General features: G+C 42.3%; 4 protein-coding genes, 2 non-coding genes and 1 pseudogene across 6 annotated transcripts; 1 reads left to right on the top strand and 6 right to left on the bottom strand.

Annotated features, from left to right (window-relative positions):
• Positions 1–168,393: 168,393 nt before the first annotated feature.
• LOC124621820 (tryptophan 2,3-dioxygenase) lies at positions 168,394–590,055 on the top strand. The gene is made up of 9 exons (XM_047147258.1): positions 168,394–168,526; positions 346,706–346,878; positions 358,505–358,572; positions 432,392–432,463; positions 509,319–509,456; positions 524,525–524,746; positions 533,025–533,274; positions 574,765–574,858; positions 588,084–590,055. Exons 1-9 carry the CDS (start codon positions 168,498–168,500, stop codon positions 588,280–588,282), a joined length of 1,245 nt encoding a protein of 414 aa, XP_047003214.1. The 5' UTR covers positions 168,394–168,497; the 3' UTR covers positions 588,283–590,055.
• On the bottom strand, positions 391,842–391,959 carry LOC124623249 (annotated as a pseudogene).
• Trnas-uga lies at positions 419,250–419,324 on the bottom strand. Its single transcript has one exon. It is a non-coding gene; the product is annotated as a tRNA-Ser (tRNA).
• Positions 590,056–592,735: 2,680 nt separating the features above from the next.
• LOC124622045 (cathepsin O-like) lies at positions 592,736–695,639 on the bottom strand. Its single transcript, XM_047147604.1, has 7 exons — positions 695,390–695,639; positions 660,115–660,350; positions 641,704–641,839; positions 623,923–624,071; positions 608,608–608,652; positions 598,310–598,578; positions 592,736–598,135 (listed from the first exon to the last, which is right to left on the bottom strand). The coding sequence occupies exons 1-7, from the start codon at positions 695,579–695,581 to the stop codon at positions 598,098–598,100; spliced, it is 1,065 nt and encodes a 354-aa protein (XP_047003560.1). The 5' UTR covers positions 695,582–695,639; the 3' UTR covers positions 592,736–598,097.
• Positions 695,640–749,694: 54,055 nt separating this feature from the next.
• On the bottom strand, positions 749,695–797,691 carry LOC124622550 (peroxisomal membrane protein PEX16). Its single transcript, XM_047148286.1, has 6 exons — positions 797,469–797,691; positions 797,150–797,390; positions 771,433–771,617; positions 751,825–751,943; positions 750,835–750,938; positions 749,695–750,318 (listed from the first exon to the last, which is right to left on the bottom strand). The coding sequence occupies exons 1-6, from the start codon at positions 797,590–797,592 to the stop codon at positions 750,069–750,071; spliced, it is 1,023 nt and encodes a 340-aa protein (XP_047004242.1). The 5' UTR covers positions 797,593–797,691; the 3' UTR covers positions 749,695–750,068.
• A 107,964-nt stretch (positions 797,692–905,655) lies between these two features.
• Positions 905,656–937,623, bottom strand: LOC124622110 (patatin-like phospholipase domain-containing protein 2). The gene is made up of 12 exons (XM_047147718.1): positions 937,289–937,623; positions 918,367–918,479; positions 917,717–917,836; positions 916,588–916,776; positions 916,387–916,470; positions 916,076–916,252; positions 915,812–915,987; positions 913,258–913,412; positions 913,094–913,175; positions 909,777–909,933; positions 909,508–909,664; positions 905,656–906,604 (listed from the first exon to the last, which is right to left on the bottom strand). The coding sequence occupies exons 1-12, from the start codon at positions 937,464–937,466 to the stop codon at positions 906,351–906,353; spliced, it is 1,842 nt and encodes a 613-aa protein (XP_047003674.1). The 5' UTR covers positions 937,467–937,623; the 3' UTR covers positions 905,656–906,350.
• Positions 937,624–997,292: 59,669 nt separating this feature from the next.
• Positions 997,293–997,367, bottom strand: Trnas-cga. The gene has a single exon. It is a non-coding gene; the product is annotated as a tRNA-Ser (tRNA).
• Between the last annotated feature and the right edge of the window lie 156,066 nt (positions 997,368–1,153,433).

Consider the following 1,153,433-nt stretch of genomic DNA (forward strand, 5'->3'; position numbering starts at 1 on the left):
AGGATCAGTATTGGCCCCCCTACTTTTCAATTTATATGTCGCTGACTTGCCAGAAACGAAAGCAAGAACATTTATCTATGCTGATGACATAGCCTTGGTGACGCAGGCTAACGATTTTACAACTTCAGAAATGACTCTCACTCAGGATCTGCGAATTCTAGATGAATTTTTTAATGGATGGCGACTAAAAAGTAAACAGAAATAAAACTGAATCCTCCACCTTCCATCTGAGTAATAGGCATGCTCGCTATCAACCGCAAACTTCCTTTAGAAATCAGTTGCTGTTATATAACCCATTCCCAAAATATCTCGGCGTGACCTTGGATCGTTCGCTAACATATAGAAAAAACCTAACTGAAACAGCTTTAAAAAGGAGAACCAGAAACAATATATTACACAAACTCTCCGGAACAAGCTGGGGAGCTAAGGCATCAGTACTCAAAGCAACTGCCCTCTCACTTGTATACTCTGTTGGGGAATACTGCAGCCCAGTATGGCTGAACAGCGCTCATACAGCCATGGTAGACACGCAGCTGAATTTAGCCATGAGAAGCGTATCCGGGACAATAAAATCCACACCCACAGAATGGCTACCTGTTCTGTCTAATATTGTACCACCGAAGTTACGACGTCAAGCAGCGTTGAAAAGGGAATGGGAGAAATGCTCCAAGAATCCCGAGTTACCGGTACACCAGGGCTGTGATGCCACTCAAAGGCAACGTCTTAAGTCCAGGAAACCCTCCTGGAGACTTGGAAAAAGGCTTACTTCTGAAGGATTCCAAACAGAAACAGCACGGCGGGAAGAATGGTTCGCAGCCAATCCCGATTCTGCAGGTCTCATTGCCGATCCTACACGAGTCCCTCCTGGATTCCACCTACCTAGGAAGTTGTGGACCACCCTAAATCGCATAGGCACGACGTACGGAAGATGCCAGGACTTGAAGCATAAGTGGGGAATCGCTGAAAGTGCCAAGTGTGACTGCGGACACCAATGACAAACAATACGCCACATAGTCACGGAGTGTCCCCTACGGAAATATGCTGGAACTCTGACCAGCATACATGAGGTCTCTGAGGAAGCAATTTCCTGGCTGGATACTTTAGATATTAACCTATATTTTTATTACAACTTGAAGCTCTGTTTGTCAGTATTACTGTTTATGAAAACCACATTTTCTCTTTTACATGTAACTCATCCCAGTGTTTTTATCCATATGTATATTATTGATTTATCGATCTAATCTAAGACTTTTATTACCATAAATGTATGTAATCTATTTCATTTGTAATATATGCATATTGTGTTACCAGTAACATCATTGCTGTTCAATTCAAGTAATGTATCCTTGATGCCAAACGAAATAAAAAAAAGCGGTGAATCACAATCTGCTATATAAAATTTGCTTCTTACAGTGAAGAAAGAAATCATGGGCTAGCGGTATGCACATATACAGATGGCGGTAGTATCGCGTACACAAGGTATAAAAAAAAATGTGATTTGGTGGAACCGTCATTTGCACTCAGGTAATTCACGTGAAAAGCTTTCCGACGTGATTATGGCCGCACGACGGGAATTAACAGACTTTGAATGCGGAATGGAAGCTGGAGCTACACGCATGGGACATTCCATTTCGGAAATCCTTAAGGAATTCAATATTCCGAAATTCACAGTGTCAAGAGCGTGTCGAGAATAACGAATTTCAGTTATCTCGCACAACAGACAACGCATTGGCCGACGGCCTTCGCCGAGAGTTTGCCAAGAGTTGTCAATGCTAACAGACAAGCAACACTGTGTGAAATAATCGTAGAAATAAATGTTGGACGTACGACGAACGTAGCCATCAGGGGTGGGGTTAATGGGCTATGACAGCGGACGACCGACGCGAGTGGCTTTGCCAACAGCACGAAATCGTCTGCAGCGCCTCTCCTGAACTCGTGACCATATTGGTTGGACCCTAGACTATTGGAAAACCGTGGCCTGGTCAGGTGAGTCCCGATATTAGTTGGTAAGAACTGATGGTAGGGTTAGAGTGTGGTTCTGACTACATGGACCCAAGTTGTCAACAAGGTACTGTGCAAACTGGATGTAGCTTCATAATGGTTTGGGTTCTGTTTACACGGAGTGGACTGGGTCCTCTGGTCATATCGAACCGATTATTGACTGGGAAAATGGTTATTTTTGGCCACGTGGAGACCATCTGCAGTCACTGATGGACTTCGTGTTGCCAGACAATGTTGAAATTTTTATGGACGACAATGCGCCATGTCAGCAGGCCACAATTGTTATTGATTTGAAGAGCGTTTTGGAGAGTTCGAGTTAATGATTTGGCTACTCAGATCACCCAACACGAATCCCATGGAAAGTTTATGGGACATGATCGAGAGGTAAGTTTGTGCATAAAATTATACGGCAACACTTTCGCAGTTATGGTCAGCTATACGAGTTGCCGCACTTCCGGGCAAAAGGATTCTGTCACCTTCGTGTAAGTTTTTAATTAGAAGTAGAGATGTGTATGTAATGAGAATGGGACGGGAAGAAGCCGTTGTATGTAGTAGAATGGGAAGCACCCTCTGCCACGCAATTAAAAATTGATTCGCAATCTATGGATGTTGATGTAGATATGTACGTGTTCCTAAGCCAAACACCAAATAATTTTTGCTATACCACACAAGTACTGATGTCATTTACGATAATTTTATCACTCTGAATTTACAGAATGCTAATGTTCTCTCATATGTCTAAAGAGTAGAGTAAAGCTGCCAATGCTACAAAAGAAGGCGCATCAACCGTTATCATTCCTGACAATGGAGGGATTGTGAGTGTTTTCTCCAATCTTTTTAATAGAATAAATGAAACACGTGGGTTGGCCGCCTAGTTGCTCGATGCTACGCAGAATTACCGGTGCTATTAGCGCCAAATTCCAGCGTGTGAAAGTGCAGGTGCAGACAGGGTATAGTTTTGGAAACGGTGAAAAGCACACCACTATTGACATTCCATGTTGTAAGTGGAACGAGGCGTGCTGAAAGTAATGCCTCAGAAAAAGTTTTTTCTGTTCTCATTATCGGGTGAGATATAGCGTGTCGTGCATATTACTCGGTTGAATTTCCCGCTTTTTAGGCGTTTTTTGCAACCGTTTGCCGCTAGACTGCTCCAAATTGTTGCATGTAGCGATGTAGCGTGGTGAGTAACACAACGCTGTCGGCGCGCGAGAACTAGCTTGCTGCTGCGCCCCAAAAAAGTGCAGTGTGCAGATTACAAACTTTTGAAAGTGTCTTCTACCCGTGGCTAGGCAATAGAGGCCAGTTCATCTGATGTGCTAATCAAGTAAGCCGCTGAGCAGTCGGGGCTTGTGATACCGATCATGCCTGAGCTGCATAGAACTGCCAATTTTGCAGCAAAGTGTCACCAGGACTGAATTAATAGAGTGTAACTTGCGTGCTTCCGAGAAAGTCACACATTGCTAATTTCACTGGGATTTTACCGAGCCTAGCAACCCGTACTCGGGGTATTGCGAGCTAGGGAAAGCTGACAGGATAAGCACATGCATCCCTACTGGTTCTTCCCCCCTCCATCCCACCTGTAGAACTACGTCAGAAGCGTAGCTATAAGGGAACGTATTATCGAATTTAGGGGCTCAAATCATCTAGTCGTACCACTGACCTGCGTGATTCTTCAACTGGAGAGACTGACGGGCATTTAAAGAGCTTTTAGATGGCTTCTAGATTTCAGAGAAACCACGGGTACACTGGGTGGTGAAGATAGGGTAGCTACCTGTCCCCTGATTAACTCACAGCATGGCAATAGGCTGCTGGACTTGGGGAAACTTTTCACCCATGCGAGGATCTGGTGTCCAGCGAGCTACTGCCATCTGAGGAACTTCGGCCGACAGACTGCAAGCTGTCTACGATTCAGCTGGGGGACGCACGTACTCGCTGCCTCGTAGGCACCTAGACGTCATCAGCCACCATCCTGATCTACTCCTGGGGGATGACCAGTGCGCTGCTGCTTGTCATCAGGCCATCAAGTGTGGGCTATCGCGCCAAAACACACGAAACGGGGGCAGCGAGTGTATGCGGGAGTGCGTAGCTGGTGAAACTCCAGTGGGTCTGGGCGGGCCACGCTTGTTCTTCACCTGCTGGCGACACACATAGCGCTGAGGGTTCAGTCGTCCAAGACCCCATGACATAGGCATATCCCGCATTCGGCTGCATGTATTGAGAACACATAGAATGAAGGATATTTTATTGCATGATTATACGATAGCGGAACAAACATAGCGGAACAAACACTGGTAGCAGTTACTTATGTAAAATATCTGGGAGTATGTGTACGGAACGATTTAAAGTGAAATGATCATATAAAATTAATTGTTGGTAAGGCGGGTGCCAGGTTGAGATTCATTGGGAGAGTCCTTAGAAAATGTAGTCCATCAACAAAGGAGGTGGCTTACAAAACACTCGTTCGACCTATACTTGAGTATTGCTCATCAGTGTGGGATCCGTACCAGGTCGGGTTGACGGAGGAGATAGAGAAGATCCATAGAAGAGCTGCGCGTTTCGTCACAGGGTTATTTGGTAAGCGTGATAGCGTTACGGAGATGTTTTAGCAAACTCAAGTGGCAGACTCTACAAGAAAGGCGCTCTGCATCGCGGTGTAGCTTGCTGTCCAGGTTTCGAGAGGGTGTGTTTCTGGATGAGGTATCGAATATATTGCTCCCCCCTACTTAAACCTCCCGAGGATATCACGAATGTGAAATTAGAGAGATTCGAGCGCGCACGGAGGCTTTCCCGGGAACCATACGCGACTGGAACAGGAAAGGGAGGCAACGACAGTGGCACATAAAGTGCCCTCCGCCACACCCCGCTGGGTGGCTTGCGGTGTATAAATGTAGATGTAGATGTAGATGTAGAAGCATATATTCGCGATGCTCTAAATAAAACTTGACTTTCTCGATGCAGATAGATTAGCGAGGGCCTCAAGTTCTTACTTTGAATATTTACTTGCAGTGAGCGTCAAAGAATGGGATGCGTAGTTTCCTTGCATACAGTGAGGCCCTGAGACCGGCCGGAGTGTAGTATAAGGCTGCTTGAATAAACGTCAGTACTATCACTGTTCAAATACACATCCCTGCTTGAATCTGCACTCTCCCTCTCAATTTCTCTCGCCCATCCTGACGCGTAGCTGCCCAGAATAGACCGAGTTTCACGAGTTCGAAGAGTTCGTCTATAAGTGGAGCACCCTTTCCTTCACCAGGACAATGCTAGATCACGCTCGAGCACTACATCTGCAACAGTTCGACACCTTGGGTTCACTGTTATCAATCGTCCTTCATACAGTCCCGCCTTGGCTCCATCGGATTTTCAACTGACCTTAAATGTTGCCGGCCGCTGTGGACGAGCGGTTCTAGGCGCTTCAGTCCGGAACCGCGCTGCTGCTACGGTCGCAGGTTCGAATCCTGCCTCGGGCATGGATGTGTGTCCTTAGGTTAGTTAGGTTTAAGTAGGTCTAAGTTCTAGGGGACTGATGACCTCAGATGTTAAGTCCCATAGTGCTCAGAGAATTTGAACCATTTTTTTTCTTTCGTCAACCAACTAACGTCAAGTATGTAGTTAAATTGTTTCTCTGCGTAGGTGTTCGTTGCCATAGAATATCAGGCTGCATACAGACAGACGGTAGACGCATATACTTACAGGTCACTGATTGCGGATCATCGATATCTCAAACGCTGCAAATGGACGGGTTCTGCTTTACTGGAGCAATGATGTAGTGCGGTCTGTAAATGCTGGTCTGTTATTTGAACTGGATAACTAATGCAATATGATGTTCTGCTGCCTGCCACCTTTCCTTCTCAGACAGGAAGTTATGCTCACCTGCTGATCTGCGGCCCATGGACTGCAAAACTGTCGAACTACTTCTCTCGGCAGATGATTCTTAGCCTAACTGATAGCTTCATATAATGACAAAGGGACAGTGGGAAAGTTACAGACTATGACAGTAAGTGTGGTAACAATTGGCAGGCCGGCCGCGGTGGTCTAGCGGTTCTAGGCGCTCAGTCCGGAGCCGCGCGACTCCTACGGTCGCAGGTTCGAATCCTGCCTCGGGCATCGATGTGTGTGATGTCATTAGGTTAGTTAGGTTTAAATAGTTCTAAGTCTAGGGGACTGATGACTTCAGATATTAAGTCCCATACTGCTCAGAGCCATTTGAACCATTTGAAACTTAAATGTTTTCCTAGCAATTGAATGCATTTGTGTCCCTACGCCATGGTCACCGGCGAAGTGAAATTTCTGTATTCTTAAACAGTACTTAAATGTAACACTTTTCCACTGTCAAGAAAAGCTATGGCATAGTAACGGATGATTCCAATTATTTCAACTTTGGATTATAGCAGTTACTGTATTATTTTAAATTTGGAAACGACTACAATATCATCACAACTCCAGCCTTAGACCAGCTTCATTCCTGGCAGTGACTTTTCTGACCCCACGGAAACGGCAACACACTAAGTTTATTCCTTCCCATGTCCTCATTACTCACAGCCACAGTGCGTCATGTGATATCACTGAACAAGCGATACATTGCTAGCACTTGCCACACGCTGCTGTAAGTTTGTGATATTCGCAGGAGTGAAATGTCGTATCAAAGGGAGAAATCTTGACAAAGGGACAAACTAAAACACTTAACAATGATAAATTATTTATGATATTCGAGACTGGAGCTGCAGTGCGTTTCTTGAATGATTGTGAAAAAGCATTAAACTCAGTAGCTACGACTAATGTATGCGGTGTCTGTTAGAAAAATACAGCATACAGGGAAAATAAACAACTTGCTAGGAAGTGTAATTATCGCAGATCACTCATCCAGGACAATTCTATCCACTTACGACTGCAAATATAAAAAAAAAATCTAATAAGCGCAGAGTCGGTTGAGGGCGCCACTTATATTTCACAATTACTTCACGAGACCTGTTACACCGTACTCTAAAGCACCGAGAAAAAAATGGACTTGTTCAAGTCTGTAATCACGTAATTTCCCTTACAACTAATTACAGTAGATACCTAATATCAGTTCTGAGTTCTGCTACATAAATTATGGTTCAAATGGCTCTGAGCACTATGCGACTTAACTTCTGAGGTCATCAGTCGCCTAGAACTTAGAACTAATTAAACCTAACTAACCTAAGGACATCACACACATCCATGCCCGAGGCAAGATTCGAACCTGCGACCGGAGCGGTCGCTCGGCTCCAGACTGTAGCGCCTAGAACCGCACGGCCACTCCGACCGGCCATAAATTATGGATCGTGCAATTTACTTGTAGATGTCTAGAGAGAAGTAACTGCTGAACGACACTAATGGGCAAGGTCTCTATCGCCTTATTGATCTCGAATTAGAATAATACTTTTTTAAAGGCAGTCTGCCTTTTCTTTGTCTACTATTTATAAAACAAGAAATGGAGTAACCAGTTTACTGCGATATTTTTCTGCGTCCTTCGAAATGATTCTTCCATTGGCAGAAATCTATTATGTAAGATCAGTAAAACAAAAAAGGTCATTCTGTTGTCTGTGCAAGAAGTCTCTACTTCTGTCCTTCTCTAGGTAATTCCAAGTATGTTACGGTTCTCGAGAGCATCGATAAAAGTTTTCTGTGAAAGCAAAAATTTAAATATCGAATGGTATTTTATCTCGGAGGTCACCTAGGGATTCAACAGGCTAATTTGGGAAGTTTTCTTTATTTTGCTCGTTGGGAATCTCTCTTTTACAATAAGTACTGTATCTTAACTGTAGCTGTCTAGCGTAGGTGGTCGACGAGTGGGTGGGAAGTTGTTCATGAGAATTAAAACGAAACAGCAGGGTGTGACATCTGGTGTCAACTCAGATTACACTTCTCGATTATCAGAAAGAGGATGTAATGTTACTCGTAGTTGTACACAATTAGATGAGAAGTGACTGTTTTATGAAGAAAGTGCAGCAGAAAAAGACAATTTGCTTCCTAAGTTATTAATATTGGTACTTCAGATTTGAATATAATGCGAACGGAACAGGAAGACAATGTTACAGGTAGTACAATCGGAAGTACCTTCTGCCATACAGTTAAGAACGTGGTTTGCAAATTATGGATGTGGATGTAGAATTTTGTGTATTCCTAAGCCGACCACAAAAGGACAGTTATTAAACCACACAAATGCCGACATAATTTACGATACTTTTATCACTCTGTATTTACAGAATACTAATGTTCTCCGGTATAATGCATTACCGCTAAAACTATGCCTTTGAAAGAAGGAGATCTTCCTTGTACACAGGGATACTTAAGTGGGGAGGCTTTCAGAGGTTTAGCTAAGAAAGTATTGGCAACCTGAGATTCTACACCCGCTGCTTCTGGAATGTTTCACGACACCCTTTATTATTTTAGTAATATATTTTTTGGCTGGCCACAGATTATGGAGTCAGTTTGCACCATATTTTGTTTTAGTGGCGGATCCCAGACTTTAGGGTACCCAAATTGAGCACTCACTCTCTATGTGTATCAGAAGATAGGAGTCGTTCTTGTTGGTCTAGTATGAGATCAGGCACAATGGGTCTCCATTTAGGCACAAAGTTAGTTGGAGTTAAATTGTGGGGGTTTACCAGTGAGCTCAAATTGTGACTGGAGAAATTATTCACGTTGTTGCCAAGAAAAGTGTGAAGGTTCCCAACCCGTTTGAACGGAATTGGAGGAAGCACAAAACTTTAAAACGCGTGTGGCTAGAGGAGTATCAGGGACTTTCATTTAAAACGGATCATTCAGTGGCGGAATCATCACTAGTACTGCCACCCCCTCACTACAAGACGTACTGTGTCACATTTTAATATTTAGTCGAGTATTTGGTGGCAAAGCTAGGTCATCAAGAACTTTCTGCCGCCACTTTTACCTTTCCGCCCCAATACAACGATGAACACGTCTAATAGCTGTTTTCGATCCAGCTATCGCTAGGTCGAAGGATGCCACCCCTCCCCTCCCTCTCCCGGATGCCATATTCCTTGACTTCCGGAAAGCGTTTGCCTCGGTGCCCCACTGCAGACTCCTAACTAAGGTACGAGCATGTGGGATTGGTTCCCAAGTATGTGAGTGGCTCGAAGACTTCTTAAGTAATAGAACCCAGTACGTTGTCCTCGATAGTGAGCGTTCATCGGAGGTGGGGGTATCATCTGGAGTGCCCCAGGGAAGTGTGGTAGGTCCGCTGTTGTTTTCTGTCTACATAAATGATCTTATGGATAGGGTGGATAGCAATGTCCGGCTGTTTGCTGATGATGCTGTGGTGTACGGGAAGGTGTCGTCGTTGAGTGACTGTAGGAGGATACAAGATGACTTGGACAGGATTTGTGATTGGTGTAAAGAGTGGCACCTAACTCTAAATATAGATAAATGTAAATTAATGCAGATGAATAGGAAAAAGAATCCTGTAATGTTTGAATACTCCATTAGTGGTGTAGCGCTTGACATAGTCACGTCGATTAAATATTTGGGCGTAACATTGCAGAGCGATATGAGGTGGGACAAGCATGTAATGGCAGTTGTGGGGAAGGCGGATAGTCGTCTTCGGTTCATTGGTAGAATTTTGGGAAGATGTGGTTCATCTGTAAAGGAGACCGCTTATAAAACACTAATACGACCTATTCTTGATTACTGCTCTAGCGTTTGGAATCCCTATCAGGTCGGATTGAGGTAGGACATAGAGGTAATTCAGAGGCGGGTTGCTAGATTTGTTACTGGTAGGTTTGATCATTACGCGAGTGTTACGAAATGCTTCAGGAACTCGGGTGGGAGTCTCTAGAGGAAAGGAGGCGTTCTTTTCGTGAATCGCTATTGAGGATATTTAGTGAACCAGCATTTGAGGCTGACTGCAGTACAGTTTTACTGCCGCCAACTTACATTTCGCGTAAAGACCACAAAGATAAGATAAGAGAGATTAGGGCTCGAACAGAGGCACATAGGCAGTCATTTTTCCCTCGTTCTCGTTTGGGAGTGGAACAGGGAGAGAAGATGCTAGTTGTGGGACGAGGTACCCTCCGCCATGCACCGTATGGTGGATTGCGCAGTATGTATGTAGATGCAGATGCAGATTTCATCACCTGCTTGTCGCCTCCGTCTCTGCCCTCATTCAACGATGTATCAACCTACAAATACGACGTCTGCAAACATCTACTCGCAACTGTACTCCACTCCCCCCCACCACTACTCCTTTACCCCCAACTTACTGTCCCCTCCTACTCGACCCTCCTCTCCCTCCTTCCCCACTACTCGAATGACTCCATTCGCCTTTGCATTCCCAGACTTAATTTATCCTCATCTGCAGATGTCAACACTCCAGTGTGCACTGATACTCCACTACCAACGCAGCTGCCATGACACCAACACCCCCACTGCCATTGTCAGAACTGCACCAGTCAGCAGCGACATCAATCCCTGCTGCTGCCCCATTGCATAAACTTTTCTTTACAGTAAAAAACACAGGGATTACTGTTAAGATTTGGTACTTATGATTTAAGACAAAATTGGTCAGATACATCACATAAAAATTGGTGATCCTAAAATCCATAAAATAAGAGACTAGACACATTGCAAGTGGTATCGGATATGAAACTTCACAGTTACTAATATAATTTTGAAGTATTCACGTAAATTCTTTTTATAAAACCTCGTTTACACGCTTGTCTATACAAAATGTCAGGGTGACAAACTCCCATCAGGGGTCAAAGGTATTGCGTCCGTAAGCCATTTTACAATCTGTCGTTTGTACATAAAATGGACTGGAAATTATCTAAAAATCTTTTATTTTTTAAATCGGTTTGATCATTAAGTAGGTCACTAGTACGATGTTTAATACAGTTGTAAATCTCTATGTTTATGTCGATGATATACTAATCACTAACGGATTGCGGAAGTAGCACAATGTGCTGCTGGGGGACGTACTGAGCGGGCTAAGGGAATATGGGGTGACTGACAACACTACAAAATCCTACTTCAGAAGCTGCTGAGTAAATTTCTTAGGGCACCTCATATCTGCAGAATGCATCAGTCCCTAACTTGAAACGATGGACGCAGTTGCGAAATATGCGATACCAACCAACAGGAAGCTGTTGACAGGATTTCTTGGAGTAGTGAATGTCTACAAAAAAATTCACATACATAACTACCTTACATCTCTGTGAACTAATGGGAAAAAAAGCATCACGGGTGCGGGACGGTTGTGTAGATCGCGAGTTCAACACTCCAAAGTCAGCACTTGTAATGTCATCCATTCTGTCGCACGCTGAATTATCCCAAGACTTTTATAAGGCCCCAGACTGTGCAAAATCTGTTTTGGGAGTTATGAGTTTCCAATAATATGAGCAGAATGGATAAAAGATACATAAAACGATCGCATATTGGTGCTGAGTGTCATCCAAAGCCGAAAAGAAATACTCCATACCGAGTTGGAAGCACTGGCAGTTGTATGATGCTTCAGGAAATTAAGATATTTCTCGTTTGGTTGGAAGACGAGGGTCTACATGGACCACAAAGCCTTGGGGTACCTACTAAATGTGACACTGACACAGCAATGAATGTCACAGTGGGTCACTTCCCTTCAGGAGCACGATTTTGCAACTGATTCCACGACCAGTCCAATCAACGTCATGGCAGATGTCCTATCTCGTTCACCGATCATTATAACAGAAAACGCAGTAAATTAATTAGAGGGAGATAATTTTTCATTGTTTTATCTGCAAAAAGTTTCATTCGAGAACTTTATAACTTTGACCATGCAGAACATTTGGAGTGAGCAGGATAAACATACCAATTCACTCAAATTGAAAGGGAAATGGAAGGACCATACGGAAATTAATGAGCAATACCTACTGAGAAAAGGAATTCTTTTCCGCAGAACGGAATTGTACGGTTCATTGTGGATTTTGTGTGTACCAAAAGAAGTTGTGATCAAATTAATATGGTATATGCACCTGAGCTATGCTCACTTTGGGACTCGAAAACATGGTAAGATGGGTCTGGAGGGTGCTGACCATTTACAAAATGTTCCAGAAGGATAAGACTACAACTTTGGCAACGCAAGCTCTTGCTTTATCCTGTTATCCCATAAAAATTGTGACAAACAGCAACCACTGATTTAATGGGTTCATTACCGACCACACAGCGAGGTTCGACTACATAATGGTTGTAGTTGAACTCACATCGAAGGTGGTCACTCTGATGCCGCTTCGAAGAGCTACCGGTTTGACCATTAGCAGATTTCTCTGGAGAGACTTCCTAGCTGAGGTAGGACTGGTGGACGGTATGGACTGTATGGACCAAAGCACAGATCTGAGATCTGGAAAAAGACTTGAACCCTTTCTAAGTTTGTGGTCGATATTTTAACCACACCACGTAAGGTTAAAAATATCTGTAATATGATGCCCCTAAATAACCCTACCGCATTCATATACAGCATGGCAAGCCTGTGGCCAACGAATCAACTACAATGAACTTATATCGTTTTGTCAACAAATGGTAGCACTCATTCTGCTTTATGGTTGATAAAGTAACCATAAAGAAGTCTCCGCTTTCAATGCAAGCAATGCGTAGTAATTTTGCTGGTTAATCTTTACATTTGGAAAAATTTTGACAATTTATTATGATTTTACGGTGTGATGTAGATATATTGACAATAATCTTCCTCAAGTTTCACTTAATCTAGTGGAAATAGCTGTGAAATGAACTTTTTTGCCTCATGTGTGCAGGAAGACCTACATAATCTCAATTTTCCTTGAGTTTACGTAATATTTCAGTTGTAAACAAATATTCCAGCACACATTATATTGGGCTACTATCGCATGTCAGTATGTGTTTAATACTTTCATCAAACAGCTTCTAAAATGTAGCATTGTGCTCAGATGTTATAGGAAGTTTTACAGAAGCTGACTCCTACGTTAGTACAAGAAGGTCGACTTTTTGTGAGGGGTGAGCTGGATAGAGCACGGGAAACCGAAGGAGAAGTTTCCAGTGGACGGACTGCGTCGAAGTTTGCTGGTAAGTCTTTACATTTACAAAATGAAATCGATTTATTAGGATACTGTAGTGTAATATACATACGCTAGTCACAATCTGCCTCCAGTTTCACTGCACCTAGTGCAAATCACTGTGAAACGTGACCTTTTTCTCGTATCGGCAGATACATCAACATAACGTTAATTTCCCACGAATTTAAGATAACATTTCAGTTACAAACAAATACATCTGCACAAGTTATTTTGCGTTATTATGCTATCTCACTACCGACTTGACATTTTAGCAAATAGTTTCAAAATTATAGTATTGCTGTTAGTAAATAGTTCGAATCTGCATTTTGGCTTCTATATCGTATTTACACATACTTGTACGAAAATTACAGCGTCTTAACATAAACAATAGTTTTTACAATTTAGGTCACAAAACCTCGGGGAAAACCAGGCTTGAGCACTTCTGAGAAAGAACAGCTTCACTTGGGAGATGTGTTTGACAACATTGGCTCCAGTTCTGAGCATGAAGGAGACACAAATGAAGAGAATGTTCTAGGAGGAACTTAAAGAAGATGAAGTTCACTCAAACAGTGATGAAGTATTAAAATATATTTCTAATTCAGAATTGGATTCTAAAATTTCTAATATGTCCGTCCATATCAGCTAAGGTTTTCTGAACAGAGAATGAACCAATATTTCTGTGAGTTTGCATTCCCTTCTAGGTGAGGAAGGACGAAAATGCACCAAAAGTAAGTGTAAATGTACTTTATAAAGAGATTAGCTTTGTTAGGAGAAGAGAAACTTCTTAGTCAAGGACTCAATAAAACACTGTATTGTGGATGAACATCATCAGATCTCCGTGCAGGCTGTTATAAACATATTGTGCCAGATGCACACAAAATGTGTTTATAATAACCTGTACAAAGATGTGTTTATGGTAACATAGTTTTATCGAAACCGGTCATCCACAATATAATGTTTTATTGCGATCTTGGCTAAGAAGTTTTTCTTATGCTAAGAAAGCAAATACAAAACGCCCCTTCGTACTCAGTGTGAGTAAACTAAAAGATATTAGCTTTCTGGTTGGGAATGATAAACCTCTGTCACATCTAAAATTTATAAATTTCTGACAATGAACGAACTCGGAATTTCTGTTCAAAACCGAAAATTGGATCAATACACAGCCCAAAAATAGTAATTAGTTAGTCAAAATTTCAGAAAATGGATGCAGTTCAGGAATTCGACTGTACATATGTTTACAGCAGGTACATCAGGAATTTATGCAATTTTTAACGCACAAAGCAAATCTAAACGTAGTAAGTTGTCATGCACTACTTGTAATGTAGCTTTGAGCAAACAACGCTTTGTACCCTTACACCTCCAGAACAAATCTCCTTTATGCTTTATGATTTTCTGTGTTACATTCTGTATTTATTTTTATGCATGTATATAAAATAACAAAAGATAACAACAAATAAATCTTTGGTTCCTTCTGTTAACTGCTATTTTAACAAGAGACCCCATATTCACAATCAGGTTAAATTACCAACCAAATACATAGTACTTCCAGAGAATGGATTGTTGTCGATATTTTGCCAAGTATAAGAATTTATAGCAAGTTTTTTAAAAAGCTTAAATATTTTTCGAATCTTGGAATGATAAGTACAGTATTAAATTACATTTCGAAGCTCTCTTTTAAAAAGGAAGTTTTGCCCTATAAAAGGTTAAAAAGGCACAATGTAAGGCCAGTCTTTATCTCATTTTATCATCCCAGTTCGATTTCCTCACCAAGGATGATGCTTTGTTGCCACCTATGACTCATCTAAAAAACAAAAATCCACCTGTCTTAGTGGATATGCTTCCAAGCATGTGTGAACAGCATAGAGCCACTGTGAGAGAGGTAATACAGAACATTCGGCTCACGGATAAAAGGTTAAAAAGGGACAATGTAAAGACAGTCTTTATCTCATATTATCATCCAAGTTCGATTTCCTCAGCAAGGAAGATGCTTTGTTGCCACCTATAACTGATCTAAAAACAAATATCCACCTGTCTTAGTGGACTTGCTTCCAAGGATGTGCGAACAGCGTAGAGCCACTGTGAGAGAGGTAATACAGAACATTCGGCTCACGGATAAAAGGTTAAAAAGGGACAATGTAAAGCCAGTCTTTACCTCATATTATCATCCCAGTTCGATTTCCTCATCAAGGATGATGCTTTGTTGTCACCTATAACTGATCTAAAAAATAAATTCCACCTGTCTTAGTGGACATGCTTCCAAGCATGTGTGATCAGCATAGTGGCACTGTGAGAGAGGTAATACAGAACATTCGGCTCACGGATAAAAGGTTAAAAAGGGACAATGTAAAGACAGTCTTTATCTCATATTATCATCCAAGTTCGATTTCCTCAGCAAGGAAGATGCTTTGTTGTCACCTATAACTGATCTAAAAAATAAATTCCACCTGTCTTAGTGGACATGCTTCCAACCATGTGTGATCAGCATAGTGGCACTGTGAGAGAGGTAATATACACCATTCGGCTCACGGATAAAAGGTTAAAAAGGGACAATGTAAAGCCAGTCTTTATCTCATATTATCATCCCAGTTCGATTCCCTCAGCAAGGATGATGCTTTGTTGTCACCTATAACTGATCCAAAAACAAAAATCCACCTGTCTTAGTGGACATGCTTCGAATAATGTGTGAACTGCGTAGAGCCACTGTGAGAGAGGTAATACAGAACATTCGGCTCACGGATATAAGGTTCAAAAGGCACAATGTAAAGCCAGTCTTTATCTCATATTATCATCCCCGTTCGATTTCCTCAGCCAGGATGACGCTTTGTTGTCACCTATAACTAATCTAAAACAAAAATCCACCTGTCTTAGTGGACATGCTTCCAAGGATGTGTGAACAGCGTAGTGCCACTGTGACACAGGTAATACAGAACATTCGGCTCACGGATAAAACGTTAAAAATTCACAATGTTAACCCAGTATTTATCTCATATTATCATCCCAGTTCGATTTCCACAGCAAGGATGATGCTTTGTTGTCACCTATAACTGATCCAGAATCAAAAATCCACCTGTCTTAGTGGATATGCTCCCAAGCATGTGTGAACAGAGTATAGCCACTAAGAGAGTGGTAATACTGAACATTCGGCTCACGGATAAAAGGTTAAAAATGCACAATGTAAAGCCAGTCTTCATCTCATATTATCATACCAGTTCGATTTCCTCAGCATGGATGATGCTTTTCTGCCACCTATACTTGATCTAAAAACAAAAAACCATCTGTCTTAGTGGACCTGCTCCAAGGATGTGTGAACAGCGTTGAGCCACTGTGAGAGAGGTAATACAGAACATTCTGCTCACGCATAAAAGGTTAAAAAGGCACAATGTAAAGCCAGTCTTTATCTCATTTTATTATCCCTGTTCGATTTCCTCAGCAAGAACGATGATTTGTTGTCACCTATAACTGTTCTAAAAACAAAAATCCACCTGTCTTAGTGGACATGCTTCCAAGGATGTGTGAACAGCGTAGAGCCACTCTGAGAGAGGTAATTCAGAAAATTCGGCTCATGGATAAAAGGTTAAAAAGGCACAATGTAAAGCCAGTCTTTATCTCATATTATCATCCCAGTTCGATTTCCTCAGCAAGGATGATGCTTTGTTGTCACCTATAACTGATCTAAAGACAAAAATACACCACTCTTAGAGGATATGCTTCCAAGAATGTGTGAACAGCGTAGAGCCACTAAAAAAGCGGTAATACTGAACATTCGGCTCACGGATAAAAGGTTAAAAATGCTCAATGTTAACCCAGTATTTATCTCATATTATCATCCCAGTTCGATTTCCTCAGCAAGGATGATGCTTTGTTGCCACCTATAACTGATCTAAAAACAAAAATCCACCTGTCTTAGTGAACATGCTTCCAAGGTATGTGAACAGCGTAGAGCCACTGTGAGAGAGGTAATACAGAACATTCGGCTCACGGATAAAAGGTAAAAAATGGACAATGTGAAGCCAGTCTTTATCTCATATTATCATCCCAGTTCGATTTCCTCAGCAAGGATGATGCTTTGTTGTCACCTATAACTGATCCAGAATCAAAAATCCACCTGTCTTAGTGGATATGCTCCCAAGCATGTGTGAACAGAGTATAGCCACTAAGGGAGTGGTAATACTGAACATTCGGCTCACGGATAAAAGGTTAAAAATGCACAATGTAAAGCCAGTCTTCATCTCATATTATCATACCAGTTCGATTTCCTCAGCATGGATGATGCTTTTCTGCCACCTATACTTGATCTAAAAACAAAAAACCATCTGTCTTAGTGGACCTGCTCCAAGGATGTGTGAACAGCGTTGAGCCACTGTGAGAGAGGTAATACAGAACAATCGGCTCATGGATAAAAGGTTAAAAAGGCACAATGTAAAGCCAGTCTTTATCTCATATTATTATCCCAGTTCGATTTCCTCAGCAAGAACGATGATTTGTTGTCACCTATAACTGATCTAAAAACAAAAATCCACCTGTCTTAGTGGACATGCTTCCAAGGATGTGTGAACAGCGTAGAGCCACTGTGAGCGAGGTAATTCAGAAAATTCGGCTCATGGATAAAAGGTTAAAAAGGCACAATGTAAAGCCAGTCTTTATCTCATATTATCATCCCAGTTCGTTTTTCCTCAGCAAGGATGATGCTTTGTTGACACCTATAACTGAATTAAAAACAAAATACCACCTATCTCAGAGGTCGTGCTTCCAAGGATGTGTGAACAGAGTAGAGCCACTGTGAGAGTGGTAATACAGAACAATCGAGTCACGGATAAAAGGATAAGAAGGGCCAATGTAAAGCCAGTCTTTATCTCATATTGTCATCCCAGTTTGATTTCCTCAGCAAGGATGATGCTTTGTTGTCACCTATAACTGATATAAAAAACAAAATTCCACCTGTCTTAGTGGACATGCTTCCAAGCATGTGTGAACAACGTAGAGCCACTGTGAGAGAGCTAATACAGAACATTCAATTCACGGATAAAAGGTTAAAAAGGCACAATAAAAGCCAGTCTTTATCTCATATTATCATCCCAGCTCGATTTCCTCAGAGAGGATGATGCTTTGTTGTCACCTATAACTGATCTGAAAACAAAAGTGCGCCTGTCTTAGTGGACATGCTTCCAAGGTTGTGTGAACGTCGTAGAGCCGCTGTGAGAGAGATAATACAGAGCATTCAGCTCACGGATGAGAGGTTAAAAAAGGACAATGTAAAGCCAGTCTTTATCTCACATTATCATCCCAGTTCGATTTCCTGAGCAAGAATGAAGCTTTGTTGTCACCTATAACTGATCTAAAGACAAAAATCTACCACTCTTAGTGGATATGCTTCCAAGAATGTGTGAACAGCGTAGAGCCACGAAAAAAGCGGTAATACTGAACATTCGGCTCACGGATAAAAGGTTAAAAAGGCTCAATGATAACCCAGTATTTATCTCCTATTATCATCCCAGTTCGATTTCCTCAGCAAAGATGATCCTTTGTTGCCACCTATAACTGATCTAAAAACAAAAATCCACCTGGCTTAGTGGACATGCTTCCAAGGTGTGTGAACAGCGTAGAGCCACTGTGAGAGAGGTAACACAGAACATTCGGCTCACGGATAAAAGGTTATTAATGGACGATGTAAAGCCAGTCTTTATCTCATATTATCATCCCAGTTCAATTTCCTCAGCAAGGATGATGCTTTGTTGTCACCTATAACTGATCTAGAAACAAAAATCCACCTGTCTTAGTGGATATGCTTCCAAGACTGTGTGAACAGCGTAGAGCTACTGTGAGAGAGGTAATACTGAACATTCGGTTCATGGATAAAAGGTTAAATAGGCACAATGTAAAGCCAGTCTTTATCTCATATTACCATCCCAGTTCGATATCCTCAGCAAGGATGATGCTTTGTTGCCACCTATAACTGATCTAAAAACAAATGTCCAGCTGTCTCAATGGACTTAATTCCAAGGATGTGTGAACAGCGTAGAGCCACTGTGAGAGCGGTAATACAGAACAATTGGCTCTCGGATAAAAGGTTAAAAAGGGACAATGTAAAGCCAGTCTTTATCTCATATTATCATCCCAGTTCTTTTTCCTCAGCAAGGATGATGCTTTGTTGCCAAATATAACTGACCTAAAAACAAAAATCCATCTGTCTTAGTGGACATGCTTCAAAGCATGTGTGAACAGCGTAGAGCCACTGTGGGAGAGTTAATACAGAAAATTTGGCTCACGGATAAAAGGTTATAAAGGCACAATCTAAAGCCAGTCTTTATCTCATATTATCATCCCAGTTCGATTTCCTCAGCAAGGATGATGCTTTGTTGCCACCTATAACTGATCTAAAAACAAAAATCCACCTGTCTTAGTGGACATGCTTCCAAGCATGTCTGAACAGCGTAGAGCCACTGTGTGAGAGGTAATACAGAACACTTGGCTCACGGATAAAAGGTTAAAAAGGCACAATGTAAACCCAGTCTTTATCTCATGTTATCATCCCAGTTCGATTTCCTCAGCAACGATGGTGCTTTGTGGTCACCTATAACTGATCTAAAATCAAAAATCCACCTATCTCAGTGGATGTGCTTCCTAGCATGTATGAACAGCGCATAGCCACTAAGAGAGTGGTAATACAGAACATTCGGCTCACGGATAAAAGGTTAAAAAGGCACAGTGTAAAGCCAGTCTTTATCTCATATTATCATTCCAGTTCGATTTCCTCATCAAGGATGATGCTTTGTTATCACCTATAACTGATCTAATAACAAAAATCCACCTGTCTTAGTGCACATCCTTCCAAGGATGTGTGAACTGCGTAGAGCCACTGTGAGAGAGGTAATACACAACATTCGGCTCTAGGATGAAAGGTTAAACAGGCACAATGTAAAGCCCGACTTCATCTCATATTATCATCCCAGTTCACTTTCCTCAGCAAGGATGATGCTTTGTTGCCACCTATACCTGATGTAAAAACAAAAATCCACCTGTTTTAGTGGACCTGCTTCCAAGGAGGTGTGAACAGCGTAGAGCCACTGTGAGAGAGGTAATACAGAACATTCGGCTCACGGATAAAAGGTTAAAAAGGCACAATGTAAAGCCAGTCTTTATCTCATACTATCATCCCAGTTCGATTTCCTCAGCAAGGGCGATGATTTGTTGTCACCTGTAACTGATCGAAAAAAAAAAATCCACCTGTCTTAGTGGACATGCTTCCAAGGATGTGTGAACAGCGTAGGGCCACTGTGTGAGAGGTAATACAGAACATGCGGCTCACGGATAAAAGGTTAAAAAGGCACAATGTAAAGCCAATCTTTATCTCATATTATCAGCCCAGTTCGATTTCCTCATCAAGGATGATGCTTTGTTGTCACCTGTAACTGATCTCAAAACAAAAATCCACCTACCTTAGTGGACATGCTTTCAACCACGTGTGAAAAGCGTAGAGCCACTGTGAGAGAGGTAATACAGAACATTCAGCTCACGGATAAAAGGTTAAAAAGGCACAATGTATAGCCAGTCTTTATCTCATATTATCATCCCAGTTCCATTTCATCAGCAAGGATGATGCTTTGTTGACAGCTATAACTGATCTAAAATTAGAAATCCACTTGTCTTAGTGGTCATGCTTTCAAGGATATGTGAACAGCATAGAGCAACTGTGTGAGAGGTAATACAGAACATTCGGCTCATGGATAAAAGGTTAAAATGGCACAATGTAAAGCCAGTCTTTGTCTCAAATTATCATCCCAGTTCGATTTCCTCAGAAAGGATGATGCTTTGTTGCCACCTATAACTGATCTAGAAACAAAAATCCACCTGTCTCAGTGGATGTGCTTCCAAGGATGTGGAAAAGCGTAGAGCCTCTGTGAGAGAGGTAGTACAGAACATTCGAGTCACGGATAAAAGGTTAAGAAGGTACAATGTAAAGCCAGTCTTTATCCCATATTATCATCCCAGTTCGATTTCCTCAGCAAGGCTGATCCTTTGTTGCCACCTATAACTGATCTAAAAACAAAAATCCACCTGTCTTAGTGAACATGCTTCCAAGGTATGTGAACAGCGTAGAGCCACTGTGAGAGAGGTAATACAGAACATTCGGCTCACGGATAAAAGGTAAAAAATGGACAATGTGAAGCCAGTCTTTTTCTCATATTATCATCCCAGTTCGATTTCCTCAGCAAGGATGATGCTTTGTTGTCACCTATAACTGATCCAGAATCAAAAATCCACCTGTCTTAGTGGATATGCTCCCAAGCATGTGTGAACAGAGTATAGCCACTAAGGGAGTGGTAATACTGAACATTCGGCTCACGGATAAAAGGTTAAAAATGCACAATGTAAAGCCAGTCTTCATCTCATATTATCATACCAGTTCGATTTCCTCAGCATGGATGATGCTTTTCTGCCACCTATACTTGATCTAAAAACAAAAAACCATCTGTCTTAGTGGACCTGCTCCAAGGATGTGTGAACAGCGTTGAGCCACTGTGAGAGAGGTAATACAGAACAATCGGCTCATGGATAAAAGGTTAAAAAGGCACAATGTAAAGCCAGTCTTTATCTCATATTATTATCCCAGTTCGATTTCCTCAGCAAGAACGATGATTTGTTGTCACCTATAACTGATCTAAAAACAAAAATCCACCTGTCTTAGTGGACATGCTTCCAAGGATGTGTGAACAGCGTAGAGCCACTGTGAGCGAGGTAATTCAGAAAATTCGGCTCATGGATAAAAGGTTAAAAAGGCACAATGTAAAGCCAGTCTTTATCTCATATTATCATCCCAGTTCGTTTTTCCTCAGCAAGGATGATGCTTTGTTGACACCTATAACTGAATTAAAAACAAAATACCACCTATCTCAGAGGTCGTGCTTCCAAGGATGTGTGAACAGAGTAGAGCCACTGTGAGAGTGGTAATACAGAACAATCGAGTCACGGATAAAAGGATAAGAAGGGCCAATGTAAAGCCAGCCTTTATCTCATATTATCATCCCAGTTCGATTTCCTCATCAAGGATGATGCTTTGTTATCACCTATAACTGATCTAAAAACAAAAATCCACCTGTCTTAATGCCCATCCTTCCAAGGATGTGCGAACTGCGTGGAGCTACTGTGAGAGAGGTAATACACAACATTCGGCTCACGGATAATACGTTAAAAAGGCACAATGTAAAGCCAGTCTTTATCTCATATTGTCATCCCAGTTTGATTTCCTCAGCAAGGATGATGCTTTGTTGTCACCTATAACTGATATAAAAAACAAAATTCCACCTGTCTTAGTGGACATGCTTCCAAGCATGTGTGAACAACGTAGAGCCACTGTGAGAGAGCTAATACAGAACATTCAATTCACGGATAAAAGGTTAAAAAGGCACAATAAAAGCCAGTCTTTATCTCATATTATCATCCCAGCTCGATTTCCTCAGAGAGGATGATGCTTTGTTGTCACCTATAACTGATCTGAAAACAAAAGTGCGCCTGTCTTAGTGGACATGCTTCCAAGGTTGTGTGAACGTCGTAGAGCCGCTGTGAGAGAGATAATACAGAGCATTCAGCTCACGGATAAGAGGTTAAAAAGGGACAATGTAAAGCCAGTCTTTATCTCACATTATCATCCCAGTTCGATTTCCTGAGCAAGAATGAAGCTTTGTTGTCACCTATAACTGATCTAAAGACAAAAATCTACCACTCTTAGTGGATATGCTTCCAAGAATGTGTGAACAGCGTAGAGCCACGAAAAAAGCGGTAATACTGAACATTCGGCTCACGGATAAAAGGTTAAAAAGGCTCAATGATAACCCAGTATTTATCTCCTATTATCATCCCAGTTCGATTTCCTCAGCAAAGATGATCCTTTGTTGCCACCTATAACTGATCTAAAAACAAAAATCCACCTGGCTTAGTGGACATGCTTCCAAGGTGTGTGAACAGCGTAGAGCCACTGTGAGAGAGGTAATACAGAACATTCGGCTCACGGATAAAAGGTTATTAATGGACGATGTAAAGCCAGTCTTTATCTCATATTATCATCCCAGTTCAATTTCCTCAGCAAGGATGATGCTTTGTTGTCACCTATAACTGATCTAGAAACAAAAATCCACCTGTCTTAGTGGATATGCTTCCAAGACTGTGTGAACAGCGTAGAGCCACTGTGAGAGAGGTAATACTGAACATTCGGTTCATGGATAAAAGGTTAAATAGGCACAATGTAAAGCCAGTCTTTATCTCATATTACCATCCCAGTTCGATATCCTCAGCAAGGATGATGCTTTGTTGCCACCTATAACTGATCTAAAAACAAATGTCCAGCTGTCTCAATGGACTTAATTCCAAGGATGTGTGAACAGCGTAGAGCCACTGTGAGAGCGGTAATACAGAACAATTGGCTCTCGGATAAAAGGTTAAAAAGGGACAATGTAAAGCCAGTCTTTATCTCATATTATCATCCCAGTTCTTTTTCCTCAGCAAGGATGATGCTTTGTTGCCAAATATAACTGACCTAAAAACAAAAATCCATCTGTCTTAGTGGACATGCTTCAAAGCATGTGTGAACAGCGTAGAGCCACTGTGGGAGAGTTAATACAGAAAATTTGGCTCACGGATAAAAGGTTATAAAGGCACAATCTAAAGCCAGTCTTTATCTCATATTATCATCCCAGTTCGATTTCCTCAGCAAGGATGATGCTTTGTTGCCACCTATAACTGATCTAAAAACAAAAATCCACCTGTCTTAGTGGACATGCTTCCAAGCATGTCTGAACAGCGTAGAGCCACTGTGTGAGAGGTAATACAGAACACTTGGCTCACGGATAAAAGGTTAAAAAGGCACAATGTAAACCCAGTCTTTATCTCATGTTATCATCCCAGTTCGATTTCCTCAGCAACGATGGTGCTTTGTGGTCACCTATAACTGATCTAAAATCAAAAATCCACCTATCTTAGTGGATGTGCTTCCTAGCATGTATGAACAGCGCATAGCCACTAAGAGAGTGGTAATACAGAACATTCGGCTCACGGATAAAAGGTTAAAAAGGCACAGTGTAAAGCCAGTCTTTATCTCATATTATCATTCCAGTTCGATTTCCTCATCAAGGATGATGCTTTGTTATCACCTATAACTGATCTAATAACAAAAATCCACCTGTCTTAGTGCACATCCTTCCAAGGATGTGTGAACTGCGTAGAGCCACTGTGAGAGAGATAATACACAACATTCGGCTCTAGGATGAAAGGTTAAACAGGCACAATGTAAAGCCCGACTTCATCTCATATTATCATCCCAGTTCACTTTCCTCAGCAAGGATGATGCTTTGTTGCCACCTATACCTGATGTAAAAACAAAAATCCACCTGTTTTAGTGGACCTGCTTCCAAGGAGGTGTGAACAGCGTAGAGCCACTGTGAGAGAGGTAATACAGAACATTCGGCTCACGGATAAAAGGTTAAAAAGGCACAATGTAAAGCCAGTCTTTATCTCATACTATCATCCCAGTTCGATTTCCTCAGCAAGGGCGATGATTTGTTGTCACCTGTAACTGATCGAAAAAAAAAAATCCACCTGTCTTAGTGGACATGCTTCCAAGGATGTGTGAACAGCGTAGGGCCACTGTGTGAGAGGTAATACAGAACATGCGGCTCACGGATAAAAGGTTAAAAAGGCACAATGTAAAGCCAATCTTTATCTCATATTATCAGCCCAGTTCGATTTCCTCATCAAGGATGATGCTTTGTTGTCACCTGTAACTGATCTCAAAACAAAAATCCACCTACCTTAGTGGACATGCTTTCAACCACGTGTGAAAAGCGTAGAGCCACTGTGAGAGAGGTAATACAGAACATTCAGCTCACGGATAAAAGGTTAAAAAGGCACAATGTATAGCCAGTCTTTATCTCATATTATCATCCCAGTTCCATTTCATCAGCAAGGATGATGCTTTGTTGACAGCTATAACTGATCTAAAATTAGAAATCCACTTGTCTTAGTGGTCATGCTTTCAAGGATATGTGAACAGCATAGAGCAACTGTGTGAGAGGTAATACAGAACATTCGGCTCATGGATAAAAGGTTAAAATGGCACAATGTAAAGCCAGTCTTTGTCTCAAATTATCATCCCAGTTCGATTTCCTCAGAAAGGATGATGCTTTGTTGCCACCTATAACTGATCTAGAAACAAAAATCCACCTGTCTCAGTGGATGTGCTTCCAAGGATGTGTGAAAAGCGTAGAGCCTCTGTGAGAGAGGTAGTACAGAACATTCGAGTCACGGATAAAAGGTTAAGAAGGTACAATGTAAAGCCAGTCTTTATCCCATATTATCATCCCAGTTCGATTTCCTCAGCAAGGCTGATCCTTTGTTGCCACCTATAACTGATCTAAAAACAAAAATCGACCTGTCTTAGTGGACAAGCTTCCAAGGATGTGTGAACAGCGTAGAGCCATTGTGAGAGAGGTAATACAGAACATTCAGCTCACGGATAAAAGGTTAAAAAGGCACAATGTAATGCCAGACTTTATCTCATATTATCATCCCAGTTCGGTTTCCTCGGCAAGGATGCTGCTTTGTTGCCACCTATAACTGATCTAAAAACAAAAATCACCTGTCTTAGTGGACATGCTTCAAACAATGTGTGATCAGCGTAGAGCCACTGTGAGAGATGTAATACAGAGCATTCGGCTCACGGATAAACGGTAAAAAAGGCACATTTTAAAGCCAGTATTTATCTCATATAATCATCCCAGTTCGATTTCCTCAGCAAGGATGATGCTTTGTTGTCACCTATAACTGATCTAAACACAAAAATCGACCTGCCTTAGTGAACATGCTTCCAAGGATGTGTGAACAGCATAGAGCCCCTGTGAGAGAGGTAATACTGAACATTCGGCTCACCGATAAAGGGTTAAAACGGCACAATGTAAAGCCAGTCTTTATCTCATATTTTCATCCCAGTTCGATTTCCTCAGCAAGGATGATGCTTTGTTGTCACCTATAACTGATCTAAAAACAAAAATCCACCTGTCTTTGTGGACGTACTTCAAGGATGTGTGAACAGCGTAGAGCGACGGTGAGACAGGTAATACAGAACTTTCGGCTCATGGATAAAAGGTTAAAAAGGCACAATGTAAAGCCAGTCTTTATCTCATATTATCATCCCTGTTCGAGTTCCTCAGCAAGGATGATGCTTTGTTGTCACCTACAACCGAGCGAGGTGGCGCAGTGGTTAGACACTGGACTCGCATTCGGAAGGACGACGGTTCAATCCCGCGTCCGGCCATCCTGATTTAGGTTTTCCGTGATGTCCCTAAATCACTCCAGGCAAATGCCAGGATGGTTCCTCTGAAAGGGCACGGCCGACTTCCTTCCCATCCTTCCCTATTCCGATGAGACCGATGACTACGCTGTTTGGTCTCCTTCCCCAAACCAACAATTGTCACCCACAACTGATCTAAAAACAAAAATCCACCTGTATTAGTGGACATGCTTCCAAGGATGTGTGTACAGCGTAGAGCGACTGTGAGACAGGTAATACAGTACATTCGGCTCATGGATAACAGGTTAAAAATGCACAATGCAAAGCCAGACATTATCTCATATTATCACCTCAGTTCGATTTCCTCAGCAAGGATGGTGCTTTGTTGCCACCTATAACTGATCTATACACAAAAATCGACCTGCCTTAGTGAACATGCTTCCAAGGATGTGTGAACAGCATAGAGCCCCTGTGAGAGAGGTAACACAGAACATTCGTCTCATGGATAAAAGGTGAAAAAGGCACGATGTAAAACCAGTCTTTATCTCATTTTATTATCCCAGTTCGATTTCCTCAGCAAGTATGATGCTTTGTTGCCACCTATAACTGATGTAAAAACAAAAATCCACCTGTTTTAGTGGACACATTTCCAAGGATGTGTGAACAGCGCAGACCCACTGTGAGAGAGGTAATACAGAACATTCGGCTCACGGATAAAAGTTTAAAAAGGCACAATGAAAAGCCAGTCTTTATCTCATATTATCATCCCAGTTCGATTTCCTCAGCAAGTATGATGCTTTGTTGTCACCTATAACTGATCTAAAAACAAAAAATCCACCTGTCTTAGTGGACATGCTTCCAATAAAGTATGAACTGCGTGGAACCACTGTGAGAGAGGTACTACAGAACATTCGGCTCACGAATAAAGGGTTAAAACGGCACAATGTAAAGCCTGTCTTTTTCTCATATTTTCATCCCAGTTCGATTTCCTCAGCAAGTATGATGCTTTGTTGTCACCTATAACTGATCTAAAAACAAAAATCCACCTGTCTTAGTGGACATGCTTCCTAGGATGTGTGAACAGCGTAGAGCCACTGTGAGAGAGGTAATACAGAACATTCGGCTCACAGTTAAAAGGTTAAAAAGGCAAAACGTAAAGCCAGTCTTTATCTCATATTATCATCCCATTTCTATTACCTCAGCATGGATGATGCTTGGTTGTCACCTATAACTGATCTAGAAACAAAAGTCCGGCTGTCTTAGAGGATATGCTTCCAAGGATGTGTGAACAGTGTAGAGCCACTGTGAGAGAGGTAATGCAGAACATTCGGCTCACGGAAAGAGGTTAAAAAGGTATAATGTTATGCCAGTCTTTATCTCATATTGTCATCCCAGTTCGATTTTCTCAGCAAGGATGACGCTTTGTTGTCACCTATAACTGATCTAAAAGCAAAAATCCACTTGTCATAGTGGACATGCTTCCAAGGATGTGTGAACTGCGTAGAGCCACTGTGAGGGAGGTAATACAGAACATTCGGCTCACGGATAAAAGGTTACAAAGGGACAATGTAAAGCCAGTCTTTATCTCATTATATCATCCCAGTTCGATTTCCTCAGCAAGGATGATGCTTTGTTGCCACCTATAACTGATCTAAAAACGAAAATCCACCTGTCTTAGTGGACATGCTTCCAAGGATGTGTGAACAGCGTAGAGCCACTGTGAGACAGGTAGTACAGAACATTCGGCTCATGGATAAAAGGTTAAAAAGGCACAATGTAAAGCCAGTCTTTATCTCATATTAACATCCAAGTTAGATTTCCTCAGCAAGGATGGTGCTTTGTTGTCACCTATAACTGATCTAAACACAAAAATCCATCTGTCTTAGTGTTCATGCTTCCAAGGATGTGTGAACAGCATAGAGCCACTGTGACAGAGTTAATACAGAACATTCTGCTCACGGATATAAGGTTAAAAAGGCACAATGTAAAGCCAGTCTTTATCTCATATTATCATCCCAGTTCGATTTCCTCAGCGAGGATGATGCTTTGTTGCCACCTATAACTGATCTAAAAACATAAATCCACCTGTCTTAGTAAACATGCTTCCAAGGATGTGTGAACCGCGTAGAGCCACTGCAAGAGAGTATGATGTATCATGCAGCGTAACTAGCTGTGACAGTGCGACAGAGAGACAAAGATGTCGTTTATTACTCTGTGGCGGTCAGCGCTCACATAATTATTCTTAGGATATAGTTTTTGTTTGTTCTTGTTAAGAGTAATTTTTGGGAGGGGAGCCATTCTTGTGATGTAAAAAATCGACGCCATTGCGAGTTTTTGATTCACGTTGTAAAATATAAGTGCATATGGAAGTAAATCAGTTAATAGAATAAAAATATTGTTCATTTCAGGAAGGTACGTCTTATTATACACTCAGCGATATACTGCTATTGTGATTTACTAGTAAACACCAGTTGAGAACAGTTCCGACAGGAGCGTTCAGTTCTAGTGAAATAGTTCGATGTTTTCTTCGGAAAAGAAGTCACTTCATGGATCATTCAAATCCACAATAGTAACTGGACATTTCTCAGAACTGAAATCAGTCTGATTGCTATGCAACAGAGCCCCGAAGAATATTTCTCCGTACTTTGGTTACCACTTTCAGCTCAACACGGTATCTGCAGAATCTGGAGCAGATTTCTACAACAGCGGAGGAGTGTAATCGCTATCAGTTTCACACACCGCCCTGTGTACGCTGTATGTATTTACCCACAACAGTGAACATACAGTTACTCACACACATAGAAAGACAATACCAGGTGGTGTGGGGAACCATTTCAGTATAAAGGCCCTGTAGATCTAAACTGTAATTAGCCTAGTAATAAAAAGGGAGATTTTATAGATGTCTACCGTTAGACAGGACACGATCCTGATACAACACTCATAGTGAACATGAAATATAACCATGTTAGTAATTTAATAATTGATGTTTCATTGTGTGTATATATGTCTAGTTTTATAGAGTAACTGCATTATGGTCCTTTGTAAGTTTCATGCTAACTGAACGTGCGGGAGTATCATGTGAAGAGTACGAGTGCGCCGTCCCAGCAGCCGAGCAGAAACTTCAAAAAGGCCAGAACATTTGAATTACTAGCTTTCTTGAGCATTTATGCATTGTAGTGACCCCTCATGTAGAAATTTTCTAAGTATAAACAGAGTTGCTATATTACTTTTACTAGAATTCCAGTATTTCAGTAGATATAGTAAGACAACATTTTATGTGTTATCTATGCACTGTTTTTTGTGTCACATTGTAAAGTGTACATTAACAGCATTAGGACATTAACGTTTTTGCGTGTGTAAAAGTTTAATAGTCACTTTTGTAGGGCTTACTTAGAGGAGAAACTGTCAATTGCTCATTTACATGGTGATAACTAGACCTATGTTCAAAGCCAATAAGCAAGCACGCATCACAATGCCACCAAATGAATTAAATAGTGTGAATGCATCGTCAACTAGTGCCACAGAATTTAATACCGCCGTAGTTAGCGATATGTCGATTACGGCTGAGCAACCAGCAATAATTAATGCGCTCATGTCGTCGACACAAACGGTTGCTAGTTCCGACATTCATATGTCGAAAGAAGTCCAGAGAAATATGCAGCAACCAACAAACAACATGAATTTCATCTCTGACACAGACGCGTGCGGAAACGAAATGACTGTACCGAAAATTGTGTCGGTACAATCCTCATTAAGCCCAGTGCAATCGCCAATTGCTGAGAATACCGATTTGTTATCCCAGCTGATGTCAAGTTTGACTGTCATAACACAAGGGATTAAGGCATTGGAAACATCGCAATCTAATCTTGCAACGGCACAATCCACGTTTGCAAACGACATGAATCGTAGATTCCAGGCATTGGAAACTACGCAATCCACTTTTGCAAATGACATGAATCGTAGATTCCAAGTATTGGAGAGTGCGCGATTTAATTTGGCTCAGGAGCAATCTAATAAACTAAAAGAAATAAATGATAAGATTACTGAAAAATTCCAGAGTTTGGAAACAAAGCAGAGTCACTTGATTGCCAGTCAGGCACAACTCATAGTTACACAAGAACAACAGTATCAGGAATAAACAAACAAATACAAAGACATCTTATGTCGTCAAGATACACTAAATCATCAAGTGCAAGAAGTTATTCATGTACAGAACAATATTGCGCAAGACGTGAATACAATTAAGCACGACAACGAGCAAGCTGTCATTGAGCTTACTCGGAGGATAGACACTCTCAGTCTGGAAGGCGCGAAACACATAGAGAAACTTTTCAATGAACATAAGATCGCATTCTCTAAGGACATTGAAGATGGGGCGAAAGAGCAAACCGAGACAGTGCGAAATTATGTTGACAAAACCTTGAAAGAAACGGTTTCTAACGTGCAAGTTAACAACGAAGCTGCACAAGAACAACTTAAAGCAGAAGTTAAAGAGATTAAGGAGAATATAGGAGATGAATTTCCTGCTTGGAAAGCAAAGATAGAAAATACATTAAAAGCATGCCAGCAGGGTCTAGTTAATACTAGAGGGGCACATACTACTTGCAGTTTATCAAAAGCAGACATTATTCCTGATGAAACCAGTGAAACCGAATCCATGCAACAATATCCATGTATTGGTGCATATTTACGTAATCAACCAGAAACAAATTATCGAGATTGTCATTCGCCGCGAAGTAGCCACCAGAATACACCTGTGACTATGAATGAAGAAAAAATGCTTAAATATCGTCATTCCAGATATTTATTCCCGAAAGGAAGTCGATCAATCCCGTGGTATTTATCAAGCAATTTAAAGGGATATTGCCGCGAATGTGGACTGAGCAACAAAAAATTATGTACGTTGCAGGATTCATACATGGAGATGGATCGATGTGGGCGTCAGAAGCATCCGATTGGTGTCAAGATTATGACCAATTTGAACGCGCTTTCTTGCACAAATACTGGAATAAGGGAGTACAAGAAAGACTACGTAAGGAAGTTTTTGGCCCACAACCTTTTTCTTTCAAAAATGGATCTTTAAGAAAGTATTTCGAGAAGTATATAAATAAAAGCAAATACTGGAATGAACTAATCCCGACGCAGGATATCATTCGAATATTAAAGGGCAAACTTCCACTTGAAGTTAAGGAAAAACTTCTACATGTGCCTGAACAACATGTGGAAGGTTTTCTAGCCACATTGGATTCAATAGACATTCTGTTCGAAGAATCACGTGTGCGCTATAAACAACCAAGTTACCAACCTAACAAATACAATAGTAACAACAAACAGTAGGGAAACAAACCTTTTGCACACAATTCACCAAACCCACAGGTGAATTATTTCCAGAAAAACGTGAAATTTGGTAACGAAAATCCCGACCAGTGTAATCATGACCAACAATGTGAACAAACATATAAACGGAAATGGAGGAAGAGTAATAAGGAGAGGAAAGGATACTATCAAGAAGAGAATTATCAGCAAAAACGCCGATATCAGCAACCAACCCAAGAATATCACAACCAACCACAAACTTCAGGTTGGGTACCAAATGATAATGCAAATGAATGGAGAAATCAACCACGAATAATAACCGACGTAACGGAGCAGACATCTACTAATAATGGACAATCGTCAAACTAAACTCGACTGTCAGAAGCCCCGACGGTGCAGTCGAGGAACTTTTCAGGGGCGAAAATTCAAGCGTCAATTTCTTTCGGTACAATGATGGCAAATTATTAATAGAAGAACTTCAGTAGGATATGATGCCTTGTCAAGAGGAACATATCACTGAGCCTGTTGCGAAAATTCAGACGGCAATTGAAGACATTACTGTGCAGGTTACTTTAGATACAGGAGCAGCAGTAAATGTCGTTTCTGAGAAGTTATTTCAAAGAATACTTCAGAAAGCAAATCCACCGATTTTTCCTGTTCAATGTTGTAGAATTGTAGGTCCTACTGGTCATAAGTCTTCTCAGGTTAAAGTGCAGACTCAACTCCAGTTAGATATAGGAAATGTAGCTATAAATTGCACGTTCCTTGTAATAGAAAAATTGGTTGAGGACTGTATCCTGGGTATAGATGAATTTAGAGAGAGAAATTGGCATATCGATTTTTCTCTAGGCCGTGCCAGTTTTACAATAATGGGTCAGAAACATCAAGTGAATCTTCTGAGGGAATATAGTACCCATGGAAAGCATTGTCAGGGACGAAAGCTGCAAATAAAGTGGATACATAGCAAACCTGTACGGTATTACCAAATTAATTACTTGCAACCAGTTTTAAACCCTGAAGATATGGTATATGAAAAGGTACAAGAACCTGAATATTTGCAACAACACCAAAGAAAGCAATTATACGATCTTCTACAGGAATATCATGAAGTCTTTCAAGAAAGACCTGGTGTAATCAAGGGATACACATGCCATTTAGATGTGATACCACATCAAGTTTTCAACCGTAATTTTTGTCCAGTACCGTGGCACCAACGAAAGGCAGTTGATGCGGAAATCCACCAGATGCTTGAATGGGATCTGATCGAACCTTCGACGAGTCCATACTGTAGTCCGCTTCATGTTGTCTCGAAAAAGGGAGGAAAAGTTCGTCTCGTGCTAGACGCACGGCAGATAAATAAGATTATCGTGCCCATGCGAACTCACCCGGAAAATATCGATGAGCTAATTCAAAAGTTCGAGAGGATGAAATACTTTACAAATATTGATTTGAGAAGTTCATTTTGGCAGGTCGCTCTAGACGAACCATCAGAAAAGTACACCGCTATTGTACATGTAGGTAGAAGCTATCAATTTAAGGTTTTACCTTTCGGGCTAAACGTGAGCTCAGGAGTTTTTATAAATGCTCTAGATTATGCATTAGGACCTGCACTTCGAAGCAATTTTTACTTTATTTGTGGACGACATGCTCATAGCTACGACCACATGGGAGGAGCACGTTGATTTATTGAGAAGAGTGTTAGAACGTTTCAAGGAAGCAGGCATAACCGCAAATCTGCAAAAGTCCCATTTTGCTCGAGATAAAATCAAATTTTTGGGTCATCTTATAAATGGAAAAGGCATCTTACCGGACTCCGAGAAACTAAAGGCAATCAAAAACTTTGCAGTTCCAACAACAAAAAGGCAGTTAAAGGGCTTCCTCGGAGTTGTCTCTTTTTTCAGGCGTTTCATTCACGACCACTCTATTAATGCAGAACCGTTGTACAGCTTGTTGCGCAAAAATATTCCGTGGGTGTGGACGCAACAATGTCAGAATGCATTTGAAGCAATAAAACATGCCTTAGTCAATTCACAAATATTATATCATCCAGATATGACCCAAGAATTCGGTTTAATGGCAGATGCTTCGGAGATTGGAATAGGTTCATGCCTCTTCCAAGTAAAGATGATAGATAGAAAATCAACTTTCTCTCCAATAGCTTTTGCTAGCCGACTCTTAACTGCTTGTGAAAGAACATTTACGACTACCGAAAGGGAAGCATTAAAACATGCCTTAGTCAATTCACAAATATTATATCATCCAGATATGAGCCAAGAATTCGGTTTAATGGCAGATGCTTCGGAAATTGGAATAGATTCATGCCTCTTCCAAGTAAAGATGATATATAGAATATCAACTTTCTGTCCAATAGCTTTTGCTAGCCGACTCTTAACTGCTTGTGAAAGAACATATACGACTACCGAAAGGGAAGCATTACCATTTACGAAATTTTACTATTACTTATATGGAGCGAAGACAACAGTATACTGTGACCACAAAGCGTTAAGTTTTTTGCAAACGTGTAAATTATTACATCCAAGATTAGCAAGATGGACGCTCTCACTCCAAGAGTTTCAATTTGAAATTAAATACCTAAGGATAATTTCATCGCTGATGCACTGTCTAGAATGCCAGATGGAGATTTGTCAACTATCAACATCACGGACAATCCGTCCGAATTTAATGTTCTTATAATGACTGATAGAATATATAGGAAACATTTTCTTGACATGTGTAAGAACATGGAAAAACTTCAGAATGAAGATCCTCGTTGGCATTCAATAAAGGAAACTTTAGCAAAGCCTGGAAACGATGATCTGAAGAGACTGTACAAAGTTGAGGACGACGTCTTATTTTTCAAAGGGCATCTTGATTCAGATAATTGGAAGGTGTGTATTCCCGAGAAGAATGAGAATGACTTAATTTTGCACACATACATCACTTGGGGTCACTTTGGAGTATTAAAGTGTGCTCGGAAGATTCAAGCATATTGCTACTTCCCAAACATTCGCAGGAAAGTGCACAGACAGTTACGGAAATGTAAAATTTGTCAGCTAGCCAAACCAGGAAATTTTTGTGTGAAAGATTTCCTACATCCTATTATACCCACTAAACCGCTGTCAATCATTTCGGTCGACGTCTGTGGTCCTCTACCATCATCAAGGGGAGGATGCAAATATATTGTAGCTTTTCTTGATATATTCACTAAGTATGTCAAACTTTATCCATTAAAATCAGCTACTGCTGCATCCATAGCCAAGAAGCTGGTCAAGGATTATATAGTCAAGGTAGGCAAACCAGAGGCTATTCTTTCTGACAATGGGTCAATGTTCACTGGATTTCGTTGGAGGCAAACATTAGCCAGTTGTGATATAAGACAAATTCTAACATCAGTGTACCACCCATCGGCGAATCCCGTGGAACGAATTTTTCGTGAATTAAACCGGTTCATGAGAACATATTGCCACAACCAGCAACCCAAATGGATCGATTATCTTCACGATTTTCAGGAAATTGTAAACAATATGCCACATACTACGACAGAATACACCCCATACGAACTGATGTTTGGAAAACAGGAACAGAGTGACTGGATTCGACTAATTCCTAAAGTAGCTATTAACAAAATAGACCTACAAAATAAAGTACGACAATCCTTACTTAATATAATGGACAAGTCAAGAAAAAGGAAAATATATTTTGACAATCGACTTGGAAAAATAAAAACATATAAAGTGAAAGACCAAGTTTTAGTAAAAACTCATCCTAAGGCTTCACTTATACAGAGGAAGAACACGAAATGGCAATTATTGTATCAAGGACCATTTGTGATTACCAACATACCCCATCCAGGAACTTATGTTTTGAAGGATGTGAAGAATGGAAAGGTGAAAGGAATGTATCCTCATCACTTGTTAAAGCAATTTCATGATGACTGAAGATTCTGAAGATTGAAAATACTATTCTTATCAAATAATATTGATTAGAGAATTTTCATTAAACCTATGAATCATACTTAGGATAGTTTCTTTCTTTTTGCAATTTAGTAGTTAGTTTTTCTTTTCAGGCATAATGTACGAGAGATATGCAGACATTATGTATTTGTTTTCCACTGTAAAGATAAGTTTTCTTTTCAGTATGCAGAGAATTTAGCTATAGTATGAATGATTTCTTTTAAAAATTTTTTTATTTAGTTGATAGTAACTTCAATCAGGTTTCACAATGCATAATGACCATGGGTTAGTGACTCAAATGAATCTGGTCTATGGCAAGATATTTTTTCTTATGTCAATTTAACAATCTCAATGTACGTTTGTATTTGCTTTTTTACTCGCTGAGCTGAAGTAATGCTGTTTGGAAGGGGTAACCCGTTCTCAGTTTTAAAAGGACGCCTATTACTTTGTTTCAATCTTTTGTGATGAACATTGTCTTTAGAATTGTACTATTGTTGTAACATACCTGTGTATGTAAATTATGTTATATCAATTGTTGCTCGCGAAGTTACCAACTGAGCGAATGCCTTTCAGTTATAAGCACATCAACAAGTGTTAAAGTCCATCTGAAAGATGACGAGCATAAGTTGGCACAGCAGCACCAGTTGGATTCGTGTATAGTGCATTCTAGGGCTGTTGATAGAAATGAAGATCACCTTACCACTTCCGAATATTTCGAATTCAGGACAGAGAATTAGAAAGAACTTTAGATTAGATTCTATTTCAGCTCAGCATAGATCAAACACCTTTTCCATGGAACTTACGCTGACTCTTATTTTCATGTTAACCATATGTGGAAACCCATAATACACATGAGGAGACGGTGAAATGGGAATAGAATTCAATCAGTTACCCATCCATATTGTAAATTTTTTTTATTTTCCATTGTAATTCAATTAATTATCTTTGCAAATGAGAAATACGAGGATGGTAAATCTACCCCGAGGTTTTCCTTGGTTTTCCTTTGTGGGGCTTGGCCGAATGGCTAGATTATCCGTTTGAGACATCCCAAGGCGAGTGACAGAAGCTTTGAGTGATGATGAAAAAGGTTTCTGATCACATCTCATGCCATCCTCGACAAATGAATAAAAACAAGCATGTAAGCTATGCGTATAAGCAGCATCAGGAATTCAGCACAGGATTTGTCAGCAGTATATGTACCCAACTCTATAATTTACGTTTAGATAGTCATTCACTAATACCAAAATATCATAAGAAATACAGTGGACATTAATACTCTAGTGGACTTTAATACACCGTCATAAACAATCACCGATATAGTCTTGTGTGAACGCTCGTGTTTGTTTTTGCCCAAAAACGTTCGTCCACAAGAGGGGCATATATGATGTATCATGCATCGTAACTTCCTGTGACAGTGCGAGAGAGAGACAAAGATGTTGTTTATTACTCTGTGGCACTCAGCGCTCACATAATTATTCTTAGGATATAGTTTATGTTTGTTCTTGTGAAGAGTAATTTTAGGTGAGGGGAGCCATTCTTGTGATGTAAAAAATCGACGCCATTGCGAGTTTTTGATTCACATTGTAAAATATAAGCGCATATGGAAGGAAATCAGTTAATAGAACAATAAAATATTGTTCATTTCAAGAAGGTACGTCTTATTATACACCCAGCGATATACTGCTATTGTGATTTACTAATAAACACCAGCTGAGAACAGTTCCGACGGGAGCGTTCAGTTCTAGTGAAATAGTTCGATGTTTTCTTCGGAAAATAAGTCTCTTCATGGATCATTCTAATCCACAATAGTAACTGGACATTTCTCAGAACTGAAAGCAATCTGATTGCTATGCAACAGAGCCCCAAAGAATATTTCTCCGTACTTTGGTTACCACTTTCAGCTCAACACGGTATCTGCAGAATCTGGAGCAGATTTCTACAACAGCGGAGGAGTGTAATCGCTATCAGTTTCACACACTGCCCTGTGTACGCTGTATGTATTTACCCACAACAGTGAACATACAGTTACTCACACACATAGAAAGACAATACTAGGTGGCGTGGGGAACCATTTCAGTATAAAGGCCCAGTAGATCTAAATAGTAATTAGCCTAGTAGGAAAAAGGAGTCTTTATCAGGGGTAATACAGAACATTCGGGTCACGGATAAAAGGTTAAAAAGGCACAATGTAAAGCCAGTCTCTATCTCATATTATCATTCCAGTTCGATTTCCTCAGCAAGAATGATGTTTTGTTGTCACATATAACTGATCTAAAAACAAAAATCCACCTGTCTTAGTGGACATGCTTCCAAGCATATGTAAACAGCGTAGAGCCACTGTGAGGGAGGTAATACAGAACATTCTGCTCACAGATAAAAGGTTAAAAAGGCACAATGTAAAGCCAGTCTTTATCTCATATTATCATCCCAGTTCGATTTCCTCAGCAAGGATAATGCTTTGTTACCACCTATAACTGATCTAAAAACAAAAATCCACCTGTCTTAGTGGACATGCTTCCATGGATGTGTGAACAGCGTGGAGCCACTGTGAGAGAGGTAATTCAGAACATTCGGCTCACGGATAAAAGGTTAAAAAGGCACAATGTTAAGCCAATCTTTATCTCATAATATCTTCCCAGTTTGATTTCCTCAGCAAGGATGACGCTTTGTTGTCACCTATAACTGATCTAAAAACCAAAAATGGACCTGTCTTGTTGACATGCTTCCAAGGATGTGTGAACAGCGTAGAGCCATTGTGAGAGAGGTAATACAGAACATTCGGCTCACGGATTAAAAAATGCAAGTCACCGAAAGACGAGAAGGCGTATGTGTGGGAATTCATAGTCAGGCAAAAGGTGTTGATCAAATCCCACTGCTTGTCTTACAAACAAACAAAAATGTACAAAGGAATGCGCATGCAAACGCTGTCTAAAGTAAATCAATAAAAACAGGAAGTCGCTAGGAGTTAACCACATGAGCCACCGCAAGCCACTTCTAGAATCAGTTGAGATGCTTAACGGGTATGTGGCGTGCAGAGACCGAAGATATTATGTATAGATTCTCAGTAAGTTAGAGATAGGATTAAGTGATAATATTTGGGTGCTGTTCACTACGTGAGAGTTGGAAAGAAGAGCCAAGACCTGTTACGAACCGAAAATGGGTAAGGCGAGGATTATCTTGCTTGTGAATGTTTAATCGCATATCGAATTGTTTCTTTTGTTCAATGCCAAGGAATACAGGACATAGATAGCACGAAATTCGCTTTAGAATCTATCTGGTGCACACAAATGTAGTATTTGAGACTGATATGAGAGCACTGGAAAGCGGGAGACAGCTTAGTGCCTCAATAATCTTTAGATGACAATATATTGGCACCAAATCCAGTTGAAAAATAACGGTACCCAAGGTGCAGGGTACTCTTAAAAGGTGCGAATTATGACATAATTGTCACGGAACAAGTTATGTGAGGGTCCTGTGTTATGGTAGACTGGTTTTGGAACAGCACTTGAAAAGGGGAACACGAAACAATTTTGCGTGTTGTATTTGGCCTCACCAGCAAGTGACTTGCTATTGTGTTGTGCTCTCATGGCAGTGTGTCTCACCGCTGTTTTATGGTCTCTTTTGGAAGGGACGAGAGACGTTATGGGGTGACGTGCAAAGACATACAAACGCACTACTATATCATGGCTGTATTGTGGATAAAGATGTGATTTTATTCTGTCGGCATTGGAAATGACGGGGGACTTTATGGGGTGGCTGGCTTGGCATGAAGACGTACAACCGCACCGTTAAATTACAGATGAAAATGTGACTACAGGAAACGACGTTAAGTGGAAATTATGTCGTTGACACTTAGGAGATTATTGAAGTGAGAGCGATTATGTTCTCACAATCGATGAGCGGAAGTAATTTCTGAGTAGATGTAAAACCTGAGTACATGAAGTAGATGTAATGTATTTTGTGACAACTTCAGACATGTTAATGTGCAGTAACTGTAAAACAGTGTGTTGAGCTATCTCTGCTAAAATGATTATATTCTTCAGACACCACCTTTTAAATAAAATTAAGTCGTTTTGATTACCAAAAGGAAATCATTGTGGACAAAGAGACGTGACAGAAACAACGTCATAGACAAGGATAATATTATTAAAAATGTATCGTAAGGACAAGACTGAACAGAAAAATAATGAGGAAGATATTAAAGAGGCAGATTAAAGAACGGTACTTATTAAACTACACTAAAATTTCTTGTTGTTCTGTGTCGTTGGGTTGATCCTATGAGCTTTTCAAGGACGAAAAGCGGAAAGGGGTACCCACAAATATACCTTTTATATACTATGCATTGCCACGTATTTGGTCCTGTTAACAGATGCTGTCATCACAATATCCACAGTCAATGCAGAAGTCGTGACATCGGTCAACCTAGAGAGTACGTGCAACGGCAGTCAACCTTCGGTAACAAATGTCCATACTGCGAGAACTAACTCTACTTCAGGTCGGAATATGCTGTTGCCAATCCTAAATACATTGCACAGGTGATAGACATTATAATAAGGTAAGTACTGACAGGGATACTGCATGTGAGGTGTAGGGATTATATGAAAATATACGTGCCTAATCAACGTATTTTCCTTTACTTTTTGTAAATCTTCATGTACAGTTTTGTATTGTATTGTATGTTAACCGGGGGCCTAGAAACGACGGAGAGGCTCCGTCCCCGCCGCAGCCGCAGTGGTCCACAATCCCACGATGACTACCGCAATCCAAATCACCCTTCCGTCGCCCCACGCCAAACCACTCTTTCAGGGTTATTGTGTGGTGTGGCCCCCGGTGGACCCCCCCCCCCCCCCCCCCCCGGGAATGTCTCACACCAGACGAGTGTAACCCCCATGTTTGCGTGGTAGAGTAATGGTGGTGTATGCGTACGTGGAGTACTTGTTTGCGCAGCAATCGCCGACATAATGTAGTTGAGGCGGAACAAGGGGAACCAGCCCCGATTCGCCGAGGTAGATGGAAATCCACCTAAAACCATTCACAGACTAGCCGGCTCGCCAAATCTCAACACAAGTCCGCCAGGGACCAGGCATTCCTTCCCAATCTGGAAAGATGTGCGTTAGACCACACGGCTAACTAGGCGGTCTCATGTAGAGTAAATAGGGATTAAGCTAATGATGAGGTCCCATACTCCTTGACTGAGTGTAGAGGAATGATGCAGGAGACCTGCACCGCCGTACTAGGCAAGGTCCTGGTGGAGGTGATTTGCCATTGCCTTCCTCCGACCATAATGGGGATGAATGATGATGATGTAGACGACACAACAACACGCAGTCATCTCAAGGCAGGTGAAAATCCCTGACCCCACTGGGAATCGAACCTGGGACCCCTTGCTCAGGAAGGGAGAACGCCACCTCGAGACCACGAGCTGCGGACTGATAAAGCTAAGAATAGTATCAATTTACCTCATCAAAATATCAGGGGGGATAAAAAATAAAGTAGATGAGCTGTTAGTGTGTTTAGATGATCTCAAAAAGAACAATGAGATTGACATACTTTGTCTGTCAGAACACCATGTAACTGTGGGGATGGAAAGTTTCAGTATAAATGGGTATAATTTAGTATCTTACACTTGCAGATCTAACATGGATAAAGGAGGAGTTGCCATTTACACAAAACAATGGTATATGTACAAAAATGTAGAAGTAACAAAATTTTCTGTCGATCAGCACTTTGAAGTTTGTGCATGTGAACTACAGCTAGATAATGTAGTGTTGACATTAGCAACAGTGTGCAGGACCCCATTAGGAGATGGAAATGAGTGTTTGGCGTCATTGGCCGGGAGGCCTCTAACGGGGCAGGTCCAGCCGCCTTGGGCCAGATCTTATTACATTCGACGCCACATTGGGCGAGCTGCGCACCGGATGGGAATGAAGTGATGATGAAGACAACACAAAACCCAGTCCCTGAGCGGATATAATCCCCGACCCAGCCGGAAATCTTTAGAGCTATTCATAAAACAGCTTGACTCTCTATTATGCTGTCTGTCAGCCGAAAAGGAGGAGTTATTAATGTGTGGTGATTTCAATGTAACCTTTCTAAAAAACTCTTATAGGACAAGTGAACTAGAAGTGTTATTAATGACATACAACTTAGAATGAGTGATCAGATTCCCTACACATATAGCTCAAGAGAGGAGCACTCTGATAGATAACGTATTAGAGCAGCAAGAGGATGTAAAACTAACACATGCTTTCCCTCTGATAAATGGATTATCAGACCATGATGCACAACTGATTACTTCCAAAACTTAGCAGGCTGCACAGTTCAGAAACCATTAAGTAAAAGCTTAAGACTGGTCAACCTGGTATCTACAAAGCACTTCAGAGAAAGTTTGAGAAACGTTAATTGGGGAGACGTATACAATGAGCTAAATGACAATGATAAATGCAACATATTTCTTTATAAGCATCCCTTTTTGAACGCTGCTGCCCCAGAAAAAATTACTAAATGTAACACTGTACAGTTTTCAAAGAAACCTTGGATCACTACAGATATTAAAGTGTCTTAAGAAAGGAAGAGAAAATTGTATGAGGCAGCAAGAATTAGTAAAGACCCAGAAGTAATTTTACACTGTAAAAATTATTGTAACATACTCAGATAAGCTGTCAGAAAATCGGAAAATATGTATTTAGAGATGAAATTAACAACTTGGCCAACAAAATCAAATCAGTATGGAATGTTGTTAGAAGATAGACAGGAAAAGTATCCACTGGGCTAGGTAGTTTCACTATTAAAGGGAATTAGACCATCTTAATAAACAGTAAACAAGTAGCTAATGTATTTAACAACATTTCTTAAGTGTAGGTTAAAAAATTGGTGAGAATAATAAAAAAAATGCTAAGCAGCACATGGAAGAGTCAGTTTTAAGAAATACTAGTCACATTAATTTTCATCTGACAATCTCTTGTGAAATAAGGAAAATCATTAAATCTTTGAAAAATAAATGTTCTGTTGCAGTAGATGACATCTCTAACAAGACATTAAAACAATGTGGAGCAGTTGCAGCTGATGATCTGAGTCATATCCATCATGCATCACTAATTCAAGGTATTTTACCAGACAGGTTAAATATGCCACTGTCAAGCTTCTCTACAAAAACGGGAACACCACAGATGTCAATAATTACTGGCCAGTATCCTTGTTCACAGCATTATCAAAAACTGTCGAGAAAGTAATGTACTCAAGAGCGATTAGCCATCTCAGCAGTACTGGGATACTTAGTAAATCATAGTTTGGATTTCAAAAATGCTGTTCCACTGAGACGGCAATATACAATTTCACAGCTGCGTAATAGAGTCTTTAAAAAATAAAATGTCACCAATAGAAATTTTCTGTGATTTATCTGAAGCATTTGATTGTGTGAACCATGGCATTATGTTACAGAAATTACAATTCTATGGTATAAATGGAACACCATATGATTGGCTTAAGTCATACCAACAGAACAGGAAGCAAAAAGTTTCTTTATATGGTTTAAGTGATTTAAGGAAGTTTCCCATTTCTGGGGTGAAATTCCATTAGGTGTTCGACAGGGTTCAATCACGGATCCCCTTCTGCTCTTGATATATGTAAATGACCTCCCTTCTTATTTGAAACAAGAAGGTGAACTGACACTGTTTGCTGATGATACAAGTATCATTATTAATCCAGTAAAAGAAACTTCAACAGAAAATGATATAAATAATATCTTTGGAAAAGTTATTGACTGGTTCACTGCAAGTAGGCTTGTTCTGAAGTTTGAAAAAACACAGTACATTCAATTTTCTACTGCAAAGAGTGCAGTTCCTTCAGTAAATATAACACATCAACAGAAGTCAGTAGCCAGGGTACAGCATAGTAAGTTTTAGGGTGTACATATAGATGAAAATCTTAATAAATCAGAAAATTCATATTTTGGATCTCCTAAAGTGACTAGGTTCATCTACTGTAGCAAACATAATAAATGCTAATTTTGAGGATGTAGAAATTAGCAAGCTAACATACTTTGCATACTTTGACTCTCTGATGTCATATGGAATAATATTTTGGGTTAACTCAACGCTTAGGCAAAAAGTATTCACTGCTGAAAAGAAAGTGATAAGAATAATGTGTGATACTCATAGTCGCACATCTTGTAGGCATCTCTTTAAAAGGTTAGGAATTCTTAGAACAGCCTCACAGTACATTTACTCAGCAATGAAATTTTTTCTCAACAACATGGACCAGTTTAAAAACAACAGTGACTTTCATGATTATAATACCAGAAGAAAGGACTTACACTATACTCTACTTAACCAATTTTGGCACAGAGAGGAGTAAAATATGCTGCTGTAAAATTTTCCGATAAATTGCCGGATGAAATAAAATATCTGACAGAAAGCAGGAACAGTTTTAAAAATAAATTGAAATCATATCTCCCTGACAACCCCTTCTATACTTGCTTAAATAGGAATACATATATCTATAGGTATAATACACGCATTTTGTGCCATTTAAGGGAATGGGGTAGGTAATAAAAAATTTAAGCTTTTTTTTAAAAAAAATACCCTTAACCCTTTGTTTCCTGACATAAGAAAAAATTTACCTTTTAAGGTTTTCTTTGCAGAATTTATGCTATTGTGGCCTCAAATGACGGTAGGATTTTTTGTAAAATTTTATTTTATTTTTCACAACTTTTTTCTCTCCTGGTATTTAGAAGTACCGTCAGAATCCATGTACAGAATCACAACATGCGCAGGAAAATGCTCCAATTTTTATAACTTGTACCTTATTCCACATAAATATTAAATATTTTTACATTAGAAAATTAATTAACCGAAATATGATATTTCTCAATTTTTTTTTTAATTTCGCATAAATTTATTCTAGAGCAACTTCACAATACATAGTAACTTAGCTATACATTTTTGACAGTATATACATATCACATATTTAGTGATACCTCATTAAATTGTAGGAAACAGTTCTTTTTCTCATTGCAGCACAAATACACTTTACATGTACTACATTGTGAATGTGGTCTCGACTGAATTTTATTTTTCACACACATTTCGCATCGTCCTCTTTTACAACCGAACACTACAAAATGGTTTCCTTGGTTGCCAAGACGTACATCCTTCGGAACAGAAAAGTTATCCTTCCTTCTCTTTGGGAGAGTTATTTCATCTTTACCAGAGGTTTTTTTTTTTTTTTTTTTTTTTTTTTTTTGAGATTTGGCACTTGCTGTTCATTCATTAGCCCTAGTGCCACAACACACCTGAATTCCAGCAGTGGCAGTGCCCCATGTAGATCACTGAAAATGACGTAAGCATTCACAAAAGCAATTTCTATTGCTCCCCAGAAGAGACGGTGCCACCATTTCTTTGATCTCTTGTCAAGACCATAAGTTGAATGTAATCTGTCTGCATGATCCACACCACCCATGTTTTTATTGTAATCACATACAATAACTGGACATGGTATAGACATACTAGTTCCATCTTTCTGTTTTCTTGTCACTACGCTCAGTTCAATGCCATGGAAGTTTGACGCAAAATATACTACTTTATTTTCCTTCCATTGAAATACTGTTAGGTCTAAAGATGACTCTCTGTGATTTGATTTAGACATTTTTCTTTAGGTAAATTCCCGGCAAACCTTTCCTGTTTGTTCTAATTGTTCCACAGGCAAATGTATTTACCGATTTCTGTGTGAGAAAAAGTGGACAGAACAACTAGTGAGAGGTAATGCATTGTTGCTACAATAAAGTGTTCGCACAACCTGACGGTACTAATAAGTCCGCCTTATATCTTCCACTTTATCTCATTCACTTGTAACGTAATGCTTCAAGCAACTATAAAAAAACAAAGAAGGTAAGTACGTACAATGGAAAACTCAACGGAAGATCCAATAAACTGCGCACAAGTTCAGGCAACACCATGGAAACAAGCACATACAATTTTCTGTTTTCGCAGCAGCACGCGAAAAACAATTTCAAGCTCTGACCGCCAGAGAGGTCTATGTATTGCACAACAACATTTATGAAACAGTAGAGCAGAGTTACTGTTACGTACCGACAGGCTTTCAGATCACGAAACTGCACCACGAGAAAATAATTAGAGTCAAAACTTACTGGTACTTTTAAGTACCGTCAGGCAACAAAGGGTTAATTTATGTGAGCATTTCTTATGCACTTCACACATTCCACATCATAGCGGTTACCCTGAGACTGATCAATGGAAGTAACTAACTAATGCAAACAGGTTGTTATAGCACATTAGGCGATGTTGAGGAATCAGAACATTTTAAATGTTTTTATACATGCTACCACATTGTGGCTATTCATTATGTTAAGAATTTGTAAATAATTTGCTTTGTTAAACTTAAATATAAGTGAGAGTCCTGAGTAACTTTTGTAATATTGAGCAGCAGTTCGTTGCTATGTAGATAAATCTTTAAGGACCTCACTGTTACTTGGACACTAAACTTTGTAAATTCAGTCAGGAGAATGTTGTAGGGGCTCAAATTTTATTTCATTCCGTATCCATGTATCTTTGTCTTGTTTTTTTGAGGGTTTTGTTGATCTCTAAAATTTCACATTTTATTGAGTCTAGATGGAGGATGATGGTGCTTATGGCCATCACAGGCATGTGATTCATCGCTGGGACATGCATGAATACGCAAACAGAATGGAGTGCAGTGAGCCGAGCAGCAACGGTGAATGGCGACCAGGCAGCCATTGAGGGTGAAAGTGAAGACCAGAGTGTGCTGCAGGCTGCTCCCACATGTCGACAGGCGGCACGGTACCACTCGCTGATCCCCTGAGGATTACAAACGGGGCTTCTGACCGACGTGCAGCCGTTAACAGCACGCAACCTTCGTGGGCTAACACGATCTGGGCTTGTTGAGACGCCAGGAAAGTGGGTGGAAACTGCAATTAAAAATCCGTCTCAACACCTGTATCGAAGTACCTAGACAGGAAAACGTTATTTGTACTACTAAGCGTAATTAGTAAACGAATCACAGCTAGGCTGGTCATACTTGTGTGAAGAATAGGACAGCTCTCGTCTTCTTCATAGAGATTGTTAGGTGGAGTGACATCACAGTCACTATCTGTACCCTCTATTCTTAGCTAACACCTCTTCCGAGAGATCATTAGCTGTACAGAGAGTGACATCATAGTCACTGTTGTTAGCTAGCACCAAATCCAGAGAACAGCAGCCACACACAATAGCTCACGTTCTGAAAATAATCTGATCACACAGCAAACAAACCGGCCATATCATAATTGCCCATTTATCCCTAACAAACGCAGAAAAATTGTAGATGCACCAAAGTCATACCAGACTGTCATCCACCTTAACACTATGTGTAGTCCCAACATGGACACACATATAAATTGTTCCAGAAAGTACAAAGATGGTAACTGAGATCGTTGGAAGCCCATTATGCCGACTGACCTGCATACCCTGAGGGCTATGATACATACTCTGAGGGTCACTGTACAAGGTGAGGGTCCTTGTTGAGTTGCCAGCGAGATGACGGTCCATGAGTCGTTCTTCCCACATTCCTCCTCATTTGAACTATTCATTTCCGTCTCCGACTACAAACTACTTCCAGAAAAGTGAGTGGAATGTGTAAGTGGCTTAGTGGCTTTCATGTAGAGTGAAAAAATTTATGACATGTCCCTTATCGAACATAATAAATTCGTCACCAGAGTGAATACTTTATGTTGTGTGAGGCAGCTCATAAAAGACAAATCAGCTCACAAATCAGATTCATGTACCAATATCATAACGTGTTCTTTAGCCCAGACTGCCATAAATAATTCGATTTCATGTCACCTGATACACTAATTATTTTAGAACCTATTATTATGTTTGGTATCTGTATATGATAATTATGTATGTTATTTCTTGTTCACAGAATGTTTCAGCAGTCTTTTATGTTGTTTATATTTATCCATTTACTGATTTTTTTTTCACTAATATTCAGCTACTCTTTTGTTTAAGTAAACGTAAAAGGTAGTAAAAATTTAATTGTTGCTTCCAATTTTCATTTAATGTCATCTGTCGAACTTCATAATTTTAAATGTACATGCAGTTTGCCACAGCAGCTAATGTTTTTAACTAAATTTAGCGTACATGGAATATTTACATATTGTACATCATATACGGGCCCTCGACATATACACACAGTTACGGAAATGTTGTATTTTGTCCACTCACATAACAGAAAAAAGGAAACTTTCAGACACTACTACACTGCAATTTTTCAATGAAATTTAGGTAATGTATAGTAACAAATGTCTTGTTTGAATGTAAGATGGCGAATCTGCTTGCTTTGCCTTTTAAGACGAGTCACTAACTAAATAGCTTGATAGTCGACCACTCTGGAAGCATTTTTCTCTCCAGATTACATTATGTCCTCTTACAGTTCACAGTGACACATATTACATAGAATTTATGCTTACATATAACGTTCTTGTGTTACATTATTGTAGACATGATATTCCTCTATATTGCCCTTGTCAAAATAAGTTATGGTTAGGGACCATTGAATGAAGACCCTACATGCACCTTAAGTCTGAATATGGGAGCGGCTATCTGCTCATTATACATTGTACTGTTTCTTTTAACTTTTGTTTTACTGAAGTGAGCTATTTTACCTCTAATTATGTATGGTCAAGTCTGAGAATAATAATTTATACATCTAAGCAGCCGACTAATGTGATGTAAATAATAACCATTGAGGCAGCAACCCACAGGAGAATGGGTGAATGAGTGTGGATAGATACACTGATCAGCCAGGGCATTATAACACCCCACCTAATAGCTGGTATGTCCACCTTTTGCAAGGATAACAACGGCGACACGTTGGGCATGGAAGCAATGAGGCCGCTGGAGGGTCGGTGGTGGAAGTTGGCACCACATATGCACACACACAAGTCACCAAGTCCCGTAAATTCCAGGGAGGGAGGCGACACATTGAATCACATCCCAGATGTACTCGATCAAGGTCAGATCTGGCAAGTTGAGGGCCCAGGACATCAAGTGGAACTCGCCACTGTGTACCACGAACCACTCCATCACACTCTTAGCCTTGTGACACGTCGCATTATCTTGTTGAAAAATGCCGCTGCCACCGGGAAACATGATCGCCATGAAGGAGTGTATGATACGTCTTGGCTATGGTGGTGCCTTGCACGAGCTCCAGTCGACCAATGGATGCCCAAGTGAATATTTCCCAGAACATAATAGAGCCGCCCCAGCTTGTCTCCTCCCCACAGTACAGGCGTCAAGGAGCTGTTCCCCTGAAAGACGACGGATTCGTGTCCTCCCGTCGGCATGATGAAGAAGGTATCGGAACTCATCAGACCAAGCAAAGCTCTGCCATTGTGCCAACATCCGGAGGCAATGGTCACGTGCCCATTTCAGTCGAAGTTTCCGATGTCGTAGTGTTAACATTGGCACATGCATGGGTCGTCGGCTGCAAAGGCCCATTGTTATGTGTGTTCGGTGCACTGTGTGTTCAGACACTCGTGTACTCTGCCCAGCAGTAAATTATGACGTTACTTCCTCTACTGTTTGTCGCCTGTCCTGGTTTAGCAGTCTACCCAGCCTATGGCGTCCGTCATCTGTAATCATGGTTGACCGTCCAACCTCAAGACGTATGGACGTAGTTTGACCTAGGTTCCGCCACGTGTTGAAGACACTTACCACAGCACTCCTCGAACACCCGACAACTCGTGCATTTTCGGAAATGCTCGTGCCAAGCCTTCAGATCATCACAATCTGTCCTCAGTCAAACTCGGATAGACCATATGCCTTCCCCAGTCTACAGGGTGTTACAAAAAGGTACGGCCAAACTTTCAGGAAATATTCCTCACACACAAAGAAAGAAAATATGTTATGTGGACATGAGTCCGGAAACGCTTACTTTCCATGTTAGAGCTCATTTTATTACTTCTCTTCAAATCACATTAATCATGGAATGGAAACACACAGCAACAGAACGTACCAGCGTGACTTCAAACACTTTATTACAGGAAATGTTCAAAATGTCCTCCGTTAGCGAGGATACATGCATCTACCCTCAGTCGCATGGAATCCCTGATGCGCTGATGTAGCCCTGGAGAATGGCGTATTGTATCACAGCCGTCCACAATACGAGCACGAAGAGTCTCTACATTTGGTACTGGGGTTGCGTAGACAAGAGCTTTCAAATGCCCCCATAAATGAAAGTCAGGAGGGTTGAGGTCAGGAGAGCGTGGAGGCCATGGAATTGGCCCGCCTCTACCAATCCATCGGTAACCGAATCTGTTGTAGAGAAGCGTACGAACACTTCGACTGAAATGTGCAGGAGCTCCATCGTGCATGAACCTCATGTTGTGTCGTACTTGTAAAGGCACATGTTCTAGCAGCAGAGGTAGAGTATCCCGTATGAAATCATGGCGGTGAATCGAGGAAGTACAGTACGTACTGACGAAACTAAAATGAGCTCTAACATGGAAATTAAGCGTTTCCGGACACATGTCCACATAATATCTTTTCTTTATTTGTGTGTGAGGAATGTTTCCTGAAAGTTTGGCCGTACCTTTTTGTAACACCCTGTATACATGGACAGCACGCTGACTGATACTACTTGCATTGATTATCTGTCTGACTACAGTCATTCCTCGCCAGGTGACGCTGCTTTCGCCTGGACGGTTTTATATCGATAGCTGGTCAATGGTCAAAATGATCTGGCTGCTCAGTGCACACTGGCCCTCGGCTGTCCTCCGGCTCTCGATTATTGGTAATAGATTTGTCGTGATAAATAAATGAAGTTTCTGATGTTTGGATCATTTTGTACTGCATGTGATATCACCATGAGAGTCAGCCCATGCTAGTACGAAATTGCCTAATTTTTTTTCTGGAGGGGGGGGGGGATATTAGGTCGCAAGATTTTGCACCCCACAGTGCTTTTGACCTACACTGTCACATGTACTTAGATTGTTTTTTGATATCATTTGACAGGAATGGTGCCATTTTATTATGTAAATAGAATAAAACTGACCTCATGAAGTACACCTTGTTACTAAATATTGGGTATCACTTCTATGTTGGGTGATCGGATTTAACGTTGCGTGGCCGTGTCGCACTAAGTGGAGAGAAGCGACACTGGTTTCTCAGTCGCTGTGCAGTCAGGAGTTAGAGCAACAGGGAGCACAGTAGGGTCAGGGCCCTCAAACGCCGCTTCTGGGGAGGAACGCTACCCCAGTGACCTCTAGGGGCACGCAGTGGCATAGCGCTGTTGAGGGTGGGCGGTCGCCGTTCCAAGTCACACTGAAGGCGCCAAGTTTCACAAGGATACGACCGTAAATAAATGCGAGGACTGGAGCCACACAATGACTGGCGGTGGTCAGGTAACGCCAAGTTGGCGGGACTGAGAATCATTTAAACATTGTAGAACCAGCCTGGAATGTAATAGTAGATAGCGAAAGGTTAGCTTAAAACATACCGTTGTTTGACCTTCGCACAGAGGCCCATATGGACGACATAGTAATAGGCTTCCCGAGCATAGAGAAGCAACTGTAAGACTTGAAAACATATAAGTCGCCACACCGGGAGCAGCCCCAGTTCTGTTTTACAGAGAGTACTCTACGGCACTAGCCGCTTACTTAGCTTATTTTTATCTCGAATCTCTGGCCAGGCCAAAGACCCAAGTGACTGGAGATAAGCGCAAGTGACTCCTGTGTGTAAGAAGGGTAAAAGAACTGACCTACAACATTACAAACCAATATCCTTAACCCGGTTTGCTGCAGAAATCTTGAACATATTCTCAGTTCAAATATCATGAATTTCCTTGAGACCGAAAAGTGTTCGTCCACAAATCAGCATGGATTTAGGAAGCATCGCTTGCGCAAAACTCAGCTTGATTTTTCTCAAATGATATCCTGCGAGGCATGGATGAATGGCAGCAGGCTTACAGATGAATGGTAGATAGCTCTAAATATAGAAAAACGTAAGCTAACGCACATAAGTAGGAAAAACAGTCCCGTAATGTTCGAATACTGTATTAGTAATGTACTGCTTAACACAGTCATGTCGAGTACATATCTAAGCGTAACGTTGCAAAATGATTTGAAATAGAACGAGCATATCAAGACTATAGTAGGGAAGAGGATATGTCGACTTTGGTTTATTGAGAGAATTTTAGGAAAGCGTGGATAATCTGTAAAGGAGACCGTGGATTGTTCAGTATTGCTCGAATGTCTGGGTTCCACAATGGGTCGCATTAAAGGAAGATATCGAAGCATTTCAGAAGTGGTCTGCTATATCTGTTACTGGTAGTTCACACAAGTATTACGGAAATGCTTTGGGATCTCAAATGGGAATCCCTGGAAGGAAGGTGACGTTCTTCTCGAGGAATAGTGTTGAGAAAATTCAGAGAACTAGCATTTGAAGCTGACTGATTCTACTGCTGCCAGTGTACTTTTAGTGTAGGGAGCACAAAGATAGGATAAGAGAAAGAAGGTCTCGTATGAAGGCATATATACGTTACCGGCCAAACCAGACTTTAGTATGAACTAGCTTCACCTAGGTCAAACTCGTTCATCCTGTTACCGATAGGATAAAACAGTTTAGCCTAGGTCGAATCGGTTTATCCTAGTTAGAATTTACATGCTTTAGGGTAAATTGGTACGTCCTAGTCCGAACTAATTTCACTTAGTTTGTATCTTCCATAAGCTTTTTAAGGTAAACTGAATGAAGGAATAGAAATAAAATAGTCAATATGATTCATTAAAGTTATTTATTAACTAATCAGTAATTCCACCTTTTATCACTAGATCAACTTACGTATATCCATCCACAGAAATCACCTTATCTGCAATTTACTTATTTACTTATTTTTGTAAGGTTTTATTTGGTGGCACTTAGAATTACAGAGTACTTCGTTTTTCTTACAATTGCATTTTTTTGTTGTACAATTTTCCATGCAACTGCATTTCACGAAGTCTTGCCCTGATCCAGCAGAATGTTTTGTAGCTGCATTCCTTAAAGATATTTCAATATCCTGGTTAATATCTCCCACATCTAAAAACTTCTGAATGCAGATGTCGAAATCAGCTCTAAAAAATAAAAAAGAACTTAAAACAAATATTTTTTAATATTTTATTACAAAAAATTATGGAAAATTTTAATGAAATTATACCTGTAATAATGGTTTTGAAGTACGCCATGTTTGGCGCCAAATTTATAGAGGCCCTCATCAGTCTTTTGAGGTATTAATCCAATTATGTTTCGAATGTCACCTCTGCATTTATCTACGTCTGGTTACGTTGTCTTCAATGTGAGCTGGTGGATGGGATTTGTCAGAGGAAGCTTTCATTCTTTTAGCTTGTTTTTTTTTTGTTTTTTTGTTTTTTTTTAAATTTTCTGTCGCAATTATTCTAATATTTTGAATGTCTTTTGTGTCAATTTTCACAATGTTATCAGCATCACTGTCTTCATACAGTTCAGTATTGCTGTCATCTTCGATTGCCTTCTTTAGGTAATCTTCATCCTGACTATCATTTATGATTCTTGAGTCAACGAGGAAGTGGAAAGTCCTACTCTAGGTTCGATTCCGAATAATGCTTTGTAAGGTGATTGTTTTATGCCAGAGTGGTAAGCTCGATTTTTCATAAATTGAACATGCCTTAGTCCTTCCGACCACTTCGTCGAATTGTTGTCCTTTAACTAAAAACCTATCATATTTTCAATGTCTTGGTTGGCTCGTTCAACAGAACACTGACTTTGACTGTGCCTTGGTTTTCCATGCACAATTTTCAGTTCTGACCAAAGATTTGCGAGTTCACTTATAACATTATTGACAAATTCACTGCCATTATCAGCTTGAAGAATGTACGGCGTCCCTACAGTTAGGAATATGTCATTCAAATGATAGGCCACTTCTTCAGCCCTCTTTGATGTTAACACACGAAGGAGAACAAATTTTGTGAGATGGTCTTGGTAAACTAGAATGAATTTTAAATTCCCGTCTGGTTGTGTTCGGGAATGAATCAAATCATCACCAATTTTCAAAACAGCAAATCGTTTCAGACTTCTTTTTTGTAGTGATGTTCGTATGTCCAACTTTTCTGCGTCTTCTACTTGTTTAACCTATTCGTCTACTGATAACACATTATAATGAGAAGACATTTGTTTTCACTCTACAGAATTTCCTCCAGAAACTTTTCTCTCCACAGCTTTTGATTGGCTTGTCTACTACGCGAAGGCTCATCCAGGTTCAAACGCCTCACAATAATTGTACTAGGATTATAATAAAATCTTTTAAACGCATCAGTAACTTAACACTCGCACTCGTCGATGCAAAATACCGCTCAAAACACAGAAAAGTTGATTCGGGGATTCCCCTTTCATACAGGCAGCGACATGCGTTCCGACTAAGCAAAATTAGTTCAGACTAGGACGTACCAGTTTATCCTAAAGCATGTAAATTCTAACTAGGATAAACTGATTCGTCCTAGGCTAAACTGTTATATCCTATCGGTAACAAGATGAACGAGTTTGACGTAGACGAAACTAGTTCATCCTAAAATCGGGTTTGGTCGGTAACATATACACTTGTTTTCCCCCTCGCTCTATTTGCGAATGGAACAGGGGAGGAACTGACTAGTAGTGGTGCAAATTACCCACCGCTATGCACCATACGATGGCTTGCGGAATAGGTATGTAGATGTAAACATTAATTCATTAGGTGTCCACCTTGTAGAGGTATAAAGCAAATTATTAACTGTTTCTTCAATCACATGTAACTAGCTTATCCATTTAGATTGTTAGGTGGAACAGCACGTTCTAATACAAGGGACAGAATGGTAGTTACGGCAGCAGATGAAATTTGGTAGAACAGTTAGGTGGCATTTGCATCTTCTTCAAATACTTTGGCGTATTTTAGCAAAATACTAGTCAAGCTTGTGCCCTGCTCTTGATTTAACGATGCAGACTGCTCTGTTTTTCTACAATCTGCTCCCGTATCTCAGTCCTTAGTACTAAATACCAGCAGCTGTAAATTTGCACAAGTGGTCTCGCTGTTTATCATACTGACCTTCAGGCTCCGGCAGTATTTACCATACCTACATCGGACTTTAACAACTCTATCTCTACCCTGCTTCCATTGATAACTGATTTTGTGACAGTTTTGTCAAATCAGATAACACTCCCATATTAATTAATGACATAGCTTCTACATTTTGCCTAAGTATGACGGTTTGAACCTGTCAATGAGTATTCATGTGACGTGGATTCCTCCACTGCAAATCCCACTTCGACGATATTAATCACACATGGTTCCATGTCATTCTCACGAGAGATCGAATTTTTTACCATAGCCTACAATTAATACCAGCCTCTTAATTAAATTATTTTGCTGACAATCTGAATATTATTACTAGTATCGTTCTATGATCTAAATGACGCAAAAATATCAATTTTTCAAAACCATGTAATTGTTTCCCATTGCGTCGCATAAGTTTGAAATTTGGCTCAAAGGTGCCGACAACCTTCTTCTGTAACGATGCACAAGCGTGGCGCCCTCCGATGTCACCCTCGATCTCGGCGACGCTGCAAACTGTCGATACATGCGAAAAAAGGCCATAGCTCAGAAGTCCATTGATGTCTACGGTGGGTTGCTGATATCACATTGGCACCAAATTTCAGCACCACCGGGGACGTGTCACACGATCGGAAAGTCGGCTTATCTCCGTATTACCCACATTTCACTCTTTCTATGGACGCCTCTGCAGTGGAGATCAGAACCGCGACACTAATCGTTGAAACCACGCTGTTTTATTACGGGCGGCCGATGAAAACATATCATACACACCGCCACTGAGAATTATGCCACCTCAAGACGTAGCACACGAATCAACCTAAGAAGATCCTGGGATCCAACCCTATTGAATGTGATCTGACCACTTTGGAGTGTTGTGCGACCGGTAGTGTTTGCTCTGGTATAGGGGAGTGATGGACTAGCGATCCTTCAAAACCATTCGAAGAAATTCGAGCGTGATGTGAACCTGTAAAGAAAGTTTATTCTTTTTGAGCTTTCCTGCTCCGCGGCCCGCTGTAGCGTTATCGGAGGAGGGGTGCAACATTGACATTGGATGTGAACAAAACGGCAACCCTGTGAGTGGCTCCTACGCACATTTGTTGAGAACGTTACAAATGTACCTGTCAGAGACTTCGACACCGATTCAGCTGAGTGATGCCTCACTGCTGCTGTAGCGCCTGAGGACAGGCAACCCTTTGACAACATGTAGCTGGAAAGGGCGGCTAATTCCATTGTCTTTAACATTATACAAATGTTAGTTTTATCAATCAGCTTTCACACTATCAACTTACTTTAAAAATAAAGTAAGGGAAAAAATAATTTTACTTTCTCAGTACATGTTTGGTTTACTTGTGCCTGTACCATTTGAAAATCCCTTGTTTACCACCAGCGTTACGCGTACCAGCTGTGTTGAACAACATTACATTGACGCTAGCTGGAAGGAACTGTTTCACGCCTTTACATAATTTGCCCTGATCTGACATTTGAGTAAAAATTACAAGCGTATTACTGCTAGTTATACTGTTATGGACGTTACTGTAGACCTTGGTATATTGAAGATCGATATAGCTTGCAATTGTTATTATCTCTGATTTTCGCGCTGCTTTCTTACACGATCTGTCATCTCTTGTTTACTTGCTACTGCCATAATTTTGATTTGTACCCGAAAACTATTGTCTTACGAGACAGTTTCGAGAACATACCTTCACCAAGGAATCAAGCAGTATATTGCTCCTTCCTACGTATATCTCGCGAAGAGACCATGAGGATAAAATCAGAGAGATTAGAGTCCACACAGAGGCATACCGACAATCTTTCTTTCCACGAACAATACGAGACTGGAATAGAAGGGAGAACCGACAGACATACTCAAGGTACCCTCCGCCACACACCGTCAGGTGGCTTGCGGAGTATGGATGTAGATGTAGACCACTAAGAAGATCATAAAATTCTGACAGTACCTAGAGAGACATGATGCTGTTGTGGTCTTCAGTCCAGAGACTCTCCATGCTACTCTATCCTGTGCAAGCTTCTTCATCTCCCAATACCTATTGCAACCTACATCCTTCTGAATCTGCTTAGTGTATTCATCTCTTTGTCTCCCTCTTCGATTTTTACTCTCCACGCTGCTCTGCAATACTAAATTGGTGATCCATTGATGCCTCAGAACATGTCCTACCAAACCGATACCTTATTCTAGTGAAGTTGTGCCACAAACTTCTCTTCTCCCCAATGCTATTCAATACCTCCTCGTTACTTACGTGATCCACCCATCTGATCGTCAGCATTCATCTGTAGCACCACATTTCGAAAGCTTCTATTCCCTTCTTGTCTAACTATTTATCGTTCATGTTTCACTTTCATACATGGCTACATTCCATACAAATACTTTCAGAAACGACTTCCTGACACTTAAATCTATACCCGATGTTAACAAATTTCTCTTCTTTAGAAACGCTTTCCTTGCCATTGCCAGTCTAGATTTTATATCCTCTCTACTTCGACCATCATCAGTTACTTTGATCCACAAATAGCAATCCTCATCTACTACTTTAAGTGTCTCATTTCCTAATCTAATTCCCTCAGCATCACCCGATTTAATTCGACTACATTCCATTATCCTCGTTTTGCTTTTGTTGGTGTTCATCTTACTTCCTCCTTTCGAGACACTGTCCATTACGTTCAACTGCTCTTCCAGGCCCTTTGCTCTCTCTGCCAGAATTACGATCTCATCGGCAAACGTCAAATTTTTATTTCTTCTCCATGGATTTTAATTCCTACTTCGAATTTTAGAGAGACATGTCGACGTAAAAACTAAATATTCTGAAACGAAAGCGGCCTCACCAAAGATCGAATATTACTCGATACGTCACCACGATCGGAGAATTCTCATCTGAGACACTGCTCTCCGAATCTGACTCTACAAGTCGCGTTTGCAGGGCAGAGGACACTCTGTCAATCGTTGTACGGTTGGAAAACCAAGTAGACGATCTTTTGTTACAGGAGGATTACAATAGCGATGCAAATCTGCGTGAGAATTATATTTATGGATCGAAGCGCGGCATGCCAAATTGTACTGGCGGTACAGGAGCGTCTGAAGGTATTGAAGTCGTGTAATCCCTGTTATCTTTGCCTCAAGAAAGGCCATACTTTTAAAAATTGCATGAAGAAAGCCAAAAATTTCTGCTCGTTCTGTAAAGGCAACCATCACAAATCTATTTGTAACCGTGTACCATTAAGTTTTCCAGAGCGCAAACGAGCTCTAGTTCAGTGGGAAATGTACAGGATGACTGGAATTAAACTTTCGCTACATGGGTGAGTGTAGTCGGAAAACTATTTACCGTATGGTTTCCCAGATTTATAGGAACGGTGTACAGACGGTCCGCTGCCAGATTTGCGTTATCAGTAATGCTAGTGTAGTGACTTGAGCTCAGGCGCCGGTACTGGTGCGGCGATGTAAGGTTGAAACATGAGCATCAGTGTGCATTACAGTTGCAGACAGTGAACATGGGTTCAGTCAACGTGAGCAGAACTATATTCATATAGGTGTTTAATCAAAACAACAGGAACATTGTCCCCGCTTTTCGGCGCATCAAAGGAATACGGAGAGTTCCTCTTTCCCCACCGGGGTTGAAGAACAGGATTCGGAAGTTAGAATTAATTGGCTATTGGGATTTCCTCATGGGAGAGGCTGAAGACCAATTGCGCCGCAAACTGCTGAAGAAGCTACTGTTGCCATGACTGAAAGTGCTGGATGCAGTGTGCATTCTTCAAGCGGTGCACTAGTTACGTTACGAAAGCCGAATATTCCACGGTCCACCGTTAGAACAATTGCGAAATTGTATCGTATCCGTACGAACTTCACATTACTCTTGGATACCGAAAGCGGCCTCCTAAGCCACGTTTTAACCTAGAATGTAAACATGTTACGCAACTAACAAATGTGATCCTCCTTATGTGGAATTAAAAATGTATTCCTTTCAATGGTTTATTGGTTACTTATTTTCCGCATGTCCGTACAAATGTTTCCACAAAGTTCCAATGTTCTACGATCACTTATTTTTCACGGGGGTTCTCTCGAGTAACGAAAGTTTAATCATAATTAGCCTCTAAGTAAACACATAAAGTCTCAGCTTCACGCACCTGCAGACAGCACGTGTTTATATAACAGGATTCACAGGCGAGGAAAAACTTACAAGTTGTAATCTGGTCGTTGGCAGCCAGTCAAACTGTGTTAACAGATCTTTGATTGCTAGTCTGAATTTACAAGTGATTGACTCTCGGGCCACGACGTTCGCTGCATCTGAGTCCACTGTTGCTGCATCTGAATCAAGCAGACTCGTCCTTCTAAATTAAAGAAATATATGGAACAACGAGCACATTAATATTAACTCCTTTCAGTGTTCGTATTCCTTCAGCAGACACCCGTCTTCACCACTAGACGTCACAATCATGCATATGCATGTAATCTATCACTGGCAGATCCTATTGACAAACATACAGACGTTCTCATTAATCTAATTATAAGGCCTTACCAATACTGGTAAATTCTTCGTGATACATCGACAGTATGGATATATGCCTGCCTACATTTGCAGCACCAGTTGCCTAGGGGTAGCGTCTTTGACTAGTACTCAAAACGTCCTCGACCCTGCGTTAGAACCTCGCCACTCTTCGATTTTTCAATAAAAATCATCAGCAATGGCGGCCGAAGACTTCCGTCTGCCAACGTCCTTTTCAAAGTGGGCTTAGGAGCGGCAAAAGATTCGGGATACTCTCTTGCCCTTGAGATGGGAAATTGCCCTAAAAGGCGAAAAAATCAGCAATGATCAAAGGGATAAGGACGCACAAGGCAACGGAAATCACTGCATCAAAGACTAAGAATGTGTACTACAGGACATGAGACCAGGCAACTGAAAAACTGTCATGACGATCTCCCCATTGGCAAAAGATTCCAGAATAGGCCCCCATTCGGATCTCCTGAAGGAGAATGTCAAGGGGGAGGTGACCGTCAGAAAAATATTGAATAACAAAGGATAACGTTCTACGAGTCGGGGCCTGGAATGTCACAAGCTTGAATAGTAGGGAAGCTAGAAAATCCGGAAACGGAAATGCAGAGGCTCAGTCTACATATAGTGGGGGTCAGCGAAGTGAAATGGGAAGAAGACAGGGATTTCTGGTCGGTTGAGTATAGGTTAATATCAACAGCGCAGAAAATGGTATAACAGGAACAGGATTCGTCATGGACAGGAAGGTAGTGCAGAGAGTGAGATACCGTGAACAGTTCAGTGATAGGGTTGTTCTCATCGGAATCGACAGAAAACCAGCACCGACAGCTATAGTTCAGGTGTACATGCCGACGTCGCAAGCTGAAGAAGAGGCAGGGGAAGTATACGTGGATATTAAATGGGTAGTTCAGATGAAAAACCCATTAGTTGTGGGGGCCAGGGATGAGGCTGTAGGGAAGGAGAAGAAGAAGTGGTTCCGGGAGAATATGGCTTGACAGTAGGAATGAGAGAGGAGAAAGACTGGTTGAGTTCTACAATTCATTTCTGTTAGTAATAGCGAATACTCTCTTCAAGAATAACAAAGGGAATATGTATACTTGGAAACGGCCGGAAGATACCAGTCAGCTTACATCATGATGAGGCAGAGCTTGCGAAATCGGATATTGGATTGTAAGGCGTACCCAGGACCAGATGCAGATGGCGAAGAGTAGGCTGAAGTTTAAGAGAGTAGTCAGGAAGAATTAAACCCAAAGAAATGGGATATGGAAGTAACGAGGAATGAACAGAAACGCTTGAAGTTCACTGAAGCTATAGATGTATGTATGTATGTATATTAACCGGGGACCTAGAAACGACAGAGAGGCTCCGTCCCCGCCGCAGTCGCAGTGGTCGACAACCCCACGACGACTACCGCAGTCCACTTCACCCCTCGGCACCGCCCCCCCCTCCCCCCCACACCGAACCCAGGGTTATTGTGCGATTCGGTCCCAGGTGGACCCTCCAGGGAACGTTTCACACCAGACGAGTGTAACCTCTATGTTTGCGTGGTAGAGTAATGGTGGTGTACGCGTACGTGGAGAACTTGTTTGCGCAGCAATCGCCAACGTAGTGTAGCTGAGGCGGAATAAGGGGAACCAGTCTGCATTCACCGAGGCAGGTGGAAAACCGCCTAAAAACCATCCACAGACTGGCCGGCTCACCGGACCTCGACACAAATCCGCCGGGCTGATTCGTGCCGGGTGACCAGGCGCTCCTTCCCACTCCGGAAAGCCTTGCCTTAGACCGCTCGGATAACCGGGCGGGCTCAGGCTATATATACTGCAATAAGGAATAGCTCGTTGGCAGTTCAGGTGGAGAGGATTGGACGCCTGTAAATACGGCAGCACGGAAGTTGGAAAGAAAATCATAGGTACAAAGAAGGTAACTGCGAATAAACCATGGATAAGAGAAGAAATACTTCGATTGGTCGTCGAAAGAATGAAGTACAGAAATGTTCAGGGAAATTCACAAAAACACAAAGACAAGTCACTTAAAAATGAAATAAACAGGAAGTGCAGGGAAGCTAAGGCAAAACGGCTACATGAAAAATGTGTAGAAATCTAAAAATAAATGATTGTCGGAAGGACTGACTCAGCATACAAACAAGTCAAAACAACCTTCGATGAAATTAAAAGCAAGGGTGGCAACATTAAGAGTGCAATGGGAATTCCACTGTTAAATGCACGAGAGAGAGCGGATAGGTGGAAAGAATACCTCGAAGGCTTCTATGAGCTGGAAAACCTGTGTGATGACGTGATGGAAGAAACAGAAATCGAAAGAGAAGAGAGAGGGGATCCAATACTAAATTCAGAACTTAAAAGAGTTGTGAAAGATTTGATATCAAGTTAGGCAGAAGAGAGAGGTAATATTGCATCAGAATTTCTAAAAATTACTGGGGGTAGTGGCAACAAAAAAATATACTCACGTTGGTGTGTAGACTATATGAGACTGAAACTTCCTGGTAGATTAAAACTGTGTGCTCGACCGAGACTCGAACTCGAGATCTTTGCCTTTCGCGGGCAAGTGCTCTACCATCTGAGCTACCGAAGCACGACTCACGCCCGGTCTCACAGCTGTACTTCTGCCAGTATCTCGTCTCCTACCTTCCAAAGCTGTGAGACCGGTCGTGAGTCGTGCTTCGGTAGCTCAGATGGTAGAGCACTTGCCCGCGAAAGGCAAAGGTCCCGAGTTCGAGTCTCGGTCGGGCACACAGTTTTAATCTGCCAGGAAGTTTCATATCTGCGCACACTCCGCTGCAGACTGAAAATCTCATTCTGGATATATGAAACTGGTTATATACCATCAAACTTCAGGAGAAACATCATCCTAACAATTCGGAAGATAACAAGAGCCGACAATGTGAGTACGGTCGCACAATCAGCTTAATAGTTCATGCATCCAATTTGTTGACACGAGTAATATATAGAAGAATGAGAGAGAAAATTGGTGATCTGTCAGATGATGATCACTTTGGCTTTCGGAACGGTAAAGGCACCAAAATGTAGTTCTGACGTTGCGGTTGATAATGGAAGCAAGGCTGAAGAAAAATCGAAACACGTTCATTGGATCTGTCGACCTAAAAAAAGCATCCGACTTTGTAGAATGGTTAAAGATGTTCGAAATTCTGAGAAAAATAGGGATAAGCTGGAGGGAAACATACAAATTGTACAAGAACCAAGAGAGAAGAATTAAGCTGCAACATCATGATCGAAGAAGTAATGATGGAAATAAAAGAAAGGTTCAAGAGTGGAATTAGAATTCAAGGTGATTGGATATCAATAACAATAAGATTCACTAATGACATTGCTATCTTCAGTGAAAGTGAAGAAGAACTACAGGATGTGTTGAATGGAACGAACAGTTTAATTAATACAAAACATAGACTGAGAGTAAAACGAAGAAAAACGGAAGTAATGAGTGAGCCGGATCGCTGATCGCCATCAGCAACTGGCTAGTTTATCTTTCCTATTTACGGCTAGTGATCTTTGTCAGCCGGCCAGTGTGGCCGAACAGTTCTCGGCGCTTCAGTCTGGAGCCGCGCGACCGCTACGGTCGCAGGTTCGAATCCTGCCTCGGGCAGAATGGGCGGAGCAAAGAGAACAAAAAAGCAGACTAGCCCTGGCTAAAATGGCACTCGTTGCCAAGAGATGTCTACTAGTATCAAACACAGAATTTGGCGAAGAAATTTCGAGAATGTACGTTTGGAGCACAGCGTTTGATGGCACATGGACTGTGGGAAAACCGGAACAGAAGAGAATCGAAGTATTTGAGATGTGGTGCTACAGAAGAGTGTTAAAAATTAAGTGGACAGACAAGAAGTGAGATTCTCCTCAGAATCGCCGAGGAAAGGAAAATTGACAAGAAGGGACAGGGTGGTAGAAACGTGTTAAGACATCAAGGAATAACTTCTATGGTACTAGACGGAGCTGTGGAGCTGTAGAGGGTAAAAAAACTGTAGAGGAGTACAGAGATTGGAATATATCCAGACTAACAAAAAAGTCTGAATATCCTCAAAGCGAAGTTTGGTTGGATACTCATTGAAATCCGACTAGGCGTTTCTGCTATCGACACCACTGTTAATCTTAAGCTTCTACTATCCTCTGGGTTTAGTGTCACCAGTATCCGTCATGGTAAAAATTTGGCTCAAGACTCTTGGCTACTAGGATCGAGTTGAAACCCTGTCTCCTCAGCTTCCCTCGAAAAGGCATATGTGACTATCGTCCCTTCCGCACCTTTCTAATGTATCTGCACCCACGTGGATCCCAACTTCCGAGTACAGAGATTTGCACGTTCACGGTATTTGCGACGCTTCTGACAGAGTCTATTGTGCCGTCTGATACGTCACTTGTGAGAAAAAGGGGAATATTTATACGCAACTGATGTGCCCATCAAGAGAATAACCTGTAGTCTCGTATTGCTAGCTACATTGTTGGGATGCGGACTTCTGCGTTATTACTGCAACATAACAAACTGTGACAATGGGACTGCTACGCTTTGGACTGACTGCTTCTTATCTCAAAGCAGTATCACCTATAAGTTCATAGCTCAACGTGTGGCTTGTTGGGGAGGCTGGAAGGAGAGAATGGTTGGTCCAGTAAAACGTTGCCTTCGTAAAATTCTCGGGTGAACGTGTCTGTACGAAGAGACTTCAAAACATTCTTATAAGCCGCGCGGAATGGCCGCGCGGTTTGAAGCGCCATGTCACGGATTGCGCAACCCCTCCCGCCGGAGGTTCGAGTCCTCCCTCGGCCATGGGTGTGTGTGTTGTTCTTAGCATAAGATAGTTTAAGCAGTTTGGTCCCTTAGGAATTCACACACATCTGAACATTTGAAAAGTCTTATAAACATCTCAACTCAATTGTAGACGTGGCTCCCAGGCATGTGACAAAGTGAATACACCGGCACAATTCCTGGTAGGAGGAAGACTTACTAAAGTTGCCATTTCAGAAAGCTATAGAAAGAGAATTATTGTTCAGAATGACGTCAAATTTGAACAGTATATTATTGATGCAGGGGAAAATGTAATGGAAGAAAAAAAATTAACGAAAATTTTAGCAATAGATGGTGGTGTAGGCGTCAGTATACGCACACCAACAGACGAGGGGCACACGGCTGTTCCTCAGTTTGAGTCCGGGACGCCGAACGTGACTGCTCGAAGGACCGCGCGCTGCTGGTAAAACTTTTTTTCGAGAAAGGTGACAGTGCACCATCTGCTCTGCAGAATATCTGGACACTCAAGGGTACGAAAAAAGGCATTGGTCCGATGTTGGCTAAGTGTCTGGAGAAACTGGTTAAAAAATCAAAAAGTCAGGTTCTTTTGGCAGGGGAGGAAATAAGTTAACCAACGTCTGTCGAACATGTAGCCACAGCATTACAAGAGGGTCGAGCGGTGGTGTGGAAACATCCAGTGCACGGGGAAATAACCAGAGCGATGGACATGCCGGCAACAACGGTGCATAAAATCATGGTCGGGAATTGCTACCTGTCGACCTGCCAGTAAGACAAACGTTCGCTCTGTAATTTTTTTTTTTTTTTTTTTTTTTTTTTTTTTTTGGCCGGCCATGGTGGCCAAGCGGTTCTAGGCGCTTCAGTCCGGAACTGCGCAACTGCTACGGTCGCGGCTTCGAATCCTGCCTCGGGCATGGATGTGTGTCATGTCCTTAGGTTAGTTAGGTTTAAGTAGTTCTAAGTTCTAGGGGACTGATGACCTCAGATGTTAAGTCCCATAGTGCTCAGGGCCATTTGAACCATTTTTGTAATTTTTTGCTCACATAACAGCGGTCAATGAATGGTCATGAATCGTTCTGTGGACAGACGAAGACTATTTCCGTCTCCAACACTTCATTCGCGCAAATATGATTATGTGATGCGGGTTGACGGCGTCCTTCATCATACGGCCGTATTTTTTCGAGGAGATGAGTCCTACGGGTCCTATTAACTGTAGCGTCACTGGTAGGCGCTATGAGAGTCTTGCGCAGCAACGTCATTCCAACCCTTTCACAGCGTGGATGCGTGGATAGGATCAGTTTTATGCGAGATGTTGCTCCTCTACACATTGCACAGCCATTGAAGCCTCATAATAATTAATAACAGGTTTTTCCTATCCGATGTGTGTTACGACATTCCCTTTCGGTGGGCTTACCTAATTAACAGTGCTGCAGAGGCATTTCGGAAATGCTAGAATTATCAACCATCATTTCTCTATAGCCTGATCACCTGATTTTAATACTTATGACTTTTCGCTGTGGTATTAAATGAAAGATGTCTTCACTCCTCCAATTACGAACGTAAAACTGAATTGAAGGCACGCATTGCGCAACGCATTCTGAACGTGACCTCCGAGACACTTCGAACTGTTGTGAAACATGCTGTTTCTCGATTACAACTTGGGGCACAAAACCGTGGAAAACACGTTGAACATGTCTTGCACCAGTCTCACGATAGTTATAAATCGATGTCATTTTTGCTTTTTATGCGGTTTCCGGCACCAGGTCAATTAAAAAGCGATGGCATTTTGCGTTTTGTGCTGTTTTTGGCCTCATAACAATTAAAAACAGGTTTTTCCTATCCGATGTGGTACGACATTCCCTTTCCGTGGGCTTACCTAATTAACGGTGCCGCAATTGTTGACTGCCGAACTAATGCAGTGATGTACATTGAACAGTACGGATAGCATAATGTGCAGCTCAAACCATAGCCGACGTATTGCATTCATCCGTCGTTTCTAGCCGACCCCGTCATTTACGTTAAGACGCCCACAGCCTGACGTCATTCTGAGCAGAAGTTCTCTTTGGAGAGAGTTTTGAAACTGGAACTTTAATTATGAACACAGTGTGGTTTAGCGAGTGGATAAGAGCCCTCAGTCAGCTTAGTAAAATAATTCAAGCTCCAGCAGAAACTAACAGAACACTTCTGGAACCGTTGGAGCAAGGACTACTTAGGGCGACTCAGGTGCCATCGTCAAGTTCAGAACGTCTGTAGAAGCCGGAAGATCAAAATCGGCGATATCATCGTTATTCAAGAAGACTCTTATGGCGACATATGTGGAAAAGTGCGAGGGTAAAGAAGTTACCGATTGTCCGAGACGGAGTTTATCGACTTATTTGCACTGCTCCGAAGCTAAGAGAGATTACCAGGCAAAACCAAATGGATGTAACGTTGTAGTTTGTCCAGGGTGAGGAGGATGTCGCGGTAAATTAAGTAGAAATATGTGTTATAATATCTTTGTAAGAAACCCTGGGTATTTTTCTCCTTGGAATAAATAAATGATGTTGTTGTTGTCGTTGTTGTTGTGAAGGCGAGCGACGCGTCTTGCTTCTTTAACTTCGAGCTACCCCGATTAAGTGTAAGGCGAGACCGTTGCCTGGTAAGCGCCGCCACCAGAAGCGCCGGGTCGCCCCATTGAGAGCAGTTGTAAGGCTTCCGCGGGTCCGGGATCTGAGAGGGCTCGACGCTGTGCAGCTTACGCCCCAGCTTTGTTTAGATTCATCCTCGTAGGTTAGACTCCGTAGTAGAAAGACAGTTACAACAAGTCATACAATGATGAGGATGATGATGATGTTTGGTTTGTGGGGCTCTCAACTGCGCAGTCATCAGCACTCGCAAGTCATACGAGACTTCCTGCACCTTGAACTTGCAAATGTGGTGGTTAGTTCATGTATTTCGCTGAAGTAGAAGGGCATGTAACTCAGAAAAGTACAAATAGCAGAAAATTAAGAAAGAAAACGACGAAAATAAGAAATAAAAAGCAGTTGTAGGCGTCGACCTCAGGTGCATCCCGTGTTCGTTGAGTTCAGTAAGTCTTTTCATGCCTTTCCGTAGAGCCGTTTAGAAAAAAAATAATAAATAAAACACGAAATTACCGGGCAAAGAAGAAGACTTGTCACTGGATTCAAGACTTCCTTGCAAATAGAACTGAAAACGAGGTTCTTAAGGGGGAAAAAATAAATATGTGTAAAGGTAAGTTCAGCAGCACCCCAAGGAAGTGTCAGGACCATTAGTGATTGCAAAATACGTAAAATCCTTTTTTTTTTTTTTTGACTGTAGAAATTATTTCACTGCTGCAATTTCGGCCTTTGGGCCATTTACATGTGGTAGTGTTGTAACGTGGGTTTTTGCTTATTCTAGAATTGAGAACAACTGTGTAAGGTGAAATGACACGTTTAATGTCGCAATTTTTCTCACAAAATTACACGCTTTTACACAGTTTTCAACTCGACAGCATAAAAACAGCGCAATGGATAACGAACGCATCTTGTCAACATCAAAAAGTGAAATAATTTCGCCGGCCGGATTGGCCGTGCGGTTCTAGGCGCTACAGCCTGGAACCGAGCGACCGCTACGGTCGCAGGTTCGAATCCTGCCTCGGGCGTATATGTGTGTGATGCCCTTAGGTTTGTTGGGTTTAATTAGTTCTAAGTTCTAGGCGACTGATGACCTCAGAAGTTAAGTCGCATAGTGCTCAGAGCCATTCTTTTGAAATAATTTCATGCACAACATTGTTAAATACTAACTCTCTGAAAGAATATTAATCCTAAAAACAATATTATCGAAGTTTAATTGGAAGTTTCTTTACAAAGTTGCTCCTACACATACGTTATGATGTCAGTCAGTACTACGAAAATCGTCCGATTCTGGTTCAAAGTTCGGTACTATTTAGGATGACAATCAAGTCTACTGTGGGTGGTTAGTTATGTGACAAATTTGAGCGCAAGATTACCCAACGCCGCTCGAGTTTATAGTGGACGCAAGCTGGTGAACCAACAAAGTTTACGCCTCTTTACGCGGTCTTTGCCGGCCGCGGTGGTCGTGCGGTTCTAGGCGCTCCAGTCCGGAGCCGCGCTGCTGCTACGGTCGCAGGTTCGAATCCTGCCTCGGGCATGGATGTGTGTGATGTCCTTAGGTTAGTTAGGTTTAATTAGTTCTAAGTTCTAGGAGACTGGTGACCACAGCAGTTGAGTCCCATAGTGCTCAGAGCCATTTGAACCATTTGAACCATATGCGGTCTTTACCTTAAGCTGCGACGCGCTGGCGACTGCAAGGCCGCTCTCTCCCACTGAAATTCCTATAAAATTAATCTGGCCTTTGCTGTACTTTCCAGCAGAAACTTTCCCTATGTTTCTCGACAATCGAGTCTTATTATGTGGCGATATATACGTGCATGGTTGGAGCGGTGTGCATATTATAGTGCTCTCTCAGTTCTCACAAGAACAATTAACTACTTTGTCTGGTTCGTTTCACCACAGTTCGAGCTAAACGTTGCTAAAGCTAATTTCTAGCTGGAATGCAGCCTCTGTGAATGCAGTGTTCACACAACTTTCTTCTCTTCATCGTACAGAGCGTTAAGTGCTCCGTTCTGCACCTGACGCCAGTTTAGAGAAGAGTCCTCGAAAATTTCTCTTTTGTCCTACTCATGACAGAACTGCCACCCCCCACTTGGGTTCATTCGTTTTTCACATCATGCCACTTTTCGACCAAAAGGAGCGTTCCTCTTACTTTGTAGAAAGTCTCTCTACAAATCGCAATGTCCCTTCTATCAAACTGCGTCGAAACTTCCGTATTTTTCTCCTTCCCAGTGCGTTTACTCCAATCAGACGTTTCGTGCCCGTTCTAGACGCCTAAAGTACATTGACCTTTCCATGTGTCACACTCACTTGACTAAATGCGTCACTAGCTCTTGTTCGTATCCCGTTGGAATTCCGAAACACAGCTTTCTAAACCTTTTTCTCCATCCTTTGTGCAGATGTGCCACTACACACGATCCTCTGGCCCGAATCACCTGGCCCAGGGTCGCTGACCTTCCTCCCGCCACCCCTTTAAGTGGTTTCCGTCGTAACGGCCGGAGTGCGCCTTTGCTATGCCATTGTACAGCTGGCTTTTCAAAACTAAAAGGGACTCGCATTGCCTGTTCGACCTTCTGCTCAAAGACATGCATTATATAGGAATGGTGCATTAATTACCGTCGACTGTCTGTCATCCCTTTTTGCATTCCATACTCATAGACAAACGTTCTCATAACCACCAAATTACGTTAGGTATCTTCACCTTCTCATTGCGATGTATAAAGGTCCCATGTAAGGTGCGAATCTGACCATTTATTCTGCCACCTTACAGTAAAAGATTTTGCTTAAGCGCATGTCAGACTTTGAAACCTAGTGGATAATGTCAGAAACCCCATGAGGTTGTTCGCAGATAATGCGATGTTCTATAAGTACGTAGAAACACTAGAAGACAACAGCGAATCACGGCAAGACCTGCAGAGGACACCAGATTGTTGCTAGGACTGGTAGTTGACCCTGAAAGAAATCCACTATCCAGTCCCATTAAACTGAAACCTCTGAGCAACCTGAATAACATCGTTTCGCAGCGCAGATGTGCAGGAAGAGAGATAGATTATGGACTTTACCGATAGGGACGTGGAGCAATACCGACTCCAGTTCAGTGACCAGCTATGTTAGATTTCTCGGTTGAGGATCTGTGACGCTAACAACCTGATCGAGATGGTTCCACAGATCCTCTATTGGGTTTAAATACGGGGAGTTTGGTGGCCAAGGGAGTACAGTAAAGTCATCCTTGTGTTCTCCGAACCAAACACGTACTCTGGGAGCAGTGTGACACATTGCATTGTCCTGCTGGTAGAGGCCATCGTGTCGAGGGGAAAACAAACAGCATGTATGGGTGGAAATGACTCCCAAGGACAGATGTATACTTACGTTGCTTCATTCTGCCTTCCAGAATGAGGAGGTCACGCAGGGACTGCTACTCTGACCTGAACCCTTCCGACGATTGCTGAAGGGTGTTTGCTCTCAGTTCGACGGAGCATGAAACGTCCATTCCGTGGACGTGCAGTTGTGGTACTGGCGTACGAATTAAGATTTCGTCGCGCATGAATCAGGCGTCTGGTGTGGGTGCCCATACACAGAAAGTTCGCTGCATGGTAGATGAAGAGGCACTGTTGGTAGCCTCTTGGTTCATCTAGGCGGTCAGTTGCTGAACAATTGCACGTCTATTTACCCACACACTTCACTGCAGCCGTTGTTCACCCCCGTCATCTGTTGCCTCGGCACCGGTTTACGGTAGTGCCATTTTGCCATACACGGTATACTTCAACTATAGTGACAGGCGAACAGTATACAAACTTAGCCCTTTCAAACCTGCTTCCACCCTTGAAACGAAAGTGAAAGATATTGTTCTTATGGACGTCAGATAAATAGCTCCGTTTCCGCAATCCGGCAACGATTGCACTTTATTCAGCGCCTCTCCGACACGCTCTATATACCATCCATTGCTAGTGCTGCCATCTGGTGACTGTGAGTGGTTATTGAATGTTTCGTCGAACATAGCCGGTGGTCACATTAATGTGAATGGACCGTGTAAATGCAACGTACTGTTCATAAAAAAGCAAAGAAATCCACTACTGCATGGTTTCGCTATTAGCGACAAATCAGTGGAAAGAGTAAATAGTGTAAAATACCCAGGAGTAACCTACTCAGAGCGACCTCAAGCGGAATGTCGACATAAAACAAACAGTAGGAGAAGCAGGTGCCAAGCTGAGAGTCACAGCAAGAATCTTTGGAAATGTAACTCACTAACAGAAGAAGTAGCTTGCAAAACACTTGTTCGGCAGATTCTTTAGTATCGCTCATCAGTCTGGGACCCTTACGACGTAGGATTAATAGAGGAGATAGACAAGATCCATCGAAGAGCGGCGTCTTTCGTGACGGGATCGTGTAGTCGGCGCAAGAGTGTTGATGAAATGTTCAACAAACTCTAGCGGCAGACGATACAAGAGATCCTTGTGAATAACAGGAGGCTTGCTGTTGAAATTTTGAGAGAGTTCGCTCAGGAAAGAGTCGGACAACATATTAATTTATTCCACATTCGTCTCGCGAAATGGTAACAACGAAAAAATCCGAGAAGTTAGAGTTTATGTGGTGGTTTACAGAACGTAAGTTTTCCTACGTGAATGAACAGAGAAAGACACGGTTGGGAGGGGGGGGGGGGATGGGGGAAGGGGGCTCTGGACATAGTAGTCGAAGGAGTACCCTCCATCGCATGCTACAAGGTGCCTTACGGAGTGTACTTGTAGAGGTAGAGTCTATGATTTGCTCTTTGAGGATTAGCAGCAGCAGCAGCTACAAACAATAACTTTGATTCCTAGATAATCTACATTGGTTATGGAGTCTTAGGGGCGACTTACGCATTAAATATTTTTAAAAAAATGAAGTTGTGAGTGGGAGAAGGGGGAAAAAGGATTTACGCCTTGAAGAATTCATGGTACCCCAAAGTTTTGATGCAGACGATACAGTATCCTAGACAGTGAACTATGAAATGAGAAACTTATTGGTTGGAACACGTATTTAGTTCTTTGTTGGCTTAAGTAACACACTATAGCTGCAACTTAAGTTCGTAGTGGCGGCCGCCAGCTTCAATTGTGCACTGTCTGTCACCTTTCGCTTTGTGATTTTGTTTCAGCTCTGTCACAATTACGCGATACTTACATGTGTAAGCTTGGTACATTTTCCTGGGAATGGCAAGTAGCCTATTGTGTTTTTGCCAGAACGGCTAGGCATTTCCGTAAGATCAGAAGGCTTTTCAAGGCGTGTCAATAGCTGAGAACGAGAGCCTTCTGGGTGGCCACCAATTTTTTCCGGAATCAGCCCTGCTTCCCTAAATTATCATTGTAGAAAGATGCCGGCGATAATCCGGTTGGCATAGGCATGGATACCGCTACACGCCACAAATCTTCCCCAGAAGTTACCTGAGCGTGAAATTGGCCTCTCTATCAGAGTATTTTAGTTAGTCAGAATGGCAGCAACATTAAAGATTCCCCTGAAGTGTAGCTTGGGTATGTCGAAAGTTGTGGAGAGAACTTTTCTGAAGAGAAAGGATTCGCTTCCCGGCTCTTATATAGTCCCGACCAGTACGTTCTCTTGCTGCACTTGAAGAATGTAAGTTTCACTAAGGCAGTAGCACAATTCGTCTTCTGAGCAGCTCATATTTATCTCGTATAGTTATCCATCTTCCCTGCTCAGTTATCAAATGGTTCAAATGGCTCTGAGCACAATGGGACTTAACATCAGTGGTCATCTGTCCCCTAGAACTTAGAACTACTTAAACCTAACTAACCTAAGGACATCACACACATCCATGCCCGAGGCAGGATTCGAACCTGCGACCGTAGCGGTCACGCGGTTCCAGACTGAAGCGCCTTTATCCGCACGGTCACACCGGCCGGCCGCTCAGTTATCTAAGTTGAACATTTATCTCGTTAATCTTGCTTTTGTGAATTGTCCAAATGTGTAAGTCTTGTAAATTTCGCTTCCTGCAGTCTATCAATTATAGTAAGTGGGTCCCACAGAGCTTAGGATCTTTTTGTTTTAGTGTACAACAATTTTCGGAACATTGCTATGTACTATTCTTTCTCAGTTACTCAGCTGATTAGCTTAAATAAGTTTTGTAACCTAACTTTGACCTACATTTTGAGGTTCCATACGTCCTACAACTACTCTATAGCTAGACGATCTTCGTATCATAGATGTAACCAGCTGCATTTCTGGGATGTATGCATCATTGTGACGAGTTTGTTGTGTGTAGTGGCCAAGCACTATTCTTAAAAATCTGTAGAGGTATTAAGGAGCATCGAACTCTTGCAGGTTTTTATTGCAGGGGTAGTTGGTGCACAAGGTATTCAGCCTTATTTCCACCTCATGCATAGGTTGTATTTGTGACTACTCTTGTTTGTGTCATGCGATCAACGTAAACATTAAAACGTCTGGTGACTTTCTCATTACATGCAATAAAACACAATCTACTTACATAACAGGTCTCTGACAAAGCGACATCACGTACTGGCTCTCTCCGACTTTTTCATACTTACGGTATTTGAAGATGAGTGTCCTGACATTTCCTAAAGAATTACCATGCAGTTATCAAAAAATCTTGAAAAATCATCTTTGAAGGATAAGAATTTCCATGATCTGTTAACCACAAAACATTTCTAGTTCAATAACGCTCTAGTCGGTAGCCGAGTGCATAGCGTAGAGACTTTGTAATCGCCAGGTCGCTCTACCTATTCTCATTAATAGCAACTTTTTTTTTGCTTTATCGAAAGTCCATATTTATTAACAAATCGAATTGTTAAGAAATATCGAATCATAATTTTTTAATAAAAATAAGATATTTTTGATTTTAATTTCTAGATGTAAGAAAACAAGTTAAAATTTGATACAACATAAGAAATACCTTTTCGTTAAATTAAAGAAAAATACACTACTGGCCATTAAAATTGCTACACCACGAAGAAATTTAACCGACAGGAAGAAGATGCTGTGTTTTGCAAATGATTAGCTTTTCACAGCATTCACACAAGGTTGGTGCCGGTGGCGACACCTACAACGTGCTGACATGAGGAAAGTTTCCAACCGATTTCTCATACACAAACAGCAGTTGACCGGCGTTGCCTGGTGATACGTTGTTGTGATGCCTCGTGTAAGGAGGAGAAATGCGTACCATCACGTTTCCGACTTCGATAAAGGTCGAATTGTAGCCTATCGCGATAGCGGTTTATCGTATCGCACATTGCTGCTCGCGTTGGTTGAGATCCAATGATTGTTAGCAGAATATGGAATCGGTGGGTTCAGGAGGGTAATACGGAACGCCGTGCTGGATCCCAACGGCCTCGTATCACTAGCAGTCGAGATGACAGGCATCTTATCCGCATGGCTGTAACGGATCGTGCAGCCACGTCTCGATCCCTGAGTCAACAATGGGGATGTTTGCAAGACGACAACCATCTTCGTGAACAGTTCGACGACGTTTGCAGCAGCATGGACTACAGCTCGGAGACCATGGCTGCGGTTACTCTTGACGCTGCATCACAGACAGGAGCGCCTGCGATGGTGTACTAAACCGCGAACCTGGGTGCACGAATGACAAAACTTCATTTTTTCGGATGAATCCAGGTTCTGTTTACAGCATCATGATGGTCGCATCCGTGTTTGGCGACGTCGCGCTGAACGCACATTGGAAGCGTGTATTCGTCATCGCCAAACTGGCGTATCACCCGGCGTGATGGTATGGGGTGCCATTGGTTACAAGTCTCGGTCACCACTTGTTCGCATTGAGGGCACTTTCAACAGTTTACGTTACATTTCAGATGAGTTATGACCTGTGGCTCTACCCTTCATTCGATCCCTGCGAAACCCTACATTTCAGCAGGACAATGGACGACCGCATGTTGCAGGTCCTGTACGGCCCTTTCTGAATACAGAAAATGTTCGACTGCTGCCCCGGCCAGCACATTCTCCAGATCTCTCACCAACTGAAAAGGTCTGGTCAATGGTGGCTCGCCACAATACGCCAGTCACTACTCTTGATCAACTGTGATATCGTGTTGAAGCTGCATGGGTAGCTGTACCTGTGCACGCCATCCAAGCTCTGTTTGACTCAATGCCCAGGCGTATCAACGCCGTTATTACGGCCAGAGGTGGTTGTTCTGGGTACTGATTTCTCAGGATCTATGCACCCAAATTGCGCGAAAATGTAACCACATGTTAGTTCTAGTATAATATATTTGTCCAATGAATACCCGTTTATCATCTGCATTTCTTCTTGGTGTAGCAATTTTAATGTCCAGTAGTGTATATGCATCAGTAATATTGTTCAGTCCTCATCTTGAGTTATGTGGTTCCTGGCTGGATAAGGAGAGGGTGGTATGATTGGTGGATGGCCGCTTTCCTCTCACTACAACGCAAAATGCACGCGTGGTTACAACACACTATAACAGGAACCAGTTGACAACTAACAGCAATCTAATAACATGTACTAATTCTTGAACCTTGTCCCTGTCCATTTAAGTATTTACAAATACAATTACATCCTCCCCCCCCCCCCCGGACCATGCCATTGGTGGGGAGGCTTGCGTGCCTCAGCGATGTAGATAGCCTTACCGTAGATGCAACTACAACGGAGGAGTATCTGTTGAGAGACCAGTCAAAGGTCTGGTTTCTCAAGACGGGCAGCAGCCTTCTCAGTAGTAACAGGGGCAACAGTCTGGACGATTCACTGATCTGGCCTTGTAGCATCAACCAGAACGGCCTTGCTGTTCTGGTACTACGAACGATTGACAGCATGGGGAAACTGCAGCCATAATTTTTCCCGAGGACATGCAGATTTAGTGTATGGTTAAATGATGATGGTTTCCTCTTGTATAAAATGTTCCGGAGGTAAAATAGTCCCCCATTCGGATCTCCGGGCGGGGACTACTTAGGACGATGTTGTTATCAGGAGAAAAGAAACTGGCGTTGTACGGATCGGAGCGTGGACTGTCAGATCCCTTAATCGCGCAGGTAGGTTGGAAAATTTAAAATGGAAAATGTACAGGTTAAAGTTAGATACAGTGGAAATTACTGAAGTTCGGTGGCAGGAGGAACAGGACTTCTGGTCAGGTGAGTACAGAGTGGTAAATACAGAATCAAATTTGGGTAATGCAGGAGTAGGTTTAATAATGAATAAAAGGTAGCGTAGTGAACATATTATTGCAGCCAAGATAGACACGAAGGTCATGCCTACCACAGTTGTACAAGTTTATTTGCCAACTAGCACCGCACATGAAGAGACGGAAGAAATGTATGATGAGATAAAAGAAATTATTCAAATAGTTAAGGGAGGCGAAAACTTAAGTCATGGGGGACTGAAATTTGATAGTAGGAAAAGGAAGAGAAAGGAAACTAATAGGTGAATGTGGAATGGGGGTAACGAATGAAAGAGGAAACCGCTAGGCGGAGACCATTCCGCCTAATTTCGTGATTTCAGCGGAAAAGAGTCGTCGGATTACAGTGAATGTCTCTGCGCGGATGGTTGAAAATAAAATCTACAACACGACATAAGAATTAATTCAACCCTGCAGTTTTGTTGTGATGACATTTTTTCACCGTACAGACAGGATTTGCAAGTTTAGTAGCGGGAACTCGTGATATAAAATTACTGTAATGTGCTGTTGTGGACTCCCAGTGAGTGCAACAGTGGTTTGACAGAGACACGTTTAATAGCGACTACATTCTTGCCACACGTGTGGTAAGTCCGTCGGCGAAGCAGGCGGCCATCGTCCTCAGCGCCGCCGGCGTTGCGTGGCAGTTGCTGCTTCAGTACCACTTGTTCAGAGAAAGCAGCAGGATAGTACCACAGATCTTACGAACACAAAGCAGTGTGGAACCAACATCGAGCAAAGATCTTTACAGCAGAGTGGGGCAGAGGACGACAACCATTCACGGTCTGAAGGTTGTTCTAGCGCTCCTGATGATCTTGTAGATGTCGTCACAGAATTGTACAGGAAAAAATCCAGCAAAACTACTTCCAAACAAGTCAGTGAGTGATCTTAAACATAAACTGTTTGAATGGGCTTTGTTTCAAGCGAAACTTATGGGTAGACTTGAGAAGCTGCAGAAAAAGAAGGTGCACTTGCGTGATGGACTCTCAAAAACTACCACTCGGGTGTTATAAGCCATTTTAAGCAATTAGAAAAAGTAAATTATGATCTAAAGAATGAGCTAACAATGAGACGCTCTCTTTTACAACAATAGTCACATCGCAAAAGCCGCTGTCCAGAACCGCCGTTAAAATCCAACAGGCGCTCAAACAAACACTATTCATTAGATACGTTGGCAAAGATGTCAGAGAAATAAACACGATTAACATATTATATAATGAACTGCACGATGGACAAAATGAGATTTAAAATTATTATGACAGCTAACAGCTGCACTTTCGTTGAAACAGAAGATGAATAAAATTGCAAGAAATTACACGAAAAGGCAAAAAATATCAAGTACGAGCTTCCAAAAAAGTGCAGACCCCCGTCAGTATAATTTGGGTTCCAACAGACAGCAATAATGAAGACCTTATAGAGTTTTTTTGCGGGGAGCGGGGGGGGGGGGGGAGGGGGGGGCATTAGTCTTCTGACTGGTTTGACGCGGGCCGCTGCGAATTCCTCTCCTGTGTCAACCTCTTGCAACGTACGTGCTCAAATATTTGCTGGATGTATTCCAATCTCTGTCTTCCTCTACAGGTTTTGCCCTCTTCGGCTCCCTCTGGTATCATGAAAGTCATTCACTGACGTCTTAACAGATGTCATACCATTCTGCCCCTTCTCCTTGTCACTGTTTTCCACATATTCCTTTCCTCTCCGATTCTGCGCAGAACCTCCTCATCCTTACCTTATCAGTCCACCTAATTTTCAACATTCGCTTATAGCACCACATCTCAGATGCTTCGAATAACTTCTGTTCCGGTTTTCCCACAATTCATGTTTCACTACCATATAATGCTGTTCTCCAGACGTGCATTCTCAGGAATTTCTTTCTCAAATGAGGGCCTATGTTTGATACTAGTAGACTTTTCTTAGCCGAAATGCCCTTTTCACCAGGGCTAGTCTGCTTTTGATGTCCTCCTTGCTCCATCCGTCATTGGTTATTTTGCAGCCTATGTAGCAGAATTCCTTAACTTCACCTACTTTGTGATCATCAGTCCTGATAAGTTTTTCGCTGTTCTCCTTTCTGTGACTTCTCATTACTCTCGTCTTTTTTTCGATTTACTCTCAATCCACATTCTGTACTCATTGGATTGTTCATTCCATACTGGATATCGTAATTCTTCTTCACTTTCACTCAGGTTAGCAATGTCATCAGCGAATCGTGTCATTGATATCCTTTCACCTTGAATTTTAATTCCACTCCTGAACCTTTCTTTTATTTCCATCATTGCTTCTTTGATGTACAGATTAAACAGTTTTAATCCGAGCACATTGTTCTTATTCGTCTACTATTACTATTCCCTATTAGATATTACCCGTTTCTCTCTATAGTTTACCCCTATTTTTCTCAGAATTTCGAACTTGTTGCACTATTTACATCGTCGAGCGCTTTTTATCGATCGACAAATCCTATGAACGTGTCTTGATTTTTCTTTAGTCTTGCTTCCGTTATCAGCCGAAACGTCAGAACTGCCTCTCTGGTGCCTTTACCTTTCCTGAAGCCAAACTGATCGTCATCTAACACATCCTCAATTTTCTTTTCCATTCTGCTGTATATTATTCTTGTAAGGAACTTGGATGCATGAGCTTTTAAGCTGATTGTGCTGTAATTCTCGCACTTGTCAGCCCTTGCAGTCTTCGTAAATGTGCGGAAGATATTTTTCCGAAAGTCGGACGGTGTACTGCCAGACTCACACATTCTACACACCAATGTGAATAATCGTTTTGTTGCCACTTTCCCTAATGATTTTAGAAAGCCAGCCGGAGTGGCCGTGCGGTTCTAGGCGCTACAGTCTGGAACCGCGAGACCGCTACGGTCGCAGGTTCGAATCCTGCCTCGGGCATGGATGTGTGTGATGTCCTTAGGTTAGTTAGGTTTAAGTAGTTCTAAGTTCTAGGGGACTGATGACCTCCGAAGTTGAGTCCTATAGTGCTCAGAGCCATTTGAACCATTTGATTTTAGAAATTCTGATGGAATGTTATTGACCCCTTCCGCCTTATTTGATCGCTTAAATTGTGATTCTAATACTGGACCCCCATTTCTTCTAAATCGACTGCTGTTTCTTCTTCTATCATATCAGACAAATCTTCCTTCTCACAGAGTCCTTCAGTTTCCTCTTTCCACCTACCCTCTCACTCCTCTGCATTTGACAGTGGAATTCCCGTTGCACTCTTAATGTTACCACCCTTGGTTTTAATTTCACCGCAGGTTGCTTTGAGTTTACTGTATGCAGCGTCAGTGCTTCCGACTATATGTCTTTTTTCGATTTCTTCGCATTTTTCATGCAGTCATTTCGTCTTAGCTTCCCTGAACTTCATTTCATTCCTCAGCCACTTGTATTTCTGTATTCCTGAATTTCCCTGAACATTTCTGTATTTCCTTCTTTCATCAATCAACTGAAATACTTCTGTTGCTTCCCATGATTTCTTCGCAGTTAACTTCTTTGTACCTATGCTTTTCTTTCCAACTTCTGTGATTGCCCTTTTTAGAGATGTCCATTCCCCTTCAACTATGCGGCCTACTGATCTATTCCTTCCTGCTTAATCTATAGCCTTAGAGAACTTCAAGCATGTCTGAATCTATAGCCTTAGAGAACTTCAGTCTCGTCATCTGTTGATACTTCTGTATCCAACTTATTTGCGTATTGATTGTTCCTGACTTATCTCTTCAACTTCAGCCTACTCTTCATCACTACTACATTGTGATCTGAGTCTATATCTGCTCCTGGGTATGCATTACAGTGCAGTATCTGATATCAGAATGTCTGTCCGATCACGATGTAATAATCTAACTGAAATCTTCCCATACACGCGGTCTTTTCCAAGTACACCTCCACCTCTTTTGATTCTTGAACAAAATATTCGCTATTACTATCTAAAATTTATTACATAACTCAATTACTCTTTCTCCTCTCTCATTCCTTGTTCCAAGCCCGTATTCTCCTATAACATTTTCTTCTACTTCTTCCCCTACAACTGCATTCCAGTCCCCCATGACTATCAGATTTTCATCTCCCTTTGCGTACTGTATTACCCTTTCAATATATTCATATACTTTGTCTATCTCTTCATCTTCAGCTTGTGACGTCTCTATGCATACCTGATTCATCATTGTTGGTGTTGGTTTGCTGTCGACTCTAATAGGTACAGCCCTACCACTGAACTGTTGACAGTAACACACTTTCTATGCTACCTTCCTGTCCACAATAACGCCTACTCCCTTTTTACCATTTTCTGCTGCTGTTGATGTTACCCTATACTCAACCGACCAGAAATCCCTGTATTCTTCCCATTTCACGTCACTGACCCCCACTCTATGTAGACTGAGCCTCTGCATTTCCATTTTCAGATTTTCTAGCTTCCCTACTATTCAAGCTTCTGAATTTCCATGCCCCGACTCGTTGAACGTTATCCTTTCGTTAGTTATTCCATATTTTTCGGACGGTCACCTCTCCCTTGACAGTCCCTTCCAGGAGATGCGAATGTGGGACTATTCCGGAATCTTTTACCAATGGAAAGATTTTCATGACACTTTTTCAATTACAGGCCACATGTTCTGTGGATATACGTTATATGCCTTTTATGCAGTGGTTTCCATTGCCTTCTGCATTCTCATGCCGTTGATCATTGCTGATTCTTCCCTCTTTAGAGGCAATTTCCCACCCCTAGGACAGGAAAGTGCCATGAACCTCAGTCCGCTCCTCCGCCGTCTTTGACAAGGCCGTACGAGGGTGACTTCTAATGCCAGAAGTGTTCGGCCGCCAATTGCTGATTATTAATAAAAATTTAAGTGGTAGGGAGCGGTGGGGGCAAAGTGAGCAGGGGTCGCAAACAGAGGCCTGACCACCAAGTTCCGTTCCCACCCTCCAGAAACCAAGGAATGTGTAGGGAACGCGGAATAGAGGTACAATGAAAATCACTTATTTATTTATTTATTTTTGTTCTTTTTGTAGTTTAATTTATCTATTTTTGCCATTAATACTACCGGGAATATCAGGAAACCGGCGTCACGCGAGGAGGAGGGCGCAGCAAGACGTCTAAGTAATTGAGACCATCAACGTTTAGTTTTTCCGAGAAGAACATTCCAATTACTGGTGAATATATCGGTTCTAAGAGTAGAAGAGGCGGGGATCAACTCTTCATGACAGGAATACACGAGCTCTGGGGTGGGCTAAGGAAGACACTGCAGAGGAAATTGGAGTAAAATTGTCTGTATTTTGTATGGCGGGCAACTACACAATGGCGTTCATTAACGAACTGCCAAAAGTCAAGGATACCTTTCTCGCCATCAGCAAACAAGTAGTGTACTGCTTGTCCACAAACCCACCTCACAGAGGTCCTCTTTGCTTGCGGGAAGAATCCTGCGTCGGAAAGGTGAGCAATTGATTGGATATCTGATGAGGAGTCCTACGGGTAATTAGGGACAACGTCTGTCGCACCAAGAAGCAGACATCTCTCTCTGGTGCCCGTCTGTATACATAACATCGCAATCGACATAACGGGGTGTCTGCGAAGTGAATCCCGGGAAGGCGTGACCAGCATACTTGCTTCCCATTGACAGTAAGGCACCATGCAGACTGGACGTCACTGTTAAGATAAGGAGCACACACCGATCGCCAAACGGCACGCCAGTCGATGTGAGGAAACTTCTCCAACCACATTTGGTGACCTGTGCTTATGAAAGAAACCACAGATCGCCTTCGTGGATGTCAATTGCGCCGGCAGTATCACAGTACAGACGTAGCTCAGTTCAAGGAAAAAGTGGCGGAAGTAAAAGTAGGGCGGCGGGACTTCCGAAAACTGGATAGGTGCTGAAAGAGAGTGTGGTGCAAGGGCCTCCAGCAATAGGCTGGTAAGACACGTAAGACTAAGGCACCACACTGTCATGTGAGAACCAATGAAAAGGGCTACCGCTCTGTCAGGCACATGATAAGAGACCGCGGGAGGTGAGGGTTTCGTACCTTATCTTGAAAAAGCCGTAGTAAACAAAAGAACCCCTCCGGCTAGCATGCGGCTGGCCATGGATGGCGGAATAAGGAGTGTCTGTGCCACAAGGGGGGATATGTGACGCCAAATATACATTTACGTATTCTGTGCGTTGCAGAAGATCGAGTGCTCGTAAACGGTGATCTAAGAAACTAGCTCGTAGTTGGTAAAGTAGACATCGGCAGTTAAGGGCAATTGTTCGCTGCAGATCACTTGCGAAATCGAGTCCTACGCTTCGGAGAGTATAAGCTACACGCAAAGGAACAGCACTGTCCGCAGGAAGTCCCGCACCTATGGCCGTGGCGCCCGATTTGCGGACGTTAAGGCAGCTACCACAAGCTTCGCCGCAGTGGTAACCCATGTCAATGACTCCCTGACCTCAGCACTGCTACGAAGAACGATGACGAGATCGTCTGCATATGCTGTGCAGCTGAATACATGATCACCGAGTGACATCCCAGAGAGGCGTTGACGAAGGTCGCATAGCAACAGCTCCATGGCGAATGCATACAACAATGCAGAGAGCGGGCAGCCTTGAAGCACTGATCGGCGGATCGAGATGGGGGTAGTAAGACGGCCATTGTAGAGTGAACGAGACGTAGCTCCACGATGGGGGCACATTACCACGTCGACGGTAGTGTCAGGGTAACCCATATTGCTTAGCACCCCTTCCATGAAGTCGTGATCGAATCGATCGAACGCCTGGCTGAACTCAAGAGCTGCCGCATTCGACGAGCGTGAGCAAGAGCGATTATTTAACGATAGCAGCAGAGGGCAGTGCGGATGTTATTGGTACCTACGAAAGAAGTTTGATCGGGGGAAACCACGTACCGAGCTGTCCGTTTAAGCCGCGCAGCCAACAGCTGGGTAAATATCAATGTATCGCTGTTGAGTAATGTCAAGGGAGGTAATCGAATATCCGTGAGGTACACCGAGACTTGTGGATGGGAATGAGCAAACCATGAAGAAACAGTCTGGAATCGGCACGAAAAGTGACATAAGGTCCTGACAAATTTCAGTCCACACTGGCGCCAGAAGGGGACGAAATTTCCGATAAAACTCCAGTGGGAGGCCATTAGGGCCAGGCTACCTGCTCGTAGAACCCACCTGGATAGCATCATGGACTTCTCCTCCGTGAAGTTAGCAATCAGATCCATCGTCGCATACACGGGAACCGAGCCAAAGGAGAGTGGGGAGACCGCCGTAATGTTGTTGGCAGGGCGGTGACGTTGTTCAGAGTACAGTGTAACACAGTGAGCATAGAGAGGAGACCCGATATCAGGTTAGGTATCAAAACACAGCCCATCACTAGTCGTAAGAACATTAATCAAATTCCTCCAACGGTGGCGCCATTCTGCTATGACATGATACATAGATGGACGCTCTTGCACTAACCCATCATGTGTGCGCGCCCTGACCACAGCTCCTTCAAGGCGGCGGCGAGCGAGAGACGTGAGCAGTGCCTTGACACGATTCGCCATTTCCTGGCGCTCTAGTTAATACGTCATCATAGTATATTCCCGGAGAATAATGGAACAGAATTCCTGAGTCCGTCGCTGCCACTCCGCAACCTCCCTTCCATAACCAATCAAGGCCTTGCGGACAGCAGACTTTGCACAGAGCACCCACCCACCACGACAGGGCAGACTGATAGGCATCACGGCGTCAACGACAAGTTGCCCACATGGTCTCGATGAACTGCCGGCAGTCGGGTGAAGCAAGGTGGATCGTGTTCAGTTTCCACGGTCCACGGCCGCGTCACACAGTTTGGCGGCAGAGATTGATGGCGCAGATATAAGCCTGATGGACAGAGAACGCTGTTGGCCAGGCTTCAGCAGCCTGCACCCCACTGACAATATCGCAGGAGATGTAAACACGATCGAGTCGGCTGGAAGAATGGCTTGTGAAATGCGTAAACCCCAGACGATCACCATGAACATAATCCCAAAATCACTAGGCTGATGTGTTGGAGAATCGTCGCTAGGGCCGCTCACGGAGATTGGCGTGGTAGTTGGTCTTTGGGCGCCTGGGTGCAAGGGTCTCTCAAGATCAATGCATCCTGTAGACCCAGGAAAAGAGGTGTGACAGTCTCTGAGAAGAAGGTGGAGCGTTCACGGCGGCGACCCGAACCAGATGGCGCATAGGCATTGACGATCCTGACGCCACTAAACCTGAGAGCCATACCTCTGGCATCAGCTGGGATAGGCAACTGTATCAGCGAGGATACCGTCACGTTAGAGGATCGCCACCCCACTACCAGTAGGGCAAGCATGAGAGACATGTGCTGTGAAACCATGAGGACCACAAAAATTGCAACATGCACCTCCTGAAAGCACGTTTAAGTCCACGGAGCCGGCCACTGTGGCCGAGCGCTTCTAGGCGCTTCAGTCCGGAACAGCGCTGCTGCTATGGTTGCAGGATCGAATCCTGCCTTCGGCGTGGATGTGTGTGATGACCTTAGGTTAGTTAGGTTAAAGTAGTCTACGGGACTGATGACCTCAGATGTTAAGTCCCATAGTGCTTAGAGCCATTTGAACCATTTAGAGCCAACATCCACAGCATACAGCACGTCGTGGAGTAAAGCCAGTTTGTGGCATACGTGAATAGTGTTGACCTTGACTGTGGCTATGCGATAAGTTTGGAAAGCTGCTGTCGCCAGGAGGACAGAGATAGCATCTGACAGTCTGCTGCAGGAAGGCTTTGGCATTGAGGGTATTATCAGGTTGAAACTTCCTGTTTGCTGGACCGAGAGTCGAACTCGGGACCTTTGCCTTTCACAGGCAAGTGCTCTTCCATCTGAGCTACCCAAGCATGACTCATGCCCCATCTTCATAGCTCTGCTTCTGCTGTTACCTCATCTCCTACCATCCAAATTCACAGAAGCTCTCCTGCAAACCTTGCAGAACTAATACTCTGGGAATAAAGGATATTGCAGAAACATGGCTTAGCCACAGCCTGGGGGATTTTCCAGAATGAGATATTATCAGGTTTCTGGAAGGTTAGAGGATGGTTTACTATCTGGATATCTCTAGATTCCTGGTAGGCATTCCAGCTGGCATAGGAGTAGCCATGGACAACTTTTGGATGGAGATGGGCCACCTGAGGGTGGGGTAGTGTGTAGGATACAGTGAGATGACAGGTAGCTGGTCACTTCCAGTTGGGTCAAGGACTTCTGCAGTGAGGCGTCCAAGGAGATTGGGAGATGCTAGGATGACATCTGGGGTGATGTTGCTTTCAGGACAGGTGTACTGTAGGATGGGGATAGTGTTACCTTGGAGAAAGTCTGTAAACTAACACCATTGCTGGAGCTCCTCAGGGATCTACTATTGATGTTGAGGTCAGTGATAATAGTATAGAGGGAAAAGGTATGGTCAATGTGGGTGAGAAAATCATAGGGGACATGGTTGTTATGTTGGAGGAAGACAGTAGCACAGGTAACTGTTAATGTTTTGAGTAACGAGTGTGGCTGAGCAGTGATGTTTTTGTGATGACCAGTTGCAGCTCCACCTCTAGCAAGGGGAAGGGGATCATCTATACAATGGAGTACATAGGGAGAAATTCAGATGGGTGTGACATGGTTGGAGAAATGTTTCATTAAGTGAAAGAATCGCCGGTTTGTTGGGACAGGCTGTTCATGAAAAGGGGCTTGCTCGTGGGTAGGGAGCTTATGTTGTGATATAGGTTGCTGCATTGTTGTAGTACCATGGTGGGAGCTTAGGGAGTTGCATGGGTGAGGGGTGGAGAGGTTTCAACGAGGGTACTGAGGCAGATGAAAACAAAGTAGACTTGGTTTCAGGAGTAGATGGCCTGTGTGTTGAGGTAGAAATCAGGTAAGAAAATTTTGTTGTAGCGAATGCTGTCACTGGATGGTTGGATATTTTGGAGGCCTTTGGTGATGAATCTCACATACCTTCGACAGTGAGGTTTGAGCGGAGTGAATTATTGGGATGGATAGGATGATCAGTAAGACAGATGGGTATTGTTAATTTTGGTTTGACAAGTGGGTGTTTAACCTTGCACCTGATGGAGCAGGTAGGGTGCGCATAACTGTAGGTGTTGCAAATGGGGGAAGAAGTGAGACTGGGACAGTGTTTGATGAAACAGGCGCCTTCACAGTGAGGACAGGTTGGGGCTATTTTACGATTACGATTAGTAGTAAGATGGTCATTACAAACAAGGCATTTTTGGCAACAGTAGGATTTGGGGGGGGGGGGGGGAGAGCCGATTTAGATTATTCGACTTTATGCCAGCGGTTCTAAATCAGGGGTCCCTCTGTGAGGAGGTGATCGATGGAGGGAGCAGACTCTGTGAAAACTCGCATGAGGTAGGTTGGACCTGAGTCACTGTAGATACTGCTGGCTGTACACATGCCTAAAGTGAGAATGGAATTGAGTTATTGAGTTTGGAAACCACTTCCTCCACCTTGATCTCAGGGCCAATCTTTGTAATTGTAGTGAAGATGGGGCGATGGTGAGGAGGATGGGGTTGGATGTAGAAGTGGTGCTGAAGGGAGTGAGGGAGACATGAGGGTCAAAGGTTACACGTGTGATTTTCAGAAGGAGGTGAGAGTAGAAGTTGAATTCACGGATTTGAAGAAGACAGAATCTTTACTGGGGATGAGGTGAGTAATCGAAATATACAGCAGCATGATACACTTCGTTTTAATGGATGACTGCAGTGTACAGCGCTACTGTGTAATTTTGCAGTGCAGTACTATTTTTGATAGTGCGTCCTTTTCTCGCTACATCTTATAAGCATAGTCATTTGCGTTTTGAGATTTATTTGCGCAGGAAAGATTATGTACATTTTATTAAAAAGACTGTTTCTCTTGAAGTGTGTGAACTGACGTGCAGCAACGACATGTAGCGAGCTAGAATGCAGGCACATCACTCATCGCTACATGGCAGTATACCTCATATCTTTGAAGTGCCAACATATATGACACATTGAATTTTTAAATTTTTGACGATACTTTTATGCTTAATTAATTTTATGGTTCCATCAAAATGAGTAATGAAACGAATTGTGTAATATACTGCATTTACTCACTTACAGAAATGTTGTACTTGCTTATAGTAATTACTGATTCTGTATGTTGTGGTTCCCCTCCTTCGAAGGCAACAGATTCCAGAGCCTGGGCTACCCTCAGGGTGAAATCTACGTTTTCGAAGGGCTTGTTGCTGTTGCGTTTGCTGTCCATGTGTCCATCTGTCTGTCTGCCTGTCTGTCTGCTACCTGCGTGTTTCGTCTGCTGGCTGCTGTCATCCGTCTGCCATCGCCGCCGCCCACCGTCCGTCCGCCGCCGTCCATCGTCACTGCTGTCCGTCCGTCGCCGTCCGTCCGCCACCAACCACCGTCCATCGTCGCTGCCGCCGCCTGCTGTCCTCCCGTCGCCGTCCATCCGACACTGTCCATCGCCACCACCAACTGCTGTCCGTCCGCCACCGTCTATCGTCTCCACCGCCTGCTGTCCATCCATGGCCGTTCATCCACCAAGAGCCTTCCCACCTCCACTGTCATCTACACCTCCCCCACCCCCTCTTCCACTGTCACTTCCTGCAGTGCAGCCCCTGGCCTCCCTCCTTATACCTCGCCTCCCCTTCCCCCATTCACCCATTCCCCCATCTCCTCCGCTGCTGAGTACCCCTACCTCTATGCCCTTCCTCCAGCCTCCACCCTTCGACAGCTGCCACTCCTGCCCCCACCCTCACATACACCTCCATTGCTGCCTCTGCTGCCACCCCTCAGGTGGTTAGCTTCCCCTCTCTCAGCCCCCCCTTCATCATCTGTGTCCCCCACAAACATCACGTCACCCTAGGCCACCATCGCCACCACTGAACCAGCTGCTTCTCTTGACACCTCCACCACCCCACTGGGATTTGCCACCTGCCACCTGCCACCTCCCTCTCCGCCCCATCCCTCTCCCCTCCCCCCAGCCTACAGTCTCCAAAAAACCTACAAAGCGCGTCATTGCCGACTCTGCTCCCTCCACGTCCCACAAAAAGTCACTACCTCCTCCCATCATCACCATGGACACCACCCCTCCTCCAGCCCCCCTACCCCAGCCCCCACCCTCCACACCTTTGTCCTGTCAACTCCATACCCTAAGCTCCTTGACGCCCATACCCTCACCATGGACATATAAAAGTATCTACCTGGTGCTCCCCACAGGGACTCAGTCCTTAACAAGTCACTGTCCCCCTCCTTTCACACAGACCTCCTCTGTAAACTCCCACGTGTTATGTTTGGCCCCCATGTGTCCCTGACACCCTTCCTCTCCTCTTCCTAGCCCCATCAGCCCCAGCCTCCCCATCACTCCTCAACCTACACCGCCATGATTACCAAGTTCAGCCTGGTGATCACGGCGGATGAGGTGTTGGCGGAACTGAACTCCCACCTGGAATGGAAATCCGCTCTGACCACCATATCCACTATGCCTCCAGTCCCGCCTACCTCATGTGGGTCTTTTTGGAGTCCACCCCCTCCACTGACCATCTCCTCACCCAGGGTGCACTGATTTACCACTGTCGCCACCCTGGTGAATCCTCCAAATCCCCTCCCCAATCCTACCACTGCCAGCGATGCCTCATTCACAACAACCACCTGACCCCAAACTGAAAAACCCCCCACCTGTCCCCCATTGCAAGGCCTCTCATTTTCTTGAACACTGCCCCAACCTCGCTGCTTCCTGTAACACCTGCAATGGCCCCCATCCCACCTACTCCCACAAGTGTAAACCTAAGTCCCCTCCTGCCACCCCCGAGCTCTCAGTCCCTGTCTGTCCCATTGATCCCCCCATCCACCTCAACAATTCCCTCTGTCCACCCCCCCCCCACCCCCCGATGGTCGAGGCCATCATCCAGTTTCTCGCCATTGTCCTGCAAAACATTCACCCTTTTCAGCGCCCCCACACCTTCCAACAAATCTCCCTTGCTGCCCCCTCTGTCTTTCACCTGAACACCTTTGCCACTTACTCCCACAAAATCTCCCTTGCTGCCCACTCTGTCTTTCACCTGAACATCTTTGCCACTTACTCCCACAACCAAGTCCATTTCACCTTCACCCACCTCGACACCCTAGTTTAAGCCTCTTCCCTTTCCTCTCTTTCCCCCCTCTCTTCCCATCATGGTGCGGCATGAGTGTCACATCCTCTTCCAGAACATCCGCTCCTTCTGCACCAACAAATACCTACTCACGAACACCCTCTACCACCACCAGGTCGACACCTTCCTCTTGAACAAAACCTTTCTCCAGCCACACCATTCTATCTGCACCTCTCCCTATATCCTCCACCACACTGATGCTCCTTGCCCTCGAGCCCAGGGTGGAGTCATGATTGGCCACCTTAAGCATATCCCCGTCTGGCCACAACCCCTCTTCAATCATCCCACTGAACACCTCCTCCTCAGTGTCTTCTTCCCCTCCCTCACCATTATCTGTGCCACCATCTATGTTCACTCCACTGCTCCTCTTTCTTATGACTTCATCTCCCACATTGACCACACCTTCTCCACCTATGTGATTGCTGCTGACATCAACATCCATAGCTGCTCCCCTGCTGCCCTGTGGCGGTGGCATAAGTTCCTCTCCACGATCCAAAGTGACCTTGTTCCCCTGCTCCAGCACACCCATCCCCCAAAGCGACACCACCCCTGATGTTGTCATTGCCTCTGCCAACCTCCTTGAGCATGTTGCCATTGATATCCTTGACCCCACTGGTAGCGACCACCTCCCTGTCCTTCTCACCATCACATCTCCTCACCACCCCCCACCAGCTCCCCACCCTGCGCCCCATCCCAAGGTCGTCCATGACTATCAACTGGATGCCTACCGGGAATCCATCGCCACCCAGGTCGACAGCCACCCTCTTACCTACCACCATCCAGATGACATCATCCACGCCTTGTCCTTCCTTCAGAAGGTAATTACTGATGCCGTGGAGGCCCACGTTCCTACTAAAACCCTCCATCCCCACTGTCCCACTCTCCCTCCATGGGCCATCCTCATCCTCCACGAATCCTGCCGCCTCTATCGCTCCTTCATGCGCACTCATGACAGGGATACACTCCAAAGCCACCAGCAAATACAGCGACATGTACAGAACCTTATTACCACAAAGAAACGCCCCAACTGTCACCAGACCTGTACATAACTCAACACCACCCTCCTTATCAACTCCTCCAAGTACTAGTCCACCTTCCATCGCCTTACTGGTTCCCATTCCGCACCCCATTACCCCCTTGTCTGTAACGACCGCCCCCTTCTTGGCAACCTCAATAACGCCAACCACTTCACTTCCAACCTTTCTGAGGTCTTCTGCACCCCTGATGATCCCCACTTTGATTATCCTCTTTTGCGCACCGTCATGGAACACGCTGATACCTCAGTCACTCTACTTGCTCCCAGTCTCCAGTACTTGGGGCAGTTGCCGCCCTCTGACATCAACACTCCAATCACAGCACAAGACATTCAACTTATCCTCCAGTCCAAATGCAACACGGCCCCTGGTCACAACTGTATCACCTACCACCACCTTAAGGAAAACCCCTTCTCCTTCCTGACTGTCCTTGCCCATCTCTATAACGTCATCCTCTCTACTGGCTTCGACCCTAACCTGTGGAAGACATCCAGCATCCACTTATCCCTGAAACCCAACAAACCCCCTTCCATCGCCTCTTCCTATCGTCCCATCTGCCTCACCTCCATCTTCAATAAAGTCTTCAAATGCATCCTCTCCTGTTGTATCCATCAGCACCTTAATCAACACCACCTCCTCCCCCTTACCCGGTTTGGCTTCCGGTCCTCCTTCTCTGCTGAAGACCAACTCCTTAACCTCATTCACCTTCTCTCTCTTCCGGCTTAACTCCTGTTGCTCTGCCATTTTTGTTTCCCTCAACCTCCAAAATGCGTATGACTGTGTATGGAATCCCAATCTTCTCTTGGACTCCAGACCTACGCCATACCTATCAGTTTTGTCTGTCTGGTCGCTTCCTTCCTCTGACACTGTCCTTCCTATGTCACCATCCACAACACCAACTCCTGTATCTTCTATTCCACTGCTGGCATCCCCCAGGGCTCCATCCTCTCCCCTCTCCTCTATCTCCTGTACACCATTGATATACCCAAGCCATCCCCAACTGTCCACTTTTTCCAATATGCTGATGACACCACCTTCCTTGCTCTCTATCCTACTCTCTAACAGTCCCATCACACCCTCAAAACCCACCTTGATCAGTTCACCACCAGTGGTTCCTTCATCTTAACCCCTCCAAAACCGAGGCAATCATCATAGGCCACACCACCCGCTCCTTCTGTCTCCATGACTTCTACCTCACCGTTTATGGTCACCCCATCCAGCTCACCCCCACCCTGAGATACCTTGACCTCACCCTCGACCGTCACCTCACCTTGACCCCTCATCTCCAGACCATCCAGCAGAAAGCCCATTCCCACCTCCACCTCATGAAACTCCTCCCTGGCTGGACATGGGGATTACATCCTTCCCCCCTCCTCCACATCTACAAATCCCTCATCCATCCAATCCTCTGTTATGCCAGCGTTGCCTGATCTCTGCACCCACCCACTATTACAAGGCCCTCCAAATCCCTGAACGCCATGTGCTCTGCCTTGCTTCCGTATCCGCCTTCCTTCCCCCACACAGCTCCTGTACGACCTCATCCCGTTTCCCCACCTTCTCCTTTTCCTCCAATATCTCTGCATCCTTTACACTGTCTGCAGGCTTGATCCCCCCACCCCCTGGTTTCCTCCTTCCTCTCCACTCCCCTCCCCATCCCCCTCCCCCGCCCGTTGCAGCGCCTCTATCGCTGTATCCCACCCTCTCCCTTTCAATAAAGAAAAAAACTGTATTTTGTATAGTTTGGAAACACTGTATGGTGATTAGTGACTGTTGACAGGAATTAACAACTTCATTAATAAATGTTTGTGATCCATGAGTGAATTTAGACTAAAGTAAATAATATTGTGTAGGGAAACAGTTGGTATTGAAAATGGCTTCCACTCTTCTCAGAATGAATAAATATAGTTCCCATACATTTTTAAGGGAATCTTATACCATTCCTAATGCAAAATAGTGGCTAGTTTAAATAACGATGATGGAGATGGATAGCGATCATGCGTCTTTCTCTCCAAAATAGACCACAAACAATCAATAGCATTGAAATGTGGTAAGTTGGTTCAAAAGGCTCTGAGCACTATGGGACTTAACATCTTAGGTCATCAGTCCCCTAGAGCTTAGAACTACTTAAACCTAACTAACCGAAGGACATCACACACATCCATGCCCGAGGTAGGATTCGAACCTGCGACCGTAGCAGTCCCACAGTTCCGGGCTGCAGCGCCTAGAACCGCACGGCCACCGCGGCCGGCAAATGTGGTAAGTGTGATGGCCAAGCTAGATGTAACATTTTATCTTCGTGCTCACAAAACCAGTGCAGGACGATGCGAGTTGTGCAAACAGTGGTCCTGTCGTCTTGGAACACAGCATCACCACTGGGGAACAAACATTGAACCAAAGAAGGACCCGATCAGCCACAATGGTCACGCAATCCTTGGTGGTAATGCAGCCCTGCGGAGTAATCATGGGGCTTATGGAATACCACGATATGACTGCCCAAATCGCCACCGAGCACCCATCATGTTTTAATTTTGAAACGTCAACTCGGCTAGGTGTTGGAAACAGTGTGAAGCAATCACCTTCTTCCACTGCTCCATAGTCCATGTTTTGTGGCTTTGGCACCATTTTTTCCGTTTACGGGCATTTTCGTCACCGGTGAGTGGTTTTAGAATTCCAGCACGTCCTGCAGTCTCTGTTCATGGAGCTCCGTTCGTGTTGCTTTGGTGCTGACGGCATCCGCGAGTACGACAATCAGTTCGGTAGTGACTTTTGCAAAACTTGTCTAATTTTTCGCCACAATCCTCTTCAATGGCCGTGTGACAAGATCACTCAACACACGCTTTAGCCTGTACTGTGTGTAGCATATGATGTTGTTCCAGTTTCCGCGCCTGTAATATAAATCGTCGATAAAGTGCCTCTTGAAACACCAAACACTTCAGTTTCATTGGTTACGGAAGCACCCACCGTACGAACACCAACAATTTGCCGACGTACGAATTTGCTTAACTTCGACATAATGCGCTCACAACCACATTGTTCTGACACTTGTAACATATTGAGAACAATACACAGGTATCGTTCTGTTATAAACAGGAATAAAATAATAAATGCACTCACAACCATACAGTACACTGTTCAAACACTTGCAATGCATTCAGAACACTGGACAGGTATCGTTCTATTATAAATGGGAATAACACAATAAATATATCACCGTTCTACGGTTTATTGACACACCACTGATATAGACAATTCTGTTACCAAACGCCAAGTTGTAGATGAACGCTTTGTGGAAAGTTATATATATTGATGGTGGTTATACCAATGTCCAGGAAGTGAAAGTGAAATGCAGAATTCCGGCAGAAATCACTAGTCCGTTGACATACTAGGCCTAGTGAACGTTTAAGTCCAAGTTCCAGTATGGCATTCGCATGCTATTATAGTCCACAGCGCAGCCGAATCAACATCGAACAGCACGTATACCGCAGCGTAGCAATTCCGAGTCGTGGAGTAGAAACATAGCACGATGAGAACTGGCTTGTAGACGTCAGGAGCGGCGTCGAGTAAGTTAATGGAGCCGGCGGCTGGGGCCCTGTACATTTTGGCCGGCCAATCGCTGATTGTTACGGGTGGCCAATCGCTGTGTTTTGAAGCGCGCAGAGGGCCGCGCACGGAGAAATGAAACCAACGATGCATTTCTGGCCGCGAGCAATGGAGCGCGCCGCTGCTCGGTGCAGAGATTTAATAGTGGTGGATACCACACGTTCGTGGTCAAATAAAACAGCGCAACGTTCAGGCTTGGCTATCATTTGCATTCATGTTCAAGCTTGTCTCTCTCGCGGTGCTTCCAAATTTTTGTCCAATCCCCGCATACTGCTTGATGACAGACATTAGACTGATGTCACCCTTTTAGATGCGTATAAGGTCCGAAGTATAGGAATATTAGGCCTTCCAAGACCCAGGCGATCATTGTAGGCAAAACCACCCCTTCCTTCCGTCTCCTCGACTTCTATCTCACCATTTATGGCCGCCCTATCGCTCTCACCCCCACCTTTAAGTACCTTGGCGTCACCCTTGACCGTCGCCCCCATCTCCGGACAATCCAAGCCAAGACACGCTCACGACTCCATCTCCTCAAGCTCCTTTCTGGCCGCACATGGGGTCCGGACCTCTCCAGCATCCTCCACACCTATAAATCCCTTATCCGCCCTATCCTCTGCTACGCTCATCTCGCCTGGATCTCTGCCCCTCCTACCTTTTACAAATCCGTTCAAATCCTAGAACTACACGTGCTCTGCCTCCCCTATCGCATCTGTCCCCCCTCCCCCACGCAGATCCTCTATGACCTTCTTCCGTTCCCGCACCTCCTTCTTTTCCTCAAACGGATGCAGATCCTCTACACCTCCTGCAAACTTGATCCCCCTCACCCGCTTGTCTCTCCCATCCTCTCACACCCCCGACTGCTGCCACACCTGCATTCCCACATCCCACCTGCTCTCCATCTCTCCACTCTCCATGCCTTTGGCCAAGGTGGCTTCCACCAACTCCCCCTCTCTGATGATGCCGTCATCCCCTCCATCAACCCCTCCTACCAACTTTGATCCTCCTCTACCGCACCCTGTGTCTTCTCCCGAGGGCACCCTCTCTCCCTTCTCTCCCTCCTCCTTTCCTCCCTCCCTCCTCCCTCGATCTTCCCCTACCCCCCTACCTTCTTTCCTCCCCCTCCCATCTCCTCTGCCACTGGCATTTACACACTCCCCTCTCCCACCTCCCCACTTTTTTCGCCTTTTGGCAGGTTCCCGGACTCTCACACATATAGTGAACTTTCGCCCACCGGAGATCATCGTCTAGTGTTTGTGTGTGTCGTCGTGTTCGTGTTCCAGTGTTACTCGTTTGTGCTCCAACGTTCGCGTGTGCCATCTGTCATCTCTGTGCGTGTCCACGTGTCTGAACATTTTTATTTTGGACTCTGCGCCCGTGAACGGCTCCGTGTGTTTTAATTTTGTGTGTCTACGTTTGTATATCCACCCTGTTTGTTCTGCGATTGTCTTCTTTTGTACCATTAGTTTATCTGTGGCCGAAGAGCGGCGTAATATGCCACACCTGTATCAGGTGTGAAATTAACAATAAAGAAAAAAAAGGAATATTAGGGAAAAGTTGACAGAAGCACGTGACGTGCTGTTCGGTCGTGAAATTCCATCTGCACATAGGACGTTACTAAAGGTTGTGACGATTTCTGTACACTCAACGTATTTGTCTTGGAAATTTTACAAATGGTTTCTTTTCTTTGTGTTGGTACACAAGTCTTCGGACATTGCAGGACGAAGTCTGTTTACATCTGTACCACCTCACTGGTGCTTTATGAATCACCATTAAGTGCGTAGCATACTGTGTTTTCTGTCATGGATGGAACATGGGAAAAAACTTCTCTGTATGCAATCTGTGATTACTCTGTTTTTATCGTCACTGTCTCTGTGCATGCGATGTGTAATATTCTTAGACCTATTTCCTCCAAAAAGTGTAGTCTTTTTGGATATATACTAGGCGTCTTTACCCAAGGCCTTGTCAGGTGACATGTTTCAGCATTTTTGATGAAACCATCTCATAATCATGCTTATGAGATACCTTTGCTTGTATATGAACTTCGATCCCAAACTTAGGCACCACTCCACTAAATGATGTGCGAATTCCTAGTACTCATTCGCTTTTCAAGATGCATTGAAATTTCCACCCTCTGTTGCTATTTACTACGTCTTCAACTGAGCTTCTGCGACTGTTTTGCGTCGCATCTCCACCCTACATTAGTCAGTGGCATCTGTACACCATGCTTTTTCTTATCAGCTGTGACACACTAATCATTTGATGAAAGATATACTCAGGTTTTGACAAAGACAGATTTACATTTCTCCACACGTTTCGTTGTAATACGCCACAAGACTCTTATTTAATTATAAGCTCTCTTAACCCAATTACAAAATATCTGACGGAATGACCACGGTTCTTTTAATTCTAATACTTTATGCAGTTGATGCGCAGGGAACTTCAGACAACGTTTGTTCGTTGATGATGATGATGATGATGTTTGGTTTGTGGGGCGCTCAACTGCGTGGTTATCAGCGCCCGTACAATTATCCAATCTTTGCTCAGTCCAATTTCGCCACTTTCCTGGATGATGATGAAATGATGAGGACAACACAAACACCCAGTCATCTCGAGGCAGGTGAAAATCCCTGACCCCGCCGGGAATCGAACCACGTTTGTTCGTCACCCTGAGGCTGGTAACATGTCTTCAAATACACCTTTCAGGACGGATGTTAAGTGCCTTGCGCAGGGGAGAAAGGGGGGAGGGATGCACTTGCTATCACGTTAGCTATGACCCTGAGATGGAACTCACCTGTCAACAACTCGCTATGCATATCTTGCGAATACATACAAGGATGGTCGTCCGCAGAAATTTTTCCAGGGCGTGAGCAGGATTCTAAAATTTTCATTTTTTAAGTTAGTTGATTATATTAGAGACATGTCACGCCGTAAGAACCGCATTTTATAGTTGAGACAAATACCTTTTTATATTACAGAGAATTGATAACTATCCAGTCAGTCATACATATTATAAAAATAGATGTACATATGTGTGTATGTATGTATGTATGTATGTATGTGTCTCTCTGTGTGTGTGTGTGTGTGTGTGTGTGTGTGTGTGTGTGTGTGTGTTCTACATTACCTCCTAAAGCATAGGATCGATCTCAAGTAAACTTGGTGCACATATCACTTACTGTCTGCAAAGAATCGCTGTGGCAATTAGGATCACCTACCTATCAGATGGATGAGGGTGGAAAAGCAGTATAGCCAACAACTCGCGAATACCCATACTCTGATTAAGCAGTTTTTGAGAATGACAGCACTTAGAGACTTCTAACGAATTTAGCGTATAATTTCAAGCCTTTAAGAACCTTTTTTGGGTTGACGACCCCCGCAGTCTTACTGCGTGAACAGCGAAATTGTAGAAAGCTATAAAGTTTTTTCTTTCATCAAATTGGAACGATTTTAAACAAATTTGGTACACATATTAATTACAATCTGGAAAGAAATACTGTGGGGATAAGAACAACCCGCCTTGTATCGGGGTGGACGTGGTAACGTGAAGACAGAAGGGGGAAGAGCAGATGGCCTGAGAGAGGGCAAGCGGGAAGTGGACAGAGGGAGGGGAGAGGAGGAGATGGACAGAGACAGAAGAAGGAAGAGATAGACAGAGAGAGTGGCAAGAGAAGATAAACAAACAAAGATGGAAGAGGTAATGCGCAGAGAAAGAGAAGAGGAGGAGGTGGGCAAAGAGGTGGAGATGAGCAGTTGGACAGAGAAAGTAAATCGAAGAAGATGAACAGGAAGAGGGGAAAGAAGGAGATACAGAGTCAGAAGGGAGATGAAAGCTTGACAGAGAGATTGGGGAGAAGACAGACAGTGAAGGGCTGAAGGCGCGGACGCCTATGAGTACAAACATAGTACATGTGAACGAAAGCTTTGATCCACGCCAAAAAAAAAAAAAAAATGAGTCTATCAATTTAGGCCCATAAATCTGTCCCGGTTTTTTTCTCTTAGTAAAGGGCAGAACGTCTGAGTCTTATGGCGCTATTTGACTACTGATTGCTTAGAAACTCTTGTAATAAGGCACAATCATTTGATGGCGAATGACGCAGTGCACTGTCTCTGTAGAATACGTGGTGTTTTAGTAATTCCTGGTAAGTAATGTGAACCTGAGCTCCACCGCCAAAATACCGTAAGTTATTTAAGAGTGTGTGCTAGTATTTTGACAAAGGAACCTGTGGTCTTCGTTGGTTCGTTATAGAGTAGCTGCGTTTCGTTTCATTTCATATCCCATTATATTTGAAACTGTACTGCATTGACAATATCTGTAACTGCGTTTCGTTTCACTTCACATCCCATTACATTTGAAACTGCACTGCACTAACAATATCTGTACAACAGTGCAAATGTCGGAAGTATGTGCCGTGTTTCTTGTCTGGAATACATTAGTGCAATTTCTGTATTTGACAGCGTCTGTAAAGTTCGTTGTAACGTTCCTCCACACATTAACGCACGTTCAAAAGGAACAGACACTGCCGACTATTTATACTGAGGTGACAAAAGTCATGGGATACCTCCTAACGACGTGTCGGACCTCACTTTCCCCGGGGTAGTGCACCAACTCGACGCAGCATAACTCATCATGTCTTTTGAAGTTGGTTCAAATGGCTCTGAGCACTACGGGACTTAACGTCTGAGGTCATCAGTCCCCTAGAAATTAGAACTACTTAAACCTAACTAACCTAAGGACATCACACACACCCGTGCCCGACGCAGGATTCGAACCTGCGACCGTAGCGGTCACGCGGTTCCAGACTGTAGCGCCTAGAACCGTTAGGCCACCCCGGCCGGCTCTTTTGAAGTCCTCTGTAGAAATATTAAGCCATACTGCCCCTGTAGCTGTCCCTAACTGCGAAATTGTTGCCGGTGCAGGATTTTGTACACGAACTGACCTCTTGATTTGTCCATAAATGTTCAATGGGATTTATGTCGGGTGATCTGGGTGACCAAATCATTCGTTTCTTCAATCCAATCGCGACGAATTGTGGCTCGATGACATGACAACATTGTTTGGGAACCTAAAGTCCATGAAGCCCAACATAATCATTTCCAATCAATGATCGGTTCAGTTGGACCGGACGACCCATTCCATTCCGTGTAAACACAGCCCACGCCATTGTTAAGCCACCATCTGCTTGCATAGTGCCTTGTTGACAACCTGAGCCCATGGCATCGTGGGGTCTGCTCCACATTCGAACCCTACCATCTACAAACTAAAATCTGGACTCATCTGACCAGGACACGGTTTTCCAGTCATCTAGGGTCCAACCGATACAGTCACGTTCTTTCGGCCTGGCTGTGCGTAATGTGAAGCCTTTCTTCGCCATGATACCAACAGGGGGAGGATGGGGGGCTCTTGATTTCAGTCACCTTATACTCTAGGGTAAAATCACTGTTGCTAATTTGATAGCTGGCTGAGTGGACCTGGGGCTGTCCTGGAGGGACTGAAACGATGGAAAGTCCCCACTCCTATTCGAGATTAACCCGCAATTTCCAGGGCCGGAGTATAGCGATCTGGCAGCTAGACCATCACGGCCACATATTACTGGGTATTATACAAGGGGCATTCAATAAATAATGCAATGCATGTTGTTTCTGGCCAGTTAAAAAAATGTGGCACTTGTTGTGGGACGTCGTGGAACATTCCTGCTTCAGCCCCTACAGTTTTATTAAGTTCAGATAGGTGTTGGCGCTGTACGCAGCCTTCAAAATTGCGTCTGTAATGGAGGCGCGTTACAAGCAGAGCTGTCATTGAGCTTCTTTCGGCGGAAAACCAGAGCGTAGCAAATGTTAATAGGCGCTTGCAGAACATCAATGGAAACCTGGCAGTGAACACAAGCTATGTGAGTAGCTGGGCGAGGCGTCTGTCATCATCCGATCAAGGTCGCGCAAACCTGTCTGATCTCCGGCGTGCCAGCCGGCTGCACACAGCTATGACTCCTGCAATGTTGTCATTCTTTGACTGTCACCTGTAACCTTGTCAAGGTGGTTCAAATGGCTCTGAGCACAATGGGATATAACATCTGAGGTCATCAGTCCCCTAAACTTAGAACTAGTTAAACCTAACATAAGGACAGCACACACATCCATTCCCGGGGCAGGATTCGAACCTGCGACCGTAGCAGCAGCGCCGTTCCGGACTGAAGTGCCCAGAACCGCTCGGCCACAGCGGCCGGCTTCTTGTCAAGAGATTTCAGTAGTTTGCTCATGTGATCCTTTGTCCGCTATGAATGTAATCTGTTAATGCAGTATCGATAGCATTATCGTCAGCCGCACTCAGCAAGCCGACCGCCGCCCACAGCTGTGAGAGAGACGGCACTTCTAATTCTATCACCAGTGCTTCGCCGGGCAGTTATCATTCTTCCATTGTTTGCTGTTGCAAGCGCCACGCCTATACGACAGCAGAGGATGCTTAATTCACATAACCTCACTGCACGAACTCTGATTGGGCATTGGGTGGCGCAACCTCTTAAGCAACCACAATTCAGGGCACTTCCAGATCCGGTGCATCTATTGACTTGTCAAAAACGGTGTGGAAAACTGCAGTGAAGGCAATACAGTGAATGTGGCACGAAAATACTGAACACTACTAATATTCAGAGAATTATATAAGCGTGTCAGTATTCAAGATTATTTGGCTCTGTCAATAATGTTACTACTACTTCTATATAAATGTAATGCAGAAGATTTTTCCACCATATGCTAATATTCTTTTAGATTCATATTTATATTAGATCACTGTTTACGATGCATAATCAGATTATTATCAATTCCATTGATTGATACTGGCTAGCAGCACGTAATAAAGATTTCTGTAGTACTGCATGTCTGGAAGTTAACTAAAGCTAAGCACTGACAAAGGGTGACCGGGTCACGTGTTCCTCAGAAGCTGCTATCGGCTAAATAGGGGCCGGGAAGAGACTCGTCGTGTTCTGCGCTGAGAGAGAGCAGACTGTGGAGGTGGCAGTTTACAACCGTGGAGGCAGCAGAACCCCTGTAGTGTGGACAGAGCGGGCAGGAGGTTGATCTCTGTTCAGATAGAAAAAATTTCTGAACAATGTATCAGGAGAAAGAGCGTCAGGAATGAAAGAAGGTGGAAAGGCATTTTTTAAAGCAAAGGAATGTGCATGACCGCAAACGAGAGTCATGAGCTGACCTCCAAGGAATCTTCTCACAAAATATGGTGAGGGACATTTCCCGCGAAAAAGCAGAGATGCCTTACTTATTGACAGAGTATTAAGGATGTAGGAGGGGAAATGGAAAATCCAGAAAATCTTCTGAAAAATATATGAGCTTCAGCGGATAGGCTGGTATCTTCATCACCCATTTAGTGGGAGGTAAATTTTTTTGTAATGGCCACCGGGATTCATCGCTTGGGTGCAAACATATATGCCGTGTGTCCTGGTGGGAGTGAGGTAACGCGTGGAGAGGTAGACTTGCCTCCAGGGACCGATCCAGCGTACTTGCCTGTTGGGGTCAATCAGTTCCCTCGATCCACAGACTTTCCTGGCGAAAGCTACAAAGGAGAATCTGGCGGTTAGACTTCGAGAAGTGTTGCTTTCGAAACATGGTGTGCATGAAGTAGTTTTTCTATGACAGAGTTATTCTGTTTACTTGTGTGACGATTCTTTCTCCCTCTCTCTCTTTCTCTCTCTCTCTCTCTCTCTCTCTCTCTCTCTCTCTCTCTCTCTCTCTCTCTCTCTCTCTCTCTGGAGTCCGATACACAATAAAGTGCTTCATTATGGGAGAATACTTAAGTCGAATTTCTGTTCCTGATTAATGAGCAAACAGAAGTCTTGACTCATGTTCTGTTGAAAGATGCACATATATAGGTGTACTGGACATTCATTTTCGGATGGTATCAGAATGAGTGGCAATTTCATGTTATGGAAGCGAAGCAGTTGCGTGTGACATCTGTGGAATCGTCGACTTCCAGCAGTGACAGAGGCGTCTCTGGACTTGTATACCTTTGGGTCAGTTGTAGAGCAAAAGCAGTAGAGTGTTGGACATGGAGTAAACTGGCAGAACTTTTAGAGTTGTGCATATTGGAGGAAGATTTTGCTAATGAAAATTGTTAGGAATGATTAATCTGATGGAAGGACTTAGTATTAATGGAACAGAGAGAATGAATTTGCATTATGGATATGTTTTTAAGGTAATAATTTTTGCTAGCACATACTGATTACGTAGCGATTTTTGCAACAGAACAGTCCATCTCCTCACCCCAGTTTACCTTATTTTAGGGCATTTCAGTGTAATGTATTTCAATGTAAAAGCATTGCCTTGTAACACTTTTGTAAAGAAAGTCAAGTTTTCAGTTTTCTGTGAGTTTTATGTTCTTATGAAACATAAGATTAAAATACAGTATTGTCTTTATAACGAACCAATAAGTTTTTTCATTTCAAGTAATAAATCTTTTCTAGTACGAGAAAATTATCTCAATCTTTCTCCTAGTAGTTTAGTTTTATTTTAGCACATTATAGCTGTCGCGATTTCTTCATGCAGTGCTGTTGCTGCTGATTATGCCGTAATTTTTCAGGTGAGGTTCTTTTCATGTTTTGTCGTTTCTTTCGTTTCTCATACCACGTTTCCATTGTGCAAATTCTAAGCAATTTCTTTGTCATTCATATATTTTATGGCCCAGTGAACAGTGTATTTTTGATGGTACTGCTATGTAATTCCAGTGTTTCGATTTTTTCCAGCAGTGTGCAGTTCGACTTTAGTATTCGTTTCCAAGCAACAGTTTCGATCTAATTTTCTGCACAGTGAATGCCAGTTAGATTTGTCTTCATGTAAATATGTGCACTGAGACACATTGTTTGCAAAGACTTTCAATAAACTGTAATTTCAGTTCAACCTTTTTATAAAACAGGACAGAACATTCCGTTTACAGTAAAGAGCAGCCAAACATATTTATGCTCATGAATGAATGGACAATCGAGTCAGAGCAAATAAGTTTCACTTTTCTACTGCTGCTTCGGATTATCCATTGGCACTTTTGAAAAGCAGAGACTTTCTTTTCTTTCTTTTGATACAGCACACAACGCAGCGCAAGGTTTATATACTAATAATTTCATGTTTCTTTCCTTAGAGCTACTTTTGTGTAACTGTTACATGTGGGATTTTCTATGTTTTCATGTACTTGGTGTGTGACGAATCTTCTTTATGCATGAAAGATATTCAGTACGTATGATGAAGTTTCATTACGTGTATAAATTTGTCTATAGAACTGCATTTTTTTAGAAACTTATTCTGAATGATAAAAAAGTTATAATTTTAACATTTTTGGTAACAGTTATCAATCTCATTTTGTTACAACACTGAATAACAGAGAAATTCAGCACACTGACAAACAGCAACAGAACCTGATGCAACACAGTGAAAGCATGTCATTTAACTCATTTAATAATGAACAGTTACCATTTAACACTAATACAGTAACAAACATGGAATGTAATCTGATTACACAAGTACAGGGAGATGTGCTTATATCTGAAATATGAACAATTGTTGCAAAGAGACAAAAACCACTAGGAGACAAATTGCCAATATGTAACACACAAACTGGACCACATACAGATAATTAGTTGAATCACATACTCGGGCTTTGCATCATTTGTTTCTGGTAGATCTGACTCTATCACTACGACAAATAATACGAATTCCGATCAAAACATAACATTGATTCAATTATGCTCAGGATGACAAATTTGTCCACCAAGAATGATCGAGATTCTGATGATATAATGACCATTCTCTTGATGGAGACAGCTGAATAATAATATTTGAAAAATTTCAAGGAAATCAGTTATAAGCCAATAAACAACAAAAGAATAACATTGCAACTCTATAGCTACAACTTCCACATATTGAAAAAAATTTGAAAAATAGTAACCATACACATGAGTTTCTACCTACTAACATAAGTCTACACTATGAAAACCCAGACAATAGTAGTAACTTGTGGCATTTGGGAGATTAGTAGTATAATTATACCGATTCTGGCTCAAAGAAAATTTCGATTAAAAATTCCAGGGTAGAAACCAAAATTCTAATTTTCAGTGTCTCCCAACCAAATTATATATAATACAATCAAAACAAAAAATTAACAATAAAGTTCAGTAACTTAAAAAATTGAGAAAATTATAGTGAAATAAATTTTTAATTTAATTAAAATCAATACATATATTTTGAAAACTTTCTTCAAATTTAATAACATAAGTCGATCTCTATTTTTTTATCATGATAAGTAAATTGTAATCCTACAATACTACCTTATTTACCACGATTTGTAAGGATTTTAGTATAATGATCTGGTACGGTAATTTGTATTCATTATCTAATAGTAATATAATTTTATCTCCAAATTTAGATGGTAAAATTTCAGTGTTTGAAATGATATAGGATTTGTGTCTTTTAAGTCTGATAATTCAGTGAGCACTTGCGAACAACCATTACTAGAATTGTTAAGTTCAGTTAACAGAATTTCAATGCTGACATTCATACACATTTTCATTTATGTAGAAAAAATATAACAAATCAAAAATTAAAATGTTTTTCAAACATTTCGAAAACTTTTTAATTTCTAAAATCTATACTTCTCTGTTTTTGTCTTTTCTAGTTTTACAAAAATATTTCAAATGGAAATGAAACATTAAGTTAACAGATGTTTAATTTTTTCTAATTTTTTATTCATTTATCTAGTTAGAAATTTTCAGTAAGCATTATGTGTAGTGAATCATACATTAAAATCAGTTTACCATACATAATAACATATGCAACTCTATCATTTGGAATATTTTCTTTAAAGAATGTCCATAACTACATTGGTGTTTCTTGAGTAGCTAGAACATTTATTCTTCAGGATGTATTAATTACATCAACATGATAATTTTGAATAAAACTGAAAGGACTTACATTTAAATCATTATTTAATTGGGATATTCTTTTAAAATATCTAATGGAATTGTCAGCCTTTAAGACATTGTTTGGAGGGAAACATTTACTTCTTCCAATTTAACATAAACATTTTGTAATATAACATGTTCGAATAATGAAGAATTATTTACTGATTATTTTTTAGATTAGTTTGGAAATCAACAAACATAAAGTAAAACATCTCAGATTTAGTAATATCTAATTCAAAAATTCTTTTTCCTTGTAATTCAGCATATTCAATTGTTTGGGGTTCAAAGTAAGATACAGAATTTTTGGATTGTTTACAGTGTCTTGTTGTACATTAAGGTAATATTCTGATTCATATTCAACAACAGGAACACGAATTTCCATCCTTTGTGCAATAATTTTACCTTATTTTGGAAGTATATAAACCCCATTTTCAGTTGTTCAATGAAGAATAGAATCTTCTTGATCTTTTCTAGAACTTAAAGTAAAAATTACAGTTATATCTTCTTCCCACATAATTTCTTTGAAATCTTTAAAAATTCCACCAAATAATTGTAATGGATAAAGGACTTCATTTTGTTTAGTTTTAATTTTATCATTGATTATCCTTTCATGTCTAATTCATTTCATAGTGATGAAGTTAATTGAATAAGAGTTGAAGAAGAAACTGAAGGATTGTCGATTGTATGTAAAATATTATTTCCATTTTAATTTTAATATCATCAATTTTCAAACATAATTATCAATTAGTTTAACATTTGATTTACCATCATATGCAGAAAAATCAGTTCTATCTGTGTGAGTAAGATCTGAAGTCATTTAAAGTTGGAACAATCAGGATGAACCCAACATCACCAATATTAATATTAATTTCTGGTAGCTTCTTAGGAGGATTTAAATATTTTTTTGTTTCCTCATTTACAGGAAATGAGTAAAATCCATAACTTTCTATTTGGTTCATGACTTATTAAGAGAAAAATTATTAATTCACTTTTAAAACAACAGTTACAAAAGTAGTGTCAAATTGGAATATTTGTAGGATGATTTGGTTCATTAATTATTCAACCACCAAATTCAGCATTTGGTTTAAATGAAGGAATACTATTAGTTTCTCTATGGAAATCATTGTCACATTTAACAAATATCCCATCAGACAAACCAAAATTTACATTAATTATTTCAAATAGAATAATTTTAGCAACATCTTTAGCAACAGTTGTAATATTCTCGTTTATATAGATATAAACATTTCTTTTAAAATTCTATCTCCTTTTATTTGGATGTTTGAATTTTTTGAATGAATAAATTTTTCTGAATTTTTCAAATTACATTGACCACTAGGAATTCCTATTGCTTCTCCATCACAGTAAAGTTTGTTATTTTTCAGTGTAAAATTTGGAATTACAAAAGTTCAGATAGAAGCGACTAGTGAGAAACCTTTGTACACTTCTTTTATTGGAACAGATGAATTGCCACTAAATTGAAATAATCTATTAATTTATGTTAGTAAAAATTATTTAAATAAATGATGGATTGGGAACCAAAACTAAGAAATCATGAAAAGAAATTAAAGATAAACATCAGAAACATTTACAGAATTCTATTCGATGTGCGATTATAGGATCAAGTAGTTGTGGAAAAACAACATCAATGATGTACAATTATATTTCATTAATTGGATGGATAAACTGACTAAAATTAATCATTTGTACATTATTCTAAAAGTATAGATCAACCAAAATATCAAGAAATTATAAAATGACACGAAAAAATTGAAGATAAAATTGATGAACCAATTTGTACTTTCACTGAAAACAATAACGAAATAATTCCATTAGATGAAAGTGAATTTAATTCTGTTATTTTTGATGATATCATTCTTGAAAATCAAGATATTGTTACAGAATATTTTACCAGAGGAAGAAGTAAAAGACTAGATTGTTTTTATTTGAGTCAAACTAATTCAAAAAAATTAAAGATAATTTTGATTTTATTAATATTTGTAGATAAGATGATTTAAATTATACTTATCACGAATTTGTTGGTGGAGATTTAATGTTTGAGGATCTTCAAGAAATATGATATAAATTTCGGGATGAAGATAAATTTGGTTTTACTGCAACATATATGATAAGAAGGATTAATGAAGGTAAATACAGAGAAAAAATTAAGCATTTTTTAAACATTCGACATAAAAGTTAAATGTAAATGTAAATTGTATATATTGAATGTAAATGTGGATATAAATGTTAAACATAAATATTGAATATAAGCCATAAATATAATATTTTGAATTTAAATAATAAACATTAACATTAAATGAAAAATAAAGTAAGGACATCGTATTTTTTTCCTTAATAAATATGACCAAGAAAATACTAAAAGAGCCAAACAAAATAAAAGAGTAAATGAACAATTGAAAGAAGGTTTAAGAAATGGAAAAAACAGCCAAAAACAGAATATGAAAAATTTATAAAAGGTCAACCAATTATCCATACAATGCAAAAAGTTAACCTCGGAATTCAATTTTTAGGTGAAAATGTTTTAAACTCAACTGAAACAAAACAGAAGTTGAAAAACAAATGGTTCCTTATAACCAACACCGTTACAAAGAATTTAATGATATTCAGTTAATTAATCAATATGATAGTGATAATTCATTATGAATAAAACTACAAAAAAACAAAAAGGAAAGAAGACATTTAAAAAAAAAAAAGTAAGTGAAAGAAGAATTTGTCAACCATAGTGATGACAATAGTTTTGGATTAGACCTGTTCCACAATTTACAAATGTTAGAAAATTACCAGCAGAATTCAATGGTGGTAAATTAAAAATTGGTGAAAAAGAATATGAAACAACATATGGATTAATGAAACTTTTGACTAAGAGAACAAACAACTATAGATGATTTCGGTATAGAATTCGATTATCTTGATTCATAATATTAAGCTAGAAATTTATTTGACTCGAATGCTGTATATAATAAATGTAATCCAGATAAAATGAAACCAAATAAAGGAAAAAATATACTAATTTTAAAAATAATTTTTAAAGAATATGTGCCTACTTTTTCAGAAAGAAATCTTTGAAAGTCACTTGAAAATGTGAAGGTTTAGTATAAAAATTTTCAAGAAACCAAACGAATGTGTTTGGATAAATGATTTTCATCAAACAGTTGATATATTAGCAGTTATTCACACAGAAGAATTAGTTGGAAATAAAAATTATCATAACAAAAACGATGGAATAATGCAAATGTTAATTAATAAATTCAATGATTTCATTATTAATGAACCAAAAGAAGGTCTTTATTAAATCAGATTTTTGCATAATTTACAACATATATTTTGGAAAAGCCGATAATATGGAAAAGCATTTGTTAATGCTTTAATTTACAAAGTACTGGATATAATTATTGTAGTCCTGGAACAAAATGAGAACAATGATTTTCTGTAGGTGATAAAGGAATTAATCCACGTCCAAAAAATAAAAGAGAAAAACTGGAGGATATTTGGTTGTTACATTAGCTATTTCAGTCTGAAAATGATTATTGAATATTTAACGAACAAAAAAGATACAAAACATAAAGGTGGATTTTTACCACTATTATTAGCTGCATTACCATATTTAGCAAATGTTTGTTCACTTGCTGGTGGTTCTGCAGCAATTGTGAATGCTGTTATAAATATAAAAAAGATAATAAATGATTAGATTAGCAAAAAAGACATAATTTACCAAAGGAAATTAAAGGAAAAGAGGTAAAAGAATTTCTATGAAATAATAGAAAAATTAATAATCCTTTATCTACTTTTGACATAGAACAATTATTTGAACAATCAAAAATTAAATATTTTTGTTGTATTTTTATGATTGGTGAATTACCTAATGAGCAAAAAAAAAATAGAATGTTGAAAATTTAAATTATCTACTTGTGACATATCGGTATTCATTGCATTGCTTATTTTAAAAAAATACACGAAATTTGTTTTTGATTCATCTGGAGGAAATATATCAAAAAACCAGTTAACTATCTGGTAGAAAATAATTTATACTGTAATATCGAAAGATCACAAAACTTTGATGAAAGAACTTGTGTACATTTGTCTTTGTTTGTTTAAAACTAATATAAATGAATTAAAAGATTAATGGTATTTTAAATAACCTAAATGTATATTTTTGAAAATAAACTCACTAATTGTGTAGAAAAAATTTAAACTCTCAATAATAGAACCAATAATTAATAATAAAATCAAAATATGAAGATTTTCAATTAAAAATCAAAGATATTCAATCAACAACAGATTCAAAAATTAACAAGAATAAATAAAACCGTCATTACAGACATTTGAATCAAAAATCAAAGATTTTTAGTCATCAATAGATCCAAAAATAATGTAAATAAACAATTTCAGAAGCAACTAAATGTCATAATTAAAGCAACTATTCTCAAAGGCCTAATAATTGTGAATGTAAATAATCCAATAGATCCAAAGATGCAGTTACAAACGTTATTTGAAGTATGAGATATCAAATCTTGTTACAATACCTGAATACACAAGTATTCTAACATAACTGAATAATTATATTAATAAACACAAACTAAATAAATACTTGACAAAAAAGGAAAAAATTAAAAAAGTTGTTTCAGATATTGACTCAACTCCATACTTAAATGATTTAAATAACTTGGTTATAAAGTACTTGAAAAGTAAATAATTCAATTTACTTTTATGACTGCAGGTGAACAGAAATACACCATTTCAATTAATTTAATAAGATTTTATTCTCATAAAGTTATTGTTGGCGCTGAAGTCATAAACAAAGTTTTAACATTTAATGGTTTTGGTCTTGGAAGAGTGTTCAGGGCAAACTTTATAAAACAACTCCTGAAGTACTTGGAATCAAAATATCCAGAAAACAAATTTTCTAACTGTTAAAACTTGTTACAATTGAGGTCCTTTTATTTGGTGAAATAATTAAATTATTTTTCATTCTTTATAAATAAATGATCATAATCAGATTTATTGTATGAGTGTAAAACGTTTACTAATATGCACTCTCCTCACAGATTGACAACTAAAAATTGTAAAAATAGAATTGAAGGTTTTGTGTAGTGTGTAGAAGTAAAAACAGTAAATTCGTTAAAAATTTTATATAGACAATTGATTAAATATTCATTCACAAATTATTAACAAATTTCATAAGTCAATTAGAAAATTTTAAAGGAAATAACGTAATTTCGTTTCGATTCTTAATCTATGGCAAGCTCATATAGTCAAAATTGATTCAGGTAACATAAAAGGAAATTCGAAACTAAATAAAAGATATAAATAATTCTTAACTGTTGTAAATGTTTCTTCAAAATTTAAACAACTCCTGTTAAAGAAGAAACAGTTAAAAATATAGTCGATTCTTTCGAAAAAATATTGAATTCGAACAAATCAAATAATTTGGAAACATATAATGGTAAGGAATTTGTAATAAGGAATTTCTAGAATTAATGAAGAATTTCAACATTAATCATTATTCAATATTTAGTGAATTTAAAGCAACTGTTTCTGAACAATTTAATAGAACATTGAAAGAAAAGATGAAGAAGAAATTTGCTCCTCAAGGATGTTATGAATGGGTTGCCTTAGTTTCAAAACTAGTTAATTAATACAATAACATAAAACTTTCAACAATACATGTGCAAACAACAAATTTAAACAAATAAACTGAAAAGAAATGTTGTGCAACAAGTTTGTTAAATACCAAACCTAAATATAAATTGGTAATCAATTAAGAATAATTAAACTTAAAGGAAGTTTAGAAAAAGGATATGTTCCCAGTTGGTCAACAGAAATTTTCGAAGTTGAAGATGTTAGTCATTCTAGTCCAATCACATAAAATTGAAAGATTTAAACAGTGAACTAATAAAAGGAAATTTTTATGTACAATAATTACTGAAATCGTATTTTCCAGCTGTTTCACTTGCAGAATAAGTTTTAAATAGAAAAGATAATATGGTATATGTTATGTAGTTTGGATCTATTAATTTATATATGCTAGTTGCGTAAATAAAACCAGTGTAATATTTTTAAAATCAAATTGAAAAAAATTACATACGGCAATGAAGCTAGTAATTAAAACATCACCCAAGTTTGGCATTCAATATAATTTTCATTATTCTTATTGTTTCATTAAAGAAGATGGAGTTAATTTTGATATTCAAATAAAAATTAACAAAAACGTATTTGTCTCAACATCATACAATGATTTTAAATTTGAAGTAATGGAATCAAATCGTTTTCAAGAAGTTTGTTTATTAGATGTTCATAAAAACCTTCATAAATTGAAATTTGATTATGAAAAATGTACTTGGAAATTTTGTTTTACATACTAAGAAACATTTGCTAGTATATTTATTTCATAACAGAGTTGTTCTCATGAAAAACCATCCAAACTACTGAAATAATTTCGAATGCAAGCAATTCTTAAATTTTTCTTTCATTCCCTGATATAAATTTACTGTATTTTGTACATAATTAATTCTTAAAGATTCTTCACAATGTAGTTGTCTATTTCTGATATCTAATCGATTAAGTGGACTTTTAAATTCTGTTTGGATAACATATTATTCATAATTAAAATTTTTGAATCTTAAAATATCAAAAGTTGGCTTACATTTCAATCACTTTATTCAGGAACAGTAAATAATACATATTATATAATAATATAATAATATATATAATAATATAATTTACTTACTCCTTCTGGTGCCAATTGTAAAGCTTTATATAAACCTTGGAATTTCTTTGAGTAGTCAAATTAATCTTCAAAAAAATATCAATACAGATAACATATGACATTTTAAGTGTTTTTTCAGCATAAACTGTAATTTTTGAAAAGGTAAATTCAGACATTACCCAACAATAAAAATTATTTGCATCAATATGCTATATAACAGAAGAATTATGCTATATTGGGTAACAGAAGAAATATTGAATTTAATTGATGAAAGGAGAAAATATAAAAATGCAGTAAATGAAGCAGGCAAAAAGGAGTACAAACGTCTCAAAAATGAGATCAACAGGAAGTGCAAAATGGCTAAGCAGCGATGGCTAGAGGACAAATGTAAGGATGTAGAGGCTTATCTCACTAGGGGTAAGATAGGTACTGCCTACAGGAAAATTAAAGAGACCTTTGGAGATAAGAGAACCACTTGTATGAACATCAAGAGCTCAGATGGAAACCCAGTTCTAAGCAAAGAAGGGAAAGCAGAAAGGTGGAAGGAGTAGATAGAGGGTCTATACAAGGGCGATGCACTTGAGGACAATATTATGAAAATGGAAGTGGATGTAGATGAAGATGAAATGGGAGATACGATACTGTGTGAAGAGTTTGACAGAGCACTGAAAGACCTGAGTCGAAACAAGGCCCCCAGAGTAGACAACATTCCATTGGAACTACTGACGGCCTTGGGAGAGCCAGTCCTGACAAAACTCTACCATCTGGTGAGCAAGATGTATGAGACAGGCGAAATACCTTCAGACTTCAAGAAGAATATAATAATTCCAATCCCAAAGAAAGCAGGTGTTGACAGATGTGAAAATTACCGAACAATCAGTTTAATAAGTCACAGCTGCAAAATACTAACTCGAATTCTTTACAGACGAATGGAAAAACTAGTAGAAGCCGACCTTGGGGAAGATCAGTTTGGAATCCGTAGAAATACAGGAACACGTGAGGCAATACCGACCTTACGACTTATCTTAGAAGAAAGATTAAGGAAAGGCAAACCTACGTTTCTAGCATTTGTAGACTTAGTGAAAGCTTTTGACAATGTTGACTGGAATACTCTCTTTCAAAGTCTAAAGGTGGCAGGGGTAAAATACAGGGAGCGAAAGGCTATTTACAATTTGTACAGAAACCATATGGCAGTTATAAGAGTCGAGGGACAAGAAAGGGAAGCAGTGGTTGGGAAGGGAGTAAGACAGGGTTGTAGCCTCTCCCTGATGTTATTCAATCTTTATATTGAGCAAGCAGTAAAGGAAACAAAAGAAAAATTCGGAGTAGGTATTAAAATCCATGGAGAAAAATAAAAATGTTGAGGTTCGCCGATGACATTGTAATTCTGTCAGAGACAGCAAAGGACTTGGAAGAGCAGTTGAACGGAATGGATGGTGTCTTGAAGGGAGGATATAAGATGAACATCAACAAAAGCAAAACGAGGATAATGGAATGTAGTCGAATTAAGTCGGGTGATGTTGAGGGTATTAGATTAGGAAATGAGACACTTAAAGTAGTAAAGGAGTTTTGCTATTTGGGGAGCAAAATAACTGATGGTGGTCGAAGTAGAGAGGATATAAAATGTAGACTGGCAATGGCAAGGAAAGCGTTTCTGAAGAAGAGAAATTTGTTAACATCGAGTATAGATTTAAGTGTCAGGAAGTCATTTCTGAAAGTATTTGTATCGAGTGTAGCCATGTATGGAAGTGAAACATGGATGGTAAATAGTTTGGACAAGAAGAGAATAGAAGCTTTCGAAATGTGGTGCTACAGAAGAATGCTGAAGATTAGATGGGTAGATCACATAACTAATGAGGAAGTATTGAATAGGATTGGGGAGAAGAGAAGTTTGTGGCACAACTTGACCAGAAGAAGGGATCGGTTGGTAGGACATGTTCTGAGACATCAAGGGATCACCAATTTAGTATTGGAAGGCAGCGTGGAGGGTAAAAATCGTAGGGGGAGACCAAGAGATGAATAGACTAAGCAGATTCAGAAGGATGTAGGTTGCAGCAGGTACTGGGAGATCAAGAAGCTTGCACAGGATAGAGTAGCATGGAGAGCTGCATCAAACCAGTCTCAGGACTGAAGACCACAACAACAACAACAACAATGCTATATAATCTGATGGTTTTGTTGGTTCAAATTTTCGTATATTTGTTATGTGATTTAGCATATCAGTTTAATACGTTGAGAAATTCTACCTCAAAATCCTTGCCCCAGAAATTAAAATCATACCATAATCATGAAATAAATGTAAATCAACATTTGTCCTTCTTAAAATAGAATATCAAAATAAATGTGATGCAATAAAATACCAAGATCGATCAAGTTTATAAGACTTAATTCATGTATCTCTAATATTTTCAAAAATATCTGCTAAAAAGCATCAGATTTATTATTTAACTTCATATATTCATCACAATTTATAATATTGTATTTATTTCCAACTGTTAATTAATCTACATATATAATGTGAAATATTAGCATCTCAAATTGAAAGAAGATTAATATTTTTGTTTTTATTCTGTGTATGGTAAACAGAATATACCATAATTCTTCTACTTCAATGCTTTGTTTTGCATCAACATCAATTGAAATATTGTATCAATTTTCAAATTTTGTAATATCTGTTAACTCAACATGAAAATTAAGGTTCTGTTTTCAAAAATATCATCAAATTGTAAACCGATATTTTTATATAACTATTAACACTTTCTGAATTTTTCTCTACAGGATATAATGCAGATTTTATAGTCCACAAAAACATTTTTGACCTGTGCTTTTCACATTAACTATAGCTTTTTATCTTTAATTTCTTTTGGAAAATCGATATAAGGAGAACAAAAAATGTGATTGTATTTATTGATATTAAATTCTTAACTATATATATAAAATAAAGTCCAACCACATATTTTCCTTTCCATTTCTCTCATTTCAGTTAATAGTTTATACATTGATTTTTGATAATAAACTTCTGAATCAGTTGATCTTAATAAAGCTTGATTAGCTGTTTTAAACTTAAATTCCTGTTTTTAAACTTGTCTTCTAAAATAATAATGAAATTTTTATTAACTTTAATTGCTCTTCTTAGCATTAAAATATTCCTTAGATTGGCGATTATTTCTTCTTTAATTTGATTAAAATATTGTTGTGGTTAACAATATTATCATTATTATTAATTACATATCACATTATTCTTCATATAAAAGCTGAACCTTTTCTTTAAATTCGTTTTGGTGATTTGAAATTATCTTCATCATCTAGAAAACTGAGACCTGGTAAATTTTTCTAATAATTTTTTTGCTCAAGTTCTACTTAGCTAATAGGTAATATGAGTTCTGCAAAAAAGATTAGAATTTTTTTTTAAATTTACATTCTACAGATATTACAGAGATCACTTAAAGATTTTTTACTCATTATCGTTATCATTATTGAATTTACCTTTAGCTTGTTTGATAAGATCAATTAATTGACTTTCTTTAAATCTAGAATACTATTTACTTTTTCGTTTTACAGATTTGATAAAGTTCTTATAAAGATTTTTTATTCAATTCTTTATTGTTATCATTGTTATTAATATTTCCAACAGGATTTACAGTAAGATTGATTAATTTTTCTTTATTAAGTTTGGAATTATTCTTCAAATTTTCCATTTCAGGAACTGATCAAAGTTCTTTTATATTTTCATATTTCAATTCTTCCTCCTTCATCTATTTGTTCATTTCTTTCTGATTGAGATAATCAATAAATTCCAACAGGTCTTGTCTAGTTATATTTAAATAACCAATTGCTGTACAATAATTTTCTAAACCTCTTTAACTCAATCCATACTTTGTTTTACTATAATTTTCTAAGATTTAACTATTTCAGGTCTGTTTTTTATTTTATTTTTATTGTATTCATATAGGATGCAATTTTATTTTTATTTTTATGAAAACGTTTACAGTTAAAATGTACCTTTGAGATTTTAGGTTTGTAATATTGTAATAGTTTTCTGCAGAAATTTTTACACCTTCCCTGGCCAAAAACAGTATATTCAATAGCAACTAAATACATCGTTCAGTTGAATTCTAACAAAGTAAAAAAAATAATTTGCTATCTTTCTCAAAACTGATCTTTATCATCATTGAAAGCAATGAATTGACAAATTGTTTTAAAGTTGTTGTTTCACTTTGGAACAGTTTCCAACCACCCATAATTTCGAGATATACATTTGAAAGCAATTTTGCATTTTCGTTTAAACACTATTCTTGAAACCTCCATGATCTCATATTGTTTAAAACAAATTAGACTCCTAAATAAGAAGCAAAATAGGGCCTAAAATTTAATAAATCTATGTAAATAGTACATACTACTCCACTGGTTACATTTCGACACCACTCATTAAAGCAGTAGTACAGACTCGAATTTACTTGATAGTAACTTGAGACATACATACTTCCACTTTCAATGATCTCCAGTGGTGTGATCACTATAAAAAATGAAATGTCTTGCACAATTTCCATGCCAACTGTTGCTTTCAAGCTTGTAAATGCACTACATTCGTAGAAGTACCTCAGTTACCACTAGATGTCTCTCTCTTAAAGTACTATTGGTAGTTTCACACGAAAGGCACAGGTACATAAAAAAGTTGATAAGGGCAGAAACCACTGATATTCAAAGGATTACCAGATATGCAGGACAAGAGGATAAGTGGGCCAAGTTCTACAGCAGTGAAACTTGTCCTACTGAGAGGTTCTGAAAGTTTGTTGAGAGTACCTGTGTTCGCTGTAGGATCAACAACCTTGGAATGTGTACAATAATGTAGTGCAAAATCTACCTAGTAGTTTGTAGATCTAATACAGGACAAGACCTGATTGAAATCTGGTTTCGCAGGACAGAGCGGATTAGTTTATAGTTGTGGAAAGGGGCCAAAATCAGTTACTGTCAGTTGCAAAAAACTTTGTTTTCCTAAAACACTTAATCACAAGGCTGAAGGCCTGAACACAGGTTATTAAAAGTGCCTTAAGGAATACACATGGCTGATGTCCTTAGTTACAGAATTTTACATAAAAACTCAGCTGAAGGCTGATAGAAGAAGGGTGATAGAGGAACTGAGGGTTTAAGACCTAGATAACAAGAATTTCAGATAGAGAAGAAAATTTTAAAAGGTTTTAAACAAGTGACTTTTCAAATTACATTATATATATTTCATGTAAAGTTCGGCTGAAGGCCACATACTGAATAAAGAACAACTCAAGGCTTAAGGTCTGGATAATAATAAGAATATCCAATGGGCAAAATCCCCTTATTTAAAAAATAGTTTAAGCCAGAATCTTCAAAGTTTTAATTTACGATGGCTGAAGGCCTTATCTTACCATTAAAACAAACTAAATTAATAGACGGCTGAAGGCCTTGCACAGTACTTGAGACTAAAAGGAAAACACAATCTAAAAGAACAGAACAGTGGTGCTCAGAAGTGCTGCAAGTGTCGGCCTTCTGAGGTACCTCTAACATAAGTTTAGGTGAGACAGGCAGCCAAGCATAATACTAAATAATCGGATAGCAATCCGACCCAGGGACGGCTGAAGGACCGACCAACAAGCTAATCGATTTCCTTCAGCCCAACTGACAGCACGACAACCGAAAAATCAGTGAGGACGAAGATACCACAGCACTACATCTTGAAAATTGGAGTCTAAATAAAGTCAAGACACAATAACCACTCAAATATATCAACAACACCAAAGGCTGTCGAACTACACGCCGTGCCGGACAACATCAACACGGCGAGGAAAAACACACTGCTGGAATACTACGCTAACGACCAGGGCAGGTAATTGGAACGTTAACGGCCACAAGGCAGAAGACACTGCTGGTGCACTTCTCGAATAAGTATCAACCAATTCAGTAGTTAAACACAATACAGGAAGATGGCTGTAAAATTTCGCTGACTCCAACACACTATACATTGCTGCTTGTGGGAATGGCCCAGAAAGCAATAACCAGCAATGAACGAAGAGAAGTCACAGCAGTTGAGGTTTCATAACAGGTTAACTGATCACTCAACTTCAGTGTCCAGGTTCGGTAGGCGACGAACTTTGTAGTTCTTGCAGCTAGCGCCTCACAAATCCGACCCCGCGTGCACGCCGCAAGTGGCCCCGGCCTGACCTCTCGCCATGGAGACTTCCTTGCTGCTCTGTCCCAACCAACCGACTGCCACACACACTACGCTTGGAAATATAGCGTTTACACCAAAGATGGTACAGCAGTTCTAGTATCGATAAGCGCTGCTGCTGCCACAGATGAAGGCAAGTCAGTAACTTCTTATGACAGTACCTCAGGGAGAAATAAGACGCCACTCGATTGTGACAAATGCCAAAGAACAAGGCATCAACGTGAGCCGACCAAGGCTCACCGATATACGCAATACTGACACCCAGAAACCTCCGGTCATGCCAATTTCATATGTATGTTCGATCACTAATAAGAATATCGTGTATGATGAAATAGTTTACAAGAATGCAGCAAGTTGGTGTCTTAGACAACCGCCAATGTTTCGTCTGGTGCCAGGCTGTCATTTTCAATGCAAAACGGCAGCAAAGAAAGCGCTGTCCAAAGGAATTTAAAATCTCGGTCTTCAGTGGAGCATTGGAAAGATAACACACACTCACTCTGTAAACAATTGCATCATCACTGAACCAATGATGGCCGACGTCGTGAGATACCCATACTGCAGATTAATAACGAATGGGTGAGGTTGCACTAATTCTTGTTTCTCTGTTCTTTGACAAGGAAGAGAGCAGGATTCCACACAAAATTTAAACAGAAACCTCCATCTCTATTTATAAGGTTTTGTCGAGAGTCCTACACTTTGAAACTTTCTAGCTGTCACTTATGGTATGAAACTCTGCACTTTGAAATTTCTCATTGTGAAACAGCATGCTGTGAATTACACATACGGAACTCATACACTGGAACTTGTAATGTGAAACTGCAATGATTTCCTTGATTTAATAGTTAGTGATTCTGTCTTTCTTAACTATCATCTCTGAAATTCGTTAATGTGAAACTTACCTTTGAACAGTAATGACTTGTGTGGAATTTCGCATCCCAAACCTTTGTTGTTAACAGTTACTGATACTGTTTGGAAAGAATGTAGAAGTCGGTACAGGTTTTATGGCAGCAGAATGCCTTAGCTGACTGTACGACATCACGTGGAGCGTCTCTCCTGGGCTCGTGACCAAATCGGTTGGACCCTAGACGAGGAAGAGGAGGAGGAGAAGGAGATTAGTGCTTAACGCCCCGTCGACATCGAGGTCATTAGTGACGGAGCACAAACTCGGATCAGGGAGCGGTGGAGAAGGAAAGGGGTTGTTCCCTTTCAAAGGAAGCGTCCTGGCACTTGCGTTAAGCCATTTAGAGAAATCACGGAAAAACCTAAATCAGGACAGGCGGACGCATGTTTGAACCATCGTCCTCCTGAAGGTCCTAGACGAATTGAAAACCGTGGGTCAGATGAGTCTCGATTTAAGTCGGTAAGAGACGACAGTAGGTTACAAGTGTGGCGCAGATAACACAAAACCTTGGACCCAAGTAGTCAACGAGGCATTGTGCAAGCTGGTGGTGGCGCCATTATACACTCCTGGAAATGGAAAAAAGAACACATTGACACCGGTGTGTCAGACCCACCATACTTGCTCCGGACACTGCGAGAGGGCTGTACAAGCAATGATCACACGCACGGCACAGCGGACACACCAGGAACCGCGGTGTTGGCCGTCGAATGGCGCTAGCTGTGCAGCATTTGTGCACCGCCGCCGTCAGTGTCAGCCAGTTTGCCGTGGCATACGGAGCTCCATCGCAGTCTTTAACACTGGTAGCATGCCGCGACAGCGTGAACGTGAACCATATGTGCAGTTGACGGACTTTGAGCGAGGGCGTATAGTGGGCATGCGGGAGGCCGGGTGGACGTACCGCCGAATTGCTCAACACGTGGGGCGTGAGGTCTCCACAGTACATCGATGTTGTCGCCAGTGGTCGGCGGAAGGTGCACGTGCCCGTCGACCTGGGACCGGACCGCAGCGACGCACGGATGCACGCCAAGACCGTAGGATCCTACGCAGTGCCGTAGGGGACCGCACCGCCACTTCCCAGCAAATTAGGGACACTGTTGCTCCTGGGGTATCGGCGAGGACCATTCGCAACCGTCTCCATGAAGCTGGGCCACGGTCCCGCACACCGTTAGGCCGTCTTCCGCTCACGCCCCAACATCGTGCAGCCCGCCTCCAGTGGTGTCACGATAGGCGTGAATGGAGGGACGAATGGAGACGTGTCGTCTTCAGCGATGAGAGTCGCTTCTGCCTTGGTGCCAATGATGGTCATATGCGTGTTTGGCGCCGTGCAGGCGAGCGCCACAATCAGGACTGCATACGACCGAGGCACACGGGGCCAACACCCGGCATCATGGTGTGGGGAGCGATCTCCTACACTGGCCGTACACCACTGGTGATCGTCGAGGGGACACTGAATAGTGCACGGTACATCCAAACCGTCATCGAACCCATCGTTCTACCATTCCTAGACCGGCAAGGGAACTTGCTGTTCCAACAGGACAATGCACGTCCGCATGTATCCCGTGCCACCCAACGTGCTCTAGAAGGTGTAAGTCAACTACCCTGGCCAGCAAGATCTCCGGATCTGTCCCCCATTGAGCATGTTTGGGACTGGATGAAGCGTCGTCTCACGCGGTCTGCACGTCCAGCACGAACGCTGGTCCAACTGAGTCGCCAGGTGGAAATGGCATGGCAAGCCGTTCCGCAGGACTACATCCAGCATCTCTACGATCGTCTCCATGGGAGAATAGCAGCCTGCATTGCTGCGAAAGGTGGATATACACTGTACTAGTGCCGACATTGTGCATGCTCTGTTGCCTGTGTCTATGTGCCTGTGGTTCTGTCAGTGTGATCATGTGACGTATCTGACCCCAGGAATGTGTCAATAAAGTTTCCCCTTCCTGGGACAATGAATTCACGGTGTTCTTATTTCAATTTCCAGGAGTGTAGTATGAGCGGTTCAAAATTAGCTCTGAGCACTATGGGACTTAACTTCTGAGGTCATCAGTCCCCTAGAACATAGAACTACTTAAACCTAACTAACCTAAGGACATCACACACATCCATGCCCAGGGCAGGATTCGAACCTGCGACCATAGCGGTAGCGCGGTTTCAGACTGTAGCGCCTAGAATCGTTCGGCCACTCCAGCCGGCATATGAGCTGTGTTTACATGTAATGGGCTGAGTCCTCTGGTCCAACTGAACCTATCATTTACTGGAAATGGTCATGTTTGGTAACCTGGAGAACATTTGCAACCATTTATGGACTTCATGTACCCAAACAATGATAGAATTTTTATGAATGACAATGGGCCAGGACACATGGCCACCATTGTTCGCGATTGGCTTGAAGAACATTATGGGCAGTTCGAGCGAATGATATGATCATCAATCGAACATTTATGGGACATAATTGGGATGTCAGTTCGTTCACAATATCTTCCAGCAGCAACACATTTGCAATTATGGACGGCTATAGAGACAGCGTTGCTCAATATTTCTGCAGAGAACTTCCAACGCCTTATTGAGTCCACGCCACATCGAGTTGTTGCAGTATGTCGGGCAAAAGGATGTCCTACACTATATGAGGAAGTATCCCATGATTTTTGTCACCTCAATGTAGATCTATCGATAAATAGAGACAGATAATTATATTTTAGCTATTCTCCATCTTCTTTGTAATAGTGTCATTATCTGACGTAAACTATGCTGCAGGCCCAAATGAATAAAAAGCTATTGTGTTTTAGAATCCCTGTGTAGACATTATATGTAATCCCTACCAACATTAAGCATGTGACTTTCTACATGTGGTTGCTTTATTATCGCATAAACTTTTAACCTCAGGCTTTGCAACCGCGCGGGATTAGCCGAGCGGTCTGCGACGCTGCAGTCATGGACTGTGCGGCTGGTCGCGGCGGAGGTTCGAGTCCTCCCTCGGGCATGGGTGTGTGTGTTTGTCCTTAGGATAATTTAGGTTAAGTAGTGTGTAAGCTTAGGGACTGATGACCTTAGCAGTTAAGTCCCATAAGATTTCACACATTTTCTTTTCAGTCTTTGGATTTATAATGCAAAACATTTACACAACTTTTGAAGTAAATAGTATCGGTATGTGTGTTAACCAGATTAGTATTTCACTGAATATACACTCCATGCTCATAAATTAAGGATAACTGTAGAATGTGGTGCCACACAACGTGGCACTGCACAAAACTGGCGCTAATAGCATAGGAACATAGGGAACACTGACAACACAGATCTGTAAGTCCACGGTATTGGTGATAAGTTGAGAAAACCGTCCTGAAACACATGTGCTACAAAACGCCACTGTTTCCTGCGCATGTACCCCGACATATGATTACCAAGCACAAGTATACAGGCCACACAACGGGTTGGCATACTCTGGATCTGGTGGTTGAGCAGCTGCTGGGATATAGCCTTCCATTCTTGCACCAGTGCCTGTCGGAGCTCCTGAAGTGTCCTAGGTGTTTGAAGACGTGCACCAATACGTCGGCCGAGAGCATCCCAAACGTGATCGATGCGTTTTAGGTCTAGAGAACAGGCAGACCACTCCATTCGCCTGATATCTTCTGTTTCAAGGTACTCCTCCACGATGGCAGCTCGGTGGGGGCTGTGCTTTATCAACCATCAGGAGGAAGTTGGGACCCACTGCACCCCTGAAAAGGCGGACGTACTGGTGCAAAAGGAAGTCCCGATACACGTGAACTGTTACAGTTTCTCCGTCAAAGACATGCAGGGGTGTATGCCAATCATAATCCCACCCCCCACCATCAAACCACGACCTCCATATAGGTCCCTTTCAAGGACATTAAGGGGTTGGTATCTGGTTCCTAGTTCACGCCAGATGAATACCTGGCGAGAATCACTGTTCAGACTATACCTGGACACGTCCGTGAACATAACCGGGGACCACTGTTCCAATGACCATATATTGTGTTCTTGACACCAGGCTTTACGGGCTCTCTTGTGACCAGGGGTCAGTGGAATGCACGTTGCAGGTCTCCAGGCGAATAAGCCATGTCTGTTCAGTCATCTGTAGACTGTGTGTCTGGAGACAACTGTTGCATTGGCTGCGGTAAGGTCCCGAACAAGGCTACCTGCAGTATTACGTGGCCGTCTGCGGGCACTGATGGTGAGATATCGGTCTTCTTGTGGTGTTGTACACTGTGGAAGTCCCGTACTGTAGCGCCTCGACACGTTTCCTGTCTGCTGAAATAGTTTCCATAATCTTGTGATCACACTTTGTGGCACACTTGGGCCCCGTGCTATGATCTGCTGTGTTTGACCAGCCTCCAGTCGCTATAGTATTCTACCCCTCATAACATCATCAATATGTGTTCTTTGAGCCATTTTCAACACACAGTCACCATTAGCATGTCTGAGAACGTGTGCACACTTACTCGCTGCACCGTACTCTGACGTGCACCAACACACCTTTGCGTATGTGGACTGCTGGCAGCGCGACCGTGCGACGACCGCAGGTCAAATGCACTGCACGGTCATACCCCGAGGTGATTTAAACCCGCAAACCGACCACAAGAGCGTTGTATCATCATGTACCAGCATTATCCTTAATTTATGAGCATCAGTGTAATATGACGTGCAAAAAGAATAAACAGCTACTGCTCCCTAATGCACTAAACAATGCCTGAACGTGACGCTAAAGGATCAATTTAACGTTTCAAAACCAGGAACCGACTAACGCAATGACAATGGAGTTCCTTTCTCACTACCTGTATTACGACGCGTAGGTGAATATACAGATGGGTCCAAATCTATTGACAGTGTTTGTGGTACCTACTGGATGCCCCAAAGCACACGATAAGGCCTATACAAGCTGGATCCACGTTCCACGATTGTGACAGCCGAGCTGATTGCCGTTTTGGAAGCCCTGATATTCGCACAGACGACCACAGGAGACACAGCAGACGTAATCTCGGGTAGTACGTCAGCCCTACAGCTGATTAGAAACCATCATAACAGTCATACCAACCCACAGTTTCTGCAGTTATCGACGTTGTGTTTCGGATGTAGAGAAATTATCGCAACATCGTGATGGTATGAATGAAAAAGCCTCCTTGGGGTACCTGGACATGAACAAGTAGATGTCCTGCAAAGGAAGCATCGCTACACGGAGCTATTAAATACGACAAGCTCCCTCTCACAGATATGATACCGACGCTCAGAAAGCGTTTGTCACCGGACTAACAAGACGATTGGTCGAGGACAGTGAAAAGTGCAAGACAGTCACGACCCACTAATCCATTCCACGATTCCAAAACAACCACTATATAATAAAGCACAAACATCGAGGAGTTTCACGACAGCTATAACACGACTGAAATTTGATCACTAGAAGTTCAACAAACACCTCTATTCACTCAGCCTAGGTGCCACCGCTCTGTGTGTTTGCGGAAAGAAATAAGATCGAAACCATGTATTCCCACAATGTCCACGGAAAAAGTAGTAAATGAACGACTCTACAAGCAGTCGTTGGGCACTTGGTCATCAGTTCCCAAGCAGCCTCCAAACCATGTTAGCCTCCAACTATGTAACAACGTATATAACACAGTAAGTGTTCGTTAACAGTGCCAATATCCAGATATAGCGCCCTGCGCTGCTAATCTAATGCTCTTGGTAATTAGAACGTCAGGAGAAGACTAAAGCGATATTAACTATTCGCACATGTGCTATTCAGCAGGATGCGGAATGCTCGGCTTGTAAATGTATATCACTATGTTCCTCCTATATCAATATATCTGAATACTATCAATACGTATGACTATTATAACCTAATCTAGTTATTGTATAGTATTCCCAAGTTCTGACTAGATGGTGATTATAGACGTGCACAAATATTCAATTACACTACTGGCCATTAAAATACTACACCACGAAGATGACGTGCTACAAACGCGAAATTTAACCGACAGAAAGAAGATGCTGTGATATGAAAATGATTAGCTTTTCGGAGCATTCACACAAGGTTGGCGCCGGTGGCGACACCTACAACGTGCTGAGATGAGGAAAGTTTCCAACCGATTTCTCATACATAAACAGCAGTTGACTGGCGCTGCCTGGTGAAGCGTTGTTGTGATGCCTCGTGTAATGAGGAGAAATGCGTACCATCATGTTTCCTACTTTGATAAAGGTCGGATTGTAGCCTATCGCGATTGCGGTTTATCGTATCGCGACATTGCTGCTCGCGTTGGTCGAGATCCAATGACTGTTAGTAGAATATGTAATCGGTGGGTTGAGGAGCGTTGTACGGAACGCCGTGCTGGATTCCAACGGCCTCGTATTACTAGCAGTCGAGATGACAGGCATATTGTCCGCATGGCTGTAACGGATCGTGCGGCCACGTCTCGATCCCTCAGTCAACAGATGGGGACGTATGCAAGACAACAACGATCTGCACGAACAGTTCGACGAACTTTTCAGCAGCATGGACTATCAACTCCGAGACCATGGCTGCGGTTACTCTTGACGGTGCATCACAGACAGGAGCGCCTGCGAAGGTGTACTCAACGACAAACCTGGGTGCACGAATGGCAAAACGTCATTTTTTCGGATAAATCCAGGTTGTGGTTACAGCATCATGATGGTCGCATCCGTGTTTGGCGACATCGTGGTGAATGCACGTTGGAAGCGTGTATTCGTCATCGCCATACTGGCGTATCACCTGGCGTGATGGTATGGTGTGCCATTGGTTACACGTCTCGGTCACCTCTTGTTCGCATTGACGGTACTTTGAACAGTGGACGTTACATTTCAGATGTGTTACGACCCGTGGCTCTACCCTTCATTCGATCCCTGTGAAAACCTACATTTTGCAGGATAATGCACGACCGCAGGTTGCAGGTCCTGTACGGGCCTTTCTGGATACAGAAAATGTTCGACTGCTGCCCTGGCCAGCACATTCTCCAGATCTCTCACCAACTGAAAACGCCTGGTCAATGGTGGCCGAGCAACTGGGTCGTCACAATACGCCAGTCACTGCTCTTGATGAACTGTGGTATAGTGTTGAAGCTGCATGGGCAGCTGTACCTGTACATGCCACCCAAGCTCTGCTTGACTCAATGCCCTCTCGTATCAAGGCCGTTATTACGGCCAGAGGTGGTTGTTCTGGGTACTGATTTCTCAGGATCTATGCACCCAAACTGCGTGAAAATTTAATCACATATCAGTTCTAGTATAATATATTTGTCCAATGAATACCCGTTTATCATCTGCAGTTCTTATTGGTGTAGCAATTTTAATAGCCAGTAGTGTATCTATCAGCGGATTTTGAACCAATTTTTATATGACATACAAAAGAATATTACATTGTTAATTTAGAGCCATAGTGATTAATATTCATTGAATATAGAATATCCCAAAAGTGTACCAACGGCGTTATTTATTTTCCTTTCCTTAATACCCTTCACCATTTACATATTACAGTAATAGACAATTTCCCTCGGAATAGGAGGAGTTATCAAAGAGAAACGTTTTCAGCTTAATATCAAATTTTGCTTTGCTGTGTGTCAAGCATTTTATATCAAAGGGAAAATGATCAAAACTTTTGGTTGCAGCATTGTGAACACCTTAATGTGGCATAACGAATGTCATTTTTCTTCCAGTATTGTAATTATGTACTTTGTTGTTCCTGTTGAAGTGCAGTGAATTATTTACAACAAACTTGGAGCCGGCCGAAGTGGCCGTGCGGTTAAAGGCGCTGCAGTCTGGAACCGCGAGACCGCTACGGTCGCAGGTTCGAATCCTGCCTCGGGCATGGATGTTTGTGATGTCCTTAGGTTAGATAGGTTTAACTAGTTCTAAGTTCTAGGGGACTAATGACCTCAGCAGTTTAGTCCCATAGTGCTCAGAGCCATTTGAACAAACTTGGATGGAATAATAAAACATGATGGAATAACTGTATTTTGAAACGGATAGATTGCTATTTATATGCCGAGCACAAGGCAGGCACGACGAAAAGTATGTTTACATAAATTTTCTGCCAACGCCTTTTTCAGAAAGGAAGCACACCACACGTACATATTCATACACTCATACACACATAACTCACGCACATTTTACTGCTGTCTACGGATGTGCTAGCCAGAAATTGAACAATGAATAATAATTATAGGCGAGAGGAATTTAGGATATCAGACGCTGCCCCAATAATAAACGCGGTTACGCAGCCATGTGTTGTACGGGGATGAGACCGTTGATACATTGTGGCTCGGATGTCGGAGCGATTGTGACTTGGAAGGCAGTGAAAAACACAGGAAAGGAGAGAAAGGACAGACACTGATTAAAGTGAGACACGCCTAAAGTTCATATATACGAAAGTTCATGTGTACAAAAGAAAATATTGTTTGAATTGCTCCTTTAAACTTTAAATTACGATCGGATCGATTAGTACACCGTAAACAACGCAAGCTGGCATTTTTTATGAAACAGCTGCGTCTTCACACAATCAAAGTGGCCAACATGAAACTGCGCATAGGCACGTCACAGTGATGTCACGGGGAAGTACGCTCCTGGAAATGGAAAAAAGAACACATTGACACCGGTGTGTCAGACCCACCATACTTGCTCCGGACACTGCGAGAGGGCTGTACAAGCAATGATCACACGCACGGCACAGCGGACACACCAGGAACCGCGGTGTTGGCCGTCGAATGGCGCTAGCTGCGCAGCATTTGTGCACCGCCGCCGTCAGTGTCAGCCAGTTTGCCGTGGCATACGGAGCTCCATCGCAGTCTTTAACACTGGTAGCATGCCGCGACAGCGTGGACGTGAACCGTATGTGCAGTTGACGGACTTTGAGCGAGGGCGTATAGTGGGCATGCGGGAGGCCGGGTGGACGTACCGCCGAATTGCTCAACACGTGGGGCGTGAGGTCTCCACAGTACATCGATGTTGTCGCCAGTGGTCGGCAGAAGGTGCACGTGCCCGTCGACCTGGGACCGGACCGCAGCGACGCACGGATGCACGCCAAGACCGTAGGATCCTACGCAGTGCCGTATGGGACCACACCGCCACTTCCCAGCAAATTAGGGACACTGTTGCTCCTGGGGTATCGGCGAGGACCATTCGCAACCGTCTCCATGAAGCTGGGCTACGGTCCCGCACACCGTTAGGCCGTCTTCCGCTCACGCCCCAACATCGTGCAGCCCGCCTCCAGTGGTGTCGCGACAGGCGTGAATGGAGGGACGAATGGAGACGTGTCGTCTTCAGCGATGAGAGTCGCTTCGGCCTTGGTGCCAATGATGGTCGTATGCGTGTTTGGCGCCGTGCAGGTGAGCGCCACAATCAGGACTGCATACGACCGAGGCACACAGGGCCAACACCCGGCATCATGGTGTGGGGAGCGATCTCCTACACTGGCCGTACACCACTGGTGATCGTCGAGGGGACACTGAATAGTGCACGGTACATCCAAACCGTCATCGAACCCATCGTTCTACCATTCCTAGACCGGCAAGGGAACTTGCTGTTCCAACAGGACAATGCACGTCCGCATGTATCCCGTGCCACCCAACGTGCTCTAGAAGGTGTAAGTCAACTACCCTGGCCAGCAAGATCTCCGGATCTGTCCCCCATTGAGCATGTTTGGGACTGGATGAAGCGTCGTCTCACGCGGTCTGCACGTCCAGCACGAACGCTGGTCCAACTGAGTCGCCAGGTGGAAATGGCATGGCAAGCCGTTCCACAGGACTACATCCAGCATCTCTACGATCGTCTCCATGGGAGAATAGCAGCCTGCATTGCTGCGAAAGGTGGATATACACTGTACTAGTGCCGACATTGTGCATGCTCTGTTGCCTGTGTCTATGTGCCTGTGGTTCTGTCAGTGTGATCATGTGATGTATCTGACCCCAGGGATGTGTCAATAAAGTTTCCCCTTCCTGGGACAATGAATTCACGGTGTTCTTATTTCAATTTCCAGGAGTGTATTACCACCATGAACCTAGTATTTTGGGCTGGTTAAGGTGGTGGACATCGGCTTCAAGTTTGTGACGTAATGATACATTCTGTTTTTACATCCATGGTTGAATCAAGGGAAATCAAGACGACCAACTATGAGTCAGATGTTGTTAGACAATGAGAATGTCGTTCTTCACTTCTTTCGCTTCGTAAAAGAACTTAGCTTGTATTTTGTTTGTCGTAGGAATTTAAAATTTCAGTTTTCATATTAGTAATATGCGGAGTGACGAAAACCTAAAAAATGATGACATGTTAGGAATTAGTAGCCAAATGTACCGGAGAACCAACAAGCTAAATGCGAGCAGCCGTAATACATTTTTCGACAGTCGTGAAGTGTTGTTGTGTCACTGGCTTTCACGAAGCATGACAATGTGTGACATTCCATGTATAGTTTTACATAAATATTACGGCTCTGCCAAGCAATGCAATTACAGTATGCTGCAACACGATGAGCTGAAAGAAATCACACTGCTAGTAGTGCTATATAAATAAATCTTGCACAGTTCAATGCAAGAGTGTTAAGCGCCAGCAAATCTCATAACACTCGGACCTCGCAGAGCTGAAATGCGACTCCAAACAGTGTTATTTTAGAAACTTCTAAATATCAAAAGAGATATGGAGGCTCAATGTCGATTAATTTGAAATCTTTTTTATCTCATATCAAAATTAATTAATTGGATCAGACAAATTGAGCAAACGTACGTTATTATTCTTGTTTACGAACAAACGCAATGACTTTAAATACCGAACATAAATTTTGTACCGACATTAAGATTTATGTGATTAGTTTAAAAGAAAAGTGGGTAAACAGTGATATGATTCTTTTCAGAGTCCATGCATTTAATGGCACTCTTGAAATAACATTGTCTCAACCGTCAAAAATGGCAAGTTGCAAAAAATTTACAACCTAAAACTAAAAATATTCCTTAAACACGACACTTCGTATTCTGCAAGAGTGCACTCGAGTGCATAGCGTGATATTACATAAAAGGCAAGTCCCAACTGACTGACTCACTTGTCGACTCATCATAGGCCAGCCCAAACCGCTAAGGATAGAAACTTGAAATTTGGAGAGGGTGTTGATTTTGCACTGTAGGTATTGTTTAAGACGAGATTTTTCTAAATTCCATCCCTAAGGTGATAAAATAGGGTCTGAAAGATTTTTGACAATATTTCGGTAGTAAGACAATTTTAAAACTAGACGTACGAAAATTGGTAGTTGGTTTCTCAGTCAGAAATAAAGAAATACGTGTTTCAAAATTTTTTGGAGATTTAACCCTATGGGAGTGAAATATTGGGTGAAAGCTGTTTTGCAAATATATCTTTATGAAAGAACTACAAAAGTATTTTTAAAGCTACATCTATGAAAATTGGTATTTGACTTCTCAGTTCATCATCATCAGTTTTCTGCTATATTAGCAGGTCCTATGTCTCTCCATTTTCTGCGGTCCATTGCTTCCTTCTTAAGGCTGCTGTATGTTGTTCCGACCATCACGTCATCCAGTATCTGAAATCTCTTCCTTCCTCGCTTTATTTTTCCTTCTACATAACCTTCTAAAGCTGTTTCTGTCAGTCCGCCATTCTTTCTTAATATATACCCAATGCAATTTCTTTTTCTTGGTTTTATTACATCTAGTAACTGTCTTTTCTCTCCCACTCTTCTCAGTACCTCTTTATTTCTTACTCTGTACATCAAACTTATTCTTTCCATCCTCCGCCATGTCCACACCTCAAGAGCCTCCAGCCTTTCTGAGTCTTTCTTCCTCGAAGTCCATGTTTCAGCGCCATACAGAAGAACACTACATACAAAACATTTTATGAGTCTTTTCCTCAGTTCTCTGTCCAGACTACTGCAGAAAATTCTCTTTTCCTTATGAAATGCCTCTCTTGTCATTCAATGGTGTTCACTAAATCCTGCAATTCTTTTTCCCCTGTGGCTAGAAGGACCACGTCATCAGCAAATCTCAATTTATACTCCTTTGTCATCTAATGAGCATTGGCCAATCATATTTTCCAAGCAGAGGTTGAAAAGGGTAGGTTATAGACAGCATCCTTGTGTTACTCCTTTTCCTAGTCCGATCCAGTTTATGCTTTCTCGTCTCACTCTAACTGAGGCTTTTTGATTCACCTATAATGAGTTTGCAAGTCTTCTGGTTTTCCAGTCCACTCTCTTTTCCCTCATTATAGTCGCCAGGTTGTCCCAAGCCACATTTTCAAATGCCTTTTCTAGATCGATGAAGCACATATAGATGTCTCTTCCTTTTTCAATAAACCTTTCTCGCAAGATTCGTAGGAGCCCTATTGCATCTCTGGTGCTCGTATTCCGTCTGAAGTCAAACTGCTCCTCGCCAGGATTCTGCTCCATTACTTTTTCACGTCTCCTCGCAGTTACAAAAGTAAAAAATATGAGTTTCCGTGATTTTGGAAACCCAGCGCCTGAGAAGGTAGTCTTTAAGCCAAATTTATGAAAATTTTATTTTGGATCTTCGGTGAGTAATATTTTTGGAAATTCAACCCCTATGTGTGTGAAATAAGCCATGAAAGTTTTTATAGAAATATTTCATTGTGCAAGCTTTGTTCAAGGTAAATGTATAAAAATTTGTATTTGGCTTCTCTGTTTCAAATTAAAAAATACGCATTTCACTATTTTTGGAAATTCATTCTCTACGGGGGTGAAATAGGGGTGAAACATTCTATGAAGGAATTTTCCTGTGAAGGAATTTTCAAAGCTAACTCTTTGAAAACTGGTATTTAGCTTCTCGGTTAGAAATGAAAAAAATGGATTTCACTGTTTTTGGAAATTCAATCCCTAAAGAGACGAAGTAGGGATATATATATATATATCATGGAATAAAGTTTCTATATAAATATCTCCACAAAATCGCAAAAGGCATGATTAATAAACCCTCGGACTCCGGCTATTAGAATCGCTTTTTAATCAGAAGTACGTTCGAAAATGACCATGCTTCCATAGCCTTAACTAGCGTGAAAAGTTTAGAAAGTGTCGCAGTTTGTGAATAACATACAAATTCGATTAAAGGAAAAGAAATATATGCAGGACATCTGTCCGGCATCAACCAATTTTCAGAGCCTATAATGATTTCTGTTCCAATGCTTTCTATGACAATACCCCACTCGGATCTCCAGGCGGGGATTACTCAGAAAGATGTCGTCATCAAGAAAAACAAAACTGATGTTCTACGGATTGGAGAGGAGAATGTTAGATCCTTTAACACGGAAGGTAGGTTAGAAAATTTAAAAAGAGGCATGGATAGGTTGAAGTTAGATATAGTGGTAGTTAGTGAAGTTCTGTGGCAGGAGGAACAGAGCTTTTGGTCAGGTGAATGAAGAGTTATAAGTACAGAATCAAATAGGGGTAATGCAAGAGTGCGTTTATTAATGAATAAGACAACAGGAATCTGGGTTAGCTACAATGAACAGCATAGTGAAGGCATTATTGTAGGCAAGATAGACACGAAGCCTACACCTACCGGAGTAGTACAAGTTTATATGCCAACTAACTCCGCCGATGAGCAAGAGATTGAAGAAATGTATGATGAGGCAAGAGAAATTTTTCTGATAGTTAAGGAGAAAGAAATTTAATTGTGACGGGGGACTGGAATTTAATAGCAGGAAAAGGAAGACAGGGAAAAACAGTATATGAATATGGATTTGGCGAAAGGAATGAAAGAAGAAGTTGCCTGGTACAATTTTACACAGGGCTTAATTTAATCATCGATGACACTTGGTTTAAGAATCATAAAAGAAGTTCGTATACGTGGAAGAGACCTGTAGACTGCAGAACTTTTCAGATTGATTATATAATGGTAAGATAGACATTTAGGAACCAGACATTAAATTGCAGTATATCCCTAGGGGCAGATGTGGACTCCGACAACAATTTTTTGGTTGTGAACTGTAGATTAAAACTAAAGAAATTGGAAAAGGCAATAAATTAAGAAGATGGGAACTGGATAAGTTGAAAGAAGTTGTTGGGAGCTTCAAAGGAAGCATTAGGCAAAGGTTGACTAGAACAGGGCAAAGGAATATAGTAGGGGAGGAATGGGTAGTTTCAAGAGACGAAATAGTAAAGCCAGCAGAGGAACAAATAGGTAAAAAGACAAGGCCCAGTTAAAATACTTGGATAACACAAAGATACTGAATGTAATTGATGAAAGGAGAAAAAATATAGCAAAAGAAGCAAGCGAAAGGGAATACAGACGTTTCAAAAATGAGATTGACAGGAACTGCAAGATGGCTAAACTGGAAAGGCTAGAGGAAAAACTTAAGGATTTAGAAACATATTTCAAGTGGATAACGCCAACAGGAAAATTAAAGAGGCTTTTGGGGAAAATAGAAGCGGCTGTATGAATATCAAGAGCTCAGATGGAAGACCAATCATAACTAAAGAGGGGAAAGTTGAAAGGTGGAAGGAGTATACAGAGGGTCTATACAAGTGAGATAAACTTAAGGCAAATTTATAGGAATGGATGTGGACGTAGATGAAGATGGAGATATGATCCTACGAGAAGGATTTGACAGACCTCTGAAAGATCTAAGTCGAAACAAGCCCCGCGGGTATACGATATTCCGTCAGAACTACTGATAGCCTTCGGAGACCCACCCATGACAAAACTCTTCCATCTGATGGGCAAGATGTACGAGACAGGCGAAATACCCTCAGACGTCAAGAAGAACGCTTCAATTACAATTACAAAGAAAGCAGATGCTGACAAGTGTGAAAACTATAGAACTATCAGTTTAATAAGTCATTATTGCAAAATACTGAAACGAATTCTTTACAGAAGAATGGAAAAACTGGTAGAAGCTGACCCCAGGGAAAATGAGTTTGGATTCCAGATAAACGTAGGAACACACGAGGCAATACTGACCCTACGACTGAACTTAGAAAATAGGTTAAAGACAGTCAAATCTACGTTTATAACATCCGCAGACTTACAGAAAGCTTTTGACAATGCTGACTGGAATACTCCCTTTGAAATTCTGAAGGTAGCAGTGGTAAAATACAGGGAGGGAAAGCTTATTTACAGCTTGTACAGAAACCAGATGGCAGTTATAAGAGCCGAGGTGCATAAAAGGGAAGCAGTGGTTGAGAAGGGAGTGAGACAGGGTTGTAGCCTATCCCCGATGGTATTCAATCTGTTCCCTGAATTAGCAGAAAAGAATATATAAGAAAAATTTGGAGGAGCAATTAAAGTCAGGGAAGAGAAATAAAAACTTTGAGCTTTGCACATGACATTGTAATTCTATCAGAGACAGCAATTGAAGGGAATGTTTGAAAGGAGGACACAAGATGAACATCAATGAAAGTAAAACTTGTGTAATGGAATGCGGTCGAATTAAATCAGGTAATCTAAGGCAACTAGATTAGGAAACGAGACACTTAAAGCAGAAGGTGAGTTTTGCTATATGGGCAGTAAAATAACTGATGACGGCCGAAGTAGAGAGGATATAAATGTATACTGGCAATGGCAAGAAAAGCCTTTCTGAAGAAGAGAAGTTACTTTATATCGAATATACACTCCTGGAAATTGAAATAAGAACACCGTGAATTCATTGTCCCAGGAAGGGGAAACTTTATTGACACATTCCTGGGGTCAGATACATCACATGATCACACTGACAGAACCACAGGCACATAGACACAGGCAACAGAGCATGCACAATGTCGGCACTAGTACAGTGTATATCCACCTTTCGCAGCAATGCAGGCTGCTATTCTCCCATGGAGACGATCGTAGAGATGCTGGATGTAGTCCTGTGGAACGGCTTGCCATGCCATTTCCACCTGGCGACTCAGTTGGACCAGCGTTCGTGCTGGACGTGCAGACCGCGTGAGACGACGCTTCATCCAGTCCCAAACATGCTCAATGGGGGACAGATCCGGAGATCTTGCTGGCCAGGGTAGTTGACTTACACCTTCTAGAGCACGTTGGGTGGCACGGGATACATGAGGACGTGCATTGTCCTGTTGGAACAGCAAGTTCCCTTGCCGGTCTAGGAATGGTAGAACGATGGGTTCGATGACGGTTTGGATGTACCGTGCACTATTCAGTGTCCCCTCGACGATCACCAGTGGTGTACGGCCAGTGTAGGAGATCGCTCCCCACACCATGATGCCGGGTGTTGGCCCCGTGTGCCTCGGTCGTATGCAGTCCTGATTGTGGCGCTCGCCTGCACGGCGCCAAACACGCATATGACCATCATTGGCACCAAGGCAGAAGCGACTCTCATCGCTGAAGACGACACGTCTCCATTCGTCCCTCCAGTCACGCCTGTCGCGACACCACTGGAGGCGGGCTGCACGATGTTGGGGCGTGAGCGGAAGACGGCCTAACGGTGTGCGGGACCGTAGCCCAGCTTCATGGAGACGGTTGCGAATGGTCCTCGCCGATACCCCAGGAGCAACAGTGTCCCTAATTTGCTGGTAAGTGGCGGTGCGGTCCCCTACGGCACTGCGTAGGATCCTACGGTCTTGGCGTGCATCCGTGCGTCGCTGCGGTCCGGTCCCAGGTCGACGGGCACGTGCACCTTCCGCCGACCACTGGCGACAACATCGATGTACTGTGGAGACCTCACGCCCCACGTGTTGAGCAATTCGGCGGTACGTCCACCCGGCCTCCCGCATGTCCACTATACGCCCTCGCTCAAAGTCCGTCACCTGCACATACGGTTCACGTCCACGCTGTCGCGGCATGCTACCAGTGTTAAAGACTGCGATGGAGCTCCGTATGCCACGGCAAACTGGCTGACACTGACGGCGGTGGTGCACAAATGCTGCGCAGCTAGCGCCATTCGACGGCCAACACCGCTGTTCCTGGTGTGTCCGCTGTGCCGTGCGTGTGATCATTGCTTGTACAGCCCTCTCGCAGTGTCCGGAGCAAGTATGGTGGGTCTGACACACCGGTGTCAATGTGTTCTTTTTTCCATTTCCAGGAGTGTAGATCTAAGTGTTAGGAAACCTTTTCTGAAAGAATTTGTCTGGAGTGTAGCCATGTATGGTAGTGAAACATTGACGATGTACAGTCTGGACAAAAAGAGAGTAGACGCTTTCGCAATTTGGGGCTACAGAAGAACGTTGGAGATTAGATGGATAGATCATGTAACTAACGAGGAGGTACCGAATAGAACTTGGGAGACAGACTTGACCAAGAGAAGGAATCGGTTGATAGGACACATTCTGAGACGTCAAGGGATCACCAGTTTAGTATTGTGGGGGGTAAAAATCGTAGAGGGAGACCAAGAGATGAATACAGTAAGTAGATTCAGAAGAGAGTAGTTATTCGGAGATGAAGAGGCTCGAAAAAGATAGAGTAGCATGGACATCTGCATTAAACCAGTCTTCGGACTGAAGACCACAACAACACTGGCGTAAAAAATCTCCCAGTCCATTCTACGAAGCCTCTGCCACTCGTGTAACCGCCTCCTGTATCTATTAGATTCTTGATCTATTAAACGGATGCCAATAACTCTCCGCCATATGACATAAGTCAAGGTATCTACAGCCGTGATTCGTGCCAAAAATGCACAGTCGCTATTGTCAACGATGCTACAGATGGTGAGTCCTGCCTTCATTTTTTAAGTGAGACTGACGCAATTTACCACCTCAGAAGCCATTTGAAAGGAGATAATCTTTTCTGATTCAGGGTGACAGAAGTCTTTCTTGCCAACAACAGCTACCACGTTCAGCTGACTGTAACCTCTACTCTTCATGGCATGTGGAACGATCCGTTCCTTATGTGGAACGAATTGTCTAGGTATTCACACAGAGTTCCCTGGATTTGTTACCTTCTCTGGCAGTCATATACCAAAGGAGCCCAATCAGGCGCCTAACATTGCGCTCCCAGCCACGAAAAGTCTCACCCTCTGTGAATTCTCGGACTTGGCAAACCGAAAATCATCCGCTGAAACAAAGCAGACGACTGCAGATGGTTCGGGATCATTATCAAAAAATGGTTCAAATGGCTCTGAACACTATGGAACTTAACTGCTGAGGTCATCAGTCACCTATAACTTAGAACTACTTAAACCTAACTAACCTAAGGACATCACACACATCCATGCCCAAGGCAGGATTCGAACCTGCGACCGTAGCGGTCGCTCGGTTCCAAACTATAGCGCCTAGAACCGCTCGGCCACTCCGGCTGGCGATCATTATCAGCTGCAGGTAGTACGTGATACGTATCATTCAGACTGGGGAGGACTTTCTACCGGCTTCTGGGAAAGTCTTTCGCTGCCTGTGATACCATGAAAGCAACTCCTACACAACCCCATGTGAGGGGTTAACCTGACTGTGGAGCAGTAACCGGGTCGACCACAGCGGTGAACCGATTGTGGGACACATAGGACGTGCTGGACTTGCCTTGGATCCCCACGTCTGGCCCCACGAAGAGACGCAAGTTGGCAAGCTATCTCCTGTTGCGTGAGCTACGCAGTCACTGCATGGAGTCGTGTGCAGAGGTATTCCAAGTATGTCAGCATGCGAGCACAGCATTTACAGTCCCTGTCATTATTAAGCAATTTTGCGTCAACTGTCCTAAAAACGGCGTAAATTTTAACCGTAGAATTAACACACCCGAGTCTATGCGTACTAAATTCATAAACTCACAAGAAAACTACGGAAGCACACAAATTAATCTCAATAATCCATACATACATACTTACTAGCCGATAATGTCATAAATAATACACATACAGCAGGAGCCGGGGACCCCTTAGGGAACCTTATTAGTTACCGGGCGACTATCAAGGACGTTACGCTGATAACCAAAATCCTAGACTATTGCAGCTCGCTTCAGTGGTCGCTGTTGAGTTTACTGGCTTATGCATCATCCAGCATCGCCCTACCTGCCCAGTGGCGATCCAAACTATCATGTCACGCTGTTCTTCAGAATGTCACTGACGGTGGGTACTCCCAGCTATGGCGTTCCATTTCATTTCTTCTGACATGTACTAAACTGCTACAATAGCCGAGACTCAAGACAGACTCTCCTACAAAGACGAATTCTTGTCAGTACTCACATTGTGGCTAGATCATTCGTTTTTATGGTTCTGCACGTCAATCGGTAAAAACAGAAACCTTACAGGATCACTTCGTTGTCATCTGTCTGCTTGTCTGTCTGTTTGTCTGTCTGCCCGACTGTTAAGACCCTTTTTCCTCTGGAAAGGGCACAGGCATCAAGCTGAAGTTTGTGTCATACAATACGACCTATGGTCCCCTGATACGTAAAAAATTTAACCTTATAAGTCAAAGCAATAAAAAGATACTGCCTTTTTTTGATAGTCTTACACTCATTCATCAAAACCTGAAGGGTACTTCCCGTTGTCCTACAATCACGAAATTTGACAAGAAGCAAGACTTCGCAGTAAAAGTAAGGGAAAAAATCAGAAAAATGTTAATTTGTAACTATATCACATAAAAGACCTTTTTTGCGCCTCTGATCACTATGGGACTTAACATCTGAGGTCATCAGTCCCCTAGAACTTAGAACTACTTAAACCCAGCTAGCCTAAGGACATCACACACATCCATGCCCGCGGCAGGATTCGAACCTGCGACCGTAGCGGTCGCGCGGTTCCAGACTGAAGCGCCTAGAACCGCTCGGCCACACTGGCCGGCACCTTTTTTCCGCTTATAAACTTACGTTACGTTTGTAATCTGTCAGAGATCTCAGAAAGTACTGTAGGTATTTTGATCTGGTTTTCAGTAAAAGGTGGAGTGAGTCACGAGGAAGCTTTGTGTGTATAATTTACAAATATTTCTTACCAAATGGCTGAACTGCGATGAAGTGAAGTCTTGTGTCTATGTGAAAACGATCCCTTTTCGACCTGGCGACGACAGGCGTAAGGACGCCCGACTTCCGCACCACGCCGGCTCATTCTACTTACAAACATTCCCTGACAGTTTATCTATGCAGTATCTGTACTGTTTCAGAGCAAAGCAATACTCGTAACTGATGCACAAATGGACTTTATCTGTTTGGAATAAGGTTACAATACCCCATAAAATATCCGATGAAGTGTTCAACAGAACAATTCGACCCTATGGCCCGGCCTTACCGTTTTCTTCTCTGGAGACTTTCCGCCAGATATTATCAGTAATCGCAAAAGGGACAAGAACAGATGAATTCAAAGCATCTGCAACTGCCAGCTATGTAACAATATTAATATAACTCCAAAATTAATAAAATCGGTAACAGGGAAAATTCGTCGGCAAGATTCTCGATTCTTGGTATGGATTAACCATCTACGTCAATAATTAAGTTTGCATGCAACCTTCGGAAGGCGTCCTACGAGCACTTTATATGTAAATCGACGGTGGAAAAGGGATGAAAGGAAAGGACTGGTGTCAGCTGCACTGGGACATTACGCGGAATTAGTGGCGACGAGTGAAAATGTGTACCGGACGGGGAGTCGAACCCGAGGTTTCCTGTTTACTAGGCATGTGCGTTAATTACTGCCGCAGCCGGGACACAGCGTTATTGTAACTGCACGGACTATCTCGTGGCGTCTTACGGTCGATCCACACTCCCATAGAGCCCCACCTATTCACAGTCCCTGTCCATTTCCTCCATGTTCGCTCTCTGAGATTCCAGCAGGAGGTCGGAAGTATTTGTGCATTTTCACTGAAGATGGTGCCCAGATAGGCCTATCAGATTGTATAAACGTGTGGTGTCTGTTCCATCGGACATCCACAAATACGTCCGATCCCCTCCTGGAATCTGAGAGAGCGAACGTGGAGGAGATGGACAGGGACTGCGAATAGGTGGCATCCGATGGGAATGTGGATCGCTCATGAAGCGTGCCGAGATAGTCTGCGCAGTTGTGATAACGGTGTGTCCTGGATTGTGCATGCAGGAGACCTCCGGTTCGAATCCCGTCCCGTGCAGATTTTTCACTCGTCGCCGCTGATTCCGAGTAATGTCCCACGGCAGCTGTCTGCATTGATCCACTCCCTTACCTTTCCTTTCTTCCCCTTTCCACCTTCAATTTACATATAATGTATAACAACTGCAGATTCTGCGTGGAGTCTGCTCTTTCGGAGATATCCGAAAAGGCAAACACCACGCATTCATATGATCTACTAGCACATGTCCAGTATTTTTATATCTTGCACATTTTGTTTTGGTGCTGTGGATCTGCACAGCGGAGTAGTCGCGAACAGTTTAATCCGCAGCACGTTCCGGCGAAATGTAAGGGCAGAGAGAGACGCAACTATAGTTATGCTCCAACTTTGGAGCTCTACAGCTCGCCAGGGCCACCTAAATGCGATGTCTGTCACTTTTGTGACAATTCACTACCAGGTATACGATACATCTGTGCCTCTTCTACTCAAATTTATACACAAGCGTACCTATGTTACCATTACGCTCTTTTCTATCTACAGTTTCTCCAAATTTCAACCACACTGCATTTTAACACAGTACTAATATCGTAAGTTTTGACTGCAACCCAAATACGAGTATGTCCATTTTTGTGATTGTACCAAACACTTGAAAATTGCTACACAGACGAAACCACGTAATAGTAAAGACCAAAGTGCTGTTGGAGTGGTCTTCAATACAAAGACTGGACTGATGCACCTCTCCAGGGTAGTCCGTCCTGTGAAAGCCTCTTGATTTCTGAATGGCTGCCGAGCCCACATCCATTTGGACTCTCTTACTTCAGCCTCGATGCCCAGTTTGTATCTCCCAACAGTCCCCTCCACTACGACACTGACAATTTCTTGATACATCAGGACGCGTCCTATAAACTGACGCGTTCTTTTAATCGAGTTGTACCATGAATTTCCTTTCTCGCCAATACGATTCAGTACATCCTCATTATTTGTTCACCCTACTCGTCTAATCTTCAGTATACTTCTGTGGCACCACGTTTCAATAGCTTCTTTACACTTCTTGTCTGGATTGTTTTTCTTCCTCATTTCATTTCCGTACGAGGCTACCATCCAGAGAAATATTTTTCGGGAAAGATAAAGGATATTATAATCCAACTAACGACAGCCAGTGAGATAGACAATTATCATTCCGACCATTCATTGATACTAGCCATTAGAGCCTTTTCGAATTCTGTAAATAAGCCATTACTCATTCATTGTCTTCTTTTGCAGACAACGCAAAGATTGTTTTTCTTAGTATTTTCATTCACTGTCAGAAATGAATGTAAGTGCTTGTCGGAAACTCCCGTCCTGAGCTGTGATTGGAGGAGCAAAGTAATCGTAAGGAAGTTAGTAAAGACACTCAACAGGGTTAGTAGGAATCAGAGTGATTGTAAACCGCCGACTCTTATTTTCCTGTTGGGGTAATATTGCAATAAGGATAAATTCGTAAGTCTTCAGCAAAATATGGGTGTATTTTTCACACTGCAACCATTCCAGCACAGATTTTTTCCTCCTGTAAACCGCCAGCAGACAAAAACTTTCGGCCAACAAAGTGAGTAACGCAATATTGTGTGTAAGGAAGCTCCTTATGGCCGAGTGGTTCTAGGCGCTTCAGTGCGGAACCGCGCCGCTCCTATGGTCGCAGGTTTGAATCCTGCCTCGGGCATGGATGTGTGTGCTGTCCTTCGGTTAGTTAGGTTTAAGTAGTTCTAAGTCTAGGGGACTGATGACCTCAGATGTTAAGTCCCATAGTTCTCAGAGCCATTTGAACCATTTGAAGCTCGATATAAGAAATAATCGTTGATGTGCCTCGCTGGCAAAGCTAGGATCTGCTGAGAAGTGTGGATCGTAGGTAGCGACGTAACAACTGAAATTTGGACGTCATGGGCCACTTTTTATCTAAGAGGTGTGTGCACGATCCGTTCAGTAACTCCGACACCACAAAGCAAAATCAGTCGAGCTATTCTTCCTATGTATATCGAGATTAAACGGTTCACTGCGGATGCCTAAACAAACAAAAATATAGCGCCAGAAGCGATGTTTGATATCACGCTACGAAATTTCCAGTCAGTGCTGCAGAGTATCTAAGTTTCATAGGTTGAGAGAACTCCGAGACCCCAAGAAGCAGGCCTGTTAGCAAAACCGGTGACTGAGAATTTTGAAATATTGATGGCCACTATTCGGAACACTCACGGTAGCGTCCCAGAACTCATGCCTCTACTAGAAAGCAGTCGTCGCCTCATCATTTGAGGAAGTGAGAATTGGAGTAGAAAAATTTTCGTCATTGCGTGGACTGCGAATTTAGGGACCCGCTGCTAGGATCATAACAAGCTGACGAAGTCCATACTACAGTGAGAGATGCACGCTGAACTTACACTCTCACGAAACCTTGTTTGATAAATTTATGGAAGCAGCATATAACCAAAACCCGTGTAATATTTTTGCTGCCACCATCGTGCATCTCTTGTAGTAATCACTAGAGCAAGATAAGACAAATTAGGGCACATACAGAGTAGATAGTAAATTTGCCTTGGTTGAATACATGAATGGGACAGGACTGCAAAATGTTAATATTGGTACGATTTATACTCCATAATGCAATGTTCAGTTGCTTCGCAGCATGCATGTAGAAATAAAACAAAAATTCAAATGCTTCCTTTAAATTTTTATTTGTTTATGGTCGCTGCAGAAAAATTTAGTCACTTGATGTTCAGCAACTCAACTTTATTTACGCGCTTCTGGTAAACTCATCTTCAGTGTAACAAAGGATGTGGAGCTTCACACACACGGTATGAACACATGTGAACCGCCGTTCTCTAAAAATTGGTTACTTGTACATGACGCCACACCGTGTGTTTGAAATCGCTTACCTCCTTTGATACTGTTAAGAGGAGTTTACTCTAAATGCGTAAATGAAGTTGAGATGCTGAACGTCAAGTGACTATTACTCCATGAATCAAAACAGCAGTGCATAAACAAAAAGAAATTCAAATTTATAAAGCTGTCGCATGCCTCTTATGTCACACCTCAAATTTTAATTTGTGGGGGTAGTTTAAAAGACTGATGACAGGCAAAGAGAAAATAAAATGTGAATCATAAATGATACGTACCGTTGACAGTGGAATACGTTTATAATGATAACAGAAATATTCAGAAATTAACATAACTCTCTCATGGCAGTTGTGTTATTATGCCTCATGGGATCCGATCACGTTCGAGATTTACTATCTTATTCCTACATTACGAAAATAGTAAAGCAAAAAGTATTAAACCAGTTAGTCAAGGGAGAACTGCGAGGGTATATACGTTTGGCAGAAGTGATAAACAGTGACTAACGTCCTAGTTAAAAGACGAACTGAGAACATTTATATCAAATTCTACAAACGTAGAGCGCGAACACATTATAAATCGCTCCGACGTATAAAGTGAAGTAATACGCCAATGATCGACCTTGCATTAATGGTACTGTGAGGAACCAGTCTTTTTCCCTCGCATTTCTGCTTTTGCTTACAATGTCACGAATGTTGCTGAAGACATTTCTGTGCTAAGCAGCTATGGTCATCAGACGGAATTTTAAATGAAGAACCTTTATATATCACGTTTCGTTGACTTTTGGTCATTTGCAATAAATAGCCTGTAATAAGACTAGTCAATCGCATAAATACAGCTTATTTAATCAAAACTGGACATATTCGTTACAAGAAAGTTATCCACGATCCTTATTTATACGCCGGCCGCTGGTGGCCGAGCGGTTCTAGGCGCTTCAGCCTGGAACGCTTCGGTCGCAGGTTCGAATCCTGTCTCGGGCATGAATGTGTGTGATGTCCTTACGTTAGTTAGGTTTAAGTAGTTCAAAGTTCTAGGGAACTGATGACCTGAGATGTTAAGTCCCATAGTGCTGAGAGCCATTTGAACCTTATTTATACAAAATAGGTTTCTTTTCCTGTCTGTTGATCGCTGTTTTTTATTTCAAAATTACCAGTTTCCGGCATTGTCGTCACCCTCTTCATATATTTTAAACACCAAAATAAATTACAATTAGGTTCTAATCCTGTGTAAACATAGCTTAAAATTTTGTTATCTAATTGTAATACAAAAGTTATGTAACATACCATACGTCATAGTTACAGAGTAACCTGTCGTAATGGAACTATCAGTTGATTGTCATATACTAAAACCAGCTCTCATGCTGTCGCTATTTATTATGATTTTAAAAGGAATTTGATTGACAGAAACACCTGCAGCGTTAAAGAGTGTCTTCTATTCATACTAACCGGTTTAAAATACTATACTGAAATAATTAACATATAAAAACGTTTCCAAGTATTATACAACAGAAAGAGGTATGGAAGTTTGACGAACCACCATATTATAAAAGAGTGATTCGAAACAGAACGAAACTCTCCACACCAATCAGAGGAGAACTAAACCATATGCTTTAGATTATAAAGACAAACTTTACGAAATATGGAAAGATGTGCAGGAGAAGAGCGTCAGAGTAGAGTACGGTTTCTGTTGTGGAACTACTCCAGACTGGTTATGAAAACTGTCTATACCCCATCAGTCTATCACTCGACTACGAGCCTCCTAAAGTCCATCGCAACGCAGTCTGTAGTCTGACACATTATTTGACTGCACCATCCCGCACCGAGCGAGGTGGCGCAGTGGTTAGCACACTGGAATCGCTTTCGGGAGGGCGACGATTCAATCCCGCGTCCGGCCATCCTGATTTAGGTTTTCCGTGATTTCCCTAAATCGCTTCAGGCAAATCCCGGGATGGTTCCTTTGAATGGGCACGGCCGACTTCCTTCCCCATCCTTCCCTAACCTGGTGAGACTGATGACCTCGCAGTTTGGTCTCTTCCCCCCAAATCAACCCAGCCCAACCATCATCCCGCGAATGGTAACAGACGCGAATTGCTCCCAACAGACTGCATGACTGATGTCCCCAGCAGTCATCAGCAAAACACACTTTTGGACCATCGTCCATTTTGAGTGGACATATCGCCAACTATACACCTGCACGTTTTCGCAATGTCTGTAACTGCCTCATCTGGAAGGCAGTTGGGAGTACCCCAAGGAATTGTGATACGACTACTACTTTTTACAACTTTGTTTTTATGGGTGTCCACAAACTCAATGTGATTTTAGAATGAAAATATGGTCCAAGTAGGCTATGTTCGTTTTGTTATCTATGCGATCGGCCAGTTTCAACCTTGGGTCATTTTACAGCTCGTCTATTAGCCGACATAAACAGAAAGATGTCATCTCATAGTATACTCACAATTGATAACAGTTGGCGGGGCACCGTTCCAAATAGGCTGTGTGATCACCATTGACAGCGGTTCAAGCTCTGCAACGTGCTCCCATGCTGGTCACCAGGTTGCTAAGTGATTCTTGTGGCAGGGCGTTCCATTCCTCCACCAGCGCGTTTGATAACAACTGGACGGCCATTGGTACATGTGGACGTGCAGCAAAACATCTCTCCAACGCATCCCACACGCGCAGGATGGGATTTAAGTTGGGGGACAGGCAGGCCAGTCCACTCGACGAGCATTTTCTCGTTCCAAGAGGCACTCCACTTGCGCTGATCCATACGATGGCACATCGTCATGCACAAAAACGAAGTCAGGGCCGAATGTACCCCTGAAATAATAGTGTCACAATAAATTTGACCCGTGAGCGTACGGTGTTCAATGATTTGGAGGTCAGTACGACCATAGAACACTATGCCTCCCCACACCATACCACATGGTTCACCAACATGATCATATGCGACTGGGTGCGTTACGTGTTCCACCTCTCACCATATGAGGGTACCATGATCTCAGGGCAAAATAGAGTTTCAGGCTCTCGCCATCATACTAGCCTTGGGTGCTTGGGCACTATCACCTATCAGTTAGAAATAATGTCCTTATGGACGATGGAAACAATGGACATAGTTTTTTTCCAGGTGTCATTTCTGTAGACTGCAACTGCTACACACGCAATGGTGATTATGACCCTGACATACGGCTTGAAACCTGGTAGCCAAGGGAAGGCAGGATTCGGTTACGATTGTGGACGGGGCCGTAATCAGTTACTATTGGTTGCCTTTTACAGTTACACACAATTTATTTTAAACCAGTAATTCCAGACTCAACAATAAAGAAAAATACCACGCGTTATTAATCAAGGAATAAACAATTATGTAAATAATAGTGTTTTCAGTGAGTTGCAGTTTAGCAAATCACCATTATATAGAGATACAGCAGATAATGTTTTAAAAGCAAGCCACTGTGATCTGGGCAGGAGACCTTACATGCCAGGAATGGCAATAAATTAAGAATTGTTTAAAACTCGCTGCAACTTACAAATTGCAGGTATTGAAATATTAAAGGCAAGTGGCCACAAACACGGCAGAAAGCATGAGATACCAGGAATGGCAGTAAATAAGGTTTTAAGGCTTACTGCTAAAATACTAATACCAAATTAGAATTTTAAGGCAAATAACCACAATCACGGCTGTAGGCCTTACACGTCAGCAACGGCAATAATATAAAAAAATTTAGAAATCTGCTGTAAAACAGCAAACACAATAGCAAAGGCTCATTAAAAAACAAGCAACTCATCACCAAACGTGTGAAATCAGATGATAGTAAACTCTGTAACACAACCCTTAACGTCCTCTGAACACTACACTGCTACATTTATTCCAGAAGGTGATCATAACTATTAACTAGACATATATAACCTTTAATGTAGGCATTACAAAGTACTGCAATAAATAATACAATAATAAAACACAATGACCAGTACATAAGTTCCTTAAAGGGTACTGAGGCAGATTATACCCGCAGAAGGCGTGGGCTGAAGGAGCGTTACACTGAACTACTGGCCATCAGACTTACTTTTAGAACACACATGTCTTACAAGAACCATGGGGCCACAGACGGTGCTCCAGGAATGACATCTGAGGTCCGGCAACGAACACTTTCGCAACCTATGAGATAGGCAGCAAAGAGTTGCATTCACTTCACAAGATGGTAACTCAGACTAATGGCAGTCTAACGAATGACTAATGATACTCTTGCTGAAGATACCTGACGTCCGCTAACCCAAATGCAACGATGGAACAACATGCCAAAGCCGGAACCCGCGGCCTGCACTACGCCCCCAGAATATTGTGTTTAGAGCGCCTGGAACGAGAAAGGGTTTAATACCACGAGAGTAGAAGAATCATCAACCGGCCTACAATCAAGAAAGCTGTCAAAACTACACGCCTTACCGGACAGCAGCGGCAAGGCGAGGAAACATACACTGCCGTTACATACACTTACCCCCACGGCAGGTAACTGGGGCGTTAGCGGCCACCAGCCAAGAAAACTTACCGCTGGTTGAACTTAATAAATTGTAGCAACTTGAACTCAGTAAATAGAAATAAGAAATCAAGGAAAATTAACCATATCCGCCTTCCCCAAGCACTCCACTCGCTGCTCGTCGCCTCGGCGACACTGCGAGCAGCAACACGAACCCAAGTCACTGGAGAATCGCGAGATATCACAATGGTGGAGGTTTCTCTACTTGGATTGAAATGCACACATCTTAAAGCTTGCTGGATCTGGTTGGCGACGAGGTCGTTCACCGTCATGACAACAGCCCTTCCATTCGGCAGCCAATGCATGCCGCCAGAGGTCCTGGCGTTTTCTGGCACTGCGAGGACCTGGCTCCTCCTGAGTCCCCAACCGAACTGGCCCACTCACACGACCCGGAAAAACAACCACGCCGCCCCAAAGATAGGGCAACAGTTACTACATATCGATAAACGCCGCTGCTGCCACTAGGGGACAGGCAACTCTTGCGAAACCGAATGGCGCCAGTCAACTCGAGAAGAAGATAAACAGCCACAACCACGCCAACTGAACGATACCGTGTGGCCTCCAACAGCGGGCGGAAACCTAAAAACAGCACCAACGCGAGCCGCAGCACGGCTCACGGCTGCACCGGAAAAACATAGTTCTCGCTTTAATAGTAGTCCAGTCAAATTGCAGAAATACCTTGCAAAAGGTGGGGTAGAAGAGTTTATTTTTTCAACTCGTTCATATGGTTGGAAATATTAAAAAACCGAGTTTTGCCAACAAAATTTCGCTTGGGAAAACTTTCTGCAGTCAAAAAACTTGGAAAATTTCGGTCTTTTTTCCGTTTTTCAAAAATATCTCAGTTTCATTTGCTCCTATCGCTTTAACGTCTACTTTCTTTTTTAAAGAGCACAAATTTCTCTACAAATTTGATTCTTGCCATTTTTTCCTACTCCCAATATCTAAGGCGCTACAGCGCCTCAAAAAATACCAATTTTTCAAATTTTGAGCATAGTGGCAAGCTACCTTATTTTTGAACACTATTTTTTAGTTTCTGTTTGTGTAGTGTAAATACATTATACATCATGTTATATGCTGGAATTTACCACCTCACTTTCAAGTATTCAATTTCTCTGTATGCAAAATGAGGATTGCTGGACACCCAACTATTGTGATTCTTACGACCTCACCCCTGGTATTTGTAAAACTATAAATATAAAAATAAATCATTAAGAGACATAGACACACACAGACACACGCACACAGAGAGAGAGAGATACACACGCACACAAAATAAATTGTCTCAGGAAACTGAACTATTATTAGCTGCAATAGGCAACCTAATTAGGTAGGTAATTATTCTTGTGTATAAAAGCCACAAAGTTGACATTAAAAATAAGTAGCTTTATTAGAATTAAAATGCATTGTCAGTTACTAAAAAATGTTGACAGTTCTGGGTGTGTAATACTTGTAATATCGCACATTAGCGCACTTGAGACAGATATGAGCATCACTTCCAACGTTTTGATGGGCCAGGTTCCTCACTGTCACCAGAAATACCTTGGGTTACGGATTCAGGGTCTGTACCTAGAGTTGATCCCAGATTGACCTCTTCTTTAAAGAGCGAGCCAGCCTCAGCAAGTTCATTGATTTCGTCAGCGGTTTCCTCAACATCATCCATAACATCTTCTTCACAGTCTTCATATAAAAATTTTTGCACGTTTTCACAGTTGACCCCAATACATTTCTTGCAAATTGAAGAACATTTCAAACCCGCTTTTCTGCAGGAGCACGTTCCGCCACAGTTCAGCTTGCACGAGCATGAAACAATGTGAAGAAGTGCTTCAGGTGCTGGATCTTGGGTCATTATGACGGGTATTAGACCGTGGTCACTGTGATTCCAGCCCCATTTCTCAGGAGGTTGCCAGTTTCCCATCCAACTTTGGACTTGTTGGTAAGTCCGCAACGAATGATGTTGTGCAGCATCTAGTGTAGGTGGCGACCGTGCAAGATTCAGTTTGCTTTTTGGGGCAGACTTGGCGAATAGCTGGTACCGCAAATGGTATAGTGTGTGCGAACTGCTGACACCCCCACTACACAATGCGATAGTAACCTGTTTTGTTGCTGTTATTATTTCTTCACGGGTAGCATGTAGTTTATTGAACGTGCAAAGTGATGAGGTTAGGTGTTCATTTTTCGCAACAATATTGCAGCACTTAATTTTTCCTTGACCAAAAAAAGCGGATGTTGTATCACATCCGCTAAAGGCGTGAGTGAACAGAATATATTCACTGTCAAACTTGTAAGATGCAGTGGAAAACCACTTGTCTTCTGCATTTCCTCTTCCTGGCTTTAAGAAAAATAAGTTTTCAATGCCTTGCCCCAAACCGGTCATGAGCACAAGCAGGTCAACATCTTCTCCTACAATGAGAACACTTACAAAATCTTTGGTTCTTGAAATGGCTCTGAGCACTATGGGACTCAACTGCTGAGGTCATTATTCCCCTAGAACTTAGAACTAGTTAAACCTAACTAACCTAAGGACATCACAAACATCCATGCCCGAGGCAGGATTCGAACCTGCGACCGTAGCGGTCTTGCGGTTCCAGACTGCAGCGCCTTTAACCGCACGGCCACTTCGGCCGGCGGTTCTTGAAATGACAGATGTTACAATCATAACGACAGCATCTTCTTGTGGCTGGTGCACTTCAACGCTACACTCCAGAAATTCCTTTTTAAGAAGTGTGATCAAACGCATCTTGTTTCGTTCGTTGTACAAGAACTTGTCCTGAGGGACTTGGTTCACCATCTCTGATTCAACCACAACGTCAACCGAGGAATGTTTTTGGGACCCACGAATCCTCTCAGTACTCTTTGTGCTACATTTGTCTCCATCACATGGATACCCATCAAATACAATAGCAAATTGAGATCCAAATTGATTTTGCAGGTAAGAAACATAGCTTTGGGCTATTGACTTGAAGCAAACAAAAATGGTTCAAATGGCTCTGAGCACTATGGGACTTAACATCTGAGGTCATCAGTCCCCTAGAACTTAGAACTACTTAAACCTAACTAACCGAAGGACATCACACACATCCATGCCCGAGGCAGGATTCGAACCTGCGACCGTAGCAGTCGCGCGGTTCCGGACTGAGCGCCTAGAACCGCTAGACCAACGCGGCCGGCTTGAAGCAAACATTTCGAGTCCAAGTCACTTTGTGGATAAGGTACCCTCCATCAAAATTTCGTTTGGCATATGGCAGTCTTAACTGCTTGGTTAAAAAGTCATCAGAATACCCTTTTGCACATAAGAAGCATCTCTCTTTGAACTTCAACTGACCTTTTTCCTGCGACTGACGTAGCACGCCTGTTGGTTCCTGAGAATGTCGAAGTCTAGCTGCTATCATTCTCTCATTAATGTACTTCTTGTAGCATCCTTCATGCACCATCACTTCACTGAGCGTTTTCAAAAAACGGGTGTGAGCAGACTCCCTGCATTTAGCACTACAATCGATAAGTGTGCTCAGTCCTTTCTTTTTCACATTGCATCCACCACTCACCACAGTTTTTTCGCAAATGAAACACAAATTCATGTCAGACATACTCATTTTCAGCACCACAACATATACTGAATGGAATCGACTCCAAACTGCAGGACCCTTATTCTTGTGTGCTAATAGCTGTCAGCGCGCTGTGAACAATCACCAGAGATAATCGCCTTCCGCCCGCCAAAGGATAAATACGCTTCTGTCCGCTAAAGAACAATTCCTACATACTTTTTCTTATAACTGATCATTAATGTCAATCAACTGTAGAAAATGTACGGCACCTGCATGCAATCGTATTACATATTGTAACACAAATAAACTTCACGCAATCCGACGTGAATGTGTTCGTAGTTACTGAATATGATGCTGTTTGTCCTGGCCCTGCAGTAGAGTGAGATGGTAAATTCCAATGAATAACATGACGAGTAATATGTTTATACTACACAAACAGAAACTGAAATAACAGTGTTCAAAAATTAGGTAATTTGCCACTTTGCTCGAAATGTGAAAGATTGGTATTTTTTGACGCGCTGTAGCGCCTTAGATATTGGAAGTAGAAAAAAATGGTAAAAATCAAATTTGTAGAGAGTTTTGTACTCTTTAAAAAAGAAAATAGACGTCAAAGCGATAGGAGTAAATGAAACTGAGATATTTTGAAAAAACTGAAAAAGTCCGAAATTTTCGAAGTTTTTTGACTGCAGAAAGTTTTCCCAATAGAAATTTTGTTGGCAAAATTACTTAAACCTAACTAACCTAAGGACATCACACACATCCATGCCCGAGGCTGGATTCGAACCTGCGACCGTAGCGGTCGTGCGGTTCCAGACTGTAGCGCCTTTAACCGCTCGGCCACTTCGGCCGGCCTGCCTGCAACAGTTTAGCTTGATTTGAATCATGGGCTGGTTATGAAGCCATACAAGTTACAGCTGTTACAGGGTCTACATCATGATGACGAACGCAAACGTGTGGCATTTTCCGACGAGCTTCAGAATGCTATTGATAATAATAACACTTTCGCACAACGCATCGTGTTCGGTGATGAAGCAACTTTCCACCTTAAGGGAAAGTAATCAAACACAGTGTTCGAATTTGGGGCCTACAAAACCCACTTGCAGCCGTTGAATATGTACGAGACTCACCCAAAGTCAACGTCTTCTCTGTGATATTCCACTCATTTGCTTACGACGCATGGTCAGCAGTATCTTTCCATGTTAAAAAACCGGTTGTTTCCAAGGCTGAACAAGGACAACTTCCTTTTTCAACAAGATGGGGCATCCTCTCACTGGAGTCACCAAGTGGGTAAATATCTGAATGAATCTCTACCGAGCCGTTCGATTGGTCGCCAAACAGCCAGCGGCTTAACACTTCTCAGCTGGCCTCTGGGTCACCGGATTTGGCACTGTGACTTCTCCTTGTGGGATTTCATTGCCCATACTGCTACTGACTGTTTCCTCCTCGCTGGAATCATTTCCATATTCGTTATTTTTAGTAGCATAGGCGACACTCAACTCCACGGCCACATCTTGCTGATGTGGAAGGCTCCAGTCAGCCAGTGAAGTAACCATATATAATGTCGTCCAATTACATCGGCTGACTCCACAAAATATGAGCCCAAACAAGTCTAATTTGACGTCTTACTTATTGAATATTTGTGTCCTGTGAAGAATATTACGATAATATTGGCTACTTCATCCTCTTGGCAAGGTCCTGCTGGAGCTGCAGATGATTTTCCGGTTTGTAACTGAATCACGTGATTTAATGCGATGAAGTCATTCGTGTGTGTGATGACGAAATGATGGGATACAGAGGGTGAAAGAACTCGGTGCCTGCACATAGCATGTTCCGCCTGAACAGAAGTAAGGTAACACTAAAGGGATTTCGAACTCAATGTCGGCATCAAACTGTGGTGTGTGTTGGTTGTGTGAAGAGCTGCGGCTGCGGCTGGGGGGTCTGCCGTCTCTCCCCCTAAGAGTCTGAATTGATACAAATTACCGAAAGATGGAAGAAACGCCTCCGGAGATTTGACAAGTATCATTGTCCCCTAGTAGAACACTTGCCTGTTAATCTTCTGTCTCAGGCGTGGGACTTCGTTTCTTACAGCAGGTGTTTGGTCGCCTAGTAAAGAGTAGATTAACAAAAAAGAACAGTACGGTAGCTACAGGCCAATGAAAATCAGCATAGTCTTGCAGTGTATCTATTCAGAAACGGACACATAAATGAGAGGTAGCTTTGTCACAAGTTTCCTCACGTGATACTCACAATAAAGCAGCCGCCAGACGAGCAATGGCCTTGCTATAGAAGAATTCAAAAGACCAAAGGTTCACACACGCAGTAACGTGTTCAGAATAAAGATCAGTGCCTAGAGAGTGCGAAGAAGTTAATTAACATTAATGAAAGCAGCTAGCCTTGGGTCAAGGAAGCGGGAACAGTTTAACGGGTGCTCATCACGCTACATGTCGCTGTTCAGCGCTGATATCTCGCGCTCCAAACGTAAACTCAGCACAGACGTAACCATCGTAGTTACGGCGAGCTTCGTAATTCTAAACATCAGCATCACATTTAATTTGAAAATGTGAAAACTAATAATATCTTTCGCTCGACTATGGAGAGAATCATTTTCGCGTCTATGTTTCACTCAGTGAAAGTATAAAGCCGAAAATTAATGCTGTGCCGTTGTAAAACTTTATTTATATAAACGAAGCAAAGCTGTATCCCAAGGTATGTTTTACTTTATGCATGTTGTTGTTGTTGTTGTGGTCTTCAGTCCTGAGACTGGTTTGATGCAGCTCTCCATGCTACTCTATCCTGTGCAAGCTTCTTCATCTCCCAGGACCTACTGCAACATACATCCTTCTGAATCTGTTTAGCGTATTCATCTCTTGGTCTCCCTCTACGATTTTTACCCTCCACGCTGCCCTCCCATACTAAATTTGTGATCCCTTGATGCCTCAGAACATGTCCTACCAACCGATCCCTTCTTCTAGTTAAGTTGTGCCACAAACTTCTCTTCTCCCCAATCCTATTCAATACCTACTCATTAGTTATATGATCTACCCATCTAATCTTCAGCATTCTTCTGTAGCACCACATTTCGAAAGCTTCTATTCTCTTCTTGTCCAAACAAGTTATCGTCCATGTTTCACTTCCATACAGGGCTACGCTCCATACAAATACTTTCAGAAACGTCTTCCTGACACTTAAATCAATACTCGATGTTAACAAATTTCTCTTCTTCAGAAACGCTTTCCTTGCCATTGCCAGTCTACATTTTATATACTCTCTACTTCGACCATCATCAGTTATTCTGCTCCCTAAATAGCAAAACTCCTTTACTACTTTAAGTGTCTCATTTCCTAACCTAATTCCCTCAGCATCACCCGACTTAATTCGACTACATTCCATTATCCTCGTTTTGCTTTTGTTGATGTTCATCTTATACCCTCCTTTCATGACACTCTCCATTCCGGTCAACTGCTCTTCCAAGTCCTTTGCTGTCTCTGACAGAATTACAATGTCATCGGCGAACCTCAAAGTTTTTATTTCTTCTCCATGGATTTTAATACCTACTCCGAATTTTTCTTTTGTTTCCTTCACTGCTTGCTCCATATACAGATTGAATAACATCGGGGATAGGCTACAACCCTGTCTCACTCCCTTCTCAACCACTGCTTCCCTTTCATGCCCCTCGACTCTTATAACTGCCATCTGGTTTCTGTACAAGTTGTAAATAGCCTTTCGCTCCCTGTATTTTACCCCTGCCACCTTCAGAATTTGAAAGAGAGTATTCCAGTCAACATTGTCAAAAGCTTTCTCTAAGTCTACAAATGCTAGAAACGTAGGTTTGCCTTTCCTTAATCTAGCTTCTAAGATAAGTCGTAGGGTCAGTATTGCCTCACGTGTTCCAATATTTCTACGGAATCCAAACTGATCTTCCCCGAGGTCAGCTTCTACCAGCTTATGCATAAAGAACTGAATATCAGAGGTTTCAGATTAACGTGGTTTTTTTTCGCTATGCAGTTGTCCTGAAACGACTGCACTCATTTGGATGTCACTAACTAGTTATCCAACAGCGAAAAGGGGAACTACAGCGTAACGTGGAATCCTGGCAACGTCTCGTTTCTGATGAATCTCCACATTATTGGGAATTGAGTGGTAGGTTAAAAGACGGAGTAAGAGAAAGTGACCTATCTAGGATTCTGTCCCACAACCAATCGTTTCCTAGACAGACGTTCTACCGCCAGACCGGCACACTAGATGCGAGATTTTTTATGCTCTCTACTATCTCAAGGCACTACGCTCTATCCAGTTACGGCAGTTGTTCGCTAAGTGGCACTGGCGTCGTTTGCACAAATTTAATTTGTCATAACTCAGAAAATTTGTACGAAATATTTATAAATTATAAACAAAAATCTTCCTCGTGAATTAGTATATCTGTTAGTCAAAACCGTATAAAAATGCTACAGTAGCTCCTGAGATTAGCCTACATATAAGACGGACGCGCGCAGGCGACTTCACTTTATTTATACAGAGAACAGAAAAATGATACGACGTGCGACAACAAAGTAATGAGAGTGATTTTCTTTGCAAGATGTGGCAACCCTGCAGGCTTGCTTAGGCACAATGTCTTTGACCTTGGTCTATAAGCTGCTTCTAGTCCACGTCGCACATGGATGAAACTGCTCAGTCGTGCGTTGTACTGTAAAGTTAACACGTGTTTGTGTCTCTCGTCAAGGAAATGGAACCGCATAATATTGTGCAACGGTATGCCATTTCTTTTTGCGTTAAATTGGGTGAAAACGCGACGACGACTTACGGTAAGCTTCAGAAGGCTTTTGGAGAGGAGGTTATGTCAAGAGCTCAAGTTTTTCATTGGCGTAAAATGTTTAGTGAAGGCAGAACGAATGTTGAAGATGAAAACCGCAGTGGACGGCCATCAACCTTACGGACGAATGTCAACTTGACCAGGGTGCGTGAACTCGTACGATCTGATCGAAGATTATCCGTGAAAATGATTGCAGAAGAACTGAACATCAATCGAGAAACGGTTCGTCTAATAATAACTGAAGAGCTTGGTATGAGAAAGATTTGTGCAAAAATTGTCCCCAAAAATCTCACACCACAACAGCGAGAAACACGGAAAAATGTGGCAGCCGATCTGTTAGAGCAAACTGAAATCAATCCGGAATTGTTGAGCCGTGTTATTAGTGGTGATGAAAGTTGGTTTTTTCAATACGATTCAGAGACAAAACAACAAAGTTCGCAATGGTGCTCAAAGGCATCACCCAGACCAAAAAAAAGCTCGCATGTCAAAGTCAAAAGTGTGATGCATGCTTGTGTACTTCTTTGATTCCAAGGGAATTGTTCATAAAGAGCGTGTGCCTCCTGGACAAACAGTTAACCAATATTACTACAAAGAAATTTTAGAAAGACTTCGTAGAAGAGTTCTTCGTGTCCGTGCCAATATTGCTGATAATCGGATTCTGCATCACGATAATGCGCCATCCCATACTGCTCTGTCAGTACAACAATTTTTAACCTCGAAACAAATTTCAGTACTACCACAGCCACCTTATTCACCAGACATCGCTCCGTGCGACTTTTTTCTATTTCCAAGAGTCAAAACGGCGGTCAAGGCACACCATTTTCAAACAACACAATATGTCCAAAAAGCTGTGACGAAGGTCTTGGAGGGTATTACAGAAGATGAGTTCCAGAAGTGTTACCATCAATGGCAGAAGCGCTGGAAAAAGTGTGTGCAATCAGAAGGGAACTACTTTGAAGGAGACAACACTAAACTTGACTAAAACGGTAAGCAACATTGTTTTTCACATCAGTCTCATTACATTATTGTCGCACCTCGTATACTAGCACTGGCGAAGTTTTCTGTAAAGGAATCGAGGTTCGTATTATTATCTTAACAGACTGATCACATAAAACATAGCCAGAAGTGAATACACAGTGACTGTAGGATCGTACCGATCGGAGAACAGAAAAGAGCACGCAGCTACCCTGTTCCTCTGATCGTGATGAACCCGCAGGATTTTCACTAAGTGTCGCTAAAGGCCTAACTTCGATTCGTCCTAACCAGCCGTTGCCGCCGGATTATCTCACCACAGTCGTTGTGAAGGAACGCGAGCTGTGTACGGTGGAGGTGGCTCCCTCTGCTACTCATCAGACAACGCGCAGGCTCCCTCTAAGAGCAGATGTTCCGCTTGACACTGCATCCCCTTCTGGAGGTCTGAAGCCTCTAATGTTAACCCTGGATGTGTGTACCGCCTCGCGTCTCTTCCCAGAGTCCCTTTTGTCTGCGTCTCCTGTAACTCCACAAAAATAGCCCTCCAACCCTGGCCAACGAGGAAACTGTTACGCCACTGTCTGTTCTCCCATAAAAAACTTGCATAAAAAGTACTTCAGTCAGCCAGCTTTGCACCGACACCTTTCCTCGCACATTCTGTGTCGCTTCCCTATGCCACTTCCTATAGTCCGCCAGCCAGCGGATTTCCTCAGTGCAAATTTTTCAGAACGTCTGTCCTTAGTATGCCACTCTAGTATTTTTCAAGAACGCCCAATGAGAGCATCCTCTGTCCTGTAGTGGAAGAATTCCTCATGCCACCGAGATTGGCACCTAGTTGAGAGACAAAGCACTAAACAAATCGTCTATAAGAAATTAGCAACGCCAGAAGGCAATATTGATTTGCAGAACGACCTGCAGAGGATTGATTATCGGTGCAAGGCATGTCAGGTGACTGAACGTAAGTAAATAGAAAATACAGCGCATATATAGGAAAAGAAATCCACTACTGCGCAACTTCGCTATTGATGACGAATTACGGGAATCAGTATCTACCATAATACATCTAGGATAAACTATCCAGAGCCACCTTAAGACGAGTGACCACATAAATCAAATAGTAGGAAAAGCAGGTGCCAGACAGATTTATACGAGGGCTCTTAAGGAAACGTAATTCACCCACGAGAGAAGTGGCATACAAGGCGTTTGTTTGACCAATTCTTGAATACTGTTCATATATCTGGGATCCATACCAGCTAGGAATGATCGAAGAGATGGAGGAGATCCGACAAAGAGCGGCGCGATTCGTCACGGGATCGTTAAGTTGGCGCGAGAGCGTTGCAGAGATGCACAACAAACTACAGTTGCAGACGTAACAAGAGAAGCGTTGTGCATCACGGAGAAGTTTACTATTGAAATTTCAAATGAGAACTTTCTGGGACGAGTCTGACAACACATTACTTCCTCCCACATACATATCGCGAAGTAGCCACGACGAGAATATTCGAGAAATTGGAGCTAACGCAGAGGCTTACCGGAGACCTTCCTTTCCACGCGCTATTCACGAGTGTAACATAGAAGGGGGATTAGTTAGTGGTGCCTGAAGTACCCTGCGCCATACACCGTTAGGGGCCTCGCGGAGTACGATGTAGATGTAAATGTGGTTGTCAGTCCCTGTCCTCTAGAAAGTATCTTTGCCGTGATCTCGGTCCGCAGCCGTACGCTTCACAAGCGAAATTTACTATTCCACATGCAAAATCTTTCCGTCAGAATGCTGGCCGTTGTGGCCGAGCTGTTCTAAGCGCTTCAGTCCGGAACCGCGCTGTTGCTATGGTCGCAGGTTCGAATCCTGCCTCGGGCATGGATGTGTGTGATGTCCATAGGTTAGTTAGGTTTAAGTAGTTTTAAGTCTAGGGGCTTGATGACCTCAGATGTTAAGTCCCATAGTGCTTACAGCCATCTGAACTTTTTTTTTCAGTCAGAATAAAAATGTTTAATAAACATGAAAATATAGTTTGAACCTTACAGTCACTGTTATCATTACCGTAATTAACAACAGGCATAAGTCCATTGTTAGAGACATGACAGTAACTGTCATTAATGAAATTCACGGTATAAAATGAGACGGGTCAGACCGGGAACGGACTGAGGCCTCTCAGTGTTTGCTGGAGGTGGACCGTACCTCAGGTCAGCAGGACTAAAAAGCAGTGATGAAGGAGCAAAGCAGGTAGTAGAAACATGTGGATTCACAAGCGCTGAAGAAGGTGAAGTCCGAACCATCATCGGGCAAAGTATGTTGGGTGTTTTTTGAGTCTGTCATTGCGTGGTGCTTACAGATTATGCACCCCTTAGGGCTGACTGTTCTAGGAGCGTACTACCAAAATCTCCTGACGAGTTTACAGGAGGCTGAAAAAACAAACCACCACAGAAATCTGACCACGGAAAAATTTTTGCTCTTCTACAACACTCAACCACTTTGGGTACAGGAGATAATCACACATGCTGAAGCTTTCGAGTATAAAATTTTTCCTCAAATAGCACCCAGTGAGTTCTTCGTTTTCCTCAGATGAACTAGCGGTTGCATCACAGGCAAGGCGTGAGGTGATTCTCGAAAAGGAATGTTTCCCTAACAGTCAAGGTGTAAACTTCTACACTCAAGATCTCGGCCAAGTTGTCCATTTTTGGGAAAAATGTGTCTTGTTCAGGGGTGAATATGTAGAGAATGACTGAAATTATCACCAAGTTTCAAGGATGAAGTCAGGTTTTTCGGTGTGATTTTGAAAGGTGTACATATCAGGAGAATGGTTATGAAAGATGCACATGTCATGAAATGACAGTCTGCGTAGTACATTTGATAGTTCATTAGGAATTTTTACCATTATGAGCATCTTTGAATGACTGAACACGAGGGTGACAAGTATTCTGTAGCTCCCCGAGGTTGTAGTATTGTTGAGCAGAGCTCGGGTGAGCGAGGGATTCAGTGGCAACTTTCGGCCAGAGAGGGAGAGAGATTGTCAAGTAGTGACAGAATGAGGAGTTTGGATGGTGGGCGTGCCGCACAGAAAATGGAATTTTATCTGAGATGATGCCTGATGTGTAATTGAGGATTAAAGATAAAGGGTAACTTGAGATGGCCAGTTGCTGTGGCCGAGCGGATCTAGGCGCTTCAGTCCGGAACCACACGACTGCTTCGGTCGCAGGTTCGAATCCTGCCTCGGGCATGGATGTGTGTGATGTCCTTAGGTTAGTTAGGTTTAAGTAGTTCTAAGTTCTAGGGGACTGATGACCTCAGATGTTAAGTCCCATAGAGCTCAGAGCCATTTGAACCATTTGATTTGAGATGATTTTATTAAAGAGACGACACTTTTGGAGAAAGGTAATATACATTTAGTTTATTTTGCTGCAGTTGCTATCCAAGTAATTATTGTAGTTAAAGATTTTATTGTGTTTTATAGTATCTGTGTTGGTATCCAGGGTGAGTTACGTCGTATGCTTTGTATACTAATTCGTTTGTTCCTGCCATCGCTAGTTGAAAGTACATTTCAAGATAGAGAAAAGACATACCACGATGGCGCTTTACAAATTGGTCACAATTTTATATTCATACAAGTATCAACAGAAAATGCAAAATTGTAAACTTTGGCTCCGATGGAAGAATGTGCAACGCCGCAGTGAAATTTCACCGTGCAGCTGGCAAGGATACCAAACAGGGGACATGTAGCTACCAGAGCACAAAGTTTTTGCGAATTTCAGTCCGCGTACTCAAGTGGAAAGCAACTATGCCTCGCAGACAGGCGCGTAAACAGTATACGCAGAAGCCAGTATTCGAGGGACGACCTATAGTTGGGCTCAAAGAATCCGGTTGGAGTAATCAGCGAATGACTCGACATTTGAATAGAAGTGATGCCCCTATTCGACGATGTTGGCAGGAAATGGGTGAACCATGGCCGAACACAGCGTCAAGAAGGAAGCGATCGACCCAGAGAGACGACAGGAAGAGAGGACCCAGCAACCGTCAGAGGGGCAGGCAGATCCGACGTGCTACTGATGCTTCAGTGAACCACTAGGAGCAGAAACAGGAGACTTACAGTAAGGGGGCTTTACGTACATCTCTCTTTGCGCCGACTACCACTGACCTCTGTACGTAAACAATACCGTTTACAGTGGTGTCAGGCGCATTCGACCTGGAATCTCGGTGATTGAAGTAGAATTGTGTACAGTGGTGACTCCCGCTTCGAATTAAGCCCGTCGACCAGCGAAGACGTGTCTGAAGACACACCAAATAGTGGTGGGATACCAACCTGACTGTCGCCAGCCATACATCCAGACAACTAGGAGTTATTATCTGGGGTGCTATTTAACCTCATAGCAAACCTCTTTGGTTCTCATCCGCAGCACCCTTACTGCACAGCGGTACGTCGAAGAAATTCTACGCCACATTTTGTTGTACTTCATGGCTTACACTTCAGCACGGTAATGCCCGCCTTTTTGTCTTCGTGCTTACGAAATCCTACTGTGTCCAGCAAGGTCGCCAGGTCTCTCCCCAATAGAGAACTTGTCGGGCATTATCGGAGGGCCCTCCTACCAGCTCGGGATTTCGACAATCTAAGGTGCCAATTGGACAGAATATGGCACGTACATCCAACAATTCTGTCCATCGGATCTACGCCGAATAACGGGTTGTATAACGGCCAGAGGCGGACTAATACGTTCCTGACTTGCTCAATTTGTAAAGCTCTTTCTCCTGAACGAAATTCTGAAATTACGGTCATTTGCTCGTCTCTGCACGTATGTCATATCCATCCGGATAATTCTTTCGTGAGCGTCAGTCTTTGTCTTATAGTATATTTCGTTTAAAAAGACAAAGAGTAAAATTTTACGTAAATATTGTATATAAAAGTAATTTTATAATGATGTGAAAATGCTACGAGAAGGTTATCGTTCACGATGATTGGAGTAATTTTTGTTTCATTGAAAGGATTGAATATACAGTAGAGCCCCGGTAATTTGAGCTAATTGCGGCTGAGGCTACCTCGAATTACGAAAAACTCGGATAATATTAGAAATATCACTAAATCAATGGGTATATCGTAAATAAGTATTTAATGAGTACAATACTGAATAAAAAATAAATAAAGATAATAAAGTACACAACTGTGTTATTTGTACACTACTGCCCAATTGTTACACCAAGAAGAAATGCAGATGATAAATGGGTATTCATTTGACAAATATATTATACTAGAACTGACATATGATTACATTTTCACGCAATTTGGGTGCATAGATCTTGAGAAATCAGTACCCAGAACAACCACCTCTGGTCGTAATAACGGCCTTGATACTCCTGGACATTGAGTCAAACAGAGCTTGGTGGCATGTACAGGTACAGCTGCTCATGCAGGTTCAACACGATACCACAGTTCATCAAGAGTAGTGACTGGCTATTGTGACGAGCCAGTTGCTCGGCCACCATTGACCGGACGTTTTCATTTGGGGACAGATCTGGAGAATGTGCTGGCCAGGGCAGCAGTCAAACATTTTCTGTATCCAGAAAGGCCCGTACAGGACCTGCAACATGCGGTCGTGCATTATCCTGCTGAAATGTAGGGCTTCGCAGGGATTGAATGAAGGGTACAGCCACGGGTCGTAACACACCTGAAATGTAACGTCCACTGTTCAAAATGCCGTTAGTGCGAACAAGAGGTGACCGAGACGTGTAACCAGTGGCACCCCATACCATCACGTCGGGTGACACGCCAGTATGGCAATGACGAATACACGCTTCCAATATGCGTTCACCGCGATGTCGCCAAACACGGATGCGATCATCATGATGCTGTAAGCAGAACCTGGATTCATCCGAAAAAATGACGTTATGCCTTTCGTGCACTAAGGTTCCTCGTTGAGTACATCATCGCAGGCGCTCCTGTCTGTGATGCAGCGTCAAGGGTAACCGCAGCCGTCGTCTCCGAGCTGATAGTCCATGCTGCTGCAAACGTCGTCGAACTGTTCGTGCAGATGGTTGTTGTCTTGGAAACGTCCCCATCTGCTGACTCAGGGATCGAGACGTGGCTTCACGATCCGTTACAGCCATGCGGGTAAGATGCCTGTCATCTCGACTGCTAGTGATACGAGGCCATTGGGATCCAGCACGACGTTCCGTATTGCCCTCCTGAACCCACCGATTCCATATTCTAACAGTCATGGATCTCGACCAACTCGAGCAGCAATGTCGCGATACCATAAACCGCAACCGCGATAGGCTACAATCCGACCTTTATCAAAGTCGGAAACGTGATGGTACGCATTTCTCCTCCTTGCACGAGGCATCACAACAACGTTTCACCAGGCAACGTGGGTTAACTGCTGTTTGTGTATGAGAAATCGGTTGGAAACTTTCCTCATGTCAGCACGTTGTAGGTGTCGCCACGGGCGCCAACCTTGTGTGAATGCTCTGAAAAGCTAATCATTTGCATATCACAGCATCTTCTTCCTGTCGGTTAAATTTCGCGTCTGTAGCACGTCATCTTCGTGGTGTTGCAATTTTAATGGCCAGTAGTGTATATAAATGGGCACAAAGTTCCAAGTTGCGGAAATATAAGTTACATCTTCAAGAAATTATCCGTAGTCCTTTGTTTTAAAATAAGATCTCGTTTTTTAGCAGCAATGTCGCGCTATTTTCTTAGAAGCATGGTTTCAGTTGGAGTAGCTTCCGCTTGCTGCTCGATATAACGCAATGCTATATCTAGCGCTGCCAAGTCCTAGGTATGAGTCATCACTGGCACATTTCCTTCAGCTACTTCCTCGTCGTCACTGTCTTCAGCGGGATCAACCAACCATTTCAACAACTTCAACAGTTCAAACTGTTCATCCATTCTGAAGTATCACTCGCATTCGCATTTTCACATCCAGCAAGCTTTACCATTAGTTCTGTCAACGGCAGGTCATCTGCCTCTGTACTGTAGGTAAACGTTTCATTCTGTAAAATGTGGTTCCGAGACGTTTTTAGTGTCTCCGCCTTTATTTCAGACCATGCTTAACTATCCAGTAAACTACGTCTTTTATCTTACTTTTTTTTAAAAATTTTTTGTTTGTTTCTTCACATTCTGTTGGTTGTAGAAGCGTCTAAAGCAAATGACGTCAATACCCTTTTTCCAAGCATTGTAAAACGTCTTGGTTTGTAGGGTGTACTAAATTTGTCACGTTAGCGGGTAAGAACAATGCGCGAATACCGGCACATTGTAATTCTTCCTCATCAGGATGTGAATTAGCGGGGTCAAGCATTAAGATATGGAAGGCAAGCACTTTTAGTTGTATTTTGATCTCTGGAACAAAATCTTCGAAACACTATTTCGTAAAAATATTTTTGTCCATCCAGGCAAATTTTTGGTGGACATACGTAACAGAGAGTGCACAAAACAGTGATATTTTTTAAAGCTCGAGGCTTAGCAGACTTCTCTGTTGCTGGCAGATTCAGTTTATGGTCTCTTCCTGGATTCGATTCAGCATGACTGCTAACCTCTCTTTACTTTTTTTTGTGGTGCTGGGCAGTCTTTTCTTCTTTTGAAGATAGAGTTTTAGTGCGAAGCATTTTATAATTTATCCTTGTTTCATCAGTTATATGGCTGAGCAGGAGTACGATCTTCTTCTTGTATAATTTTTCTTAATTTCTCACAAAATTATGTAACGCTTTAAGATTCCATAGAAAGTTTTTCACCCAAATTTCAAGCTGCCATGCGCCGTATCGCTTCTTCCATTTATCCAACCGTCCTGACCCTGTATTATAATCGACCTCTCCTTCCTTTAACTCATTTTAAAAAATACACCTTTTTCTTGCAGAATAGGCCATGAAACTGGATTTCCTTTTTGTCTTTGTTGAGTAAACCAAACGAACAAAGCTTTACTCGTTTTTTTCGTACTCAGATTCTTCAAATGAGGAAATAGAACATTTGTTTGATGAAAACCTCTCAAATTTGTCTCTGTTTCTACGCCAATATCGTCTCCATACTCGGCAGCAAGTTTTTCGTAATGTTTCTCCTTTGTGTAGTCTTGTCAAAGCCTCCAGTTTCACATTCAAAAACATATTTTGTCCCACTCCTGCCACTCACTGTTTGGCTTTTCAGATTGTCTCCTAACAGTAGAGGGTCTACAACACTGTCTTGGGGAACGCCAGAAACCCCTTCTATTTCGCTGGATGACTTTCCGTCAACTACTATGAACTGTGACCTCTCTGACAGGAAATCACGAATCCAGTCAAATAACTAAGACGATATTCCATAAGCACGCAATTTCACTACAAGCCACTTGTGTGGTACATTGTCAAAAGCCTTTTTGAAATCTAGAAATATGGAATCAATTTGAAATTCCTTGTCAATAGCACTCAACGCTTCGTGTGTGTAAAGAGATAGTTGTGTTTCACAAGAACGATGTTTTCTAAACCCGTGTTGACTGTGTGTTCTCTTAGAGGTAACTCATAATGTTCGAACACAATATATGTTCTAAAATCCTGCTGCACATCAGCGTTAACGATATGGGCCTGTAATTTACCAGTCTTTGGGTACGGATAAAATTTTTAAGAATGGAGGTATTGCATCAGCATACTCTGAAACGAAACTAATTGGTATACAGTCTGGACCAGACGACATCAACGATTCAGGTGATAGAGAGTGGAAATCCGTCTAAAGGCAGTCGGCGCTGTGCTGTGTTTAGACTGTATGTGCCTTTACTACAGACAGGAAACAGGCAACGTTAGTAACAATGAGTGTTGTGCATATAAAACAAGATTGTGACAGCGCCTTGTGTAAAACAAGTATCGTGTGATGAAAAAGAAAAAGTTCGGACCATACAAGGAAATAAGACTGTCTAATCTGTACATCACCAATAAGCTGAATCGTTCAAGTACAGTGATAATTTCGTCAGATTCGGCGCACGATGTGGACAGAACGGAAAATATGGACAAAGTAGAAAATTATCTGAGCCATCGAAACTGTTACTTTTGCACTAAGCAAGAGAACAAACTGGAATGACCCTCAACTTGTTGCTGATTTACAGTTGTCAGTAACTGTCAGATGTGTACGACAAATTTTGTCAAATCACAAATATTTTGCATTCAAGAACAGACTGCAGAAACCTGCTCTAACATCCAAACATAATCAGGCTAGACTGGAGTTTGCTAAGAAACATATGTCATGGACTTCAGAATGTAATAAAGAGGCCTTCAGTGATGAGAAAAAGCTTAATTTAGATGGTCCGGACGAATTTCAATGTTGTTGACATGATATGAGAATAGAGAAGCAGTTAGGAATGAGCAGAAATTTTCATGGTGAAAGTTTTGTGATTTGGGCGCCACCTGCGCTAAAGGTACATCACGCATTGCTTGGCCGGACCTAGAATGAACTCAGACATGTACACATAGATGCTAGAGACAGAACTGAGTAGAATGTATGAGGACCTAGAGGACGGAAGTCTAATGTTTCAATAAGGTAAGTCATCTGTGCATGTTTCCGTTACGACCAAAAGTGGTTTGAAGATAAAGATATCGATGTCTTACCCTGTCCTGCACGTAGTCTGGATTCGAACCCCGTGGAAAACCTTTGTGGAATACATGCAAGACGTGTTTATCACAACTGAAGGCAATGTGAGGCTGTTTGTGAGTTGAAAAGAGCGACAAGAGAAGACTGGGTAAAAATTTCATTACAAGCATTACAGACCCTAGTAAAATCAATGGCGAAGAGAATTTTGAGGTAATTACGAAGAAACGAGTTTAGCCAGTTAGTTCGAGCCTGTACACCGTGGAGTTCCGGCGTGTCACCGAGGCAGAGCCGCAGACTTAGCCTCCAGCACAGAGACAGGCAGCACATAGCAACCTTATAGTGAACACAGCGGACTTCTACTTCAACAGCATTGAGGCTACGTGGACTATACAGAAGAGAGCTTGTACCACAGCACATGGAAACTTAATGCTAAGTAGCTCTTTTCCTATGCATAAAGAACCCAGTTATTAATTGCGTGCGATTTCAGTTACAGAACGAGGATGCCGGTCACTGACCAACATCTTCTCCTAGCTTCCCAAGGTACAGCTCTACAGAGACGACGAGACGACATAAAAGCGGTTACAGAGAATACAACATTATATTTATTTACTACTTTCATGATGAACTCGATATATGAAGGCTTCGGACACTGTAAAATTGCTTTCGTAGGAACCCTGCCTTTATATTGACATCCGGTACTGTAGTTGCTCCACTTTCATTCTGTTACAGTAGTGGAATCTTGTGTAGAAAGTTTTGTGGTGTCGCCCGAAGAGGGAAGTGCTAAAGCAAGGTTGGTGCCTCGCAACGCTACTGCAAGGTAAGACAGTCGCTGCAAGCCGCATCAACGAATAAGCGACACCGGCATAGCCATGCCCACAAACGTTTCGCTACGTCGCCGCCACATCCGATCGTCTGCTTACGAGAGAGCACAGGATCTCTCTGCCCAGCCCTCGATCATCGAGTAAGACGACAGCACCTTCTTCTAGTAGGTTCAGTTACGCGACCAATGTATTATGTTGAACTCAACCAGAGTGTTATTGTTAAATATACTGTGAGAGACTTGTAATTTGTATCACGTGATACGCGTATGTTCAGAGGCAGTTGTAAATACTCATAACATTCCTGTGTCAATGGTTTGTACAATGTTAAGTAATTCTTCTTATGTACGTTCTCATAAAATGAACTAATATTTTATGTGTTCTAGTATCTTATCTTAAAAATAGATTAAGGAAAGGCAAACCTACGTTTCTAGCATTTGTAGACTTAGAGAAAGCTTTTGACAACGTTGACTGAGATACACTCTTTCAAATTCTGAAGGTGGCAGGGATAAAATACAGGGAATGAAAGGCTATTTACAATTTGTACAGAAACCACATGGCAGTTATAAGAGTCGAGGGGCATGAAAGGGAAGCAGTGGTTGAGAAGGGAGTGATACAGGGTTGTAGCTTATCCCCGATGTTAATCAGTCTGTATATTGAGTAAGCAGTAAAGGAAAAAAAAAAGAAAAATTCGGAGTAGGAATTAAAATCCCTGGAGGAGAAATTAAAACTTTGAGGTTCACCGATGACATTGTAATTCTGTCAGAGGCAGCAAAGAACCTGGAAAAGCAGCTGAACAGAATGGACAGTGTCTTGAAAGGAGGATATAAGATGAACATCAACAAACGCAAAACGAGGATAATGGAATGTAGTCGAATTAAATCGGGTGATGCTGAGGGAATTAGATTAGTAAATGAGACGCTTAAAGTAGTAAAAGAGTTTTGCTATTTGAGGAGCAAATTAACTGATGATGGTCGAAATAGAGAGTATATAAAATGTAGACTGGCAATGGCAAGGAAAGCGTTTCTGAAGAAGAGAAATTTGTTAACATCGAGTACAGATTTAAGTTGGTTTAAATGGCTCTGAGCACCATGCGACTTAACTTCTGAGATTATCAGTCCCCTAGAACTTAGAACTAATTAAACCTAACTAACCTAAGGACATCACACACATCCATGCCCGAGGCAGGACTCGAACCTGCGACCGCAGCGGTCACGCGGTTCCAGACTGAAGCACCCAGAACCGCACGGCCACACCGGCCGGCAAAGATTTAAGTGTCAGAAAGTTGTTTCTGAAAGTATTTGTGCGGAGTGTAGCCTTGTATGGAGGTGAAACGTGGACGATAAATAGTTTAGACAAGAAGAGAATAGAAGCTTTCGAAATGTGCTGCTACAGAAGAACGCTGAAGATTTGATGGGTAGATCACATAACTAATGAGGAGGTACTGAATAGAATTGGAGAGAAGAGAAATTTGTGGCACAACTTAACTAGAAGAAGGGATTGGTTGATAGGGCATATTCTGAGACATCAAGGGATCACCAATTTAGTATTGGAGGGCAGCGTGGAGGGTAAAAATCGTAGAGGGAGACCAAGAGATAAATACACTAAACAGATTCAGAAGGATGTAGGTTGTAGTAGGTCCTGGGAGATGAAGAAGCTTGCACAGGACAGAGTAGCATGGAGAGCTGCATCAAACCAGTCTCTGGACTGAAGACCACAACAACAACAACAACATTCTAGTATCTAAAAACCCCATCGTTGTACCGACGAGTGTATTTCTATCCGGCACAAGTTCCATGCTGATTAAAATCTTATGGCTCTCCCTTGGTACCTTTGTCCATTTCTTACACTCGCGTGGTTTATAACTCTTTTCTTTGACACTTCAGTGTCGGTCTCGGTGTGCGCTCGAAAGTTTCACAACGCTGTTGGCACCTAGTAAGTTAATATCTGTGTCCAGTTGATTGTTTGTACTTGTAACAGCGGAAACATCGGTCGGCGAGGTCATCGCCGGTGATTTGTGAGCTGTCTCCGCGTTCGAGAACAGTGAATGCAATCTGGCGTCACGTAACGAGCGGAGGGTCGTGGGTGCGAGAATACGCTCGTGTCTGGAAGCGGGCCGCGGCCAACAGGTCGTCCACGCGAGCCGCGGCGCGTGTGGAGTGGTTGGTGACGTAGCGCGCTCCCGCCAGCGGATCTGCACCGCGCGCCCGCAAGCCGTTTCAGTCGTTCGCCGACGACCGTCTGGGCAGCACCGCGAACATGAGCGCCTCCTGTGTCTATGCCAACGGGTGAGTCCGCCGCGCTGCCATCCCTAACAGTGCTCGCGAAAACACTCGCGCTACAGCGCAAGGCACTTCTTTAGCGGGGGGAAATAACACTTCAATGTCTTACTACCCAAAAACTTCGCGACACAAACTCAGCACACGCTTTCCGGCTTTTTCGGTATTTTGTCAGAATCGGGTATTGAACACGGGTTATTTTGCGTGTGGCTACCAGTGATTTGTACGTTGAAGAGAAATTGAATGTCAAACACCGAACTTTATAGTAACTAACGTGCACTTTAACTTTCAAAAGAAACGCTTACCGGCATTAAATCAACATCTTCAAACAATAAAGACGTCTGCGGTTCGTTCTGTAGGGACAACAAGGCTGTATCAAGCTCTTATGTAACAACACTTGTTGTGAGACCTGTTCTGTTTATTTACACTTATTTGTTTTGTTGTGCTTATAAGATGCCAAGTAGATACAATGACAGATTTTATTGTTATACCATCAAATTATTCATCTTAATATATTTGAGAGAACGTTCATTTACTATACAAGAACAACATTTATGTGATTTTTCATTTATTCCACGTGGAACGGTTTCACATGTTGCAAAAGAAATTAAAAAACCAACGTAGAAGTACTCTTGGTGAAAATCTGTCAGGGATTCGAATATTCTGGAAAATTGCGTAAGAGGAAAGTTTTCATCAGCATATTAATCAGCATTTCGTTGAACGCTTGTGTTATGTAAGAAACTCCGTAGTGCAGGCATTGCGGAAAGCCACAGCAGCCTTCGCAATTTGGATTAAGCTCCAAGCGATCGTATTTAAATAAGTAGAGGAAGCGAGCAAACACCATACGATTTCTAAACTTTTCCTAGATGCAGGGAAAGAGTACCTTTCAGATCTTAACTGTATCCTTTGACGTTACAAGTAAAATTGTGACCACGTTAAAATGGTAAAATATAGAAAATTATGGATTTATTGGAACTGCTTGATGCGTTTCTAAACCTGAAGTATTACTCGGATATTTTACTTACGTTAACTGTTACATAAAATGGTTGCTTCTGACCTTTCTTGATTGTATTAAACTGCGTTGTTACAGCAAGGAGTTGAGACCTTGTTTCGGTGTATGGGTCACCGTAAATTGACACTGTACTTTATTGCAGAAGTCTTAGGCTTATGTTTGAAGATGACAAGAACCGAAACATGTTACATGGAATAGCATAATAAAAAGAAAAAATCCTTAAGCAATCTAGGCTGCAATTTCCGAAAAGCCCCATTCTGCTCGCTAGCTCGCACAAGGAATTTATTTCCGGTATTAATAATTCTTAATATTGCTGAAATTGCGTCTAGACGTCTTTTTCCAAATGCTCCCTCCCGGTTCTTGCAACAGTCACAAATATTTGAAACCCATATAATTTACAGGAGTGTTAAACTCAGTTGGTAATTTACTTTGACTTCAACGACAAGATAAAAAGTGCTACTACTGTGGACATTGTAAAAAACATAAACACTCCCAAGTGCAAAAACGAATACACGTCGAAGAGTAACTGCCGAATCCACAGCGAATGGTACCTGCTACATATTTCGGCTGTTGTCTGCTCACTGCCGTGCGGCGACCATCGAGGAAGCGCAATGCTTAAAACACATTTGGGAAAGTCGCGTTTTAAATTCCAGTCTGCCACTACGGAATAAAATTTCCTCTGATTCAGGCGAATACCAGGGTAGTTTCTGGAACAAGGCTACCGCTGATTACCTCTTTCACTTTTGACCATCTGCGCTGGTGCTGCTCCTGATGACGACTTTAACGTAATCTGTAACCATACCTTCTTTAAACTCTGCAAAGACAATGTGAATAGCATACTACTTCCATAAGAGGTATACCCAGATTTGTCATCTGAGTCTTCGAAAAATTACAGATACGTCTCCTCTTTTCTTTTTTAATTTAAGATGCCAGTTTCTGAGATTGAGCTACTAAAACATGACGCGATAGTGTCAGATGGACGTAGCGAATGTAAAGCTGAAGCACAGCAGGTGATGAATGTTACAATGCGCTCTTTTGCTTGCATCCACCCACACGACGAGTGAAAAAGATGAGGAGATGAGGAAAATTTTGTATTTGGCAGCTTTCAGGTAAAAATGTATTCGGTCTTTGTAAAATAACGGACTTAAATTACGTCTTTGATGGTGTAGGCGTCCTTCTATATTCGCGTCAAAAGCATCAGATGTCGCTGCTAAAAGTGAATAGATGCCTTTTTTCACGTGTAATCTATATCATCACTAATTTTAATTTTGTAGTCTGTAGGTTTATTCTGATAAACTACGATTGCTCATGCATGAACTGATTCGGTTGGTAAGGGTGTCACAAAGCCGTTGTAGCATCTCCCGAGACAAACTGGACCACGACTGTTGTAAGTGGTCCTTGATATCCTGGATAAGGCACTGGGACGATTGCCGTCTGGACTGCTCCACAAATGTTTTATCGGGGCTAGATATGGGGATCTTACTGGTCACGGCAATACCTCAGCATTTCAAAGGCATTTCGTAGAGACACGCACCACGTGTGAGCGAGCATAACTCTGTTGCAGAATGGCATCACGAGAGTGACGCATGCGACGTAGCACGTGGGGGCCAGGCTGTCCGTGACGTTCCTTCGTGGCGTCACTGACCTGCAGTCATAACCGATGGCTTCCCATACCATGGCACCAGGAGTAACACTGTTTGCCTCACCAATACGTTGGAAGAATATGATATCTCCCCACTTCTCTACCATGCTCACCGCCGGTGTCTCGTCGCTGAACACAATGAGATGCCATTCATCCCGATCACAACTCCATTCTAAACAAGGCCGTTTGTTTTGCGGTGTTAACGGCAGCCTACGCGTGGGACCGTAATTTCCTAGTCCGGCTGCTGGCAATATTATACATTGGTGCATGGTGACACAGAATTTGCGCGGTGTCCATTACAGGTTCTCGGATGTAGCCGCAGATGTGAAAGCGCTACGATGCACTTGACGCACAATACAACGATTCTCCCTTGTGGGCGTCAGACGTGGTCGACCGCAAATTTGACGTTGAGTATTCCTGCCCTCACGTCCCCAAGCAGACCAAATGGTTCAAATGGCTCTAAGCACTATGGGACTTAATTTCTTAGGTCATCAGTCCCCTATAACTTAGAATACTTAAACCTCACTAACCTAAGAACATCACACACATCCATGTCCGAGGCAGGATTCGAACCTGCGACCGTAGCGGTCGCACGGTTCCAGACTGTAGCACCTAGAATCTCTCGGCCACAACGGCCAGCAAGCAGACCAACATAGGGCAACTGTCACAAGTTTGGATATTGCGTGATTCGACCAGCTGTCCGCACGGAGACCCACAATGAGCTCCTTTTCAAACTGTGTCAAGCACCGATAAATCTGTCTCACACGAGTACACGGCACCTCCATGTCCCCTAGATTGGTCACTCAACACCTGACGCTGTTCGCGCTATCCTACCTGGCCTGTTAGCAACACTAAATACGAACACCACTAGTGCACCATAGTGGCCGTTCTACCTATCACAGAAAATTGTAACTCTAATCATTTACATATTCTCCGATAGTGGGTGAGTGTGCAAAGCTTACTAACATTCGACATATTTTTCGATGCTTCACTTTCCTTTGTCAGACAGTTTATATTGAAGCTGACAGAAAAACGTGGAGATCAATCAGTGTGTAGAAGTCACTGAGCAAGACACATGAAGCACAATTCTGTCTTCATTCTACCATCACACAGCGACAATACTCAGTTGCTCTTGGAAATACTGATCACTTTATCACCGCCGCTGATAAACCGATTTGAAAATAACATCGCTAAAAATTAATATGATGTTATTATATTGATTGCGTACGTAAAAGTCAAATGGTTCAAATGGCTCTGAGCACTATGGGACTTAACATCTATGGTCATCAGTCCCCTAGAACTTAGAACTACTGAAACCTAACTAACCTAAGGACATCACACAACACCCAGCCATCACGAAGCAGAGAAAATCCCTGACCCCGCCGGGAATCGAACCCGGGAATCCGGGCGTGGGAAGCGAGAACGCTACCGTACGACCACGAGATGCGGGCAAAAGTCACTATAAGCAATATTTTCTATGTAATGAAACCAGAACTAGCGTTTTCCGTTTTCATTAAACGTCGAATCAAACAAATTATGCTTGTGCAGTTACGGAGACGTAGATATACGCTGAATGCACGTATTTACAGCAAGAAATGGAACCAATTTTACTATCACAAAGGTTACATCTTTTTGGACCACGAGTAAAGAAATGTTCGTACTTCTGTTATGGCTATCAGATTTTCCAGTACCTATCATTTTACGAATGCACAAAATTGATGAACACTTCAAAATAAATAAATAAATGAAATAGGATTTAAAGTGAATTAACGTTTAATTAAATTATCGTTACTTTATTTCTTGCGACTGCTTGTATGTGTTCTTCGGATTTACCTGGCTTGAAGACATTCTATCAGAGAAAGATTTCAAACTCACTGACGTCGGCAGGCGTTTATTTATTTACGTATTTTTGGCTTTGGGCTGCATAGCAAACATTAGCTACAAAAATGTCATCTTAACGTAATTGTGATTTTCACAGTAGCACAGCAATATGAGTCTAACGTACAAATGTAAGTTCTTAATGTAAAATAAAAACACTAAGAGACGAACGCCATACAGTCAGCAGTAGGTACAACAATACAATGTAATTTTTAAAATATAACAATGATAAGACCATGAAATACAAAAGTAAGTTTGTGATATACACTAGAAACACAAAATCACAACCCAGGTTGCGATCCCAGTCGATTTAATACGAGAATGATATCCAGAGCAACTTATAATAGAAAGCTGGTCAATAGTGTCATTTATAAAAACAGGTTCTCAATGCAAAGTAAAGACACAAACAGACGTCCCAGCTTCCCAACAGGGCTGGTTCCGGGGTGGACAAGATCCACATTTATAGGTCGAAGCTGAATACCGGTGTATTTTAAACACTTCGCGAACAAATGATACAGATGTCAAAGAGGTGATATAAGCAGTTACATTTGGGGGGAGGAGGTAACACCCCCCCCCCCCTCCAAAAAAAACAATTTCTTGTACAGGACAGCTTGTGCGTCCGAGTAGTTGGCACGCGCCAGTATGACGTGGTTCACATCCACCGCCGCCGTTGGGTCTTGATTACAGCGGCCAGAAGCAATGATTTTCAGTTGGTATAGGTGGGTTGTGGTGACGCCCGTGTCCCAGCCTCATGCGATGAGAGAGGTCACATAACGTTTACTAAGCTCCACCGAAATGAACCATGGCTGAGAAGAGACGTTCGATTGTAAGGCTGCCCCTGCACTGCTTGGATACCTGTCGTTCACAATTCTCGTCGTGTTGAAACCCGTATGAGGGATCGGTGTCCCTCCATAATGCTCCTCTTACCGAGGCGGCCAACAGCTTCATCGTGGAGAATGCCCTGATGCCCTTTTATCCAAAGTAAGCGGACGTCTATGCCCAATGGTCGCACGTCTGTTATGGCCTCCAAGACATTTCTGCAGACGTTTACTACACGTCAAGTTACACCAGCTGTTGAGGCAGCGATAGCAAATCTCCATCACAACGGCCTGGAATCGAATATCTATCTGTCAACAAATTCAAAATGATCGTCGTATGTAAGGTGTAGGTCTTCTATTTTACAGGGACACAATTAATCCTCGAGCTACGCGCTTAAGAGAGGTTATGTTAAATTTTTAATTATCACCTCGAAAGAGAAAGTTACCCAATTAATCTTCAGATGTCCAAAGTGCAAGTACTCATTGATATCCTAGTGCTGCAGTACCGCAGCACGTTGATAGAGCAGTCAAAAGAAAAATTGCACAGCCCATTGATAAAATGGAGGTGGGCTCCGACATTTTGTTATGGTCCCTCTAGTGACGTGCTACGGTACTATGGCGCTGGGATTTCACTGTGAATCAGGACATCAGACATGTACCTTCCAACAAGCAGAACATTAATTACGTAATTTTGTATTTTCGAGGTGATAACTGAAACTTCATGGATTACCCATCGCACTTTTAAATCTTTTCTGTTTTGATAAACCTAGCCGTTCCCAAACAATTGTCTGGTACACTGGAGTACACCATTTTTTTTTCATATTCCAATAGGTTTAAGGTGTATTAACGTAATACTAACACTGCAGTAAAAGAAGAAGGGTCGTTCTATGTTAGATCGCTTAATTTCGGAACATTTTCCTGCTCGATCCTCAAGGATTTCGACGAAATTTTATTTGAATATTCACAGATGTCCCCGATCAACAATGTTAAAGTTTAAAGTTCGTCGAAAGAATAGTGGTCGACACATAGTTGCCTGTTTGTCTCCATGCTCGACTTTGGGCACAGCGAGCGTGAATTTTCGCATCTTTGAACTGATCTCGGGCAATATTTCATTGAAGGAAATGAAATTTGACCATCTTGTACAACTGTAAGTGGTCTCTCAAGAATATTAATGAAAAGAATTTTACGAGCAACATTCAGCCAGAAAATTTTAGATAAAGTTCCCAGAAAAATTTCTAAGTTTGCCTTCTTACATCTCAGGTACTAAAGGTATCACGAACATCAAACTTGGCATTTAGTAACATAACAGTACAAGGTTGTCAAATATAAAGTTTCATTTATTTAGCACTTTCCAGTACTGAATAAAATAAGTGCGAAGTTGGAGATTCTGTAAAAACGTAAAAAATGACCTATTTTCTACCTGATTTTGCAAAAAACCATGTTCTATAAAACTCACCAAGCTGGGGTCACTAGAAAGACCATGGCGTTAACCGCCTAAGAAAGGTTACTAGCTTATTAAACGACGATTAACAATATTAGATAATTTGAATCAAAGTTGAGTGCGAAAACAGTGGCATGAAAAAATGTAAACATTGGATTCTTGTACCTCGTACAGTAAACGCATACTGAACATGAAATTTAATAAGCAATAGCTCGGTGGTACAAGGATATGGAATACAAAATTTCATTCATCATCTATTTTTCAATATTCTTCAAATTTTTCGAGAAGATGACGATTTCTCTGAGAAGGTGAAAACAGTGTAAGCCTATATTCGACACTTCTTTTACAAGTACCATTTACTATTAAAGCTTCAAAACGAGTCTCATTCGAAAAGTACTGCATGGTGTCAAACAAGTGAACATATCTCGGCCAATATTGCTTCGACGATCGTTAAACTTTTCCAGTGTTCATGGAGGACATGTGCGGGTGGTGATAGAAAATTTCGTGGAAGTCTGTGATGGTTAAGTGAGTTGATATGGAATGATCCAAAAGCAAAATTTTTGCAGTTTGTTGCAAGTGTAGGTAGAATTTCTGTAATGTGCAACAACATTCCCTCTCAGACAAACAACAAGGCAGATTTAAGGGAAAGTGGGTCGCGGTTACCGACCCATCTGTCGTTTCTGTTTATATCCAACAAACATCTGCTGGGATCTATCCGACTGGTTGACTAGCTTGAGCCTTTCTTTTTCCACACAAGAAAATTGTTGCAAAGTAACTTTTGCGCCAGCTCATTTCGATTCCTCATTTGCAAGAATACCTTTATCAAAATTTACGATTGAATCACATTAGAGTCATTATGTATTTCCCCAGCGAATCAGAGCTCATTCCTCTGATGAAGATACGGGTCCTCTAGGACTTTTTACATTTTACTTTGCTTGGATTCAGGCAGAGCCGGTTTCACCAGATACAATTACTGCACATAATAACACAGACAGGACATTGGTCCGATTCCATTATAAAATACGAAAGCAGTCACAATAAAAGCCACGACATTTAATCATAATATTCAGTTTTAGACATACTTAATTAATCATTATAGATATCCTCAAATTTTGAAGTTCCCTTTTACAAAATCGAATGAAATGGCAGGTACATTTGGCAATGGATCTATTCCTAGCGCTTCTACAACCACCTCCTTGCTCTCCATGAGAAATGACCACAAAAGCATTTTACCCAATATTCAATACAACATTCTATCATCACAAACGTAATACAAATGAAAAGATAAGTAAACGGTTTATTATTTCAAAGATGATCACCACAATAGTTAATACATTTATCCCACTGTGAGAGGAGACGGTCAGTGTCTTCATGGACAATGTTTGTGGTTGCCTGCGGAACCATCACTGTACCGAGGTGTGCTCCTCTTCGTCCGAAGCAAATCGACGACCACGAATGTCTTTCTTTTGGGCTGCCAATTGCATGGGGAGGTATCGGGGCTGTAAGGAGGACGTGTAAGGGCTTCACAGCGAAATTTCTGCTACATAGTCGAAACAACCTTGGCAACATGTGGGCGGGTCCAAACCAGGTGCAATTATTATTCCGAAGGCAACCGCAAACATTTCTCCATGAAGCCATACAGTGGGGGAAATATATTAACAGTTATGGTGATTACGCCGGCCGCGGTGGTCTAGCGGTTCTAGGCGCTCAGTCCGGAACCGCGCGACTGCTACGGTCGCAGGTTCGAATCTTGCCTCGGGCATGGATGTGTGTGATGTCTTTAGGTTAGTTAGGTTTAAGTAGTTCTAAGTTCTTGGGGACTGATGACCACAGATGTTAAGTCCCATAGTGCTCAGAGCCATTTTTTTATGGTGATTACATTTGAAATAACAAACATGTTAGTTGTTTTTTTCCATCTGTCTTGTTTTCATTTGACTGCCCCTTGTGTTACTAAGCCGGTCGCAGTGGCCGAGCGGTTCTAGGCGCTTCAGTCTGGAACCGCGCGACCGCTACGGTCACAGGTTCGAATCCTGCCTCGGGCATGGATGTGTGTGATGTCCTTAGGTTAGTTAGGTTTAAGTAGTTCTAAGTTCTAGGGGACTGATGACCTCAGATGTTAGGTCCCATAGTGCTAAGAGCCATTTTGTGTTGTTAATCTTGGATAGGGCAAAATAGTTGATGAGGAAATAAAATAGTTCCACTAATAGCCAACTTCTACAAGTACAATTTGTTTGGCAACATTTGGGCGGGTCCAACCCAGGTGCAATTATTATTCCGTAGGCAGCCGCAAACATTTGTCCATGAAGGCATACAGTGACGGAAATATATTAACAGTTATGGTGTACCTTTGAAATAACAAACAGGTTAGTGGCTTTTTTCCATCAGTCTTCATTTGACTTCCCCTTGTGTTATTAATCTTGGATAGGGCAAAATAGTTGATGAGGAAATAAAAGAGTTCCACTAATAGCCACCGTCCAAAAGTACAATCTGTTAGAGGCACGAATTAGTGGTAACCGTGACTGCGGAGGTTAATATCTCTATTGCAGCCAGCAACTCCAGTGTCAAGTCTTTTAGAAAATCTCAGTATAATCCTCGTTGTGTTGAAGTCAGGTGGAAAGTAGCAGTCAGTAAGTCTTAACCTACAGATCAGGGGTCCAGCTTTGGTTTTTCAGGCTGACAGCCTGTACCTATTCAAGATGCTATATGTCGATCGAAGTCCGATTATTCTGGACGGAAGGAGTTCAAAAGATGATTGTCAAATGTTTATACTTTTTATTTTTATCCGTGTATTGTCAGGAGATTGAGAAGTAGCGACTCCGGCCTCCTAAACTGACATACGGCCGGGAGAGCGGTGTGCTGACCACATGCCCCTCCATATCCGCAACCAGTGACGCCTGTGAGCTTAGGACGACACGGCGGCCGGTCAGTACCGTTGGGTCTTCACAGCCTGTTCGGTGGAGTTTAGTTTTTTAATGTGAGGAGCAATGGTCCCAGACATCCATTAATAATTCCGTAAAGCTGCCTGTAATGTACGAGCTGATCCATTTCTAACACTACTTGTGTATTCTACCATCCTGTAAGAAACGACCGTAGCAAATTCTCGGAATACCGGAGGATCTGTGTCGCTTATTATTAAATTTAAGAAATAGTATGAATTGATAACATACTATTTGTTCAATATTTGTCGTAAAAAGAGTCACAGTTTGAGCTTTCAATTCTATAAATAAGCATTTTCCCCGTACTATAACATATTCTAAGTAAACATATGTTTTCGATGGATAACAGAGTACGAACTTTGGAGGCCGAATGAAACAAAACAAACGAAACCTGAGGCTCTGCATTACAGTTGGATTCTGTGATCTCGTTTAGCGTGACCCGCCTGGGACATGTTTTCAGTGTGGCGAGACACCGGACTTAAAATACGACTCACGCATGAAAAGTCAGTATACGGCTCGCTGTGTAGGCGAAGCTCAAATATAAAATGCGATGTAGTCACAGAGCTTCATTAGTAACTGGCAAGGCTCGCAGCGAAGGTGAAGCTGCGATTGTCCTTCGCAAACGACACATGTCGCGCCACACGGCTCCAGCCTTCGTTGACGTAACAGACCGGTCTTGGACGTCACAGCTTTTAGGTTACATACTGACCTCGGCCGCAAATTTATGTTCACTCTCAGATGCTAATATCTTATTTCGCCTACCACTCCCACAGCCTTGCAAATATTCATACCAGTTACATGAAAGGACGCTAGAGCTATCAACAGCATCTATTCGTTTCGAAGTGTTTACATTTGAAAGAAGCTTTTGTTCTCTTGTGTTTCGTCATCCCATTGTCGATAGTAAAACGTCTAAAATTTTGGTCACATTATTCGAAGTGAGACACAAAGCAAACAGGTGCAGTTAAATTTAACACTCTAGAGGGTTTATCATGCTCTTTGTGAGACTAAAGGGAGGCTGATACGCTCAGCCTCCGTTCTATGTTAGATTTGTAATATTACCTGTAAAGGTTTTCCTTTGGCCATACTCAAACCTTCTAAGTCTCCACAATGCGAGTGGCATAACGATAACACTCAGTAACTTCTACGAATGGAACAACAGAAAACCTTGAATCATAAATATAACTTTTGATGTTATATGACCGGACTGTTAAACAACAGGCCGTACTCACTACTCCAAAAGATGACTGTATCACCCGTATGAGAGGCAAACAGGAACACGCACCGAATTTGATTTGGAAGTCTATGTGCTTCAATTTTTAGTAGCCTTTTTAACAGTATCACTAAATCGAGGAGAATATTGTACAAAGAGGAAACTCTGGAGAAAATACATTCTGGAAAAAGAAAGAACATTAGGTAAAGTTAACCCAACAAAACGGACGAGAGTGCTGAGTCTCGTAGTGACTGGTCCAGAACTTTGAACAGCTTGAAGACGTATCTTGAAACGGCTCAAACAATACTGTGGTAGCCTATTAATGTCTAGCAATGAGATCCTAGACTCGAGCAACTTTGCGGGAAGTTCTGTTTATTGATATCGCTTGTGCATTATTATATAATTTTCTGGGAAAAGAAAGTAGGAATTCGTAGCATAAAAGCAACAAGAGGAAATAATACACGTTTTTCATCCACCAGCACGTTGCAAACGCCTCTTCAAGGCATTAAATATACCAAACAAAGAACTTGTATATATTCGATAATGAATTCATCGTCATCCTAAACCATCCTTAAAGATTTTAAAAGAACAGTGATGTTAACAGGTACAGGCCAAGGATCAAAGACGACCTTGATTAGCTAACATTATAGCTGTCAGTGGCTCCAAATTGGTATTCAGCGTACTGCAGCAAAAATAACATAAAATATCAAACACGGAGAAAAAAACGATTAAAATAACCAGTGGTATATAGAGGTGCAAACACAACGCTGGGGTAGCTGTGGAGAAGCCAGACAAACGTGTGGTTCCTGCAGAGGGGCAGCTGCTTTTCCAGTAGCTACAGGGACAACAGTCTGTATGATTGACTGATTTTGCCTTGTAACATCAAGCAAAACGGCCATGCTGTGCTGGTACAGCGAGCGGCTGAAAGCAAGGGGAAACTGTTGTGGACTGGCAAGACAGCCAATCCACAGTGACGGGTAACCGAAAGGCACGCGCTTAAACTCACGCAGGCTGGCGTGAGGTCTGAAACGGGATACGTAATGAATGCTATAAAGAAAAGTACGTAGCTGCTGGAATACTTAACTTTAATCCACAATTGGTGAACATTGGTCTTGTTGATACAGTATATGCGTCAATAGATACATAGCAAAGGATAATTGGCGCCTTGCTAGGTCGTAGCAATTGGCTTAGCTGAAGGCTATGCTAACTATCGTCTCGGCAAATGAGAGCGTAATTCTCAGTGAACCTTTCCTAGCAACGTCGGCTGTACAACTGGGGCGAGTGCCAGGGCGTCTCTCTAGACCTGCCGTGTGGCGGCGCTCGGTCTGCAATCACAGATAGTGGCGACACGCGGGTCCGTCGTACTAGCGGACCGCGGCCGATTTAAAAGGCTACCACCTAGCAAGTGTGGTGTTTGGCGGTGACACCACAGAAACTACAGCCGTAATTTTCCCCGAGGGCAGGCACCTTTACTGTACGGTTAAATAATGATTGCATCCTCTTGCATAAAATATTCTGGAGGTAATTTAGTCCCTTATTCTGATCTCCTGGTGAGACAACTCAAGAAGATGTCGTCATAAGGAAAACAAAACTGACAGTCTACGGGTCGGAGCGTGGAATGTTAGGTCCCTTAATCGGGCGAGTAGGTTAGAAAATTTGAAAAGGCAAGTGGATAGGATGAAGTTCGATGTGGAGATTAGTGAAGTTCGGTGGCATGATAAGCAGGCTTCTCATCTGGTGAGAACAAGGTTATAAATACAAAGTCAAATAGCGGTAACAGATCTAATAACAGATCTAATAATGAATGAAGAAAATAGAAATGCGAGTAAGCTACTATAAACAACGTAGAGAACGCATTGTCGTAGCCAACATAGACACGAAACCAACACGTGCCACAGTAGTACAAGCTTATATGCCAACAAGCTCGGCAGATAGTCAAGTGATCGCAAAAATATCTGTCGAGATAAAAGAGATTATTCAGATAGATAAAAGAGAGGACAATTTAGTTCTGACGGAGGATTGGAATTCGACAGTACTAAAAAGAAGATAAGGAGAAATAGTAGATGAAAATGGACTGGGGACAAGGAATGAAAGAGGAAGTCGCCTAGTACAATTCTGCACAGAGCGTAATTTAATAATTGCTAACACTTGGTTTAAGAATCACGAAAAAGGTTTTAGACGTGGAAGAAACGTGTGGACACAGGAAGACTTCAAGTTGATTATGTAATGGTAGGAGAGAGATTTCGGAACCATGTTTCAATTTGTAAGTCATTTACATGGGCGGATATGAACACTGGCCACTATTTATCGTTATGAACTGCATAAAACTGAAGGAACTGCAAAAAGGCAGGAATTAAGGAGATGGGACCTGGATGTGTTGAAAGAACCAGGAGGCATGGGATTTAACTGCTGAAAGGAGAATATATAAGAATTCAGCAAATGAAGCAGGCGACAGGGAACAGAAACGTCTAAAAAATGGGACTGACAGGAAGTGCAAAATTGCTAGGCAGGAATGGCCATAGAACAAATGTATAGATGTGGAAGCATATACAACTAGAGGAAAGATAGATACCGTCTGTACGAAACTAAAAGAAAATAGAAAAGCAGCTGTGTGAATATCAAGAACTCAGATGAAAACCGGTACTAAGCAAAGAAGGGAAATTTGTAAGGTGGAAGGAGTATAAAGATGAGCTCTACAAGGGATACAGAAAGAGAAGGGAACGTAGATGAAAATGAGAGATAAAATGCAATACTATGAGAAGAATCTGACAGAGCACTGAAAGACCTAAATCAAAACAAGACCCTGGAGTAGATGACATGCCGTCAGAACTACTGGTACCTCTGGGAGAGTCAGTCATGAGAATACTATTCCACCTGGTATGCAAGACGTATGAGACAGGGAAAATATCCTCAAATTTCAATCTACGCAAGATGTATGAGACAGGCTAAATATTCTCAGACTTCAATAAGGATGTAATAATTCCAGTTCCAAAGAAAGTAGGTACTGACAGGTGTAATTTACCAAACTAAATGTAATAAGTCATGGTTGCCATACTCTGGCGCGAATTACTTACGGAATAATGGAAAAACTGGTAGAAACAGACGTCGGGGAAGACTAGTTTGGGTTCCGGAGAAATTCAAGTGCACTTGAGGCAATATTGGTCCTATGACTTGTAACAGATGATAAGTTAAAGAAAGGCAAATCTACATTTATCGCATTTGTAGACTTAGAGAAAGCCTTTGACAGTGTCGGCTGGAATACACTCTTTAAAATTATGAAGGTAGCAGGCTTCAAATAGAAAGCGAAAGGTTATTTACAGGTTGTAAGGAAATTGGAGAGCAGTTACAAGAGTCGAGGAAAGCACTGTTTGAGAAGGGAGTGAGACGGGGCTGTAGCGTATACCCGATGTCATCTATCTGTACATTTGAGCAAGCGGCAAAAAAAAAAAAAATTAAAAATTGAAGAACAAATTAAATTTGAGGGAGCAAAAATAAAAAATTTGATTTTGCCGATGACACTGTAATTCTGTCAGCGACAGCAAAGGACTTGGAAGTGGAACTAAAGGGAATGTCTTGAAAGGAGGATATAAGATGAACATCAACAACTAGGATAATGGAATGTAGTCAAATTAAATCAGGTGATGCTGGTGGTATTAGATTAGGAAAGGAGACTCCAGAGGTAGGAGGTGAGTTTTGCTATTTGGGCCCTAAAATAAGTGCTGATGACCGAAGCAGAGAGGATATAAAATGTGTATTGGCAATGGCAAGAAAAGTGTTTTTGAAGAAGAGAAATTTGTTAACATCGAATATGGACTTAAGTGTCAGAAAGTCTTTTCTGAAGTTTTGTCGGAAGTGTAGCCTTGTATGGAAGTGATAGATGGATGATAAACATGTCAGACAGTAATAGAATAAAAGCTTTTGAACTATTGTGCTACATAACAATGCTGAAGATTAGATGAGTAGAACTTGTAACCAAAAAGGAAGTGCCGAAAAGCACTGAGGATAAAAGAAATTTGTGGAATAGCTACACTAAAAAAGAAGGGACCTGTTGATAGGACGCATTCTGAGACATCAAGTGATGACGACCACTTTAGTACTGGAGGGAAGTGTGGAAGGTTAAAAGCGTAGCGGGAGACCAAGAGATGAATACAGTGAGCAGATTCAAGCATCTAGGTTGCAGTAGTTATTTAGAGATGATGAGGGTTGCACAGGATAAAGTAGCATGGAGAGCTGCATCAAACCAGTCTTTGGACTGAAGATCATCACAACAACAACATATGATACAGAAGCGACAGATGTTTAGTTTTGTTGTTAAATTCAAACAAATGTTGTCGGTAATGCAAGTAATGTCAAAAACTGGCATGTAGTACGATGCTTTTTAATAATCAATAAATGTCCGAAATTTAGCGATATGTACCAAAAAGGAACATTTAAAATGATTCTTTGTACATTATTTCGATAGAAATAGTATCATTCAACCATAAAATATAAAATTAACTAACTAATTTTCTAAACCGCGCGACTGCTACGGTCTCAGGTTCGAATCCTGTCTCGGGCATGGATGTGTGTGATGTCCTTAGGTTAGTTAGGTTTAAGTAGTTCTAAGTTCTAGGGGACTGATGACCTCAGATGTTATGTCCCATAGTGCTCAGAGCCATTTTTAATTTTCTAATTCTGGCATCTTAGTCATTTTCCCAAAACGTTCTTCGAGCTTCGTCCTGCTATCCTGCTCCACCTTGAGGTCCCCACTCCATTCCTTCCGCCCCATCTTCTCCCATCTCCCCCTCTCTCTATCTTAACTTCCCCTCTGGTCTCTCCTCTCTCTGTCTTATCCTCCCCTTCACTCTCTCTCTCTCTCTCTTTTTCACGGACGCATTGTTCGGCTTCTTTGACGGTACCCTCCGCTCCGACTAATCCGCCTAACGACTCACGCCACACACTAGGTCTAGGTCGAACTCCCAGCCTGTAGTGAGTGCCAGACAGCCGAACCGGATACGTTCGACCGTCGCTGTAGACTCTTAGGATTCAATGAGTCCTGCAGGCCCAAAACATGTTCCTTTACGCTTTTCAATGTTGACTGTGTCCGCTTAGCGTCATACATTTCTGCCGACTCCCTGGTAGCGAATGGAATCCACATCGAAGCTAGCTATCTAAGTATTCGTCGAATTGATACCTTCATTAGACGAAGAAATCAGATAAACAGCTGCTTCAATCATAATGGCATAAATCTATATGAGTTTGCGAAAATAAGAAATTTTCTTAGGCTAAACAAGCATTTGGAGATTTGAAAAGAAAGCAGCCAGTCAGGAGCACATACGGGTATTTATAACATTTACTCTTTTGGCATCTATGTTAAGAAAGTTTTTTCCAGTTTTCTCAAAATGTTATATTGTTTCTGGAACTTATGTCTCAGCAATGCTGGCAGCAACGTACTGCGCCGGCCGAAGTGGCCGTGAGGTTCTAGGCGCTGGAGTCTGGAACCGCGAGACCGCTACGGTCGCAGGTTCGAATCCTGCCTCGGGCATGGATGTGTGTGATGTCCATGGGTTAGTTAGCTTTAAGTAGTTCTAAATTCTAGGGGACTAATGACCTCAGAAGTTGAGTCCCATAGTGCTCAGAGCCATTTTTAGCAACGTACTGTCAATATGCGTTGGTTACGAGAAACTATTATGGGACCTCTGAAGTTTTCTTGTCATGATTGGTACACAGTCCAGTCACATGTTCGACGTCAACGTGCAGTAATCACTCAGATAAGGTAGGTGGCAGCACTAGCAGTGGAGGGTATATAAAACATGTCGTGGATGTGGAAAACAGTGCAGTCGTTGTCATAATAAGGAGACGTAGCAGTTTATCTGATGTCCTAAAGGGTATGGTCATTGGCTTTCGGGCTTAGGGCAGAAGCATTCCCGCAACGGCTAAGCTTGTAAACTGTAAAGGCAATATGTTGCTAACCTAAAACGGTGCCGAGGAGACAATTGTGCACCACGTGGCATAGATGACAGGGGTGAACGACGGCTGCTGTGCAGTGTATGAGGGAATATACGTGCAAATGTTGAGCAACGGACCACCCATATAAACCAAGGGACTATCAACAGTAACTCCTCAACGATCGTTCAACGAACGTTGTTGCGTATGGGACTCCACAGCAGGCACCTGGTTCATGCATCTATACTGGATGATGTTCATTGGCGACGAAAGCTGGAATTTGGACACCAATGCCGCGACTGGACGACCATTGAGTGGCGACAGGCGGCCTTTTCATGGGAATCAAGTTTTATGCTCCGTCGAACAGATGGCCGTTGGCCTGTGTCCTACAACAGTTGTCGGAAGTGTCCAGGCATGATGAGGGAGCGTTATGGTCTGGGTAATGTTTTCGTGGCATTCCCTGGATGATTTCGTCATTCTAGAAGGCACAATAGATCTAGTATGCATCTACAGGGTGTTACAAAAAGGTACGGCCAAACTTTCAGGAAACATTCCCCACACACAAATAAAATAAAGATGTTATGTGGACATGTGTCCGGAAACGTTTAATTTCCATGTTAGAGCTCATTTTACTTATGTCAGTATGTACTGTACTTCCTCGATTCACCGCCAGTTGGCACAATTGAAGGAAGGTAATGTTGACTTCGGTGCTTGTGTTGACACGCGACTCATTGCTCTACAGTACTAGCATCAAGCACATCAGTACGTAGCATCAACAGGTTAGTGTTCATCACGAACGAGGTTTTGCAGTCAGTGCAATGTTTACAAATGCGGAGTTGGCAGATGCCCATTTGATGTATGGATTAGCACGGGGCAATAGCCGTGGCGCGGTACGTTTGTATCGAGACAGATTTCCAGAACGAAGGTATCCCGACAGGAAGACGTTCGAAGCAATTGATCGGCGTCTTGGGGAGCACGGAACATTCCAGCCTAAGACTCGCGACTGGGGAAGACATAGAACGACGAGGACACCTGCAATGGACGAGGCAATTCTTCGTGCAGTTGACGATAACCCTAGTGTCAGTGTCAGAGATGTTGCTGCTGTACAAGGTAACGTTGACCACGTCACTGTATGGAGAGTGCTACGGGAGAACCAGTTGTTTCCGTACCATGTGCCCCCCTTCTTGCAGCGGTGTACCGTAGGTCTCTAGAAGAGCGTAGCGTTCCAAAGGATTGGAAAAGGGCACAGGTCATCCTCGTTTTCAAGAAGGGACGTCGAGCAGATGTGCAGAACTATAGACCTATATCTCTAACGTCGATCAGTTGTAGAATTTTGGAACACGTATTGTGTTCGAGTATAATGACTTTTCTGGACACTAGAAATCTACTCTGTAGGAATCAGCATGGGTTTCGAAAAAGACGGTCATGTGAAACCCAGCTCGCGCTATTCGTCCACGAGACTCAGAGGGCCATAGACACGGGTTCACAGGTAGATGCCGTGTTTCTTGACTTCCGCAAGGCGTTCGATACAGTTCCCCACAGTCGTTTAATGAACAAAGTAAGAGCATATGGACTATCAGACCAATTGTGTGATTGGATTGAGGAGTTCCTAGATAACAGGACGCAGCATGTCATTCTCAATGGAGAGAAGTCTTCCGAAGTAATAGTGATTTCTGGTGTGCCGCAGGGGAGTGTCATAGGACCGTTGCTATTCACAATATACATAAATGACCTTGTGGATGACATCGGAAGTTCACTGAGGCTTTTTGCGGATGATGCTGTGGTGTATCGAGAGGTTGTAACAATGGAAAATTGTACTGAAATGCAGGAGGATCTGCAGCGAATTGACGCATGGTGCAGGGAATGGCAATTGAATCTCAATGTAGACAAGTGTAATGTGCTGCGAATACACAGAAAGATAGATCCTTTATCATTTAGCTACAAAATAGCAGGTCAGCAACTGGAAGCAGTTAATACCATAAATTATCTGGGAGTACGCATTAGGAGTGATTTAAAATGGAATGATCATATAATGTTGATCGTCGGTAAAGCAGATGCCAGACTGAGATTCATTGGAAGAATCCTAAGGAAATGCAATCCTAAAACAATGGAAGTAGGTTACAGTACGCTTGTTCGCCCACTGCTTGAATACTGCTCAGCAGTGTGGGATCCGTACCAGATAGGGTTGATAGAAGATATAGAGAAGATCCAACGGAGAGCAGCGCGCTTCGTTACAGGATCATTTCGTAATCGCGAAAGCGTTACGGAGATGATAGATAAACTCCAGTGGAAGACTCTGCAGGAGAGACGCTCAGTAGCTCGGTACGGGCTTTTGTCAAAGTTTCGAGAACATGCCTTCACCGAAGAGTCAAGCAGTATATTGCTCCCTCCTACGTATATCTCGCGAAGAGACCATGAGGATAAAATCAGAGAGATTAGAGCCCACACAGAGGCATACCGACAATCCTTCTTTCCACGAACAATACGAGACTGGAATAGAAGGGAGAACCGATAGAGGTACTCAAGGTACCCTCCGCCACACACCGTCAGGTGGCTTGCGGAGTATGGATGTAGATGTAGATGTAGATGTACAGCGTGTGCAGGCACCATCAGCAGCTGATTGGCCTCCACGGGTACACTTCTGCGAATGGTTCATCCACCAATGTGTCAATCCTCATTTCAGTGCAAATGATCTCTTTACGGATGAGGCTTCATTCCAACGTGATCAAATTGTAAATTTTCACAATCAACATGTGTGGGCTGACGAGAATCCGCACGCAATTGTGCAATCACGTCATCAACACAGATTTTCTGTGAACGTTTGGGCAGGCATTGTTGGTGATGTCTTGATTGGACACCATGTTCTTCCACCTACGCTCAATGGAGCACGTTATCATGATTTCTTACGGGATACTCTACCTGTGCTGCTAGAACATGTGCCTTTACAAGTACGACACAACATGTGGTTCATGCACGATGGAGCTCCTGCACATTTCAGTCGAAGTGTTCGTACGCTTCTCAACAACAGATTCGGTGACCGATGGATTGGTAGAGGCGGGCCAATTTCCATGGCCTCCACGCTCTCCTGACCTCAACCCTCTTGACTTTCATTTATGGGGGCATTTGACAGCTCTTGTCTACGCAACCCCGGTACCAGATGTAGAGACTCTTCGTGCTCGTATTGTGGACGGCTGTGATACAATACTCCATCAGCACATCAGGGATTCCATGCGACGGAGGGTGGATGCATGTATCCTCGCTAACGGAGGACATTTTGAACATTTCCTGTAACAAAGTGTTTGAAGTCACGCTGGTACGTTCTGTTGCTGTGTGTTTCCATTCCATGATTAATGTGATTTGAAGAGAAGTAATAAAATGAGCTCTAACATGGAAAGTAAGCGTTTCCGGACACATGTCCACATAACATATTTTCCTTCTTTGTGTGTGAGGAATGTTTCCTGAAATTTTGGCCGTACCTTTTTGTAACACCCTGTATATTTGGGGACCATGCCCACTCGTACGTGTAGAGTGTGTTCTCCTTGGCATTATGGAATCTACAGGACAATGTACCATGTTACAAAGCTCACAGTGTACGTGTGTTGTTCTAGGAGCACCTGAATGAGTTTATCGTACTCCCCTGGCCGCAAGCTCCCCGAATTCCCAATCGAGAATCTGCGGGACCAGCTCGATCGGGCTGTCCGCGCCATGGATGCTCAACTGAGACACGTAGCGCAGCTGGCCACCGCACTGGAGTCGGCGTGCCCCCACATCCTCGTCGCTACCTTCCAGTACCTCACTGACTGTCTTCATGCACGTCTCGTAGCGGTTATTAGCATTCTGGCAGGTGGTCACGTCGTGTGCCTGGACGGTGCAGTTAGTACATTTTCGTTTGACGATTTATTTTGACATAAAATTTCAACGACTGATCCAGTCTTCTTCTGTAGGCGTGCTAAAGTGTTCTCTCAGCCTCTCCTGGGACTAAAGAGAAGCAGGTAGAGGACGTCCGATAAAGATTTACTGAGCTATGGTACAGCTATCTACAGGGAGTGGACAAAAATATGGAAACATCGACACATTACCAAGCCTCATACGGTGTAGGAAAACGGTTGGAACTCAAAACGGCTTCCAGTCGTCTCAGGTTCTGTACAGTTTTCAAAGGAATGTTATACCATTCTTCCTGTAAAGTAGTGGCACTTTCAGGTAACAATAACGGAATAAACGAAGTTTGTAACAAGAACCTTCAACATCGCAGTGCATCAGCAATCGTTGGTTAATATATTAAAAAACTAAAAACCCGCCACTATTGCGAAAAAAGCACCTAGTGTTAAGTGTTAACCCAGATTTCGGCGTGGATAACTACACCTTCTTCAGAACAACAATAAAACCCACAAGTGCTCTAAGAAGACCTTTGTTAAAGATTAAAAGAACACCATACCTATATATTTATAAAACGAAAAAGAAAAGGAAAACACAAACAGTACATATGTACAAAGTCAGAACCACTACTTAACTTAATGGTGTACGCTCCACCTCACACCGGCCTATGTTCGATGGGCCATGATCCGCCATAAACTGCAGCTACAAACGGTCCCTCACTTACAAGCCTGACCCGCTATCTATGCACATGCTCAAGACAAGGGAAGTTACTTGAATGCGCATGCACATACGAATACGAGAAAGTTTATACATGGGTCGGGGCTAAATAGCCCGTATATTCCCAACCGTGGATCAACGTATATCAAAAAATGAAATGGATAGAACAAGAGACGAGCTAAATAGGAGATGAAACCTAATAATAACCGCACACGGTTGCTTATGCTAGTAAAGAAGCTTATATATGAAGCTACCTATGACAACAGGAGGAACTCTTAAAAACTATACCTGAAGCCAGTGGGTAGCCTAGGAGGGGGGGGGGGGCTGAGGGGACGTAATCTAAAGACGTCGTGGTAACAAATATATAGGGATAAAAGGTGAGGCACTTGTGGGTTTTATTGTTGTTCTGAAGAGAATGTAGTTATCTACTCCGAAACCTGGGTTAACACTTAACACTAGGTGCTTTTTTCGCAATCGAGGCGGGTTTTTAGTTTTTTAATAGAAGTTTGTAACGGTTACGCACTCTTCTCTCCAAAGTAGACCACAGTATCTCAATAATAGTGAGATATAGTGACTGGTGGCCAGAGGAGATGTGACAATTAATTCTTCTGCTCACAAAACCAGTTCTTGACGATGCGAGCCGTATGAACAGGGGCCCCGTCATCTTGAAACAAACTTTGTACCTCTGGATGGCCCTGATCAACCAAAATATTTACATAATCCTTTGCATTAATGCGGCCTTCGCGACTAACCATGGGGCCTACGGCCTGGCCAAATCGTCGAACCCCCGCCATGTTTCACTCTTGTAACGTCAACTGCGCCAGAGGCTGGAATGTGACACAAGACTTTCTTCCATTTCTCCATAGACCAGGTTTTATGGTACAACGTTTTCCTCTTACGCGCATTTGCATCTCTGATGAAAGGTGTTGAAATTCCAGCCCGACCTGCAATTCCCTACTTAAGGAGCTCCCTTTGTGTTGTTTTGGTGCCAATGAGGTTCGCGAGTGCGACATTCAGTTCTACAATAGCTTTTGCAGCTGTCATATTCTCTTTTTTGTCTCAGTGGTCTACAATAATCATCTGTCTCTCTCAACACAATTTTGTTCCCGTTGCGACCTAGTGGGTGACGCTTTTTCCGCTTTCCCTGTATGGATGTGAATCTTCGTTATAGTTCCTCTTGAAGCTCCAAACACTTAAGCTTGATTACGGTATACCCAATATACGACCATCAACAATTTGCCCAAACTCACTTAGCTGTGACCTAATGCACTCGTAACTACACAGAATACTGTTTTGAGCGCGACTGAAACTTGCGAAGTTTCAGTCAAACATAACAGCGCAACGTGCAGGCTTGGCCAGTATCTGCGTGTATATTCAAGCATGCATTTCTTGCGGTGTTTCCATATTTTTGTCGAACCTCTGTAAAACTACATCAATATTCCGCAAATCACTGTGAAATGCATGATCGAGGTTACTTACCACTATAAAATACGTTAGTACTTCTTCCCGCCGGCCTGAGTGGCCGAGCGGTTCTAGGCACTACAGTCTGGAACCGCGCGACCGCTACGGTCGCAGGTTCGAATCCTGCCTCGGGCATGGATGTGTGTGATGTCCTTAGGTTAGTTAGGTTTAAGTAGTTCTAAGTTCTAGGGGACTGATGACTTTAAAAGTTAAGTCCCATAGTGCTCAGAGCCATTTGAGCTATTTTTGAAGCTCTTCCCGACGCTATGGTATACGGAACGCGAGAAGAATGACAGCTCACACAACACTGTATCCGCTAGTATTACTCTAATCTTGTAAGTATGCTCCTGTGGGATAGTTAGCATCTAGGACTTATTGTCTACCAAATCAGGTTTTTTAACATTACCTCCTACATCTTCACATTCAAACATGTGACCATTCGTGCTGCTGTCCTTCTTTGTATATTTTCAGTAGTTTAATTACGTGTGGCAGGTGTACAGGGCTGCAAGAGTCATGTGTCTGAATCTCACATTCCACCAAAAGGAATAAATCTGGCTACAGGTCCGTACAAGCCCAGCCCCATACGCAACCAGTGTTTTGAGGCTGATGAGATATCGCCTTCCATCCGCCCATAGGTCATGGTGGTGTGTCGAGCATATAGGCAGTCAAACACCATTATTCCACCAGACTGAGCGCTGAACTATCGAGATAGGTGTCTTTAACCTCCTGAGATAAGACGAGGCCTTTTACGCCTACGAAATTCCTCAGATCCCGTGTTCCTGTAAGAGCGCTATAAGTCATACAGGGCCTATATGCAAAAGCGGAGCTTTTCCTCTCCACTTGGTACACCAGTGGGAAGGAGGTGATATTCCGCTTGGGTGTTAAGGCATATGGGAATTGTAGGGCAACAGAATGGAGGATGGGTCAAGAGATAGCAAAGGTTTAAATACCAAACCTTTCCGCAGTGTCCATTGAAGTGAGAGCAGGTGACGCTGTTGATGGTGAACCGTCCTTCGGATGGGGACGTTAAGCTTGACAGCTTCCTTGGTGTTATTCGCGAGGAGTAGGCTACATGCTGGCACCGGGTTTTACCATCTCCCTTCTCTCATCATCATCAGCAGTAGCATCGCCAACGCCGCCACCACACAACGCAAACATTACACTCCACACACACACACACACACACACACACACACACACTCACTCACTAAACACAGACACACAATACATACGAGCAGTTACAAATATTGTAATGGATCACGTTGTAAATAAATAAAGAAAAGAAAAAAATCACCTACTGCGTCTCAGTGAAACGTCTACTTATTTGCAGGGTCTTCATGATCTCATTGTGAAGACAGTTTGATACATAAAAGGGAAGAGGATTATCGTTCTTACTATGGATGGGTCAACAGCAGCATTAATCTCCTTGAGCCGGCCGAAGTGGCCGTGCGGTTAAAGGCGCTGCAGTCTGGAACCGCAAGACCGCTACGGACGCAGGTTCGAATCCTGCCTCGGGCATGGATGTTTGTGATGTCCTTAGGTTAGTTAGGTTTAACTAGTTCTAAGTTATAGGGGACTAATGACCTCAGCAGTTGAGTCCCATAGTGCTCAGAGCCATTAATCTCCTTGAAAGAAATATTTTTTCGAGCATCAAGACGTTTTGTATGTGAAACAGACCATTTAATTTGCAGTTAGCTAACACATCGAGAAATATCACACAAAAATGCTAGCTTCAGTTTGTCAGCATGTCATGAACCACGTAGTGGGTGGAATACATAATACTTCAGATGTAACGTGCATGTGTTTTTTCTCGTAATCGATGTCTTCGATGTTTTTCGGGTAAAATGTGTTTTAAGTGAACCGATAAGGGCGAGAAGAATGGTGAACCTTACGTTTCCTGGATGACGCTCGAAAATTAAAAAAACTAATTCAATGCTAAATTACAAATGGAAATATGAGAAAAAGGTATCAGAGACAAAAACAGCTCTAAAACCTAAACATTTTTGTGTAGAAAAAGTTGTATATTGCTCCGTTATCATCGAAATAATCTTTCTGGAACCGACTAATTGAGCATCGCTTAAGGAAAGCAAAAGTAAGTAGAGAGGGTTACATATACACTTTTCAATGTGGATTCAAAGGTTTTCTTGGACTTAACTTCCAAAATAGTTATAAAAAGTTTACACTGTCATCAAGCCATGCTGACCAACATACACATTCTTTCAATGAGGGGTACACGAAAGAACAAGACAAAACAAGACTCTTTATTTTCACAGTTCCTAATCAAAAACCTTGTAGATCCCTGATCTTCTTTAAATCCGTCATTTTTGCTCGGCCTCCCAGATATTCCAGCACATACTTAACTCCTATTATAAGAAAACAATAAGTAAAACTCAACAAACATTGAATTAAATTGTCTTCGTAAAGGAGACTGTGGTATAGGGATGTAGACATGTGACATATGGAAGACTGGGTCGGTGTGGGAGGCGTCGCGGATAGCGTAATGGTTTCGACCACGGCTTGTGATAAGTGGGAAATAGAGGTTCGAGTATCAGTCCGCTACAAATACTCATATATCGCCAATAGATTGAACGTTTATACCTAACACAGCTGAGGCCAAGCTACTAGCTTTCAGATAATTTATTTAGAATTATTTATCATCACCATCATCATCATCATCGTCACCTTCGCGTTGTTCTGAGTTTTCAGAGACGTCTATCTCATTATCGTCATCACTGGAGAATTTAAATTCATTAGATGGGTTTTCAGAATCAGAAGACTGCTCCAAAAATTCACTTTTCTCCTCATCTGATAGTCCCCTTCTTTATAACATTTTCGCCGGCCGGTGTGGCCGTGCGGTTAAAGGCGCTTCAGTCTGGAACCGCGTGACCGCTACGGTCGCAGGTTCGAATCCTGCCTCGGGCATGGATGTGTGTGATGTCCTTAGGTTAGTTAGGTTTAATTAGTTCTAAGTTCTAGGCGACTGATGACCTCAGAAGTTAAGTCGCATAGTGCTCAGAGCCATTTTTTTTATAACATTTTCACTTCGTAGAACAGACGTATGTTATGAAACAATGCACCAAAATAAACCTGTGAGTATCACAAGGAGAACTGTTGAACATTGAAAGAATAACAACAGCAAACGACGTAACTGACACTGCACAGACTGACATCCGGTTGTTCATAAGCCGCTTCTAACACCACAGGCCTCTCAGGCCCGTACGGGAGGAAACGTGAACCAACACTTCCACACAAAGTTATAAGTAAAGTTTTACGATTATTATCCAAAAATTATGACTAACAAGACAAATTAGAAAAAGAAGTAAAGTTTTATGATTATTATCCAAAAATTATGACTAACAAGACAAATTAGAAAAAGTCCTAAAACTTCATTAAAATAAAATATGTAGTCGCTAATAGAGTAGATAATAAAAATTACAGACAGGATCTCTGAGGCCCGTTGGTAGTTGAAGTGTTAACGTGGAAGCCAAACCACGTGTCTCCGAGGCCCGATAGTAGTTAAAGGGTTAACGTAGAATCCGAACCACGTCTCGTTTCTGCCAAATCTTAGCATCATTGAGAGATGATGACTCGATTAATGGGGGTGTGTCTATAACTGGTCAAAAATTTTGAATTTTTTTGCCATCAGATAGTTATTTCTGTAGCACGTTAGAAATCCCCAATTTCAGAGTTTAATTCGGGCTACAAATAAGGTAAAAGCCATCCTGTTTCAGACAATTCGCTGTGACATCCACCCTCCCACCCCCCTTTTCTACACGACACTGTCCTTAATTGCTATACTTTATTGGTTCCTGTCATCAGAAAAGACATGTAGAGTACATAACAGAGGTTCCCTACCTGATGGGTAAAATGAAATTTTCTGAGGGGTAAAACCTAAAGGATCAATTCTGTTTGTCACAAAACTAAATTATTTTCAAAAGATTATTACTATTATCACAATTTTGTAAGACTCTAATACTGATTACATGAATTATCAATAATTACGTTTTCTCAATTAGAACCTTAAACGCGTTGGAGGTTACAGGTTCCCCATACAGTTCACCCACTACATACATATGTTTTGCTTTATCCCGTACCTCGCTGAAGATAAAAGTGAGACATATATGTAACGAATGCTAAACATCTCAAGAAAATGCCTTCTCCAAGTTGTAGAGAGTACCTGCAGTTGTCCATAAATTGCCTCATTCCTCGCTTCAAACCAGATAAATAAATTAATTGGCATTACGACTCAGCGGTAACTACGTAAGGGCTACTACAGTTCTGCACACAATATTATTATTATTATTATTATTATTATTATTATTATTATTATTTTTGGTCATCGGTCTACTGACTGGTTTGATGCGGCCCGCCACGAATTCCTTTCCTGTGCTAACCTCTTCATCTCAGAGTAGCACTTGCAACCTACGTCCTCAATTATTTGCTTGACGTATTCCAATCTTTGTCTTCCTCAACAGTTTTTGCCCTCTACAGCTCCCTCTAGTACCATGGAAGTCATTCCCTCATGTCTTAGCAGATGTACTATCATCTTGTCCCTTCTCCTTATCAGTGTTTTCCACATATTCCTTTCCTCTCCGATTCTGCGTAGAACCTCCTTATTCCGTACCTTATCAGTCCACCTAATTTTCAACATTCGTCTATAGCACCACATCTCAAATGCTTCGATTCTCTTCTGTTCCGGTTTTCCCACAGTCCATGTTTCACTACCATACAATGCTGTACTCAAGACGTACATCCTCAGAAATTTCTTCCTCAAATTAAGGCCGGTAGTTGATATTAGTAGACTTCTCTCGGCCAGAAATGCCTTTTTTGCCATAGCGAGTCTGGTTTTGATGTCCTCCTTGCTCCGTCCGTCATTGGTTATTTTACTGCCTAGGTAGCAGAATTCCTTAACTTCGTTGACTTCGTGACCATCAATCCTCATGTTAAGTTTCTCGCTGTTCTCATTTCTACTACTTCTCATTACCTTCGTCTTTCTCCGATTTACTCTCAAACCATACTGTGTACTCCTTAGACTGTTCATTCCGTTCAGCAGATCATTTAATTTCTCTTCACTTTCACTCAGGATAGCAATGTCATCAGCGTATAGTATCATTGATATCCTTTCACCTTGTATTTTAATTCCACTCCTGAACCTTTCTTTTATTTCCGTCATTGCTTCCTCATTGTACAGATTGAAGAGTAGGGGCGAAAGGCTACAGCTTTGTCTTACACCCTTCTTAATACGAGCACTTCGTTCTTGATCGTCCATATTCCCTCTTGGTTGTTGTACATATTGTATATGACCCGTCTCTCCCTATAGCTTACCCCTACTTTTTTCAGAATCTCGAACAGCTTGCACCATTTTATATTGTCGAACGCTTTTTCCAGGTCGAGAAATCCTATGAAAGTGACTTGATTTTTCCTTAGCCTTGCTTCCATTATTAGCCGTAACGTCAGAATTGCCTCTCTCGTCCCTTTACTTTTCCTAAAGCCAAACTGATCGTCACCTAGCGCATTCTCAATTTTCTTTTCCATTCTTCTGTATATTATTCTTGTAAGCAGCTTCGATGCATGAGCTGTTAAGCTGATTGTGCGATAATTCTCCCACTTATCAGCTCCTGCCGTCTTCGGAATTGTGTGGATGATGCTTTTCCGAAAGTCAGATGGTATATCGCCAGACTCATATATTCTACACACCAACGTGAATAGTCGTTTTGTTGCCACTTCGCCCAATGATTTTAGAAATTCTGATGGAATGTTATCTATCCCTTCTGCCTTATTTGACCGTAAGTCCTCCAAAGCTCTTTTAAATTCCGATTCTAATGCTGGATCCCCTATCTCTTCTAAATCGACTCCTGTTTCTTCTTCTATCACATCAGACAAATCTTCACCCTCATAGAGGCTTTCAACGTATTCTTTCCACCTATCTGCTCTCTCTCCTCTGCATTTAACAGTGGAATTCCCGCTGCACTCTTAATGTTACCACCGTTGCTTTTAATGTCACCAAAGGTTGTTTTGACTTTCCTGTATGCTGAGTCTGTCCTTCCGACAATCATATCTTTTTCGATGTCTTCACATTTTTCCTGCAACCATTTCGTCTTAGCTTCCCTGCACTTCCTATTTATTACATTCCTCAGCGACTTGTACTTCTGTATTCCTGATTTTCCCGAACATGTTTGTACTTCCTCCTTTCATCAATCAACTGAAGTATTTCTTCTGTTACCCATGGTTTCTTCGCAGCTACCTTCTTTGTACCTATGTTTTCCTTCCCAACTTCTGTGATGGCCCTTTTTAGAGATGTCCATTCCTCTTCAACTATACTGCCTACTCCGCTATTCCGTATTGCTGTATCTATAGCGTTAGAGAACTTCAAACGTATCTCGTCATTCCTTAGTACTTCCGTATCCCACTTTTTTGCGTATTGATTCTTCCTGACCAATGTCTTGAACTTCAGCCTACTCTTCATCACTACTATATTGTGATCTGAGTCTATATCTGCTCCTGGGTACGCCTTACAATCCAGTATCTGATTTCGGAATCTCTGTCTGACCATGATGTGATCTAATTGAAATCTTCCCGTATCTCCCGGCCTTTTCCAAGTATACCTCCTCCTCTTGTGATTCTTGAACAGGGTATTCGCTATTACTAGCTGAAACTTGTTACAGAACTCAATTAGTCTTTCTCCTCTTTCATTTCTTGTCCCAAGCCCATATTCTCCTGTAACCTTTTCTTCTACTCCTTCCCCTACAACTGCATTCCAGTCGCCCATGACTATTAGATTTTCGCCCCCCTTTACATACTGCATTACCCTTTCAATATCCTCATACACTTTCTCTATCTGTTCATCTTCAAAAAATGGTTCAAATGGCTCTGAGCACTATGGGACTTAACATCTATGGTCATCAGTCCCCTAGAACCTGGAACTACTTAAACCTAACTAATCTAAGGACAGCACACAACGCCCAGCCATCACGAGGTAGAGAAAATCCCTGACCCCGCCGGGAATCGAACCCGGGAACCCTGGCGTGGGAAGCGAGAACGCTACCGCACGACCACGAGATGCGGGCTGTTCATCTTCAGCTTGCGACGTCGGCATGTATACCTGAACTATCGTTGTCGGTGTTGGTCTGCTGTCGATTCTGATTAGAACAACCCGGTCACTGAACTGTTCATAATAACACACCCTCTGCCCTACCTTCCTATTCATAACGAATCCTACACCTGTTATACCATTTTCTGCTGCTGTTGATATTACCCGATACTCATCTGACCAGAAATCCTTGTCTTCCTTCCACTTCACTTAACTCACCCCTACTATATCTAGACTGTGCCTTTGCATTTACCTTTTCAAATTTTCTAGTTTCTCTACCACGTTCAAGCTTCTGACATTCCACGCCCCGACTCGTAGAACGTTATCCTTTCGTAGATTATTCAATCTTTTTCTCATGGTAAACTCCCCCTTATTATTAAAGTGGTTAAACACAAAGCATTAACAGTCTTCCAGACTGCAAGTTCAGAAGTAAAGAGTGCAGCAATCAAGTGATTTACATATCTGAACTTAGGTCTTACTGCACTCAGGGGTAATGTCTAAGGAAGGTTGGGAACCACTTCTACTGAGGGACGTGAGCCCATTGATGGTGCGATTAATTTCGATTTATTAAAGAAATGCACACTTCGTAGGACACAGCATCCAAAGCTTTAATAACCTCTTTTGGAAGATATGCCCAAAGTCAACATTTTCTTATATACCATTGCCAAAATTTCTTTAGATGACGCTTCTCTGGTGTTCAGTGGTGCCAATACTGGAATAATCAAGACCCTTACAAGACTAGGATTTCATGCAGGTTACATCACTGAAAACATATTGAAGAAAAATTAATGGTAAGCATATTCCTAGCTCTGGAATGTCGGTGACAGACATTGCCAAAAGGACACCAAACAGACCGTCTGTATGGCTCTGGCCAACATTAAGATACTTGAAGATCGTAAAAAAACAGTCTCGATCGCACAGTCAAATGGTTCAAATGGCTCTGAGCACTATGGGACTCAACTTCTGAGGTCATCAGTCCCCTAGAACACACATCCATGCCCGAGGTAGGATTCGAACCTGCGACCGTAGCGGTCGCCCGGTTCCAGACTGAAGCGCCTAGAACCGCTCGGCCACCCCGGCCGGCGCACAGTCACTTATGAAAATTATGACCGGTTTCGGCTTCTAGTAGTAGGCCATCTTCATATAATGCATCGTCCAACAGACTATGATTACGCTTGGAATAGCTGTGATGGCCTTAGTCGCAAACCTGGGCTGCTGGAGCTTTTATGTACCCCTGTATTTTCCTGTAGATTACCCCTTAGTTGGAATCCGAACCACGTATCGGTTCTGGAAAATCCTCACGTCACTAAGAGAAGAAGACTAGGTTAAAGGTAGACCAAAGAAATCCATGGTCCGATTGGGATTCGATCACGAGACCGTTGGGTTTCCAGGCACGCGCTTTACTACTGATAATGGGGGGAAAGAGTGAAACTTGGTGCCGGTATATGACCTACACCTCTCGAATGGCATCAAGGAACCGGCGAGCTTTTTTTATCGCTTTTTTTCTTTTTTTATTAATCTCATTTTGTTCGCTTTCGTTCGTTGCATCTGCTCGGGGCGGACGTCGTAAGACACCCATTTAAGTTCGTCGTTGATCGGTTTACTCAGTTTTTTTATTACAGAAAACCCTCTCACCGAACACGCTGAGCTACCGTGCCGGCAGCTTAAAGGCCCCATCCTACGGACGAGCAGAGAATGTCTCATGAGTGCATAGCTTTGATCACTGAAGCGTTCTGGTCCTGCCGTGCTAGCCGAGAGGGACAGCAAATATGTTTCTCCGACGGTTGCAGCAGTCCAGATATGACATTTCTGATTCGCTCTCGGTCAGAGACCCATAAACCATTACCATGAGGACTTGATTTTGTTTACGCTGGCTTCCAGCAGAGGCGGATAAACGTCTACGCGTGGTAGAATGCCAGCACGTAGACCAGCCGACCAATCGCAGTCGGCGTCCTCCACCATGTGGCCTCCTACGCCGGTTACAAGTCAGACCTTGCGGAACCTGCTGTGCGGTGTTCGCGAAGGAGTCTGATGGGAGGGGTGGGGGGGGGGGTGTCGGGGACTCCCGCCTTGTTATTGCCGACTTCTCGCTGACGTTCATCAGGTACGCCCCGACTTGTTATCGATCTATTGGCTCGGGTCCCACTGTACGTTCCTGCTTGTGCGGAATAAACTCGAGAGAGCGCAAATAAAGACATTAAATCTACAGCCAATCCAGAGAAATATCATGGGGCTGTGAAAGGAGTGGCGCACGCTGCTCTCCGAACTAGCTTATATCGGATTACACCGCGTGCACAGCCTCTGAATGATTCCTCCCTCTTCCACTCCTCTTCCCTCACCCCCCCCCCCCGACACAGACACACACACACACACACACACACACACACACACACACACACATAAACAATCACACCATCTGCAAAATTTCTTCGAAATAACGATTTCACACAGTAAAGCTCTCAAGTATGATTGTCCGGAAAACTGCAGTCCCGAAATGCTACCACATTAAAAAGAAACTGCAGCGTTGGATGCCTTGAACTGCTGTAATTTATAGGTCCAAAGCAAATATGTAGCATTTTAATTTCGCTCATCTTAATCGATATTTTTGGTAAGCCTGCAGCCTTGTCATTCATGATTCAAATAATGAAAAACTGTACGCGTTACATATTTTTTCACACTTAGTGCAACGCGCTTAGAGAATTTTTTCTCATTTCAATTGCATTTGTTTACAAAAATATTTTTTATGGCTGCATGTGTGATTTTATGCCTCTCGTACATTGCCGTCATACTGCAATCAGATAATCTGACAAATGAATTCTGAAATGTTTTTATATGCTAGTGTTATGGCCTGGAAGAGCAGCTGAACGGAATGGACAGTGTCTTGAAAGGAGGGTATGAGATGAAGATCGACAAAAGCAAAATGAGAATAATGGAATGTAGTCGAATTAAATCGGTGATGCTGCGGGAATTAGATTAGGATGGCTGGTTCAAATGGCTCTGAGCACTATGGGACTCAACTGCTGTGGTCATCAGTCCCCTAGAACTTAGAACTACTTAAACCTAACTAACCTAAGGACATCACACACATTCATACCCGAGGCAGGATTCGAACCTGCGACCGTAGCAGTCGCACGGTTCCGGACTGCGCGCCTAGAACCGCGAGACCACCGCGGCCGGCTTTAGATTAGGAAATGAGACGCTTAAAGTAGTAAAGGAGTTTTGCTATTTGGGGAGCAAAATAACTGATGATGGTCGAAGTAGAGAGGATATAAAATGTAGACTGGCAATGGCAAGGAAAGCGTTTCTGAAGAAGAGAAATTTGTTAACATCGAGTATAGATTTAAGTGTCGGGAAGTCGTTTCTGAAAGTATTTGTATGGAGTGTAGCCTTGTACGGAAGTGAAACGTGGATGATAAATAGATTAGACAAGAAGAGAATAGAAGCTTTCGAAATGTGGTGCTACGGAAGAATGCTGAAGATTAGATGGGTAGATCACATAACTAATGAGGAGGTATTGAATAGAATTGAAGAGAAGAGAAATTTGTGGCACAACTTGACTAGAAGAAGGGATCGGTTGATTGGGCATATTCTGAGACATCAAGGTATCACCAATTTACTATTGGAGGGCAGTGTGGAAGATAAAAATGGTAGAGGGAGACCAAGAAGTGAATACACTAAACAGATTCAGAAGCATGTAGGTTGCAGTAGGTCCTGGGAGATGAAGCTTGTACAGGATAGAGTAGCATGGAGAGCTGCGTCAAACCAGTCTCTGGACTGAAGACCACAACAACAACATGCTAATGTTAGCGACAATATTTTTCTTTTTTTACTTACACCTATTGTGTCTCCTCCAATTCAAAGAATATCACACAGACACAAATCATCACTTACACTGCTTGTTGCTTTAATCACAATGTCCTGCAGAGATATTACTACAATATGGTTTCGCAAAGAGTTTGTACACAGAGGTGTTACATTTTCTGTGGATTAATTATGAAGCGGAAACGATGACACTGAGACAAGATATTTAATATAAGACACATGGGGCCGCAAATGTCGTGAAATATCCCAAAAATGGATGACAAATGTTCAGTATATGACGTCTACGCATATTATTATAAAATACGACCGAGAAGCGCAGACCACAAATACTTGAGTCGGACCGCGGGCTGCAATTTGACTACCACTGCTTTAGAAGGAAAAATGATATAACGAAAATTTTTTACTAGCGCCACAACTTGGTCCATGTAAATGACCGAAACTGTTAGTAACTTAATAAACTTTTTAACAGCAGCTGATGGTGTAACCTCTCACATATGTCATTTATGATAAATAAAAGAACTGTCGATTTTAAGTGTGTTACATTAGTTTTCACTCTTCACTTTCTCTGTCCCTTGCTGCACATTTCGAAGTGCTGTCATATAAGATTCGTGCATACTGATCGGTTTCCACGAAACTACTGAGCGAGGTGGCGCTATGGTAAGATGCTGAACTCCCATTCGGAAGGACGACGGCTCAAATCCCCTTCAGTCCACCCAGACTTAGATTTCTCCATGGTTTCCCGATATCGCTAAAGGCAAATGCTGAGATGGTTCATTTCAAGAGAATACGGCCAGATTCTTGCTTTCCCTTCCCATCCTGTCTTCCTTTTCTACGAAAGTAATACTCATTATTTTATTTCCTAGCCCATTCGCGCTTCAGAAGTTTTATATCACTTTAGCCAATCTTAGAACCACTACTTCTTTACACTGGAAGGTCTGACAAGAGGTTTTTCGTTGTAATAGTCAACTCACATTATAAATTCATATCAACAGCATTATCATCAGATATTCTGTTTCGCGTTTAAAAATTGAGTTCATAGTTTTAGGACATGGATAAATATGCAGGAACGCCCTGATGTAACAATCAAAGACGGTTAAAATTTATTTTTAGAGTCAATAATTCAGTCGCTATAAACGGAACCCTTGTAGGATCACTTGCTCTTTGTCTGTCCGCTCGACTGACTAATTCTTGAAAACCCTTCCCCTCAGAAACGTGAAGACGTATCACGTTGAAATTTATTCTTCGTACTAAGGTCTCTGGTCTTTTGGCAGTGTAAAAATCTGAAGCTTCTACGTCAATGCAGTCAAAAGATACGGCTATTTATGTCACATATTTTGAGACTGGCAAGCACACACATTAGAATCTACGGGTTACTTCCCACTGTCGTAGTATCATGAAATTTGACAGGAAATATGGTTTCACAGTACAGCAAAGCAAAAATCAAAAAAATGTTTATTTTTAAATATATCACACAAAAAAATTCTTTGTCATTTGTTATTAGGCTTTTGACTTAAATTTAAACATTCTCCCAAGTCTTGGAATACCCCAACACCTATGTCAAGATCCTCGATTCCAGGGATCGATGAATTGTCTACTTACATAATCAAATTTTTACAGAACCCTCCCCTCTGTGGGTGAGTGCTACTCGCACTTGGCCAATTTGTTTGATAATTTTCTAACGTTTTTAGTTCCCGATTACACAGGTAACTAGTTTTGTTAGTTTGTGGCACTTTCCTGCAGGCTGTCTTGCACTTTAACAAAGTTTTTTCCTGACGTTTGGATCGGTTTCGGATAGTCTCCAATTGTCTCTTTGTCGGTTACGTTGCCTCGCAATGCCGAAAACCCTTCTCGGGCCAGTTTCTCATTTGGAACCGTGTGCATGGAACAGCAACCAGTACTGACTCTAGGCACTTTCCAGAGTAAATAACTTACAAAGGAAGAATTTTGTTTTTCGCCAGGCGTTTCTCGAGTGTTTTCCTGCTGCAAATACGGCAACGGACGCCCACTGACACTTTTTTTTCTCCAAATATTGATGGATATTAGCTTAAGATGCCCAACTCCGGAGCTAAGCGGCCAGGTTGTTTGACTGCCGTGCAGAGGGCTAACGTTCTTGAACGAGAAGTAGTGGCTCCAAGGTTAGGAGATCTCACAACCACTACGTGACCTCGGTGCTCCATTCAGACGACGCAGTTGGCGGAGGATGACACGGCGTGTGGGCAGCATCACGCAATCCCGGAATTCCACAGCGTAAGGTAGCTATGAGGCTGGCGATCGTAGCGAGAAAGTCGCCCATACAACTGGTGATAATCGTAAGACGTCCCTAGAGGAACATACGTTGGAAAAGTGCGAATTATTATTGTACTGAGAATGACCTTGCAACTTGCGAAGAAGCTGGGAAAATATCTACAGTAAAGATGGTGGAAAAGGAAAAATCGTTCCAACAAAACAGTAAGGCATGTACGGGGGCGAAATGGAAACCACAGTGAAAATCAAACCTTTCAGCTACTTCACTACATAGTCGTAGCGTTGTACCAACATTCCAACACCCTCGTCGTCGAAGGCAGCTGTCTGCGCTTTCCAAACATTCGCTACGCTGGCCTGCAGCTTGATGACTGTGCCAAAATGTTATCTTCATAGCCAGTGGTTCATTTGAGCAGAAATGAAACTCAGAGGATTCCAAATCCGAACTGTATCATGGGTGATCAAACATTTCCCATAACCCCAGAGGGGCGTCTTCATTACACTGCAGTGTGCGGCCGAGAACTGTCATGAAGAAGGAAATGCACGATAGTTACGCTATGCAGGATGCATGAAATCAGGCGAAATCTCTCAGCAGGTACTCGTACTTGGCGGGAGACTTAGAGTTGCGCTTTGCCAAAACTATAGTTCGTTAGTTTTTGTGCAGTACATAAATAACGTAGTAAATGGTAGGAAAACCGGTGGTGTTGGTGGCATTGGTGGGGAAAGAGACATAAATGAATGTGTAGGAGGGAAACTGGGAGCTGACGACGTATGTTTGTTTTTCGTTAGTTTGTTTGTTTATTTTGCATATAATTAGTACTGCGCATCATTCTGTGTTAGTCCACTCTGTATTTTATGTCCTTATAAAATATAACTTACATCTTACAAATAACAAAAATTAATTGATCACGTAAATTATGCACTTTCATGTAATCAAATAAATTACTTTTGATGCAAGTACAGTTTACATACAAAAACGGTTCGTTAATTTCAGAAAATTGTGTTTTCTGACGCTGTATGATAAATATGTACTGTTGTTTTTTCTTTATTTTTACTACGACATACATCTTTTTCACATTACAGGTCAACAATTTTGGAACAAATCATAAATTAAACATTGTCAGTTACAATTCTGCTTTAAATATTGTTTATTTTTAAGTGAGAGATAGGAGAATAACCATGTAGAACAAAAAGAGTACATAAGTTATGTGGTCTTTATGTATCCTCACTCAGTTTATAGATGAGTCACAGCTTCCAACATCTAGGGGAATCTGGCAAGACACCAATGACATACGCAAACAAAGGGATCGAAATGAGGTAATGCCCGACAGGTATGCAACACACCTAACCTACAAGCAACATGGTTACGATCTTGATTAAGACTACTAGGACAACAACTGAAGTCTAAGATTACTTATGATAGTCTATGGTAGCCTACAGTAGTTTCACAACTCCAGGGGAAACAGTATTTTCTAGGCAGTTTTACATGCTCACTGTGAGCTCAGAACTGAAAAGAGCGACGTTACGCATCGACGGGCATACTACACATGCTATCCAAAACATCTAAGCAAAATTTCGTCGGATTTTCACTGTGGTTTGCATTTCGGGACCTATCGGACCTTAATAAACGAATAGCCCTCGTAAAATTATTTGCTGGAAAAGCCTTTACCGGTTCACTTACGTAAATATTGCAGTGCTTCTTTATTGGTGCTCATTTGGCAACTTTCCTCGAAGTATAAAAGCTGTGCGTTATATAAGTTGGTTCCGTATACGAATGCATTTAGTGCTGTGTTTGGGCCAGTTCTCCCACACAGACTACTCCGTTCCAGTGGTCTCAAGGGACTCCTGGAACCTCACGTCACCATTCAGCCACTGAACCACGATCAACAGCTTACAATGTTTATGTTTATTGTGCATATTTCGAGATGTGCTGCCAATGGTAATATCATTGGAGAGGAGACACAGTTATGAGACAAACCACTAAGACCACCTCCTTAACAGTGTGGTTGATCCACATTTGCAGCGCAGTAAATCAGCGATTCTGAGTAGAATGGATTGGAAATGTGCTTGCTATGTTTCCTGGCGTACGTGGCACCAGATATTTACGCACAGGTCACGCAATTTCCGTAAATTACGAAACGGTGGTTTGTGGGAGCTGAGCGGTGGCCTGGGAGTATCCTAGATGCGTTTCGTGCGGTGCGGTTAACATCAGAGGAATTTGACGGCCAAGACTTCAGTGTGAGTTCAAAAATCCCGCTCCTCATACCACTGTAACACGACTGGCCTTGTGACTCGAACAGCTATCCTGCTGGAGAACGCCGTCGCCGTCAGCGAAGATGTCAAGCATGAAGCGATGAAGGTGGTCCACAGTAATGACAACGTAGTCTGCAACTGCAATGCTGCATTCGATTACCACCACTGGTCCATTGGGAACCTACATCAGTGTCACCTGTAGCATAATACTGATCAATAGGTCTGAATCTGTGGCGCGGTACATGCTGGGAGCATCTATTCGCCTGGATGACGACGTATCCAGACACGACCACTGACCAATGCAACATGTGTTGTCCTACCACGCCACCAATTTCCATTGATCCACGATCCAGTTTCGGCGATCGCGTGCCAGCTGCAGCTATAATTGATGACGTTGTTGGATCAGCATGAGGACGCGTAGGATTCATCTGTCTGGGAGCCCCATGTTCAGCAATGTACGCTGAGCAGTGTGCTCCGAAACATTTGTCCCTCTTCCAGCACTGTACTTTGTCAGCAGATCTGTCACAGATGCCACCTATAAAGCTTTACAGGGATGACAAGCCTCCGACCTCCGCGGACTGCGAGGAGGTGGGCGTCCAACACCTAGCCGGCCACTCGTGGTTTCGTCTTCATTCAACAACTTTCCATAGATGTTCATGATAGTGGCACGCAAACAGCAGACCAGCTTCGCTGTTTCCGAGATCCTCGTTGCCAGACGCCGGGCCATAACAATTCGCCCTTTGTAGAAGTCGCTTTTGTCGCTAAAATGATTCCCCGGCTCCGCTTATATATCACGAGGCCGCGACGCCCTAAGGCGGCGTTTAGTCTAGCATGGGCAGTAGTCGTAATGTTATTGCTTATCAGTGTGTGTTACTCTGGAAAGTGAATATACACTAAGATCCACACTGGCCTACCCAGACTGGGAACAATGTGATCTGTAATGCAAACGATTAAAATGTATCATAACTTTTTGCATTGATTTCAAGGGAAATTTTACTGTCCGTATGTAGCTAATATTTTTAATTGACGCCATTTGTAACCTTTGGCAAGAGATTAAGGCAGGTAATAACGATGAAATCTTCCCTGGCTTCAAACGATCAAAAACGCTTGAAAATGACGCTTCGTCTTCGAAACTAGTAGTGACCAGTTAAATATCCTTGATGGATCAACAGAGACCGAAATAAATAAACCGTGTAGCTGTGTGGCATAACCCGCCGGGGTAGCCGTGCATGTTAAAGTGCCGCTTCCTGTATGGTGAAGTGCGCCAGGTCCGGAATCGGATTAATGACCCGGAACGGTGTGCCCTCAAGCCTGGATGTGGTCGTTTCCACGTATCACTAGGTGAATACCAGGCTGTTCCCCAAGTCCCGCCTCAGTTACCCCGATTCACAAGCATTTAGAAACTTTCGCTTACTTTCACATGAATAACACTAAATACACACAGTTTAGCGCACGTATTCCGTGCTAAGGGATAACACGGTGGAGTCCGGAAGGGCATTGGCCCATCCTTTAAAATAACCATGCCAAATTCGTTAGTGACCATGCCGATTCTGAGCCGATGCAGGACAAAGGCAGAAGAAAGAGAAGAATAAGGTGATGGTTGAGACATATTTTTACGAAAAAAGTAATTTTACATATGACAAACTGTTATATTTCCACTTCAGTATATGATGACATGTTTTAGGGACAAAGGATAATATTAATTTAACATCTGACGAACTATTACATTTCCACTTCAGTTCGTTATACAAAAACTCTCATAAAACAATCCTGCTTCAATTGCATAAGAACCAGTACAATCTAACCCTCAAAATTCTCGAACACCACCAAGAACATGTCATTTCCCTTCGGAATACATCGACCAAGTGGTAGAATTAGCCCAGTTCCAAAGGCCTTTCTCCCTAGACCTCAACAAGATGCTTAAACTTGACAATCAGGAAATATTATCGCCACTACCACCACCACCACCATCACCACCACCACCACCACCACCACCAGCACAACCACTACCCAGTCTTGTCTTACCATTATTTAACTGTAGCGGATGGGTTGTGGAATTACCGCTACTGGCTGATGGGAGCCGTATTGTTTTTTGTCAGGACGAACTCGACTCCTGTGTAGAGCGTTCTTGGTTCGTATGGTGTGCGGGGACGACAGAAGAAAGCTGTAGCTGGCTGCAGAGAAGTGAAATAGTTCTTGTTTGTTCCATCTGATGTCGACAATTATATGGGTGTGCCCTCATCTTCTGTGCAGGTTGACCTTGTCCCATAACACACTCTAAGAAACAAAAAGACACACCACTAAGGGATTATACATATGGTACGGAAATCCGCACATGTGAAGGCATTCCTGGCCAAGAGGAAACTGCTGGTATCAAACACAGACTTTAATTTGGGGAACAAAATTCCTGAGAACGTACGTTTGGTGTTGCATTGTGAATCGTGGGGAAACTGATACAGATGGGAATCGAATCATTTGGAATGTGATGCAACAGAAGAATGCTGAAAATTAGGTAGCCTGATTAAATAAGGAATGAGGCGATTCTCCGCAGAATCTGTTAACGAAGGAAAGTATGAAAAACACTGACAAGAAGAAGGGACACGTTGACAGGGCATGTGTTAAGGCTTCAGAGAATAATCTCCATGGTAGTAGAGGGAACTGTAGATAAAGACAGACTTGAATACATCCAACAAATAACTGAAGACATTGGGTACAAGTGCTACTCTGAGATGAAGATGTAAGGAGAGGAGAGGAATTCGTGGCGGGCCTCATCAAACCGAAAAACTGATGATTAAAAAATGTTAAATTTATATATGTTACTGTTTTAGAACTTTGATTTTAGACGACAACCTTCACAAGGGAGTAGAGCTCTAAGTGGACGCCACATATTATATCTACTAGGTGTTTCTGTGCTGCAAACCATTTTCTCTTCACTGAAGGAAAATTTATTGCAATGTTCACTGGAATACACGCTCTGAAATTTTGAATGTAGCATGGATAAAACAGTGGGATTGAAAAACTAGCAACAACTTGTACGTAAATCAGATTGCAGCTATTGAAGGAATTAAAGTTCAAGAAGCTAAGGTTTACCGATGACGTTATAACTCTACATAGACGGTAAAGGACTTGGAAGATCAGTTGAATAGGATGAACATTGTTTTGAAAAAATATTATAAGGTGAACCCGATAAAATAATACAAGAGAACAGAGCGTAATCGTAATATGTCAGGGAATGCTGATGGCATTAGATTATGAAATGAGACACCGAAAGTAGTAGATGAGCTTTGATATTTGGCCACTAAAATAGCAGATGATGGCCTAAGTAAAGAGGATATAAAATGCAGACTGGCTGTAAAGAGAAAAATGTTTGGAGTAACAGGAAGTACTTAACGTCGGATTTACTGAGTGGTTATAATTAAGCTGACAGTGTTCCAAGTGCTGCGCTGTAGGCTGTATACTTCGCAGGAGTCCAAGGTCGTAGATATGTTCATTAATCGGTCCGCTCTTGGAATATGCTGAAAAATAAAAGTTCCACTTTCTGCCACCAGGTGAAAATATGGCACTGTAAGCAGTCAGAATGTGAATTGTTTCTTGTTTTGACGCCAGTATGCTTTTCGTCACCTGGCGACATGTGTTGACTTCTTTTGTGAAGTGACTTTTGATGTGAAGAGTTAAGAAGGCTGAAGTTTTCCGTACGAAGCACAACGGCTATAGAAGAATGATGGTGCAACACTGGTAAAGTCGTTTTATCGGAATGACAGAAGTAGCAGAGCTGTTCTGCGGGAATATTGCCGACAAAAGTAGCTACGAAGAGGCCCCATCTCAGTAAATGGGCTAAAGAATGTCATCAAGAAATTTGAAGAAACAGGTGAATTAGGTGGTGCAGCAGAATGAGAGAGGGAGGTTGGGGGGGGGGGGGGGGGAAGGGAGAGGGAGAGAGAAGCAGCCCATTCCCAAGGTATTCGTTGGCGCCGACCGTGCAGCACGTATCTCAGATTCTGCAACCAGTGATGGAATTGTGTCACGGGAATTGTCGCACCCCTGGTCAACAGTTCAAAATATTTTGCAGCGCATTTTACTCTGCTATTCCTGCAAGATTCAGAATGTTTATCATTCGGATCTCCAAGGTGGGCTACAACGCCATAACTTTGACACGCATGGAAATGGACGACATCTGACCGGGGAGTATTCGTCGGACAGACGAGGCACAGGAACATCCACTGCAATCAGCTTACGTGACTGTGTGGTGTTGTTTCACAAGCTCCTTCATTCTCGGTCCATCTTGCTTCGATGAGATTACACCTTTTAAGTTTACAGTGACATATGGACATTATAACGCCTCCCTCGTGTAACACGTGGTTCCAGATTTTCGAGAACGAAGTTGTGTCCACACCACTATTTTCATGCAAAATGTCGCTGGCCAGGTGAAAGATTTGCTTCGAGAATCCGCATCATCTGAAGGCGATTTCAAGATGTGTGATCTTCCAGACACCCGACCTACATCCATGTGACCTCTGATAGGGGAGTCATCTGAAGGATCTTCCGCATCAGGGATTATCCTGACTCTTTCTGAGCTGAAGGCTAGCATACAATGACATATCACTCTGACTGCATCGGATATGCTGCCGTGTTACGGATGGAGCATGTTACTGAGTCTAGAGACCATACTGAACACATTATAACTGGTGACCATATCATAATATACCAGAATCGCCGTTACCATGTGTGTGATCGTTCCTCGCTTTTTCCTGCTCCAACAGCCGCGCGGGGTAGCCGCGCGGTCTAAGGGCGCCTTGTCACGGTCCGCGCTGCTCCCCCTGTCGGACGTTAGTGTCCTCCCTCGGGCATGAGTGTGTGTGTTGGCCTTAGCGTTAGTTAGTTTAGGTTAGATTAAGTAGTGCACAAGCTTAGGGACGATGACCTCAGCATTTTGGTCCCATAAGAATTTACAACAAATTTCCAATTTCCTGCACCAACGCAATAATCTGACTGCTTACAGCGCCATTTACTCACCTGGTAGCAGAAAGTGGAACTATTATTTTTCAGTATACAACGAAAGGGCGCCGGTTAATGAACATAACCTACGATGTTTCAGCGTCTTGGGACGTAAGAGGATTAGCCCACACTGCAGCATTCGGGAGGACGACGGTTCAATCCCGTCTCCGGCCATCCTGATTTAGGTTTTCCGTGATTTCCCTAAATCGTTTCAGGCAAATGCCGGGATGGTTCCTTTGAAAGGGCACGGCCGATTTCCTTCCCAATCCTTCCCTAACCCGAGCTTGCGCTCCGTCTCTAATGACCTCGCTGTCGACGGGACGTTAAACACTAACCACCACCACCACACTGCAGCACTCGGAATAGTGTCAGTTTAATTATAATCACCCGTTATATGCAAAAGCTAGAAAATATTTTGTGAATGCACTTGCTTGGAGTATTGTCTTAAATGAAAGTAAAACGTTCGGTAAAATATTTGCAATGTAGTAGTAAGGAAGAATATTTAAGATTAGATGAGTAGATCTAGTAACTAAAGCAGAGATACTGAATCGAATTTCACAGAAAAGAGGTTTATGATAGAACTTGAATAAAAGAGATGGTAGGTTGATAGGACGTATCCCGAGGTTTCGAGGAATAGTTAATTTAGTTGTAGAGAGAAATGTGGGAGATAAAAATTGTAGGCTGGAGCCTAGGATGGATTACAGCACGCAGGTTCAAGTGCATGTAGACTGCAGTAATTACGCAAGAGATGAAGAGACTTGCATAGAATACAAAACAGGTGACTAAAATGAGGCAGCTACAACCGGCGTTCGGGTCGACTCACGTGACGTCCCTTGTTTGCCACTTCGGAGATGCCATTTTGGATTTCATTGTTTCCGTATTATAACTTGTGTGTTATGGCAACATGCTGTTTGAAGGCAACGGTGCAACGGTGCACATGTCACTGTTGATACGATATGTTACAATTAAGTATCAGTTAACGACACATAGGCGACAAAAGACTTTAGGAGAACCGAATTTAACTGATAATAATGACTGGAATTGTATGTGTTTCCGGTGGTCTTGAGGTTTTCGTGTTTGTATCTGATTCTGGTTTTTTTCTTATTCATGTAACAGAAGCATGTTCTGCAAAATTCGATGCTATTTACGTACATGTGCGCATTCTCCGGAATAAGTTTCTTCGACTTTGTGACTTTAGTCTCATTAACGAACGAGACATGAAATTCCTGTGAGTTAAACGACCAGCAGAGACAGTTGCATTCTCGTTTATCACAAATATTTAGCCGTTTTTTCCGAATATGTCGCGATTTCCGTGGGTGTGGTTATTCAGAGTACAGCTTAAATTGCTGCAAGTGAAACGAGAAACAATGTCATTTATATTCTATCTTTCTTGTCACAACATTTAGCTGCGATCGAATCGTTAACAGCGCTTGCAGGAATTCAGCCAGACAGCCACCCGAACATCCGCTGTAGCTTCCCCATATTAGTCACTCGTGGATATACATTGCTGATCAGAATTATCGAGACAGCCCTATGTAATACGGAATAGATCCCTAGGTGTCACGAAAGGCGGATGCGCCAGTATAGAAGGAGGTGGAGAGTATCGCGCTGTTAGTAGAAAAAGACTATGTCGTGTCCTGACATAGGTGGGAGAGGCAGAAAAGGAGTTACTGGTCAGTCTGCGCTCCCGAGCGGTACAGAGCAGAAGGCAGAAGGACAATTCACAGCGAAGGTATTTGATTGTTTTCTGGTTGGAAAAAGCATGAATAACACTGTACAACAGAACCCAGTGTAGAAGTCCCAGGAGTGGATGCCAACCACAGTAGCAAACACTAGCAGCATCTTAAGGCAACAACTTAGTTGCAAAACAAAACATACTGAATGTGACACTGTTCACTGAGACACTCCAAGTGAGAGAGCAGACTTACGCGGAGCTGGACCGAGGCTGGAGTCGACGGACGCGGATTCGGAGTCCAGATCGTCTGACTGAGAACTCCGCCAAAATGTAGAATCTAGGGGTTTTAAAAAGTCGCGTGGGGGCACTGTTTTTCCCACTTAAAACCACCCAGCCAATCCCGCAGGTCTCTTACAGGCGCCTGCCAATCACGGTTTAGTTAGGTCCCCTCTACTGTTCCTAAGTCCGTATTTGGTATCAACATTGTTCCGCTGAAAGCTAAACGTTAACTGCTCTGCCAAATAAGGCTTGCATCATTATTGTTGTACGTCATTTAGCCCCGCCCCTCATGCTCCCCGGATTAGGGACTGCTAGGTCAACAGTTTGTTGGCGTTTTCGCTCTCTTTCTAACCCTTGTGAGCCTACTGACGTTGCTGTTCTCAGGGCTGGTATCAAGCTGGCTTTATACGCTAAATCGTACCTGTTGGTTACAAAGTTCTACGGTGGTAACCTACCACAGCGTCTAGACGACTTATGAAGTTACATGTTAATTCCTTGAAGAGTAACTAACCCCTTGGGACCGAGTCTGGCGGCGACTGCATTTTCGCAAGGCTCTCCTCTTACGGTTTACTTCATGTAACAATCTCTCCTAGTTTCGTCTGCCCTCAGCATCGTCTCTGCTTCCACACCTTGGAGCGCTTGCCCTCCTTTCTCAGCTTCAAGACAGCACTACAGTAGCATGGAATAATCAATATATTACAACTAGCAGCAGAATGAATCGCTCAACAGAATTCTATTGACTTCAAACGCGTGCTAGTTGCTGGATAACCAGTGAGTAAGAAATCCATCACGGATATTTCAACCCTTGCCCATGTCGGCAGTTGGTTAAGTGCTTGTAAAGTGGAAACACGAAGGGAAGGCCTCAGCTAAACCAGTACTAGGCAAACCTCAAATATTGACGGACAGGGACCGTCGATCATTGCAAAGGGTGGCTGTAAAAAATCTTTTGAAATCAGCATCAGGAATCACTCTTTAGTTCCCAAGTGCTACCAGAAGTCAAGCTAGACCAATACCTGTTCTTAGGAACTTAGAAACTATGGGGTACAATGGCTGAGAAGCTTCTCATAAGCCACACATTCCTGTGGTCAGTGATAAGGAACGTTTGTGATGGTGAAAAGAGCGGCACCACTGGCAGTGGATAGACTGATGCAGCATGTGTTGTCCTGTAGCAATCCAATGGACAGGTTTGGGTTTGGCGAATGCCTCCAGAACGTTACCTGCTGTCATATGTAGTGTTAACAGTGAAGTACGGAGGAGGTATTGCCACTGTTTGGAGGCTTTTTTCGTGGTTAGGGTGTGGTCCCCCTTTTTTCACTTATGAAAACGCTAATTGCGGAAGGGTATGAACAAGTTGTACAATATTATGCACTACGTACAGTAGATGAACAGTTCGGAGACGGTGATTGCTTGTATCAGCATGATAATGCACGCAGTCGTAAAGCAGCATCTGCGAGGCAATGGTCTGTGGACAATGACTTTCCTGAAATGGATTGGCATACCCAGAGTCCCGACCTGAACCCAATGGAACACCTTTGGAATGAGTTACAACGTCGACTCCACTCCAGACCCCAGCATCCAATATCAGAATCTTCTCTGCTTTCGGTTCTTGAAGAAGAATTGGTTTCCATTGCTCTACACATATTCAGACACCTCGCTGAAATTCTCTCCGGCAGAGGTGAAGCCATGATAAAGGCCAACCCCATATTAATATCCAGTAATACGTGTTCAGATACTTTTGAATGGATAGTGTATTAGCACGGACAACTGCATCAAACCCGTCTTCGGACTGAAGCCCATTACAACATTATTAACTGTATTACTGTAAATTGGTTTAAATACTCTATCTATAACCGCTGCTTATGAAGAAGGCAACTGTGCGGTGCAGAGGGAGGTTTTGCATCTCTTAGATGCTAAAAGTGAGCTCTTTTCACACGATAGGCGTACAAACATTTAACAGCTGCTTCGAACACTGAAGTACATGTGAACCGTACTGCAGTCGTTGGAACAAAATATTATTCGTATTTCTCATCCGGGTGCATAATTAAAAGCGCCACATGCCGTCATCTCACGAAACACGACATAGAGATTTCAGAATTCAAACTGGTCAAGGGCGCAGAGTGTGATTAGCAGGTCAGAGGCACACCGTGTGCTGACCGTGGCCTGTACATCAGCATATCTCCTTTGTCGCCTTTGCCTCTACTCCTTAAAGTAACAGTCCGATTGTCATTACTCTACACAGCAAAGGATTATCGGCACGGATCATTACAAATAATGACAGTGTACTTTTATCTGAGAACGTCAATAGGAAGGGTCCGAGATGCCTCACAATTTCATTGGTATTGAATGTGACAGACAAAAGGTAAACACTTCTCTGCAATGTCCATTGTGTTGTGTTCCAACTTATTTTTCCATGTCAAGTAAATTATTACGAAACATATTGATTTCGACTTCTAGCACATAAATTCAGTGGTACAACTAACGGTGGACGAAAAGGAACTACTGTTCTTTTTCCACCAGGCCCACCACAAGGGAATACAAATATCATGGACGACCTAAGCCTGTGAGGTTGTATATCGGCCGCAGACCGCATTTTCCACGCATAATCACCCTGGGAGCCGGATCCCACAGTTTTATTAATATTGAGTTTCACCCGGAACAGATTTCACTTTTGGCGGCGTTGCCAGAGTTGAGAAGCAGTCAAGAGCATAACACAGCATCGCTTTTAAGAGAGCTGGCCCGCAGGTAGTAGTCTGCCAGATCCATATCTCTCGTGGATAATAGCTATTTTATGGTCGTCAGTTTGTCCCAAGTTGCACGTCCACGACTTCATTTGATTTTTGAGATGATATTGAGGACTGACAAACAAACAAAAACATTGTCTCAATTTTTTTTGTTGTCACTCAGCGGAAAACAAAAACACATTGCTTCACTTCAATATCGTAGTCGTCACTGTTACCACGATACTACTTACCAAAACTCGACGGTGTCCAGTGAGATCTGAAGCCCTCACTCCATATTTCCGTAACTCACTAAAAAATTTGTCAGGAGCGAGCAGGACTCGCGCTGAGGTATACAGATAGTTACAAAAGAAATATTTTTTTGGTGTGATATAATTAAAAATTAGCCGTTTCCTTTTTTTTTCTTTACTTTTAGTTTACGTCTTGCCAAATTTCATGAGTCTACATCAACCGCAGAAGTACCCTATAGGTTTTAATCAGTGAATTTGCGAGTGTCAAAATATGTGACGTCAATGGTCTCATCTTTGGACTGCACTGACTTACAAACTTCAATTTTTCACACAGCCAAATGTCCATAGACCTCAATATTTCACATACGTTTCACCTTGATGCATCTATCCACTCCTGCGAAAAATTAGTCTTAACAGTTGGAGGATCATACAGAGAGTCGGATAACATTTTCATGTGACATAATTACAAATTAACAACTTCGGATTTTGCACTTCGCTTGTACTATGAAACCTTTATTCTTAGAAAATTTTATGATTCAATAGCAGCGGGAAGTAGCCTATAAGTTTTGAAGACTGAGTAACCGAGCATTAAAATATATAAAATAATTAGCTGTATGTTTTTATTGCATTGACTTAGAAACTAACGTTTATTGTTCCGCCAAGAGACCGTAGATCTTAGTATGTGTCACAAATTTCAACATGAGAATTTCCTGAGAAAACGTGTTCTTAACAGACAGACGAAAGGACAGAGAATCAGGTAAGGAATGACAAAAAAACTTTTCATTTGGGCGATATAATTACAAATTAACGATATTCGGATTTTTTTGCCTTTGGTTGTACTATGAAACAATGTTTTTTTTCCAATTCCATGATTCTAGGCCAACGGGAAGGTTTTGATGAGTGAGTTTACGAATATGAAAATATGTGACAAATAACCGAAATATAGATCTAGAAGCTACAGCTTTTAAAACTGCCAGGTGACCGTAGGCCTTAGATGTGACATAAATTCAACCTGATACATCTACCCGTTCCTGAGAAAAAGGGTCTTAACAGCTGGCCAGGCACACTGACAACATAGTGATCCTGTAACGGTTCCATTTTTACCTATTGAGGTACGGAAACCCAAAGTACCCGCTTTCACTTGAGCAGCATTTTTTTACGTGGCTTGTGACGTCATTATTATTACGTCAACCAAACACTACTTAAGAATAATATTACAAACTCTTTTATAAATCAAATTATTTCTGCAGTTTCAAATGACACTTACGGCTAATTTCATTATGATTCAATGAATTAAAACAAAATTCGGGGACATCCACAGACTGCCGGTTTTATTCACATGCAGTTCATGTTTATAGTATATTGAGCGAATCTGCCTGGAATGGAAATGGACATCGAAGTTAAAGTAGTGACATACTCATGGAAAGGGCGTCGGGGAGTGAATCGTAGTTCAGGGCAAGGTTCTGAGAACGGGGGTTGCTATTGCGTTCCTCCGAACTGTTATGAAGTGCGTATCTGTGTCGTGTGGGCAACTGCTATGAGTGTAAGCGATTGCAGTCTTTCTCGGCGTGTTCCACTGATGAGTTCTGCTCGGGTGATCAGGCGATTGGTGGCGTCGTCTTGTCGCAAAGTTTCCTCTGATCACCCGAGAAGAATTCATCAACTGCTGTGAGTTTTGTGGACTGGCAAGACAGCCAATCCACTAGGAGGAAGCCGAAAGGCACGCGTTTAAGCTCACGCAGGCTGGCGTGAGGTCTGGAACAGGACAAGGGAATTATACTAACAAAAAACGTACGTAGCTGCTGGAATACTTAACTTTCATCCATAATTGGTGAACACCGCTCTTGACGGTACATGTTTTACAGCATCAATCGTAACTGGTAATGGCGCCTTGCTAGGTCGTAGCAAATGAAGCAGCTGAAGGCTATGCTAACTATCGTCTCGGCAAATGAGAGCGTAATTTGTCAGTGAACCATCGCTAGCAAAGTCGGCTGTACAACTGGGGCGAGTGCTAGGAAGTCTCTCTAGACCTGCCGTGTGGCGGCGCTCGGTCTGCAATCACTGACAGTGGCGACACGCGAGACCGACGTATACTGACGGACCGCGGCCGATTTAAAGGCTACCACCTAGCAAGTGTGGCGTCTGGCGGTGACACCACAGTGAGTGTTTGTGCAGTGTATTGTTGGGTTTGTTTTGCAACTAACGGAAGGGAGACTGTGAAAGCCGGTGCCGGCATGTAGCCTGCTCCTCTCGAATGGCACCAAGCGAGTCACAGAGCATATCGCCCCAATCCGACGGACGGATCACCATCAACAGTGTACATGCGCACTCTTCGTGAGACACAGTGAATATTTTTGGAACTTAAACCAAGTCATTAGCGCGAAGATTGGCGATCAGGAACTTCACGTCCCCACCACTCCCCCCTTAACCATCCAGATACTGGCAGCGAAAATTTTCCACCATCGGAATACAAACCGGCTTACATCAGAGTCGAGCGCTGCCGCACAGGCATACATAAGCTGGTGCTACAAACATGCAAAAATGAAAAGTACCTCAAAAATGTCAAAATACCAATTAAACTATCGAAATATTGCATTTGATACACAGACTGCTAATCGGGACTCGGATTTTTCCAAGAGTTATTGATGCATTTGTATCGTACCGATATTTAAATTAACTAACATTAACTTAAACATCATGTTTTCTTTGTAACAAATTACGTGTATCGACGTATTTCGACATCGACTCATTGATTATGATAAGTGCTTCAGAACTCCTTTTTAGAGAAAGTGTCAAAAGCAGGTTAAGTAGTGATCTGATATCAGGTTTTGTAGGATCAGTTGATGAAAGTTATGCCCATAGTCTACGTCACTGGGAAATGGAGGTAGCTCTGACTTCCAAGAACTTCCTTAAGGTATTTTCTAAAATGGAATCCGAATGCGAAAACTTGTTTACACGAAGAAAGTTGATAAAGCAAATACACTCCTGGAAATTGAAATAAGAACACCGTGAATTCATTGTCCCAGGAAGGGGAAACTTTATTGACACATTCCTGGGGTCAGATACATCACATGATCACACTGACAGAACCACAGGCACATAGACACAGGCAACAGAGCATGCACAATGTCGACACTAGTACAGTGTACATCCACCTTTCGCAGCAATGCAGGATGCTATTCTCCCATGGAGACGATCGTAGAGATGCTGGATGTAGTCCTGTGGAACGGCTTGCCATGCCATTTCCACCTGGCGCCTCAGTTGGACCAGCGTTCGTGCTGGACGTGCAGACCGCGTGAGACGACGCTTCATCCAGTCCCAAACATGCTCAATGGGGGACAGATCCGGAGATCTTGCTGTCCAGGGTAGTTGACTTACACCTTCTAGAGCACGTTGGGTGGCACGGGATACATGCGGACGTGCATTGTCCTGTTGGAACAGCAAGTTCCCTTGCCGGTCTAGGAATGGTAGAACGATGGGTTCGATGACGGTTTGGATGTACCGTGCACTATTCAGTGTCCCCTCGACGATCATCAGTGGTGTACGGCCAATGTAGGAGATCGCTCCCCACACCATGATGCCGGGTGTTGGCCCTGTGTGCCTCGGTCGTATGCAGTCCTGATTGTGGCGCTCACCTGCACGGCGCCAAACACGCATACGACCATCATTGGCACCAAGGCAGAAGCGACTCTCATCGCTGAAGACGACACGTCTCCATTCGTCCCTCCATTCACGCCTGTCGCGACACCACTGGAGGCGGGCTGCACGATGTTGGGGCGTGAGCGGAAGACGGCCTAACGGTGTGCGGGACCGTAGCCCAGCTTCATGGAGACGGTTGCGAATGGTCCTCGCCGATACCCCAGGAGCAACAGTGTCCCTAATTTGCTGGGAAGTGGCGGTGCGGTCCCCTACGGCACTGCGTAGGATCCTACGGTCTTGGCGTGCATCCGTGCGTCGCTGCGGTCCGGTCCCAGGTCGACGGGCACGTGCACCTTCCGCCGACCACTGGCGACAACATCGATGTACTGTGGAGACCTCACGCCCCACGTGTTGAGCAATTCGGCGGTACGTCCACCCGGCCTCCCGCATGCCCACTATACGCCCTCGCTCAAAGTCCGTCAACTGCACATACGGTTCACGTCCACGCTGTCGCGGCATGCTACCAGTGTTAAAGACTGCGATGGAGCTCCGTATGCCACGGCAAACTGGCTGACACTGACGGCGGCGGTGCACAAATGCTGCGCAGCTAGCGCCATTCGACGGCCAACACCGCGGTTCCTGGTGTGTCCGCTGTGCCGTGCGTGTGATCATTGCTTGTACAGCCCTCTCGCAGTGTCCGGAGCAAGTATGGTGGGTCTGACACACCGGCGTCAATGTGTTCTTTTTTCCATTTCCAGGAGTGTACGACGGTTCTTCAATAAATAGTGCCTTTAATACACAGAGGCTGCACGAGAACACAACACATTACCGTGCCTAATACGTTGTATGAAACCTCTTACAGTGACCTCAGAATGCATAAAAACAGGTGCTGCATGGTTTTCAAGAAAATCTTATACCACTCTTCCTGCAAAAGAGAAGTAAGTTCAGTTAGTGATTATGAAGATGGACAACGATCACGGACCCTTTCCTCCAAAGTCGGCCATAATGGCTTAATAATATTGAGATCTGTTGACTGTGGTGGTCGTGGGAGACGCAACAACTCGTCCTCGTGCTCACAGAACCAGTTCTGAGTGATGCGATCTGCGCGAACACCGGCCCTGTCCTCTTGGAACCCAGCATCAGGGACAAATATTGCACCATGGGATGGACCTGGCCAGCCTAAGTGTTCACAGAATCAAATGGTTCAAATCGCTCTGAGCACTATGCGACTTAACTTCTGAGGTCATCAGTCGCCTAGAACATAGAACTAATTAAACCTAAGTAACCCAAGGACATCACACACATCCATGCCCGGGGCAGGTATCGAACCTGCGACCGTAGCGGTCGCTCGGTTCCAGACTGTAGCGCCTAGAACCGCACGGCCACTCCGGCCGGCCTGTTCACAGAATCCTTAGCAGTAGTGCGACCTCGCAGAGTAATCATGGGGCCCACGGAATACCACAATATCGCTTCCCAAATCATCATCGAACCTCCGCCGTGTTTCACTCTTGGGGCGTAAGAGCGGCCAGAAGTTTGAAACAGTGCGATATTAGACTCATCCGGTTAAATGACTTTCTTCCTCTGTCCATAGTCCAGGTTTTATAACTTCGGCACCCTGTTGCCATGCTACGGGCATTTGCACCGCTGATGAGTGGTTTTGGAATTCCAGCTCGCCCTGCATTCCCCAGCCAATGTTTTGGTGCTGACAGGGTTTATACACCACTGGCCATTACAATTGCTACACCAAGAAGAAATGCAGATGATAAACGGGTATTCATTCGGCAAATATATTATACTAGAACTGACGTGTGATAACATTTTCACGTAATTTGGGTGCATAGATCCTGAGAAATCAGTACCCAGAACAATTACCTCTGGCCGTAGTAACGGCCTTGATACGCCTGGGCATTGAGTCAAACAGAGCTTGGATGGCGTGTACAGGTACAGCTGCCCATGCAGCTTCAACGATACCACAGTTCATCAAGAGAAGTGACTGGCGTATTGTGCGAGCCAGTTGCTCGGCCACCATTGACCAGACGTTTTCAATGGGTGAGAGATCTGGAGAATGTACTGGCCAGGCAGCATTAGAACATTTTCTGTATCCAGAAAGGCCCGTACAGGACCTGCAACATGCGGTCGTGCATTAGCCTGCTGAAATGTAGGGTTTCGCAGGAATCGAATGAAGGGTAGAGCCACGGGTCGTAACACATCTGAAATATAACGTCCACTGTTGAAAGTGCCGTCAATGCGAACACGAGTTGATCGAGACGTGTAAGCAATGGCATCCCATACCATCACGCCGGGTGATACGCCAGTATGGCGATGACGAATACACGCTTCCAATGTGCGTTGACCGCGATGTCGCCAAACACGGATGCGACCATCATGATGCTGACGTAGCTGCACGATCCGTTACAGCCATGCGGATAAGATGCCTGTCATCTCGACTGTTAGTGATACGAGGCCGTTGGGATGCAGCTCGGCGTTCCGTATTACCCTCCTGAACCCACCGATTCCATATTCTGCTAACAGTCATTAGATCTCGACCAACGCGAGCAGCAATGTCGCGATACGATAAACCACAATCGCGATAGGCTACAATCCGACCTTTATCAAAGTCGGAAACGTGATGGTACGCATTTCTCCTCCTTACACGAGGCATCACAATAACGTTTCACCAGGCAACGCCGGTCAACTGCTGCTTGTTTATGAGAAATCGGTTGGAAACTTTCCTCATGTCATCATGTTGTAGGTGTCGCCACCGGCGCCGACCTTGAGTGAATGCTCTGAAAAGCTAATCGTTTGCATATCACAGCTTCGTCATCCTGTCGGTTAAATTTCGCGTCTGCAGCACGTTATGTTCGTGGTGTAGCAATTTTAATGGCCAGTAGTGTAGTTCTCCAGTGACCTTTACAACTGTTGTCTTGTTTTTGTCAGAATCCTCTTCAATGGCCTTCTGTAGCGACGATTCAACACCTATTTTCGATTGCGCTGTCATTTAGCGGATGATGTTTTTCCACTTTCCCTGTACGCAGTAAAAAATTTCACGGTGCCTGTTGAGACACCAAACACTTCGGCTCTCATGGTTACAGAAGCGCTCACCATACGAGCACCAACAATTTTCCCATGTTCGAATTCACTTAGCTTCGACATAATTCATTTTCAACTGCGCAGGCACCCTCCTTAGTCAAATACATCAGCGCAAAATGCAGGCTTGAGGCTTGATTAGTATTGCATTTATGTTTAAGCACGTATTTCCAGCTCTCTCTCCATATTTCTGTCGATCCCATATATGCAGGATAACGCCCTTACAGTAGCTTCGAGTTTCATATTTCTTCTGTGCATGTGAGAATTTTCGAACAATTCCAACAGATGTCAGAGTCGTAGTGAATCATCAAAATGGGAGCCTACACAAGACACGTCGTAAGCAATGTACTATGGTTGAATTATTGATTACGTATAAAAAGAAACACTGGTGTACAACCATAAACGTTTGTGTGCAGTGTATGGTAATGATGCAGTTGGTAAGAGTACTGTTGGGCGGTGAACAGAGACAGCTAACCGTCTGGAATTGGAAGAAACGTTGAGGTCGTCCTGTCACGACCATCGCTCCCGGCGTGGTGAGTTGCGCAGATGCCATTATTCATCCAGAGTGGCATTATGGCTATCGGTGTGTAAGCAATGATTGGATTCTTATATATTCAAAGGTAAGCTCAGGCTGGGTCTAACGAATGCACACAACAGACCACAAGATTCAAAGAATTTATATTGTTGGAACAGTCTGAGGTCGATGGCGTCGCCTTTCTGTGATGGATCTTTACAGGTCACGAAACCTGGATGCATCATTTTGAGCCGGAAGGGAAAAGGTACTCATTGGTGCGGCACCACCAGCAATCACCAAAAAAAGAGGAAATTCAAGGCACCTTCCTCTGCTGGCAAAGTCATGGTGACAGTTTTTTGGCAAAGTGATGGTAACATTCACGTGGATGTGTTGCGAAAATAGTTGACCATTACATGAGAAGCATACGTGAAGACGCGACAATCTCAAGAACCATTTTCGACGTGTTCGGTCTTACAAGAATAAAAAAAAAATCGTGCTGCAGCACGGGCCCACATCCAAGTCTCTCGAGTTGGGAATGTGGCATGGGCTGAGTGACCCTACAGCCCAGACGTCGTGCAATCTGACATCCATCTGTTTGAGCCGCTTAAGGATTCTCTATGTGGGACAAACTTTGAAGATGATGTGACGTAATTCATGCTGTGGAAACACGGCTACGGGCACAGTACAAGAGCTTTGACCAACAGTGAGCATATGCTCTTACATAACACTGGCGTAAGGCCATACGACGTGAAGGAGACTTTTCAGGAAAATAGTACATCCGAAAGAAACGCTGATGGGTATTTTCACTAAATTCGACCGAATAAGAAAAAAAATGTTCTGAGAAAAAAAAATCTGGTGTATCAGAAACTGAACGACCCTCACATAAGTAAAAAGACTGATAAGAAAGTAGAAGGGAAATTTAAAGCATTTTTATGTTTTAGCCGAAGTGTCTTTATGTTACATAAGAACCAACTTTTATTATGCGAATATTAAGGCTGTGATATTTAGAGTCTTCCATCACAAGCAGTCGATCAGGTTTGATCGAGTTTCCGAAGTCGGTCTTTAATTTACAAAAAGAGCACGGAATTCGGTAGTGTTACACTACTCTGCGAAACGTAAGGACGAGCTAGATAAAGTAACGTAACATATTTTGGTGAAAACGAGTGAAAGTGGGGGAACATTTTGCCAAAGACCTTCCAGTCGTGCGCAGAAAGTTGGACGCCATATGGTGTGAGGTCAACATGACAATAGTGTCAAATTGGGCTGGCGCCGCAACACGAGGCAGTTGAAGGAAGGGGAAAAGACTATATTTGGAGGACTACACACTGGGAACAGTCATTGTAAAACTGGAAGAAGGACGAAGTGTGACGAGTGTAGTCCAGAAGCTTGGTATTGCTCACAGCATTGTTTCACGTGCGTGGAAAGCGTTCCGAACAATAAGCATTGCTGCCCAAAGGACGGAAGGTGGTCGACCACGGTCAACTACAGCAGTAGGTGATCGCAAAAGGCAACAAGGGAACCACATCAAAAGCGGGTGGAACTGCAGCCACATTTAACAGGACTGCACGCACGCAACCCCGCGCCCCACAGCGGTGCGGTTACTGCATTGGGATGTCCTCTTTGTCCGAAATTGTGTTCCGCTGGCAGCACCACTTGCGATGCGAGCCTCATCGATGACTCAGGTCACGTGCTGTCCTCTAATGAGAGCAGATACAGTCTGAGCAATGACTCTACATGTGCGCTCATATGGTGACACGTGGGAACACGTAATGCACCCAGGAATATTGTCGAGCATGATCGTTTTGATGGACCAGGTGTTATGGTGTGGCCTATTGACCTTCAAACCTTTCTACGTGGTACAGTCACCGGCCAACATTATTGTGTGTACTCCTTCCCCATATGCGTCTTTTCAGGGGTGCATTCCGCCTTGACTTCATATTTATAGATGAAAATGCACGATGGCTTCGAACAGGGCAGTTGGAGGAGCTCTTGCAACGAGACAATATTCGGTGAATGGACTGTCCTGCCCGTTCCTCCCGGTTAAATCCCGTCGAGCTCGTGTGGGATGCAGTGGGGAGATATATTACAGCACGTCCACAAGCACCAGCGAGACCATCCAGCGGCTGTTAAGCGCGCTGGTGGAAAATGGAACTTCATCACACGAGAACTCCTTACCAACTTTGTGGCTAGCATGGTAGTACGTTGCAGAGCATGCACTGCTGCCCGTGGTGATCTCTCGCCCTCTTAAGCCCATCTCCTGCCATCTGCAATGTTCAGGGGACCATCATAAATCGCCTTGCAATTATTGCCTGTGTCCTTTCTGTTCGTCTAGTTGCGTATTTCTTTGTTAGCAGTTCTTTCTATACATCACACTGGTGCATAAGTTCGTAGCGTTTTTCCATAACCGTAATACATAACAGAGACTTTACTCAACAGTAGTATATTCTCCTTCATTATTTACAACGGTCTGTCAACGCCAGGGTAATTTTTCGACTCCGCACTTATAAAAATCACGTGGTTTTAAGGCGAGGAACTCGTCGTGCCATGTTCGTAGCGCATTTTCATTCGCAAAGGAAATTCCTTGAAGGTTGTTCGATATAGAGCTGAAAATGTGAAAAACTGATGGCACAACATCCGGTACATAAGGTGGGGCGGAATAACGTCGCAGCCCAACTCCTGCATAATGTTTTTTGACAATCTAGCACAGTGGTTCCCAAACTTTCTCAGACCATTACCCCTGAGTGCAGATAGACATTAGCTAGTACCCCCCTCCTGCCGTCCGTTGCCACCCCCCCCCCTCCCACCACCACCGCATTATCATCAAGTTTAGCACCTACCTAAACTGTAGAACGAAAGACTTTTCTTGGAACACTTAGTTTTAGAATGATGAGAGATAAATGACATTTAGTTTGTGTGTGTGCGTGTGCGTGTGTGTGTGTGTGTGTGTGTGTGTGTGTGTGTGTGTTTGTGTTAGAATGAATGACTAAGGAATTCGAGGTACATTGCTAGTGCTACCCACAACTGCTTCTCAGATAAGAAAGCTGACTACCCACAGTGAGAGTAGACACTTTTTACAAAACGCATTTTCCCTGCATGACTCCTCTCCATTGCGGCAGTTGCTTGACCTGCACGTTGCAGCCCCATTTAAAATCAACCAAGTTAAAATTTGTGCACTATACTTACTGTTCGCAAATCGCTTGATTGCTGCACTCCTTACTTCTGAACCGCCAGAAATTGGAAGACTTAAAGCTATTAATGCTTTGTGGCTGACAAAGCCACTAATAGTAATAATAATAATACTACTGTGTACAGCAGTATAGTAGTAGCCCTTATGTAGTTAATGCTGTGTACTGCTGTCAAGTAATTCATTTTTCGAAGCAAGTAATGAAGCAATTTCTGGATTACTACAGAAACTATCCACAAGTTGGAGAAGAAATTTTTTCGAGATATTTAACATTTGCCACGTACATGTCTCACTTTTATCATCAGCGATGTATAGAACAATGCACTGCATATGTGTGTAGTGCGTGAACTACGTGAGGAACCTGTAACCTCCACGGCATTAAAGCTACTAATTGAGAAAAGTAGTTATTGATAAATTATGTAATCAGTATTACAATCTTTCAAAATTGTGATAATAGTGCTGATCCTCCGGAAATAATTTAGTATCGTGACTGAAACAGAATCGAATTGTTGAGTTTTTACCCCTCAGAAAATTTCATTTTACCCCTCAGGGATTACCCCCACGTTGGGAACCACTGGTCTAGCAGAATACGGGCGGGAGTTACCGTGGGGCAGCGTCTCTTCACGCAGTCTTCCTGGTCGTTGTTCTAGGTTTGCGTTTGCAAGACGCCTCAGTTGTTGACAGCAAATATCAGCAGTGATGTTAGCATGTCGGGGAAGCAATTCACCGTTGCTGTTCCATCGGAAGTACAACATTATCTTTTGCAGATGGGCGCACTTCTGTGTACTCGGAGTTGTGGCTTTGTTAGGGCTCTGTCACTGCTTTCTTTTCCTTATGTTAGAAGACACCCTTTCTTGTCACCGGTAAAGATACAGAATAGGAATGTTTGGTGTTGTTCACGAGCGAGACGGCTGACGAGCAAGCAGAATGGCACATACCGCCGCCCTTTGATTTTTGTGGGTTTGACGTAGAACATGCGGTACCCGTATACCCGATTTTTGGACCTTCTCCGTTGCCCGCAAATGTGGCACGATGATGGAATATCACTGTTCATTACGTGTGCTAGTTCTCGAGTATACTGTGTGGATCATTGTGGATGTATGCGTTTAAACAATCTTCATCAAACTCCGAAGGCCTTATAGAACGTGGAGAGTCACTAATGCCAAAACAGTCCTCCTTAAAATGATAAAACCGTTTTCTTTCAGTGTTCTATCCAATGGCATTATCCTCATACACGGTGCAAATATTTCTGGCTGTCTCCGCTGCTGTCACACCTCTATTGAACTGAAACAGAACAATATGTCAGAAACGTTCCGATTTCTCCACTTGGCACTCCATTTTCTAGTGTCCACAACTTCTCTCTATCTCCAAATGACAAAATGACAATATGTAAACTCGTATAGCAACAGTAACTACAAATAAAAAATGGCAGTCGATGAATAAACCCACAGCAATCGGGATACCAACATGCAAAACAAAAACGCTTTGAACTTATGCACCAACCTAATATGATAAAAGTTTCATAGAACTATGTTAATTGACAGTGACACAGAAAAGTAAAGTTGCTTTTGTCTTCAAATTTTGCACGCCAGTTTATACTACACCTGGACGCCAGACATACCGTACATGACATACACACTGAGTGCTTCTGAACTCGCTGTATGAACTTCAAAATTATCTCTTGGAGATGAAAATGCGGTGTTATAAAATTGTCAGCAGTCCGCGATCAGTAAAATTTGCTAGCAATAACATTTGAAGGTATTCACGCGAGGAGTGATTCCAGATTCGAGATCCAGTCTTTTAATCATCTCATAGCAGAACACGCCACCTGCATTATAAGCGGGAGCGCCATGCGTCATTGGCAGCCACTGCTAACTCGTTCCTGCTCTCTGATTGGCGCTCCCCGTCCCGACCCAGCATCGCAGCGCGGTTGTTCCTGGTTCCGTAACCTGCCTTTCTCCACAAGGCCAACGGCTTGCCCGACGATACAGTAAAGCCAAGCCCCCATCTCAGACAGAAACGACGCCGTCACGACGTGTTTACACAGAGCGACAAACATTTTTACTTAGGTGTACAGTTCTCACGTGTAATAACTGTCATCTCCGACGGCTTTTTTTGTCCACGGTCCGATCGGTCGCAGAATGGAAATCACAGTGAAAATCAAAAACGATTCATTTGCAACATTTAGCTACTAGTTCCACCTACTTTCCTACATAGTCGACACTCCGACTTAGATATTATTCGTATTAGTGTACGAACTTTCAAATACCCTCCTCGTAGAAGGCAGCCGCCTGTGCTCTCCGCCAATTCTCTACGCTGGTCTGCAGATCGTTGTCCGTGTCAAAGTGCTGTCCCTACTGCCAGTAGTTCATGTGAGGAAAGAGACGGGAGCCATGTTCGGGCTGTGTGGTGGGTGACACAACACTTCCCATCTAAAACACTGTAGGGGTATCTTTCTTCGTGCAGCAGTGTGCGGCCAAGCATTGTCATGAAGAAGGACAACGCTTGATAACAAAATTGCTCTTCGATTGTTCTGAATTACCTTTGCAGAAGATTTTCTCGAATCGCCACTCGCTGATCAAATGGTTCAAATGTCGCTGAGCACTATGGGACTTAACTTCTGAGGTCATCAGTCCCCTAGAACTTAGAATTACTTAAACCTAACTACCCTAAGGACATCACACACATCCATGACCGAGGCAGGTTTCGAACCTGCGACCGTAGCGGTCGCGCGGTTCCAGACTGTAGCGCCTAGAACCGCTCGGCCACCCCGGCCGGCGCTCGCAGATCAAGATCATCGGTTGACACTAGCTTCCTTTCCTGTACGCGTGCATCATGGATACGTAGTACAATATTGTAGTGCCTGTTATTCCGAACTACGATGGAACAGGCACTGTGGAGACTGCAGCCCTCATGAAATACATGAAATGTATAAGTAATTGAGAATATGAACAACCGTCAGCTGTATAATGGAATAACGACAATGAAAATTTGGGGCTGTAACAGAGCTCTAATAGGGTTTCCCGCTTATTGCGAGCGGCGCTTTACCATTAGGCTATCCGAATCACGGCCCAACCCAAACTTCCCTACGTCGTCAATCATGTTTCTATTGGCTGCACTCGTACATTCATTATGTGTATTCCTATACAGGGGAGATAATTTAATTGAATTTCGCTTGCCCTGTTTTGGCGGATAAATACGATGTTGCAGTGCATGCGTTGTTCAGAATTAGAATGCAATGTTCCTTCAGACATGCGTGCATGTAGTCCTCGCATTAGACTAATGGTTGACGACAATTGGAGGTTTGGGTCTGGCCGTGAGTCACGCTCGGGCAACCTAATGACAGTGTCGCCTTTCGCGTCGAGCGAGCAGGTCGTAGTTAACTTCCGCCTGTGCCGCAGCGCCGCTTGTGTCAAAGCTACTCAGTCTTGTTAGAGTATCGGCCGGAGTCACATCGTAGCTGTGTAGCAGAGTTTGTTGTCGTTTCCTTTTGGCGGCGGTGTTTTCTGCCCGCGCCATGGTGTCTGTCGAGTCTCGTAAGTCTGTTCCTCGTCGAGCTACCGTTCGTTTCAGTTTTGACAAGAGAACGCGTCGTGTTCAACCTGGCTCTATAGAAACTCACGATTGGTTGGCTGTTATCCGTTCAAATGGTTCTGAGCACTATGGGACTTAACTTCTGAGGTCATTAGTCCCCTAGAACTTAGAACTACTTAAACTTAACTAACCTAAGGACATCACACACATCCATGCCCGAGGCAGGATTCGAACCTGCGACCGTAGGGGTCGCGCGGTTCCAGACTTTAGCGCCGAGAACCGCTCGGCCACCACGGCCGGCGCTGTTATCCGTGTTACACCTGATCAGGTAGATACTGCGTACTTTGATTCTGATTTGTATGCATTCTTTGTGAAGGTTCATGATCCCGTTCAAGTAGAACGGCTTCTCTCTCGGGTTGGTTCTAAAGTGTTGTTTACACATCGAGATGGTTCCGTTAGTCAAGTCCTCCTTGAAAACACGGCTCTCGAGTATACACCGGTTAGAATTTATAACCTTCCTCCTGAAGTGGACGATTCATTTCTTAAAACAGCGTTGCTTCCGTTTGGAGTAATACGGCATATCTGATGGGAACGCTGGTCAGCACAACATCGCTTCCAGTGTTATAATGGTATCCTGACTGTGTTATAAAGAATATTACTTCCCACTTAACTGTTTGTGGTTACCGAATCCATGTTACGCATGCAGGGCAAGAAGGAACTTGTTTTCTCGGAAACGAAAGCGGTCATCTCAGATCTGATTGCCCTCGCCGTACTACTGTTCAGACGCCGTCTTATCAACATTAGCAGAAATGGTGACATCGTAGTCAGCTGTCAGTCAATCTACAGCTTTAAGCGATGTAGGGGCAACATTCCCCCTACTCCTCGCGAATTTCCACCGTTACCGGCGCGTCCCAGTGCGGCCTCTGTCCATGACGGGACGACGGCTCCTGCAGCGCAAGTCAAAAGCCGGCGGATTGAGGACGGTACAGATTTCGAAGACGCCCACTCCAGTCTCGTTCTTCTCATACGGCGTTGACAGAGGGTGCACCTTCTGGCAATAATGAGTTGTGTATTGACGCCACTTGTGATTCCAGTATTACCAGAGATGATGCAGCTGCTTCTGTTGATGTTGAAATGTGGTTCCCGCAGAGACGTTGCCTCCTGGCCAGTCTTTACAGTGTTCCAATGAAATACCACCCCTCCTCCACGTTGAGACGGTGGAGCAACAGAATTCTACGGGTTCTCTTCCTGATGATCGGGAGATGCCATCCGACATCGGCACTGCATTACCTGTCTCTTCTGTACCTGATGTTGCTGTTAGTCGTTCTGAGTTGTGCTCTCCGATTTCCGATGAGTGAAGTGGCGATGGCTCCTCTATAAAATCGGAGCTTGACGTGCCCCCAACCCTTCCACATCAAGAGTGTATGTTTTCACGGAGCGGTGTGAAACAGCGTTTTCAACCTGCACGTACAGCGACGCGTCATAAAAAGAACCACGAGGATTCCTCAGCTTCCGGTGGGGAGGATTACAATTATACCTTATTTTTCCCGCCTCCGGACGTTGAGGAGAGAAGAACGTGATGAGTGCTTTTTCCTTAGTGTTGCTTCATTGACCTTACATGTGCTAACGGATGCAGGCACATACATTTATAACCCTCAATGTTAATAGGATTTTTTCCCAATTACGGCTTGTTGCGTTACGCCAGTGTATTTATGATTCCCAAGCCGATATCGTGTGTTTACAAGAGGTATTATTCGACGTGTTTTGTCTTCCTGGATACTCTATGTCTATGTCGCGCCTGAAAATTCTACCGGTATGGCTTTGCTTTGTCGAGACGGAATCCCGCTGACGGACTTCGAAATGCTAGGTGATGGTCGCGGTACAGGCTGTAGTTTTTATGACCTCACCTTAATTTTCCTTTACACTCCGTCTGGATCCGGTTGTTCATCCGATCGCGTGCGGTTTTATAAGGAAGAAGTTGTTTATTTACTCCCACGGAACGCGCGCAAGGATTTGTTGGGGGGCGATTTTAACTGCGTCTTACGTCGTGTAGATCAGATCCCTAACTATACATTTTATCGTGAACTTAATGATATGGTGACGTCCTTGCATCTCCAAGATGCTTTGGTTTGCAGATATCATACATTGGTGCGGTTTACGCCTTTTATAGCTACTTCAAGTAGTCGATTGGACCGCTTTTATTTATCTACCCCCAAATGTAGTCAGCTTCTATCGATTGATGTAATTCCTGCCAGTTTCACTGATCACTGTGCTGTTTAAATGACCTTTAACCATGTCCCGTAGCGGGTCCATATTTCGCGCCCTTTATGGAAGCTAAACACTCTGCATCTCACGGACCCCTTTCTAGAAGGCACCATCGCAGTCGTATGGTAGTGGACAACCCAGTCCCAGGCGCATTATTCCTCGCTTCTAGAATGGTGGGTTACCTTAGCTAAACCCCGAATTCGAAATACACTCAAGCATTTTAGCGTTGAAAAAGCGGCTGAAATAAGGCGACTAGGGAAGTTTACTATGCTGCCCTTCGCGATCTTTACGATAATGGTCGCGATGCGCCCTTGAGAGTCGTCGACGTCCACCGTGCGAAGGCAAAACATCTACAACTCTAACGTAAGCAAGTGGATGGTGTCCGGTTGCGTTCCCAGCCGCATTCAGTCGTACAGGATGAGCTGACCTCTCTCTATCATCTTCTTCGGCTTCACAAGCGATCTCAAAGGACGTGTCTTTCTACCAATCGTTCTCTGGATGGGCGTGAGTGGTCCTCCCAATCTGATATCATGCGTAAATTTTACCAGTACTTTTGCGAACTTTATACTGAAGCGGATTCAGACGGTCCATCGTCTGCTGATTTTACCTCCCTCCTTGACAGTGTTGTTACGCCAGCTCTCCAGTAAGAGTTTTTCTCTGTGTTCCATCACGATGATATACTTGATATTGTGGCTCGTTCTCCCTCCCACAAATCGCCTGGCTTCGATGGCCTTCCCAAAGAATTTTATATTCGATTTTCGCCCCTGATAGGAGATACGATAACGTCTATGGTGAATGACGTATTCCACGGAGGCCTTCTCCCTCACAGCTTTAAAGTTGCTAAAATTGTCTTGAGCCCCAAAAAGCCTGGACGTTTGCTTCTGGATCAGGTCCGCCCCATAACCCTCTTCAACTACGATAATAAAATAGTGGAGCGGGCGTAAATAGCCGACTATCGGTATTGTTGACTACCATCAGCGCGAGCCATCAAAGTTGTCTTCCGGATCGTACTCTCCTGACTCCCGTTGCTGCATGTCGTGATCGAATTTCGATTGCTTCCACCATTCCCATGCCAAGCACTTTGCTTTTTATTGATTTTCACCAAGCGTTCGACCGCGTTAATCATGGATTCCTTTCGCGGGTATTGACGACCGTTGGTTTTACTGATGCTGTACGACGGCTGTTTAACTCTCTAATTACTGGTATTCCGGCGTCCATTAACATAAATGGCCGTCTTACTTCTCCCCCACTGCGGTGTGTCAGGGCGTCCTTCAAGGGAGTCCATTATCTATATCGCTCTACGTGCCGTTTCTGGAACCCTTATTGCGATCTATAGCTGCTCGTTTGGGTGGCTGGTCGCTGTTGGGAGAAAGGTTAACGTTCATGCATATGCTGATGACGTTATGGTTCTTCTCCGTACCCATAATGATATACCACTGCTTAAGAAAGTTTTGGATGCCTATTGTCGCCTTACGGGAGCGCGGGTTAATGACGAGAAATGTCGCTTACTCAGTTTGCGAGAATTTGACGCTGTTAAAATTCCATGGGCTTTGAAGGTCACCCGATATCGATCGTTAGGTGTTATAATTGACAGATGTCCTCTAAAGATGGCTACGATAAAATGGAAGTCTGTCACGGATAAGATTCAGCGAGCCATCACTGAACACGAGCGTCGCTCCCTCTCACGTCTTCATAAGGTCCGGGCCATGGAAACGTATGTGTTAACTAAGGATTATTTTATTGCACAAATCTTTCCATTTCCTGCGATGATGTGCCGCAAGTTGCAAAGTTAAACTGGCAGCTTTATCTGGTGCAACTCTATATTTCGCGTGCGTTATGGGGTCATGGCGCGCCCCCGTCTGCCCGGGCCTCCTTGGCATTCGGGTTAAGGCTTCTGCCTTATTCATCCGTCGCACCGTTTTAACATGTCTCCGCACCCCCCATTCTCTCCCAGCTCGCCTTCATGACTGTATCCGACCGGCGAATTTAACACCTTCAGTGGATATTGGTAGGATTAGTTACAAACTACGGCACGTTAAGGAATTTTTCTTGAAGTCAGTTATTTAGGAGTAAATATCCTTTCCCAAGCGAATCTCTCCCTAAAAATGCTATTAAGCCGCTGTCCAATTCCTCATAGTATTCCCTCTGTGGAACTTCTGTCGCCAGAAACGAACTGGAGGATTGTTTGGTCTAACGTTAGCCTCAGGATTTTCCCGATGGAAGTGGCGTCCTCGTGGTACCAAGTTGTTCACGATATTGTACCTACCAACATGCGACTTTTTCGTATTGGTCTCAATGTGACGGATCGTTGCAATCGTTGCCATGAAATTAATACATTATATCATCGGTTGATCTCCTGCGTTCATGGCCATTGGAGCTGGCTTCGCCGACAACTGGCTTTTCTCCTCAGGACGTCTGAGGCGGCTATTTCGGGGGAGATTCTCGTGCGTCCCGATTCAACCTTCTTTCCCCGATCGCAGAACAATGCTATCATGTGGCTTGTTGGACATTATGTCCACTACGTGATGGTGAGTACATATGACGCAGATCCGTGTGCCTTTTCCTAATATATGGCCACAGCCAATTGGACGTGGCTCAGGATGCCACGTTATCGTGAGTTTTTTTCTAATATGCTGTATCTTGTTTTTCATCGACAACGAGTTGGATGAGTTGAAATCCCCCTTTTTTTTTGGACACTCTTGTTTGGATTTTAAGTTTTCCACGATGTAGAAGTGAAGGAGGAAAGAATGTGTGGCCACGTTAAAATTAACGCCATATTCCCTCACATAACTTTTCTGATTTAACCCTTTTGTTTTTGTCGAAATGACTTCTTTTGTTTTATTTTAATTGACTACCTTAAATAAGTGTTTTGTAGAAAAAAAAAGCGGTGGCGTCTTTGATTATTAAAAAAAAAATTGTCCTAGTACCCGGGTCCTAAACGTGCCCCTGCTTAAACTTTGATTTAAAAAAAAAATAGTAAGGCGACCGCTCGCGATAAGTGAGAATTCCGGGTTCGAGTCCCGATCAGGCAAAAATTTTCATTGAAAAAAAAAAAGGTATGGTGGTAGAGCACCTACCCGCGAAAGGCAAAGATCCCGAGTAAAAAAAGAAGAAAAGTGGTTGGCGTTCGGGTCCCGTGGTCGCTGGAGCCCTGGATCAGGTCCGGTTCGTCAGTTTTTTTTTTCCAGCACAGTCATATTCTTTACTATTTGTATTGCAATTGATATGATGGGAAGGGTGCGTGTAGTCGGATGAACTTTTATTGGATTTGCAATGTTATTTGGCAGTCTGCAGATCTTTGCTGTCACAAGTAATAGTATTTAAAAAAAAGGTATGGCAACCTCTTGCGATAAGCGGGAAATCCGTGTTCGAATCCTGGTACTGCACAAATTGTCATTGTCGTCATTCCATTTTGCAACTGATGGCAGTCCACAGTCTTAATTGCGAATATATTTCATACATTATGGATGTCTGTAACTCCAGCTTCAAAGTTCCTGCAGCATTGGCGCAGTTTGCTGTTATGCACGACAGTTACGTCACATAGGCTGCATTAAGTCAGGCAGAACCCTCTGGCATGAAGAAATCGAAGGACAGCATGTACTTCACACTACTTAGCAGGAGATTTTATTGTTCTAGGCACTTTTACATGCTCACTTTGCGCGCAGAACTAAGAAGTGCAATGTGACGCAATATGCGGGCATACTTGAGACAGTGCACATCTGTGCAAAGCTTCATGGGATTTTCGCTGTGGTTTTAATTTCGCGGCCGAACGCACCTTGGAAAAAAAAGAGAAACGTGTACACGGTGGCCAAATTTGGAAAAATTAAACGACTATCCAAGATGACAATGTATTCGATAGGAGGAAAGAGAATAATCATTTAAATAAATCTGGGTTGTTAATATACCACGTTTTTAAACACGACTAAAAAGTACAAAATAGTTTCTCATAGTCCATACAGATTCCTAATCCCTCACAGACGGTCCTGAACATTTGTGATTGTGAATTTGTAATAGCTATGAAAATACTTGCAAGATTTAAAACGAAAGACATAGGGTGCATGCCACAGATAATAGTAGGGAGGTGAACTCATGCATAAACTATTAAATAATGTAATACTGAGGAAGTGAACTATTCACGCTCAGTTATGTATTGGTGCCTCGCGTTTTTCGCTTCAAATTTTACAAGCATTTTCATAGTTTTAAAAAGTCACAATCACAATTTTCAGGAGTATCTACGTGGAGTAAAGAATTCGTATGGGACTAGGAGAAATTATCTTTACTTTTTAGTTCGATTTACAAACGTGATATATTAAAAATACATTTTTATTTAAATTATTATTTTTCTGATTTTTAGTTTCGTGTGCGTTAAATTTTTGAGCCGATATTCGTTAGACGAGATTAGAACAGAGAGATGTAAATTTCAGGTTTACTTCAATTTCTCTTCACCTCACTCCAACGTATATATCGCGAAAATATCTGAAAGGTAAAGGAGAGCATCAATCATTCATCCCGCGAACCATTTGCGACTAGAGCAGCAAAAGGAGAAAACAGCAGTGGTACACAGACTACACTCCACCACACAACACAAGAAGGCCAGATAATACTGCTTCGCCATCCAGTTCTTCGCTATGTTTAGAATTTTAAGTCTGTAGCTCATAGGGAAGTTATATTAAAACCAACTGCAAAATATGTATAGGACAGACAGACAGATGAAAAGCAATATCCGTCTCTTTATACCCCCCCCCCCCCCCAGCCCCTCACTCTCTGCTCAGCCGTGCATGTCCGCTCGTACACTGTTCGGAACGCATACTGATATGATCCACACAACACGTCGGTCCTTGAGATCAGCCATGGCGAAACTTTTTCTCGCTCACCTCCACCCCTACCAAACACGCCAACAAGAAAGCGAGTTAATATGGTGTTGTCATCCATTTTTGAGCTAGGCTTAAAAATTCAAGTCTTTCGATCATCGGAGAGTTAGTTTAAAATCAACTTCAAAAATTATAACGAACAGACAAACAGACAGGAAAGCGGCCTGATAAAAACGTGGTGATAAACACGTCAAGAACGACAATAATGCCATACTGAATGTGAAACAACGTATTTACAGCAGAAAAATTTCCACACAGTAAGAAAACATGATCGGTGTTTAAGGCAGCGGCCAAAAATTCGTGTGACATCACCTTCGGTTTGTACAGAGACAGCCCTCAGGTATGTGTGGCATATCACGAGGATGTGAACTGGCCACCATTGTAGAATTGTGGTACAAAAACAGCATGCACAGTGGGACCTCGATTTTCTCTGAGTCCATCAACTTAATTCCGACGTGTCTCGTCGGTAGCTGTACGATGTCGTCCACCCCGAGCTCTCTGTCTGTCACGTAGCTTTTTTTTTTTTTTTTTTACTTTATTGTTATTTTGACACCTGAACAATCAGGTAGGCTGGCAGCAGCATAATACGCCGCTCTTCAGCCGAAGAGAGTACAATGAGATAAACAGAGAAGAGACATCACGTAAAAAATCGGCGGGAAAAAACAGTAGACACATGAACATAAAAACACAAGAAGCCGTTCACACTCGATGACAATCCACACGACGAACGGTTGACACGATGCACAAACACGGAAGAAGACGACGGCACTGGTGAACGATGGAGTGTGACGGTGAAACACTGAACACTAAACATGACAGCACACACGATACACTGACGGCGGTGATCTCCGGCGCGCGAATGTCCACTGAGCGTGTGCGAGTCCGGGGACCTGCCAATAGAGGAGGAGGAGGAGGAGGAAGGGGAGTGGGAGAGCGAGATGGGAGAGCAGAGATGCTACAGGCAGGGGTGAAAGGGGGGGAGGGAGGAATGGGGAAAGGAAGCCCGGGGGAAGAGGGGTGGAGGGAGGGGACAGGGGAAAAGGGAAGAGAAGGGAAGGGAGGGAGGGCGCCGAAAGGAAAGGACACCGGGAGAGGGGGGCGGGGCAGGGTCAAAGTTGATAGGAGGGGTAGATGGAGGGGACGAGGACATCATCAGGGAGAGGGAGCTGGTGGAAGCCACCTTGGGAGAGGGTAAGGAGGGTGGAGAGATGGAGACCGGGTGGGACGTGGGAATACAGGCGCGGCAGCGGGCGGAGGTGGGAGAGGATCGGGGAAACGAGCGGGTGAGGATCATCAAGTTTACGTGAGGTGTACAGGATACGTATCCTTTCAAGAAAAAGGAGGAGGTGGGGGAAGGGGATGAGATCATACAGGATCCGCGTGGGGGAGGGGAGACGGATGCGATAGGCAAGGCGGAGAGCATGGCGTTCAAGGATTTGGAGGGATTTATAGAAGGTAGGGGGGGCGGAGATCCACGCTGGATGGGCGTAACAAAGGATAGGGCGGATGAGGGATTTATAGGTGTGGAGGATTGTGGAGGGGTCCAGACCCCACGTGCGGCCGGAAAGGAGCTTGAGGAGACGGAGTCGGGAACGTGCCTTGGCTTGGATCGTCTGGAGATGGGGGGTCCAGGAGAGGCGACGGTCGAGGGTGACGCCAAGGTACTTAAGGGTGGGAGTGAGGGTGATAGGACGGCCATAGACGGTGAGATAGAAATCAAGGAGGCGGAAGGAAGGGGTGGTTTTGCCTACAATGATCGCCTGGGTTTTGGAGGGATTGACCTTGAGCAACCATTGGTTGCACCAAGCGGTGAACCGGTCAAGATGGGATTGGAGAAGGCGTTGGGAGCGTTGCAGGGTGGGGGCAAGGGCGAGGAAGGCAGTGTCATCGGCAAACTGGAGGAGGTGGACGGGGGGCGACGGCGGCGGCATGTCCGCCGTGTACAAAAGGTACAGAAGGGGGGAGAGGACGGAGCCTTGGGGCACACCGGCGGAGGGGAAAAAGGTGTAGGAATCGGTGTTATGGATGGTGACATAGGAAGGACGGCGGGAGAGAAAGGAACCGATCAGACGGACGTAGTTAATGGAAAGGGCAAAGGTTTGGAGCTTGAAGAGGAGACCGGAATGCCAGATGCGGTCATAAGCGCGTTCGAGGTCAAGGGAGAGGAAGATGGCGGAGCGACGGGAATTAAGCTGTTTGGAAAGGAGATGAGTGAGGTGAAGGAGAAGATCGTCGGAAGAGAAGGATGGCCGAAAGCCACACTGGGTGACGGGAAGGAGGCGGTGCTGGCGGAGATGCTGGTGGATGCGGTGGGTGAGGATAGATTCCAGGACCTTGCTGAAGACCGAGGTAAGGCTGATGGGACGGTAGGAGGAGACGGCGGACGGTGGTTTGCCAGGTTTAAGGAACATGAGGATACGGGAGGTTTTCCACAGGTCGGGGTAGTAACCGGTGGACAGGACTACATTGTAGAGCCTGGCCAGGGTGGAGAGGAAAGAGACAGGAGCTTCACGAAGGTGACGGTAGGTGGCACGATCGTGACCAGGAGCGGTGTTGCGTTTGGTGCGGAGTGTATCAATGAGATCCTGTGTAGTGATAGGGGTATTGAGTTCCGTGTGTGTAATGTTGTCCAAATACTGGAAACCAGGAGCGAGGGGAGGTACAGAGGTGTCAGTTCGATCGCGGATATCCAGGAAGAGGGAGTAATCGAACTGTGGATCGACGGGGATGGAGAAAACATCAGAGAGGTAGGAGGCAAAGTGATTGGCCTTACTAAGGGTGTCAGGGAAGGGGTGATCATCGTGGAGAAGAGGATAGTAGGGGGAGGGTTTAGTTCCGGTAAGGCGACGGAAGGCTGACCAGAACTTGGACGAGTTGATTGGTAGGGTTGCATTTAAACGGGTGCATGTCTGTCGCCAGTCCCGGCGTTTCTTAGCCGCGAGCAAATTACGAACGTGTCGCTGGAGTTGCCGGTGGCGTCGTAGTGTGTCCGGGTCACGCGTGCGGAGGAAGGCACGGTAGAGACGACGGGATTCACAGAGGAGGAGAACGGCCTGTGGGGGTAAGGTAGGACGGTGGGGGTGGATGGCGACAGTAGGAACGTGGGCCTCCACGGCCTCAGACAAGGTCTGCTGGAGAAAGGAGGCGGCATGGGTGACATCGTCAGGGTGGTGGTAGGTGAGAGGGTGGCTATTGACCTGGGTGGAAAGGGTATCCCGGTAGGCATTCCAGTCGGCTCGGGAATAGTCGTGGGCATACTTAGGGGGAGGAGCAGTACGAGGGTCGGGGCGAGGGCGACGACCGTCTGAAACGGTGAGGAGGACCGGGAGATGGTCGCTACCAATAGGCTCCAGGACATCCACCGTTATGCGGCCAAGGAGGTTGGGGGAGGATAGGACAACATCAGGAGTGGAGTTGGATTCGGGACGGGTGTGCTGGGGGATGGGAATGAGGTCGCCTTGAAGAGAGGATAGGAACCGATGCCACCGCCGTAACTGGGCGGCGGAACGACTATGGATGTTGAGGTCGGCGGCGATCACGTAGGAGGAGAAGGTACGGTCAATGTGGGAGAGGAAGTCGAAGGGAAGAGGAGCGTTGGGGCGCACATAGATGGTGGCGCAGGTAATGGTAAGGCCGGGGAAGAAGACACTAAGGATCAGGTGTTCGGTGGGGTCGGGAAGGAGAGGTTGGAGCCGAACGGGGATCTGGCGGTGGTGCCCAATGGCAACTCCGCCACGCGCAATTGGGAGGGGATTATCGGAGCGGTGGAGGAGGTAGGGCGAAGTGTGGACTGTGTGGTGGGGTTGCAGGAAGGTTTCATTGAGGAGGAAGGCATCCACGCGGTGGGTGGCAAGGGTGTGCAGGAACAGGTTTTTGTTGGCGGGAAGGGAGCGTATGTTGTTGAAAAGGATACGTTGCTGTCGCGCCATGACTGGGATTTAAACAAGGGTGTCAAGACGGGAGAAGGTGAAATGGGCCTGGTTGTTGGAGTAGGTGGCGTACATCTTGAGTTGGAAGATGGAACGGGCAGCAAGGGAGATCTGCTGGAGGGTGTGAGGGCGCTGAAAGGGATGAACATTCTGGAGGACGATGGTGAGGAACCTGATGATGTCCTCAGCGGTGGGTGGGGGACGAAGGGAATTGCCAGGAGGGGTGGGGGCGTCCAGAGGACGGACAGGTACGGTGAGTTCAGGAGTGGTTGGAGGGGGTCGGGCTTTACACTTTTGGGAGTAGGTGGGATGAGGGAGATTGCAGGTATTACAGGAGGGAGGGGATTGGAGGTTAGGGCACTGCCGGAGGAAGTGCGCCTGCCGACAATGCGGGCAGGTGGGGGCCTCGCGGCACTCAGCTGTGGGGTGCGCATTATAGCGCAGACACCTCTGGCAGCGCAGGGATTGAGGAGGGGAACGGGAAGGGTCGACCTTGTACCGCTGGTGGAAGAGGAGGGCACCCTCCTTCAGGAGACGGTCAATGGAGGGGGCGTCTTCAGAGAAAACCCGCATAAGGCGGGTGGGGCCGGCCGAGTTGAAAATGCGGCGGACCGCCCGCACCTCCAGCGTGGGATGGGCCTGGAGCTCCGCCAACACCTCCTCCTCCGTGATCGACGGACTGAGCCGCGTGATCACGGCGGTGAGGGTCGGCGGGCGACGCGGGGGTTGGGGTTGGCGGGTAGGAGATGGAGAAGGAGCAGGGGTAAGGGAGGCGTTGGGACTCACGTAGCCGTTAATATCACCGTTTCCTTCATTGCGAGCACCACAACCCAATGGTTACATTACTGATGTCAGTACAATCGGCACCACGCACAGCTTCCATTCTTCTATGAATTTCAATTGGGGACACGTTTTTTGCTGCAAGAAGCTCGATTACAGCTCGCTGTTTCTCACACGCCAACATAGTTAATTTAAACACCACTACACTGAACGCTACAATTCGGAGCCCTCTAGCGGCAGAGGGTTGCAACTTGCTTCAGCGAAACGGGAAAGTTGTCCGAGCAATATGCATGATACGCAATACCTCAACCGATAAACTGCAAACAAAATAAAAAAATTCGGAGGCGTGATTTTTCAGCAGCCCTCGTATACATACAATGTCCATTTCAACGATGCAGGATCACAACTTGGAAATGGTATTAAATTTAATAAAACGTCTAGTTTCATCAATATTCATACGATCTGTGTAGCCTGCTGTATATTAAAAGTAAAAAATTCTTTTCTCGTGAGAACCTAATTGAGAAAGCAAGGGTGGCATGTAATCTGGTGCTGGATCGCCCAATATAACAAGCTCTATGAACACAAGTTCTACGAACAAGGATATTAGCTTGATAGTGGCCACAGAATACACACCATGAAGTTTAATTTTTACTTCGTTTTTCCCGCAACGCTGCCTATGTGATCGTTCCAACAGAACTTAATCGTAATTATAATTCCCAAGTATTTAGTTTAATTCACAGCCTTTATATTTGTGTGACTTAAAGCATAACCGAAATTCAGCGCATTCCTTTCAGTATTCATGTAGTTGACTTCACATTTTACATTATTTAGAATCAATTGAGACTTTTCGCACCATACAGATATCTTGTCCAAATCATTTTTCAATTGATTTTGATCTTCTGATGACGAGAAGGTGAATGACAGCATCATTTGTAAACAATCTAAGAGGGCTACTGAGATTGTCTCTTAAATCACTTATATAGTTTGTATTCTTTGTGGAAAAGCAGACATCATTTCTGTTTTGCTCGATGACTTTTCATCTGCTGCTACGAACTGTGATCTTTCCGACAGGTAATTACGAATCCAGTCGCACAACTGAGACGATACTCTATAGGCACGCAGCTTGATTGTAAGCTGCTTCTATGAACGTTGTCAAAAGCCTTCTGGAAGTCTAGAAATGTAGACTCAATCTGAGAGGCCCTGTCGATAGCACTCAATACTTCGTATGAATAAACAGTAACGATATTTTCTGAATCTGTGTTGACAATTCATCAATAAGTAGTTTTCTTCGAAGTAATTCATGAAGTTAGAATATAGAATATGTTACACAGTACTACTACGAACCGATGTTAGTGATATGGGTTTATAATTCATCGGATTACTCCTGCTTCCTTTCTTGAGTATTGTTGTAACCTGTGCAACTTTTCCGTCTTTAGGTATGGACATTTCGTCGAGATGAAATATCTTGACACACAAACCTCATTACATACGTTCTTCAGGGTCGGCTTAAGGTCACGCGGGGCCAGTAGCACTGTTGAACTTCTGGGCCCGTTTCCAGCAACGTATTCTGATGCCTTTCTTTAAACGAACTGAAATGTTCCATTAGTTGCTTGGCACGTCCGACTAAGTGAATACCGGGTTGTTACCTGTTTCCTGCCTTAATTACACGGGATAACACACGACATACACAGATTGGGAGCACAAAAATTCCGTCGCGGTGAGGGAGAGGTGGGGGGGGGGGGGGGGGGGGGCGACATCGCCAAATCTAGATTAACACGCCAACCCCATGAGGACAAGGGCTGAAGCCAGGAGGAAGAAGAAGAATGAAGAAGAGGAAACATTCCTTTCGTTCACGCCTCTGACGCTCCGCAGCGTTGGCGAAACCACCAGCGGCAACTATCATAATCCATGAAACTTCCTGGCAGATTAAAACTGTGTGCCCGACCGAGACTCGAACTCGGGACCTTTGCCTTTCGCGGGCAAGTGCTCTACCAACTGAGCTACCGAAGCACGACTCACGCCCGGTACTTGCAGAACTAGCACTCCGCTGCAGAGTGAAAATCTCATTCTGGAAACATCCCCCAGGCTGTGGCTAAGCCATGTCTCCGCAATATCCTTTCTTTCAGGAGTGCTAGTTCTGCAAGGTTCGCAGGAGAGCTTCTGTAAAGTTTGGAAGGTAGGAGACGAGGTACTGGCAGAAGTAAAGCTGTGAGTACCGGGCGTGAGTCGTGCTTCGGTAGCGCAGTTGGTAGAGCACTTGCCCGCGAAAGGCAAAGCTCCCGAGTTCGAGTCTCGGTCGGGCACACAGTTTTAATCTGCCAGGAAGTTTCATATCAGCGCACACTCCGCTGCAGAGTGAAAATCTCATTCTGGAAACATCCCCCAGGCTGTGGCTAAGCCATGTCTCCGCAATATCCTTTCTTTCAGGAGTGCTAGTTCTGCAAGGTTCGCAGGAGAGCTTCTGTAAAGTTTGGAAGGTAGGAGACGAGGTACTGGCAGAAGTAAAGCTGTGAGTACCGGGCGTGAGTCGTGCTTCGGTAGCTCAGTTGGTAGAGCACTTGCCCGCGAAAGGCAAAGGTCCCGAGTTCGAGTCTCGGTCGGGCACACAGTTTTAATCTGCCAGGAAGTTTCATATCAGCGCACACTCCGCTGCAGAGTGAAAACCTCATTCTGGTATAATAGTCCACGTGCTCTTGGCGTGTGCGACAGAATTAAAGTATCTCTTTTCTGAAACCCTATAACTGTCAAACGTTGCGATGTAGAATTTTCTCCTCTGTAATGCTGCAAAGCCTTTCACTTCGCCCTCGGTCGTCTCGGCGTCGCTTCCAACAGGAACGTGTCGATACATGCCAAAAAAAGGCCGGAGTTCAGAAGTACACGTCACGTGTAGGGTGAGTTAATGTTGTCACATTGCCACTAAATTTCATGAAAATTCTGCCCAACACCACTGTGGAAGTGTCAACCAATGGAAGGTCGTCACACTCTTTTACATTTCACCCCTTCTTTTGACGCTTCCGCGATGGTGGTCAGAACCGCGATACCCAGTGCTCAAATCATGCGGTTTTCTTATTAGTGGCCTAGGAAAATATTTCAGACAGACCGCCGCTCAGAATCTGCACGAAAGCCTCCTCACGAGGTGGCATAAAGGGGGTCAATGAAACCACTTCTTTCCTTGGGGCGCTGCCGCCTGGTGTGGCCGAGCGGTTCTAGGCGCTTCAGTCTGGACCCGCGCGACCGCTACGGTCGCAGGTTCGAATCCTGCCTCGGGCATGGATGTGTGTTATGTCCTTAGGTTAGTTAGGTTTAAGTAGTTCTAAGTTCTAGGGGACTGATGACCTCAGACGTTAAGTCTCATAGTGCTCAGAGCCATTTGAACCATTCTTTCCTTGGGGCGCTGATTCCCACAGATTTCGCGGTTGAAAACGACAGTTCTCAGTTTTATAAGCAACAAGACGACGTTTGTGACCGCTTCTCTGCGCACATTGTGGAGCTGTAACCTCATGGAACGGTGATCACATCTGTTTGGAGGGCAATTTTCACTCTTGTATTCCATGTGGAACTTCTAGTGACCGTTCAAAACCAATCGACGAAATCTGAACATTATCCAAAGCAGTAAAAGGCGGTTATGCTGTTTCAGCCGTCATATTTTGTGTTCGCCTGTGGCGTGACCACAGGGGGTGTGACATTGACACATGCTTGAATAAAACGGCAAACGCTCCCTCTAGTGCCCGCGATTTTGCGAAACCCTCGGTGGTACCTGCCAAATTTTAAAGATGAACCTGTGCAGAGACAAGCTACGAAGTGGTCCTAGTCGCCTGCAAGCATGCAACCCCGTAACACCCCTCCGTTTCCAGCTGCCTGCCTGCAGGCGCCTATGACTACTTTGCAGTTTCATTTGTAAAATTCTCAAAAAGGGTGGACGTGTCACAGAGACGCTTTTGCCGGACGCGTTGGTCTTAGAGGGTTTCTTTCCCGTTTTATTCACGCATGTGTCAATGTCGCATCTTATTTGACCACGCCACAAGGAGGGCTGAAAAACCACAACACCCTTTGCTGTTTGGCACCACGCTCAAATTTCGTCGAATGGTTTTGAACAGTCACCTGGCTCCATCCTGTAAACGATAGCAAACATTGTGATCGAGCCCAAAACCTTTGCGATCTCGTTTAATAGGGATGCAGCCTCACAACGTTCTTGGGGAAGGGTTGGAACGCCTGAGGTGTCAGCAGTGTCAAAGGTTGCGAAGAACGTCTTCCTGTTGCTCATCCCGCACCTGCGAACTGTCGCTTTCGACCGCAAAGCGTTTGGGAATCAGCGCTCCAGGGAAAGGAATGATTTCAGTTACGCTCTTTATGCCACTCCCTGAGGGCTTTTCTGTCTGATGTCTGCCTCGGCCACTCTTTTTTTTTTTTTTTTTTTTTTTTTTTTTTCACCTGCTGTGATGCCTCTACCTATTGAGACGGTGCACTTTCGGCAACATGCAGTATGACTCAACCAAAATGAAATGCAGGCTCGCTTCCGTGAACTCAGTTTCGGATTTTCACATAATTCCGTACCGCAAGAAGTAACGTGGCTAATCCCAAAGCGATCACGTTCTCCCAACTACGGGAACACCGTCTCCTCGCCAGATGGCACGCGACGTCTACAGACCATGAGGACTGCCGGTCGATTCCTCGATTTTGTGAGTTGCAAACCGCTCCAAGAAGTAATTTAACATTTGGTCCTTCCAGCCAATCAGGACCAGGAATAGAATATAGGCAGTGTCATTGGCCGTTTCCTGCTCCCGCTTCTAGCGCTTCTAAATGGTCTAGTCACATTAATGCTGGTCTCTGTGAAAAGCCTGAATAACCTCCATTTGCAGCGCGGACCGCTTAGAGAGGTGCAGGAAGAGAGACAGTGAGGTTTTGAGAGATACCGAGAATGATATGAAGCCATGTCGACTCGTGCCATCGCCAACTGCATTAGGTTTCTCCGTTGAGGATTCATGGCGGGAAAAACCTGATCGAGTTGGCCCAACAGATTATTGCGTTTACATCCGGTGTGTCTGGTGGCCAGGGGAGTTCGGTAAATTTATCCTGACGCTCTTCCAACCACTCATGTTCTGCGACCTGTGTGACACGTTGCCTTGTCGTGTCATCACGCCGAGGAAAAATAAACTGTGCATAGGGGTAGAAATGGTACCTGAGGATAGACGCACCATGTATAGATCCACTGTGTCCTCATGAGCGACGAATCCCCCAGGGAATATCCTCCAGCCTGGACCTTTCCGACGATTGTTCCAGAGAGTTTGCTTTCAGGCGTTTCATGTCGTACATGCCAACGGCCGTCTGTCCGATTGAGGATAAAAAGGTGAGTCATCTGAAACGGTCACCTGTCGCCACCCAGTGGACTTCCAGTTGCGGCACTGACATTCAAATTGCAGTTTGCGTCACCGATCAACAGCAGTCACCATGGGCGCAGAAACCAGGCGCCTGCTCCGGAGGCCCATACGTATCAACGTTCGCTGAACGCTCGTTGTGGAGACATAGTTGGTAGTCCCCTCGCTCATCCAGGTATTCAGCTGCTCAACAATTGCACATCAATTCGCCCGTAGACATCTCCAAAGCAGTTGTTAACCCACGGCCCGTGGTGCACCACAGTTACCTCGGCGCCGGTTTTGGATACCGCCACTTGGCCGTGCACGATATGCGTCAACCTTGGCAGCAAGCTAACATGTTACAAATTCAGCACTTTTGGAAATGCTTCCATGCTCGGCCAAAAACCCTATGATCATGCTCTTTTGGACGTCAACTAAATCACTTTGTTTCCACAGTGTTTTCTGCATCCCTGTAACACGCTTAATATACACTCCACTGCTAATGCAGCCACCTGCTGCCTTTGAGTGGTTACTGCACGTTGGGGTTGAGCAAAGGCTGTGGTCACATTAACGTGAGTGGACCGCGAATAAGCTGCTGCTTCCTGCCAGAACACAAGTTACCGTAATTAATGTTGGAAAACACTGGCCGTCATGAGGAAAACACTCCACCTTGTACCGCCGACCCTCTGTGACCAGTCCACCACCTATTCCGGGGAGGTTAGGGAAAGATCTGACCATCGACTCCAGGCTGGAGAAAGCCTCTTTCCTCCAGAAACCGACCCTGACGTTCACAGGAAGAACACACAGGCTCGGTCAGCAAACGGTATTTTACGGTACTATTTTACTTCCGTAAAAGATGTGAAGGTGCATTTAACAAAATTTTATTTCACTTATCTAGGACCGACAGATACTGCGTACAAGATTTGGTTCGTAGAAGCTCCGCAACTGAGAGGCATGATAATTATTTTAGAGAGATGCGCTTCCTTTGTACTAATATTTATTCAAACCACGATCGGTTTCGGAATTTTAATGTCCCATCTTCAAGAAAATGTAACATACAAAGGAGAGGAGGGAAGAAATATGCAACGTATTTATAAAAAACCAACAGAGCAGACGGCCGAAACGAGGCGACTCACTTATTGTATTTCGTAACACAATTGTGTCGGGCCAGTCAGCGCATATCGGAGGAACTAGATAAAAGGAGATGGCCCAATAATCAAACTGGCCGAAAAATGTAACGTCCGGACAGGTGGGACAAAGTAAACAGAACCCGAGAAAAAAACGCAGTACTCACACTGTCCGCCGACGGGAAGAGTGAGTATTGTGTTTGTTCTAGGCTTCTGTTTGCTTTCAGGAGCGCTTTCTACCGGGACTTCTTTTTTATGGACGTCTATGCGCGACTGTCTCGAACAACGCAGCTGGAGAAACTCTTGGGACGGCAGGACGTACGGCGAATGGACCGGCCTGCCCGCTCACCAGGCTTCAGTCAAATCGAGCTGCGTTGGGATGCATTGGGAAGGCGTAATGAAGAACGTCCGCATGCATCAATGTCCATCCAGCAGTTCTCAACCTCTCTGATAAAGGAATGGAACGCTCTTCCACAACAACTCTTTACCAACGTTGTGGCCAGCATGGGAGCCTGTTCCGGAGGGTGCACTGCCGTCTGTGGCGATCACACACACACACACACACACGCAATTAAGAATCAAGTACCACCTTCTGCAATGTGCAGTGGACTATCATAAATCGCGTTGACTTCCCTGTAATCACTGTCTCTTATAAAAGTGCCATATCTGTTCGTCTTGTAGTGTATTTCTTTCAGTTACCTTCTGTACTATACTACAGTATGACCCAAGATTCATCGACAATGTTGCTTGGCATGCGAAAGTTACTTTCGTCCTTCAGATATGTCACTCATCTGTTTCGTGTCTCATCCCGATAAAAAAGTTATTAACAAGTTGAGCTCGGTATGCAGTAACGTACACTACTGGCCATTAAAATTGCTACACCACGAAGATGACTTGCTACAGACGCGAAATTTAACCGACAGGAAGAAGATGCTGTGACATGCAAATGATTAGCTTTTCAGAGCATTCACACAAGTTTGGCGCCGGTGGCGACACCTACAAACTGCTGACATAGGGAAAGTTTCCAACCGATTTCTCATACACAAACAGCAGCTGACCGGAGTGGCCTGGTGAAACGTTGTTGTGATGCCTCGTCTAAAGAGGGGAAACGCGTACCATCACGTTTCCGACTTTGATAAAGGTCGGATTGTAGCCTATCGCGATTGCGGTACATCGTATCGCCACATTGCTGCTCGCGTTGGTCGAGATCCAATGACTGTTAGCAGAATATGGAATCGGTGGGTTCAGGAGGGTAATACGGAACGCCGTGCTGGATCCCAACGGCCTCGTATCACTAGCAGTCGAGATGACAGGCATCTTATCCGCATCGCTGTAACGGATCGTGCAGCCACGTCTCGATCCCTGAGTCAACAATGGGGACGTTTGCAAGACAACAACCATCTGCACGAACAGTTCGACGACGTTTGCAGCAGCATGGACTAACAGCTCGGAGACCATGGCTGCGGTTACCCTTGACGCTGCATCGGAGACAGTAGCTCCTGCGATGGTGTACTCAACGACGAACCCGGGTGCACGAATGGCAAAACGTCATTTTTTCAGGTGAATCCAGGTTCTGTTTCCAGCATCAGCATGGTCGCATCCGTGTTTGGCGACATCGCGGTGAATGCATATTGGAAGCGTGTATTCGTCATCACCGTACTGGCGAATCACCCGGCGTCATGGTATGGGGTGCCATTGGTTACACGTCTCGGTCACCTCTTGTTCACACTGACGGCACTTTGAACAGTGGACGTTACATTTCAGATGAGTTACGACCCGTGGCTCTACCCTTCATTCGATCCCTGCGAAACCCTACATTTCAGTAGGATAATGCACGAACGCATGTTGAGATCCTGTACGGGCCTTTCTGGATACATAAAATGTTCGACTGCTGCCCTGGCCAGCACATTCTCCAGATCTCTCACCAATTGAAAACGTCTGGTCAATGGTGGCCGAGCAACTGGCTTGTCACAATACGCCAGTCACTACTCTTGATGAACTGTGGTATCGTGTTGAAGCTGCATGGGCAGCTGTACCTGTACACTCCATCCAAGATCTGTTTCACTCAATGCCCAGGCGTATCAAGGCCGTTATTATGGCCAGAGGTGGTTGTTCTTGGTACTGATTTCTGAGGACCTATGCACCCAAACTGCGTGAAAATGTAATCACATGTGAGTTCTAGTATAATATATTTGTCCAATGAATACCCGTTTATCATCTGCATTTCTTCTTGGTGTAGCAATTTTAATGGCCAGTAGTGTATAATGACTGTCAGATAGTGAAGGGGTATTCAAGTGATTACCCACACTGATCTAAGCACTGGTAGGTTGAATAATCGGTTCTGTCTTAGTTACATCCTCCACAAACTCGAAGAGCAATAGACAAATCTTTTACAGAACACTGATACGTGGACATATTTCCATCCACCAGTATATTTAACCATAACGCATACTGTTCAGACAAAACATACACAGAGGGAAATTTATACAAACAATGTTCCGCAGTATATGCACAAGACACAGCATGTCCTCGTTAATGATGAAGAGACCAAAAATTTTCGCTCACGTTATTTGTAGCTGGAATAGCGTTGCCTAAAACTTTATTCAGCTTGCCTTATACGCTGAAGACATCTCTACCTTAAATGTTTGAACTAATAACTATACACTGAAAGAAGCTAAGTAACCAAGGTGTTCTTAGACATGTTGTTGGTAATCACTGTCCCAGGTTTCTACCATCAATAAAGTTACCGACGAAGAGAACTGACAGGTTCTGACTTGTACAGACTCTAGAAATATCGGAGGTACGTAACAGCACGAGGCCTGTAAGATGTGCCGCATTTTCTACATTGATAAACCTTCATTGACTCAAACTGATGTGTAGTTCACGCAGTAAATAGTGGATACTGTGTACTCTCCATAAAGGTGCCGAATGTTTCTCCTTGACCTGCCTGTGAAATCAGCGAGACAGTAAACATGCTCCCGTTTTCGGACTTCGCTTATTGTTGCGTTGTAAGCCAAAGCCAGGCACATAACCAAGCGATTGTTCCAGGACACAACGCAGGAAACTCAAGTAGCTGCTCTGGACGAAGTCTACGGAAGGTGGTTTGCTGATGTTTTCCTCCTACTTGTTATAAGGCATAAGAATTATGTACTTGACTGCGTAGATCACTCTGATGAGTTTTTGCACGGTGCAGTGTTTGTGTTGTTGTGGATGAGTATGGACGAATGGATGAGAAGAATGAACCCCAGTAGCACACAACAGTGGGGCCATCGAAAATAATGTCATCCACTGGCGAACCCGCCAGCATTTTCCGCCCTACATGTTCATAGTTGATTTCTTCGAGATCAATTTTTTTTCTTGCTGCCTTTAGACGACTGAATCTTCACAGCCCCATACTTGATCAATAAGAGACTTGTTCAACTGAAAGAAATGGGTTTCGCCTGTTTTTATGGTGAAATTCTCGTAATAATTCAGCAATTTTTACCGTCCTTCACAACTACAAAACCATATCTGACTCAGCTTTACCTTTCTAGCTTTTCCTGGATACCTCCTCCACCCAAAAATTAGGACTCCATGCAAGAAATTTGAACGCTAAATTCTTTGTCTCGCATTCCGCATCCATGTACTCTCACCCACACCAATCATTTACCATATAATTACTCCTCAAATCACTACAACACCAAATCATAAATGTTCCGTAAACCTGATCAGCAAAGTCCAATGTGTCCCAAGTCTCCAGTCGTCACTCAAAATGACCTGCTACTGCAACTTTATCCGCGCATACCTCCCTCTACACCTCTTTTAAATTTGGTCACAATCACAGAAAATGATTACCACCGTTTCCAGTTTCGACCATACGTTGGTCATCTTCATATCACCTCTTCTTACCCTTCAGACACTCTGTCCCAACGCAACTTTAAAGTTAACCTTACTACTTAAGAGATGCCGCGCGGGATTGGCCGAGCGGTCTTAGGCGCTGCAGTCATGGACTGTGCGGCTGATCCCGGCGGAGGTTCGAGTCCTCCCTCGGGCATGGGTGTGTGTGTTTGTCCTTAGGATAATTTAGGTTAAGTAGTGTGTAAGCTTAAGGACTGATGACTGATGACCTTGGCAGTTAAGTCCCATAAGATTTCACACAGATTTGAACATTTGAACTTAAGAGAACCTAGCAAACAGAACACAGAATGTCGTTTCGCACGGAAAGAAGTCTTCAGACGTAGAAGTAGGTTCGGGCGTGCCTCATGGATCATTACTTTTCACAACATATATAAATGACATAATAGATAATGCCGAAAGTTCCATAAGGCTTTTCGCGGATGATACTGTTGTATTCAGAGAAGTCACGACTAGAGGATCGACGATTCGGGCAAGGAGGGGCAATTGACTCTCAACATAAACAAGTGTAACATATTGCGAATACATTGACAGAACGACCCTGTATTGTACGATTACACAATAATTGCAGAAAAATCAATGGAAGCAGTTACTTCCATAAAATATCTAGAAGTGTGTGTACGGAGCGATTTGAAATGGAACAACAACATAAAATTAATCGCGAGTAAGGCAGATGTCAGACTGAGATTCATTGGAAGTATACTAAGGAAAAGTAGTTCATCAACAGTCGTTCGACCAATACCTGAATACTGTTCGTCAATATGGGATCCGTACCAGGACTGACAGAAGAAATAGAGAGGATCCAAAGAAGAGCGGCGCGTTTCGTTACAGGTTCATTTAGTAATCGCGAAAGCGTCACACAGGTGATCAACCAGCTCCTGTGGCAGACGCTGCAAGAGAGGCGTTCCACAGCACGTTGTTGTTTATTGTTGAAGTTCCGAGAGCGCACATTCCTAGAGGAGTCAACCAATGTATTGCTTCCTCCTACGTATATCTCGCGAAAAGGTCATGAAGACAAAATTAGCGATATTAGAACCCACACGAGGATTAACGGCAACAGTTCTTCCCGTGAACTATTCGTGATTGAAATAGGAAAGGGCGGAAGTGATAGTAATGCACAAAGTACCCTGCGCCACACACCGCTAGGTGGCTTTCGGAGTGCAGATGTAGATGAAGCAGTAGCTGAAGCTATGGTAATATCTTTTATATCACGACGTGGCCCCATAATCATAAAAAAGGAACTTCTGTATCTATTAAAGCAGTCATACTTAAATCTTTTCATATATCGTCCAACCCTCTTGTCACATGTGTTGGGCAGTGACAATCTGGTTACTGGCGTAAAAAGGCCAATGACGATGGAGAGAGCAGCTTTTGTTTCTCTTCGGTTGGAATTGTTTTTAATTTTTTTCTATTCAATAACTCCTGTGCTCGGTCATTCAAAAGTTTTGCCACTGCAACTCACACAATGTCATAATTTCATATACTGTATTACGCAATGTTGAAAGTTTCTACATACAATTCTTCTATTGTAACTACATGAACGTGATGCAAAGACTACGTTTTACTTAGGAACGTGTTGCTTTTAAATTCCGATTACAATTCCCCTCTTGTATTCTGATCTTTTAAACAAGAGCGCATTTCTGAAGATAGCTTTTGGTGAGTGTAACATCAATATTAATCTAGACTGCATCTGACTATTTGTAAATGAAATTGAATATCAAGGACATTCATCAATAATACGCATAATGGCTTCCTCAGCAAACAATCACACACAATGGCTAACAGTTAGGGATTAAAAATATTCCCTGTCAGAAAAACTTATCTTTCGCCTTTAAATGAACATTTTGCAAATGGAAACTGTTTCTCATTTCTTCTCAGAAGTTCGTTTAGGCCCTCCAACTGTTTCTTACCTTGCAACAGATGTCTCGGCTCTACTCTGCCTGCACACTGCAAAAATGTGAAATGTTGAACTGAGTTTTCTTGAACTGCGCTACAAACTGCCTTATTTTATTTTACTTTCGTAAATTAAACTTTTTTTCTTTCTCTGAGAATATGATTTACTGCCCACGCAGTAGTGCAAGGCGTGACAGTACACATTTTACCTAATCTCTCTTTCACTTAATTTGGAAGGATAAGCTTCATGAAATATTTATAAATGGCAAAAGGTAGTATTTGAAAATTATATACAGTCCTTTTAATGATACAAAACCGACTCCAACTAAAATGAACAATCTTTTGTTAGCATTGTCATACAATAATAAAAGTTACTTTCACACACAATATTTAAATTACGCTATTATTGCGTTATTAAATTAAATACCTTTAGCTAATGATGATACGAGGAAAACTAATTAGTATACTGAACATATCACTCATAATTCACCCTGGATACCTACACGTAGATATTATCAAATGCAATGAAATCATTACAATATAATAATTACTCGGCTAGCGCATGCAGCAAAATAAAATCAATGCAAATTACCTTTTTCAAGAAGTGCCGCTTGTCCATAAAAATTATCTCACATCAACCTTTATCATTTAGCTTCAATGACAGGTCAGGGAGCACCTCAACTAAAATTTCATTCTCAGTGCGGTTCGTTCGGCATCCAGGATCCTCACTAGGCCGTGATACAACACTACCTCTCCCTCTCTGGTCGACAGCTGCTACCCAGTCCCTCGGTCGCCCGAGATTTACTCAGTAATACTACAACCTCTTGTAGCTAAAGAATGCGTATCAGTCATGTGTTCAGACTTGCAAAGATGCTCATAGTGGCAAACGTTCCAAATAAACTGTCAAATGTACCAAACAATCTATCATTTCTCCGGATGCATATAATCTTCCACAGTCATTTCTCCTAATATGAACACTTTTCGATGTGATCCTACAAAACGAAACTGTATCTGCCACTTGAAGTATTAGTTTTGTGTTTGTACCAAGCCTTCTAAAATAATTACCAGCAGACGTGTGCGTCCTTGGAAAGTAACTGGTTAACGACACTACAATAGTGCATGAGAAGTACCTTAACAGACAAAGCATTGTTGTAATGCATCACTAAGAATTAAGAGGATCCCTTCAGCAAGAAATAGATCTAAACAGAAATGAGCCGAATGATACAGAGGTTTGAACACAATTTCAGCAAGCTTCCTCGTTATATTTTCCCATCTAAGGCTAGGAGTGTCGAGAAGAGAATACCATGCGGATTTATTTGCTGGGGTGCGGGAAGCCCGGTAAGCGTTGTATTGCAGGCAGGTGCTCCGAAAGAGACAGTGGCCGCACTTCCAAATCGTGTGAGGCTTTCCCAGAGAGATTTCCCTCAAAGAGCTCACTGACAGAGAGGTTCCCCGCCCACCTGTCATTAGATGATGGAAATACGTATGTGGCCCCAAATCGTCACTGCAAATTTTTATTAGCGTATGGCTAGGGCTCCCCCGTAGGGCATGTCGTTCGCCGGGAGCCGGTCTTTCAATTCGACGCCACTTCGGCGACCTGCAGTCGATGAGGATGATAGGATTATGATGAGCACAGCACAACTCCCAGTCCCTGGGCGGAGAAAATTCCCCGACGTAGCTGGGAATCGAACCCGGGCCTAGAGGATTGACAATCCGTCACGCTGACGATTCAGCTACCAGGTGCGGACGTCATTGGAAATAAAATGGCAATGATTCCGTCAGTCGGCAGATGATGGTTGAAGGTATCGCTTTAGCAAGCAGAAATCTACTAATACCAGTACTGCTGACCCGTGTTTTTATCACAACCGAGGGGGAATCTTCCTACACGTCGGTCAGGGGCCTGAAGACGGTGTGGTAAGTCACCGGAACTGGTAGCCAAATAAAGTAATTTTGGAAACTGGACGGCTGAAAGGTGTTTAATTGGTTGTTCGCTTACCTCTTGCTTCCTCTCTGTCAATTTCTGTCGCCAAATATATTATTTCTTGATAATATTGGGACCATCAATGGAACTATAGGCTTCCACAGACCTTTTAAAGTCTCAAATATCTATGATGTAAATATGCAGACGGAAGCGAAAAATGAAAATTTGTACCAAGGTTGGGATTTGAACCCTGGTCTCGTGCCCACCAGGGAGACGTGATAACCACTACGCCACCCTGCCACAGAGGCCCACCACTGCAGGCCTTCTCCTCAATCCAACTTTCCATCCACTCCCCGAAACTCGAGCAGCATTGCAGAGGCTCTCCAACTGTATTGGAGCAGCAGCTCAGCATCAAACGTAAGAGGGGATCCTGCCTGAAACCCAGGCATAGGTACTTTAATCAGTGGAACTATGTGCTTCCAGAGACATTTTCAAGTCTCGAATATCTATGATGTATGTATGCAGACTGAAGCGACGAATGAAAATTTGCACCAGGGCCGGTCTCCTGCTTCGTTGGTGCTAAAAAACAAATCAGCTGTCCGAACAGCTCAGTTCGAGTTATTCCATAAAGGTGCATTCAGAAATAACCGAGCCTCAGGCTGTTCACACATGTTCACATGTGTGTGAAATCTTATGGGACTTAACTGATAAGGTCATCAGTCCCTAAGCTTACACACTACTTAATCTAAATTATCCTAAGACAAACACACACACTCATGCCCGAGGGAGGACTCGAACCTCCGCCGGCACCAGCCGCACAGTCCACGACTGCAGCGTCTGGACCGCTCGGTTAATCCTGCGCGGCTCAGGCTGTAAAATAACTTTCAAAAGGAATTGTAATGCCATTACCTAAAGAAGAACTTGTGGTCTCTATAAGCGCGCTGAGGCCCCAAACTCAAGGGTCAGAGCGTGACACTAAAGATTTAAGAAAGTATGGATGTCACTGGTCAATGAAAAATGATGTAACGCCACGCCGTGTTACTGATACCACTGTCCAACAAGTGGATACTTTCATTAATGAAGACCGGTGATTTTAGGTGGCTACCATTTCTTCAGAAATCGGATTGAGCACCGGAACTGCAACAGACATGCAGTACGCTTGTGTCATTCATCAACGATTTTCCGGTGAAAGGAAACGCAAAATGGTTCAAATGGCTCTGAGCACTATGGGACTCAACTGCTGTGGTCATAAGTCCCCTAGAACTTAGAACTCCTTAAACCTAACTAACCTAAGGACAGCACACAACACCCAGCCATCACGAGGCAGAGAAAATCCCTGACCCCGCCGGGAATCGAACCCGGGAACCCGGGCGTGGGAAGCGAGAACGCTACCGCACGACCACGAGATGCGGGCTAAGGAAACGCACTACACCCCTTTGCTCTTCTTTTGAAGCCGCCATTTCTCTGTTTTTAGCGCTACTGACTGCAGTGGGCGGTCGACGCGTGAACGTGCTCGCTTTTTTTTTCACGTAGGAGTGCGCCATTACGGTCCCTTCAGCGCATTTCTTTTTACAGCCACCAACTCGCTTCTTTTGAATGCCCCTTATATACGAATAATGATATCTTTCGTCGATGCAGCTAGACTTATTCATTTAAAAATAAGGTTCTTAGTTTCCTTTGCGCAATACAACTCACATGGCAATTAGAGTCAAGGTTAATTTTTCCTCTTGTCTAGTACTGCTCTGTAAGAATTCTACGGTTCTAGGCGCTGCAGTCCGGAACCGCGCGGCTGCTACGGTCGCAGGTTTAGATCATGACTCGGGCATGGATGTGTGTAATGTCCTTAGGTCAGTTAGGTTTAAGTAGTTCAAAGTCTAGGGGACTGATGACCTCAGATGTTAAGTCCCATAGTGCTTAGAGCCATTTGAACCACTAAGAATTCTGCTTTATTATTGCTTGTTCGACTATCTCATGTGAACCAACAGCACTGCTGCAGTTTTAATGCACCCCTCTCCGAAACCCGCTAAAGCTACGCTTTCTTAACTGCGAGAATATGTCGCAGCGTGCTGCGGAATACGTCTGCGTCTTCCGCTGTGCGATGCAGGTCGCAGGGAGCTGCGAGAAAGATTTCTTTAGCTGCGCAGCGGTGCGCGTCACAACCTAAAAAATTAAATTTCTTTCAGAATATGGCAACTGCACCTTATAGAGTGATACGAGATCTACCTCCTGATACCTTATTTTTAACTCAATGAAAATTTTGTGCTATTGAAATAGATAAATATTTAAGATTTTAAGAAAAGTTCATTTTTCTTGCTACTCGAGATTTATCACGCATTATCTCCTAAACTAAGTGTCGTACCACAACATAACTTTATACTTGCCTTCAGTAGTACATGCCGATAACGCCTGCAAAAGTTATGGTCAATAGAGTCGGTAATAGGAAAGTAATAAATTAAAATGTAGCGTCTGACGTGGAACTTTCACCAAACTAACGTCCAAAGTGCAGTAAGCGACAACCTTTTTCTCGTTACTTTTTTTTTTGGGGGGGGGGGGGGGTAAAAGCGAGAAAAAGTTTCTGAAACCATTGAAATAATTGTTACAGTTTGTTGGAAGTCAGTGGGTGCTATAGTTTCTCCTAGACGAGGGAAGTTGCGTGCGGTCCATTGGCGCAACGCTATTTCCTGCGCGCTGCGAGGAGCTTTCTGCTAGCCCCGCGGCGATGCAACGTAACATTAGCAGCGGACACAGTGAAGGCCAAACATGGAGCGCGGTGCTCGAGCTGAAAAACTGTTAATTCTGGCACTCCGAAAGCATGTGAAAGTTAGGAAAGAGGACAAGGACTGTATGTTATTGGAAAGAGTACTCAGGAAGAACATTTGTCTCACTGCTTTTTCGTAGAAAAAGAGTGCGTCCTTTCCTCGTGCTCTTACTCGTTTCCAAATGCTGTTGCTATAAACCTGAAGTTTACGAAAGTTATACATTGTGATAGTGCTGAGTAAAGCGACAGTTCGATAACTTCTCCCGTGTTTCGAAACACGCTTCTTGTTATATAAACAACAACAAGGACGTTGATATAGGACGTTTCGCGACCGCTGAAGTTGTTCTTTTTCCTCTGAACACGAAACTTTATTTCTCACATTGATAAGCAGAGTCGTCCTTTCAATTAAGTTGTGAAAACTAAAAGCTGCGCAGCTGAGTCACGTTATTTTCTAGAGTACGTTCAACTCCCTAATACCTGGGAATGCAGAGTGCAGTTAGCTCTCGAAGGCTAGTCTTATGTTACGATATATATATCTTGTTCCATGTTACTCTATCTCTCACTAGGGGAATGGACGTAAAGAAAAGGATGCTAACTTTAATTAACTTCGTATTTGTTGGTTAACCTCTGATCTTACCTATAGTTCTTTGCATGGAAAAATTCAATTATATTAAAGGACATAAGACTTTTGGAAAAAACTAGCGTAACACCCTTTTCTTCTTGAGAGTAGTACACTGAATGTTGAGAAACTCCTCTAATTTAAATTCACTACTCTCTCGCTGCAGATCGACTGTAATGTCGATGTGCCATGACAGCGTCTAATGAAAACCGCATAGTAGGTCTGTAAGTAGGGTTCGTTAACTGCTTTTGATAAAAACAATAGTCTTCCTCCAAATATGCTTGACCGTGCGTGCTGGTTCCAGGTACCAATCCAGTTTACATTACCCGGACAATTTGTTGGACGCCATAGTACTTCTTATTAAGAAGTGCGGGTTTCAATGAAAATAGTCACGAACACGAACCTTTTATATCCATACCTATTATAAAAGTGCACGTACGTGCGGAGGGTGAATCACCTAAAACTTGCTCCGCAGTAATACGTAAATGGAAAGTGCTAGTGATGTGCGGTTTTCACACAATGAATTGGTAATTGGGGGCTCGTAATGTTAGCCAATAAACAGATTGTAATAACACTTAGAAAGTGTATTTTTGTGCCAACATACGCTTTTTTAAATTAAATGATGCCTATTGTCATTAACACCTAAAAGTATGGTAAATTAGTGTGATTACATATTCCTTGAGTGCACTGCGACTTACTAGTCCGCTGCGACTTAAAAGTCAGTTACTGTGGGACATTCCAAGCAGTAGGTCGTGAGTGAATGATGGGATTTACCAATGCAGAAAATGCCGACATGCTCATGATGTGTGGAGACGTATGAAGAATGAAGTTGTACTGTGTATGCGCCAAGGACTCCCAACAGCCGCCAACTACGTCAGCAATTACTTATCAACTTCTTCAACGAGTTACGTAAAATGGTAGTGTAACACCTAGACACGTAACAGAAGGAAGCAAGTGACGACAGAATAGAGGGATATTAATGTTCTTGCTGCTGTTGCAGTTTATCCGTACATTAGCTCTCGCGCAATCGTACGAGGAAGTGGCATGGGTCAGGCAACTGTCCTTCGCCTTATCCACCGACATACGTTAAATCCCTATCACATCTCACTCCATCAAGAGCTGCGTGCAAACAATAATGAGAAACACGTTAACTTCTGTACACGAGAATTAAGACGGGATAGATTGACTGATTGATTGATATGGGGGGAGGGGACCAAACAGCGAGATCTTCGGCCCCATCGGATTAGGTAAGGATGGGGAAGGAAGTCGGCCGTGCCCTTACAAAGGAACCATCCCGGCATTAGCCTGAAGCGATTTAGGGAAATCACGGAAAATCTAAACGAGGATGGCCGGACGCAGGTTTGAATCGTCGCCCTCCCGAATACGAGTCCAGTGTGTTAACCACAGCGCCACCTCGCTCGTGAAACAGAATACTCCAGATGTATCATGTACGAGGGTCAGTCAAAAAGTAATGCCTCCTATTTTTTTTTCTACGTTTAATTGTCAGGAAATTTAAATGCAATTACATAGGTTGAAAACCACAACATTGAGGATCATTTTGTCATTTTTCAATGTAATCTCCGCCCATCTCTACAGTTTTGGTCCATCTTTGAACAAGGGCATGTATCCCAGCACGGTAAAAATCACAGCTCTGCTTCCTAAGCCATTGACGCACGGATGTTTTGACGGCCTCCTCATCTTCAAAATGAATCCCACGATGAGCTTCTTTTAGTGGCCCGAACAGATGGAAGTCTGATGGTGCCAGGTCAGGGCTGTATGGGGGATGAGGCAAAACTTCCCATCCAATTTTGACAATCTCGTCAGAGGTGTGACGACTGGTGTGTGGTCTTGCATTGTCATGCAAAAGAAGAACATCTGCCATTGATTTTGTTGAGCGAACTCGGTGAAGACGTGCTTTAAGTTTGTTGAGGGTTGTGACGTATTGAACAGAATTTATTGTGCATCCCTGCTCCAAAAAATCAACCAGAATCACACCCTCTGTATCCCAGAAAACTGTTGCCATAACTTTCCCTGCCGATCGCACAGTTTTGAATTTTTTCTTCCTCGGCGAGCTTGTGTGACGCCACTCCATTGACTGCCTCTTTGATTCGGGTTCAAACAAATGCACCCATGTTTCGTCCCCGGTCACAATTTTTTTCAGAAACTCATCTCCCTCCAAACGGAAGCGCTGCAAGTGTTGGGAGGCTATTGTTTTCCTTGCCTCTTTATTCTGATCGGTTAACATTCTTGGAACCCACCGTGCACAAACTTTAGAGTACCCCAATTGTTTAATAATCGTGATCACACTGCCTTTACTAAGAGAAATAATGCGACACACTTCATCTGCAGTCACCCGACGGTCACCACGAATGATGTCATCAACTTGCTGAATGTTGTGTGGAGTCACTGCACTCACCGGCCTGCCGCTCCGCTTTTCGTCAGTCAACGGTGTTTGCCCTTCAGCTTCCTTACAACGACGAACCCATCGTCTAACAGTGCTGACATCCACTGTCACAACACCATACACCTTCTTCAGTCTTTCATGAATGCGTATGGGCGTTTCACCTTCTGCATTCAAGAATTCAATCACACAACGCTGTCTCAAACGAACATCGATGTCGGCCATCTTACAAACTTCTGCTGTGCTGCCACCTGTTGACACAGAAAGTTTACTGCAGTGGATTGCAGAAGAAGATTTGAGGAATGGCACCAAATTCAAATTTTTCACTTAACTTAATTTCTTTAAGTAGAAAAAAAATGGGAGGCATTACTTTTTGACCGACCCTCGTATATTGTTTAATGACGACACCGAATTCCTTAATCGTCCGCCCCTGGTAGTTGCGTGGTCAGCGCGAGGGAATGTCATACGTAACGGCCCGCGTTCGATTCCCGGCTGGGTCGGAGATTTTCTCCACTCAGGGATTGGGGGTTGTGTTGTCCTTATCATCATCATTTCATCCCCATCGACATGCAAGTCGCCGAAGTGGCGTCAACTGGAAAGACTTGCACCAGGCGAACGGGCTACCCGACGGGAGGCCCCAGCCACACGGCATTTCCATTTATTAATCATGGCTAGGTAAACTACCGAAATATGCACCATTTGTCTGTTGATAATCATCGTTGTTTTCGTCAGGTGGGACGTCAGCATCCATGGAATGTAAATGTGTAGTGCAGGATAGCTCATAGGCCCGTTTTTCATAGACGGAACACTGCACGCTCTCAAGTATCGCGGCCTCCTAACAGACCTTCTTCCACGGATGCTAGCAGACGTTCCTTTCCACATTAGGAGGAAGCTGTGGTACCAATATGATGGTTGTCCAGCCTGCAGTGCGTGAAGTACTACGGCATGTCTTAACAAATTGTTTCCAAATCGTTGGACTGGACGCAGAGGACCTGTACCTTGGCCTACGGGATACCCAGAGTTGACGCCTGTAGACTTTCGTCTGTGGAGAAAGCTGAAAGATGCTGTCTAGAAGGACATACCAACTACATCCGATGATAAACAACGACGTGTTTCCGCAGCCTTCTCGGACATCTCCGCTGGAATGCTAACACGTGTGCAGCACCCAACTAGAAGCGCGTATTGCCGCTGCCGGTGGCCATTTTGAACACAACCCGTGACAGTCAGCTGTCTCGTTACTGGTCAGAATCCATACTACTAGTGTATGCACTTGTGTTGGTCTTTAGTGTCTGCTACCGCAAATATTGTACAAGTGTCCGTGTGGGAAAATTTCAAAATGCGATACCTCGTAAACGACTAGAACAAGAATCCTGCAACAAATACCACTGACATTCTAATTTACCCTACTTTTAGTTTGTTAATGTCAATAGGCGTTGTTTCATGGTAAGGTTCTCCCATGTTGTCTACTATTGTGAATAATTCACCTTGACTGATCTGAGACAAAGGTGAATAGTCTCACTGCAAGTGTAGTGAATAAAATCCTTTACTCTGTGTTTTTAGTTTTATCTGTGGTCGACCTGGTGGTCAGTCTGTTGTGCAGCGCTGTACATTACGCGAGCAGTTGAGTTATTTCGAGAAAGACGTCCGCATCTGTGTATCTGGGGAAACCATCTGGAATATTTTATTATGGAGAAGAAAACGGATATATAATATTTTCTTTCTTTGTTTTGATGAAGATTTTGGAGAAATTGTAAAGGTATGTGTGTAATTTTTGTAATGGGATAATTTTGTAATTGTTAGAGGCTTCTTATGTTGCTGTCTTTTTCTCAATACTCAGAGTATGATTTCTCAAAAACTATTTTCTTAAAGTAAATCCAGCCTCCATAATTCATAGTAAAATTTTGAATTTTTCACGTGTGTACATTGCACCTTTAGCCACACGAACCGGCAGTTTGTTTCTGACGAGAAGAATTTAGAATAGATTATTTGTCTTCAACTGCTGCATCTGCTGATTTGCATTTGCTTTCGATAAAGCCAGTATTACAGACACAAATAAAACGGCTTGCTGAACATTTATTTCTGGGCTGATCTCACCTTGCATTCTTGTGCAGACATTGTGTAGTCGATTGTCAGCTGTCGAGCTAGGAAGTACATTAATTTTAGGTGAACAGTGTTGGTAATTTCAAAAAATTGTCTTCTTCCGAGCAGAGTAGTAATTTATTTTTGTGGATATTTTTAGTATAACATTGCACATCATACACTGTGATCAAAAGTATCCGGACATCTGGCTGAAAATGGCTTACAAGTTCGTGGCGCCCTCCATCGGTAATGCTGGAATTCAATATGATGTTGGCCCACCCTAAGCCTTGATGACAGCTTCCACTCTCGCAGGCATACGTTCAGTCACGTGTTGGAAGGTTTCATGGGGAATGGCAGCCCGATCTTCACGGAGTGGTGCACTGAGGAGAGGTATCGACGTCGGTCGGTGAGTCCTGGCACGACGTCGGCGTTCCAAAACATCACAAAGGTCTTCTGTAGGATTCAGGTCAGGACTTTGTGCAGACCAGTCCATTACAGGGATGTTATTGTCGTGTAACCACTCCGCCGCAAACCGTGCATTATGAACAGGTACTCGATCGGGTTGAAATATGCAATCGTCATCCCCATAGTGCTCTTCAACAGTGGGAAGCAAGAAAGTGCTCAAAACGTCAATGTAGGTCTGTCCTGTGATAGTGCCACCCAAGAAAACAAGGGGTGCAAGCCCCCTCCATGAAAAACACGACCACACTATAACATCACCGCCTCCACATTTAACTGTTGGCACTACACACGGTGGTAGATGACGTTGATCGAGCATTCGTCATACCCACACCCTGCCATCGGATCGCCACATTGTGTACCGTGAGTCATTACTCGACACAACGTTTTTCCACTTTTCAGTAGTCCAATGTTTACGTTCCTTACACCAAGCGAGGCGTCGTTTGGCATTTATCAGCGTGATGTGTTGCTTATGAGCAGTCGCTCGAGCATGAAATCCAAGTTTTCTCACCTCCTGCATAACTGTCATAGTACTTGCAGTGGATCCTGATGCAGCTTGGAATTCCTGTGTGATGGTCTGGATAGATGTCTGCCTGTTACACATTACGACCCTCTTCAACTGTCGGCGGTCTCTGTCAGTCAATAGACGAGGTCGGCCTGTACGCTTTTGTGCTGTACGTGCCCCTTCACGTTTCCACTTCACTATCACATCGGAAGCAGTGGACCTAGGGATGTTTAGGAGTGTGGAAACCTCGCGTACAGTCGTATGACACAAGTGACACCCCATCACCTGACCATGTCCGAAGACCATGAGTTCCGCGGAGCGCCCCATTGTACTCTCTCGCGATGTCTAAAGACTACTGTGGTCGCTGATATGGAGTACCTGGCAGCAGGTGGCAGCAAAATACACCTAATATGAAAAACGTATGTTTTTAGGGGTGTCCGGATACTTTTGATCACATAGTGTATGACGCATCGTTCATAACGTTCTCTGATACTGTGTTTTAGTTATACAGTTTTCACTGAGCACACCATTAGTCTCTTTTGGCATCTAATTAGAGTCGTTTTCTTTATTTCTAATTTTGCATATGATGAATTTAAAGTTTTATTTCACGACACTCTTCACATGTGCAACACAGGGCCAACCAACAGGCAGTTTTGCTCAGCAACTGAATACGTTATCTGCATGTTACATAAGGAGAAAGTTTCCGAAATCAATGCATTCAGTTTTCTCTTAGACAATATTTTATAAAAAGCTTACATCATTTTAAAAAAGTGAATGTTTGCACAAAATGTACACATTCTAAGTATTATTACAATCCGTTGACTGGCTAAAAATGTGAGCCCCTGACTACCAAACCATTCTTTCAAAGCCGCACATCAAAAGCACTTTCCATTTCTGCAATATTTGCGGTGCAAGTTTTAGGTGATTCACCCTGTATATGTATGAATGTATTATTGTATGTATGTCCCGCATCTGCTTCTAAACCACTGTAACGATTTCAACGAAAATGATACGGTACGCATATCGCTTGTTGCCTGGGAATTATCGCTGTGTGATAAGAACCACGTACCTATAGAAGGGTTGGGTATGAATAAAACAGCATTTCGCACGACTCGCTAATGCCCATACGTCACTCATACGGTATTCGATAGTGGAAGCACTTACAACAAACTTCACACATAATTTCGAACCTTTACTAACCTTTTTCTCGCTACCGACTCCCACAAAATGATGAAAGGAAAGGAAAGGAAATTTCTCGCTTAATAAATTTTCGTTGTTCATGCGTTAACCTTTTGACTATAAAGTTCATTTCAAAAACATTAACGTATGCTTATTTTAATCACTGTCTTAGAAATAAGAATATGAAAAGAATATTTTGCGGCCTTTCGTTTTCCTAGGGGTTGGGAGGCGGTGGGGGAGGTAGGACATACAGAATTATTCGTAAGTACCTGGAAGGTTTCATAAGTTGACAGCGCAGAAACTATAAGACGTACTGAAAAAAGACATATGTCAGTGGTCAGAGTATCTCTCGAAGTTTGTAACTCACACTACAGACTCTCAATACGGGCTTCGTTTATGATGTGGCAAGCGTCAATTCGTGGATGTAAGTCGTTGGGTGATGTTTCCGGGAAGGCACGCAGGCTTTGCGAATCTAGTAGTTGGGTTGTCTTTACGTAGGCGCCAACTAATTTGATATGACAAACCGTGACGAGGGTTAACAATGAAATTTGAGGACAGGTGTAGTCTGTAATTATAAAAATATTGCTGACCATAAGTACACCAGTGGGACACTGATACATAGCAATAATAAGCAACAAATTCCAATTGGTTCTGGAATAACATATAGTGGGACACTTGCATGCAGTTGGTAGTCAAAGGGTTAAAAATGCCTTATGAAGCATGACGCAGGAGAGCTTCTGTAAAGTTTGGAAGGTAGGAGACGAGGTACTGGCGGAAGTAAAGCTGTGAGGACGGGGCGTGAGTCGGGTTGCTCAGACGGACGCCGGCACGGTAGCTCAGAGTGTTCGGTCAGAGAGCTGGTTGGCCTCTGTAATAAAAAAACGGAGTGAAAGGATCAACAACGAACTTGAACGGATGTCATGCGACGTCCGCAACGACCAAACACAACGATCAACAGCGAACAAAATGAAAAAAAAAGATGGTAGAGCGCTTGCCCGCGAAAGGCAAAGGTCCCGAGTTCGAGTCTCGGTCCGGCACACAGTTTTAATCTACCAGGAAGTTTCGTATCAGCGAACACTCCGCTGCAGAGTGAAAAATCTCATTCTCATGACATTTTAATTTAATACTTCTTTACTACTAAATTCGTTCCTGTCGTATTTTGCAGACAGTATTCGCGTTTACCACTGAATGTCCCAGCAAAATTATGTCATTGTAAGTCACATTGTTCAGGAGATAAGACGTCATAAACACTGAGAAGCGCGAAAAACTGCCGCATTGTGCATGACGTATTAATTTATTACTTCTTTACTACTAACTCCATTCACCATGTATTTCGTAGTCATTAGCCGCATGTACCACTGGATGTACCCTCAAATTTATATTATTGTTCAGCACACAGTTCAGGAGATACGACATCATAAACATTCAGCTGCGTGAAAATGAAACTGTAGGGCGAAATTCGCTAGAGATACAGATAAAAAAATGAAATGATCGTATGGCATTGTTGGCCGGGAGGCCCCATGGGGGGAAGTTCGGCCGCCGTATTGCAAGTCCTTTTTAGGTGACGCCACTTCGGCGACTTGCGAGTCAATGATGATGAAGAACACACAACATCCAGTCATCACGAGGCAGAGAAAATCCCTGACCCCTCCGGGAATCGAACCCGGGACCCGTGAAATATGTGCAGAAATACGTGTCAAATATGTTAAATACACTGCTGGAAAAAATTAGTACACCTGGAAAGAAGACGTCGATTTTGATCCTATAACGGCATATGCCACCTGAGGGATAATAGATGCAATCTGTGTCTACCCTATAACAGAGAATGCTCACAGCCAGAAGGCTCAACGTGGTGTAAATGTGTGGAGCAAGCGGGGAACCATGCCACAGAGACGCACTCGTACTTCCTATAGCAAACGAAGCGAGCTTGGAAGTGAACAAAATGTAGCCTTCCGAGTGGCGGAACGGTCATTTTGGAGAAGTGCCACACGTTGGACGTGCCACGTCAGATGTGCAACGATGCTGCTATCAGTGACCATGTGAACATTCTCACACCCATAGCCGAAATTCTGGACGTCCACGCAGCATAGGTGACCTCCAGGATCGCCGTACTGTGAGAACAGCAGTGGCAGATCGTCCAGCTACCGCAGCACAGATAAGATGGCCTGTGAGCCCAGACATATCAACACGAACTGTTGCGAATCGGTTATTAGCAGTGGGATTACAGGCACGCACAGCTCTAGTCCACCTTCCACTCACGCCACAGCATCGACGTACATCGGTCGACTGTCGCCGTCAAAGTATTACTTGGAAGATGGAATGACGTGCCGCGGTCTTCAGTGATGAAAGCAGGTTCTGCATGCACGCAATTGATGGTCGGATTCGTGCACGGCGTAGAGTTGGTGAGCACTGTCTCGTAGAGTGCATGTGTCCAACACGCACTGGCCCACCACCAGGCCCTTGGCCTTAGGTGCCTCTGGAGGGGACGCTAAACAGTGCTCGATACATGTAGAATGTTGTTAGACCCATTCTTTTGCCATTCTTGCAACAGGAAGGTGATGCGTCGTTCCAACAGGATAAGTTCGCTCACACACTGCTCATGAAGCTCAACGTGCTCTGCAACATGTGCAGTGACCTCCAGGCCAGCATCATCTCTGGACTTCTCCAGTCGACCACGTGTGCAGTATGTTGGGACAAGAAGTGACTCTGCGACTCGTCAAGCAGCAACTCTTACAGAACTACTTCAAGAGGTCGAACAGGTCGGCATAGCGTATCCCAGGACACTATTCGGCATCTGTGCAATCGACTGGATCCCAGAGTCAGCGCCTGCATTGCCGCCCTTGGAGGCTACACCACGTACTAATAAAGGTTTTTCAACTTGGTACCTCAGAGCTGCTTGTGATATTTATCTGTAAATGTAGTCATTTCGTGTATTCTTTATGCATTGTTGCAACAATAAATCCTGATTGAATTTAATACCTCTAAAAGGGTATACTATTTTTTTTCCAGCCGTGTATATGTGAAATATATCAGGCATGTGTCTACGCAAGCAAAGACACAGTTATAAAGCTCCTCCTAAACCCCTAGAATGATTTCAACCAAAGTTGGTACATACATTAGTTACAATCTGGAAAGAAATACTGTGGGGTTCCAAGCACCAGCCCCCTGTTGGGGTGAGGTTTGATAACATGGAGAGAGAAAGGAGGAGGAGGAGATGGACAGAGAGAGAGGGGAGAGGAAGATATGGGCAGCAAAACGAAAGAGGAGGAGATGGGCAGATACAGGTGGAGGTAGAGAGATACGCAGAAAAAGGAAGGGGAGCATATGAATAGACAGAGGAGTAGGAAGTGGACAGAAAAAGGGGAGTAGAGGAGACAGGGGGAGGAGGAATGGACAGAGGAAGGGGAGATGAAAATAGGGGAGAGAGGGAGAAGGAAGAGATGGACATAGAGGAGGAGGCGGTGGACAAAGAGAGGGGGGGGGAGATATAGGAGAAGGGGAAGGTGGACAGAGGGGAACAAGAAGATGGAGAGAGGGGAGTGGATCAGATTGACAGACAGGGGAGGAGGACACGGACAGAGAGTCTGGGTGGAGAAGATGGAGAGAGTGGGATGGAGAAGGGGGACGGAAGAACGGGGTGGAGGAGATGGACATAGCGAGGGGACGGGAGGAGATGGACATAGAAAAGGCGTCTAAGGGGTTGCCTAACTCTCAGGCACTAGAGCAGCCACCAGGCTGAAATGGTACCCAAGTTTCTAAAGACACAGTTGTAACATGCTCAACGAAGATGCGTGGGTGACACCGAGAGTGTTTCGCAACTAGGATGTCTTTGAGGGACCCTTCGCTGTTTTATTCACGCACATGTTGACCTTGCGCTCTCGCGTGATCACGCGACAAGAGGGCGGAAAACAGGAAGGCCGAAAGAAACGTAAGTACCGTGTAGTGTTTAGGATCACGTTCAAAAATCGTTGAATGGTTTTGAACGGACCGTAATAGTGCCATCTTGTATACCAGAGCAAAAATTGCGGTTGCGCTGCAATCCATGGAGGTGTGGTCACGTCCAGTTAGGATACAGTCCAACAGTGTCCTTAAAGAAGAGCTGAAACGACCGAAGGTGTCAGCAGTGTCGAACTTTGTCAAAAACGTCTTCCTGTTGCCCATTGCGTACTGCGAACTGTCGTTTTCGACCGCGAAACATTTGGGAATCAACGCCTGAAGGAAAGGGGTGGTTTCACTTACACCCTGTAGTCCACCCCCTGAGGCCTTTCGGGTGGATTCTGAGCGGCGATGTGTCTGAAATGTTTTCCTCGGCCACCTATAAGAAAAACCGCATGATTTCAACGCTGGGTGTCACGGACTTCCATCGCAGAGACGGTAAAAGAAGTGGCGAAATGTAGGAAAGAAGGGCCTTCTCATCTTGTGACACGTCCCCGGTGGCATTGGCAAGAAATATGGTGAAATTTGGTGCCAATGTGACGTTATGAACCCACCTTACAGCTCACATGAACTTCTGGAGCTGCGGCCTTGTTTTCGCATGTCTGGACACCTTGCTGTTTGAAGCGTTCCTGTGCTCGCGAGTGAGGTCGTGTGGTGGCACGCTTTTGCACCGTTGTAGAGGAAGATCGTAGTCACCTTCGAGCCAAATCTCAAACTGATGCGTCGCAGTGGGAGCCAGTTATGGGTTTTAGAAAAGAGATCCTTTAGTTTAGTTGCGCAATGTAAAACCCAGATAGCCATGCAGCCGGAACAAACACAGGTGGAGCCGACGGAACACTGAACGCATGGGGGTAAGGAGCCGACCGGATAGCCCAGCGCGCGCAGACTGGGTAATTGGAAATTTGTGGTAAGGTCTTATGGGACCAAACTGATGAGGTCATCGACCCCTAAGCCTACTTACTCTAACTTAAACTAACTTACGCTATGGACAACACACACGCCCCTGCTCGAGGGAGGACTCGAACCTCCGACGAGGCGCCACAGACCGCGCGCTACACCGCGCATACTGGGTAATAGGCGACACCACGCGAGCGTATCAGAAACAGTGAGTGCTACGATATAACGGGACAGAGAAAGTTGGGTGGCGTCCTTACATAGCTGACTAATACAATAATGGCAAAATACGTCGTAGCAGTTATTGCTTCTGACACGCTCGTGTGGTGTCGCCTATTACCCAGTCTCCGCGCTAGCCTATCCGGTCGGCTCCTTCCACCTTCGCGCCCATTGTTCCGTTGGGTCTCACCTGCGTTTGTTCCGGCTACGTGCCTATCTGTGTTTCACGTCCTGGTAAGTTTCCAATTTCTTTTGGTCAATCTGTGTCTCTATATCTACTTACCCTCCCCAACCTGCCTTTATTGGCTATTAATGCTCTATTTTTATATTTTATGTTTCTTTTTTTATTGTGGTTGTTATCTGATATGTTTTTTCTGCCCGTGTACCACCGATGCTGCTGCTGCACGAGTCTATTCCGCATTACGCTGCTATCCTAACGATGAGTTTGTCTAGTTATGTTTCCGTCTAATTATTTACCTTCATTTTAATGCCACAATTTCAAACTTTGAATTTTGGACCATATGAGTTCTTTAGGTTTAAACTACAAGATCCCTTACAATTTGAGGTGGTCGACCACACTGATCTGCCCATTTTATTACCTTACTACCGTTCTTTCCATGCACGTTTTATTTTGATTTGCTTGAGAATGTTGGATGCCAACGACCTTGCCTCAGTAGTAACATCGGTTCCCGTCAGTTAAGAGCTGTCGGGCTCCCTAGCACTTGGATGGATGACCTTCCGGTCTGCCGAGCGCTGTTGCCAAGCGGGGTGCATTCAGCCCTTGATAGGAAAACTCAGGAGCTACTTGATTGAGAAGCAGCGGCTCAGGTCTTGTAAACTGACATACGGCCGAAAGAGCGGTGTGCTGACCACACGCCCCTCCATATCCGCATCCGGTGACGCCTGTGGTCTGAGGATGACACGGCGGCCAGTCGGTACCGTTGGGTCTTCCAAGGCCTGTTCGGACGGTGTTTAGTTTGAGAATGTTGAATCGTCCATTTAATCCCAGTCTGGATTTTATATGAACTGACTGTATTTTAACTGTTATTTACTACACCATTTTTGTCTTGTTTATTGCATTTTCCCCAATTTTTGGGCTCCGTAACTCACCCGGTAAAAACGGAATACTTGTAGGAACACTTTGTTGTCCGTCTGTCTATCTGTTCGACTGCTGAGACCCCACTTTCTCAGGAAGGGCTCGGTGTGTCAAGTTGAAATTTATGGCACATACTAGGATCTCCGGTCTCTTGTTGGTGCAAAAAAATTAAGCTTCTAAGTTCATGTATTCAAAAGATACAGCCATTTATGTTACTTATTTTGATACTCGCAAAGACACTCAGCAAAACCTTTAAGGTAGTTTTCCTCGATCTAGAATCATGAAATTCGGCCAGAAGCAAGATTTCACAGCAGAAGTAAGTGAAAATTCCCAAAATTGTTAATTTGTAATTTAAACACACGAAAAAAAGTTTTTGTCATTTGTTATCCGACTGTCTGTGTGTCTATCCGTTAAGACCCCCTTTTCTCAGGAATGGGTAGACGCACCAAGTAGAAATTTATTTTACACACCAAGGTCTACCGTGCATTGGAGATGTAAAACATTTAAGCTTCTACGTCAATGCAATCAAAAAGTACGGCCATACATGTCACTTATTTTGATACTCGCAAACTCACTCACCAAATATTATGGGATACATCCTGTTGATTTAGAATCATCAAATTTGGCAAGACGCCATGTTTCACGGTACAATTAAAGGGAAAAATTCTAAAACTCTTAAATTTTAATTATATCACTTAAAAACACCTTTTCGTCATTAGAACAGTCATTGTATTCATTATACATGAAATGCTTACTATGAAAGTATTACTGTATGTGTACATATAGTGTAAGTTATCGTCGTGTTTGGTAAGTAATTAAAAATATTTTATTAAACCTTCTCTCTTTACATGTAGGCCTGTACGCTGAAATTCCCTGCTCGCTTCTTGTTGTGTGTCTGGGCTAGTCTCAGATTCCCGGACTGGTTTAACTACAGATACTAATGAGCCAAAATATTATGACCACCGGCTTATGAACTTGTTTGTCCGTCACTGGAACAAAATACATAACTGATTCTGCGTATCACGGACCCGAGGGTTTTCTGGTAGGTTGGTAGAGATATGTCGCATTAGATGTCTACGCACAAGTCACGTAATTCGCGTAAATAGCGGATCACCGATTTACGTGCACGGTGACGGAGCCCAATAGCGTCACAGAAGGGTTCCATAGGATTTGAATCAGGCGAATTGATCACCGTCAATGTGAGTTTACTATAATCCTCATCAAACCACTATAGCACGGTTCTGGCTGCGAGATACGGACAATTAAACTGCTGAAAATACACATCAGCTGTCAGTGTGTCTTCGATTACTACGACAGATCTCATGCAAGGGCCGGAGAATGTCTCCTACAGTAGAATACTGCTCCATCCAGTCTGCGTCAGTGGCGAGTTGCACGATTCGAGCGGCCGTTCACTTGGGAGACGGCGTTTGCGGAGACGAACGTCGACCTAGTATAGCAAAAATGTGATTCACCCCAAGAGCCGACGCGGTTCCATTGATCGACAGTCGAATCCCGACGGTCCTGCGCCCACTCCAGTCGCAATTGGCGATGTCGTTGGTTCAACGTGTGAACACATAAGGGTGATCTGCTGCGGAGCTCCATGTTCAGCAATGTCTTAGGAGCTATTGTGAAGACAGGGAGATCTGGCTATCGGCCCCTAGCGGCTAAGTCAGCAAGAAAATAACCAAAGGATGTCCTTAGGGCTCTGTCCTGGGGCATCTCTTTTGGGGCATTAATATGGAACCACTTCTGGAAGACCTAAAGAGCAGTGACGATTTGCTAGAGGTCATAGCCTACGCTGACGACCTCCTCTGCTGGTTGGCGGTCGAAGCCGCCAGGACTTATAAAAAAATGGTTCAAGTGGCTCTGAGCACTATGGGACTTAACTTCTGAGGTCATCAGTCCCATAGAACTTAGAACTACTTAAATCTAACTAACCTAAGGACATCACACACATCCACGCCCGAGACAGGATTCGAACCAGCGACCGTAGCGGTCGCTCGGTTCCTGACTGTAGCGCCTAGAACTGCTCTGCCACCCCGGCCGGCGAGGACTTAGAACCCAAAGTAGAGAGAGCTATAACTATTTTGTCCACATGGTGCCGCAAAGCAAAAATGAGAATCGCGCCTAGTAGGTCTACATATTTGTTAGTCAAAGGTCAACTTGTTAGAAATCCAACCGTAAGAATTAACGGCTCACCAGTTCTTCGGCGCTGTGAGGCCCGTTATCTAGGTGTAGCCATCGACGAGGGGTGGAACTATACGTCACACATTGATACCGTATCACAAATATCCCTGGTAATGCTAAATAACCTTATCTGACTTGGTCACAAACGTTCCCATCTCCCACCTGACCTAATCAAACTATGCCACATTAGCATCCTAACATCAATAGTAGGATTCGGATCAGGGGTCTGGGCACAAAGGCTCACGAGGGTTTTGCCTGCCATGGCCGTAAGAAGGGTGCAGCGAAATATGCTCCTGCGTTCAGTAGGAGCATGCAGAACAACTCCTGGGGGGAGGGGTGGGGGCGCTTCTAGTACCAATGGGGATCTCTCCACTGGACATCAAAATTAGGGAACAGACTGCCTGGTATTGGGTGAAGAAGGAGAGAAGCGAGAAAATAATGGAAATAATGGGGGTTTATTTTGCGGACAAGCTTGGAATAAAAGGAAGGGGGATAGAACTATGGCAGGATCAATGGAATAATGAGGAAACGGGGCGTAGAATTATGAGCTGCTGCCGAACATAGAGAAACTTTTAAAACTCACATATTTCAAACCAACCAGAGGACTGCTGCACTTCCTTACTGGACATGGGACCTACCCGACGTACTTATGTCGGTTTGGGAAGCGGGCTGCACCAACGTGAGACTGTGGTGCTGCGCAGGGCACTCCAGACCATGTGGTGTATGAGTGACCCCTCTTAGACGATGTTGCAAATCAGCTTAGACAACAACTCCCTAAAAACGACACGCACCACCTGCTCAGGCAAGCCGGCCGGAGTGGCTGAGCGGTTCTAGGCGCTACAGTCAGGAACCGCGCGACCGCTGCGGTCGCAGGTTCGAATCCTGCCTCGGGCATGGATGTGTGTGTTGTCCTTAGGTTAGTTAGGTTTAAGTAGTTCTAAGTTCTATGGGACTGATGACCTCAGAAGTTAAGTCCCATAGTACTCAGAGCCACTCGAACCATTTTGCTCAGGTAAGAAGACAGATTCAACGTCCTAAACAAACTTTCGGATGAGATCTCTAGAAAAGTCCTTAGGAATTTTTGAGGAACAACTAGTAAATCATCACACGGACAGATTCCGCGCATCTTCCTCGTTCCGCCGGGACCTGAACTTGGCCAGCCGCTTCACGACTGGGATCCGCCTTGCCTTGGATTAGGGGGGAGGGTGTTCACCACCGCTGATTACGACACGCGCCAATTATGACGATAGATATTAGAAATAGGTTAGTTGTAGAAAGGATAAACTAAATTAGCTTAGTACTGCAGCGAAACTACGTCTTTGGCCAGCCCAGTGCGAGGGGCACGCCCACTGGGGTTAGCTCGGTGGGCAAGGCCAACAATAACTAGGTTTATAGATTACTGGCACACCTGTAACGCTGCAAGTAGTGTAGTTAGTAGGATAAAGGTAGCTGTAATTTAATAATAATAAAGTTCAGAAAGAGATAAAGAAACAACAACCAGCACTTAGCCATATGTAGAAATAGAGTAACAGCAGATTAGAGTTCCCTGTAGTGGTGAAGGAATAAAAGTATCTACCTGTAGCGTAGAAATAATAGCTGCAGAAATTTAAAATATAAAATTGCGACCCACTAATGTACATAGATAGTGGGTTAATATGGATAATTATAATAATTTGAATAAAGAATGTACTACTAACGGTGTGCCCCGAAACACTTACGCGTGCATCAGCAGTGTGCGCTTTCGGCAGATATGTCACAAGTCACCATCTATCCCACAATACAGAGCAGACAAGCCTCCGAACCCCACGTTCTGTTAAGGATCATGGACGTCAAACCGTTTACCACCTGATGGTAGTTTCACTGTCCTCCTCTTTTTCTGTAGAGTCTCACGACAGTAGCAAGTGAACATTCGACCAGCTTTGCCGTTGTCGAGATTCTCGTTCTCTGGCTCTCGGCAATAATAATCTAACCCTTGTAAAAGTCGTTCATCCCAATAGATTTCCCCATTTGAAGCCCATATCTTCGCTCTGCTCCGATTACATACTTTCATTGCCGCGTCACGTGCCGGCAACGCCACAAGGCGGCATCCAACTTCGCAGTCGGCAGTGGTCATAATGTTTTGGCTTATCAGTGGATAAACATAATTTAGTTTGTACGGAACCCTCCGAGCGCAAGTCCTACACGCACTTAGTTTTTTGTACATAAGGATGCGGCTACAAGCTGCGAAACCGGTCCTTGTAATAAAGAATCTTTTAACAGCTGTTGCGCTTCTTTGTTCATGAAAACAGCAACAGTACTGTGTTCTTGGAGGGTATCGACACACTGAAGGAATACGGAGAGGGCCTCTTTCCTCATCGGAGTGAAGAACATGATTCGGAAGTTCGAATTAGCTGGCGATTTGGAAATTGCTCCTAGGGTAGCTAACTGCCAACTGCACCACGAAATGGAGAAGTTACCGTTGACGTCGCTAACAATGCTGGACGCAATTTGCGATCTTCAAGTAGCGCACGAGCTGTGTCACGATGGCTGAACATTCCATGGTCCACCTTTCGAAACGTGCTGCGAACAATTGTGAAATACTATCTCTAGTGCGGTTCCAGACTGTCAGGTTTGCAGATGGTAGTCACATTGAGTGACGTTTGTAGCCCGGAACGTAAACGTGGTATGCAATAAATAAATGTTACTCTCTCCTGTGGAAATTAAAATATATTTCTTTCAATGGTTTATTAGTTACGTCTCCTCCGCATGTCTTTACAGATGCTTCCACAAAGTTTCATGGCCCTAAGATCATTCGCTCGTTTTTGACAGGGTCCGCCTGAAGCAGCGAAAGTTTAATTATAATCAACCTGTACCTTTGTCAAAAGCCGGCCGGTGTGGCCGAGCGGTTCTAGGCGCTTCAGTCTGGAACCGCGCGACCGCTACGGTCGCAGGTTCGAATCCTGCCTCGGGCATGGATGTGTGTGATGTCCTTAGGTTAGTTAGGTTTAAGTAGTTCTAAGTTCTAGGGTACTGATGACTTCAGATGTTAAGTCCCATAGTGCTCAGAGCCATTTGAACCATTTCTTTCTTTTTTTTTTTTTTCAAAAACCAATTTCAGAATTGAAGTAGTTACGTTTATATACAAAAGAGAAGAAATGTTTCACATGCACTCAGCAGATGGCTGATTCATAAAATAATCGCTGCGTGTGAAGGACGTAATGTTCTGCAAAACTACTTCAGCCCCCTTTGCAGAATGAGACCTTGGACGATACAGAACTTACTCAACGACTCGGCTTCGATATGTTGTACCAAATGTCTGAGAATTTCCCATATGGAAGGATTCCCGCATCTGTCTAGATTCAGTCTCCTTTTTTTACATTTATGTCGAGAAATCTCAGTCGTGTATAACCAGTCCCCACCATCGCTCTCATCGTTGCAATTAACCTGTTCTGTTATGGCGGACGGCAAATTCCCATTCAGTATCACGTGAGATGTATCACTGAGACAGATACTTTCAATTTCTTCCACAGCGAAATGAAGGGGCGTTTGTCTCGTAACGTTCAAGAGCCAAAACGATGTGCGTGAGACTCGGCTGAAGACGATTTTAGCGTCCCTCTCACAGCGCTGCGGAAAACGTAACTGGTTTCACAGCCGTCGCAAATCGCCGGATTTGGCTACCTGTCACTTCTAGGCAGAAGAGATGAATGAGAAACCGCTCAATATGCGAAGCAATTTTTATGGAAAGAAGCACTCGACGTAACCGATGACACGTGGTCAGTTGATTCGAACCAGTGTCTAGTACGTAAACCTAGAAAGAAACTGGTTCTAGTTACTTTTAGATCCACTTTCGCGTACACCCTTGACACTTAAAAACACCTCATAATAATGCAATACCAGATCAGCTACACACATACATTCCAGAACAGAAATCCGGGATCGTGACTTGTCCACAGTGCTAATTGTCTAAATAGACAGATATTTATTTACGACACGCTTCTATCACTATAGTGTTTTTGCACTGCTATCCACTGACGGTTCACATAGCCGTGAGCTATCCCCATCTGCAAAATGTCACGCTTCTTACAGTCGATAAACTCTCGTGTTATGTAAGCCACGCTAGTAAATTTGAAAATGTACATCGGTGTTTTTTGTGTTCTCTATTTCCTGATAATCAGAGCTGATTTAGGATCTCTGCTTTCCACCTGCTAATGTCCTACATAAATCCTTTTGGATTATTCACCTTAATTTCGTACGCACACCTTGTTACTGACGTCAAAGAGGAGCGGCCAGTGAGTTTACTACCGGCGATCGGCGAGGTGCAGTACAAGGGCGAATTTCTCGGCGACCACTTGTTGCTGGTCCCGGCAAGTGCCAATGTCCGCAGAGCCAGTTGACCTTGATGCGCTTATATAACGCGTTTCCCCTGTCAGTGCGCATTCTTGACGCACAGCTACAACTTCCAGACATGAAATCCTGTTAGCCATAGTTGGGAGGCCGGGCGGGATGGAGTGTGCCAGACACTAACCCTGTACTGGTAACGGAGTAAGGCAGGGAAAATTAGCCCGTGCGTGAACTTCGAGATATCTGCGTGGAAATTGCGAAGTGTCCATTAACGAACGCTATGGATGTCACACAAATATTTGACCACCGACGTCTTTATCCGGCACTCCATAGACAATCGGACCATTTGGAGCACAAATCTTGGCAGCGTATACCTACAATAGCTACATGTGCAACCTTTCTAATTGAGCCGGCCGGAGTGGCCGAGCAGTTCTAGGCGCTACAGTCTGGATCCGCGCAACCGCTACGGCCGCAGATTCGAATCCTTTCTCGGGCATGGATGTGTGTGGTGTCCCTAGGTTAGTTAGGTTTAAGTAGTTGTAAGTTCTAGGGGACTGATGACCTCAGAAGTTAAGTCCCATAGTGCTCGGAGCCACTTGAACCATTTTTTTCTAATTGACATCCATGGGGCCGTCACTTCATACAGCTCGAAGGTTAGCCAGACTCGCCTATCGCAGGTCAAAATTTTGAGTAATAGGTATCTGAATGCTCGAAAGGCCACCAGTTTCCGCATTACTTGCTATGTTCATTTACTTATTTAACCTGTTCTGCTAAGGTCCATCAAACCCTCTCTTCATCGGCGCAGGTTTTCAAACATACAAAACCTTTTTACATGACAGGTACCTAAGAAATAACAATTTCATTATGGCAAAAAGTAACAATGTAACTAAACAATACCGACTCTGAAGTAATAAAGTTAACACTGGTGTTGCCTCTAGTATTGACAATAGTAATAATAACAATGAAAATAAGAACTATAATGATTGTGGCACTTTTAAAAAGAATTCATGGACGTAAAAAATAGATATTTTCCGATATAGCGAATTCTGGGGAAGAAATTTAAAGAGAATGCACCAGCTAAGAATTTGGAAAATGAGGAGGACTTAGTTGGAAAACAGGATGTACAAGGGTAACGCGTGCGTACAGGAACAATGGTAATCCACGTTGTTGCTTTATAGATATTACACTGAAGTGGCAAAGAAACTGGTTTAGGGATTCGTATTCAAATACAGAGATATGTAAACAGGCAGAATAAGGCGTTGCGGTCGTCCACGCGTATATAAGGCAACAAATGTCTGGCGCAGTTATTAGATCGGTACTGCTACTACAGTGGCAGGTTATCTAGATTTAGATGAGTTTCAACGTGTTGTTATAATCGGCGCACGAGAGATGGGACACAGCATCTCCGAAGTAGCGATGAAGTGGGGATTTTCCCGTACGACCATTTCACGAGTACGTGGATATCAGGTATCCGGTAAAACATGAAAATTTCGACATCGCTGCAGCCGGAGAAAGATCCTGCAAGAACGTGCCCAACGACGACTGAAGAGAATCGTTCAGTGTGACAGAAATGCAATCCTTCCGCAAATTGCTGCCGATTACAGTGCTGGGCGATCAACAAGTGTCAGCGTGCGAACCATTCAACGAAACATCATCGATGTGGGCTTTCGGAATCCAGGACAAACTCGTATACCCTTGATGACTGCACGACAAAGCTTTACGCCTCGCCTGGGCCCGTCAACCCCGACACTGGACTGTCGGTGACTGGGAACATGTTGCCTGGTTGGACGAGTCTCGTTTCAAATTGTATCGAGCGGATGGACGTGTACAGGTATGAGACAACATCACGAATCCATGACCCTGCATGTTAGCATGGGACTGTTTTTGCTGGTGGAGCCTCTATAATGGTGTAGGGCGCGTGCAGTTGGCGTGACGTGGGACCGCAGATACGTCTAGATACGATTCTGACAGGAGACAGTACGTAAGCATCCTGTCTGATCACCTGCACCCATTCATGTCCATCGTGGATGCTGACGAACTTGGGCAATTCTAACAGGACAATGCAACACCCCATATGTCCAGAATTGCTGGAAAGTGGCTCCAGGAACACTCTTCTTGGTTTAAACACTTCCACTGGCCACCAAACTCCCCAGACATGAACAGTATGGAGCATATCTGGGATGCCTTGCAACGTGCTGTTCAGAAGAGATCTCCTCGTACTCGTACGGATTTATGGACAGCCCTGCATGATTCATGGTGGCAATCCCCTCCAGCAATAATTCATACACTAGTCGAGTCCATGTCACGTCGTATTGCGGTACTTCTGCGTGCTCGCGGGGGCCCTACAGATATTAGGCAGGTGTACCAGTTTCTTTGGCTCTTCAGTGTATGTCGTCAACCGTCTTTGAAGCCGGAGATGTTATTCGGTTCTCTAATATAATGCGGGCGGTTATTCCAGAGTCGGGTTTCTGCTACGGAGGGCGACTTCGTGAAAGTGCCTGAAAGATGGAGTGCTTCAGAAAGGATTTTCCTCTTATGGAAATGAGTGTTTCTGCCATATTGTTCAGACAAGAATGTTAAGGTCGAGGAGAGAGATGGGGGACAGTGTACGTTGATAAGACAGTAGAGAAGACAAGGGGTGTGGAAATATCTACACCTGTCTGCAGTCAGGATAGCTGTGCATATGATGGTGAAATGTGGTCGAAGAGTTGAACGTCGCAGATGTAACGAACACAGACATTCATAACCAGTTCCAGACGCCGTGAGCTTTTCTGAGAAAGGCCTTGCAGGATAACATCGCTGTAGTCGATACCTGGAAGTATAACTGCTTCAGAAGTTACTTTTTGAGGTCAAGAAAAAAGATCTTTTTATAATTTTGTAGGGCATGGAGAGATGCTGATGCTTTCTTGCACGTTTTAGTTACGTGCTCATTCCAATTTAGATTTTCATCTCTTATTACTCCTAGATTCTTTGCTGAAGGAGAGAAATTGATATTTGTCCCATTTAGAATTAAAGATGGTATAGATTCCCGATATTTTTGGGTAATGAGCCTAGAATGACCAACCAGTTCCATTTGTGTTTTGGAGAGACTGGGCTTTACATTCACTAAATAACTGAATGATTTGCAACAGTTGACCATACTTGTTCGCTGAATGAGGGAATGGCCTCCAGCTTCTGGGTCCCCGGGTATAATCAGCAAAGGGTAGGAAGGTGTTGAGTATTTAGTCGTGTTCGTTCACTCAATGTCGCACTAGCCAGCAACTTCCGTGATACCAGCTATACTCACTGACTAACAGGCGATCTTCAGCACTTATTCTTATTATTCTTCTTCATTCGCTGAGTGCGGGAATGACTAACAACTTTCACATCACCTGCTTTGTTCACTGAATAATACGGTAAAACCAAGGCCAGATTTTACGGAAGGTGTATCCTTTCACATCGTTGTATGGGACTCTGAGCCTGACGCAAGACGATTGACGTCGCAATAGTCGGGAAAAGTCTTACCCTGAACGTTTAGAAATGCCTTTTCATGTTAACCGAAACGTTCCTTTACAGCTGTTGACCTTGCACATAAGAATAACCATGACTCATCTTTTGCAACAAAATTTATTTCTGTTTTTAACTTACAGAATGTCGTTAATTTTTCTAATCATCCGTTGTAATAGGAGGTGACTTCAACTTGCCAGAGACAAGATGACATTATTCTGAATGCCTTATCGGAAAATTACTTCGAGCAGATGATTAGAGATCCCACTCGATAGAGTAACGTCTTAGATATCCTAGCCACTAATAGACCTGGGCATGGATGTATGTGATGTCCTTAGGTTACTTAGGTTTAAATAGTTCTAAGTTCTAGGGGACTGATGACCTCAGAAGTTAAGTCCCATAGTGTTCATAGCCATTTGAACTAATAGACCTGAACTTGCCGAATCAGTTAACTTGGAGGAAGCTATAAGTGATCATAAGGCTGTGATAGCAAGTATGGTTAGTCTATTATAAGGAACGTTAAGAAAGGTAGGAAAATATTTTTGCGTAGCAAGAGTGACAGAAGAGTAAGTCAGCATCAAATATTCAGAGCTGGGAACGAAGATAAGGGGCACAAATGGAAAGAAAAATCCAAAGCGTCCAGCAATATGCATTTGACAAGTATGTTCCGAGCAAGGTTTTAAAGGATGGGAAAGCCCTACCGTGGTTTCATAGCCGTGTTAGAAAACTGCTACATTAAAAAAGAAGTCGAAACCTACCTGACAAACGAAAGCTGAACGAAGCAAAAATGAGCATAAGGAGAGCAATGACAGAAGCGTTCGATGACTTCAAAAGAAAAATTTTGTCAAACGACCTGAGTAAAAACTTGAAGAGGTTTTGGTATTACGTAAAATCAGTAAACGGGTCGAAAGCATTTGTTCATTTACTCAGTAACCATACTAGCATCGAAACGGAAGGTAAGAGAAAGGAGTCCTAAACACTGAACTCGGTCTTCCGAAATTGTGTCACCTCGGAAGATCCTAACGCGGCATCTCCTGTCAATCATCGTATGAATGCCGAAATGACAGATACTGACGTAACCGATCGCGGAATAGAAAAACAACTCTTATTGCTTGGTAGTGGAAACGCATCAGGAAAAGATGAGATACCTATAATATTCTATATATATTATCAGAAAGAACTTGCTCCCCATCCATCAGCTGTTTACCTTAGAACACTGGAGTAAAGAAGTGTACCCAGCGACTGCAAAAAAGGGCAGATTATCCCCGTTTACAAGAAAAGTCGTAGGACAGATGCACATAATTATAGGCCTATGTCGTTGACTCACTCTGTTGTGGAATTGTGAAACATGTTTTATGCTCTAGAATTGTGACTTTTCTGGAGATCGAAAATCTCCTCCATAAAAATCAACATGGATTCCGCAAGCAGAGGTCTTCCGCAACTCAGCTCGCCTTGTTCCTAAATGAGATCCACAGCGCTGTAGACAACGGCACTTTGGTTGATTCAAGACTACTTTGCAGACAGAACTCAACACGTCGCTCTCAACGGAAAAAATCGACAGATGTTACGGTAATTTCAGTAGTACCCCAAGGAAGTGTCATAATTACAATGTGTAGAAATAATCTAGTAGGAAGCGAAAGAAGCTAAGACTGCTCACAGATAATGCGGCTGTCCATAAGAAAGTACCAATGTCAGAAGACAGAATGACCTGTAGAGGATTGATGAGTGGTGCAGGTTCTGGCAGTTGACCCTGAACGAAAATAAATACAACATACTGCACATACATAGGAAAAGAAATCCACTATTCTACAACTACACTCTTGACGAAAAATGGCAAGGAACAGCATCTGCCGTAAAATTTCTAGGAGTAACAATCCAGAGCTACCTTAAATGGAACGACCGCATAGAACAAACAGCAGGAAAAGCAGGTGCCAGAGTGAGATTAACAGGAAGAATCTTATCGAAATGTAACACACCCACGAAGGAAGTGGCTTACAACGCACTTTTTCAGCCGAATATTGAGTATTGTTCATCCATCTGCCCCAGCTAGGACTGGTGAGAGAGATAGATAAGATCCAAAGAAGAGCGACACTTTTCGTCACGGGTTCGTTTAGTCTGCGCGAGACTTACAGAGGTCGTCAAAATAGTGGCAGACGCTACAAGAGAGGTGCCGAGCATCACGGAGAGTTTTACTATTGAAATTACGAGTGAGCACTTTCCGGGAAGAGTCGGACAACCTATTACTTACCCCTCCCCCCTCTCGCATTTCGTGAAATGACCGCGACGAGAAAATTCGAGGAATTAGAGCTCATACATAAGCTTTCCGCCAATAAATCTTCCCACGAAATGGGTGGATCAGTTAGGGGTGCCGAAAGTACCCACCGTCACAAAAGGTGTGTATGTACAGACAAACAAATGAATACAATTTCAGAAAAATTGGCTGATTTATTCAAGAGAAAACTTCACGAATTGGGCAAGACAGTAACGCATTGGTCCATCTGCGGCCCTTAATCAAGCAGTTATTCGGCTTGGCATTGATTGACAGAGTTGTTGGATGTGGTCCTGAGGAACATCGCGCCAAATTATGGCCATTTGACACAAGAGAACAGCAAAACACCGAGCTAGATGGATGGCGCTGCCCACAATGCTACAGTCCTTCTCAATTGGGACAGATCCGGCGACTTGCTGGCCAAGGTAGTGTTTGTCCAGCACGAAGACAAGCAGTAGGAACTGTTGCCGCGTGCGGGCGAGCATTATCTTGCTGAAATGCAAGCCTAGGATAGCTTGCCATGAAGTGCAACAAAAGAGGGTGTACAATATCGTCGACGTACCTATGTGCTGAAAGGCTGCCGCGGATGACAATCAAAGGGATCCTGCTATGAAAAGGAATGGCACCCCAGACCACTTGTTGTCGGACCATCTGAAGGGTGACACTCAGCTTTGATATCCCACCGCTGTCTGGGGCTGCTACAGATACTTCTTAGTTGTCTCAGTTCGAAGCAGAGCTCATCACTGAAGACAATTCTACTCCAATCAGTGAGGTTCCAGGCCAAAGACGAGTGTAGAACATCCCGGACGCGGTGGACTGTCTTAAGTTTGTTCTTAGACGTCAGAATTATACGCAGTGAACAAAACCAGCGTGATTAAATTTCGGCCGCAGGTTTATGACCACTGTTTTCTCTGACATATCGCACATCAAGCGGTTGTGGGTAGCTTAAGACACGAGTGTAAACTCAGGGCTACAAAACGCATCGTCTCCCGCAGTTCAGTCGATGATCACTTAAAATCAGTTGTGGACAGAGCATCCGGCGTTGCCCCCGTACCTCGTGGCAGCCACTTCCAACATCGCTTCGCGTTGCACGAATTGCACGTCAGCACTTGTTAAGTGATCTTCCTGTTTGCGTGTCGCTTTTAACTGAGCGGCAGCCGATGTGGCAACACTGTAGCGGCATGTGGCAGACGTCAACCGTTAAGTAGGTATAGGACTTCATTATGCAATCTGGTCGGTTTGTTTTTGAGTCGTCAGTCTTCTGACTGCTTTTGATGCTTCCCACCACGAACTCCTCTTCTGTGCCAATCCCTTTATCTCAGAGAACCACTTGTAACCTACGTCCCCAATTATTTGCTGGATTTATTCCAATCTCTATCAGAAAACCACTTGTAACCTACGTCCCCAATTAGTTGCTGTATGTATTCCAATATCTGTCTTTCTCTACAGGTTTTACCCTCTACAGCTCCCTCTAGTACCAACGAAGGTATTCCATGATGTTTCAACAGGCGCCCTACCATCCTGTCCCCCCTCCCCCACTTTTCAGTCTTTTCCACGTATTCCTTGAGTCCCAGATTCTTCCTCATTCCTTACCTTATAAGTCCACCTAATTTTCAACATTCTTCTGTAGCACCAAATCTCAAATGCTTCGATTCTTTTCTTTTCTGGTTTTCCTACAGTCCATCTTTCACTGCCATACAAAGCTGCTTTCCAAACGTACTTTCTCAGAAATTTCTTCCTCAAATTAAGGCCTATGTTTGACACTTGTACACACCTCTTGGCTAGTAATACTTTTTTGCCAGTACTAAACTGTTTTATGGATTCTCTGGTCCGTCTGTCATGGGTTATTTTGCTGCCTGGGTAGCAGAATTCCTTAACTTCATCACCAATTCTGATTAGTTTCTTGCTGTTCTCATTTCTGCAACTTCTCATTATTTTCGCCTTTCTTCCATTTACTTTCAATCTGTATTCTGTGTTCATTTTACTCTCAATCTGTATTCTGTGCTCGTTAGATTGTTCATTTCATTCAGAAAATCCTGTAATTCCTCTTCACTTTCACTGAGGATAGCAACATTATCAGCGAATCTTATCGTTGGTATCCTTTCACCTTGAATTTTGTTCCACTGTTGAACGTATCTTTTATTTCCGTCATTGCTACTTCTATGTATAGAATGAACAGCAGGGGTGAAAGACTGCTTCCCTGTCTTACCCTCTTTTCAATCCGAGCACTTCGTTCTTGGTCTTCCGTTCTTATTTTTCCCTCTTAGCTCTTCTGCATATTGTACATTACCTGCCTTTACCTATAGCTTAACACTATTTTTCTCATAATTTCGAACACCTTGCACCATTTGACATTGTCGAACGCTATCTCCAGAATTGTGTGGATGATTTTTTCCTGAAAGTCAGATGGTATATTGCCAGACTCATACACTCTACACACCAACGTGAATAGTAGTCTTGTTGCCACTTCCCCCAGTGATTTCAGGAATTCTGCCTTAGTCCACCCAGAGCTCTTTTAAATTCTGATTTTAATACTGGGTCCCCAATATCTTCTATATCGACTTCTGTTTCTTCTTCTATCACGTCATCACACAAATCTTCCCGCTCGTAGAGGCCTTAAGTGTACTCTTTCCACCTGTCCTCTATCTCCTCTGCATTTAACAGTGGAATTTCGATTGCACTCTTAATGTTACCAATCTTGCTTTAATTTCACCGAAGGTTGTTTTGAGTTTTCTATGTGCTGACTTAGTCTTTCAAACCATGGTTCCTTTCCGATATCTACAAAGCGTTTCTTTTTCGATTTCTACAAAATTTTGACTCAGCCATTTCGCCTTAGCTTCCCTGCACTTCCTGTTTATTTCATTCCTAAGTTACTTGTATTTCTGTATTCCTGAATTTCCCTGAACGTTTTTGTACTTCCTTCTTTCATCGATCAACTGAAGTATTTCCTCTGTTATCCACAGTTTCTTCACATTTACCTTCTTTGTACCTATGTTTTTCTTTCCAAGTTCTGTTATTGCCCTTCTTAGAGATATCCATTCCTCTTCAATTGAATTATCTACTGAGCTATCCCTTATCGCAGTGTCTATAGCCTCAGAGCACTTCAAGTGTATCTCTTCATTCTTTAGTGCTTCCGTATCCCGCTTCTTTGCGTATTGATTCTTCGTGACTAGTCTCTTACACTTCCCCCTTCTCTTCATCACTACTAAATTGTGATTTGAGTCTATATCAGCTCCTGGGAACGCCTTACAATCTATTATCTGATTTCCGAATCTTTGCTTGACCACTCCGGCCTTTACCAAGTCTACACCCTTCTTTTGTGATGAGAGTATTCGCTATTACTAGTTGAAATTTACTGCAGAATTCTATTAGACTTTCACCTCTCTCGTTCCTAGCACCAAGCCCATATTCCCTCGTAACGCTTTCTTCTAGTCCTTCCCCTACACCGTATTCCAATCCCCCATGACTATTAAATTTTCTATCAGGTGACTGATTTTAGAATCGCATGATGAACTGCGCACTACAAACCGCCATAGGGAGTGTCAGGCATTTTGTAGTGGTTTTATTGTTGTGAGACATGAGGTTTTGTTTTGTGCAGCGTTTGTAAATATTAACAGTTCTGCGTATTTAGGTTGTGTATAATATATTACAGCTATTTGGAGAATATTGTTAATTCTTCAGTCAGGCAGTTTTATAGTGAGTAAAATTTCATACATTTTAAGAGTAGTTACATAACTTATGGACGGTTACGCTATGTTTCGTAGGTCGTGCATCATCTTGTACCTTGAAACGGAAGAAGATCATCTACGATGGAACACGTGATATTTGCAAATGAACTAAGTTTAACGTCTTACTAATTTTCCTTGTCAAGGTAACTGGAAATTTGTGTTAGCTGCCAACAACTTCAATTTCAAACGATTTTTCACTTGTTACTGGATTTAATAATACTTCTTGTTAATCTGATTTCGCTTGCTAATTACTGATGTGTGGTAGAGTAATAATGTTACATACAGACTATTAAATACAGTTCTGACAAGACTTTTCTCGATTGCAACAGTTTTAAATTTGAATAGAATGTTTTTTCCTTGGTACATGACCACGTTGTGTCTTGAAACATTTGAAAGAAAAAAAAGAACTTACTTCTACAGAGTAATGTTTGTAATTTCAGGAAAAAAAACTGCAGCACATATAAAGAGAATAGAGTAAAAATATATTAAGCTTCTAGTACATGGTGTCAAATGACAATCAGTTTGGCCTTAGTAAAGGTAAAGGTACCTGACAGGCTATTTCAATCTGCGTTCACCCTGTCATCGGATCGCCACATTGTGTACCGTTATTCGTCACTCCACACATCTTTTTTCTAATGTTCAATCGTCCAATGTTTGCGCTCCTTGTACAAAGCGAGGCATCGTTTGGCATTTACCGGCGTGATGTGTGGCTTGTGAGCAGCCGCTCGACCATGATATCCAAGTTTTCTCACCTCCTACCTAACTGTCATAGTGCTTGTAGTGGATCCTGATGCAGTTAGGAATTCCTGTGTGATGGTCTGGATAGATGTCTGCCTATTACACTTTACGATCCTCTTCAACTGTCGGCGGTCTCTGTCAGTCAACAGATAAGGTCGGCCTGCACGCTTTTATGCTGTATGTGTGCCTTCACGTTACCACTTTACTATCACATCGGAAACAGTGCACCTAGGGATGTTTAGGAGTGTGGAATTCTCGCATACAGACGTATGAAACAAGTGATACTCAATCACCTGACCACGTTCGAAGTCCGTGAGTTCCGCGGGGCTCCCCATTCTACTCTCTCACTATGTCTAATGACTACTGAGATCGCTGATATTAGAGTACCTAGCACTAAGTGGCAGCACAATGTACCTAATATGAAAAACGTATGTTTTTGGGAGTGTCCGGATACTTTTGATCATACAGTGTAGCTGCAACACCAGCCACCAGTATCACCCTTCATACTCTCAAGTGCAAATCCAAACCCCATCTCCAAAAGCCTGAATTCGTAGACCCCATATGCACAGTTGATAAACCACTCCAAATTCACTCCGTCCTCCACTTCACTCCGTCCTCCACTCACAATTGAATAAATAATATACTTCGTAACCTTGTTATTGTTTTTGTTATTGTTGTCTTCAGTCCGAAAGCCGATTTGTTGCAGCTCTACATGCTACTCTATCCTGTGCAAGACTCTTCATCTTCGAATAACTACTGTAACTTACATCGTTTTGAACCTGCGTACTATATTCATCTCTTGACTTCACCCTACACTTTTTGTCCGTCCCCCTCCCCCTTCGCAAACTTCCCTCCATTGCTAAATTGTTGATCCCGTGATGTTTCAGAATGTGTTCACGTGTCCTAACAACTGATCTCTCTCTCTCTCTCTTTTTTTTTATGCAACAAGTTTATTTTTTCTCCAATTCTATTCAGTACCTCCTCATTGGTTACGTGATCTACCTTTCTAATCTCCAGCACTCTTCTATAGTACCACATATCAAAAGCTTTTATCTTTTTCCTACCTGAACTGTTTGTCGTCCACGTTTCATATCCATACAAGGCTACACTTCAGACATACAGCTTCAGAAAAGATTTTCTAAAACTTAAATCTATATTCAATACTAAGTATCTTCCTTTCTTCAGCAACGCTTTTCTTACCATTGCCAGTCTTAGTTTACATCCTTTCTACTTCGGCAATATTCAGTTATTTTGCTGTTTTAATAGCAAAACTCATTCACTATTTTTAGTGTCTCGTTTCCTAATCTAGAACCCTCAGCATCGCCTGATTTAATTCGACGATATTCTTTTACCTTAGTTTTGTTTTTATTGACGTTCGTCTTGTATCCTCCTTCCAAGGCACTGTGCATTCCGTTCAAATGTCTTCGAAGTCCTTTGCTGTTTTCAACAACATCGACGTCATCGGAAAACCACAAAGTTTTTATTTCTACTCCCTGAACTTTAATTCCTTCTGCGAATTTTTCTTAATTTGTTTTACTACATGCTTCTATATCTTTACATTTGTCCTCTCCCCATTCCTGTTTAGCCATTTTGCCTTTACTGTCAATCTCATCTTTCAGACGTTTGCATTCATTATCGTCCGATTGTTTTGTTGCATTTTTATATTTTCTCTTTTCACAGTTAAATCCAATATCTCCTGTGATATCCAAGGATTTCATCTTTCAAAGCTTCCTATTCGTCTTCTACTGTAGTCCTTTTCCAGTCTGTCCTTGCCTAATGCTCCCTCTGAAACTCTCAACAACCTCTGGTTCTTTCAACTTTTCCAGGTTCCATCTGCTTAATATCCTACTTTTTTACAATTTCTTCAGTTTTAATCCACAGTTCACAACCAACAGATTGTGGACACAGTGCACAAGCGCCACTGGATATTTATTGTAGTTTAAAAAGTGGCTCTGAAATAGTCTCTATCTTACTGTTATATAATCAGTCTGAAAGCTTCCAGTGTTTCAATGTCTCTTCCTCATACATAACTTTCTTTCATGAGTCTTAAACCAAGTCTCAGGCATGATCAAATTACATTGCGTGCAGAATTCTACTGGGATGATTACTCTTTCAGTCCTATCCCACAATTTATATTCACCCTCTATGTTTCGTTCTCTTCCTCTTATCTCATCACACATTATGTCCATCTCTTAATTAACTGGGGAGCCAGTTGGCATATAAACTTGTAGTACTGTGGTAGGTGTTGACTTCGTATCTATCTTTGCTATGATAATACTTTTACTCCCTGCTATTCATAATACACTCCTGGAAATGGAAAAAAGAACACATTGACACCGGTGTGTCAGACCCACCATACTTGCTCCGGACACTGCGAGAGGGCTGTACAAGCAATGATCACACGCACGGCACAGCGGACACACCAGGAACCGCGGTGTTGGCCGTCGAATGGCGCTAGCTGCGCAGCATTTGTGCACCGCCGCCGTCAGTGTCAGCCAGTTTGCCGTGGCATACGGAGCTCCATCGCAGTCTTTAACACTGGTAGCATGCCGCGACAGCATGGACGTGAACCGTATGTGCAGTTGACGGACTTTGAGCGAGGGCGTATAGTGGGCATGCGGGAGGCCGGGTGGACGTACCGCCGAATTGCTCAACACGTGGGGCGTGAGGTCTCCACAGTACATCGATGTTGTCGCCAGTGGTCGGCGGAAGGTGCACGTGCCCGTCGACTTGGGACCGGACCGCAGCGACGCACGGATGCACGCCAAGACCGTAGGATCCTACGCAGTGCCGTAGGGGACCGCACCGCCACTTCCCAGCAAATTAGGGACACTGTTGCTCCTGGGGTATCGGCGAGGACCATTCGCAACCGTCTCCATGAAGCTGGGCTACGGTCCCGCACACCGTTGGGCCGTCTTCCGCTCACGCCCCAACATCGTGCAGCCCGCCTCCAGTGGTGTCGCGACAGGCGTGAATGGAGGGACGAATGGAGACGTGTCGTCTTCAGCGATGAGAGTCGCTTCTGCCTTGATGCCAATGATGGTCGTATGCGTGTTTGGCGCCGTGCAGGTGAGCGCCACAATCAGGACTGCATACGACCGAGGCACACAGGGCCAACACCTGGCATCATGGTGTGGGGAGCGATCTCCTACACTGTCCGTACACCACTGGTGATCGTCGAGGGGACACTGAATAGTGCACGGTACATCCAAACCGTCATCGAACCCATCGTTCTACCATTCCTAGACCGGCAAGGGAACTTGCTGTTCCAACAGGACAATGCACGTCCGCATGTATCCCGTGCCACCCAACGTGCTCTAGAAGGTGTAAGTCAACTACCCTGGCCAGCAAGATCTCCGGATCTGTCCCCCATTGAGCATGTTTGGGACTGGATGAAGCGTCGTATCACGCGGTCTGCACGTCCAGCACGAACGCTGGTCCAACTGAGGTGCCAGGTGGAAATGGCATGGCAAGCCGTTCCACAGGACTACATCCAGCATCTCTACGATCGTCTCCATGGGAGAATAGCAGCCTGCATTGCTGCGAAAGGTGGATATACACTGTACTAGTGCCGACATTGTGCATGCTCTGTTGCCTGTGTCTATGTGCCTGTGGTTCTGTCAGTGTGATCATGTGATGTATCTGACCCCAGGAATGTGTCAATAAAGTTTCCCCTTCCTGGGACAATGAATTCACGGTGTTCTTATTTCAATTTCCAGGAGTGTAGCTTACCCGCATTCCTCTTTTCTTATTCATTATTGGACCCACTCCTGTATTACCTATATTTAACTTTGTATTCATAACCCAGTAATCACCTGACCAGAAGTCCTGTTCATCCTCCCACCGGACTTCACTAATCCCCCCATATCTCAATTCAACCCATCCGTTTCCCTTTTTTAAAATATTCTAACCTACCTGTCCGATCAAAGAACCTAACATTGCACACTCCGATCTAGGTTGCCATCTTTGTTTTTGCTTATGACGACATTCTCCTGAGTAGTCCCCGCCCAGAGATCCGAAAGGGGACCTGATTTACTTCTGGAATATTTCACCCCAAGAGTTTGTCATCATCATCATCATCATCATCATCATCATCGTCGTCGTCATTTAACCATACAGTAGAGCTGCGTGGCCTCGGACAAAGTGACGGCTGTAGCTTCCCCTTGCTTTCAGCCATTCGTAGTTCTAGCACAGCTAGGCCATATTGGTTGACATTACAAGGCCAGGTCCGTCAATCATACAGACTGTTGCCCTTCAACTATTGAAAAGGCTGCTGTCCCTCTTTGTAGCCTTAATACTCCAAAATTTCTATCCTTGCTTCCTACACCAAATAACTCTCGACACACCACCACCTTCCATCTCTGTGTATACGTCACATATCCCCAAATCGAAGCCCCTTTCATCTTTGATTGGCTCGAAACACTCGTTTAAACCAAACCCACAACAACCTCCATATCTTACTAAAAATAGCTTGGAAGACATATTACATCCTATACAAAAATATCCATTTCCTCCACTCCAGTAAACGTTTTCTCACTCATACTCGCCGACAACACCAAATCCATGCCCTTCTTCTAAACGAAACCTTCTTCCAACCTCACTATTCCATGCAAATATCTCCTTATCGAACTGATAAACCAATCCCAATCCTATTGCATGTGTATTTATACCACTGCTAAATAATTCAGCTGAGTGCCTCATCCTCATCATCTTTCTCCAAAAACTCACATTAACCTTTGGGACTGTTTACATCGGCCCTAAGAATCCCATCCCTTGGTTTTTTAACACATGTAGACCACATATACAATAACTGCCGAAATTAACCAGTTCTGCTGCACGACTGCAAAAGACAGCGGTGGCGTCAGTTTATCAACATCCTCTGTGGCCACGAAATCCACATTCCTGCCCACACCCAGCCTGACACACATACTGTACCTGATGTCGTTATTGCCTAGCCCAACCTCCATAGGCGCGCCATAGTAGAGGTCGTAGATCCATCTGGAAGTGATCACCTACTTGTCTTTCCCCAGGTCTCATATCATGCACCAAATGTAGATAAACCCACTCCTAATCATCCACCCCAACAAGTCCAGGATTATTCTTGTGCAGACTGGAATACGTACAGTACTAAAATCCGTAGTGTAGTTGAAAGTCATGACTCCAACCTTCCAAATCTTGAAGATATCTAGTATGTGGCAGATTTCCTTCATCACAACATCTCAGACCCAATTTTCAATCATATCCCACCACGAACAACCTACTATGACCTTCCCACTGCCGCTCTACGTGCTCTCACCCTGATCAAAAATCCCGTCACGTCTACAGAGAATTCCTTGGTCTCATGACCGGGACATGCTCACCCGTCACTGAAGTCTCCAATACATGTACGTAGTTACATACAAGCTAAACGGCGTCGGTCCTGGCACACGACTTATAGTAATCGAAATGAAACACCTGTAAACTCTACAAAGTATTGGGAAGCATTCCACAGGCTATCTGGAAACAATCGCAACAGTCACATATCCCGTATTACAACTGACCTCTTCCTAACGACTTCATCAAAGCTAACCACTCACATCCTGCCTGGAAGACACATTCATCATCACACACATCCCAACTTCGATTACTTGATGGATCCCTATGTATATGAACATATGAAGGTAGCTCTCCCACCACTCAAACCAAACTTCAAGTTCTTACTCAGTACTCCATAAACAGGATTAAACGCACCAATTACAGCTGGACGAATTACGCAAACACTCGACAAAAAGAGAAACACTTCATCTGCTTACGATGTCATGACCTACTACCACCTCAAAGAATGTCCGATAATCTATCACGAAACCCTTGCCATTCTTTACAATACCATCCTCTAGACAGGAAAGTCATAACAAGCAGTGGAAAACATCCAGGGACTTCCTCGTCCAGAAACTTGATAAACCACCCTCATAGTTCTCATCCCATCTACTTATCAGTCTCACATCAGTTTTCTGCAAAATCTTTGAAACCATCCCCAACCAACAAATTCGTCAGCACCTTGCAATACACTTAACCATTCCTAACACCCATCTTGGCTTTCGTCCCAACTATTCCATCGATGACCAACTTCTTTACCTTTCCCAATTTACCTCTCATCAATTAAATAAATCGAAATCCGCCATAAATGTCTCCCTTATCTCTCCTTTTGAGTGGATATGGCATTCTGGATTGCCCTTTAAGCTACAAACCTATACACTCCGTTAAATACGTCTGCCTTACAGTATCCTTCCTTCATTATCTTCCTACATGCGTAACAATCAACCACACCTGTTCCCACATATTTCACTCCACTGCAATTGTGCCTCAAGGCTCTATCCTTTCACCCCTGCTTTGTATCCTCTTCACTGCATACATTCCCAAACCACTACCCCCACTACGCTTCTTACAACATGCTGACGCCACCAACAACCTAGCCACACACCACACCCTCTAAATCTCCACCTCCTCCCTCCATCGCCACTTGAATCTCCTGGTCGAGGTGTGTAAGACATGCAAACTACAAGTAAATCCATAGAACAGCCAAGCTACCATCTTTGGTCGCACCACTCGGCTATTCCATCGCCCAGATCTCCACCTTTGCTTAGCAACCAACCCATCCCACTGAGTAAAACAGTAAAGCGTTCAGGACTAGCCCTCAGCTAGTTACATCCAACCGACTATAACTATTAACAAGCCGTGGCTGGGGTTTACATCCTTCCACCATTATCTTCACCAAAAAATCCCTCACATACTCCATCCTCACCTACACCAATATTGCAGGATCTCTGCCCCTCCTAATCCTAAAAGTCACTTGAAATCTAGCAAATACAAGCATTCCACCTCAAGTTCCGTGTCCGTCTATCTTCCCAACTCGAATCCAATACCAGCTTATCCACTATCCAAACCCTCTTCTCTTCCTAAAGCACTTTCTGATCCAATACATTAATCGTAAATGGCAGTCACAAAACCCAATATCTCACCCACTGATCACCAATCTAGATGCCCTGCCTGCGCTTCTACATTCATATTCCACCTTCAATTATCTACATGCCCTATCCACCGTCTCCTGCCAGAATTTCAACCAACTCCCATTCCCCAATGATGAAATTTGTCCCGAGATACACTCTGTTTAATCCTATTCCCAAAGCTCTATCTTACACATAATTCCATTTCACCCCTCGCTGTTCCTAAACTTTCTTGACTTTTAGTCGTTACCAGCAGTTCTACAGGGTCCCACAATCACACTCATCGCTCCATCTTTGTACGACCAGTTTCATTTTCATAGGTCTAGAAAGAACATCTGATTATGGACAATGGAAACAGATATTCATTATGAAATGGCATTTTATTTTTTCTAAATGTTTATTAATTTCAGACAATACATAGGTAATAGCAACAAATAAAACTTAGATTCCTCAAAACAACCACTCTTCGCTTTAGTCACTGCTATGCATGGTCATGGCATGCCAGGGTTTCAGACTGAATTAGTCTCCACTCCTGCTCCAGCACCTCCCACAAGTGTGTTCCACTCATGATTCCCCATTTTCTGATCCTCTTGTCCAATTCATCCCATATTAGCTCTACTGGGTTTCAATCAGGGAACTGGGGAGGCCATTCCATGTTTATTAAAATTTTTCTAAACCTCTAGAGATCTCACGTTGATCAGACGCAAGTGGGATGTATGTTTCGGGTCGTTGTCTTGCTGCAAGACAAACCCTTTCCCAACCATACACAAACCAGATGCCTTGAAATGTCTGTGGAGAATGGCACAATAATCCTTTTGTTTCATTTTTCCATCTACTTTCATGAAATCTCTGACTTTATTCCCTCCAAAAGATCTCATACCATTACAGCAACCCTTCCATGCTTCACAGTTGGAATTATGCATTGGGGATGCAATCGTTCATGGGGTAAACAGCATATGGATTGATCGCATTTACTTCCAGATATTTCAGACTTGTATTCATCAGTGAATAAGACTCTTGTCCAGTCCCTGCTGTCCAATGTTGGTGTGCCACAGCCCACTGAAGTCTGTTTTCCTTGTTAACAGGGCACAATATGGTTTTCCTGTTGCTACATAAACCTGCAAGTTGTTTCCTGTCAGGTCGCATCTCACTGTTGACTTACTCACTGGTGTATCCATAGCTGTGTTTAGTTCATCAGTCAGTTCATGGACAAGAGCGCATCAAGTTTACTGGTCACTACCAAATGGTGTTCCTGGTTTTCTGTTATATTCCTGGATGCAAAAGAATCAGGACTACCATTAATGGAGTCTGTATATTCATGCCAGTTTGTGGTCTTGGTAACTCCACAGATGGAGTTCTTCAGTTTCTTGCTATTTGTTGGAAGCTATTGCCTTGATGGCGCAAAGTGATTGTAGTTACACGTGAACCATAAGGAATCTGGCACTTTGGGGCATTCTGAGTTACTTTCACTGTGTGTATTATCTTCTTTTGCGGAGTGTAACTGTAAAAAATGTACTTCTACACAGTCAAGCCTTCTGCTGGCGCCACCTGGACATGTAAACTCAGTTTATATAAAACCTGCCAATACCAACATTTACCAAAATATGTTTGTACATACACAATAATTATCTGTATATTACTCTGTCATTATTAACTTTTATTTGAGCAATTATTGTGTCATCTAACCAATAACTCACGTAGATCCCTCCCATCTGACTCCATTGTAATATGCAGCATGGTGTTTCCAAACTTATGGAGGGCAGTGTATGACCAGAATGGTCCTTACAACACGGCATCATTCACGTTATCATCAGTGGCTGTATTTTAACTGTTATATAAAATCGTCAGTTAGGTTTTAAAACCTTCAATATTTTTCATCAATGTGTTTTTTTAAAGATTTTCATTTATTATTGTTGTTGTTATGGTCTTCAGTCCAGAGACTGGTTTGATGCAGCTCTCCATGCCACTTTATCCTGTGCAAACTTCATCATCTTCCAGTACCTACTGCAACCTACATCCTTCTGAATCTGCTTAGTGTATTCATCTCTTGGTCTGCTTCTACGCTTTTTACCCTCCAAGCTGCCATCCAATACTAAATTGGTGATCCCTTGATGCCTCAGAACATGTCCTACCAACCGATCCCTTCTTCCAGTAAAATTGTGACACAAACTTCTCCCCAATTCTATTCAATAGCTCCTCATTAGTAAAGTGGTCTACCCATCTAATCTTCAGCGTTCTTCTGTAGCACCACATTTCAAAAGCTTCTATTCTCTTCTTGTCTAAAATATTTATCGTCCATGTTTCACTTCTATACATGGCTACACTCCACACAAACACTTTTAGAAACGACTTCCTGACATTTAATCTATACTCGATGTTCACAAATTTCTCTTCTTCAGAAATGCTTTCCTTGCCACTGCCAGTCTGTATTTTATATCCTCTCTACTTCGACCATCATCAGTTATTTTGCTCCCCAAATAGCAAAATTCATCTACTACTTTAAGTGTCTCATTTCCTAATATAATTCCCTTAGCATCACCCGCTTTAATTCGACTACATTCCATTATCCTCGTTTTCTTTTGTTGATGTTCATCTTATATCATCCTTTCAAGACTCTGTCCTTTCCGTTCAACTGCTGTTCCAGGTCTTGTGCTGTGTCTGACAGAATACAATGTCATCGGCGAACCTCAAAGAATTCATTTCTTCTCCGTGGATTTTAATTCCTACTTCGAATTTTTCTTTTGTTTCTTTTACTGCTTGCTCAATATACATGTTGAATAACATCGAGGATAGGCTACAACCTTGTCTCACTCACTTCTCAACCACGGCTTCCCTTTCATACCTCTCGATTCTTATAACTGCCACCTGTTTCTGTACAAATTGTAAATAGCCTTTCGCTCCCTGTATTTTACCCCCGCCACCTTCAGAATTTGAAAGAGAGCATTCCAGTCAACATTGTTAAAAGCTTTCTCTAAGTCTACGTATGCTGTCGGCTTCTGCCATTTTTTCCATACGTCTGTAAAGAATTCACGTTAGTATTTTGCAGCCGAGACTTATTAAACTGATAGTTGGGTAATTTTCACATCTGTCAACACCTACTTTCTTTGGGATTGGAATTATTATATTCTTCTTGAAGTCTGAGGGTATTTCGCCTGTCTTATATATCTTGCCCACCAGATGGTAGAGTTTTGACAGGGCTGGCCCTCCCAAGGCTCTCAATAGTTCTAATGGAATGTTGCCTACTCCCGGGGCCTTGTTTCGACTTAGGTCTTTCAGTGCTCTGTCAAACTCTTCATGTAGTATCATATCTCCATTTCATCTTCATCTACATGTTAAACTTCCTGGCAGATTAAAACTGTGTGCCAGACCGAGACTCGAACTCGAGACCTTTGCCTTTCGCGAGTAAGTGCTCTACCAACTGAGCTACCCACGCACGACTCATGCCCCGTCCTCACAGCTTTACTTCTGCCAGTACCTCGTCTCCTACCTTCCAAACTTTACAGCAGCTCTCCTGCGAACCTGGCAGAACTAGCACTTCTGAAAGAAAGGATATTGCGGAGGCATGGCTTAGCCACAGCCTGGGGGATGTTTCTAGAATGAAATTTTCACTCTACAGCGGAGTGTGCGCTGATATGAAACTGGTAGAGCACTTGCCCGCGAAAGGCAAAGGTCCCGAGTTCGAGTCTCGGTCCGGCACACAGTTTTAATCTGCCAGGAAGTTTCATATCAGCGCACACTCCGCTGGAGAGTGAAAATTTCATTCTAGAAACATCTACATGTTCTTCCATTTCCATAATATTGTCCTCAAGTACATCGCCCTTGTACATAAAAATCGTAAATATTGTCTGCCAAAGTGTTTTCAACAAATCATCATTTATTGTACCCTGTTTTACGTATTTTAAGCATCTTTTAAGTATTTGTGGCAGAAGAGCGGGCTTTTATCCGCTGCCAGCTCGGCCCCTTGTGGGGACTAAAATAACATGTAGTGGCAGTGACAGGACCTGCAGCTTCCACACAGCCCAGTCCCACCGACTGCAGCGCCAGTTCAGCACGAGCTACGACCACCTCATGGTCACCCGACTCCAGCGCCAGTGCGGAGCACGCTGCATTGTCTGTGTGAACTTTTCCCCTCATTTCCCCTCACACCTATTAAACATTAGCTCTATGCCCAAAAACTGTTCTTATCAGCTTAATATCTGACGTCCTGCATCCCGAGTCATTTAGGAAGTCGGCAGAAGTTCCTGAGATAAGCGATAACATATAGCCAGGAAATGCAGTTGAGCGGCGGCCGGGGGGGGGGCTTCAGTTCATAGATAGAAGACATAAGTTAACAACTGACCTATGGCGGTTTAGCTGTACGTCAATGTGTTAGTGTTACTGGTGGCACCTTAAAATGTTCGTTACTTAGGGTCAAACGCCGCTGTTCGCATCATACAGATATCTCGTCTAAATCATTTTGCAATTGGTTTTGATCTTCTGATGATTTCAGTGGACGGTAAATGACAGCATCATCTGCAAAAAATGTAAGAGGGCTGTCCATACTGTCTTCCAAATTGTTTATATAGATCAGGAACCGCAGAGGGCCTATAAAACTGCCAAGAAACTTTATCCAGGTGGCTAACTCACCATCGAAAACATCAGGCCAGTATTGTGCGCGTTTGGATGTCACTTTTTGAGAGAGGATCTCTAAAGAAAAACAGATCGTCGTTCTGTTTTACGCGACTGCTTTACGTCAATTACTGCGAACTCTGATCTTTCCGACAGGAAATCACGAATCCAGCGCCACAACCGAGACGATACTCCGTACGCACGCAATATTACTAGGAGTCGCTTGTGAGGAGCGGTGTCAAAAGCCTTCTGGAAACATTAGAAATATGGAATCAATCTGAGATCTCGTCGGTAACACTCATTACTTCTCGAGAATAAAGAGCTAGTTCTATTTCAAGAGAGTCTGTGCTGGCTGTGTGTCAATGTTTATGGCTTGGTTCAAATGGCTCTGAGCACTATGGGACTTAACATCTAAGGTCATCAGTCCCCTAGAACTTAGAACTACTTAAACCTAACTAACCCAAGGACATCACACATATCCATGCCCGAGGCAGGATTCGAACCTGCGACCGTAGCGGTCGCGCGGTTCCAGACTGAAGCGCCTAGAACCGCTCGGCCACTCCGACCGGCGTCAACGTTCATCTCGAGATGATTCATGATGTTAGAAAACAGTAAATGTTCAAAAATCCTACTGCCAAACGACATCAGTGATACTGGTCTATAATTCGTCGGATTACTCTTACTTCCTTTTTAATGTATTGGTGCGACATATGCAACTTTCCCGTCTTTAAGTGCGGATCTTTCTTCGAACGAGCCGTTGTATATGATTGCTAAGTATGGAGCTATTATATCAGTATACTCTGAAACAAATCTAACTGGTATATAATCAGGACTGGAGGACTTGCCTTTATTAAGTGACCTGAGCTCCTTTGCTACACTAGGGTATCTAGTTCTGAGTTACTCATACCGGCAGCAGATTTTGATTCGAATTCTGGAATATTTACTTCGTCTTCTTTGGTGAAGGAGTTTCCGGTAAACTAAGTTTAGTAGCTCTGCTTTAGTGTCACTGTCGTCAGTGACGTCACGATAGTCATCGTGCAGTGAAGGTACGGATTGTGTCTTGCCGGGTGGCCGAGCGGTTCTAGGCGTTACAGTATGGAACCGCGCGACCGCTACGGTCGCAGGTTCGAATCCTGCCTCGGGCATAGGCGTGTGTGATGTCCTTAGGTTAGTTAGGTTTAAGTAGTTCTAAGTTCTAGAGGTCTGATGACCTCAGAAGTGAAGTCCCATAGTGCTCAGAGCCATTTTTTGTGTCTTGCCACTGGTGTACTCGACATACGACTAGACTCTCTTTGGATTTTCTGCCAGCTTTCGAGACAGAGTTTCGTTTTCGCAACTACTAAAAGCATCTCGCATTGAAATTGCGTGCTTGTGTGTGAGCATTTACCTGACGGTGAGTGTAAAGGAATAACAAACGTCTCTCTTCTTAGCCGGCCGTCTCCGTAACTGATGATAGTGTGTGTTCGGGTATATGGGAGAAATTACTATACGAGTGAAGAAAGGTTCGATGTGACGGTATTTTATGAATCGGAGTTAGCAAAGAAGTTTGTCAACCTCAACGGCGAACAGCTAAGCATAGAAACCTTATCCAGATGGCTAATTCACCATCGAAAACATCATGCAAGTATTGTGCGCGTTTGGTTATAACTTTTTGAGAGAGGTTGCCCAAAGAAAAAGATTGTGTATATGTATCTCGCAAATAACATTATTCAGAGAAGTAGAAGAAAAGGTCCTGAATGTGGCCAATCATTTGAAAGAGTTCTAAGAAAAGCTTTGAAAAACTGTCATTACGACAATTTGATGAAGACACACGGAACACAATTACAGGTTATTGAAGATATGGGAAGACAGAAATGTTTACCACGAAACTGTAATTAATGATTTTCGGAAAGTATTAGAAAAAAGGAGCCGTCTATCTCCACCGTTATCTGCTGCTTCTCAGTCGCAGACAAAGCGGCAGCCTATTGCTTATGAGCCAACATCTGTAATCCCCTCATGGATGGAAGAATAAATCGTGTTAACTGTTTTATCATAACACAAGATAGTTCAGCTTGATTCGGCATTATTAAGAAATTAGTGTGTTTGTATCTTAACACAAGGGCGCAAACTGTCAAAGATCATGTTATATTGTTGACAGAATTGTGATTAAATTTGGCGGTATCAATCATTTGTAATTAGAAATTGTTTAAATATTATGAAGATGCTATTTAAATTGTGTAATTTTAGTTATTGAATTGTAATGCACCAACGTATTCCAAGCTTAGTTCCTTTTTTGCATAACCATTTATCATATTACTCAGGTTTAAAAAGACTTCTTCTGAAAGTGGTGCTTAAAAACTATATTTTAGTCGCCACAAGCTTCATTGTGCATAAAGTAATTTGACCATGACTTCGAGTGGCTTGTCATGTATTTAATCAATAATATTCCTGCTATGTAGGATGTGAAGCTTCGCACAAATGGCAAATATCTTTTTGTACATGTTAAGTCTTCCAGAGTGAAACATTTACAACAGTTTCTTTGAAATAAACAATTATGCTTGCGTAAAATAAAAAAATGGTGAGCGCAGCTGACTGACATATGGAGGACCTGAGTTCGATTCTCAGTACTGTCAGGAATTTTTTTCTTGGTGGGAGAACTGGTACGGTTTGAACTATGCCAAGTTAAGGCCAACGGAGGAGCTACTCGGACGATTATTAGTGGTTCCAAAGTCAAGAAACCCGACAACAACCGAGGGAGGGGTATGCTGACCACGTACTCCCCATACCACATCCAGTGACACCACTAACAGCGGCTGGTACGGCGGTCGGTCTGGTTTGATTCGTCCGTCTACTGCCAGAACGCGGAACTTTACTTTTATGCTATCTCTTCTTAGCCAACCGCAAAACTGTGTTCCTCTGGGGTGGCAGTGAGCTCCACTGTAATAACAGAGTGTTGCAGAGGAGATGTGTGCTTTCATCGTAATATAGGCTGCCATCAGAAGCACGCAAACCCTTACGGGCACTAGCGCAGAGCAGGAAAATGAGCTACGTCCGTAATAGTATGATGATAGCACAAGCATTATCCTGGCAACCGGAAGATTCTCTGCCCGTTCTCTGATATACCTGAAGCAGATGCACTTTCTCAACTTCAGAATTGATGAGCGAATGGCGCTTTGGCCACGTCTAATAGGTATATTACTCCCAGCTTCTGCTGTGTTCGCCACATACTTATGTAAGACACCGGCTTTTCCTGTTACCCAGACACGTTCGCCTCTGTAGTGTAGGTGATTTTATCTTGTTTTCAATGCTCTGCAATGTATGTGGTTTTCTGGCTCTGCGCGTAAATGGAAAATCGTGGTCTGAAGGCATGAAGTTCAATACCTCCATATCTGATAACACAAGAGAACTTCTCAAACCAAGATCACTAATAAACGTTTTATTGGGTGACTGGTTTCGACAGCGTTATGCTGTCATAATTGGATCTTACACTTTAAAATATGTCCTAGAATTTCTTCACAGTTGATAGATGTTCCAGGTAGTAACCTGACTATATTTAATATTCCATGCTGTTCATAATCATTCCGCAACGCACTACAGGCTAGGACAGTTTATGAATGGGAAGAAGACGAGAGGTTACCAGTCCACTATGACTAAATCTTGTGACGCATCGTCGTGATCAAGAAAACTCTTATGTGGATACCATCTTAACTTTACAGCGCAACGATAAAATCTTTTGCTGAATAGATGAGTGACATTTGCATTTTACCTAACATCTGGCTTCTATGTCCACACATTAAAATTATTATCTTCCCATTTCTACATTAACAGATACAACTAACCTCCAACAAATATGAATGCCTTGTTGCGGCATCTCTCAGTCAGTTACACAGAATGCTATAGTTTGATACTATCGCTAGAGACTAAAAAGTCATTGGTTTCGCTATTGTCCATGTACACTACTGGCCATTAAGATAGCTACACCAAGAAGAAATGCTGATGATAAACGGCTATTCATTGGACAAATATATTATACTAGAAGTGACATGTGATTACATTACTGAGAAATCAGTACCCAGAACAACCACCTCTGGCCGTAATAACGCCCTTGATACGCCTGGGCATTGAGTCAAACAGAGCTTGGATGGCGTGTACAGGTACAGCTTCCCATGCAGCTTCAACACGATACCACACTTCAACAAGACTAGTGACTGGCGTATTGTGACGAGCCAGTTGCTCGGCCACCATTGACCAGACGTATTCAATTGGTGAGATATCTGGAGAAAGTGCTGGCCAGGGCAGCAGTCGAACATTTTCTGTATCCAAAAAAGCCCGTACAGGACCTGCAACATGCAGTCGTGCATTATCCTGCTGAAATGTAGGGTTTCGCAGGGATCGAATGAAGGGTAGAGCCAAGGGTCGTAACACATCTGAAATGTAACGTCCACTGTTCAAAGTGCCGTCAATCCGAACAAGAGGTGACCGAGACGTGTAACCAATGGCACCCCATACCATCAGGCCGAGTGATACGCCAGTATGGCGATGACAAATACACGCTTCCAATGTGCGTTCACCGCGATGTCGCCAAACACGGATGCGACCATCATGAAAACACAACCTGGATTCATCCGTAAAACTGACGTTTTGCCGTTCGTGCACCCAGGTTCGTCGTTGAGTAGACCATCGCAGGCGCTTCCGTCTGTGATGCAGCGTCAAGGGTAACCGCAGCCATGGTCTCCGAGCTGCAAACGTCTTCGAACTGTTCGTGCAGATGGTTGTTGTCTTGCAAACGTCCCCATCTGTTGACTTAGGGATTAAGACGTGGCTGCACGATCCGTTACAGCCATGCGTATAAGATACCTGTCATCTCGACTGCTAGTGATACGAGGCCGTTGGGATCCAGCACGGCGTTCCGTATTACCCTCCTGAACCCACCGATTCCATATTCTGCTAACAGTTATTGGATCTAGACCAACGCGAGCAACAATGTCGCGATACGATAAACCGCAATCGCGATAGGCTACAATCCGACCTTTAACAAAGTCGGAAACGTGATGGTACGCATTTCTCCTCCTTACACGAGGCACCACAACAACGTTTCACCAGGCAACGTAGGTCGACTGCTGTTTGTGTATGAGAAATCGGTTGGAAACTTTCCTCATGTCAGCAACCTTGTGTGAATGCTCTGAAAAGCTAATCATTTGCATATCACAGCATCTCATCTTCTTCCTGTCGGTTAAATTTCGCGTCTGTAGCACGTCATCGTGGTGTAGCAATTTTAATGGCCAGTAGTGTATATATGTAGACTGAAGGGACGAATGAGTATTTCTACAAAGGCCGGGATTCGAACCTAGGTCTAGTGCTCGCTAAGCAAATGAGCCAAACACTATGCCACCCAGGCACAGTGACTTTGCACAATTCCGTGGACTATCCTAGCACCCCTCCCTCCTCAGTCCAAGTTGCCATTCCCATCCCAGCCCACTTGATATTCCCCCTAAATTCTAACACCTATGGTAGTCTGTGCAGCTATGCAAAGCTACTGTGCCAGGGTTTACGTTGTACACAAATTATAGTACCTTTCTAAACTTTTCACACTAATTAAAGCTATAGAAATATAGTCCTTTCCGAATGTACTTCTGACAGAAGTGATTCTGGTAGTGGCAGAAGTGAAATCCAATTTTTATAGATCTACCTTTAAAGTTTTTTTGATCTATTGAAATATTTTCTTAATAATTTTCATCCGCTATTTCACACTTTTAAATGTTGAATTTCTGAAGGCAGTGAAACACGAAAGTTTTTTAATTTCTAACAGTGAAGCCAAATACCAGTGTTCATGGCTTTAGCTTTGAAAATACCTTCATAATGAAATAATTTCATAAAACTTTTCATCTCTTAAGGTAGTTGAATTTCCAAAACCATCGAAACATGTATTCTTTAATTTCTAGGCGAGAAGCGAAATACCAATTCTCATAGGTGTAGTTTTAAAAATGCTTCAGCAGTTCCACAACAATAATTTATTTCCAAAAACCTTTCACCATTTCTTTTCCCCCCTTAGGGGTTGAATTTCCAAAAATGCCGAAACAATTATTTTTATTTCTGATTAAGAGAGCAAATACCAGTTTTCCTATTTCTGGCTTCAAAACTGCCTAAATAGCGGTATCTTTTCAAAATGCCTTTCATCCCCTAGGAGTGGAGTTTCGAACAATCCCTTCTTAAACGATGCCTACAGGATAAGATTCACACCCTCTCCAGATTTCAAGTGCACTGAGCACTATGGGACTTAACATCTGAGGTCATCAGTCCCCTAGAACTTAGAACTACTTAAACCTAACTAACCTAAGGATACCACACACATCCATGCCCAAGGCAGGATTCGAACCTGCGACCGTAGCGATCGCTTGGTTCCAGACTGAAGCGCCTAGAACCGCAAGTTTATATCCTAAGCGGTTTGGGCTGGGCGATGATCAGTCAGTGGATCAACCTGGGCCTATTTTACCCCCTTAGAGGTTGAACTTACAAAACAGCGAAATGGGTGTATTTTTTTCTAACGGAGAAGCCAAATTTAAATCTTCATCTTAAAAACGCTTTCATAATGAAATATTTTCATAAAATATTTCATCCCCTGTTTCATGCCGACAGGGGTTGAATTCGTAAAAACACTGAAACGCGTATTTTTTATTTGTAACCGAGAAGTGAAATACCAATTTTCATACTTAAGTAGTTCTTTAATATGGGTTTATTTAAAAACTTTCACCCACTATTTCTCCCCCATAAGGAATAAAATTTCTAAAAATGCTGAAACACGTGTTTCTTTTTTTCTGACCAGGAAACCAAATACCAAATTTCGTAGCTCAAGCTTCAAAATTGCATTAATCCCGACTTTTTGAAAAAATAAACATTCATTCCCTGTTTCACCACCTTGGGAATGGAATTTCGAAAAATCCTGCAGTATAAGATCAACACCTTCTGCAAATTTCATGTTTCTGTCCTTAGTGGTTTTGGCTGGCTGATGATGAGGCAGTGAGTAAGTCAGCCGGGACATTGCCTTTTATGTAGAGAGACAGACGTCTTGCGATACTCGTAAGCATTTCTCTGCATGTCCAGTGCCGAACCAGTGTTGCTCCCCATGGGCCAAGGAAAGTGTACATGCTTGTAGACCTGATCTCAGACGGAAGCAGCACAAAGGATCATCTCTCAGACAAGCAATGACTGCCGATCCTACAGTACCCTCAGCGCAGAGCTAAGGATCAGTTCAAATGGCTCTGAGCACTATGGGACTTAACTTCTGAGGTCATCAGTCCCATAGAACTTAGAACTACTTAAACCTAACTAACCTAAGGACATCACACACATCCATGCCAGAGGCACGATTCGAACCTGCGATCGTAGCGGTCGCGCGGTTCCAGACTGTAGCGCCTAGATCCGCTCGGCCACTCCCGCCGGCGCTAAGGATCAGTATTGTACCCCGTATGTCATGTAGGTCCACCAGGATCCATCTACTTGAAAGCCGGGCTGTTAGAAAGGACACTGTTTATAAGACTTGGTACTACATCTCATTACTGAGCAGCTCGCCTTGGTGTCCGAGAAGGCCGTTTTGCAAGTGCAGCGTTAACCAAGACAGCCGTTCACGGAACAGTCGTGGGATGACGTATCACTGGACGCCTTCTGAACAGTCTCGTGAACAGGTGCTAGGAGCGTGTAAGACTGTCTCTCAAGATGGCACACGACTCTTTATGGCAAAAGCCGTAATCTGGCATCGAAATAAACTGAATGGCGACAAGTGAAAACCCATGTAGTGCCGGTACTCGAACCCCGATTTCCCGCCTTACTCGAGCAGTTGCCTTAATCCCTTCTGCTATTCGAGTATGCTTCCTACCTTACCAAAATTCCCAACACATCGCACGCTACTTACTTAGTGTCCCCTGTCCATTATCCTCACTGTACGCAGCCTCACGCTGATTCCCGCAAGAGGCCAGACGAAGAGTGGAACTGCACTGAATGACAATTTATTGCCATCAAGGCCCTTATATTTATAAATGGATGATAAATTCAAGGCGAGCGTTCACCTAAAATGGGAAATCTGGGTTCGAGTACCGGCAAGTCACGGATTTTCACTTATCGCCATTGAATTTATTTCGATGCCCGATGACGGCTTATGTCGGCATTTCAATTTCGTCATCCTTTACGAGCGTTTCAGTAGATGACTAGAGAACTCCATTGTGGCTAGACGAGGCTCCAACCACTGTCCGAGACTCTGTCGATTAACGTGTAACCACGTGGTAATTTGTACACATATCCTGACCAACGTATACAATAGGAGGAGATATCCCAAATTTCCGAAATTCGTTGATTACAAGTATTACACCTAGGTCAGATCTCATTTTGCATCTCCACTTTCAAGGTAGTCCTCTTGGGAGCGAACACAACTCGAAACCGGAGAGCTCTGGAGCTTCACAAATAGCAAAAGACAGGTGGATTTGATGAAATACTTATTTGCGTTGTTGGGACCTCGTAAGACATACGGAACCACTTAATTAGAATATAAACGTACGTAAACAGCATGCTGCAAAATGCTGATTTGAAACTAGTGTGTTACAATATTAAGGCTGGAACATTTTTTTTCTTCCCTCTGTTTTCAGTTTTTATGTTACGTATATTGCAAATAAACTGATATAATGCTCTGTATATAGTATTTATTAATATTTTCATTACAGGCACGAAAAACAAGAGCAAAGGATAATATGTGATACGTGTCCAGAAAGGAATTTAAGGCCTTTACGAGAACTTCGTATATAAAATTAAATCTGTTTATTATTTTACAGTTGACAATTTCGACTTGCTGGGGTGATATCGCAAAGGGCTATTACTCGTGTGCAGCTGCAGGGACAGTTCGAAGGTCAAAATGGAACTAACGGAATATGAAATCATGGACGCTTTAATTACCAGCCCTTCTCGGAAAGTTATTTGCATAATCCACGTTGACGTTGTAATTATTTTTTGGAAACTGTTTGTAATCCTAAATTTCCTTTTTCCTTTCCTTTTCATGCCTTTTATAACGATATTAAAATATACAATATGTTGAGCATTATTTCGGTCTATTTGCATTGCAAGTAAAGTAAAAACTGATAATAAAAACGTTTCCACATAGGGACGGAGCCCACAATCCTCGGATTACCGTTCTGAAATCTTTCAGCTGAGGCAACGGATGACTTAGCGGAAAGATGCCTGGGAACGACGTAACGTAAATGGCCTATGCCTCACCCGATCGGCGCCGTAAATACAACTGGTTTCGCATATTGCGAATACGCATCCATGTCAGCTGTTTGCGGCACATTAAAATCTGTGGCGCTTCGGCACTCGAACCCGGGTTTCCCTCTTATTGGTAGCGGTTATCCTTGCCACTTCGGCTATCCGAGAACGCCTCCGCGACCGATTCAAACTTCATCTCACGTTGTCCATATTCCCAATGCTCGCACTTTGTGATTCCCGCTCAGGTAGAGAGAAATAACTTTTATTTTCGTCACGTTCATCCCATAGAGGCATTTATATCACTAACTGTTGCAATGTCCATGTTTATGCATTGCCTGTACCTTACATTAGAATGTCAATAGATACACATGTCTGAAGGATATTGTAATGTAAGAAAAAGGGCAATGTATAAACACAGACATCGTATCAACAAATAAATTCTATTTTTTCGAAGCGTTTGGTCACCCGAAGCTCCCGCTACAGTCACTCTCATTTCTGGCCAAGCGCTGCAATAACGCAAATCTGGACGAAAGCGGTTATCACGAGTGAGGCGGCCTCTTGTTAGGAGTCGGGTTTCATTAACAGTGTAATATGCATAAAGTCCGGTTCCGAGACCCTGGTCAGAAGCTGGTTGCATTCAGCTCACGAACCACTTCCCTTCTAGCCTTGAGTACCATGTCATGCAGGCTGGTGCTTGCATTATTTCTTATTCCAGCTTAAAATAGTTATAGCACTAGCAAAGCAACGAATTAACAGATCTGTACTCAGCTCTCCCACATTCATCTACAGAGAAAGGTGCTGCATCCCTCCGGCAATAAAACAGTTTAGTGTGTAACTTTTTACCCATTGGTTGCATAATTTATTAAAGCTGGTCACATTGCAATGAAACAATGACAGAACATTTCCTATAAAACCCAAGTAGAAGGCAGAAATTACTAGAGCCTGACGGAGAAAATAAGGTCACCATCAGCAGCAACTTGTCATCGCTGCCTGCACAAAGGCTGTTTCCAGATTTCTCCGTACGTAACGATCTTTAGTGTTAAGTATTCAAGTCCCTCTTCGATTGTTTTTTCATTCTGCATATCTCTCTTCATTGTGTCGATACCTTTAACGAAGAATTCAGCAAAGAGTTTCCCTACGGTCGCAGGTTCGAATCCATCCTCGGGCATGGATGTGTGTGACATCCTTAGGTTAGTTAGGTTTAAGTAGTTCTAAGTCTAGGGGACTGATGACCTCAGATATTAAGTCCCATAGTGCTTAGAGCCATTTGAACGACTAAAAAAACAATGGTTCCTATTATATCAACAACTCCTTTCCTATTACGTGTTTACTTTTCTTTCCATTCAGACATTATTTCTAACATGTGTCTTTCCTTGCACCCTTGGGAGACTTTACTCTTTTTGCTAGTTCACACAGTTAAGATCCGTACCTTACTTCCGTGTTCTAGAACTGTCAGTGTCATCATAAGTCATTTTCATAAGTTCTTTAAGACCCAAGGAACGTGAAGCACGGCCATAATGTGCGCAGTAAAAGCCGGCCGCGATGGTCTCGCGGTTCAAGGCGCTCAGTCCGGAACCGCGCGACTGCTACGGTCGCAGGTTCGAATCCTGCCTCGGGCATGGATGTGTGTGATGTCCTTAGGTTAGTTAGGTTTAAGTAGTTCTAAGTTCTAGGGGACTGATGACCATAGCTGTTAAGTCCCATAATGCTCAGACCCATTTCAACCTTTCTTTTTTTTTTTTTTTTTTTTTTTGCGCGGTAAAAGTTGCTTACCGGAAAAATGGCCATCGGCCTTGGACGAAATTTGACGCGACATTCATCACTGACAAGCCGAGTCTACGGTCGCAGGTTTGAATCCTGCCTCGGTTGTGTATGTGTTTGATGTCCTTAGGTCAGTTAGGATTAAGTAGTTCTACGTTCATGGGACTGATGACCTCAGATGTTAAGTCCCATAGTGCTTAGAGCCATTTGAACAAGCCGAGTATCGTTTGGTGTCTTGGGCTTTTCAACCGTGAGCTTTGCGACATATAACGTCAGCGTAGTGGTTCAAATGGCTCTGAGCACTATGGGACTTATCTTCTGAGGTCATCAGTCCCCTAGAACTTAGAACTACTTGAACCTAAGTAACCTAAGGACATCGCACACATCCCTGCCCGAGGCAGGATTCGAACCTGCGACTGTAGCGGTCGCGCGGTTCCAGACTGTAGCGCCTAGAACCGCTCGGCGACCCAAGTCGGGCGTCAGCGTAGTGTTTCCGACCACAAATGTTTATATCTGGGTTTTGCAGCCGTCTAAGGAAGTGGCAAAAGTGGGGGACTCTGCCGACTATTTTGTAATAAGAACATCTAGGCTTAGGAATGGTTACGCACATAGGACATGGACACGTTTAAACATTTTTTAATTATTACCTTTTTATTTTTTTATTTTTACTTTATTTTCCTTCTACAACATTACTGCAATAAAGGATTGAACTACATGTCTTATTTTATGAATTTTGAGTTCTCACTTAATTTTTAGTAAGAAAACCAGAGGTCTTCTCCTGAGTCATTATACAGTGTATAACGGGTATAAATGCAGATATTTTTATATGTGGTTCCTTAATATGTTCACACATTAGTGTCGTGATTGTGCTTTCTCTGCGTCGAACAGCATTCCCACGAACACGACACATATCTTACTATCTGATGTTTTCTGCACGTCCATAACTGTATCAGTAAGTGGCCTACGCCTGTAGGTATAGACTAACCGTTTTGCTTCCATGTGCTCACAATTCAACACCTGACCTACGGCCCAGGAGAAAATAACTATTAATGGCTTGCTCTCGCCACATGAACTTCGAGGTACTAACTAACCTACAAACATATAACTTTTAATAGCTACATTTATTAGTCTGCAAATGGCGTAAACAAATGTAATGTTGTTCAGTACACCGCCCTCAGTCACCAACAGAAATATCTGTATTTATGCCCGTTGTACCCTGTATTTGGTTAGAAACAAAAATAAATTTTTTATACCAGATAAATCATGGTTATTTTTACCTACAATATAAACAGCATTACAGCACAAGTTAAAATTTTAGATAGCAAATAGAGCACTCCTAAACGTTCAGAGTAAGACTTTTCCCGACTCTTGCGACGTCTTGTGCTTTTAACCTTTTATCAAGATTTCGTCTTTTTTGAGGAGGCTAGTCAATGGAATTTTTTTTTTAATTTCGAATATAGCATTTACTGCTTCCTCCTTCAGCTTACCTATCACAAAGTATTCGTTCGATTGTTTTTTATTTACTAAGTAGTTTAGTTTCCTATGCCAAACTTCGACAATATTCGTGGCCCTGTTGCCCAAGTTAAAAGCATTTCACATTTCAATAGGTATACAAGGATTTTCCATCCATTTATTGACCACATATTCTGCGGATTTCATGACTTTTTCTCCGCTGGACATTTTCTCCTTTACTAGCATCCACGATTCATCAACACTGTTTGCTGAAAGAAGTGCCACTGCAACACACCTGCAGCAAAACAATCAGATTTCTTCTCTGTCTCTATAGGCCTCCGTTGACCCCAGTTATCTTCCACGGACATTTCTTGAAATGACAAATGCAACCGGAAAGGGATGTTTCGGGGAAACTGTTTTCATAGCTTTAATTGTAACCATTTCAAAGTCTGTCGCTGCAGTTTTCAGTTTACCACCCAGGCACGTTATTTTTCAGTCCAGAAAAAAGTCTTTGACGTGTATTTTGACTTTTGTCTGGGAGAAAAGCCAATAAAACTGGAAACAGGTTCGTTTCTTCTAATGTACTTCCGATGTTAACATGTGTGGTGTAGCTGCTTGAATTGCTATGAACAATAGTCGAATGCCGCGCCCGTAAGAACAGTTCCATGTTCATTCAGAATTTTCTTCGCTCCTTTACAAGCGAATATCGAGAGTCTTTTGTTAGCAACAGACTCATCGTCAGTTTTCAAAAAATTGGCCAGGTGCAAGTAGGAGTTGCACACTGAGGACTGCGTACAAACTGAATTATATGTACACAGTTTACACATTCCTGAAATCGAGCATTTCGAAGATTTTAGCCTCTTATCGACAGTGATACTAATAAAATATCGGTTCCAGTGATTGTAAGATCATCGAGAATGTTTTAATTTCAAGTTCGAAGTCGCATAACAAATGACAAAAGAAAATTTTTTGTGTGTGATATAGTTATAAAAAAATTCGAATTCTTTTACTTTGACTGTAGTGTGAAACCTTGCTTCTTACCAAATTTCATGATTCTAGACCTATTGCACCGTATAGGTTTTAATGAGTGAGTTTGTTTGTATCAATGTGACATAAATGGCCACGTCTTTTTTGATTGCTTTGACGTTTACAGTACCGCCAAGGAATAAGGGAGAACAGACCTTAGCATGTGATAAATTTCAACAATTTCACGTTGATACGTGAGCCCGTTTCTGAGAAAAGGGAACTTAACACATGGGTTGAAAGACAGACAGTCTGGTAATAAATGACAAAAAAAATGTTTTTGGCTTGATGTAATTATAAATTGTCAATGTTCGGAGTGTTTCCTTTGGTTCTAGTGTAAATCTTGCTTGTTGCCAAATTTCATCATTCTAGACCTATTGCGCTGTAAAGGTTTTGATGGGTGAGTGGTGAGTATCTATGTACGTGACATAAATCGCCGCGTCTTTTTTGGCTGCGTTGAGTTAGACGCAAACGTTTATTGTACCGCCAAGGAATAAGGGAGAATAGACCTTAGTATGTGATAAATTTCAACTTGGTACGCTGTGCCTGTTCCTGAGAAAGAATGGCAGACAGAGAGACGAATAACGAAGTGACACTACAAGGGTTCCGTTTTTACCGATTGAGATTCGAAACCTTAAGAACTACTACTTACAGTTAATTTCAAAAGGTCTTCTCTCAATTGAATCTACCAACTAGTGCCCGGGTTTTGGATCGTCTCAATAGCTCTCCTTCTTGCTTTACAGGGTAGTCTTAGCGTTCTCATAATTTGGCATACTTGCGACGAAATTTAGATCTTTGCCTTTCAGGCCTCGAAACTTCTCTTTTAAAATTTGGTAAACAGGTACTGTCTTTCCTTCGTGGACTCTTTTTCTGCAGTTATGCATTATTTTCTTAATCCGCACATCTGCTTAGTCAGGTGAACAAGTACGTCGCTTTTCAGCCCCCATTCTACCATTCGCGATTTCTAAACAGCGTCGGCACTTACTCTATTGGGAATTAACGCACAACCAGTTAGTGTACACCTGCCTTATATAGCGTGGAGTCAACGCGAGCACGCAGAGATGCCGTAACACGAAGTAGTGCTGGACGGAATTAACACCACGAATCCTGCAAGGCTCTCCATAAATCCGTAAGAGTAAGAGGGTATGGAGATCTCTTCTGAGTTGCAAGGGATCCCAGGTATGCTCAGTAATGTTCATTTCTGGGGAGTTTGGTGCCCAGCGGAAATGTTTAAACTCAGAAGAGTGTTCCTGGAATAACTCTGTAGCAATTAGGGACGTGTAGGTGTCACATTGTCCTGTTGCAATTGCACAAGTCCATCGGAATGCTCAATGGACATGAATGGATGCAGGTGATCAGACAAGATACTTACGTACGTGTCACCGGTCAGAGTCGTATCTACTCGTATCAGGGGTCCCATATCACTCCACTCGCTCACACCCCACGCCATTACAGATCCTCCATCAGCTTGAGCAGTCCCCCAATGACATGCACTGTCCATGGATTCATGAGGTTGTCTCCATACCGCAACCGCTCGATACAATTTGAAACGAGACTCGTCCGACCAGGCAACATGTTTCCAGTCATCAACAGTGCAATGTCGGTATTGACGGGCCCAGGCGAAACTTAAAGCTTTGTGTCGTGCAGCCATCAAAGGTAAATGAGTGGGCCTTCGGCTCCGAAAGCCCATATCGCTGATGTTTCGTTGAATGGTTCGCACGCTGACACTTGTTGGTCCAGCATTGAAATCTGCAGCAATTTGCGAAGAGTTTCACTTCTGTCACACTGAAAGGTTCTCTTCAGTCGTCGTTGGTCCCGTTGCTGCAGGATCTCATTTCGGACGCAGCGATGTCAGAGGTTTGATGTTTTAGCGGATTCCTGGTATTCACGGTACACTCATGAAATCGTCGTACGGGAAAATCCCCACATCATCGCGACCTCGAAGATGCTGTGTCCCACCGCTCGTGCGAAGACTATAACTCCACGTTCAAACCCACTTAAAGCTTGATAACCTACCACTGTAGCAGCAGTAAACGATCTTGCAACTGAGCTAGACACGTGTTGTCTCATATAGACGTCGCCGACCGCAGCGCCGTCTTCTGCATGTTTACATAACTCAGTATTTGAATACGCATGCCTATACCAGTTTCTTTGACGCTTCAGTGTATTTTCTGGCCGGCCGTGGTGGCCGAGCGGTTCTAGGCGCTTCAGTCCGGAACCGCGCGACTGCTGCGGTCGCAGGTTCGAATCCTGCCTGGGGCATGGATGTGTGTGATGTCCTTAGGTTAGTTAGGTTTAAGTAGTTCTAAGTTCTAGGGGACTGATGACCTCAGATGTTAAGTCCCATAGTGCTCAGAGCCATCTGTATTTTCTGTGCAGCAGTAACCATACTCGAAGACACGTCTCCCTTCCGTTCTTTTAATTATTTCCATTACTTGCTGTGTATGGAACTCAAGTAGCTTAGGCCTACGCTACTATACGGAAACGAAGACTTTCGGCGAGGACACTGCCTGACTGCCGGCGACAGAGCATCCGCTGCTGGTCGACGACTGCGTAAATCAGCTCTGGGGAAGGCTCCGGTCGGAAAACCGACGGGCCAAAACTGCTTGGTCGGAAATTCCAAAGTACCTGCGGCACCTACAAAACATTCGAGAATGCCACGGTCGGAAAGTACAGGTAGACACACTGGCCAAGCTTCTCACTGCTGTGCTGTGCTTCAATCCGCTCTCAGGTTAAGTCAAGAGACAGCCGGGCTCGTAAACTCACAAGAGTACGCTGCATCTACCCTCCGTGCTCCACGGCCGTAAACACGAGAGTGCTGCCATACGTTCCAAATCTTCAGTTCGCTTTGTTGGCTAACGTTTGTTCTTCATTACTGTTATTGTTGCTCCTGGCATTCGACTTCCCATAACACCTTCTCTAGTTCTTTAGTTTACATTTTTCTATATTTGTTCTCTCTCTTTGACAGTACTGAATTCTCGTTTTTGTCTACTTCACTCAACAGGAATGATTCAGGTATTGTCCGCTCCTGGTAGCTGAGTGGTGAGCGCGACGGTTCGGGTTCGATTCCCGGCTGTGTCGGAGATTTTTCTCCGCTCGGAGACTGGGTGTTGTGTTGTCCTTATCATCATCATTTCATCCCCATCGACACACATATCGCCTAAGTGGCGTCACCTCGAAAGACTTGCACCAGGCGAACGGTCTACCCGACGGGAGGCCCTAGCCACACGGCATTTTCATTTCCATTGAGGTATTCCAGCATCTGTGTGTTACCTATCCCTTTAATTTCCATATTGTCTTTTATAATGATATTCAGCTAGCTCATACGCAATTTTTAACTCTAAATTCGCTCCTTCTACTATAAAATCTCCTTTTCCTCTCCTCTCTCTCTATATATAAAGTCTCCTTCTATATCAAGTCGCCTTCTCGCATCCGTCTCTGTGTGCAGCCGAATCTCAGTAATTGCTATAGGAATATTGATCTGGTTTTCACTCATAGATACACTGATTCACGAAGAAACTTTCTGGTACGTAATTTATAAATATTTCCTACAAATTGTGAGAATTATGATGAATTAAAGTTAAGCTGTGAAAACGATGCCTCTGCCACCTAGCGATGGCGCCCCGTAACTCGAGAGAGCAGCAGTGCCTTGGCACAGCGAAAGTGTGACATAACGATGGTAGGCAATCAAAACCTTGTAACTCAATTTTGCTAAATTGTACAGGTGAAGCGAAAACGGTTTGTTAAAAAATATATAAATTGATACAGAGTGACTTTAATTTACCCTCGATATGTTGCCGAAAATACATGTTTCATTCCGGAAGTATGCACAAAACATCTTCCGAAATTGTGCTAAACGCATTCTCTGAAAATTATTTCCAGCATGTGCCCACGCGAATAGTAAACAGTTGTGAAAACACACCTGACCTCTTAGCAACAAATAATCCTGAGTTAACAACGAGCATCAAAACGGAGTCACTGATTAGTGAACACAACGATGTCGTAGCGACATTGAATATTGCATCCCCCAAATCCTACAAAAATGAAACGAAAAATATACATATTCAAAAAAGCAGATAAAAATTCACTTAACGCCCTCCTGGGAGACAATCTCCAATTCTTCCAAATTAACAATATATGTATAGACCAGATGTTGCTTGAATTCAAAGAAATAATATCGGTAGCAATCGAGAGATTTGTACCAAATAAATTAACAAACGACGCAGCTGATCCTCCTTGGCGCACAAAACGGGTCAGAACACTGTTGCAGAAACAACGAAAAAAACGTGCCAATTTCAAACAGACGGAAAATCTTCAAGATTGGTGATTTTTTACAGAGACTCGAAATTTAGCGCGGATGCTTATAATAGTTTCCACAACGAAACTTTGTCTCGAAACCTGGCAGAAAATCCAAAGAGATTCTGGTCGTACGTGAAGTATGCTAGCGGCAAGACACGATCAATGCCTTCTCTGCGCGATAGCAATGGAGATACTATCGAAGACAGTGCTGCCAAAGCAGAGTTACAAAACACAGCGTTCCGAAATGCCTTCACAAAAGAAGACGAAGTAAATATTTCAGAATTCGAATGAAGAACAGCAGCCAACATGAGTAACGTAGAAGTAGATATCCTCCGAGTAGTGAAGCAACTTATATCACTTAATAAAAGCAAGTCTTCTGGTCCAGACTGTATGCCAATTAGGTTCCTTTCAGAGTATGATGATGCAATAGCTCCATACTTAACAATCATATACAACCGTTCGCTGGACGAAAGATCCGTACCCAAAGACTGGAAATTTGCACAGGTCACACCAATATTCAAGAAAGGTAGTAGGAGTAATCCACTAAATTACAGGTCCATATCATTAACGTCGATATGCAGCAGGATTTTGGAACATATATTGTGTTCGAACATTATGAATTATCTCGAAGAAAACGGTTTACTGACATACAGTCAACACGGATTTATAAAACATCGTGCTTCTGAAACACACTCGCACAAAGTGTTGAGCTCTATTTACATGGGATTTCAAATGGACTTCGTATTTCTGAATTTCGAGGAGGCTTTTGACACTGCACCACACAAGCGGCTTGTAGTGAAATTGTGTGTTTACGGAATATCGTCTCAGTTATGTGTCTGGATTCGTGATTTCCTGTCAGAGAGGTCACAGTTCGTAGTAACTGACGGAAAGTCATCGAGTAAAACAGAAGAACAGAAGTAATTTCTGGCGTTCCCCAAGGTAGTGTTATAGGCCCTTTGTTGTTCCTTATCTGTATAAACGATTTGGGAGATAATCTGAGCAGCCGTCTTAGGCTGTTTGCGGATGACGCTGTCGTTTATCGACTAATAAAGTCATCAGAAGATCAAAACAAATTGCATAACGATTTAGAAAAGATATCTGTATGGTGCGAAAATTGGCAATTGACCCTCAATAACGAAAAGTGTGAGGTCATCCACATGGTTGCTAAAAGGAATCCGTTAAACTTCGGTTGCACCATAAATCAGTCAAATCTAAAGACCGTAAATTCAACTAAATACCTTGGCATTACAATTACGAACAATATAAATTGGAAAGAACACATAGAAAATGTTGTGGGGAAGGCCAACCAAAGACTGTGTTTTGTTGCCAGGACACTTAGAAAATGTAACAGATCTACTAAGGAGGCTGCCTACACTACGCTTGTCCGTCCTCTTGTACAATACTGCTGCACGGTGAGGGATCCTTACCAGATAGGATTGACGGAGTACATCGAAAAAGTTCAAAGAAGGGCAGCACGTTTTATATTATCGCAAAATAGGGCAGAGAATGTCACTGAAATAATGCAGGATTTGGGATGGACATAATTAAAACAAAGGCTTATTTCGTTGCGAAGGAATCTTCTCACGAAATTCCAGTCACCAACTCTCTCCTCCGAATGCGAAAACCTTTTGTTGACGTCAACCTACATAGGGAGAAACGATCACCATGATAAAATAAGGGAAATCAGAGCTCGTACGGAAAGATATAGGTATTCGTTCTTTCCGCGCGCTATACGAGATTGGAATAATAGAGAATTGTGAAGGTGGTTCTATGAACCCTCTGCCAGCCACTTACATGTGATTTGCAGAGTATCCATATAGATGTAGATGTATATAATATTGCTACATCTGTAACTAAATAGTAGAAGCGTAGCTAATGACAGATTAGAGAAATTCATGCACTTTCAAATGTCTCTTTGATAAAGGATATGCTAGTTACTGGAATTAAGGGTTTTCACAGACAGATGGAATTACGAGGTTTTCATTGTCTACCATCGATAATTCGCTCTTTATGTGATAGTCTAGTGGTAGAGCATTTGGCTGGAAACTGATAGACTGTAGGTCCTAATCCCAGCTGGGTAATTTTTTTCTCTCTACGCCCTAACCTAGCGCTCACCTCTCGATAACGTGGAGATTCGATAGAAACAGGACGTGGATCGGATTCCATATTATACTGTTGCTACCCTTACCCGGTTGCATAACTGCTTAGGAACGTACAAGCCATCTAAGACAGTGCAGTCGTTTCAGAACAAATGCTTAGAGAAAAAACATGTGTGTCCAAAACTTTTTTTTTAATTATTCGTGCATGGAATAAATCAGGGCATTGGATGCAGCTTTACTTCGTGGATATAAAGTAAGTTTCGCAGCAGCGCAACAGATGACTTACCTTTCAGCTTTCTGCTTTCCTTGAGCAAACATACATGTGAATATGTTTCTCCGTGTCCTGAGGCGAAATATATCATTTGTTTGGACACTTTAAAATTATACAGAAGACTGGCGAGGAAGAGATTTAGGCCTTTCAAATATCATAGAGATGTGGGCACAATCTTCTTGCATTGGATTCTGGAATTTCTTGCGAATGAATACCTGAGACTTAGCAATACTTCTACAGATGGCTGAGGGACTCATTTCGAAATATGACGACAGTCTCAGACTGGCAGTTTGTGCTTCCCTGAGATTACCAGTTGCTATTCACACTCTTAATGCATTGCAGTTTATTCGAACAATAGGCAATGAGTTACTCAACTTCAAGGTATTGTAGCAAATATGACCAACAACGAAGAGATAACTACCTCATCATCAGACTGTGATGCGAGACAATTTGAAATAATCAAATATTTGTAACCAATAGTTTACCTGCAATCGTTCAAGAACACCTACATATCGAAAAAACATGTGTACCCAAAATATGATGTTTTATGTTTAATGCTTCAAGTAAAACGTTTTCCAAAAATGTACTTGAGTTACTTTGCTTCGTTTACATACATGCGTTCTTTCAGCAGCGTAGCAGGTGAATCAACCTTCAGTTTTTTGCTTTTCTTGTATAAAACCGATATGTGAACACGATTCTTTCCGTACTACAGCGAAGATGTCTGCCATAAAGTGTCCAAGACAAAGAATTGCATCGATGAGTCTCAACAATGCATCACTGCGCGTACTAAGCTTCACAAGAAGTGTGCTATAACACGAGCTAAACATGTACGTCATGCGTGTTTCTTTCTTATTTGTTCTTTTATTTGTACCACCTTAGCCAGCCTCGAACACATATTGAATCACTCTCACACACATACACCCATGATTCGCGTACAATATTTACATAGGATGTAAATATATTGCTTATATCAAGACGTGGTCCCATCACTTCCATGAAATTTCATTCAAAACGCCAGTCCAATGTGGAGCGCATAACATTCATGTCTCCAGACAACTTACCTGGCATGTGCTGCTTATATAGCGTGAGTTATATAAAAGTGAAGACATACGTTTACTTAAAGTTGTTCTCTGAATTTTAATCGTGGCCCCCAAACGAAATACGCTAGCTAATCAAGATGTCTGGACGTGGATACTTAATGCTACCCGTGCGAAGCCGGACCTGGTAGTTACTACCTTATAATTTTATCTGCCACTTTTTTATGTTAGTACTTTAAACATACATCTCTCTTGGCTGTCGTTTTCAAACCACTGCACCCTTTTTTTTAGTTGGGTCAACAACTTTCTGCATTCATCTCTGTTTTCCGCGATTTTCTTTTTAGACATTTCTGGTACACTGGCTGCCCTCCTGCTTTAACATGTTTTTCCGTGGCGTCATTACATATCTGTACTTCGTTTACTTACTTCGAGCTCTACACCCAGTAGATTTTTCATTGATAATTTTGACATTCTTCCACTTTTATTTTATGTGCTAATTCCCCCTTATTTCGTTGTAGTGGCCATATATCATCATCATAAAACTTTCTTTCAATAATAGATTTTCTAGTTACTTGAAAAATTATTTGTTATGTACTGGTAACACCACCATGTGATGCTCTTCACGTGTATTCGCTCTTATTTTCGTAAATGTACAGCCTGCCTTTTAACTCAAAAAAGACTCCAAGAATGCAGTCAGCCCTAGCCACAAGTTATTGAGTATATTCCTTTATTTCATACGTATATTGTAATGACGCACTGAAAGACCGTTAACTCCCTCTTATAGATGTATCTTGTCGTGGATGAGTTAAATACAGTTTTTTTCTAAATGAACTTCGATTTATTCACCATTCAGTGCAGCATTTAGTGCCGTTATCGAAAATTCGTACAGCATTGTATGCTCTCAAACCCAACACGTATTCCTCGTAATATCCGAGTAGGATTAGGAGGCAAGTGTTCACTCTCTCCAGCCAAATCGACCGATCCAAAAATAATCGAGTATAAGTACTGCGTAATTCACACTCCAGTCAAACCACTCCTCAAAAGAAGAGGCGTCGACTCATGCATTGTCGACCTTGGAGAAGAAATTCATGTTACTATGTTCATAGCACGATGTGTTGATCGTGTAACCCACAAAATCCTTATTCTTAGAGTGGATCCGCATAAAACTTATTGATCAAAGGCACAAGCTAACGCAGTCATTTTTCTTAACGGTACGAAGTAAGTAGCTCGACAGATAAGCTTCAGCCGTAACAGGAAGGTCTGCACACCACCCTTATAGGCGTTGCAGGTGGTCGGCACCTCTCTATTGCTAGGTTAACGCTGAAAATTGAGATGACTATGCGTCGTATGGTAGAAACACCTGTAATGGTCTCAGACAGTTGAATAAATCTTTGGGAAAAGAGAAATCCCAAGGAACCAACACTAAAGTTCAGTAGTCAAGTATTTTCTGTCTTTGAGCATAAGCAACTATACAAGAAGAAGGAAGGTGGTGCAGAGGGATTTCACAAAAAATTCTAGTCCTACGAGACAAATAGTACTGGCAACGCTAAATGAGAAGAGGTGAGACACGAAAATGTGAAGTTTGACATTACTGGTCGGAAATCGACCATCACAGCTTCAGCGCATCTATGACTAATACCGAGAGACCGATCCGTTCAAAAAAAAAATGTTTTGTAGGCTAGGATCTCCACGTTAACACTGGCGATTGTTTTCAAGGATCGAGACAATTCGTCAGGTGACCTCTGTAGGTAATAACATCACAACATGTCATCGGACCATACTAGTATCTTTAATCTGTAAGGTGTCAGGCAAATCCAACACCTTCCATGAAAACCCTGACATGATAAGCAAATCCAGTAGTATGTCACATAGCTCCGAATAAATCGTGACATTAAATTAACCGAAGTAATACGAGTAACGAGTGAGCAAATGGAATACCACAGACTAACACAAGAATGCCTAAATGCATGTCATACCTTCCCATCGTGAGACAGACGCAGTTCCGAGGGGAGAAACGAGAACAGAAGCCGAGAGCAGAATCGTGTTAAGCTGAAGGCCCTACGATAAGGGACGGACACCCACGTCGCCAGCTAACCGCTAGGACCACCCCCCAGCTCATGTTAAAAGCTAGAGCCCTCCAGAAGAACAGTATAGATCTTACGATAACACTAAAAGGACCACACCAGCTGCAAGTTTTAGCGTGAGACTTTTTCGCGTCTCTGTTACGTTGCGAACTTTAAAAACATTGCCCCACCATGAAAAGTATAACGTTTCTCATTGGATAGACATAATTTTTGTAGGCAGAGCTTAAGGTTAACATTGAGACCCTGATTGGTCAGATGAAAACACAGCCAGATAGTTTTTTTAAACCAACTTCGGTAAATTGTAGTAAGGAGAAGTTAGGAGAGAGTTGCTTCCGAGACGGCGGGGTGAGCAGAGGGGTGCTGCCCGCTGCCCCCTGACGAACACTGACAAGGTAATGAACGCACGCGATGCCGCATAACAGCGCATAAAGCTTCACTCAGAACTGCAGAACTCTCATCTGTTACACCCCCTTTTTGCGTAATACTAGTGTCGATCGTCATGGTGTTCACATTTGCCACTTGAAGTAAAAATCTGAAACGCGATGATTTTCTGTTATATAGTTATTGAGAAGCCACATCAGCCACTGTAATTTACGACAAGTTAGATAAGTAATTAAAGGTAATTGAGGGTCACTGTAGACCATTTTGATAGTTTTCTCTTTTGTGAAACTTAATTTAAACCTAGATTATAGATGTGATATGGCATAGGTCATCCTTTAATCCATTGTAGAACTTGGAAACCCATTCAGGGAGTATTCGTTCACATTTTTGTTGAACGCAGTTGGTTTTTACCATCCTGTATTAAAACATTTCCTTTTATCAATAGTGCAATTTATAAACAATGTTTTGTGAGTAGAATAAAATTTCCAGTGGTAAACTTAACTGCTTTTTCGACGTTATTTTACCAGCTAACTAAAAATAGGAAAGCCTTGAACCCCTTCCACTAAATTTAGTTAGTATTAAGATTCCTTTACAGGGAGTGCAGTGGAGCTGACGCTTAAATCATTAAGTATTTGGTTATATCATCGCTAGTCTCACTGAACTCTTCTGAACTCTACATGTCATGTGTGGTCTGGCGTCTCCTTACCAGCAACAGGTCCCAGGTTCAAACTAGTCAATTCCCTAAAAAACACGCTCAGAGCGTCGTTGCGCGAAAGTGGTAGGGAGACACGATATAGAACAGACACCACGCAGAATGTTAGAAATCCATTATTGATCCGTCTTTCATTATTTTGCCACCAGGTTGCTTACGTTCAGTTTGTGCAGCTCGCGACGAATTATGGATGCAGCGACAGGTTTCACGAGACAATGGTCGACTTCTGACGCCACAAGTGCTGTATATGCCAACAGGACGTCAAGATCTTCTGCATTTCAAACATCTTACCTTCTTTACTTCAAGTTGTATCTAGCACCAGTTTTCTTCACATTTCGATAATCGGCATGTACAACACTGTCAGTCTTGTTGGAATCTCTGTAATTAGCAGCGATCTACCCCCGCTGAAAGTCACACAAGGACGAATACGTGTTGGCGAACAGTTCCCGCGCCTGTGTCCAGGGTCAAGCCAGAGCCCATTTCACGGTATCTCTCGGAATGAATACAAGTGACAATATCGACTGTGACCTCCTGTCGAATGAAGACACTAAGCGCCGCGGTCACCTTGGCTTAACACTCCCACTAGTCTCTCATTGTCACTATAAGTATTTTCTTTAGCGAAATATGAGTGCTGTATTCATATTATATGTGTTCACTGCTGATTATTAGACATGTTCAGTGTAGATGGAAAACTAGACCAGTGTGTTCTTATTTGGATGTATCACTGGTCTGTCATAAAGATCTAATTTTTTAATAACTATGTTGGGGCTGGAAGTGACCTCCAACAGTGATGGAGGATATGACTACACAAATATATCAGGATAAAGTAGCATTTCCTTCATCTGGACGTGGGTTAAGACTGCTGGTGGTGATCGGAATCGAGCGGTAGACAGCTAGTAAGATATCCGTGAATGAAGTAGACTGTTATTCATATTAGGTACAGAGGTGTGGTTCCGAGTGGATCCATTGGTCCTGAATAGACGCATCGAACTGCAGAAAGTCAGAGAGCTGCCTTCATCAGGACCTCCTTGGCAACGGCGTGGGTTGACAGTGTGTCCCTCTGCTATCAGTAAGACAGCAGCGATTGACAGGACCAGACGCCACTGCCGTTAAATGCCAGCCACGTCCAGGCTGCATGCCTACCTAAGGCCGTGGAATACAGCACAAAGAAGGATGGTACTCAAACCATAGCACCCAACACAACCGACGTTGAAGGCGGGTGCCCAGCCTGTGCTTTCGTCAGCGATAAGGTGGTCCACTGGGATCAGCGTGCAGTGACTCAGTAACCAGGCAGCTACCAGTCCGGAGTTGAGCACGCGTCCCACCGGGGACGTGGACGTCCTCAGGAGGTAGTCATCAAAGAGGTAACTCGGCGGTGTGAAGAAGCCAGGTAGCCCGCATACAGTCTTCTGCTACGGTGTATGCCCGTCGCTTCTGGAACCTAAGTCCAGAGTAGACGACTGGTTCCCTCACTCTGTACTGAGGGAGATCTTCGTCTCTAAGTTAGAGGCTGGCGGTGGCGGCGTAGCTCGGCATCACGTACACACCCAGATACTGTCTGAGACATCTGGCCACACAGAGAGAGAGAGGGCCTGATTCGAGTAGTATTTACATGAGGATACCTCCTAATATCGTGTCGGAACTCCTTTCGCCCGGCCTAATGCAGCAACTCGGCGTAGCATAGCCGCAACAAGTCGTTGGAAGTCCCCTGCAGAAATATTGAGCCATTTTTCCTCTGTATCTGTCTATAATTGTGAAAGTGTTACCTTTCCAGCACGAACTGATCTCTCCATTTGTTCCATACACGTTCAGTGGGGTTCACGTCGGGCAGTCTTGGTGGACAAATTATTCGTGCGAATTGCCCAGAATGTTCTCCATACTAATCGCGAACAACTGCGGTTCAATGACAGGGTGCAATATCATCCTTACAAATTCCATCGTTGCTTGGTAACATGAAGTCCACGAATTGCAAATGGTCTCCAAGTAGCCGAACACAATTTCCAACCGAGCGAGGTGGCGCAGTGGTTAGGCACTGGACTCGCATTCGGGAGGACGACGGTTCAATCCCGCGTCTGGCCATCCTGATTTAGGTTTTCCGTGATTTCCCTAAATCACTCCAGGTAAATGCCGGGATGGTTCCTCTGAAAGGGCACGGCCGACTTCCTTCCCCATCCTTCCCTAATCCGATGAGACCGATGACCATGCTGTCTGGTCTCCTTCCCCAACCAACCATCCAACCAACCAACAATTTCCAATCTATGATCGGTTGAGTTAGGCAAGAATATCTAGTACATTCCATGTAAACACAGCCCACACCATTATGGAGTCACCACCACTGTGCACATGCCTTGTTGACAACGTAGGTCCATAGCTTCGTGGGGTCTGCGCCACACTCGGATCCTAACATCAGCTCTTACCGATTGAAATCGGGATTCATCTGACCAGGCCACGGTTTCCCAGTCGTCTAGGGTCCAACCGATATGGTTACGAACCCAGGAGAGGCGTTGCAGACGATGTCATGCCCGTCGGTAGTCTGCTGCCATAGCCCATGAACGCCAGATTTCGCCGTACTGTCCTAACGGATACGTTCGTCGTACTCCCCACATTGATTTCTGCGGTTATTTCACGCAGTGTTGCTTGTCTGTTAGCACTAACAACTCCACGCAATAGCCGCTGCTCTCGGCCGTTAAGTGATGGTCCTCGGGCACTGCCTTGTCATTGGTGATAGGTAATACCTGGAATTTGGTATTCTCGGCACAATCTTGACATTATGGATTTCGGAATATTCAATTCCCTAACAATCTCATGGGCCTAGCTGCAACTACCGTTCAGAGTACGTAAAGTCCCGTCGTGTGGCCATAATGACGTCGGCAACGTTTTCGCATGCTTGACCTGAGAACATATGACAGCTCCGGCAATGCAGTACACTTTTATACCTTGTCTACGCGATACTACCGGCATCTGGGTACATGCATATTGTTATCCTATGACTTTTCTCACCTCATTGTATGTAAACCAGGCTGGCTACTTTTGCTCTCGCCAGCACTGCAGCACGGAAAACAAAACGAGTTAGGGCGTATGTTCGTCTCCGTGAAAAAATAGTGACTTCACTTGTCATACTTTTCTATTTTCATCAGCTTTTCTGAATGCCCTGTGTCTCAACTCCGCTTTTCAGAAGCAGTGGCGAGTGTTTTCTGCAGCGTCGGCGTACTGAATAAATGCTCTTGCACTCTGAGTATGTCTTCTTATTTCATAGTGCATAGTCACCATAATGACTGCACCTCGATCTCTATGAAGTCCTTTTGCTGCACTGGCGCTAGGCACTTCAGTGTTCGAGACTAGGTTGTGGCGTAAGAGATGCACGCAGAGTAACGGTGAGACGCACGTACAATAGTTGAGGATTTTATAATTATATTACTGAGAAACCTCAAACGAGTTACGAAATAAACCAAGACAAATTATATAACAAATCTTGGTCCGGCTGAACATCCTACGGCAGCCATAAACTGTAAATTATTAATGAGAAGGTTAATTAATGATGGCATTAAACTTCAGTGACGAGAGCTACAGATGACATGCTGTGTTATGAAACACATCATTGTAAGAGGTCGGTGACAAGTTAGCAAGAAAAGCAAAAGGTATTGAAGCATACCTCCAAAATGACCCAGCGCCAGTCACTGCTTCTAACGTCTGGTGCTACCCTTCGTTCCCGATTGTCACTATCGTGGTTGTGTGGTAGTACCAGTTGCGATTGTGTGGATATGAGTGTTTCAAGTGGTCGCCATCACATTGTGGTGGTCAACACGACGTCTACTCAATCTTTTGCATCAATTTATTTTTAAGTGACAGAAATTCAAAATGTTCTGTAACGTTCACTTGCTTTTACGAATATTCTCAAAAGTTAACGTAAGCTTTCGAATGCTCTAGAATATTCCAGAATGTTCTGAAATACAATTTGGGAACGACACACCGCAAGATCCTTAATCCGACAAAATCATCTTAACCGATGAACTGTGCAACGTAAGAAAGACACAGGACAACTCATCGAAAAGTGTCCCTCATAGAAAGAAACTGCGGAAACATAATATTGTTGTGTGGGCGAACATTTGGCAACAAAAAATGAGGTCCCCTTCAACAAAAGAAAAAAAATCAACGGATGCACAGTATGGTAGGAGGGGAAGAAATTTTTTCCAAATATACTGATATAACCAAAAACCAAGGCGAAAGAACTAACTTGCCAAACGAATTTCTAAATTCGGCAAAGATTCCCGATATGCCCTCGCAAATAAGTTTCTAAACAACATCATAGCAGTGGAAACAATAACCAGAAAAGTAAAAGGCAAGTCCAGTATCCATATCACGAATTGCATTCATTTCAGATAACGTATTATTATCGTTAGAAAGTCTCCAATTTCCGTTAAGATTATGTCACGGCATGACTATAATTCTAGTGTTACGGAGTGAATTTGAAAGAGCAGTCTTTCTTATACAATCCACTGAATGTATCATGTTCGCGTATTGGTCAATCTCGTAACTTCTTTTTGTAAATACCGTTATACCACATGATAATGGCCGGGCGGCCGAAATTGTGATAAACCAAACCTACAATGTCTTTTAAAAAATTTTACATGTCTATCAACCCCCACCGCGAGAAGTTAACAACAAAACTTATTCGTATTTGTACCCGTATTGTATCAAATGTAGTTTATAACAATATATTTTGATTTAGTTTGATTCTCCACAAATGACAGCTGATCCTAAAGCGTAGCTCGAAGCGCATTAGCTTGGGAGACAGGGAGCTGAACCAGTTCCTGATCGAATCCATGCGACAGGGTTTTCCACTCTCGTTTAGCCAAATGCTGGGCTGTGCCCTAATTTCTGCCTTTGAGTGTACGACACACAAACAGTTAAAATACGATAACACACAGAACGAAGTTGGCGCGATTTACAGACAGATGGCGCATAACATTTCCCTTCCTTAGGTTACGCTGACGACTGTGCAGTCAGGAAGTGCATCTAGTCAAAAATTTAAATCAATATACGGGATGTTACCCTAAGAGCGTGCAAAACTTTAACGGGATATAGAGGGTGCTCCACTGAACAATTTCAGGTAGTGAACCCGGGTCGGAGAAGCCACCTTAAGGAGATGATAGGAATAAAACCATGTTACTGTGTGCTTTTTATTTGCATTAGTTATAGTTAACTGCAAATACCATTAATGCACAATGAACGAACCATTCGTGCTGTATCTTCCAAAATGTCTTGAAACTGACGGACATAAACCTCAATGCGAGCATGACATCGGCAAACAAGATTCTGAGGCACCCTGACAAATATCCCTGGTCTGTTACGAATCACATCATAGACAGCTACAATTCTGACAACTAAATCGATCTGCGTATCCACTAGGGTCTCATACACAAGTGGCTTTACATATCCCCATAAGAAATAATCAAGAGGATTCAGGTCAGATGACCTCGCAGGCCATGGAATAGGACTTCCCCTTCTAATCCAGCCACCAGGAAATACAGCACTGAGAAGGTTGCGGACATCAACACTGAGTGAGGCGGTGCACCGATACGTTGTATCCACGAACAGACAACGGTACGTCCTCCAACTCCGGTAGAACTCTTTGCACGAACTTCGAGTACAGGTGGCCTTTCAGACGGCCATGAACAAGATATGGTCCAATAAGATTGTCACCCACAATGTGGCCCAGATATTCACAGCAAAACGTGCTTGATGGTGTGACTCTACTACAGCGTGAGGGTTTTGCTCATCCCACACATGGCTACTCCTGCTGTTCGAAATACCATCACGATCAAATGAGGCCTCGTCAGGAAACAACACGATCTGGAGGAAATCCGGTCGACCAGTCCATTGTTGGAACAACCACTGACACAATGCGACTCTCGGTGCAGGGTCAGTCACAAACATTGCATGGACTCGTTGTGGGTGTAATTGTTGCTCCTGGAGTACTCGCCACACACTAGTCCTCGTATGTGCAGCGCCTGTTTCACGTACAATACGACGAGTACTTGTAGTGAGGCCTGCTGCAACACCTTCTAGCAACTCCTCTTGAAAATCGGATGAGCGAGTGCTCCTCATGTCGCCAGGTTCCTCGTTTCTTCTTTGCTGTGACCAGTCTCCCGCATTCGTCGCTCGAGAGAAATAAACGCTTGTCGTGACGAATGATGCTTGTTAGGAAGTCGTTCCCTGTACAGCCTTTCAGCATTGCAACGTACCTCCCATATACAAGGTGCATGTCAGCGAGTTCTGCGAAACTGTACCGGCACTTCTCTGTCGTATTGTACTGTACGTCTCTGAATACCACTGAGTAATGAATGGGTCTGTCGTTGATTCATGGCACGTTCTGTCATAGAAAAATGTAAATACTATGCAACAGAGTCACCTTATACACAAGTAAAGTAAACAAAACCTGCATCATGAATTCCTAGTTTATTTAATCGTATGGCTATGGCCCCCCATCGGGCAAACCGTTCGCTGGGTGCCGGCCTTTCAATGTGACGCCACTTCGGCGACCTGCAGTTGATGAGGATGATAGGATGATGATGAGGACAGAACACCCAGTTCCTGGGCGGAGAAAATTCCCTGACCCAACCGCGAATCGAACCCGGGTCCAGAGGATTGACAATCCGTCACGCTGACAATTCAGCCACCGGGGGCGGACATGACTTCTTAGTAATCAGGCTCCTCGTCCTTGTTTCCTTGCAGGAAATAAAGAATTTACATGTAAATAAACAGCACAGTACGCGTAAACAACACATGTTAGTTGTAAATAATCTGGAAAACAGTAATGCTAAGACAAAGTTCACTTCCATATCTCGTTAAGCTGGCTTGTCCAATCCCAGGCTCCCTACCTCAAACTGTTCAGTGGATCATTCTCTATGTCCTGTTACAGTTTTGTACGCTCTAACGGAAACATTCCGTATATAATAAAAGTAGGTGTGGTATTTCTGTGCGTGCTGCCAAAACTTTCTAACCGAATTTTGCATCCCCATTGGTGTTACAGAGTGTGGTAACCCTCCACCCTCCGTCAATATAGAAGGTTTTGTTTTAGAACTGATGAAGATGTGGCTGTCTAAAGAGGAAATTTGTTCACGGATACCTATAACTGTAAGCTTGGTTTGTCCGTGCATGCCGCTACAGCTCCCCACGCAGGCTACATAGGACGCTAGGCCTCCATCCCCCATCCATGAAAAATGTTTGGAATTGCAGGCGTTGGGTTGGAAGATATGGGTAACGGACATGTTTTGGGAAGACGGTGAAGTAGTTTGGAACCCAGTGCCTAACTGGCCGAGACTGTGATGTTTCAGAATGTTGTAAATTGTTCCAAAATGTTATAGAATATTCCAGAAGTTTCGAGAATGTTCTAGATCTCCGAGGAAATCCGGTATCAGTGAGAGGTGCATTACTTACACATTCTGGACATTTTCGGCAAACGCTTCCAGTTATCCCAAAATAAACCCCAGAGGATGAAATCAATGCATGTCTGAAGAAACCTTTTTTTGTCTTGAGTGAGAAATATACAAAAAAAGAACAAATACGAAAGTTCAAATCTCCAGTGATGAATATGTGGAACATTTTGTCGAAAAATTCTTGTAAATTAGTGAAGGCAAACATTTTATTGCGTATATATTTCGTCAAATTGGACTTACAAACGATTTATGTAACGTTGTCAACGGTTCAAATGAATTTGTACTCAAAGTTTTTCCGAAAATTGTTCAAAATTACTCAAGCCGGTTATTTGAAAGAGAGCAGTAAGAAGTGAAGTAGTTGACGACATTAATTTAAAAATTCCAAACAAGAAATGCTCGTGACAAGTTATCAAGATAAAGCAAAAACAACATTTATTCCAAGGATTATTCTCGTATCTACCGAAATACCATTTCAGTTTAAAAGATTGCAATTTCCAGTAGGATTAGCATTTAGTGTCACTATAAATAAGGCACGAAGAGAAATGTTGTGGTATTAATTTGAAAGGTTTATGATTTTCTCACTGATAGTCATATATAGCTTGCTCTATGGATGCAAAACCCAAAGAACTGGTGTATCTACTCACCAAATAACAAGATGAAAAATTTAATTCATAAGCAAGTACTGTAATAGAATAAGTTAATTAAATATGAAATAACAGTGAGGACAAAGCAAAATTTTCTTTCACTAAGTTAAATCCAGCGGTATTTACAGTATGATGACTTAGTACGGCTTTACAACTTCTGTATTTAAATTTTGATTCTTTTAGCACATAACACCCAGCTTCAATCTCAGGTTTTTGTATCATTTGCTACCCTTGGTTCTCCTGTTGTGTAGTACAGTGATTTTGCGGTAATAGCTGCTACGTTCCTGGGGATGTGAGTGTTTGAAGTAGTCGCTACAACATTGTGCTGGCCACCGCGACATTCTTCGTCTCTTTCGCACCAACGTATGTTCGAAAAAGTTCGAGATTTATCAATTTTGTCGAGTTTTTCGAATATATTTGACTCTTGACACACGTCTTCAGATGGTCTAAAATATTCTCGAATGATCAAGATTTCAGAATATTCTACAAAATCCCTGAATTTTTGTAACGTTCTCGAATGTTTTGGAACGTTCTCGGTGATATACAAAGATGAAATTGGCGGATTACTTTATTTCAAATTAGTGTAGTCTTGAATACTTTAGTGGATTTAAGAATACTGGACAATATTAAACGTAGCATACTACACCTTTACGACTTTTTGAATGTTCATTTTTACTTTGTTGTCAAGTGTTCTCGAGTGCTCTGGAACGTTCGCAGAAAACAAACTAAAATAAGAACCGTACGAAGCAAGTCTTCTTCGGCTAGTAATAAAATGAAATTTGGCAAATCCGGAAAAAGCCTATTAGACGACATAACTGCTAAGGAAAAAAGGACAAAAAAGGCGCTGTCGCACAAACGAGATTATTAATTGCACTTTTTTCGAATTCTGGAAAACTTGTCAATAAAATGACCTTGTCCTTGAGAGTGTTGCAATTGTTTTTTTCTGCACAGTAGCTAGGCTTTCTAATACAGACTGCAGACGAGGATGACGTAAACACAGACGCTACGGGCCAGGGTACGCGACGAAGGTCAGAGCGCGGCCAGGTTTCGGTTAGCGGACCCTGAACTGTCCCTCCCTCCTCCTTTCCCCCTCACCTTGCTAGTGGATCGACTTACTAGAGCAGGAGGGCACTCTTTCCGCACGTGTGGGCTGGAATTAAGAGCCTCAGAAACAGATCCGCGCCGCGCACGTTGTTTGCGGGAGTGCTGCATGACCGCTGCAGACTCGCAGAATGCAGAGGACCTTGAAGGACAGTACGCCGTGGAGGGGAGCGCCGCTATTGTGCGTCTGACGCTCTCCAGCTACGAGTGGGCACTGTCTGTCGCCGTGGCGTTGTCGATGGTGGAGGGGATTTCATGCTTTGATCCAAGGGTAGGCACTTCAGTCGCGTCCCAACGCGGAGATATCCAATCCCGGTAGCAACTAGCTTGTTCCAATGGGATTTTCGATAATAAATCTATTCGTTGTAATGAATATGTTGCAAAAACTAAAATATTTGTTCCTGAAATTCAATTGTAATAATTATAGACGTTACGACAGAAGCGACATACGAAAATTTGCACCGGACTGGGTCCCTGACCCGGATCTATCGCCTATCTTGAGCGGTCGCCTTACCACTTAGGCTGTCCGAGCACATCTCGTGATTCCCGCGCAGGTTTTCGTATCAGGAGAACGAGTCGTCATTTTCGTCACAGGCCTGTCTTTGCTTTATATATATATATTTATATTTCATACCGAACTACAGTTTCAGAGGGCCGGCTGGGGTGGCCGAGCGGTTCCAGGCGCTATAGTCTGGAACCGCGTGACCGCTACGGTCGCAGGTTCGAATCTTGCCTCGGGCATGGATGTGTGTGATGTCCTTAGGTTAGTTAGGTTTAAGTAGTTTTAAGTTCTAGGGGACTGATGACCTCAGAAGTTAAGTCCCATAGTCCTCAGAGCCATTTGAACAATTTTTTACAGTTTAGAAGAAATAGGTAGGTGTGAGACATATGGATGTTTGGGTCGATCCGGGTAGCGTGCTTGAATAGCCTAAGTAGTGAGGCGACCGTGCGCGATAAGCGGGAAATCCGGTTTCGAGTCACGATTCACCACAAATTTTCGTACGTCGCTTTGGGCACTACATCTTTGTCTGTTACAGTTGAGTTTAAGTACATTTCAATATTTGAGACAGAAGTTTCTCATCAAACATATATAAGGCGAAGACAGATCTCTGACATAATGACAATGACAGTCTATAACTAGTCGTTGTATTGATTCTGAAATCTGCATGGATATCAAGAAACGTGCGTGTAAATGAATTAATAACCAATGAAAAGAAACAGATAGGTGTGTTATACATACATCAAAAAAGTTTTGCATCACCCTGGTTCCCAGAACTCCTGAAGATAATCATTGACTGTGGATATTGTATCACAGACACAGTCCCTTTGACTGTCCAGGGATTTCACTAAATCCGCCCAAAGATGTAAACAACCATGCAAGAGCAGCGCCAATTAGACGGAGGGGGTCCGACAGCATATCAGTTCCAGTCATTCCACCAGGAAAGAGGTACACGGCTTGTGTTGTCTGTACTTCAACCATGCCTAGACGGTCAATACCGCGGTTCGTTCGCGTCCGCATTGTTACTTTGTGCCAGGAATGGCTCTCAATAAGGGAAGTGTCCAGGCGTCTCGGTGTGAACCAAAGCGATGTTGTTCGGACATAAGAAGGAGATACAGACAGACAGGAACTATCGATGACAAGCCTCGCTCAGGCCGCCCAAGGGCTACTACTGCAGTGGATGACCGCTACCTACGGATTATGGCTCGGAGGAACACTGACAGCAACGCCACCATGTTGAATAATGCTTTTCGTGCAGTCACAGGACGTCGAGTTACTACTCAAACTGTGCGCAATAGGCTGCATGATGCGCAACTTCACTCCTGACGTCCATAGCAAGGTCCATCTTTTCAGCCACGACGCCATGCAGCGCGGTACAGATGGTCCCAACAACATGCCGAATGGACCGCTCAGGATTGGCGTCACGTTCTTTTCGCCAATGAATGTCGCATATGCCGTCAACCAGACAATCGTCGGAGACGTGTTTAGAGGCAACCCGGTGAGGCTGAACGCCTTACACACACTGTCCAGCGAGTGCAGCAAGGTGGAGGTTCCCTGCTGTTTTGCGGTAGCATTATGTGGGGCCTACGTACGCCGCTGGTAGTCATGGAAGGCGCCGTAACGACTGTACAATACGTGAATGCCATCCTCCGACCGATAGTGCAACTATATCGGCAGCAAATTGGCGAGGCCTTCATCTTCATGGACGACAATTTGCGCCCCCATCGTGCACATCTTGTGAATTGTATTGTATTGTAACTGGGGACCTAGAAACAACGGAGAGGCTCCGTCCCCGCTTCAGCCACAGTGGTCCACAACCCCTCGACGACTGCCGCAGTCCACTTCACCCCTCCGCCGCCCCACACCAAACCCAGGGCTATTCTGCGGTTCGGCCCCGGGAGGACCCCCCAGGGAACGTCTCACACCAGACGAGTGCAACCCCTATGTTTGCGTGGTAGAGTAATGGAGGTGTACGCGTACGTGGAGAACTTGTTTGCGCCGACATAGTGTAACTGAGGCGGAATAAGGGGAACCAGCCCGCATTCGTCGAGGCAGATGGAAAACCGCCTAAAAACCATCCACAGACTGGCCGGTTCACCAGACCTCGACACAAATCCGCCGAGCGGATTCTTGCCGGGGACCAGGTGCTCCTTCCCGCCCGGAAAGCCGTGCGTTAGGCCGCACGGCCAACTGGGCGGGCATCTCGTGAATGGCTTCCTTGAGGATAACGACATCGCTCGACTAGGGTGGTCAGCATGTTCTCCAGACATGAACCCTATCGAACATCCGTGGGATAGATTTAAAAGGTCTGTTTATGGACGACGTGACCCACCAACCACTCTGAAGGATCTACGCCGAATCGCCATTGAGGAGTGGGACAATCTTGACCAACAGTGCCTTGATGAACTTTTGGATAGTATGCCACGGCGAATATAGGCAAGCACCAATGCAAGAGGACTTGCTACTGGGTATTAGAGATACCGGTGTGTACAGCAATCTGGACCACCACCTCTGAAGGTCTCGCTGTATGCTGGTACAACATGCAATGTTTGATTTTCATGAGCAATAAAAAGGACGAAAATAATGTTTATGTTGATCTCTGTTCCAATTTTCTGTGCAGGTTCCCGAACTCTCGGAAACGAGCTGATGTAAAACTTTTTTTGATGTGTGTATATGGTAGTTTGGATTGGTTGAGGGTGCAAGCTCGCGATAAGCGAAACGCATTTTAGTACTGCAGCGAACTGTCTTCGTTGAGATCTTTATTTTTTTGGCATGTCTTATTCCCTCCTTTTAGACAGGAGGGCGGGCTCACAAAGAGGTCTTTTCGAAGGGTCTTAGCAGCCACTCACTTTCGTATCTTCAGTATTTGTGAGAGATGATGTTAGCTGTTTGTGAAGGGGGGTGGAGCAGTTTGGGGGGGGGGGGGTGGAGCAGTTTCTGATGTCTCCCAATTGAGAACTGCTACATAGCGCTCTGAGCGCAGCAGTGACTGAGGCTGATAGTGAGTGGCGCGGGATTTGGGGGGAGATGGGGGGCGGGGAGAGAAACTGAAAGGTTGCAACCGAGCGCTGCTAGAGCGATGTAGTCGCGCTGTTACACGCCAAGCAATTTGCTAGCAGTACCAGCTGGGTTAGATTTACGTTCTGGTTTAGCACTATAACGTCTACACACATGTCCAAAAAAAGAAAAGATGGAGTAGCATATCATTCAAGGCGAAATGCGCATCTCTCTACTTTTCGTATCGTTTGAAGGCCATGCAAAGTGCTTAATATGCCATCGCACTACAATGAGCTAGAAAAACACTCATTCGAATTTCATTAAAACGTTTACTACTAACTAACAAACTTTAATGAATTCTGGCTGAACAGAAGGCAGCCTTAAGGAGAAAAACAAAGGATAAATAAAGCAGAGACAAAATCTTTTAAGGTCGACATCACTAGTTGTTTGAATTCATTTAGTCTCTTAACGCAAGAGGAGACTCATTTGGTGACGGATTTGGCGGACAAGATTGATGCTTTCAAACAAAAATTAAATCTACGTAAAAATCAACTTCAAGTTCATGACTTAGAGCATGTCTTGGAACTCAAAGTGAGACAGACTACTTTTCAGTAACTGAAGCATTTCTACATTAGTTCTCAAAGAGATTCCAAGATTTTGCACAACTGAAAATTGGTTTCGATTTATTCGCGGGACCGTTCTCGCTTTTGGCTGCTGATGTATCTCATTACTTCCAACTCGATCTGATAGGCGTACAGTGTAGCGCCTGATTCAAGTGCAACTTAGCTGCGACTGGTTTCTCCAATCCAGGACTTTACAAGAACCTTATAACACGTTACTCCAAGAGCAACGTTCTTGACGACACAGACAAGCTGCTAAAGTTATTTCAGTATTTGGTTCAAAAGTGTGTACTAGCCTTTTTTGTGTTCTGAAGTCCTGCCAACGAACGGGTTTTACACAATTTTGGTAAACATTTTTGGAAAGCAGTGATCAATTAACTGTTATATTTTGATTAAAGTTCAGTCTTGATCACATCATGTATGTTTTAATGATATAGGCAACCGGTTTCTACAAAACCATCATCAGACCCATGGCTCCGTTAGGATGGTAGGCGGAGCTCTCCTCGCAGTCCAGTTGACTGCGTAGCAGCAAGGAGAGCTCCGCCTACCATCCTAAGGGAGCCATGGGTCTGATGATGGTTTTGTAGAAAGAACCGAAACCGGTTACCTATATCATTAAAACATACATGATGTGATCAAGACTGAACTTTAGTCAAAATAGAACGGGTTTTAAATATTTTAACTTGTGTAACAGCAAGATTTTGACCGTATCACGAACCCTACGAACCCTAGTTCAGGATTTATTACACATTCCAAAATCTAAATGTGTGTGAATTGTTAATTGCCTGTATGTAAAGCTTTTTGTTTGATAAAAAGAGTGTGTAGCTCTTATCGTGGTGTTAACATTTAACATATTTACTTAGTTAACTAAGAAATTTATTGATTTGGAAGATAATAAAAAGGTGGAAGAAAACACCAGTGAAAACATGAGAATATGCTGCAGTAGCCGCCTCTTAGAAGTAGTACGACTCTGATGCAAACAAGTATTCGTGAGTTTACCACTTGTGTGGCCTTCATCATGTAGCCTTCTCACCCACACACCTTCTGGGAATAGCGCAGTAATAGAGAAGCCAGATCCCTTCGCAGATTCGCTTGCTCTCCTGTACGCCAGATCTGATCTATGCAGTCCGATGTTGATTCCCTCGTCACTACTTCTGATCAGCAGGAATATAATACCTCAACCGGTGCGGATGTGTCTGAATGACCAATACATCATGAGTAGCTATAGTTATCGAGTAGAGAGGGAAAAGATCCATGTACCAAATATATGACGATACGCTATCCACTTACATTAATATGAACACCTGTCAGAAGCCTGAATAACCACCTTCCTCAGGCTATCCGTGCACGATTGCCGTACCAACCCAAACCTCCATTATGTCGCACTGTCTACATCCTTGTATCGCAGTCCACTAAATTCACCCGGGTTCGAGTTCCCGTCTGTAAAGCTTGTCCACATTTTAATATAAGGTTATGCCTCTTAATGAGAAGATTATGAAAACATTTAAAACTTTTAATTTCGGTCACTGTTGCATGAAATAGTGAAAATCAAATTTCTGCCTCCCTGTATAGCCCAGGTTTATCGAAGCAGTTTAAATCACTTAATAACGGCCAGACCTCCGGTTCAGATTGTATACCAGTTAGATTTCTTTCAGAGTATGCTGATACGATAGCGCCATACTTAGTAACCGTATACAACCACTCACTGGCTGAAATATCGGCACCCAAATTTGGAAAGTTGCACAAGTCATAGCAGTACCCAAGAAAGGAAACAGGATCCATCTGCTGAATTACAGACCCCTACAGCTAATGCCGATTTGCAGTAGGATTTTGGAACATGTAATGTGTTCGAAGATTATAAATCACCTCGAAAAAAAAAAAAGGTTTATTGACAAACAGCCAACATGGATTCTGAAAATATCGTTTTACGAAACACAACTACATCTTTAATCTCACGGAGTAATGAGTGCTATCGACAGGGGATATCAAATTGATTCCATGTTTTTAGATTTCCAGAAGGGTTTTGACGCCGCTCCTCGAAAGCGACTTCCAATCAAGTTGTGTGCCTACGCACTATCGTCTCCGTAGTGCGACTGGATTCGGTGATATCTTGTCAGAAACTGATTGAAAATCATTGTGTAAAATAGAATTAATATCTGGCGTTCTCCAAGGAAGTGCTATAGGCCCTCTTTTGTTCCTGATCCAAATAAACGATTTAGGGGACAGTTTGAGCAGCTCTTTAAGATTGTTTGCAGATGATACTGTCATTTACCTTCTTTTAAAGTCATCACGGGATCAAAACCAATAGCAAAATGGTTTAGACAAGATATCCGTATAATGTGAAAAATGGCATTGACTCTAAATAACGTAAAGTGTGAAGTCAACCACATGTGTACTAAAAGGAATCCGATAAATTTCGACTACACGATAAATCTCACAAATCTAAAGACTGTATATTCAACTAAATGATTAGGGATTACGGTTACGAAAAACTTAAACTGGAATGATCACATAGATAATGCAGTGTGGAAAGCAAACCGAAGACTGCTATTTACTCGCAGAACACTTAGAAAATGCAACAAGTCTACAAAGAGACTACCTACATTAGGCTTTTTACTGGAGTATTCCTGAGCGGTGTGGGATCTTCTCATGAAATTTCAGTCAGCAGCTTCCTCCTCAATTTGAAAATATTTTGTTGGCGCCCACCTTCAATAGGGAGAAATCATTATAATCATAAAACCAGAGAAATAAGAGCTCAAGCGGATAGATTGAATGTTGGTTTTTCCCACGCGCTGTTTGAGAGTGGAACAGTAGAGAAATAGCTTGAAGGCAGTTCGATGAACCCTCTGCCAGGCACTTAACTGTGAATTGCAGAGTAATCATGTAAATAGGCATGTAGATAGAAGCCGCTAGATAGTCAGCCTGCAACTCGTTGCGTGGTCCATGCCCCAGGATAGTTGCTTACAAGTGGGACAGTACGAACTTCCCCTGGCCGATTCCCTTCGTATTAGAGTGTTCAGGGTACGGCTGGGATTACAACACTGGTAAACAGAAAGACACAATTCTCAACCGTTTCTGAGAAAATCTAGTTTGAAAATTATAGGCGTTCTAATGCTGTGCGCTTTGTAGGGCCGGTAGTGTTCACGCAGTCCGAACGAGTAAGCGCTTAGTCCCGTAAGAGCTAGGTCTATCGATCGAATCTCGCTGCGGGTATTACTTCTTTTTGTAACTTTCAAATGCTAGAGCACAGCAATCAGTCGGTCTTTTCTTGCAGGTTTTATTTGGCAAGCCTAGATTTCAGCTATTGCCTAGCCATTATCAATGCACCATTTCATAGTGTCAATGCATATTCTAGTACTTCAGTCCCCTGTTCCTCGGGCATCTGTCACAGTTCTTCCAAGACTACTGTATATACATATACATAAACAGCGATTGTATTATCATTATACAGTAGTCTTGAAAGAACTGTGACAGAAGCCAGAACAACAGGGAACTTACGTACTGGAATATGCAGTGACACTATGAAATGGTGCTTTGATAATGGCTAGGCAATAGCCGAAATCTACATTTGCCGAATAAAACCTGCAAGAATAGGACGACTGACTGCTGTCCTCTATCATTTGATAGTCATACAACAGTTTTTGAGTGCACCCACGTTCCTAATGGAAAGTAACCTGATTCTTTTTGTGAGTTGCCTGCACCAATACTAGTGACAGGCTTCGTTACTGTGTGACGATCGAGAACCGTTTATGATTCTAAAGCAAGTTTATTTTGCAAGAGACATTCAAAAATCTAAGGACACGATAAAACTGGGCGTTGATTACATCAGTACGTCGCGATAACTATTGTTGTCTATGTTTCTGCGATCAGTCTTATCTTGATTTGTGCATAGCTGCGTATGGTACACATTATACTTGTCACAAATGTAGATACAATAATATAAATAAAATGACAACAGTGACTTGATTGAAAATTCTCGTTTGTCCTTTCCAGGCTCCTTAAGAAAAATAAACTGTCCCCCTTTCTCCATGTTAAAGATTAGGAATACAGTTAGCGAGGTATTAATTATTTGTACTTTGCACTATCGCAATAAATCTGTTGTTGGAAATACATGGGAGTGACAAGAAAATGAGATTCTGCCCAGAGACCTTGTGCTTATGCAACAAGACGCTTACTTGCTCAGCAGCGGACTCCGTTAACTCTAGCGACGCTACAAAGCATACAGCATGAGTACGCTTATAAGGTTCGCTCCTGGTTTTTTTTCCATAAACGGTTGAGAGTTGAGTCTTCCTGTTCACATATGTTAAAGTCTTAGTCGTGTTCTACACATACTTTCAACACAAATCAAATCGATGAGGAGAAGCTCGTACGGTTCCCTTAATAGTAATATACAGCGTGTATCAAAAAGAATCATCCGATTTCTGAAACTAATAAACATATACAATGAATTTTTTTTTTATGAACGCGAAACTCAAAAAAAAAAAAAATTACATACCTTTTCATAGGTGTTTAATATTCACCTCTAGAGACGCACGGCATACGTCAATTCAAATTGTTCTCACACTGCAGCGAACATGTCGTGAGTTACAGCTTCCACAGCTGCTGTTATAAGATGTCTCAGTGCATTCACTATTGTTGGTAATTAAGGCACATAAACAGAGTCGTTTATAAACCCGCACAAGAAATAATCACATACAGTCAGGTCCGGTGACCCTGGAGGCCAGTAATGTAGGGCTGAAACATTTGGTCCAGTACGACCGATCCATCGTTTCGTAATCCTTTGATTTAAAAATTCCCGCACTTCCAGATGCCAGTGTGGCGGTGGCCCATCCTGTTGGTAAATGAAGTCGTTCGAATCAGTCTCAAGCTGTGGGATAAGAAAGTTCTCAAGCATACCGAGATATGTGCTTCATGTAACTGCGTTCTCGGCAAAGAAAAAGGGACCACACATATTTTCCCGTGAAACTACACAAAATTTTGGAGAGTCCCTCCCATGTTGTCCGACTTCATGTGGTTGTTCGATAGCACGTATTCTCACATTATGACGGTTCACCTTTCCACTTAAATGGAATGTTGCATCGTCACTAAACACTAAGAGTGGAAGGAAACTGTCATCCTCCACCTTGCCAAGAACGAAATTACAGAGCTCCACACGTTGTTGTTTGTCACCTTCACGAAGAGCTTGCAGTAGCTGAACTTTGTATGGTTTCACGTGTAAACGTCGACGCAACCCATGCGAGACGGGCATCGGGAACACGCTGACCTGTCGAGCTGCATGGCGAACGGATTTCTGCGGACTCCTTGTGAAACTAAGGCGATGCGTTCGACAACTGTGTCAGACACTCGGGGAGGACCCGGCGAATTATCTTTATGCAAACAACGTTTTTCTCGCAACTGTTCATGACATCGTCAAATGCTTTATACTCTATGAAGGTCCACACCATACCTAGTACGAAAGTCATGCTGAACCGTTATTACTGATCCCCATTTGCGCAAAATATAGTACACAAAACTATTTCTGTTGTCCCGATACCATTTTTACTAGAACTGAAATGGGCGTACACTGCTGCTACCTAGCAGGAACCATATAAAACTCGAAAGTTTGCTGTTTCCAACAGTACGATATTCACACACATATCTCAAATAACATAACAGTTATGATTTTTTTAAAATCGGATGAATCTTTTTTATACATCCTGTACATAGCATTTAAAAATGTTTTCCTTGATAATTTATACGTAGAAGAATTACGGAATTCAGTATGTAACTCACAAGAAACCGGCAGTGGTACATACATTTTCCTTTTTTGCTGTTTTTTTTCCAAACGATTATATTATTCTACAGAACGTTAATCTTACAATGTCCTTTTATTTGTTCTTAGGACATGTTAGGTCGTTAAGTCATTATCAGACAGGATAAACGGAGGTAATTTTTTTAAATAATTCGAGTAAACAAGTTCCCTCCTGACAGATCTTTGTGAAAACTACACAACTGTGTCACGATAGAATTTGTTTATTTATAATTCATGTAAGCGATATGCAACTCTACACCATGCTTGCTAACTTTTAATTTTTAAAAAACTTTACTCTTGTTTCTAGTATTCATTTTACACTACTGGCCATTAAAATTGCTACACCAAGAAGAAATGCACATAATAAACGGGTATTCATAGGACAAATATATTATACTAGGAGTGACATCTGAGTACATTTTCACGCAATTTGGGTGCATAGATTCTGAGAAATCAGTACCCACAACAACCACCTCTGGCCGTAATAACGGCCTTGATACGCCTGGCCATTGAGTCAAACAGAGCTTGGATGGCGTGTACAGGTACAGCTGCCCATGCAGCTTCAACACGATACCACAGGTCATGAATCAGGTGACGAGCCAGTTGCTCGGCCACCATTGACCAGACGTTTTCAATTGGTGAGAGATCTGGAGAATGTGCTGGCCAGGGCAGCAGTCGAACATTTTCTGTATCCAGAAAGGCCCGTACAGGACCTGCAACATGCGGTCGTGCATTGTTCTCCTGAAATGTAGGGTTTCGCAGTGGTCGAATGAAGGGTAGAGCCACGGTTCGTAACACATCTGAAATGTAACGTCCACTGTTCAAAGTGCCGTCAATGCGAACAAGAGGTGACCGAGACGTGTAAGCAATGGCACCCCATAACATAACGTCAGGTGATAAGCCAGTATGGCGATGATGAATACACGCTTCCAATGTGCGTTCACCGCGATGTCGCCAAACACGGATGCGACCATCATGATGCTGTAAACAGAACCTGGATTCATCCGAGAAAATGACGTTTTGCCATTCGTGCACACAAGTACGTCGTTGAGTACACCATCGCAGGCGCTTCTGTCTGTGATGCAGCGTCAAGGGTAACCGCAACCATGATCTCCGAGCTGATATTCCATGCTGCTGCAAACGTCGTCGAACTGTTCGTGGAGATGGTTGTTGTCTTGCAAACGACCCCATCTGTTCACTCAGGGATCGAGACGTGGCTGCACGATCCAATACAGCCATGCGGATAAGATGCCTGTCATCTCGACTGCTAGTGATGCGAGGCGTTTGGGATCCAGCACGGCGTTCCGTATTACCCTCGTCAACCCACCGATTCCATATTCTGCTAACAGTCATTGGATCTCGACCAACGCGAGCAGCAATGTTGCGATACGATTAACCGCAATCGCGATAGGCTACAATCCGACCTTTATCAAAGTCGGAAACGTGATGGTACACATTTCTCCTCCTTACACGAGGCATCACAACAACGTTTCACCAGGCAACGCCGGTCAACTGCTGTTTGTGTATGAGAAACCAGTTGGAAACTTTCCTCATGTCAGCACGTTGTAGGTGTCGTCACCGGCGCCAACCTTGTGTGAATGCTCTGAAAAGCTAATCATTTGCATATCACAGCATCTTCTTCCTGTCGGTTAAATTTCGCGTCTGTAGCGCGTCATCTTCGTGGTCCAGCAATTTTACTGGCCAGTAGTGTAGTTGTTGTATAGCGGATTATCAAAATCAAATGGCTCTGAGCACTATGGGACACAACTGCTGAGGTCATTAGTCCCCTAGAACTTAGAACTAGTTAAACCTAACTAACCTAAGGACATCACAAACATCCATGCCCGAGGCAGGATTCGAACCTGCGACCGTAGCGGTCTTGCGGTTCCAGACTGCAGCGCCTTTAACCGCACGGCCACTTCGGTCGGCAGCGGATTATCGATGTAAACTGTCAAGAACAATAAAGAGTTAGACACAAGACCAGCTAATAGCGGAATTTTACTGGGTTGCTCTAGTGACGGCCTGATTATTTATTGCAGTGACCGCGTATGCTTTCAGGATGGATGGGGGCGGCGGCAGCGGGCAGGAGGGTCTGGTGCTGGACTCCCAGGCCGGCATGCTGTACGGCGAGTACCTGCAGCTGGACAAGGTGCTTAACGCCCAGCGGCCTCTCAGCGAGCAGAATGGCGTCGTCGTGCACGACGAACACCTCTTCATCGTCACCCACCAAGGTAGGGCTGTGCTGCTGCCTCATAGGCACAACTCTGCCGCATGGGTGCATTGGAAGCGGCAATATGATGCACGCATGTGTGTTAGTGTTTGTGTGTGTGTGTGTGTGTGTGTGTGTGTGCGCGCGTGCGCGTAGCTAAGCTTCAGTATCTGATCAATTACGTCAGCGAGCTTTGGAGGAGATTGGACAATCTTGCGTTCCTGTCCTGGACCAGATACTGGTTGTTGTTCCCTTGCCACGACCTATTATGGCTTGTCAAAAGTGTGTGTCTTATGCTTCGGAAGCGGAAATCCCCTCCACACGGATTATGCTTTCTAAGGCCGGTATCTTTTGATGTAGTGTAAAAAGAAACAATTGTCAAATGTTGCCTTTCGTCAAATTTATTTGACCAAATCTAGCGCCTCGCCTTACTTTTGACCAAAGAAACAGATCGTCTTCTGTTTACTCGCACAAACGGCTGGCATGTATTTTGTAATATGAGCTGATACAGAATGTTTTTCCTTCTTTTAGACAGCGAAACGGGAGTCTATTCTCATCTTCAAAGCGAATTACAGTAGTATGCACTGACAAATTTGTATGAGAAGTCAAAACCAGGAAAAATGGAAAGCAAAGTTCATTGGAGAGGGATTTAAAGAACTATTGTTTGTCAAGGACAGAAAATTAGCACAATGCTATTCTCTGATGATGTAGAAGTGGTAGCTGCAGCTGAATATTGCAACAAACGTAATGGAATATGTGCTACCTGTAGGTTAAGATAGGCGCATAAGGAAGAAAGCGTTACAGGCAGCCATGATAAAGCACTACATGTTGTAGCCGGGAAAGATAAATGTGATGGATACACGCGAGGCATAGAAGTAAGGACAAGATCAAAAGGTCTTTTATCAGAATAAATAGCAATTAACGTCCAAGAAAGTAAAAGTTAGGCCTAGTTTTGAGCATATTAAAATGAGTCTGAAATCCGTAAATAAATTCGCGAAACAAACTACAAAGTGCGTAAAGAATCACGAAGTACTTACCAAGCACATAGATATACTACTAATCAGTTCCGTTAGAACTTAAACACATCAGGTCGTAAGTCATTTCTCATGTTAAAGGCTTTTTGATGGTACATTTACAACTCAGTTAATGTGAAGTGTATTCTTTAAATTGTACTCAGACTTTATTATTATACTAGCTGACAAGCCCGGCATAGCCCGAGTATTCATTTTGCCAGTCTTCTATTAGGAATGAGAACAAAAAAGAGAACTGTGTTTGTTGCGTAATACTGAAAAAATTTCATTTCTGTGTATTGATAAAAACAGCTCTGACGTGATGAAATAGTCATACAAAGAAATATGCATAATGTACAGAGGTATAACTTGTAATGGTGACATAAAGTACGCAGGAATAATGCAGCCATATTACAAATCACACCTGTTGTATTGACCTTTAGTGACCAGTACAGCAATTGTGCAGCACCAATTTGCATGAAAATGCTATGAGACGAACTGGCCATTTAGATGCACTTTAATAACTTTTCTTATGTCTTGACCACACTTTCTTTTATTTCCAAAAACACCTTAATCGTTTCGACATTCCGTCATTTTCAAATGGTACAAAATACAATACAAAACTGATATAAAAAGATATGAAAATATGTTACATTTCACCATTGGTATGAGACATAGTACGACGACTGCTCTATAGCTTTCTAGCTTACCAGTGTTATGTTAATCATATAAAATTGTTCAAGAGATACATTGTGTCACGTCAACATTCTCAGTCACACGATGAGTGCAAATAGCTACCAAGGGAAAGTTCTGGAAAACAAGAGGACTAAACTGCTAGGTGGTACTGGAATACATAGTACATGCTGCATTTTGTTTTGTTAACAACCACAATTTCCATCATTATATCATGTGAAATAATTTAATCAGTAAACATGAAAATCACTTTACAATGTTTCACAAAAAGGTATTTCTTTACAGAACAATGTTTAACAAATCTTTTGAGTGGTCTAAATTAATACATTGGATGAATGCGTTGATTGTTGCTGGGGCAAGCTGTCTGTTAACAAACAATTTACAGCATATAAATTACTAGCATCAGTAGTAGTTCATAAACATCACTTTTATAAGAATTTACAAAGTCTAGAAATACCAGCTGAGGCATGTGGCATACACTTATGAGGAACAGCTGACGTTGCTATTTCCACCAATGGGAACAAATGCCCCTGGTACAAAGCCCTTATAGTTCTGCAGCCATCCTGGGGCCTCATTAGAGGCGATTCATTACAGCTCACTTACTGATCTGCATGTAAATTTTCTGTCACCAACCAGATCACCATTCACAACAGGACATTCTTGAGTTGTAGTTTCGTAAGGAATGTGGACATCACAGAACAGCCTGATTCATGCAATTTACTCACATGTCGGTAAAAACACTGTCATTTCTAGGTTTCTCAATGAGCTATAATTCAAGTGGTGGCTACTTTATAATTAGAGACTATGAAGTATGAAATAACACAGGACTAGCAGTGATATATATTTTTAAACACACAATCGTTACTATAATAATAAAAGCAGTCATGATTCTATATTCTGCGCTTTCAAATTACAAACTGTCACGCACGAGGGCATTACATTCATTTCAGACATTTTATATCACTCCTCATTAGTTTTTTGTAACATCCGGAGTAGGTGAAAAACTACAAACTATATGCATCAAGACTTTAACCAGTCCTTGTAATAGAAACTCCTAACATTTCCCTATAATATTTTACTTTGTCTCACTCTTCAAATATGTCCAAAAACGCCTGTACAGGTGCAAGACCCTAACCCACAAACTATCAATCACAAGAGAGGGCTCCTGTGTTGTTCTTTCACAAGCAGTGTGATACATCATGTTTCAGCTGTAACACATCCAAGCAGTGTATGGCTACGGCTTTGTACACTGCCATACATTTTGTTTTTCTACCATGATTTCGAGGTCTGTGTCAGGTTCCAAAGTGACATTAACATATTTTTATCCATTAGTTCTCACAGAAAGCTGGAAATCACATGGCGTAAACTATGCTGCTCCCACAACACACACTACAGTAGAAATAAAACACAGAGGCAATGTTTCTGATTGACAAAAATGTAGAATACATCAAACTGAAAGGGTTTGCGGCGTTGTGGGGCATTTCAAACAGCTGTCTGAAGATGATGACCTATGCAGTTAATATCATCTCCCACACTGATGAGGCAGCAGATGTCTTGGTGTTCCATTTCAAAGAGACCAAGAGAATTGTTTCCTCATTTTGCAGTACGTTGCGAATGGATCCCATGGCCCATGGTAGGCCTGAGCTAGTGTTCCAATGTGGATCCACCCCTCATTATATCTGTAATGGTGCCTATAGTTGGATCCACAATGCCTTACATGTGGGACATGGTTCGAAAGTGGATCCACCAAACATTATATCTGGAATGGTTTCTAGAGTAAGATCCGCAATACGATACATCTGGGATAAGGTTTGGAGGTGGACCCACCAGCGAGAGGACAGCGTCAGGTTTGAGAGAGCCATCCATGACACTCGCATAGATATAGACACACAGAAAGACAGACAGAAAGTAGAGCAAATGTACTGCATCTGTAGAATATATGGTTGTGAGTGACTGGGTGCATTTGAGTACAGTGTTATACAATGCCATCTGACTGATGTTTTATTCTATCTGGAACGGAATAATACTCACAAAGGGCCATCTCCCTCCATCCAACAGACATAATAGTTCACAAAATAGGGAATTGAGATGGTCATGATCCGTCATCGTGGACATTTAAGAATATAAAAGGAATTGTGATAGGTGCAGCAGGATGTCTTCAAACGTTGTTATACTGGAGAATTTAGACAATATTGTCACGAAATCCTGGTAAAATAACTTGCATTGGAGATGTTATGCTCTTAGTAGGAGGAATTTAAATGTGCTTACATCCCCTAAACAATTGTTTGCAGAGATGTAGCACTGTCAAAAATAATAAGTGGCTGAAATCGAGACTTCGCAATTGGTAATATGTATGCATAGTTTCTATATGTATGCGTGTCGAGTTGACAGTGGTGGATGGTTGCAGTCCAAATGCATAACTTGCTAACTGTTCGTCTATAAATTATGCTGCAAGGAGACACACTCTATAGGTAAGAAGAAGGGAAACTCTTACGGTCCAGGATGCTAAGTGCACTCAGCACACACCAATTAACGAATAAATTGTTACTAGGATAAAAAATCCCGAAATCTACAGTTATGTCTTGATAGAGCATAAACAAAAGTAGCAAAACTTATCTGGTGGGCAATAAGAGCATATCCTTACGGGAAAAATATAAGAGCAGCATCAGAAATCAGTCCCGTACAGATGTCAACTCCCTGTTTCAGATCTCTACACAGTAGAATGGAAGGCAAATGAACATATATAACCTTCCAGACTTTGAGTTTCCATCAAGTGCATCGCTACATGAGTCTGAAGTCAAGTTCTCTGATGTCTTGTAGCAGTACATGGAATTGTTTCCAGGCTTCAAGTTTCAAATCTGCACCACTTTTTGACCCTCATCTAGGTATGAAGCGAGTTAAACTATACTTTTCATGATCGTCCTACCCAAAATGCATGCATGTAGACCATAGGGAAGAGGGGAATTCTTAGTTTTATTATTATGCTGAAGCAAAAGTCACGCAAATTTCCTTGTATCACATCAAACAACGTATAGGTATGCCAGCAAGCATAACACCAGTTGTATGACATCGTCAATTTTTGTGCTGTATTGCGATTTTAGGTGCTTCTTGTGTAGCACCATGCATATAGTTGTGTAATTAGGGCTGATCTTTAAGATTAATTATATAATTTGGACCTATCTTTAATTCAGTTTCCCAACCAAAATAAATAAAATACACTAAAATAACCTTCCTCTCCTGCATCATGACAGTTTTCATGTGTTGGGGGATGCACTTAGGCTTTTTGTCCAAAAGGACCAGGATTTGAGTCCCAGAAAGGGCACTGTCATTTTGAATTTCCTGCAATTTCTGTAGGAGATGGTGGGGGTGGGACATCGGCACAGCCCTGGGACAAAGAAATTACTACCATTTTTGAAATGCCCATTATTCTTTGAATTTCCCTCCAAATTTCGAATTTCCCACTAAAATTCGAAATTTCCGCCAACAGACGTTAGTCGAGTCCATGCCGCATCGTGTTGCGGCACTTCTGCGTACTCGTGGGGGCCCTACACGATATTAGGCGGGTGTACCAATTTCTTTGGCTCTTCAGCGTAAAAAGCTAATGACATCTAGGATGATAAACCGGCAGCTCAAAATGACTATCGGTAAGGCTATGATTAGGCCACTGGATACATATGAATGTGAAACATGGGCGCTACCCAGCACTGATGAACAACATCTCAGAATATTTGAACGAAGAATGCTACGGAAAATTTATGAAGGGATTCGAAATACAGACGGTACCTGGAGAGCAAGAACCAATTATGAGTTGGTTCGTCTCATACAGGGAGCTGATATTGTAAGGCTAATTGAAAGATTAGCCTGACGGGGGCACTTGCTTAAGATGCGTTTACACCTGTGCACCTTGCGATTGGTTCAAAAATGGCTCTGAGCACTATGGGACTAACTTCTGAGGTCATCAGTCCCCTAGAACTTAGAACTACTTAAACCTAACTAACAGAAGGACATCGCACACACCTATGCCTGAGGCAGGATTCGAACCTGCGACCGTATCGGTCGCGCGGTTCCAGACTGTAGCGCTTACCACCGCTCGGCCACCGCGGCGGCCTTTGCGATTGGTCGCCATTCTACTGTGCTTGGCCAACATGCAAGCAGAATCACGCTTGTCGGTTACATGCATCTTCTTCAACATGTGCGTGCGAATGAGTTCATTCACACCTGTCGGAGAGCATTTAAACGGCAGTGTAGTTGCACTGCATAAAATTTTGTTTCATATCTCACATTTCTTAACAACATAGATCACAAACAAAACAAATTTTCAATACTATTTAATTATTTTTGGATCGCTGAAGACGTAAAAGTTACATTATCTGGAACAGACTGTTAACATACGGACGGACGCAGACAATTTCTCATAGTTTAACTGTCGGGTTGCGACGTATTCGTGACTTGTTTAGTTTCATAATCGAAAAAAGAGCTTTCTGCCAAATATGTCGATCGGAATATTGCACTCTTTTGTAACAGCACTATGGAGACGTGAAAACTCTTCTTGAGGAAAGTAATGTAGACACTCTGGGCAGTTTTGACTTAAAAGGATTTGTCATTGAACTAGGAATTCCCTTGCAGGTCAATCAATTATTTCTGCACATGTAATGGGACGCTTTCAACTGAAATGGCAAACTGAAATTCTTTCAGGCCCACAATGTTTTCTTCAGACGTCGCGTTTTATTCAACAGCAGTGAGCTTAAGAAAGTGGACTGTGTTTTTGTCACAATGTGTCCTTTCCATAACGCGAATTGCTTTTTAGATGCGTCTCCATCAAATCGGAAAAAAGTTGTTTTTGCTCATCTTGCGATACCTCACTGTGAGCAGTGTGCAAATCAGGTCCACTTAGAATGCGAGGACTGCAGTCCATTCCAGATGTTCTAGTCTCCCTTCCTGCACTTATTTTTCGTTCATAAATTCAACAATAGTGTGTTTTAAATCAAAAAATCGTTCCAGGCATTCCCCTTGACTTACCTAAGTACTTGGTAGTGATATATAAAGTCTCCATACTCTTCGTTCAGCTCCATCGAGAACTGTTGCACCTGACAGCTTAATAATGTGTGTAACTTAAGAAATTTTGCTGTTCATACGACCAGTTTCTTCACGCGCTGCATGCTTGGAAATTTAGCAACAAGTGCTAATTGACGTATTGAACAATGAATCCCATCTGCCGATCGTTGTGATTTTCTGCTCTTTGATTGTCAACCAAATCTTTAAATTCTTTCTGCTCTGTTTTGCAACGTCGTTTCATAAAAGAATATGCAGGACCCGTCGCTTATGCGACTGTATAAATATTCAGAATGCTCATCCCTCTTCTGCCATTTACATTCATTTTTAAAGGCTTGTGACGACATATCGGTAGACTGCCCCTTTTTTGTGCAAACATCCACTGAACCTGTGAACGTCCTTCATACCACCAACAAATAGCGAAGTTTAAACAGCGCTGATACCACGACTCTGCCGAACTGAAGAGAGTTGTGCCGACCGAAAGACGCCGCACCGCAATACTAAATCGAATGTAGCGCTGTACTGGGTACTTCGAAGAAGGACTGAACAAAGCCGAGACACGCCGAGAGGGAGCAACAAGCCCGGCGCGTGAGAAGCATTAGCCGGCCCTGCCCTAAACCAAACTGCGCCCGACGTACCGTATCACAACCGTTCGGCCAGCTCACGCTTGTAAATGCCAGCCCACTCGACCACGGCCTTCTCGGGCGGTGTTCCCAGGTTCCTTGTTGATATTTCTCTTTCGGGCGACTTCACCGTCCTCTCTACACTCTCGGTAGCTGGTCTCTCACCCGGCGCTTCGCAGTGGCACTCGTGTCCCGGCGCGACTACCAGAAGAGGCTCCGAGAAGTCGCTCAGCAGCGGTTTATGAATAGCTGCGGCTCAGTGACAGCCTACGACTGCACAGTTCTTTAATAGAATTGCAAGCACTGTATAAGCTCCCAACTACACTCCTGGAAATGGAAAAAAGAACACATTGACACCGGTGTGTCAGACCCACCATACTTGCCCCGGACACTGCGAGAGGGCTGTACAAGCAATGATCACACGCACGGCACAGCGGACACACCAGGAACCGCGGTGTTGGCCGTCGAATGGCGCTAGCTACGCAGCATTTGTGCACCGCCGCCGTCAGTGTCAGCCAGTTTGTCGTGGCATACGGAGCTCCATCGCAGTCTTTAACACTGGTAGCATGCCGCGACAGCGTGGACGTTAACCGTATGTGCAGTTGACGGACTTTGAGCGAGGGCGTATAGTGGGCATGCGGGAGGCCGGGTGGACGTACCGCCGAATTGCTCAACACGTGGGGCGTGAGGTCTCCACAGTACATCGATGTTGTCGCCAGTGGTCGGCGGAAGGTGCACGTGCCCGTCGACCTGGGACCGGACCGCAGCGACGCACGGATGCACGCCAAGACCGTAGGATCCTACGCAGTGCCGTAGGGGACCGCACCGCCACTTCCCAGCAAATTAGGGACACTGTTGCTCCTGGGGTATCGGCGAGGACCATTCGCAACCGTCTCCATGAAGCTGGGCTACGGTCCCGCACACCGTTAGGCCGTCTTCCGCTCACGCCCCAACATCGTGCAGCCCGCCTCCAGTTGTGTCGCGACAGGCGTGAATGGAGGGACGAATGGAGACGTGTCGTCTTCAGCGATGAGAGTCGCTTCTGCCTTGGTGCCAATGATGGTCGTATGCGTGTTTGGCGCCGTGCAGGTGAGCGCCACAATCAGGACTGCATACGACCGAGACACACAGGGCCAACACCCGGCATCATGGTGTGGGGAGCGATCTCCTACACTGGCCGTACACCACTGGTGATCGTCGAGGGGACACTGAATAGTGCACGGTACATCCAAACCGTCATCGAACCCATCGTTCTACCATTCCTAGACCGGCAAGGGAACTTGCTGTTCCAACAGGACAGTGCACGTCCGCATGTATCCCGTGCCACCCAACGTGCTCTAGAAGTCAACTACCCTGGCCAGCAAGATCTCCGGATCTGTCCCCCATTGAGCATGTTTGGGACTGGATGAAGCGTCGTCTCACGCGGTCTGCACGTCCAGCACGAACGCTGGTCCAACTGAGGCATCAGGTGGAAATGGCACGGCAAGCCGTTCCACAGGACTACATCCAGCATCTCTACGATCGTCTCCATGGGAGAATAGGAGCCTGCATTGCTGCGAAAGGTGGATATACACTGTACTAGTGCCGACATTGTGCATGCTCTGTTGCCTGTGTCTATGTGCCTGTGGTTCTGTCAGTGTGATCATGTGATGTATCTGACCCCAGGAATGTGTCAATAAAGTTTCCGCTTCCTGGGACAATGAATTCACGGTGTTCTTATTTCAATTTCCAGGAATGTATATGTTTCTGTATGAAATTCAGTCAAAATTTACCTCCCACTCCATAAAAATTCTACGTATTACCAAACCCATGTACCTACAAAGGAGCATCTGGTCCCCGGCACGAATCCGCCCTGCGGACTTGAGTCGAGGTCCGGTGAGCCGGCCAGTCTGTGGATGGTTTTTTGGTTTTTAGGCGGTTTTCCATCTGCCTCGGCGAATGCGGGCTGTTTCCCCTTATTCCGCCTCAGTTACACTGTGTCGGCGATTGCTGCGCAAAAAAGTTCTCCACGTACGCGTACACCACCATTACTCTACCACGCAAACATACGGGTTACACTCGTCTGGTGTGAGACGTTCCCTGCGGGGTCCACCGGGGGCCGAACTGCACAATAACCCTGGGTTCGGTGTGGGGCGGCGGAGGGATGAAGTGGACTGCGGTAGTCGTAATGGGGTTGTGGACTACTGCGGCTGCGGCGGGGACGAAGCCTCTCCGTCGTTTCTAGGTCCCCGGTCAACAGACAATACAATACAATGTACCTACAAATTGTTATCCAACTTAAATTCGTTTGCTAAACTTTAACTAAACAGAACCTAATTTGAACTGAACTGTAACTAGTCTGAGTACAGCTTGTCTTTATATCAAATACGCAGCTGAAGTAAACAATTATCCGGCCCTAATCAAGAAGTCCACATGCCTCACGTCTTGACAATATTGTTGCAGATTTCTCGAAGGCACAGTATCAAACAGCATGCAGGCAGCGGCAAAGCTAGATTTATATTTTTAAATAAAATTTCCAAACAGTATTGAAACTGTTGCATACCGTATGGTGCAATGTGGTAGTGCTTAATGATAAACCTTCCTTAAACAGTGGGATGGGGAGTGTAACTATTCCTATGAAATGATATTCCGAGACAACGGTTGTAGAATGAAGTACGTATTCAAAAAGACAGAGTAAAATTTCGCCTGATCTTCACACATAATACTGGCCTGAACAGTACTATGCTTAAGAAAGTGAACAATAATTTGAAACGCGTACAGAGATAACAGAAAATTTCTATAAAAACCAAACAGCTTAATCAGTTGATATCTTGACGTATGTCTCAGGGAAGTGGTTCAAATGGTTCAAATGGCTCTGAGCACTATGGGACGTAACATCTGTGGTCATCAGTCCCCTAGAACTTAGAACTACTTAAACCTAACTAACCTAAGGACATCACACACATCCATGCCCAAGGCAGGATTCAAACCTGCGATCGTAGCAGCAGCGCGGTTCCGGCTGAAGCGCCCAAGGAAGTGGGGTGGTCTTTCTCTCAGCTCTGAGCAAGTTAACGTTATTCAAAATTTATATTCTTTTCGCCTTCCAGTACAAACATCATATTCATCCTCCCTGTCCTTTGCAATAAATCTTTCATCATCTAGCAGATAGAATCAAAAGCCTACACAGATTACTGAATACCACACTTCAACTAAGAATGTATCAGACTGCGCAGAGGCAAAGACTGTGCCACAACAAGATCCAAGATTGCTTATCAGTAACATAACTTGTTTCCTCTCTGACGTGCACATCGAAAACCTACAAAAATCAAAATGACTTGCCTATCTTACAACTGTTAGAACGACTGGAGCTGCAGATTCATGAAATTTGGCCTTTCACCGAAAATAACCAAATTCACAACGAAGACGATTGATAGTGATGTTGCAAAAAATATCCTTGATCATAAATGTTTTTGAAATGGATTCATGTACTGTGCCGTTACAGTACCAACACAGGCACTGTCATCATCAATGACATGAAATATTTGTTTCCCAGACTTTCATACGAGGGAGCGTAGCAGAAATGTTCGAAACACAAAATAAATTATAACTGTTTAACAAATTCCACAAAGAAAACTCGGGATGTAGAAGCTCAATTATTGCTACAGGTATTCTATTTATACGCTATACAAATAAAAATAAACTGAAGGTAGAAGAATATATGCGAAACATGACTGCATTTGCGATTTTTAAAACATCTACATATGAAGCTTGTAGAGGTCATTGAAACTTCGACTAAAATTCATTATTGGTGATGAGAACCATACGTGGTGTCAAGAGCTCAGAAACTGGTGCGGGAAAGACGTACGCAGTAAGTAGTATTCTGTCGACTATACAAACGGTTTTCCTGTGGATTGTATGGTAAATGAAACTAAATAATACCGAAGACAATGTTGTCATTGCTTTCCGAGCTTGCCGTCCTTACTGGTGTTTTCAGATTACCCGCGTTCTGTGATCATTACTTTCGAAACAATTAGCTTAAAAAAATTTTACAAAGCGAAAATGTGAACCTGTCATTCAGTCTTTGACACATTATCCGTTCAAAATTCCTTCATGCAGATTGAGAGATTGTCATTCAAACAACACGAAACATAACAAAGGCAGATAATGCAGAAAGTACACTACTAATCGTGATGTGTGTGTTGTCTCGTTTGTCCAGTTGTTGTCCTCGTGTTCTCTGTGTGTGTATGTATTCCGATTATTACTCTCTGAAGTATTTCTATCTTTGTTTCAGCTTACGAGCTATGGTTCAAGCAGATTATATACGAGCTGGATTCTGTCAGAGCGAAATTCAACACAGAAGTAAGTGGCTTATTTGAAACGCAGGATTAATATCCATATACTTGTGACATTGTGGTTGACTTATTTCCGAACGACTTTATTTTAGACACTCAGTCTAGAAAATACATGCCTTCGAAACACCTTTGTTTTCTGAATAATGGCGAAAGTAACGTGTCTACACATGCGCCTAACACTTGCAAAAGAACTGTGAATTTTTTTCCAGCAACTATCGTGTTTAGAATTACAACTTTAATTCTACTACTACTACGCAAAATGACGAAAAACAAAGTTGAAGAAGAGGGTTCTTTTACTAGAAATAATTTGCTTGTGAATTCAGCACCAAAAAGAACCACAAAGAGTAACTCAATAGTACGACACTTTCTGATGGCAACTACTCTTCGTTCCGAAATAGACTCTTAATGATGTTTTACGTTGTCATTCGCAACTAATTTCAGGACGCCGATAGTGGAGGCTGTTTTGTAGCATTTTAGCAATGGAAAAATTGGAAATGAGTGTTTGGCGTCATTGGCCGGGAGGCCCCTTACAGGGCAGATCCGGCCGCTTAGGTGCAGGTCTTACTGCATTCGACGCCAGATTGGGCGACCTGCACGCCGCATGGGGATGAAATGATAATGAAGACAACACAACACCCACTCCCTGCTCGGAGAAAAGCCCAGACCCAGCCGGGAATCGAACCCGGGCATCTTAGGACGGCAGTCCGTCACGCTGACCATTCAGCTTTTTTTTTTAATGCAGTAATCTTTATTGAGCAAACTAACAGTACATATATACACAATGCAACAGTTCTTCAAGGTACAATTTAAACATACACAAATGATTGTTAGTTCTTACAAAAATATTAGAAAAACATTAAACACAGCAAAATATTTTTTGTCTTTTTTTGTCAATGCATGAGAACGTGGATAAAGGTGTTGCATCATGTGACGGGTAGGCATGGTACACCCCAACTTTGAGAGGGGGGGGGGGGGGGCTCATGGAAGACGCTGCGGAGATAACCAGCATAAGTTTGTCGGTAAGATGGTTTTCGGGTGAGGGTGCTATGTGTGGTCACAACTTTGTACCAGAAGTGGAGGACTGTATGCAGACCACTCTGAAAGATGTATTCAAAAGACTCTCCTCGAAACCAGATGAGTGTGTGGTACTTAGCAAGAGGGTAGTGAAATGTCTGGGGCAACAACAAGAAATCTGGGGTTACCGTCGTTGGCGGGGCACGGTGGTGAAAGCCCACGATTCGTTGGATGAGGAGCCAAACGTTTCGTTTCAGGGGGCACGTAAGACGGTGCTCGTCGGTGTCTTCGAGCTGACAGTCAGGGCAAAGTGGGGAGATGGCCAGTCCTATGCGATAAAGCCGACTATTGGTCGGGAATTTGTCATAGACTAAAACATAGCAGAGTGCAGGCACAGACGACGGTAAAAAGGGTGCATGCACACACACCCAAACCGTGCGCCAGTTAATGTCAGGGTGCTGTAGCACCATGGGGTCGCAAGGGTTGGACAGCATAAACAAACGATAATAGTCTTTTGTACGGGGAGGACGGGTGACTGGAAGATTGGCCCGAACGTAGCTGAGTTCTATGAAACAATTAGCGACATGGTACAATAATGAAGAAATAGGTGCCACATTGATCGGTGGATCGAGAGAAGCTGGTCGGAGGATATCTAAGAGACTGCGAGTTAAGGACGGGACCGCTATCGGGGCGGACATTTTAACAATACGATAGCATTTAGTAAGGTTACTACAGTTTGGGTGAAGTGTTAAAAGTGCATCAAACATCGTCATCGGATGCTGTTATAGCCCCCGCTTAAGGAGCGGTAGTGGCGGAAAATTCTAAAGGAAACTTGGAGAACCTTTAGCGTAAATTTCCTTGTCAGGTTATAATACTGAAGTAAATTTCTCTGCCGGCCGCGGTGGTCTAGCGGTTCTAGGCGCTCAGTCCGGAACCGCGCGACTGCTATCGTCGCAGGTTCGAATCCTGCCTCGGGCATGGATGTGTGTGATGTCCTTAGGTTAGTTAGGTTTAAGTAGTTCTAAGTTCTAGGGGACTGACGACCACAGATGTTAAGTCCCATAGTGGTCAGAGCCATTTGAACCATTTTTGAAATTTCTCTCGAGTTATTAAGGCAGGAAGTGGAGTGTAGCTGTCATGTGAAACTGTTCTAAATGCCGTACCCAAAAAATATCTTAAGCAGCTAATCAGCGAATTGACTAGTGAAAGTAAGATTTTAGATCTCCTGGTCATCAACAGGCTCGAACTTTTCGACTGAGTGTATTTCATGGAACCAGTGATCACAAGGCCGTTACATCATAACTCAATACGACTGTATATAGGGATGAAAATAATTGTAGGAAGATATACCTGCTTATCGAGAGCGACAAGAGCAAATCATTAATTGTCAACATGAAATATCCTGTTGCAAGACCGAAAACATCGATAGACATACTTCAAGAGCATTCTATAGTACGCCTTAAACATATATGCGCCGAGCAAAAGTTGTGAGGGACGAAAAGACACGCTGTGACTCGATAGCCATTTTACAAAGTTCCTGCGAAAGCAAAGAGAACTTCACTGTAGATTTAAATGTGGCCAAAGCCTCACAGGAAAACAAAACCTGAGCGAAGCAAAAATCAGCACAAGGAAAGCCACGCGTGAAGCGTTCAACGAATTCGAAAGAAAACTTCTAACGACTTGATAAAAATCCTAGGAAATTTTTCTCTTACATTAAATTAGTAAACTGATCGAATCTGTCTATCCAGACATTCTGTGACGACACAGGCATCGAAACGAAGGCTGACGGAGAGAATGTCAAAGTCGTGCTTCGCTGAGGAAGATCGTACTGTGGTTCCTCCTTTAAATCGGTGCACTAACTTGAGAATGATAGATATCGAAGTAAGTGATCGTGGGATGCAAAAGCAAAAAACTGCCCAACACAGGAAAGGTACTAGACCTGACGATATACCCGATTCTGCTAAGAGTACGCGAAAGAACTTCCTCCTCTTCTAGCAGCTGTGTACCGTAGATCGCTGGAGGAGCGAAGCGTTCCTGGTGATGGGAATAAAGCATACGTCATTCCCATTTTCAAGCAGGGTCGTCGAAGAGATGCACGTGTGGTGTCACCGCCAGACACCACACTTGCTAGGTGGTAGTTTTAAATCGGCCGCGGTCCATTAGTACATGTCGGACCCGCGTGTCGCCACTGTGTGATCGCAGACCGAGCGCCACCGCAAGGCAGGTCTCGAGATACGGACGAGCACTCGCCCCAGTTGTACGACGACTTTGCTAGCGACTACACGGACGAAGCCTTTCTCTCATTTGCCGAGAGACAGTTACAATAGCCTTCAGGTAAGTTCATGGCTACGACCTAGCAAGGCGCCATTAGTAACATTGCATGTATCTAAAGAGTCTCACTTGTATCGCCACAATCTCCAGATGTACCAAAAGGATGGATTAAAGTTAAGTATTCCAGAAGCTACGTACTTTTCTTTATAGCATTCATTACGTATCCTGTTTCAGACCTCACGCACCCTGCTTTGGCTTAGCGCGTGCCTTTAGGCTTCCTCTCATTGTGTCTAGGCTGTCTTGTCTAGACACAACAGCACGAAACTGTATTTCTGGTGTCGGTCCGTTTTTGGAACGTTTATGCTTGCGTACTACGACTTTTGCGGAGACAGAAAATGGAGTCAGCATGGGTTCCGAAAATAACGGTCGATCTTTTCGTCCACACGACCCAGAGATCAGTAGATACCTGCGCACCAGTTGATGATGTGTTCCTTGATTTCCAGAAGATGTTCGATACAATTCCGCACTGCTGCCTAATCAACAAAATTCGAGAACATCAGACTAGCTGTGAAGACGGAGTGAAGAGTTTCTAGGAAACAGAACACAATATGTCATTCTCAACGGAGATAACCACACGACCCAGAGATCAGTAGATACCTGCGCACCAGTTGATGATGTGTTCCTTGACTTCCAGAAGATGTTCGATACAATTCCGCACTGCTGCCTAATCAACAAAATTCGAGAACATCAGACTAGCTGTGAAGACGGAGTGAAGAGTTTCTAGGAAACAGAACACAATATGTCATTCTCAACGGAGATAAATCTTCATTCCTAAAAGTAACTTCCAGCGTACCCCAAAAGAATGTTATAGGAGACGTACTTTTCACAATACAGCAGTAGTAAATAACCCATTGAGTTCCACGAGGCTTTTCTCGGGTGACGTTGTTATACACAGAGAAGTTGCAACGCTAGTAACGAAATACACGAAGACCTGCAGAGGAGCGGAACTTTTTCCTGGGATCAGCGGTTGACCCTCAACAAAAATAAATGTAACTTATTGTGCATAAATAGCAGAATGACGCATTACTGTACGATCACACGATTTCAGAATAATCACTGGAATCAGACACCTCCACAAAATACATACATGTATGTGTAAGGAGTGATTTAAAGTGGAACGACCGCATAAAATTAATCATAGATAAGGAAGAGGCTAGACTTTTTATCTTTGGAAGGATTCTCAGGAGGTGCAGTTCATCCACAAAGGAGATAGCTTGCAAAAACCTTTGTTCGACCTATTCTTGAATATTGTTCGTCAGTCTGGGATCCGGACGAGATAGGACTGATAGAGACTATAGAGAACATTCAAAGTAGAACGGCGCGTTTCATTACAGATCTATTTAGTAAGTGCGTCGTCACGGAGATTCTCACCCAACTCCGGTGGCAAACGCTACAAGAGGTTCTTTCTGAATCAAGGCGTGGTTTACTATTATATTTCCGAGACCGTAGTTCCTAGAAGAGTCATCAGATAAACAGAAATGACAAAAGTCATGGGATACCTCGGTAATATCGGGTCGGTTTTCCTCTTCCCGGAGTAGTGAAGCAGCTCGACGTGGCATGATCTCAACATGTCTTTTGAAGTCCCCTGTAGAAATATTGAGTCTTGCTGCCTCTACAGCCGTCCGAAATTGCAAAAGTGTTGCCGCTGCAGGACATTGTGCGTGAACTAACCTCTCGATTATGTCCCATAAATGTTCGATGGAATTCTTGTCGACCGATCTCTGTGGCCAAATGATTCGTTCGAATTGTCCAGAATGTTCTTCAAACCAACTGCGAACAATTGTGGCCAGGTGATTTAACATCGTTGTTTAGGAATACGACGCCCATAAATGGCTGAAGATTGTCTCCAGGTAACACAGCACAGCTCTTTGCAGTCAGTGATCGGTTCAGTTGGACCAGAGGACCCAGTCCCCATGTAAACACAACCCACGTCATTGTGGATCCATCACCAGCTTGCACAACGCCTTGTGGACAATTTCTGTCCATGGCTTCGTGGAGTCTGCGCCGTACTCGAATCCTACACTAATGGCCATTAAAATTACTACTACACGAAGATGACGCGAAATTTAACCGACAGGAAGAAGATGCAGTGATATGCAAATGATTAGCATTTCAGAGCATTCACACAACGTGCTGACATGAGGAACGTTTCCAACCGATTTCTCATACACAAACAGCAGTTGACCAGCGTTGCCTGGTGGAACGTTGTTGTGATGCCTCGTGTAAGGAGGAGAAATGCGTACCATCACGTTTCCGACTTTGATAAAGGTCGGATTGTATCCTATCGCGATTGCGGTTTATCGTATCGCGACATTGCTGCTCGCGTTGGTCGAGAATCAATGACTGTTAGCAGAATATGGAATCGGTGGGTTCAGGAGCGTAATACGGAACGCCGTGCTGGATCCCAACGGCCTCGTATCACTAGCAGTCGAGGGGACAGGCATCTTATCCGCATGCCTGTAACGGATTGTGCAGCCACGTCTCGATCCCTGAGTGAACAGATGGGGACGTTTGCAAGACAACAACCATCTGCACGAACAGTTCGACGACTTTTGCAGCAGCATGGACTATCAGCTCGGAGACCGTGTCTGCGGTTACCATTGACGCTGCATCACAGGCAGGGGCGCCTGCGATGGTGTATTCAACGACGAAATTGGGTGCACGAATGGAAAACGTCATTTTCTCGGATGAATCCAGGTTCTGTTTACAGCATCATGATGGTCGCATCCGTATTTGGCGACATCGCGGTTAATGCACATTGGAAGCGTGTATTCGTCATCGCCATACTGGCATATCACCCGGCGTGATGGTATGGGGTGCCATTGGTTACACGTCTCGTCCACCTCTTGTTCGCATTGACGGCACTTTGAACGGTGGACGTTACATTTCAGATGTGTTACGACCCGTGGCTCTACCCTTCATTCGATCCCTGAGAAACCTTACATTTAAGCAGGATAATGCACGACTGCATGTTGCAGGTCCTGTACGGGCCTTTCTGGATACAGAAAATGTTCGACTGCTGCCCTGGCTAGCACATTCTCCAGATCTCTCACCAACTGAAAACGTCTGGTCAATGGTGGCCGAGCAACTGGCTCGTCACAATACGCCAGTCACTACTCTTGATGAACTGTGGTATCGTGTTGAAGCTGCGTGGGCAGCTGTACCTGTACACGCCATCCAAGCTCTGTTTGACTCAATGCCCAAGCGCATCAAGGCCGTTATTACGGTCAGAGGTGGTTGTTCTGGGTACTGATTTCTCAGGATCTATGCACCCAAATTGCGTGAAAATGTAATCACATGTCAGTTCTAGTATAATATATTTGTCCAATGGATACATGTTTATCATCTGCATTTCTTCTTGGTGTAGCAATTTTAATGGCCAGTAGTGTATCATCAGCTCTTACCAATGAAAATCTGGACTCATCAGACTAGGCCACGGTTTTCCAGTCGTGTGGGGTCCAACTGATACGGTCACTAGTCCACGAGAGGCGCTGGAGGCGATGTCGTTCTGTTAGCAAAAGCACTCGCGTCGGTCATGTGCTGCCACAGCCTATTGACGCCAAATTTCACAGTACTGTCCTGACGGTTGTGTTCGTCGTTCTGCGCTTGTTTCATGCTGTGTTGCTTGTTCGTTGTCACTTACAACTCTATGCAAACACCGCTTCTCTGGGTCATTAAGTGAAGGCCGTCGGTCACTGCGTTGTTCGTGGTCAGAAGTACCGCCTGAAATTTGGTTATCTTGGCACACTCTTGACACTATGGGTCTCGGAATACTGAATTCCTTAACGATTTCTGAACTAGTATGTTCTGTGCGTCTAGCTCCAACTACCATTCCGGATTCAGAGTCTAATAATTCTAGTCGAGCGGCCATAATCACGTAGGACACTTTTTACATGATACACTTCAGTACAATTGACAGCTCCGCCAATACACAGCTCTTTTATACCTTTCGTATGCGATATTACTGTCCTCTGTATATTTTCATATCGCTAACCCATGACTTTTGTCACGTTAGTGTTTATTGCATCTTCCCACGAGTATCTCGCGAAAAGAACATGAATGTAAAATCAGAGACAACCGAGCTCCCACGGATGCCTGCCAACAATCGCTCTTCCCGCGAAACTTTCGCGACTGGAATACGAAAGGCGGAAGTAGCAGTGGTACGTAAACTACCATTCACCACCCACTGTAAGGTGGCTTGCGAAGTGTAGATAATTGTGTCCGTGATTTCTTTTGCGTGGACTACATGCCCAGATTTTCTTAGAGATAAATATTCTTATGCACCATGGACCTTGACAAGGTGGTGTTGCTTGCGCATGTCCAAGATACGTGCTGCCATACCGTACGTGCAACGACTTCGAAAGAGTATTGGTGGAAAGGTGAGACAAACATCTAGTTTCTCAAAAGGGGCAACTGCCTTTTCAGTTATTGCAGGGTCAATAATCTGGATGATTCACTGATCTGGTCTAGTAAAACTAGTCAATATGGCATTCCAATGCTGGTACTGCGAACTGCTGAAAGCAAGGGAAATCACAGCCATTATTTTTCCTTTTTCCGGCGGGAGGGGAGGGGGGGGGGGAGGCATGCAGCTTTACTAATTATGTGGGCACTTTCTTGGATAAAATGTTGTGTTGGTAAAATAGTCGTCATCCCCCCCCCCCCCCCCCCCGGATCTGCAGGGACTTGTCAAGAGCATGTCTTCATCAAGATGAATAATAATTCTATGGGTCAGAGGTGGAATGTTAGATCGCTTAATCTGGTAGGCAGATTAGAGAATTTAAAAAGCGAAATGGATGTGGTGAAGTTGGATAGAGTTGGAAGTAGTGAAGTGAGGTGCCAGGATGAACTGTACTTCTGGTCAGGTGACTACAGTATTGTAAATATAAAATAAAAGATGGGTAATGCATGAGTAGGCCCTACAATGAACCAGAAAATAGGCACGCGATAAGCTACTATGGGCAGTATATCGAAGACAAACACATAGCTCATTTAGACACGAAGCCAACACCCACCACAGTAGTACTAGTTTATATGCCAACTAGCTCCACAGTGATGAAGTGATTCAAAGAATGTTGTTGTTATTGTTGTTGTTGTTGTTGTGGCCTTCAGTCCTGAGACTGGTTTGATGCAGCTCCCCATGCTACTCTATCCTGTGCAAGCTTCATCTCCCAGTACCTACTGCAACCTACATCCTTCTGAATCTGCTTAGGGTATTCATCTCTTGGTCTCCTACGACTTTTACCCTCCACGCTGCCCTCCAATACTAAATTGGTGATCCCTTGATGCCTCAGAACATGTCCTACCAACCGATACCTTCTTCTAGTCAAAGAATGTATATGAGATGTATATGAGATAAAAGAATGTGTATGAGATGAAATAAATTATTCAGATAGTTAAGGAAGATGAAAATTCAATCGTGATGGGGAACTGGAATTCGATAGCAGGAACAAAAAGAGAAGAGAAAGTAGTACGAGAACATCGACTGGGGAAAAGGAATGAAATTGGAAGTCACCTGGTAGAATTTTGCGCAGAGTATAATATAATAATCGCTAATACTTGGTTTGAAAATCAAGAAGGAAAGTTGTATGCATGGATAATACCTGTAGACACTGAAAAGTTTCAAATAGATTACCTAATTGTGAAATAGATATTTAGAAGTCAGATTTTAAACTGCACACTATTTCCAGTGGGCAGATGTGGGGTAAGGAACTCAACAGAAGACGAATGGGTAGCCTTGAGAGATGAAATAGTGGAAGCAATAAATAATCAAAAAGACAGAAAAACATTACACATTCAATGCGCAATCGTATTTCACATCAAAATAATTCACATTCAGACTATGAAACTAATTTTTGGAATGAAAACCCAGCAGTGCATATTTGCTTTGTCAAGCGCAGTTTCAGTAATGTCCCACAAAACCAACAACTACTGCGGCAAGAAACGAGGACGTGGAGTTAGGCGACTGACACAAATTATGCAGCAGACTACTTTCTTAAACCCTCCCTTGAGAATACGCGGCAGTGTGATGCTAAATAAAATTTCGCAGAACCGTTCTGATCCCAGTTTCCTGCTACTGCCGGTTCACAGTTAAATGCTACTGTGTGACACTGTACATGGGATTTGCGTTTCTGAGCGAATCCGTCAACTCATCAGCTCTCTTTCCCTGTAGTACTGCCAATGTCAGTAGCATCCGATCAGCTGTTTACGCGAGCTTCATTGCTTTCGAGTAAACGAACAACATGTACTTAAACTCGCGGAAACTGAGTCCAGTAAAAGTTTGCGGACAGCATGATCCGCAGTTCCGCTTACGACCAGCAGTTACATTTAATTTTCTGCTCTTCTTTGGAGCAAGCGAGAGACAATACTGAAGTCACTGACAAGGGAACCTCCCCATCGCACCCCCCTCAGATTTAGTTATAAGTTGGCACATTGGATAGGCCTTGAAAACCTGAACACAGATCAATCGAGAAAACAGGAAGAAGTTGTGTGGAACTATGAAAAAAATAAGTAACCGAATTTCCCTCATTCTTTCAGCATTTCTCTGTTAGGAAAAAGGCTCACCATCTCTGTACAGTAAGATGTATATTGAACAAACAGCCAAGAAGTTTACAAAAAGCTGAGTGCAAGGATAAAGGTTTCCAAGTTATCTAGCTGTTCTGGTCCACATTAACAAGATTAGAAAGCAATGAGCTTTAAGTATGAACGAAACGAAGTGGGAAGTGGTGAACAATAGACGAAAGGAGATTCTGCTTAACATCAAGCAACAAAAAGGAACTAAAGTCAAAGAGAAGAATTTCTGCTCTCAAGGCAGCAACATTTCATAAGAATTTCATATTTGAGAGATCAAAAACAGATGAAGACCATGTTTTGCATTACTTGTACACCATCAGATCAAAAGTATATGGACATCTATCAGTGAACATCAATTAGTATGGAGTGTGTCTACCCTTCGCTTTTACGACAGCTTCAACTTTCCTGGGGTCACTTTCAATGAGGTACCTGAGTCTCTGTGGAGGAATGGCAGTCTATTATCCCTCAGGAGCCGAAAACAGTGGAGACAGTGGTGTCGGACGCTCGATCTGGTTGGAATTCCACGTTCTAACTCATCCCAAAGATATTTTATTAGGTCTCAAGACACGTCTTTAGCCTAGAATCTCACTGACTCTTGTAAAATTGTCTTGAGTAAGAGATCTGCTTCGAGTTCAGCCATAATGACTAGCGAAGCCGTGTCTGGAGACTTCCTGGGGTGCCATTTCAGAGCAGCGGTACATGTACGATATTGTACGCCTTATTTTGTTGCTCTTCATGGCAAGCCTTAGGGGCTTACATTTCAGCAAGATAACGCCCGTTCGCACACGTCGAGAGTTTTTGCCACTTGTCTCCATCCTGGCCGAACTCTACTTTGGCCAGCAATGTCTTCCCAATTGAAAACGTCTGAAGAATTATGGCCAGGACCACCAACCAACTTGGGATTCTGGCGATCTAAGGCGCCAATTGGACAGAATTTGGCGCTATATCCCTCAGGAGGTCATTTAACAACTCTATCAATCAATGCTAAGCAGAATAACTGCTTGTGCAAGGGCCAGAGGCGGACCAACGCGTTTCTAACTCGCTCAATTTGTGAAGCTCTTTCTCTTCTTTCTGAAACAGACATCATTTGTTTGCCTGTACCTATAAATCACGTCTAACAATTTCCGGCCAATTTGGATGCTTCCTTCGCGATGCGTCTTTTTCTTTGTGTTAGTGGATTATTGCCCACAAACCATTACCTTACAAATGCTGCTTTATGACACGGGGCGTTTTCATTCTAACACAATCGTCGTCTCCGAACTCCGCAGTACACAGTGTTGCGAAATACGTTCATATTGTTATGACCCAAGGAAATGGGGTGCTTTGTGTGCAGGAGGCCGAGAAACGAGTGCGAGAGAGTCGTCCAGAATATGCCCAGAGGTGTTAACGACAGCAGTATCTGTAATTACATTTATTTACCAGGATTAGTTTATACAATTATGAAGTGACTACTCGATGTGTAGGACGGCGGTGGGACATAAGCACAAGATACGAAGAAGAGCTTGTACACCACGTCAGCGAGTTGTGACGTCGAAGTCACAGGTCAGTGAACTGTTGCTGTGTGTTGACGTGCAGGCGACCGCGTGGAGACAGGCAGGCGCCGCTAGTTACGAACAATTCTGCTGCACGTTACGGTCCACATCTCATTGCTCTTGTAGACACCCGTTCGTGTGCGTAGGTGAGGATAGCCGATTTTGTGATCCAGGATGTCAGTTTTCGTGAAGGCTAGGGTCTGGTCATCCACTGTGGATCTACCAAGACTGCAGCAGCAGATTGTTCACGAGTCGGCCAGCGGGCTAACGTGCCACGCCTGGATGATGTGGAGTCGACAGCTTGCATATCATCCATGATTGACACTCTCTGGAGGAGGTTTGACATCACACCAGTCTTCACCTGATCCGCCGTGTGCCAGTAGACAGCAACGTGGCATCATGTTGATTGCTTCTCGGCGTTGTAGTCAGCAAGTGGGTAGCAGGCAGACAACCATTGGTCAGCTTCTGGTTTCACTGAAACTCACTGACCGTCACTCTCTCTCTGGTTCTAGCGACACAGTCAGAATGGCGGGACTACTGCATATGTCATTAAGCTTTGAAAGTCTCGTTATTTGAAGAGCAGAGCCTGTGCCTATGACGCAGTGGCTCTGAGTGCACGATCGAATTCACCCTTGTTTCTCGGTCTCGTCAGTGCTCCTAGCCTCTTTGTGGTAATTCAGTAATTATTCTGGATCGCCGAGCTCGGATCGTTCTGCAACGTTCGACTATTGGATTGACGCCCTGGTGCTGAAGCTATAGTGTTACTTCACACTGCCCTATTACATGGTACTATAGCGTTTATGCTTCTGCTTCCCTCGCCTCGGAAGTAGTGTCGCAAGACTTACCTGGTGCCCTGCCGCCCGCCTTGTTGAAATTCCCATTGGCATGGTCTCCTCGGCTCTGAGTTCACCAGGTAGAACTTCAAAACATTTAAGCTCATACAATGAAATTGTTTCACGGTGTAACAATATCTTCTGCATTTAGCATTTTCTTAAGCCCCATAAAAGGACCACACACAACTACGAAAAATACCGGAACACCATCTCTTCTGTACTTCAATTTTGGCAGTACACATAATGGCATTCGGCAAACTGCCTTCGCCTTTGCACTATAATGGGAGCTTTTTAATAGACAGTTCTCCAATATATTTATGTGGAGTAGCACAACGAGAAAGTGAGACAGGTCCGTGTCACCTATCGTGAAGTGATGATGACTGGTTCACGCTTTGAGCACATACTGTTCCCAAATAAATTTGTGATCCATGATGGGCGATGAAAAAGGTGCCGTTCGAACGCCACACTAAACCCTTGCCTGCATGCCGCGGAGTCGCGCTGGGTTGCATACACGCGGCAGCAAGCCCTCAAACGGAAACGTTTTGATCAGCCTTTATAAATTAAATGTAATCGTAATACGACGGATGTACGACACCCCTGAAGTACATCCAGCTGTTAGCACCCAAAATACCGGTATTCATTGCGCTTTATTCTATATGACAGTGTCAAAATTCTAGCGTCAACTTCATCACTCTGGGAGTCGTTGATATAAAAAGCAGTGAAAATTCGATTGTTGAAGGATTTAATTACTAGAGACAGTGGTTTCAGCCTGGAAAAAGCATGGAACCCTGCATTTTCTTTGACCATTTCGCAAAGACAATGCGTCAATATGCCAACATGGACTAAGCACATAGCCAAAGATTCAGTTTACACGCAGTTATTTGGCGTCTAACAATATCTCTGGACCTTGTGTATTCTCTGGCTATCGTGTTTAAAGTGACAGATGTGAGTCACTGGAAAATGGAAGAAAAGTATAAGGCCGAAATATCTGTTGAAAAAATAGATTTTCTACGGCTGCACACTCGAAATCTAATTGATTAACCAGTTTCTTAAATGATTATGTCGCAATCTACTGATTCGCACAGACTGACACGATAAGTTCGCACTGTAGGTCGCAGATGTAGAATGACCATCTCGCAGGCAAGATTCAATTCGGTTTCCATCTGAGAAATATGACGTGCTATATAGGCTACCTTTTCTTCTTGCTTTTTACGTGTATATGCTGCCGTCTATACAAAATTTAATTACTGGAATACATTGTACTAACAGTTTTTGGATGCGAACCCCGTTTAAAACGTGAAGTGGAGAGTCTCCATGCGCCACGTTGCGTGAGCTCTATGCGCATTTTCTTTGATACACAGCAAGCGGTTTTAGATTTATCGTTGAATATACGTCAAAGTGCTGTCCTTTCATGGCAACTAGCTCTCTCAAAAATACCGTTAAACCATATACACTGAAGACCAAAGACACTGGTACACCTGCCTAATATCGTGTAGGGGCCCGCGAGCACGCAGAAAAGCCGCGACACGACATGGCATGGACTCGACTAATGTCTGAAGTAGAGCTGGAGGGAATTAACACCATGAATCCTGCAGGGCTGTCCATAAATCTGTAAGAGTATGAGAGGGTGGAGATCTCTTCTGAACAGCACGTTGCAAGGAATTTGGTGGATAGCGGAAGTGTTTAACCTCAAAAGAGTGTTTCTGGAGCCACTCTGTAGCAATTCTGGACGTGTGGGGTGTCGCATTGTCCTGCTGCAATTCCCCAAGTCCATCGGATGACTGCAGGTGATTAGACAGGATGCTTACGTACATGTCACCTGTCAGAGTCGTATCTAGACGTATCAAAGGTCCCATATCACTCCGCCTCCACACGCCTCACACCATTACAGAGCCTCCATAAACTTGAACAGTCCCCAGCTGACATGCAGGGTCCATGGCTTCATGAGGTTGTCTCTATATTCGTACACGTCCATCCGCTCGACACAATTTGAAACGAGACTCGTGTGGCCAGGTAACATGCTTTCAGTCATCAACAGTCCAATGTCAATATTGACGGGACCAGGCGAGACGTAAAGCTTTGTGATGTGCAGTTGTCAAGGGTACACGAGTGAGCCTTCGGCTCCCACACTGACATTTGTTGATGGCCCAGCATTGAAATCTGTAGCAATTTGCGGAAGGGTTGTACTTCTTTCACGCTGAACGATTCTCTTCTGTCGTCGTTGGTCCCGTTCTTCCAGGATCTTTTTCAGGCAGCAGCGATGTCGGAGATCTGACGTTATACCGGATTACTGATATTCACGGTACACTCGTGAAATATTCGTACAGAAAAATCCTCCCTTCATCGCTACCTCGGAGATGCTGCGTCCCATCGTTCGTGCGCCGACTGTAACACTACGTTCAAACTCACTTAAATATATGCTATGCGAGAGGCGTTCAATGAATTCGAAAGTAAAGTTCTATGTACTGACTTGGCAGAAAATCCTAAGAAATTTTGCTCTTATGTCAAAGCGGTAGGTGGATCAAAAAAAAAATATCCAGACACTCTGTGACCAAAATGGTACTGAAACAGAGGATGACAGACTAAAGGCCGAAATACTAAATGTCTTTTTCCAAAGCTGTTTCACCGAAGAAGACTGCACTGTAGTTCCTTCTCTAGATTGTCGCACAGATGACAAAATGGGATAGAGAAACAATTAAAATCGCTCAAATGAGAAAAGGCCGCTGGACCTGATGGGACACCAGTTCGATTTTACACAGAGTACGCGAAAGAACTTGCCCCCCCTCTTGCTGCGGTGTACCGTAGGTCTCTAGAAAAGCGTAGCGTTCCAAAGGATTGGAAAAGGGCACAAGTCATCCCCGTTTTCAAGAAGGGACGTCGAACAGATGTGCAGAACTACAGACCTATATCTCTAACGTCGATCAGTTATAGAATTTTGGAACACGTATTATGTTCGAGTATAATGGCTTTTCTGGAGACTAGAAATCTACTCTGTAGGAATCAGCATGGGTTTCGAAAAAAACGGTCGTGTGAAACCCAGCTCGCGCTATTCGTCCGCGAGACTCAGAGGGCCATAGACACGGGTTCACAGGTAGATGCCGTGTTTCTTGACTTCCGCAAGGCGTTCGATACAGTTCCCCACAGTCGTTTAATGAACAAAGTAAGAGCATATGGGCTATCAGACCAATTGTGTGATTGGATTGAAGAGTTCCTAAATAACAGAACGCAGCATGTCATTCTCAATGGAGAGAAGTCTTCAGAAGTAAGAGTGGTTTCAGGTGTGCCTCAGGGGAGTGTCGTAGGACCGTTGCTTTCACAATATACATAAATGACCTTGTGGATGATATCGGAAGTTCACTGAGGCTTTTTGCAGATGATGCTGTGGTGTATCGAGAGGTTGTAACTGTAGTGGACTGGAAAGAGCGCCAATCCACTATGAGAGGAAGCCGAAAGGCACGCGTTTAAGCTCACGCAGGCTGGCGTGTGGTCTGGAAAATGACAAGGAATTGAGACTAGCAAAATAGGTACGTAGCTTCTGGAATACTTAACTTTAATCCAAAATTTGTGAACATCGGTCTGACGGTACATGCTTCACAAGATAAATAGCAAATGATAATGGCGCCTTGCTAGGTCGTAGCAAATGATGTAGCTGAAGGCTATGCTAACTATCATCTCGGCAAATGAGAGCGTAATTTGTCAGTGAACCATCGCTAGCAAAGTCGGCTGTACAACTGCGGCGAGTGCTAGGAAGTCTCTCTAGACCTGCCGTGTGGCGGCGCTCGGTCTGCAATTACTGATAGTGGCGACACGCGGATCCGACGTATACTAACAGACCGCGGCCGATTTAAAGGCTACCACCTAGCAAGTGTGGTGTCTGGCGGTGACACCACATTCCTCCCCCGCAAATCGGCGGACGGTTGTGGCATAAGGCTTCCGCCCGCCGTGGGGAGGACCCCATGTGGACGTATGCGACGAGGTGGGGAGCCTAACAGGCGAGGCTGTGCCACCCGCACCCTGCCATTCGGCCCGAGGGGAGCTAGGAAACGCCTGAAAACCAGCTCCAGGTTGCACGCCAACATCCGGTGTATGCGCCCGTAGAGAGACAGGAGGGGCCGAAGGGTCGACCTCCATCGGGCCGGGGCACCCGACGGGCGAAGACGACATATGGTACGGAGCGGGCAAGTGTTCCATGTCGGAGGACAACTGGTCACGGGAAGCGATCGGCGGCGTGTGACCCAGGGAGCCGCCCGGCGGGTGCAGCGACGCGTCCACTGCGGGCGTCGCCGGCGGGAGAACAGTCGGCGGCGGCGGCGGCGGCATGTCGCCATGGGGCAAAATGGAAGGCAGCGTCGGCAACACCTGGGGCTGAGGAGAGCCAGTAGATGGGTCCCCAGGGCGCTGACCGGTCGGCACCGTCGCTGAAAGCAGACGGGGAGCGGCAGAACCCGTGCGACGACAGAGGCGCAGCTGATTGAGATGCCGACGCACCTCACCAGAGGCCCCAGAAACCAGATACATAACGCGGCCGAGGCAGCGAACAATGCGCCCTTCGAGCCCTCGATAGTTGCGGTAGTAGACAACGTCGCCTGGGGCAAAAGCAGGTGTCTGCCGCTGCGCAGGAACCTGATGCGGCGGATGTAGCAAAGACATCAAGGTTCAATGAGGGCGACTGTGGAGCAACTCAGCCAGCGAGCGACCATCTCGGGGCTGAGAGCGATACGAGGACAAAAAGAGCAATAACGCGTCCTCCCGATAATGCGACTCTTTCAACTTCAACATCTGTGACTTGAAAGTCCTGACCAATCGTTCAGCGGCACCGTTTGACTGTGGCGAAAACGGCGCGGACGTCAGATCTTGAATACCATTGGCCTTGCAGAATGACTGAAATTCTGCGGACATGAATTGTGGGCCATTGTCGGAAACAATAGTCTGTGGAAGACCTTCAATGCAAAAGATAGCGGATAACTCTTGGATGGTGTCAGATGACGTCGTGGAAGACATCCGGACAACAAAAGGAAAATTACTGAATGAATCGACCAGAACCAACCATCGAGCATTCCAGAATGGACCAGCAAAATCGATGTGTAAGCGTTGCCAAGGGGAAGTGGCTTTTGGCCATGCAAAGAATTTCCGCGGTGGTGCGGATTGTTGTTCGGCACACGCCATGCAAGAAGAGCACATTTTCGGAATCGCGGCATCGATTCCGAACCAAGTACAGTGCTGACGAGCAAGTTGTTTCGTTCTCACTATACCCCAATGTCCTTGGTGGAGAAGCCGTAAGACAGAGGACTGTAACGAACGTGGGACCACGACCCTGGACTGATCATTATCAGAACGCAACAGCAAAACACCACGTCGTACAAAAAGTCTCTCCCTGTGAGCAAAAAATCGGCGAACCAACGGATCCCCGATCCGCGACTTTGGCAAGGGCCATTGAGTAGCAACGAAATGCAGAACGGTAGCAAGGACAGGGTCGGCAGCTGTGGCTGTAGCTACACGATGAAAATCAATCATCGGTTTCCGAATCAATGAACATGCAAGCAAGTTCGGAAGAATCGAATGCTTTGTCCTCAGCAACAGGCAAACGGGACAACGCATCGGCGTTTCCGTGCTTAGCAGTGGACCGATACAAGATATCGTAGCGGTACTGCGGGAGGAAAATAGACCAGCGAATGAATTTCTGCGCTGTACGTGGAGGTACAGGCTTGGTCGGATGAAAAAGCGATTCAAAGGTTTGTGGTCTGTGATGATGGTAAAGTGACGACCATACAAGAAATCATGAAACTTTGTAACACCAAATACGAGAACCAATGCTTCTTTCTCGATCTGCGAATAATTTCTTTGTGCAGAGGAGAGCAATTTGGACGCAAAGGCAATAGGGCGATCGTGCGAACCATCTTTGTGCGCAAGCACAGCACCGATCCCGAAATCCGATGCAGCCACCATCAACAAAAGGGGCTTCCGGGGATCGAATGGCGTAAGGCAAGTATTGGAAAGCAACGCCGATTTCAACTGGCGAAAGGCGCGTTCGCATTCCGTCGTCCAGACGAACGGAACACCTTTACGGCGTAAGCGATGAAGCGGAGCGGAAATGGAAGAGGCGTGGCGCACATAGCGATAATAATAATTGTTTTTTCCCAGCACACTCTGTAGCTGCTTCAAATTCTGCGGCGAAGGCAAGTCTTGTATGGCATGGAGGTGCTCTGGACTGGGATGTATGCCTTGGGCATTGAGTACATGGCCCAGGTAGGGTAAGTCCCGGGCGAAAAACACACATTTGTCCTTCCACAAGCGAAGACCATTTTGTCGCAAGACCTGAAATAATGTTCTGTGATTGGCTAAATGTTCTTCTTCCATCTTTCCAGAGATCACAATGTCGTCCAGATAGTTTGCTGCAGTAGGGACCGACGCACAAACAGTTTGTAGATATTGCTGAAACAATGCAGGGGCGGATGCACACCCTAATGGCAGTCGTTGGAATCGGTACAAACCAAGATGCGTGTTAACCACCAAGACGCGCTGGGATTCTTCGTCCACTGGTATTTGCAAGCACGCATCTGCTAGGTCCAACTTCGAAAAATATTTACCTGGGCACAGTTTGTCAAAAAGATCTTCCGGGCGGAGTAAAGGAAAAGTTGCAGTCACTAGTTGTGGATTCACTGTTGCCTTGAAGTCCACACAAAGTCTCAGTTTTCCGGAAGGTTTTTGCAAAATTACTAAGGGTGATGCCCAGAGAGAAGCCTGCACACGTTCTATTACACCTTGTGATACCAAATCGTGTAATGTACTTGCGACCTCATTAGGCAATGCGTGGGGAACATTGCGCACTCTGAAAAATTTTGGTTGCGCGTTTACTTTCAGTTCCAAATGTGCTTTATAGTTCTTAGCGCAACCGAGGCCCGGTGCAAAAATGTCTGCAAATTCTTCACATAGACGAGAAGCACTGGCTGAAGGCACAGTCTGGTTCACTGATAGGACCTGATTTACTATAGACAAGTTAAACAACTGAAATAAATCGAAACCAAACAAGTTCACTGCAGAAGAAAAACGAAGGACGTAAAATGATACAAGTTTTGTTTGTCCCTTGTATGTTGCAAGAAGGCTGTACTGTCCTAGCACAGGGAGTCCGTGACCTGAATATGTAGTTACCTTAATATTTGCAGCATGGAACGGAGGTGTGCCCAGCTGTTTGTACGTGTCGTGATGAAACTGCAGCTCCGGTATCAAGCTGGAATGGTATCACTTTGCCGTTAATGTCCAAGTCCACAAAAAGTTTATTGTCCTGCTGACGACAAGAGCGACTGTCTCGTGCAACGTGAACTGACACTGGTACAGAATCACTTGCGACTTGACGCGATTTCCGGCGATATCGACGTACACTACTTGTGGGACAAACACAGTCACTGTGAGAGAGAGAGTAGCACTGGGCGGAGTGGAGTAAACTACATGAATTTCCATGGGCGAAGTGTCGCGAGCCTGAATATCCTTGGTTCGATTCCGATTCCGGCGCGAAGCTTAGGGCCTGGAACGGTTTTGAGCTTCCGATCGGAGCTTTTTCTGGCAAACACTTTGAACATGTCCTTCTTTATTACAGGAAAAGCAAATAGCCTGGCGTGACGGGCAATTCTCACGCGAATGTCTAGTAGCACACCGCGGGCATGATTTCACTGCATTTGCTTGCTGGCGCGGTACACGTGGCTGATAGCCAGGCGGCTTTGGCGCGGCCGGGCGCGAGGACTGTTTACTGTTCCATGCAGCTCGCCCGGCGGGCCGGTTAACCTGACACATGGGTGGCAAAGTTTCAAATGATTCCTGAGCAAAGTCAAGTGTGTCCTGCCGATCCAATATGTCCATCACTTGTTGAAGGGAGGCAGTGACTAGTTTCAAAATCCGGTCCCGTATACGAACATCAGAAACGTTCTGTGCAATTGCATCACATACCATAGTATCTGAATAAGGGAGTCCACATTCACACTCAAAAGCACAATCCCTGGTAAGGGCTTGCAAGGTTGTAACCCACTCCCGATTAGTCTGACCTGCCGTACGTTGTGAGCGAAAGAAGGTATACCTTTTTGCAACGACATTGACTGATTCTTTGAAATATGCATCGAATGCAGACAAAATTTCGTCGTAGGAGAGAGTTGCTATGTCGCGTCGGGGAAATAATTTGACTATCACACGGTACGTGTGGACGCCGACAGACGAAAGGAGAAAAGGCTGCCGCTCATTACCTTGAATTCTGTAGGCGGCGAGATGGAATCCAAATTGGCGTGACCAGTCCGTCCAGCTTTCCAGTGCCGCATCAAAAGGACGAAAAGGTGGTGCAACTGCGTGTTGCGGCTGCGAGGGCGGTGGAGCGGCGGCCGCCGCATTGTTTTGCATCGCATGTTGACCCTGGACGAGCTGTCCAAGGGCATCCAGTAAGGCCTTCGTCTGCTGATTCTGCAAGCGATAAAATTCGGACAGTACATCTGGAGATTGTGGCGAAGCCATGACACAAGTAAATCGGGGCAATATCAATACGAACGCGGGGTCCTCGTCGTCAAATGTGGTGGACTGGCAACAGCGCCAATCCACTATGAGAGGAAGCCGAAAGGCACGTGTTTAAGCTCACACAGGCTGGCGTGAGGTCTGGAAAATGACAAGGAATTGAGACTAGAAAAAAAGGTACGTAGCTTCTGGAATACTTTAATCCATAATTGGTGAACACCGGTTTGACGGTACATGCATCACAAGATAAATAGCAAATGATAATGGCGCCTTGCTAGGTCGTAGCAAATGATGTAGCTGAAGGCTATGCTAACTATCATCTCGGCAAATGAGAGCGTAATTTATCAGTGAACCATCGCTAGCAAAGTCGGCTGTACAACTGGGGCGAGTGCTAGGAAGTCTCTCTAGACCTGTCGTGTGGCGGCGCTCGGTCTGCAATCACTGATAGTGGCGACACGCGGGTCCGACGTATACTAACGGACCGCGGCCGATTTAAAGGCTACCACCCAGCAAGTGTGGTGTCTGGCGGTGACACCACAGTAACAATAGAAAATTGTACTGAAATGCAGGAGGATCTGCAGCGAATTGACGCATGGTGCAGGGAATGGCAATTCAATCTCAATGTAGACAAGTGTAATGTGCTGTGAATACATAGAAAGAAAGATCCCTTATCATTTAGCTACAAAAAAGCAGGTCAGCAACTGGAAGCAGTTAATTCCATAAATTATCTGGGAGTACGCATTACGAGTGATTTAAAATGGAATGATCATATAAAGTTGATCGTCGGTAAAGCAGATGCCAGACTGAGATTCATTGGAAGAATCCTAAGGAAATGCAATCCGAAAACAAACGAAGTAGGCTACAGTACGCTTGTTCGTCCACTGCTTGAATACTGATCAGCAGTGTGGGATCCGTACCAGATAGGGTTGACAGAAGAGATAGAGAAGATCCAACGGAGAGCAGCGCGCTTCGTTACAGGATCATTTAGTAATCGCGAAAGCGTTACGGAGATGACAGATAAACTCCAGTGGAAGACTCTGCAGGAGAGACGCTCAGTAGCTCGGTACGGGCTTTTGTTAAAGTTTCGAGAACATACCTTCACCGAAGAGTCAAGCAGTATATTGCTCCCTCCTACGTATATCTTGCGAAGAGACCATGAGGATAAAATCAGAGATACTAGAGCCCACACAGAAGCATACCGACAATCCTTCTTTCCACGAACAATATGAGACTGGAATAGAAGGTAGAACCGATTGAGGTACTCAGGGTACCCCCCGCCACACACCGTCAGGTGGCTTGCGGAATATGGATGTAGATGTATATGTAGAATCTTGATAACCTGTCATTGTAGCAGCGGTAGCCGATCTAACAGCCGCGCCAGACACTTGACGTCTTATATAGGAGTTGCCAAACGCAGCGCCGTATTCTGCCTGTTTACAATTCTCTGTATTTGAATACGCATGCCTATACCAGTTTCATGGGAGCTTGAGTGTACTTCCGTATTAATTTGTCCTAGAATATTAGGGAATACACCACCTGACAACTTCGGACTGTCGCAGTTCTCTGTGACAGGTAGAACGGCAACTGATGTGCGTTAGTGTTGCTCGTGTTTAGTATTGTTACCACGTCTGTAGGGCGTGAACGGCGTCAGATTTTAAGCGATCACTGTGAACAACACGGAAGCATACTCTACGGAGACATCGTTATCAGCACCTGACAGAGTTTGTAAGAGGTCTCATTGTGGGTCTCCATTTGACCGTTTGGTCGAATCGTGCTATATCCAGATTTGTGGGGCATTCGGATGTGATAGTAGCCCTATACTGGACGTCATGGGAACGTGAGAGCAAGCATAGTCGATGTCAAGGTTCCAATTGACCACGTCTGCTCATTACAAGCAAGGATCACCGTATTGTGAATCATGTTCATCGTAGCCCCTTCACGTCTGCGTCTGTCATCCTAAAACAGATATGGACTTGCTTCAACATATCGTGTCATCCCACAGCGTTGATCAGAGGTTAGCAGCCGCCGGACTAGAGAAATGCCGTCCCATGCGTAGGCTGCGGTTCACACAACAACACAAACAGCTGTGTCTGGAGTGGTGCCTAAGTGGGAAGTATAAACTGCTGATGAATGGCGTCGCCTTGTGTTCAGCAACGAATCGCGATTCTGCGCTACCCCGGATAACCGTCGTCGCCCGAGTAAAGCGGCGACCTGGGTAGAGGCCCTATTTTTCGAATGGTTTGGAAATGCGCAGCGACATGGGGACGGATATGACTTCAGGTCACGGCTGGCAGTGATTGAGGGAACTCTGATGGCACAACACTACGTCTCAGGCATTCTACGTCCTCATTTGTTACCTCTCAAGCGACAGTATCGTGACGCCATTTTTCAACATGACAATGCTCGTCCACGTGTGGCATATGTCTCGATGAACTGTCTGTGTGATCCTGACGTACCCCTATGGCCAGCAAGATCCCCAAACGGAGATCCGAACTGTAAAATAATTTGGGTGAAGGTCACGCTTAAAGCAGGCTCAGACATGGTAATTGGATGTCTCTATAGGCCCCCTGGCTCAGCAGCTGTTGTGGCTGAGCACCTGAAGGATAATTTGGAAAATATTTCGAGTAGATTTCCCCACCATGTTATAGTTCTGGGTGGAGATTTTAATTTGCCGGATATAGACTGGGAGACTCAAATGTTCATAACGGGTGGCAGCGACAAAGAATCCAGCGATATTTTATTAAGTGCTTTATCTGAAAACTACCTTGAGTAGTTAAGCAGAGAACCGACTCGTGGCGATAACATATTAGACCTTCTGGTGACAAACAGACCCGAACTATTTATTTATTTATTTATTTATTTATTGTTCCGTGGGACCACATTTAGGAGAAGTCTCCATGGTCATGGAACGAGTCAATACACGAAATTATAACACGATTGTAGAAACAGATAAAATGAAATATAAGAAACATATTCAGGCGACAAGTCGTTAGTTTAAATAAAGAAAATCAAGAATGTAACACTGGAATTTGCTTAATTTTTTATCTCTTCCAGGAGCTCCTCGACAGAATAGAAGGAGTGAGCCATGAGGAAACTCTTCAGTTTAGACTTAAAAGTGTTTGGGCTACTGCTAAGATTTTTGAGTTCTTGTGGTAGCTTGTTGAAAATGGATGCAGCAGAATACTGCACTCCTTTCTGCACAAGAGTCAAGGAAGTGCATTCCACATGCAGATTTGATTTCTGCCTAGTATTAACTGAGTGAAAGCTGCTAACTCTTGGGAATAAGCTAATATTGCTAACAACAAAAGACATTAAAGAAAATACATACTGTGAGGGCAATGTCAAAATTCCCAGACTATTGAATAGGGGTCGACAAGAGGTTTTCGAACTTACACCATACATAGCTCGAACAGCCCGTTTTTGAACCAAAAATACCCTTTTTGAATCAGAAGAATTACCCCAAAAAATAATACCATATGACATAAGCGTATGAAAATATGCGAAGTATACTACTTTTCGTGTTGAAATGTCACTTATTTCAGATACTGTTCTAATGGTAAATAAAGCGGCATTTAGTTTCTGAACAAGATCCTGAACATGGGCTTTCCACAACAGCTTACTATCTATCCGTACGCCTAGGAACTTGAACTGTTCCGTCTCGCTTATAACATGCCCATTCTGTCTGATTAAAATGTCAGTTCTTGTTGAATTGTGGGTTAGAAACTGTAAAAACTGAGTCTTACTGTGATTTAGCATCAAATTATTTTCCACAAGCCACGAACTTATATCATGAACTACATTATTTGATAATGTTTCAATATTACACACAAGATCCTTCACTACCAAGGTGGTGTCATCAGCAAACAGAAATATTTTTGAATCACCTGTAATACTAGAAGGCATATCATTTACATAAATAAGAAACAGCAGAGGCCCCAGCACCGACCCTTGGGGAACGCCCCATTTAACAGTGCCCCATTGGGACTGAACATCATTACCACTCTCAATATTGCGGAGGATTACCTTCTGCTTTCTGTTCTTAAAGTAGGAGGCGAACCAATTGTAAGCTACTCCCCTTACTCCCTAATGTTCCAACTTCTGCAGTAATGTTTTGTGGTCAACACAGTCAAAAGCCTTCGTTAAATCAAAGAAAACACCTAACGTTCGCAACCTTTTATTTAATCCGTCCAAAACCTCACAGAGAAAAGAGACTATAGCATTTTCAGTTATTAAGCCGTTTCTAAAACCAAACTGTACATTTGACAGCAAATTATGTGAATTTAAATGCTGCAGTAACCTTGTATATACAACCCTCTCGATAACTTTAGCAAACACCGATGGCATAGAAATAGGTCTATAATTGTCAACATTATCCCTGTCTCCCTTTTTATAAAGTGGCTTCACTACCGAGTACTTTAATCGGTCAGGAAACCGACCACTCCTAAAGGAAAAGTTACAGATATGGCTAAGTACTGAGCTAACATACGTGGAACAATACTTCAGTATTCTGCTAGATACCCCGTCATATCCATGAGAGTTCTTGGTCTTTAGTGATTTAATTATTAACTCAATCTCCCTCTTGTCAGTATCATGGAGGAGCATTTCAGGTAACAGTCTCGGAACACTTTTTTCTAAGAGCGCTATATGATTCCCTGTTGGGACTAGGTTTCTATTTAGTTCACCTGCTATATTCAGAAAGTGATTATTAAGTACTGTACATATATGCGACTTATCAGTAACACGGACATCCCCACTACGCACTGATTCTATATTCTCGACCTGTCTCTGCAGACCAGCCACTTCCTTTACGACTGACCATATGGTTTTAATTTTATCCTGAGACTTAGCTATTCTATCTGCATACCACATACTTTTTGCCTTCCTAATAACTTTTTTAAGCACCTTACAATACTGTTTGTAATGGGCTGCTGCATTTAGATTTTGACTGTTTCTAACGTTTTGATATAATCGCCACATTGTTCTACAAGATATTCTTATCCCTTTAGTCAGCCACCCAGGCTGCCTGTTTGTGCTAGTACCCTGTTTTGAACGTTCTAACGGAAAGCAACTTTCAAAGAGCACGAGAAAAGTCTTGAGGAAAGCATTATATTTATCGTCTACTGTATCAGCACTATAAACATCTTGCCACTCTTGTTCCTTGATAAGGTTTACAAAAGCCTGTACAGCAACTGGATCAGCTTCCCTAAAAAGTTGGTAACTATATTTAACATGTGTTGCAGCACAAAAATCTTTTAGACTTAAAATTTGTGCATCATGATCTGAAAGGCCATTCACCTTCTTGCTAACAGAATGCCCTTCTAATAATGACGAATGAACAAAAATATTGTCTATGGTTGTTCTACTGTTCCCTTGCACTCTCGTTGGAAAGAATACGGTTTGCATAAGATTATATGAATTAAGGAGGTCTACCAGCATCCTTTTCCTTGCACATTCACTTATACAATTAATATTGAAGTCACCACATATAACTAACTTTTTGTATTTCCTATAAAGTGAACCAAGAACCTCCTCTAGCTTTAGCAAAAATGTTGTGAAATCGGAGTCTGGGGATCTATAAATAACAACAGTAAGAAGTTTAGCTCCACTTAATTTAACCACACCTGCACAACATTCAAACACCTTTTCCGTGCAGTACTTCGAAACATCAATTGACTCAAATGGGATACCGTTTTTCACATACATGGCTACTCCCCCACACCGAAAAGAGCTCCTAGAAAAGCTGCCAGCCAACCTGTATCCTGGTAAAGGAAGCCTCTGAATTATCTCCTTATTTAAGAAGTGTTCAGATATACCAATAATATCAGAGTCAACATCTATAAGCAGTTCACTAACTTTATCTCTAATACCTTGTATATTTTGATGAAATATACTAATTCCCTCATTAATCGGATACCCAAGCTTTGTAGAAAGTGGTTTCTTTGTTAGAGAGACTTCCCTTAAGCAGGAATACCTATCAGCTGACTTCAATCTAAAAAAGGTACAGCTCTAACACCCACAACTACCGGAATTTTCCCATGAGTGATCCCACCACCCCTACCTATGCTGTCACCTATAAGTTTTGCCAACCTCCCCTTCCCATACCTGTTGAGGTGCAGGCCATGTCTAGTGAAACCCGTCCTACTGATAGACTCCACCGACACCACTGAAATGTGACTCATGCCTTCTGTCATCAGCGCACCCCCAAGTCTCATTTTATTACGCCTGACGGCTGTATTAAGATGAGGCCGATCGTGACGCTGAAACAGTTCCACAGTCTGAGTGGCTATCTTTTCCAGGTCACCATCTATGTCATACTCCCCATCCCTATCAATACTATTACCAGCCCCACCCACAATCACTGCCTGATCCTCTTTAGTAAAATCCCTACATAACCCCCCTATGTTAAAAGTCACCTGAGCCAATCCTGCATTAGGCTTCACAATGCTGGTGACCTGGTACTCACTCCCCAAAACTTCCTGCAACTGCTGGCCTACACCTCTACTATGAGAACTACCTAACAGCAGAACCTTCTTCTTTCTCTTAGACTTTGCAACTGTCCTAGCCACCGTAACTGCTGAGGTCTGCTGCATACTTCCTACATCCACAGCTACTAGAGATTCCTCTCCACTAGACTCTGACAGTTGGTCATATCTATTACAAACACCAATAGTAAAACTATCTGAAAATCTCCTTCACCTAGCAGATCTCTTGCCAACAGCCAGCTCCCATTCCCCAACCCCCTTCTCCCTCTTCATCCTATCTAGCTCCTCCTGTGCGTTTTTCAACTGCACCTGAAGGGCACAGATCTTACGCTCCTGCTCCTCTATCAACTTACTCTTGCTACATAACCTGCAGTTCCAGGAGAGGATCTCACCAGAATGCCCACTGGCTTCCCCACTGCATTCCCCCCAGTGAAAATACTTCGAACAAGTCTCACACCGCAATCCACTACTCACGAACCTACGGCAAAGCCCACTATTTGAAACAGTTAACGCAGAACAGGGAATCAGCGATCATAAAGCGGTTACTGCATCGATGATTTCAGCCGTAAATAGAAATATTAAAAAAGGTAGGAAGATTTTTCTGTTTAGCAAAAGTGACAAAAAGCTGATTTCAGAGTACCTGACGGCTCAACACATAAGTTTTGTCTCAAGTACAGGTAGTGTTGCGGATCAGTGGACAAAGTTGAAAACCATCGTACAATATGCGTTAGATGAGTATGTGCCACCAAGATCGTAAGAGATGGAAAAGAGCCACCGTGGTACAACAACCGAGTTACAAAACTGCTGCGGAAGCAAAGGGAACTTCACAGCAAACATAAACATAGCCAAAGCCTTGCAGACAAACGAAAATTACGCGAAGCGAAATGTAGTGTGAGGAGGGCTATGCGAGAGGCGTTCAATGAATTCGAAAGTAAAGTTCTATGTACTGACTTGGCAGAAAATCCTAAGAAATTTTGCTCTTATTTCAAAGCGGTAGGTGGACCAAAACAAAATGTCCAGACACTCTGTGACCAAAGTGGTACTGAAACGGAGGATGACAGACTAAAGGCCGAAATACTAAATGTCTTTCTCCAAAGCTGTTTCACAGAGGAAGACTGCACTGTAGTTCCTTCTCTAGATTGTCGCACAGATGACAAAATGGTAGACATCGAAATAGACGACAGAGGGATAGAGAAACAATTAACATCGCTCAAAAGAGAAAAGGCCGCTGGACCTGATGGGATACCAGTTCGATTTTACACAGAGTACGCGAAACAACTTGCCCCCCCTTCTTGCTGCGGTGTACCGTAGGTCTCTAGAAAAGCGTAGCGTTCCAAAGGATTGGAAAAGGGCACAAGTCATCCCCGTTTTCAAGAGGGGACGTCGAATAGATGTGCAGAACTATAGACCTATGTCTCTAACGTCTATCAGTTGTAGAATTTTGGAACACATATTATGTTCGAGTATAATGACTTTTCTGGAGACTAGATATCTACTCTGTAGGAATCAGCATGGGTTTCGAAAAAGACGGTCGTGTGAAACCCGTCTCGCGCTATTCGTCCACGAGACTCAGAGGGCCATAGACACGGGTTCACAGGTAGATGCCATGTTTCTTGACTTCCGCAAGGCGTTCGATACAGTTCCCCACAGTCGTTTGATGATCAAAGTAAGAGCATATGGACTATCAGACCAAGTGTGTGATTGGATTGAAGAGTTCCTAGATAACAGACGCAGCATGTCATTCTCAATGGAGAGAAGTCTTCCGAAGTAAGAGTGATTTCAGGTGTGCCTCAGGGAAGTGTCGTAGGACCGTTGCTTTCACAATTTACATAAATGACCTTGTGGATGACATCGGAAGTTCACTGAGGCTTTTGCGGATGAAGCTGTGGTATATCGAGAGATTGTAACAATGGAAAATTGTACTGAAATGCAGGAGGATCTGCAGCGAATAGACGCATGGTGCAGGGAATGGCAATTCAATCTCAATGTAGACAAGTGTAATGTGCTGTGAATACATAGAAAGAAAGATACCTTATCATTTAGCTACAATATAGCAGATCAGAAACTGGAAGCAGTTAATGCCATAAATTATCTGGGAGTACGCATTAGGAGTGATTTAAAATGGAATGATCATATAACGTTGATCGTCGTTAAAGCAGATGCCAGACTGAGATTCATTGGAAGAATCCTAAGGAAATGCAATCCGAAAACAAACGAAGTAGGTTACAGTACGCTTGTTCGCCCGCTGCTTGAATACTGCTCAGCAGTGTGGGATCCGTACCAGATAGGGTTGATAGAAGAGACAGAGAAGATCCTACGGAGAGCAGCGCGCTTCGTTACAGGATCATTTAGTAATCGCGAAAGCGTTACGGAGATGATGGATAAACTCCAGTGGAAGACTCTGCAGGAGAGACGCTCAGTAGCTCGGTACGTGCTTTTGTTAAAGTTTCGAGAACATACCTTCACCGAAGAGTCAAGCGGTATATTGCTCCCTCCTACGTATATGTCGCGAAGAGACCATGAGGGTAAAATCAGAGATATTAGAGCCCACACAGAAGCATACCGACAATCCTTCTTTCCACGAACAATACGAGACTGGAATAGAAGGGAGAACCGATAGAGGTACTCAAGGTAGCCTCCGCCACACACCGTCATGTGGCTTGCGGAGTATGGATGTAGATGTAGATGTAGAACCTGATAGACATGTGTGGCACAAGCTCGGATGTCAGCTCTGTCCTTGTGCCAGTATCCACAATATCAAGGACTAGTTACAACAGCTCTGAGCTAGTTTGCCTCGGGACAATATAAAATGGTTTTACTACAAACTTCCCAAGCGAATCACTGTATGCAGTGCAGACCAAAGCGGGTGCAATGTTATACTGATAAGTGAACTTATACTGCCAAGCTCTATGTAAATTTGCTTCGATTTTGTAAACAAGGAAATGACATCACACACCCTTTGAAGGCGTGAAGTTTCGTTTCGTTCCTCCTCCTTCTGGATCCGTCACTGTTTTGGTCGGTCATTGTAATAAAGAAACAGTTCGTACAAAAAGTAGCAGTTGTTGAGCGACAGACGATGGCCGCTTTAACGCAGTGACAGGATCTACCACTGATTCAGCGACTCACTAGTCCATTGGCGAGGGACGTTTGACGTTGCGGCCAGTTGTTGCAACTGTTCCCGGGCTCGTTCACTACCTATTTTTCACGTGGCTCAACTGCAAAGGGGTTGGTTGTGAACGGTTGCATTTGCGCCCCTACTATTGAGTCGTTTAGTGGCTAGTTTTTGAACAGCAGTGAATTGAACTATACACGTTCAGACCGAAATTTATTTATTCAAAAGAAACACTTTAACCTTGTGGCCATGCATTTCCAAGTTCACAAATAAATACGACCTGTATAAATAATAATAATCGGTGCAATTCGTACACTGTTTATTGTCTCGCACCTAGACACTTTCACGTCGTTCCTTCACATACATTGGCGTCCATGCTTACACTCGCGGCACTTTGCCGCCAACTTACCACCACAACGGACAACAACCAAAGACCCGATTTTCCCGCTCATATCCACAGTCCTGAGTCGGGTCACGTGACACTACATTAGTCAAAATAATCCCTAAACATGGCCACAACTCGTTTACAATTTTTATAAAATTTAAATACTTAAACCTAAATACATTATATAATTTCACACACATTTACCACCACAATTTTATAATTCACTGCAAATAAAAGAAAACCAAAACACTATGCAACGGAACTACAACGCTCATCAAAACACAGAACAAGTATTTTCCGGTCTGTTTTGCCCAACATATTGTTCCTGCTGCTGTGCTTTAAATTTAAATCACGAACTACTTGAAAGAGCTCCGTATTATCTCCTGTTACCTTACACTGTGGATAGCTGGGCCCTACCGCTGCGTAAAAGGGGCCTATGCTGTCGTTAAACAATTACGTTCCGTTATGAAAGAAACTCCAGAAATACTGTCCAAATTTAATCCTCATACCATTGGTAAGACGAGCGAAAGAAGTGTTAGTGTTAATAGCGTTGAGAAACAGCTGAAATAGTTAAAACTGAACAAACCTCCAGGCTCGATGGAATTCCTAACAGATTCTATACCGAATTTGTGGCTGAGTTAGCCCTGCTTTCAGACACAGTGTGCTGCACATCCCTCGAAGGAAAAACCGTGCTCAGTGGCTGGAAGACAGCACAGGTCACACCTGTCCAAAAGAATGGGAACGAAAGTGATCCACGAAACTCCCGTCCAGTATCCTCGGCATTCATTTATTGTCGAATCTTAGAACATTTATAATCTCAACTCTAATGAGTTATCTCGAACAGAATGGCCTCCAAGCCAACCAGAATGGATTCCGAAAACGTCAATCACATGATCAAGACAGTCAGGTAGATGTAGCATTAACGCATTTCCGAAAAGCATTTGACTCAATAGCATACATACGCATTCTGTCAATAGCACGATGTAATGGTGTTTAAAGCGAATTTTATACTGGATTGAGGATTTTTTAGTAAGGATGATGCAGCATATTATCGTGGATGGAGAGTCATCGACAGATGTGGAAGTATCTTCGGATGTGCGAAGAGAGTTGGAACTCTTGCTGTTCATGTTATACAGAGCGCTTACAATTAAACTTTCGCTACTTGAGAGGACCCATATGGAAAACGAGTGATTGTAGGACAATGAAACTTTGTGGAAACATTTGTATGGACAAGCGGAAGAGAAAACGAATAAACCATCGAAACGAACCCATTTAAAATTCCGCATGAGAAGGATTTACGTTCCAGATTACAAACGTTGCTAAGCGTGACGACCATCTGCATTCACAACGGCCTGAGACCGCACTAAAGGCACCACTTCACAACTGTTCGCAACACTTCTCGGACGGTGGACTATGGAATGTTCAGCTGTTCAGACTTAGCTTGTGCCCTGGTTGAAGATAACACATTCCGTCCACCAATCTCATCCATGACAACAGTAACTTTTTACTTGCAGCGCAATTGGCCTTCGCCCTCTCCCAAGAGCAATTCCCAAATCGCCAGTTAATTCGAACTTGTGAATCACTTTCTTCAATCCCGGTGCGGAAGAGGACCTCTCCGTATCCCTTTAATGCGTAGATGCTAGCAAAGAGAAGCATCATTGTTGCTGTTGTTTTGATGACACAGCTTTAAGAGTGAAGTCCTACTCTCCTTGTCCAGACCCATGTTGCCTGTCTGAAACTGTAATGCACAATGACTGTGTTTCAACCCTACGCCGCTGTACCACCACCAGCGCCTGACGGCAAGTCATGAAAGAACGCCACTAATTACGAAAATCCCGCAGCACACAGTCTGAACATTATTGCTATAAGTTTGAGTGCCCATACAGTAAACTGATTTCCTTCTACACTCCCTGAAGTAACGAACATTTAATTATTACCATCCTGTACGTTAATGACCTTGCAGATAATATTGTTAGTAACCTCAGATTGTTGCACATGATGCAATGCTGTGAATGAAATACTGTCTGAAAAATGCTGCACAAATATCACATCTTGGTAAGATTTAAAAGTGTGCAAAGTTTGGCAACTTGATATATAAATGAAATCTGGTTTCGCAGGATAGAGCGGATCAGATTATGGTTGTGGAGGGGGCCGTAATCAGTTACTGTCAGTTGCAGAAAACATACGAACTTTTATTTTCCTAAGAACCACTTAATTACACATTGCCTTGAAAGGATCACAATAAAACAATATGGCTGAAGGCCTAGTTAAGAAAACTTGAGAGCCCTCCCCCCCCCCCCACCCCTAAAAAAAAAACTCGACTCCTTCCGCACAGGCCACAAAGGCTCAAAAGTACCGACTGGCCGCCGTGTCATCTTCAGCCCACAGGCGTCACTGGTGCGGATATGGAGGGGCATGTGGTCAGCACACCACTCTCGCGCCTGTATGTCAGTTTCCGAGACTGGGGCCCCTACATCTCAATCAAGTAGCCCCTCAGTTGGCTCACAAGGGCTGAGTGCACCCCGCTTGCCAACAGCGCTCGGCAGACCGGATGGTCACCCATCCAATTGCTAGCCCAGCCCGACAGCGCTTAACTTCAGTGATCTGACGGCAACCGGTGTTACCACTGCGGCAAGGCCGTTGGCTGAAGGCCCAAAACCACACCAAAAACAAGAACGACTGAAGGCCTGAACACAAGTTGTAAAATATTGCTTTAAAGAATACATGTGGCTGAGGGCCTTAATTAAAAAGTATTTCACGTAAATACTCGGCTGAAGGCCACACACTGGACATTGAACAACTCAGGGCTTAAGAATCTCAGAACAAACTTTCAAAATTTTGTTTTTAAACAAATCAATATTCAAATTTTAATTTAAGTCGGCTGAAGGCCTTATCTTAAAATAAAACAAACTAAATTAATAAACGGCTGAAGACCTCGCACAGTATTTCTGACTAAAATGAAAATCACGCTCAAACACCAACAGAACAGTGTTGTTCAGAAGTGTCCAAGGGTCGGCCTGAGGAGGTAGCTCTAGCGTAAGGTGAGGTGAGGTGAGACAGGCAGCGAAGAGTATGGTTAAATAATCGGATGACAACCCGACGGCTGAAGGACCGGCGTAAGGACGGCTGAAGGATGGCTGAAGGACGGCTGAAGGACCGACCAACGACCTCATCAATTCCCTTCCACCCAACCAAGCACTACAATGGAAAGTATCAGCTGAGGACGAAGGTTCTAGAAACAGCCAAGGCCTAGAAACAGCCAAGGCACAATAACCACTCTAAGAAAAAAATATGAACAAACAACTAAAAGGTTCTCGAGCTACACGCCGTGCCGGACAGCATCATCACGGCGAGGAAAACACACTGATGGAAAACTACGCTAACGACCAGGGCAGGTAACTGGGGCGTTAACGGCCACAAAGCAGAAAATACCGTTGGTGCTCTGCATTGATAAGTAACAACCAATTTAATAGTTAAAGACCATACAGGAAGACGGCTGCAAAATTTTGCCGACTCCAACACATCACACCTTGCTACTAGCCAGAACGAAGAGATGTCACAGGAGTTGAGGTTTCATAACGGGTTAACTGATCACTCAACTTCAGTGTCCAGGTTCGGTGGACAACGAACTTTGTAGCTCCCGCAGCTAGCGCCTCAGGATCCGACAGCGCGTGCACGCCGCCTGAGGTCCCAGCCTGACCCCGCGCCGCGGAGACTTCCTTGCTGCTCTGTCCCAACTGACAGACTGCCACACACACCACCACACCGAAATATGGTGGTTACACCAAAGATGGTACAGGAGTACTAATATCGATAAGTGCTGCTCTGCTACTGACGGAGGCAAGTCAGCAACTCGTTATGGTAGTAACTCAGGGAGAAATAGGACACCACTCGATCGTGTCAAACTCGCCAAAGAACTAACAGCATCAACGCGAGCCGGCCACGGCTAAGAAAACTTGTGTACTACACAAAAAAAAAATCGTGTTATCCTATGGCAACAATATCAATGAGTCTCAATTGTAATTGGTCCTCTCACACAAATAGTTGAGCGTAACAATAGAATGGAACGATCACATAGGGTCAGTAGTAGGTAAAGCACGTGACAGATTTCGGTTAATTTGTTGAATATTAGGATAATGCAAGCAGTCTACAAAGGAGATTGCTTATAAAAACTCGTGCTATCTACCTTAGAATATTGCTCAAGATTATAGGTCCCCTATCATATAGTACTGACAGAGGATATTGAACGTATACAGAGAAGGGCGGCATGATTGGTCACTGGTTTATTTGACCCATGGGCAAGCATCACAGAGATGCTAAAAGAATTGAATAGGCAAACTTTAGAAGACAGACGCAAGCTATCCCATGACAGCTTGCTTATTATTGTGACTGAAAATTCGCAATTTTTCACACACACAACTTTTACTTATGTAAGTTTACACGGTTAATGACTGAACAATAATAGAAAAGTAACAATAACGATGCCAGTAAAAGTATCCTAACTGAGGCAAACAAAAGTTCACTTCTAATTTTCCTCAAAGGTTCGTGGTAACACACACTCACATACACACGTACATAAACACACACACACACACACACACACACACACACACACACACACACACACACACTAGTAAAAGTCCAATTCAGAGATGAAGACGTAATCTTCAGTGATCGAAGTCCACGAGGTCAGTAGCTGGAGTGAACTGATCTTCAGGGCTGGTTCTAGCCCCTAAATAGCTGTCTCAAGCCAATCAGGTTTTCGCATAGTGATACTTCCTGCAGGCTGTGGCTCGAGCTCCCCCTGCAGAAAGTAATGCTCGGAATGTCTGTTTCCATTATCTTGTATGTAAATAGCTGGTGTTTACCACGGTGCTTTTGGTACGCCTTGGACATAGACAACCCCATCCTCTGTGCTGTAATATGGGTTGCCAGTCCTCAGGGGCTACGTTGGCTCCGGCATAACACCCTTCCCCCCATGGAAAAGCTGTTGCAGCATGGGCGACCACAGGGGAGAGAGTACCAATATAGCCCAGTGCTGTAGGCTGATCTGCAGCTAAGTGCTCCTGAAGGAGGCGGTGAAACCTGGCCACCGAAGAGTAGGGCACCGCCTTCCGTGTGCGGCGGCTGGAAAGCCGAAGTAGTGGTGGTTGTGAGCCGATGTCGGGCTGGGCAAGTGGCATGGGGAAGTCTACGTCATCCAACCAAGGCAGCGCCGAAGAGGGGCTGGGAAGTGGGTTCAGGGGAAGGTCCCAGAGCTGCCCTGGGTCCGGAGTATGCAGCGGCGCTGGGCTAGCAACCAGTGTCTGCTGGCTATCTCTGGGAAGATCATCCACCAACTGAGGAAAGGGCATCAACATAGGCCCCAATGAAGGGGCCGGCGATGGGAGAGAGAGAGGAGACGGCGTTTGCGGCTGCGGCTCCTAAAGGAAACAAGGATGCAGTTGGTTGCAGTGACACGAAACCACCCTGACATCCAGGCATACGTTGAACAGTTGTTGACCACGGGGACAGATAACGACCCCCGGAAGCCAGCCGGGCCAGGGCCCAAAACTGCGAGCCCACACCTTGGAGCCAGATGAATATTGGGAAGCGCCAGGTAGGGTGCAAGGTCCAACCTGCGGCAGGAGGAGATGGAGTAGGGTCCAAGGCTGGCGCCCTTCAAGGAGTTTGGCTGGACTCTTGTCACCCACCGGCGTGACCCTGTAGGTACTGAGAAATAACATAAGAGCTTCTTCCGGAGAATGGTTCTCTGTAAACTTCTCCATCTGAGTTTCTAAAGTGCAAACAAGGCGCTCTACCTCTCCATTGGATTGGGGATGAAAAGGAGGGGTAAAGACGTGGTGGATACCATTATTGTGGCAGAATTTGGCGAACTCTTGACTGCGAAATTGCAGGCCACTGTCAGATACCAAGGTGACGGGAAGGCCTTCAATGGAAAATATTTTTGACAGGGCTATAGTGTTATTCTCAGTGGTGATAGAGGAGCACTGGATAATCAAAGGGAAGTTCGAGTAGGCATCCGTGAAGAGTAACCAGTAAGCGCCGAGGAAGGGTCCCGCAAAATCCACATGGATGCATTCCCATAGGAGGGAAGTGGCCAACCAGGATTGGAAGGACCATCACAGTGTTGGAAGGGCCTGAGTACACTGCTGACAACCCCAGACCATGTTCTCCACGTCCACTGTCATGCCTACCCAGAAGACATGGCGATGTATGAGGGTTTTCGTCTGAGCCATACCTCAGAGACTTTAATGTAAGACGTGGAGAATCTGGGACCACAGGGAAGTTTGTACGATGACCCTTGGATTGGCATCATTTTCCGCATGGAGGAGCACCCCGTTGATGGCCACCAGTTGATGGCAGATGGAGAAGAAGAATGTGAGGTCAGCCTGGGCACGAGGTGGAGGAAGCATCGGCCAGCCACGGATAACTGAGCGATGCACCAGTTGCAGGAGCAGATCTGCGGTTGTCGGTGAGGCCACCCTCTCAGCTGTGATTGGGAATGCAGCTAACGCATCCTGTATGTCGTTGACCTGAAAAATTAGGTGGTCCGATGAATCGAATGCCGGAGGGGAGCCAAAACAATGCATCAGCGTTGGCATGCAGGAAGGTGGGCCGGAAATGTATGGTGAACCTAAAACATGAATGGGATAGGGCCCATCTCTGCAGGTGGTGGGAAATCTTCGTGGGTAACTGGGCTGACGGGGAAAATAAGGACATGAGGGGCTTATGGTCAGTGATTAAGTGAAAAGATGTACCATAGAGGTATGGAAGGAATTTGGTACAGGCAAACATGATGGCTAGGGCTCCCTTCTCAATTTGGGAATATTTGCATTGGGCATCTGTAAGGGATTTAGATATGTACGCCACCGGGGATTCCAGTCCATCTGGTAGATGGTGCGAAAGGACAGCCCCAACACCATAGTCTGATGTGTCCATTGCCAAGAGGAGAGGAAGAGAGGGGTTATGTGGCATGAGACACTCTGCAGAGTGGGACCTCCACTTTAAGGTTTGGAAAGCCGATTCACAAGCCGTGGAACAATGAAAAGGTACGTTATTTCGGCATAGGTGATGGAGGGGCGCCGCAATGTGGGCGGCAGAGGGAATGAACTTTTGATAGTAAGCAATTTTACCCACGAAAGACCGCAATTGGTGGACATCACGAGTACGAGGAACGGCCGCTATAGAGGCGATGTGGGAGGAGGTAGGTGATATGCCATCGTGGGAAATGATGTAACCCAGGTAGGAGATAGCAGCTTGAAAAAAAGGAGCATTTACCAAGGTTGCATTTTAGGCCCGCAGTCTGCAGGTGCAGGAACAGTCACAGATGACGGAGATGTTCATCCGTGGCATGGCTGAAGATGACAATGTCGTCGAGGTAGTTGATACAACCTAGAACAAGAGCTGTTCCAAGTAACACTGAAAGATGGCCGGTACACTAGCGATGCCATACGTGAGGCGGTTCAACCGGAACAGCCCATACGGTGTGTTGACGACAGCCAAGTGAGTAGAAGGCTCAGTGAAAGGTATTTGGAGGTAGGCCTCGGCAAGATAGATCTCTGAAAAAAATTGCCCCCCTCCGAGCTTGGAGAACAGGTCCTCAGGACCTGTAGCTGAGGGTTAAGCGTAGCTTTGAAGTCGCCACAAACTCAAAGACGCCCATCTGTTCTCTTGAGTACGACCAAGGGTGTCCCCCACGAATTGTAACGGACCAAAGTGACGACTCCTACCATGGTGAGATGATCCATTTCTTGTTGAAGAGGCTGCAGGAGGGCGTGAGGAACCTGCTGGGCTGGAAGTATGTCTGGCGCACAGATGGTTTCAGCTGGAGCAACACATGGAAATCTTGAGCGCAGTTGATGCCCAGCGAGAAGAGGTCCTGGAATTCCATGCACAAGGTATCGACTGCCAGAGATGGAATGTGGGAAGACACCAGATGCCTGGAAGGAATATAACCCGAAGAGATTTGCAGTGGCCACATTGTTGACCACAAGGAAGGTAACTTCCTGACGAATCGATTTATACAGGACAGAAGCCATCAACTGACCCAAGAGGGCGATTGCTTGCTTATTATAAGTAAGGAGGCGCCGAGGTTGAACCCCAGGGGTGGGCATCCCAATCTTTGCATACAAGGAATAGTTGATCAGTGAGACTGCTGCTCCGGGGTCCACCTCCATCTGCAGTGGCCGACCGTTGACCTGAACGTCGATCATCAGCTTGGAAAATCCCGAAGACTGCCCGTAGACATATCTATGGGTATAGGCCCCCGACGGTCATTAGCCAGATGAGGAGAGGGCTGCTGAGATCGGCAGACCGAACTGACATGTCCATTACGGGTACACACTGCACAGTACGCCCACCTGTCGGGGCAGTCTTCCAGTGCATGGTTCTTAAAGCATTCCGGGCAGGACGGCAGCCGGAGGGGCTGGCGGCGCTGGCGAGTGTGCGGGGGCCTCCGATCACCAACGGTCTGCACCGGACCTGTGGAGCTATCCGAGGGCGCGAAGTCCTGGACAGGGCGGCTGACCTGTCAATGCTGTGCAGAACAGGATGGTCGATGCCAGTCATCGGAACAGACAGCAGCAACATCTTCGAACTCAGACAGTGATATGATGGGCTCCAAGGCATCGTGCTCACGGAGGGCTGGGATTCCAAACGCTTGTCGGCCACCACAGAGACTTCATGCTTGAATGCTAGATCAATGGTCTGGTCCAGAGTAGGATCTTCGAGTCTGAGGGCGCCGTACCAGAAAGCCGCATCAGGGGCGGCCTGGATGAAATTGTCTTGGACCATCTCATCTGTGTAGGAATCTTTGGAGACTCGTGCGTTGAAGTGACGTTTCCGGCTAAGACCTTGCAGTTCCGCTGCCCACTGGCGATAGGATTGGACAGCCTTCTTGAGACACTGGTAAAATTCGACACGGGCAGCGAACATGTTGAACCGTTGTCAGTAGTAAGCTGCGAGAACCTCAAAAACCTGGGAGACAGTCAAAGAAACTGGAGGTCGAGGTTGGAGTTTCGTCAAGACAACAAACACTTTGGACTAGTTCCAGGACAAAAAGTAGGAACGAGGAGCAGCATCTTGGACAACCTGGTGGATTTGAAAATGCTGCTGGTGCTGCTTCTCGTATGTTTCCCAGCCTTCAGCATCCTCGTTGAAAGTGAGAAATGGCGGGGGCGGCGGAACCGGGCGGTTTTGCAAGAGTTCCGTAAATAAACGTTACTGTGTACCCTGAGTTTTCTTGCAAAACTGTTGAAAACCGTGTAGTTAGTCATGCACACTTGGGACCAGCTGCTGGAGTACACCTTCCGCGATGAGGAAGACACACGCAGGCACCAACTCGTCGCCACTTGTGTTATGACTAAAAATTCGCAATTTTTCACAAACACAGCTTTTATTTGTGTAAATTTACACGGTTGATGGCTGAACAACAAAAGAAAGGTAACAATAACGATGCCAGTAAAAGTCTCGTAATTGAGGCAAACGAAAGTTCACTTCTAATTTTCCACAAAGGTACGTGGTAACACACACACATATACGTCAGCCGATCAGGAGAAAGCGCTAATAAATGGTACAATGAGAAGTAAGTCTGAAATTGACTTCGCAGTAGTTTTCAGAGTATAGACGTAGTTGTAGACATACCAATGAGCTGCTGGAAATGTCAGAGGCCCAAAGTGGAAAATAGATGATTCTTATCTATCCCACAAGCTGTCTACCAATAAAACCTAATGTGGTCAACATGGCGAGTTCCTTAGTAAGCAAATGACAGTCAAGCATTCAAACGACAATATATCGAGTGGTTATAATTAAACTGACTGTTCCGCGTGCCGCAGCAAGGGCTGTATACATCGCAGGGCGCTGTAACTTCGTAGATATGTTCATTAATCGGTGTGCTGGTAGAACATGCTGAAAAAATAGCAGTTTCATTTTATGCTCCTGTAAGCAATCAGAATGCGGTGTGGGTTGAGAAAAAGGGTAGGAACTATAAAACACTTGATAACGATGGTTCTGGCACGTTTATTAGGGTATGGCCACAAGCTACAGCTTGTGTTCAGTGTGGTTTCCTGACAAGCAACATTCTACATCCAGCGTAATATGAGCGATATGTCACCGTATGTTATCCGTCAGGTCAGGAAGAGTCAGGATACATCCCTGATAGACCTATCTTTGAGATATCATCACAACCAGAAGTCACGTGGATTTAGGTTGGGGAATCTGGAAGGCTACACATATAGAAATTGCCTAGAAATGCTGCGGTCGTTACCGAAGGTTTCTCAAAGCAAATCTTTCTCCTAGCAAGTGACGTCTGGTGTCGCCCCATCTTGCTTGAAAATATTGGTGTACACACAGTTCCGTTCTTGCAAAGCTGGAATCACGTGTTATACAAGGAGGTCCTTACAAAGTGCAGATGTCAATATACACCTAATACGCCCACGAGGTGTTACCGCCTAGAGAAAAAAAAATGAAAAAAGAGACTGAGGATAAAGGAGCTTGTGAAACCACACCACACAGACATGTAAGTTGAGTGCAGAGTGTAGTATACTGCGCACTCGTCTAACATAGGGTGCCTAGGAAGCTGTTTTCTCGGATCGCTGGTCATCAATTCAAAAAAATCGTATTAACGGAGTTTATTACAGCGAGTTAAATTGACAATATTTCATTTTGTATATTCACAAAGAGGTGTCGCAAGCAAATGTCGACATGCAAATAAACAATGTCCTTTGATATATACAATTTCAATGCAAGCAAAATAACACAGTTCATAAGTCACTGCTGTGGCATTTGTAGGACGGCTCGTCATCCACTGCGGCCGCGGCTATGTGGCGCAGCGCTTATATTCTCTTCGTGCAGATGCCGCTCCTGTCCAAGTGTCGTCCTAATCAGCGTACTATTGGCTAACGTCGTCTCACAGCTCTCTCTGCTGTAACGTTCCAGGTCGGCGCTTAACGTTACGCCGGAACACAGAGCTTGTTCCTGCACAACATGTGGTGGAGTAGAATGCCGATGCGACAGTTCTGTCCATTCACGGCACCGTGCAGAGCAAAATGTGCCTCGTCAGTCCAAAGAATATTCGCCGGCCACGTTTCAACCGTTTCTGCATGCCACGAAACGAAGGGCCTTGTGGCCTATATTCGGGCTTCATCTGGTGCACTTGCTGATTTTTGTATGGATACCAGTGTAAACTGCGCCACATAATCCTTTGAACTATTGACTAGGGGGGAGGCAATACCCATGACCCAGCTCGAGCACAGGCTGCAGAATTTGAGGCAAGTGCTGCACGGTCGGTTATACAGTAGCTACATCTACTTCAACAACAATGGCCAAGGGAATGGGCCGCCTCCCTCTCCATGTTGCACCACCTAATTCACCTGTTTCTTCAGATTTCTTGATCATATTCCTTAGCCGATTTATATCAGAGAGGTCACAGCTCGTAGTAATCGTCGGAAAGTTATCGAGTAAAACAGAAGCGATTTCAGGCGTTCCCCAAGGTAGTGTCTTAAGCCCTCTGCTGTTCCCTTATCTGTATAAACGATTTAGGAGACAATATGAGCAGCCGCCTTAAATTGTTAGTAGATAACGCTGTCGTTTATCGTCTAGTAAACTCATCCGAAGTTCAAAAGGTATCTAATGGCGCGAAAATTGGCAAGTGACCCTAAATAATGAAAAGTGTGAGGTCATCCACATGAGTGTTAAAACTTCGGTTGCACGATGAATCAGTCTAATTTAAAGGCCGTAAATTCAATTAAATACCTAGGAATTGCAATTATGAACAATTTAAATTGGAAAAAAACACATAGAAAATATTGTGGCGAAGGCAAACCAAATACTGCGTTTTATTGACAGAACACATAGACAATGTAACAGATCTACTAAAGAGACGGCATACACCACGCTTGTCCGTCCTCTTTCGGAGTACTGCTGCGAAATCTGAGATATTTACCATATAGGATTAACGGAGTACATCGAGAATGTTCAAAGAAGAGCAGCACGTTTTGTATTATCGAAAAATAGGGGACAGAGTGTCACGGACATTATACAGGATTTGGGATGTACACCATTAAAACAAAGGCGCTTATCGTTGCCGCAGAATCTTCTCACGAAATTTGAATCACCAACTTTCTCCTCCGAATGCGAAAATATTTTAGTGGCACGATCATCACATCACAATAAAATAACGGAAATTAGAGCTCTCACGGAAACATACAGGAATTCGTTCCTTCCTCGCCCTGTTCGAAAGTGGAATAATAGAGAATTAATGTAAAGGTGGTTCGATGAACCCTCTGCCAGGCACTTAAGTGTGACTTGCAGAGTATCCATGTAGACGTAGATGTAGACTCATATTGGGCCTCTTCGCAGCTGTTTCTGTCGGCGATATTCCCGCAATACAGCGCTCCTATTACTGCCGGACTGATATAACTTTATCACCAGAGAGCGAACTTTCTTCTCAATAGCCATTGGGTTTCAAACGGAAAACTTCAACCTTCTCAATCCTTTACACGAACAGTCACTTCAAAAAAGAAATCAACATGCATTGCCAAGTGACAAACAGCGTACTGACTTCAAAACAGGAAATATTTCACATTCTAATTGCTTCTAGCGCCATATTGTCACCTCGTGGCAGAAAGTGAAACTTTTATTTTTTCAGTACACTCCGCGAGAGCACCGATTAATGAACATATCTTCAATGTTCCAAGGTCCTGCAACGTATACAGCCCGCATTGCACCACTCGGAACACTGTCAGTCTAATTATCACCACCTAGGTGCACTATGCCAGAAAATTGTAGTTACTGCAAGGAAGGTATTTTACCCCACCAGTCCGAGAAACTGATATGGATTCTGCAGCCAGCATAGATTCTCCACATCTATCGATTTGCACGATTAGTATTCGTTCAAATGGTTCAAACGGCTCTGATCACTATGGGACTTAACAGCTGAGGTCATCAGTCCCCTAGAACTTAGAACTACTTAAACCTAACTATCCTAAGGACATCACACACATCCATGCCCGAGGCAGGATTCGAACCTGCGACCGTAGCGGTCACGCGGTTCCAGACTGAAGCGCCTAGAACCGCACGGCCACACCGGCCGGCTAATTAGTATTCGTCCTATCCCTACCACCCACCAGGACTGTAACAGGCGAGCGAAATTGCCATCTCTCTAAATATCTGGCCACCACGCTAGTAAGTTCAGAGTCTGCCGTTTATAAAGCTGAACAGTTCCCTCCATTACTGTCTAGTGATAACAACTCTGCTTGTGCATTTGTATTTTGCGTCGGATATTACTGGAGTGTTTATGACAGCCCGCAACAATCTGGGAATTCTCACACTTTCTTTGAAAGTTCGAGATACGGAGTTGGTTGCAGCCCCGCTACTGGCTCATATGTCGTTCGCTAAGCACAATGTTTTGGTGTATCTGCACAAAAGAAGGTGCTATTCATAAGGTTGAAGGCACTTTGCAAAATTCAGGGTAATGAGAAGGGAGACAAGTAGCAAAACAAGCAACTTGTGAAGGGAAAGGCATAATTATCCCTGCATTCGATTTTACGTAAAATTTAAAACAAAAACTCAAAGTGAAATGGTCAGACACACACTCTAGAAAAAATGACAGCACTATTGAAACATGTAAGCACGTAACCGTCGACATCAGTGTTAGGGGTACAGGTGGTATCGTGGGCCCCTGCTAATAATTCGGGCCTCCTCAATAACTAGTAAACATAACAGCACATTCTGATTGGTGACTGTACTAATAAAGTACTAGATCTTATTTACACCAGTAAAGTGCAATGATCGAGTAGCTATACGAGCAGGCAGTGACGTTTTCCTGTTTTCACCACCGCCAAAAATTTTAGACATTATTTTTAGATATTATTATTATTACAGCTATTCCTATAAAAATACTCATTATGATACTTACATCGTATTGTGCATGTATCAAGGGTTATGTTCCAGTGTTAATATTTCGTTTTATACTTTACGTTTTTTTCCCAAAATAGGTGGTGTTGGTATTATGGGCCTTCTTCTTGCTGTTAATATAAGCCCCCAACATCAAAGGCCGCAAATTATAATCACTACAGAACTTCTGTACAGATTTGTGTTGCAGAAGTTTTGTAAAAAGTTAACGCCAAGGAGAAAATAAAAAACTTGGAATAAACGAGACGTGATAAAAGCACTGAAGGCGCTATCGAGCAAAGAATGGGCCTTAAATGCAGCAAAATATGGGGACGGTCTTCAAGAAACTGTTCTACACTATACAATCTTATAACAATATTTGACTTAATATAGCTGTCTTTCTTGTAATTTTTTCTTAAATTTTTAGAATGTATCACATAGAGGACATATTACAAACACAATTTCTTCTTTGCCCGTCGTGTAAGGTTATATGAAACAAAATATTTTTTTCTGTCATGAATAATACTTCAAAAATTGTACGATAAACAAGTGAAAAACATGTCACAATATATGCTCAGCACGTTTTAAGTAGATAGAAAAGAAACTGTGACAGCAAGGACGAGGAAAGAAAGTGGGGGCCTATTACACCATCTCTTTCTATTCCAGGCAACCAAATGTTCGACAACCTACAATTTAAGGTCCAAACTTCTCATCGTGGATGTTATAAGAAACTTTTATTCACAATAGGCGGCGTACTAGGTACCCCAAATTGCTCCTGTGCCGACAAATTTAATATAAATAACGTCAAATATGGGTGTAAAAAATTGACAACCGATTTCACAAAATTCATTAGAACACTTGTGAACTTGAATTTTGAAATACCATCTTGCCTGAGGAAACTATTCCCTTTCAGAATCATGAATCTGTACGTAGAAATATACAATCGTTTAAGTAATATTGCAGTTAACGTAATATGGAGAACGTCTATGTGCCGGCCGGAGTGGCCGTGCGGTTCTGGGCGCTACAGTCTGGAGCCGAGCGACCGCTAGGGTCGCAGGTTCGAATCCTGCCTCGGGCATGGATGTGTGTGATGTCCTTAGGTTAGTTAGGTTTAATTAGTTCTAAGTTCTAGGCGACTGATGACCTAAGAAGTTAAGTCGCATAGTGCTCAGGGCCATTTTTTCGTCTATGTGTTATTAAATAATAATGAATGTAATGTGACTGAAAGCTAAAACAAAATGACGTATGATGTTGCTTAACGCACACAGTTGAACCTTAGAAAGCGCACATTCGCGCGCGCGCGTGTGCATGCGTGTGTGTGTGGGGGGGGGGGGGGGGGGGGGGGGAGGGAGGGGGGGGGAGTGGGTTGGGATCTCTTAGAAGTATTAACAGTAACTGTTGTAAACAAGTGCCTGTAAGAACTTGTTTTCTCATGATTAACAAAGACAGTACAAAAACATTTGTAGTAGATGCTACAAAAAATCGAACTTTGGAGACGGAACTAGTATTTTACCCTCAACGTAAACAAATGAACGTATTGCGCATAAACTTTTGAAAATACCACATATCTGTTAATTGCATAGAGATGATTCAAACAATAGCAGCTTTTTCGTACTGGGTTTGTTCAGTAAGCCTGACAGCGTAACGAAAATACTCATCAAATACCAGTTCCTAATGTTTCTGACGTGCATCACACAGATCGTGCTTTCCGAAAGAGTTTCTCAAAATATTAATTCCTACCACAAAAGTCTCGCGAAATTACCACGGCGCTAAGGTCAGACTAATTCGATCTGATGCGGCGTCGCCGATAGTCATTACTTCTTCGCAACGCGCTGCATTCGCAATCTGGACAGGAAATAAAGGAAATGATAATGGTGTATGAAGTACCTGCCGCGACGTACCGTACTGTGGCTTGCGAAGTATGCTGTATGTAGATGTAGCGGAAGGTGTAATTGCACATGTAGACGTAACCGAAGGTCTAATTGCACATGTTATTCGTGTTTTTGTCGTTTTGCTGCCGGTTTACCCAACTGCAGCCCACCTATTGTTATAACACTAAGCCGAGAGCGGCTGACTCGCGTAATCACTCGGGCCTATTATCCTATTAAGTATAATCGACTCCCACCAGCCCCGGAAGACACACGGAAGAAACAAACTCCAGAGGCGGAAGAGAGCAGTTGACTGCTTTACCAGTAACTTGATGACACGGCCATCCTGTCAACAGAGGCCGCCAGACCGTTTACTAGAGAAATTATTGAAAATGTTGACCACAACGCCCAACTGAAAGCGTGACGGACCTTTCAAAATTTATAGTGAAATTGCATAAAACAACGCATTGTCAGCTTCACGAAACAGTTATGCCCGACAGCCGTTGCAGCAAGAATAAGTTACAGCTCTAAAGACAAGAAAATTAATAAAATGACTCTCATGGTTTTCATCCAGTGATGTCACTTGGCGCAATTTGTATGGTAACTCGCGCATTCGACAGAAAGAACTTGCTTTGCAAAGAAAATTAGCGTGAATAATAAGTCGCACTGTCACATAGAACTCTAAAAAGAAGTATTTTTCTCAAACGTCTGGAACGGAAAGAAGAATCCCTAGAAATCACGCAATATATTTTTGTCCAAATTTTGATTGCCCAACAGAGTGTGAAATGGACGAATGAAGTATACAATTTACCAGCATGGGGTCTAGTTCTACAAAAAAAAATAGTTGTTTGTAAGTAACCAGAGGAAAAAGGAAAAATTTAATTAGTGATTTGAGCTATCTACATATGCTGTGGAATAGTCCATGTCTTTAAGGCCTAGCTATTTTGCACTTAACAAGTTACATTGGCGTGATATTTAATTATCAAAAAGCTTGAAAATGAAAAATTAAAAAAGTTAAATGTTTTGTAAAATGATTTTACTAAAAGCAGGGAATAAAACATTTCACGCACATTTCAATGATTCTCGAAATAATGTGTAGCAAATGCGGTGCCGACTGAGTATTTAAGTTTAATGTTTAACTTAAAACTTTAAAGAGCACTGGAGAATATTTGTCTGTGGATTAGGCTGACCATACAGTCTGTAAATGAAGCTTTGAGATACTATTGCTATGCGAAGTTAAACATTGAACTTTAAATTCTCAGTCGACACCTTATTTCCTGTGCGTGATTTCGAGCATCATTCAAAGGCATGTCAAATATTTCTCTAATTTGTTTTATTTTGTTTTTAGATCACTTCACAAAACATTTCACCATGCATTTTTTAAATTTTTTTTTATTCTGTTTACAAGCACTGGTTGCGTCACAACTCAACTTATAAACTCTCACTCTGATCAGAGTTGTTTGCTGATTTTTGATATGAAGTACCCTTGGTAACCGGAGGATAATTAACGAGGTTTGTAGTACCAATTACTGTTATGACTGACCTGCATCTACACACCGGAGTAAATGAGCACAACGTGAAATGTGTGTCGCATCTTCGGAGGAAACGTTTCCACTGTGACCTGGTACACTCTGTTCCAACATGTATTCACCTCCAGATTTGATTTGTGACAATGACATGATCCTTTAATGTGTACTTAATTAAACTGAGAAAAGTTACACAACAATAATGCAACAACCCCGTTACTCTGCGGTACAATACAGAACAGTAAAGAAATGTTAGAAATGTCTCTTTATTGGCACATGCACAAAATATTTCGTACCAGCCATCTTAAGATCTTCAATAGTTAAATAAAATAGTTGTATAATTGTTTTGGTGTCTCAAGACGAAACATCGAAACATCCTTAATATTTTACAAATAAATCAGATATGCAAGGAAGTCATGCCACATTGAGAAAAAGCGGCACAGTTTAATGTTAAAAGCAAGAAACCAAGATGGAAAATATTTGAAAGATAAGAATATCTTACATTCGTAGAATCACTGGCGCACTCTAGTGGCTACAGCGTAAATTCTTGAAGGTTTGCGGAGTTCAAAACAACGATGTCCTAAGACAACCGCTTGGAAAATCTTCAATGCAAAGGAGAAAAAGAAAGGAAAAAGGAAAGAAAAAAAATGGAGACGGACCGGTATTTTTTGCTGTAAACTGAAAGACGTAAGCTGTACTCATTACACCAATCTTCGAAACTAAACATTTACAGTGAGATACAGTTTTCATCTACGTCACACTACGATGAAAATCTTTAAAAAATTATGCGATTTGGTTACTTACGACACCAGAAGAAACAATACTAAAATTCCCTCCCCCCTTCCAAATCGTAATTACCTTTCCTACCTAGCATGCATACTAAGTATTAAAGAGGACAGTTACTGATATGTGTTCTATTCACTCTAAATATATAGCAAACGCTACTTCAATATTTTATTCAAAAGAGAAAAAAATTTTAATGTAACATAACGATACCTTCGCAGAATTGTGAGAAATATCTCGAGGAAATCTATCGCAAACGTTAAAACGAAAACAGCGTAATGTATGGCTAACATAAGAAATGGACGTAAATTTATCCTTTACGTAAGGAAGGAGATAAAACTGATGTCAAGAACTCCAGAGCAATGTCACTGTCACCAGTTACATACAAATCCTTTCTAAGCTCTACGTAATACGCTAGAAAAGCAGGTAGACGACAAACCGGGGAGTGTCAAGGTGGACTTCGAAAGGGTAGGTCATGTGTGGAGCAAACCCGGAGTCTAAGCTCATAATCCAAGACAGAATAGCAACATGAGGGCCTTATGTCACTGTGTTTGTGGACTTGAAAAAATAGTATGACTCAGTTAACATAACACCTCTGTCTCAAGTATTAGAGAATTTTGGTGTGGATGACAAAACAAGATACATACCGTAATTCATCAAGTACTAATAAACACGTACGGTATGGGGTGGCGAGGTCTAGCTTGCTAGACCTAAGGCAGCTCGTGCGACACACCATGATTCTAGCAGACCGAGAGCACAGATCTTGTGCGTCGAAGAAAATGATTCAAATGGCTCTGAACACTATGGGACTTAACATCTGAAGTCATCAGTCCCCTAGAACTTAGAACTACGTAAACCTAACTAACCTATGGACATCACCCACATCCATGCCCGAGGCAGGATTCGAACCTGCGACCGTAGCAGTCGTGCGGTTCCGGACTGAAGCGCCTAGAACCGCTCGGCCTCAGCGGCCGGCCACTCCTGATTTGGTTGTGTTTTTAAGTGGACCATGGTGCCAGATAATTATTGTGGAAAATTGGTCTTTTTTCATAATAAATATTGGAAAGAAAACCCACGTATTCAACTCAGTCCTTCCATTTACCTGTCAGTCCAGAGTGTTGTAACGATCCATGGACCTCCAGGTTATGGGCCTGTCACGCTTCCCACATCAGTGTCGGCTTTCTATATGTGAACTGGTGTTAGACATTGGGATGATCTGTACCCTAATTTGTTCGATTGTATTCTTGAGTAGCTGGTCGAAGAAAGGAAGAACAAGAACTCACAAAATATGGAGTGAACAATCAAATGCAACTAGGCTATAGAAACAAAAATCTTTTACAAGTCAGTGTTTGCCTTTTGTCGACGTTCTTGCAATAATGTCTGGAGACATTGCAATGGCAATAAGAAAAACCCACATTACCGAAAAATGGAAATAAAAAACAGACCTTCAAAAATATCACGTAAAACAAGCTATGTTACAAATATAACTGATGGTCTAAAATTCTTGACCACAGGTTACTGAAAAATTGAAGGAATCAGTAAATTCAAATATCTTGGTAAGGTAATAAGAAAGAAAGGTCGTGACGGGGTGACTAACAAACTCAGAGAAAGGAAGATGGAGCCGGCCGGAGTGGCCGTGCGGTTCTAGGCGCTACAGTCTGGAGCCGAGCGACCGCTACGCTCGCAGGTTCGAATCCTGCATCGGACATGGATGTGTTTGATGTCCTTAGGTTAGTTAGGTTTAAGTAGTTCTAAGTTCTAGGGGACTGATGACCTCAGAAGTTAAGTCCCATAGTGCTCAGAGCCATTTGAACCACTTTTTAATTAAAACCAGAAAGCTTATACGCAGCCGAATTCCTGGATTCGACAAAAAATAAGACAGGAGAAACGGAAAACAAGGAAAATAGAGGAAGATACTAAGAAAAATACTGGGGAAATAAAACACAATGATAAATACAGGACAGCAGTATATACAAAAAATTTGAAAAACTAAATGTAACGATGAAAAAACGTAACATAATGTTTTAGGGCCATCTTATTCCTATCAATGAAGATAGGTTACGTAACAGAATTGTTGAACATGTCAAGGACAAGAAATCCAAGAAATCAGAAGTGGCCTGAGAGAAAAGAAGGTTGCAGAATATGGAATTCTGAACAGAGATACATTCCGAAAGAAGGTTTTATATTCCCATCTCCAGAGAAAACCATAATAGCAAGTTGGAGCAAAGTGAAGTTCGTAAACCGCAGCACTCTGATCGAATAAAAAATTATTGGAAAAACAAGAAGTTAAATCAGAAATAGTTCTTTATTTGATACATTGGAGGCTGAAATGAAGTGAGAAAAAACAATATCTTCATAGTATTGGCTTCCGAATCGGTAGACAATGTTGTCAACCGCTCTCCAATTAAGAAGTCGCTTGTTAGCAGTGCATCAGCATCAACGTGCACGATTGGGCACTAGGTGAGGGCAGCTTCCATTTCCACCAGTTTCTTAATGTTTCCTCGTCTGCTAGTGACTTTCCCCAAAACTTCTCTCAGGCGGCATTTCGTTATTCCTACCATATGCTCACGCCAGTGTCCCCCCCAAGACCGTTCGTGGTGCAATGAACTTTAGCGAGACTCGTTGGTGAGCTAAGTGTTGGTCAAATATGTATGTCCTCGAGAAACTGAAAGAGGTCTTTAAGCTCCGCCGGCCATGTAATCCAAACAGCGGCGGTTTGAAGACGGCGTGGAGTGAGACAACTGCAAGTCAGTCTCGCCACGTGACATGAGGTCCCTCTCCAATTTTCTTGATATTTCTATGTTTTGAAGTTCAGCGCTCTGACAGAAAGCAGTACGACACACTTAGAAAATCTTCAAAAACCGCTTTTGGAGATCTGGAGGTTTTCGACAAATTAAAATGTCGTGAATTTTCATCAGACCCACAGATAGTTGAATGAGTTGTGTACAAGTCTTGGAATCGCAAGGTCATTGATTCTACTCTCACTAGTAGTAACAATTTTTATTCCTTTTATTTTAATTCTGTATTTATTATCAAATGGAAATTTTAATTAACAAATACTGAATCGCAATTTTCAAAAAAGTGACATTTTTGACGTGAAAATGTCTATACGCTCATTACAGTAGCAATCGGCCGAACTTTCTTGAGTAAAAAAATGTCGTCAGATACAACTAAGAGACTAATAATGCGTAAACAATGGTTTAGTCCAAAGCGGATGGATCATACTGTATGCGTTTGTCGTACAGTATTTGTTTTATCTATGACGTCATCGTAGCAGTGTAGGCGCATCAAAATGGCTCTGAGCACTATGGGATTTAACATCTGAGGTCATCAGTCCCCTCGAACTTAGAACTACTGAAACCTTACTAACCTACGGATATCACACACATCCATGCCCGAGGCAGGATTCGAACCCGCGACCGGAGCGGTCACGCGGTTCCAGACTGAAGCGCCTAGAACCACTCGGCGTAGGCACATCCGCGTAAATGTTACGAATTAACTTTATGTAAAGTTGTAAATTGGTGTGGCACGGAAATACGTTTAACTACGACACTGATCCGGGTCTCATTGTCATAAGCTTGCGAAATACTATTGGGACTCCAAGCGGGACAATAATAGCATTCACTGGAATATAAGTGAAAATCAGCATTGAACTGAAAATTGCTAAATAACTTAAGATGTCGCCTCACATGACTCGTAAAAAGATACTATTCAGCGAAAAGCTTACTTCCAAAGAATTCCATAAAGTTTAAAAACTCTAGTGCTCTAGTGACGAGTAAATTCGAGAGTTACCACAGCAAGTAAGTAGCCAAAGGGGTGGGTAAGGGATCCGGGTACCCCTACCAACTAAATGAAATTACACACGACCTAGTTACTGTGTAGTCAGACTGAAAGATATAAGGGGTGATAGTAAAGTTCCCGTTTGAGGGCGTTACTGCAGCGTGTATGCAACGTAGTGCGACACCGGCACGGTTATACAGACTGGTCCATTGATCGTGGCCGGGCCAAATATCTCACGAAATAAGCGTCAAACAAAAAAACTACGAAGAACGAAACTCGTCTAGCTTGAAGGGGGAAACCAGATGACGCTATGGTTGGCCCGCTAGATGGCGCTGCCATAGGCAAACGGATATCAACTGCGTTTTTTTAAGTAGGAACCCCCATTTTTATTACATATTCGTGTAGTACGTAAAGAAATATGTATGTTTTAGTTGGACCACTTTTTTCGCTTTGCGATAGAGGGCGCTGTAATAGTCACAAACATATGGCTCACAATTTTAGACGAACAGTTGGTAACAGGTAGGTTTTTTAAATTAAAATACAGAACGTAGGTACGTTTGAACATTTTACGAGGCCTGTTCAGAAAGTAAGCTCCGATTGATTGCCAAATTGAAACCACAGTGAACATCAGAAATGTTTTACTTGTAACAATTAGCTACACCTTTCAGCTACTTCTTTACGTAGTCGCCGTTCTGACTTAGACTTTTGTCATAGCGTTGTACCAACTTTTCAATAGCCTCATCATAGAAGGCAGCCGCCAGTGCTTTCCGCCAATTCTCCACGCTGGCCTACACCTCGTTGTCTGTGTAAAAATGTTGTTTTCAAAGACAGCGGTTCATGTGACCAGAGATGAAACTCAGGGGGAGACAATTGCGGACTGTATTGTGGGTAATCTAACATTTCCATTTGAAAACGATGCAGGAGCATCTTCATTGCCCCTGCAGAATGCGGCTGAGAATTGTGGTGAAGACGAAACAGCACGACAGTTATGTAATGTTAGCTGCATAGCTTCAGGCGAAATTTCTCACCAGGCCCTCGTACTTGGCGGCAGATACTATTTTCTAGACATCTTTACGCACTCACTGCGAGCTCAGAAATGAGAAGAGCGACGTGATGCTAACTGGAGTTATACTAGAGACACTACCCAACACATCTGTGCAAAGCTTTATCGGATTTTCATAGTCGTTTCCATTTCGCGACCGATCGGAGCTTACTTTCTGAACGCCCCTCATATTTCGGTTGTTCCAATGTGACACATGTACCTTTGTGAACTTATCATTTCTGAGAACGGATGCTGTTACAGCGTGATTACCTGTAGATACCACATTAATGCAGTAAATACTCAAAATTATATCCGTCAACCTCAATGCATTTGGCAATATGTGTAACGACATTCCTCTCAACAACGAGTAGTTCGCCTTCCGTAATGTTCACACATGCATTGACAATGCGCTGACGCATGTTGTCAGGCGTTCTCGGTGGATCACGATAGCAAATATTCTTCAACTTTCCTCACAGAAAGAAATCCGGGGACGTCAGATCCGGTGAACGTGCGGGCCATGGTATGAAGCTTCGGCGACCAATCCACCTGTCATAAAATATGCTATTCAATACCGCTTCAGCCGCACGCGAGCTATGTGCCGGACATCCATCATCTTGGAACTACATCGCCACTCTGTCATGCAGTGAAACATCTTGTAGTAACATCGGTAGAACATTACGTAGGAAATCAGTGCTGCGGTTTACGAACTTCACTTTGCTCCAACTTGCTATTATGGTTTTCTCTGGAGATGGGAATATAAAACCTTCTTTCGGAATGTATCTCTGTTCAGAATTCCATATTCTGCAACCTTCTTTTCTCTCAGGCCACTTCTGATTTCTTGGATTTCTTGTCCTTGACATGTTCAACAATTCTGTTACGTAACCTATCTTCATTGATAGGAATAAGATGGCCCTAAAACATTATGTTACGTTTTTTCATCGTTACATTTAGTTTTTCAAATTTTTTGTATATACTGCTGTCCTGTATTTATCATTGTGTTTTATTTCCCCAGTATTTTTCTTAGTATCTTCCTCAGAATACATTTAGATTGCCATCGATAAAATGGGGGCCAATTATCCTTCCTCCCATAATGCCGCACCATACATTAACCCGCCAAGGTCGCTGATGTTCCACTTGTCGCAGCCATCGTGGATTTTCCGTTGCCCAATAGAGCATATTATGCTGTTGGAGAATGACGCTTTGTCGCTAAATATAACGCGTGCAAAAAATCTGTCATCGTCCCGTAATTTCTCTTGTGCCCAGTGGCAGAACTGTTCACGACGTTCAAAGTCGTCGCCATGCAATTCCTGGTGCATAGAAATATGGTACGGGTGCAATACATATTGATGTAGCATTCTCAACACCGACGTTTTTGAGATTCCCGATTCTCGCGCAATTTGTCTGCTACTGATGTGCGGATTAGCCACGACAGCAGCTAAAACACATACTTGGGCATCATCATTTGTTGTAGGTCGTGACTGACGTTTCACATGTGGCTGAACACTTCCTGTTTCATTAAATAGCGTAACTACCCGGCGAACGGTCCGGACACTTGGATGATGTCGTCCAGGATACGGAGCAGCACACACAGCACACGCCCGTTGGGCATTTTGATCACAATAGCCATACATCAACACGATATCGACCTTTTCCGCAATTGGTAAACGGTCCATTTTAACACTGGTAATGTATCACGAAGGAAATACCGTCCGCATTGGCGGAATGTTACGTGATATCACGTACGTACACGTTTGTGACTATTACAGTGCCATCTATCACAAAGCGAAAAAAGTGGTCCAACTAAAACATTCATATTTGTTTACGTACTACACGAATATGTAATAAAAAATGGGGGCTCCTACTTAAAAAAACGCAGTTGATATCCGTTTGACCTATGGCAGCGCCATCTAGCGGGCCAACCATAGCGTCATCTGGTTTCCCCCTTCAAGCTAGACGAGTTTCGTTCTTTGTAGTTTTTTCGTTTGATGTTTATTTCGTGAGATATTTGGCCTGGTCACCATCAGTGGACCATCCTGTATAAGGACGACATGAAGGCAAGGGATTAGTGCGGCATTCGTGACGTGTCTTTCAGACGTGTGTGCGTTAAACGCGGAAACGTGAACTATGATGACGTTATTACCAAATGCGTCCAAACACGACAAAAGTGTTGTTATTCCTTTCTTGACTGCCAAAGGGCAAACACCGGTTGACACCCATCGGAGAATGAAGAATGTGTATGGGGCAGCATGTCTGTTGAAAACCTCCGTTGTGAAATGCTGGGACAAGGGGTGCTGCTACTTCATGAAAACGCAAGTCCCCAAGTCGCAAATGTCGTAATGTAAGAGCTGCACCAACTTCAGTTGGAGACACTGGAGCACCTGCCCTGCAGTCCTGATCTCGCGCGATGTGATTAGCACGCCTGTGGCCTCTTAAAAAAGGCCTTGAATAATCGACGATTCCTGTTGGACTTGGCCGTGCAACAGGCAGTTACAGACTTCTTCACGCAGCAGGACTAAATGTTTTACAAACGGGTATTTCCAACCTCGTGCGTCGGTGAGATGATTGCATCAATGCCCACGACGATTTTGCCTGATTAGCATACTGATTCCGGATTGTACGACCTTCGAATGGAAACCTTTTGATCGCTCCTTATATTCTGATTTTCAGTCATACGTCGAAAACGGGATACGCACTGTCCGTAGTGAACATTGCTGTCGATAACTATAAACCGTCGCCTGTATCAGCCATCGCCTGTACCTATACTTTTATTAGGAGACTGAGCTCTGTTTTGTTAGCAAAGAATATTAATTCGTTTGGCAAAGGAGTGAAGCTATCATATCGCCAAATATAGAAATAAAATGGTTCAAATGGCTCTGAGCACTATGGGACTTAACATCTATGGTCATCAGTCCCCTAGAACTTAGAACTACCTAAACCTAACTAACCTAAGGACAACACACAACACCCAGCCATCACGAGGCAGAGAAAATCCCTGACCCCGCCGGGAATCGAACCCGGGAACCCGGGCGCGGGAAGCGAGAACGCTACCGCACGACCACGAGATGCGGGCTCAAATATAGAAATATTTAATTATGCATCTGGGTATTTCTTATGTATGCGCTGTTGAGAACATATGTTATAATTTCTTAAGAAAAGCTTTATTGCTTAATTCTATAGGCCAAGTACTATCTGTATGAAGGCTTCCCAAAAGCCAATTACATACATAGATTTAATTAATAAATAAACGTGTTTTCATAATAGAATGAAAAACATGAGTCCACTTAAGATGCTCTATAACAAATCGGAACTCCCCACCCCCCACCCACACCCATGGACAAAATTCTGGCCATTTCCTTGACAGCAGCGACAAAAAGGGAACGAAAAAATGGCGCAAAGCAATTACATAGCTGACACATCGGACATACAGCGCACAGCCTGTTACACAAGCTTCCAAACTTTGGGTGGGTATGGCAGACTGTAAGAAGGGTCATAAGCTATTGTGAACAAATTACAGAGGACAAAATCTCTATATCTTTTTACAAAACTGTACTCCTAAATAATTAATAATAGATTAGTCCCTGTTACCGATGCACAATTTCAGATTCCCAACGTGGCTTCAGAAAGTGAAAGTCATGTTCAAAAGTTTGTCAAAGTCAATAAAATTCTTCTGAGTTTAGGACCGCATCGTCAACTATAAAATTCCGACGTTTCGGTGACTATTGCAAGACGCCTTGCTCAGGGTGTATTGCTAAGTGCTGAATTTCTTATATACTATGGAGGAGTGCTGTTATTGGATAGGAGAGTGAGGAGGAAAGGTATTAGGAGTTTTTTGTTGGTCTTTGCACTGCGTGTTGTCATTGGCGGAAATAGGCGTTTTCCACTAGAGTTTCCTTTATTGCTTGCCATGAGTGTAAATCAGAGAATACGCTACTGGCCATTAAAGTTGCTACACCAAGAATAAATGCAGTTGATAAATGGGTATTCATTGGACAAATATACTATACTAAAACTGACATGTGGTTACATTTTCACGTAATTTGGGTGCATAGATCCTGATAAATCAGTACCCAGAACAACCACCTCTGACCGTAATAACGGCCTTGATACGCCTAGGCATTGAGACAAACAGAGCTTGGATGGCATGTACAAGTACAGCTGTCCATGAAGCTTCAACACGATACCACAGTTCTTCAAGAGTAGTGACTGGCGTATTGCGATGAGCCAGTTGCTCGGCCACCATTGACCAGTCGTTTTCAGTTGGTGAGAGATCTGGAGAATGTGCTGGCCAGGGCAGCAGTCGAACATTTTCTGTATCCAGAAAGGCCCGTACAGGACCTGCAACATGCGGTCGTGCATTATCCTGCTAAACGTAGGGTTTCGCAGGGATCGAGTGAAGGGTGGCGCCACGGGTCGTAACACATCTGAAATGTAACGTCCACTGTTCAAAGTGCCGTCAGTGCGAACAAGAGGTGACCGAGACGTGTAATCAGTGGCACCCCGTACCATCACGCCTGGTGATACGCCAGAACGGCAATGGCGAATACACGCTTCCAATGTGCGCTCACCTCAATGTCGGCAAACACGGATGCGACCATCATGATGCTTTAAACAGAACCTGGATTCATCCGAAAAAAATGACGTTTTGCCATTCGTGCACCTAGGTTCGTCGTTGAGTACACCATCGCAGGCGCTCCTGTCTGTGATGCAGCGTCAAGGGTAACCGCATCCACGGTCTCCGAGCTGATAGTCCATGCTGCTGCAAACGTCGTCGAACTGTTCGTGCAGATGGTTGTTGTCTTGCAAGCGTCCCCATCTGCTGACTCAGGGATCGAGACGTGGCTGCACGATCCGTTACAGCCATGCAGATAATATGCCTGTCATCTCGACTGCTAGTGATACGAGGCCGTTGGGATCCAGCACGGCGTTCCGTATTACCCTCCTGAACCCACCGATTCCACATTCTGCTAACAGTCATTGGATCTCGACCAACACGAGCAGCAATGTCGCGATACGATAAACCGCAATCGCGATAGGCTACAATCCGACCTTAATCAAAGTCGGAAACGTGATGGTACGCATTTCTCCTCCTTACACGAGGCATCACAACAACGTTTCACCAGACAACGTCGGTCAACTGCTGTTTGTGTATGAGAAATCGGTTGGAAACCTTCCTCATGTCAGCACGTTGTAGGTGTTGCCACTGGCGCCCACCTTGTGTGAATGCTCTGAAAAGCTAATCATTTGCGTATCATTGCATCTTCTTCCTGTCGGTTAAATTTCGCGTCTGTAGCACGTCATCTTCGTGGTGTACCAATTTTAGTGGCCAGTAGTGTATGAAACAGCGGCGGCTGCAGCGTAGCGTTGTTTACTAACTGCCTAGTATCGACTAGGGCGCGCCAGCATTATGTGTGCCGTCCACCGCTGTGGCCTGCCGCGCGCATGTTGATTTGCGAGAGCTGTCCTTGTGAAAAGGTGTCCCTGCTGGCGGCCAAGACGCTGGGAGTCGGTACACGTCTCCTCCGTTCATGTCGTCGGGTCGCTTGGCTATTTCTATAGCCTCTCTGATCTTCCTCCTCAAACTAAACGGCTGTATCGCCAGTATGGGGGCCTCTGGAAATTCGATCTTCATCCTAGTGCTGATGCAGGCAGTTAGTAAACAGCGCTACGCTGCAGTCGCCGCTCAATTTCCTATTCGCCGATTTCCACTAATGGCAAGCAATAAACGAAAGTCTAGTGGAAATCGTCTATGGCAACACGCAATGCAAACACCAATAAAAGAACATCTAATACCCTTCCTCCTCACCCTCATATCCAGTGACAGCACTCCACCATAGTATATAACCAAATTAGCGCCCATTCAGCTGTTAGCAATAAATCCTGAGGAAAGCGTCTTGAAGTAGTCATCGAATTTTATAGCTACAATGCGATCCCAAACGCAGAAGAATTTTATTGACTGTGAAAATGGCCGTGGGAGCCTACGTTTACATTCAAAAGTTTGTATTTCCGTATTTTTAAACTTACATAAATAGCCGAAAAGAAGAAAGTTTAATTTATTCATTTAGTATGTGTTCACAGACTACGAGAAGACATTTGACTGGGAGAAGTGAAATATATTCTAGGCAGCACCAGAAAATGTAGGAATCCCGTTGCACATAATATCCACTGTTCAATGGCTGTAGATAAAGATTCGTCTTCTGAAGCGTGAATCAATCTCACCAAACATTACCCAAGGTGTCATTCAAGGTTGACCACATTCACCCACACTTTTAATACTGTGTTGACGTGGTTATGATAAAAATGACTTAAACCAGTAAACGAAATTTCTATTAGTAACAACGTTAATTTTATAAGTTGGCTATTCAGAGGGCCAAGCCTAGACACCCATATGTTGTCAGGATGGCTGAGGCGAACCTGTGAAGTGTCTTCGACGCTATTATAACGGTGCCGGAGTTTAATCATATTATTCATTACGTTTACAACTCTTTACTTTCCACATCAGCCTCGACTGACGTCTCGTTCAGCTACTCGTAGGATTCCTACTGACGACCGGTCGGTCAGCACAATTTCTGCACGCCCAGGCTGCCCTGTTAGCAGTCTCGGTGTCATACCAGCTTATATCTAGCAGGCTGTGGTCGTTGCCAAAGCGTGAATATTTCGTTTCGCACTGGTTATTTTAGAGTATTCTATCCCTCTCCGAAGTCTACGGCTGTCCCTGATGACCCATCGGCGATGTACCAGGTGTCGGTAGTCGTGTCGTCGTTTGATCGCCTCCGTACTGGTCTGGTAGGTCTTACCACCCGGGGGCGCTTGGGTGATGAATAAGAACGAGGACCCCGAGAAGTCAGAGAGAGAGAGAGAGACCAGCGCTTGGAGGCGTGGTGTTGACAGAGGAAGAAAGTGAATCTCTCCATCAGCACATGGTACACAGCGAGCATCGTGAAGATCACCTTAGTGTAGGCCAGCATCTAGAGAACACCTTCGGCTAGTTCATGGGAGATGCTGGAACATCTAGAATATAAAACTTCCTGGCAGATTAAAACTGTGTGCCGGACCGAGACTCGAACTCGGGACCTTTGCCTTTCAAGGGCAGTTGCTCTACCGACTGAGCTACCCAAGCACGACTCACGCCCCATCCTCACAGCTTTAATTCCGCCAGTACCTCGTCTCCTACCTTCCAAACTTCACAGAAGCTCCCCTGCGAACCTTTCAGAACTAGCACTCCTGGAAGAAAGCATATTGCGGAGACATGGCTTAGCCACAGCCTGGGGGATGTTTCTGGAGTGAAATTTTCACTCTACAGCGGAGTGTGCGCTGATATGAAACTTCCTGGCAGATTAAAACTGTGTGCCGGACCGAGACTCGAACTCGGGACCTTTGCCTTTCAAGGGCAGTTGCTCCACCGACTGAGCTACCCAAGCACGATTCACGCCTCATTGATGCCAGACTTCTTATCTTTGGAAGGATTCTCAGGAGGTGTAGTCCATCCACAAAGGAGATAGCTTGCAAAAACCTTTGTTCGACCTATTCTTGAATATTGTTCGTCCGTTTGAGATCCGGACGAGATAGGACAGATAGAGACTATAGAGACTGGATTGGTGAGTTCCTGATAGAAAGATCACAGTTCGTAGTACCTGACGGAAAATCATCGACTAAACAAAAGTAATAGTTGGCCTTCTCTCTCAGCTTTGATTTTCTGTCTCCGTCCTCTCTCTGTTGAGTGTGTACTCGGCGCTTGGCAGCTGGTAACGGTGTTGGTTGCGTCTAGGTCCGACCCACTTGTGACATTACTGTAACCAAGAGTTATAGGCCCTCTGCTATTCCTGGCCTACATAAAAGACATAGGAGACAATCTGGGCAACCCTCTTAGATTGTTTGCAGTTGATACTGTCAGTTATTGTCTTGTAAAGACATCAGAAGATCACAACGGTAGAGAAATAGCTTGAAGATGGTTCGTTGAAACCTATGCCAGTCACTTAATTGTGAATTACAGAGTAATCATGTAAATAGATGTAGATGTTCTAATCACGGAACCGAGTGCTATTACTGTGAATGTCGTCGATCCCAACGATCAACTCAAAAACTTAGAGCTGGAAAACTGAGGTATTTAAAGGGACTAGGGTGGGGATTTTATGTGAAGTTCGGTTCGTAATGACCGAATGTGTCCCGCTTTTTCACTACCGTCGGCGATCCTCGTTCTGCTACCTTCAATTAACAACCCATAACAGCCTATTAACTACTGCATCAGGTCTGGCGTAGGACGTATTACTTGTTTTTCTTGTGTCACGTCTTACGCGCTAACGAACAGATCTTTCTGTCTCAGCTTTGGTTTTCTGTCTCCGTCACCTTTCTGATGAGTTTGTATTCGGCGCTTGGCAGTTGGAAGCGGTGTTGGAATTGGCGTCTAGGTCTGACCCACTTGTGACATTACTGGTTCGTTTCCTCTTCAGACTCTGTCTTAACTGTGCTTCACATTGCCTATAGCAATGCAGACGATTTTTTAACAAAAAAATTCTAATTCCTTTCCCTTACTATTCTGCGCCACGATGGCTGTTTGATGACGATGACGTTATAGTACGCAATTCCGAAAATGAAATCAAAAGTCATAGCAATTCGAGTATTAGAACCAATGTGAGTAAAATTTGTGATTACTCGACAAATAAGTGAATTTAAATATCTGAGGTCAATTATATACAAAGTATACAAAATGAGACTATGCTGAAGTGAAGCTTCAAAAATTTAGGCATTCCCGTGGTACAATGCGACGAATACTAGAACGTATCGCTCGAAGGAAACCCCCACCCAAACAATACAAAATTGTGGCTCCCCCTTTATTATTGCACGAATGCGAAGGCTGGACTCTAACTTCTGACCAAATAAGAAAAACTTAATCGTGTGAAATGATGTTCCTCCGATATGTAGCTACATGACAAGAAGAATATTGAAATTACACAGTGATTAAGTATGGACCCGCTCACTTGTGTAAAAAAAAAATACACAATAAAGTGGAGACATCATGTTCTGCGTACAGAAGACCGGACCCACGAAAATTCCTCTGCAGTATAATCCCAGAGGAAAACAAACTATTAACTATCCTTTGCCCATTTCTGAGGCGCAACAGGCCAATAGGTCAAATTCTTGATGCCTATGATGATCATCATCATCGTCATTATCATGCCTGTCACCTTCCGAGTTGCCTTTTTGTGGATGTTGATATATTCTTGACATTTTATGACTTCAGCGTCATACTACGGTTCGGAAGAAAATTCCTGGATTGCGGGGTCAAAAGCTCGCAAAAGAACCCAACGGATCTTTTAGTCTCGTCATAGACTGTTTCTGAACTGCTTTCGTCTGTTGATGTAATAAATGTAGATACTAAGATCCTTTCATTCTTCCGCATACTTTGTAATTTTTGCAGTCGCATCTTTGTCAGTAATTACAACTTTAACTACTATAGGGCGCGAGTAATCACGTAATGCTGTAATATAAGCAGTCAACACAAGCAGCTTCTAGAATTAAAGCGGCCCCTAGACTGTCAATATTATTGTACGTATACGATAGGGTTGAAGTTTGTATATTGTACAATATATTGACAGATCTACTGAGATTAGATTTTTACTGGGCGAACTGGTTCGAGTTCATTTTTTCCGGGTAATATTACGTATCTTTGTCAGCTCAGTCCCGTATGCCAAACTGTTTATTTTTGTGTGCAGTTTTGGTGGCGACGGCTCTTTTGCTGCGTGCTGCTGTTGGAAATTCTTTCCCGTTGGTTGCAGCCAATCGGGTGATGGTATACAGCAGCCAATGAGAATCGCTGAATCTAATAACTTGTTAGGGTGGAAGATTGATTACTTTTGTTTTCGACATGGATTGTGTGAGACTGATGGTCACTTATCTGGCTATTACGGATTACAAAGTTTACCACTGGTTTTCGTATGTATTCCTTGCATTGTTATTGTTGTTGTTGTTGTTGTTGTTGTGGTCTTCAGTCCAGAGACTGATTTGATGCAACTCTCCATGCTACTCTATCCTGTGCAAGCTTCTTCACCTCTAAGTAACTACTGCACCCTACACCTTTCTCAATCTGTTTAGTGTATTAATCTCTTGGTCTCCCTCTACGACTTTTACCCTCCACGCTGCCCTCCAGTACTAAATTTCTGATCCCTTGATGCCTCAGAACATGTCCTACCAACCGATCCCTTTTTCTAGTCAAGTTGTGCCACAAATTCCTCTTCTCCCCAATTCTATTCAGTACCTCGTCATTAGTTACGTGATCTACCCATCTAATCTTCAGCATTCTTCTGTAGCACCACATTTCGAAAGCTTCTATTCTCCTCTTGTCTAAAATACTTGTCGTCCATGTTTCACATCCATACATCGCTACACTTCATACAAATACTTTTAGAACAGACTTCCCGGCGTTTTAATCTATACTAGATGTTAACAAATTTCTCTTCTTCAGAAACGCTTTTCTTACCATTGCCAGTCTACATTTTATGTCATCTCTGCTTCGGCCATCATCAGTTATTTTGCTCGCCAAATAGCAAAACTCACCTATTACTTTAAGTGTCTCATTTCCTAATCAAACTCCCATGCGAGGTAGCCTTGCGCGGTCCCCCCCCCCCCCCCCCCCTATGTCCCATAAGACCTAAACACAAATTTCCTATTTTTCTAATCTAATTCCCTCAGCATCACCTGTTTTCCGTTCAACTGCTCTTTCAGGTCCTTTGCTGTCTCTGACAGAATTACATTGTCATCGGCAAACCTCAAAGTTTTTAATTCTTCTCCATGGATTATAATTCATACTCCAGATTTTTCTGTTGTTTCCTTCACCGCTTGCTCAGTATACAGATTCAATAACATCGGAGATTGGCTCCAACCCTGTCCCACTCCCTTCCCAACCACTGCTTCCCTTTCATTCCACTCTACTCTCATAACTGCCATCTGGTTTCTGTACAAATTATAAATAGCCTTTCGCTCCCTGTATTTGACCCCTACCACCTTCAAAATTTGAAAGAGAGTATTCCAGTCAACGCTGTCAAAAGCTTTCTCTAAGTCCACCAATGTTAGAAACGTAGGTTTGCCTTTCCTTAATCTATCCTCTAAGATATGTCGTAGCGTTAGCATTGTCTCACGTGTTCCAACCTTTCTACGGAATACGAACTGATCTTCCCCAATGTCGACTTCTACCAGTTTTTTCATTCTTCTGTAAAGAATTCGTGTCAGTGTTTTGCAGCCGTGATTTATTAAACTGATAGTTCCATAATTTTCACACCTGTCAACGCCTGCTTTCTTTCGGATTGGAATTATTATATTCTTCTTGAAATTTGATGATATTTCGCCAATCACATACATCTCGCTCACCACATGGAAGAGTTTTGTCGGGGCTGGCTCTCCCAGGGCTATCAATAGTTCTAATGGAATATTGTCTGCTCCCGGGGCCTTACTTCGACTCAGGTCTTTCAGTGCTCTGTGAAATTCTTCACGCAGTATCATATCTCCCATTTCATCTTCACCTACGACCTCTTCCATTTCCATAATATTGCTCTCAAGTACATCGCCCTTGTATAGGCCCTCTATATACTCCTTCCACCTTTCTGCTTTCCCTTCTTTGCTTCGAACTGGTTTTCCATCAGAGCTCTTGATATTCATAGAAGTGGTTCACTTCTATCGAAGAGTCTCTTTAGTTTTCCTGTAGACAGCGTCTATCTTACCCCTCGTGAAAGAAGCCTCTACATCCTTACATTTGTTCTCTAGCCATCCCCGCTTAGCCATTTTGCGTTTCCTGTCGATCTCATTTTTGAGACGTTTGTATTCCTTTTTGCCTACTTCATTTACTGCATTTTTATATTATCTCTTCTGTTAGCCAATGATTTCTACTAATCCGCGTCTTTTTACCTACTTGATCCCCTGCTGCCTTCACTATTTCATCTCTCAAAGCTACCCATTCTTCTTCTACTGTATTTCTTTCCCCTGTTCCTGTCAACCGTTCCCTGATGCTCTCTCTGATACTCTCTACAACTTCTGGTTCTTTCAGTTTATCCAGGTCCCGTCTCCTTAAATTCCCACCTTCTTGCAGTTTCTTCAGTTTTAATCTACTGTTCATAACCAATAGATTATGGTCAGAGTCCACATCTGCCCCTGGAAATATCTTACAATTTAAAAACTGGTTCGTAAATCTCTGTCTTACCATTATATAGGGTGGAGAAAAATTGTGTCACGAAATTTTAACTCTGGATAGCTGATGCCAGTAGGATCAAAACTACTAATGTTGTGTAGGTCGACAACGTACAATTTTTTAACTACAGAAACTTGGTGCCACGCACTCCGGTTGGTCTCTGACGTGACCTATTCGACACGTGTGAGTATCACGTTGGGACAGTGACGGGGCAGGGGACGTTTGTTTGTGTGATGCAACAACCATAGCGCTGCCCGTCATCCAACGAACGGCAACAGGGCAATCCCACGGCCAATCAGAGCGCGTGGCGCCAAGTTTCCGTAGTTTAAAAATGGTGCGTTGTCGACCTACACAACGTTAGTCATTTTGGTTCCTACTGACATCAGCTATCCAGGGTTAAAATTGTATGACATAATTTTTCTCCACCCGGTAAAATGTATCTGAAACCTTTCAGTGTCTCCTGGTCTCTTCCACGTATACAACCATCTTTCATGATTCTTAAACCAAGTGTTAGTTATGATTAAATTATGCTCTGTGCAAAATTCTACCAGGCGGCTTCCTCTTTCATTCTTTACCCCCATTCCATATTCACCTACTACTTTTCGTTTTCTTCCTTTTGCTACTATCGAATTCCAGTTCCCCATGACTATTAAATTTTCGTCTCCCCTCACTATCTGAGTAATTTCTTTTATCTTATCATACATTTCTTCAAGCCCTTTGCCATCTGCGGAGGTAGTTAGCATATAAACTTTTACTACTGTGGTAGGCGTGGGCTTCGTGTCTATCTTCGCTACAATAATGCGTTCACTATGCTGTTCGTAGTAGCTGACCCGCACTCCTATTTTTTTTTATTCATTATTAAACCTACTCCTGCATTGCCCCTATTTTATTTTGTATTTATAACCCTGTATTCACCTGACTAGAAGTCTTGTTCCTCCTGCCACCGAACTTCACTAATTCCCACTATATCTAACTTTAACCTATCCCTTTCCCTTTTCAATTTTTTTAACCCGCCTGCCCGATTAAGGGATCTGACATTCCACGCTCAGATTCGCAGAACGCCAATTTTCTTTCTCCTGATAACGACGTCCTCCTGAGTAGTCCCCACCCGGAGATCCGAATGGGGGAGTATTTTACCTCCAGAATATTTTACCCAAGAGGACGCCATTATCATTTAACCATACAGTAAAGCTACACGCCCTCTGGAAAAATTACGGCTGTAGTATCCCCTTGCTTTCAGCCGTTCGCAGTACCAGCACACCAAGGCCGTTTTGGTTAATGTTACAAGGCCAGATCAGTCAATAATCCAGACTGTTGCCTCTGCAACTACTGAAAAGGCTGCTGCCCCTCTTCAGGAACCACACGTTTGTCTGGCCTCTCAACAGACACCCCTCTGCCGTGGGTGCGCCTATGGTACGGCTACCTGTATCGCCGAGGCAGCCAAGCCTCCCCACCAACGCCAAGGTCCATGGTTCCCGGGGGAGGGTCTTCTACTTTATGTTCCTCGAAATATGACAGGCTTTCTTGGACTGATCGAAACCGTTTTTTTTTTTATGGGACATTTTCGAAATGTCCCGATTTAGTCCAGTCAGTGATGGATAATTAGGGGAGAAGAATTGTGTAGTAGTAAATTCTTGCACAATGCTGGGAGGGAGTCTCATGAACAACATACTAAAAACTCTGAACAGTGAAGTGTGAGTCTTGGGGACGGGGCGGGAGGGGAATTGCTTAAAGGTCACTTTTTTCTTTATTTTACTCGAATAACCCCGAAACTGCGGCTTCTAGCGACAATATCGCCCAGTACAAAATTAAACTAAATTAAAGTTCCTGAAAAGGCCATATTAATTTGTTCTAGGACTAATAGTTTCCACGATGCACAGGCTAGAAAATTGCAGATTATTAAAAATATTTTTTAAATGTATAAAATTAATGTTCATCGTTAAATGAAGTGGGTTAAAAACGAGTATTAAATATGTGGACCACGTCTAAGTGCAGCAGTGCCATATTAAGGGATAAATTGTGTTCCGAGGTGTAACAGAAGGTAGGTCACTGGATTCTTTCATGTACTTCTGCGCTTACTGTTTCATAGGTCTGCAAACGGAAGATCGAGCAGATGATTCCCTACTCTACATACACAACTATGTTGCAAGAAAAAACTACAGGGTTTTTCACCAGTTGTGCCTACCCTCCAGAATGTGTCTTATGAATCATTGGCTACGTGTCCGGGGGAAGGGGAGAGGGCACTACATGGAATGCAGATATGAGTAACTAATAATACTAAGGCAAGTAGCCCATATGGACAGAATATATGTAAATCTCTGCACACTGTTATACATTGCTAGAAGTGAAATTGTTTATTAATCATCCTGTACGACGGCTATAGTGTTCTTCCTGGGAGGGTGGCTTCCCTCACCACGAGAGCTGCTCGATTTTCAGTCTACGACAGAATATACCATCCCACCACTTTCTGTCCAGTTCTCTTGTATGAATAGACAAAATGACTTTACTACACGTATCTATGGTGGAGTTATTTTCAGTTTATTAAATGAGAACTATTTACGGATGTTAAGTGAGCTTTTACGTAAAATACGTTCCTGCAGACAATGGCTGAGAAGTGTTTACTTTGCATGATTTTGTCAGGACTTACGTAGTATTGTTGGGGAGGGATTTTACTGGTAAATGTGACACTTTGCTGATGTCTATAGTTGATAGGGTATTATAAAACCATGTAATTGGGTTGTAGACACTTTGCTGAATTGATGAGTGCCCAGAAAGTTATTGCACTTTCTCGCCTTTAATTGTTTTACTGATAGGTTGCACAAGTCATTTCCATTCAGGAATTCCTAACGTTTGTAGAGAGGGCTGCTCTGAGTTGATACACTTACCACACATCCACAGTATATCTTACAAGATGGGTGTGAATATATTCGATGGAATGGGACTGATCATGTTAAAATTTAGAAGAACCATCTGCTGTAGCCCATTACCTGACCTATACTGAAATATCTGAAGTTCTATGGCACCTACGTGACCTATTTCTGTTATAGAGGGATGTAATTTAAGCCTCTGGGTCTTTTCAGATGTTGGAAGAACTGAGACTGGGGCATGCATTAGATATCCCTCATGCTGTGAAAAGTATTCCAGTCAGTGACAAATATCGCCATTTTCGAACACATGTCGATAGCATGTTACACTTGGGACAGGCTCGCCGGTGCGGTAGACATTTGACAGCTCCAGCTGTTAAGCTTTTTTACATAATAATTCACTTAACAACGCACAAATAAGTGCTCAGTCAACTGAAAATAATTCCACTAAATAAACACGAGCTCAGTAAAGTTATCTTGTCTAGTCAGAAAAGAGAACTGGAGGGCAAATGCCGGGGAGGTGTAGTCTGTCGGTAAATTGAAAAGCGAGCAGCGCTCATCGTGGGAGAAGTTGCATTTCCAAGAGACCACTACAGTTGCTGTACAGGCTGATTCAGACTAAATATCTCTTCTAGCAGTGTAGGACAGTGTGCAGAGATTCACGTAAGTTCTGACCACACGCATTACCTGCGTTAGTGTTATTAGTAACTCATATCTGCATTCCATGTAGTGTTAACGCATTTCGTACAACATAAACACTCCCCGGACATGTGTGCGCATTGCGTCGCCAGTAACTCATAAGGCGCGCCGTGGAGGACCCGTATAACTTTGTGAAGCATCCTGTTGTTGTTTCTTGTTACGTAGTGGGGTAGACTGAGTAAGGAATTACTTGCTCCACCTCCAGTTTGCAAGCCTGTGAGAGGGAAACGCATGAAAGTAACCCAGCGACTCTTCCCACACATGTGCCCCCCCCCCCTGCTCCACCCTATCATATCCCTGGAAATTTGTGGTATGGTAAGTATCTATGGGACCAAACTTCTGAGGTCATCGGTCCCTAGAATTACACACTACTTAATCTAACTTAAACTAATGCTAAGGACAACACGCACACTCATGCCCGAGGGAGGACTCGAACCTCCGACGGGGAGAGCCGCGCGAACCAACCATGGCGAGGCGCCCTAGACCACGTGGCTATATCCATGGAACACAATTTATCCCTTAATACGACTCCACTGCACTTATGTGTGATACACACATTAATTGTGTTAACTCGCTTCGTTTAAAGATGAATATTAATTTTATAGCGTTAGAACAATATTTTTTAATAACTTGCGATTTTTGCATCACCTGAAAGTGGGAACTGTTAATCCCAGAGAAAAAAAGGATACGATATTTTTCGTAGGGAACTTGAATTACTTTAAATTTGTATTGGGAAACAGTTTCGCTCGAAGCCGCGTTTTTCGAGTTATTTGAGAAAAAAATAAAAAAGTTACCTTCAAATCCATCCTTATCCCAACGCTCACACCCCACCAGTCAGGATTTTTAATATGTTGTTCTTGACACTCGGTCCTACCAATGTGCAAAAATTTGTAACAACACGATCTTTCCCCTAGTAAATATTTTTTTTATCTTTGTTGATATGTTGTAGTTACGCAAGAACCTAAGTGTACAAATGGTTCAAATGGCTCTGAGCACTATGGGACTTAACTTCTGAGGTCATCAGTCACCTAGAACTTAGAACTACTTAAACCTAACTAACCTAAGGACATCACACACATCCATGCCCTAGGCAGGATTCGAACCTGCGACCGTAGCGGTCGCGCGACTCCAGACTGTAGCGCCTAGAACCACTCGGCCACTCTCGCCGGCTCCTAAGTGTACAGTTTAGATTCACAATATATTCCATTACTCCGCCACGTAATTTCATACACTCCAACTGATGATGCCGTTTATCGAAAACTGTTTTCTCATCAGTTTCACCACCTTGTCTAAACGTCCGACTCATCGTGTTCACTTCCCTACATCCCATTAATATTGACCGTACAAACAGCTACCAACAGCAGCACACAGCGCAAATGCCGCCGACACCATAAGTGTATTTCTACCTGAATTAGCTTCGAACGCACGTTGATTTTAGAATTATTGGAAGTATATGGATGTTCGCAAGCCTTATTGTACGTAAAATCAAACGAGGAACAATCGCGCAAACTAAGCTGACAATCAGCGCGGTGGCTGATGGAAGAGATTTTCCATTTACAGTCGCTACCATCAGCCACCGCGCTGAGTGTCAGCTTAGTTTGCGCGAATAACATAGTAACCTTCAGAGGAAATGCGAACAGTACGATCAGTTGTTGTCCAAGTATAGAGGAATTTATCCGGAAGAAGGTGCACTTCAATTAGGAAAGAAGTTAAATTAATTGCGGACAAATTGTAGGAAGGCGGACTCGAACTTCCGCCTGGATCAGCCGCACAGTCCATGACTGCAGCACCCTAGACCGCTCGGCTAATCCCACGGTCTCACAAGTGACTGTCCTTTGAACACCTGCAAAATTACGTCAGCCAAGTGAGTGTCCTTTAAACATCTGCAAAATTACGTCAACCAGTCCTCATTTAGTAGCAGATTTTCATGCGTCAGTTTTCTTCTCTTCTCATACCTCTCCTGCACCCATCTAAGTTTCGTCTTTTCTCCGCGAACGCAAAGGCAGCCCAGACTCCAAACAACAACTGGCCTCCATATCCGCCATGTTTGCAACTCTTGAATTTTGATGCGAAGTTTGCGCAATATCAGTGTACTGCCTGGAGCCAACCCTCAATATACTGAACAGTACTCTTGGCCTCTATAATTGTTGGTCTAGGGGCCGCTACGCGACGCACAAAAGCGACTAAAGATAGAAACATTTGGATCAAACGAATGAGGGCGCGGCATTGCTGCCTGTTGTATTGTATTGTATTGTATTGTATGTTAACCGGGGACATAGAACCGACGGAGAGGCTCCCTGTTACTTGTGCCCTTGCCTCAGTTCAAGCATGACAAACGCGAAAATCATCCTTCATCTTCCAGCTGCGTCTTCAGTGTATTATGTCTCTGATTCCTGTTTTTTGACGCCATATTACACATGGTATTGTGTCGTGGATTAGCACATAATGCGCCATTTACATTGTAACTCCATATTACAACCAAAGATACTTGCTTAGGGCAAAGATATAACGATTCAGAGTCCAGAGATTAACCACATATTATCTATTTACAACCCTCTACTATGGCCGTGCTTGAACACGACTCGAAATGTTCGAACAGTTTATGTCAACTTTCGGGAAATCTCGGGTTCTGTTCGATCTTTTGATAATACTGTCACAACGACCTGTCTTAGCGTTTATACCGCACTATGGATTTTAACAATAAAAATAACTGTGAAACACGGACCGAAATATCTTCTACAACACAAATCACGCGTAACAATGGCAACTAGTAAATAAATAAATAAATGATTGCAATAACAGTCTGTGTATTTCTCGAGCTTTCGCTCGTCCCGCGATCTAGTGAGGTCTGGTGGAACTATCTTCAAGACGGGTCATTCCACTGTATTTACTCCCACGATAAAAACTACCATCACTTTATTACGATACAGTTCGTTTATACGACATTTAATTCCTGATTAGTCGCCTTAATTATTTCATCTGAATGCTGTCGTCTTGTTTTCAAACTGATTAAAATTTCGTGAAGGTTTCAATCTGTTATTCAGATATGTGAGCAGGGATTGAACTGCTCATTTGCAACCTACTTAGTAAATCATTAAAGCCTCTCATAATCAACTAATGTTATACTGGGTTCCGTCAAGCAATATTTTTTGGAGGAAAATATTTTCGTCTTTGTCTGTTGCCTTAACTTAAAAGGTACAAATGTTTATATATCCATGCACACTGTATAAGAACTCGTATTGTAAATTTGTTCAAATAGAATTGGAGTTTGTGAAGTGGTAGGATTTAATACTGTTTCATCCACTGTTTCACGAAATTGTGAAATTTATGCAGAGCCATAGCTTACTGATGTGGCTAGTTCGTAGTTTCTTGCGTATAACTTGCACTTGAGCCGCCCGAGTCAAATGTCACGAGATTGTTGGAACAAGGTCAACACTGTATCGAACGCTAAAGTGTATCGGGGAATCTCGAGCTCGTTCGAACGCGAGTATTCAGCCTTATCCTCAACAGTTACGAATCTCTCCAAAATGACACAGTAATCCTGAAAAAAAATCCCATTTCATTTGTATCTAGTTAGCCTGAAATTTTACTATGTTAGTAAAATGAAAGCGTATCGCTTAAAGAGCGTCGATGCGAAGACTCCTAGGCAGTTTTCCTGACTGTTGTGCACATGGTATAGTCCTATTAGAGACAGCATGAGGTTTTTCACTCGCATGCACGATGCTCTGTGTTTTGGGTTACACTTCAATACCTAACACTGTAAGAATTAAAACAGGCATCCCAGGCAAATTCATTCTGTACAGAGAAGGACCCCCTGGAAGTGTAGTCCACGCACGGACGAGGTGGCTTACAAAGCTCTTATTAGACCAATACTTGAAGATCGCTCATCAATATGTGATCCGTACCAGGAAGGAAATCAATAAATCCTAGAGAACAGCAGCGCTTGCGATTACAGTTTTATCATCGGCGACAGGTAGGTCGCCTAACCGGAGGCGAAGCCGCCACACGACATAGGAGAGGGAGAGAGAGTGAGTATAGTCTCATTCCTTGACACAATTTCCCAAATGACAGGTATTTTGACGGCTAGACTGCTGCCCTGAAATCCTACTTATTGTGGTATTTTACTGTCACCTGCTGCGACAGCAATTTCTAGAGCTGAGAATTACTGCCACACAAACGTTCATCTCGGTGTTTATTTCAGCAACGAACATAAAACCCTGTTGATTAAACACCAAATGTGGGTAGGTTACTACATTCCACAGAAATCAGCATTATGACTATCAAGAGAGTGTTTATATGATAATTTATCTCTAAGTTATCCAGTTGTTAGTTCAGCAAATAATTTTATTATCTTGTGTCACATTTTGTATCACTGCGCGAATTCTTATGTCTGTTTGTTGTATAATCTTCTGCACAGTGCATTTATGACTTTTCTCTCCTTTTTCAGGACTTGGTGCTTGACGAAACGCAGTCTTTAGAAATTCTAAAGCGAATGAGTCGGATTGTCCTCATTCTAAAGGTATGAATACTCATTCTTCTGTATGATTCGAGAAAGTAATTTATTACTTACAATAATTATTCATGCTATTAGCCACATAGATTTTCCTATTCCACATCCATGCATATTCATACTGAAGTCATTGTTGAAGCAATTACGTAGCATGCTCAGTAATGTCACATATTTTATGTTCAAAAATCAACATGGAATCCGCAAACAGATTTTTGCGAAACTGTTCCTCCGTGAGACATACAGCGCTGTAGACAGATTGAGGCCATGTTCCTTGACTTCAGAAACGCATTTGACACTTTCTCCCGCACTGCCGTTTAATGGAAAGAAATATGAGCTTATCGATTATCGGAGCAGATTTGCGACTAGATTCAAGACAGGCAGACAGAACTCAACTCGTCGCTCTTAACGGAACAAAATCGACAGATGGGAAGGTAATTTCCAAAGTACCCCATGGAAGTGTGACAGGGTCGTCACTGGTTACAATGTATATAAATGATCCAGTAGAAAGCGTCGAAGGCTTCTTAAGACTTATTGCCGATGATACAGTTGTCTGTAAGGAAGTAGCAACACCAGAAGCCAGCATCGATTTACAAAACGACCTGCAGAAGATTGATGAATGGTGCAGGCTTTGGCAGTTGGCCCTAAACGTAAATAAATGTAACATATTGCGCATACATAGGAAAAAGAAATCAACTAAAGTACAACTTCACTGTTGATGACAGATAGCTTGTAACAGTGTGTGCAGCGTAAAATATCTTGGAGTAACCATTCAGAGCAATCAAAGTGGAGTGAGCACGTAAAACAAACAGCAGGGAAAGCAGATGCCATACTGAGATTCATAGGAACAATCTTAACGAAACGTAACTCATCCACGAAGGAAGAGGCTTACAAGCATTAAACGTTATCGTAGCGAGTTCCTTAGTGAATTTCTATTCCATTTGTTGTGAGTTGTCATCGCTGATGGTGGCTGTTGTAACCTGTAGTGACCACGACCGGAACGGTCGCGGGGTGGCCGAGAAAGCGCGGCGGGACCAAACGGAGAGCGGCCCGCGAACAAACAAACGAACGGAAAGGACCGACATGAAACAACGACGGACGATGGAGAGAGACCTTACGACGACAACACGCAAGGAACAACGGAGTGACAAAGACAACCAAACGAATCCAAAACGTCCACTACTAATGAAAACAAAGAACGATAAACACACGATGTGTCAAGACTCACGCAACGATTAGACTCGCTGGCTGAGCTTTCTTTTTCCTTTATTGTTATTTTAACACCTTTACAGAAGGTGGGCTGGCAGCAGCATCCTACGCCGCTCTTCAGCCACAGGTTTGACAATGAAAAAATATAAAGAAGACACGGAAAAGACTGAACAAAGTGGCGGGCAAAAATCAGTAGACACAGAAAACAAAAAACAAGAAGCCGTTCACACTCGACGAAAAACACACTAAAAACTGTCGGCACAGCGCACAAACACTGACGACTTCAACGGCACAGGTAAACGTAGGAGCGTGACGGCGAAGAACACTAAACACAAACACGATGGCACACACACGAGAAACTGATGGCGATGATCTCCGGCGCGCGAATGTCCACGTAACGTGTACGAGTCCGGGGACCTGCCAAGAGGTGAAGAAGGGGGTGGGGGAGTGAGAGGGGAGAGCAAAGATGCCAATGGCAGAGGAGATGGTAGGAGGAATGGAGGTATGGGGGTAGGGGAAGCCCGGGGGAGGAGTGGGGAGGAGGGAGGGAAGGGGGAGAGAACGGAGAGAGGGTGCCCATAGGAAAAAACACAGGAAGAGGGAGGGAGGGGTAGATGAAGGGGAGGAGGGCATCATCAGGGAGGGGTAGCTGGCGGAAGCCACCTTGGGAGAGGGTATGGAGAGTGGAGAGATGGAGAGCAGGTGGGACGTGGAAATACAGGTGCGGCAGCAGGAGAGGATGGGAGAGACCAGCAGGTGAGGAGGATCAAGTTTACAGGAGGTGTAGAGGATCCGCATCCTTTCGAGGAATAGGAGGAGGTGGGGGAACGAAATAAGGTCGTACAGGATCCGCGTGGGGGAGGGGAGACGGATGCGATAGGCGAGGCGAAGAGCATGGCGTTCTAGGATCTGAAGGGATTTGTAAAAGGTAGCCAGCCAGAGTCGCCATGCGGTTCTAGGCGCTACAGTCTGGAACCGAGCGACCGCAGGTTCGAATCCTGCCTCAGGCATGGATGTGTGTGATGTCCTTAGGTTAGTTAGGTTTAATTAGTTCTAAGTTCTAGGCGAATGATGACCTCAGAAGCTAAGTCGCATAGTGCTCAGAGCCATTTGAACCATTTTTTGTAAAAGGTAGGGGGAGTGGAGATCCAGGCATGGTGGGTGTAGCAAAGGATAGGGCGAATGAGGGATTTATAGATATGGAGGATGGTGGAGGGATCCAGACCCCACGTATGGCCAGAAAGGAGCTTGAGGAGACGGAGTCGGGAGTGTGCCTTGGCTTGGATTGTCCGGAGGTGGGGGTCCAGGAGAGGCGACGGTCGAAGGTGACGCCAAGGTAATTAATGGTGGGGGTGAGGGCGATAGGACAGCCACAGATGGTGATGTAGAAAACGAGGAGGCAGAAGGAAGGGGTGGTTTTGCCTACAATGATCGCTTGGGTTTTGGAAGGATTGGCCTTAAGCAACCACTGGTTGCACCAAGCGGTGAACCAGTCAAGATGGGATTGGAGAAGGTGTTGGGAGCGCTGCAGGGTGGGGGCAAGGGCAAGGAAGGCAGTGTCATTGGAGTACAGGAGAAGGTGGATGGGGGGATGAAGGCAGCGGCATGTCCGCCCTATACAAAAGGTACAGAAGAGGGGAGAGGACAGAACCTTGGGGCACACCGGCAGAGGGGAAAAAGGTGTAGGAATCCGTGGTATGGATGGTGATGTAGGAAGGATGTTGGGAAAGAAAGGAGCCGATCAGACAGACGTAGTTAATAGGAAGGGCGAAGGTTTGGAGTTTGAAGAGGTGAGCGGAATGCCACACGCATGGAACGACTACGGATGTTGAGGTCGGCGGCAATCACATAGGAGGCGAAGGTATGGTCAATGTGGTAGAGAAAGTCAAACGGAATAGGGGCGTTAGGGCAGACATAGATGGTGGTGCAGGTGATGGTAAGGCCAGGGAAGAAGAGACTAAGGATCAGATGTTCAGTGGGGTCAGGAAGTAGAGGTTGGAGCCGAACTGGGATCTGGCAGTGGTGACCAATGGCAACTCCGCCACACGCTATTGGGAAGGGATTATCGGAGCGGTGAAGGAGGTAGGGCGAGGTATGTATGGTGTGGTCGGGCTGAAGATAGGTTTCATTGAGGAGGAAGGCAACCACATGGTGGGTGGTGAGGGTGTGCATGAAGAGATTCTTGTTGGTGGGAAGGGAACAGATGTTGTTGAACAGGATATGGTGCATTCACGCATGACAGGGATTCAGACGAGGGAGTTGAGATGGGAGAAGGTAAAATGGGCCTGGTTGTGGGAGTAGGTGGCATACATTTTGAGGTGGAAGACGGAACGGGTGGCGAGGGATATCTCCTGGAGGGTGTGAGGGCGCTGGAAAGGGTGAACATTTTGGAGGAGGATGGTGAGGAACCTGATGATATCCTCAGTGGTGGGGGGGGGGGGGGGGGGGAACGAAGGGAATTGCCAGGAGGGGTGGGGGCGTCCAGAGGTCGGACAGGGATGGTGAGTTCAGGAGTGGTGGGAGGGGGTTGGGCTTTACATTTTTGGGAGTACGTGGGATGTGGGAGATTACAGGTACTACAGGAGGGAGGGGACTGAAGGTCGGGGCCCTGCCAGAAGAAATGCGCCTGCTTACAGTGAGGGCAGGTGGGGGCCTCGCGGCACTCAGATGTTGTATGTGCATTATAATGCAGACACCTCTGGCAGCGGAGGGGCTGAGGAGGGGAACGGGAGGGGTCGACTTTGTATCGACGGTTGAAGAGGAGGGCACCCTCCTTCAGGAGACGATCTATGGAGGGGGCGTGTCCGGAAAAGAGCCGCATAAGGCGGGTGGGGCCGGCGGAGCTGGCTGAGCGAGAGACAGGCGCTTAAATACTCTATCGGGGGCTCCGCTATTGCCCGCTGGAACCACGTGTTCCACTGTGGCGCCCTCACACTAAATACGGGCCAGGAGGCGCGCGCCGCCAGACCTAGCGAGAGACAATTTGCAGGACATACACATTCTTCAAGAGGAAAGAACGCTTATTCGTGTACTGCAACTGTCGCTTGGAATCGTTAGCGCCGTGCAGTGTCTTACATTCAGGAAATATCGCGATAACTACGAACATTAACTAAATGATGGGCACAACATCATGAACCTGACATATAAGTAAAGCAAAAATGCATTTTTTTACCGAATACTTCCCGTAAAATCATTTGAGAAAAATCCGTGCCTCGACATGTGTGAACCGTCATCGTTCGTGGATCGGACTGTGCGCAAGTGGGAAGAATGGAATGAAAACATTCCTGCCAGTTGGTTGTAGGTTTACTTGTCAAATGGTTCAAATGGCTCTGATCACTATGGGACTTAACAGCTGAGGTCATCAGTCCCCTAGAACTTAGAACTACTTAAACCTAACAACCTAAGGACATCACACACATCCAAGCCCCAGGCCGGATTCGAACTTGGACCGTAGCAGTCGCGCGGTTCCGGACTGAAGCGCCTAGAACCCCTGAGCCACCACTGCCGGCGTTAAATTGTTCCAGATGCCATTAACGCATAACTAATCAACCTGGGGTTGGCCTGCCATCACTTCAGTTGCCGACCCCAGACAAAAACTTTGAAGACCCCGGACGTGTGGGTCAAATCGGATTATTTTCCCCGACACAAACAGTCTGTAGACAATAAGTTGTCCGATGGGCACGATGTTCCGCGGTGGGCGGGGAGAAGATGGGAGGAATGTTTCCTCGCTTGATTTTCAGTGCAGTGGGCGCGCGCCTTCTATCGATCAGCAGTTATAAATTACACATGAGAGTAAAAAGGAACTGTGAAAGCGCATTATAGAGACGTTCATATTCAGACGTAGTACTAACCTGCAGCAAGGAAAACGAGCGTAAATGAAATCAGTGTTTGCAGGTCAATGAGTAGAAGGTGGTGGTAAGGTACATGGGACCAAACTGCTGCGGTCATCGGTCCCTAGTCTTACACACTACTTAATCTAACTTAAACTAACTTACGCCAAGGACAACACACACACCACACACACCCATGCCCGAGGGAGGACTCGAACCTCCAACGGGAGGAGCCGCGTGAACCGTAACAAGGCGCCCAAGACCGCACGGCTACCCCGCTCGGATTATGAGTAGAAGGCAAATGACATTTAAGACATTCAGTTATCTGGCGGGCGGGGCGATGTCGGAGTCTGTGCTATCGCCCGTTGTCGGCGGCTTCTCATTGTCTCAATGAAGAAGTATGGAAAATACAGGATGTTCGAAAATTGTCTTTGCGACTTTGATCACATGTATTTCAGAAATTGGGATGGTAGAAAAGAGCGGCTTACGACATAATGATCATATACACCTAAGGTTCTAGTAGCTGTTTAACACAGTTCAACGTGTTAAGCTGATCATATTTTCTAGAACTATTATTCGGAACACATTAAAAATTTTGATAATACAAAAAAAGTCTGAATCTAACGTTAAAAATGCAAACTATCACTTTAATTTTTTTTCAAAAAGTACAATAATTTAAATTCTGTTAACACCTTCAAACATGAAGGATTGTGAGCAGGCATACAGTACTTATCAGTGCTGCAAATTTTCTTCGCCATGTCTGTATTCTTCAACAGCTTTATGAAAACATTCAACTCAAGTTTCATAATAGTTCACTCTAGTCACTAACATTGCTTTCGTAGTTTCTACAACAAACTGCGTTTTGTCACTGCTCCATACATTAGTCATTTGGGAAAATGCCCTTTCAGTTACAGCAACCCAATACATGTGAAATGAACATACAATTTGGAATAAATCGTTTGATAATTATTAAATCCGGAACAAATAGGTGTCCCGAATACTTTTGAAGCAATTCGAGGCTGAGCTAGAAAAATTGTGACTAGCACGAAAAAGGGGGGACGGAGGGGCGGATGGTTATCTTAAATACGAGCACCGTTTATATCACACAAGTTATCTAAGCGATATTTTAGTTCCATTTCCGGCCTAGGACGTCCTCGTAAAAGTGCGCTATTGCTGCTCAAATGCGAGCTCACAGCTCGTGCAAGTACCGCCAGAAGAAAAAAAATGCAGTGGTGTTCGGCAGGACATGGGTGGCGGACCTGGTCTGTACAAACCATTCCACACACCGTGCCTGCTCCTAGAGGGTGGTCAGTCAATAACTAACATGGGAAACATAAAAAAAAACAGCTTTAGGAGTGTGTGAACATTATGCTGCAAACCGGACCTTTCTACCTATTCCCATTTCTAAAACATACGTGATCAAAGTTGTAAAGATAATTTTGGAACATAGTGCATACGTATAGGAGAGCGGCTAAGCGTACAGCCGTTGCATTTTTAAGAGACTAAAACGAAGAAACTATCTATAGTTAAGTCCTCCTCTAATGAATTTTATCTAATGTTTATTACAATCTATTTCCAATCAATCTAACTTCCACAGGCACGAAAGAAGGTCCAGGTTTACCCCTGAAAATCCCTCCAGCACGCCTCTGTACGCACTCAAAATTAGGACCAAACCGGGGAAATCCGGGCGTACTGCAGCCGTAGCTAAGTTTGCAAAGGTGAGCGCACTGATTTCCTTAAGGGTATAAGAACAAGAAAGGAACCTTGCCTCGTTTTAATGACACTTTGCATTCCGTTTTATAGGCAGTATGTGATGATGTCCACAAACACAAAATAATTTTAATATTCAGCCATTTATTTATGTGGACGGCAAATCTTTTGCACAGAAAAATACGTCACCAGCTACCACGTTTTCAGTTTTACAGGTAGTGTCATAACTATTAAAAATTCACAAGCACAAATTTTCAGGACTATCTGTAAGGCTTTGAGAATATGTATGGTGCTAGAAGAGACTATTTAATACTTATTAGTCTGTTTTAAAAACGCGTTATATTAAAAAGTTTTTCTATTTAAATAGTTATTTTCTGCTTTTTAGTCTTGTGTGTGTGAAATTTTTCAGTTGATTTCAAACATTTTGGTGAGATTACAGCAGGACATGTGGTAAACTTCAGGTTTATTTCAGTTTCTCTTCAAATGGGTCAACCAGTATATTGCTTTCTCATAGGCATATCTTGCGAGAAGACCGCGATTGGAAAAATTAGAGAGAATCAAGAAGCTTAGTAGCAATTGTTCTTAAGTGCGGAATATTCGCGACTGGAACAAGAAAACAGGGAAATAGAAGTGGTACATCAAGTACCTACTGTCCATCACGTACGAGGGAAGAAAGCGAGTTAATATTGCATTGCCATCCAGTTGTGAGCTAAGTTGAAAGTTTCAAGTCTATTGATTATCGGGAAGTTAGTTTAAAATTAGTTGCAAAATTTGTACCGAACAGGCAGACAGACCGAAAAACAAAGTACCCTCCGCCACACACCAGACTCTAAAGCGATTTAATATTACAGTATCATCCAGTTCTGAGCTGTGCTGAAAGTTTGAAGTCTCTAGCTCATCGGGAAATTAGTTTAAAATCAACTGCAAAATTTGTACCGAAAAAACACACAAGAAACCGACGTAATGAAAAAGTGTTAAAATGGGATTAGTCATTTATATATACACAAATTTACAGTGCAGCACCAATTATTAAACTTTTAAAACCAACCAGAATTTGATATTTAATGCCACAAGTACGAAAATTCGTATTTCTGTAAGTAAATATGTACATTTTGAATGTACCTTATTTTTTAAAAAAATGGTTCAAATGGCTCTGAGCACTATGGGACTTAACTTCTGAGGTCATGAGTCCCCTAGAACTTAGCACTACTTAAACCTAACTAACCTAAGGACATCACACACATCCATGCCCGAGGCAGGATTCGAACCTGCGACCGTAACGGTCGCGCGGTTCCAGACTGTAGCGCCTAGAACCGCTCGGCCACCCCGGCCAGCTCCTTATTTTTAGAAATATACTTTTTATTCACAACTCTTTGAAGTAAAATACATAATTTGTCTCTAAAAAAGTGATCAACCGTAGTCATGGTTCATGTATAATCGAAAACGCTGAAAAAGTATGTAAATAAAATCACTCAAACCCAGTGAGTGAGAAAACCATCATATAACACCCGAAAACGACGGAGACTTGTTTCTGCCGGTTGTCTCACACTGAATGAAACCAGAAGATATTCATGTAGCTGACATGACCGCGTAGACTAGTTTCATTTGGTTGTTTCATTCTACTGAAGAAACCACCTGAACGAAAAAACAATCGACTTACCAATCGATTTTTTAAAAAAGTCGATTGTTCCATCATTAATTGCAGGTTGCCTATCTAACGGCCTGTAGACACAACAAAATATTTTCATTATTTCATATATTTTCTCCCCGAATTTAAAAATTTAAAATGCTGTCATAATCCACTCACTAAGAGAGACAATCTTGCGTTGAAGTGGTAACAATGTAAGTCAAGTATTGCCTGAAAATGAGTGCACTTAGCGACCTCCAACAAACTTTACACATTATTTCAAAGCTTTGCGGTTTTTTATCTCTTTGATACCCACGCAAAATGATGAAAGTAAAAAGGTTTAAAGCTTACTGCCACATTTACGATGTTCATCTAGGAAAACTTCAGCATCAGATTTTATGTTTTAACTTATAACGTCTTTACTATTAATTGTATTCGCAACACATTCGCAGGAAGAATCCACATATACCACTGAACGTACCTACACAGTTCAGGAGATATGAGTCATAAGCATTTACACACGTGAAAAACTAGCGTTTGCGTAAAATAGAGCTCAAATTACCGCAGGCTATACTCATTCAATGTTTGGTTATGAGAGCACTTAGCGATTTGCAACAAAACTCAAACATAATTTCAAATCGTTTCTGAACTTTGTCTTCCTTACCTGCGTAACGTCAAATAGTCAAGGTATTAACTCAGACTTTTAAGCTGTTTTATACATGGGAGTTTGATTGTTTAAAGGGTTGGTGATGGCCGGGAGGGGGGGGGGGGGGGGGGGGGGTGGCGGCGGCGTTACTGATTTCCTACTAAATACTAATTAAAGTAAACTTTGGTACGTAATCCCACTATTCCACATTGATACTGGTAAATACTGTTTTCTTACGTAGTATGATCTATATCGTTCATCGACTGGCCCGCCTCATGTGTACCAAACCGCATCCAAAACGTCGCATAATATCTCAAACATAAACTGTTCAGTGGGTTATTACGACGAATTTCAGCCACTGGTTCATTCACAGAAAGGACAATGGTTCGCACAGACCACATGCCATATATGGAGTATAGCGTGTTGCAAATGTTTTCCGATAAATCTCATGTTACAAGACTACCATGCCAGATAACATACTGTTAAAGGCTTCTAAAAAAATGTGCTGCTGATCGGTATATTAGGTTCGCTTTAGTATAAGTGTGTGGACAGGAATAATGGGTGACAGACTCATGGGACACCACACGTAGCCGGATTATTTAATAACCAATGGAACACTCAACGGCCACTCAGTTCACATGCATTAATCTTTTGGATTTATCAGTATGAGGACATATAAAGCCATTGCTGAACGCCGCATCCATCATCAACGTGCATACGCTACAAAAGCTCGTGTCCCGTGCATATATTCACAAACGAAGACAGCAAGGTGTGTTCGTACGAGCGACTGAGAAGGAGGGCTGAAGGATATGTAACAACGGTTCTTAACTACGTGGAGAATCTCCTCTGTGCCAACACGCAGATGGTTAACACAGGATACAATGGCATTCATTTCAACAAATTTTTGTTCTTGGAATACGTTTATCGTCCGTTTCTTTTGGTAGTGCCCAGTACTGTCTCCTTAAACAATATTTGACACTTTGCCTTACTACCCTGTGTCTGGAATAGTTGCTGGGAATGTAAAGGAATCACTAATCTGAGTCCATGTTCAAATAAACTTACGTTTGAAACGAACAGCGGTCTGGTTAGTATGATGGCGAATTCATGAGCCTCGTATTTGCTTATTATCGAAGCTAAAAGATTACATTTCAATGTCACGGAGCCACATCTTATCCCCTCGTAGTCATCTCTTTGTAAACTTTAGAACTGTTTGCTCCGTACGTGGATATGTTGCGCATATATGGACAGCAACTTATCAGTGTGTTGTGGTATCCATGTGACGGCGATCTGCAGCTTTTGGGAACGACGTTGATAATAATTTAGTATTTTGCGGAATAAGCTGATAATAATTCAGTATTTTGTGAAATAAGCTGGTAGTAATCTAGTATTTTGCGAAATAAGCTGATTGTAAAAAACTAGGCTGTTTTGGAAATCAGCCTTATGCAAACACAACTAGTTTATTTTATATTTCCCAGTCATGTTTCTACACCAATCTGTCATCTTCTGTGGGTTAAATTTTTCTGTAAAGTACAATATCACATTTGTAATAATTTAACTACTGTACGCCTAAGAAATACAATATCTGCAATTTGCTTCGTTTTGTTTGGACACTCACCTTAAAATTACATCGCTAATTGAACTGTATTATTGTACATCGATTTTAGTGCTCGTTTTCGTCTGCAAACTAGCCATGAAGAAAATTATTGCGTATTTGTGGAGAGCTGTTTCGAGGTTAGAGGTTATGTACGTTTCTGTACTTACATTTTCCGTCCTGTTTCGTGTCCCTGATTGGTGTTTCAATCAGCTACTATTTAGTGCATTGCTTTCACTCAGTTCTTCAAAAATTTCCGCTCACTACTTCACCTCACATGCACTTACACAAATAGCACTGATAATAATTTAGTATAATCTATTTTAAAGATGTGAGATAAAGGGTGTAATGTTTTAACAGTAGCAGTTCGTAGCATGCAACCGTATCCCTATGCCAAATACAGCTAAACAACGCGTTTCGAGAAACAATGCTCTCATCATCAATTTGTAAAACTTAGCCCACGACGCGAAAGCGCTAAAATACCTGCCCCAACACCAACGCCTCGATTGTGCTGATAGACTCATGAGCTAGGTTTCAGAATCTGATGATGACAGCGTTGTCTCCTGAAACGTGTAGTTTGGCAGGACTAAATTACAGTTGAATGCTGCCAGTTATTACTGCTGAGCTGATAGCCTGGTGCTCGTAATGTTTTAGAGGATGACTCACATGCTTTAACAGTGATTTTGTTTGAGAAGAAGTCGAAGTTAAATGGTCTTTCGTATTAGAAGATGGTATGTGATAACAAGGAAAGTCATTTTTAATTACATTTTGTCATTTGAGCGACAAGAGAAAGAGTGAAAATGTGTCAGTAGGTCATACGCGGAAGTAGCTTCAAACAAACAGCCAATGGGACAGTGCGATTCATATCTGGGTGAGTAGGTCAGGAACTATGGAAGGGGAGCGGCAGCTCACGTCTTGCATCAGCTGATCGCAACTACGGTGCTAAGAGGAAATATCGATATGTGGGACCATTCAGTGACGAAGAAGGAAAAGAAAGGAAATGGAGCTCCTAGTTGAAACAGAAAGCAGTCGCTCGCGGAATCCTGATGGTATTCCAAACCTGCCATTAGCGATGATAAGCTAAATGCGATGTAATCGTCATGAAAAGTGACGATGAAAACAGATGCGGCGCAACTGTTCTCCTTGGAGGTAACCACTTGCCGAAATTCTGCAGGACCCGCCTTGCACAGTAAGTACGGGTGGCCGAGTATTTTCTCCCTGGTGAATGTCGACGAATACGTGGCTGGACGTAAACATACGAGTAATCACAACACTGTGACTTGCCCACTGATCATCTGCAAATCAGCGATTGTACTTAACTGCGTTTCTGCTGTAGTGCAGGTACTGCAAGTCAAAATAGCGTAGCACAGTATGTCTCGAAATGACGTTCGTTCGCGGTGTAATCGGCTCAATGAACGAATGCAATATTACATAGCAACCGGGGGACGCTACCACGATACGTAAAATAGATTAGATTAGATATACGGATCGTTCTGTTGACCCTTACTGAGTAGATCCTTGAGGATATGGTACATGATAGTTAGACGAAACTAAGTAATACATATTATAAGAAGAACTGATACGCAAATGTTTCCTCTACAAAAGCTAAATTAAGTGGTACCGAAGCATTTGGAAACGTTATAACTTTCCAAATTATTCATTAATATGTTAATTGTAAAAAATATAAGTCATAGGCTATCATAGGCTATTGCAAATAAAGCATTGTCAAAGCAGCACGTTTCAAGGCTTATCTACATACGCAACATTTTATATAGGCCCTGCAGACCACGCGTTGTTTCCACAAACTGCCTCCACTTGTGTATGTATTGTGCTCGGTTAGTCCTCAGGGCTCGCAGGTCCTTCGCCAAGTCGTCCATCCAGCGCTGCCTTGGTCGTCCTATGGGGCGTCTGGTGTTTGGTTTCCCCTCAAATGCTTTCTTCACCTGCATCTCTTCTGGCATGTCGACTTCACGGCCAGCCCACTGGATTCTTTTGCTCTTCAGCTTCTGTAATATTATTGGTTGTTGCATCAAGAGATAGGTTTCATCATTCTTCCTTCTTCTCGATTCTTTTTTAATATCGAGCATATGGACTATCAGACCAGTTGTGTGATTGGATTGAAGAGTTCCAGATAACAGAACGCATCATGTCATTCTCAATGGAGAGAAGTCTTCCGGAGTAAGAGTGATTTCAGGTGTGCCGCAGGGGAGTGTCGTAGGACCGTTGCTATTCACAAAATATACATAAATGACCTTGTGTATAACATCGGAGGTTCACTGAGGCTTTTTGCGGATAATGCTGTAGTATATATCGAGAGGTTGTAACAAAGGAAAATTGTACTGAAATGCAGGAGGATCTGTAACGAATTGACGCATGGTGCAGGAAATGGCAATTCAATCTCAATGTAGACAAGTGTAATGTGCTGCGAATACATAGAAAGAAAGATCCTTTATCATTTAGCTACAATATAGCAGATCAGCAACTGGAAGCAGTTAATTCCACAAATTATCTGGGAGTAGGCATTAGGAGTGATTTAAAATGGAATGATCATATAAAGTTGATCGTCGGTAAAGTAGATGCCAGACTGAGTTTCATTGGAAGAATCCTAAGGAAATGCAATCCGAAAACAAAGGAAGTAGGTTACAGTACACTTGTTCGCCCACTGCTTGAATATTGCTCACCTGTGTGGGATCCGTACCATATAGGGTTGATAGAGGAGATAGAGAAGGTCCAACGAAGAGCAGCGCGCTTCGTTACAGAATCATTTAGTAATTGCGAAAGCGTTACGGAGATGATAGATAAACTCCAGTGGATGTCTCTGCAGGAGAGACGCTCAGTAGCTCGGTACGGGTTTTTGTTGAAGTTTCGGGAACATACCTTCACCAAGGAGACAAGCAGTATATTGCTTCCTCCTAAGTTTATCTCGCGAAGAGACCATGAGGATAAACTCAGAGCGATTACAGACCCACAGAGGCATACCGACAATCTTTCTTTCCACGAACAATACGAGACTGGAATAGAAGGGAGAACCGATAGAGGTACTCAAAGTACACTGCGCCACACACCGTCAGGTGGCTTGCGAAGCATGGATGTAGATGTACATGGAGATATCTTCCTCATTACTCTCCTTTCAATTATTAATAGTTTTTCCGTTTATCGTTTAGTCATGTTCCAGGTTTATGAACTGTACTTGACGGCTAGGCATATCGTATATCGTATCATATATTCTCATCTCATTATTCGCTGATATTGATTTTGAGCTGAGCGTCTCCCTTAGGGAATACATGCACTTCATTCCCGCTGTTGTTTTCTTTCCGTTGATATCCATTCCATTGATGTCCATTTCTATGGTATTGCTCCCGGTATACGAAGGTCCCAAGCAGTTGAAGTGGTGAAATCTCCTGAACCCCGTGCTATCTATCTCATAAGATTCTTGCTGCTCTTGCCTTCTTCCTAACTGCGTGAACTCTGTTTGTCTTGATTCATCTTTAGTCCAACATTCTGTGTGCAGTTGTCCATTTTCTAGTGCATTTCTTTCAGCTCATGGTTTGATTCACGCAGCAGTACTATATCATATGCGTATGCGAAACAATTCAAATTGCCATCCATCTGTACTCCAGCCCATTCAAGTTTTCTATTTTCCCTTATTGCTTTCTCTGAGACGACGTTGAACAGAACACAAGACAGAGAATTTCCCTGTCTGAGATCTGTCTTAAACTCGAACGTTCCTGTCGTGAGCCCTCGGAAACGCACTGCTGTCCTTGACCCATCCATACAAGTCTGCACCATTCTCACTAGCTTCTCTGGGATTATGAAGTCAAGCAGAGCATTGTGTAGGCTATATCGGTGTATGCTTTCATATGCAAAAACCGGCGAACAGACTATAGATTTCATATTCCCAGCGTTTTTCAAACAGTTGTCTTAGGACTGAAATGTGATGATCTGTCTATGGGTTTGATCGAAAGCAAGCTTAGTGTTCCTCTGAATTCTCTGTGAATGTATGTAATTTTCTGAAGATAATGATAAACATTACCTTGCAGGTTCCATTCTTCTGACAATGACTCAATCTTCCGTATCATCTGAATGAGTTTATATATGTCTGAATGCAAGCTCTCACCTTCCTCTCTGATTAATTCTCCCGTTATTCTGTCCTCCTGTTGGGCCTTGCTGTTTCTCACTCTTTTGATTGCAATCGTCACATCTTCTTCAATCATTTCCCATTTTTCTTCATCTTTCCTTTTCTTCGTTGTGTCTGCTGGTAGCATTTCATCAGGGTCTGGACAATTCAAGTGATTTGAGAAGTAGTCTCTCCATCTTTCTACAATTCTTCCCTTGTCATTTATGAAGCCGCCGTTCTTATCCCTAAAATGGTTAGGCTCTGAAATCCACGATTCCGATTTTTTATGCTTTTGAAAAAGTGTCTTGAATACAATATCACCGATCTGAACCGGTTCCGAAGTCGGGTATTTTGTACAAGGCATATTATGTGATGTAATTAATAACAAACACATCAACTGAGCTGTTGGTTTTAAAGTTTCATTAGCTATGACAAATTTAAGGAAAAAACTACACACAACCCATAGCTGGTAAACGGAAAATCTAAAATTATTCAAAGCACAAAGGAATTAAAGATAGAGCTGCAGTGGACTTTTTTTTATGCCAGCAGAGCTAGTTGAAAATTTCTGCTGGACTGAGTTTCGAACCCGGCACAAATTTTCAACTTGCTCCATTGATATAAATCAGTGCCCACTGGTAGCTATTGTCTTTTTTCTTTTTTGGACTAGTAATAAATAAATTGAAGGCCGCTGTAACCGTGGCCGAAACGTTGGTTTTCTCCAGAATTAGTTTTACACAATATGACGCGGTATCATACCCAGAAAACTTTTATGTCGACTGACTGGACGCGGAAGCCTACGCAGTTATAAATGGTTTTAATTGGCTGACCTGTTGTCGGTTATTAATCTCGCCGCGAACCGAATTAAAGAACTCTGCACGTGTAGCCAACCTCATCAAACTGAAGGACCATACAAGATGATTTTTTTCGGTAAGACATGCGGCTAAAAAAGAACTCTAAGATCAAATAACCAGCTCATCGTCTCTTAATATTCTAGGAGGAAAAGGACTCTCTATGTGCATGTTAAGATTCTTTGCTGTTTTTTCTCTGTAGCAGAGTAGGTATATGTTACTCTCTAATATTTTTCCCGCATTAAATTAAAATATGTTTTACAGAACGCTAGTGAACTGTGGGGAAGCAAGGGAAGGGAGTATGCCAGAAGAAAACATCATTTTTCATGGGTGATAAGATCCGCCACAGTTGTAAAAGTTTTTAATTCCTAAAAGAAAAGCACAAACTGCTTTCGGGAACTGCGTCCCTTCTTCAGGTGCCTATGAAAAGAGCACATAACAGTCGAATAACAGAGGGTCAATTAGATTAAAATAGTGCATCCCCGGCCTAGGCCTGCCGGAAAGCATCTCACAGATCCCAAACACAGATCCGCATTAAGTTAGATGGCCTCTTTGAAACGCAGTGCTACATGCGCACCTATAAGGCCCATGCCAAGCACACAGCAAAGCTGAAATGCCGACTGGAGAAGCCATGCAGCCGTAACGTAAGCGAGTACACTTCTCGTGCCAACTATAGTACGTTGGAGTTCATTGTATTTCAGCATAATAAAAGAATTTTAGAAAAAAGAATCCACAAAATGATCATGATATGATCGGTACAGACCAACAAATAACCTCTGTTATGCGACTTTTATGGACCCACATTTTATATACACCTGAAGATGGGACACAGTTCCCGAAATCGGGTTGTGTTTTCCTTTCAGAAAATTAAAAAAAATATCATTGACGATGAATGTCAACAGTTGTGGATGTCCTGTCAAGAGACACCTATCATTTGTTGTTGGAGGTTGCGTCTCTTGTTGTCCGTGAGAGTATAAGGTTTCAACAAACCGGTGCTCCATCCCACTTTGATATTAATCTCTGTGACCACCTGAACAACAGATAGCCTTTTCGCTGGATTGGTAGAGAAGGCCCTGCCTGCCCAATAGTCAGTTTGAGGACATGAATATTTATGTAATTATGACGCGGAAGGTCCGAAATGCCCTGGATGCTATCGCAGGGAGATGAGTGGTGGAATTGGACTAATACCCAAGTCCATCACGCAATGCTAGCGCTCTGTGACTCCTAGCGAGCGTCTACGAATCAGAAGTGCTACACGGAGTTCAAATACGACAAACCATTTTGTTCAAAAATGTTCAAATGTGTGTGAAATCTTATGGGACTTAACTGCTAAGGTCATCAGTCCCTAAGCTTACACACTACTTAACCTAAATTATCCTAAGGATAAACACACACACCCATGCCCGAGGGAGGACTCCAACCTCCGCCGGGACTAGCCGCACAGTCTATGACTCGCTCGGCTAATCCCGCGCGGCAAACCATTTTGTGTAGATACAACTGAAACTCAAATCGCCTCAGCGAACAGGTTAGTAATAATTGTACAGTTACCATATTTAGTGCTACAGATTGCGTTCCTGCATTCAACAGTGGAACTGTGGACTGTTGCAGCAGGCTTTCGGCATCGTCGTCAATGAAGGGCCCAGAAGTAAGCAACACCAAATACTCCGCCTTCTCGCACCTTCGCTTAAGTAATAATACCAACTTGGGATCGAATTTGTACTTCTTAAAGCAAACACTGATGACCAAGGGCTACGACGACGTTTTCTTATACAGGGCCTTCAAACGAAGTTGTTTTAAGGGTGCAAACAAGGACAACGAGGAACCTCTTTCTCACCTTGCAAAATTACCATACATTACTATAGAAACCGACAACGTAAGTAAAATCCTTCGGAAAAATTGTGTAAAGTCTACATTTTTCAGGCAGCAAAAAATAAAGAAGTTTTTCCGACCTACAACACAGGTGCATAATCGCCTAAGCACGGCTGGAGCCCATAAAGTGACGTGTGTTTTTGGAAAAGTATATAAAGGCGGAGCTGACAGCAAAAATTTAAAGAAACACATTAAATGACACGAAAGTCATCTCACCATTCATAATCATTCCATTCATCTTACTAACACACTATAACATCTTGGAATAACCATCAACCGCAAAGTAAGACGGCGCCCCAGCCTGCTAACCAACTAAACAAAAAGTCCACAGTGGACTAATATTCTTAAAACTATTAAGAGGCCGTACAATAGGGAATGCACCTTTGCACAATCCAACAAAAACTTTATCCGACGCATTCTCACCTTTGGCGACCTTGTCTGGATCTCTGCAGCTCCAAAGTTTTATCTCTCCGCTCATGTCCTTGAACCCCACACACTCCGCCTCGTCTGCAGAATCCGTTTTCACTGTCCAACACATATCATCTACACAGGACGCTCTATTTCCTAGAATATTTTCGCAAATCCTATAAATCCTCACCGATACTGGGCTGCTGCCTCACCTATACTGAAACATACCCTCTCCCTCCACCTCCACACCCTCCATATTCTATCCCAGGTGAGCTTTAACACGCTCCCTCGTCCTGACCCAGAAATGCGTCACAAGCTGTAGCTCTAGTCCCACACTCCTCCTTAGACCAAAGCTTGTAGCTCTACCAGCCTCCTCAAGCACCCTAGCTCTCTCCGGTTCTGGCCTCTTTTTATACATCCCACTTCCCAGTTAAACATCATCCCCTTCCTTCCCGCCCTTCCCTCTCACTCCACTCCCAGACAAAACCAGCCATTTATTCTGTATTGCCCGTCATCCCTCCATCCTTCCTACCCACGCGGCACCTATTGAGAGATGACCACGAGGCGCTTACCAGATATGTCATCATCATCATCATCATCATTATCATCACCACCACCACCATCACCTTCATCAACGTCATCATGAACATCATCGCAGTCGTTGTCATTTTAGCTTCAGCCACACCACGCCATTGGTATTTTATAACAAATCATCAGCAGGGATTATTTTTATTGTGTTTAAAGCTATCATTGTAATCAACTGTACAAAAACATTCTATGTACACTACCTGTTAAAAAAGTGAAGCATCCAAAAGTCGGGGAAGCAACGAAATGAAATTTCACGGTCGGGTAGGGTATATGATATTATTTCGGTGATTACGAAATCTATTCTAATTTACAAAGGACTTGGCATTATGAGCGCAATTACCAGTATGGTGTTGAACCACTTCTGGCATGGATGTACGAATGCATGATAAAGCCGTTATAGCTTCTCCTGCTCCGTCACCCGTGGTGTAGAGGTAGCGTCTTTGATTAGAAATCAAAACGTGTTGGGTTTCGCTTTCGAACCCAGAGACCACTTAAATTTTAAATAAAAATCATCAGCAATGGCGGTGGAAGACTTTCGGCATAAGAAGTCACCCTCATTCTGCCAACGACCTTGTCAAAGAGGAGCAGAAAGAGGTTCAGGGTACTCCTTTGCCCTTAGGGCGGGAAACTGCTCCTAAGGGCGGAAGCATCAGCAATGGTCAACCGCATGAGCACGCAGGAGGCAATGGAAACCATTGCATTGAAGACACATAATGTTTATCTACAAGAGATGTGACCTGTAATTCAAAAAATGTGATGATGATGTCTCCATTGGCAAAAGATTCCAGAATAGTCCCCTATTCAGATCTCCGGGAGCAAACTGCTAAGGGGGAGGTGATCATGAGAAAAAGATTGAATAACCAACGAAAGAAGAACGTTCTATGAGTCGGGGCGTGGAATGTCAGAAGTCTAAATGTGACAAGGAAGTAGGAAAATTTGAAAAGCGAATTGTTAAGACTCAAACTAGATACACTGTGGGTGAATGAAGTGAAATGGAAATAAGACAAGGACTTCTGGTCAGATTGATAAAGAATAATATCAATTGCACCAGAAAATGGAATAATGGGATTAGAACGTTATTTTTCATTGGTTATTCAATCTTTTTCTCATAATCACCTCCCCATTGGCAGTCTGCTCCCGGAGATCTGGATAGGGGACTATTCCTGAATCTCATAAGAATCGACAGCAAACCAACACCGACAACGATATTTCATGTATACATGCCAACGTTGCAAGCTGAAGATGAAAACACAGAGAAAGTACACGAGGATATTAATCGGGTAGTTAAGTAGCTAAAGGGAGATGAAAATCTAATACTCATGGGGACTGAAATGTCGTTTAGGGGAGTAAGTAGAAGAATGGGTTACCGAAGAATATGGGGTTGATACTAGGAATGAGAGAGGAGAAAGACTAATTGAGTTCTGCAATAATCTTCAGCTGGCAACAGCGAATACCCTGTTCAAGAGTCGCCAGAGGAGCATATATACAGGGTGTCCAGAAAAGGACTCCCTGATTTCAAAATTAAATATCTCGAAAACAAAGATCGATAGAGGAATGCAGTAAACGGTATATTTATTGTGAAATCTGTAAGAAGTTTATACAGCAGTTTGAAATAATAGTTACAAAAGCTGCTACCAGATGGCGCTGTAATCTCCATACCGTAATGCCTAGTATAAATAGTGATCCGAAGCCCAGAGCGATCAGTTCCACTAATGAAACGTGAAAGGAGGTTAGCGTACCGAAGGAAGAAATTAAAACCACGCGTTTTTCTGGTGCTAGAGTACCACAGGTTAGAAGAGAGTCCTACGGCAACAAGGCGAAGTTTTCAAGCACGATTTTTCCAAAAGGTTCCGATGCGAAAACCATTCGTACGCTGTTCGCAAAATTTCAACGAACAGGCTGCGTAACATGATCTAGTGAGGCATGTTGGCCGCAAGCAAACCGCAGTTACGCCTGAAAATATCGCCACAGTTTCTGGAATTATTCAGCGAAATCCAATGTCGTCCGTCCGTAGAATTGCATCTGAGACTGGTTTGAAGCGTTCCAGCACACACAAAATACTAAGAAAGAGCCTACACATGTTTCCATTCAAAATTCAAACGCACGAGACCATACCCGTACGAACTGTGCAACAAAGGGTTGCCTTTGCTAATAAGATGCTCACAATGATTGATAGTGAAGGATTTGATGTTGGCTGCATCTGGTTTACAGATGAAGCACACTTACACCTGAATGGATACGTAAATAAGCAGAACTGGCGATTCTGGGGTTCCGAAAAGCCATATTTGTGTGAAGCGAAACCCCTGTATTCTCTTAAAGTTACTGTGTGGGCTGCAGTATGCAGCAGAGGCATTATTGGCCCTTTTTTCATTCAAGAAACGGTCACTGGTGCACGTTACGTTGCAATTTTGGAACAATTTGTCGCCACACAGCAAGCGTTAGAGGATCGACCAGGTACTGAATGGTTTATGCAAGATGGAGCCCAACCACACCGGACCGAACAAGTGTTTCGCTTTCTTGAGGAATACTTCGGGAATCGAGTCATTGCTTTGGAATATCCCAAATTTACTGGTGCAGGCATGGACTGGCCTCCATATTCGCCGGATTTGACTCCCTGTGACTTTTTTTTGTGGGGCACAGTGAAAGATATGGTCTACCCGAAGCATCCCTCCACGCTGGACGAGCTTGAATCGGCGATCTCTGTGGCATGTGAATCCATTTCGGTTGAGACACTACTAAATGTGATGGCGAATTTCATTCTTCGTTTGCGCCACCTCTGTAGTGCCCATGGTGAACATTTTGAAAACATTGTGATGTGATTGTTTGCAAAGATTGTTTTCATACGATTATTTCACTTATGTATGCTGATATGAGCTGTACAGCGTACAGCGCCATCTGTTAGCAGCTTTTGTAACTATTATTTCAAACTGATGTATAAACTTCTTACAGCTTTCACAATAAACATACTGCATTCCTCTATCGATCTTTGTTTTCGAGATATTTAATTTTGAAATCAGGGAGCCCTTTTCTGGACACCCTGTATTTGGAAAAAGCCGTGAGGTACGGGAAGATTTCAGTTCGATCACTTCAGGGTCAGGTAGAGATTCCGAAATCAGATGCTGGAGTGTAAGGTGTGCCCAGGAGCAGATAGAGGCTCAGATCACAACTTAGTAGTGATGAAAAGCAGGCTGAAGTTTAAGAGACTAGACAAAAAGAATAAATCCTCAAATAAGTGGGGCATGGAGGCTCTACCGAATGAAGAGACACACTTGAAGTTCTCTAATGCTACAGAAACTGCGATAATGAATAGCTCACTAGATAGTTCAGTTGAAGAGGAATGGTCATCTCCAAAAAGAGCAATCGCGGAAGTTGGAAAGAAAAACATACATACAAAGAAGGTAAGTGCGAAGCAGCTACGGTAACACAAGAAATACTTGAGTTGATAGATGAAATAAGGAAGTACAAAACTGTTCAGGGAAATTTGGAATACATGAATACAAGTAACTTAGGAACGAAATTAAAACGAAGTGCAGGGAAACTAAGATGGCTGCATGAAAGATATGAAGAAATCGAAAAAGAAATGTTTGTCGAAAGAACTGTCTCAGCATACAGGAAATTTAAGACAACCTTTGGCTAAATTAAAAGCAAGAATGATAACAGTAAGAAACTGGACATCAGGACTGGTGATCAAGAAGCAGATGAAGTTAAGGAGTTCTGCTACCCAGGCAGCTAAATAACCCATGACGGACGAAGCAAGCAAAAGATAAAAAGCAGACTTGCACTGTCAAAGAGAACATTCTTGGCCAAGAGAAATGTACTAGCATCAACCACAGGCCTTAACTTGAGGAGGATATTTCAGAGCATGCACGTTTGAAGCACAGCATTGTATCGTAGTGAAACATGGACTGAGGAGAAACTGGGACTAAAGAGTATCGAGGCATATGAGATGTGGTGATACAGAAGAATGTTGAAAATTAGATGAGCTAGTAAAATAAGGCATGACAAGGTTATCCGCAGAATCTACTAGAAAATAAATATAAGGAAAACACTGACAAGAAAAAGGGAGAGGATGATAGGATATCTGTTAAGACATCTATAGGAACATGTAGAGGGTAAAACGATAGAAGAAGACAGAGATTGGAATACATACAGCAAATTATTGAGGACATATGTTGTAGATGGTACTCTGAAATAAAAAGGCTGGCACAGGAGAGGAATTCGTGGCGGGATGCATGAAACCAAGCAGAAGACTGGTGACTCAAAAAAAAAGTCTTTCCTGAGGCGATCTGGACCACATCTGTTGTAAATGGTCCTTGATATCCCGGATGATATTGACCATCTTTGGTCGGAATTTAAAGGTATTGTCCACCACGTGCTAGAGAAGTATGTGCCTAGCAAAAATATAGGTGAGGGAAAGGATCCACCTTGATACAACAAACATATTAGGAAGTTGCTGAGAAAGCAGAGAATTTTGCACAGTCGTTTTAAACGTAGTCACTGTCACGCTGACAAACAGAAATTATGCAAAATAAAAGCAGCTGTCAAAAGGTCAATGACAGATTCTGTTAACGAATTTGAAAGCAATATTTTATCTGCAGATTCTAATAATAACCCCAAAATATATTGGTCGTACGTGAAATCTATGAACGCTACAAATAATTCAATGCCTTCTCTTGCTGACAGTGTGGGTAATGTAACAGATGATGATAAACAGAAGGCCGAAATTCTAAACCTAGCTTTCAAAAACTCGTTTACGGTAGAGGACTGCAGTGCCATTCCCCCTTTCATTTATCGAACAAACGAAAGGATGGCTGACAGTGTTTAGTGTATCTGGGTTTGTAAAACAGTTAAGATCCTCAGTCGCCAGGACGGCATCTGGCCCAGACGGTATCCCTGTAAGATTACATGTTGACTGTACTACAAATGTAGCACCACTCTTATCCATCTTCTATCAGAGATCATTGGAACAGCGGAAAGCTCCACTGGACTGGAAGAAGGCCCAGGTCATAGCAATCTATAAAAAGGGGAGAAAATCGGATGCACATATTTACCGGCCAATTTCACTGACGTAGATATGTTGTAGATTCATGGAACATACATTGTGTTCAGACATAATGACCTTTCTAGACTCTGAGAAGCTCATCTGGAGAAACCAGCACAGCTTTAGGAAACAGCGGTCATGCGAGACACAGCTGGCCCTCTTTGTGCATGATATACAACAAGCTCTAGATACAGTCTCCCAGGTTGATGCCAATTTCTCGACTTTGGAAAGGCATTCGACTCAGTTCCGCACTGTCGCTTGCTCCAAAAAGTGTGCGCTTACAGTCTATCCGATGACATATGCGGTTGGATAGCTAACAGACAGGGAGCAGTATGTCGTCCGGAATGGGGTGACTTCAACAGCAACAAGCGTAACTTAAGGTGTGCCCCAGAGCAGCGTAATAGGTCAGCTGCTTTTTACGGTTTACATAAACGATCTGGTTGATGGTATTGGCAGCGGCATTAGACTGTTTGCCGATGATGCTGTAGTCTACAGGAAAGTAGTATCACGCGAAAGTTGTGAACCAATCAATGAGGATTTGCAGAAAATAAATGCGTGATGTAATGGCTGGCAGTTGTCTCTCAATATTAGTAAGTGTAACCTACTGCGTATAACAATGCGCAAAACCCCATTGATGTATGAGTACAAAATAAATGACCAGTCTTTGGAAGCGGTAACATCCGTCAAGTATCTGGGTGTGATTATTCGAAATGATCCCAAATGGAATGATCAGATTACACAAGTAACGGGCAAGGCGAACTCTAGACTGCGGTTTATTGGTAGAATCCTGAAGCTATGCAGTCCTTCAACAAAGGAAATTGCTTACAATACGTTAGTTCGTCCAGTCTTAGAGTACTGATCGTCTGTATGGGACCCTTACCAGTTGGGTCTGATTCAAGAGATTGAGAAGGTCCAAAGAAGAGCGTCAAGATTCGTGACTGGTACATTTAGCCATCGCGAGAGCGTTACAAATCTCATAGAAAGTTTGAAGTGGAACACACTTTCAGATTGACGAAGCGCTAAACGGAAGGGGCTGCTCACTAAATTCCGAAATCTGATCTTCGCCGAGGATGTAGAGCATATATTATTATTACCCCCAACTTTCAAATCGCACAATGATCACCATTCAAAGATAAGGGAAATTAGAGCTCGTACTGAGGCATTCAGATAGTCTCTTTTCTCTCGCGCGATCCGCGAGTGGAACTGAGGAGGGGGGAGGGGGGTAGGTGGGAATATGACTTTGGTTCAAATGGCTCTGAGCACTATGGGACTTAACATCTGTGGTCATCAGTCCCCTAGAACTTAGAACCACTTAAACCTAACTAACCTAAGGACATCACACACATCCATGCCCGAGGCAGGATTCGAACCTGCAACCGTAGCAGTCGCAATATGACTTTGGCGCGGCTAATTATGCCCTCTGCCACACACCGCTTGGTGGCTTTTGGAGTATATATGTAGATGTAGATATTGACTCTGGTGTGGAGACCTCATCCGAGCTGGTTCCAGATATGCTCTATTAGGGAGAGATCTTGGGGATATGCTGATGATGGGAGTATCTCAAATGGTTCAAATGGCTCTGAGCACTATGCGACTTAACTTCTGAGGTCATCAGTCGCCTAGAACTTAGAACTAATTAAACCTAACTAACCTCATTCTGGAAACATCCCCCAGGCTGTGGCTTAGCCATGTCTCCGCAGTATCCTTTCTTTCAGGAGTGCTAGTTCTGCAAGGTTCGCAGGAGAGCTTCTGTAAAGTTTGGAAGGTAGGTGACGAGGTACTTGCGGAAGTAAAGCTGTGAGGACGGGGCGTGAGTCGTGCTTGGGTAGCTCAGTTGGTAGAGCACTTGCCCGCGAAAGGCAAAGGTCCCGAGTTCGAGTCTCGGTCCGCCACACAGTTTTAATCTGCCAGGAAGTTTCATAACCTAAGGACATCACACACATCCATGCCCGAGACAGGATTCGAACCTGCGACCGTAGCGGTCGCTCGGTTCCAGACTGTAGTGCCTAGAACCGCACGGCCACTCCGGCCGGCGGGGAGTATCTCACCATCACGAAAAGTGTTCATAGAAACACGTGCCATGAGTGGACGAGCGTTGTCCTGTTGAGAAACGGCACCCTTGTACTGCCACATGAGAGGTAACACTTAGAGACACAGGATGTCCGACACGAACCATTGTGCCATCAGAGTTCACTCAGTCACTACCAGCTGTGGTCTGTATCCACACCCATTGGCCCCTCACACCATGACGCCAGGAATAACACTGCTGCACCTTTCCAAAGCACTGGACGAATGGGACTTTTCCCCAGTTCGCCCACACTCGCTGACGATGGTCATTCAGGATAGTGCAGAACCGCGATTCATCACTGAATGCAATGCCACGCCGTTCATCACCAGTCCATGCTACCTAGTCAGGCACCACTCCAGAGACAGTCGTTTTTTTTGTTGTGTTAACAGCTGCCTACGTATGGGACGGCAATTCTCTAGTATGGCGGCTGCTAATCTCAGACCAGTGCTGTGAGATGACACGATCTGTTGAAGGGAGTCCATTATTTGTTTCCGGATGGAAAGAGATGTTAAGGGAGTACAGTGTGCTTGGTGCATGATGCGGCTATTCTCGTTTCTGGTGGTCAGGCGTGGTCGACCGGAACCTCGACACGATTTTGCTTGCCCTCATGTTCCCATACAGCCCAACATGCCCAACATAGGTCCACTGTCACATCCTAAGGCCCCACAGATCTGGATACTGCACGATTCGACCAGCCAATCAAATGGAGAGACCCACAATGAGCCCCTTTTGAGCACTGTAAGATGCCGATAATGAAGTCTCACACGAGTACGCGTCATCTCCTTGTCCTTCACAGAATCACTCAACATCTGACGCTCTTAACGTCTCGCTGATGAACGTTCTCCTTCTCACGGAGGATTGCAACTCTAATTATTTTCATACCTATCGCTGGTGTGTAGCTGTACGAAGTTACGTTGACATATACCAATCCTTCAGGGCCCTTCACCTTTTATGTCAGGGGTATATCTTAACATCATTTGGTTTAAGAGCGACAACATCGCTGCTTCTAGTCGGCTTCCCCATTTGGGGCTAATTAAATGATCTATGAAGAAAAAAATTGTTTTAGGTGGTAATCAGCTACCCTTGAATACTAAAAAACTCCTGGGGAATATCCAAGCAGAGGGTAGAAATTTTGAGTTTTGGAGAAGTTGTGGACTAATCATGCAGCAGATTCTGCCTTCAATGAAGCCAGTAATATTCAAAATCCAGGCTTTGGAACGATCGGACACGTAACAGTTCCGAAAGCTTCTGGCTTGTAACGATTCAAAAATATTGAAACTACAGGCCTAATTGGAAAGCATTTACAGTACGAGAAAATTCTGAGTTCCTCGAGCTAGATCGGGAGAGCGTCTTCCTTAAGCCACCAACTACTGTCAGCCGCTGATCGTTGACCGGGTGACGTGCAGTTTCCGCCCATGGAGTGTGCGATCCATGGCGTCAACGTCGTGTACCATCACAGATACAGGGTGTAATAAAATTGTATCCTCGCATGAGGAAAAAATATGTTATATAGACAGGGGTTCGAAAAAAACTTTATTTCCTAGTTAGAGCACAATTTCTACAGCTCTTCAATTATTAATCATCTACTTTGAAACGAAGCTTCATCCGTGCAAAGAACATTTGCACTAAAATGAAGAGTGACACTAATCATTCGCAGAACCTTACGGTGCAGGAAAGTCATTATGTAACAGATTTTGATCTTCTGATGACTTTAATAGCCGAAAAATGACACATCATGTGCAAACAATCTAAGATTGCTACTCAAATAGTCTCCTAAATCGTTTATACAGATTAGGAAGAGCAGAGGGTCTATAACACTTCCTTGGGGACACCAGATACCACTTTTGTTTGCCGCGCGGGGTAGCCGTGCGCCCTGAGGCGTCTTGTCACGGTTCGCGCGGCTCCCCCCCCCCCCGTCGGAGGTTCGAGTCCTCCCTTGGGCATGGGTGTGTGTATTGTCCTTAGCACAAGTTATATTAAGTAGTGCGTAAGCCTAGGGACCGATGACGTCAGCAGTTTGGTCCCATTGTCCTTACCACAAATTTACAAATTTCACTTTTGTTTTACTCGATGACTTCCTGTCAGATACTACGAACAGTGTTCTTTCCGACAGCAAATCACGAATCCAGTGTCACAACTGAGATGATACTCCATAGGTACGCAACTTGGTTACAAGCCACTTGTGAGAAACTGTGTCAAAAGCCTTCTGGAAGTCTAGACATATGGAATCGATCTGAGATCCCCTGTCAATAGCACTCATTGCTTCTCGAGGATAAAAAGCTAGTTGTGTTTCACAAGAACGATATTTTCTGAATCCGTGCTGACTGTGTGTCAACAGATTGTTTACGTAGAGGCAATTCATAACGTTTGAACCAGATCTCTGCTGCATATCGACATAGGTGATGTGAGTCTATAATTCATCGGATTACTCGTACTTCATTTTTTGAGTATTGGTGTGACCTGCCCAAATTTCCGGCCTTCAGATATGGAATTCTTGTCGATCGAGCGGTTGCATATGATTGTTAAGTGTGGAGCTATTATATCCGCATACTCAGAATGGAATGTAACTGGTATACAATCTGCAGTGGGGAGTCTGCCTTTATGTACTGATTTAAGCTGCTTTGCTGCATAAAGGATATCAGCTGGGGAATAAAGCCAAAGTGATACCACTCTGCATTGTTGCCAAATTTATTGAAGATAGTGGCTCTTCCTGCATGGTTCCTGCACCTCTTCTCTGTGGGGCCAGATGTGGCAACATCACATTGTTGATGTCACCACCTGCACTCCACCCCCATTCCCAAATCCTCTCCCTTCACCCACTTCCACCCCACCCCTCCTCCACTTCCCCTCCCCACCCCCACTTATAAATTGGTGGCAAAAAGACTCATACTGTACCGAGTTGCTGGAGAGAAAGGAATAAGGTACTGTTATGGGAACTACGTTCTTTTTTATGTGTGTATTATTTTGCTGAAAGAATTTCCAGAAATTGTGGTGGGGAAATCGAATTGGCAATTCCCTTACAGCCTTGTCTGCTTGAACTTCAAATTAACACTACTGCTTGAAATCAGTGGGACAACAGAAAAAAGCTCTTGTGAAGAAACGTATCTAATGGCACAAAGCGGGCAGAATTTCGAGCAACATATTGTTTGAAACTTCCTGCAGATTAAAACTGTGTGCCGGACCGAGACTCGAACTCGGGACCTTTGCCTTTCGCGGGCAGGTGCTCTACTAACTGAGCTACCCAAGGACGACTGACGCCCCGTCCTCACAGCTTCACTTCCGCCAGTACCTCGTATCCTACTTTCCAAACTGGCGGAAGTGAAGCTGTGAGAAGGGGCTGTGAGTCGTGCTTGGGTAGCTCAGTTGGTAGAGCACCTGCCCGCGAAAGGCAAAGATCCCCACTTCGAGTCTCAGTCCGGCACACAGTTTTGATCTGACAGGAAGTTTCACATCAGCGCACACTCCGCTGCAGAGTGAAGAACTCATTCTGAATATATTGTTTATTTATTTAAACATTAATTTTATTAATTAATTAATTAAATTGCTAGGAAACGTGTTAAACTTATGAGATCTTGGTGTTGGACAGAGCAGTGTAAAGGTATATTACCTGTAAAAATACAGCTAAGGACTGCTTCTATAGCCTCCATCATGAAGAATGGAAGGAGATGATAATGGATGAATATGGCGAGAATACTTTTCACCAGATAATGGTCATGCAGCAGGATGGACTGAGGATGCATATTGCAACTCATAGGGATTAGTTCCTCTGCTGGATCTGTTCTTGCTTTTTGAAATGGCCAGTCAATCCACAATGCAAGAGACAACTTCGTCCTATTCCACTACCCCTTACATAATGAACCAGAGCTCCTCGCCTTGGTGTATGGGGCTCGACTGAGGACGCTGAAAACGGGTTTTGTTCTCCTTTCCGATCGCATGTGTGTATATATTCACTTTGCTGTGCACCCTAGTCGACAGTGCCACTCGAAATTGGCAGGAAACTGACCTACGACCGTTACCGGAAGAATTGCACTCTGCTGATCTATAAGTATATAGCTGCAGAGGCACTTGTACACAGCTACATGATAAGAAGGGGTATGACAGCAAACTATCACTGAAGAGTAGGGAGAATAGCCTCCTACCGATTTACAAATGAAATAGCTGCTGAGGAATTTGTACACTCAAATACATACAGGACAAGAAGGGACAGGACAGCAAACTATCACTGAACTGTAGGAACAGATGCCTCCTATCAATCTACAAGTGTGTAGCTGCTAAGGAACTTGTACACATACATACATTCATAATAAGAAGGGATAGGGCAGCAAACTATCCCTGAAGTGTGGGAAAGTCAATATATACAACCACAACTAATGGAAAATGCTTCACTGCGCTAATTCCACATCGAAACTGTCATGAAAAAACCACCTCTAGTAAACAATGGGCCATAATGCAATACACACACTGGTAATTTGGAAAAATAATTGTAATAAAACTATCACAAAAACCGAGCTCAAAAGATCTCACTAGCAGACAGTGCTGGCAGTTGCATGTGTGTCCACCTCGATGTGTGGATACAGACTAAGCTACTTAAATCAGTCTTACTTTGCCTTCTACCCCACTCCTTACCTCACCTCTGCGTAGCTAGGAGACTGGTTTTCGAGGCTTGTTCTAACTTGACACTCATGGTACATCAAGAGATCCACCTGCTGGCTGTGATATACTGTTTCCAATCTGCAGAAATCAGACACAGATGGACAAAAGAGTCAAGAACAGGACGCTACCTGCAAGCTGTCAAACGTATTTCTCGGGAAGACTTCCCCCCCTGTAACAATAGCGAAAACCTGACTATTTGCCATGGCCGAAGACCTGAATGGTCAACAGCGTTACCTCTCCCCTAACCCACTTCCCCTCCCCACCACCACTTCCCCCTCCTCTCGCCCATATCTCCTCCCCTCCCCCACTTGGGAATTGGCGGAAAGAAGACTCAATACTGGTTTTCCACGCCCATTCAGTCCTGTCGCTGATGGTACAGAAAGAGCTCCGTCCACTGCAGGTGCTCTGCTTTGATCGAGATCAGGCTGACAATGATATTCTGTTTCTAGTCTAAAGCTGGATCTTCCAGAAGATAGTGCTCCTATTTCCCCAGGGATGTTCTAACATTCAGCTGATGTCAAACAAAGAGGTCCATCTGCTGGCAAACTCTGTTTTGGTCAGTGTCGAATTGACAACAACATACCGTTTCAGGTCTGCTGAAATCAACCGTATTTTTAGGAAATTTCAGTCCCTGGAAGACAGCGAAATACTTAACTTTTCGTCGTGGATGGAGCAAAGACAAATCCCTAGGAGAAGAATAGCCAAAAGCATGCTATAGCCTTTGGTTAGTTCTCGCAACGGGAAAAGGCAGCTCTGGGGATGCACTCGCCAGAAGGACTGGCATAGTGACCAGCGGCCATTGAGGTCCTTGGGGGAAAGTCGCTATTCAATACAGCGGCGCCAGCCACCCCGTCCCGTAGCCTGCAAGCTCTTATAGCTTCCGAGCACTCAAAACTAGTGTGAGTAAATCTTGTAAATAAATTGTTATGCATGTCGCTGTTACGTACATCTCAGATGTATAAATATCAGTAGAGAACAGCAGCTTTCACGCTATCTATTCACATGTCAGGAAAAAACGAAGTCATTTTTACACCCAGTAGCAAGCTACTATTCGCATCACATCCCCCCTTGTTATTTCGTAACATCCAACTGAGTAAAACCGCGAACTCGCCATACGATACTGTTGTCGGTGGCAGATAAGCTAACTCAAGATGTCAGAGTTCTGTAACAATCATTTATGTCGTACTTACCTAATTTTTACGTATTGTCCATTAATTTTCGCAATTTTACCAGGTTTTCCGTAACGCCCACAAAACTTTTCATTTTGTCGATCTCGCGATTGCTATCAGCCAATTACATTGTAGCATGGTTCTGAATTTCTGTATCATTGCTGTACCAACCCCTCCATTACTTTGCGAGTGCTATATATATCTGGGCATATCGTGAATCCTGTTACAAGGCCTACATCACATGACATAAATACTGTTTTTTAGTGTGAAAAATAGCCAGCAGCAGAGAGGACTTCGAAAAACTATGTTCCTTAGCCAAAACACACTGTAAATTCAGCAAAATGTTATTACGATTGGCCATCTCTCCGTATGTAGGATAAATTTGGAGATTGAAAGCTCTCGTCAATACCTTTGATATTACCACGTCAACAAACGAATCGTATCCACAGCAGTACTTGTCGGCTATTTCGAGACGAGCTGCCCTTTATTGAATATATTGGCTAAGGAGCATAAGCAAAACTGTAGATGATCTCTGTCTATCCATCTTGAAACATTTCTTCTGCCTTTAACCAACCCTCCGTGCAACAACGTCTCCTATTTAATTTGGAATAGACCAGGAATAGGAGGGCAATATACCTGCTACATTCAATGTCTCATAAGGAACAGAACGAGCTGAGTTCCATATAATTAATACACTTTAATATGTTGCTTTTGGAAAGAGCATTACACGTGTTCCAAACTTCCACAACTGACAGACGCTAGTGATACAGATGGTGTTCTCATTCCGACACCATAACAGCGAAGACTGTTCTGTATCAATCTTACGTCACCCACATCAGTACATGCGATCTGTTTAGATGCGTACGTGTTGAAAAGGTTGGCACTCCTTATTGATGTACAATAGGTACGTGCCTGAAACATTGCGACTATTGTGGTCATAGGACAGTCTGTTAAGCAGAAAAAGAAATGTATGATTTATGCATGACGGAGCACCAGGCAGAAGGAGTTTGGAACATTTTATGTAAATCACTTGTGCCATCAGCTGTGGAGTATTGTCTGGTGTTTGGAGTCCATACCCCTTTATTGGAAAGATAGAAATGGTTGTAGAACATAAACACACACTCCTAAGACTACACAGTTCTGTACTTAAACATGCTTTAATATTAAATCAGTGTAGTTTCTGATATATTAGTCGTGGAATGCGCTCTTTTTTATACCCCAGTGCAGGAAATATATCTCCAACACCTAACGTATATTCACCCAGCAAGTTTGCTACCCCACTCACTATGGTGACAAACTTTAAGATGATAAAAGAACTACCTTCTCCAACAAAGAAAAAAGCATAGATTCTTTTTCATACATGCACTGTATAGTTTTCCAGAGGTGTATAGCGCCCACTGTTCACTTACGATTATGGTTCGGAAATTATGCTATGCTCGCATCATTCCTATAAAATTATAATCAGGAACAGAAAACACATGAAACAGTGACATCTTATGAGTAAAAAGACAAATGTATAGCAGCGGTGTTTAAACGGTTAAATTAACACGCCATGCTGCACTAACTCCATGAACAGAGCGCAGTCTCTTCCACCCACAACAGTTGTGAAGCAAATGTGTACAAAGGGTTTGCAGTACAGTACAAACCCATGCACTGGCTTAGAATCACTGCAGGTATGAAACTGAAGACTCGATTTTTGTCCAAGATATAGCAGGGAAATGGATTACTTTGTATATATCTTCGTTCAATTAGTGGAGGGTGCTGAAATAAGTTTTCGATCAGTTTGGTAGACACGATTCCTCACATTTGCGTTGGAAGTCCTCTGCTGACTGTGGCAAGGAGAGGTTTGCTGTTGATAATCGCAGGTAAGTAGCGCTCCAAGTCACAGCGACAACAAGCAACTGTATATGAGTCATCATTGCAGTCGTGAAACTCAAGACTCGATGCATGTCAAAGATGTGGCAGAGAAACGGTGCATATATCTTCATTCATATAGGGGAACATGCTAAAATATGTTTTCCATCAGTTTGGCAAACAGTTCATCACACATACGTTGGATCTCCTCTGCTGGAATTGGTGTGGGGAAGTTTGCTGTTAACGATCCAGGCAGGTAGCGCTCTAAGTCACAACCAGAACAAACAATTGTGTATGAGTCAAACACAGGTTATAACTCACAACTGATATTTCCCAAGAGAACAATTGAAAAAAATGAGTAAATGTGCGATAAATGACCTACCACTACATCTCCCATGTTCAAGTGTATGTGAAATCTTAAGGGACTTAACTGCTAAGGTCATCAGTCCCTAAGCTTACACACTACTTAACCTAAATTATCCTAAGGACAAACACACATACCCATGCCCGAGGGAGGACTCGAACCTCCGCCGGGACCAGCAGCACAGTCCATGACTGCAGCGCCTCGGACCGCTCGGCTAATCCCGTGCGGCAAATGCATCATCAGTCTACCTTGTTACAAACCCTCTCAACCGATTACTCCCTCTACTTGCTATCATCCTTTATGCAGATCCGTATCAATTCAGAAGCAGATGGTTCTCTTTTCTAGGAAAGCATCCAAGGGAGCAGTTAACTTGCATGTACTCCAATTACCTCTGTAGGCATACTGTAGAATGTTGTTAAAAACCATGCAGCAGCCGTTGTGTAATGGTTGTGGTTGGCAGGGAGTACAGAGAAGCACATTGTAAATACTGTTTGTTAGGGTTTAGCACACTGAAACAGTCTTACATGAGGTGAAACGCGTGATCCATTCTGTATTAGTATACTGCAAACCCCTAAGCTAGTAGTACAACGCCCTTTAGCTAAGGAGGACATATGGTTTATTGTAGTCATGTGTCTGGACACTATAAAAATCTGTAAGGCGTTTGCTGATAAGTTTGGAGTCCCATCTGGGCTTATGATCAGTCGTATATAAGTTTATTACTATACACTTGGTGGTAACATACGTTAAACAGTCTACTCCAGCCATATTAGCACTATCCGCGATAAGTAACTACTTCCTCCTCCCCAGTGCTTCCACGCCGACTTTTTCTCATATTCCTCTTGGTGTCACATACTCGTTCCCATGCACAAGAATTTTCCTGCACCAAGCAGACATGTAAGTACTCTCTGAATCTCCCTCAATTTTCCCACATTTTGTCGTATTTTCGATCAATTTTTGTAATTTTGTCGATTTATGTCTTTTTTCCACAATTTTTGGATGTTTATATACCCATATTATTAACATAACCAGGTATGGCTTGATTTTATACGAGTAATATTTGTCAAATGGTTCAAATGGCTCTGAGCACTATGGGACTTAACTTCTGTGGTCAGCAGTCCCCTAGAACTTAGAACTACTTAAACCTAACTAACCTAAGGACACCACACACATCCATGCCCGAGGCAGGATTCGAACCTGCGACCGTAGCGGTCACGCGGTTCCAGACTGTAGCGCCTAGAACCGCACGGCCACTCCGGCCGGCTAATATTTGTCAACCTTCTAAAAACTCCTGAGAATTTCCCTCTTTCTGATGATCTACGTGCATACAATTCGGATGGGACAAGCATGAAAGTAATCGAACTAGCTAACTGAAAGTATAGTAACCTCGCCCGCCCGGATAGCCATGCGGTCATGAGCGCCTGGTCCCCGGCACGAATCCGCCCAGTGGACTTGTGTCGAGATCCCGTGAGTCGGCCAGTCTGTGGATGTTTTTTAGGCGGTTTCCATCTGCCTCGGCGAATGCGAGCTGGTTCCCCTTATTCCGCCTCAGCTACACTATGTCAGCAACTTCTGCACAAACAAGTTCTCCACGCACGCGTACACCACCATTACTCCACCATGCAAACATAGGGGTTCCACTCATCTGGTGCGAGACGTTCCCTGTGGGGGTCCACTGGGGGCCGAACTGCACAATAACCATGAAAGAGGGGTTCGGTGTGGGACGGCGGAGGGGTGAAGTGGTTTGTGGTAGTCGTGGGGTTGTGGACCACGGCGGCTGCGGCGGGGATGGAGCCTCTCCGTCGTTTCTAGGTCCCTGGTTAACATACAATACAATAGTAACCTCGTTTTGTAGCTACATGTGACTTTACAAGTGCAGCACGTGTTGGATCCAGCAACCGGTAACATTTTCTTTTGGGGTGGATCCATTCACGCAAAGGACGGAGTAGTGGTTTTCGTGGATACATCTCCATAATAATTCCCTGATAATGTTTAGTATGGATCCACGCCACAATATAGTCTGTAAGTTAGATTATCCTACCTCAAATTCGACGCTACCACCACAGGCGACGCATTCGATGCTGTTGAAGTGAGGGAGAGTGGCGCGGGGCCCCCACCTGAGACCCCAGCATATGAAATAGTGTAAATCTGCGACTTTATCCTACGAATGCGAATATACTTTGTGACTCCCATCCACATAGGGAGAAATGGCCAATCGTAATAACATCTTACAGAATTTATAATTTGGTTTGCCTAAGGAACATTTTTTGCACCTCCCACACTACAAAACAGTATTTTTGTCGTGTGATGCAGGCCGTGTAACATGATTTATGATATGCTCAGATGTTTACAGCAATCGCAAAGTAATGAGGAGGTGGTATAGCAATGATACAGAAATTGAGAACCACGATGCAATGTCATTGGCTGATAGCATCACGAGATCGACACGACGATTTGCTTGTTTTGTTGGCATGACAAGTCTTCGAAAGCATTGGTTTGAAGCTCAAGTAATTGGGTAAAATGAGTCGAAATTATGAAAAAACCTGATAAAATTGCGACAATGACGGCAAATACGAAAAATTGAGGAAAATACGACGAAAATGTTTGTTATAGAGCTCCAGTCCCAGAGAAAGCAGGTGCTGACAGATGTGAAAATTACCGAACTATCAGCTTAATAAGTCACGGCTGCAAAATACTAACGCGAATTCCTTACAGACAAATGGGAAAATTGGTAGAAGCCGACCTCGGGGAAGATCACTTTGGATTCCGTAGAAATGTTGGAACGCGTGAGGCAATACTGGCCCGACGACTTATCTTAGAAGCTAGATTAAGAAAAGGCAAACCTACGTTTCTAGCATTTGTAGACTTAGAGAAAGCTTTTGACAATGTTGACTGGAATACTCTTTCAAATTCTGAAGGTGGCATGGGTAAAATACAGGGAGCGAAAGGCTATTTAAAATTTGTACAGAAACCAGATGACAGCTATAAGAGTCGAGGGACATGAAAGGGAAGTAATGGTTGGGGAAGGGAGTGAGACAGGGCTGTAGCCTATCTCCGATGTTATTCAATCTGTGTATGGAGCAAGCACTAAAGGAAACAAAGGAAAAATTCGGAGTAGGTATTAAAAGCCATGGAGAAGAAATAAAAACTTTGAGGTTCGCCGATGACATTGTAATTCTGTCAGAGACAGCAAAGGACTTGGAAGAGCAGTTGAACGCAATGGATAGTGTCTTGAAAGGAGGATATAAGATGAACATCAACAAAAGCACAACGAGGATAATGGAATGTAGTCGAGTTAACTCGGGTGATGCTGAGGGAATTAGATTAGGAAATGAGACACTTAAAGTAGTAAAGGAGTTTTGCTATTTGGGGAGCAAAATAACTAGTGATGGTCGAAGTAGAGAGGATATAAAACGCAGACTGGCAGTGGCAAGGAAAACATTTCTGAAGAAGACAACGACCTTGTGTCATTAATCCCTGTATCCGTCACAATGCCCCCTTCCTGCTCTGGTTATTTGTTGCTACGGGGTCGAGTAACTTTTCTCCACCATTTACACTTCTGCATTTTGTGAGAGGCTGACGTAAATCGACAGTGGAAATACCGCGGTGCAGAAGCGATAGGTCGGAAGAGCCACGGTTCCTGTGGCACCTGCAGTAGGCTCGAAACGGTACGGGAGGGACGTTTTCGTAGCCGTTCTCGGCGCGCTGCACAGTGTGTGACCGCCCCGCGCATTTTGGACATGGCGAATGTGGGCGGTTACGTAACGGGAGGCTACGCAGCGGCGGCGGACCGGTCGAAGGCTCGAGTGACGAGACGCGTGGAAGCCGCAGTGGGCCGGTGAACGACCTCTGAGCAGCAAGGCCGGCCCGGCCGCCTCGCCCCTGCCCGCCACCACGCCCGCTACCCGCCGCCTCACGTCCCACCCGTCTACCTCTGGCGTCCGTCTGCTAACGGCAGTACGACCTTTCCCTGTGGTGCGATACGAATGCCGGACATTTGCCACGCCGGACATTTGCCACACTTGCCCCTTCGCCAGGTAGCTTGAGTAGCGATCCCTCAGGTAAGGGACGCCCTTCCTCGTGCTTCTTCTGTCCGCTTTCAAACCGCCGTCTCCACATCTTACTCGCTGCAACCAGTGCGTAAGGGACCTTCTTCGAATTCTTGGCGAAATACAGAGCTTCTTTTCCGAAATCGAAATATTTATAACTTTTGGGAAACGAAAGCAATACCGACGATTATGTCAGTATGTAATTAGTTCTGCCAAGTATAAATATAGATTCCTCTGTCTGTACGGTAGCTTCCTTTCACGCTTACTGATTGCGATAGAAACAGTCCACCGGCATGGGAGCAACAAGAAAGGAAAGATGTAACGAGAATGCGAATGTACGCTAACCATTTCCTTTTGATCACTACATTTGTACCTACTTTAATTACTACAACTGCATACCCAAAAGACAATAGGGAAAGAATAAATGGGTTTGTGAATGTTTGAAAAGAAGAACGACATACTCCATATTAATACACTCTCTAAAAACAGTTAATAAAGTGTAGCGGGACAATGTTCAAAACATAACTGAAAACACGTTCACTAAATAGAGATAAGAACATCTATGATTGACATGTCATCTAAAGTCGACTTACAATTTTAAAATGTTAGAAATAAGGAAATGAAGTAATACAGAATGCTACGCTTGTAACGTATGTTGTTCTAAATTGTTTAGCTCTGGTATTTACAGGGTCACAGAGAAAGCATCTTAGGTTCTGGAGGGAAAAGCCGTAATTGTAATTATCTGCACTACAACAGAAACAAGGACAACTTAAGGAAAAATAATGTAAGCTCACAATCGACTTTGAAGCAGATAGTTCTTGTGACTTGGTATGGGCAGAGGTTATATTCGACAACCGGAATGAATTAATAACTGGCTTCTTTTACCGACCCCCTGTCTCAGATGAAACAGTTGCTGAACAGTTCAAAGAAAACTTGAGTCTCATCACCCTACTCATGCAATTACAGTTGGCAGTTACTTCAATCTACGTTCCGCATGTTCACAAAAATACATTTTCATACCATATTGTAAATAGAAAACAACTTCCGTAATTGTTCTAAATGCTTTTTTAAAATTATTTTTAACAATTAGTCGAGACCATTCAAACTGTAAATGGTTACGAAAACACACTTGACCTCTTAGCCACAAATAATCCTGAGCATCACGACGGATACAGTGATCAGTGAACACGCATTCGTAGCGAGGCTCACTTCCGTAACAAAGACATTCAGCAAAACTAAACGCGAAATATATCTATTTATAAAAGCAGCTAAAAATTCGGGTGACGTCTTTCTAAGAGATAGTCTCCAATCCTTCCAAACTATGTAAATGAAGACCATATGTCGCTTAAATTCAAAGAAATAGTATCAACAGCACTCGATATATTCATACCAAATAAATTAATAAGAGACGGAACTGATCCCCCATGCTACACAAAACACGACAGAAAGCTGTTGCAGGAGCATCGCAAAAGGCACGTATAATTTAGACGAACGCAAAATCTCCAAGATTGGTGAAGTTTCGCTGAGGCTCGAAATTTGGTGCGGATTTCAATGCGAGATGCATTTAATAGTTTCCACAACGAAACTCGCTCTATAAATGTGGCGGAAAATCCAAAGAGATACTGGCCCCATGTTAAGTAAACCAGCGGACAGGCTCAGTAAGTACCTTTACTGCGCGACAGCGACGGTAATGTTACTGATGACAGTGCCACTAAAGTCTTCAACAAAGAAGACGAAGTATGTTGTGTCTAGACAAGACAGCCTAGACACAATGAGAGGAAGCCGAAAGGCACGCGCTAAGTTAAAGCAGGATGGCGTGATGTCTGAAACAGGATACGTAATGAATGCTATAAAGAAAAGTACGTAGCTCCTGGAATACTTAACTTTAATCCATCATTGTATACAGCGTTCTTGATGATACAAGTGAGACTCTGTAGTTTCAGACAATATACTGCTAATGGTGCCTTGCTAGGTCGTAGCCATTGACTTAGCTGAAGGCTATTCTAACTATCTTCTCTGCAAATGAGCGAGGCTTCGTCAGTATAGTCGCTAGCTACGTCGTCCGTACAACTGGGGCGAGTGCTAGGAAGTCTCTCGAGACCTGCCGTGTGGTGGCGCTCGGTCTGCGATCACTGACAGTGGCGACACGCGGGTCCGACATGTACTAATGGACCGCGGCCGATTTAAAGCTACCACCTAGCAAGTGTGGTGTCTGGCGGTGACACCACAAAGTAAATATTCCAGAATTCGAAATGAGAACAGCTGCAAACATAATTTAGAAGTAGATATCCCTGGTGTTGCAAAGCAACTGAAATTACACTGTCAGTGATAGAGGAAATGATCAAATATCTTTTCAAAAAGTCTGTAATGTATAAGAAAAGTAGGTCTAATACAATTGTTTCTGATGTTTTTTAGTAACAATTAATTTTCAGTAGTAAGCTCCTTGCTTTTAATGACCTGTTTAAAGATAATCAACAATTTAGTAAGAAATTTTAATTTTTAAAGGGCTATATCTAAATGTACTTATGTAGATTTACATCTACTATAAATGTTTGCATCTAAATTAAAATAAAAAGCACTTGAGGTGCCAAAATTGTCAACCTTAGGAACATATCAGTTTTGGGATGTCAATTTTAGGTGCAATTCGAAGGTTCAGTTTCCATTTTCTTTTACAAAACCGTATTCTATCAGTTTAACAAACCATGATATTTTAGATGATAGTTGCGATTCTGAAGCTTCAGAAAATTATTTTAGAACTCACAATTATTTAATAGTATGGCCGTAATAATGGAAGGTAGAAAAAAGTTATCTTAACGGGACAACAATAGAGATACTTTCGTGAGGCTTGAAACACTTTTTAATTTTTACGTTTAAGGGTGATTCGCATAACAATTTGCACAGGCTTTGGACCTTGAAAACGGAAAATGACCATCTACCATTCTGGCGGGTGTAAAATCAGCCTAAACACGCTGAACTAATGTACACTCTATTTACAATTACAACTTAATATTAGCTCCTATAATGATGCTTCAATGTTTTAATAATTTTATCTCAGTAATCTGCGAGAACTCAGTGGTCTTCATAGTTTTTTAATACATTATTTTTAACGTATTTTAGTCCAGTTTCTGAATATGGGCAATGGCTTTCAAGCAAGGCCTAATGTTGCCAGTCTCTTCATAATTCTTTACGATTCTCTCTATCCGGTCGTCCAGCTTCAAGTACTTCTTCTTCCTCTTCTTACCTTCAAGGTTCATTTCCAATTTCATGTACACACAGTTTGTGAGCTCTGCTTCCTTTTTCAAGCACTTCACCAAATAGTTGATTATAGGGTGAGGGCTTCCAATAACACTATTTATTTTGTTGTGCCACCCTTCAACAGCATTCGTCGTTCGGTGCCTTTTTCCGTAACAGTCCCACATTTCTATTGCGATATCCTCATTCTCTAGCCAGTTATCCACAAAGTAGTCAAAAAATTGAGAGAACCTTCCGTTATCAGGAGCTTCTGCATGAATCTCAATCCAACCATTGCTTACGTCCTCCGGTTTTACAACTGCCAGCGCTGCGCACATGCTGACGTGAAGTCTTAAATCCTCGTTCTAGCGGTACTCCTCAGTTAGACCGAGAACTCGAATTCTTCTCCATAAACTCTTCTTCATATGGAAATAGAATCCATGTACTTCAGTTGTGGGAAAATCTTGACGAATGGCCAGTATCGCAGCTGCCTCAAAGTCCACCTTTACTTGTTTAGGACACCACTCTGAGACTGCCTGTTTTATTAAACAAAACAGACGAACATATGTGTCTTTCTTCTTATTAGGGAGAAGTGCAAATACAGTAGGAAGAATGTTTGTTTCTTTAATATGGCCTCCTAAGTCTACGTGTATGGTGTAGATCTTTGCAAAGTGCTTGCTGCATCCCTTAAATGTTCCATCCATAAAAAAAACAGGAACATGTTTTTAAACTTTCTTTTCCTTTGCTTCCACTAAAAATCATTATGCTCACCTCTAATCTATCGTCTTCCAGAAGAAAACTACTGCAATCTCCCATTTTTAATAGATCTTCATGAAGATCGATTTGATAAGAGTTCTTAGGCTCGTGTTGTTTCCCCGACTCTTGACTCCATCGACGACGCATGGTTCTCTTCATAGATTCTGAATTAGGCATCACTGTAACAAAGTCATAAACTTTACTATATAGATTTCCCATTTCATCCGCGTACATCTCCGATAACTGTGTAGTTTCTTCTCCAGACCTTCTCTTCGCCATTTCCACTTGCTTTCTCACTTTCAGAGCCGCATCGTCAGGTGGTCCACAAAGATGTTCTAATACATTCAACACTTCTCCATTCCTCGAAAGCAGCTTTCCCTTGCAATGATCCGCTTTTCGGCGTAAGCACATCCATGTAACAACACCTTCTTTAGATTCCCACTGTGTAAGATACGCGTAACCTTTGCAATGAGCTGAAGGCCTGCCGTTGTTCATTGTAATAACTTCCATACTGACGGTCACTTTAGGAACTTCGAAAGCAAACTGGACAGGCGGGTGAGGAGGAGGAGGAGGAGGGGGGGGGGGGGGGGGGAGACAAGGCACCGAACCCTTCGGAGCAGGTAAAACCGTGGCAAACGTCCGGCGTGGCAAATGTCCAGACACCGTGCGATACATCGGTGTGCGGACATTTGCCACGCCACACATTTGCCATGCCGGACGTTTGCCACGATTTTATCTGCTCCGAAGGGTTGGGTCCCTTGTCTCCCCCTCCTCCTCCTCATCGCTGTCATGCAGTAAAGGTACTTACTGAGCCTTTCCGCTGGATTACTTAACACAGGACCAGAATCTCTTTGGATTTTCCGCAATATTTCTAGAGAGACTTTCGTTGTGTAAACTATTAAATGCATCTCGCATTGAAATCCGCACCAAATTTCGAGCCTCAGTATAACTTCGCCAGTCTTGCAGATTTTGCCTTTTGCGGTGCTCCTGCAGCAGCTTTCTGTCGTATTTTGTGTACCATAGGGGATCAGTTCCGTCTCTTATTAATTTATTTGGTATGAATCTCTCGAGTGCTGTTGATACTATTTCTTTGAACTTAAGCCACATATGGTCTTCACTTACATAGTTTGGAAGGATTGGAGACTGTCTCTTGGAAAGACGTCAACCGAATTTTTAGCTGATTTTATAAATAAATATATTTCGCGTTTAGTTTTGGTGAATATCTTTGTCACTGAATTGAGCCTCGCTAGACTGTGTGTTCACTAATCCCTGTATCCGTCGTGATGCTCGCGATTATTTATGGTTAAGAGGTCAAGTGTGTTTTCGTAACCATTTACAATTTCAACGGTCTAATGAAGTAATTGTTCAAAATAATTTTAAAAAAGCATGTAGAACAATTACGGAAGTTGTTTTCTGTTTACAATGGGGTCTGAACATGTATTTTTGACAACATACGGAAGGTAACTTGAAGTCACTGCCAACTATAATTGTGTGAGTAGTGTACCTTTTTGTGATGAGACTATAGTTCTCTTTGAACTGTTCAGCAACTGTTTCATGTGAGGCCGGGGCTCCGTAAAAGGAGCCAGTTATTAATTTATTCCGGTTGTCGAATATAACCTCTGCCGATACTAAGTCACAGGCACTACCTGCTTCAATGTCGCTTGTGAGCTGAAATACAAAAATGGTTCAAATGGCTCTGAGCACTATGGGACTTAACACCTATGGTCATCAGTCCCCTAGAACTTAGAACTACTTAAACGTAACTAATCTAAGGACATCACACAACACCCAGTCATCACGAGGCAGAGAAAGCTGAAATACAGATTGTTTCTGTTGTAGTGCAGATCATTACAATTACGTCTTTTCCCTCCAAAACCTAGGATGCTTTCTCTGTGGGCCTGTAAATACCACAGTTAAATAATGTAGAACGACAATGTACGTTACAAGCATAGCGTTCTGTGTTACTTCATTTCCTTATTTCCAACATTTTAAAATTGTTCGTCGACTTTAGATGACATGACAATCATAGATGTTCTTATCTCTATTTGGTGAACGTATTTTCAGTCATATTTTGAACATTGTCCCGCTACACTTTATGAACTAATGTTTCGCCACAAGGGATATAGGATTTTAGAGAGTAAATTAACATCGAGTACGTCGTTCTTCTTTTCAAACATTCACATTTCCATTTCTTCCTTCCTTATTGTCTTTTGACCATGCAGTTGTAGTAATTAAACTACGCACAAATGCAGTGATGAAAAAGAAATGATTAGCGTACATTCGAAGTCTCTATACATCGTCCCTTTCTTGTTGCTCCCCTGCCGATGGACTGTTTCTATCGCAATCAGTAAGCGTGACAGGAAGCTACCGTACAGACAGAGGGATCTATATTTATACTTGCCAGAGCTAATTACATACTGACATAATCGTCGGTATTGCTTTCGTTTCCCAAAAGTTATAAATATTTCGATTTCGGAAAAGAAGCTCTGTATTTCGCCAAGAATTCGAAGAAGAAGGTCCCTTACGCACTGGTTGCAGCGAGTAAGATGTGGAGACGGCGGTTTGAAAGCGGACAGAAGAAGCACGAGGAAGGGCGTCCCTTACCTAAGGGATCGCTACCTGGCGAAGGGGCAAGCGTGGCAAATGTCCGGCGTGGCAAATGTCTGGCATTCGATACATCTGTAGCGCCTTTGGCTGGCCTTTGGATTTCTCCCTCGGGTCCACAGCAGAGGACACGCTACACCGTCTTGATGCCTGACGCGGGCCGCCTTCGCAACTATACCTGCACCAGAAAAACAAATTGGCAGGCAGTAAAGAGCGGTTGAGCGTGGAATGGGGCGACGCTATCTCTTCACCGTTACTCGCACGTGCAGCGTGGCCGTTGCTGCAGCAGCAGTTGAGCATACTGTACACGCACTGGTTACATTTAGCGACTTCCCTGTACCAGTCTCGATCGCACATTTGACTCGCTTATTTCTAAAAGGTGATAATTCACGATCGATAATTTACTCAGGAGGGGAAAAAAACATTCCACACCCTTGTTTATTAATTTAACTCTATCGTGAGCCGTGGGAAACATGCTTCCCACTACAATGAACTCGCTCCTAGTCCCGTGGGATTCACAGTTCCCACCTCTGTACGGTGTTACCACCTAGTGAACAGTATAGGGTACTACTTCCAATCGGAAGTTCCCGCCGTTTTTGCTGTACCTTCGCGCAGAGGCATTGTATAGCTGAGTGTTGCTCTGTAGAGAAGCCTTTCAGTGCTGTTTGCGTGACATTTTGTGATTTTTTCCTCAAAACTATAGTATAAGGTAAATACTTTTGATTTACCCAAATTTATGAAGGAGCACTTAAAATTGGAACGAGGAGAATTCCAGTTTGAAACAAAAGGAGCCATTTCTGCAGTAAAATGGATGGATAACCATCCAGTCACTTGCCTGTCCTCAATTCATGACCCATGAGAAACAGACACAGTGAAAAGGAAAAACAAGGATGGTACTAGTACAGAGATTTCTTGTCCTGAAGTTGTGGCAGAATACAACAAAATAATGGGTGGTGTCGATAAGTTTGATCAATTACGAGAAAGGTATACTGTTGGCAGACGTTCTGTAAAATGGTGGCACGGAATATTTTATTTCCTGGTGGACGTTGCTGCAGTGAACAGTTTTATCCTGTGGTAAATAAGTGAAAGAGAAAGTGGACAGCATGATCAGCTCACATACAGGATCCATCTAGCCAGACAATTGATCGCTGGCTTCTCATCCCAAAACAGGCGTGGACAAAAACCTGTCTTTCTGGCAAAAAGGGGTAAAGTACCTGAAGATTTTCGTCATGTGGCTGTAGGGGAGCATCAACCCATTTTAGGAGAAACCTACTGGACGTGCCGTCATTGAAGTACCAAAGCTGCAGAAAAGAGCACTCGCTGTGTTTGTACATATTGTCAAATACCACTTTGCATAGACCCATGTTTCAGAAAATGTCATGGCAAGTAATTGTGAACAATCATTGTGACAAGAGGATTAAATTTATCAAATAAATATGACACAAATTGAAAAAGTTGTTTTTGTCATTTAACTCTAAGGAAGGGCAGTGGGAAGAATACTTCCCACCTTGTTGTGTAAGCTCACTTTCACAGTTGGAGCAAATTTGATATTTTGTATGATAAATATACCTATCTGTTAACTACTATCTGATCTCCATTCATTAAAAAAACTGCTCAATAATTTTGCCCACGAAAGGGTTAAAGGCGAATTTCTTTTTTCTGTTGTATGAAACAATCATTTTTCGAAATGTGTAAGGCTAATATTACCTGGTTTGAAAAAAATTGTAGCTGCTCAGGTGATTTTTATCAGATGCAGTTTTCCCAATTGAAGAAGTCAGCCCGACTACCTGGTAGGCTCTTAATTCACAGTCCTGTATTGTTTGATTAGGTGCCCCACAGTCACAGCTATGGCTGGGAAGCTTTCCCCACTTGTGTACATTGTGTGCACATAGTCCATGTCCTGTTCGGATTCTGTTTAGGCTTTTCCATAGCTGTCGTGGAAGTTCAAAGCCCTTAGGTTTCTCTGATGGACAGATAAGTTCATGGTTGTCAGGAGAGGCACTATCATTCCAGCTCTCGTGCCATGTAGTATCCATGCTGAAGTTGGCAGCTGACAGTTGTTGGGCCAGTCTTAAAAGGGGATTTCTTGAGCGGAGTCGTGTTCTTTCCAAAGTTGGGACGTCTTCATGGATAAGAAGTAGTGGGGTATATTGAAGCAGGTTTTCAAAAACAAAACAAAATAAAAATTGCGGTAGCTTTCATAGACCTAACAGCTGCCAATGACACTGTATGGAAGGAAGGACTTCTACACAAACTGATAAAAGTAATCTCCTGCTGTATGACACTGAGATTTATCAACAACATGCTTTCGGATAGATACTTCCAAGTGATACAGTGTAATGACATAAGCAAACAAAGGAAGCTGAACAATGGACTGCCTCAACGATCAGTTTTAGCACCAATGCTCTCTAATCTTTACATCACTGACCTGCCTGAAACCATCTCAAGGAAGTTCAGCTATGTTGATGATATGGCCCTAGCAATCCAAAGCAAGCAGTTTGAAGACACTGAAAACATCCTCACAACAGACCTAAACAAAATGCATGAGTATTTCACCAAATGGAGGCTAATACCAAATCCCACCAAGACTGAAGTCAGCTGTTTTCATTTGAACAACAGAATGACGGGATATGAACTGAAGGTTCATATTAATAACAGTCAACTTCGATATCAGCCATATCCAAAGTACCTGGGGGTCACTCTAGATAGGACATTATCCTTCAAAAGACACCTGGAAAATGTATCCAATAAAATAAGCTCACAGAACAGCCTCATTCAGAGGCTCTGCAGCACTAACTGGGGAGCAGCAGCAGACACACTACGACCTCTGCACTCGCCTTAGTGTACTCTGCAGCCGAGTACTGTGCACCAGAGTGGTTAACCAGCAAGCATGTAAACAAGGTGGACACCCAGCTCAACGCTGCTATGAGAACCATAACTGGATGCATAAAGACTACCCCACTATATTGGTATCCAACATTTAGTCGCTACGGTCGCAGGTTCGAATCCTGCCTCGGGCATGGATGTTTGTGATGTCCTTAGGTTAGTTAGGTTTAACTAGTTCTAAGTTCTAGGGGACTAATGACCTCAGCAGTTGAGTCCCATAGTGCTCAGAGCCATTTTTGAGCCAACATTTAGTCATATAGCTCCACCCTCCCTGCGAAGACAGGAAGCTCTGATGAAGGAAATTACATGAAAAGAAAACTTATATTAGTTTGGTGTATAAGTTCGTAGAATTTTTGTTTTACATGTTGGTATTCTGGATATTAAGCGTTTATTTATCGATCGTCATTTTTTGTTTGTAGTTCACTGTTGCTATTTGAGTTTACATATTGTCATTACGTCATTTGGAGATAGTGGAGCTGTGCACGCCACAAAATGAAGTGCCAAGTGGAGAAATCGGAATACTTCCGACATACTCCTCTGTTTGAGTTCAGTAGAGGGCAGCCAGAGGGCAGCCAGAAACATTTGCGCTGGGTATGGGGATAACATCATTGGACAGAACACGGGAAGAAAATGGTTTTCTCGTTTTAAAGAGGTTCGGTTTGATATTAGTGACTTCGCGTTCATGAAGACCTCCGGGGTTTCATGGAGATCTTTTAAATGTCTTAGTCCACAATGATACCCGTTAGTGTAGTCGAGAACTGGCAAAAGTCATGAACTGTAATCATTCGACCATCATGCAGCATTTGCATGCAGTGGGGAAGGTTCAAAAGTAGGGTGTATGGGTACTGCATGCTCTAAGCCAAAACCACGAAAATCAGCGGGTGACCATATGTAAACCTCTGTTTGTTGTCACCAATTGACTCGGGAATAATAACAACCATTGCTATTCTATATCGTTGCTGGTAACAAGAAATGGTGCCTTTATGCTCACATAAAGAAAAGAAAGGAATAGGTGGGCCCACACAAAACAGCAACCCCCCCTTGCAAAGATGTGTGCGTCCACTAAATATAGTGTTGTACACTATGTGGTACGTTTTTCATGTTACGTACATTGTGCTGCCACCTGCTGCCAGGTACTCCGTGTCAGCGACCTCAGTAGTCATTAGACATCGTGAAAGAGCAGAATGAGGCGCTCCGCGGGACTCACGGACTTCGACCGTGGTCGGGTGATTCGGTCTCACTCGTGTCATACGTCTGTACGCGAGATTTCCACACTCCCAAGCATTCCTAGGTCCACTTCTTCCGATGTGATAGTGAAGTGGAAACGTGAAGGGACACGTACAGCACAAAACCGTACAGGCCGGCCTCGTCTGTTGACTGACAGAGACCGCCGACATTTGAAGAGGATCGTAAAGTGTAATAGGCAGACATCTATCCAGACCATCACATAGGAACTCCTAACTGCATCAGGATCCACTGCAAGTACCATGACAGTTAGGCGGCAGGTGAGAAAACTTGGATTTCATGGTAGAGCGGCTGCTAATAAGCCTCACATCACGCCGGTAAATGCCAAATGATGCCTCGCTTGGTGTAAGGAGTGTAAACATTGGACGATTGAACCGTGGAAAAACGTTGTGTGGAGTGATTAATCGCGGTACACAATGTGGCGATCCGATGCCAGGGTGTGGGTATGGCGAATGCCCTGGTGAACGTCATCTGCCAGTGTGTGTAGTGCCAACAGTAAAATTCGGAGGCTGTGGTGTTATGGTGTGGTCGTGTTTTTCATGGAAGGGGCTTGCATCCCTTGTTGTTTTGCGTGGCACTGTCACAGAACAGGCCTACGTTGATGTTTTAAGCACCTTCTTGCTTTCCACTGCTGAAGAGCAATAGAGCAATTCAGGCATGGAGATTGCATCTTTCAACACGATCGATCACCTGTTCATAATGTACGACGTTAGCATCCCTTTAAGGGAATGGCCTGCACAAAGTCCTCACCTGAATCCTATAGAACACCTTTGGGATGTTTTGTAACGCCGACTTCGTGCCAGGCCTCACTGACCGACATCGATACCTCTTCTCAGTGCTGCACTCCATGAAGAATGTGCTGCCGTTCCTCAAGAAACCTTCCAGCATCTGACTGAACGTAAGCCTGCAAGAGTGGAAGCTGTCATCAAGGCTAACGGTGGGCCAACACCGTACTGAATTCCAGCATTACCAAGGGAGGGAGCCACGAACTTATAAGTCATTTTCAGCTAGGTGTCCGGATACTTTTGATCACATAGTGTTCATCTGGTGAAACAGCGACGGCGCACTACAAATTGCCTCCCTAGGTGTAACGATCACTGCTGACATTTATTGTCAATAACTGAGACGTCCTGTAGGCACAGTCAAAGAACAACGACCAGGAAAAAAAAAACTATTCTATAGAACAATGTTCAAGGAACATCCTTACCTTCAAGGAACGTCCTTTGCGCACGAAAATATCCTCCGAACCCGGCTCGACAAGTCCTTCGCCCAAAAACCCATGTGATTTCTACAGTAGCGAAATCTAAAAGTTATCGCAGCGCTGACAGACCGTTGTAAATATTGAAAGAAAATATATTATCAGTGACTACAGTTTCTGCTATGTGTATCTGTTGCGTTTATTAAAATTATGCAAGAACGCTACGAACTTAAGCACCGATCCAATATTTAATGAATGGTAGTATTTCTAGTGCAATAAATGTAATGTGAAGTATGTATGTCTGTCTGAAGTGTAGTATTACACAGAAAACTTGCCGTCAATGTTCATGATATCAAATACTTTTAAATGATAAGCAAATGATTTAATATATCTCAATGCTTTTGAACTTAAACCACTGAATATGTTTAACATTATCTTTATAACTCTAAGAGCTCATATAAGTGCCCTAAGTTCATAGAAAAATGAATACAAAATATTTTACAAATTATGACCGATCACTTGTTCACGAAACTGTATTAAGTTTATACAAAAATGAATACGAAACATGTTACAAAGAATTATTGGTTCTAATCACTGTTCAGTCATTTCTTTCCTCTTTCGTTGAAGCCAATGTGTGTAGTTGATTATGAACACTTGATGCTGCCAATTGTAACTCTCTTCAGTACTTTTTCAATATCATTTTCGTTTTCTTGTTTATGGGAAACTTCCCATCACATGCTTCTGTCTAGGAAGCCTAATGCTCTTGTTCGGAAAGTATCTCCTGGCTTTCACTAACGTGATTGTATGGATTTCGAGTTCTCCTGTATAGAGCTTAGCAACTACGTTCCTTTCCTTTTCTGAACTGTACTCATAGTACAGAAACTAATTGGGAACAAATGAAAATTTTGTCCTGTTTTCAAGTGCCTCTTCCAATTGCTTCAGCTGAAATAACGACCTTTTTGTATAAAGGGATCCATCACATTTTACGATTCACTAATTCGCGTGTTTTTGCTGCATAAACTTCAAAGCGGATGGATTATGCGATAAGTGACATATATTGATATGGTCGTAATTCGTAACTTCCTTTTCACGATCTCTAAATCGTGGTGAGATAGTAGACAAGAGTGCCCTCCAACGGCGAAATAGTGGCAGATTTTGTCGATTCTGTAGATTCTGTCAAATCTGTCATCGTCTGTTAATAACAATAACATTCTTATAACAGTATGATTCCGATTCAGACCTGTGCGCGCATTGCTGAAGACTTAGAGATCTCCAGGCTAGCTGTATAGAAAGGCACACACTTCATTGGGACCTTTCTTGCCTTCACCATCGTTATAATAGTTAAACGTACCTCCATCTTTTTTCATGTAGTGTATCTCAAAAACCCATAGTATACTAAAAAGTAATGAAGTTTAGCTTTCCTTCGTTTTCTTTTTTTTTTTCTTTGTTAAATTGAAACTTCAAACTCTGAGATGCTCATCTTAATATTATGAGTCCAGGCCTGCCACAAATTTATTGCTAACACGTGACAGCTCCTGGAGTCGTCTCCTATCAGAAAGATTGTTGCTGATTTAAATCTGGTCTCTGCAAGCAGTAAGGCAATGGACCTACCACTTCAATTCCAGTCGATGCATCTTTGTCTCAAGAAACTGAAACCGACAAAATTTTCATTGCCAATTTTTGAGGAGTTGTCCCCTTACAGTGAAAAGCGACTAACTTGGTACCGATACCAATAATTAAAACTGTATCGATACCTTCATAATATCTGATATCGCCAGCATCGAAAGGAAACGACTGCTTGAGATGTTTGAGCTGTTCTTGGACAGAAATTGGTTTATTTAGAATACAGTGCGAAATATGGATGTTAACCTATGTTTCATGAACAAAATAATGTCTCAAATAGTTGTGTTCACTAAATGCACTTGGCGTCAAACAGGTAAATAGGTGGTAGGTAAAGAACCTTTCGCAACCGAAAGTACATCTACATCTACATCCATACTCCGCAAGCAACCTGACGGTGTGTGGCGGAGGGTACCTTGAGTACCTCTGTCGGTTCTCCCTTCTATTCCAGTCTCGTATTGTTCGTGGAAAGAAAGATTGTCGGTATCCCTCTGTGTGGGCTCTAATCTCTCTGATTTTATCCTCATGGTCTCTTCGCGAGATAAACGTAGGAGGGAGCAATATATTGCTTGAATCCTCGGTGAAGGTATATTCTCGAAACTTCAACAAAAGGCCGTATCATCTCCGTAACGCTTTCGCGATTACTAAATGATACTGTAACGAAGCGCGCTGCTCTCCGTTGGATCTTCTCTATCTCTTCTATCAACCCTATCTGGTACGGATCCCACACTGGTGAGCAATATCCAAGCAGTGGGCGAACAAGTGTACTGTAACCTACTTCCTTTGTTTTCGGATTGCATTTTCTTAGGATTCTTCCAATGAATCTCAGTCTGGCATCTGCTTTACCGACGATCAACTTTATATGATCATTCCATTTCAAATCACTCCTAATTCCTACTCCCAGAAAATTATTGAATTAACTGCTTCCAGTTGCTGACCTGCTATATTGTAGCTAAATGATAAAGGATCTTTCTTTCTATGTATTCGCAGCACATTACACTTGTCTACATTGAGATTCAATTGCCATTCCCTGCACCATGCGTCAATTCGTTGCAGATCCTCCTGCATTTCAGTACAATTTTCCATTGTTACAACCTCTCGATATACCCCAGCATCATCCGCAAAAGGCCTCAGTGAACTTCCGATGTCATCCACAAGGTCATTTATGTATATTGTGAATAGCAGAGGTCCTACGACACTCCCCTGCGGCACACCTGAAATCACTCTTATTTCGGAAGACTTCTCTCCATTGAGAATGACATGCTGCGTTCTGTTATCTAGGAACTCTTCAATCCAATCACACAGTTGGTATGATAGTCCATATGCTCTTACTTTGTTCATTAAATGACTGTGGTGAACTGCATCGAACGCCTTGCGGAAGTTAAGAAACACGGCATCCACCTGGGAATACGGGTCTATGGCCCTCTGAGTCTCGTGGACGAATAGCGCGAGCTGGGTTTCACACGATCGTCTTTTTCGAAACCCATGCTGATTCCTACAGATTAGATTTCTAGTCTCCAGAGAAGTCATTATACTCGAACATAATACGTGTTCCAAAATTCTACAACTGAGCGACATTAGCGATTCAGGTCTATAGTTCTGCACATGTGTTCGACGTCCCTTCTTGAAAACGGGGATTACCTGTGCCCTTTTCCAATCCTTTGGAACGCTACGCTCTTCTAGAGACCTACGGTACACCGCTGCAACAAGGGGGGCAAGTTCCTTCGCGTACTCTGTGTAAAATCGAACTGGTATCCCATCAGGTCCAGCGGCCTTTCCTCTTTAGAGCGATTTGAATTGTTTTTCTATCCCTCTGTCATCTATTTCGTCATCTATTTCGATATCTACCATTTTGTCATCTGTGCGACAATATAGAGAAGGAACTACAGTGCAATCTTCCTCTGTGAAACAGCTTTGGAAATTGGTTTATGCTGTTGCTGTTATGAGGTGGATCGCTTGCACGCAGCAATTACACGGCTTCCTCACAGGTTCAAATAAGGTTAGGCTACAGCTAAACAAAAATGTCTCCCAACATAGGTTAGCACATTGATCACAACTTTAGTATGAAGTTCATGTGTGCCATTAGCTCATTTGCACTGATCTAGCTTTAATTCTGGTCTAGTCCTGAATCCATTTACCGAAAACTACCATCAGTTATCGAATACCCAGTTTAGCCCTTCTTGGCGGCGACTGCAGACGCGGTCCTGATGCAGTGCAGAGATGCTATTGTTACACCAGGTGCTGTCGCTAATATTGTGGATGATACTTGCCGAGAGGAACCGTGTGTGTATCCGCGTTTGGCAGATACATGTCGACTTGGGAACTTTTTGAGTCACGTAAGGTGGTTGCATAAAACAGTCCTTGCCGTGTGTTGCCGTCCCTGGACCGTAACCTTAACTCAGTGCTGTCTGGCTTGCAGACAGCTCGGCCATTGCCTTCGTGAACTCAAGGACGTAGCAAAGCTTTGCTGACGTCACGCTTTGAGTCGGCAGTGAGACGGCAGATTCGAAAGCAAACGTAAATGAAATTCAACTCGTATGGTTTTACAAGATTTGGTACGGAGGAGATCCGTAACCGATAGGCATGATAATTAATTTAGAGAGACCCGCTTCAGTTCTTCAGTTGTACAAATGGTTTTCCTGTCGTGCGACTGCCCGACGGCTGGACTATTTTCGCCATCATGCAATGATTGGAACTCTTGCACTGACTAGACCGACCTCATGTTATCTATTACCAAATATTAAAATTCCATACACCTGAAGATGGAATTTTAAAATTTCGCAACCGGTCGTGGTTTGAATAAATATTAGTACAACTGTAGCGGATCTCTCTAAATTAATTATCGTGTAATTGTATTTTCTGATATAAAGTGTAAAACTAACGACGTTCATACGGTTTTATATTCGCAGTATTTTAAAATACTTTTGAATGATTGGAAATTAACAACACAGACATATTATGACAGACCCTACACAACGCTCTGTTTGTCATATATAGAATACATGCATTCTACTTCGTAATTAGTGTTCGCGTTAGTATACGATTTAATATTGCATGCATATACATACATATACGCATACATTAAAAATAAATGGTAAAATGCACATGGCAAATTATGGGACACAATTTACAGAACAGTAAGTAGGGCGTCAGGTAAAAGACGAATAACTCAAACACGCAGTTTTCAGGAGAGGCTGATAAGCAAATAGCTTACTAACAGGGTTCAGTACATCTCGATAATACATGTACTCCCCTGATTCCTTATAAGGCGTTGGGCAACAAATGTTTTGGGTTGCGTTTTAACATAAATAAAATTCAAAAGACACATGACATGTACAGAGATGTAACTGCCGTGAACTAACATAAAGTAAACGCAAAGTAAATTCCATTAGTAAGCTACAGTAAACATTTAAACCTTATCTTCGGACTCCTGGGTGTGTGCACTGAAAAACAACCGGAGAGAACAAATACATAGGTAAATTTGGGAATAAGCATGGAAGACCATCACTTTGCAAATCCAGAATCTTACGAAGATTACTAGCACAGAACATAAAAAAGGATAAGGTTATTTTCAATACCAATATCCTTGCTTGTCGTAGCCTATAAAACATTCTGTAGGCTATTAATAATTATTTACCAACAGGTCGAGTTGCTCTGATTTCCCAAATAATTTAATTTTTAGGAAAATGTAGGATGAAAAACTCGTGTACTCTTTGTAAGTACCATACCTTCCCTCGAAACCTTTTTTTATTCACATCTTCCTGTTTCCTTCATCAGAAGGAAAAGAAAAATCTGGCACATATTCCCCTTTATATCAATCAGATTTGCAGCCAGGGACAAAACAGCTTCAAGGCACTATACCAGCAGAAAAGAACACGAAACTTTATAGGAAGACACGCTCGTTTGTACAACTCACCTACTCACTGAAGCAGCTGATTGTGTTCCCGCCAGTTCTTCACTAAGGCCTTAATTTACCACGATGGCAGTGGCTCTGCACTCTTCCGTCTATGACTATCTCTCCTAACTCTGGAGGACACAGCAAAGATCAATACTCGAACTACTTTTCCATAGTAGTGGTTAGATACTAAATATTCTTCTTCTTTTTCCTGGTGCTGTCCCCTCTCTTCAAGGGGTCGGCACCTTAATCAGGATTTAGTAATGTTCATCGAAGAGGGTGGCCGGATGCTCTTCTATTGCCAATCGAATGCAGATGTGGTCACAGTGAAATATTTATTACATTAAGTCAGCAACTTTGCTTCCACCGTTTTGCAACAGATGGCAGTAGCGGCAAGTGGTGGGTAGGTGGTAGGTCGTTTCATGCAATAATCTTAGCCATCGATTTGTGATTACATCATGAAGTTATTCTCGACTGAATTTGTCAACTTACGAGCCAAATTATCGTCATTTGCGGGAAGTTTTAATTTTCTGCTTTAATCTGCCGTTGAGGCTTATTAAATTCTGGGTAAGTGAGGTATCTATTAGTGAAAGAACGTGCACAGAATGGTTTCAAAGTTCAGCAACGGTGATTTTGACGTCGAAGACCGGCATGCCGGTGGAAGAGAGAAGGTTTTCGAAACTACTGAAAACGACGAAAACAATCACGGCAGATCGTAGCAAAAGCAGCTGATGCGTCTGAGTCGCGCACTATAGCGATAGACATGAAAAGGTGATCGTGCAGCATGAAAATGTTCGAGGCTAAATCGCAAAACCCGTCAAAACATAACTGGAAACGTTTAAATGGGAAGCCCTACCCCATCCGCCGTATTCTCCAGTTATTACTCCCTCCGACTACCAACTTTTTCTGGCAATGCCGCACATCTTGGCTGACCGGCACTACCGGTCGTATGAACAAGTGCAAAATTGTACGGACTCATGGATCTCCTCAAATGACGTCCAGTTATTCCGCCGAGGGATCCGTACGCTGCCTGAAAAGTGGGGGAACATAGTAGGCACCGATGGCCTTTACTCTGAATTGCAAATTTTTTGTAAGTTTTTTTACAATAAATCCTCGAACTTCCAGAAAAAATGGCAGAAGCAAGTTGCAGACCTAATAGTATTCTTATAGACGTCAAAAAAACCGTTTTCCATACAAATAAATAATAGGTAATTTGATTTCCTTGTAAAACCAATTTTTTAATTTGATTAGCATTAATTTTTTCGATGTTCTATTATTATTAGAAACTTACACTGATGAAAAACATTATGACCACTGCCCACCGTGACGATGGGTGCCACCTGGCGGCGTTGCGAGCACGTGACGTGGTAACAAAAGTATGTATGCGGAGCTGACATGGACGGATGATCTCCCTAGCGAAGATATGGGCTGCAAATGGGGAAATCAACTGAGAGAAGCGACTTTGACAAAAGGCATATTATTACGCAGAGCATGTGAACGAGTATCGCGAAAACTGCGAAGCTGGTCGAATGTTCACATACTACTGCCGTGAGCATCTATGGAAAGAGGTAGAATGACAGTGAAACTATCACTAGGCGCTAAATAGTTGGACGTCCACAACTCTTCACAGAACAAGGGTTCAAAATGGCTCTGAGCACTATGGGACTTAACAGCTGAGGTCATCAGTCCCCTAGAACTTAGAACTACTTAAACCTTACTAACCTAAGGACATCACACACAACCATACCCGAGGCAGGATTCGAACCTGCGACCGTAGCGGTCGCCCGGTTCCAGATTGAAGCGCCAGAACGAGGGGTTCGGAGGCTTGTCTGCCCTGTGAAGTAGCATCTCTGCCGAAAGAGCAAAATGCTGGTGCACGCAAAAGTGTTTCGGAGCACACCGTTCATCGTAGATTGTTGAACATGGAGTTCCGCAGCGGACCATCCGTATGTGGTCACACGTCGAGCCAACGTCATCGTGAATTACGATTGCAGTGAGCACGGGATCATCTGTATTCGAGCGTCGATCAATGGAAACGTGTCGGCTCTTCGGGTGAATCACATTTTTGCTACACTATGACGATATTAATCTCCACAAACGCCGTTATCAAAACTTGCAGCACGCAACGGACGCAGACTGGTGGGTGCAGTACTACACTATGGGAGACATTCTCCTGCGCTTGCATGGGACCTGTGGTAGTAGTCTAAGACTTGCTGACAATTACGAACCACCTGCATTCCTTCATGCTTGATGTCTTCCCTGACTGCGATGTCATCTTTCACTAGTACAACTGTCCTTGTCTCGGAGCCGGAACCGCGCTACAATGATTTGAGGAGTATTATAATGCACTCACGTTGATATCCCGGCGACTACACTACTGGCCATTAAAATTGTTACACCAAGAAGAAATGCAGATGATAAACGGGTATTCATTGGACAAATACATTATACGAGAACTGACATGTGATTACATTTTCACGCAACGTGGGTACATAGATCCTGAGAAATCAGTACCCAGAACAACCACCTCTGGCCGTAATAACGGCCTTGATACGCCTGGGCATTGAGTCAAACAGAGCTTGGATGGCGTGTACATGTACAGCTGCTAATGCAGCTTCAAGACGACAACACAGTTCATCAAGAACAGTGACTGGCGTATTGTGACGAGCCAGTTGCTCGGCCACCATTGACCAGACGTTTTCAGTTGGTGAGATACATGGAGAATGTGCTGGCCAAGGCAGCAGTCGAACATTTTCTGCATCCTGAAAAGCCCATAAAGTCCTGCAACATGCGGTCGTGCATTATCCTGCTGAAATGTAGGGTTTCGCAGGGAAAGAAGGGTAGAGCCACGGGTCGTAACAGATCTTAAATGTAACGTCTACTGTTCAAAGTGCTGTCAATGCGAACAAGAGGTGACCGAGACGTGTAACCATTGGTACCCCATACCATCACGCCGGCTGATACGCCAGTATGGCGATGACGAATACGCGCTTCCAATGTGCGTTCACCGCGATGTCGCCAAACACGGATGCGTCCATCATGATGCTGTAAACAGAACCTGGATTCATCCGAAAAAATGACGTTTTGCCATTCGTGCACCCAGGTTCGTCGTTGAGTACACCATCGCAGGCGCTCCTGTCTGTGATGCAGCGGCAAGGGTAAGCGCAGCCATGCTGCTGCAAACGACGTCGAACTGTTCGTGCAGATGGTTGTTGTCTTGCAAACGCCCCCATTTGTTGACTCAGGGATCGAGACGTGGCTGCACGATCCGTTACAGTCATGCGGATAAGATGCCTGTCATCTCGACTGCTAGTGATACGAGGCCGTTGGGATCCAACACGGCGTTCCGTATTACCCTTCTGAACCCACTGATTTAATATTCTGCTAACAATCACTGGATCTCGACCAACGCTAACAGCAATGTCGCGATACGATAAACCGCAATCGCGATAGGCTACAATCCGACCTTCATCAAAGTCGGAAACGGGATGGTACGCATTTCTCCTCCTTACACGAGGCGTCACAACAACGTTTCACCAAGCAACGCTGGTCAACTGCTGTTTGTGTATGAAAAATCGGTTGGAAACTTTCCTCATGTCAGCACGTTGTAGGTGTCGCCACCGGTGCCAACCTTGTGTGAATGCTCTGAAAAGCTAATCATTTGCATATCACAGTATCTTCTTCCTGTCGGTTAAATTTCGCGTCTGTAGCACGTCATCTTGGTGGTGTAGCAATTTTAATGGCCAGTAGTGCAAATTCGCCTGATGTAAATACTATGGAACCCACCTGGGTCGCTATCGGGCGCCATCGCCACGTACGCAAATCGGCCTGTGCGTAGATTCTAGTGACACATACCTCTACAAACCTACCAACAAACTGTCGAATTCCTGATACGCAAGATCAGTGTATACCGTTCCAAAGACGCACAAACAAGCTATTAAGCACCTGTTCACAATGTTTTGGCTCATCAGAGTTGGGAACCTTTGCATTGGATGCAGTATGTCATGGATAGTACACAAAATTTTCATCTATATATATGGCACGGCGTCTTTAAAAGGCGATGAGTTACCGGTCTTCGCCAGGTGGCCATTTTGAACCGGTTCTAGTGACCTTATACGACAACCCGGTTAAGGAGGTGAGCAACATATTGCCTCCTACCTCCAAACTGCCCAGGAAAATTTATTAAAAACTCAGAGTACTTGCAAATGTAGTGACGGAAAAACGCAAGACGCCTAATCGGCCTCATCCGATGCCCGTTTCAGGAACTTCGGTCCAGAAGACGCCTGAGATGCTGCGGACTAGTTTCAGGAAGGTTCAAGGTTGACCAGCAGTACCGTCAGTTACTATAACGACGAGTGAAGCGTGGGTAGTAAGCGTGTACGCGGCTTTTGTCGGCGGACGCTGGTGACGCAGCTGTAGACGACGTAGTGCCGCTGTAGTAGCGGCCGTGAAACGTAATCCCGGCGGGCGGCGCGTGACACATTCTTGCGGTTTCTGTATCGGATGGAGGTGGGCGCCTAACGTTATGCAACCTCCCCTTCCCCCACAAACTCCGATTGTGTAATTCCGGGCCCCTGACGCCACGAACCACTCCGTTCACTTCCCACGATGAAGAATACTCCGGCCGTAAGCTTTCACTCTTTCGCGAAGTGGTACACGCGATTAATGTGCTTACCCGCACGGCTTATGAACACACGTAAACACGCCCAAGAAGTGGCTGTAACCGGATGACATCTGTACCGTAACCAGAACAGATGTGTTTACGTAGCCTACGGAGACATGGAGGTAGCCTGGTGGTCGCTTAATCGTCGGGACATTTTCGGTAGATCGCGGTAACTCTCATGTTGGCTAACCTGGATTGCACCACTGTGCTCACTCGTTAGACCACGCTCACGATAACAACTGCTTGTTTCTCCGACCCAATTGCCAGTCAGGAATAGTACACTGTCTATTCATAGGCGTGAGTCTATGCACGTTATCCACGTTATGTTTTTTGTGTGTACATCCAACTTTTACTAACGTGAAAAAACTTTTCGCTTTCATTCAGAATGGAAACGGATCACTTCTTTACCCAGGTAAAGGACAAATACAGGGTATTCGGAAATTCCCTTTACAAACTTCTGGCCCAGGCGGTATCCCCGTAAGATTAGATGTTGACTATGTGTTGTGTACATAGTTCCGCGTAGTCAGCGCGTACACAACTTTCCCACTAGAGCGCGCCCCACTAAGCACAACAGCGCAGGCGCAGCGCTCGTCCGTCTCCGCACTAAGAGATGGCGCTATCTTAGAGACGGACCAAATTCTGCTTCCGCCGATCCGCGTATTAATATGTAACGCAGCCAATGAGATTGCTGCTAACGTAGAACCTTTTCTCGTCGCGATCACACTCGCGCAGTCGTACCTGAACGCGCGAGGTATTATAACGAGTGTACAGACCTCCGATTAGTCAGTCTGCATCAGTCTGCATTAGTCTGTAGTCAAGTTTCAGTCTGTGCCTAACAAGATTACCATATTCCTGTACATAGCCGTGACGAGAAATGTATACACACTTTGTCAAGTATCAGAGATTTGTGAGAATAAGATTAACGTACCAAGACCAAAGGAACTTCAGACTGTCCATTGTAAATAGCATCCAGAATCAAGTTAAGTAAGGTTTATGATTTTTATTATTTAGATAAATGTGTGTGAAAATTAATCAAGTTCTGTTTAAAGATGGTCACCGTCAATCTGCTACTCTAAGCGTGCAAGTGGCATTTCTATCGTCTGACCTAACGGCAGAAGATAAACACGCCACGATAAGACCGCGAGACATATTGCTGACACTCGTCTACTTCGTTACAGCGACAAGTCAAATAATCTGATGGTGTCTGTACCGAAGGTCTTACAGTACGCACACCACACTAGGCTACAAATATAGCACCATTCTTATCCATCGTTTATCAGAGATCATTGGAACAGTGGAAAGTTCCACGGGACTGGAAGAAGGCCCAGGTCACAGCAATCTACAAGAAGGGTGGAAAATCAGATGCACATAATTACCTGCCAATTTCACTGACATCGATTTATTGTAGAGTCATGGAACATATTTTGTGTTCATACATAATGACCTTTCTAGACTCTGAGAAGCTCATCTGCAGAAACCAGCACGGTTTTAGGAAACAGCGGTCGTGCGAGACATAGCTGGCCCTCTTTGTGCATGATATACAACAGGCTCTAGATACTGGCTCTCAGGTTGACGCCGTATTCCTCGACTTTCGAAAGGCGTTCGACTCAGTTCTGCACTGTCGCTTGCTCCAAAAAGTGCGCGCTTACCGACTATCCGATGACGTATGCGGTTGGATAAAAAGTTTTCTAACAGACAGAGCAGTATGTCGTCCTGAATGGGATGACTTCAACAGAAACAAGCGTAACTTCAGGTGTAATAGGTCCGCTGCTTTTTACGATTTACATAAACGATCTGGTTGGTGGTATCGACAGCGGCATTAGACTGTTTGCCGATGATGCAGTAGAGTACAGGAAAGTTGTGAACAAATCAATGATGATTTGCAGAAAATAAATGCGTGGTGTAATGACTGGCAGTTATCTCTCAATATTAGTAAGTGTAACCTACTGCGTAGCCGGCCGAAGTGGCCGTGCGGTTACAGGCGCTGCAGTCTGGAACCGCAAGACCGCTACGGTCGCAGGTTCGAATCCTGCCTCGGGCATGGATGTTTGTGATGTCTTTAGGTTAGTTAGGTTTAACTAGTTCTAAGTTCTAGGGGACTAATGACCTCAGCAGTTGAGTCCCATAGTGCTCAGAGCCATTTCCATTTCACCTACTGCGTATAACAAGGCGAAAATCATCATTGATGTACGAATACAAAATAAATGCCCAGTGTCTGAAAGCGGTAACCTCCGTCAAGTATCTGGGTGTGACTATTCGAAATGATCTCAAATGGAATGATCGGATTAACAAATAACGGGCAAGGCGAACTCTAGATTGTGGTTTATTGGTAGAATCCCGAAGCGATGCAGTTCAGCAAAGGAAATTGCTTACTATACGTTAGTTCGTCCAGTCTTAGAGTATTGATCGTCTGTAGTTGGGTCTGATTCAAGAGATTGAGAAGGTCCAAAGAAGAACGTCAAGATTCGTGACTGATACATTCAGCCATCGCGAGAGCGTTACAAATCTCATAGAAAGTTTGAAGAGGGACACACATGCAGATAGACGACGCGCTAAACGGAAGGGGCTTCTCACTAATTTCCGAAATCCGATCTTCGCTGAGGATGTTCAAAATGGGTCAAATGGCTCTGAGCACTATGGGACTCAACTGCTGTGGTCATAAGTCCCCTAGAACTTAGAACTACTTAAACCTAACTAACCTAAGGACATCACACACATCCATGCCCAAGGCAGGATTCGAACCTGCGACCGTAGCGGTCGTGCGGTTCCAGACTGTAGCGCCTTTAACCGCTCGGCCACTCCGGCCGGCTGAGGATGTAGAGCATATATTATTACCACCAACTTTCAGATCGCGCAATGATCACCATTCAAAGATAAGAGAAATTAGTCGTTCGTTTTCCCCATGCGCGATCCGCGACTGGAACAGGAAGTGGGAAATATGAATTTGGCGCGAAATGTGCCTTCCGCCACACACCACTTGGTGGCCAGCGGAGTATATATGTAGATGTAGAACTTGTAAAGCGGAATGAGTGCATAATAATCTAAGTAGGATCCCTTGTCCAAAAATGTACCGCTCCCATTCTATGACGGTTTCAATTCATATTTGTAATGCGTCCACATCTGCTGAGGGAAAGAGGCAAGTCCCAGAGTTGCTTGTTATGGTATGCAGTAGGATAAGCAGGATGATGTATATTACAACGGTCGCTTGATGTCACACAACGTCGTATGCAAAGCTGAATTTATGAGACTCCTATAGAGACAGAGGAAAATCTAACGGCACGAGTTCTGGCCGCTGCACGAGAAACTGAAGAGACGCCAGGTGGCATGGCGAGTGTGTACCAGAACATGCTTCGTAGGTACAATGTCTGTAACAACACACTGAGTGACTGTTTAATGCATCGGTGCTTTTCTGTACGTATAATGTGCTGGGTTCTTTTTTTGTTTCGGAATAATGTAAACACGTAATGTTCAAGTGTTGTTACAAACAAATGTACCTAAGTGATAAGTGAATGTTTCGTTACGCTTCCTTTCGAATTTGTTAACTAATAACTGTACTGAATCACCCCTAATTCAGTTCCTCAAACATAAGTGGATGAGTTAAACATCTCAATTGAACTGAAACAGCAGTAGAAAGGAAATGGTACGTTTCTGGACATGGGTTCCTATAAAAAATATTATGGACTCGATCCGTTCTACAAGTCCTAGAAGTTCGTGACGGAAATTTCCGAACACCCTGTGCGTGTGTTTACCGTTCTATTCATGTGAATCAGTTGGGAGAAAGGGAACGTCGAAACACACTTCAAAACCTTTCACTCAGGGACTCAAAGGGATTTTCGCTGGATTCTCAACTAAGGAAAGAAAAGGTAAGACAGCTAAAATACAAAACCTAATATTCAACAACCAACTTTTTTTCAAACCATTAGGCAAGGACAAAGCAGTAACTGATATGCCATTCCGGGTTTCATTTATTATTGCACAGAATTTGCCGATTTATTATTTGGAAGTCTTAAAAAAACGTTTCATCTACATCTACATGGATATTCTACAAATCACATTTAAGTGCCTGGCAGAGGGTTCATCGAACCACCTTCACAATTCTCTATTATTCCAATCTCGTACAGCGCGCGGAAAGGACGAACACCTATACCTTTCCGTGCGAACTCTGATTCCTCTTACTTTATCATGGTGATCGTTTCTCCCTATGTAGGTCGGTGTCAATAAAATATTTTCGCATTCGAAGGAGAAAATTGATGATTGGAATTTCGTGAGAGGATTCCACCGCAACGAAAAATGCCTTTGTTTTAATAACGTCCACCCCAAATCCTGTATCATTTCAATGACACTCTCTCCCCTATATCGTAACAGTACAAAACGTGCTGCCCTTCTTTGAACTTTTTCGATGTACTCCGTCATTCCTGTCTGGTAAGGATCCCCCATCGTGCAGCAGTATTCTAAAAGAGGACGGACAAGCGTAGTGTAGGCAGTCTCCTTAAAGTCTCCTACCAATAAAACGCAGTCTTCGGTTAGCCTTCCCCACAAGATTTTCTTTGTGTTCCTTCCAATTTAACTTGTTCGTAATTGTAATTCCTAGGTATTTAGTTGAGTTTAGGGCCTTTAGATTTGACTGATTTATCGTGTAACCGAAGTTTACCGGATTCCTTTTACCACTCATGTGGATAACCTCACACTTTTCGTTATTTAGGGTCAACTGCCAATTTTCACACCATACAGATATCTTTTCTCAATCGTTTTTAACTTTGTTTTGATCTTCTGATGACTTTATTAGTCGATAAACGACAGCGTCATTTGCAAACAACCTAAAACGGCTGCTCAGATTGTCTCCCTTATTCGTTTATATAGATAAGGAACAGCAAAAGGCCTATAACACTGCCTCGGGGAGCGCCAGAAATCACTTCTGTTTTACTCGATGACTTTCCGTCAGTTACTACGAACTGTGACCTCTCTCACAGAAAATCACAAATCCAGTCACATAACAGAGATGATATTACATAAGCACGCAACTTCACTATAAGCCGATTGTGTGGTACAGTGTCAAAAGCCTTCCGGAAATCCAGAAATAAGGAATCAATCTGAAATCCCTTCTCAAGAGCACTCGACACTTCATGCAAATAAAGAGCTAGATGTGTTTCACAAGAGCGATGTTTTCTAAATTCATGTAGACTGTGCCAATAGGCCGTTTTCTTCCAGGTAGTTCATAATGTTCGGACACAATATATGTTCCAAAATCCCGCTGCATATCGACATTAATGATATGGGCCTGTAATTTAGTGGATTACTCCTATGACCTCTCTTGAATATTGGTGTGACCTGTGCAACTTTTCAGTCTTTGGTTACGGATATTTCGTCGAGCGAACGGTTGTATATGATTGTTAAGTATGGAGGTGTTGCATCAGTATACTCTGAAAGGAACGTAATTGGTATGCAGTCTGGACCAGAAGACTTGCTTTATTAAGTTATTTAAGTTGCTTCACTACTCCGAGTATATTTACTTCTACGTTACTCATGTTGGCAACTGTTTTTGATTCGAATTCTGGAATTTTTACTTCGTCTTCTGTTGTGAAGGCATTTTGGAAGGCTGTGTTTAGTAACTCTGCTTTGGCAGCACTGTCTTCAATAGTATCTCCATTGCTATCGCGCAGAGAAGGCATTGATTGTGTCTTGTCGCAAGCATACTTCATATACGACCAGAATCTCTTTGGATTGTCTGCCAGGTTTCGAGGCAAAGTTTCGTTGTGGAAACTATTATAAGCGTCTTGCATTGAAGTCCGCCATAAATTTCGAAATTCTGTAAAAGATTTACAATCTGGGGGATTTTGCGTGTGTTTAAATTTGGCTTGTTTGTTTCGCTGTTTCTGCAACAATGTTCTGATGCGTTTTGTGTACCAAGGAGGATCAGCTCCGTCGTATGTTAATTTATTTGGTATAAATCTCTCAACTGCTGCAGATACTGTTTCTTTGAATTCAAGCCACATCTGGTCTACACTTATATTGTTAATTTGAAAGGAGTGGAGGTTGTCTCTCAGGAAGGCGTCAACTAAATTTTTATCTGCTTTTTTGAATAGATATATGTTTCGTTTATTTTTGGACGATTTGGGAGATACAATATTCAGTCTCGCTACGACAACCCTGTGTTCACTAATCCCTGTATCCGTTTTTATGCTCGTTATTAACTGAGGATTATTTGTTACCAAGAGGTCAAGTGTGTTTCCACAACCGTTACTATTCGCGTGGGCTGATAAACTAACTGCTCGAGATAGTTTTCAGACAATGCGTTTAGAACAATTTCAGATTATGTTTTATGCGTACCTCCGGAATTAAACATGTATTTTCGCCAACACATCGAGGGTAAATTAAAGTCACTACCAACTATATTCGTATGAGTCGGGTACGTGTTTGAAATCAACCTTTCAGGAATTGTGTCATCTCAATTGGGAGGTCGGTAAAAGGACATAATTATTATTTTATTCCGTTGACCAACAATGACTTCTGCCCATACAAACTCACAGGAACTATCTACTTCAATTTTGCGACAAGATAAATTACTTGTGAGGTAGCCGCGCGGAATTAGCCGTGCGGTCTAGGGCGCTCCAGTCATGGACTATGCGGCTGGTCCCGGCGGAGGTTCAAGTCCTCCCTCGGGCATGGCTGTGTGTGTTTGTCCTTTGGATAATTTAGGTTAAGTAGTGTGTAAGCTTGGGGACTGATGACCTTAGCAGTTAAGTACCATAAGATTTCACACACACACACACACACACACACACACACACACACACACACACACACACACACACACTTGTGAGGTAACGCGAGTTGTGGCGCCCTGAAAATATTCAAAGTTCGGAGTTGGTTTGGCCGCACGGGCCGCTCGGCAAGCCGGGGTTCGTCAGCAACCGCATAGTGCCGAACATATGCCAGAGCAAGAGGGGTAGCCCCAGTGCGTGGTCCAGGTCAACCGCATGGCTGGGAAGTCCATGTTGACACTGTGTCAAGGACTGTGCATTGTGTCGATGAAGGAGATTTGTGTGCCGGGAGTGCCAAAGATGGCGGACTTCGTGAAACCATAATGACAGACATTTCACAATTCATGTAGAAATTAATAATAGCCAGAAGAATCATGATACCTTAAAAAGAAACATGAACATTACCATTATTTACAGGAAGATTCTGATGGTGTAATCAGATTTTCAATATCATTGTTAGTTTAACTGACTGCAAATTGCACAAGTAACACCCAGCAACGAATTTCCAAAATCTGAACGGTTCATCCGATTTTGTCGATCGACACGTCTTTAGAAATTTATTAGTGTAAACCTAAATTGGTACGAATTATGGGCATATAACTAGAATAGTGCATGAATTATTGGAGGTCAAAGTGGCCGATTACTATTGATCTGTTACACGAAAAAACGGTAGCAACATGCTTATAAATATATCTATTCGTATATGTCTTTGTTTATATCCGATACATATATATTATTCATGAAGAAATTGGTCAAAAATTTACTGTGTTTTAGAAAGCACAGAGACATTAGGCTACTGGCCTACTTTTGTATCTGTTCCTTTGATATATGTTTATTTGATTTCTTTATGTATTTGATAATGTGTGTTAGAGCGTGTTTATGGTCCAGACATAGGGATATTATATTAGTTTCAAGTTATTTAAATGTAAATCCAGTATTTCGTATGTGTTTCAGTATGTTTGTGAGTGTGCATTGGCTCGGAGACATGGCAGGAGCCCTCTATCCAAACACAGCGCTCGTTACTATGCTAGACGACTACGGAAGTCAATGGGGAGACTGTATGGGTGGGGGAAGAGCATTGGGTCACAGAGGACACGGGGGAGTGCTAGACGGGAAGGCGCAACGGACAGCCACAGGAAATACTTGGAGAGTGGTGAGCACTTTGCGCATGGTCGCGGGAGATAGAAATATTTCGCATCTACATCTACATCCACATTTATACTCCGCAAGCCACCTGACGGTGTGTGCCGACTTGTGCACTTGTGAGATTTCTATGGCTTCTGCAGTGAAGACATAGTATGCATTCAGAAGTGAATATCTTGCGAGCTATGTTGTTGTTTATAACTAATTATGAGAAGTAGAAATCTATTGTTTCTCTGTTATTCAACTTATATTTTATTTAATTGCTGGACCATCGACACCAATAAGCGTTTTGCAGAAATAAACGGCGCTCTTAAAAGTACTTCTGCTGTCGTACTCATCATTTAAAGTCGTTACAATAGGACCTGCAGATTTTATTTAATTGCAATCTTTCATTTATAAATTTCTATGTTACATTCAAAATTCGCAATTGCTGAGTGATAGGAACCTTCGACAATTTGATTCATGTGTGTATTCATTTTGTATACTGGAGACTCAGCAGTATTTGGCATGTAATGCGGCAACTACGTATCCCACCCCCTAGACAACGAAATCAGCCATAACTTTTTATATTTCAACTCTGAGTATGAAGGTATGTAGTTGAGGGTCACATTTTTATTTGAAAGCCCTCATACTTGTAACAACGACAAACATGCCACTGCCAACGGTGCTTAGCCTATCCTCTCGAAAACGCATTAGGATCTTCACAAAAATTTCGGCTGACCTTCTCTCTCTTTTAGCCGGCTTTCAGCGCCTATAACGATTTGAGCCTCAGTGTTTCCTATTAGCGCTTGGAGCACAGCCACGACAATTTACAACTGTTATACCAATGGTTCCTGTATCTACGTTCTTCCTGTGTTCTGCCGCTCCCTTTGTGACTAAAGCCGTTTTTGGTGTTTTCCCGAGACCCTCTAACCTAAAAAAAACCGCCCAGTCCACGCCACACAGCCCCTGCTACCCGTATAGTCGCCTCCTACATATAGTGGACTCCTGACCTATTCAGCGAAACCCGAAACCCAACCACTCTTTGGCGCAAGTCGAGAAATCTGCAGCCTACACGGTCACAGAACCGTCTGGGCCTCTGATTCAGAGCATCCACTCGGCTCTGTACCAGAGGTCCGCAATCAGTCCTGTCGACTATGCTGCAAATGGTCAGCTCTGCTTTGATCTCGCAAACAACAGTGGCAGCCTTTACAACTTCTGTTAGCTGTTCGAAACCAGAGAGAATCTCTTCTGATCCAAAGTGACACACATCATTGGTACCATTGTGAGTTGGATAGGGATCCTGTGCTCTTCATGGAATCCAGGAGGACCTGTTGCAGGTCTGGAATGACTCCACCCAGTACGTAGACAGAGTGCACACTGGCTTCCTTCCCCTTCTAGGCAGCCATGCCACTAAAGGGCCCCATGATGCGCCTAACGCTGGAGCTCCCAACTATCAATAGTCCCAGCCTCTGTGATTGTCCAGATTTCGCAGGCTGAGAGGTTTCCTCTGTAACAGGACAGGTGACGGATCTGGCTCAGCGACAGTATCAGCCACTTACAACACCTGGAACACCAGGAAGGCCTTACGTGTGGCCCCTTGAGAAGTCTTTCGCCACCTGCTATGCCCCCAAGCGACCTCCCACTCGATCACCAGTGAGAGGGCAACCTCAGTGTGGGCAGTAATGGCTGGCTACCAGTGAGGACCAATCGGAGCACTCGGATGTGCTGGGCGTCCATTGGATCCCCACTGCCAGCCCAGAACAGTGGTGCCCATCCACTGCAGCCTCAAGCTGTGTAACCAAAGCCATCACAGCCTGGAGCTGAGAGCGAAGTGTCACCAACTCGGCTCCCATCAGTACAGAACAATCATAGTCCCTATCCACACTAAAGACTGTGGAAAACTAAACCACCCAGATAAATGGACTATCGGCACATGCTGCGGAACTCTACTGTAGATATTGACGGAAATGCAGGAACTGTGTCTAATAAATTAGATTAATACGCAGAGATTCAAACTTGTAATATATGACAAAATTGCAAACGAAAACGTGAGAATTCTGGCTATTCTATATTAAATTAACATCCAGAAACTTAAGAAACTAAACTATTAAATCAAACAGATGATATTATAACATTTGCTCCTGGTTATAATGTCTGCTATTAAATCAGTACAGCTTTCTGCAAATATAATAAACGGGAGGTTTGAGGTTATCAGTTGTGACATTACTTCGATTGCTGCAGCTGTTTTCCCCTATAATTTAACGTATCGGCAGATATAGTTGATAAAGCTAAGTTGGCAGTCTTTGCAAGAATGGCTTTTGATAATTTCTAAAAAAGAGAGGAGCCGGTAAGGATTATACCACGCACAGGACACACCGCAGGAAAGGACATATTTTTAGCATTTAAAGATGTTCAAAATGGTTCAAATGGCCCTGAGCACTATGGGACTTAACTTCTGAGGTCATCAGTCCCCTAGAACTTAGAACTACTTAAACCTAAGTAACCTAAGGACATCACACACATCCATGCCCGAGGCAGGATTCCAACCTGCGACCGTAGCGGTCGCGCGGTTCGAGACTGTAGCGCCTAGAACCGCTCGGCCACCCCGGCCGGCTTTAAAGATGTTATCAGCTCTGAAAATACTCATATAAAAAATCCTGCAACTGATGAAGCTCCTGCGATGAAAAGCGAGAGGAGGGATTCACAGCCTTGTGTCGTAAAGACGACAGCGTTCCGGATTTTCTGTCTTATCCCTGTGTAAAGCACCAGCAGTCACTCTGTGGAAGGATTTTTAATATGAACAGCATAAGGAAAACAGTCATTAAAGTGGTGAACAAAGTTAGATCCAAGCAATTCAGAGACATTTGTTCAGAGCACTGACTGATGAAGTAAACTCCAGTGTGGTGATCTCCAGTCTCTCACGTAAATTCGTGGCTTAGCAGAGGCAGAGTTTTACAACGTTTTCAAGAGTTGCTTGCTGCCTTAGTAGAATTTTTGAAAGAAAGAGATTAATCTTCCGTGAAACAGAAGATAAGGTTTTGATTTTCTCTCAAGCATCATCAAAAAGTTAAATAACCATAACTCGGAGCAGAAAAATTTCAGGTGTTGCTTCATTCTCAAAAAAGCTTGAACTGTAGGAAGAAAATCTCATCCAATATGAAGATGAACATTGCCTGTTTGAAACAAAGTCTTGACAAGCAAGGTACTTCTACGCCACTGTACAACAGGATTAACATTGAACATCTTTCAGATTTGAGAAGGTAATTCAATACACGCTTCCAAGATTTCAGATGCATTTAAGTTGTTGCACAGTTTGCCAAATTGTTTTTTATGGTGATTGATGCTGAAGAATTCTCCACTTTTGTCACGGTTCGTTTTGATTTTTAAAGAAGACAGTACTGCCATGGTGTTGAAACTGATTGATTTTTAAAATGATTTATCTTTAAAAGCGCTTTCTTGAAGCTCTGAGAATATTTGGTCTCTTGTTCTATGGAAAAATGTCTGTTATGGTTCAAGTTGTTCTTAGAAGTGTAGATAATGTACAGCTTATAAATTTTATTTTTACGCTATGGCATTAATAAAAAAACTAGTACAGAAACGGACCGACAGATGAACACTTGTACAACTGTATTCTAATGGCAGCCGCTACCTGCTCTCCCAACATAAAAAAGTGCCATCCTTCTCGTTAAAGTTTATAAGTGATAAAAAATTACGTTCTTACATTTGTAAATAATTACTAGCAACATTTCAGTTTATTTCTTATTTACAACTGAATTTCAATTTATTTTTCTAATATAAAATTTAATTGAAATTCATTTCATACATATTAGAAATTTAACTGTCAACAAAATTCTTCAGGGTGTGTGACAGCATGCCAATACGCAAAATTCTCCGACGTTTCAGCCGCTGTTGCAAAGGGCCTTTTGCTAACTGCCGAATGAGGAAAACTTGTTTATTATTTAGCAGTGCAAGAAGCTGCTTTCGCAATCTGATAGGATATTGAGGATGAGGAGGATGGCTATTGTAGTCCTTTACCGGCTTTTGTTTTATTTCTTGTTATTGGTCGCAATTGACATCCTTGACTGGTGTTTGCTTTATTTCGTAACATTGGTGGAAATAGGCGAACGATAAACGAGCGGCAGTTATGACGCAGCGCTGTTCACTTGCTGCCTAGTGGCGGCTGAGGTGTGCCAGTACTCTGTGACCTGCGGCCGTTGTGGTCTCCTGCGGGACTGCGTGTGTTAATTTGCGAGAGTAAGCAAAACACTCTGAGGAAGGCAATTTGCAATAATGGATTTTACTTAATGACTATGCTGTCACTTTCCAAGAAGAATTTTATTGTCAATGATAACGGCCGTAAAAGCCTACGCTTACATCTAGAACTGTAAATTTAAACTGAGGTGACAAAGCCGTGCGATGGCGGTATGCACATAAACAGATGGCAGTAGTTTCGTGTACACGAGATATAAAAGGGCAGTGCATTGCCGAAACTGTCATTTGTATTCAGGTGAGGTACGTGAACAGGTGTCCGACGTGATTATGGCCGCACGACGCGAATTAAGACTTTGAATGCGGAATGGTAGTTGGAGCTAGACGCGTGGGATATTTCATTTTTGAGATCGTTAGGGAACTCAATATTCCGCGAAGCATAGTGTCAAGAGTATGCCGAGGATACCAAATTTCAGGCATTACCTCTCAACACAGACAACTCAGAAATCAACGTGGGACGTACGACAAAAGTATTTGTTAAGACAGTGCGACATAATTTCACGTTAATAGGCTATGGTAGCATACGACCGAAGCGAGTGTTTTCCAACAACACGACATCGCCTGTGATGCCTCTCGTCAGCTCGTGACCACATTGGTTGCACTCTAGACGACTAGAAAAATATGACCTGGTCAGATGAGTCCCGATTTTTAGTTGGTAAAAGTTGATGGTAGTGCTCGATTGTGGCGCAGAGCCCACGAAACCATGGACCCAAGTTATCATTAAGGTACTGTGCAAGCTGCTAGTTGCTCCATAATGGTGTGGGCTGTGTTCAGATGGAATGGACTGGGTTCTCCGGTCCAACTGAACTGATTCTTGACTGGAAATGGTTATGTTCGGATACTTGGAGACCGTTTGCAGCCATTCATGGACTTCATGTTCCCGAACAGTGATGTAATTTATATGAATTATAATGCGCCATGTCACTGGGCCACAATTGTCCATGATTGGCTTGAAGAACATTCTGGACAATTCGAGTAAATGGTTTGGTCACCCAGATTCCCCCCCACATGAATCCATCAAACATTTATTGGACGTAATTGGGAGGTCAGTTTGTGAACAAAATCGTGCATCGCCAACAATTTCGCAATTATGAACGGCTATAGAGATAGCTCGGCTCAATATTTCTGTGGGGACTTCAAGAATGACTCTGAGCACTATGGGACTTAACATCTGATGTCATCAGTCCCCGTGGGGACTTCCTCACCGATTTTCTGCGCTACGCCAGGGAAGAGATGGTCCGACACGAAACTAGTAGCTATCCTATGACTTTTGTGTCAATGTATAGGTAGTAAACAAATGTAAGTTTTATTTAAAAATGTTCTTACATCTGCCCTAGTTTCTTTTACTCGCCACAGTAGGATTTAAAGACGGTACAGTAGCTTAGAAGCTTCATATATTTGGTGACAACTAATGTAGTCGATTCAAATGTTCCTCGTGGAAGAAATGACTGCTACCATTCTGTGATCAGGAAATGTAGTGGTACGAGATGAGTACCGTTTTCTGATCACCATGTTAAAAATCTCAGTTGTTTCATTGCTCATCTCCCCGAAGTGCCTGATAGTTCGGAGGAATAACACACTATACTCGTCCGTTGTCAGGGAGCTTTAAGTTCACACCTCCGTCCGCGCTCCAAGTGTTTCTTAACAGGAGCAAACTACATTCCGGCGTTCCAGCCTAACTCTTACGTCATCATCTGTATTTCATTTACTATTATTTTGCTGAAGGGGGACGGGCGAACGAAGTGCCAGATTGGGGAGGTTGCCTTCTTCTCCCACCACAAAATAGAAAAATAATTATCTTCACAAACCAAACTCTCCTCCTGTCTGCTACACAGATAGATGTATTAGCTCTGTATCAGTTTGAGATTTTACGACAGTCCTGGCTTGTTTCAAACTGTCTCGCCGTACTCCGCTATTCCCCTTGCTACATGATCAGGTAGCGCACTAAACTCACGTTGCTTTATCTACGTGCAGGACACAAGCTGACGCTCCACCGCCTGTATTTAGCTTCTCCTGTAACATTTTGTGCAAATGTCGCAGTGTGCCCTTCAATAAGGCCACGGATAAGCTCCTGTATTGTCCATTTCCAATAATATTTTAGTTTTGGTTCCTTTCTTGCTTCTTTCCTCCACAAGAGTAATGATGCAGCGAGCACTGTGCTCAAAACATCATAACTCGCAGGTCATCACTTTCAACCTCATCAGATACTCTTACTTTGAAATGTTACTGAAGCAGGAACGAATAACGTATGGGTGGTATGGGATGACCCAAAGCGAGATGAATCTAATATCTTCAGTGTCATAGGTTAACACATATTGAACTGTGTGTTTAGGGACAACATTCGCAATGTTGTCAGTGTTAGCAACAGAACTCTGCCATTATACAAGTATACAGGATCATATTCAATACAACATTACATTCAACAATGAAACCAGTTAGGCTGAGCTATATTAAACAATGTTTTGACCCGAGTGTATCTCTTGTCATTTTGCAGCAGGACAAGTGATTTGTATGCTCAGTCGTAAGGTGAAAGTTTGTGGTTCACCCCGTAGTATATTCTAAGACAAAAAAGAAAAACGACGCACCACGAGGGAATTATCTGAATGGGGAGAAAGTCGGTAAATGTGATGTACTTGTACAGACAAACTAGTACTTACAATTACAGAAAATTTGGATGTTTCATTCAAGAGAAAGAGCTTCACAAATTGAGCTTGCCAATTAAGCGTTGGTCCACCTCTGGGCTTATGAGAGCAGTTATTCGGCTTGGTACTGACTGACAGAGTTGTTGGATGTCCTCCTAACGGATATCGTGCCAAGTTATGTCCAGTTGGTGCGTTATAACCCAAAAACCCGAGCTGGTTGGAGGCCCTGCCCGTAATGCTCTAACTGCTCTCAACATGCAACCTTGCTGGCCAAGGTAGGGTTTCGTAAGCACGAAGACAAGCGGTAGACACTCTCGCCGTGTGCGGGTGGACATTATCTTGCTGAAATATAATGTCAGGTTGGCTTGCCATTTAGGGCGTAGAATGTCGTCGACGTACCGCTGTTCAGTGACGTTGGCGCGGATGACAACCAAAGGGGTCCTGCTGTGAAAGAAACGGCACCCCAAACAAATTACTCCTAGTTGTTGGGCCGAATGGTGGGCGAAAGTCAGGTTGGTTCGGTGCGTCTCTAGGCATGTCTTCAGCCTGGAATCTCATTGACTAGAGTAGAATTGTCTTCGGTGATGAGTCCCACTTCGATCTGAGCTCCGAAGACCAACGAGCAGCTGTCTGGAGACGCCCAGGACAGTGGGGGGATACCAATCTGTATTCAAATATGTGGATGGGACACTGGGACAAGAGGTGTATCGAAGAGCCATGAATACTGAAAGAAGAACGTTTATTCTAACAATGAGATGGATAACTCTCTGCACTATGGAAGGAATCAGGATCAACGAGGAACAATGACTGGCCTACTAGTGAGTCTTTCTTTCGTCAATACTAAGATTACAGACCGCACTGGGAAAGTGTTGGGCAAGTATGAAGTTGGAACTATTTTCAGATCGACCAGGAGGATTAAAGGCTATTTAAGAATGGCAAAAGATATACGACGTTCTTTGGCTACCCATATATAAAATTTCTTGAGGACTTGTGGACTAGTAGTATATATTGGTACCACGAAAAGAAGTGTTAACACTTGTTTAGTTAAACATTAGAAGACATACGGATAAATCGGCAATAGCGGAACATGTATACCAAGTGGGTAATCATGAAATGAAATTCAGTGAGACGAGTGTCATACCGAAAACATCACTCTGTCTTGCACACATGTATATAGAGGCTATTGAGATTTATAAACACCGTAATAATTCTAACAGAAAAGTATAAAGTGTCAAATTAGATAAAATATGGATGTCGACTCTGCACCGTCAGAATGACGATCGCTCACTTTCAGTAGTGAATGTTGGCACTACCAGAGATAATCTCGTAGCCGACGTCACTTGGTGGGCTGTGGTAACCCCTATACTGCCTATTCAGTTGGCGCTCCCTCGAGTTCTGATTGTAGTTTGCCGCTTCACCTCTGAGGATGTCTCCCCTAGCCGGAGACGAAACGTTAGCGGAAAGTTTTACACATTGACCACGGCGTGTCAGCCCGGAACTTTTTAAGTAGAGTTAACACCGGTTGTGAAATCCTACACTGTTTGAACAACTTGGAACTTCGATTTGGTCCGTCACTCATACTCCAACTACAAAACTGGTAGCACACCGTCTTTCATTATTAAATGTAAACTGAACGTAGGATAGCAACGACTATTTCTGGCATATTAGTATGGCTCTAGGTAATAGACTATTATTCCGACAACAACATTTTTCTATGGTATTTTATTCAAAATTAATTGTTATTAGCATTATGGATGCTAGAATCAAGAGCATATAAGTCATTAATAGTTATTCGCCGCATGATTCGAAAAAGTCTGCAGCTATACTTCACAGGGTCTCTACCACCATCCCCACCAAGGCTTCCTCCCCAAGTCTGAAGCAACGGCAGAACCTGCTGTCATTTCACTTATAGGGTGCAAACAGTTTTACATTCCCACCATACGTGAGCTTATGTATTTTCTAGCGAAAACATAATCGCGCCACTGCGAGAAAATAACTGCACGTTGCAAAAAAGGAGGATTGTGGCCCATCCAACAGTGACATCATAAACGATTATGGAATCGGCATAAAACTAAGTCTGGGATTGAACCAAGTAGCCACTGCCGCAAAACACTGTATCCAATGAACTGTATCCAGTCAGTATGAAGTTCTGTCTTCTTCGAAAAGGTCTGGAATGTACGAGAGACATCCGACAATTAACTCAGCAGACGGCTAGGAGGAAAAAATCAATTTATTCAGTACCCTTGAAACCTAGGATACGTTTACTCATGTGAATTAGAATAAATAAATTTGAGAGACAGTACATTATACTTCTTATGCTTCATTTGGTTGCAGCTTCTGGTGGACCAGGTGATGATTCTGGAGACAATGACGCCTCTGGATTTCATGGAATTCCGTAATTACCTGTCACCTGCCTCCGGCTTCCAGAGCTTGCAGTTCAGACTTCTGGAGAATAAACTTGGCGTCAAACAGGTCGGTACATTTGGAATTGTATTTTAGTCAACAAATTTATAAAATTTATGGAACCGGTGTTCGTCAATGTAGGTATTTTCGTTTAAAAATTCATTTCTGTGCATAAAAATCGATCTACGACTTGTAACTGACCATTATTCATCAATAGCGAACTCTTATCGAACTACACACTCAACTTTAGTCTAACTGCAGAGAATAGACAAAAAGATGTGTTTGTTTCTGTGCCCTCTGCTAAATAAATTGACAAATAAATGTCAATCATATAGTTGTAGGCAGTGTTTGTGTATCACAGTTTATATAAACGAGTTAACGATTCTATTTTTGTGCACAATTTTTTTTCTGTTCTGTGACTCAGTTATGTATTACGTTGTAACCTAAGAATCCTGTGCTTCCCCACCGACTGGACCGATGTGTTTGTGATGTGCAGAGAAACATTCTCACTCACAACTACCTCCACCCATCTTCCTAAATTCTAATATTAACACAAACACTGGATTACAGTCAACTTTGACTGGATTAAAGAATATGGCTTAGGTTATTTAAAAAGTGAGGTCAGAGAAGTGCACTGAGTTCAGACAATGTTTCATAGCCCACGTGTAAATGTAAAATCGTGTCGTAATAGTGTCTCTGTCGTTGCTCCATGCCCAAGAAGATTTTTCAGCATAATCTGATGGGTGCGCGGCAGAAAGTAGTCATAATGTTCTCCCGCAGACTCACCTAATGCAGAAAACCGCTTTGAAATTTGCTCCAGTTTCACATATTGAGGCGATTTTATTATTCCGATAAACCAGTATTCGTCTTAAATGAAGAAGTACTTGATTCGTGTATTTGTTACTTCGCTTATTATGCGCTCGCACAGGAAACTAGTGCAGTATGTGACCTTCTCCTGTGATCCTGAAAATCACAGCAAGGCCAAAGACATAGGCTGTTGAAAGAGCTGTTCTTCTACTGTGTACCACACATATGAATTCAGGAAAGTGATACACTTGTGAGGAAACTTCAGACAACAATATGGTCCATATTGTGGAGCAACATTCTATCCACATTCATTCTGTGGCCTGTTTGTGATAGCACATTTATTTTCTTTGGGAATTAAGCTGTAAACTAATATAAAAATATTCATGCCTCTCAATTTTCTGTGTGTCCCCGAATCGAGAGTGAGATGAAAATTGCTCAACATCGTGCCCTCTTCAAGGGAGTAATTTTGGGCCAGATTAATTTTTCGGCAACGCTTTTCAAACTGTAATTATTGGTGGTCATCAAGATGGCAGTGAGCGTTAGAGAAGTTTCTAGGTTCGAAGAAGAATGCCAGGAGCATAGGGATACATTCCTTGGAGGTAGTTGGCGGTTACGAGCAACCAGGTAATGCCAACCTAACATACCTGGAGGGTTCCCTCAGAACTCGCTGGCAAGACAGACATAAGCTTTTTGTAGGCTCGGTCGTTTAGGGACAGGATTTGTGATTGGTGTAAAGAATGGCAGCTAACTCTAAATATACATAAATGTAAATTAATGCAGATGAATAGGAAAAAGAATCCTGTAATGTTTGAATACTCCATTAGTAGTGTAGCGCTTGACACAGTCACGTCGATTAAATATTTGGGCGTAACATTGCAGAGCGACATGAAGTGGGACAAGCATGCAATGGCAGTTGTGGGGAAGGCGGATTGTCGTCTTCGGTTCATTGGTAGAATTTTGGGAAGATGTGGTTCATCTGTAAAGGAGACCGCTTATAAAACATTAATACGACCTATTCTAGAGTACTACTCGAGCGTTTGGGATCCCTATCAGGTCGGATTGAGGGAGGACATAGAAGCAATTCAGAGGTGTGCTGCTAGATTTGTTATTGATAGGTTTGATCATCATCCGAGTGTTACGGAAATGCTTCAGGAACTCGGGTGGGAGTCTCTAGAGGAAAGGAGGTGTTCTTTTCGTGAATCGCTACTGAGGAAATTTAGAGAACCAGCATTTGAGGCTGACTGCAGTACAATTTTACTGCCGCCAACTTACATTTCGCGGAAAGACCACAAAGATAAGATAAGAGAGATTAGGGCTCGTACAGAGGTATATAGGCAGTCATTTTTCCCTCGTTCTGTTTGAGAGTGGAACAGGGAGAGAAGATGCTAGTTGTGGTACGAGGTACCCTCCGCCACGCACCGTATGGTGGATTGCGGAGTATGCATGTAGATGTAGATGAAATAGAAAATAATGCCTACCCTGATACAGTCCGCTGTTTTCTTGGCAGGGCTGCGTTTTTAAATAGGATTCATCAGATTTACTTAGCCTCATTTTTGTCGGTGTTCTAGCGCTGTCATGTAGCGTCCCTGTCCATCACAGAGTGAGACGTCATGAACAACCGCCAGTCGCGACTGGCACAATATGGCGAGATGTCATGGCCTACAGGCTAGGTAACACCCGTCATGCTCCAATTTTGCTCCTCGTTACTAGCATTACTCTCTCTCGCTCGTCTGTCTTATACAGCAGGGTCGGCCACAGCATGCCACACTGCAAGCGAGCTCAATGTGCGGACTGTGAGGTGGCTCGTCCTCCCTCGGCTTTGCTTGGTACTTCTCAGAAGTACTCGATACTGTGTGTGGTGTCTATTCTTTCTGAGACATCTGAAAGAACAGACACCGCACATTCATATAAATTATCGGCCTCAATGGGCAATTCATCCACCTTCTCCAGTGAGGATTCAAAAGTACGTCCGACCTACTGTGGGAATATCAGAGTAGCGAACATTGAGGCAATGGACAGGGATTGCGGATAGGTGGTCTTCGGTGGGAATGTGGATCGGCCGCTGAGATAGTCCGCGCAGTTGCGATAACGCTGTGTGCCAGATGACACACTGGTTAACGCACCTGCCCAGTAAGCAGGAGATCCCAGGTTCGAATCTCGATCCGGTACACATTTTCGCTCATCGCCACTGATTACGCGTAACATCCCGCTGCAGCTGACACCTGTGATCCCCCTTTAATTTACATGCAATTTCATTTAGCATTGCTAGGCGCCATTTTTCAGTCGGCGCGACTTTTTTTAGTTCGGCAGAATCGCGGTGTCAGCGCTGTATACCCCTCACTATTTGTCCATGGTATAAAAGAAGTTCATAGGTCCAGTGGCTGTTCGCACAAAAAGAGGTAGCCTAGCTATCTATCGTCATATCCTTTAAAAGGGAAAGAGATTCTGGTCATACATAAAGCACACCAGTGGCAAGACACAATCAATACCTTCACTGCGCGATACAACGGTGAGGTCACTGATGACAACAACGGTGACGTCACTGATGACAGTGCCACTAAAGCAGAGTTATTAAACACGGTTTTCCAAAACTCCTTCACCAAAGAACACGAAGTAAATATTCCTGAATTCCAATCAAGAACAACTGCCAAGATGAGAAATATAGAAGTAGATATCCTCGGTGTAACAAAGCAGCTTAAATCACTTAATAAAGGCAAGGCCTCCGGTCCAGATTGTATACCAGTCAGGTTCCTCTCAGAGTATGCTGATAAAATAGCTCCATATTTAGCAATTATATACAACCACTCGCTCACAAAAAGATACGTACCTAAAGACTGGAAAATTACTCAAGTCACACCAATACCCAAATTGGGAAGTAGTAGTAATCCGCTGCATTACAGGCCTATACCACTAACGTCGATTTGCAGTAGGGTTTTAGAACATATACTGTACTCGAACATTATGAAGTACCTCGAAGAAAACGATTTATTGACATATAGTCAGCACGGATTCAGAAAATATCGTTCCTGTGAAACACAACTAGCTCTTTATACTCATGAAGTAATAAGTGCTATCGACAGGGGATGTCAAATTGATTCCATAGTTTTAGATTTCCAGAAGGCTTTCGACACCGTTCCTCACAAGCGTCTTCTAATCAAACTGCTTGCCTACGGAGTATCGCCTCAGTTGTGCGACTGGATTCGTGATTTCCTGTCAGAAAGGTCACAGTTCGTAGTAATAGACGGAAAGTCATCGAGTAAAACAGAAGTAATATCCGGCGTTCCCCAAGGAAGTGTTACAGGCCCTCTATTGTTCCTGATCTATATTACCGACATAGGAGACAATCTGAGTAGCAGTCTTAGATTGTTTGCAGATGATGCTGTCATTTACCATCTTGTAAAGTCATCAGATGATCAAAAAGAATTGCAAAATTATTTAGATAAGATATCCGTATGGTGCGAAAAGTGGCAATTGACCCTGAATAAAGAAAAGTGCGAAGTTATTCACATAAGTACTAAAAGAAATCAGATAAATTTCGATTACGCAGTAAGTCACACAAATCTGACGGCTGTAAATTCAACTAAATACATAGGGATTACAGTTACAAATAACCTAAATTGGAACGATCACATAGATAATATTGTGGGTAGAGCAAACCAAAGACTGCGATTCATTGGCAGAACACTTAGAAGGTGCAACAGGTCTACCTAAGAGACTGCTTACACTACGCTTGTCCGCCCTATTCTGGAGTACTGCTGTGCGGTGTGGGATCTGCATCAGATGCGACTGACGGATGACATCGAAAAAGTACAAAGAAGGGCAGCTCGTTTTGTATCATCGCGAAAAAGGGGAGATAGTGTCACACACATGATACGTGAACTGGACTGGCAATCATTTTTCGTTACGACGGGATCTTCTCATGAAATTTCAATTACCAGTCCTCTCCTCCGATTGCGAAAACATTCTGTTGGCAGCCACCTACATAGGGAGAAATGATCATCACTTGCAGACATGGAGCACATTATAAAATTAGTGGTATGATTAATAAATTTTCTAAGTCACACGCTTTATAACACTGTCAGTTTCAACAATTTTCGATGGAACTGGACAAAGAGCATGGAGACTTTATACACTACTACGATGAAGCGTTGATGAAGTTAAGGGACATGCCTGGAATGGGTTTTTTTGTTTGCTGAAAGAAAAAGAAGAGCAGGAACGTAATTTAGAACACACAGGTTGAACTACAGAGCTCACATTTTAAGTGCACTTGACTGCACACTGCCTACAGTAAGATACTGCAAGGTGAGAAAGAAACAACATATTTATGATATGATGGGAACGCATTTAAGAAGAAAATCGCGTTGTGGAAGGAACAAATTCCTACACAAAATACCGTCCATTTCCCTAAGCTCACTGGATTCAAACAAATCGTGAGTCATAGCGGCCTTGAAAGAATTGCAAGCATAATTTCCTGACCGTTTTGAGGACACTGCCAATCTTAGTCTGCTTTCCAGTTGTTTTCAGACTGTTTGCCGTTTCAGTTAAAAATGGCCTTGTGCAGGTGCAGATGGAACTGATCGGTCTGCGTTGTAATTCTCATTTAAAAGACATTGTTTTTTCTTAGAAACTGTCCAGGAGGTCTATATTGTTTTCCTCCGGAAGAGTTTCCACGTCTTCATAATGAGGTTCCAAACCAGATAAAACATTTCTATCAATATATGTGTGTGAAAGGCTTTTCCTGATTATGAACCTAAGCAAGCCGCGAATATGGGGCAACCTGGGTGCAAAAACCTTTGAAGTTATCTGTGTCTGACCGTACGTCGAAAGTATGTACAATGTAAAAATTATATCATGTATTCATTGTGACAAAAATAACTAAATAATACTGAAAATTTTTCGTTTGTGATCTATGTTTTTTTTTTTAAAATACGAAATATGAAACCAAACCATATGCTGTGTGACTGCATTACCATTTAAAATCGGTGCATTTATTGTACGCGCCCTTCCCCTACACCCACTCAGGCAGTGTGATGGGGTGGTGTGGAAGTGTGTAGTCAGGCTGAGTGCTACAGAACTCATGCCAGAGCACGACTTGCATGCTGAATTCATTGCCGTGCCTGGTGTACACTTAACTTTTTAGTCTTCTGGATTCCTGATTGATAGAACTGAACTGAGTTACAGCAAGTGAATCTTTGCAGAAGCACTTACAGTTAAAAGTGTTAATGCTTCGATACTGATTCTATCACTGAACGTACAACTTACCCGGCCCCAACAACAGTGTGTGAAGTGTATCGCTACTGCGGATGATTAACTTTTACAGTCGTTTTCTACCCAGAGCTGCTGAAGCGCAGGTGCCAGGTTCCACGTCTGTAACTTGGATGAATGACTTGCAGGTAGCATATGAAACGTGTCACACAAGCCACAAGCTAGCTATCCTCCTTGCACATCTGACCTTTGACGCCCACTAACGATTTTATCAGATGCCTCATCCCACACTGTTCGTGCTGTGCTGCAACATAATGTACACTCATGCTGAAACAACGCTCTGGTCGACGGTTTGCGGGTTTCAATCACCTCGGGGTATGACCATGCGGTGCATTTGACCGGCGGTCGTCGCACGGTGGCGCTGACAGCAGTCCACATACACAGACGTGTGTGTTGGTGCATGTCAGAGTACGGTGCAGCGAGTAAGTGTGCAGACGTTTTCAGACGTGCTAATGGTGACTGTGTGTCGCATGTGGCTCAGAGAACACATATTGATGACGTTATGAGGGGTAGAATACCAGGGCGACTGGAGGCTGGTCAAACACAGCAGGTCGTAGCACGGGCCCTCCGTGTTCCACTGTGATATCAAGATTATGACAACGACTCCAGCAGACAGGAAACGTGTCCAGGCGCTACAGTACGCGATGTCCACAGTGTACAACACCACAAGAAGACGGACATCTCACCATCAGTGCCCGCAGACGGCCACGGAGTACTGCAGGTAGCCTTGCTCGGGACCTTACCGCAGCCACTGGAACAATTGTCTCCAGACACACAGTCTACAGACGACTGAACAGACATGGTTTATTCGCCCGGAGACGTTCAAGGTGCATTCCCCTGAAACCTGGTCACACGAGAGCCCGTAAAGCCTGGTGTCAAGAACACAGTAAATGCTCATTGGAACAGTGATCCCAGGTATATTCACGGACGATCCAGGTATAGTCTGAACAGTGATTCTCTTTGTTTTCATCTGGCGTGAAGCAAAAACCAGATACTAACCCCTCAATGTCCTTGAAAGGTACCTGTATCGAGGTCGTGGTTTGATGGTGTGGGGTGGGATTATGACTGGTGCACGGACACCCCTGCGTGTCTTTGACAGAGGTCGGGTGTATTGGGACGTCTTTTTGCACCAGTGCGTCCGCCTTTTCAGGGGTACAGTGGGTCCCACCTTCCACCTGATGGATGATAACGCACGGCCACACCGAGCTGCCATCGTGGAGGAGTACCTTTAAACAGAATATATCAGGCGAATGGAGGGGCCTGCCTGTTCTGCAAATCTAAGCCCCATCGAGCACCTCTGAGATGCTCTCGGTCGACGTATCGCTGCACGTCTTCAAACCCCTAGGACACTACAGGAGCTCCGACAGGCACTGGTGTAAGAATGGGAGGCTATACCCCAGCAGCTGCTAGACCTCATGATCCAGAGTATGCCAACCCGTTGTGCGGCCTGTGCACGTGTGCATGGTGACCATATCCTGTATTGGTGTCGGGGTACATGCGCAGGAAACAGTGGCGTTGTGTAGCACATGTGTTTCGGGACGGTTTTCTCAACTTACCACAAATACTGTGGACTTATACACTCCTGGAAATGGAAAAAAGAACACATTGACACCGGTGTGTCAGACCCACCATACTTGCGCCGGACACTGCGAGAGGGCTGTACAAGCAATGATCACACGCACGGCACAGCGGACACACCAGGAACCGCGGTGTTGGCCGTCGAATGGCGCTAGCTGCGCAGCATTTGTGCACCGCCGCCGTCAGTGTCAGCCAGTTTGCCGTGGCATACGGAGCTCCATCGCAGTCTTTAACACTGGTAGCATGCCGCGACAGCGTGGACGTGAACAGTATGTGCAGTTGACGGACTTTGAGCGAGGGCGTATAGTGGGCATGCGGGAGGCCGGGTGGACATACCGCCGAATTGCTCAACACGTGGGGCGTGAGGTCTCCACAGTACATCGATGTTGTCGCCAGTGGTCGGCGGAAGGTGCACGTGCCCGTCGACCTGGGACCGGACCGCAGCGACGCACGGATGCACGCCAAGACCATAGGATCCTACGCAGTGCCGTAGGGGACCGCACCGCCACTTCCCAGCAAATTAGGGACACTGTTGCTCCTGGGGTATCGGCGAGGACCATTCGCAACCGTCTCCATGAAGCTGGGCTACGGTCCCGCACACCGTTAGGCCGTCTTCCGCTCACGCCCCAACATCGTGCAGCCCGCCTCCAGTGGTGTCGCGACAGGCGTGAATGGAGGGACGAATGGAGACGTGTCGTCTTCAGCGATGAGAGTCGCTTCTGCCTTGGTGCCAATGATGGTCGTATGCGTGTTTGGCGCCGTGCAGGTGAGCACCACAATCAGGACTGCATACGACCGAGGCACACAGGGCCAACACCCGGCATCATGGTGTGGGGAGCGATCTCCTACACTGGCCGTACACCACTGGTGATCGTCGAGGGGACACTGAATAGTGCACGGTACATCCAAACCGTCATCGAACCCATCGTTCTACCATTCCTAGACCGGCAAGGGAACGTGCTGTTCCAACAGGACAATGCACGTCCGCATGTATCCCGTGCCACCCAACGTGCTCTAGAAGGTGTAAGTCAACTACCCTGGCCAGCAAGATCTCCGGATCTGTCCCCCATTGAGCATGTTTGGGACTGGATGAAGCGTCGTCTCACGCGGTCTGCACGTCCAGCACGAACGCTGGTCCAACTGAGGCGCCAGGTGGAAATGGCATGGCAAGCCGTTCCACAGGACTACATCCAGCATCTCTACGATCGTCTCCATGGGAGAATAGCAGCCTGCATTGCTGAGAAAGGTGGATATACACTGTACTAGTGCCGACATTGTGCATGCTCTGTTGCCTGTGTCTATGTGCCTGTGGTTCTGTCAGTGTGATCATGTGATGTATCTGACCCCAGGAATGTGTCAATAAAGTTTCCCCTTCCTGGGACAATGAATTCACGGTGTTCTTATTTCAATTTCCAGGAGTGTAGATCTGTGTCGTGTGTGTTCCCTATCTGCCTACGCTATTGGCGCCAGTTTTGTGCAGTGCTACATTGTGTGGCACCACATTCTGCAATTATCCTTAATTTATGAAAATGAGTAGGTAGTGGTAGCCTTTGGGTTTCTTCTCCAGGAAGATTACAGAGAAGCAGCGCTTTTGAGCAGTACTTTACGCAGAATTGTTCGCAGCCTATGAAGCAGTTTTATACTTCAGATTCATGCTGGGAGGACATGCATTCATTATCCAGGGTGTTACAAAAAGATACCGCCAAACTTTTAGGAAACATTCCTCACACACAAAGAAAGAAAATATGTTATGTGGACATGTGTCCGGAAACGCTTACTTTCCATGTTAGAGCTCATTTTATTACTTCTCTTCAAATCACATTAATCATGGCATGGAAACACACAGTAACAGAACGTACCAGCGTGACTTGAAACACTTTGTTACAGGAAATGTTCAAAATGTCCTCCGTTAGCGAGGATACATGCGTCCACCCTCCGTCGCATGGAATCCCTGATGCGCTGATGCAGCCCTGGAGAATGGCGTACTGTATCACAGCCGTCCACAATACGAGCACGAAGAGTTCTCTACATTTGGTACCGGGGTTGCGTAGACAAGAGCTTTCAAATGCCCCCATAAATGAAAGTCAAGAGGGTTGAGGTCAGGAGAGCGTGGAGGCTATGGAATTGGTCCGCCTCTACCAATCCATTGGTCCCCGAATCTGTTGTTGAGAAGCGTACGAACACTTCGACGGAAATGTGCAGGAGGTCCATCGTGCATGAACCACATGTTGTGTCGTACTTGTAAAAGCACATGTTCTAGCAGCACACGTAGAGTATCCCGTATGAACTCATGATAACGTGCCCCATTGAGCGTAGGTGGAAGAACGTACTGACGAAACTAAAATGAGCTCTAACATGGAAATTAAGCGTTTCCGGACACATGTCCACATAACGTCTTTTCTTTATTTGTCTGTATGGAATGTTTCCTGAAAGTTTGGCCGTACCTTTTTGTAACACCCTGTATACATAGACCATCGGTCAGTGACTTTGTCGTTTTTGCAGCCGCAAAATAACTATCTCCCAATGCAAATCAATCAACTGAATTTTATTTTTATTAGACATTAGGCATGTAAGTGGTTAGAAAAATGTCACTACTGACGCCTTGTCTGGAATGGAGAGTATTACCGCACCTGTGAATTTCACCGAGCTGTCGGCAGCACAAAATTACGATGAGGAGTTAAGAGATCTGCTGAAAAGCAAGATGGCTCTGCACTTGTGTCACGTATCACTGTCAGGCACTGAGGAGCTGATGTACTGTGATGAGTCAGCAGGAAGACAGCAACGATGCATAACTGCTCTTCTATGATGACAGGGCTTCGATTCCCTCCATAAACTCAGCCATTTATGGATCTCTGCTATGAGGACACCAGTGATGCAATGTTTTGGAGGAGGAGGAGATTAGTGTTTAACGTCCCGTCGACAACGAGGTCATTAGAGACGGAGCACAAGCTCGGGTGAGGGAAGGATGGGGAAGGAAATCGGCCGTGCCCTTTCAAAGGAACCATCCCGGAATTTGCCTGGAGCGATTTGGGGAAATCACGGAAAACCTAAATCAGGATGGCCGGAGACGGGATTGAACCGTCGTCCTCCCGAATGCGAGTCCAGTGTGCTAACCACTGCGCCACCTCGCTCGGTCAGTGTTTTGTGAGACGCCTTATACAGAAGGACTCTTGTACATGGTCTCACACCTGCATGTCCTGCCAGAAATCCAAAGTAAATAGGCACTTGCAAGCTTCGCTCGGAAGTTTTGATATCCCAGAGGCACGATTGTCACACATAGATCTGGACCTGGTAGGACCACTACCGCTCGCATGTAACGACCGGTACTGCCTCACAGCGATCGACAGATACATCAGGTGGCTGGAGGTACTCCCACAAACCACTGAGAACATGGCGTGCTCATTCATCTGTGGTTGGGTTTCACGTTTTGACTGTCGCTAACAAGTAGAAATCTTTCTTACAATAGCCCAGCTGTATGGGATACACTTGTCAAGGACTTCGCTGTAATCAGACAGCCGCATGTGGCACTGTGGAGCACTTACACCATTCCTTGAAGGCTGCTGTAATGTGCCACACGACAGATTTGTGGACTGACGTAGTTCCAGTAGTGCTATTAGGGTTGTGCAGCGCATTAAAAGATGATCTGCAGGCCTCCCAAGCAGAGTTGATGTATGTCGAAACACAATGTCCACTAGGAGAGTTTTTCAAACAATAGCCCAGTCTCCTGCTCTCTATTTAAGATTTCCTCACAGAACTCTAGAACCAGATGCAGGGCATGCTACTGAGTGGAACCATATGGCAAGGAAAACAGACTACCTTTGTTTTCAAAGACCTAGCAATGAAGAAGCACGTTTTCCTCCTACATGGCCCACTGTGCACCATATATTATCTACCATGCAACCACAATATTGGTTGCTAATGTCAACAGGAGGCGGGACTGGAGGTAACCGATGGTGAGCACAGTATGAGGCTATGGAGTGTAGTTGAACTGTTTAGTCGACCAGTAACTCAAAACAGTGTTGCAGTGCTAGTGGTGTTGATACAAAGCAAAGCAATGGCAACGTTAAGCAAAGCAAATATTGCATTAAATCTACAGTTGCCGAAGTTGATATTTCGTCACAAAGGAACCTAAGGAATTTCGCAGAGTGCGAAAGAAGTGGTGGACGAAATATTGTTGTTGTTGTTGTTGTTGTTGTCTTCAGTCCTGAGACTGGTTTGATGCACCTCTCCATGCCACTCTATCCTGTGCAAGCTTCTTCATCACCCAGTACTCACTGCAACCTACATCCTTCTGAATCCTCTTAGTGTATACATCTCTTGGTCTCCTTCTACGATTTTTATCCTCCACGCTGCCCTCCTATGCTAAATTTGTGATCCCTTGATGCCTCAGAACATGTCCTACCAACCGGTTCCTTCTTCTTGTTAAGTTGTGCCACAAACTTCTCTTCTCCCCAATCCTATTCAATACTTCCTCATTAGTTATGTGATCTACCCATCTAATCTTCAGCATTCTTCTGTAGCACCACATTTCGAAAGCTTCTATTCTCTTCTTGTACAAATTATTTATTGTCCAAGTTTCACTTCCATACATGGCTACACTCCTTAAAAATACTTTCAGAAAAGACATCCTGACACTTAAATTAATACTCGATGTTAACAAATTTCTCTTCTTCAGAAACGCTTTCCTTGCCATTACCAGTCTCCATTTTATATGCTCTCTACTTCGACCATCATCAGTTATTTTGCTCCCCAAATAGCAAAACTCCTTTACTACTTTAAGTGTCTCATTTCCTAACCTAATTCCCGCAGCATCACCCGACTTAATTCGACTACATTCCATTATCCTCGTTTTGCTTTTGTTGATGTTCATCTTATATCCTCCTTTCAAGACACTGTCCATTCCGTTAAAACTGCTCTTCCAAGTCCTTTGTTGTCTCTGACAGAATTACAATGTCATCGGCGAACCTCTAAGTTTTCATTTCTTCTCCATGGATTTTAATACCTACTCCGAACTTTTCTTTTGTTTCCTTTACTGCTTCCTCAATATACATATTGAATAGCATCGGGGAGAGGCTACAACCCTGTCTCACTCCCTTCACACCCACTGCTTCCCTTTCATGTCCCTCGACTCTTATAACTGCCATCTGGTTTCTGTACAAATTGTAAATAGCCCTTCGTTCCCTGTATTTTACCCCTGCCACCCTTAAAATTTGAAAGAGAGTATTCCAGTCAACATTGTCAAAAGCTTTCTCTAAGTCTACAAATGCTAGAGACGTAGGTTTGCCTTTCCTTGATCTTTCTTCTAAGATAAGTCGTAGGGTCAGTGTTGCCTCACGTGTTCCAACATTTCTACGGAATCCAAACTGATCTTCCCCGAGGTCAGCTTCTACCAGTTTTTCCATTCGTCTGTAAAGAATTAGCGTTACTATTTTGCAGCTGTGACTTATTAAACTGATAGTTCGGTAATTTTCACATCTGTCAACACCTACTTTCTTTGGGATTGGAATTATTATGTTCTTCTTGAAATCTGAGGGTATTTCGCCTGTCTCATACATCTTGCTCACCAGATGGTAGAGTTTTGTCAGGTCTGGCTCTCCCAAGACCGTCAGTAGTTCCAGTGGAATGTTGTCTACTCCGGGGGCCTTGTTTCGGCTCAGGTCTTTCAGTGCTCTGTCAAACTCTTCGCGCAGTATCATATCTCCCATTTCATCTTCATCTACCTCCTCTTCCGTTTCCATAATATTGCCCTCAAGAACGTCGCCCTTGTATAGACCCTCTGTATACTCCTTTCACGTTTCTGCTCTCCTTTCTTTGCTTAAAACTGAGCTCTTGATATTCATGCAAGTGGTTCTATTTTCTCCAAAGGTCTCTTTAATTTTCCTGTAGGCATTATCTATCTTACTCCTCATGAGATAAGCCTCTACATCCTTACATTTGTCCTCTAGCCATCCCTGCTTAGCCATTTTGCACTTCCTGTCGATCTTATTTTTGAGACGTTTGAATTCCTTTTTGCCTGTTTCACTTACTGCATTTTTGTATTTTCTCCTTTCATCAATTAAATTCAGTATCTCCTCTGTTACCCAAGGATTTCTACTAGCCCTCGTCTTTTTACCTACTTGATCCTCTGCTGCGTTCACTATTTCATTCCTCAAAGCTACCCATTCTTCTTCTACTGTATTTCTTTCCCCCATTGCTGTCAATTGTTCCCTTATGCTCTGCCTGAAACTATGTACAACCTCTGGTACTTTCAGTGGGGAAAAGGAGCATAAAATAACAACAAATATGGTATGACCACTGCTTTTGGCCGATAGATGGTTAAAATAACTTGCTTTTGCCTGATTTCTGGTCTGCATATAAAAATCTTACACCCCTAGAGCACGGAAGTTCATACCATCTTGAACCACTGGACAAATTCAGCCTCTGGATGTGTTTTTTCCGTTCATAGAATAACATATTATCGCACTATCTCCAGCTAAGACACTTAAAGTAGTAACGGAGTTTTGCTATTAGGGGAGCAAAATAACTGATGATGGTCGAAGTAGAGAGGATAGAAAATGTAGACTAGCAATGACAAGAAAAGCGTTTCTGAAGAAGAGAAATTTGTTAACATCGAGTATAGATTTAAGTATCAGGAAGTCGTTTCTGAAAGTATTTGTATGGAGTGTGGCCATGTATGGAAGTGAAACGTGGACGATAAATAGTTTAGACAAAATGAGAATAGAAGCTTTCGAAATGTGGTGCTACAGAAGAATGCTGAAGGTTAGGTGGGTACATCACATAACTAATGAGGAGGTATTGAATAGAATTGGGGAGAAGAGAAATTTGTGGCACAACTTGACTAGAAGAAGGGATCGCTTGGTAGGACATATTCTGAGGCACCAAGGGATCACCAATTTAGTATTGGAGGGCAGTGCGGAGGATAAAAATCGTAGATGGAGACCAAGAGATGAATACACTAAACAGATTCAGAAGGATGTAGGTTACAGTAGGTACTGGGAGATGAAGAAGCTTGCACAAGATAGAGTAGCACGGAGAGCTGCATCAAACCAGTCTCTGGACTGAAGACCACAACAACAACAACAACAACAATCTCCAGCTAAGCCTTACAGGGTAACCAGTTTCACGATAAGCTCCACGACAGACTGTTTCTCATTCGGTTACATGCCATCACATTCCATCAGTTCTTTTCTCCCCGTTACACAAATATGATACTATATGCATTCTTTAAGAGTGAACATATTGCTGAACGTCCTGCATTGTTTGTAACTCCCAAGGAGTTCGCCTTCAATCTTAATGGTGTGAACTTTTGCGATCACTGTGGTGCGCCATTTTTCATGGTGCTAGTTAATGGTTTGTTCTGATCATTTCTTGACTGTCGACGATGTCCATTTTGTGAAGTGTAATACATACACCCCATAGAGGGTTGATCTCTGCACATAGTGTCGCTCCTTACGATAGAGATATCAATGGCAATGGCTATGTTGCAGGAACACAGAGTGAAATACAACCAGAAGTACTCCAGGGTGTTCGGACACGACCCAGAAGCCATCAAGGCCATCGAGAAGTCAGAGAAGGAACCCTCACTTGCGCAGCTGGTCCAGCGCTGGCTGGAACGCACTCCCGGTCTGGAGGCAGAGGGCTTCAACTTCTGGGGAAAGTACAGGAGAACCGTCGAGATACTTCTGGAGCAGCAGCGGAAAGCAGCAGAGGTAATACTGAAATAAGATCGCAATCCTCACATTGATCCTTAATTCTTCTCGGTACGGAGGCTACTTGGGCCTTGTAACTTGAAGATCAAATTCATAATTTTCTCTTTAATGTCGGCAGTTAACGTAAATACACCGAACGACATGCATGCAGTAACTAGCTGACAGTATTTCAGTATTTTAGCCTGACGGAAAGATGTCTGAAGAATTATCGGAAGCTGCCAAAAGCAATCCAAAAGGTAGTACAGCTCGTTTACGTCTATGTCAATTAGTTTAACTAATATTTCAGGTGACCACACTCGACCAAAAAATCTGTCACCTCAAAAGTCAACACCAATAACGTATAACTCGACCTCTAAGCTTGATAACGGCCTCAATTCAGCTTAGTGTCGAGTCCACAAGGTTCTTCAGGTATCCAGCTCAAGTCACATACTGATGATTAGATACCATAGAGCTACGAAACTGCATAGATGTCGATTGGTCCATTTCACCTTATGTTCCGCATAGTTACAGTCATTTTCTATGTCATTAAGATTCGATTATTTAGCGAGTCAGTTGATGTAGCCTACTGTATAATAGAGGCCTGATTTTCTTTAAGTCAGGGTCGGATGCCTGCAGCCCGTTGAACACAGCTGTTATCATCTTAAAAGACGGGAGTGTCTACAGCACATTCATTGTGAGGATGCAGAAGATACGGAAACATTTGATTATCAAGACTGTTGAAAATAAACATCCTACAGTATTATATGGTATTGTATGAGAACCGGGGGCCTAGAAACAACAGAGAGGCCCCGTCTCCGCCGCAGCCGCACTGGTCCACAACCCCACTACGACTAACGCAGTCCACTTCACACCTCCGCCGCCCCACACCGAAACCAGCGCTAATGTGCGGTTCGGGAACGTCTCACACCAGACAATTGTAACCTCTATGTTTGCGTGGTAGAATAATGGTGGTGTACGCGTACGAGGAGAACTTGTTTGCCCAGCAATCACCGATATAGTGGAGCTGAGTCGGAATTAGGGGAACCAGCCCGCATTCGCCGTGGCAGATGGAAAACCGCCTGAAAACCATCCACACACTGGCCGGCTCACCGGACCTCGACTCAAGTCCGCCGGGTGGATTCGTGCCTGGGACCAGGCGCTCCTTCCCGCCCGGAAAGCCGTGCGTTAGACCGCACGGCTAACCGGGCGGGCCAACATCCTACAGCACTTCATACTCAAGCTAAACTGAATGAGTGGGACCACGTCAGGACACGAAAAGTACCACTGCAACCTTACAGAACCACCTCTAGCCTGAACTACACTCTCGCTCACACTGTGGGCTAAACACATCAATGAGCCATTGGTGCACTTGACACTTTGCGTCATTGAAAAGAGACAAACTCGCAACTCGTTGGGTCAAAGTATATTTGTCCATTCAACTACTGCCAAGTGTCTGTGTTGTTTGGCCTACTGATAACGTGTAGCTTTACGTGCCGCCACGAGTAATGGTCTTTGGCGAGGTACCCGACTCCAAGTGTCCGTCGCACACAGTTCCCTTCAAATTGTTCGCTCAGAAACTGGTCAGATGGACCGGCGTTAACAGACAGCAAATATTCCTGTCGAGTCTCATTGGCAAGGCGTGTCACTCATCTCCAGATCCTGTCGGTTAGGGGCTTTTTACTTCTCTTCTTCTTACGCTGTTTCACATAACTGTGAGCTGTACATCACTCTCTGTAGAAATGTTGGAAAGTTCGCGCTGAAAAATATTTTTGACGATGTTCAGTGGAATGCACTCTTTGAAAATCTAAACTTTTTGTTGTTGTGGTATTCAGTCCGCAGACTGGTTTGATGCAGCTCTCCACGCTACTCTATCCTGTGCAAGCCTCTTTAAGTCTGTATAACTACTGCAACATACATTCTTCTGAATCTGTTTACTGTATTCACTTCTTGGTCTCCCTCTACGATTTTTACCCTCCACACTCCCTCCAATACTAATTTGGCGATCCCTTGTGTGTCCTATCAACTGATCCCATCTTTTGGTCAAGTTGTGCCACAAATTTCTTTTCTTTCCAGTTCTGTTCAGTACTTCCTCGTTAGTTACATGATCGACTCATCTAATCTTCAGCATTCTTCTGTAGCACCACATTTAGAAAGCTTCTATTCTCTTCTCGTTTAAACTGTTTATCGTCCATGTTTCACTTCCATACGTGGCTACACTCCAGACAAAAACCTTCAGGAAAGACTTCCTAACACTTAAATCTACACACAACAAAAGAACTTTTGCATCACCCCCATCCCCAGAACTCCTGAAGATAGATGTTGACTGTGGATATTGCATGACAGACAAAGTCCCGTTGACTGTTCAGAGATGTCAGTAAACCTGCCCAAAGATGTAAACAACCATGCATGAGCAGCGCCTATTAGACGGAGGGGGTCCGACAGTCGATCAATTCCAGTCATTCCACCAGGAAGGAGGTAGACTGCTCGTGTTGACTGTAGTTCAACCATGCCTGGACCGTCAAAACCGCGGTTCATTTTGCGTCCGCATTATTACTTTGTACCAGAAAGGGCTCTCAACAAGGGAAACGTCCAGGCGTTCCGGAGTGAACCAAAGCGATGTTGTTCGGACATGGAGAAGATACAGATGGACAGGAACTGTCGGTGACAAGCCTCGCTCAGACCGCGCAAGGGCTACTACTGCAGTGGATGACCGCTGCCTGTGGATTATGGCTCGGAAGAGCCCTGACAACAACGCCACCATGTTGAATAATGCTTTTCGTGCAGCCACAGGACGACATGTTACGGCTCAAACTGTGCGCAATAGGCTGCATGATGCGCAATTTCACTCCCGACGTCCGTGGCGAGGTCCATCTTTGCAACCACGACACTATGCAGCGCGGTACAGATGGGCCAACAACAAGCCGAATGGACCACCCAGGATTGGCATCACACCGATGAGTGTCGCATATGCCTTCAACCGCGCAGTCGTCGGAGACGTGTTTTGAGGCAACCCGGTCAGGCTGAACGCCTTAGACACACTGTCCAGTGAGAGCAGCAAGGTGGAGGTCCCTGCTGTTTTGGGGTGGCATTATGTGCGGCCGACGTACGCCGCTGGTGGTCATGGAAGGCGTCGTAACGGCTATACGATACGTGAATGCCATCCTCCGACCGATAGTGCAACCACATTGGCAGCATATTGGCGAGGCATTCGTCTTCATGGACGACAATTCGCGCCCCCATCGCGCACATCTTGTGAATGACTTCCTTCAGGATAACGACATCGCTCCATTAGAGCGGCCAGCATGTTCTCCAGACATGAACCCTATCTAACATGCCTGGGATAGATTGAAAAGGGCTGTTTATGGACGACGTGACACCAACCACTCTGAGGGATCTACGCCGAATCGCCGTTGAGGTGTAGGACAATATGGGCCCACAGTGCCTTGATGAACTTGTGGGTAGTATGCCACGGCGAATATAGGCATGCATCAATGCAAGAGCACATGCAACTGGGTATTAGAGGTACCAATGTATGCACATCTGAAAGTCTCGCTGTATGGTGGTGCAACATGCAATGTGTGGTTTTCACGAGCAATAAAAAGGGCGAAAATGATGTTTATGTTGATCTCTATTCCAATTTTCTGTTCCGGAACTCTCGGAAACGAGCTGATGCAAAACTATTTTTGATGTATGTATATTCGATGGCAGAAATTTCTCTTCTTGCGCCGTCTACATTTTATATCCTCTCTGCTTCGGCCATCATCAGTTATTTTGCTGTCCAGATAGCAAAACCCGTCTACTACTTTAAGGTTTCGTTTCCTACTCTAATTTCCTTAGCATCACCTCATTTAATTCGACTACATTCCATCATCCTTGTTTTGCTTTTGTTGATGTTCGTCTTATATCCTCCTTTCAAGACACTGTCCATTCCGTTCAACTGCTCTTCCAAGGACTTTGCTGTCTCTGACAGAATTACAATGTCATCGGCAAATCTCAAGGTTTTTCTTTCTTCCCATGAACTTTAATTCCACTCCAAATTTTCCATTGGTTTCCTTTGCTACTTGTTCAATGTACAGATTGAATAACATCGGGGATAGGCTACAACCCTGTCTCACTCTCTTTTCAGCCACTGCTTCCCGTTCATGCCCTTCGACTCATAACTGCCATCTGGTTTCTGTACAAGTTGTAAATAACCTTTCACTGCGTGTATTTTACCTCTTCTACCTTCAGAGTTTCAACGTTGTCAGTGTGCGATTTGCAGGTGGAGTTGGGGGGGGGGGGGGGGGGGGTTCCCCCCCCCCCCCCCCCTCTGCATCAGACCATCCCCTTCTCTGGTTTTAGTTTATGCATCTCAACCTGGGATGTTTATTTCCTAAGCACTCTAGTAAAACTTTACATATAATTTAAATTTATGGTACCGAACACTGGAAGTTTACTATTAATATGTTTGCTTATTAATTTTGAAAAAGTTATTTGCAGTAGTTAAGCATTTCAAAACATCTAGAACTAAATGACAAGACGACGCACGCCACGTTTCCGTAGTATGCCACAATGTTGCAAGACGTCGCCCCAGCGAAACGAGGCTTTAGAGCCAGCTCTGTATTGTATGGTGGATGTGATGTGTTACGTACGAAACTTTAACCTGCAATCAGATCCAAACGTCGTGGAAAACTGTGAAGAGGTGTGATCCTGCAACAAGATAACGCTCGCCCACATTCTCCCAAACGGACAGCCGACGCAATACAGGAGTTGAGATTAGAGTTTCTGGAACATCCACCATACAGTCCAGACCTGGTTCCAAGCGATTTTCACATGTTTGGACCCTTAACGGAAGCACTACAGGGAAGAAGATTTGAAAGTGATGAAGACGTCATGCGGTGCAAAATTGGTTACAGATGCTACCGATAAACGTATTTTCTGATGAAATAAAAAAACTCGTAAAACGTCGGGAAAACTGCATTGAAGTCCAGGGAGGTTACGTAGAAAAATAACGCATGTTTCAGTTTTCTATCATTAGAATAAGTACAGCTTTTCACAAATGTGCCTTTACTTTTTGAATACCCCTCGTATACATGTATGTAGATGATTTTGTAAATAATCTTTAACTATAATTATACTAACCCCGTAAGACATCCCCCCCCCCCCCCACTGGTAAAAGCACAAATCGCACACTGCTACAAATGCTATAAATGTAGGTTTGAATGCTGTAAACATAGGTTTGCTTTCCTTAGCCTTAGTCGTAGGGTCAGTATTGCCTCGCTTGTTCCACATTTCTCCGGAATGCAAAATGATCTCCGCTGATGTCGGCTTCTACCAGTTCTTCCATTCTTCTGTACATAATTCGTGTTAGTACTCGTATTTTGCAACCAAGTCTTATTAATCTAATAGTTCGGTTATTTTCACACCTGTCAGCACCTGCTTTCATTGAAATTGGAATTACGAGTAAAAAAATGGTTCAAATGGCTCTGAGCACTATGGGACTTAACATCTGTGGTCATCAGTCCCCTAGAACTTAGAACTACTTAAACCTAACTAACCTAAGGACATCACACACATCCATGCCCGAGGCAGGATTCTAACCTGCGACCGTAGCGGTCACGCGGTTCCAGACTGAAGCACCTAGAACCGCACGGCAACACCGGCCGTCAATTACGAGTACACACGTACTTTAAAATGTGAGTTGTTCATTACTTCTTTCTGGTTATTAGTACCTTATTGTAGAATACTGTTGGCTCGGAAGTAAACCGGTTCGTATCCTGCTATGGAACATTTTCTGTGCCAATATTTAGCCCACAAGGGGAGGAGAGATGGGGGCGTAAAGTTCCTGATCACGTCTTAACGACAGTGTCCTGGATTAAATTCAAAACCCCTCTGCTGTGAGGTCATATGACACTGTTGATGATGATCGACCATCGGCTTTGGACATCAAGCATGGAGGCGCCCTTGGTGCTATTCGAGAGGAGTAGGTTATAAACCAGCTCTGGGTTTCACCGTCTCTCTACCCTTTACCTACAACAGATTCAATCCTGTGCCGTAAAAGCACTCATCACCGTCATCCATAAGACACAGATACACACTTGGCACTTCGTAACAGATCGAAGGGGGACGGTGGCAAACTTCCATTGGGACTTTTTTTATTAGCGGCTGTGCAGGATTCCTGGATCTGCTCCCCTACCCTCATTCCCTAAGTAAGGGACTGCTTTGACCTGACATAGAATGCTGAATTTAGGCTCCTCTAGTATTTTTGTAGTTTTGACCCTAAAGAATTTGAACTAAAAGCTGACAAGAACGACTGGCGAACCAGGCATCCTGCTGTGGAATACTTCTCACCGCCGGTAACGAAAGTGTTCCGATCTGATTTCATGGCATTTCCTGTGTATAGGTACCGTTATCCATATCCTTACCAATTGACAGACATTTCAGCGCCATCCCGGTGGTTGTGGCTTAAAGGGTTGCAATCATGCCGTGTAGTAGGGGATTTCCTGTATTTAAGGGTTAAAAACATTATACTGTTTGGTCCTTGTACAGTTGGCTAAAATCTTGTAGCCTATTTAATATTATTCCGCTAATTTTTGTTTTTCGTGTAACTCAGTTGTCGAAATCGTATCAATGTGAAACATCCCCTTAGAAATTTATAGATTACTGTGCTGAAAAACCTCTACGTTATTTGATTTTCAAACAGCTGAGCAAAACTGAACGTGCTCAGAGATTTCTTTTTTTTCCTTATTCTGAACAACACTAAGCTTACACACAATATTTTTAGCGCAACGCAATCTCACTTTCAATAATCCCTACAAAAGAATGGCCCTGACTAACAATACGACAAGACAAAGACAAACTCCCGTGCGGAAGAAGGTACGAACCCTCACTAGCAGTAATAATCTCAGAAACAGGTATAGTACGGTAAGCCAAGATTTCACGAGTTTCAAAGGATTCCAAACCGGCTCTCTTGCATTGTTACAAGCAACGAAAGCAACTGTTATCCATCCGTTACCCAAACTGGAAGAAGAAGAAACTTTCATTAAAGAAAAATTTAACTTCGCACCACAAAATAAAGTAGGTCCATGAATAAGAACAAATTGAGAAGTTTTACCTACTCCCCTTACTTCGTTCTTTTTACCCTTACCAGAAGATGTCGAAGCACCAAGAGTGCCGTCCACATTGACAAGTGATTTGTAAACCAGCATTCGCCGGCGACGACGAAAACAACACTTACCTCCTAAAAATCTTCGTTACTCGAACTACTGCAATACAGCGAGCGCCAATACTGCCAGCTAAATAAAGATTCTAACTCCTGAAGGCACTAACTACTGATATATATATCGTCCGCTCTCAAAATTCTGCCATCTCTCTCCCCACATTCACCACTGCTGGCGGCTCACCTCCAACTGCGCAACGCTACGCGCTGTTCACATCCAACTGCTCAACACTACTAATAGCAAATATTCCAACAATGCAAATCAGCCACAGACTGCACACAGCACAGTCAGTGATTTTCATACAGAGCGCTACGTGGCCTTACCAACATAAAAACCTAAACAGCCTACTTACAACTGTTAGGCTTCTATGTCGATGATCAGTATATTTAAGTATAAATTTGTTTTATTACATATTTGTCCGAACACGGCATAGTACATCACATTACTTCTGTATTATTAGACAACGCATTTAAGCTTAACTTATTTAAACTGTAGTCTGTCAGTTGTCAAAGTAACTTAAATAGTGTTGTCTATTTATCACTAAACAATACCTTGAAGTTGAAATGATGCGACAGCAACGAACGTTGTTTTATTTACACGAGCCAATACTTTCTGTAAAATCGTTTGACAAAGATTGCAGGGCGTGCGCCTCGATTCTACCATCGTTGACCAGTCGAAAGGTGGAAAACACTTATCGGTCTCCCCTGCCGAACAAACGAATGAACTAGCCCAGCTCTTTGGACGAAAACAGGTCACTGCGCATGGGGTGCCCCCTCTATGTGCCACCCCACTAGTATAAATATCGCAGCATCCTCATATCTCGACACTTCGCCAGAAGATGACGAGTGTGACACTTGTCGAAACGTCGCGGTGTTCTAACACTGCCATCTGGTTTGAAACCCTAGAGCTTTTCACCAACAGCTTACGCCGAGAGAACCTACATTCACATTAGAATTCATGTTTTCTTAAATCACTTCATGTGAGCACCTAGGTAGTTTCCTAGCGTGTCTAATTACTAAGAAGTCTACGAGAAATTAAATTCTAATCTTCCCCCTTTCGTTTTCTAGAACTGTCACTTTTACGATGTTTAACCATTGCAGGAAGAAGAAGTTGACGTCATCCGGAACCAGCGCCTCCTCGATTACGAACGGCGAAAAGATGTGTTCGAGTCAATCTTCGACCCTGCTATGCATGCTGCCCTAGTTGCACGGGGAGAAAGGCGGTTCTCCCACAAAGCCCTACAAGGCGCCATCATGATTACCTTCTACAGAGACGAGCCACGCTTCAGTCAACCTCATCAGCTGCTTATGCTCCTCATGGACATCGATTCCCTCATCACCAAATGGAGATGTGAGAATTACGTCGAGAAACATATTCATTCTAGCAGAAATACTTCTTTTAACTTTAAAAATTCTTATCTTTGAAACCTGAGCCACGTCAAGAATCTGTGCCAGTCTCAATACGCGTACCAGTTGCTGTAAGATTTATAGTACTTTGCACTTAAGATTATATTACACAAAGGGTCCTTTACGAAAGATATGATCGTCTTATATGCATTCCATTACGAAGGTGAAGCAGATAATGGTGATGCTATTTATTTAGCAGGAAAGGTTAAGTGACACAGCGTCAACAACAAGATCACTCCACCAACATGGGATACTGAACCAGCAATACATCACGTTTTTAAGAGAAATCAGGACTTAACCGCTTACAAGCATTGAAATAAATCGGTGGTGAACGTTGAAAATTTGTGATGGACCAGGACTCGAACTCGCGAGGTTGCGCTTCTCTAGAACGATTGCCTATACCATCTCGGCCATACCGACACGCTTCCTGTACTACCCAAATTATCAACCTGTCACACGCAAGTAGCGCCCCCATCCATCAACCCCACTGCTCGTAGCAGACATGATGCATCCGCACTGAAAGTATCTAGAGCCGTCCTCACTGATATCCACATACAGGATGAATCACCTAAACCTTGCACCGCCAATATTGCGGAAATGGAAACTGCAGTCTATTTGCGGTTTTCACAGATGGGATTGTCAGCCACTCAACAGATTGTAATAATTATCAGTAAGTATATTTTTGGTGCAAACATACACTTTTTTAATGGGACAATGCCTATTGACATTAACAAACTAAAAATAGGGTGAATTAGAAATAAGTGGTGGTTGTTGCAGGATTCTAGTGGGAGTCGTTTACGAGGTATTGTATTTTGAAAAGTTTCCTCACAGACATTTGTTCGTGCCGTTCAACCTGCGTAGTTACTGGGTACGATGTTCTTATGCTTGCTTACAATGTGCTTGTGTGCACTGCGACTTGCTAGTCAGTTGGTGTGTGACAGTCCAAGCAGTAGGTCGTGAGTGGACGATGGGATTTACCAATGCAGAAAACGTCGACATGTTCATGTTGATTGGCTAGCAATACAAGCCCCTGAATACCAATCCATTCAGTGAAAACCGCACATCAACAGCAGTTTGCATTTCAGCAACATTTGCGATCCAAGTTTTAGTCGATTCAATCTATATCTGATACGGTGCATACGCACTGAAAGTATCTAGAGTCACTTTATACATATGTTAAAAGCGAGGATCTAGAAACTTCCCGTGCGGATGCCACCACATCTTCGAACCCCTGCGGTACTTAGCAAATACTATGAGTCCTTGGCTATTGGAGAGGGCGCTACTTGCGCGTGACAGGTTGAGAATTTAGGTCGGACGGGATGCGTGTCCAGATGGCCGAGACGGTTAGGGCAACTCTTCTAGAGAAGTGGAACATTTGAGTTCGAGTCCCGCTCCGACACAAATTTCCATCGTTCACAACTGATTTATTTCAATGCCTGTAGTCGGATGAAGTCCTGACTTCTCGTAATAACGTATTCTAGATGGCCGCTGTACCACCAGTGGTGTCTGCTTTGTCGACACGTCCGATAGCAATACATCAGGACGATGATGTAAATTTCTGCCTTTGTCCAGAATTCCACATAATGACCTTTCTGTTTTATGCTCATATCATTACCTCATCAACACTCTGCGCCTTGCACTGCCTAACTTTCCATTTGCCTTAGAACAACCTGATGGAGTTTTGTGGAAATATTCCACCCTTAGTTTCGTTTGTTGTTTCGTTTTGATGTGGAACATACGTGGTATCATCGGTTAAAACTTTTTCTGTGAGGCTGAACGAGTTTTGAAGTAGATGTGACTAACCTGTTTTGAAAATTTCGTTTAGTATAATTTTGCGGCTTTAGCTCTCTGAGTAAATGATCAAATTAAAGCACAGCAGCCATACTAACTCTGAGCAACGAATTTATACGTCCAGTTTCCTTATTGCATTTTCTATGAAATTTAAACGCCGTTTTTGAACAGTAACTGATTTCTGAAAACTGTGTCCATAATGGAGTAAATATTCTACGTCATCAAGAGTAACTGTAGAAATAGCTATCTACAAGAATTCGAGTAATAGGCACCTCATGTTACCATTCTGTGTTCCTTTCTTGATTGAATCAAAAATGGCTCTGAGCACTATGGGACTCAACTGCTGAGGTCATTAGTCCCCTAGAACTTAGAACTAGTTAAACCTAACTAACCTAAGGACATCACAAACATCCATGCCCGAGGCAGGACTCGAACCTGTGACCGTAGCGGTCTTGCGGTTCCAGACTGCAGCGCCTTTAACCGCACGGCCACTTCGGCCGGCTCTTGATTGAATCATCTATAAAATACCATGCTATGAAACGTTTAGGAATGAAGACAGGCAATCTGAGATAATTTCTTGATATTTCCATCTCTATAAACAGAGTAAGATGGTGCATTGGTAAGATATTGCTTTCGGGGAGACGGTGGTTCAGTTCCCTGTCTGGCCATCCGAATTTAGGTTTTCCGTGGTTTCTTTAAACGGCTTATGGCATATCCGGAATGGTTTTTTTGAAAATGATACAGCGGATTTCCTTCCTTATCCCTCCCTAATCCGAGCTTGTGCTCCGTCCCTAATGAACTTGTCGTCGACGGGATGCCCTTATTTTTACCTCCCAGCTCTACGAGGCCTCTCTAAGGCAGAAATTGAGAATTTAAATGCTTCAGAAGATCGATAATATGGTATGTGACGTCCAGTAACATGAACCCACGCCACTTGTGCTTAATTTGTCCAGTCTTCGTGAGCTGTTCGAATATTTTGTGTTGTACATCTTCCAAAGAACGGATAATCTCCAAAACCCAGGAATGAAATAGAAACGAATAGTTCAGGTAAACTATATTTCCGAATGCTACTTGACACTATACTACAGTATCGAGTTTAGCAACACTACAGTCATACAAAAAAACCTATGAAATTATGCGTCTGACTAGAAGACTGTTAGCGTGCCGATACGGTCAAAGTATACCGTGCATCCAAAACCAGCACCGTGCCAACTGTGGTGCACCACGGGTCATAGATAAATGGGGTGGACAATGGCTACGGATATGTGCTTGGGTTAATAGACGTACAACTTTTGAGAAGCTAACAGCCGAGATGAACCAAGGGGCTACCAACAGTGTATCGTCAATGTCGGTTCAGCAAACGTTGCTGCGTGTGGGCCGCTGCAGCAGCCGCCTGGTTCATGCACCCATCCTGATTGCTGCTCATTGACGACGAAGGCTGGAATTCGCACGCCGTTACAGCAGCTGGACGTCCACTGAGTGGCGACAGGTGGCTTTTTCAGATGAATCAAGTTTCATCCTCCGTCGACTTAAAACATCTGAAAGCGAACACCCTGCAACAATCGTCGGAAGGATCCAGGCTGTAAGAAGGAGCCTTATGGTCTGGGAAATGCTGTTGTGGCATACCCTTGGGGTTCTCGTCATTCTGGGAGCACAATGGATCAACACAAGAATGTATCCATGTCCGTCCCTAAATGTACACTACTGGCCATTAAAATTGCTACACCACGAAGATGACGTGCTGCAGACGCGAAATTTAACCGACAGGAAGAAGATGCTGTGATATGCAAATGATTAGATTTTCAGAGCATTCACACAAGGTTGGCGCCGGTGGCGACACCTACAACGTGCTGACATGAGGAAAGTTTCCAACCGATTTCTCATACACAAACAGCAGTTGACCGGCGTTGCCTGGTGGAACGTTGTTGTGATGCCTCGTGTAAGGATGAGAAATGCGTACCATCACGTTTCCGACTTTGATAAAGGTCGGATTGTGGCCTATCGCGATTGCGGTTTATCGCATCGTGACATTGCTGCTCGCATTGGTCTACAGCCAATGACTGTTACCAGAATATGGAATCGGTGGGTTCAGGAGGGTAATACGGAACGCCGTGCTGGATCCCAACGGCCTGTAACCTCCCACTCACTTATCGACCTTAATGACAGTGAAAAATTAAACCGCGTGTACCTAATGGAAATTTGGGAAAAGCAATCGTCACCGAAGTTAATCTGTCGGTAAAGAGGGATGAAAGGGTTACATCCAAATGAAAGGAAAAATGCCAATGAAACTGGTGGAAATTAATTTTGAAAAGGGGTAAAGTTAATGAAGAAAGTAAATGTGCGGCCGTTACGTTAACTAGCGGTAATTAGATATTTGAGATTTGGGGGATATTACGGTCGCCATTCCTAAGGACAATTACTATAGTAACTGAAGAAGAAAGGTTATTACACATATAATTAGTACTAGAAGCGTGGCAACTGAAGGTTGACACGTGTAGTGTTAAAACTGAAAGTTTGTCAGAAGTAATAAATTTCACTACACTCCGACTTAATTTAGCAAAAGAATTAATAAACCCGGAAAATTGAAAGTTAATTTAGTGACTGAAGTTAATAGTGAGCTTTCTTTCTGAAGCACATCGAAATTCAGTAAAATACGGTTAGTCTTGGACTACCTCAACAATCATTTCAAAAGCTACTTGAATCTACGCAATTTAGAAATAAGAGATTTAACTTTGATCTTGAATTAAATGATTCTGAACAATTAACAACAGTAAAATTTAGTACGTACCAAGCTGAGCTGCAGTCACAGGTAAGCTAAAATACGGTAACAAAACTCGCACTCTTAATTTGTGCTTGTGTAATCTAAATATTGTAGCCAGCTATGAATACCTTAACTGAACTTTGAAATTAAAGCAGTGAAATCGAATGATGCTGGCGTTTGAATTTCAACGACACTCGGGTTCATTCCAGAAAAGGAAGGGACCCTGCTTGGTAATGCAATTGGGACAATGAGCAACAAAGGTTCATGCTACGTTGCTGTAATTTTGTGATTTGAACAGTTTGAAAAGCTGAGGTCTGCCATACAGTTCTAAAACTTTACGTGCTTCCAGTCTTCCTTGTTGGTTGATTGAAGGTTTGAAGCCGTCGATCGAGGAGGTGGCGACAGTCACTCATTGTCGGCCGTCGCTGTTACATAAGCTGGATGTTGGCGCGCCTTCTTCTCGACACGGTCACCAGGTGAAACGGGCTCTTGATGTGCGCCAGCTAATGCTTCCCGTCCGCGACACCGCGTCAGAAACTATCATAGCAAGTCGAGCGCAATTACATGCTGCCCAACCCGAAAGCGCGGCAACTCGCGGGGGCGTCACACAACACACCTGCTCCACTGCACTACTCCAGACAGACCCTCTCTGCCCGCGCTCCATGCGGCAGAGTTAACACTACCAAAGATCCTAAACACTTTGGATCTCCACATGACCTATCGATGTATTCGTTCGATAGCATAGTTTTCCCTAGGCCAGACCCAGCGTATAAATACAAATAATATTCACAAAACAAACCAATTATACATCGACATAAATGCATATATATACAAATAGTAAAACAATTACAATATACAAAGACACAGAAATGTTATATCTTCAGGTAACAAAATAAGGAAAAATCTATAGTACAATAGATGAGAATAGGAGGATATTCATTTCCGGCGTTACAGGCCTCGTATCACTAGCAGTCGAGATGACAGGCATCTTATCCTCATGGCTGTAACGGATCGTGCAGCCACGTCTCGACCCCTGAGTCAAGACAACAACCATCTGCACGAACAGTTCGACGACGTTTGCAGCACCATGGACTATCAGCTCGGAGACCGTGGCTGCGGTTACCATTGACGCTGCATCACAGACAGGGGCACCTGCGATGGTGTACTCAACGACGAAACTGGGTGCACGAATGGCAAAACGTCTTTTTTTCGGATGAATCCAGGTTCTGTTTACAGCATCATGATGGTCGCATCCGTATTTGGCGACATCGTGGTTAACGCACATTCGAAGCGTGTATTCGTCATCGCCATACTGGCATATCATCCGGCGTGATTGTATGGGGTGCCATTGGTTACGCGTCTCGGTCACCTCTTGTTCGCACTGACGGCACTTTGAACAGTGGACGTTACATTTAAGATGTGTTACGACCCGTGGCTCTACTCTTCATTCGATTCCTGAGAAACCCTACATTTCAGCAGGATAATGCACGACCGCATGTTGCAGGACTTTACCGGCTTCTCTGGATACAGAAAATGTTCGACTGCTGCCTTGGCCAGCACATTCTCCAGATCTCTCACCAATTGAAAACGTCTGGTCAATGGTGGCCGAGCAACTGGCTCGTCACAATACGCCAGTCACTGTTCTTGATGAACTGTGTTGTCGTCTTGAAGCTGCGTGGGCAGCTGTACCTGTACACGCCATCCAAGCTCTGTTTGACTCAATGCCCATGCGTATCAAGGCCGTTATTAAGGCCAGAGGTGGTTGTTCTGGGTAATGATTTCTCAGCATCTATGCACCTATACTGCGTGAAAATGTAATCACATGTCAGTTCTAGTATAATATATTTGTCCAATGAATATCCGTTTATCATCTGCATTTGTTCTTGGTGTAGCAATTTTAATGGCGAGTAGTGTAGTTTGTTTTTCCTCGGCACAATGGCATCTACCAGCAGCACAATGCAACGTGTCACACAACTCTCAGTGTACGTACATGGTTTGAAGAACACCAGGATGAGTTTACCGTATCCCCCCAGCCAATAAACTCCCCGAATTTAAACTCAATGGGGAATCTGTAGGACCATCTTGATAGGGCTGTTCACGCCGTGAACCCTCAATCGAGAAGCTTGTCGCTGTTGGCTGTCGGCACAGATCCACATCTCTGTCGGTACCTTCTAGAACTTCACGAACACTCTTCCTGCATCTCCCACAATAGTCTGCATTCCAAAAGTCTGCTTTTGACAGATGGTCACATTAACGTTAATGGACAGCATGTAAACTGCTCATCAGGACTAGAGAACATAACGTTCAGATCTTTTGCTGACAATGATACTGTCTATAAGAAAGTAAGAATAGCAGATAATAAATTAGTCACCCTTCGAAGACATCATGCTAACGCCATATATCACCACTTCTCGCTTGGACAATTGCCTCAAAGAAAGAGAGTAGCCACGTTTCTTCAGGAATATCATCTGAATCAACTTGTCGATGATTAGATCAAACATAACTACCAAACTGCTTGGATGCTATTTGACATCCACCCACTGCCCAAACAGTCCCAGAGTTTTTGTTTGGCATTAAGAGAGGATGGGTTAGACTGTCAGATGAGATTCAACAGCATGCCTGGATGATGATCCTACCTGGAACGTATGCATGTAGCCACATGAATATGACTATTGTCATCTTGGAAGACTGGAGAGTCCACAGCATACTCACCATGAAGATGTAGCAGAAAGGGCAGCACCTGGTCACCTAGAATGATGAATCAAACATCCTGAGTCCTGTTCACTGAAACTTGAATGAATAGGCCCAAGTCATGATGCGGAAAACACGCCTGAAACACACGGAATCAGTATTTATTGTATACTTAGTCCTGCAGCACGAAACATGTCGTAATATGCCATTTTAAATCGAATCTCCCAAGTTAGCTGCTAATAGTGTTATTACGTAGGTTGGTGGCAACGCTGCTGTGAAGACACTATGCAATGGAATCTACTATTGTCGCTGATGGTTCAAATGGGTCTACGCACTATAGAACTTAACATCTGAGGTCATCAGTCCCCTAGACCTAGAACTACTTAAACCTAACTAACCTAAGGACATCACACACAACCGTGCCCGAGGCAGGATTCGAACCTGCGACCGCAGCAGCAGCGCGGTTCCGGACTGAAGCGCCTAGAACCGCTCGGCTACAGTGGCCTGCTTGTCGCTCATAGCACATGTTCACATACCTACCTTACCTCCGAGCAAATGGACTCGTCCGTCCCACGTCACCGGCGTGCGCACAATCGAGGGAAACACAGTCACTTGAGAGCGAGCGGTCTAACGTAACGGTGTCTCTATGTTTTCGAAACAGGAACAACGAAGTTGGATCAAGACTGAATGTGCCAGAGATCGTACAGCACGACAGTGTCATCAAGGTCTTCAAGAGGGGTGAGGGGAATCGGCATTGCCGTACAGAACAGTGGCACGTTGGGTAAAAGCCTTCAACGAAGGTCGGCAAACTGTGGCAGACATGCATTGGGCAGGTCGTACTAGCGTCTCTAGAAGACGTAGTGCATGCTGTTGCCGCGGTAGTGGACATTGATCGATGCCATACTATTCGTGAGCTCGCTCACGAAACCGGATTAGCGCACACGACTGCGCTTCGCATCCTGAACGAACGCCTGGGCATGCGAAAAACTGCATCACGATGGGTTCCGCATGACTTGACGGAAATGCAGAAATGGATTCGTTACGACGCTGCTCAGACGCAATTGGAGCGCTATGAGCGCGAAGGAGAGGCTTTCTTACGCCATATCGTAACACTGGATGAGAGTTGGGCCACATCGTACGAGCCAAAACTGAGACACCAATCCAACGAACGGCGTTATTATGGGTCGCCGCGAAAGTCGAAAGTGCGTCAGACCCCAGTATGGTGAAAGTTATGGTGATTATCGTGTGCGACTGTGATGGTGTTGTCCTAACACATTACGTTACTCCACGGCAGACCGTCAATGCACAGTATTACTGTTCGTTTTTGGAGCATCACCTGCGACCAGCTTTGCGAAAGAAGCGGCGACACTTTCTGCGCAATCCACCCAACATTTTGCACGACAATATGTGGGCGCATACAGCGCAAGTTGTGGCTGCTCTGTCCGGTCGATGGGACTGGAAAGTATTGAACCATCCACCATACTCCCCGGACTTCAGTCCTTGTGACTTTGATTTGATTCCAAAGATGAAGGAACCACTTCGTGGTATTCGCTTCAGAACTGTTCCAGAGATTCGACAGGCAGTAGACCGCTCAATTCGCACCATCAACAGAACTGGTTCTGCTAACGGTATGCCTAAGTCTTCCACATCGCTGGCACCGGGTTCCCCACAACACTGGTGACTACTTTGAACGACAGTAACAGGTACAAACATGTAATTCTTTTGTATCGGTTGTGGATAAATAGTTGCCACTATTTACGTTCCAACCCTAGTATATTCCCTACAATAGGACTACTCCGTCAGTACACCTGCGAAAATTACAGCTGGTAAATTTAACTTACTTTTGCGATATTTGTATATGGCGTTAATTCCACACGTGTACCTACGTCTATCTGGGCCACACATACATATCGTATCATTGATGAATCCTTATGTAAATTGCCGCTGTTTTTATAATGGTAAAATAAAGTCATGTAGTTATTTGACAGGTGGTTAATAGTTCTGAACGATCTTGTATGTTTACAAAATGGTTATAGCTAGTCAATGGTTTTGTTTGAATTAAAGGTAGTTTAGTTATTTGAGCAATCTTAGGTTGTTTATATTTTTATCCTTTGACATGTTCCAGAATTGGAACATGCAAAATTACCCGCATGAACGGAAAGACTTCAGCCGTAAATATTATCTAGAAAATTTTATTGACATTCTGATACATGAGAACGGGTAAAAACTAAACAACCAAAGTTTTCATAAACAACTAAATTATCTGTAACGCAAGCAAAACTGCCGACTATAGCTATAGAGTAGAAATAACCAGTTAACCACTTTGCAAAACAAACAGCATCTTTGTGAACTGTCAACTAGCTACCATATTACTATGTGACTTTATTTTACCATCATAAAAACAGCGACAACTGACAAAAGATTCCAACAGTGATACAATATGTATGTCTCGCCCACCTAGACGTAAGTGTACATGTACAATGTATTCCTTATACACTGAATTTTTCCCGAGGGCATGCAGCTTTACTGTATGATTAAATGATGATGGCGTCCTCTTGGGTAAAATATTCCGGAGGTAAAATAATCCCCCATTCGGATCTCCGGGCGGGGACTACTCAAGAGGACGTCGTTACCAGGAGAAAGAAAACTGGCATTCTACGGATCGGAGCGTGGAATGTCAGATCCCTTAATCGGGCAGGTAGGTCAGAAAATTTAAAAAGAGAAATGGATAGGTTAAAGTTAGATATAGTGGAAATTAGTGAAGTTCGGTGGCAGGATGAACAAGACTTTTGGTCACGTGAATACAGGGTTATAAATACAAAATCAAATAGGGGTAATGCAGGAGTAGCTTTAATAATGAATAGGAAAATAGGAGGGCGGGTAAGCTACTACAAACAGCATAGTGAACGCATTATTGTGGCCAAGATAGACACGAAGCCCACGCCTACTACAGTAGTACAAGTTTATATGCCAACTAGCTCTGCAGATGATGAAGAAATTGATGAAATATATGATGAGATAAAAGAAATTATTCAGGTAGTGAAGGGAGACGAAAATTTAATAATCATGGGTGACTGGAATTCGACAGTAGGAAAAGGAAGAGAAGGAAACGTAGTAGGTGAATATGGATTGGGGCTAAGAAATGAAAGAGGAAGCTGCCTGGTAGAATTTTGCGCAAAGCATAACTTAATCATACCTAACACTTGGTTCAAGAATCATGAAAGAAAGTTGTATACATGGAAGAACCCTGGAGATACTAGACGGTTTCAGATAGGTTATATAATGGTAAGACAGAGATTTAGGAACCAGGTTTTAAATTGTAAGACATTTCCAGGGGAAGATTTGGACTCTGACCACAATCTATTGGTTATGAACTATAGATTAAAACTGAAGAAACTGCAAAAAGGTGAGAATTTAAGGAGATGGGACCTGGATAGACTGACTAAACCAGAGGTTGTACAGAGTTTCAGGGAGAGCATAAGGAAACAATTGACAGCAATGGGGGAAAGAAGTGCAGAAGAAGAAGAGTGGGTAGCTCTGAGGGATGAAGTAGTGAAGGCACCAGAGGATCAAGTAGGTAAAAAGACGAGGGCTAGTAGAAATCTTTGGGTAACAGAAAAAATATTGAATTTAATTGATGAAAGGAGAAAATATAAAAAAATGCAGTAAATGAAGCAGGCAAAAAGGAATACAAACGTCTCAAAAATGAGATCGACAGGAAGTGCAAAATGGCTGAGCAGGGATGGCTAGAGGACAAATGTAAGGCTGTAGAGGCTTATCTCACTAGGGGTAAGATAGATACTGCCTATAGGAAAATTAAAGAGACTTTTGGAGAAAAGATGAAATGGAACATATGATACTGCGCGACGAGTTTGACAGAGCACTGAAAGACCTAAGTCGAAACAAGGCCCCGGGAGTAGACAACATTCCATTAGAACTACTGAAAGCCTTGGGAGAACCAGCCCTGACAAAACTCTACCATCTGGTGAGCAAGATGTATGAGACAGGCGCTATTCCATCAGACTTCAAGAAGAATATAATAATTCCAATCCCAAAGAAAGCAGGAGTTGACACATGTGAAAATTACCCAACTATCAGTTTAATAAGTCACAGCTGCAAAATACTAACACGAATTCCTTACAGACGAATGGAAAAACTGAGAGAAGCCGACCTTGGGGAACATCACTTTGGATTCCGTAGAAATGTTGGAACACGTAAGGCAATACTGACCCTACAACTTATCTTAGAAGGAAGATTAAGGAAAGGCAAACCTACGTTTCTAGCATTTGTAGACTTAGAGAAAGCTTTTGACAACGTTCACTGGAATGTTCTCTTTCAAATTCTGAAGGTGGCAGGGGTAAAATACAGGGAACGAAAGGCTATTTACAATTTGTACAGAAACCAGATGGCAGTTATAAGAGTCGAGGGACATGAAAGGGAAGCAGTGGTTGGGAAGGGAGTGAGACAGGGCTGTAGCCTCTCCCCGATGCTATTCGATGTGTATATTGAGCAAGCAGTAAAGGAAACAAAAGAAAAGTTCGGAGTAGGTATTAAAATCCATAGAGAAGAAATATAAACTTTTAGGTTCGCCGATGACATTGTAATTCTGTCAGAGACAGCAAAGGACTTGGAAGAGCAGTTGAACGGAATGGAGAGTGTGTTGAAAGGAGGATATAAGATGAACATCAACAAAGGCAAAACGAGGATAATGGAATGTAGTCGAATTAAGTCGGGTGAAGCTGAGGGAATTAGATTAGGAAATGAGACACTTAAAGTAGTAAAGGAGTTTTGCTAATTGGGGAGCAAAATAACTGATGATGGTCGAAGTAGAGAGGATATAAAATGTAGACTGGCAATGACCAGGAAAGCGTTTCTGAAGAAGAGAAATTTGTTAACATCGAGTATTGATTTAAGTGGCAGAAAGTCGTTTCTGAACGTTTTTGTCTGGAGTGTAGCCATGTACGGAAGTGAAACATGGACGATAAATAGTTTAGACAAGAAGAGAATAGAAGCTTTCGAAATGTAGTGTTACAGAAGAATGCTGAAGATTAGATGGGTAGATCACATAACTAATGAGGAGGTATTGAATAGAATTGGGGAGAAGAGAAGTTTGTGGCTCAACTTGACTATAAGAAGGGACCGGTTGGTAGGACATGTTCTGAGGCATCAATGGATCTCCAATTTAGTACTGGAGGGCAGGGTGGAGGTTAAAAATCGTAGAGGGAGACCAAGAGATGAATACACTAAGCAGATTCAGAAGGAGGTAGGCTGCAGTAGGTACTGGGAGATGAAAAAGCTTGCACAGGATAGAGTAGCATGGAGAGCTGCATCAAACCAGTCTCAGGAATGAAGACCACAACAACAACAACAACATACATTGAAGAGCCAAAGAAACTAGCACATCTGCCTAACATCATGTAGGGGCCCCGCGAGTACGCAGAAGTACCGCAACACGACGTGGCATGGACTCGACTAACGTCTGAAGTAGTGCTGGAGTGAACTGACGCCTTGAATCCTGCAGGGCTATCCATGAATACGTTAGGGTACGAAGGGGTGGGTACCTATTCTGAACTGCAAGTTGCAAGGCATCACAGATACGCTCAATAGGGTTCACGTCTGGAGAGTTTGGTGGCCAGCGAAAGTGTGTAAACTCAGAAGAATGTTTCTCGAGCCAATCTGTAGCAATTCTGGACGTCGGGGATGTCGCATTGTCCTGCTGCAATTGCCCAGGTCCGTCGGAATTCACAATGGACGTGAATGGATGCAGGTGATCAGACAGGATGCTTACGTGCGTGTCACGCGTCAGAGTCGTATCTAGACGCATCGAGGGTCCCACATCACTCCAGCTGCACACGTCCCACACCATTGCAAAACGTCCACTAGTTTGAACAGTTCCCTACTGACTTGCAGGGTCCATGGATTCATGAGGTTGTCTCCATACTCGTACACGTCGATCCGCTCGATACAATTTGAAACGAGACTCGCCCTACCAGACATGTTTCCAGTCATCAACAGTCCAATGTGAGTGTTGACGGGCTAGGCGAGGCGTAAAGCTTTGTGTCGTGCAATCATCAAGGTTACATGAGCGTGCCTTACGCTCTGCAAGCCCACATAGATGACGTTTCGTTGAATGGTTCGCACGTTGACACTTTTTGATGGCCCAGCATTAAATCTGCATCAATTTACGGAAGGGTTGTACTTCCGAACGATACTCTTCAGTCGTCGTTGGTCCCGTTCTTGCAGGATCTTTTTCCGACCGCAGCGATGTCGGAGATGCGATGTTTTACCGGATTGCTCATATTCACGGTACACTCTAGAAATGGTCGTACGGGAAAATCCCACTTTATCGCTACCTCGACGATGCTGTGTCCCATCGCTCGTGCGCCGAGTATAACACCACGTTCAGACTCACTTAAATCTTGATAACCTGCCATTGTAGCAGCAGTAACCAATCTAAAAGCTGCGTCAGACACGTGTTGTCTTATATAGGCGTTGCCAACGGCAGCGCCGTATTCTGCCTGTTTACAATTCTCTGTATTTGAATACCAGTTTCTTTGGCGCTTCAGTGTACAAATATCGCGAAAGTAAATGAAAGTTACCAACTGTAATATTCGCAGATGTACTTGTCTGTGGCAATGCTGTCGAAGTACAATGGAACTATTAGCAGCTAACTTCCAAGATTCAATTTAAAATAACGGTATCACCTCCAGCCCGAACTACACCTTGTAGAGAACGCGCGTTAAATGCGCCATCACCACAATCGTGACTAGCCGCCTTGCATCACTCAAAAATAGACAGAATTAAGATTCTTTGGCCCACCGTACATACCTTCACTCAGCTCTGTCCATTGTGTGTGTTGTTTGGGCAATTTGAAGACGTGCAAGTTAATGAGCCGCTGTAAGGTACGAGACTCCAAATGTCCATTGCATTCAGTTCTCTTTGAAATGTTCGCTCGGGAACTAGGTGAAATGAACCTGCATTCGCGGTCAGAAACAATCCTTGTCGAGTTTGAAACCATTTGTCACTGACAAGTGGTGACAATTGTCTCTCATCCCTGTTGGTTAGAATCATTTTACGACCATCGTACTTCTGCCGCATGACTGCGAGCTGTACACCATGCATCAACAAATCAGGTAACTTCATTCATGGTGTGGTCATGGGCACGTCCAAAGATGAAAGCTCCTTGCTGCCATTCTGTCACGCCACCACGTCAGTCCATCTTACTGCACCGATTACATACAATAGGCTGGCCCATACACAGGACTTCAGTGTCATTCCTTACGTCAGTGATAGAGAGTCACATGACCGCTTGGTACCAGTTCTACGCAGTCTACAACGCTTCAAACGACCAGTGCCCTTTTATGGGGAGGGGGGGGGACTAATACCGGGTGTTTCAATATTAACATCGATGTTTTAAGGCATTGTAGCATCATTATATCCAACTTACAGTAATAAATAACACGTCAAATGAAAGAGCAACTCAAACAGTTTTGTTTGTGTAACTGTGGGCCTGTACTGTTAGCGGTAGTAGCAAAGATGGCGACTGTTGAACGGAAAGCTTTTTGTGTTCTACAGTTTGCAAGGACTGAATCTGTTGTTACAGAGCAACGAGTATTCCACATAAGTTCCAATGTAATCCTCCAAGTGGTGATAACATCCGTAGATGGTATCATTAATTTGAAGACACCAGCCGTCTTTGCAAAGAGAAGAGTACGAGACAACCAAGAGTGACTGAGAAACATGTTGAACGAGTGCAGCAGTTCCAGTGACATCTGTGTGAAGACTTTTAAGGAGATGTTTACTACTAAATCCCCATCGTTTGCAATTTTTACAAGCCCTAAGGCAGACAGACTACTGTTTACGTACCATCTTTGCAGGCGAAATGGTTCAAATGGCTCTGAGCACTATGGCACTTAACTTCTGAGGTCATCAGTCCCCTAGAACTTAGAACTACTTAAACCTAACTAACCTGAGGACATCACACACATCCATGCCCGAGGCAGGATTCGAACCTGCGACCGTAGCGGTCGCGCGGTTCCAGACTGAAGCGCCTAGAACCGCTCGGCCACACTGGCCGGCGCAGACGAAATGTTCACCAACTTTGTCTCCATACGGAACCGTTGCGCACAGCGATTGTATATTATTGTAAGGAAGGATAGGAATACAGCCATCAGTCGCAAATCACATTTTTAAAATTATTCTTGCACATCCAAATTTCATCTATAAATAGCATTTGGTGAGCTATAATCCAACATACTCCCAGCAGTACATGTCACCATATGTCTTTATTGGCGCACACCAATAAAGTCTTTCCAGGTGTACTAACTCTTACATTAACGCTTAGTACGTCCGCCTCCGCAGCTAAGTGGTCAGCATGTCCCTATCATGCCGGGTACACAGGCTCAGTTCCCGGTATTGCCAGGACTCTTTCCTTGGCGGGATGACTGGAGTGGTGTCTTCTCAGCCACCTCTTGTCCATTGAGGAGCTGCTAGAATGAGTAGTAGTGGCTGCATGGTCTGGAAAGCTGACAACGACCGGGAGAGCAATGTGCTTACCCTCCATACCGCATCAAATGAAACCGTATAGCAGAGGATGCAACAGTGGCTGGTCAGCATTGCGCAGTCATTTGGACCCGATCATGTAGTTAGTTACCCTAGTTGGTACACTGCTTTAGCATACCTTAAAAAAAAAGTTCATCACTGATTTTCATAATTACTGTGTTTATGCAATGTCTATAAGCTACTTTCCAACGCCCTTCACAGAAACAAGCATCTCTGGAGGACACTGTAATGTTGCACACAGACTCAGTTTAAACAAAGTTATTGTGAAAATCAATGGCATATATGCCTCGACAGATTAAAATGACGATACTAAAAAGTTACCTCTCCCTGTGTGGAAATCACAAAGTGCGACCATAGGGGACGACATGGCACATCGAAGTTTGTGTCGGTTTGGGAGGCGTGCATGGATAGATGAAATGGTTAAGAAGACTGCTCACGGTAACCGAGAGATCCGGATTCGTATCGTGTTCCATCACAAATTTCTCATTTGTCAGTAATAAAATGTACAGCTGATTTCAAAACTTATTTGCAATTTGTGAATCCATTTCATAACAATAATTTACATGATATAAAGTCCTAAGTGTGAACTCACCAATACTAGTACTTCACTTAGCACTATGATTGTGAGCTTGTAAGTGACAGGAGTGATGTTTCTTTCAGTCGCTTCCACCTGCGGCCAAGAGAGTCAGTGCTTTTTTACTTTTTTCCTGTACCTTTCTGTCTTGCCTTACTTTGTGATTTGCTGATCGTGCCTGTAGACGGTGTATGTTACGGCAGAATTATACTAGTTCAGTTTAGGGCCAGAGACAGTTATTGCTTATCCACGATAACTTGACGATTTTCCTGGTGCTGCCACAAGCAGAGTAAACTGGCGCTAGTTTAAAGATAAATGTATATCTCCGAGCGCCGCCAATGTTAAATTGCCCCTAGACGCGAGGTATTACAGGACACATTGTTAACGGCAACTGTGCCACCACGGTGGCAAGCAGCCGATAGTGCCCTCCGCTCACAGCTCCTCTCCACTGGCGGTATAAAAGCGAGGGCAACACGCACCTGCTACCATAACCCACAAGTCAAGATATGGGCAAGCAGTACACGTCCTGGTACTGTCTTTGACTCGATTCGGAAGACACCATAACCATTTCGACATGTTTATCACAAGGACGTCGTCCTTATCATTAAGTATCAGATAATGACACATCATCCTTGGCGGGATGACTGGAGTGGTGTCTTCTCAGCCACCTCTTGTCCATTGAGGAGCTGCTAGAATGAGTAGTAGTGGCTGCATGGTCTGGAAAGCTGACAACGACCGGGAGAGCAATGTGCTTACCCTCCATACCGCATCAAATGAAACCGTATAGCAGAGGATACAAACTTCAAGAGACACTATGATAACAGACACAAAAGGCGAAAACCTGATGACGTTTGTGTAGCATAATATTAACACATTCTAAGACTTTCTTATGTACGTAACACAACTTGTTGTTGTTGTTGTTGTTGTTGTTGTTGTTGTGCTCTTCAGTCCTGAGACTGGTTTGATACAGCTCTCCATGCTACTCTATCCTGTGCAAACTTCTTCATCTCACAGTACCTACTGCAACCTACATCCTTCTGAATCTGTTTAGTGTATTCATCTCTTGGTCGCCCTCTACAATTTTTACCCTCCACGCTGCCCTCCAATGCTAAATTTGTGATCCCTTGATGCACAGGACATGTCCTACCAACCTGTCTCTTCTGCTTGTCAAGTTGTGCCACAAACTCCTCTTCTCCCCAATTCTATTCAATACCTCCTCATTAGTTATGTGATCTACCCATCTAATCTTCAGCATTCTTCTGTAGCACCACATTTCGAAAGCTTCTATTCTCTTCATGTCCAAACTGGTTATCGTCCATGTTTCACTTCCATACATGGCTACACTCCATACAAATACTTTGAGAAACGACTACCTGACACTTAAATCTATACTCGATGTTAACAAATTTCCCTTCTTCAGAAACGCTTTCCTTGTCATTGCCAGTCTACATTTTATATCCTCTCTACTTTGACCATCATCAGTTATTTTGCTCCCCAAATAGCAAAACTCCTTTACTACTTTAAGTGTCTCATTTCCTAGTCTAATTCCCTCAGCATCACCCGACTTAATTCGACTACATTCCATTATCCTCGTTTAGCTTTTGTTGATGTTCATCTTATACCCTCCTTTCAAGATACTGTCCATTGCGTTCAACTATCCTTCCAAGTCCTTTGCTGTCTCTGACAGAATTACAATGTCATTGGCGAACCTCAAATTTTTTATTTCTTCTCCATGAATTTTAATACCTACTCCGAATTTTTCTTTTGTTTCCTTTAGTGCTTGCTCAATATACAAATTGAATAACATCGGGGAGAGGCTACAACCGTGTCCCACTCCCTTCCCAACCACTGCTTCCCTTTCATGCCCCCTCTACTCTTGTAACTGCCATCTGGTTTCTGTACAAATTGTAAATAGCCTTTCGCTCCCTGTATTTTACCCCTGCCACCTTTAGAATTTGAAACAGAGTATTCCAGTCAACATTGTCAAAAGCTTTCTCTAAGTCTACAAAAGCTAGAAACGTAGGTTTGCCTTTCCTTACTCTTTCTTCTAAGATAAGTCGTAAGGTCAATGTTGCCTCACGTGTTCCAATATTTCTGCGGAATCCAAACTGATCTTCCCCGAGGTCGGTTTCTACCAGTTTTTCCATTCGTCTGTACAGAATTCGCGTTAGTATTTTGCAGCTGTGACTTATTAAACTGATAATTCGGTAATTTTCACATCTGTCAACACCTACTTTTTTTGGGATTGAAATTATTATATTCTTCTTGAAATCTGAGGGTATTTCGCCTGTGTCATACATCTTGCTCACCAGATGGTAGAGTTTTGTCAGGACTGGCTCTCCCAATGCCGTCCTGCAATATAAGTTATTACATTTCCGTCTGATGAGAATATGTGGTGATTTTAGAGTGTGTGGTTAGCCAGGAACCTAAGAGCACAGCTCAAATTTCCGCAAGTGAAACGAAGAGCAATAACATTCACATTCTTCATTGTCACGGATATCTGGCTGTTAATTGTCTAGCATACACAAAGAACATGAAGAGACAAATACTTCACACGTTACAACGGATGCCAGTTGGTACATTTTTGCCACTAACAAAATGTCCTTTAGACTCTAGCATGTCCAGTTTTTTGATAATAGCATGTATGACCAGCCTCTTTATCTGGTTCAAATGCTCTCTTGAGGTGGCCAGGTCGCAAGCGCACCCATGTGGGTCATAGAGTGAGTATGCGTCCCCTGCATTTGAAGCAAATTGAATTCCAGTCTGCCATTTTTTCTGTAGTAACGGGTGTCGTCTGCTTTGTCATGCCCCCTTGAAATTGTCTTTAACCAATTTCAAACAGCTCATGCTAGGTTTATTTTTTTCTCAAAAAACCGTAAACAGCTGCAGCTAGTGTGGAAACTGGCAGCAACAAGGAAAGATTTGGTGGCAATATTAATAAACTTTTCAGCGCAGAGTAAATTGCTAGACGACTCAAAACACGTTCATCCATCCACAATAACTTTTGTTGCTCGCAAACTGAACATAAATCTGACCAACTACCGAGGACTGGTTTAAGGGACAAGTGGCCCATCCACCACTTGGATCATAAAGCTGAGAGGGACACTGGAGACGCCGCAACTGTCATATTTCTGTATAGGACGTATCATAATTAATAGTGGTTGCTTGCTGCACCAAGCTGAGAGGGTCCCCAGGAGAATCATTTGTGTTCAGTGCGCATCAAAATTAGTTGTGAAAATTGACATTGGTGAAAGTATGCGAGGGGTCAGGGGAGAGGCATCAAACGATAAGCTGCTTTTGTGGAAATTGCAAGCAGCACCTGAAGTTTATATAATTCAAGGCACGTTGAGCTCAATTAATGGGAATGGTGACTGACACAGAAATTCTGTATTTTTTTTCTGTTTTAAGCGCACCAGAACCTCAAAAACCAGCCCACTACCAATGAAAATATTTTAAGGGAAGCGTGGGTAAAAGTGTCTTGCCGTGTGCCTGGCTCTTACCTTGTGTGCTGCAGTTGGTGACTGTGTAATGAATGTTGGGTATGAACACAACAAATCGTGAGTCAGTAATTGGGTTTCAATCAGAATCCTCATTTGTAATAACCCTACGGTCCCTATATAAAGTTAGCTGTTATTTTATTCTATCATGTTAAAATTTAACCACATGGTCAGAATTTACAAAATTATATCTCGGACTACGCTATGCATCAGTCTATTATGTTGTTGTGGTCTTCAGTCCTGAGACTGGTTTGATGCAGCTCTCCATGCTACTCTATCCTGTGCAAGCTTCTTCATCTCCCAGTACCTACTGCAACCTACATCCTTCTGAATCTGCTTAGTGTATTCATCTCTTGGTCTCCCTCTATGATTTTTACCCTCCACGCTGCACTCCAATACTAAGTTGGTGATCCCTTGATGCCTCAGAACATGTCCTACCAACCGATCCCTTCTTCTGGTCAAATTGTGCCACAAACTTCTCTTCTCCCCAATCCTATTCAATACTTCCTCATTAGTTATGTGATCTACCCATCTAATCTTCAGCATTCTTCTGTAGCACCACATTTCGAAAGCTTCTATTCTCTTCTTGTCCAAACTAATTATCGTCCATGTTTCACTTCCATACATGGCTACACTCCATACAAATACTTTCAGAAACGACTTCCTGACACTTAAATCAATACTGGATGTTAACAAATTTCTCTTCTTCAGAAACGCTTTCCTTGCCATTGCCAGCCTACATTTTATATCCTCTCTACTTCGACCATCATCAGTTATTTTGCTCCCCAAATAGCAAAACTCCTTTACTACTTTAAGTGTCTCATTTCCTAATCTAATTCCCTCAGCATCACCCGACTTAATTAGACTACATTCCATTATCCTTGTTTTGCTTTTGTTGATGTTCATCTTATATCCTCCTTTCAAGACACTGTCCATTCCATTCAACTGCTCTTCCAAGTCCTTTGCTGTCTCTGACAGAATTACAATGTCATCGGCGAACCTCAAAGTTTTTATTTCTTCTCCATGAATTTTAATACCTACTCCGAATTTTTCTGTTGTTTCTTTTACTGCTTGCTCAATATACGGATTGAACAACATCAGGGAGAGGCTACAACCCTGTCTTACTCCCTTCCCAACCACTGCTTCCCTTTCATGTCCCTCGACTCTTATAACTGCCATCTGGTTTCTGTACAAATTGTAAATAGCCTTTCGCTCCCTGTATTTTACCCCTGCCACCTTTAGAATTTGAAAGAGAGTATTCCAGTCAACATTGTCAAAAGCTTTCTCTAAGTCTACAAATGCTAGAAACGTAGGTTTGCCTTTCCTTAATCTTTCTTCTAAGATAAGTCGTAAGGTCAGTATTGCCTCACGTGTTCCAGTGTTTCTACGGAATCCAAACTGATCTTCCCCGAGGTTGGCTTCTACTAGTTTTTCCATTCGTCTGTAAAGAATTCGTGTTAGTATTTTGCAGCTGTGACTTATTAAACTGATAGTTCGGTAATTTTCACATCTGTCAACACCTGCTTTCTTTGGGATTGGAATTATTATATTCATCTTGAAGTCTGAGGGTATTTCGCCTGTCTCATACATCTCACTCATCAGATGGTAGAGTTTTGTCAGGACTGGCTCTCCCACGGCCGTCAGTAGTTCCAATGGAATATTGTCTACTCCGGGGGCCTTGTTTCGACTCAGGTCTTTCAGTGCTTTGTCAAACTCTTCACGCAGTATCATATCTCCCATTTCATCTTCATCTACATCCTCTTCCATTTCCATAATATTGTCCTCAAGTACATCGCCCTTGTATAGACCCTCTATATACTCCTTCCACCTTTCTGCTTTCCCTTCTTTGCTTAGAACTGGGTTTCCATCTGAGCTCTTGATATTCATACAAGTTGTTCTCTTATCTCCAAAGGTCTCTTTAATTTTCCTGTAGGCGGTATCTATCTTACCTCTAGTGAGATAGGCCTCTACATCCTTACATTTGTCCTCTAGCCATCCCTGCTTAGCCATTTTGCACTTCCTGTCGATCTCATTTTTGAGACGTTTGTATTCCTTTTTGCCTGTTTCACTTACTGCATTTTTATATTTTCTCCTTTCATCAATTAAATTCAATATTTCTTCTGTTACCCAAGGATTTCTACTAGCCCTCGTCTTTTTACCTACGTGGTCCTCTGCTGCCTTCACTACTTCATCCCTCAAAGCTACCCATTCTTCTTCTACTGTATTTATTTCCCCCATTCCTGTCAATTGCTCCCTTATGCTCTCCCTGAATCTCTGTACAACCTCTGGTTCTTTTAGTTTATCCAGGTCCCATCTCCTTAAATTCCCACCTTTTTGCAGTTTCTTCAGTTTCAATCTACAGGTCATAACCAATAGATTGTGGTCAGAGTCCACATCTGCCCCTGGAAATGTCTTACAATTTAAAACCTGGTTCCTAAATCTCTGTCTTACCATTATATAATCTATCTGATACCTTTTAGTATCTCCAGGGTTCTTCCATGTATACAACCTTCTTTCATGATTCTTAAACCAAGTGTTAGTTATGATTATGTTGTGCTCTGTGCAAAATTCTACCAGGCGGCTTCCTCTTTCATTTCTGTCCCCCAATCCGTATTCACCTACTATGTTTCCTTCTCTCCCTTTTCCTACACTCGAATTCCAGTCACCCATGACTATTAAATTTTCGTCTCCATTCACAATCTGAATAATTTCTTTTATTTCATCATACATTTCTTCAATTTCTTCGTCATCTGCAGAGCTAGTTGGCATATAAACTTGTACTACTGTAGTAGGTGTGGGCTTCATATCTATCTTGGCCACAATAATGCGTTCACTATGCTGTTTGTAGTAGCTTACTCGCATTCCTATTTTCCTATTCATTATTAAACCTACTCCTGCATTACCCCTATTTGATTTTGTGTTTATAACCCTGTAGTCACCTGACCAGAAGTCTTGTTCCTCCTGCCACCGAACTTCACTAATTCCCACTATACCTAACTTCAACCTATCCATTTCCCTTTTTAAATTTTCTAACCTACCTGCCCGATTAAGGGATCTGACATTCCACGCTCCGATCCGTAGAACGCCAGTTTTCTTTCTCCTGATAACGACATCCTCTTGAGTAGTCCCCGCCCGGAGATCCGAATGGGGGACTATTTTACCTCTGGAATATTTTACCCAAGAGGACGCCATCATCATGTAATCATACAGTAAAGCTGCATGCCCTCGGGAAAAATTACGGCTGTAGTTTCCCCTTGCTTTCAGCCGTTCGCAGTACCAGCACAGCAAGGCCGTTTTGGGTATTGTTACAAGGCCAGATCAGTCAATCATCCAGACTGTTGCCCTTGCAACTACTGAAAAGGCTGCTGCCCCTCTTCAGGAACCACACGTTTGTCTGGCCTCTCAACAGATACCCCTCCGTTGTGGTTGCACCTACGGTACGGCTATCTGTATCGCTGAGGCACGCAAGCCTCCCCACCAACGCCAAGGTCCATGGTTCATGGGGGGGGGGCAGTCTATTATAGCAATCATATTCTTGTGTTGACATTAATTGCTTTCACCAACTAAAATCTAAATTCCCACATTCCCACCTAACCTAGGCCTCGTGCTTCACTACATGTTAGTTTGTCAGCACATCAAGTTTTCTTACATTCACATTTGTTGGTTTTGCCAATTCACAATCAAATTGTCACATACCAACCTAACCTTGGCCTCTGGCTTTGTTACAGATCAGTCCATCTAGTTTTCTTCCTGCTCTTCCTATCAAAAACAAATGTAATCAATTCACATGTTGCACCAAAAGAAACCATTACATTCATTGATACTCACTGACCACTTACAACCATCTCATGATCCATCATGTTCACTTCCCATCATTCATCACTCAGTTACCAACTGTAGCACACAATGGAAGAAACAGGTGCACTGTAACTGCACTTAGTCAGTTTCTTCCCCAAATTCAGCTTCTGTAACAAGATGGTCACTGTTTACAAATAAGGAACTTCTCAACAATTACAGTGAGGTGTTTTCGGGTGACATGATTCAAAAATTTTTATAAGTAGCCACGTGCTTAGTAGAATAAAAGAGTCGGAGGAAATTTCCTTATCTGCTGAGAATGTTGTGGTACTTTACCACGAGCTCAAAGTTCCAAAAGCTGCTTCTACAGATCCATTAAATTTTCACTATTTAACATATGAGAAATTGAATTACATACTCTTTTTTTCAAACCAATGACTAAAGTTTCTAACTGTACTATTGTTCTTTTGTGTTAAACATGGAGTTGCTTTGTATGCTTCTCCAGTAGCAAATTCTCTCTTTGTATTCTGTCTTATTGTGTTTTCAGCTTTTCTGGACTTGAAAAAGAATATCTGTGGTCATCGTAGAGAGATGTACTAGGCATCGAAACAATGATTATCCAACATAAGATTAGAATAATAATTTTACTGCATAAAAAATATAAATTGTTGACATCAGTACAATAATATGATGGAGTAAAATTAAATTTTAGGCTTAATAAGTGCTGCTGATACCTCACTAATAGCACTGTCTTGCAAATTGGTGAAAGCTCACTTTCTGGGTAGTAGTTGTAAGATTTTATTTTTATTTCTAAATATATTGAAAAAGTAAAGAGTGTTGGTACTATACTGCCTATGACAAAAAGTGTTGCTGGTCATTTGCTTGACACATGTATTTCTCTTCGTTATGAGTTGAGCTGAGGTAATCCGCATAGTTGGAAACCAGTTTTGTTTCTCATTTGCAATCCATCTTTTTGATACTGTATCTCCTTGTATTCTAAAGGAAACCTGTCTTTACTGAGAAACAAAGTGATTTTCTGAATTTATCTTAAGCACAAATACAATACTGTCATTGACTCTTTAATAATGTTAAAAATGTATTATGTATTTTAGTCATACTTGTAATATGAAATATTTGTTGTTTTATCAGGTGGTAGATCACCATTTATAAGCAGGCAGACACACTTATAATGTAGGTGACACGGTTATGATTAATAACTCTTTATTCCGATCAAGTACAATACAGCATGAATACACAGCATAATCTTCTAAACTAGGTCATTCCATCTTCATCTCGTAGATATCGCACTCTGTGGCTGAGGTTCCTCAGTCAGCAATACCAGTAATGTCACCAAAGTGATCACCAAAGTCATTTTGATTTGTGTACTGAAGACTCTGCAGGCATGTTTAATTTATATTTTTTCACACAAACCTTCCAAAAAAGTTACGTATTTCACTAATAACAGAACAGCTAAAACTTAGTACACAAGCTGCAGACTGGCTTCTCGTAATGAAAAACATGGCATCCAAGTTGGCATTGGTTGCTGCAAGCAGGGCTGTAACTAGCGTCTGAGCCTTTCTATGAAATTTTAAATAGTTGGGGCTAGCCCTAAAGGGTGCAACTGAAAAGTTTCCTTGTAAAACACGGTTCCAATTTTCTAAAACTTCATAGTAATTTTAAACTTTCATGTTATTTCCCCAAAATAGCCCAAGAAACTTGTAAATTGATATATATATAAATATTAACACTTTTAGTAAAATGATCATTCTTCATCTAACCTCTAACCACCTCCCCCCCCCCCCCTACTGGATTCCCCTTGGATCTGCCATTGAATTTGCACTGAGTTAGTTGAAGTGTGCTGCAACAACTCATCATTGTATGAGACACTAGATAGGCGACACAGATGCTTCCAGCGTCATCAAACAAGTCTGAATGATGAAGAACAAAGTGGCAAATCATCTCAAACTGGAATTACAAGACAAATGCTCTAAGACTGGGATATAGTAATCGAGGTGATGGAAAAAGTGAAAATCAGTCATGCATCAGTTTTCAACATCTAGCATGAAATTGTGAACATGACTTCCTTAGCTGCATAATCACCATGGATGAGTGCTGAGACAAAGGAAAAAAGTAAGTAGTGGATAGATGGAATCACCACTGCTGAAAAGGTGAGACCAAAACATCATCACATAAGATGATACTAGAGTGTCACTGAGAAATGCTGTGCTGTGGTGCTGGTGCTAACAGCTCATGCTCATAAGCAACAAACCACCACAGGGGCTTACTAACGAAATCTTCCGAGGAGGTTATCAGAGAGCGCAATGACAAAACGTCATGAGTAGCTGCCATAGGGTGTGTTTTTACCCATGGCAACACCCCAGCACACAGTCACACATGCATCTCCTGTGCAGTACCAAATGCATCCTCCCTCCCCTCCTTTTTGAATGCTTTTGACCTGGCACATAGTGATTTCTTCTGGTTTCCTCAGGTGAAAACTCAGGCATTTTTATAATGATGATGAGGTAGCTTTCAAGGTGGAACATCTCTTGAAGAGCCAAAATGCACTTTTCTACAACCAAAGTCTCCAACGAGTCACCCAATATTAGATAAGAATGTTTTGCATTGATGAGTAAATATGTAGAGAAGAAACATCACTATCACCAAGTTTAATGATCACCACTTGATTATTTCAAGTTGATAATTGAAATGGTTTTAAAAAATATGATAATTTTTCTGTTTTTAACTGATGTTTCATCAGGGGTTGTCTGCAACTGTAGGTTATACACTACATGATCAAAAGGATCCGGACACCCCCCAGAAACAAATGTTTTTTCATATTAGTGCATTGTGCTGCCACGTACTCCATATCAGCAACCTCAGTAGTCTTTAGACATCATGAGAGAGCAGAATGGAGCACTCCGCAGAACTCACAGACTTCGAATATGGTCAGGTGATTGGGTGTCACTTGTGTCATATGTCTGTATGCTAGATTTCTGCTAAGTCCACTGTTTCTGATGTGATAGTGAAGTGGAATCATGAAGGGACACATACAGCACAAAAGCGTACAGGCTGACCTCGTCTATTGACTGACAGAGACCGCCGACAGTTGAAGAGGGTCATAATGTTTAATAGGCAGATGTCTATCCAGACCATCACACAGGAATTCCAAACTTCATCAGGATCCACTGCAAGTGCTGTGACAGTTAGGCAGGAGGTGAGAAAATTTGGATTTCATGGTCAAACGGTTGTTTGTAAACCACACATCACACCAGTAAATGCAAATGATGCCTCACTTGGTGTAAGGAGCATAAACATTGCACGATTGAACAGTGGAGAAAGGCTGTGTGGAGTGATGAATCACAGTACACAATGTGACCATCTGATGGCAGGGTTTGGGTATGGTGAATACCCGGTGAATGTCATCTGCCAGCGTGTGTAGTCCCAACAGTAAAATTTGGAGGCAGTGTTGTTATGGTGTGGTCATGTTTTTCATGAAGGGGGCTTGCACCCCTTGTTGTTTTGTGTGACACGATCACAGCACAAGCCTACATTGATGTTTTAAGTACCTTCTTGCTTCCCACTGTTGAAGAGCAATTTAGGGGTGGCAATTGCATCTTTCAACATGATCGAGCACCTGTTCATAATGCACGGCCTGTGGCGGAGTGATTACATGACAATAACATCCATGTGAGGGATTAGCCTGCACAGAATCCTCACCTGAATCCTATAGAACACCTTTGGGATATTTTGGAACACCGACTTCGTGCCAGACCTCACCAACCAACATCTATGCCTCTCCTCACTGCAGCACTCCATGAAGAATGGGCTACCATTCCCCAAGAAACCTTCCAGCACCTGATTGAATGTATACCTGAGAGAGTGGAAGCTGTCATCAAGGCTAAGGGTTGGTCAACACCATATTGAATTCCAGCATTACCAATGGGGGGTGCCACGACTTTTAAGTCACTTACAGCCAGGTGTCTGGATACTTTTGATCACATAGTGTATGTTAGGTATGTTTTTGCTAGGAAGACACAATCAACAGTCACAGTATTATATTTCCCCATCCAATGCATTGTCACTTTCTGGCACATGTCCTATCAACAGCTTTGGATGAAGGCGTGGCCTGCATAGCACATTCCAGACTTGATGAAAGTGTTGCTGTCTAGTAAGTCACCTTTAATGAAGTGAGAGGGAGAATGTCTCCTAAAACACTCAGCACAGGTGATTTTGAAATGGAGAGGAGAAGTTGTTGGCTTCATAGGAAGTGAATAAGGATGCAAACACTTAAGGATTCAATTTAAGAACAACTTATTTCCCAATAGTTCAACTTTGAATAGAGAGGTGTCTTTGCAAATCAGTGAATACACCCTACTACTCTATATGTTAGTACTTTCTAGTAACTCACAGTTCCTGGCCTCTACAGATGAGTGATCTGCTTGCAACTCATTCCAACATCACACAGTCATATGCTTTAATGACAATGGAAGACAAGGGCGAGATAGTGCCTGCACTCTTTAGACTCTAATACACAAAAAATCTCAACTACTACCCATTGGTACTACGAGAGACATACTCAACAGATCTTGTTATTTATCAATAGGTAGAAAACTTAAGATAATAACTATTGCTGGATATTTACCAGAAACTCAATTCTCCTCCCTCAAATGTGTAAAGACTTCTCATAGTTTTTTCATAATCGAAGTGTCACTCTGTAGTGACTGCCCCAGTGATTTGGCTGCTGTTTTACTCCTAGCTGCATTCTTGTGATCACTATCTTTGTCCTCTGCACTCTCATAGGGATGTCTATCCTGAAGGTGTTCCTAAAGATTTTTCCAGGAGGTTATCAAACATTCTGGCTGTATGCTAGCATCTGTTAGTCACCTTGGTGCCCAAGGATGTTGTCTTGGCCAAGCCATTACAGCATCAGCGTGTCTTCAACAGGTCAACGTCATATGGAGCACTGGCTCATTTCCTGATGTCCAGCTGACACCACACCTTGTGCACTGTCTTAAATACACGGTGGTTACAATTAAACTTTCAGTACTTGTGAGGGCCTATGGGAGGCTATCATTTTTTAATTAAATGCCATGTTTCTGTTCCAGGCTACAAATGTTGCTCAGTGTAATGACCATCTCCTTCATAACAGCCTGGAAGTTTGTATGATCACAATTTCACAACTATTCACAGCACTTTTCAAATGGTGGGCCAAGGAATGTTCAGCAGTCGTGACACAGCTTATGCACTGTTTCAGGATCACACATTGTGTCCAGCATTCTCAGCCAAGGCAACACTAACTACTTCTTCAATCTGTGGTGCAACTGGCCATTGGCCTCTCCCAGGAGCAGTTTCCAAACCAACAGTTAATTCGAACTTCCAAATCATGTTCTTGAAACCCAGTACGAAAAGAGGACCTCTTTGTATTCCTTTAATGCATTGATACTCATGGAGAGCAGCAGGACTATTTTTGTTCTTTTGATAAGACATCTTTACCCATAAAGTGCTGCTCATCTTATCCAGACCCATGATGACTGTTAGCAGCTGTAATGCACAGTGATGTTTGAATTTCAACCCTAAATCACCATATCTTTACTGGTGCCTAATGACAAGTTGTGATACTAACACTACTAACAAAGCAAATCTTGCAGTTCATGGTCTGAAATTCATTCCCAAAAAGTTTAGTAGCCATATGATTAATATTTTTCCCTCCACATTGGCTCAAAAAGTAATAGTTTAATAATAATGGCCCTGTATTACTCTTAGTAAAATTTCCCTCCTTTCCTTGCAACCATCCCAGTTCTTGAATGAAATTTTCATTCTGCAGTGGAGTTTGGAAGGTAGGAGGTGAGGTACTGGCAGAATTAAAGCTGTGAGGATGGGGCATGAGTTGTGCTTGGGTAGCTCAGTTGGCAGAGCGCTTGCCTGTGAAAGGCAAAGGTGCCAAGTTCGAGTTTTGGTCCGGCACACAGTTTTAATCTGCCAGGAAGTTTCATCCCAGTTCTTATTTAACCAAATTTGGTAGCTATGACACTTCCCCACCTAAAATAATTCATAAGCACTTACACAGTGTCCCATTAATTCCCTTAAATCTATAAATACATTTGTTTTTACTTGATATTTCGTATAACCTAGTTACATGATATCCATATTTCTTTTCTACCTTCTATTCCTTAAGTACACTTTATCTTCCAGACAAGTTGCAGGAGAGCCCAGCAGAGGAAGAAATATTAGTGTAATGAACTACAGGGGAAACCACCAAAACTACAGCATCATCAACACAAAGAGTTCAGGCAAGCGACAACAGCAATAGTTTTATGACTCTCTGTATAACGTTATATTAACATACAATGACTTCAGCTACTAGCTCAGCTGTTAGAGGCATCAATGCAAATGATGCTCTTGTATTAGGAAATAAGTCATTTAGTGGGGCTATGACCAGATCTAAGGAGTGCACCGAGAAGGAAATGTGGTGTTCGAAGTAGTCCAAACAGTGCACCGAGAAGGAAATGTGGTGTTCGAAGTAGTCCAAACAGTTTATTTCAATACACCAAGTCTAAAATTATGGAAGGAGCTAGGGAAAAATTGACTATTTTGGATGTAGCTAATAATGGGGATCAAATGCAGGTAATCTTGGGAAAAAAATTATTCAGAAAGGGCACCACAGACTATTACATCTATATGATATTTTAAGCCAGGTGACGCCAAGGGGAGGGGGGTGAGGGGGGGGGGCAAATCAAATAGATGAATAACCAAAATCATTCAAATATCCAATCCCTAGAGTGTCCAACAATAAGGGGTATTAGAACTGGTATGTGCACTAGAATGGGCTTCCTTCATACAGAGCACAGTAAGTAGCAGAATTCAGACAATTGTATGAAGCCAGAATGCACAAAGTAGCTTAGTTGATGCAGTGGAATTAACGTTGCAAGAGGAAAGCACATTATTGTCCATGAATGAAAAGGATCAATTCCTAAGAGCAGCTCATAACATTCAAAGTAACATGGGAGGAAGATGTTATAATTGTGGACAGATGAGTCACATGGCTAGAGACTGTGGGAAGTCAAAGAGGATTACAAAGGTAAGATGGATAGCAATACCCACAAAGAAGGAAGAAGTACACAGCTTCCAGAATTTTTGTTGTTACAGCAACAGACAAGTGGACACTGTTGTTGAATGTAAAAGAATACATAAAGTGCAGGCATCAAGCACAGAATTGTAAGACAGCTGGGTGTTACAGGTGCAACTGATATGGTCACATTAGACTCCAATGCAACGAGAAATTAGTGGCCATATCCACAAGTAAAAAGGAAAACTAAGTGTGTGGAACATGAAGCAGTCACATCTTACCACAAAAAGAATAAAATTATGGTGGCATATTGCTATGAATTGGAAGCCAGTTATGGCTATAATAGATATCAGGGCACATAGAAGCCTTATAAAGGAAGAGAGGCTCACAAAGGACAGTAATTAGCAGGGAAGATAGCCATAGACTGAAGGGTGTGACACAAGGTACAGTTTCTATGTTGGGAATCATGGAACTGCAATTGCTAATAACAGAGAAGGTTTCGGCAAAGTAAAAGTTCTATATTATAGTGAGAGGATCGAATATTCCTTGTTATGATGTAGTAGAAAACTACTTTCTGAGAAAGCAAAAGTTTGTGATTAATTATTGTGAGAAGGTGATCAGAATACAGGGTTGAAGTATTCTGCTGCTAACAGTGCCAGAGATGGAAGCAGCACCACAAGTTTTTAGGAAATACATGGGTCGGGTAGCAACCATGGTTAATGGAAAACAAATTAACAGGCAACCTGAAAAAGTGATATGTAATGAAAGAAGGCTTGATTTTAGAAGGTCCGCAAATCAGACTGCAAAAGAAATGGCAATGAATGGAAATAGCAGATGGCAAAAAGGATCTACGAATAAGAGGGTATGTCCCACACAAAATAGAATGGTGAGGGAAAAAGTAAAATATGCAAATCAAAGGCAAGTCATGAGATGAAAAGTAATGAGTTACGTTTACGGCAAAATAGAATGACACCAGAAAGTCATATGAGAAGAAGTCCTACGGAAGAAAAAATCTTAAGGATACATGTAGAAACAGGATTGAATCCCTGTAATAAAAAAGAAGTTATTAGTTCCAGACAGGAAGTAATATCAGGCCTGTATATTGCTGAGTTTAGGTACAATTACAGTGAGGGAAATGTACTCTCAATCTATTGTATACAAGTGAGCTGAGTGAAAGTATCACACAAACTGATAGAGAAAGTGACATCAATATGGACAGTACAGGAGGTAACAAATGTCTGGATACACACAGAAATCACATCTCTGTGATTAGAGAAACAATCCAAACTGATCATTTGAATAAAGAGGAGCAATATGAATTGCAGAAACTTCATAGTGCCACTGCGATTTACTTTACCTAAAAGATGACAAATTATCATACCCTGAAACGTTATGGCATGCACTCCCAATTTTTGCAGAACACAAAGAAAAGGTTGTGAATGTACATCCTTCCAGGATATCACAAGTGCAAAAGGACTATTACAGGAACAAACTAAGAAAATGGTTAATGAGGATATAATTGTTGAAAGTCAGAGTCCATGGAATCCACCTCTACTGCTAGTACTGAGAAAATGAGATGCCAATGGAATAGTGGAGTATAGGTTCATAACAGAATATAGAAAGTTGAATGATATTTCAGTGGGGGAAGTCTTTCAAATCTGCTACATAAGTGGGATGTTGGACCAACTAGAGAAAGCCAAGTATTTCTCCATTTTGATTTGGACTGTCAGATTATAAAGGAACCAGCAGACAGAGAAAAGACAGCTTTCAGTGCAAATTACCAGCACTATGAGTACAAAACGATGCTCACAGAGCTAAAGAATTCACCAAGTACATTTCGGAGACAGATGAATGTTGCTTTGCCAGGATTGCAAGGGGCCAAGTGTTTCCTGTATTTGGGTGATCAGATTTGCTACAGAAGTTTATTAAAGGAACATAAAGAGAAGCTACAGGAAATCCTGGATAGATTAAGAACATGCAGGCCTAAGTCACAACCTGGTTAAGTGCAAATTCTCAAGAAAGAAGGAAATATTTTTAGGGCATAAGTGAAGAACTTTCCAGTTCTGAAATCCATCAAGGAATTAAAAAGGAATTTAGGGCTTGCTGGATACTACTGTCAATTTATATCAAAGTTAAGTAAAACTGCAAATCTATTACATAAATTGCTGAAGGCCAAAGTGCCACATGAAGCAGCTTTCGAGGAAATTAAAGAGAGATTGTTAGATCCTCCCATACTGAGCTACCCAGATTTTGATTAACTATTTATAATGACTACTGTTGCCAGCAGAGAAGCACTGGGAGCAGTTTTGTCACAAAGGAAGATAGGTGCAGATTTGCCAGTCACCTATGCTTCATAGTCATTGAATATTACTCAAAAGAAACTAATCTGCAACTGAGAGAATGCTTAGCAATTGTATGGGCCACAAAGCAGTTTAGGTCATATATCTATGGAAGAAGTTTTATGACAACAACATATCACAAGCCACTGACATGGATTTTCATTGTCAGAGATCTATTGTCAAAGTTACTAAAATGGAAGTTGAAATTAGAATAATATTCTTATGACATTGTGTATAAACCCAGAAATCTCAATGCAAATATGGAAGCACTAAGTCAGATACGGTATGCTTATGTAGAGAATATAAATTAAAATATGTGACACATAAGTGTGGTTAGGTAAAATGAGGAACAGGGAGAAGAAAATGAGGTACTTAGCACAGAGGAAAAGGCCAAAATCATTAAGGAAATGCACGATTAAGTTCACACAGAGCAAGACAAAAATGCCTCTGTTAATTACAGACATGATGACAAGAATATTCAATAAATGTAAGATGGACGTTGTAGGTCCATTAGACAACAACTGGCAATTGACACAGCCTGACATTCCAAGATGACCTGAGCAAGTTCACAGTAGCAGTACCAAACAAGAGACAGGAAGCCAAAACATTAGTGCAGAAATATGTAGCAGAAATTGTGTTGAGGTATGAAATCCAGCCAGTGCTCTTGTCTGACTATGGACTGAATTTTTTAAGTGAAGTGTTCCAAACGGTATGTAAACTAATAAGGATCCAGAAGATCCAGATGTCAGCATTTCACCCACAGGCAAATAGGGCACACAGTATGCTGGTGGAATATTTATGACACTTCATTAGAGAGGACCACAGTAATTGCGATTTGTGGGTACCACATAGTATTTTGTATTTAAAACAACACCTCATTGTAGTATTGACTTAATATTTAGAAGAAAAGTAAACATTCCAGGAGTCTTAAATAAAGAGGAAAAAACTGTTGGATATAATTATGATGATTGTATATATATTGTTTGCCAACTAGAATGCAAGAAGCCCACAGAGTAGCACAAGAAAGGGTAACAGAAGTGAATGAAATCAGTGATGTTCACTATGAAAAGATGGAGAATCTAAGAATATTTAGGACAGGGGATATGATTCTTTTGAATAATGAGACCTTAAGGAGGGGTCATCATATGAAGCTAAATGCATAATTATCAGGACCATATAAAGTGTCTGCAGTAAACCTACCCAATGTGACACTTCGTGAAGATGCATTGAAACAAGCAGATAAATGTAAATGCAATGAGACTGATAGTAATATAGCCAGATGAGAACAAACCAAAGACCTAGTTCAGCAATTAACCAAACACAGCTCCAGGTCCAGGACGGCAATTTTCAATTTTGTAGGAAAATTCAGTAATGTTGATTCAGAGCTCTGGATGTAGCGGATACTTAATTTTATACAACATTGTCTGGGCTGAATCACATGGTATACTATATAGTAACTAAAGCACAAATATTAAAAAATGATATGAACAAGTTGGAACAATTCATTCTACACTCACTACAGACAATGGATGCAGGACTAAAGAAAATAGCCACTTTCGTCACCATCAATGAACAGATGATACAGTTAGCATCACTATTTACAGAATAAAGCACTGAGTATGGGGTGTTAATAAGTGCAATCATGCACGCACAAAAAGAGATCCTAGCACCACATATCATGAATCCAACACAGCAAGTAAAATATTTAAGGTCAACTCAAAATAATCTTAGAAATATATTACTCCTCGTACCCTTATCAGAAGCATGTGGTTATGTGCTTCTAAAAATAACAGAGTTAGATGTCTTTGTATTAGATAATGTATTAGGGTATGACATCGGTATTCCATGGTAGAAAACAAAGAGTTCAGTTTATATACAATGTTGACGTTGCAACAAGAGATGATAAAGGGAAATACATTTATGTACATCCAGAGAAAGAATATTTCATATCAGATACTTCTAAGATGATTTATGTTAAACTCTAGCCAGATCAATTAGAATGCAAAGAGACTATTATGGGAACAAAGAGATGTAAACAAATCTTTGTAATGTTTCCCATATCTGACCAGAATGAGTGTGAAGTGCTATTATTGCAAAGCACGGCATTCCAAAGAATTGTGCCTGAAAGTTAATTACCTTACAAAAAGGTTTGTGGACATATCTTAAATAATGAATGGTTATACATAAGCCCGAAGGGAAAAAGTTTGACCATTTTGTGTGAAGGGCAGGCTTCTATGGATACTCACTCACAAGACATGGTATTGTTAACATTCCATACAAACTGCAAAGGTGTACAGAATTATGCAGACCAATGTGGCTAGAAAGGACATTGGCCCCAGTTTTGCAATGGAAATCAATAGTTGTGAAGAACTGGACAGGAGGTTAAACATATTGGAGGTACCATAATAATTACCATTAAGACATTTAGTGGCTAGGTTAGACGATCTACAGGATTGAAGGATATGGAGCAGCTAATAGATAAACAGCAAAGAGAAATGGACTGTGAGAGAAGGGTCCAACACTATTCTAAACCTTTATCTTGTATAGCTTAAACTTAACTACAGTCATAGTTATAGGATGCTGTTGCTCGTATTGCCCATGTTGTAGATCCATATATAAGTTTTTTTATAGGCTGTTTTGGTGGTAAAATTGTTGCCAGTCAGCATGTGTTAAAACTACTCTACTTAACACAACTGAGTCTACTCAGCTGAGAAGGGCAGGGGACATTGTCATCTATGAGAGACATCCTCATGAAGAAGAAGATAAAGTGTACTTAAAGAATAGAAGGTAGAAAAGAAATATGGATATTACATAACTATATTACAAGAAAAATCATGTAAAACAAATGTATTTGTGAATTTAAAGGAATTGATGTTACATTGTATAAGTGCATTTGAAATATTTTAGGTGGGAATGTGTCACGGCTATCAAATTTAATTTATGTAAGAAGTGGCACGCCTTGCTAGGAAAGGAGACAAACTTTATTAAGAGTAATATTCAAGACAATGCACAAGACGTAGTTTCTGGACATTGGAAAGTGGGCCAATGCCCCATATGAATTCAGACTTGTTGACAACCTGTTGAAGAAGTGCCACTGCTGTAATGGTCAGGCGAGGACAGTACACTTGACACCCAGGTGACCTGCAGATGTTGGCATACAGCCAGAAATTCACCAAGTTTCTGGTGGGCTCTCAGGATGGCTTCTGCTTTTTTTGACCTGTTCCACAGGCCTGGTCATTGATCTACTTGCTGTACACAGTTTGAGGGGCTGATGACAATATTATTCCTACTTCTCCTCCCATATTCTGTCACCTGATTCCTCATTTTGGAATGGCTCTACATAACACATCCCACACACCCGCACCACAAATATTATGTCAAGTCCCAGCACACATCCTGTCACCAGCTTTGGATGAAAGAGTGGCCCACGTGGCGCAAACAGGACACTGACAACAATGTTTTAGATTTTCAAATTGTCTTTAGCAGAGTGAGAGGCGGAAAGTCTCCTAGAATACTTATGGTTCAAATGGCTCTGAGCACTGCGGGATTTACCATCTGATGCCATCAGTCCCCTAGAACTTAGAACTACTTAAGCCTAACCAACCTAAGGACATCACACACATCCATGCCCGAGGCAGGATTCAAACCTGCAACGGTAGCAGTTAGAATACTTAAGCACAGGTGATTTTGGAATGGAGGGGAAAAGTTGTTGCCTTCATAGAAACTGAATAAAGGTGCACACACTTAAGGATTCAGTTTCAAAACAATTTACTTCCCACTAGTTATTCAGAGAGATGTCTCTGCAAATCAATCACTACACCCTAGCACTCTATACATTAGTCCTTTCCAGCAGCTCCCAGTTCCTGAGTTCATCTGTTCGCTATCAGAGATGAGCAGTCTGCTTGCGACTCATACACAATCAAATACTTTAACCATAATGTGATACAAGTGCAAAATAACACTTATTCTTCTTTATACTCTTACACACAGAAGATATTAACTATTAATATTAACTATTAGTCACTGTGACTATATGCAATCATTCCCAACAGGAGATAAGGGCTAGACAGTGCTTGTTCCTCTTTATATTCTGACACACAGAAAGTATCAACTATTATTCATTTCTACTACTAAGGACAACTTCTGCAGGGCTTGTTCTTTCCTAACAGGCAGAAAACGCAATACATTAATTGTTACTGGATGCTTATGAAAAACTTAGTTGTCCTCCCTCAAATGTGTACAGACCTTTTACAATTTTTACTGCATCAGCATCAAAGTGTCTCTCTTTAGTGACTGCTGCTGATCACTTGGCTATTGCACTGCTCCTAGCTGCTTCCTGGTAATCACTCTCTTGGCCTCTCTTCACTGGCCATTTATATAACAGTTTTTCAGGGGACTTTGTGTGGGTATCTCCCATAGGAATATTTTCCCTGACTTCTCTGCAGGTCTTCCTTAAGCTTCTTCCAGAACCTTCCAAAAGCTTCTCAAACATCCTGACTGTATGCCAGCATCTGCTAGTCATCTTGGTGCTTCATGGTGTTGTCCTTGCCCAGCCATCACAGCATCACCTCTTCCTCTGTAGGTTGTGACCAAGTCTGACTTCATACAGAGTACTGTCCTATTTTCTGATATCTGCCTGCCACCATGCCTTGTCCATTGTCTTGCTATTATTCTTAATACAGCTTTCCTCCTTTCCTCACAGCCATGCCACTTCTTACATTAATAAAATTTGATAGCCATGACAGCATCTCAGAGTTATAGTTCCATTTTCAAGGATTACATTGACATTTTCTATGTTACTTTTGCTTCAGTTTATCACTTTCACTTTACAATGAAATGTTTATCTTCTGCAACAGTGCAAAACTTCCACAATGGCAAAAGAAGATAGCACTTCACAGGTACTGCTAACCGGTATTACACCAAAACAAAACACTTATATTTATATCAGACAACACCAAACTCGTCTCTTTTATGAAATACCACCTCCTACTAGCTAATGGTTCCTCAATCTGGTACACAGCCTCTACCTACTGATCACATACACCAGGGACAGCTATGGCGTGCCAAACCACATGCAAGCCAGATGTGCAGGCTGAGATTCAGCATGTCTCAGCTTTGCTCAGCCCTTCCTCGATGTACCTAGTACAGTGCGACATTTCATTTAGTATTGCGGTTTGATATCATTCAGTGAGCACTTCTCTTCAGTTCACCAGAATCATGGTGTCACCGCAGTTAACTCTTCACTATTTGTTCATGGTAAGAAGGATGGTAACAGGTTCATTAGCAGTTTCACAAAAGAGGCAGTCTAGTGACCTATTGTCACAAGTCACATAAAGACTTAATGACAAAAGACAGGGCTGGGAATTCTTGATGTCTATTACACAGTCACATAACTGACAGGTACTGCAAATTTGCTTTGAAATTACATCACAGTGCCGTGAGAAAGAATTTAAAGATTTAGTTGACAATGAAACAGCAAAAAACTGCAACAACTGACAGATGGGATTCAGTGTTCCACTGACACTTAAAGCTCACTATTGTTGAATCTATGGAGGTAAAAGGAGTGCAGGATTGAAAATTAGAATTGTCAGAAAGGCTTACGCATCTCATGTTTTTAGTGGACTAGGCTGCACACTGCCCACAAAATAGCATTACAAGGTGAGAAACAACTTATTACTGGTTTAAAGTGGGTGCATTCAATAATCAAATTGCATTGTAGAAGGTACAGATTGTGATAAACACAGTCCAATCGCCTAAGCTCACAGGCATTAAAGAAAATGGGAAGTTTGAAGAGTTCATTGTCACCTTCAAAGAACTATAAGGATAGTTTTTAAATGTTTTGAGGACACTGCCAATCTTACTTCTGTTTTTGAACTATTTTCAAAACTGTTTGCCATTTGAGTTGAAAGTGCTCATGTGCATGTGCAAGATGTAACTGACTGACCTGCAGTGTATTTTAAAAATAAATCCTTTTATATTAAAATTGTCCCAAATGTCTACATTGTCTTCCTCAGGTAGATTTTTCAAGTCTCCATAATGAGATTGCAAAATTGCTACAATATTTTGATCAACATGTGTGTGAGAAAGATCTTTTTCCGATTATGAAACTAAATACACCGTCGTTATGGCAACCTAAGTGCGAAAATCTGGGAAATAGTCTGTGTCTGTCCATATGCTGGCAGTCTGGACCAGATAAAAATTATATTATGTCTTCAGTCTTAATTATTTAATTAAATAATACTGAAAATTTGTTTCATTTGTGATCTGTGTTGTGGCAGTGAGAGATGTATGTAGCCAGCCTGAGTACTATGACATATGAGCCAGGGCATAGCTTGTGAGCTGAATTCTTTGCAACTCCTAACATATAGGGAACAGAAAATCACTGGTTAGAGTATCATGGCTGTACACAGATATTCTTCTAAACTTTCTGTGCTGGCAAATAAATTTACATTCTCAGAGGATCACTAACTCCTGAAATCACAAATGTGAAACACTTCTAAACATCACCTCTGTCGCAGATGGTCCAATGTTTTGCCTCCTGCACCCAGGAGGGCTGCCAGCCGGCACCAAGGTTCTGGAAGCAAACAACATTCAGACCTTTCAGCTAATGAGCCTGGGAAGTACAAGGATGTTCTCATTAGTCATCTTATTTACCTGGTAACAGCCTTCTTGTGATAACAGTTGCCTCCAGCTAAGACTTCTTGCCAGTTAATTTCCAACTTAAGTGGTGCTGGAAAGTCTCTAGCACAACATTTAACTCCCCATGTGAATCTTTCCTGTAGTTCACTCACTTTAGGAAGATTAGTGAAACTTATCCCATCATATCCAGCCAGCAGACCAAGAAAAACCTGCTGACGGGGTCCAAGTATGCCTGATGTGGGCTCTTATGTTACAAACAAGTAATATCACATTTCCATGGCATGGCTATATGCCAGGACAGTCTCAGAAGCACCCTGCCTCAATTAAAATTGAAATCTCATAACAATTATTGCCCCTCTGAACCCTCATCTCAACATATTTCACAAGGGCTTCAGTTTTCAAAACATACTCGCCATAATGTACACAATTTGTGATGATAACTTTGTTTTGACTGCATCATACTGCAAAGCATGAGTGTGGCACTCTATAGTCCTTTTCCACTGCTAAAATAGTGCCATTACCTCCAAGCACCAAAAATATTTCTCTTGCTAAAATATTTAGCTAAGCAAGCAGTTTTCTAACAATATGGTCCTCAAAGATTTCTTGTTAGTAGTCCGATGAAATGAAAATGTATTGTTTTATATGTAGACTGCACTGTGGGTATCCATAGTCTAACCAGATGCACACACGTGAGATGCAGGACTTTTTTGAATGTCTAAGAGCTTCTTACATAGAGCCTGATCCGGGTGAGCTCCTTGATCTCTACCTTTGGTAATTGTAAATCAATTTGATTTGTTAGTCATCGTATAATATGGTCAAGGGTTAAACTGTTTGTTGTGAACTAGTTGTAAGCTTGTTCCATTAATCTCTTGGGTGGTGAGGGTGTATTTGGGCCCTTCATCAGTATACTAATTTCATTACCAAACCTCACAGTTTTTTATGAGTTCTCCCAATATCCTTTGTAAATCATTTCTGTAAGTCAAGAACAGAAGGAGACCAAGGACTGTTTTCTCACTCTGAACTTACTTTCATTCCTGCATTCCTGTCATACAGTTTGTTAATGTGACTTTCTGCTTTCTGTTGTTCTATTGTTAAGGTATGACTCCATCCATGCAAGGTGAATGCCTTTAAAGCCAACCATTTTATTTTCCTCTGAAGAAGTTGAATGCCTTGTTAAGACCACAAAATAAAATCAACATTAGTTTTTCTTTTCCTACCAGAAATGAGTTCTTATAATGCTTTCTCAGTAGAGAAACCTTTATGGAAGCCTGAGCAGTTGTTAAAATGTTATTCTTAGACAAGTGGTTCAATATTCTGTTGTAAGCTACCTTCACAAAACTTTATAACAACATGGGAAGGAGGGAGATGAGTCTGCAATTAAGAGTTCAACTGAATACCTTCACTTTTATAAATAGATGTTATTGTGACATACTTTAAGGAAACTCTTGACTCACTGGCTGTTTACAAATTCAGTATTACAACATCACAGTTAAAAACATTTGTCAGTGACCCGATGGTTTTTGTAATCTCTGCAACAGATGATGGCAAAACATGTTCGATGGAGGAGTAATCATGAAACTAATGATTTTTCACCCTTATAGTTACATGAATTCTGTTTCACTTAAATATTGAAAACCTGTTCCTTCTTGTGACAATTTATCCATAATTTTCTGCCATTATATCACAACTCTCCCGCTAATGACAATACTTCATTCTCAGATAACCATGTCATAATGGTGCAACGGATGATTGGATCTGCACAGCTTGGTACAGGTGGTTCCTCAGGTTATCAGTATCTCCGATCTACTCTCAGGTGAGTAAAATACTTAAGGCTGAATTTTGTTACAGAATTTTTGTGGCTACTGAGAGAAATTTAGAATGAAATGAAAGCTACACAATTAAATTGTCAGTAATAAGAAAACATGGATGTATAATTTTGAGAAAAATGAGATGTTGAGTGCCATTAAACTGACAAAAGTATATGTGGTGGGATGAGTGGAAGATTGGAGGGAGAAATAGTAAACATATGAAATAATAAATTTAATTATAAATAAACATGGAAACTAAACATTCATTAATAAATACACTGATATAACATTTAAATCTACAACATAAGAAACTGAAATGTAAATAAAGTGAAAGTGTTATAACCTTTAATCACCAATAATTGCGTGGATATTCAAACACACTCACTTAGAAACAATAGCTCGTTACATGATAACAACTCAGTATCTCTTATTCGACTGCCATGCCGTGACATGCGGCCGGCGCCGTTCGTAGCTAGGTGGCGCTCCCGCGTTCAGCCGAGTTTGCCCGTACTGTCGTGGCGGCACTGTTAAATGTCGTGGCACTGTCACAACACTTTTCCCCCCTTGAAAAAAAAAAAAACACTCACTTCCTTGGAGACATGGACAGTGCGGAGACATCCATGGCCTCTTGTGAGGCCCCGAGAAGATCCCGCGGAGAGACACGAGAGTATGGTCGAAAATGTCCAGGACGGAAGCTTGTGCGTGGAACATGCCTCCTGGACAAGATGATGGGTGAAAACTCCGGAGCAGCATCCATAGGTGTCGTGGACCTGGGGGTGTGCTCCAGGGAGATGGGTCCCAGAGAAGGCGGCGTCGCGACTGGGGCCGGTTCCAGCGTACTCGGAAGCGGTAGCGACGTTGGCTGCATCAACATGTACGGTAGATCGGCAGCAGCGACAGGACTGGCTTCTCGGGCTGGTGGAGGCGTGGCCACCACTCGTGGGTGCATCTGGTCATAATGGCGCGAAGAGCCTTGGCCACCCCTGGAATCCATTTAGGGCGAGATCCATACCCTCATGCCCACACATCGGTGCCCACTGAGTATTTTCCCGCACTAGGGGACACAGGCCTGACAGGGTGAAGCAGGTGCAGTAGAGTGCGCGGTTGGCGGCCATGCAAGAGTTCAGCAGGGCTGCGATCACCCAGAGGCGTGAAGCGATAAGAACTCAGAAATTGCAGCAGAGCGTCATCTGTGGAAAAATCACTAAGGAATTTTTTCATCTGGCTTTTGAAAGTGCGGACAAGGCGCTCAACCTCCCTGTTCGATTGCGGATGGAAGGGCAGTGCTGTAACATGATGAATCCCTTGTCCAGTACAAAAATCATGGAAGGCCTGCGAAGAGAACTGAGGGCCATTGTCCGTGACAATCGTGGATGGAAGACCTTCTAGCGCAAAGATTTTGGACAAAGCCAGCGTCGTCGCCGCAGTAATGGGCGACGAACATCAAACAACAAACAGAAACTTCAAGAAGGCGTCAATCAACAGTAGCCAATAAGTACCGAGGAAGGGGCCGGCAAAGTCAGTGTGCACCCATCCCCATGGCTGCGCCAGATCAGGCCACGGAGAGGGCATTGTATGAGGTGCAGCCAGTTGTTGAGCACACTGACAACACGCAGCAACCATTTGGGCGATGTCCGAATCAATACCGGGCCAATAAACATGCCTGTGGGCCAGGGACTTAGTCCAAGAAATACCCCAATGGCCTTCATGCAACAGTTTGGGAACATCTTTGCGAAGAGAGGCTGGCACCATGACCCGTGGAGATGCGCCATCCGTGGCCAGAAGAACAACACCATCAGGAACAGACAGACGAAGGCGCAAGGCATGGTAGTTGCGAAGGGGATCCGATGCCCGGCCCTTGGTCCTGTCCGGCCAACCCCGTTGAACAAAACCGATCACCTGACGCAGGACCAGGTCCCACGCAGTAGCTGACGCGACCTGCGAACCTGTAAGTGGAAAACCCTCAAACCGCACGACATTCTTCCTCGTCAATGTGGAAACAGAGTAGTTCATCACGATTGAAAACTGGGTCAGGGTCCATCGGCAATCGCGACAATGCGTCAGCGTTGGCTTGCTGGGCTGTGGGGCAATAGTGAATCTCATAGTGAAAACGAGACAAGTATAAGGCCCAATGTTGCAGGCGGTGAGCTGCCTTATCCGGAAGCGATGCCAATGGGCTGAACAGAGAGACCAGCGGCTTGTGGTCGGTGATGAGGTGAAACTTAGAACCATACAAAAAAACGCTGAACTTTTTTAGAGCATAAATGATAGCGAGCGCCTCCTTTTTGATTTGAGAGTAACGCCGTTGTGCATTGTTGAGGGTCTTGGAAGCATAGGTGATGGGTCGTTCTGACCCATCCTCATATCAATGGGCGAGAACAGCCCCTAGGCCATACTGTGACGCGTCAGTCGCCAGAACCAAGTGCTGACCCGGACAGAATGTGGCAAGACAAGGCACCGACTGCAAATGAGCCTTCAGGCGGACAAAAGCCTGCTCACACTCGTCGGACCAACAGAAAGGGACGTTTTTGCGTAACAGCTGATGCAGAGATGAGCTACCGCCGCTGCAGATGGAATGAATTTGTGATAATAAGCAATCTTGCCTAGAAATGCCTGAAGTTCTTTGACCGTAGACGGCCGGGGTAGAGCGTTAATGGCTGCAATGTGCTGACGTAGAGGACGTATACCCTCACGGGACAAGCGGAAACCAAGATACATAATGGAGGGTTGGAAGAACTGTGACTTGTCCAGATTGCACCTCAACCCAGCCGAATGTAAAACCCAAAAAGAGTGAACGGAAATTGCGAAGGTGCTCCTCAGTGGAGGCCCCCGTGACAACAATGTCATCCAGATAGTTTATGCAGCCGGGAATGGAAGCCGTAAGCTGTTCCAAAAACCGCTGAAAAATGGCCGGCGCACTAGCGATGCCAAAGGGTAACCGCTGGTACTGATACAACCCACAAGGAGTGCTGATGACGAGAAATTCCTTGGAAGAAGCATCCAACAGCAACTGATGGTACGCCTCCGATAAGTCAAGTTTGGAAAAGAACTGGCCCCCAGCGAGCTTGGTAAATAACTCCTCAGGACGGGGAAGAGGATAAGTGTCAATGAGGCTCTGAGCGTTGACAGTGGCTTTAAAATCACCATACAATCGCCGACTCCCGTTTCGTTTAGAAACCACCACGATTGGCGATGCCCATTCACTGGAGGTAACAGGAAGGAGAATCCCTGAAGCTGTTAACCTGTCTATCTCAGCCTTGACAGGTGCACGCAACGCCACCGGAATAGGGCGTGCCCGGAAAAACTTAGGGCGAGCTGTAGGTTTAAGAGTAATGTGGGCTTCAAAATCCTTGGCACGACCCAGACCAACAGAGAACACGGACGAAAATTCAGAACACAATCCATCCAGCTGTTGATACGGAATATCCTCAGATATGAGGTGCATATCATCATCAATGGAGAACCCGAACAACTGGAGAGCATCATAACCGAACAGGTTTTCAGTGCCCGCATGATCCACCACATAAAACGTGAGGGGCCTAACAACAGACTTGTAGGCAGTGGAAGCATCAAACTGGCCAATGATAGGAATTTTCTGTTTATTATAAGTTGTCAGATTTCGCGTGACTGGAGACAAGGGAGGGGATCCCAACTCCAAATAAGTGCGAGAATTAATGAGAGTTACTGCAGAGCCAGTGTCCACTTGCATGCGAATGTCTTTATCCAGAACACGAACAGTAACAAACAACTTATTTGTTTGAGAAAGCACGCAGTTAACATCCATGTCCGATGCCTCGTCCTCGTCGACAGGAACTTTAGGGGACTGACACACAGAAGCAATGTGGCCTTTTTTCCTACATTAATTACACGTGGCCCAACGTTTTGGACACGCGGCCCTGTCATGCTGTACGAAACAACGTGGACAAGAAGGAAGTGCGGAACAAACCTGCTTCTGTGGTTGCTGTTTTCGCTGCGAGCGTTGCAGCCCAACGCGACGTTGTTTACGCGAGTGAACCGCCGCCACATCTTCATTCTCCTGTGAAACAGGCAAATTGTCTGTGTCGAAAGTTGACTGTACAGCGCCTACATCACACCACACGTCTATTTGCACGCCAGCAGCGTGAGACACTTCAAAGGATTGAGCGATGCTTAGAACTTCCGACAATGACGGGTTTGGCAGTTGTAGGGCACGTCGCCGAACTTCTTTATCAGGAGCAAGCCGTAGAATAGCATCCCTAACCATTGAATCAGCATAAGACTCATGATGAGTGTCCGTGACAAACTGACATTTCCTACTCAGACCATGTAGTTCCGCCACCCAAGACCGGTAAGATTGATGGGGCTGTTTACGACACTGGTAGAACGCCACGCGGGCGGCAACAATGGTGTTTTTTCGGTAATAGTTAGACAATAAATCACACATTTCTTGGAAGGACAGAGAGGCAGGTTCCCGCAGAGGGGCTAACTGATATAGCAGCTCATAGATCCATGGGGAAATCCAAGATAGAAATAATGACTTACACATAGGAGCGTCGACAACACCGAAAGCCAAGAAGTGTTGCCGCAAACGCTTCTCATAATCCTTCCAGTCTTCAACGGCCTTGTCGTAAGGAGGGAATGGAGGCAGAGAAGAGGAAGACAGACGATGAGTAAGCGACGTCGACAACGCCTGAATAGCAGCCGTCAGCTGTGTTTGTTGTTCAATGAGCGCTTGCATAAGCTGTTCCATGTCTGCCCCGTCATGAACACACAAATCCACAATGCAGTGAAAATATCCCATCCTCGTCGCCAAAAAGTGTTATAACCTTTAATCACCAATAATTGCGTGGATATTCAAACACACTCACTTAGAAACAATAGCTCGTTACATGACAACCACTCAGTATCTCTTATTCGACTGCCGTGCCGTGACATGCGGCCGGCGCCGTTCGTAGCTAGGTGGCGCTCCCGCGCTCAGCCGAGTTGCGGAGCGCCTCTATCGCCGTTTGCGCGTACTGTCGTGGCGGCACTGTTAAATGTCGAGGCACTGTCACAACAGAAAGTACCAATGAAAAAATCACTAACAGTAAATATAAGTATTACAGTCAAAACTGCTAGAGCAAAAGTCACACGAACATGCAACAATTATAGATGAAAGGATTTTGTTCCTTGATAACTACAGAGCTGTACCACAAGTGATAGAAAGAAGGGGTAAATGAGACAGTGTGTCAAGCGTGTGAGTGGCCTTGATCAGATGAGAGAGAGAAAGGTACAATGCAGGTACAATGAAACAGTTCATTCAAACCCATACTACAGACTAGTTAAGAACCTGCTATTTCTGATTTTACCTGTGTCTGTTACTAATTCGTAAGTAATGATAAAGGAGAGGAGAATCATGAGAAGGGGTACCTTCTGCAGTTATCTTCTAGAGCTTCAACCAAAGAATTTTGTAAATACTTTGAGTAACTAACACGCTGTGAACTGACAGTTTCTACACAACATTCATTGATACATTTATTTACAATTATCAAATGCAGCTTTTGTTGTCCAACGTATGATGTGCATCTACCTTATGATTATCAGGAAAGCCTTCTCAACACAGAGTTTAGATTAAGGACAAACAAAACCAAGACAAGTGTAATGAAGAAATCAACATAGTTATATAAAAAAACAGAAAACATTATACTATCTGAGAAACAAGCCTGCAAATGATGGCTATGGCTGAAGGGAAGGAGGTGCCACATAGTGCCATTAAGGGAGATGTTTTTGAAATAAACTACTGTAACAGGGCAGTTTACGGAAATGAAACATTTGCCATGGGAAAATAGGAGCATTTGAAATGCCATGCTACAGAAGTTTATGATAAATAAACAAGACAGAAAAAAATTTAATGAAGAGATACCAAAAGAAAAGAATCATAGGACGAAAGCTGTTGGAAGCTCCTAACTGTACAAGGTTCACATTAGTGCAATTTAAAAAAAAACGGGATTATTGTCATGGGACTGAAGTACTATGAAGAGACAACTAGTGTTGTTAGTGTTGTGAAGTTAAGCGTCCTAAAAACATGAGATCATATTTCCTGAACAAGATGATGTAAAGTTACAACCAAAATTCAGCTTAATCACGACAGTTAACATACAGCACTATTCAGGATGCCTAATATAAAGGCTCTGAAGCTGTAGAAATATATAAAAGCTAAAGTACAACCGTAAAATATGTAAAATAAAATGATTAAAAGAGTGTGCGGTGACATCTGGTTGGCAAGCCATGTGGGATACTCCCATTCCTGAGAAAGATCTAGTCTGAAAGAGTGCTTGTTGGTGGCTGACAGGCTGTAATTATCTCTAAATATATTACATGAATGACCTCAGTGCGTATTTCGAAAAGCCTTGCTGGACAGTGATATCTTCACCACCTGGATATCTTCACCTCCTGGAAATTCATCCATGAGATCATTGTGAAGAAGGCTGATGTTATCATCCATGAAGTGGAAGTCAAGAGCAGCTGCAGCTTTGAAAAATGTTAACTATGTTGTTATATCTCTCTATATCCAGAATGAATTTTCACTCTGCAGCGCAATGTGCACTGCTAGGAAACTTCCTGGGATATTAAAACTGTGTACTGGACTGGAACTCAAACTTGGAACCTTTTGCAGGCAAATTCTCTACCAGCTGATCTATCCCAGCATTAGTCACAACCCATCCTCATACCTTTATTTCCATCAGTACTTCATCTCTTACAGTCAAAACTTCATACAAGTTCTCTTATGCGACTGCAGGACTAGCACTCCTGGAAGAAAGGGTGTTTTTAGAGACACGGCTAAGCCACAACCTGCAGGATTGTTTCCAGAATTACTTTTCACCCTGCAGCAGAGTGTTTACTGACACGAAACATATGCAAGAGAACTTCTGTGAAGTTTGGAAGGTAGGAGATGAGATACCGGTGGAAGTAAAGCTGTGACGGCAGGTCGTGAGTCACGCTTGGGTAGCTCAGTTGGACACACAGTCAGTCGTCTTTCGGCACGCTAGCGGCACGGATGTCTTTTTTAAGTCCTTGCCGCGCAGCTCGCTCGCGGAGTTGTTTACGTGATTCTGCCGTCTTAGTGCGCTATATTTTGTTCGACAGAAAATGGCTTATGCCCACAGAAAATAGACGCTGAAGATTAGCTTTGCACCTGAATATGCCCGAGTCATGGTCAAGTAGCTCAGTTATAGAGAATTTTTCCACAAAAGGCTAAGGGTTCCAGGTTCGAGTCCCACTCCAGCACACAGTTTTAATCTATCGGGAAGTTTCACCTCTCTGCATATAAACAGTATTCCTCCAGCCACAATGAAAATGTGAAACTTCTTACACCAATCCAACAAGATGCAATCCTACACCAAGACCTCGCCACCACCATACTCATCCCATTACTCATCACAACCCTAAAAACGTATGGCATGACTAAGACAATGTAAGCAAAGTAGTCTGCCTGACACATGAAACACAATTTTCTGTTCTTAGACGTAGAATGCCACAGCATGCCATAAATTATTTTCCAGATAGTTTAATATCTTCACCCCATTTTACTCGAAAGTCAACATATACAGAATTCTTCAATTTAGTATTCATCACCATTTGGAAACTGCAATCAAAGTATTATTGCAAATTTTAAAAGTGTTGAAAGTGTCAGATGGATAATCTTAGCAGAACTCTGCATTTAACTGATATAAAGAATGATTTTCATATATTGTCAGCTCAGTAAAGTCACTTGAATATGTTATTTGAGAAAAAAGCTCTTTTATCACCTATGCCATAGTTATCATGTTCACAGGAATGAAATGAGAAGTTTAGTATTAGATGTGACCAATAATTTCCCTGATACCTCATGGCAATTAATTCAGATTTTGACCTGACTTTCTCCTTGGTGAGACTGAAAATCTCAGAAGGGTGTTTGAAGGTCAGATTCAATAATAATTACCAACAAACTACTACAACAACATCTGACACCAATATGTGTAATTAGTTGACAATATGGAGGGTATTTGTCAAATGAAGCTTTGGCATTAGTCATTTCAGTCTTTAATTTTAACAACTGAATCATTTCTGAAAGTACCTAATTCCCTACATGTGTCATGTTTAACATGGACACCATACCATGCTACTACTTGACAACAATTTTTACATTGGAAAAAAAAGTTGCAGGTTCACATTTCCAAAGAAAATAAGAGACATCAATAGCTTCCAAAATTGCTATGAATATACTAATTGAAAATATAATGATCTGCTGCTTTAATTTGTCTGAAAAATGACTACCACAGTTTAGAGTCTCAAATGATCACAAAAGTCAATACACAGTCTCTGTCATCGTCGATATAGTGTGTACACATCATAATGACATCACGCATGACTTACAACCAGACTCACCTGCAGGAAGAAAGCTGTTGCATCAGGGCTTACAACGTAAATTTCGTGACAATCATCTGCTATGGTAAAAATGCCATGCAGAAGTTACAAAGTTTTATAAAAGCTCATTGAATAAAGACATTCATGCTCATATGTGGTACTTATTTGCAGTAATGAATATGAAATTAAATTGAACACGCCTACCCTTCAATCACACAGACTGGCAGTCGTGAGAAGTGACGTGACACCTGTAGAACTCTTTCAACATCTTCTGAATAGAATAAGGGCAGCTAAGCTCAGTAAAATGCAGTAAATGAAGTAAATGAAGCAGGCAAAAAGGAATACAAACGTCTCAAAAACGAGATCGACAGGAAGTGCAAAATGGCTAAGCAGGGATGGCTAGAGGACAAATGTAAGGATGTAGAGGCTTATCTCACTAGGGGTAAGATACATACTGCCTACAGGAAAATTAAAGAGACCTTTGGAGATAAGAGAACCACTTGTATGAACATCAAGAGTTCAGATGGAAACCCAGTTCTAAGCAAAGAAGGGAAAGCAGAAAGGTAGAAGGAGTATATAGAGCATCTATACAAGGGTGATGTACTTGAGGACAATATTATGGAAATGAAAGAGGATGTAGATGAAGATGAAATGGGAGATACGATACTGCGTGAAGAGTTTGACAGAGCACTGAAAGACCTGAGTCGAAACAAGGCCCCGGGAGTAGACAACATTCCATTAGAACTACTGACAGCCTTGGGAGAGCCAGGTATGACAAAACTCTACCATCTGGTGAGCAAGATGTATGAAACAGGCGAAATACCCTCAGACTTCAAGAAGAATATAATGATACCAATCCAAAAGAAAGCAGGTGTTGACAGATGTGAAAATTACTGAACAATCAGTTTAATAAGCCACAGCTGCAAAATACTAACGCGAATTCTTTACAGACGAATGGAAAAACTAGTAGAAGCCGACCTCGGGGAAGATCAGTTTGGATTCCGTAGAAATACTGGAACACGTGAGGCAATACTGACCTTACGACTTATCTTAGAAGAAAGATTAAGGAAAGGCAAACCTACGTTTCTAGCATTTGTAGACTTAGAGAAAGCTTTTGACAATGTTGATTGGAATACTCTCTTTCAAATTCTAAAGGTGGCAGGGGTAAAATACAGGGAGCGAAAGGCTATTTACAATTTGTACAGAAACCAGATGGCAGTTATAAGAGTCGAGGGACATGAAAGGGAAGCAGTGGTTGGGAAGGGAGTAAGACAGGGTTGTAGCCTCTCCCCGGTGTTATTCAATCTCTATATTGAGCAAGCAGTAAAGGAAACAAAAGAAAAATTCGGAGTAGGTATTAAAATCCATGGAAGAGAAATAAAAACTTTGAGGTTCGCCGATGACATTGTAATTCTGTCAGAGACAGCAAAGGACTTGGAAGAGCAGTTGAACGGAATGGACAGTGTCTTGAAGGGAGGATATAAGATGAACATCAACAAAAGCAAAACGAGGATAATGGAATGTAGTCGAATTAAGTCGGGTGATGTTGAGGGTATTAGATTAGGAAATGAGACACTTAAAATAGTAAAGGAGTTTTGCTATTTGGGGAGCAAAATAACTGATGATGGTCGAAGTAGAGAGGATATAAAATGTAGACTGGCAATGGCAAGGAAAGCGTTTCTGAAGAAGAGAAATTTGTTAACTTCGAGTATAGATTTAAGTGTCAGGAAGCCATTTCTGAAAGTATTTGTATGGAGTGTAGCCATGTATGGAAGTGAAACATGGACGGTAAATAGTTTGGACAAGAAGAGAATAGAAGCTTTCGAAATGTGGTGCTACAGAAGAATGCTGAAGATTAGATGGGTAGATCACATAACTAATGAGGAAGTATTGAATAGGATTGGGGAGAAGAGAAGCTTGTGGCACAACTTGACCAGTAGAAGGGATCGGTTGGTAGGACATGTTCTGAGGCATCAAGGGATCACCAATTTAGTACTGGAGGGCAGTGTGGAGGGTAAAAATCGTAGGGGGACACCAAGAGATGAATACACTAAGCAGATTCAGAAGGATGTAGGTTGCAGTAGGTACTGGGAGATGAAGAAGCTTGCACAGGATAGAGTAGCATGGAGAGCTGCATGAAACCAGTCTCAGGACTGAAGACCACAACAACAACAACAACAAGCTCACTAAAAGTTCTACAGAGTACAGATTGTACATTTGTCATGCATTGGTCCCAAAAGCAATATGCACATTTTCTTGGACATTTAAAACAAATTCTTTTCCCACCTTGAGAAAATATAAACACTACCTTACTGCAATCACAGTTTTTTATGGAAATTCACTTCATTAAATTTATGCAAAATAATCAAGTTATTACAATGACTGAAATGAGACAATCAAGAATCAGAATGTAAGACCAAATTAAGCAAATAAAAATAAGAACCTCAATCACTTTCATACAGACTGGAAAAAAAAAAAAAAAAAAAAAAAAAAAAAAAAAAAAAAAAAAGAATAGCACTCTATAAGTATTCAACATGCGACCTTTAGTTCACAAGTCTAGAGCCTTAACCATTGTGGTGCATAGCTGCTGGGTAAACTAGTATAATTTTTAATGGTTTAGTGTCTCAAGAGAAATTATTTTCGCCACATTTTCACAAACAAGGTTCCACCAGAGTGGACAGCTGCACAGTGTGTGAAACCTGGCACCCAATCCTACACCACTGTATGGGTGGTTTCAAAAGGTCAGTCCCACCCCTGGTGTCTCAGTGGCAAAGAAATCTTTACTATATTTGGAAGTAACTGAGTCACAATGCTAACATTTTAATCAGACCAAACAGTGACAGTTCATACCTACATGCTGTATATGGTGCACAAACAACCTACTTTTTTTAAAACTTCTGCTGTTATTAATCTGTAGTATTGTACAATTAGCCCACAGCAACAGGCAAGGAAACAACGACAGAAAAGAAACACAGGAATTGCAAAATGACACCACATTACATATAGTTCAGCAACAAGAAAGCAACCTTCACTCTAAACAACTTATATCAAAAGTACTGTATGAAAAGTAAATGCACTGTAGAAGCAATGAACAACTGTAATAGCACATTTATAAAAATAAATAATGGTATCCATCAATTACTTACTTATCTGTGAGCAACAGAACCAGATTCTAATTGATTGGATTATACTGACTAGCTCAGTTAACATTAGGAAATTCCGCTGCAAGTTTTGCAAAGAACCTATGGTGAGGCCAACACTCACTTTTAGGAATGAGCAAAAATTGTTGCTGTAGATATGGAGATGACCATCTTTCGACTGGATGGTAAGCAGAATGTAACTCACATCTAACTTGACAGTTTTTTTTACACCCAGACATGGGGCCCCATAACATCTGCTAACTCTGCTACATGGCTAATCCGACACTACTCAGGATACCATGCCTTGGATCCAAGTACAATCTATGTCCAAGACTTGTGTGCAGAGGTTCAGTGATCGTGGATCAGGATAACACGATAATGTGTTTAGAATTGCCTGGAGTCCACAGCAAGATGCACTACCATCATAACTGCAGCAAAAGAGGTTGCTACACCACTATGTAAGAGTCTTCACTTCAATTGCTCATGAGTATTTGGGAGTCACTACTTTAAGTCTGATGCACTCAAACAACATAATGAGTAAAGAACTAGTGTGCAAGGTAGGAACGTGATGTAAACCTTACTGTAAAACGTGTGAGTTCTTTATTGAAACTTCCTGGACGATTAAAACTGCAAGGTCAGGATTCAAAACCAACAACATATTATGTTCTTTATTAGTGTCAATTGATCTATTACAACAATGGACCTGTGTTTAACTTTTTACACCTTCCTTCTTCATCTTATGTGAAGGTGAAGTGGTGACATCTAAACATACACCCAACGGTAGAACAATTGCCAAATTCAATGTAAACCATTACCCATCATGTTTTGTACCTCTTTAACGTACTCACCATAATAAACCACATGGTTGTCTTGGGGAAAATGACTACAGGTGTATTATAGATCTTGATCATGCTTAGAAAAGAATGTTAGTTGTTTCAAGAATTGTAATTTCATTACTATAAAAAATGACGAATTTAAACTGTTGCATATCACCATTCATCCTTGTACCCTTAAGAGTTGTGAAACAAGGAAAGTTATTCATTAACAGAAATGATACATTAAATAACATGCAAATGTATTAAGATTCCAAATGAAACAGTTTTATAAGCTTTGTTAGCAATGGCTATAAACAATGGGACCTGAATTAAATTCTCATAACAGGAACAGTACAATTTTGGCCAACAGTGAAGAAAAGGACAGAAAAAATAGTATTAACTTCTGCATTAAATTATGAAAAGATACAAAATCTCTGCACAGATCATAATTTGGTGATTACTTGAAGAACATGATAATGATTACAAAATGTCTGCTTTTAATACCTAATTAATAACTTTTTCAGTGCTGAAGTGTGACACACATTGACAGTTATGCAGAGGAATGTATCTGTCCCTATATTAATTTACCATAGCTATTTGAAAAAGTGAAGAAAATAGTTATAGAGCTAATAACAATAAATATAATTTATCTCAGTCCCAGACTAAAATTATATGTTTTCACTGCAACAGTTCCAAACAAAGAACAATTTTAAAATCTATGCCAATGATTAAGAGATTGCAGATAATGAACTTTCCAAGTATTATAAATTACTACTAATTAAATGGTAAAAGGGCACATGAGCAGTTTCTAAATATCTTACGTAAAAGAGATGAACATTATCTTTTTGCTAAAATAATTACAATGTTGTGTTTCCTTTTTAAGGATTATCCTCTTTCTGTTCTCTCAACAGTGATCGCTACAAGGTCTTCCTGGATCTATTCAATCTGTCTACATTTCTTATACCTCGAGCCTATATACCACCACTTACAAGACACATGAAAAGCAAGTTATCCGTTTCCTTAGAACGCCAGCAGCATGAAAAAGAAGATTATATTGATGGTGAAGATTTGAATATATTCAATAAACAATTTGCAGAAGCTTCTTTATGATTACCATTTGTAATACAATTTCCTGTATAACCAAAATATATTTATGGTGTTCATGATGTATGAAGTGTCACAACTGCACAAAATAGCATTTCCACCAGGCTAACTTACAGATACAGCCTATTTTGTTCTGAAAATGGTGTTCATTTTTTAAATGATAAAATTCTTCTTGACTTTATCACTTCAAGAAAATATAAGAAAAAAAATGTTTTATTGTGTAACTGAAGAAATATCCAAGAGTGAGTTTCAAATGCTATAAGGGTAATACTGTATTTGTGTGTACCTGCATCACTTTGTTAAAGAATAGATTAGCTCTTCTAAGTTTCCTATGTTATTAGAGTCACTGTGTTTCATATTTTGTAAATTATGTTTTGCTCTCTTAAGCACTAGAGTACATTTCACAATTATTATCAATTTTAAGATTCTACCAGAATATTACTTTATTATGTTTTTGTACCAATTAGGAGATGAGAAGTAAACAGAGATAAACATTACACACTGGACAACATTTTAATAGCCATGTGAGTAGTAAACTCAGTTATCTGAATACACGACACTGATAATTTTCCCAGTTACCAAGTTACTTAGATAGTAAATACACCAACAAAGTTGAAAATCAGAAGATTTTATATGCTGAAGAATAACTACATCCCAAAGACTTTTCAGTTTCCTAAACTAAAAGTACGTTCCACAGTGTCGTCCACTATAATGTAATATACAGCACATGTGATATGCAGCTGTTGGAAACATTTTATTGTAATACGTATAGAAGGAACTGTAAATGATAAATGGGTATACTTTGAAAGTAAACACAAAGACGTATTAACTAATCAACATTTTATATCAAAAACACAAAACAAAAGAAGTGAACTTATACATATTTCATAGTTGCAACTACGCATTAATGTTCCAGACACAGAAAGAGTATGCTCCAAGTTAAATAACTTTTGTTCTACAGTTAGACAATGGTTACTAGCAAGAACAACATACATACTTAATATTATTTTGCTTTTTCAAAATGCCCAACTTGCTTATAAACATCTCAACATAACAAAAATTTGGCAACTTCTCTTCATGGACTATAAAAAAAAATGTTGTAATGCACTCTCATCGGCAGTGTGTGTAAGATTATTGCAAATTTGATATTTTCTGTGTAGTGTTATGTAATCTACAGAATTGGAATGCTGTATATTTACAGTGACAATTCCTGATCTTTTGTGGGAAATGTCACCACATTCTTGTCAAAGTTTGAATTTAATGTTTGTTTTATGGCTAACTGCGTTTAATGCAGAGAATTTAACACTGTCATTTTCTGTTTGAAGTAAATGCAGTTTTACTTACACATGTTATAGAAATAAGAACTTTATTATTTCATATCTCAAAAGAATTGTGTTCAATTAGTTTAGTTATTTTTTCATAGTAAAACAAATAAGTATTTCCTCCGAAAAATCAAAGTGGAATAAGAACACTAAACTGTAACTGTACGATATGTTCCTCAAGTTATTAGTCATGAGGATCACACACTCACATTGTACACACTGTTTTTAATTTTTGATGAATGTTTTCTCTGCTTTGAAAATGCTACAAACAAATCAAAGAACAAAAAAAAATGTTTAAAAACATTCTAAGTCGGTATTATGATAAATAGGTGAAAGAGGTCTTGCATATTTTTTTGTTTTGTTTTGTTTTTATATTTTTTGTGGTCTGCATACAGTCAGCTGTAAATATTATGTAATTAGTCATAATTACACAATAAGAGCTGAAACACAAAACAAAGAATTTTTTCTATTTATCAAACATGACCTGAATGTATACCGTCTCCTTCAGTAGCCAAGATAGTCCAAAAAAATTTTATTTGTATGTTTGGGTCCTCAAACAGTGAATGGAAAAAAGATATCCTTGTGAACTTTGGAACTGTCACATCATCTTCTGTTGTGTTGGTAATTATTAATGAAGTAGACAGAGTTCAGTACAATATATACAAAACAAACATTTAATGCAAAATACAGCTTCATTTTATATCTTTACAGCAACTGATAGAATAAGGTACTGTTACAAAGATGACACCTTTGTCCTGAAAGGTAATCTAGTACTGTTTCTGCAGTAGAGCACATTAAATTATTTCAACAGTGAAAACTCACTGCCAGCTCTTCAGACCTTGTTGGTAGCCAGAACATAATGGACGGGAACATGACCTAACAGGACAGTGGTACTCTATACTAGACATGGAAGTTAAAACAAATGGGACTCTTTAACACACTTTTTACAGTAGTGTATTGGCTAGCAAGAAATATGAAGTTCAAACAATGGAAAACCCAGGATAGAATAATGACAAAATTATGAAAAGGATAGATTGCTACTCACCATATGGCACAGATAAGTCACAGATAGGCACAACACAGAGAGTGTCAAACAAGTAAGCTTTCAGATAAAAAGGCCTTCATACGAATATCTATCTCTCTCTCTCTCTCTCTCTCTCTCTCTCTCTCTCTCTCTCTCACACACACACACACACACACACACACACACACACACACACACACACACGACCACTGTCTCTGGCTGCTGAGGCTGGACTGCGAGCAGCAGAGCACGATGGGAGAAGCAGTCTGGGTGGTGGGGATAAGGAGGAGGCTGGGGAAGGGAGGGGGACAGATAACAGGGTAGCATGGGGTACAATAAAATGCTGCTTGTGAGAGCATACAGGGATGAGGTGGAGAGAGGTTAGGGCAGCTAGGTGCAGTCGTGAGATAAGACGAAGTTCGATTTGGAGGGGGGGGGGGGGGGGGGGGGGGCAAGCTGAATAGGAGAAAAGTAAAGCAATTGTGGGTGCACTTGTGAAACAGAAGGCTATGTAGAGGGAACAGGGAAGAGGATAGGTGGGTGAAGGACAATGACTGACTAATATTGAGGCCAGGAGGGCTGTGGGGACCTAGGATATGTAGCAGGGAGAGTTCCCACCTGTGAAATCAGTCATGTGATCAACAAGGTAAACTTCAACCACTGTGCTTCACTCTATGCACGCATGACAACCAACAAGCTGTCTTCCCACACGGATAGTCACAGACAAACTGTGGTCAAGAAACAGCTGGACCACCCTGTTGCTGAGCACACTACGCAACATGAGATTCTTCATTTTAATAACTGCTTCACCACCTGTACCATCTGGATGATTTCTACCAACACCAGCTTTTCTGAACTGTGCTGCTGGGAACTCTCCCAGCAATACATCCTATGTTCCCGTAACCCTCCTGGCCTCAACCTTCATTAATTATTGTGATACACTCACCTATTCCGTTTCCTGTTCCCACCCCAGCATGCACAGCTTTCTATTCCACTAGCCGACCAATCGGACCAACAATCTTTTTACTTCTCTCCTATTCCATGGCCCCCCCCCCCCCCTTCCCCAGGCCTCCTGACTGTAGCTGGCTGCCCTACCCTCTTTCCACCTCATCCCAGTATGCTATCACAAGCAGCACTTTACCTTCCCCCACTCCTACCTCACTGTCCTTCCAGCCCCCCCCCCCCCCCCCCCCCAGCCTCCTCCTTACCCCCACCAACTGGACTGCTTCTCTCATCACACGCTGCTGCTCGGAGACTGGCTTCAGCAGCCTGAGACTGTGGTCGTCTGTGTATGTTGTCTAATTCAGAAGAAGCCTTTTTGACCAAAAGCTTACTTTGTTTACCATCTTTTTGTTGTTCCTGTCTGTAACTCGACACTTCCGCTATATGGTGAGTAATAGTCTATCTTCTCATAAGCTTAAGTTGGGTTGTCATCTTATTTTTCTGTACAAAACAGCAGCCTTCTAGATGACCTTTAACTTAAGCAGGATATATCAGCAAAAACAATGCCCTACATCACAACAAGTAATGTATGAATAAGGGCACAGCAAAAAACTTGAGTCCTCAAACAGAAAAAATTATTGTTGCAGGATACACAATCAAATGGAACTGTTATATCTACCACTTCACAACTGCCCAAAAAAATTTATATACCTTTCTATATTCATATCCTTCCCTCAGACTACAACTGTCCTACATGAAGCATTCTGCATCACTGATTTTCCAATATCTGATAGCATGCATCTAAGGAAGTCACAGATTTTGCATTAACTTTGATCTAAAATTTTATTTTGTAAATGATTGTTTATAATTTACATATTTCATATTTTACAAAATATGACAGCTGATACAGACTGTTAATGTTAGACAATAAATAAATAATTTCACATGTACAAACTATTATATTATGAAACGTACAAAATATTAACACATATTGATAAAAGTTACAGGAAACATCGTTCCACAAAATTCAATACTAAATTATCAAAAAATGGTCCTTTCAGGAGTAGGATACAGCTAATTAACAAAAGTAAGTACTTTATGCAACAATAACATTGACATGGTTTAGTTTCACACCCATAAAAAATACTAAAAATATTTTGCCATCTTTCACATTTAAACACGTCCTAATATGCCTTATTGATGTTTATGTTGTTTTCCTGAGAAGTATCACAGAACTGGTAAATTACTAGTTACCTTCCATTGCTCTTTGGTGTTTTGCACACAAAGAAGCACTGTCTAGTAACAAAAAGGAAATGACATTCTCATTCCACAATATATTTGTTTTGGAAAACTGTTTAACACAATTAAAGCCTCACAAACGAAGTCATCAGCATTTTTCTGAAATTAAATTTCTTTACCAGTAGCAGGTGAAAGAGTAATTCATCAAACCATATTATTGCTTAAATTCACTTTTGATAATGCAACTCACTCACACTCAATCTCTGTTTTGTAGATCACAGTGCAACTGAAAAAGCCGGAAAGTAAAGTACTAGATCTGTTATAAACTGGCTTTGGCTATAAGCTATACTAGTATCAGCAATAAAGGACTTTAGCATACATACGTAAACAATTGTTGTAAATTGACATAATTAGCAGAAAAAATAATTCTCACAAATCTTCATATTCTGTTCATAGTAGTGTCAGAAGATTGATGGTCATTACCACAATGTTGTTCTTAACTTACTTTTTCACTAACTGAGAGAAATTTCCTCTCTGAATGTGGCATCTCATCAACACAAACAAAAACAAAAGATAAACACTCTCCCCAGGCAGCCTAAATGCTGTACTTTTGTCTCTGCTAAAATTGTCTCATACTGTAACATTTTTAATTCCTGACACACATATATTAAGCCCAAACATGTAAGGCACAGAAAGAGCAGCGAAGGAAATGCTAGTCACAAAATGCACACCATCAAATTTTCTCTTACTTTTTCCAAAAATAGAGGAAATTTAAATCCACACTTTAACAGAGGTTGTCAGAACAGCAATAACCTTCAGTAAAAAAAAATTCAGCCAGTTCTGAAATAGGTGGTTAAAAAACAAATAAAAATGCAAAAAAATAATCGAACAGATGGATAGGCTTATAGCCCTTATGCTCTATTCAATATAATGTGTTCTTCAATCCTCGTAAAATAATGGAGTCTTTTCAAGAATACTTATTTTTCATGTCACATACAAAGTTTTCAGAAAAGTTCTGCAGTCATGTATCAGCCAAAATTCCAATCTCATATGTATTAACAAATGATATTGAAATTAAAATGTTATGCAACATGAATTTCTCTAATTTCGGCCAGATGAAGTCATCAAAAACGTGACACACAGTATGATGAGAGACACTCATCAAAAATGCTGTACATTTTCAGTGAGCTCTTCCGCCTGAAAAATAAAATGTTATACTAGCTCATCACTGGGGAAGGCAGAGAAAGTGACGTTTCGTTTTGTGAAAAAAATCCATTTCAAAATATGTTTCATGATGGAGGTACAGTTCTCACTAAAACCACTTTTTCCACAAAAAATTTCGGGAATGTTTAACAGTATTTTTTTGAAAGTCATGAGCATTTGTTGATTAGAATTTCTACTATATGTAAAGCATTTTGCAAATCAAACAGCAGAGAGAAAAGGGAAAGAGAAGTGGGGATGGGGTGGGAGTGTTGGCACTTCATTACATTGGTTTTGGGTTCTAGTTGATCACTAAAGTCAAAGAAAGAAGTTGAAACTTTGTGCCAAATAAAACAAATGGCCCCAGAACAATGCTTGCTGAGAAAGTGGAGATTTACTATCTTTATTATTGATTACTGTCCACTGCCTTCCCCTCTTACCTTGTGGAAGATAGCACTTTTAGTACCGTGTATTTCGCATATGGCACAAGTAGGTACTATGTTTGGGAATGGGCAATATGCATGAAGAAATAAGGGATGAGTGTGGGGTGGGGGGACAGAGGACAGGCTTCAATCGTCACCATTCATCAAATTTTGGCATGTCGATTCTTTGCTCTAGCAAAACTAGACCAGTTAAGAACAGCCATGGAGAGAGGCCCAAGAAAACTGTTGCGAAACACAGCACTTCAGACTGGCATCTCAGCATTTGCTCAAAAGCAGTTCACAAACTTGAACTGATGCTTTTCACAAACTTGAACTAAAGCTTTAGAAAGAAACGGTACTGCTTTGACTGATTCAGATATCCCTGCTTGACATTAGCAATGCAGCTGGCTACTGTAGTCTGTGCATGATGGAGAAGCTGATCCTGAAATAATCTCTTTCTCTGATGAAGCATTTATTGGGGTGAGTGAATTCACGAACATCGACATCCTCAACCCAATGTAACATTTTTCCAGAGACCTTTGGTTATTTCATGGAGGACAGTACATGACTAAACTACATCAAGGATCTATGACAATATTACCAGCTGTTTTTATGATAGGAACTATTCTTTATACGCATCCTGCCAAGTCTGAGAAATGGGTAGTATGCAGAAAAGAAATCTGAGCCTGGTCCCTCCCTTCCCCCCCCCCTCCTATTACCTAGTATAGGTTCCCACACAATACCAGAAAGAGAGCCTGCATTATACCCGAAACAACCCTGTCTTTTGACGCTACTGCCAGCTCAGTTAAAAAATATTTCAGTATCGATGCTCTTCACCCAAATGCACATATCTTACTTTTATTATTCTGTAGACTTCACAACAACACAAACACTCATTTCTTTATCATTCTGGAGTGATTAGAGAGCAGATTTAGTTTAGTGACAAAAATTAAGAATATTAAAGAAGCTTAAGTAGCATATGGAGATAATGAAAAATGGGTGATACTTAAGAAGTGATTTCTGCTTTTCACTACAAAAGATGTGATATGTTGCAAACCTGGAACACTATACACACTCACAGAAAGAAAACATCTGGAGAAAGAAAGAGAAAGAGAGAGAGAGAGAGAGAGAGAGAGAGAGAGAGAGAGAGAGAGAGAGAGAGACTGCAAGCTAGGTCTAAGTGCAAGACACTTTAAGACAACATCTACTCCTTCATTTTAATGACAGTAGAGAAAAACAATGTGCTTCAATTTTTACAGTTATGAATGACATTCCTTTCACAAAAATTATACAAGCACACATTATAACTCTTTACTAAACTGACCATGCTGTGCCATTTCTGAATCTTTCATGTTCACAAGCTAATTTTATCAGACCAGAATTGATTTAACAAAGCAAATGAAACTGAGATGTTAAAATGTATGGCATTTTACATGTAAAGATGGATGAAAAAATTCAACAGGCTGTGATGTATCAACTCTCCTGTTAAATAAATTCCATAAAAATGGCTGGATAAGTCATTTTGTAGGTTGGAAGAAAGCAAGGCACCCTGCTTTCAGGAGGACCATGCTTAGTACAGCACTGCAGTCTTGAACCACCAACCTTCTGATTGAGGACAACTTTACATTAATCTCTCCCCCAGTTACAGGATGACTCTGAACATATTCTAATTGTTGTTTCCATGCAAGATCAATCAAGACGTTGAACAAAATGTACAATATTTACCTGACCCTTTTATTTTCTGAAAGATGCACTGTGTTCCACATATGGAGATTCACTAACATATACTTTCTATTATCTTGTACATGAATTCACACACTTCCATTTCCTTAAAACTCTTGTGTGACTCCATCAATTTTGGAATTTGTACATGACTCAAAGGAAAGACTGATAATGCCACAACACAATTGTCAAAAGCACCAATTTTGGTTGAGAAGCCAAGTATCACAACTTAATACTAAAAAAGTGTCCCACAGTCAGAAGCATAACAATAATGTTCATTCAGCAATCAAAACACCTGCTACTGACAACAAATGGCCTTAAACCAACTATACCTAAAGCACATTATTTAATCTGTACAAATATAACCTTGTTCTGAAACAAGCAAACTCACTTGTTTGCAATATATTGCTGAGAGGGGACATCATAAATTTTTATTTACACTCTCCTGGTGACACTGAGTTACATAAACTTGTGTCAGGTAGACACTCCGTTCCACGTTTATGAGGAAGGTTTTATATTACATCAAATCTTACACTATCAGACACACAAGAAACACATCAGCCATTATTATGAATGTCATATTGTTTTACTAATATTGTTTTATTTTGCATTCCAGTAAGCTGGGATTGAATGGTTTGACAGACAACAGATAAAAAAATACTTATTTCCCACTACCCTGCTTCATAAAAATGACTGGTTTATTTGCACTGTTTCTTCTTCGATATTATAAACAAGTTCTTAGAGTGAATGGTAGATCTCTAAGTAACAACAAATAAACTGAAATGAATTTGAAATATTATAAAAAGATTATTTACAAACTGTATCCATAAAAAACAAAAACTCTAGCAATAATAACAACTAATAAAGTTTTCTAATCCACAAACAGATGAAACTTCACTTAATGCCTCACACAAGCTGTTCTCATTGCCATTCCACTGTCTAAAAATGGTACACAAAAAGGTATCAAATGATGCCTAAGTTTCAGTTTTATGAAATCACATTTCCTTAACTTCGGCTAAAAACTAAGTGGATTACGGACAACCCGGCGATGCTGCATAGATCATTGTTTCCAAATGTTAGAAACATTATATGCACAATCTACAAGCTGAAGTTATATGACTCTTGTACACAAGTAACAGTCTTCTTTCAACACATTTTACAGTCTGAAAATATGCAGCACATTATTTTAAAATATCTGCTAATATAACATGTAGAAATGTTTTTATTTAGATGCTATAAAATTTAAAAAATACTAGATATTTAAAATATTCCTTTTATATGGCACTTTGGGCAGCACATTACCCCCGTTATATCAGAACTATCTGATTATCCATTTAGTGTTAATCAAAACAATTAACACATTCAGGATTCTCCGCACTTGACTCCCAAGATCAAGTTTTGCAAAAAAAAAAAAAAAAAAACCTTATAAAATAGATTGAATACTTTTCCATGTGTTTGCACACGAAAATCTGAATCACATGAGAAGCCAAGTAAAAAATTCTGTGCTGGATGTTGCTAACTACACTTTTCTTTCAAAATGTATGCTAAAAAATTAAAATATTATCATCAGCAGTGGACAGATTATTCATTACACATTCACCCAGTCATGGTAACACTGGCACCACAAAAAGGTCATACAGCCTTATTCTATGGAATAAAAGATGCCCTAGGTTTTAAATGTTATACGTAAAAGTACTGGATGGATTGCATGCTGCCCATGTGTTCTGTGTAGGGCACTTTTACAGTAAGATAAAAGTTAAATGCTCTGCTCATAAAACAAACAAAACAGAATCCTCATTTTTCTACACTATGCTATTGTCTCCTACTGTAAAATCGTCTAAAATATAGTATCTTACAGCTCACATTTACTCTAGAAATCTAAAAAATTCCTTTTTTTTTTACTTTTATGACATGGAAGAGAACAATGTGAAGTGTATCTCAGAAGGACGTTCATAATACATCTAGTGATGAAACTTCCGTTGCTAATCCTGAAAAAATGAAAAATGTATTTAGTGCAATGTGCTAAGCTAAATTTATATGTATCTAAAGATACACAGAATATCTATTCTGTCCAATAGTCAGGTACAAAATGACAATACAAAAACCAAAAACTTTTCTTTGAAGGGTAACAATTTAATGTTATATGGATATAAATTACTCACCACAAAGATTTTCACCAATAGCAATATACAAATATCCTTTATCACCAAATTCTGGCCCCCAAGAATTCCGAAGAATATAATGTGGCACAGCAGAAGATTTATCATATCCCACTATCTGCACTGCATGGTTTATGTGTACAGGACTGCCATCACAGTGAAACTGAATAATTCCACCTAAATAATTCTGCCAATTTAGGGCATTAATTGCAACAATAAGAGGCCCATGATTCGCTAGCATTAATAGAATTTCTTCTTCATTTCCAACTAAGCTGAAACAGATAAACAGATTATAAACATGACGTCATTATTATGCAAGGAATCAAACCCCACCCCCATCCCCCGCACCCATACACTTTTATATTTTATTTTGTGATCAAGTGCTCTTCCTGACACTAGAGTCATTAGTTAACCTAAGGGAGGGAAGCTCTGCAATTTGTCAGTGAAATGCGTAAACTTCATTCTATGTGTTATTGTATTTTAACTGCTTGTGTATTATATTTTCTGATGTGGAAATTGGGAATCAGCACACATTGCCTACATTGCCTAAATGAATGGAAAACCACCTAAAAGTGACACTCAGATATGCTAGTATAACAAATCAACAGCCATTAATCATCCACATGGATCTGATCCTACTCTGCTAACCACTCTATCTCACAAGATAAGGTGCTGTGACTTAAGCTATATGAGCAAGTTGTCTTGCTGCAGGGCTCATTTTTATAAAATCATATCTCAAGAGAAGTACTACTTCATTAACTAAATGGCTCAAATGTATGCTGACACTTCCCTTCCACTATCTGTGGAAACACCTATCTCTGAGAATTGCAGCTTAATTACCTGTTTCTGGACATTTAACACCAAGTTTTTTGACTTATCAAATGTCAGTTCATAGTACAGTAATTACAATGTAACCACATATGTACGCAAGTTCCATTAAACATTACAGAAAACTTGCAAACTCCATACAATTATTTGAAAGTATATATTGAAGTGTAATATTTTGTTAGCTAGCTTTGTGTTCCATGGATCATTTTTATGATTTATCAGAATGATGTCAGCTGAATCATTTTACATTCAGATAGAAACACGGCTATGTCACAACCACTACCAAGCTCTTAATTAGTAGTAACCAACTCGTACCTACCACCACTTACATATGACATAAATATAAATTTGAAGATAATTGGCAAAGCCATTCTTGTCAAATATTGCTAGCGATGTGACTGACAGTAGAAGAATGGAACATTACAAGATGGCAGTCATCAAAATCTAGTCCATTGTTCACATATTCCAGAAACTTATTCCATTTTCTCACTCCATATCTCCTTTTTCCCTTAAATTGCACACAGGGAAACTTTTCTCCCATGTTTCTAATTACTCCTTCTTAGCTTATTTACATTATGCTGCAATGTTGTCACTGCTCTTCCTTGGACCCTGTGCTCCCTGAAATTTTGAACCAATTCTTCCAAGTTCCTCCCTCATCAAACTAACTATTTCAATAAATCAATTACTTGTCTCTTAAGTAATTATTTTGCTCTGCATTTTAGCTGTCTGCCATCCAAGATGGGCTTTTCTGCAGGATATGAGTGTATTTCTTCATCTACATCTACACTCTGGAAATCACCGTGAGGTGCATGGCAGAGGGTATGTCCCACTGTACCAGTTATTAGGATTTCTTCCAGTTCCATTCACATATGGAGTGCAGGAAGAACAACAGATTGAATGCCTCTGTATGTGCAGAAATTATTCTGATCTTATCCTCAAGATCCCTATGTGAGTGATACATAGGGGGTTTTAGTATATTCCTAGTGTAATCATTTAAAACCGATTCTTGAAACTTCATTAATAGACTTTCTCGGGATAATTTATGTCTATCTTCAAGAGTCTTCCAGTTCAGTTTTTTTTCAGTATCTCTGTGGCACTCTCCTATGAATTAAACAAACCAGTGACCATTCGTGCTGCCCTTCTGTGTATACATTAAATATCCCCCATTAGTTCTGTTTGGTACAGGTCCCACACACTTGATCAATATTCTAGAATCAGTCAAAAAGTGATTTGTAAGCAGTCTCCTTTATAGACTGATTGCACTTCCCCAATATTCTACCAATTAACCGAAGTCTACAACCTGCTTTAACCACAACTGAGGCTATGTAATCATTCCATACCATATCCCTATGAAATGTTACATCTAGGTATTGGCTGGTTGGTTGGATTAAAAGAGGGGTAAAGGGACCAAACTACGAGGTCATCAGTCCCTTGTTCCGAATAAAACAATGCCACAAGTGTAAGAATAAAACAAACGAGACTGACAACTCAAAACGGAATGAAAGGAAAAATCACAAGAACGATGAAGGGCAATAAACATGTAAATGGACAAAATGGGTCAAGAAAACCATATAAATGCAAGAAACGGGATGAAGAAGCACTACAAGCACTAGGATGGAGGACACCAAGGGACAAAGGACATGTGCTAAAACTTAGATCAAATGATAAAACCCACCCTCACGAATAAAACGTAAAACTAAATCAGCCGATGAGCCGTTGTCAGATAAAATTAGCGACAACAAGTCTGATAATCCAAGATTTCGTCGCTGGGCAGTCAAATTGGGACAGTGAACCAGAATATGGGCCACTGTCAACCGGAAACCACACCGACACTCAGGCGGGTCTTCACGGCACAAGAGGTAACTGCGGGGTTGCCCAAGAGTGGCAAATGCAGAGCCTGCAGAGGACAACTGATTTCATCTGAGAGGCAAGCACAGAAGACTTCCACACATTCGTAGTCCCATTAATGACAGTTTGTTGTGTATACTGTTATGCCATTCCGTCTCCCAAAGCCAAAAAACCCTACGGCATAAGTCAGAACACATGTCAGGTTCATAGGTGCCAATCTCCAGAAGCAGTTCCCACATAGCCTGTTTGGCCAGCCTGTCAGCAAGTTCATTGCCTGGGATGCCGATGTGTCCTGGGCTCCGCATAAACACCACTGAATGACAGGACCAGTCCAGGGCATAGATGGACTACTGGATGGACGCTACAAAAGTATGGCGAGGGTAGCACTGGTAGATAGCTTGTAGGCTGGTCAAGGAGACAGTACACAGAAGAAATGATTCCCCAGGATATGAACGGATATACTGAAGTGCACGAGAGATGGCCACCAGCTCCGCAGTGAATACACTGCAGCCATTGGGCAAGGAATGCTGCTCAAAATGGCCTCTGTGGATGTAGGCGAAGCCACCATGACCATCACCCATCGAGCCGTCAGTGTAAACCACTTCACAGGCCCGGAACATATCAAGAATCAAGAGGAAATGACAGCGGAGAGCAGCAGGAGTAACTGAGTCCTTAGGGTCATGTGAAAGGTCCAGATGAATCTGCAGCCTAGATGTATGTGGATGGACCTGAATGGGAGGTGGTAAAGGCAAAGACTCCAGTTCGGACAGAAGGCATTGCATGTGAACTGCAATCTTTAACCCTGACCCGGGCCGCCAATGCGGGAGATGAACTGCTGTGGGTGGAAAAAGGAGACGGTAGTTCAGATGATCAGGAGAACTATGAATGTGTGTCATACGCTTTGCGTAGATCAAAAAAGATGGCAACAAGGTGTTGGCATCTAGAAAAGGCTGTTCAGGTGGCAGACTCCAGGGACACAAGATTATCAGTGGTAGTGCAACCCTGGCGGAAGCTGCCCTGACGTGGAGCCAGTAGGCCACATGACTCCAGGACCCAACCTAACTGCCAACACACCATACAATCCTGCAGCTTACAAACAACATTGGTGAGGCTGACAGAACAGTTTTTGCTGGGTTTGAGCACTGGAACGATGGTGCTCTCCCAACATTGCAATGGAAAGACACCATTGCACCACATCTGGTTGAAGACAACAAAGAGATGGCGCTTTTAGTCAGACCTGAGATGTTCAATCATCTGACTGTGGATCCGGTCTGGCCCAGGAGCTGTCGGGACAATGTGCAAGTGCGCTGAGGAGCTCCCACTCTGTAAATGGGGCGTTACAGGGTTCACTGTGGCGTGTAGTGAACAAGAGGACTTTCCTTTCCATCCACTGTCTATGGCTGTGAAAGGTTGGGGGGTAGTTCTCTGACACAGAGGCTCAAGCATAGTGATCAGTGAAGTGCTCGGCAATTGTGTTTGCATCGGTACATATCCTGCCATTGATGGTAATGCCAGGGACACCTGTAGGGGTCTGGTATCCAAAAAGATGTTTGATCTTTGTCCAGATTTGGGAAGGTGATGTATGGGACCCAATGGTCAACACCTACCTCTCCCAACACAACTGTTTCCATTGTTTTATAAGCTGGCGTACATGGCATGGAGCCACTTAAAGGCTATCAGATGCTCTAGGAAAGGGTGTCAGTTATGTCCTATACAGCTCGTCGACACTCTGTAATTGCCTCAGTGACTTCCGGCAACCACAAAGGGCCTGTCTTCCATCAGGAGCACCCTAAAGAGTGAGGGATCGAGTTTTCTGCCACAGAAACGACTGTGGTAGTCATCTGCTCAACCATCACATCAATGTTACCATGTGGGGCGGAGTCAATGGTGACATCAGAGGCGAAAGTTTCCCAGTCCGGCTTGTTTAAAGCCCATCTGGCAGGCGTCCGTGGGCCTGACGGTAGGGCAGTGACAGGAAGATGGGAAGTGGTCACTACCACACAGGTTGACATGCACTCTCCAGTGGACAGATGGGATAAGTCCTGGGCTGCAAATTGATAAATCAATCACTGAGTAACTACCTCGAGTCACAATTAAATGTGTGGTGACCCCAGTATTTAAGTGGCAGAGGTCGAACTGAGACAGTAAAATTTCACCTTTTCCTCGGCCAGTAAGCACAGTGTCACCCCACAAGGGATTACGTGCGTTAAAATATCCCTAAAGTATTAAAGGTTTAGGGAGTTGATCAATCAGTGCAGCTAATACATTCAGGGGTATTGCACCACCTGGAGTAAGATATACGTTGCAGGCAGTTATTTCCTGCATCATCCATATGCTGACAGACACAGCTTCAAGAGGGGTTTGAAGGGGTACAGGTTCACTACACATTGACTTTAGGACATAAATGCAAACTCCACCTGACACACTATTATAGTCACTAAGGTTCCTGTAATATCCCTTATAGCCACGGAGAGCAGAGATCCGCGTTGCCGTGAACAAGGTTTCCTGAAGGGCAATGCAGAAAGCGGGTGTAAAGCTTAACAGTTGCCGTAGCTCAGCCAGGCGGTGGAAAAAACTGCTGCAATTCTGCTGGAGGGTGACATCATCATAAGACTGGGAAGGCATTCAATGAGGCAGTTTACGCCTCAGGGTCACCTGCTGCCACCGACTCTTTGCCTGAGCAGTCTATGTCCATTGTGTCTGAGGGTCCCGCAAGATCCTGGCCCTCAGCAGATGCCAGAATCTCCACCCCATCCTCAGACGCAGAGCTTTTAGGTAGTGGTGGTGTGGGTACCACTGCAAGTTCCTTGTTCTTGGGGGTCTTCTTTTTCGATTTCTCGCACTTTTCCTTGGGTTTCCTTGGCTGGGAGGACTTCACTGAATCAGTCTCCAGGACTGAGGATGAGTGTGAAGCCCTACGACCACCTGCTTTTGGGCTCTTCAGCCGCTGGCAGTTGTCATCTTTCCCACTAGCAGAAACCTGGGAAGGGAGTGACCCAAGGGCCCCTATCTAGTGAGAGGAGCCGAAGAAGACTTGTGCTTCTCTGACTCAGAAGTGGGGACAAATCAACGATGGTTGGGGGAGGGGGGGTTGTTGCTCCCATAGTAGGTGGTGTGGGAGCAACAGGGAGGGAAGCGCCTCCCACCATCAGGTGCCCCAGGTGTAGTCTCCCGGTTATGAGAGGTGACAGGAATTCGAGGAACTGATTGGGCGAGAACTGTTCTCGTAGCGGCAGCCACAGGATGTAGGCGCTCAAATTTCCTCTTAGCCTCAGTGTAGGTCAGTCGGTCAAGGGTCTTATATTACACGATTTTCCTCTCTTTCTGTAAAATCCTGCAGTCTGGCGAGCAAGGTGAATGATGCTCTCTGCAGTTGACACAGATGGGAGGCGGGGTGCATGGAGTACGGGGATGTAATGGATGTCCACAATCTCGACAGGTGGAGCTGGAAGTACAGCAGGAAGACATATGGCTGAACTTATAGCACTTAAAGCTCCGCATCAGGGGAGGGATATATGGCTTGACATCACAGCGGTGGACCATCACCTTGACCTTCTCGGGTGATATGTCACCCTTGAAGGCCAAGATGAAGGCACTGGTGGCAACCTGGTTATCCCTCAGACCCTGAAGGACGCACCGGTGAAATGAGCACCTCGTCACTCTAAATTGGCGCACAGCTCATCGTCAGACTGCAAAAGAAGGTCCCTGTGGAATATAATACCCTGGACCATATTTAAGCTCTCACGAGATGCAATGCTAACAGAAACATCTCCCAACCTGCCACAAGCGAGTAATGCCCGTGACTGGGCAGAGGATGCCGTTTCTATCAAAACTGACCCAGAGCGCATTTTGGACAAGCCCTCCACCTCCCCAAACTTGTCCTCCAAATGCTCCACAAAAAACTGAGGCTTCATGGACATGAAAGATTCCACATCAACTCTCGTACATACCAGGTACCGGGGCGAATAAGCTTCACTGCCATCCTTAGCCTGGCGTTCCTCTAATAGTGTGGCCAGGGAGGAGAATGACTTGGGGTAATATTTCTTAGCATTGAAGTTAGACTTTGCCCAATTAGAGACTGCTGGCAGCAGACCACCAGCAAGAGATGACGTACTACACTTCATGATGTGTCATCCACCCTGATGCCACCCACTCCGACCAGGGGCCCTCCCTACGGGTGCCACCCAGCCACAGCAAAGGCCACCTGGCAGAATGGCCATTGCTGCGAGTCCCGTTGCACCAGGGTAACGGGCATCTACTCCTTGGCATACACAGGTAGTTAGTGGCACGGGCATCAGCAGAGAGATTCCTGTATTATCAGTGAGCTACAACCAACAGTGTAAATGGTGGCCCCACCACAACGGACTGGTTATCATGCTGGATAAGAGGTACAAAGAAGTCTATGGTCATCGTCGGCACAGAAAGTGAAGCTGCATAGTGCATGGTGGAAAACGTACCCAGGAAAGTGTCCTTGCCCAAGAGATGGAGAATGGGTGGGACTGCAATGCAACAACAAGAAAGTGGGCTAAATATCTCAATGCACAATGGACACAATGCACCATGTAAGGCACCCTTCGCCAATTGGCTCACTCTTCGGAAAAATTTTGAAAAATGGAGGTCAAACCCTACAGGGGACCATCACAAAGGCCAAAACGTGTGAGACTCCTGTTAGTCACCTCTTACAATAGGCAGGACTACCTTGGGCCTATTCTAACCCCCGGACCCACAGGGGGGTCTAGGTATTTGTATAAGTTTGACGATTCCAACAGTGACTCATTGATATTACAGCTATAGGATAATATGTTTTTGCATTTTGTGAAGTGCAAAATTTCACATTTCTGAACATTTAGAGGAAGTTGCCAATTTCAGCAGCATGATGAAATCTTATCAAAATATGACTGAATATTTATGCAGCTTCTTTCAGGTAGTACTTCATTATAGGTAACTGCATCATCTGCAAAAAGCCCGATTTTACTATTAATATTGACTGCAAGGTCATTAATATACAAAATGAACAGCAAGGGTCCCAACACATTTCCCTGGGGCACACCCACAGTTACTTCTCAACTGCTGATGACACTCCATCCCAGATAACATGCTGTGTCCTCCCTACCAAAAAGTCCTCAATCCACTCACAAATTTTACCTGATTTCCCATATGATCATACTTTTGACAATAAGCATAGGTCTTGTACTGAGTCAAATGCTTTTGAGAAATCAGGAAACTGGATCAACCTGGTTGCCCTGATCCAAAGTTTTCAGTATGTCATGTGAGAGAAGTGCAAGTTGTGTTTCAAATGATCGATGTTTTTGAAATCCATGCTGGTTGACACTGAAGAGGTCATTCTGTTCAAGACATCTCATTATGTTTGAGCTCAGAACATATTCTAAGATTCTACAACAACAAATCAATGTCAAGGATATTGGACAGTAGTTTTGTGGATCACTTCTACTACTCTTCTTGTAGACGGACACAACCCATGCCTTTTTCCAAGAACTGGGCACATTTTTTTTGTTTGAGCGATCTACAATAGATTATAGTTAGAAGAGGAGCTAACTCAGCTGCAAATTCAGTATAGAATCTGACTGGGACTTCATTGGGCACTGGAGCTTTGTTCAATTTTAACTATTTCAACTGTTTCTCAACACCACTGACACTAATACTTCTTTCATTCATCCTTTCAGTGGTACAAGGATTAAATTGGGGCAATTATCCTAGGTTTTCTTTTGTAAAGGAACATTTGAAAATGGAGTTAAGCATTTCAGCTTTTGCTTTGCTACCCTTAATTTCAGTTCCTATCTCATTCACTAGGGACTGGACACCAACTTTAGTGCCACTAACAGCCTTTACATATGACCAGAATTTCTTTGGATTTTGTGAAATATCATTTGCAATATTCTGCTATGGTAGTCAGCCAAATGGGTTTCATTAAGCATCTCTCTGTCTATAGCCCTATGCTTTGTTTTGCACCTATTATTCATTAATCTGTTTCTTCAGAAGTTTCTTTACAGTGACTGTATGCCATGGAGGTTCCCTCCCATTATGAAGTGTTCCACTGGATACATATCTATCCAGATCATGGTCAACTATTCTTCTAAACTTGAGCCAGAGCTCCTTTACATGCTCCTGCCTTATGCTGAAAGTTTCAAGTTCCTCATTGAGATACAACACTACCGATTTTTTATATAGCTTACTGAACATGTATATCTTTCTGCTTGTTTTAGTTGTTCTTTGTGCTTTGGTAATCATTGTTGCCACGAACACATCTTGGTCACTGATACCAGTTTCGCTGTGGACATCCCCAAAGGCTTCAGGTCTATTTGTTGCCATCAGATCCAAAATATTTCCATCATGAGTGGGGTTCCTAACTATCTGTTCTAGGTAATTTTCAGACTAGGTATTTAGTAATGTTTCACAGGATGTCTTATGGCACCCACCACTAACAAAACTGTAATTTTCCAAATTAATTGTTGGATGATTAAGGTCTGCACCAATGATTACAGTATGATTGGGGAACTTATGTACAAGTGAACTGAGGTTTTCTCTAAAGTTTTTGGTTACATCAGGAGATGAGTCTAGTGGGTGACAGAAGGATCCATGATACTGAGTCTTTTCCAAACAATCTCACACACAGCTTCACTTTCTATCTCTGAGAATTTGAGTTTCTTGTCTGCTGTGACAAATAAACCACCTCCATTGCCCATTTGCTTCTCCTTTTCATATACATTCAAATTTTCCCCAAAGATCTCACTGCTATCAGTTCCAGGTTTCAACCTGATATCTGTACATAGTATTATGTGTCTTTACTGCTTTTCATGAATGCTTCAAACTCTAGCACTTTGTTGCAAATGCTTTGGCAGAGTTACCATTAGGATTTTAATACTCTCACCTGTGGAAGGCATTTCTTTCAATTTTACACTGATACTTGTGCATTTCCTACTGCTATCATTATATGGATTGGATGGAGAATTGCCTGATGTAAAAAAACCCTTGGGTGCACCTCACACAGTCAGCTAACTGAATAGCAGCCTCTGATGTGTAGTACACACCTGACCTATTTAGGGGGAGCCTATTTCTGACCTTGCTGTCTTTCCTGTACAGTTTAACCAATACAGAGTTCTGTGGTACCAACCAGGTGAGTTGTCAAAATTTTGCTCTGTTTTGACAAGTTACTCAGGCAAGAAAAACAAGAACTTTATATTAAAACTGTGTATTTCCTGTCTGGGTTCTAGCTAAACGTAAGGTGTTGTTGGAAATGTACTACTAATTACAGACACTTTTGACTTATGACACCACCCCTGTCTCTTCTTGCATGTTTCTTTCCCAAAGCTTCTGCTTGCATCTGTGACATATCCATTTGCTCAGCATTCTTGACAAACACATCTCATGGCTTTCAAAATCATAATGAATTGATAACTGGCTTGCACATCTAACTTAAAGCCTCCATCTTAGTTTATTACATAATTTCTCATTGTAATACCACAACAATTTGGCAGACAAGTTATGTAGATAATGATAATGATAACAACAACAACAACAACAACAACAATAATAATAATAATAATAATAATAAATTGTTGTCCTGATAAGTTGGTTATTATATAATAAGAGAAAATTGTACTTACTAGTCACATGTAAAATTTGGGGCAATATGGACACCATTACCAGACCTGTAAAGTGAAGAATGGTGCATAATTCTACATATAATGCTCAAATTCTGCTAGTCATATTACTATAATATCAGCATGTTTCAAAACAAACCAACCCCCCCCCCCCCCCCCCCCCCCCCCACACACACACACAATGAACCTTTAAATCATGCACTAACACATTGTTCAATCATTTTCATGCAGACATTCAACCAAAAATATGATCACTGTCATAGCTTAAGAGAGTCTAAAACAGAGAACTGCTAACTGAATATAAATTTACAATACAAAGGCACAATATTTACATAGCTGATGTACTCTATGCACATTAAACATTCTTCTAGAGTTTTGTTAACAATACTGACAAACAAAAATAAGCCTTGTATTCATTTTATAGTTAGATTATCTGTAACATTCACAAGCAGATAAATCTGAAGCAATCTTTTCATAATCGAATACAGCACAACATTGTTAATATGTAGCATGTACATATCATACAAAAAAAGTAACACATAACTCTACTGATAATTATATGTAAAGAAATTTCTTTCATTTGGGGGCTATATCAAATAATCTAACCAGTGAAATTAGTACATTTCACTTTCAAAGTGAGGAGAAGACATATGATGCTGACTTCCAAGTATCCAGCCTGCTCCCATCAACTGCTGGTACTGCTTCAACAAGATGAAAGATTGAAGCAGAACAGGATAATAGCAATGAAGTTTATTAGTTAGCTCCTCTATCTGATGTTCCTGCTAGTTAACATGGCATAGTTCCTGACACACAGACATATAGTATATCTTCCCCATCACTGTAGGAGAAGAAAGCATCACTGTAGGAGAAGAAAGACTTCCCAATGTCTGGACTACAGTATCTCATGGTTACTGAATGAAAATAGTCTTTAAAACTGAGGGAAGAGAAGAAGAAAAAATAGCTCCACAACTGAATGAACTTATCTCATGCAGTTCCTCGAATCATTCACAGTTTTGTAGTGGCATAATTATTTCCCCAAAATACAAAGTACACTATTTTCATACCTTCTAAGCACCATATATAATTTGAATTACTTTGGGAAAAAAGGAAAATTTTTGTACAGTGTTTGACAATGTTCATCTCCTGTATCAAACTCAATCAAGTTAACCTCCATGAAGGAAGGAAGAACAAAGTTTAGAGGTACACTGACATTATTAGAGTGATTTAAGAAAACTACAGATATTTTAAATGTGCTTGGCTGGACAAGGATTTGAGCTTCACTTCTCCTGAGAGATAGGTCAATGATTTGACCATTTCACAGTCTCCAGGTTGCTTCTAAAGCAATTCTCATAAGAATTTCAAACAAAGTGCACTTCATGATTGTTGAAGTGAAGTGAAGTTCAATAAGATTTTTCTGAACCATATGAAAAACAGCAATAAATAACCCACTAGTTAATAATTCCATGTAATTCACTTTATTTTGCAATATGGCACTTAGGGGATTCACATTACAGAAGAAATATAGTGCCAAAGTATTTTTATAAATTTCTGTTGGGAAAGTAGGGTCAAGTGTTTCGCACAGCCCTTGGGCTAGGGAGCATTTGTATCCAAAAAGAAGGATCATCTTACTGTAACTATCCTGCAGTAAAGGGTCAAAGTTTGAATATTACACTTTCTCCAGCTTAGGCAAGTGGAGCAATTCAGTTGGTTCTTTTTGCATTGATGTGGTCTACAGTGCACCTTAAGAAGGTTATGTAGTCAAATGGCTGAAATCTTTCTAATATAGTTCTAAGATCCTGATCTTTAACAACCTTGAAACTTTCCTTGATATCTGTAGCCGTTTCCGAGGTACAGCCATTCAAAGTTACCCTACCTGTACACATAAAATACACATGTAAAATCTGGTGCAAGGTGAAAATGTAGTTTATAAAGCAACGTAGCACGTAGAAATGTGTTTCTTCAGTATCATCAGAAGGGTTGCCTGCTGCTGCTAAGCAACCTTCCTGTTCAAGGCATGGTTCTACTATCTCCTTCATTTTAACTATGGTAGTACATGGTTTAGCATGCTCTTGGTTTAAAACTTGACATGAATGATGGGGAGTGACTCTAAGGCAGTTACCTTTGCACTATGAATCTGAGGATGCATATTCAATTGACACAAAATCTGTCATGACTTAATGGAAAGTATATTACAGTCAGTTCAAATCATTTCACTTAAAATGTGGAAATTTGGCTGCAGTTGCTCACAGTTTAAAACAACATGATCACAACTCATTAGGACAGTTTGTGTCGTCATACTCATTGGTAATGTGTGCTGTATCGCTGACTTGTATTAAATAAATAGAGGGCTGTTCATTAGCTGTTAGTGTTCTGAAAAAGGTTGCAATAAATTTTCCACATACCAATCAGAAATAATAGTTGGTTGGTTGACTTGGGGAAGGGGACCCACAGCAAGATCATCAGTCCCATCAGATTAGGGAAGGATGGGGAAGGAAATTCGCCGTGCCCTTTCAAAGGAACCATCCCAGCATTTGCCTGAAGCAATTTAGGGAAATCATGGAAAACCTAAATCAGGAAGGCAGGATGTGGGTTTGAACTGTCGTCCTACTGAATGTAAGTCTAGTGTGCTAACCACTGCACCACCTCACTTGAGAGTAATAGTTTGGTGGAAAAATATCTGTACAATAATCCATGTTTCACTAATTGCTAACTATACTCATGTTTTCACGTCATGTAGACACTCTTGATGTAACTCTTGAGGATTTTCAGAAATGAAATATTATTGATCTAAAAGTTTGCATACACTACAAATGCACATGTTTTACCAAAAGGTAAAAAAAGAGATTTTTAGTATCTACCTCTCCATTATGCACAGGTCGTGATAACCAGCTGCAGTATTATTATCAAGCAAGAGAGCATTTACCTCAAATGTGAAACACCCTGTGTTTATTATGAATATTAAAATTTTTTATGATAGTCTGCCAACTATTCATGAACTATGTATCTTGTTGCTTTAGGTACTGCACATAATATGCTGATCAGCTTCACTGCATGGTGATTTTGGGTCATCACACTTGGGATTGGTTGAATGAAGCTTCAATCCCAATCATCAGATTATGTATTACTGATGAGAGACAGTATTTAGTCAGATCTTGATAAAATTTGAAAGTGGTGTAAAGAATGGCAGCTTGCTTTAAACGTTCATAAATGTAAAATTCTGAATTTTACAAAATGAAAAACTTGCAGTTACACTATCAATGAGTCACAATTAGAATCAGTCAACTCATACAAATGCCAAGATATAACAATTTGTTGTGATACAAAACTGAACAATCACAGAGTTCATAGTAGGCAGAAATTTCAAAATATGTTTAATGCTGTTGAACTAATAAGCATGTTGCTTTAAACCATTTAAAACACTCTAAGAAAGGTGGGAATGGTTCTTTTCATCCCTGCTGTCATGTAACCTGCTATAGCATACAGCTGCATGCATTGCATATGCAGCAGGGGCTATTCATACTGGAATGAATGGACTGAGTCTGGAAACACACAAAAATTAGGGTCTCAGGTCACAGGTCTGTATAAAGCCAGACAATGCTGACAAGCCTCATTCGACATTATGCCAAACTATCTTACACAATCAAATCAGAAAGTTTAGTTTGCGGAATGCGTACTCAATCAAAGGTGCGGAATCTCTTCGATGTAAGTCAAGTTGACGGTAAGACAGGGGCAACATGTAAATATTGTAAAATTAAATTTCATAGTGCCCTGGCATCATGATTAAAAGGACATCTTATCAGATGTGATATTTGCCCAAACATCATTAGACGGATAAACACTGAAGTATTACATTACACTATTGTCAGTGCCTTCTGGTTCTTCTCACTGTAAACAACTTACGACAGATTAACCACAATATTCTTCATCCAGGCATAAGGATACGTATCAAGCAAGTAATGGTGATACTGGCCAAATTGTTACTAGGGCTATATATGCTTTGGCTGCTCCACTACCTATGCTGAATTCCAGATATCAGTGGGAAACATTTAAGAAAATACAGCCTGGCTATGAACCTCCTAGTCACCACCTGCTTAGACGATCTTTGCTTTCTGCTGAATATCATCATGTGTGGTGACATTTGTCACCAAGAAGTTGGACTGTTTCAACTGCTCTTGCACTGATTTCAGATGAATGGACTGATGTATCGGGGAATAATGATGTGAACTTTATTGTGACAATACTTCAGCCAACATTCTTTAAAAGTATATGACCTGGTGAGGAAAGGAAAACTGCACAGTATACTGTTTTGCATCTAATTGATGTTATTAGTTAAACAGGTGTGGAGACAGTGGTCACAGATGATGTGTGAAATATGCGTGCTTCATGGAAAATAGTAGAGGAGCAAAACACACACACACACACACACACACACACACACACACTCACTGTGTAGGTTGTGAAGCACTTATCTTTAATCTACTAATAAAGGATACAATGTCATGGATAGCATTGGCAGAGTGCTTCCATCTAGTGAAGAAAATAGTAAAATTCTTTTTGGTGTGCCATGTCTGCCATGCTTTATTGAAAACTAAGAGAAACAGAAAATATGGTCATACCTTGACACTAAAGCTTCCATCACCAACCTGTTGGGCAGGTACTGTGATTTGATTGGACAGTTTACTTAAGAATAATGAGGGAGCTTTGTGCTTAACTGTGCAGTACAACAGAACAGTTAAAGCTTGTGTGTTAGCAGATGAAACGTGGCAGCAATTTGAAGATAAATAGCATCATTTACAATATTGTCAGAAGCCATACACAAGGTTGAAGATGATAATGCTGTACTTTCGGAAGTACATGATGTGTTTGACAGCACTGCTAGGGAAGCATACACTGCACTCCTAGAATGTAATATACTCTCCAGCAGACAGGTCTCTCATTAAAGGTGCTATGACACTGAAGCACAGGTAAGCATGTAGAACAATTTATGCAGTGGCAAATATGATGGATCCCTGTTTTAAAGAGGAAACTGTCAGTCAGGAGGAAGAACAGGTACTAGACTTTATTGCAACAATGAGTGAAGTCTTGGGATATGAAAGTGGTGACATTCGACAATGTTTTCTTATAATGTATTTTCTGTACCGAATATTTCAAGTATAGTTTACCCACAAGTTGAAGTTATGTGTCAAATCCTACTGTATTTCTATGTTTTGGACTATGGACTGTATCTAAGGCATAAAATACCTGATGCACCATTTTTGATGTGTTATTTTTCTTTATGCACACTGAAATTGGCAATCTAACCAATTGTACTAATTATACTTGCTATTAGACAGTTTAAAACCAAGGTTAAAATATTTTATCGAACATACCTTACTAGTTTTAAACATTGTCGCAGCTCTAGTAGTATATTACGCAGGTGACAGACTTCATTACCAGAATACTAGGAAAATATACTTCTTTGGTAGGTTTCTATGACAATACAGTCACTTTACAAGAGAGAGATTGCCTACACGATACTTGTGTGACACATCCTACAATGTTGCTCAAGAGTGTGGGACCCACACAAAATGGAAGTAATAGGGAATACAGAATGTGTTCAAAGACAGGCAGCACAACTGGTCACAAGTTTTTTTGAACCGTCGAGGTGCTTGAACATAAGACACAAAATGTCCTGAGCAAGGCTAGTTACAAGTTTCTTGAAACAGCTCTAAGTGAGGCATACATGACTATACTACGACCCCATGTACTGGTCCCATAGGGATCGCAAAGATGTGATTAACTAATTACAGTGTGCACAGAATTAGGTCACTTGACATGGAGGATATTAATACCTTTCCTGAACTAAAACACACACACACACACACACACACACACACACACACACACACACACACACACACACACAAAAAAAAAAATCCTATTTCCTATTTGATCAACTTAACCCACTGTCATACAATTTTTTTATCAGGGGGTATACGAAGACAAGGAAAAAAAATTCCCAGATATCTCTGTTAAAAAAAAAAAACTTTTTCCCGGGTGAAAATACACTTTTTCCAAAAACTTATCAATCCTTTGTTGAATGGTTAATGTTTTATACACTGGCGTAGAACTTCCCAGTACTTTAGGGGGGGGGGGGGGGGGGGGGGAGGGGAGAGAAGTTTATGGAAAGACCTTTGATGTGCAGCAACATATACACTGCATATTTTTGTATTACGAAAGTATCAATTGGAATTGCACCAAACACAGCATGTTAGTTTCCGGAGTGTTGAAACCGAGATTGCTATGTCCTTTTGTAAGCCAATCATATCTCATGCCACGTCATCTTGCCGGAGGATGACAGCAGATATTCAGAGCATAGGACACATGTTTAGTCAGCCAACAGCAGAAACACTGTTACGTAGCGCGAACACACAAAGAGGAAAAAGTTAACGGTTTACATTAATATACATACTGTAGCAACAAAAAAAGCTAAGCTTTCACATATAATGTGGATCTCTAAGATTACTAACCTATGAGAAGCTAAGCTTTCGAATGTAATATTGATCTTTTTTGCGTGTGTTATACTATAAGATATATCACACAAAAGTGCCAGTAAATTTAAAATAATGACACAAATGTTCAGTCTTTTGTGCTCGAAATTCTTCTAAATGGCTGGTCCTCAAAGTGTTCAGTTTTAAACGAGACTCAAACGCTCTGTGATTTAAGAAATTCATCCCACTTTCTCACACGTAACATAATTCATCTTGCTCAAAAGGAAATTTACTTTGAAAGTAATGCCTTTCAAAACATCATTCACAATACTATCCTGAGACTGTTAGAAATAGATTCGTTTTAGCAGTTGCCAGAGAGTGCCAGAAAACAGGCACTATTGTGCGTGCGTAGTTGCAGTGATGTAGGAAGCCCGCGTGTTCATATGAATAAAGCATTAACAGATCTTACATTACACCATAAAAGAAACAGGACATCAGAGGATACTCCAAGAGCATTGGAATTTCGTAAACAATACTAAAATGCATAATTCGGCTAGAAGTGCACATCGGTTTGCCCAGATTCACAATGAAGTAGGTCCCATCTGATATAAAGCTTTTCAGTGTGGTTTTTGGGATGTATATTTTCTTGGAGTACCAGTACTGTACTATCTCATGTTTGGTTCTATATTATGGCATAATGCCATACGTGACAGAAGATGATAATGTGCACTTGAAATTCAGCGAACAATTGGAACTAGCCAATACTGTGGAATGAAACACTTCGTTTCAAATAAATTTATTGCCTCAGCAGAAAAGATTAACAAAGCCAAATTTCTTTAGCAACCTGACAAAAATAACTTCATTGTTTTGCAAGGCAATTACTGGTTGACTGCTCAAGACTTGGAAATAAAATCAGAAAATTGAAATTAAGAATATATTTTTGCCTTCTGCACTTATGTGAATTATTTTAATTCACTTGACAGCTGCCAGCCACAGAAAGCAGTTTTGTTTTCATTTGACATGGGAGCTGTAAATGAAGAGAAGCAGCGAAATCACTTAATGCAAACACGGGTCAGGTGGAGACTAAGCCCCTTCTCACTACAACCCATAAAACTCTGCGCATGCACAAATCTGGCAGCTAGGGTGTGCGAGAAAAAATTTTCACATTATCATCTGCCTACTTGCTGCTACTGCCGATACAGCTACACTTTAAGTAACCGGAGGCAGGAGGTGGTACTGCTCATACGCATAAGCCTGCTGGCAACTGTTCAAATGAATCTAATGTAAACAGCTGTGAAGTCACACTCATAGAAAGCAGTTTATTGTTACGAAGTCTTCACCCTAATGCCTCTGACATATTTTTCTGTTTGCAGACACTTGCGCGTACACAGTGTTTTGTTGTTGTAAATGGCGCATTTCCTTTGCAACTAAAGTTTTATTTTCTTTCTCTCTCGTTTGTGTAGCAGTATTATTCTCAAGTAGCAAGATACAGTAACATTTTTTGCTCGAGTATCAATTCTTGCCAGTCAAAATTACAAAACTTTAACAGAAAACTAAAACAAAGAAAAATTCCCGGGTTTTCTCCCGGATGAAAAAATTCCCTGGTTTCTTCTGGATTTCCCAGTTGTCCCATGTTGTATACACCCTGTTTATTGACGTTGTGACACAGTAGTACACATATTTTTCAGCCGTTTTCCTGTCAGCCTCTGTAGCTCATACGCCAACTTCCTCAGAAGAACCATCATGTGAACTCCAATTTTCGATGATGCGATTCAGAACATGGAGAAACAAGAGACAACCTGATCTTTGAAAAACATGCATGACCAAATGACGAGCATCACTTTCTGGTCTAGACTTGGGTTTCTTCTAAAATGTCAAGGAACCTGCAATTAATTTTAGTTTGTTTTATTACTTTTAAATGTCAGTCGAAAATTATGTACTACTGTAGAACGTTATGACCAATAAATTGAACATGTTACTGCGTACTATGCTAGGGGGCATGGGTTCGATTCCCGGGAGGGGACTGGGTGTTGTGTGTCCATCATCATTTTCATCTTCATTGACACACAAGTCGTCGAAGTGGCATCAACTGAAAAGACTTGCAATAAGGCAGTTGAACCCCAAAGGGGATATCCCAGCCAATAAATGCCATACAATCATTTTATTTCATTTTAGAGCATTTGTGGAGCAACATACTATAAGCTATATTAGAGCCATCTAGCAGTCTATTTATTGTGTTTCTCTATTACACTATGAAATATAATCATACATAGTCTGTCCGAGTGTGATAAAGCTTAAAACTCTTATCTTCACACTCAAAGCAGGATTCTCCACAGTGTCTTCTGTTGTAACAGACCTTACAACTTGTAGATGGTGCTGCATCTCTGTCTGATCGAGGTATTGGGTGGGTAAATGTCCCCAGTATATTCCTTGTTGTATTAATGGATTTGTTTCTTGGCTTAAGCGTCTAAATCCTGTAATCAGGAAGTCTAAACATTTTTCAAAATTTGTTCTGTCAGGCTGAGACAAAAATCTGTGAACCACATTCTTCTTTACTGGTGTTCATCATATAGTGTACTACACTTGCACTGAGAATTGCCATGTCTAACATATAAAAATATATTTTTTTATATCCCTTCACATATCTTTTCACAAGAGGATACGATGCTAAGGTCGTGTGCATCAACTCCGTCCATTCCTCGGTTACAATCAATGATGCAATTAGATTTCAGCTTAGTCTTCCCTTTTTATGTCAACTTTATTCATTGATGCAAAAGTCAGTTTGCCTTTTTTCAGCACAGTTCTTTAACTCTGATGGCATGTACTTTCTGTTTGGTTGCATATGCCTTCCTCTCCAACAGCCTTAGAAAGAAGGTGTGAGAACTATACCAATTATCCATGTATATTGTTGTCCGTTCATCCGGTAAAGTCTCACACAAATCCAAAACAACTTCCTCACTGGCCAGGCTGCTGAATACTTTTTCTGCCTCAAGACCTGTAGAAATTTTGAAACTGTAACAGTATCGAATTTCAAATGGGCAATATTTATATATTTTTGAACTAAATATTGCCATCTTTGAAGGGTTGTATTGTACATATGACAATCTGCCCCTGAACTTCATCAGGCTCTCATCAATACAAAAATTTTTCCAGGCTTGTACACCCTCTGAAATCTGTCAATAAGAAGATATTACTCTTCTTCTTGAAAGATCTGCTGGTCTGACCTTTCTCATTTTGTCACGCTACGTATCTGCAGAATAAGTAGCAAAATGAAGATACTTTGAGATGGCTTCGAATCTCCTAAAAGGCATGGTTTTACCGACAATAGAGGTCGGCACTATTTTCTCTTCACCCAGTTATCTTCTACAGATCATTTCTGTCTTTTGGACATAAGTAGGCAGAGTGCAAAGTGGGCCTTCATCTCTTCTACTGTCACAGGAAACCAATGTGCTTTGCCAATTGTTGTTCTTTGCTCTGCATGTTTCAGCTGCAAATAAATTTATTTCCTTGACCACTGACTCCCAGAACTATGGCGTCAAAAAACTGTAGAGCTACAAGCAGTTCTGAAAGGTTTTGGCCTAGGGATCTGCAAATAACAATGTCTACCTCGCCTTCATTGGTGCTCTTGGTAATGTAATTGTTTCTCAATTGTCGAGGGAAAAATCATCTTTGTCAGCACAACCACTGTTGTCACTCACTTCTGATTCTGTGCTTTCACTTACTTCTGATTCTGTGTTTTCATTGTTTTCAGGATCTATTTCTCCATCAATCTCTCACAAATCATTTCTTCAAGAAATCAAGATATTCTTTCAGCTTGGATTTCATACGGATCAGGCCAAGAGGCACTACTGAATGTATAAAAAAAAGTGTCAACTTTGCACTGTAATATTTCGCTGCAATTGAACATTTCTAGCAGATTTAAAGGTGCTATCTTTTAACAAGCAGCCTGAACTAAAAATATAGCTGACAGTAATGCAGTACATGCCTAAGCACTGCACAACAAGGTGACTGCACAGTGGCAGCTGTACCTGTCTCTGTACATACAATGATGGGTAAATCCATCATTGTACACTAATAGGTTAATCGCAATCAATCACACCCTATTAAAACAGTAAACATAGTACCTGTTCCGAAATCTGCTAAATCCATGGACAGTGCAGAATAACAATGGCTAAAGTAAGGCATCACGGAAGTGTGATGCAGTGATCACTTAAAAAGGAGGATCAGCCAGTCACCATGGCATTAAAATCTCCTTACCATATTAGGATGCAGATCAGACATCTTACAAAAGCCCACTCCCAAGCACAATCATATTGAAATCTGCACATTATAGGCACTGCACACTGATAGGTCTTCTTGTTGAAACAGATTGTGCCTTGTTTACACAAGTGTGAATGCCCAGAAGGACTCGATCTTGGTGTCACTAGGCCACAGCTAACTGCACGACTTCCTGTCACTCTTCTTACCAGCAATTCTATTCAAATAGCAAGCAAAACGCATGAAGGGAATCACACAATGAATCACTGGATTTGCAGTGCATACTACCTGGGTTACTGTATCCTGGAATACTTACGTGCCTCTGTGCCAGCAGCAGGGCACCTCATTATTCAAACTTTGAAACCTTAGAACATAGTCATTGATATTTATGATTTTTTTATCTACTGCATACATGCACTGTATAGCTTGAATCGCATGCAGAAAACTGGAGCAGATGAGGAAGTACTCAAACATGCCATTTCCCTCCCAACTGCACAAAAAAACCTATAAATTCCGTTAGCAAAACAAAGCTTGGGGATATCTTAACGAAAATACATAGCAGCACAGAAAGTCACCTTGTAAGGAGTACAGCTGTCTTTGATGTTAAGACTTAGCGATATTGTCCTCTTTGCCTATGGCTGGCTTCTGGAATTTTCACAGCTGAGTGTGTCTTTTCTCTGGAGGGAGCATTTTCTTGTATTTAACATCAACAATCCCCCAGTGGTACTGGTCATATGGGAAGTCAGTGTGCACAGAGTCGTCGTCGGGCTTAAGTATAGAGCGGCTGAGGTATACCAGACAAACAGCATGAAGAATCTGCTAAGAGTTGAAAGTGTTATATTGGTTTGTAGGAAAAAAGTGTTTGAGTAATTCAGTTATTTTGAGGAAAGGCACAAGGGGCTAGTTGGAAGAATTATGGCTGAAAGAGTAGTGCATTTGTTAATCAGTAACTCCGTGATCAGGTCATATTATGATTAACATAAGAAAGGCTTATCGGCAGTTTACCTGTCTGATTAATGTGGAAACACAATATGGCATTGGTTATATCAGTATGAATGTGAAACAAGCTTAACTATTAACACAAGACTGGATGAGTTTAGGCATTGTTAGTGTAAGTGGATTATGTGCTGAAACGGCAATAAAAACAAGTAATTTGACTTATACTGTTATCATCTTGAAGTGGCATTTTCCGTCTTTTAATTAACAAACTAACATCTGCAAAGTATAGGATAGGAGACATTTGTGCACATGGTCAGCGTTATTTTGTGACTAATCACATTCTCTCAGTAAAGCCACCACACAAGTCCAGTAGCCACAAAAACATATGTTACCAAACCAGAGACACAGGGGCAGACATATTAAACTTATCTCTGCAACAAGACACATTTAATATTTTATCATTGTAACATTACAGCCATATTACAACCTGCTTAAATGCAATGGTGAACACAGGTATATAACTGCAACACTCTTAAAATGTTATAAAAAGTTAAGGGAAAAACTTGTGCAGGAGCACATTCTTTGTTCTAGTTCAGTAAATTTAAAGTAACTCTAGACCACCTCAGCAAACAGCAAGCAATCTCAGTTCTTCCAAATGTGCTGAACTCTAAGTGCCATTCAAGTATGTTGTCATTCCATCAAACATGTTTACCTACAGCTACACTTTTTTAAATGTGAATATTTTAGCCACTTAGAAGCTGAAGGTTCCAGGCAGCTAACTGTTGGATGCTTCTAGCAAACTTAGCCCACTGCTTCTGTTGATAGGTTCTCTTTGAGCTTGAACAAAGCTACTCTATACATCTTGAATTGTAATTGCTAGATTATAATTAATAACAAAGTTCGTGAAATCTTTGTGGTTGTAGGGGGCAAGGTTCATCAATAGTGTTGGTATTAACCCCCTTACCAAAACATTCCTAGACAACAAACTGAAAAGATTGTTCCAGCAACCACAGAGGGAGTAGGGTGGAACTAACTGCAGATTGTGGCATTTGTTGGAATAAATTATGCCTGTCATCTGGGCTCCAAAAACATACTTTGATCACTCCAGCAACAGGTAGAGAAGGCTGAGAAGATTAGCCTCTCACAGAGCTTCAACGCTGTTCACAATTTGTAGCATTGTCTCTGGAACTGATCAATCTCCCTTTGCTTTTGAATTGAGTGAAAGGGTTGAATGAGAGAATTTGAAGGTGCTGTGACAAGCTAGACTGCAACTTCCTACTCTTGGGTCACATAACTGGAGGGTCTTCCTAAACGGATCAGAGATGAACTACCCAAAAGCTAGGTAAATAACTGTACATGAAGTGCACGAAGATCCAAATAACTGGCTCCCCTTCCCCCTGCATGCCACAGACAAAGACAATTAAGATATTAGTGAATCTCTGCCAAGACATTTACAACAAACTGCCAAGGTTTGAAGCAGTCCTGATACACAGTAGAGCTCACAGAATACTAGGCACAGAAAGCTCCGGTGAATCTATGTCTATATCAAAAGGGTAGGCTAATGGGAAATGGTAGTGATGTATCTGTCCCAATAGACAAGAAACTTAAAACCACCAAGATAGAAATTGAAGCAGTATGTGACATTATTTGGGAAAGACTTAGTTGAAGGGTGTGCATAAACTTAAAATTATGTCCTTTTATCAATTACCAGTTTCATCCCCAGATATAGGCAAAAACATCAGCTCGATAGCACATATTTAAGCTATCCTTCTCTCTTCCCTAAGGAAGGAACTATTAGCTCTGTAAGCTAGAATAGTGCTTGTACTTTTATGAGTGTTTGTTAGCAATACTGAAATTTTGCATCCTGAAGGTAAGTATTTGCCATCAATTCAGTCTCTCAGTTTTAGTTTTCTCAAGTGAATCAAAAAGTAATTTGTGTATAGTGGCAAGCTGATCTCTCAAATAAACAATCTATCAACCAGGAAACCTGAGAACACCCTAAAATCTCCTGCATATCAAATTACATGGAAGGTCATATACCACGCATAACCTCAAATTTTATTCCACATTTGTCTCATTGTTGCTCAAAATAGCTGACAGATCAGCTGGAAAACCAGTTGCTGCCCTCTCATGATAGAAAATAAATTCAATTAAAATACAGCATACTGAAACTTCTACATCACAAGCTTGACACAATGGTTGGTCCTCTTCCTACACAAGGAACACATGCATCAGTGAACTATGTCCAATCCTGACACAAATACGCAACACTTCATCATGCCTCTGTGGTTAGAAGGAATTGCACAATGGGGCTGGATGGTTAAGTTCGGTGACAAAATTTTTTTATCTGACACTACCACCTCCCATAACCACATGGCCCAGTATTTCGTCAGCGAGTTCACTGCATATAGGAGGTATTCACAAAATCCCACCGTAGACATCATGGAGGTGTCCTTTGCTGCTGCATCTGCTAATTTATCTCCAAATTCTTACATGCCCTGGTACCCAGGGAAAAGTTACCTTCTTCCTTACATGAACTAAGTAAGGAGAGTATTCTGGACAACGTGAATGGATATGCGCACTGGATAGCTTTAATTGGACTCATGGAGTCTGAGCAGATGAACTTTGTAGCTCTAATGTGTCTCACCTGTGCTAATGTGTTGAAGATGTAATGTATCTCTGCATTGGAGATAGTGAATTCACTCCAGAAGTGAAAGACTGGGACTTAACATTCTATCATCAACTGAGCGAGAGCTGATATCATGCAAATCAAGATTTCAATCTCTATAAATATTTTGATCTCAATGTTATTTTTTGAACAAGTACCCCTATTTAAAAAAGAAAGAAAGAAAGAGTTGTTGGAGCTTCAGAATCACAGAGGTGGCAGCACACAGTGCAGAGAATGTGCCAACATAACTGTTGAATTGGGAGGATGGCTATGTTGTTGGCAAGTCTTCCAGACTCCTGAATGTTAAACAACATCACACACAGAATAAATGAATGAATAAATGTAACACACACGATAAACAAAGGTATAGGTTTTCCCTTTATGTTCAAATGTCTTATTGACAGCAAACTTTGAAGACGATGTGAAGCTCAAAATAATTCATGTACTAAAACATATATGTTCATTTATGCTCATGGAAACCAAAAACTTAAAGGGGTTATACTTTGCATTAAGTGTAAAAATAAATAAAAACTGGCATTTAACCTCAATGTGGATGCCTGGAAGGAGATTTGAATCCCAGTCTTCCAACACAAAGGTCCAATGTCTTATCCACACCACCACTTCTCTTGAAGCTGTTGTAACAGTATATTTGCCTCCAGCTGAGTTTTTAGTGTGGTTTGTTTCCTACAGTGCCAGGCTACATATGACTTCAATGAATTACCCTTTCAGAATGTGTTACTTCCCTTTTATGTCTCAATTAAATTTGTCTGTCATGGGAACTACCGTATATACTGTAAACTTTCACACAATGAGCAGTAATCTTCTTTTGTGGTAGCTAAAATACTCCTATAAATGTTACACAAAAAGTTCATCAGTGATCATAATGATTTTCAGTAACAAAGGTTCAGGGATAACATGTACTAAAAACTCTTGCAAACAGAAAAACTACATGTCAGTATCTTTAATATTTCTTGAGAAACATACCCTTTTAATTTACATGTCTGTGTCTCCAGAGTTAATGGATACTGTTTTTCTAACGCAATAGAAATATTTTTTGCAACAATCCATTCAAGAAGACTACATGTATCACCACCAGCACACCCTATGTTCCCATTCTGAGCACAATCAATCATCTGAAACATGTTGAAAAAAATAATATAACCTTGAAAATAAATTTTGCAAAAGTTTAAAAACAAATAGTCATTAAAATATAAATATGATATTTCAAAAACATAAAAAAATAACATATCTACTTCAACAGAAAAAATGAGAAGTTAATCAACCAACTACACTAAAATTCTCACATCTACACAAAATTTTAAAATGGGGAGGAATAAAAGGTCAGCAGTGTCTTCTGGCTTGCATCTAAAATCAACAACATATTTACAAATGGGACAAAAATTCCAGGCTTCTGTTTGTACAGAGAGAAAATATTGTTGTAAGCATGTTTGGCAAAAACAGTGGATACAAAGAATTTAGAAATATGTTTATAAACAGAAACAGAAATAAATCTCTAAATAAAAATGAAGCACCCGAGCATGAACTGTTAAGCTGCATTATGAACTAAACCAACAATTATTTCTGGTGCCCATTTCCCAAAGACCATCTAACTAAGTGCAAGGGTAACGATGGATGCATCACCCTACTGAGGGCTATATGCAAAAATGCCCTAAGTGTTGCTCTGTACAAGAATGTGATGGTATGGTCATACACCAGGGTACGTTTTGTTGAAGGTCATTTGGCTAGTTATGGAAGCGTGTATGATTTTCAAGGCAACTGTACAATTGAATCACAAAGCTATGCATCTCTGTTACCATTGTCAGTTCACTGTAGATATATACAACACGTCTGATGCTCTAATACATAAACTCCTCTAATAACAAACTCTTCTGCAGACTCATCAAGAATGTTTGATACATTAAAAAAAATTGATTTCACTTTTTATTCACAATGTCCAGAAACTTTAGCCAATGGCAGTCAAATCAGTGTTTGGGGAATTTACTTATATAGTGTAATGTGAAATTACTGTTTAATAATGTATTACGTTAGAGCATATTTAATCAAAATTGAGGCTGGACAAACAATTTCTTGTCAGGTAAGCACTATTATGCAATTACAGATGGAGTATCATAAGACCTGTTTTATTTATTTAATGTATGATGTACGACAGCACATGAGTTAGTTGTATACTAATGGTCTAAAACACAAACATAAAGTGTGCATACAAAAGAAAGTCCTACAAAAAGAGAAAAAGGATGGATATAAAAATACATAAAATTTATAAAACCACAAAATACACAGAACCATAACTGAAGCCAGATGTTCATACTACAGGAATATTCGACCACCTTTTCAGTTGCACACAGGGATTTGGAGTGTTCACCACTGAAAGCTGTTAATGGGCACTCTTCGGTTAAAAGTTTTACCTCCACTATAACACTCTGGAGAAATTATTTTTTTCCTCTCTATATAACAAGTTAGAATATTTACCAGTGCCTGTTCATGTTATATTTAGGGTAAAAAAGATATTGCAAGGCTCACTGAATCCCAGTGATGTGGTGGTGATGCAAGGCACATTAAGAAAAGCAGGTGGTTCCTGTTTGATTTGCACCTCTTTCCAGCGAATAATTAGGCTGAATCCATTTTCATCCCATATTGTTGCATTCTTTAGAGTATCAGAGTGAACAGAAAATCAGCTGTGCCTGTATTAAAGTACTGCTGCTGCTCTTAATGCGTATGAATAACTTAGTGAATGATGTCAAAAGCTCTCTACAATTGTTTACAGGTTATGCTTTCACTTACAGAAAAAAGTGTGTTGATACATTCTGGGTGAGTTGTACAAATTCAGAACTTAGTAATACAGGGTTGTTATAAGTAAACTTTCATTACTTGAAGGGTCCCCATGAAAAACTTGTGATCTTAGGAAAATGAGACTTTGCTGAAAAATTGTAATGACATGCAGAAAAGAAATAATTAACAAATCACTGAAAGAAATACATCTGAATTTCCATCCAAGAGGGTAACATTTGATAACTGAGTACCACATTTATGTTCCAGGTTACAGTCATTGCTCAGTGTGACTACCATCTGCATCCACAATGGCAAGGAACTATACTAGAGATTGCAAGACAATTGTTCACAGCATTTTTTGAATGGCGGATCACACAAAGTTCAGTTGTCCTGACACAGCTTACGCACTGCTTGCAGATTGCACATTGCATCCATCATTCTCAGGTGTGGCAACAGTAACTTCTTCGACAATCTGTTGAGCAATTGGCCATTTGTCTCTCCCAGGAGCAATTCCCACATCACCAGTTAATCAAACTTCACATTCTTTAGCCATATATTCCTTTAATGTGTCTATACTCATAAAAAGCAGCAGCACTATTGCTCTTGTTTTGATAAAAGAGCTTTACAAGTAAAACCCTTCTCATTTGATTCTCTGCAAGTGCAATGCACACTGATGCTTGTGTTTAAACCCTGCATCATTGTTCCAGTATCGACACCTAACAGCAAGTCATGACACACACACACACACACACACACACACACACACACACACACACACACAACATAAATCCTGCAGCATGCAGTCTGAACATCATTCCTATAAAGCTGAGTATCCAAAAAATAAATAGTTTTCCATCTACACTGGCTCAAGTAGCTGAAGTTTAACTTTAACCACCCTGTATATTAAGAAAAAATGGAAAATCCAGAATGGAATGTAACAATATTATGAAAAGGAAAGTTGCCACTCACCGTATAACAGAGGTGATGAAGCACAAAAAAAATACTGTCACAAATAAAGCTTTCGGCCAGTAAGGCCTTCGTCAAAAATAGACGAGACACACACACACACACACACACACACACACACACACTCACTCACTCACTCACGCACTCACGCGTGAAAACACAACTCACACACAACTGCAGTCTCAAGCAATCGAGACCAACCTGCAAGCAGCAGCTCCAGTGCATGATGGGAGTGGCGACTGGGTGGGGGTAAGGAGGAGGCTGGGGCAGGGAGGGGGAGGGATATTAGGGTAGGGGTGGTGGACAACGAAGTGCTCCAGGTTAGACAGAGGCCAGTGGAGATGTGGGGAGCAGAGGGGGCAGGGTAGCAGAAATGGAGGGCAGTGAAAAGACTGAGTGTGATGGTTGAATGAGTGCTGTGTAGTGCTGGAATGGAACCAGAGAAGGGGCTGGATGGGAGAGGGCAATGACTAACAAAGGTTGAGGTCAGGAGGGTTGCGGGAACATAGGATATAATGCAGAGAAAGTTCCCACCTGTGCAATTCAGAAAAGCTGGTGCTGGTGTGAAGAATCCATATGGTACGGACTGTGAAGCAGTCACTGAAATGTAGGATTCATGGTTGGCAGCATGCTCAGCAACTGGGTGGTCCACTTTTTTCTTGGCCACAGTTTGTTGGTAGCCATTCATGAAGGCAGGTTGTCATGCCCACATAGAATGCAGCACAGTGGTTGCAGCGTAGCTTGTAGATCACATGACTGGCTTCACACATAGCCCTGCATTTTATGGGATGCGTGAGGTTTGTGACCGGACTGGAGTAGGCATTGGTGGTGGTGGTGGTGGTGGTGGTGGTGGTCGTGGTGGTGGTCGTGGGAGGATGTATGAGACAGGTATTACATCTAGGTCTATTACAGGGGTATGAGCCATGAGGTAAGGGGTTGGGAGCAGGTATTACCTACAAACAAATCCAGGATATGGTTATGGGCACCCGCATGGCACCATCCTATGCCAACCCATTCATGGCCATCTAGAGGAATCCTTCCTAAAAACCCAGAATCCTAAACCCCTCACCTGGTTCAGATTCACTGATGACATCTTTGCGATATGGATCGAAGGTGAGGACACCCGACCACATTCCTCCATAACCTTAACAACTTCTGCCCATTTGCTTCACCTGGTCCTACTCACCACAACAAGTCATCTTCCTAGATGTTGACCTCCAGCTCAAAGATGTCTACATCAGTACCTCCATCCATATCAAACCTACTAACCACCAGCAATACCTCCACTTCAACAGCAGCCTCCCGTTCCATACCAAGAAATTCCTTCCATAAAGCCTAGCCACCCATGGTCGTCGCATCTGCAGCGGTGAGTGGTCCCTCTCAAAATATACAGAGGGTCTCGCTGAAGCCTTCACAGACCTTAATTATCCTCCCAAGCTTGTACAAAAACAAATCTCCCGTGCCTTGTCTTTCCAGTGTCCCACCACTTCCCAAAGTCCCACTGCCCGGCCACAGAGGAGCATTCCCCTCGTAACTAAGAACCAACCAGGACTGGAGCAATTGAGTTACATTCTCAATCATGGTTTTGAGTTCCTCTCGTCGTGCTCTGAAATGAGTAATGTCCTGTCCACTATACTTCCCACCCCTCCTACACTAACTGAAGCACTGTTTTGGCAGTTCTACTAACCACACCACAGAAACATTTTAAAGTTTTAACCACTGGATAAGTAAGATTGCCATGTGATTGACATTTCATCCTGCAAAAGCCATATGTCACTTTCTGACTGCAAAACATCACAGAAATTAACAATTACATCATGACACCCATATACCATACAGGTATGTATGCCCTGGCTTTCCTGTATACATAGGAGAGCATGTACTGCCTGAGGGTTGTTCAGTGGGTTGCCGATGCAAGGTCTTCTCGTAATGTGGGAACAGTTCATTGTTCTGTTGCAAGAAGAGTGCACTCACCAGATCTCTCATTCTTATAATGATTTAGGCAACTACAAAGAGTGTCCATTGTGGTGCATACAAAGAGAGAAATGGTGATTAACAATCTGCTACAACTGGAAATGTTGGATATTGTGTACAGAGATCTAGGATCAGAAATAGAAGAAACAGACAATGAAGAGTTGTGCTTTCAAGATGACTCACATTTATTTCCAAGTGAAAGAAAACTTGGCAGACACATGGACATCAGAATGAAACTATTGTCTTTCCACAAAGCATAAGATGACTAGCATTGAAATTCTACTGAGAATCATGGGAGGATCAGTAGCAGAAATCATAAAGCTAGACTGTCATTAATTACAATAGAAAAAAAACTGGTGTTGACAGAGTGCATCAATTCTCCATCCATTAGTCGAAAGAATGAAGAGGAAGGACAAATTATCTGTCCTCTTATGTATTACGTCAACAGTCAACAGTTTTATTTTATAAAAAGAAAAGACTGGGAGGAACATTTGCCCACTAGACTACCTAAACACAGGAGGGAAGAAACTGGATGATAAGGGAGGAGATTTTATCAGCAACAAGCAATTTCAGCCACAAAAATTGGCAGTAGTATTCCACATCATTTTCCAGAGAAGACTCTACCCTACTGCAAACACAAACTACTTGCTAGTAAAAATTTTGTTCAGACAGAAGGTAATTTGAAAAGGAAGGTCATCAAATGGTTGTGCTAGCACTCAAACAATGACTTTTGTGCCTCACTGTGTTTTAAGCACCACCATACCGAAATGCATTAGACTTTAACCACAGAAAATATGCTCACTTTCAGATACATAGTTTCCAACATTCCTGTACTGTTTTTCACTGACGCCCACATTTACATCTACACTCTGTGACCCAATGTGAAGTGCACAGCCAACGTTACATCCCACTGTACCAGTTACTAGGGCTTTTTCCCATGTCATTCACATATGGAGTGCAGGAAGAATGTCTTTGTACATGCTGTAATTAATCTAATCTTGTATTCACGATCCCTATGATAGCGAGTGGTATGTAGTGGGTTGTAGTATATACCTAGAATCTTAATTTAAAGCCAGTTCTTGAAACGTTATTGGTAAATTTTCTCAAGATACATTTAAACTATCTCCAAGAGCCTGCTAGTTCTGTTCTTTTAACATCTCCGAGACTCTGTCCCGCAAGTCAAACAAACTTGTGATCATTTGTGCTGTCCTCCTCTGTATAGGTTCAGTCTCACCAGCTAGTACTATTTGGTATAGGATGATGTGAATGCAGACAAAACAATAATTTCACCACTCAAAGGAAGGAGCACATAAAACATTCTCATGTGTTTTTCCTGAAGATATAAACCATTTATATTTTATACATTAAAATAAACTCAATGCTGTAACACACTTAGGTTTCACTTTTAGAGAGTGCAGCAACTGTTTCGTATCATATTTCTGTATTTCGCAACCTAATTAAAAACCAACCCTCAATCATGTTAGTTCACAGTCATGTGAGTAAATGGCAGTGCCAAGAATGTTCAGTCTCTGAAGGGCTGTTTTAGTGTTCCCAAATAAAATCCCAATTCAAAGTCTTCAGTGTGTCATCAAAAGGAGTTAGGCAACTGTTTCAATAGGGTAAAGATGTCATGGTGAGAGTAAATGATGGTGATGTATGGGATCTTTGTTTCAATGTAATTAAAATATTTTCTGAAAACAATGCTCCAAACCTATAAGGATCACAAAAATTTCATTATGAACAACTCAAAAGATGAACTGGCTCTGATACCATGCGACAGTAAATATAAAAAGTTTATGTGTCTGTATAGGATATTCAGAACAAAATCAAAGTATTCTAGTGATTGGATGTCTGTGGTGATTGGATGTCTGTCTACACTAAATAATACAGAAACTAATAAAGGCTCATTATATCCATTGGGATGAAAGCCTTTCTTGTGTGTGTGTGTGTGTGTGTGTGTGTGTGTGTGTGTGTGTGTGTGTGTGTGTGTGGGCGCGCGCGCGCGGGTGAGTTCATTTTCAAGTCTGGCCTTCTTAGGCTGCACTGACAGTGCCTGATCTTAATAATAAACACCAAAGTGGCAACACATGTTTTATAAATGTTTGCAGAATGGATGTCACAATTGAAACATGCCTCTAACCAAGCCAAAATCAAACACTATTGATACTGACTTGGTAAGAGGTACATGTGGATTGTGGCATTCATTCTGCAAACATTAATAATGCATGTGTTGCCACTTTTCAGGCACTGTCAGTGCAACCTCAGTAAGCCAAGCTTCAAAATGAACCTTACAGTTTGAAACTAGTTGCCTAATATAAATACTGCAACTGTTGACAGACTCGTTAATAAATGCTTTAAGTATCTGTATTTGATGCTGAGAGATTTCCTGTGTGGATAATGCAATATCTGCAAGATGGAGCCCATAGAAAAGGATAGTGTTTCACTCTCATCAAAAATGGAAAAAGCGAACAGTTCATTGTGTAAAGAACATAAAAAGAAAGAGATAAAAGGAGCCCTATATGTTAAGTGCAACCACTGGTTGCACAAAAAATGTGCAAAAATAAACTTAAAATACAGCACTGGTGATTTTTTATGGGCTTGTCCAAACTTGAAAAAGCAGTGAATACAAAAAGTGAAATTATCAAGATACTGCTAAGTGATGTCGAGGTACTGAAAAATGAAATCTCAATTTTAAAGTAAGGAAATGATAAATTATTACAAGAAAGAGTTCCGTGTGTCCAAAAGCTGTAAAACAGAAACAATACAACATTGCATTATAGCTCCATGTAAAGAAAATAATACGTTAGTAAGAGAAAAACAGTCCAGTGAGTGTGAAAGCCTGGTAACAGAAACAAAACAATACCATGAGAACTTGCATGCATGTATTAGCAGTACTAATGATCAAAACTTTAGGTCTAATATACTAGATGTGCCCAATGAATCACTGACACACATTAATAAGCCAAAATTCAGTATATAAATATAAGGGGAAGTAGGTAACACACACTAAAAAGAAAGGTAGTCACTAAAGTGTACAAAGAAATGAAAATAAATTTCCATTGATGGGCGATTCGTTAACTGAAAAATGTCATCATCCCAGGATGCAAAATAGATGTGCAACCTGAAATTAAAATATAACAGCTTAACAAGCATTATAAAAATGTGGAAACTCAAAACAGAATACTGCAGAAAATTAACTTGAGCATAAATAGTGGTGTATACTATTACATTTTGGGACAAAGTTGATAAAAAGTAACAATGAAGAAGAAATCACCAATGAGACAAGAAACTTGATTCGCTCAGTGAGAAGTGTCCATGCAGGTTCCTGGCTCATAACCAGTGGAATAATTATAATAAGATCCGTAAGTGATAAATATACCTGCAAAATAAACTGTGTCACAAAATAACAATGTGATAGGTTTGGAGCAGTGTTCACAGATCCAAATAAATTCTGAAATGGAAACTGCCTAGGAAAGGACGATCTGCATCTAAATAGAATGGTGTCTCTAACGTTAAGCAGGATGTTTACAGATGTTTGCAAAATAATAATAAAAAAAAGAAACTAAAATGGCCTGATGAGAGTGAAAAACTGGATAAACCAGCAAAAAAAATCCAAAAATAAGTGTCATCCAAAAAAAATGATGAAGAGTAGAATATAGATCTAAAAATTGATTTTTTAAGCATCAAAGAATTGAAAAATAAGGAACTGGTATTGAATGGCTTTTCATCAGAGAATAAATTTGACCTCTCAAATTTAACTGAACACTGGCCACCGAAGACGAACTTCCAGTTTGTAACAATATTATGAGAAGGAAAATTGCCACTCACTATATAGTGGAGATGCTGAGCAGCAGATAGGCACAACAAAAAGACTCAATATCTCTGCTATATGGTGAGTGGCAACTTTCCTTCTCATAATATTGTTACATTCCATCCTGGATCTTCCAGTTTGTAAGTTAGAAAACTGTATAATCCATTAAATTTTGGACATGCGGCCGCGCAAAAAAAAAAAAGTATTTGCGCGGCTGCATGCCCGAAATTTAATGGATTATTCATTACGCCACAAGAAGTTGAAAATGCACATAGAAAACTGTAGTTTATTAAACAGTTATTGCAGAAGAGTTCGAAATAGTGATGTAGCTATCTATATTAGCAGACCAGTTGATGGTTAAGTTATGTCTAGATTATCTGAGTGAAGAATTGAATTCTGAAGCTACTGGTATTGTTATGAGCAGTATGAAGCTCATAGTCTTATCCCTTCTCCCAGTGATGTTTATAGTCTATTCTTAGAAAAAATGGACATCCTTCTATGCGTGGTCACTGCGAACAGGTTTACCAACTATGACATCATAATAGGTTGTGATCTTAATTCTGATTTTGACATGCCAGCTGATACGCGCAATGTTAGTGATCTGAAAAACCTATTATGACTGTTCAATCTACAGTGCGTCAACTATAGACCCACTATAGAACTAGCACACTTAGACAGTGTATTTGCTAATTACAAGTGTGCCCAAGATCAATGTGATGTAACAATGTTCCCCTTTTCTGACCACAAATTAGTGTCATTAATATATGTTAATAGGATCAAGCTCGGTCAATCTCAGTGGTGCCTTGGGCAGCTAAAAAATGGTGATCACTAGGTCAATGAGCAGTGGAAAACTTGGAAAGTTCAGGAAATCCCTTGCAGACAGAGATTAAATCTCCCAAAGAAATTATGGTAATCATTGCCTATCAAACAATGAGACAGTTAAGGTGAAGTTTGAATATTTGTTAACTCATTTCTGCAAACATTTAATGATAGTATTCCAATTAGAAGACGTAAAGTACCAGACAGAGGCTGTAAAAAGGTGTCAAGAAAGAAAAATTCTTGGTACACTAAAACACATCATGTAATGAAGATGTCAAATACACACAATAATACTAAGTCTGAAAATGCAATATTCTTGTATGTATGACAAAGAAACAATTATAAAAAAGCCGTTATTGAAGCAAAAAGTCACACAATGCCTAGTGCATTGCGAGTTCTAACAATAAATGCAGAGCTGTTTGGAATCTCGAACAGTGTTGCCAAGGAATCACATGTGGTCATAATCAATCTCTCTCCACTAGAGTTTATTGATTATTTTATTAATTATGTGAAGAAAGTAAGCAAAAGCATCAGTAAACCCAATACAAGTCCTTCAGAATTCTTAGAAAAAATCATCATGGAGCAACATACAGTGAAATTCTTAATCCTAGTTCACACGACGACACTAAGTTGCACACAACTGCACTACCGGCCACTGCGCACGGGCACCGCACGTTTGCGCAACTAAGCACTTTTGGCGTGTTCCAACTTTGGCGACACTAGCTGCACTAGTTTTGAGGTTATGTGTGTGTGTAGAGTGAAGACAAACTGAACTATGCAGTGAGGAAAGGAGAATAATGTTCGCTTTTTGGATTCTATGCTTTGCATAAGTGTTTGTGGGATTTCAGTGATGCTGATTCCAAAAATAAGCAATATATTGTGGGTCCTGAGACCTTCATGTGCAATCAGAATACAGAAAGTTTGACAATATCTGAGCGGCAGGGTAAAATTTATTGAATTAGAAGCAGATATACAACTGAATTAATAAAAATACAAGCAAATATAATTCTAGCTGTGGAAATGGTCTCATCTACAAGGCTAAAATCCCATTGTTCGAATTGGCAGACTTTTTTTTTTAAGGCATCTGTTGACATGGGAGAAGACTACACAAATCAAGAAGCTGCATTCTTGATTCAATATTCATCTATTTAAAATGTCACAGCAATGCCCCCATTCACACGTTTGAATTTTGAAATATTGCCACTGCACAGATCTATCTTTAAGACAGTAGTTTGCAAACCATTCTCTTCTTAATGTGGCCTGTTCTAATAATTACTGCTGTTAATGTTAATAATTATTATTGTTAATGTTAATAATTATTGGTGTTAATGAAAAAGTGTCATCACCAACTAAATCCGCATCTTATAGCAAGGCGAGTGTTCTCGATTGTAATGCACGCAATGTGATATGTAATTTCAGTTTTGGCGAAGTACTTCATGCATTACAGTATCTTTATTCCTTATCGCAAAATTAACTCTATTTAGAAGAAACTTTAACAGTTTTGGAGACATTCTAAGATAATTAAAAGATGTTCTTGTGTCTTCCATTACAAACTATTTCAGCAAGAATGCTGAGTAACCAAGATGATGTCTTTTCTTCATCCACTCATGAATCGAAACACATTTCTTATTTTTTTCTTATGCAGTGATTTCCCGCAACAAGCTTTAACTCCATCACAACTCGTACGACGTGCAGATGCCAAAACTTTCATTTCAGACGTGACTCAGGAACCCACAAAACGACGAAACTGAAGTGTATACTGGTTTCACTGTGTCAACAGTCAAATATGAAACCATTTGCATGCAACTCATTCCACGCAAAAAGTGTCACAACCCAATGTCGTGTAAACTAGGCTTCACTTTCTCTACAGTTTGGCTAGTATTTTATTAAAAACGGTGAGAAACTTCAAGTCATCGGGAAGCGTTGATATTTATGACATGTCTTGCAACTTGCTGAAGAAAATCGTTGACTCTATTGTTTATCCATTGATTTAATGGATAAATAAATTATACCAGAGGGATACTTTCCACAGGAGCTGAAATTATCTAGTGTGGTTCCTGCATAAAAAATGGACGACGAAGGCAACACTGAAAGTTTAAGACCAGTCCTGGACAAAATAATTGAATACATTATTTACCATCAACTATCTGCTCATTTTGAAAAACTCTGAATATTTAATGCAGCAAAATTTGGATTTAGAAAAAAAAACTATCAACAATTGATGCAGTAGACTATAATAAAAATGTTCTTAAAGTATTTGAGTGGAAGGGCTTTGCTCAGACCACTCTGTGACTTGAGCAAAGCCTTTGTGTAGGACACGGCACGCTTCTACAGAAACTCCATTTCTATGGCATCACATAACAGCCTAAAACTATTAACATCTTACCTCCAAAACCATTGGCAAGTTGTGTGTATTAGCACAGAAGAGTCTACTGAGAAATAAACTAAGTTGGGAGTTCTACGGCGATCTGTATTGGGGCTATTTTTATTTTTGGTAATGATCAATGACCTACCCTCCTTTATAAGATCCAATATAGTGCTATTTGCACACAACACTAGCTTCCTCATTATAACAATGATCTGAATAAGTTAAAAGATTCTGTTGATAATACACTTGCCCAAGCATCATATTGGTTTGGGTCAAATGGGTTTCTCCTGAGCAAGAACAAAGCACAAAAAATGGTATTTAGCCTAAAGGACAGAAGCTGTTTTAATGAACCCAGTTACATAAAGTTCTTGGAGGGACATATTTAGAAGACAAACTATCCTGGGAGCAACACATAAAATACATTAGTGTTAAACAGTCTAGAGTCATTTATTCATTAAGATTTCTTATGAAATGTGAACGAGCAGCCTATGTTCAAACATACTATTTTGAATTTTTTCACAGTATTTTGTCCTATGGACTTATTCTCTGGGGAAATTCTAGCCAAGTTCAAAACAAATTACTCCTGTAAAAGAAAACAGAGTAATCACATGTTCTCAACACAAAGCAGATTGTAAGGCCTCGTTCCCTAAATGGTTGCTATAAATCTGTATACATACCAAGTGTTAATCCACACAAAAAGAGTATGTGTGAAGTGAAATGTAGGAATAATTTTCACACTCACAATGGAGTAAGTCCACACGTAAATCATATCTTAGACTATCAAAGACAATCAATATCTATGAGCTAGTGGGCCATAAACTATTCAGTACACTTGTGCAGATGGTTCAAGTGCTTCAAGAGCGTTCATTTAGGAACACATTAAATAAATGACTTGTTGCCAACCCCTTTTATGAATGAGAGGAGTTTTTTTTAACTGAAACATGGAATTGTAAGCTAACAACTGACAGGCTGTACTGTTCTATTTACTACTGGAATGATTATGCTATGTACATAAATTGTCTTTTGCTGTAATGGCCTAATGACAAAAAAATTATCTTATTTTATCTTATATTAATTGCTACAGTGATGAAGGATGTCTATCGAATAATGTTCACTTGACAAATTAACTGTCAATAAAAGGTATAATTCACATAGTAGCTTTTCAATGATTTTATGATGACATTTTCAAATTATATCCATAACAGTCCGAAATTAGTGATCGTGAAAACACTTTTAAAATCAATGCTGAGTGTTAGGATGAAATCACTCCCAAATGAATGACAAAATTTTGTTGACATAATTTCTAAACTTTTATAACACTACTAAAACTACACATAATGCTGCCATCTTTGTTTCATTACAAAAATACAGGATGAAAATTTGTCCAAGTACCACCCACATTTGTTGTGGCTGAATAGTATGAACTATGTGTGTACAAAGTAAACACATATTTTTCAACTTTATTGATTTAATACATGTTTATGAATCAGATCACATCTTAGAGACTGGTTATCCAACCTAAGTAGACCAAATGTTATTTGTATGTAAACCAGCTCATAGTGTCACCAGTATGTACCTCAAACTCAGGATACATATGAAGCCACAATGAATCCAGAAAAGTACGAAAATTTTCCTGACTTTTTTTATAATGTCACACTATGTAAGGGAAAAACACAATCAGAATTACAGCAAATGGATGACATTGTATAAAACACAAAATTTTGAACAGAATTAAACTGAAAATGTTGGGACTTTTAATTGGACACCCTCCTCTAAAATTATCTTTTTTTATATAGAAATAGTCGATACCAAGTAACTAGTATTAGGTGAACATTATCTCAGCTGTTTAACTAAACTAATTTCATATGATTTCATGTCCGATGCATTATATTTCAGGCTGAAATGTATAAAAAGAAATTAATGTGTTACAATCGATATGTACTAACAGTTAAAATTACTCTTCTCTTAGAAATATTTGAAACTATGAAGTATCTTAGCAACAGATAGTACTTCATCAATTATTTAGTCTTCTGGAAATCATATGTATATGAATATAATAGAGGGAAACATTCCACATGGGAAAAATATATCTAAAAACAAAGATGATGTGACTTACCAAACGAAAGAGCTGGCAGGTCGATAGACACACAAACAAACACAAACACACACAAAATTCAAGCTTTCGCAACAAACGGTTGCTTCATCAGGAAAGAGGGAAGGAGAGGGAAAGACGAAAGGATGTGGGTTTTAAGGGAGAGGGTAAGGAGTCATTCCAATCCCGGGAGTGGAAAGACTTACCTTAGGGGGGAAAAAGGACAGGTATACACTTGCACACACACACATATGTTATTCTTTTGTACATCTTATGCCTCTTGAAACTTTCAGAGAAAAGAGTACTTTAATGGCGATGTGTGGAAAGGTAAGATTACAAGTGGGGGCGCATCCTGGATCTCTTGACTGTTCAAAGTTTTGTCTATTGCAGAAGAAGAAGAAGAAAAGATTTGTATCATTTGCAGTTTATATATTAATGAAGTCCCAATCACGCGACACAAGAAGACCCAAGGACTGCCCAACAAAGTCGTATCAACAGTAATGAGATACTATCAACAATGATGGACCAGATCAATTGAAAGAAGACTTTACAACTATGACGACGGACATCAATAAGAAAAAAAAATAAGTACAAACCATTTGTGAAATTAATTTTTTTCGGTGGACTTGTGTGATTGCTAGGAAAATGGATAGAGACGAGGGTAGCAGTGATGAAGTGAAAGCTGTAGGACCCAACCAGAACATGTTTGAACCAGGTGAAAATGTAGTCAGCAAAGAAACAGTGAAAACCGATGTTTTGCAGTTGATTTTAGCAAAATTAGAGGAAATGAAGACAGATAACAATAACAAATTTAGTGCAGTTAATGATAAGTTAAATTAAAGAAAAACAGATAACAATAGCAAATTTCGTGCAGTTAATGATCAGTTAACCAAAGAATTTACTTCACTACAAGGACAATAAAATGAGCTGAAAACTGGAACCAATGGTAAAATGGACAGTTTACAATACCAAATGGGGCAACTTAGTAATCAGGTTTCGGAGCTAAAAAATGGGTTGTCAGATGGATTAAAAAGTGTGAACGAAAAAGTTGATGTCTTAGAAAATAAATTTATTGTTTTGGAAACCAAGTTAGTTGCCCAATCTGCAAATCAGGAGAACAATGTTAATGACTTCAAAGTTCAACAGGTCATAGAGGAAAAAATGGAACAGAACTTTAGTAGTTTATATCAAAAAATTTTAAACGTTGAGAACAATATGCTAACTAATGTAAATGTTTTGGATCAAAAAATTTTGGTAGTTCAGGAAAACTGCATTCACAACAATCTGTATTCAAATAATGGTATTGCATGGCCCAACATTCCAATCAGATGATTTACATACAGTAGATTTTCTTTTTTGCACCACTGTAGAGACAGTTTTGTGTCAGGCATGGGTGACTATCAAAAAATTTAATTTGCTAAAATATGTCTTGAAGGCGAAGCTCTGTCTTGGATAAATCCAAATTTAAGTCAGTGGGTTACATATCAAAGTTTCAAAAAAAGTTTTTAAATAAACTTTGATCAGGAGCTGAACAAGGGAGAATTGAAAGTGAATTTCTGAATGGTCCTAATTAAAGGAATAGGGACAGTGCTCTGAAAGAATTTTGTAAGAATCAGCTTAAGAAGTTAACACACCTTGACACAGCATTTGACGAAATGACATTGATTGATGCACTAAAAAGAAGATTATCAGAGGGATTGCAGTGGGATTTAGTACATGGAGCTGACAATTGCCTTAAACAATTTTTACGGTATACTGACAGGCTGAATAGGGCAGTAGAAAAAAAGCCTGTACCGTAACCATTGAAATTATAGGGATCACAATGGTGGTAATTACAGAAACACAGACAGTGATAACTTCTATCAGGGTTGAAATGGTAATAGACAGGAATTTTGAACATCAGCAGAATGGGAACAATCAGAATAACTATGTGCAATACAATAGGAAAACCAATCATAGAGGTAACTATTTGGGAAACAGCAGTATGCCTCAATGTAGGTCCACAGTTTTGGGGTGAGGAAATAGAAGTATAGGACCCCCAATTTACACTCTCAATTAGACAATAATAACAGTATTAATAATGTGGCACAGGTATCTGAAATTGAACAGAAGGAATACCAGATTTCTCATTTATGTTTTGATCAAAAGTTTTAGAATAATATGTAGGTACTAATCACAAACCAGAATATGAGAGTAATGAGAATTTTGATGTAGTATGTACTGATGGTTTCTTCTCTTGGTCAGAAAACAGTGTTACTGATGTATGTAAAACAGGTGATGACTGTATTGGATCTGAATTAGGTGGTATTTTTTAAGTAGATGTGAATGAGACCTGTGAATGAAAAGTCTGAGAGTGGTAGCTTATTGCAAATGAATGTAAGCAAGGAGTTTGACTTTGATAGTGATGCGACTTGTGTTGTTAATGATGTTGATGAAGTAATTTTTGAAGAATATGATGATGATGATGAATATGAAGTATTTGTGGAGTTTAAGAATATGAAATTTCAGAGTTATTTGTGAATACAAGTAAGGTAAGTGATGTTTGTGATAGTCACGGAATACCAGTCCAATAAAAGCAGTTTTTCATTAATGTCATGCAGAGTTATGATCAAAAAAGTAAAGGTGAGTTATCTGTAAGCCTAGAGAATAAAGGTGAAAACTTTTTGAAATCTGTTTGGGACCAGATTGATGATAACATAGATAAATGTGTGTTCTGGAATAGGTTAGTTGCGGTTAGTCAAAATTTGTATCCAACTTAGTGGAATGAAGTAACAGAAGATCTAAGTAGGAAATGTAATTGTGACAGTAACATATTTTGTATTCCTTCTGTAATAAGTGATGTTAGTTGGCTTTGGCTCTGAGCACTATGGGACTTAACTTCTGAGGTCATCAGTCCCCTAATGTTAGTTGTGCTATGGAATCCATTCATTGTGTTCAATCTTAGCTGACAACATGAGTAACCAAAGTAATGCTATGATACCAGTAAAGGTAATAAAACCCTGCAAAAACAGTGTAGATATAGCATTTGACAAAACTGAAAGTGATCTTTTACATGAGGTGTCTAATAACAGAGACAATGATTCAGGTTTTGGATGTCCTTACACTAAGATTAAGATTGATCAGTGGGAAGGGAAGTGTTCGACTGATGCAGGTAGCCCAATTTGTGGTATATCTGAACAATTTAGAGACAAAATCAGTATAGTAAGAATTTTGTGAAAATGCCCATTGTAGGTTTAAAGATAAGAGGAGCTACAGGTAAGCAAAGCAAACTGGTAAAATCTCAGGAACTTTTAACATTTAGTATAGAAGGCAAAAGCTTTGAACACAGATGCTTAGTTATCCCTAGTCTGGAAGAAAATATAATTCTCAATATGGATTGGATAGTGTAAGATGAGGCTTGTTTTGGATGGAATGCTAAAGAATTGTTTATTTTTGAACCTAAAAGTAATACTTACGTGGAAAGTAATTTCTGTATTTTAAAATGTGGGAAAAGTTTTAACTCTTTGCAAAACATTGTGAACCAAGGTGAGTACCAGGTGTTTGATGATGATATGGAGTTTGATGAGACTGAGGATCAGGATTTTGAAATTGTAGTAGATTCTAAAGTAAGGGAAGCTATGACTCTTAGTGACATACAAAAGGAACAACTTAAGAACTTGTAATTGGAATTTAGAAATGTGTTTATTGAAAAACCAGGGAAAGTGAAAGGCTATCCGTGCATAGTTTACCTTAGATATCATCAACCTTTCTTTCTCAAGCCATATAATATACCATTTTCAAAAAGGAAAGATGTAGAGAAAGAAATTCAGAAAATGGAAACATGGGGTGTAATTCAGAGAAGCTGGAGTGCTTACAATAATCCTTTAGTTGTTATAAGTAAGATAATTATAAATATATATTATTATAATATATATAATGATATAATAGATATTATACATGCTGTACCTCTTGAACACTTAATTCTTCAAGAACTCCTGTTTTCAATGCGTACATTGCTTCTGCAGTTTCAACTGTGCTAAAGGCCCAGCAAGCACCACATGTCTTTTGATTTCTGATTTTCCCAATAACATTTTTCTCACGCCTGGAAAGAGATGAAAAGGTTGTGATGGTATGGAACAGAACAAACAGATGCTGCAATAGTTGAAGAAATAAAAGCATTCTCAGAAATGAATTAAATTTAGTTTATACAGTATACCTGTACAGAAACAAAGAAGTGAATCAAACAACATATTAATGAGGCAATATTACAACCCTAATATAATTTTTCAGCCTTTGAATTTTTGTACCTTAATATGGACAAGTCACTTTCTAATGGTGTGTACAGCCTGGCACACAGGACGGGAATATTCATATTCAAATACACACACACACACACACACACACACACACACACACACACACACACACACACACATTTGCAGTAATTCTTAAGAGAGAACATTTGTTCAGTAATTCAACACCTCCCCCTCCCCCCCCCCCCCTTACACACGGTGCATAGAAAATACTTGAACATAATTTTATCGAAACTACAACCACATTTGAAAGAAATCATTGATGATGCACAAGCTTGTTTTAGGAGCAACAGATCAACGGTAGATGATAAAATTTTCACTTTACAGATCCTACTTGAGAAGACATTTGAATATACTCAGACTGCACACATGCTTTTGACAGACTATAAGAAAGCATCTGATAGCATTAACAGTAACTACCTATTGGTGAGAATGAAAAATTTCGAATCCGAGGCAAACCAACGCTGGAAGTAAAAAAGTGCATTCAAAACTAAAATTTCAGAGTTAAAAAACAAAATCTTTGTCACCATCGCTTTTCAACCTCATTATCGAGTAAATCATCACAAAAATAAAATTATCTCAACTTGCAACAAAACTACAGCACAGTTTCAACATACACACATACACAGATGACAACATAATCTTAGGAGAAAATGAGCACTAAATTAATTTGTTCACCACAATATTGAATACAACAGCTTACTTAAAATGGGATTAAAAATTAGTACCAGTAAAACCAAATATTCTGCCTCATGCCAAACTAAAGCAGATCATACCTTAAAAATTGGTGCAGAGGGAATGAAAGAGTGACTCAAGTCACTTACCTTGGAACCTTGTTAACTACAGACAACAATGTAAAAAAAAAAGAAATAAATAGCAGAATCTAAAAAGCCAACACATGTTATTTAACATTACTGGACATAATAAAAAGCAAAATTATTTCAGAAATGGAAAGTTTTGCACACGTAAAACTCTTATGATACCTATTCTGGCATACACTTATGAGACATGGACATTAACAAAATCAGAAGCAGCAAAATGAGAAGCTTTGAAATAAAAATTTTGTATGTGACCTATACTGAGAACCAGAAATTAAAGCCAGGAGACTTAAATTACAGCTAGGAGACTTAAATTAAAGCTAGAAAACTTAAATTAAAGCTAGAAGACTTAAATTAAAGCTAGAAGATTTCACTGGATTGGGCATGCACTTTGAGCTACAGAAGAAACATAAATCTGTCAAGTATGTACAGAACATCCTCAAGAAAGATGAGCTGTTGGAAAACAAAGAGTGCACTACTTCAAGAACATGAGAGAAGATATAGAAATCATATGTGCTGAACTGAAAAATTAAATATCAAGATAAAATTACCTAGCAAAGCATTGCGACATCAGCACTGAAGAGCTTTCATACTTTGTGCAGTTTAATAATATTAATCTAACCATACTCGTAAAAACTTTGTGCAAGAATATTGATCACTGTTACAGCCCCTCACTATATGATAATTCTGCTTTTAACCTTCGTTCTTTTATTTCCAAAGCCCACCCACACTGTCTTATTTTCACAACAAACTTCCTGCTATTTGCTATCACACACATCTTTTACTGTAGATTTCCTTCTTTGTGTCCTTTAATATTAAAATACTGACTCTGTTGCTGACAAGTGGTATGGTACATAATTCACAAAAATAAAGAACAAAGAACATGATACAAAGTCATGAGATACTCAAAAACTAAACCGCCTGTATCCTGCAAAGTGATTTCTATTTTCAAGATCTACACTCCTGGAAATTGAAATAAGAACACCGTGAATTCATTGTCCCAGGAAGGGGAAACTTTATTGACACATTCCTGGGGTCAGATACATCACATGATCACACTGACAGAACCACAGGCACATAGACACAGGCAACAGAGCATGCACAATGTCGGCACTAGTACAGTGTATATCCACCTTTCGCAGCAATGCAGGCTGCTATTCTCCCATGGAGACGATCGTAGAGATGCTGGATGTAGTCCTGTGGAACGGCTTGCCATGCCATTTCCACCTGGCGCCTCAATTGGACCAGCGTTCGTGCTGGACGTGCAGACCGCGTGAGACGACGCTTCATCCAGTCCCAAACATGCTCAATGGGGGACAGATCCGGAGATCTTGCTGGCCAGGGTAGTTGACTTACACCTTCTAGAGCACGTTGGGTGGCACGGGATACATGCGGACGTGCATTGTCCTGTTGGAACAGCAAGTTCCCTTGCCAGTCTAGGAATGGTAGAACGATGGGTTCGATGACGGTTTGGATGTACTGTGCACTATTCAATGTCCCCTCGACGATCACCAGTGGTGTACGGCCAGTGTAGGAGATCGCTCCCCACACCATGATGCCGGGTGTTGGCCCTGTGTGCCTCGGTCGTATGCAGTCCTGATTGTGGCGCTCACCTGCACGGCGCCAAACACGCATACGACCATCATTGGCACCAAGGCAGAAGCGACTCTCATCGCTGAAGACGACACGTCTCCATTCGTCCCTCCATTCACGCCTGTCGCGACACCACTGGAGGCGGGCAGCACGATGTTGGGGCGTGAGCGGAAGACGGCCTAACGGTGTGCGGGACCGTAGCCCAGCTTCATGGAGACGGTTGCGAATGGTCCTCGCCGATACCCCAGGAGCAACAGTGTCCCTAATTTGCTGGGAGGTGGCGGTGCGGTCCCCTACGGCACTGCGTAGGATCCTACGGTCTTGGCGTGCATCCGTGCGTCGCTGCGGTCCGGTCCCAGGTCGACGGGCACGTGCACCTTCCGCCGACCACTGGCGACAACATCGATGTACTGTGGAGACCTCACGCCCCACGTGTTGAGCAATTCGGCGGTACGTCCACCCGGCCTCCAGCATGCCCACTATACGCCCTCTCTCAAAGTCCGTCAACTGCATATACGGTTCACTTCCACGCTGTCGCGGCATGCTACCTGTGTTAAAGACTGCGATGGAGCTCCGTATGCCACGGCAAACTGGCTGACACTGACGGCGGCGGTGCACAAATGCTGCGCAGCTAGCGCCATTCGACGGCCAACACCGCGGTTCCTGGTGTGTCCGCTGTGCCGCGCGTGTGATCATTGCTTGTACAGCCCTCTCGCAGTGTCCGGAGCAAGTATGGTGGGTCTGACACGCCGGTGTCAATGTGTTCTTTTTTCCATTTCCAGGAGTGTATTACCTTCTATCACCAGCCGGACAAATGAAACAAAGCATCTAGAAGCAATTCCAATCAGAACCTATCTGTATAATCTCCTAAACAGAAAACTATGATTGATGAGATCAAATGCTTTAGATAAGTCTAGAACAGCCCACAGTTTAATTAATATCTTTCTAGTTGATTAAAGACTTGCTTCATGAAATCACAGATTTTTGTTTCAGTAGACTATATTAAACACACACACACACACACACACAAAAGCAAGCACACCTTATGCACACACGACTGGTATATCTCCAGCCACTCCAGCATCTGTATTCTGGCTAGAGCGGCCAAAGATAACGTTCGTTTGTGTATGTGTGTGTTCTCCTTTCTGAATAAGGTTTTGGCCTAAAGCTCAATGTGTAACAATCCTTTTATTGTGCCTCTCTGCAAATCAATTTCATCCCTATGGTGAGAAGCGAATCTACCCTTTTCATGTTATTGTTCAATTCCCACCTGGACTTTTCATTATATAATGCACGTACAGTGACAATTTAAAATCTTTGTCAGAACCAGACTCAAACTTGTATTTTTTGCTTAATTTGAGCAACTACCTTAACCATTAAGCCATCTGAGTACATATCTACACTCATGCTCATAAATTAAGGATAGTTGCAGAATTATTTTTTTTTTTTGTTTTTTTGTTTTTAGGGCGCAAAACTGCTATGGTCATTAGCACCCAGTCAGTGACTTAGGAAACAGTAAAAAACCGAAAATGGAAACCAGCAGCAATGGGAACGAAACTCAAAAAATTGGAGAACCTAAAAGCAGAAGGACGGCTTTAACATCCACTACAGAAAGGGGTTGGTTGTCCCCAAAAAAAGCTTCAAATGACTGACGTCATTTCACTGGCACTAATAAACTCAAGAACGCGATCGGCCGAGCACGTGTCATCTGCTACAATTGACGATATATCAGGCGACAGCTGTAGACGGGCGCGTAACGGAGTAAAATAGGGGCACTCCATTAAAAGGTGTCTTACCGTCCACAGCTGAGAGCAGTGGGGACAGAGTGGGGGAGGATCGCCGCTTAAAAGATGTCGATGGCTAAAAAGACAGTGCCCTATCTGGAGTCTAGTTAAAATTACCTCCTCCCGACGACGCGTTCGGGAGGAAGAGGTCCAAGCACAAGGAAGAGCTTTCACGTCCCGCAATTTATTATGGGGAAGTGTCGACCAATGCGCGTGCCGTAAAAGAACAACACGACAACATAAAATGCTCCGTAGATCGGCGAAGGGAATCGATTGAATAGCTGGCCGAAGAAGAGAGACTGCAGCCTTGGCCGCTATATTGGCCGCCTCATTTCCACAGATACCAACGTGTCCCGGGAGCCAGAGGAACGCCACTGAGACGCCCCCCAGGTGGAGGAAGCGCAGACAGTCCCGAATCCGGTGGACCAGAGGGTGGACAGGGTAAAGAGCTTGGAGACTGAGGAGAGAGCTGAGAGAATCTGAATAGATAACATACTGTATCCGCTGATGGCCCGGATGTAGTGGACAGCCTGGAGAACAGCGTAAAGCTCCGCAGTATAAACTGAACACTGGTCGGGAAGCCAAAATTGATTTGGGGTGTCACCAACAATATAGGCACTTCCCACAACAAACGATGTTTTTGAGCCATCAGTGTAAATAAATGTGGCTTCCTTAATTTGTGCACATAGAGCAGAAAATGCCCGACGATAAACAAGTGAAGGGGTACCATCCTTGGGAAACTGACAAAGGTCACGGAGCAGGCAGATCCAGGGACAGAGCCAAGGCGGTGCTGTACCCCAAGTTGTCAAGAAGGTTTTAGGAAAGCGGAAGGAAAGAGAATGGAGCAGTTGACGGAAGCGGACTCCCGGTGGTAGTAGGGAGGAGGGGCGGCCTGCATACCCTACATCAAAGGAGGCGTCGAAAAAAATGTCATGGACTGGATTAGCAGGCATGGAAGACAGATGGCTAGCATAACGACTCAGAAGGACTGCTCGCCGATTGGACAGCGGAGGTTCAGCAGTCTCAGCGTAAAGGCTTTCCACAGGGCTGGTGTAAAAAGCTCCAGACACTAAACGTAATCCACGGTGGTGGATAGAGTCGAGACGCAGAAGAATAGACGGTCGAGCAGAGGAGTAGACTATGCTTCCATAGCCCAATTTCGAGCGCACTAAGGCGCGACAGAGGCGGAGAAGGACCACTCGGTCCGCTCCCCAGGAGGTACCATTCAGGATACGGAGGGTGTTGAGGGATCGCAGACAGCGAGCCGAAAGATAGGAAGCGTGGGAGGACCAGCACAGTTTTCTGTCAAACATAAGACCCAAGAATTTAGCGACGTCCGAAAACGGAAGGTTGACAGGTCCTAGATGTAAGGAGGGTGGAAGAAACTCCTTACGTCGCCAAAAATTAACACAAACAGTCTTACTGGGAGAAAAACGGAAGCCGGTTTCAATGCTCCAAGAGTGGAGGCGATCGAGACATCCTTGAAGACGTCGTTCAAGAAGGCTGGTCCGTTGAGAGCTGTAGTAGATCGCAAAATCATCCACAAAGAGGGAGCCCAAGACATCAGGAAGGAGACAATCCATAATTGGATTTATGGCAATGGCAAACAGTACAACACTCAGCACGGAGCCCTGGGGTATCCCGTTTTCTTGGGAGAAAATACGGGAGAGAGTAGTGTTCGCCCACACTCTAAATGTGCGCTCTGCCATAAATTCGCGAAGAAAAAGGGGCAGCCGACCTCGAAAGCCCCAAGAGAACAGTGTGCGGAGGATGCCTGTCCTCCAACAGGTATCGTATGCTCTCTCCAGATCAAAAAATATTGCTACTGTTTGGCGCTTCCAGAGAAAATTGTTCATGATATAAGTGGAGAGAGCAACAAGATGGTCAACTGCAGAACGATGCTTTCGGAATCCGCATTGGGCAGGTGTTAAAAGACTGCGGGACTCCAGCCACCAAGCTAAACGGCAATTCACCATACGCTCCAAAACCTTACATACACTACTCGTCAGAGAAATGGGGCGATAGCTAGAGGGGAGATGTTTGTCCTTTCCAGGTTTCGGAACAGGAACGACGATAGCTTCCTGCCATCGTCTGGGAAAAGTACTGTCGGTCCAAATTCGATTATAAAGGCGAAGGAGGTAACGCAGACTATGGGTTGATAAATGCAACAACATTTGGACGTGGATACCATCCGGTCCTGGGGCGGAGGAGCGAGAAGAAGAGAGTGCATGTTGGAGTTCCCGCATGGAGAAAACAGTATTGTAGCTTTCGCGATTTTGAGAGGAGAAAGCAAGACGTCGGACTTCCGCTGCACGTTTCTTCGGGAGAAATGCTGGCGGGTAATTTGAAGAGCTCGAAATCTCAGCAAAGTGCTGACCCAATGAGTTAGAAATTGCGACAGGGTCCAATAATGTATCATGCGCGACAGTGAGTCCAGAGACCGGGGAGAAACTAGGCGTGGGTGAGAACTGTCGAAGCCGATTCCAAACTTACGAGGAGGAAGTGAAGGTGTTAAATGAGCTAATAAGGAATTTCCAGCTTGCCTTCTTGCTATCGCGGATGACGTGACGGCATCGCGCACGGAACTGCTTATAGCAGATACAGCTGGCCAAAGTAGGATGGTGGCGGAAAACGCGAAGAGCACATCGCCGCGCACGTATTGTGTCACGGCACGCCTTGTTCCACCAAGGAACTGGGGGGCGCCGGGGCAATTCGGAGGTGCGTGGTATTGAACGTTCCGCAGCTGTAAGAATAACGTCGGTAATATGTGTGACCTCATCGTCAACGCTGGGAAAGTGACGGTCATCGAATGTCGCTAGAGACGAAAAAAGAGTCCAATCGGCTTGGGCAAACTTCCAGTGTCGCGGGCGCATATATGGCAGCTGAGGCTGCAGTCTAAGGACACATGGAAAGTGGTCACTCGAGTGTGTATCATCAAGGACGAACCATTCGAAGCGCCGAGCTAGCGGAACAGTACCGACCGAAAGGTCCAAATGAGAGAAATTTGTTGTGGAGGCAGACAAAAATGTAGGGACCCCAGTGTTGAGGCTAACTAGATCTGCTTGGTGGAAGACGTCTAGCAATAGTGAGCCACGTGGACAAGGATGTGGAGATCCCCAAAGCGGGTGGTAGGCATTGAAGTCCCCAACCAGCAAATAGGGGGGTGGAAGCTGACCAAGAAGATGAAGGAGATCAACTCATGCCATTGGTGTAGACGATGTAATGTATACAGTACAAAGAGAAAAGGTATATCCAGAAAGGGAAAGACGGAGAGCGACAGCTTGGAAGGAAGTGTGTAAGTGGATTGGGTGATAATGGAGAGTATCATGGAGAAGAATCATGAGTCCTCCATGGGCTGGAGTGCCTTCAACAGAGGGGAGATCAAATCGGACGGACTGAAAATGGTGGAGAACAAAGCGGTCATGGGGACGCAGCTTTGTTTCCTGAAGACAGAAGATGACCGGCGAGTAGGATCGTAAGAGGATCGACAATTCATCCCCATTGGCTCAAATGCCGCGGATATTCCAGTGGATAATGGACATAGGGTGAACAGAAAATGGAGGAATGTGACCAAGGTTGCCGTCAACTCAACGACTGCTCAGAGCTTGCGACCGACAGCATGGAACGGCATTCAGCTGAACGCAGAAGATCCTGATCCATAGGTTGTTCAGGAGCAGCTCCTGCCACCAGCGATCGGTCGATTGATCGGCCGCCAGCAGTGCGCTTCGGCGACACAGAAGACGGCCGAGGGCGATTTCCGCCAGGTGGTGCTGTAGATGGGACACGCCTTGGTGGAGAAGGAGATGAACTGGGTTTCTTAGTAGCCTTCTTGGAAATATGATGTTTAGATAAAGGAGGAACCGATGGTTGTGAAGTTGGGGTACGTAAAAAATCTTCACGAGTATGCTCTTTTTTCAAAGTCTTGGTGTCTGACTTTTGGGCTCGAGATTTAGCAGAACCCGATGAAGGGTGAGCCATAGAGTGGGCAGGCAAAAGTGGTGAGGTTGAACGGGTGACCTTTGCGCTGGCCGATCTGACGACCGTGGCACTAAAGGAGAGGTCGCAAGTCTGCGTGGCCGCCTCCTTTGTTGGCCGAGGAGAAGCAAGGACAGTGCTGTATTTTCCTGTCTGAGGCACGGTGGGTTGTCGACTGGCGAATAATTTCCGAGCAGCAAAGGTCGACACCTTTTCCTTCACTCTGATTTCCTGGATGAGCTTTTCGTCTTTAAAAACGGGGCAATCTTGAGAGGAAGCAGCGTGGTCACCCATACAGTTGATGCAGCGAGGGGATGGAGGTGGACAAGCACCCTCATGAGCATCCTTGCCACACGTAACACATTTGGCCGGATTGGAACAGGACTGGCTGGTGTGATTGAACCGTTGACACCGATAGCAACGCGTAGGGTTTGGGACATAAGGGCGAACAGAAATTATCTCATAGCCTGCATTGATTTTGGATGGGAGTTGAACTTTGTCAAATGTCAAGAAGACAGTGCGGGTTGGAATGATGTTCGTGTCAACCCTTTTCATAACTCTATGAACAGCCGTTACGCCCTGGTCAGATAGGTAGTGCTGAATTTCTTCGTCAGACAATCCATCGAGGGAGCGTGTATAAACGACTCCACGCGAGGAATTTAAAGTGTGGTGCACTTCAACCCGGACAGGGAAGGTGTGGAGCAGTGAAGTACGCAGCAATTTTTGTGCCTTGAGGGCACTGACTGTTTCTAACAACAAGGTGCCATTCCGTAATCTGGAACAAGACTTTACAGGACCTGCAATTGCGTCGACACCTTTCTGAATAATGAAAGGGTTGACCGTGGAGAAGTCATGACCTTCGTCAGACCGAGAAACAACAAGGAACTGTGGCAACGATGGAAGAACTGCCTGTGGCTGAGACTCAGTGAACTTACGCTTGTGAGCAGACATAGTGGAAGGTGAGGAAACCATTGCGGAAGAATCCCCCATGATTACTGGCATCTCCGATGGCGCGCTCCTCCCTTGTGGGGGCCCTCTCTGAGGATACTCCCGCCTTAGGTGATTGTTCACACTTCAGGTCACACCTCCCGACAAACGGACGGAGGGACCAATCGGCACTTTCGGAAGGTATCAGCTCGGGTAATCACCCCTCCCTGGGCCTGGCCGTTACCAGGGGGTACGTACGTGTCCTACCTGTCTACCCGGGGCGGGGAATTATGCGTTACCCCGTCACCAGCTACGCAGAAAAATGAGTGGGTTGGCCTTCAGACACGCACAGGGAGAAAGAAAGATAAAGGGAAAAACAAAGAAAGGGAAAGGAAAGAAGAGAGGTCTCAAACGCCGCAGCGGAGAAAAGGGGAAAGAGAAGAGGTAAGGAAAAAAGAAGGATGAAGACATACAAGCAGAGAAGGTGAAGAATGCGTTACATTTACGAGCGTCCGTCTCCGGACGTAGGCACAAACCATACTCCCAGAGGGGGAGAAAGGGAAGGAAAGAGCCAGAGGTGAGGGGAGGGGGGGGCGAAGACGAGGAATAGGGAAGGATGCGGAAAAGGAAGGTATGCAGCCCGGAAAGGAAGGAGGGCCACATTAGCTCAGGGTCCCGTGCTCGCTACACGCGTATCCACAAAAGAGTTGTGGACCCCCTGGGGGGTAGTTGCAGAATGTGGTGCCACACAACGTGGCACTACACAAAACTGGCACTAATAGCACAGGCACATAGGGAACACACATGACATAGATCTGTAAGTCCACAGTATTGGTGATAAGTTGAGAAAACCATCTCGAAACACATGTGCTACAAAACACCACTGTTTCCTGTGCATATACACTGACATCAATATGGGATATGATAACCATGCACACGTACACAGGCCGCACAATGGATTGGCATACTCTGGATCAGGTGGTCGAGCAGCTGCTGGGGTATAGCCTCCCATTCTTGCACCAGTGCCTGTCGAAGCTCCAGAAGTGTCCTAGGGATTTGAAGACGTGCAGCGATACGTCAACTGAGAGCATCCCAGATGTGCTCGATGGGGTTTAGGTCTGGAGAACAGACAGGCCACTCGATTCGCCTGATATCTTCTGTTTGAAGGTACTCCTCCACGATGGCAGCTCGGTGGGGCCGTGCATTATCATCCATCAGGAGGAAGGTGGGACCCACTGCACCTCTGAAAAGGTGGACATACTGGTGCAAAATGGCGTCCCGGTACACCTGATCTGTTACAGTTCCTTTGTCAAAGACACGCAGGGGTGTACGTGCACCAATCGTAATCCAACCCCACACCATCAAACCACGACCTTTATAGAGGTCCCTTTCAAGGACATTAAGGAGTTGGTGTCTGGTTCCTGGTTCACGCCAGATGAAAACCCGGTGAGAATCACTCTTCAGACTATACCTGGATCGTCTGTGAACATAACCTGGGACCACTGTTCCAATGACCATGTTCTTGACACCAGGCTTTACGGGCTTTCCTGTGACCAGGGGTCAGTGGAATGCACCTTGCAGGTCTCCAGGCAAATAAACTACATCTGTTCAGTCATCTGTAGACTGAGTGTCTGGAGAAAACTGTTCCAGTGGCTGTGCATACGGCCCTGGGAAAGGCTACCTGCAATACTCTGTGGCCGTCTGCGGGCACTGATGGTGAGATATCGGTCTTCTGGTGGTGTTGTACATTGTAGATGTCCCATACTGTAGCACCTGGACACGTTTTCTGTCTGCTGGAATCATTGCCATAATATTGAGATCACGCTTTGTGGCACACAGAGGGCCTGTGCTACAACCTGCTTGTGTTTGACCAGCCTCCAGTCGCCCTAGTATTCTACCCCTCATAATGTCATCAATATGTGTTCTCTGAGCCATTTTCAACACACAGTCACCATTAGCACGTCTGAAAATGTCTGCACCCTTACTCACTGCACGGTACTCTGACATGCACCAACACACTTCTGCATCTGTGGACTACTGCCAGCACCACCGTGCGACGACCGCAGGTCAAATGCACCGCACGGTCATACCCCGAGGTGATTTAAACCCGCGAACCGCCCACCAGAGCATTGTTTCACCATGTATCAGCATTATCCTTAATTGCTGAGCATGTGTGTAGCTGCCCCCATTCAAACTTTTGTTGCAACTATTTCCACCTCTGATTCTCGACTGCAACTACCAGATATTCTCCCATGTGATACGTGGGAATAGCACGTCACTGATTTAATGTCTACTGATCCATTCATTTCATTGTGTTTAATTCATGTCATTGCTTTATCTTTACCTTGTAGCAAGGTAAATTACACATTCAAACATTCAGCCATTGTCGTGAGACAAAAAGCCCTTAAGATCTGCCTCATAATGTTTGGTCACAGTCAACACCAACTTATAGCTACTTCCTACAAATTATGACTCTTACATACCTTGAGAAGAATGTAAAAGATCTGTGCATTGCACTTTTGGAAGCAACTTTGCGGTTTAGTTAAACCAGTTATCCTCTAACTTCAGTTACAAACAACAATACAAACCCTAGCCAGTAATGTGGAGCATGAACAATGTGGACAATGGAACACCTGGAATGGGACATGAATCAGTGGTGTTTGGGTGTCTTTAAATTGACACCTAATGAACATGACAGAAGTTTTTGGAGGTTTTCAAGTACCAATGCTTGCTTCAGGTATGCCAATCCATAGGTTCCGCAGGGATAGGAATCAGTTCTGAGCTGGTGTCACATGAGGATGATAGACACATCTCATCACTTTTGAGGGAAATTTGAGAATTGTGCAGAACCAGGACTGGACCCTCCAACCTGCTGTACAACCCTACAGTCAAATTTCTGTGACACATTCATCTTTCAAGACCATAAAGCACAAGGACACTGTGCCCAACTAATTAACACCTCATAGAGAAGGAAGGTATCAACTGAATGGAATTGCCTGTGTAGTATCTGCTGCTATGAACCCTACTGAGCATGCTTGGGACCAACTGAACCCATGTTCAGTTGGTCCCAAGCATGCTAAGTAGGGCTTAATCACAGGAACTGTTCCGACACACTCGATGATCTCAGGAGAGCTGCAATCTAAGGATCTGACAGGTATGAATACTGACGTGTGTGTATCACCCTGTGAACTGCATGCCAAAGAGAATACAAACATGCTAAAATGCTCAGATTGGACACAGTATTGAATATTACCCAGCAGCAGATTCTGATTTCACAGATATGGAAATATTTGCAGTACCAAACACCTTTATTTTGGTCATTGCTTTATCTTTAGCTTTTGCAGTAAAATTAATATTTTTGAGCTTATTCATTCCTTGCTTCCCTTGAATCTAAGCCTATGCATGGAAAGATATCCCAATGGTGCAATTTTTTTGAAATTAAGTCAATATGAATTCACAAAAACTGGAAGGGTAGTTAAGGAGAGGATGACATCTGCAGTAAGCATACCGCGATGGTCTTAATTTCCTTACTGTCATGCAGGCATGTTATCTGTATTTCAGGTACTTCTACAACAAGAAACGTCAACAACCATGTCACACCTCTAAGCTGATCTGTAGATGGGCACGATAGTTGCAAAAATCTTTACATGTTCTGCAAATTTCACATAAAATATTTTGATTGTTTACTTTTTCCAACTTATGTCCAAATTTTCATTTCTCGCCATCAACTTGTGTTTTGTTATCCATCTTTCCTCCTAGGTCAGGACGAGGAACTGCATAACTAGCTTGCTATATTTTGTCAAAAAAATAATAAACTCATACTACACAGTTTGTAGATATATCCTAATTGTCTTTTTATGTTCCAATAATGTTGTTACAGAGCAAAACTTCTGAACTGCATTCTTGTGTTGATCTTTACAATATATAAGACAGTACCAAAAATTCCCTGAACAGTCCTGAGCATTGTTTGCATTTTTCTCTCAAGAGATGTTTTGTAAAACTCGCTGCAAGTACAGTACTGTCTCTGGTGTTGCCCAAGAAGGTTTTGTCTGTCCCATGATAATTTTTTTTACTACAGATATTTTGCTCTCCTCATTTTTTACAATGGCAGGTGTAACTGAACTATGCACAACACTGAAATTTTGCTTCCTGCTTGGGAGGAACAACGCAGAAACTGCTGTGATGTTGACAACAGCTTACAAAGACAACGATAAAGGAAAAATTCCAGGGTACAAGAAGTTTTCTTGTTTTAAAAAAGGTGATATATATCAAAAGAAAAGCTCCAAACTGATGCTTTTTTTTCCTTGTAAAAATCATTACTGGTGTCAGTTATGGTGCTATGGTTATGACCACGAAACCAAACAATCCGAAGGAAGATATTGTCATCTCGCATAAAAACAGCTCTTCCAATGAATTCAAACATCCAGATGTTGCTCATTTGTTTAGTGCAGGGTTAATGCAGGCAGACTTCCTTCCACCAAGTCATAGTGTTGCTCAAGCTCTGTACGGGAGGATCTAAGGATATTGTGTAATAGTCTGTATTGTAAAAAAGGCCTGACTTGTGGCTGTTTTTCCACCAAGACATTGCTTCTGCATGTAAAAGGGAAGTTTGGAAAGTAATCTCCATTTGGCTGTAAATAAGAAACTTGCAAAGCAAAAAAAAAAAATTATGAGATACATCTTCAACCTAGGCTTTTTGCTATTTCTCAACGATCGTTATTTGTCATTTCATTTTACTAATTTACAAATTCTGCGGCCCTAGGCATACAGACAGTCTTCCACAGCATTTTCATGTCCCTCATTGTCACATAAAGTGCTGTGATGCAAGCCACTTCTTCATGTGAGCGAAGAGAGACGTCACTTGGCATCGAGTCTGGGCTGTAGGGGGGATGATACACATAGTCCCATTTGAATTGCTTCAAAATGTCTAGAGTTTTCTGGGCACAAGAGAAGGCCTACCATTTCTCTCTTCATATTTATTCTACCAGTTTTAAGATACCACACTCATTGTCGCACAATACCTTCACTCATAACATTCCCAAACCACCCTCATGCATACATTTCAGTGCCAGTTTTTTGGCCAAAAATTGGCATGACTTTTCAGTCCCACTTTTGCCAGCTGACCATGCTCTGTGCAATTTCTTCTTGTTTTCACATGTGTGTTGGGACATGAAAGGATGCCGATTTGGTGACAAAGTCAAGATAAATATGAGATAGGAGCTGTCAACCATACTGCAAATGTGTATAAAAACAGAGTCCCAAACTTAACATAAACATATGGTGTCACAAAGGAAAATAGAAAATATCATAACAGAAACTGAACACATCATAAAGCAACAAGAAAAACTAAACACACCTGGATACAATGCAAGTCTAGCAAGAGAACTAGTTTCTGAGGAAATAAGAAACATAATCAAAGAGAATAAAACCACCATAAAAGAAAATACAAGGACTGCTGAAGAAAAAACCTACAGAAAACTACAAAAACAAATTAACACAAGAAAATGCCATTATCACAAAATCCGACAAGGGTAATTCGATTGTGGTCTTAAACAAACAGGAATACACTGACAAAACATTAGAATTCATCCAAAGCAACAAGGTCACAGAATTAAGAAGTGATCCAACAAACCAATACCAAAGTAAATTACAGAAAACCCTGAGAAACATAGAAACAATTTTCACATAAACACAGATTAAAAGAATAATACAGAAAAATCCCAAGGCCCCCACCCTAAAATCATTGCCTAAAGATACAAACCTGAAATACCGAAATGTCCATTGATAAACTTTACCAAAGCACCAACACACTACTTAGCCAAACATATACACACTCTACTACAGACAATATACAAATACACTGAAAACAGAAGTCTAAAGAACTCAAGTGACTTAATAGAAAAAATAAGAAATGAAAGCATACCAAACACAGCAACATTAATTTCATTTGATATAATTTCCATGTACACACACATCCCAGCAGAAGTAACCATTAACATCATAGAAAGAAACCTCCAACTACAAGGAAACATACCCACAAGAAACATACAAGGAATATCGGCCACACTCAGGCTCATCACAGAGCACAACTACTTCACACTCAAAAACAAATTTTACTCTCAACAAGATGGACTACCCATGGGATCCCCAATCTGTGGACGCCTAGCTGACATTTTCTTCAATCAGATAGAAAAACAAATCGTTGACAAAATAGTAATACCAAAACAGTAAAATAATACATTGGTACAGATGCGTAGATGACATAATTTGCTTAAGAGGTGAACCACAGCCTCGCATAAAAGAACTTCATGACAACAAATTCCATCCACCCACAAATAAAGTTCACCATTGGATCACAAACAGACGGAAAACTTAATTTCTTAGATCTCGCCATACATAAGAGACACAACATACATGAATTTACAATCTACAGGAAACTAACAATCACCAGCACCATTACTCATAACCAATCCTATCACCTCGTAACTCACAAAGAAGCCAGCTTCACATATTTACAACACAGATTGAACAAAACACCCATGAACAAAAATGATTACACACCAGAACTGAACACAATAAAACAAATTGCACAGGAGAATGCATATGATCCAAAGAGAGTAGATAAAATAACACACACACACACACACACACACACACACACACACACACAAACGCCAAACACACTTCAAACTTGCGCTTCTCACCCAGACAAACACACCACGAAACAAATGAATACTACACAGCAACAACAACACTTAATGGTGGCGAAAACTCTACCCATGTTTTGAAAATTCACAGAAAGTGCATTGTCAAATGACCACAGGTCACAAAAATCAATGTCTTCACCTCGTCAAAACATATGAGAAAACACTATGACATCAAAGCCATAAGTTACACAAAAAAAAACAATAAATGCTCATTTCTGTTTGTAAATGCATAACGAACAGGAAAATAGAAATTATGTTTTGCTGTGTGCAGATGACAAGTTGTAGATTGTGTAGCAGACTAGCTACTAATATAAATACCCAATAGCTTCATGTAAGGTATGTAAACTAATGCATACATCCACTCTTTTGCCAATTAAGATCTAACTAGAACTTTAGACATAATGTAATACCTCACCTGTGAACTGTAAACAAATGACGTATAATATTTTACAACAATTATTCATTCACAATCATAAATATTTAGTACCAAAAGTTCCACTAAATGTTAATTTATAACAATAATTTTACACTAAGAAAATAAAATAACCCACTGAAGATAGCACAAAAAGTGCTGAAACATGTCTGGGTAAAATGAAACTGAAAAGGTGTCTTGCATAAGGTTGAATTCCTAGTCCTATTTTCAGAGCAAGCACGGAAATAAGAAGAACTGTAATACCACAAGATGATTATGTGTATAAAAACATCAACAACAATGGAGCCTCCAATGAGACAAATGTATCATGTATAAACGAGAGTAGCTACTCATCTTTCAAAAAACTTTCTTTTGTTCTATGCCCTAGTAGTATCACATTCCATTTTTAAACCTATATTTAATAGTATTCATTATTATTTTTAAATGTTTAAGTAATATGTTTCATAGTATTTTAATTGTGAAGTCATTAACACAATAGTCTACCTAAACCAGACTTCTTCAAATACTCATTACTGATGCCTCCCTCGGAGATAGTTCTGAAACTGCGGATGAGCCACACTCATATCAACTGTGAGCAGCATTTGGAGCTACGGTTATTTCTACGCACTTAGGCAATAATTTTAAATTAAAAACAAATTCAAACTCTAAATTACAATGGCATTTTTGTGAGTGTTTTAAGCATATACATAATGGAAATTAATGAATAATATGAAAAAAATATTGAAGGTTTAACAATTCACACTAATTTTCTACTTACAGTAAGATGATATGAAAGCATATTTGTGTTGTGACCTATATTGATGCAAGCCAACATGATCCTGTTATGCAACTTAACAATGCTACTATCAGAGAAGGGACTTCATTGGCAGACCCAAATGAACTCTTTGCACTGCTATATTACTGAAATCACTTTCAATAATGGCTGCCAACCTCTCCTGAAAACACGGAACAAAGTTAAATGGTCGCATCTTTTACACAACTGATCACAGCCATGCAACAATCCAAATGCATATTTATGAATTCCACTGACTATTGGCTTGGAACCATAAAAAGCTAACAATCTCCATTTAACCTCAATCTGGTCCTTTTCAACATCCTCTGAAGTCTCAGCAATGAAAAAGCCTTTAGATAAATGTTCAAAGCTAAGATTGTCAGATGGACACACCAAAAACAAACACTCAAGTTTCCACTGAAACAATTCCCACTACAATAAATCTCATCAAATCTACTTCTTTCAGCAATTCCTTCTCTAGCTAACTATTAGCTCTCTTAACTATGACAAAGCTCCACCAAAATATATAAGTTATGATACATTCCTGTACAATTGACTTTGAAGTTCACGACTGCTGTTTTGCTATTACTGCAGCAAAAGCTACCAAGGTAAAATCATGTGCACCTCCACGTGACAATCAACTTGTCTACATTCTGTTGGGTATACCTTCTTTCTTCTTTGAAGATCAGATAGAAAATGGCAAATTTCATCGGTTCAGAGAAACTCCCAAAATGGATTAACCATTTCGGGATTTTGGCAAATCAGGCACCGTTGCTGCAGAATGCTCGAGTTTATCACCCATGGGCACTCTTATTGGTTGAGAAATTCAATCTTTCCTGGACGAGTGATTATATCAATATTTATGTAAACATTTTTGTGTTTTTGAGGTATCAGTACATACATACATATGTCATCATTGTTCAATAGAAGCCCCAACCCTCAAGTTAAAAAAAAAGTCAGATTCAAGAAGTCACAGAATTTGCGAATCCTTTTTGATGTTTCAACTAAATATAGCTTATCTGTACATATACAGTAAAAAAGAAATGTTATTTTACCAGTCAACACGTTCTGGTAGAGATACAGGCTTTATTGCTCTCTCCTTACGCTCATGAGAATGATGTGTCCTATTCCTCCAATGATTGCATTTCATCAAGTGACTTTGAAGGCCAACATACAGATGATGATGCAAAAATTCATCAGGTGACATGTCAGAAAATTTTGTTAGTCCATAATGAGCACTGGCTTCTGATTTCCTCTCACTGTTCAACTTCTGAATCATTTCCAAGGATTCCTGAAACAAAAGTAAATAAAAGACAAATAATTAGTGGTGTTTTCACACAATGGTTAAAGAAGTGACAATTAACTGCTTTCTCTGAAACAGATGTCACTGCACATACTGAAGTAAAGAGGGTGGAGAAGTGGTAAACTGTTATGTGGACAGTAAAATAAGTAATGGTGGAGGGAATGAAGAGGAACTTTGGCTCTCATTTAGAAAAGTAGTTGACTAAGCATTGGACAGATACGTATGTAGTAGAACAGTTAATAATGGGAGGGGTGCTCCACAATCTAAAGCCACTGTAAAGAAACTGCAAAAGGAAAAGTGACTGTTGTACAACAGGCATAAAACAAATCATAAAGTTAACTAAAGATAAATACTGAAAAACACTCATTTGGCTGTCAGATTGATTGATTAATTAATTGGGAGGGTTTATGGGACCAAACGGCGAGGTCATCAGTCCTGCGATTCCGAGGTTACTCACAGAAGAAAGAGGGTCTGCTAAAAGTGGACAGGTCCAGTCAAGGGAGTCAAATTATAAAATAATGAAGTTAAAAAACACACAGTAAAAGGCTTGAAAGATGAGAACAAATCTAAAAACTGGAAAAAAGGGGCAGTCTTTCCATGGGGGATTCGTCATGGGGTCCCAGACCGAGAAGATATGAACAGAGGTCCCAACCACAACCAACCTGCCTCTGCTCCAGGAGTAAAGTAAAACCTTATATCTGGAAATAAAAACCACTTTCACAGAGTAAACTGAGGACCAGTTCAACCATCTGTGCATTGTCTGCTAATATTAAAATTAAGGAATCAGGAAGACTATACTTAGCACAAAGGGCCAAAAGAACAGGACATTCCACCAATGTGGTATACTGACAATGTGGCTCTGCAACCACATTGTGGGGCTGGTTCAAAATGCAGGAGAAAAGAATGGGTTGAGCCTGGTATCACCAATGCATAGACGGCATAAAATAGTGGACTCCTTCTGAGAGCAGCAGAAGGAAGAGTGCCAAATTGCAGTAGACTCCTTGATTGTCCAGAGTTTATTACTAAGAGCAGTAGCACACCACATGACATACCACTTTTGGACAAAGAGAGATCTGACGTAGATCCACAAATCCGCAGCTGAAGTCATGAAAGGGAAAGGGGGGAGGGGGGAAGGGGGGCAGTATCTGCTTCTCGAGCCAATGGTCAGCCAGCTCATTCCCTGGGATGCCCATATGACTTGGGACCCAGATGAAGACAACTAAGCAGGTGGCATGGCCAAGGGCAGAGAGGAGGTCATGGATAGCAGAGACCAAAGGGTGACAAGAGTAGCATCGGTCGACAGCCTGCAGGCTCCTCATCGAGTCCAAAAAAAATTAAAACAATGAGGAGGGAGGCCTGAGAAACAAATTGGAGGGCTGTGCTGTGAACACACTACATGATCTTGGCAATAATGGTGTTCTAAGCAAGTAAGAGACGTGAAAGCATATCCCACCTTATCGATTGTCTTAGAAACATCAGTGAAGAAGATGGTAGCACCCTGGAACTCTGTGAGAATGGCACATAGAAGGTGCCAGGAAAACGTAGGGGCAACAGAGACCTCAAGACCCTGGAACAGGTCAGTCCTAATCCGTGGTCTAGGCACCGTCCAACAGGGGTATGGGAGGAAATACATGGGGTGCATTCCATTGAGAGGAGATGGAGATCCCAACAGAGGGAAGTGAGACGCATGCCAACCGGCAATCCCACCCATGGGCGGTTGTCAGGAGGGAGACATCCCTCATTTGCAAAGAGGACAGTGTACACAGTAAGGTCAGGGAATTAACAAATGGCGATTGCATAAGAAACCAGGAGTTGGCACCATCGTATTTGTAGAGGGGGAGTCCTCACTTCTGTGAGCAGACTGTCAACAGAACTAGTGCAAAAGGCACCAATAGCCAGATGCATCCCACAATAGTGAACAGGGTCAAGTAGTTGATAGAGTTGAGAAGCCACTTAGCCATAAACCTGACAACCATAATCTATTCTGGATAAGACCGGAGCACAGTAAAGATGGAGAAGACTGGTATAGTCTGCACCCCAAGATGTGAAGGCCAGGAGGCATGTAGTCTTTATGTGGCAATTATGTGGCAGCCATGTCAGCTTTTCATCAAAAACAATGCCCAAGAAATGGCACTGTGCTACAACATTGAGGAGCTGATCACCTAAATAAAGTTCTGGATCGGGGTGTACTGTGAGTCGACGACAAAAATGTATAGCCTGCGTTTTGGAGGGAGAAAACTGGAAGCCATGGAAGAGGTCCCATGCAGAAGCCTGTCAGATTCTGCTTAGGAGCCGGTGCTCTGCAGATTCTACCAAATGGTAGCCACACCAGATTCAAAAATCGTCAATGTACAACGCCGGGGTAACCAGAGGCCCAACAGAGGTCACAAGCCCATTTGTGGCAATGAGGAAGAGTGTGACACTTAGCACAGATAAATATTATGATGATTCTATAACTATGACAGTCCAGTAAGAAGTCTTTGGTGTTACAAACCAAAATGTTTTGGACATAGCACTGATATAATCCACACAGGCAGCTCATGGAGTCACTACAAAGCAAAAAGTTCTTCATTTTGAGTTTTGATGTATTCTAAGGCTCAATATAAGACTACCATACCACCTTCGCTAAATTTGGGTGTTATAAAATTGAAGCACACCACGGTAGCCTTTTGTGAGGCAAGCAGTTTAGCACAGAGGTGCCTGATATGTATCTCACAAGTAAGCCTGTTTGTAAACTTCGAGGTGGCAATGTTAAGCCACACAATTGTGGTGACATCACAGAAAGACTGGAACAGCAGACTGACCTGTTCTATATTTCTTCATCATTGGGACACTGATGTGTTGATCTGTACATGCCTGATAGCAGAGTAATGCCAAAATAAGTGTGCTACTAATCACTATAAATACCATGTGAATATACAACAGTTACGTGCAGTCTGGCAGCACCCTCCACAACATCAGTCCATGTCGGCTTCCAGCACACTATGTGCTAGCCAGCAGCCATATCGGTCTGGCAGTCAGCTCCACCAGACTACCTCACAACTAACTCCACCAACATAGACTTGGGTGGCAATGGGGAGTCATCCCTCAGTGGCCAAAGCAGCACTGAACTTCTGCCTTTGAGTGCAGTGGTTCCCAACCAGGGCAGTACAGTCATCATCCCTCCATGCTGAGGCAAGCTCCTTACCTAGTAACCATGACCACCTACTACAATTCAGTGGACATACGCATAACTTACACTGCTCACGCTTAGTGCTAACCCAGATACACAATGCCGAGTAAAGTTAACAGTGTCAGCAAAGCTGGATACAGGTATTAATCACCCATCAGACAGCAGTGGCTTTCTGACACCACCTGTGGACCACATGCCTGCAGAGAGCATATCCAGGGGCAGCACAAAATTTTGACAGTGTAATCCAAAATGAAAAAAATATGTTTTATCTGGCACCAAAGTTTTCCTAGCCACCCCTGACCAGCACTCCCACCTCACCAACTCACCACTCCACTACCTCTGCACTGTTGGTTGGTTGGTTGCTTTGTTTAAAAGAGGGTGGGGGGTGATGGGGGGAGGGGGGGGGGGACAAAACTGCTAGGTCATTGGTCATCGGTCCCTCATTCCAATTAAAATAATTCCACAAGAGTGAGAGTAAAATAATAAAGACATGCAAAACACAGCTGGAAGAAAGGAGAAAGTCACAAGAATGACAGAAGGGCAACAAACACTAAAATGGACAAAATCCAATGCAAGAAACATGTAGAAGAGATCAGAACAAGAGAGCAGATTGCCATGGCTGGCTGACCATGAAAACAAAAAGGAGAAGCCAGCCATTCTGCAACACATTAAAACGTCCACCATTAAAGACTAGGGTGGAGGACACAGCAGGACAAAGGACATGCGCTAAAACTTAGACCAAATGATAAAACCAACCCTCACGAATAAAATGTAAAACTAAAGCTGCTGTTGAGGCACTGTCGCCCAACACTGAAGGTAGGGTGCTGGGAAACTCCACAGAGCAGCTAAAAGTGGGCAGTCTGGCATGGGGCAGACAACCATCATTTGTGAGCCACAGTGACACTGAGGTGGGTCCTTGCGATGGAGGAGGTAGCCGTGCATTCACCACATATAGCCAATGCAGAGCCGGCAGAGGACAACTGATTCCCTGTGAGAGAACCGCATGGAAGACTCCCACACATTCGTAGTCTCCTTAATGACACGCAGTTTGTTGTGTGTACTGTTATGCCATTCCGTCTCCCAAAGCCGAAAAACCCTGCGGAGTAAAACAGAATGCAGGTCAGTTTCAGAGCAGCCCAACTCCGGAAGCAGTTTCCCCAAAGCCTGTTTGGCCAGCTGGTCGGCAAGTTCATTGCCCGGGATTCTGACGTGTCCTGGGGTCCACACAAACACTGCTGAACGACGGGACCATTCACAGGCACAGATGGACTCCTGAATGGACGCTACCAAAGTATGGCGAGAGCAGCACTGGTTGATAGCTTGTAGGCTGGTCAAGGAATCAGTACACAGGAGAAATGACTCACCAGGGCATGAGAGGATGTGCTCAAGAGCACAAGATATGGTTGCCAGCTCTGCAGTGAAAACACTGCAGCCATCTGGCAAGGAGTACTGTTCAGTATGTCCTTGATGAACATATACAAAGCCTACATGACCATCAGCCATCGAGCCATCTGTGTAAATCACTTCATTGCCCTGGTACATGTTGAGAATCGAGAGGAAGTGATAGCGGAGAGCTGCAGGGTTAACGGACTCGTGAGGGTCATGTGAAAGGTCCAGAAGAATCTGCGGCCTAGGTATACACCATGGAGGTGTACGTGAATGGAGAGGTGGTAACGGGAAGCACTCCAGTTCAGACAGAAGGGACCAGACAAGAACTTCAATCGTAAGCCCTGACCTGGGCCGCTGATGCTGGAGATGAACCGCCGTGTTTGGGAAAAGGAGACAGTCATTCGGATACGCTGGAGAACTATGAACTTGTGCAGCATAACTGGCGAGCAGTTGTGCATGCCTAACCTTGAATGGAGGTATTCCAGCCTCCACAAGGACACTGGTCGCCGGACTCTTTCTGAAAGCTCCTGTCGCAAGGCGAACACCACAGTGGTGCACTGGGTCTAGTAAATTCAATGCTGAGGGCGCCACCAAACCGTAAAACAGACCCCCATAGACAAGGCAGGATAGAACAAGGGCTCTATAGAGCTGCAGCAGCATAGAGTGATCTGCACCCCAGTTAGTGTTGCTCAGGCAGTGGAGGGCACTGAGGTGCTGCCAGCATTTCTTTTTAAGCTGACGAAGGTGAGGTGCCCAAGTCAATCAGCTATCGAAAACCAGTCCTAAGAACCAATATGTCTCCACTACAGAGAGTGGATCGTCATTAAGGTACAGTTCTGGTTCTGGATGAATGGTGTGACACCGACAGAAATGCATGACACATGACTTCATGGCTGAAAACTGGAAGCTGTGGGCTAGAGCCCATGGCTACGCCTTGTGAATGGCTCCCTGTAGTGCCGCTCAGCAAAACCAGTACTGAAGGAGCAGTACGAAATGTAGAAGCCATCCGCATACAGAGAAGGTGAGACCGACAGCCCTACAGCTGCTGCTAAACCATTAATAGCCACTAAAAATAGACACACACTCAATACCGAGTCCTGCAGAATGCCATTCATGTGAATACGGTGTGAACTATCAGAGGCACCGACTTGCGTCACAGAAAGTACAGTGTGACAGGAAGTTTTGGATAAAAATTGGGAACGGGTCTCGAAGACCCCACTCATAAAATGTGGCAAGGATACAATGTCGCCATGTTGTGTCATATACTTTACGTAAGCCAAAAAAGATGGCAACCAGATGGCGTCTGGAAAAGGCTGTTCTCATGGGAGACTCAAGAGACACAAGATATCAGTGGAAGAGCGACCCTGGCGGAAGCTGTCCTGACATGGAGCCATTAGGCCACGTGACTCCAGGACCCAACCCAACTGCTGACACACCCTAGCAGCTTACGAAGAAAGTTGGTGAGGCTGAAGGGCCAGTAGCTATCCATATCAAGTGGGTTTTGACAGGGTTTGAGGACTGGAATGATGATGCTCTCCCGACATTGCGATGGATAGACGCCACCGCATCAGATCTGTTTGAAGATGGTGAGGAGATGGAGCTTGTAGTCAGATGAGAGATGTTTAATCATCTGAATGTGGATCTGATCCGGCCCAGAAGCTGTGTCAGGACAATGTGCAAGGGCAATGTGCAAGGGCACTAAGGAGCTCCCACTCTGTAAATGGGGTGTTCTAGGGTTCACTGCGGAGTGTAGCGAACAAGAGAACTTTCCTTTACATCTGTTGTTTGAGGGTGCAAAAGGCTGGGGGGGGGGGGGGGGGGGGGGGGGTAGTTCTGCGATGCAGAGACTCGAGCATAGTGCTCCGCAAAGTGCTCGGCAATCGTGTTTGCCTCGGTAGATAACACGCCATTTATGTTAATACCAGGGATACCCTTTGGGGTCTGGTACCCTAAAAGATGTCTGATCTACGTCCAGACTTGCAAAGGTGACGTATTGCTCCCAATGGTCGACACATACCTCTGGAACTCTTCTGTTCCCATTGTTTTATAAGCTGGCAAATGCAGGCAAGGTGCCGCTTCAAGACCATTAGGTACTCTAGGGAAGGGTGCCGGTTATGTCGCTGTAGAGCTTGCTGACGCTCTTTAATTGCCTCAGTGACTTCAGGTGACCACCAAGGGACTGTCTTCCACCGGGGGCACCCTAAAGAACGAGGGATCGCGTTTTCCACCACAGAAACAATTGTTGTTGTGACCTGCTCAATGACATCATCAATGCCACCATGTGGGGGAGATTCAGCAGTGACAGCAGAGGTGAAGATTTCCCAGTCTGCCTTGTTTAAAGTCCATCTGGGTAGGTGTCCATGGGCACTATGCCAGGGGAGTGACAGGAAGATGGGGAAGTGGTCACTACTACGCAGGTCGTCATGTGCTCTCCAGTGGATAGATGGGAGAAGGCCAGGGCTGCAATCCGAGAGTTCAATGGACGAATATGTGCCATGTGCCACACTGAAATGTGTGGGGGCACCTGTATTTAAGAGGCAGACATCGAGTTGTGACAGTAAATTTTCGACCTCCCTACCTTGGCCAGCAAGCCTGGTTCCACCCCACAAGGGGTTATGCGTGTTAAAATCTCCCACAAGTACGAAAGGTTGGTTGGTTGGTTTGTGGGATTGAAGGGACCAGACTACTAGGGCCATCAGTCCCTTTTTCCACAAACTTGAAACACCCACAAAGAATAATAACAAACAATGGAGATGACAAGAGAAGACACAGGACAAGAAAGACACAGAGACCAGAAAAAAGGAATTAAACTCACATTGAGTGTGACAGTCGTTGGCCGACCACAGAAACGAAAAAGGAAAGCCAACCACCAAGAAACGCACTAAAAACCCCAGTCGTAGGCCAAAGGCCAGACTCAACACAAAAAAAAGGACAAACACTTAGATCAAGCGATAAAAACCCCCTGCACGAATAAAATTCAAAACTAAATCTGCCATCGCAACATCATCTGATAAAAGTGCAGGAAGCATATCGGGCAACGCAAACGCCTGCCTGAGCAGAGTTAAAAGCGGGCAGTCCAACAACATGTGGACCACCATCAAAGCTGATCCGCAGTGGCATAAAGGTGGGTCCTCGCAGCGCAATAAATAGCTGTGTGTTATCCAGGTGCGGCCAATGCACAGCCGGCAGATGACAACAGAGTCCTTGCGAGAGACCCGCAAGGAGGAGCGCCACAAACCGGTAGTTTGTTGGCTGAAGGTAGGGTTCGCCAATCTTCACCCCAGGTGCTAAGTACCTTCTGCCACAAAACTGACCTGAGGTCACTCTCCAAAAGGCCAATCTCCAAGACTGGTGCACCAACAGCCTGTTCAGCCAGCGTGTCAACACGTTCATTTCCCAGAATGCCGACATGACCTGGGGTCCACACAAAGACCACAGAGCGGCCGCAACGGACTCCTGGATAGCCATCAACAGACGAGAGCGAGGGAAACACTGGTCGATAGCTCGTAAACCTCTCAGGGAGTCACTACAGATAACGAAGGATTCACCTGAGCAGGAGCGGATATACTCTAGGGCACGAGAGATGGTGACCAGCTCGGCAGTGAAAACACTGCAGCCAGCCAGCAATGAGTGTTGTGCATAAGAACAATGATCCCCTAGAGTAAGAGCATAACCGACACGACCAGCAACCATCGAACCGTCAGTATAGACAACGTAAGAGCCTTGAAACATGGCAAGGATTGAAAGAAAGCGGCAGCAAAGGGCCTCAGGAGGGACTGAGTCCTTCGGGCCCTGTGCCAAATCGAGCCGAAGGCATGGGCGAGGCACACACCACAAGGGTATACACAGAGGGGCCCTGAAAAGAGGTGGAAGAGGGAAAACCTCAAGCCCAGAGAGAAGAACTCTGACGCAAACCGCGATCTTACACTCTGACCAGGGCCACCGTTCCGGAAGATGGACGACCAACTGAGGGAACAGGAGACTATAATTGGGATGCCCGGGCAAGCTACAAACGTGTGTAGCATAAGCGGTCAGTAATTGTTGGCGCCGGAACCGCAATGGAGGGATGCCTGCCTCAACAAGTATGCTGTTGACAGGGCTTGTCCAGAAAGCTCTAGTGGTGAGTTGGATCCCACTGTGAAGCATGGGGTCAAGCAACTGCAATGCGGAAGGTGATGCCAGACCATAAGCCAGGCTCCCATAATCTAGACGGGACCGAATTAACGCCTGGTACAGCCGTAGAAGGGTAGACCAATCGGCACCCCAGCTGGTGTGACTCAAGCAACAAAGAGCGTTAAGATGCCGCCAGCATGTCTGTTTAAACTGCCGAATATGAGGGAGCCAAGTCAATCGGGTATCAAAAACCAATCCCAAAAACCAATGCGTCTCCTCCACGGCAAGAGGTTCGCCGTCAAGATAAAGCTGTGGCTCAGTGTGAACAGTGCGTCACTGGCAGAAATGCATGACGCAGGTCTTGGCAGCTGAAAACTGGAAGCCATGCGCTACAGCCCAAGACTGCGCCTTGTGGATAGCGCCCTGCAGCTGCCGTTCAGCAGATGCAATGCACGAGGAGCTGAAGTATAGGCATAAGTCATCAGCATACAAGAAAGCTGAGACAGACATTCCCACTGCCACAGCGAGCCCATTAATTGCAATCAAAAAGAGGCAGACACTTAAGACAGATCCTTGCGGTACCCCATTCTCCTGAAATCGGGAGGAACTATGGGAGGCCGCAACTTGCACGCGGAAGAAACGAAGCGACAGAAAATTTTGTATGAAAATCGGGAGCGGACCCCGAAGACCCCAACCATGAAGCGTAGAGAGGATGTGATGTCGCCATGTCATATCGTATGCCTTCCGCATGTCAAAAAAGACAGCGATCAGATGCTGATGGCAGGCAAAGGCCGTACGGATAGCAGACTCCAGGCACACCATATTATCGGTGGCAGAGCGGCCCTTATGTAACCCACCCTGAGACTGAGCCAGAAGGCCCTGAGACTCAAGTAGCCAACTCCACCTCCGGCTCACCATGCATTCGAGCAACTTGCAAAGAACGTTGGTGAGGCTACTGGGGTGGTAGCTGTTCACCTGCAGTGGGTTCTTGCCAGGTTTCAACACTGGGATTACAATGCTTTCCCGCCATTGCAACAGGAACTCACCCTCAACCCAGATACGGTTGAAAAGGTCTAGGAGGCGTCACTGGCAGTCCACCAAGAGGTGTTTGAGCATCTGACAGTGGATGCGATCTGACCCGGGAGCCGTATCAGGGCAAGCGGCTAGGGCACTTTGGAATTCCCACTCACTGAACAGAGTATTGTACAATTCAGGGTGGCACGTGTGTAATGAAAGGCTCCAACGTTCCAACCGCTCTTTCAGGGAGCATAAAACCAGTGGGTAATTTGCAGAAGCGGAACTCTGAGCAGCCCCTGGCAGTTTTCAGCTTTGCCACTGGTAGGAAACTGGGAAGGGAGTGACCCAAGGGATCCCTTCCTGGCGAGAGGAGCTGAAGACGACTTACGCTTCTCTGGCTGAGAAGTGGGGACTGACCATCCCAGATGGTTGGAGGGGGAGGTTGTTGCTCCTGAAGTAGATTGTGCACGCACAACACAGAGGGAAGCGCCCCACATCAGCAAGGGGGCAGCCTCAGTGCAGGTCAATCGGTCCAGGGCCCTGTATTCCATTATTTTCTTTCTTCCTGGAGAATCCTGCAGTCTGGCAAGCAAGGCAAATGGTGCTTTCCGCAGTTGACACAGGTGGGAGACAGGGCACAGGTAGTATTGGGATGTGAAGGACATCCACAATCCTAACAGGTGATGCTGGAAGTACTGCAGGAAGATATATGGCCGAACTTTCAGGAAAGCACCGCATCGGTGAAAGGATATATGGCTTTGCATCACAGCAGTAGACCATCACCTTCACCTTCTCAGGTAATGTGTCAACCTCTAAGGCCAAGATGAAGGCAACGGTGGCAAACTGATTATTCCTCAGACCCCGGCGGACGCACTGAACAAAATGGACACCTTTTCACTCTAAGTTGGCGCGCAGCTCGTCATCGGACTGTAAAAGAAGGTCCCTGTGGAAGATAATGCCCTGGACCATATTTAAGCTTTTATGGGGTGTGATAGCAACAGAAACATCCCTCATCTTACAAGTGAGTAATGCCCGTGACTGGGCAGAGGATGCTGTTTTATCAAGAATGACCCAGATCGCATTTTTGACAAGCCCTCCACTTACCTAAACTTGTACTACAAATGCTCTATGAAGAACTGAGGCTTCGTAGACACAAAAGATTCCCCATCAGCTCTTGTGCAGACTAGATACCGGGGCAAATACGTCTCGCTGTCATTCATAGCCTTTCGTTCCTCCCATGGTGTGGCCAAGGAGGGGAACGATTTGGGGTCATACATGTTTGCTTTAAAGTGAGCCCTCGAACGCTTAGAGACTGCTGGTTGTTGGGCACCAGCAAGAGAAGATGTGCCTTGCTTCATTGCGTGTCATCCACCCTGATGCCACCTACTCCAACCAAGGACCCTCCCCACGGGCGCCACCCAGCCACAGTAAGGGCCACCTGGCAGAATGGCCATTGCCGGGAGTCCCAATGCCCCAGGGAGATAGGCATCTACTCGGCATACGTGGGGAGTTAACGGCGCAGGCATCAGTAGAGCGATCCCTGTGTTGTCAGGGGGCTACAACCAACAGGGTACATGGCCCTACCACAACGGACTGGCTACCGTGCTCGATATTAGGTGGCAAGTGGTCCATGGTCGTCATCAGCGCAAAAAGCGACACTGCAGAGTGCATGGTGGAAATCACACCCAGGAATATATCCTCACCGAAGAGATGGAGATTGAGCAGGACTGCAATGCGATGATGAATAAGCTGGCTAAAGGTCTCAATGAATGATGGACACAATGCAACAAGTAAGGCGCCCTTCCCCAATTGGCTCGCTCTTCGGAATAATTTTGAAATATGGTGGTCAAACCCAAGAGGGGACCATCACATAAGGGCTGAAACATTTGAGACTCCTTTTAGTTGCCTCTTACAACAGGCAGGAATACCGCAGGCCAATTCTTACCCCTGAACCCGCAGGGGGTAGTAGGAAAGGTTCAGGGAGTTAATCAATCAGTGCAGCCAATACGTTCATGGGTACTGAACTATCTGGAGGAAGATATACATCCAGAGCACACTAACCTCCCGTCAACCAGGACTCAAATTTTAAATCCCATTGTTACACTGGTGTTGGTGTCAGCAAGGATGGTGGGTTAATCTCCAGCCAGAACTTGGTGAACCAAAAGGGGCACAACACAACTTCACAGAGTGGTGGTTCTTCTGAGCAGAGGAGGAAACTGAGTGTTAGTGGGCAACATTTTATGTGCAGTTTTCTGAACAGCACTTGACTTCCTTTGGTGTGATTGGCATGAACTCTGCCACACCAGTGTAGTTGATTTGAGCAGTTTGTGTGACTTCCAGTCATTCAGATTCCCACTGATGCATGATCCATCTGCCAAACGAGATGACAGCTTGCATGGGAATGGCACATCCACATACAGCATGCTTCTTTGGCTGCTTTGTTGGCCTTGGCATTTCCCTGTATCCTGATATGTTCAGTAGCAAACACAAGGCCATATTCTTGCCTCAGTGTCGGATCCACTGTAAGATATTGTGGACAGTCTGAATCAGTCTGTCTACTGGATACATGCAGTGGACCACATTTAGCTTACTGAGTGGATCAGAAGAGATGATAAACTTTGCAGAGTGATGTCTCGGTGTACTTGGATAATCCTATCAGGGAAAACAGATGAACAACTGAGTGTATTCACCTACTGGGAACAACGATAAAGCCATAGAAAGTACTCAAAATTGAAGAAAACAGATTTGTAAGAATGTAACCTGGAGTACAAGTTTTCTTGTACTGCATCAAGCTTAAAATCACTTTGGGCCACCGAAGACATCAAGGCAACAATTGGTCCCACCCCCGCCCTTGTATACGGAAGTCTGATAAACCAGATCCGCGAGACATTCAGTAACACATATCCCAAACAGCGTGGTCATATGGAGGCTGATTCCTGAACAGCCGCTCAAAGTTGAGGTCGTTACCCACACTAAATGATAGTAACTGAGGCAATGCTACGATTCTCAGGGTCTGTCGGGCCAGAAGGAGATGTCGCCAAATCAAGAGTAGTATTTCACCAGTCGACTCCTTCACAGAGACTCTGGACTGGACCGGTCCAATAGGCTCCAGTCGATATCTGAATGTCCTCAGGGTTGACAGTATCTTACATCTTGAAATAGGAAGTACGAGCTAATCCATTAATGACACTGCTGTAATCTAATCGTGATCTGACAAATCCATACATAAAATAATAAGAGAGGGTGAGTGCATGTGTGCGCGCACACCTTCGTGTGTTTTGATGTTTTCCATATCTCCTCCTCAACTGCTGGACCGATTTCAACCACACTTGGTACACATATCCCTTATTGTCAGGCAACAATCTTCGTGGGGTTAAACCACCTACCTATTACAGATCAGGAAATATAACATCATAAACAATAACATGCATGAAAAAATGCTGCATCATGCTTAAGTTTTAAATTTATTACTTACTGGCAGTCCCTAACAGTCAATCTTTCCTTCTCATCCCGTATGGTAAGTCTCCCCTGACCTGCAGTTTCGGGTGACTTTCCCAAAATCTACCCCTATTCCTAAACCTCTCCAGTCCCTTTCCTTCACACTTCTTCCTTCCCCTTCAACCCTTCTACCTGAAGAAGGAGCCACTGGCTCCCAAAGCTTGCCAATCACAACAGTCTGTTATGTGTGTGTGTTCTGCTGCCGCTTGGTGAGTAGATTTTTTATCCATCCAATTAAATAAATTTATCAATAATGGATTGTTTTCATTGTTATAGAGCTTATTGTCTGTCACTTCCAGCCACTCATCCTTCCACTGACGCAAGACTCTGGGTTTCAATAGTGAGGCTATAGCATGCAGGAGGACGACATACTGAAATAGCTGAGGATCATGACATGTCTCCTTGGCTGCTAGACCTGCCCCTTCAATCCCTGCAATACCTAGGTGCCCTGGTACCCACCAGAAAGACACCTTCTTTCCCAGTCATTCTAGTTGGAGGTGGGCATCTTGGATACTCTAGAATACTTTATCTGCTGGGTGCAAAAGTCGTAGAGAGTGAACACCACTCAGAGAATTGGATCAGACAAATTCAGCACTGGAAGAATGTCCCATCTGCTCCAGTGCCTGCAAGATATGATTAATTCTGCATCAAAGACAGTAAATGTTTGAGGCAGTCAGACCTTGAGGATGCAATCCCAGAAAACAACAGAGCAACCAATGGAGTCCCCAGGTTTAGACCCATTCTTAAAGACAGCTACATAGTTGTGCTGCTCATATAAAATACCAGAAAATATCGCATTAAAAACAGAAGCAAGAGTGGAATCTCTCCTTTACTGCACTAAATCTAAAGTGACTCTGGTTCTCTGTAGTAACCAAGGTGGCAGACAGTTAAAACCCTGGATTAGGGTTTGGACTTGCTCCACTGCAAGTGACTCCAGCAATGCTGCACTAGGATCCCAAATGGCCTTGTTTGTGGACAAAGGGAGAAAATACATTCCAGAGGGGGACGAGAAACAGTATGGTATGCAAGTGAATTCAGAACTGCGAGGGAACTTACAAGACTATGCATGATGAGGAGTTGCGGTCAAATTGTAAGTGGTGACTAACCAGCCTCAGCACAGAGACTGGGTATGAGGCTGGTCCTATAAGCACCCATGGCCGCCAGCCAAACCCCTCATGGTGGACAATGTCAATTATCTTCCAATAAGAAGGCCTCGCCAATCCAAACACCATGCACCGGTAGTGTAGCCATGAATGTACAAAAGCCCTATAAAACTGGAGCGGATGCACCCTGTCTGCTCCCCAACACCTGTGGCAAAGGCACTTCAAAAAGTTCAGTGCCTCCAGGGTTCTAGCCTTCAGGCCTCTCAAGTGTGGCAATCATGACAATTTGGAGTAAAAAACGAGGCCCAGAAACTTCACCAAGTCACTAAACATAGAATGGTGTTCCTCATATGCAAAGCAGGTAAATTAAAAGTATGACGAAAAAAAAAAAAAAAAAAAAAAAAAAAAAAAAAAAAAAAAAAAAAAAAAAAAAAAAAAAACCACACACACACACACACACACACACACTTATCTGCAGAAAACTGAAAACCTGTCTTTGCAGCCCAATCTAAACTCCACACTGTAAGTTGCAACTGGCGGCTCACTGTAGCAACACTGGAGGAGGAACAGAAAACAGCAAAATCGTCCACACATAAGGAGTACTGTACAGGACTCCCTACCGCAAACATAATACTGTTTATGGCTATGGGAAAGAGGGTAACACTCACAACACTGCCCTGAGTCTGGTACCACGCACCACAGGTTTTGAATTCGTGCCAGACGGCATGGATGTTGAAGACCCCTAGAGGTCTCTGCACAGTCGCGTCGTAAGCCGGGGCGGTAAGTGCCTCCTGGCCCACATTTAATGTGAGGGCGCCAAGGTGGAACACGTGGTCCCAGCAGCCAATGGCGACGTCCCCGATCATGTATTTAAGTGCCTGTCTCTTGCTCTGCCAGTCAGTCTAATCATTGCATGCATCGACATCTCGCCTCAGACAGCATATTTACATTACTTTTTTCCATGTACGAGTGGACGTGGTTGATTCTTGTGGTTTCCTTGTGACTCCATTGTTTCTTGCTTATTGTTGGTTGTCCTTAGTTGTTGTGTCCATCCTCTCCCGTTTGTGTTGTTGTTCACGGGCCACTCCATGTGTCCCTCCGCACTTTCCCTCACGGCAACACCACGACTGTTCCGGTTGTGGTTACAACATTTTTGGTGATGAGGTAAATGGTGGTCATCGTTCGCATGGAGGCGAAGTTGGTCTGTCTGCTGGAGCAACAGCAACAGCTCATGCAGCAGCAGCGGCTCCATTTAGACACCTTACAGCAGTCACTGTGATTGCTTATGGATAGAGTTGATGCTAGGGACTCACTGCCACAACAGCTTCCGAGTCCTCGGAGGTTAGATGCTTTCCCACGTCCACCATCGTTCCCTCCATTTAATGGCGCTAAATAAGACTGGGAAACGTACTTACATTGAAACAAAATTTCATGGCTTTTCAGGTCACGGATGAATCCTTGCAGCGGTTGTTGTTTTTGTCTTGGGCCTCCCCAGACACGTTCTTTCTTCTCCGCAAGTTGGCACCATTGTCCGATCCCGTGGCTCTCTCTTTCCAGGAGATATGCCTTTTGTGGTGGTTCAGCTGGCTTCTGATCCTGAGGTCCGCACTGTGGCATTGAAGCTTGATAACCCCTCCTTAGAAGAGATCCTCCGCATTGCCCACTTCTTTGAAATTGCTCAGGCAGCCAATGAGTGTCTTGTGGTGGCGATCAATACATCCTGATGGGTTCCACCCTCATGATGTCACTGTGACCCAGCCAACAGTGGCCAGCGCCATCGGGACGACACTCTGTTTGACGTCTCTATGGCGTCGACGTCTCCGGTCGCCCCTTATCGCCGAGCGCACGGCACCCTTCCCTCTTATCCCCATGCATCTTGAGCTGATTATCCCCATCACAGGAAAACTTGCATGCTGTGTCACAAGAAGGGCCACATCCAATCGGTTTGTCGTAGTCAAGTCCGTGCGGAAGTTTTTCCTCACACTCAGCCTTTTCACTGAGGATGTCAGTTTTTAGGTCGACATGGGGCCACTGTCTCCCTGACTAATATGGCGACATATGCCCGCCTGTGCCCTCCCGAGTTGACACCTCCCTCTCGGCGTTTGCTTGCCTACGGAGACGGTTCCATTCCCCATCGTGGGCAGTTCGTTGTCCAGGTGACGTACAAACATGTTCCTTACCCTATTTGTCGTGTGCCATCCGTTGGCTTCGAATTTTTTGACTGGATGCGTTTCAACTGTTTGGCTTTTCCATTTCCGATGAAGTTAAGGTCGTTTCCAAGACTGTTCCTTTTCAGGACTTGGACGATCTGTGCTCTGCTATCACATCGTTGTTTGCAATGGATCTCGGATGTGTTTCCGATTTTCAGGTGCACATCATGGCCGGTGCTCAAGCAGGATCTTTATCGGCTCCCGGCCGCTGGCATTCTGGAGCCTGTGACATACAGTGCCTGGGCAACACCACTGGTGGTCATACAGAAACCCAGTGGGTCCCTTCGGCTGTGTGGGGACTTCAATGATACTGTCAATGCTCAGTCCCTTGTCGACACTTACCCTATTCCCCAACAGGAAGACCTTCTTGCCAAGCATGCCGGGGGCGAGTACTTTTCTATGATCAACCTGGCTGAGGCATACCGCCAGTTACCCTCGGATGCCGAGTCCCAGAACATCATGGTTATTAACGCACCTTTCAGGTTATACGAGTACGCACCTTTCGGGTTATACAAGTACAAGTGCCTTCCCTTTGGTGTCTCTTCGGCGCCGGCCATTTTCCAGCGGTTCCTGGAGCAGCGTATACAACCTATCCCCACTTGTGTGAATTATCTGGATGACACCTCCTTCACTGGGCGTTCCCACCAGGAACATTTGCAAAACCTCAGCACCTTATTTCACACTCTGCAATCTGCAGGTTTACACTGTCAGCTGGACAAGTGTTGTTTTTTCAACTGGAAGTGGAATACCTAGGCCACTGTCTTAGCAAGGATGGCATTTGCCCTTTTTGAGTCGCAATGTCGTGGCCACTGAGGAGGCCCTTCCTCGTCCCAAGGACTTATCTGAACTCCAGGTGTTCTGGGGCAAGGTTATATATTACTTATAGTTCTTGCCCTAGGCTGCCTCCATTGCTCAACCCCTCAATCACTTTCATCGCAAAGGGGTACCTTTTGATTGGACTCTTGCCTGTGACCAGGCTTTTCTCTATTTAAAGGTGGTGATGAAGTCCACCCCTCGTCTTACTCCCTTCTCTCCAGACCACCCCTTAGTTGTGGCAGCTGCTGCGTCGGCATACGGCATTGAGGCCATCCTCGCACATCGTGATGCCGTGGCTCCTAACAGCCCATCGCTTATACCTCTAAGACCTTGACCCCAGCACAACGGAACTACTCCCAGATTGAAAAGGAGGCCCTGGCAATTGTGTTCGCCATCCCAATATTTCACACCTATCTCTTTGGGGCAAAGTTCACTCCCCTGATGGACCATAAACCATTGGTTACACTTCCTGAGCAGACGGCTCAACATGTACAGTGCTGGGTGTTATTTTTACGAAATTATGCTTACACCATCTGGTATAAGCCCAACGCCCACCATGCTAACGTGGACACTTTGTCACGTCTCCCAGCAGGCCCCCATCCTGCCTCTGACCAACAGGAGGTCCTCTGCTTTCACACTGATTCCACCTGCCGGGATGCGCTGGACAGTCTGACTCTTATGGCTGCTCACATTGCCGAGGCAACCTGCCACAAACCTGTCTAGCGGCACCTTCTCCATTACGTAGTCCATGGGTGGCCCTCCTATGTTACTCGTCGGATGCAGTCTGATTTCAGCCCCTGGTGTCACCTGTCTCACAGGCTCTCCGTGGTCGATGGTGTCCTCCTGTAGGCCACAGTCTGATGCCCATCAGGTGGTCATCCCTCCGGATTTGCGGCTTCGGGTGCTCAGTTTGTTACACCGCGGGATCTGGGGTATGTCCCTTGCGAAAGTATTGGCTCGCAGTCATGTGTATTGGCCCGGCATCGATGGCGATATTGACCGTCAGATCCGTGGGTGCACTGTGTGTGCGCATCACCAGGCAAGCCGCCACCCCCCCCCCCCCCCTCAGTCTTTTTCACCCTGGCCTCTGTGCCTCGCCGGCCCTGGGATCACATCCATGTCGATTTTACGGGCCCGTTTTTGGGGTGCATGCGGTTACTTATCGTTGATGCCTACTCCAAATAAACATATGTCTTCCGCATGGCATCCACCACAATGGAGGGTACACTCACGGCCCTGGTTCTCGCCATTGAAGGCTTGCCTCACACTTTGGTCTCAGATAATGGCTCCCAATTCAAGGTGTCCTCCTTCCACGACTTCTGTCAGGCCAATGGTATCAAACATATCCGTAGCCCGCCTTTCCACCCTTCATCCAATAATGCGGCAGAGAGGCTTGTCTGCACATTTAAACAGCAGTTGATGAAGGCGGTCGACACATCTCCAATCACGTCGACCCTCATCCTGTTTTTGAGCACTACACCGCAGACCCTGCTCCATTTGCTGATACCATCCCCCTCCTGCCCCCACTCCCAGCCCTCTCAGCGTTACACCCTCGGCGTGGCCATGTGGACCCGCAAGAATGGGCACAAGGCGGGTTGGACGCCCGCCGCGGTCATCACGTGTGACGTCGGTGCAGACATTGACAGGGTTGGAGTACCACCATCATAATCAGCTCCACCTGAAGTGCTCCCACGGGACTCAGGCCGCCGCCTCCTTTACCCCTACCTCCTTCAGGTACGGATGTGGTCCTCGAGTCGCCACCACTGCCCTCCAGTTGCCGTCTCCCCTGTGGGCATGCTGCCGGCCCTCCCTGCTCCCGGGTGGATCGGCGGCTCCCTCTGCCGCCCTGGGCTTAGGGTCAGCCATCATGGATACCTTGGGTGTCCCTTTCTCCCTGCCAACGGCGATTGATGAGCCCTGCTCTTCTTCCCACTGCCACCCACCTTGGCGCCATCCGAGACGTTTCCGCCCTTACACGCAAGTTTCAGGGGGGAGGGATCTGGACCGCACGCCGTGGGTTTTGAATCTGTGCCAGACGGCATGGACATCGAAGAACCCTGGAGGTCTCTGCACCATAAGCCGTAGCGGCAAGCACCTCCTGGCCCACGTTTAATGTGAGGGTGCCACAGTGGAACACGTGGTCCCAGAGGCCAAAGGTGGTGTCCCCGTTCACGTATTTAAGTGCCTGCCTCTCGTTCTGCTAGTAGGTCTAGTTGTTGCGTGCGTCTATCGACATCTTGCCTCAGACTGCATATTTACATTACTTTGTTCCGTGTACGACTGGACATGGTTGATTCGTGTGATTTTCTTGTGACTCCGTTGTTTCTTGCTTGTTGTTCGTAAGGTCTCATTTGGTTGTCCTTTGCTGTTGTGTCCATCCTCTCCCATTTGTGTTGTTGTTCACGAGCCACTCCGGGGGTCACACCACACTTTCCCTCACAGCAACTCTGTGACCGGAACAGTCATGGTTACGACACTGAGGGACACCATTCTACTGCTAAAAAGAGTGTGCCACAAATTTGGGCCCTAAAAAGCTGCTGAGGCAGGAAAGATCACGTGAAGATGGGGAGGTGACCACGAAAGCCCCATTGATGCAGCCATGTGAGAATAGAGTGTCTCAAATAGTATCGTACGCCTTACTGATATCGAAGAATACACCAATGAAGTGATGTTTACGTAGCAGAGCCTGCTGAATAGATACCTCTAGCATGGTCAGGTTGTCAACAATGGACCAAAATCTCCAGAATCATCATTGAGAACAGCTAAGGAGTTTCCCAGTCTCTAACAACCAGACCAGACGATGGTTAACCATTCCCTCCAGGGTTTTTCCTACACGGCTTGTTAAGGCAATATTCATATAACTATTGGGACTCGTGTGGTCCTATCACGGTTTGAGAAGAGGTATCAAAATTGCCTATTTCCACAAGTTGGGGAAGTGACCTGACTGCCATATCAAATTAAAACATTCAAGGATGATTTCCTTTGACACTGCTGGCAAATTTTGAAGCATGCAGTACCAGATTTGATCATGACTAGGTGTAGTATCGCGATTCTCAGACAGTGCCAATTCCAGCTCCCACATGGAGAAACTGCAGTCATAAGACTTAGAATTGTGGGATCTGAAGTCCAGCTTTCCCCCTCTACAGTCACATGGTAGCACCAAAATGCTGTATCCTGATTGGCATTGGTAGTAGTTTTGATAAAATGCTCTGCCAGAGTCTGAGCAATATCTCCGGGCATTGTTTGGAGACACTCCTGATTCAGCAATGCTGCTATCGGTAAACAACTGTGTTTTCCAGAAATCCTTCCCATATTTCTGCAGAACAAGTGGAACGAGTGATAGAGTCTAGGAACACTTGCTCTCCTTCATTACTCGTAGAGACTTGGCTCTTGCTGCTCTAAAGGGTAGGAGGTTGTCTGCTATCGGGCAGCATTTAAACCGTTTAAGAGCTGTGCATCTGTCCTGGATTGCTGAATGGCACTCATCTGTCCACCAAGGAGCAAGTCACCTCCTAAGATTACCTGAGGACTTTGAGATTGATAGGTCAGTGGCAAGATAAATCAATCGTGTGATGTGATCCACCCATTCCTGAACATTGTCATGGTGTTCAAACACAGCCAACTGGCTGAACAGCACCCAGTTAACCTTGCTGAACATCCGTTTTCGTGGCTTCTCTTCAGGGAACACTCCATCCAATAGATGAATGTGGAGTGGGAAATGATCACTAAAATGAAGGTCATCAGTGACTTCCCACTGAACAGAGTCAGGGTCTGTAAAGGCTGAGAGTAGAAAGACAGGTTGATGGCTGAGAATGACCCTGTAGCAGCACAGAAATGAGTGTGGGTACCCGTGCTGAGGATACATAGCTCGTGAGATGTCATGGGGCTCTCCAAAACCTGAAGGCAAGTAGAAGTTGAGCCCCACAAGACTTGGTGGGCATCGAAGTCTCCTGGTATGAAAAAAAGTCACGGGAGTTGTTCTACAAGCACTAAGGCAACCTCAGAGTCCACTACATCTTGCGGAGGTAGATACAGTGAACAAACAGTGATCAACCGACACACATGAACTTCAACAGCAACTGCTAACAAGTCAGTATCCAGGGGGAGAGCAGAGGGGTGATAAACATTATTGACAAACACAACCCCTCCCTTGGCTCTGCCCCCAGTCAGGTCATCCTTTTGGTGAAGAGTATAGCCCCATAAGCACAGAACTGTCAGTAGCTTTAAAATGTGTTTCTTGTAAACACAGGTCTATATGTGTCCTGAACCCATCAGTGTTCCACCATATTACAGGAGCCATCTATCATTGGGATTGTACTTTCATCCTGTCTTTCTCAGCAGGGAGGGTAGCCTGTAATGGGTGGAGGCTCAGTCTTGGTGCAAGATGACTGCCCCAGTCAAACATCAAGGTCCATCAGCTCTACCAAAGAGTCAAGAGAGATGTCATGTAGAATGATGTCCACATCATCTGACTATTTACTTCCCAACTCAGTCATTGGTGCATGCTTATCCATTGATTTTTTGCTCTGGGTAGGATTCGGAGCCACAACTGCAGCAGCAGTATGGCAGCACTGAATTTTGGGGGAGCAGGTAGATCAGCAACATTATTGACTACAGACTTATCAGTTGTTTTGGGAGGAAGTACTAGCTGTGAAGTAACTGAAGCAACACAAGTGCAATGATAAACACAGGCATTAGTGCTAACACTAGCTATTTCTGTTTGTGTATCAGCATCATTTTTCGGTACTGGCTGTTTAACAACTGAAGCAAAAAAGGTAGCAAACATCAAGGGCTCCATGGTCTTATTAATTTTCTAGGCCTTACCATAGGATATCCGTCTTGTGGTTTTGATCTCCTGTATCTTCTGTTCTTCAAGGAAAACACAGCATTGACTGCCCCAGACAGAGTGAGCCCCAGAGCAAATCACACACTTCTAGGAGACAGAACATCCAAAGCATTTGTGGGCCACCTTACCACATCTGCCACAAGTGGGTTCTCCCTTACATCCAAGAAAGCTGTGCCAAAAGAACTGGCAATTAAAACAGCACATTGGGTTGAGAACAAAGAAACACTCAATTAAGCAAAGAAAACCTGCCTTAACACATTCCAGGGTTTTGTGCTATTAAAAGTGAGAATGAACACGTCACATTTCATTATATTGCTTTCTGCCCTTTTCATAATATTCTGCACTGCTACAATCCCTTCTTGGGCCCATTCAATTTTTAGGTCTCTGCACCTTTACTGTAGTTTAATGTGGTGTGGAGCTCAGTCTGCAGAAAGCCGAAACCCTAGGGAATACACCATTGAGACAGCTCCACACCACATTAAACTACAGTAAAGGTGTTGTGACATGCAGAGACCTGGATGTTGAATGGCCCCAAGAAGGGATTGTAGCAGTGCAGAATATTATAAAAAGGGCAGAAACCAATACAATGAAATGTGACTAGTTTATTCTCACATTTAATAGCACAAAACTCCTGGAATGTGTTCAGGTGGGTTTTCTTTGCTTAATTGTGTGGTTCTTTGCCCTCAACCTAATGTGCTGTTTTAAATGCCAGGCATTGGGCACAGCTTTCTTGGATGTAAGGGAGATCCTACTTGTGGCAAATGTGGTAAGGTGGCCCACAAATGACTTGGATGTTCTATCTCCTATAAGTGTTATTTGCTCTGGGGCTCACTCTGTCTGGGGCAGTTAATGCTGTGTTTTCCTTGAAGAACGGAAGATACAGGAGATTAAAACCACAAGACGGATATCCTATGGTGAGGCCTAGAAGATACATGCGACCATGGAGCCCTTTATGTTTGCTAACTTTTTTGCTTCAGTTGTTAAACAGCCAGTACAGAAAAATGATGCTGCTACACAAACAGAAATAGCTAGTGTTAGCACTAACGTCTGTGTTTGTCATTGTACTTGTGTTGCTGCAGTTACTTCATAGCTTGCACTTCCTCGCAAAACAACTGACAGGTCTGTGGTCACTAATGTTGCTGAGCTCCCTGCTCCCCCAAAATGCAGTCTGGTCCTCCATCTAGTGCTGCCATACTGCTGCTGCAGTTGTGGCTCCGAAGCCTACCCAGAGCAAAAAACTTGAACCCTGACGCATACTGAGTTTGTGCTCCTTACTAGATTATGGATATTGAAGTCTCCCAGTAGGAGTAATGGGCAGAGTTGGTGAGAGCCTCAGCATCTATCACTTCCTGTGATGATAAATACAGAGCACACATAGTGATCCTTTGAGCCATTTAACTTCAGTGGCAACTTCCTGCATGTCAATAACCAAGGATAGAGCAAAGGAGTGGTGTGTTATTGACAGACACAGTTACCCCTCCACTGGCCCTTTCCCCAGTCAGTTTGTCCTTGCAGTACGGTTTACGGCCCCTTAGCACAAGGGCAGCAGTAGGTTTAAAATTTGTTTACTGGAAACATAAGCACAGGGGACGTTTCTGCTGTAGGAGTTTCAGTTCCTCCACATACATCAAAAACCCACTGATCTTCCTCAGTAGTATGGGAGCCATTTACTGGTGAGGTTTTTCTTTCACATTATCTATCCACTGTGGTGGGAATCCTGCAAAGGGGGCTCGGGGGAGGGGGGGGGGGGGGGTAGACAGTTGTCCTGAGCAGCTTTTGTGTTCCACGTATCTGAAGCAACATCATTAGATACAGTGAAGTCTGTGTGGTCTGGCAGTTCACAACCTGTCTTCTTCTGCAGTTGATGATTCCCATTTAGTTTGCCACAGATGTCTTCATAGGAACAACTGTGGCAATGGTAGGTCAGTGATGGTCTGTTTGCTGTAGCCCGTATTTTGAGGAAGTGGAAGCTCCCCATGTCAACACCAATGGTGTTTCTGATGCTCTGGGAGGAGCTATGGGCTTCCAACACACCTTCACAACTGTACTGATAAACGTAGGTAGCAGTGTGACATTAGCAACATCCATTTGTCAAGAGGAACTGGCTGCTGGAATAGGCTTTTTACACACTGAAGCAAAAGTAGTAGTGGAAGTGGAATGCTGCATGGCGTTTTCAATATTTTTGGTCTCATAAGGGATATGCATCAATGTTTTGAACCCCTGCATCTTCCTTTCTTCAATGTTGACACTGAAGTCTCTACAATGGACAGAGCGATACCCAGAGCAATTAACACACTTCAGAGGAAATGAAAAAATGATACCTTCCTGTGTAGCTTTCCCACATCTGCCACAAATGGCTCCTCCCTTACACACCAGAGTGGCGTGTCCAAAGTGCCGGCATTTAGAACAGCACACTGGATTGGGGACATGAGGCTGCACATTTAAGTGAAGGAAACCTGTCTTGATATGTTCTGCAAGTGTTGTGCTACTGATTGTAAGGATAGGGGAATCTTTCTACCATTTAGCCATCTACCAGTTTCACTGAATTTTACACATACATGATGCCTCCTTGAGCCTATTCATCTTTCAGTTCATCTTTGTGAATATCTGAAAAAATATGGGTAAAAACATAGAAGTGATGCTGGCTAAATGCCACTTATGTCAAAAATACGAGCCAGTTCTGCCACAACAATGTCTGTTATGGCCATTGGCATCAGAACCTTAGTCATGTTTATACATCAATTTTGCAGGACCATTTTTACCAAGCTACTAGCTCATCATCATTGATGCATTTTCAAAATTTCGATTTGTGATTCAAATGTGATCGATTACCTCTGAATAGAATTCAGGCTTTGTCAAGGGTGTTCTCCATTGATAGAGCGTTGGAATCCATTTTCACGGATTAACGGCACTCATTTTTCATCTCAAGACTTCCAATTTTTTTGTGGAAGAAATGGCATTTCACACTTTAAATTAAAACTTTAATATTTCATCTTGAAGCCAACTGACCGATGTATAGATTTGTATGGACTTTCAGGTCATGTGTGACAAAGCTCATTCAGCAGTACAATAAGGACAATGCATTATTGATTTTTGTCTCTCAGTATAGGGCCACTCCACATAATGCAAAATCTCCAACTGAAAAACATCATCTGAGACTGTATCATACTTTAATGCCAACTTTAAAACCACTCGTGCATCCATAAACCGAGCATCAACAACAGTCCAGATAAAATTTTTTTAACTAAATGATCTAGTACTTGTTGTGACTTGCCGATCATTCAAAGTGCCGCTGCGCAATTACGCGCCTCCTCTACATGTGGCGCTGTCTGCCAGCCATGTTGCAGCCGCTCCACCTAAGCGGCCAGCCAGGCAGCGGCCGCTAGACTTGGACTTAGTGTTCATTTGAATGTTACCTTGTTCACATGTCTTGCTTGTCAAATTGCTCAGTGACTTATGTGTGTTGTGTCATTTTGAAATATGTGTGTTCAACTTGACGTTATAATAATTGGCGACGAGGATGGGATTTTTACTTTTCATCGTTGACCCACATGTTTCCATGGCTACTGTCGAGCAACTGTTGCAAGGTCTCATCGAACAGCAAACGCTTCTAACATCGGCGATTCGCCTTTTCTTCGCGGCATCAAATGCTGGGCATTTCTCGTCGTTGTCTATACCTCCTCTTCCTCCTTATGACGAGATGGTGGAAGACTGGTCTGATTACGAAAAACGTCTTTGACATCACTTCTTGGCATTTCATGTCACAGATGAACAAACATTTAAGTCTCTGTTCCTTTCATGGATTTCACCTCAAATGCATCGGTTGTCGCAATTGGCTCCTTTGAAAGATCCGGCGACTTTGTCCTTTGCTGAAATGAGCTCACTTCTGTCTGTCTATTTTCAAAACCAAACGCATGTGGTAGCCTCTTGTGTTGCCTTTTATCATTGACAAAAACAACCGCATCAATCCTATCACGCTTGGGCTGTTGAACTTAATGGCCTCAGTCATAAGTGTCAATTTGTTACTGACGTTCACAAAGAATCCTATGCCGATTCCATGGTATGGGATGCTATTATCCGGTCGGCGCACGACAAAGAAGTTCGGCAACGTGCCCTTCAGTTGGCAAATCCGACTCTAGACGAAGTCCTAGCCATCATGCAATCTTCTGAAATTTCTCGCTGCGCTGGGGTGCAAGCAGAGGCGTGGGGTGACGTCGGGGAAATACAACCTCTGTGCACTGTTGACGACGCGTGCGGTGCATCCCTGCTGGCCGACGTATGCTCCCACGCGCAGCATCGGCCTAAACATAAACAACCCTCTAAGAAACTGCAGCAAAACCCCCGGCAACTTCCTTCATGTCCACGGTGTTTTACGAAACATTCAGTCCCAAACGTTGGGCCGTGTGTCACAATTGCAAAAAGAAGGGTCATGTGTCCACCGTTTGCAAATCCGACCACATACATGATGTTCATGACCGTGACGCTGATTCTGCTTCTGTGTTGTCTGTCAATTGCACTTCTTCCCTTTCAGGGAAGTTATTCCTCACTGTCCAAATCCTTGGTCTGGATGTTCGCATGCAGGTGGATACCGGTTCTGCTGCCACTATAATTAATTCTCAGACGTACCTTCAGTTGGGTTCTCCACTCCTATCACCTGTCACTCGGCAATTACGGACATACAATAAACAGAAGATTCCTCTCTTGGGACAATTTAATGCTGAGGTATCTTACAAATCCGTCGTTCGCAATATTCCCATATTTGTGGTCGACCAGAGTAACACAGAGAATCTTTTTGGTTTCGATGCGTTTCGCGTTTTTGGGTTCTCCATAGACGACTGTCAATATCGTCTCTGATGCTATTCCTTATGCTCAATTGAATTCCTTGTCGACGACATTTTCGTCCCTTTTCGCTCCTGGGTTGGGCCGTGCAAATGACTTTGAAGCTCATATCACGCTCAAACCCACTGCTCGGCCTAAGTTTTTTCGGGCTCGGTCCATTCCTGTGGCCCTTCATGATCAGGTCAAATGGGAGCTGGATCATCTCACTGCTTCAGGGGTCTTGCTTCCTGTCACTTCCAGTGAGTGGTCCTCTCCTGTCGTTGTCATTGCTAAGACCAATGGTGATATTCATCTCTGTGGCAATTTTAAAGCCACTGTAAATGCGCAATGCCTCATCGACACTTACCCTATGCCCCGACCTGAAGAATTGTTCACTAAACTCGCGGGGAGGCCAGTATTTTTCTAAAATTGACCTGTCAGAAGCCTATCATCAACTTCCTCTCGATGCTGCTTCCCGGCAGTTTCTGGTCCTTAACACGCCTTTCAGCCTCTATCAATACCAACAATTGCCATTCGGGGTTGCCAGCGCCCCTGCTCCCTTTCAGCGATTCTTGGAACAATTATTACTCCCTGTCCCTGGGTGTATAAATTACATGGACGACATTGTTGTCACTGGCTCCACCACTGAAGAACATCTTCAGAACCTCTGCACACTTTTTCATGTCTTACAGACTGCCGGTCTTAAGTGTAATCTTCAGAAATAACAGATTTTTCAGACAACTATCACGTACTTGGGGTTTCAACTCTCTCACGATGGTATTCGTCCGCTTCAGCAAACTGTCGCTGCGATCGATGCCCTTCCTCGCCCTACATCTGTTGAGGAACTGCAGGTCTTCTTGGGGAAAATAGCATACTATCACAAGTTTTTACTGTCTGCTGCGTCGGTGGCTCAGCCGTTGCATCACCTGTTGCATAAAAACGTGCCTTTTCACTGGTCTGCGTCATGAGATGCGGCTTTCCAGCAATTGAAGACTATGCTGAAACAGGCCCCGTGCCTTGCTACTTATCGACCTGCCCAACATCTTGTTCTTGCCACGGACGCCTCTCAATACGGGGTCGGTGCAGGCCTTGCGCACCGTTTTTCGGCGGGCTCTGAACAACCCATTGCTTATGCCTCTAAAACACTCACGGATGCCCAACAAAAGTATTCTCAAATCGAAAAAGAAGCTTTGGCCATTATTTATGCTCTTCATGAGTTTGGTGTTTTGCTCTATGGATCCAAATTTCATCTTGTTACGGATCACAAACCACATGTTTCCTTGTTTCATACATCATCACCACTTCCTGACAAGGCTGCACACCGCCTCCAGCGTTAAGCTCGTTACTTGTCTCATTTCAATTATGAGATTCATTTCTGGCTGATGGCTCAACATGCGAATGCTGATGCACTGTCTTGCCTTCCCATGGGTCCTAATCTGGCATTCAATAGGGACGAACTTTTGTGTTTCCATCTGGATGTTGCCGAGCAGCGGGTTGTGGATGGACTCCCCATCACCGGGGACCGGCTGGCGGCTGCTACGGGTTCTGATCCTACCCTCTCCCGGGTTTTACGCTGTATTCAGAAGGGTTGGCCAGATCGTCCGTCTGCTAAGACTTCTGACCCATTGTGGAACTACTACCCTTTGCGCTACTGCCTCACAGCTAGGGATGGTGTTATCCTCCTTTCCACCGACAATGCTTCGCCGTGTGTTGTGGTACTTGCGTCTTTGCGTGCTTCGGTCTTACGCCTCCTTCACCAAGGGCACTGGGGTGTCTCTCGCACAAAATCTCTGGTGCGCCATCATGTGTACTGGCCCGGCATCAACTCTGAAATAGCACATATGGTCGCTGCCTGCAGCCCTTGTGTGTCACAGGCTGCCGCCCCGAAGTCATCTTTGTCACCGTGGCCTTTGCGTGAGACGCCCTGGAAGCGCATTCATGCTGACTTCGCGGGACCTTTTTTAGGTACTTATTGGCTCCTCGTAATTGACGCCTACTCTAACTTTCCTTTCATTGTCCGTTGCACATCGCCTACCACCGCGGTAACCACAAGTGCTCTCACCCACATTTTTTCTTTGGGAGGCCTTCCCTCTACTCTTGTTACTGATAATGGTCTGCAATTTGCCTCCTCCGAATTTGTGGATTTTTGTGCTCATCATGGCGTTATGCATGTCACGGCCCCTCCGTTCCATCCACAATCAAACGGTGAGGCTGAACGACTGGTCCGCACATTTAAGGCTCAGATGTGGAAACTTCTGACTTCTTCTGCTGCTGATGATGTGCTTCTCCAGTTTCTGGCTTCTTACCGTTTCACCCCCATGGGCGACCACAGCCCGGCTGAGCTCTTACGTGGCCGACAGCCTCGCATGCTACTTCATCTTCTGCGGCCTTCCACCTCACGGCCGCGGGTGCCTTCGCTTGGCTGGTTCACCGCCGATGACCTCGTCTGGGTACGGGAATATGGCAGGCGGCCAAAATGGAGTCCGGGCCACATCTTACGACACCGTGGTCGACGCCTGTATGAAATCCAGACGGACACGGGTGCTGCAGTGCGTCATTTGGACCAGCTTCAGCCTCGTGTGCCGGCAACGACTGTTCCGAATGCCGCTACACCACCTTCAGCTCTACCTGATGCTCGGGATCTTGGCATCTCTCATTACTCACAACGCAGCCCTCTCACCATCATCTTGGTGCCAGTACAAGAACGGACGCCACCAGGAGACGTGCCCATGCAGGAACCAGATGACCATCATCTGTTGGAGCCAATCTACTTGCCTCCTCCTCCTACGGACACCGACACATCGCCCATGTCTCCTGTTATATCAACTGGACTTGCCGCAATGGGCAGATGGTGCACGGGGCCCCAGCAGATTCGGCCCCTACGTCTCCTGTTATCTCGACCTGTTATCATCAGGGACACTTCCGTCCGTACGGGAAGCCTCCTCCTCGAGACTTTACGGCCAGTCAAACAATCTCTATGGACGATAGCAATCTCCAGGCCACCTCCATCAAGACCAGTGCAAAAATTTCAAAGGAGGGAAAAGTGTTGTGACTCGCCAATCATTCAAAGTGCCGCCACGCAATTACGCGCATCCTCTACATGCGGCGCTGTCTGCCAGCCATGTAGCAGCCACGCCACCTAAGCGACCAGCCAGGCAGCGGCTGCTAGACTTGGACTCAGTGTTCATTCGAATGTTACCTTGTTCACATGTCTTGCTTGTCAACTTGCTCAGTGACTTATATGTGTTGTGTCGTTTTGAAATATATGTGATCAACTTGATGTTATAATAGTACTCATTACAATGTATAAGTATAGAAAGAAGTCTTGGGTACCAAGCAGTCTTACAGCGGCCGTACATAATAATTTTTACTACTGAAACTCATCATAGTGTTGTAAATTGCCATAAAAACTAGAAAAGACTAAAAACAAATACACATACAGAGAGAAAGAGAGAGAGAGAGAGAGAGAGAGGGGGGGGGCAGAATTCTTAGCCTGTTCTCCTTTTCAGGTTCATAAGTTTTAAATGCATCCAGCCACCTGGGGGCCTACAGATTCTGCCAGCAGCTGCCTGGCTTCATCTCTGGCAGCAGCATCCAGCTGGAGCCAACTGATAATGACCAGATGAATGTTGATATCACCTGTATCCCAATGATGAGCCAATGTATATTGGCATGGCAGATCACTTGTCCAACCACCCCCTCACCAAGGTTTCTGGTGTGGTTTTCCATGGTGCCACAGGAAACTGCCAAGGGGAACAATGTATACAGCCACCATATCAGCAGTTGGCAAGCAATGAAGCATGAAGTCAATGGCACAATTTTCATCACCTTGAACCTCCCCCCACGAGAAGTACTCTGTGTACACAGTCTCTCACTATACACTGCAAAACCCACAGTGAGTGCCACCATCCAGGCACTCTCCATGCCTGACACCATTCAGCTATGATATGTTGCCATATAGATAGTGTTCATATACTGGAGTCTACTTATGCTTCCCCCAAGCAACCTTCCAACCATGCACTCCACTAACCTACAGTAATGTCAGTTGCCACAGACAGCACAGGCACCAGGAACTGCTTCCTGCTCTTCCGAACAAGATTGATGATGCAAGATTATTCTGGAAGTCACGGATAAATGGAGATGTACTGCCAGAAATTGTCAGTTCCGGATCATACAGCTGCAGAAACCATTCCAGCCTACAGTTATAGCCCACCAAAGTGTATCAGTTGTCCCTGTTATAGCTAGCCATTATAAATGAGTGATCATCGGACTGTAAATGCTCAGTGTCACATGATATTATTCTTCAGAGACAGAAATTAAAACTGTTAAATACAGCAGTCCAGGCTAAATTTCTACAGGTTACATAGTTCTCTCTCAATGTGTTAGGTTAGATTAGCATATAGGACTGACTACGGAATAAGGCATCATTCATTACCCAAAGCAGAGCATTTCATTTTTGGTAGATTGTTGTAATAAATGTTTATTACTTGTTTCATTTTGTGTTGCCCATATTACCTGTCTGTTATATGCATATATCACCCTGTAATCATGTCCGCTGCTATTGTGCAAGCCAGCTAACTTTTACATCAACTAGTTTCCATACTAAGGTGTCCATTTCCTGCTGCCTTTTATCGAGGACATCAAGCTTGCGTTGGTGAAACACCATTTTTCCCATTCATCAGGCACAGAAGAAGGCCACTGCAGCCTTAACTCAAACACCAGTCTTATTCACAAAGTGCCAGTTATTTTAGGTTGAAACATAATGTGGCTCTAAACCTAGAAATGCTTAACATTAAAGTTAAGTTTCACAGTTTTCAAGATTGGTTTTTCATACAGCTTTGATGTCGCTTTAGACTTTTTTTAACATTACCTTCTGCTACTAACACATATTTAGTTCAAGACTTAAAATTCTCACTGCATTTTCCTCTGCATCCATGAGCTTTCCCCCAGTTTTCTTTTTTCTTTTTTGTGCTATCTGTTTGGTAGCACTTTAATATTTGCAGACTCCTAGACCCATATAGAGACAGAGACACGATACGTGTTTTTCTGCCAACTTCAGTCAGTGGCAGCTGTGTATAAAATATGATTGCAGATTGGACTGCTGAGGACAGGAGTAAATGAAACTGCATCACTGATGGTTGCATTGCCTTAGATGCATCAACTGTGTGGGTATGAAATTCATTTTGTAAAATTTAAACATTTATTCCAGGCTGAAGGTTTATTTAGCAGTTTACAGATAAGATAGATGTATGTGCACTGACATCAAAAGCTGGTTCAATATTTTTTTTTTTTTTTTTTTTTGGGTAGGTTTAGTTCACAAAAAATTCCAGTTAATACATATGAACTTCCACAGATAATTTCCATTGTAAATCAGAAACAGAAATGTCACATAGAACCAACTATATAAAGAACCCAGCCACATTACATATGAATGTAGAGCGACTCACCCACAGCATTAGCATTAATTATGCAAGTGATTCATAGAATACGAAATTAACTAATATGACCTAAAATGTAATTGGACTTGACCCACAAGCAGTAAATAGCTAATCCTCTTCACAGATAAATCACAACTTTCTCTAGAATGGATCCTCTTTCGATGGTGATATGAAGAGGATGAAGATCATTTCATTATCTTAGCAGCATTATTGAATTGTATCAAAATGGATATCACTTTGAGCATTACACAGTGCTATAGGAGAATGAGGTTATACAACACAACAAGAGCAAATATTTCTAAAGTTCATTAATTCTGTTGCAGAAGGTAGATACATGCTCTACTAACCAATTGTACTTAAGTTTCTGGGCAGGGAGTGTCACCAAGAGGTTTTGCATAAGAAATACATGGTTTTCCACTGTTCAGGACAGAGAAATGACATTTAATGACATTATATTAAGTGTAAATAAATGAGAACAACAAATAAAATAAGGAAAGACATCTATTTGCTACCAGCTGACTTCAGCTTTTCCTAGCTATATCTCTGTTAAGAAAGGTGGAGTATTATTTTACTGAAGGAGCTGTGCTACATAGTTATATTATGAGCATGGAAACACATAGAAATCCAAGAAAGACAACCTCTCTGTCATAGCTGATAGACATGGTACTTACTCACGTAACAGCACTCGCCTACAATTTGCTTTTGGGAAATACGGAAGCGTCCGATCCCACCCGTCTGCTTTGACCCATGACGTCACGAATATGGCGGAAACAAAAACAAACACACACACTTTCCATAAGAAGCCTAATGACACTAACGGGACAAGCGCGGGAAATGGGGTGTTTTGGGTGGGGGGCAAACTAAATATAAACAAACTTAGACGCCTTGCGTAGCTACAACGTGTAAGTGAAGACAGCCATGCATGAATACCCACCCACCTCCCCAGGGGTCGTAACCCCTGCAACCCATAGAAGATAAAGATGCTTCAGTAGCTGATTAGTGTTTTTTGTCTTTTTTAAAAAAAATCTCACGAGATAGAACGAACAGATCAGAAAAGTAAATAAAATAAGATAAAACGGAACTGGAGACAGCCACACTCAAACCAAACTCCGCGCTGTCATGACGTCGCACACGACAACACCTTTACGTCACGGGTCAAAGCCGACGCGTTGGATCGGACGCTTCTGTCGACCCTGCTTTTGAATTATTTCTCTTTTGCCAATGTTAGGTGTTGACTCTGCTAACTATCAATAAACACTGGCAAGTGGTTTCTTTTAGGCCCTACTTACTTTTATTTGTACATCATTCTCCATGTTTAGTTGTACAGTGTTAGTGGCTTTCATCGCATTCAATTTTACATCAACATCTCACATATGACTTTAAAAATCTATATGAAAATGGTGCACCTATTACTTCATGAGTATAAAACTCTATTTCATTCATTCAATAGCTCTGATGTTCTATCATACTCTACTGCCACATTTCTCTTCAGTTATTCCTTTCACTTTTACTGTTGAAAACTTAAGATGTTTTCCATTCTAGCCCCATAACACCACCAGTCAGCTGTCAAGAGCTACTGTACTGTTGTGACTGAAGTTTTCTCACTGACACGCCAGCACAACAAACTTGTGCTACAGTGGTAAAATTTACCTTTATCCTATAGGCCCTACCTAGTTACACTGCTCTTGTTTTGAAACTGGCACAGATGATTACAAAGTATCAGACATCAGGTGCACTATTAAGTTGCTTTCCTCAGAAGCAGGTAGTAGGCAAATCTATGTTGAACCTATGCTGAATACTTGTGGAAAACTGACACTGGGACCCCTTCCCTTTCTAAAATGATTGTGGTGCAATTATATGACAGCAAACAATGTTCAACTAAGTAAAATGCCAAAAAAGGATTTTTTTCTCTCAAAAATTGCAAGAAATAACAACAATTGGTGTTGGAAATACATAGAAGATTTTAAGCATATATCTTTAACTTGTGTTTTATGATGATGACAGTGCTGTACAACAGCAATTACTTCGTGGATTTTCGAATGTACAAATTCACTATCGTACATTCAATGTGAAAAATTTCATCATTTTACAAAATTTGCCCGTTCATTAATACAACAAATTCTCCACAAATTATTTTCTTGCAATAACAGAGTTCGTATTAATTGTTGCGTATAGTATTAAGTATTGTCAACGGGAAACTGTCGATTAATGTATCAATACCAACACTATGCTACCATTCACATACTAAAACGAACACGATTTTGTAGTGTGTATATTACGTAATACTCTTGTTAGTGTAGTTAACTTTTTTCAGGCAGCCAGTGACAAAACCAACAACATGTAGTACAAAAAAGGTAGCTAAGTGTCATTTCAAAGGTCACTTACAACGTGAAAAAGAAAAAAATATATATATATATTTCGCGTAGACATATTAGTACTATGCACGTTACATAAGCGACAACAAACTGCTAATATTACAAGGTACCGAAAAGAGTAAACTTGAGTAGGAATTAAAGTTCTTCGAGATGTTATATAAAGAGACGAGATGTAAATGTTTCACTACTAATTGTAGCAAATGCAGAACGATAAAAATTGATCAAAACCTACCTGGAACTGACGCAGTCTCAGCGCGTACTCCGTTTCATTATTCTCATAGGTCTTATTAAAGCGCTTTACGTAATCCTTAAATAGTGCCTGAGTAGCAGTGTCTATCGGCTTATCTACTCTAATTGGAATGCCTACAAAACATAAACACACCACAGCAACTGTCATAAAAACTGTTTTCCATTCTACAGCCATAACACCACCAGTCACCTGTCAAGACCTAATACAGAACTGAAGTTCGCTCATTGACACACGCGCGCGCACTGAGCAGCTGATAGTTGCTGGCAATCGATCATCGCGTTGCACCTACTCGAAGTGCTACAGATGAGAGTAGATTAAATGTAGGTAGTTTTCGTTCCACACTGAGCTGCTTTTGTTAATTCGTGGGCTTTTGTAACTATACATCATCAAACAGAAAAATCATTTTACAATACTTATTTATGTTGCTCAAAGGCGACTTCGGTGCTACCACTCAAGTGGCGGCCACGTAGCATCACTTTCGTTGCATGTGGAATCCCGACTGAGGCAAACGTGCAACAAAAGATATAGCAAGTGGTGCCGTGTGCTTCTGTTGAAATTAAGTGACACTTATTTTTATGACTGACAATATATGATTGAGCCAAGAATCCAATAAGAAGAAGAGAAGGTATAAATGTTGGGTTTGGAAGTGAATTTTATGCAGGAATATCACAGTGGCGTCAAAGAAACTTCTAATGGAAGTAGTACTCGTAAATGAAGACCCATTCGTGAATTGCTTCAAAAAAATAAAAACTCACTTCGAGTGCTTCTAGAGCTGTGACTCGAGAGCTATTAAAAAATTCGATGTTCATAATAGAGAGAGACGTCTGGCTCGAGTGAAACTAGACATTTCGTTATTTGACATCTAGCGATTGTCTTTTCGACATTTACACTACATTCTCAAAAGTTCTCCTTCTTTAGTGATGTGTGGATGAATGACATTTATGATGCGCTAAAGACTCATTTAAAAGGTGATATTTTTTTTCTTTGCTCTGAAATCTTTTAAATAAGACGAAATATCACACCCACGAGAATCATCTCATTTTTCAGTCCATGGAACGAAAACTGAATATAGTCTAATCTTCAAAACTGCACAGTTTTTGTTAATGACTACTTATTCGAGTCCTTTGGTAGTGTACATCTACATATATACATACATACTCCGCAAGCCCCCATATGGTGCATGGCGGAGGGTACCCTGTACCACTACTTGTCATTTCCCCTCCTGTTGTACTCGCAAATAGAGCGATGGAAAAATGGCTGTCTGTACGCCTCCATGTGAGCCCTAATTTCACTTATCTTTGTGGTCCTTACGCGATGTATGTTGGCGGCAGTATAAATGTTCGGCATTTAGCTTCCAATGCCCTTGCTCTAATTTTTCTCAATAGCGTTTCTCGAAAAGAATGTCATCTTCCCTCTGGGTATTCCCATTTGAGTTTCTGAAGCATCTCCGTAACATGTACATGTTGTTCAAACCTACCAGTAACAAATCTAGTAGCCCGCCCCTGAACTGCTTCAATGTCTTCCTTCAATCTGACCTGGTACGGGTCTCAAACACTCGAGCAGTACATAAGAATAGGTCGCACCAGTGTCCTGTATGCGGTAATCTTTACAGGTGAACCACTTTTCCCTAAAATCTCCCAATAAACCGAAGTTGATCCTATGCCTTCACACCACAGCTTTCACATGCTCATTCCCCCTCATATTGCGTTGCAACGTTACACCCAGATATTTAAACGACTTCACTATGTTAAGCAGAACACTAGTAATACTGTATCCAAACATTACAGGTTTGTTCTTCCTACTCATCCACATTAACTTACGTTTTTCCACATTTAAGGCTATCTGCCATTCAGCACACCAACTGGAAATTTTTAAGTTGTCTTCCATCTTCCTACAGTCACTCAACTTTGACACCTTATCATACACCGTGGCATCATCAGCAAACAACTGCAGATTCCTGCCCACCCTGTCTGCCAAATCATTTATGTATATAGAACAACAGCGATCCTATCACACTTCCCTGGGGCACTTCTGACAATATCCTTGTCTCTGATGAACACTTGTCGTCGAGGACAGCTTAGTGGGTTGTATTGTTTAAGAAGTCTTTGAGCCACTCACTCATCTGTGAACTTATTCCGTTCGCTCGTACCTTTGTTAACAGACTGCAAGGGGGCATCATGTCAAATACTTTCCGGAAATTTAGAATTATGGAATCTGCCTGTTGCCCTTCATCCATAGTCTCGGTATATCGTGAGGAAAAGGGCAAGATGAGTTTTTCATGAGCGATGCTTTCTAAAACCATGCTGGTGCGTGGAATAAGACAGGTAAGAGATTCACGATAAATGCAGGCTAGGTAAGGGGCCAATGCTGTTGAGTACTCCTTGTAAAATCGAACAGGGATTCCATTTTGACCTGTTGATGTATTTGCTTTCAAATCTTTAAGTTGCTTCTCTACGTCAGGTATTCTTATCTCTACGTCGTCATTCGGGAATCTGTCCGATGGTCAGATGACAGTATGTTTGCACGGTTCTCCTGTGTGAACAATTTCTTTAACATGAAATTTAAAACTTCAGCTTTTGCTTTGCTATCTTCAACTGACACGCCAGACTGGCCAACTAGGGACTGAATGGAAGCCTTAGACCCGCTTCGCAATTTTAAATACGACCAGAATTTTCTCAGGTTCTCTGCCAGATCCTTTACTAAGCTGTGATGGTGGTAGTTGTTGTATGCTTCGAGCATAGATCTTGCCACAGATGCTGAATCGCTACTAATATTTGCGTGTCGTAATTTGTGCGTCCCATTTTGAACCTAGAGTGCAACAGCTTCTGCTTTCTCAGCATCCGCTGAATTTCATTATTAAACTATGGTGGGTCTTTTCATTCCTTTGCCATGTATGTAAAATAAACACACGGCAAAATTAGGGACACAAAAAACAAAATATTATGCTGGAGCTTCAAAATTAAGTCGAACGACACTAATTGGTGGTGAGGGAAAAAAAGTGGCGGCACAAAGTTTAAGCAATTGTAAGTTTTGTGACATGGACAAAAGTGGTGTCACACAAGTGGCGCCACAGGAATCCTGGTGTCGCAAGTAGCACCACTTTTTGCATGTGGAAACCCCGTTTTGCTGCACTGAATTTGTACATAAGTCACATTGCATGTATACTCTGATTACTTGATATTGTTGATAACACGTACACAACAGTTTGTTCTGCTAAGAAAATCGTCAGAGGAGTAGGAGTCAACATAAATATAGGGCTCCTCTTACAATGAACTTTATCAGTAATTAAACCTTTTTATGGCTGCCAGAAGGTTGCTGAAAATGTCTGTCCCTGAATCATGGGTATATCTCTGGATCCAAGTAAGTGATTTTAAATCTTTCTGAAGATTATTCTTATTTCGATTACTGAATCCATGAACTGAGATTTTGATTTCAACAAGAGATATATTATTAATGCTAATTTTACTAAAGAATAAATACACTGGGAAGCAGTAGTTAGTATCCTCAATTCCTTAAATTGGTCTCTTCTCCTACATAAAATGGCATAAGAGAGGATCTTCCTGTTGCTTAGATGCCAACTCTGCTCAGTGAATGGAGTCTAAACAGGTACAGCTTTGGGATAGGCAATCTGTGACAAGGATTTTTTTTCTGCTATATGATGCACACCAGTCATGAACTGTGCAGTGTACTCAGCCTGCCTGCACTGTCATGGTGAGTTGAGGTCTGTGTGTTACTGAAAGATAGCTGTTAGCCATACTCTGGATGATATCTGGGAGTCTCAAGAGGAAGCTACAAATTCAAACAAACATATGCTTATGAAGGTGGTTTCCTTACTCAGTCCACAACATTGCACCCCAATGAGGAGGCTGACACTTCTGCTCAACTGTCAGCACCTGTAGAGAACATCAAAGCAATACCTGCAGAACAGGAGCTGCCCATACCAGCACCAGCCATCTTCACGAGAATTCACAGACAAATCAAATTGCCGGCCGAAGTGGCCGTGCGGTTAAAGGCGCTGCAGTCTGGAACCGCAAGACCGCTACGGTCGCAGGTTCGAATCCTGCCTCGGGCATGGATGTTTGTGATGTCCTTAGGTTAGTTAGGTTTAACTAGTTCTAAGTTCTAGGGGACTAATAACCTCAGCAGTTGAGTCCCATAGTGCTCAGAGCCATTTGAACAAATCAAATTCAAATTTTCCCATAAGCTGGGGAAACCTAGCTAAAAAAAAAAAAAAAAAAAAAAAAAAAAAGGGGAACAGAGAGATCTGATGGGGCAGCATCATGTACTAACTTCACCTCAATGAGTGAATTAAGTTATCGCTGACTATAAAATGGAATTGTGGCTTCCATTGGCATTGGTTACACTGTTCTATTTCCTATTGTTTCTGAAACAAGAGTGAATGGATGTTATCAGTTACTAACTAAGCAGTTATTCATTAGAAAATTATCTGTCTTACCACAATTTCCCCAGCCTAAAATATTGGTATGCTGACAAGCAGATGGAAGAATCTGACAGCTTTAAAATCTCAGGATTAAAGCTTGATGTAAATTCATCTGGGATGAACATATCACAGAACTTCTGACAAGTTTAAGCGAATCTCTGTTATGAAGTGTCTCCCTTCAACAAATGGTCCGAAATGCTTCACAACAAAGTAAGTAGCAAGAAACTCATAGCCAATAGCACTCCGCTTTAGCTGCTGCAGCATTAAGTAATAAGAAAAGAATGCATGCGGCTGCCATTTGCGATTCAGTTTTTCTTGAAGAGCAGCACCCACTGCTGTCTGGTTTACATCAACAATAATCATCAATGGAGTGCCCAATTGTGGGTGTCCCAATGATGTTGCCTGTGACAGATGTTTCTTTAGTTCATGGAAAGCTGTTTTGGCTCTGAACTCCACAGTATTTTATGATTACCTGTTGCATATTTGCCAGTGAATAGTACTGTGCATGACACCAGGGTAGCAGCTAGGTTGGTAATAATCCAGAATACCTAGGAATCTGCAGAGACCCTTGTAAAGTGAGGGAAAGGGCATGGATCGTACTGCTTCCACCCACTCAGGCAATGGTGACAGACCTACAGTGAAGACCAGTCCCAGGAATTTAACCTCGCACTTTGTTTCCTTAATAATTATACCATACTCTTGCAAACAGTGAAAAATTTGCTGCTGGTCCCACATGTTGCTTTATTGAAGTGGAGATTACTAGAATATTATCCATATAGCAAAAAATGAATTTTAATTCGTGAAGTAACTCATGCACAAATTGTTGCCAAGTTTGGATAGTGCTTCCAAGGCCAGATGGAAAAACAGTACTGAAGTGAGCCAAATGGTGTGATCCTGCTGTTTTTTGGAATCAGGTTGAATCGTGGGGGAAAGACTTGGCACATTCTGTAACATTGAATATTCTGGCACTGCTAATGGTTCTGTTGAAATCGATCATATTGGGATGAGAATAGTGATTCTGAATCATGCAGGCATTAAATGCCATACAGTCTCCAAATACTCTCCACAAATTATCTTTTTTTATGGACCACGTGGATTAGGGATGCCCAAGAATTATCAGACCTGGTCACAATACCTGGTTTCAGAAATGAGTCAGTCTCTGTCTGTGCCATGAGAACCTCCTCCGGAGGCAGCCAATGCAGACAGGCAGTGACAAGTTGACCTGTCTGTGGTATCGACAGCAACGATTCCACAGCGTAGGTGCAAGTTCATAAGTTGGCACTATGAGACACCGACGACAGCACCGTCTAGCCAGTGCGGTGGAGCTCTACCAGCGTCGCTTTGGATTCAACCCATTTGATTCCAAGGAGACGACCTAGCAACATTATTTCTTATACACAAAGTTAAGTAAAGGTGATTTTAGTTCACACTGCAGTGCCGAGAGTTCTTCCTCACCTGCTTCTCCTAGCTTCCAACCTTTCGGCCAACCTTTCAGTTTTCGGGAGCAGACCCATGCACTGTCTTCCAGGTGGGATATCAAAAGCTGGTGATGAGGGTTTCCCTTTCCTCTCTTATCATTTCCTTTTTTGCTCGGTACTGCTTCAGCTTTTTGTGATATCCCCGTGAGACTGTGTCAGTGTATGACTGCTTCCCCCAGTCGCTACAAGACTTTCGTTTGTGGAAACCATGGCTTTGCCACAGGAACAGGCTTTGCTGTCCGATCTTGTACGTTTTCAGGCTCAGCAAATGACACAGCTGCTTTCTGCCATAAATGGACTGGTCACACTACAAACTGCAGCTACTTTGGCGCCTCCAACGCCACTGCCTGTACCAACAGCGCCGCCACTTCATGACTTCAATCCTGACGTTGAACGCTGGCCAGAATACATCACCCAGCTTGAGGCACACTTCGCAGCATACAACATACCAGGTACAGGGCGGCTTGCTTTTTTCATTGCCAATGCAGGTGTTGTGTTGTACCGTGTGCTCATGAAATTGTTTACCACCACCTGCCCATAAACTAAAACTTATGACGAAGTGATTGACACTTCAAACTCCCACTTCCGTGATAGTGTAAATGTGTTAGCTGCTCACTACAAATTCTTTTGTCTCCGGCATGGCCCTACTCAGTCCAATAAATCTTGGTTAGTATACCTTCAGGGACTAACATCTGATTGTGACTTTAATTGCTCGTGTGGATGCTCATATGCAGATATAATGATTAGAGACGCTATTGCGCAGAATGTGGCAGATCACCGCATCTGCGAGCAAATCCTCAAATTTAAAAACCCATCTTTGCAGGAAGTAGTGGACTTGTTAGACAGACAAGATACATTAGACATGGCTACTTCCAGGTGTGTGTACTGTTAGCGCGGCACAACACATGCCCTCCCACCCGACGCCAGCACGGCATGCCAAGCCACGCCGCTCACGCGCACATAAACACGTTTCAAGCCAGGCACCTACTCAGAACTGAAGTCATGTCCGAACTGCTTTCATGCCCACCCATGGGACAGTTGTCCATCCCGTCAAGCACAGCGTTATTTTTGTAATAAGAAAGGACATGTGCAAGCTGTGTGCAGTAAGAGAAACTCTAATTCACAATCTGTCTCCCATTCGCATGATTCGCATGGGCGTCCCAGCAATGGCAACCGCCATGATCATGATTCACATCAGCCTATGGATTATAATGCCATTTATTCAAAGCCTTCTGCTTCACGTTCGTCAACAGCTCGGCGTTTGCATCAAGCTTTGCCAGACACTTTATAATGAATTCTACTCTGCTTTTGTAAATGATGAAAGTCTATGTGAATGCAGCTTGCCGCTAACTTGGTGTAATGTTTTGTCTGTACAGAAGTGTATCTGTCGCCTTTATCGCTCTTTCCCTCTCACACATAAATCGGTACAATAAAGTCAGGGCTTCGTGTTTTCTAGTTAGGCTGATCCGTGAAAAGACAGAGAAACAATTATGCTAATGGAGGATTCTCTCACTCTCTCTCTCTCTCTCTCTCTCTCTCTCTCTCTCTCTCTCTCTCTCTCTCTGTGTGTCCTTTATCTGTGTACAGTTCAAATATATTATTTACGTGAAATCAGCCTAGTAGAATCTCTGGTGGAGCCCTTCGTCTTAATATTCAGCGGCTGGCTTGCTAGAAAAGATCTTTACATTTGTTATTATTATTAAGCGCTGCATTCAGTTGGGAAAATCGATCGTTTGAACAATTCGTTCAGTTTACGACAGATCTAAAATTTCAGATGTGGACGAAGCCTTTTTGGACGATTTCAAAAAAACTCAGAGATTGCAGGCTCTCTTCGTCACAGCTGAAACTTCCCAATTAATTACAGGGCCCAGACAATCATCAATGGTTCAGACAGAGAACTCATTCGTCATTCACTCTAGAATAAAATGGTCACAAACCTTATTTCTGAGGAAAATTGTATATTGAATCAATTTCCGTACAGGTTCCGTTTTCTGTTGGTTCCAAGTCTCATGTAATTTTCTTTTACAGGTTTTTCTTTCTCTTAATCTATCACGCTAGCAGCACAAACTTTCCTAGCTCGCTTTAGCGCGAAGAAGAGTAAATAAATCTCCTTTAGCAATCCGACAATCTTCCAACTGATACTTCCGAAGCTGTTCCTCTCTCTCTCTATAATAACTATGGAGCATACATTTCTGTACCTCTGTTGTTCCAAAGAATAAACGTACTAGAAAAATACCTTGGCGTCGACGAGCTGTCGGCGCATATATTACTAGAAAATCTGATCAGATACTTTTCAAACGTAAATACATGTGGATGATTTGGTTGACCATTATTAATTATTGCGTGGTAGAGGGTAATTTTCCGTGGGGAGATTACAATGCCCCTCGCAGCGAGCGAAGTTTGTGAGCTCAATTTTGATTCACCGAACACACTTCGCGAGCTATCTATTAGCGTGGATAACCCGGAAGTGATGATTGTCAGTCCTCCGACTGAAAAAGAATATTATATTTGAGACAGACGAAGAAAAGAAATGTTGAAGACAGAAGAAATGAAGAGACCGGTACAGCGGCTGTATTGCTTTTACGTGCATCTAGGTGTTATATTTGCTGTGCACAACCAAGGAAGATGATCTTTCATGAACTGATGTCAGGGTCTACCCATTCGGGAACTTTCTTAAGCAGGGAAACCTTGGAAAACCTCTTAAGCCTAGACCCCCAGCCTACGATACATAGAAGATAGGAAAGCCTATAGAAGAAAAAAAAAATATAATTTTGAAATAGATCTCTAAAGGAAAGACAGGGATCAATTTGTATCACGATTTGGAGAAGAGTGGTTTGTGCCTCTAGCAAAAAACACGTTTTACAATAAATAACGTGAATTCTCGTTTTACAATCTTGCTCCTGGTACAATATCTTGCTGTGCTAAACTCCCCCGGGTCTTGCATGTCCCCGACGTCCACATTTGTAGTCGGTCTTCTACGCGGCCCCCTCTGTAGTTGATCTTCTACGCGGCCCACAATGGGAAGAGTAGAAGGAACAGGGATACTCGAATTCACATGCAACATTCATTCCAAAAGAATTAGCAATGACCAAAAGGAAAACTCTTCCTGTAAGAGAACTGATTAGGTTGCACCGTCCAAGATTCTCCTTTTTGAAAGCAAAATCCTTATGGCTTCATGGATCCTTTTTGTTACGACGTACTTCAAGGAATTCAACCATTAACTAATGATGTTGCCAAAAGCATCATCCGATTTACTCCCATTTGAATACTCCTTTTGACTTTGCCTCCCCACTTGTGCTTATAAGTCCAAACGTTCTAACACATTTTCTATCACTGATTTGTTCTTCGTAATTTAAAGGATTCATGTAACTTACTATAGATTTTGGATTCAGATCATCGAATAATGGAAAGTGTAGTTCATTTTATACCAAGACATCATCCATATTTCCTTGATAAGTCATATAATATAGCTATACTCAAAACTTTTTATTCTAAATACATATATTTCTTCGCTTGAGTGCTGAAATGTAAAAGTTATTAGCACTGAGGAATGCGGATTCGCTTCTTTCAATTACTCTCTGATTCATACGGTGTTCATCCATGCTCATATATGGAAATGGATTTTTCACACAAAATTCCCAAACGAACACGAACCATTAAATTACTACTGAATCCATGAATATTACTTTCTTTAATCATTCATTAATAAATTAAAAACTCTTAACTTCTAATTATAACACCTATTCCTTTTAGAGTTCAACATGAATCAGTTTATCCTCGCGTTTGGTGCGAGTCTCTTACAAAGCATATCTGTATCGTCTATATCGATTTTAATTCTCGCGCCGACGTCAACTGTTTTGCGCGGGAAATTATCTTTGCGGCGTTAACCGTCACTCACGATTCACTACCACAACACATCCCTTCACACGTTTTCACATGTAAGCGTTCACATGAGATTATATATGAATATTCACTCGGAACCTCTTTTGATTATTCCGCGTCATTTGCGGGAAACATTTCATTCTTCTTGAAGGTCAGTTAGATCCTTAATCATTCTTGATGACATTAGCAATGCTAAAGTTCTATGTTCACCCAAACCACAGGTGAAGCCTATCTCCACTATCTTCTTTACAACACTCGATAATAATAGTTAGTCACTATTTCTATACTCTATGTCACTGATTAACTATTTCAATTTAAAGGTTTCTATCACTACACACACAGTTTATTGTTATGTTTTTTACGAGCGTTCATTTTGCTTTTGGCACGACCAACAATGGGGAGCAGTATGGGCTTGTAGAGGGTTCGATCAAACCCCATTTCAACATGCGATCTATTTCTTTTTGAACTTGAGCCTTTAACATCCAGGGAACAGGATAGAAAGTTCTACAATACGTTTCGTGTGGCTTAACGTAGAGATGGCATATGTATCCCTTAATAACTCCTGGCCTTTCGTCAAACACGTTTTCATACACTAATAATAATTCTTTGAGCTGCTTCTTCTGCTCTTCAATAATGCAGTCGGATTCATTTAACTTCTCATACACTAATTGACCGAAGTCTCCTTTGACTTGGAACTCATTATTTACGTGCTGTTTAGAATTTTGTGCAGTCCTGATTACTTGCACACTGATCCCACTATTATATTTTCTGGTAAGGCTTTCCTTTTTCAACAAGTCCAACTCAATTTCTTGTTTATTTACATTTAACCAAATTTTTCCTGTTTTAAAATCTATTCTGCATCCGTATTGACGTAGGCTGTCGACTCCTATAATGCAGTCTACCACCAAATTTTTTTACAACAAGGAATGTGCTTAATATTGCTACATTTCCGACTTCTACACTAAGTAGTGACTGCACTTTTACATTAGCCGATCTAGCCCCAACGGCGCCTATTATTCTGCAATTTTGAACTGGAAAAATTGGTACTCGTCTTATATTTCCGATCTTGTTGAATAGAGCCTCCGAAATAACATTCGTGGTTGCAGCTGTGTCCAAAACCGCCACTATATGTACAGTCTCCAAAATGACTTGCACTTCGGCTACTGCCACCTGTTCCTTATCCTCATCTTGGAGTTCTAAGTCCTCGGTCAATTCATCTGCCAGTAATCGTCCATCATTATACGTTAGCATGGGTACACATATCCTGTTGCCCCTCAACCAATTGTTGACCGCTCCCCCGGGGCACGAGTGGGTCCTTACAAGTTTGTTGGATTTTGATTCGCCTGGTGGTTGACATCGTCCGTCACTTCGGTAATTACCGGTTGATTCGTAGATGTCCGTCCCCACTGATGTTGGTTATTTGAATCTATTCCCCCCCGGTTGATTCCACTTTCTATTACTGTTATTGTTCCAGGTTTGCGGTCTGAAATTCCTTTCGTTCCCCCATACGGGATTGTATCGTTTCCCATTCCTGTTGTTCCTTGGATAGCCCCTCGCAAGACTATTGCCGGTATTATTATTGAGATTTTGAGGGGTTTCTCCACTATTTATCGATCTCTGTGCGTTCCCTTGCCTACCATTTGGCGGAGGTTCTATCTCCCTATATTGGAATCTGTTGTTACAGGCTTTCTGGTTGCTCTCTTCTATAATGTCTATATGATCTAACGTCGTGAGGAACGACTCCAAGTCTTTATCGTTCCCGTAAATTAATTGATTCCGGATGTTAGTTGGTAATCTTGCCTTAAGTATGTTTATTATGTCTGGCAAAGGCATAGGTCTGTCCCAATATCTAGTTTTGTTTATATATTTTTCAAAATACTTCCTAAGGCTTCCTTTTGAAAAAGAGAAAGGCTCTGGGTAGAGCACCTCCTGCCTTAGGCGTTCCTGTACCCCTTCTGACCAGAATTTTGCTAAAAACGCTTTCTCAAAATCGTCATATGTCGAGCAAACAGAAGTCATGTCCGAGGCCCAGATCGCCCCCGAACCTTGTATATACCCAGTTACGAAACTGATTTTCTGCCACTCCGACCAATTTCTGGGTAGCACTCCTCTAAAACTTCGGATAAAAACAATCGGATGGACCCCCCTTTTGTCAGTGTTAAAAATCTGGAATTGCCGATGCTTTATCATTTTTTCTTCGGCATGGCAAAGGCTTTCGTAATCTCCGTCAGATAAAACTTCACGCGAACAACTAGCTCGTGGCAATTTAATATTCGAGTTACTCACACAAGTCGGTATCGTGTGCGAATGTGCAGTAACTGGCTCTACAGACGCTGCCAACTTCTGCTGCTGGCCGGTATTCATTTGTTCTGAGCCTTGTGAAACGCGTATCGACTCTTCTATCGTTTGTTTCCAATGCTCGAAATCAGCACCTAACTGCTGCCGCACTTCCTCAAGTCCTTTCGCAAACAAATTCTCTTCCTGTTTGCCGCATAGACTCTGGAATGCTGCTTTAACATTTTGCTCAACGTTTTCACACATTAGCCTTTTGTTTTCTAATGTGATTTCGGATAATTTACCCGTTAATACATTAATTTGGTGGTCTATAACGTCTTGACGTTCGGTCAGATGTTCAACACTTTCCTTTAGGTTCGTCTGCGTACGTGCCAATTCAGGAAGTTGCGCAATTGCACATGACATGGCATCTTGCTTTGTACTAATTGCGGAACCATTTCCACCTGTTCCCGTACGGTATCTATCTTAATAGCCACATACTCCTTCATTTCTACACGTACGCGTTGAGTAGATTCCTCACATTGAGCTTTAACCAATTCTATTTGTGCAGTTAATTTTCGTTCCGTCTCTTCGGCCTGATCTTTAAGTTCCTTTGTCTTCGCCTCTATCCGCTGCTCTAATTCGGAAAAACTGTCATGTAACTGCTGCTTAATCTCAGCTTTCAGATTTTCCTGCCCCTCAGTAACTGAGGCTAATTTCGCATTCAAATCATTTTGCCCCTCAGTAACTGAGGCTAACTTCGCATTAATGTCGGTTTTCATATTATTCATGCTCTCGGTTATCATCTGCATCTGTCTCATGATAATTACTAATGGATCTAATCCATGTTGCATACTTGCTGTTACATCTCCAGCCGTGTCTACCGGGCGTTCTATTGCACTATCTGTAGCGATCGGTTCTACAACACTTCTTAATACATCACTATTATCCGTGCTCATAGCTGAAGGCTGTTGCGTGTTGCTCTGCTCTGCTTGACTCATCTTAAACATTGCCCCAGTTTAAACCATATAAATGTTCTACAGTCAATATGTATATATCTCCCTTCACACAAGAATACTTCTGTGGCTACTTTCTTATAGTACTTATACAGGTAAATGCAACTAGGGCAGGTCGATCAAACTACGTCTGGCATGAACACAATTAGTAAATGTTCAAATCTACGTCTACTTCCTAAATACTGGCAAGCTTTAATAAAAAATTATATATCTGGCCTTTTATCTACGCCCAGCGTGCTGCTTTTATTTGTAGATTCCACTTAATTTGCCTGCGAGTATTTCTTCTCTTTTCCAAGTTAAGTTGTCTCGTCGTAGTTCACATGAAACAGAGAACAAAATTATTTTAACAACGTCCAAAAACGTGTCCTATCACGGATTGGCCATTATAATGATTTCTACTCTGCTTTTGTAAATGATGAAAGTCTATGTGAATGCAGCTTGCCGCTAACTTGGTGTAATGTTTTGTCTGTACAGAAGTGTATCTGTCGCCTTTATCGCTCTTTCCCTCTCACAAATAAATCGGTACAATAAAGTCAGGGCTTCGTGTTTTCTAGTTAGGCTGATCCGTGAAAAGACAGAGAAACAATTATGCTAATGGAGGATTCTCTCTCTCTCTCTCTCTCTCTCTCTCTCTCTCTGTGTCCTTTATCTGTGTACAGTTCAAATATATTATTTACGTGAAATCAGCCTAGTAGAATCTCTGGTGGAGCCCTTCGTCTTAATATTCAGCGGCTGGCTTGCTAGAAAAGATCTTTACATTTGTTATTATTATTAAGCGCTGCATTCAGTTGGGAAAATCGATCGTTTGAACAATTCGTTCAGTTTACGACAGATCTAAAATTTCAGATGTGGACGAAGCCTTTTTGGACGATTTCAAAAAAACTCAGAGATTGCAGGCTCTCTTCGTCACAGCTGAAACTTCCCAATTAATTACAGGGCCCAGACAATCATCAATGGTTCAGACAGAGAACTCATTCGTCATTCACTCTAGAATAAAATGGTCACAAACCTTATTTCTGAGGAAAATTGTATATTGGATCAATTTCCGTACATGTTCCGTTTTCTGTTGGTTCCAAGTCTCATGTAATTTTCTTTTACAGGTTTTTCTTTCTCTTAATCTATCACGCTAGCAGCACAAACTTTCCTAGCTCGCTTTAGCGCGAAGAAGAGTAAATAAATCTCCTTTAGCAATCCGACAATCTTCCAACCGATACTTCCGAAGCTGTTCCTCTCTCTCTCTATAATAACCATGGAGCATACATTTCTGTACCTCTGTTGTTCCAAAGAATAAACGTACTAGAAAAATACCTTGGCGTCGACGAGCTGTCGGCGCATATATTACTAGAAAATCTGATCAGATACTTTTCAAACGTAAATACATGTGGATGATTTGGTTGACCATTATTAATTATTGCGTGGTAGAGGGTAATTTTCCGTGGGGAGATTACAACTTCCTCTCGCATTCAGCGTGATGTGAGGAAACTTTTTGTGACTTTGCACATTTGTGAACGTTCTGTTCGCATGCAGCTGGACACAGGTGCGTCAGTTTCTTTACTGAACAAATTAACATATGAATTGCTTGGTTCACCCCCACTTCGTCGTGTGCGTCACAGTAACGGCAACCGCCATGATCATGATTCACATCAGCCTATTATGCCATTTATTCAAAGCCTTCTGCTTCACATGCGTCAACAGCTCGTCGTTTGCATCAAGCTTTGCCAGACACTTCCTCTCGGATTCAGCGTGATGTGAGGAAACTTTTTGTGACTTTGCACATTTGTGGACGTTCTGTTCGCATGCAGCTGGACACTGGTGTATCAGTTTCTTTACTGAACAAATCAACATATGAATTGCTTGGTTCACTCCCACTTCGTCGTTCGCTTTCCACGCTGACCGCCTTTAGGACAGGAAATCTCAGTGCTCGGCATGTGTAGTTTGCTAGCCATGTATGGTACAATGCCCCATACAGTGTCTTTCCATGTGCTCCGCTCTAGTGATGCTACGAACATTTTTGGCATGGACTCATTTGAACTTATTGGCCTCGCAATTCAGGACTTTGCATCAACCCCAGTGACCATGCAGACAGTGTTGCTGCACTATGAAATGATTTTGCTGAAATATTTTCTGATGGCCTTGGTTGTGCCACAGACTTTGCAGCACATGTTGTAGTTAAAGACATTGCCATGCCTATTTTGTGTCGCGCTGCTCGGCGCCGTAGCTGATGAACTTATGCATTTGCAAGACAGTGGTGTAATCCAACCTGTTTCTGCTTCGCCATGGGCTTCGCCTACAGTGTGTGTGAAGAAACCAAACGGTCGTCTCAGTATTTGTGCTGACTTTAAGTCTACAGTAAATCCCCAGACAGTGGTAGCTACATTTCCCTTACTGCATCCTAAAGACATTTTTGATAAGCTTGGTGCAGGAAAATTCTTTTCCACGATTGACTTGCGGGACGCATACTTTCAGATTCCGCTCGACAAACAGTCGCAGCGCTATTTTGTGATCAATACCCAAATTATATATTATATTCGGTTTATACCAAATGAAGTGCAGATTGCTGCGCCTTTGCATGCCCTTTGGCATAAGAATGTTCCTTTTGTTTGGTGAATGGATGTTATCAGTTACTAACTAAGCAGTTATTCATTAGAAAATTATCTGTCTTACCACAATTTCCCCAGCCTAAAATATTGGTATGCTGACAAGCAGATGGAAGAATCTGACAGCTTTAAAATCTCAGGATTAAAGCTTGATGTAAATTCATCTGGGATGAACATATCACAGAACTTCTGACAAGTTTAAGCGAATCTCTGTTATGAAGTGTCTCCCTTCAACAAATGGTCCGAAATGCTTCACAACAAAGTAAGTAGCAAGAAACTCATAGCCAATAGCACTCCGCTTTAGCTGCTGCAGCATTAAGTAATAAGAAAAGAATGCATGCGGCTGCCATTTGCGATTCAGTTTTTCTTGAAGAGCAGCACCCACTGCTGTCTGGTTTACATCAACAATAATCATCAATGGAGTGCCCAATTGTGGGTGTCCCAATGATGTTGCCTGTGACAGATGTTTCTTTAGTTCATGGAAAGCTGTTTTGGCTCTGAACTCCACAGTATTTTATGATTACCTGTTGCATATTTGCCAGTGAATAGTACTGTGCATGACACCAGGGTAGCAGCTAGGTTGGTAATAATCCAGAATACCTAGGAATCTGCAGAGACCCTTGTAAAGTGAGGGAAAGGGCATGGATCGTACTGCTTCCACCCACTCAGGCAATGGTGACAGACCTACAGTGAAGACCAGTCCCAGGAATTTAACCTCGCACTTTGTTTCCTTAATAATTATACCATACTCTTGCAAACAGTGAAAAATTTGCTGCTGGTCCCACATGTTGCTTTATTGAAGTGGAGATTACTAGAATATTATCCATATAGCAAAAAATGAATTTTAATTCGTGAAGTAACTCATGCACAAATTGTTGCCAAGTTTGGATAGTGCTTCCAAGGCCAGATGGAAAAACAGTACTGAAGTGAGCCAAATGGTGTGATCCTGCTGTTTTTTGGAATCAGGTTGAATCGTGGGGGAAAGACTTGGCACATTCTGTAACATTGAATATTCTGGCACTGCTAATGGTTCTGTTGAAATCGATCATATTGGGATGAGAATAGTGATTCTGAATCATGCAGGCATTAAATGCCATACAGTCTCCAAATACTCTCCACAAATTATCTTTTTTTATGGACCACGTGGATTAGGGATGCCCAAGAATTATCAGACCTGGTCACAATACCTGGTTTCAGAAATGAGTCAGTCTCTGTCTGTGCCATGAGAACCTCCTCCGGAGGCAGCCAATGCAGACAGGCAGTGACAAGTTGACCTGTCTGTGGTATCGACAGCAACGATTCCACAGCGTAGGTGCAAGTTCATAAGTTGGCACTATGAGACACCGACGACAGCACCGTCTAGCCAGTGCGGTGGAGCTCTACCAGCGTCGCTTTGGATTCAACCCATTTGATTCCAAGGAGACGACCTAGCAACATTATTTCTTATACACAAAGTTAAGTAAAGGTGATTTTAGTTCACACTGCAGTGCCGAGAGTTCTTCCTCACCTGCTTCTCCTAGCTTCCAACCTTTCGGCCAACCTTTCAGTTTTCGGGAGCAGACCCATGCACTGTCTTCCAGGTGGGATATCAAAAGCTGGTGATGAGGGTTTCCCTTTCCTCTCTTATCATTTCCTTTTTTGCTCGGTACTGCTTCAGCTTTTTGTGATATCCCCGTGAGACTGTGTCAGTGTATGACTGCTTCCCCCAGTCGCTACAAGACTTTCGTTTGTGGAAACCATGGCTTTGCCACAGGAACAGGCTTTGCTGTCCGATCTTGTACGTTTTCAGGCTCAGCAAATGACACAGCTGCTTTCTGCCATAAATGGACTGGTCACACTACAAACTGCAGCTACTTTGGCGCCTCCAACGCCACTGCCTGTACCAACAGCGCCGCCACTTCATGACTTCAATCCTGACGTTGAACGCTGGCCAGAATACATCACCCAGCTTGAGGCACACTTCGCAGCATACAACATACCAGGTACAGGGCGGCTTGCTTTTTTCATTGCCAATGCAGGTGTTGTGTTGTACCGTGTGCTCATGAAATTGTTTACCACCACCTGCCCATAAACTAAAACTTATGACGAAGTGATTGACACTTCAAACTCCCACTTCCGTGATAGTGTAAATGTGTTAGCTGCTCACTACAAATTCTTTTGTCTCCGGCATGGCCCTACTCAGTCCAATAAATCTTGGTTAGTATACCTTCAGGGACTAACATCTGATTGTGACTTTAATTGCTCGTGTGGATGCTCATAAGCAGATATAATGATTAGAGACGCTATTGCGCAGAATGTGGCAGATCACCGCATCTGCGAGCAAATCCTCAAATTTAAAAACCCATCTTTGCAGGAAGTAGTGGACTTGTTAGACAGACAAGATACATTAGACATGGCTACTTCCAGGTGTGTGTACTGTTAGCGCGGCACAACACATGCCCTCCCACCCGACGCCAGCACGGCATGCCAAGCCACGCCGCTCACGCGCACATAAACACGTTTCAAGCCAGGCACCTACTCAGAACTGAAGTCATGTCCGAACTGCTTTCATGCCCACCCATGGGACAGTTGTCCATCCCGTCAAGCACAGCGTTATTTTTGTAATAAGAAAGGACATGTGCAAGCTGTGTGCAGTAAGAGAAACTCTAATTCACAATCTGTCTCCCATTCGCATGATTCGCATGGGCGTCCCAGCAATGGCAACCGCCATGATCATGATTCACATCAGCCTATGGATTATAATGCCATTTATTCAAAGCCTTCTGCTTCACGTTCGTCAACAGCTCGGCGTTTGCATCAAGCTTTGCCAGACACTTTATAATGAATTCTACTCTGCTTTTGTAAATGATGAAAGTCTATGTGAATGCAGCTTGCCGCTAACTTGGTGTAATGTTTTGTCTGTACAGAAGTGTATCTGTCGCCTTTATCGCTCTTTCCCTCTCACACATAAATCGGTACAATAAAGTCAGGGCTTCGTGTTTTCTAGTTAGGCTGATCCGTGAAAAGACAGAGAAACAATTATGCTAATGGAGGATTCTCTCACTCTCTCTCTCTCTCTCTCTCTCTCTCTCTCTCTCTCTCTCTGTGTGTCCTTTATCTGTGTACAGTTCAAATATATTATTTACGTGAAATCAGCCTAGTAGAATCTCTGGTGGAGCCCTTCGTCTTAATATTCAGCGGCTGGCTTGCTAGAAAAGATCTTTACATTTGTTATTATTATTAAGCGCTGCATTCAGTTGGGAAAATCGATCGTTTGAACAATTCGTTCAGTTTACGACAGATCTAAAATTTCAGATGTGGACGAAGCCTTTTTGGACGATTTCAAAAAAACTCAGAGATTGCAGGCTCTCTTCGTCACAGCTGAAACTTCCCAATTAATTACAGGGCCCAGACAATCATCAATGGTTCAGACAGAGAACTCATTCGTCATTCACTCTAGAATAAAATGGTCACAAACCTTATTTCTGAGGAAAATTGTATATTGAATCAATTTCCGTACAGGTTCCGTTTTCTGTTGGTTCCAAGTCTCATGTAATTTTCTTTTACAGGTTTTTCTTTCTCTTAATCTATCACGCTAGCAGCACAAACTTTCCTAGCTCGCTTTAGCGCGAAGAAGAGTAAATAAATCTCCTTTAGCAATCCGACAATCTTCCAACTGATACTTCCGAAGCTGTTCCTCTCTCTCTCTATAATAACTATGGAGCATACATTTCTGTACCTCTGTTGTTCCAAAGAATAAACGTACTAGAAAAATACCTTGGCGTCGACGAGCTGTCGGCGCATATATTACTAGAAAATCTGATCAGATACTTTTCAAACGTAAATACATGTGGATGATTTGGTTGACCATTATTAATTATTGCGTGGTAGAGGGTAATTTTCCGTGGGGAGATTACAATGCCCCTCGCAGCGAGCGAAGTTTGTGAGCTCAATTTTGATTCACCGAACACACTTCGCGAGCTATCTATTAGCGTGGATAACCCGGAAGTGATGATTGTCAGTCCTCCGACTGAAAAAGAATATTATATTTGAGACAGACGAAGAAAAGAAATGTTGAAGACAGAAGAAATGAAGAGACCGGTACAGCGGCTGTATTGCTTTTACGTGCATCTAGGTGTTATATTTGCTGTGCACAACCAAGGAAGATGATCTTTCATGAACTGATGTCAGGGTCTACCCATTCGGGAACTTTCTTAAGCAGGGAAACCTTGGAAAACCTCTTAAGCCTAGACCCCCAGCCTACGATACATAGAAGATAGGAAAGCCTATAGAAGAAAAAAAAAATATAATTTTGAAATAGATCTCTAAAGGAAAGACAGGGATCAATTTGTATCACGATTTGGAGAAGAGTGGTTTGTGCCTCTAGCAAAAAACACGTTTTACAATAAATAACGTGAATTCTCGTTTTACAATCTTGCTCCTGGTACAATATCTTGCTGTGCTAAACTCCCCCGGGTCTTGCATGTCCCCGACGTCCACATTTGTAGTCGGTCTTCTACGCGGCCCCCTCTGTAGTTGATCTTCTACGCGGCCCACAATGGGAAGAGTAGAAGGAACAGGGATACTCGAATTCACATGCAACATTCATTCCAAAAGAATTAGCAATGACCAAAAGGAAAACTCTTCCTGTAAGAGAACTGATTAGGTTGCACCGTCCAAGATTCTCCTTTTTGAAAGCAAAATCCTTATGGCTTCATGGATCCTTTTTGTTACGACGTACTTCAAGGAATTCAACCATTAACTAATGATGTTGCCAAAAGCATCATCCGATTTACTCCCATTTGAATACTCCTTTTGACTTTGCCTCCCCACTTGTGCTTATAAGTCCAAACGTTCTAACACATTTTCTATCACTGATTTGTTCTTCGTAATTTAAAGGATTCATGTAACTTACTATAGATTTTGGATTCAGATCATCGAATAATGGAAAGTGTAGTTCATTTTATACCAAGACATCATCCATATTTCCTTGATAAGTCATATAATATAGCTATACTCAAAACTTTTTATTCTAAATACATATATTTCTTCGCTTGAGTGCTGAAATGTAAAAGTTATTAGCACTGAGGAATGCGGATTCGCTTCTTTCAATTACTCTCTGATTCATACGGTGTTCATCCATGCTCATATATGGAAATGGATTTTTCACACAAAATTCCCAAACGAACACGAACCATTAAATTACTACTGAATCCATGAATATTACTTTCTTTAATCATTCATTAATAAATTAAAAACTCTTAACTTCTAATTATAACACCTATTCCTTTTAGAGTTCAACATGAATCAGTTTATCCTCGCGTTTGGTGCGAGTCTCTTACAAAGCATATCTGTATCGTCTATATCGATTTTAATTCTCGCGCCGACGTCAACTGTTTTGCGCGGGAAATTATCTTTGCGGCGTTAACCGTCACTCACGATTCACTACCACAACACATCCCTTCACACGTTTTCACATGTAAGCGTTCACATGAGATTATATATGAATATTCACTCGGAACCTCTTTTGATTATTCCGCGTCATTTGCGGGAAACATTTCATTCTTCTTGAAGGTCAGTTAGATCCTTAATCATTCTTGATGACATTAGCAATGCTAAAGTTCTATGTTCACCCAAACCACAGGTGAAGCCTATCTCCACTATCTTCTTTACAACACTCTATAATAATAGTTAGTCACTATTTCTATACTCCTTGTCACTGATTAACTATTTCAATTTAAAGGTTTCTATCACTACACACACAGTTTATTGTTATGTTTTTTACGAGCGTTCATTTTGCTTTTGGCACGACCAACAATGGGGAGCAGTATGGGCTTGTAGAGGGTTCGATCAAACCCCATTTCAACATGCGATCTATTTCTTTTTGAACTTGAGCCTTTAACATCCAGGGAACAGGATAGAAAGTTCTACAATACGTTTCGTGTGGCTTAACGTAGAGATGGCATATGTATCCCTTAATAACTCCTGGCCTTTCGTCAAACACGTTTTCATACACTAATAATAATTCTTTGAGCTGCTTCTTCTGCTCTTCAATAATGCAGTCGGATTCATTTAACTTCTCATACACTAATTGACCGAAGTCTCCTTTGACTTGGAACTCATTATTTACGTGCTGTTTAGAATTTTGTGCAGTCCTGATTACTTGCACACTGATCCCACTATTATATTTTCTGGTAAGGCTTTCCTTTTTCAACAAGTCCAACTCAATTTCTTGTTTATTTACATTTAACCAAATTTTTCCTGTTTTAAAATCTATTCTGCATCCGTATTGACGTAGGCTGTCGACTCCTATAATGCAGTCTACCACCAAATTTTTTTACAACAAGGAATGTGCTTAATATTGCTACATTTCCGACTTCTACACTAAGTAGTGACTGCACTTTTACATTAGCCGATCTAGCCCCAACGGCGCCTATTATTCTGCAATTTTGAACTGGAAAAATTGGTACTCGTCTTATATTTCCGATCTTGTTGAATAGAGCCTCCGAAATAACATTCGTGGTTGCAGCTGTGTCCAAAACCGCCACTATATGTACAGTCTCCAAAATGACTTGCACTTCGGCTACTGCCACCTGTTCCTTATCCTCATCTTGGAGTTCTAAGTCCTCGGTCAATTCATCTGCCAGTAATCGTCCATCATTATACGTTAGCATGGGTACACATATCCTGTTGCCCCTCAACCAATTGTTGACCGCTCCTCCGGGGCACGAGTGGGTCCTTACAAGTTTGTTGGATTTTGATTCGCCTGGTGGTTGACATCGTCCGTCACTTCGGTAATTACCGGTTGATTCGTAGATGTCCGTCCCCACTGATGTTGGTTATTTGAATCTATTCCCCCCCGGTTGATTCCACTTTCTATTACTGTTATTGTTCCAGGTTTGCGGTCTGAAATTCCTTTCGTTCCCCCATACGGGATTGTATCGTTTCCCATTCCTGTTGTTCCTTGGATAGCCCCTCGCAAGACTATTGCCGGTATTATTATTGAGATTTTGAGGGGTTTCTCCACTATTTATCGATCTCTGTGCGTTCCCTTGCCTACCATTTGGCGGAGGTTCTATCTCCCTATATTGGAATCTGTTGTTACAGGCTTTCTGGTTGCTCTCTTCTATAATGTCTATATGATCTAACGTCGTGAGGAACGACTCCAAGTCTTTATCGTTCCCGTAAATTAATTGATTCCGGATGTTAGTTGGTAATCTTGCCTTAAGTATGTTTATTATGTCTGGCAAAGGCATAGGTCTGTCCCAATATCTAGTTTTGTTTATATATTTTTCAAAATACTTCCTAAGGCTTCCTTTTGAAAAAGAGAAAGGCTCTGGGTAGAGCACCTCCTGCCTTAGGCGTTCCTGTACCCCTTCTGACCAGAATTTTGCTAAAAACGCTTTCTCAAAATCGTCATATGTCGAGCAAACAGAAGTCATGTCCGAGGCCCAGATCGCCCCCGAACCTTGTATATACCCAGTTACGAAACTGATTTTCTGCCACTCCGACCAATTTCTGGGTAGCACTCCTCTAAAACTTCGGATAAAAACAATCGGATGGACCCCCCTTTTGTCAGTGTTAAAAATCTGGAATTGCCGATGCTTTATCATTTTTTCTTCGGCATGGCAAAGGCTTTCGTAATCTCCGTCAGATAAAACTTCACGCGAACAACTAGCTCGTGGCAATTTAATATTCGAGTTACTCACACAAGTCGGTATCGTGTGCGAATGTGCAGTAACTGGCTCTACAGACGCTGCCAACTTCTGCTGCTGGCCGGTATTCATTTGTTCTGAGCCTTGTGAAACGCGTATCGACTCTTCTATCGTTTGTTTCCAATGCTCGAAATCAGCACCTAACTGCTGCCGCACTTCCTCAAGTCCTTTCGCAAACAAATTCTCTTCCTGTTTGCCGCATAGACTCTGGAATGCTGCTTTAACATTTTGCTCAACGTTTTCACACATTAGCCTTTTGTTTTCTAATGTGATTTCGGATAATTTACACGTTAATACATTAATTTGGTGGTCTATAACGTCTTGACGTTCGGTCAGATGTTCAACACTTTCCTTTAGGTTCGTCTGCGTACGTGCCAATTCAGGAAGTTGCGCAATTGCACATGACATGGCATCTTGCTTTGTACTAATTGCGGAACCATTTCCACCTGTTCCCGTACGGTATCTATCTTAATAGCCACATACTCCTTCATTTCTACACGTACGCGTTGAGTAGATTCCTCACATTGAGCTTTAACCAATTCTATTTGTGCAGTTAATTTTCGTTCCGTCTCTTCGGCCTGATCTTTAAGTTCCTTTGTCTTCGCCTCTATCCGCTGCTCTAATTCGGAAAAACTGTCATGTAACTGCTGCTTAATCTCAGCTTTCAGATTTTCCTGCCCCTCAGTAACTGAGGCTAATTTCGCATTCAAATCATTTTGCCCCTCAGTAACTGAGGCTAACTTCGCATTAATGTCGGTTTTCATATTATTCATGCTCTCGGTTATCATCTGCATCTGTCTCATGATAATTACTAATGGATCTAATCCATGTTGCATACTTGCTGTTACATCTCCAGCCGTGTCTACCGGGCGTTCTATTGCACTATCTGTAGCGATCGGTTCTACAACACTTCTTAATACATCACTATTATCCGTGCTCATAGCTGAAGGCTGTTGCGTGTTGCTCTGCTCTGCTTGACTCATCTTAAACATTGCCCCAGTTTAAACCATATAAATGTTCTACAGTCAATATGTATATATCTCCCTTCACACAAGAATACTTCTGTGGCTACTTTCTTATAGTACTTATACAGGTAAATGCAACTAGGGCAGGTCGATCAAACTACGTCTGGCATGAACACAATTAGTAAATGTTCAAATCTACGTCTACTTCCTAAATACTGGCAAGCTTTAATAAAAAATTATATATCTGGCCTTTTATCTACGCCCAGCGTGCTGCTTTTATTTGTAGATTCCACTTAATTTGCCTGCGAGTATTTCTTCTCTTTTCCAAGTTAAGTTGTCTCGTCGTAGTTCACATGAAACAGAGAACAAAATTATTTTAACAACGTCCAAAAACGTGTCCTATCACGGATTGGCCATTATAATGATTTCTACTCTGCTTTTGTAAATGATGAAAGTCTATGTGAATGCAGCTTGCCGCTAACTTGGTGTAATGTTTTGTCTGTACAGAAGTGTATCTGTCGCCTTTATCGCTCTTTCCCTCTCACAAATAAATCGGTACAATAAAGTCAGGGCTTCGTGTTTTCTAGTTAGGCTGATCCGTGAAAAGACAGAGAAACAATTATGCTAATGGAGGATTCTCTCTCTCTCTCTCTCTCTCTCTCTCTCTCTGTGTCCTTTATCTGTGTACAGTTCAAATATATTATTTACGTGAAATCAGCCTAGTAGAATCTCTGGTGGAGCCCTTCGTCTTAATATTCAGCGGCTGGCTTGCTAGAAAAGATCTTTACATTTGTTATTATTATTAAGCGCTGCATTCAGTTGGGAAAATCGATCGTTTGAACAATTCGTTCAGTTTACGACAGATCTAAAATTTCAGATGTGGACGAAGCCTTTTTGGACGATTTCAAAAAAACTCAGAGATTGCAGGCTCTCTTCGTCACAGCTGAAACTTCCCAATTAATTACAGGGCCCAGACAATCATCAATGGTTCAGACAGAGAACTCATTCGTCATTCACTCTAGAATAAAATGGTCACAAACCTTATTTCTGAGGAAAATTGTATATTGGATCAATTTCCGTACATGTTCCGTTTTCTGTTGGTTCCAAGTCTCATGTAATTTTCTTTTACAGGTTTTTCTTTCTCTTAATCTATCACGCTAGCAGCACAAACTTTCCTAGCTCGCTTTAGCGCGAAGAAGAGTAAATAAATCTCCTTTAGCAATCCGACAATCTTCCAACCGATACTTCCGAAGCTGTTCCTCTCTCTCTCTATAATAACCATGGAGCATACATTTCTGTACCTCTGTTGTTCCAAAGAATAAACGTACTAGAAAAATACCTTGGCGTCGACGAGCTGTCGGCGCATATATTACTAGAAAATCTGATCAGATACTTTTCAAACGTAAATACATGTGGATGATTTGGTTGACCATTATTAATTATTGCGTGGTAGAGGGTAATTTTCCGTGGGGAGATTACAACTTCCTCTCGCATTCAGCGTGATGTGAGGAAACTTTTTGTGACTTTGCACATTTGTGAACGTTCTGTTCGCATGCAGCTGGACACAGGTGCGTCAGTTTCTTTACTGAACAAATTAACATATGAATTGCTTGGTTCACCCCCACTTCGTCGTGTGCGTCACAGTAACGGCAACCGCCATGATCATGATTCACATCAGCCTATTATGCCATTTATTCAAAGCCTTCTGCTTCACATGCGTCAACAGCTCGTCGTTTGCATCAAGCTTTGCCAGACACTTCCTCTCGGATTCAGCGTGATGTGAGGAAACTTTTTGTGACTTTGCACATTTGTGGACGTTCTGTTCGCATGCAGCTGGACACTGGTGTATCAGTTTCTTTACTGAACAAATCAACATATGAATTGCTTGGTTCACTCCCACTTCGTCGTTCGCTTTCCACGCTGACCGCCTTTAGGACAGGAAATCTCAGTGCTCGGCATGTGTAGTTTGCTAGCCATGTATGGTACAATGCCCCATACAGTGTCTTTCCATGTGCTCCGCTCTAGTGATGCTACGAACATTTTTGGCATGGACTCATTTGAACTTATTGGCCTCGCAATTCAGGACTTTGCATCAACCCCAGTGACCATGCAGACAGTGTTGCTGCACTATGAAATGATTTTGCTGAAATATTTTCTGATGGCCTTGGTTGTGCCACAGACTTTGCAGCACATGTTGTAGTTAAAGACATTGCCATGCCTATTTTGTGTCGCGCTGCTCGGCGCCGTAGCTGATGAACTTATGCATTTGCAAGACAGTGGTGTAATCCAACCTGTTTCTGCTTCGCCATGGGCTTCGCCTACAGTGTGTGTGAAGAAACCAAACGGTCGTCTCAGTATTTGTGCTGACTTTAAGTCTACAGTAAATCCCCAGACAGTGGTAGCTACATTTCCCTTACTGCATCCTAAAGACATTTTTGATAAGCTTGGTGCAGGAAAATTCTTTTCCACGATTGACTTGCGGGACGCATACTTTCAGATTCCGCTCGACAAACAGTCGCAGCGCTATTTTGTGATCAATACCCAAATTATATATTATATTCGGTTTATACCAAATGAAGTGCAGATTGCTGCGCCTTTGCATGCCCTTTGGCATAAGAATGTTCCTTTTGTTTGGTCTTCAGAATGTGACACTTCTTTCCACAAGCTCAAGTCTGCTTTGTTGAGTGACCACTGTTTGAGTCCTTTCGATCACTCCAAACCATTTGTTTTGGCTGTCGATGCATCTTCCCACGGCATCGGAGCGGTTCTCTTGCACCGCATTAACTATGTCGATCGCCCGATCGCTTTTGCGTCTAAGTTGCTCAAATTCTCAAATCGAGAAAGAAGCTTTAGCTATTGTCTATGGAGTGACTAAGTTTCATGGTTTTTTGTATGGTCGCAAGTTCTATTCGGTAACCGACCATAAGCCTTTGACATCGTTGTTTCACCCGTCAAAGCCAGTACAGGCCCGTACCGCACAAAAGTTGCAACGTTGGCCTTTGTTTTTGTCTAATTACATTTACGAAATCTTGTTTTGGCCTACGGCCCAGCATGGCAATGCTGATGCTTTATCTCATCTGCCTATCAGTGCTGGCGAAGTGTTTGATTCTACCGAACTGTCCTGCATGTTTATTGATTCACAAGATAAGGAATTAGCTGATGGTTTTCCAGTGGATTTTTGGCGCACTGCTGCCGCGACAGCTGCCGATGCTTCTTTCCAGATTCTTTTGCAGTATCTTCATACTCAATGGCCTTCATCTGCTACGCTGATTCGTGATCTGCTTGTTCGACATTACTTTGTGCAACGTCACAACTTGTCTGTACACCACGGTGTTATCTTGTTACGAATGGACAATGATCAGTCTCGTGTGGTTGTACCTCGTTCATTGCAGTCGGAAATCCTCCGATTGCTGCACACTGGTCATTGGGGTATAGTGCAGATGAAGCGATTAGTGCGTCGTCACAGCACTTGGGTCAGAATTGATAAACAAATTGAGAATTTGCTTGCTAATTGTCACTCTTCAGCGGTGCATCAATCTGCTCCCCGCCAGCACTTTTTTGCATGGCCAACTCTTACTGCGCCTTGGCAGCATGTTCATATTGATTTTGTGGGTCCTTTCTGGGACACCCGCTGGTTGATAGTCACTGATGCATACAGCAACTTTCCTTTTGTTGTACCTATGTCTTCTACTACATCTGCCAGTACTATTCGGGCTTTGACAACTATTTTTTGTATTGAGGGCCTTCCTGAAGTTATTGTCTCCGACAATGGCCCCCAATTCATATCCTCAGAGTTTGAAGCGTTCTGTGCTGTTAATGGCATTTGCCATCTGACCTCAGCACCATTCCACCCCCGGTCAAACGGCGAGACCGAATGCTTTGTGCGCACATTTAAGTTGCAGATGAGCAAATTGCGCACCACTCACTCTCACAAGCACGCGTTCTGAACTTTCCTTGATTCATATCGCTCTCAGCCACGTGGCACCCATTCCCCAGCGGAATTGCTACATGGCCGCACCCATTGGTCACTCCTATAGCTATTGCACCCGCCGCTGTGCGCTCCCGCTGCTTTGCCTCGTTCTGACTTGGCGCCGCATGTTCTGGTGTTCTATCATGTTCTCTCTGGCAGGCAATGCTGGAAGCAGGGGGGTATTCTTTGCCAGCTTGGCCGCGCCTTATTTGTCATTCCTGGTCCCTCCAGCACTGTCAAGCGACACGGGAACCAGATCTGTTTGTGCTGTCCTCGTTTTTCTGCCACTGGTTGTTTTCCAGCAGAATTGGAAGCTTCGCGGCTTCTGCCGCCTCAGCCCATCGATGGCGCCTCTGCCGATTGCGTCTCCATGGGCGCGCCTGCCATTGTTGCAGCTGCTGGACTGGTTACATGCACCGGACGGGCACCTCTCACCACCACCACGGCCCCACCACTGGCCATTATCGTGGCTGCCGCCGTGTTCCTCCATGGTGCCGGAACTGATAGATGCTGAGGCTGCTGTCACGCCGCCGCCACCATCGCCCATGGAGGTCGTTGCTCCGCCTCCTAATCCGAGCATACCCAGTGGAGGTGTGCACCCTGGGCAGGTTTTCCACGGGGCGTTTTCCTCGCCCCCTCGTGAGCAATTTGGGGCCTTGGGTGGACAGCATGCCCCGGCAGTTCCACTGTCCGCCCCCTCAGCTGCGCCGCCCCTGCGTCCCTCCACCCACCGTCGGAAGCCATACTCAACAACGGTGGGTCGTTTCAGAGGGAGGGATGTGGTATCAATAACAATGACGCCACGGCGTAGGTACAAGTTCATAAGTTGGCACTACGAGACACCAATGACAGCACCCTCTAGCCGGCGCTGTGGAGATCTACGAGGGTCACTCCGGATTCAGCCCATTTGATTCCGAGGAGACAACCTAGCAACATTGTTTCTAATTCACAGTGGGCGAACCACTACTTGTACACAAAGTTAAGTAAAGGTGATTTTAGTTCACACTGCAGTGCTGAGAGTTCTACCTCACCTGCTCCTCCTATCTTCCTGCCTTTCAGCCAACCTTTCAGTTTTCAGGAGCAGACACACACGCCGCCTTCCAGGCAGAATACAAAACTGTCATCATGTGGGTATAATGTTGGTTAGCATGTGTACTTTTCCTGTTGGTTCTGATGGGGTGGTGAGTACTGGAAAATCCTAAAGCAGGTTATGAAAAAATACTTCATCTGACAGTGATGTGATAGTGTCTGTAGTACACGAATCATTCTGACTCACTGAGTTCTTCTCGTGTGATACAAGTGTGCACTCTACCACTCTACACTGTTGCAGGTGTGAAATCATAGATGACACTGCAGAGGAACTGAACATGTCCATGCAGGAAGCCACAGGCACATCGCATTGCACTTGACCCAATGTGGAAGATGCAGCAGGCAGTATATTTTCCGCAGTTATTGGCACCAATCGACAGTTCACTGGGGCAACAATGAGACAAAAGTTACGTAGAAAGTTTACAGTGATTACAGGGCCAGGCACACCTGCAACTTTGGTTCCATGTTGGGTGGAACTTGGAATCCAGGTGCATGTTAACTGCAGTCATGAACTCTTCACCTGATGTATGGTTATACATAAAAAGTCAGCGTGATTGGTTGACTTCAGAATGTGTGATGTTGGCCAGTGACATAATCTTCCATAATCATGAATGTTCCAGGGCCACTGTCTTAGCTGTTGTTGAATTTTGCTTATGTGGAAATTTCACCTATGCTGTTTGTGATGACGTTTGCATTTTTTTATTTTTTTTATTGCAGCCTTGATAACAATGTGAACCACTTCCTTCAACACAGTTGATACAAAGTTTCTTCTGTCCAGATGTGAAAGCACTATATTAAATTTATAAATGTTATTGAACACCCTGTGCTGCTGAAATACACATTCAGCTTGCATGAACTGGGAAACTGGTCACATTGGCCAGAACACGAGAAGCTTAAAATTTTTGTGTTGAGTATATGTACCCGCACCTTGCAAGTTCGATTCTGCAGTGAATGAATAACTTAATGTACCCTATTCTACATCCATTCACAAAACTGCAACATTTTTGCAGGGTCATCCAATTTAGGTTATTGTGCTACAGTTAGTTTATAGGACTGCAACTTTAACAACTTCGTAGCTATTTGAACAGAGTCACAGGAAAGTACCATTTGCAGAGAAATGATCTTCTAGGAGACCATTCCAGAGCATGTTCATTGCTACCCAGGGTTTCTTCTGTGAGTACTGTACGTGATTTTCTATGTTTTCTGTCAAGAACACTTCCCGTTTCACAAAATTTATTAACCAGTCAATGAATCGAGCTCTGATTAGGAACTTGAACATCAGGAATTCTCTACACGCTCTCACACAAATCATATATGAACACATGGAATACTTATATTTTCCCATTTCACTTGAAGCACTTTACCTTAGTACACTGTATTGCATCACCAACTAACAGATACTACTTGCCCAAGTTTTCAACTCATACAGAATGCTTGTAGGGGAAGGGGAAATATACAGGGTGATTTCAATTGAACTTCCGCTGTTTGAGATGTCCTCATTACAAATGAGTTACTGCAGGTCAATGAAACTTTGTGGAAACATTCATGCGTTCTTTTTGTGCCAACCTGTATAAGTCGCCATCACAATTTCCACAGAGCTAGAGGCACATGTGACAGAACCACTGCTCAGAACTACACAATGAGGTGAAATACTTGGCAAGGGAGTTTTCACCCAGGCCTCAGATTATTAAAGACAACCAAGGGAACATCATAAGAGATGCAAAAGGCATCACCAAAGTACAGAGAGAATATGGCATCAAGCTGTTCACTGAAGCTCACAGCCAATGTCAAGATACCAGAACACAACAGACAATGAATTAGTGATCCTTATAGAAGATGTGGAACATGCACTGAAAATGTTGTGGAATCAGAGGGTACCAGGCCGGGATGGAATTACTGCCGAAATCCTAAGAACATGGGTAACTTGGATGTGGACATCTTGCATAGGCTACGTCAGAGGATCTGGGTGTCTGGAAATTGGCCAGACCTACGCTACCACTCCATTTTCATACCACTGTTCAAGAAAAGTTCTCCACTTAATTGTGTGAACTATCAAGTGACAGCCCACATCTCCCAAGCCAGTAAAATCTTGCTCACTATATTAAACGCGAGGCTGAACACCTTCTTACTTCTGCAAATATCAGATGAACAAAACAGGATTGCTCCAGGCAAGAGGGCAAGAAAACCCAAGAGCAGATCCTAAATATCTGACAGTTCATAGGGAAGGCAAGGGAATATAATATAAAGATATTCGTGTGCATGGGAGTGAGCACTTTATGATGGAGGTTCTTGAAGAATGGTGTAATGACATCTTTGTAAGTGGCAGAAAAATTAACAATCTCAGGTATGGAGGTGACACTCTGATAACTGCAACAGACAACATCAACTTGAAACCATCATAGGAAGGTTGGCTGAACAAAACAGAGAACATAGTCTTTAAATCAACAACACATAAAGTTTTAGTCTTCAGTTATTTATTTTAAAGTTTATTTGTGTTAATATTTTTTGTAGAAGTAACTTGTTACTGGATTTTCATTAATCTTAGGCTTTTCCTGTGTTATTGACTCAAGTGGTCTGTCATACATGAGTGTGCTTACTTTGTTCATACAAGTCTCAGTAGTGTGTTTACATTTCGTGGCATGCAGTTGCAGCTGTAGTGGTTATAAAGCTAAGTACTGACAAAGTTGTTTGTGCTCTGTTGTACAGTTATTAAACTTAATGGTGTTTCATGCTGTTTGTGGCAAAATAACAATTTAATAAACTTTTGGAAATATTTCCTCATTGAGTTTATTAGAGTTTTCTGTGTGTTGGAGTCATTTGGTAAATTTCTTGCAGTTGTTTTGAGCTGACATTTCTTATTGTTTCTAGTGAAATATTTCAGTAAAATTTTCATTCACTGTTTTTAACTTCATTGAGTATTCCAGTGACCACTTGAATTTTTGGTTTTAGCTTCTAAATTTTGTGAAGTTTTGTTGTATTGGTATTAGTTGTGGTTTAGTAGTATTAATAGAAGTTGTTGCTTCTTAGCAGAGAGAGAATTTCGAGACCACTATTGTTAGTTTTATAAATAGTTGTACTGGTGTAACTGAACTTAAGTGACGTAGACATTTAGTTTTCTTCAGTAACTGTAAAATTTTACCATGAGTGAGAAGTATGGGCTCTGTTGTAGGTTTGTGAGTAGTGGGTCGCAGTGTGGGATTTGTTCAAAGTATTTTCATTTGGGAGGGAGGGGGGGGGGGGGTAATGCAGTGGGGAAGCCAGTGGGCATTCCAGCAAGATCCTCTCCTGGGAATACAAAATCTGTAGTAGAAATAAGTTAACAGAGGAGCAGGAGCGTAAGATCTGTGCCCTTCAGGTGCAGTTACAATATGCAAAGGGGGATCTAGATAGATTGAGGAGGTTGAAGGGTACTGGGGAATGGGAACTGGCAGTTGGCAAGAAGGCAGCTAGGAGGAGGAGGTATTCAGACAGTTTTACTTTGCATATATGCAATAGATTTGACCAAGTGTCAGAATTGAGTGGATAGGAGCCTCTTGTAGCTTTGGGTGTAGGAAACATGGAGCAGTCCTCAGCAGTTAGGAGGTCTAACTCAGTTGCAAAGTCTAACAGAAAGAAGAAGGTTCTGCAGCTTGGTGGTTTGCATGATAGAGATGTGGGCCAGCAGCTGCAGGAAGTATTGAGGAGTGAGTACCAGGTCACCAGCATTGTGAAGCCTAGTGCAGGGTTGGCTCAGGTGACTGACAGCATAGGGAAGTTATGTAGGAATTTTTTGAAGGAGGATCAAGTGGTGATAGTGGTGGAGCGGGGAATAGTCTTGATAGGGATGGGGAATATGATGTAGTTGGTGACCTGGTAAAGATAGCTGCTCAAACTGGTAGCACTAATGTGCATTTCATGCAACTGTTTCAGCATCATGATTGACCTCATCTTAATGCAGCTGTTAGGCATGTTAACATGGGGATGGAGAGGGCACTGATGGCAGAGGGCATGGGTAACATTGCAGTGGAGCCACAGTTGAGTCTATCAGTAGATCGGGTTTCACTAGGCATGGCCTGCACGTCAATAGTTTGGGAAGGAGAGGCTGGCAAAGTTTACAGGTGGCGGTGGGATCACTTATGGAAAAATTCCTGTAATAGTTGGTGTTAGAGCAGCCCCATTTTTTAGATTGAAGTAAGGTGATAGATATACCTGCTTAAAGGAAGTCCCTCTAACTAAGGAATCACTTTCAGAGGACACCATGTTTCCAATTAGAGAACGGATTAGCATACTTCATCAAAGTATAAGAGGTTTTAGAGATAAAGTTAATGAACTGCTTATAGATGTTGACTCTGAAATTATTGGTATATCGGAGCACCACTTAAATACTTTGACAATTCAGAGGCTTCCTTTACCAGGGTACAGATTAACTGGCTGTTTTTCAAGGAGTTCCTTGTGGAGTTGGGGAGTGGCCATGTACCTAAAAAACAGTATTCTATTTGAGTCCATAGATGTATTACAGCACTGAACTGAACAGATACTTGAATGTTGAGCAGGTGCAGTTGAATTTAGTAAAACTAAACTTCTAATTGTTGTTGTCTATAGGTCTCCTAAATCTGACTTCAGAGCATTTCTGCTCATGCTAGAGAGGGTTCTTGATTCACTTTATACGAAGTACATGAAATAAGTTACATGTGGTGACTTCAATATTAATTTTGTATATGACGGTGCGAAAAAAAGGATTTGGTTGATCTCCTAAATCCATATGATCTGATGCAGACTGTTTTTTCCAACTAAGGTTCAGGGGAACAGTAGCACAGCCATACACAATATTTTTATTCATTCTTCGTTACTAGATGGGAATTCAGTTAAGAAAAGGGTGAATGGCCTTTCAGACCATGATGCACTAATTGTAACTCTAAAAGGCTTTTGTACTCAAACAAATGTCACATATAACTACGAACTATGTAGGAAAGCTAATTCAAAAGCTATACTGAGTTTTTTGAACCTCATCAAGGAACAAGAGTAGCTGTATGTTTATAGTGCCAATAACATAGATGACAAATACACACATCAAAAAAAGCTTTGCATCATGCCAGTTCCCAGAAATCCTGAAGACAGATGTTGACTGTGGATACAGTATCACAGACACAGTCCCTTTGATTGTTCAGAGATGTCACTAAACCCATCCAAAGATGTAAACAACCATGCATGAGCAGCACCTATTAGATGGCAGGGGTCTGACATCCATTCAGTTCCAGTCATTCCACCAGGAAGGAGGTACACGGCTCATGTTGTCTGTAGCTCAACCATACCTAGAAGGTCAATACCGCAGTTTATCATGTGCGCATTGTTACTTTGTGCCAGGGAGGGCTCTCAGCAAAGGAAGTGTCCGGGCATCTCAGAGTGAACCAAAGTGATGTTGTTCTGACATGGAGGAGATACAGAGAGACAGAAACTGTCAATGACATGTCTCGCTCAGGCTGCCCAAGGACTACTACTGCATTGGATGACCACTACCTACAGATTATGGCTCGAGGGAACCCTGACAGCAATGCCACCATGTTGAACAATGCTTTTTGTGCAGCCACAGGAGGTCATGTTATGACTCAAACTGTGCACAACAAGCTGCACGATGTGCAACTTCACTCCTGACATCCATGGTGAGGTCCATCTTTGCAACCACAACGCCATTCAGCGTGGCACAGATGGTCCCAGCAACATGCTGAATGGACTGCTCAATATTGGGATGACGTTCTCTCCACCAATGAGTGTCACATATGCCTTCAACCAGATGATCATCGGAGATGTGTTTGGATGCAATCCAGTGAGGCTGAACACTTTAGACACACTGTCCAGCGAGTGCAGCAAGGTGGAGGTTCCCTGCTGTTTTGGGGTGGCATTATGTGGGGCCGATGTACACCGCTGGTGGTCATGGAAGACGCAGCAATGGCTGCACGATATGTGAATGCCATCCTCCGACTGATAGTGCAACCATACTGGCAGCATAATGGCGAGGCAGTCATCTACATGGATGGCAATTCACGTCCCCATCTTTTACATCTTGTGAATGACTTCCTTCAGCATAATGACACTGCTTGACTAGAGTGGCCAGCATGTTCTCCAGACATGAACCATATCGAACATGCCTGGGATAGATTGAAAAGGGCTGTTTATGGACGATGTGACCCACCAGCCACTCTGAGGGATCTACGCCAAATCAACGTTGAGGAGTGGGACAATCTGGACTAACAGTGCCAGGATGAACTTTTGGATAGTATACCATGACGAATACAGGCATGCATCAATGCAAAAGGACGGCTACTGGGCATTCCACCAGGAAGGAGGTACACGGCTTGTGTTGTCTGTAGCTCAACTGTGCCTAGACAGTCAATACCGCAGTTCGATTGCGTGCGCATTGTTACTTTGTGCCAGGAAGGGCTCTCAACAAGGGAAGTGTCCAGGCATCTCAGGCATCAAGCTGCGGTACTGACTGTCTAGGCATGGTTGAACTACAGACAACACGAGCCATGTACCTTCTTCCTGGTGGAATGACTGGAACTGGGTGGCCGTCAGGCCCCCTCCATCTAATAGGTGCTGCTCATGCATGGATTTACATTTGTCTACACGAGAGGCTCAGCTTTTAGCTTTGTGATTAAAAGGATTGTATTTTCTTCTTTGTGATAAAAAGACTGCTTAACATCTGTTTCGTTTGTTGCTGACTCAAAGTATCACAGAAAATTGAGAAGGAAATATTTTAAGTACATTCTTTACTTTTCTTTAATCTTATGTTATTCATGCCTTTGATTCCTTTGTGTAAGGACAGATTTTTTTGCTGTTTGCATTTGGAAGACTTGTGGGAATATGTCTTTTGCAATATACATACAACTACCTAGGATGTTATCACCAGCTACAGGAAACACCATTACATGAAAAATGAGGCCAATACAGATATTCTGAAATTAGATTCGGATTCAGGGGCAGATTATATTCCAGAAATAGCAGATTATATTCCAGAAATAGTGCATATTGTTCTGACATGTGAAAAAATTTTTGACCAGTGTTCTTTATTTTGCCATAAATGAAGAAATCTAGTCTAGTAAAATTTTAGCCCACTTTTACGTACAGTTTACAAGTGATATACATTACAGGATCCAAAAGTTCAAATCGGCCCATGCACTATTGTGATAATACCGAAAAGAAACATTAACTGCCATGTGTCATTGATGGACCCCTATGGCTATTAAATGGCAAGTTGCACCTATAACTGGACAAATTAGTCAAATCACAGGCCAAAAGAAGCTCTCAAATAGCCATTCTTTTTACCATTCACACCACCAATACAACCAATCCTAGTAAAGCATTGTGGTGCTCAAACCAATAGTCAGATTGAGAACAGCTTCACTACTAACTGCAGAACAGGTCAGTTTGGACATGAGTTCTGATTACTCACAAAGTGTGTTCCAAGATTCTTGAGCTACCCTGTGTTAGGCACAGAGACATGTCTTAAAATACACCTCAGAACCTTTTGTTCTTGCAACTGTATTTTTTCGATTCCAAATATGCTACTTATTACTTTCCTTCTTGGAGAAAGAAACTGAATACAGTACATAACAACAGGATGTTGGTTGTTATGAAAACTACTCACTGCAAGTCTGCAACCCTTTCATCATGATGATCTGTTTCTGCATGACACGTACAGTAGACTGAATCCCCATTAAGCTCTGTGAAGTTCACAAGATAGCTCTCAAATAGCCATTCTCTCTACTATTAGCATTTCAACTGATTATGTGTCATCCCCCAAGTCTTTTAAAATAGCTGGCACACTCATTATTTTGTGTGTGTAGTTTTTCATATTGTGGACTGTATCTGCTCCTACAATTTTGTCTCTACAGTTCTTTCGATTTACACATTAACATGACGTAGTGTGTGTGTCTCATTAACCTCCCCTTACTTCTCACAGGACTTTCCACAGTATGTTTTACTCATCTATTCTTTCTACTACTACTACTTTGTACTTTCTCTGCCAAGTTAATTTTCAGACTACATTGCAATGGTTTCTGTTCCTTCTTCTGGAGGATTCCCACAATTTACATTTTACTCCCTTATAATCTTGTGCCCAGAATTAACACTTTTACATTCGTTCTTATCAATTGTATCATAGCAGAGCCTCGTGTGCAGCACTGTGTGCCTGGTCCAGTTGTGTAATATCCCTCATCATGCACATGGTTGCCAATGTGTTAACTAATCTTTCTTCCTCAAATCTGCTGATATGTTAACATTTTACACATTATTGCTCTTTTTTTCAATTTCTTCTTTCCTGTTCCTTTTGCCTTTTCCCATTTTTCTGTGGAGTCAGCAGTTTTATATTAATTTTAGCAGTTTAGTAGCATTTGGTAGCTGAACCCCTTGCTGATGCCACCACTGCCCCCAGGCAAGAATCTGTGTACTCAACCTGTCTGTGTCTAGTCTAGCACCCATGTCTAAGTGTAATAACATTTCATAAGTGTTGGTATAGTGTGCATCTGAGGTGGGACATGGGTACCAGCCTAGTATTTGCCTAGCTGGATGTGGCAAACCACCAATCACGTCCATGTTGGACAGTAGTCCAGTTCTTGTCTTTATCCATGAGGCAGATTCAGTCTGGAGCCGAGTTGCCTCCTGTATCCTGGAAGCATGTGCTATAGTGCTCTCCACTATCCATGTTGATTATTCTGTTTTTTCCTGTTTTACCTTCTTCATTCATACAGTATGCCTATAAAGTTCTCCTCTTATAATACTATTTTGTATTTGATCTGAAGGTAAATCCACAACAGCCAGGAGGCGATGTGCTGACCACAGGCACCACCATATTCGTATCTAGGCTGAGGATGACACAGTAGTTGGTCAGTACCACTGGGCCTTCCGAGGCCTGTTAGGACAAAGTTTAGTTTTAGTTTAGCAAATATTCATAGGTGATAGGTGGTGTCAAAGAATACTTTAATGAATTGCAGTCCTACATGCAAAAAAATTCAGGAAACTTAAGAGGAAAAGATTTTATTAACTGGAGTATCAGGCATTACAAGTGAGAAAAACACAGCAAAGGCTCCTCGTTACTCGAGAAGATTGGTATGAAGTTGCTGGAGATAAAGAAGAATTTTCTTACAGCAAGTGACATATAATTTAAAGCTTCAAACTCCAGAACCCTGAAGGCTTACACCAGCTATTAGCAACTTTGGCAAACATTCATCATTCATCTGCATTATATAAGATTTACAGTTTTGATGCTAATATAAGATATGGAAGTTTAAGTTATAAACATTGAGTATCTGCCACATGTCTTCATTTTTTTCCTGCCCCTCTGTCACCCCACAGTTAAGTGAATAAATCACATTTCAGAGGAAGGAACACTACTTTTGTCATCACTAACTGTGATCTAAGCTTAAGTCTAACAGAAAACTGCAGATATCACCATAGCCTTGCAGAACTTCAAAATTGTTTCCCATCCTTTTATGTTTCTTAGCATTTTACTTATTTTTATATTAACGTTCTGTTAATTTTTTTCAATTTTTCGATATATAGTTCTTCCAAGAGGTGAGAATGTGCAACCAAAAAAAGTAAATTGACTGACCTGTTTAAGGGCTTTATTAATAATGAACAATGTTCAGCAGATGTGAACTGATCCTCCAGGTGTCATTGATTCAGTTTTATGCACCCAAATTTCAAAATTTTCCTGTTTCAGTAATCTATTCAGTTCAAACAAAGCTTGTTGTAGTATACTTCCAGAATTTGAAACTATCACCTGTTCATTGACAAACAAGAGTGGCAAGACAAATCTGTCACTATTAATTACACCATTGTCAGAACCTAGCTGTAACAGTTTTCCCTTCAATGGCATTGCCAGTGTATAAACATTGCCAGCAAAGTAATCAGCTGACCACTGCACTTTAAACTGTAAACTCCAGAATTTCTGATGAAGCTCTTGTAAAATTCAGGAGCAAAACAAGTCAGTAAAATGTACCATGTGTGATTTGTGGCTGTCTTTAAAAACTTGTTTTCAGCAGTTGCCTGCTCTCACTGTAATAATTCTGGTTTGCATTGTCAATGACATTCAGCAGATGCTTGTTGAAGTCATGAGACTCCTCTGGCTTTCTTCCCAAGGAACATGAACCCCTATTACTGTAATGCAACCTCTGTCAATCTTGAGGCTACAACTGATGATTTTTTCATTAATCATATATAATATTTAATGTGCTTGCTCGAAGTCTTGTTACTGAACAGAGCTACTCGGGTGCTACTTGGTAGTTTTGTAGTCCTCTACTTTGTGTTAAGGTATAAGCTCAACACTCTTGCTATCTTTGAATTTCTTGCTAATTTTCATTATTAAGAAAACATCATTTTGTCTTGTTTCTAATTCTCTGTTAATCTGCCTTAAGAAATAACGTGATTATTTACTAAATTGAATAGACAATGGTAAAGAGGTACTGACTTATTGTGATATGCCCAGTGTTACAGATAAAGGGTATTTAACATGTTATTATCACGAGCTCTGGAAAATGAAACTTTTTTGTTCTAGCTGCATAATTTCAGCAACCAATAGTTGGGAGAATTTTATAATCAGTAGTGTTGCAAGAGGCAACAGTTGGGAGGGCAGAAGTAGAGATGGTTCTGTGTCAGGAGGTACTCTCCTAGTTTGTTACTCGCCAGTTTTCCTTGGAAGGAAGGTGGTGACCTGTTGTCACCAGCGGGCGCAATGAAATAAGATTCAGTATTAGTCATTGATTAGTGTCTGACATCAGTTGCTGATTATCATCAAGGAATCCCATTGTAAGTGGCCTTCAGTCCACTCAAGGTAGCCAACACTGCATGTGCCACTCCTTGCGGGCTGCTGCTATCGGGGTTGCTGCCAACAGTGGCTCTGGCAATGCCCATACCACAATGCTGCAGCCGTAATGTAGGTGGCGCATGTTTTGGATTTACACACACCAATTTGGGAGCTGCTCTGTTGCCTCCTGGTCATGGCCATTCTTCTTCATCTGTCGAACCATGATGACAGTCATCGTGTGGCTGTGTAGTAAGAGACTCTTGGTCTACTGTTCAGGTTGGCCCTGGTTATTCTGACGAAGTATCAGGAATGCTTGTGTCCTGAACTAGGATGATAAGAGGTGACCCCTGGGTTCACCCACCTGCGACTACGGCAGGTAGTACTTCTGAACTCCGTGACTGGTGATTATGGTGAGATAGCCATTTCTCCCAGTAGTGGCTGTCATTATTCAGTAGCATGAAGGTAATCTACAACAGACTTGCGGCAGGCATCACTTTGCTGTAATCAGGAAATTGAGTGTGAACATTATGTATAACATCAGTCTGTCTGACTGACTCCCTTTCGAACAAAATGCTGGGATGTTTAAGGAGTGATATAGCGGTGAATGTTTACCATACTTCACTTGTCATGACCACATAGGTGTTGCTTTTATAAAGGTTCGGCAGTTCTCACTTTGCTGTGCTTGCATCACAAGCTTGTCATAGAATAGGACTGGTTTGTAAAAGGTCTTGACATTTATTGTTGCATTAGCAGTAGTGTTTCTTTCATTACTTAAAGAATGTGACATGATCCTTTCTAGCTGCTCTGTCTACTTCATTTCTGCTGAGGTCCACTGTCTGGCGTACCAGAAATGCCGATGTTGTGTTTTCCCCTAATCCACTCTCAGTGGGGAAATGTTATGCATCGCTCCTGCCACATGTCGACACTGCTGTAATATAAGAGAGAGAGCTTCACTCTGGGACTTAGAAAATTTTAACCATTGGCTGCCTTGTACAGGGTTGGCATGCAACATACCACTCTGCTAAAAAAAAAGTCCTGAATTTTAGGAAAAACAAAATCTTATCCTATTTTTGCAAATGTCTCAACATTTGATTGACACCAATTTGCCCATTTTCTGCAGCAATTAATATGTCTACGCCTTTTAGTACTGTAGTACCTAGTGTGTAATTTAGGAAGGAAATATTCTTAATAGGTAAAATAATGAAGGGATTTTCTGGCCAATACCATGTTGGCTGTACACTAATACTTATTGTAGTACTGGTGACAGCTGTTGGTAGATGAAAGACTACGCCTGCTATATCACATTCTGTTCCATTGATTAATATACCACTAAGCTGCAATTCTACTCTTGCCATTCCTGTGAGAGTTTTTTTTTTTCTTTCTTTTTAACAGTTCTCTATTACCATTTGTGGTTTGTACACAGAATAAATACAATGATTTCCAACTTGCTGAAAATGTGTTCATGGTTTATAAATATCTTCTTACACTTTGGTCCATTCATATTCTTCAAAACTGGTTGTACTTCACACAACCGGTTATTCTTTTGAACTATTTGTGCAGGACAAATAGCAATAAATTGATTAATACATTTACCAAGATATTCTTCTGGTAGAACTAAGTGCATTTCCTGTTGTTTGGATACAAGTAACACATCATTAACCAAGAATTGAATCCATCAGTCAATAAGACTTCATCCAGTTGAATCCCATGACTCGCACAACATTCAGATTGGGACTTTAAGCTAGTTATTGGGAACTGTTAACTATGGAAGCAAGATAGTAAAATGCTATGCTGCTCTCATTTCTAGAAATAACATGCTGCAAACCTGCAGGAAATTCCTTTTCTGGTTGCAGAAATCCTTGCAGATATCTTTTTGGTGTTAACAGCTTAGTGGTTAATTGTTTATGCATAGCATGATGGACAGTTTCTTGAATCATTTCCAATTCTATTCTAGTGTCACAAACTGTCTGCTAACTCTCTCATAAGCCTGGCTATCCTTCATTCGCTGCCTAAATGTTTTCAGATCATTCTGTATTATACCTAAGTCTTTAATCACGGAAATCATTGTATCATTAGCATATTTCTGTAATTCAATTGTTATTTTATGCATCATTTTAGTTATATTTAATAATCCTTGATCCACACGAGGAATTTGTGTTGTATGCCAATCAACTATTTGTTTCTGTATGTCTCACTACTTCTCGCATCATTCAGCCATCCTCTCTTCCTCCGTACTAGAGAATATGGGTTGTACCAATTACTTGCTGCAATTCCTCTCTCAGTTAAAACTTAAGTTGATAATATTCCCTTATCATATTGCCCATTTTGCTTCCTTTAGCACTTCTATGTACATATATTGCAACTTTCTCTCTTTGTTCCTAACCTCTCAGATGTTGAATGCCAGTCTCAATGATCATCTGTGGTTTGTGAGTACTACATCCATTTTGCAAGTGCTGGTTAATGACACTTCCTTCTGCTCTGTAAATGAGCAAGATCGTAATATTCCCTAACTTTAAGTGCCACCCTTGACATCACCTAGAGGAAACAATTTACGTGCACTTTCCCCCTCCTTAGATAAAGTGGGAATACAACAAAAAAATAACTATATTTCTAGATACACTACTTGAATCAATGAAAACGAAGAAAAAAATCCTACTATTACCCATGTATATCTACAGCTTTGACTATGTATGCCTTCACCTCAACCCATATGCAGGTATTTTTTTACTCGTTTGCTTCTTATTTCCAGTACATTGCAATTCACTGGCACTTTCAGAAAGGAATCTATGGCTCCTTGAAAATGTTTGATTCTATTAATATGAACTACTGACATTCATCCTGGTAATTGTAACTTTACATTTACAGGCAGCTTTATCTTAACCGCCTCGTAAGACTTTGTTAAAAAAAATTTTGTCTTACTCTTTGGAATGTAAGGGTTTGCAAGTGATACCCATTATTGTGGTAAACTCCTCCTGCTTAACGTCATATACTCTTGACATTCTAGTGCCTTTTTGTCGGCCTGTTCTACCATTCACCAGACTTCCTTTCCAGTTTTTAGAAATACCCTGATGTTTTCATTTTCTTTTCCCAAATTTGGCTGAGTCACATAAAATGGAGATGGCATTTTGCATACACATACATAATCATAAAGTGATAACCCTTTACCTGTATGAGTTTTTGAATTGTAGGCACTAACCACAAAATCTAAATATACATTGGTATTGAGAATTTGCATATTGGCTTAGCATATTTTGTTCAGTCCTATGAACTCTTTGTGTGAAACTATTTCCTATAGGTGGACTGGAATTGTCTGTCATTTCTTAACTTTCAATATGTGACATTACTGTTTAATAAGATAGGATATGAAATTTGTCCCTTGGCCCATAATAATCCTTTGTGGTACCTTGAATTTAAATATCCACTGATTTAACATAGCGTAAGGTATTGTGCTCGCTTTCTGATCCGGTATTGCTACCATTACTAAATACCTTGAGAAGTTATTGATAATTCTTAATCCATACTTGTTACCCGGTTGACTCCTGTGAAATGGCCCCAAAATATTGAATCCTATCAACTGAAAATGGTATTCGGACAATGGTAGTCTTTGTAATTGTATCCTTTGAAGGCATAAATCAGCATGTTGTGCACATGGAACACAGTTCTTGACAGTATTGCAAATCAGCATGTCTTGTTCTCCATCACGACCTTTCTGCTCCTCTTCTGTCTGTTGTTCTGTTATCCCCATGACCTGATACATGATCATGTGCTTGCTATAACACTCCTGTCTGCAAAGTTGCTGGAACTACAACATGTGGTTCACACTTTGTTGATCTACACAGTATCCCATCTTGTGTGACAAACTACTGAATGCAATTCACCTGGCACTCATATCACTTGCCTGCACTCTCTTCAGATCTTTGAGATCAATCAAAGAGACTTGCAGTGCCCCAGTCTTCCTTCCAAGTGTGTCAAAATTTGTGTGTTTAACACTTGGTTTGTCGTTTACATTGTATTGAATCTCACTTAAGTTCCAAAGCCCACCTCATTAGATAATTTGAGGGATCTTTTAGCTCTAGGGGCCATTTTAATCCTGCACAATCAACAATCATTTTGAACTTTCGTCTGTACAGATAACATCAAAAACAAGAAACACTGTATGTTAATGCCAACATCTCCTTTTCAGTGGTACAATAATTTTGCTTGGCCTTACTAGGCTAATGAGATGCACACATTACTGGGTGTTCTTTCCCATCAATAATTTGCCCTAAAAATTGCTCCTACAGCTGTACCACTTGCATCACGCAAAAAAATAATTATTTTGTGAAATCTGGAAAAATCAAAACTGGATCCAAAGTTAATGTATATCTTAAATTTTGAAACACTGTCCATTCTCAGGTGTACAGCTAAATTTAATACCTTTTCGCAATCATTTTGTTAGTGGTTTGACCACTTTGGCAAACCCTTTCTGGAACATTCTGTAGTAATTTACTAAGCCAAGGAAAATTCGTAATTATATAACTCTTTGAGGGAACAAAAAGTCATGTGCAGCTGATGTAAGGTGCCAGTCTGTTCTTACTCCTTCTTGGCCATTTATATGCCCCAGATAGTTTACTTGTGATTGTGCAAAGTGACACTTATATATCGTATTGATAATTCGAGCCTTTTCCAACCTGTCAAATACCATCTCCAAAGGCTGAGCATGGTCTTCTAGACTTTTTGCAAACATAATTATATCTTCTAAATAGACCATGCATTTGTTTGGTTTCAGACCTCTGCGGACTCCATTTAATAAACACTGAAACATAGCTGGTGTGTTTTTCATCCCAAAAGGCATCCAACAATATTGGTTGTGAGCCAAAGATGTGATATATGCTGTTTTAGGTCCATCCTCTGGGTGTACATCAGTTTGGTGATATCCACTTCTTAAATCTGGAATTGAAAATAATTTGCACTGATCTAAATTATCTAATGTGTCAGTGATGTTAGGGATTAGGTACACATCTGTTAGCATTTTTCCATTTGAGAATCTATAGTTGCAACAAAAGTGATATTTCTTTCTTCCATCCGATGACTTTTTTGGTACAATTACTATGTTCGCTGACCATGGACTATCATTATGTTCTACAATCCTGCCTGATAACAGCTAATTGCTCTACTGAAAGTTGAACATGCTCAGGTAACCAATACTGTCTTCTAAATACTAGCAGATGACTGCCTGTTGGTATTCTATGCTGCGTGACTGGTGTAGCAGGTAACACTTCTTGTGGATTGAACAAATCCTTGTATCATGTTAACACTGATTTCATTAACGATTTGTCTTCATCCTTAAGATACTTTACTTTTCCTCGCAATGCAGAAATTTTGATAGTTCAATCTGTTCTATCTTGTACCCTAGAATCCTCAATATATTCCTCTTCAGTAACCACTAACATGGCTGTCAATAATCACTCTGGAAGACTAACTTTATCTTTCCCAAAATTATCCAGGTTTATTGGCATCATAAACTGACTCTTAACATCCCTTATACATGTTATACATGCATCAAAAAAAGTTTTTCATCACCTCAGTTCTAAGAGTTCTGGAATCTGTACAGAAAATTGGAATAGAGATCAACATAAACATAATTTCCGTCCTTTTTATTGCTCATGAAAACCACACGTTGCATGTTGTACCACCATACAGCGTGACCTTCAGATGTGGTGGTCCAGACTGCTGTACACACCAGTACCTCTAACACCCAGTAGCACATCCTCTTGCATTGATGCATGCCTGTATTCGTCGTGGCATACTATGCACAAGTTCATCAAGGCACTGTTGGTCCAGGTTGTCACACTCCTCAATGGCGATTCGGCATAGATCCCTCAGGCTTATTTCACATCAAGCCGGCATATTTGCCGGGCCAGAAGAACAGTGCATTGGGTCCATCCACTCAATATGAGAAGAAACAAAGTGGATGCATTCTTTTTTCTTTTTGAGGAATTAAGGAGAGATGAAGATAAATTTTTTAATTATTTTTGGATGACTTTACTAACTTTTGACAATCTACATGCACGAACGAAGAGTTCCATTCAAAGCTGCAGTAAATCCTTCCAAGAATGTATCCAGTACATACAAATGTTGGCAGTTACAATCAGGTGAGTGGGAAAGAAAACAATAGCTAAAATTTTAAAAAAATGTTATCTTAAAGGATGTACTTTTTCACCTTAAAAAATTAAAACATTGATTAAACATTAAGCAACCCAATACTAAATTTTCAGATACTTACGAAGCGTGGGGATCCGGAAGATGTTCCTGAAAATTGTTCCACTGCTTGTTCGCAATACTGTGTGTCGGTAGTGGGTGGTTGACTGTTTACTGCAACATTTGCAGATTCTTGTTCCTGATAGAGAGGAAAACTTGAGGTTATGGCAAAGAGAGAGAGAGATTCTACTATATTTAAAGATTGTTCTTTGTGGAAATCACTGATGGAAAAAACTGGTAATTCCTGAAGACAGGTGCCTTTGTAGTACAGTAAGACAAAAGGTACGTTATTTTTTTAATTGGTGGTGAAGTGTTTGGACTGCATTAACACCTTCTACAGCCTTACTCTGGACACCAATTAACAGTTGATAAAAGAGAGTTCAATTATCGCATGTCAAAAGCCCAGAGGTATGTAGAATGTTCATTTGGGATACTGACTAATAAATGGAGGATTTTCCACAGAGCTATAAATAAAAACCCGATTTTGCTCTTGACATTGTCAAGGTGTGTGTTGTTTTGCACAATACCATTCTTTAAAAAAGAAGGCTACAACCTGAAGGATACTCTTGAAAGTATAACAAGAAGTGAATGTGTACATAGTGGAATTTCTGCCAGTACATTACAAAAAATGTTGACGGATTATTTTATGACACCCGAGGGATCTGTCAAATGCCAATTATCAAAAATTTAATGTGGCACTGATGTAAAAAATTCTTTTGTATTTAATGTAAAAAATAAAGATTTGTACTTACTTTAGTTGTCTCTGTCTTTGTCACACATCTGTTCAAAGCTTCCGTTCAGTTCTTTGCAAACTTCGATCAATGCATTACTCGTTAGTATTCTGTCCTTATAAGTACCTAAAGTCTTGTCCCACAAAACTGGTCATTCCTGAACTAATATTATAAAGATTTTGATGTCAATTTCCACCTTGACACAGTAGACTAGAAATGTCCAGAACAGATTGAACCACCAACAAAGAAAAACACAACTGGCCGGCACACAATACTTGTCAGGTAGATGTGTAGCACTCTACTGTTCTGCATGCCCCATCATCTGTGCTGGTATTTCTGCATGCCACCGGCATCCCACAGCCTTGGCCCAGCTGTCTGCTGTCATTTAGCCGTCCACATAGTCTGTCGGCCTGGTGTGAAACATACCGTAAGCGTCTCACCCTCGGTGCTGAGTGCCAAGTAGATGTGAAATAAGGCTCAGAGCAGTTGGTGGGTCATGTTGTCCATAAACAGCCCTTTTCAATCTATCCCAGACATGTTCGATAGGGTTAATGTCTGGAGAACATGGTGGCCACTAGTCGACCGATGTCATTATCCTGAAGGAAGTCATTCACAAGATGTGCAAGATGGGGACGCGAATTGTCATCGATAAAGAAGAATGCCTCGCCAATATGGTTGCGCTATTGGTCGAAGGATGGCATTCATGTATCGTACAGCTGTTACAGCACCTTCCATGACCACCAGCGGCGTAAGTTGCACCCACATAATGCCACCCCAAAACAGGAGTGAACTTCCACCTCGCTGGACAGTGTGTCTAAGGCGTTCAACCTGACCATGTTGCCTCCAGACGATTGTCTGCTTGAAGGCATACGTGACACTCATTAGTGAGGAGAACGTGATGCTAATCCTGAGCGGTCCATTTGGCATGTTGCTGAGCCCACCTGTACCGCACTGCATGGTATTATGGTTGCTAAGATGGAACTCGCCATGGACGTTTGGAGTGAAGTTGCAGCTTATTGCGCACAGTACGAATTGTAACTTGAAGTCCTGTGGCTGCACAAAAAGCATTATCAAACATGGTGGCATTGCTGTCAGGGTTCCTCCGAGCCATAATCCGTAGGTAGCGGTCATCCACTGCATTACTAGCCCTTGGGCGGCCCGAGCGAAGCATGTCATCGACAGTTCATGTCTCTCTGTATCTCCTCCATGTCCTAACAACATAGCTCTGGTTCATTCCGAGATGCCTGGACACTTCCCTTGTTGAGAGCCCTTCCTGGCACAAAGTAAAAATGCGGACACAATCGAACCACGGTATTGACCGTCTAGGCATGGTTGAGCTACAGACAACATGAGCTGTGTACCTCCTTCGTGGTGGAATGACTGGAACTAATCGGCTGTTGGATCCCCACCATGTAATAGGTGCTGCTCATGCATGGTTGTTTACATCTTTGGGTGGGTTTAATGACATCCCTGAACAGGCAAAGGGACTGTGTCTGTAATACAAGGTGTGTGGGTGTGTGTGAGGTTTACGGGCGCTAAACAGCGAGGTCATCAGCGCCCACTGTAATACAATATCCACAATCAACCTTTGTCTTCAGGAGTTCTGGGAACCGGGGTGATGCAAAACTTTTTTTTGATGTGCATATATACAGCTACATACAAAACAATATTGCTCGTCCAACATGCTATTACTTGCTAGTGGTTCTACATAACAGACTGTATCCAGTGGGAAGTTAATATCTACTGCTATCCAGCCTAGTTTTCCTGTACCTGCTGGATCTCTGCCATGCAAAACAAAATTTAAATGCACTTGTACACAGTGGAAATAATTTACCATGAAGTTCAACCATACATTGCCAATAACTGATTTTAGCACAATGCCTAACCAGAAAGTCTAACCCAAGTTTCACAGTGACAATTTGTCCCCCAGTTGGCAACACTTCCATTTGCTCGTCAAACCTTGTGTTTCCTATCACAAGCCCAAGCTGTGTTGTTCCAAGTGAATCAACTGCACTGTCACCTATTGTGCACAAACTATACCTTCAATCTTGTAATCTGCTCTTATCCTTGGGGTTCAGACTGGCAACCAGCACGTGTCCCTGTATCTACTAAAAATTCATACGGTTTCCCTTTCAAGCAAGCCACCAATGATCTGTCTCTGCATGCTTTTTAATACACTTCTATTTAATAGGAACTCTTTTTGACTGAAGGAAGATTCCCATTATCATTTGTCAACCTCTTTTTCCCATTATGGTTAACCTTTTTCTTTGGTCTACATTCCTGTGCCTTATGATCAATCCATTGACAATTAACACGTCACAGTTGGTGACAGTGTTCTTTTAAATGACCCTTTCTTCCACAGCCGTAACATTCTTTGTCTGACACAAACATTTTCTGATCATTCCGAGACTTACAAGGGACATAGCTTGGCTCTAACAGGAATTTGTATTTAAACATTTGTACACAGACACACCTCACATTTCTAGCCATGGCATTCGATTTTATTGCTCTTAGTTCGTACAGTGCTTGAAGTTGGTGAGGATGGATTAACACACCAGTCAATCAGTTACCTCAGCAAGCAGCCGACTTGTTTAGTGTATTTGAGTCAGTATTGTCATAATGTACAGCAAAAATGAATGAAACCATTAATGTCTGGAATGTTTTAAATATTGTAGCATCAAGGTTGAGAAGACAATGTAGGACAGGACGATGATACTTTTACAATGTTTTTGATGGAACTGATCATTCAGAATATGAATATTCACTTCATGCTTACACTGGATGGGATAGTAGATGAAATAAACAACTTTATAGATGATAATGCCATTAACAGTGTTCACGATTGTAGTTCTAATGGCAATGGCAAAAACAGTTCTCAAAGAACAGCTAACAGTTCTGGTGACTATGAACCTTCACTGGAAAAGAAAGCCAATAGTGTTAGTATTTTAACAAAATTTTCAAACAACATCTTTAACATATTTATAATGATTTTCATACACCTCCACGTAAAGCTGCGACCTACATCTCGTTATTTAAGGGACACCCATATATAAAAAGCACTGCAAACATCTAAGTAACATTTGATTACGAGAAGAAAAAAGACGTAATGAACATTCATTTCAAGGAAGCAAGGCAATCAAAGAACTGGAGATGAAACAACACATTCTATTCCAATTTGACTTAGCAAAAACTGAAGGAAAATGAGTCCATTATTGGCACCTGAAATTCTGGGCAATGCAAGAAGAGAAATTGGGTACAAAAAGCTTAAATATTCTGCAGCTTTCATAGCACATCTCAAGAAAGAACATAGGATGTGCTGTGGACATATCCCTGCTTTCATGGCAGCCAGAGATGTACAGGAAGACCAAGATATTTGCTATTCTGGAGCCTGTTTTGTTGAAGAAGTAAATCACAAAACTGTAAGTTTCCATATACAGCCACACGGTAGTTGGAATACTGATCAAAGTGTCTTTAATTATGAACAAACTTCTGGTATGACACTATTTCTAGAAAGGTGAGAAAATCAACAGTTGCCTTGGCCCAGTCTGCACACAATGCAACTCATGGCTATACAATGGATGCTGGACTTTCAATGACTGGACATCTAACAAAAATCTGTATATTTGTCTTCTGGAAAAAGCTTTTGGCCCAAAAGTCAAAAAAGCTGTTCAATACAATCTTCCACCAAACATACATTTAAGGCTAGCATGAGTGAGAAACTGTCAAAAGATCATTCAAAATCCTTTTTCATAAATGTTTTTAATGATAACTGTTGCAAATAACCAGAAGTGTATACTGCTTTGTGATTCTTTGAGTGCTTCCTATGACATAATGATTAATTTGCAGGCAAAGATGCTGAATGCACTATCACTCTGGCAAAAACAAAATATGTACAGCACTTGGATGTGTATTTCTTCTGGCAGTATAAAATATATATACAAGAAGGATAACAGACTCTGTATGGAATCTCCACAATGACTTCTACACTAAAGTAGGAAATAGAATTTTCATAATAAAAATGCATCATCTTATTTGTAATCAGCTATCTGCTCTGGTACATCACCCTATGCTTCAACATTCCTAGCAAGCAGCTCGGTACAATATTCCTGCACATGTTGCTGAATTCAAGAATGTCATTCAAGTGACATTTGATTTTGCAGCTCAAGACTGTGGCTCTGAGGACTGTCCAGGTACTGTTTTTGCCAAATGTGCCTACTGCGATTCTGCAATTTATTTCATGTGTTCTGTTGAAGAACCTCATGTAATTTCTAAAAACTAATAGTGAGCAAACTAAAGTAATACAGTCGAATGCTTTCACCATCCTAATCACAGTGGTATGTCAAGCTTCTAAATACAATTATAACACCAAATTCCTGTTTGAGCCGAGATACTTCCCTTGTTGGTAGCACCATCTGTCTCTTGCAGATAAGTGGCTACACAAAGTGCTGCTCCTATGTCTTATGGATTTCCCATTCTCACTCTGCTAGAAAATTCTGGAGAAATCCCCCTTAGTAACACATCTGGTGCCCTATCCTCAGCATCCCTCAATAAAATTTCATCAGCATCTGGTCAGTTTGTCAGCTCATAAGTCTGGATGTTCAACTTGCTTACCCCGTCTGAAAACTTTATGCAGTCTCATTTGGCACTTGTCTCAGATTACATAACTTTTCTTGAAACAAACGAACACTATTTTGTTTTCTGTACCATTGCTTTAAGCCATTTGCCAATTCTGTAAATAAGGTTACCTTACTCAAAACCTCGTGGTATGAGATGCATGTTTTAGCCTCACCCATAAGCTCAATTTGGCAATCTGTAATGATGTCTCTTCAGACTAGTTGCACAAGCTGACTGCCCGAAACATGTCCCAAAAAAAAAGGAAGGAAGGAAGAAATAATTTAATCTGCTCCATCAGAGCTGATACCGTGTCCACTGTAGTAGTTGCTCATGTTTGTGCCATATTTGTGCAATTTCCTTTTCTATCTCAGACAGCTTTATACACCACATACAACATACACTATCATGAATACCTAAAACTACTTACTACTTCATCTATCTAAAAACAAAGATGATGTGACTTACCAAACGAAAGCGCTGGCAGGTCGATAGACACACAAACAAACACAAACATTACTACTTCATCTTATTGACATCCAATAACACTTAACACAGTCCTCTTTTGCGTGAGTATACTTCCAACAAGAGGAACATATCACAGGAATAAACTTATCACAGAGTTCACTGTGGCCAGAAATTTTAAAATTTTAATATCTATAGGTACTAAATACACTTCATTATGATGCCCCTGAAACTCAGATACATCTATGGGTTCACTGGGCTTTGCGAAAGTAACTTTTAACTCATGTGTCCTATTCTGGACATGATCACAACCAAAACATTACTTGTATGAGCAACGAAGAGTTTTAGTGACACACTCCGCAATTGTTATTACTGCTGCGGCTCCAGTATGAAACACTTCCCAAGACATATCGAGTTACAAGCATCAGAAGCACGACCAATTCTGGACACCAGATTCAAAAGAGCGGACTGTTGCACGGGCAGAAGCGGTGATGGTTCTGTAACAGGAGGCACTCTCCCAGTTTGCTACTTGCTGGTTTTCCTCAGAAGGATGGAGGTGACTTCTCGCTAACGGCAGGCCCAGTGGAATAAGATTCAGTATTAGTTATCTATTTCCATAAGTTACAATCAATGTCTTGACTCACTGCTGACATTGGCTGGCAATACCCATCGAGGAATTGCGTTGTAGGCGGCCTTCGAACTTCTCAAGGTAGCTGATGCCGCCATATCCCAACGCCCATGCAGTGAGGGAAGGTGGCATATGTTTTGGACTTACACACACCAATCTAGTAAGTTCCTCTGACCCCGCCCGCTCAACGCTGTTCTTCATCTATCAAACAATGATGACTCTTGTCATGTAGCCATGTAGTATAACTATCTTGGCCTGCTGTTCATGTAGGCACTGGTCAGTCTGCCGAATTATCAGGAATGCTGGTGTCCTGAACTGGGATGATAGTGAAGACCCCTGGGTCCATCCATCTGCTAGTGGCAGGCAGTGGTGTTGAACTCTTGTGACTGGTGTTAATGGTGAGGTACCAGTCTCTCCTAGTAGTGCCTGTCGTTGCTCAGTTGCATGTGGAAATCTACAACAGAGTTGTGCCAGAAGTTGTGTTACTGTAATCAGGGAATCGAGTGCAATCATTACGAGTGCCAACAGTCCATCTGATTGACTGCCTTTCAAGCTAAAATGCTGGGGTATTTATAAAGTGAATTAACGGCGAATATTTAGCCGATATCAACTGTCATGAGTGCACAGGTCTTTGTATTACAAAGGTATCAATGGTGCTTGCCTAATGAGTTTGTTGTAGTATAGGACTGGTTCATAAAATCTCTTGGCATGCATTGTTGTGTTGGCAGTAACATTTCTTTTATTGCATGACATAGGTGACATGATCCTGTCTAACTGTTCTGCCTACTGCATTTCCACTGAGATCTGCTGTCTGGCTTGCCAGAACCACCGATGCTACGTTTTCCCCTGACCCACTCTCGGTGATTAAATGTTATTCTTTGCTCCTGCCTTGTGTTGACACCACAATAATGTAAGTGAGGTAGTTTTGCTCTGGGACATAGAATATTTTAACCATTTGCTGCCTTGTACACGGTTGGCATGCCACAGTGTTAACTTTTTTGTAGATCTTGCATTTCTTTGCATCAAACAGTCATCATTTTGATTAACCCAAGTCTGTCAAAAATAAGGAAATCTCAAGAAGCCTCTACAAAGTAATAGGTTGGTCTTATACTCGAGGTTGTCATGTACATATGGAACATTGTTCTTCAAAATGCAGTATCATATTCATAATCATGAAAGATTTAGTAGCTATATATGAACAGTTTTTGAGGTTAAATTCTAAAGGAGCTTTAAATAAGGCACCATGGTTTGAAATATGTATTAGCACGAGTGGTGGACTGGCAGAAAGATCTTAAGTCTACTGCTCAACAATATTACATATTAATATAGAAAGTTGTGCAAAATTGTTGGCTACATGTTACACACATTTTTAGTCAAGAATTCAGTTTTCATTAGTGTTTTTTTTTTTCTTTTAGAACTGTGTAGTTCTTACAGTTTTATTTATTCCTTATTACAAATTTGGACTACAAAATAAAAATGGTCAAGCATGACAGTAGAAAAAGAACTATGCTCAACAAATAAATTTCTGGGGTTTATATTTATCACAGTCGAGCAATTTAAGTAGTAATGGTCTTTAAACTAGTAACAGTCTATACAGTTACTTTAGATCTTTCTACTGAATTGTTGCTAAATATATTTCTAGTATAAAAGATAGTATAAAACAAACTTTTTGCAGTGCGATGTACATTCACAATCACTCACTGGCTTATTAGTAAGAGCCCATAATACCCCGTAACAATAACCACCACATACAGTCTGAAATAATCACACAAAATAAGATCACACCACAAGAAACACCACCTATGAGGACCACACATAGAAATATGTATCCTGCCAAACAGGAAGGTACTGTGCAAGAGGTCTGCACAAGATGCCTGTCAGGGGAACTGTCTCTGACATTGCATGCAGGAAAGATTGTATACGATCCCGGCTATGAGCCTCATAAAAAGGTGAGCGTAATATGTACAGGACGAGAGCAAAGGCACGGCGTGACACCTCCATGCGCTGCTGTCTTGTAAGTTTGTGCACTGTCTTCCTGTAGGCACACAAGCTGCAAAAAGAAATTGTATTTTGAAAGAGATGTACAAATCTACAACAAATAATTGGTGTTGAAATGTAACTATCTTTTACATCTTTGATTCACCACCTTTCCTCTTGTGCAAATAGTTCTGCCAGCAGTTGCATAATCAGAATAATGTATCTTTCACCATTTGATTTTGGAAAATTTTACCATAATATTTCTTGTATGAGCTTTAGGAAATCTGTTACACCTGTTGCATTGTGATGTGATAAGTGTGCAAGAAGACAAATCCTTTAATTTGACCCTCTAATCAATCAGTCCACCTTCCTTATGGTGATAATGAATTACCTGCACTAACAAGACAACAGTTTACAGATTAAAATCCCTATGTGCTTCTAGCTGCCCATGAGGACAAACAGTGTGAGGAGGTGGTGAAATGAATACTTAGACTGATGCTACCTATGTGACTAAATCTAATTTGGTAACTCAGATGGTTGATTTTATTAAAACTTATACGAGTATCAACAATAGGTAGCATTGTCTTACCTGACAACATCAACAAGCAGTGAAATGAGCCATGGTTTCCAGGATTTGGGCCCATGGCGCCACATTGCGTAAAGGTGCATCAGAGGCTTAACAATATACAAAACCTGTTCAAAAAGGAGAAACAATGAATGTGTAATATTGGTAAAACCAGTAACCAGTAATAGCTGAACAAGAAACTCCATAACATTCATGTGCAATTAGGTAACTTATTAGTATCATGTCAGGGGCTTATTTTGGGAATTTATATAGTGTGTAGGAGCACCACACACAAAGGTATATAAATGGCTATGGGCCAAACAAATTATTTAGAAAGAGTAGCACTTTATTCAACACTATATGCAATTAGTCTGTAGCTAAGTCTCAAGAAATATCAATGAAACAAGATATTTCTGCAGTGACTCTTTACTGATAGTACAAAAGCAACATAATGATGGTGAGGCTCTCTTGTGCTACAACCTGTCACTTACCAAAAGAAAAGAAGTACGTGGTAACTAAGGGTTAAAATATTAGGAATGCACTCAAATTGTAAACAAATCTGCATGAAGGGCTTATGTAGATCTAAGGGGATACATGTTACGGGTTAAACTAGTTTCCAACAGCAATAAATCAGTAAACATTGAAGCATCTGCAAATATGATAATATGCCAGTATGAAGTCTCGTTATCTTACAGAGGGTGCTATAATATGAATTAGATGTTTAATATCTGTGCAGGATCCACACTGGTCAGCACAAACATTGACTTAAATGAAAGTTACTCATGTCCCACCCATCACTGGCATCTCATCTTAACACCACTTTAAAAACGCACATAATTTGTGACACAGTTGACCTACATTGTTCACACATTTTTTGGCATAAAATGTTGCTGATTTATATTTGTAAATTTTCTGTTGCATACTGTTCCATAGCCCATACTGTTAAATGAAAAAAAAGCTGACTACGATGACTTGCATTTTTATCTAGAATACAACATTATACTCAGTTCTTACCTCCGCTATCACTGTCTCCTTCTTCAGAACTTCTCTAATACTGTGGCTATTCTGTTCATATATCCCATTCTCTGGCACTGATTTAAGTGGCTTCCAGTCTCTCAAATGAATTGGAGGAGCTGCAAGTTAAATTATAATTAATTACTTTTTCAAAATTTTACAATGTTATTAATTAAAAGCACAAATAGTAAATATGCACATCAACAAATGTATTGCATCACCTCAGTATGTCATGCTGGTATGTTGCTATTGTGACTGTTACTGCACCAATCAGAAGGTACCATTATGCTGATTATAGTGGTGGATCATAGGTAAAACCAATGGGAGCACTGCTCCACAAAATTTTTAGCCTTTGTTTTAAAATTGTGTAAAAGCAACGAAACACATATAAAAAGAAAATTTATTCAGGAACCTGATAAAATCCAGAAAGAACAGTCAAATATTTTTACTGACTTTAACCTAAATCGATACAGTTCAAGCTTGATCTGCTCACTTAAAAAGAAAATCCATTCTTTTTGTTTAAATTTGCACAGAAAGATCAATAATTTTCTTCCTGATCTCTGGAAGACATTGAGAAAATTTTTCTCCACTGAACGCACTGCATGAGCATATAATCTTTTCGTCTTAGTGCTTTCCAGTGTTGATAAGCAGCATTCTCTGCCTCTGTGTAGTTATGCGAGCTGTCAAGAGGAGTTTAATCAGTTTCATAATTTCACTCAGAACAATGTCTACATTTTTTTCCAAGATAAAATGTAGCAGCTCAGTTAATTTCCAATATTCATGAATATCAGATGTGCAGTACACTTTAAGTTCAGTTTCAAACTTTTCTTTGTCAATCACAGGATATGCTTCAGCTGTCAGCATTATTTCTCATGTATGATGTTCACTCTTAAAATTTGGGAGCATTTCTTGTTGGACAATTTAGAAGCTGGTAAGAGTTTAGTAGAAGAACATCTGTCCATTATATCAACACACACACATACACTTCCTTAGTTTTGATCATGAAAGTCTTTGCGTGATTCTCATAATACTTTGAGTTTCTTAATTCTAAAATAATAGTTCTGAATACTGTTATATATTCACTGGCTTTAAACACACTAATTTTTTGACATTGTATCTGGTTGCAAATCATTTTAAAATGAGGCATCATCTTATGAACAAACTCTAAACAAAACTTGAAATTACCATCATTCAGGTAGCTTAAAATTCCTATTACTTCTGCAATGGTTTGATCTGCATTTCACGTCACTAAATTCCAGTAAGCCTGTTTTTTAAAGGCTGCAAATTTTCATGAAATTGACTTACAGTTCGCACTTTGAAGTTGCACCTTCTAGAAGATGCAATATTGCAGTACCTGTGTTATTATGATTACGATGCAAAGTTCCTTTGGACGTACATGGTGGATGTGGAATGCTGACATCCTAATGATTTTTGAGAATTGATACTCATTACGATGATCTTGGAAAGAATATTGCAACAGCCAGAACTTTCAGAAAAAAATATTCTACCATTTCATTAATCTCTCATTATTAAATTAAATAGTTGTGCATAACAGTGAATGAAATGTGCATTGCTATACGTTACTTTGGTTTTTGCTCTAACTCCTGCCTTTTTGCCTTGTCAGTTTTTTTACCATTTCCTTGAAGAATTATCTCCTATTATTGTAAAACATGTTTTGATATGCCATTGCAGTTTGACTTTCTAGAATAATGAATCCTCAAAAATGTTCAAATATTTCTCCATTCAATTTGGTATACCTGTATAGTGTAGAACAAGAACTATTTGTGTGTGTTCCATAACATATTTTGTGTCATCAGCCATGAGAGCTACAAAGGGAGCTTTTCCTTAATTTTTGCCCTTATCTCCTATGTACCAGGCAGTCAAGTATCTCATTTAGAATCATCTTAGAAACACCTTTGAGCCTTGCACTTGTTTCTACGCAATTCTTCAACTATGAACATAATTGTGATGCACAAATTACTAATAAGTTTTACTCTAAATACTGCTAGATTTATTGAAGTGTCTTTTCATCTTGTCCATGTAAGGGCGTATCTACAAAAGAAAATTTGGTGTACTATTTTGGACAAAATTTCATGTTCTTTTTGAACTTTATATTATTCTCATTGAAGGTCAGTATGTAGCACTAAGTTTCTCCTTAATACTAGCAGTTCCTAAAAGTGACAGTGAAACTACAACCTGCTTCTTTGACTTCTCATGATTTTCAGGTTTTTCTTTCATTTTGTATATATATGTTTAAAACCACATTTTGTCCACATTACATAACCTCCAAACAAAAAGTGTGTTTTTCCTCCATCACAGCTGCAAAGCCATCTTTTACATTTGTACCATTCAGAATTACCTGTAAAGTTATGAATATATTTTTTATTGTTGCCAATGCCTGGCTGTGATATGAGAATATCAGGTTTCGAACGACCTCTTTTCGTAATCAACTTTCTCATGCAAAGGCAGCTGTGAAAACATTATCTGTCTAAATTCAGTTACAGGTGTGGAACTTATCTCCTGGGGGTGCAAGGCAATTGTTCAGGTTATATGTAAAATAAAAAAAATGAATCAAATAGAATAGCTGGAAGCAGGATAATAGTCTAATTCTACACTTCATATCTTTCAAGAAAATGGTACATGGTTACGTGCAACACACATAGAGTAAAAAGTTGTCTACCATCAACATGTTAGGGTTGGTCCTGTAGAACAGTGCACGTTCACATGTAGCTCTCTGTGTGTCCATGTGCATGACAGTCAAACACCACATTGCTGTAACTGTGATGCACAAAGTTGCTATCGCTAAGTCAAATGTGAAGGTACAGAAACTTACAGCTTCTGCACCTGGTTCATGGCATCAGAGGTGGATGCGTACCCTCCTGGTTGTTTTCCAGGGGACATTTCTGCCTGAGCGAAGGCCGGATGGCGGGATACAACAGGAAGCTTGACGTCCCCTCTGTCACTTTGGGGGAGAGGAATGTTCTTCATAACCACAAGCGCCGGTACGAAGGCGAAGAACACAAGAGCAGAGAAGGCTGTGAGATGACATCAGCCAATAGTTCGCTGACTAGGATCACACAACTACAAGAGCAGTCTCTGCAAGAAGAGAATATAAGCACTGCTCCTGCCAGCCTCAGCCGCAACGTACTGGACCAGCACTAGGAGAGCATTATGATAAGTTATTAGTGATCCATATCTGTTGCTTGTATGGACATTGTTGTTGTGGTCTTCAGTCCTGAGACTGGTTTGATGCAACTCTCCATGCTACCCTATCCTGTGCAAGCTTCTTCATCTCCCAGTACTTACTGCATCCTACGTCCTTTTGAATCTGCTTAGTGTATTCATCTCTTGGTCTCCCTCTACGATTTTTACCCTCCACGCTGCAGTATGGACATAGTATATAGAGAAAGACACTGACTGTTTGCCTGTCGCCATCGCTTGGGACGCGTCCTTGTAATACAAAGTTAAGTATTGTCTATCTTCTTTATGATAATAAAAATTACTGATGTGATTTGCTTGACTTGCTGTATAGCATTCCAAGAACACAGCATCCTTTAAGCGCCCTATATGAGATGAATGGTCAGTAACGCACAACAGCGATAGATCAAATCCAGAGTAATGTCCTTAGGAAGCAAATGAAGTCCAAGATGAACATGAGCCACCACATGAAGCCAAGGTGGTGAAGGGTTCACACCCATTAGAAATGTGGCAGATAGCGTGAAGTTAAGCTGCCAGAGCAGTACCCAAAAGTGAACTCTGGACGGTAACACAGAAGAAGGGCATGTCCCATACTGTCACTCAAGGGAGTTATCAAAAAAGAGGGCATAGGATGGGTGCCAGGGCGTGGCAGATGAACAGTATACATAACCGCTGCAAAGGACACCACACCGGTATGACAATGGTAGTTTGGCAGCTTCTAGAGACTCTCAACCAGGCTAGTGTAAAAGGCACCAGTGTCCAAATGGAGTCCACAATGGTGGATTGTGTTAAGACAATCCCAGATGGAAGGATGTGCAGAGGAGTACACGAAGCATCCATAATCTATTTTCAAACAGACAAGGGATTCGCACAAACAGAGGAGGATGGTCTTATACGCTCCCCAGGAAGTACTACTTAGGACACATAGGACATTGGGAGACCACATACAGTGTGCAGCCAGGTAAGACATGGGAGGACCAAGGAAGTTTCCTATCAAGGATGAACCCCAGGAATTTCGTAGTTTCAGCAAATGGAAAAGCACCAGGCCCAAGACGTAAAGATGGTGGAAGAAACCCATTGCGCAGCCAGAAATTCATGCAAATAGTTTTGTCAGTGGAAAAGCAAAATCCATTGTTGATGCTCCAAGAGCAAAGATAATTGAGACTTCGCTGAAGGAGCCGCTTAACGAGACAAGTTTGTGGAGGACTGCAATAGATACAAAGTTGTCGATGAAAAGAGAGCTGATAGGAAAGAGGACGACACTCAAGACAGAGCCTTGAGGCATCCTGTTCTCATGGATAAAGGTGTCCAACAAGCCCGAATCCACAAATACCTCGAAAACTCAGCCTTAAAAATTCTTGAAGGAAATGGGGCAGGCAGTCTCTGAAGCCCCATACATATAGGGTACGGAAGATATCAGTCCTCCAGCAGGTGTCATAGGCTTTCTCCAATCAATCATGGCCTCAGTCTGGTATTTCCGCAGAATATCATTCAAGACATGGGTTGACAAAGTGATGAGATGATCAACTGCAGAATGGCATAATCGAAATCCACATTATACAGTGGTTAGTAGAAAGCGAGACTTAAGCCACCATACCACCTGGCCATAAATCACACGTTCCATCACCTTGCAAACACTGTTGGTGAGAGAAATGTGGTGGTAGCTAGAAGGAAGGTGTATATCCTGGCAGGGCTTAGGTACGGGTAGGACAATGGCTTCATACCAGCATCAGGGAAACGTGCCATCTGCCCAACTGCAACTGTTTGTTTGTTTTGTTTTAAGGTGCAAAAACAACTAGGGTCATACGTGCCCATGTCAAAACTGTGAAACTGAAGACAAAGAGAGGAGTTAAAAATGACTATACATCAATCTCAATCGACAGAAGATAAGATAGTTAAAAACAGGGATGTGGAGAAAGGGCTACAATATACGCTACACAGAAATGGAAGTCCAGAACTAAAAATTAAATGGCCTTCGCCATATTGTGACGACAGATAAAAAGTATAACAAAGTCAACAGCCCACGTGTCGTTTGCTAAAACAGCCGATAACTCAGACAGTAAACCTAAATGGGAATGTAAACCGTTTAAAAAAAAAAAAAAGGGGGGGGGCCATTCTGTCAGGAGATGGCGAACAGTTAAAAGTTGGGCTCAATGTGCACAAAGAGGTGGGGGAGCATCACTTAACAAATGGCGATGGCTAAAAAGGCAGTGCCCAATAAACAACCTAGTTAAAATGACTTTCTTGCGGAGAGAGGGCCGAGAGGAGGTCTTCCTAGCCACTGGGAGAGGCTTAATAAACCAAAGCTTATTCTCATGAAGGGAGCGCCAGTGGCAATGCCAAAGTGACACCAACTCCTGACAGATGGCAACACAGAGATCATTGGAGCGAATGGAAGAACTAGTGGGCTGAGGTAGGAGGACTGCAGCAGCCTCGTTTCCTGTCAGATCGACATGACTAGGAAACCACATAAACATCACAGTGGCATCATCAAGAGTGAGCAAGTGACAATTTTCCTGGGCTCGTTGCACTAAGGAATGGATGGTGTACAGTGCTGAGAGGCTTTGAAGGGTGCTGAGAGAGTATGAGCTGATGACACAATTGAAAAGCCTGTGTTGCCATATGTACTTTGTGGCCTGATACATGGCAAAGAGCTCTGCTGTAAATACTGAGCAGTGGGGCGGAAGCCGATACTGAGAATCGTCTGTGCCAATGACAAAGGCACACCCGACACCACGGTCAGTCTGAGAGCCATCAGTGTACACAAAGGTACTATCGTGAAGTTGCCTGAAAAGGTCGTGAAATTGAAGGAGATAGAGTGAGGCTGGAGTAGTGTCCTTAGGAAGTGAATGAAGGCCAAGGTGAAGACGGATCGCAAAATGAAGCCAATGTGGGGAAGTATAACACTCACCAGGAAAGTTGGAGGAAGCGTGAAGTTGGTAACAAAGAAGAGGAACACACCTTATACTGGTGATCAAAGGAGTCATCAAAGAAAGAGGCATAGGATGGGCAGCCACGCATGGCAGACAAATGGCATGCATACCTCCTGAGGAGAAAGTCACGGCGGCAGTTTCTGCATACAGACTCTCAACCGGGCTGGTGTAAAAGGTGCCAGTGGCCAAGTGGATGCCACGATGGTGGATAGTATTGAGATTGCGAAGAGGGACAGACTTGTAGATGCATAAACAAAGCACACATAGTCTAGTTTCAAATGGACAAAAGGACCAGTGCAAATGGGGGAGGGTAGTTTGATCTGCACCCCAAGAAGTACCATTTAGGACATGTAGGGCATTGAAGGACTGCATACAGTGGGCTGCCACACGACACATGGGAGGACCAAGAGTGTTTCCTATCGAGCAGGAGCCCCAGGAATTTTGTAGTTTCAATAAACAGAAGAGCAATAAGCCCAAGATATAAAGATGGTGGGAGAAACCAATTGTGCCACCAGAAATTAACGCAAACGGTTCTGTCACTGGAAAAATGCAAGACATTATCGATGCTCCAGGAGTGAAGATGATCAACATATCACTGAAGACACCACTCAATGAGACATATCCGTGGAAAAATTGCCCACATAAAAGGCAGCCAGAGATGCCTGATGGGAGACAGGTCATTATAGGGTTAATGGCAATATCAAAGAGGGCGATGCTCAGGACTGCCCTGAGGCACACTGTTTTCCCGGGTAAAGGTGTCCAATAAGGCAAAACCCACACGTACCTCGAAAACTCAATCTTTTGAAGTTCCTCAAGGAACCGAGGCCGGCAGCCATGGAAGCCACATGTGTAGAGTGTACGGAGGACACTAGTGCTCCAGCAGGTGTGTCAGGTTTTTCTTCAAATCGAAAAACATGGCCACAGTCTGGGATGTCCACAGAAAACCATTCATGACATGGGTGGACAAAGCGATGAGATGGTCAACTGCAGAACAGCGCACTCTAAATCCACGCTGTGCAGTGGGTATGAAATTGCAAGACTCGAGCCACCATACAAGCTGGGCATGAATTATACATTCCATCACCTCGAAAACACAGCTGGTGAGGAATATGGGGCAGTAGCTAGATGGAAGATGTCAGTCCTTACCAGGCGTAGGTATGGGTACGGCAGTGGCTTCACACCAGCGTCTGGGAAACATGCCGTCTCCCCAGATGTGGTTGTATGTATTAAGCAGGAAGTGCTTGTCCACAGGAGAACGGTGTTGCAACATCTGAGTGTGAACAGCGTCTGCTGCTGGGGCAGAGGATCAGAATGAAGTGAGAGCATGATCTAGATCCCTCCACAGTAAGACGGCATTGTGGCACTCACGATTCTGTGAAGACAAGGGTATTGCCAGAGCCTCCTCCACTCATTTCTGATGGAGGAAGGAAAGGTGATTGTAAGAAGAGCTCAAAATTTCCACAAAACAGCAGCCCAAGGTGTTGGAGATAGCAATAGGGCACATAATGACATTGTCTGCTACTGTCAGGACAGAAATTGGGGAATGGATCTTGGTCCGAGAGAGCTATCGGAGGTTGTCCCAAACGATGGAAGAGAGAGTGGAACAGTTAAAAGAACTAGTGAATGAAATCCAGCTAGCTCTTTTGCTATCCTGAAGAGCGCAATGACACTGTGCATGCACCTGTTTATAAAGAATGCAGTTTGCCATTGTAGGATGGAGGTTAAAAATGCAGAGAGCACATCTCCACGTGCGAATTTTGTCATGGCATGCCTCAGTCCACCAAGGGATGGGGACACAGCATGGTAAAGAGGAAGTGCAAGGAATGGAACGTTCTGAGGTGGTAAGGATAACATTTGTAAGCTATTCCATCTGGTCATCACAACTGGGGAAATCTTGCTTGTCGAAGGTCACCAGGAAGAAGTAAAGCCTCCAGTTGGCCTTAGTAAGCTGCCATTTGGGTGTGCACGCAGGTGGGGCAGGAGACAGCAAACAGATAGCACATGGGACATAGTCGCTCCAGTAGGTGTCAGAAAGAACGGATCCCTCAGGACGATGGGCAAGCTGGGCAGTGCAGAAGGATAGGTCCAAATGGGAATAAGTGTGTGTGGAGTCTGAAAGAAACATGGGTGCTCCTGTGTTAAGACAGAAGAGATTAAGGTGATTAAGAAGGTCAGCCAAGAGGGCACCTCTCTGACAGGCTCTGTGAGAATCCCTACATTAAAACCACATAACAGCAGAAATGGGTGAGGTAGCTGCGCAATAAGCTGGAAGAAGTCTGCCCTGGTGACATCGAATGATGGAGGGACATAAACGGTACAAAGGGAAAAAGTCAAGTGAGGAAGGAAAAGGCGAACTGCAACACCTTGAAGATGGGTAGTCAGGAAGATAGGCTGACTATGAACACCATCCCCTATGAGCAACACGACTCCCCCATGAGGTGGAATGACAACATTGGGCAGAAGGTCAAAATGAACCGGGAAGAAATGCTAAAGCTCAAAGCGGTCATGACAACATAATTTTGTTTCCTGAAGGCAGAGTACAAGTGCACACTGTGATTCTACAAGCAACTGTAAATCCTCTTTGTGGGACCAAAAGCTACAAACTTTTCATTGGAGGAGAGTCTTGACGAGGAAAAAATGAAGGGGTGTCACGTCAGTGGCTGCTGATTACCAGCCTACAAAGACTCGCTTCTACATGTTAGTGAGGCACGAGGATCCTGCTCCACGAGGTCTACAGAAGCATCAGCTTTCGTCTGCTGTCGGCCTGCAGAGGCCACCACAGAAAAATGGTTGGTGTTGCCCACCAAAGACATGGATGCTGGCGGGGCGAGGGTATCTACATCTACATCTACATTTATACTCCGCAAGCCACCCAATGGTGTGTGGCGGAGGGCACTTTACGTGCCACTGTCATTACCTCCCTTTCCTATTCCAGTCGCGTATGGTTCGCGGGAAGAACGACTGTCTGAAAGCCTCCGTGCGCGCACTAATCTCTCTAATTTTACATTCGTGATCTCCTTGGGAGGTATAAGTAGGGGGAAGCAATATATTCAATACCTCATCCAGAAACGCACCCTCTCGAAACCTGGCGAGCAAGCTACACCGCGATGCAGAGCGCCTCTCTTGCAGTCTGCCACTTGAGTTTATTAAACATCTCCGTAACGCTATCACGGTTACCAAATAACCCTGTGACGAAACGCGCCGCTCTTCTTTGGATCTCCTCTATCTCCTCGGTCTAACCGATCTGGTACGGATCCCACACTGATGAGCAATACTCAAGTATAGGTCGAACGAGTGTTTTGTAAGCCACCTCCTTTGTTGATGGACTACATTTTCTAAGCACTCTCCCAATGAATCTCAACCTGGTACCCGCCTTACCAACAATTAATTTTATATGATCATTCCACTTCAAATCGTTCCGCACGCATACTCCCAGATATTTTACAGAAGTAACTGCTACCAGTGTTTGTTTCGCTATCATATAATCATACAATAAAGGATCCTTCTTTCTATGTATTCGCAATACATTACATTTGTCTATGTTAAGGGACAGTTGCCACTCCCTGCACCAAGTGCCTATCTGCTGCAGATCTTCCTGCATTTCGCTACAATTTTCTAATGCTGCAACTTCTCTGTATACTACAGCATCATCCGCGAAAAGCCGCATGGAACTTCCGACACTATCTACTAGGTCATTTATATATATTGTGAAAAGCAATGGTCCCATAACACTCCCCTGTGGCACGCCAGAGGTTACTTTAACGTCTGTAGACGTCTCTCCATTGATAACAACATGCTGTGTTCTGTTTGCTAAAAACTCTTCAATCCAGCCACACAGCTGGTCTGATATTCCGTAGGCTCTTACTTTGTTTATCAGGCGACAGTGCGGAACTGTATCGAACGCCTTCCGGAAGTCAAGAAAAATAGCATCTACCTGGGAGCCTGTATCTAATATTTTCTGGGTCTCATGAACAAATAAAGCGAGTTGGGTCTCACACGATCGCTGTTTCCGGAATCCATGTTGATTCCTACATAGTAGATTCTGGGTTTCCAAAAACGACATGATACTCGAGCAAAAAACATGTTCTAAAATTCTACAACATATTGACGTCAGAGATATAGGTCTATAGTTTTGCGCATCTGCTCGACGACCCTTCTTGAAGACTGGGACTACCTGTGCTCTTTTCCAATCATTTGGAACCCTCCGTTCCTCTAGAGACTTGCGGTACACGGCAGTTAGAAGGGGGGGCATGTTCTTTCGCGTACTCTGTGTAGAATCGAATTGGTATCCCGTCAGGTCCAGTGGACTTTCCTCTATTGAGTGATTCCAGTTGCTTTTCTATTCCTTGGACACTTATTTCGATGTCAGCCATTTTTCGTTTGTGCGAGGATTTAGAGAAGGAACTGCAGTGCGGTCTTCCTCTGTGAAACAGCTTTGGAAAAAGGTGTTTAGTATTTCAGCTTTATGAGTGTCATCCTCTGTTTCAATGCCATCATCATCCCGGAGTGTCTGGATATGCTGTTTCGAGCCACTTACTGATTTAACGTAAGACCAGAACTTCCGAGGATTTTCTGTCAAGTCGGTACATAGAAATTTACTTTCGAATTCACTGAACGCTTCACGCATAGCCCTCCTTACGCTAACTTTGACATCGTTTAGCTTCTGTTTGTCTGAGAGGTTTTGGCTGCGTTTAAACTTGGAGTGAAGCTCTCTTTGCTTTCGCAGTAGTTTCCTAACTTTGTTGTTGTACCACGGTGGGTTTTTCCCATCCCTCGCAGTTTTACTCGGCACGTACCTGTCTAAAACGCATTTTACGATTGCCTTGAACTTTTTCCATAAACTCAACATTGTCAGTGTCGGAACAGAAATTTTCGTTTTGATCTGTTAAGTAGTCTGAAATCTGCCTTCTATTACTCTTGCTAAACAGATAAACCTTCCTCCCTTTTTTTATATTCCTATTAACTTCCATATTCAGGGATGCTGCAACGGCCTTATGATCACTGATTCCCTGTTCTGCACTTAAAGAGTCGAAAAGTTCGGGTCTGTTTGTTATCAGTAGGTCTAAGATGTTATCTCCACGAGTCGGTTCTCTGTTTAATTGCTCGAGGTAATTTTCGGATAGTGCACTCAGTATAATGTCACTCGATGCTCTGCCCCTACCACCCGTCCTAAACATCTGAGTGTCCCAGTCTATATCTGGTAAATTGAAATCTCCACCTAAGACTATAACATGCTGAGAAAATTTATGTGAAATGTATTCCAAATTTTCTCTCAGTTGTTCTGCCACTAATGCTGCTGAGTCGGGAGGTCGGTAAAAGGAGCCAATTATTAACCTAGCTCGGTTGTTGAGTGTAACCTCCACCCATAATAATTCACAGGAACTATCCACTTCTACTTCACTACAGGATAAACTACTGCTAACAGCAACGAACACTCCACCACCGGTTGCATGCAATCTATCCTTTCTAAACACCATCTGTATCTTTGTAAAAATTTCGGCAGAATTTATCTCTGGCTTAAGCCAGTTTTCTGTACCTATAACGATTTCAGCTTCGGTGCTTTCTATCAGCGCTTGAAGTTCTGGTACTTTACCAACGCAGCTTCGACAGTTGACAATTACAATACCGATTGCTGCTTGGTCCCCGCATGTCCTGACTTTGCCCTGCACCCGTTGAGGCTGTTGCCCTTTCTGTACTTGCCCAAGGCCATCTAACCTAAAAAACCGCCCAGCCCACGCCACACAACCCCTGCTACCCATGTAGCCGCTTGTTGCGTGTAGTGGACTCCTGACCTATCCAGCGGAACCTGAAACCCCACCACCCTATGGCGCAAGTCGAGGAATCTGCAGCCCACACGGTCGCAGAACCGTCTCAGCCTCTGATTCAGACCCTCCACTCGGCTCTGTACCAAAGGTCCGCAGTCAGTCCTGTCGACGATGCTGCAGATGGTGAGCTCTGCTTTCATCCCGCTAGCGAGACTGGCAGTCTTCACCAAATCAGATAGCCGCCGGAAGCCAGAGAGGATTTCCTCCGATCCATAGCGACACACATCATTGGTGCCAACATGAGTGACCACCTGCAGATGGGTGCACCCTGTACCCTTCATGGCATCCGGAAGGACCCTTTCCACATCTGGAATGACTCCCCCCGGTGTATCACGTGGCAACACCATTGAAGTGGATCTTCGTGTCGGCAAAAAAGATCATTTGCCTTTGTTGGACTACTTCGAGCCTTACTGGTTAGCAGAGGAAGACTCAGGTGTTGGTTGGCTGGAGGGACATAGTAAGTCTTCACAGGAGTATTCTGTCTGTCCTTTCCAGCCTGATGGTCATGTAGCTGGTGACTTCGCCCCGTGAGGCTGGAGTTTGATGGCTTGTTGCACAGCTGCATGAGGGGACGGAGATATTATCATGACACTGGGCAATTTTACAACCTCAGAGCTGAATCTGAGGTTGCATGTCTGTCCGGCCATATCCTTCATGGAGCGAGAGGTAGCAATAACAGTACTTTAGGTGCCAGATGGTAGAACGCAGGGTTTCTGACTAGCCAACAACTTGTGAGCAACCAGATAAGGCACTTTTTCCTTGCAACCGGGTAAGGCACTTTTTCCTTCATCCGAATCTCCTGGGCAGCCTGCTCATCGAGATACACGGGACAATCGTGGGAGCAGGTGGCATGGTCGCCATTGCAGTTGATGGAGTGCAGAGAAGGAGGTGTACAATCACGCTCATGATCATCCCTGCTACAGGTTGAACATTTGGCTGGGTGTCAACAGGACTCTCGAGTATGATTGTAATGATGACACTGATAGCAGCGCGTAGGGTTCGGAATATACAGTCTAATTGTGATAACTTCATAACCTGCTTTGATCTTTGGTGGAAGAACCACTATCAGAAGTGAGGAGAGTGCATATAGGCACTAAGGAGGCATTAACTATTTTCATCACTTGATTGTCGGCAATGACACCCTGATCAAAGAGGTACGTTTGGATTTCTGCCTCTGTCAGACCATTGAGCAGCCTAGTGTAAATAGCACCTAGGGAAGAATTCAGCATTCATTGGGCCTCAACACAGAAGAGCTGTGGAGGAGCGAAGCTGCAAGCAGGTGTTGTGCTTGAGAATCAGAATTAGTCTCCAAAAGAAAAGTACCATTGTGTAAACGAGAGCAGGATTTGACAGCAATTGCATCAACACCTTTCTGAATAATAAATGGATTTACCATTTCAAAGGACTAACCGGATTCAGTACAGGAAACCACAAGGAAACTTGGTGCAGATGAGAGAGTCTTTGAATTGTTAGCCTCATTTCGTTTACATTTCATAGCCATTGACTATAAAGATGATTAGCTCATTGCGAGAAAATCCTCCATGACTGCCAGTGTTTCCAATGACATGCTCCTTCCAACTGGGTGCCCTTCAGAAGGTGATTGTTCACACCTCCCGAACACCTGACAGAGGGGCCAATAAGCAATTTGGGTAGGTAGCAGCTCACGCGACCACCCCTCCCTGGGCCTGGCCTGTACCAGGGTGTACATGTGAACCCTACCTGTCGATCCATGGCTGGGTATTATGTGTTCCCCAGTCATTTGTTACGAGTTAGATGTGTGGGCCGGCCTTCAGGAGTGCACAGGGAGGAAGAAGAAGGAACCTCAGATGCCAAAGCAAAGAAAGGATGGGGGGAAGGTGAAGAAAGAAAGAAAAATGGATGAAAACAGGATAAAAAAACAGTGGTGGGACTGTACTTATGTCAGCCGCTGAAAATGTGGAACACATTCCAAAAAACACCCCAGACATGTTCCCCAAGGGAACAGACATGCAGCACGGAAGGGAAAGGATGCTGCAAAGGCTGGGGCCCCATGGTAGCAAAGCACAAACACACCAAAGAGCTGCGGGCCCCCTGGGGATAATTGCGATTGTACATATGAACAAAGAAGTGCTTGCCTGCAAGAGAAAGATGCTGCAAAATCTGAATGTGAACACTGTCTGGCCCTGGGGCAGAGGATCAGTATGAAGTGACAGCATGGTCTAGCTCCCTCATAGTAAAGGCATCATTGTGGCATTCACGATTCGGGGAGGAGAAGGGTATCACCCGGGCCCCATCCACTTGTTTCTGAGGGAGGAAGGCTCAAAATCTCCAAAAAAAAGTGGCCCAATGTGTTGAAGATAGCAATAGGGTCCACAAATACACCATCTACCATGGTCAGGCTGGAAATCGGGGAATGGACACGGGTCCTAGAGAGCCAATGGAGGTTGCCACATATGACAAAAGAGGAAGTGAAACTGTTAATAGAACCAGTAAATGAAATCCAACTAGCTTCTTTGCTATGCCAACAATTGCGGCTGACACTGGGCACACAACTGCTTATAACAAATACGGTTCCCCATTGTAGGATGACAGTTAAAAACGTATCCACACGCACTTGGTGTGTCGTGGCATGCCTCAGTCCACCAGGGGACCAGAAAACAGCAGGGTAAAGATGAAGTGTGAGGCATGGAACATTATGCGGTGGTAAGGATAATGTCTTTAAGGAACTCTACCCGGTCACCACAACTTGGGAAATGGTGTTCATCGAAGATTGCCAGGGAGGAGTAAAGCCTCCTATCAGCCTTAGAAAGCTGCCCATTGGGTTTACAAGCAGGTGGGGTAGGAGTCAACAAACGGATAGCACAAGGGAAATTGTCACTCAAGTACATGTCAGAGAGAACGGACCACTTGAGGTAATGGGCAAGTTGAGCAGTGCAAAATGAGTGAAGTGTATGTGGAGCCTGAATGGGATGTGGGTGCTCCAGTGCTAAGACAGATGAGGTGGAGTTGATTGAGAAGGTCAGTCAAGAGGGAACCTGTCGGACATGTTCTCAAAGAGTCCCAATGGGGTTGGTGGGCATTAAAAGTCAGAGAGCAACAAAAGGGATTGATGGAGCTGACCAATAAGCTGAGGTAAGTCTGCCCTGGTGACAGCGATGATGGAGAGATGTAGATGACACAAAGAGAAAAGGTGAAATGTGGAAGGAAAATCCAGACTGTAAGAGCTTGTAGTTGGTTGTTCAATGACATGGTTTGGCCACAGATGTCATCGTGGAAGAGCATATGACTACCCCACAAGAGTGAATGCTGTTCTCAAGAGGAAGGTCAGAGCAGACCAGAAGGAGATGTGGGAGATCAAAGCAATCACGAGCACACAATTTTGTTTCTTGGAGGCAGAAAACAACTGGACACTGCAATTACAAGAGCAGCCGTAATTCCTCCTTGTTAGATCTAATGCTGCGAACATTCCATCGGAGAGGAGTCATCATGGGAAAGGGGAGGAGGGAACAAACTGAGGGTAGTCACCTTGGTGGCTACCAACTGCCAGCCTTCGAAGAGTCACTGCTATAGGGTGAAAAGACTGGAGGATCTTCCATGAAATCTACAGAAGCGTCGGCATTCTCCCCAAGTGGGCCTGTGGATTCCAGGGTAGAAAAATGGTCAGCAGTGCAAACCAGTGAAACAGAGGTCAGCTGAGTGAGGGTATCATGTGGTGACACTGTTGAAGAGGTGTCCGAAGGAAGGTAAAGACCTGTGAGGAAGCAAGCTGGGATATTTTTACTTTCCCTCTTGTTTTGAAATCTGCCTCCTTAAATTCGTTTTTTTTTTTTCCCCCATTTTTGTCTAACTACTATTAACACAGGTGAGTATAATCTGCATCTTCATAAAAGAGAAAGGTTGGCCCTCAGTTTTAAAGAATATAATGCCAGATCTAATTCTGTGCTTAGTTTTAGGTATGTAATTGATCTGCTAATTTATTTTGACTATTACCAGTTAGTATCTTTTGTTAGAGGGTGAAGTCAGTAATGATTTCGTAACTTAAATTCTATTATTGACTTATAAACAAATATTAATTCTGTACTAATTATAAACATTTGGAGGAACCACTAATAGTATTCTTAAAAGATATATTTGACTATTTGAAAACATGTTAGCAAAGCCAGCCATTAATTAATCCTAAAGCAATTAACAGTTTGTGTAACTATATATGTTAATTTCATGATTTAAACAAATAATTCATCCTAACTGTCGTAGTAGAAGAAACTTAAAAAGAACCAATTTTTTTATGTATTCAGTTAACTTAATGAGTAAAGTTTTAATTGTAATTTCTGTAAATTACACATTGAACAATGTGAAGTTTTAGTACCTATTATTGTGACGATACATAAGGAACCAATTTTTGGTCCCGAGACAGTCAGTCCATGGCCGAGTTTCAGACGAGAAACCTGTATTGGTTAGAACAACAATGATGCTTCAACTTAACTGTGAAATAAGTGTTACACATTTAGTCCATGTGTTAAAACAATTACAGTGTGTGTCCCATTCAAACCTGATTATTCTGAAAGAACTATGAATTATATGCTTATGTTTTTTACTGCTCACAGATATTCAACAGTAAACTATTGTAGCAGTATGTAGATGTTCGCCTCCAAACTATTAATGAGGCTTATTGAAAGTTAAACAATAGTGCACTGGCCATATTAAATGTGTATATGGAGGGGGGGGGGGGGGGGGGGGGGAAATGAAAGTAAACAACTGTGAAACACAACTGTGCACCTGTCGGCTACATCATTTACAGTAGACCGTACTGCACTTCCACCACCTACTTTTTTTTAGCCAGTACATCAACACCAATGACAACAGAAGAAGAAATAAAGTAGGCGGACCATAACAGACCCTTTGTCTTTGTTTGATATCTTAGCGCCTTTACGGTTGGCAGACGAAGACTCAGACATTTATTGGCTGGAGGGATGTAAAAAAAATTTTCGCAGGCGTATTCCTTTTATCCTTTCCGGCCTGCCGGTTGAGTAGTAGGTGATTTCTTCACCACCAGGGGTGAAGATTTGGTGGCTTGTTGCTCAGCTGTAGGAGGAGGTGGGTATGCTATTGTGACACTGAGCGATTTCACAACTGCACTACTGAATTGGAGGTTGCAAGTTTGCGTGACCATGTCTTTCATGGAGCGAGGTGTAGCAAGAACAGCACTACATGTGCTGAATGGTAAAACGCAGGGCTTTCAACTTGCATGTGACAGGGTGTGGTACTTTTTCTTTCAACCCAATCTCTTGGACGGCCCACTTATCGAGATATACATGGCATTCACAGAATAAGGGGGCATCGTCACCATTACAACTGAAATCAGGTTTGGAATGTACAATCTGACTGTGATGACTTCACAGCCTGCCTTAATCTTCAATGGAAGCACTACTCAATCAAATGTGAGAAAATGAGAGAATGTAGGCACTAAGTTTGTATCAACCACTTTCAGTACCCAATGGACTGCAGTGGTGCCCTGACCAGAGAGATAAGTTTGGATTTCTATCTCAGTCAGACCATCAAGCAGCCAAGTGTAACTACCACCACGTGAAGAATTCAGCGTACAATACACCTTGACACAAACAGGATAGTCACAGAGGAGCAAAGCTGTAAGCAACTGTTGGGCTTGAAAATCACAACTGGTCTCCAAAAGCAGAGTCCCATTATGTATGTGAGAGCAGGATTTTACTGGGCCTGCAACTGCATCAACACCTATCTCAATAACAAACAGATTGACTGTAGCAAAGGTCTTACCTTCCTCAGCACGTGATACCATGAGGAACTGAGGAGCAGCTGGGAGAATCTTTGAATCTTTAGCCTCATTCCATTTAATGTAGACTGACATGGTGATTGGCTCCTCATTGTCAAAAAATCCCTCATGACTGGTAGCATCTCCAATGGCGCACTCCTTCGAACTGAGGACACCCTCAGATGGGGGCTCACCTGCCTTAGGTGATTGTTCGCACCTCAGATCACACCTCCTGAACTTCAGCCAAGAGGAAACAATTGGCAATTTATGAAGGTAATAGCACAGGCAATCATCCCTTTCTGTGCCTGGCAATTACCAGGGGGTATGTGTGAACCCTACCTGTCAACCTGGAGCTGCAAATTCAAGAGCACACAGGAAGGAAGAGGAAATAAAGAGAAACCTCAAAAGCCAAAGTGGAGGAAGGGGAGGAGATGGAGAATGAAGAAAGAAAGAAAGAAAGAAAGAAAAAATAGATGAGGGAGTGTCCCGATGCTGGGGGATTGAAACTTCAGAATGGATTCCCAAAACTATCAAGACATGTTCCCCACCTGGAAGGGGTAACAGAACAGCAGGAGGATAACATAGAGCACGGAAAGGGAAGAGGTACTGCAAAGGCTGGGGCCCTGTGGTAGCCAAGCACAAACTCATCAAAGAGTACTGAGCCCCTTTGGGGGGGGGGGGGGGGGGCAGAGATCGTCAGCATTTTGGTGGCAATTTAATCTTAGAGGATGATAACCCGCATGATTGTCATGCTGTTCTTGTGAACACGTTTCTTCAGCATGCTGGGATGACCAAAATGGATAGACCTGCATGTTCTCCTGACATGAATCCAACCGAACATGTGTGAGATCAATTGAAATGAGCTATTTTGGATGTCGAAAATGACCATGTACTTCGCATGACTTACAGAGAATCAGTGAGTGGGATAATTTGGACCAGAGTTGGCTTTATGATCTTATCAATGGAATGCCACAATGGATTCAAACATGCATTTGAGCGAGGGGATGTTCCACCATGTGCTCAGAGCCAGTTTTTGTTTTCCGTGCCATGAATTTTGAAATAAAGAGGGTGATGCAAAACTTTTGTTGATCCACACTTTTTACTACATGAAAACTTTTGTAAATTAATTTCTGAGTAATAACATTTATTGCAACTGATAACAGACAAAATACAGTAACAGCTGAAAACATATAAAATGATCTGCAGCAATGGCCACAGGATGTGTGTCAGTCTGTCCTTGTGTTTGATATTTGGTTCTTTACCATGGTTGGTTTGAAGAGGAATTATAAACCACAAAATGTGAAAAAGAGTGATTTAACAGTTTATCAAGCCCAAGGACTTACCTTGAACTATTAAAGGTAAATATACATAGTTTGCTGTAATGTAATCTACTCCCAAGAATGCATGCAGTGGAACTTAAATTTTGCAAGTGCACTGAACCATAAGCACCTAAAAACATTATTAATTTTTGGCATTCAGAATCCATGGCTTCATGATTATCAGTATTTTGGTGGTACTTGACAAACCACAATTTGTTCTTGATTTACTTTAATTCAATTGTACAGGAAATAACTGCCACATTCTCACTAACATTGTATTCACCAAACTACCTGAAGATTCGGAAGCTGGAACTAATTGGGTACACTGCTTTTCAATAATGCAAAGTGAATTTAATAAATACAATGCCATTAAAAAACTCAGTTGCAGTTAAATTCATATAGGTAAAGTTTCAACGTAACTTAAGTGCTAAAGAACTAAATGTATAAGGATTCTATTTTTTAAATTATATCTGTCACTGAATGCGTGTGAAAAGACACCACAACAACATACAGATACAGAACACACTGAACACTGTATTGTTTGAATTTGCAATTTAATAAAAGCTTACCGCCCTGAACCTTCCTTATAAGCCTCCCTGACCTTTTCAGAGCAAAAGACATTGACTCCAGTTTCCACTTTTCTTCTTTCCTAATTTTCTCCTCTTCAATGGTTTTACGTCTTACAGGAGGAACTGGTGGATTTTGTATCACATGTTCTTTATAATTAAAGAGGAGATGCAGTTTAGCAGCACATCTGTAATGTATTCAGCACTGAATTAGAATTTACAAAATGTCTGTATGGGTAAAATGCAAGCATCCTCAAGTCTTTTATGGTAGTTGTCACATGAAAACACTCTCTCTCTCAGCTTTAAGAAAAGGTTATGTAAATCTGAAAGGCATCAGTTCCCCTCCAAAAGAACACAACAGACATCAGTATCAATAAGAAACTGTTAGTAAAACAATTCAATATCTGAGAAGAATAAATTTTTGGTTATGATGGAGATGTCAGTGATTGTTGTCTATTGTCTGACACAATCACATAACTTCAACAATAAATTATTGGTTTCAACCAACGCCATCCATCTTCAGATAATAAGAGGAAGCAATGTGAGTGTACTGCTTTCTTTTATGATCTGAAGATGGTTGAAAAGTAATTTACTGCAGAAAACATATGAGACTGCACCAGCACCAGCCAATAAAACACTTTCATCATCATCATAATCATCTATTGCATTAATGCCTAGAGCACAAAAACCAAGAGACATAATCACATTACAAAAGGAGAAAAAACAGCACTCCTTCCAAAAATTACAAAACACCATATTACCCCAAAAAAAAATCCAATTAAAAAAGGAGGTCGGTCAGTCACAACATAGGAGATGTCCACTGCAGATGGTAGTCCATCATTGCTGTCCTTCAGCTTAATCTTCCACTGCTGTTGGCCCCACTTCTTTAAGAATTGTTAATAGTCGATCCTTTCTTTGCATTCTTGGATGTTCCCATGGCTGAGAATGGAGGACTCTATATGGGACTTACCTATAAGCTCGAAGGGCTTGGCCAATTCACTGTAGCCTCTTGTGCTGTAACATTCTGCCACTGTAAGAGTCAGAAAAACTTGCACCATGGCGTACCAATCAACTCTGACACCATATGAGTATCAGAGACACAGCACACAGGAAATATAAACGGCACCCAACCTCTGACAATCATCTCGCCTACAAACACTACACAACTGAGTTAGCCAGTCATTGAGAAATGCAAGATTTAGGTACACCCACCCATTAACTGAGGACCTTCACAGGCCTTCTGTTTTGTGGAAAAATCCACAAGGGCTAGGAATAGGAAATTCTCAATCTGCAGCTGAACCTCTTGTTTCAGTCGAGAAACTAAATGAGTATTTCACCATGCCTACATCTCTACTTGACCAACACACAAGGATGCAAACCTTTGAATCCCTTGAAGTACCTGTGGTTGGTACAACTAAAAATTTTTTCTGCAGCCGGTAAGCCTTAACACAGTCATGAAGTCAATTATGCAAATTCATTCTGCAGCTGCAGGACTCGACAATATTACATGATCAATTTCCTCATCGACCCATTACTCTCAATAATAACGTTTTTTAAACCATTCTGGCCTGGAAAAAGGGACACATTAAACTTCTAACCAAACACTAATCTGCCAAGAACCTTCTGATTACAGGCTGATCTGTATTCTACCAGCATTATCTAAGGTTGTAGAATACATAGTTCAAGGTCTGCTTGAGCAATAAATAAATAAATAATAAATGTGTGACTTTCAAAACTGCTGGTACATGTCCTCTTTCATTCTCCATTCCCATTTATCTTCCGCTTCCATGATACTGCAGAGGAGCCCATAGATCTTTCGAAGTCCCCTACCTCTCAAAGGCACATGTAGCTTCTTCAGTTGTTGCTGATGATGTCACTGTTTCACAAACACACAAAAGTACTGGCTACACTAGTGTCATGAAAGCTGAATCTTATTCTTGTGATATCAGATGTAACTTGAATAAATTGTTCACACTAAAGAACATGCAATTGGTGTTTATTATTTGTTGACGCACTTCTTTCGTCACTTACTTTATTAGTCAGCATGGAACCCAGGTTTTGAATTCCTGAACTCATTCGCAGATATGCTTACTGATAACAACGGAAGGAAGGAGAGCTGAATGGCATGGTACACTACGATATTTGGTTTTATCATTATTCGTCATCAGTCCAATTTTCTTTGCACTATGGACATATCGGGAAGTATCTGTGCATACTTCCTTCACAATGTCACCAAGAACCATGACATCATCGGCAAATTCCAGGACTGTGTGTGCTCCCGACATCTCCATTTCTCTGATCTGACCTGATCAGTGTCACAGCTTACTTTTCCAATGCCAAGTAGAACAGTATTGGCGCCAATGGATCTCTCTGTCTCAATCCATTTTGGATACTGCATGATGGTGATATTTGTTTGCCAAACCATACCAAACAAGTTGATTGAGAGTAGCAAGTGGCAATTAACTGGATATGTTTTGATGCGATATGAAATTCCTCTAATATTTTACACAACATGGAGTGGTCAATACTGTTGCAAGTTTGTTGAAAATCAATGAAGATAAGATGTAATTTTTGATCGAACTCGCAAAACTTCTCTATCAGGTGCCGCAAGGTAAATATGTGGTCAAGAGTTGCCCATCCATGGACAAAGTCTCATTGATAGTGGCCTACAATTTCTTCAGCCTATGGCTTCATGCTGTTTAGTAGCAGTGTTGTAAAGACCACTTAAAAAGAAAAGAAAAAAAGCATCCATATCCACTAAAAGTGCAATAGACTTTGAAACAGTCCCACATCGTGTACTAAACAAATATGTTTTGAGCTCTTCGTTGTTTCTAATATACATGGTCTTCAACTAGCACAAGCACAAGGTGAAAACATTTTTTTGACTGATAAAAGCATAGGAATGGAAATCAGCATTAACACCCTTATGGAGAAATTGCCTAATTACATGAAACTTCCTGACAGATTAAAACTGTGTGCCGGACTGAGACTCGAACTCAGGACCTTTGCCTTTTGCGGGCAAGTGCTCTACTAACTGAGCTACCCAATCACAACTCACGACCCGTCCTCACAGCTTCAATTCTGCCAGTACCTCGTCTCCTACCTTCCAAACTTCACAGAAGCTCTTCTGCGAACCTTGCAAAACTAGCACTCCTGGAAGAAAGAATACTGTTCGAAAATCTCAGGTTCTTCCAGGCAGATGGATTATCATTAAATTTTGGCAAAACTTGCAGGACTCCATAACTTCTAACTATAATGTAAACAAAAAAGGAAAATAAAAAAAATAATGCTTTCAGATTTTAAGACTAAAAAATAACTGTTCCAAACATGTTTTGCACCAACTGCATTTCTATGCAAGTGTGTGGGCATGGAAGGACAAATAACTTACACTATCCACCGTTCAGCCATAATGTGGCATAGAAAGGAAATATTTGACCAGTTACCCAGTGATGTGAAGAACATAAAAGATTAAATTAACTTCAAACAAAAACTGGAATCATATCTGCTTGACAAATCATTCTGCAGTGTAGAACAATTCCTAAACATGTAATAGTATAAAGATAGATAGATAGAGAGAGAGAGAGAGAGAGAGAGAGAGAGAGAGAGAGAGAGAGATTCCACATAATACTGGGAGCTCACAATCATGACCTACGAAAAATGCAAATAACTTACCAGAACACTACCCATCTTTTCCCAAAATCTCCCAAATGCCTTCCCATACATCTGTTGGTTTAGCAGATCGGTTGATGTAATTCAGGAACTTTTGCAAAAAACTGTTTCTGCTCTCCTTAATTATATGATGGTATTTTGCCCTTGTTACCCAGAAGGCTGCAAGTTTCTCATTAGACAGCCTGCACTTTAACCTCCACAGAGCCATATGCCTGTCCCTGACAACAGAACAGCACTCACTATTCCACCAAAGGATGAACTATCTTTGCAGCTGGCCGTAAGACTTTAGCTTGGATGCATAAACAATCTGCTGGAATCTGGTAGTAATGTTGTATATCTATTCCTGGATATTGCTTATATGTTCAAAGACAACCAGCAGGAGGTATAACGTCCAATTTGCCTTAATGAGCACCCATCTTGGTGGCTTTCTTCTGGGCACTGCTGTCTTGTAGATGTATCCACATCAGGAATTGCTTACTGGAGTGCATATCATCAAGTACATCCTGCTAAGCAATTTGTGACGAGTATAACACTAGATCAGTGCTGTCCCATGCTCAGAAGGCATTTATCTTCTATCAACAAAACGTTCTTGATACATAGCTCAGCTCTGAGAACAGATGCTTGTGGAACCCCACAACTAATGATGTGTGCTGAAATGTCCACAGTATGGGAGTGGGGTGAGGGGTCATCAGTCCTCTGTCTGGTTTGATGTGGCCCACCACAAATACCTCTCCTGTGCCAATCTGGTCATCTCAGAGCAACACTTGCATCCAACATATTCAATTATTTCTTGGATTTATTCCAATCTCTGTCTTTCCCTACAGATTTACCCTCTGCAGCTCACTCTAGTACCATGGAAATTATTCTCGGATACCTTAGCACATGTCCCCTCTTCTTGTCAATGTTATCCATGTTTTTCTCATCTTGCCAATTCTATGGAAAACATCCCCATTTCTGAACTTTTCAGACCACCTAATTTTCAACATCCTTCTGTAGCACCATATCTCAAACATTCTGATTTTCTTCTTTGTGGTTTTCCCATAATTCCTGATTCACTTCCATATAATGCGCTGCTCCAAACTTATAGTCTCACAAATTTCTTCCTCAAATTAATGCAGATGTTTGATACCAACAGACATTTCTTGGCAAGGAATGTCCTCTTTGCCTATGAAAATCTGCTATTTATGTCTTCCTTGTTTCATCATATATTATTTGGCTTACAAGGTAGTATAGTTGCTTCACTTCGTGATAATCAATTTTTATGTTAAGTCTCTCACTAATCTCATTTCTGCTACTCCTCATTACTCCTGCCTGTCTTCAGCTTACTTTCAATCCTTACTCTGTACTCAGTACACAGTATGTCTTGTAATTCTTCCTCACTTCCACTCAGGATAGCAATGACATCAACGAACCTTATCATTGATATCCTTTCACCCTGAATTTTTATCACACTCCTAAAGCTTCCTTTTATTTCTGTGATTGCTTCTTGGATGTTTATATTGAACAGTAAGGTCAAGAGACTGCATTCTTATCTTACACCCTTTTAATCTGGGTACTTTGTTCATGGTCTTTCCTTCTTATTGTTCCCTCTCAGTTTAGGCACACACTGAACATTAACCACATTTTCCTATAGCTTGCTCCTAGCTTTCTAATAATTCCAAACATTTTGCACCACGAACTATTGAATACTTTTTCCAAGATGACAAATCCCATGAAAATGACTATTCTTCTTTATAATCTGCAACAGCATTTATGGTTTCTGGGTTGGGGAGGCGCAGTAGACAGCAACACAGCTAGCCAAGCGCTCAGTCTGCTTTTGTATTTCATACTGTATAAACTTCCATCATATCCGAGCGTTCTATCAAGTTTACGTCTGACTGATTTCTGTGGTATTCTGTGTGTTCTGTAACTTTTCTCATAATGGCTAAACAGCTAGAGCGTGCCAAGTGTTTCACAAAACGGCAAGGGACCTTATTTGTATAACGTACTCATTCTTCAAATATGAAGTAGATTCAGGCAAGCTGGTCTGTGATGTTGCCAGATGCAGGAACGTAATGTGGTTGCTGTCTATGCACTGTCAGTCAAATTCACAATGCAGCATTCATTGTGAGCTGTGTTGTCACTGACTATAGTCTTGATACCGTTATCAAGAGCAAAATCAGAACAGCCTCTGGTACCTTTGCCTTTCCTTAAGTCAAAGTGATAGTTGCCTAACAGATCATCTGTTTCTTTTTCATTCTTCTGTACATTATTGTTGTTAGTAACTTAGATTCATGAACTGTTACATTGATTGTGCAGCAGTACTCTCATTCATCTGTTCTTGCTATCTTCAGAAATGTGTGGATGATATTTTTCTGAAAGTCTGATGGCAAGTCTCCAGACTCAGATTCCACAAACCAACCTGAATAGTTTATTGATTTCTGATTTCCCTATGAAGGAATGTTGTCTAGGCCTTCTGCCTTATTTGATGGCAAGTCTTCCACAATTCTGTTAAACTCTGGCTAATACTGGACCTAGGTCTTCATATCAACTCCCATCTCTTCTTCTATAGCTTCATCAGACAGTTCCTCCCCCAAGTAGAGGCCATCAATGTGCTCTTTCCACCTATCTGGTCTTACCTCTGCATTTAACAGCAGAACTCCTCTTGCATTCTTGAAGCTGATGCCTTTGCTTTCAATTTTGCCACAGGCTGTTTCAACTTTTCTGTATGCTGAATCTATCCATTCAATGATCTTTCTTTTCCAATTTCTTCACATTTTCCCTGCAGCCATTTTCCTTAGTTTCCCAGCACTTTCTATTTACTTCATTCCTAACTGACTTATACTGTTGTTTCTTTTCTTTTCCTGGACATTTTTACACTTTCTTCTTTCATCGATCAGTTTAAGTATTTCTTCTGTTAACAAAGGTTTCTTCACAGTTGCCTTCCCTGTATGCCTACCGATGTTTTTCTATCCAAATCCTGTGATTGTCCTTTTTTACAGATGCTCACACCTCTTCGACTGAACTGCTTACTGTGGTATTCATTACAGCAGTATCAATAGCTGCAGACAACTTCAAATGCAGCTCATCATTCCTCAGTACTACTTTATCACATTTTCCATAATGTCTATTCTGAACAATTCTCTTACACTTCATCTCCTCTTCATCATTACTAAGTTGTGATCAGAGTTCATATCTGCTCCTTACATCTCATACAAACAATGGAAAATCCAGGATGGCAAACATCAATATTATGAAAAGGATAGACTGTTACTCACCATATACAGGAGATGTTGAGTTGCAGACAGGCACAATGAAAAGACTGCTATACATTTGAGCTTTAGACCACAAAACCTCCTCCTAAAACAGACACACACACACACACACACACACACACACACACACACACACACACACACAAATATCACTGTCTCTAGCCTCAGCAGCTGCATTTTGCCAATTTCTGTAAGAGTTCAAGTGTGGTCTAAATCAGCACTGAAGGGATCATTGGCCAGCCTTGCCTTACATGCCACAACTAATGAAGATAATGGACATGTGCACTATGTCAGTAGTGTGTGGGAAAGCTGACAATTTGGATCTGACGGGAGGCATACTTGGGTAGTTGGCGCAGTTGTGATGACTACTGTGTCAAGATGGCTTAGTGGTCAGAGCATGCGTCTAGCATGGAGGAAGCTGGGTTAGAATCCTGGCCCAGCACAAATTCTCAACTTTACCCGCTGATATAAATCAGTGCCCACTAGCAGCTGAATGTCATTAATTCCTTTGTGTTTTGATTCATAATAGCTGCAGATTCAAAATTGTGCATATCTGAAACGACAGAAACCACATATAATTAAAAAAGTACTGACTGCACAAAAGAGATGCAAGAATAAAGTGTAGTGTTCACCCCTTCCGACACCACATAGATACCTCTTCAAGGAGCTAGACATTTCAACTGCGCCATCACAATTGAAATATGCACTAATGAAGTTTGTCTCAAACAATCCATCACAACTTGATTGATTGACTGACAGAGGGGGTTATGGGAATAAATGGCACAGTCATCAATCCGGTGATTCAAAAGTTACTTGTGTAAGATACACGGACTGCCAAAAATGGTCAGATTCAGTCAGGATTAAACTATAAAATGAGGAAACAAAAAACACGCACAGCAGAAGGCATGAAATGGTAAGCGAAATCTAAAAACTGGAAAAACAGAGGGATATAAGAGCACTCATTGCACAGCGGAGTGGTCATGGGTCTCAGACTTAGAAAACGCGAAGAGAAGCCGCAACCACAACCACCCCGCCCCTGCTCCAGGAGTAAAGCAAAACCTTATAACTGAAAACAAAAACCACTTTCATGTAGCAAACTGAGGACTAGTTCACCCATCTGTGAATCATCTACTAACATTAAAGATAAGGAATCTGGAAGGCTATATGGAGTATGGAGGGCCAAAAGAAGGGGACATTCCACCAATATACGGGATACCATCAGTCTCATTCTACAGCCACATTGTTGGGGTGGCTCGTTATCCAAGAGAAAACAATGAGTGGGCCTCCTACGACTGATGCGTAGACTATATAAGATACTGGACTCCTTCCGAAAAGAGCAGAAGGAAGAGTGCCAAATTGCAGTAGTCACCTCGATTGCGCGGAATTTATTACTGAGAACAGTAATGCAGCACATGTCACTTCACTTTTAGGCAAAGAGAGATTTCATGTGTATCCTCATATCTGCACCTGGCATCATGAAAGGGAATAAGTGGTTAAGTACCTGCCTCTCTAGCCAAACAGTCATCCAGTTCATTCCCGGGGATACCCATATGACTTGTGATCCAGGGAAAGACAACAGAGCAGGCAGCACAGCCAAGGAGAGGGAGAAAGTCATGGATAGCAGAGACCTAAGAGTGAGAAGAGTAGCATCGGTCTATAGCCTGCAAGATGCTCACTGAATCGGAACATGTTAAAACACTGTGGAGGGAGGCCTGAGAAACAAAATGGAGGGTCCTAATAATGGCAAACAGCTTCACTGTGAACACACTAAGAGGGACGTTAGAAAAGTCCGTGCAAAAATAAAAACTACTTACGTGTTTGTGATAAACCTTTTTATTTTTCAACATAGTCTTCTTTTAGACTTTTACTCTTTGTTCAATGCTGTTCTAATTTGTTGATCCCTTCTGAATAATAGGAATTTTCCAAGTCTGCAAAAAATAGCTATTAGTTGCTGCAATGACCTCCTCGTTTGAATAAAATCTTTGTCCCGCCAGCCATTTCTTCAAATTGGGGAACAAATGAACATATAGTAGTCTGAGGGAGCCAAGTCTGGAGAATAGGGGGATGTGAAATGAGTTGGAATCCTATTTCCATTAATTTTGCGACCCAACTGCTGAGGTGTATGCTGGTGCACTGTCGTGATGGAAAAGGACTTTGTGGTCCAATCGCCGACATTTTTCTTGCAGCTCAGTTTTCAAATGGTCCAATAACGATGAATAATATTCACCTGTAATAGTTTTACCCTTTTCGAGGTAGTCAATGAGGATTATCCCTTGCAAATCCCAAAAGATAGTTGCCATAACCTTTCCGGCCGAAGGAATGGTCTTTGCCTTTTTTGGTGCAGATTCTCCCTTGGTAACCCATTGTTTAGATTGTTGTTTGGTCTCAGGAGTGTAGTAATGTATCCATATTTCACCCACAGTAATGAAACGATGCTGAAAGTCCTGCAAATTCTTCCTGAAAAGCTACAAACCATTCTTGCAACATTTCACACGATTCCGTTTCTGGTCAAGTGTGGGCAATTGTGAAACCCATCTTGCTGATAGCTTTCTCATGTCCAAATGTTTGTGCAAAATATTATGTACCCGTCCATTTGAGATGCCCACAGCACTAGCAATCTCACGCACCTTAATTCTTCTGTCATCCATCACCATATCATGGATTTTATCAATGATTTCTGGAGTCATAACCTCCACAGGGAGTCCAGAACGTTCAGCATCACTTCTGCCCATATGGCCACTCGCATAATTTTGAAACCACTTATAAACTGTTCTAATCGAAGGTGTAGAGTCACCGGAATGTTTATCAAGCTTCTCTTTAGTCTCCTGAGGCGTTTTGCCTTTCATAAAGTAATGTTTAATCACTACACGAAATTCTTTTTTGCCCATTTTTTGACAATCACACAACTTCCTTGATTTACACGAATGCCAAACACAAAGAAATAGACCAATACGGCTGAAACTTGGTGTGCATTCTTTCAAAAGATGCTACTAACTAAATGTGACCTCAATACGTGCCAGTGGTGCCATCTCTCAGACTTTGCACCTACTTTTCAAATGCCCCTCTACATGATCCCAATAGTAAATGGTGTTCCATGCCAGAAGGACATAAAACTGTATCCTGCCTTATCTACTGTTTTAGAACCATCAGTGTAGAAGATGGTAGCACCCTGAAACTCTTCCCAGATGGAATGTACAAGACACCGGAATATATTAGGGATGACAGAAACCTTAGGACCTGGGAATAGGTCGGTCCTAATCTATGGTCGAGGCACCATCCGGGGGGGTGGGGGGGTGGGGGGGGTGGGTGCAGGAGGAAATACATGGAGGACTTTCCAGTGAGTGGAGACGGAGATCCCAACAGAGGGAAGTGAGGTGCATTCTAAGTGGCAATTCCACCCAAGGGCAGGTATCGGGACAGAGTCATCCATCATTTGCAAAGAGGACAGGGTACACGGGATGGTTAGGGAATCATTCAATAGTGAATGCATAAGAAACCAAGAGTTGGCTCCGTCATATTTGTAGAGGGGGAATCCCCACTACCGCAAGGAGACTCAACGGGACTAGTGCGAAAGGCACTGATAGCCATGTGCACCCCATAATGATGAACATGGTCAAGTAGTTTCAGAGTGGAAGAAGCTGACAACAATAATCTAGTCTGGACAAAACCAGAGTGTGGTAAAGAGAGAGAAGAGCAGCACAGACTGCACACCAAGATGTGTGGGCCAGAGATCAGAGAGCATTAAGTGTCTGCATGAAGGTAGTCTTATATGGGCAACGACATAAGCTTTTTATCAAAAATAAGGGCCAAGAAATGGGACTGCTGCTTGCCTAAATAACGTTCTGGTTCGGGGTGTACTGTGGGTCGATGGCAAAAATGCACAGCATGTGTTTTGGAGGGAGAAAACTGGACGCCATGGGGCAAGGGCCCACACAGAGGCCTGTTGGTGGGCGCCATTGAGTTGGCACTCAGCAGATGCTACCAAATGGGAGCACACCAGGTGCATAAATCATTTACATACAACACTGGGGTAACCAGGGGACCAACAGAGGTTATAAGCCCATTGATGGTGATGAGGAAGAATGTGAGACCTCACACCCTGTGGGATATCGTTTTCCTGGATCTGAGGGATCCTGAGTGAAATGCCAACTCAAACTCTGAAGAGCCAGTGGGATACAAATTCACGGATAAAAGTTGGAAGGGAGCCATGAAAGCCCCAATCATGGAGGGCAACTAAAATGTGACAACGTCAAGCGGTGTTGTATGCATCATAGGTCGAAGAAGGCTACAACAAGGTGTCAGCAGTTGGTAATAGCCTGTCAGATTGCTGTTTCCAATCCGAGTAAATGGTCAGCTGTACAGCATCCTTCCCAGAAGCCACATTGATATGGGCATAAAATGCCCGAGAATCAAGTACCCGACATAATCCAAAGCTAACCAACCTCTTGAGCAGTTTACACAGTATGTGTGTCAAGCTAATCTTGCAGTAGCTGTCAAGAGACATTAGGTTCTTCCTGGGCTTAAGGATAAGGATAACACTATGCTGTCTCGCCATTGTGAGGGAAAGACATCTGAGAGCCAAATGCAGTTGAAGATCCTGAGTAGATGATGCCTCTGGGTGATGTCCAAGTGTTGGATCATCTGGTTGTGGATGGAATCCGGGACTGGGGTCATGTCATGTCATGTCACGCGAAGAGGTACAAGACTGCAAGAAAACCCATTCAGTGAAAGGTTCATTATAGGATTCAGCTTGTTGGCGATCATCAAGGAAGTGCATTGCTTGAAGAGCAAGACAGAATGCAGAATAAGAGGAAACAAGTTGTATTTCTGGTAAGTGATGGTAATATACATTGCAATTCCATTGAATTTTCATGTACTGAGAGTCCAGGTTAGACATAAAGAAGCCGAGGGGAGGTCATGTCACCAGGTCAGTGGTTGTAACTGACGAGGATGGCGTGACCTCCACAAATAAGACATCAGACTCATGAGAGTTAACACTTGCACTACAGACCATAAGGTTGATGGGTAAAAAGGATCCTTGTGTAGTACTAAAGTGGAGGCCCATGACTCAGCACAAAAAGGTCAAGATTTAAAAAATATCTGTTCTAATGCACTATCACAGTCAGTGGTCTCGAAGTTGCCTCTTAATGGGTTATGTGCATTAAAATCACACACTAAAGGAAAATAGGGTGAAAACTGGGAGATCAAACTGATGATCTCACAATATGTCACCTGTCCCTTGTGGGAGGTAGACATTAGGTACTGTGAAAGCAAGTGTTTCAGTTCAGCTAGGTAGGGAAAACAGCCACTACAGTTTCACTGCACTACATCTGCTAGTGTGTTCACTGGCAATCACAGTTTCATTTGGGTTATCATCATCAGCTGGTTCTCATCTACTTGGAAGTTTTTGGTAGTAATGAAGCAGAATCCAGGGCACTCAGAGCTGCCAGAATGCCTTCACCTTTTGTTTCTTTGTATCCTCCTCCTCCTCCTCATTAGATTTTGATTTGGTACAAGGAATACCTAGAAACAAGTCTGGCACAGATATACATATGAAGTAGCTTGCTGTAATCTAGACAGGGAATAGACAACTGTATTTATTCCTGGAGTCCTGATATGATAACAGATCAAATACCTTCAACTATTGAATCTCATATGCCCAGAAGAGAGAGACTTTTCTCAAACTGGTGCAAGCAGTTGTAAATAGGGGCATTCCTTTGTAGGGGTCATCTGCATTCTCCACACATATTCATACAACTAGATGTCATATGGCCACTTTTCATACACTTGAAGCACATAGGTAAACAATAATCTTAACTTTATCTGGCAGCAAGTCATTCTCAAACACCAAAATAAAAGCTCCAGTATCTTATCCGTTATCTTTAGGCTTTTTTGGGCCCAACAGATGAAATGGACACCATACCATTCTAAATTTCCCCACTTCTTCGACAAACTGGCTTTCATCTTAGCTTGTATTTGATGAGGGAGATGTTTCAGGTCAGTAAGGTAAAGGTAGTGACAATAGTCATTACAATTCCAATGGATTATGTTTGCATGTGTATTCAATGGCAGTGTATGTGGATCACTCTAATGAGATTTCTAGGCCATTTGAAAATAAGTTTTCACCACTGACTGTACTTGGGTTCCTGTGATGAGTAATTGTGACACGGATGTTGCCAAATTTGTCACAGTTTAACAATGCCTGAGATTTAGCGAGTACGACTGATTTAATCATAACAGCACTATTCCTTGTTTTGTTTATTGCAGTAACCTTGCCTTACTTGTCATTGATTTCCTCCCTAAAACATAATGGCTTAGTCTTTAAGAAGGATTCACCATCAGCCTTGGTACAGATCATAAAGTAAAGCACACATTTCCCCACTTCTTTGACAAACTGGCTTTCATCTTAGCTTGTATTTGATGAGGGAGATGTTTCAGGTCAGTAAGGTAAAGGTAGTGACAATAGTCATTACAATTCCAATGGATTATGTTTGCATGTGTATTCAATGGCAGTGTATGTGGATCACTCTAATGAGCTTTCTAGGCCATCCATCCAACAGCATAATTCAGCTTGATTCTCTTTATTGCAATTGGCCCACCATGGGGCCAACCACTCGGATCCACCTAAGCAATGCCCCCGTTATGTAGGTCATTGCCCAGAGCCCCTGTGTCTCAAATAAGGGAAACAGCACTCTTCAGTATTAACAGGGAGGAAACACAGCATGCCTCAACAGCATGTTCAGTGCATGGTCATTGGGGTACGAGTGTACCTGACTAACCCTTACATGGGCTGGCTGACATGCTGGGTAATGGGTGACTTTCCATATTATGTCCCTGCACTACTGAAAAAAAAAAAATGAAAATAAAGTAGGTCAAATATGAGAACAGGGGCCATTTGTAAGTAAACTGGAAAGGGGTGTGGATTTAATTAAAAAGTAAAATGCAGGAACTGAAAGTAAAGACCACCCATATGGCTGAGTTAACATATAATAAGGCATGCATTCATAGTTAATTTTAAGACAGGGAGACAATCATGAAACAGCACTGCGGCACAGGAAAAGAAGAAATGACACAATGGCTTTGTGCCCCATACTTGTCACATACATATTCACAGAATAGTTGAAAGCACCTTGGGGGGGGGGGGGGGGGTGACAGGAGGGGGTATTCAGATGCTAACTGCACAGTTGTGGATACCATGAGGACACAGCTAAAACTATAAATTACAATATCCCTCCTTCCCTTCTATTTTTTGTAACTGATTTATCATTCATGTGCATAATAAACACCTAAAAACTCAGATTTCTACATTATATATTACAGTTTTCTGTATCTACTTTGTACATTATTGATTCTTGAAGAAAAGAGTGTTAACACTGTGAGGACTGTGCAGTCAGTGTGTAGTTCAACTAGAAGAACTGTGCTTTATCATAGCTTTTCTGAATTTTGTCTAGCAGTTTCCACTGCATAGCACTTAAGTCAGTTTATCGCATTGGAAAGAAGTAGTTTCCTTTCCATGACCATTTATTTTATGTGAAAATTAAAACATAGTGTTTGCTTCTCAGTTTTGGTTATTGATAACTGATAACTTGATACCAGTGTCCAAGTTTAATGTGTACACCACCGAAGATGATCACTATGTGATCAAAAATTGATTCCGCTATTAATAAAACGTCAATATTACAACCAACACTGACATTCCTTTTAATTTTAAATTAAAACATGTTTTCGCAGCAACAATTTTTTAATCTTTTGTTTCCTAAATGCACACAGAATTAGAAATTGTTAGTATTAAAAATAAAACTGTTTGAAAACTTAGTTTCTAAATGAAAACAGCTTAGTTACATTTGCCTTAGTATGAAAAATTTGAATACATTTTGGAAAACAAAGTCTTGTGTCACATTCTTCACAACAGTACCTGCTATCTTTTCTTGCTACTTTCCCAGATTTTGCCTTGCTTTGTTCTGTGCAAAGCTTATGTCTCCTCTGAGGGCATTTTGTTGTTTCTGTAGTTGGAATCAATTTACAATATTTTTCACTGAGATGGTTTACAAGTGAACTATTTTGAGTGGAAGTTTATTCAACCAGGCTTTCCTTTTTCATGAAAGCTGATGCCAATTCATTGACAAAATTAACAAGATGTTTGCTAGTATGCCTCGACTTGTTATGTAAAATGTATAAATTTTCAATCATCATCATGAAAATGTGTCAAAAAAAGTTTCTTCCAATGCTGTATTTGATTACTATCAAAAGTGTAGCAGCCCATTAGCTGGTAGCTATGGTCTACACCGGCCTTGTTTTCATTATAATCCAATATATCTATCATTCCCAATTTTGTACTGACACTGATTAGATACATCACTTCGTGTTTTGTCATCAGAAGAAGTTCATTTCTAGTGCCTCCCCTTTTTACAAAGAGCAAATGGTCTTGTCTGCAAAATAAAAGTTACCTTCCTTTTCAGCTTCTGGGTAATTAGATTTTTAGCTAGCACTTTTCTGATTTTCAGTACTGTACTCTAAGGTCATTTTGAAAATAAATACAAAGCATGTAGCAGACAACAATCCAACCCATTTGCACTGTGACCTTGTGAGGTGCAATGCATCTGAACCAGGTGAGGGGTTTGGGATTCTAATTGGTCACGATGGATCCCTCTAGAAGGCACATGAATAGGTTGGCATCTGTCACTGCCCACAATCCCAAACCCCTCACCTGATTCAGATTCATTGATGACATCTGTGTAATCTGGAATGAGGGTGAGAACACACTATTCAGATTCCTCCAAAACACTGTCTCCCCCATTCATTTCACCTTGTCCTCCTCAACCCAACAAGCCACCTACCTCAATGACGACCTCCATCTCAAAGGTGTCTACATCAGTACTTCCATCCATATCAAATCTATCAAGCCAGCAGCAATACCTCCACTTCAAAAGCTGCCACCCATTGCATACCAAGCAGTCCCTTCCAATCAACCTAGCCATCTGTGGCCATTGCATCTGCAGTGACAAACAGTTCCTCTCAAAAGGTACTGATGATCTCACCGAGGCCTGCACAGACCATAACTACCTTCTGAATCTTGTAGAGAAACAAGATATCCTGTGCCTTATCTCTCCAGTCGCTCACCACCTCCCGAAGTCCCACCGTCCAGCCACAGAAAAGTATTCCCCTCTTGACTCAGAACCACCCAGGACTGGAGCAACTGAATCTCACTCTCTGGCAGGATTCTGAATACCTCTTACCAAGCCCTGAAATGAGGAATGTCCTACCCACAATCCCAAAGTGGTATTGCACCACCCACCAAACCTACACAATATCCTCATCCATTCCTATACAACCCCTGCTTCTAACCCCTTGCCTCATGGCTCATATCCCTGTAGTACACTTAGATGCAAGAGCTGTCCCATGCATCCTCCCACCACCACCATCACCTACTCCAGTCTGATCATAAGCATCACCTACCCAATCAGATGCAAGGCTACCTGTGAAACCAGTCATGTGATCTACAAGATAAGTTGTAACTATTGTGCTTCATTCTACGTGGGCATGACAACCAACAAGCTGTCTGCATGAATATCCACTGACAAACAGTAGCCTACAAACAGTTGGACCACCCACTTGCTGAGCACACTGTGCAGCACAATGTTCGTGATTGTAATGACTGCCTCACCACTTGTCTACATCTACATCTACACAATTACTCTGCAATTCACATTTAAGTGCTTGGCAGAGGGTTCATCGAACCACAATCATACTATCTCTCTACCATTCCACTCCCGAACAGCGCGTGGGGAAAACTAACACCTAAACCTTTCTGTTCGAGCTCTGATTTCTCTTATTTTATTTTGATGATCATTCCTACCTATGTAGGTTGGGCTCAACAAAATATTTTCGCATTCAGAAGAGAAAGTTGGTGACCGAAATTTCGTAAATAGATCTCGCCGCGGCGAAAAATGTATTTGCTTTAATGACTTCCATCCCAACTCCCGTATCATATCTCTCCACTATTACGTGACAATACAAAATGAGCTGCCCTTTTTTGCACCCTTTCGATGTCCTCCATCAATCCCACACTGTGCAGCAATATTCTAACAGAGGACGAACGAGTATAGTGTAAGCTGTCTCTTTAGTAGACTTGTTGCATCTTCTAAGTGTCCTGCCAATGAAATGCTACTTTTGGCTCGCCTTCCCCACAATATTATCTATGTGATCTTTCCAACTGAAGTTGTTCATAATTTTAACACCCAGGTACTTAGTTGAATTGACAGTCTTGAGAATTTTACTATTTATCGAGTAATCGAATTCCAACGGTTTTCTTTTGGAACTCATGTGGATCACCTCACACTTTTCGTTATTTAGTGTCAACTGCCACCTGCCACACCATACAGCAATTTTTTCTAAATCGCTTTGCAACTGATACTGGTCTTCGGATGACCTTACTAGACGGTAAATTACCGCATCATCTGCGAACAACCTAAGAGAACTGCTCAGATTGTCACCCAGGTCATTTATATAGATCAGGAACAGCAGAGGTCCCAGGACGCTTCCCTGGGGAACACCTGATATCACTTCAATTTTACTCGATGATTTGCCAGCTATTACTACGAACTGCGACCTTCCTGACAGGAAATCACGAATCCAGTCGCACAACTGAGACGATACCCCACAGGCCCACAGCTTGATTAGAAGTCGCCTGTGAGGAATGGTGTCAAAAGCTTTCTGGAAATCTAGAAATACGGAGTCAACTTGAGATCCCATGTCGATAGCGGCCATTACTTCGTGCGAATAAAGAGCTAGCTGCGTTGCACAAGAACGATGTTTTCTGAAACCATGCTGATTACGTATCTATAGATTGCTTCCTTCGAGGTGATTCATAATGTTTGAATACAGTATATGCTCCAAAACCCTACTGCAAACCGACGTCAATGATATAGGTCTGTAGTTCGATGGATTACTCCTACTACCCTTCTTAAACACTGGTGCGACCTGCGCAATTTTCCAGTCTGTAGGTACAGATCTACCGGTGAGCGAGCGGTTGTATGTGATTGCTAAGTAGGAAGCTATTGTATCAGCGTAATCTGAAAGGAACCTAATCAGTATACAATCTGGACCTGAAAATTGCCCGTATCAAGTGATTTGAGTTGCTTCGCAACTCCTAAGGTATCTACTTCTAACAAACTCATGCCAGCAGCTGTTTGTGTTTCAAATTCTGAAATATTCCATTCGTCTTCCCTGGTGAAGGAATTTCGGAAAACTGCGTTCAACAACTCCACTTTAGCGGCACAGCCGTCGGTAACAGTACCATCAGCACTGCGCAGCGAAGGTATTGACTGCATCTTGCCGCTTGTGTACTTTACATACGACTAGAATTTCTTCGGATTTTCTACCAAATTTCGAGACAATGTTTCGTTGTGGAACCTATTAAAGGCATCTCGCATTGAAGTCCGTGCCAAATTTCGCGCTTCTGTAAATTTAGCCAATCTTCAGGATTTCGCGTTCTTCTGAACTTCACATCCTTTTTCCGTTGCCTCTGCAACAGTGTTTGGACCTGTTTTGTGTACCATGGGGGATCAGTTCCATCTCTTACCAATTTATGAGGTATGAATCTCTCAATTGCTGTTGCTACTATATCTTTGAATTTGAGCCACATCTCTTCTACATTTGCATAGTCAGTTCGGAAGGAATGGAGATCGTCTCTTAGGAAGGCTTCTTGTGATACTTTATCTGCTTTTTTAAATAAAATTATTTTGCGTTTGTTTCTGGTGGATTTGGAAGAAACGGTATTGAGCCTAGCTACAACGACCTTGTGATCACTAATCCTTGTATCAGTCAAGATACTCTCTATCAGCTCTGGATTGTTTGTGGCTAAGAGGTCAAGTGTGTTTTCGCAACCATTTACAATTCGCGTGGGTTCGTGGACTAACTGCTCGAAATAGTTTTCGGAGAAAGCATTTAGGACAATCTCGGAAGATGTTTTCTGCCTACCACCGGTTTTGAACAATTATTTTTGCCAACATATTGAGGGAAGGTTGAAGTCCCTACCAACTATAACCGTATTAGTGGGGTATTTATTTGTTATGAGACTCAAATTTTCTCTGAACTGTTCAGCAACTATATCATTGGAGTCTGTGGGTCGGTAGAAGGAGCCAATTATTAACTTAGTTCGGCTGTTAAGTATAACCTCCACCCACACCGATTCGCACGGAGTATCTACTTCGACTTCACTACAAGATAAACCACTACTGACAGACACAAACACTCCACCACCAATTCTGCCTAATCTATCTTTCCTGAACAATGTCTGAGACTTTGCAAAAATTTCAGCAGAACTTATTTCAGGCTTTAGCCAGCTTTCTGTACCTATAATGATTTCAGCTTCTGTGCTTTCTATTAGTGCTTGAAGCTCAGGGACTTTCCCAGCACAACTACAACAATTTACAACTACAATTCCGACTGTTCCTTGATCCAAGCACGTCCTGTATTTGCCATGCACCCTTTGAGATTGCAGCCCACCCCGTACTTTCCCGAGGCCTTCTAACCTACAAAACCGCCCAGTCCACGCCACACAGCCTCCGCTACCCGTGTAGCCGCCAGCTGAGTGTAGTGAACTCCTGACCTTTTCAGCGGAACCCGAAACCCCACCACCCTATGGCGCAAGTCAAGGAATCTGCAGCCAACACGGTTGCAAAACTGTCTGAGCCTCTGATTCAGACCCTCCACCCGGCTCTGCACCAAAGGTCCGCAGTCGGTTCTGTCAATGATGCTGCAGATGGTGAGCTCTGCCTTCATCTCGTAAGCAAGACCGGCGGCCTTCACCAAATCAGATAGCCGCTGGAATCCAGAGAGAATTTCCTCAGATCCAAAGCGACACACGTCGTTAGTGCCAACATGTGCCACCACCTGCAGCTGGCTGCACCCTGTGCTCTTCATGGCATCCGGAAGGACGCTTTCCACATCAGGAATGACTCCACCCAGAATGCACATGGAGTGCACACTGGATTTCTTCCCCTCCTTAGCCGCCATATCCCTAAGGGGGCCCATTACGCGCCTAACATTGGAGCTCGCAACTACCAATAAGCCCACCCTCTGCGATTGCCCAGACCTTGAAGGCTGAGAATCATCCTCTGAAACAGGGCAGGCAGCTGCATCTGACTGAGCCAGAGACAGTACCTGAAACCTGTTTGTCAGATGTACCATGGAGGCTTTCTGATCAGCCTCCAGGGACGTCTTTCGCTGCCTGACACACCTTGGAACGACCTCCCAATCAACCACAGGCGAGGGCTCAGCCCCACTGGGGGCAGCAACCGGGACAACCACAGCAGCAGACCGATCTGGGGATAGATGGGACAAGGTTGACATCCCCGTTATACCCAAGTCCGGCTCCCCACAGTGGTGCCCACTGGCAACAGCCTCAAGCTGCGCGACCGAAGTCAGCGCCGCCTGCAGCTGTGAGCGAAGGGATGCCAACTCAGCCCTCATCCAAATACAGCAATCACAGTCCCTGTCCATTCTAATCGATGTTGAACCACAGTTACTGAAACACGAGTCCGTGCCTAGATAACGCAAGGGAAACACGCGAAGAATGTATGAACTAATCTGTACAAATGCATAACGACTGCGCTACAATCTGCCTGAATTTACGATTACAGTAACTAAAACTCGAAATTACACCTCCTATACGAAACTCACATGCAATTTAAGCAAGAATCTATGAAGTAAACACAGAAAAGAAGCTGTATACGTATCTTTCTGCGCTGTCGATGTGCACCAACTGGGAGCTCAGACCATCTGGATCCCTCCTACCAGCACCAGCTTTTCTCTATTGTATAGGCAGAATCTCTCCCTGCAATATATCCTAGATCCCTGTAACCCTCACAGCCTCAAGCTTCGTTAGCTGTTGTCAGGAGCAGGAAATTAGTGCTTATCATATCACCAGCAGCGAGGTCATTAGAGATGGAGCACAGGCTTGGATCAGGGAAGGAAATTGGCTATGCTTTTTCAAAGTAACCATCCCAGCATTTTCCTGAAACCCTGAAGCGATTTAGGCAAAACAGGGAAACCTAAATCAGGATGGATGGATGCGGGTTTCAACAGTCATCCTCCCTCATGGGAACCCAGTGTGCTAACCATTCAGTCATTGTCCTTCATCAACCTATCCCCTTCCCTGTTGCCATTCTACAGCCTTCTATTCCACAAGCACATGCACAGTTTTTTCTTCTCTCCTTTTCTCTTCCCCCCTGTCCTCTCCCCCCCCCCCCCCTGTCTAACCTCTTAACTGCACTTAGCTGCCCTACCCTCTCTCCACCGCATCCCTGTATGCTCCCACAAACAGCACTTTACCATCCCCCACCAGTACCCTGCTCCTCCTTCCCCACCCTCCTCCTTTACCCCCAGATTGCTCCACAGATTGCTTCTCCCATCATGCACAGTTTCTCAAAGTCTGGCCCCAGCAGCCAGAGACAATGTTCATGTGTGTGCGACTGCATTTGCGTAAATATGTGTGTGTGTGTGTGGGGGGGGGGGGGGGGGGGGGGCGCATTAGTAATCATCTTCTTATACCTGTCTGTGACGCTACTTCTCCACTATGTGGTGAGTAGCTTTTTCATAATATTGTCATTATTCCATCCCGGATTTTTTTATTGTATTATTAAAAGTATTAGCCATGGAGTCTGTCATGATTCAAACACGAAGAGATTTTTAAGATGAGAATGAATGCAACAAACTTCAAGAATAAACAGAGATATGTCTTATTCTAGTATGACTCCGCTGTCACAAGAGACCTGCGTAACTTTTTTGGTTAATCCTTCAAAAAGTCATTTCCTAATTTCTGTCGTGTACCCGTGGTCTTGGGGTACCGCCTTTGATTCGTAAGCAAAACGTCATCGGGCCCAGGTTCGAATCCCACCACTGCTTAAATTTTGATTAATAATCAGCATTGGCGGCCGAAGACTTCCAGCATAAGAAGTCACCTTCATTCTGCCAACAGCAGCCTCGTCAAAGAGGGCAGGGGAGCGGACACAAGGTTCAGGGCACTCTTGTCCTAGGGGTGGGAAACTGCCCCTGAAGGCAGAAGAATCAACAAAGATCAACGGCATGAGGACGCAGAAGGCAATGGAAACCACTGCATTAAAGACACATAACATGTATCCACAGGACATGTGGCCTGTAACTGAAGAAGTGTCATGATGATCTCTCCCTCAGCAAAATATTCCGGAATAGTCCCAGATTTGGATCTCCGAGAGGGGACTGACAAGGGGGAGATAACCATGAGAAAAAGATTATACAATCAACAAAATAATAACATTCTACAAGTTGGGGTGTGGAATATCAGAAGCTTGAACACAGTAGGGTAATTAGAAAATCTGAAAAGTGAAATGCAAAGGCTCGATCCAGATATAGTAGGGGCCAGTGAAGTGAAGTGAAATGGAAAGAAGACAAGGATTTCTGTCAGATGAGTATAGAGTAATACAAACAGTGGCAGAAAATGGTAAATGGGAGTAGGATTTGCTGTGAATAGGAAGGTAGGGCAGAGAGTGTGTTACTGTGAACAGTTCAGTGATAGTGTTATTCTTATCAGAACGACAGCAAACCAATGCTGACAATGATAGTTCAGGTATACATGCCGATATCGCAAGCTGAAGACGAAGAGATAGAGAAAGAGTATGAGGATACTGAAAGTGTAATACAGTATGCAATGGGAGATAAAAATCTAATACTCATAAGGGACTCGAATGGAGGTGTAGGGGAAGGGATAGAAGAAAAGGTTACAGGAGAATATGGGCTTGGGACAAGGGACGAGAGAGGAGAAAGATTGAGTTCTATAATAAACTTCAGCTAATAATAGCGAATACTCTGTTCAGGAATCAAAAGAGGAGGAGGTATACTTGGAAAAGGCTGGGTGATACGCAAAGATTTCAGCTAGATTACATCATGGTCAGACAGAGATTCCGTAATCAGATACTGGATTGTAAGCTGTCCCGAGGAGCAGATATAGACTCAGATCATAACATAGTAGTGATGAGGAGCAGACTGAAGTTTAAGATATCAGTTAGGAAGAATCAATACGCAAAGAAGTGAGATACAGAAGTACTAAGGGATCACGAGATACACTAAGTTCTCTAGGGCTGTAGATACAACAATAGGCATTAAAGCAAGGGTGATAGCATTAAGTGTGCAACGGGAATTCCACTGTTCAATGTAGACAAGAGAGTGGATAGGTGGAAAGATGATACTTAAAGCCTCTATGAGGGGAAAGATTTGTCTGCTGTTATAGCAGAAGAAACTCCAAGTTGCTGACAAGAATAATATACAGAAGAATGAAAAGAAAATTGAGGATGCACTAGATGACGATCAGTTTGGCTTTATGAAAGGTAAAGGCATGAGAGAGGCAATTCTGACGTTGCTGTTAATAATGGAAGGAAGGCTAAAGAAAATTCAAAACACATTCATAGGATCTGTCAACCTGGGAAAAGTGTTTGACAATGTAAAATGGTGCCAGATATTCGAAATTCTGAGAAAAGTAGGGGTATGCTACAGGGAGAGACGGGTAATATACAATATGTACAAGAACCAAGAGGGAATAATAAGAGTTGATGACCAAAACCGCTCGTATTAAAAAGGGTGTAAACAAGGATGTAGTCTTTTGTCCTTTCTGTTCAATTCATACATTGAGCAAGCAATGATGGAAATAAAAGAAAGGGTCAAGAGTGGAATTAAAATTCAAGGTGAAAGGATATCAATGATAAGATTCGCTGATGACATTGCTATCCTGAGTGAAAGTGAAAAAGAATTACACGATATGCTGAATGGAATGAACAGTCTAATGAGTATGGAGTATGGATGGAGAGTAAATCGAAGAAAGATGAAGGCAATGAGAAGTAGTAGAAATGAGAACAGTGAGAAACTTAATATCATGATTGATGGTCACGAAGTAGATGAAGTAAAGGAATTCTGCTACCTAGGCAGTAAAATAACGAGTGAAGGACGGAGCAAGGAGGACATCAAAAGCAGACTAGCAATGCCAAAAAGGGCATCCCTGGCCAAGAGAAGTCTACTAATATCAAATATTGGCCTTAATTTGGGGAAGAAATTTCTGAGAATGTACGTCTGGAGTACATCATTGTATGGTAGTGAAACATGGAATATGGGAAAACCGGAAAAGAAGAGAATTGAAGCATTTGAGATATGGTACTATGGACGAATGTTGAAAATTAGATGGACTGATAAGGTAAGGAATGAGGAGGTTCTGTGCAGAATCGGAGAGAAACGGAATATGTGGAAAACACTGATAAGGAGAAGGGACAGGATGATAGGACATCTGTTAAGACTGAGGAAATGACTTCCATGGTACTAAGAGGAGGGAGCTGTAGAAGGCGAAAACAGTGGAGGAAGACAGAGATGGAATACATCCAACAAATAATAGAGGACGTAGGTTGCAAGTGCTACTCTGAGGTGAAGAGATTAGTACAGGAAAGGAATTCGTGGTGGGCCGCATCGAACCAGTCAGAAGACTAATGACCCCCCCCCCCCCCCAAAAAAAAGTCCTAAAAATAACTTCTAGTAATCAATGGAAACCACGGCAAATCTAAATAAATATTTCTGTTGTCCAGTGTCTTAATCACTATCACTTCACTTGATAAGGAAGTCAGGCACCATTATAATCTTTGACACTGTCAGATGTCATGCCAAGTAAGCATATACAAGGGAATTGGGGGGGGGGGGGGGGCGCACGGTGGCCAGAACAGAGGGGGAGGATAGGAAGAGAGTCTTTCAGGGCTAATGTCAAGAATATGGGGAAGAACAAGAATAATAGAATAATTTCTTCAACATATAGAAATTATGGCACTATATCGTTACACCAGTGGGGGCATGCCTTCAGATGTGCATTCTATGTACATACAGTTTCCATTTATGTTTTTGACATGACAGATGGTGCACAACAGAAATGGACCTATCATCAAACTCCAGTGGCAAACACTACAAGAGAACTGCTGTTCACCATGGAGGATCCTAAAAATATATTTCCTAGGAAGAGTTGGGTAACACATTATATCTTCGCACATACATCTCGCAAAATGAAACAGATGCTGGAGCATTTCCTGCGCTTATCGAGAGTAGTTTTCACAAAACAATATTTGTCAATGGGCAAAAAAAATGGTATAGTGGTACCAGAAGTTGCTTCACCACAAAACAGAAGGTGACTTGCAGCACATAGAATTTCAGGAAATAAAATACGTAACAAAGATTAACTTCTCTTTGTTACCAGAAGCGTTTGTTCCTCGAGGGGAGGTGGGAAGCCTGGCTGCTGAAGCAATTATGTTGGTGAGACCTATTGCATTAAAACATTTTCAGAAATACCTGTTTTGTGTAGAGGCGTTGGTTGCTGGTGTATGTATGAATAACTTTAACAACTTGTTTCTTTAGGACTGTCGCGAATGACATTGTGAACTACAATAGTTGCATACGATAGTGTTTAATAACTTCTTAGCCTCTCTAGAATGAGTCATTGCATGAAGTAGGTACAGGAGAAGTAATTTAAAGGCAACTAAAACAGACAAAACACATGATTCACTGTGGATGTGATAAATTAATTTTCTGTTAGTGAGGAGAGCAGTCAGTACGTGCAGCAGGAATATCACAAAGAGACACTTTTAACAATAACTGCCACCCTTTCATTGCATTTGTTTATGACTGAAAGTGAATATTGCAAAGCAATGTTGTTATATTGTTCAAATGTAGATTACCTTAAACTCATTGTTTCATTTTTTATGAATTTTTGTTGGCAATTGTCAACATTTACTTACTTTATAAGCTGCAGAATGACAGCCACTGTCCATTTTCCTCCTGATCCCCAACGGCGTCTTGCCGCTACTTCAATAAAAACCTCTGAATATTCTATGACTGTCAGCCATATCTTCAACCTGTCTGCAGGTCCCCCTTTAATCTTACATGTCGAATTATGAATGATACGGTCATTGAAAAGCACCAGTAAGTTCGACACAGAGTATATCAGTTCAGAAAGTACACTGGAGTGGCTGATTCTGCCTGAAAATGAAAATTATGTTATGTAAATACATGCTACATGACACAGTCAAATGGAAATCACAAAAACCAAATACACACCTGCTACAAAATACGAAACCCATTTGACAGTCGATTCAACATCACCTGCGACTTGTGGATTGTTGCAAACCCATTGCCTGTACGACTCGTACAGTTCTGAGAACTGACGGGCGATTGTTGTCATAACTGACACTACCAAATCATATATATACACAAGCCTTCGCAGTCTTTCTTCCTTCTACGTCCTCAAACCAATCCACTTTACCACTCATCTTTGTTTACTAAGCCAGCCCAAAGATAATGAATATTGCTGCCACTGGGTCACGGCCGCCTCTGTTGACGACACATTCAACTTTCATGATAAAGTGCTTTTTACGAGTACAGTACATAAAGTTTTGACAAAGTGGAAACCACAAATAGTACTGGTACATTAAAAGAAATTATAAACATTTCTCACACTCACAACTTTTACAAAATTCATATTTAATATGCCCTGTCAACAAACCAGCTGGCAAACAATGCAGTTAACTAGTAAACACACTATAAACATAATGATTGAAGCGATTTTGACAGTAGAAATAAGAAATAAATGGTAGTAATGAGATAAATAACGAAAGGTCAAAATTATCTACACTTCAATTATTTCATATCCCCGAAAATATCGTTCCACACAAAGCACTGTACTTTAGGAAAATACTTATTATATAAGTTGCAGAACAAGCTGTGCCAAAACATCAACTGTACTGTGTAACAACGCAAGATTATTGGATTTCCTATGTCAGCTACAGTTTGTGGTATTGTAGCTGTTCACTATTCTCCGAAATAACTGGATTAATAGATTCGTATCGAACTGAAAAACCAAATCTTTATTATTACTCGGAAAAAACACTAAATCACAGTCTAACGTAAGAGTCGCGACACTCCGTCTCGTTTTTGTCGCCCACAGTGACAGCAGGGCTCCAAGTGGCCAGAAGGCGACATTTCTGAATACGATAGATGATGAGTGCGAATACTAACGTTTATAATAATTTACAACGTAGTTTTTACAACAGGGAGTGTATGATGCTATATAACAATCGACACCACATTTGTCCTTGTTTAGTTTCCTAAGGCCTCTTGGAGGTACGAAACGATACATTACAGGACAATTCATTTACGATTCTCTGGTAATGTACAGGCAGTTGCTGAATAATATCGTTTTCCTTTAACCCTTTCAGACCTGGTGGTCACAATTGTGTACATAAAGTTTGTTCACTAATATTTCGCTGACAAGAAATGTCAGGTGCATCCAAACCCACTTTTCACATTTGTGTACGTTTCTTTTAGCCATTATCCAGCAGCTGCTGCTCTCTTGTGAGCAGTCTGTGAACCACATAGCAAAATATACTCTCTGGTGTTGTCTCTCTGTGGGAAGCCATTACTCGTTGACTTTATTGCTATAATAGTCACATTGTGGGTTTTGTTTATGAATGTTTTGTGTGATTTCCTTCTTTTGGAAACATTAGACATTCTTTCAGTGGAATTTTCAGCAATTTTATTCAGTTCATATTTGTGTTATGTACCAGGTAAGACTAATGTACACATTTGTGTACAACAGGTCCTTAATGGTGTAAAATAGAAAAAATAACCTAAAATGTGTGTCAGCTATATTTGCATGACTATGGTAGTTACGTATGGGAATTTTTCAATTAATTTCAGTATCAGCAGCAAGAAAGGAGAATAACTGACCTGTACATATGATTTTATTTTATATTGCTGGATTTTGACTTACAAATATGGATAAGAAATATCTTTCTGTGGAGAAAGATTGGGACTTGATTATGGTGGCGTTTCTGACATTAGTTTGAGAGGAGATGAGGATGGCAGTGTACCACTTATTGAAAGGCAGGCTCTACAAATAGTAAGACGTGTTGGAGCAAATAAAGTGGGTGTGAATGATGTGTGTAGAGACACCATATCTGAAGATGAAGATGATGGAGAGGTAGTGGATGATGAAATGAACTTTTTATGCAATGAAAACAACCCAGAATTGAATAACCTGTATGACAACATGATGGTGACACCTAAAGAATCCATAAAATGGAAACACAAGCCTCTAAGTACCATTGCAGAAACATACAAAGCTCCAAATTTCGAAGAATCTCTCTTGTGTTCTCCAATGCAATACTTCAAAAGATATATACCAGATGATTTGTTCACTAGCATGGCAGCACATGCTCATATTTATGCATTACAACAAGGCAAAATCTCATTCAAGCAGACAACTCCTCAAGCATAAGAGATGCTATTTGGTTTGCATATATTGACTGGCACCTTGAAATTTCCCAGATTATGAATGTATTGGGATACAAGCCTGAAGGTAAATGTATTTTGGGAAAACATGTCACGAGACAGATTTTTAGAATTACGAACAAATTTACACTTGGTGAACAATCTGGAAAAACCACCTGAAAATAAGTATAAATTTTACAAAGTCAGCCCAATTTACTCAGCCGTTCGAAAATGCTGCAGTGAACTTCCTATAGAAGAGAATGGTGGTGTCAGTGAACGAATTATTCCTTTCACTGGGAAGTTTTCTGCAAAGCAGTGTGTCAAGGGGAAACCAAGTCTATGGGGAATCAAAGTCTTCATGTGAAAAGAGTGGAATAGTGCATGATTTCCTTTTGTATCAAGGTATCAATGCAGCAGGTACTGTCCATCAAAACAGATCTAGAAAGAACTTGCCTTTTTCAGATGATAAAACAATAATGAAACAAACCAGAGGTTAGTCGGAAGAATTCACTAGTGTTGATGACATTACCATGTGTAAATGGTTAGACTATAGGCCAGTTGTATTGTGTTGAAACTTTGTTGGTAAAGGCTCAGTGGATAAAGTTGAGTGTTGGGACAAGAAACACCATAAATATTTGACAGCAGAAAGACCTGAAATAGTGAGAAGATATAATCATGCAATGGATGGTGTGGAACCATTTGATCAATTGACAAGCTACTACAGAGTTTTCATCAGATCTCGAAAATGGGCTTTCCGTATGATTTTTCATGCTGTTGACTTTGCCATCGTGCAAAGTTGGTTGGCATACAAGATGCAGACAACCTGTCTATCCAAAAGAAGAAGCGAATGGACCTTCTTTCCTTTCATATCAGGGTAGCAGATGGATTGATACTGTGCCAGAAGAAAGTGACTGAAAAGAAGAGGGCGCGTCTGTCTGATGAAGAACTGGCTTCAGACATCAGAGTAATACCAAGAAGAAGAGGAGAATTATGAGCAGCTACAGAGATACAGTTTGATTCCATTGATCATTTGCCTTTGCATGATGTAGGAGCTCCAATTCGCTGCAAATTTCCAAAATGTACAGGGCGTTCTAGAATTCAGTGCAGAAATGTGAAGTACATTTATGTCTCCAAAAGGACAGAAATTTTTTTTTGCAGTTTCATGCGAAACTTTAAAATCAGTGTTTTGACCATTGTTGTTTAAATAAGAACTGTAATTTGGAATTATTTTTATTGTTTCTTCTGTTTTAAAGGGAAATAAAGAGTGGCATACTTGATCCATAGTGTTAATTTCCGTAATGTATGACATGGAGCTCGAGACCTGATGAACACAATTGTGTACATTAAATATCTAGAAAACTAGAGATCAGGTGAAATTTTTGCTTAGAAAAATGTTGTCAGGATAGTCACCTGAATGTAAAAATATTGTCAGATATTTTTTAATAAGTAAACAAAAAATCAGGTCTGAAAGGGTTAATAACAGAAGATTGCTGATAAGCACCAGAACACCAGACCTTTTGCAGAAACATGTCTTATACCTACGTAACGAAGCAAAGTTTTATCCATCACTCTTTCAGTCAAATCAGTGAATGCAGAGTGTAGGAAACCTGCATGGAATGTAATACCTACGTTATTTAACTGATCAAATAAGCCACCACAACTGTTTCTTAGGGAAGACAATACAAATGTGATAAGCAATCATCAAAGCAATAAAACTGTTCCCCAACACAGAAGAAACCAATTGCACAACTGTGGCTAAATCTGAGCTGCAAACTGCAAGAATCTTCAACACATCCGCATTCGAAGTGAAAGTAATTACTTTTACAAAATGATTCGTGTATTAGAAAGACGAGTGTAGCACTAGAATGGGCGAATCATTAGACTACACATAATTTTTTTTCCAAGTGTCAAGGAATGTGGCTATGATAATAAAACAGACATCAACAGAAATATACGCTTCTCATGCATGAAATATGTGTTTATAGTCTCTCGTTTTCAGGAGAATAAGCTTCAAATATACGCATACTGGGAAGTATTTCTTCATGAATAAGTAATTGCAGCTTATGTCATTGATCAGTGTGATTGGGCTGTTTTTACACGTATTTCACGGTAATTCATGTCTCTTAGTAATTCACTGACACCTGAAACGCAAAAATATGACAGCAATTTCATTATTTAAGGAGAAAATAACTAAAAACAAGCATTATCCTTACAATACATGTGAGGTCTGCTTTCTCACCACTTGGAGCGCTAGTGCTGCTCCAGCTGTCAAACGGTAACAACTCTTATACCAGAGAGGGACGTGACTGCGTGTATTAGACTGTGACTAAACTGTGACTATCAGTAAATTACAAAGAGTAAACAACGGCGTTAAACCTCTCAGCCCTCTCTGGACTACCGTCACTCTAATACAGAGCTTAACAACTGGCCGGTTTTGAGCGCGAGTACTCGCGTCTGCTCAGGCACGTGCTCGCGAGCAGGTGCAAGGTCGCGGAGTAGGGAGGGAGGGGAAATGCGCGCGCACGTTTGAATAGGGTCGCAGCGTGCCTATTGAATTCGCGCCGACTGTGTAACGTTTAAAGTACTACTATCAGCTCTAACAGTCACTTCGCTGGTTAAGAATCGTGTCAAGTCGCCGTTGTGTAACCCCAACCACGCTTTCGCAGTTCAACTCCCATTGGGAGGAACTGTATCTGTTTACAGAAAAAGATGGTGTTGCAAAATGTTTAGTATGTCACAAAACGCTGAATTCTTTTAGGAAATTTAATTTGCAGCGACATTATATGTCGTACCACGCGAAAGACTACGGAAGTGGAAAATGTGATGAACCAGATCGTGCACAGGAAGTTATTAAACTTAAAAGAAAGCTATCCGAAGAAGATCTGGACGACGAAGAAAAATCAACTGAGGCAGCTCTCAGAGTGAGTTACAAAATTGCTTTGCTTTTAGCAAAATCCCTGCGCCCCTTCACTATGGTGATTTAATAAAAGTATGTTTGGTAGTTGCAGCGGAACATTTGAGTCCATCTCAAGTTGAACAGTTTCGGATTGTGCCATTATCTAACATGACCATTATGCGTCGTATACAGGACATCGCAGACGACGTCCAGAGCCAGCTTGCAAATATCTGTAAAGATTTTATGGCGTATTGTCTAGCTCTGGACGAAAGTGTTGATATCACTGGAACAGCGCAGCTTGCCATATTTATTAGAGGTGTTAATAGAGATCTTCAGGTGAGGGAGGAGCTCCTCGATGTAGTAGCCATGAAGAACACTACAACTGGAGGTGATATTTTAAGTAGTGTTGGAAATATAGGATTGTAGTGGACTTCTTTAGTTTCAGTGTCTACAGACGGTGCACCAGCGATGACGGGGAAAAAGTCAGGTTTCGTTGAGCTGTTGAAGGAGAAAATGCAAAAACTGACCATGCCGAATGAAATAAGGGGCGTTCACTTTGTGATCCACCAGGACAACTTATGTGCAAAGAGTATCACTCTAAAAAATGTGATATAAGGAAGCATGGGCTACAACACAGGCAATTTAAAAGCTTTCTTGAGCATGGAAGCCAGTATGGTAGCCTGCCTTATTACAGCGAGGTCCGCTGGCTTAGTCGTGGCGAATTATTAAATCGATTTTTTTGCGTATTAGATGGGATAAATATGTTCATGGAAATAAATAACGTGTGTTCCTGAATTGAAAGAGCCTTCATGGAAATGTGATCTCGCGTTCTTAGCAGATTCAACTAGCCATCTGAATGCTTTGAACATTTCACTACAAGGTAAAGATCTGCTAATTACTCATTTCATAGATCGAACACGAGCTTTTAAAATGAAATTGACGCTTTGGGTGAGTCAACTGGAAACAGGAAATCTAGCTCATTTTCCTAAATTATCATCCGTGCAAGATGTTCACAAAGACTGTGAACGTTATTCACATAGTTTAGTTGCCCTTAAGGAAGAATTTGATCAATGCGTTCAAGATCTGACAGCACTAGGCAGTGATTTTGATCTGTTCTCCTCTCCATAATCAGCGAATATTGAAGAGATTCGTCCTGAGCTGCAACTAGAAATTATTGACCTCCAGTGTGACAGAGAATACAGAGACAAATTTCAGAACAAGAAAAACATTTTGGAATTCTACAGACACTTCCCTCAGGATAGATTTCCTCGTTTGCACAAATTGGCGGCTACAATAATATCAATGTTTGGTTCCACGTATGTTTGTGAACAACTGTTCTCTGCAATGAAATGTAACAAGACGCGCCTGAGAAACGCATTGTCTGATCGAAATTTAAACTGCACGCTGCACCTACAATGCACAAGAACAATTACTCTGAACATAGACGCAATTGTAAAGAGCAAAAAGTACAAGATAACCGAGAATCCCACACTTCAGTGTAACAGTTCACAAATTAATACGAATGTAGAGGCATACACTAAGCTAATAAAATTATGTGGCACGTGTACATTCTCCTTTATTTGTTTCATTTGTCGCAGTAATAATTCGTGAGTGATATCCCTGCAGGTGGCCGCAGATTTACATTGACTGGCGACAGCTGTTGTGTGCCCCACGTCACTCTCCCCACTCTCTGCTCCGGTCCAGTAGTGGGGGTAGCGTGCTTGCGCTGCTCCGTGCTCGTGCCTTGCTGCTCACAGCTTGCTCCGCGAGCACGTATGTTGTGAAGCCCTGCTCTAATACGTCACCACAGTAGTCCCTCCCCCCCTTTTTTTGAATGTGGGCCTGCAGGTACCATTCTGTGGCGACTCTCTGGAGAATGTGTCTTCTGTTTCTTCTCTTCCGACCATAAAAATCTTCTTCTGGAACCCTGGTGCACCTGGAACCTCTAGACACATGAGATAAATTCGACGTCCAGAGCATTTCTCTGTGCTGTCCTGTTGTTGATCGAGGTGTCTCACTATGTATCACAGCCGGTGCCTATGGCCTTTTTTGTTGTTCCCATGATTGCGGTTGATTGGCTGCTGAGACATCTGGAGTGTAGGTGCGCCGAGATACGTCTTTTCTTCCTGCCTGCCTTCTACATTCTGCTTGGACTGTATGCTCAACTGGCACTCGTCCCCTTCTTTCTGACACGCACGTGAACTACTTTTCCTCTCATTCATAAAGACCACTGAATTGTCAACTGATAATGTCTCCCCTCATTGTCGATTGTTTGGGTTCTGACAGTTGTAGATTGCACTGTGTCCTACTCCTATGCCACATAGGCTGGTTTTAGTGTCTCTATAGATCTGTCATGGCCTTCCCTTCTTTCTCTATGACAAAAGTATGTGTCTCATGCTTCAAGACTAGATATGGTCCCACATATGGTGGGCATAATGGTGATTTGACTGCATCTACTCGTAACCACACATGTGAATGCTTATGAAGGTCTTTATTAATATATACAGGTTTTATAATATAACGCAGAGGAGCCTGTGGGCGAAGTTTTTGCATTGAACGTTGTAATCTTTGTGAGAATTCTTGTTGCATAGTAGCTGAAGGCATTGTACTTTGTTCTGTTAAATCAGCAGGAATTCGAATCTGTTGGCCAAGAACCAGTTGACTTGGTGCTAGGTCAATATCTGTTTTAAGAGCTGTTCATAACCCAAGCAGCACTACCGAAAAAGCTTTGGTCCATGTCTCTTGGTGACACATGAGTGCAGCTTTAAGAGTTCTATGGACTCTTTCTACTGAGCCATGGCTGGCAGTACGATAGCTTGTAGTCTGCAAATGGGAAATTCCACATAATCTCATAAGCTCTGAAAAAAGTTCACTCTCAATCTGACATCCCCGTTTGGTTTACACCATGGTTGGGACTCCAGATCTGGTGATCCATACACTGAAAAAGTTCCTAGCCACCGTCTCTGCCGAGATGTCAGTAATCAGTACAGATTCTGGCCAATGCATAGAGCGGTCAGTCATTGTAAGTAAGTACCTACATCCTTCTGACAAGGGTAATGGTCCCACAATGTCTACATATATATGGGTAAATCTCGTTGCTGAAGTACTAATATGCCAATTGGTGTAAAAAAATGCCATCTGACCTCACATTGTTGACACTGTAAACATTCTCCTGCCAGCTGTCGACAATCCTTGCGCACGTTTGGCCAAGCAAAATGCTGAATAACTGTGTGTGCCAATGCGCGAGTTCCTGGATATGAAAGGTCGTGAACCATGTGAAATATCCTCTTACGGTATTGTTCAGGATTGTAGAGGCGGATCTGACCGCGAACTGTGTCGCAGCAAAATGTCGTTTGCGCGGCCAGTACATAAATTTCTTTCAATTCATTGCTCGAATTTTTGTCTTCCTTTAATCTCCACAGTTGTTCATCCACTTTTTGTGCCAAAGCAATAGTTAGTCATGAAATTCCTTGAATCGCAGTACACGCTCTAGCTAGACAGTCTGCCACAGCATTGTTATAACCACTGACGTGATGAACGTCCCTTATAAATTGTCCTATGAGTTCCAAATGTCTGATGCGACACGGGGAACTCTCTTGGTGGATCTTCTCAAAGGCATTGACTAGTGGGCGGTGGTCTGTATAAACAGGAAGGTTCTTGCTTCTAAATCTGTATGGAAATATTTTACTGTTTCGCACATTGGCAATAACCTCCTATAGACAGAGTTTGAGCTGGTGTGAGCTTTCTTGAAAAGAATGCCAATGGCTGCCATATCTCTGGCACCTGCTGCTGTGTTGTTGCACTAGTGATGCTCTGGATTGCTTCAACCATTAGATCCAGTTCTGCAGGTAATGTAGTCCAAAATTTTGGCACACATAATGTTGTAGTTGTACTGCCAGTTTCTGTAATGGAATCGCCCATTTGTGCCAAAGATGACTGTACGCTCTTATCTTCCTGTTGCTCTTCCATCTTGTGCTACACTGCTCTTTATTTGTGATTTGCACTGTATTCTTTTTTCGTTTGGGGTCACCAATGTAAGCACTCACTATTCTCTGAAATAACTAGATTAATAGTTTCGTGTCAAACCCAAAAACGAATTCTTTAGTATTACTCTGATAAATACTGAACTATGACAACCAATAAAATACAAAGAATAAACAACGGTGGTGAACTTCTCAGCTGTCTCTGCTATCGTCTATGGACTACTGTCAGAGAAATATGTCGCCACAATATCATCCTCAGGTTAACAAAACCTGTGATCTTATCTCTTTTTTCGGCAATGTTTTTTCTAATCACATTTATAAGGTACAGGATTCATGTCTGTTGGAACATCATGTTATACCTCAATGTTTACAAAAATTATGTCCTTTTACAATTTACTAGGCAACCTTATGGAACGTCATTTGGGCAATACCTTTCAATGTAAAGGTTTTTGGTTATTATCCTACAGATTTTACCTTGTACAGAGTGATTTTTCCACCATGTACAAACTCTAGGGACTGGTCGATGAGAGGATATCGAACAAAAAAGGTCTAATGAATTTATGTCTGGAAATGCATCGTTTCCGTGCTAGAAACATTTATTCAACCATACATTGTTACAGAAACAGCGGTCTAATATGCACTGTACCATGCAGCCACAGTTACGGCTACTCCAGTATCTCCACATCTGGAATGGGCTCTTCATACATGGTAATTTTGAGATGGTCCCATAACCAGAATTCGCATGGTTGAGATCAGGTGAATGAGCAGGCCATGCAACTGGACCACCTCCTCTGATCCATCAACCAGGGAAGACACGATTGAGATGCGTCAGTACGTTAATGGTGAAGTGGAGTGGAGCACCATCATGTAACAGCTTCATTACCCTTCAAACCACCAATGGCACTTCTTCCAACAGGGGAGTCACAGCCACCCACAAGAAACGCCCATACTTCCGGCCTGTTAGGCAAAGTGGAAAGAAGACTGGTCCCAAAATACAGTCGCCAATTATTCTGGTCCACACATTCCAGCTGCATCAATATTGATGATTCGCTCTCACCATACCAAGGGGGTTCTTCGCACTGTCCCACATATGACATAGGAAAGTTGAAGATACCACTCACTCCTGTTGTAGAAAGTAAGCCCTGCACACACTATAAGTGATAAGAGTAGTAACAACTGTCATGGAGAATGTTTCACACAGTCGTCTGGCTTACCCTGTACTGGCAAGCTAACTGCCTGGTACTGACGCGAGAACCGCCTTCCACAGTGTTAATCATATTTTCCTTCAAGTCTGGTGTCTGAAATTTTTGGGTGTGTCCATCATGATTTGCTGCTTCCTGAAACGACCCTATCTCAGACAAATGGTGGAATACTGTTGCAGTCATTGAATGCAGTGATTGTTGTCAGCGGGGTAGGTTTCCTCATACAACCTTGCTGGCCACTGCCCATTGCTATTTGTCTTTCCATAACTAATCATCATGTTCGCAAGCTCTCGATTCGAACACGAAACCATAGTGTACAGTGCTGCATCACATCCATTACAAGGTGAGTCAGAAAGAGAAGTGAACTGGACACAAAATTAGCAATTACTATGGCAGGAGACGGCGCTAGGGCATGATGTATGAGGAACAGTACCACCCTCTAGGAGGAAACCATGCATACTGCAACTATGGCTGCATGGTACAGCGTGTATCAGCCCACAGTCTCTGTAACAAAGTGTGATTGAGTAAATGCTCTCGAACATGGAAACCATGCAATTCCAGACATAAGTTCATTAGATCTTTTTTGTTCCATATTCTCTTATCGATCAGTTCCTATAGTTTGTACATGGTGAGAAAAATCACCATGTATGATCTACAACAAATATCACTTTTATACGATTATTTTCCAACATTAATTTATATGATGTAAAACAAAACTTTATTGTTCACTGAACAAAGAGTCATTTTTATATTCCAAAGTCATAGTTCACTTCTTCAAAAATAACTTACTTTGATGTAAAACCTAAATACAAACAAACAAGTTTTAAAAACTATTGAATTTATTTTCCTAACTATACCAATATCTTTCGTTTCTAGTATGTTCCTGAGAATTTTTTCCATCATGATAAATATAATTTCATTTAAACTTGTCTCTATTTTTAATAGCAGAAATTGTACCAGTTATCTGTTTGATTAACACAAGCTTCTAGAAATCTCTGGTAGTAACATTGTTCGCGCAAAGGTACAATTCAGTTTGATACTTCAGTTCAGACACTTCATGTGAGCACTCAGTCTGTACTGCGCAAATAGGCTGCTATGAAAAATTGTGCAAGTAAATTTTTTCGTCTTGTGTTAAAACTGTCTCTTTTTAAAATGGCTTTCCTGTGGTGTGGTCTACAATGCTTGTTAACAGCCTTGTGGTGAGGAAACACCAAAATAAAATTAAAAGTCAACATTGTACAGTATTTCAGTCTTACTGAACTAAAACAAACAGACGATGTGTATTTTAATCCAGATTTTTGTTGGACACCAACCCCTAGACGCTGATGCCATAAGCAAGATAAATATCTGTACGATCTCTTCTCTTGGAACAGCTAAATACACATTCCAAACAGTAATGTTCACTACAGATGCGAGAATGAAATATGAGACTTTTTGAATGTGATGACTACAATTTCAATCTCAATGTGCTCTCATGTAATGTTTACCGGATGTTGTTGTTGTGATCTTCAGCCCTGAGACTGGTTTGATGCAGCTCTCCATGCTACTCTATCTTGTGCAAGCTTCTTCATCTCCCAGTACTTACTGCAACCTATATCCTTCTGAATCTGCTTAGTGTATTCATCTCTTGGTCTCCCTCTACGATTTTAACCCTCCACGCTGCCCTCCAATGCTATATTTGTGATCCCTTCACGCGTCAGAACATGGCCTACCAACCGGTCCCTTCTTCTTGTCAAGTTGTGCCACAAACTCCTCTTCTCCCCAATTCTGTTCAATACCTCCTCATTAGTTATGTGATCTACCCATCTAATCTTCAGCATTCTTTTGTAGCACCACAGTTCGAAAGCTTCTATTCTCTTCTTGTCCACACTATTTATCGTCCATGTTTCACTTCCATACATGGCTACACTCCATACAAATACTTTCAGAAACGACTTCCTGACACTTAAATCTATACTCGATGTTAACAAATTTCTATTCTTCATAAACGCTTTCCTTGCCATTGCCAGTCTATATTTTATATCCTCTCTACTTCGACCATCATCAGTTATTTTGCTCCCCAAATAGCAAAACTCCTTTACTACTTTAAGTGTCTCATTTCCTAATCTAATTCCATCAGCATCACCCGACTTAATTCGACTACATTCCATTATCCTCGTTTTGCTTTTGTTTATGTTCATCTTATATCCTCCTTTCAAGACACTGTCCATTCCGTTCAACTGCTCTTTCAAGTCCTTTGCTGTCTCTGACAGAATTACAATGTCATCGGTGAACCTCAAAGTTTTTATTTCTTCTCCATGGATTTTAATACCTACTCTGCATTTTTCTTTTGTTTCCTTTACTGTTTGCTCAATATACAGAATGAACATCGGGGAGAGGCTACGACCCTGTCTCACTCCCTTCCCAACCGCTGCTTTCCTTTCATGCCTCTCGACTCTTATAACTGCCATCTGGTTTCTGTACAAATTGTAAATAGCCTTTCGCTCCCTGTATTTTACCCTTCCACCTGCAGAATTTGAAAGAGAGCATTCTAGTCAATATTGTCAAAAGCTTTCTCTACGTCTACAAATGCTAGAAACGTAGGTTTGCCCTTCCTTAATCTTTATTCTTAGGTAAGTTGTAGAGACAGTATTGCCTTGCATGTTCCAACATTTCTATGGAATCCAAACTGATCTTCCCCGAGGTTGGCTTCTACCAGTTTTTCCATTCGTCTGTAAAGAATTCGCGTTAGTATTTTGCAGCTGTGACTTATTAAACTGATAGTTTGGTAATTTTCACATCTGTCAACACCTGCTTTCTTTGCGATTGGAATTATTATATTATTCTTGAAGTTGGAGGGTATTTCGCCTGTCTCATACATCTTGCTCATCAGATGGTAGAGTTTTGTCAGGACTGGCTTTCCCAAGGCCGTCAGAAGTTCTAATGGAATGTTGTCTACTCTCAGGGCCTTGTTTCAACTCAGGTCTTTCAGTGCTCTGTCAAACTCTTCACGCAGTATCGTATCTCTCATTTCGTCTTCATCTACATCCTCTTCCATATCCATAATATTGTCCTCAAGTACATCGCCCTTGTATAGACCCTCTATATACTCCTTCCACCTTTCTGCTTTTCCTTCTTTGCTTAGAACTGGGTTTCCATCAGAGCTCTTAATATTCATACAAGTGGTTGTCTTTTCTCCAAAGGTCTCTTTAATTTTCCTGTAGGCAGTATCTATCTTACCCCTAGTGAGATAAGCCTCTACAGCCATCCATGCTTAGCCATTTTGAACTTCCTGTCGATCTCATTTTTGAGACGTTTGTATTCCTTTTTGACTGCTTCATTTACTGCATTTTTATATTTTCTCCTTTCATCAATTAAATTCAATATTTCTTCTGTTATCCAAGGATTTCTACTAGCCCTAGTCTTTTTACTTACTTGATCCTCTGCTGCCTTCACTACTTCATCCCTCAGAGCTACCCATTCTTCTTCTACTGTATTTCTTTCCCCCATTCGTGACAGTTGTTCCCTTATGCTCTCCCTGAAACTCTGTACAACCTCTGGTTTAGTCAGTTTATCCAGGTCCCATCTCCTTTAATTCCCACCTTTTTGCAGTTTCTTCAGTTTTAATCTACAGTTCATAACCAACAGATTGCTACTTGGGATATAAACTTGTACTACTGTAGTAGGGGTGGGCTTCAGATTTATCTTGGCCACAATAATGCGTCCACTATGCTGTTTGTAGTACCTTACCCACAATGCTATTTTTTATTCATTATTAAACCTACTCCTGCATTACCCCTATTTGATTTTGTGTTTATAACACTGTATTCACCTGACCAAAGGTCTTGTTCCTCCTGCCACCGACATTCATTAATTCCCACTTCACCTAACTTTAACCTATCCATTTCCCTTTTTAAATTTTCTAACCTATCTGCCCGATTAAGGGATCTGACATTCCACACTGATCTGTAGAACGCCAGTTCTGGTCAGTTGTGGTCAGAGTCCACATCTGCTCCTGGAAATGTCTTACAATTTAAAACCCGGTTCCTAAATCTCTGTCTTACCATTATATAATCTATCTGATACCTTCTAGTATCTCCAGGATTCTTCCATATACACAACCTTCTTCTATGATTCTTCAACCAAAAATTCTACCAGTGCAAAATTCTACCAGACACCTTCCTCTTTCATTTCTTAACCCCAATCCATATTCACCTACTATGTTTCCTTCTCTCCCTTTTCCTACTCTCGAATTCCAGTCACCCATGACTATTAAATTTTCGTCTCCCGTCACTATGTGAATAATTTCTTTTATCTCATCATACATTTCATCAATTTCTTCATCATCTGCAGAGATACTTGGCATATAAACTTGTACTACTGTAGTAGGCGTGGGCTTCAGGTTTATCTTGGCCACAATAATGCGTTCACTATGCTGTTTGTAGTAGCTCACCCACAATCCTATTTTTTATTCATTATTAAACCTACTCCTGCACTACCCCTATTTGATTTTGTATTTATAACACTGTATTCACCTGACCAAAGGCCTTGTTCCTCCTGCCGCCAACATTCATTAATTCCCACTATACCTAACTTTAACCTATCCATTTCCCTTTTTAAATTTTCTAACCTACCTGCCCGATTAAGGGATCTGACATTCCACACTCTGACCTGTAGAACGCCAGTTTTCTTTCTCCTGATAACGATGTCCTCTTGAGTAGTCCCCACCCGGAGATCCGAATGGGGGACTATTCTACCCCTGGAATATTTTACCCAAGAGGACGCCATCATCATTTAACCATACAGTAAAGCTGCATGCCCTCGGGAAAAATTATGGCTGTAGTTTCCCCTTGCTTTGAGCCGTTCGCAGTACCAGCACAGCAAAGCCGTTTTGGTTAGTGTTACAGGCCAGATCAGTCAATCATCCAGACTGTTGCCTCTGCAACTACTGAAAAGGCTGCTGCCCCTCTTCAGGAACCACATGTTTGGCTGGCCTCTCAACAGATACCCCTCCGTTGTGGTTGCACCTACAGTACGGCCATCTGTATCGCTGAGGCACACAAGCCTCCCCACCAACGGCAAGGTCAATGGTTCATGGGGGGGGACATTTACCTATTATTCAGAAAAAAGCCCCTGATGATGATAAAACATTAGCAAAACATGTATAGGTAAATAAAATTTTTAAAAAATGTGGTGTGTTAAAGACGCAGTCTCAAAGAGCATTCTTATTGTTTGTAACTCCCTCTCATATGAAAGGTAAATTGTTGTAATTTTACTGAGATGTAGTGATTCATGAGATGAGTAATTATTTCACCCTGAACCCAGTTATTGTTATTGTATTGAACTGAAAATTTCTTTTGAGAGACAAAAAGTAACTTCGATTAACTGCTTTTATTATTGTTATTATTATTCATTTAATTACTAATTTGGTTTAATTATTATTACTGATTCAAGCAATTAGTTCTTTAGTATTCAGTCTCTTTAAGAAAAGAGTATAGGTGTTAGAAATGGATAAATAACTAAACAGAGCTCACTAGACAATGTTTACATTCCGGGGATTGTGCATGGTAGACTAGAGATCTGCTGCTGCATGCTGACTGTAAGCTGTATTCGATGTCTTTGCCAATCGTAGAACTGTGTGCCGAATCTGTGGGAATCTTAGTCTACATTAACTATGGTTCAATTTTCTTTCCTATGGAAGCTTGTACGTCGAGGTGGATCTGTTTAAAAGTCTTTAAATTAATGACTATATACAGTTTGCAGGTTCGAGCTTCCACAGTTCAAAGAAATGTCTCATAGGCATGCACAAATATTTGAAAATGTGAAACCATAAGATGGAGAATAATTTATGTAATAAACACCTTGTTTATACTGCAGAGAAACTGGTTTATTGGCTTATTATTCTGGCACAAAGTCAGAAAATGCCTTGCAATTAAAGATGGCGGTCGCTCAACAATGACTTCTCTCTTAAGCCATAATAAATTCGTCCACACTCATTAAGATCAGAAGCTAGACTATATCTTTCCACAATAGTTAACATCGAACCAAGGCTCTCTTAGTTCAAGGAATAGAGAGAGCGTCAGTGATAATGCTGCTTTCTAACAATCAGTTGCGCGCAAGTACTCTTCAAATAATATCTTGTTCGAGCATGTATCTTTTACTCTCGTATGACACGAATCGCTACATGTTAAAGAAAACACAGGCATAAAAAATTTGCTCTCATTAAAGAAAATCACTTGAAGATGAATGAACCAACAGAGTCGACAACAGGCTGTCTCTCCAACAGAAATACTAATCTGGCGATTCTTATACAGGAAAACAATGCCTGAAAGATTTAAATCAAGGCTAGTATCGGCATCCAAGTCAGTATTTGTAGCAAAATAAGATTTTTCTGCCTCAGTTTGACCCAAGATCAGGACCAGTTTAAGGCTCAAATAACATAAGCCGCCACTGGGGGCACCAAGCTGAAAGAATCACCACAAGTGACACAACTGCAAGGTTTCTCTACACTATATGTCTCAATTAGCAGCAGACACTTTGGGTGCCAAGCTGAGAGGGGCACTCAAGTGCAAAGTTTGTATATAACGTGTGTCACATTTAGTAGCGAAAATTGACAACAGTGAAACCGTACGAGAAAAAAGAAGGGGAGGGGGACACCAGATGATAAGCTATTTGAGTGAGAAAATGTTCTTGAATTGGCTGTGTCTGTCAGAGAGATTAAATTTCTCACTATTTCGAAGCCTTGTAGCTATAGAACCACAAAGATTCCGAAATCTGACCACTGTTCTCTAATATACACACCGCTAAAGTTCGTAGATCGCCTCTTGCAACTTCAGCTGATAATCTCCACAACAGCAAAACAAAAATGCCGTTCAACATCGGTATGTCAAAAGGCACACAAAGACTCATTCAATTTGACATCCAAGCAAATGGGGTTTATTTGCTTCAGTTAAACCTTTCCAAGTACACTCTGCTCAGTAATCGCTACTTCTTGTCATCTAATGGCTTCACACTTTCATATAAAAGACCTTTTTCTATCAAGTAGATGCACAGTCACTAAAAGTCAACACTCGCCTTGAAGACCATAAAAGTTAATACTTATCAGACCTATGGACAGGAATGCCCTACAGATTCTTCTAGACCTTCCATATATGAAAAGTAGCTGTGTTCATCATGAAATAACACTAGTTCGAGAATTCTGTTAAACACTTTCGAAGAACCACTCCACCCTCCACGACCCACGACTTGGCACCTCAAATCCGTAAGGGTTACTGGTCGACTCCACGATTTCGTGAGTTCCCAACAACTTCACGAAATTATTCAACACTGCAGGCTCTTCGGCCAGTCAGAGTCAACAGACACATTCAAATAATTTAATTAGCCATTTACTACTAGCACTAATCACTCCACTGCAGAATGCTGCTTCTGCCAGGCTTCTCAAATGTTTATTTCCAACCAGTGCTTGGAGACACCAACCATCCTGGGGCCACTCGCTCTTCAGTTGGCTAGATAGGACTCCAAGACAACCTATTTAGGAGGTTTAGGTAAGCACCAGCCCATCATCACCACACTGGAGAAAACCTGCTTTCACATCTATCGCAAGCTAGTTTTATAAAAAATAAAAGCCACTGGAAATTGCTTACAGGCACTCTCAGAAAACGATATGTTATGAGATGCATTAACAGATGTAGATAGCAGCTGTCACAGTCGACAAAAATGTAATCTAAAGACGATGACAGAAAAATGTTGTTAAACCAGTATTAACGTGCTTTTGTTACATCATCAGGTGCCAAAGCCATAGTAAACAGTAAACAAATAATTGATCTGCAAGGAATATAGGTTTCTGCTATCGTTAAAATCAACAAAAAAAGCTTTCAACTGTAGAATAGGTTCACTTGCTGGCACTGTCAGTGTCCTGGAGAACTTGGCATAACTGATAATGCTATGTGTTCTTCACTCATAATGTCATAAGTCATTCATGTAGATAAAAAGGTAGATCCAGTGTTTTTTTTTAGAAATTTTTTTTCAGTGCCGCACTGATGTCTACGTTTATACGAGATATTCAACCAGGTTTGCAATTGGATCCTAGAGTTATCATAGAGAGAGAAATACACTCCTGGAAATGGAAAAAAGAACACATTGACACCGGTGTGTCAGACCCACCATACTTGCTCCGGACACTGCGAGAGGGCTGTACAAGCAATGATCACATGCACGGCACAGCTTGACACACCAGGAACCGCGGTGTTGGCCGTCGAATGGCGCTAGCTGCGCAGCATTTGTGCACCGCCGCCGTCAGTGTCAGCCAGTTTGCCGTGGCATACGGAGCTCCATCGCAGTCTTTAACACTGGTAGCATGCCGCGACAGCGTGGACGTGAACCGTATGTGCAGTTGACGGACTTTAAGCGAGGGCGTATAGTGGGCATGCGGGAGGCCGGGTGGACGTACCGCCGAATTGCTCAACACGTGGGGCGTGAGGTCTCCACAGTACATCGATGTTATCGCCAGTGGTCGGCGGAAGGTGCACGTGCCCGTCGACCTGGGACCGGACCGCAGCGACGCACGGATGCACGCCAAGACCGTAGGATCCTACGCAGTGCCGTAGGTGACCACACCGCCACTTCCCAGCAAATTAGGGACACTGTTGCTCCTGGGGTATCGGCGAGGACCATTCGCAACGGTCTCCATGAAGCTGGGCTACGGTCCCGCACACCGTTAGGCCGTCTTCCGCTCACGCCCCAACATCGTGCAGCCCGCCTCCAGTGGTGTCGCGACAGGCGTGAATGGAGGGACGAATGGAGACGTGTCGTCTTCAGCGATGAGAGTCGCTTCTGCCTTGGTGCCAATGATGGTCGTATGCGTGCTTGGCGCCGTGCAGGTGAGCGCCACAATCAGGACTGCATACGACCGAGGCACACAGGGCCAACACCTGGCATCATGGTGTGGGGAGCGATCTCCTACACTGGGGGACACTGAATAGTGCATGGTACATCCAAACCGTCATCGAACCCATCGTTCTACCATTCCTAGACCGGCAAGGGAACTTGCTGTTCCAACAGGACAATGCACGTCCGCATGTATCCCGTGCCACCCAAGGTGCTCTAGAAGGTTTAAGTCAACTACCCTGGCCAGCAAGATCTCCGGATCTGTCCCCCATTGAGCATGTTTGGGACTGGATGAAGCGTCGTCTCACGCGGTCTGCACGTCCAGCACGAACGCTGGTCCAACTGAGGCGCCAGGTGGAAATGGCATGGCAAGCCGTTCACAGGACTACATCCAGCATCTCTACGATAGTCTCCATGGGAGAATAGCAGCCTGCATTGCTGCGAAAAGTGGATATACACTGTACTAGTGCCGACATTGTGCATGCTCTGTTGCCTGTGCCTATGTGCCTGTGGTTCTGTCAGTGTGATCATGTGATGTATCTGACCCCAGGAATGTGTCAATAAAGTTTCTCCTTCCTGGGACAATGAATTCACGGTGTTCTTATTTCAGTTTCCAGGAGTGTAGTTTCAGGTGTAATGAGACCACTGTTGTTCATTTGTACGAGGTTTTTTTTTTTTTTTTGGTCATCAGTCTACTGACTGGTTTGATGCGGCCCGCCACGGATTCCTTTCCTGTGCTAACCTCTTCATCTCAGAGTAGCACTTGCAACCTACATCCTCAATTATTTGCTTGACGTATTCCAATCTCTTTCTTCCTCTACAGTTTTTGCCCTCTACAGCTCCCTCTAGTACCATGGAGGTCATTCCCTCATGTCTTAGCAGATGTCCTATCATCCTGTTCCTTCTCCTTATCAGTGTTTTCCACATATTCCTTTCCTCTCTGATTCTGCGTAGAACCTCTTCATTCCTTACCTTGTATGAGTACTGATCAATAAACAATGCCCCAAATTTTTACAGGCATTGATAAATACTGACTAACAAAACAATTAAGCACCCAGAAGACATGGCCTTTAATGTAACCTCAGACACATAAACATTATCGGCAAAAGTGTACATTATTAGAATTGCAATTCCCTGTGGCAGTTAGAGTGGTGACTAGATTCCATTAGTGTTGTTCATGTTTCGTGTTGTTACCACGTATTGTATGGTATATAAAGGGAGTGACTCAGCTTCAGATGTTTAGTGATCATTCTGAAGGACACGGAGATGTCATGCAATCACGTCAGGCAGCGTTATCGGCACGTGACAGAATCTGAAAGAGGCTTCATTGTGCGTCTCTATTTGATCAGCTGGTCTACTTGTGCACTATCCAGACTTCTGACCACTTTAACGTGACAGTAACCCAGCGTTGCTCTGCATGGGAACGTGAGGGCCAACATACTTCTTGTTGTCAAGGTTCTGGCCAACATCACAAAAGAGTATCACTGCATTGTGCCCAAAGCACATCATAACTCCTTCACATCTGTATCAGCTGTCTGAGAACAAGTAATGGACCCTCTGCAAAATCCTGTCTCATTCTGCATCGTTAGTTGGAGACCAGTAGCAGACAGATTAGGGAATTACTATCCCATGCTTAGTCTGCTGGTAACACCATAACACAATAAACTGTGTGTTTGATGAGGTTGTGACCGGGAAGCACAGACCGCTGATGAATGGTGTCGCATTGTATTCAGTGATTAACTGTACTACTCTAGATAACTATTGTCTGTGAATATGGCAAAGACCTGGGTAGAACTCCCATTCTTCCAATGATTTGCAGAGGCACTGCAGTGTTACTTCTGGCATCATGGTGTGAGGAGACATCAGATATGACTTCAGGTAGCTGCTAGTAGTGATTGACGAAATTATGATGGCGCAATGGTACATCACGGACAGCCTGCGTCCTATCATGTGACCATATCATGGTATCGTTTTCCAAAAGGACAATGCTTGTCCACACATGCCACTTGTCTCTATCAACCGTATGTGTGATACTGAGGTACACCTGTGTCCAACTTGATCCCTAGATCAGACCCCAATAAGAACATGTGTAGGACAAGATCAGATCTCAACTCCATCCTAGTGCCAGTATGCAGGATATCAAGGACCAGTTACAACAGTTGTGCACCTGGTCGTGTCAGGCGAGGATGCAACGACATCATCACACCCTTTCCAACCGCACCAGTGCATGCACCCAGGTCAGAATGGGTGCAACGTCATATAGATAAGTGGGCGCATATTACTGAAGTTCATGAATTTGACTCGACTTTGTAAACATTGAAATATCATCACATACCCTCTCAAAGTATGAAGTTTCATTTTTCTCTTCCCTTTCTGGATGCTTCACTTTTTGTCAGGTAGTGTATATAGGACACTATCCCTTTAGGTGGTTCAAATCTGACGCTTCTTTTACATGTTTGTGAGCTTTCGAACAATTCCAACAGATAGCAGAGTCTTTGCGAACAATCGAAATGGTGTCTACCTAAGCCATTTGTTACAAGCGACATGGCAACACGCTATATGCGATTCTTGGATGAGGAAAAAGAAACTGCGGTTAACATCCATAACAGTTTGTGTGCAGTGTACGGTAATGATGCAGTTAATAGGAGTGCTGTTGAGTGATGGTTAGAGTCAGAGTGTCGGGGAGTGCAGAAACTATGCTCCGTGATCGGCCACATTTCTGACAACCTATCACAACCTCTGTTTCTGACATGGTGAAATGCAAGGGTGCGCATCGCTGCTCAACAGTTGGCTCTACAGATATCTGTGACCATCAGAGATGCATGTGTAATGGCAGATACTCTCAGATATTCAAAGTTGTGCACTAGCTGGGTTCCACGAATGCTCACAATAAATCACAAGATTCAGAGAAAATCCTGCTCATCTGAGATGCTGGAGCTGTTTGAGGCCAATGGAGAGGTCTTCCTGTCATGGACTGGTATGGGTGGCGAAATCTGTGTGCATCTCTTTGAGCCAGGAACATAAGGCAGCCACTGCAATGGCACCACCTGCGTTCACTGAAATAGAAGAAATTCAACACAGTTCTCTCTGCTAGCAAAGTCACAATGACAGTTATTTGGAATATTGATGGTGTCATTCTCATCGATATATTTTCAACAGGGTCAGAAAATGATTCAGAGGCATACGTGAAGACTCAGAACAAACTCAAATACTGTTACCAACATGTTCAGTCTGACAAGACTCCAAAAGCAAACTTGCTCCTATATGACAAGGCAGGCCCACACAGAAGTCACAGAACTGGAGAATATATCGCCAGTTTGGGTTGGACATCATTGCTCCATTCACCTATGTACCACATATGGCGCCATTGGACTTACATCTGTTTAGACCGCTTCAGAATTTTCTATATGGGATGCACTTTGAAGATGATGAGAGAACAATTCATCTAGTGAAAATATGGCATTACCGACAGGGAATATATGCTCTTACAGAACAAGATGTAAGGCCACAAAATGTGATGGAGACTATGTAGAAAAGTAGTATGAGTAAAGGAAAAGTTGACTAATATTTCCACCGAATTCTAAGTCTTAATAATAAATGAGAAGATGTTACATGATAAAAATTTAAATAATGCCAAAATTTGTCTCCATGAAATATAGTGTGCTGCAATGAATGAAAAATGTCAAATTATAGCAGCCTTTAACTAAATGATTAATAAATTACAACTTGAATTAGTCATGTCATACAAATATGTATAAGGAACTATGTGCAGGGCCGCAAACTTGCACAACACCATAATGGATATGCTGGGTAAACTCTGGCTCAGTAAATATTGGGAGACTCATTGCTTCCTGTAATAAGATTGCACTGTAACTGATAAGTAGTAATTATCAACCCAAGAGATTGAATGTATATGTGATGGCTGGCTGTAGGAGGAGGAGATCAGTGTACATTGGCAATGAAGTCATTAGAGATGAAACACAATCTCGAATTGGGAAAGTATGGAGAAGGAAAGCAGCAGCGCTCTTTTTTGAAGGAACCATCCCAGAACTTGCCTTAAGTGATTTAGAGAAATAATGGAAAACCTAAACCAGGGTGACTGGCCACAAATTTGAACCATCATCCTCCCAAATGGGAGTCCAGTGTGCTAATAACTGCACTACCTCTCGATGTGAGGGCTGGCTTTTGATAACTAGCAATGATTGTTTACAGGAGTTTTTCAGGAACGTATTTTGGAAGAAGTTCACTTTGTAGATACTATGACAGGGTGATGAGTCTTTATCGGAGCCACTGGAGGCAGGCTGCACGATGTTGGGGCGTGAGCGGAAGACGGCCTAACGGTGTGTGGGACCGTAGCCCAGCTTCATGGAGACCGTTGCGAATGGTCCTCGCCGATACCCCAGGAGCAACAGTGTCCCTAATTTGCTGGGAAGTGGCGGTGTGGTCCCCTACGGCACTGCGTAGGATCCTACGGTCTTGGCGTGCATCCGTGCGTCGCTGCAGTCCGGTCCCAGGTCGACGGGCACGTGCACCTTCCGCCGACCACTGGCGACAACATCGATGTACTGTGGAGACCTCACGCCCCACGTGTTGAGCAATTCGGCGGTACGTCCACCCGGCCTCCCGCATGCCCACTATACGCCCTCGCTCAATGCCCGTCAACTGCACATACGGTTCACGTCCACGCTGTCGCGGCATGCTACCAGTGTTAAAGACTGCGATGGAGCTCCGTATGCCACGGCAAACTGGCTGACACTGACGGCGGCGGTGCACAAATGCTGCGCAGCTAGCGCCATTCGACGGCCAACACCGCGGTTCCTGGTGTGTCCGCTGTGCCGTGCGTGTGATCATTGCTTGTACAGCCCTCTCGCAGTGTCCGGAGCAAGTATGGTGGGTCTGACACACCGGTGTCAATGTGTTCTTTTTTCCATTTCCAGGAGTGTAATTTATCTACGAACGTAGATGATAATCTGAATGACACAAAACTGGTAGTCTTTAATGACACAGAAGAGTGCGAACAAATTAGAAAATTCAAACAAAATCAAAATCAAATCAATACACAGTACAAAAGAGAAATCCGGGAAGTACAAGACCAGCTGACACAGGTAATACAAGAATTACGTATTTCAGAGGACACTCGCGCCCCGATACGGGAAGAGGGACATAGAAATACGGAACAGCCACAAAATAATAACACAGGGCATTCTGGAAGTTATGAGAGAAATTGACAATGTGCACCGAATTTTGAGATGGAACCGCCGACACGACCTAACAATGACCGATATGCGACTCGCTGACATGATGATTTTGACTATAAGCTGTTCATTACTACACGTGAATTCAAAACGTTTAAGAATTCTGGCAACGACATTCATCCACAAGCGTGGCTCCATCAATTCTCTCATTGTTTTCCTCCCAACTGGTCATTAGAGCACAGATTAGAATTTATGTGTGGCTATTTAGAGAATGAACCAGCTGTAAGAATGCGATCGATCATTCACGAATGTCACAGTGAAGGAGAATTTTACCATGCCTTCCTCTCAGCATATTGGTCTCAAACTACACAAGACGGAGTAAAACATAGCATCATAATGATGAAACAGTTCGAACAATCTGAATTTTCCAGTCTTGTGAAATATTTTGAAGACACGTTGCACAAGAATCAGTACCTGTCAAACCCATACAGCCCCTTAGAACTCATCCGCATTTGCTTAATCAAATTGCCTGAACGTTTACGACATATTATTTTGGCAGGACGTTGCAAAGACGACATTGAAGCTTTTCAGGGACTCTTACAAGAATTAGAAATTGACACTGACAATCGCAGAATGCGAAGACAGGAACACAACAATTACAGGTCACATCCGTCGCAATTCCGCGATGAAAGAAATAATAACTGGACGCGACAAGGCTATTCTCACAACACAAATCGTGACCAAAACAGACACCACTCGTATGACAACCGTTGGCAGAGTAGTAATAATTACAGGGAAAGATCACCTCTCCGCGGTAATGACTATCACAGAGACAATCAGAGAAACAGACAATATGGGAACCAAAATAATTATTATCAAGGGAGACAGAATAACTTTAGATGCAACGGTCCAGCGCGCAGTTACGATTCAGGGAGAAATTCTCCACCATGTGACCGACAAGAAAGAAACTATGGAATCTACCGACATGACGACAGACGATACGATCGTAACGACAGACCTGAATTGCATCAGAACTCGGCAAGGTGAATTTGTAGAAGTTAGGCCTCCTAATCCCAATAACGACGCGCGCCAATAAAGAGGCAGACAATGACTCGCACCGCAGGCAGCCACATGCGCCGGCTGGCTCAGAGAAAAATAACATAGACGCTAACCTTGAGAAAAATTCCAGTATTCTTTACCGACGTATACCGCATGATAGTTGCATTCAAGTTGAAACTCTGAGTACTATGAAGAGTAAAAGGTTTACACTACATTTCACATGTAAAACCGTTTATTGAAAGATAATCTGCTTTTTAACTTCGTCTTTGCCATAAAACTCTTCACTTCACATTTCTAGTATGCATTGTCAGACTTAGAAACTGTTACCATGCAACAATGTTTGAAGTTAAATATCCAATCAAGAACCAAGAGAACTTATTTAAACAGAAATTACGAATGCATTGTTATAGTGAACAGACGTCACAGTGTTATTGTGTGTGTACATTCTTGCTTGTTAGTTGCACGATTACGTAACGACTATAAGGCTTACATACTTAGAGCATTTACCAGTACTGCTAATGAGATCTTAATGCAACATTTTGGTTTACTTGAAATTTGGTGTATCATGAGGTAAGCACATTGGCTTCTGCAGAACTTAGCTTTCGGAGGATGATAACTACGACACTTTCACAGAATTATCTTACAGCAAGACGCACATTTAGCGCTACAGGACACGCATTTCAGTGATTAATTTAGTACTTAAGCCATTTATTTGTCAAGATTTTTGAATTACAAAGAAAGTTTTCCATGATACATTTCATTCCACTGCTGTAATCTGTAACACCTGAAGGTATAATTACATTAATCCTCAGGGGGGTACATGCCTACTTTGTGTACCATGTGTCTGGCAAGCACAAGGAGCCCTAGCTAATATGGTATTTGCTTATACAGCTTTACACATCGGTACCATATTTCTCTAACACACAAATTACACAGCTATCTGATCATTTAACTGAGAGATAAACATTTTTTTTACTACATCAGTGACACATGTTTACGCAATTACACAGTTGGGTAACTTCACACTTATGAAATTGTCTTTTGTCTGTACTTTGTGAACTGTTCATATTTTTTCGGAACCATTGTGGTACTATGAGAGCTTTGAATGATGTATTTGGTAAGGGAGCATGATTGTAAAGTGCGTTTGAGGTAGATGACACTATTGAAATGGGCAGAGAATTTTTTTTAGGTTTTGACATTATTGCAGGAAGCTACGACGATTTTGAGAATTGACTGAGGTGTTATGATGTTATTATTACGATGACTATGTGTATTATGCTGTTGCGGTATGTTTATGATCAGTAAGCTGATGCTATATGAGTTATTTGATTATGCTACGTATCTGATATGATGAAATATTGAAGAAGTGTCGACGAATAAGGTAAGGAATAATGAGTAGTGGTAAGGGACTCTGGTTTGTGAAAAAGATTTTTGGAAACCAAGAATCGTACTTTAAGAGTTATGAAACGCATGTAAATGCGTGAATGTATTACAATTCCAACGAAAATTTTTTGGACACTGTTATATCAATAGGATTTTGTTTCTACAGATTTGTAACGCAAATTCTTGCCCTGTGAAATATTTTTATATGAGACTGCCACTGTAGCGGAAACTGCTGTCGTAAATATTTCCGTAAGAAAGTTAAGTTACCACCTGCACGTAATGCGTCGTGGGCACCCAGCTGTGTCAGACGCCTGGAGAAAAAGCCATTAGTGTGTGCCTTTTCAGAGGCACAGGTAGAAAAAAAAAGGGAGGCCATTATCCTCGCTATTGACATTCCTTTGTAGAAAGCACCGCAAATACGACACGCTCATTACTTGGAAAGATACTTACATCTGCACACCTGATTATGACAAGCGTCTTTCTCGAGAATTGAGAGAATTTTTACTGCCTTATGAAATGCCATATGGCTAATGAATGATGTTTCATGCCATCCTTTGTACATATTTGCTATTTAGTTTCTAGCTGCACTGCAGCATTGGTTAAAATAAAATTTAATAATTGTACTAATATAGTTATTTTATGCCTACAGATCCAGTCAATAAGAAATTTATGATCTACTTCCAAGAAAACGAGGGCACATAAATAGACATTTCCCTTCACAGGAATTGCATAAATAATTTCTTTACGATTTGGTAACTTATCTGCTAGTGTAAGTTCTTGTGATGCATCACTCTAGTGTTAAGATGTGACATAGGTATTAGACATGGCCATTTTTAGTGTAATACTTTTTCTGCTTGAGCTATGTCATGTTTAGATATAAGTTTTTGCATTTGCTGCTGCTGTTTGCCAGGCATAGTGCTACTAAATTTCACTTTACATTACTCTGTTAAGCCTGTTTTACTACTGATTTATTTTTCTTGTTTGCTGCTCATTGCCTTACATTAGTTGTAATTACTGTAGCTTGCTTTGCCATTTGAATATTTTGTCATTGCTGTTTGTGTTAATTGTTTTGCGCTGCTGCATTGCCTCGTCCCTTAGTTTAGCATCTGAGCTCAGTAGATTTAAGTTAGCTTAAGAGGGGGTAGACTATATAAGAAACTAGCTATGATGGATTGGAAGAAATACATTGAGAAGCTATAAGAAAATGGTTTGGCCAAAAAAGTAGTGTACAGTGGAGAAAAACTATTTTTGAAAGAGGATGTGAACAGAATACAGAAAGCATGCTTGGATAGGATTTTTTTCTTTGGCTGGAGCAAATGTTGAAATAAGAAGGACGATCTATGGAATGAAGTTTTGGGTTGGACTGCAGTACCAAATGTTACACTGAAAACAAACCCTGTCCTTTCCTTTTGTGTTATCCCCCTATGTGTTTGTGTACCCTTGTGTATTTGTTTTCTTCCTTTCTCTGTGTACTGTTTCATAGAATTTTTTTTCTCTTCTAATACTAAGCTACATTCACTATGATGAGGAATACTGTTATCCTCAAATATAATTTGCATTAATAATACGTTATTTACTTTGTAAAGATGTTTAGACATTATTTATCTGACCTGTTTTGTTGCTCATGTGTGAAGTTGATGTTTCAAAAGTTATTCTGATCTTTTATATAGGTACTTATAATTCCTGTAACACTGATGTATATGTTATTTCGATTCTTTTGTAAAGCCTGTATTACTACAAATGTTATCTGTATTATTATGTTTTTAATGATGTTTTCTGTATCTTTGTAATTGTATTCTTATGTTATAAAACTGTAATTGACACCAGTTCATCAAATTAAGTAACTTGTAAGTTCCATTTCACTGCACACGTTTCTGTTGGTCATAGTATATGGACAATATGTGAGAAGTAGGGACTGTTAGTGTTTACACATGTGTTAATAATTCAGCAAGGGACTGGATAACAGCATTGCTGGTTAAGGACAATTCCAAAAACTTTGTGAGTGCACAAGTGGTGGTTATGGACTTGCTATATTATCTGCAAGACTCTTCGATGGTGATTGTGCACCTGCACAGTCAAATAAATGGCTGCTGGCCATCTCTACAAGGACTGCAGTGGGTCTGCATCTTTGATGACCCACTAATACCATTATTTCTACAAGGACTACAGTGGGTCTACACCTTTGCTGACTCACCAGTACCATTATTTCTACAAGGACTGCAGTGGGTCTGCACCTCTGGTGGCCCACCGATACCACAATCTCTACCAGGACTACAGTGGGTCTGCACCTCTGGTGGCCCACCAATACCGTAATCTCTACCAGGAATACAGTGGGTTTGCTCTGTGACGACCTACCTACCAATCTTCTTCAAAGCATCGAATGACTCTGCTGTGGGTTTGCTCTGTTGTGACCCATTACCTGTATGCATGTCGAGAGTCAGCACTGTCTTTCCGTTGAAAGGACAACACTACTTCTTCAAGACTGCATGGAAATCCACTACTCCCGTGTCCATTTTCTTTTATTGTTCAGACTTTGAGAAAAACACTGAAATTTTACTGTGATGAATGATCAGGACTGTTTTTATGGACTGTGAGAAAATTTTAGCTTTTGACCAACATTGTATTAATAAGTGTGTGCATTTGATATTTTTCTTACTGTAATTATGAAAAATTTTTTCAAATCTGTATTGGCCAGTGCCCAAAACAATTTGTAAAAGTTTTTGGGGGGAGCATGGGGGCTATGTAAGTAGGCTGTTTAGGTTTTCTTATTGGTAACGCCACGTAGCGCTCTGTATGAAAATCACTGGCTGTGCTGTGTGCAGTCTGTGACTAGTTTGCATTGTTGTCTGCCATTGTAGTGTTGGGCAGCGGCAGCTGGATGTGAACAGCGCGTAGCATTGCGCAGTTGGAGGTGAGCCGCCAGCAGTGGTGGCTGTGGGGAGAGAAATGACGGAGTTTTGAAATTTGTAAGACTGGATGTCAATTATGACTATTAAGGTAAATACATTGTTTGTTCTCTATTAAAATCTTTCATTTGCTAACTATGCCTATCAGTAGTTAGTGCCTTCCATAGTTTGAATCTTTTATTTAGCTGGCAGTAGTGGCGCTCGCTGTATTGCAGTAGTTCCAGTAACGAAGATTTTTGTGAGGTAAGTGATTTGTGAAAGGTATAGGTTAATGTTAGTCAGGGCCATTCTTTCGTAGGGATTTTTTGAAAGTCAGATTGCGTTGCACTAAAAATATTGTGTGTCAGTAAACTTTCAAAAGGGGACGTTTCATTTGTCGACCCTTAGCCGAGGATACCTCACTGGAATCTTCTGATTTTTTCTTGTAGTTTGTGTAATTAGTGTAGATTTTGTTTATTGCTAGCGTGTAATTGTAGAGAGAATCTCCTTTGTAGCTGCAGTCTTTCATTGTTGTACAGTTAAACAGGTGTGGCATGCATGTAAATTTGCACCAAGTTTCAGTGTGCAAACTATCTTCTGGAGGAAAATATGATTATCTTATAACCTCAAAACCAAATCCACCCTGCTGTACCAAGATCTCAAGAGAAAAGTTCCAAACTCATGAAATAAGATAACAGTATTACATTTCAATCAGAGCTTTCACCAGGGGACTCAGAATAATAGCACCTGAATTCAATTGTTCATAGATGGCTTACCATTCCATAACGCAAATATATATACAAAGAATTGTCTACTTCCACTGTATTATCAGCTTGTTAGACTATGCTTAGCAGGTTCAAAGTACTTCTTTCCAGGCACAAATCATAGATCATCACTATTATTACAATTCCCTATTAAGTAGAGTGACAGTAAAAGATAAATTAACAAATGTTCAGGGTACTTGAAGTGTATGAAACAGTGGTGAAAGTTAAAGTAAGAAAATACACTGCAACAGTTGGAGCACTGCATAAGCTTACCAAAGAACAGTGAACTCCAAAGCAAACTATTGTTTGTATACTTTGATGTTTGATATATGATGAGGACCTTGTGATTTATGTGTGTAAGGTTTCAAGTTCTACAATATTTGCATGTACATTTCGCTGTATGCAAAAAGGATCTTCATACACAAAGAAAGACTTGCTACTTAAAGACTTTCCTTTATGAGGTAAACGATGAGATTTAAGCAATACATTCTGAGCAACCTATAAGCTTTTGATGTTCGCTCATGTATTCTATAGCTTCTTCTATTCTCTGCAGCTTTCTTGATGTTCTTCAATGCTAAATTGATTACTTCACTGCACCTTAAACTTCTTTGAATAGGGAAGGCTATTGATTGTTTTATGGTTCTATACAATCTAGTGGTTGTTTATTCTTCAGTACGCAGAAGTGGAGGTAAAATTGTAGAATCATTTGGTAATTTCGAAAATCTGACAAGTGTAAATCCCAGTTTCTCTTTTGACACTAGCAATACAATCTGCAAATCTACCTAATTCTTTCATAAAGAGTTCTGAAATTACAAGATGGCATAAAACGTGATATAAATATTGGATTAATTTTTCTACATCTCAGAGTTTTTTAGCCACGTACTCGAACGAAATTGTGGGCCATTATCAGAAATTACTTTGTCAATATGACCTACTTCTTTCAAAAAATTCTTTAGGAATGCTGTAGAAACAAATTTTGCAGTTGCTTTCTCTAAATGTGTGAATGACACAAAAACAAATGAATGACCATGTTTAGATCTCATAACTGGACTGCAAACGTCTACAGCAACTAATTCTCTTAGTTTCATGGGAATGACTAGAAATAGTGGTGTTCTGTGTGTAACAGTAAGTGGTTTTGCATTATGGCACAGTTTCATTTTTCCAAGAGAATACAATTTCACTATTCCAAATTATTGAATTACCATGTATCCCATAATTACTGAAAACATTTCTTAGCACCAAAGTGTGTCTAACTGAGATGTGTACCAAATGAGTTTGTTGACGAGTTCATCTGGGTTGAACAATACCCAAATAGGATTCTCAGAACATCTACATATCTACATCTGAATAAAATGTTGTTAAGTACAAGGTAAAACTGTCTTATCATAGTATTTGATTTGTGTTGCCATTTCTCCCTAATGTATTTCCAGAATGGCTTTTTGTCCTGTTCATGACCAATAACATATAACAGAGGTAAAAATAGGTTTTCAAAAGTTACCTTGAAAGGTGGCTACACTGAGTCAAAGCGCCAAAGATTATTATTCCACCGCCTCCACTGGGCGCAGTAGTAGTTCAGACGATGTCAAGAACAGTTGTTGTGTTGGGCGAGAGAGTAGACGATCTAAGTGTTGACTGGAATGTTGTACTGTTTGGTTGGTGTAACGTATAGATGGAAGAAGATGCAATTGTTAGAATATATTTGAGAAAGGAGATGGGCTTTTGGTTTATGATGCTGGTGTAATGGAATATTTTCGTCAATATATAAAGAGGTAAAAAGGTAATACAGTTTTCTTTAATAACAATCCCTCTTGCTCACAGATGCAGTCGACAAAGCATCTGGCTCATGTTTATTTGTTAGACTTGTAATTCTGGTTTCTATGTGCAATTATAGTAGTCCTGTTTTCGCAATTAGTTCATTGTAAATGGTGTTTAAAATATTTTGTCATATTGGGAAAGAACTGAGCCAGATACATGTACGTGGAGTCACACTACCACATACACAACAGTTACACTTGTGCTTTGTTGTTTCGTAGCTTTTATAGTTGCAGGGGACTTAATTAATCAATTGTGTTAATGGAAATTCCTTGTCATTCTTTATTTTTATTTTATGCAGTCAGATTGCATGCTAATACTAGTCAGGGCCAACCGGTTACGAGACTTCGTAACCAGTCACACAGCTAATAAAATTATTGCATTTATTCATTAATATTTTTAATTAAGCCACCTTGCATGTGGCGACCGCTGCTTTGGATCATCCCTTGGAATTCTTTTGATAGTAAAAATAGTAGACAGTAGTATTGTTGTAGTAATATGTAGTTTAGTAATTGTAGTCTATATTTCATGTGTAGATTTTGTAATTGAACATTTCTAGCTGTCTTGTCATTCATCTAATGGTATTTTTGTAGAATTTAATTTTTGATGTGTCATATGTAGTTTGACAATTTTGTGCAATTGTGAAGGTTTTAATTGATGGTTAATCGAGTTTGTCGGGAAGCATTTCGTGTGAATGGTATTATTGGTGATACAGTGTTATATTGTGTGGAATTTTCATATAGTGAAGAGTTTTGTAATTTTTGTAAATGATTATGCGATCGTTGAAAAAGGCAAGAATGATCGATAGTCAGAATAACGAAATTTTTAACATGGTGAACTCGCCAACACAGGAGAACAGCATGGTGAATAATGAAGTAGAAAACAATTTAATAAGCTGGGAAAATAGTCCGGAACCAGTACAAATTTTTCACAATCGGAAAATTTTCAGAATACGAGATTAACGATAGAAGATTCTGCGATAGTATTGAACACAGATAGCTTTATTGCTATGACAAAGGAAGTTAGTTTTATGGGAAATGTTATGGGCGAAAAGAATTTCGAACCAGTTAATATGGAGCAGTTGATGAGTGCAATATTAGATTTGGGATCACAAATAGTAATAATTAAAACTGATATGGGAACAATGGAAACACAGTTAGGATCTGAATTTAAAACAGAAATGGGAACAATGGCAATACGGTTAGACTCACAAATAGGGACATGTTTTGAAAACATGAAAGATGAATTAAGGAAACAAATTAGAGAAGAAGTACAACCGATTTTGAACACTCACAATAACAGATTAACTTGAATAGAAATTAGACAAAAGAAACAGGATAGAGAACAGGAACAAAGAGATCGCATGATAGTAGAAAAATTTTCAGAGTTAAATTTACAACATGCACACGATAAGGAAGAAATATTTAAAAGAATCGATTATTCCGTACCAAATGACAGAATAAATAACCTAACACAACAATATGAACAGTTAACTACTAAATGTGTCAATACTGAAACCTGAGTCGCGACACTTACAGAAGACGTATATAAACAGAAAGAACAAATAGGTGACTTAACGGAAAAAAGTTGAGGAGATTTCAGATAAATTGACAAGTCTTAGTTTAAATGGGGACAGAGATTCAGATGATACAGCTCCATTGCCGTTTGTATAAACAGAAGCATACCAGAATATAAATAAACATGTTGAAAATCAGGGAAAATTTAATGAACGCATTAAAAGGGAATTTGAGGCTTTACGAAAGCAAGTTAAACAAACTGAAAGCAAAATCGTAGGAAAAGATAGTAGAAGAAATTTAGAATCACCAATAGCAGGGGGTTTTGAAGAAAATAATTATTTCATTTACGAGATGCAACAAGAGAGCGCCAGGTGCGCGAACTTGACAATGATCGACATCCGGACTGGGACAGACGCAGTAGGTCTTTGCCGCCACGAGGCGATAACTTTGACTATAAACACTTTGTAACTGTTCGTAAATTCAGGATCTTTCACAATTCGAATAATGACATACATCCATTTTCATGGTTAGATCAATTTATGTACGCACTTCCGCCAAATTGGCCACTAAGTCACAAACTGGAATTTATATGCGGATATTTAGAAAACGAACTGGTGACGCGCATGCGCGCACTTATTAGAGATTGTAATAATTTAAATGATTTTCATCATGCATTTCTATCAGCATATTGGTCCGAAAACACGCAAGACAGAGTCAGACATAGTCTTATTATGTAGCGTAATTTTAAACAGTCTGAGACATGATTCAAAAGAATCAATTCCTTTCCAACCCTTATTAATTCGTATTTGCTTAACTAAGCTGCCGCAATCGATAAGACACATTGCTTTAGCCGGGAGATGTACAGACGACATTGAAGCTTTTAAGACTTTGCTACAAGAACTTGAGTATGGCAACAACGATGGAACTTCTTGTAATTTTTTCAGTAACGGTAATCACACTAGATTTTCAGAGAAAAGGGATAATGATCGGAACGGACGTTATAACGGTAATTTTGGAAATGACAGACGAAACAGACAGGACAATAGATACCAGCCTTATGACAATAACAGATGTTCTAACAGAAATTACACAGACAATTATAATAACAGAAATTCTTTCCGGAATGATCAATCATATGGAAACAGTAATCACTATCATCGAGACAGAAGTTAGTTGTACAATAATAGAAATTCTTACTACAAAAATAACTAGGGTAGTAGACCTACCAATAATTTCAGAAGTGACAGTCGAAATTACACAAGAAGTAGTCATGCAGATAGCCATGAAAACAGAAATTTTGTTAACAGACCCAACCAAAAATTTACATCTAACAGACAGGAAGGACCTAATTGGCATCCTCCACATGACAGAAATTCAGAGTGACAAGCGCAAATCGTAGAAATTGTTCCGCGAAGTGACGCGAATAATCAAAGACGTGTCGCAAACAATCGACAATGACTTGTAGCTTCGGCTTCTGGCAGCAATACAGACGGTTCAGAAGGTAATGACACTACGACTTTACACTGCGTATGCTTGGAAGACATGAGAGATATGTTGCTAGACCTTAAGGAAAATAATGTAGACGCATTTTTACATCCCGTTATTGATGTATGTGTGAGTAAGAATAAGTTCACTGCGTTTTTAGATTCTGGGAGCTCATTGAATGTTATTAGTGAATCAGTTTTTCGTATATGTGTAAGAACTATTGCTTGTCCTGTGTTACCTGTTTCTAAAACCACAATTCGAGGAGCTATTTCTGGAAAAAGTGTGGAAGTCAAACAACAGACCAACTTAAATTTCATTTCTCAAGAACATGAATTTTCTGCTGATTTCGTTATTGTTCCATTACTCAGTACACAAATTATATTAGGTATGGAGTTTCTTAACACATATAAAGCAATTTTAAACTATAAGGAAGGAAGTGTGAACTTGACTGTTGCCAGAATGCCGAGATGTTTGAAATTTTTCGAGTGTGTAACGAAAACTTAATCAGACACAAATTGTTTAAGGTTTCTTACTTCTGATGTTTCCAATAGATATTATGACGACGATGTGTTCATTCATGACAACGACAATAGATACAGAGACGCGATGGATGATATGATTAATAGTGAAGAATTAATTAATGAAAAGGTTAACAAAGCTGAAGTGACAGATGACGTTGCAAGAGAAGAATTACACCAAATTTTGACTTCACATGCTACAGTATTTAGTCATCACACAGGAACTATACAAGGCTTACAATATTTATTTAAAGTTAAAAAACACACACCATTTTGGGGAAAAACGTATGCTATTCCTTTGGCTTATAGAGAAAAGGTTAAGAATGAACTTCAATCCATGTCAGATCAAGGCATTACTGAGCCAGCAGTCAGTCCTTATACCAGCCCATTACAAGTCGTTCTGAAAAAGGGTGGGTCAATTCGTTTGGTTCTGGATTCCAGACAAATACACTCCTGGAAATGGAAAAAAGAACACATTGACACCGGTTTGTCAGACCCACCATACTTCCTCCGGACACTGCGAGAGGGCTGTACAAGCAATGATCACACGCACGGCACAGCGGACACACCAGGAATCAAGGTGTTGGCCGTCGAATGGCGCTAGCTGCGCAACATTTATGCACCGCCGCCGTCAGTGTCAGCCAGTTTGCCGTGGCATACGGAGCTCCATCGCAGTCTTTAACATTGGTAGCATGCCGCGACAGCGTGGACGTGAACCGTATGTGCAGTTGACGGACTTTGAGCGAGGGCGTATAGTGGGCATGCGGGAGGCCGGGTGGACGTACCGCCGAATTGCTCAACACGTGGGGCGTGAGGTCTCCACAGTACATCGATGTTGTCGCCAGTGGTCGGCGGAAGGTGCACGTGCTCGTCGACCTGGGACCGGACCGCAGCGACGCACGGATGCACGCCAAGACCGTAGGATCCTACGCAGTGCCGTAGGGGACCGCACTGCCACTTCCCAGCAAATTAGGGACACTGTTGCTCCTGGGGTAACGGCGAGGACCATTCGCAACCGTCTCCATGAAGCTGGGCTACAGTCCCGCACACCGTTAGGCCGTCTTCCGCTCACGCCCCAACATCGTGCAGCCCGCCTCCAGTGGTGTCGCGACAGGCGTGAATGGAGGGACGAATGGAGACGTGTCGTCTTCAGCGATGAGAGTCGCTTCTGCCTTGGTGCCAATGATGGTCGTATGCGTGTTTGGCGCCGTGCAGGTGAGCGCCACAATCAGGACTGCATACGACCGAGGCACACAGGGCCAACACCCGGCATCATGGTGTGGGGAGCGATCTCCTACACTGGCCGTACACCACTGGTGATCGTCGAGGGGACACTGAATAGTGCACGGTACATCCAAATCGTCATCGAACCCATCGTTCTACCATTCCTAGACCGGCAAGGGAACTTGCTGTTCCAACAGGACAAAGCACGTCCGCATGTATCCCGTGCCACCCAACGTGCTCTAGAAGGTGTAAGTCAACTACCCTGGCCAGCAAGATCTCCGGATCTGTCCCCCATTGAGCATGTTTGGGACTGGATGAAGCGTCGTCTCACGCGGTCTGCACGTCCAGCACGAACGCTGGTCCAACTGAGGCGCCAGGTGGAAGTGGCATGGCAAGCCGTTCCTCAGGACTACATCCACCATCTCTACGATCGTCTCCATGGGAGAATAGCAGCCTGCATTGCTGCGAAAGGTGGATATACACTGTACTAGTGCCGACATTGTGCATGCTCTGCTGCCTGTGTCTATGTGCCTGTGGTTCTGTCAGCGTGATCATGTGATGTATCTGACCCCAGGAATGTGTCAATAAAGTTTCCCCTTCCTGGGACAATGAATTCACGGTGTTCTTATTTCAATTTCCAGGAGTGTAAATAATACCATTCCTGAAACTGACCGTCCACAAAATTTAGATGAACTTCCTCAATATTTCCATGGAATTAAAGTTTTATCCACAATTGATCTCTGTGTAAATTTTTGGCAAATTGAACTCCACCCTAATTGTAGAAAATACACTGCTTTTTTAGCCTTTGGTAACTGTTTTGGTAATTTCTGTAATTACCATTTGATCTTACTGTATCTTCAGCAGCATTCATTCGTGGTTTAAATGAAATTTTACCTGTTTATCTTCGTAACAATATTACTTCATATGTTGACGATAGTCTTATTGCTAAACGTTATTGGAGTGAGCATAACAGAAATTTGGGTTCATTATTATGTATTTTGGCAAGGGTTGGCATTACTGCAAACTCGGAAAAACCTGAATTCAGTCGTTCACAGGTGAAATTTCTTGGTTATATTATTTGAAAAGAAGGTATTCTTCCTGATCCAGGGAACCTAGACGCTATTCGTAATTATGCTGTTTCTACTACTAAACGAGATGTTCGTAGTTTCCTTGGTGTCCGTAATTTTCTTAGACGCTTTGCTATATTGGACAATCTGGCCACACCTCGTTTATGTGAACTTTCTGTAAAGAATTCTAATTGGTGTTGGGATGAGGAAGCTCAATTAGAATTTGAACAGCTTCGTGATGCTTTAGTTGCTGCTCCACTTCTTTCACACCCAGATTTATCTACAGATTTTTGTTTAGCAATGGACTCATCATACAAAGGCGTCGGTGCACACCTATTTCAAGAGATAGAAGAAAACGGCGTTGTAGTACAGAAAACTATTGCATTTGGAAGTCGTGTTGTCTCTAAATCAGAAAAGAGTTATTCGATTACAGAACTTGAAGTTTTGGCTGTTGTTTGGGCTTTCACAAAATTTCACATCTTTTTGTATGGCAGACATACTAAGGTTTACACCGATCATCGAGCTCTGGAATTTCTTATGTGAACAAAATTAACACATAGAAGATTATCACGATGGGCACTGTATCTACAGGAATTTGATTTTAGAATTGTTTACATCCAGGGTTCTTCTAATATTGTTGCTGATGCTTTATCACATGCACCTGTGGGTATGAAACAAAATGCTGAGGAGGACTGCAAAGAAAACAATTATTGTTTGATGTATATTCAAGGTGTTGTGCTTGTAAATTTCATTTCGTCTTTGCTCCAGGACATCGCTAAGGAGCAAAACAAGGATCCAATCTGGAAGGACATTAAGGAGAAGTGGAGGAGAAAAGAAAGCGTAGTGATTAGACAGCATTATTTAGTCCATAATGATATTCTTTTTAAGCGAAAATCGGTTGACAACTCTGTCTGGTTAGTTTGCATTCCTGAAGAGTGGGTTAATAAATTGATTTGGTATACACATTTCAGCTACGCACACTTTGGTCCCAGAAAATGCTTTCATAAATTACGAGAAAATCGCTACTTCACTTATATGGGAAAACGTATTCGATTTGTTCTTGCAAAATCCAAATTATGTCAAAAGGCGAAGCCGCCAATTATTTCACACAGACCACCATTGTTTCCTATCATTCCAGCGAGATTAAAGGAGATGGCAGCAGTCGATTTGTTCGGTCCAGTGGTTCGTTCTACTAATGGTTTTGCGTACATTATGGTAGTAGTGGAATTGACATCAAAATATGTGTGTTTTACATCTTTACGCAGAGCAACAGCTCGTTCACTATCTAATGCCTTCATCAAACATTTTCTTAAAGAAGTGGGTCATGTTGATAAAGTTATATCAGATAATGGCTCACAGTTTCGCTCTAAAATTTGGTTTCGTACTCTACGGTGTTGTCAGATTAAACCAATTTTCATTTCACGTTTTCACCCTCAATCTAATGCGTCAGAGAGGTGGATGAAGGAAATTAATAAATTGTGTCGTTTTTATTGTCATCATAATCACAGAATGTGGGATCAGTATCTTCATATTTTTCAAAACATTCTGAATGAACTCCATAATGATTCAACTTCTTTACCACCTATATTGATATTAAAAAATACAGCACTGACAAATCGTATTTCTGAAATCGTTCCTTTTCCACCTACACGGAAACTGCGGCATTCTGAAGTTGTCAACCTGGCTCTACAAAATATTGCATCTGCAGCTGCTAGAAGAGAGAAATTATCTAAACGTCCTGGTCGTTTAAAAACTTTGTCAGTTGGTCAAAAGGTGTTAATTAAGTTTCATCGTTTGTCTCACAAAGGAAAAGGCTTGTGTCGCAAATTTTTTCTGCTTTATAGCGGTCCATATACAGTTCGCAAAATTATTCATGATAACACTGTTGAAGTAGAAACTCTTAAATCACCGCGCTCTAAGGGAATACATCATATATGGAACGTTAAAATGTTTGTCGTATGACATACTTTTGAGAAAATTAACAGTTACACGTAAACATGCAGAGAACACAGGGATACCGCGCCGTGTTCTAGCGGCAGCACATATACAAAGCGACAATAAGTCCGCGCGCCGCACAAGGGAACCATTGACCGCAAACAATAACTTCCTACGTCACGCCTACCTCTAGCTGATCGAGCGACTTGATAACTTATCATGTTATTAATGTTCAGTTTTTCCAGGATACAGTTGTATAAAATCTTTAAGAACTACAGGTAAATTCTCTGCGTGTCCGACATTAAGAAGACTTGCTATCGAGAAAATTTCAGGAAGAATGTAATTTCGAGGAAGAAAGTAATAATCTAAAAAGGTAACTATTAATTGAGTTTGTTTTTCAGGTTACATATTTTTATGTAGGTATGTACTTTATACGTAATTTGCTGCTCAGGATTACGGGATTTATACCTTGTGTTAAGTTTTAAGCTCTATGAATTTACTTGTGAAGCGACATGCTTGCGTACATTTGCTGATTTTGACAGTGATTTATTAATGAACAGGGTTGTTACTTGTGTACATTATGCATCGCTTGGCTGCTATGCTTATTCACAGATGTCATATTTTTCATTATGTGCCTGTTGTGCCTATTTATTCAAATTATTTATGTCACCTGATTAGTTGTGCTGATATGGCTATGTATGTAAATTATACTTTGCGATTTATCTGCTTGCGCATTCATGTTTATGTATTAAGATTTCGTATGAACATTTATTTGCATAGACTGATGACCACAGATGTTAAGTCCCATAGTGCTCAGAGCCATTTATTTGCTTATTCTGATATGATACTAATGACTAATTTATTATGTAAGATATATGCTTGCTGCTTTGCATATGGATTGCATATTTACACATTTTTGTTTTGTTGTCATAACTACTCTTTAATGTAGTATATAGAAATGCTTATATACTGTGTATGAACATAGAGTTTAGGTTACACTATGATATTAATTATAGGTTGTTCGCTTGGCAGAGTCACATTGTAGGGATTGTGCTGCATCCACTTGTTGACATTCTATTCTCTACTGGTATATTTACTCACTATTACATGTTTTGCTTACACTCAATGCTTTACATTTTAAGATAAAAAAAATTAACTGCTATAATTCTACGAACTACATGGGTGCTTAAACTACATTGAAGTCACATGAACTGGAGGTTTTATAGAAGCTGTATAAATTCATTATTATAGAAAGGAAGCTGATGACATGAAATATCAACACTAGCTTTAGACTATTGACATTTATTACACTGCATTCTTCGTGAGCAATTGAAACAACAAGTGACACTTGACGCAAAGAAGTACTCGACATGTTTGCTTCTGTTTTGCCATGATTCTTGAAGTAGTGTACACACTGTGAAATATTACGATTTATTCATACAAATATGATCATTAACACTGTATACTCACATCTATTTACTAAAGTTATTCAAACTGAAGGCTGTTAGAGGTCATGTATGCATTTCTTTTATTTTATGATAGACAAGATAACCAAAATATATTTTATAATGAGTATAATGAGTAGAAGATTTGGCTCAGGTGGATTACACAGAGGTTGTGTGTGGACACTGTGTCTTCGGATTGTATGGGATGATGAATTGAAGTTTTTTCTAGGATTTTATCTGTACTTGTTCGAGGAGACTGACTAGAGGAAAGAGTTGTTCAAAATGGTTCAAATGGCTCTGAGCACTACGGGACTCAACTGCTAAGGTCATTAGTCCCCTAGAACTTAGAACTAGTTAAACCTAACTAACCTAAGGACATCACAAACATCCATGCCCGAGGCAGGATTCGAACCTGCGACCGTAGCGGTCTTGCGGGTCCAGACTGCAACGCCTTTAACCGCACGGCCACTTCGGCTGGCGAAAGAGTTGTTATGGAAGTGAAATGATATTGGTGATAAGGTTTATATGTATCGACGTATTGAAGAGGTATTATTGAAGTATTGGGATTGTGGATGCTGATGATTATTGGAGTTTTGGAGGATAAGAGGTAAGGTAAGTGAGGAGCATATATTTTTGTTGTTGTTGGTTTATATAGAACAAGAAGGATGAAGATGGCAGACTCGAACACTCCAGTGGAAGGAAGATTGTCTACACACACACATTGTTAAATTAAGAAGCAGTATATATATTTTTTGGGGGGGGAGGAGAAAGAAGTATTTGCACATGTTGGCAAACTGACAACTGTTCAACAACAGTATATTTTGATGTGGCTTGGCAAACATTGGTCTTGACATGATGACTATGACATTGACTAACTACTATTGAGTATTATACACTGCTACCACTACTAATCTTGATACACATGTTACATATCGAATTTTGACAGAATTGCATTTACATAGTTAACACTATTCAATTACACAATAGTACTTCGTATGAGGATGAAAGATGAGTGAGTGTGTTTTGTGTTTTCCTTTCCTAATCTCAAATAATTGGTACCAACCTACCTCCTAACTATTATTTTACTTATTTGTTGTGGCTTGCATAAATATATAGGTTTACTGATATTTGTGTATTTGTAATAATTAATATGATAATTATCTGATATCATTTGTGCATTTATTATAGTTTGTACGTTTAATGTAAGAGCATCGATAACAACTTTGTAAAAGCAATTGTGTGTGCATTCAAACTGTTGTTTATGCTTACACCTATTATAATTGTTGGGTGCCACTTGGAAATGTTTAATTTTTGCTGACGAAATGTGATGAACTGTTCAATTTCTGCTGATGAACTGTGATGGGCTGTTTAATTTCTGTTGATGAAATGTGATGAACTGTTTGATTTCTGCTGATGAAATGTGATGAACTGTTTAATTTCTGCTGATGAAATGTGATGGACTGTTTAATTTCTGGTGGTGAAATGTGATGGACTGTTTCATTTCTGCTGATTAAATGTGACGAACTGTTTAATTTCTGCTGATGAAATGTGATGAACTGTTTAATTTCTGCTGATGAAATGTGACAAACTGTTTAATCTCTGCTGATGAAATGTGATGGACTGTTTAATTACTACTGGTGAATTTTATGGGACTGCTGTCTGCGCCTGCTCGCCATTGCTGGGTGCCATTGTTGGAACTGCTACTATTCATGTGATGTCACTCATCCCTGCCTGCACCTGCTCGCCATTGCTGGGTGCCACTGTAGGAACTGCTACTACTGAGATGATGTAACTTGTTGCTGTCTGCACCTGTTCAACATCGCTGGGTACCACTGTTGGAACTGCTCAACCACCGACGACATGTCACTCATTCCTGCCTGCACCTGCTCGCCATTGCTGGGTGCCACTGTTGGAGCTGTTCAAATACTGCTGATGAAATGTTATGGGACTGCTAATTGCACCTGTTGACCATTGCTGGATGCTGCTGTTGGAAATGTTAACTGCTCTGAGGACTGCTACTTGTTTATTGAACTATTGCAAAGATTTTATATGAATATTTGTGTAAACTGATTTATTTACTGTTTATCAAATATTATGAGACTCTTATCTGTATCTATTCGTCATTGCTGGTGCCTTTGATTGAACTGTTTAACTAGTCTGAGAAGTGATACTTGCATAAACTATTATGTAAAATCATATTTATGTAAGCATTTATATTCTTTATGTATTTTTATATATTAGGTTATTGAAGGGTCAATCAAAGCCAAAATTTATTTAGTCAGGTGATATTTACTTATTAATATCATCTTTTATTTTTGTCTGTTTTTTTGGACGAATTTAGTGGTATTTTCACCACCAATGCTGGCAAAAATACCACCAAATTCTAGCCTGTGGAGGAGGGGCATATGAAAGTGGCTACACTGAGTCACAGCGCCAGAGATTGCGCCAAAAATTATTATTCCGCCGCCTCCACTGGGCGCAGTTGTAGCTCAGACGATGTCGAGAGCAGTCATTGTTGTGTTGGGCGAGAGAGTAGACGATCTGAGTGTTGACTGAAATGTTGTACTGTTCTTTTAGTGTAATGTATAGATGGAAGAAGATGCAATTGTCAGAATATATTTGAGAAAGGAGATGGGCTTTTGATTTATAATGGTGTAATGGAATATTTTCATCAATATAAAATGAGGTAAAAAGATATTACAGTTTTCTTTAATAACAATCCCTCTTGCTCACAGGTACAGTCATCAAAGCATCTGGCTTATGTTCATTTATTAGACTGTTAATTCTGGTTTCTATGTGCAATTATAGTATTTCTTGGTTCTCAATTAGCTAACTGTAAATGGTGTTTAAAATATTTTGTCATATTGAGAAAGAACTGAGCCATATACATGTATGTGGAGTCACACTACCACACACAGAACAGTTAAACTTGTGCTTTGTTGTTTCGTAGCTTTTATAGTTGAAGGGGACTTAATTAATCAATTGTGTTAATGGAAATTCCTTGTCATTCTTTATTTTTATTTTATGTAGTGAGATTGCGTGCTAATACTAGTAAGGGCCAATCGGTTACGAGACTTCGTAACCGGTCAAACAGCTAGTAAAATTATTGCATTTATTCCTTAATATTTCTTTTTAATTAAGCCCCCTTGCAACCTTATGCAAATATAACGAACCAAAATTATTTTCTTTGTTATTTCCTCATTACTCTGGACTAAAGCAACAGGTGCTCTTGCAAGTGCATCAGCAATAACGTTTTCTGAACTGGAATGTAAATCACAGTGAAACTGAATTCCTGAAGGAACAAAGCCCAGTGTCTTAAATGGTCATGGTTTAGTTTAGCTCTCTTAAGAAAATGAAGTGTCCAATGTTTAGTATATATCTTAATTTGTATACCTTATGGAAAGTAATGATATTTATCAAATGCCCAAACTATGGTTAATGTTTCAAGCCCAGTGACAGAACAGTTACATTTGGCTTTGGTTAAGAACCAGCTGGCAAGAGCTATACTTTCCTGTATAAGAATTTCGTTTTCCACAACTTCTTGAAAGGAGTGTACACCAAGACCAGATTTTTAGAAATCTGTCAAAAGGCAAAAATCAAGAGATAAATTGAAATGTGATAATGTGGATGCATTAAGTAGTGCAGTTTTCAGACCATCATTATCGGTATAAACGACATTATCCCAGTCTCAACCTGTATTCTTACCTGTGAGTTGACATAGTCTAGGGGTAGACAAGTTCTCTAAGCTGATGAAACATCGATAAAAATCCAAAAGCCCAAAGAATCCTCTGTTGCCATTTGTTTGTAGATATAGGCATTTCTTCAATTACTTTCAATTTTTCAGGAATGGGTGAGATACCTTTTGTAGAGGCAATGTGACCAAGAAATTTAGTTTTCGTGTTACCACATTCTGATTTTTCTAAATTGACTGTAATGCCTTGCTCAAGAATTGTCTGTAACATTTCACTGAGTACTCTGTCCACTAATTTCAGCACTCAAAATATCGTCAACAAAGGTGGTGATCCAGACTTCCAAATGCTTTGGTAAGATAGTATTTAGACCTTGGATAAATGAAGCTGATGAAATACTGAATCCAAATGGTAATTTTCGGAACTGAACAGAGAAAGGCTGTATATTTCCTATACACAGGACGTAATACAATTTGCCAAAAACAATTTCGTAAATCTAGAGAAGACATTTTCTTTACATCATGAAATTTCTGTAATAATTCGTCTAGTGTTTGTGGTCGATCTATTTCTGGTTGTATTATAGTGTTGATCTGTCTGGAATCGAGAACAAGTCTAATAGAATCATTCTTCTTTTTAACAATGTGTAACAGGCTGTTGTATAAACTCACAGCATGCTCAATTATTCCCTGATCTTGTATCGATTTTATCTCCTGTTTAACTTTTTCTCTATATGTCAATGTAATCATGTAAGATGGCCAAAAAAATAATTATGTTCCTTAAATTTGATTTCATAAAGAAAATTTCGTATAGTTCCTGTCTTGTGGGGAAAAATTCAGAATGTGATTTTAAAATTTCGAATAATACACGTGTGTCTGCATCAGAATCTACTTCATCTCTGAGTACTTTCTATTTAATTGGTTGTTCCATGCTAATAGATTGTTCAACTTTACAATGAAATGCTGTTATGTCGTTCATGCAACGCTCAGACAAATTCACTGAGTGTTGTGCCTTGAGCAAAAAGAAAAAACACAAACAGTTCACATCTTCATCATCGTTTGTCAACCATCCTTGAAATTCAAGCATTACTGATACATGATGTACTTATTACTTCAGTATCGCAAAAATTTAGCATCACTTTATATTCCCACAGAAACTCTACACCCAAAATTGCTTCTGTTCACGAAAGAAGAACTGTCACAAAATTCGCAGAAAACTTGTGCCCCTAACTCATGAGAACTAACAATTTTGAACAAGTACATCTACACTCCTTCCTTGAATCACTCCTTTTAATTTAGTTCTTAATAGTGGCAAAGTTGGACAAATAGATGATTGAACACATTAACCAGGCTACCAGAATCAAGTACAGTAGAAAGTGAAACGTTTCCTATGGAAATTTTTTACAATTGGACGTACGAGTGTGTTTTCACAGTTGTCACTAATTTGTAACAGTCTGTCTCAAATGTCATCAAAAACTACAAAATTAATGTGGCTCGTATGTAGACTGTCAGCAGCTGCAAACAATTCGTTTGCAGGAATGGCTGCTACAGCGTTCATCACATAGGATGGCGCTCCTGTGCATAGAGGCAGAGTAATAGGGAAGTTTGGAGGGGTGTGGTCTATGCATGCATGGCGACAGAGACTGCTGGAATGTGTTGCTGCAGGCAATAATCAGGTTACTTGCCTTCAGTACATCGAATTATACATTCAAATCAATGAGCGAATATACATTTTAAAACGGATATCAATCGGTCTTCCACAGGAGAGAAATTTTACTACACATCACTGTGGTTGTGTCCACTGCTCTACAGCAATCTGTGTAACATCAGAACAGCTGACACAGCTATGTGAAGACGTCAAGTACTATTTTTCTCAAAATGACGATTGTGTAACGACAAGATCATTGAAAATAATTGCAATAATTGCCAATTATTGCGATTTTGACTATATTATAAGTAAAAATGTGATACACAACAAAATAAACTTCAAACCGAAACCGAAATCATTGTATTTGTCTGACAACTGCTTCTACTCCATATAATTTTTTAAATGTGTATAATGTGCTTATGTGGGAGTGTTTCACTGCAGTTCAATGTAAAAAACGATGCATGAAAAAGAATTACTGTAAGCAATTACTAGTGCAAAAAAGTATTATAAAAGCTATCAGTAAGTTAACATATTTTTCGGTGTCAACAGACTTTATCAGTTTAAACTGATTCATTCGACATTACAGTGGAAGAACACATTCATTATTCATAGAACAAGCAAACAATTAACCATCTTCCATCAATAACTCGAGACTGATAACGTCGAAAACCACCGATTTCCCGACAGGTAACCTTTCCTTTCATTTTAAAGCATTTTCCAATTCGTAACTTGAAAATGAGAGGGGTTTATTTGTCGAAATATTAGAGTTTTTGACGAATTTGTTCGGCTTATAATCAATTCTACTTTTGTAAATGATGAAAGTCTATGTGAATGCAGCTTGCCGCTAACTTGGTGTAATGTTTTGTCTGTACAGAAGTGTATCTGTCGCCTTTATCGCTCTTTCACCCTCACACATAAATCGGTACAATAAAGTCAGGGCTTCGTGTTTTCTTATTAGGCTGATCCGTGAAAAGACAGACAAACAATTATGCTAATGGAGGATTCTGAGTAATTTCTCGAATTTCATTCGCTCTCTCTCTCTCTCTCTCTCTACCTCTGTCCTTTATCTGTGTACAGTTTAAATATATTATTTACGTGAAATCAGCCTAGTAGAATCTCTGGTGGAGGGTGGAGCCCTTCGTCTTAATGTTCAGCGGCTGGCTTGCTGGAAAAGATCTTTACATTTGTTATTATTATTAAGCGCTGCATTCAGTTGGGAAAATCGATCGTTTTGAACAATTCGTTCAGTTTACGACAGATCTAAAATTTCAGATGTGGACGAAGCCTTTTTGGACGATTTATAAAAACTCAGAGATTGCAGGCTCTCTTCGTCACAGCTGAAACTTCCCAATTAATTACAGGGCCAAGACAATCATCAGTGATTCAGACAGAGAACTCATTCGTCATTCACTCTAGAATAAAATGGTCACAAACCTTATTTCTGAGGAAAATTGTATATTGAATCCATTTCCGTACATGTTCCGTTTTCTGTTGGTTCCAAGTCTCATGTAATTTTCTTTTACAGGTTTTTCTTTTTCTCTTTATCTATCACGCTAGCGGCACAAACTTTCCTAGCTCGCTTTAGCGCGAAGAAGAGTAAATAAGTCTCCTTTAGCACTCCGACAATCTTCCAACCGATACTTCCGAAGCTGTTCCTCTCTCTCACTATAATAACCATGGAGTATACATTTCTGTACCTCTGTTGTTCCAAAGAATAAACGTACTAGAAAAATACCTTGGCGTCGACGAGCTGTCGGTGCATATATTACTAGAAAATCTGATCAGATACTTTTCAAACGTAAATACATGTGGATGATTTGGTTGACCATTATTAATTATTGCGTGGTAGAGGGTATTTTTCCGTGGGGAAATTACAATGCCCCTCGCAGCGAGCGAAGTTTGTGAGCTCAATTTTGATTCACCGAACACACTTCGCGAGCTATCTATTAGCGTGGATAACCCGGAAGTGATGATTGTCAGTCCTCCGACTGAAAAAGAACATTATAATTGAGACAGACGCAGAAAAGAAATGTTGAAGACAGAAGAAATGAAGAGACAGGTACCGCGGCTGTATCGCTTTTACGTGCATCTAGGTGTTATATTTGCTGTGCACAACCAAAGAAGATGATCTTTCATGAACTGATGTCTGGGTCTACCCATTCGGGAACTTTTTTAAGCAGTGAAACCTTGGAAAACCTCTTAAGCCTAGACCCCCAGCCTACGGTACATAGAAGATAGGAAAGCCTATAGAAGAAAAAAAAATATAATTTTGAAATAGATCTCTAAAGGAAAGACAGGGATCAATTTGTATCACGATTTGGAGAAGAGTGGTTTGTGCCTCTAGCAAAAAAAAAAAACGTTTTACAATAAATAACGTAAATTCTCGTTTTACAATCTTGTTTCTAGTACAATATCTTGTGGTGATAAACTCCCCCGGGTCTTGCATGTCCCCGACGTCCACATTTGTAGTCGGTCTTCTACGCGGCCCCCTCTGTAGTTGATCTTCTACGCGGCCCACAATGGGAAGAGTAGAAGGAACAGGGATACTCGAATTCACATGCAACATTCATTCCAAAAGAATTAGCAATGACCAAAACGAAAACTCTTCCTGTAAGAGAACTGATTAGGTTGCACCGTCCAAGATTCTCCTTTTTGAAAGCAAAATCCTTATGGCTTCATGGATCCTTTTTGTTACGACGTACTTCAAGGAATTCAACCATTAACTAATGATGCTGCCAAAAGCATCATCCGATTTACTCCCTTTTGAATACTTCTTTTGACTTTGCCTCCCCACTTGTGCTTATAAGTCCAAAAGTTCTAACACATTTTCTATCACTGATTTGATCTTCGTAATTTAAAGGATTCATGTAACTTACTATAGATTTTGGATTCAAATGATCGAATAATGGAAAGTGTAGTTCATTTTATACCAAGACATCATCCATATTTCCTTGATAAGTCATATAATTTAGCTATACTCAAAACTTTTTATTCTAAATACATATATTTCTTCGCTTGAGTGCTGAAATGTAAAAGTTATTAGCATTGAGGAATGCGGATTCGCTTCTTTCAATTACTCTCTGATTCATACGGTGTACATCCATGCTCATATATGGAAATGGATTTTTCACACAAAATTCCCAAACGAACACGAACCATTAAATTACTACTGAATCTATGAATATTACTTTCTTTAATCATTCATTAATAAATTAAAAACTATTAACTTCTAATTATAACACATGAATCAGTTTATCCTCGCGTTTGGTGCGAGTCTCTTACAAAGCATATCTGTATCGGCTATATCGATTTCAATTCTCGCGCCGACGTCAACTGTTTTGCGCGGGAAATTATCTTTGCGGCGTTAACCGTCACTCACGATTCGCTACCACAACACATCCCTTCACACGTTTACACATGTAAGCGTTCACATGAGGTTATATATGAATATTCACTCGGAACCTCTTTTGATTATTCCACGTCATTTGCGGGAAACATTTCATTCTTCTTGAAGGTCCGTTAGATCCTTAATCATTCTTGATGACATTAGCAATGCTAAAGTTCTATGTTCACCCAAACCACAGGTGAAGCCTATCTCCACTATCTTCTTTACAACACTCGATAATAATAGTTAGTCACTATTTCTATACTCTATGTCACTGATTAACTATTTCAATTTAAAGGTTTCTATCACTACACACACATTTTATTGTTATGTTTTTTACGAGCGTTCATTTCTGTCACTCGGAACACCATTCCTCCCTATCTTCTAATCTTCATTATACTTTTTTAAGTCGTTATGAGAAAATAACCCTCTTATTTTGTTCGATCCCGGGTATGCTAACAGATAAGCCCCCGGATTCGGAATTTGTAGGATAATGTATGGTCCAGTATATAGTAACTCCAATTTCTTTATACTTTTCTTTTTTACGGATGATTTGCTATGTCGTTTAACTAGTACCTTCTCTCCGACATGGTATGTCTGTACCCTTTTGATTAATTTGTCATATCGTTGTTTTCTTTGATCAGCCTTTTTCGTCATATTTATGATAGCTTGTCTTATTTTTTCTTCCCAGGGCATCTCAGTTTCCTGAGTTTTGGGGATATGGTCAGTCCAGAAGTTTTCCTCTTTTGCTCCGAACATCAATTCACAAGGTGTATATCCAGTTGAGGAGTGGGGCATGTTATTGTATATCTGCTCAAACTCTTCCACATAATTTGCCCACGCAGTTTGCTTATTATGGTAATACGTCCTCATAAATCGATTGAATTCTCTAAAAATCCTCTCAACCAAATTGCCTTGTGGGTGGTAAAATGATGTTAGTATATGTTTCACACCGACTTGAGACAAAGTGTGCTTCCATCAGAGTCCCGTGAATATTTTAGCATTGTCTGTCATGATCGCCTTAGGTGTACCAACATGTGGAAGATAATCCCTTATCAATCTTAATACAATTACTTTGGCTGTAGCCGCCTTTATCGGGTACAGCTTTACGTATTTCGTACACACATCGAGAAATGCCAACACATATTTAACACCACCTCTTGAAGTAGGTAACGGTCCACACAGATCGCACGAAATTAATTCTTTTGGTTCTTGTACTAATATAGAGCATAATGGATGCTTAGTCCCTTTTGAATCCGGCTTTGGTTTTTGACAGATTATACACCTCTTCAAGACCTCATGCACTCTGCGCTTTATGTTGGGAAAATAACAGTACCCACTTATTTTGTCTGCACATTTTGTCGCACCGAAATGTCCCCAGGTTAAATGAGTGAACCATACAAGTTTCTCTATTTGCGCCTCAGGTATACAAACACACCAACGGACTTTGTTTGGCCTTCCACAGCGGAAAAATGATGCGCCATTTACCAGCTTGTAATACTTTGCCATCTGATCCGAAGGTTGCTGTTGTAACCTTTGAATGACACTTCTCCATTTAGCATCCTTTTTCTGTAACTGGGCCATATGCACACACAAATTGACGTAGTACGTCTTAAATGGATTTTCCTGCAGCAGCAATACAGGGAATTCTGAGGAATTATTTACTTCAATCTCTTTTGTTAAACCCTGCGGTGACCTTGATAGAGCGCCAGCAATAATGTTTTGCTGCCCTGAGACATGTACAATCTTAAACTGGTATTGTTGCAGAGCGAGCGTCCATCTAGCCAGCCTGGGGTGTAACAGTTTACACGTTTGTAAAAACGTTAATGATTGGTGATCGCAATATACGATAGTCTTCGACCCATATAAATAATAATGAAATTTTTTAAATCCCCAGACGACCGCAAGAGCCTCTAATTCTGTCGTCGTGTACGTTCGTTCACAGTTGGACAAAACACGACTAGCAAACGCAATAGGACAAAAGGTAAGCTGTCCATTTATCTTGCGTACTTGGAAAAGGCACACTCCAAGACCCACATTTGACGAATCTGTTGACAAGTAGAATTCCTCTTGAATGTCCGGATGGTACAAAAGCGGTGCATTTACTAGTTGCTTCTTTATCTCTTCGAATGCTTCTTGACACTCTAATGTCCAGAGCCAGGGCACATCCTTCTTCAGCAAACTATTTAGAGCTGCTGCATTCATGGCCTGATTCGTTATAAATCTTCTAAAAAATGAGGCAAGACCCATAAACCCTTTTAATTGCCTCCTATTTCTTGGTGTTGGAAACTTACTAATCGCAATTAGCTTCTCCTTGATTGGTAAAATTCCCTTTGCGTCAATTATATGCCCCAGGAACTTGATTCTGTTTAGTGCAAAATGTGATTTCTGTAGGTTAGCAGTTATTCCCATGGTTTTGAACACGTCCAACACCCGACTCAGTAAGGTAATATGCTCCTCCCAGGTCTTCGATGCAATAAGCATATCATCAACAAATACTGTGATCCTGCTTCTTAGCTCTGGGCCTAGTGCATAATCTAGAGCTGCTATAAAGATTCCAGCACTAATGTTGAGTCCGAAAGGAACTACAGTAAATTGGTAACTTCTTCCAGCATAAATGAAAGCTGTATATTTCCTTGATAACTCATCCAGCTTGACCTGCCAATACGAACTCCGCAAATCAATGCTCGTCAAATATTTGACATCCTGGAACCGTTGTATCAATTCGTCTATGTTTTCCGGATGTGTTCTCACTGGAATTATGATTTTATTTATTTCCCTGGCATCGAGTACCAGTCTCACAGTTCCATTTGCTTTTGGCACGACCAACAATGGGGAGCAGTATGGGCTTGTAGAGAGTTCGATCAAACCCCATTTCAACATGCGATCTATTTCTTTTTGAACTTGACCCTTTAACCTCCAGGGAACAGGATAGAAAGTTCTACAATACGTTTCGTGTGGCTTAACGTAGAGATGGCATATGTATCCCTTAATAACTCCTGGCCTTTCGTCAAACACGTTTTCATACACTAATAATAATTCTTTGAGCTGCTTCTTCTGATCTTCAATAATGCAGTCGGATTCATTTAACTTCTCATACACTAATTGACCGAAATCTCCTTTGACATGGAACTCATTATTTACGTGCTGTTTAGAATTTTTTTCAGTCCTAATTACTTGCACACTGATCCCACTATTATATTTTCTGGTAAGGCTTTCCTTTTTCAACAAGTCCAACTCAATTTCTTGTTTATTTACATTTAACCAAATTTTTCCTGTCTTAAAATCTATTCTGCATCCGTATTGACGTAGGCTGTCGACTCCTATAATGCAATCTACCACCAAATTTTTTTCAACAAGGAATGTGCTTAATATTGCTACATTTCCGACTTCTACACTAAGTAGTGACTGCACTTTTACATTAGCCGATCTAGCCCCAACGGCGCCTATTATTCTGCAATTTTGAACTGGAAAAATTGGTACTCGTCTTATATTTCTGATCTTGTTGAATAGAGCCTCCGAAATAACATTTGTGGTTGCAGCTGTGTCTAAAACCGCCACTATAGGTACAGTCTCCAAAATGACTTGCACTTCGGCTACTGCCACGTGTTCCTTATCCTCATCTTGGAGTTCTAAGTCCTCGGTCAATTCATCTGCCAGTAATCGTCCATCATTATACGTTAGCATGGGTACACATATCCTGTTGCCCCTCAACCAATTGTTGACCGCTCCTCCGGGGCACGAGTGGGTCCTTACAAGTTTGTTGGATTTTGATTCGCCTGGTCGTTGACATCGTCCGTCACTTCGGTAATTACCGGTTGATTCGTAGATGTCCGTCCCCACTGATGTTGGTTATTTGAGTTTATTCCCCCCGGTTGATTCCACTTTCTATTACTGTTATTGTTCCAGGCTTGCGGTCTGAAATTCCTTTCGTTCCCCCATACGGGATTGTATCGTTTCCCATTCCTGTTGTTCCTTGGATAGCCCCTCGCAAGACTATTGCCGGTATTATTATTGAGATTTTGAGGGGTTTCTCCACTATTTATCGATCTCTGTGCGTTCCCTTGCCTACCATTTGGTGGAGGTTCTATCTCCCTATATTGGAATCTGTTGTTACGGGCTTTCTGGTTGCTCTCTTCTATAATGTCTATATGATCTAACGTCGTGAGGAACGACTCCAAGTCTTTATCGTTCCCGTAAATTAATTGATTCCGGATGTTAGTTGGTAATCTTGCCTTAAGTGTGTTTATTATGTCTGGCAAAGGCATAGGTCTGTCCCAATATCTAGTTTTGTTTATATATTTTTCAAAATACTTCCTAAGGCTTCCTTTTGAAAAAGAGAATGGCTCTGGGTAGAGCACCTCCTGCCTTAGGCGTTCCTGTACCCCTTCTGACCAGAATTTTGCTAAGAACGCTTTCTCAAAATCGTCATATGTCGAGCAAACAGAAGTCATGTCCGAGGCCCAGATCGCCCCCGAACCTTGTATATACCCAGTCACGAAACTGATTTTCTGCCATTTCGACCAATTTCTGGGTAGCACTCCTCTAAAACTTCGGATAAAAACAATCGGATGGACCCCCCTTTTGTCAGTGTTAAAAATCTGGAATTGCCGATGCTTTATCATTTTTTCTTCGGCATGGCGAAGGCTTTCGTAATCTCCGTCAGATAAAACTTCACGCGAACAACTAGCTCGTGGCAATTTAATATTCGAGTTACTCACACAAGTCGGTATCGTGTGCGAATGTGCAGTAACTGGCTCTACAGACGCTGCCAACTTCTGCTGCTGGCCGGTATTCATTTGTTCTGAGCCTTGTGAAACGCGTATCGACTCTTCTATCGTTTGTTTCCAATGCTCGAAATCAGCACCTAACTGCTGCCGCACTTCCTCAAGTCCTTTCGCAAACAAATTCTCTTCCTGTTTGCCGCATAGACTCTGGAATGCTGCTTTAACATTTTGCTCAACGTTTTCACACATTAGCCTTTTGTTTTCTAATGTGATTTCGGATAATTTACCCGTTAATACATTAATTTGGTGGTCTATAACGTCTTGACGTTCGGTCAGATGTTCAACACTTTCCTTTAGGTTCGTCTGTGTACGTGCCAATTCAGGAAGTTGCGCAATTGCACATGACATGGCATCTTGCTTTTGTACTAATTGCGGAACCATTTCCATCTGTTCCCGTACGTTATCTATCTTAATAGCCACATACTCCTTCATTTCTACACGTACGCGTTGAGTAGATTCCTCACATTGAGCTTTAACCAATTCTATTTGTGCAGTTAATTTTCGTTCCGTCTCTTCAGCCTGATCTTTAAGTTCCTTTGTCTTCGCCTCTATCCGCTGCTCTAATTCGAAAAAACTGTCGTGTAACTGCTGCTTAATCTCAGCTTTCAGATTTTCCTGCCCCTCCGTAACTGAGGCTAATTTCGCGTTCAAATCATTTTGGCCCTCAGTAACTGAGGCTAACTTCGAATTCAAATCATTTTGCCCCTCGGTAACTGAGGCTAACTTCGCATTAATGTCAATTTTCAGATTTTCTTGCCCTTCAGTAACTGAGGCTAATTTCGCGTTAATGTCGGTTTTCATATTATTCATACTCTCGGTTATCATTTGCATCTGTCTCATGATAATTACTAATGGATCTAATCCATGTTGCATACCTGCTGTTACATCTCCAGCCGTGTCTACAGGGCGTTCTATTGCGCTATCTGTAGCGATCGGTTCTACAACACTTCTTACTACATCATTATCATCAGTGCTAACAGCTGAAGGCTGTTGCGTGTTGCTCTGCTCTGCTTGACTCATCTTAAACATTGCCCTAGTTAAAACCATATAAATGTCCTACAGTCAGTATGTATATATCTCTCCCTTCACACAAGAATACTTCTGTGTTTACTTTCTTATAGTACTTATACAGGCAAATGCAACTAGGGCAGGTCAATCAAAACTACATCTGGCATGAACACAATCAGTAAATATTCAAATCTACGTCTACTTCCTCAATACTAGCAAGCTTTAATAAAAAATTATAGATCTCGCACTTTTTCTGCGCCCAGCGTGCTGCTTTTATTTGTATATACACTTTATATGACTGCGAGTATTTCTTCTCTTTTCCAAGTTGAGTTGTCTCGTCGTAGTTCACATGAAACAGAGAACAAAATTATTTTAACAACGTCCAAAAACGTGTCCTGTCACGGATTGGCCATTATAATCAATTCTACTTTTGTAAATGATGAAAGTCTATGTGAATGCAGCTTGCCGCTAACTTGGTGTAATGTTTTGTCTGTACAGAAGTGTATCTGTCGCCTTTATCGCTCTTTCACCCTCACACATAAATCGGTACAATAAAGTCAGGGCTTCGTGTTTTCTTATTAGGCTGATCCGTGAAAAGACAGACAAACAATTATGCTAATGGAGGATTCTGAGTAATTTCTCGAATTTCATTCGCTCTCTCTCTCTCTCTCTCTCTACCTCTGTCCTTTATCTGTGTACAGTTTAAATATATTATTTACGTGAAATCAGCCTAGTAGAATCTCTGGTGGAGCCCTTCGTCTTAATGTTCAGCGGATGGCTTGCTGGAAAAGATCTTTACATTTGTTATTATTATTAAGCGCTGCATTCAGTTGGGAAAATCGATCGTTTTGAACAATTCGTTCAGTTTACGACAGATCTAAAATTTCAGATGTGGACGAAGCCTTTTTGGACGATTTATAAAAACTCAGAGATTGCAGGCTCTCTTCGTCACAGCTGAAACTTCCCAATTAATTACAGGGCCAAGACAATCATCAGTGATTCAGACAGAGAACTCATTCGTCATTCACTCTAGAATAAAATGGTCACAAACCTTATTTCTGAGGAAAATTGTATATTGAATCCATTTCCGTACATGTTCCGTTTTCTGTTGGTTCCAAGTCTCATGTAATTTTCTTTTACAGGTTTTTCTTTTTCTCTTTATCTATCACGCTAGCGGCACAAACTTTCCTAGCTCGCTTTAGCGCGAAGAAGAGTAAATAAATCTCCTTTAGCACTCCGACAATCTTCCAACCGATACTTCCGAAGCTGTTCCTCTCTCTCACTATAATAACCATGGAGTATACATTTCTGTACCTCTGTTGTTCCAAAGAATAAACGTACTAGACAAATACCTTGGCGTCGACGAGCTGTCGGTGCATATATTACTAGAAAATCTGATCAGATACTTTTCAAACGTAAATACATGTGGATGATTTGGTTGACCATTATTAATTATTGCGTGGTAGAGGGTATTTTTCCGTGGGGAGATTACAGGCTGCCTTCTTGCTAGTAATTAGAGCCAATATGCTGAACATTGTAGTATGAATACTTCACGGACTACATATTCCTACACAATAAAAGCTAGGAAGTCCTTATGTATACTACGTATGCAATTGATATGTTGACAAAAACGTTTTTAAACCATGAGTCTTTAAAACCAAGAAAGATTATTGCTTTAATTTGGTTCATAGCCTACATCATAATACTGTCTGCTGTGCAAGTTCATATCTGAACCATGTGACTGTAAAATTAGGATGGCAGGTTCACGTCTTTTATCCATCTTTATCTACCTGTCGAAGTCTTCTTTCTGAACCTTTTCAGTGTCCCACACACAATGTGGCCACCATGAAGGGGATGCTGTCTATTGCACCACGCACAAGAGTTTCAGTGTCTGTTAGCTTAAATGTTTTGTTCTTTTCCCCACATACTGCCAACTGTGCACAAATTAATACTATCGGATAATACTGATAGTGGTATGTGGGTAACCGAAAAACTTTTTGATCACATTCACATGTAAGAAAATCAAATTTGTACATTCTGTCACGAGGCTTTTATAAATTAACAAGCTGCAGGAGTAAGTAGAAGACTGGCTTATGTTGTCTGCAATATTTTTGTTTTTCAAGCAGAGCACAATATCCTCTTCCCTTGTGCTCATACTTGGTCTTTTCTCTGTGATAACTAAGTGATAACTGGCATGGTAATTACAATGACCATCTTCGAAGCAAGGTATGGCAAGAATTGTTCAGTGAACCACTTCTTGAAAGTGACAGCATTCAAGTGTTCATTTCCAAATGATAGTCACTGTTTATTTTACATCTAAATACTAGTTTACTCTCACAAACCATATCAGAAGAAGAGCTAGTACACAGAATAAGTATCCAAGAGCCTTTTCCTATTGGAACTTTAAAACAGCCAGTACCATCATTCATTTTCCAGCAGGTATTCATGGAATTTTTCTGATTAACCAATGTTTCACCAAAATATTACGCTGTAGAACCAACTCCTCCTCTTGTATCATGCATCTTTATAAGAGACGTGGCTCATGCTGCTTCTGTGTCACTTCTTCAAAGTAAAAACTCTCTTCTTAACATTTTCGAAACCAATGTCTTTTAAAGATCTTAGCGTTGATGAAGCACTACCTATGAAGCCAATTTTGGCAATCGTAATTGTAATACGATATTTTGATGTCTGGTATCTCCTTCTTATATATATTTCAAACATGGGGCGCTTTAATATATCGTTGTCAAAACCATATATTTGTATTATAGATATCTTGCGATTTCGGTGCTTCCCAGGCGACGGAAACAAATTTTTCTGGTTTTCTGCAGCTACAACACTTTTGTTTACTGTTCTCTGTACATTTCTCTTGCCGACACGTACTTCTGCAGTTCGTTCTTGAGTCTTCTACGTGTCAAAAATAGAAGTCTCGCTTTCAGATTCACATTTGAAAATACTGTAAATGCATGACATAAACCTCCACGTCTGCTTGTGAACCGTCTATATCTACAACTACATGATTATGCTGCAATTCACAATTAAGTGCCTGGCAGAGGGTTCATCGAACTAGCTTCAAGCTGTTTCTCTACTGTTCTACTCACGAACAGCACGGGGGAAATACGAACACTTTAATATTCCGTGTGAGCTCTAATTTCTCTTATTTTATTGTGATGATCATTCCTCCTTATGTAGATGGGCGCCAACAAAGTATTTTCGCACTTTGAGGAGAAAGTTGGCGACTGAAATTTCATGAGAAGATCCTGCAAAAACGAAAAACTTCTTTGTTTTGATGATTGGCGTATCATATACATGGTAGTCTCTCCCCATTTCGCGATAATACAAAACTAGCTACCATTCTTTGAACTTTTTCGATCAGTTCTATCTGCTGTGGATCTGACACCAAACACCACAGAAGAGGGCGGAATAGTATGGTGTAGGTAGTCTCTTTAGTAGACCTTTTGCATTTTCTAAGGGTTCTACCAATAAATCTTAGTCTTTGATTTGCTTTCCACACAACATTATCCTTGTGCTCGTTGCATTTGAAGTTATTCATAATTGTAATCCCTAAGTATTTAGTTGAATTTACAGCCTTTTGATTTGTGTATTTTATACTGTAAACAGAAATTTAGCAGATTCCTTTTAGTACTCGTGCGGATGACTTCAGACTTATTTAGAGTCAATTGCCAATTTTATCTCAATACAGATAGCTTGTCTTAATCCTTTTGTAATTTATTTTAATAGTCTGATGAGTTTATAAGACAGTAAATCACAGCATCACCTGTAAACAGTCTAAGAGGGCTCCTAAACTGTTTATTAAATCAGGAACAGCAGAAGGCCTTCAACACTTCCTTCCATCCGCCAACTATCATTTCTGTTTTACACGATGATTTTCCGTCGACTACTATATACTGTGACCTTCCTGACAGGAAATCACGAACCCAGTTGCACACCTAAGACAATTCTCCATAGGCACGTAATTTAATTAAAGTTGCTTGTGATGAACTGCGTTTGGAAATCACACTAAAACGTTTATAGATACATATTCACAGCTATACTGCTACAAGAAAGTAACATCGACATCTGAAAGAATAATTTGGTCCCTCTGTGAATGAAACTGCATTGTCGCGAAATATGGCAATAGCGCAGCATACAGGAGAGAGATTCTCACAGTCTAGTTTCTAACTTGCGGCTAGCCGCTCAGAGAGAGAATGAATTTCATTGGCTGCTAACAGTTAATGGTGGGGGATGCGCAAAACGGCTGAAAATAGGGTCGTCTTCCTACGATCCACGAACTTTAGTCGTTGTTGTGGCGGTTAGTTTTGTCTGGAGTTGTGTGGGTTGGACAGCCTGATTTCTACAGTTGTACCACGCCCATTTCGATTTATTCTGTCATTACCAGTGCGTCTGAAATAATCTACATTGCCATAATGTCTATGTTCACGCGATCCACAATCTCTGTCCCCGTACTGATAAATCCGAGGATCACACGAATCATTTCTCGAGTGTCTGTAATCTGTATCATAGGGCTGATGTCTCATATCATGCCTGTTTTCGTCACATCTCTCATCATGTCGTGCACGCAAATTCCATCTACGTTTTCGGTTACGCCGCTGACGGTAATTTTCCCAGTAGTAATTATTATTGTTCCTTTGTGTGTGATCATTATTGTCAAATTAAAGTTTTTTGCAAAAGAGCTTAAAGGCTTCCAAGTTATCCTTACAACGTCCTGCCAAAACTATGTGGCTTAATATGATAGGTAATTTAGCCAAACAAAGGCGGATTAATTCCGATGGACTGTAGGAGTTAGTTAAATATCTGTTCATGCACATCGTGTTTTCAAAGTATTGCTCAGGAATTGAGAAATTCGATTGTCTATAACTCTGCATCCCAATAATGTTACGTTTCACTCGATCTTGAGCTGTTTCAGGCCAGTAAGCAGACAAATACGCGTGATAAAAATCACCATATGTGTGACATTCAAGTGCTATCGATTTCATTCTTGTAGCAGATTCTCATTCGAGATAGCTGCAAATGAATTCAAGTGGCCAATTGGACATGTTGGTGGCAAAGAATAGTCAAATTGCTGTAATCACTCCATTGGGTGCATTTCATTGCTGGCATTGATTAAAATTTTAAATTTCCTTACTGTGAAAAAGATTTTATAATCAAAACTATCGTTTTCCAAAAGGATGAGTTTTCTCTCATACTGTAACTCGCATTTCAGCTTCTGTATCCTACAAACATATCACATAGTCGAGAGAAGTGATCAGCATTTCTAACATTGGGGCATTCATTGTGATACCCAACATGATAATTATTGAACCTACTGGTATTGTCATCGCAACCAATCCATTCTTTGATATTGGCAAGTTCTTCCTATCTTTCTCTCGCCATGTTTATTTTGCTGATTTATCGTTATCTGCCCTTCCTTAAAACAGGGATTAAATTCTTTGGTATCAGTATGGAATCGGTTGAGAATCGTTTGACCTTTTATCTGAATCATTGTTCGTTTGTGTCACTCTCTTGGATAATTCTTTGACTCATTTTGCAACAGCCATTACTGATTTTGTATTTTTGAAACTTCAGTGTTAGCCTGTAATTGTATTGACTCGAAAGTTTGAGCTAACTCCTCTATTTGCAATTCTTGTGATGTCTATGCTCTCAACTCAACAACATCAATAGACTGTACAAGTCAAATCTGGACTCAATATTACTAATATTGGACCTGCGTTCCTCGCACACCAGAATTTCCAAGTGTTCTGACATTTCATCGAATTTACCATTTAAATTATCATTAAACTCATCCCTAGATTTGTAATCAGATGTTTTAGTCTCATTATTAAATTCTCTAATTTCATCATTGGATTTTCTAATTTAATTACTGTATTTTCTAATCTCATCAAGTCAGGCTATTGTTAGTTGTTTAACAATATTACTGAGAGAGAGAAGACAAAATAATTTTGCTCTGTAGGAGTAGAAACCATACCTGAGTCTCTCGTAACATAATCGAATTATATCATGGTATTTTGATCTCCTGAGTTGCGCGTAGTTACCTGAAGTTAATCACACATGATTAGCAAATAATAGACTACACTGTGACTATTCACAGCATTGTTTGGAAGTTCCCTGACTTCATCATCCTGAGAAGAATTTTCTACAGCATGTCTCAAATTTTCCGAAAGTTTGTTTTCAGCTATTTCAACAGTCTTCTCCATTCCTACCTGCTGTAGTTTTCATTGTCGTTGTAGCAAAATGATACAAAGATGCAAAACAAATATCTTAGCACAACATTGTTAACTTCACTGTTAGAAAATAAATAAACAAATTTTCAACTGGAAAACTGCAGAAATAAAACAATTAATGTGAATCAGGGTGCAAACAACAAACATGCTATGCACCAACTACTATTGCATAAAATTTTGCAAAGGCAGTAGCAAGGAGAGTCATTTGTAACTGCAACATCATCCAACGAAACGAAATCTTGGCATGGTCGCCAGGAAAAAATTGTTATTTCGATTTTTTGTAATTATTATTGTTCTCGTGAAGGATGTACACAAATTTGTCAAGCTCCATCTCTGACAATATTAATATTCTGATTGAGCATAAAATAAAACAGAAATTTATTACTCTTACTACAAATCATAAAAAAATCAAATTCCCTTATATCTGACTGCGATTATGAAAATATTCTCTAACATCTCCTAACATTATTGAATGTTAATAATGCTCCTTCATGCAACAGACAACTTACCTCGTCTTGCTGCTGGAACTGTGTGAACATCCTGCATCGAGCAACATGCAACAATAATTCAAAAGAAATACTGTGATCCATGCAGAGTGGAATGCATGGTCATAACTACTTCCTGTTTTTTTTATATTTATGATCAGAAGCGGTTTGGTCAAGATACCTTAAGCAGTGTAAAAAATGACAGGAAAAAATAAAAACTTTTAGTTAACTGTATTCAGAAAATTTACAGTTTAAACCCTGACAAACTTTACACACACCTTTCCTTTTTTCTTTTGCTTTATTAGCAGCAACATTAATTACACCACAATGTCTATAATCAGTTATCACATACCTGGACACAACAAAGATATGAATATTAGTCTCAATGTCTGCATGCATAAATCTGATAAAACTCCTCCTGTGCACAAGAAAGCAACAACGATGTGCAGTAAAAAAGCAAATTACCAAAAATCTTCAATTAATACCAAAGTCTCCTCCAGCATTACTAGCACTGTCCTGGCAAGCTTCGACCTTATCTGTCGTGCAGCTTCTCTCCAGTGCAAGCTGTGTCCTACTACTACTAACAATTGTCTGCTTGCTACCACTAGCGATATCTCAGACTCAGAGTTTGTGTATGCACACCACAGCAGAATCAGTGGCCAACTTTCCAAAGAATTGTTAACAGTCAACTTTCAATATATATAAATGGGACGTGTGTCTGTATATTTCACTTTGCAGCCAAAACTACTCACTACAGACCAGTGACGTTTATGCATGGAAGTAGCCTTAAGTTTCGCATTGTGCACTGCGGTGCTATAGTCTTGGTGGGTGGAAGTGGCTGGTTGTGGGTGGAAAACAGTGTGATTTTAATGCAATTAAGACTTGGTACTACCAACTCAAATTGCATCTGTAAACCCTGCCTGGAGTTTCTAGTCAGCTATAATGAGATCTTCAGCGCATGGTAAACTTTTAACACTATGGGAGATGATTATATGGGACAAATGTACAACAGCCTACAAAAAAAGTCTTGAAGCACTCAATGCATCATTATAAAATCTTCGCAAAAACAACAGATTAATGGGAGAAGTTTTATTGCTACTACCAAGAGACTCTTGGCAAACATCAATGGTAATTCCACCATCAACACATGAAATAAATGCAAGTTTAAAGAGTTTAATATTTCGAGATAAGGTTGAAAAGTTTTCTTTAAAAGAATATATGCATGCAATATTGACAGGAGATCCAAAAGCTCCCATTTTTGCCGAAAATTTACTGAAAATTGGAAATGGTACTTACCCCCTTGATTCATACTCTGGCAAGCTTATTTTAACAAAAGAATTATGCAATGCGGTAGATGCCAAGGAGCAAGTAATTGAATAGGTGTATCCATCGACAGAAATGGATTGCCTAAATAAAGACTGGTTCTTTAAGTGAACGGTTTTAATGCCAGGGAATGATGTAGTGCAACAAATAAATCAGCAAATACAGAAGATGTTTCCAAGAGCAGTAACAATTTATAAATCGATAGATACAATAATGGATCAAGAAGAAATTGTCAACTTTCCAACCTAATTTTTAAACTAATTAAATCCAACTGCTATGCATCTGCATGCACTGAAACTGAAAATGGGATAGGCAGTAATACTGTTATGAAATATTAACTCACCCAAATTATGTAATGACACCAGATTTTGTGTCAGACAATTACTTCATAATATTGCTGAAGCAATAATTTTAATGGATAAACAAAAAGGAAAGTCAGTGTTCACACCAAGAATCCCATTGATCTCCACTCTTCTTTTAAAGAAATTTCCTTTTAAATTAGCTTATGGTATGACAATCATTAAGGGTCAGGGCCAAACATTCCACTACTGTGGAGTTAATTTGAAAGAGCACTGTTTCTCACATGGTCAGCTCTACATTTCATTTCCACATGTCCGACAAGCTGAAAATATGTACGTGTATGCACCATGCAACCAAACATCAAATACAGTATTTAAGAATATAATTTAATGTAAAGACTTTATATGTAGGATATTTGTCTGAATAAAGAAAAACGAAACGAAAAAGTCTTTCACTGCAGTTTTTTTGTCCATTACTACATTTATAAAACTACTGACAGAAAATTAAAACCCCAGCGAAGTGGCTTATTATCAGCTAGTACTATATAATTATGGACATTTCAGATATTGAGATTCTATATAGAGACGGGTAACATTTGGATGCATCATTTCTTATTATGAATACATAGTAATGTTAACATTTCTTTCGAAAAAAACTCTTCAGTATTAGGGAGTCACGATTTTAGTACTACAATGTAGAATTGGAAGGAAGTAGCAGCCTTTTTTTTCAGTGTGGACGTTCTTCCCCAGGGCTAAAAAGACATCACCTCGCAGACTGCTATAAAGGCATGTCCGAGGCCAGAATCATCTTCATACAGATATGTCCTTCTGTCTCCAGATATCAGAAAGGCGTGGCCAGGGCTGCAGGTGGGCTGGGTGCGATAGCAGCTGTCTGCTACTGGATGCTATCCATTAATATGTAGCGCTATTGTGAGCTACTCTGTGTGTCTCTGAAAAGAAGGGGGATAACACATCGAATACCAGAAAGATAATCTGTAAGTGTCAGGTGTCACCCAGTCTCTGGTAACTATACAATATTCACCACTTCTGCAATAAGAGTAACGGAAGGCAGACATTGAGAATAACAGACAACACCTTATAGCACTTTACCGTTCTTGCTCTTACATGAGGTATAACATGGTCTCCTCACAAACAATCAATATTCAAATGTGATTTTTGTGTAAGGAACCCATTGTGTAATCTTCTCTTACATACAGGATGAATCATTTAAAACTTATACCATAAATATGGGAGAAATGGAAAGTGATCCTAGTGCGTAGTTCTCGTAGAATGGATTGGTGGTCAGGAGTTCGTGTTGTTAGCCAATAAACAGATTATAACAATATTTAGAACGTGCATATTTTTGTGCAAACATATGCTTATTTAAATGAAAGAATGTCTATTGACATTAACAGTCGAAAAGCAGGGTAATTTTTTTTTTTTTGCAGCATTCTACTGCGAGTCCTTTACGAGATATCGTATATTGTATTTTAAAAAGTGTCCACACCAGCAGTTGTACAATATCTGTGGTAGCACACACTAAAGAACAACACAAGTGCATACACTAATTATGTGGATTCTGATCAGTAATGAGACAACTGACCATCACAGGTTGTGTTCGAAATGATCACCAGCAGTGGCAATAGACACCTCCAATTTGGTATGAAAGGACTGCTGTACGCATTTTAGCATTTCAGTGGATATGTTCGAGCAGGCTGCAGTAATACATCATTGCATATAATTGGATGTAGCTGGTATGTCTTTGTGGACAGTGTCTTTCAGCTTTTCCCACAGCAAAAAGTCTACTGGCGTCAAATTCAGGGACTGGGCCGGCCAAGGTACAGGTCCTCTGCATTCAGTCAAACGACTTGGAAATAATTCGTGAAGACATGCTGGAGTACTTCGTGTACTAAGGGCTGGACAGCCATCGTGTTGGTACCATAGATTCCTCCTCACCTGCAGAAGGACGTCTTCTAGCATTCGTGGAGATAGCCTGTTGGAGGCTGTGATGCTTATGTGTGTTCAGTGTTCTGTCTATGAAATATGGGCCTGTGAGCTAACGGTTCACAATCCCACACCACATGTTTACACTTCATGAACGCTGACATTCCACCTGACGAAGCCAATGGGGACTGTCAACAGACCAATGTTTTGGAGGTTTACCTGGCCACAACAGACAAAGGAAGGTTCGTCACTAAACAAGTTACGTGATACATCTGGAGTATCACGCCTTAACGCCTAAGTTAGCACGACTCTCATACTCGTTGCTGTGCAGCTCTTGATGGTGAGAGATGTGATAGGGCTAGAACCTACGTCGATGGAGAATGCGTAGGATAATTGATTGACTCATGTCACTCCCTCTTATAATTGCACAGGAGCAAACGTGCGGATCGACCGCAACAGCAGCAAGAACATTCATTTCCTCCTCTTCTGTTGTCACTTGGTTCCCTCTGTTATGTTGGCTAGCCGGGCGTAGTAGCCGAGCGGTTCTAGGCGCTTCAGTCCAGAACCGCGCTGCTTCAATAGTCGCAGGCTCAAATCCTGCCTCGGGCATGGATGTGTGTGACGTTCTTAGGTTAGTTAGGTTTAAGTAGTTCTAAGTCTAGGGGACTGATGACCTTTAGATGTTAAGTCCCATAATGCTTAAGACCATTTGAACCATTTTTTGTTACATTGGCTGGATGTTACCCTACCACTTTCATGTAACTGGCTAAAGAGGTTGATAAATAATTGCTGAGATAGTTGAAGTCTGCTGGGATATCCTGCCACATCCACAATACAAGAACGAACTACAGTCTTCCTACACTCTCTATACACATGAGCATGTTGACTTTTTCTTCGCTGGTAAATTCCATTGTGTACTCATGGCCTACTGCTTGGGAACTGACTAGAAGGTCGCAAGGCACTTAAAGAGCACACAAACGAACTGTAAACAAACATAATAATATTGTACCTTGCAAGTACACAGGTTGAATAGCACAGACAAGTGCCAGTGTGGAAACTTTCCAAAATACGGTATCTTGGAAGGGACTCGCACTAGTACCCTGTAACAAACACCAATGACATTCTAATTCACCCTACTTTTAGTGTTTTAATATCAATAGGCATTTACCCATTTAGAAAAGTGTATGTTTGCACAAAAAATACACTTTCTAAGTATTATTATAATCTATTGATTCGCTAACAATACGAGGCTCTGACTGTCTATACAATCTGTAAAAACCGCACATCAATAGCACTTTCTATTTCCACAATATTTGAGATTAGAGTTTTAGGTGATTCATCCTGTATAGAACATAGATGGCACGAGCCCTGCCTTCTTTGTGCAACTGCACGTAAATGCTAATCTTTTTCATGCTCAATCACATCACTTTGATACTGGTTGCATGCCACCATCATGGTGTTGTAGGTTTAATGGCCAACAGTGTATAATGAGTTACCTTTCAACAAGATAATGCAAGCCTGTGTGTTGCCCACTGTGTGCTGACATATCTCAGTACAGAGGCTGTTCGACTGTTGCCTGACCAAAATGTTCTCCAGGTCTCTCATACACTGAAAACATCTAGTTATGAGTTGGTTGACAGGCATGACGCCATTCGCCAACCACTGAGATTTATGGGCTCTGATTTAGAATTGAAGCAGCATGTAACAGTTTACTCATATCTGTTATCCATCCAAACTCAGTGAGATTGGAGCAATAGTATCTGCCAAAAGAGGCATTTCTGTCTACTGAATTCTGTACCTTGTATAGCTCCACAGCACCTAAAAATGTGATCATGTTTAATTTTATTCGTTTATTTATTTGTTTCCATGGTACTATCCGAGCCAAAGATACTATGTCATTGAGTGAATCAGTATGTCGTTTATTGAATGCTGGTTATGAAATTTTTGAATAAAATAATTAAAGAATTAATAAAATACGAGAAAAGTTGTTAGAGCATATGTTAATAAATAATACTATATGGGGTAAAACTCTCAAATACTGTGAGGGACTACTGTATTCAAGAAGACTGTTACAGTTTCTTCAGTAAAAATCCCATAACGCAAAGGGATGGCACACTTACATTCTGAGACATCTGAACACTGGCCTACACATAGTTCGGCCACAGTGTGCAAAACGGTACACTTGTACTATGTACTGCAAGTGTGTGATCTGAGACTCGACCAATCTCGGGATTACTTTATAGCCTCAGCTTTACTTGGTCCTTCTCAGAAGCGCTCGGTACAGCACGACTTTTCATTTAACAATGTGTTGATACATTTTCCTGTTGGCGCAACTTTCTTCAGTTCAGTAGGTTTCTGGTGTCAGTGCTGCTTATCCTTCGCTGTTTATCCTTCATGGTTTGTAGGAAGTTCACAGGAATAGTAGCTATTTGCACCAAAAGAGACAATCTAACGATCAATTATCACAAGTGTGTGGAAGGAATGGGAATCACAGAATAGAAGGATGAGAATCTTCAACACCTATTATGAAGTCACGTAAACGACGTGTACCGAAAATCTGCTGTAGAACGTTACAACTCCATGCAGAAGGAATTTAAAGAGTTGGATGCTGATAACAGAGCGAAAAATTTGAGGCAACAAACACACAATGAAACTGATACTACAATTAATAAATTTTCTGAAGGCAGACCCATACCATTTATTGCACTGTCAGTTCCAACAGTTTTGATGAAAGTGAACAAAGAATATGGAGACTATATATTACTGAAAAGTGTGTTGACTAAGTTGAGGGCATGCCTACAACAATTCTTATATTTAAAACCCTCCATCACTGAATTTCTGAAGGAAAAAGGAGTTCAGGAACGAAAATTAGAACTTCCAAAGTAGTTTGCATATCTCCATTTTAAGAAGACTTGACTGCACGCTGTCCATGGGAAGTGGTTCCAAGGTGAGAAAGAACTTATTTTTCATTTTATGGGAATACATTCAAGAAGAAAATCGCGTTTTGAAAGGAATGGATTCTGACAAAAAACACTATCCATTTCCATAGATTCACTGTGATCAATTATCACAAGTGTATGGAAGGAATGGGAATCACAGAAGAGAAGGGTGAGAATCTTCAACACCTATTATGAAGTCACGTAAACGATGTGGCATTATAGAAAAAGCCAATTTTGAAAAATTGATTGATTACAAGGATAGTTTTCTAGACATTTTAGAACATGCCAATCTTTAGGTCTGTTTTTGAGACCATATGTCATTTTAGTTGAAAGCGCATCTGTGCATTTGCAGATGAAACCAATCGATTTGCAGTGAAATTCCCATTTAAAAGACAAATTCTTTTACATCAAAACAGTCCAGGCATTCAACATTGTTTTCCTCATTAAAAGTTTCCACGTCTCCATATCAACATCGTAAATGTGATGCAATATTCCAACCAACAAATGTGTATGAAACGCTTTTTTGACAATGAAACTAAATAAGTCATGATTATGTGGAAACCTGATTGAGGAAATTTGGCAAAATTGTTTTAATCCGTCCATATGCCGATAAACTGAACCAAATAAAAATTATATTATCTCATCAGTGCTCCAAAAATAATGAAATAATACTGAAAATTTGTTTCGCTGTGATTTATGTTGTTTAGAAATCTGATACCAAGCAGCATGCTCCATGTGCAAGTTCCTTGGGCAACTGCATTGCCATTTAAATGCGACACTTTTACAGTTTTCCCTACTTTTCCCTATTCTTGTTCAGTCAGTGCAATAGTGGGGGAAGTCTGCAGCCAGGCGACATGGCTTACTTAAGTGTGCTAGAGCACTGCACATTTGCAGGATTCTTGATCATTCCTGGCCTACACGAAGTTTGTGAAATGTCACTGCAGAGCAATCTGTCCCCCTCTAGTGGAATATTCTTCATCAGTGCACAGGCTCCCCCAAAATATAACACCGTACGAGACAATGGAGTGACAGTAAGCAAAACAAACAAGCCTTTGAAATTCTGTATTAGAGAAAACCGTTGATAGCAGCCCTCAGTATCTGCACAAGGTCTTGAACATAATTCTTCCAAGAAAGCTTTCCATCAACCCTATGTCCTAAGACTTTAAAATGGTCGACTTCGTATACTAATAAATTTGGGGCAGCAAAATTTCGCTTTTACAAGAGTTCAGTGCCAGAATCTGTATGTTGAAGTTTTGTTTCAATTACATGTTTTTGTTAAATCAAAGAAAATATGCACTGTCCTCAACCTATCATTTAGCCCTGCTAGTGCCCCATGCACAAAAGATGAAACTAATTTTCTGTGGATAATCCTTTCCTGAAGCCAAACTGTGAGTCTAACAATGAACTGCGCGTATTGTCTTGAATTGCCTAATGATCTCTTTTACTCCATTTTTAAAGTGGTTTCACAAACGAGTATTTCAGTCTATTAAGAAATTGACCACACCTGAAAGGCACATTGCTGCAGATAGGATTATATGCATCATAAAAACCTTAAAATATCCACGCAAATACACATGCAAAATGCAAGAGAAGTGTCGAAATATAGAAGATCAAATAATAAAAAAAACGTGGTAGTTGTTGTGTGCATTATATCTCAAAGTCGAACCTGTGCATATCAGTTTTGAGGAAGAGCGCCGGCCACTGGAAAAATCGGTACATTTAGGACGACGATATCATTTCCTGAATACATTCTGGTAAAGGTTAGAAAGGGGGCCTTATTGGGACTATTTTCTAAAAATGTGCAAAATGGGGACGCATAATGTGTCTCAAGAATATTTCCTTCTTTGTTGTTGTCGAGAACAAGGGCATGCGATGAGAGTGAGTCGCAGCGAAACAATCGATATGTATAGGACCAACTTCGAGATATACCGCAAGCAGAGGGGCACGCTCAAAAATTCCGTAATATTTTATTTAAAAAACAACATAAAATCATGAATTATTTGAACAGCATTAACTTTTAATTAATACTATTTGACCAAAGTATCATTTACAATTTATTTAAAAATTTTCTACTATTGTAAACATAAACGACCAAGTACTGTTCAAAATGTTTGGTAGTAAGATCGTGTCTTCGATCACTCAAAACATTTTTATAAGGAGAAAAGGACTGTCCTACATCAACTGAGTAATGGGCCAGTATTTGAATTTGGGTGGTATGTTGGCACTTCTTGTTTCCGGTAAAAGTTCACCCATCCCATTAACAAACCTATCAATTTGGCACAAGGGTTCAAAGCCTCAGTTATTGTTTAAAATGTTTGCAAACTTTTCCTTAAGTTTTCGTGGGAATAACTAGGGCAATGAGGCGTTCACTACAATAATTTTATTCATTAACTGAATAGATTCATTCAAAGCCATACCTTGAGTTTAAAATGTTTTAATTCTTGCAGGTATGTGGTAAAAATGAGTGATAATCACAGCAATGTCTTTTTTAATACCGGAATCATTAAAAGATTCCTCGCACTGTCAAACTGCCATAGCCTGTGTACTATCGTGTCATTTATTTGTCCTCTAATGGCCCTGAAATGTTCGTTGCAAAACAACACAGCTCCAACGCATGTACCCCAACGACTTATCACTGGTTCGGGAGTTAAGGCACATTAGGTAGTTTTTCTTTGTAGGTCTCGATGAGAGCAGGAGCCTTTAAAAACACTTTCTTTATGTATGAAATCAGTTTATTTACATTCACAAACGTGGACTGTACTTCTCCAGCAAGGCAATGTACTTCATAAGAAAAGCACATCACATGAATCAAATTGGGACGAAATACTCAGGGGGCTTTTCATGCTTTGATCATATAGGGAGCAGCATCTGAAATAAACACAAACACCCTTTCATCTGCAAAAAATTTTGGAAATATTTTTCTAATACCCTCATTTACAAATCTGGCATTCGTGGAATGATTTACTTTTTCAAGTTCTTCGCAGGCCACTAAATAGGAAGAAGAAGGCTCTTCTTTTAAAGCACCAGTAATTAAATTTGCAGTGTAACAGCCACAAGTATCTGTAGTTTCGTCAAATGGTTCAAATGGCTCTGAGCACTATGGGACTTAACTTCTAAGTTCATCAGTCCCCTAGAACTTAGAACTACTTAAACCTAACCAACCTAAGGACATCACACACATCCATGCCCAAGGCAGGGTTCGAACCTGCGACCGTAGCGGTCCCGCGGTTCGAGACTGTAGCGCCTAGAACCGCACGGCCACTCTGGCCAGCTGTAGTTTCCTCAACTGAAATCCAGATAATGCAGTCCTTGAGTTCACTGCGTATTTCTTTCAGAACATTTACGTAAACTGTCGGTATGTAATTTTTAGGCAATGTTGATTCATCTGGTATATCTTGAATTAAGCAATATTTGTGCTGGAAGTCTGTGAGGATAGGGTTTGTAACTTTACGAAGAGGAATATTGCTTGCAATGAATGCTTCACATAGATCCGTGTTTAATCGACATTTATAGTTACCTTTGGAAAATCCCTGCTACTGCAACTTGCTGTTGTCAGTAGCTGTCCTCGTGGTCCTTTCTTCTGCATTTCTGCGATATAAAGACTTATCTTGACATTCTGGCCTATTTGAAACTTTTTTTTTTGCACAAAACGTTTTTCTCGCAAACTCGACAGTATAAAACAATTCCGTCATATGTAAATGTTCCAGCATGATCAGCTGTACACGAAACGACGTTTTTTTTTCGGGTGGCATGGCCCACACACTACACGTCATAAACACAAGTAAATAGAAAGCTAAACTGAAACAATGGACATGCAACTAAAAGCTTGTTTAGTTTAATTTAATTGTTGCCGACGCATACTATATGATAGCGAAGGGGATTAACCACGGGCGCAGGAGCATTGACTCTGTCTGCCTGTTCCTGTTCTTCTTCTGTAATGATTTCGCTAGGCAGTGACCTCTCGGTTAGCGATTGCATGCAGTTCTAGGTCGCGGTCAATCTGTGAGACATCAAAACTAGATCGAGCTAGGGACTGCCCTCTAAATTTTTAAAATATTGTAAACATAGAGCATAAACATTAATCGTCACTAGTTTTTAGTCAAAATATGCAATAATTGGTGAAAAGGAGTCAAATATGCAAATGCATATAATCCGGTCTCTACACATTACACAAGTACAGAACTAATGTATGATGCACTGATCTTCATAATCCTACCAGTAATTTTACCATACTCGTTGCAGACTTCAATTTTTAATGATGTAGTATATGATTCAGTTTCATATTTGCTTGTACCCTGTAGCTACATGTGATGTAGTTGCCTCTGAGCACCAACTTTCAAGACGTCTGCAACAACTTATAATTTATGAAGCGGGCGTACAAGTTCTCAGCCATCTGTTTCATTTGCTGATAATATAAATGCATTGATCACTAGATTTAGCATAGAAGTTTCCCATTCACAATAGGGATTTTTAGAACGAGTTTTTCACTCTGCACTGATATGAAACTTCCTGGCAGATTAAAACTGTATGCTGGACCGAGACTCGAACTCAGGACTTTCGCCTTTCACGGGCAAGTGCTCTACAGACTGAGCTACCCACAAACGACTCACAACCTGTCCTCACAGCGTCAATTCTGCCAGTACCTCGTCTCCTCTGCAATGTTCACAGAAGAGCTTCTTTGAAATTTGGAAGATAGGAGACAAGGTACTGGCATAACTGAAGCAGTTAGGACGTGTTATGAGTCTTGTTTGGGTACCTCAGTCGGTAGAGCACTTGCCCACGAAAGGCAAAGATCCCAAGCTCGAGTCTCGGTCTTGCTCACAGTTTTAATCTGTCAAGAAGTTACAGGAACTTTTGTGTCATGAATTTCAGAATGGCTCAACAAAGACAATGGAACTGTAATTACTAAAGAAAGAAAGCTGTTCATCTCATTTTCTGTGCCCTTATTTCATTCCAAAAAAAATATTTGTTCACTTAAGATTAAAAGACAAAACTGCCAAGAATGTGAATTTCTAACGACGTTTTCGCCTAAGACTTCCTATTGGGGTGGAATGGGATACAGAAGTAGGCATCTTGTGACAGAAACTCTGAACAGATATCATAATTTGAGAATATTAAAATCTTCAATGAATGAATGAAGTGTAATTCAGGCATATTGCATACAGTTGTATTAACTGCTTCACTACAGAATCATTTTCTAAGTCAATAAAGAGGATGAGTATTTTTTTGTGGCCTTAAGGAAGAAGCCACCCATATTAGCTGAGTATGATATTCTAAATGTTCCTCGTTTATTTGCCTTTGAAATAATTTTATTCACTATGAAAACTGGTAAATTAATGCAAATAGACATATCTAATCAGTGTGGGTCACCTAACTTTTTCACTTCAAATTACTTTTGATCTGTTAATGATAGTCTTAATCTGTGTTCACTTAGACAAAAAGTGACGAAGGACTCATAAAACATGTTGTCGTGACTTCATTAATAACACAGATATAAGCATAAATGTTTTTTTTTAAGTAGGCTTACGTAATTTTTGCCAATATAATAGCAGATTCTGATGAAACGAATAGCTCTAATAAGAAATCATGGAGTAAAAGTACATTGAATATAATGATTCTTGTGTTTATGTTTCAGCCATTGCCTGCAAGTTTACACCACTCTCCAAGCATACTTGTGTTCACAGGTTAAGACGAATGTCGTGCTTGTGGAGCAGACTTTACAAAGGTTTAAATATGTTTTGTATCATAGAAAATGTTATCTTGCTGGAAAAGTTTTTCAGTCAGCATTAAGAAAATTAACTGTTTTACCTTCCACAATCTTCAACAAATGGTCATATATTCATGATAATACCAGATGCTCACAAAGGAATCTTTGTTAATGGCAAAATTATCAGAATTTCCGGATTCTATGTGTTTCACACTTTCTAATCACATGCAGACTGAGAAAAAATTATGCATTAAAACAATGCATGAAATAAATGTAACTAGAAACTGTGAACGAAAACAAATGAAAACATCATTATTAGCTAACAAAATATATATCTCTATGGTGATGACAATTTCTTTTGGTGACTTTTTATAGAGTATTCTCAATGTGAGAACCATTTGCATCAGGACAATTTTGTATACGCTGCATCACTGATTAACTCGCTGTTGTCAACATATATGGCACATATGGGATAATCGCTTTACACACAACAGTATTTTGTTTTTCCAAGTCATCCACAGTTGTTGGAATCTCCTCGTAGACCGCAAGACTTAGATATCCTGGAGGAAGAAGTGCAATGACATCAGGTGAGGCGATCTCACTGGATGTATCTGAATAGGATTGTCACTTCTCACCCATCAGTTTGGAAATAAGTGGCGGTCTTGTTACAAGGGGTGGATCCAGCTCCAGGAGTCATTTCTGGAAGGGGTCACAATTTGTTATTGGCTGTCCCTACCCATACTCCCTAATGCAGGGTAGCGCAGAACGAATGCTTGGATTTGAGTTGCATATTAGAAGTGGAGGGTAGTAGTCAGTCACCCCACAGCACTGGTACTCTGTCGCTTAGAGCATCTCATTTCAGTAACAATGATGCAGTGTGCAATTCACCATCGTTTTTTCCTTGTTGAACATTATTTAGAAAATAATGAATCCATTACCACCGTTAAATGGCTTATCTGATTACCTTTCAGTGTTGAGCGTAATGGTTTGACACCTGATCGCAACACAGTACATCGTTGGGTTAACTTTTTTCGCACAACTGGATCATCTATGAAGAAAAAAATCGACTGGTCGCCCATTACGGCGCAAACTCCAGCAAATGTCGACAATGTAAGAGCGTCTGTTGTTCAAAGTCCTCGTTGTTCCACTAGGTGGCGTTCTCAAAGTTTTGGCATGTCTTGTCTCTCGCTACAGCGCATTCTGAACTGTGAGTTACAATAACATTTCATCCTTATAAAATTATGAACGTACAGAAGCGTCACAAACGTGATTTTGGCGAACAGAGACTGTTTTGTGAAAAAGTGCTTGATGTTGTTGCTGCTGGTAAAGTTTTGTTAACGATGAGTGGTGAAGCTCACTTTCACTTACACAGTTTTTCAAATAAGCGAAACTGTCACTATTGGGTAGCAGACAATCCGAAAGAAGTGCATCATAAACCACTGTACAGTGCTAAACTGACCATGTGGAGTGGAGTTTCCAAAGTGGGGATCACTGGGCCCTAGCTTTTTAGAAGAAGGTGACGCAAATGTAACAGTAAATTCAGAACGTTGTGTTGCAATGCTACACAGATTTATGAGGCCATATGTTGTATCTGTGGTCTAGGGGTAGCGTCTTTGATTCATCATCAAAACGTCTTCGGTCCTGGGTTCGATCCCAGCCACTGCCTAAATTTTGATAAATAATCAGCATTGGCGGCCGAAGACTTCCGGCATAAGACGTCAGCCTCATTCTGCCAACGGCCTTGTCAAAGAGGGCGGAGGAGCGGATAGAGGTTCAGGGCACTCTCTTGTCCTAGGGGTGGGAAATTGCACCTAAAGGCGGAAGAATCAGCAATGATCAACGACATGAGGATGCAGAAGGCAATGGAAACCACTGCATTAAAGACACGTAACGTGTATCCACAGGACATGTGGCTTGTAACTGAAGAAGTGTCATCATGATCTCTTCATTGGCAATAGATTCCGGAATAGTCCCCCATTCGGATCTCCGGGAGGGGACTGCCAAGGGAGAGGTTACCATGAGAAAAAGATTGAATAATCAAACAAAGGATAACGTTCTACGAGACAGGGCGTGGAATGTCAGAAGCTTGAACGTGGTAGGAAAACTAGAAAATCTGAAAAGGGAAATGCAAAGGCTCAATCTAGATATAGTAGGGGTTAGTGAAGTGAAGTGGAAGGAAGACAAGGATTTCTGGTCAGATGAGTATCGGGTAATATCAACAGCAGCAGAAAATGGTGTAACAGGTGTAGGATTCGTTATGAATAGGAAGGTAGGACAGAGGGTGTGTTACTGTGAACAATTCAGTGACCGGGTTGTTCTAATCAGAATCGACAGCAGACCAACACCGATAACGATAGTTGAGGTATACATGCCGACGTCGCAAGCTGAAGATGAACAGATAGAGAAAGTGTATGAGGATATTGAAAGGGTAATGCTGTATGTAAAGGGGGACGAAAATCTAATAGTCATGGGCGACTGGAATGCAGTGGTAGGGGAAGGAGTAGAAGAAAAGGTTACATGAGAATATGGGCTTGGGACAAGGAATGAAAGAGGAGAAAGACTAATTGAGCTCTGTAACAAGTTTCAGCTAGTAATAGGGAATACCCTGTTCAAGAATCACAAGAGGAGGAGGTATACTTGGAAAAGGCCGGAAGATACGGGAAGATTTCAATTAGATTACATCATGGTCAGACAGAGATTCCGAAATCAGACACTGGATTGTAAGGCATACCAAGGAGCAGATATAGACTCAGATCACAATATAGTAGTGATGAAGAGTAGGCTGAAGTTCAAGACATTAGTCAGGAAGAATCAATACGCAAAGAAGTGGGATACGGAAGTACTAAGGAATGATGAGATACGTTTGAAGTTCTCTAACGCTATAGATACATCAATAAGGAATAGCGCAATAGGCAGTACAGTTGAAGAGGAATGGACATCTCTAAATAGGGCCATCACAGAAGTTGGGAAGGAAAACATAGGTACAAAGAAGGTAGCTGTGAAGAAACCATGGGTAACAGAAGAAATACTTCAGCTGATGGATGAAAGGAGGAAGTACAAACATGTTCCAGGAAAATCAGGAATACAGAAATACAAGTCGCTGAGGAATGAAATAAATAGGCAGTGCAGGGAAGCTAAGGCGAAATGGCTGCAGGAAAAATGTGAAGACATCGAAAAAGATATGATTGTCGGAAGGACAGACTCAGCATACAGGAAAGTCAAAACAACCTTTGGTGACATTAAAAAAAGCAACGGTGGTAACATTAAGAGTGCAACGGGAATTCCACTGTTAAATGCAGAGGAGAGAGCAGATAGGTGGAAAGAATACATTGAAAGCCTCTATGAGGGTGAAGATTTGTCTGATGTGATAGAAGAAGAAACAGGAGTCGATTTAGAAGAGATAGGGGATCCAGTATTAGAATCGGAATTTAAAAGAGCTTTGGAGGACTTACGGTCAAATAAGGTAGAAGGGATAGATAACATTCCATCAGAATTTCTAAAATCATTGGGGGAAGTGGCAACAAAAAGACTATTCACGTTGGTGTGTAGAATATATGAGTCTGGCGATATACCATCTGACTTTCGGAAAAGCATCATCCACACAATTCCGAAGACGGCAAGAGCTGACAAGTGCGAGAATTATCGCACAATCAGCTTGACAGCTCATGCATCGAAGCTGCTTACAAGCATAATATACAGAAGAATGGAAAAGAAAATTGAGAATGCGCTAGGTGACGATCAGTTTGGCTTTAGGAAAAGTAAAGGGACAAGAGAGGCAATTCTGACGTTACAGCTAATAATGGAAGCTAGGCTAAAGAAAAATCAAGACACTTTCATAGGATTTGTCGACCTGGAAAAAGCGTTCGACAATATAAAATGGTGCAAGCTGTTCGAGATTCTGAAAAAGTAGGGGTAAGCTATAGGGAGAGACAGGTCATATACAACATGTACAACAACCAAGAGGGAATAATAAGAGTGGATGATCAAGAACGAAGTGCTCGCATTAAGAAGGGTGTAAGACAAGGCTGTAGCCCTTCGCCCCTACTCTTCAATCTGTACATCGAAGGAGCAATGATGGAAATAAAAGAAAGGTTCAGGAGTGGAATTGAAATACAAGGTGAAAGGATATCAATGATACGATTCGCTGATGACATTGCTATCCTGAGTGAAAGTGAAGAAGAATTAAATGATCTGCTGAACGGAATGAACAGTCTAATGAGTACACAGTATGGTTTGAGAGTAAATCAGAGAAAGACGAAGGTAATGAGAAGTAGTAGAAATGAGAACAGCGAGAAACTTAACATCAGGACTGATGGTCACGAAGTCAATGAAGTTAAGGAATTCTGCTACCTAGGTAGTAAAATAACCAATGACGGACAGAGCAAGGAGGACATCAAAAGCAGACTCGATATGGCAAAAAAAGACATTTCTGGCCAAGAGAAGTCTACTAATATCAAATACCGGCCTTAATTTGAGGATGAAATTTCTGAGGATGTATGTCTGGAGTACAGCATTGTATGGTAGTGAAACATGGACTGTGGGAAAACCGGAATGGAAGAGAATCGAAGCATTTGAGATGTGGTGCTATAGACAAATGTTGAAAATTAGGTGAACTGATAAGGTAAGGAATGAGGAGGTTCTACGCAGAATTGGAGAGGAAAGGAATATGTGGAAAACACTGATAAGGAGAAGGGACAGGATGATAGGACATCTGCTAAGACATGAGGGAATGACTTCCATGGTACTAGAGGGCAAAAACTGTAGAGGAAGACAGAGATTGGAATACGTCAAGCAAATAATTGAGGACGTAGGTTGCAAGTGCTACTCTGAGATGAAGAGGTTAGCACAGGAAAGGAATTCGTGGCGGGCCGCATCAAACCAGTCAGTAGACTGATGACAAAAAAAAAGAATAAGTGAGGCTTTAGGATCAACATGGCAGAAATGTGGTTCCAAAAAGATGGAGCCACAGCCCACATGACTAATGCATTGATGGCAGTTGTTCCAGAAATTTTTCCTAAGTTTCTGATCTCACATTTCGGCGATCTCCACTGGCATGCATTCTCAGCAGATCTGTCGGTTTACAATTCTTTCTTATGGGATCATTTGAAATGCAAAGTTTATTGCTGCAAACATTCATTCAATGACCTTTTTAAAAGAAGGTGACGCAAATGTAACAGTAAATTCTGAATGTTGTGTCCGAAGATTGAAATACCCGAAGAAGATGTTTCACAGGACACATAGAGAAAAGTTATGCAGAACATTAAAGAAAGACTTTTCATGTGTGTGCATGAAGAAGGATGCCATCTGTCCAACATTACCTTGAAAAAAATAAATTCAGTTCTTAAATTCGGTTACTTGCAGACCATATGTGTGTAAATACATTTTATGTGATCAACATAAATCTAATTGTAATTTGAAATTCATGCATTCAACAAAAACCAAAGTTTCATTAGACGTCCAGTGTTGTCTCTTTACCATGGTATTCATCCTAGGGACCTTGCTTACTGCATTATGATCCAGTTTCCTATCCTCATCCAAGCTATGTTACAATTTCGCTTTTGGTTGGTGATCCAGTGCTTTGGAGTGCTTCTTGGAAGATAATTAGTTCAGGGACAGTCAGTCTTTTCGTCTATATTGTAGCCTACGGGTTACTGAGATTAATTTTAAGGTAGGCCCACAGCAGACTGTGATGAGATCCATATCTGGCAGTAGGTTTTGTTTTGACATTGTGGAAAGAGGTTCTCTTATCTCTTATGAACAAAGATGTAGTTAGTTTGGTACCTGTGAAATCCATTTGGGAATGTCCACATAAAGAGAGCGTGTATATCATGCTTAAACATGGTATTCTTTATGGAGAAGTTGTCGTCAGTTGCAAGCTGTAGCAGTTGGTTGCCTTTCTCGTTGCAAGGCCGTTTTATCCCACAGCCTTTCGCTAGTGGCTGTCCATAAAAATTGTTTCGACTTTCTCTTGGAAATCTCGCAATATGACAACAATTCCTCTTGGTTGTAGGGCTGTAATGGTATCTTCTATATTTGCACCGAAGTCTCCAATTTCTTGGTTGTCTGCAACAGTGGTGGCTACATACTCCTGGATAACATGTAATTTATATGGTTTGGTGATGAGGGTGACAATCAATATTCTCTCATTGAGGATCTATATGTGTCAACATATTATGCTGTACGCTCACTGACAGAAAATGCAACGCCATTCTGAGCTGTAACGTCTGCACCAGCAATGTATATGACTTCATCATCTGTTTCAGACTGTCCGCAGCCTTTCAAGTGAGTTTCTGACAAGCTATAGATGTCAATTTGATACTTCTTTTAATTGATTCACACAGTGGCCTTGAAATAGTGGGTCATCACTCGTATCTCTTTTATTGTCTTCTGTATGTTTGTCACTGCATTCTTCACTCACTGTCACACCCTCAGACGGCATTGATGTTGGAATTTGTTCCCTGTGAAATACTGGCCTTGTAGCAGATCGTAAATTAGAATATTGCATGGTTTTCCTCGTTTGCTAGGTGATTACATCTACATTTGTCAGACAAAAATAACTGTCTAATGTGGGGTACAATGGTTCCCTCCAAATCATTGGAACAACAAGTGACATGTGATGTGACCGTTTTTTGCAGGTTGTCAGGAGTGTGGTATATGAGCAGCATATGAGTGCATCCAATTTTTGTGCAGGTCACCAACCTTACACCTGAAATAAAGTTTATGGCATTTCTTTGCAATAGGATTAAATTTCCAGCTTGTGATCAATGAGCTACCTATCCACAGAAATAACAAAAAGATACAAGGCACATCTTCTTCTGGTTTGACAGAAACCACAAACCTTCATGAAGGTATGAAGATAGAAGAACAGACAGACACTTCCAACAATTCGTCAACCTAATGCTGTGGTGTAAGTGGCAACAAATACAATGTGTTTCTCCTCATTCAGTGAAGATTCATCGACGGTCTATCAAATAATCTTTATTTCCTGGAGGTAGATACCTGAACGAAAGATCATGTTTGCTACTTCCCTGTACATAATCTAATTATTTTTCAACATTTAAATCTTCAATATTTTAAATTAAGCCACAGAGGAATAACCAGTAAGCAGTGTTTTCACGAATTTTAAGAAACAGGGTGTAAGTGTAAAAAAAACTGAACATGATTCTCAAAATCTGATTTATTTTTCAAATGAGTGACCACAACAGAAAAAGGATTGCCATTCACATTTTTGTAACAAACATATTGTTGACAAGTATCATGGCAAACAACCATGAAATGTATGTCATGCTAACCACAGCTGGTGAAGGTAATACAATTGCAAGACACACTTGTTCAGGCATTTCCTTTACTGCCACAAGTACCCCACCCCTCCCAGTGATCACAGAAAGTAAGTCTGATTTGGATTTATATTGCGCTATTATATAAGAGAATTAAAACAGAACAGGCCTGTAATTTTTTACCGGTGGGTAATCAGATATAATTCAGAACTGACTTCCAATCTCAAAATGTCACAGTTTACAGATTATTGATGTGTCCATATTCAATGACAAGAAACCTATAACTGTCATCCTGTCTGTTGCAAAAACTACTACATACATGGTTTACTTTAATATGCTGAGGACTGGCAGTTATAAGTATGTAGAATTGTAACTTTTCGACACTGACACAATTTGAATGTAATTTATTGTATCTGTCTGGGATCAGTGGAGGATATATATGGGGGTCGTGCGGGGAGCGCTCTCTCCGCCCCCCTTGTGGGGCCACCCGCATTGTTACCCGCGCCGCCCCCGCCAGCCAGCCCGTTACCACGACGTAGTTGTACTTTCGTATGTAGCACGCGCGTCTGCATCATCGTATTTTATACGTTTCTGTCTGGCACATAGATAGCTAACACATACCTACGAGAAAAGTCGCAGCCACTCTAGTGATCTCGAAACGTTATTCTGTCTGGTATTTGTTCGAGATCTGACTATCCTACTTTGCTTGTCTACCTGCATCTGTCGCTACAGTAGAAGCAAGTTTTTCAACATTGCGGCGTACAAAGACATGGCTGAGGTCGACAATGAAGTAGGATCGACTTAATGGCTTAGCTCTGTGGAACAACTGTAATGTTTTTATGTCATAAGAAGGCTTGTATATGTGTATAATCAGTTTAAATAAAACTTTATGAAACTTTGCATGTGACTTGATTATATTATTACTGTAAAAGCAAATGTAGCTCAAGAGATCTTTAGCGCCCCCTCCTTGAGGTTTTTCTGTATCCGTCACTGCCTGGGATCCATCTCCAAGCAACACAGGCGTGTACTGAAAGCTACCATCATCACTGAAGATACAGGAAAACAGTCGGACGACAGCAAAAGCACAGTTCATTGTTTCAACCGCATCTCCTGCACCACCATGATAACACGTGACGCTAGCTTCATCACTAGTGGTACAAGAGTTGTTGCAACTAGCGCTGCCATCGTGGGCATCGATTCATTCTAGCAAGTCACGTGCCCACTGTTTCCCATGGCAGTATTATTCTGTCGGGTAGCTATAAGAACGCCAACTGGTTGATCAAAGCTAGTTTGCATCGGGATTCACTTCAAGCCTATAGTCCGATTTACGAACAATGGCGGTTCGCGCAGGTCAAGACATAGAAAAGGTCTACACTGCTGCAGGTTCCAAGCGACAGTTGCAGTACACACATATACAAGATTTGATTTTTATGAAAGTGTACCTCCGGTAAATTATGCCTCTCACATGCTTGTGCAGTATTTGCCGCTTACCACCACCGTCAGCCATGACAACTCAAAACAAATGAAAAAAAATTACTTAATAATTCGCTACAATCACATTTTTGCTCACATTGGCTACAACCTTCACAGCACAGCGCTCAGAACACTACTGAACGCTCATTGGCTGTTGGAGTATGCTTGATGTAGGGGCACAGAACAAGCCTAAATTCGACAGCCATCATTTGTGCCTCCAACTATAGTGCCAATCATGTCCTGTAGATCCCTCAATTGGAGCGCCTTTTGCCTAAATGCAGTCATCCACTCTTAGCCACATCCAAGTGTTAACTCTATGCCTCATACAAGTTCTCCATGCTGGTCCCAAAGTCAACTGTACCTACAGCCCATCAGAGTGCAACTCTTACAACTCACCATCAATCCTGGATTATGCCGGTCACATCTGCAGACCATCAGATGGAGTTCATCTCTTCACAACATTTACAGTAGCTGTGCTATCTCTGAGTGGCTACAAGATTATTCCTCACTGAGACCTTTATCCTGGACTGTCCTCGATCTCTACCACTTTCCATCAGTACAGGTGCACCGATGTTGCCTTTATAAGAACTCTCCCAGTGTAATGCCAGTGACTATCAGTGTATTGGAACCAAGTAGTGTGAACCCACATCTGAGTAACTATTTTATTGTATTCAGTTTACAAGTGTGAATAAAGTTGGTTATTTTTTGCTATGAGAGGCACATTAGTTGGCATGACTATCTCAACCACAGCACAAAATAATTATTAGGTTCAAGTCTTATCTGGGCAATAATGATACATATTTATCAAAATGGAAGAAAAATAATTAATCAAAGTTGACATCATTGCCCATTTTATCCATTATGCAAATGATGCTGTTATACAGTTCATCTGTGTTTGTCTCCAAGAAATGCTGCCCTGACTGGATTAACATTTTGAACATCCTATGTTAAGTTTGTTCTGTCACAACCTAGCAAATCTAGATTTAGTTTAACAAGAGGTCGAGCAGTTTCTGAAGCACACATAAAATATTAGTGAACTTAAGTAAAACCCATTAATCTATAATACTTAACTTGGATGCAGTTCATGTCCACTTGAATCATAATCTATATTTATCACTGTTATTGAAAACAAGAATACTTTTATACATGAATAATACTGAATTACAGTCACATCTCAATGTGTCTTTAATTTTAGACTCTGGTACACAGTTCTGACTGATAATACAAGCTCTGCTAGATCTTAGCTTTGTTGATGCTGCTGTCTTAAGTGTCAATCACAGTGGGGCTGAGTGGTGGTGCACTGTCACATAAGTAGTCTTCCAGCAGTGGCAGCATATGAAACATCTTGAGGGTGTGTCTTTGCCAGCATCTGGCAGCGACTGTTTTTAGCCTGTGGTGTCTTCATGAGGATTTCACTCTCTGGATGACACCACACTAGTAACAATATATCCCTTCATGATGGAAACTACCTCAAGCAAGTCGATAGGGTTCCAGTGTGATCGCCTTTATCATGTATCATGGCAAATTTCTACACAGAGGATTTGAATAAATCACACTGAATAAAAGTGCCACATCCACGTAAGCATTTTTTCAGATAATAATTGATAAATTCTTTGGGAGGGGGAAGGGGGAGACGAGTGAGGGAGAGTGCTTCTTGGTAGAAATTAGTAACTACAGTGACTAGGCAATGTGGGAGGGATTTCTCTTCATGAATTCCTTCACCAGCTAAATAAGATTTATAAAAACTTCAGATTCACCATGAAGGATGAGAAGAACAACTGCCTCATATTTGTTGATGTCTACATGCAAATAAAACCAGTTAACATTCTGTTGGTTGGTTGTTTTTGGGGAAGGAGACCAGACAGCGAGGTCATCGGTCTCATCAGATTAGGGAAGGACGGGGAAGGAAGTCGGCCGTGCCCTTTGAAAGGAACCATCCCAGCATTTGCCTGGAGCGATGTAGGGAAATCATGGAAAACCTAAATCAGGATGGCCGGACGCGGGATTGATCCGTCGTCCTCCCGAATGCGAGTCCAGTGTCTAACCACTGCGCCACCTCGCTTGGTTAACATTCTGTAGGTACAGTAATACTGACATATTTTATCTAGAACATAAAAATGTTAAATGTTGGGAAAATATGTTGTAACAGTCAAGCTCAATGAAGGCCAGCTTAATTTCAGAAGATATTCTAGGTATATGAAATTACTGCATTTGTGAGGTCATGCTGCATTTGGCTTTTTTCTGGACACAATCTTAAATGGTAATTATGTTATTTTATGCTTATATCATGCTTTTCTTAGTCATCAATTTCAGCAAAAAAAAGGAAATGAAAATCAAATAACAATTTGAAAGCCCACTACAATGCTCCATTTCAGTCATGGGAGGCCTGTGTTGTCACTGGCCAGCACACTGCCGCTGCTGTTGTGAAGCTTATTCATTGTTTTTTTGTTTTGCGGACAGGCACAACAAAAAGACTGTTACACATATAGCTTTTCGATAAAGTGTTCACCAAAAAAGTAACACATGTTATTAATTTGTGGTGATTTCAGTGTTAACTTTCTAAGCAATTGTGATAGGAAAAGTGAGCTAGAAGTGTTGTTAACAACATATAACATAGAATCAATAATCAATTCCCCTATATGTATAGCTCAGGATAGTAGTACTCTAATGGATAATGTATTTCTACAGCAAGAGGATGTAAAACAAACACATGCTTTCCCTGTGTCAGTCTGATCATGATGCACAACTGATTAACTTACAAACCCTAACAGGGTGTACACTACAGAAACCATTAAGTAAAAGTGTGAGGGTGCTCAACCCGGTATCTATAGATCACTTCAGCAAAAGTTTAGGAAATGTAAACTGGGAAGATGTATATAATGCGTCAAATGCTAATGATAAATGCAGCATATTTCTTGATAAATTTATATCCCTTTTTGAACATTGCATTCCAAAGAAAATTACGAAATGTAACACTACAAATTTTTCAAAGAAACCTTGGATTACTACAAGTATTAAAGTGTCTTTAGAAAGAAAAAGAAAACTGTACATGAGAGGGCAAGAACTAGTAAAGATCCAGAAGTAGTTTTACACTATAAAAATTATTGCAACATACTGAGAAAAGTTGTAAGGAAATCAAGAAATATGTATGTTAGAGAAGAAATTAACAACTCCAGCAATAAAATCAAATCAATATGGAATGTTGTTAAAAGGGAGACAGGAAAAGTAACCACTGGGGTAGGTAGTATTACTGTTAAAGAGAATGAGACCATCTTACCAAACAGTACACAGGTAGTCAGTATATTTAACAATTACTTCTTTAAGTGTTGGAGAAAAAATTGGTGAGAACAGTAAAAAGAAAAAGCCAGGCAGCACATGGAAGAGACAGTTTTGAAAACTTTTGATCAGATTAAGTTTCATCTAACAACCTCTTGTGAAATAAGGAAAATTATTAAATCTTTGAAAAATAAATGTTCTGTTGGAGTAGATGACATCTCTAACAAGTTATTAAAACAATGTGGAGCAATTACAGCTGATGTTTTGAGTCACATATGTAATGCATCACTAACTCAGGATATTTTTCCAGACGGGTTAAAATATGCCATTGTCAGGCCTCTCTGCGAAAAGGGGGAAACTACAGATGTCAATAATTACTGGCCAGTATCCTTGCTTACAGCATTTTCAAAAATATTTGAGAAAGTAATGAACTCAAGAGTGGTTAGCCATCTCAACAGCAATGGGATGCTTAGTAAATCACAGTTTGGATTTCAGAAATGCTGTTCCACTGAGACAGCAATATCCAATTTCACTGTCCACATAATAGAGTCTTTAAATAGTAAAATGTCACCAGTAGGAATATTCTGTGACTTATCCAAAGCATTTGATTGTGTGAACCATGACATTATGTTAGAGAAATTACAATTCTATGGTGTAGATGGAACAGCATATTAGTGGTTTAAGTCATATCTATAGAACAGGAAGCAAAAAGCTTCTTTATATGCTTCAAGTGATTCAAAGCAGTTTGCTACTTCATCTAACTGTAACCTTATCATAACTTTGGACAATAACAGAATGTTTTCAATCACGTGACCAAATCTTGAAACCCAATGAATTTAAAGTTTTAAAAATAACAGATATATTGTGAGAATATTAACTGAAATGCTATCTGAATATTATAATGATTCAGAATGACAACAGTTGGAACCAGCAATAAGAGGAAAATATAGATTACTACTTGCCATAAAGATGACACATTAAGTTGCAGACAGGCACAACAAAAGGACACTTATACATTATGTTTCAGCCACAGTCTTCATCAGAAAAGGAAACTTACACAAGTTCATGCATACAAGCAAGCACAACTCATGCACACAAGACCACCATCTCTGGCAGCTCAGACAAGTCCAAGCTGCGTCTGCAACTTCATGTGTCATCTTTATGGTAGGTAGCAACATACCTTTCCCTTACATTCCTGATATTCGAGCCTGGTGTTTCCATTGTTTGATTTTAACAATTTGAAGTGTATATTAAACATATAGAATTAGAATTCTGAAGAAGGCTGGTCTGAAATATAATGATAGAAGGATAATCTTTAAAATATACCAAAATGAAACAGCCTTAGTTAAGAAGGAAAACAAAGAAGAAACAGCAAGAATAAGGAAAGGAGTGAGACAGGGATGCCCACTATCTCCAGTAATTTTCAACGCATATATCCAAGAAGCAATAGACAAAATAAGAGAGAATATTGAAGTAGGAATAAAACTTAACGGAATGAAAATAGATATGTTGCGATATGCAGATGATATCGCCATAATTACAGAAAGGAAAGAAGATTTAGAAGCCGCACTCAATGAAATGGAAAACACCTTAAAAGAACAGTATGGAATGAAAATAAATAAGAAAAAGACTAAAGTGATGGTGAGTGGCGCCCTGAACTACAATGAACCCATACGAATAACAATAAAGGGAGAGAAACTAGGGCAGGTTACAGAATTTAACTACTTAGGTAGCAAAATAACAGCAGATGGAAGGAGCAAAAGTGACATTAAAAACAGAATACAACTTGCCAAAATAGCATTCAATGGAAAAAGAAACTTACTGACGAGTAGAAATGTTAGTTTAGACGTAAGAAAGAGAGTCATGAAAACCTATGTGTGGAGTACAGCCCTTTACGGATGTGAAACTTGGACTAGTGGAAAAGAAGAAAAGAGAAGATTAGAGGCATTCGAAATGTGGTGCTACCGGAGAATGGAAAAAATCAGCTGGCGAGACAAGGCTACAAACGAAGATGTCCTCAGAAGAGTGAAAGAAAACAGATCTCTTTGGCGAAATATACAGAAAAGAAGAATAACCTTCATAGGTCACATTTTACGGCATAACAATTTCATTAAGAGAATATTAGAAGGAATCATTGAAGGAAGAACTCGCCGAGGACGACCTAGATTAAGCTACATTCAACAAGTAATAAATGACATCGGGTGCCAGACCTATGCAGATATGAAGAAGAAAGTTGACAAAAGAACGGAATGGCGTGCTGCTGCCAACCAACCTGTGGGTTGATAACCGAAGAAGAAGAAGATTAAACATAGGAAAATAACCTATTACTTACTGTATATCAGATAAACTGGTCACAATCCAAAGATTTGTTTCAACACCACCGTGCTTAATGAGGCCCGACCCTGTTGGAGGTAGTAGTATGCCCCTTACTCTGAAATTTGAACCATCTTACCAGTCGGTTATGGAGGGACCTTTTTTTAATGTGGACTCTGAACCACTGTTGAAATTGAAGATAATGCATGTAAAACATATTACAAATTAGTTTTTTGGTTATGTAATGCTCCTGCGTGAACATAAGTTTCATTTTTGCAAAAATAAATGCTATCCTCTGTCAAACAATTGCCATTAATTAAAATTAGACTGGGCAAACTTCAGAAAAGGTGGTGGTGGGGATCAACTGTCCCTGTAGTTTTGGTCCAGAACTATTACTCTCCTTGCCCTTGCAGCAAAAAAAAAAAAATACTAATAGTGTGATGTCTTCCACATGAGACTTTAAACAACTCCTTTAAATTTATATTACACAGCTGTATAGGGTTTCGACTCAACTTTATATCTAGGGATTACAATTTCGAACAACGTATATTGGAACAATCACAGAAATGTTGCGAGAAAGGCAAACTGCAGACTGTGTCTTATTGGTAGAACACTTAGGACATGCAACAAATTTAGTAGAGAGATTGCCTACATGATGCTCATCTAGTCTCTTTAGAGTATAGCTGCTATTTATAGTAACCTTACCACATAGACTGGTGGAGGACATCAAGAAAATTTAAAGAAGGGCAGCTTATTTTGTATTATTACAGAACAGGAGACAGGTATGGTAAGTGAGCTGGGGTGGCAATCATTACAGCAAAGGCATTTTTTGTTGATGTGAGATCATATCATGAAATTACAATCACCAATTTCCACTTCAGAATGCCAAAATATTTTTTTGACTTAGAGAAGAGTGACCACTGTGATGAAAGAAGAGAAATTGGAGTGCACACAGAAATATTTAGGCGTTCACTTTTTTTTTTAGAGTGGAACCATAGAGAAGTAGTCAGAAAGTAGTTCTGTGAACTCTCTGCCACATACCCAAGTATGAACTGTACTCTAATCATGTGGATATATATGGCAGTCATGAGACAACACCAGAATAATTATGCATGGGGCAAAAGGGCTTTTTTGTTCAGCTCCTAATTGCACCACCTCCACTGCCACCTATACCACCACCTTCACTGTTAACAAATTACTCCAACAAATTGTGTCAACATTACCTTTCAAATTTTTCATTAAATTTTTGTAAATAAGTTTCATTACTCTAAGTATTTATGCTTAAAATTATTTTGTATCAAAAGTTGTTACAGTGCAGAAGCATTGTAACGAATATGTATGAAAAGTCGCTCACAGAATTCCGGTTTGGAGGGGGGGGGGGTGTCTTAGTGCTTGGTTTTGTTTTGAACTGCGAACATAGGGAAAAAACATTCGGTATAGCCTGGCCCAGCGGCCACCTGTATATGCATTCGAACATACATATTACAATGGCTATGTTACAGTATATTAAGTAAGGTTTGAACAACGAACTAGGCTGATGCACAGGCAAATTATGCAAATAGATTAATTCCTTTTACAAAAGATTTTAGTTCGGCTGAAATTAATGCTCAGCTCTTAGGCCATTTATACGTGCACCGTTTGGATTTTAAATACAAGTCACCCACATTTGGAATTTACATGCAAAAAGTTACCCTTAAATAACACCGAACTGGGGCGAGACTGATGGTTCAGATCTGATCCAACGGTGTATCAGATCTTGATCTATAAGCTTTAACCTTTAAAAATCTCCTTCGTTTGGATTTTACGTGCCAACACCATATTTTTTGGAGGTATTTGAAGACTGCCACTCCTACGCTTTAAACATATAAAGCCTAGTTTACACGACGACATTGGGTTCTGCCACCCGTTGGGTGGAATGATTTGCACGCAAATGGTTTCACATTTGACTGTAGACGCGACAAAACCAGTATATGCTCCAGTTTCGTCGTTTTGTGGTTTCCTGAGTCGTGTCTGAAACGAAAGCGTATTGCGTGGAATCGCTGCATAAGAAAAGGAAAAAAAAATAAGAAACGTGTTTTCGACTCGTGACTCGATGAAGGAAAGACGTCATCTCGATTGCTCAGCATCCTTGCTGAAATAATTTGTAATGGAAGACCCGAGAAGTTTTTTTAATTATCTTAGATTGTCACCAGAACTGTTAACATGTCTTCTAAATAGAGTTAATTATGCGATAAGGAATAAAGATATTGTAATGCATGAAGCACTTCGCCAGAACTAAAATTACACATCACATTGCATGCATTACAATGGAGAACACTCGGCATGCTATACGATGCAGTTTTAGTTGGTAATGACGCTATTTCATTAACACCAATAATTATTAACAGTATTAATTATTAACATTAACAGCAGTAATCATTCGAACAGGCTGCATTAAGAAGAGAATGGTTTGCAAACTACTGTCTGAAAGATAGATATGTACTGTGGCAATATTTCAAAATTCAAACATATGTGAATGGGGAGTACTGCTGCGACGTTTTAAATAAATGAATATTGAATAAAGAATGTAGCTTCTTGATCTGTGTAGCTTTCCTTCTTGTCAACATTACTCCTTAAAAATGTCAGCCATTTCGAACGATGGGATATTAGTCCTGTAGACAAAAGCATTTCTACAGCTAGAATTACATTTGCTTATATTTTTCTTAATTCAGTTGTATATGTGCTTCGAATTCAATAAAGTTTGCCCTGCGGCTCAGATATTGTCAAAATATATATGTTCTGATCGCACGTGATGGTCTCAGAAGCAGTAATATGTTGTTTATTTTTGTAATCAGCATCACTGGAATCCCACAAACATCTATGCAAAGCATAGATATCCAAAAAGCGAACACTGTTCTCCGTTCCCCACTTCACATTTCAGTTTGCCTACATGCTACAAACACATATAACCTCAAAACCCACGCAGCTAGTGTCGCCAAAGTTGGAACACGACGAAACTATTTAGTTTCACCGACGAGTTGCGCAAACGTGCGGCGCGCATGCGCAGTGGCCGGTAGTGCAGTTGCGTGCAACCTAGTGACGTCATGTAAACTATGCTAGCTTAGCGCAAAGCTAGGTAAATAAAGTAATTTTTTTTTCTTATCCAATAATCTTTATTCGTTGTCAACGTACGAAATTTTGAAGCCGACCTAAATGCAGCACTTAAAATTTAGTTCTTACGTAAATTGAATGCACAGAAACGGTTTAAAGCGAAACACGTAAATAGAGAATGCATTCTTACGATAAAATTGAAAAACTAGCTTTCAAAAATCTAGCTTCGTTCGGATGTTACATGTAAAAAACGTTTTTTGTGAGTTTTTTGCTATGTGTGTCATTTCTATGTTTCAGATTTTGTAAGAACATAGACATGTAATTAATGGTCGTACCGTTATTTTGGGAAAGCTTTACCCGTGCCAGGAAATAGCAGTCTAAGGATGCACATAAAGTGCAACGTCAATGCAGTTTTATACGAGTCGCGCGCGCTGAAATAGTTTAAAGTGATACAGATGATGATAAAACACATTTCTATTTTAGTTACAAGAAGCATCTGCAAAAATCTTCCATCGTTCGGGTTTTACGAGTGAAAAAAATCAAGCTTTTCCTCATTAAACTAGAAATGCATTGCGCTTTAAGCACTGCATTTGGATATAATTAAAAAAACTGTTTATCAGAATCCGAATTTTTACCATCCCATAACATACAAAGTCAAATCACAGATCTGATGTTCTGGGAACTCGTCAATATTGCATTTACATTACAATTACAATTTGTATATACAGTATTACAGAAACAATATATCAACATTCTAGTTTACATGTATTACAAAGTAATATATAACAACAGCGTTTATGTAGTGAACATATTTTTACAATCATTTATTTGGCACAAAACTGCTAAGCTTAATTTAGAGGTGATGTTTTCTTGTTCAGACTTTCACATCATCATTCATAAATTCTTCTCTGGAGTAATACCATTTCTCTGCTAATAACTTGTGCAGCTTTGCTTTCAGTTGCTCTAGCGCCATGCTGTTTATTTGTTTCTTTTTTAGCATGTTGTAGATTTTCATATCCATATATTCAAGGGTTTGTGCATATAACTTGAACCTGTGAGTGGGAAGCATGAAGTTTGTCTTATCCCTAGTACTGTATTGATGATTAAAATTGTTCTCTGCGTATAATGTAGTGTTATTGTACACAAAAATAACCAGTTAATAGATGTACAAACAGGGGGCACTTTATATTTTTAGATTTCTTGACATTGGGTGACAAGATTCTTCTGGTCTTTTTTTTACACATATTTCTAGCAATTGAGTTTTGTGATTTTAATATTCTGATTATTTTGCTTGTATTACCCCAAAAGATAATGCCATACCTTATAACAGCTTCAAAATAACTGTGATAAACTACTTTTCTTATCTCCATACTAGTTGAATATGACGAAATCTTCATAGCAAAGGTCAGGCTGTTTAACTTAATTACTAAGTGAAGACCAGGATAAATTTGTTTCTGCAGATAATATGAATTTCATTTATCTTAGAGATTTTAGTTTTAATGTGTAGTAAATGTATTTTTCCAATATTCAATTTTAACCCATTTAGTTGGAACCAGTTTTCTAAACTGGACAGAAGATATGTGACAGTTGAGGGAGTTTGTTCTGAGTGATTGCTTTCTATGAGGGCAGACGTATCATCATCAAATAAAACTGAGTGTGAATTTATGTTTAGTGGCAAGCCATTTATGTAAAGTAAGAATAAAATTGGACCCAGAATTGAGCCTTGTGGAACGCCTTGTGGAATAATCATCCATTCAGAGAAGAAATTTCCCTTCCTTGATGGTGTAACTTCTCTATGTTTTCTCTTTGTGAGATATGACCTGAACCACTTTTAAAACACGACCTCCAATTCCGTACTTTTCCATTTTATAGAGGATCAATTGATGGTTTACACAAATAAATGCTTTTGTGAGGTCACAGAACAATCCTGTAACTTTGCTAGACTTGTCTAAGACAGAACAAATTTTTTTCACAAACACATTTATTGGCGCTATAGTGTTTTTGACTTTCTGAAAGCCGTATTGATTATCTGGCAGTATGTTTGATTTTTCTATAATTTTTTGGATTTGCATTTCTTCCACTTTTTCAAATATTTTTGAGAAAATTGGGAGAATAGAGATTGGGTGGTAGTTTCCCATATCTTCTCTTGAGCCTTTTTTGAACAAAGGTTTTACCTCTGCATGCTTCAGGGCATCTGGAAAGTGGCCTTCTTTGAGTGATTTATTGATAATTGAGCAAAGGGAGTGAGCTATTATCCTGGCAACTGATTTAACTACTTTGGTAGGTATGTCATCCCACCCTGCGGAATTTTTGTTTTTAGTTGTAGTATAGTGTTCTCTACATCTTTGGCTGATTTTTTAAAAATTTGTTAATGAATTCTATTGCCTGTCCGACCTAATTGTACGTTTTCAGCATAACCATCTACATCTGCAGCTGATTTCCATACATTTATAAAAATATTGTTAAAAGATTCTGAAATCAGAGCAGGATTTGTTGTAGTTTTATTTCACACCTTAATTTTGGAGACAACTTTGCTATTAGTTCTCGTCCCCAGTTCTGATTTTACAACAGACCAGACTGCCTTTGATTTGTTTTCATGAGCCAAGATGTATTGATTATTTACCATTTCTTTTGCAGCTTTCACTACCCTTTTCAATAAGCCTTTATACCGTTTGACATAATTTATGAAAACAGGGTCTTTGTTGTATTTCATCTCCTTGTGCAGGTGTCTTTTCTTCCAACTGGATATTTTTATTCCAGCAGTGATCCAATTTAGCTTATTTGACACATTTGTGTGGAATACTCTAAGTGGAAATATCTCATTAAATACATGTAAGAAACTTTGTAGAAACCTGTTAAATTGTATAGAGATTGGAGTATCATCTTCAACTTGCCACTCCACCTCTTCTAATTTAGAGTAGAACTGCTTTAAATTTTCAGCAGTAAAATATCTTTTGCTATAAGTATTTTTAGTGCTTGGTTCATTTGCATGAACAGAGCAGAGTGGTCTGAAAGTCCTAATTCCACACATAACTTCTTTGTATCATCAAGTTTATAATTTGTTAAAATGTTATCAGTACAGCTTCCTGTATTTTCGTTTTCTCTTGCGATTTCCATGAAGTTTACCTTGAAACCAAATCTTTGGATTAAGTCCATAAACTTAATTGAGTTGTTGTTAATTTATTACAATTGATCATCATTTCACTGTTTATACATTAAAGATTTTATTCACCAGTGGCTCAAAATCAATGAAAAATCTTTGGATGTGCAAAGAATGCAAGCGCAAGCCTGTGTGCGAAGTATGCTGTTATGTATGGGGCAGCCTTCGACCATAGATAATAGTAGACTGGCCTTGCTGTGCAGAAGCTATGGGGCTAGTGCTTCGACCATAGATATAGTGTGGCTCCAACATAAACCACGTGACTGTTGGCAAAACGTGGCGGGATTTCAAATCAGCGGTCTGCCATCCTATGTTTGTATTGGATTTTCCCCACATTTCTCAATTGACTGCCAAACGCTTCCAACAAAAACTACTTTTTTATTTGTGAAAAATTATGCCAGAACTACTTTTGACCTGGATTTGTTCAAAGTACCATTTATAAAATCTAACAAATACATCGAACGCCACTCTGGTGGGCAGCGGGATGAAATTACTATAAACTATGAATTATAGTAAACTGTCGTTAAAGTTCTTTTAAACAGTAAGAGTGGGCTCGTGTCAAAACTTTAAACATTGTACTCGCCATGTTTCGAGCTCTAGTCACTTATAAAAGAAAATGGGCTATGGGAATTATGTCACCTATAGGTGTCAAAATTGTTTACTTTAGGAGCAGGCACATTTTAGAGTATCAATTTTAGGTGCACTTCAAAGGTTCAGTTCCCACTATTTTTACAAAAGTTTAAACTATCAGTTTAAAAAAATGATATTTTAGATGAAAGGTGAGACTTTGCAGTTTCAGAAAATAATTTTGGAGCCTAGGTTTAAAAATGACAGACACTGTAAATACAAATTATAGATATACATTGTATATAATAACTAACCTATCAAAACACTTCTCCACGAAGTGCTTCGAGCAAAGGCGCAGATGTGCAAATGGCTTAAAGTTTTTCCGTTTCAGGGCCTGTATCCAAAGCTGCCTTCGGTTTTCATTCTTACGGAACCTATGAGTAGGAACGAGAAACGATTATACTTACTTCTGTAACCGAATTATCACAAAAAAAATGGCTCGGAGCACTATGGGACTTAACATCTATGGTCATCAGTCCCCTAGAACTTAGAACTACTTAAACCTAACTAACCTATGGACAGCAAACAACACCCAGCCATCACGAGGCAGAGAAAATCCCTGACCCCGCCGGGAATCGAACCCGGGCGTAGGAAGCGAGAACGCTACCGCACGACCACGAGATGCGGGCCGGAATTATCACAGATACTTTCCAAAATGTACTATGAGTCTGACTTTACAGGCATCACCTTCAACACTTTAATTTACGTGATACTCTATTTCAAGTGTAAAAAACATATAAAAGTCACTTCAGCAGATTTCAATAAACGTATCTGCACTATCATAGAAACACTTACACGTGAAATGTAATGCCATTTCCCCGAAAAAACGCTGAGTACAGCCACAGTCTAACATAACAGTCGCGACACTCACTGCTGTAAAAGTTGTTGCCGTTTGACAGATGGAGCGACACCAGCGCTCCAAGTGGCAGGTAAGGTGAACGTCAGACGCGTCGTAAGCATTATGTTTGTTTGCGTCCATTTCCTACGTAATTTCCGAATTATTCGAGTTATTTTCTTGCCTCCAAGAGTTTGTGTAGCATCAGAAGGCATATATGTTTCTAAAAGTGATTCTAAAATAAGCGCAAGTATGGACAAAAACCATGAATAGAGTGGCAAGCTACAACACATTCGTGAAGAAACACTTGTGACATTGGACAGAATTGCAGCTTACCACGTCGATATCAAAAGAATATAAACACACAGATTCACATGTGAGAAGCACAGACATGTACCTCTACATGCAAAAGCGATCGACAGCTCGTTTATCGTTCTGTAGGCCTACTTTGTGTGTCATTGCCACCTGTTGCCACAAGTACGACCTTCACCTCTATATTATTCTAAGTGGACAAGCAACTGCCAAATAGTGGGAGCAATATGCTGAAAACATTATAATGAGCTGATCACATTACATTTCACGAAAAACCACATACTTTAATAATTTTCAAACAATCTGTCTGTAGGCACTTTCCTTGTCCCGTAATAGTTTCGCTAGATCTGCACATTCTGACACTTCACACGCTTTTGTAAGACACGAACAGCTGAACTTAATCTAACCACTTCATCGTCAAAGCAGGTCTGTGTTGATGTTCACACGAATCTGGCACTGATACATGGAGAGTTGAACTGGCTGCTTCTGTGTCATAGGACTGTTTTACAGCTTTAGATTGACTGTCGAATCTTTGTGGCAGTTTCCTCTTCATCGTCAGTTGAGGTGGCTTATTTGGAATTTCAAACAGTGTGGGTACTGCATTCCACACGAATTTGTTATTGTCTGCGTTGCTGGTTTTGTTCGAAATGTAGCGGACAAAACCTAATATTATTGTAGAGGTAAACTGAGTCTTTCTTCATAAGGTCTTCTCGTCTGCTATTAACTAGCCATTTTCTGCTCCTAAAACGAAACATTCATCATTTATACACATATAGTTTGCAAGTGAATCCTGACGATATAGTTTAGTAACATGATGGTATATACCTCTCAGGATCCTTAGGAAACCTAAAAAAAGACAGCTGTGGTGTCTTCTTCCTGTTGTTGCTGCAATTTATTCCGCTACAAACGCTCCCGATGGTAAAAACCATTGTATAAATCAAAATAACGATCGCGCCGAACTCACAGTTCAACCTACCAGCCGCTTGGGGCGCTGCTGGCGCTGTAGGCAACAAAATCGAGGCGAAGTGTCGCGACTGTTATGTTAGACTGTGGTACAGCCATAAGCGCAACACGAAACAACCATGTGTTGCCAACATTCACGTGACTTCAGCCCAGAGATGTTGGAGCCACAAAAATGACGTCAGGGCCAGTCTATTATATTTATGGTAGAAGGGGGCAGCCTTTATCGAGCATTTAAGTTTGATGGATGACCACACAGAACATTGAACTAACCCGAAAATTCCTACAAAATAATTATCAGAGAAAGGTTATACTGTATATTCCTCATTAACTATTATTCTGTCTTGCTAGTTTCGGACAAAACAAGTTAGAGTTCGTCAATTTTCGTACAGGATTGAAAATTTGACAGTATTTTTGTCGTGCATATATTGCTTCAAAGTTATTCTGCTTATTTCAGCCAATTATTCTCATGTTTAATTTGGATTGGTTTTTCCAACATTTCACACCAAAATTATGCACATGGGTTTTTATAGTAGCGGTTTCTTAATATTTAATTTTTGCATAATTTTTATAAACAATGATAAGAATTTTGAGATAAGAAATAATAACAAGATGTATGCTTTTCAGCAGTCTATTATTTGTTGCGTGAATCAATCAGCTTGAGATATACTAAGCTTTTAAGTAAGTTTACCTATATTAATAGTATCATAAGTGGAAATACGGAAGCGTCCGATCCCGCCCGTCTGCTTTGACCCCATGACGTCAGAAATATGGCGGAAACAAAAACAAACACACACACTTTCCACAAGAAGCCTAATGACACTAACGGGACAAGCGCGGGAAATGGGGTGTTTTGGGTGGGGGGCAAACTAAATATAAACAAATTTAGACGCCTTGCGTAACTACAACGTGTAAGTGAAGACAGCCATGCATGAATACCCACCCACCTTCCCAGGGGTCGTAACCCCTGCAACCATGGAGGTAAAAATAAGAGGAGTTGTCATGACGTCACAAACTTGAAGCCGACCCAAGAGAAGGTCCGCCATGTTAGCTACCCCAAAACATTCGCTTCTGGTGGTTTGATTCCGTGTAGTCGTGAAGTGTTTTGATAAAAAATGCCGGGCTTGCGTCGCTCACGGGTGTACTAATCGTTCTGATTGTAGTCTAAAGTTTAAACAAATCACATTTCATTCGTAAGTGGACTTATTTAAGCGCTATTTTCTTATATATACTTGAAATTCTGATGCACTGTAAAGTTTTACAGTATGGTTTTATTTCTGTGATTTAACTTTAGATTTCTATCAATCCAAGGCGAAGAGCTGTCTGGAAGTGAGCATTACACTTGGTTTTCACTGTGTGGTTATTCTGAAGTAATTGGAAAGTCCTGGCAAGAAATATCCTGGAAATGGGGACTAATGTTTTAAAATGCAATAATTTAATATAAAACTAATGTAACTACATGTAGTTAATTAAATCTTCAGTAAAATGTGTGGAACACCTGTTACAGTGGTTAAATTATAAGTACTTAAATGGTTACATATTTGTTAAAGCAAAGTTCCCTATCGAAGTCCTGGCTTAGATCATTACATTAATCACTGTGTTGTCGTATTACCCAGTAAATTTCTGCTCTTTGCCACACTGAATGTCATTTGGTAGGTTCAATTTAAAAAGAAAGCAGATGTGGAAATTGCAATGGGCCTGACAATCCTAAATTCAGTTCTGTTCCTTCGTAATTTAACGTATTTTTCACTTTGTTGACATGACAGCTGGCTTGTTTATATCATCCCTGCATACATCTATGGGACACCAAAGGAAATAAGGTAAGTTTCTTGCAAACGTGAACATTTAAAATTTGCATTTGACTTGAAAATGCAACGAATACAAATTGGTGCCTCTAAACTATCAATCATTGTTTTTGGAGTTCTGGCTTTATCAATTATCGACAAAAACACAATGAAAGTGAATAGAAATGGATTACAAAAGCACGCTTTTCATAGCACAGACGTCTCTTCTCGGTTATTCTAAGTGTATAAACAAAAAGGAATTACAGTACTGAGGCAAGAAGCGTAATATTTTACATATTACTGTATCGAATACGCATTTAAGACCAGAAAAACGTTTGAAGTTGCGTTCCTTATGCTGTTTTGTTCACTAAAGCCGAGTAACATTTACTATATAAAACAAATATCACGTGCACACGACATAAATAACGAACAAGAAGCAATTGTAAACACTCGTCTGCTAATGTTTTGGGGGATCCAAGATGGCGGCAGGCCCCGCCCACTGGCTTCAAAACAACGTACAGCGCAAGTCTGTAGCGCCATCTCCCCTTATTCTACCTCCATGCCTGCAACCCATAGAAGATAAAGATGCTTCAGTAGCTGATTAGTGTTTTTTGTTTTTTTTTTTTTTTTAAATCTCACGGGATAGAACGAACAGATCAGAAAGATAAATATAATAAACTAAAACAGAAATTGGAGGAAACAGATAATTAAAATAAGTAATAAGTGTTTTTAAATTTAAAAAAAAATCTCACGAGATAGAACGAACAGATCAGAAAAGTAAATAAAATAAGATAAAACAGAGCTGGAGACAGCCACACTCAAACCAAACTCCGCGCCGCCATGACGTCACACACGACAGCACCCTTACGTCACGGGTCAAAGCCGACGCTTGGGATCGGACGCTTCTGTCCACCCTCATAAGTTTATGTATTTAATGCAAACTATTTACATACATTATTATAAAGCATCACAAAGTTTTCAATATTTCGTTTCATTACCATGTTCATTTTTACTGTGACTTTGGGGATTGTTTTGAGCATTTATTGTTATTTTTCGTGTGTTTGCGTGTACAGCCACATACGTATGTGAACAATATGTATTTAACTTTAAGGCAAAAATATGGGAAAAATTAAATAGATTAAATAAAACAAATCAATAAAAATTAAAAATAAAACAAAATAGGCCGTCGGGTGGGGGGGTGAGGGGGCATGCCACCCTGACGTGCCGGTGAGGTTTGTGTTCTCTGAAGTTATACTAAGATAGGTTCAAACATACGAGGCAGGAAACTGTAGAGGAGCCACACTAATGCTGCCCAAAGCCAGCAACATGGTTTGAAAGACAGTGAAACAGCCGATACCAGATCAGTCATTGCCCAAACAACAAAAATCCACATTGGTTGCCACGCAATAACGGTGTAGCAGTGTAATGACAAAATTCTGGTAGAGTGACATTTGGGAACCAGAATGGAAAATGCTGCTAACATAGCAAAAAAAGAGAAAAGGCAAGTATACCCTGGGCAGAGTTAGGTATGTAAAAGAACTGAACTAGCTTATCAACCTATCTGGAAGCTTCAAAAACATTTAAATCAAAACATCTTGGCACACTTGCTCTTTTTTATGAGTTAAGAAATTTACAGGATAAAGTCCGTGATACTGTGTCGAAAATCCAGAAGATTTGCTAGTCATAGTAAACAATCGTAATATCATATGGCTGAAAAATACACATAATAACTTATACGTTTTACTGGGTGTGGATTCATTCTGGAGGTGGAGGGCTGACCAATTTTTTGATTCCTGGGTGGGGCCTTTCTTTGTGCTATGAGAGGAGCATTTTTCATTGTGGTAAAATTATGAGATGGATTTGGTGATCATGAGTTACCTTCAGGAGAAAAATCAGTTCAACCAATACATACATAAAAGTACATAAACTGCTCTTATTTTTGAAACTGATAGGTCCTCTCTTGCGAAGAAGATAAGGAAACATTGGGGAAGGTTAGAAAGGAAGGGCAGATCACTCAGACTCCAGACATTGAGTATGAAGGAGGCTTAATTACAAAGAGGGAGTGGGTAAAATGAATTGGAATGTTCTATGTTAAAAGAGTGCATATATATGTGTGCATGCTAAAATTTTTGGTGAGATTTGAGGCAGCCAGTTCCCCTGTCAAGAGTTGTTTCAAAAAATGGTTCAAATGGCTCTGAGCACTATGGGACGCAACTGCTGTGGTCATAAGTCCCCTAGAACATAGAACTACTTAAACCTAACTAACCTAAGGACATCACACACATCCATGCCCGAGGCAGGATTCGAACCTGCGACCGTAGTGGTCGTGTGGTTCCAGACTGGAGCGCCTTTAACCGCTCGGCCGGCAAGAGTTGTTTAAAGAAGAACATAGTCACTTTTCGTATGCTCTGACTGGAACCTTTTTCTGTTGGTATACTGTACAGTATTTATTATCATGTAGCCAAGTGTAGTTTTTGTGTATGTGACCGCACTGATAAACTAGTTTTTAAATATAAGTGTACACATATTATATTTAATAAATACAAGACCTAATTGCTGGCCATTACTTACCCCTCAGGAGGTGAAATGTTAAGTGCTGCTGAAAGACACACACAGAAGATAAAGTGATGACATTATTTTAGAAAGCTGTAAGTTTCTTTCTTGGGGAAAAGAGGATAAAGTGCATAAGGTCAGAAGGGAAGGCAGGTCACTCGGACCCCAGGATGAGAGGGGCCCTTGTGTAGCAAGGACAATGTATATAACCATTAAAGGCAGGGTAACATATGAAATTATAGCCTGATTAAAATTACTTGATAGTTGATGTCTGTCACTTGCTGCTGCAGTGTTGCCACATCGGCTGCCAGCTATGGCTCAATTACAGGTAACACATTAAACATGGCGGATAACTTCACAAATTCTGTTAATATGTGACTTGGAGCAATGTTGAAAGTGGCAGCCCCTGAAGTATGATGGAAATGTGAGATGCTCTGTTGACAGCTAATTTTAAGTGACCAATGAATCAACTGCAGCAGATGACACATATTGTAGCACCGAATTTAAACTCGTGTCCTAACCTAACCACAACCTTGTGATGTGCAGTGTATCTAAGCAAACGGTGATCAGCAAACTGCAGTAGAACTAAAATTACAATTGCTTTGTTCTCGGTGATTAAAGGTAACCACTGCGAGCAAACTCAAGACAGAAAAATTTCTGTTTCAGCGCTAAAGAATGGACTGTAATTTCTCGCTATCATTCATTGGTTACCTGAAACCATCCTTACACTGCCTACATGAACTGCTGCTTTGCCAAGTGATGAGCAGTCCTGTTTGGCACATGATTGTAGGTTATAGATGATACAGGCAGATTCCAAATGATTAAAGAATGATAGGAAGAAGAAGAATAAGGGCAAATAAAAAGTCAATACAATAATGAAAATGGCACAGCAAAGTATTGCAAATTAGAAAAAAATACATTTAAATCAATTAATTACATAAAAATAGTAATGAAAGTCTTTTGATTAGATTTTGAAATAGAAAAACGTCACTGTCCTGCACAAGTTTGGATCCTACGACTTTCTGCACGAAAAGTTAATACACAAAACATTACACACTGGCAATACCATACTGAGAGTTGTCATATAAATATGACTCATATTCCAGCAGCAACGATGAATTGCAGCCTTCAAAAATTTGATTTCATACAATCTCATGTGGAATTTTTCTAATGTAAGCCAATCTCTGTGATTATAATAACTGTGTAAGTGACACTGAAACGCGTCTTGTGCAGAAGGATCCGGTAGTGTTGGTTAGCGCTGTGTAGGAAACGTGCACATCACTAGCATCGTTTTTTTTTTCTTGTGTGTGTGTGTGTGTGTGTGTGTGTGTGTGTGTGTGTGTGTGTGTGTGTGTTTTTTTCTATGGCTAATGTATGGTGAGATATAAAATTAAAGCGCCAGATCAAGGATTCGGGATCCAAACACAAGAAAGAAATCCGAATAAGACGAACTGACAAATTGTTGTGGCAGTTTCGCAAGAGTGAACGTTTCATATGTGACACTGAGTACTCTGATTGGAATGAACTAGTTCCATCCCATGAAAAATCACTCAAGAGACCTGACCATATGCTGTATCACAGGAGCTATTTGGGTGCCATTGAGCAGTAATAGATTACCTGAACTTTGGAGATGGGAACATAGTTTCCAACCTATCCTCTCAATCTTTCTGCCATCTTCCCTTCTGTTTTTTAATAGCATTATTCCCTCTACTTTCCTTTTTTCTGCCTTCTTCTGATCCATCTTAACTTCATACTGTTCTTTCTATTATCTCTTACTAATGTCACCTTTCACCTCCTATTCCCTATGACAGATTCTCCAACTTTGCCTCTCCCCCATCCCACCCCCTTCCTCTAACAGATGGACCCCTCACTGTGGAGTCTTGATATTTCCTGTGTCCCCTCCACTCCTCATTTTCCAATGTAAGCCAAACAAATCATGTTTCCTGGCTGAAGTAGGAACATTTTGTTCTGTAAACTGGGAATGCCGTATTCATTTACAAATACGCCTATTGGTATTATTGAGAATTGCACATTCTAAAGGTAAGTACTGACTAATCAGAGAGAGAGAGAGAGAGAGAGAGAGAGAGAGAGAGAGAGAGAGAGAGAGAGAGTGTAAATATGGTTTGTAATTTTTTAAGAAATACCTACATTGAAATTAGATGTTCCATTAAAAACCTGTTAAAGTATGTAGTTGCTCAATTCATGCAAAGCACAACTATGAACACAAATAGTTTCATGAACTAGTAAGTGCAGTTGTGTCCAGCTTTAGGTTTCTGCAACACTAATCAATTATTGCAAACTATCTCTTTTCATACCTTTTTTGATCTGTTACTACAGCTTTGTTCACCACACACTCACCTATGTAAGTTACATTCAGATTTCAAATACAAGGATTGTCCAGGGTAGTGACTATGTTAACAAAATAATGACAGAATACTGTTGTTTTGGCAGTAATAAGAAGCAACAATTTTATGAATGTACTTGGTGCCATTGCTAGAAACACTGTGAAACTTAAGGTCAATAGTAGGAGGCAAAAATACCTGGATGCAGCAGTAGCTTCTTGGTATATGTGCTGCATGTTTATTTGCTGGCAGGGTAGTTCTTGTGTCTACATTGTGCCACCTAGATTCACTTTCCTTACTGTCCGTTCCACTGTAAGTGTCCTTATAAATAGTTGAATCTTAACTACAAATTACTGCTGTGATTATCATCCACTTTTCATGCAAAATGTGGTCAATATATGTTGATGCAGTACCAAGTGGGTGTTACTGGTCATCACACAACTGCAATGAGATCAAAGGAGAGCTTTGTACAGTTCAATTATTGTTTGTTGTGGTCTTCAGTCCTGAGACTGGTTTGATGCAGCTCTCCATGCTACTCTATCCTGTGCAAGCCTCTTCATCTCCCAGTACCTGCTGCAGCCTGCATCCTTCTGAATTTGCTTAGTGTATTCATTTCTTGGTCTCCCTCTACGATTTTTACCCTCTATGCTGCCCTCCAGTACTAAATTGGTGATCCCTTGATGCCTCAAAACATGTCCTTCCAACCGATCCCTTCTTCTAGTCAAGGTGTGCCACAAATTCCTCTTCTCCCTAATTCTATTCAATACCTCCTCATTAGTTATGTGATCTACCCATCTAATCTTCAGCATTCTTCTGTAGCACCACATTTCGAAAGCTTCTATTCTCTTCTTGTCTAAACTATTTATCGTCAATGTTTCACTTCCATACATGGCTACACTCCATACAAATACTTTCAGAAACGACTTCCTGACACTTAAATCAATACTCGATATTAACAAATTTCTCTTCTTCAGAAACACTTGCCTGGCCATTGCCAGTCTACATTTTATATCCTCTCTACTTCGACCATCATCAGTTATTTTGCTCCCCAAACAGCAAAACTCCTTTACTACTTTAAGTGTCTCATTTCCTAATCTGATTCCCTCAGCATCACGCGATTTAATTCGACTACATTCCATTATCCTTGTTTTGCTTTTGTTGATGTTCATCTTATACCCTCCTTTCAAGACACTGTCCATTCCGTTCAACTGCTCTTCCAAGTCCTTTGCTGTCGCTGACGGAATTACAATGTCATCGGCAAACCACAAAGTTTTTATTTCTTCTCCATGGATTTTAATACCTACTCCGAACTTTTCTTTTGTTTCCTTCACTGCTTGCTCAATATACAGATTGAATTACATCAGGGAGAGCTACAACTCTGTCCCACTCCCTTCCCAACCACTGCTTCCCTTTCATGCCCCCTCTACTCTTGTAACTGCCATCTGGTTTCTGTACAAATTGTAAATAGCCTTTCGCTCCCTGTATTTTACCCCTGCCATCTTCAGAATTTGAAAGAGAGTATTCTAGTCAACATTGTCAAAAGCTTTCTCTAAGTCTCCAAATGCTAGAAACGTAGATTTGCCTTTCCTTAATCTTTCGTCTAAGATAAGTCGTAGGGTCAGTATTGCCTCACGTGTTCCAACATTTCTACGGAATCCAAACTGATCTTCCCCGAAGTCGGCTTCTACCAGTTTTTCCATTTGTCTGTAAAGAATTCGCGTTAGTATTTTGCAGCTGTGACTTATTGAACTGATAGTTCGGTTAGGTGAGTCTAAATTCCTCCTTTGTTGTTTTAGCAACAGGACTATTGTCCATACTGTTATGATGTACAGATTATTTCATTGTCTAACATTTCATGCTACTTGCTGAATTGTGGCAGTTCTTTCAATAAAACTAATTGCTTACATTGGTACAACTACATCCTTAATCTGAAAACCACTGTGAGGTGCATGGCAGTGTTTACTTCCCAGTTTTATGGGTGTTTACTTCCCATTTTTATGGCATACAGGGGTTCCTTTTCATTCTGCTATTGTGCTGTTAAGCATCCACATGGCCAATAAACTCAGGTGGCACCAATGTATGGGTAAGCCAACCAAAAAGCTCAGTTCTGTCTGCCTTGCACGTACAGATATCTCAGTGTGTTGACATGCAGATGGGATGGCTAGACTACTGTCCTGTGGTATAATCTTCTGGAGCAATGTAGCTAAGGTTAGAAAAGTACAATTCTGCAAATGTGTTCAGTAAGAGAATTTTGTGAAGTTCACAACTGACTGTCATGCAAAAGCCTCTTCAGGAACCTAGGGATTCTTACATCTTTTTTCTTTTCCAATACACATTCCCTAACTGTTATATATGTCTAATAACAAGAGTGAATTTAGGTGAACTACAGAATTTGTAACCACAATGCTAGAAGTAAAAGAAATAGCAATATAACTGTGCATCCCTACTTCAGAATAGAGTCTATTTTATTTTTATTCTGGTACAAAAGGTTACTGGCAGACACGAAATTCCAGTATATTCAAAAACAAAGCAAAAGAAAACCTGATAACCTCTCTTGCAATTTTTTAGACGATCGAGGCTTAGTGATCTACTACTACTACTACTACTACTACTACTAATAATAATAATAATAATAATAATACACAGCTGTAATAAAAGCACCTGAAAAATGGCTATGGTGACATGATATTTAAATACAAGGTAATTCTCTCAGATATCTATATGAGTAGTTTAGCACTAACCATAATCTGTTGTTAATGTACATTTCAAAAGAAGCCTGCAGTGGCTGCTTCTGCCTGTTACTGGCTAACTAGACTCACATCCTACCTTCATAATGGTAATTATGAAACACCGTGTACGACTGAATTAATGGATGCAATTAAATCTAATATAGAATTTATCCTCTTTCCCTTGTCCTTTCCTTTAGCTAGCAATAAAGTAACTTATTGCCCATGGAAAATAAAGTAACTATTATTTTGCTTTTAGTTCATCTAGGTTTTAAGTTGCTACTCATGTCTCGGCTCAATTTCTATGCAAGTTAAGGTATTTTTGAGTATGTAAGTGTACTTGTTCATAAATGTCACTACAATTCTGTGTTGTGTAAATATTCTGATCAGAATCCAGTAACCATTAACAGATTGTTTTTGACAATATAACCGAAGCATTCAGGTTCTTTATCAGAACTCTCAGGTTCTTTGTCAGTGGGAGTTAAGGGGCCCAAGAGTAATTAATTGTGCAAACCTTTTATCAAAGATGATGGTTTAATTACAAAACAAGGCATATATTTACATTATAATACATATATACAGTTATCACAGTTCATTGGTTATGAATAATAATAATAAAAATAATAATAATATGAAGAAGAATGTCCACAATTATGTCATTATAATAAAATTTACATTGAAAACATTTTTCTAGGTGTTTTAACATTGAGACATTCATAAAAGCAGATTCTAGGCAAAATTAATTTACGTTTCTACGGTATTGGGAGGATTTGATTTCTATTTACAAACATTTTTACAAAATTCGCATGTTAATGATAACTTTATTTATAAATAAATAAATTAAATAATAAATAACTCTTCCACTTACTAAGTACGCTTTTACAATGTTCTTAAAACTTGCTTTCTCTGTCTTTTTTGAAGGACTGTACATTTCACAACAGAGAAAGGTCACTTGATAGTTACAGTTACAGTTACCAGTTACATGACAATTTAGTACTGCTGATTTAGGAGTCTAATTAATGAATAACTGTTCAACTGACTTATTGGTAAGAACACTGGCATGTAAATATCAGGTCCTTGCAGCAAGGTTTATTGTCATTATGCAATGACTCCACTGAACAGTTTAATATTTAAAAACACACTGTTTTTAATAGAAATTCTACTTTGAATTGGCAGAATATCTTCACAGTGTAATTCACAACAGTACATTTTGAGTGTTGTGCAGCACATCAGTCATTTTACGTAATTTGTGGACTCATTTAATCTGTCAACACCAAATAAGATGGTTTCCTTGTCAATAGTCTCTCAGTTTCTGGTGTCTGTTGCTCCGACTCTGGTAATGACTGTTCACCATTGTCTGGTGATGTGTCGGCATAGAATGAGCCATTACTGTGCATACCGTTCCACTCACTTTCTGGATCCGAAAACACATTGGCCGATTCTGCAGCAATATGGTCAGCATCATCCAGTGATAAATCAGAAATACTAGCCATGCTGTTGTTATAGGGAGAGTCTGTGAAAGAAAATTAATGGAACTGATTGTGATAAAAGAATAAAGTAGTATACACAAAACAATACACTATTTTTCATACAAGAGGTTGAGCATAAATAATGATAATACTATCTCATTTATTATGTTAAACCTACTGGGTAGGTCTCTTAAATATAAGATGGAAATACAGTTGCAGGGAAATGAAGGCAATACCAAAACAGCAGCATAATAATAAATGTGGTTAGTCACACAGGACTACTAGTATTCCACAAATACCAAGGGTTGAGGCCTGAAGACTATTGAACCCTATAGTCTCATGACAACCACATACCCAGCTATAGTCTGGGAGAAGAGTCTTTGGTACTGACAGCTCAGTAGCGCCATTCTGTTGCTTAGTGACCACAGGTAGCCACCCAACAACGGACTGCACTTGAGCAGGTAGCACAAGCCATGTTGACGCTCTGCAAACCCGACACGCATGTGTCACGAGCATACCAGCAAGTGTGATGTGCAACCAGTGCTGTCGTTTTGTTGCGTGTGTTAATAGTTCAGTTCATGGTTTATTTCATTTTTGATGTTGTTAGTATTTATTTGCTTCTGTTTCTTTTTAAACAATATTAAGTGCAACAAATAGTGCCAGCCCAACATGTGAGTGAAATGGACGAAGTAAAGTGTACTAGACAGGCAAGCCCGCAAATTGGTGTGTTCGGTGAGAACTGACTTTGAAAAAGGAAAGGAAAATGGTAACCACTTATTTCCTGATGCTCAGGTTGTTATGAGGGCTGCAGCAGCATTGAAAATAAGCAAGAACACTGCTGTAACAACAGGGAAAGAACAGTACAGTATAGAGTGTGGTAAGAGTGGCACAAGGCTGTACACACCAGAAAGAAGGAGCTGAGGAAGGAGCAAGTGACAGCTTTGAAGATTACAAGGAAGACACTATGTTCATCATAAATATGGCTATTATAAGAGAAGGGAACATCCCACTATCTAAATTACTTGCATCATTTCAGAAAAATGATCTTTTAAACAAAGCAAATTTTCATTACGTACAGTGCTGAAAGACATAGGCTTCAGCTATCCAGTGTTTAACAGACAGAATATATTGATGGAAAGAACACATGTAGAACCATTATGGTGCAGATTTCTGCACAGAATCATGGGTGTGAGATTCTAAAATGTAGTATGGGTAGAAGAAACGCGGGTTAATACCAGCCATTCATTATGAGTGATGGAACACCCAAGGCGAACATGGCAGTGCCTGTTGGAAAAGGAGGGCGAATTATTCTTTTACATGCAGGCGTATTGGACAGTTTTGTGCCAAACTGCTTGTTAATGTTTCATTCAGAAAAGAGATGTGATTACCATGAAGTCCGCGGCTCATGGTCTTGCAGTAGCATTCTCGCTTCCCGCACATGGGGTCCCAGGTTCAATTCCCGGCAGGGTCAGGGATTTTCTCTGCCCTGAGATGACTGGGTGTTGTGTGTCTTTCATCATCATTTCATTCTCATTCACTTGCAAGTTGCCGTAGTGGCGTTATGATGGGTAATGCCCCTTATCAATTCCATTTTTCATGATAGGACACCAACTTTGACAATGAAAAAAGAAGATATTATTCAGCGGCTGAAATCATGGAAAGTGGATCTCAGAGAAGTTTTGAAGAAGGCACAATTACTCAAAATTGTGGCACAAAATAAACCACGATTCCTGACATACGTAATTGATGTGATCGCTAAAAGGCACAGGCATGAAATTGGTCACGTACAAGTGTTATCACAGAGGCAGCCAAAAATGAAGGCATAGAAAATTCAGTTACAGAACTGGAGGGAGCAGTGATAGTTCGAGCAGTACTGAAGATGACTATTTTAAATCAGATTATGAGAGTAATGAGAATTGTGTTTTTCGATTAGCACAACTACAACAAACTAAAGAATGTGAGGAGTGAGCAGGCCATCGACTTATCACCATATTGTACCATCTTCAGAATATACTGCTAAATTTTCAGCGACTCATTCTAGATGTAATTAATATTGCTAATATTTAACAATGGAAATAAAAACTGTGCATGGACAATGAAGTGAGAAAATAGTTTTCATTTATATTGTGAAATTTGACATAACTTCATGATATTTCAGCATATTAGATACTAAATAGCTCTTTTCAATTTTTCAAGACAATATATTACAAGTAGCAACTATAAATAAATTCGCACGTACAAATATGACCTGCATGTTGTCAATGGTTTTGTTTCTGCTGCTAGAGAACACATACAAAGAGAGACTGGGGCAGAATGCTATAAGTCATGTTCGGCAACATTGCTGTCTGTCCGCCTGAAGTTTCAATACCAATCACTCGACTCACATATAACAATATGCGAACCATTCACTATTTTGTGCCTTACCAATTCAGATGACTATCACAAGTGGCGGATATTTAGTGTCTCAAAAACCACCTTTTGTTGTTTTGTTCTGAGTAATGACTAATGTTATTTTAACATTTCCATATTTACTAAATTTGTCTTCAAATGACTGAGTATGGTAATTAAATTATTTTCTGACCGATTTTGAACTTTAAGGTACAGAATGAGTTCCTCCCACATAAAAGACTGTGTAATGTGTTCCTTGGTGAACTGATTTGAGATTTGTGGTAAGGCACATGTATTTCTGTCATAACTTAAACTTACAATACAGCCTCAATAATATAGCATGATGCTGCTGTTCATAACTTCTCCTCACCATTTCCTTCAACCCATACTACAAATTGCTTGTTTAAAAGATCAATGTTCGTTTAAAAAAGTTTGTTAGTGTGACTTCATCCAGTAATCACCATTTGTGTAACTTCATTGAAAACTAAAGTGCAAAGTGAAAGTTTTTATTTCTAACAGTTCCAACAAAGTACAGAAACAAAAAAGATTATTTACTTACATGGCCCATTAAGAGTAAGCTGAGATGGCCATGTACTTGAGGTAGGGTCATCAAAGTCTTCATCAAATTGCAGGTAAGTGTTGTTCTCTTGCTCTTCAGGTGACAGTGCTCCAGGTAAATCAACATCAGTCACATCATATATTTCAGTCATTGTTACCTGAACAAACAGAACCCAGATAAAATGTCCAGCACTACTGTACAACTGAATTACACTTTTAAGTTCTTAGGATAAAACATTTTTATTATAATAGGGGTAGCAGTGAACTTACCCTGTTATTTTTGTCTTGGTAATAAAATCCTATAACTGTTTCATGCTCTGATGTCACTCTAAGTATCTGCTCGAAAGTGTCATCATCAAGTGGCATCTCACTCATAGCCGAACTACATCTCCTTTGTTCTATAGCTCTGACTATATTCTTTCGTTCCCTGAAAGAAAAATTCATCAATCTTTTGTGAAATATGATTAATAATGACTGAAAAGCAGATCTATCAACGGTTACTTTAAAAGTTTCTTATTTGTACTCAGTGTTTAAGTGAGGTCACTGGGAGAATGAAACGTTTATTGTTATACAGGCACAAAGAGCAGAGCAGTAATCTTTGGCATGAAAGAGTGGTTGTAACATTTTAGATCCAAAGTCAATATAATGTAGAGAAACTAACAGAGATCAGATAATTGTGCAACACCAGAACTAAGATAATAATTTGTAAACTATGTGGATTTTACTTTTATTGGTGGTGTTTGAGGCTTTCTGATGAAAGTGCTTTCTGTCATAGTTGTCAGATTCCGTAATATGCAAAAACACTAAGTGAAGTGATGAGACTGCAGAACCAATTTGCTTCCACTCTTGAGTTGCAGCATGAGTGAATCATGCCAAGTATCCACAATGTGACTACGAAGAGAATTTCTTTGAGTACACTCCCAGCACTCTTACCGTCCTGCCTGACTTTACAAGCAACTGTAATTTAGAAATACTGTGGAGTTTTTGCAACCACAGTCTTGAGACAATATGCGAGAATTATAACAATAGTCTGACTATTCCTGTAATATTGGTCTACTTTCGCTGCCTGGTCTGGCGTAAGTTTTCAGTTATCACATTATATGAATGAAAAATATGGTATCTGTGGTAGTAAACTGATTTGAATGTTCCCATGAATTATTTAGTTGTCACTAGAAAGAAATGTTTTGCACAACTCTACATGACTTGCCACTATTAGGACAAGAAGTGTTCCCACGTAAATACTCATAACTTTATCCATAGGCTGTTTGTTTTGTTCAATAAAGTAGCATATCTTATCCTTTTAGACAAGAAGTCACTTCGGACATTTGCAACCACCTTTAGCACTGAGTGGACTTTCATTTGCCTAGGTCATCAACATAATATTTATTTTCATCTTATTAAGCATTTTGGGATAACTATCATATCTATCACAACCATATACAGCACCCTGTTGCCTCCTACTCAGGTGGCACTCCATTCTTCCACGTATGCTACTCTGGCAAGTTTTGCAGGAGAACTTTTGTGAAGTATGGAAGGTGGGAGATGTACTAGTGGAAGTAAAGCTGTGAGGATGGGTCCTTAGTTGCGCAAGAATAGCTCAATTGGTAGAGCATTTGCCTGAAAAAGGCATAGCTCCCGAGTTCGACTTCCAGTGTGGCACACAGTTTTCATCTGTCAGGTAGTTTCAAAAATTGTATTATTGTACCACTACTGCAAGTACTACCATATCACACTGGATAATGAAGAATAGAAACAGAGTACCTCAGTGAGGTGACGTAAAACACTGCCTCCTACCAGTGGTGATAGGATCGACGAGCCCAACTGCTACATGTGCAGCAAGATACATGACGACGTGTGTGATCCACTTTTAGTGATTTCCCAACATTTGTGACCCCATGTGTCTTACATTGCATTACTTATCTCAACATCATCTGCATCACTTCAGGGGTATTTAAATGTTACTAAGAATCACCCTATATAATACAGTGAAGATGACAGGATCCATCTGAATTTTTATTTTCAAGTTTTACGTATTAACTATAGCAGCAACAAAACATAACAGACTGTATATCCCTTAAATCCAGTAACCATAAACTCACCACTTACAAGAAAAAGATACAGCCAAAAATGAAGAAATGGGCAAACATTCATAACCAAAATGTAGCATACAAACATATTGTATTATGAAGTGGACTTGCTACATCAAATCAGTATAACATTCTGAGTGTTACATTATCGTCCATTGTCAAGTATCAGGGAAACAAATGAATGTCAAAGAGGTGATAGAAACCCACAGATTTAAATGATTGTCTTCCTGTCTACAATCAGTGATTACATCAGTGCCAATGATGTATACGTCATCTACAGTATCACTGTTCCTATCAGAATGTAAAATTCAGAATCTACTCCACTGAAGCCCCACTTGCATGGAATAAATAAATTTAACTATGTTCAGCCAATAATATTTTACTAGATTGCTGTATCTGATGAGCCACTAGCCCCCTAGCATTGAGTAGAGTGCTGAGAAATGGTTTTACTGGACTATTCTATTAGACTACTGCCACATTCATATGGTACCACAAATCTCGAACTCCGAGGTCATGACTATCCTTCATAAGATGCAGTATGTCCAATTTTATTTGTTACTGAAAATGGTTTTAATCCCCCATCTAAGATTTGCGTACTTTTACTCAGTATTGCTACACAGAAAAAAGAAACATTATGTGGTGATCATTTTGTGCTGATATGTGAGACAGATATCTTCAAGAAAACACTGAACTGGTCCTAGGTGCTCAATAGCAATTCACATTTATGAAGCAACAACAAGGAATAAACTAAACAACTATCACATTATAGGTCAAATGCATCTATTTCAAAAGTTATGAGAACTTGCAACAATATTGCTATACCATTTCAAAAAAGCAACTATTGACTGAAGTGATGGAAGATAATGTAATGTCATGTCAAACTCTGCAATAATTTTTCCTTCTGTGCTAGTCGCCTTGGTAAAAAATAAATCTGTGACAGTTCGATTGTTGATGTGAACTGGAAGTTATCCAAAAATGAATGATATGTGACCTTTCTGGTACTATTAAATTTTCATCTCAGTGGTCTTGGATTTTCACTCTATGTGCCAATTTGCTGTCACAGTTACTTCTGCCATTTGTTGATTTGCATGCTAGGTAGGTAGACTTGTAGGTAGGACTATACAAACTGCTATTAAAAGTGGTTCTATGTGTAACAAAAATAAACTGCAAAAATTTTATTAAAATCCTTCAATCTCTCTCAGCAGCTAAAATTTTTATTGCTCATTTCTTTCAGTGTATACTTTGTGGGTAAATAAAATTCTGAGTAAATTTTTACATTTCGTATTGGAGCATCCCCTAGCAAGGGAAAGGGCTGCTATATCTCCTACTTCACATCCACCCTAAAATTAACATAACCTATACTACTCATATGATCAATAAAATGCAGTACTGACTTTCTGCCATAATAGTAAATTAAAGAGGAATCATCCATATAATGATAAAAAATTATAGGTGGAAGGGAGTGGTAACGTTACAATTCCATTAAAAGTGTAGACATACCTGCTTGCCATATTCAGTGTGAAGTTTAAATTCATTTTTGACTTCAAGGGAGCATCAACTCCAGTGTCAATGTCATATTTAGCTGAAATATGAAATTAAATTGTTACAATCTGCATATGTTTATAAGCTATTTGCAATTAATTATTTTCAGTAGCAATACTTACAGCCTCCAAAGTTTGTGATTGCAAGTTGGCAGTTTATTGATGCTGCTAATTTTTGTGTTTTACTAATGTTTTCAAAGAGTTCTGACACCTGCTGAATCATAAATTTGCTGATATTCCATAAGTTATTACCAATGTGTGGTGCTGCAGCCACGAACCTGAGACGATAAAACCAGAAGTTTGGAAACTAATAATAATAATATTACAAGCTATTATTAATGAACATGCCTTTTACTGACATTGTTTTTAATTGTCACAAGTGGTAGAAACAGATTTTAGTAATATTTTCTAATGTTATACACAAATTTTTCTGAAATTCTCAAATTAGTGCATGAACATCTGAATTCATGTTCTTCACTTGCATCAAAATAGGAATAGTGGCCATTTGGGATCTTTTTGACTGGAATGTTTGCCTTTGGAACTACTTCATTTTTTCCCTGCAACGATCTTTTCGCGTATTCACCTTTTGGCTCTATTTAACCTTTCAATAAATGACCACTTCTGTCAAGAGCAACATCGCTTTCAGGCCTCTAATTTAAGGTGTTTCTCAAAATTTTTCTTTTCCCACCTTATTCAATAACCACAAAATCTGCTGAGTATTTATTTTGACCTATCGTGGACATTCATAGCTACGCGACTCATACTTGAAAACACTACAGGTAGAACTGACAAGGTATTCTGGGTAGGAGTGGCACCAAAAATAACTGTTTGCGGATTAAGGTAAGCCTTTATGAGAGAGCGAATCAGTCTTCGCTTTCTGACTGCACTGTAGTGCAGAGTGCACACATTATTAACAGGCAGTTGGCCGTATGTGTGAGCAAATGAGAGTTATCAAAATCACAAAAGAAAACAACGAGAAACGCAAAATGCAAAGCATTAGGTAACAGCTATGCGCAACTGCTTGCTTACGTAGATAATATTGCAAAGAGGGTAGTTTAGGCCCTACTTGTATTCAATGCAACCACAGTTCCAAACATCCACCACATAAAACTACCATGTTAAACTGACTGCATTACACCAACTTTTGAACTTTAGCCAGCAGTCAAACATATCAATTTCTTTTTTCTAAGCTGCTAGGTCCCATGATTGAGTTCTATGTTGCATCACACCAAATTATCATGCCCAGAATTGATGTGACATCAGGTCCTTGAGTGCACTGACACGGTGTTGCATTTGTGCACTTTTTATTTTGAAAACACTTCTTACGCATATTATCTTTAGAAATTGGGCTTCAATAGATGATTTGCAATTCCAGTAAATGAAAACTGAGTACTTTTTCAATATTTATATATGGAAAAAAGCTATTTCTGACCATCTCTAATAAAACTGTTCAACTGGATACAATTTGCTCAGAAATTCAATTTATTGTATAATTTTTGCATTTTGAGCCAGGATTTGCATGAATTTTTCAGTTCCCTACTTATGAGACAAGACTGGTTCTTAAATCATATCAACATCACAATTGTGAAATAACCTCAATACACACACAAACATTTTCTTTTTAAGTTTGATCTAGTTTTGACACTATCTTTTTTAAGAAATAATATTAACAGCAGAAGTTAATTTAATACAAAAAGAATATACAAAAAAATTCATACTTTAGACCCAACACCAGTTGAAACAAGATCAACAAAATCTAAGTACTACGAAGAAGAAAATTTTCATGATTTGGAAAGCTGTGGTACCATCATAGTGATGCCCCAGATAAGATTACAAAGGTTTTTTGAGCCACAAATATTTTTAGATTGTGAAATAGGGAAAATTAGAGGATGCCTGATTTGGTGAATAGATTGGGTACTAGCATACATAGTCCACATAAGACTTCAGAATTTTAAGTGCTGAACTACATTGATCTTAAACAGATTCTCACATGGAAAGCTTGGTCACAATGTGACATTTTCCAACACATTTTTTTGTAAGCATATATAACATTCCACGAAGGAACTATGGAGCAAAACAATAGGTGATCAAAACTTGGCCAAAATACTATACCGGGTAACAGGCAAACCTCCATCTTCAACATCAAAATGAACAATGAGGACTAAGTTTAATGCCTGGATTGAATTTTCAACACCATAACAGAAGCACACCTCACATAAATAAGTTGGACAAAATGTTACAAAATGCTTGGAGACATTTCACACGAAGCCCATGTCACTTAGGAAGCATCACAGGTAGGCAGATTTGTAATCACAGAAGCTGACAAAACACATTGACAATGTCATGTTTTGTAGCTGTTGCATAAGTACACTGAACTGCTTACCTGTCAGCTTCCACTAGTGAGTGGGCATGTGACGGAATTACACCATTATAGCCACATACATGCAATTCTGGCTGAATGATTGCGTTTCCAACTACACGCATTTGATGGGAACGCTTCTCCAATTTGTTGCCGATCACACTAATTTCAAAAATTATGTTTTCATACATATGTAACTTTGAAGAGGAAATAAAGAGAATTGCTTGTTATTTGTGAGACTTAAAGTGTATTACATCCTAACAGGATGCTGTAAGCTTAATAGGTTGAACATAACTACAACACAAGATGTTGACTCACTTTGTGAATGTGGCATACATGATGTCGACTGGCAGTACATATGGCAAACTCAATATTGATAACAGCTTCATTCCTTTGTATTGGAAAATCCAGTTAGTGAAACCATTATTAGTTGAAGCTATAGCATCTTGAAAAATTGAGACAACAGCTTCTGGTAACTTAGCAATTTTTGCAGCCTGTAACAAAAAAAAAATAATTGTAACAACAAATTCAGAACAAAACAATGTGAGTACAGCTTAAAAATTTCCAGGTACATTTACCTACCCTTTGGTGTGCAATGCACTCTTCACAATTTGATTCTGACTCTGTGCTGAAATTGAGAGGATCTTTAATCTCATATGACGCATGGATAGTTAAACAGCGGTTACAGTTTATCATATTTCTTCTTGCCAAGAATGCCATTGCATCATCAAATCCTTGATGGCACATTTTTGCTAAAGTCTGCAAATGAATTATACAACAAAATAGAATACGGAACAAATAACTATTATACTGTTGAAGAAGCTGCATTCATTTTGCATGGAAGAGTTTTATTGTATTTCATAGGAGCAAACACATTTTACTTCAAAACTCACCTCAGGTTTAGGAGGGAAAAGAATCCTTGTAAATCTATATACGTTTTGACGTGAAAGTTCAATACTGGTGTTGGCAAGGTTTATCTACGAAAAGAGAAATGTCTCGGTAAGACAGCTATTAACTTACATGTTAATTTAAATAATTTCATATCTTTTATGGTGAAATATTAGTAAAATAGAGCTGTGATTGTAAATACTCACATGGAAAAGCTGTGACGAAGTATCACGTGGACATATGTCAGATTCGCCACAGAAAGGGCTAACAGTAACTGTGTCCTCATCTAAAGTTGGAAGATTGTCACTAAAACCACCATCCATGTACCGAATACCGTGGAACCTAGGTGGTAGAAGCCCAGAGAAGACTGGAACAAAACTGCTTGCTAGTAGAGCCTGCAAATGACAATAATAATACCATAATAAACAAGGTCAAAAGCAGTAACAGAATGCTTATGTAACTGAGCCACACCCGTAAGCCCATAAGGATCTGTTGACTGTGTAGGCATAGCACTATGTCAAGGTAAATGTATACTTAGTAACAACTTTAGCAAATCCATTTTCACAGCCAGCAGTTCCTTCACATCAAGTATTTCAAATGTTCTCTACTTTTGTAGAGTATTTTTCCAGTATCACAGTGCCTCATTTGCCTCCTTGACTGATATACTACTGTAGACCTCACCGTCATGCTGCCTTCTTTGTCACATTGTCAATATATTATTACTGCACTTAAGATGACTATTGCACATATTTTTTTTACAACATTTTCATGCAAATAAAAGCTGTTAGTCTGTATAATACACACAATAACTCTAAAAGTTATTGGGGATATCTTTTGTAAGGCTACAGTGAAGGAAATTATGCAGCAGCCTATCTCACAATATAACAGACTGAGTAAATTCAATCCAATGAAACAGAAATAAGCATATCACTTGGTTTCAGTGAATGTTAACTTTAAACCACAGTCAGAAAAAATTGTGATAGATACTCAATGGTCTTTATTGGGGAACAGAAGGGCCACTGATTATTCTGAGATCTGATTATAAGCCTCACTGGAACACACCTGTGAAATATTTGCTCAGAATATTGTGACAGGAGCTAGTACATACATTTTGAAATTATGATAAAATGTCACTGCTAATCTTGGTAAAATATGGGCTTTACATTTGAAGTCTACATTTAAAAAGTGTAAAACTGGCTGTATTTTAAACAAAATTATACTTAGTACAACATGTTTTCATTTGTATAGCTCCCCAAAAAGAAACTGTCTGTATTGTCTGCTTAGGTCCAAGGTTAATCACAATCACAAGCATTAAATTTTTATCAGAGGGCTTACCTGCATTAAATCTTCCTTGCTGTTGAACTGCGACACAATTACATTTTTCCTATCATATACCCTTGTCAGTGATATATGCAATTTTCCATTCACTCTTAGGTGAGCATCTTCAGGGAGTACCTGTAAACACAGAAATTAAACTGTTCACTTCATGTGAGGCAAATCCATAAAATAATTATTACTGTAGCTATTAATGAAAGGGTGCAGGGAAAAAAATCTATTCTTATGACAGTCACAAAAAATTAAAAATTACAAAAACGACAGAGCATTAAGCAAGGTACACTGCAATACGAATACCTGAGATGTAGTTAAGATACAATAGTTCTCTCTTACTCATATAATACATAGCACCCACACAAAGGAAGCTGAAATTTAACATCGCTGATATATTACATAAAAGCGGTGAGTGAATTAAGTGCACTGAAGGTTTTCTATTTGGATTAGGCTATGGGAGAAAGAGCAAGGTAATAAATAGTGTTGTCAAATAAGGGAGTTCCTTAGGGCAAATTATTATGGGGCAAAGGACACGACTAAACACAAAATCATGGAGAACATTCATTTGTGGTTTCAGAGATTTTGCTATTTCACTGTTAGACAGACAGCTCAACAAATTCTAAAAAGCTAGTGTTATATTTAAAATTATTGCTAACCTTATCGAGGCCTTCAAGCAAAAGATTCTGGACATTAAAGGATGGGTTAAATGGTCCAAGTGTCTTCTTTCTAGCTTCTTGTACAACACGTAAAACATCTGTTGTGATTTCACCTGCAAAACACAATGTCATGCTGCAACTGACTAGTTGTATGTAACTCCTTAAACTAATTATAAAAGTTAGCAGAATGTTCCAAATACATCTTCAAAAAATGAAAAACTACTAAACACTGCAGCAAGTTTCATGAGATAAGAGTGCAGCTCAAAGTGGAAAATAATTTTCAAAATAGGAAAAACGAAATATTAAGTTCTTTTAAATGGAATATTTCTGCAGAGTCTAGACTAGCACATCTTCAATAACATTAAAATTCCCTCAGCATCTACATGCTGAAGGTCAGAATGCCAGACACTATAGCACATTCCCCCATTTATAAAGAAATTTAAGTGTATAAATAAAGGAACAACTCATGTGATTGTGTTATGTGGTATTTTCTTTTCTTTCCTATTGTACTGGATAATGATCACTGGTGCTGAGATCATTCTATGCTTCAGTGTCTAAATTAATCAATTTGCTAAATCAAATTTCCAAATATTTTCACCACACTCTAGTAATTATTTATACCCCACAGAAACCTCTGTTAACTTTCATAATCTTTCCCTATAGAGGTTCTTCATACAGGAGTACACCTGAAAAGTTTCGATAAACTCCTGTGAAATAATTTTTCCATGTATTACAGAAGATGCATGCTATTATAGAAAGTGTTTTACCTACAGGGAGCACTTGGAGAAACAAATACAAACTGGCTTCTTCCATCCAGCTGTGATACATATTTTTGGTGTTCAGTGGCCTGCCAGATTACTGTTTCCTGTGAATACCATGAAAAAGAAACTTCCTGGCGGATTAAAACTGTGTGCCGGACCGAGACTTGGACTAAGGACCTTTGCCTTTCACGGGCAAGTGCTCTACCATCTGAGCTACCCACGGACGACTCACTACCTGCCTTCACAGCTTCAGTTCCACCAGTACCTTCTTCCAGGAGCACTGGTTCTTCGAGGTCTGCAGGAGAGCTTCTGTGAAGTTTGGAAGGTAGAAGACTAGGTGCTGGCGGAATGAGAGCAGTGAGAATGGGTCGTGGGTCGTGTGTCGTGCTTGGGTGCCTCACATGGTAGAGCACTGGCGCACGGAAGGCAAAGGTCCAAAGTTCGAGTCTCAGTCTCGCACACAGTTTTAATCTGCCAGGAAGTTTCATATCAGCACACACTCCACTGCAGAGTGAAAATTTCTTTCCGGGATCATGAAAAAGGTATATTAAATCATTTTAGGTGACTATGCTCACTGGACTGCATAGGCATTGTTTCTAACCAATCACGTCTTCAAAAGTGCACTAGAAGTATCCAGGTTTGATTTGATGAATGCAAGAACAAAATGACTATTCCTAGATTGCACTTAACACTGGATTACAATATTACATTGTCGTCCTTTCCAGGGAGAAAAATGCTGTAGAGAGCCTGTTAGTGTCCTTTATACAGGGTACCCGTTCCTGGTGGCAAAGGGGTGGGTGGGGGGGGGGGAGGGGGAGGCGTGTACGACCTCCCCACTCTAGTTCTCAGGGACAAGAAAAAATAAAGTGTAGTCAGATAGTTTTCTTTCAAGAAAATGATTTAAAAGTCGATACTATGCAGGTTTTTAACATGTTCGGAACTGGGCCTTTTTTTACGGGATACTTACAAGTCGCTATTCGTCTTCCGAAATAATAAAAATACTCCATTCCCCCGGTCACTGAATTTGAACAGCTTTGTTGTAAGGAATACTATATATACATGGACATGTCGTGTGGCTAGGGCCTCCCGTCGGGTAGACCGTTCGCCTGGTGCAGGTCTTTCGATTTGACGCCACTTCGGCGACCTGCGCGTCGATGGGGATGAAATGATGATGATTAGGACAACACAACACCCAGTCCCTGAGCGGAGAAAATTTCCGACCCAGCCGGGAATCGAACCCGGGCCCTTAGGATTGACAGTCTGTCACGCTGACCACTCAGCTACCAGGGCGGACAGGAATACTATAAAACATCATTGGGCACCGATCACGATTTAAACAACTAAATCTTTTGCAGTAGGAATCTGCTCTCAATGCCAAATATTGTTCGCGCGCCATAGTAAATTGGTGGGTATTTGTGCAGTTTCGTCCAGCCCATGAAACTTATTTCGTGATGAAGTCTTGTGTTTCCGCGATTTGCGCACTGTCCGTCATTTTCAACATCTCTCCTGACACTTTCGCTCTGACCTCAAAATCTATGGGCCGCAGGGTCACAGCTGATAATCGTAAGGCTGTCGACCCCAAATGACTGGAAATGTGCGTCTGCCCTCGTGTCGGATATTTTCATTACCTCATTTATACCCGTGGCCGCTGTCTAGCTTCCACCTTTCTCCTTCATTCAGTGGTTTCTGCGTAGCACCTCGCTAAATAGTGATCTGAACGAACTGAGAATGTCCCCCTTCGACACAGTTTTCTTTTGTCGCCAGCGAGACTGAGAAGTACCTATTTTCTGATTTATCACGTGTAACTCAGCCAAAAAAGAGAAAAACAAAAATCAAAAACTTCTTCGCAGTTTCATTTTTATTTCATTCTTAATAACTGGAAGGAAATCATATAAAATAGATCGGATTGATAAAACAGAAAATTGGTGGACTGCCACAAAAAGGATAAGAATATGGGTTAATGCTTCAAGTGCTGGGACCAAATTCCAATATACAGACATCAAAAACTAATTTCCCACGGAAAGTGACACTACCGGCAGAGGTATTCAATTTTGAATATGAAAGCTCTACATGAAAAGGGAAAATCGACTGGGGAAGAATGGCTGACTGATTAAGTGACATGATATACCATGCAAATATAAACGACACAAATTTAGCTAGATAGAATAGAGGACCGTACAAAACGTACAACCGAAAAAGACTGCCGTCAGATCTCTGAAGTAGTGAAAAGAAAGAAGCTGAACACAGTGTTGATTTTGAAATAATTACTTTTCCACTGCGAAGTGCGCAGAGATCAATTAAATGTTCTGACATACGGCCATGTTTTTTTTTCCTCCTGGAAATCTTTTAACACCTTTGAAATTCAATTTGAATACGAGTAAATGAAATAATGGTGTCACTGAGTCCTGCTCACATGGGTGTGAAGAAGAAAAGTTTGCGAAGTACTTCTTTTTAATACTTCAAGCAGATACGCCAAAGAGTATAAGAAATAGCAAATAAAAACTTCTTCCGCTTATCATAAAAACTGTAATTATCAATTATCGCTGAAGTAACATATGTTCTCTCGTTTATAGGATTTTTAGTTTCTCACAAATGTTTTTAGAGCGCATCAAACATTTCTAAATCTTCCGTTACTTATGGGCGGCTAACAATCCCATTTTTTTCACATTCTGTTGGGTGTGTTCAGTTTTCTACTCGTGTACATAATTTATCCCACTTGATGTCGATACTTCTAGCTTATGATGATCGGGAAGCATAAATATTTTCGAGACTGGCGATATGTTAGTCGTTGCACCAATATTCGTCGCGAGCACAATCCACGATGCAGGGGTGATATCACCATTACATTACTCGAGCGCACGCGAGAACATCACGTGCTAGAAAAAGAAGGAAATTAACCTATTGCGCACGAGTGGGGGGACGGTAAATGCGGATGTATGGGTCATCAGCAGAAGGTACCGAGAGTTTCGTGCTCAAAGGCAGAGCAAGCTGCACTCGCAGCGTTCAAAGTCTACAGGTTGTGTTACAAGTAGAAGATGAATATTGCTTTATATCTCGTATTCAGAGCCGAATCTCTCTCGGTGAACAGTCCACAACCTACACACCTATGGCTGTGAACTGCTGAGTACAGATGCTGATAGAACTGTGATTTGCATAATCACAATGAAAGCTACAAAAACAATTGTCATTTAGCTCGACTCTGCCTCTTTGTGCAGAGTAGACTGCAATTACATAATCTGGTACTGAAGTCTTCAACAAGCTCTCTTCTAACGTAAGCAATAAATTGGGAACCTCTACCAACTGAAAAGAAAAGTAAAATCATACCTCATCAGACACTTTTTGAACAAAATATATTATCTACAATTAAAGATTGAAAAATCCTGCAAGCTGCATGTCAAGTGGCTACGTTCAAAGCGTATTGCAAATTGGCCTCTGTTATAAATTTCAGTTACTACTTTCTTTGGAAAACCCCTATGTATTCACGTAAGTACTAAGCTTCCGTACCAGCAGGAGACAAATATATACGACGTTAACATAACTGGGAAAGAAGCAGCTTTTTCCAGAGTTCCGGCTTTCCTGTTATTTTACTACTTCATATTTAGCTGTTTTAGACCCGAATAGCATTAAGCAGTTTGGTGATAGTTTATTGTGAATATTGCGTACACTTCACTTTCTGACAGTGATTCTCTTTTGTTAGTAAATCCCTCCACACGTTCCGCATCACTGAAGGTGCTCCTGTTTGACGGAATCAAAGAAACACACGACTGATTGACGAATGAAGGAATGGGTCATCTCTTATAGGTAGGAAACAAAAAAACTTAGACATCATTTTGGATGTATAATACACGGTACGCCCAATCTAAGCTCTGGTTTCGATAAATGCTAGCCAATCAATTAATTAGAATAATGAAGTTCTACTGGTTATCCAGTCTTCTTATTAAACTGTAGTGGTGTGACTAACGTCAATATCTTGCTTTATTTGGTTCCAACCAAAGCGCCTGAAAACGTTAGCTCGAAGTTGTTTTGTTAAAAAGCATCTGCGCACTCAATGCGGCAACAGCTTCAAAGTAAGCTGTGTTTTCCTTTTTAATAAAATATTTTTATTTTTCTATGAGAATCTCCTGTAAATCAGACCAGTATATCACACCTGAATTGAGGTCGTACACTACAATCTCACACTACATGCAACATACTAGTGTGTTATCGAAGCAGCGTCATGGTTACGCCTAAAAGCTGGTCGACAATGATGTCGCCGAGACAAGGGTAAAGAAAACGGCAGTGACTTTGTGAAAGCAAACATTTCAGTATTCATTTTAAAGTGATTTAGAGAAGCCCACCGCAAATACGAATCGGGGTGGTCGGGCGGAAAGACGAGTTTTATGGCTTCAGCACTGCGCAATTTCTCCCGAAATCGCAAGTGTTCCCTATCATGTTTGACGGCTGCACATGTACCTACAATTCCTCTACCTGAAAAAACAGTACAAATTTTTAGCGTGCGCGAATTATTATGAAGACTACAGATGTAAGAGTTTTGGGATGCGATAACTATGACTTCTGATGTTATTGGCTGAACTGCTACTCACACCTAGGGACCCCCAAACTTTACTTTAACAGCTATAATTCGACTTGCTTTCTTAATTGAAAAAGGTGTAGGACAATCGAAACATCAGCTGCTGACCTATAGCTGTTATGAACGAATCCACGAGAATGGTAAACGAGGCCATCGAATCGCTGCGCAAACACACATGCTAGGGTTATCGATTGACATGTTGGTTTGTCTCCAAAAATAGCTGGACACTGACAGACCAGCAGGTCGCGAGCGTTGTTCGCTGTCTGCTGCGCAGAACGTCAATACCACGTGTACGCTTGTTTGTGACCCAACGTATATCTGTTCAGTGGTCTGGTGAGTTATTCAGTATGCGGCAAGTGACTGATACCACTATCTTAACGCATCAACTGCTAACTACTGAAATGAATAACGCCAACATCATATTCGACCAACTGCGTTGTGCCGAAACTTTGAATATGTTGTAGCCAACATTTGAGTAAGTGGTTATAACAGAAAAATGAATAACGCCACTCTGAGAACAGGCCCGCGGGAATCCACGAGTTTTATCCTCGTTGTTTCATACTTTCGGAGATCAACTTCTATCGTCTTTGTTTATGCGAAAGCGTTTACAAGAACCTCACTTGCTGCAGTTCCCGTGTTAAGAGTCGATAAGGGGAGGAGTGAATAAAATAATCTTTAGGCGACAAAGAAAAGGGCAACTTAACACCAGGCCAAACCTTCCAGTCAGATCAACTATGTCCGAATTGCACCTGGTTTGTAAATTTCTACGAGGACTCCAAAGTCTCAAATCATAATCTGGGGTTTACCACGAAACACATTCCGTAGCGGTGTCTTTGTATTCCGGAAAGGGATAAAGATTGTTTCATAAAAGGTAAACGGTAAAGCTGGGGAGCTGACCATTGTTTTCAATAGCGCATATACACGCACGACTGAACGAGTAAAAATCGTTCTCTTGTGTTGCCTTTTGTCAGACGTGAGCTATTGGCGTTTCATCCACAAATCTCGCCATCAACAGTAGCATGTGCCCGGTATGTACGGAACGAGCTGAGTATGCACTCTCGCCAGTGGATGTGTTTCATAAATGCGTATATCGTCATTACTGCTTGTCTTCTGCTGTGTGGTAAGCAAAGGTGGATGAATGAATCCTTATTACGTATGTATGTACGGTATTCTGCCTTACGGCAGAATACCAGAATACTTATTAAGTAGAATCCCTTTAATAGCAATCCTACAGACAAATGAGACTGCATCTGGAGCAACGAGACGACACTGCAAAGGTGTAATTTCGATTTCGCTTTACTGCGCCGCACAGCGAGATAACTCGCTTCGAAACCAAGATAGAATAGGAAAAAAAAAAGTCCGCGTTCTGACTTGAGTTCAGTGAAATCTTGTGTAGCTTATACTGGCGCAGACTTGCCCGATCTGCCGTGTCGTTGCTGTCTCAAGTCTATATGATACGTGTTGTGACAGTCGTCGGTAAAAAGTGAGTCGGACAACGACGTATTTTTTCAGATACTGTTTGTGTGGCCTGTTTAGCTAATATAAGACAGCGATCCTGCTCAGTTGTCAGGATAAAATACGACGGGCAGCACACCGAAAGGTTTTGTTTATGTCATTTTCAACCGGTGTAATGACATATCACCTTAAAACTAAACTATCGATACTATCCGAAATCGTTGGCTACAAAATTTTCTCTGCGTTGTCTCACTTTTGTAAATGGCTTTCGTACTACATTAACAGAACAGTTGGCGAGTTCGCATGTGTTAGCGAGTTCGAATGTATTACCATGCACATATTTGCACTTTTTGGTGGGCGGTGATTTTTCTCGCGTGCGGCAGTGCCACTCGGTAAAAATGTGTTCCCTCATTACTGCAACTATCTCAAACTATTATGTGCACAAAAATGTCACTACTAGGTTTTTCTATAAAATTCGTGGGGAGCTATTCGGAATTGTGATCATTCTTTTCGCAAATTGCCAATTTTTTTTTTTTTTTTTTTTTTTTTTTTACAAGATTAAAATTCCTGCGAGTAATATTGTCTCTGTTTCCCGAAATGCTGAAGAACTATTCATATTTTGAACAGAGAACTCTAGAACTAAATATATCTACCAAGAACTGAAAAAAACGTGAATTTCGCTCACAATATTCTGCAATAATGCCCGATGCCGACATAGATGGACGGATATCCCATAATGAAAGCAGCTTCGTTGCCGATTTGTCGGCTATCTGGATATGCGCAGTAAGCTCGGAATAAGGATACACGGCATTACCGAGAAGATTTTACACGAAAATACTCCAATGTGAAAACGATGGATGTATTATTCCATCGGCCTCTGACATCTTAGGATCCATCCACTCGAGAGTCCAGCAAATAACAACTGAAGAAAACATGCTACCTGAGGTAAAATATGTCGCGATTGCTACGGTCGCAGCTTCGAATCCTGCCTCGGGCATGGTTGTGTGTGATGTCCTTAGGTTAGTTAGGTTTAAGTAGTTCTGAGTTCTAGGGGACTGATGACCTCAGATGTTAAGTCCCATAGTGCTCAGAGCCATTTGGACCATTTTGTAAAATATGTGCTTTTCGGGCCCCCTCCCGGTGCACAACCCAATAGCGTCCTTTCTGAAGACAATAATGACACGCGACAAATGTGACTATGATCTCGACTCAAAAATATAAAATATCGGATAAAACTTTTCAATACGGCAGTTTAGACTTCTGGGTCGTTATCAGAAAGCTCACAATACTTTCGGTTAAAGTTTTACACGAATACGCCAAATACGTAATTGTTGATCCACCATACTGAATTCGCCGTTTTGAATTTTTCTTAGTTCCGACATCGGATTCCTAACCAGCGACCGAAAGAACCCAAATATAACAGTTTTGTAGGATTTTATATCCATTTTCCATTAAGTACATGTCCTTAAGCGAGTTAGCCAACAGTGCGCCACTAGGAAGAGGCTGATATTTCATAAATCATTAATATTTCGTCGTAGTTTTCCTGGTGCGCTGGTGTCAGGTGCTAAATTCGAACTCGAAATCTGCAGACACCACAAAGTATTTGCCCTATCGTGCAACGTTTGCATGCCAGCATGAAATGCAATTGAAATACACACGCGACTCCATTAACAGAAAACCATAGCTGCAAAATATTCGTGTTTTTCTGCACCGTTTGTGGCCTATTAGGGTTGACCTCTTAAAGTGGGAAGCCCATTACGTATTCCATGTGTGTTCGGCGAGTTCTGTGGTTAGGTGCACTGTCGAAAGATACGCACATCGAAAAATTGTTTTGTACGTAGCTGTATATACGTTCATCAAAAAAAGTTTTGCATCACCCCGGTTCCCAGAACTCGGGAAGACAGATGTTGACTGTGGATATTGTATCACAGACACAGTCCCTTTGACTGTGGAGAGATTTCACTAAACCCGCCCAAAGATGTAAACAACTATACATGACCAGTGCCTATTACACGGACAGTCGATCAGTTCCAGTTATTCCATCAGGAAGGAGGTACTATACAGCTCGTGTTGTCTGTAGTTCAACCATGCCTAGGCGGTCAATATCAAGGTTCGATCGCGTCCGTATTGTTACTTTGTGCCAGGAAGGGCTGTCAACAAGGGAAGTGTCCAGGCGTCTGACTGAACCAAAGCGATGTTGTTCGGACATGGAGGAGACACAGAGACAGGAATTGTCGATGACATGCCTCGCTCAGGCCGCCGAAGGGCTAGTATTGCAGTGGATGACCGCTACCTACGCATTATGGCTCGGAGGAACCCTGACAGCAACACCACCATGTTGAATAATGCTTTTCGTGCAGCCACATGTCGTGTTACGACGACTCAAAATGTGAGCAACAGGCGGCATGATGCGCAACTTCACTCTCGACGTTCATAGCGAGGTCCATCTTTGCAACCACGACACCATGCAGCGCGGTGCAGTTGGGCCCCAACAACATGCCGAATGGACCGCTCAGAATTGGCATCAAGTTCTCTTCACCGATGAGTGTCGCATATGCCTTTAACTATACAATCGTCGGAGACGTGGTTGGAGGCAACCCGGTCAGGCTGAACGCCTTAGACACATTGTCCAGCGAGTGCAGCATGGTGGAGGTTCCCTAATATTTTTAGGTGGCATTATGTGGGGCCGGCGTACGCCGCTGGTGGTCATGCAAGGCGCCGTAACGGCTGTACGATACGTGAATGCCATCCTCCGACCGACAGTGCAAACATATCGGCAGCATATTGACGAGGCGTTCGTCTTCATAGACAATTCGCGCCCCCATCGTGCACGTCTTGTGAATGACTTCTTTCAGGATAACGACATCGCTCGACTAGTGGCCAGCGTGTTCTCCAGACATGATCCCTAACGAACATGCCTGGTATAGATTGAAAAGGGCAGTTTATGGACGACGTGACCCACCTACCACTGAGGGATCGACGCCGAATCGCCGTTGAGGAGTGGTACAATCTGGACCAAAAATGCCTTGATGAACTTGTGGATACTATACCACGACGAATACAGGCATGCATCGATGCAAGAGGACGTGCTACTGGGTATTAGAGATACCGCTGTGTACAGCAATCTGGACCACCACCTCTGAAGGTCTCGCTGTGTGGTGGTACAACATGCAATGTGTGGTTTCCATGACCTATAAAAAGGGCAGAAATGATGTTTATGTTGAGCTCTACTCCATTTTTCTGTACAGGTTCCGTCACTCTCGGAACCGAGATGTGTGTATAAGCATCGCTTGGGGGGGGGGGGGGGGGGGGGAAGTGCAACAACAACAGATTAAGAAGTCTTGACAAGTGTCTACCGGCTCATAGAAGCGTAGGTCCTTGGACACTTAGTACAAACTCGGTATTTGAATAAGAATGGGGAAGAAAATAGGCCGTATCCTTTTCCAAGGTAACATTCCAGCATTCACATGTCCATCTCCTTTCCTCTCCTCGTTCATTTCAGGCGGTCTTTCTTCTCGATGGGACGTTAATGTTCCTTTAAAATTTTGTCGCCCTGTTCAGTAATTCTGTTCGTTAGTTTGCCCCTGTTGGCACCAGTATTGACAAAATGTAAGAAGCTTAGCCGTTTACTAGCCCTCTTGGGCTTTCATTATCTATGTTACACTTCGCGTGCTTACTGGCTAATTTACACACCAAGTTGAACATCTAGTTACACTCAGTGGGAAGTACAGTTCCAATTGTGGCTCGTTTCATTAACAGGCTCTACTGCTTTTTATCACACGTGGCTCTTCAATATGTATGTGGGATTTCCTTGTTTCAGCTACTGACCTGCTAGCTGTACATTTGAGCTTACGCAATGGCTAGTCGCATACATCGTGTTTCACAAAACCCCAGCTAAGAACGTTTTCTTACTTTAATAATACTCTAATTTAGTAGGCCTATCTAGCTACATTCTAGACATTTGCTTTCGTTGTTCGATTTTTACTATACGTTGCTAAATTATTTTTCCAGTCAAAACAGTGCTAATGGTACATTCAGATAATTATAATGTCTAGCCAAAGGCGCGTACAGTTGTTGCTATGACTTTAGGAGCTTTTGCTATCGAATGTTTATTATGCGTACGATTTTTTGGAAGGAATAGCTGCATGAAACACCCCTGAATTATTTCGTACGATTTTCGTCTGTATCATTTATCATAAAATGAAAACAGACGGACAAAACGATTTATTGTATTTTCCGTCTTTCAGTACGACGGAGGTAGACGAGGTTCTTCCTAACGAAGCCTTGAATCTCAAACTAAAAAATTTCTCTAAACTTGCTACTTAAAAGATACATCTGTAACGGTGCTGCAGTCTTGTTAGAGTCTTGGTATAAAGTAAAATTTCATCTAGTTACTTAGCGACGATCAAAAAGCACAAAACTTGCGAGGAAAAACAAAGTTGTGTCCTGATACTGTGGAAACTACTTAAGTTTAAGAATGCTCCCTAAATTTTACCTAATTGTTTACAGAGAAAGACGGTTACGGACAGACCTTTGCCTGTTGTAGTGGCGGTTCTGCACTCTAACGTCCACTGGAAAAACAAGGCAGGAAGGAAGGTTCATGTTTAGTCGACGATTAAGTCATAAGGAGCAGAGCGAAAGCGTGGACTGGGGAACTAATGCGGCCAAAGTCTACTGTTCTCTGCTGTCTTAAGTAATGACTCAGCCTTGTTCTTTGCTGCCTTTGAACACAAAGTTTTTGCATTTTGTTAGAAAACCACCGAGACAGAGAATAGCAAAGTTTTTCCATAAGGGTTGGCGCAGATGGGACGCCCGAAAAGCTTCCTGCTATGCAACAGAGGGAAACCTTAGCCGCGGCTACTGGTTACTCTGCACTCCAATGATGTCACGGTGAATAATACTCCAGTAGCTCTCTCCGAGAGTGATAATGCAATGCTTGGCCAAAATGTTATTCGACAGTAATATAATTTCACCTTCGTTCTTTCGATATTTTCTGTAGTCAATGATAGTATCGGGCAAAGATACCTAGAACATTATCATAACGTAATATAATTATCGTAATCGGCATATGGACAGCTCGCACGCGCACGCACGTTGTTGTTAGTCTCCAAATAGGTTGATATTGAAATTTCGCTGTTTATTACAATATTATAGTTTCATTTAAACCGTAGTAACCAAAGAAAGGAGGTGTTGACAGATGTGAAAATTACCGAACTATCAGTTTAATAAGTCACAGCTGCAAAATACTAACGCGAATTCATTACAGACGAATGAAAAAACTGGCAGAAGCCGACCTCGGGGAAGATCAGTTTGGATTCCGTAGAAATATTGGAACACGTGAGGCAATACTGACACTACGACTTATCTTAGAAGAAAGATTAAGGAAATACAAACCTATGTTTCTAGCATTTGTAGACTTAGAGAAAGCTTTTGACAATGTTGACTGGAATACTCTTTGTCAAATTCTAAAGGTGGCAGGGGTAAAATACAGGGAGCGAAAGACTATTTACAATTTGTACAGAAACCAGATGGCAGTTATAAGAGTCGAGGGGCATGAAAGGGAAGCAGTGGTTGGGAAGGGAGTGAGACACGGTTGTAGCCTACCCCCGATGTTATTCAATCTGTATATTGAGCAAGCAGTAAAGGAAACAAAAGAAAAAAATCGGAGTATGTATTAAAATCCATGGAGAAGAAATAAAAACTTTGAGGTTCGCCGATGACATTGTAATTATGTCAGAGACAGCAAAGGACTTGGAAGAGCAGTTGAACGGAATGGACAGTATCTTTAAAGGAGGATATAAGATGAACATCAACAAAAGCAAAACGAGGATAATGGAATGTAGTCGAATTAAGTCGGGTGATGCTGAGGGAATTAGATTAGGAAATGAGACACTTAAAGTAGTAATGGAGTTTTGTTATTTGGGGAGCAAAATAACTGATGATGGCCCAAGTAGAGAGGATATAACATGTAGACTGGCAATGTCAAGGAAAGCGTTTCTGAAGAAGAGAAATTTGTTAACATCGAGTATAGATTTAAGTGTCAGGAAGTCGTTTCTGAAAGAATTTGTATGGAGTGTGGCCATGTATGGAAGTGAAACATGGGCGATAAATAGTTTGGACAAGAAGAGAATAGAAGCTTTCGAAATGTGGTGCTACAGAAGAATGCTGAAGATTAGATGGGTAGATCACATAGCTAATGAGGAGGTATTGAATAGAATTGGGAAGAAGAGGAGTTTGTCGCACAATTTGACATGAAGAAGGGAACGGTTGGTAAGACATGTTCTGAGGCATCAAGGGATCACAAATTTAGCATTGGAGGGCAGCGTGGAGCGTAAAAATCGTAGAGGGAGACCAAGAGATGAATACACTAAGCAGATTCAGAAGGATGTAGGTTGCAGTAAGTACTGGGAGATGAAGAAGCTTGCACAGGATAGAGTAGCATGGAGAGGTGCATCAAACCAATCTCAGGACTGAAAACAACAACAACAACAACAACAACATGATTTATTGACAGTAGTTGCCGATTCTGCTTTCAGTCAGATTAGTCTATATTTTTGTATACTATTTACGACATGTGCCAACGGCCTTGCAGCAGTGGTACCACTGATTCGCGTCAGGTCACCGAAGTTAAGCGCTGTTAGACATGGATTGTACTTGTGCGGATCACGGTCCGCCTCTGCCGAGTGCTGTTGGCAAGCGGGGTGCACTCAGCCCTTATGTGGCCAGTTGAGAAGCTGCTTGATTAAGGAGTTGCGACACCGGTCACGAAAACAGACAACGGCCAGGAGAGTGGTATGCTGACCAAATGACCCTCTGTATCCGCAACTGGTGACTGCTGGGGTCTAAGAATGACACGGCGGCCGGTTGGTTCCGTTTGGCCTTCAAGACTTGTTCTGACGGTGTTTGTCTTTTATTGTTTGCGCAGTAATATTCCCTATTAACTGCTGTAGGAGAGAATACCTGGGCTATATTCCTCTGTGGCACAATAGCAAGAAGAGTTGTTCAACTGTTAGGCTTACACGGCTTCCGTGGAACTACATCAACGACACAATGTGAGTTGATAGAAAGGTGCGCCAGAACCTGCCCGTTTTCGGCACATAAAACAACACGCGTCGTCTGTTAGCCATCACTCAATCACTTGCGACATTAATCAACTGTCACAGCATAACCTACAGATGAAATTGCTTAGCTAATAGTGGATTTGCACTAGGTTCTGCACTGTAATTCCTGATAGTACGAAACTACGTTATTTCAGAATGTCAACAGACTATATATGCGATTCGTGAAAAATATGTTTTATACAGAGGGGTCCAAAAAAATGTATCCACTGTTTAAAAAGTACATAACTTGTAAACTGACGGAGTTGTCTCACTTTTGGTGAAAGTGTAGCTTAAAATCAAACTTAAAGATATCACTGTAGGGGTTCGAAATGGCCACCATTAACATCTACACACAAACGATGCCGCCGAACTCCCGCACGAACTGCTGACTGCAACGTGTTCAGTGGATTATTTGCACACGGATGTACGATGGATACTCGAAGTTCATCCAATGTGCGTGGCTTTTGTCAATAAACGACGACCTTTAGTGTTCCCCACAGGTAATAGTCAGGAGGAGTTAGGTCCAGGGAACATGGTGGATACTCCACAGCACCTCTACGGCTTATCCATCTTCCTGGTAGATTTTCATCGAGATACCCCCTAACACGATATTGGTAGTGGGCCGGAGCACCATCTTGTTGAAGGTTAAACTCTTACGTCTCCATACAAGTCTCGGATGGCAGGTAAAATGCATGTCCGAAGCTTCTGAAGCTCATAGATTGTAAGCCTTGCGCCAGCCATGCTTACTCGAGTAACCAGGTGCAACTAACAACAAAATACTGACTATCTGGCGACTGTCATCTGACAAAACAACGCAATACAATGCTTGTGTGGCGATTGCCGGAACTACAAACTATTACACTACCAAAAATGAGACAACTCAGTCAATTAGTTTGCCAGTTATGGACTTTTAAACAGTGGATACAGTTTTTGGACTCCTCTGTATATTAATGGTTTGTGTCTAATATTTCGATGAAGACCCCGCCCAGGTCGACGTGTGTACCACACCGCAGTAGTTAAAACAGCTAGTCTGAAGGCCGGACAAATACAATCATAATTGATTATTTTATGCTGTTAAAATTCTCAAAATAGTTAGGTAAAATGTACACAAACGTCAATTTTACAATTTGTAAGTGCTCGACTAAACCGGTGGCGTACCAAGGGCAGGCAATCAAGACCAAACACGGCCAAATGTGGGAAACGATTCGTGCAGTCGCAAATTTTTGTACACTGGCACGATGAACAACATACTACAAATCTTGGCCTGTGGAGACAGAGTGGGAATCGGGGTGCGTTTGGTCACTTCAGTACGTTTTTTCTTGAACTACGCCGCCCTTTGTGGCTGAGCGGTTCTAGGCGCTACAGTCTGGAACGGCGCGACCGCCACGGTCGCAGGTTCGAATCCTGCCTCGGGCATGGATGTGTGTGATGTCCTTAGGTTAGTCAGGTTTAAGTAGTTCTACGTTCTAGGGGACTGATGACCGCAGAAGTTAAGTCCCATAGTGCTCAGAGCCATTTGAACAATTTTTTTCTTGAACTACGGTCTCTAGTCAAAACTTATCCCAATACAAAGTGTAATTAAATTTCCTACAAAAGGTCCTGTTCAGCGAGAGAATATTAAAACCCCGCGCGTGGATTTTGGAGGCCGGCTACCACTGCACGTTGCATAAAACGGTATCAGTAGGGGCAGCTGAATCATCGTGTATATAATTTCATTTTTCAAGGCATAAACCAAATTTCACGAAGGATCCCACTCATAACCCTTCGGGCGATCGAGAACTAAAAAGTTACACCGCCCAAGGCGTGGGTTTTAAGTAATGGCTTCATGTGCGAAACGGCGAATGTAGGTGCAAGAGTCAACTCATTAATCAATCTTATTTATTAATGTCTCAACTTGCACAGTTATGGAAAGAACGAAAATTATGGTTTAACGTATCGTAGACGAGTTACATGATGCACAAAAACAGGTTGGGGAAGGAGTACAGCCTGGTCTTATTCGAAGGTACCATGTCAGTATTTGCCTAAAGTGACTTATGTAAGCCTAAATTTAGATGGATGGACGGGAATTTGAAACAGGTTCCCTCGAATGCGAGTTCATTATTTTAACCATTGCACAAACTTTCGCTGTGTCAGAATGACTAAGGCTGTTACAAACCTACGCTACTGCTGATTTTGACCATATTTTAACTTCCTTTGCAGCTACCGACAGACGCCTACTATTACTACAGTATTAACTAATGCGATGGTGTAAATCTTACCCGAAAATGTATTAATTAGGCACATACTCCTTTGTACCTCATCTGCAACTGTTCCGTCGATTGTACCTTGCTTGGTGGAAGAGATGTAGGGTGAGCTTTGTGAAAGAATATCAGTAACTAGGTTTTGAACTGTGTTTTTGTTTTAAGCTTAGTTATTTCCACCTCCTTCGTAAGTTAAACAGATAGCTTCCGTTATTGGTTGCGCAACACTTGATAATCCAGAATCCAGTTCATCGACATGGATGCTTTTATTTGGTAAAGTTTTGCTGAGCCGGTTACGTGATCTTATACCGACGGGGTAAGGAGTGATCTTGAGATGACACCACGCCGGTCGCGTGATACTGAACTCACGGCGCACGCGCTCTTGCTGCGAAGTTTTAAGATGCTCTGTCAAGTGCGCCTGACATTGAAAACTTGTGACCTACATGGCGGAACGACAGTTACACTTGGTCTGGCCGAGAGAAATGACGTCACCGCATCAGGCGGCAGTATCGTAACATCAGCTGAGCAGCTGAAGCAGCAGCGGGCGACGCGCAAGCAAGATAGCAACTCAAACAACTACCCGTGCAACTACTGATCTAGAACACAGTAAGTAAATGCCATTTCGAATTAATTAAATGTGTTTACATTACTTACAGTATACAATGTAATGGGTGATAGAAAAAACAACTCTGAGTACACAGTGCCCTAATTAGTGATCTCACTCGTAAATTTAATCATAAATTTATAGTGAACTGTGTTCTCTCAATGAAGCCATATTAAAACATGCAGAATAATATTCGTCTGCCTATTTCTGTTTCATTCCTCTTAACAATGCACCACTAACGTAAAAGGTTGTGCGAGGAAAGCCAATGCGTTTTATCTTCCTTGGTATTTTTGAAATTTTAATGTACGAACGTTGAGAGCATCTGCAGAAATACTGAATCACGTCACAGATTCATAATCCTTAATAAATGTGGGCTGTACTTGTTCCAGTAGAAGATTTAAAGATGAAAGTTGCCGACCCGCAGCTATTGGAACTCGCATCACAGACCTAATACAAAGAGGTAACTTCTCATAATTCAATGACCGGGCCCTAACAGTATTGACCATGATTCTTTGTTTCACTCAAATCTTAGTACGATAAGCAATTTCAGTCTGACATAGATCAATACAGGCTCCACGGTAGAGCCGTTAAGTTCCATACCAGTATAAGAAGTTGACATAAATTTTTGGTAAATTGTGGTAATTCACTCTTTTAATACTTTTCTGAAGCATCTGTTAGAGAAAACACTGACAGAATACATTTGATGTCGATAAACATTTTTTACCATCCGGATTTAAAAGTATTAGTGGTCAAAATTGGAGATGACGGGAGCACACGGCGTAACCACATTGCCGGCTAAGAAGGATTTGGTGGTATCGCAAAATTCCTTGATCGCTTATCAAATGTGTCCGATTTTAGCAGAATACTTTGAAACGCTGCAAATCTGTTCTAGGCAATTACCACTGCAGAAATGATTATCTGAATGCACGCTAAACTAGACTTTCAGCCATAACCCATTTAATGATTATTTTATGTACTGAACTGCAGTCCAAATAAAGCTACGAGTAGCATCTCTTCGTGAACAAGAAGTTAATAAATTCCATATAAATAATAATCAATTCCCCACATATTTTTAAATTAAGACATTAACTGAAATGTTATACCTAGAAATCTCAGAGTTAAATTTTTGTTGTGTTCTATAGTATCTCCCCAAGGCAGGAATACAGGAAATACATCTTTCATTATCGCCAATTTCAGTCTTTCGCTATTAAAGTTTCCCAAATTTAAGACTTCTTCTCAAGGGTTCTTCCTTTCAGTAATGGTGCCGTAACACTTTTCTGTCTAAGCTTATTTGAATTTATCGATTGTAAGTTTCTACACCACCTTTCGTATAGGTTGCGTGCGAGCAAACCTTTTAATCGTGGCTGCACAGGCGACCTAAAATTTGTTAGGTAGGCCTTGTCTTTTTTTCCATTCAAATTTACTCAGTTTTCCTGCAAATACAACTCTGACAATTCTCGTGGTATGCCCTGTTAGTAATAGATAGTACTCGTTTGTTTTAAAATACCATTGAAATATAACTGTCATTGGGGAAACAGTCACGTTAGCCATGAACAATAAATGTTAGCAGTTGCAATCTTACACGAAAACCAAACTGAGGAGCTCTCTCGAATCAGCGCGTTCATTTCACTCAACAGAGTTTATGCATTACGCTCTCGTGAAACAGTAAAATAATAGCGAACAGGTTAACAGCAATCTCCTGTTTTCCCTAGCTGCAATTGTTTGCGGAGAAAATTATTTTTTCTTAGACTCCCCATTGTGAATTAATCACCTATCTACGATGCTGTCTTTATTTCGCTTCCTACAATCTTTTCTTTCTGAACGGCACCATAGGCCTATGAGACAGTGATTATACAGCCTACTGTAAACAAAGTTGCACTGATAAATATGACACCGTTGGTTATTGTTCGTTGTGTTGAATTAACTGACAAGTTATCTGGTAAAATCTTAGTGTAAAACCAAGTAACTGTCATGAAGCACTAACGAAATTGCGCGCAAGGTTCATTGCATAACAAACAAATTTCGCAGCTAGGTACGCAAGACAGCAAACAGTTTCAAAATCCTATATTATTTATGTTTGATGATCCACTGTTGCTCTGCAATGATTCAAATTTCAGATTAAACTGTAAACTGATGTATATTGTCATCGTCATATACTATTTTATGTGGAAATAAAGCAAGCTGTTACTCACCAATTGGCAACTCGCAGAGGAGCGCACAGGCAGCGATGGCTCCAGCAGACGCTCCAGAAATCTTGTTCAACAGCACGTGAGGTACGAACTTCTTAAAACACACGGCGACTCCGATATGATATATTCCAAGGAAGCCGCAGCCAGCAAACGACAAGTTCATTTTCGAAGCCGAAGCCATGGTGCTGCTAAACACGAAGACTCTGTGCGTCTTGTTTGCTGTCTACCCAGGGAGTTGTGTATTATGTCAGGTGCCAAACTAGATGTATGTCCCCAGCTGCCTGCTTGCACGGGACTACCGTCTCTTACGCGCGTACTACTGATTTTGTTGCTTCCGTCACAAAGGAGCGCAGACTGCTGTGGTGCGAGGGGAAAAAGGAAAGGCGCGTCAGCGTGACGTAGCGTGTCTTCATTGGTCGACGCGCAGTGGTGTGGTCAAGGCTCCGCCTTCTGTTATCGTGATGTACAGAACGTTGCCAGCAGAGGTCGTGGCTGTGCGCTCTTGTAGCTACTTGGTTGTGTGTGGAGCAGTTGCCTTGCTGTAGTGTGTCTGTCCAGCAATAACAAAATAGTTCTGCTTTGGGCGTTCATGTTACGTTCTCCTATCTATGAAGCATACGTTCTCGTAAGATTAATAGGACGTTGCCGTGCATGGGGTTTCTTGTAACAATGCGAGTTGACGCGCTCACTGGGCTGTCACTACGTGAGGGACAATGACGAGTTGTGTTTGCAGATCAAGTGATAGCTGCAAGTGCGAGATAACGCTGATGTTGAGGTATCTGTCAAGTGATGAGTGCTCAACTTCTCAAGGTCAAAGCGAAACCAGTAAAGGCTATGTGAAACCTCAACTTCAAGATACAGTGTGCGATAGAAAAAGTGTCGTTCGTTGGCCTATGGATGCTTTTCATGTATATCTGGCAATGATATTCGTCGTCGGACAATAGACCGGAATCACTTCAAATATTATGCTTCGTACTAACTCAGCCTGAATTAATTTCTAGTAAGACATTCAAACACATAAATGAGCGATTGTTTGAATGCGAAAAGTTTTTCCATTCACTCTGTTTTTCAGTTTATCTCTTCCTATGTTTATTTGAAAACTGACTGATTATAACGTTACTTCTTACAGATGACATAATCGTATCTGGGGTGAATGTCACCCATGGTGAATACCTACATATAGACACACCATAGATATTATGTGGTTTAAGAATACAATCACTATTTACATTGACATCTCGAACCTTTCGTGAAGTTGAATATACTGAAATCTACATTTGCAAATGCACTTCGAACGCCACTGTACAGTTCCTTGAGGGCGGGGGATACTTGCAGCTATTAATCAGTTCCTCCAATGTTCCTTTCGAATACAAAAGGAGAAAACAATTCGTTTTCTATTTTGAAATGTAGGTCCGCATTTCGCGCAGTGCCTCATTCTGCTGTGTGCCTGTGGAGAGCGAGGTTGAAAAGCCAGGCAAACTATCATGGGAGGGGTTCTATGCCAAAAGGCAAACTTTAGCGATTATTAGTCGCAATAATCTGATGTACTCGTATGAGCTGCACATTCCAATAAGACTACTTAAGCATAAATCTTTTGCGAAATAAACGCCGGTAGTGACGTCTGGTAAATGAAGCGATTGCGATCACGGAGGAAAATTCCCAAAAGCCGGGGAAAAGCACAAATGCGAGTCAGATCAGCGTTCTTATAAATTAGGATCTCGATCTTCAGCTTTATCGTACTCGAAGACGCTCCAAAAAGACATGGAAGACGTCTGCTGTGAGACAAGGACTGATTTCGTCATTATCGCTGCACAGCTTTGTAAAATATGGCAATAATCTTAATGAAAGAAACAAAGTTATATAGAGCCAACGTTTTTCATGACGGCTGGATAAAGCTTCGAAACCTGCTTTTCCAGAAATAGAGTCCATATCTCAACGATTGAATATTTCACTCTGCCTACCATCACAAATGAACATCCATCCAATTTAGCTCGAATACCTCACAGACTGAATGATCTTCAATGTTCAGGTTGCTGGAAGAAAGGAAGATTGAGCATCTCGGCGACCATTAGATCACTATAAAATGTATCAGTTCAGATGGCTAAGACTGATTAGGAATTGGTCGTTGCATTATTTCATAGTAACTCTTTAGTTCTCTGTATACAACAGGGGAATCGCAGCTTAAAGGGAGATCATTCAGTTCAAGATCATTGCTTCTCAAGTAATTTTGGTACAGGATTTTCATTCGTTACACAGTTATCACAGTTTTCTAGCTATGTTTGTCTGCAACTGCACCAAACTGCAGATTTAACATTGTCGAACGAGACTAGAAATACTGAGACTTATAAATCACTTTATCTTGTTTTGTTTTCGCGCTGTTTACGGGGAAGTTGTGCCGATTCCTTGTGCGGCGGCGATTTCAGTGCTGCTCTGCAGTCATTTCCGAAACCGTGTCTCAGTCTTTTCTATCTCTTCCTCGACAGTCCTTTTCGAACTGGAACAAAGACCGATCCAACACCGTGACGCTCGGATTTCCAGCATGATATACTGGTGTATGGAAAAATTGGTAGAAGCCGACCTCGGGGAAGATCAGTTCCGTAGAAATATTCGAACATGTGAGACAATACTGACCCTACGACTTATCTTAGAAGAAAGATTAAGGAAAGGCAAACCTACGTTTCTAGCATTTGCAGACTTAGAGAAAGCTTTTGACAATGTTGACTGGAATACTCTTTGTCAAATTCTAAAGGTGGCAGGGGTAAAATACAGGGAGCGAAAGGCTATTTACAATTTGTACAGAAACCAGATGGCAGTTATAAGAGTCGAGTGGCATGAAAGGGAAGCAATGGTTGGGAAGGGAGTAAGACAGGGTTGTAGCCTCTCCCCGATGTTATTCAATCTGTATATTGAGCAAGTAGTAAAGGAAACAAAAGAAAAATTCTGAGTAGGAATTAAAATCCATGGAGAAGTAATAAAAACTTTAAGGTTCACCGATGACATTGTAATTCTGTCAGAGACAGCAAAGGACTTGGAAGAGCAGTTGAACAGAATGGACAGTATCTTTAAAGGAGGATATAAGATGAACATCAACAAAAGCAAAACGAGGATAATGGAATGGAGTCGAATAAATCGGGTGATGCTGAGGGAATTAATTAGGAAATGAGACGCTTAAAGTAGTAAATGAGTTTTGCTATTTGGGGAGCAAAATAAATGATGATGGTCGAAGTAGAGAGGATATAAAACGGTGACTGGCAATGTCAAGGAAAGCGTTTCTGAAGAAGAGAAATTTGTTAACAGCGAGTATAGATTTAAGTGTCAGGAAGTCGTTTCTGAAAGTATTTGTATGGAGTGTAGCCATGTATGGAAGTGAAACATGGACGATAAATAGTTTGGACAAGAAGAGAATAGAAGCTTTCGAAATGTGGTGCTACAGAAGAATGCTGAAGATTAGATGGGTAGATCACATAACTTATGAGGAGGTATTGAATAGAATTGGGGAGAAGAGGAGTTTGTGGCACAACCTGACAAGAAGAAGGGAACGGTTGGTAGGACATGTTCTGAGGCATCAAGGGATCACAAATTTAGCATTGGAGGGTAAAAATCGTAGAGGGAGACCAAGAGATGAATACACTAAGCAGATTCAGAAGGATGTAGGTTGCAGTAGGTACTGGGAGATGAAGCAGCTTGCACAGGATAGGGTAGCATGGAGAGCTGCATCAAACCTGTCTCAGGACTGAAGACCTCAACAACAACAACATACTGGTGTGCAAAACTTGAGGACGAAAGTAACTTTAGCATAATGTCACTGCCTAGTAATATAGCTCGATAAAACGTGGACCATACATAGAAAGAACTGCTATAGTATAGTGCAGAAGGTAACTAAAAAAATACCCGATAAGACGAACTGAAATATACTTTTATACACAGGCAACAACTTGTAATGAAGTCACCGCTATTAATGATGGTCGCCTGAACATTACAAAATACGGGACATGGGCCTTAGTGTGTGTGATCATCACGGACTGAAATGCATCTTCTGCAACGTGCTCCCTTGCTGGCCGCATCTTCGTTAGGATGTTCTTGTGGTAGGGCGTTCCACTCATCCACCAGCGCAGTTGACAACTGCGCGAAGAAGTGCTGCAATACGTCCTACTAACACCGCTCCCACAAGCTTGATGAGATTTAAGACGGGGAAACGGACATGCCAATCCATTTGGCGAATATCCTCTCGTCCCAAAAGCTCTATCACCTGCGCTGATCGATGCGGTCGCACATTGCCACCCGTAAAAATGAAGTCAGGGCCGTATGCATACCTGAAAATATGCGTGTGGGGCAGGAGTACTGTGTCACAGCGACGTTGACGAGTAAGCGTACCGTGGTCAAAGATTTGGAGGCTAGTACGCCCATGCAACATTAGGTCTATGTCTCCGCACACCATAACACTAATACCACCAAAGCGATAATGTGCGACAGTGGTCCTGTATGCATTACGTATTGCCAACTTTCACCATATGAGGGTACGTCCTGAATCACTACTCAGACTGAATCTGCTCCCATCCGCTCCATCTGTAACACTTCGCCTTTCTTTCAGTTTCCCGATGATTCTTCCCCGAGTGAAATCATCCAAATGCCTCCGAGCTATGTTGTAACGAAGAACACCACCTCAGTGCTCTGTGAACTACAAAATTGTTGAGGCTTTCGTGGCCACTTGTTGACAAACTGCCTATTGGTTTCTGTCTCGGGTTCTTCGGCCGACGTTCATCTAATGATTTTTCTGACGTTTCGCCAGCACGAGTGGCTGGCATTGTCAAAGCTTCACCCTCCATTGCCGGTGGTGAACTGGGAGCAGCTCCAGTTCACCACCGGCAATGGAGGGTGAAGCTTTGACAATGCCAGCCACTCGTGCTGGCGAAACGTCAGAAAAATCATTAGATGAACGTCGGCCGAAGAACCCGAGACAGAAGCCAATAGGCGGCTCTGTGAACTGCTCGCTAATTGACACACAGTCTTTTTCCGTTCCTTCCACTGACTCGTGTTGTGGGGTGCTATAGTTTCGTTGACCTCACAGCTTGCTAATTTTAACATCAGCTTTCCACGTCAGAGCTACTGTAGTAGGTTGTGAAGAATACGACCGTGTAGGTGTGTACAACTAGACTCAAGGTTTAGGTCCAAATTCATCAGTCGGAAAACGAAAATAACTTTCCCAGAACTAGAAGAAAGGAAAAATAAGAATAATTTCAAGTTTCCAACGATGTCCAAACTGGGAACTGTGGCTATCTTAACCCTATGAGATGTATAATAGTGCCACATGTTGTCATAGAACTGTGAATTCTGCAGTCCAGTCTTCATGGATCCACAACAATATGAGAGATTGGAGGAAAGAGGAAAGCTTTGGTTCAGTCATAGGCTGTTAGAAGGTCATTATGCCTGTCAGTCTGAGAATAGTATATCGGTCCTAGGCTGCACGTCACCTAGCCACTCCAAAAAAAAAACAAAAAAAAAAAAAAAAACGCATCATTCAAAACGCATTTTGTTCAACTTTACTGTGCCGATCAACATTTTTAAAAAAAAGAAACGGTGCCGTGAAAACAATGAGGCAAATACATTAATGTGATCAGATGTGGAGGTTTGTAAACAAGCAGTGATGTAGATAGCATCAAAGTTGCATAATAGTTTCTTAAAGTTTCTTCCCTGTTTCTCCACTTCGAAAAGTATTCATGTGGCACCTATAGGTGATAGCTTTCGTTGATATTCAACAGGAGTTTTCTTCCTCTTTTTTAGTTGTTAGAATGCTTCGGCTAGCGCGTTCCTTTTTTTCTCTTTCTTTTTTTTAACGTTTCGTCGACAACGGGGTCATTAGGGACGGAGCACAAACTCGGGTTAGGGAAGGACGGAGGAGGAAGTCGGCTGTGGCTTTTCGAAGGAACCATGCCAGCATTTGTCTTAAACGATTCAGGGAAATCATGGAAAACCTAAATCAGAATGGCCGGACGCGGGTTTGAACCGTCGTCCTCCCGAATGCGAGTCCAGTGTGCTAACCACTGCGCTATCTCGTTCGGTGTGCTTCGACTATAAAATCTCATCTGTCATTGGTGTCTCACGCTCAGGCGAAAGAGAAGACCTGCTTTAGACCTCCTGTTTAATAACTTGATACTTAATTTGTACCCATCTTTATTTCAATCTACCTGAAGCACATTAAATGGGATGAATAGCCAGCCGGGCGTTGATGGTGGTGGAAGTAATTTTCATGTCACGATTTAGTTGGCTACAGGAGATGTGCGCAAAATACCATTCTTGATCTCCAAACTGTCCGCAAGTGACTCCTTAAATTCCACATGCGAATGCAATGGAGGGCACAAGAACCCATAATTGTGAAGCATTCGGCGAATAGGGACGTTGAACTCGGCTACACCGCCGATGTTCTTTTGGAGTAGCAGACTAAGTGCTTTTCTTTCCATTCTTTTCTAAAATTTATACATGACAACCCTAAAATTTTCTATTAAGTTCAATGATCTGGTACTCAAAGTCGATCCTAGCCCGATGGTTTTTGAGGTGTACTTTTACTATTTTCTAGTCACGCGGCAGAGTGATACGGAACGCATGCCTGGGGCATCCCAAGTTAGAGCACTGAACGTGTGTTTGGGGCATGCCGAGTAAGAGCCCGGGGTTTCCGTAAAACACGTCAGGCGAACGCCAAGATGATTTCTTCAAAACGACCGTGAACAGATTTATCGCATCATCCTTGTCCAATCCAGTCTTAGTACTCTGCCTCTAACGACTACGACGTGGACGGGACATTGAAACCAACCATTCATCCTGTTTATAAGAACTGGTCGAATGAACGGGCTGAAATATGCTTATGCCGCTTTGATATAACGTAGTGACACGCCTAGGGATGCGGATGTAGCGTTGTCACCTCCCCCTAAAAATTCACAGCTGTGCCCTCAGGAGACAAGGTGATGTTCACAGCCTTTTTCAACGCCCGAGGTCCGATTATCATCGAATTTCTGGAGCACAGATAAACCGTTAACAGTGACGTGTACTGTGAGACACTCCGTAGCCTACGGAAGTCAATCAAGAGCAAACGGCCTGGTCTGCTCGTGGAGGGAGTGATCCTGCTACACATAACGCACGTCCACACGTCTCTAAGGTCACACAAAGCGTAACGGCCAAATACAAGTCGGAGTAGCCTGAGCATCCGCCCTACAGATCGAACAATATGTCGCCCTGAGACCTCCATGTGTTTGGTTCGCTAAAACAGTTTCTCAGAAGGAAGTATTTAAACTCGGACGACAAACTGAAGGACACAGTGCAGGACTGGCTCCTTTCACAGCCACAGAAATCCTGGGAACAGGGACTCCTTTAATTTGTGAAACAGTGGGATAGTGGAACTTAGGCTTCTAGTGATTGCTTTTGAATAAAGACTTCAGTTACACCCACAGTGCTGTTTTGCACATTTTCTTTTGAACATCCCTCATACGAGCTTTCACCAATCATACAGTGAAATTAAACGTTTGGCACTTACAGAGTAACAATTATTCAACTATATGAAATAAAATCGTAATATATTCTGAACGGTTTGCGTTAGGACGTCCAAACTGCACGGTTGGCCGCGGGGCGTGATGGGAATTAGTATGCATTGATTTAGCGACGAAGCCCACTTTCATTTGGATGGAGTCATCAACAAGAAAAATTGGCGCATTTAGGGGACTGAAAATTCGCATTTCTCGATCGAGAAGTCTCTTCAGCCTCAACTGGTGACTGTTTGGTGTGCATTGTCCAGTCACGGAATAATCGGTGCGGTATTTCTTGATGGCACGCTGGCTACGGAACGTTTCGTGAAGGTTTTGGAAGAGGACTTCATCCTCATTATCGAAATTTACTCTGATTTCGACAACATGTGGTTCATGCAAGACGAAGCTCTACCCCATCGAAGTATGAGAGTGTTTGATGTCCTGGAGGAGCACTTTGGGAACCGCATTTTGGCATCGAGATATCCAGAGGCCACTTACATTGGCCTCGATTGGCCGCCAGATTCTCCGGATGTCAACACATGCGACTCCTTTTTGTGGGGCTATATTAAAGGCAAGGTGTACAGCAATAACCCCAAAACCATTGCTGAGCTGAAAACAGCCATTCAGGGGGTCATCGACAGCATCGATGTTCCGACACTTCAGCAGGGCATGCAGAATTTCGCTATTCGTTTTGCGCCACATCTTTGCCAACGATGGCAGGCATATCGAAAATGTCATAACCCAAATCCGAATATCTATAGTGACATTCACATGTCGAATAAAGTCTGTGCACGCCGTAGTCGACAGGACTGACTGCGGACCTTTGGTACAGAGCCGAGTGGAGGGTCTGAATCAGAGGCTGAGACGGTTCTGCGACCGTGTGGGCTGCAGATTCCTCGACTTGCGCCATAGGGTGGTGGGGTTTCGGGTTCCGCTGGATAGGTCAGGAGTCCACTACACGCAACATGCGGCTACACGGGTAGCAGGGGTTGTGTGGCGTGGGCTGGGCGGTTTTTTAGGTTAGATGGCCTTGGGCAAGTACAGAAAGGGCAACAGCCTCAACGGGTGCGGGGCAAAGTCAGGACATGCGGGGACCAAGCAGCAATCGGTATTGTAATTGTCAACTGTCGAAGCTGCGTTGGTAAAGTACCGGAACTTCAAGCGCTGATAGATGGCACCGAAGCTGAAATCGTTATAGGTACAGAAAGCTGGCTTAAGCCAGAGATACATTCTGCCGAAATTTTTACAAAGGTACAGACGGTGTTTAGAAAGGACAGACTGCATGCAACCGGTGGTGGAGTGTTCGTCGCTGTTAGTAGTAGTTTATCCTGTAGTGAAGTAGAAGTGGATAGTTCCTGTGAATTATTATGGGTGGAGGTTACACTAAACAACCGAACTAGGTTAATAATTGGCTCCTTTTACCGACCTCCCGACTCAGCAGCATTAGTGGCAGAACAACTGAGAGAAAATTTGGAATACATTTCACATAAATTTTCTCAGCATGTTATAGTCTTAGGTGGAGATTTCAATTTACCAGATATAGACTGGGACACTCAGATGTTTAGGACGGGTCGTAGGGACAGAGCATCGAGCGACGTTATACTGAGTGCACTATCCGAAAATTACCTCGAGCAATTAAACAGAGAACCGACTCGTGGAGATAACATCTTGGACCTATTGATAACAAACAGACCCTAACTTTTCGACTCTGTATGTACAGAGCAGGGAATCAGTGATCATAAGGCTATTGCAGCATCCCTGAATATGGAAGTTAATAGGAATATAAAAAAAGGGAGGAAGGTTTATCTGTTTAGCAAGAGTAATAGACGGCAGATTTCAGACTACCTAACAGATCAAAACGAAAATTTCTGTTCCGACACTGACAATGTTGAGTGTTTATGGAAAAAGTTCAAGGCAATCGTAAAATGCGTTTTAGACAGGTACGTGCCGAGTAAAACTGTGAGGGACGGGAAAAACCCACCGTGGTACAACAACAAAGTTAGGAAACTACTGCGAAAGCAAAGAGAGCTCCACTCCAAGTTTAAACGCAGCCAAAACCTCTCAGACAAACAGAAGCTAAACGATGTCAAAGTTAGCGTAAGGAGGGCTATGCGTGAAGCGTTCATTGAATTCGAAAGTGAAATTCTATTTACCGACTTGACAGAAAATCCTAGGAAGTTCTGGTCTTACGTTAAATCAGTAAGTGGCTCGAAACAGCATATCCAGACACTCCGGGATGATGATGGCATTGAAACAGAGGATGACACGCGTAAAGCTGAAATACTAAACACCTTTTTCCAAAGCTGTTTCACAGAGGAAGACCGCACTGCAGTTCCTTCTCTAAATCCTCGCACAAACGAAAAAATGGCTGACATCGAAATAAGTGTCCAAGGAATAGAAAAGCAACTGGAATCACTCAATAGAGGAAAGTCCACTGGACCTGACGGGATACCAATTCGATTCTACACAGAGTACGCGAGAGAACTTGCCCCCCTTCTAACAGCCGTGTACCGCAAGTCTCTAGAGGAACGGAGGGTTCCAAATGATTGGAAAAGAGCACAGATAGTCCCAGTCTTCAAGAAGGGTCGTCGAGCAGATGCGCAAAACTATAGACCTATATCTCTTACGTCGATCTCTTGTAGAATTTTAGAACATGTTTTTTGCTCGCGTATCATGTCATTTCTGGAAACCCAGAATCTACTATGTAGGAATCAACATGGATTCCGGAAACAGCGATCGTGTGAGACCCAGCTCGCCTTATTTGTTCATGAGACCCAGAAAATATTAGATACAGGCTCCCAGGTAGATGCTATCTTTCTTGACTTCCGGAAGGCGTTCGATACAGTTCCGCACTGTCGCCTGATAAACAAAGTAAGAGCCTACGGAATATCAGACCAGCTGTGTGGCTGGATTGAAGAGTTTTTAGCAAACAGAACACAGCATGTTGTTATCAATGGAGAGACGTCTACAGACGTTAAAGTAACCTCTGGCGTGCCACAGGGGAGTGTTATGGGACCATTGCTTTTCACAATATATATAAATGACTTAGTAGATAGTGTCGGAAGTTCCATGCGGCTTTTCGCGGATGATGCTGTAGTATACAGAGAAGTTGCAGCATTAGAAAATTGTAGCGAAATGCAGGAAGATCTGCAGCGGATAGGCACTTGGTGCAGGGAGTGGCAACTGACCCTTAACATAGACAAATGTAATGTATTGCGAATACATAGAAAGAAGGATCCTTTATTGTATGATTATATGATAGCGGAACAAACACTGGTAGCAGTTACTTCTGTAAAATATCTGGGAGTATGCGTACAGAACGATTTGAAGTGGAATGATCATATAAAATTAATTGTTGGTAAGGCGGGTACCAGATTGAGATTCATTGGGAGAGTCCTTAGAAAATGTAGTCCATCAACAAAGGAGGTGGCTTACAAAGCACTCGTTCGGCCTATACTTGAGTATTGCTCATCAGTGTGGGATCCGTACCAGATCGGGTTGACGGAGGAGATAGAAAAGATCCAAAGAAGAGCGGCGCGTTTCGTCACAGGGTTATTTGGTAACCGTGATAGCGTTACGGAGATGTTTAACAAACTCAAGTGGCAGACTCTGCAAGAGAGGCGCTCTGCATCGCGGTGTAGCTTGCTCGCCAGGTTTCGAGAGGGTGCGTTTCTGGATGAGGTATCGAATATATTGCTTCCCCCTACTTATACCTCCCGAGGAGATCACGAATGTAAAATTAGAGAGGTTAGAGCGCGCACGGAGGCTTTCAGACAGTCGTTCTTCCCGCGAACCATACGCGACTGGAACAGGAAAGGGAGGTAATGACAGTGGCACGTAAAGTGCCCTCCGCCACACACTGTTGGGTGGCTTGCGGAGTATCAATGTAGATGTAGATGTAGTTTGTAACTAATTTTCGTTTTTTTAATATACTTCAATAATTGTTACCATGTATTTACACGTACAGAAAGGTAGTGGTAAGCCTCCATCGCTCTAAAGACAGCTTCTCGGTACCTGGGGGCACTACACAGTATTTAATACGCACAATTAATAATCTAGCTATGCTCTGTTACACACCACTTTTTTCTAGATACTTGCTTCGGCGATGTTAATCGATGCTGTCACTGCCAAAAATTATCGACATGGCGCAACTAGTTTGACGTCCGAGGCTTTGAGGTTGTTGCTTTCTGTAAGACAATCAAGTTTAATAGCTCTACATTGCGTGATTTGTGTTTTGGGCACAACTGCCAGTTTTGCTCTTCACGCAGTTCTTATCTTGCTCTGTTTGTACGCGCTGCTAGTGAAATCTTGAAGGACAGAATTTCAAAATCGCCCCCTCTGCAAACACACTGAACCGTTAACTTTACACAGCACATACGTAGATAGTGTGTGCAAATGTTGCTTGGCGCTGCGTTATTTACAATGGAAATTTGGTTGTTAAGTCTCCCGAAACTGATGAGACTAGTGAATGGTAAATTTATTGAATGATGTTTGATATGACCCACGTTCCACGTAATTAAGAAACATTTCGTTCCCAGAGTACTCAAACATAACAGAGGCACTTTAATGTATTGTAGATCATTCACAAAACGGGTCATATTGCTTGCACCAAATATATGGTCACAGTATATGCTGATTTTGACCCATAGTTCAGTTAAGAGGGAAGTGTTTTCTTATTCTAGCTTAGCGCCCGTTGCTTCGCTCGCTTAGACTGTATGGGCCGCAGATATTTTATATTTTTATTTAATAGAAGTGTATATTGTTCACAAACTGCAACACCTTCTAAGCTTTTCACACTAATTAAGGCCTTATAAAAATGGTCTTTTCCGAATGTACTTCTGACCACAAAGCGATTCTGGTAGTTCGAGTCCAAAGTTTATGTTAATCATGCCTTTTCGGTTCTTGGAATATTTCCTTAGCGATTTTTATTCCCTAACAAATATTTATTAAATCTACCAACTTTATAGATGTAGCTTTAAATTTTTTTTAATGTAACGAAATATTTAAAAAAAATTTCATCCCCTATTCCACTCCCTTAGAAGCTGAATTTCCAGAAACGCTGAAACACGTGTTTTTTTATTTCTAATCGAGAAGTCAAATACCAATTGTCATAGATGTAGCCTTAAAAATCCTTTCGTAACTATTTATTTTCAAAAGAACTTTTACCCATCATTTTATCCCCTCAGTGGTTGAATTTCCAAAAATGCTGAAACACATATTTTTTATTCTATGACTGAGAAACCAAATTTCAGTTTTCGTAGTTCTAGCTTCAAAATTCCCTAAATAACGACATACTTTTAAAAAGCCTTCCGTCCCCTATTTCACCCCCTCCATGAGTGGAAATTCGGGCAATCCCTTCTTAAATGATGCCTGCAGTATAAGATCCACACCCTCTCCAAACCTCAAGTTTCTATCCCTAGCGGTTTGGGTTTGGCATGATGAGTCAGTCAGTCAGAACATTGCCTTTATATTCAGAAATGATAGGCAAGCAATGAACGACGTCGAAGATCACAAATTCTTTCGATTAGAAATCGATGCAAAACTCTTCCGGAAACTCTAGATCGCAGGTGAGCCTAAGTGAGCGCCGAAGGTTAGTACGAACAATTAGTGAAACTGATAAATAGAAACAGGCAAACTTTAGCATAACATGTGCTCTCACAAATCGTTATCAGTGTAATAAATAATATAAAATGCGTAATGCAAACCTGACTCGCACTTATTCTACGAGGGCAGTTCAATAAGTAATGCAACACATTTTTTTTCTGAAACAGGGGTTGTTTTATTCAGCATTGAAATACACCAGGTTATTCCCCAATCTTTTAGCTACACAACACTATTTTTCAACGTAATCTCCATTCAATGCTACGGCCTTACGCCACCTTGAAATGAGGGCCTGTATGCCTGCACGGTACCATTCCACTGGTCGATGTCGGGGCCAACGTCGTACTGCATCAATAACTTCTTCATCATCCGCGTAGTGCCTCCCACGGATTGCGTCCTTCATTGGGCCAAACATATGGAAATCCGACGGTGCGAGATCGGGGCTGTATGGTGCATGAGGAAGAACAGTCCACCGAAGTTTTGTGAGCTCCTCTCGGGTGCGAAGACTTGTGTGAGGTCTTGCGTTGTCATGAAGAAGGAGAAGTTCGTTCAGATTTTTGTGCCTACGAACACGCTGAAGTCGTTTCTTCAATTTCTGAAGAGTAGCACAATCCACTTCAGAGTTGATCGTTTGACCATGGGGGAGGACATCGAATAGAATAACCCCTTCAGCGTCCCAGAAGACTGTAACCATGACTTTACCGGCTGAGGGTATGGCTTTAAACTTTTTCTTGGTAGGGGAGTGGGTGTGGCGCCACTCCATTGATTGCCGTTTTGTTTCAGGTTCGAAGTGATGAACCCATGTTTCAGCGCCTGTAACAATCTTTGACAAGAAATTGTCACCCTCAGCCACATGACGAGCAAGCAATTCCGCACAGATGGTTCTCCTTTACTCTTTATGGTGTTCGGTTAGACAACGAGGGACCCAGTGGGAACAAACCTTTGAATATCCCAACTGGTGAACAATTGTGACAGCACTACCAACAGAGATGTCAAGTTGAGCACTGAGTTGTTTGATGGTGATCCGTAGATCATCTCGAACGAGTGTGTTCGCACGCTCCGCCATTGCAGGAGTCACAGCTGTGCACGGCCGGCCCGCACGCGGGAGATCAGACAGTATTGCTTGACCTTGCGGCGATGATGACACACGCTTTGCCCAACGACTCACTGTGCTTTTGTCCACTGCCAGATCACCGTAGACATTCTGCAAGCGCCTATGAATATCTGAGATGCCCTGGTTTTCCGCCAAAAGAAACTCGATCACTGCCCGTTGTTTGCAACGCACATCCATTACAGACGCCATTTTAACAGCTCCGTACAGCGCTGCCACCTGTCGGAAGTCAATGAAACTATACGAGACGAAGCGGGAATGTTTGAAAATATTCCACAAGAAATTTCCGGTTTTTTCAACCAAAATCGGCCGAGAAAAAAAATGTGTTGCATTACTCATTGAACTGCCCTCGTACCATATCTTTGCGATTCTTCGCGGGGATAGACGTACGCAATTCGTGAACTGTTTTCGGGGAATTTTTTGCAGTTTTCTGCTCCAAGGCCTGCTACAGATGCTCGGTAATTTTCAAGTCGGGTGACTGGAGGTATCAGATAAGGAGTAACGATTCATCTAGATGATCGTCAGATCATATCTAACGCCAATCCTTTGACAAAGGGGGATACTGTCATCATAGACGATGTCGTAACAGGAAAGTGGAGAGGGGAGGAAAGGTCTGTGCTAATAATATACTTGGCTACTTAAAATGTCCGCACACTGTTTGGCCTTAATTTGTCTTCCGAGAAAACCGTGAAACATTCGCCCACACTACGCCACAAGCCCCGCCATTTTCAAAAACAGAGGGTACTCTGGTACACAGCCTCATCTGGGTGTCCGTCATCGATGAATCAGATCAAGTAGTCGGAAAAAAAATTCGGAGGAATTATCGTACTCCGCGAGGCATTTAGATTGCTGCATCTACGCTCTTATGAAAATCACTTCAGAGTGCGTGGCAGACTGTGAAGTGAATTAAAAGCTGTTCCTGTTGTCATTCACCGATGGCGCTTAGGAAGAAAGACTGCTCATAAAACTACGAGTTCTTGTTCGTCAAGTTTACCTGTACTATCACCAAAGCAGTCATACGCTAGAGGAATGAAGTGCACATTACTCCCGGGACACTGCTCCAAGGGATTTTCTAAGTAGGCGTTCGTGAGACTTTAGATATTAGACATGGTTTCTTGAGCGTGGACCAGTTGTCTTCCAGCACAACTGAAGCTTCCGCTAGCCTAACAGGCCTACAAATATTTACGTATCCTTTCCTGTACGTGTTTTGATGGCTTTGTGATATACTAGGGTTTCGCAGTTCCTGTTATAGGCTTCTAGGGGTTATGGAGGGGACTTAGTAGAGGAAGTTTTGATAAGAAACCCTTGGCTGGGGATGTACCGCTCGAATGTAAAGTGCATTTGATGGTCGGATCACTTTGAAGTCTCCCTCTTCACGGTACGCATACGGTGGAGACAATGAGCTCCAACATGTGTGCGCTACAGGAGTCCATGACATGGGCTGTCACGAGTACTCGTCGTCGGGTTGTCCTCTACCTGACCTGACGACGGATGTCCCCTTCAAACTAGAGAGTGCGCCGTGTCCTTGGAGCACCACAGTCAATCCTCCTAGCTGCGAACGTGCCAGTTTCTCGCAACCGTTGTTGCAATCGGTCGAAAATGGTAATTACGGCATAATTACAACAGGGACTGATGACGGCTCCCTCTTCTAAATTTGTGTTCGTACCGTGAAGAGGGGGATTTGAAGGTGATCCGATCTTAAAACTTATTTTAAATCCAAACGGGACACATATTCCTTATCAAAACTTGATCTACTTAGTCAGTTATATAACCCTCAGGAATTTTGAAATACGCTGAATATTTTTAACATTTAATTACAGGTTGTATGGACACATAATAAACAGTTTCTTCAGCAAACATGATGTGATTTCTCAATATTTCACCAAGAAATCGTAGCGCAACATTTGCCGTAGTCACGACAGGACTGATGTGATCTTTCCGTTTCAAATCCTCACAAATTGCTATTCCCAAACACATTTTACGAAAACATTTACCTCAGTTGATTCATTAATGGTATGGTTGAAGGTTACTGTAGACAGACATTACTTATATTTGTTTAGGACTAAGTGTTAGTCTTTATGAAAGGACAATATATTGCCAACATCTTGTTTGAACTACTAAATTCTTTGACGCATAGCTCTCTCCCATAGATAAACACATTACGTGGGATAAAGGCCTGTAAATAACAAAAGTAAGGCACTATCATAGTGCAAAGGGGACGCATTAAATTATTTCTGTCTCTGTGGATGACTCTCGAAGTAACGAGTGCTATCGGCAGGGGACCTGAAGTTCATTGCATACTTCAGGATTTTCGGAAGGCTTTGGACACCATTCCTCATACGCAGCTTCTAACAAAATGCGTACCTGTGGGAGTATCGTTCCCAGAAAGGTCAAAGTTCTTAGTAACTTATGGAAAGCATCTAGTGAAACCGAAGTAATAGCTGAGGTTCGCCAAGGAAGTGTTAGAGGCCCTTTTCTGTTCTTAATCTACAAAAACGATTTAAGAGAGAAACTGAGCAGCCCTTTTAGATTGTTCGCTGATGAGGCTGTTGTTTGCCGTCTAGTAAAGTCATCAAAAGATCAGAACGAACTGAAAAATGATTTATGTATTTAAGGTGCGAAAACTGGCAATTGACGCTAAACCAGCGCTGTACAGTCTTGCTAGTACCGCCGGGCCGCAATCCCTTCACTTCAGGCTGGCATAGATACACATATATCGAGGTGACTGATGGAGCTCACTGACGCAAGTTACGAACTGTAGAATACACGAACCGCTGAAGACTGTATGACAGCATTCCCTGTGGGTCCAACTGCAGCTCTTGTTGCTGCGACTGCACTCTTGTGCAATTTCAAACATACCTTGCCGTGAGAAAAGTTATCTTTCAGAGCTAGGTTCCCCCTGTCCCAATTCTGGGTAGGCTGGCGTGGCTCAAAAGAACTAAAAGTGTTTGATCTCTCCTTTCCGGGAGGAAAATAAAGATGAGTTAGAAAGATCGGACAATTACACTACTGGCCATTGAAATTGCTACACCAAGAAGAAATGAAGATGATATACGGGTATTCATTGGACAAATATATTATACTAGAACTGACATGTGATTACATTTTCACGCAATTTGGGTGCATAGATCCTGAGAAATCAGTACCCAGAACAACCACCTCTGGCTATAATAACGGCCTTGATAGGCCTGGGCATTGAGTCAAACAGAGCTTGGATGGCGTGTACAGGTACAGCTGCCCATGTAGCTTCAACACGATACCACAGTTCATCAAGAATAGTGACTGGCATATTGTGACGAGCCAGTTGCTCGGCCACCATTGACCAGACGTTTTCAGTTGGTGAGAGATCTGGAGAATGTGCTGGCCAGGTCAGCAATCGAACATTTTCTGTATTCAGAAAGGCACGTACAGGACCTGCAACATGCGGTCGTGCATTATCCTGCTGAAATGTAGGGTTTCGCAGGAATCGAATGAAGGATAGAGCCACGGGTCGTAACACATCTGAAATGTAACGTCCACTGTTCAAAGTGCCGTCAATGCGAACAAGAGGTGACCGAGACGTGTAACCGATGGTACCCCATACCATCACGCCGGGTGATACGCCGGTATGGCGATGACGAACACACGCTTCCAATGTGCGTGCACCGCGATGTCGTCAAGCACGGATGCGACCATCATGATGCTGTAAATAGAACCTGGATTCATCCGAAAAAAATGACGTTTTGCCATTGGTGCATCCAGGTTCGTCGTTGAATACACCATCGCAGACGCTCCTGTCTGTGATGCAGCGTCAAGGGTAACCGCAGTCATGGTCTCCGAGCTGATAGTCCATGCTGCTGCAAACGTCGTCGAACTGTTCGTGCAGATGGTTGTTGTCTTGCAAACGTCCCCATCTGTTGACTCAGGGACCGAGAGGTGGCTGCACGATCCGTTACAGCCATGCGGATAAGATGCCTGTCATCTCGACTGCTAGTGATACGATGCCGTTGGGATCCAGCACGGCGTTCTGCATTACCCGCTTGAACCCGCCGATTCCCTATTCTGCTAACAGTCATTGGATCTCGACCAATGCGAGCAGCAATGTCGCGATACGATAAACCACAATCGCGATATGCTACAATCCGACTTTTATCAAAGTCGGAAACGTGATGGTACGCATTTCTCCTTCTTACACGAGGCATCACAACAACGTTTCACCAGGCAACGCCGGTCAACTGCTGTTTGTGTATGAGAAATCGGTTGGAAACTTTCCCCATGTCAGTACGTTGTAGGTGTCGCCAACGGCGCCAACCTTGTGTGAATGCTTTGAAAAGCTAATCATTTGCATATCACAGCATCTTCTTCCTGTCGGTTAAATTTCGCGTCTGTAGCACGTCATCTTCGTGGTGTAGCAATTTTAATGGCCAGTAGTGTACGATGGCTAGATATCTGTCCTGGGAATTCGAAGACTTTCGGATATGTATTAATTTTGAGTTTAAGTTTAAATTTTTTGTGTGATTTCGTATTCGCTAGTACAACGTTTCATTTATTTTGTTAATTGTGGAGTTATATTAACATGCTCTGGTAATTGGCAAATGTAGATGCTTTGAATTCATTTGACCTCGTCCCTTTTGCGATTACTGATAAGAGTTGATGGAAGTTTCCAGAGAAAACAAACACACAGCTGGCCACAGGGCTACTGTTGTTACACATGTGTTGAATTCTACTGTTTGGGTTTTGTTTTGCTTTAGGGCGCAAAAAACAACTGGGGTCATAGGCACCCAAGCCAAACCTATAGAACACAAACACAGAGAGGAGTTAAACGACATACGTCAGTCCCAATGGACAGAATAGGAGACAGCTAAAAACAGGCACATGGGAAAAGGACTAAAAAAACACCATGCAGAACTGGAGGTCCAAAACTAAATATTAAATGGCCTTCGCCATATTGCTTCGGCGGATAAAAAGTAAAATTCGGTCGACAGCCCGCCCGTCATTCGCTAAAACGGCTGACAAATCAGACGGCAAACCCAAGCTGGAACATAAGTTGTTAAAAAAATGGCATTCCAGCAGGAAGTGGTGGACAGTTAAAATTTGGGTCCATGAACCATGGACCTTGCCGTTGGTGGGGAGGCTTGCGTGCCTCAGCGATACAGATAGCCGTACCGTAGGTGCAACCACAACGGAGGGGTATCTGTTGAGAGGCCAGACAAACGTGTGGTTCCTGAAGAGGGGCAGCAGCCTTTTCAGTAGTTGCAAGGGCAACAGTCTGGATGATTGACTGATCTGGCCTTGTAACAATAACCAAAACGGCCTTGCTGTGCTGGTACTGCGAACGGCTGAAAGCAAGGGGAAACTACAGCCGTAATTTTTCCCGAGGGCATGCAGCTTTACTGTATGATTAAATGATGATGGCGTCCTCTTGGGTAAAATATTCCGGAGGTAAAATAGTCCCCCATTCGGATCTCCGGGCGGGGACTACTCAAGAGGATGTCGTTATCAGGAGAAAGAAAACTGGCGTTCTACGGATCGGAGCGTGGAATGTCAGATCCCTTAATCGGGCAGGTAGGTTAGAAAATTTAAAAAGGGAAATGGATAGGTTGAAGTTAGATATAGTGGGAATTAGTGAAGTTCGGTGGCAGGAGGAACAAGACTTCTAGTCAGGTGACTACAGGATTATAAACACAAAATCAAATAGGGGTAATGCAGGAGTAGGTTTAATAATGAATAGGAAAATAGGAATGCGGGTAAGCTACTACAAACAGCATAGTGAACGCATTATTGTGGCCAAGATAGATACGAAGCCCACACCTACTACAGTAGTACAAGTTTATATGCCAACTAGCTCTGCAGATGACGAAGAAATTGAAGAAATGTATGATGAAATAAAAGAAATTATTCAGATTGTGAAGGGAGACGAAAATTTAATAGTCATGGGTGACTGGAATTCGAGTGTAGGAAAAGGGAGAAAAGGAAACATAGTAGGTGAACATGGATTGGGGCTAAGAAATGAAAAAGGAAGCCGCCTGGTAGAATTTTGCACAGAGCACAACTTAATCATAGCTAACACTTGGTTTAAGAATCATGAAAGAAGGTTGTATACATGGAAGAACCCTGGGGATACTAAAAGGTATCAGATAGTTTATATAATGGTAAGACAGAGATTTAGGAACCAGGTTTTAAATTGTAAGACATTTCCAGGGGCAGATGTGGACTCTGACCACAATCTATTGGTTATGACCTGTAGATTAAAACTGAAGAAACTGCAAAAAGGTGAGAATTTAAGGAGATGGGACCTGGATGAACTGAAAGAACCAGAGGTTGTACAGAGTTTCAGGGAGAGCATAAGGGAACAATTGACAGGAATGGGGGAAAGAAATACAGTAGATGAAGAATGGGTAGCTTTGAGGGACGAAGTAGCGAAGGCAGCAGAGGATCAAGTAGGTAAAAAGACGAGGGCTAGTAGAAATCCTTGGGTAACAGAAGAAATATTGAATTTAATTGATGAAAGGAGAAAATACAAAAACGCAGTAAATGAAGCAGGCAAAAAGGAATACAAACGTCTCAAAAATGAGATCGACAGGAAGTGCAAAATGGCTAAGCAGGGATGGCTAGAGGACAAATGTAAGGATGTAGAGGCCTATCTCACTAGGGGTAAGATAGATACTGCCTACAGGAAAATTAAAGGGACCTTTGGAGATAAGAGAACGACATGTATGAATATCAAGAGCTCAGATGGAAACCCAGTTCTAAGCAAAGAAGGGAAAGCAGAAAGGTGGAAGGAGTATATAGAGGGTCTATACAAGGGCGATGTACATGAGGACAATATTATGGAAATGGAAGAGGATGTAGATGAAGATGAAATGGGAGATATGATACTGCGTTAAGAGTTTGACAGAGCACTGAAAGACCTAAGTCGAAACAAGGCCCCTGGAGTAGACAACATTCCATTGGAACTACTCACGGCCTTGGGAGAGCCAGTCCTGACAAAACTCCACCATCTGGTGAGAAAGATGTATGAGACAGGCGAAATACCCTCAGACTTCAAGAAAAATATAATAATTCCAATCCCAAAGAAAGCAGGTGTTGACAGATGTGAAAATTACCGAACTATCAGTTTAATAAGTCACAGCTGCAAAATACTAACACGAATTCTTTACAGACGAATGGAAAAACTAGTAGAAGCCAACCTCGGGGAAGATCAGTTTGGATTCCGTAGAAACACTGGAACACGTGAGGCAATACTGACATTAAGACTTATCTTAGAAGAAAGATTAAGGAAAGGCAAACTTACGTTTCTAGCATTTGTAGACTTAGAGAAAGCTTTTGACAATGTTGACTGGAATACTCTTTGTCAAATTCTAAAGGTGGCAGGGGTAAAATACAGGGAGCGAAAGGCTATTTACAATTTGTACAGAAACCAGATGGCAGTTATAAGAGTCGAGGGACATGAAAGGGAAGCAGTGGTTGGGAAGGGAGTAAGACAGGGTTGTAGCCTCTCCCCGATGTTGTTCAATCTGTATATTGAGCAAGCAGTAAAGGAAACAAAAGAAAAATTCGGAGTAGGCATTAAAATTCATGGAGAAGAAATAAAAACTTTGAGGTTCGCCGATGACATTGTAATTCTGTCAGAGACAGCTAAGGACTTGGAAGAGCAGTTGAATGGAATGGACAGTGTCTTGAAAGGAGGATATAAGATGAACATCAACAAAAGCAAAACAAGGATAATGGAATGTAGTCTAATTAAGTCGGGTGATGCTGAGGGAATTAGATTAGGAAATGAGCCACTTAAAGTAGTAAAGGAGTTTTGCTATTTGGGGAGCAAAATAACTGATGATGGTCGAAGTAGAGAGGATATAAAATGTAGGCTGGCAATGGCAAGGAAAGCGTTTCTGAAGAAGAGAAATTTGTTAACATCGAGTATAGATTTAAGTGTCAGGAAGTCATTTCTGAAAGTATTTGTATGGAGTGTAGCCATGTATGGAAGTGAAACATGGACGATAAATAGTTTGGACAAGAAGAGAATAGAAGCTTTCGAAATGTGGTGCTACAGAAGAATGCTGAAGATTAGATGGGCAGATCACATAACTAATGAGGAAGTATTGAATAGGATTGGGGAGAAGAGAAATTTGTGGCACAACTTGACCAGAAGAAGGGATCGGTTGGTAGAACATATTCTGAGGCATCAAGGGATCACCAATTTAGTATTGGAGGGCAGCGTGGAGGGTAAAAATCGTAGAGGGAGACCAAGAGATGAATACACTACGCAGATTCAGAAGGATGTAGGTTGCAGTAGGTACTGGGTGATGAAAAAGCTTGCACAGAATAGAGTAGCATGGAGAGCTGCATTAAACCAGTCTCAGGACTGAAGACCACAACAACAACAACAACAACATGTACAAAGTGGTGCGGTAGTGCCACTTAGCAAATGACGATGGCTGAAAACGCTGTACCCAATACCCCAATACGCAGCCGAGTTAAAGTAATCTCGTCCCGGTGGGAGGGCCGAGAGGAGGTCGTCCAAGGCGCTGGGAGAGGCTTAATGAGCTGAAGCTTATTCCCGTGAAGGGAGGACCATTGACGATGCCAAAGGGATACCACCTCCTGACAGACGGCAACGCAGAGATCATCGGAGGGAATATAGGCACTCGTGGGTTGAGGTACGAGGACTGCAGCCTTGGCAGCTGCGTCAGCAGCCTCGCTTCCTGGCAGATCGACATGCCAGGGACCCACAGAAACATGTCACTGGCTCCACGAAAAGTAAACAAGTGACCGTTTTCCTGGACCCTCTGCATTAAGGGATGAACAGTGTACAGCGCACATAGAGTTTGGAGGGCACTGATTGAGTCTGAACAGAGGACACAATTGGAAAGGCTGTGTCGCGGGATGTACTCTGTGGGCTGATACAAGGCGAAGAGCTCGGCTGTAAATACTGGGGAGTGTACCGAAAGCCAATATCAAAAGGCACAGGTGCCAATGACGAAGGCACACCCGAACCCATGGTCAGTCCGAGAGCCATCAGTGTAGACAAAGGTACTATCGCGAAGTCCCATGTGAAGGTCGTGAAACTGGAGGCGACAGACCGAGGCTGGAGTAGCGTCCTTAGGAAACGAATGAAGGCCAAGATGGTGAAGGGTTCACACCAACCGGGAAAGTTGCAGGAAGTGTGAAGTTGACCCGCTGTAGCAAGAGGCGAAAGCGGACTCCAAGAGGTGACAGAGAAGAGGGGCTTGCCCCATACTGACAATCAGAGGAATCATCAAAGAAGGAGGCACACGAGGGATGGCCATGCATGGCAGACAAACGGCATGCATACCTGCTGAGGAGAAAGTCACGGCGGTAGGACCGCTTCAGCATACAGACTCTCAACTGGGCTGGCGTAAAAGGCGCCAGTGGACGAACGGATGCCTTGATGGTGGATAGCGCTGAGACGGCGTAAGAGAGCTGGGTGCGCAGACGCATAAACAAGGCATCCATAGTGGAGTTTCGAATGGACAAGGAACCGGTACAAACGAAGGAGAGTGGTACAATCGCCCCGAGGAAGTACCATTGAGGACACGTAGGAGACTGAGTGACTGCGTACAGCGGGCTGCTAGGTAAGACACATGGGAGGACCAAGAGAGTTTCCTATCGAGCATGAGCCCCAGAAATTTCGTAGTTTAAACGAACAGAAGGGCCAGAGCCCAAGATGTAGAGACGGTGAGAGAAACCATTTGCGCTGCCAGAAAATCATACAGACGGTTGAGTCAGGGAAAAAGCGAAAGCCATTGTCTATGCTCCAGGAGTAAAGACGATCAAGACAGCGTTGAAGACGCCGCCTAGTGAGACAGGTCCGTGGAGAACTGCAATATATAGCAAAATCGTCAACAAAAAGAGAGCCTGAGATGCTCGGCAGGAGACAGGTCATTGTAGGGTTAATGGCGATAGCAAAGACGACGACGCTCACATCTCATTCCAGACGAGTGTAACCCCAATGTTTGCGTGGTAGAGTAATTATGGTATTGGTTCAAATGGCTCTGAGCACTATGGGACTCAACATCTGAGGACGTCAGTCCCCTAGAACTTAGAACTACTTAAACCTAACTAACCTAAGGACATCACACGCATCCATGCCCGAGGCAGGATTCGAACTTGCGACGTAGTGGTCGCGCGGTTCCAGACTGTAGCGCCTAGAATCGTTCGGCCACTCCGGCCGGCGATTATGGTGTACACGTACGTGGAGAAAGTGTTTGCGCAGCAATCGCCGACGTAGTGTAACTGAGGTGGAATAAGGGGAACCAGCCCGCATTCGCCGAGGCAGATGGAAAACCGCCTAAAAACCCACCACAGGCTTGCCGGCACACCGGACCTCGACACTAATCCGCCGGGCGGATTCGTGCCGGGGACTGGCACGCCTTCCCACTCGGGAAGCAGTGCGTTAGACCACAAAGTTTACATGCTCTCAGATAATTCTTATTGACATGCATACATGTCCCCAACGAAATGAGAACACTTTCCTCTTAATGTCAGATCACTCCCTCTCTCCTCCCGGACAGGCCATGAAGGCCCAACGATACTGACTGGCCGCTGTGTCATCCTCAGCTCATGGGCGTCACTGGATGCGGATATGGAGGGACATGCGATCAGCACACCGCTCTCCCAGCCGTATGCCTATTTTCGAGACCGGAGCCGCTACTTCTCAGTCAAGTACTCCTCCGTTTGGCTCAGAAGGGCCGAGTGCAACCCGCTCGCCAACAGCGCTCGGCAGACCGGATGGTCACCCATCCTTAACTTCGATGATCTGACGGGAACCACCACTGCAGCAAGTCCGTTGGCAGATCACTCCCTACCTTATGATACTGTTTGTTTTGCAGAGCCACATTGGAATGGCGACCAACATTGTTCAAATCAAGTAATTATCTTACTTCGAACACTATATAATCAATTGCAGTAACGAAATGACTGATATCTACTACTTTTCTACAATTTTCTATAGCAATTAAAGTGAATAACATGTGGCCAAATAGTGAAAGCAGGTTACACTAATGAACGCTACCTTCACCACTGGAGAGGACTTTATAACGTATCTTTTGATAGAAATGCAAAGATGAACGTTTGGACAAGAGTGAATAATACGAAAGGCACAGGATAATAATAATGTCAAGTGACATTCCTGCTTGTGGACTGCCACGAAACAGTTCCATTGAATGAATGGCGAAAACCGATTTCTTTTGGTTGTACTTATGAAGAAGCAAAGCCGTCTGAAAATTAACCTCTGTTACACTAGATATTACACCAATTTTTTATGAAGCTTCAATTATTCTATCTATAGAATGAGTAACATTAGATTGTTTCCTGCTTCCTTTTCGGTCATCACAGCAATATGGCTGTAAGTGTACCTACTGTAACTTTTACTAATAATAATAATCAGAGTATTATATTTAAAACCTGTTTCATTTTTTAAAACGACAAACCTCATTTCCCTGTTGTAATTAACTTCTGGCCATTCAAATTAAGTTAGATGCAACTTGTTTTGTTACTTTATTATTGTAAAGTCGAACATGCATTTTACACAATAACGTACTTTCCTATGGGCATTAAATATATACATGGTCATTTGTCGAGAAACGTGCCGGTGACCAACAATGAATTTTACAGCCCAAAACTCAAGTTTGTCAGTCTTTCTCAGTCAATGAACACGATTCCTTCCAAAATAAAAATAATTAGTGTTCGTAACAATTTCCGTTGTAAATGAGAATTGTCACACATTCCCCTTTTTTACAGCCTTTGAAGTGGATCATTTTGTTTTAAATTTCGAACTTAAATAGGGAAAATTACTGAATTAATACGAAAGGAAACACATTAACGAAGAACGTGAAATTGCACAAAAACAAGGGAGATCCTCTCATTTAAAGCAGACAGTAGAAGAGAGACTACTTGAACAAAATGCACTGATGACAAAGATTGAAAAATCAATAGAAGACATAAATGGCACTTTGCAAGAACATAGGAAGTGCATTAACAATCACTACGTACACATTACAAAATTGCAAAGTACAATTGCACATTCCATTACAGAATTAGTTCAAAATCAAAATCTGAATGAGAATCTGGTAGTACAATATATCAAACACGAAGAAAGGACGTCTTCCGATTCCTGAACGTAGTGTGAAACATGTTACTGAGCTCAGCGAACGCTTAGAGAAACTAACCAAAATGCAGGATCAGACACCTGGCCGGAAGCGTCGAGAATAGTATTTGTCTCATGCTCCTGCAGAACCGGTAGCATCTGCAGGTACTCCTGACTGTCAGAAGATACAGAAACGTGTTAAAAACGCAGAAAGGAAGGTACAACAAATGGAACCTAGGTTAGACAATCAGATACGGAATTACGTAGTGGGAGCAGTTCGAGAATTTCAAATGCAGCATTGAATCAAGGTCCTGACGAGGGTGCCCTTTGCAGAGAGACTTTTTTAAGCACTACTGCTCGCAAGGTCATTGTAGCTAGACTGAACACCATAACATCCAAACCCATCACAAAAAGGCAAAATATATCTATTTAAAAAAGCAGACATGTAAGTGAAAACCAGATGTGGCTTAAATTCAAAGAAATAGTTCTGGCGTCAAAGACAGATTTATACTGAATAAATTAATATAATATGGTACTGATCCCCTATGGTGCAAACAGGTCAGAACACAGTTGCAGAAGCAACGGGAAAAAAGCTTTCCAATTTAAAAGATCACAAAATCTCCAAGATTGGCAATTTTTTGCTGTAGCTCGAAAATTAGCTAGGACTTCAGTGCGAGATACGAAACGTCCCCTTAGAAAAATTTATGAATTACTGTGCTGATAAACCTCTTACGTTATTTGATTTTCAAACAGCTGAGCGAAACTGAACGTATTCATTTTTCTCTTTACTTATTCTGATCATCACTAAACCGACATACAATATTTTTTGCGCAACGCAATCTGGCTTTCAATAATCCCCACAAAAGAATGGCCCTGACTAACAATAACCTATACCTTTCATGAATCACTTACCTCACAAAAATCTTCATTATTCGAACTACTGGTATACAGCGAGCGCCGCTACTGCCAGCTAAATAAAAGATTCTAGCTACTGAAGGCACTAACTACTGATAGGCATAGTTAGCAAATGAAAGATTTTGATAGTTAACAAACAATGTATTTACCTTAATAATGTTCCAAAGTCACCATATATATATATCAGTTCATGATATCCAATATTACAAATTTACTCTATCTGGCGGACACACGTCCAGATCGTCCGCTCTTAAAATTCTGCCAACTCTCTCCCCACTGCTGGTGGCTCACCTCCAACTGCGCAACGCTACGCGCTGTTAAAACAGCCGCCCAACACTACAATAGCAAATTCCAACAATCCAAACCAGCCACAGACTGCACACAGTACAGTCAGTGATTTTCATATAGAGCGCTACATGGCGTTACCAACATAAAAACCTAAACAGCCTACTTACAGGATGTTTCAAAAATGACCGGTATATTTGAAACGGCAATAAAAACTAAACGAGCAGCGATAGAAATACACCGTTTGTTGCAGTATGCTTGGGACAACAGTACATTTTCAGGCGGACAAACTATCGAAATTACAGTAGTTACAATTTTCAACAATAGATGGCGCTGCAAGTGATGTGAAAGATATAGTAGACAACGAAGTCTGTGGGTGCGCCATTCTGTACGTCGTCTTTCTGCTGTAAGCGTGTGCTGTTCACAACATGCAAGTGTGCTGTAGACAACATGGATTATTCCTTAGAACATAGGATTTTTCTGGTGTTGGAATTCCACCGCCTAGAACACAGTGTTGTTGCAACAAGATGAAGTTTTCAACGGAGGTTTAATGTAACCAAAGGACCGAAAAGCCATACAATAAAGGATCTGTTTGAAAAATTTAAACGGACTGGGAACGTGATGGATGAATGTGCTGGAAAGGTAGGACGACCGCGTACGGCAACCACAGAGGGCAACGCGCAGCTAGTGCAGCAGGTGATCCAACAGCGGCCTCGGGTTTCCGTTCGCCGTGTTGCAGCTGCGGTCCAAATGACGCCAACGTCCACGTATCGTCTCATGCGCCAGAGTTTACACCTCTATCCATACAAAATTCAAACGCGGCAACCCCTCAGCGCCGCTACCATTGCTGCACGAGAGACATTCGCTAACGATATAGTGCACAGGATTGATGACGGCGATATGCATGTGGGCAGCATTTGGTTTACTGACGAAGCTTATTTTTACCTGGACGGCTTCATCAATAAACAGAACTGGCCCATATGGGGAACCGAAAAGCCCCATGTTGCAGTCCCATCGTCCCTGCATCCTCAAAAAGTACTGGTCTGGGCCGCCATTTCTTCCAAAGGAATCATTGGCCCATTTTTCATATCCGAAACGATTACTGCATCACGCTATCTGGACCTTCTTCGTGAATTTGTGGCGGTACAAACTGCCTTAGACGACACTGCGAACACCTCGTGGTTTATGCAAGATGGTGCCCGGCCACATCGCACGGCCGACGTCTTTAATTTCCTGAATGAATATTTCGATGATCGTGTGATTGCTTTGGGCTATCCGAAACATACAGGAGGCGGCGTGGATTGGCCTCCCTATTCGCCAGACATGAACCCCTGTGACTTCTTTCTGTGGGGACGCTTGAAAGACCAGGTGTACCCCCAGAATCCAGAAACAATTGAACAGCTGAAGCAGTACATCTCATCTGCATGTGAAGCCATTCCGCCAGACACGTTCTCAAAGGTTTCGGGTAATTTCATTCAGAGACTACGCCATATTATTGCTACGCAAGATGGATATGTGGAAAATATCGTACTGTAGAGTTTCCCAGACCGCAGCGCCATCTGTTGTTGAAAATTGTAACTACTGTAATTTCGAAAGTTTGTCTGCCTGAAAATGCACTGTTGTCCCAAGCATATTGCAACAAACGGTGTATTTCTATCGCTGCTCGTTTAGTTTTTATTGCCGTTTCAAATATACCGGTCATTTTTGAAACACCCTGTACGTATCAATATGAGTAACTTAGAAGTAGATAGCCCTAGTTCATCGAAGCAGTTTAAATCAGAGTATGTTGATACAATAGCTCCATATTTAGCAATCATATACGAACACTTGCTCGATGAAAGATCGGTACCCAAAGACTGGAAAGTTGCACAGGTCACACTAGTACTGAAGTAAGGAGAAGTCATCCAATGAATTATAGACAGTATCAATGACTTTGATTTGTAGTAGAAGCTTGGAACATATACTGTGTTCGATGTACTGTGAACTATCTTGAAGAAAACGATCTATTGAAACGTAATCAGCATGGACTGAGAAAATATCGTTCTTGTGTTGCACAACCGTGTCTTTATTCGAACAAAGTGATGAGTGCTATCGAAAGGGGTCTCAAATTGATCAGTCAGCGGCATCCCTTAACGAAATGAGGAGAAAAGGGAAGAAATTAAGTTGGACAGATATGAAACAAGCTGCTTCTGAAGGACTGGAAAAATGCATTGATGAACGTTCTAGTGTTGCCTGTGCTTGATTTTGAAAAACGCTTATATCTCAGGCTCATGCGTCCATGACCAGGATAGCGGCTATCATTTTGCAGGACGAGAATGGTGGACGAAGTAGGCCAGTAGCATACGCTTCTAGTGTATTGTCGAAATTAGAACTCGTTATTCAGTGGATTGAATCAGAAGCAATAGCAATATTATTCTGTATAGAACAGTTTGATCTCTCTCTGGAGCAGAAAAATTGGACGTTGGAAACTGACAAATCGGCACTGAGTTGGGAGTTGGCTCGCCCATAAAACCGGAAAATGCGCTCGATGGGCGATACTTTTGTCTGTTCTCAAATTTGAGGTCAAGCACATATGGGGCACGCTAAATGTTATTGCAGACAGTCTTTTATATGTTCCAGGAAGAATCCGAGGAAAATCAGGAAAAAAAGAATAGGAGAAAACTACAGAAAGTTGAAGTAACGGTGAATAATATATTAGTGAATCCACCAGAACTCTTTAAGGACCTGCGTCCACGCCAGGATAAGAATAGTGAATTAAGTGATATTAAAAAACTAGAAAATAAAGAAGATGTAAATGGATACTGTCTCAAAAACTGTATATTATGTTACCGACACAGATTCACAGTAAGAGAATGTTTGAGTATTCCATAGGTGGCCATTTACGCGTATACAAGACAAGGACGAAAATCTGGGATTATTTTACGTGGAAGGGAATAGATGTGGATATCTGAAGGCTAGTGAGACAAAGTCTGTAAATTGAGTAAAGTGAATAATGATAAACCACAGGGTTGATTGGCATCGATTAGGGAACAGTCTCCTATGGGTAGATTGTTTACAGGCTCTTTGGGCCGTCTTCCTAGATCGAAGTATGGAAATAATGATTTGTTTGTGGTAGTCGATGGGTTTTCAAGGTTTGTCTGGTAGATAAGTATAATGGCCTTGAGAAACATTCTTGCAAGCCGTGGGTTATCTAACACTCTGGTAACCGATAAGGCACTTGCATTCCGGTCAATCAATTTAAAACGTTTTATTTTAGTCACGTCATTAACCATGTAACCACCACTCCCTACTACCCTCAACTTTCCTTTGCGGAAAGAGTAAATAGTAATCTCAAGGTGGCTTTGATTGCGTACAACCAGAAAGATCACACGAGATGGGACCAATTCATTCCAAGTCTAAGTTACGCGTTTAATACTGCAGATCACGAGAGTCATAGGAACTTCCTGGCTAAGTTAATGTCGGCTTAAGCAACTAATGCGCCATTTTCTAATTTACAGAGGCTAGATGATTTCGTCCTAAGAAGAGTGATCCTACCAGTATCAAGGAAAACTGACATAAGGCAAAGGCGAACGTATCATCGGTGCATCATAAAGGGATAAAAAAGTTAAAGCAGGGAAGACGACCCACGAGTGTAAAAAATCGGAGATCATGTTCTGTGCGGTCAGTGAGGGAGCTGATAAGGTTATGAGTAATATGTTGCTCAAATTTATGTGAATTGTGAAACTGTATTAAAATGATGCTTGTATATACCTTTCTATTAATTTTAATAGTGATAGTTTTTATTATTAAAATTTAAGAGCTTATAATTAGCTTATTCTGTTACGTTTGACCGTCCCTAGCTTGAGATGTAAGGCTCTTCGGTTGAAGTACGGAGAGGTGGAGGATGAGTCGTACTACATTATCGATTGTGTGAGCTATAATTGAGCCATCATTTGGCTGTCATCAAAGACATGAACTATTTGGTGTATATATATAATCGCTGGACAGAGGAAGAGAGGACGACAGTCACAGAGTGAGATAGAGGCAAGTAGTGAGTAAGAAGTGAGGCTCTGGAAGTAGCTGTGGTCACCAACATAGAGAGTGCTGTAGACTGGCTGTCCCTCTGCACACTCAGGCAGAGGCCATGTATGGGCTTTGTGATGGGAGGCGAGGTGGCCAGCGTTGTGACAGGAGCCTTATCCTATGATAGCAACGCCAAAGGCCAAGATTACAGCGCATGGATTTGCAAAGCATCCACCATGAATGACGAACATTAGAGCTGGTGATCGCCTACATCGCGTGAGCAAACGGTATGTTAACCTTGAAAATCTTCAAAAGACCTTGTTAGGATTTAAAACAAGGATATCGAAGGCATGTCACACCAGTAGGAAGTGTTTATGTTCTAGAATCTAGAGCATAACTGAAGTTTTTACGAACGTTTTTTCGTATAATTGTAACATGTCTGTCAAAGTGTTAGTGCAGTCTTTCCAATGATAATGAAAACTGGTATTTAGATGAGCTGCTCCAAACTTTGGATCTTATTCACTAAAGCACTTCGTTTACGTTAAGACCAGAGAGAAATGATACTAGGACTGTTTGGAACCTGATTGCTCAAAAAGGGAAGGTGAATATTGAGAAGTCAGTTTTAATTACTTTTATTGTGTGGATTAATGATAAAAGCAGAATAAATATGAAAGATTGTCTAGGGGCATAAGCCTTACGGAAAATTCTTTAATGTAGTAACAGTTTTTACCTTTCAGAAGGTTGTTAGATAATTTTAATGCGTTTTTAATTATGAAAAGATTTTTATATTTTTGAAGCTTGTTTAATATTTTTCCCATGCAGTCTACTTGGTCAAATGTTAGTGCACACTGAAAGGTATTAAATTAAATTCATTAGAAATTTTGAGCACTAACAATAATATGATAGAGCACAGTGCAACTGTTCAGTAATGTTATATTTGTGTTGTGCTACTTAGTCTCAAATAGTTTAAAAGTATTTCTTTTACAACTGATAACCATCCAGTACATTCCGCTTCCCAAAATCTGCCTCTCTTCTCATATGAGTCGGGTAGTTGGAGTGAAGGCTTCAATGATGACATGGGAATGTGCACAAAAACTTTGAAAAGAATAACATTTGGGATAGGATATCGAGGGTGGAAGGAAGACATTACTGTAAGTAAAATAATTAAATAATTATATCTGCCATTGTTGACCAAGGCAGTACCATCAATACTTGTTTTATATGTTGAAAGCTGGAGACAAAGTGAAAAACAATAATTTACAGTTTAGGATGAATAACTGTGGGTTTGTTCTTTCATTGGATCGTTTTCCCAGAAAATGTCAGTTGGAGTGAGGCACTGAATCAGGTATTGGCATACTCCAGAAATCATCCATTCTAGTGCAGAAGGTGGGCCACAACACATTTTTCATATAAAGACTGTGGAAGTCAGGACCCAAGTAGAGATATTGCATGTTGCAGATTATTTCACTAACATGTTCTTTTGTAGTTAGATTAGATTACACAAAAATTAAAATCATTTATGGGGCCATAAACTTCCATAGACAGTTCTTGTATGGTAGAACAAACTTAAAAAAGTGGTGCAATTAATTAGCTATACTACAAATACCAATTAACTATGCACAAGATAAGTGCAGTAACAGTATACCTGACTAACGATGCAAGAGTTCTATGACAATATGCTTCCTAGTTCCAGGTGGAAGAACTGATGAAGAGCGTTGTCACAGCTTCCCACTTGGATATTTGGGAGGTTTTCGTCAGAGTATAGCTTAAGAGATGCTTGTCTAATCATCAAAACAGCTTTGAGCATATTTATGACAATACCAATCACTGCAGCCTCTTGCAAACACAGTTTCAGCAAATTGAAGATGGTAACGAAGGTTTAAGGTCGAATACGGGTGATGTGAGACTCAAATTACTTTCATTTTTTTAGAAAGTTCATATAATTTGTAACTTATTTACCACAAGGATATATTTAATCTTTTGTGTGCAACATTTTTCACCGGTATAGATGACTTAGATAATAATGCTTAATTTTTATTACATCTACTTAATTATGACATTTTGCTAACTCACTTACTAAAAATTGCAGTGAAGTCGGTTTATGAAAAGGCGGAGGGGGACAGAAGTAACAATTATGCTAGCAATGTAGGATCACCTCAGTATACCTTGCACAAGTGTTACCAATAATAAAATACAATTATACAATGCTACTAAGAAGCAGGATTGGTAGCTAATAGAGATTGGTGCTGATGTGAAGCAACAGAATACTGGTCGACTTCCGCTGATTACTCCACTCCCAACATCTCCTGCGAGCAGTAACAAGCTATACTGCCCCTGTAGAACGAGATCTGTCAGTATCCCAGTAATGCAGCATGTGGCCAAGGAGACAGGAGCACTCTGCCTATGACACAAGTTTCCTCTCATTTACCAACACATGTAAACTACGATGCATGCAGTGCTTTCAGCTATCTGAGGCTATTTGTAGATGAAGTTGTAGTATACAGGGTTATGTCATTAAAACTTGTTACAAAGTGTAAAGAAACTCTAAAATGTGAGTATTCGGCGTTAATTCTGTCAACTGATCTTAAACGTAAATGAATGTAACGCAATTTGCATTAGATTCAGAACATGGCATATGTGCCAGCGTTCCACAAGGGTCAGTCCATGAATCTTTACTGTATATGCAGTGTACGATGGATACACCTAGTATGGCCCAACTCCAACTGGCCCTATAAGCCAACTTTGTGACACTGTACGCTGGCGGTGTAAACGCCATCCCTCTTCCACAGTATAAGTGCCATCCATCATCAGCACTGGATACAAAAAGCTATTGAGGACTTGACATACCACAGTGTTCCCTTTTCGTACCTACATTGTTTAACAAATTTTTATATTACATACCACATTTGCATCCAGTTATCATATATTCCTTGCTGATGTTACAACGATATATTACACTGACAACAACGTAACGAATATCCACGAGAAACTGTAAAAATGGTTTACAGAATGGCATGTCAAAATACACAAAAAGATTGAAGCACTCAGAAGGGAAGTAGGAAACGAAATGAAGATCCCTGAGTTGAGAGTTGTGATGCAGCTGCAGTGATTACAGACTTAAGTCAAATTTACAAATTACTTGACAGTACGACACAACAGTACGGCATTTCAACCCCTCTGGCCTAAATGCGTGTGATAATTCGGTTTGGAAGGCTGTCATAAATCCATTGTATCCTCACCTCAGGCAACAACTGTTGTAACTGTTTTATTTGCGTCAGCTAATTTTCATTTGTTTGAATGCATTTGCTTCAGTTAGAACTCAGCAAGTCTCTTTCGTTCAATGAAACACCACCATACAGCTAACAACTAACTCTGCAGTCTAATGTATGGGATCTGCCTACTGTGCACGTGAAAGCTCACTTAAAGGCAAAACTCGCTTACGAAACTGAGAAGTTCCACTCTTGTCATGGGAACACTCTTTTGATTCTTCTAGACTTTCCATACTGGAGACATAACTGGCTTGATCTCTTGTAATAACCAATTACTGACTTTACATAACTACCTCTGCCCCATAGGCCACACGACACCACCTACGCCCTCGAGAGCTGTCGGTTGAATCCTTGATTTCTTGAGCTCCAGACCGCTACAATATATTATTTAACATTCAGGTGTTTTGGCCTATCAGACTCAATAGCCGCACGCAGGCGATTTCATTAGCAATTCTCCGCTCGCGCCAATCACTCACCAGTGTCACTGCTGCCAAGGGTTTTCAAGTGTCTGTTTCGCAGCAGGAGATTGCAAACACTGGCCTTCCTTGTAAAATCATTCTCCCTGAGCCAGCTATTTAGGTCTCCTCCACTAACCATGTGGGAAAGACCGGAGCATCACCATCTCCTGGCATACACAAGAGACGTAGAAACGAGCAAACTGGTGCAGTCCCGAAATGACACGCTACACTACCACCTCCCATCAGGGCGTCATCTTTGATTTTCTTATTTGAGAGTTAATCAAGGATTGTCATTGGCCCATCTACCATCCCATCGCATGCCCCCCCCCCCCGCCCCCACCTCCATTTCATTTCCAGGAAAGTCATAACTACATGTTCAACCACAGTCTGTTCCCTGATCGATATGTTTTCTCTCTCATCCGGAATTTCCTAAGATGCTTCCCTCTACTGCTCGTTAATCAACCCTCAGGTTTTGCTTGGGTTTTGCACTGAAGGCCAGTTTCTCACTGCCGTAAGTCAAAACTGCTATTTGACAATGACTATAAAGTTTCACCTTGGTTGTAAAAGCTCTATTTAGTTTACCAAAAAATATTCCATGTTTTTTCTTCTTTTAAAGGTGTTTTCATTAGGTCGCTTTCTTGTCTGTTTGGTAAAATTTTGCGATTGGTTTTAAACCACTTTCCCGATGAGATAGAGACATGAGACTTTCAACATAGCTTAAAACTCGATGATAATGCAATATTAAGTCGCTTTCGTGTATAGTGTTTGGCGGAGGGTATGTATGTATTAAACCGGGAACCTAGAAACGATGGAGAGTCTTCATCCCGCCATCGCCCTCAGTGGTTCACAACTCCACAACAGGCCACAGCAGTCTACCCACCCCACCACCGCCCCACACCGAACCCGGGCTATTGTGCGGTTCGGCCACCAGTAGACCCCCTCCCCCGGGCACGTCTCATACCAGACGAGTGTAAACCCAAATGTTTGCGTGGTAGAATAATTATGGAGCACACGTATGTGGAAACGGTGTTTGCACAGCAAATTGAGACGGAATAAGGTTCCCGGGTTCGATTCCCGGCGGGGTCAGGGATTTTCTCTGCCTCGTGATGGCTGGGTGTTGTGTGCTGTCCTTAGGTTAGTTAGGTTTAAGTAGTTCTAAGTTCTAGGGGACTTATGACCACAGCAGTTGAGTCCCATAGTGCTCAGAGCCATTTTTTTTGAGACGGAATAAGGGGAACCAGCCTGTATTCGCCGAGGTAGATGGAAAACCGCCTTAAAAACCATCCACAGGCTGGCTGGCAAACCGGAACTCGACACTAATCTGCCGGGCAGATTCATGCCGGGGACCGGCACGCCTTCCCGCTCGGGAAGCAGCGCGTCAGACAGCGCGGCCAGCCGAGCGGGCGTGGCGGAGGGTACTTTGTGTATTACTGCTGTGTCCCTATATTCAAGTTCCAGTCGCTAAAGTTTCAGTAAGAACGTTCACGTAAAAATCTTTTTAATATAACACGTTTTTAAAATGGACTAAAAATATAAAATAATTTCTCCTAGCCCGAAACAGGTAGTCTTGAAAATTCGCACTTGTGAATTTTTAGAAGACAGTACTTGTGAAACTTAAAACAAAAACATGGGGCGTTTGTAACAGATAATAGTAAGGAGTGTAGAAAGCAGCTATCATTGAGAAAAATCACAAACAAATCATGCCGTTTGCAGTGGAATAAAATTGTTAGTGACTTAGGTGAAATATTCATGGATCCATTATCTATTGCATGCACCCCACGTTTTCAGTTTTAAATTCTGTAAGTATTGTCATAGTTATTAAAAATTCACAAGCACATGTTTTTAAGACTATGTATATGGGACTAGGAGAAACTGTTTTATACTCTTTAGTTCATTTTAAAAACGTGTTACATTACGAAGCTTTTTATTTATTTTCCTGTTATTCAGTTATTGATCTCCACTGTCCTAAATGCATCTTCTTGATTTGTTGGTTATACATTAATTTGCTCTTGTTGTAATTTTGTTTTAGGCCCACTTTGAAACTTCCACTACAGGTATGTAGTTCTCCGACTCATTGTTGAAATTTATTTGCATGAGATGCAAAATGTAGAGTGCCTTCAGCAAAACGAAATTGATTGATGTATGTTTTGGAGGTCAAGATATGACCCTTGGACTACTGACAATAGTTTTGATATTATCTGATGTTAGAGATTTAACACAGTGAGGTAAGTATTACAGTTAGGAACCGTGCACACGTCTTGGCGCAAGGTAACTCATTGCGTGAAATGCCCAGACTATTTTCATTCACTACTTGAGAATAAGAGCACTTAGCCACTGTCAACAAACTTTACTCATAATTTCAAACTTTTTCTAAACTTGCATGTTAACTTCAAATATTTAACGAGGTAAAGCACGTATAATCAGATGTCTGAAGCTATTTTATACATGGGAGTTCGATTCTTTAAAGTATCGGGGGTTTACTGGTTGTCTCCTAAATCGTTTACATAGGTCAAGAACAGCAGAAGGTCAACAATAATTCCTTCGAGAAGGCCAAAAATGTACCTTCTGTTTCACTAGATGACTTCCCGTTAATTAATATGAACAGTGACCTATCTAACAGGAAATCAAAAATCCAGCACACCGTTAAGATGCTAAGAAAAAACAGTAAGGCATTGTTGGCCGAGAGACCTCAAGGGATAGGTTCTATCACTGTATCGTCCAAGTTTCATTGAGCTATGCTACTTGATAGTGATACGTCACGCGAAAGGTAATTTCGTCCCTGTGTTTTGTAGACCAGTGTAAATTTCCAGAAGGATTTTGGTGGTGTTCCTCACAAGCGGATTCTAATCAATTTCGTCCCTATGAAGTAGCGTCATACTGGTGGAGGAATCGAACGCCCTGCCACAAAGACTCTTTACCAACCCTGTAGCCAGCATGGCAGCACATTGCAGAGCATGCAGGGCTGCTCGTGGTAATCAAACACCTTATAAAGACCCATGTTCGGCAGTTTCTAATATTCAGGAGTCCGTCGCGAATCGCGGTAACTTCAGTGTAATTGTCTTCGAATAAATGTGCCATTTCTGTTCGTCTCATTGCGCATTTCTTTCAGTTACCTTCTTTAGTATACTGTAGGAGTTCTGCTTGTGTATGGTTCGAGCCTCATCGAGCCATGTTACTTGGCAGTGACACATCAAGCGAAAGTTACTTTCGTCCTGAAGTTTTTCAACCAGTATACTACAAAAAAGTCAATGATGCGGGTCTAAAATTCAGCGGATTACCCGTGTTTCCATCCTTGTGTCTAGGTGTGAAATGTGCACCTTTCGAGTCTTTAGGTACCTATCTTTCGTTAATTGAGAGGTTGTAAATGATTACTGAAAACCTAACTATTTAATCAGCATACTCAAAACCTAGCTATTTAATCATCATACTCCTTTTTGAGCTCTGAATTTGTCTCTGTCCTGAAGGCGTAACATTGACTTATACATTAGTCTGTATATTAATTTTTGCTGAAACTGTGTCCAAAATTTTCTCAAAGTCTACGAATCTCGTTGCTCCGTTTTGTAATTTGGATAAGCGCCATAGCAGTTTACCCACTTCTAAACCCAGCTTGTTCATTTGCCTGATTTAAAATTATCGTTTTTTCTATGCAAGTTGTGATAATTTTATTGAACGTCTAGGTAATTAAATAAAGTGGCGTACATTCCTAACGCAGGGTATGTCGCAATCATTCACCATTTCCGCTCCCCTGTTAGTGACGCCCCCTTATACTCTGTGCAAGGATCTCCGATTTTAGTGTTCTGAAATCACAGAATGGAAAAACCAATGATACTCAAAATCAGTCTGTTTTGGAGTGGCGCTGGAGTACCTACATCGTTAAGGTAACAGTCCGAGATAATACGGAATGTATGTACAATTCCTGGTCTAGTACAAGTTTTTATCTGTCACGACTAATCCACAAATTGTCTGTGGGCTACGTCTCCATTAGTGTTCTGCTTTCTGATAAAGTATAAGGTTGGTTGTCAGTGTTGGCTTATCTACTCGGGACAAATGTGCGTCGTTTGGGGTAACACTGAGTCGCCATGGAACAGGAGTTGTCTGGACTACAGACCAGAGCTCGTTAAATGGGGTGTCTACTTGCACAAACTTTCTCATATAATAAACTGTAGCCAGTCTACTAGAGATGACGCAATTTTCGCACGTAATCCACAGTTAACATAGTAATTCTACGACAGAATTTCTATATTTGATACAGGCCACAGATTAACTCTAGATCATTTTAAATTTTTCAAATGTTCTCTCTTTTACGTTCTTGAATTTGTCTTGTAACACAATCAAATCTTCGAAATAAGAAATGAAAGAATAGAGAAAATGAAAGGAAACACTGAAAACATAAATGTAGCCTTACTGGTTGGCTCAACAGCAAGCAAGTCTTGCACAGCTCCACGTTGGACTAATGAGTTCTTTGTCATTTGGATTTGGTAAGTATGACTAAAATCGAACAGTAACTGCTCACAAAAGACCGCGGCAGGATTTCGTAAGCTAAAATCGAACAATAACTGCTCACAAAAGACCGCGGGAGGATTTCGTAAGCTTTCATCGTTATACGCACACTCAACCACATACCGCTATTTGTCTTCCTTACTTTCAGATTCACGTTATTGTTACAGCTTAGAGTGCTGCGAATGATGTTTAACCGATATCAGTTTATTGAGGCCTGCTGTTCTCGAAAGATCAAGACATTTTAGTAGCTTATGAGCCTTGCTTTACATTATTTCCTGAACAATGCATTCATTTATATGAGGGACATTATGAAAGTCTTGAGAAACACTATGCCACAACTGTAACACCAACAATGCCTACAAAGCTACTGCGATATCGTCTTCTACAGATTGCGGACTATTTTAACGTTCTGCGACACAGCAGGCCATATTAACAACATGGGTGACGTCGATGTTTCGTTCCCACAGCTTACTTTCATTCATTTTTTTGTTAATACGTTTGTGTATAGGAATTAGCTTACTTTAAATTGATCTAAACATGTAAATACTTTGACATGTCCTATATCCTTGTGAAAAGAGATCTACGGATGAATAAAGCTACTACTACTACTACTACTAAAGAGGAAACACCTGCTGCTGACGTGTATCTCATCTTCAGTGTACACATGGAGACGTGTGCGTGGTTGCCAGCAGCGTCAAGAGATGGGTAAAACATCTACAAATACATCTACATGATTACGCTGCATTTCATTATCAGGTGCCCGGTAGATAGTTTGTAGCACACTTTCAAGCTGTTTCTCCACCGTTCCACTCATAAAGAACGCACAGGAAACACGAATCCTTTCCTGCAAGCTCTGATTACTTTTATTTTATTATTATGATCATTTCTCACTATGTAGGTGGGCGACAACAACATATTTTCACATTCTGAGGAGAAAGTTGGTGATTGAACTTTCATGAGAAAGCCTGCCGCAATGGCAGACTACTATGCTTTAATGACTGCCACCCCAATTCGCATATCATATCCTCGGCACTCTCTCCCCTATTTAGCGATAAAACAAATCGAGCTGCCCTTATTTCAACAAATTTATCCTTCGTCAATCCTATCTGATGGGGGTCCCGTACGGCACCACAAAAACGCCATAAGAGGGCGGAAAATCTTTGTGTAAGCAGTCCGTATAGTAGACCTGTTGGATTTCTCAATGTTTCTGACAATAAATCGCAATCGTTGGTTTGCATTGGCCATAGCATGATCTGTGTGATCGTTCCAAGTTAAGTTATTCGTAATTGTCGCCCCTAAGTATTTAGGTGAATTCACAGTTTTAGATCTGTGTGATCTGTCATATAATTGAAATTTAGTGGATTCCTTTTAGTATTTATGTGGATAACCTCACACGCTTTCTTATTTAGGGTCAATTGACACTTCTTGCATGATACAGATATCATGTGTAAATCATTTTGCAACTGATTTTGTTCACCTGACCTTACAAGACGGTAAATGACAGCATCGTCTACTAATAATTTAAGAGTGCTGTCCAGATTGTCTTCTGACTTGTTTACGTATGTCAGGAACAGCAGAGGGTCTATAACACTTTCTTGGAGAACGTCAAATGTTACTTCTGTTTTACTCGAAGACTTTCCGTCAGTTACTAAGAACTGCCATCTTTTTGACAGTAAACCACGAATCCAGTCGCACAAACGATAGGATAATCCTTAGGCACGCAATATGATTAGAAGTCGCTTGTGAGGTACAGTGTCAGAAGCCTTCTGGAAATCTAGATACATATGAATCAATTTGACATCGCTATCGATAACACTCATTGGCTCGTGAGAATCAAGTACTAGCTGAGTCAATAAGTGTTTTATACTGTTTTTGTTGAGGATTATTTGATGGTAAGAGGTCAAATATGTTTTCGCAGTCATTTACACTTTGAGTGGGCTCCCGAACTGAATGTTCTAAATGCTTTGCTGAGAAAGCATCCAATACGATTTCGGATGACGTTTTAAGCCTACCATCGACTTTAAACATGTATTTTCACCAACGTATTGATGGCAGACAGAAGTCACCACCAACGATAATTGTGTGAGTGGGGTACCTACGTGAAATTAGACTCAAGATGGGAACACAAGCCAACATGAACCTCTTAGGGGTCGCCCATGAGTTTCCTATGCGGTACGCAAAAGGAAAGAATGGAGGACTGCATTAACGATGAAAAATAGACGTGTCACTGAGAATGAACTCGCAACAAAACTTAGAATAGGACATAGTGTGGCGCAGGAACTGATTCAGAGCTTGACTTAAATCAGTGTTTGTGCCCGCTGTGTCCTGAAGGTCATAAATGTTAACAGAAGATCCAAGTATATTAACTGTGTTGGTATTTCGAAATTTATTCGCTGATTCCGAATTCTTTGACATTCGCTGTATTAGAGATAGTTCAATCGTCCAATAGCGACATATGCATATCTATGCCGGATAGGGACTCGAAACCGGATAATATGTCACACTGCCTACATCCTTGTATCGTAGTCCACTAAATTCACCTTCCAATTCTCAAAAAATTACCTGGATTCCCCCAACTACGATGATGAGACAACGAGGAATACCAATGTTGTTATCGTCATCCTCCCGCCTGGGCTTGTAATGCTTACATGCATGTCTGAAAAACCGGACAATGATATAGCTGATGTCACCGTATTCGCAACCAGCGAATAAATTTCGTTTTTTACACCTGTGAATCGTTAACTGTTCTGTTTTTTCTGACACGCATGTAACATTCTGTATGACTGCCGCAATCTCTGAGAGGAACATTCAGGCTTCTTCAGGTAATTGTACATTTCAATAGTTGCTGTCATGGGACAATGGAAGGCGCAGCCTGCGTCATTTGCGAACGAATTTTGGTGTCAACTCTTACACACTGCCCAGTCATATTACTGCGGCCACCTGTCGAAAGTCTGAACAACCACCCTTTGCGGCTCAGACCACTGCGAGACATACAAGGAGAGAGTCAATGAGGTTCTGGAAGGTAGCGACAGGGATGTGGAGCCATGATGACGCCAGTGCCATTGACAACTGTACTAGGTTTCTCGTTTGAGGATCTATGGCGTGAAAAGCCCGTACGAGGTGGTCCCAAAGATTGTCAACTGGTTTTAAATCCGGGGACATAGGTGGCCAGGAAGTATGGTAAAGTTGTCCTGCGTCCCAGGCTGCATTCTCCTGCTGGTGAGCGCATGCCGTCGTGTCGAGGAAAAACAAAGTGCATGTACGGGAGGACGTTGTTAAAAAAATGGTTCAAATGGCTCTGAGCACTCTGAGACTTAACGTCTGAGGTCATCAGTCCCCTAGAACTTAGAAGTACTTAAACCTAACTAACGTAAGGACATCACACACATCCATGCCCGAGGCAGGATTCGAACCTGCGACCGTAGCGGTCGCGCGGTTCCAGACTGTAGCGCCTAGAACCGCTCCGCCACTCCGGCCGGCAGAGGACGTTGTCCGTAAGAATAGATGCAAACTTCTGTCGATCCATTGGGCATTCCAGAATAGCGGCATCACCTGGAGAATGCCACGTAAACATTCCATTGGACCATAACGCTCGCTCCTCTGACCTGGACCAAAGGTTTCAGACGTTTCACACCGGACACGCCAACGGCCATCTGTCCGATAGAACATAAAACGTGATTGGACGTCCAGTAGCGATATTTGCGGGCAAATTCTTGCCTTCGTCATCGATGAACAGTAGTCAGCTTAGCTGCAGGAATCAGTCGCCTGCTGCGGAGGACCATACGTAGCAATATTTGCTGAACGGTCCTTGAAGAGACACTGTTGGTAGTCCCTTCGCTCATTTGGGCGGTCAGTTGCTCAGCAGTTGAATGTCTACACGTCTACACGTATCCACAGTCATTCACTACTGTCATCTATTCATCTGTAGCCGGTGGTGTACCACAGTTGCCTCGACGTCAGATTTTATCAGCCCCATTTTGCCACGCACGACGTACTTTAATAATGGCGGCACGCGAACAGATTCCCAACTTAGCTCTTTTGAAAGTGCTTGAGCACCTGGCCGGAAAGCCAATTATCATGCCCTTTGGACGTCAGATAAATCACTCCATTTACGACAACGACTGCACTGTTTACCGAGCCCGCAAACGCGCTTTTCATACCTTCCACCTCTACTGCTGCCAATTGCACCTGTGAGCGATTATTGCCGGCCTTTGTGGCCGAGCGGTTCTCGGCGCGTCAGTGCGGAACTGCGCTGCTGCTGCGGTCGCAGGTTCGAATCCTGCCTCGGTCATGGATGTGTGTGATGTCCTTAGTTAGGTTTAACTAGTTCTAAGTCTAGGCGACTGATGACCTCAGATGTTAAGTCCCATAGTGCTTAGAGCCATGTGTGTCAGCGATTACTGCACGAGACGTCGAACATTGGCGGTGGTTACAGTAATGTGATTGGCCAGTGTAGATGTGGATAAAGTCTCACCATAAGTCCTTCGAATCAAATCACGCTTATAGCTGCAGAGACCTCCTTGATGGTTCGGAGAAGTCAGATTCACTGCCAAGCGAGACTGAAATAGTCTGTGACTGAGAAGAATGGATCAAGCTTAGCGTCAGTTGTACAGTGTTTCTGCTTAGGGTGACGGTAGGAATCAGCCTGCTAAATAATAACTTACATTTACTTTGAGCACTATCTATCGAGTACTAGCAAGTACCTCAGTTGTGCGGTAAAAATTTAGCTCTATCTTCATTTTTATCAATAACGTTGGATTAATAAACAGAGTATGTACAATTATTGCAAAAACAATGCTACTTGAAAGCAATATATCGTCTGTTAACATTATTCGACACTCTCAGACAAAAAAAGACACATCATGGAGGAAGTATCCGAAATGGGAGGAAATCGGTAGATATGATGTTCATATACAGACAAACAATTGAGTACAAATTCAAAAAACTGGATGATTTGTTCAAGAGAAAGAGCTCCACAAATTGAGAAAGTCAATAACGGGTTGGTTCACTTCTACATCTACATCTACATCTACATTTATACTCCGCAAGCCACCCAACGGTGTGTGGCGGAGGGCACTTTACGTGCCACTGTCATTACCTCCCTTTCCTGTTCCAGTCGCGTATGGTTCGCGGGAAGAACGACTGTCTGAAAGCCTCCGTGCGCGCTCTAATCTCTCTAATTTTACATTCGTGATCTCCTCGGGAGGTATAAGTAGGGGGAAGCAATATATTCGATACCTCATCCAGAAACGCACCCTCTCGAAACCTGGCGAGCAAGCTACACCGCGATGCAGAGCGCCTCTCTTGCAGAGTCTGCCACTTGAGTTTGCTAAACATCTGCGTAACGCTATCACGGTTACCAAATAACCCTGTGACGAAACGCGCCGCTCTTCTTTGGATCTTCTCTATCTCCTCCGTCAAACCGATCTGGTACGGATCCCACACTGATGAGCAATACTCAAGTATAGGTCGAACGAGTGTTTTGTAAGCCACCTCCTTTGTTGATGGACTACATTTTCTAAGCACTCTCCCAATGAATCTCAACCTGGTACCCGCCTTACCAACAATTAATTTTATATGATCATTCCACTTCAAATCGTTCCGCACGCATACTCCGAGATATTTTACAGAAGTAACTGCTACCAGTGTTTGTTCCGCTATCATATAATCATACAATAAAGGATCCTTCTTTCTATGTATTCGCAATACATTACATTTGTCTATGTTAAGGGTCAGTTGCCACTCCCTGCACCAAGTGCCTATCCGCTGCAGATCTTCCTGCATTTCGCTACAATTTTCTAATGCTGCAACTTCTCTGTATACTACAGCATCATCCGCGAAAAGCCGCATGGAACTTCCGACACTATCTACTAGGTCATTTATATATATTGTGAAACCAATGGTCCCATAACACTCCCCTGTGGCACGCCAGAGGTTACTTTAACGTCTGTAGACGTCTCTCCATTGATAACAACATGCTGTGTTCTGTTTGCTAAAAACTCTTCAATCCAGCCACCCAGCTGGTCTGATATTCCGTAGGCTCTTACTTTGTTTATCAGGCGACAGTGCGGAACTGTATCGAACGCCTTCCGGAAGTCAAGGAAAATAGCATCTACCTGGGAGCCTGTATCTAATATTTTCTGGGTCTCATGAACAAATAAAGCGAGTTGGTCTCACACGATCGCTGTTTCCGGAATCCATGTTGATTCCTACATAGTAGATTCTGGGTTTCCAAAAACGACATGATACTCGAACAAAAAACATGTTCTAAAATTCTACAACAGATCGACGTCAGAGATATAGGTCTATAGTTTTGCGCATCTGCTCGACGACCCTTCTTATGCAAGCAGTTATTCGGCTTGGCATTGATTGATAGAGTTTTTGGATGTCCTCCGAAGGGATATACTGGTAGAGCCAAATTGTGTCCAATTGGCGCACTAGATCATCATAATCCCGAGCTGGTTGGAGGGAGCTGCCCGTAATGCTCCAAACTTCGTCATTTGGGGAGAGAGAAGGCGACTTTGCTTGCCAAAATAGTTTGACAAGCACGAAGACAAGAAGTAGAAACTCTCGCCATATGTGGGCGGGGATTATCTTGCTGGAATGTAGGCCTAGGATGGGTTGCCATGAAGGGAAATAAAACGGAGTGCAGAATAATATCGTCGACGTACTGCTGTGCTGTGAGTGTGCCTTGGATGAAATGGATCCCCAGACTAACACTTCTGGTTGTCATGCCGTATGGCGGGTGACAGGTTGGTACCCCACCACTGTCCAGGGCGTTTCTAGACACTTCTTCGAAGGTCAGCAGGGCTCAGTTCGAAACGGGACACCTCACCGGAAAGAATTCTACTCAGTCAATGAGATTCGACGCCGAAGACATGTCTGGAGACTCCCCGAACAATGGTGGGATACCAACCTGACTGTGGCCCGCCATATGGTCCGTCCGACAGGGGTGATGGTCAGCCAACCAGGGGTGATGGCCTGGGATGTCATTTCTTTTCATAGGAAGAGCCCTTTGGTTGTCATCTGCGGTACCCTTTCAACTCAGCGTTACGTCGACGATAGTCTACGCCCCATTGTCTTGTCCTTCATTTCAAGCTATCCCGGGCTTTTACTTCTGCAAGATATGCCTGCCCGCATATAGTAAGAGGTTTTACTGCTTATCTTCCTGCTTGTCGAACTCTGTTTTGGCTAGCAAGGTTGCCGTATCTCTCCCCAACTGAGAGCGTTCGGAGCATTACGGGCAGCTTCCTCCTACCAGCTTGGGATTTTGGCAATCTAACGCTCCAGCTAGACAGAATTTGGCACGATATCCCTCAGGATGACATCCAACAACTCTTATCAGTCACTGCCAAGCCGAATAACTGCTTGCGTTAGGGCCAGAGGTGGACCAACGCATTATTGACTTCCTCAATTTATGAAGCTCTTTCTGTTCAATAAGTCATCTAACATTTGTGAAATTGCAATCATTTGTCTGCTTGTACAAGCACATCACAAGTACTGATTTCCACGCCATTCGGATAATTCCTTAATGGTACGTCGCTTTTTTTGTTTTAGAGCGTATTTTTTCTGTGCCCACGCACATCAGAGGGACTATATGGACATTGTGTGAGTCGTATTTGCAGGTCGTCCCTGTTCTCGAACTTCTGCTTGTGGCGAATACGCACTGGATGAGTGTACCGTATGACATGCAGTTTAGAAATTCAGTACGATTGCTCCATTTTACTGACTGTGATAGTGGACTTGTTTTAGGTGGTATCCTCACATCGTTGGGGTAGAGAAACCATTACAAGTAGATAGTTACGTACATCTTTATTTCTCTCTATCTCTCTCGTTTATGTATCTGTGACGATATATTAGAGTATTTTTAGTTTTTGCTGCCCTAGTTTATTATCGTTCTTTTGCACTTCAGCAAATCACTAGGTAGTCCTTGAGCTCAACTTTCTCTCCTTTATCCTGCAGAGACACTACTGTAGGCCGGCCGGAGTGGCCGAGCGGCTCTAGGCGCTACAGTCTGGAACCGTGCGACCGCTGCGCTCGCAGGTTCGAATCCTGCTCGGGCATGGATGTGTGTGATGTCCTTAGGTTAGTTAGGTTTAAGTAGTTCTAAGTTCTAGGGGACTGATGGCCTCAGAAGTTAAGTCCCGTAGTGCTCAGAGCCATTTGAACACTACTGTACGCAGTCGAGGAGAAAAAACTTGTCACTCTTCCTCAGCTGGTGTTATACTCTGATTAACGTTCATTTTCATCTTCGTCGATAAACCCATGGCCACTAATTCTCTGTAACAGACGTTCTTAGCAGACACACAAACTGTGTACGATGAGGTAGCATGGCAAATCCCAAAAACTTTGTAGGACTCTGTATGTTGCAACCCTTAACTCATTATTTAAATATTAACCAGGAATACCCACGGATCATTTTAAGAGAGCCTGAAATCGCGCAAATTCGTTAATTATGATCCCGTATTTCCATGCTGACTAACTAATTACGACTGTATCTACTACGATGAAGTATCAACCTCTCTCTGTGTCCGATGACATTAGCACGTCAGAGATACTTGGCTTTTAATTGTTACAAAACCAAGATTGTGTGTACCTTTCAAATAGTTTCATCTGGTTCTGAACATAGTTCATGTATGTACTCGTAATTTATTTTCTGTCTCCTGTATTTGATTGTCTTCTCTTAGTTAACGCACACAGCCCACTCACAATGTTTGATTCCTGCTTAAAAGCATTGTGCCTTTTTTGTTTTTGTTTTTCAGAATGAGGATATGGCCAATGTGCTACACACTGTAACTAATTCTGTTATCTAACCTGCAATTCGTAACAGTGTCAAAACCTATTACCAATTATTTGCCAAAACCGAGATGGCGCATTAGAAAAGCCACTGGAGCAGTCTATTTGAGGAATAATGTTAAAATTTCCATCGGATACCCCGTACTTGGATTTTCTGGGGTTTCCCTAAATAAGTTTGGGCGAATACACGTAAGATTCCTTTGAAACTCTCACAGTACCATCTTTGAAAATTATCAATGTTTGTGGTCCATCTGTAATGTTTTTATTATAGACGGGAAGTGAAATCCCATTGTTTCTTCTTCTTTTATCTGTTGCACCATTTGCTGTTGCCGTTTTTTTGCCTTACAATTTGAAACTAATTAAAATTCTGAAAGAAGCGGGGGTAAAATATATGGAGCGAAATGTAACCTAGGGCTCGTACAGAGCTACAGTTATAAAGAAGTGAGACAGGGTTATAATCTGTCTCCGCTCTTACTCATTCTCTACATTCAGTAAGCACTAAAGTAAACACATGAAAAAATTTGCAAAGAGAATCAAAGTTCAGGGTGCCAAAGTAATATCTTCGCGATATTTTGTCGAAATCGGTCATTGTGAGACCATGGCTGTTGTTTCTTACAATGAAAAACAGGGACCAGCCATTGTTAACACACTGAGTCCTAACGATATCGAAAAATATATGATTTTAAAATTTTTCACAAAATTAACCTTTGTGATCTTAATAAGCAACGAATACAAGGAGAAATTGGTAAAAAGTAAACATTTGGTTGTTAAAGGCGGTTACACTTCGGAATACAATTTTAAAATTTTTCACAAAATTAAGCTTTATTATCATAGTAAGCAAAAACCACAAGAAGAATTTGGCGAAAAGAAAGCAATCAGTTGTTTTAAGGAGGTGGTTTTACTTCGGAACCACTGGGACATACAGTGTTCAATCCACTCATCATTCGGCGTTGCCAACTGTCCGGTTCCAGAAAGGACAGTACGGATTTTAAATAAAAAGTGTGGTGTCCGGTCGAACGTCACGACCGGACGTCAAAAGTCCGGTTTTCGGGTCCACTTGAAATAAGCTAAATTCTTGTTTACTAGTTTCGTTTTTTAAATTTTTTTTACAGAAGCCATTTAACGAAAATAGAGTCAGTTAAACTTTTCAATTTGATTATTATTTGGTTTCAGTATTTTGTACCAGATTGTGCCACGAGTTAGGAGCATTGTGGATTCGTCGTAGCGTATTGCAATGTGTTTTAATATAAGTTGGCGGTGTCATTTGTTCGACAAGCCGTCTCAGAGAAGCCAAAGAGGCTTTGTATTTTTATTGCACTGCGGTGTCCATTTTTGTCCACTGTCGCCAAGTCATTTGAAGACCGCACAAGTAAGAACGAACTAGAAAAGACGGGTCAATAATAGCTTATATTTTCTTATGACAGGTGCAAGTCACTTCCATGTGGACAATAAAGCAGAGTTACAATGTCAGTTTATTTCTATTTGTTCTTTTTCACAGTTGTATTATATAGCGGCAAAAAGCAACAAACAAAACAAGCCGTGACAATGTCGCATTTTCCTTTTATTATCGATTCTTTCAAGAAAGACCCATTAATTTTAAAAGGAATACTGCTGTCGGACAAATGAGCGCGCCAGGTATACCCATTGTTTTGCGCGACTGCCTGATGCAGTGAAGTATTTTGTCGCGGCTGTAGTAGGTGAACCGTCCGCCCCCGGTAGCTGAGTGGTCCTCACGACGGATTGTCGTACCAACGGGCCTGGGTTCGATTTCCGGCTGGATCGGAGATTTTTCTCTTCTCAGGGACTGGGTGTTGTGTTGTCTTTATCATCATATCATCTCATCCCCATCGACACACAAGTCGCCGCAGTGGCGTCAACTCAAAAAGACTTGCACTAGGCGACCGGACTATCCGACGGGAGGCCTTCGCCACACGGCATTTAGCCGGCCGGGGTGGCCGTGCGGTTCTAGGCGCTACAGTCTGGAACCGCGAGACCGCTACGGTTGCAGGTTCGAATCCTGCCTCGGGCATGGTTGTGTGTGATGTCCTTAGGTTCGTTAGGTTTAAGTAGTTCTAAGTTGTAGGGGACTGATGACCACAGCAGTTAAGTCCCATAGTGTTCAGAGCCATTTTTGAACCACACGCCATTTACATTAGGTGAACAGCACACAGCAAGCGTTTACTTTAGAACTGAAGTGACTGAGTGATACGTGAATGTATGTAATGTATTTGTTGTTGTTGTTGTGGTCTTCAGTCCAGAGACTGGTTTGATGCAGCTCTCCATGCTACCCTATCCTGTGCAAGCTTCTTCATCTCCCAGTACCTACTGCAACCTACATCCTTCTGAATCTGTTTAGTGTATTCTTCTCTTGGTCTACCTCTACGATTTTTACCCTCCACGCTGCCCTCCAATACTAAATTGGTGATCCCTTTATGCCTCAATATGTGTCCTACCAACCGATCCCTTCTTCTAGTCAAGTTGTGCCACAAACTCCTCGCCGCGCGGATTAGCCGAGCGGTCTCAGGCGCTGCAGTCATGGATTGTGCGGCTGGTCCCAGCGGAGGTACGAGTCCTCCCTCGGGCATGTGTGTGTGTGTGTGTGTGTGTGTGTGTGTGTGTGTGTGTGTGTGTGTGTGTTTGTCCTTAGGATAATTTAGGCTAAGTAGTGTGTAAGCTTAGGGACTGATGACCTTAGCAGTTAAGTCCCAGTCCGCAGCTCGTGGTTCCCGGCTTCGATTCCCGGCGGGGTCAGGGATTTTCTCTGCCTCCTGATGGCTGGGTGTTGTGTGGTGTCATTAGGTTAGTTAGGTTTAAGTCGTTCTAAGTTCTAGGGGACTGATGACCATAGATGTTAAGTCCCATAGTGCTCAGAGCCATTTGTACCATTTGAACCAGTTAAGTCCCATAAGATTTCACACACATGTGAACATTTTGAACAAATTTCCCTTCTCCCCAGTTCTGTTCAATACCTCCTCATTAGTTATGTTATCTACCCATCTAATCTTCGGCATCCTTCTGTAGCACCACATTTCGAATGCTTATAAGCTTTTCTAATGCAGCAGGCCAAAAGACATTGCAGTGAGCGTCATTTCAATGATGATTGGTTATAAGAAACAACTTTTCGGGGTGGCTTTCGAAACAAGATGAATATAGCGGATACTGTAAAACAATGAAACACAACTCAGTGACAGTGATAAAGCATCATGCCAATACCAAGATTCATATTGATAAGGTGCGGGATGTGTTACGAAACTCCACTGTTCAAAGGTACACTACTGGCCATTAAAATTGCTACACCAAGAAGAAATGCAGATGATAAACGGGTATTTATTGGACTAATATATTATACTAGACGTGACATGTGATTACATTTTCACGCAGTTTGGGTGCATAGATCCTGAGAAATCAGTACCCAGAACAGCCACCTCTGGACGTAATAACGGCCTTGGTACGCCTGGGCATTCAGTCAAACAGAGCTTGGATGATGTGTACAGGTACAGCTGCCCATGCAGCTTCAACACGATACCACAGTTCATCAAGAGTATTGACTGGCGTATTGTGACGAGCCAATTGCTCGGCCACCATTGACCAGACGTTCTCAATTGGTGAGAGATCTGGAGACTGTGCTGGCCAGGGCAGCAGTCGGTCATTTTCTGTATCCAGAAAGGCCCGTACAGTACCTGCAACATGCGGTCGTGCATTATCCTGCTGAAATATAGGGTTCGCAGGGATCGAATGAAGGGTAGAGCCACGGGTCGTAACACATCTGAAATGTAACGTCCACTGTTCGAAGTGCCATCAATGCGAACAAGAGGTGACCGAGACGTGTAACTAATGGCACCCCATACCATCACGCCGGGTGATACGCCAGTATGGCGATGACGAATACACGCTTCCAATGTGCGTTCACCGCGATGTCGGCAAACACGGATGCGACCATCATGATGCTGTAAACAGAAACTGAATTCGTCGGAAAAAATGACGTCATTGGATTTCGACCAACGCGAGCAGCAATGTCGCGATACGATAAATCACAATCGCGATAGGCTACAATCCGACCTTTATCAAAGTCGGAAACGTGATGGTACGCATTTCTCCTCCTTACACGAGGCGTCACAACAACGTTTCACCAGGCAACGCCGGTCAACTTCTGTTTGTGTATGAGAAATCGGTTGGAAACTTTCCTCAAGTCAGCACGTTTTAGGTGTCGGCACCGGCGCCAATCTTGTGTGAATGCTCTGAAAAGCTAATCATTTGCATATCACAGCATCTTCTTCCTGTCGGTTAAATTTCGCATCTGTAGCACGTCATCTTCGTGGTGTAGCAGTTTTAATGGCCAGTAGTGTATTTCGTGCCAGCAGGAACTAGTCACGAAGAGGAAATGTCAGCAACGGAACTAAATTAACATAACATGGGGTGAAAAATCGTCACATTTACCTTTCACGAGACTGTAGAAATGGTCTCTTATCTCACTTTTTGTTTCAAGATTCGGCACTGCGATCCAAAATTCACTGTGGACGGACTAAAGTCGAAGTTATAGTAGAGAATATATTGGCTCCACATTCCCTGCAACAAATTCTGAAAAGACTTGGTACGACTCCGTTCTCGATGGCATGTGATGCTTCAAATAAAGGAAATATGAGATTATTTCCAGTTCCTATCCAGTACTTCAACCAGGGAAGGGGAACGACTTCAGCAGTTACAGAGTTTTACGAAGACGCTGACGAAACATTAACTTCTATAGCCAAGAAGCTTAAAGAGAACATAATTAAGACTTGTCTTTCAGGATTGCAACTAGTTGCGTATGGTGCGGACAAATATTCCGTAAGTTACGGGAAAAACCAATTTGCTTTTATGGAGTTGGAAAAAAATGTTTGGAAGCACCACATCTTATTGCATAACATTACCACATACATATATTGCACACTACTGTAGTATGATGTTGAATCGTTAGTGGTTAAGATATTTGATGAGTTTTCTTCAAGCGCGAAGAAGGTGAGTGAGCTGAAGAACTTCTTTTGAGTTCCTGCAGTCAGAGTACTCCACACTACTGCAACATGTTCCTACACGTTTTTATGACTTTCTTCTGCTGTAGATAGATTGTCCCAGAATTGGCCATTGTCTAAGTCCTGTTTTCTAAGCCAGGGTGAAGAAAATGCTGCCAAACGTATTTGGACATTTGTAGCCCATGAAAACGACAGTGAAGTGGACGATGAAGTAACACTCCTAGATCTTTATATTGATTTTGTCCACAGTTTTATGCATTTATTTAATACAACCATAAAACACGTGGAAAGTGATTATATACAGATAACTGAAATATATTCTGCAATCCTGAAGCTGCGTACAGAAATTATTAATAACCAAAGAAATAATTTCTTCTGTTTCGAGATATTACAAGAACTGAAAAAATGTCCGCAATATGAACAAGCAAAATTTGTCACAGAACCACAGAAATTCTACACTAGGATTCTGGAATATGTAGAAAAATGGTTTGACTTCAGTGAAGATTCAATTTTCAACTTAGCTCTCAGTTAAATCTTGAAGTACCCCTTAAAATGGAGAACGTGATGAAACTTATTGATTATTTCAACATAATGTAAACGGTGATGAACTATCTTCTGAAATATTTGCATAGAATGACATGTTGCCATTCATTAAGAACTTACCAGGCTCAAACACTTCAAACAAATGGGTGACATTTTTCAAGAGATGCAGAGTATAAAATTTGTTGAAAGTTGTTCAACATGTGCTAGCAAAGCCACCATGAAACGCGTTTGTGGAACAGGTTTTCAGTGTGATGCTAAATATCTTGAGCAACGAAAGAAACAGACTGAAAGTGGAAATGGTGAAAGCCAAACTATTTGTAAATTTTAACTACCATACGAAATGTGCTGAACTCGCTAAATTGGTCAATCCTGACAACGGGAAAGAACTTCTTAAAGCTGTGAAGTCAGAAATAAAGTATGACTTCAAAATATAACTAGCAAAGAAACTAGAGGATCGCAGAAATGGCTAGATTCGCAATATTAACAGTGAGTATCTCGTTAAATAAATGTATGGTTCCTGTTGTAGCAACTATAGTGTATGTATTGCGGATTGTGTAATAATAATACCTTTTTGAGTTGTCCACTTTTGTATCCAGTTAAAGTTGGCAACCCTACCGTCATTTCATGCGATATATTTGAAAGCAAATTCCCAATTTTGCTATTCACAATGCCACACTCGAAACTTTAATAAACTCATACATTAAAACAAATTATAGTCTTAAATAACAAGCAAAAATGGGCCTAAAAGATAAAAAAAATTGTATCAAAACAACAACGACTCATGAGAGCAGTAGTAAAAACTCAAATTTTAGACATAAAAACTTCAGATAGGCCTACTTTCATTGTCAATGACCTCTTCAATAAGGGCACTAAAGAAAACCACGTCACTATCTTCTACAATGATGTAGCACAATCTCTGTGCCGACTGTTGCACTGCAGTCTGGAACCGCAAGACCGCTATGGTCGCAGGTTCGAATCCTGCCTCGGGCATGGATGTTTGTGATGTCCTTAGGTTGGTTAGGTTTAAGTAGTTCTAAGTTCTGGGGGACTTATGACCTCAGCAGTTGAGTCCCATAGTGCTCAGAGCCATTTGAACCATTTGAACCGACTGTTGCACTGAACGCCTTAAGTGACTGCTACGATGCACTACACCGTTCGAAGTACCTCAGTGTACCACTAAATGTCTCTGTCTTGCAAGAGCGTGGGTAATTTCATGCTAAAGACACTGGTACATCAAAACAAAATTAATAAAATGGTGGTTCAGGCAGAAACCACTGGTAGTCGAAGGGTTAATAGTGCCGTTTATTTACACAGATATCGCAGTTACCAGTTTCGAACTGATAGCTTCAGCTTCAGACGGCTATTCACATTTAGATGCACATTTGTTGATGTTCACATTAGATTTCGGCTGTTGTAAGTTCTATAGTACCACCATCCCATGGAACTTGTGTTTCAGGTGCTAACAGAGGAATATCAGGGAATCGATAAAAATTGGAGGAACACAGATCAGTTATTCAGGGAATTAACAAAAAATCTGACGAGCACAATAAGAGGATTCGGGAAATACTTAAGGAACACAATAAGATTATCTATAAGAAACTTGACGAGTAGGGCAAACTAAACGAGCTATTCACAGTGTTCAAGAATCCGGCGGAACCCATCAGCAAAGAAGCAAATGTGGGAAATCAGGGAAGTAAGGAGTAATTTCAGAAACAAGACAGGCTGTTTGATAAACGATCTTGATAAACTCGGTAGAAGCCGACCTCGGGGAAGATCAGTTTGGATTCCGTAGAAATGTGGGAACACGTGAGGCAATACTGACCCTACGACTTATCTTAAAAGATAGATTAAGGAAAGGCAAACCTACGTTTCTAGCGTTTGTAGACTTTAAGAAAGCTTTTGACAATGTTGACTGGAATACTCTCTTTCAAATTCTGAAGGTGGCAGGGGTCAAATACAGGGAGCGAAAGATGGCAGGTATTAGAGTCGAGCGGCATGAAAGGGAAGCTGTGGTTGGGAAGGGAGTGAAACAGGGTTGCAGCCTATCCCCGATGTTATTCAATCTGTATATTGAGTAAACAGTAAATGAAACAAAAGAAAAATTTGGGGTAGGATTTAAATCTATGGAGAAGAAATAAAAACTTTGAGGTTCGCCGATGACATTGTAAATCTGTCAGAGACAGCAAACGACCTGGAAGAGCAGTTGAACGGAATGGACAGTGTCTTGAAATGTGGATATAAGATGAACATCAACCAAAGCAAAACGAGGATAATGGAATGTAGTCCAATTAAGTCGGCCGATGCTGTGGGAATTAGATGAGGTAATGAGACATTTAAAGTAGTAGATGAGTGTTGCTATTTGGGGAGCAAAATAACTGATGATGGTCGAAGTAGAGAGGATATAAAATGTAGACTGGCAATGGCAAGGAAAGCGTTTCTGAAGAAAAGAAATTTGTTAACATCGAGTATAGATTTAAGTGTCATGAAGTATTTTCTGAAAATATTTGTACGGAGTGTAGCCATGTATGGAAGTGAAACATGGGCGATAAATAGTTTGGACAAGAAGAGAATAGAGGCTTTCGAAATGTGGTGCTACAGAAGAATGCTGAAGATTAGATGGGTAGATCACATAACTAATGAGGAGGTATTGAATAGAATTGGGGAGAAGAGAAATTGGTGGCGCAACTTGACTAGAAGAAGGAATCGGTTGGTAGGACATCTTCTGAGGCATCAAGGGATCATCAATTTAGTATTGGAGGGCAGCGTCGAGGGCAAAAATCGTAGAGGGAGACAAAGAGATGAATAAACTAAGCAGATTCAGAAGGATGTGGTTTGCAGTGGGTACTGGGAGGTGAAGAAACTTGCACAGGATAGTGGCTGGAGAGCTGCATCAAACCTGTCTCTGGACTGTACACCACAACAACAACTACAACAAACTCGGTGCGGCATTTGATGAAGGCGATGAGCAGGCTTCAGGGGTGCAAGGAAGGACGCGTGAAATATGATGAGCAGGTTGCCAACATGCTAAATGGTCCAGCATCTACGACCACAAAAAGCCGTTACACCATGACACCGAGTCAGAAGAGAGTGACCGAGAGTAAAGCACAAGATCATTACAAAACAGCCGAGGAACATAGTAGACACGGTGAGAAACTGATCGAACAGTGAGCATGCGGAGTAAATCCAAAACTGCGGGCACCTATATCTTTAAACGTGGGTATAACAGGATACAACACAAAATTTCGAATAGACGTGGTGGTTCTCTCGCATCTGTTATTTCTTTTAGTCTACATAACTGTATCTACGTTCTTTTCTCACCCGTGTAATTCAACTCATGGCATTCGTCATAACGGTGTAATTTGCTTACTTCGTACCACGTTGTTACTTGTCTGTACACTTTCCTACCTCGAACGTACTCCTTGTTGAACGCTGGTGTTCTTGTCCAAGGTGGGTGTCATCATCGTTATCCACATATTACTCTTCTTCTCAGTGTGATTAATTGGTGGTCATCCAGGGTCCATGGTTCTATGGCAGAAAAAAGCTGCTGTCCGCAACAAAAGAACCTACTCAAAGCGATCCCGCCACACACATCTAAGATGGACTTGTACCACTTTACTTGGGCTGTACCTTCACAATGTAATTTTCCCAGAGAACTAAAACACGACAAACACAGTGCCTCCACAGCAGTTGTCAAAAAAATGAAATCTCTCACTTTCTTTTACACATCAGTAGGGGCACAGCACTTTCTGCAGCCGGCATTTTTCTCATCACAGCCACAACGTACCTCTAAGTGAGCACCTTATGCTCTACTATCCCTCTTATTCATCAGCATTGTCTCCTGTAATTACTAAAGAATCCTATATGCTTCGCAGAGCACAGTGCCTCTGTAAGGTGCTCGTATCACGCAGCACCCTTCCCGCACTCTCAGGATAGATCACTCTTGCTCCTTCCTGAGTGCAACGCTTTTGTAAGTCATCCACAATTTCGTTAATCTACAAGAACCATAATCATTTATCATCTGATCAGAAACCGTCTGTAGCATATTCACTGACGACACACGCTTGTTACTACAAAGAAACAAATAGTCGTTACTGTTCTTGAATGCAGAGGTAAACAAATACTTAACCACCCTAATGCATGATGTAGAGATATTGACGTAACTACCCATCTAATTTCCATTACCCATTTACTCTATGAAAAACTTGTGTTCGAAATATGGTGCACAGCCCTAGACTTTTTGATCAGAAAGTCACTGACTCGGCAGCGTTTTGATACATCAGGTTTCACATCAGAAAAGATCTACAGTAAAGCTTGAAAAAGTTGTTACACAAAAACTGCTGTTTCTTTGATAAGTGGTGCACTTTCACTAACACCTCCTGTTCCACTAGCAGTTCGTTTTTGCACAATACTCGTGTTTAATAATGTTCAATTTTTCCTAGCTCACATATACATTTAACATTATTTTTCGCGCAAAATTTCAGCAACGAGAGGTCAGTACCTGGGAAAAACCATTCCTTTTTGTGATGCAGTCAGCGCCTCACCTTACACTTCGCATCGAATTAAGTTGTCCCTGAGCATACCATGTCCACAGCCTTGCGGCATTTTGAGGTGACCATGGCCACTTTTCAGTGAATAACGTCCATGTTTCTTTCGGAATTTCTTTGTATTTGAGTAACTACTCGTTTCCCAGTTTCTCCGTTATGTCGCTAAATAGGTCGAAAGTAGGAAGAAATTTACTTTGGCACTCCGTAGTGCTGAACATACATGGAACTTGCGTTTGATCATGTGGCTTCCCAGCCGTCATCCTCTTTCGAAGCACAGCCTGAAGCATTGCAGTACTTTTCAGGTCTGCTACACCTCGCTTACAAATTCGGTTGCGCCACAGTAGCTCAGCTCAGTGTTACATTGCTCGCTCGATCATATAAAATTTTAATTTAAGCATAGCTCTCGCTAGTTTGAACAACCCTGTCGGTGATTCTTTCGAAAATTTTGCTCACACTGTGCTCGTTCACGTCTGTTACCACTAACACACACTCATCTCCTAGCCGCTGCTCTTCCTGTGGTTTTCCATAACTATCTTTCCCGACCAGGTCTGAATGTATGCTATGGAGCTGCAGCTTCCTGTACTCGCAGATCTGGATTTGCTCTGCATGCTCACTGTTTGTTCAGTTTCTCGGCTGTTTTGTAATCCATCGGCAGTTGACTGAGTCCTCATTGCCATGTCTTTGAGGGTGAAAGGAGCCCGTCTGACATCTGTTCCCAGGAGGGCTAACCTCAAATGTGCCAGTTTAGGCCTGTCGGAAACTTCCCTCTTGATGGGACATGCTCACCTAGTACGTATTGGTGATACACTACAAAACAGTTACGCAGCTGCTCAGTACAAGTCATGGTCCACAGGGGTGACACTGGTAACCACAGACAAAGTGTACTGAGTAGGTGGACGTGAACGCAAGATGAAGCTACATATTGGAGGCAACACTCTAGATTTGAGGTGAGAGAGAGGCAGAGATGGCTGATGCTGCCGATGAACAGGATTGGCTCTCCCACAATAGGTTAATGTGCAGTGTTTATTGGCCTGAGACCAACATGTCCACTGTGAGAATACCCCAAGTACATTAGTGTTGCGAGATCAGTGTTGAGTCGAGTATTCCATACAGACAGGAGTATGCATTGGGCATCCTGAGCGAAAGGTTCTGCAGATTGTGTGTTGTGTGTGAGACACACTCATTCGATAACCACTTCTTTTTCATGATGCCTCATCTCTATTAACAATTGCATAATTAGTACTGTGAAATATGTACACCTTGAATTCATCGATTAACCAGCGTTATCATCTATAATGTTTTTGTTTCCAGAATGAGATTTTCACTCTGCAGCGGAGTGTGCGCTGATATGAAACTGCCTGGCAGATTAAAACTGTGTACCGGGCCGAGACTCGAACTCGGGACCTTTGCCTTTCGTGGGCAAGTGCTCTACCAACTGAGCTACCCGAGCACGACTCACGACCCGTCCTCACAGCTTCTGTAAAGTTTAGAAGGTTGGAGACGAGGTACTGGCAGAAGTAAAGCTGTGGGACGGGGCGTGAGTCGTACTAGGGTAGCTCAGTTGGTAGAGCACTTGCCCGCGAAAGGCAAAGGTCCCGAGTTAGAGTCTCTGTCCAGCACACAGTTTTAATCTGCCAGGAGTTTCAATGTTTTTGTTGTTTGTGTTATGGTTTGATTCCCAATTTCATTATGCACAAATTTTCATGTTATGTGCACCCATATAGATAACTTCCATCTATGTGTTTTTGGATTTCTCGTTTGTGCGTTCCAGTCTGAGTGTATTTATTTGTTCACTACGCTTTTTGATCCAATGTCATGTCGTAGAGTCCAGTCTATACTGAAGTTATTTTCAATACAGAACTAGAATCATTAACATGTCTTTTCATTAATTATTAATACAGTCAACCAGAAGTACTGATGATATTAATTAACTGGTCATTATATTGATATGCGAAGAGTATCTTGCGGTCTCTGTGGTCTCTTGTGGTCTCTGCCCATATTACTTGCATTTTTCAGTGTTTTGCTTCTCGGTTTTTGGAATTCAGTGGGAGATCATAAACTAAATAACCAGCACTACTATTTCACTGTCACTTCTTTTATAGTGATCCATTTATGTATTTTGGTCCATTTACTTAAATATTGATATTTTACAATTTCTTGTGTGTATGTGAACAGTGGCATGTGGCCAACAACTGTATATAGTGACAGAAGTTTTAATTGTTCAAGTGTTTAGTGAATTAATAAGACGTAGAAGTCAGACAGTGTTGATACTCTTACGGTATTTTCTTGTTATGCATTTCCTTGGATTTTTGTGAGTGGTTAGATTTCTCATGAATAGTATCTAATGATAGTAACCATTACTTTTGTTTTAGTGTTTGATGCGTTTTTTGTGCACCACAATTAGGCTATTCATGCTACTGAATACTTCATGGATGTACTTTGACCCATTTGTATAGTTGTGTACGCTAAATGAGGAACTAGGATCCCCTCCTCCATGTTGACAGTTTGTGTAAGAAGCAATGCTTAGAAGGACAACCTTGGGTCATTTGTTTTCGTGAGGCACAGTGGAATGACACGGGTAAGGCGATCCATTTCATGACTTTCAGGCACAACAGGCGCCCTAGCATAATGGCAGTGTTTATTCCACTCCCTTCTCTTCAGACCTGACTCACACTCTTGATGTTTTCAGTTGTTCTCCGATCACCTTAATGATAGCAGATTGTGGATATAAATGTTGTTGAGTTCCTGTATATGCCTGTATGCAAGTAAATTGAGTCCCCTCAACTCCGTTTGTCCTATTGTGTTTTACTTCCTGTAACTGAGCTACGTTCATTTATATTGTCTCGTATGTTTACTGATTATCGTAGTCTCTTTTCGATGGTAATTAGATGTGAATTCCCATTCTTGCATGCATGATAAATTCGTACTGTGTTCAATGTACCTTGCTTCTGCTGAAATGTACCCTATATTGCATAATATCATTTCACAATCATACCCATATGAACGCCCCAAAATGTTAATATGCTTGAGGCCTACATGTGTACCATGAATAGAGAAAAAGTCATGACTAGGGAACGATTAATGAACTTAAAATTAACGTGTCATCATGACTTCACTTTCTTTCTTCCCCATATGCCTGCAAAGAATGAATAAAATAAGTAATGGTTATTACTGCGCAGAATAATAATATTTTCTTTAATTATTGGCTCAGTTCCATAGCACTTTTGCGCAGTGTGACCTAAATGGCCAAGTGAAAGACAGTTTTTACAGCTGCCGTCATTGTATCAGTAATATCTGTGGTCAACAGCTGTGCTCGCCACTTAAACTCAGGCTTTAGTTTGCACTGAACAATGGATTCTCCTCTCAGACAATGCCCATTGTTTTCTGTCTACTGGTTGTTCTGCAGTAAACTGAAAATCGATGAATAGCGGCAGGAGCACAGGCTCTTCACGTGCTCTGATACAACGACACCTGGAGGCTATGACAGGGATTTCACTTTACTCAAGTTGTGAGTAGAACTCGCATTTTTTTTCTAAACATTTACTTTAGTTGTAAGTAGAATTGGGATTTTTTTCCCTAAACACTGTAATGTAGGTTTTTGTCTTTTCTTTCCCAGGTATAATCGGACTCGATCCCGATAAAACGCGTGTTACTGTGATTGTCTCTAAAAGAAATATGATGAATCATGTAGTAAATTTCAATCACGTTTTTCCATGAACAAATTTTTTTCTTGTTTTGAAGATATGTAGACTGGTGCGTATCTAGTGGAAATGTTACAGCGCTTACAGAAAACTTGAGAGCTTGTAGTGCCTCGAGAATTTCGACGTAAATTCTAGAGACCCTCCGCTTTCCACCGACTCGAACACCCGATATTTTCCGTACGAGCGTGAGAAACGGGACTGTGTCTACTGCGCCGCGATTATGTGTGTGTGCGCAAGTCTGGCGTGTATCGGGCGGTTGACTGGCGCGGGCAGGTATCCGCAGCACTCGCCTCAGAAGTTACACGCCCAGCACAAGGAGCAAGCGGGCCGTACTCCGTGACGGTGTTACGTCAGTCGTTATTGTAAACAGTTGAATTGTGTGAAAAGAAAAGAAAACACACTTACTTTTACTTACTCACTTACTTTCGTGAGCTCCGGAGGGTGGACTAGCTAGAACTTTGAAAGATTTATAGTACTGCATTAATGGTAAAGAATATGTAATAGTATCTGACGCACCGGAAATGGTTGAACTTACGAAAACTGTTATGTGTTGTGAAAATATAGTGGGGTTGAGTTCAAAGTATCGCGAGTGTACGGAGTTATTTTAAGAGTAGAGAAAATTCCTCGAAAACGGCATCTTATCTTCGGAGTAGAAGTGGGGCAGACCATGCAGCCGGCTATCCTGAAGAGAAGATCGGCAAAGCAACTTCGCGAAAGTTCAATAATCAAGGGGGAGTGTGAGTCTTGCACAACAACACCACACTGTTCCCTCTAATCACCGTAAACCGCCAGAAGCTTACTCCAAAAGTATTCGAGAACTCGCAGAACCTAAAAATGGAACGAATATACAAAGTTTCACATGCCATCTCCATAGTAGACGTCCACAACTGATCTGAAACTGTGATTTCGAAACTCCTACTAGTACAGCACCTCCTTCTTTCGCGAAATATCAAGTGCCTACAATAACTGTACCTAGTGACTCAAAAAACATTTTTGATCAAGTATGCATTATACACAGCCTCGCTTGAACACAAATAGTTTACTTTCAAAAACCCATAGCTAGCTGCGGTTCACAATTGCAATAATTAATGAAAATATTGAAATGAACAATTTTGGTATTATTTGTGATAGAACTAATCATATACTTCTGTCATCCAACGTCAATCATCATCACGGTTGGAAAAACACTAGTGACTTGCATACTGCTACAATTGCCCAAAAACCTTATGATACACACTTCAGATATTCCAAGAACTTTGATTGTCGATATACTGCAGTAAACAACATGTCCAGGACATAGTATTGATTTAAAATTAGGTAAATGATTGTGGGAGCTAGAATTTACATTAATTATACCTTAGTTAGCTAGTAATAATCGTACAAATTACATTTTTAAAATATCATCTGTAATAACGTTTGACAGACACAAGTTTTAATTCCTTCAAATAATGAAAGTAAATCAGATAAATACGGTGTAATTACAAAAAACAGACAATACATAACGAATACAAACCTAAAATAGAACTATGAGCGACAGCTGACAACATACTTAATACGTACGTCAAACAGCTATCCATAGTGGCGAAATAATACTGAGCATTTTATTGTTTGTTGTGTATTTTACTTGCGTGGTTTATGTCGTCATGGTTTCTCATGCCTACTGATAAAACGCTCGCGCGGCGCGAGTGCGCGCAAACACACACATACACACACAGACCTGAATGAGTTTTCATTGTCCACGATGCTTGGCCGGGTCTCTGCCGCAGCGCTGATATTTGCAAATCTTGGAAGGAAGGTTCGTCGACCTCGAGATCATTTTAGATAGAGCAGTAGCTCGACAGGGAAAGGAATGCCACTTCACCTGGAGATACTGCTGAGAGATATGGAGTTTAACTGAAATCATTGGCGAAACGGCTGGTACTGTAATGTGTAGAGTCCCGATTTTTATGGAATTACTTGTTATTTTCCTTCATTCCTGCACGGGTAACAACTGTAAATGTTAGCGAATTATGTTGCCAGTGTTTTTATTTTTCATTTTAACGTTACATATTTTTACATATTCCACTATAATTACATTTAGTACATATCGCTACTTTACGTTATGTACAACTACATATTATTGCTTTTTTATCCTTCCATCCTCTGCAGGCCATTCCCTACAAAATAAATTCCGAATACCATCTATTATATGAAGACAGTAAATTACCTCTAAAAATCAGTTTATAGTGCAATAAAACGTGGTTAATTGCACTTTTAAGTGAATTGCAAAGGTTATAATTCTACTTAATTTCTCGAAGGACTTGGTATGCAGCAGTGATGGGCGCGGGACAAACAAAATACCTGTGGCCCGAAGTTGCATTGTTAGGTGCGACAGGCATAAGATGTGCTTTGTGGTGCTGCACATTTTAGCGATTTTGATCGATGTGAACTCATGCAGCAGTGTTCTTCTTCGGCCCGCCGGTGTATAAGTGTGCCCTGAATCAGCTTGAAAAATCCGTGCAATACGCGCGTTTATTTATGTATAAAAGCCGACTTAGGAATTTTCCTTCGTGTGAGACCGCGTGTAGAAGATAGTGTGCGGATTTAAAGTTCTAGATTCGCATATTTTACTGTTCGCGTCGTCTCTGCGTAATCTGTCATTGACTGCATCAATACCCATTTGTATTGTGATACATCGTGAAATTTCGAACATTCACGATTGCCGCGATAAACTCGTACTGTCATCGTTAATTGTAGGATTAAACCTGACTCCGATCTTTTAAAATTTTTGAGGGCAGTAGGTCTATCCACGTTCAAAACAATCGTTCTGCAATTCATCGTCCAATAACGTAATAAATAGGTTATTCTGAGATTTTCGGACGCTTACAAAACTATATTTTAGTAAATTACCCGGACGAGTGTTTTGGATACGTAATTTACTTCGTAGCAAATCAGTGTTTGTGGTTCACACTTCTGCCAAGGACTACATCATCCCTGAACTACATTGTATATCAACTCAACTAAATGTGCGTTTTTGAGAATTTTCGGAAGCTCCCATTGTCCTTTGCATAATGTACGAGAAATTTGTAGGAAACCGGCGTTTGTGATTTAGTTACTGTAGCAGTTTTTCTAACATATTGTGTTCCATCTAGTTTTCCCATATAGAGGAATAGCCCTACACATTATATGCATTTATAGTAAATTAACTCTGTTTTCGAGTTTGCAAACAACTTATATGTTCAATATACTTATGTTCAATAAACTAGATAAAAAATCAGTAGCGTCATATCTCAATTAGAAACTTGAAACTTTCAGCACAGGGCAGGAGCATATAGAGGAATTCTGGCTCAAGTTGAAAGAATAGTTGACCATGCACTCTGTAGATATGTAACCAGTAGAACAGTGCATAATTGGAGGGAACATCCATGTATACAGTCACCGTAAAGAAACTTCTAAAGAAACTTCTAAAGAAACAGGTTATTGCGTAACATTTGTAGGGTTATAGTTAGAGAGATTCTGAATGAAACGCGTTTGGTTGTCAAGAGAGTAATCCGTGATGCCTTCAGTGACTATCGTAGCAGAATACTGTCAAGTGATCTTTCACAGAATCCAAAGAAATTCTGGTCGTATGTAAAGGCTGTTATTGAGCTAGACCCTCAGCTAAGTACAATCCATTGTAGACCCATCGAACAAAAAAAACCGTGCCCAGTTTTTCGAAAAAGGCACAGGCCACACCCATCTACAACAAGGGTAATAGAAGGGATCGACAAAACCACCGTCCAATATCCTTGATATCGATTTGTTGTAGAATCTTAGTACATATTCTGAGCTCAAATATAATGAGGTATCTTGAATAGAATGACCTCCTCAGTGCCACCCAGCATGGATTTCGAAGACATCGATCATGTGAAACCCAACTCGCACTTTCCGACATGACATACTAAGAGCTTTGAATCAAGGCAGTCAGGTAGATGCTGTATTTCTTGATTTCCGAAAAGCATTTGACTCATTACCTCAAGAAAGAGATGTCGTGCGGCTAGGGCCTCCTGTCGGGTAGACCGGTCGCCTGGCAATGTCTTTCGAGTTGACGCCACTTCGGCGACTTTCGCGTCGATCCCTACGCCTATTGTCAAAAGTACGATCATATGTTGTATCAGTTGAAATTTGTGACTGGATAGAGGACTTTTTGGTAGAGAGGACGTAACATGTTATCAGTCATCGTCAGATGTAGAAGTAACTTGGGGTGTGCCCAGGGAAGTGTGTTGGGACCCTTGCTGTTCATGTTGAATGCTAATGACGTTGCAGACAATATTAATAGTAAAATCAGGCTTTTTGCAGATGATGCAGTCATTTATAATGAAGTTATATCTGAAAAATGCTCCATAAATATTCAGTCAGATCTCAAAGTGGTGCAGAGATTGGCGATTTGCTCAGAAATGTAAAATTTTGCACTTCACAGAACGGAAAAAACGTAGTATCCTACGACTATAATATCAAAGAATCACTGTTGGAATTGGACAACTCAAAATAATACCTTGGTGTAGCATTTTGTAGGGATATGAATGGAATGATCACTTAGGTTCAGTCGTGGGTAAGGCAGGTAGTAGACTTACGTTTGTTGGTAGAATACTGGGGAAGTGCCATCAGTCTACAAAGGAGATTGCTTACAAATCAATCGTGCGACCGGTTCTAAAATATTGCTTAAGTTTGTGGGACCCCTTACCAAATAGGGCTAACAGGAGATATTGAATGTGTACAGAGAAGGGCAAGGGGAATGGTCACAAGTTTGTTTAATCCGCGGGATAGTGTCACAGAGATACTGAAGGAACTGAACTGGTAGACTCGTGAAGGTAGACGTAAACCATCCCGAGAAAGTCTATTAACAAAGATTCAAGAATCGGCTTTAAATGATTGTTCTAGAAATATACTACGATCCCCTACGTATCGCTCGCATAGGGATCGTGAAGATAAGAGTAGAATAATTACTGTACGCACAGAGGCATTCAATCATTCTTCGCACGCTCCATATCGGAATGGAGCAGCAAGAAATCTTAATAACTTCTGCTGTGCACCTCGGTGGTTTGCAGAGTATAGATGTAGAAGTTTTCCGACGTTAGCGTTTCTACTGATTCGGAGCTACGGAGCATCTGCCCAAAAAAAGTTCACCAAATAGTAATTATTAAAGAGTTCACGACTGTGTGTTCATGCAGCATCATGTTGCATCAATGTTATCATCTAAACTGCGTTAGGACGGAAGACGCTATCACTACTGATGGGACGTGCAGTAAGCAGATCGGGTGTTCTATGTAGTCCCAAATTCAGCAACATATGCTGTTCGCAGTGATACGCAAACAAAGTACAAAACAGAGCGACCGTCTAAGAAGCAAATGCAGACGCAATAGAAACTCCACAAATGAATTTTCCCATCATATGTGATCCGCTATGGGTGTTGCGAGCACTCAATGGTAAGAACTTCAAGTGCTTCACTATCGAGTGTTTCTGTGAAAATATTACGTGCAATAGGTTCGCCGGCTAGTGTGGCCGCGCGGTTCTAGGCGCTTCAGTCTGGAACCGCGTGACCGCTACGGTCGTAGGTTCGCATCCTGCCTCGGGCATGGATATGTCCTTAGGTTAGTTAGGTTTAAGTAGCTCTAAGTTCTAGGGGACTAATGACCACAGATGTTAAGTCCCATAGTGCTCAGAGCCATTTTTTTTGCAATAGTTTCCTGATGAATCGGCATTAAGGAAAAACTTCTCCGATTTTTGTGACGAGGAGGATCTGAAAAGTGTGCAGCACCGTGAAAGTAACCATCACATATAGACAGCTGTCGGCGAAACAACGGACGCATGCGGACGTTTCAGTTACGTACAGTTAAGTGCGAATTAAGATAACAATGTCATTCAGAAGTTGATTTTAGCTGAAGTTATGTTTTATGTTAAATAGAGCGTCACGATCCCCATCATATGCAACTGCACTCAGTCTTGCCGAAATTACTGTTCGCTTCTGATTAACAAGGCATGTAAGTACTCTGTTCTGGAAAATGTGGTCCCAGTGACCTCCTTGTCGGTACGAATGTGACAGCATGTGATATCTCATTTGTTCCAAAACGCCGCGCATAAATACGGGATTTATCCGGGGCTCATACCTCGGGTTCTATTGAAAGGTAGGGTCAAGTGTTTTGGATAGCCTTTGGGATAGGGACCATTTGAATACCGAACGAAAGGATTTTCTTAGTGTTACTATCCTACAGTACGGAGTCAGAGCATGAATATTACTATTTCTCATTGCTTGGGCAAATGGAGCACATCGGTTGGTTTGATTTACATATGAGCTGATCTACGGTGGTGCTTAACGGGCTTAAGGAGGCAAATATGCTCGTGTTCAAAAGACTGACTGAAAAGTGGGGCACCAGCAGCCTCGTTCTACTTTCCTCAGCACCTTTAAAAGTTTTCCGAAACATTTTGGCATTCCAATATATTCATGCTTTTCTATGCTGAGAGAGAAGAAGATGGTGGCAATCGGAAAGGGAAGCAAATGTAATAAATATTGGAAGATATTAGACAGTGTTTGTGGTACAGAAACAGCGAGGAGACAGTGGCAGTGTGAGAGAAAGAGAGCGACACAGTGGCAGTGAAATATAATGGACAGTGACAGAACAGTGCTAGGAAAAGAGTGAAGGAGACAACTGCCCGTGGAAGAGGAATAAAGAGAAGGAGAAAGTGGAAGCAGGTGAGAGCTGGTGATAGTGAGAGACAGAGTTTGTGACAATGAAACGCAGAAGAGAGAGACAGTGACCGTGAAAAGAGGCAGCAGCAGTGGGAATGAATGAATGAATGAAAGAAACAGTAGCATTAAGAGAGAGCATTAGGGAGACAATGAAAGTGGGAGAAGACAGTAGTAGTAGGGCAGAACGAAGGAGACGATGGCTGAGCGCCAGGAGACAATGACATTTAAAGAGACACAAAGAGATAACAATAATGAGCTGGGCTGAATGAGTGAGTGAGAATGGGAGCTTAGGAGTGGATGGGTATGAGCCATTTACAGAGATGGTATAATGGGTGCGGGCGAGTTACATTTCAGGGAGCTTCTGGGAGCGGCAGGTGAAATGCTTGTTAAAAATAGAGCGAAAAATTTTTAAAGGAGCTGGAAGAAGATAGAATGACACAGTCAGTGACCTCATTTTGTCTGTCTTTCGAACAGGACCACAGTAGCCTTTTTTGTGCTCCGATAGGAGCATTTTTCCGCTGGTTGTACTTTGCTGTAAAAGTTGCCATAAGATTACATTCTGTTCTCAGTGACTGTGTTAGTCTCAACTGAGAGATCATGGGTTTTTCGTATGTTTCCATAACGTGCTTGTTTGCAGCAAGTTTCCTGACTAAGTAGCCAATACGATTCCAATTGCGAAGTAGCTGCAGCAGTTACTTGCAGTGAACTTCTCTTTGCCCGTTATACTTAACTCACGAGCACTATTGATTCCCTGTTAGTGTTGGGAGTAACTGTCATTTGCCGCAAGCACAACTGCCAGAAGTGTCTCAGTAAAGTGCTACGACATCTTTCGATTACCAAGAGCTCAACTGTCTGCGATGCTTCCACAGCTGTTGAAAGGCTGCAGTGGAGTATTCAAGCAGCAAACACTATAACAAAGATGGTCCCATAAATGTTTAGCTGGGTAATGATACATCAACGTAATTACATACCTTGATTGTGCTCTCGCAGTGTCTGCTTTTACGACGGTGTGCAAGGTAGAAAACAGGTGCTTGACACGTTGTGCACAGAGAGAGGAATAGAACATCTTTTGTAATTGACAGGTGGCTCTCTGGCTCTGTCCATCACCACTCGAAGCAGCTGTTCACGCCCCTGGCAACAGGGTGTTCTCCAGTTAATGACACTGTTACTACTGACTCTCACTCAAAAAAACGATATGGGAGAAGTGTCGCTATCACACGTTAATGTAACGCTTGATATGCTTGCTTTGTTTCCCTTAACGAACGCTACTACGACTAAGGTCTCACGATAACTACAACAACATGAAAATCAACGAGAAATGTTTGAGTCATACTCTCGTTAGATCTGAGGAATGCAAGGATATTTAATTGGACAGGATCTGCTACGTCAAAAGATATAAGCACATTAAACAAAAAAAAATGTTAGTCCCAGTGTTATAACCTGACGAACTATAATTTTCGGTTATAATTGCGGGTTCTTTGGTTGCTCCGGGAGATGGCTGATTGGAACTACAACATATGAAACGTAAGTTCACTTTATGACAAGAATAATAAAACGATTTACTCAAAACAATTCATTCCCACTGGAGCATGTCGAAAATTTACACGCGTCTTTGAACAGTAAAGCATCACTTTATGCACACCATCATAAACTCTTCTCTTCAAGAACAACATTTACTTGAATAGCTCTGGTGTGCTAATTAGATAATGTTGGCTGCTTCAGTAGATGTCACGAACTGGACAGAGCGAATCCATGCTCGGCTTACATCGACCTCCGTGCCATGGCGCTGTGGTGCTGAGAAGAGAGTGCGTGTCTTCATGAGCGCCTCACATTGTCGTTGCGGATTGCAGCGAGACATCACTAATGTCTGTGCTATCAATGCACAGTGTCGACTTTGGTGTGACACTACAATCTTTGGAAGACACCACATACAAGACACATAATGCTAATACTGTGTAACACCTCATCAAATTTTGATAACAGCTTCAATTCGTCAAGGAACAGTGCCTACAATTTTCTTCAGTTATACCATATGTAGTTACAGCTATTCATTGATGAATACGTGACACTGAGTTATCAAACTGCGGAGGTATTCCACATGCTGTTTCAAACAGTCCCAGATATTTTCTATCGGATTAAGGAGGATTGATTTAGCGGAACAGTCGAGGAGCGATAGGATGCCTGAGTGTTTTTCAGCTCTGTGGATATGGCTTCGTCTTCTTGTACGACGTAAGTGTCTACAGCATACTCAGTATAGACGAAAGTGTCATGAAACATCACAGAACCACTTCTGGCCTGAACTACTCTCCACGCACTGCAAGTTTAAGGCCTCATTTGGCTGTCCGTATGTACTCTCAGATCAGAAAAATTTATTATGATTCCAAAGGTCACGATGGATAGGGTACTGAAAAGAAATATTGTTCTCTTCAGACTTAGTTTGCTGCAATGCCAACAAGTGAATGCCCATAATGAGTATATAGATCAAATTAAAAAAAAAAAAACCGAAACAAAATACACGGTGACAGATGATGTCGATGGCTGGCAAAGTTATTATAGGGGCAGGGACTGAAGCTAAAACGATGCCTCCCTCATGGTAACACCAACAACGCTTTCTGACTATCTGTGAGGTATTGATTGAGGTTGTGAATCGCTAGCTGAATGTCAGTACGACACAGGATTGCTAATAGGCCTGGGCTGCCGATATGCTCACCAGTGAAATGCCCAATGGGTGATATGAGGACTGGCCGTAGGTGCGCAGCTGCGAAGGCTGAGTCCGGCGCACCTTCGCGCCGAGATGCGCAGACAGTCACAGCTGACAAAAAACCAGGACGGTCCTCTGTGGCGGCTCTCCGCCAATTTTCCGAGCATACAGCATACCTGGGTCCAACTGCCCAGTCCATCCTCTACAGTCCATCATCCACCAAATGCCCTAAAAATCTCTCCTCGCCTCCCTCCCCGAAACCAAATCTACATGGAGTCGCCAAAAATTGTCCCCTCCAATGGCCAAGCTGCTTGCGGAAATTGCACCAATGGCATAATTATAACACCGCGCCAGAATTTCTGCCTAGAAACGGCATAGCGGTATTATTCCAAAGAGAAAGTTTATTGCCAAAGTCTATGCTCTCCCCTGGTAAACTTGGCGTCAGAGAAACGCACGAGTGTTCCACGCCTGTCGCGGACAATACTCTCCTTCACAGAGCTCTCCGTCTATCTGTCGATCGCACAGCCGAGGTGGAAAATGCGCCTCTGGAATGCAGGCCGCTGGCCATTGTCCTGCTGAAGACTGGGCCGCCCTCGTGAGCCGACTTGATGGTGAGAGGCCACCACCTGCGCTAAGAAGCAAAACGGTCATGCTTTTGTAGAAGCCCAGGTGCTTTCCTGGAAGAGCCTACAACTGTTTTCTTGACTTCTACCGCCTTGGCCATGTCTCCCTGCTGTCCTCACTGACACAGAAAATATCTAGTGCCACAAGTATTATTGCTAGTGGCAAACAACTCTTTCATTCCCTCCGTGTGGTCTTTTAAGGGAGTCACTAATATTGTGTCTGATAGTCTTAGAAGCAAATTAAACAATTACAAGGGATGAACTAAACGACTGAGATGGAAATACTTGAATAAAAATGTAACTGTAGACTAACTACACTACTGGCCATAAAAATTACACCAAGAAGGAATGCAGATGATAAACGGGTATTCATTGGACAAATATATTATACTAGAACTGACATGTGATTATATTTTCACGCAATTTGGGTGCATAGATCCTAAGAAATCAGTACCCAGAACAACCACCTCTGGCCGTAATAACGGCCCTGATACGCCTGGGCATTGAGTTAAACAGAGCTTGGATGGCGTGTACAGGTACAGCTGCCCATGCAGCTTCAACATGATACTACAGTTCATCAGGAGTAGTGACTGGCGTATTGTGACGAGCCAGTTGCTCGGCCACCATTGACCAGACGTTTTCAATTGGTGAGAGATCTGAAGAATGTGCTGGCCAGGGCAGCAGTCGAACATTTTCTGTATCCAGAAAGGCCCGTACAGCACCTGCAACATGTGGTCGTGCATTATCCTGCTGAAATGTAGGGTTTCGCAGGGACCGAATGAAGGGTAGAGCCACGGGTCGTAACACATCTGAAATGCAACGTCCACTGTTCAAAGTGCCGTCAATGCGAACAAGAGATGACCGAGACGTGTAACCAATGGCAACCCAAACCATCTCGGCGGATACGCCAGTATGGCGATGACGAATACACGCTTCCAATGTGCGTTCACCGCGATGTCGCCAAACACGGATGCGACCATCATGATGCTGTAAACAGAACCTGGATTCATCCGAAAAAAATGACGTTTTGCCATTCGTGCACCCAGGTTCGTCGTTGAGTACACCATCGCAGGCGCTCATGTCTGTGATGCAGCGTCAAGCGTAACTGCAGCCATGGTCTCCGAGCTGATAGTGCATGCTGCTGCAAACGTCGTCGAACTGTTCGTGCAGATTGTTGTAGTCTTGTAAACGTCCCCATCTGTTGACTGAGGGATCGAGACGTGGCTGCACGATCCGTTGCAGCCATGCGGATAAGATGCCTGTCATCTCGAGTGCTAGTGATACGAGGCCGTTGGGATCCAGCACGACGTTCTGTATTACCCTCATGAACCCACCGATTCCCTATTCTGCTAACAGTCATTGGATCTCGACCAGCGCGAGCAGCAACGTCGCGATACGATAAACCGCAATCGCGATAGGCTACAATCCGACCTTTAGCAAAGTCGGAAACGTGATGGTACGCATTTCTCCTGCTTATACGAGGCATCACAACAACGTTTCACCAGGCAACGCCGGTCAACTGCTGTTTGTGTATGAGAAATCGATAGGAAACTTTCCTCATGTCAGCACGTTGTTGGTGTCGCCACCGGCGCCAACCTTGTGTGAATGCTCCGAAAAGCTAATCACTTGCATATCACAGCATCTTCTTCCTGTCGGTTAAATTTCGCGTCTGTAGCACGTCACCTTCGTGGTGTAGAGAATTCATAAACAAGGAAAAAGTAAATGACTTGTCGCTAACATGCAATTACTTCACAACTGCCTTGCAGCGTTTTCATGTACAAAACAATAATGGTAGACTCAGTTAGGCCCATGGCTGCCTTCCAAATACACTGAAATACGGTTACAGTACAATGTAATTTCTCATCGCCTTGCTGTGCTTCTTCACAACAACTATTCTCTGATGACTACTAATGCTCGTCAACTGAAATTATGACCCGTAGAAAGCACACAACACTTTATCCTCTGCTGCATATCGCCGAGACTCTCCACCGTCTTTCTTCCCTGACTACGACCTGCCGTCTTCTTCTGGGCGCCTGAAGAAAGGCGCCGTCTGCGACCACAGTCCGACAATGTCCGCTTACAGCTGCTCACGCCACCTGTTGACAGTTGCACTCCACTGCTGCTGGCAGCTGCTTTCTGCTTTGCGGCACACTGCTTCCCCATTGTCTGTTTTCCTTGGTTGGCGTCAGTCAACTTGCAGCCCGCTCTAGCATCCTCAGCTAACAACTGCGGAATGAAACCTCACGGGCTGACAGGGCATGTGATGTTATTTCAGTGATTACAAAATCGGGTGAAATTTACAAAGAACTTAGCAGTTTGAGCCCCCTTATTAGTATGACGTTTCATCCTCGCTGGCTTCTAAGCATTCATTGATTCGGTTGGGAAGGGAGTGATGAAGCCGTTGTCCCCTCTCGTTAGGCGAGCTGGCCAGAACTGCTGTTAACTGGTTTTTGATATCCCGGATACTGGAGTTGACGTTCAAGCTGGTCCCATACATGTTTTTTCGGGGTTAGATCTGGGGATCTTGCTGGCAACAGCAGTGTGTCAACGTCGTGCAGCCAGTTAACAGTGACGCGTGTCACATGTAGTCGAGCACTTTCTTTCTTTCTTTCTTTTGCTACTGCCTTTATCCCGCATTGTGCGCAGGGTCAGCAGGGTTAAGTACGGAATTGACATTATTAATTTTTTAAGGGGTGGCCGCATGCCCTTCCTGCCGCCACCCCATACCCACCGGGACGGAATTAGTGTACCCCAGCTGTCTGCGTCTAGTGTAAATCGGGAAATAGTGTGAATGCGTGTCAAATGTCTGCGAGTCGTGTAATTGAGGCGAGACGTGGGGACCTAGTAGGATGTGGAAAACCGCCTAAAAACCACATCCGGGCTGGCTGGCACACCGGCCGTCGTCGTTAATCTGCCGGGCGGATTCGGTCCGGGGCCGGCGCGCCTACCCAAGTCCAGGAAGCAGCGCGTTAGCGCTTTCGGCTATCCTGGGGGGGGGGGGGTATATGTAGTTGAGCACTCTTCTGTTTAAATGGCACCGCGATACTGTTATAGGAGGGGTAACGCATGAGGACGCAGGATATCTGTGACTTATTGTTGTATGTTTCCTCAATCATTACCAGCCGTGAGCTGAAATTACACCCGATAGAAGGTAACACCTGAAGTTAGCGGCAACGTGTAGCTTTTTGCTAAACAAATTAAAGGACAGTAATTACATAACACGGGGTTACGAAACTTGTGGGTAGCTGTACACCAGAAGAGTCGATTGGTAAATGCCAGTCACTCATTACTAGCGACGGTTAAGTTTCTGTGCTAAGCTAAAGGAACACAACGACGCAAATATCCGCGAACCACAGCATCTCAGCAAGGTTGACTGGAACTACCAGATGAATGACCACATTTGCAAAACCGGCAACAGCAGGCTAGCCAATTTGCACAGTAAACACAAAGAAAACCGATGCAACCGTCACCCTGTGCGATGGATTTATGACCAACTGACCACTCATATGACAACTGTGGCATGTCACAGGTTCGATTCCCGGCGGGGTCAGGGATTTTCTCTGCCTCGTGATGACTGGGTGTTGTGTGATGTCCTTAGGTTAGTTAGGTTTAAGTAGTTCTAAGTTCTAGGGGACTGATGACCATAGATGTTAAGTCCCATAGTGCTCAGAGCCATTTTGAACCATGTCACAGGTACGCAGGCGCTGCAGCTGGTCCACGACACATCGTCGGTGCCCAGCCTGACCTGTACCTCTCATCGATTCGGACTGATACTCTTTACGACGAACCTAAGCTATGATACTGGTACCGAGCTTTGTAGGATACTTTTTTATCCCGCCTGGATAGGCGGCGCGTGGATCTGCTCCTGAAACTTTGAGGGTAGGCCGAATGTAGGAAGCTAGGAGGAGCAGGTAAGGTAGAACACGTACTTAACTTTGGCTGAGATGAGCACGTAGGTGCGAAGCTGTACATCAAGTTACAAAGTTACAAGTAGGGGCTCCACACTATGAAATTGAAACAATGTTGCTTGGTCGTCTGCTCGGCCTCAAATGGGTTGAATCTGGAGCGGCGCTCGTAGAGCTGCACAGCGCCGGCTAGAGGGCGCTGTCGTCGGTGTCGGTCTAGTGCCAACCTACGAACTTGCAAATACGCCATGGCATCGTAGCTATCGATACCACAGATACCAAATAACTCACGATACCCTTACCACTATATGATCTGTCTCAACAAGCAAGAAAACCCTCTACTGTTCTTACTACCCGTCCAGATTCTCCCAGAGGTGTTTTTCCCTTGGCGCTTGCCTTGCCACTTTTTTCCTCTCTGCCCTTAAAACCGCTACCTTCAATCGCTTTCGCCCACTTCTGTAACTCCGAAGAGCCCGACTCAGTAGGAAATTCTACTTAGATAAACGGCCAACATCACAGACCAGCATCCTGTGAAATCCTAGATTAAAACCAATAAAGACAGACGTGATAGTAGAGCTTTTGTGATGGTCCCTACGCCGCTGCGGGTATGGAGGAACTCCACCCTCTAAAAACTGCCAGAAGGGGCCGCTGTGCTAAATGAGAAAGGGACCTCACTGTAGCAGCTATAAATGGGTACTAGAGTACCACGAATCTCACAGAGAAGCACATCTTAAACGATGTTACCTGCAATAACTAATACGCCAGAGGGCCAAGATGTTCTCATGTTGGGCCAGGGGCTGAAAGTAAATGACGTAAGAAGGGCTGGTAGAGCAGCTAACATAGGCCCTGCTAAGATTTGAAAAATCCGCGACGGTCTCGTAAGAAAGTCATAACGTTTATCGACTTATTCGGAAGCAAGGGTTACTTTTAGAAGTACATAACCTAGTAGCTAACAGTAATTTTCTGACAGAAGTACAAATGGAAAGCACTAAACTTATAAAACCCCATACTTCTATGTAAAAGGACATGACATATGCTTAAGGAAAATAAAATTCTTGTTCAAATGTGTGTGAGTTTCTAAGGGACCAAACTGCTGAGGTCATCGGTCCCTAGTCTTACACACTACTTAAACTAACTTATGCTAAGAACAACACACACACTTATTCCTGAGGGAGGACTCGAACCTCCGGCGGGAGAGGCCACGCAGTCCGTGACATGGCGCCTCAAACCGCTCGGCCACTCCGCGGGGCTAATGAAATTCTTCCCAGAATCTATAATGATAAACCTATATAGATGATAAATGACTGCCGAAATAAGAAACTTTTAATAATATGTCAGTCACTGGTCGAGTGACTCTAAAATAGAATACATTTGACGTTATTTAGCAATGCAAGTCAATAATGTATCCCTTACAGACGATTATAATTAACTTACATGTAAATAATATAACAGTGATACAGTCTAGCTGAATAATTATGTGCCTAGCCAGATGTCATCATTTATCACAAGTATTAAGGAGTAAGACTGACTGACAGCACAATGTGCCACTTGTTGTTGGTCACGAACTGTAACCATGTAGAAAGACACGTATATGGGAATGAGAATAGTTAAAGTACCAGAACGTAAAAGAAGATTGCATTTAATAACATTTAAATATGAATGATGTCAGTAAGCTGAAATAAATGACAATGGTTGTACAAGAGCCAAAGTGGAAAACGGAATTGTCTTTCAACGAGAACGATGATTTAAGTATAGTCATAGAAATATACCGCAGAGCGTTCCAGATACTGACAAGGAAACCACCATTTGTAGGTCGTCACTGTGCTAGCCCGAACCATCTGTCGTGGAACTCTTGCGATAAAGGGGATCTCCATTGTGACGTCTCTAATTTGTGCGTCACGTATCAGACGTTATGACCTACTGCTCCTCTGTTACGAAACTGTTGGTGGCGTGCCTGTTGTCCTTCTAATGCAAAAGGATTCCACAGTAAGAAAAACGAATTTTCGCTTTATATTAAGTGAGGGTTTTTGATGATTATTTTTATTTACACTTTTATTTTACCTGTAAACTTTTCGGATTTCATGTCCCACTTGGACGTAATTTGCTATCCTGACTCATATTTTATTTACGAATATCACTGAAGCGAATATTAACGTATTAACTGCGACAGCTTTTATCAGTCCTATCAGTTCCATCACTGTGACACCAATAATGGATGACCTAATATCACTGTAATAATATTTTCTTAAAGTGACATGGCGTTTACGTATATCAACGTCCGTGATGGTTGAGGCTGTGTTAGGAAACGAATTAACACTATACCTGTAATGGATTGAGAACATGGTCAGATTATATCTTTATTTTGCCTTGGGCAAATACAACATCGGACAGTACATTTGTGCATAATAGAAAATTTATATTAAAAATTTAAATTTTGGAGGTATGTGTAACGCTGTCTTTGATATAGTTCGTTTAATCAGCCAGTCTTTGACATAGGCTGTTTACTTGATCAAGGCCACTACATTATCACTTTTAAACCAATTTCTACATACATAAACATGTGCTTCAATGTCTGCACCTCAACACAGATACTTGGCAAGAACCCACGCATCAGTGTGCATCTTCTCACGCCATCTTGAATCATATTTAATGTGGTCCTCTTTTTCTGGGGTAATTCAGAGCTAGGTACTCGCTCCGGTGGTTCACCAATAATCATGTTTAATTCCCAATCGTCTTGGTCAGAGAAAGTAAGATAAGGGAAAAGGAGAAATCAGTGCAAGAAAGCATAGGGAACGAGAATGATGACAGGAAATACAGGAAGAGATTAAGAAAGAACGCCAGCATATATGCACAACCAAACGGTTATAAGTGAAGTGGGTTTATATCCGCTTGTGACGGTGGGCCATAATCGGGCTTAAACGATACCGCTTCCTGCTGCCGCATCCGGTCTGCCTGAAAGCTTCTCAACTGCACAAAACGTTAAACACACACACACACACACACACACACACACACACACACACACCAGTCGGAGTGAACTGAAAAGCTGCCTCATTACTCACTAAATTATGCAGGGTGATTCAGCTAAGCTGTCCACCTTAAATACACTACTGGCCATTAAAATTGCTACACTAAGAAGAAATGCAGATGATAAAAGGGTATTCATTGGACAAATATATTATACTAGAACTGACATGATTATATTTTCACGCAATTTGGCTGGATTGATCCTGAGAAATCAGTACCACCTCTGGCCGTAATGACGGCCTTGATGCACCTGGGCATTGAGTCAAACAGAGCTTGGATAGTGTGAACAGGTACAGCTGCCCATGCAGCTTCAACACGATACTACAGTTCATCAGGAGTAGTGACTGGCGTATTGTGATGAGCCAGTTGCTCGGCCACCATTGACCAGACGTTTTCAGTTGGTGAGAGATCTGGTGAATGTGCTGGCCAGGGCAGAAGTCGAACATTTTCTCTATCCAGGAAGGCCCGTACAGAACCTGCAACATGCGGTCGTGCATTATCCTGCTGAAATGTAGGGTTTTGCGGGGATCGAATGGAGGGTAGAGCCATGGGTCGTAACACATCTGAAATGTAACGTCCACTGTTCAAAGTGTCGTCAATGCGAACAAGAGGTGACCGAGACGTGTAACCAATGGCACCCCGTACCATCACGCAGGGTGATACCCCAGTATGGCGATGACGAATACACGCTTCCAATGTGCGTTCACCGCGATGTCACCAAACACGGATGCGACCATCATGATGCTGTAAACAGAACCTGGATTCATCCGAAAAAATGACGTTTTGCCATTCGTGCACCCAGGTTCGTCGTTGAGTACACCATCGCAGGCGCTCCTGCCTGTGATGCAGGGTCAAGCGTAACTGCAGCCATGGTCTCCGAGCTGATAGTCCATGCTGCTGCAAACGTCGTCGAACTGTTCGTGCAGATTGTTGTTTTCTTGCAAACGACCCCATCTGTTGACTCAGGGATCGAGACGTGGCTGCACTATCCGTTACAGTCATGCGGATAAGTTGCCTGTCATCTCGAGTGCCAGTGATACGAGGCCTTTGGGATCCAGCACGGCGTTCCGTATTACCCTCCTGAACCCGCCGATTCCATATTCTGCTAACAGTCATTGGATCTCGACCAACACAAGCAGCAATGTCGCGATACGATAAACCGGAATCATGATAGGCTACAATCTGACCTTTATCAAAGTCGGAAACGTGATGGTACGCATTTCTCCTCCTTACACGAGGCATCACAAGAACGTTTCACCAGGCAACGCCGGTCAACTGCTGTTTGTGTATGAGATATCGGTTGGAAACTTTCCTCATGTCAGCACGTTGTAGGTGTCGCCACCAGCGCCAACCTTGTGTGAATGCTCTGAAAAGCTGATCATTTGCATATCACAGCATCTTCTTCCTGGCGGTTAAGTTTCGCGTCTGTAGCACGTCATCTTCGTGGTGTAGCAATTTTAATGGCCAGTAGTGTATTTCCGGAATAGTTTGCGTCCAGATGAATGTGAGAAAGACTTCAATAAACGATGTTTAACCTCTTTTCATAGCTTTATTAATGACAGAGTTATTGGTATCGTTTGGTACCTCAGTCGGTAAAAACGCAACCCTTACAGCACACTTTGCTACCGTCTGCTAAGACCTTCTTTCTCAGGAACGGCTAGAGGTATCAAATTGAAATTTATGTTAAATACTGTGATCCACGGTCCGTTGGTGGTGTAAATAATTTAAGGGGACAAGTCCATGCGATCAAAACAAAAGGCCGTGTGTGACAGATATTTTGATATTCGCAAACTCACTCATCAGGACCTGTAGATGAACTATCTGTATACACAATTAAGTTTGTGCGGAACCCTCAGAGCGCGAGTCGTATTCGCACTTGTACGTATTTTTTTTATGGAAGTATAGAATAATTTCGGTTGCTGTGTTAGTTCTAAAGGAGACAAACTGAACGGCTTTTCACAGTTCAAAATCCGATTAGTAGTTTCGCAGTAATTTCGATACTTAGAACTTAGGATTTATCTGTTTTCAAAACGAACGCGACTGCCGTCTCGTGTGGAAGTTCATGATTCTATACCCAAATAAGAAAATAGGTTACGTCGGATGAGGAGGAAACAGAGTTGCACTACCACGATACCAACAGAATGAGGGCACAGAGGAAATGTTGCTTTCACCCTGTCTGTGTCGTTCATGTGGGTCGAGAAAAAATAAATGTCTTCCACAAATCGTGAGAAACCATAATATGACATTTCTTCCCGGAGAATGCAGATGTAATGCGAAGAGAATTGGTTCAAATGACTCTGAGCACTATGGGACTCAAGTAAAAAAAAAAAAAAAAAAAAATGGCTCTGAGCACTATGGGACATCTATGGTCATCAGTCCCCTAGAACTTAGAACTACTTAAACCTAACTAACCTAAGGACATCACACACATCCATGCCCGAGGCAGGATTCGAACCTGCGACAGCAGCGGTCGCGCGGTTCCAGAATGTAGCGCCTAGAACCGCTCGGCCACTTCGGCCGGCGCGAAGAGAATTGATGAGTTGTACGCGCAAACGATATCCCGACAGACGGTGTCTAACAAGAATGGTAACTCAGAGGTTGTGCAAAAAATTATTGGAAATGCACTGGAATACTATACAGGGCGAAGTAGCAACCCTACAACGAGCGGAGCGAACTAAATAGGTGTTCTGGGAACCGTTGCGCATAAACCCCATGTTAGCTGCAGAGACACCGCATGTGCCTCTGGAATATTTCACACCAGCTTTTTTAGTATTTTCATCTATATCTACATCTACATGATAACTCTGCGATTCCCAATAAGTGCCTGGCAGACAGTTCATTGAACGATCTTCAAGTTATTTCTCTAACGTTCCACTGCAGAACAGCACACGGGATAATCGAATAGGTAAATCCTTCCCTGTGAGCTCCGATTTATCTTATTTTATCACGATGAGCATTTCTCCCTATGTAGGTGGATGCCAAAAAAATATTTTCACACTATGAGAGACAGTGGTGACTGAAATTTCAAAAATGGTTCAAATGGCTCTGAGCACTATGGGACTCAACTGCTGTGGTCATGAACTTTTTCATTGTCCTTCGTCGATCTTATCTGATGCGGGTCCCACAACGCACGACAAATACCCCAGAAGAAGGCCGACAAGTGTAATGTAAGCAGTCCCTTTGGTAGACCTGTTGCATTTCCTAATTGTTCTGCCAGTAAATCGCAAGCTTTGGTTTGGTTTGCCAGCAACATGATCGATGTGATCGTTCTGAAGTTAAATAGTTCATATTTGTAATCCCTAATAATTACATGAATTCACTGCCTTTAGCTTTGTAGGATTTATCGTATAACGGAAATTTAGGGGATTCCTTTTGGTACTTGTGTGTATAATGTCACACGTTGCCTTATTTAGAGTCAACTGACACATTTTGCACCATACAGATATCTTGCCTAAATCATTTCGCAACTGATTTTGATCATCTCACGTCTTTACAAGAAGATAAATGACAGCATCATCTGCAAGCAATCTAAGAACGCTTCCCAGATCGTCTTCTAAATTGTTTTTGTACGTCAGGAACACCAGAGTCTACAGCATTTCCTTGGGGAACGCCAAATATTACATCTGTTTCACTCGATGACTTTCCATCAATTACTACAAACTGCGATCTTCGTGACAGAAAATCACGAATAAAGCCGCATAAATGATAGGATAATCCATAGGCGCGCAATATGATTAGAAGCCACTTGTGAGGAACGGTGTCAAAAGCCTTCTGGAAATCTAAAAATATAGAATTAATTTGACATTCCCTGTCGATAGCACGCATTACTTCGTGAGAATAAAGAGCTAATTGTGTCTCACAAAAATGATATTTTATGCACCCATGTTGGCTACTTGTCAACATGATGTTCGAGCACAGTATATGTTGCAAAATCCTACTGGAAATCGACGTCAGTGATATGGTTCCATAATTCAGCGGGTTACTTCTACTTCCTTCCTTGGGTATTGATGTGACCTGTGCAACTTTCCAGTGTTGAGGTACGTATATTTCGACGACGAACGAGCGGTTGTATATGATTTCTAAGTGTAAACTATTGTATCAGCATACTCTGAAAGGAATCTAACTGATATACAATCTGGACCGGAGGACTTGCTATTAAGTGATTGAAACTGATACGCTATACAGAGGATACGTACTTTTAAAGTACTCATGTTGGCAGTTGTTCTTGATTCGAATTTTGGAATATTTATTTCATCTTCTTTGGTGAAGAAATTTCGGAAAACCGTGTTTAGTAACGCGGCTTTAGCGGCACTGTCATAAGTAACATCATCATTGTTATCTCGCAGTGAAGGTAATTGACTGCATCTTTCTGCTAGTGTAGTTTACATATGATCAACCTCGTAGCGTTATCTTTCAGATTTCGAGACATAGTTTCGTTGTGGAAACTATTAAAAGCATCTCCCATTGAAGTTCGATCTAGATTTCGAGCTTCTGTAAGACTTCAGAAATCTTGGGCGTTTTGCGCTCTTTTAAATTTGACATGCTTTTCCCATTGCTTCTGCAACAGTGTTCTGACTGCTTTGTGTGCCATAGGCATCTGTCAACTGCCATCAACATTATGCCTTTTAAATTTAAACCACATCTTGTCTACGCTTATATAGTCGGATTGGAAGGAGTGGAACCTGTCTATTAGGAAGGTGTCAAGGGAATTTTAATTTGCTTTTTTAAATAGAAAATACATGGATTTCGATGTTACGGTATTCATTCTTGCTACAATGACCTTACGGTCACTAGTTCCTGTATCCGTCATCATTTGCTTTGTACTTTTTGTTGTAAAGAGCTCAAGTATGTTTTCGCAACCATTTTCGCTTCGAGTGGATTCCTAAACTAATAATTGAAAATACTGTTCTAAGAAAGCATTCCGTACAATTTCGGACGAAGTTTTATGCTTACCTCCGACTTCCAAGTATGAGGGTAGATTGAAGTCACAAGTGGGTCCCTTTTTGAAATGAGACCCAAGTTTTCTTTAAACTGTTCAGCAACTGTATTATTTGAGTTGCGGAGACGATAGAAGGAACCAGTTATTAATTTATTCCGATTTTCGAGTGTAATCTCTACCCATATTAACTCACAGGCACTATCTACTTCAATTTCACTACAAGGTAAACTATTACTGACAGAAATATATTCCCCACCACAAATTGTATTTAATCTATCCTTTCTGCACACGGTTAGATCCTTTGCAAAAATCTTGGCTGAACTTATTTCTGAATTTAGCCAGCTTTCCGTACGTATAACGATTTGAACTTCAAATGGTTCAAATAGCTCTGAGCACTATGGGACTCAACTGCTGAGGTCATTAGTCCCCTAGAACTTAGAACTAGTGAAACCTAACTAACCTAAGGACATCACAAACATCCATGCCCGAGGCAGGATTCGAACCTGCGACCGTAGCGGTCTTGCGGTTCCAGACTGCAGCGCCTTTAACCGCACGGCCACTTCGGCCGGCCGATTTGAACTTCAGTACTTTTTATAAGCTCTTGGAGCTCTGGTTCTTTTCCAACACGGCTCCGACAATTTACAACCAGAGTACCGACTGTTGCTGAGTCTACTTTATTGTGTTTGTCCTGCACCCTTTTTTAGACTGACGCCCTTTCTGTAGTTCCCCGAGACCCTCTGCTCAGCTCTGTACCAAAGCACCATAGTCTCTTCTATCGATAATGCTACAGATGATGAGCTCCGGCTTTATATCGCGTGCTAACAGCTTCCATTTGTGTTATGTGTCACCTCACCAACAGGGACTCGCTCGGGTCCGATGCGACGTCGGGACAACAGGTTGTTTGTTCTCTTTACCGATTAAGTTACATTTACAATTGATGGAAATCTAAATTATGCACTATTGGGCGGCTAACAAACTGCACGTGATGCGGGAGGTTGAATGTCAGAGGTGCTAGAGTGTGAACGTTTATTGAGGGATTATTGGTGAATACGTGAATGGTCCTTAACCGCAACGGATGACAGATCCGTCGTTTTTCTGACCAAAGTGATATCGGCTCTTCTAGAAGAAGCTCCACTTGAAATACGTAGGTGTACGTGGCTCCAGCACTGTGGGCACCTGGATCACTAGTCGCTTGTGGCTTGGAAAGCGCTCATCCAGCTCTTCCTTGCTTTGTGGGTACAATGTGAAGGCATTATCAATTGGCCCGCTCGTTCGCCTGAATTAACGCCACAGTGACATTTTTCTCTCCGGTAAACTCTGAGATTTAGTCTATGTACAAGCTCCAACGAACCAAGAGGATTTAAAACATAGCATTTTTGAAGCATGTGCAGTGATATCCAAGGAATGTCTTCAGTCTGTCCGGAAGGTCTTGCACCAGCGACTGCAAACGTCTATTACAGTAGACGTCAGCCATTTACGACACTCAACATAAAATTGGAATTTTAAAGAAGTGTTCAGGACCACATTCTTTTCTGATTTTCCTGTTTAAATGTGTATCTTGACATTAAGTTATTATTGAACAGCGTTTTTACCTGAACACCTGTTTTACAAATCCGTTCAGTTTTTGACGTGTACCTTTCTTTCAAGGCTCTGGCAAAAACAAGAGCAATGCTGTTACCAAAATTACATGGTGAGCCTTGGTTGCCACGTCCTTTACTTTACAGTCGGCGTGTCAGTCCAACCATTTCTCCACTATTCCGCTTTTGTGAGCAGACGCTATTAGCTCTGTTTAAGCTGGAGCGCCCCATCAGCCTGATGCGGCAGTTCCGTATGAAGACACCAAGTACCCCACGAGACAGCGTGTTCGTGTTCTAGGCAGATAAATCCTGAACTCTAAGTATTGTTTTATCTCCGAAACTACTAGTGGAATTCTCGGACAGGAAAAGAAATCGGACGTGTCCTTTTGAAATGAACGTAGGAAAACTAAAGAAAGCAGAGATCTGGATGAACGGACTGGGTTTTGAAAATCACTCTTCCGAATGCAGTCCAGTGTCTAAACACTACACCACCTCGCTCTGAAAGCTAATCTGACAAATGTGCATACACTGACGGAAAAAAATTGCAACACCAAAAATTAATTTGATGTAGGTTAGTGAAATTTCGTGGATAAAATCTAGGTAACATATTTAAGTGATTAACATAGCAAGATCACAAGATAATATAAGCGCGAGATAATCGATTACAAATGTGAAATACTGATACATTAATACATCTACATCTACATTTATACTCCGCAAGCCACCCAACGCTGTGTGTCGGAAGGCACTTTACGTGCCACTGTCATTACCTCCGTTTCCTGTTCCAGTCGCGTATGGTTCGCGGCAAGAACGACTGCCGGAAAGCCTCCGTGCGCTCTCGAATCTCTCTAATTTTACATTCGTGATCTCCTCGGAAGGTATAAGTAGCGGGAAGCAATATATTCGATACCTCATCCAGAAACGCACCCTCTCGAAACCTGGACAGCAAGCTACACCGCGATGCAGAGCGCCTCTCTTGCAGAGTCTGCCACTTGAGTTTGCTAAACATCTGCGTAACGCTATCACGCTTACCAAATAACCCTGTGACGAAACGTTTCACTTTTCTTTGGATCTTCTCCATCTCCTCTGTCAACCCGACCTGGTACGGATCCCACACTGATGAGCAATACTCAAGTATAGGTCGAACGAGTGTTTTGTAAGCCACCTCCTTTGTTGAGGGACTACATTTTCTAAGGAATCTCCCAATGAATCTCAACCTGGCACCCGCCTTACCAACAATTAATTTTACATGATCATTCCACTTCAAATCGTTCCGTACGCATACTTCCAGATATTTTACAGAAGTAACTGCTACCAGTATTTGTTACACTATCATATAATCATACAATAAAGGATCCTTCCTTCTATGTGTTCGCAACCGTCAGAATGTTGAATGCAAGCGTGCAAACGTGCCTGAATTGTGTTGTGCAGGAGCCGGATATCAGTTTGAGATATGGAAGTTCACCGGCCGCTGTGGCCGAGCGTTTCTAGGCGCTTCAGTCCAGAACCGCGCGACTGCTGCGGTCGCAGGCATGAATCCTGCCTCGGGCATGCATGTGTTTGATGTCCTTAGGTTAGTTAGGTTTCAGTAGTTCTAAGTTCTAGGGGACTGATGACCTCAGATGTTAAGTCCCATAGTGCTCAGAGCCATTTGAACCATACGGAAGTTCATGCCTGTTGCACTTGATCGGTCAATACAAGGACAGTTAATGCTGTTTGTGGACAACGCTGGAGTTGTCATCCAATGATGTCTCATATGTACTCGATTGGAGACAGATACGATGATCGAGCAGACCAAAGCAACGTGTCGACATTCTGTAGATGATATTCGGTTACAACAGCGGTAAGCGGGAGAGCGTTATCCTGTTGGAAAACACCCCCTGAACTGCTGTTCGTGAATGACAAAAAAATGGTTCAAATGGGGGACTTAACATCTGAGGTCATCAGTCCCCTAGAACTTAGAACTACTTAAACCTAACTAATCTAAGGACATCACACACATCCATGCCCGAGGCAGGATTGGAACCTGTGACCGTAGCGGTCGCGCGGTTCCAGACTGAAGCGCCTAAAACCACTCGGCCACACCGGCCGGCCCATGAATGACATCACAGTAGGTTGAATCACCAGACTGACGTACAGTTTTGCAATTGGAGTGCGTGCCACCACGAGAGTGTTCTGCTGTCTTACGAAATCACATCCTAGACTATACTTCTAGGTGTAGGTCCATTGCATCTAGCACACAGACTGATTGGTTGCAGGCCCTCAACTGGCCCCCTTCTAGCCTACACTCGTCCATCACTGGCACTGAGGCAGAACCAGATTTCATCAGAAAACACAACAGGCACCCAACCTGCCCTCCAACGAGTTCTTGCTTGACTCCACTGAAGTCGCAAATTGTGGTTGTTGGGGTCAGTGGAATGCACGCTGCAGAGCATATGGCTCGGAGCTGTTCTTGAAGTAACCTATTTGTAACAGTTCGTTGTGTCACTGTGGTGGCATCTGTTGCTCAGATTGCTGCTGGAGATGCAGTACGATGCGACAGAGCCATATGCCGAACATGATGGCCTTACCTCTCGGTAGTGCCACGTGGCCGTCTGGAGCCTGGTCTTCTAGCAACTGTATTGTCGTGACCACTGCTGCCAGCAGTCATGTACATTGGCTACATTCCTGTCGAGTCTTTCTTCAGTATCACAGAAGAAACATCCAGCTTATTGTAGTTGTATTAAACCACCCCGTTCAAAGTCAATGAAGTGTTGATAATCGTGTCTTTGTCACCTTAAATTCATTCTTGACTATCACGAACTCACCACGTCCAATATCAAGTGTAACTAACACTTAGGACCTATACAGCGTTTGCTTAAAATGAAACGTATTCTTATACCTAATCTTGAATATGAAGGGTAAACTATTATGTGGGTTATCTGTACAATTAATCACGAACGGTGGACTACTGCATCAATATAACTATCGCCCAAAAGGAATGCAGTAGGATGTACCCCAGATCAGACTTGGTTAAGGCATGGAGTGGAATTTTAGCAGTGAGAGCGTAAATATAAATTCTGGTAAAAGCATATTTATTTGATTCGGTAAATTTAGTTCTATACATGAGCATATGTAGTAAGTAATATGCTGTGCTGTTTGAGAGTTTCCCCGCGTAATAACTGCTGCATTGCTTCACGGACATCGCGTCGGATAACGTTGTGGAAGCCGCACAATATTTCAACGGGACAACTGTTCGTGCTGACCAGTGTGGCCGAGCGGTTCTAGTCGCTTCCGTCTGGAACCGCATGACCGCTGCGGTCGCAGGTTCGAATCCTGCCTCGGGCATGGATGTGTGTGATGTCCTTAGGTTAGTTAGGTTTAAGTAGTTCTAAGTTCTAGGGGCTGATGACCTCAGAAGTTAAGTCCCATAGTGCTCAGAGCCATTTGAACCATTTTTGAACAACTGTTCGTCATCTTCAGGTGTTTACTAAAGTGTTGATGCAGTGGCTCGCCAACATATATATGCTGACTCGCTAGAAAAACGCAGGCGCCAAGCAGTGGGGCTACAAGGCTATCGTAGATGGACACAGATCACGGTGACATCCAGTGACCCTACTGTAGAAACGGGCCACAGTCTTCGCACCGGTGACGCGGGAGAAGTGCGGCCGCAAATTGCGACCCAGCGCGTGCGCGGGCAGAATGTTGGCGCCCAGTTTAAGTGTGTGGATCCACATTCTCCGTCTGTGTTGACTCGGATTCGTTCGTCTGCGGCTGATGACGCCTTAGTACCGCCAATGCTGGTTCCCATGCCTTGTTGAGTTGAAATCCCGTGTCTCCGTTAATCAGGTTGTTAAAAATGGTTCAAATGGCTCTGAGCACTATGGGACTCAACTGCTGAGGTCATTAGTCCCCTAGAACTTAGAACTAGTTAAACCTAACTAACCTAAGGACATCACAAACATCCATGCCCGAGGCAGGATTCGAACCTGCGACCGTAGCGGTCTTGCGGTTCCAGACTGCGGTGCCTTTAACCGCACGGCCAAATCAGGTTGTTACTTATATGTATATCGACTGCTTCTTTGATGATGGAGTTCCATTACGTGGAAGCGGACGAAAGGATGTTTGTCTCTTCGTAATTCATGCTGTGTCCAGTGTCAAGACAGTGTTCAGCCACAGCAGAGTTTTCTGGCTGACCCAATCTGGTGTGACGTCTATTTCCGCGCACTTATCCATAGTAATGCGACACGTCTGGCCAATGTATGATTCCCCGTACTGGCACGGAATTTTATGTATATCTGGTCTCCATAGACCTAGGTTGTCTTTAACGGAACCCAGCATAGTTTTCTCTTGCGTTGGAGGGCAGATTTTACCTCCTGGAAGGAAAACGCTGCCGTTCTTTTAATGCAAGATCTTACTTCGGCAAGATGACGGATTTACTGGATGACTCAGGTTATCGTCGTCTCCAGAAGGATCCAAATGATGCAGTGCAACCGCAAACATCCACGCTCCTCAAATCCAGTCAGTTTCCTGAACATCTCAAAAAGATCTTAAGAGTACACGCCTTATCGTGAGCAATATAAGAGCCCCAACATATTACCTAGCAGAATATCTGGCTTCTCTTCTGAGCACTTTGATAGGGAAATGTGAACATCACATTCGAAACTCAGCAGATTTTACACAGCGACTGAAAGCTGACGTGTTGGTGAGTTTCGATGAGGTCTCTTTGTTCACACGAGTATCCATGGTGGATTCATTACCACTAATAAGAACTAAGTTGGAGGATGACATCTGACATGTACTAAGCATTTCTTACCTCGACTTACTTTTTATTTAATGAGCAATATTTTGAGGAAACTGACAGTGTTGCTATTGGTAGCTCTTTGTCTCCCATAGAAGCTAACCTTTTTATGTAAGACTTCGAGGAAAAGGCACTTCAGTCAGCAGTGTTAGAACCTAAATGTTTCTGGAGATGTGAGGCCGACACCTTTGGCCACATGGATCAGCAACATTTCCTGTATTTCTGGAACACCTTAACTCCCTCTATCCGAGAAAATTGGAGACCTCCCGCTTTTAGATGTCTTGGTCCGCAGAAAAGAAGACAACTCCTTCGGTCACAGTGTGTTTCGTAAATCAACTCACACTGATCTGTATCTATTAGCTACGAGTGCCATCACCCATCTCAACGCAGTTGCGTATTACGGACTCTCGTTCAAAGAGCTAGATTTATCTCAGATGCAGGGAGCTTATCAGCAGAGCTTAGCCATCTTCACTCTGTGTTTGTACAAAACGGGTACTGTGAAACAGATCCGTAGTGCAATTCAACCTGCACGCACTAAAGCTCAATAACAGCCAGAAGAAACTGAGAAATCCACGAGGATGGTTTTATTCCCCTATGTTGGTGGCGTGCCCATTAAGATTGGTATGCTGCTCAAGAAACATCAAATAAAATGTGCAAACTACGCTGGTTCCGTTAAAGACAACCTAAAACAGCGTTCAGCCACAGCAAACTTTTCTGGCTCACCCAGCCTGGTGTGACGGGCTATATTCAGCGCACCTGTCCTTAACAGTGCGTCACGTCTGGTCACGTATGATTTCCCACACTGGCACTGGATATATATGCTGTTTTGACACGGGACACAGCATGAACTACGCAGAGACAAAGATCCTTTCGTCCCCTTCCACGTACTGGGACTCCATCATTGAAGAACCAGTCGAAATACATATAAGTAACGACCTGATTAATAGAGACATGGGATTTCAACCCAACGAGGCATGGGAACCAGCACTGGCGGTACTAAGGCGTCATGGACCACTGAGGTGAGGGTCTGCAGGCGATGTCGTGCTGTTAGCAAAGACACTCTCGTCGGTCGTTTGCTGCTACACCCCATTAACGCCAAATTTCGACACACTGTCCTAACGGAAACGTTCGTCGAATGTCCCACGCTGAATCCTGCGATTACTTCACGCAGTGTTGCTTGTTTGTTAGCACTAACTATGCAAACGCCGCTTCTAGCGCGAGTTAAGTGATAGCTATCCGCCATTGCGAGAGGTAATGCCTGAAATTTGGTACGCTTGGCACACTCTTGACACTGTAGATCTCGGAATACGGAATTCTCTAACGGTTTCCCAAACTGAATGTCCCACGCCTCTAGCTCCAACTACCATTCCGCATTGAAACGTTGTTAGATCCCGTCGTGCCTTTTTTTTTATAGATTAGATTAGATTTACTTTCATTCCAATTGAATCGTAGTGAAGAGGTCCTCCAGGATGTAGAACATGTCAGAAAAACAATAATACATGACAAATATTTACAACTAAAACAAATTAGCTAATGTACCTTCCACAGGTCCCAAGTGGAATGATCGTCATTTTTTTTTAAAGAACACTATATGAAAGGATCATTTTACAACACTCATTTACTAAGATCGCATTAATGGACTGAATTTAAAATTTAAAAAAAAATGTGTTTTTTATTTATAAGTTAATAAACATAATAGAACTACTACAATACTTACTTACAATGAACACATTAGTGCACTGAAATGGTGCAAAAGTTAGATTGTACTTTACACACACACACACACACACACACACACACACACACACAAAATCAGTTGGATATACTGAGAAATTCATCAATGGAGTAGAAGGAGTTGGTCAGCAATAAATCCTTTAGGCTTCTCTTAAACTGAATTTCATTGGTTGTTAAGCTTTTTATAGCTGCTGGCAAGTAATTGAAAATGTGTGTTCCTGAATAATGCGCACCTTTTTGTACTACATTAAGTGACCTTAAATCCTTGTGAAGATTCTTCTTATTTCTACTACGAACTGAGCTTTTGGTTTGAAAAAATGATATATTTTTAATGACAAATTTCATTAAGGGATAAATATATTGGGTAGCAGTAGTTAGTATCCCTAGTCCCCTAAACAGGCCTCTGCACATTGTTCTTGAGTTCACACCACATATAACTGTTATTGCACGTTTTTGTGCCTGGAAAACTTTAGCTTCGCTTGATGAATTATCGCAAAAAATAATCCCATATGACACTATGGAGTGAAAGTAAGCATAGTATGCCAGCTTTTTCTTTTTTATATTCCCTATGTCTGACAGAATTCGTTTTGCAAAAAGAGATTTGTTTAGGTGCGTCAGCAGTTCTGTGGTGTGCTCCTCTCAGTTGAATTTATTATCAAGCTGTAATCTCAAGTATTTAACACAGTCCACTTCTTCAATCTGCTTGTCATCATATGTTAAGCATATACTCGTGGGGCACCCCTTACAAGTTCTGAACTGCATGTAGTGTGTTTTTTCAAAGTTTAGTGACAAATAAGTGGCTAGGAACCAGTGATTAATGTCCACAAATATTTTACTAGCCAAACTTTCTAAGACTACACTTGCTTTGCTATTTATTACAATGTTTGTATCATTGGCAAACAAAACCAACTTGGCATCTGCTAATGTTACTGATGAAAGGTCATTGATATACACAAGAAAAAGTAAGGGCCCTAAGATGGAACCTTGTGGGACCGCACATGTAATTAGTTCCCAATTGGATGATGCCTGATAGCTTAATACATGTCTCTTTTCTAATATCACCCTTTGTTTCCTGCCAGAGGTATAAGATTTCAACCGTTTTGCAGCATTCCCTGTTTCACCATAATATTCTAATTTACTTAAAAGGATATTGCGATTTACACAGTCAAATGCCTTTGACAGATCACAAAATATAGCAGCTTCCTGCAATTGTTTGTCTAATTAATTAAGTACAGTTTCACTGTAAGTGTAGATAGCCTTCTCAATATCAGAACCCTTTAGAAATCCAAACTGCGACTTTGACAGTATGTAATTTGTGGTAAGATGGTTATAGAGTCCATTGTACATTACGTTTCACAAGAGTCACCTGAGTACAAATGGTAGTTTTATATCTCGTGAACGCCCTATTACCCCCATCTTTATAATGTACATATCGCTATCCCATGACTTTTGTCATTTCAGTGCAGTTCCCAATTAACTTCCACGACTTCAAAGTTTTCTGCAGGCTGCGATGTTACCAAAGTTCCTATGGTTGTCAGTCAAATGCTCTCACATTCCTACTAGACGAAATATCCGCAAAATTTATTGCTGTAGCGTACTGTTCAAGGAGACGATGAGAAGGAAGAAGTTCTGCCTCGGATGACGAACACGATATAAGTCTCGAGAAACGTGGTGGAAACAAAAACGAATTCTGCCGCTCTGCATTCTGTTGGCTGAAGCCAGTTAAAACCCAGAATGCTCTAAGACAGTCTTGCGCTTTTTAGCTAATACTAGCAGAAATAGGCGGCAGTTTTTGAACGTATGTGATCAAAACAAGTGAATTGTGTTGAGCGCAGAGTACTTCTGCGATATATGAAAAGTGCGCGTTTTCAATGTCCGCCTTGCATCCCCCACTTTCCCGAACATAAAAATCCTCGGCTGATCGTCGATCTCCACTTTACGTTTTAATCCCTTACACTTCCACCAGAATCTCAACACTTCTGACACTTTAACACTTTTAACCCCTTCTTTCATATCTCTACCTCCGATAAAAGACGTGAGACTTCGCTGTCCTTAACTTTCGAAGCACAGGGTCGCGAACCCTTCACGCTGGGACAGCGACGGCGTTAGCCAGCTTGTATAGCAGAATGAATTTTTTACCCTGCAGTGGACTGTGCGGTGATATGAAACTTCCTGGCAGATTAAAACTGTGCACTGGACCGGGGTTCGAACGCTGGATCTATACCTACACCACCTGAGGTGAGGGGCGAAGGTATCGGGTTCGAGACCTGATCCAGCACACAGTTTTAATCTGTCAGGAAGTTTCAGCTCGTGCAGAGCTTGTCAGTCGACGGCTGCATACAGTGTTAACATCCATAGCAACAACACTTGGCCTACCATCTGAAGGCAGTCAGTCACTGTGCATAGTGCGAAACGATATTTGCCTCTTTAGTATTTCGAACTTCAGTATATTCCGGGTAGGTTTGTGGAAAGAGATCTTTCCATTTCCCATATATATCTTGTGATATTCTGAGAGTGCAGTGGTGTGGCTGGTGTTATTTTGATCGAAGATTCACAGACAGTGATACGCTGTCGTTTCTTAAAAAATGATCAACAATTACTCGGTAACTGTACAGTTAAATTATCAATGCCTGTGAATAGTTGACAGCACTTAGTGCTCCAATGGTATTAACGAGAACAGTGAACGTATGAATTTACATCCACCCTCCGCAAACGACTAAGGAATCTACGGCAAATGATACTTTCCACTATACCATATACTTTCTAAGGAAAAACAGCTAGACACCACGCAGTATCCAATAGACAGAAATCAGTAGATGTGATGTATGTGTAAAGACAAACAAATGATTAGTTTCGGAAAAAATTGAATGATTTATTCAAGATAAAGAGCTTCACAAAATGAGCAAGTCAATAACGTATTGGTCTATCTAATGGAAGCAGTGTTTAGGCTTAGCATTGATTGATGAAGTTGTTGGATGTCCTCCTGAAATAAAGTGACAAATTCTGTTCAATTGGTACCTTAGATCGTCAAAATCCCGAGCTAGTTGGAGTGTCCTGACCCATAATGCTCCAAACGTTTTCAATTCGGGATAGATCCAGCGACCTTCGTGGCGAAGACAGGGTTTGGTATGTACGAAGACAAGCAGTACAAACTCTCTACGTGTTCGGGCATCATTATCTTGCTGAAATGTAAGCTCAGGATGGCTTACCATGCAGGGCAACAAACCGGGAAAAATAGTCTTATTGCGACGAAAAGAACATGACCAATGAGTGACGAGTAGCAAAGAAATATGTTGAAATGCCAGATTCGTGATCAGAGGGGCTATTGTCTGATTTCCGTCCAGACCGCCCTGCTTTAGTTTCACGGTGATAGTCTCAATTTTTTCAAACTTTCTTTTTTCTTTTATAAAAAAGTTCTCCTGTGTTATGAGTAATAGCTCTATCCTCAAATAAGCTGAAACGTGAAGTGTGTTATAAAGTAGTTCACTTGGATCACAACGAGACAAACTATAGAAAACCATATAAAAGGAGGAATATTCATCAATAGTGTGATCGAACTTATTGTCAATCGATTGGATACATTTTATTTCAGTTGGTGTAGATAAGAGCGACATGATAGAATAAATATTCTTCAAACTTTGAACGATGTGTTTGCAAATCATCTGGTGCCATTTCAGTTCTACGAAGACACTGCGATAAAGATTTGTTTTTCAGGCATGTTAAGGAGATACGGACTTAAATATGGGATAATATCGGTCGCTAGATTGCGTCCCTCTTACCTTGCACGTTATCTACAAGAACTGGACACACGTACGTAGTGTTTGTGTCTTACCTTTTCTTTTTATCAAAATGTCGGTCATTAAAATGAATAAACGAGACTCCATTGTCTTCGATTATCGAATGTAAATATACAGGAACATATTACGTCACTCGTTTTTGGATGCCTCTGACGTGTTTGACGTCACATCACTAGTAGATATAGTCGAGGAACATAGTTACACGATCATGTGAACTGGAAACTCACAAGCATGGTTTTTTTTGTTGTCATTAGTCTACTGACTGGTTTGATGCGGCCCGCCACGAATTCCTTTCCTGTGCTAACCTCTTCATCTCAGAGTAGCACTTGCAACCTACGTCCTCAATTATTTGCTTGACGTATTCCAATCTCTGTCTTCCTCTACAGTTTTTGCCCTCTACAGCTCCCTCTAGTACCATGGAAGTCATTCCCTCATGTCTTAGCAGGTGTCCTATCATCCAGTCCCTTCTTCTTATCAGTGTTTTCCACATATTCCTTTCCTCTCCGATTCTGCGTAGAACCTCCTCATTCCTTACCTTATCAGTCCACCTAATTTTCAACATTCGTCTATAGCACCACATCTCAAATGCTTCGATTCTCTTCTGTTCCGGTTTTCCCACAGTCCATGTTTCACTACCATACAATGCTGTACTCCAGACGTACATCCTCAGAAATTTCTTAAATTAAGGCCGGTATTTGATTTTAGTAGACTTCTCTTGGCCAGAAATGCCTTTTTTGCCATAGCGAGTCTGCTTTTGATGTCCTCCTTGCTCCGTCCGTCATTGGTTATTTTACTGCCTAGGTAGCAGAATTCCTTAACTTCATTGACTTCGTGACCATCAATCCTGATGTTAAGTTTCTCGCTGTTCTCATTTCTACTACTTCTCTTTACCTTCGTCTTTCTCCGATTTACTCTCAAACCATACTGTGTACTCATTAGACTGTTCATTCCGTTCAGCAGATCATTTAATTCTTCTTCACTTTCACTCAGGATAGCAATGTCATCAGCGAATCGTATCATTGATATCCTTTCACCTTGTATTTTACGTGGGGTTACACTTCTTCATTTCTGCAATAGCATCTGAGCCTGGCGTAATGCCTTCAGTGTTATGAATTTGGGGCTCTTAACTGTGTGTTCATACGCTATTTACACTGAGCACGCTCAGTGAAAATTATCCTGTTTATTCGATAAATCATTGCGCGACTCTGATGTCACATTTTATAATGCTTTTTCGCCTAACGTCAAAGGTAACTATCAGTCTCAAAAGAGAACGAGAAGGAAAAGCATACTTCGAAACTAAACCGACACTGCAATACAGAACTAATAGAAACTGGCGGAAAGGAAACTTTTGGAAAAGCAAGAGCGAATAATGTCTGGAAACACATGTGGGGACATAAATGATAAAGGCTCCTTGATCAGACGGACATGATCTCCTTATTAGATTCGTAGTTATCTGACACATACCTCACACTGTTATGCAATGCTGTGCCACGAACAAATTTTGTCCTGGTGATGAAGTTCTCAACGACTAAGAGATTTGCATCAGAGGCCAAAAAATCATGGAACACAAGTAACAGTCGTGGAAAACTTGCCTCCGAAAGAGTCGTTACGATTCGTTTGGGTTTTGTTACAGTACAGCCCTTGATTTGGATGGAGCTCTCTAGTCGAGGACAAGTTGCGTCAGTCTTAGCGACCTGCGTTGCCGCGAGGGATTTCCTCGTATGTCACGTATAAAGAGCCGACTACTAACGACTAATACTTAACTAAAATGGTGTGGCGAATCTTGCGAGATCAATGTTTTCACTGTACTCTTTTGAGGGAAATTAACAATAGTGTTAACATACGTCGAATGAAAAGTAAAATTCAAAAATGAAAGAGGACGACCGCCGTAGTTAAAAGCATTTTAATTTTATTGCGTTAGCTAGTCCAGCATAGGCGACGACAGAAATTTGTAAGTCCATCCATCACAAAGAGCGAAAGCTATGCACAATTTTCTAAGAGCTGCTTTTGGTGGGCAGAGGTAAAGCTGTAACTATTAACCTGTGCTTCACGTTTTCCCAAATTGTCCTCTAATATAATATCGATGAAACAATATGGACGGAGTTCAATATAGTAATTTTTTTACATAAGTTAACTTTTTTGTCAGAAAATGGAATGTCAGAGTTAAAGAATACATGTAATGAAATGTTTGTCAGATAACCACTTGTGTATTTAAAAGGAGAACTTTTTTAAAAAAATTAATAGCTTCTGAAGATAAATAATTCATAGGTTACTGACTGTTACATGTTTCTCTGGAATTCAAATCCTAATTTTCAATTTTTGGACATGGGAGGTTGATGAAGAAGGAAGGAGATGCGAAGAAGGAAGGTCTTTATACGCTGCCCTAAGCAGCAGGAGCAACTAGGTTTTCTGGGTTATGGAGCACATCACGTTGTAGGGTGTGAACTAAGGTTTCGGCTATTATTGAAAGAACCGGCCATCAATTTACATCACACTTCCCAAAACCGAGAAGTGTTTGTCGTAACGACCATGACGCGGTCATTAGAGAAGGGTCGCAAGTTCGTATTGGAAAAGGGTCAGAAAGGAAATCGGCTTTATCCTTTTCCAATGGAAGCATGTCTGTATTCGCCTTACAGATTTTACAGTACCGACGCAAAAACTAAATCTGAACAGCCAGTCAGAGATTTGAACCCCAGTCCCCTGAGTGTGAGTCCCAGTGTTGTAATCACAGAGTCACCACGCTAGATTCGGATCGAGAAAGCTTTCAATTATTAGGTTGATTATACCGGGCAGGATTGTGTTACTGCAGTAAAACCCCGATGCACCATAGTCCTATAAACTACGCATTAGGTACAGCGCCGTGTAAAGATAGTATTACAATTTACATGTAGTATTTCTGTAATAGGCCCTATCATTTATCCCTACAACCTCCAAGTCCTGAAAACAATAACCGAAAGGGATGAGGGCAATTAAACTCATCCTTAGGTCTGGCTTATTATGTTTCAAGCAGCGGGAAAAATGAACCTACAGAACCTGCAGAAAATGTTGCATATAGTCGTATATTTTATATACCGTAATGAAGTACAGAATTTATTTGGAGTTACTGTCGTATTAGTGTATGGTTACCGTTTAAGTGAAATTTACCAAAGTATGTATTTGGTACGTTTTTTTAAAATGTTTTACGTCTAATAATCTTCAAATATAAATTTTTTAGAGTATAAAGTACGATATAAGACAGTATTAAATGTATTTTAAAGCTTTCCATTTTTGTTCTGTCATTCCCCACCTCATTCTCGATATACTGCATTTGTTCTACAACAAGGATTTTAAGCGTGTCTCCAGGCAACCGCATCACATCGTGCGTTACTGCGTATAGTAAAAAAGAACGACAAATGACCAGTGTTTTCTATATTATTGACATTTATGAGATCCAAACCCAAACATTACAAAAATTCGTGTATGTGTGTTTGTTTTTCATATCTCCTCCTAAACCACTCGAGCGATTTCAACAAAACGCCGTATATCGCTTACCGTTAGGCAACAATCGCCTTCGCGGTAAGAACCACCTACCTATCATAGTACAGGAGTTATGACGTCATAAAAATTGAGATGCGTGAAAAACTTTCGCGTCATGAATGACGTTTAAAATTATTTCTGCCCTTCTAATTCTATTCGCTACTGTTTCTATTCGAAACAGATTTTGCATTCAGTATCCCAATATGACGCTGAATGCACCTGAAAAAATTATATCGTTGTGTGACACGCAGATCAGGAGATATTACACCATAAACACTGAGATACGTGAATAACTGCCGGACCTTGCGTGACGTTTAAAATTATTATTTGTTTGCTACTAATTCTATTCGCAACATATTTGTCTCTAAGCCGGATGCAGTCATCCACCCTGTTCCAGAGGAAGCTTCTCGGCTCTGGGCATTCACAGAGGGTGGGTTTGCAGGTAGTTGGGAGCTCCAACGTTAGGCGCGTAATGGGGCTCCTTAGGAACATGGCTGCCAAGGAGGGGAAGGAAGACAGTGTGCACTCCGTGTGCATTCCGGGGGGAGTCATTCCGGATGTGGAAAGGGTGCTTCCGGATGCCATGAAGAGTACAGGGTGCAGCCAACTGCAGGTGGTGGCACATGTCGGTACCAATGACATGTGTCGCTGTGGATCGGAGCAGATTCCGTCAGGTTTCGGGCGGCTAGCGGAAAGGTAAAGACTGCCAGTCTTGCTTCCGAGATTAAAGCGGAGCTCACCATCTGCAGCATCGTCGATAGAACCGACTGTGGTCCTTTGGTACAGAGCCGAGTGGGGGGTCTGAATCAGAGGCTCAGGCGGTTCTGTGACTGTGTAGGCTGCAGATTCCTTGACGTGCGACATCGGGTGGTGGGTTTCCGGGTTCCGCTTAATAGGTCAGGAGTCCACTACACACAGGAGGCGGCTACACGAGTAGCGGGGGCTGTGTGGAAGGGACGCTGTGTGGAAGGGACGCTGTGTGGAAGGGACTGGGGTTTTTTCTAGGTTAGAGGGTCTCAGGGAACCACAGAAAGGGCGTCGATCTAAAAGGGGGCAGGTAAAACACAGTAAGGTAGTTGTAGTAACGATCGGTATTGTAGTAGTAAATTGTCGTAGCTGTGTTGGGAAAGAACCAGAACTCCAAGCCCTAATAGAAAGCACTGAAGCTCAAATAGTTATAGGAACGGAAATCTGGCTAAAATTGGAAATAAGTTCAGCCGAAATTTTTTTAAACGACCTATCAGTGTTCTGAAAGGACAGATTAAATACAGTTGGTGGAGGAGTATTTATTGCTGTCAGAAGTAGTTTGCCTTGTAGTGAAGTTGAAGTAGATAGTTCCTACGAAATATACCTGACAATCGGACTAAACTATTAACTGGATCTTTTTACCGCCCCTCCGACTCAGAAGACATAATTGCTGAACAGTTCAAAGAAATCTTGAGTCTCATTTCAAATAGGTATCCCACGCATAGAATTAAAGTCGGTGGTGAATTCAACCTACCATCGATATGCTGGAAAAATTATACGTTTAAAGCCCGTGGCAAGCATAAAACATCATCCGAAATTGTACTGAACGCTTTCTCAGAAAATTATTTTGAACAATTACTTCATGAGCCCACTCGAAGCGTCAATGGTTGCGAAAGCATACTTGACCTCTTAGCATCAAATAATCCTGGACAATTAGTGTGTATCGTGACGAATACAGGCACTAGCGGCCACAAGGCAGTTGCTGTTAGACTGAATACCGTAACACCTACAACCATCAAAAAGAAACGCAAAATACATCTATTTAAAAAAGCTGAAAAATGCTCTTAACGCCTTTTTAAGAGACGGTCTTCACTCCTTGCGATCTGATCAAGTAAGCGTAGAAAAGTTGTGGAATGATTTCAAAGCGATAGTATCGACAGCAATTGAGAGATATATACCACATAAATTAATAAGTAATGGTACTGATCCCCTATGGTACACAAAACGGGTCAGATCACTGTTGCAGAAGCAGCGAAAAAAGAATGCCAAATTTAAAAGAATGCAAAATCCCCAAGACTGGCATGGTTTGCAGAAGTTCGAAATATAGCGCGTGCTTCAATGCGAGATGCTTTTAATAATTTCCACAACGAAATTCTGTCTCGAAATCTGGCAGAAAAACCAAAGAGATTCTGGTCATACATAAAGCACACCAGTGGCAATACGCAATCAATACCTTCATTGCGCGATAACAACGGTGAAGTCACTGATGACAGTGCCACTAAAGCGGAGTTATTAAACACGGTTTTCCAAAACTCCTTCACCAAAAGAAGACGAAGTAAATATTCCTGAATTCCAAGAAGTAGGGTGACGAAGTGGTCAGCACACTGAACTCGCATCTGGAAGGACGACAGTTCAAATCTCCGCCTAGCCATCCAGCTTTAGGCTTTCCATGATTTTCCTAAATTGCTCCAGGCAGATAGCGGGATGGTTCCTTAGAAAAGGGCCACCGATTTTCTTCCCAATCGAAACAGAATCCAGAGCTATGGCCGAAATAGCGAAGAGCAATTTTTTCACGAAAAAAAGTATAATGTTGTCTGAGTCATTTGGTGTAACTAGCAAAGGAATTGTTGCATTCAAGATATTGGTGTGATGTTAAGCTTTCACACGATTTTTATGGATCAGTTGGCAGTAGGCCTACATTAGTGCTAATACTACCTTACAGAAAAGAACAAAGTATCAGTTTTTTACATTGTCACGTAACCTACATCGTTTCTTTTTTACATCCTGCAATGCTTGTTACGGTGTGATATGGAGGTACTTAGTTTTTCAGCACATTAAACAGATTTGTTGGATCTAGATAGCAACATACTGTTTCAATAGAAAGTATGTGTGTACAGAGGAAAATAATTCTGCGAGACGTAGATACAATCGTAAACTTACTAGATTTATTGGCACTATCTTTTTTTTCTCTGCAGAATTAACCTTTTGGCTCCTTTAATACTACCTTCGATGTTCAAATCTAGTGTTATTAACAATATATTCATCAGACACATAGTAACAATAAGTTTCCTTTAATTTACGTCTATGGTCACAAACTTTTTGTTAACAGATTACCGGTTTCGGTCTATAATTACCATCATCAGATCTGTTTTATAAAAACAAAGTCCTAATGTACTGCAGCCATAGTGGCATCGTCAAATGTTAATGCAAAATCAGCATCAGCATCGTCAAATATATCATATGCACGAGTCATGTTGTCAGTAGCACTACTGTTCAGAAACTGTCGCGTGATGACTACGAATTATTAAAAACCGAAGGTGGCGACTCGGCTTGGCATACACCAACTGTCATTTCAATTGTCTAATACAGACAGGGAAGAATTTTGGCTCCAATAACTTCTCAGATGGCGTGAAGGGAAAATGGCTCAACATCACATGCCGGGTTTTTAATGATGAAGATGTTAACGGACTTTGAGACTGCATCCACATAAAGATAGCATTCTTTTACAACTGATAGTTCCAACGGCTTCCTTCCATTATCTTGAGCGGATGTAAACATACTTCCCGCATGTGACGTTCAGCCGATAAAGACTGCTTAGCCCATTGAGTACCAGTCGTTGGCGCCTGAAACCAACGTTTCGTTAACTTAAAAAAAAGTACCATGCGTTTAGCATGAAACCACCGATGCTGATGCAACACAGAGACATCTAGTGGAACTCTGAGGTACTTCTGCGAATGTAGTCCATTGTAGAAGTTACAAATCAACAGTAGGCGCCGGCCGGTGTGGCCGAGCGGTTCTAGGCGCTTCAGTCTGGAAATCTCGCGACCGCTACGTCGCAGGTTCGAAACCTGCCTCGGGCATGGATGTGTGTGATGTCCTTAGGTTAGTTAGGTTTAAGTAGTTCTAAGTTCTAGGGGGCTGATGACCACCAGAATTTATTGTAACGTAAATCTGAGTTTGTACTACTGCTTTTATGAGTGTTTCTAAATGATACCACTGGGGCAATATGTAATTTTGATAGAAAATTTGCTAAGCTTTTGGCCCATTTTATTTAATTTTTAGAACTATAAATTGCTTTAGCCGTTATGAGTCCATTGAAGTTTCGAGATGTCGGTTTGTGTCTAGGGAACTTGCGAATTAGTTTTCAAACATATCTAATGAATTAATGGTGGGTGGTTGAAACTGTATGTTCAGGTGGTTCCAGAGTGAAACTAGGTCCTTGAAACGACTGAGGATTTACTTTTTATAATTTCTTGTTGTACTCGTTGCTTACTGTAATAATAAAATTATATTTCCTTCCTTGTTATTGAGACTCAAAGGGCTGAGGAACTTTCGTAAAGGGTAATACCCATTGCTGGGCAAACTGACTGTTTCATAGAATTAACCGACTAAAGGTATTAATTCACTAAACGAACATAGATCATCCCACAACAGCTTTTTTAAAATTTTTTTTTTGGACATCATTATTACTAACTGTTCCATCCAGTGACGTTTTTGTAAAATCAGGAATTAATACAGATATCAGGATAGTTTTCTTTTAAACTAATAACCAGTAAACCTTTGAAGCGCTTATCTTCACTATGTTAATAGCTGTTAACTTGTTTGAGACCAAAGATGAGAACTTTTCTTTAACAATGCCGTGGTAAATCTCTCCACCTCTGCTCCCTCCCCACGCTTGTCCAAAAAATCAACGTAGTTTCTAAATATCTGTCCTTAAGAAAAAGACTTATCCTTCCGTACAGCAGTTTACCATAAATTACGACCGAGCGAGGTGGCGCTGTGGTTAGCACACTAGACTCGCATTTCGGGAGGACGACGGTTCAATTCCGTGTCCGGCCATCCTGGTTTAGGTTTTCCGTGATTTCCCTGAATCACTCCGGGCAAATGCCAGGATGGTTCATCTGAAAGGGCACGGCCAACTTCCTTCCCCATCCTTCCCTAATCCGATGAGACCGATGACCACGCTGTCTGGTCTCCTCCCCCAAACAGCCAAACCAAACCATCCTGATTTAGGTTTTCCGGGAGTTCCCTAAATCGCTTCAGGCAAATGACGGGATGGTTTCTTTGAAAGGGCACGGCCGATTTCCTTCCTTAATCCGATGAGACTGATGACCTCGCTGTTTGGTCTCGTCCCCCCAAATCAACCCTCATAAATTACGGAGAACAAAAACAAAATCACTATAACTCGGCCGGCCGCTGTGGCTGAGCGGTTCTAGGCGCTTCAGTCCGGAACCGCGCTGATGCTACGGTCGCAGGTTCGAATCCTGCCTCGGGCATGGATGTATGTGAAGTCGTTAGGTTAGTTAGGTTTAAGTAGTTCTAAGTCTAGGGGACTGATGACTTCAGATGTTAAGTCCCATAGTGCTTAGAGCCATTTGAACCATTTGAACTATAACTCGTGAATACGGAAAGCGAATGACAGTAAATCTGACTTTGTTGCTAGCACTGTATTAATGTGCACAATTATCACATTTAATCCGGCAACATCTCTACAACACAAACAATTACAGATCATGCAGAGTAACAAAAGTCAGCAAGTACAGGGTTATTCGTAAGTACCCCTGCGGTTTCAGAAGACTACTGAGCGAAAACTACAAAGACGTACGGAAAAATGACACATATCAGTGCATGTAGAATCCCTACAGGTTTCTATTCGTAATAAGCACTGTAATGGTTGAACGAATATTTCATATTAAACACGAGATGGAAGATCGAATAGACAAAACAATGTATTTAAATATTTTCAACATTTCGCGGCCCTGTCAGCAAATGTATAAATATTAATTTTAATTTTAATAATTAACAGCCTTAGTTGCACTGTTTACCTAGAAATCCGGATGCCATGAAGAGCACAGGGTGCAGCCAGCTGCAGGTGGTGGCACATCTCGGCACTAATGACGTGTGTCGCTTTGGATCTGAGGAAATTCTCTCTGGATTCCAGCGGCTATCTAATTTGGTGAAGGCTGCCGGTCTTCCTTACGAGATGAAGGCAGAGCTCACCATCTGCAGCATCGTTGACAGAACCGATTGCGGACCTTTGGTGCAGAGCTGGGTGGAGGGTCTGAATCAGGCGCTCAGACGGTTTTGCGACCGTGTTGGCTGCAGATTACTTGACTTGCGCCATAGGGTGGTGGGGTTTCGGGTTCCGCTGAATAGGTCAGGAGCTCACTACACTCAGTTGGCGGCTACACGTGTAGCGGAGGCTGTGTGTCGTGGACTGGGCGGTTTTTTAGGTTAGAAGGCCTCGTGAAAGTACGGGGTGGGCTGCAATCTCAAAGGGTGCATGGCAAATACAGGACGTGCTTGGATCAAGGAACAGTCGGAATTTTAGTTGTAAATTGTTGTAGTTGTGCTGGGAAAGTCCCTGAGCTTCAAGCACTAATAGAAACCACAGAAGCTGAAATCGTTATAGGTACAGAAAGCTGGCTAAAGCCTGAAATAAGTTCTGCAGAAATTTTTCCCTCGATATGTTGGCAAAAATACTTGTTCAAAACCGGTGATAGGCAGAAAACATCTTCCGAGATTGTCCTAAATGCTTTCTCCGAAAATTATTTCGAGCAGTTAGTCCACGAACCCACGCGAATTGTAAATGGTTGCGAAAACACACTTGACCTCTTAGCCACAAACAATCCAGAGCTAATAGAGAGCATCATGACTGATACAGGGATTAGTGATCACAAGGTCGTTGTAGCTAGGCTCAATACCGTTTCTTCCAAATCCACCAGAAACAAACCCAAAATAATTTTATTTAAAAAAGCAGATAAAGTTCCACAAGAAGCCTTCCTAAGAGACGATCTCCATTCCTTCCGAACTGACTATGCAAATGTAGAAGAGATGTGGCTCAAATTCAAAGATATAGTAGCAACAGCAATTGAGAGATTCATACCTCATAAATTGGTAAGAGATGGAACGCTGTTGCAGAGGCAACGGAAAAAGCATGCGAAGTTCAGAAGAACGCGAAATCCCGAAGATTGGCTAAAATTTACAGACGCGCGAAATTTGGCACGGACTTCAATGCGAGATGCCTTTAATAGGTTCCACAACGAAACATTGTCTCGAAATTTGGTAAAAAATCCGAAGAAATTCTGGTCGTATGTAAAGTACACAAGCGGCAAGACGCAGTCAATACCTTCGCTGCGCAGTGCCGATGGTACTGTTACCGACGACTGTGCCGCTAAAGCGGAGTTTTTGAACGCAGTTTTCCGAAATCCTTCACCAGGGAATATGAATGGCATATTCCAGAATTTGAAACACGAACAGCTGCTAGCATGAGTTTCTTAGAAGTTGAAACCTTAGGGGTTGCGAAGCAACTCCAATCGCTTGATACGGGCAAGTCTTCAGGTCCAGATTGTATACCGATTAGGTTCCTTTCAGATTACGCTGATGTAGCTCCCTACTTAGCAATCATATACAACCGCTCGCACACCGATAGATCTGTACCTACAGATTGGAAAATTGCGCAGGTCGCACCAGTGTTTAAGAAGGGCAGTAGGAGTAATCCATTGAACTACAGACCTATATCATTGACGTCGGTTTGCAGTAGGGTTTTGGAGCATATACTGTATTCAAACTCTATGAATCACCTCGAAGAGAACGATCTATTGATACGTAATCAGCATGGTTTCAGAAAACATCGTTCTTGTGCAACGCAGCTAGCTCTTTATTCGCACGAAGTAATGGCCGCTATCGACAGGGGATCTCAAGTTGATTCCGTATTTCTAGATTTCCGGAAAGTTTTTGACAGTGTTCCTCACACGCGACTTCTAATCAAGCTGCGGGCCTATGGGGTATCGTCTCAGTTGTGCGAATGGATTCGTGATTTCTGTCAGGAAGGTCGCAGTTCGTAGTAATAGACGGCAAATCATCGAGTACAACTGAAGTGATATCAGGTGTTCGCCAGGGAAGCGTCCTTGGACCTCTGCTGTTCCTGATCTATATAAATGACCTGGGTGACAATCTGAACAGTTCGCTTGGGTTGTTCGCAGATGATGCTGTAATTTACCGTCTAGTAAGGTCATCCGAGGACAAGTATCAGTTGCAAAGCGATTTAGAAAAGATTGCTGTATGATGTGGTAGGTGGCAGTTGACGCTAAATAACGAAAAGTGTGAGGTGGTCTACATGAGTTCCGAAAGAAATCCGTTGGAATTCGATTACTCGATAAATAGTACAATTCTCGAGGCGGTCAATTCAACTAAGTACCTGGGTGTTGAAATTACGAACAACTTCAGTTGGAAAGACCACATAGATAATTTTGTTGGGAAGGCGAGCCAAAGGTTGCGTTTCATTGGCAGGACACTTAGAAGATGCAACAAGTCCACTAAAGAGACAGCTTACACTACACTCGTTCGTCCTCTGTTAGAATATTGCTGCGCGGTGTGGGATCCTTACCAGGTGGGATTGACGGAGGACATCGACAGGGTGCAAAAAAGGGCAGCTCGTTTTGTATTATCACGTAATAGGGGAGAGAGTGTGGCAGATATGATACGCGAGTTGGGATGGAAGTCATTAAAGCAAAAACGTTTTTCGTCGCGGCGAGATCTATTTACGAAATTTCAGTCACCAACTTTGTCTTCCGAATGCGAAAATATTTCGTTGAGCCCAACCTACATAGGTAGGAATGATCATGAAAATAAAATAAGAGAAATCAGAGCTCGAACAGAAAGGTTTAGGTGTTCGTTTTTCCCGCGCGCTGTTCGGGAGTGGAATGGTAGGGAGATAGAACGATTGTGGTTCGATGAACCCTCTGCCAAGCACTTAAATGTGAATTGCCGAGTAATCATGCAGATGTAGATGTAGCTTTCAGTCGGGATAACCCAACCTTCTTCAGAATAACAGTAACTACCGATTGTCCATAGTGGACATCGTCAAGCTAAAACTGCAAATCCATAAATTATCGTCAGACTGTAAAAATGGGGCCGAGGCAGTTCCAGATAAGTTTTACAGTCTGACGATGATTTTTGGATCTGTAATTTTAGTTCGACGATGTCCACTATGGACAATCGGTAGTTACTGATATTCTGAAGAAGGTTGGGTTATCCCGACTAAAACCTAGGTAAATTTCTAGGTAAACGGTGCAACTGAGGCTGTTAATTATTAAAATTAAAACAATATATGTTTAGTATAACACACCCTGCGAGACTGGCTGTTTATGTTGTGTGAATAACAGACCGCCAGAAGGGAGGTGGAGCTAATGCGGGAATCATTCGTCAGGATCTTGAAGGACGTTGAATCATTCGTCAGGATCTTGAAGAAACCGTCAAGTGCGGGCAGAAAACTGCAGACACCGCGATCAGCTGTCTAATGCATACCACGTATACGTCTGCGTGTAAACCAGTATCGGCTGCAGTTGTTCTGTGCGCCAGCTACTCGGGACAATGAGCTTCGTTATGTCTTCGGCAATGAATTAACAATGGCTATTGGAGGAAGACGATTTTTCTCAGAAGTTTAAGTTTAGTGACGGGTGTGTTTGGTGCATAGGACATTTGCACGATATTGTGCAACACATTCGTGATTCGCCTGAAGTTAATATCTTTTGTGTGAAGACTTCTTTAAAAGTTTATGGACTATTTTTCTTTGCTGAGAAATCGTAACTGGCTTCGTGTACCCCCTCATTGCTAGCCTCGAAAGTGTTAGTGACTGTCACCTATAACTGGAAAAACTCCTCCCCTCTTAATCATGGTCTCGGCCCTCTAACGCTGAAGGATGCTAGCGGCAAACTCTGGGACTCTTTCTTGTTTTTCTTCCTGTGTCTGACAACTTTCACACACACTACTTCAGATACGTTATTACAGCCAAGCTAAACTACCTGCGTGTATTTCTATAAAGGTCCCCACAGTCTGGCGGAAATGGAAATGTATAGAAATTTGTGGTACGTTCCCATGGGAACGAACTGCTGAGGTCATCGGTACCTAGGCTTACACACTATTTCATCTAACTTAAACTAACTTACGCTAAGGACAGCACACACACATACGTCCGAGGGAGGACTCGAACCTCCGACGGGTGGGGGGGTGGGGAGGGGGGGGGGGGGGAGCCGTGCGAACCGTGCAAGGTGCCCATAGACCGCACGGCTAGTCTGGCTGACTATACTTGTTGTCCGCCCAGCCGAGTGACAAAGTTCATCATGCCAAACCAAAAGGGAAAAATAGCTGTGGTTGTGGCACTGATCAAGGCAATACAAAGAAACGTTTGTGGATGAAACAGTGGTTCAAGGTTAAATCTAAGTTTTTTTGTGTAAATATGTTACAAAACCTTCAGGATCAGGAGTCTGCTTACTATAAAAACTTTCCACGTACAGACTTTAACAGCTTTTATGAAATGCTATACTACAGTCAGAATTGCTTTAGGGTTGGCAGCTACGAAAGGGGGTGAGATGCGGCACACGCGGGAGGCACATTAAATCAATCACACGAGACCCGAAGTCGCAGCAGACACTGCGGTTGCCAAACCTTCGTATCCATCAGTACAACTCCTGCTGCCTACACTATGCTTCAGCAGCTTGTTGTCACGTGGCATCGTTGGTTCCCGGCTGCGATTCTGTTTTCTTTTATTACGATTGCGCGAATAAGTACAAAAATTCAAATGGCTCTGAGCACTATGGGACTTAACATCTGTGGTCATCAATCCCCTAGAACTTAGAACTACTTAAACCTACCTAACCTAAGGACATCACACACATCCATGCCCGAGGCAGGATTCGAACCTGCGACCGTAGCGGTCACGAGGTTCCAGACTGAAGCGCCTAGAACCGCAAGGCCACACCGGCCGGCGAATAAGTACAGTTGAACCTGATTTATAAGTAACTCTGTTCTTCATAATTCTAATTATACGTAAAGTTTTATCGGTCCCGGCAAAATGCTATAATATTAATATGCAAATACGAAAATTGAAGTACCGTTTTTAAATATTAATTGTAAAAGTAGGCCAATGTTGCTTATTTATACTGAAGCGCCAAAGACACTGCTATAGGCACGTGTATTCAAATATACTAATATGTAAACAGGCAGAATACGGCGCTACGGTCGGCAATGCCTACGTAAGACAATACGTGTCTGGCGCAGTTGATAAATCGGTTACTGCTGCTACAATGGCAGGCTAACAAGATTGAAGTGAGTTTGAACGTGGTGTTATAGTCGGCGACCGAACGATGAGACACAGCGTCTCCGAGGTAGCAATGAAGTGGGGATTTTCCCTTTACGACCATTTCACGAGTGTACCGCGAATATCCTCCCACCATGAACCATACACCTTGCCGTTCGTGGGAAGGCTTGCGTGCCTCAGCGATACAGATAGCCGTACCGTAGCTGCAACCACAACGGAGGAGTATCTGTTGAGAGGCCAGACAAACGTGTGGTTCCTGAAGAGGGGCAGCAGCCTTTTCAGTAGTTGCAGGGGCAACAGTCTGGATGATTGATTGATCTGGCCTTGTAACACTAACCAAAACGGCCTTGCTGTGCTGGTACTGCGAACGGCTGAAAGCAAGGGGAAACTACAGCCGTAAGTTTTCCCGAGGGCATGCAGCCTTACTGTATGATTAAATGATGATGGCGTCCTCTTGGGTGACATATTCCGGAGGTAAAATAGTCCCCCATTCGGATCTCCGGGCGGGGACTACTCAGGAGAATGTTGTTATCAGGAGAAAGAAAACTGGCGTTCTACGGATCGGAACGTGGAATGTCAGAACCCTTAATCGGGCAGGTAGGTTAGAAAATTTAAAAAGGGAAATGGATAGGTTAAAGTTGGATATAGTGGGAATTAGTGAAGTTCGGTGGCAGGAGGAACAAGACTTCTGGTCAGGTGAATACAGGGTTATAAATACAAAATTAAATTGGGGTAACGCAGGAGTAGGTTTAATAATGAATAAAACAATAGGAATGCGGGTAAGCTACTACAGACAGCACAGCGAACGCATTGTTGTGTCCAAGATAGACACGAGGCCCACGCCTACGACAGTAGCACAAGTCTATATGCCAACTAGCTCTGCAGCTGACGAAGAAATTGAAGAAATGTATGATGAGATAAAAGAAATTATTCAGATAGTGGAGGGAGATGAAAATTTAATAGTCATGGGTGACTGGAATTCGATAGTAGGAAAAGGAAGAGAAGGAAACGTAGTAGGTGCATATGGATTGGGGGTAAGAAATGAAAGAGGAAGCCGACTCGTGGAATTTTGCACAGAGCAAAACTTAATCATAGCTAACACTTGGTTCAAGAATCATAAAAGAAGGTTGTATACATGGGAGGAGCCTGGAGATACTGACACATTTCAGATAGATTATATAATGGTAAGACGGAGATTTAGGAACCAGGTTTTAAGTTGTAAGACATTTCCAGGGGCATATTTGGACTCTGACCACAATCTATTGGTTATGAACTGTAGATTAAAACTGAAGTAACTGCAAAAAGATGGGAATTTAAGGAGATGGGACCTGGATAAACTGAAAGAACCAGAGGTTGTACAGAGTTTCAGGGAGAGCATAAGGGGACAATTGACAAGAATGGGGAAAGAAATACAGTAGAAGAAGAATGGGTAACTTTGAGGGATGAAGTAGTGAAGGCAGCAGAGGATCAAGTAGGTAAAGAGACGAGGGCTAGTAGAAATCCTTGGGTGACAGAAGAAATATTGAATTTAATTGACAAAAGGATAAAATATAAAAATGCAGTAAATGAAGCAGGCAAAGAGGAATACAAACGTCTCAAAAATGAGATCGATAAGAAGTGCAAAATGGCTAAGCAGGGATGGCTAGAGGACAAATGTAAGGTAGTAGAGGGTTATCTCACTAGGGGTAAGATAGATACTTCCTACAGGAAAATTAAAGAGACCTTTGGAGAAAAGAGAGCCACTTGTATGAATATCAAGAGCTTTGATGGAAACCCGGTTCTAAGCAAAGAAGGGAAAGCATAAAGGTGGAAGGCGTATATAGAGGGTCTATACAAGGGCGATGTACTTGAGGGCAATGCTATAATGATACTGCGTGAAGAGTTTGATAGAGCAGTGAAAGACCTGAGTCGAAACAAGGCCCCGGGAGTAGACAACATTCCATTAGAACTACTGACAGCCTTGGGAGTGCCAGTCCTGACAAAACTCTACCATCTGGAGAGCATGATGTATGAGACAGGCGAAATACCCTCAGACTTCAAGAAGAATATAATAATTCCAATCCCAAAGAAAGCAGGCATTGACACATGTGAAAATTACAGAACTATCAGTTTAATAAGTCATAGCTGCAAAATACTAACGCGAATTCTTTATAGACGAATGGAAAAACTGGTAGAAGCCGACCTCGGGGAAGATCATTTTGGATTCCGTAGAAATATGGGAACACGTTAGGCAATACTGACCCTACGACTTATTTTAGAAGCTAGATTAAGAAAAGGCAAACTTACGTTTCTAGCATTTGCAGACTTAGAGAAGGCCTTTGATAATGTTGACTGGAATACTCTCTTTCAAATTCTGAAGGTGGCAGGGGTAAAATACAGGGAGCGAAAGGCTAATTACAATTCGTACAGAAACCAGATGGCAGTTATAAGAATCGGGGGACATGAAGGGGAAGCAGTGGTTGGGAGGGGAGTGAGGCAGGGTTGTAGCCTCTCCCCGATGTTATTCAATCTGTATATTGAGCAACCAGTGAAGGAAACAAAAGAAAAAATTCGGAGAAGAATAAAAACTTCGAGGTTCGCCGATGACATTGTAATTCTGTCAGAGACAGCAAAGGACTTGGAAGAGCAGTTGAACAGAATGGACAGTGTCTTGAAAGGAGGATATAAGATGAACATCAACAAAAGCAAAACGAGGATAATGGAATGTAGTCGAAATGAGTCGGGTGATGCTGAGGGAATTAGATTAGGAAATGACAAAGTAGTAAAGGAGTTTTGCTATTTGGGAAGCAAAATAACTGATGGTGATCGAAGTAGAGAGGATGTAAAATGTAGACTGGCAATGGCAAGGAAAGCGTTCCTGAAGAAGAGAAATTTGTTAACATCGAGTGTAGATTTAAGTGTCAGGAAGTCGTTTCTGAAAGTATTTGTATTTGGAGTGTAGCCATGTATGGAAGTGAAACATGGACGATAAATAGTTTGGACAAGAAGAGAATAGAAGCTTTCGAAATGTGGTGCTACAGAAGAATGCTGAAGATTAGGTGGGTAGATCACATAACTAATGAGGAGGTATTGAATAGAATTGGGGAGAATAGGAGTTTGTGGCACAACTTGACAAGAAGAAGGGATCGGTTGGTAGGACATGTTCTGAGGCATCAAGGGATCACCAATTTAGTATTGGAGGGCAGCGTGGAGGGTAAAAATCGTAGAGGGAGACCAAGAGATGAATACACTAAGCACATTCAGTAGGATGTAGGCTGCAGTAGGTACTGGGAGATGACGAAGCTTGCACAGGATAGAGTAGCATGGAGAGCTGCATCAAACCAGTCTCAGGACTGAAGAGCACAACAACACCAACAACAACAACAACAACAACCGTGAATATCAGGAATCCGTGTATCAGGAATCTGAATATCAAGAATCCGATAAAAAATCAAAACCCCGACATCGCTGCGGCCGGAAAAAGATCCTGCGAGAATGGGACCAACGGCGACGGAGGAGAATAGTTCAGCGTGACAGAAGTGTAAGCCTTCCGCAAACTGCTGCAGATTTCAGTGCTGGGCCACAAGTGCCAGCGAGCGAACCATTCAACGAAACATCATCGATATGGGCTTTCGGAGCCGAAGGCCCTCTCTTGTACGCTTGATGACTGCACGACACAAAGCTTTACGCCTCGCCTGGGCCCATCAGTACCGACATTGGACTGATGATGACCGGAAATATGTTACCTAGTCGGCCGAGTCTCGTTTCAAATTGTATGGAGCGGATGGACGTGTACGGGTACGGAGACAACCACCTGAATCCATGGAGCCTGCATGTCAGCAGTCGACTGTTCAAGCTGGTGGGGGCTCTGTAATGGTGTGGGGCACATGCAGTTGGTGTGATATGGGATCTCTGATACGTCTAAACACGACTCTGCAGGTGACAAGTACGTAAGCACCGTGTCTGATCATCTGCATCAATTCATGTCCATTGGGCATTCCGACAGACTTGAGAAATTCCAGCAGGACAGTGCGATACCCCACACATCCAGTATTGCTACAGAGTGGCTCCAGGAACACTCTTCTGAGTTTAAACACTTCCGCTGGCCGCCAGACTCTCCAGACGTGAACCAATTGAACCTATCTGGGATGCCTTGCAACGTGCTGTTCACAGGAGATCTCCATCCCCTTGTAGTCTTACAGTTTTATGGACAGCCCTGCAGGAATCATGGTGTCAGTTCCCTCCAGCACTACTTCAGACATAAGTCGAGTCCGTGCCACGTCGTGTTGCGGCACTTCTGCGTGCTTGTGGGGGCCCGACACGATATTAGGCAGGTGTACAGTTCCTTTGACTCTTCAGTGTAATTCGAAAGGTATTTTGCCATAGATGTGAATAAAGAAAAAATAATGTGTGTGCGTAGCTGTTAAGAGTACTAAAAGGAAGTAGAAGCTTTCACATTCATAACACTGATGTTACGCTCTCTATCTCGTAATAAAGTACCCAGTACTTGAAAGTCGAAAATTAAAGAGCTACCAACGCCTGCACTGCATACCAATCAGGTGCTGTGGTAGAAACGAGACACGAAAGTAACAGCATTTCGTGAAATGGCATTCTAGGGGCTTTCATATTTACATGGTTCATTTGCAGTAAAACATGCATATTGTAGTTCTGAATAATACATTTAAATGTACACTGAACATAACTCCAAATAATTTTGAGAACTATAATTGCGGTTTGATGAGTTTACAGCGCAGATTTCGTAGTGTCAGTCATTTTGCGTCTGATGTGACTTTGCGCGATACAACGGCATTCACAGTGTGTTGTCATAAGGGAAAAGTTAATTTTCTGCCATTAACACAAAATTTATTTTTCACCGCAGTCTATCAAAGACTCCTTTCAAACGATCGAACAATTAAAGAGAGCAAACTGCCTGTTGGCTTCTATCTCGGGTTCAAAGAATGCTACAATTAAGCGTTGGCCACCGATCAGCTCTGCGGCTAAAATTTCAGACACCTTAAGGTACACTGCTTTCGCTGCCACAATTCAGCATTGGTAGCCGGACAGTGTGGCCGAGCGGTTCTAGGCGCTTCAGTCTGGAACCGCGCGACCGCTGCGATCGCACGTTCGAATCCTGCCTCGGGCATGGATGTGTGTGATGTCCTTAGGTTAGTTAGGTTTAAGTAGTTCTAAGTTCTGGGGGACTGATGACGTCAGATGTTAAGTCCCATAGTGCTCAGAGCCATTTGTCAGCATTGGCCGAATTTCGAGCGCAGACGATATTAGTAATTTAAAAATGTGTTAATTCAACCTTATATATATACTTTTTCCATTTTTACGTAATTCGCTGTCATACGTCACAAATTCCAGTGAAATAAACTGAGTTTTGCGTAATTGTAAAGAACATTGTTGTTTGAAAAGAAGCTCTGTGATATTTTCAAATGGCTCGAAGCACTATGGGACTTAACATCTGAGGTAATAAGTCTCCTAGACTTAGAACTACCTAAACTTAACTAACCCAAGGACGCCACCCACATCCATGCCCGAGGCAGGATTCAAACCTACGACCGCAGCAGCACAGCAGTTCCATGCTGAAGCGCCTAGAACCGCTCGGTCACAGCGGCCGGCTGTGATATTTTCCGTAACTTCGTTGACGTACTGTGTACCGCGAGCGGGCAGCGCTTGGAGACAAGGGGCAAGGCCTCGGTTAACCAGAGCGGGCAGCATTGTTCTCAGTACGAGAATTTCTGACGTGGAAGCAACCGAGAGTTAAAAGTTGCAGGCTGACGTTTATTGTTGAACAGTGGTTCTATCATTCAGTCGGTGGAGAACAGAAAAAGCAGAAGTTACACGCTACATCAGAAAGTAAATTTCATACGAGAGGTGGAACTAATCCACACAAAACAAAATCTGAAATTGCTTGAGACTCAGAAATTGCCTATACCGTACTGCGAACAATCATTAGCAAAAGGTACAGTATTTTGAACGAGATTTTAATATTGGATGCAACATCAGCAAAACGCTCCCATCAGCAAGAAGGGATATACGTATATTTGGAAAAGGCACTTTTCACGTGGTTCTAGCAAAAAAAGGGCTGCAACTCTACTGATCAGTGGAGACATGAGACATACTGAAAATCACTGCTGATTTCAAGACTTCATCAGGATGGTTACAAGGATTTAAAGATCGTCATATAATGACAGGGAGAACAGTTTTCGGAGAATCGAAAGCTATGGACGGCGTCACAGTGCAACACTGGATTGATGAGGTTCTGCGGAGTATATTGGAGGATTTTTTTGTTTTGGTCATCAGTCTACTGACTTGTTTGATGCGGCCCGCCACGAATTCCTTTCCTGTGCTAACCTCTTCATCTCAGAGTAGCATTTGCAACCTACGTCCTCAATTATTTGCTTGACGTATTCCAATCTCTGTCTTCCTCTACAGTTTTTGCCCTTTACAGCTCCCTCTAGTACCATGGAAGTCATTCCCTCATGTCTTAGCAGATGTCCTATCATCCAGTCCCTTCTCCTTATCAGTGTTTTCCACATATTCCTTTCCTCTCCGATTCTGCGTTGAACCTCCTCATTCCTTACCTTATCAGTCCACCTAATTTTCAACATTCGTCTATAGCACCACATCTCAAATGCTTCGATTCTCTTCTGTTCCGGTTTTCCCACAGTCCATGTTTTCATTGAAGGATTATGAACCTCAAAACATCTACAGCTGTGACGACACCGGTCTATTCTATTTTTCAGTCTTCTTTCTAGTCAAACATTAGCTGAAAAGGGTGACTCAAGCCGTTGAGAGAAGAAAAGTAAAATTCGCCTGACATTTCTTCTCGCCACAAAAGCGGATGGATCTGTCAAACTTCCCTCACTTGTGACAGGAAAACTCTAAGAATCTGAGGCGTTTCAAATGTGTAAAGATGAAATCTACAGAATACAAACCCAATAAAAATTCTTGAATGACAGTAATTTCAGTGGACCAGAAGTTAAGAAAAAAACTGGACATTAGAATGGAACAGAAAAAAAAGGATTTTTGTTCTTACCGATCGATGTGCAGTACATCCACCCCAAGTAGTTTTGGAAAATCTTCGAGCGGAATTATTCCGTTCAAACTGTACCAGAGTTCGACAACCGCTCGATTTGAGCATTTTTGCGAATTTCAAAGTGCGTTATAGAATAAATAACTGATTCATCATCTGATAGAAGGATATGCTTTCCATTGACTTACAATGGAATTTATTTCGGCTGCCTGGCAGCTGGTGTCATCCTCCATAATCGACAACTGTTTCCGTAAAGCTGATGCCTTACTGGAAGAGCAGCCGCTGATGGTGACGACGGTGATGACTGTGAAGTCGCGTCTGGTAATGCGCTAGCTCCACTGGAGGGTGAAGTTTCCGACAGTTTTGTACATTTTGACGATAATCTCGCCGTGTGTGTGGAACTACAGCATGAGGAGATTATTGCTGATGTATGCCAATATGTCGGTGTTGATAAAGAAGGTGGACCAGCTTCAAGTGACAGTGGTGGAGATGGAGATAACGACTTTAGTTCTGAAACATCTAAGCTGAGCGAAATGTTGAGTGCAATCGATGTGTGCTGACATTACACCAGCGCGAAAAGTTGTAGTAATAAAGCTCTGAATTCATTAATAAGTTTGCAAAATGAGGTGTAAACATTTAATACACGGAAAGTGAAACAAGCCAAATTATTTGATTTCTTTAAAGCAAGATCAAGTTCAAAATAAAGTATTTTCTCTTTAATACTGTATCTTGTTATTTGTATAGTGCAAAGAGTCAAATTACAGTACAGTATCTAATTTCTCTAATGCAGGACAGAATAATATTCTTTTCTTTTAATACTGTAGTCTATCTTCGTCGTCTGTAAAGTTTACACATGTAGCTCCATTGCAAGTTTTTTCCAGTGAAAAGTACGATGTTTATTATTGTATCTATATCCAACTTCTAAGTCTTTTGAGTTGCAAGTAATCTTTTCTCTTTCCCTTTACATATCTATGATTCAAAGTCAACTGTATTTCAGTTGATTTGCTTATTACTAAAAGGGGATAACTCTTCAAAAACTGAAAATACAATTTTTGTCGGACATAGATGCATCGACTGGAACTGAAACAGGACGCCGGCATTTGCTTGCCGCATACACAGAAAGAAATGAATTCTGCAACTGTTTGTAATAGGGGACAACTCTAGGAGTTGTCACGTTTGAGAAATAAAAGTTATCAGGCCTGGAGCCATGCTGAACAAATTGGTAATTTTTGTTGGAAACTTTGATTAGCTATTCCATAGATAATATTAAGTTTCAAATAATGAGCAAAAATGAGAAAGCGAAAGAAACATAACCTTGATTACTTTTTAGTACGCTATACTGTTATATTTTCCTATAATTTGCGTACAACAAAGGCTTTCATTGAGCTGTAATAAGGAATGTTTAGGTAACAAAGCGTACCCATTTCTAAATCTAATACGTTGTTTATTTTATAGGCATAAGAAATTCTAATTTATATCGAAGGAATGCATTGAACTAAGCTCGTCTCAATGGAGAAGAATTTGACAACTATAGAGGGAGGAAGATCATGTTCGTAGCACAGGTCCAAATTGCAGATATCAAACCGTATCATCCTTTCGTCTTTTATTTATGTAATGTGCTGTACTTTAAAATAACGTAAATGAATTTTTAAGTTTTATTTTCAGTTCACTCTCCTTTACCTAAAATCACCTTCATTAAGACCTTTGAAGCTTTTGTATTTACATGATTGTCTTATATGTTGCAGATATCGATTGAAGTGTTTTGACAAAGGGAGAAATGAGGGCCGAGCGCAAATACTAGACCAAATGTCAAAGTTTTCGACCAAAAAAGCTAAAGATCTTTATTTTCAAAGGCACATCGTACTGAATCCGTAGAAAAACCCGAGGATTATCTTAGAGACTTAAGTCCACAAATTTCTCATTCACTGTTCTAATACTGGCAAATGTATCCAGTCATATAAACAGGATTTCATTTCAGTTCATGGCATAACAAAACGCAGAGTGCCTTTTGAGTGATGAATCTCACGAAGTTCAAGGCGGACTCCATATCTCACAATGAACCTTTCTCTCCTAAAATGTCTCCTTACTCTAGGAAAGAAATGAACTACTTTCATATGTCACTTAATGTAGGAACAATGCGCGAGATTATTTAATGAGGCGAAACCTAATCTCAAAGAGTCGGTGAAATACTCGTTATTTTTAATGAAAGTGGGTTGCATTCGTGGAATATCTGGAAATAATGGGAGGTTTCAAATGCATTTTCGAAACCAGATTTTCAAGATAAAGATGGGGACTGACCATAATTTACTGATTATGAACTGCAGGTTAAAACATAAAATAAAAAAGTTTGGAAACTGTTGAGATGGCACCTGAATAAAATGAAATGACCAAAATTTGTTGAGGGTCTCAGAGGGAGAATTAGGCAACGATTGACCGAAACACAGAGAAGGAATACATTACAAGATGAATAGAAAGATTTGAGACATGAAGTAGTGAAGGCGACAGAGGATCAGTGTGAGAATAACGTACAGAAGAAATCCTTGGATGACTTATGAGAGATGTAATTTAATAGGCAAAAGGGGAATATAGAAATATGTGGCAATTGCAGAAAGCGAAAGGGCTTACAGATGTCTGAAAATAAGACTGCCAGAAAGTGCAAACTGGCAAGAAAGGCCAGAGGAGAAACGCAGGGCTGTTGACGCATGCACTGAAAAGACAGATGCTGCTTATACGAATATTAAATTTAATAAAAAGAAACCTTTGGTGAAAAGAGAACAACTATGTGAATATCAGGAGCTCACACGAAAGGTCAAAACCAAACAAAGAAGGCTGTAAAGTGGAAGGGACGTATGGAAGAGTGGTAGTGACTGGACAAACAAATCAGAACACAATGCTTGATTATGGTGAATTGTCTGAACATGCGAGGTAGTACTGATCCTACGACTTATCTTAGAGGATAAACTGAAGAAAGATAAACCTGCGTTTATAGCATAGATTTAGAGCAAGTTTTTCACAGTCTTCGTTGGAATACACTCCTTGGACCTGTGAAGGCAGCAGGTATAAAACATAGTGACACAAGGTTATCCACAATGTGTCTGGAATCGAAACTGCACTTATGAATTGAAGGGCATGGAAGGGAAGCAATAAGTGACAAGGCAGAAGTTGTAATGAATCTTGTCTCCGCAGGACTATCGTACTTCATTTGAAATGTGAGATTCCGTGTAAATTTCGGCCTGACTCGAGTTACTTTTATACTTAAATACCCTTTGGGACACTTTTTGGCAAGTGATGCGTCGTGATTTGTGCATGTCGAACCGCTGCTGTTTGCCGCGCGAAGGTACGCGCCACCAATCACTGCGCCACTGAAGGTTATGCCAGGTGTGGTCCCTTCACCTACAAGAAATCTTGGCGAAGCGCTGCAGCAGACGTGCCATTTGCTGTGAAATTCTTATCACTACAAGAAAACAATCTGCGAAAAACTTTGATTCTTTAGCATGCTATAGCCTTATATCTTCGCTGAATAAAAGGGTGAATTTATTTTCTTAATTCGTCATAATTACGCTGCTGCAGCGACATTAAGTGATCCATTACATAAAATTTTAAAAGTTTGCAGTGGGGAAAACGCATTTGCATATGGCTCATTTTAGGTCATACATTACTTTGTATGAAATGTACCTGACATATCGAACTTTTTTTAAGGGCTGAGAACAGAACGAGATCTGTCTCCATTTTCGAAATACTGGTTTGTAAGTCTGGCGGTCGAATCGTATGTGATGCGACCAGCTCTGTCCACGTACAACGTGAATCATGTGTCGTATTTCACAAGTAGTTTAAGTTATCGAAAAGTTTGATCTTATTGCAAAAAAAAAGGTGCGTATTTTGTCGTATGATTAATTATCCAATTTTTTCGTGTATCGATATGTGGAAGTAGCTACAACATTTTATACAGATGTAATCATGTATTTATTTAACAGCATTCAGTGTCCTGTCACAGAAGAATACCGTGAAACTGTACACATAAATATTTACAATGTTCTAAGTGGGCTACTGATCTTTAGTCGAAAGTCACAAGATGTAACCTCGAATTAACTACACTTTTCAATTATTTCTGCTTACATCGAGGCATTTTGTTTATTTCCTTCCTTTGGAATGCTTTGTAGCTGCAGGTAATGAGTAGTCCCTCCACCGACACTACTGAAATGGTCTTTACATGGAGGTGTCTGATACACTACTTCAGTTTCTTGTATCCCGTTACGCGAAGCATCGTGTGTCACTGCCTGTATTCATCTTGGGAATTCACACGTCCTGTAGAACAATACAGCATGATATATCAGCGTTCCCACTGATCCCAGACTGATTAGCAGTTACATATTTCCATAACTAGCTTTATCGTGTCCACTTAAACTGTAGGAACACGATAGAAGATTTCCCACTTGATTGTCAAAACACCGAATATACTTTTTACTAACATGCATGCTCAAGACAGGTAATAATTAAAATTGATTTCATATGAAATTATCCCGCCATTTCATTGGCTTGCGTATGGTTGCATGATGTTTTTGAGCCTGCAAAAAATATATGTGACGGTGTTTGCAGAATACTGCACTACAACGTTTTGGCATCGATGACTCTTACGTAGTTTGAAAACGGAGAGTGCATTCTAAATCATCGGAAACATATAGTTAGTTAGTTACGACAAGGGCAAACTTTATACTGTGTTCCTTACCATACTACAGTCCAAAAAAATAAAATAATATAACAGCTATTTGTATTAAGTTCAGAAGTAATTTGCACCTTAGGTCTACAGTGTATTAATCAACATGTTTACATGGTCATTAACATCATAATTAATTTCTATTACAGACGAATGCTTAATTCTCCATGGGAGGGTCTCTAATGTGCAAATTTTATTTGTAAAATTTTATCGCAGCCTACCACAGGGATGTGTACAACGTACAACGTGACGTTACAAGTGATGTGTGCTACACATACACACACATATCAAACACGCAATCACTCCGGTGAACGAAAGCGATTGCTAGTGGGTTCTAGGCTGCGATAACCGGACAGACAATTCGTCTCCCTATTTATTTGTTGTAGTCTTGAAAATGAAAAGTCATTTGATGCATATTTCCACTCTAGTCTGTCCTCCGCAAGCCTCTTCATCTTTGTAAAACTGATGCTACTTCACCCATTTAAACCTTCTTATTGAAATCATCCTGGGTCTCACTCTACAAATTTTAACCGCCATACTTCCTTACATTGCCAAAGTGAAGATTTCTTGGTGCCTGGAGACATGTCCTATCAATCAATCCTTTTACGCACGCTGTGCCATAAATTCCTTTTCTTCCCAGTTCGATTCAAAATCTGTTCGTTACTTATATGAGTTACCCGTCTAATCTTCAGGATTCTTCTGTGACACCACATTTCCGAAGTTTCTAGCCTCTTCTTGACGCGGCTGTTTATTTTCCATATTTCATTTTCGTAAAAGACTACACTTCAGACAAATGCTTTCAGAAGAGACTTCCTAACACTTAAACTTACATTCGATGTCAACAAATTTATCTTCTCCAGAAACACGTTTCTTGCTATTGCCAATCTGCATTTAGGTTCTCTCTACTTTATAATGTCGCATATCCGTTACTATTATAGCATTTGTAGGTGTACAGGAACTAACTATTCTAATGTCGTCAATGTTTATCTAATTTCATAAAGGCAGAAACATTATATCAGCAGAAAAATGTTACTTAACTCGCTATGGCTGTCTCGTTGTCTAGGGTGTCGATTCCTGCTTATGCTTTCCAGTTAACAGATACAAGATTTTTTTGCTTCAGTAAAAGTTGCTGGAATATTGTTGCTTTTTGACAGTATCAGCATTTATTCATAGATTCTTGACACTTTCTACAACGGATCTTGTTAAGTAAATACCTTGTACAACATTTCAACACAACACAAAGAACATGATAATTAAATTGACTAATATCGCCAAGAAATGCAACTACATGGGGCATTTGGCGCCTAAAATTTCTATAAACATTGCGTACATAGCTTCCACATTTTTCTAGAACAAATTGCAGTTCAAATCAACTTTATTATGACTGTCTTAACTGAAATTATTTTCGGGTGTAATTTACATAACATTCTCTGGAAATAATTATTTATATGGAGACTTATGGGCCCAATAATTAATACTGAAGGTTGCAAATTCTGACAATATAAAAACTGTCAGCTTCCTGTCTTTGTATAATTGTCAATTGAATTATCAATAGTAAAATTAGGAAAATTAAAAATCAAAACAGTAATTTTGTTTACATGAAAACTGAAGTATAATAATATTAGTTTCACTGTGGAAATGGTGTTTCACTCATGTAAGTTAACAATTGCGGTCACTAAATTTCATTGTTCAAGATCAATGATGCTAAATAGATCGATATGAAAAATACAGTTGTTATCAGCAAAATAGTGTTTTGGTGCTCAAATATCTGCAAAATTATCTTCATATGTGCTGCTGCCGCTAACTTTTCCACGCAGCAGCACTTAGTGGGAAACAGCCTTTAATTTTGTTCCAACTGGACGTCATGGAACAGGATGTCAGAGTTAAGATGTATGCACACTGGACGTCACGTCATGTGATCTCAACTCAACTAGTATGTCCTCAAATGCTTTTTCGTGGGAACTGCTGATTTTTCAAGATGGTTGTCAACTGCTTTTATGCAGAACTTACAGCGTAAGTTCTTGTATTGGGGGAGGAAGAATAAAGTGCGGAACAATGTAAAAGAAAATAGGTCTGTATTATGTTGTCATTATGTGGTTCAGAAAGGAAATTTCATACACTCTACAAGTACCTAGAGGAAGATGAATCGGCAATTTATTAATATTTTTCATTTATTACATCAACTTGGACCCTGAATAACAAGAAGGGGAACAGTTTTATCAACTGCCATCACACTCCCTGAAAAATTGGTGGTTTTTGTGTAACGGTGTCTTTTCTTCAATCTCTTTTACTTCAATATTTCTAGGGTTCCTTTACAGTTTTTATTCAGCTGTTAATTACTCAAGTGCCTCACCTGTATTAACTAGTGAACCATATAAATATTGGCTTCTCGTGCTTGCAAGAACTTTTTCATGTAAAATTCAAGGAGATAATTAACTATATATGATTGTGATTAGGTGTAGTAGGCATATGTCATATTCATTTTCACGTTTTCTTTGTAATTTTCAAATGCCTAGCCTGTAATAAGATTAAATATCGAAACAATACAAATAATGAAATATTGGCCACTGGAACTAGCAAAAACTGTGCAAGATACAATCCAAAGAGTTAGTGAGTAATTTGTGAGATTAGCACCCTGTTAAAGTTGTTACATTATGCACACCGAATTAAGTCAGTTATAATTTGCCATAATGAGCTCGTCACATTGTGTTTCACAATATAAATAATGGAAGCTCCGAATTGTTTTGTTTGTAGTTCTATGATTCGGAACAAAATGAAGTTTGAAAAATGTATAGGGTGTCTACACAGAAATGCCCTATTTTTAGAGGCAGTTTGAAAACAGTAAATCTTTCATTGTTTCAGGTCTGACTTGTCCATTGCGTGCAGAAGTACCCAAAGTTGCTGCCTAATTTTTATCAATGTTTGATAGGTTTTTATTGTTTCATTGATGTCCATCCAAGCGAAAGTGGCCTCAGTTCAGGAGGTACCACAAACACTGCTTTGGTACGCAGAGTTTAAATCCATTGTTATGTTGCATATGCAGTTTCGTTCTGTCTAAAAGACAGTAGCATCTTATACAAAGAGGATAACAGAATAGCATAGTCATTTTCTGACACTGGCAGTATTCTGAAAGAGGAATTCAAGAGTCGGTGTGTCTGTGAAGAACAAGTTGAGAATATCCGCTAACGAAGTCGACGCAAATCAATTCCTTGGGATTCAGAGGAACTTCAGATGCCAATGCAACTATTTATAAGGTCCTCAAAAAGCGGTTGCGTCTGTATTATACAATTCGTAGACACCACGGGTCATAAAGCTGGATGCCAAGGAACGGCGATATGAAATTTCATGTGAAATGCGTAACCGAATCGACCACAATCCCGCTTTCTTGTCAAGAGTAATGTTTTCTGATGAGACCAAATTCGATGTCTCTGGGTTTGTGAATAAGCATAACGTTCGCATCGGTGGGAGGGGGGGGGGGGGGCGGAGGGGGGCTCTGACAACCCACACAGTTCGGGGAAAAGGTGTGAGATAGCCCGAAAGTGAACATTTGGTGTGGCCTCATGTGCTACAAGATAATTGGATCGTTCTTCTTTGCTGAGGAGACTGTCACAAGAACGACATATCTAGACATTTTGGAGATTTTTTATTTTGCCCAGGTGGAAAACATGAAACCAAACCCTTGATTTCAACAGGATAGTCCCCCACGTCATTGGTTGCTGATTATTCGGAAACCTCTGAATCAAACATTTCCAGGGACCTGGATTGGACGTGATGGATCCGTGACCTCACACCATTCAGTTTTTTTCTCTGAGGCTATGTGAAGGACAGGGGGTTCGCCACTGCAGTGCGGGACCTTCAAGACCTCCGTATGGTATGGTGTTGTATTTTTTTAAACTTGACACACAAATTATTTTTGAGAAGGAAATCGATTTGTTTCATTTAATTTTGTGTTGCGAGAGAACTGAAAATGAAGCGTTTCACTGTAGACACCCTGAATTATGTGGTTCTGGAGGTGTATAAAGTAACATAGGTAGGCCTGAAACAATATCTAAAATCCACATTTAATAAAAGTGAAGATTATCATTGACTTGTAGCCTTCTAGTAACACGCAGTTTTATGTGCAGTAACCTCACCCTTGTGGGTCTTATGGCCCACTTAAAATTTGAGGAGTTTTAAAACTGTTATTTTGGGTACATTTTAACTCATTTGTTAAAAGAGACGTTGGTTATCAGTAAACAAATAATCATAACTGTAAGTCTGAATTTTAAATTTGGTAAAATTGCGGTTTTTCAAAAGTCAACGTTTGGTCCATAACACCAACGTGTGTATACGATAGAGTCCACTTATTTTGTATTTCAGTAATTGATTATATTTACTCAGGATTTCAAAATGGAATAAAAATATGTATTTACGAACAAGAGCAATGAAATCAGTTTAAGTATATAGCATTATTAATTTGTAATTATGGTAAATAAATCAAATTGTAATTTTCACAGGCGGAGCAAGCAAAAAGTTCATGATCTTCCTTCCACAAACCCACGCATTCCTCATGATCATACTTAGCACGCATTATGCACAGTCTCATGTCCTTGACCTTATCTTTCTTACAAACTGAGCAGTACCAATCTGTCTGGGTTGGTAGTTTTTTTCTGATTGGCCGTATTGACAGAATATTTCTTGTAAACAGTGGATGATAATCCCGTTAATATTTAGTTTACACAAAAATGACACTATTGTAGTAGACTCTACATAACTGAGTGATAAACTCTCAACGATTGAAACTATAAAATGTGGCTATTAGATAAGAAGGGCGTTGCTACGTACCCGGGTCAAAACTAACAACGAAGAATTCGGCTACGTTTTCCTCTAGTAAATGACAGATTACAGTGAAGCCCACAAAGTCTTCCACTCCGCCGACCGACCAAATCGATTCTCTGGAACTTCCTGCGGTGCATTTCGCCCCCTTGTACCGGAAGCTACACTTACTAAGCTCTCAACAAAAAATGGGCCATAACACCAACCGGGCCATAATACCATCAGGTTCCTTATGTTAACTTAACGAAGTTCATATGATCCAATATCCCATAACTGTCATGTTTTTACGAAGTTTTGTAGGACCAGCATTGTACACCTTACTCAAACAACAAAGCGCAATATATGTTGTTTACAAGAAAAGTATTACGTCACAGCTGTAGTGTGACAGGTCTTCAGTCCATTTCACTACAAAATATTACAAATACTAGACAAACAGGGTAATTATAAAGCCCATGAATCATTGTATGAAATAAGGTAGGTAAATGGCTGAACAGAACGTAAAAAATGATGCAGTAGTTGAAAGGCAAACTCTTCAGTATTTTTTTTTAACGTGGAGCTGGCAAATTAGTTTCGATAACCGCCCAAAAGGGCGCTACCGATCGTGGCAAGCAGGCAGAGAAAGCATATTTTGTCCTAGAATTTGGTAATTGTGAATTGGCAGTGAGTGTACAAAGAGCTTTCCGTGGCAGATTATCAGAAGACCAATTTTGTGCGGGAATACCTGAATGAACGTTGCCACATCGCGAGATAAGCTGCACGGTGGCCGCTGACCTGCTGCTAGTTGATGCCTTGCGATTTTTTCTTGTAGGGTTATGTCAGGGATAAGCCCTACCACAGAACCTCGAAGACGTCTGACACCGCATCACAGCAGCTGTTCTTACTGACACGCTGAGTCGGGTATGGCCACAATTTCACTACCGTCCCGATTATTTGTGTACCGTGCGACGAAGGGTGAAAGAACATTTGTGGACATTGTTAAAAAAGCTTTGAATATTTGTCTTGTGCGTGCTGTATACTTGTTACGTTGTTCTTGGCAACTTATCTGAATCAATCTTGAAAAACTTCGTGGAGTTTATAATTATCCTGTACGAATTATATCCACTTACCACCCAGGCTTTGATTCTATCCACAGTAACAGCTTTCAGTTAGTCCCTGTATGTCCATCTTTTTAGAAATGGTTGCTTCCACTTAGAGTTGCAGTCATATTAAAGAATTCTTTTCATTGCAAAAAAAAGTAAAAACAAAAATGGTTCTGAGCACTATGGGACTTAACGTCTGAGGTCATCAGTCCCCTAGAACTTAGAACTACTTAAATCTAACTAACCTAAGGACATCACACACATCCATGCCCGAGGCAGGATTCGAACCTGCGACCGTAGCGGTCGCGCAGTTCCAGACTGTAGCGCCTAGAGCCGCTCGGCCACCCCGGCCGGCAAAAAAGTCAGATTATAAATTTAGTAGAGGCGGATTTGTTACCGGTAGGTCCTATCAACATGCGGCTATTAAGGAAGTGCTCTGTGAACTCGAATGGGAATTCCTGCACGAAAAAAGACGTTCTTTTCGCTAAAAACTATAGAGGGAGTCTAGGTAACCAGTAGATTATACTGCCACCACTGTACATCTTTTTTAAGGACCGCGAAGACACGATTAGAGAAACCAGAGCTTCCACGGAAACATACCGAGAATAGGAATTATTAACATGTTGCAGCCCTGTCAGCAACTTTGACAAATTAATATGTCAAAAATCCGCCTCAGTTGCGAAATGTTACTGGTCTTTACCCAGGTTTTAGCTAGAGTAATCTAGCCTTCTTCAGAAGCATAAAATAAACTAGTACAGGCCAGAATAAGGCACGGTCAAACATAAAAAGCTAAACTACCGTGGTACCATGTCAAGCTACGTTACTTAGCTGAGGAACAGCCCCGGCCCCACTTCGTGGAAAGCGGTCCGTTAGCCACGGACGCTACGTTAGTTCTAACGTAGTAGTTTATTTAATGCTTCTAAAGAAGGTTATATTACTCTAGCTGAAACCTGGGTAAAGACCAGTAACATTTCGCAACTGAGGCGGATGTTTTGACATATACAGAGAATACTTTTTTCCCTAGCTTCATTTGCGGAGTAGGAACGGGAAAGGGAATGACTAGCAGTGGTACAAGGTACTCTCCGCCATGCACCGTATGTTGGGTTTCGGAGCATATGCACTGCCCAGCCACATAAATGTGACCATGTGTGAAAAGCCTGAATAACCACACTTTCAGCGCGGACTGCTGTGTGACGTGTAGGAAGAGAGTCAGTGATGTTCCGGAAGGTACCGACGGGGATATGGAGCCATACCGACTCCCGTGCCGTGATCATCAGCGCTACATCTACATCTACATGATTACTCTGCAATTCACATTTAAGTGCTTGGCAGAAGGTTCATCGAACCACAATCATACTATCTCCCTACCATTCCACTCCCGAACAGCGCGCGGGAAAAACGAACACCTAAACCTTTCTGTTCGAGCTCTGATTTCTCTTATTTTATTTTGATGATCATTCCTACCTATGTAGGTTGGGCTGAACAAAATATTTTCGCATTCCGAAGAGAAAGTTGGTGACTGAAATTTCGTAAATAGATCTCGCCGCGACGAAAAACGTTTTTGCTTTAATGACTTCCATCCCAACTCGCGTATCATATCTGCCACACTCTCTCCCCTATCACGTGATAATACAAAACGAGCTGCCCTTTTTTGCACCCTTTCGATGTCCTCCGTCAATCCCACCTGGTAAGGCTCCCACACCGCGCAGCAATATTCTAACAGAGGACGACCGAGTGTAGTGTAAGCTGTCTCTTTAGTGGACTTGTTGCATCTTCTAAGTGTCCTGACAATGAAACGCAACCTTTGGCTCGCCTTCCCAACAAAATTATCTATGTGGTCTTTCCAACTGAAGTTGTTCGTAATTTCAACACCCAGGTACTTAGTTGAATTGACAGCCTCGAGAATTGTACTATTTATCGAGTAATCGAATTTCAATGGATTTCTTTTGGAACTCATGTGGATCACCTCACACTTTTCGTTATTTAGCGTCAACTGCCACCTACCACACCATACAGCAATCTTTTCTATATCGCTTTGCAACTGATACTGGTCTTCGGATGACCTTACTAGACGGTAAATTGCAGCATCATCTGCGAACAACCTAAGAGAACTGCTCAGATTGTCACCCAGGTCATTTATATAGATCAGGAACAGCAGAGGTCCCAGGACGCTTCCCTGGCGAACACCTGATATCACTTCAGTTTTACTCGATGATTTGCCGTCTATTACTACGAACTGCGACTGCAAGTTTTCTCGTTTGAGTGACCATGGTGTGAACAGCCCGATCGATGTGGTCCCGTAGGTTCTGGACTGGGTTTAAGCGTGGGGAGTCTGATGGCGAGGGGAATCAGGCAAACTCATCCTGGTGTTCTTCGAACTAAGCACGCACACTGCGAACTGAGTGGCACGTTGCATTGCTCTGGTCGTAGATGCTATCGTGCCGAGGAAAATCAGACGGCGTGTAGGATCCGCAAGAATAGAGGCAGCTTATGTTGATTCATTGCACTGTGCCTTCTTGAACGAGATCATCCAGGGAATACCACCAAAACATTCTCCCGTTTATAACGCATGCAGGGTGTTTGCTTTCGGACGTTTCACGTCGTACACCCCAACGGCCATCTGTCCAATGGAGCATGAAATGTGATTCACCTGAAAAGGCAACCTGTCGCCACTCGATGGACGTCTATTTGCGGTAACGGCGTGCAAATTCCAGCATTCGTCGCCAATTAACAGCAGTCGACATGGGTGCATGAATCAGCCGTCTGCTGCGGAGGCCCATACGCAGCAACGTTCCCTGAACGGTAGTTGGGGAGACACTATTGGTAGCCCCTTGGCTCATCTGGGCGGTCAGTTGCTCAACAGTTGCATTTCTCTTCGCTCGTTCACATCTTCGCAGCTGTCGCTCACCCCTGTCATCTACGGTCCGTGATCCACCCCAGTTGCCTTGGTGCCGGTTATGGATAGCACCATTTTGCCATGCGCTGTTAAGTTTAGTCACGGCGCGGCGGCACGCGACGAATTTCTAAACTTAGATGTTTCGGAGATGCTTGCCCTCTTGGCCCGAAAGCCTATGAACGTGCCATTTTGGATGTCAGATAAATGGCTTCATTTCCGCATAATGACAACGACTGCACTGTCCTCAACATCCCTTGACACACTTTATATACTGCCCGCTGCTAGTGCTGCCACTTGCCGTTTATGAGTGGTTATTGCACGTTGTAGTCGAACGTAGGTGGTGGTCTCATTGATGTTAGTGGGCAATGAACCAGAACAGATACGAGCGCATCTTGAAATGTCGCCGAATTTTTTATCCTGTTCTCAGCATCGGTTGACCTGTTACATGTCACGCATATTACACGGTCGACTTTCCCGTTTCACTGACCCAAGTTGCAACCTTCTGCCGCTAGAAGACTCCGACCTGTACCATGTAACATGGCAGTGTGCAACGTAACTATGTCAATGGATGCCTCGAAAGGCCACTCTCGACGTGAAACACGGGCGATTGGACATCTGTCAACAGTTTCTTTTGCGTTTTGGGTGTGAGAGTGATGGGTTCCTTAACAACAAAAATGGTTCAAATGGCTCTAAGTACTATTGGACTTAACATCTGAAATCACCAATCCCCTAGAACTTAGAACTACTGTAACTAACCTAAGGACATCACACACATCCATGCCCGAGGCACTATTCGAACCTGCGACCGTAGCAGCAGCACGGTTCCGGACTGAAGCGCCTAGAACTGCTCGGCCACATCTTAACAACATTGTGAGGAGCGACGAAAGCTGGGTCCACCATTGTGACCCGGAAAACAAGGGAGTATCAATGGAGTTCCCCCACAAAGGATCACGCACGCCAGAAACGTTCAAGACCATACTATCATAGGCAAAGACATGCTCACAGTGTTCTCGGATGTTAAGGAGTGGTGCATTTCGAATTCATGCCTAAAGGCATCACCATAAACTCTGCAAGGTCCTGCGACACCGAAAAAAATGAAAGCACTAATCCGAAAAGTTCGTCCACACATGAAGCCTCTTCAGCACGGCAATGCCAGATCACATACGTGCGCTGCGACAACTACAACAACGCGACGCCTTTGGTTCACTGGCATCGATTATCTCTCATACAGTCCCCACTTCCCACCATCCGATTTTCATCTGTTTCCAAAACTTAAAGAACAACTTCGACGACTTCATTTTGATAGTGATAAGCGTTGCAAGGAGAGGTGAGATTGTTGATACCGTCAACTAAGTCAAACATTCTATAGTGGTGCTATCAACAAACTCTCTCGTTCGGGGAAATGCATTCGTTGCCACGATGATCATGTTTAGAAATAAATATGTAGACATTAAGAATAAAGATTTAAAATCTTAATGTCATTTCTTTTATTTGAAAAGCTTTAAGAGTTTTCACGTAAGAAATTCGAAGGTATTACTCTTAGCACGCTCTCGTACAACCTTGAAAGACATATATTAACAACATGAACAACAACAAATTACGTCATGGTAATTCTGGTTTGAATAGCATTGAATGGCTTCTGGTATCCTCTATCTCTTCACTCTTTCCTGGCAATCCCTTGCCTATGTGGAGTGACGTTCTCTATAGTATCCGCCATATTCATAAATAAAATTTTGAATGGGTGCTTTGTTCCCTAACGAAACAGGTGTTTCTTTAAAGCAGAAGAATTGGCGGTCACGAAACCTTCTTCCGCTTTCTGACAATATTAGTCGGCGCTGCCAAGGACCTATCGGTGATGACTTTGTCGATTCTTCATCATCATCAAGACACGCACCTCTTCAAACGTTGTTCTATCTGTAGGTGATGACAATGATATAATCTCTCTGTTTTTGAAGTAAGGTAGTGGGAAAGCTACGATAATCTCATACTTCCACAGCTCTTTATCCATTGCTCATTGGCCACGTTTTCGTTAATTAATTTTTCGATACTGGTCTTGGACAGCGTTTTTGATCTGAAATGAGAGCAAGGAATTGTAATGTGATTGATTGGCAGGTACACACACAAGGTTGGAGGGTGGAAACTTCAGTAACAGTACGTTTCTCAGAACCAGTTAACAAACTTAAGATCTTTGTGAAACTGTTACTCGAGTAAAACATATGTTATTGTTGAAACAAACACAGACAAAAGAGCTTCAACATCAAGATGATAATTTAGATCATTTGATAATATTACTCAATCGGAGAAAGACAATTCAGCATCAGATGCTTTCGAAAATTGCACTTACCATAGTGGACGTTGTACGAGTATGTATTAGTTCATCCGCCACGACCTTGCCTCAGTGGTAACACCGTTTCCCGTCAGATCACCGAAGTTAAATGCTGTCAGACTTGGCTAGCACTTAGATGGGTCACTGTCCGGGTTTGCCGAGTGCTGCTAGCAAGCGGGGTGCACTCAGCCCTTGTGAGACCAATTGAGGAGCTATTTGAATGAGAAATAGCGGCACCGAAAACTGACAACGGTCGGGAGAGCAGTGGGCTGACCACATGCCCCTCAGTACCCTCCTCTGGTGAGGCCTAAAGGCTGAGGATGAGATGGCAGCCGGTTGTTACCATTGGGCTTCAAGGCCTGTTTGGACTGTGTTTGTCTGTTTATTTGTATTAGTTCATCTACTCCTATCTCCTCTCTGTATCCATCTCCTCCTCATCCGTCCCGGCGGAGGTTCGAGTCCTCCCTCGGGCATGGGTGTGTGTGTTTCTCCTTAGGATAATTTAGGTAGGTTAAGTAGTGTGTAAGCTTAGGGACTGATGACCTTAGTAGTTAAGTCCCATAAGATTTCACACACATCCTCCTCCTCCCTCTGCTCATCTCCTTCTCTCCCCTCTCTCTGATCACCTCTTCACCTCTTCCAATCCTACTCTGTGTCCATCTCCCCCTGCCCCTCTCTCTGCCTTCGGTCCATCTGCTCCTTTCCTTCTCTATCTCTTCCTCATCCCTTTCTATGTCCATTTTACCTTTCCTTCTTCTGTCCATCTCCTCTTCCCCCATGTATGTGTCCATCTCCTCCTTCCGCCTCCCTATCCATCTCTTCCTCACTCTTTCCAAGTTATCACCCCCCCCCCCCATAACAGGTTGCTGGTTCTTTACCTTAGCCTCCTTTCCCAGTATTTCTTTCCAAATATCAGTAATATGTGTATCAAGTTTGGCTGAAATCGATCCGGAGTGGCCGTGCGGTTCTAGGCGCTACAGTCTGTAACCGCGCGACCGCTACGGTCGCAGGTTCGAATCCTGCCTCGGGCATGGATGTGTGTGATGTCCTTAGGTTAGTTAGGTTTAAGTAGTTCTAAGTTCTAGGGGACTGATGACCACAGCAGTTAAGTCCCATAGTGCTCAGAGCCATTTGAACCATTTTTTGAAATCGATCCAGGAATTTAGAAGAGGTTTTTACGCTGGGCTTTTCCGGGATGTTTCACATGCATTTAACATATTTCTCACCTGTATCTCCATCGAATTTCGCCCTGCAGTTCCATATTGACGCAGCTCGAAGTTTATGATGTAATATCTCCTGAACTACACGTCATAGTGATATAATTTTGCAGGTGCAGTTAATACTACATGTGGACACTTTCTGCAAATTGTGTTGCGAATATTGTTAGCAGTAAAAAAAGTAGTAAATTAAAACTCGTTAAATGCTCTCTTCCTCAAATACCGGAAATTTGCTCATCGTAACCTACACTTCTTTTTCACCCCGATCTCCACCCCTTCGAGAGGTAAGTAGTTCTCACTCCCAAAATTTTTCTTTCCACACAGTAAGTGATATGTGCACCAAGTTTGGTTATAATCAGTCCGCCCGCCGGGGTGGCCGAGCGGTTCTAGGCGCTTCAGTCTGGAACCGCGCGACTGCTACGGTCGCAGGTTCGAATCCAGCCTCGGGCATGGGTGTGTGTGATATCCTTAGGTTAGTTAGGTTTAAGTAGTTCTAAGTTCTAGGGGACTGATGACCTCAGATGTTAAGTCCCATAGTGCTCAGAGCCATTTGAATCAATTTTTATAATCAGTCCAGTGGTTTAGGAAAAGATGTGGAACATACATACATACAGCCAATTTTATAATATGTATGGAAATAAAGCAAAGAGATAAAGTATTGCTAATTATGCACTGCAAGAAGTCATGATTCAGAATAGCATCTATTAATAGCGCTACTTCAATTTCGCAGGTACCTTGCAACTGGTGATTCGTTGAACTTGTTCCATTCGATTCTGCTGCAAACGATGTTATGAAAGAAATTTTTCAAACTATAATTTATGTCACGATGCCTCAGGCAACGCTTCCATCGACTATGAAGGACTGGAAGTAAATTTCGGAAAGATTCCTGCAAATATGAAATTTTCCAAAATCGTTCGGTGGCAATGATGACAACCACCTGCAAATCGTCGCACCACCCCAAAGTGCTTCACTATTCTGTGACTACAGACTGGAATTTCCAATTGTGCTGCTTGTTCTGATGATGCACTATACAAACTTATTGCTATGGACATTGGATCGAATAGTGAAACAGAACTAGCTGAAGTCTTACTGTTTTGCCAACTCGCAACCAAACTGTCACCTTTCAGCCTAACAAAGGGATCAGGCTTCGCTACAGATCAGTCTTCCTCTACATGACCAAATTAATATAAATCCACCTTTCAGCCTAACAAAGGGATCAGGCTTCGCTACAGATCAGTCTTCCTCTACATGACCAAATTAATATAAATCCAAAACAAATAATGTCAGTGTCCTGCTTATAGATCATAGACTTCTCCAGAGCAATTCATGCTGACGTTGGTGAGGGAAAATTAACCATTTCATCCAGCTCACTCAAAGAAAGTGCACGTTGTAAGCAAATAAACCTAAATTCGGATCGCATATTCTGACAGTTGAGGAAATTATAAATCGAACGGTCGCAATCATGGATCGATTACATTTACTGTATATAAAGCAAGTACACGCATTTAATATGTAAATCTTTCCCAGCAAATTAATTATGCGCAAAATTCTGAAACTACCACTACGTTGTGGAAGGTTAGGATTATCAGACACTGATATCAGAATGTTTATGTGATTATCATAAATAACAATTATTAAAAATACCAGTATGACGTTGGCCATTAGGAAAAGCAGTTACCGTTCAAACTTTGTTCATGGCCCACATGGTTGCGAAGGTAGACGCTTATCTAAGCAATGTACATGGAGAGGAACAGCTCTAGAATTAATACACTCGCCACCCCCCCCCCCCCCACCCCCTCACCTCTCCATAATAGGAACTGTTTAGCGCAGTCTTCCAGTCAGGAAGACTATCATGATGATGATGATGATGATGATGATGATGATGATGATATCTGGTTTGTGGACCGCTCAACTGCGCGGTTATCAGCACCCGTACAACTTCTCATTCTTTACTCAGTCAGATCTCCCCACTTTCATGAATGGTGATGAAATGGCGAGAACAACACAAACACCCAGTCACCGAGCGGAGAAAATCCTCAACCCACCCGGAAAACGAACCCAAGACCACGTGATCCAAGAGAGCAACACTAGCCACTAGACCGCGAGTTCCGGACGGAAGACTATTTTGTGTTCGTTTCCCACAACGGGAGTCTACATAATTCATATCAATCAACATCTACATGTAAATTAATTGTTTTTAAAAAATGTTGAAACAGATGTATTTCACTTATTTTATTTCTGAATTCATTAGGATCAATATGAGGAAGACCTTTAGGTTAAATGTGCAGTCATTCCTTGTTTCTCCTTCCGTGTTAGATCGCTGACAGTGCGAGAAAACTAAGAAACAAACGAGGTGGTAGGTGAATGGAGGAATATGCAGGGTGCCCCAAAATAATGTATAAGCTCTTTGAAACAGAATATCTCTTTAATTAAAGGAGACATGAGTACAATTTTTATAGGTAATACTTTAGAAGGCGGTGAAAAACATTAAAAAAATGGTTCAAATGGCTCTGAGCACTATGGGACTTAACTGCTATGGTCATCAGTCCCCTAGAACTCAGAACTACTTAAACCTAACTAACCTAAGGACATCACACACATCCACGCCCGAGGCAGGATTCGAACCTGCGACCGTAGCGGTCACGCGGCTCAAGACTGTAGCGCCTAGAGCCGCACGGCCACTCCGGCCGGCGAAAAACATTAAAACGCTTTCTTTTGTTTGAGGATTGTCAGCAAACATGGCGTTATCGTTTGTACAACGGAAATGGTGGGTGCTATAATGTTACTGGAAAACAGAGGATGTGAGTGCGGTACGCCGACGTTGGAGAGTTGAATTTGGAACGCCACCACCGACAAGAGTAGCTACTGCAGTCATGGACTGTGCGGCTGGTCCCGGCGGAGGTTCGAGTCCTCCCTCGGGCATGGCTGTGTGTGTTTGTCCTTAGGATAATTTAGGTTAAGTAGTGTTGTTGTTGTTGTGGTCTTCAGTCCTGAGACTGGTTTGATGCAGCTCTCCATGCTACTCTATCCTGTGCGAGCTTCTTCATCTCCCAGTACCTACTGCAACCTACATCCTTCTGAATCTGCTTAGTGTATTGATCTCTTGGTCTCCCTCTACGATTTTTACCCTCCACGCTGCCCTCCAATGCTAAATTTGTGATCCCTTGATGCCTCAAAACATGTCCTACCAACCGATTCCTTCTTCTAGTCAAGTTGTGCCACAAACTTCTCTTCTCCCCAATCCTATTCAATACCTCCACATTAGTTACGTGATCTACCAACCTTATCTTCAGCATTCTTCTGTAGCACCACATTTCGAAAGCTTCTATTCTCTTCTTGTCCAAACTGGTTACCGTCCATGTTTCACTTCCATACATGGCTACACTCCATACAAATACTTTCAAAAACGACTTCCTGACACTTAAATCTATACTCGATGTTAACAAATTTCTCTTCTTCAGAAACGATTTCCTTGCCATTGCCAGTCTACATTTTATATCCTCTCTACTTCGACCATCATCAGTTATTTTACTCCCTAAATAGCAAAACTCCTTTACTACTTTAAGTGTCTCATTTCCTAATCTAATCCCCTCAGCATCACCCGATTTAATTTGACTGCATTCCATTATCCTCGTTTTGCTTTTGTAGTGTGTAAGCTTAAGGACTGATAACCTTAGCAGTTAAGTCCCATAGGATTTCACATATCCTAAAAGTAGCTACTGCAAGAATCAGAGATAAGTTTGATGTCGAAGGAACGGTGCACGATATGAAGAAGGGACATAGCGGACGAAAGAGAAGTTCAACAGACAATGAGAGTGTTGATGCAGTAATCCAACCATTCACACGATCCCCGAAGTAATCTGTGAGGCAATGCTCTTGTGAGAGTGGGATCTGCAGAAGCAGTGTTCATAGAATATTGCGGTCTCAGAACTTCAAGCTTTACATTCCAAGACTTCTCCATGGTCTTAACGAGGATGATCCTGATAGGCGAAGCGAATTTTGTGAGTGGTATATTAACAGATGTGAAGAAGAGCAACGTTTCCAAGATCGAATTCTTTAGTCAGATGAAGCGACGTTTAAACTTGATGGAACAATTAACTGCCATAATTCCGTGTGCTGGGCCAGGGAGAATCCAAACGTAACCGAGTAAAGAAATGTTAATCTACCAGTAGTAACAGGCTGGTGTGATCTGTGTTCTAGAGGGTTAATCGGGCCATACTTCTTTGACAACACTGTCGCGGTCGACTCATACTTGGAAATGTTGGAAATGATAACTCCTGGTCTTAGCGATGTATTTGTAAATGAAGATTATTACTTTCAACAGGATGGGGCGCCACCTCATTTTCACCTGGATGTAAGCACGTTTCTCAATCGTAAATTCCCTTGCCAGATGGATAGGATGAAGAGGGAGTGTGGAGTATCCCGCTCGATCTCCAGATTTAACTCCTCTAGGCTTCTTTCTGTGGGGTACTCTCAAGAACACAGTTTATGCTGCGAGACCACACACACTGGATGATTTTAGAGAGCAAACTGGGCAAGCCTGTGATACTATTCCGTTGGAAACAAAAAAGCCGACATGTCGCTCAGTCGTAAGTCGTCGTCGACGGTGTATTGCGATGGACGGACACCAATTTAACATTTACCACCTTAAGTCGGACTATGAGGCACCTAACACCACTAAAATTGTATTTCTAACTCCTTTCATTAAATAGATGTTCAGTTTCAAGGAGTGTATACGTTATTTTGGGACGCCCTGCAGATATCCAACAAGAGTAGGGGTGATCGCATTCTTCGTCGTTCTCTAAAGTATGCCGTTTTTAATAACCGGACTTACGTCATAATCGGCAGCGAACTGCGTCTCGAGCTATTTGTTTCGGTCTTACGCGTTTGTTCTGAGAAGAGGTCGCCTCTGGTCGAGAAAAGTAAGTGTATCCGAGCTCTGCTCCTTAGATAACGATGGAATTCGCTACAAGTCTGATACTGATTTGTGAGAGGCAAAGTACTGCTTGCTCACGTGTCTGTTTCCTCGACAAGCGTGGATGTCAGATGGTGAATTGTTGCATTCAACGCTTTTAGGAGTTCTTCCAATATCATTTCGCTTTTTTTAATATGCGAGGTATGACTACATATTTTAACGTATCTACAGCGGTATGTTGTGTCTTTTTTTTTTCTTAAGAAGTGACTTCGTTTCCTTGCATTTTCAGGTTCTGTTTGAAGTTATTTATAGATATTTGTGTTGTGGGGGAGGATAATCGTTAAGCTTTGTGACCGAGAACCTTAAATAGTCTCTGGACTTTGCTGTAGTCGCATCCATTCCCTCTTGTTGCAGAAATTCTCGTCATTGAGCCTTGGCCGGCGAGGTATAGGGACGTCATGATCTTATATACGGGCCACAGAGAGCAAATTTCAAATATTTCTCTATGGAATTAGGGTGATTCTTAGACCTGTGGTCTTCCAGACATGCATCAATGACGTGCTGCGTGACACACAAAGATTAAAAGAATGCTATTTCCAGATGTAGCAGGTGTTGTTGTGAGAGAAGAAGAAAGAGGTAAGTTACCTGTTTTAACAAACAGTGCAGTGAGTTTCATCTGCACCTGGGATGCAGAAAACGGACTGTCCTTCTACCGCAACAAAACACAGTAGATGTAGTTTCTGATACAGACCTCTCATAAAAGTGAGATTTTTGTTATGACAAGATTACCCGGTAATAAGTGAAACAGCACATTTTAAATTTGTAGAATTCAAGAGAGGTGAGAAGCTGTTGCAGATGTGTCACAGTCTGGGTGATGTACAGAGACTGAGTGCTACTGTCTCTACTACAAGGCAAAATATTGGTTACTTTGCGTACTTCAGTATGTTTTGTCTTATGAAATTAAGCTCACCAGACATAAAATTAGTCAGGCTAGTGCGAACGCGCAGATGGGTTGTTAAACCTTTACAAATGATGTAGCGACCGAGACACGAGCTCAACTGCGTGCGCACTGCCTGTACGTGAGCATAAGGCAGTAGCAAGCGGACATTATACGTAAATATAGGTAAATGTAAGGACGTGACTGAGTGGCAGAAAGACGCAATTGTGTTTGCATGTGCCCGTGTCAATACCTTGTGTGAAGTTGCTGAGTATATTGGTGTTTCGCGGTGGACTGTTTAGCGTGCCTACGAGCAGAGGTGTAACACACGTAGCTACGAAACACGTCAGAATTGTCGTCGCAAAATGATCCGGACTGAGGGGGACCAGAGACGCGTTTCTTGGCTTGTGAATCAAAATCACTTCCAAAGCCGGCAGGAACTGCTGCAGGCAGTGAATCAAAATCCATCCCAACCTGTTAGCGAGAGAACATTGCGACGAGAATTACATGGAATGAACATTTGGAGTCGGTGACCTCATACAGGGTTTGTGTAAAAATTAATGAGACTCAGCTTGTGAATCAAAATTTATTGTAGATATCGCTACATCCACTTAGTATTCTTCGATGTATGATCCTTGAGAATCAACAACCCGCTGCATGCGAGATTTCCATGCTTCAAACGCTGCCGCGAACGCTGAATCCGGGATGGCCTTCAAAGCCCTCGTCGTGGCGGCTTGGACCTCTGCCAGAGTCTCACGACGGCCTCCTTTCAGGAAATTTTTTGGTTTGGGGAACAAAAAAAAGTGTCTAGCGGGGCCACATCGGGACTATGGCGGGGCTGGGGAATCGTTGGAATCCCTTTCTTGTCCAGGTAGCCGGCCACCATGAAGCAGGTGTGACTAGGCACGTTGTCATGATGCAGTTTGCAGTCATCGGCGATGGCTGGCCTCACGTGATGGAGCCTGGCTTTCAGTCTCTTGAGCACTTCGTAGTAAAAAGCACCGTTGACAATTTGGCCTTGGGGCACAAACTGACGATGAACCATGCCTCTGACGTCGAAAAGCACAATGAGCATGGCTTTCACTTTCGATTTGCTCATGCGAGCCTTTTTTGGACGTGGAATGCTGCGGTGTGCCATTTGGCACTCATCAGCTTTGTCTCTGGGTCGTACTGGAACATCCAGGTTTCATCTCTGGCGATAATGTTGTCTAAAAATTCCATATCAGCTTCAAGGCTCTGGAGATTGTCTTGGCAGGCCTCCACACGTGCTTGCTTTTGAACGTCTGACAAAATCTTCAGGATCATCTTGGCGCAGATCTTCCTCATCGACAATTCTTTGATGATGTTGTGCTCTCTCATTTTATCAAGTCCAAGGTCGTCTGCTATCATCCTGACACTCATCTGACGGTCGGTGTTCAATAAAACGCGCACACGGTCGATGTTTTTGTCAGTTTGGCTGGTTGACAGGCGTCCGGAGCGGTCCTCGTCTTCATCGCTGTCCAGGCCCTCTTTATAGCTCTTCACCGACCTGAAAACCTGGTCTTTTGACAGGCAATCATCGCCGTAGGCGTGCCGACACGTATCAAACGTTTCCGTACCCGATTTTCCTAGTTTCACACAAAACGTGATGATCTAACGTTGCTCGATCGTTTATGCACGTTGCGTCACGATCGACGACTTTGCGACGTGTCCACTGCCGAGATAGAGCCCGCAAGCGACTGGCACGCCGCGCGTTTGCGGCCAGACACCCTCCCCCCCACCAAACCAATCCCCCCCCAGGCGACCGCGCGCTGCGGAGTACAGTCGCGTCAACAAAAAGTCAATCTCATTACTTTTTATACAAACCCTGTAAGAGGCCATTGCTCAAACAGTCACATAAAGACGACAACAGCATAGTTCATAAGGCTGGTGGAATATGTGGTTTCCTCAACACTCCCCGCCACTATTACATCTCTATTCGTCTGCAAAATCACGTGACTTGTGGAAAATGTTGGAACAGCGGTAGCAACGCCGACATCAGCATCCCCGCAGTTTTGTGGAACAGCTTAACCAAATCATCAGCGAGTGGCTTAACCTGGGTGCGACATACCTGTACAGCCTTGTGGATTCACTAACAGAACCCAGGAGGTTATCAAGTCCAGGGACGGAATTACACCGAATTAAATTATGCTTGTAATGAGTTCTCTATGGTATGTCCGGTGTGTCATGTAAAGTATTCTAAGTAAATAAAAGGGCCATTAGAATGACCTGTGGGGCAAAGTCGCGATCTTTGTGGACGCCTTGTAATTCTACTGAAAATTCGTTGAGTCGCAAGTCCAACGAGGCTTACTTAACTCCTTCGACACCTAAGGGAGCATAGGGCATCCAGGAGAACTCGCCATCCGTCTTTGGCCATTAATTCCGCCCAGGTCTTGCCAACGAGGAAGTATCCCCAAATCGGACGGCTCGATCGCAGCACGAGTAGCCGGACGGCTCCGAAACACTATCGCCAATTTAAATAACTTATCCCTCTCTAGACTGTCACGCAACATGAAGTCTAAAAACACGATGTGGTGCATAATATTTAAGACAATCCCCATGAAACAACAGCGCAACATACTGCATACACACGTCATGCGAATCAATAAATCTGTAGATGAAGACTGGAATCATTGCCATACGTCTAGGCGAAAAAGTCCAATTTATTCAATCACTGTAAATAATATTTGTTGGTGACTTCGTTCTACAAATCCAGCTAAGGCACTGAGCTAATGATCGAAACGAACATTCCCGTCTGGTCATGCTGGTTTAGATTTTCTGATGTTTCCCTAAAGCACTTCAAGTGAGTGTTCGTTCATATCAGCTGCGAACGATATACTTCCTTATGTATGTCAAATCTACGCTCATACTTCATCTCTCCTGACTTCGTCGTCAACTGCAAAGTAGTTTCTAAATATCTTTTTTCCAACATTTTTGTAAAAGTCATATACAACGTAGTTTCATAAACAAAAGTCACTATTTTAATAAAAACAAATGTCGCAGCGTCTTTTGACAACACAAAAACTGGAATGATTGTTCATGTTGTTGCGGTCATCAGGCTAAGCTGATTGGTGTCGCTCTCCACGTTGGTCTGTTCTGAGCCATCGCCTTCGTCTCTGTAAGTACTGCAGCCTACATCCATCTGAACCTGCTAACTGTATTATTCCCACCTAGGTCATCTCTCCACACTTCCCTCTATCACCAAATAGGCTACTCCTTTATGCCTTAGAATGTGTCCTATCAACCGAGCCCTTCTTTTAGTCAAGTTGCGCAGTAAATTTATTTTTCCGCAAACGTATTTCGTACCTCCTCATTAGTAACTCTGTGTACCCATCTAATCTGTAGCATTCTTCTGTACGACTATATTTCCAGAACTTCTATTCTCTTCTTGTCTGAACTGCTTATCGTTCACGTTTTACTTCTGTACAAGGCCACAATCCAAATACCTTCAGAAAAATTTTCCTAACACTTAAATTAATGTTGGGTGTTAATAAATGCCTAATTTTCATAAATGCGCTTCTTGCTATTGCCAGTCTGCACTTTATATCCTCGCTACTTTGGCCATCATGTTATTTTGCTGCCTAATAGAAACAGTCTTGTGCCGTCTTCGTTTCAGTGGTTGGACTACTGCCTGTTCCGAACTCACATAGTCATTCCCAACTTTTCCGAGGTTTTCCTACGTTTCTTACCCATTCCGCTTACAGTTCAGGATCTTCTGGGCAATTCAATGACTTAACATTGTCATCTGGTGTTGTCTAAGATTTTCACGATAAAATTAATTTTTTTTTTGTGTTGAAGATATTTAATACAAATCTAGTGTCTTCATTTATAATCATGTCTCTGTGCAACCGTCCGTCATTCTAAGGAATCTCATCCCCTCTGAATTTGGTTTTTAGGGCTCCGTACCTCAATCGATGAAAACGAAACCCAGTAGGGTCTCATTGTTGTCCGTCCGTCCGTCAGCTACGACAGTTACGAACTCTATTCCTCAGGAAAGGATAGACATATCTAATTGAAATTTGTGTCACCTACAAAGGTATGTGGTCCCTTGACGGTGTAAATAATTTAAGATTCTAAGACAATGCAGTCAGTAGATACGGCCATTTATGTCACATAGTTTGATAATCGCAGACTACTCTTCAAAACCTATTGCGTGCTTCCGATGCCCTAGAATCATGAAATTTGGAAAGGAGCAAGGTTTCACGAAAAGGAAAAAAAATCCGAAAGTTGTTAATTAGAAATTCTTGTCACACGAAAAAAATATTTTTTGTTATTTGTTATGTGACTGCCTATCTTTCCTCCGTTAAGACCCCTTTTTTTCTCAGAAACGGTAAACGGATATCTTTCCACTATCTATATCTATAATAGGCAAAAATCACCGATATTTTCGATTCCTAGGAGCTATATACATGATTACATTTGTACGGAACCCTCTGTGGACGGGTCCTACTCGCAGTTATTCGGTAACTTATATTAATTTTTGTTTATTTACTTATTTTTTTGGTGCGGTAACCCAGCTTTTGGTTCTATGTGGTAAGACAGGATCCGTCGACCCCTTAATAGAATTTCTTGGTGGTCTGTTTCTGTACGTTATGGCCCAATGTTTTGGTAGTGGTTCCACAACAGCTTGGAATCTGTGTATTTTATTTTCAAAATCGGAGTCAAAATCAAAACTTGTATCACAGACTATAGAGAAGATTGCTCGAAGACTGAATTATCAAAAACAATTTTTGACCTGACTGGCTATATTTTTCGGAATGCCATTATTCTCGTTTTATTACTAGAAGCTTTTAAATTGTGTTTCTTGTATATTTCGTTCAGCGATTGTAGTGATCTTTGGAGATCATATATTCATTCGTCTGAATAATAACGATATCACCTGCGAACAGAAGCACGTTCAGGTACTCATCATTCGCTATGTTAATTTCTTTATTTACTTTACAGTTTCATAACTAAAACTAAAATCGATGTAAATATTATAAAGAGTAGGCGATGTTTCTCATCCTTCGGCCTGGAATTTCATGGACTGGAGTAGAGCAGTCTTCAGCGAAGAGTCACACCTGGAACTGAGCCCCACTCAACAGCGAAGTCGTGTCTGGAGACACCCCGGACAGCGGATGGATACCAACCTGACTGTCGCATGCCATACGGCCCGACAACCAGAAATAGCAGAATCTATTTGGTTATCATCCGCGGCATCCTTGCAACGTAGCGGCACGTCGACGTTAATCTACGCCCCGTTTCGTTGCCCATTATGGAAAGCCTTCATGGACTTACATTTCAGCAAGATAATGCCCGCTCGCGCACGTCGAGAGTTTCTACTGCTTGTCTTCGTGTTGTAATCCCCACCTAGGCCGGCAGGGTCGCGGGATCTCTCCCCAACTGAGAACGTTTGGACAATTATGGCCAGGGCCGTCCAACCTGCTCAGGATTTTTAGGATCTAACCCGCCTATTGGACAGAATGCAACAAGACATCCCTCAGGACATCTAACAACTCTATGAATCCATACTAAGTCGTATAACTGCTTGCAGAAGGGCCAGAGTTGGACCAACGAGTCACTGACTTGCTCGAACTGTGACGCTCTCTTTTCTTGAATAAATATTCCAATTTTACTGGAACTGTAATCGTTTGTTTGTCTGTACATGTACATCACACTTACCGGTTTCCGTCCGATTTGGATAATTCCTTCATAATGCGTCTCTTTTTCTCTTACAGTGTATATGTTTATGGTGAGCAAAGGGCTTTCTTTCTTGAACAACCGATTATGTACAGAAGCAAGGTATTTAAAATGTTAGTGTGTAAAAGGAATAACATTCTTTACGGTGCGTCTGACGTCTGTTCGCCGTCGGCAAATGAGTGCATTCCTCCGACACGTGTGGCACGGAAGGGTCAAGGCGCGTGCAGCAGTGGTCGCAGACGATAAAGAGCCGGTCAGACCCCCTGACACGGTGACTCAGCTGCTGCTGCTCCAGCTACGAGTACCAGCTTGCCAGCTCACGTCTTTTGTCGTCGCCGCCTCTGCAGGCCTCTCCGCCACCCACGCGATGCGAAGTGCGCCGCAGCGGCGGGCAGAACAATAAACAACAACGCGCGGTCTTCGGTCACCTCTGTGTCAGCGCCCACCTTATCAGACCACCTCAACTCCCCGTTAGTCAGTGTTAGTGCGGACGGCTGTAGCCAGAGGAATTCTAGCACGTGTACCAGCACTGCTGCAGCATCTTGTCACGCTGTATACCTTAAAATGTGCATGCGGCGATCTGGAAACGAAGAAGAACACAGTAGCCATCAGACTATAGGACGTAAGTCCTTGCGTTTTCATTCCTCGCAGCGTATCGGTTACTAGTGTCACTTATCGTGTCGGTGCGTAAGTTCGTAGAGTTTTTGTTTATCATGTTGGTATTGCGGTTGCTATGGGTTTATTTATCGATGTTAATTTTTCTTATAGTTCACTGTTGCTACTTGTGTTTACATATTATCATTTTTGTCATATGCAGACAGGGAGTGAAGCTGTGGACGGTAGAAAATGGAGTGCCAAGTCGAGAAATCGGAGCGTTTCAGACGTATTCTTCTGTTTGAGGTCAGTAGAAAGGTGACAGCAGGGGAGCCAGCCAGAAACATTTGCGCCGTGTTTGGGATAGCGCAATTGGAGGCAGCACCGCAAGAAAATAGTTTTCTCTTTTTAAATGGTTCAAATGGCTCTGAGCACTATGGGACTTAACATCTGAGGTCATCAGTGCCCTTGAACTTAGAAAACTTAAACCTAACTAACCTAAGGAAATCACACACATCCATGCCCGAGGCAGGATTCGATCCTGTGACCGTAGCAGCAGCGCGGTTCCGGACTGAAGCGCATAGAACCGCTCAGCCACAGAGGCCGGCTTGGGTAGACTTCAAATGACTTCAGCCTATCCGAAATACAGACCCTCCATCATGACTACACAGTTGCATGCCTACCTATCAAACATGTTTTCAAACTGCTGTAGGACAGAAACGGTCCTTTTCCGGGCATGGAATCCAGTTCAAAATATTGTCTACTCAGTCCCCTCTACAAGTCCTAGAATTACGTAAAGGGAAATTTTAGAGCATCCCGAATAATTTCGCCTCTTAAGAGTGGTGCTTGCTCCAGTACTTCACATCCACCCAGTTAGTCTCCCGTGTTCACACAATTGCTTCTGGGGGACGGGGAGGTTCGCTGGCCCTGGAACGAATCCGCCTGGTATATTAATGACGAGAGGTCGGCGTGTTAGTCAGCCTGGATGTGATTTTTAGGCGGTTTCCCACAGCCCACTAGATTAATACCGGGCAGGTTCTTATGTTCGGCCTCAGATACACTCTACCCAAACACTTCTAACTCTTTGTCACACTTGCGGCGTCTCCCTATAGGACCACAATCACGCCTTCTGTTGGCGTAGGTATCCATTCTTCGAAGCTGTTGGGTAATTGTGACGAAAAGGGTATGCCGTGGAGTCGGATATTGTGGATAACGGTCTTGATAAAGACGACGAGCAGCTCTTCCATTGCCGTGAGCTTCGCCATACGGAAGGATTGTGTCGGTGTATTCTGCAAACGTGTCGTCAATCTTGTTGCTCTTTGCACTCACAGGCACTTGAATGAGGGTCGAACAAGGTCATAGAGGTGGCTAGAAAAATGGTTCAAATGGCTCTAAACACTATGGGACTTAGCATCTGAGCTCATCAGTCCCCTAGACTTAGAACTACTTAAACCTAACTAACCTAAGGACATCACACACATCCATGCCCGAGGCAGGATTCGAACCGGCGACCGTAGCTGTCGTGCGGTTCCAGACTGATGCGCCTAGAACGGCTCGGCCACAGTGGCCGGCTCTCGTTTTAAGGAGGATCGTTCTGACGTTATCGACTCTCCACGTACAGAAAGACATTCGCGGTTTGATGAAGATCGTTTAAACGCATTAATTCACAATGATCCGCGTCAGTGTACTGGAGAACTGGCAAATGTGACGAGCTGTGACCATTCCACCATCGTGCGACATTTGCATGCAGTGGGAAAGGCTCAAAAATGGCGTACGTGTACCGCATGCTCTAAGCCAAAATCACAGAAATCAGCGGATGGCGATTTGTGCATCTGTGCTTGCTCGTCATCAGTTGGCTCGTCATGAACACCGACCATTCCTATTTTTTATTGTTACAGGTGACGAGAAATGGTGCCTTTATGCTAACATAAAGTTGGTTGGTTTAAGGGGTGGGGGTTAGGGGGGAAGGGGCCAAACTATTTGGTCATCGGTTCCTTGTTCGTAGAAAACAAGTCCACGGGGAAAGAATAAAACAAACGAAACTTCCTGCACAAAACAGGGAGAAAAGAAAAACCGCAAGAACGACAGAAGAGCAACAAACACTACAATGGACAAAATAGCAGAAGAAAACACAGAGAGATGTAAGATACAGAAGGGATTAAAACAAGAGAGCAGACGACCGTGGCTGGCTGATCACGAGAATAAAAAAGGATAAGCTAGCCGCTCTGCAACACATTAAAACCTCTAGCATAAAAGCACTACGGTAGAGAACACTGAGTAACTAAGGACATGCCCTAAAACTTAGATAGAACGGTAAAAGGCCCCCTCACGTATAAAACGTAAAACTAAATCAGTCGATGAGTCGTTGTCAGCTAAAATTAACGGTAACGAATCCGGTAACTGAAGATAACGTCGCGGGGCAGCCAAAGTAGGACAATGCAACAGAATGTGGGCCACCGTCAACCGGCGGCTGCATCGACACTGAGGTGGGTCTTCACTGCGCAGGTGACAGCCGTGGATCACCCAAGCGCGGCCAATGCGGAGCCGGCAGAGAACCACAGAGTCCCTGCGAGAGGCCCTCATGGATGACTTCCACACATTCATAGTCACCTTCATGGCAACGCAGTTTATTGTGCGTACCAAAGATATGCCATTCCCAAAGCTGAAAAACCAAACGGCTTAATACCGAACGCATGTCAGTTTCAAAGATCCCGATCGCCAGAATCGGTTTCCGAGTAGTCTGTTTGGCCATTCTGTCAGCAAGTTCGTTGACTGAGTTTCCGATGTATCCTGGGGTCCAGACCAACACCACTGAACGACCAGACCATTCCGAGGCATAGACGGCTTCCTGGATGGTCGCTACCAAAGGATGGTGAGGGTAGCACTGGCCGATAGCTTGTAAGCTGCTCAAGGAGTCACTACAGACAGGAAAGGACTCGCCAGAGCACGAACGGATATGCTCAAGAACACGAGATAAGGCCACCAGCTCTGCAGTGAAAACACTAACGTAAGGAAATGAAAGGAATGGTTGAGCCCAAGAAAAGCAGCAACTCACCGTACAAAGGCTTACGCGCGTTCACAGTCCACAAGAGACAACGTCATGGTCTGGTGGAACAGAGCCGGTGTCGTGTACTATGAGTTACTTCCCCGAAGCGTAACCATCACTGCTAGCATTTACTGTCAACATCTGAGACGTCCTGCAGTAGCAACGGTCAGGACGAACGCGTGAAGTGGTGCTACTCCACGTTAACGTCCGCCCGCATTCTGCTTGATTGACAAAAAACGTTGTGCAGGAGTTAGGTTGGGAAGTCATTTCGCACCGACCGTATTCAACTGATCTTGCGCCCTCAGACTTTCATCTTTTGCGCTCTCTATCGAACAATCTTCAAGGAACTTCCTTTCCGGATGAAAGTGAGCTCCGAACAAGGCTCGACGAGTAGTTCATCTCAAAATAAAAGTGATTTCTACCGTTGCGGAACCGACTGTTGTGAAGGAGAATATACACTACTGGCCATTAAAATTGCTACACCACGAAGATGCCGTGCTACAGCCGCGAAATTTAACCGACAGGAAGAAGATGCTGTGATATGCAAATGATTAGCTTTTCAGAGCATTCACACAAGGTTGGCGCCGGTGGCGACACCTGCAGCGTGCTGACATGAGGAAAGTTTCCAACCGATTTCTCATACACAAACAGCAGTTGACCGGCGTTGCGTGGTGAAACGTTGTTGTGCTGCCTCGTGTAAGAAGGAGAAATGCATACCATCACGTTTCCGACATCGATAAAGGTTGGATTGTAGCCTATCGCGATTGCGCGACATTTCTGCTCGCGTTGGTCGAGATCCAATGACTGTTAGCAGAATATGGAATCGGTGGGCTCAAGAGGGTAATACGGAACGCCGTGCTGGATCCGAACGGCCTCGTATCACTAGCAGTCGAGATGACAGGCATCTTATCCGCATGGCTGTAACGGATCGTGCAGCCACGTCTCGATCCCTGAGTCAACAGATGGGGACTTTTGCAAGACGACAACCATCTGCACGAACAGTTCGACGACGTTTGCAGCATCACGGACTATTAGCTCGGAGACCGTCGCTGCGGTTACGCTTGACGCTGCATCACAGGCAGGATCGCCTGCGATGGTGTACTCTGCGACGAACCTGGGTGCACGAATGGCAAAACGTATTTTTTTTCGGATGGATACAAGTTCTGTTTGCAGCATCGTGATGGTCGTATCCGTGTTTGGCGACATCGCGGTGAACGCACATTGGAAGCGTGTATTCGTCATCTCCATACTGGCGTATCACCCGACGTGACGGTATGGGGTGCCATTGGTTACACATCTCGGTCATCTCTTGTTCGCACTGACGGCACTTTGAACAATGGACGTTACATTTCAGATGTATTACGACCCGTGGCTCTACCCTTCATTCGATCCCTGCGAAACCCTACATTTCAGATGGATAATGCACGACCGCATGTTGCAGGTTCTGTACGGGCCTTTCTGGTTACAGAAAATGTTCGACTGCTGCCCTGGCCAGCACATCCTTCAGATCTCTCACCAATTGAAAACGCCTGGTCAATGGTGGCCGAGCAACTGGCTCGCCACAATACGCCAGTCACTACTCTTGATGAACTGTGGTATCGTGTTGAAGCTGCATGTGCAGCTGTACCTGTACACGCCATCCGAGCTCTGTTTGACTCAATGCCCAGGCGTATCAAGGCCGTTATTAAGGCCAGAGGTGGTTGTTCTGGGTACTGATTTCTCAGGATCTATGCACCCAAACTGCGTGAAAATGTAATCACATGTCAGTTCTAGAATAATATATTTGTCCAATGAATACCCATTTATCATCTGCATTTCTTCTTCGTTTAGAAATTTTAATGACCAGTAGTGTGTTATTGACGAGTAAAGGCTCTGTTATGTGTATCTGTTATGTCTATTAAACTTATGGAAAAGGCTACTAGCTTAAGCACCAACCCAATGTAAGGGGAGATCAAAAAGTTTCCGTTCGAAGGCTACACAGTACAGAATCGATGTGCGAATTAGGCAAAAACACCATGAGCATTCAGGCAATCAGCCCGCCGACCCACAAGCTTAAACAGATCTGTGTCCTGCTGGATAAAGAAGTTAATAACAGCCTGCTGCACATCCTTGTCCAACATGATTCGTCGACCCTTCAGGGCCTTTTTTAAGTGGCCGAAGGCGTGATAATCGCAAGGGTATAGATCGGGGCTACAGAGCGGGTCGTCAAGTGTCTTCCACTTGCGCTGGCATAACTTCTGCCTTACGACATTTGCAATACGGTGACGTTCGTTAGCATGAAGCAGCAGCATCCCCTGGCCACCATTCCATACCGGTAGTTTTCGACAGACATGCTGTCCCGTATACATTCTTCATTTTCCAATGTATGTCTACCGGTGTTTGTCCTTCGGCAGCGAAGAAAATAATAACAGCAAGTTGACCTTGGCTTGGGTTGTTTTGGGGGATGAGAACAGACAGCGAGGTCATCAGTCTCATCGGATAAGAAAATGAAGTCTGCCGTGCCCTTTCGAAGGAACCATCCTGGCATCTGCCTGGAGCGATTTAGGGAAATCACAGAAAACCTAAATCAGGATGGCCGGACACGGGATTGAACCGTCGTCCCCATGAATGCGAGTCTAGTTTGATGTTGATCTTGTTTGGGCGCATTTGGTAATAAAGTCGCCATAGTTCACTTTTCCAAATTCACCGCACGAGCGTCGAAAAGACACAAATGCACCACTAATCCCCTACCTACATGTCGGGGCTTCAATTCCGGCATCGGAGTCGCGCTAGGTTCCATACGAACTGCAGCAACGCCCTGACATAGAAACTTTTTGATTGCCCCTTACATAAGATTCACATACGTGTAGGTTCAAAATGGTTCAAATGGCTCTGAGCACTATGGGATTAACTTCTGAGGTCATCAGTCCCCTAGAACTTAGAACTACTTAAACCTAACTAAGCTAAGGACATCACACATAGCCATGCCCGAGGCAGGATTCGAACCTGCGACCGTAGCGGTCTCGCGGTTCCAGACTGAAGCGCCTAGAACCGCTCGGCCACCCAGGCCGGCACATACGTGTAGGCTGAACGTTTGGAGTGAGCCTTACCATGGGAACGCTCTGAAAAACAGCGTGCAAAAATAGGATTTTAGTGGTGTTTACGAATTAAAAGCCTATAACGCAGCATTTAAGATATTTTATTGTACCAAATGTTACTACCCATTTTTGGGATGTGGTTCGTCTGATGCAACTAAATGCCTTACGCGTTGCACTTCTTTTATTTGTGAAGCATCTTCTTCAACTGCGTGTAACATAGTTTACTTTTGTATTTAATATGTGCGTTTTATAATAATTGTAAGTCTATTAGTACATTACAGATTTTTTAATTCTTTTGTTGTTAGGCGAAAAACAACTTTTTGTAGCACCAGTTGCGTTACATTAAATTAACGTGTGTGTGTGTGTGTATGAGTGTGTGTGTGTGTGTGTGTGTGTGTGTGTGTGTGTGTGTGTGTGTGTGTGGGCGAGATTACGCGCGCGCGCGCGCATGCATGCGTGCGAGCGTGCCTGTGTGCATCTGCAGAGTAGTTTATTTAGCAGGTATGTTACACGTCTCTGTTATTACTGCTAAAATAATGACAAACAGAAATGTAGAACATACCCAGACTAAATAAACTACACCGCACACACATACACAAACACACAAAACAAACAAAAGAATATTAAACTACTTACAGGCACCACAACACAAACAAAAGACGAACGGTAAACAAAGTGTGTGAGTTAGCGACACTACACACAGTAAACAAACCAAATCAAAACACAGTCATCAGTGGAAGTGAAGCGTCAAGTCGCAACGTGTCCGTAAAACGCCCAGAATCGCAGATTCTGGGTACCCAGATCATCTAAGTATAACTCCAGGGCGCCAAATATGCACTAAAAGATCACATATCGTAAGAAGGTAAAAGTATTAATTTAATATCACGAAACTTGTGCTACAAAAGTTATTTCTCATCTAACAACAAAAGAATAACAAAAATCTGTAAGTACTAACAGAGTTGTAGTTATTATTACATATACACAAACAAACCAGATTACAGGCCATTGAAGGTGCTTCACAAATTAAAAGAAGCGAAACACTACGGCACAATAAAAACAGCCTTTCCTTTAGTTGCATTAGACGAACACCTCCAAGAACATGAAAGCAACTAAAGAACGACCGAAAACGTAAAAAATGACGATTTTACTACAAAATTTATAATTTAATAAGTTGATGGGATTAAAAATGAGAAGAAGTGAAAACATTAGGTATCCTACACGATTTATTAAAAACGGTATCAACAACATAAAAAAGAGACAAAGAGCTGATGTTCATGTCTATGCAAAATCGATATTTAAATTTTAAAAATAAAATGACATAACTACAAGGTGACTTCAAAACGTTACACATATTGTTCCACGCTAAGACCATTACGCAACAAGAGTAGCAAAATTTCGGAGGAAGTACATGTTCTGCGTTTCCTGCAAACAAAGATCTGCTGCGGTGCGGATAACAGGTGCATCGCAGTGTGGGAGTGAAACGCCGCGGCAGCAGGAAACGTCTAGCAAAGTTGAAGTGCGCGAGACATACATTGCCATTCCTGTGAGCAAAACGTCTAAATTTAGCAAAGATTCACCGTGAAAATCTGGAGGAACTTGGAACAAATGCAGTGTCGCGTCCAACCGTGGTGGAATGGTGCCAACAATCAGACCAAGGCCGCACAGACGTGGTTGGTGCTGATCGGGTAACAAGATCATTGACATTACCACAGACGACAATGTCCAGGTCGGTAGTTCCAAACCTGGAGCTATCGATTCTGTTTCAGTCACAAAACTAAATTTTTTCAAAAGAGCATACTGTTTTCACACTTTTGTAACACTCTAATATTGATTATATAAGTTATCAATAATTACTTTTTCGCTATTAGTAGCATTAATGTGGTCGAGGTTACAGGTTCCTCACATAGCCGTCTACTACACACATGTATGGTACTGTGTCCCGTACATTGCTGATGATAAAAATGAGACATCTGAAGAAAATGTCTTCTCCAAGTTTTAGATGGTACATGCAGTAGTCCATAAATTGCTTCATTACTCGCTTTGAAACAGATAAATGAATTAATTGAGAGCACGACACAGCAGTAACTACTTAAGCGCTGCTATAGTGCTGTGCACAATTTTATTACATTATTATTAGAGTGGTTAGACACAAAGCATTAACAGCGTGAAGTCGTCCAATTTTTGTCCGTTCAGAACAAGGGGTGCAGGAATGAAGTGATTTACGAACAGCAAGTATAGTTGTTTGATGTTAAATGTGGTTGCAGTATGCAGTCAAGCAAGTGCCGCAATGGAGAGGACAAGTGAAGGGGGAGCATGTTTTGTGTGTACCCTTTCTGTGGATAGTTAGCTTTCTTTTCTGAGAAGGAGTTCTGGGTAGCACTTGCCTTGCACCGTGATTTCTTTCGTCATTCTAACAAACACACACACACACACACACACACACACACACACACACACACACACACACACACACACACAAACTAAATGTCATTCATCTTTCATCATTTTAAAAATAAAAGTGTTCCAAGAATAGTCTTGCATTCTACAGTCAAATTAGGTACTAAAGTTGGTGATAATGTGGAAGAGGGGGGCATAAGAGGTGGCAGAGGGGGGGGGGGGTGAGAGCAGGGGTACTAGCTAATGTCTAGCTGCACTCATGGATGATTGTCTAAGAACAACCTGGGGAACCGCTGTCTAGGCAGTCGAGGAACTCATTCGCAACGATCGTATATTTTCCGATGACGAGCAAGCTCACACAGCGGCACTCGAATAACACCTTGACCGAAGAGTGGATTTCTACTGTCGATGAATCGAACGAGTGTTGGAACGTTCCGACCGTTGTTCACAGAGAATTAATGACTATGCTGAATAGCATTGTCATATATCTCTGTTACTTTGATGTGTAGTGCAGCACTGGATAAAAGTTACTTGCCTTGTCTTCACGATATGTAACTTACTCTTTGAAGTTCCCTTGTATTGTTGTTGTTGTTGTTGTTGTTGTGGTCTTCAGTCCAGAGGCTGGTTTGATGCAGCTCTCCATGCTACTCTGTCCTGTGCAAGCTTCCTCATCTTCCAGTACTTACTGCAACCTGCATCCTTCTGAATCTGCTTAGTGTATTCATCTCTTGGTCTCCCTCCACGATTTTTATCCTCCATGCTGCTCTCCAATACTAAATTGGTGATCCCTTGATGCCTCAGAATATGTCCTACTAACCGATCCCTTCTTCTAGTCAAGTTATGCCACAAATTTCTCTTCTCCCCAACTCTATTCAATACCTCCTCATTAGTTATGTGATCTACCCATCTAATCTTCAGCATTCTTCTGTAGCACCACATTTCGAAAGCTTCTATTCTCTTCGTGTCCAAACTATTTATAGCCATACATGGATACACTCCATACAAATACTTTCAGAAACGACTTCCTGACACTTAAATCTATACTCGATGTTAACAAATTTCTCTTCTTCGGAAACACTATCCTTGCCATTGCCAGTCTACATTTTATATCCTCTCTACTTCGACCACCATCAGTTATTTTGCTCCCCAAATAGCATAACTCCTTTACTACTTTAAGTATCTCATTTCCTAATCTACTTCCCTCAGCATCGCCCGACTTAATTCGACTACATTCCATTATCCTCGTTTTGCTTTTGTTGATGTTCATCTTATATCCTCCTTTCAAGACACTGTCCATTCCGTTCCACTGCTCTTCCAAGTCCTTTGCTGTCTCTGACAGAATTACAGTGTCACCGGCGAACCTCAAAGTTTTTATTTCTTCTCCATGGATTTTAATACCTACGCCGAATTTTTCTTTTGTTTACTTTACTGCTTGCTCAATATACAGATTGAGTAACATCGGGGAGAGGCTACAACGCTGTCTCACTCCCTTCCCAACCACTGATTCCCTTTCAGGTCCCTTGACTCTTATATCTGCCATTTGGTTTCTGTACAAATTGTAAATAGCCTTTCGCTCCCTGTATTTTACCCCTGCCACCTTCAGAATTTGAAAGAGAGTATTCCAGTCAACATTGTCAAAAGCTTTCTCTAAGTCTACAAATGCTAGAAACATAGGTTTGCCTTTCCTTAATCTATCTTCTAAGATATGTCGTAGGGTCAGTATTGCCTCACGTGTTCCAATATTTCTACGGAATCCAAACTGATCTTCGCCGAGGTCGGCTTCTACGTTTTTCCATTCGTCTGTAAAGAATTCGCGTTAGTATTTTGCAGATTTGACTTATTAAACTGATACTTTGGTAATTTTCACATCTGTCAACACCTGCTTTCTTTGGGGTTGGAATTATCATATTCTTCTTGATGGCTGAGGGTATTTCGCCTGTCTCATACATCTTGCTCACCAAATGGTAGAGTTTTGTCAGGACTGGCTCTCCCAAGGAGTTCAGTAGTTCTAATAGAATGTTGTCTACTCCCAGGGCCTTGTTTCGACTTAGGTCTTTCAATGCTCTGTCAAACTCTTCACGCAGTATCATATCTCCCATTTCATCTTCATCTACATCCTCTTCCATTTCCATAATATTGTCCTCAATTACATCGCCCTTGTATAGATAGACCATCCATTTACTCCTTCCACCTTTCTACTCTCCCCTCTTTGCTTAGAACTGGGTTTCCATCTTAGATCTTGATATTCATACAAGTGGGTCTCTTTTCTCCAAAGGTCTCCTTAATTTTCCTATAGGCAGTATCTGTCTTACCAATAGTGATATATGCCTCTACATCCTTACATTTGTCCTCTAGCCATCCCTGCTTAGCCATTTTGCACTTCTTATCGATCTCATTTTTGAGACGTTTGTATTCCTTTTTGCCTTCTTCATTTACTGCATTTTTATATTTTCTCCTTTCACCAATTAAATGCAGTATTTCTTTTGTTACCCAAGGATTTCTACTAGCCGTCGTCTTTTTACCTATTTGATCCTCTGCTGCCTACACTACTTCCCTCAAAGCTACCCATTCTTCTTCTACTGTAATTCTTTTCCCCATTCCTGTCAGCCGTTCCCTTATGCTCTCCCTGAAACTCTGCACAACATCTGGTTTAGTCAGTTGGTTCTACAGAGTCAGGGAGAACATTAGCAAACCTGTTTGTTAGAGCAATGCAAGATAACAAAAGGAGTCTATCAACGAAGCAACTTTTACCTATAATTCATTCAAATACAACATTTTCCTAAATATCCATCCTTAAAACTGACGTTTTTAAATAATGTTAGTGGGTAATTTGTTTTCCATACACTTAATACTAATGTAATACCTTTATAACTAACTTGTCTCAAAATACTACTTCCAAAATGTAAAACCTGACTTCTAACATGGAGTTTCGAAGCCATCTTTTGATGAGCTTCAATTTTGAAAGTTATCTTTTCCCCTCGATTTTTGGTTCGTACTCGGTATTACACTGCCTCACAAAAGAATGAGGCGCCCCGAGGGGGAGAAGGAAACAAAATGAAACTTTAATGGTTGAGAGGGTATGCGGTGTTATTTCAGTGATTACTATAGCGAGTTAACTACGTAAGGAATTTGGCAGTATGAGTATACTTATCGGTAAAGTAAGGCGTTTCTCCCCGTCTGGCCTGCATGCATGTACTGATTCGGATGGGAAGGGTGATCTAAAGCCGTTGTAGCCTCTTCTGAGGCAAACCGGCCACAACTTTGTAACTGGTCCATGATACCCTGGATATTGGCAGTGGGACACAGATGACGTCCGAGCTGGTTCCAAACGTGTTCTATTGGGAACAGATCTGGGGATCTTACTGGTCACAGGAGTACTTCTACATCACATAGACAGTAGTCCGCCCTGATAGCTGAGTGGTCAGCGTGACGGATTGCCGTCCTACGGGCCCGGGTTCGATTCCCGGTTGGGTCGGGGATTTTCTCCGCTCAAGGGTTGGGTGTTGTTTTGTCTTCATCATCATTTCATCCCCATCCGCCTGGCAGGTCGCCCGATGTATCGTCGAATGTAATAAGACCTGCACCGAGGCGGCCGGACCTGCCCCGTAAGGGGTCTCACGACCAATGACGCCAAACGCTCATTTGTGTTTCACATAGACAGTTCATATAGACACACGCGATGTGCGGACAAACAATGTGCTGTTGAAAAATGGCTGAACAACATTGTAACATGAGAGGTAACTCCTGAGGTAGCAGGATGTCCATGACGTACTGTTGTGCCGTCCGAGTTCCCTCAATCACTGCCAGCCATGAGCTTAAGTCATACCCAATGGTTCCTCAAGCCATGACGCTAGGGGTAACACCGGTGTGCTTCGACGAAGCATTGGAAGAATGAGACCTCTGCCCAGGTCGCCGCCGTATTCGCCAACGACGGTCTTCTGGGGTAGTGTAGAACTGAGATTCATCAGTGAACTCATGGCGAGGCCATTAATTGGCAATCCATGCTCCTCTGTCACGGCACCACACCAAACCAGCTGTTTGTGTTGTGGTTACTGGCAGCCTTCGCATGCTGCGGAAATCCCTAGTGCGGCTGCTGCTAGTCTCTGACCAATGGTGAGGGGTGACATATATGCAGGGAGTCCATTAACGGTTCCGGATGCCAGTTGTAGATGAGAAGGATTTACGGTTGTGCTTGGTCCACGATTCGGCGAGCCAATCTAGTGGTGGTGAAATGTATTTGACCAGAACTTTGACGGCTAGTACACTGGCCCTCAGATTCCTATGCTGTTCAACATCAGACTTCTGTCCTGTCCAAACGCTCCACAAATATGAATACTGCATGATTCGAGCAATCGGCCAACTGGCGACCCGCAATGACATCCCTTTCAAATTCTGTCAGGTGCTGATAATGCTATCTCGTATGTATACGTGACATTCCTGTGTCCTTCACATTGATTACTAAATATCTAACATAGTTCACACACTTTATATACCCTAGCAGGCTTTGTAACGACACTAAAGACGAACAATACTGATGTATTGCAGGAGAGCTTCTGTAAAGTTTGGAAGGTAGGAGACGAGATACTGGCAGAAGTAAAGCTGTGAGTACCGGACGTGAGTCGTGCTTCGGTAGCTCAGTTGGGAGAGCACTTGCCCGCGAAAGGCAAAGGTCCCGAGTTCGAGTCTCGGTCGGGCACACAGTTTTAATCTGCCAGGAAGTTTCATATCAGCTCACACTCCGCTTCAGAGTGAAAATTTCATTCTGAATACTGATGTACGTTGGTAACTGCCCTAGCTCTCACAGAGAATTACAACTCTAAATCATTTACATACCCGATGATGGTGCGCATGTCTATGAATTTTGTTGACACTCGATCATGGCTTCTGGATGCTTCACTTTTTCTTGCAAGCGGTGTATTAAAGTAATATTTGAGACTTTATGGGACTTTATTTGAATAACCTAAGTCATTTCAAACTACAAAAATTCCATTAACATTTTTTTTTAAATTGTTACCAAAGGAAGTACTACACGTTGGACTCTGTGGCGTTGTTACAACGCAACATGTAATATCCACGACACTATGTTCTAGCCACAAGATGGTTGTAATTTTTTGCTCTTTTATTGTCAGCTAATTTTTAATTCTTTGTGCGTGGTATTGCAATATCGTTTCAAAGCAAAGTTGCGGTACCCATCCCTTAGGTGGCTGCATAATAGATATTGAGAATTCCCATCTCTCTCCTGTCTTTCCAATTCATTTTTAAAGGCGTGTGACGACAGATCGCTAGACTGCCTCTTTTTGTGCAAACAGGCACTGGATTTATGAACATAGCAAAGGGTAAACAGCGCTGACACCACGATTCTGCCGAACTGAAGAGAATGGTACCGACCGAAAACTGCCGCACCATAGTACTAAATGAGATGTCGAGCTGTGCCAACAATTTCCGGGATGGAATGAACGAAGCCCGCACAGGCGGAACCCTGGCCCACACGATGGCCACACACTCAGCCCGCGTGCAGTTTGGAACGCCGTTCCTGTCCTCCATTAAAGGAATTAAAAATGGCATTAAAAGAAATGAAGAATAGGAAGGCTACAGGAGAAGATGGAATAAATGCAGAATTATGCTCATACGGGGGTCCAATATTAAATCAGAGACTTATGAATCTAATTAGTACATCTTGCAATGGATGTCAGATTCCAAGGAGCTTGTTCACATGCCCAATTTATGCCAATATTTAAGAAAGGTGCTAGAAACAAGTGTGAAACTTGTGAGAATAAGTTTTTTGAATATAGGATATAAAATATATGCAAAAATGTTAAGTAAAAGAGTAGGAGCCATCACGGATGTTTTATTACTTGAATAGCAAAACGGCCTTAGAAAGGGAACCTGTACAGGTGCCAGTTTCACAGTGAAAGAGTTAACAAGAAAAGATGGGAACATAACTTTGAAACTCATATAGCGTTTATTGATTACGAATATACATTCAAGCGAGCAAGTAGGAAAAAATTGTGGAAAATCATAACTCAAAGAGGATATCCAAATCACCTAATTAAACTACTGAAATATATATATATATATATATATATATATATATATATATATATATATATATAAAGATACAACAAACATTATACATGTCGGAAATGGAAGATATAGTAAAAAGAAACATGTAAGGCAGAATTGTAGCTTGTCCCCGATTTTGTTTACAATGTATATATATGATGTGATTAGAGAATGTGTATGTAAAATTAAAGGTTCAAATGGCTCTGAGCACTATGGGACTTAACATCTGTGGTCATCAGTCCCCTAGAACTTAGAACTACTTAAACCTAACTAACCTAAGGACATCACACACATTCATGCCCGAGGCAGGATTCGAACCTGCGACCGTAGCGGTCACGCGGTTCCAGACTGAAGCGCCTAGAACCGCACGGCCACATTTGTATTGCACCAAGTATTACACTTAAGACAATGCTATTTCCTAATTATTATATAATTATATATAAAACCGAAGACCCGCTACGAAGAGCAGAAGTTATATGAGGATTTAATTATAAAATTGCCGTAAATAAAACATAAACATTGGCCTTCAGTGGTAAATATATTGTTAGAACCATAATGCAATGAGTGATACTGTCTTAGAACAAGTCACAGGTTTTAAGTATTTAGGAGAATATATCAATTATAAATATGAAGAGGATTTTAAAGATAAATTTCCCATGCTCCAATAAATATGCAGTACAATAAATAGAAGACTAAAAACCAAAACCAGAAAAGAAACGCAAATGAAGTTTTGCAAAATAATGGCGCTGTTCTCTACGCATCTGAAAGACAGACATTGACAAAAGCTGATAGAAACAAGATACAGGCTGCTGAATGGTACATTCTTTCAGGTAAAAATATAAAGGAAAAAATAAGCGATTAACTAGGAATAAGTTCTTTGCAAGGAAGAACTGAAAAGTATAGAAATAATTGGAGAGGATGCAAAGAAGAGTGTCGCGTTATAAGCCTAAGTGATCAAGATGACCGCGAAGACCAAGGAAATGATGGTCATGAATCCGAAACAAACAACACTACCTAATTCGTGATGTACAGAAGAAGAAGATATAATCTGCACAGCAGCACGTCGCGTAATTTGACTCGGACTACGTATTTCGAAAAAAGCGCTTGGATCCTTGCCGCGGCCACGAATGTAATTTCGCACAACGCCATGAAAGCTCCGAGGCACTTGTGAAAGGAACATTTCAGTGTATGTGATCTACAGGGTGTTTTAGAACCTCACCGACGAAACTTTGGGGAATGATATGAGACACAAAGAGGGTCATTTTTTATTAAGAAACATAAAACACAATCCAGTCACATTAACGCATCCACTGCCCACGACCATTTCACAACTGTACTGTAAATATTAGTTATCCGGTAAAACATCAGATCTCCGACATCACTGCGGCCGGAAAAAGATCGTGCAAGAACGGGACCAACGACGACTGAAGAAAATCGTTGATCGTGACAGAAGTGCAACCCTTCCGCAAACTGTCGCAGATTTCAGTGCTGGGCCATCAACAAGTGCCAGCGAGCGAACCATTCAACGAAACATCATCGATATGGGCTTTCGGAACCGAAGGCCCGCTCGTGTACCCTTGATGACTGCACGACACAAAGCTTTACGCCTCTCTTGGGCCCGTCAACACCGACATTGGACTGTTGATGCTGGAAACATGTTGCCTAGTCGGACAAGTCTCGTTTCAAATTGTATCGAGCGGATGGACGTGCACGGGTGTCGAGACAACCTGCATGTCAGCAGGGGACTGTTCAAGCTGGTAGAGGCTCTGTAATGGTGTGGGGCGTGTGCAGTTACAGTGATATGGTACCCCTGATGGTCTAGATACGAATTAGGTGACACGTACGTAAACACCCTGTTTGATCTTCTGCACCCATTGGTGTCCATTGTGCATTCCGACAGATGTGGGCAATTCCAGAAGAACAATGCGACACACCACACGTCCAGAATTGCGACAGAGTGGCTCCAGGAACACTCTCCTGAGTTTAAACATTACCGCTGGCTACCAAACTCCTCAGACGTGGATATTATTGAGCATATCTGGGATACCTCGCAACGTGCTGTTCAGAAGAGATCTCCATCCCCCCATACTCTTAAGGATTTAAGGGACAGCCCTGCAGGATTCATGGTGTCCGTTCCCTCCAGCACTACTTCAGACATTAGCCGAGTCCATTCCACGTCGTGCTGCGGCACTTCTGCGTGTTCGCGGGGGCCCTACACGATATTAGGTAGGTGTTCCAGTTTCTTTGGCTCTTCAGTGTAAAACCTGCACAATTTGAAGATGGCACACGTGTAGGCTACACTCCTGCAGTACTCTCCAAACAGATGCGTCACGTCTTGCTGTGGCATGGGATACAGGACGTGCGCTGCTTAAAGGTTTATAACTAAATCAGCGTATCACTTCGCCCTCAACATCTGGTTTTCTCACGTGACGTCTACTTCCGCCAACATGCTGAGGACGCAAACTCGCTGTTGCTCGAAAGAGTCCATGAATTGCAACAAAGTACCGTCCGTTAGGCAATCGGTTTTCGTAGATACGAAGATCTGCCCTTCCATTCCCGTCGTCTCACGGTAACACACGTCAATGAGCTCATGAAATTCATGCACCATGTTTCACTGAGTACTAACAGTAAGAAAACTGAGTTCATGACTAGCATAAGACGCACGATGCTGTAGACACAGTATTACAACACACAGGCTGAATGTAGCACTGGTACGATGAATGCCACTGAAGATACAGTATTACAACAACACAATCTGAGTGGCAGGACTGGTACGACTTCACAAAATAACAACCTCGCTAGGATCAATGATAGTTACTATACCTGTGTTTACACAACGTCTGTATCTCCTCACCGTAATGTCCCTCAGACGTGCAGGTGTGTCGGAAGGGCACTGGTCCCTGAAGACACTGCATAAACACAGACATTGTAATCATCATTGACGCGTGCATGCCTCGACCGGCTGAAACGACGGTAAAATATTTCTTTCCATGTTACGATCAGGCGAAACAAGAATTGGTCTGCGGCTTCTTCCATTGCTCTGGGAGATGGTCCATTTGAACTACATCAAATGAAATATTAGTTCATTTTATTACATAAATGAATAAAAAGATTTACTGAACTTCATTTAATCATTTGCGACGCGAGGGCTTGAATATTTACGTTTGTCAATAGCAACTGATCCACTAACTACCAAACTCATCTCTTGGAGTACAATGTTTAATATTTTCAGAAGTACGAGTAAACGTCCGTCTGAGGCTTGACTGACACTGGTCCTAGTGCTTCAGATGTGGTCACAAACTGTGCATTGACTTCCACGCGGGGGCACTCCTCTGCTGAGGGATAAGGCGTGTCTTCTTGAGCCTTCCCCAGTCGTCATTGCGGAGGCGGTGAGACATCGACGTGCATTGCTGACTTTGCCGTGGCACTACGATCTTTGGACAATATCATAGTACACTTGTACGAGAATCACGAATGTGCGAGCATAAGAGTTGTGGACTCCGTGCCATATGGATGTTTCGATCGATCCTGGAGGTGAGCTCGGATAGCCGAAGTGATTAAGGTGACTACTCGCGGTAAGCGGGAAAACCGAGTTCGAGTCGCGGTGTGGTACAAATTTTCATTTGTCACAAACAGCTGGCGTCATTCCCGATTAGCAGACTGCGAATCCATTTCGTAAACTCACTGGAAGTCACGCAGCGGGTCGCTACGTGGCGAAACGCATCATTACCATGCGCATAGATCATAAATACCAAACTAAAACATATACACCTATGAGCCAAACATTATGACTGTTTGTTTAATAGCGTGTTGTTCCGCTATTCAAACACAGTGCAACAGAGATCCTGCTTGGCATGGATTCTGCAAGTCCTTGATACGAATACAAAAGTATGTGCCACGCACAGATCAAGCAATTCCCGCAAATTACGGGATGGTGGTTTACAGGCAGGCAGCTGGCGTTCGATATGTATTCCAATGGGTACAGATCAGCCACATTTGCTGGCCAATACATCAATATGAGTTCACTATAATGCCCCCCAAACCACTGTAGCACGATTCTGATCTTGCAATACGGACAGTTAATCTGCTGGAAGATGTCAACGCCTTAGGGAAGAGTCATCACATGAAGCGATGCAGGTGGTCCGCAATAATGTTCACGTAGTTCACTGTGAAACATCCCCTTAGAAAAATTATAAATGACTGTCTTTAAGTTGACACACAATATTTTTAGCGCAACGCAATCTGACTTTCAATAATCCCTACAAAAGAATGTAACAATAACCTATACCTTTCATGAATCACTTACCTCACAAAAATCTTCGTTGCTCGAACTACTGCAATACAGCGAGCGCCAATACTGCCAGCTGAATAATAGAGTCTAACTACTGAAGGCACTAACTACCGATAGGCATACTAAGCAAATGAAAGATTTTGATAGAGAACAAACAATGTATTTATCTTAATAATGTTCCAAAGTCATCGTATATATATATATATATATATATATATATATATATATATATATATATATATATATATTGTTGTTGTCTTCAGTCCTGAGACTGGTTTGATGCAGCTCTCCATGCTACTCTATCCCGTGTGCAAGCTTCTTCATCTCCCAGTACTTACTGCAACCTACATCCTTCTGAATCTGCTTAGTGTATTCATCTCTTGGTCTCCCTCTACGATTTTTACCCTCCACGCTGCCATCCAATACTAAATTGGTGGTCCCTTGATGCCTCAGAACATGTCCTACCAAACGATCCCTTCTTCTAGTCAAATTGTGCCACAAACTCCTCTTTTCCCCAATTCTATTCAATACCTCCTCATTAGTTATGTGATCTACCCATCTAATCTTCAGCATTCTTCTGTAGCACCACATTTCGAAAGCTTCTATTCTCTTCTTGTCCAGACTATTTATCGTCCGTGTTTCACTTCCATACATGGCTACATTCCATACAAATACTTTCAGAAACGACTTCCTGACACTTAAATCTATACTCGATGTTAACAAATTTCTCTTCTTCAGAAACGCTTTCCTTGCCATTGCCAGTCTACATTTTATATCCTCTCTACTTCGACCATCATCAGTTATTTTGCTCCCCAAATAGCAAAACTCCTTTACTACTTTAAGTGTCTCATTTCCTAATCTAATTCCCTCAGCATCGCCCGACTTAATTCGACTACATTCCATTATCCTCGTTTTGCTTTTGTTGATGTTCATCTTATATCCTCCTTTCAAGACACTGTCCATTCCGTTCCACTGCTCTTCCAAGTCCTTTGCTGTCTCTGACAGAATTACAATGTCATCATCGAACAACAACGTTTTTATTTCTTCTCCATGGACTTTAATACCTACTCCGAATTTTTCTTTTGTTTCGTTTATTGCTTGCTCAATATATAGATTGATTAACACGGGGACAGGCTACAACCCTGTCTCACTGCCTTCCCAACCGCTGCTTCCCTTTCATGCCCCTCGACTCTTATAACTGCCATCTGGTTTCTGTACAAATTGTAAATAGCCTTTCGCTTCCTGTATTTTACCCCTGCCACCTTCAGAATTTGAAAGAGAGTATTCGAGTTAACATTATCAAAAGCTTTCTCTAAGTCTACAAATGCTAGAAATGTAGGTTAGCCTTTCCTTAATCTATTTTCTAAGATAAGTCGTAAGGTCAGTATTGCCTCACGTGTTCCAACATTTCTACGGAATCCAAACTGATCTTCGCCGAGGTCGGCTTCTACCAGTTTTTCCATTCGTCTGTAAAGAATTCGCGTTAGTATTTTGCAGATTTGACTTATTAAACTAGTTCGGTAATTTGCACATCTGTCAACACCTGCTTTCTTTGGGATTGGAATTATTATATTCTTCTTGAAGTCTGAGGGTATTTCGCCTGTCTCATACATCGTGCTCACCAGATGGCAGAGTTTTGTCAGGACTGGCTCTCCCAAGGCCGTCAGTAGTTCCAATGGAATGTTGTCTACTCCCGGGGCCTTTTTTCGACTCAGGTCTTTCAGTGCTCTGTCAAACTCTTCACGCAATATCGTATCTCCCATTTCGTCTTCATCTACATCCTCTTCCATTTCCATAATATTGTCCTCAAGTACATCGTCCTTGTATAGACCCTCTATATACTTCTTCCACCTTTCTGCTTTCCCTTCCTTGCTTAGAACTGGGTTTCCATCTTAGATCTTGATATTCATACAAGTGGCTCTCTTTTCTCCAAAGGTCTCTTTAATTTTCCTGTAGGCAGTATCTATCTTACCCCTAGTGAGGTAAGCCTCTACATCCTTACATTTGTCCTCTAGCCATCCCTGCTTAGCTATTTTGCACTTCCTGTCGATATCTTTTTTGAGACGTTTGTATTCCCTTTTGCCTGCTTCATTTACTGCGTTTTTATATTTTCTCCTTTCACCAATTAAATTCAATATTTCTTTTGTTACCCAAGGATTTCCACTAGCTCTCGTCTTTTTACCTACTTGATTCTCTGCTGCCTTCACTACTTCATCCCTCAGAGCTACCCATTCTTCTTCCACTGTATTTCTTTCCCCCATTCCTGTCAATTGTTCTATTATGCTCTCCCTGAAACTCTGTACAACCTCTGGTTTAGTCAGCTTGTCCAGGTCCCATCTCCTTAAGTTTCCACCTTTTTGCAGTTTCTTCAGTTTTAATCTACAGTTCATAACCAATAGATTGTGGTCAGAATCCACATCTGCCCCTGGAAATGTCTTACAATTTAATATCTGATACCTTCTAGTATCTCCAGGATTCTTCCATGTACACAATCTTCTTTCATGATTCTTGAACCAAGTGTTAGCTATGATTAAGTTGTGCTCTGTGTAAAATTCTACCAGACGGCTTCCTCTTTCGTTTCTCTCCCCCACTCCATATTTACCCACTATGTTTCCTTTTCTCCCTTTTCCTACTCTCGAATTGCAGTCACCCATGACTATTAAATTTTCGTCTCCCTTCACTACCTGAATAATTTCTTTTATCTCATCATACATTTCATCAATTTCTTCATCATCTGCAGAGCTAGTTGGCAAATAAATTTGTACTACTGTAGTAGGCATGGGCTTCGTGTCTATCTTGGCCACAATAATGTGTTCACTATGCTGTTTGTAGTAACTTACCCGCACTCCTATGTTTTTTTAATTCATTATTATACCTACTCCTGCATTACCCCTATTTGATTTTGTATTTATAACCCTGTATTCACCAGACCAAAAGTCTTGTTCCTCCTGCCACCGAACTTCACTAATTCCCACTATATCTAACTTCAACCTATCCATTTCCCTTTTTAAATTTTCTAACCTACCTGCCCGATTAAGGGATCTGACATTCCACGCTCCCATCCGTAGAACGCCAGTTTTCTTTCTCCTGATAACGACGTCCTCTTGAGTAGTCCCCGCCCGGAGATCCGAATGGGGGACTATTTTACCTCCGGAATGTTTTACCCAAGATGACGCCATCATCATTTAACCATGCAGTAAAGCTGCATACCGTCGGGAAAAATTACGGCTGTAGTTTCCCCTTGCTTTCAGTCGTTCGCAGTACCAGCACAGCAAGGCCGTTTTGGTTAGTGCTGCAAGGCCAGATCAGTCACGCGCTGTTCACATCCAACTGCCCCACTACAACAGCAAATATTCCAACAATGGAAACCAGCCACAGACTTCACACAGCACAGCCAGAGTTTTTCATATAGAGCGCTACGTGGCGTTGCCAACATAAAAACCTAAAGAGCCTACTTACAACTGCTGTGATGATGCCTTCGATTACCACCACAGATCCCATGGAAGTCCAACTCAAAGTATCCCATAGCATAATTCTGCCTTCACCTGCCTGCATGTTTCGAGCAGCCATTCGCCTGGATGACGACGTGTGAGGATGCAACCATCGACTTGGTGTAACAAGAAATGCGATTCATTCGACAGGCGACACGTTTCTATTGATTCACAGTGAAAACTTAGTGATGCTGTGCCTTCTACAATCGCAATTGACGTTGCCGTTGTGTCAACACAGGAACACGTAGGGGCCGTGTGATGTGGAGCTCCATGTTCAACAATGGCTTTGGAACGGTGTGGTCCGAAACACTTGTGCCGTCATCAGCATTGTACTCTGTCGTCAGATCTCAACAGATCGCTGCCTATCCTGGATTACATACGGCCTACTCGTTCTTTCACCATCCTTCAACCACTTTCCATAGGTGCTCGTGACAGCAGTACGCAAACAGGCGACCAGCTTTGCCGTTTCAGAGATTCCCGTTTCCAGCCGCAGCGTCACAAATGGTTCAAATGGCCCTGAGCACTATGGGACTTAACATCTGAGGTCATCAGTCCCCTAGAACTTAGAAGTACTTAAACCTAACTAACCTAAGGACACCACACACATCCATGTCCGAGGCAGGATTCGAACCTGCGACCGTTGCGGTCGCGCGGTTCCAGACTGAAGCGCCTAGAACCGCTCGGACACACCGGCCGGCCCGCAGCGCCACAACAATGCGCCCTTTGTCAGAACCGCTTTCACTGGATTCCCGCATTTGCGGCCCGTATCTTCTATATAATGACTGTCCATTCGTCTCTCTTCCGCTTACATTCTATCCTTACTGGGTCACGTGCCCGCAACACCATCAAGAGGCATTCAGCCTCGCTGTGTCTTGGTTCATCAGCGTATCTTCCTTAACACAGGTACTGGTTTTAGATTTCTTAGGTCTTTACTGAACTTCTTAATGTGTTTGTCAAGGGTAATACTCGGCATACAGCAGGAAGGCGGCTGCCAAATCATTATGCAGTTGTGATTGAACAAATGTAACTGTTGACAGCACTGCCTCAGTTTACATGCATTTTAGTTTACAACACAGTTTCATGTTCGACTTCAGTGAAATCTTTCCCTTGCTGTAGCTTTCCCCAGTCCCTTTTTTTTTTTATTAATGATATCACCAACTTGACAACAAACCCCTGCAAACAAAACCCCCTATGCGGTCAATGGATAGAATATCAGCAGGTGAGTGATTCTCTTGTCGTATAATAGGGAGAAAGTGTTAGGTCATCATTCATTATTTTAATCTGTCATCGCTGTGATCACTGGGACACTCCTTTACGAGCAAGTGATAAAAACTACAATCGCTACAGACTAATCTTAGAAGACAGGTTAAAGAGAGGAAATCCTATGTTTACAGCATCTGCAAATTTAGAAAAAGCTTCTGATATGTTGACTGGACTAAACTCTTAGAAATTCTGAAGAAGGGATAGAATACAGGTAGCGAATGGTATTTACAGCTTGTTCAAAAGCCATATTCCAGTCATGTGGGTCGAAGGACATGAATCGGAAACAGTGATTGGGACAGTGTGCGATTTGCAGGGGGGGATGGGGGGGATTTCCCCCCCTCTGCATCAGACCATCCCCTCCTCTGGTTTTAGTTTATGCATCCCAACCTTGGATGTTTATTTCCCACGCACTGGAGTAAAACTTTACATATAATTTAAATTTGTGGAGCCGAACACTGAAAGATTTTAATAAGACATATTATTAATACTATTAGTATGTTTCAGCTTTCTATCATCAGAATAAGTACAACTTTTCACAAATGTGCCTCTACTTTTTGAATTCCCCTCGTATATCTGTACCCATATGTAAATGATTTTGTAAATAAGCTTTACCTATAATGTACTTTTAAACATATAACAAGGGGTGGCTTTTCTGATAGTACATACGCGTCAATAGTGAGTTTCGGCATTAACATCTATTTATAAATAGCTGTTTAACCATGCGTAACGCCACGGTCCAAGCTAGTTATATATATAATTCTACTAACCCCCTAAGACATCCCCCCCCCCCCCCCCCCAAATGGTAAAAGCACAAATCGCACCCTGGATTGGGAGGAGCATGAGATAGTATTTAACGTATCCCCAATGTTACGCAATCTGCACATTTTGCTAGCAGTAACAGAAACGAAGGGGGAATTTGTAGAGAGCAGTAAAATTCAAGAAAAAATGGCGATGACGTAGTTCCGTCCGAGGCGGCAAAGGACTTGGAGCGGTAGTTAACGGAATAGATACTGTTGTGGACTGGCAAGACAGCCAATCCATAGTGACGGGTAGCCGAAAGGCACGCGTTTAAGCTCACGCAGGCTGGCGTGAGGTCTGGAACAGTTAAAGGATTTGAGTCTAGCAAATAAAGTACGTAGCTGTTGGAATACTTAACTTTAATCCATAATTGGTGAACATCGGTCTGACGGTACATGCATCACAAGATTAATAGCAAAGGATAATGGCGCCTTGCTAGGTCGTAGCAAATGACGTAGCTGAAGGCTATGCTAACTATCGTCTCGGCAAATGAGAACGTAATTTGTCAGTGAACCATCGCTAGCAAAATCGGCTGTACAACTGGGACGAGTGCTAGGAAGTCTCTCTAGACCTGCCGTGTGGCGGCGCTCGGTCTGCAATCACTGACAGTGGCGACACGCGGGTCCGATGTATACTAACGGACCGCGGCCGGTTTAAAGGCTACCACCTAGCAAGTGTGGTGTCTGGCGGTGACACCACAGATACTGCTTTCGAAAATTTAGAAGACGAACATCAATAAAATTAAAACAAGGGTAGTCGACAGCAGTCGAAGTAAATAAGGCAACGCTGAGGGATTCATATACGGAAATGTGAGAATAAAAGCATCAGACAGGTTTTGCTCTTTGGGCAGCAAAATAACTGGTGATGGCCGAATTAGAAAGGATATAAAATGCAGACTGGCAATAGGAAGAAAAGCATCTCTGAAAAAGAGGAATTCCTTAATGTCTGATATAAACTTAAGCGTTACGAAGCCTTTTCGAAAGGTATTTGTCTAGACTGCAGCCTTTTACGGAAATGGAACGTGGACAATAAACAATTCAAACAAGAAGGTCTAGAAAATTTTAGCATGCTGTGCTATAGAAGAATGCTGAAGATTAGGTGGACAGATCAAGTAACTAATGAGGTGGTACTCAATCGAATTGGGGAAAAGTTTTGTGGCACGACTTGGTTAAAAGAAGGGATCGCTTGACACTACTCATCCTAAGGCACCATCGTCAGTTTGGAAATGGAAGCGCATGAGACCAAGGCAAACCAAACGATGAATACGGTGAGCAGGCTGATGTGGAAGTAGGTTGCTGCGGTTAGTCGAAGATGATGAGGTAGCACATGTCAGAGGAGCATCAAGCCAGTCTTCGGATTGAAGACCTTCGTGGTCGTAATGCCGCAGCACATTGTATCCTTTGCATGATTCTAACTGTTCGGAGAAAATATCTTCAGATCTCCTCCTATCCATTAATATTAACTGTGCCTGTTAACCCAAAAACTGAAAGGCTGCTTCATGTACCCATATCATGTAGAATACGTCGGGAAAGTGTTTGTAAACTATCATCTGTCCGTACACCACGTATTTCATGGTACTAATGTGATTTTCACGGCCGAACACTAAACATCTACTAACAGAACAAGTTCGCGCAGTGGTAAGACACTGAGGACAGCGGCTCAATTCCCCAATGAGATTTGGTTTTTCCTTGATTGTTCCCGTGAAAGTCCAAGGCTGACTGCCTTCTCCACCATACCCCAATCCCAGCTTGTGCTCCGTCTCTAATGACATCATCATCGACGGGACAGTGACCTCTTCCTTTTTTCCTTGTAAAAATTCGGAATGTTTGTCGCGTTAAACCTACCTCAGGCCATGCCAGCCGTCGAAATTTCTGTGAATTTTGAGTGAACACATTTAGAATCATTTGGACATTTTCATCCGTCCTGGCTTTTGAGGGACCACAGCGTGTCCAAATATTGTTGGTAAAAAACCCGTATTCGATACTTCTTTATACTATTTCTGTGCTCTGACGCGTAATATATTTTTGAATTTCGCTATCACTGCCATTCAATTTGCTATTTTGACTATATTTTCAGCGAAACACTGGACGAAGAATGCATCCAAACCACGAGTAGCTGCAGCAAAAACTGCCTTTATCTCTCCCACATATTGCAATCCACCTTAGATATCGATGAGAATTGAGAGGAAATTTTAAACGCTTTTCCTGTTCTTGTGCGAACGATTCTGTATTAAGCAATGCCATGAATCACAAAAAAAATCGACAAAAAGTTTTTTGCTGGTTAATTACCAAAAGGAAGTAGCAAGTGACTTACTGTCGTTCTGACAAAAATGATAATAATAGTTGTTTAGTTATTCTCACTTCTGTGGAAAATTACTTATGTGTTGGTCTCAGTCAGTAAATCTCTGCAGCCAGCCTTTTTAAAAATTACTGATGCGGTAAATATATATTGTAACAATGGTTGAATGCGGACAAGTACAATAATACAGTTATGTGTTGGAACATGGTGTTACCTTACCTATGATAATGTGTGGATCTTCTTTACATACACTTTTACATGGAGCGATTTTTTGATAGTGACAGGTCGTTTACTATTATAACATAGCTCATTGTGGGCGATGTACTTGAGGACAATATTATGGAAATGGCAGAGGATATAGATGAAGACGAAATGGGAGATAATATACTGCGTGAAGAGTTTGACAGAGCACTGAAAGACCTGAGTCGAAACAAGGCCCCGGGAGTAGACAACATTCCAGTAGAACTACTGATGGCCTTGGGAGAGCCACTCATGAAAACTCTACCATCTGGTGAGCAAGATGTATGAGACAGGCGAAATACCCTCAGACTTCAAGAAGAATATAATAATTCCAATCCCAAAGAAAGCAGGTGTTGACAGATGTGAAAATTACCGAACTATCAGTTTAATAAGTCACAGCTGCAAAATACTAACGCGAATTCTTTACAGACGAATGGAAAAACTGGTAGAAGCGGACCTCGGGGAAGATCAATTTGGATTCCGTAGAAATGTTGAAACACGTGAGGCAATACTAACCTTACGACTTATCTTAGAAGAAAGATTAAGAAAAGGCAAACGTACGTTTCTAGCATTTGTAGACTTAGAGAAAGCTTTTGATAATGTTAACTGGAATACTCTCTTTCAAATTCTGAAGGTGGCAGGGGTAAAATACAGGGAGCGAAAGGCTATTTACAATTTGTACAGAAACCAGATGGCAGTTATAAGAGTCGAGGGGCATGAAAGGGAAGCAGTGGTTGGGAAAGGAGTGAGACAGGGTTGTAGCCTCTCCCCGATGTTATTCAATCTGTATATTGAGCAAGCAGTAAAGGAAACAAAAGAAAAATTCCGAGTAGGTATTAAAATTCATGGAGAAGAAGTAAAAACTTTGAGGTTCGCCGATGACATTGTAATTCTGTCAGAGACAGCAAAGGACTTGGAAGAGCAGTTGAACGGAATGGACAGTGTCTTGAAAGGAGGATATAAGATGAACATCAACAAAAGCAAAACGAGGATAATGGAATGTAGTCGAATTAAGTCGGATGATGCTGAGGGAATTGGATTAGGAAATGAGACACTTAAAGTAGTAAAGGAGTTTTGCTATTTAGGGAGTAAAATTACTGATGATGGTCGAAGTAGAGAGGATATAAAATGTAGACTAGCAATGGCAAGGAAAGCGTTTCTCAAGAAGAGATATTTGTTAACATCGAGTATAGATTTAAGTGTCAGGAAGTCGTTTCTGAAAGTATTTGTATGGAGTGTAGCCATGTATGGAAGTGAAACATGGACGATAACTAGTTTGGACAGGAAGAGAATAGAAGCTTTCGAAATGTGGTGCTACAGAAGAATGCTGAAGATAAGGTGGGTAGATCACGTAACTAATGAGGAGGTATTGAATAGGATTGGGGAGAAGAGAAGTTTGTGGCACAACTTGACCAGAAGAAGGGATCGGTTGGCAGGACATGTTTTGAGGCATCAAGGGATCACAAATTTAGCATTGGAGGGCAGCGTGGAGGGTAAAAATCGTAGAGGGAGACCAAGGGATGAATACACTAAGCAGATTCAGAAGGATGTAGGTTGCAATAGGTACTGGGAGATGAAGAAGCTTGCACAGGATAGAGTAGCATGGAGAGCTGCATCAAACCAGTCTCAGGACTGAAGACCACAACAACAACAACAAATGGTGTTCCTGTCTGTGCAAGATCTTAACTACAATGCAATTTTGTTTCTCACTTCTCTACATTGTTCCGTTTTACTATTTGGAAACTTGAAACGTACATAAAAAATATTCCCATCTTCGAAACTAATCACTGTAAGTTAAAACAGTGAATCTGGTATGAATGACTCACCAGGATAGCACTAGTCACATCTGAGACGAAACTGTTGGTATTCATGCTGCAGTTCTTCAAATGCAGCCTATTTATGTAGTAATAATAACAATATTTCAATATAACTGTTTTTTTACCGAAAACTTAGCATTTAATGGATTCGTGTTCAGCTATCTTAAGTCAGATATTTTCGCGTCCTGAATTTGGAGCTAGGTCTCCGAAATGCGTCGTGAATAATACATTTAAACTTTAGTTACTATTTAAACATAATTTTTCATGTTTTGATCGTTTAATATACAGTAATGGCTCTCGTAAATGTGGTTATATTTCAAGATATGACCAATTTCGTTAGGAAGCTAATTTTCACTTTTCGTGTAGTTTATTTACATATTCCATTTGTTATGAGTTACGATTTTTGTGCATTGAATCAGGAGCAGGAGGATACAGATAAGCTCCACACTATAACATCTACTTACAGTATTTACTAGGGGAATTTTCACGAGGGGATTGCAGTTATTAGTTGGCTAAGACCTTGACATTCAAAGGAATTATGGAAAATAGAGGGAACTACATCTAAAAGCTGAAACGGGAAGCCGAACAGTATCATATGAAATACATATATGAAGTCGCAATAGGTGCGCAGCCGCGCTTCTTATTTCTTATCTGATGAGATAGAAATCGAAAAAATGAGTGAGACTGTCGAGAGGTGACTGCGACTTGAGATATTTTAAACAATACTTCTGATTATTTTTGTAAGCAGACAGTGGTTTGTTTCCATCAGCTTCTGCCAGCCCTTCGGGGTGTTAACCTTTCTCGCTGGTCATATTTACACTATTGTGGATAAGGAAACGTGTGAACAATGACAATTCTTCAACAGACAATAGAGTTTCCTGCAGTTTACTCACCTGACCGTGGGAGCCACCAGAATACTGTCTGTTAGCCTGCACTATTTAACAACAATCCTCGGCCGTTTCACACACACCCGCATTGTATCTACACAGATAATTCTGGAGTTAACCTGGAAAACAAAAACAAAGGAACATTAAAGATCCTCGGCATATTTTCTCACGTTGTTTGTAACTTGCCACCGAACACCAGCAACAGATTCCAGCATTCTACGAGGGCGTGCTGAAGAGTAATGCCTCTGAATTTTTTAGGTGAAAATTCTTAAAGCTTTTTAATAAAACAACGTTATTAACATTCTACATCTTTATTCTTCTTGTCTACATATTTATTTTTCAACATAATCACCCCGGCGACGAACACATTTCTCCCTATACGCTCACCGTAGAATGTTTGCTCTTGTTGACGGAGCCACAACCTCACCTCTGCTTGCAACGCTTCATGACTACCAAAGTGAAGTCCTCGAAGATTTCTTGAAAAATTTGGAAACAGATAAAAATCGGATGAGGCCTAGTCGGAGCTGCACGGAGGATGATTAATGACAGTGAAACCAAGGCGTTGGATTGTTACAGATGTCGCAGTGCTCGTATGTAATCTGGCATTGGAATGCTGAAGGAAATGGTGCTCAATGTGTGGTCAAACTACTCGAATTCGAAATTCGATTACAGCACGCTGTTTCCCACGCACCGACATAGTTTGCACACCTCCATGCTGCAATTTGGAGCTCTCTAGCGCCGGGGGACAGCAAACATGAAGACATGAAGGTTAAAGACGTAGTATGTTAATGCGTTTGATTTATTTAAAAAGCTTTAAGAGCTGTCACATAAAAAATTCGGAGGTATTACTCTTCTGCATGCCCTTTTACACACACTATCTGTTCAGAAGTATGCAGACACATGGCTGAAAATGACTTACAAGTTCGTGGCGCACTCCATCGGTAATGCTGGAATTCAACATGGTGTTGGCCCACCCTTACCCCTGATGACAGCCTCCACTCTCGCAAGCATACGTTCAATCAGGTGCTGGAAGGTTTCGTGGAGAATGGCAGCCCATTCTTCACGGAATGCTGCACTGAGGAGAGGTATCGATGACTGTCGGTGAGGCCTGGCACGAAGTCGGCGTTCCAAAACATTCCAAAAGTGTTCTATAGGATTCAGGTCAGGACTCTGTTCAGGACAGTCCATAACAGGGATGATATTGTCGTGCAACCACTCCGCCACAGGCCTTGCATTATGAACAGGTGCTCGATCGTGTTGAAAGATGCAATCGCCATCCCCGCATTGCTCTGCAACAGTGGGAAGCAAGAAGGTGCTTAAAACATCAATGTAGGCCTGTGCTGTGATAGTGCCACGCAAAATAACAAGGGGTGTAAGCCCCCTCCACGAAAAACACGACACACCATAACACCACCACTTCCGAATTATATTGTTGTCACTACGCACGTTGGCAGATGACGTTCACCGGGCTTCAGCAATACTCACATCCTGCCATCGGATCGCCACATTGTGTAACGTGATTCGTCGCTCCACCCAACGTTTTTCCACTGTTAAATCGTCCAATGTTTGCGCTCTTTACGCAAAGCGCGGTGTCGTTTGCCATTTACCGGCGTGATATGTGGATTATGAGGACCCGTTTGACCGTGAAATCCAAGTTTTCTCACCTTCCGCCTAACTGTCAAATTACTTGCAGTGGATCCTGATGCAGCTGAAATTCCTGTGTGATGGTCTGGATAGATGTCTGCCTATTACACACGACGACCCTGTTTAACTGTCGGCGGTCTCTGTCAGTCAACAGACGAGGTCGGCCTGTACGCTATTGTGCTGTACGTATCCCTTCGCGTTTCCACTTCACTATCACATCGGAAACAGTGGACCTAGGGATGTTCAGAAGCGTGGAAATTCGTGTACAGGCGTATGTACAAGTGACACCCAATCACCTGAATACGTTCGAAGTCCATGAGTTCCGCGAAGCGCCCCATGCTCCTCTCTCACGATGTCTAATAACTACTGAGGTCGCTGATATGGAGTACCTAGCAGTAGGTGGGAGCACAATGCACCTACTGTGAGAAATGTATGTTTTGGGGGGTGTTCGGATACTTTTGATTACATACTGTATATGAGTACCTCTTCCATGCGCAAAAACACTTGGGGCGCAGAAGCCTGAAATCGTGTTATCCTTGTGACTTCCTTTTGAGGACATATTCGAACATCATGATCTGGAATACAGTTACGAATGTGTGATCTATCGTGTGTCTTCAACGTCCTAATATCTTCCTCGATACTTGCATCGCAGAGACTTTTGTCATCGTGCGCAGTGTATCATTAGTTTCAAGGTTGAAAATAAAGTGTTTGCTCTCTTTTTGTTTATGCATCTAAACAACTCCACGTACTGTCTTACAGTTTAATTACTATCGATTTCGAAGTCACAAAACTCTATCTCCTGGCACAGGTATGTGGGTATCGATGTACAGTACATCCGCAAGTGTATCATCTGAAGATGAGAAAACTGCTCTTACGTTCATCAACAGGTGTTTCCTTATTATGTTAATGTTTTAGGTTATAATATTAATAATAACTGATGGCCGACAGATCAATAACGTGAAAGAGGTGTTTTCTTACGTACCTCTCTTTCGCCGACGATCACAATACTTGTAAAAGCTCAGAGGAGGATTTTGTCCAGAAGCGGATGTCAAACGGCAGACGATAATGATGTAGACGTCGGTGTAATTAGCATAAAATTTAGTTCTGAAAGGGCTTCACCGAAGCGAAAGACGAACGGAAACAAACGAGAGTGAAATCAAACGTCACCTAAATTACCTTTAGACTTCCAGAGGTATCCGAAAGTGTTGTGCTCACAGTTTGGCGTCCAGCATAGAAGTAGCGGGAAGAGAATCCTCTACCACAGAAAGTAGTGTGCTATTACTAACTTTGCTTGCGAGGCACGCAGGAACTAATCATCTTCGTCACTCGGTACGAAAAGAAATTTAAGACAACACGAATTAAAATACACATAACAATAATTTGTTAATAACATTTATGCATCCCTTGAATATGAAGCTGAGACATGGCAAGAAACAGTTTGTAACGGTCCTCTAATATTTTTTTATTGGTTTAAAAATGGTTTGAACCTTCTAAAATATGAGGCAAAAAGTCTAATCCTGTCTGTAGTGGCCCGCTTATATTTTTATATTGGTTAAAAAATAGTTTGAACCTTCTAGCATATGAAGGAAAAGGTATAATCCTGCAAAAAAAAAGTACTACGGAATTCCGAGCTCCTCCTGTAGCGCCTCGGATGACCCGAAACGGCCTTTCTGCGAAAATACGACACACGCTGTAGTGCCTGTGTGTAGTTGGAAGCATTTCACAACAATAATACGTTACCTTGGCGTCAGCAAGCGCCAGTACATATACGGAAAAGACAATGCTTTCGCTTCGAATCTTGATTTTTGTGTGCAGTATTGACTTTTCATAGCTCATTTGTCATCTTACAGTATATACACTATATGAACAGAAGTATCCGGACAGCCCCAAAAACTTTCGTTTATCATATTGGGTGCAATGTAGTGCCACCTACTGCCAGGTATTCCATATCAGCGACCTCACTACTCATTAGACATGATGAGAGAGCAGAATGGGGCGGTCCGCGGAACTCTCGGGCTTCGAATGTGGTCAGATGATTGGGTGTCACTTGTGTCATACGTCCGTATGCGAGATTTCCAATCTCCTAAACATCCCTAGATCCACTGTTTCCGCTGTGATAGTGAAGTGGAAATGTGAAGGGACATGTACAGCACAAAAGCGTATAAGCCGACCTTGTCTGTTGACTGACAGAGACCGCCGACAGTTGAAGAGGTTCGTAATGTGTAACAGACGGATCTCTATCCAGACCATCATACAGGAATTCCAAACTGCATCAGGATACTCTGGAAGTACTATGACAGTTAGGCGGGAGGTGAGAAAACTTTGATTTCATGGTCGAATGGCTGCTCATAAGCCACACATCACGCCGCTAAAAGCCAAACGATGCCTCGCTGGTGTAAGGAGCGTAAACATTGGACGATTGAACAGTGGAAAAACGTTGTATGGAGTGACGAATCATGGCACACATTGTGGCGTTCCGATGGCAGGGTGTGGGTATGGCGAATGCCAGGTGAACGTCATCTGTTAGCGTGTGTAGTGTCAACAGCAAAATTCGGAGGCGGTGGTGTTACGATGTGGTCGTGTTTTTCATGGAGGGGGCTTGCACCCCTTGTTGTTTTGCGTGGTACGACAATAACATCCCTGTAATGGACTGGCCTTCACAGGGTCCTGACCTGAATCCTGCAGAGCACCTTTGGGATGTTTTGGAACGCCGACTTCGAGCCAGGCCTCACCGGCCGACATCAACACCTCTCGTCAGTGCAGCACTCCGTGAAGAATAGGCTGATGGGCTAGCATTCCCCAAGAAACCTTCCAGCACCTGATTGAACCTATGCCTGCGAGAGTGGAAGCTGTCATTAAGGCTAAGGGTCGGCCAACACCATATTGAATTCCAGCATTACCGATGTATGGCGCCACGAACTTGTAAGTCATTTTCAGCCAGGTGTCTGGATACTTTTGATCACATAGTGTAGTTTTGTCTTTCAAGTGAGAATGAATGGTAAGAAAGTATACTCGGGCACAAAAAGTACAGAAACGTCATATCCAACACGGCGTCGAAGCAGTATGGTATCAAAGCGTCTAAAAAGTAGATATGAGGCTGAGAGTAGTTCGGAAGGAGTCAGTGCCTCTGTTAAGAAAATGAAAACAGTGACCAAGATTTTGATGCGATTTACGGATTGACCTGTAGGATTGTAAATGTTCTTGCCATTTTCTCTGTTATTTCTCAACAAGTGAAATGTAAAACGTGCATTGCACGCATTACGTTGCAAGAACGAAGTCCTCGAAGCTTAGGCCTCACAATAATTATTGTTTGTCTAAACTGCCCGAAAGTTGTTATATCAAGTAGCAAGTTTATACGGAACGCTCGTTAAATCAACAGTCGACTCGTCCTAGCAATGTGCCTATTTCGAGTAAGACTAATGTAATTGCAAAGTTTTATGCATTCCATGAATTGCCACGGGGATATTTCAATCGTCCTATGATAGAGGATATGATTTCGATCCCAACGGCAACAGTATGACAGGCCTGTCTGGGATTGCAGATTAACGGTGAGCGTTTTCTAAAACAAGAATTTTTTCATTTGTTCATAACTGTAGCACATTTCAAAACTTCAAACGCGTTTTCTCGGAATATGATTTTTCAAAACTGCACGCAGTACAACTCCAAGAAATTTCAACCTTTTTCTTTAAAAATTTAATCACAACTTTGAAATAATATTTCAAAGTAAACGACGTATAGGATTTTAGATTAGTTAATTTAAACAATATTTTTTAACAAAAGACTGGCTTTTTTGTGAAAACTGAACGTCTTTATTCTAACTCTCTCCATCTGTGTAAAATATTGTAAAATAAAAGAGCCCTCTGTTGTACTTTGTCTTGAAAAGGTATAAGCGCCTAGCTCGAACTGATTTCTAATGGGCTTAATCGCAACTTGTGAGAAATCAAGTTAGGGAGCAGTAACGGCGCGCTGCTGTATAAATACGAGAGATGATTTAAAGCATTTTTGACGGTGATATGTGTTTTGAATTTAGAGAAGTGTTTAACTGAACTGACGGGACGAGTTACTGCCTGTCTGAACAAAGAACTGATCTGGGGCATTTTTAACAGGGAGCTGAAAACCCTTTTTTAAATGAAACTAACAAATTGTTTATTCTGTGTGTTATTCTGTGATTTTGACGAAGTTTGACAGTAAAAGCTATGGGTGCTATCGTCGTTCGACCCTAAGTATGCAGTTAGAGTTTAATTAATTGAGCGCTCGATTTGCTGGTTATTACACACGGGTTTGTACAAGCCTTTTTGTTGTGTGGCAACTTCCCAGGCCGATAACTTGTGTCCGGTGCGCTTAGGGTCCAGTGGGCCAGTTGGTCGATCAAATAGCTGTCATCCCTGTGTAATAAGAGCCGCAAGGATAGGAGATCGCCCCAAGTTCTCTCACAGATATAAGTATGAAAAGTGGTCTATTACTGAATCCAGTGAAAGACGTTTAACTAAACAAGTAGAAAGTCCTGTCTGGCTCTGCTGGCGGTGCAGTATGTAAGTCATGACACAGCGACATTTGGCGGATACTGCGGCACTATGATACTGTGGAGACATTGGCTGCGTGGAGTTGTGCTTCCGCTTGGCCGATGAATGTACATTTGCGAGCTATTTGCGTGACGTCAGGCGAAGGCAGGACATAATTTGCACTGTTTGCGCCTTCCGGGTCGTCAGACTATAGCTACGACGGGTGGATAGGAGTATCTGAATGACATATGGTGGAAGCGTAACACTGACTGTTATGTGGCCCTCTATGGCGTCTGTCTGTAACCACACTAGTGTGCAAAACTGAAGAGCGAAAGTTTCTGTATGATGTGTCACTGCCAAGCGGTATAGCGCTTGGAACTTGAACTATACACAAAAAGAACTGCTACAGTATAGTAGGGAAGGTGACTGGAAGAAATACGCCGTGAAACGAACAGAAATGACACTTTTATTCGAAGTCAATAATTGAACTGAAGTCACCGCGAAGACAATGCATGCTCAGCAACGTGCGTCCATGCAAGCTGCAAGGATGGTAACGCAGAACCAGGACCACAAAACGATCATATTCGACACTGCTCCTGTGTGCATTACCTGTTCCCACCTCTCGCCCTTTGAGGGTACGTTCAACACAGTCGAACAGGTTGGCTTTGATGGTCCAGGTGTTACAGTCCGTGGGCGTGCTGATCTCCAAATCTTTGAACACGGTACAATTGCCGGTAAGCGTTACTGACGGAGGCGTCAGGAGGGTATCCGATTGTCACTAACAATGGCGAATATGACAATGGCGACCCCGTAGTGAAATGGGAAGAAGCAAAGATTAAGGCAACGACAATCTGAAGTCATTACAGACGTTAAAAAACCGTATATGGCCTTGCATAGCAGGATAAGGAACGGGTCAGGAGTCCACTACACTCAGCTGGCGGCTACACGGGTAGCGGAGGCTGTGTGGCGTGGAGTGGGCGATTTTTTAGGTTAGAAGGCCTCGGGAAAGTACGGGGTGGGCTGCAATCTCAAAGGGTGCATGTCAAATATAGGACGTGCTTGGATCAAGGAACAGTCGGAATTGTAGTTGTAAATTGTTGTAGTTGTGCTGGGAAAGTCCCTGAGCTTCAAGCGCTAATAGAAAGCACAGAAGCTGAAATCGTTATAGGTACAGAAAGCTGGCTAAAGCCTGAAATAAGTTCTGCAGAAATTCTTACGAAGTCTCAGACGGTGTTCAGGAAAGATAAATTAGGCAGAATTGGTGGTGGAGTGTTTGTGTCTGTCGGTAGTGGTTTATCTTGTAGTGAAGTCGAAGTAGATACTCCGTGCGAATTGGTATGGGTGGAGGTTATACTTAACAGCGGAACTAAGTTAATAATTGGCTCCTTCTAACGACCCCCAGACTCCGATGATATAGTTGCTGAACAGTTCAGAGAAAATTTGAGTCTCGTAACAAACAAATACCCCACTCATACGGTTATAGTTGGTGGGGACTTCAACCTTCCCTCGATATGTTGGCAAAAATACTTGTTCAAAACCGGTGGTAGGCAGAAAACATCCTCCGAGATTACCCTAAATGCTTTCTCCGAAAATTATTTCGAGCAGTTAGTCCACGAACCCACGCTAATTGTAAATGGTTGCGAAAACACACTTGACCTCTTAGCCACAAACAATCCAGAGCTAATAGAGAGCATCATGGTTGATACAGGGATTAGTGATCACAAGGTCGTAATAGCTAGGCTCAATACCGTTTCTTCCAAATCCACCAGAAACAAACACAAAATAATTTTGTTTAAAAAAGCGGATAGAATGTCACTAGAAGCCTTCCTAAGAGACAATCTCCATTCCTTCCGAACTGACTATGCAAATGTTGACGAGATGTGGGTCAAATTCAAAGATATAGTAGCAACAGCAATTGAGAGATTCATACCTCATAAATTGGTAAGAGATGGAACTGATACCCCATGGTACACAAAACAGGTCCGAACGCTGTTGCAGAGGCAACGGAAAGAGCATGCAAAGTTCAGAAGAACGCGAAATCCCGAACATTGGCTAAAATTTACAGACGCGCGAAATTTGGCACGGACTTCAATGCGAGATGCCTTTAAAAGGTTCCACAACGAAACATTGTCTCGAAATCTGGTAGAAAATCTGAAGAAATTCTGGTCGTATGTAAAGTACACAAGGGGCAAGACGCAGTCAATACCTTCTCTGCGCAGTGTCGATGGTACTGTTACCGACGACTGTGCCGCTAAAACGGAGTTATTGAACGCAGTTTTCCGAAATTACTTCACCAGGGAAGACGACTGGAATATTCCAGAATTTGAAACACGAACAGCTGCTAGCATGAGTTTCTTAGAAGTAGATACCTTAGGGGTTGCGAAGCAACTCAAATCGCTTGATACGGGCAAGTCTTCAGGTCCAGATTGTATACCGATTAGGTTCCTTTCAGATTACGCTGATACAATAGCTCCCTACTTAGCAATCATATACAACCGCTCGCTCACCGATAGATCTGTACCTGCAGATTGGAAAATTGCGCAGGTCGCACCAGTGTTTAAGAAGGGTAGTAGGAGTAATCCATCGAACTACAGACCTATATCATTGACGTCGGTTTGCAGTAGGATTTTGGAGCATATACTGTATTCAAACTTTATGAATCACCTCGAAGCGAACGATCTATTGATACGTAATTAGCATGGTTTCAGAAAACATCGTTCTTGTGCAACGCAGCTAGCTCTTGATTCGCACGAAGTAATGGCCGCTATCGACAGGGGATCTCAAGTTGATTCCGTATTTCTAGATTTCCGGAAAGCTTTTGACACCGTTCCTCACAAGTGACTTCTAATCAATCTGCGGGCCTATGGGGTATCGTCTCAGTGATTTCCTGTCAGGAAGGTCGCAGTTCGTAGTAATATACGGCAAATCATGGAGTAAAACTGAAGTGATATCAGGTGTTCCCCAGGGAAGCTTCCTGGGACCTCTGCTGTTCCTGATCTATATAAATGACCTGGGTGACAATCTGAGCAGTTCTCTTAGGTTGTTCGCAGATGATGCTGTAATTTACCGTCTAGTAACGTCATCCGAAGACCAGTATCAGTTGCAAAGCGATTTAGAAAAGATTGCTGTATGGTGTGGCAGGTTGCTGTTGACGCGAAATAACGAAAAGTGTGAGGTGATCCACATGAGTTCCAAAAGAAATCCGTTGGAATTCGATTACTCAATAAATAGTACAATTCTCAAGGCTGTCATTCAACTAAGTACCTGGGTGTTGAAATTACGAACAACTTCATTTGGAAAGACCACATAGATAATATTGCGGGAAAGGCGAGCCAAAGGTTGCGTTTCATTGGCAGGACACTTAGAAGATGCTACAAGTCCACTAAAGAGACAACTTACACTACACTCGTGCGTCATCTGTTAGAATATTGCTGCGCGGTGTGGGATCCTTACCAGGTGGCATTGACGGTGGACATCGAAAGGGTGCAAAAAAGGGCAGCTCGTTTTGTATTATCACGTAATAGGGGAGAGCGTGTGGCAGGTATGATACGCGAGTTGGGATGGAAGTCATTAAAGCAAAGACGTTTTTCGTCGCCGCGAGATCTTTTTACGAAATTTCAGTCACCAACTTTCTCTTCGGAATGCGAAAATATTTTGTTGAACCCAACCTACATAGGTAGGAATGATCATCAAAATAAAATAAGAGAAATCAGAGCTCGAACAGAAAGGTTTAGGTGTTCGTTTTTCCCGCGCGCTGTTCGGGAGTGGAATGGTAGGGAGATAGTATGATTGTGGTTCGATGAACCCTCTGCCAAGCACTTAAATGTGAATTGCAGAGCAATCATGTAGATGTATATGTAGATGTAGAAGTAATGCCCACTGCGATAATATTTTTAACTTTTTTTAAAATTTTCTTCGTCTTCCTTCGATATGCCGCGTTAAAAACCGTGTTTGAACTTGTTAGCTTGGTCTTACAGCTTCTTTTTCTTCGTCTCTTCCCAAGATCTTTTCATGTACTGTATCGTATAGTCCATGCGCGGGTGTAAACGCTAGATAAAGGAACGAGGTAGTAGAGTAGCTCTGTTACGACTGTCACGGAACTGGCCGCATATGTAGCGTCATTGCTACACGAAACGTTAACTGCCAGATGGCGCTTCTAAGCAACGAAGTTACCACTGTCATCGCCTTGCTTTTAAAAACAAGTGTGGCAATATAAACAGCGGATTTTTATATGAGTAACGTTCTAAATTATATAACCATGATGACCCGCTTAAGGTACGATTATACCTTTATTCCACTTACCAAATGTACTTTTGTATGTCTTCATTTTGGTCACGTTCTATAAAATTTTTCAGTGTGATTATGACAACATGAGCGATTCCACCCAACAGATTATGACGATGTGTAAAATCTGGAAGCTGATAGACACTGGATTAAAAAATAATTTTTATTGATATGCATCATAAAATGGAAATTTAAATATCAAAAGTATTTTGTTGTTGTTCACCTCTTTTAAGGAATTTTATGTATTTTAGATTTGAAGATGGCTCGTCAGTGAGCTGAAATTGGTAATCAGTGAAGGAGTTTAAGTGATCTTGACCTACGATTTTCACCCACACATTTTAACACAACGGATCGACTGTCTCTCGATTTGACTATGTCAAATAACAACGCATATGTGAGTTAGTAATACACCTTCCTTTGCGGAGGGAGTGTTGATATCTTGTAATGTGTAAAAATAGAGCAGAATGAAGTTTCGAAATTTAATTCCTGTAAGCTATGCTAAATTAAATTAAATTTTATTTCTCACAAAATATCTGAGTCGTTTCTTCAGTACCTATATAATCAATTCTTAACCGGTCCTTTTTGAAAGTGGGAACTTCATCGCCGTCTCAACGAGAATGGAAAGCACCGACCAGGCAATCGAAAAAGTACTCACGCACGGACTACTGAAACTGTTTGCACGAGCGCAGACCACCGTTTCAGAATAATCACGCAACATATTTTTAACAAGAAATGGCATTTCTTCTTGGAGATAGTAATTTTGCGTTTTACTTGTACGCTTATTATTTTCTGCGGCCCATCAATAGGAAATGTTAAATAACGTTAAATGGTATTGGCCATCATTACAAATATTGAAAGCAGATTTATCTAACTGACAGGTATTGCTTGGTGACCATCTAAGGCAGCATTCAATTCTTCTGATGGTGGCCGATAACGTTTAACGTTATAAAACATTATTTATGAGTGCGTCAAAGAAAATGGTAAATGTACTTAACATACCTTTCGTCTGTCGTCAACGAATATTATAAACTTTTGTTGCATTATTATATTGTATAATATCTAGAATAATTATTCCCAGCGCTACAGCGCTGTTGATGGTGGCTACACTGCGTTTGAAAAAAACTGTCTGAAGTGGAACATAGCAGAAACACTGAAACGCGTGACTGAATTCGATGACTGCGAACTGCTTTGCGTAGCTGTATTAGTTATAGATCTGCTACCCAATAGCTATACATAAAGAATTTGTGCAGACCGGACTAGTTCTCGAATCGGGGTTCGAGTCCTAGTCCGGACCAAATTTTCTTATATCATTGTTGGGCAGTAGATTTACATTAAAACGGCTGATGTCAAGAACTCCATGGTCGCCGAATTAGTTTTGAGGTACTTCGTGCAGCTATGGTTCGTCAACAATGTCTGTTCTTTCTTACAAGCCTATGCGGGCACACGACGATAACATCAGTCTCGATTCCTCATTGTTTCATTTCCCCCATTGCGGGAATCCAAGTAATGCCAACGTTAGGTGATCAATGTAGTGGACCATGATATAAGTATGTCGACAGCTTTGTATCGGTCCAGGGAGTACCACGAATAGACGAAGTGGTTAAGGTGGCCACTCGTGATAAGCAGGAAACCCAGGTTCGAGTTTCAGTACGGCATAAATTTTCAGATGTCAATATCTGGTTGTAAACTATACCTAATTCAGCCGATGTCAAGGAATTCGCAGTCAGCGAATTATTTTCTCAGTATTTCATAGAGCTGCGGATCATCAACAGTGTCTGTTCTCTCAAACGTGCATGTAAGTAACACTGAAACACTTCAGAAGATGAAAGAAATAGCAGCATCAAAATGTGCCGATGACATAGAAGCAGTTACCACAAATCTTTACCTCAAATGAAACGTAGATATTTTCATTTTTCATGCTGCACAGGCGCTGCTTCGTGACTGATGAATTATGAAGCAGAGGTTTCTGATTTTGATTGAGTACAGAGGCCAAATACCTAAGGTTATCAGTCTCCTATACACTCCCCAGCACAGAAGCAGTGTACGCTTTCTGTCTTCGTGTAGAGCATTCTGTGTGCAAATGTGATTAGATGTGTTTGGGTAGAGTGTATCTGAGGCCGAACGTGGGTTCAAAATGGTTCAAATGGCTCTGAGCACTATGGGACTTAACATCTGTGGTCATCAGTCCCCTAGAACTTAGAACTACTTAAACCTAACTAACCTAAGGACATCACACACATCCATGACCGAGGCAGGATTCGAACCTGCGACCGTAGCAGTCGCGCGGTTCCGGACTGCGCGTCTAGAACCGCTAAACCACCGTGGCCGGCTGCCGAACGTGGGAACCAGCCCGATATTCACCTAGGGGGATGTGGGAAACCGCCTAAAAGTCACATCCAGGATGACTAGCACGCCGACCACTCTTCATTAATATGCCAGGCGAATTCGTTCCAGGGCCAGCGAACCTCCCCATCCCCCAGAAGTAGTTGTGTGAACACGCGAGGCTAACCGGTTGGATGTAAAATATAGTAGCAAGTATCACTCTGAAGAGGCGAAATTATTCGGAATGCTCTAAAATTCCCCTTTACATAATTCTAGGACTTGTAGAGGGACTGAGTAGACAATATTTTGAACTGGAAGCCATGCCCGGAAAAGTACCGTTTCTATACTACAGCAGTTTGGAAACATGTTTGATAGGTAGGTATGCAACAGTGTAGTCATGATGGAGGGTATGTATTTCAGATAGGCTGATCTCATTTGACGTCTATCCACCTCAATGACCTTCTTCCACCCTCATTTATCTGAGTATTCAGAGCAATATGACTGACGACATGTTTGCAGAATGCACCGGCACGATCCTTCTGTATGGCGAAGCTCACGGTAATGGAAGAGCTGCTCGTCGCCTTTATCAAGACGGTTATCCACAATGTCCGACTCCACCGCATACCCTTTTCGTCACAATTACCCATACCTTCGAGGAAGGGATATCTTTGCCGACAGAAGGCGTGATTGTGGTGCCTAGGGAGACGCCGCACACCCAAATTGGAAGAGGTCGTACTGCATCACGAGGAATTGCGCGTGCAATGGATGTTGCTTCCAGCACCGTCTCGTATGTTCTGCAAGACATTACTTATAAAGGTGATGGCGTTACCAACAAACATGTTTTCAAATGGTTGTAGCATGTAAGGGTACGTGTCCGGACATGGGATCTAATTCAAAATATTATCTACGCAGTCCCTTCTAGAAGTTCTAGAAGTTTGTAAGGTGACACAGACTGGTTATGCCGCGTCATTTTAGGAGGAGAAGGCGTTCGCGCCTTACAGTGTGTAAAGCTATTGACGAGAGGCCTATATCGATTACGACGAAGAGCGGAGTAGGTGCGCAAGTTATTCTTCATGGTCCTTCAGTGTGTTGTGGATGCGTACTGAATTTTACACATACTAATGCTGGAGCTAGTGCACATGGTAATGGTTGGGTTACTGTGGCTCAAGTTCGTGGTGAAAAAGTGGAGACTGTATTAGGGCACCCTGCATATCGATTATATTATCTACGCAGTCCCTTCTACAAGGTCTAGAAGTTTGTAAGGGGAATTTTAGAGCACCCTGCATATTAATTAGCATAACATTTAGAGAACAGCTCAGTGTGTCATTAGTCTTAAGTGTGAATAATCTTCCGGAACAGTGAGGGCATAAAATATTAAATTAAACGTTCCCAGAAACGCTTGAAGGCATATGATGTCGGTTCATTGCTAAAAAATAGAGAAAAGTAAAATAAAACGTCTGTCTTGGACGCCTCTACCGTACGAATGGGGAAAGGAAACTCAGAATTTACTCTGTAGGAATCAACATGGATTCCGGAAACAGCGATCTGTGAGACCCAACTCGCTTTATTTGTTCATGAGACCCAGAAAATATTAGATACAGGCTCCCAGGTAGATGCCATTTTCCCCGACTTCCGGAAGGCGTTCGACACAGTTCCGCACCGTCGCCTGATAAACAAAATAAGAGCCTACGGAATATCAGACCAGCTGTGTGGCTGGATTGAAGAGTTTTTAGCAAACAGAACACAGCATGATGTTCTCAATGGAGAGACGTCTACAGACGTTAAAGTAACCTCTGGCGTACCATAGGGGAGTGTTATGGGACCATTGCTTTTCACACTGTATATAAATGACCTAGTAGATAGTGTCGGAAGTTCCATGCGGCTTTTCGCGGATGATGCTATAGTATACAGAGAAGATGCAGCATTAGAAAATTGCACGAAATGCAGGAAGATCTGCAGCGGATAGGCACTTGGTGCAGGGAGTGGCAACTGACCCTTAACATAGACAAATGTAATGTATTGCGAATACATAGAAAGAAGGTTCCCTTATTGTATGATTATATGATAGCGGAAGAAACACTGGTAGCAGTTACTTCTGTAAAATAACTGGGAGTATGCGTACAGAACGATTTGAAGTGGAATGATCATATAAAATTAATTGTTGGTAAGGCGGGTACCAGGTTGAGATTCATTGGGAGAGTCCTTAGAAAATGTAGTCCATCAACAAAGGAGGTGGCTTACAAAACACTCGTTCGGCGTATACTTGAGTATTGTTCATCACTGTGGGATCCGTACCAGGTCAGGTTGACAGAGGAGATAGAGAAGATCCAAAGAAGAGCAGCGCGTTTCGTCGCAGGGTTATTTGGTAGGCGTGACAGCGTTAAGGAGATGTTTAGCAAACTCAAGTGGCAGACTCTGCAAGAGAGGCGCTCTGCATCGCGGTGTAGTTTGCTGTCCAGGTTTCGAGAGGGTGCGTTTCTGGATGAGGTATCGAATATATTGCTTCCCCCCACTTGTATCTCCCGAGGAGATCACGAATGTAAAATTAGAGAGATTCGAGCGCGCACGGAGGCTATCCGGCAGTCGTTCTTCCCGCGAACCATACGCGACTGGAATAGGAAAGGGAGGTAATGACAGTGGCACGTAAAGTGCCCTCCGTCACACACCGTTGGTTGGCTCGCTGAGTATAAATGTAGATGTAGATATAGAAAGGATCACGAAACAAAAATTCCTGTATTTCTGGAAGAAGAAATAGACGATAGTACGGGTTACAAAAATTAGGAAAGAATTAGAAAGAAACAACATCAAAGAAGGATAAAAAACTAAATTTAGAAGGCCTTCAGTGCAGAAGAAATAAGAAATCGGGAATAACATGGACAGAAGAAAGGAAAAGACAACATGGGGAGAAGATAAAGTAGTAGTCGAAAAATAGAAAGAACAAGGAAAAAAGATGAACTGAAGTTGTTACGTGATCCTAGTTGATCAATACGAAAATAAAAAGAAAAATAATGAAGAAATCGGAAAACTCTAAAAGCAAAACGAAATAAAACAACACCCTTACAGTTGTGAATTAAGCTGACGAGATTAAGGGTGGGGAATGGGGTGCGGGTGGGAGGGATACATTATGCCCATCCTAAAAAAGAAGGAAAACTAAACACGTTAATCATTGTTGACTTACAGAATATGAAGAACATAGTTTTTAAAGAGGTATTGAATTGTTAGTAGAGTCCAGAACATGGAAGTACCTTTTAACCCACTCTTAGCAACACCGACGCATTTTCAGTACTTGTATTACCAAGGGAAGCGGGAGGGGGTGAGTTGATATTTTTTACCCAAGCTAAAAAATTTTAGAGAGCACATTTAGTTAATTGTTGTCGACTTTCAATCCCAGCATACATTTTAAAGAGATATTGATGTGTAATTAAGGTCCTAAACCTGAAAGTATTAAATATGACGTTGACTGGGGAAAGTGACGTCTATTAATGACTATTAAATTTTTGGGTCAAGCTTAACAGAAAAATTTGAAAACAATAAATATTTTTGCAACATTTTCAAGTATAAAGTAACTAACTAGACAACAAAATTTTGAAAAGGATGGGCACAAAGTGTCCCTCCCCACTCCCTTACTACTGCGAGGGTTAATATGGCGCCTGTTGATATTGAAATGCTTCACTAAAGACGTGGAAAAACAGATTTTTGAAAGAAAATAGACAGGATAGTTGAGACGCCATCAGAACTTGTAGCCGCAGCGTTTGATCTGGAGAATGTGCTCGGTGTCCTGAACTTGACCCAGCAAGAAATAATTTTTGCGGTACAGAGCTTGCATAAGCATTTGCAGCACTGCTGAATGTTCCGATGTGATTGACTCAGGGAAAATCGTCTCATTAAGAGTGATTTACGTCCCACTATCTCTGCAGGAACGGCACCGTTTCGATCTGAGTCGAATTGTTTCTTTCGATCTTAGCATTCCGTCGGACAGTATTTAAAAGGAGACACGAAGTGAAGGAGGACGAATATGTTTACAGGCAACCCTCCTCTTTGCAAAATTCACAATGAATACGTGATGGTGTTAATGATTAATAGAAATTAAGTCACATTTCTTTCCAAGGGAGAGACGCTCAAGACGGAAACGTTGAAAGGGAAGAACGCACACAGGCAATGGCTTCCGAAGGGGCGCAACCAGAGGTCACTGAGGATTCGTAGTAGTCCTGCGCCGAAATACGAGACTGTTACATGGTACCAGATGTCTTTCAGAGGCGTAGAGAGAAGCTGAAAAAATTCCCTTTGTTGTTCACAGAAATATTATAGACACTAAGAAAATAAGAGAACTCCTCACACAAAAACACATAAAACATTCAAGAAAGTTTACAACTGGTCAGTTAGCAATCAAATGGCAAGGACAAAAAGAAAAAAAAAGCCACGAATTTCAGTTTGAAGAGAGAAAGTGGTACTATTAAACAATATGTAGACGGCACCTCTACAGACTGCGCAACAAACACTAAATATCTACGAATGATTAATGATTCTCAGTTGAAGCGAACATACAAAAATACTTGTAAATAGAATGTCGTATGTTATGCCGCTAGAATACTGTGATCAGTATGTAAGAGCCGCTGCCTTCTAGTGACATGTTGTTCACATTTTCACACAGTTCGTAACTATGGAAGTCTTTTCTGCGGAACAAATACATCAAATATGAACACAGATTTCAAACTATTGAAAAGAGCCATCAGAGGAATAATCAAAAATAATAGTCGAGATGCAAAGGTCTGTTCGAAACGCTAGAGACATTAGTGTGTGTGTGTGTGTGTGTGTGTGTGTGTGTGTGTGTGTATGTGTGTGTATGTGTTTGTGGGTTAGTGGCGCTCAATGACGAGGTTATTAGGTCCCGTACGAAATTAGTAGAAATGAACGTGGTTAAACTGGAGAAAATGTGAGAAAAGAGATAAAAAGCAGTTTGAGATTAACTAACAATCTCTCTCCCCCCCCCCCCCCCCTCCCCTCTCTCCTCAGCCCCAATCTCATTTATGTTCACCCGCACATCATATGAGGATTTTTAACTACACCGTGTGACTACATTCGCCAACAAGTAGTGCACAGCAAAAGTAACATTGATAAATAGTGCACAAACAGCCCTTTCCATGACCATTAAACAAGGTTTAGACCGAACTTACATTTAGCGAGAAAGAATAAATATATAGTAGCATTTTCTACCAAGGAATAAAACAGTACAATGAACTGTCCAAAGAGATTAAAGATATTACTAAAACGAAGTTGTTTAAAATGGTACACAGTGGGCTGGATCTCAAAAAAAGGTAGCCGAAAATCGAAAAAGTGATGGTCACCTATAAGCTGATATCTTATAGAGGAGGCTTTGATACACGTAACCGAGAAAGGAAAGTGGGATATCTTTCATACCTGAGGCGCTACGCTATTTAAGGTTACTGTTCCCGGCATAGCGTTAGCAACGGGTAGTAGCTTCGATATATCACCGTTATTGAAAGTATGTATAAGTTTGAAAGTATGTATAACTTAAGTGCCTTATTTCAGTTCTGTTTGATGAAGGGTATTAAGGAAGGCATGTAGAATATTATCACGTATGATGTTATTAATTTATACTGTTGTGTGTTACAAACCAGTGTGAAACATAATCGTTTTCCTTGTAAAAAATTTTTCCGAAAATTAGCGAAACAGTTATGTACTTAGCGTTATTCTGGAATTTCCGACATGAGACACACAGCTTATTATTTTTTTAATAGAATGTGAAAGAAAATTCTGTCCGTCTCTGTCCCTGTAATTTTGAGATTAGGAATAAATGACGCCGAACCAGGCTGGGTAACTGTTTGAGAGACTAATGTCGACCTCTAGGACCACTGTTGCCTTATTTTTATAATTTCAGTATATGTCTTAGTGACGCTACTTCTGTGGAGTCACGTCAAAACAATTTAATAATCTCAATTTTGTAGAAAAAATATAGTGATTAATGTTTCCAATTTACGATACGGATTATCAGCTTAATACGCAGGGATACGTTTCTCTGAATATTTACTTTACTTTAGATAAAAACTTGAAACAAAAAATTGAAATCTCGATAAACGGAAGACAAAAGCGTTTATAAATGCGGAAAAAATTCAGAATTAGCTTCAAACGCAGCTAGGGCTTCTTGCTGATTCCAAAAAGTTGGATACAGGAATTCCAATGATGGCAATACTGCTCAACGTTTTTTTTGAGGAATCGTCATTGTCTGCTCAAATCATGAGGCTGGACGAAGATTTCATTCATCGATTTCACGTGATTTTGCAGTTCATGTCATATGGCTATAACGTGAACATCGAAAAATTTCGAAAATGTTGTCACGATACTCGGAAAATAAGCGTAGACAAGTTTCCCTACTATCACATGTCTTCGGCAGTTCATAAAGTCTTAATGCAGGGCGCTCAGATAATAGAATCAACGATATTACCAAAAAGCCAATTATCTGGAGATGCTCAGGAACCCAGAAATAAAGTTACCAAAAAATATCGTTAAGGGTTTTCCAATAAAGATTCACGCACAAATACAATGGGAGATGCACTTTATTGTCTCCTGGTATCTCCGGATCAACTTATTTCGAGCCTAAGAAAAATGAAACCCAGAAAAAGTAAAAACTTGTCAATGGACGCCCTAAGGTTTTTGCTTTTCTCTGGTTATGAGTCTAAAAATTTTCTAGAAATTTCTGATGAGCATGATACTGACTTTGATTTCGAACATGAGAACTATCCTGTTAGTGAGAGCGACTGATTTTTACGACGTGTTCTTATTTACATATTTTTTAACTGCACATAGCTGCAATGTAGCTGGTACCTCACCAAGTTTCACAATAAAAAATCAAAGAAAGAGAAACTGTTTTTTATTTCGCAATTGTAATATTATAATAGGTATCTACCATTTTTAATTTTGAAATTATAATATGAATTTCGTAATTAACGAGCTTAAAGACCATGATATACCTATTTAAATAAAATTCCAAACAGTGGTTGGCTATACTGGAGCTGCTACTTTGAATTTTGGAATTATAATATCAAATTCGTAATCAGTGACCTCGATAACCCTTTTTGCTATTTTGCTATTTTTGGCAAACTTTTCTGAGGTCCAGGCCACTGTGAGATGGTTAAAAAGTACCTGTCAAACACTAAAATCTATACAGTGAAGGATTACTTAAAATAACATAGAGGAATCGATACCTCCTGGCAGATTAAAACTGTGTGCCGGACCGAGACTCGAACTGGGGACCTTTGCTTTTCGCGGGCAAGTGCTCTACCTTTTTTTTTTTTGTAGTTTGTTCGTTATATGTCACATGACATCCTTTGAAGTTCGTTGTTGATTCTTTCACTCATTTTTTTTTCTTATTCTTATTACAGAGGCCAGCCAGCTCCCCGACCGAACACGCCGAGCTACCGTGCTGGCAGCCATCTGAGCTACCCTAGCACGACTCACGCCCTGTCCTCACAACTTCACTTCCGCCAGTGCCTCGTCTCCTACCTTCGATAGAGAAATCGTTTGGCGAAAGATATAACATATACAAATAATGATAATGATAATAAAATATCTACAATTCCACATAATATTTTCACGTTATGTTTATTACTTCTTTTATTTTATTTTCTGCAAAATCTTAGCCCCAAAGCTATGCAACATAAAATACTAACAACTTATCCTCTTTCTGAGTTCAACATCTTGCTTATTATAGCAGGATGCTGACTCAGTTTTTCTGGCTAGCAAATGGGAAGTTACGGTACGCAAAATGGAAACTAAATGTCGGAACTATGCTTCTGTCATCAGCTGATAGGGTGTGTTGTGTGTGTAGTGACTGGTGTTGAGGAATGAACCAACAGTGCAGCACATCTTTGCAAAACAGTATTATACGCTAGGGATAATCCGAATGAGATATCATTGTTTTATGAGGGTTGCCCAGAAAGTAATGCACCACATTTTTTCTTCACTAATTTTTTATTGAGCATAATGAGAATTACACACACGAAAGAATGGTGCTTTATCTACGCACCCTATTATTCCACGTAATCTCCATTCTGTTATATGGCCTTCCTCGGGGCCAGTCCTTGTTCTGGAAGCGGAGCCAGTGCTTCACTGTGTGAATCACCTCCTCATCGTCCCTCAAAATGTCTTCCACGAATGGCGTCCTTTAATGGTCCAAATAAGTGGAAGTCCGAGGGAGCTAGGTCACGTGTGTCAGGTGCTGAAACTTCTTAATATAAATTTTCTGCTTAAATTGCTGAGTGAAACTGACGTACTGTCTCTTTCTCTTTAGTTATTCTTATCATTTCAACACTGACCCACAATATCCTAGTGCAATTCAATCTGACCGCTCAAATATGAGAACCTGATTTCAAATAATTAGTACAAAAGAATGGCCCTGAATTAGAGGAAATCCTAACAATAACCTATACATTTCATAAGTCACTTACCTCACAAAAATCTTCATTACACGAACTACAGCAATGCTGCAAGCACCAGTACTGTAAGCTAAATAAAAGATTCTAACTACTGAAGGCTCTAACTACTGATAGGCATGTGGTTAGCAAAGGAAAGATTTTGTTGCAAAGCAGACAATGTATTTTTACCTTAATAATGTGACATCCAGCTCAGAAAAAACATATAATCGTCTGTGACATCCAGTTCCAAAAATTATATAATGATGAATAATATTCAATCTCCAATTCGGACACGTCCAGATCGCGCTGATACTGCAAACCTCCAACACTGCTAATTATTGACCTCTAACCTTCATCACTGCTGACTAGTCACACCCAACTTCCATCACTGCTGGCTGTTCACCTCTAAGTCTGACCAGACACAGAGTCTCTTACATAGTGCACACAGCTCTGTCTGAGTTATTAATGCAAAGCGCTACATAGCGCTGCCATCATACAAACACATAAACAGCCTGTTTACAGTGTGACAGCCATGGATTGTCTCTCTGACCGCTGCAAACCGTGGAGCTCTTCCGAAAGGCCTTCTGATGACCTCAACCTCTGTGCCCAGAGTACTTCTGTCGACATCAGATGCTCCATAGACTTTGCACAAGCGTTTGTGAACATTTCCAACAGTTTCTTTCTCTGCAATGCAATGACGGCACGTTGCTTGCAACGTACATCACCTACAGACGCCATTTTGAAACTGTCCTACAGCTACGATATCTGTCGGAAGGAATGTAAACTTGGGGCGCTCACTGAGGAGACTTCAAATAATACGTACGCAACGTTTCGCATTCATAGCACTCTTTTCGACAGAGAAAAAAAAAATGCGTTGCATTACTTTCTGGGCAAACCTCTTGTATTCTTCTTCAATTGGACATTTTGATTTAATTTTTCCGTGATTTCCCTAAATTATACCAGGAAAATACCTGTATGGTTCCTACTACAAGGCCACGACCAACTATCTGTCCCATCCTTTTCAAGCTACATCGGTAATTATGTATAATGGCCTATCAAAAAGTTCCCCTTCGAAGACCTACAGTCCAGAATCGGTATGCCAATCAGCCAAAATCGACGTAAACGTTGAGACAATCATCTCAGCAACGTAACTGGTTGAAGAACTCGTTTGGTAAAATGCCATGTCCTGCTTAGTAAAGAAGTCTGTAACAGTCTGCTCACATCCTCCTCTGACAGGCATCGTCGACCGTCAAGGTCATGTTTAAGGGACCGAAGGCGTGATCATCGCAAGGGGAGAGATATAGGGGCGGCTGCTCGAGTGCCTCGCACTTGAGTCGGCGCAACTTCTGCGTTACGACGTTCGTGATCTGGGGACGTGCGTTATCATGAACCAGCAGCACCCCTGCCTAGGCTTTCCCAGACGTGGTTTTTGGACAGAGGTGCACGTTCTTCATTCTCACATGGATGTCTACCGATGTTTATCTTTCTGCAGCCAATAAAAGAATAACGGCACGTTGTTTCTGTTTGGATACATTTGGTAACAACGTCGCCATAGTTCACATTTCCGAATTTACAGCAGGCACGTCGGAAAGACAAGAAATTCCTTCCCTTCTTGCTGGTGCTTGTTTACCTGCGTCGGAGTAGCGCTGCGTTTCATGTACGTTGCAGCAACGCCCTCGAACGGAAACCTTTTGATACCCTGTATAAATGCCTGTGTTTACATATTATAATATTTTTGTTGTTCTTAATTTGTAATGCCATGGCATATTCTTCTAAAAATGACCCACAAATGAATAAATCTACTATTACTACTACTACCAGTGATGTTGCTAGAGAAGGCCGAAATGCACGCGTTAAACTCACGCAGGCTGGCGTGAGGTCTGAAACAGGATACGTAATGAATGCTATAAAGAAAAGTACGTAGCTGCTGGAATACTTAACTTTAATCCACAATTGGTGAACATTGGTCTCGTTGATACAGTATTATCATCTCAATATAACTTGGTGATGGCGCCTTGCTAGGTCGTAGCGTGAACGACCGTTCAGTGAACTTTGCTGTGTATAGGCCTCTGCATCAGAGACCTGTTTCATGCACCTGTGTTGACTGCTGTCCATCGGCGACGGAATCTGGAATTTGCACGCCGATACCTCAACTGGACGTCCACGGTGTGATAAAAGATGCCTTTTGAGATGAATCACGTTTTCTGCTCCGTGGCGTATACGCCGTGGAAAGCCTGAAATCAAACACTCTGCACTATGTTTTCGCGGTATTCCCTGGCTGATCTTGTCATCCTGGAGGCACAATGGATCAACGCACCTATGCTTCTATCCTTGGACACCATGTACACCTCCACTGACAGTTTTTGTTTTCCTCGATGCGGTGGCATCTACCAGCAGGGCAATGCATCTCGCAGCATATGTGCTTGGTTTGAAGAGCACAGCGATGAGTTTGCCATACTCCCCTGGCCACCAACCACTAATCTGAGGGCCACCTTGATCGGGCTGTACGCGCCATGGATCCTCAACCGAGAAACCTGCACAGCTAGCCAGAGCAGTGGAGTCGACATGGGTCCGCATCCCTGTCGGTACCGTCCTGAACGTCACGGATTTTCTTCCTGCACATCTCGCAGTGGTCTGCTAGTGGTGGTCATTCAAATTTCAGACAAGTGGTTACATTAATGTGACTGAAAGGTGTAATAAGACAGTGTTTAGCAACAAGGGTAGTTGGCCTGAATTGAGGTGGGGAAACTGGCGGACACTAGTTGTATTTTCAAATAACTTCCGGGAATTCAGCCAGGTAACACTTTCAGCGACCGCCGATATTTCGGCGGGAGAACACCCCGCCATTTTCAAGGCAAACTGCAACGGACAGGCGGCGTACATGCAAATTTAATACCTCGGTTCTCGGATAGAAGCAGGGAAGATAACACACACACTGAACACTAGTGCCACCAAAGATGACCAAAGTCAGAGCTATCGATAGTGAGACTATGAATTCGCAGGTGAGGCAGCATTGACTCTGTTCCTCTGTTTTTTGACAAGGGAGAGAGCCGGATTCCAAACAGAGTTTAAACAGAAACCTCCATCCCTGTTAACGAGGTTGCTCGCTAATTTAATCTCAACTGCCTCCCTAATGACACTGTCCCAATAGCTGGACGTGCATGCCAATATCTCGGTGTTATTATATAACATGGGGTGACCAGTATCCAAGCAATGTTCGGCAATAGCAGATCTATTTGGCTGCTGTAATCGTGTGTGCCGTTTATGCTCAGTACATCTGTCCTCCACGGTCCTGATAGTTTGACCAATATATGCCATGCCGCAGCTACAAGGAATACGATATACACCTGCCTTACGCAGTACAAGATCGTCCTTAACGGAACTCAAAAGTGCTCTAATTTTAGATGGAGGTCGGAAAACACATTTCACATCGTATTTCCGTAAAATACGACCGATCTTATTGGACGTGTTTCCTACGTAAGGCAAAAAGGCAGTAGACTTAGGTGTTGACTCAGAATTATCATCAATCACCCGATGTACAGTTGGTCGATAGCGCAACGCACGTTCAATCTCTCTATCACTATAACCATTTTGACGAAATGTAACTTCAAGATGGGACAGCTCAGCTGGCAAAGTCTCAGCGTCAGAAACGACATGTGCCCTGTGTACCAAGGTACGAAGTACTCCTTCACGCTGAGCCGAATGGTGACAATTATTAGCTTGTAAGTACAACTCGGTGTGAGTGCGTTTCCTGTAGACTGCATGTCCCAATGATCCATCATCCTTCCTCCTAACCAACACGTCGAGAAAGGGAAGGCAACCATCCTCTTCCACCTCCATCGTAGAACGAATGTTCGGGTGGATCGAGTTCAGATGTTCTAGAAACACATTCAAATTCTCCCTACCGTGAGGCCAAACAACGAAGGTATCGTCAACGTATCTAAAGAAACAGGCGGGTTTTAAAGGCGCCGACTCCAATGCACGTTCCTCGAAGTCTTCCATAAACAAAGTTGCGATCACAGGAGGCAACGGACTACCCATCGCAACTCCATCTGTCTGCTCGTAATACTGGTCATTAAATAAAAAGTAAGTGGATTTCAACACATGCCTAAAGAGATTAGTTAAATCAGCACCAAACCTGGCTTCAATTAACCGCAACGAAACAGACAGAGGAACACGAGTGTAGAGAGAGACCACATCGAAACTCACTTTTGAGTTCCGTTAAGGATGATCTTGGACTGCGTAAGGCAGGTGTATATCGTATTCCTTGTAGCTGCGGCATGGCATATATTGGTCAAACTATCAGGACCGTGGAGGACAGATGTACTGAGCATAAACGGCACACACGATTACAGCAGCCAAATAGATCTGCTATTGCCGAACATTGCTTGGATACTGGTCACCCCATGTTATATAATAACACCGAGATATTGGCATGCACGTCCAGCTATTGGGACAGTGTCATTAGGGAGGCAGTTGAGATTAAATTAGCGAGCAACCTCGTTAACAGGGATGGAGGTTTCTGTTTAAACTCTGTTTGGAATCCGGCTCTCTCCCTTGTCAAAAAACAGAGGAACAGAGTCAATGCTGCCTCACCTGCGAATTCATAGTCTCACTATCGATAGCTCTGACTTTGGTCATCTTTGGTGGCACTAGTGTTCAGTGTGTGTGATATCTTCCCTGCTTCTATCCGAGAACCGAGGTATTAAATTTGCATGTACGCCGCCTGTCCGTTGCAGTTTGCCTTGAAAATGGCGGGGTGTTCTCCCGCCGAAATATCGGCGGTCGCTGAAAGTGTTACCTGGCTGAATTCCCGGAAGTTATTTGAAAGTTATATATGCCAGGAGAAACTCAGGTCTCACTAGTTGTATTAGTTCAAAACTGTGCATTTGAGTGTGATGTGGGCACCAGCCAGCTGAAGTCGGTGTGCAGGACTTCACACTTGGCTGAGATCTGATAGAGGAAGGATGTGCCGTAGGCTCTCTGTGGCTCTGGTTGAGTGCGGCAGGATACTTGGTCAGTACCTCGTCTTGAATATGCAGATAGACTGCTACCATTTATTTACCTGTTCCAATATTTCAAACACGCTTTTGTCTATACCTAGTAATAGATTTATTTAAACTAGTTGTCAATGAATATTTACTGTCTCTCATGGTACGGAAGTAATTTGTGTGTAAGATCCTCCAACTGGTAAAATATTTATGTCGTTTGGAAAGTTGATTCTCTGCTCTGAATCAAACGTGAAACACTGCATGCATGCATGTCCAAAGGAACGCTGGATCGTTCTTCTGAACAACACAGGCACTGCAATGTCGTATTTTTCCGGCACGGTAACCCAGCGTGTTCGGTCAGAGGGTTAGCTGCCCTCTGTAACAAAAAAAACTGAGTTAATGGATCAAGGACGAAGTGAAACGAGAGTCTTTCGACGTCCGCCACGAGCAGATACAACGAACGAAAACGAACAAAATGAGATTTTTTTTTTTTTAAGAAAAAGAGAGATAGCTGAGTGGTCACCGTGACGGATTGCAGTCCTAGGGGCCCGGGTTCGATTCCCGGCTGGGTCGGGGATTTTCTCCACTCAGGGACTGGGTGCTGTGCTGTCTTCATCATCATTTCACCCCCATCCGGCACGCAGGTCGCCCAATGTGGCGTCGAATGTAATAAGACCTGCACCAAGGCGGCCGGACCTGCCACGCAAGGGGCCTCCCGGCCAATGACGCCAAACGCTCATTTACATTTCCATTACTGTACAGTCTGAAGAGGGGCAGCAGCCTTTTCAGTAGTTGCAAGGGCAACAGTCTGGATGATTGACTGATCTGGCCTTATAACAATAACCAAAGCGGCCTTGCTGTGCTGGTACTGCGAACGGCTGAAAGCAAGGGGAAACTATGGCCGTAATTATTCCCGAGGGCATGCAGCTTTACTGTATGATTAAATGAGGATGGCGTCCTCTTGGGTAAAATATTCCGGAGGTAAAATAGTCCCCCATTCGGATCTCCGGACGGGGACTACTCAAGAGGATGTCGTTACCAGGAGAAAGAAAACTGGCGTTCTACGGATCGGAGCGTGGAATGTCAGATCCCTTAATCGGGCAGGTAGGTTAGAAAATTTAAAAAGGGAAATGGATAGGTTAAAGTTAGATATGGTGGGAATTAGTGAAGTTCGGTGGCAGGAGGAACAAGACTTCTGGTCAAGTGACTACAGGGTTATAAACACAAAATCAAATAGGGGTAATGCAGGAGTAGGTTTAATAATGAATAGGAAAATAGGAATGCGGGTAAGCTACTACAAACAGCATAGTGAACGCATTATTGTGGCCAAGATAGATACGAAGCCCACACCTACTACGGTAGTACAAGTTTATATGCCAACTAGCTCTGCAGATGACGAAGAAATTGAAGAAACGTATGTTGAAATACAAGAAATTATTCAGATAGTGAAGGGAGACGAAAATTTAATAGTCATGGGTGACTGGAATTCTAGTGTAGCAAAAGGGAGAGAAGGAAACGTGGTAGGTGAATATGGATTGGGGCTAAGAAATGAAAGAGAAAGTTGCCTCGTAGAATTTTGCACAGAGCACAACTTAATCATAGCTATCACTTGGTTTGAGAATCATGAAAGAAGGTTGTATACATGGAAGAACCATGGAGATACTAAAAGGTATCAGATAGATTAGGTAATGGTAAGACAGAGATTTAGGAACCAGGTTTTAAATTGTAAGCCATTTCCAGGGGCAGATGTGGACTCTGACCACAATATATTGGTTATGACCTGTAGATTAAAACTGAAGAAACTGTAAAAAGGTGGGAATTTAAGGAGATGGGAGCTGGATAAACTGAAAGAACCATAGGTCGTACAGAGTTTCGGGGAGAGCATAAGGGAACAATTGACAGGAATAGGGGAAAGAAATACAGTAGAAGAGGGATGAAGGGATGAAGTAGTGAAGACAGCAGAGGATCTAGTAGGTAAAAAGACGAGGGCTAGTAGAAATCCTTGGGTAACAGAAGAAATATTGAGTTTAATTGATGAAAGGAGAAAATATAAAAATGCAGTAAATGAAGCAGGCAAATAGGAATACAAACGTCTCAAAAATGAGATCGACAGGAAGTGCAAAATGGCTAAGCATGGATGGCTAGAGCACAAATGTAAGGATGTAGAGACTTATCTCACTAGGAGTAAGATAGATACTGCCTACAGGAAAATTAAAGAGACCTTTGGAGATAAGACAACCACTTGTATGAACATAAAGAGCTCAGATGGAAACCCAGTTCTAAACAAAGAAGGGAAAGCAGAAAGGTGGAAGGAGTATATAGAGGGTCTATACACGCGCGATGTACTTGAGGACAATATTATGGAAATGGAAGAGGATGTAGATGAAGACGAAATGGGAGATACGATACTGCGTGAAGAGTTTGACAGAGCACTGAAAGACCTGAGTCGAAACAAGGCCCCCGGAGTAGACAACATTCCATTGGAACTACTGACGGCCTTGGGAGAGCCAATCCTGACTAAACTCTACCATCTGGTGAGCAAGATGTGTGAAACAGGCGAAATACGCTCAGACTTCAAGAACAATATAATAATTCCAATCCCAAAGAAAGCAGGTGTTGACAGATGTGAAAATTACCGAACAATCAGTTTAATAAGTCACAGTTGCAAAATACTAACACGAATTCTTTACAGACGAATGGAAAAACTAGTAGAAGCCGACCTCGGGGAAGATCAGTTTGGATTCCGTAGAAATACTGGAACACGTGAGTCAATACTGACCTTAGAAGAAAGATTAAGGAAAGGCAAACCTACGTTTCTAGCATTTGTAGACTTAGAGAAAGCTTTTGACAATGTTGACTGGAATACTCTCTTTCAAATTCTAAAGGTGGCAGGGGTAAAATACAGGGAGCGAAAGGCTATTTACAATTTGTACAGGAACCAGATGGCAGTTATAAGAGTTGAGGGACATGAAAGGGAAGCAGTGGTTGAGAAGGGAGTAAGACAGGGTTGTAGCCTCTCCCCGATGTTATTCAATCTGTATATTGAGCAAGCAGTAAAGGAAACAAAAGAAAAATTCGGGGTAGGTATTAAAATCCATGGAGAAGAAATAAAAACTTTGAGGTTCGCCGATGACATTGTAATTCTGTCAGAGACAGCAAAGGACTTGGAAGAGTAGTTGAACGGAATGGACAGTGTCTTGAAACGAGGATATAAGATGAACATCAACAAAAGCGAAACGAGGATAATGGAATGTAGTCTAATTAAGTCGGGTGATGCTGAGGGAATTAGATTAGGAAATGAGACACTTAAAGTAGTAAAGGAGTTTTGCTATTTGGGAAGCAAAATAACTGATGATCGAATTAGAGAGGATATAAAATGTAGACTGGCAATGGCAAGGAAAGCGTTTCTCAAGAAGAGAAATTTGTTAACATCGAGTATAGATTTAAGTGTCAGGAAGTCGTTTCTGAAAGTATTTGTATGGAGTGTAGCCATGTATGGAAGTGAAATATGGACGATAACTAGTTTGGACAAGAAGAGAATAGAAGCTTTCGAAATGTGGTGCTACAGAAGAATGCTGAAGATTAGATGGGTAGATCACATAACTAATGAGGAAGTATTGAATAGGATTGTGGAGAAGAGAAGTTTGTGGCACAACTTGGCCAGAAGAAGGGATTGGTTGGTAGGGCATGTTCTGAGGCATCAAGGGATCACCAATTTAGTATTGGAGGGCAGCGTGGAGGGTAAAAATCGTAGAGGGATACCAAGAGATGAATACACTAAGCAGATTCAGAAGGATGTAGGCTGCAGTAGGTACTGGGAGATGAAGCAGCTTGCACAGGATAGAGTAGCATGGAGAGCTGCGTCTAACCAGTCTCAGGACTGAAGACCACAACAACTACAACAGTCTGTAAAAATTTTAGTGAGCTCTACTGTCGTATTTTTTAGCACTTTCGGCCAGTTTGTACAGTGCTAACAACATATGGTTCCTGCCTATCATCTGCAATGCAAGAAATGTCACACAGAAGTTAAGGGTCCCTCGCACTTTCACTGTTATTGTCAATATATCAATATAATGACAATCCGAGGATTAGTATTGCCATACTGTCAGTACTAGAACTACTGACGAAAAATGTTGATGACGACCAGAGTATTCGCAGTAAGATCGTACTGAACATGTCAGGGCGATTATTACGTCTGCCAATTCGCTATCCTGTTGTTTGCATTTTTCCAGTTTGGCTACTGTACAATACAGCCAATATGTTCTAAGTTCAAGTGATCTAGACTTTTAAATTTTTTAAAGTGACCCAATAAATGATGGCTTAATTTAATGTTATATAAACAGCCCATAACCTTGCGTTCAGTTATCAGAAGTGTTTGTGGACAAATATTTAGAAAAATGTTTGCAAATAGTAGTGTCTGGTCAGAGGTTTTCCTGGCATATATGCTGCTTCCAAGTTTCTCGGGTGTACTGTCGGATCCAACCGTCGAAGGTCCACGATATTTCGGCGAATAATTGTTCCACTATCATCAGGATACTTAAGAAATTTCACAACAGCTGTCTTAACAACTATGTTTCCGACATGTAAATAAATGTAAACATCTGAAGATGGGATCTCATGCATCTTGAAATGTCATCATGGAAAAATAAAGGAAACTGGCTGCAGCTAATTCATTATAAATTTACCTCAAATTTCAAAAGTTGCAGTATTCTAAAATGTCTATTACAGAAGATACTTAATATTAATACGAGAAAGAATAGGAAAAATTAATAAAGCAATGAGACACACAGTCCCAGTCGACAAGCGATTCATTAGGAGTAACTCTACGACTGTATTTGAAATTTGGTGTTATAATATCCACAATCACTATTAGCAAGCTTCCAAGGTTCTCGGGTGTACTGCCGGAATCAGCTGTCGAGAGTACACGATTATTGTGATCGTTTCGTAGCTTTGGTTACAGATAATAACTTGACACCAGTGCCTATGAGTTTCAATTTGTACACTGCAGCACTGAAGATGATCATTATGTGCTTGAAAATCGATTTTGCTGTCAATAAACCATCAAAATTACGGCCAACGCTGACCTTCCTTCTAATTTCACGTATATGGTCGTTGTGCACACAGCGCTCTATGGAGTCGCCAATCAATAAGTTATAATAAAGAACAGTCTTATCCTGTCTTAGCTTTGCTCATTATGGGATGAAATCCCGTTGGCGACCATGTCGTTTTTTATTGGTTCCTGCTAATATTTCACTTACTGTATGCAGAGTGTTGGGTGTATTTGTAGAGCTACAGGAGACAGAGGTGACAGTAATGGTGGGGGTCAATAGTGTTTGAGCAATACAAAATAGATCTCGGTCCGCTGATTTCCGCTGGTTAGAACCTGCACGTGCAAGCTAAATACAACAACAGAAGTTTAAACTCCTAATGCGCACACTTTATACTATCACATCCAACAGATTCTAAAGTGATGCGGGATAAAATACAGAGAAGAAAGAAAAAATAAAGATTAGAGTTTAAAGTCCCGCCAACATCGAGGTCATTATAGACGGACCACAAGCTCGGAATGTTTCAAGGGTGGGGAAGGAAATCGACCGTGCCTTTTCGAAGGAACCATCCCGGCATTTACCTGGAGCGATTTATGGAAATCACGAAAAACCTAAATCTGGATGTTCGTTCCCGGGTTTGAACCATCGTCTTCGCGAATTCGAGTCCAGTGTGCTATACACTGCGCCATCTCGTTTGGTAAGTTACAATAAGCGAAGGCTTATCAACAACTTGTAGTGAAACCAGACTGCAGGTGTAAGAGTCGAGTGATACGAAAGAAGAAATAATTGATAAAAGAATGAGGCAATGTTGTTGTCAGTCGTGGCCCCTGACGATGATGATGGAGGCAATAATCAACACCTTGGGACTTTCATCAGAATTCGACGCGACAGGTTCAAAACTGGCTCTGAGCACTATGGGACTTAACATCTGTGGTCATCAGTCTCCTAGAACTTAGAATTACTTAAACCTAACTAACCTAAGGACATCACACACATCCATGCCCGAGGCAGGATTCGAACCTGCGACCGTATCGGTCACGCGGTTCCAGACTGAAGCGCCTAGAACCGCACGGCCACACCGGCCGGCGACGCGACAGGTAAACCAAGAATTTTTTATACGGGGACTCTGTCGCCAGAAACTTCGTTGCCTTTGTTGCCGTCTCTCCCCCAAGCTATTCTTTCTGTCTGGAGAGCAAGCAGTAAAGGAAAATAAGGAGGAACTTCGTAAACTGATTTGGTTCAGGGTGATACTGAGGGAACTAGTTTAAGAAAAGAGACCCTAAAAGTGGTAGATGAGTGTTGCTATATGGGCAGCAAAATAAACAATGAGAGGAGATATGAGGATACAAAATGCAGACTGGTACTGGTAAGAAATATGTGTCTGAAAAAGAGAAATTTGTTAGCACTCAATGTAGATTATGTATTAGAAAGTCTATTCTGAAAGTATTTGCCTGAAGTGAAGCATTATAAGGAAGCTGTACGTGGACGATGAGAGAACAGACGGTTTTGAAACAATGTGTGCGGAAAGAACGCTAGGGGTTGGATGGGCAGACCAAATAACTGATGATGAAGTACTGAACAGAATCGGGGAGCTAAGAGCTTTACGGAACAATTTCACTAAAAGTAGGAGTAGGTAGATAGGACAAATTCTGAGGCACGAAGATTCGTTAATTTTGTAATGGTGGGACATGAGGCAGAGGGGATGGGGAGGAAATGTAGAAAGACTCCATGATGTGAATACATGAAGCTGGTTCATGTGGACCTAGCGTGCAGTAGATAGGCAGAGATGAAGGGGCTTACACAAGATAGACTAGAGCGGTGAGTTATATCAAACCAGCCTTCTGATTGAAGACCACAACAACAACAATAATAAAGAAAAAAGTAACTAGAGTACAGGCAGGTGTAGTAACGTATAAAAACGCTGCGCTTAGATATTCCTCAAGGCGTCTTGGTACCACGAGACACATTGTGACATTTGCTTGTCAAGATGTGTCGTTTGCACTGAGAACAATGCTTCTTTCATTTGATCCTGAACAATGACATGAATTGCGAATGAAGTCTTTCGTCCGTTTCAGTGTCTTACAAATTTTCCATTGCTGCTGATGTCCGGCTAACGGAGGTTGAAAAGGTCACGTTCGCTCTGCGTCATGTTTTGTTTTAACTCGCCTCAAGCCTCCGGATGTTGTTGTCGGCGATATACCCATTGCACAATGCGTGCAGGAAACATTTCCTGGAGCTTCATGGGTAGAGCAATTGTCCTGAGATACAATACCGATCACTATTTCTGTTTCACGATAATGCCTTCCATTATTTCCGTACTACACGGTAAGCTATGTCCACTTCTTACATCGAACAACACGGTTGCCTTTCCACAGACTTTTCCTTTCCACAGATTCTCTCTGTTCAGAGTAAACCTGTCCTCACTGACACCCTTACTTCTTCGTAACATCTAAGCGATAAACGTTGCACAAGCTATTTCAAGGAACTCTGCGTGGGATATTTCTTAGTGATAACAAGACTGTTGTCCGGAGTACTCATTCAGTAACACCAGCACGGGAGGGTTCATGCCTAGAGCAGGGTTATCCAGAATGTGTTCCTCGGAACTCTGGTGTTCCACCGGATGTGGATAACTGCTCCATGAAAAGCTTTTAATAACATGGCATATCTCGTATTTTTAAATATTTTATAATGATTTCTGCGTTATTAGTTATGATTTAAAATTTCAGTAATCAATGAAAAAAACAAGTTTTTTTCATTTTTTAAGAATTTTATTACTTTTATTAACCTTCAAAACAAACAAGGTGTTCCATCAAAGTACCCGAATTCTCAAAGTGTTCCATCAGAGGAAAAGTTTGGAAAGCCCTGGCCAAGAGGTGTCATTTTATCGTTTCATCTGCGTCTTTATTAACATGGTTAGCTTCTTCCTCATATGCTGCCCGCTAGAAGATTACATTAGAAATGGGCTTGGGGTGACGTACGGCACTTCATAACTGTCTTCATCATTACCACCAAACTTCCGTCCCTTTCCTTTAATTGCTTTCTTTTGCACCCTGTCTTAAAGATTGTTTCTAAGCTGTTTCGGTGAACTTTCCTGTGTGGCAAATACGGTCGTTTTCTGTATCATGTATAATGAAATTTCTGTTGCTAGTAGTCGTACACTTAATTAAGGAAGGATTTGTTTTAGCCTACAAAGCTCGTCTTTAGAAGGTTACATTTGCATGGTGGTTGCAATTAAACTTTCGCTACTCGAGCCAATGTAGACGTAAAACTATTCACCGTACGGGTACCCAACTTTATATGAATGATGTTCAGACTGTGTGCTGCAGGATTTGCGATTTAGTAGTGATTTTCTTATAACTTACCGTCACATAACTGACTATATCAGTATAGCCCAGTTTCTACAAGAATAATATACCCAGTTATGACAGATACAAAGTTTGCAGCGTAAGAAGTTGTAATACACACATCAACAAATGTTTTGCATCACCTCAGTTCCGAGAGTTCCGGAACCTGTAAAGAAAATTGGAATAGAGATCAACATAAACATTATTTCCGCCCTCTTTATTGCCCATGAAAATCACACATTGCATGTTGCACCACCACACAGTGAGACCTTCCGAGGTGGTGGTCCAGATTACTGTACGCACCGGTACCTCTAATACCCAGTAGCACGTCCTCTTCCATTGATGCATGTCTGTATTCGCCGTGGAAAACTGTCCACAAGTTCATAAAGGCACTGTTGGTTCAGATTGTCCTACCCCTCAATGGCGATTCGGCTTAGGTTCCTCAGAGTGGTTGGCAGGTCACGTCGTCCATAAACAGCCATTTTCAATCTATCCCAGGCATGTTCTGGAGAAAATGCTGGCCACTCTAGTCGAGCGATGTCGTCATCCTGAAGGAAGTCATTCACAAGATGTGCACGATGGGGGCGCGAATTGTCGTCCATGAAGACGAATGCCTCGCCAATATGCTGCCCATATGGTTGCACTATCGGTCGGAGGGTGGCATTGACGTATCGTACAGCCGTTACGGCGCCTTCCATGACCACAAGCGGCGTGCATCGGCTCCACATAATGCCACCCCAAAACATCAGGAAACCTCCACCTAGCTGCAATAGCTGGACGCTGTGTCTAAGGCGTTCAGCCTGGCCGAGTTGCCTCCAAACACGTCTCCGACGATTGTCTGGTTAAAGGCATATGTGACACTGATCGGTGAAGAGAACGTGATGTCAATCCTGAGCGGTCCATTCGGCCCATCTGTACCGCGCTGCATGGTGTCGTCGTTGCAAAGTCGGACTTCATCATGGGCATCGGGTGTGAAGTTGCCCATCATGCAGTCTACTGCGCACAGTTTGTGTCGTGATACGACGTCCTGTGGCTGCACAAAAAACATTATGCATCATGGTGGCTTTGCTGTCAGAGTTCCTACGAGCCGTAATCCGTAGGTAGCGGTCATCCACTGCAGTAGTAGCCCTTGGGCGGCCTGAGAGAGGCATGTCATCAACAGTTCCTGTCTCTCTGTATCTCCTCCATGTCCGAACAACATCGCTTTGGTTCACTCCGAGACGTCTGGACACTTCTATTGTTGAGAGCCCTTCCTGGCACAAAGTAACAATGCGGACGCGTTCGAACCGCTGTATTGACCGTCTAGGCATGGTTGACCTATAGACAACACGAGCCGTGCACCTCCTTCCTGGTGGAATGACTGGAACTGATCGGCTGTCGGACCCCCTCCGTCTAATAGGCACTGCCCATGCAAGGTTGTTTGCATCTTTGGGCGAGTTTAGTGACGTCAGTCAAAGGAACTGTGTCTGTAATACAATGTCCACAGTCAGCGTATATCTTCAAGAGTTCTGGGAACCGGGATGATGCTTACCCTTTTTATGTGTGTATATGGGCTGTGTTGAGTTTGTGAATGTACAAAGTGTAACATGAAGTTTACCTGGAATTAATGTAATTTATAATTGTATACCAAATCTGTAGTTACTCACTTCTCTGGCTAAATGGTTAATGTCGAAGGCCAATAAATTAAAAAAAAGTAAACCTTACCGTTAGGCGCCGGCCGGTGTGGCCGAGCGCTTCTAGGCGCTTCAGTCTGGAACCGCGTGACCGCTACGGTCGCAGGCTCGATTCCTGCTTCGAGCATGGATGTGCGTGATATCCTTAGGTTAGTTAGGTTTAAGTAGTTCTAAGTTCTAGGGGACCTCAGAAATTAAGTCCCATAGTGCTCAGAGCCATTTGAACCATTTTCTTACCGTTAGGCGCCAGTACTGTACGGCGATGTAGGGTGCTCGAGAAAGAACTACGACTGACTGGCAGGTGCTCATGCCACCCAACTCACTGGAACGTTAATTACAAACTTATCTTAATTGAAGTGTAGTTCCATGACTTCATTGTTAGTTTTTACCGTTTTGTTTTCCAAATGTTGATTACAAGCCCTCATGTCTTGCAGTGCGAGAAGTATAAATGTAGTCATCTGAAGGTGGACAAAGTTATCCAAAAAATGTTACGCTCTGAACAAAGAAGTAAGATAGTAACAGGGATTTATTTCCTCATGTTATCTAAGTATTGTAGCCAGCCGCTCGATACAGTAAATAAGATTATTTCATTGTGGCCCAAAAATTAGAAGTGACATAGTAAAAGGGATTTATTTCATCGTGTTATCTACGCTCCTCGGAGTATGGGACCTCATCATCTAATTAATATAGTTAGCCGCTAGGTACAATAAATAAGATTATTCCATTCTTTTAGGGGTTCTATCTTGTTTCAAAATATGACATGAGGGTTGAAAGGCTCATTGTTACATACGTTCAGGTTCACTCGTCCGCTTCTGTTGTCGGTATATCCATGTGAGAAGATAAAAAAATGGTTCAAATGGTTCTGAGCACTATGGGACTTAACTTCTAAGGTTATCAGTCCTCTAGAACTTAGAACTACTTAAACCTAACTAACCTAAGGACATCACACACAGCCATGCCCGAGGCAGGATTCGAACCTGCGACCGTAGCGGTCGCGCGGTTCCAGACTGTAGCGCCTAGAACCGCTCGGCCAACGCGGCCAGCCGTGGCTAACATTTCAAGTAAAACCATAAATGAATTGATCGCACAAAAGGAAAGAAGTGAGAGGTTCTGTGAACCACATGGGAGGCTCGGAATTCCAGTAAGCAGTCAGTGTCCCACTGGACCCACAGACGGGTCCGCTGTGTGGGCGCCAGCACGGCTTTGTCCCGTGGCGCGCACAGCTGTTGGCAGCTAAGGTCCACTGCGCCTCATGCAGCTGCCGCCACTTGAGCGATAAGGCGAGCGGCAAAAAACCGCAGTCAAGCAGTCTCGCTTTGCTGTTCCACAAAGAAATAGCGCTACGGTAGGCTGCACAAGACACCACGCCAAACACCCGTCCTAAGGCTGGCGTCATCCATGTAGCTTGTGGTGCAACATGCACGCTCACTCAAGACTCCAGTTACCTGCAAGGATTATATACCAAGAGCAATAAGCACATCAATTAGTAACTTGTGAGTCATCATTCTTCATACTGGTTTGATGCGGCAGCCAGGAATTTCTGTCCTGTGCCACTCTCTTCATCTCAGAGCAGCACTTGCAACGTATGTCAGCAATTATTTACAGGAGGTATTCCAATCTCTATCTGCCTCTTCCATATATTCCTTTCCTCGTCGATTCTGCTGAGAACCTCCTTATTCCTTAGCTGATGAGTCCACCAAATTTTCAACATTCGTTTGCAGCATCACATCTCAAATACTTCGATTCTCTTCTGTTCCGGATAGTCCATGTTTCACTACCACACAATGCTCTGCTGCAAACATAAATTCTCAGAAATTTCTTCCTCAAATTAAGGCCTATGTTTGATTTTTGGAGACTTCTCTTAGGCGGGAATGCCCTTTTGCCAGTACCAGTCTGCTTTTTATCTTCTCCTTGCTCCGTCAGTCATGGATTATTTTGCTGATTAGCTAGCGGAATTCCTTAACTTCACTTACTTGGTATTTGTCAATCCAGATGTTAAATGTCTCTCAGTTCTCATTTCTGCTACTTCTCATTACTTTCGCCTTTCTTCGATTTACTCTCAATCCATATTCTGTACTCGTTTGACTGTTCATTTCATTCATCAGGGCCTGTAATTCTTCTTCATTTTCACTGAAGATAGCAATGCCATCAGCGAAACTGATCATTGACATTCTTTCACCTTGAATTTTAGGTCCACACTTGAACCTTTCCTTATTTCCGATATTGCTTCTTCAATGTATAGATTGAACAGTACGGGCGAAAGACTACGTGCCTGTCTAACACCCTTTTTATTCCGAGCACTTCGGTTTTGATCTTCCATTCTTATTGTTCCCTCTTGGTTATTGTACATATTGTATGTTATCCGTCTTTCCCTATAGCTTACCCCTATTTTTATGAGAATTTCGAACATCTTGCACTATTTTACAATGTCTAATGCTTTTGCCATGTTGACAAATCCTACGAACGTGTCTTGATTTTTCTTTATTCTTGCTTCCACTATCAACTTCAACTTCAGAATTGTTTCTCTGGGTACTTTCCGCAGCTGGGAAGGGAAGTCACTAGAAAATAATTTCGCCTGAAGATGACGAGTAGGAAACTTGTCGAAACGACACCTTGCCTCGGCTGATAACCCAAGAACACTTCGCCGGCCAGTGTGGCCGAGCGGTTCTGGGCGCTTCAGTCTGGAACCGCGCGACCGCTACGAACGCAGGTTAGAATCCTGCCTCGGGCATGGATGTGTGTGATTAGGTTAGTTAGGTTTAAGTAGTGCTAAGCTCTAGGGGACTGATGACCTCAGATGTTAAGTCCCATAGTGCTCAGAGCCATTTGAATGTAATGTACACTTCATCATCGAAATTCTCCGGGAAAGCCTGAATTCCCACAAAAAATCCTAACAGTTCCTATGAATTGTGAGCAGTTGTCGTAAAACCAGGCTTCTAAAAATTCACTCCGCTCAAGAAAATCTAAAGACCACAGTGGAGAAACCCTAAAGTGAGTAGATAGTGAAAACAAGTCACCCTTCCAAAAACTAAGTTGAAAACAGATAAAATTTGCTCATGCAACATTTAGCCAGATAATTCCATTGATAACTGAACTTAATTAATGATCGGATTATGTATATAATAAAACGAAATGTCTAACTGGAATCACAACCAAAATGTTTTATTCTAAGTACACTCATGAGCAGCACACGTTACTCACATCGCCATCAGTCCATGACTAAGAGATAACTAAATTTTCTAAAACTTTCCGCATGCTGTAGCCTAATGAAATGCCCCTGGGTGGGGGTGGTGGGTGGCCAGTCTTAACGGAAAAAGTCCCCA

This window comes from Schistocerca americana, chromosome 7, assembly GCF_021461395.2.
Source record: "Schistocerca americana isolate TAMUIC-IGC-003095 chromosome 7, iqSchAmer2.1, whole genome shotgun sequence".
NCBI classification, from domain to species: domain Eukaryota; kingdom Metazoa; phylum Arthropoda; class Insecta; order Orthoptera; family Acrididae; genus Schistocerca; species Schistocerca americana.

Excerpts from the sequence above, each read along its gene's own strand:
- LOC124622045 (XM_047147604.1), bottom strand. The coding sequence starts at position 695,581 with ATGGCTGTAGAATGGAAAACAGTTTTTATGACAGTTGCTGTGGTGTGT. Across the intron at positions 624,072-641,703 it reads AAGAATTAAGTGTTCAAGAG|ATGATTGATTGTGCTCAGAA; the intron begins GTACAGCATGTA and ends AACATGTTTCAG. Across the intron at positions 608,653-623,922 it reads CAGACATGTAAATTAAAAGG|GTCTGGTAATGGTGTCCATA; the intron begins GTATGTTTCTCA and ends TTCACTTTACAG.
- LOC124622550 (XM_047148286.1), bottom strand. The coding sequence starts at position 797,592 with ATGACAACAATCGCCCGTCAGTTCTCAGAACTGTACGAGTCGTACAGG. Across the intron at positions 750,939-751,824 it reads AGGAGACAGTGATAGCGGAG|GTTTTGTATATTGTTAAGCC; the intron begins GTAAGAACTGAG and ends CTTTTTGAACAG. Across the intron at positions 750,319-750,834 it reads CTGCTTGTTGATGTTGTCAG|CTTGTGTGCCTACAGGAAGA; the intron begins GTAAGACAATGC and ends TTCTTTTTGCAG.
- LOC124621820 (XM_047147258.1), top strand. The coding sequence starts at position 168,498 with ATGAGCGCCTCCTGTGTCTATGCCAACGG. Across the intron at positions 346,879-358,504 it reads CTTCATCGTCACCCACCAAG|CTTACGAGCTATGGTTCAAG; the intron begins GTAGGGCTGTGC and ends TCTTTGTTTCAG. Across the intron at positions 358,573-432,391 it reads GAGCGAAATTCAACACAGAA|GACTTGGTGCTTGACGAAAC; the intron begins GTAAGTGGCTTA and ends CTCCTTTTTCAG.
- LOC124622110 (XM_047147718.1), bottom strand. The coding sequence starts at position 937,466 with ATGGCTTCGGCTTCGAAAATGAACTTGTCGTTTGCTGGCTGCGGCTTC. Across the intron at positions 918,480-937,288 it reads CCTCTGCGAGTTGCCAATTG|GTGAAATCACAACAGATGTT; the intron begins GTGAGTAACAGC and ends TGTGTTTTGCAG. Across the intron at positions 913,176-913,257 it reads AATCACAAACTTTGGAGGCT|CTAAATATGACATTGACACT; the intron begins GTAAGTATTGCT and ends TTCATATTTCAG.